Raw genomic sequence first — 1,077,854 nt, forward strand, 5'->3', positions numbered from 1 at the left:
TTGAAGCTTATCAGCCCTTAAAGCCTCTCACTACGCAGATGTTGCCGAGCAGGGAGTGCGTCTGCTCGGAAGTGTGGTGTTTCAGAGCACGAAGCATGCTGGTCACTACCCCACAGGTTGAGTCAGCCGGTGATGTTATTAGTCTTGAGTACCGAAGTACAGAAAGGAATGAGGATAGCACTGCAATAAATGGCAAATCATTCTACAAAAGGCCGTGCTAGTGAAAACCTTATTTTTTTTTTGCTAGTTGCTTCACGTCGCACCGACACAGATAGGTTTTATGGCGACGATGGGACAGGGAAGGGGTAAGAGTTGGAAGGAAGCGGCCGTGGCCTTAATTTAGGTACAGCTCCAGCATTTGCCTGGTGTGAAAATGGGAAACCACGGAAAACCATTTTCAGGGTTGCCGACAGTGGGATTCGAACCTACTATCTCCCGAATACTGGATACTGGCCGCACTTAAGCGACTGCAGCTATCGAGCTCGGTGAAAACCGTTTAGAGGCCAGGCGTCTTTATGGAGAAATATTCCCATATCGTCAAATTCTAAGTCCTCCAACCTTTTCAACCTGTAATGATTACACGAGCAATACGAATGTCTTGCTTTTTTTCTTCTTAGTGAGTGTTCTTTACACATGAAATGAAATGGCGTATGGCTTTTAGTGCCGGGAGTGTCCGAGGATATGTTCGGCTCGCCAGGTGCAGTTCTTTCGATTTGACGGCCGTAGGCGACTTGCGCGTCGTGATGTGGTTGAAATGATGATGAAGACAACACATACACCCAGCTCCCGAGCAGGCGAAATTAACCAATGATGGTTAAAATTCCCGACCATGACGGGAATCGAACCCGGAACCCCTGTGACCAAAGGCCAGCACGCTAACCATTTAGCCATGGAGCAGGACTGTTTACACATGAGCTACATTTACTCGAAACAGAATACCAGATATTTACAAGTTCTGCAGTTGGAGGCTTACAATCCGCAAATCCATCTTAAACTAATCATTACATTCGCATTAATCTGACCTGAATATTTTGGCAGGTATAGATGATGAACCACATAGGCTCATGGAAATTGGTTACGGTAAATGAAATGGCGTATGGCTTTTAGTGCCGCGAGTGACACAGGACAAGTTCGGCTCGCCAGATGCTGGTCTTTAGATTTGACTCCCGTAGGTGACCTGCGCGTCGTGATGAGGATGAAATGATGATGAAGACGACACACACACCCAGCCCACGTGCCAGCGAAATTAACCAATTATGGTTAAAATTCACGACACTGCCAGAAATCGAACCCAGGACCCAGGGGGAACAAAGGCGAGCACGCTAACCATTTAGCCATTTAGCTGGACTTGATTACAGTGATTTTGTCCTGCAAAAATCTTACCTGTTTTGGGAAACTTGCGGTTAGGCGACGTTTGTGAATGATTTAGGGGAGTGTCGTACAGTATCGGCCACCTTCACTATTTCCGTTATCTATATCATTATATAAAATAACTTGTCCTGACTGACTGACTGACTGACTGACTGACTGACTGACTGATTCATCATCGCCGAGTCAAAACTACTGGACATAAAGAAATGACATTTTGGGGATATATTCATATCAAGATGTAGGTGCTCGCTAAGAGAGGATTTTTGATATTTCGTCGCTAAGGGGGTGAAAAGGGGGGTTAAATTTTAAAATGAGTGTATCTATATCTCAAAATTTTAAAAGTTTACAGATGTAAAATTTGGTATTTAGAATCTTCTTTAAAAATAAGGAAATACGTATTTTTTGTTTTCAGAAAATCCCAATAGGAGGGATGAAAAGGGGTGAAAAAGGTGTTGAATGCCTTTAATCAGGATTCCGGTACTTCTATCTCAGAAACTGAAGATATTACAGACCTGAAAATTGGTACTTTTGATCTCTTTTAAAAATAAAGAAACACGTATTTTTTTGTTTTTGGAAAATCCAGTTAATGAGAGGGTGAAAAGGGGGGAGAATTTTTAAAATGAGTGCATCTATATCTCAAATCGTTTAAAGTTTAGAGATGTAAAAATTGGTATTTAGAATCTTCATTAAAAATAAAGAAACACGTATTTTTTGTTTTCGGAAAATTCCAATAGGACTATCTCAGAAAGTGAAGATATTACAGAACTGAAAATTTGTATATGGGATCTCCTTTCATAATAAAGAAACACGCATTTTTTGTTTTTGGAAAATCGAATTAATGGCGGTTAAACAGGAGTGACAAATTACGGTGAATTTTTTGAAAGAATATATCTACAGAATTTCTGAGAAACATAAAATGTTACAGACGTAAAAAGTGGGTATTTGGAATCTCCTGTAAATGTAAAGAAACATAGGTGATTTGTTTTTGGAAACTCCACTTGAGGGGAACTAAATAGGGGTGAAATTTTTAAATGAGAATTTCTACACTATATCTCAAAAAACTTAACATATTACAATAGTGAAGAATTGTATTTTTTTCACTATTAAAAATAAAGAAAGGTGTATTTGAAGTTTTCGGAAATACCACGTGGGTGGTGGTCGGAGGGGGGGTGGTAAATGTGACTGAAAATGGTGTTGAATTCTTTTAATTAGGCTACTGATATCTCAAAAATGAAGATGTTACAGACGTGAAATTTGATATTTGGAATGTGCTTTAAAAGTAAAGAAACACGTATTCTCGGAAAATCCAGTGAAATGGGGGGGGGGGTGAAAGAATTGAAAAATTAATTGACTTAATTGCATGAGAATACATACATGTAATAAAAACTAAAGTTGTTACAGACGTGAAAATTGGTATTTGGATCTCCTTAAAAAACAAAGAAAACGCGTTTTGGGGGGAACAATCTTGGGGGGCGGGAGTGAAAAGGCATTGAATTCCTTTCATAAGAACACATAAATCAAAAACTGAAGAAGTTAGAGACGTGATAATTGGTATTTAAAGATCCTTTACTATTAAAGAAACAAGTATTCTTTGCCGGAAAATTCATTTAGGGTGGGGGGGGAGTGTGAAAAGAAGTGAAAAAAGTTGAATTATTTTTATGGGGATACTTATATCTAAAAACTGAAGGTAATAGACGTGAACATCGGTGTTTGGAATCTCCTTTAAACGTAAAGACACACACCTTCTTTTAAATATTTTTTTGGGGAGGGGGGTTAAATAAAATTAACGGTGGTGGGGTGTAAAAGGAGGTGAGACCAATTGATTTTACTGTTCATAATGTACTTATAAGGAGCCTCCGTTGCTCAGGGTGCAGCGCGCCGGCTTCTCACCGCTGGGTTAAGTGGTTCAAATCCCGGTCACTCCATGTGACACTCGTGCTGGACAAAACGGAGGCGGGACAGGTTGTTCTCCGGATACTTCGGTTTTCCCTGTCATCATTCATTCCAGCAACACTGTCCAATATTTCATTTCATTTTTATTCATCGATCATTGCCCAAGAGGAGTGCTTCGGCAGCCGGCACTATTCCTATTGTCGCCGCTAGATGGGGCTTTATTCATTCCATTCCTGACCCTGTCGAATGACTGGAAACAGGCTGTAGATTTTCGATGTACTTATTCTGATCATAAACCGATCATTTTTAATCTTTCCTGGGTTCGTTTCCAACAGCCATCTTTTCCTTCGGAGAACGTTCTTAGATTACTGTACAGTAGACTCTCCTGGCATATAAATAAAAATGTAAACACATTTGAAATAAACGATAGGAATGAGATTGACCGTGCAATTGTTCACCTCTATAATAAGGTCAATAATGCACGGAAGTATCGCCAGAAACCCTGCGCACTTGTCTACGCGCGACAATGGTGCTGGTCACATTGTCAACAATAACAATGGCAGCAAATGTAATTTACCGCCAAGTAGCGGTTTTTCATCTTGCTGTGGGGTCCAGAACATCTAATAATAATAATAATAATAATAATAATAATAATAATAATAATAATAATAATAATAATAATAATAATAATAATAATAATAATAATAATAATAATAATAATAATAATAATAATAATGATAATAATAATAATAATAATAATAATAACAATAATAATAAATAATGTTCTGGACCGTCGTCAAATTTTGCGGACCGCTCTGGAAACGGGTCCTGGCCGGGTTCAGTACCGCCAAGGCACCCAAGACGACACCACGCCGGATCTCCTTCGGGATTTGATCCATACTAAAAATGCTTATAGGGAAAGATGGCAAAGATTTAGGGACCCAACTGACCGGGTGGAATACCTGGACCTAGCCCGGGAAGTACGAAATCGATTGCTGGAAAGAAAGATTGAAAAATGTGAGGAACTTTGCCGTAATCTCTCAGAAAACGAGTCAGATCGCGAATTTTGGAGGATTATATAAAAAACGTTAAGCATTCAATTATAAATTTCAGTATAATACCGTAGCGAAGCACGGGTATCTTGCTAGTAAGTAATAAAATGCTTTATGATATGAAATTTTAATACATTAATCTCGTACTTCCTTAAATGCTTTTGCAATGGCAGGGTGTGATTTTCATAAAATCTTATCACAAGTTTCTAATATTTAAAAATACAACAAAGCTTAATTTCCAAGGACTACAAAAACTTCTTCCAGTACCGGCCAGCTACTATTTTCTAAGCTATATATGTCTAACAAATTACTAACATCAAACAACTACACAATGAACTCGAAAGCACACACCGGTAATTAATGAAACTGTCATCCACTAACTTCTAGTTTAGTTTACTTTTTGCAATAATCACAAATAAAATACAAAATATTTTCTTGGTCTACACATCCAACATGCGCCCATTATTCGCATTTCGTACACTGCACCCATTCTTCATCAAATGGCTCACAACAAATAATGCATACTGTTTTGCCTTCAATTTCCTTAGAATTTACATAATAATCATTGCTGAATTGGTGAGGCACTTATTAATGCGCTGCCAGAGTGAATACTAATTTTAAAAAGTCCTACTCACGTGCATATAAGAAACCAACTAATTTTCCGTACCATTCTCGTATGTATTTTAAAAATCTTCTCAGTTTAGGAGTTAGATCCATAGCCGCACCAATTCTAAATGCTCCAGACGATCTCCTAACGTACTTCTTGGCACACAAAAAGCCTCAGCAGCCTGCCTGACAGCCTTCGTTTAGTGCCATCTTCATCCCGTCCTCGGTCCACTTTCCTTTTATTTTACCTTTTTTCTCGGTCATTTCACTCTGGAAAGTGAAAAGAAGTGGATATAATTTTATTTCTTTAAAAGTCCTATTGGCCGGTACTGGAAAACATATGGGTGGCCGATACCTACTGTACGAAACTCACGTGAAGGATCTTCCCCGACTGAATATTGTTTAATAGATTATGTCGTGAAACTTTTACCAGCTATAGCATCCTTAAAGATATATAACATAGGTGTTAAAATAAAATCAACAGCTTATCTGAAAATGGAGTACCTGGAGCTTGAAAGTAACTTTTCGCGTGCGATCGTAAGCCAGCCACCGTACAACACTCATATCTCACACAAGACTGAACGCTAAACGAAATGCACTAAGTATGGCACGTGGGAATGTAGCATCCTCCATATGCCACCTATAAGCTACTGCCATTTAGCATCATAAACGAGGACCAGCAGTAGCCGGTACTGTAGGACTCTCCCCTACTATGATACTTCTCGCAATTTCAGCCAAATTGTGCTGGGAATCTTAATTGAACTATTCAGTGATACGCAATTTTGGGCCAAAATTGTGGATCCTGCATTCACTCGAACTAAACTGTAAGGATTTCTATCTGTTGGGACACCTGTAATTGATGGTTTACTCCAGCTTTGTAGAAAAGAGGAATTTTGGCAGTGCGTTACGAGTGCTTGTGAGACTATTCACCATACGTTGGAATTTTCAACTGGGTCAGGCATTAGTGCTGACACGTATTGCGGTCTGTATTGCAGTAGACGGTGGACATTTTGAACACTTGCTCTAGATCAGGAGCTTCCAACTGGTGGTCTGCGGGCTACATTGAGGCCTGCGAGACCACACTTTGCAGCCCTCAAAAGCTATTTGAAAAACATATTTGAAGAAATATGAAGAAAATGTTTGAAAAATATGTCATAGCTCTTTAAGAAATGTATTAATTTTCATACCCATTTCAGACCCGAATGAGAACTAATTCATTTTTAAGTATTCACTTGATCTAAACAGAGTGCATTTGATTGATTGTTTTTAATTTAAACACAAAATCTAGTGGAAAATAAGCCCTCACAAATGTCAGTGTTAAGTCTTAATTATTATGAAAATGGCTATGGGATTCATTCCAAATCTTGACCTGCATGTCAGTCTCAACCACTGAAATGTTATGCAAATAAGCATACAATAAATAGCAAAAACTACTTTCATTTGCATTGGTGTAGGAGGTGGTTTCTGTTCTTCACTTTTCTCTTGTTAGTAGTACTGGCTTGGACACAGTGCTGCACTTTCGAATAAATTTTCATGGAGGTACTCTTGGAAATACAAATGTATATTGCTGGGGTCTTAGCATCTTGCGACTGAATGTCTGTGCTCTCTCCACAAGGAAAATCTTTCGATTTGGACCAGACAAGGAATGAGATCACCTTTTTAAAGTGATGTTTATCGAAAAATACCCCAATTTAGACAATTTAGACCAGAAATAATTTCAAGATTTAGGAGCAGGTACATATGTAAAAACGGTCATCTCCGTACAGGCCATGAAGGCTTTGGAGGAGCGGAAGGTGAAGGCTTCCACTATCCGTAAGCTCGGCACTTGATGGTGGTGGTTAGCGCTACGCCCGGCCGCATTTGCCCCCAGGAATTAACCTGATACTCATTTTTGGTGTAGGTTGAGTGAACCTCAGGAAATGGAAATCTCGTTTTTTAAATTTTACGATTTCCCGCCGGGGATTCGAACCCATGTCCTTCCGGACGAACCGAGCACGCCTTTACCGCCTCGGCCAGGCAGCCCCTAGCTACATATGTGAAAGTTTTTTCTTTCTATGAAATTCGTTAAAAATCAGTACCGGTTCAGAAATTGACTTGCAGACTTTCCCTTACTCCACCTTATGAGATTAGCAACAAGAGAGCGGGAGGTGATACATTCCTTCATTGGTGGATGCAGCTGATCGACCAGAGTATTCCCACAAAATTCTCCTTTTTCAAGTTTTGTTTTGACTACATTATTAATTTCAGTTTGTCTTCAGGTTTTCGCGTTTTCCCATTTGTCAAAATAATATTAATTCAGATAAACTGGCATTGTTGAGTGCTCTTTTTCAAAAATTCAATTATTCTGGGTAGAATGATTTTTGTTTATTTTTAAATTCACTCATCTATGCAATTGTAAAATAGTGTTTTAAGCAATTATAATGAGTAAACCTTCACTTGAATTTAAATATGCATATTTTTTCATACTGGTGATTCCGTTCCATTTGCAGAATTTTACGAAAATTGGCCTAAAATTCAAGTGAGGCCCGCGGTTATACCTCAAGTTTCAAGTTTGGCCCTCGAGCCCTTATAATTTGGAACCCCTGCTCTAGAAGATGTCCTCTTCCTAGTTAGGTTGTTACTGGCAGTTGCAGTGCACCACGGGCATTACACCACTATCGAAATAACTTTCGCGGTGATAAGGGTCTGCACACGTTTGTGAATTACCTAACACAATATTTTTAAAACCTGGGCAGCTTGGAAAGTGATATTTACTTTTCATAAACTGGCTGAAAACTATCTATGATGATGAAGGTTTGTTTACTTAAATAGATTTATTTATGTTTGTCGTGCCAATGTGGTTTCGCCTTGTTTTTGGTCTGACGGTTCATGGAGGCCAGGTCAGTAATGCATTTTATTTTAATGAAATAAGTTATTAACGTCCGTACTAATGAGGAACAACTCAGTGAAATGTACTTCTCTTAACGATTTGCCCCATTGTCTGCACAATCATGCCAGTGAGATTCCATTTTATGAACTCCTTGCTAATTGTTATGTACTACGTGCCGTAACGATGTGTATCCTCTTTTGACGAAACCAAACGTCCATGCCAGACGACGAATTCCAATGTCAGTCCTCTCATATTTCTGTAGCAGTGGACAACTCGCTACAATCTGACCTGGGTAAGCTGGCCATGCACATTATCATTCTGTCACCTACGATGGTTAAATATCGCTTGGATCCTTTTCACGCCTTATTACGAAACGACAGCTTGACTGTGTCAGTTGACTGGGGCGTTCGGATACTGAGGTAGAGTGTCTTTTTAGAATTGAACACATCGAGATACAGATATATATTTTTCGGAGCTCACTTAGCTGCTAGGCTGAGGAACGTATCCACCGGAAACGCAGCACCTGCCAGTCTGACTGAAGCGTAGTTATATCTATTTTCCTGAAAATATTGTATCTTAATATCTACAGCTCGTAAAACGCTAATTCGAGAACGGGGCCTAGGTCAATGATGTTTTCACTTAAAGCACAGTTATCACTGATCAACGCATGAATGGTGCCAACTCCAAAGGTCGACCGACACCAGGTAGCTGAGGTCATAGATTATTATTATTATTATTATTATTATTATTATTGTTGTTGTTGTTGTTGTTGTTGTCAAGGAAATATCGTGGATCACAGAGGTGTAAGAAGCGTGAGGGGTGAATGGGTGGACAAGGAATTAAATAGACCATAAGTTAACACAATAAACTTTGAAATGTTCTTTCTTTCTTTTTTAAATTTAAAATATGATGATTAGAAGATCCGAGTAAACAATAACAATCTTATACTGAGCTCATCAGCTCCAACAACAACGACTTAAAGTACAAAAGTCAGGTACAAGACTTGAGAGAATTACAAGCGCCAATTTACACAGAAAAGTACTGGGTTGCTTTTGTCAGGTACAAATTTTTTATAAGAGCTAGAAAACTCCAGAAAAATACCCTTTGTAGGAGTCTGCGCTCCAACTATATCATAGTCCAAAAGTCGCTGAGGCATTACTTTCTAACAGCACACTTACAACCTATTCGGTTGACCTCAATTAAATAATGTACACAATGTAGCCCCGAGATGGGCTTATCTATTGCTTGAACAGTTTATAACATTCTGTTCCTCAAGGGAACTTCACACCAGAAACCTTTACCAAATAAACAGGGGCATAAGAGCCCATACTAACTGGCCTTATTATAAAAAGGAAAAGGTTGGTTGAAACCGGCCATAGAAAAAATGCAAAAGGGGCGAAACACCTGCACTCCTTCTAGAAGTCCTTAAAACCCTAAATGGACTTATGGCCCAGAGACACAGAGGCATAGTCTATTCTACAGCAGTTACGAGTTTTCGAGGTTTTAGAAACTTAAGTCACCCCATGCCAAGTTGAATGGGAATCAACAGAGGGTAATCATTCTTTGTGCCCGCACATCACATACTTTCCAGTAGGGAATAGAACAGAGTCCTCAGACTGGCCGGAACTTCTACATTTAAACCACAAATTTAGAAATTTACATGAAATAAAAGCCGTTGAAACATTCCCCTCAAGTTATCTGCAGGAGCTATCACATTCTTATAAAAATTATACCATTACCCTACTTTCTGGGCCTTCCGAACGCCACCTGCGGCCCCTGCCCCCTTTGTATACGCCGCACTCGAATAACTGGAGCAAGATGAAGAAAATACGGCCCTAAAGAGCCCAGCTTTTATAGTAATTTTGAGGGAAAGATTCCAGATCTATTTACTGATAGGCTGAATTTTTGTACACAACCCCAATTTTAATTGGCTAGAGGAAATATTTACACAATTACGATAGGTTGATTGATATTGGAGAGGGGACCAGCAGAAGTTTTGATACATGAATAAAACAATCTTCGGAAGCTTAGGTTAGCCAACTGGTAAAATACACATTTTCCTTAAGACTTAATTACCGATGATCCAGCCAGTGAGGGGGCGGGGGGCGGCACTTAGACCGATAGTAGAGACATCTAACAGTTGAAAACCAAGCTATATTGTACTACATTAGTTCAAGGTAGATTACCTACATGGCCTTATAGAAAGTGCGCAGATTAACTGGCCAGAGGAAGTGTACTCCTGGTACAGACCTCCACCCCGTAAGGTTTTACAACGATATGAACAGCTTTGAAATCTTAAATCTTACGATACATCAATTTTGAGAAAAACATATAAGTTGGAGTATATTTTGATAGAAAGTCTATTCTTCTTTGTTTGTTGAAGTAACGTAGTCTTGATGGTGTTTCCGAAGTAGTCCAAGTCCGGGCTGTCACGCCCAGGTTTGACGCAAGAGCGGCCTCCGCTGCCGGTATCAAAATGGGGTTGCCCGGACACCCAAGGTACCCTGAGATACCATCCTCCCTGTAGATTGAGAGCCTGCATCCACAGTTTATGGCAGCCAACTCCCAATAATGACAGTCCCGAAGGAGGTAGTTTATCTAGAGTCTAGGTCGGAACGAGGCGGGCCCATACCCCGCGCTGGCATCTCTTCCAGGTTGACATGACGTGGCCTCGGATGAAAATAGGACACTGTAACATTTAATTTTGGGGCAACAGTAACTGTTTCTTAGACGGTGCTACATTATGGTGTAGGTAAGTTTGGTGACTACGGAGCAGGAGCACACGAAGTTTCTGACTCAGGTTTGGAGACAGGGGCCTAAATGGCAGAATGGTATAGAAATTATAGAAGGGAAGGTTTCTATAACAAAATAAAGCAAGTTTAACTTAGGATGTAACCTAAACATGTAAATAGTTTACATACATAACGTTTGATAACCAAAAGGAGCAGAAGGCCTCTTTCACGCTACTTCAATAAGACTTAAACTAATAAATATCATAAAGAAAGAAATGTAATTAATGCAGCAACTTAATCACTTGGTGGCATATAGTGAAAAATCTAAAGACCTTCAGCAGGCTTAACTTGAGACAGGTGAACACGAAGAATCCGTTTGGTCTCCAGATTACTCACCAAAAGGGTGTCAAGAGTAAGAAAATCTTAGATTATAAAAGGTTCATGGAATCTGGGGACAAGAGTAGTAGGGCTAGGCCGGTTCAGAACCACCTTGTCAGCATTTCTTCTGCTGAGTCAGAACACGAGGTCATTGATCGCGGTCAAGGTAATTGACCCATGATGTCACGACCACGTGACCGTGACGTCACATTGTTTGTAAACAAAAGCACGTGCTTTTGACAGCTGTCAAGATGACTGAACGGACCCTAACCTCAATTTTTTGGACAAGAGAACGTCGCTAACCACACTGCTGCCATCTTAACGACGTAGAGGGCGCGGAATTTATAAACAGCTGTCAAGATGACAGCTGCCATTTTGACAGGTCCTAACCACGTGCACTTTTTGAACAAGTGAACGTGGCTAACATCACTGCTACCATCTCAACTACGTAGAGGGCGCGGAATTTTAAAAGTGGGCAAGGCTAACCTCACAGACGGGACTTAACCGCGAGCTGAGGCGCGCAACAGTGCAAGGCTAACCTGAGTGAATGTTTTGTGCTTTGTTGAATTCAGGGGAGAGGGTAGAGAGCTAGCCCTCTTTTCCCAGCTCCCCTTACCAAAAATAGGGGGTGGGTGAGTGAGAGACGTGCTCTCTCTCCCCCTACTGGTCCACCGCCGTAGCGATGAGTCCTCTACAAAAAATATTGCCCCGGCTAAGATGCCAGGGCATGGCCGCCTCTTATGAGGCGAGCGATTTAGAACCGCAACTTGCAGCTGTATTTATACCAACGTTGAACGGGTGGGGGATGCCCAGATTAGCATGCAGTGCGCGTGCGTTATGAGGCAATTGTTGTGAACTCTGCTAAAAGAAAATATAATCTCATCTCAAAATTTCCGATTGTCGATGAATGCACATCGGCTGGCGATATTTGCGCACTCTGGTAAAAGAAAATATAACCTAATCTCGATTTTCTTCGATTGTCGATGTGTGCACATCGACTAGTGATAGTTGCGCACTCTGGTAAAAGAAAATATAAGCTTATTTTGAAATTTTTCGATCGTCGATTCGCACGCATCGATTAACAATAGTTGCGCACTCTGGTAAAAGAGAATGTAAGCTCATCTCGTAAGTTCTTCGAATGTCGTTGCGTGCACATCTCAACGGGACTTAGCCAAACATCATATGCTTTTAGCAGGTATGTGGCACGGAATTTTGAAAAAGAGAACGAAACTATCCTTACTGCTGTCATCTTGACGGGACTTAACCATGTGTTTTTATGTGGCGCGGAATTTTGAACCAACACTAACCTCACTGCTGTCATCTTGGCAAGTCCTATCCTCACTGCTGCCATCTCAACTACGTAGAGGACGCGGAATTCGAACAGCTGTGAAGATGACAGCTGCCATCTTGACAGGTCCTAACCACGTGCACTTGTTGAACAAGTGAACATGGTTAACCTCACTGCTACCATCTTAACTACGTAGGGGCGCGGAATTAGAAATTAGAAATTTATTATCTTGACGGGACTTAGCCACGTGTTTTTGAGAAGCGGAATTTTGAACGACCCTAACCTTACAGCTGTTATTTTAACGGGACTTAACCATGTGCGACACCATCTTAGAGGGGTCTAACCTCAGACGATCCTAGTTTTAAGGCTAGCTGACCTCTCGACATCCCCCTTCCCCTATACCATCTTAGAGGCGGCCTAAGGTCAGATGATTATAGTTTTAAGGCTAGCTGCCCTTCTCTACATGCCCCTTCCCGACACCATCTTAGAGGGGCCTAACCTCATTGGGCCATAGTTTTAAGGCAAGATGCCCTTCTCGACACTATCTTAGAGTAGGGGCCTAAGGACTCTAGTTTAAGGCTAGCTGCCCTTGTCGACAGTGTTACGTTACGGAGGTTATCGAATAGCATTGTGAGGTAAGCATGAGGCTACGCGTCCCCATCCGACAAACAAATAACTATGAACTTCGTCCTCACGCTGCGGAGAGGTTCAATCCTGTTTTTTTGGCCGTGGGAGGGGAGAAGGACCGGAAGTGTATTCATATATTGTCTGTTGTTAACTTACCTTGTATATAAAATGATTTTACCCTTTTAGTCACTACTTACGTATACGTTAGGCAGGATGATACCACAAAACATATCTCTAATCTAGCTATAAATAGGACATAGTCACAAAAAAATTAATCTGTGACGCTCAATGGCTTGGACGGCTACTCAGGCGGCAACCTTTTAGTCGTCTCTCTAAACAGGTTTTTGATCATTGGAACACTGAATTTTTGATTGAAATATTCGAGGTTATAGATCTGAACACTAGAAATTTTTTTAATTGACTACTGTAATGTTGACATTACCTAGTCTTAAATAGGAAACCACGTAAATCTATACCGAGCTCTATAGCTGCAGTCGCTTAAGTGCGGCCAGTATCCAGTAATCGGGAGATAGTGGGTTCGAGCCCCACTGTCGGCAGCGCTGAAGATGGTTTTCCGTTTTTTCCCAATTTCACACCAGGCAAATGCCGAGGCTGTACCTTAATTAAGGCCACGGCCGCTTCCTTCCAATTCCTAGGCCTTTCCTGTCCCATCGTCCCCATAAGACCTGAGTCGGTGCGACGTAAAGCAAAATAGCAAAAAAAAAAAAAAAAAAAAAAAACGTAAATCTATTATTATGGATAACGACATACGTGATTGTAAGGTACAACCCTAGTATTTTGCATGATAGTCTTAATTCGTATTACCTCTTCTGCGATGCCTACACAATTAAACATAATTTAAATGTAATTTAACTATATCGTAAAAAAAGCAACCGGATGATATCTTAAAATGGATTACGAAATACAGAATTAATCGACACATTAAGGAAAAATTGAACATGCATACAGGGATACAGTACTTTCCTTTTTGAAATGAAGCGAATGCTAAGAGTTGAGAAAACTTAACCCGACTATAAGCGGTAAATGAACGATAAGCAGGGGATACAGTACACTACCGCTATTAATGTTAATAGAGGATGGATGTACATTGAAGAACCTTAAACTCTCTTTGAAGAAAAACAACGGGAAACTAACTTACTGATTATTTGCATGCCTCTTCTGTGTTGTCTACACAATAAAAGGCATTTTATTTACACAGCTTACAGCCGCCAGCTCTTTACAACAACCACTGTCGTGTGCAATAAAAGAATGGGTTAACATGCTGGCCTTTAGGTATAGAAGTCCCGGCTTCGATTCCCGACAGAATTTTAACGAAGGCACACAGCATAAAAAATTACTACGATCACATTTTAATCGTAGATTATATTGAAGAAAATATGCATACACTTACCTTTGAATACACATCCCTAACCGCGTGGACAATTCGCTCTGTATATGTGTTTTGTCGACACGTGTCTGCCTTACCGATTCCATACAGTGTCACGTCAGTAATAATAATAATAATAATAATAATAATAATAATAATAATAATAATAATAATAATAATAATAATAATAATAATAATATGTACCCTCTGAGCAGCGGTCGCTTCACTGCTAGCGACAGTGGGAATCGAACCCACTATCTCCTGGATGAGCAGGTTTTATAATGCTGACCACACATTACCTCGTAATCTGCAGGCCTTCGGGGCTAAGCAGCAGTCGCTTGGTAGGCAAAGTCCTCCGTGGTTTCACATTTTCAATCTACGAAAATAGAAGCTACGAATGATCTATGCGCAAAACCCACAATGGCTTTCTGCGGTTTCACATTCTTAAAAACAATAATCACCACCACCACCACTACTACTATTCCAAATATCCTGGTCACTAAACGAACGTGTTATTCTACGTTGTGCAAATAAACTGTATGTCAAATGATTTGGTTGGAGGGCTGTGTGGCTAGGAATCGAACCCGGCCTCCGCGAACTAGCCAATAGTAGCGGTCGCTTCAGGGCTAGCGACAGAGGGATTCGAACCTACTATCTCCTGGATGAGGAGGATGTATCATGCTGACCACACATTACCTCGTAATCTGCAGGCCTTCGGGGCTGAGCAACAGTCGCTTGGTAGGCAAAGTCCTCCGTGGTTTCACATTTTCACTCTACGCAAATAGAAGCTATGAATGATCTATCCGCAGCACACACAGTGGCTTTCTGCGGTTTCACATTCTTAAAAACAATAGTCACTGCTACTACTACTACTATTCATAATATCCTGATCACTATTTAAACGAACGTGTTATTCGACGTTGTAGAAATAAACTGTATGTCAAATGATTTGGAATCGACCCCGGCCTCCCGCGAACTAGCCCGTAGCTCTCTTACTTCATCGTCAGAAAAAAGTGCACTAATACATGGAATCGAACCCTGTTCTAACTGATTAATGACAGGATAATAATACATCACTCCTTATTTCGTAAGTCGCTTGGTAGGCAAAGTCCTCCGTGGTTTCACATTTTCACTCTACTCAAATAGAAGCTACGAAAGATCTATCCGCAGCACACACAGTGGCTTTTGCGGTTTTACATTCTTAAAAACAATAATCGCCATTACTACTACTACTACTACTACTACTAGACTACTACTGTTCAAAATGTCCTGATCACTATTTAAACAAACCTGTTATTCAACGTTGTGGAAATAAACTGTATGTCAAATGACTTGGCTGGTTGGCTGTGTGGCTAGGAATCTACCCCAGCCCCCGCAAACTAGCCCATAGTAAAAATACCAAGCAAATGCTAGGACTGTATGACACATCACCTCAGCAATATTGTTCCCCGCACGGACAACTCGCCCGGTACTACGAACCCAGCTTCGCTAATAGGGCAGCGCCCCTAAACCTACTTCGTACGAAAGGTGTCAAGCTCGAATGGGGGCCATCGCAGCAAGTTGCGTTTGAAGATCTTAGTTCCCTGTACCACCAAATTATTAGCTATGCCAGATTTCTCTAAGAGATTCATAGTTCAAACCGATGCCTCTTTATCTGCTGTTGCTGCTGTCCTTCTTCAAGAAACCGAACTAGGAAGGCGGCCTATTGCCTATGCATCTAGCACCTGGTCGACTCAAGAAGCCAAGTACACCATGTATGAATTGGAAGGACTTGCAATCCTGTTTGCCTTGGAGACGTTCCACCTGTATCTGGAGCATGTTAAATTTGAGTTAGAAACTGATAATCAGGCTTTAAGTTGGGTTATAGCTAGGCCCCGTCGTACTGGTAGTATCTCCCGTTGGGATATCCATATTTCGGCTTTTCAGTGCGACACATTAGCGGATCTGAGAATGTGGTCGCAGATGGGTTAAGCCGCACGCATGTTTTCCGGTGACGTTGAATCCATTGAACAGGAGGAAAGTTCTTCACCTTCCATTTCCATACCTCCTTGTGTTGGTGCTATTTAGACGGATGCCCCTATGTTATTACAAGATATCGAAAAATATCAACGAGAAGATCCAGTGCTGGCTCCTATCATGGAAACCCTTACTTCTGGGGAACATGTTGTCCCTTATGTGCTAAGGAATGGGGTTCTGTGTTGCCCTTCGCGGCATGATGAGAAGATGAAAATAGTTGTTCCAGCTGTTTTTGTGCCCATGATATTAAAGTATTATCATGAGACCTCATTAGGGGGACATTTAGGCATCTTCAAAACCAGAGAGAAAATCAGAGAAATGTTCGTCTGGAAGAGTATGGACGGTGAAATCAGGGAAATGGTTAAAGTTTGTAGATCTTGCTTACTTAGTAAGCCCAACTTGTCCACTAAGCTAGGGCTATTGTCATCTCATCAAGCATCTCGCCCTATGAAGCGTTTGTATATATATTACGTCAGACCCTACCCTCAATCTATGGGAAAACGGGAACAAATTCATACTCGTGTGCGTGGATGGTTTCACCAGATTTTCATGGTTATTTCCGAATAAGCTGGTTACCGCTCAGTCTACCATTTCTCACCTTAATACTATTTTTGCTTCTTTTGGACCTTGTCAATAAACAGTCTCCAATAATGCTAAGGCATTCATATCTAATTTGTACCGAATTTTTTTCTTGACTTATCCATATCCTATGCCACTACTGCTTATTATCCGCAACCATCTCTGGCTGAGCGGGTTAATCGTAATCTTCTATCTGCTTTGATAGCCTTTCATCATGAAGACCATTCTAGGTAGGATATTTCTCTGCATTGGTTATATTTTGCGCTAAATTCGGCTGTTCACTAGTCCCATAAGTTTACACGTGCTTCTCTCGTGTTTAAGTTTGTACCTAATACGCCGCTGTCTAATCTATGGTCCATCAATGAGATATTGCTCTGGACCGGTCTCCCCGATGACGGCAAACCTGAGCACCATCATTAATGGCAAGGGCTGAGTTGCGGTTCTACTAACGCCCACTTCATCATTGGGCAGAACTTCTATATTTGGTCCGTGACGACCATCACCACGGCTCAAGGTAGCGGGAGAAATGAATCGGAGGGTACTTGGGGGGTCCGGGGGACCCCACCCTGGCATCGGCAGTGGCGTCCGCTCTTGCCGTCAAATTTGGACTGTACTTTCCGGACTTCTACGACTTCATAAACTCTTCAAGACTTACTTTCTGCAAAATAACTTGTAAATTAACTCTCCATAAAGACATTTTCTGACTTCAATATCCAAATTCAAAATTTTTCAAAAAGTAAAATTTCAAAACTATGTTAACGGGGGAAGGATTTTAGGGGGATGAGGTCTCTACCGGATTCACACCCGCCCTGTGAATTTAAAGTAAGGGCCCTATGGAAGGCAATCTACACTCAAACTCCGAAACTGCTAGTGGAAGAAGTTCGAACTTTTTTCGACAGATGTCTCTACTGTCAAACTTGGTACTCACTCTTCTGAGACGATGGAAATTCAAGATAAATATAGTACTCATTAGTTGGTAAAACTGAATTGTTTGAATATTATTTTTGGTGTTCAAATGTTATCAATACTTCTATTTCTTCCTGCCAACTTAATATTTTAGCCAATGAGAAATTTTGTACATTTAATTTAAGTAACCAATCAGAAAATGTTTATATTTATTAAATTAACCAATAGGAATTGTACGGGCCTCAGCCAAGATAAATCTGGAAACTTCCTCTCCGCTATGAAAGCTGGGACCGTTCGGCCCATGTTGGCTTTGCGATCTCTTCAGTCAAGAAGTTTAGAGTGTATTCGTAGCGGTTGCAAGGGGAAGAGCTGCCTCGTCCATTTTTTGGAGGTCCACCAGCTCAAGGTAATGGCAGACTCTATTTAATCATGGCATAGTCTTTGAAAGCTAGCTCAGAGGGAATATTCCAATTTCTATCGCAATGTAACTTTTATTTCTCAATGTAAATTCTCAAACAAGTCTAAAGAACTTAACCGAACTAAGGAAATAAAGAGTGAGGAACCCTCTTGTATTCACTCACAAATTGATATTGAGGTGACTATGATTCTGAAATCTTTAAAATCTATCTCTTAATTTTGTAAACTTTCTCTCCATCTAGTCACCTCCGTAGTATAGACTTAGACCCTGTAAATAGGGCCTCAAGCCCACATAGGGTTTTAATGATGTTCTGGTGAATTCTAAAGGAGTGAAAGAGTTCGCCTCCTGATATTTTGCTTTTCTCGGCCAGTAACTTTAAACTTTTGTTTTAAATAAGGCCACGTAGAGTGGGTACTTGTTACCCCTGTTAAAGTCAATTTTGACCTTTTTCATTTCGTGTTTAGGTAAATCAGACTGTTGAGTGATTAAAACAGTATCTACTGTTTGGCTTTGTTAAATGTAGGCAGGTGCCTTAATAGCCCTAGAACTTGTAATTTTGGAGGATAACTTCCTGGGAAGTAATTGTGTAGAATAGAGACGCTCTTTCTACTGATGTAGCAATCGAGAGCTCCGTCTCCTTGAGTGTGGGTTGTTAATGTTGTAACTAGGGAGTTTCAAGCTGTAGTTGTTAAATGGTTGTTATCTGATTATTCCAGATTTTTCTAATATTGTTACTCAAGCTCACGAGCTACACCTTGTGCCAGATTTTGTTATTTGCTTAGCAAAAGGTAAAGTTTGAAAAGAAAAGAAAAAGAGGAGAAAGGAAATGAATTCCGAAATTTTAAAGTTTAAATTGCTACTCAATCTTTTCTCCATCCACCCATTCATGCCCGCACCTTTTTTCACCTATGCGGTCCACACAATCCCAGGAACATAAATAATTACATAATAAATATTTCATTAAATTTAAAATGTTCTACTTATTGCATTCCATTTCCCTCCTCACACCTATCACATGTTTTTCTTTTGTTTTTTTTTGCAAGGGGCTTTACGTCGCACCGACACAGATAGGTCTTATGGCGACGATGGGATAGGAAAGGCCTAGGAGTTGGAAGGAAGCGGCCGTGGCCTTAATTAAGGTACAGCCCCAGCATTTGCCTGGTGTGAAAATGGGAAACCACGGAAAACCATCTTCAGGGCTGCCGATAGTGGGATTCGAACCTACTATCTCCCGGATGCAAGCTCACAGCCACGCGCCTCTACGCGCACGGCCAACTCGCCCGGTACATGTTTTTCTAGTCGTCACAATTTCATTTTTGTGACAATCTAGGTTGAAGAACTTCCAGTTCTGAGAATTTACAGAAAGCTGAAGTATGCAGTCAGCATTATGTAAATATGATGGAATCTGCAATGTTTGCCACGGAAGGGCAGCGTCTCAACCGTCTGAGCCATTCACCCTTGCAGGGTAAGGTAGGTGGTGGTATAGAATTTCTAAGTACTAGATTGTGTGCCCAAAAAGCCTTGATTAAATTCCAATTCTCTCCGCAGTGCTCATATGGAGTGAGGGCATATAACGCTGTTGATAGTTATTTGTCCGTCGGATGGAGACGTAAAGCCTTGAGCAGACCTCTCGATGCTATTCGACAGGAGAAGGCTGTGTGCCACTACCGGGTTGTACCCTCTCCCTTCCTACTATCATATATCATGTCATTCATTTCATCTTATTATCTTCTCTGATCAGGTTGACGTCAGGAACTGCATTCAGTTATAAATAAATCCATCTTAAAAGATTCATCTCATCACAGACCCGACACCGTTGAGAAACGAGACAAGGAATGGACACACGTTAGGTTATAACGTCATGTACCCTTAGCCAGGAGTCCGCATTTCAAATCACCCACGCTGTGACGTCACATTTCTATCAAGAGAGGGACTGCGCGTTCAGTTATGTAAAGATAAGCACACATGTTTAAATCGCCCGCGCGTATTTCGTCACAGCTCCGTCACTACACCAAGAGGGGAACGGGCAAAGAGCCTGTGAGTGCGTGAGTCAGGGGCGTAGCCAGGGGGGGGCTACTGGGGGTTAGAACCCCCCCCATGGAACTTTCACAAAAAGAAAATAAATATAAACTGACAGTTAACAATAAACTAAATAAACATTGCTTAAAATAGATAGATAATAGAAAATAGATAATAGAAAATAGATAATGTCTATTAACTGTTGGAATATGCAAAGTCAGTATGGAGGTGTCTGCATGACTGCCGCGCCGGCTCTTTGGTCGTATTGTGTGTGTGTGTTTCGAAACACCGCCGGCTCAATCAGCTGTCTCGATGCCTCGACACCACAACGTTTCATGTACCGTGTGTTGCGTGAACAGAAGCTCAGTCCTTCCGTACATGTCAGCTAGATCGATGCTTTGAAACAGAAAAGATTTTTGAAACGGTGACGGTGGTTTATCTTCTCGCCTCAATAGAAACACTCCGATTGACATTGTCCTGAAGTTGAACTGACACTCGTTAATAGACGCTTCATATTCCGCACCGCAAGTCAAGTTACTAAAAGAACAATGTACTCCGCATTGTAAGGTATTTGTTGTACATAGAAAAAGGACATTATTGTTCTCAAAGCAGGGTCATACTATGCTCCCATTTGTCAAGTGCAAACGTTTCGAAAATTATGTTTTTAAACTTTAAATTGAACTAGATTTTAAAGCTGGATTAGGCCAAATCTGTTACTGTACGACCAACCAGATGAAGTAGTCAGAGAAAAGAAGTATATCTACCTGCCTACAGAGCCATATAACAACAATAAATACGAGTTTGACGACGTAGAAGTGAGGGGTCTCATGATCGGTGCAAGAGGGACAATCCCTAAGAAGACGAGTTTCAACATCAGTACCAAGGACCTCAAAGCGCTCAGGGATTCTCTTCTGACACTCATTCAGACACCACTTATATTCGCCAGACAAAGATCATGGATTTATCATTTACAAAAAAAATCCTTATATTTAACGAAGTTGTTATAGTGTATTCTTTGTCTTTACGCAGCCACTTAGTGGATTTTAAAAATAAAATAAAAATAATACCGATATTCGACTCTTCTTAGATGAATTATTCATTTTATAATCATTCAAATTAGTTCACTTAGTTGTTAACTATATTACCATGCTTTCGTAACTACATGGTTACATGTACGTAAAACCGAGCGAGTTGGCCGTACAGTTAGCTGTGATCTTGCATTCGGGAGATAGTGGGTTTGAACCCCACTGTCGGCAGCTCTGAAAATGGTTTTCCGTGGTTTCCCATTTTCACACCAGGCAAATACTAAGGCTGTACCTTAATTAAGGCCATGGTTGCTTCCCTGTCCCATCTACGTATCTACCTATCTATGTCGGTGCGACGAAAAGTAAATTGTAAGAAGAACATGAAAAAGGAAATTGAAGACAACAGAAAGAAGATTATTCCTATTATCGAAACTATCATTTTGTGTGGCCGCCAAGGTTTACCCCTTAGAGGACATATAGACGATGGACCCATTATATTGAATGATGAAGAGCCTATTGAAAATGATGGAAATTTTAGTACTTTCTTACATTTTCGTGCAAGAAATGGGGATGAGGATTTAAAAACTCATTTGCTTACAAGCAGCCTCAATGCTATGTACATTAGCCCACAAACTCAAAACGAGATCATTCACGTATGCAATTACTTTATTGTTGAAAACATCGTGCGCAGAGTGAACAGATCACAGTGTTTCACTATAATGGCCGATGAGACAAGTGACATTTCTGGAATGGAACAAATGTCACGTTGTGTTCGGTATGTCAGCCCTGACTCTCAGACACTCAGGGAGGACTTCCTCCAGATTGTACCGATCACTGACGCCTCTGGAAGAGGTTTGGCTGCCAAAATAATTGATGTGCTTAAGAAGATAGGAGTCAACTTAAAATATTTAAGAGGACAAGGATATGATGGAACTAACGCTATGAGTAGGCAGTTTAATGGCGTCCAAGCGATAATAAGGGAGACCTACCCATTGGCTTTGTACGTGCACTGCAGTTCACATGTTCTTAATCTTGCTATAACCCATGCATGCTCAATCCAAGGAATCAGAAACTCTTTGGATACTGTGAGGAATATTTGTTCATTTCTTAGTTTTCCTAAAAGGTTAAATGCATTTAAAGAATCGATAGATGCCACTGTTCCTGAAAGTGACAAAACGAGGCTTAAAGCATTGTGTCTAACAAGATGGGTGGAGCGCCATGACTCAATTGCAGTATTTTTAGAACTGTTTGATGCCGTCGTTGCAGTTCTTGAAAATATAGTACAATGGAATAATAAAGAAGCCTGCATTAATGCTCTACATATACTAAATCAAGTATTTAATGTAAGTGCTCTTCTTAGCAGATTTTTTCAAAGTGAAGAGTTGGACATTGCAAAAGCATTTTCATATGCTAATGTTGTGGAGGACAGAATTATCAAGATCAGAGGAAACGCAGAAGAGGAGTTCATAAACATATTTATGCAAGCAAGCAAGAAAGCTTCTCAATTGGACACACAAATTATCACCATTCCTCGTATAGCAAAGCGCCAAAGGTAATGAAGGTATCGGCCAAAGGAACACAAGGGCCACGAAGGGCGTGAAAATGAAAGACTCCCTAGCCCTCGCAAACCTAATAGCGTTAGGGTCGGAAAAGAACAAGAGTTGACCAAGAGAGGTCGGATAGGATAGATGAAAGTGAGAAGCCTGGCACAAGTAAGTGGGAGCAATGCCAGGACTCAGCTAAGGGCCCCGTGGTCGCCAACCCACGCTCCAAAGTTCAGAGCCCTTGGGGCGTATCCTTATGACAGTCATACATGCGCGTACCAAACACGCACAAGAAGTTTCATTATGTTATATCTTAATTTTGTAACTGTAACCCCCCCCCCCATTGGGCGATCCTGGCTACGCTACTGGCGTGAGTAATCCGTTTTACAGTAACTTGCAAACTCGCCGTCAGAGTGTAACTCAAGTTGATGTACATGCACACATGCGCAATAGCTATTCCCTCCGTTTACGTTTCTAGCGGGATCTAATAGTCATTTGTCTACAGTAACTCACTAAGTCGCGGCAAGGCTGCACTGTTATGTCTCTAGCGTTATCTGATAGCCTTTTGATTACAGTAACTCACGAAGTCGCTGCGAGAGTGCACTGATTTGTCTGCAGCGGGATCTGATAGTCGTTTGTCCTGTGACGTCACAGCTCTGCCAGGAGAAGGCCTGCGCATTCGGTTATGTAAAGATAAGCATGCATGTTTAAATCGCCCACGCTTATTACGTCACAGCTCCGTCACTACTCCAAGGGAAAGTCGACAAACAGCGTGTGTGTGGTTAGGTTACCGTTCGTGGCCAAGGTTAGGTTAAAATACGTGTTAACCACACCTAAACGTCACCTCACTAGTTTGGCGTTCCTCGTAGCGAGGTTAGGTTAACACGTCATAACCTCAACTACCAGTCACCTAACTGATTGAACTCCTCCAAGGGGAGCCTGTGTGTGAGGTTAGGTTAGCGCTCGTGCGCAAGTTTAGGTTAACACGTCTTAACCTCGTATGCAGGTCACCTAACCGATTTGTAGCCCCTCTATGGGCGCCCGATCGATACGTCTCCTCCAAAGGGGTCCATGACTTTCCCAAATTGGCTCCTCTAAGGGGGCCCATCCGATTCGGCTCCGCCAAAGTGGACCGTGAGGTTAGCATTGCCCTCCTACGTAAGGGTATGACGCCATAAACTCATCTAGCGGTCAAGAACACTCAAGGTTGGCCAGTGAGGTTAGCATTGCCCTCGTATGTATGCGTATGACGTCATAACCTCACCTAGGGGTCAAGAAGCACCCTCAGGTCATTCCCTGACCAATTAGGCCTCGCCAATGGAGTCTGTGAGGTTAGACTTGCACTCGTACGCAAGGTTATGACGTTATTCCACGTTCAATGGTCTGACATCTACTTAGCCTTTCTACTCAACTAGGTATCAATTACCTTGTTCTAGAATTTACATAGCCTTACTACTCAATCACTATCACCACCACTTACTTCTACTTTGCTTTTCTTTTTTCAAATGGGCCCACTTTGATCTACGCTTGTTCAACTTCCGGGCTTTGATCTTTTCCCAGTATTCTCGCATATTCTGCCGGCGTAACTCCTCTTTTTAATCTGTCCAGGGGTACCTTTCTTCCGGTTTGTCCATCGACACCTCTCAGGGTACGTTTTACACACCGTCTGTCTTGAAGATCTGAAATTCCCAGTTCTTCAATGTCCGTCTCAGTTTCTCTCAGCCAAGTTGTACGAATTTTCTTGTTCTGCCAGAAGATGAACAGGCGATTGGTCAGTATTCTCGGAGGCAGTCAATCAATTACTATTGATCTGCATTTAGGGCAGTCGTCCAGGTGCCAGATACCCTATCTGTTGTTGGAAATTTATCGAACATCTCCCTTGGTAAGTTATTCCAATCCCTAACTCCCCTTCCAATAAACGAATATTTGCCCCAATTTGTCCTCTTGAATTCCAACTTTATCTTCATATTGTGATCTTTCCTACTTTTAACGACACCATTCAAACTTACTCGTCTACTGATTTCATTCCACGCCATTTCTCTACTGACAGCTCGGAACATACCACTTAGTAGATCAGCTCGTCTCCTTTCTACCAAGTCTTCCCAGACCAAACTTTGCGACATTTTTGTAACGCTACTCTTTTGTCGGAAATCACCCAGAACAAATCGAACTGCTTTTCATTGGACCTTTTCCAATTCTTGTATCAAGTAATCCTGGTGAGGGTCCCATTCACTGGAACCACACTCTACTTGGGGTCTTACCAGAGACTTATATACCCTCTCCTTTATATCCTTACTACAACCCCTAAATACCCTCATAACCATGCAGAGATCTGTACACTTCATATACAATCATATTTATGTGATTACCCCAATGAAGATCTTTCCTTATATTAACACCTAGGTACTTACAATGACCCCCAAAAGGAACTGTAACCCCATCAACGCAGTAATTAAAACTGAGAGGACTTTTCCTATTTGTAAAACTTATAACCGGTCTTTAGCCCCGTTTATCATCATACCATTGCCTACTTGATCCCACAACATTATCGAGGTCATTTTGCAGTTACTCACAATCTTTTAACTTATTTATTACTCTGTACAGAATAATATCATCTGCAGAAAGCCTTATCTCTGATTCCACTTCTTAACACATGTCATTGATATATATATATATATATATATATATAAGAAAACATAAATGTCCAATAATACTGCCTTGAAGAATTCCCCTCTTAATTATTACAGGGATAGATAAAGCTTCGCCTACTCCAATTCTCTGAGTTCTGTTTTCTAGAAATACAGCCACCCATTCTGTCACTCTTATGTCTAGTCCAATTGCACTCATTTTAGCCAGTAGTTTCCCATGATCTACCCTAGCAAATGCCTTAGATAGGTCAATCGCGATACAGTCCATTTGAGGTCTTGAATCCAAGATATCTGCTATATTTTGCTGGAATCCTACAAGTTGAGCTTCAGTGGAATAACCTTTCCTAAACCCAAACAGCCTTCTATCAAACCAGTTATTAATTTCGCAATCATGTCTAATATAATCAGGAAGGATGCCGGAAAGTGCGAACACGGAAATTTGCGAACACATCATTAAAGCGGAAATTTGCGCACACTAGGAATTATTACTACCTGACTAGGGTTTCCCAGGTCTTGGTAAATATTTCGTTGCCGGAAATCTGCGAACACGATCCTGAGAATCCCATCTGGATCAGCTTTCCGATTTTAACATTGTGTTTGCAACCTCCCACACCATGTCACAGACATCTACAAGGTAGTTTTGTAATTATGCGAACAATATTGTTGATTTCCGCTGCGGCTGGTTCCACCGCCGGTTTGGGGCGCATACCCATACTTCTGTCCACTTTACTTTTAACCTCCATAGCGTTAACAATATTGAGTATAGAAATTGTTACCACGATCAGGGGTAGGCCCTCCGCTCATTAAAATGGTTACGCGTACCGTAAGTATAGAGAAACAAAAGCAGGTGTTGTTACGTGGCTATGTTTACGCCAAGTCATGTCACTGTAAGGGATCGATGCGGTCGAAGAATGAACAAGTACTTTTTGTATCCGAACATTTGTGTGGACCACCTGATGACGCCGCTCAAGAAGTGAAGAAGCATGTGTGTAACGCCAAGAAGAGGGCTCGAGAAGAAACTACACAGTTATGCGAGATATACACCGATGAAACAGGAAATCTACATAACATAATAAAGGTTAGTAAAGAAACGTCCTTATTTACATTATAATAACTTTCCTGTTATATTAATATAAAGTACACGTGCCATATGGTAAAATAAACCAAGAATGAGTTTTGTATTATAAATCATATTATAGGTCAATAAATAACAATGTGTAATGTGTATTTACGAAAATTCATATATATTTACTACTAATAGAGTGTACTATTATTTGGCATAGCCTGTACATCCGGAAACAATAAATTGTTGGAGCTCTTCTACTCTCTTGACATAAATTGTTTTTTTGTTGTTGTTGTGATTTTTAGCTTTAGATGCTACTTAAAAGAAAATTTTGACCGAACAAAAATTATAGAGCGTAATAATTTCTACAAAATTGGTTATTATGATTTTTTGAAAAATGCATTGTAAGGTTAGAAATAAGAATGAGACAATATATTTACATGTTTTAATATATACTCTAATAATATAATTAAGATTTTATAATTGATCAATATGGTCGTTTCAGGTTATGACTTTGTGACAAAAATGCTCCACGCAGAATCGTTGAAGAGGACCTTGCGAAATCAGCAAAGTAACGAGCGTGGAAATCAACAAGAGCCTAAAGAACGTGGTGACATTATTCTCAACTAGCTGATGTACCCCTGCTTCGCTACGGGATTCTCAGAAAGACTGACTTTGTGGTTTTCCTAACTGAAATAAACATAAGTCATTACAAAAACTAAGTATGAATCTAGCGATTAAAAGCAATGCTATCATATAAAATACTCGATCAAATGGAAAGCCGCACGTTTTATCACTTTTAACGAACAGTGCTGCGGTTAGATTGCGGTGCCAATCTAATAGTCCAAAGTTCCAGAGCTGGGATGACCAGGCCGCAGATTGCCATGAACACTCATCTGCCATTATTTCGCTAAATATGCACACTGTTCATTCCAATCAGTGCCTCAGAGTAGGGATTGAATAGCCCGAATGCTATGATGATCCAGTGTGTTACGTACCAGTAGTATCAGAAAATTTATAAACCAGGGGAATGGCATGCTAAAGAAGAAAGTTACCTAACTCCCCAGCTACTTTCCATCAACATTCAGGCAGGCTGTTACACTCTGTACGACTGGGCGAGTTGACCGTGTGGTTAGCTGTGCGCAGCTGTGAGCTTGCATCCGAGAGATAGTGGATTCGAACCCCATTGTCGGGAGCGCTGCAGATGGTATTCCGTGGTTTCCCACTTTCACACCAGTCAAATGCTGGGTCTGTACCTTAATTAAGGCCTAAGTCTCTCTAGACCTTTCGTATCCCATCGTCGCCATAAAACCTATCTATGTCGATGCGACGTAAATCAAATAAAAATACTCTGTACGCAGCAGTAATCCTATCTACCGGAGATGAGGGGCAACAGAAGACACAAAGCACATCACGACAAACAATGGTCAGTGTAATGTTACTGTTGATCAATGTTATGAGCTTTCTATATTGTAGGCCTACACATTTAGTTTTCTTTCGACTCTGTGATTTGTAAAATATTTTATACCGTAAACTGTAGTTTCTTATTCTCCGACTTTACATACCGATTTTCATTAAATACTGTTTACCCATTTTCTCGTTACTCGGCTCTGATATGGACTTAGTAACAAAAATCCAAATTCATGAATATCTTTGTGATCATAGCCAGTACGGTAACAAGGTATAAGACATGAATAATAGGAAATTTAATACTATATAACCTTAGTTATGTAGCATTCATCGATTACACCTCTAATAAGAAATATTTGAGAATTACATTTTAGGCCTTCCCCTAAAATACCATTTCATTCAGCGTGAATAAAATAATTTACAGCCTAGACTATAGCGACTTATTTCCTGACTTCGCATGCCGAGTTTCATCAAGATAGAACAACTAATAACAACAATATTTGAGAATTAAATTTTAGGCCTTCCCCTAAACTACCATTTCACTCAGCGTGAGTAAAATGATTTATAGCCTAGATTGTAGAGGCTCATTCCCCGACTCCACATACCGATTTTCATTAGACCACTAATAACATAAATAGTCGAGAATTCAATTTTAGGCCTTCCCCTAAACTACCATTTCACTCAGCGTGAGTAAAATGATTTATAGCCTAGATTGTAGAGGCTCATCCCCCGACTTCACATACCGATTTTCATTAAATTCTCTTCAACCATTTTCTCGTGATGCGTGTACATACATACATACATACATACATACAGACAGACAGACAGACAGACAGACAGGCAGACATTACGGAAAAGTGCATTTTCTTGTTACGATGGACATGACCGATACAGAAATACCATTATTTTCAAATTTTGTGCAATGTACAGACAAAACTCTTATTTTATATATATAGATGAAGAAATCTTAAAAATGACCGATGGTAGCAGTTTTCTTCTTGTAGATGACGGACTAGAAGAAAGAATCCTAGTTTTCAGTGGAGACAAAGGAGAGGAAAGTTTAAAAACATCTACACGTTTTTTTATGGATGGTACATTTAGGTGCTGCACCAAACAGTTCGCACAAGTCTACACTGTGAACGCAAACCTAGGAGGCCGGCCGGACGAAACAAATGTGCTCCCTGTGGTATTTGCCCTGCTCCCTATCAAGAAGGAAGAAACCCACATTCGCCTGTTCCTTCTTATTAAAGTAGTAGTTCCACAGTGGTGTCCCAGTAAAATCAATGTCGATTTTGAGGCAGCTGCAATATCGGCTCTACATCAAGTTTTTCCCTCAACTCAAGTGAGTGGGTGTCACTTGCATATGAAGAAATGTAATAATAACAATATTTGTTTTACGTCTCACTAACTACCTTTTACGGTTTTCGGAGACGCCGAGGTGCCAGAATTTAGTCCCGCAGGAGTTCTTTTACATGCCAGAAAATCTACCGACACAAGGCTGACGTATTTGAGCACCTTCAAATACCACCGGACTGAGCCAGGATCGAACCTGCCAAGTTGGGGTCAGAAGGCCAGCGCCTTAACCGTCCGAGCCACTCAGCCCGGCATGAAGAAATGCTTATGGAGAAAAATTCAAAGTCTGGGTCTACAAGAGGAATACCGTCAGAATGAAGAATTAAGGCTTCATGTCACCATGTGTGCGGCACTGGCATTTTTGAAACCGGAGGACGGATGGCTCCAGATTCGTGCGGAAGCTCCCAACAACCAGAAACTCTTCGAGTTTTTCGACAACTTTGCGGATACATGGCTACAAAATGAAGAATGCCCCATCGAAATGCGGAGTTGCTGCGGTAAGAGACATAGAACCACGAATGCTGTAGAAGGATGGCACAACAAATTAAATACTATCGTTGGAAGCCCCCACCCCAGAGTCAACATGCTGGTGGAATGTTTGAAGAAGGAAGCGGAACACACAAATTGCATGCATATCAGGTTAGAAATATATCTTGAAGGGAAGAAGAGAAAGAGAAAATACTTGAAACTGGACGACAGGATTGAGAAAACCATAAAAGTATATGAAGAGACAAGAGAGATTAGGTCCTGCTTAAAAGCCATTTCTCATATTCAGAAATTGGAATAAATTACGGTAACCCACATGTAAATATATAGTGTAAATATATACGTGTGTAAAAATGACGAAGCCTATAAAAGCTGATTTTAAACGACGAATTTATGAAAAAATGACGAAGCCCATGAAGGCTGTTTTTAAACACATCAAAATGGTAAGATGATAATTATCATTTTGACAGTCCAGAGCCTGTGTAAAGTGTGATGGAAATCAGTTTCAATAAGTTGTATGGATTAAAGATTTCTTTTTTTTTTTTTTTTGCAATTTGCTTTACGTCGCACCAACACAGATAGGTCTTATGGCGACGATAGGACAGGAACGGCCTGGGAATGGGAAGGAAGCGGCCGTGGCCTTAATTAAGGTACAACCCCAGCATTTGCCTGGTGTGAAAATGGGAAACCACAGAAAACCATCTTCAGTGCTGCCGACAGTGGAATTCGAATCCACTATCTCCCGGATGCGAGCTCACAGTTGCGCGCCCCTAACCACACTGCCAACTCGCCCGGTAAAGATTGTTTTCTATTACAGGGATCGCTTACATTACATGTCTTGTTTCCTTTTTTGAAGATAGTGTTCGCAAATTTCCGACAACGAAATATGTACCAAGACTTGGAAAATCCTGGTCACGTAGTAATAATCCCTAGTGTGCGCAAATTTCCACTTTAATGATGTGTTCGCAAATTTCCGTGTTCGCACTTTTCCGGACACCATCAGGAAGAATGCATTCCCAACGCTTATATGCAATGCGTGTCAAACTGACTGCCCTGTAATTTTCAGTTTTATATCTAGCACCCTTTCCTTTATACACAGGGGCTACTATAGCAACTCTCCGTTTTTGGTATAGCTCCCTCATGCAAACTATAATCAAAGAATTACTTCAGATATGGTACTATATCCCAAGCCATTGTTTATAGTATATCCCCCGAAAACTTATCAATTCCAGCTGCTTTTTTACTTTTCAATTTTTGTATCTTACTGTAAATGTCATTGTTGTCATGGGTAAATTTTAATACTTCTTTAGTATTAGTCACCTTCTCTATCTGGACATTACCCTTGTAACCAACAATCTTTACATACTGCTGACTGAATATTCTGACTTTTGAAGATCCTCGCATACGCACTCCCGTTGTTCATTAATGATTCCTGGAATGTCCTTCTTGGAACCTGTTTCTGCCTTAAAGAACCTATACATACGCTTCCATTTTTCACTAAAATTTGTATGACCACCAATTATGCTTGCCATGGTATTAGCCTTAGCTGACTTCTTTGCTAGATTCAATTTCCTGGTGAGTTCCTTCGATATCTCCTTACTTCCACAACCATTTATATCTCTATTTCTTTCCAACCTGCACCTCCTTTTTAGTCGCTTTACTTCTCTGTTATAATATAGTGGATGTTTACCACTCCTTACCACCTTTAAAGGTACAAACCTATTTTCACATTCCTCAACAATTGCTTTAATCCCATCCCAGAGCCTGTTTATATTTTTATTTACCATTTTCCTGCGATCATAGTTACTTTTTAAAAACTCCCTCATGCCTGCTTTATCAGCCATATGGTACTGCCTTATAGCCCTACTTTTAAAACCTTCCTTTCTTTTACATTTATTTTTAACTACGACAAAAACAGCCTCGTGATCACTAATACCATCTGTTACTTCGGTTTCTCTATAGAGCTCATCTGGTTTTCGAACACCACATCCAGAGTATTCTTCCCTCTAGTTGGTTCCATCACCTTCTGAATCAGATGCCCTTTTCTTATTAAATTATTTGCCATTTGTTAGTCATGTTCCTGCCGTTCGCATTACCTTCCCAATTGACATTTGGTAAATTGAGATCACCCGCTACAATCACGTTCCTTTCCATATCGTTCCCGACATAGCTGATTATCTTATCAAATAATTCTGAATCAGCGTCGGCGCTAACCTTTCCCGGTCTGTACACTTCAAAGACATCAACTCTTACTATATGGCCATAAAAAGCTACTGTCCTTTACATAGCACAATCAGAGAGCCTCTGTATATGTTCATAGAGTTCCTCTACCAGACCTAATATCTTCCTGAGAATTCTCCTCTCTCTGACTTCTAGTTTGTTGATCAGACCTCTTCGGTTCAATGAAAGACACTCCATGGCAAACAGAACTCTTGGTCGTTTGACTGACGTGTAGTGCTTCATTTTCAAGTTGCGTGACAGGCATTTTTTGTTAAGCTGCGTTTACACTAACCGCAATTTCCTTGCGAAATAAATTGCGGAGTGAGGGCCCTCGCTGCGAGCCGCAGGTCAGTCGGTTTTTGTCCGCGCATCAAAGGGTTTCGCTCATCGAATTTCTCTTAGTGTAAACGTGGTCCGCGTAGTTGCGCCAGGGATGAATCAAGAGCAGTGCTTGCAGCTCATCGAGCTCTACAAAAATAGAAAGAAAAACTATTTCAATCGCAATAAAAGAGAAGATGCGTGGAAGGAAATTAGTTCTCAACTAAACTTTCCTATCTCTACAGTGAAAGCGAAGATGAAAGCGCTACTGGGATCATATCGAAATGAAAGATCGAAAGAAAATAAGAACAGAGTTACAGGTTCAGGTAAGCAATTACTATCGGTTTATAATACAAAATTGTGCCATTTCATTACTTTTTTGAACCTACCGGTACCTATTTTGAACCATTCTTGGGTCATTGTGAAGAACTTCCACTAGTGGGCAGACAACACCACATTCAGAAGGCACAAGCCCTCAACATTTGAATTCGTCATATTTAGATGGGCTATTGCGCTTGTGACTAATTTTACTTAGTTTGTGATTTATTTTTCTTCCATTTTTGATCTTTATTTTACATTTTTACCCATTTTTTGTATTGATCCACAACAATTAACAAATATATCAAACGCTGGTTTTCAAATGGGTGCGGTTTGGATACGAAATGTATTTCTGAATTGAATGAATATTGTGTGATCTTTAATTATTAGCATTCCTGTTTGTTCATTTGACTTTTTTTAAATACATATATAATACCGAGTCGATTTACTGTTTTAAATGCGATCAATTATTATCCTTACCTTCACATAATTCTGAAGTGTTTTAATCAACGCATCACAAACTTCTGGGACGATTTTTGATATTGTGGACTTCGATATTTTAAACAAATATTGCAAAGTTGTGTACGAGTCACCAGTTGCTAGGAAACGCAGTGTGATAGCCAACCTTTTTCTCACTGTTACTGCTTCTCTGAATGTTGTGTCTTGTTTTTCAACTTTTTGACTGATCAGTGAAACGAGTTGTTCAAAATCTTGGGTACTCATGCGGACGAAGTTCCTAACTGTGTCATCAATGGGTTCCTGCACCATTTCTCTCATAAGGCTGTTTCCATATTGGCTTCTTCCAAGGAATAATTGTTTGCTCCACCATCGTCGAGGACGCCGATTTTTCTTCTTCCCTTTTTTGATCAAAAATGACATTGATATGATGGAAAACGCCGCTGCAGCGGCTGGAGGGACAAAACAAGTTTCCATGTTGGCTGCAAAACAAGAACAGAAGCGTTCAGGCTTTTCGAAGGCGGCTCACCCCACTCGCGCTATTTTTCGCTCTGAATTGCGCTCTGTTTTGGGTAGTGCGAAATTTCATTCGAAGCGAGTAAGTTTCACCCGAGCGACTTTCGCGAGGGAGTTTCGCTAGTGTAAACGCAGCTTTATAGGTGTTCTTTGTCAGTCGATAGGCCCGTTCCAGCTTGTTGACTCTCATGGATAACGATGCTCTTTCGGATAAGTTGGGTTCAATCCATTCGCCGAGAGATTTTAATTTCTCAGTCCTCTTTGATTTTTCCCCGTACTAGTAGTATCTGTCTGCTAGCTTCTTTGATGTTGGTAAAGAACTCTGTTTTCTCCAACGACACTTGAAGACCCACTTTGACTGCCTGTCTTTTGAGGCAATTGATCTGTATTGTTGCTGTATCTAACGAATCGGCAATCAGTGCCATGTCATCAACAAATCCCAGGCAATCTACAACCATCCCTTCCTTCTTATGACCTAGGCATATCCTACTCTGGACACCCAAGTTGGTCAGTTCTTTGCGCCACTCTCTCACAACTTTTTCAAGGACACCAGTTGAAGAGAAGTGGGGAAAGTACATTCCCTTGTCTTATTCGTGTTTTTATCTCGAAGCTTTCCGAGACCTCGTCTCTAAATGTAACCTTTGAATGGGTGTGTCTCTATCAACGGAGTCGTAGGCCTTCCACTTTGAGATTTCTCATTTTGGAGTTTGCAAGTACAGTTTTAAGGTTGAGTATCTGTTCAGCACAGGATCGGCTCTTCCTGAAGCCTCCCTGATATCCTCCGAGTAGAGTTGACTGTCCAGTTGACATTCTGCCCGTGTTAGTAACGCCTTGGAAAAATCTTGTATGCTACCTGGACGAGAGAAATCACACTGTAGTTGTTTAGGTCAGTTAAGTCTCCTTTCTTATATCACTGTTATTTTTAGCCAGTGGAATCTAAGGAGAAAAACTTGCACGAAATCATCATAATCATCATTTTCATCATCACGGCTATTGCTGCAACCATTCTTTACTACCAGTCATCCTCTTTAGTTCTTCGTAACTCTCGAAGCCCATCTCGTACTTCTTTCTTGGACTTCCTCTTCCCTCCTTCCTCATGATCTTTCCTTCAATTATCTCTTCGAAAAACTGCCTGTTTCTTAATACTGTGTGACCTAACAACTGAATTTTCCTCTTTTTCCATTTTTCCAAGATTCGTCTCTTTCCTATCCTTCATTTAGGGCTTGTACACTAATTTTCTCCTGTGTCTCCATATCCACGTTTCTGCAGCTTCCAGTTGTACTGTTTCCTGCATGCCTCTTGTCCAGCTCTGACTCCCATATGATAAAGTACTCCAAACAAGTGTGTTAGCAAGTGATTTTCTAATTTCGATACCTAAATGTCTAATTGTTAATATGTTGTTCTTGTGTTGAAGGCTTTCTTTGCAAATATTATCCTCCTGACTTCATCTGTACTTATGTTGCCTTCCGTGATTAAGCTTCTAAGGTAAAGAAAATTCTTCACCTTAACTATATTTGATGTTCTTGTCATTACTATTAGCTTACCTGTTTTTCTTGCGAACAAGAAAGAGTTTTGGTTTTCCTAACGTTTATTTTCAATTTGGATTTATTTAGGGCCTTTGACTATATCTCTAACTTTCTATTCATTATTCGGAAAAGAAAATAGTAATTACTTTAATAGGGCTGCAGGAATCTGTATAAAACTCAATTTTAAAGGAAAAAGAGTATAACTTAAACTTCAATCAGTCGTTATCACGTGCATTGTTTGTCGTTAACTGGAGAATCGAACTTGGCCTAATGATTTATTTTCATCCCAGTGAAGGTTGCTGTTTTTTATACTCCTCACAATGAGGTTCAGGAAGTTCCTCTACTACATAGATATTGCCATACGTAAATTGTACCCTACACCACTATCGATATAGCAATTGAAATGATTTGTCGAAAAATCAGGAGTGGGAAATTTATAGGATACACTTACATTCATTCCAACGGCCGTAGCCGTGTTGAAACACCGGGTCCCGTAAGATCTCCGAAGTTAAGTGACATTGGACGTGGTCAACATTTGGATTGGTTGCCACGCGCTGTTGGTGGGGGGTAAGGGAATGGAGGAGCGGAAAAGAACTGGCCACCCTACCGTACGTAAACTCCCGCTCAGGCACACCTCTGCGGAGGTTCGGACCTGCCTTCGGGCAGAATACATCCTTACCTTACTTTACATTCATGAAGGCCTTCCTACCTGTTTCTCGTGTGCACTAGTAGTGAAAACTATAGAAGACTCATTATAGAATGTTAAGACTTTCAGAATTCAGTCTGCAAGTCTCTGTAAGGTAAGTATGCGCCTCCAAAATCCTCTATTTGCAACTAGCTCTATGGCCTCATTTAGTTCTGTACCTCTTTTAATTAAATCATTTAAAACCGAGTCTAACCATCGTCGCCTTGATCTCCCTTCACTTCTCTTACCCTCAATGACCGAGTCCATTATTCACATTGTTAACCTGTACTCATCCATCGAGTTTATTTCTAACTTCGCGCCTGGCAGAGTGGCTCAGACTGTTGAGGCCTGGCCTTCTGACACCAACTTGGCAGGTTCGACCCTGGCTCAGTCCGGTGGCATTTCAAGGTGCTCAAGTACGTCAACTTCGTGTCGGTAGATTTACTGGCACGTAAAAGAGCTACTGCGGGACTACATTCCGGCACCTCGGTGTCTCCGAAAACCGTAAAATGTATTTAGTGAGACGTAAACCCAATAACATTATTATTCTTTCTAATTTCGCCTTTAAATCATCATTCCGCCTACTCTCTTGTCATTGTTCCCACCTGTCTGTGCTAGCAATTATTCCCATTATTTTCGTGTGTGTCACTTCCAACTTATGAATAGTTTTCACCCTTGTACAATAAAGTTGGTCTGAAAACAGACCGATATCATGATACAGTAGTTTCGCCTCAGAGTTGACTTTTTCATGCAAAAAGCCGTTGACCGCAACTGCTAGCACAATACATAAGCTTTGCTGCAACTTGATTCAGTTTCTTGTAATATGCTACTATCCCCGGAGCTCGACAGCTGCAGTCGCTTAAGTGTGGCCAGTATCCAGTAATCGGGAGATAGTGGGTTCGAGCCCCACTGTCGGCACCCCTTTAGATGGTTTTCCGTGGTTTCCCATTTTCACACCAGGCAAATGCTGGGGCTGAATTCACATCCTAAATACTTGAAATCATCCAGCTATTCCAGTTTTGTATTCCCGACCTGACATTCAGTCTTTTTATGGAGGAATCTAAATATTCCATTCTTGTTTATCAAAGTCATTTATTTCTATAGGGTCCGACTCGTTGGCTGAACGGTCAGCGTACTGGCCTTCCGTTCAGAGGGTCCCGGATTCGATTCCCGGCCGGGTCGGGGATTTTGACCTTAATTGGTTAATTCCAAAGGCACGGGGGCTGGGTGTATGTGTTGTCTTCATCATCATTTCATCCTCATCATGACGCGCAGGTCGCCTACGGGAGTCAAATAGAAAGACCTGCACCTGGCGAGCCGAACCCGTCTTGGGATATCCCGGCAATAAAAGCCATACGACATTTCATTTCTATAGGATAAACTTTCATCTTTCCCCATTGCACGCATCGGGAAACTGCTTCAGGGACAAAATAGAAGAGTAGTCGCCTTTACGACCTTAGGTGTACTAGGAACGCTGAAGAGTCTTATTGTTAATTAAAGTCAGTTAAAAGTTATTGTAGATGTAAAGTACAAGATAGTCGTAGTTCTAGAACACACTTAAGATTAAGTCGATAATAAACACAATAGTAGGCCTACTCATTCTTCAAAGGTAATGTAGTCACTTAAGTTCTTAATCTTGTGCCATCTTGTGAACGGAAAATTGGTTTATATGTTCACTAGATACAAATTTTAAACGTTATGTTTTTCAATAGAATTTGCTGAAGAGTATTTCATCTCTGTCAAAATACTAGCTAAACTTGTCCAAAAATAATTAAAATGGAATTTTGATTTGGAATTATACATTTGAAGTTGTTTTGAATATAGGCATGAACTTCAAGTGTTTATATAAGGCCAGTCGTGTTACTGCACATGCTATTTTAATACGTAATTTTTCCAAACCTGAAAAATAATACGGTGTGTTCTGGTCATTGGACCGTATTCTTCCATTATCTGCAAGAGCTCGCTAGTAAAATGTATGTTCCTAGTTGATCTTTCTGGCTTCTTATCGAGATGTTTACTGACATAGCTATACAGATTGTGTTATTTTGCATGTTATTAATCACAATTAATCATATTTTGCATGCTACTACAGACCATGGTCTGTCTCACTGAAGTACGAATATGAATCTTTCTGGGACTATGGACACCAAACTGAAGGAAAAGGATGGGGCTCAAACAAAAGGAAAATAAAATTTAACAAGTTGTTTTGCTCATTTTAATTTATATGCAAAATGATTTTAGACTGAAGACATTGTAAAAAATACTTTTACCCATTTACCAATTTTCTTACAAAAAGATATCACCATTCCTCTGGTATTAGAATTTGCCTATTGAAATAAGACAAAATATAGTTTTTTTTCTTTTGATAAACACAACCAGCACGAACAAATGCTCAATACGTACACATGTCACGTCCACAAAACATACAATGACATCACATTAATTATTTAATTAATATCAACAATTAGATAATTGTATCACAATTGGTGTAGAGTGTTGTTCTTTCTTGACACTTTTCAAATCAAATGGTAGTTTCTTTTTGTTTCGTTTCCGTTAAATTGTATGTCCTAAAAGAAAGAAAGCTCCTTCCTACTCCAACACACAAGAAATTTTTTGTTTAGCACTTGCCTTAACGTAAATAAAAGTATGCATTACACTTTAAACCCATCACCAAAGTCACTCAGCTAGAGATCGCAATGAATTTATCATATATCGTTATGTCACAGACGCACATTGTGAATCCACCTGTATTATACTGCCTTTGCTGGTGTATTGCTGTCCACCGAGGTCATAATTGAAATGCAGGTTAGAAGTGAATGAGCAGTAACCCAGTAAACAATACCTAGGTTATAAAGAATGTATTCTGCTCATTCTGAGATACAGAGCCTCTGTGTCCCCAGCTATACACGAACAGCAAAAGGCGATGTAATATTAACATGTTCACTCGTTCAAGTTGGCCAGTTTTCCTTCGTTACTGATCTTTACATCTGCCCAAATAAAATTACAAAGTGATATAATTATGTGCACTACAAGAATAGCAAGTAATTCTAACTTCAAATTGTACTCCATGTAATAAAACCACCATTTCTAACATTACATCTCAAAAAATAAAGCGGAACTACAGCACCGTAAAAGAGCAGTAAGTTGTGATGGAAACAGTAGCCAACAGTCCTGTATAATATAAACACCAACATACTCTATTTCATGATGCAAAGCACGTGACGGTATCGTCATGAGAAGTTTATATCTGTTTCCTAGAACTAAAACATGAACACCCTATATTGATCAAATCACCATGAGCCTAGCTATAAAAATCAGTTCCATGTAATAGTAGACAGGGAGATTCATTCAATGTATGGAATTGGAAGAGTGATAAAGGAAACAATAGTTGAGAACTTAAATCTAACAAAGAGCTATCACCAGCCAGTAATCTTAACGAGGACCTCATCACCTTGTTCCCACAAAAAAAAAAAAAAAAAAAAAAAAAAAAAAAAAAAAAAATTCTTGTAACATTTTCATTTTAAATAACAAATTGTAGAACTTATTCATCATTTCATGTACGTGTTAAGTGGTGGGAACATTTCGTGAAAGGCAGCTGCTGATAGTCTATGATTATATTTGTAATTAAATAAGTAAGTTACATGATCAATTGAATTTCTGCTAAAACTAAAATAATATCACAATGGTTGGCAATGCATGCCTTCTTTCATCATTGCGGCACAGGAGCTCCGTAAAATGTCTTGGGATAGTTACAACGCAATATTCTTGTTCGTAGTAATATAGAAATAGATCAATCGCATGCCTGATAAAATAAATGATATTTTCCAGATCCGTTGAATTTCTGCTTTGTTTACCAGATAGTTCCCAAGGAATGATGACGTCACATAAACTATGATGAAAATTTAGTTGGCATATCATTGCAAATGAATCCTTTGATTTGTTTCTTTATGTGTAAGTAATACATTTAATGTACAATTATGAGAGTGGACGGAATTATTCGCGGACTAGGTTAGGCAGTGACACAGTGTTAGTCCATATACCTGAACTGTCCTCGTAATGGCCCCTTACCTTCAGCAGTCTGTTGGTATGGACCAGTTCGGTTATCACAGTACTACTCTAATCTTCTAGTGCTGAATGAGCTCTATGTTTAAATCAGTTTCGATAGCCTCAGTGCTTTAAGAAATTCCTGTACGGATTATTAAAGTATCTGAATCAGAATTCGTCTGGATTGTACATCCATTGAACGCTCATGTTTAGCATATCCTTGAACTTATTTATTTCTGCACGATCTAATTTCCAAACATCTACTTAGTGTAATTATGTTCATCGGTGGTGAGTTTGACAGAGGATGAGCCGTAAACGTGTTCATCGTTTTCTCTTTTATACATTTAACCATTGACTAATTTACGTGTCAGAATTGTAGTTATTTCTCTACATAACCCTGAATCCTGTTACTCTTCCAATCCTTGACAAAGGTTTGAGGATAAGCGTACTGTGGATTCATATTTTAGTCTTTTAAGCTACCAGGATATTTCCATTTCTAATGCAGTATATCTCTGTGTGATGTTATCCGTAGTCACTGTCAGGGAATTAGTTGTCATACTCTGGACATTGTATAATAGATGGTATTACAGGAAACACATTGAAACTATTTTTGAAAACAATTTTCCAATGGAAGAACTGTGTGGGCATGTAACAAAATGTTTTAATTGATTTCCCTGTAATTCACTTTCTCCGTAAATTTGCCCTCAAAATATAGCTTCGAGTTTACATCAAATTGCTGAAGGATTAAGGTACAGTTGAACATTCCAAAAATTAATAAAGTGCAGCTCAAAGTGCAACAGTTCATATTACGGCTACCGTGCGTTTGGGAGTAGCCTGCTTATTATGGAATATCTTTACCATACCACCTAGATGCACGTGCAAAACCAGTAACGAAGGTATATTTATTTATACCTTTAAAAACTTGAATTTTTGGAAGAAGTTGAGAAAACTGCTTAGCTTCTCTAATGTGGAGAATAATCTGTACATATAATACTAAATATCGTGTCCATGACGATAACGATTCGATCTTCTTGCACATTTGTATTCTGTGCTGGTTGCTTTCCGTAACTTGGAAGTTTCCATAGGTTAATGAAGACGCGCAAATGGATGAACACCAACTCACAAGCTCAACTCTTTGCACGGATTGGAAAATATATGGCGGATGTAAACTAAGTGTATTCCTGTTCTGCATTACATAAGTACACATAATTGTGTTCTCAGCAAATTTGTCTGCATGAGGGAAATAAAAAGATCATGCTATTTTTGTATTTAATCTAGTTAAACTATCAGACGGCAATGTCCCGGGAAGTTCTCGAGAGTCTACTGATATGATTTAAAACGTCTAAAATGTTTCTTCACACAAACCTGTAAGTCACTAGTTTCTCAGAAGTAAAATTAACTTTCATTTTATCGATTCATCTTAGCTAACAAATTAGAAAAAATCCTTCAAGCCATTCCTTAAACTTTTAAGAGGAACTATGAAGTTTCTGAGTAACAAATACAACGTAAAATTACCGTGTAGATGCCACCTAAGAAGGCGGACCACGCTTATTTATAGCCGTTCAGAAATTAAAATAAATCACCGAAATACTCCATCTCGCATGCTGATGTTTGGAAAATTATGAATGTAAGATTGTGAAGGATGAGGTGAGTAATGGCCGTGCTGAGCCAATGACTCAAAGAACTTCATTGAAGGAAAGCAAGAATAATGCACCACACTGATTCACGCACATTGACATACGTATAGGCTATCTGATGAGATGTTCAAATTAACAGATGGCTTCCAAAATTGAAATCCATTTAGAATCTTGCGAGTGAATTTATAATCTCAGTGTATCAGAATACAAATTTCCTAACAATCTTGTAAAATGGTGCATGTTCAATCATTTGTCACTACTCCATTTATTTGTCTCATGCTTTCCCTTCTTTTATGGATCTACAATTATAGTTTAACTTCTTAGTGATACATTGATCGCTAAGGATTATGTTCAAGGGAGGAATACAGGCACTGAAATCATGATAAAACTAGGGCTGCACGTATCCACCGGGAGTAAGCCTAGACTAAATGGGATATATGAATGGCGTTTCATTATTGGTCATAGCATGAAGATCATTTATATGGCTGTTCCTCTGAAAAGTATGATCAAGACAAAAGTGGTTCGTATTATTGTTCAGGATTTTGCATTTTGAAGAGGTTTTTTAAACTACTGCGTCCACTGTGGTAAGGAAAATTATCACTTAGTGGTGAATATGTCGTGTGCAGTGCACTCGAGGTCAGTCTTATTACAGGCCATAGAGTCCCCTTCCACCCGCGACTTAGAGATGGCAAATTAGAAAATCCACGCTTTTCCTGAATATCTTTAGAGGGCTCAAACAAAACATAGTTTGACATATACGTGCCTTCACTGCTGAGAAAAATACTAAGCATACATGTATGTAATGTTGTAAGGTAATTTCTTTTCGAGTTTATGGAATTATGAACATCTGTTTTCCTGCCATTACGTCATAATGCATAATGTACCAAAGCAGTGTTCGTAAAACTCGTTTGGAGGTATGTTAATCACACCGGAATATGTTCGTTAAGTTTGTGTTTGTAACTTCTTTAAAGGGGATACTTTTATACTTCAACCTTTAGCAGACCAGTATTATTTATAACGGAGCAGAGAACTGAACTCAATATCTGACACGCCACCACTCATACAATTATATCTGGATTTGGCTGTGACACCCAATTTAGAAATGTACCTGGTCCCCAATCTATGGCGTAAAACTACAAAAGGAACTATAAAATATGTAAAATAGTCTTTTATAGACACTACGGGTATGAATTATGAAAGAATACCTTGTTGAATTGAATTCATAAAAATTCTACCATATGTCATGTTAAAATATCACTGATGACATGTGGAAAGACCGTTTGATGTTTAAAACTCAATATTCTAATTTAGTGTGTGGAATTGGATAGTTCAAAATGTCTGACACAATTCTTACAGTCTTTGACGAATGATCCGAACAGAACCAGAACACGAATGGTGTTTCGATTTTCCCTCATAAGTGTCGTAAGTTCATAAGTGGGTTTTTGCTTATAAAAGAGGCGATTTTTGAAGACTGACTAATCTCTTCTTGAAATGCACAGGCAAGAAGCCTTTGAATTCACAGAATACACAGCCCGTCAATTTTTTTTTTTCCTTTCTGGTCGAACAATTCCTGGTGGGAGATGTTCATTTCAGACTACAATAGTGTTCTACAGATGAACAGTAATAGTTTTAAATAATTTCATTGAAATAATGTTATCAAATATGTGTATAATATTTTTCAAATCGAACTGCACAGGTTGCACAATTTCAGATATGTCGCAAGTTGATGCTAATAATATGAAATTGGTTCACCAACAAAAACGGAATCAGAACTGAGGTTTTTTAAATTTCGGTCATTTTTTTTTTTCAATAATTGTGTGAGATTTGGCCATAGTCTACTGCAGATCACACGAAATCACCTGATAGGCACTCAGGACCTACCCTTGTCTACATTCGGCCAGTTCACGTTGGATTCGGTCGGATCCAGCGATTTTTTCCATTAAGAGTCTTTCCTGATACAGGAGTTTGAATCGTAGAAAATCATTCTTAACTCGAACAGATATTTTTAAGTGGTGAAGAGTTCCTAAATAATCACTACAAGACGCCAAACTTGCCGAAAGCTGTCCCAAGAACACATCAGTCCGAAGTTGTTCCTTTGGGACATATTTTTCTTGTAGTATGTCCATTTGATTTAAAGTCAAACATATAAGACCATCTCATTCAGTAGCTTCCGAAATCGATACGAAGCGATCAACACAGAAAGAATAGTGAGATGGTGGTTAAACCCAGCATAGTTGTTTCAAATTGAACTGAGGGCCAAATGGGGCCAAAACCAGCCCAAGGAACTCTTCATTAAAATTTTCCTCAGACAAATTTCACGAATTATTAGTTGTGTTCTGTTGCAATTGATGAGTTAAGAACAACCACAGCGGTCAACTACCATTCCTGGGAGAAGACCGTAGATGATATTGAACTCGTTGTCGAAGTACAGCATAGAGATTGCGGACATTTTGCGTGGCGCACAGCAAGGTCCAACGGTGCCAGTCGGATGCGCCAGGTGTACAATGTGTGTGTGCGGGTATTTCTGCAGGAAAACGTAGGGGCACTCTCCAGAACAGTAGTTAGCCTCGTACTTCTTGGGTGCTATTATCCAATCCCAACCGAACTCCTCGAAGTCCACTGTCAATGGATAGCGGCAACACCGTGTCTCGTCCGATGTTTCGTCGCAGTTAAGACCAATGGTGCGTTTAGTGCGATGCTTTCGCCCATCTGTTGTGTACACCTCCACATAAGGAACCTGGAACAGAAATATTGTAAGGTATGAATTGTGTAGTTGCAGACAATATGTTGCTAATTTCTGTCATCCACTTCCCTCTTTCTCCACCTGATTATTTCATTTAATAGCCGTTATGTAGGCTACATTTGCGTGCAGAAAATCAGCTCCATACCTGTAGATCGCAATAATGATTTTTCTTGCGTAAGGTTTCCACATTTCCCTAACCCCTGACTCCACTCATCCCTTAATGTTTCTCTTTGTGACAGGCTTGAAATACTGTAAATTCAGGGAAACAAATAGAAACCAAAGAATGATGTTACATTCTGTATAAAATGAATAATGGTCAGAAATAGTCTCTTTCTTTCTTTCTTTCTTTCTTTCTTTCTTTCTTTCTTTCTTTCTTTCTTTCTTAGTTCGCTTACTCTCCAGGGTTGGCTTTTCCCTCGGACTCAGCGAGGGATTCCACCTCTACCGCCTCAAGGGCAGTGTCTTGGAGCTTGAGACTTTGGGTCGGGGATACAGCTGGGGAGGAGGACCAGTAACTCACCCAGGCGGCCTCACCTGCTATGTTGAACAGGGGCCTTCTGAGGGGATGAGAAGACTGGAAGGGATAGACAAGGAAGAGGGAAGGAAGCGGCCGTGGCGTTACGTTAGGTACCATCCCGGCATTTGCCTGGAGGAGAAGTGGGAAACCACGGAAAACCACTTCGAAGATGGCTCAGTTGACCTCCCGAGAATGAGTGGACATCGTTCCAGCCCTCGTACCACTTTTCAAATTTCGTGGCAGAGCCGGGAATCGAACCCGGGCCTCCGGGGGTGGCAGCTAGTCACACTAACCACTACACCACAGAGGCGACAGAAATAGTCTCTCTTAATAAAATTCCCCATCGTTGCAGGAAATATGATTAGAGAATAATCTGGTAGAGGGAGGGGGTCTTTTAGGGGAAGGTAAGTAACTTGTCAATCACGTTGTTAGAAGCATACAAGAGGGCACTGGAGAAGGCGGGGCTACATCGCCTGTTACGTAGGGGCCAGATTTTTGCACGTAAGTGTACTTAAAGAAGGATGCTACCCAGCTGAGGCCAGACCGATTGAAATGAAACCTGGTAAACTTAATGATAAAAGTCACTATGCTATAAAACAATATTTGCGTACTTGAAAAATAGTAATGTTTGTTGGCGTTTAAAATGGAAAATAGTGTATCAAAGACATGTCTTGCAATAAAACCTGGTAGGATGATCAATTAAGACATCAAAGAATCGCTGCACGCCTGCCATTGTTACATAGCGTGACAAAATGAATGATTCTGATCGGGAATCCAGCAGTTCCCTCGTTTGGGCTACTAAAAATATTATTAATAGAATGCACCTTTGAATATATCCTATAGTATATGGAATACTACAATTTTTAAGTAATATTATCACCTTGTCTGAAGTAGCAGATTTTAAACTGGTCGAAGGGGCACATGTCTCAACTCATAAGTTTCAATAAAGCAGGTAGCAGGTATAGCAGGAATTTGGCTCATTTATAGCTCTACTGGTCCCATAACAAAACGGGACCTTTCTCCGAATTTCTACAGATGTTCTGGTGTCAGTATGTCCGAATCACACACTTCGTAGAAGTCGTGTACCAGCGCAACGAAACATGCCGAACTGTAGCTCGAGGCAGATATTTTCGAACGTGATATTACACTAATTTGCAGCATTATATTATCTGCTATGGAAAAAGCACGTTCTGCCTAGACAGTAACCTATTTCTGTGTGTACAAAAGAACAAAGAATAACAGAGACCTTCAGTAAACAAATCCCGCGGTCCATTTCACCTATCAAATCATAAGCAATGTAGCAACTCATTGTATAAATGTCAGCGATTCTAGCATGTAATATGATTTCGAGTTTAGATTACTATTATAACCTTGACCGACTACTTAGCTGAATGGTTAGCAGTGAGGCTTTCGGTTCGGAGGGTCGTGGGTTCGATTCCCGGCAGAGCAGGTGGATTTTAATCGCGTTTGATTCATTCTTCTGCCTCGGGGACTGGGCATTTATGTTTTTCCGAACATTCTCCCCTTCATATTCACACAACATGCCACACTACCAACCACCACAGGAACACGCAATAATGATTACATCTTTCCACATAAGGTTGGCGTCAGGAAGGGCATCCGGTCGTAAAACAGGGGAAATTCAATGCACAACACATTTTGCACCTGCGAAGCCACAGGTGTGGGAAAGGCGGAAATAAAGGAAGAAGAATTTTTATTTTAAACCTTTTTTTTTTGCTAGTTGCTTTACGCCGCACGGACACAGATAGGTCTTATGGCGACGATGGGACAGGAAAGGGCTAGGAGTGGGAAGGAAGCGGCCGTGGCCTTAATTAAGGTACAGCCCCAGCATTTGCTTGGTGTGAAAATGGGAAACTACGGAAAACCATTTTCAGGGCTGCCGACAGTGGGGTTCGAACCTACTATCTCCCGAATACTGGATACTGGCCGCACTTAAGCGACTGCAGCTATCGAGCTCGGTTTTTAAACCTTCAAGTCAGTTTTTATTCTGAAGTGACAGAAGCCAGTGCGTTTCGTAATCTACCACTTCTAGATATCAAGAGTGAAGTGTGGAACCATTTCCAATTGGACCCTGTCAGATGCCATTTGCCATCTTTGTAAAAAAAACACTCGCGAGGAGAAAAATCTCACAACAATGGCAAGCTGAAGAAGCATGCCACCTCAGTTCATAAAAATGCTTTTACTGAACATGAACATCTTAATAACAAAATTCGAAATAGTGAAATTGTAACAAGCGAAGAAGTCGCAGTGGAAGTGCATGTGCTTGTTCATTCCATTTCGGAGTCATTGTCCTCGTTATCATCGTTATCAACATCCTCACAGTACCCAAGTAATAAGCAGGAAACACGCATATCTTTTCTGGACAGCAAATTCAAATCTAAACCTGGAGATAATCGATTGAAGGTAATTACTAGGAAAGCAGCTTGTTCTGAAAGAGGAAATTCTCAGTTCAAAGAATATTGAAAATATCATTACGTTATGTAGAAAATTAGGTCGAAGTTTCAAGTATTCCTCAAAGATTCTCAAAGCTGCCCAGAAGCAACTTCCTCCACGTGATTCAATATGAATGTACACGATGGAATTCAACTCTTCACATACTAAAATGGCTTCAAGAATATAAGAGAGATCATCGCCGTAAGACCTGTGTGCGTCGGTGCGACGTAAAGCAAATTCTATTTTTTACAAAATAATAATAGAAGAGAACCGTTGTATTGGCATCTGCCGATCTCACCCTTCCAGTACATTTTACAGTATTGCAATGGGAACATATTGATTTATTGGACAAAACATTAAACATTTTTGAACAAGCAACACTCGTCGTAAGTTCTACAGTGACGTGTCCCCAGAATCCCCATTGTGAGCAGTGGGATAACTGTCACACAGTGGATCAGGAATTGTAACACCGAGCTCGATAGCTGTAGTCGCTTAAGTGCAGCCAGTATCCAGTATTCGGGAGATAGTAGGTTCGAACCCTACTGTCGGCAGCCCTGAAAATGGTTTTCCGTGGTTTCCCATTTTCACACCAGGCAAATGCTGGGGCTGTACCTTAATTAAGGCCACGGCCGCTTCCTTTCCACTCCTAGCCCTTCCCTGTCCCATATCAGGGACCTATCTGTGTCGGTGCGACGTAAAGCAACAAAAAAAAAGGAATTGTAACAGTAAGACAGTCATTGCCGGATGCAATTAATATGCTGTACGATGACAGTGAAGAGAAGGAAATATGTTCCATCGCAACGCTGTTGGATCTCCTCTTAAAAGAACGATTTTTTTGGTTTTGTTTGCAGTTCCAGTGTTCACATTGCTGCTACAGACGAATTACTGCAACTTGCAAATCAAGAGGAGAGACCTGAATCTACAACTGAAGAGGTAAGCTTGTAACTCCATTTTAGTAGGTATGTTTTGTATTCAAATCTGTGGTGAAAGTATAGGTTGCATTCAAATACTCGCTAAAAAATATTATAGTCATTTTTTTTTAAAGTTTAGTTCGGAGCCAGCAAAATTGCCTGGTATGTGCCGCTCGTACGGCAGAATTATGCAAGAAAATGACACAACAAATTAATTGTCAGTTAACACTTCTGAAGCTGAAGTCATTAGATAGGCCCTGCCCCCCTTTCAAGTGTTTACGATTATTAGAAATCAAATGCAGTTCCCAAACCTGTGAAAACTACGTGTGGTTTTTTAATGTATAGCACCAGCAACAATATTTTCTGAGACACTCTCTAGCACAGCCGAACCCGTATGAGACAGAGAAAGAAGTAGGCTCGACCCTGACAGAGTGAGAATGCTTGTATTTTATAACAAAAACGTACAACATTATGAAGTACCGCCATACCTAAATGGTTAGCGTGCTGAAGTTTGGTTCAAGTGTTCCCGAGTTCGATTCCCGGCTGGGTCGGGGATTTTAACTTTAAGTGGTTAATTTTTCTGGCTCAAGGTCTGGATATGTGTGCTGTCCAGAACATTAGAAATCATCATGGGAAGGGCCCCGTCCTCACAGACGTGCAGGTCGCCTATCGGCGTCAATTCGAGAAACCTATTCCAGGCCTCTCCGGAGCACATACACCATCGTTATTAATACTATTAAATTACTGTTTTATCATCCATTAGATTTTGATATTTTAATGGTGTCGAATACTTTTTTAACATTTGCTTGCGGAAAGATGCGTACCGGTAACTACTAGTTAGAACTACATACCACAATATATATTCAATCATTAATTTACAATTATACAGACGTTGAATTGGTAACATAAAAATGTGTATTTAAGATAGTATTGTACCCTGGTATATAGAAATTTGTACCTCACTGTTGTACTGAAAGATCGGAGTATCGATATGCGACCCACCTTTAATTATTATTATTATTATTATTATTATTATTATTATTATTATTATTATTATTATTATTAGTAGTAGTAGTAGTAGTAGTAGTAGTACATTTCCCTAAACATTGTATATAAAATAATAGATTGTAACATTTTTCTCGTTATGGTATTCATTCATCACATTCCTTGAATAAAAACATTTGGAACAGAGCAAAGTTTCACATTCGGACATAGCCTATGCGTTCGCCTGCTATGGCTTGTCTCTTCTCGCTGAACCTGCTGTTGTTGGGTCATTTGCCCTGAACTTCCATGCTTGCACTTTATGCCGTCTGGTGCTTTTTTGAGCTTGCCATTACTGCAACATTATGTAAGTATAGCAGAGAGCAGGAACTTACTGTAGCTGGAACACTTCTTTCTTACCAAGGCGATGCGTAACTTACTGCCATAGTAGCTAATTTCTTCACGGAGCAGGCTATTAAGCTGATCACTTGGTAGGCGTATGCTGTGGTGTGGACAGAAAGTCCTGAGAAATTTTCCAATTTTCTGGACCTCCTAATTCAGCGAAATCCGTCTATGGAATTCACCATGGAGATAATTGATCATTGAGTGTGAACATACGCTGGCTCAGAAATGTATACCTTCACTATTCGGGAGATAGTGGGTTCGAACCCCACTGCCGGCAGCCCTGAAGATGGTTTTCCGTGGTTATCCATTTTCACACCAGGCAAATGCTAGGGTCGTACCTTAATTAAGGCCACAGCGGCTTCCTTCCCACTCATAGTCCTTTCCTATCCCATCGTCGCCATACGACCTGTCTGTGACAGTGCGACATAAAACAACTCGTAAAGAAAAGAACCGAGCTCGATAGCTGCAGTCACTTAAGTGCGGCCATTATCCAGTATTCGGGAGATAGTGGGTTCGAACCCCACGGCCGGCAGCCCTGAAGATGGTTTTCCGTGGTTATCTATTTTCACACCAGGCAAATGCTAGGGTAGTACCTTAATTAAGGCCACAGCGGCTTCCTTCCCACTCATAGTCCTTTCCTATCCCATCGTCGCCATACGACCTGTCTGTGACGTGCGACGTAAAACAACTCGTAAAGAAAAGAACCGAGCTCGATAGCTGCAGTCACTTAAGTGCGGCCATTATCCAGTATTCGGGAGATAGTGGGTTCGAACCCCACTGTCGGCAGCCCTTAAAATGGTTTTTCATGGTTTCCTATTTTCACACCAGGCAAATGCTGGGACTGTACCGTAATTAAGGCCACGGCCGCTTCCTTCCCACTCCTAGCCCTTCCCTGTCCCATCGTCGCCATAAGACCTGTCTGTGTCGGTGTGACGCAAAAAAAAAGGAAATGTATACCAAGGGAGAATTTACATCATAGACTAAACTTATCAACTCCGTAAGGACTATGAAAGTATGGAAAGTAAAATATTCATAACCTCAGCTTCAAAGGACAGTAGAATAATTCACTCCATGCCCAACCACCTATGCCTCGTAACTTACCGAATTTTCCCATAGGTTGACAAAAACCCTCCAGATATGGAAGTCGGGTCTCCATATTTTTCTTAATTTCTAGTGTGGAATCTCACTAAAAGTTTACAATAAGATGGCATTTGGCCATGCCAGGAACTACTCCTTATTTATGATCGGTGCTCTCTCCTCAGGGTCAGTAACGCGCTAAATCTTTGACTGTTCAGTTGGTAAGTCAGTCATTTCCAACGTTACTTTTTTAGTCTGGATAAAAATGTCGCTAGCCCTTAACGATCAGCACACATTCCACTCTCAATTCACCCTGTTGCGGCGTCTCACACAAGTGCAATTGTATTTTGAATGAGTAACACCCAGAGGGTCCGCCTCTGTGGTGTAGTGGTTAGCGTGATTAGCTGCCGCCCCCGGAGGCCCGGGTTCGATTCCCGGCTCTGTCACGAAATTTGAAAAGTGGTACGAGGGCTGGAACGGGGTCCACTCAGCCTCGGGAGGTCACCTGAGTAGAGGTGGGTTCGATTCCCACCTCAGCCATCCTGGAAGTGGTTTTCCGTGGTTTCGCACTTCTCCTCCAGGCGAATGCCGGGATGGTACCTAACTTAAGGCCACGGCCGCTTCCTTCCCTCTTCCTTGCCTATCCCTTCCAATATTCCCATCCCTCCGCAAGGCCCCTGTTCAGCATAGCAGGTGAGGCCGCCTAGGCGAAGTACTGGTCATACTCCCCAGTTGTATCCCCCGACCAAGAGTCTGAAGCTCCAGGACACTGCCCTTGAGGCGGTAGAGGTGGGATCCCTCGCTAAGTCCGAGGGAACAACCGAACCTGGAGGGTAACCAGATGATGATGATGATGATGATGATGAACACCCAGAGGAAGCGAGCACGCCTTGACAGTCATGCCTAGGCAGCTCCGAGATACCCATATTACCCACATTTTAAAACCGAAAAATTCGTGCAGAACAAAAAGTTTAATCGTATCTAATGAGTGGCTATAATAATAATAATAATAATAATAGTAATAATAATAATAATAATAATAATAATAATAATAATAATAATAATAATAATAATAATAATAATAATAATAATAATAATAATAATAATTGCTATTTTAAAGCCACCTGGACGTGAAAAGTCATTAAAAGAATATTCACAGTTTGGTTTTTCACTTCTTTGAATAGAGTAAGCTTTTTTGAGTCCAAACATGCGTAATATATGTGTTCCAACAACAAAATTGTATTTTAAATGGCTTTAAATAACTGCCACTTCCTCTAGCTGTCAACGAATAAAACATTCCCAAAAGTGACATTTTTTTTAGGTATACTTTTCTTTCTTTCTTTCTTTCTTTCTTTCTTTCTTTCTTTCATTCCTTCTTTCTTTTTTTCGTTGGTCTTTGGTTGGTTTTTTCTTCGAACTCACGAGGGATCCCTCCCACTTCTATCGGTTCAAGGGCAGTGTCCTAGAGCGTGAGTATTTTGGATCTGGGGAATGAAACTGGAGTGGAGGACCAGTACCTGTCCCAGGCGGACTCACCTGCTATGCTGAACAGGGGCCTTGTTGGAGGGGGGGAATCGAAAGGGATAGGCAAGGAAGAGGGAAGGAAGCGGTCGTGGCCTTATGTTAGGTACCATCCCGGCATTTGCCTGGAGAAGTGGGAAAGCATGGAAAACCACTTCGAGGATAGTTGAGGGGGGAAACGAAATCCCTCCCTTATACTCAGTTGTCCTACAGTTGACCCGAGGCTGAGTGGGCCCCGTTCTAATCCTCGTACCATTTTTCAAATTTCGTGGCAGAGCCGGGAATCGAACCTGAGCCTCCAAGGACGACATCTAATTGTGCTAACCATTATGCTACGGAGGCGTATATACTTGGAAGTACATTGCTGAGATTTTAGGCTCCTGCAAATGAATATCAATGTTTTCTCCACACGGAAGATCTTTGGATTTGAACCAGAGAGGGAAAGAGATCACATTTTCTTAAATTGCTATCGAGCGAAAAATGTCCAACTTAAGACAATCTACCCCTGTTCTATTTGCAGAATTTTAAAAAAATGGCATATTATTAAATTGCGGCCCACGATCATTGCTTCGTAAGGTTTCAGGGTGTCCACCAAGCCCTTACAAGTTGGAAAGGGCTGGGTTAGATACTAGCCTCCTGTGATCAAAGTTGTGGCTCAGATTTTTTGAATTTAAAACTGATGAAATGTCAGATATCTATGATAGTGTTGTTACGGGCATGTTAAGGAGCCTGTTTTCATGGTAAAATTCCGGCATTATAGCAATTAAAGGGTTGTCTGTTTTTTCTGTCGATAGTTTATCACACTAACACTTCCAGCGCTTTTTGGCAACGCTGTTATAGGGAAGGACCGGGACTGAAACGCGTGTGTTTTTGGACAAAGTATCGTTCTTAGGTACGAAAAGTATAAGTGGGAACTCCGACGAGTGGATTATCTGCGTAATATCAACACCAGCTTTTCAATGTACCCAACGCCGAATAACAGAAAAAGAGGAAGACCACTTAACGTTTCAATGTTATTCTGTAACATAGGGGTTTTTAATCTGTGGTACGCGAAAAATTAGAAAATTCATATGAAAAGAAAAAAAAAAGTGGACTTATTTCAAAAGGTTACCGAATCTGCAACATACTTACGCTGAAAATGTTAATGACAATGTTTCCGTATAAATAAGCTGATATGAACTAATGGGAGTCAATTTTTTTTATTTAGTGACACATTACTGAGTCACATGTGGAGATAACATACCTTCATCGCCTTTCTTCCCCACTCTTGAGCTCTTCTCCTGAACACTGCACATTAGTTTTCATTGCTAAATCAAATTTTACGTCGCTGGAATGATATTAATTTCTTTGTAGTAAAACAAGGAACATTCGTTTAACAATTAAATAGACTACGTAGACTACCCGTATTCGTAAGCTGTGGATAATCTGTTTCCGTATGACCCATTGTTAGGTTATTTTACTAATAGCCTATGTTTAAAACGTATGAGCTTACCTTCTTTCTATTCTTTCCTTCTTACTCCGTTTACCCTTCAGAGTTGTTTCTTCCCTCGGTCTCAGCGAGGGATCCCACCTCTACCGTCTCAAGGACAGTGTCCTGGAGCGTGAGACATCGGGTCGGGGTTATACTGCTGGGAACGAGGACCAGTACATCGCTCAGGTGTCCTCACCTGCTGTGCTGAACAGGAGCCTTGTTGGGGGATGGAAAGATTGGAAGGGTTAGACAAGGAAGAGGGAAGGAAGCGGCTGTGGTCTTACGTTGGGTACCATCCTGGCATTTACCTGGAGGAGAAGTGGAAAACCACCGGAAACCACTTCGAGGATGGCTGAGGAGGGAATCGAACCCTCTCTACTCATTTGACCTCCTGAGGCTGAGTGGACCCCGTTCCAGCCTTCGTACCACTTTTCAAATTTCGTGGCAGAACCGGGAATCGAACCCGGGCCTCCGCGGGTGGTATCTATTCACACTAACCACTACACCACAGAGGCGTTCTTTTTAAAATATTTTGTAACATGTAAAGTTTTGATGTATTTCTTATAAATCAGTATGCCAGAAATAAAGGTAAAGCAATTCAGATACTTAATTTCCTTTCACTTTGGTCCAAATTAATAATTTTTCACCTAACATGTATTACTTATGACCTCAGTTCATGTGCTAAGTTGTACTCAAGGAAGAAAATTTGAAAAAGGGTGTTCTAATATAAGTTCTATTCTAAAATATTGTTAACTACCTGGAGACACTGGAAGATATCAAATAGACTTCATTATGATTAGGCAGAGATTCAGAAACCAGGTGTTGGATTGCAAAACTTTCCCAGGAGCAGACGTGGACTCTGACCACAACTTGTTGGTCATGAAATGCCATCTGAAGTTGAAGAAATTGATGAAGGGAAAGAATGCAAAAAGATGGGATCTAGACAAGTTGAAAGAAAAGAGTGTGAGGGATTGTTTCAAGGAACATGTGGCACAAGGGCTAAATGAAAAGGCTGAAGGAAACACAATAGAGGAAGAGTGGATAGTCATGAAAAATGAAGTCAGTAGGGCTGCTGAAAAGATGTTAGGAAGGAAGAAAAGATCAACTAACAATCAGTGGATAACTCAGAAGATACTAGACCTGATTGATGGACGACGAAAATACAAGAATGCTAGAAATGAAGAGGGCAGAAAAGAATACAGGCGATTAAAGAATCAAGTGGATAGAAAGTGCAAGGTAGCTAAGGAAGAATGGCTGAAGGAGAAGTGCAAGGATGTCGAAGGATGTATGGTCCTGGGAAAGGTAGATGCTGCATACAGGAAAATCAAGGAAACCTTTGGAGAAAGGAAATCTAGGTGTATGAATATTAAGAGCTCAGATGGAAAGTCACTTCTAGGGAAAGAAGACAAAGCAGAAAGATGGCAAGAACATATCCAACAGTTGTATCAAGGTAAAGATGTAGATAATTTGGTTCTGGAACAAGAAGAGGCTGTTGATGCTGATGAAATGGGAGATCCAATTTTGAGGTCAGAGTTTAACAGAGCTATGAGTGACCTCAATAGGAACAAGGCACCTGGAATTGATGACATTCCCTCTGAATTACTGGCTGCCTTAGGAGAAACCGGCATGGCAAGGTTATTTCATTTAGTGTGCAAGATGTATGAGACAGGAGAAGTCCCATCCGATTTTGGGAAGAATGTCGTTATTATACCTATTCCCAAGAAAGCCGGTGCTGACAGGTGTGAAAACTACCGCACCATTAGTTTAGTATCTCATGCCTGCAAAATTTTAACACGTATTATTTACAGAAGAATGGAAAAACTAGTTGAAGCTGAGTTGGGAGAAGATCAATTTGGCTTCAGAAGAAATGTAGGAACACGTGAAGCAATCCTGACTTTACGTCTGATCTTAGAGGATCGAATCAAGAAGGACAAGCCCACGAACATGGCTTTCGTAGATCTAGAAAAGGCATTCGATAATGTTGATTGGACCAAGCTATTTACGATTCTGAAGGTGATTGGGATCAGATACCGAGAACGAAGAATTATCTACAATCTGTATAAAAATCAGTCTGCAGTGATAAGAATCGAGGGCTTTGAAAAAGAAGCAGCAATCCAGAAAGGAGTGAGGCAAGGCATCAGTTTGTCACCCTCCTATTCAATGTTTACATAGAACAGGCAGTAAAGGAAATCAAAGAGGAATTTGGAAAGGGAATCACAATCCAAGGAGAGGAAATCAAAGCCTTGAGATTTGCTGATGATATTGTTTTTTAATCTGAGACTGCAGAAGATCTCGAGAAGCTGCTGAATGGTATGGACGAAGTCTTGGGTAAGGAGTACAAGATGAGAATAAATAAGTCCAAAACAAAAGTAATGGAGTGCAGTCGAACGAAGGCAGGTAATGCAGGAAATATTAGATTAGGAAGTGAAGTCTTAAACTAAGTAGATGAATATTGTTACTTGGGTAGTAAAATAACAAACGATGGCAGAAGTAAGGAGGACATAAAATGCAGACCAGCACAAGCAAGGAAGAGCTTTCTTAAGGAAAGAAATTTGCTCACTTCAAACATTGGTATAGGAATTAGAAAGATGTTTTTGAAGACTTTCGTGTGGAGCGTGGCATTGTATGGAAGTGAAACATGGACGATAACTAGCTCAGAAAGAAAGAGAATAGAAGCTTTCGAAATGTGGTGTTACAGAAGAATGATGGTGAGATGGATAGATCGAATCACGAATGAAGAGATACTGAATCGAATTGGTGAGAGGAGATCGATTTGGCTAAATTTGACAAGAAGAAGAGATAGAATGATAGGACACGTATTAAGACACCCAGGACTTGTGCAGTTGGTTTTTGAAGGAAGTGTAGGTGGTAAGAACAGTAGGGGTAGACCAAAGTTTGAATAAGCCTATGACAAGCAGATTAGAGCAGATGTAGGATGCAGTATTTACGTAGAAATGAAAAGGTTAGCACAGGATAGGGTGGCATGCATCAAACCAGTCCATGGACTGATGACTCAAACAACAACACAACAGTACTCGTATTCTCGTATCCATGGGAGTGACCTTTGATTCTAATAAGACCGCGCGTGAAGCGAAGTACGGTAGCTTAGGGCATTCGGAAAGGTGTTCAAGAAGTACTCACCAGTAAACCATCCTCCTCGTTGGGGTCTGTCACCACTAGTTGCTTGTTCTGGTCATCCGTGGCATGTACCGTGAGACCCATGCTCTCCGGCCGGGTCCTGAACCACTCGACCAACAGCTTGGTCACCTCCAGGGTGATCCAACCTCCGCGGCCTCGTGGGCGGGACCTCTTTTCCGTGAGGATGGGTGTGACGAGTGGAGACTCTGCGCCCTCAGGTGGCTTAATTACACGGAAAACTGTCACGTTCATGGGGTGAATAGGACTAGTGCCATCCTCTGCGCCCAGGGGTGTGGTTGTTCCGTCCGCCCCGGAAGGCCAGTCAGTGCCGCGAACATACACCCATAGCTGAGCATTCTCCACCTTGTTCCGGATGATCTTCTCCGAAAATTTGAAGTACTGGATGTCGGATCGACGGCTATGTCGAATCTTAGGATCTGGAACAACAAACATAACCAGATCTGTTTATACTGAATAACGATAACCGATACATGGATTATGATACATTTAGTGCAAGGCGCCCAAAGGAAACACATTCGTGGGCACCTAGCATCAAAAGCCGCCAAATCAATTTTTTTTTGACAAAATGGAGTTATGCATAGCTACTGAGAGTTTTTAACCCGAGGAATTCAATGCAACCAAGGTTTTAGATCAAAACCCAACATCTCCCATCAAAATAAGTAGTCAAATAAGAGGCTGAGTTTCAGTATCTGCCAAATCCAACACCTATAGTGACATTTGTAGTGTCGAAGTACGCCAAACGCATGTCAGCCAATCAGCTCTTCCCAAGACATCTCAGCAAACGCTGCGTATGTGTTTAATGATACTTAGAATGTCACACTGTTGAAGCCTTTTCTTCTGTGTGAATGAAGTTGATTTTGTTTGGTAAAGATTAAATTATAAAACTAGTGTTCATTACTTTATTTTAGATCCGAAATGGAGTGTGTTGTGGGCACAACTTTAAACACGTCTCCTGCAAACGAAGCAAGAAAGACGACTCTTAACAAAACGATGGAAACGTGAGGAACAATATGTTGAACTGTAAATTGCCTATTAGTCCGCTCTGTAGTGTAGTGGTTAGTGTGATTAGCTGCCACCCTCGGAGGCCCGGGTTCGATTCTCGGCTCGGCTATGAAATTTGAAAAGGGGTACGAAGGCTGGAACGGGGACCAGCCAGCCTCGGGAGGTCTACTGAATATAGGATGAGGTTCGATTCCCACCTCAGCTATCCTCGAAGTGGTTTTCCGTGGTTTCCCACTTTTCCTCCAGGCAAATGCCTGGATGGTACCTACCGTAAGGCCACGGCCGCTTTCTTCCCTCTTCCTTCTTTCTCCCTTCCAAACCTCCCATCCCCCAACAACGCCCCTGTTGAGCATAGCAGGTGAGGCCACCTGGGTGAGGTACAGGTCCTCCTTCCCAGTAGTATCTCCCCGACCTAAAGTCTCGCGCTCCAGGACATTGCCTTGAGACGGTAGAGATGGAATCCCTCGCTGAGTCCAAGGGAAAACCAACCCCGAAGGATAAACGGATTAAGAAAGAAAGAGAATGAATAGTTTATGAGGAAGAAATATTTTTTTGTTTGCTATTTGCTTTACGTCGCACCGACACAGATGGGTCTTATGGTGACGATAGGACAGGAAAGGCCTAGTTATGGGGACGAAGCGTCCGTGGCCTTAATTAAGGTACATCCCCAGCATTTGCCTGGTGTGAAAATGAGAAACCACGGAAAACCATCTTCAGGGCTGCCGACAGTGGGATTCGAACCCACTATCTCCCGGATGCGAGCTCACAGCTGCGCGCCCCTAACCGCCCGGCCAACTCGCCCGGTGAGGAAGAAATAGGCACAGGTGTAAATTGCAAAAAAGTGTTAAAGAAACTAAATGTCATTTGATAATGCTTCTAGAACTGTGTTGTAATCAGGTGACACCTTCCTTTATAAGGTGGTAATAAAACTCGGTTTTCGGATAGCTGAATTAATTTAAACTAGTAACGATCAATTATTAAAGGTGATTATTGTATTTCACAGGTAATAGCATCCCTTTCAGTTTTACGCGTATTTTCAAATCAATCATTCCCTTGTTTCAGAACACGCTGAATCCCAATTTAAGTATCAAACCCCTTCACATCCAAATTTCTTCAACTTTGTTTTATAATATTTAAAAAGAAATCATATTCCGTAAGACTGTTACATTTTAAAATTTTTCGCTAAATTGTTCATTTAAAATGTTAATGTTAAAGCTATGTTACTCAGGATAGTGGTTTATTCTGGGTAGTTTCTTGCAATTTCCCGAAAATTCAGGTAATTGGATTTGGCGACTTCTGGTTGTCAGAAGTAATCTCACATACGTTACATTATCCACTAAGAAACAGGCACAATGCGAATTACTGTGAGGTGGGTTGTTATTATTATTATTATTATTATTATTATTATTATTATTATTATTATTATTATTATTCGGGAGATGGTTGATTCGAATTCCACTGTCGGGAGACCTGAAGATATTTTTCAATCATTTCACATTTTCACTGCAGGAAAATTTTTGGGGAATGTACCTTAACTAAGGCCGTGGCCGCTACCTTAACAACCGAAACCTTTCCCACCCTTGCGTGGCCCAAAAGAAAGAAGAGCCACCTCTGTGCAGGCCACGAAAGCCCTTGGAGGAGTGGAAGATAACCTCGGCGTTAAATGATTTTTTTAATTTGCTTTACGCCACACCGGCTTAGATAGGACGTATGGCAACGTTGGAAAAGGAAGGAGCTGGGAGTGGGAAGGAATTGGCCGTGGCCTTAATTAAGGTACAACCCCAATATTTTTCTTGTGTGTGAAATAGGATACTTCGGGAAAAGATCTTGAGGGCTGCCGACAGTGAGGTTCGAATCCACTATCTCCCTAATGCAAGCTCACAGCTGCGTGACCCTAACCGCACGGGTATAATGTCTTTCCGCCTTTGGCCCCAAGAATAAACCTGATGCTCATTTTTGCTGTAGACTAAGTAAACCTCAAGGCCATGGGCTGCTCCAGAAGCGAAGGTCTCATTTTTAAATGTTTCGTCTTTCTAACGGGAAATTAAACGCATGCCATTCCGGGTGTAAGTGATTAGAAAATGCCTATATATATTTTAAAATGATATAATACGAAAGCATAAAGTCACTTATTAGACTGATAGCCTCGTTGTTGTGTCATCTAAAGCAAGAAACTATTCCTAAAAGAACGATCTCTACATATATTTACAGAGATGCAACATGAAACTAGGAGGACACAGAAGATTCATTGCACAGGGATTTTTGAGGAATTCTCTCACCGAGCGAGTTGTAGGGGCGCGCAGCTGTGAGGTTGCATTCGGGAGATAGGAGGGTTCGAGCCCCACGGTCGACAGCCCTGAAGATGGTTTTCCGTGATTTCCCATTTTCACACCAGGTAAATACTAGGGCTGTACCTTAATTAACGCCACGGACGCTTCCTTCCCACTTCTAGCTCTTTCCTCTCTCATCGTCGCCACAAGACCTATCTGTGTCGGTGCGACGTAAAGCAACTTGTAAAAAAAAAAATAATAATAATAATTTATTTGTAATCATATTTAAGCAGGAAAGGATAACATAGTCCAGTGTTTTCAAAATTGCACTGGCCTCATAGAAGTAGTTGTGTTGCTGCAACAAATGCGGGGTATAAGCTAACCCATTCATGCAGGAATATTCTCCCAACGTCATTTGCACGCAATGTTGTGTGCTGCCTTTCTCATTAACTAATCTATAACGAGTGCGTTCCTTTCATGAAATGTGCTTTGTTCTGCTGCCCATTCACATGGTACACCTCTCTTTCACACGCGATCCACTTTTATGGCTCACCCAGTTACTAACCCACGAAACACTCATTCATACCTTGGTCTCGTTCATTCAAGGAAATAAGGCTTAGTTCGACCACGAAAAAGACAGCACAACATGATATGAGATAACATAGAACCCACAGAAACGTGGCCAGTAACAACTATGTGGACGAAAATAACATATCGTCACCTCGTATGTGCAATTTTCCCGAAATATTGTTCTAGATCGTTCTGCGGATACCACGTAACAAAATATCGAGTAGAATGGCTCCAAATGAACCAACACCGTCATGTTATGTCTCGTTCGTCTGTTATGAAACTTGTCTATAGTTATCTCGTAAGTGAAAACTGAACATTTTAAAAGAAAATATATTTTTTAGCAATCAATATGGTTATTATCAAATTTAATTCACAATTCGTAATTGGCACATTTTTCCATATTCGACCTATGAACAGGTTTTGTTTTATTTTTCTCGGTACAATCAGATTTCTGTTGCATACAAGGTCTCCATTCTTAAGCGACGATATAGTTATGGCCGGCTCCAGGTTTCTGTTGCATACAAGGTCTCCATTCTTAAGCGACGATATAGCTATGGCAGGCTCCAGGTTTCTGTTTCATACAAGGTCTCCATTCTTAAGCGACGATATAGTTATGGCCGGCTCCAGGTTTCTATTGCATACAAGGTCTCCATTCTTGTATGTATATTTAGTCATCAGCCCGAAGGCTGGTTGGAAGCGATGATATAGTTATGGCAGGCTCCAGGTTTCTGTTGCATACAAGGTCTCCATTCTTAAGCGACGATATAGTTATGGCCGGCTCCAATGCCAACAGAAGCATACAAGCGTGAAAGTTCACATAACAACAAAAGGGTCAGCGATTAGAGACAAAGCATGGCAGTGTAGCAGGTATGATTTATACCAGTGGTTTTCAAAATGTGGTGCGCGTACCATTAGGGGTACGCGGAGTCGTCTCAAGGGGTACGCAGATTTATCGTAGCTTCTAACAGTTTTCAGTGAGTAGTGAGCCTGCTCATTTTCAATATAATCTTGTTTTGATTTAGTGTTTTATCTACTATTACACAGAGTCCCATTACCTAACTATTCATTCTAAAACATGTGTCAGTTTCTTCCTCACGTTGACTAGGTGTGTAAAATGCTTGTTTGTTACAAAATCCACTCATTCGCTTCAATTTCTTCGGTAGCAGTGAAAATAGTAATTTTTGCATTAATTATTATATTCGTATATACAGTAGGCTACATTTCGTATAAGATTAAAGCAGGGGACCCTGCGCCAGAGGGAAAACGCCAGGAAGAAGATACAGCATATCGTTACTAGGCAATGAAAACCACGTGATTCCACTCGCGAGGAAACCACGTTTCTCCAATGGTGGAATAATTGGGCTATCATTAAGCAGTGAAAATGCCAGGAACAGTTGTCCGGCCATTGCTGACCGTTCAGTTCTCGGCTTCTTCTGTAGACTTTACTCCGAAGGATTTACGAGGTTTCCTTTGCTCAGCGACGGCATATAGATATTAATATTAATGGGGGACGGGGTGGTGTAGCGTGTTAGCTGCTGGTCTGTCATCCCGGCGACTGTGGTTTGATTCTAGGTGTTGCTGGGTTGGTATTTTTAGTTGAAAATCCCGTAGTATCAGGAAGGGCACGCGACTCTTTCAAGCCTCAGTGCATGCAGCGACCCTGAGCAAGCGGGATAAGCTGCAGAACATGAATACCTCATAAATAAAATCCTAGGAGGTTCGTTGTCTGCAATGCCATTCATTTCGGATTTTTAAAATATATTTATCAGTTTTAGGTCAATTCAAGATCGTGCCAGTAGTTTATAGCTTTCGTGTCTGTTTGTCTCTTTGCTTGTCTACTTGTTGGTTGGTTTGTTTGTTTGTTTGTTCTACCATCACGGGTAAACAGCTGAATAGATCTCGACCAAACTTCATATTTAGTGTCCACTCATACAGGAGCAGGTTTCCATATGTATACCATTTAAATATCACTGAATAGACTGAGGCTTTATAGGAACACTATTTTTTTTAATTTTCTCTTAAATTATTGATTATATCTCGTCCAAATTGTATGTTTAGAGTCTACTCGTCCAGGAGCGAGTTCGATATATATATAATTTAAAAATCACTGTAGGAGGACTAGAGGAGATTGTTTTCAATGTTCTCTTACACTATTGATTATATCACGACCAAACTTCATATTTAGAGTCTACTCATCCAGGAGCAGGTTTCAATATGCATATTATTTAAAAATCACTTAACAGACTTAGGGTTTATAGGAGGTTCTTTATTTCAGTTTTCTCCTACACTATTGATTATATTTCGACCTAACTTACATTTAATGTCTCCTCATCTAGGAAAGAGTTTCGATATGCATATCATTTAAAAATCACTTAATAGACGAGAAGTTTTTTTTCAATTTTATCTTACACTATTGATCATATCTCAACCAAACTTCATATTTGAAGTCTACTAATCCAGGAGCAGGTTTCAATATGCATATGATTAAAAATCACTGAAAAGACTGGGGATTTATAGGAAGACTAATTTTTTCAATTATTCTTTTACACTATTGATTATATCTCTACCGAACTTCAGTTGTTCTTGGCTTTCAAGACGGTACACCCAGCTGGAGAGTAAACATGTCCAATACAACTGAATCACCTGAAACATTTGATAATTGCGCTTCAATTTCCCCTTATAACCCTGTAATTTATGTCTCTTCTACGATGTAGCTTAATTAAAGTGAAAAATATGTGGTGTACGCTAGAGAAATGTGTCTGTGGGAGATGCTACTTGGAGAATTAGACTTGGAAAACCGATACAGGAACTGTAATTGACCCATTAACCTCCAAATTACTTTTTGTTTATAATTAAGTTTCGTAGAAAAAACAAGCAATTTTTACGATAATAATAAAATATATTGACTTTACGTCCCACTTTTACTGTTTTCGGATGCACCAAGGTGCCAGAATTTACGGTTGTTGTATTGTGAGAAAAGGGCATTGAATAGGTTGGTAAGAAATGGCGTATGACTTTTAGTGTCGAGAGATCCCAGAACGGGTTTGGCTCGCCAGATGCAGGTCTTTTGATTTGACTCCGTAGGCGACCTGCGCGTCGTGAATAGGTAGGTGAAATACCTTTATATGATCGTACCAATAACGTGTTTAAACGTGCCGCTACATTCACTCAGTACAGCCGGTTGATGACGTCACAACTACTCCGCTCCGTATCGCTCCTTCCCCTCCATTAGACAACAGTATGAAGCTATACAGCGTGCCTTAGACCTTTTGGGTCAAACTGAAATATGTGATAGTGGGTCCACAACCGATAGGGTACCAATGGTCGCAAATGCATATTTACTGTGTTATGGACATACACAACAACAACAACAACAACAACAACAACAACAACAACGTAGCTTATAGTAATTGTTCGAAGTGACGACACTTAACCTACCTTTGTAGATAGTAACAAAACAATTATAACGTGTCATTTTCCTTTGAATGAATGCATATAAGAAAATAAAACTGACTGTTTATATCGAGCACAGTATAAATCAATCCGAAATATCTTGAAAAGGCCAGGTTATTTTTGTTGCGATTATGGCGCTTTGTTTTAAATACTGTACCCCAATCAGTATTTCGCGAAGTAGGGGAGGAGAGCTTTGTAATCACAAGTGAACGTCAGTGCCCCTCCTTTCCCTGTAAAGGGTGTTCGCCCTCTCGCTTCACTGTGACGTACGTTCGTTACGTAAGCTGCCCGCATTTACGTCACGCCAGCCCGGCCGCACTAGGCTAGCCTCAACGAGCGTCCAGCTTAGCACCTCTGGTGTAAAGCTTCTAAAAGTGAGACCATATTGCCGGTGTAGGCGTGCGGCCAGGCATGGCAAGGCCGCTCGAGACGATGCATATGACGTCATTGTCATGGTTGCTATGCTAGCAGTCAAATTCAGAAGAGACCACTCTCACTCTGGCCTCACAGGCCATGTGATGTACGTGTAGCGAGGGCTGCTCCTTCAAAGCGTAAGTGCGATACACAATGGCTTTATTATGTGTATGTTCATGTAATTTTAATGTCCCTAGCCTCCTCATCACATGATCCCATAAGCTGCCACTGGTAACCATTCAATATTTTCATGATTTTGAGACTTAAGTATAAAATATCTCAGCAGTTTTGTGGAGTCTGTAAAAGAACTATCGGAGAATCGTCCAGCGCGCTGAAGTGTACTTGCACTCCAGGCAAAGAGGTTGTGGCTTAAGTAAGGTTGACTACTTACTTCCCAGTCCAAGCACTTCTCTGTACCTTCGTCGCTGAAAATCAATGTGAATTAGCGCAAGGTTAAACCGCTAGGAATAACGAAGGGAAAATATATACAGTCACTCCATAAATATTTGGCTACTGATAAAATCCGCGAAAAAATGATGACAATATCGCAACCATGATCAGAATGTGAAACTAAACGTGTATAAGTAATGGAACTACATCTGTTTGCTTATGTCGAAGTGGAATCACGAAGCATTGATGTACAGTATGCTGCAAAAGGAAGGACATTGCGCACATGGGTGAAATGACACGCCTCAAATATATTCGGTCACCCGGAAAGCCCGGGATTGCCGTTGTGTTCATTGACAGAGACAGTTCAGATAGCGTTGCAAAACGTTCAGTTCAGTAGTGCGGTGCCGCAAAAAACGTCGTGTCGAAGTCATTTGCAGCAATGTTTCGGACTGATATCAAATTGGGTGCAAAATACAACACAATACCACGTTTGAAGAACGCCAGATCGTGATATTACATCATACTCGAGGTAAATCGCATAGAAATATCGCAGATGTTTAACATAAGCAGAATAATAGTTGGAGAGGGGCCGATGACCTAGATGTTAGACCTTTAAATAACAAGCATCATCATCATCAACAGTTGGAGATATAATAAGAATATTCAGAAATGAAGACAGAATTGATTCATTTCCCCATACAGACAGACCAAGAAGGCTGAGAGAACGAGACGAGCGGTTTGTGCTTTGGAATGTGAAACGAAATCCGAAAATTAGTGTGCCGAAACTGGCATCAGCTATTTTAGAGGAGTGTATAAAGAAAATGGGTACTGAAACCGTGCGAAGAGCACTGTGAAGGAATGAGTTCCTTGGGAGAAGAGCTAGGAGGAAACTATACATTAGTGCGGTAAATAAATAGAAGCGGCTAGAGTTCGCAAAAACCTACGAAAGCAAACCCAGTGCTTGGTGGGAGGATGTATTATTTGTTGATGAGTCAAAGTTCAACGTCTTCGGGTCCGATGGTAAGCAATTGATGTGAAGGAAACGTTACGAAGAACTGAAAACAAGTAATTTACAGGGAACGGTAAAATGTGGTGGAGGAAGTGCAATGGTTTGGGGATGTGTTGCATCGAACGGAGTTGGTACACTTTAGTTTCACTGAACATACTTTGACAGAAGAGGGCTATTTGGCTATCCTCAGAAAATAATTTGCGACAATTTGCGTAACAACTTTGTATACATCATTCTTTCAAGTTCTACCAAGCGCAACGACCCCAAGCACAAGTCGTAACTTATCAGAGAGTGGCTGCTGTAGAACTGTCCGAAGATTTTGGAGACTCCACCACAATCACCCGACATAAATCCCATCGAGAATGTGTGGGTCCGCCTCTGTGGTGTAGTGGTTAGCGTAATTAGCTGCCACCCCCGGAGGCCCGGGTTCGATTCCTGGCTCTGCCACGAAATTTGAAAAGTGGTACGAGGGCTGGAACGGGGTCCACTCAGCCTCGGGAGGTCAACTGAGTAGAGGTGGGTTCGATTCCCACCTCAGCCATCCTGGAAGTGGCTTTCCGTGGTTTCCCACTTCTCCTCCAGGCGAATACCGGGATGGTACCTAACTTAAGGCCACGGCCGCTTCCTTCCCCCTTCCTTGCCTATCCCTTCCAATCTTCCCATCCCTCCACAAGGCCCCTGTTCAGCATAGCAGGTGAGGCCGCCTGGGCGAGGTACTGGTCCTTCTCCCCAGTTGTATCCCCCGACCAAGAGTCTGAAGCTCCAGGACACTGCCCTTGAGGCGGTAGAGGTGGGATCCCTCGCAGAGTCCGAGGGAAAAGCCGAACCTGGAGGGTAAACAGATGATGATGATGATGATGATGAGAATGTGTGGAGTCAAATTTAGGCAGCTCTGCAAATTGCGGCCGCCAAGTTCCCTCACAGACTTGAAGAGGAGACTGCTTCAAGAATGGGTGGCATTAAGCCCTGATTATATCAAAAAGTTATCGCCAGTATGCCGAATCGCCTGGAAGTGGTCATCAAGGTGGACCTACAAAGTACTGGATATGTAACAGGGTTGTGAATTATGCGAGTTTATTTTGCGTTTCGTACAGTGGCCGAATACCTTTGAGGTGGCACTGGAATTATTGCTTTTATTTAATATACGACAGATGGCGTACTAATGACTACCAGAAGAATTTGACTTACATCACAATGTTTGTAGAAGGTGTTATTATGTTTTCCTACATGTTTCGTTGTATTACATATTATCATTAAAGTGTAAGAATAATTATCCAATAAAAGTGTGTCAAAAATCAGAGTGACCGAATATTTATGGGAGTAACTGTATGAAAACTTTATTTTACGACTTGAAATCAAAAGTGTAATTGCAAATGAGTCCGCTATTCAGCTTACTAATATTTCAGGCGTTCGACTAAGACACTTGTTCAGAGTGCAAAATGAGTAGATCGCGGGAACTAAAATTAGACAACATTTCACCAAAGTTACGCAGTTCAAAGAACGGTCATGCTCACAGCTGCAATGCTTGTTCTTGTCAATTTGTGGTCTGTGAGTGAGTTTAGTTTGATCAAAATACAGTTTCACCGAGCTCGATAGCTGCAGTCGGTTAAGTGCGGCCAGTATCCAGTATTCAGGAGATAGTAGGTTCGAACCCCACTGTCGGCAGCCCTGAAAATGGTTTTCCGTGGTATCCCATTTTCACGCCAGGCAAATGCTGGGGCTGTACCTTTATTAAGGCCACGGCCGCTTCCTTCCCACTCCTAGCCATTTCCTGTCCCATCGTCGCCATAAGACCTATCTGGGCCGGTGCGACGTAAAGCAACTAGCAAAAAAAAAAAAAAAAAAAAAAGTACAGTTTTATATGTTGCAAGGTTGTGCCGAATGGGCGTGGCCTGAAGGGCTTCCCCATCCTGCGAACTGGGCTTAGTTTCTCTACTCGACAGGCTAGTTGTGGTGAGGGACCACTCCATTACTCTCCTCGCCTCCCTGAGCGCGTCTGTCTACTCTGCTGCTGAATGTTATGCTCCGGCATGGCTTAACGGTGTCCGGCTCCAGCTAAATGGTTAGCGTGCTGGCCTTTGGTCACAGGGGTCCCGGGTTCGATTCCCGGGACTGTCCTGGTGGATACGCTTTGTGTGCATTACTGACGAGAGCAATATTTTGTTTTACAAATTCAGTTTTCAAGTCAGTAAAAGCTTAATTAAAATCGCATATCTTTACAATAATACATTATATCGCAGTCTAGCCTGTTAGAGGTCTTACTTCATAACCATCCTATCGTCGCCATAAGACCTATCTGTGTCGGTGCGACGTAAAGCAACTTGCAAAAAAAAAAAAAAAAAAAAAAAAAAAACATCTTAGAAAGCTGGAACTATTTTATTAGAAATATTATCCACATATTAAAAATCTGTGATTATATTTGAGGCATATACCTACTCAAGTGCCGTGTAATTGTGAAATGAAGTTTCTTAAAATATGTTAAATAGAAAGTAAGGAAAGGGAGGTGTCTAGGAGTTTCTGTATCCTGAAGGAATTCTTGATACTCACGGTTACATCGAAACGATCTCAAGCTTACCGTAGATTATGCGTAGGCATTTACTGTTCATAAACCACAAGTGGTTTATGACCTTCGCGCAAACTACAATAGAAGGCACTGCGGGAAGTCGGTGTTCATTTGTCTGTCACTCTTTCGTATTGTAAACTTAAATCACAGTCAGTGGCGGGCAGCAAAAATGTGATACACATCTGTGTCACGGTAAAATTGGTGTACATGTATTCAAACATTTTTCAGTTGATAAAAAGCACATTCAATGAAAATGAATGGCAGTTGAAATGACGGCTGTCTGATCCTACTTATGTGCGTGATGAACTGTTTTCACAAATTGACTATGAAAAAATCCACAGGCTGTTTCCAGTCATTCGAATGGAATGAATTAAACCGCCACCTTGCGACAATGCTGCCGAAGCCTGCCGCACTCCTCTGGGGCAATGATTAGTGACCGACAGATGAAACGAAATGATATCGGAGAGTGTCGCTGGAGTGAATTGTGAAAGGAAATACCTGTACCGCCTCCGCTTTGCTCAGCACAAATCTCGCATGGAGTGACCGGGATTTGAACTACGGAACCCTGCGGTGAGAAGCCGGAGCCCTGCTGCCTGAGCCACGGAGGCTTCACAAATGAACTCTGCCAAGTCAAAATACAAGTCCTGTTTGACTGACGAACATCTGTTTGCGTAGTTAAAAATAGCTTTAAGTGAAATACAGCTATATTTTAGTGAAATAATACCAAATTAAAAGTAAAATATTGTAACTTATTAATTGTTTTCAGTCCGCCTCTGTGGTGTAGTGGTTAGCGTGATTAGCTGCCACCCCCGGAGGCCCGGGTTCGATTCTCGGCTCTGCCACGAAAGTTGAAAAGTGGTATGAGGGCTGGAACGGGGTCCACTCAGCCTCGGGAGGTCAACTGAGTAGAGGTGGGTTCGATTCCCACCTCAACCAGCCTGGAAGTGGTTTTCCGTGGTTTCCCACTTCTCCTCCAGGCGAATGCCGGGATGGTACCTAACATAAGGCCACGGCCGCTTCCTTCCCTCTTCCTTGCCTATCCCTTCCAATCTTCCCATCCCTCCACAAGGCCCCTGTTCAGCATAGCAGGTGAGGCCGCCTGGGCGATGTTCTGGTCATTCTCCCCAGTTGTATCCCCGACCAAGAGTCTGAAGCTCCAGGACACTGCCCTTGAGGCGGTAGAGGTGTCCGAGGGAAAAGCCGACCCTGGAGGATAAACAGATGATGATGATGATGATTAATTGTTTTCTGTAGTCTTAAACGCGTATAAACCGTACTCAGTGTTTATCAGGAATTACTAAGCACTCATTGTTCTTTTGGGCCTTATTTACAGGATCATTCCAAACTACGTGGTGTTCGCTGGTTTTCTGGGCTGCTAATAATCAAGTGGCCCGGGGGTTGCCCATACACGCTGTACTGTACATACACAGTCCGGCTCCATGGCTAAATGGTTAGCGTGCTGGCCTTTGGTCACAGGAGTCCCTGGTTCGATTCCCGGTGGGGTCGGGAATTTTAACCATACTTCGTTAATTTCGCTGACACGGGGGCTAGGTATACGTGTCGTCCTCATCATCATTTCATCCTCATCACGACGCGCAGGTCGCCTACGGGAGTCAAATTGAAAGACCTGCACCTGGCGAGTCGAACTTGTCTTCGGACACTCTCGGCACTAAAGGCCATACGCCATTTTTTTGTACATATACAGCAGAATTACGACATCCTGGGATTAACATTACTTGAAGAAGAATTTTGTAAACTAATGTTTAGAGCCATATGTTACGAATTTTGATGACAATTTTCCAACCACCTTTCGAATGATCGTTTCGCTACATGCTTGTTAGGCCCTGAGTCCTGGGACTGTTAGTAGGACTTCAGCGCTACGGTAAGTTCCAGATTTGCTGAAAACTTGGTTGTTTGCCTTTGTTGATTTCTCATGAAGAATACATTTTTATTTGACTTTAGTTCGTACGGACTACAGACTCGTCAGGGAATTACAGAATCCTACCGACCCGAACACAAGAAGGGTCAAAACTCAAAACATGTCAGAGATACCCATTTCTATTCCACAGTATCTGATGTCCTGGATTTTTTGATCACGTATCAGCCCATAGTTCACAAATCGGGATGTGACGATAGGCTCCACACTATGAACAATAGGAGTGGTATGTCAAACGCACTAGGATTCAATACGGTGCACGTAGTCAATTGGCTACAAGGTTTGGGGCACGTAGCAGTGAGCTTGCATCCGGAAGATGGTGGATTCGAACGTCACTGTTGGCCGATTGTCGCCCTAAGACCAGTTTGTGTAGGTGCGACGTAAAACCAACGGCAAAAAGATAAACGCGGCAGCGTCAGTATCGTTGGGTGCTATCAATCCTGTCGATGTAATCAATACAGTCACATACTTGCTACTCCAGGCCTAGAAATAGGTACTCTCTAGGCCTAACAAAAGGTTTTCGGCTACCGAAGATGAAGAGGACAACTGATGAATCATGGATGCAGAGGATAGCGGTTCTGATCTCGAAACCCGACGTAAACAGAATAAAATATGTCAAATTGACGTCAGCTCCTAGGAGACGAGCTTTCGGTCAGTCGCCTATTTCTCTCTCTCAACAGTGTGCTGTAGTACCATTTAATGTCTTCACTGTAGGTATACAGCAGCCAGTCCTTGCCAAGAAATGTGTAATATTCGAACAATTTACAGTCACTGGAATTATTACGTCAAGTTTCTTCTATTTTCCGTTTCTCAATTTTGATGATTCATCGCTTGGACGCTTACACGGGATCCATTAAAATAAACGTGGTGTTCATAGCACAGCCTACACATCGCGCGAATCGCTTCTAGTGATACGATCGCTAGCTCATACTTCCTCTTAGAGCAGTAAGTGCTGAGATGAATAACACAGATTCACGACTAATGCGCAAAGTGCCAGCGAGTGTTATTCAAACGCATAAATAAAGGCAAACAAACAAGTTCTACATTATTGTAATCGTGTGGTCTATAGGAGTGTTTTAATCTTCTTCTGACGATTTAAAGTCTGTTGTAACCCTTTTCTACGATTTCCCACCAGCTATCCCATTATTCCCTAATCTTCCTTAATTCCATCCATTTGCCTGGTTTTGGAGTATATCGTCGTGAACTTACACTTAAATATTTAATTTGGAGTATTTCTATGTTACTCACCTATACTAATCTATGTCAGACTTGCAGATTTCAATGCTCTTCTAATTGCTAGATACTTGTTAACGGAACCCCACTACTGGCACACCTGAGGATAGTTTTCTGTGGTTTCCCAGTTTCGCACCAGGTATATTCTGAACTAGCAGTTCTAGCTCTTTCGCTATTCCGTCCTCGCCGAAAGCCTACCTGAGTTAGCGCGACGTTATTCTGAGAAATCATCTCTTAGCCTACTATCGCCGAACTTCGTTTCAGTGACGCAGTCGGTTAACCGTTGTCATCTGGTTTCAAAAATAGCAGGTACCCCAAGATCGCCGGTTCAAACTCGGCAGACGAAGTCGGTTTTGCGAAAGGCGGAAAAAGACTCCCCAATTTGTAGAATGTCGTTATGTAAAAGACTTCTAGTGATACAGTTGGTGTTTACCCGACAAAATTGTCTGAAACTCAGCAGTTAGTTGCCCTACAGAGTTCCAATTTCTCTGTCATTTGGTAAATTAAAAGTAACATCGAATTTGACACGCAAGCAGCCCAATTGACGGCAAGTCGAAATGCCTGCAATTGGTAGCTGGGGTCATACGCTAGCTGTTGCTATTATTATTATTGTTATTATTACTACTACTATAATTATTCACTATATTTCTTGCCGAATGTGTCTACTGAAGTAAAGATGGAAACAAAACAAAACCCTGTACCACATATACAGTAGCTCACTAAGAGGCTCCGCCTGCAAAGGCAAATGCTGCCTATTCAGGTGGCTGCTACCTATCCACGTCGTTAGAGTGACGATTTTCTTGACTGAGTTTGCTGCTTTCATATCCGACAGGTTTTATACGTGTGTGAATCTCATTTCAGCCCTTATTCCAGGTTGAAGATCCTTGAACGAGCCGGGAATGGATGGTGGTACCTCCGAGTAACAGGTAGACACTCTACATTGATTCCATGGGTCTGGCCTTCAGAAGCACAGCACATGAAATAGCGTATGGCTTTTAGTGCCGGGAGTGTCCGAGGACATGTTCGGCTCGCCAGGTGCAGGTCTTTTGATTTGACTCCCGTAGGCAACCTGCGCGTCGTGATGAGGATGAAATGATGATGAAGACGACACATACACCCAGCCCCTGTGCCAGCGAAATTAATCAATGATGGTTAAAATTCCTGAGCCTGCCGGGAATCAAACCAGGGCCCCTGTGACCGAAGGCCAGCACGCTAATCATTTAGCCATGGAGCCGGACAGCACAGCACAGTATATAACATAATTTGACCATGCTGGAGAGGAAAGACAATAATTGCTTACATCCCTTTCTGCTAACTGCTCACCACCTTTAAGAAATAATACATGAACGAAATGAGCGAGTTTAAAGGAACAGCGCACTCTCTTCCTCTTTCAGTCGTTGAAATGTTATTCCGTAACTTCTGGTCCTAGTGCTTTTACAGGTCAATAAAGGTTGAATTGTTGGTAAAAAATGAAATGGCGTATGGCTTTTAGTGCCGGGAGATCCCAGGACGGGTTCGGCTCGCCAGGTGCAGGTCTTTTGATTTGACGTCCGTAGGCAACCTGCGCGTCGTGACGAGGATGAAATGACGATGAAGACAACACATACATCCATCCCCCGTGCCAGGGAAATTAACCAATGATGGTTAAAATTCCCGACCCTGCCGGGAATCGAACCCGGGACCCCTCTGACCAAAGGCCAGCACGATAACCATTTAGCCATTGAGCCAGACTGAATTGTTGGTACATGAGAGGCACACCTGCCTCCAGAACAAATCGCATAAGCAGTACCCATACAACTTACACCAATCCAAGTCTTATGGCGATACTGACAATCAAAATATCAAATCACTACTGAACTGCGTTTAGGGCAGTCGCCCAGGTGGCAGATTCCCTATCTGTTGTTTTCCTAGCCTTTTCTTAAATGATCGCAAAGAAATTGGAAAACTATTGAACATCTCCCTTGGTAAGTTATTCCAATCCATAGCTCCCCTCCTATAAACGAATATTTGCCTCAATTTGTCCTCTTGAATTCCAACTTTATCTTCATATTGTGATCTTTCCTACTTTTAAAGACACCACTCAAACTTATTCGTCTACTGATGTCCTTCCACGCCATCTCTCAACTGACAGCTCGGAACATACCGCTTAATCGAGTAGCTCGTCTCCTTTCTCCCAAGTCTTCCCAGCCCAAACTTTGCAACATTTTTGTAACGCTACTCTTTAGTCGGAAATCACCCAGAACAAATCGATCTGCTTTTGTTTGGATTTTTTCCAGTTCTTGAATCAAGTAATCCTGGTGAGGGTCCCATACACTGGAACCTTACTCTAGATGCGGTCTTACCAGAGACTTATACGCCCTCTCCTTTACATCCTTACTACAATCCCTAAATACCCTCATAACCATGTGCAGAGATCTCTACCCTTTATTAACAATCATATTTATGTGATTACCCCAATGAAGGGTTTTTCTTATATTAAGATCCAAGTACTTACAATGATCCCCAAAAGGAACTTTCACCCCATCAACGCAGTAATTAAAACTGAGAGGACTTTTCTTATTTGTGAAATTCACAACCTGACTTTTAACCCCGTTCATCATCATACCATTGCCCACCGTCCATCTCACAACACTATTGAGGTCACCCTGCAGCAGCTCACAATCTTGTAACCTATTTATTACTCTGTACAAAATAACATCATCTGCAAACAGCCTTATCTCTGATTCCACTTCTTTACACATATCATTGATATATATCAGAAAACATAAAGGACCAATAATACTGCCTTGATGAATTCCCCTCTTAAATATTACAGGGTCAGATAAAGCTTCGCATACTCCAATTCTCTGAGTTCTGTTTTCTGTTTTCTGTTTTCTAGTCACTCTTTTTTCTAGTCCAATAGCACTCATTTTTGCCAGTAGTCTTCCATGATCTACCCTATGAAATGCCTTAGATAGGCCAATCGCAATGCAGTCCATTTGGCCTCCTGGATCCAGGATATCTGCTATATCTTGCTGAAATCCTACAAGCTGAGCTTCAGTAGAATAACCTTTCCTAAACCCAAACTGCCTTCTGTCAAACGAGTTATCAATTTCGCAAACATGTCTAATATAATCAGAAAGAATGCTTTCCCAAAGCTTACATGCAATGCATGTCAAACTGACTGGCCTGTAATTTTCAGCTTTATGTCTATCACCCTTTACTTTATACACAGGGGCTACTATAGCAACTCTCCATTCACTTTGTATAGGTCATTCAACCAAACAAGAATCAAATAAGTATTCCAGATATGGTACTATATCCCAACCCATTGCCTTTAGTATATCCCCAGAAATCTTATCAATTCCAGCTGCTTTTCTAGTTTTCAACTTGTGTATCTTACTGTAAATGTCATTGTTATCATAGGTAAATTGTAATACTTCATTAGTATTACACACCTCCCCTATCTGGACATTATCCTTGTAACCAAAAGTCTTTACATACTGTTGACTGAATACTTCTGCCTTTTGAAGATCCTCACATACACACTTCCCTTGTTTATTAATGATTCCTGGAATGTCCTTCTTTGAACCTATTTCTGCCTTAAAATACCTATACATACCCTTCCATTTTTCACTAAAATTTGTATGACCACCAATTATGCTTGCCATTATGTTATCCTTAGCTGACTTCTTTGCTAGATTCAATTTCCTAGTAAGTTCCTTCAATTTCTCCTTACTTCCACAGCCATTTCTAACTCTATTTCGTTCCAACCTGCACCTCCTTCTTAGTCTCTTTACTTCTCTGTTATAGTATAGTGGAGCTTTACCATTCCTTACCACCTTTAAAGGTACAAACCTATTTTTACATTCCTCAACAAGTGCCTTAATCCCATCCCAGAGTCTGTTTACATTTTTATTTACCATTTTCCTGCGATCATAGTTACTTTTTAAAAACTCCCTCATGCCTGTTTTATCATCCATATGGTACTGCCTAACTGCATCCTACTTTTAAAACCTTCCTTTCTTTCACATTTATTTTTAACTACGACAAAAAAGCCTCGTGATCACTGATACCATCTATTACTTCGGTTTCTCTATAGAGCTCATCTGGTTTTATCAGCACCACACCCAAAATATTCTTCCCTCTAGTTGGTTCCATCACCTTCTGAATCAGCTGCCCTTCCCATATTAACTTATTTTCCATTTGTTGTTCATGCTTCCTGTCGTTCGCATTACCTTCCCAATTGCCATTTGGTAAATTGAGATCAGCTGCTACTATCACAGTCCTTTCCATATCATTTCCAACATATCTGATTATCTTATCAAATAATTCTTAAATAGCGTCAGCGCTACCCTTTCACGGTGTGTACACTCCAAATACATCAAGTTGCCTATTATCTTTAGAGATGAGCCTTACACCCAGAATTTCATGTTTTTCATCCTTAACTTTTTCGTAGCTTACAAATTCTTCTTTCACCAGAATGAATACTCCCCCTCCTACCATTCCTATCCTATTTCTACGATACACACTCCAGTTCCGTGAGAATATTTCTGCATCCATTATATCATTTTTCAGCCATGATTCAACTCCTCTGGTAAGTATATATCTATTAAATTACTTAATTCGATTCCTTTGTTTACAATGCTTCTACAGTTGAGCACTAACATTTTTATGTCATTCCTACTTGATTTCCAGTTCCCTGTACGCTTTACACCGCTCCCAAGGCCACCCCGTTTCCCTGAATGTACCTGTCTATAACCCTTCTAAACAAGTTTCCTAACTTACATGTACCACTGCGGTTTAAGTGAAGGCCATCTGAGCGCAGATCCCTGTCTAATGGACCTAATGGGCCTACTGAGCGATCGCTGCTTAGCCTGAAGATCTGGAGATCACGATGTGATGCGAGGTAAGCGCGACGAATCATATCGGCCCTTATGATTGGCTATCTAGACCGCGGCCGCTATCTCACCATCGATAGCACCTCAGTTATTCTCACATAGACTGAGTAGATCTCGACCCAGCCTTCAGATCGAGATAAAAATCCCTGACCTGGCCAGAAGTAGAACCTGTAGTCTCCTGGTAAGAGGCATGCACGCTACTCCTAGTCTGCGGGACCGTCTATTTAGCTTTTGGACTGTAAAATTCATCGAAACCTACACAAAATATTAAAGGACAAATGTGTAATTTATTCTACATCGCTTAAGACGAATTGTGTGTGTCTTGCTTTTAATGACAAACTAATCTCAAAAATCTAAATCACCGGGCGAGTTGGCCGTGCGCGTAGAGGCGCGCGGCTGTGAGCTTGCATCCGGGAGACAGTAGGTTCGAATCCCACTATCGGCAGCCCTGAAGATGGTTTTCCGTGGTTTCCCATTTTCACACCAGGCAAATGCTGGGGCTGTACCTTAATTAAGGCCACGGCCGCTTCCTTCCAACTCCTAGGCCTTTCCTATCCCATCGTCGCCATAAGACCTATCTGTGTCGGTGCGACGTAAAGCCCCTAGCAAAAAAAAAAAAGTCTAAATCTCTAAATCTCGTGCGGCACTGTGATTGTAGCAACAACATAAGACATCTCAAAGCACCTGTTTAAACTTCGAATCCACGCAATGGGAAGGACAAGTCGAACTCTTGGTTTGTTTACGTCGATCCACCACCACCGGTGATCGCTGTACATTCGAGAAGAAATATCCGACAACTAGCGCGCTCGTTACCGCTACACTGAGTTTTTGAATTTCTCTTATAACCTAACCTACGGTAATTTATTATATGGATCCATTTACCCTCCAGGCCTTTCAAGGCAGTGACAATTTTATTATTATTATTATTATTATTATTATTATTATTATTATTATTATTATTATTATTATTATTATATTCCTGTCCTCTTCTCCCCCAGTTTATTGGGCTTGACACTTGATGTGCATTTGCCCTATTTTATGCCCGGATGCCCCTCCTGACGCATTGTCCTATGCGGAAGGATGTATTCTCTATTGCGCGTATCTGTGCTGGTTGGCAGCGTGTTGGTGTTATATGCAGACGGAGAGCAGTGTTTTAAGATAAATAGAAACACCCATTCCCCCAGCCAGGGGTATTAACAATACGCAATTAATGTAGGAAACCCGACCCAGCTTGAAATCAAATCCAGGGCTCTCGGAACCGAATGGCAGTACGCTGACTGTTCAGCAAAGGATAATAATAATAATAATAATAATAATAATAATAATAATAATAATAATAATAATAATAATAATAATAATAATTGGCCCTATAATGTTTTAGTCATTTTACCGTCCAGGTTTGGTTTCTCCCACGAACGCAGAGAGGATACCACCTCTACCACTCAAGGAGCGTGAGACATTTGGTCTGGGAGGAAGACCAGTACCTTTCCCAGGCGGCCTCGCCAGCAATGCTGAACAGGGGCTTGTTGGGGGATGGGAAGATCGGAAGGAGTAGGCAAGGAAGAGGGAAGGGAGTTCCATCTGCTTTTCTAGTTTTCAACTTTTGTAATTTTTTGTAAATGTCTTTGCTATCGTAGGCAAATTTAATTACTTTGTTAGTATTAGTCACCCTGTCTATATGCACATTATCCTTGTAACTAACAATCTTTACATACTGCTGACTGAATACATACTGTACAGTATCACATACACACTCCCCTTGTCCATTAATTATTCCTGGAATGTCCTTCTTGGAATCTGTTTCTGCATTAAAGTACCTATATATAGCCTTCCATTTTTTCACTAAAATTTCTATGACTGCCAATTATACTTGCCATCATGTTACCTTAGGTGAATTTTCTAGTAAGTTCCTTCAATTTCTCCTTACTTCCACAACCATTTCTATCTCTATTTCTTTCCAGTCTGTACCTCATTCTCAGTCTCTATACTTCTCTCGTATAATAAAGTGGGTCTTTACCACTCCTTACCACCTTTAAAGGTACAAACCTGTTTTCACATTCCTCAACAATTGCTTTAAACCCACCCCACAGTCTGTTCATATCTTTTACCATTTTCCACCGATCATATTTACATCTTTTAAACTCCCTCATTTATGTCTTATCAGCTACACTGACTGACAGAGCAAATGCAACACCAAGAAGGAGTGGTCAGAACTTTATGCCAATTGCAGGGTAGACTGACGTCACTGAGGTATGCTCATGATGTGAAATGCGCCGCTGTGCTGCGCACGTAGCGAACGATAAATGGGACACGGCGTTGGCGAATGGCCCACTTTGTACCGTGATTTCTCAGCCGACAGTCATTGTAGAACGTGTTGTCGTGTGCCACAGGACACGTGTATAGCTAAGAATGCCAGGCCGCCGTCAACGGAGGCATTTCCAGCAGACAGACGACTTTACGAGGGGTATGGTGATCGGGCTGAGAAGGGCAGGTTGGTCGCTTCGTCAAATCGCAGCCGATACCCATAGGGATGTGTCCACGGTGCAGCGCCTGTGGCGAAGATGGTTGGCACAGGGACATGTGGCACGTGCGAGGGGTCCAGGCGCAGCCCGAGTGACGTCAGCACGCGAGGATCGGCGCATCCGCCACCAAGCGGTGGCAGCCCCGCACGCCACGTCAACCGCCATTCTTCAGCATGTGCAAGACACCCTGGCTGTTCCAATATCGACCAGAACAATTTCCCGTCGATTGGTTGAAGGAGGCCTGCACTCCCGGCGTCCGCTCAGAAGACTACCATTGACTCCACAGCATAGACGTGCACGCCTGGCATGGTGCCGGGCTAGAGCGACTTGGATGAGGGAATGGCGGAACGTCGTGTTCTCCGATGAGTCACGCTTCTGTTTTGTCAGTGATAGTCACCGCAGACGAGTGTGGCGTCGGCGTGGAGAAAGGTCAAATCCGGCAGTAACTGTGGAGCGCCCTACCGCTAGACAACGCGGCATCATGGTTTGGGGCGCTATTGCGTATGATTCCACGTCACCTCTAGTGCGTATTCAAGGCACGTTAAATGCCCACCGCTACGTGCAGCATGTGCTGCGGCCGGTGGCACTCCCGTACCTTCAGGGGCTGCCCAGTGCTCTGTTTCAGCAGGATAATGCCCGCCCACACACTGCTCGCATCTCCCAACAGGCTCTACGAGGTGTACAGATGCTTCCGTGGCCAGCGTACTCTCCGGATCTCTCACCAATCGAACACGTGTGGGATCTCATTGGACGCCGTTTGAAAACTCTGCCCCAGCCTCGTACGGACGACCAACTGTGGCAAATGGTTGACAGAGAATGGAGAACCATCCCTCAGGACACCATCCGCACTCTTATTGACTCTGTACCTCGACGTGTTTCTGCGTGCATCGCCGCTCGCGGTTGTCCTACATCCTACTGAGTCGATGCCGTGCGCATTGTGTAACCTGCATATCGGTTTGAAATAAACATCAATTATTCGTCCGTGCCGTCTCTGTTTTTTCCCCAACTTTCATCCCTTTCGAACCACTCCTTCTTGGTGTTGCATTTGCTCTGTCAGTCAGTGTATATAATACTGCCTAATTTTCCTAATTTTACGACCTACCTTTCTATCACATTTATTTTTAATTACGACAAAACAGTTTCGTGATCACTAATACCATCTATTACAGTACTTCAGTTTCTCTTCAGAGCTCGTCTGGTTTCACCAGCACCACGTCCAGAATATTCTTCCCTCTAGTTAGTTCCATCACTTTCTGGTTCAGCTGTCCTTGCCAAATTAAATCACTAGCCTTTTTTCTGGTCATGTTTCGTGTCGTTCGCATTACTTTCCAATTAACCTAACCTAACCCCATGGCACTGCAGCCCTTGAAGGGCCTTGGCATACCAAGCGACCGCTGCTCAGCCCGAAGGCCTGCAAATTACGAGGTGTCGTGTGGTCAGCACGACGAATTCTCTCGGCTTTCTTGGCTTTCCAGACCAGGGCCGCTATCTCACCGTGAGATAGCTCCTCAATTTTAATGACGTATGCTGAGTGGACCTCGAACCAGCCCTCAGATGCAGGTAAAAATCCCTGACCTGACCGGAAATCGAACACGGGGCCTCCGGGTAAGAGACAGGCACGCTACCCCTACACCACGGGGCCGGCTACCTTCCAACTGACATTTGGTAAACTGAGATCACCTGCAACAATCACGTTCCTTTCCGTGTCGTTTCCCGCATAGCTGATTATCTTATCTAATAATTCTGTATCAGCTTCTACATCACCTTTTCCAGGTCAGTACACTTTAAAAACATCAAGTTGCCTATTGTCTATAGACATGAGCCTTACACCTAGAATTTCATGTTTGTCATCTTTACCTTTTTCGTATCTTACATATTCTTCTTTCATCAGAATGAGTACTCCCCCTCCTACTATTCCTATCCTGTCTCAACGATAAACACTCCAGTCCCGTGAGAACATTTCTTCATCCATTGTATCATTTCTCAGCCATGATTCAACTCTATTATAATATCTGGTAAGCATACATCTGTTAAATTACTTAATTCTACAGTTCAACACTAACATTTTTATGACATTCCTACTTGACTTCCGGATTCCTGTACCCTTATCACCGCTCCCTTGTCCACCTCGTTTCCCCCAATGTACCTCCCTATAACCCTTCTAAACAAACCTCCTAACTTACACGTACCTCGAACCTGCGTTTCAGGTGAAGGCCATCAGAGCGAATATACCTATCTCCTACTCAACTATTAGGATCTACAAATCTCACTCCCAATTTCCCACACACTCATTCCATAATTTCATTTAAATCCCCAATTACCCACCAATCAAGATCCCTCCTGCACAGTATCCTACTGGTAACAACCTCTGTTTCTTTAAAACTCTTCCGCGCTGCTGTAACCAGATCCCACATATCCCCAACTATGTTAGTACCGGTACCTGTTCCTGCTCGCCTTAGGTTATTGGTACCAACGTGGAAAATTACCACCTTCTCCGTACCCTCCTCCCTCCCTTCTATTTCCCTCAACATCTGCCTTAACCTTGTTCCTGGATAATACTCTACCCTGGTTTCCTATCCTCCACACACTTGACAAATGAGTCACCATGAATAGTGCTACAGCACTACCCTCCTCTCCTGATGTCCTTTAACTTCCCTGACGCCTGCAGAACCTACTCCCTCCAACTTTTTCTCCCTCTCACTACCCTGTTCAACTTTCCTCTTCCTATCCTATCCTATACTCTACATTTCCCTTTGTTAATGATCCCTGTTTCGTTAAGGGACTAATTCACTGAACTAGTATTAACCACAAAGATAGAACATACTATTTATTGCACACGACGCAAAACATGATACATACACATGGCTACCGCCTTTATACCTCCCGCTTTTGTCTTCAATGTCCCATCAGGCCTCACACACCACCGAGTCCAAGTAAACATTGATATCCTGCCAGTGTCCACCATTTTTGAGGCCAAGAACAAATAAACATAACCAAATTTTCGTAACATCCTCCCACCTTTTAATCACATGATTAAAACCACTAAATTCACAACCAAAACAAAACAAAGCAAAGAAAAATCTACAAACTGAGACGAGATGGGATTCGTATCTTCCTCCCACATCTTGTAGTAACTACTCGTGGAACAGTTCTGCTAGAGACAGGCACAGCAGGGCTCTTCTCCTGGACCTCTTCTTCATTCTGCCACTCAGTAATGGGAGTTGCTTCCAGTGGATAGATGTTCTGCACAGGCCGGTCCAACTCACCACCAGCAGTCTTCACCTTGACCACCCTGATGACATTGTCCTTCCCAGGATATACAGCAACCACTCTTCCTAAAGGCCAGTCCATTCTACGTGCTCCATCACTTCCAAGGATCACTACTTCCCCAACCTTTAACTCTCGACGGGGGTTCGTCTGACCTTTCCCCGGTTTAAGTTGTCCTAAGTACTCTATCCTGAATCTTTTACGTAATTCTGTCCTCAGATGCTGCATATATCTGAATCTCTTTCCGTGGCTTATCTGATCAATGTGATCAATATCGGGCACTCCCACCCTAGGAATATCCTGAAGAAACATTGCTGGAGTCAATGCTAGTAAATCATCACTGTCTTCAGATAAGTAAGTCAACGGTCGGGAATTAATGACTGCTTCAGTGTCCATTAATACTGTCAACAGTCCCTCGTAATCCAAAGAGGAACGACCTAAGATTCGTCGCAACAACTTCTTTAGCATCTGAACAATACGCTCCCAAAACCCTCCCCACCATGCAGCTGTGGGAGGATTGAATTTCCAAGCGATTCTCAGACAACTAGCTTCTACACTCACTTTCGTCCAGTCAAGATCACGGAACGCATTTTCAGCTCCCACAAAATTCCTTCCATTATCACTGTAAATAACATTTGGTCTCCCTCTCCGAGCAATAAATCTTCGTAACGCTTGAAGGAACCCTGGAGTAGACAGAGTCCTGATGAGCTCAAAGTGTACAGCTCTGTAAACAGCACATGTGAATATCACTATCCATGCCTTTTCACCCCCGCGGAGATGTAATGGGCCAGCCAAATCCACCCCTACAATCTCAAAAACAGAAGCATCTCGAATTCGATCCTCAGGCAAAGGTGCGACCTCTGTGGTAATTCCTTTCACTTGGTATCTTCTACACTTGACACAGCCAGAAATCACCTTTCTTATGGTTCTCCTACCATTGACGATCCAAAACCGCTCTCGCAAAGTAGAGAGCAGAACTTGTACTCCAGCATGAGACAATTCCAAATGTTTCTCCATAATCATCATGTGAACTAGCTTATGGTTTGCAGGTATCAGAATGGGAGTAAGGAATAATTCTTCATCCTTTCTTCTTATTAACCTCGTCTTGACCCGAAGTAACCCACTTTCATCTTCAAACACATTGAGGGATTTGAGGGACGACCGCTCCTTTTCTCCAAGCATCTCTTGCGTCACAATCTTCCATAGCCTCCTTTCAGCCATTTGCAACTCTTCCACTTCAAGTTCCTTTGAAGTGTGTCGTCCTCTCCTTCCGGCTGTGTTGTGGATGAATCGCAAAATCCAAGCTGTCATCCTGACAACTTTCGTGTACTTTGAAAAATAATGAAGATACCATTTTTCTTCTGGTTTCGCAGAAACTAAAACAGTAGAAAGTCCTTTCCTTTTCTCTTCGTTGACCTTTTCTTCATCAGGCATGACATCGTCATTAGGCCACTCAGAACTGGGGCATCTCAGCCACTGAGGACCCTCCCACCATTTCGACATCAGGAGTTTGGTAGCGGAGCATCCCCTGGAGGGTAGGTCAGCCGGATTATTCACTCCACGCACATGATTCCAACTATCAGGGCTCGACAATTGTTTAATTTCCTTCACCCGGTTGGCCACGAAAGTTCCCCAGACTTCTTTCCTCTTGATCCAGCAGAGCGCTGTTGTCGAATCCGTCCAATAATAAGTTGAAAGGTCTCCAATTCCTAAACTTGCCTTTACGGAGGAAGCAAGACGAGCTGCAATTGAACAAGCTAAGAGTTCCAACCGAGAAATAGTAGTTTTCTTCAGAGGTGCTACACGAGATTTCGCCTGTAAGAGTGTTATATTTGAATTTTGACCATCTTGTGATCGAAGGAATACAACTGCGGCATATGCTACGCCGCTCGCATCGCAAAATGTGTGAAGGCTCCAAGATTCCTGTGTTTCACAAGGTGCCATTTGTCTAGGAATTTTAATATCAGGCAATACGTTCAGTTCTTGAAGCCAATTTTCAAACCTTTTCCTCATTTCGTCCTCCATTTCTTCATCCCAGCTCATTTTCTTCCGCCAACTTTCCTGTAACAGCAACTTGGGTACTATAGAGACAGGGCAAGTAAAACCGATGGGGTCAAAGATGCTCTGGGCAGCAGCCAATACATTCCTTCTAGTGATCTTCTCACCAATCCTCAATACGTCAATTTGTTCACAAGAAAGAACATCTCTTGCTTTATTCCATCGAAGACCTAACACTGAAGTTACCTCAGAAGCGGATGAATCTCTTTCAGAAGAATTTAGCCATGTGTGCTCCCAGTTACGAAGATCGAACCGTGCTCTGCTCAGCAATGCAGTAGATTCTTCCATAAACATACATAATTCCTCCTCATTGTCCACAGAAGTGATGCAATTATCGACATAAAAGGAGTTTCTCAACTTTTCAGCTGTCCCTCGGTAGTCTGTACTATGTTTCAAGTGTAGATCTAACACTGCTTCCAGCAGAAATGGGCTGCAATTCAGTCCAAATACTACTCGGCAGTGACGAAAGGCCTTTAATTCTCTTCTCTCTATATCCTTCCACCATAAGAAGCGTAACCAATCACGGTCCGTTTCTTGGACAGATATCTGAAGAAAAGCCTTTCTAATATCCGAAATCACCCCTATCCTATTCTTCCGAAACATCAAAAGAAGTGTGGGGATTTGTAGTAGCAAATTAGGTCCTTTCTCGAGGCACTCATTCAATGAAGGCGTATCCTTTGACTTGCAGGAACCATCAAAAACTGGTCTCACCTTAGTGGTAGAGTTGTCTTTAAATATTCCTCGATGTGGTAAGTAGTAACATCGATCTTTGTTTTCTTCCTCTGGAACCTCTTCAATGATGTCCTCATTTACCCACTCCTGAAACACCTTTCCGTATTCCTCAAACTTTCCTTCCTTGATCAGCCTGTTCGAAACAGAGATCAATCTCTTTTCCGCTATCTCCTTGTTGTTCCGTATATACTGACGGCTCTCCAGCCAAGGTAACGCAACTTCATATCGGCCATCGCCATTAATTCTTACTGTATTTTGAAAGTAGTTACGTGCGGCTTCTTCCATTTCTTCTCTCGATTTGTTTTCCACTGGATCAGATATGCCTATGGTATCCAAGTTCCATAAGTCAGCTATCGAGGCAGATTGAATGAACAGTGAGGTTGTATATGGAGCTAGAGTGTCCTTCTCCCCTTCCTTCAGTCTGCCTGTCACTGTCCAGCCAAGCGCAGTCCTAACGGCTACCAATCCTGATTCAAGCTTATGCATTTCATCCATCAAAATATTTCTAGCAACATCAGCTCCTAGAAGAACCTCCACGTCAGTTGGATCACTTCCCACATCTGAGAGCCATATCTTTTTCTCTCTCATCTCCTTCATCCAGGGCCCAAACTTCAACTTTGGAATTTTACCACAAATTACCTTCTGATCGATTAACTGCAACGTTGTACTATATGAACCATCGCAGCTGCTCACCTTTACGTTGTACACATGGTGGTCTTCTTCACAGGTCTCAGCGCCTCCAAACAACTTATGAATCATCGTCTCTGTTTTCAAAGGTTTGTATCCCATTTCCTCAGCCGTCTTCTTCAAGATGTAGGATCTCTGGGATCCACTGTCTATCAATGCCCGGACCTTCTTCTGTTTCCCCTTATGTGTCAGCTTGATACACAATGTTTGAAGAAACACCTCCTTTGTGGCACTCTGAATGTTCATGGAGATATTGCTCTGGTTTTCCCCACCTTCCCGAGTTCTAGGTTCAAGTTTCTCTTCAGCCCCTTTCACATTTAGTTTATGGCACATAATAACAACATGAGGGTTAGTGCACAAGGGGCATCGAATGTGTGCCTTGCAATTCTTGGCTCTGTGCCCTAACTTCAGACATGCAAAACAACAGTTTTCTTTGGCTAGCTTGTTACGTTTTTCTTCCAAGCTCATTTGTTGAGCAAGATGACATTCCTTACTCTCATGTGGTTTACTGCAAAACACACACTTTCGCTTCTTGCCATCGAATTTCGCAGAGAACAATGAACTTGCAGTTGGTAGCGATGTATCTTCAGAAATTTTCCCTCTTCCCTTCTCTTGTTTTTTCCTATCGGCTAAACCGAAACCTGCCTGCGCAAAGGTAATCCTTTCTTCTCCCTCCACTTCACGTTTAAGGAAATTAAGAAGAGTCTCCAGTTTATCTTTATGTGGACTGATAAAATCTTCATTCCCTGACGATTGATTTCTGAGCCATACCCTTAAAACATCTTCAGGTAAGCACGATTCTACCAGGGGGAACAACATTGACCCATATTTATCTCTGGTTACACCTATGGATTCTAATGCTCTTAACTTGCTCTCTAGTGTATCATACAAAGCAGCTATCCCTGATTTATCTTTCTTATGGGACACATTCTGGATAACTAACCCAATAAGCTCCCTAACGTAATACTCAGTCAAAAGATCTTCACGTCCAAAGCGTTCCTTCATACACTCTATAACCTTTGGATAGTTTTCGGCAGTGGCAGGGAAGCTATTTACCAGCTCTCTGGCTCGACTGTCAGGTTTGGTGCACTGAATAAGATACTGAAATTTATCTTCAGATTCTATATCACAATCATCATGGATTCTTTTAAACATGCTCCAGAATCCGAGCCAATCCTTTATTTCCCCCCCAAACTTGGCTAGTTCCAACTTAGGTAGTTTTAAATTCTTTTTAGCTGTAGATGAAATATCCGATCTGTGATCTTTAACTATGCCTACATTTTCAGTACATAAATTCGTCATCTTTAACTTAACTTCGTCCATATTGTCTCTATATGTTTCAATTGCCTCGTACTCACGGTTATAAACATCGTCCTCTTGTTCCAATGTTAGTTCTAATATTTTTTCATCTAGTGGGGAAAGGTCAGCACTTAACCTCTCCAGTTTCATCAGCATCTTCTGTGCCGATTCCAGCTCAACTACTTCACTAGTTAAACTTCGCATTAGTTCGTTATACACCTTTGTAAACGACGCCCGAATTGGTTTACGTTGTTTCACTAATCTTTCCATGGTCGTGTGCCGGTATTTTTCACTGATAAAAGAAATCTTACGTACCGTATTCTATCGCAACTTTTCTTACTGTACGCGTTATGATCACGTCGGGGTCACCATATTGTTTCGTTAAGGGACTAATTCACTGAACTAGTATTAACCACAAAGATAGAACATACTATTTATTGCACACGACGCAAAACATGATACATACACATGGCTACCGCCTTTATACCTCCCGCTTTTGTCTTCAATGTCCCATCAGGCCTCACACACCACCGAGTCCAAGTAAACATTGATATCCTGCCAGTGTCCACCATTTTTGAGGCCAAGAACAAATAAACATAACCAAATTTTCGTAACAATCCCTTTCCCTGTAACATCACTTGAATTACTTGTGACCCAATTGACTGTCAGAAAGACAGTATATCGTCAATCTATTTTAAAGTACTTCGTCTTTAAACTCACGACATCCAAATTCAGCTGTACTTCTTACACACACTGTAATTTTTTTTTGCCTGTGGCTTTACATCGCACCGACACAGATGGGTCTTATGGTGACGAGACACGCACTGTAACCTAAAAAGGTGAGGAGTTGTTTCGTTTGAACGGGCCACCAACATGGCTTGGGGATTAGTATGGCATTTTCCCGATGGCTCTTCCACGAATGTGGTACGGGTTCAAGAGTATGGAATACAGGAAACTTAGCCTATTTCCTGGGAGAAGTGTGTTGAAATATACCGAGCAAGTGGCTGAACGACGTGAAGCAAAGTGCTCGTGGTCGTGGAAAGTAAACAAAAATTTACATTTTGGATTTTCATTTCTTTGAATAGAGTATGCCCTGAATGTGTATGTTCTTGCACAGCTGTTACTTAACCTCACATTTCAGAAAGTGACATTTTTAAAATCTTAAGGTACATTTTCCTCAGGAACCATAAGGGCAGTCAAACTCACTACACTTCTTTGATTGCCTAAAAGATAAAAGAAGACATGTAAAAAGTATACTTTTCCAAAAATTTAAGAAGTGTCGCACTAACCACCTCCAAATGTTATTATTATTATTATTATTATTATTATTATTATTATTATTATATCAGTTTACCGTCCAGGGTTGGTTTTCCCCTCACACTCAGCGACGAATCCCACCTCCACCGCCTCAAGGACAGTGTCCTGGAGCGTGAGACATTGGGTCGGAGATACAACTGAGTACCCAGGCTGGTTCACTTGCTATGCTGAAGAAGGGCCTTGAAGGGGGTGGGAAAATTTAGAAGGGATAGGCAAGGAAGAGAGAAGGAAGCGGCCGTGGCCTTAGGTTAGGTACCATACCGGCATTTGCCTTGAGAAGTGTTGGGGAAACCACGAAAAAAAAAAAAAAAAAAAAAAAAAAAAACACTTCGAAGATGGCTGAGGCGGGAATCGAAACCCCTCCACTCAGTTGACCTCTGGAGGCTGAGTGATCTCTGTTCCAGTCCTCGTACCACTTTTCAAATTTCGTAGCAGAGCCGGGAATCGAACTAGTGCCTCCGGGGGTGGCAGCTAATCGCACTAACTAGTAACTACTACATCACAGAGGCGGACATTTCAAAAATGTAGAGAAAAATATTTTGTTTTTGGAATTTCATTTTAATAGGGGAAAATCCTTTTTGGATACATTTTGAAGTCTCTATTGCAGATTCTGGTGTTATTAATTTGCACAAAAATAATAATAGCTCATAAAGTAATGAAAATTATACCTACAATATTGTGACACCGGGCGAGTTGGCCGTGCGCGTAGAGGCACGCGGCTGTGAGCTTGCATCCGGGAGATAGTAGGTTCGAATCCCACTATAGGCAGCCCTGAAAATGGTTTTCCGTGGTTTCCCATTTTCACACCAGGCAAATGCTGGGGCTGTACCTTAATTAAGGCCACAGCCGCTTCCTTCCAACTCCCAGGCCTTTCCTATCCCATCGTCGTCATAAGACCTATCTGTGTCGGCGCGACGTAAAGCCCCTAGCAAAAAAAATATTGTGACAAAAATTTGAATTTTTAAATGTGATTTGTTGCTATTTGCATCCCTGTTGATGAACTAAGGAGATAGGCAATTGATATTATGCATGTATTTTGCCCTAGTTGACTTTGAAAGGTGAGCAAAGTTTGGTATGGTATGGTAATCTTGAAACAAATAGTTTATTAGACCTAAACTTACTAAATGGGTTTAAAACATGCAGGTTTCACGTTCAAGTACCCTGCTCTGGAATCTGCTTATTTATCTGTGTTCATTTGGAGACCTCATTGGACTAGGAAGTAGCTGCCCTATCGCTCCTCCCCTCGACAATTCCGAGTGGTGTAATAAAATGTCTCTCTCCTAATGGACTGTCAGATTTAAATCGCCTGATAAGTGACAGCGGACGGAGTGCGCGTAAGATAACTTGAGCACATTGTGGGTTGGCTGAGGGCAGGTCAACACGACATTGCAGTCTATCTAATAGTCTCTTACAAGCGACTTTCAGATGAGGAATAACAGCCATATTTTGCTGTTATCGGCCAAGAAAGGGAGGGTATGCGTGTGTACATGTCCTTGCTGGCAACCGGCCTTGACACGAGATAACACCAGTGGACAAAGCACTGCAACGGTTGCGTGCTGGAGGCGACTCCGGATAGAATACCTACCACTCTCTTACAAACTATGTATAATATCTTAAAGTAAGAAACTCACTATTTGAACAGATGTCTGTGACAATGTGGCCGTTTTACGAATTAACATGAAGAGAACGTTATATCAGAAGAATAGACACTCCAAAGAAGAGGGGTTCCATACAGATTCCATTAGCAACTCTCAATATATTTTTCAATCCAGTGAAATAGTGGGTTGGGGTAAGTTTTGGCGACAACTTTCCACTCCTAGATATTTCTAATATGCCAATTATTTACTGTACGGTAATATTCTTCTTCCTAGAATTTTTCCCAATTTCATGGGGTCAGCATTTCTTATAAATAATAATAATAATAATAATAATAATAATAATAATAATAATAATAATAATAATAATAATAATAATAATAATAATAATAATAATAATAATCATAATAATAATAATAATAATAATAATAATAATAATGAAATAGCGTATAGCTTTTAGTGCCGGGAGTGTCCGAGGACATGTTCGGCTCGCCATGTGCAGGTCTTGTGATTCGACTCCCGTAAGCGACCTGCGCGTCAGGATGGGTATGAAATGATGATGAAATGAAATGAAATGGCGTATGGCTTTTAGTGCCGGGAGTGTCCGAGGACATGTTCGGCTCGCCAGGTGCAGGTCTTTCGATTTGACACCCGTAGGTGACCTGCGCGTCGTGATGAGGATGAAATGATGATGAAGACGACACATACACCCAGCCCCAGTGCCAGTGAAATTAACCAATGCTGGTTAAAATTCCCGACCCTGCCGGGAATCGAACCCGGGACCTCAGTGACCAAAGGCCAGCACGCTAACCATTTAGCCATGGAGCCGATAATAATAATAATAATAATAATAATAATAATAATAATAATAATAATAATAATAATAATAATAATAATAATAATAATAATAATAATAATAATAATAATAATAATAATATAGGTTCACGTCGGTTGTGTGACCTCGGTTGGCACTCGAATATCGGATGTTTTTGCCGTCCTCAACTCCCTGGAACACATACACCACACACAACACTATCAACCACCACACCAACACCTGCCGCCCTCCCTCCTCGGAGAGTCTTCCGTACTCGCAGACAAATTTTGCAACTTGTACAGAAAACAACATCAATTTTCCAATGTTTGTTTCCCTTAAACACATGCCAGATTTTTTCCAATCATTCTTCTGCATAAGAAATATAGCGACTACCCTAGCCGGGCTGAGTAGCTCGGTTGGTAGAGCGCTGGCCTTCTGATTCCGAGTTGGCAGGTTCGATCCTGGTTCAGTCCGGTGGTATTCGATGGTGCTAAAATACGCCAGACTAGTATCGGCATATTTGCCGGCACGTAAAAGAAATCCTACGGGACAAAAGTCCGGCACCTTGGCGTCTCCGAAAAACGTAAAAGTAGTTAGTGAAACGTAAAATTATTATTATTATTATTATTATTATTATTATTATTATTATTATTATTATTATTAACACTGAAATAAGGCTTGTCACACGACATTTATATATGTGCCTCACACATTTGTACCTTCCGAGTTATGATAATCGACATATTCACGAAATGAGATTTGTATTGTCAAGTCCGTCCACGCCGAACATCGCAGATATGAAAATTTTGTTCAGTCGTCAAGGTAATGCACTAACAGGCTATGCTGGTCATTGTTGTTGTTTCGTCGAGGTAATGCACTAACAGGCTATGCTGGTCATTGTTGTTGTTTCGTCAGGGTAATGCACTAACAGGTTATGCTGGTCACTGTTGTTGTGTCGCCAAGGTAATGCACTAACAAGCTATGCTGTTCATTGTTGTTGTGTCGTCGAGGTAATGCACTAACAGGCTATGCTGGTCATTGTTGTTGTGTCGCCAAGGTAATGCACTAACAAGCTATGCTGTTCATTGTTGTTGTGTCGTCGAGGTAATGCACTAACAGGTTATGCTGGTCACTGTTGTTGTGTCGCCAAGGTAATGCACTAACAGGCTATGCTGGTCATTGTTGTTGTGTCGTCGAGGTAATGCACTAACAGGCTATGCTGGTCATTGTTGCTGTGTCGTCGAGGTAATGCACTAACAAGCTGTGCTGTTCACTGTTGTTGTGTCGTCGAGGTAATGCACTAACAAGCTATGCTGTTCATTGTTGTTGTGTCGTCAAGGTAATGCACTTAACAGGCTATGCTGGTCATTGGTGTTGTGTCGTCAAGGTAATGCACTAACAGGCTATCCTGGTCATTGTTGTTGTGTTGTCAACGTAATGCAATAACAGGCATTGTTGTTGTGTCGTCAAGGTAATGCACTAACAGGCTATGCTGGTCATTGTTGTTGTTTCGTCAAGGTAATGCACCAACAGGCTATGGTGGTCATTTTTGTTGCGTCGTCAAGGTAATGCACTAACAGGCTATGCTGGTCATTGTTGTTACGTCGTCAGGGTAATGCACTAACAAGCTATGCTGTTCATTGTTGTTGTGTCGTCGAGGTAATGCACTAACAGGCTATGCTGGTCATTGTTGTTGTGTCGTCAAGGTAATGCACTAACAGGTTATGCTGGTCATTGTTGTTGCGTCGTCAGAGTAATGCACTAACAAGCTATGCTGTTCATTGTTGTTGTGTCGCCGAGGTAATGCACTAACAGGCCATGCTGTTCATTGTTGTTGTGTCGTCAAGGTAATGCACTAACAGGCTATGCTGGTCATTGTTGTTGCGTCGTCAAAGTAATGCACTAACAGGCATTGTTGTTGCGTCGTCCAGGTAATGCACTAACAGGCTATGCTGATCATTGTTGTTGTGTCGTCAAGGTAATGCACTAACAGGCATTGTTGTTGTGTCGTCAAGGTAATGCACTTACAGGCTATGGTGGTCATTGTTGTTGTGTCTTCAAGGTAATGCACTAACAGGCTATCCTGGTCATTGTTGTTGTGTCGTCAAGGTAATGAACTAACAGGTTATGCTGTTCATTGTTGTTGTGTCGTCAAGGTAACGAGCTAACAGGCTATGGTGGTCATTGTTGCTGCATCGTCAAGGTAATGCACTAACAGGCTATGTTGGTCATTGTTGTTGTGTCGTCAGGGTAATGCACTAACAGGCTATGTTGGTCATTGTTGTTGTGTCGTAAAGGTAATGCACTAACAGGCTATGCTGTTCATTGTTGTTGTGTCGTCAAGGTAATGAGCTAACAGGCTATGTTGGTCATTGTTGTTGTGTCGTCAAGGTAATGCACAAACAGGCTATGTTGGTCATTGTTGTTGTGTCGTCAAGGTAATGAGGTAACAGGCTATGGTAGTCATTGTTGTTAAGTCTTCAAGGTAATGCACTAACAGGCTATGTTGGTCATTTTTGTGTCGTCAGGGTAATGCACTTAAAAGGCTATGCTGGTTATTGTTGTTGTGTCGTCAAGGTAATGCACTAACAGGCTATCCTGGTCATTGTTGTTGTGTCGTCAGGGTAATGCACTAACAGGCTATGGTGTTCATTTTTGTTGTGTCGTCAAGGTAATGAGCTAACAGGCTATGGTGTTCATTTTTGTTGTGTCGTCAAGGTAATGCTCTTAAAAGGCTATGCTGGTCACTGTTGTTGTGTCGTCAAGGTAATGCACTAACAGGCATTGTTGTTGTGTCGTCAAGGTAATGCACTCAAAAGGCTATGCTGGTCATTGTTGTTGTGTCGTCAAGGTAATGAGCTAACAGGCTATGTTGGTCATTGTTGTTGTGTCGTAAAGGTAATGAACTAACAGGCTATGCTGGTCATTGTTGTTGTGTCGTCAAGGTAATTCACTAACAGGCTATGCTGGTCATTGTTGTTGTGTCGTAAAGGTAATGCACTAACAGGCTATGTTGGTCATTGTTGTTGTGTCGTAAAGGTAATGAACTAACAGGCTATGCTGGTCATTGTTGTTGTGTCGTCAAGGTAATGCACTAACAGGCTATGCTGGTCATTGTTGTTGTGTCGTAAAGGTAATGCACTAACAGGCTATGCTGTTCGTTGTTGTTGTGTCGTCAAGGTAATGAGCTAACAGGCTATGGTGTTCATTTTTGTTGTGTCGTCGAGGTAATACACTTAAAAGGCTATGCTGGTCACTGTTGCTGTGTCGTCAAGATAATGCACTAACAGGCATTGTTGTTGTGTCGTCAAGGTAATGCACTAACAGGCTATGGTGTTCATTTTTGTTGTGTCGTCAAGGTAATGCACTTAAAAGGCTATGCTTGTCATTGTTGTTGTGTCGTCAAGGTAATGAGCTAACAGGCTATGGTGTTCATTTTTGTTGTGTCGTCGAGGTAATACACTTAAAAGGCTATGCTGGTCACTGTTGCTGTGTCGTCAAGATAATGCACTAACAGGCATTGTTGTTGTGTCGTCAAGGTAATGCACTAACAGGCTATGGTGTTCATTTTTGTTGTGTCGTCAAGGTAATGCACTTAAAAGGCTATGCTTGTCATTGTTGTTGTGTCGTCAAGGTAATGAGCTAACAGGCTATGTTGGTCATTGTTGTTGTGTCGTAAAGGTAATGAACTAACAGGCTATGCTGTTCATTGTTGTTGTGTCGTCAAGGTAATGAGCTAACAGGCTATGGTGTTCATTTTTGTTGTGTCGTCGAGGTAATACACTTAAAAGGCTATGCTGGTCATTGTTGTTGTGTCGTCAAGGTAATGCACTCACAGGCATTGTTGTTGTGTCGTCAAGGTAATGCACTTACAGGCTATGGTGGTCATTGTTGTTGTGTCGTCAAGGTAATGAGCTAACAGGCTGTGGTGGTCATTGCTGTTGCATCGTCAAGGTAATGCACTAACAGGCTATGTTGGTCATTGTTGTTCTGTCGTCAGGGTAAGGCACTAACAGGCATTGTTGTTGCGTCGTCCAGGGAATGCACTAACAGGCTATGCTGATCATTGTTGTTGTGTCGTCAAGGTAATGCACTTAACAGGCTATGCTGGTCATTGGTGTTGTGTCGTCAAGGTAATGCACTTAACAGGCTATGCTGGTCATTGGTGTTGTGTCGTCAAGGTAATGCACTTAACAGGCTATGGTGGTCATTGGTGTTGTGTCGTCAAGGTAATGCATAACAGGCTATGGTGATCATTGTTGTTGTGTCGTCAAGGTAATGAGCTAACAGGCTACGGTGGGCATTGCTGTTGCATCGTCAAGGTAATGCACTAACAGGCTATTCTGTTCATTTTTGTTGTGTCGTCAAGGTAATGCTCTTAAAAGGCTATGCTGGTCACTGTTGTTGTGTCGTCAAGGTAATGCACTAACAGGCATTGTTGTTGTGTCGTCAAGGTAATGCACTAACAGGCTATGCTGCTCATTGTTGTTGTGTCGTCAAGGTAATGCACTAACAGGCATTGTTGTTGTGTCGTCAAGGTAATGCACTAACAGGCTATGCTGCTCATTGTTGTTGTGTCGTCAAGGTAATGCACTTAACAGGCTATGCTGGTCATTGGTGTTGTGTCATCAAGGTAATGCACTAATAGGCTATGGTGGTCATTGTTGTTTGATAATATATTTAACGTGTTGGAAGAAAAACGAATATGTCCAAGAAACTACAAGTTTTACCTCTTTTTCGTTCAACTCTATGGCTACATGGTTAGCGTACTGGCCTTTGGTCGAGAGAACCTGGGTTCGATTCCCGACTGGCTGGGGGATTATAATCTTCATTGGTTAATTCCGATGGCTCGGGGGCTGGGCGTTTGTGCCATGCCGCATTCATCATTAGAATGCAACGTAGGTAGGGCTCCATCGTCATCGACGCGCAGGTCCCCTACACGGCGACAACTCGAAAGACCTGCACCAGGCTTCTTCGGAGGCGACACGCAATTATTACCTCTTTTCCAACATTCGAACTAAGTCTCACGAAACATTTCTCCTACCGTGACACCAAATATTATGTCTCGTTCATAGAACTCCGTTCTCTGGGAGTATAGCCACCTCCGCACGGTCGATTTCACGGATTGTTTGTCTGTTTGTGGTGACATCACGGGAGAACGGCGAAAGAGAATTGCTAAAAACTCCGTATTTAAGTTCAGGAAGATTCGGGATGTGCACTAGGCTATGTATTATTTCATCACAGTCCAGTGGCTTCGCAATATTATGGGATTAAAACATGTAATGTCAAATTCCTCGGTTAATGTTACTTGTATCGAGGAATTGTACATAATACAGTACTTTGTGCAAAATATTATCCGAACTTTCATAATTCATGCTTACCGTACGAAGAACAGTGACAGTTATATTTGCGAATATTACATTTCTTTTACAAATTGCGGTTAGGGGCGCGCGGCTTTGAGCTTGCATCCGGAAGATAGTGCGTTCGAACCCCACTGCCTGCTGTCCTGAAGATGGCTTTCCGTGGTTTTCCATTTTTACACCAGGCAAATGCTGGTGCTGTACCTTAATTAAGGTCACGGCCGCACACATTTGTACCTTTCGGGCTATGATAACAAAGATATTCACGAAATGAGATTTGTATTGCCAAGTCCGTCAACGCCGAACATCGCAGATATGAAAATATTGTTCTGTTGTCAAGGTAATGCACTAACTGGCTATGCTGGTCATTGTTGTTGTGTCGTCAAGGTAATGCACTAACTGGCTATGCTGGTCATTATTTTTTGTCGTCAAGGTAATGCACTAACTGGCTATGCTGGTCATTGTTGTTCTGTCGTCAAGGTAATGCACTAACCGGCTATGCTGGTCATTGTTGTTGTGTCGTCAAGGTAATGAACTAACTGGCTATGCTGGTCATTGTTTTTTGTCGTCAAGGTAATGCACTAACTGGCTATGCTGGTCATTGTTGTTGTGTCGTCAAGGTAATACACCTTTAACAGGCTATGCTGGTCTTTGTTGTTGTGATTGCATTTATACGGTGCAAGACTGTGATCACCAGCCCATATTGATCAGGAAGATAATGAAAATGACCATCGAAATGTAAAGGAAAACGTGGAGGTGAAGATAATGGAGAAGAAGAGTGTCATGAAAGGAGGAGGAAACGAAAGACCCCCTTCACCTCGAATGCCTTAATATCGCAGAGCCGGAAGAAAACTAAATGTGACGCGCTACAATGCCCTAACCCAGAAAATTATCGACAATAAACTTACACTGACTGGCCTGCTCTGTCTGCTCCGCTGCTGTTCATCTCTGCTATACAGGCTGAACCGAAATTCGCGCATTCGGGCGTCGAAGCGTGACTCCTCACGTGCCAGCAATAAAAAAAGTCTCTTACAAAAGTTCGTCCTGCGAGTATATCCGGCAGAAAAAGGACGTTGAGGAGTGGCAATCTGGCAACACTGTAACCACATGTAGGGTAACTACCTCTGTCAGCACGTTGTTAATCGTGCTGTACAGTTGGTGCAGTGGGTAGAGTTTTGGGTTAGCATGCAGGAGGTCGAGGGGTCGATCCTGGGTTGAGGCGTATGTTTCTTATTTCGTAAATGTAGTCCAGGTGGTATGGTATCTGGCATCTTAATCGCCAACAGCGAATAAATTCACGCCCACGACGTGGAAAGTGCATCTTTCAAAACTGACCACTGAAAACGATTGTTCGTCCATTTCTAGGATCGTAGTAGGTAAGTGCAAATGGACCCGCTGCAATCGCTGTTGTCGATTAAGGTGCCAGATACCATTTCACCTGGACTACACTTCCTTCTTTCTGTTTACCCTCCAGGGTTGGTTTTTTCCCTCGGACTCAGCGTGGGATCCTACCTCTACCGCCTCAAGGGCAGTGTCCTGGAGCGTGAGACATTGGGTCGGGGGATACAACTGGGAGGATGACCAGTACCTCTCCCAGGTGGCCTCACCTGCTATGCTGAACAGGGGCCTTGTCGGGGGATGGGAAGATTGGAAGCGATAGACAAGGAAGAGGTAAGGAAGCGGCCGTGGCCTTAAGTTAGGTACCATCCCTGCATTTTCCTGGAGAAGAAGTGGGAAACCACGGAAGACCACTTCCAGGATGGCTGAGGTGGGATTCGAACCCACCTCTACTCAGTTGACCTCCCGAGGCTGAGTGGACCCTGTTCCAGCCCTCGTACCACTTTTCAAATTTCATGGCAGAGCCGGGAATCGAACCCGGGCCTCCGGGAGTGGCAGCTAATCACACTAACCACTACACCACAGAGGCGGACTGGACTACATTTACGAAATAAAAAACATACGCCTAACCCAGGATCGACCCCTCGATCTCTTGCATGCTAACCCAAAACTCTACCCACTGCGCCAACTGTACAGCACGTCTAATATGTGCTGACAGAGGTAGTTACCTTACATGTGGTTGCAGTGTTGCCAACTTGCCACTCTTCAACGTCGTTTTTCTGCCGGATATACTCACAGGACGAACTTTTGTGAGAGACATTTTTTTATTGCTGCCATGTGAGGAGTCGCGTGATGATGCCTGAGTGCGCGAATTTCGGTTCATCCTGTATACTATTACTGCTGCAGTTACAAAAAATAACCCCTCAAGGATAGGTATACAACAACTGGTCATTTATATGAATTATTTTCCTCTTCTATATACATTTTCGAAAACTTTAGCACACATATTTACATTTATTACTGACATTCACCACTAGATTCCTTTCATCTGAATACAACTCATCCGCGTGAATGTCCTGGAAATTCTATCTACCTAACTAGTGCTAGGTTAAGTCAAGTCCCAGAGACTGCAGATGCTCCTAAACAAAGGTCACGGATCAGCTGTATGAGTCAACTTGGCGGCAGACATTCTTTGAAGAGAAATCAGGTCATACAGAATTTGAAACGAGCTCCGTCGTTCTTCATTGTTCATAACGTATGTAAGTTAAATCACTGGGCCTTTTACGTGCTCTTGCATAATGCACACTGAGAATGTGTCAGTAGTAATGGAAATACAGTGGTGAGAATTAACCCTCCTTGAGGTAAATGTTCACTTCATGCAATGTGAGTGCCTCAATACATTTAATAACTAAGCAGGCATCCTCAAGTATTTAGTTGGTTATCCAGCTCTACAATGCTGTAACCCGTCAACTTCGTAGATTTCACAAATTCTACATTGAAAACCATGCCGATAAGTAAGCGTCCCATGTTGGTCTTCGTCAGTTGTTTAAGATTTTCTTTCATTCTTAGTCTGTTTACCTCCAGGGTTGGTTTTTCTCTCGGACTCAGCGAGGGATCCCACCTGCCGCCTCAAGGGCAGTGTCCTGTTAGCGTGAGACTTTGATTTGCCCAGATAATTTTTTTTTTCTAGGGGCTTTTACGTCGCACCGACACAAATAGGTCTTATGGCGACGATGGGATAGGAAAGGCCTAGGAGTTGGAAGGAAGCGGCCGTGGCCTTAATTAAGGTACAGCCCCAGCATTTGCCTGGTGTGAAAATGGGAAACCACGGAAAACCATTTTCAGGGCTGCCGATAGTGGGATTCGAACCTACTATCTCCCGGATGCAAGCTCACAGCCGCGCGCCTCTACACGCACGGCCAACTCGCCCGGTGATTTGCCCGGATAAAACTGGGGGAAAGGACCAGTACCTCGCCCAGGTGGCCTCCCCTGCTATGCTAAACAGGGGCGTTATGGGGAATGGGAAGATTGGAAGGGATAGACAAGGAGGGGAGAAGGAAGTGTCCGTGACTTTATGTTAGGTACCATCCCGGCATTTGCCTGGAGGAGAAGTGGGAAACCACGGAAAACCACTTCCAGGATGGCTGAGGTGGGAATCGAACCCCCCTATACTCAGTTGACCTCCCAAGGCTGAGTGGATCCCGTTCCAGCCCTCGTACCACTTTTCAAATTTCGTGACAGAGCCGGGAATCGAACTCGATACTCCGGGGGTGGCAGCTCATCATGCTAACCACTACACCACAGAGGCGGATTTTTAATATTTTGAGGGAGAAGTATATAGGCATGTAAGTTAAGTCCCAACAGGGATGTTCCATGTTCTCTTTTAACTAGGGCCTACTCTGAATTCAATCTTCATACGTAGCATGTTGCGTCATAGCAGTCTAACAGCATATCATTCTCAATAGTACATGTATAGTTACAAAACAATGAGTACCAGGTTAATTCCCGTGGTCAAAGGTGGCTGGGCGTAGAGGTATAACCACTGTACCTCACCCAGTGCCCAGGTTACGGATAGCGGAAGCCTTTACCTTCCGCACCTCCAAGAACATTCATAGGTTGTACGAAGATTACTTCGCGTTGCTTTCTTCTATGTATACTGTAGTTAACGGAAAAGAAGAATGAACGCATGGTACTGTTTGCTCGTGACATGTAATATCTTATCAGACTTAATTTTAATTATTATCAAAATATAATTCATCTCCCATGTAGATACAAACCCTGTGGATACCCCACAACAAACCTTGTAACCATGGGATCAATTGTTTCTGAGGAACGTGTACCCGTGAGGAACTTACACAGTACCATGCGCCCATTCTTCCTCTGAGTGACTGTACATATTATTAATATTAATTATTAATAGCTGTAATTAAAATTAATATATAATAGATAGTATAATATAGCAAACGCCGCTTTCACTGACGACTTGACGCCATTTATGCCAGGGGATGAATGAATAATTTCCTTCACGGATTATATGTTGAGGGGCTTCCTGGCCCAGGCGGTAAAGGCGTGCTTGGTTCACTTGGAAGGACGTGAGTTCGATTCCCCGTTAGGAAGTCGAAAAATTTAAGAAATGAGATCTCCACTTCCTGAGGAGCATACGGTCCTGAGGTTCACTCAGCCTACTCAAAACATGAGTACCAGTTTGATTTCTGGGGCAAAGGCGGCCGGTCGTAAAGCGGAACACTACCACACCAAGTTTCGGGGTTACGGATAATGGATGTCTTTACCTTCCATTCCTCCAAGGGCCTTCAAGACCTGTACGGAGATGACTTTTCTTTGCTATTTTTAAAAATCATATTTTGACAATTTACATCGCTAATGATGCTGATTTTCCAATATACACCGTTCTAAAAAATTAGGGGAACATGATTTGTAACGTCTGGTATGTGAACGTTAATTTGGTACATGGAGTTCCAATGGTCGTACAGCATACCTTGAGACCTTAGCTGCTCAGGGTATGTCAAATCGAACTTATACTCCATCTGTAGGCGTAGCCATGCATTAAAATGTCAGATGACCCCTCAAAACAAAGTGAATAGCGGTACACAGACTACTGCGCTCATTTGAGCACGTTGTACGTCAACCAGCACATCCCATGAGACATCTTAATGAGGTTCAAGTCGCAAGGGCCATCACTTTGATCTAGGAAGGATGGACTTTTCGTCGTGTTGCTGTGGATCCCAGTGTCTGTCCGTCAGTTATTCACCGCTTGTAGAATCGCTACAATGAGACACACCAGTTCACAAGGAGGGTTGGACAAGGTCGTGGACGCATGACAACCCCACAAGATGACTCATATCTGATAATCTGTGCGTTGCGGCGTCGTTCAGCAACTGCCAGAGAACTGCATCATGACGTCAGGAGGGTCACTGAAGTCACGGTGTCTGACCAGACAGTAAGGAACAGGTTAAGAGAAGTGTTCTTACCACCCAGACGTCCTGTTCGAGTGCCCGTTTAACGCAGCAACATCGCGCAGCTCGCCTTCTGTTTGCCCGTACCCACGTCAACTGGCAACTTCGCCAATGGAGACCTGTGTTGTTCAAGGACGAGTCCAGATTTCTCCTGACACAGTATGATGGACCAGAACGTGTGTGGAGACACCGTGATGAGCAGTACATGCCAAATGATGTTCAGGAAGGCGACCGATTCGGACAAGGATCTGTGATGGTGTGGGGTGGCATCAGTATTGATGACCGTACGGATCTTGTCGTAGTCCGTGGTAATCTTACCGCTGCGGGGTACATCGAGAAGATACTGTTACAGCATGTGTTAGTTGCTGCATACGGTGTTGGCCCTGAATTCGTACTCATGCACGACAATGTAGCGCGCATCACCAGAGCTGTCTTGTGAGAACTGGACATTCAAGAGGTGGAATGGCCAGCAGTGAGTCCCGACCTCAATCCCATCGAGCATGTGTGGGATAGGCTTGACAGAAGTGTTCGTGCGCGTCTTGTTCCACCAGACTCTCCAAGACCTCGAACAGGCTCTCATTGAAGAATGGAACCTGATACCGCAACGTGACCTCCGTCGACTTATACGGAGCATGCCACGTAAGTGCCAAGCTATGATAAATGCTCGTAGAGGACATACACCATACTGAAGCTCTCCAACTGTGATAAAAATCCACCCTGGAGGACTGTTATCACTTTGTTTTCGCCCCTATTTGGACATTTCCGTTTGTGTTCTGAAAATGAACGCGAATCCATCGATGTTATTTTGTATACTTCAACGGTAAAGAATAAAGGTTTAGTTGGTAATATACCTGGGTGTGAGGTAGCATGGCATACGTTCAAAGCCATGTTCCCCTAATTTTTTTGAACTGTGTATATGAAGTGGCTGAATTTATTTAGGCAGTGAGAAGAATCACAAGTGAACATAAAAAATTTTAAAAAACGAAAACAAAAACAAAACAGCAAATAACTGAACGGCCTTACCACCATCATCCGAAGACATTTATCCTGATTCAGATTCTACAAGATATCCAATCTGAAAAACTGGAGATGTTACAGACATGAAAATAGGTATTTGGAATCTCAATTTAAAATAAAGGAGCATGTATTGTTTGTTCCATGAAAATCCACCTAAGTGGGGGGACGGGGGAGAGGTTTGAAATGAAATGAAAAAGGATTCGAATACTTTTTATGAGGATACTTATATCGCTAAAACTGAAGACGACCGAGCTCGATAGCTGCAGTCGCTTAAGTGCGGCCAGTATCCAGTAATCGGGAGATAGTGGTTTCGAGCCCCACTGTCGGCAGCCCTGAAGATGGTTTTCCGTGTTTTCCCATTTTCGCACCAGGCAAATGCCGGAGTTGTACCTTAATTAAGGCCATGGCCACTTCCTTCCATTTCCTAGGCCTTTCCTATCCCATCGTTGCCATAATACATATCTGTGTCGGTGCAACGTAAAACAAGTAGCAAAAAAAAAAAAAAAAAAAAAACTGAAGACGTTACAGACAGGAAGAGTTCAAAAATTCCACCCCTAAGGGGATGAAACGGGGGTAAAATCATAAAAATCAAAATATTAATTCTTCCGAAACCGTTGAGCAGACAAAGTTGAAATTGCACTCAACGATTGTTTTTTTATGTACTAGATATTAAGTAAGACCAGTTTAGAAAAAAACAGCCCTTAAGGGAAAAATGAGGGGTCAATACCCAAAATCATATATATTCCTTTCTCTGAAACTTGACATACGAGGTTGAAATTTAACATGATGGTTCCTCCTGCATGTCTTAGATATGGAATAAGAAGTGGTCTTAAATAATACACCCCTAAGGGGTCCTGACTGTGAGAGTTTGGCCTAAAACACAAATATTAATATCTCTCTCTTTTCTTTTTCTACAATTTGCTTTACGTCGCACCGACACAGATACGTCTTATGGCGACGATGGGATAGGAAAGGGCTTGGTGTGGGAAGGAAGCGGCCTTGGCCTTAATTAAGGTACAGCACCAGCATTTGCCTGATGTGAAAATGGAAAATCCAAGAAAAACCATCTTCAAGGCTGCCGGAAGAGGGGTTCGAACCCACTATCTCCCGGATCCAAGCTCACAGCTGCGCGCCCCTAACCGCACGGCCAACCCGCCCAGTATTCAGATCTCCGAAATCGACTGACATGTGAGGTTGAAATTTCCCATAATGTTTGCTCCTATCTTATAAATACAATTCTAGGGGTTTCGTTGCCTGTAAAGTCATTTGTTTCGTCAAATTTTGATATATTTATCCGTTTCAGGTCAATTCAAGATCGCATCAGTAGTTTTTAGCTTTCTTGTCTGTTTGTTTCACCATCACGGGTGAACGGCTGAATAGATCTCGAACGAACGTCATATTTAGTCTACTCATCCAGGAGCAGGTTTCAATATGCATATCATTTAACAGTCATTGAATAGACTGGGGGTTTATAGGAAGACTAAAAGAGTTATTTTCAATTTTCTGTTAAACTATAGATTATATCTCGACCAAACTTCATATTTAGAGTCTACTCATCCAGGCGCAGGCTTCGATATGCATATCGTTTAAAAATCGCTGAATAGACTGGGGGTTTATAGGAAGACCATAGGAAATTTTTTAAATTTTATCTTACATTATTGATTATATATCGACTAAACTTGATATTTACAGTCTACTCATCCAGAAGCAGGTTTCAGTATGCATATCATTTAAAAATCACTGAATAGGCTGGGAGTGCATAGGAAACCAGAAGAGATTTTTTTTCAATTTTCTCTTACACTATTCATTATATGCAAAATCTGTAGACAATATGTGAAACGCCCCTTCATTTTAAATATTTTTCTTATTATATAATTTTGCTTACTCTTCAAATGACGGTGCAAATCACTATTTTCTAAGGGCTTCATGCTCTGCAGCCAGTGACGGACACCCTCGCAGACATAGAGTTCTTTGAAGGTGTAACGGTTCAAATCCCGATACAAACATTTATCTGCATTATTATTATTATTATTATTATTATTATTATTATTATTATTATTATTATTATTATTATTATTATTATATTTGTATTATTAGTATTATTATTGTATCTGTACTATTATAACTACTATTATTGTAACTATTATTATTGTTTGATTCAATTCTATAATCTGATTTCGCTATATATTAATTAATTATCGCTTATTTCATTTTAGTTAATTTATTGTGCATATATGTGTGTGTATATTAGCATCAAAATTATGTAAAGTGAGACTTAGTGCCTAGTATCAGATGTGGATATATTATTTGTGATACTACCTTTTAAAACATTGCAACATATGGTGTAATACTGTTAGAGTAACTGTCGAGTCATCGCTCTGTCATTGTATGCTTTTAGCGATGAGATAATATTTAAGGAGTTCCAAATTTGCCTGAGGCTATTTCAACACAATATGTAACATTGTAGCCGAGTGGGAGTGAAGTAATACACTCTTTGAGAGATGACGTAGGTGTGACAACTTGTGTCCATATAAAGGCTGTATCCGTAAGCGTCAGTTCAGTTGGACAGTTCAGTCAGTTGGATAGTTCAGTTGATTGGAAGGCGCAGGATGGAGAGACTTGCCATGAAGTCAATTGGAGTCAATTGGAAGGAGACGTATGGCGAACAGTGATATGGATACGTAATCGTCAGTGACCAAGTGGATTATATGTTTGGAGTGTGTTTCGTGTATCTGTTCGGCCGAGTTCTTTTGTCAGTTCAGTGACAACCGAATATTGAGCCATCGTATTACAGACTAACAGTTATCGGTGAATTACTCGTAAAGTTGATTGTGAAGTGTGAATATAATTTCAAGTCAAGCTATATCTCGAATGTGAAACTAAAAGGATGCATCGCCGAATTATGTTTGAGATACCTACAGCTGATACCAACTCAAAGGAATACGTCGTAATAACACTCAAAGTGTTGAAGGTACTGTTACGTGAACCAGTGAGGGATAAATTTCTTGTACAACTTTTAAATGTCCGTTCAAGAGAATTTGAAATTTAATACCTAGAGTTTCTTTCCGTTGTTACTTCAGAGTTTTATATTATCATTGATATTATCGCAGCAGGCCTCACCCGTTAAAGTCAATATTTAAAGAATATATTTTGTTTAGTGTCAAATACAATTAATTGTTTCATTTCAATAGTAGATCAGATAACCTCACTTTTTTTTGCTAGTTGCTTTACGTCACACCGACGGAGATAGGTCTTATGGCGACGATGGGATAGGAAAGGCCTAGGAGTTGAAAGAAAGCGGCCGTGGCCTTAATTAAGGTACAGCCCCAGCATTTGCCTGGTGTGAAAATGGGGAAACACGGAAAACCATATTCAGGTGAATATGGGGAAATCAAATTTCATTGTCCTTTTCGCAGAACCTATATGTTATGCTGTCAAAGTAAGCTTATAACCTCACACCCTAGAGATATTCAAGACTCTAATTCTATTATCGTTACATTGATTTGTAGCTGGTGCCCATCAACAATTGTATGTGTAAGTAATCAGGTAAGTAAGAGAAAATTAGAGGATGCATCATATTTCTCTCGGATTTAAAATTACCCCCACCTAATGTATCTGAACACCGAGGTACCATATTTCCCTTTGGTGTCAGTGTGTGTCTGTCTGTGTGGTTATCTATCTGTGTGTATATTCCTAAAAATGGAAAACTGCTGGACTTATTTCAACCAAACTACGTATTTGGATTCTACTCACTCAGGATTGGGTAATCAGGTGTATATGATGTAGTAATCACACGAAGTTGGAAGTTGTCATTTATGGCAAGATTATTTTCAAATATTTTCGTTAACATTAGGTCTATCAGAAGACAGTATATAAGAAACGTTTAAGAATATGTTATTTCCGTTCCTTTATGTCATGTACGTATTTTTCCTGCGACGGATAATAACGCAGATGATTACGAAAATTTTGATTTTTAGTTCAAGTCCCGTGGGACATGTTGTGCATATCACTTCAAGTTGGGAAACGGGAAAGTCTAAATAGCCATTTTACTCTTTTCGTTAGGACAGATATTAAGGAAGGTATCATCGATGTCAGATCGCCACGCCAGTGGTCACAGATACAATGTGCAACCTTTGAACCATGGAGAATTTCGTACAATTACGGACCAGGAAAGATAATTTGTTCATTTTTCATCATATTTCACGTTACTGCCACGCGCTTTCGTACGAAAATAGAATTTTAACATGTCGCATTAAACGTATGAATTGAGCCATGTTACTTCGCATAAATTCGTGAAGGTAACATGTAATCCACTGCAAATTCCTCTTAGAAGAACGGGTACAAATGCTAGTTATGTAATAGAATATGTATTACTAAGTGGTCTGAAATCAATACGCCCCTGAGGGTGTTTGGCTAGGAGTGGGACGTAGCAGACCACATAAATATTAATTTCTCTGAAACCCTTTGACATACGAGCTTGAAATTTCACATAACCTTTGTTCTTATACACATAGATTATAAATGAGAAGTGGTCTTGAAACAATATATTCCTAAGGGGTTTTGACTGGAGTTTGTGGCCTTATGGCAAAAATGTTCATTTCTCTGACATACGAGGTTGGAACTTCACATGTTGATTGCTTCTATGTGCATTACATTTAAACTAATAAATGTTTTTAAAGCAACACACCCCTAAGGGGTTTTGACCGGGGCTGAGTTCTGATGACATAATATTCATTTCTCTGAAATCGTTTGACACACGAGGTTTACATTTCACATGTTGGTTGTAAAGATTGTTGGTTACAAGGATAATGTCCAGATAAAGGAGGTGACTAACACTAAAGAAGTATTAAAATTTACCTATGATAACAATAACATTTACAGTAAGATACAAAAATTGAAAACTAGAAAAGCAGCTGGAATTGATAAGGTTTCGGCGGATATACTAAAGAACATGGGTTGGGATATAGTACCATATCTGAAGTACTTGATTATCGTTTGAATGAAGGAGCTATACCAAATGAATGGAGAGTTCATATAGTAGCCCCTCTGTATAAAGGAAAGTGTGTTAGACATAAAGCTGAAAATTACAGGCCAGTCAGATTGACATGCATTGCATGTAGCTTTGGGAAAACATTCTTTCTGATTATATTAACCATGTTTGCGAAATTAATAACTGGTTCAATAGAAGGCAGCTCTGGTTTAGGAAAGGTTATTTCACTGAAGCTCAACATGTAGGATTCCAGCAAGGTATAGCAGATACCTTGGAATCAGCAGGTCAGATGGACTGTATCGCGATTGACCTATCTAAGGCATTTGATAGGGTAGATCATGGGAGACTACTGACAAAACTGAGTGCAACTGGACTAGACAAAAGAGTGACTGAATGGGTGGCTATTTTTCTAGAAAATAGAACTCAGAGGATTAGAAAAGACGAATCTTTATCTGACCCTGCAATAAATAAGAGGGGAATTCCTCAAGGCAGTATTATAGGACCTTTATGTTTTCTTATATATATCAATAATAATAATAATAATAATAATAATAATAATAATAATAATAATAATAATAATAATAATAATAATAATAATAATAATTTGTGCCTTTGCTGGCAAGATGTAGTGTTTACAGTGCAGTATGTCATCTGGTATGGCCTAGAGCAATTTTGTTACTTTCATTGATCTGTCTCAGCTTTATCCTTGGCTTTGACAAAATGAAAGTGACTGAGGTATGAGTGATGCTAGTAATGCCATTCCTTCTGCAGCCAGTCCCTGCTATGAATGGTGTGAAAATATTGCTCATTGGGTCGGTTGGTGCATGCATTTCAGTGGGCTTGGCAGACTGATATGTAATAGCAACTTCTGGCTCGGTGAGGAAAGCAACGGGAAACTACCTCACTCCTCATTTCCCTAGTACGCCTCTTCAGTGATGCCCAGGCCATCTATGACAGCTGATGGCGGAGCTGTTGAGGATCCAACCAGCCTTCGGGCCGAGGACTATACATACACATACAATAATAATTTCGTGTGGCTATTTCTAGCCGAGTGCAGCCCTTGTGTAAGGCAGACCCTCCGATGAGGGTGGGCGGCATCTGCCATTTGTAGGTAACTGCGTGTTATTGTGGTGGAGGATAGTGTTATGTGTGGTGTGTGACTTGCAGGGATGTTGGGGACATCACAAACACCCAGCCCCCGGGCCATTGGACCAATTAACCAATTAAGGTTAAAATCCCCGACCCGGCCGGGAATCGAACCCGGGACCCTCTGAACCGAAGGCCAGTACGCTGACCATTCAGCCAACGAGTAGGACATATATATTAATGGTATGAGTAAAGAAGTGGAATTAGATATGAGGCTTTTTGCATATGATGTTATTCTGTACAGAGTAATAAATAAGTTACAAGATTGTGAGCGGCTGCAGGGTGACCTCGATAGTGTTGTGAGATGGACGGTGGGCAATGGTATGATGATGAACGGGGTTAAAAGTCAGGTTGTGAATTTCACAAATAAGAAAAGTCCTCTCAGTTTTAATTACTGCGTTGATGGGGTGAAAGTTCCTTTTGGGGATCATTGTAAGTACTTGGATCTCATTATAAGAAAAGACCTTCATTGGGGTAATCACATAAATATGATTGTTAATAAAGGGTACAGATCTCTGCACATGGTTATGAGGGTATTTAGGGATTGTAGCAAGGATGTAAAGGAGAGGGCGTATAAGTCTCTGGTAAGAACCCATCTAGAGTATGGTTCCAGTGTATGGGGCCCTCACCAGGATTACTTGATTCAAGAACTGGAAAAAATCCTAAGAAAAGCAGCTCGATTTGTTCTGGGTGATTTCCGACAAAAGAGTAGCGTTACAAAAATGTTGCAAAGTTTGGGCTGGGAAGACTTGGGAGAAAGGAGACGAGCTGCTCGATTAAGTGGTATGTTCCGAGCTTTCAGTGGAGAGATGGCGTGGGAGGACATCAGTAGACGAATAAGTTTGAGTGGTTTCTTTAAAAGTAGGAAATATCACAATATGAAGGTAAAACTGGAATTCAAGAGGATAATTTGGGGCAAATATTCGTTTGTAGGAAGGGGGAGTTCGAGAATTGAATAACATACCAAGGGAGATGTTCAATGAATTTCCAGTTTCTTTACAATTATTTAAGAAAAGCCTATGGAAACAACAGATAGGGAATCTGCCACCTGAGCGACTACAATCAGTAGTGATTGAATGTTCCTATATATTTTAGGTTTTAAATAAAATACCTTAAAGCAATACACCTCTAAGAGGTTTTGTCTCGTAGGTGGGGGGGGGGGGGGGTGACGACTTAAGACAAAGTTATTCATTCCTCCAAACCGTTTGACGTATGTATTTGAAATTTTACAAGAACTTTGGATGTTGTAGGTGTCAAATCTGGTATAATTCAAAATAAATCTAGTATAAGGATTAGGATTATGCAGAAGTTGTGAACTATGTCTCCACAACAGCCAGGGTACTCGAGCGAATTTCTGACTCCTTTTCTTTATTGCCAAGAAACGTTATTTGTAAAACTCGGGGGTCTAACTGGAATAATCTTGAACTTGATACACAACTGGAGGAACATATTTGAGACTCTATACCATTAATGGTACCAACGAATTCTTGCGAACCTTGAACGTATAATTTTTAAACCTATCAAATTACTAATCACTTTCCACAAGCCCAATACATTTAATAGGCCTAAATAATAAAGAAGATCTCATCTCGATTTTTATCAGAAATCGGTGCTGCCCTCTATACACACTAAATTGCCTGTTTTAGATTTTAAATCAGAAGTGGTCTTTAAACAATACACCCCTAAGGAGTTTTGACTGGGGGATGAGAAATAAAACCAAAATATTTACTTCTATGAAACCGTTTAAATCAGACGTCATCACGTAGTTGCTCTAGGGAGCCGCTGTTACTTGCTCCGCTCGGGACGGGTGTTTGTCACGTGACAAGAGAGCAGCGGACAGGCGGGTTGCATACCGTGGCCGTACTGTACTTGCGCCACTGGCCTTCAGTACATACTACGCTATGCACTTCCCCTACTTGCTCGCTAAGCTGCTCTCGTTCCTCGAGAGCGGGGAGCAAACTGGCTCCGAAGGGATTTCGCTCTCGATTGACGAGGCCTGGTTTAAATTACGAAGTTAAAATGTCAAATCGTATCCTAGGTGTTAAATAACAGAAAGTTTGAAACAAATTTAACCCCTCAGAGAGTTCAATGGGGGTTAACAGATGTATTCATTACTTCCTCCTAAACCGTTTAACGTACGAAGGCAACATTCCGAATTGTGGTATATATATTTTTAATCATAGGTGTGAAATAGGAAATAATTTTAAACACCCCACCCCTGGTCAAGATTTGGATGGGTTGCCACGCGCTGTTGGTGCGGGGTAAGGGAATGGAGGAGCGGAAAGGAGCTGGCCACCCTACCGAAAGTAAACTCCGGCTCAGGCACATCTCTGCGGAGGTTCGGACCTGCCTTCCGGCAGAATACACGCTTACCCCTACCCCTGGTGTTAAATTGGGTTATCTCCGCAAACGAAATTATTCATCCGTCTAAAACCGTTAGACGTAAAAATGTGTAATTTTACGAGAAGGTTCTTCATTCATGCCCTATGAAATGAAATGAAATGTCGTATGGCTTTTAGTGCCGGGATATCCCAGGACGGGTTCGGCTCGCCAGGTGCAGATCTTTCTATTTGATTCCTGTAGGCGACCTGCGCGTCGTGATGAGGATGAAATGATGATGAAGACAACACATACACCCAGCCCCTGGGCCATTGGAATCAACCAATTAAGGTTACAATCCCCGACCCGGCCGGGAATCGAACCCGGGACCCTCTGAACCGAAGGCCAGTACGCTGACCGTTCAGCCAACGAGTCGGACGTTTATGCCCTATGTAAAATATATACTTCAACATATTTCTCCCCTACGTGGTTTAGATTGTGGTTGACTCTCAAGAAAACACAATATTCGATCTTCAGAAACAGTTTCAGGCACAAATTAAAATTTAAATGAAGGGTTGTCTTCTATGTCGTAGATGTTAAGAAATAATTTTAAAGCATTCACCACCTAAAAGACATTCATTACTCTTCGACGCACGACATCTACATTTCACAATTTGATCAATTTGCAAATTAGATGTTAAATAAGATACGGTTTAAAAACATTCCAATTCTTCCGTACGGGGTTAGATAAGAGAATTAATAATCATTCCCCCTAAATAGTTTGACGTACGAACTGAGGGTGTATTTTACAGGCTCTGTCGACAGTAGACTTTCCAAAATCTGAAATTTTGAAAAAATAACTTTCAGTTTAAAACGTAGCGAAGCACGGGTACCTTGCTAGTTTATATGTGTGTGTGTGGTAAAGGAGCTTAAGAAAACAGAGAAAAGGTATTATGAATAAGAACATGTTTTACACAGAAACAAATGCTCTTCAAGAACAAAAGAATTTCAAGGCTCCAGTTTGTGAAGATTACTGCAGTATAGCACCTTCCAATAAAAGCCAAATGTAGCCGTATCATATCAAAAATAAAATACTCGTGGGTTGTACTTATATATTAATATAATACTGAAAGATGGACATTTTAAATAAACCACTAACGGAGACAAATCTTTTCGCTGTTAATGGCAATCCTAAGAATGTAAATGGGAAGGAGAATGTTTGCAGAATTAAAAAAAAACTTAAAAGCAAAATGATTGGTATATTTCATCATCATCATCATCTGTTTACCCTCCAGGTTCGGTTTTTCCCTCGGACTTAGCGAGGGATCCCACCTCTACCGCCTCAAGGGCAGTGTCCTAGAGCTTCAGATTCTTGGTCGGGGGATACAACTGGGGAGTATGACCAGTACCTCGCCCAGACGGCCTCACCTGCGATGCTGAACAGGGGCCTTGGTGAGGGTTGGGAAGAATGGAAGGGATAGACAAGGAAGAGGGAAGGAAGCGGCCGTGGCCTTAAGTTAGGTACCATCCCGGCATTCGCCTGGAGGAGAAGTGGGAAACCACGGAAAACCACTTCCAGGATGGCTGAGGTGGGAATCGAACCCACCTCTACTCAGTTGACCTCCCGAGGCTGAGTGGACCCCGTCCCAGCCCTCGTACCACTTTTCAAATTTCGTGGCAGAGCCGGGAATCGAACCCGGGCCTCCGGGGGTGGCAGCTAATCACACTAACCACTACACCACAGAGGCGGACTGGTATATTTCAACAGTGCAAATATCTTCATTAGCTAACTGCTTTGAGACACTCCACTGTTTTTCAGTAATTATTTATACCACTACCGTTGATTTTAGAGCAAAATAATATAAATTCGTGGCTTCGTTCCGACTTGTGGAGCAGCCCCTTTTCAGGCACATCTTCCAATGGAAATGAGCTGTCTGTACCACTTTAACTACATACCAGCTCTCCTGCATATCTTAAATTTGCATATCTTAAATTTCTGGTTGTAGGGGGAATCGACCCAGGACTCAGAGGACGGTAGTCATTAATGTTAACCATTAAACTATGAAGGAGGACAAATTGGTTATTGCCATTAAATTTAAAGTATCTTAGTTAATCATACTCCCAAGTTCCCATTGAAATCTCCCGGGGAAACACAGTCAGTTCCCTCGTAAGTACAGAGGTAATCTCTTCCACTCCTACGAGAACCCTCAAGGTCTGCTTTGCTTCAGCGTAGCTTCTGGCAGTAAAACGTTCTTATGTCTCTGCCATCTGATAGACAAGCAGGCAGCCTAAATGCCAGCACACGGTAGTTGTGGCCACCTCACTGAAGGAGCTGATTAGGCTGCCACATGCTCTGGTCATGGAGAGGCCTTACAGCGACTTGAAACCTTTGTAAAGAACGCCATCGATGTTTGAAAACTGTGGTGTTCCTCACATTTTACTGGAAGAGAAACGAGAAGTCAGTTCGAAATTACGATTCAAGCCAAGGTGCAGAATACGTTTTAAATACCTTCCTGCGACTGGAACCACAAATTTCCGATAGCCGTGTAGTGACGCGTCTCCAGGAACACGAATAGCACCATTTCCTACCACCTGACCCACACGATTCTGTGGGCTACTCTTTAAAAATGTAGTACGCTAACCAAGTAGTTTTCCCGCGTTAACTCGGACTGCAATGATAATGCGAATGTCGTAGGGTGTTTTTCTAATGTTTATCTGGTGTTTTGAGCCAGGAGCTGCTAGGGTCAGTATTTGTCTACGCTAAAGTAGAAACAAAACTCGCTGTATGATGTCCGTGCCTCTCCAAGGAAAAGAAGGGTAAGGGTGTATTCTGCCCGAGGACAGGTCCGAACCTCTGCAGAGGTGTGCCTGAGCCGAAGTTTACGTACAGATAGAGAGGCCAGTTCCTTTCCGCTCCTTCATTCCCAGCAACAGCGCGTGGCAACCCATCCAGATCTTGACTACTCCTAATATTGCTTAACTTCGGAGTTTTCACGGGATACGGTGTTTAAACACGGCTACGACCGTTGGCTCTCCAGGGAGAACGATTGTTTTAAAATGTTGCACTCATCTTTCTAATGCTGAGAAATAACCTTAAACGGAATGTCTGACTGAATCCTTATCATATTAATTACTCTAATGATGTAAAAACTATCAATAGTATAATACGTCGTCATTCTTGACAATCTCCTCAATCCTCCCAAGACGAAAAAATGTGTTACTAGCCATACAAGATACCTTTTAATCATTCGTCTGTATCAAACAATTGGCAAATATGTTCAATATACGTATAACGAACATGAATGTTCTCGTACCTTTCCAGAACACGTACGGCAGAGAGAATTTCATTAGTATATTTTTCACTTTTCCAGGCCTTAGTTTTTCTTTCTTTCTTTCTTTCTTTCTTTCTTTCTTTCTTAATCTGTTTACCCTCCAGGGTTGGTTTTTCCCTCGGAGTCAGCGAGGGATCCCAACTCTACCGCCTCAAGGGCAGTGTTCTGGAGCGTGAGACATCGGGTCGGGGATATAACTGGAGAGGATGACCAGTACCTCGCCCAGGCGGCCTCACCTGCTATGCTGAACAGGAGCCTTGGTGGGGGATGGGAAGATTAGAAGGGATAGACAGGGAAGAGGGAAGGAAGCTATTTGTTTTACGTCGCACCGACACAGATAGGTCTTATGGCGACGATGGGACGGGAGAGGGCTGGAAGTGGAAAGGAAGCGGCCGTGGCCTTAATTAAAGTACAGCCCCAGCATTTTCCTGGTGTGAAAATGGGAAACCACGGAAAACCATCTTCAGGGCTGCCGGCAGTGGGGTTCGAACCCACTATCTCCCGAATACTGGATACTGGCCGCACTTAAGAGACTGCAGCTATCGAGCTCGGTGGGAAGGAAGCAGCCGTGGCCTTAAGGTAGGTACCATCATAGCTTTTGCCTGGAGAAGAATTGAGACTCTACGGAAAAACACTTCCAAGATGGCTGAGGTGGGAATCGAACCCACCTCTTCTCAGTTGACCTCCCGAGGCTAAGTGGACCCGTTCCAGCCCTCGTACCACTTTTCAAATTTCGTGGAAGAGCCGGGAATCGAACCCGGGCCTCCGGGGGTGGCAGCTAATCACACTAACCACTACAACATAGAGGCGAACTTCCAGACCTTATTACCATCCCAAAAATACACCTTTAAGTATGAAATAAACAAAAGTGTTTTCAGACGAGAAAGTCTTATATTTATGGTTTATAATTTTAAGTATACGAGGAAAGACTTACAGGGATTGATGATTATTACCGTGGTTTTAATCAGCCCAGTGTTGCAGCAGTGGTGGGTCTGGTTCTTACAAGGAGGCCGTGGGTTCGATCTTTGCCTCGTCTAATGATTACAATCCTGGACTGTGGCCTGGAACGGTGTTTGCTTGCCCTCTTGAGTTTAACTGAGAAAGATTAGCCCTTCACAAATGAATACCGTTCAACTTAGAAACTCATCCGATTGGATCTCACAGACCAGCCCCTGCACGACATTGTAGGATTATAGGGCACTAGCGCAAGTGTGAGGAGAAAGAACGATATTAAACGGCAGGAAAATTAAGGACACTACATCTTAGATGTAACACAGTGAGGGTCACAAGAGAGCAAGGATTCACCAAGGGAGGTCGGACGGATACGAGGCCAGCAAATATACGAGGAAGCAATACTAGACCGAGCCTTATCGTCCTGTTGGCGAAGCAGGCGTCGACAATTTTACATCTATTTTACTTTTGATAACATAAGCGTTCTACTGTCCGGAGAAAATACTCGGATAAATAGTGTGAGCTTATGAGAAGTCTTACTTCGTGAATATTCTAATCATATTGCCGTAGTACAAGGAAGGTCCAACTCGTTGGCTGAATGGTCAGCGTTAAGGCCTTCGGTTCAGAGTGTCCCGGGTTCGATTCCCGGCCGGGTCGGGGATTTTAATCGCCTCTGATTAATTCTTCTGACCCTGGGACTGGGTGTTTGTGTTTGTCCCAACACTTTCCCTTTCAAATTCAGACAATACCCTACACTACCAACCACCACAGAAACACGCAATAGTGATTACATCCCTCCATGTAGGGTTGGCGTTAGGAAGGGCATTCAGCCGTAAAACAGGGCCAAATCCACATGTGCGGCGCAGTTCGCACCCGCGACCCCACAGGTGTGGGAAAAAGCGGTAGAAGAAGACGAAAGATGAAGATCGCCGTAGTACAAGGAAGAAGAGATGTATACAGTATTCATCCTGATACAATGTAGACCGGGCGAGTTGGCCGTGCGGTTAGAGGCGCGCGGCTGTGAACTTACAGCCGGGAGATAGTGGGTTCGGATCCCACTGTCGGCAGCCCTGAAGATGGTTTTCCGTGGTTTCCCATTTTCACACCAGGCAAATGCTGGGGCTGTACCTTAATTAAGGCCACGGCCGATTTCTTCCAACTCCTAGGCCTTTCCTATCCCATCGTTGCCATAAAACCTATCTGTGTCGGTGCGACGTAAAACCACTAGCAAAAAAAGATACAATGTAGTAGTCTATTCTCTTTCTTTCCTCCTTTTGTTAGGGTATGGTGGTATTTGTTAAATATCTCTTCATTGTCAAAATGGTCAAGAGACTCAGAGTGTCTGAAGCCAATGACACGAAGTTTGTCGCATTTTAACCTGCACTAATGCCTTCAACATGCCGTCTTGGACAACGACGATTCGAATTTGCCACTGTTGTTAGCTTTCTTCTTTTCTCTCTTTAAATGTGTATGCACAGACGTTGACTTTATTCTCGTACCGCACGCGAGATTCCAGTACCTCACCGCCATTAACAGTGTTTCTTTTGCGTCTGTAATTCTTGCAAGCGTAATATCACCGCTTTATTTTCTTGGAATGAGTGTCGTTGGGTCATGTGTAATCGCTCGCCAAACTGAAGTCTTTGATTAAGAGAAATGTGAATATTAAAATATGCCGCTTTCGTTCGGCTTCTCTGTTTCTTTATATCATGGTGATATTTTCCAGGAATGGAAAGTGTACCGGGTGGTACACCTCCGCTCCGCCTATTCAAACATTGCGCCAGTTGAAACTCCTCTACTGGAGGAAGCCTGAACTTTAACTACAGTGTTAATTCTCAAGTTTCTCAGAAGATGTCCCTACTTGTAAATTTTGAAGTATTCTGAACTGTGTCGTTTTCGATGTATTTTTGTTTTCCCTGTAGTAAGAAGTGTGAACATTCTCTTCTAGATGGCACTACTGAAGGACTACAATTGTGCACCCTAGTGCGAAGTGAAAGAACTGTCTTTTTTGGAGAAATTTTGTGTTCATAAGTTTGTTCTTTGTTAAATTTCTTTCAGTCATTTGTTTGGGTTGGCAGTATAACCCTTCTCTTTCCCCTTGTTTTGAATTTAACCAATCCCGAATTTCTCTAATTAATTTTCCACCAATAATGTGTTTCTTCCTCATCTGGTGTAGTGGTTTTCGTTGTTAGCCAATAAAAGCTTGTGGTCGGGTGTTCTTATTCTTGAAAGGTCTCGAATGTTCCACGAGGGTATATAAACTGCTGATTTTCGGGTCTCTGCGCCACTTCAGTAACATCTATCATTGTGTAAATTATGTAGCAGGGGGCGGGAAGCGCCTCTTTCGTCGGGCAGCAGTTCTTCAATAAGGTAATGGCCTTTTAATAACTTCTTTTCTTGCTAGCTCAGCAGTTTAACTCGCGGGGCAGGTTCCATACCTCTTACCATGTAACTTTCCTCTAAAATGTAAAAGTCTCTTGGTATAAATTCTATCTCTTTAAACTACAAATTGGGATAGAGAGTGCCTAACCCTCTCGAGCTCCCATTCATATTGTTTTTGAGGTGATTACGTTTTCTCAACCATTTTTCTTCGTTTCGTAATGTAATAAGTTTTCCTATCGTGTCACCTCTTTAGTATGGGATTAGCCCTTGCATATGCGGCCTAGTGCCAAATAGGTTTTAAATAAAATGTATTAGGAGTGTAGTTTCGCCTCCTCTCAAGTTGGTATTTTGGAGGCCATGTAATTGACCTGTTTCTTTACTTAATAGGCCTCAGTAGGTTGGGTATTTTTACCCCTGTTTTAATGTACTTGGAGGTCAACTTGAAAGTAGAGTTTGGTGTGGCCTTTGATAGGCTTGAACTTTGAGAGCGGGTTGCTCTTTCTTAAATTTGGTTTCTGTGTGCCTCGAGCAGGCTTTACTGTGTAATTGGGAGCAAGAGCTCCTGGGCATGATTGGGGTTTTCTGCCCCTTTGGTGAATCTTGTATATGGGTTAAGTTGGGCTTATAGCTCAAGAATTGTGTGTCTGGCTCTCGGAGCCCAAATCCTGTAACCACTGTAATTGTACATTCTCGATTTGTTGCTAGGCTACTAAGTACCTGTTATTTTTGTTATTTCTTGATCTTGAAAAGAAAATATAACCTTGTCAAATTTTAAATTAACTTTAATTTCGTAAGTTGAGACCTGTTCATCCCAGCACCTTCTTTCGCCTCTAACTACCACGGAGAACTCCGTAACAGAAAGGTTAACAATGGATGAGAAATGTAAATACGGTATATGAAAGCCTATTTTTACGTATCCAGATATTATAACTGCAATAATCCAGGATATTAGTTATAATGTAAATTGTCAGACGGCAAGAAACGCCACGTACTTTAAAAGGACCAGGAGGAATATTTTAACTTATTCGTGTCGTGATTGGCTGTTTAGAGGATTTAGTTAGCCACGAATGCTCTAGGTACTGTATTTAATTTATTGTTATTATTATTATTATTATTATTATTATTATTATTATTATTATTATTATTATTATTAATCAACTGAAATTTCTGTAGGTTTTCAGGACACAAAAGCAATGAACAGATAACCATTGATCTGGAAATAACTCCCATTTCAGAGTACCGGCCTGCACACAACTCTACAGAGAGAACTGGCTCTAACAAGTCCGTGGAATGGAAAATTCCAGAGTACCATGACAAATACTTCAATATGTACCACAAGACAAAATATCGATTGGGAGACCCAGGAAGAGATGGAGGAGATAGCCACAGGTCACTAAGCGTAATACTGGGGAGGATGATGATTTTTATGTATTTATTAATTATTATGTCCGCCTCTGCGGTATAGTGGTTAGTGTGATTAGCTGACATCCCTGGAGTCCCGGGTTCGATTCCAGGCTCTGCCACGAAATTTGAAAATTCGTACGAAGACTGGAGCAAGGTTCACTCAGTCTCGGGTGGTCAACTGAGTAGAGGGCGTTCGATTCTCTCGAAGTGATTTTCCGTGTTTCCCCACTTCTTCTCCAGGCAAATGGCGGGATGGAACGTAAATTAAGGCCACGGCCGCGTCCTTCCCTCTTCCTTGCCTCTCCCTTCCAATCTTCCCATCCCCCCGCCACAAGGACCCTGCTCAACATAGCAGGTGATTCGCATGGCCGATGTACTGGTCCTTCTCCTCAGTTTTATCACCGACCAAATGTCTCACGCTCCAGGACATTGCCCTTGGGGTGGTAGAGGTGGTATTCCTCTCAGAATGCAGGGGGAAACGAGCCTTGGAGGGTAAATGGATGAAATAAGGAAAATAATAATAATAATAATAATAAGAAGAAGAAGAAGAATGAAATTCCACAGCCTATTTCCAGCCATTCGACCGAGTCAGGAATGGAATGAATGAAGCCCCCATCTAGCGACGAGGATAGGAAACGTGCCGGCTGCCGAAGCCTGTCGCACTCCTCTGGGCAGTGATTAGCGACTGGCAGATAAAGTGAAATAATATCCATCGGAGAGTGTTGCTGGAATGAAAGATGAGAAGAAAAAATGGAATACCCGGAGAAAAAACCTGTCCCGGCTCCGCTCTGTCCAGGACAAATCTCACATGGTGTGACCGGGATTTGAACCACGCAACCCAACTATGAGATGCCAGCGCGCTGCCGCCTGAGGCACGGAGGCTATAATAATAGTAATAATAATAATAATAATAATAATAATAATAATAATAATAATAATAATAATAATAATAATAATAATAATAATTGCAATATGTTATTTGACCCTATCTCCTATAAAGTCCATTTACACATTGCTAAGCATACATTTGGAAGAAAACTAAAGCAGTGAAGAAGTTGAACAAATGAGGCTTATAGATGTGACCTGACCTCTACTGGCGTGAGAGGACTACGTATGCTGCACCGCATGCACCAGTGATGTAATTGGTGGCTGCACCGAGGTTATGAGGTGCGCTTCGAATATCCACTCAACATCGCCAATTTACTTAGCCGTGCGTGATACACCATTACGGCTGTGATCTTCAGCAGCCTTCGTGTGCAATTTTAACATTGCTGGTTGTGGTAGCGCCTCATTTTGTCATCTTAATGTTGTAAAAATTATGTTCCGTATAAGAGTGCGGGAACATGCTGGTATACAGCTCCGCACGACCTGTGCCGCTTGTGATGTCGCGTCTTCCATCTTCCTGACCTTTTTCCAATTACTTGGGGTTGGCACTTCATTGTGGATTAAGCCCAGTTTTACGACCGGATGCCCTTCCTTACGCTAACCCTATGTGAAAGGTTGCATTCACTGTTGTGTTTCTATGGTGATTGGTAGTGTATTGTGTTGTATGTAGGTAAAAATGTGCATAACATCCAGTAATTACCGGGTAGCCCATTCTTTTGCTGCATATATTGAAAATCAACCCATAGGTTGATAGTAGCGATTTGTTCTATCCGTTGTTCAGAACTTTTTCAAGCTTGTATATGAAGTGACTCTTGAACTGTTTAAAACTTATTAGTTGTGTAGTGTTATTTGTGGGAAGAACACGGATTTATTTTAAGGTTTCTTCATCTCTGTGTTCTTAGAAAGCTGTAGCCTAAGCCATATTACACTGAGAGATACCTGGCTAGTTGAGTATCGCCCTGATGGCAATGGGGCGTGCAGGGACTCTACAAGATACCGGAAGCCTGGGAAATTTTACTGTTCTATGACCACTGCACAGCCTCCCGAAATGCACGGAGATTGTTCTGAGCAATGTCGACGTGCTCAATACGATTGAGGTCGTGTGACCTTAGGGAGCGGGCAAGCATTCTGATGTCCAGGGAATGTTCATTAAATCAATCATCCACAACTAGGGACCGATTGGATGGTAGTGTTGGCTACTGAGTGTATGATTCGAAGCAGTGTATCAATTCATTCAAGTGTCCGAGTGAATCGATTCCCAGGAACGGCAAGCTCACGGCACACGATTCAGCTGACTCGCAGCAGACAATGCTGAGTGACGCACTCACGGACCAGTGAGACACAACGCACACACGGTTCATTATCTATACACTGGACATTGGCGGGGACCAAACTTCGCTGTAGCGACACATGCAGAGCCATAGCACACTGGAAGAATCGTACCCTACAACGGACTATCGCTCTCAGCTCATTTGAAGATAATACCCACTTGCATTCACTGTCCTGTTCTTAGAGGGAGGTTTAAATGATAGATGGATTTATTTGCAGTGTTAAAAAGGTAGTCAAAACATAATTCGAAAGTCCCTAGCTAGTAAATAAGTAGGCCTAGGCTATTAGATTATTATGTTCATTAGTTTAACACTGCATTAGTCGCGTGTTATCAGAGAGATAAACGGTGGTGGTTATTTGCTGTAACTAGAGCTTGCTTGAGGGTAGAAGTCCATTTCCCCTCCTAGCTTCCTGTGTCGGAAGTGGTGACATCCAGTTGTTTTGTGACCTTCATGCAATACAAAATGTCACGGACTGTTGCCAGCCTTATCTCACAGATACGACGTAAGTAAATTTGTAGGTTTACATGTTTATCTCTAAAATGCGTTTGATTTCCTGTGAATTGACACGCTATTGTTTGGGTTAGTGCTTACAGCTGAAGACTTTTTGAAATTGAAAATGAAGATGATTTGTAAATCTTTGTTGTGTTCCAGTGAGTTGTTTCACTAATCAGTAACATTACGATCTCAGGATCGTGAAGACTGAGAAAAAGAACAATCAGATAATTAGTTTAATTTTTTTTAATATGCCAGTGTCCTTTCTCAATATTTCAATGGATGTTTTGTAATTAAACCTTAAAGTGCATTTTATGTTGATTTCTATCTTCCCCAAATAATATAGGGATTGTGTAGATGGACTGAATTTATGTATCTCTCAAGATAGGACGCGAGCACTAATGCTACTTTTAGGACGCCCCTAATGCAGTGTTAATGAATCAATAATATAACTTAGTAGACATTCGACAATTAATTTTCTTTTTTTGCAAGCTGCTTTACGTCGCACCGACACAGATATGTCTTATGGCGACGATGGGATAGGACAGGGTTAGGAGTGGGAAGGAAGCGGCCGTGGCCTTAAATAAGATACAGCATCAGCATTTGCGTGGTGTGAAAATGGGAAACCACGGAAAAACCGTTTTAACCGCTGCCGACGGTAGGATTCGAACCCACTATCCTCCGAAAGCAAACTCATAGCTTCGCGACCCTAACCGCATGGCCACTTGCTCCGTCATCTTTGAAAATGTCTTCCTATCAGCAGAGTATTTTTTAAATCGTCATATTTTGTATAATCGACACAACTCAAATTTTCTACTCAGACTTGTGATTTTTCACAGTTCTCAGAAAGTAACAATTCCACTAAATATAAAGAATTAGATGCGAAAATATTTGTCTTCACAACAAGTAGCCTACATATTAAATATAAATCAAATAAGTAGCTTTACGTCGCACGACACAGATAGGTCTTATGGCGACGATGGGATAGGACAGGGTTAGGAGTGGGAAGGAAGCGGCCGTGGCCTTAAATAAGGTACAGCCACGACATTTGCCTGGTGTGAAAATGGGAAACCAAGGAAAACCATTTCAGGGCTGCCGACAGTGGGGTTCGAACCCACTATCTCCCGAATACTGGATACTGGCCGCACTTAGACAATTAATTCAACTCAGCTCTTTAGCCTACGCTATGGATATGAGTCATCCTCATGATCATTCGAAATTGTCTTGTTTTATATTGGAAAGAACAGCTCAATATTCTGTCAGTTCGTATCTCACATCATTGCACAAGACTTCAGTAATCGAATCACGAGATCACCGGTGTACATGGACATTAAGTGAGCCAACTGACGCAAAAGCTTAAATAAAAAGATGTTGAATCAGAAAACCAGAGGACTACTATACATCTCGGGTCATATTTTCAAAGATGACGGAGCAAGTGGCCATGCGGTTAGGGTCGCGAAGCTGTGAGTTTGCATTCGGGGGATAGTGAGTTCGAATCCTACCGTCGGCAGCGGTTAAGACGGTTTTCCGTGGTTTCCCATTTTCACACCAGGCAAAAGCTGATGCTGTATCTTATTTAAGGCTACGGCCGCTTCCTTCCCACTCCTAACCCTGTCCTATCCCATCGTCGCCATAAGACATATCTGTGTCGTGCGACGTAAAGCTACTTATTTGATTTATATTTAATATGTAGGCTACTTGTTGTGAAGACAAATATTTTCGCATCTAATTCTTTATATTTAGTGGAATTGTTACTTTCTGAGAACTGTGAAAAATCACAAGTCTGAGTAGAAAATCTGAGTTGTGTCGATTATTATTTACGTAATTTTTGTATTGTGTTTTAATATAAGGAGATATTGATAGACCAGGTAGGTATTGTTCCATGTATTTTTTAACTTATTTCTCTTATTTTAATATATAGGCTAGTTACTGAGAATACAGACATTTATACTTCTAAATCCGTGTATTCAACAAACCTAACCTAACCCCATAGTACTAGAGCCCTGAAGGGCCTTGGGCTACCAAGCTACCGCTGCTCAGCCCGAAGGCCTGCAGTTTACGAGGTGTCGTGTGGTCAGCACGACGAATCCTCTCGGCCGTTATTCTTGGCTTTCAGGACCGGGGCCGCTATCTTACCATTACATAGCTCTTCAAATTTAATCAGGTAAGCTGAGTGGACCTCGAACCAGCCCTCAGATCCAGGTAAAGATCCCTGACCTGGCTGGGAATCGAACCCGGAGCCTCCGGGTAAGAGACAGGCACGCTACCCTTACACCATGGGCCAGCCGGTATATTTTTTTCTTTGGCTAGTGGCTTTACGTTGCACCGACACAGATAGGTTTTATGGCGACGATGGGATAGGAAAGGATAGGAGTTGGAAGGAAGCGGCCGTGGCCTTAATTAAGGTACAGCCTCAGCATTTGCATTGTGTGAAAATGGGGAAAACATGGAAAACCATCTTCAGGGCTGCCGACAGTGGGGTTCGAACCCACTATCTCCCGGATGCAAGCTCACAGCCGCGTGCGCCTAACCGCACGGCCAACTCGCCCGGTGCCTGTATATTCAATGGAGTTGTTATTTCCTGGGAACCGTGGAAAACCACAAGCGAATATACGAGGATTGGGGCAAAAGTCATGGCAACTTCTTTTTTTTTCTTGTAGATATGTGAACGGATCACAAACGTATATGTGTCGTGTGGAAGTTCTGCAGGCATAGTGTGTATGCAGAACAACAGATGGCTCTGTGATAGCTGGTAGTAGCGCAGCGAGGGCTGTAAAATCAGTCAGTTGGTGAGTGTCGTGCGAGATGGAAGTAACCCGTGTTGAGCAGCGCGCTTACATCAAAATAGCCGTTCTCCGAGGGAGAAATGTGATGAAATGTCACAGTGAATTAGTGGAAGCCCTTGGGAATAATACCCTACCATACCGTACAGTAGCACGGTGGGTAGGAAAGTTTCAGCAAGGACGTGTGTCAACCAGTGATGAGCAACGTTCGGGACGACATGTCACTGTGTGGACTGATGTGGCACGTGCCGTCATCGAGCAGCTCCTGGATGAAGACAGACGATGGACGCTACTGGAGTTAGACAGGGCAAGTGGCATCGAGAAACGCACCGTCCACAGGATATTAAGTAATGAGCTGCAACTGCGCAAAATCGCATCGCGGTGGTTACCACATGCACTGACGGAAGTTCAAAGGTGGGTGCGCTATGCAATATGCTCCAACCACCTTGCACGCTGGCAACAGGACGGCGATCAATTCTTGTCACGAATAATCGCCATCGATGAATTTTGGGCCAGGGCATACGAACCAGTACTGAAACGTCAGTCCGCAGAGTGGCGACATGATGGATCACCAAGGAGGCAGAAGGTTTGTCAGAATCCTTCCCCAGTCAAATTGATGGTGATCGTTGCGTATGACGTCAAGGGTGTCATTGTTTGCCACTTTGTTCCACATGGCAGAACAGTGACCGCACAGTACTACAGGGACTTCCTGGTGCGATAGGTAAGAAACGTCCGGATCTAGTGGACAGTGCAATAATCCTGCACGACAATGCAAAATCACATATAACAGAGTGTGTAGGGCAGCTACTGCGACGTTAGGGATAGGAAGAATTGGAGCACCCACCGTACTCTCCCGACATTTCACCCTGTGACTTTGATCTCATTCGAAAGATTAAGGAACCACTACGTGGTGGGCGGTTTGCAACATGAGAGGACATTGCTAATGCTGTGCGCCAACAGGTGACCCGATTCACACATGGTGCGGCAAATGCTGCGGCAGATGGTATTCAGCGCCTCCCACATCGTTGGCAGCGTGTGGTGTCAGTAGCAGGGGACTACTTTGAGGGTCTTTAGGCCCAGGTTTGTCATGTCAACTTTATGTGTACTGTGTTGTCATTCTTTTGCACCGGGAAGGCCATGTTGTCCTGTATACTACCGTAATAAATTAGTGTGTTACGGTATTTCAGTGCTATTCATTGTCCACAAATGTAGTTACCACCTTGTCCTTTCGTCTGTATATGTCACATTTTCCAACCGGACTGGTATCTTCAAGAAAAGAAGTAGTTGCCATGACTTTTGCCCCAACACTCGTACAAAAATTTGAAGTTCTGTTAGATTATTATTATTATTATTATTATTATTATTATTATTATTATTATTATTATTATTATTAACTACGTAAGTTCTGTACAGTAATACATAAAGCATGTTCTGCACAAGTCCCTATCTCTTCCTGCATTTAATTTCTTAACTCTTTTGTTTTGTATTATGTTGGCTTACGTACCGTGAATAGACCCTAAAATGATATTTCCATGTTCTTTGAAGTCATTTACGAAAAAACAAACAATTGATTGGGAATTTCCCACCAGGACGACAGCTCAAAATGCAGATCATTGATTATTGTGTGTACAGGTATGTTTTCATCTACGTCTATATACTTATTTAATGGCGATGTAACTGTGAGGGAAAGGCTTGGTAACATCAAAACTTGATGCGAAGAGTTGGCTGCAGGAGGAGCCTGAATCTGAAAGCTAGTTGACGCGTAGGAAAGCAGTTCATAGAATGAAGACCAGATGGCAGCAGCAAGTATTGAATGATGATGTTACTATCTTATCAATACACGCTACATAGATGCAATAGGAAAGGTGACTCTAATGTGCCGTGAATCGGACCACTGTGTCGATTCAGTAACGTGAACGGAAACAAATTAATTGATTCAGTAAAAAGAATCGAATATCTCATCACTACTGGACGGTTCATTGTCTTACTGTACGTACAGGTCTCCTGTAGTGTGCTGTAGGAATAATAATAATAATAATAATAATAATAATAATAATAATAATAATAATAATAATAATAATAATAATAATATCTGATTTAGGTCCCACTAACTACTTTTATGGTTTTCGGAGACGCCGAGGTGCCGGAATTTAGTGCCGCAGGAGTACTTTTCCGTGCCAGCAAATCTACCGACACGAGGCTGACGTATTTTAGCAACTTCAAATACCACCTGCCACGTTGGGGTCAGAAGGCCAGCGCCTCAACCATCTGAGCCATTCAGCCCGGCAAGGATTAATTTATTTAGGTTTGGATAGTCCGTAATTGTGGAAGCAGTGATTATTATAGTTAACGTATTTTATATCGGTGTATAAATGTTACATGGTCCGCCTCTGTGGTGTAGTGGTTAGTGTGATTAGCTGCCACCCCTTGAAGCCCGGGTTCGATTCCCGGATTGCCACGAAATTTGAAAAGTGGTACGAGGACTAGAACGGGGTCCCACTCAGCCTCCGGAGGTCAATTGAGTAGAAGGGAGGTTTGATTCACACCTCAGCCATCCTTGAAGTGGTTTTCCGTGGTTTCCCCCTTTTCCTCCACGCATATGCTGGGATGGTACCTAACCTAAGGCCACGGTCTCTTATTTCCCAATTCCTTGTCTATCCCTTCCAATCTTTCCATCCCCGCCCCCCTCCACAAAGCCCTGTTCAGCATAGCAGGTGAGGCCGCCTGGGCGAGGTATTGGTCGTCCTTCTCAGTCGTCGCACGCTCCAGGACACTACCCTTGAGGCGGTAGAGGTGGGAATCCTCACTGAGTTCGTGGAAATACCAACCCTGAAATTTAAACGGATAACGAATTGAACAAATATTAAGGTTACACTACCGGTAAACCGAGCTCGATAGCTGCAGTCGCTTAAGTGCGGCCAGTATCCAGTATTCGGGAGATAGTAGGTTCGAACCCCACTATCGGCAGCCCTGAAGATGGTTTTCCGTGGTTTCCCATTTTCACACCAGGCGAATGCTGGGGCTGTACCTTAATTAAAGCCACGGCCGCTTCCTTCCCACTCCTAGCTCTTTCCTGTCCCATCGTCGCCATAAGACCTATCTGTGTTGGTGCGACGTAAAGCAACTAGCAAAAAAAGAAACACTACCGGTAAAGACTGTGGGTTAATATAGTCGTAAACAAATACTTTATCGGTGATGTAGTTAATACATTCGAATATAGCCTACGTACAATACAGAAAGGGAGATTCCAGAGCACAAGTTCGCGAGCATAGGTCAAACTAGTGAGCCTAGCCGTACCAAGCTGTGTCAAAACAACTAAGAACAAAACAAAACAAAGCACAACATCCTGAATGTTATATAAAGAAAGTACATGCTTAATTATAAGTGGAAAGGCCAAGTGCCTCCGTTTCATTTGTTTGCGCGTGGCTTCACAATCACATCGGGACGGCACGGCGTATGTTCTGGAGTGCAGTGATAACCAAACACTTTAATATTACTTATTGATTACTTATAACCGGACAAGAACGCTATATCTTCTTTTATATCACTGCGTAAGTTGCAACGATGAGGATACGCTGAAGAATGTTGTCTTAAGTGTTTGCGAGATGTATGGTATTTCGGTGAAATAGGTGCATTCAGTAACCACGGACAACTGATCAAACATGATTAAACTTGTGAAGTTGCTGGGACAAGTGACCATGAAAGTGAATATGAGGATGAGAATGATGCCTTACATGTTACTTGGGATCAAAGTGAAAAAACCGGAACTATTATTTCAGAGTGAAATGATGAAAATCAGGAAAGAACATCAAAGGGAATTTCACAGTTAGAACGTAGGCCTATACCATTACCCAATGCCTTGCTAATAATATGCTCGTGAATTCCGTGAGAACTAATGCCGCTCCTAGCATAAGCGTCCAAGAGGACGCGACTGATGTGCACCCATGTTCATCAAAAACAGAACACCTTGAAAGACTAGAGATAGGAAGTTCACACGACATGTTCATTAGTATGTTCTTCAGAAACGTTGAGCATTTCAGTCACCTAGGTTCAGCAAGTGCCCTATTGCCTAGTAGAAACTGGGTCCTCCATGGGCACTGATAACTTGTTCCATGCGTGATGCCATCGACGCGTATAAGGCGTGAATGTCGTCCTGGGGTATAGCCCTCCATGTAGCATTCACCTGGTTCCACAGTTCATCTTTGGTGGTTGGCAATGGGTCACATCGCCGCACCCGTCGTTTAACCACATCGCACACACCTTCGATTGGCTACAAGTCCGGTGATCGGGCGGGCCAGGGCAACAGTCTGACATCGTGTGACAACAATAAGGCACATGTTCGTGCAGCAATATGTAGTCGCGCATTGTCCTGCTGAAATATGACGTCTGGGGTGTCGTGCAGTAAGGGTATGGCTACGGGTCACAGGATATCATTCAAGTAGATCAAATTGGTCACAGTGTCCTGGACACGCACCAACTGTGATTTGTGGTTGTACTCAATAGCACCCCACACCATAAGACCTTGAGTTGGCGTTGAATGTCTTGTGTGAATGCAATCAATGTGATGTCTCTCCCCTGTCTGCCGCGAACCAAAATTCGGCCATCATTTTCAAACAAACAGAAACTGGATTCGTCCGAAAACACTATCTGCTGCCATTCCCGTCCACAGTGACGTCGTTCCGCACACCGCTGCAGTCTAGCATGTTTATGCACATTAGTCAAAGGTAGGTGGAGAAGTGGACGACGCGCCGGTAACCCAGACCATTAAACGGCGACGGACTGTCACTCCTGATAGTGTAAGATGTGTTACACTGTTCCACTGTTGCGCCAGAGCCGAGGAGGTAGCAGATCTGTCCTGTAATGCCGTTCGGATGAGGTGTCGATCTTCTCGGGGGTGGTCTGGGTGGTGCGACCAGTCACATCTCGTCGTGTTCTACGGCCTTCTGTGAACCATTCTGTACACACCCGTTGCACTGCCGACACACTTCTTCCCACACGAGCAGCAATTTCCCGGATGGATGCATCACGTTCTCTGATACCAATAGTGCGCCCTGTTTCAAACTCACTCATTTGACGATACGGTTCTCGCATACGCCTGCGAAGCATCCTGCACGTCTACCCAAGTCACACTGATCTTGTACCTTAGGTTTATAGCGACAACGAGAGCCGCAGGCATATTTTCCCCGTTGGTGGTGGTGCGCCTGAGGGCCGACATGATTCAAATGCTAATCATTTCTTCAGAACATACTAGTGAACATGTCCCGTGAATATGAACTTCCTCTCTCCAGTCTTTCAAGGTGTTCTGGTTTTTATGAACATGAATGTATTGATGATGATGATGCTTGCTGTTTAGAGGGGCCTAACATCGAAGGTCATCGGCCCCATGAATGTATTACAGAAGCCTCAGTCATCTAGCAGTGCAAATCTTCAAGACATTAGGAACGCGGTACTTTTTTATGCAAAGAATGCAAGTATGGCTGGTGCCATTTAAGTCTGGACTTTCAGAAAGTTTTCGACCGAGTACAGCACGGATACTTGCTGGGAGTGATGCGACATATGGGTTACCCCGACTCTCTCTGTAACATCATCTGTAATGTTTATTAATCTGCCCACTCTAGAATTCTACTTAATGGTTTCTTTCCTCGTCCGATTAGAATTCAAACGTGAGTACGAGAAGGATGCCATTGTCTATGACCTTATATTCCATAAGAATAGAACCATTCATACGTGCTGTTCACCACGTCCTTAATTCAATACCAAATCCAAATAATCTGTTTACCATTAGATCTTATGCGGCTGATGTAATTATCCATTTTCGGACCCCTGAAGTCGCTCAACAGCTAACGGGAATAATATACAGTATACGTACGAAATGGCCTCCAACGCACTAGTAAATTATAAGAAATCGTAACTTCGTCCTCTTGGTAGAAGGCCGAATACAACAATGATAGCCGATGTACCAACCAAACAGCGTGTTACCGGGCTAGTTGGCCGTGCGGTTAGGGGCGTGCAGCTGTGAGCTCGCATCCGGGAGATAGTGGTTTCGAACCCCACTGTCGGCAGCCCTGAGGATGGTTTTCCGTGGTTTCCCATTATCACAGCAGGAAAATGCTGGGGCTGTACCTTAATTAAGGCCCCGGCCGCTTCCTTCCCATTCCTAGGCCTATCCTGTCCCATCGTCGCCAAAAGACCTATCTGTGTCGGTGCGACGTAAAGCAAATAGCAAAAAATTATAGCGTGTTAAAATCTTAGGAATCATCTTTACCCCAAAATTTGGAGAAATAATCGATGTAAATTGGAATATGTGCACTCAACCCTATCGACGCACCTCAGCAGGAACCTAAACATAAGACAAAAGGTATGCCATAAATGTGTTTGCACTGTCAAAATTATGGTACACTGCACTAATGTTGCCGATGCCAGGAAGAATTGCCCAACGGATAAAACTTTGCATCGGTTACTACTTATGGAGAGGATATACTTTTCGTATAGCCAGGCCACAACTGAGGAAACCAATTGACAAAGGGGGATTACGCCTCATAGCGGTCTCCGAAGAATGTAAAACGCTTCTGATCAGAAAAATGGTGCAGTATTCGTCTTCTGATCAGGATATATCACTCCAGTTTTCTCCCCTTCTGTCAAATAATCAATATTGCTTTAAATCTGCTCTGCAGGCCTTGTACAGCTTGCCGCTTTATGATCACAATATACTCACTGTTAAAACGAATTTGTAATAAATTACTAGGGAAGCATGATCATCTGCAGCACATAATGGTGAAATACCCCAATTACAACTGGACCAATATTTGGACAACTTTCCAAATTTCTTGTTTCCCCTTGGATTGGAATGTAGCCTAGCTCTAAGGTTATAAATGAGTTACTTCCGACAGAAGAAAATGAATTCGACACAGAATGACAACATCGCTGCTATGCAAGAAATGCTCGGTAATTGATACTCAGTTTCATAAACTGACTAGTTGTGAAGCCGTCAAGGACATTTGGAAGTGGCTCAGAGCAACGTAGAACAGATTAACGGGATCCGGAAACCCGAATGACATGTATCGTGCAGTATTGACCTTGGCTATCAGCAGATTTTATCATAGACTTGCTCTCACTTGTCTTAGTATGGGGTATCTGTTTTATATTCAAACCAGCGACAACTTATCCTTGACATACTTCAGAAGCTGTCTAAAATAATGTAAACGGAAAATAGCAAGCGGTGGAACTCCCGACGTCACTCCGAAGTATACTGTGATATTTGCGGTGTTGCGGCCTGAGCCGTGTCAAGGCTTTGCAACGACGTCTCTTTCCTAACCCCATACCACAAACGTGTTTGAAAGCGGTGCGTGTGTCAAGCGACATGCCGTGTTACAGTGAAGATCGAGGCTGATGCAAAGCAACATTGTAGACTGTGTTCTTCAGTGTATCGCATGGATTATGATGAGAAATGTATTTTTATGTAAATGCGTGGACACTGAGATGCAAGAATAGTGCTAAAGATTGATAGTTAACGACATCACGTTTCTTGTTCAATGTACAATGCCCCATCTTAAGTGCTTATGCATATATTGTAAATTAACGTGTAAGGACACTGAAGTGCGAGAATATTGCCTATCAACCTGCCATTGTATATACGATATTAGAATTATAAAAATGGTCTGCCTTGAATAGTGACCGGATTTACTGTATGCACTGACTTGTCAACACATCTGTTTACTCTCCTTTGCTTTGAGTTCATTGTGAATATTCGATGATCTTTTAAAGCTTCTCTCTTCCACTTGAATTGTCGTGAACTCTTCTCTATATGTATTGCTCAAACGTGCCTCCAAATTGCTCCAATGATTGACCTAGAAATAAATTAGTCCGTATAAGTTCTTTTTTTTGCTAGGGGCTTTACGTCGCACCGACACAGATAGGTCTTATGACGACGATGGGATAGGAAAGGCCTAGGAGTTGGAAGGAAACGGCCGTGGCCTTAATTAAGGTACAGCCCCAGCATTTGCCTGGTGTGAAAATGGGAAACCACGGAAAACCATCTTCAGGGCTGCCGATAGTGGGATTCGAACCTACTATCTCCCGGATGCAAGCTCACAGCCACGCGCCTCTAAGTCTGTATAAGTCTCACATTAATTTTGTTATATTCTCAGCAGTTATCCATTGTACATATAACAGTGCATAGATTATCACAAAGCATAGCACAGTAAGTCTGCTATGTGGAGGAATTATTATTATTATTATTATTATTATTATTATTATTATTATTATTATTATGCCAACGTCTGTAGCCTCGTTGAAACACCGGATCCCGTGAGTTCTTCGAAGTTAAGCAACATTGGGCGTGGTCAAGATTTGGATGGGTTGTTACGCGCTGTTGGTGGGAGGATAAGGGAATGGAGGATCGGGAAGGAACTGGCTACCCTACCGTACGTAAACTCCGGTCAGGCACACCTCTGCGGAGGTTCGGATCTGCCTTCGGACAGAATACCTTATTATTATTATTATTATTATTATTATTATTATTATTATTATTATTATTATTATGAGTGGTAGTAGTAGTAATGTAGAACCTTCATAACATGCAAGCAGGTGCTAGCAGTTGTTTATTATGCATCTGGATATGATTGATGTTCGCCGATATTCGAAGTACCGGTATACTGGATTTGTTTCCTACCTGTTTTAACATTCTCACCGTACAACAGGTGTTATGACTGCAGCCCGACTTAAAGGTTGCTGCATGCTCCGACGTAGTGATGGGTCGTTCATGAGCGAACTGACTCTTTTGAATGACTCATTTGAGAGAGCTGGTCGTTCAAATACGAGTCGACTCTTGTCTGAGCTAGCTCCCACCTAGCTCCTTGAGAGCTAGTCGTTCAATTACGTATCGACTCTTTTATGAACGAACAGCCTCCACCATCAACTGCGGATTCAAGAAAGAGCTAGCTCGTAACATCGGCTCTCGTTCACTTCTAGCCAATACCATCCTTCAGATAATCACGTGTAAGCAATCATAATCTATGAAGGATGTAGGCCTACTGTAGATCCAGTAGGTTAAGAGCAAATAAACAATACCAAGTTTGGGTTAACTATCCTAAACTAAGCACGAATAACATTCACTATCCAGAATACTGAATATACCACTCGGCAAGTAGAAACAGCGTAGTTTTATTCTCTCTGAAATAATTAAGAATTACTCCGACAAATTCTCACCTATTTCTTAAATGCGGTAATAATTATGAATCAACGTATTGCCAACATCGGTTTTACGGTACAGTGGCTTTGAAATATAGGTTAAATAACTCATGACAAAATGTATACCGCAGTATATTTTCAAAGAATTATTTATAAATGTGTAGTCGTATAAGGAGTCCGAATCCTTAGGTTCATGGTCAGCCTTCGGTGCTGGGGGGGGGGGTTCCGGATTCGATTCCCGGCCGGTCGGAGATTTTAATCTCTTTTGATTAACTCTTCTGGCTCGGGAACTGGATATTTGTGTTTGTCCCAACACTCTCCTCTTCATGATCAGACAACACACGACACTACCAATCACCACAGAAGCACGCAATAGTGATTACATGCCTCCACATAGGGTTAGTGTCAGGAAGAGCATCCATCCGCAAAACAGGGCTAAATCGACATGTGCGAAACAGTTCGTACCCGCGATGCCATAAGTGTGCGAAAAGCGGTAGAAGAAGAAGTGTAGTCGTGTAAGGAGTGCCTATATATCGAACGTACGTATCGTAGGGTGCATTCAGTCTTCAAAGATAACATGTAAATAGAGAAGAGAATGGGACTTAGACGAAATAGTGTTAGATGCCATGCACTGAAAATCCACAGCCTGCTTCCAGTCATTCGACCGGGTCAGGAATGGAATGAATGAAGCCCCATCTAGCGGCGATGATAGAAACTGTGCCGGCTGCCGAAGCCTGTCGCACTCATCTGAGGCAATGATTAACGAATAGATGTCATACATTACTACTGTATATTTTTGCATATATTTTCTCTACGTCGCACCGACACAGATAGGTCTTATAGCGACGATGCGATAGGAAAGGGCTAAGAGTGGGAGGAAAGCGACCGTGGCTTTAATTAAGATACGGCAAGCAGTTGCCTAGTGTGAAAATGAGAAACCACGGAAAACCATCTTCAGGGCTGCCAACAGTTGGGTTCGAGCCCACTATCTTCCGAATGCGCGCTGACAGCTACCTCATCCAAACCAAGCGACTACTCACTCAGTGTATGTAAAACTATACCACAGTGTCCACCAACTGGCTGACGTGTGACGTTGGATAGCCCGTGTGACGTAAGAGCGCAGAGTGGTCAGGCACAGCATGTGCCTTCTACAAAGCGAGGCAGACCCTTCCTCCCACTCTGTGACTGAAGCGCCTGACCACCACCACCACCACCACTACTACTACTACTAAAATGTTTTCATTACTCCCCTAAAGGGGGAGGCGGGCCTCTTAAACGGTGACGCCGTCTCTCAGGCTGGGAGATTTGTTACCGTGAAGGAGATGCTTGGAGAAGGTGAGGGGGTTGGCAGCCGTGGCCTATAGTAGGAACTGTCCCGGCATTCGTCTTAGTGCAGGAGAATGGAGAATCACGGAAAACCATTCTCAGCATAGCCGACGGTTGGGGTCAGTCGTGAGATCAGCCCTGTCCCGTCCCCCGAATGCAGAGGTGGTGAGTCACTGCTCGGTTGGCCGGTCAGAATGCAGAGCTGTTGGACCATGGAGAAGCTGTGGCCGCTTATGGGCCGAGACCCACTCTACGCTCGTACGTCACACGGGCTCTCCGACGTCAGACGTCAGCCAGTTGGTGGACACTGCTATATCACTTAATTCGTTGCCAAAGTTGCCAACAGTGCATGAATTGGTCGTTCATTCATCTGGACATTCTGTTTCGTTAAAGATCGCATATACTCAGTTATGTTCCTTACGCTGCATTATTGAATGAAGGAATCTGTTGTTCGAACGCGGAGAGTCGAACGAGAAACTCTCCTAGCCCTAGTCAAAACAGGATATTCTGATGACATCTGATGAGTGAAATGTAAAGTATGTGAACAGGAGTGGAGACTCGTTTCATGCTTATCTGAAAAAAACTAATACAAGAGTGGATTGCGGCGACCGAACTGGAAACTCTGTTACGATCTGTTATGAGAAACGTGAACTATCACGCGCTATCTCTTTCTTTCAAATAAGAACGGGAGTCATGAGTGGTCGAAAGATTTAAAATGACACTATTTTGGGATTTAATGAATATATTACTCATGTCATGGTATTGAACCCATAATTTTACGATGAAGAAAAAAATAAATATTAATTCCAAATATTTATTTCAGCTACAAACAACTTTTTGAGAGTAGCCATATTTTTATTTCAAGAGCCTCTCTGTCTCGTGGGAACTATTTCTCCGTGACGAGCGTGCAGCGAGCTCGTTAAATGCCGGAATACTGCGGTGGACCTCGAGTATTGGATAATTTGTCAAATTCAAGAAATCCTTCATAACGGGAGATTTTGACGACATGGTAAATCGAGGAATAAAGGATCTAAATTATTCATAAACCGTGTGTGAAGATAGAATCCCAAGGGTAAATATAAATGCAGTTAAGCCTGGAGGAGAGTGCGTCCTGCTCGTGGATTCTGCGGCACGTGGCAAGATCGATTTCCTGGAGAAGATGCCGCGAAACTCCATGGCAGAAATAATTCATTTCACCCGTTGCAATTATGGGAAAGATATAAAATTAACACCGTAATGAATCGTAAGTCTGTCCGGAGTTATGGAATAAATTTCAAGAAAATTGGTCCAGGGGATGTGGAATTAGCAGATTACATAACCAAGCCTCGTGGAGAGGGTGGCGTCCCTCCCAGAGGGTATAAAAGAAACCTCCCTCCGCATATTTTACACACTCTATCTGATTGAACGGCGAAGCCCACTTCATTCGTCTGCAAGAAAGTGTGGGGTTTTGTTCTCAAAGTAACTTGTTACATATTCGTGCCAATGGTTCAAGTAGAATATTAAAGTAGAAGGTGATTGAAATTTTCCTGAACTGCCGCCGATAAAACTTTGAAGGTTTAGGTAGTTGGTTAAAATACGTAGCTGAGTTTCTCTCTGTATTACAATCATGTGCGTTTAATATTTGTCAAACGTGAAGTCTGGAGGCTGGCAGCGAGGTCTGATTTTCTTATCTGTTTGGAACACCTGGCTAGCAGTAGGGTAAACGACAGCAGGGTCCTGGGATAACAGTGGCAGTCGCCATTTGAGAGGCGTGCTCGTCACATGTTAAACGCCAAGAAAGTGCGGTATTTGCGGTGTTAATCGACACCAAGTGTAAAAGCTATAGCTTAAGTTGTGTGTATATATATATATATATATATATATATGAGAAGATGATGTAAAATGTAGCCATGGAAGGCTAAGTACGAGGTCATCTGGCTAAATGCAGCCAGAATCCAGGATGATGACTACGATTGCAGGTCTGTAAATATCTCTGTATCAATGCTGTAGTTAGAATTTGTTTGTCCCAATAAATGTTCAGTACATGTGTCGAATTGATATTTAATAATGATCAGGCGAATGTGCTATATTTCTGGTCGTCGTGTGAAACTCTTCAGGGCTGTAAAATTCACGTCGAGAAAGTATAAAATGCGAAGTTTAAATAATGTGTTAATATTCTTTGAGATATTGTTCAAATTGAGTAAAATTAGGAAGATGACAACGATCATGTAGTCGTGGCGAATGTATTAATTTCGAATATCGTATGAGTTCATAATATTTTTGTCAAAATAATAATAATAATAATAATAATAATAATAATAATAATAATAATAATAATAATAATAATATTTACCGCGGGATAAAATTTTCTATGTTAAAAGTGTATTTAACAGTTATGTTCAATAAGGTTTGCGTGTGTCTCGAAATCCAGTGAAGTCTGATAAAGTTATGTTTTATTCATGGGAAGTTAAATTTTGTGACATCGTGTATGTCGGTGATATAGGAAATCACGGTGTGTTGTTGTATTCCTGAGGTCCGAAAGTTGTAGTAAAAATAAATGAAAAATAATTTTTATAAAAGTTGTTTGTCACGAGAGGATTGAAGTTTGAAAAGTCTTGGAACAGAAAAAAGGGATTGTGTCGGAATGATATGTTGAGATAAGAGTTGTATAGATGTTGAAGGCAGAGGAAGCCTGTATTTCATGTGTAATACCGCCGTGAGAGGCGATGAGAATGAATTTTCGAGACAGGCTATATTTGCTGATGGCGAAGAATTTTTGAGACAGGCTGTATATTAAATGTGATATTTCTGAGGCAGGCTGTAGTATATTCCGCCTACAATCCAGGACAGCTGACCGAGTGAAGGTTGGTTTGAGATGAGCATTGTATGAAGCACAGTAAGATTTCAAGTTAAAATCCCCAGTGAAAAACAATTTCTGTTGAAGATTGTAGTTCTTGACAGTTAAATCCAAGTGACTAGTTTACGTAAAATCAGCATAATGAATATTATAGTATAAGACTCAAGGGGAGAAGAGCATTCTGAATACACGGTTGGTGTTATTTGACTGTAATGACAACATTTTCACTCAGAAAATTTCGTAAATTACGAGGCGATAATTTATTATTATTATTATTAAAGCGTCTTTATTGTGGCTAAGTTAGGGCTCCCGGCCCTTTCTTACACTTAACCACTTCATGTATATACAATGTATATTTTACATAAAATTTAAACATATGAAATCTTTACAACCTAAAGTATAACTAAAGCAACTAAAGTATCACTAACTAAACTAAGGTGAGTAAAGTATAACTAAATTATATACAGGAACACATTGCAATAAACAACCATATTCACTCTCATTCATGCATCCCATTCACACTCAAGAAAGACTGGAAGTGCTTAAAAGATGACGCTGGCAAAGGATTTTAAATTTTGTCTTAGATTTAGCTTCCCTGATGTCATTGGGGAGTTCATTCCACCAGCTCGTGGCGGTGATAGTGAACGATCTGTTGTAGGTTGCGGTTCGATGCACAGGAATTTCTAGCGTACAGCCTGACCGGGTATTGAACAGGTGCAGGGAACTAAGGTAGCGAAATCTGGTGGATAGGTAAGGAGGAGTGTTTTCAGAAAGCACTTGATACACCAAAGTAGTTGCGTGGAGTCTACGTCTGTCATTCAGTCGTAACCAAGATAATTGTGTATAGAATGGGGATACATGGGCGTATGGTTGTATGTCGAATGCATACCTGATGCATGCATTTTGGGCACGTTGCAGTCTCATGCTTTGCTCGTTATGATGATGCAAATGTTTCCATATTAGTGCTGAATTTCGTCTGTTTGTTATCTCTTGAATATATTTATACTTGCTGTTACGAATTAATTTCTTAACTTGATTTCGGAGAATACGGTAATTTTCGAAATCACTAGTGCTTTCAGTTCGCCTAAATCGCCTATACCAAGCATCACGATTTGCCATGACCGACTTAATTTCATTTGTTAGCCAAGGAGACGAAGGGTGAGAAACTCGAATTTGCTTCTTCGGAGCGTGTTTGTCATACAGTCCTAATATTAAAGAGTTCAGTCTGTCAACCTTATCATCAATGTCATTAGTCAGTAGAATGTCATTCCACGGCAATTGATATGCTTCATTTCGTATTATCTCAGTATTAAAATGCTTGAAGTCTCTTCGCATTATGTACCTGGTTTTGTACTTTGGTGCCTTGAGAGAGTAACATAAGTATATGAGATCGTGGGTCGAAATACCTGGTACAGCAAGCTGTCCATGTTTTACCACTTTCTGCGGATTGTTTGTTATAATAAGGTCAATCAGTGTGTGAGACGTGTAGTTTATTCTGTGAACATGGTTAGTCGCGTCTAGTGTCAGTATATTGTAATCCATGCCATGGAATAGGTTTTGTAAGTATGTTGATTCGTTACTTGTAACTAGGAGATTAGTATTGAAGTCACCAAGAATGATTATGTTTTCGTACAGCGGAGTTAACTTCGATAATGCCACTTCTAGGTCAGATATATGTTGTATGTCCGGCGCCTTGTATACCACTCCGATCAGTAGTTTTTGATTATTAACCAAGAGTTCAACAAACATGAATTCAGGTCGAAATGGAGTCTTAGGATCTGAGGTCATAATTATTTTACTTTTTAAGTCGCTACGGCCATATATAGCGCAACCGCCCCCTACACGATTTAAACGATCTAGGCGATGTAACGTCATGTTATTCAGCTTTACGAGATCAGATTTGAGTGACTGCTGTAACCATGTCTCTGTTACACAAATACAATGCAAGTTACTGTTACTAAATAGAGCCTGTATTTCGTCAAAGTGACAAAGAAGCGATTGTGCATTGATATGACAACACTGAAAATATTGTTGGTGGGGAGCTAACATTTCCTTAAGAATGTCTCCTGCCACAGCTGGTGAAGGCGGACGACAATGAAGAGGGATAGGGTCAATGACATCACGGACATGCTGTTCGGTATAAATAATTGACTCATTTACGTTAGCCATTGTCAACAGAAAAATTCAAACTACTCACCCTAGTTGTTTCATAAGCACCTCCAGAAATATTTACACAATCACTCTCACACACACTATCACATTCACATACACAAACATTATACGCTATTATATCACTCATTGTCTTTCCTAGTCAATCTCGTCGCTCACATAAGGCTTATTAATTGTGCCATGCTGCTAACAAACATTTTCTGTCCATTGTCTTTCAAAACAACAATGCGGCCGTCCTGTGTCCACACCCGTCGGAGTCCGAAGTTATCACGTGCCCTGCTTAGAATAGTTTTTCTGATACCTGTCAGGGATTCAGTCAGTAGAAGGCCAGTTCCTTTTAACAGCCGCTTGGCCCTCCAAACTCTGTCCCGGTCATGGTAACGCACGAACTTTATAATTATAGGGCGCTTACCCGTAGCAACAACATTTCATTAAATCGAAAACATTGTGGGATGAGATATTGGACGTTCTTAAAGCGATAGTTTGGCTGTGTAGATTCATTGAATTTCGCTTCACTGGATAGTTTATGGATATGGATGTTTGGAATAGTGAGATGGTAGGCGATTTGAGGGCCTCACCCTAGAATTACAGTGTGGACTTTTGCGGTGGTGATGATTACTGTTTTTGGCAATATTCACGTAATGTTAGACGTGTGTTAAAAATCATTATTACTTTTCCAAACTTCATTGTTCATGTCGAGATCGTGTTTGAGTTGTGGATTGCTTGCCACGCGTTATTTATTTTCAATTTCACGTGTTATTAACAAGATAGGGACTTAGTTGCATTTCCCGACTTGCGTTCATTCTGTGGCAAGATTTGTTTCAATGTGTGCTATTAGTTTCGACAAGGGTTACAGCTAAAATATCTAAGAGTGTGTTTGAAGTTACGATTTCGCCTGACATTCTACAGGAAGTGTAGACAACCGAATTTCCGCTCAACAATAGATTTAGGACGTCAAATGTTATCCTAGGAGTATACTGATGACGAGACGTCCTAGTTCACGCTCAACGATAGGTTTAGGAAAGTGTGTGTACATAGAGGTTAGTGTTCGGGTGTGTAGACATTAGGTAGGCCCGACGATAGGTTTTTTTTTTTTTTTTGCTATTTGCTTTACGTCGCACCGACACAGATAGGTCTTATGGCGACGATGGGACAGGGAAGGGCTAGGAATGGGAAAGAAGCGGCCGTGGCCTTAATTAAGGTACAGCCCCAGCATTTGCCTGGTGTGAAAATGGGAAACCACGGAAAACCATTTTCAGGGCTGCCGACAGTGGGGTTCGAACCTACTATCTCCCGAATACTGGATACTGACCGCACTTAAGCGACTGCAGCTATCGATCTCGGTGACGATAGGTTTAGGATGTCGGCTGTATATACTCAAGTCTTAGATTAGGTGTTTTTTGCGAAGTGACTTGAGCGATGGTAGTGTCTGCAGTAGTGTATGCAATGCGAAGAGTGCTAGCTAAGTAATATTGAGGCCATGTTCTGCGCACAGCCCTTACCAGCTGGAAGGTGTTTACCTAAGATTATGGAACCACTAGTGGCATGAACGTGATGGTTGTCCAATATTGGGTACTGAGCTAACGGTGATTTGAATATTACTGCAGTTCGCCACGCGTGTTTGAGTTTATTTAACTTCAGTATTTTATTTTATTTACGGACTTAATTGTTTTGTCGTTCTGATGTCCGTTTGCTTTGCTAGTGTGCGTGTTGACACTCAGCTTATTTGTGTGAGACTTGAGTTACGAATGCGGGTTCAATTCGTCAGCCAGGAATATATTTTATTTTCAATTTATTCCGTTCTTTCATTTATATACGTAGTTGATTGTGGTCGATCAATAACTTTGTAGCTAGTTTGTTGGGACAAACAACAAGTAGATGGATCTGTAATGGTAGTCGTTGTTGTAAAGGAAAGAACTCCTAAATGTTTATTTTATTTTACCATGTGGACTTGTAACCGTTGAAAACCTGAAAGTTGGTTTTATAATAATATTTTTCAAGTGAGTTACCACTTTTTATTTAACTTCAGTGTTTGGCATTTCTTCTAAATGCGTGATGAATAAGTGTTTCCTGCATTTCGCAGTTTTGTTCCTTCAGAACGACGTAACGCAAGATCCTCTCGGATCGTGTACTTGTTGGTTCCTTCTGAACAGCTGTTTGGGTGATGCACGTTTCAGCATCGGGATTATTTCATAACTTAAGGGTGCCACGAGATGACAATGCATGGTGGAATTTTATTTGCAATTGTGAATGCTGCTGTTAACTTGTAGTGAACACCATGCTTTCCAGTAATATTTCGCAACCTATCCAAAGCAACTGATAGTCAATTTGGTTCGATTTAGGGTCCATTCGGCGGGTATTCCCATATCCGATAGGGTATTTGACTGGAGGATAACCTTATTTAAGAGTATATCTGGCATTCTACTTGTTGAAGGTCAGATTTTCCACGCATCGTGTGGATTAATTCTCAGTTATCGTTTGGATCAATAGGTGCCCGATTTTCAGGTTACTTTTCATTTTTCTAGTTTTCGCTGTCCACTAATCTGTGATATTTCTAGTTTTTCCGAAGAAAATTCTTCGATATTGTAATCAATAAAACTAACGCCATGCAATGTGACTGCGTTTGAAACATTAAGTAATTAATTTTTTCTTGATCAAGGATTTTATATAAATGATTTTTTGTGCAGTTAATTGATTCAATAAAACTTAGTAAGCACATATTTGCTTCTCATTTCAAGTAGTTAGGCTCTCTTCTGAACCCCATCGTTTGGTTAAGATCGTGACCGAATTATTCCCGCTACGACCCCAAGATTTAAGAGTTCGATATTGCTCTACTGCAGCAGCTGTGGCCGACCAACGATGGAATTGTAAGTCAAGGGTTCAGTATATGCCGCAGTAACTTACATCGCATTACATGTAAACATTATTTATCAACGTGTAAGTAGTGCCAATATCTCGAACATGCGTCTCGTACGGTGCCTTCAGTCTTGAAAGACATAATTTTAAGAGAGAATGGAACTTAGACAATGTAATATTAGATATCATATACAGTATTAATGTTGTATAAGTCTATTTGTCACATGTTTCTTCGTTACCGGTACTGTATATAAAGCTGTATCATTTGATTAGTTTCATAGCCGACTACAGTTAGAGCCCTGCGCGGATATACAAAATAATATCCGCATCCGCCCCACATCCGCACGTCCTTCATCCGCACCCGCATCCGTTAATGGTTATCCGCGGATATTGTAAATATTTAACTACAGTATATTACACCCAAGGTACTGAAACGGATAGATCTGTTAACATAATACAATAGGTCTGACACCTGGCACCAAAACCCCTACAGTCACAGGTTCATGAGGGCCTTTCTCTTGCGACAAGTACCGACGTATTGACCTCTATTCCTTGCTTCTATTAATTGAGGACAGGACCAGCTAGGCTTAGGTCAGATTTTTGTTTTATGGTCTCAAGCCTCTTTTATATCACCATTCTCCCGTACTAGTGTCAAGGGTCACCTAACCACAAGCAAAAACAAGAGCATACCTGAGTGTAAATCAATAAACGTCATTATTTAGAAATTATCGGCAAAATTATCCGCACTGCCATTCAGTTTGTATCCGCCAAGACGCTAACTTCGCGGCGTGCAGGGCTCTAACTACAGTTACAAGCGGGAGTCATGTAAGTTTGGCAACGTGCAGCGGAGGCCAAGGTGAAAGCGCGGGAGCTGTCCGTGTATTTTGATGTGTAGTGAACTTCGTCTTGTGTTTCGTTTCATGTTTCACGGCTATATGAATATATATAACAAGGTAAGTGATTGAATAAGCATACGTAGAACCTATTATCGAAATATGTTAAGGCGCATCAGGGCTGAGTAACTTGGCAGATTAAATCCTGGCTCAGTCCGGTGGTATTTGAAGGTGCTCAAATACGTCAGCCTCGTGTCGGTAGATTTACTCGCACGTTAAAGAACTCCCACGGGACAAAATTCTGGCACCTCGGTGTGTCCCATAAATCGTAGACGTAGTTAGTGGGACGTTAAATCAATGACATTATTATTTGTGAAAGCGGAGACTGAATTTGTATCGTAGCAACTATAGCATAAAAATGTTTTGTTAGGTTTCCTTCAGACGAAGAATTATAACGAAAATGGATTTGTCACTTTAAACGGGATAATTGGGGAACTGGGAAGAATTCAGTCGTGTGCATAAACATTTCACAGACGAAAGTTTGTCAACAGGGGATAGAACTTGTTACAGTAAAGGCATCGTAACTATATTACCACCTAAACCTAACGAGCTTCTTCCTGATGCATGTCTAATTATTTTTTCCAAATTTGCAAGAATATTTGTCATCGAAAAGTGTTAAAAGGAAAGATCCCGACCGAGCGGGTTGGCCGTGCGGTTTGGTGCGCGCAGCTGTGAGCTTGCATCCGGGAGATAGTGGGTTCGAACACTGTCAGCAGCTCTGAAGATGGTTTTCCGTGGTTTCCCATTTTCACACCAGGCAAACCCGGGGCTGAACCTTAATTAAGGCCACGATTCCTCCCCACATCTAGTCCTTTCCTGTCCTGTTGTTGCCATAAGACCTATCTGTGTCAGTGGGACGTAAAGCAAATTGTAATAAAAAATATATATATCCTGAAGGTAGGAGACTGGAAATGAAGAGTATGGAAAACAAGAAGATGGATGATTTGTCAAATGTAAGCCATTTACTCAACATCCACCAAGATGTGAATGTCTCTGATATGTTAATAGTTATCAGGTGTCGGCGAAAGAAATGACATGTTTAGCTTATAGTAAAATATCCAAGTGGTCTCAACTAAATAAATATTTATTAAATTATACAGGAGCCAATGCTAATAGTGTTAGTGTTGAATGTGTACGAAGAAATGTATTAAAAATGCTTGACACAAGCTCATAGAGTTTCGTGAGGTAAGCAGTGAAAGCACAGATTCTTTGTCCTACCATATTTTTTAAGAGAACAGTTCGAACTTTACACTAAAAAGAAAAAAGAGTTACTCAAACATTTTCGTTTGAAACTGTGAAAGCAAGTTATTTACTGTTAGGGAAGTTTCAAAATGATAACTTAGAAGGAAAGTTTGGTCAGTACCGATAGCTTAGTGGTTGTATCTACAATGTTACTACACTTTTAAATCCTGGAAAGTGAGATGAAAATTAGGCTTGCAGTGGTGGTAGTATGGAAAAGTGCGGGTTTGGCTGTAGCCAATTTGAAATGTCTGATTCCATCAAGACAATTTATATTAGGCCCGATATGGAAGTAATGAAATAAAAAATGGCGTATGGCTTTTAGTGCCGGGAGTGTCCGAGGACAAGTTCGGCTCGCCAGATGCAGCTGTTTTGGTTTGACGGCCGTAGGCGACCTGCGCGTCGTGATGAAGATGAAATGACGATGAAGACAGCACATACACCCCGCCCCCGTGCCAGTGAAATTAACCAATGATGGTTAAAATTCCTGACCCTGCCGAGAATTGAACCCGGGACCCCTGTGACCAAAGGCCAAGACGCTAACCATTTAGCCATAGAGCCGGACTATAGAAGTAATGAACAAGTTAGACTCACTTTTATCACGTAAATTTTTTGGTGGGCATTTTGAGATGTCAGGGGTAATATACATTTCTGGGTATGCAGTAGGAACATTATCCAGAAGTATACACTGTGACACATGTTTAGGTCTCCTGCAGAGTTATGGAACAGATGACCCCTATTTTGAAGAACTTCAGAGAGGTGGGTTAGTGGTGCCATCAGACTGTGCTGTGTGTGTCTGCATAACAGTGCCGGGAATATTTATCTTGTTGGTATCTGAAGACTACAAGGAAAACTACCTGGATTGTGAAAATCATAAATCATCTCTCTTCTCTCCACCCGCAGCTGCTTTAAAAGGGATGTAAATCAACAGTTCTTGTTTGAACGTGTGACAATAATGGTCTGATAGACTGTTTATTGTCTACAATGTCGTGTAAATAATTGTAGGAAGCAAATGAAGAACTAGAGTTACATATGTCAGCAGCGAGGGTAAAAACGTTAAGCGGAAGAGGGTGTCAGGTCTCTGCAATAATTGAGCTTGTGAGTACTTTTCTTAAAGTGCTTCATTTTATTCATGTAAAATGTGTATTTCTAACTTCAGTGAAAGCATTTACTAATGTGTTTCTTAGTATCATGTTACGAAGAGTGTGCATTTATCATCATCACCGTGTTGGTCTAAACGTAGTGAATATGTGTAGAAGTCATTCAAAGTCGGGCACGCCCCATTTTCCCTCGGCTCCGCTTGACAGATAGGTACAGCGTTGCCAAGCGTACCTTCCGGCTTTAACTGTGGATGGCTCTGTTAGTTGCCAATGTTGCCAGTTGTTTCATTTCAAGAGTAGCGTGCCAAACTGGACATTATGCTGCCATCTGTTGTGGGAAACGTAAACTATCTTGCAGTATCTCATTCGTTCCTAGAAGTCATAAAGAGCGACCGGAAGTCAAGAAGAGCCGTCTGCCCTAAACCGGATGAACGAACCTGGAGGCGGAGGGCGGCCTGACTTCCTCGGCTCGCTCCAACATTCCCACTCCCAAGAGTCGACTCTTTCGAACGACTCTGAGTTAGGAGCGGGAGCGAATGAGCTAGCTCCCACAAAAGAGCTAATTCGACCCATCACTACAGTCCCACGACGCGACAGGTCAGCCAGCGCTAATAATAAGGGCGTATGGTCTCCCAAGAGGCCTGGTGCAGGTCTTTCGAGTTAACGCCGTATAGGCGACCTGCGCGTCTATGAAGATGGGGCCCTACCTATGATTAATTCTAATGCTAAAGGCAGCACATACACCCATCCACCGAGCGACTGGAAGTAATACATGAAGATTAAAATCCCCGACCTAGCCAGGAATCGAACCCGGGACCTCCTGGCCAGAGGCCAGCACGCTAACCATTTAGCGATGGAGCCAGACAGTCAGCGCTTACCTCAATGAAATAATAAGCAGTCGATCAGAAGGGCCACTTCTTTACAATATGAAGCCGGGCTGAGTGGCTCAGACGGTTGGGGCGCTGGCCTTCTGACCTCAAACTTGGAAGATTTGATCCTGGCTCAGTCCGGTGGTATTTGAAGGTGGTCAAATACGTCAGCCTCATGTCGGTAGATTTGCTGGCAAGTAAAGGAACTCTTGCGGGACTAAATTCCGGCTCACCGAGTTAGTGGGATGTGAAAAGCAATAACATTATTATTATTATTATTATTATTATTATTATCTTTACCATTTAAACGTAATAATTAGGTCTATCAGAACTACTTAAATATCTTAATTTCAGGTTTTACTCTTTTAATTTTGGATGTTTTTATGCACGTCCTATTACGATACAATACCGGTATTAACAGTGTACGGTTTCCTATAGCGGTACCGGCGCCTACCGAAATAATGCCGGTATTTGATATTTTCTCTAGCAATACAGTTTCTGGCTGGAGGTGAGCAGATAGGTAGATATGATCTGACAGCAGGTTCCTGTATCATTCGTTGGTGCGGGACGTTGTCAGATGTAGCAGGGGTCCCATTTTATCCCACGCGAACAGTCCCCATACGATAATACAGCCACCTCCGACCTGAACTGTGACCTGCTGACAAGAGAATCTATTACCAAGGGTACTTGGTGGCGCACTTGTACCCTGCCATTGGCGTTTACAAACTGGTAAAGGACTCCTTTGTCCAGGCGGTCCTTTTATACGCTTTGAGAGTTCCATGGTGGCCTTCTGACGTACGATGAGCAGTGGTACCCAGGTGGGACGGTGGCTTCTGTATCTCATTGCGAGGAGGTGGTGCTGGATTATATGGCCACTCACACTTCGTTGTTAACCAGCATTGAGTTCGTGAGTAATCTGTTGCAATGTGACCCACTTGTCTACTCTCACCGATGGTGACCCCTGTCAATAACACGTTGTACTCCACGTCGGCTGACCCTAGCGATGGTGATTTTGCGCTAGTCTACGCACTCATGGTACACTCTGGAAATGGTGCCTCATGGAAGGCCCATTGCCTGCAGAACTTCGGAGATGGGATAGCCCATACGTATGGCACCAACACTCTGGCCGCGATCAAACGCGCTGAATTCTCGTGTCTTACCTATCCTGTGCTCACCTGTTACTTAATGGCCAGTACGAGATCTGACAACATCGCACTCATGTACCACGTCGAACAAATGTCCCTGAGTTACATCCTGTGGAACATCTTATAGCATTTTTATACACACTTGCTGACACGGAAACTGAGCGCGCTGAAAAATCCTGTCAAACTATACAGCGACGACCACTGTCACATGCAACTATGATATTGTGGTTCCTAGTTCGATACTCAGGGACAATAAAACATTCCTCATATACAGTAGAAGTTGCCATCGTAACTGGGATCCACGAGTGTGGGAAGCCAATTAGATAGCAACCGTTTCTCGTGAACGGTCTTAATACGAGCGAGGTGGAAGTTAGCAGGCAGACTAAAAAGGGTGTTATGGGTACCTGTTCGTGAAGCGCCGGACTCAGATTCGCAGTAGGAAGGTGGCTGGTTCGAATCCGCTTATAAGCTTATAAGCTTTTGTTACACTCCGCCAGCAGGAAGAGCGAACAAACCGATCAGATTACAGGGCCCCCACCACACTTACTACTCACAGATATGTACAACGCTCTTTTAGTCTGGCTTGAGCAACCGTGGAGTGAAGTCGCGTGGTGCAGTGCGTGCCGAGAACATGGTCGGTACTGAGCAGTACCGGGCCGCGACTGGGAAATGGCAGGTGAAGCTGAAGAAGGAGACCAAGAATGGACGGGTGTTAAGTAAAGAAGGAGTAAAAATGGGTGAAGCGGTGCTGGTAGTGACAACGCTCTTTGGGATATTGTCAGTGCAGCCTGGGACGAGGTGGCAGGTGGCAACAATATGTATGCTTCCGCCTTCGATTCCATAGCCACGCGCCTGGAAGAGGTCGTGCACAAAGGTGGCCTGTGGTCCGTGGTCCCTTTTCTGGGCCGGAAATAAGCGCACTCACTTCCAATAAGGGCATGATAAAACAAAGGAAGTTACACGACTCGACATAAGTCAGTGCTGGAATGAAAATTAACAATGGGATGTACCTTAATTTCAGGACGTCAGAGGTAAACTATCGTCAGAGACATTTCACTAACTTTGCAGGAGAGCAGAAAGAAGCTGCTAAAGCGCCTATTCTGCTACCTTTCAGATGGGTTGAATCGACAGTTCTTACGATGGTAAACTATCGTCACACCCAATACGATACGGAAGTCGGCGAACGACATAAAGTTGAGCTACCGAGCAAGTGGCTGCGCGGTTAGGGTTCGAACCCCACTGTCGGTAGCCTTGATGATGATTTTCCGTGGTTTCCCATTTTCACACCAGGCAAATGCTGGGGCTGTACCTTAATGCCACGGCCGCTTCCATCCCATTCCTAGCCCTTTCGTATCCCATTGTCACCATAAGACTTATTTGAGTTGGTGCGACGTAAAGCAACTTGTAGAAAAACACAAAAACGCGTGTACTTTATTATACTGTATATGTTCCAATCTCAGAGAGTTGACAAGCTATGCCCTGTGTCCGTATAAGGACAACGAAATAGAACGTTACACGGCAAAGCAATGTTGCACGAAGTTATAACAACTAACTCAACCTAAACAGCGACAAAGAACAAACGGTTGTGTATACAATTGTCAACATCATGTTGGACCCATTCAGTCAAGTAATAGGTAGGCCTACATACTCCACTTACTAGAAGCGGTTACTAGTGTCACGGCTTAAGAGGGGCATGATTTAATGGACTGTGGTCGATGACAGAAGGCAAACCTGTCCACATATTTTATTTTATTTTATTTTCGCTGCCGGGCTGAGAGGCTCACACAGTGAGGCGCTGGCCTTCTGACCCCAACTTGGTAGGTTCGATCCTGGCTCAGTCCGGTGGTATTTGAAGGTGCTCAGATACGTCAGCCTCGTGTCGGTAGATTTACTGGCACGTAAGAGAACTCTTGCGGGACTAAATTCCGGCACCTCGGCGTCTCTGAAAACCGTAAAGTAGTTATTGGGGATGTAAAACAAATAACACTATTATTTATACTTATTTTCGCTAGTGGTTTAACGTCGCACTTACATATGGAAGGTTTTCGACGATGCAGGGGTGGGAAAGGACTACGGTAGTCATTGTTCTTGTGAAGGCAACCACTATTTGTAAGGTGAGGAGTGCATGAATATGGTACTTCCCTACGGAGAAGCAAGACGTAATGCATGATAAGCACAATACCTATACCAAGAACGGGTTCCTGGACAAAGATACGTTTCGTACTGTTTTAATATGGCTAAGTGAAACCTGTCCAGGATGCACCAGTTACGTCTGATGATAGCGAGGAAGTTGTGCGTAATTCAATTGAGAATTACCCGCAGACCAGCTCATGAGCCAGGCGTCTATACTGCGCACATTGCATCGCAATGAATTGTGCACGTCGAATGTGAAATGCGAATATACTTTTCTTTTAATAGCGTGTGGCCTGCGAAGAGATCCGGTGCAGGTCTCTCAAGTTAACGCCTTATTGCGACCTGGGTGTCTGTGAGAATGGGGCCATACTTATGGTGAATTCTGATGATGGGGCCGATGACCTAGATGATAGATCCCTTTAAACAACAAGCAGCATCAATTCTAAAGATGAATACTGCACACACACACACACACACACACAGAGCCCCGAGCCGCTGTAATTAATCAATGAAGGTTAAAATCCCCGTCACGGTCGGAAACCGAACCCAGGACCCCCTGAACCAAAGGCCAGCACGCTAATCGTTCAGCCATGGAGCCGGACGTGATCATAACTACTACTGGCCGTTATTATTGCGGTTAATGTAGGACCGAAATAAAAGCATAAACATATCCTACATTCACCATGTTTGAACTTCCGAACACACACAGTTCGTCCTGGGACGCGCTACGAGACGGTTCTCTCCCGATAGCCTCTCGAGTTTAATAAACGTAGCATTCTAGTCAAGTGGTGCCGTTCGTCGATGTTTTTTGACTGTGCCCTAGTGTTTTTCATTAAAGTGCGACAACTCACGTAAAACAATCTGTGAATTGTGGCGACAAAAATTATACGGCAAAACACTTTGAAATGTCTTTTTGAGAGCGAAAACAGGTAGACAGCATGGGAAGTTAACAACTGGATACTGACTTTCTTGAAGATAACGCGAGATCAGATGGAGATGATCCAACTAGACAACCTGGAAACATAAAGGTAATACCATCTGTACTTTGTGTGAGACTGATTGACAAATACCAGTGTTCTCACAGGATTACGTTAACTGACGGTAGGGTGGGAAAGGTAGACATTAGTGCAGCAGATACGATACTGAAAACAGTGCGAGTGCCAACTTATTCAATCAAGACGGTCTTAAATAAATATGGGAAGGTTATTGATCTTAGGCAAGAAGACTGGTCTGCTCACTGCCCCTTTAAGAGTTAAAAATGTCATTCGCGCACTTCGTATGAAAATCAGGGAGGTGATACATTCCTTTATTTTTCTTGAAGGCTTCCGTGCGCAGATACGTTATGACGGACAAATTACGAATTTCTTAGCATGTAATTCCTCGAACCATTTGCGTACGGACTGTCCATTGCGCCAGCAGCGTATATTAGAGGGCGCACTATATCTGGCCCTGTTAGTAACAACATGGGCGTTTCCTATACCAGAGAAACGGAGAGCAACTCGACTAGCAAACAAACAGCACTAAGGTCTGCTGTTGTTACTCAGTCCGAGTATGGCAGGGCAGCAGGCAGTAACACAGATAGCAGCTGTAAACAAGCCCCTCAGCCTGACACACTAGTAGAACCGGTCGGTGCACCAGCCGAAGCGAGTAAGGCCGAAGAACACATGGACGTAGTAAACATATCAGTGTTAACCGCCAGTTCACAGAATATAGCTAATGCACCTGCAGTGGACCAACTTGAATTAGATTCAAATGACAGTTCAGACTCTGTTACCATCTCAGTAGATGAAACATTAATTACTAGGGTCATACACGTATACGATCGAGAAAACGTAGAAGAAAATAAAGTGATCACGAACACACTGAGACAGGAAGATCAACAAATTGATACCATGGACATCACTTTTCAACCGTTGACAAGGTCAGAAGCTGCGAGCCAGCGCCCTAAGGAAAGTATTTTATCTTCGCCTAATATGGATAGGTCTGTGAATAGTGACCAGAATCCTCCCACTCCCGAATCGAGGAACAGTCAGATGGACCTAGAGAAGGAAGAATTGCGGAGGGAGGCTCCAAAAGCAGAAATATCGCATAAAATAAAAAAATGTAACCCCGGTCAGCAAAAAGTAGGCAAGCTAGCTAGTAAACAACGAAACCATCCGTATAAGACATGGACGAGTAAGCAAGGATTACCTCCCCGTCTACGAATAAATAGTTTGACAGAATATCGATATGTGGACTGCATTCTATTTTTCTCTCTTTTGTAGTGTCATGGCCCTCTGGATAACAGTGGGAACAGTCAACTTCAACAATAATTCATCACCAACTAAAATGCATGCTCTATTGAAATTTCTACAGTGTCATGATATGGGTATTGTAATGCTACACGAGGTCTCCGTCAATATCTCCAAGTGATAACCTACGTACTGCTATTCCTACTAAGTCAGGTATTGAACAGCAGCCAATAAAGAATCTTCCCTCTGGTCGTGGACTGAGTGGCAGATTCCAAAATTACCTGTTTTACAACGCTTATACGCCATCTGGGAGTAATACACGCCAGGAAAGGAACGAATTCTTTCAGTCAGACTTAACATATTTACTTCGCTCCTTGCCTACGCATTATGTGATGGGGGTGACTATAACTGTGTACTGCGTACAGTAGACCGCACAGGTCCCTTTATGCCGAGCATTTTACTCTGTCTGCTGGTCGGCAATCGGAGAATATCTCACCTGCGTCCTGAGCACTGTTCTACAGAAGAAAAACTTTGTGAATCACATCATCGAGGGATTGTTATATCGACTACTGTCGATGACTATCGTCCAATCACCCTTCTAACTTACGATTACAAAATATTAGCCAGAATTCTCGTCAACGGATTACGACCATTATTATCCTCCCCCATACACTCTGCACAATACTGAGGGAGTGCCTGGTGGAACATTCTTTTATGTTGTCTGTTCGCTGCGTGATTACATAGCGTCAACCGAACGCAATCATTCCCAGAACTTACTAGTGTCCTTAGACTATCAGCGTGCATCTGACAGTGTCAATCATCAGTATCTGCTAAAATGTTTAAAATGGCATGGTCTTAGTCCCACATTTATCTCCCACATTCAGTGCCTATACACAAACGTATCTGCGATTTTGCAAATTAATGGCATTCACACTAAAACCATTCCCATTAAGAGGTCAGTAAAACAAGGATGTCCGGCTTCGATGGTGCTGTTTACCTTGACCTCAAATCCACTCACATCCAAGCTGCATAAGGAAATAGTAGGAATAACACAAGGCAATGAAAAGCTCGCGGTAGCTGCTTACGCGGATGACGTAAGTGTAACTTCGGATAACGATGTACTCCACATCCGAAATGCTCTCGCACAGTTCAGTGCAGTATTTGGGCTGTCTATCAACTATCATAAATCCAAAGTGATTTCCTAAGGAGACTGGGCAACATTACCTCAATTCCCGCCCCTACAAACTGTGGAAACACACAAGATACTTGGAATATATTATTACGTTCAAAAGACCACTGAAATGAATTTAAAAAATTGGGGACCTGTTGTCAACAAAATAAAAGTCTATACAAAAGAACTTTACTCCCGAGACCCCTCTCTCTGATCCAAAAGATTTGGACTGTTCACACATACTTTATATTTTTTTATTTACTGTTTGCTTTACGTCGCACCGACACAAATAGGTCTTATGGCGACAATGGGATAGGAAAGGTCTAGGAGTGGGGAGGAAGCATCCGTGGCTTTAATTAAGGTACAACATTTGCCTTGTGTGAAAATGGGAAACCACGGGAAACCATCTTCAGGGCTGCCGACAGTGGGGTTCGAACCCACTATCTTCCGCATGCAAGCTCACAGCTGCGCGGCCCTAACCACACGGCCAACTCGCCCAGTCATACCTTCTGTCACAATGCTGATATTTCGCACAAGTACTACTATTGCCGGCAACGTTTCCTATAAAGATAATATGTACTATTTCATGGTACATTTGGCATGGAAATATCTTCCGAGTACCGATAACCACCCTGTATCTTCAGTCAACAGCTGGTGGAATTGGGTTGGTAAACGTCACCATTAAATGTCAAGCCCTATTCTTGAGTGGTGGAAGAAGAATAGAAATGAGCCAAAGGAGCTTCTCATCTGCTTGGCTGACAAATTGGTCTACTGTGACGGACTTGCGCAATCCACCTGATCTTCGGATTGTCCCGCCAGCCCTGAAGTACTTCCGCATTTAGTTGCAAGAACGGTGCTACTTGACGGAAGCTAAGTTAGTACCAGAAGTACAATTAACACGTCGGATTTATGCTGATGTCTTTCGTCAAACACCTTCACCACTCATGCGCTTATTTCAACAAATCCCTTCAAACAGTGACTTTTAACAACTTTGGAAAAACAAGAGCAGTGCTCCACAGTTTATTTGCCATGTATAAGAGTGTTACACAAGAGCCGTGCTCCACAGTTGATTTGCCATGTATAGGAGTGTTACACAAGAGCCGTGCTCCACAGTTTATTTGCCATGTATAGGAGTGTTACACAAGAGCCGTGCTCCACAGTTTATTTGCCATGTATAAGAGTGTTACACAAGAGCCGTGCTCCACAGTTTATTTGCCATGTATAGGAGTGTTACACAAGAGCCGTGCTCCACAGTTTATTTGCCATGTATAAGAGTGTTACACAAGAGCCGTGCTCCACAGTTTATTTGCCATGTATAAGAGTGTTACACAAGAGCCGTGCTCCACAGTTTATTTGCCATGTATAAGAGTGTTACACAAGAGCCGTGCCCCACAGTTTATTTGCCATGTATAAGAGTGTTACACAAGAGCCGTGCTCCACAGTTTATTTGCCATGTATAAGAGTGTTACACAAGAGCCGTGCTCCACAGTTTATTTGCCATGTATAAGAGTGTTACACAAGAGCCGTGCTCCACAGTTTATTTGCCATGTATAAGAGTGTTACACAAGAGCCGTGCTCCACAGTTTATTTGCCATGTATAAGAGTGTTACACAAGAGCCGTGCTCCACAGTTTATTTGCCATGTATAAGAGTGTTACACAAGAGCCGTGCCCCACAGTTTATTTGCCATGTATAAGAGTGTTACACAAGAGCCGTGCTCCACAGTTTATTTGCCATGTATAAGAGTGTTACACAAGAGCCGTGCTCCACAGTTTATTTGCCATGTATAAGAGTGTTACACAAGAGCCGTGCTCCACAGTTTATTTGCCATGTATAAGAGTGTTACACAAGAGCCGTGCTCCACAGTTGATTTGCCATGTATAAGAGTGTTACACAAGAGCCGTGCTCCACAGTTTATTTGCCATGTATAAGAGTGTTACACAAGAACAGTGCTCCACAGTTTATTTGCCATGTATAAGAGTGTTACACAAGAGCCGTGCTCCACAGTTTATTTGCCATGTATAAGAGTGTTACACAAGAACAGTGCTCCACAGTTTATTTGCCATGTATAAGAGTGTTACACAAGAGCCGTGCTCCAATGCAGTATTCTATTTACAATCGAAGGGACACCCACTATAAAGTGATAGAAATCCGGAACCAACAGAGGAATCTCAATAAACTGTTAACTAAGTCTAACGTGAGAATGTTCGGCCATTGAGTGCGTGGAAAGTGTGGCGTCAGTACTGTACAGCGAGGCAGTGCATTTTGTGTGTCAGCTGACAGCCAGGATATCGATTGTTGCAGTTGCATGCATCGTGCCCCCGAGGGGGCTCTGATAAGGTGCTCTCATTATTCAGTACTAGCGTTACTTTCAGGCTTCTTGCCTTACCTCTTGGCTCTTTACATTAAATAATGTCCATGATGAATATGGTGTCATTTTGACATGGTATATCTAAATTCAAAATACATCCGAAGATTACCTGTGTATACCGTAATACTGATGTCCTTATTTATCGGTTATAGCATTTTACCTTCAGTTTCACATACAGACGTATAGGATGTATTCATCAAAGGAGGTCAAATAATAATAATGTTATATGCTTTACGTCCCCCTAACTACTTTTACAGTTTTCGGAGAAGCCGAGGTGCCGGAATTTAGTCCCGCGTGAAATCTTTTACGTTCCAGTAAATCTACCGACAGGAGGCTGACGTAGCCTATTTGAGCATCTTCAAATACCACCGGAGTGAGCCATGATCGAACCTGCCAAGTTGGGGTAAAAAGGCCAGCGCCTCAACCGTCTGAGCTACTCAGTCCAGCAAAGGAGGTCAATGCACAGTTAGTTCTCTCGTAAGATCGTGAGTTCGACACTGGCAGTAAATTTAAAAATTTAGAAACTGATAGAATGATACTATATTTAATGTCCTTTTAACTGATAATCATTTTAAGTGACTTGAAGATGGGTTCATGAAAGGCGCAGTAAATCTATCCGCACGCGTCCTTTGAATTTCAGTACCCTAAAATACCATTCCACTGCACTGGCATTGAATCCCTCAATTACGTGCATAGGGAACAAGTGCCTAACGAACTTCAGTACACAATCGGTTCATTTCTGGACTGGCATATGGCCTATGGACTATGTGGTATGTTTCGAGCTGTCAGTGGAGAGATGGCTTGGCATGACTTTTTTTTTTTTGCTTCATGTCGCACCGACATAGATACGTCTTATGGCGACGGTGGGAAAGGAAAGGCCTAGGAAGTGGAAGGAAGCGGCCGTGGCCGTAATTAAGGTACAGCCCCGGCATTTGCCTGGTGTGAAAATATGGAAACCACGGAAAACCATCTTCAGGACTGCCGACAGTGGGGCTCGAACCCACTATCTCCCGATTACTGGATACTGCCCGCACTTAAGCGACTGCAGCTATCGAGCTCGGTGGAATGACACATTAGTAGACGAATAAGTTTGAACGGGGCTTTCAAAGGTCGGAAAGATCGTAATATGAAGATAAATTTGGAAATGAAGATGACAAATTGGGACAAATATTCATTTATAGGACGAGCAGTAGGAAGTTGAAATATATTATCAAGGAAAATATTCGATAAATTTCCAAGTTCTTTGAAAACGTCTAAGAGAAAGCTAGGTAAACAACTGATAGGGAATCTGCCGCCTGAGCGATAGCCCTAAATGCAGATTACTGATGATTGATTTATTGACTAATGTACGAGTTCATTATCAAATATGAACGAACTGAGACAGAGAACCGCGTTTTATCTTTCCAGAATAGCAAATGATTTACATGGGCAGGGTTTATATTTTAAAAACAAGAATCTGTGACTAAAAGCGTGTGTATATGCAAAATATCCCCCGAATGTATTCTCCTTCTTTTTCTTCTTCTTCTTCTTATTATTATTATGATTTATTCTGATCAATGAATGGGGTTCTCCTAAAAAACTCTCGTTCGAATTTCACTTAATATTGGAGGTTCTGTAGCTATTAATATGAATTAACATTTACGTAACAGTGTCCGCCTCTGTGGTGTAGTGGTTAGCGTGATTAGCTGCCACACCCGGAGGCCTGGGTTCGATTCCCGGCTCTGCCACGAAATTTGAAAAGTGGCACGAGGGCTGGAACGGGGTCCACTCAGCCTCGGGAGGTCACTGAGTAGAGGTGGGTTCGATTCACACCTCAGCCATCCTGGAAGTGGTTTTCCGTGGTTCCCACTTCTCCTCCAGGCGAATGCCGGGATGGTACCTAACTTAAGGCCACGGCCGCTTCCTTCCCTCTTCCTTGCCTATCCCTTCCATTCTTCCCATCCCTCCACAAGGCCCTGTTCAGCATAGCAGGTGAGGCCGCCTGGGCGAGGTACTGGTCATACTCCCCAGTTGTATCCCCCGACCAAGAGTCTGAAGCTCCAGGACACTGCCCTTGAGGCGGTAGAGGTGGGATCCCTCGCTAAGTCCGAGGGAAAAACCGAACCTGGAGGGTAAACATGCTGATGATGATTTACGTAACAGTACACACACTTTTACTTTTAATAATAAAAATAATGGGGCCAAAGTACACCCAAAATTGTTCTGATTATTATTATTATTATTATTATTATTATTATTATTATTGTGTCGCCTCTGTGGTGTAGTGGTTAGCGTGATTAGCTGCCACCCCCGGAGGTCCGGGTTCGATTCCCGGCTTTGCCACGAAATTTGAAAAGTGGTACGAGGGCTGGAACGGGGTCCACTCAGCCTCGGGAGGTCAACTGAGTAGAGGTGGGTTCGATTCCCACCTCATCCATCCTGGAAGTGGTTTTCCGTGGTTTCCCACTTCTCCTCCAGGCAAATGCCGGGATGGTACCTAACTTAAGGCCACGGCCGCTTCCTTCCCTCTTCCTTGCCTGTCCCATCCAATCTCCCCATCCCTCTACAAGGCCCCTGTTCAGCACAGCAGGTGAGGCCACCTGGGCGAGGTAGTGGTCATTCTCCCCAGTTGTATCCCCCGACCTAAAGTCTGAAGCTCCAGGACACTGCCCTTGAGGCGGTAGAGGTGGGATCCCTCGCTGAGTCCGAGGGAAAAGCCAACCCTGGAGGGTAAACAGATAAGTTAAGATAAGATAAGTTAAGATAGGATAAGATAAGATAAGATAAGATAAGATAAGATAAGATAAGATAAGATAAGATAAGATAAGATAAGATAAGATAAGATAAGATAATTATTATTATTATATACCCTATTGTTGTTAAGGCATCCAAGGAACTTGCTCCATAGTTCGATTCAGAATTGCAAATCATAACAATTACACTTCGTACCACAAGTGAGATTTGTAACAATATTGATTCGTTACAGAATTACAATTCTTCACAGTTATAGAGGCTTTACTGGAATTTTATCAGAGTTTGTCGAAATGTTGCCACATACCATTGAGTATTAGCTTATTTAACTTTCGTACTGTACGCTTTCATTTTTAAAATCAAATGTTTCACCAGGTATTCGTAATTTTTCAATCCTAATTCTTTTCCCTATCTTTTCCACAGTTATCTCGCAGTGTTTTCATAATTATTAGTAATGAAATTAGGTACTCACAAAATGAAAGAGGACGTCGTAACCTTATACATAATGGTGGTATATCTACCAAGCATAGAACCGTCAAAAGTGCGATGTTGTGATTTACGAGGTGAATGCAACTCATTGCTAACAGTGATGTACCGCTAACGAATGATGGGGGCAAAATCTTAGACGACCCTTCAGATCCCATCATATTGCTGGTACTCTCGAAGTAATTAAGTATGCTCAGACTGACGCACGTATTTCTCTCATCGTTGAAAATTACTAACATTATCAGGAAGAAGAAAACATTCTGGACTATCTCCGGGCATTGGGCAGGAATCTTACAGTAAAATAAGAGAAATGTACTATGTTATTAGCTAAATTATCATTATTAATAAGTTATATTTCCGCGTTGGACCGTGTTGTTTGTTGATGTACCGTATGTACAGGTAGCTGGCGTTTCGAATACTTTATAGTAATAATAATACTATTGTCTTTACGTCCCAATAACTACTTTTGACGGTGTTAGGGGACGCCAAGGTGACGGCAATTTGTCCCGCAGGAGTTTATTTACGTGCCAGTAAATGTACCGGCACAAGTCTGACTTAATTGAACACCTTGAAATACCACCGGACTGAGCCAGGATCGAACCTGCCAAGTTGGGCTCATCAACATCTGAGCCACGGTAGTACCCTTACTCGGTCCGAGGCAATCAGTCCCACGGAGCTAAAATTTAAAAAAATGTTAGGTAAATCTGTTAGGAATTTAGAGTGACCAGTTAAAATGGTGACCAAAAAATCACCCATGGCAAATATACACCTGTGGTGAATATAATTATGTCAGGCAATAAATGTGATCAATTGTAATGATGGCGAAGATATTGTGAAGAATTCCCTAAAACCTAAGGTATAAAATGATCGAAGTCTGGTTGTCTTGGAGAAAATAGTTCCATAGACATGAACTTGCAATATGTCATGCAAGTTTCACGCTCGCATGCCTTTAAAATACTGATTCTCAAAACTTCTATTTTGAGAATTCGCCCCATAATTCCGGAACGTCTCCTTTTTATGGTATGAGAACGTACTTTGGCGAGGTCCGTCATACACCTTCATGCCGATGATCAATGGTTATGGAGTGTTAGTAGAATGAAATTGACTGGAAATATCCGAAGATCCCAGAGAAAATGTCAAATTTCTGCTTCATCCACGGCACACTTCACATTATCTGACGAGGTTTGAACCGGAATGCAAGAAGAAACACTGAAATCTGAGCTGGCGAAGGGCATAAAAAGGAAACTTAATGTATATAGCCTATATCGTTTTCTAGCACTATGTACATTGGAGGGGAAAGAAGAAGCAAGCAAACCTGTAACGTTTTATATCATGATGTTAGGCACGGGATCTCCAGTGGAATCCGAATCACAGGCACGAGATATGTCATTTTAAAAATCTCACATACACCGATTAAGATTCGAACCATGACCGTTTCAGTGGGCACCCCGAGCTTTTCGAGTTACGATTGGTCAGTTATGACCATTTTTCCATATCTGAGTTGCACATAAACATCTCCAAGGGGCGAGTATGAATTGTGCGTACGCGAAGATACACTGCCTGAAAAAAAAGTTATGCACACAGGAGTGATCCAATATTACCCCATTTCGGTATACATGCATACCATTGATATGTGAGTAAATGGTTAGATTTACAAGGATCTGTAATGTGTAGAACGCCCACCAGAGTGCATCCGTGATGGCACCATCCTGTTGTTGGTAAGTTGTTACCAGTCAACTGCTGTGAGTCAGACACATAAGAGAGGACTACGTACAGTACGAAGCACACGCGATGCCTCGCAGAACGCGTTAGACAACCTATCCACCAACTGACAGCATTTGACAGAGACCGCATTGTGGGACTGCATGAGGCTGGTTGGTCGTATCGTGCAATTGCCAGGCATGTGGGCCATGCAGATGTCACAGTGGCCCGATGTTGGACTCAGTGGGTACATGAGGGCACCCTGTCACGTCGTGGAGTTTCGGGTCGACCAAGAAACACCACCGCGAGGGAGCACCGTCGTATAGTGCGCCAAACATTGCGGGATCCCATAACTTCGGCACCCGCCATCCGCGAACATGTACTGGAGACTCTACAACATCCTGTGTGTTCCCACACAGTGCCTCGATTCCTCGCATCCACCGGATTGGGGCACTACTGCCCCATGCGTCGGTTGTCATTGACACTAGAACACCAACGCCTGCGTTTGGAGTGGCGCCTTGCCCGTGAGGCATGGACAGAGGACGACTGGCATCGCATCATGTTCAGTGATGAGTCCCGCTTCTCCATGACCTCCGATGACCATCGTGTGCGGGTTTCTCGGAGTCTAGGGAAGAGGGCAGATCCTCCCCATATTGTGGAAAGACACACAGGCATAATCCCTGGCATCATGGTGTGGAGAGCCATAGGATATGCCTTCATGTCACCTCTAATAGTGCTTCGGCAGACTTTGACGGCACAGCGATACGTCACAGACATTCTGCGTCCGCACGTCCTACCCCTCATGGCACAGCACCCTGGGTCAGTGTTCCAACAAGATAATGCTCGTCCACATACAGCACGTGTGTCTATGGACTGCCTAGAGCAAGATCCCCGGACCTCTCCATCATTGAACACGTGTGGGATGACATTGGAAGGGGGCTTCGTCCCAGTGACAACTTGCGGGATCTGGAGGGACAGCTGCAACAACTGCGTACGAACTTGCCTCAGGAGAGGATCCAAAGGCTGTTTGACGCCATTCCGAACTGTGGCCAGTTGGGGTGCGATACCCTACTGACCTAGCGCCAAAATTCCACCTGTAACTGCCAACGGCCTTGTCTCTTTCATCCCATATTGTAATCAGTTCAATAAAGGCACATGGTCTTTCAGCATATGTCGATTCATTCACTTTCAACGGCTCCTTCTGAGCGCTTAACTTCTTTTGTCAGCCAGTGTAGCCTATTACAACCAAAAGTGTAGAGTCGTTGAGATTTACTTTTGGAATGATTTAACTAGAGTAGAGATTTTTTGTGGATGATTTTATGTCAAATCAACCATGGGAAATATCACAGTGTTCAGCACTAGCGCACTTTTCCTAAAAATGATTGATGAGGGTTGGCTATGTATTCGGGAGAGCACGCCTGAAAATCAGAATCTACAGGTCGGTGAAATGAAATGAAATGGCGTATGGCTTTTAGTGCCGGGAGTGTCCGAGGACATCTACAGGTGCTTTACCACTATGTCGTCGATGTGGCTGGGGACTTGAATCCAAATGGATTTTGTTTGAGCAAAGGTAGTCTTATAAAAAGGAGGTCAAGATATTGCAGAAGAAGTATAAAGCTGTAAAATATTTTTGTGTTGTAAAAGTAATTCGTGTGCGGGCAGTAACTACCATCAGTCGAGTGCGATCAACGGAGACACGTGTGAAGCCTATTTCTTTTTTATGTGTTTTATTTCCAGGAAAAAAAATTATGATGTACAGCCAGAAATATAAAATGGCTAGATAAAGTGACAGAAGGTCACTGGTGATCCTAAGGATGGAATCCGGCGTCGATTTAAGGTAGGTGCCTTGCCATCTTACCACTTACTATATCTTGTTTTGTGATGTCAAAGTTATGTGCATTTGAAATGGGTTTTTATGACGGAGTTGGTCACCCCTATGTTTTTTGGCGAATGTCAAAATATGACGGAAGGTCATTTGTTTTATTTTCTGCTTGGATAAATTTAAAATATTGTGAGTGCCGTGTGACATGTACAAGTTATTAATGAGGGCTTCGAAGTGATATCACGTCCAGAGTAGATCGTCAATTTCCGTGAATTTATTGCCTATACTTTGTGATGTTAATTGAGATAATTTTTATCTGACGTAAAATTTTTCTTTTTGAATTTTGACGTAAATAATGTAAGAAATCCATGGTTACCCATTTTCAATCGAGTGGAAGCGCGCTGTCGGGTTGAGAATATAGGGTGGTGAATTCTGTCACGGAGTGAAACGTTATTCTATGTCCATTTAAACTGTGTCTGGCTGACAATAAAAAATAGTAGAATTTTTACAGTCATTTTGTGAAATCCGGTTTTGGAAAATACGAGGTCATTATGCGAAGTGTTCATTATTAATGTATTTGTACGTATTAGGCGCCGTGGTTTCCAAGTATTTTTATTTCAGTCTTGTTTGTCAGTGAGAGCCGTCCAGTGGAGACGAGAGTTCAGAGTTGTCGTATGAGTTGAGATGGGATTTGTGAATCAGGTGATTGGAAGCCTATAAATGTTCCGGGATATGTATAAGCCCGAGGAAGAGTTTGTGTAATGTTTGACGGAAAGTAGAACTAGAGAATCCATGCCGGTATTAATTTGAGACGTGTACAATTAGTGTAGGGCATTTTGAAGTATAATCTATGTGCATTTTGTTGGTTAGAAATATCGTATTGTTTAATTATGTCGGCAAAGTTTAAAGGTTTCATTCTGAGAGGCCAGTCAGGCAAGACGAACAGATGTCTCATATCACTGCAGAGTGAGGGTCGGGGCTAAATGCCGTCAGCTGATAGGAGTTCGCCGCTCGAATAACGGAAAGTGCAGAGAGTGTTACGTATTGACACGAGATTGCATTTCTTGGCAGGGGATAACGTTAAATGTTGGATCTAGTTGAAATTTTCATCCGGAAATAACGTGTGTATGTTATTAGATACTGTAAATTTGTTTAGTTGAGATTGTAATGTACATTTGAGACCACGAACTTAGAGTACAATGAGTAAGGTTAGCCAATTTCAGGGTTGTCCAAAGTATAGAGTGATGGTAATGATGATTGTTTTGTTTGTGAGGGGCGCACAAAGCTTCACGGAAATTTTCCGACAAGATTTGACATCCGAATCGGTTTACCTTGTACGGCGAGTTACTTATGGGTTTGTACTTAATTATCAGGGTTATCCAAGTAGTAATAATGGTTAGTATTAGATTAAATTAAAGTGTGATATCACGAAACAAGATAAATACTGGAAATTAGTGTTGTAAATTTTTTTCCAGTTACCGACGATATCCATCCAGCATGATTAAAAATGAATTACGCCAAGGCTTGTGTAGAGACATGTGAAAGAAACCATTCGTCCGCGGAGATATAATTTGTTGTTCATTAAGATTTCATTAAATCATTTACATTTATTTAATTATTAAATTAAGTGGAAACGTATTTTGAAATAACTTTAAATCAAGCGAATGACTTGAAGATGAATTCTGGAAATCTTAGTTTGTTTTCTGGGGAATATGTAAATGTTAACGTAAAGATTAAGGGGACATATCCGAAGGCAATGGATTTTACTGCCACAAGGTATTGTGAGCATTGTTGTTGTTGCATTATTTAACTTTGATTGATTGAGCAGTAAATGTGCTGGGGTTAGTAAAGTGGAAACTTTGGTCATCAACCTCAGTGACTTAGAGTAGGGCCATATGCCACCGTACCATCATTTTCCTTGCGGTCATCATCCACAATGACTTTAAAGTAACTTAGAAGTTTAGATGTCGGTCCATGACATAAGTCGCAGGTCACATCGATTCAATTAAGGGTCCATGCCGTATGACCGCTGTGTGGCACACACCGATTGGACTGCCTTAATTATACCCAGAGTCCAGAGTTCGTGTTACGAGGACTGGACCATAAAGAATCACTATGATGGTACATGTAGTCTCACATGGAAGCCGAATCTAAGGATTTCCAGACTTTCTTTTCTTTAATCAATAATTGAGACAATGGTTTCTCGTAAGGATGCCCATCAGGCAGTTATGTCAAAGGCTCACACCAGTGTTCTGACCTTCTGTGCAAAATGATTGTGGTGTCCAGTGGACACGATTGGGTCCCAACCTTACCGATGATAAATGATTAACTCTTCAGAGATTACTTGAATAAATAGGAATATTTTTAAACAGACCTTTCATTTGAGTAGATAGATTAGAATTACTGAACCCTACCTTTACGTCAGCAAGTGACGAAGAACCTGATACGACCCAAGAGACAGATCTCATGAACTTTTGCTGATAGGTAAGGAAGGTAGGTATCCTTCAGTGCGGACCAAAGGGTTCAATGTAGTATAAAGTTTAGCTCTAGCTTTGAAAGAATTCTAAAAAATACACTGGTCACGAAGTCCGATCATTTCACAGAATTCTGGCTAATTTCCATCGTCTTAGAAGAAACACGAATCATGTAGTTGTCGACAGAAAACTTGTATTACAACTCCTTCAGCTGCAACGCAAGACAGTATAACTCAACGGGGATCACTGTCAACTTCAGTTGCCATCCTGTTATCAACCTGACTCCACAATTATGCTCTGTAATTTGCAAAATTTATGAGACTGTATTATTAATTTATAAGATATGACTATTTTTTCAACCACGAAATGTATGTACCATATATGTATGCTACCTCCGTAAATGCTGGCCGCATGGTCTTCCAAGGCCTAACGCCATTAGTAGTATTTTAAAAAAAACCTCAACGGGGGAGTCCTAATCGCGATGGCTGGACTAAAATGTTGCTTTCACTTGTTCCCATATTTATGAAGTCGAGAGCTGTTGAACTTCTTACTCCTGTTGTACAATAATACAGTAAGAGAAAGTGAAGTGAATGAATTTAATAATAATAATAATAATAATAATAATAATAATAATAATAATAATAATATGGTGTATCTATAGCTAGCCTGGTGCAGCTCTGGTAGGGCAGATCATCCAGTCAGGGCGTGTGTCATCTGCCATGTACAGAAAACTGAGTATAAATGAGGTGGAAGGTAGAGTTGTGTGTGAGGTATGAGTTGCAGGAATATTTAAAACAGCACAAATAGGTACCCAGGCCGAGGGAATGAACCATTTACAATTAGAATCGCTCTTCCTGGCCGGGTATCGAACCCGGTACCCAAGACGCTGACCATTCAGCCATGGAACCGGACGTCATATTGATGGGCTATTACAATTGGTATATTTCATTTATTATCTTTTATCGCAATCGCACATGAGGTACCAAGATCCTAGTGAAAAGAGAACGCAAATAGGACAGTACGAATACCTTTATATGCGAGTGGAATTGGATCCGTAGCACCAACCTTCGTAACAGAGCGCCATTTCATTCAAATAATACTGGGCATACTCCCAGGTACAGGCATTATAAGGGATGGTAGGTAGACCGCAGGATAGCCTGCCCGCTGCAGCGAGTGAGGTTCTAGAAACAGCCCGTTTTGTTCCCCGTTCAGTGGCTTGTTATTTCGAAATTAGCATGGCTCCATGTGTAAGGCACTTATGTCTCTACAACAAATTGCATAGGCAATACCATGGCAAAACAACAATATATTTAGTATTTTACTTATTTTCTCCACCGGGCTAGTTGGCCGTGCTGTTAGGGACGGGAGATAGTGGGTTCGAATCCCACTGTCAGCAGCCCTGAAGATGGTTTTCCGTGGTTACCCATTTTCACACCAGGCAAATGGTGGGGCTGTACCTTAATTAAGGCCACGGCCACTTCCTTCCAAATCTAGGCCTTTCCTACCCCATTGTCGCCATAAGACCTATCTGTGTCATTGCGACGTAAAGCAACTAGCAAAAAAAAAAACTTATTTTCTTAATCCGTTTACACTCCAGGTTTCGTTTCTCCCTCAGACTCAGCAAGGGGTCCCACCTCTACCAACACAAGGGCAGTATCCTGGACCGTGAGACTTTGGGTCGGGGGTATACAACTTGGAAGGAGGACCATTACCGCACACAGGCAGCCTCATCTGCTATGCTGAACAGGAGCCTTGTGGGGGGATGGAAAGTTGGGAAGGGATAGACCGGGGAAGGAAGCCTTGGCCTTAAGTTAGGTACAATCCCGGAATTTGCCTGGAGGAGAAGTGGCAAACCACGGAAAACCACTTCAATGATGGCTGAGGTGGTAATCGAACCCTCCTCTACTCAGTTGACTTCCCGAGGCTGAGTGGACCCCGTTCCAGCCCTTCTACCACTGTTCAAATCGAACCCAGGCCTCTGGGGGTGGCAGCTAATCACACTAACCACTACACCACAGCTGCGAAAATAAAATGCATATATATCTGAGTTTTGATATTCCTTAGTTTTTTTTTTTTTTTTTTGCTATTTGCTTTACGTCGCACCGACACAGATATGTCTTCTGGCGACGATGGGATAGGAAAGGCCTAGGAGCGGGAAGGAAGCGGCCGTGGCCTTAATTAAGGTACAGCCCCAGCATTTGCCTGGTGTGAAAATGGGAAACCACGGAAAACCATCTTCAGGGCTGCCGACAGTGGGGTTCGAACGTACTATCTCCCGAATATTGGATACTGGCCGCACTTAAGCGACTGCAGCTATCGAGCTCGGTGATATTCTTTAGTTAAGATAGTGAAAATGTTATGTAGGCCTAGTTAATTTCTTCATTTGAATAAATGAAGGTCTTAAAATGTTTAACTTTCAGACAACTTACGCATTTAAAAATCTCTAAACGTATAAAATATTAAAGGACATACATTTGTAATTTACTCCGCATTGCTCAAAACGAATTGTACATGTCGTGCCTTTAATGATAAACTTTTATTTAAACCGAAATCGCTTAATAACCTGTCCGTAACTCCGCTTGAAGCATCAACACGAGACTTCAAAGGTACGTTTGTGAAGAAGCCGAGCTCTTGCTTTACTTACAACGGCCTACCATGCCCGTCCGTCAGTAATACACTGCACGGTAGGAATGGCAAGATACGTCGTCATGAGATACAAGATTCGGATCTCGGCGCTTGTAACGACTATTATGAGTGTGGTTTTCACCCGGTTCATTCGCTTTGTTCGCAATCACTCTAGAGTCTAGACCGCGGCCTCTCAGGGTGCATGCACCACTGCATTGCGCTGTGCACGATGCAAAACACGACTTCGCTTGGTTGACCAGAGTGCAGACCCCCACTCCTCGATTTGGAGCAATAGCGCTTACTCTCTCTTTCCCCACGCCTGTCTCGCTCGCTCCTCTTCCTCACTTGCTCTGTAGAGCTCCAAATCCGAGCCGAGTTGAGCCGAGCTTAGCCGTGTCCCGCCGAGACGACATGCTGATCGGAGCCAAGCTGAGTGGGACCGATGCACTGTGTACAGGACCTCTGCGCCTCAGTTTGCACGCGTGAGATTTTGGGCATTTGAGAGGCCCTGGTCTAGACAATTCTGGAAAGTCCCGGGACACCTTTCTCAATCCTAGTCTCAACCTACTACAATCACTACAACAGTAGTTCGGATCCATGGCTCAATGTGCTGGCCATTGATCCAAGGGGCCCAAGGTTCGATTCCCGGCCAGGTCGGCGATTTTAACGTTAATTGGTTAATGCGGATTGCTCGTTTGTGTGTGTCTGTGCATCTTTTAGCATTTGAATTCACCACAGCTAGGGCCCCATACTCACGGACGCGTAGGCCGCTTATATGCGTTATTGTTATTATTATTATTATTATTATTATTATTATTATTATTATTATTATTATTATTATTATTATTATTATTATTATTATTATAGCAAGCAGCCTATCAGACAGCCTCTACATTCACTGTTGTATGAGGATGATGGTCAAACCTCTCCCAGCAATAACCTGTAAAAGTATTTAAAAAACGTAACCAGTGTAGCCTATGAGCAATCCCCGAACCACTTGATAAGCAACTCATGAAAGCAGCAAACACTGCGTAGCTCGGAACGAACATGTGGATGGAGGCACAAACGAAGAATGGGTACAGAGGCAATTGCTAATTCTGAATAACGTTTATATGTATTTTAGACTACAGTAGCCAACGGCCGTAGCCGTGTTGATACAACGGATCCCGTGAGATCTCCGAAGTTAAGTAACATTGGGCGTGGTCTAGATTTGGGTGGGTTACCAAGCGCTGTTGGTGTGTGTGTGTGTGGGGGGGAAGGGTAAGGGAATGGAGGAGCGGTAAGGATCTGGCCACTCTACCGTACGTAAACTCCGGCTCAGGCACACGTCTGAGGATGTTCGGACCTGCCTTCGGGCAGATTACATCCTTACCTTAACTTTAGACTACAGTAAATAAATCAAAACTATTATAAGATTTTACGGTTAATTACATTTCTTTTATATTTACAGTTATTTCACTAACATCTGGATTTATTTAAGTTAAAGCCAGTGGCGCGCGGTAAACACATTCGTTACCCCAGCTGCAATTTTTTTAAAAAGCAATCGCAGCCCCACCTCTCCCTCTAAAGCCAACATTACTATTCTATAAACTCACTCGATAACTAAGTGGAAATATAACAAGCAAATACATCAGAGTCCGCCTCTGTGGTGTAGTGGTTAGTGTGATTAGCTGCCACCCCCGGAGGCCCGGGTTCGATTCCCGGCTCTGCCACGAAATTTGAAAAGTGGTACGAGGGCTGGAACGGGGTCCACTCAGTCTCGGAAGGTCAACTAAGTAGAGGTGGGTTCGATTCCCACCTCAGCCATCCTGGAAGTGGTTTTCCGTGGTTTCCCTCTTCTCCTCCAGGCAAATGCCGGGATGGTACCTAACTTAAGGCCACGGCCGCTTCCTTCCCTCTTCCATGTCTATCCCTTCCAATCTTCCCATCTCCCCGCAAGGCCCCTGTTCAGCATAGCAGGTGAGGCCACCTGGGTGAGGTACTGGTCATCCTCCCCAGTTGTATCTCCCGACCCAATGTCTCACGCTCCAGGACACTGCCCTTGAGGCGGTAGAGGTGGGATCCCTCGCTGAGTCCGAGGGAAAAGCCAACCCTGGAGAGTAAACATATTAAGAAGAAGAAGAAGAAGAAGAAGAAGAAGAAGAAGAAGAAGAAGAAGAAGAAGAAGAAGAACGAATTCATTATAACTCAGTTGAATAAGAGCATTTTCAACCATATACTCGCGCATATTCACGGCAGTGACGCTACCATCATAATTTAAGCTACAGCAGATTTTTTTAAAATACTTAAAATTTTCACCCACTGACGCTTCGTAATAGTACAGTTACGTTTTTCACAGAAATATACGGGGTCTAACTTCTTGTTTTTTAACTTACACACCCTAACCTAAAGTAAATGTGCAACATTTAGCAGGTATTTCACCGTCGTCGAAGTTTTACAGTTTCACTCGCTTACTGAGCGTAGGTACAGCAACGATAAACGAGGGTAAACAGCCCTCACGATGTATACCACTGTTATATTCACGAAGAATGACACAGAACTCGCGAATACTTCACCTGTTATCCAAGAGGTAAAAATTCACAATATACCACTATTACAGGTAAACCTACTCGTGCGGAGCAACCAAATACATAATTATTTTACTTCGCGCTTGGCTCCGTGTTCATACTGGGCAACCTAAATATTTTTCCGCTACCAAAAACTTCATACATGCCGAAATCCAAACATGAAATAAATACTTCGATTACAATTGATTTCATAAAATGGCTATTTCTATCAGCAAGCCAACGTGTAAGTGGCTATAATGTTTTTTCTTGTAGCCGCTGGTGTGTGGCGCTAAGCACTTCAAGTGTTAACTATAACAACTAATATGTAACCCCAGCTAGCTGCTCTGCCGCCGTAAGGTGCTGTTAATCTCGAGCGAGGCCAACAGCTACCACCGCGCCATCCCACGAGAAGGAGGCTTGAAGCTCAAGCGTCAACCAAGCTACTTGAATTTCGCTGGGGTAGCTCTTTTTCGCGCCGGTAAGTCAACCCAGCACGCTGGAGAGACCTGAACTGCGGTAAAGCGAACGGGTTATCGAGACATATGTACTTGCCTTGGTGTCCGGACATTTCGTACCACGGACATTCTGTACCACATGATTTTTGAGTACATTTCGTACCATTACGTCGTTATCTACCAGCGAACGATTTTCCCTTAATCCCCAAATATTTACTCCAGGACAATCCGTACCACTTGATGTCAAATTGGAATTCCATTTCCACGCTAGTGGGCGTAATGAGCATGACAGACACACTTTAGAAATCAGAAACAAAAATAATTGACATTTGCTGAAGAAAACTTCTATATTATTTTAATAATTTCCCTTTACACTATACTTATCGCTCATGTTTACGTAAATATTATCATAGGAAAGTAAATTTTTAAAGTATAAATCCTGAAGTCCGCCTCTGTGGAATGGTTAGTGTGATTAGCTACCACACCCGGAGGCCCGGGTTCGATTCCCGGCTCTGCAACAAAAATTTGAAAAGTGGTACGACGTCAACTGAGTGGGGGTTCGATTCCCTCCTCAGCCATCCTCGACCACGGCCGCTTCCTTCCCTCTTCCTTGTCTATCCCTCCCAATCTTCCCATTCCCCACCAAGGCCCCTGTTCAGCATAGCAGGTGAGGCCGCCTGAGCGATGTATTGGTCCTCCTCCCCAGTTGTATCCCTCAACCCAAAGTCTCACGCTCCAGGACACTACCCTTGAGGCGGTAGAGGTGGGATCCCTCAATGAGTCCGAGGGAAAAACCAACCCCGGAGGGTAAACAGATTAAGAAAGAAGAAAGAAAGAACAAATCCTGAAACTAAACAATAAAATAGAAACACACATCGTGTTCGGACGCAATGTGCCTGACGAGTATGATGGTTTATATCGTTATCATTGTGAATATTTATGTCCGACTCCTTGACTGAATGGTCAGCGTTGAGGCCTTCGGTTCAGAGGGTCCTGGGCTCGATTCCCGCTCGGGTTGGGGATTTTAATCGCGTGTGATTAATTCTTCTTTCTCGGAGACTGGATGTTTTTGTTTGTTCCAACACTCCCCTCTTCATATTCAAACAACACACCACAATATCAACCACCCCAGACCCTCATCGACATAGGGTTTGCGTCAGGTAGGGCATTCGGCCGTAAAACAGAGTCAAATCCACATGTGCGACCCAGTTCGCACCTGCACCCGCGACCCCACAAAGTGAGGGAAAAGCGGTACAAAAAGAAACAGAAGATTGTGAATATTTATAAACTACTGCATTATTTCATTGTCAAGTTGGTAAGTAAAATAAAAGATTCGGATGAACTGGCCGATATCGGCTTGAAGGTCACTGAAAGGTGGAAGTAGATAGGTCCCCGCGAATTACGAATACGAAATACCAATGTTAACACATGAGCCAATCAGATCAGTTGCGCCCGACGGAAGGTTAACATCTTTAGTGGTCACACTGTGTGGAGGCTTCTGGGCCAGTAATGAACAATGGATATACAAATGAATTAATTCATTAGGATATCGTTTTTACTTCGCAATACTTCCCACTCTTTCAATGGTACGGAATGTCCTCTCCTAAATATTTTATAGTCATTAGTTCACACTTCGCAGGCAGTCAGCCGGTCAAGTGGTACGAAATGTCCTAGAACCTTTGCCTTGACTGGCCTGTCTGCAGCTTTTCAACATACAAAATGATTTACCCCAGCAGCGCTTTGGTAGCTGGGGTTCAGTGCACGCCACTTGGTTAAAGTTATTTTCATCTGCACCAACTGATGTCCGACAGTCAATCGGGATTTGCATTTTGACTTGGCGTAGTTCATTTGTGGTAAACAGTTGCTAGCACGAGTAAAAGGAAATATAGTCAAAATTTTGGCTTCAAATAATTTTAATTTCATGTACTTGGCAACTGAAAAATGTTTGAATACATCCACTACAATTTTATCATGACACAGATGCTTATAAAACGTATTATTCTGCACTGATATTAATTCGAGGTGCAAATCCAGTTTTACCTTTGCAGGTTGGCCGTGCATAGGATTTACGAAAAAGCGACGGACTAATAAGCAGTGACCTCCACAGTGCCATCTCTTGTAGTTTGCTTGAAGTTCAAGAGCCATTTGGGGTTCGAGAATCAGCAAAAGCCCATGGATGGCTTAAGCACTAGCCTTCAGCTACGCCCACTGCGTAGATCGGTGGTATTCAACCGGTGGTACGAGAGTCTGCAGAAATATGGCGGTACTACCATCTAAAAATATAGTCTATATCAAATTTCATTTGGAACATTGAATCCGAGCAATTTGCAGCTTGGCACGACCCACGTAGTTATAAGCTTGTATTTTGGAGATGATGACCATCGAACCCTACTATCGGCCGTACATTAATTAAAGCCATAGCCATAGTCCTGGCCCTTTCCTATCCCGTTCGTCACCGAAAACCTACTTGAGTTAATGTGACGTTAAAACACTAGTTGAAACAAAAACAAAACAAAAAAATAGGGGCGTCAATACCTTTTCTCCCTCTTCGTCGCTTCTTCCTCATGTGCAGATCTAGACATCTGGATGGCTAGTTTTATTCTATTGCAGATGTGCATGTAACGAGACTGAACGCAATTGGTCAGGGGAAAGAGTTTCCCAAAATCTGCCTTTCACTTCTTCCATTCACGATGTATAGATGAAAAATAAAATATTGTGGGATCTCTGGAGACACTTCGGCTGGATACGTTTTGCAACACGGCCCATAGCTCTCTCTTTACTCTCCTTCCTTGACATGCACTTGCGTACATCACTATGATTGTATAAGCACAGAGCACGCTCCTACGGAGAGCAGTGGGTCAGCTGTAGGCTACAAAATTCGTGCCTACCATAACAGTTTAGGTTTGAATCTCAACGTGAACAATTTTCTTTGTTCCCGAATGAATACACCGTGATGACGTCAAGCAACGTCCGGCTCCATGGATAAATGGTTAGCGTGCTGGCCTTTGGTGAGAGATATCCCAGGTTCAATTCCCGGCAGGGTCTGGAATTTTAACCACCATCGGTTAATTTCTCTGGCACGGGGACTGGGTGTATGTGTCGTCATCATCATTTCATCCTCATCATGACGCGCTGGTCGCCTACGGGAGTCAAATCGAAAGAACTGCACCTGGCGAGCCGAACATGTCCTCGGACACTCCCGGCACTAAAAGCCATACGCAATTTCATTTTACGTCAAGCAACGATCACACCAAGTTTGGCCGACCTAACTTCGATGCTAAATGCTTCACTCCGTCCTGATATGGCACATTATTCATACACATCAAGAGAGCTCTCGCCCAGCACGGCAGCTTTAGCCTTCATGAAGCAGCGAATCGGTGTGACGTTTCCACCTAGGACTGCTCAGACCTGGACACAGGAGTGGCGGGTGTCAGGATACGTTAGCCGTCTACCGGGCACTGGTTTAAAGCGGGTTTTTACTAGGGAAGAATACAAAAATTTAGTTGAATTTTCACAGGAGAATCCGTTCTTATACTCGGCGGAGCTCATGCACGTGACCTATCTCCCTGGATGTCCACACACGGTCCGTGAACGATTACGAGAAGCTGGAGTCTATTGCAGAAAAACTGCTGCCAAAGAGTCTCTCTGCGATGAGCAGATGATCGATCAGTGCACCTTTGCCGCGATGTAGTTAATTCGTAATTGGGATCATGTGCTCTTCTCTGACGAGCCTTCTTTCAGTTCGGAGGAGGTCGGGCCTGTTCATGTTTATTGGCCACGGGGAGCCCGATACGATAAAAGGTATATAGCCGAGTGTTCACGCAATGGCCGCATATCTGTATCTTGCTGAGGGTGGTTATCGTCTGATTGGTCTGGAGTGCTTCATCGGATAGGTGACCGTCCCACATTGGACCAATATTTGGACATTCTACAGAATATCATGGTTGTGAGTGTAAGAGAGCGCTATCCAGATGAGATAACTCATGTAAGATAACTTCCCAATCCATACGAGTAACCGTTGGAGCAGGTCTTCACTGAACTATTCAGTTGGGTACCTCGAGCTCTGGACTTGAAGCCCATGGGACATGTGAAGGCAAGGTAGAAACGCAGGGCCTCTCAGAGTGCATGCACTGTGCACGGTGCAAAAGACGACTTCGTTTGGTTGACCAGAGTGCAGACCCCCACTTCTCGATTTGGAGCAATAGCGCTGTCTCTCTCTCTTTCTCCACAACTGTCTCGCTCGTTTCGCCTGTCTCCCTCTTCCTCACTTGCTCCGTAGCGCTCCAAATCCAAGCCGAGTTGAGCCGAGCTTAGCCGAGTAGCGGAGAGACGAAGCGATGGTCCGAGCCGAGCTGAATGGGACCGATGCACTGTGCACAGGAACTCTGCACCTCAATTTGCACGCGTGAGATATTGGGCGTTTGAGAGGCCCTGCGATATATTAAATAATAGTGGTCTCACACTCTCACACTTTTCCATAATGCTTTGTGCGGCGTTATGTTGGACGCATGAGACGAGATCGCCCTCGACAAGGAATACTTTAGGAAGCTTGTTGAGTCAGTGCCGCGTCTGCTCCAACAAGTTGTTCAAGCCGATTGATACTGGACGAGGTATTAAATCGTGCCTTAAACAATCCTTTTCACGACTAACATATTAAAAGCTCAATGTCAGATTTCACAATATAGAAACACACACGTATTTGTTTAGCGCAATACTCTAAAATTTTTAAAAAGAGGTAATGTGTAGAGTAGGACTCGAACCCTGGTTTTTGCTTTGAGAGGTGTGACTGGCACTCGCGTGAGCGTATTGTAAGGCTATTCCCCACTGTGCTTGACACGTAGCATATTTACACCTCCACAAAATTCCTCCGAGAGGCCAATGCAATCATTCGGCGTGGAAATGCAAAGACTGTTAGAATGGCGCAGTTATACACTGGAATAACGGAGCCCAGTAAACAATCATGGCCGATACTAGTAGTCGAACCTCGAATCTTTCTCTTACACTAAGACGGACTCGTCGATCGATCTTCACTTGCGAGGCGTGTCCCTCACCTCACCAATTTATTTAACCATTATGGCAGTTTCTCGTCCATTTTATCGTATGCTATTATGTTATTGTGGTATGTGGAGATGATAGGGGATGGCCCTTCGGGGCTGTAGCGCCATGGGGTTTGGTTTGGTTTGGTTTGGTTTGGTTTGGTTTGGTTTGGTTTGGTTTGGTTTGGTTTTTGGTATGAGGAGAGTTGCATTGTGTACTGACAGTTGCATTTCATCAGGAACGTGTCGTTTACCCATAAGCGAGTTACATCACTTTTTATTGTTGCTATACGCCTCACGAGGACGAGGACAATTTTTGATTGTTCAATGTACATCAGTATATTATTGGGCCCATATAAAAGATGGCCCATCTAAGATTTTCCCTCCAAATGTCTTCTGACTAGTTGAACATACAGATAGATGATTTTCACCTAGGTGAATAATAATGAGGGGCACGTGAACGAACGTGTAGTGTGTATCTTCCTGATTTCGTAAGCACCGAAGCTGAGGTAACAAGTCGCACTTTCTTTTAATGAAGCCATGCACATTTCTGTCGCATACATAGTTGCTCGTAGGCAAAAATAAGTATTGAAGTGCGCACGTTTTCAAATTTGTTGCGTAAGGAGTTAGTAGACCAAAGGTGAGGACGATATGCGCTACGAATTACTCATATGTTAATGTTACCGAGGTCAGTGACATACAAACAATATCTGACGCAGCATCCCTACCATGACCGCGCCACATGTGAACGCGCGCACACTTCAATACTCCTTTTCGCCAGTATCACATGTCTGGCTGTGGAGATAATTACATCCCTGCGCCGCCTTTGTGGTGTAGTGGTTAGTGTGATTAGCTGCCACCCCCGGAGGCCCGTGTTCAATTCCCGGCACTGCCACGAAATTTGAAAAAGTGGTACGAGGGCTGGAACGTGGTCCACTCTGCCTCGGGAGGTCAACTGAGTAGAGGTGGGTTCGATTCCCACCGCAGCTATCCTGGAAGTGGTTGTCCGTGGTTTCCCACCTCTCCTCCAGGCAAATGCCGGGATGGTACCTAACTTAAGGCCACGGCTACTTCCTTCCCTCTTCCTTGTCTATCCTTTCCAATCTTTCCATCCTTTCGCAAGGCCCCTGTTCAGCATAGCAGGTGAGGCCACCTGGGCGAGGTATTGGTCATCCTCCACAGTTGTATCTCCGACCCAATGCCTCACGCTCCACGACACTGCCCTTGAGGCGGTAGAGGTGGGATCCCTCGCTGAGTCCGCGGGAAAAACCGACCCTTGAGGGTAAACTGAGAAAGAAGAAGAAGAAGAACGTGGCTGCCTACGAAATAGTATGTACATAACAAAATGAATATAATTCAATTTTAAAGCACCGGGCACACTATGCACGTTCTTATTGTTACTCACCTAAGAGAAAGTCACATATCACTATCTTCAACTAGTCAGAAGATATATAAGGTGATAAACTAGGTGGGCCAACTGAATGTCTAGGCCTACATTATTATTATTATTATTATTATTATTATTATTATTATTATTATTATTATTATTATTATTAGTTTTATGTCACACCGACTGGTTTTTTAAAGAATATAATTTACTCCAATTTATATGTACCGGGCGAGTTGGCCATGCAGTTAGGGGTGCGCAGCTGTGATCTTGCATCTGAAAGATACTGGGTTCGAGCTGCATTGTCGGCAGCCCTGAAGATAGTTTTCCTTGGTTTCCCATTTTTACACCTGGCATATGTTGGGACTGTACCTTAATTAACGCCACAGTCACTTCCTTCCCCCACTCCTAGGTCTTTCCTATCCCGTCGTCGCCATGAGACCTATCTGTGTCGGTGCGACGTAAATCCAATTCTAAGAAAAGTGCGCCAACGACTTCGAAGTTCGGACATGCTATCTGTACGACATTATCACTGACTTGTTACCAAGATGACCATGGTTTGATTTCCAATTAATATAAATGGAATGTTTCGAATGAAAATTTATGCCCTGTCATCTGCATTGCAAGAAATGCTGGCGGTCTTATGCCTGCGATCAAGTTAATAGCTACAAAAATACTTGACAGGGAAGGATACATCTGACAGTTCGTGAGTTGAAGATGAACATCACTGTTTGTAATTATTGTATGATATCGGCTTAGCATTGAGCATGCTTATCTATAACATGTAATACAATGGTAAATACATGTGTAAGCTATGCGTTAATCAGCAAGGAAGCTGAAGAGTGCTCAAACACTCCTCACTCCTTCCAACTTGAAAGAATCGCCTGTTGGTCGATTCTGAGCCTTCCTAGCGTCGTCTGATGAGTTCAAGAAAATATTATTGTTTGTCTACGGGTGGTTGAACAACGAAAGTAGTCACATGCTCGTAAAGAGGGTAATCAGAAGTGTAATGATTTTGAAAATGAATTAATGAAGTATGAGTAAAGAAGTGTATGGTAGCGGGCTAGCAACAGGCTGTAACCGGAAGAGGCATGAAGGTGATGCTAAGCTATGCGCTCATTATCTGGTTATGCTGCCTTCATCATGAGCGATGATGTGTAGCCCATCCTCATGAGATTGACGGCGACATTTATTGTCCTTCCTCCTTTTGTACTTCATGAATGGCAAGGAAATGTCGGGTGAATGGCCCTTGTGAAGGCCGCAAGCAGACCGAAGTGAACCGAACTCGGGCCTGTCGCGTGAGGCGGCCGCTTGGCTGACACGCTACGCCCCGCCATGGCGCACGCAACACACACGCGCCACCCTTATCACCTCATCAATCACTCTTCTCTTCTTAGTCCGCCATTTTAATTGCTGCATAAGAAACAACCTTGAACCAGCACACACACACACCCCTCTATGAGCCCTTTGTGAGGTTAGGTTTCATCTCTTACACAAGTCTGAATTTCTTCATTTCTTAAGTCTCAACTCTGAGACGTATACGAGTATACGAGAACCGGTATGGGATACCTTCCAGAACCTTTACAAAATGAAATCATATTAATGAACCTTGTCGTTAACACACTGAAGGAGTCGTTCAGCAAGAGGAAACTGTCCATAAAATATAAATTTCGGCAAAATAACAAATTGTATAAACTTCAAATACATTATGCAAGAAATAAGTATTTCTCTGCAAATGATAATGCAAAAAGCGGTATATTATATAACTAAGCTCAAGGAATATGCAAAATTTGGGATTTGTTGAAACTGTTTAGATATATTCTTGTTTGTAGGCAGCTTTAATGGAAATGATCGGCTGTATTTTGCTACATTTCTAACTCGGGACATACTTCTTTCAATTTCGGACGGAATGGCTCATACGATAGAGCCAGTGGCGCCGCTGGGCGGGAGGGGGTGACGGGATGGGAGGCGCCTCGGGTGACCCCATCCAGAGGGTGATACCAACTGACAAACAATATTTAGCACAAAAATAAAGTAATGCAAAATATATCAAACTGGATTCATAATTCAACTCACAGAAAACGTAAGAATAAAAAGTATCATCACTTTCAATAACATGATTGTTTTTGAATTCTTATTAGATATACAAGGTGCAAAAACCCTCTTTACAAATCGGACAAAACTGATGCCGGGAGTACATTATTTTTCTTAAGAAAAACTTACAAAGCACTATTATATGTATAGGATTATACTCAAAGGAAACGCACATTCATTTCCCTAAAAATTAATTTTTAATACGTTTTCTTTACTACTCATTTTTGTAATGATCCGTGATATCTTCAAAATGTTATTATGTATTGTAATTTTTAAACGTCTATAGTATAGTTGATACAATCGAAAAAATACCATTTTAAAATACACAATTCGATAATAGAGTCCTTGGTATTTAAAATGAGTACTGTGCGGACTCAATTCAACATCTATAAACATATTTTGTCATTCATACCAAGTAGTAAAGATGAAACTTGAAACTTCTTTTCCAGCACATCGCTCATTCGGATCATCTCTATATGCAAAACTAGCAAGATACCCGTGCTTCGCTATGGTTTTAAAATGGAAGTTATTATTTAACGTTTTACATTTAAGAGAGTCCACTGTCAGCTGAGCCTGTAAAATACGCCCACAGTTCGTACGTCATACGGTTTTGGGGGAATGGTTGTTAATTATCTCATTTGTACTCCATACGGAAGAATTTGAACGTTTCAAGAACCCTATCTTATTTAACATCTAGGATGTAAAAGCGACCAACGTGTGAAATTTTGATTTTGTACCTCGAACAGTAATGGAGGATTGAATACACTTTTATGGAGGGAATGTTTTAAAATATTTATTAACACCTAGGATATAGAGGACCACCCTTCATAAAAAAATTAAGTTCATGCCTGAAACGGTTTCGAAAGAGTGGTTATTGTGTTTTTGATAGTCAACCACAATCTAAACACCTTAGGGAAGAAATATTTTGATGTATACGATATTTTACAACTAAGACATAAAAAAAGACCCTTCTAGTCATTTTACGACCTTATACGTCAGACGGTTTTGGATGGATGAATAATTTCCTTTACGGAGTTAACCTCATTTTACACGTTAGGGGTGGAACGTAAAAAAATATTTCCTATCTCACACCTAGGATTTAAAATATAACCGCTGTTTGGAATATTTTCATCGTACGTTAAACCGTTTCGGAGGAAGGAATGAATATATATATTTTCGGATCTTAACCCCCATTTAACACTTTGAGCGGTTACATTTGTTTCAAACCTTATCTTATTTAACGCCTAGGATATCATTTGAAATTTTAACTTCATAATTCAAACGGTTTCACATAAATGCATATTTTTGTCATCATTCCTCACCGTCCAGTCAAAACTCCCTTAAGGGTGTATTGTTTAAAGCCCACTTCTTATTTGTATACTCATTAAAACAATTCAACTCCTTTTACATCCCCAAGTTGATTACAGCCCCCACCCCGCCCCCGCCACAAAATACGCGTGTCTTTATTTTTAAAGGTGATACCAAATATCAATTTTCTCGAGTGTAACATCCTTCGTTTTCGAGATATAAGTATCCTCAAACGAAGAAATCAACTCTTTTTCAATACATTTATTCTTCACCCCCCACCACCACCCTTCAATTGGATTTTCCGAAAACAACAGAATACGTGTTTCTTGTTTTTAAATGAGATTCAAAAATCAAATTTTCATGTCTGTAACATCTTCAGTTTTTGAGATATAAGTATCCTCATAAAAATAATTCAACCCCTTTTTCAGTCCTTTTTACAACACCCAGTCCTTAAGTGTTTTTCCGAAACAAAAAATACGTGTAACTTTACTTTTATAAGACACTAAAAATACCAATGTTAACGTCTGTAATATGTTAAGTTTTTGAGATATACTGTAGATATGCTCATTTTAAAATTCACCCACTTTAACACTTTCCCTTAAGTGGATTTTCAGAAAACAAATGATGGTGTTCCTTTACTTTTACACGAGATTCCAAATACTAGTTTTCACGTCTATAACATTTTTAGTATTTGATTTATAAGTATCCTCATAAACAGAATTCAACACTTTCTTCACTTCTTTTCACCCACTCCACAGCAATACGTGGGTTTTCCGAAAACAAAAAGTACATGTTTCTTTACTTTTAAAGAAGATTCCAGTTGCACATTTTCATATCAGTAACATCTTCAGTTTTTTAGATATATGTATATTCATAAAAAGAATTTAACCCCCATTTCAGTCCTTTTTACAACCCCCATAACTGAAATTTCCGAAAAAAATACGTGTTTCTTTAATTTTAAAGGAGATTGCAAATACGAATTTTCACATCTGTAGTACTTTCAGTTTTGGAGATACCAGTATTCTCTTAAAAATAATTCAACCCCCTTTTTCGGTCATTTTACCCCCATCTAAAGTGTTTTTATCGAAAACAAAAATTATCCCTATCTTTCTTAACTTCTGGAATGCAATTTTGATTTTGTACGTCGAACAGTAATGAAGGAATGAATGCTGTTTTAAGGGGCGAATGTTTTAAAATATTTATTAACATCCAGGTTATAGAAGATCACCCTTCATGTAAAATTTTAAGGTCGTGCCTTAAACGGTTTCGGAAGAATGGATATTGTGTCTTTCAGAGTCAACCACTATTCAAACCCCTTAGGGGAGAACTATTTGGAAGTATACGACATTTTACACCTAGGATATAAAAGAAGACCCTTCTCGTAAAATTATAACAACTCTGTACGTCAAACGGTTTTGGAGGAATGAATAATTTCGTTTACGAAGCTAACCTCATTTTACACGTTAGGGTTGGAACGTTAAAACATATTTCCCATTTCACACCTAGCTTTTAAATATATACCGTTATTTCGAATTTTGTCTTCGTACGTCAAACCGTTTCGGAGGAAGGAATATATTTGTTTTCGGATCTTAAGCCTCAGTTAATTCTCTGAGCGACTGAATTTGTTTCAAATCTTCTGTTATTTAACATCTAGGATAACATTTGAATGTTTAACTTCATAATTCAAACGTTTTCCTTGAAATGCACATTTTTGTCATCATTCCTCACCCCCCCCCCCCAGTTAAAATCCCCCTTAAGGGTGGATTGTTATTAGTCCACTTCTTATTTGTATCCTCATAAAGAGAATTCAACTCCTTTTACACCCCCCTTAAGTTGATTCCAACCCCCCCCCCCATTCCTCGCCACAAAATACCTTTATTTTTAAAGGAGATTCCAAATACCAATTTTCTCGTCCGTAACAATCTTCGTTTCCGAGGCATAAGCATCCTCAAACAAAGAATTAAACCCATTTTTCAATTCATTCATCCCCCTTCCCTTAATTGGATTTTCCGAAAACAAAAGAATACGTGTTTATTTTTAAAGAAGATTCCAAATCCAAATTTTCATGTTTGTAACATCTTCAGTTTATGAGATATAAGTAACCTCATAAAAAGAATTCCACCCATTTTTCAGTTCTTTCTACAACCCCCACCCATCATAAAATGTATTCAACCCATTTTTAACTTTTTTCACACCTCGCGCCCCTTAAGAGAATTTTCGGGTAGCAAAAAATACGTGTTTCCTTAATTTTAAAGGAGATTCCAAATACCAATGTTCACCTCTTTAAACTGTGAAGTTTTTGAGATATAGATACACCCGTTTTAAAAATTCATCCCCCTGTTCAGCCCCTTAACCTCCCTTAGTGACCACCTACATTGTAATATAAATGTATCCTCAAAATGTCGTTTCTTTATGTCCAGTAGGTTTGGCTCGGCGATGATGAATCAGTCAGTCAGTCAGTCAGTCAGTCAGTCAGTCAGTCAGTCAGTCAGTCAGTCAGTCAGTCAGTCAGTCAAGACATTTCATTTTATATATATAGGTAAGCATCTCGTCTGTACAATGCTCAGAATTAAAAAGAGTGATATTTCCATATCGATCGAGTCGCAGTTTGAAGGAAATGCAGTTTTTAATTTTCTGTCATCTCTGTCTGTGTATTTATGTATGTATGCGCATCACGAGGAAATGTCTTAACATAATTGAATGGAAATCAGTACCGGTATGTAAAGTCTGGAAATTAGGTGCTACACTTTAGGCTGCATGTAATTATATTCACGCTGATTAAATGGTAGTTTAGGGGAAGGCCTGAAATTGAATTCTCAAATATCTGTTATTAGTGGTCCTATCGATAAATACTACTTGACAAAAGTTATGTAGAGTACAATTTTCGATCGTTTATATCCGATATAGTTTTATTGTCTCGGATATGATAACAGAGATATTCATGAATTTAGACTTTTGTTGCTTAGTCCATATCAACGCCGAGCCACAAGAAAATGGGCGAACAGAATTTAAATAAAATCGTCATATAAATTCGGGGTATAAGGCATTACAGTCTAGGTTATAAATCATTTTACTCATGCTGGGTGAAATGGTGGTTTAGGTGAAGGCCTAAAATGTAATTCTCAAATATCTGAGTTATTAGTGGTGATATCGATAAATACTACATAAAAATGTTATAGACAGTACAATAACCGATCATTCATGACTTATACAGTTTTACAGTTCCGACATTGGTGGTTTCTGTCGTGATTGCCCTAAGGTAAAAAACCGCATGGTCATCAGCCCATATCGACAAGGAAAACTGTGAAAATGGCTATCAAAATGAGAAAAAATTATAAAGAAACCATCGCTTGAAGGACAAGACAAGAGGGAGTCGCGAAAGGAAGAAGAAGGACTCACTTTACATTAGATGTCCTAATATCACGGAGTTGGGGAAAGACTAATTGTAAAGGCCTACAATATCCAACGCCTGTAAAAATGATCAACAATAGCATTACACTGACTACTTTTTGCTGTGAAATGCTTTGTCGCGTCTGCTGCCACTCATCTCCGCTAGATGAAATTATTGCTGCGTCGCGAGTAAAAATATCTGCCTGAATATTACTGGGAAATAGATGGTAAGTTAGAGAACTTTCTTAGCATGCCATTCCTCTGGTTCATACATTTTCTGATAACTACGGTACGTCTTCAACCAGATTACATTTCTTTACAGCGAACATTATTATCTTACTAGTAAGTTATTTATTTTATGATCCAAGGATATCGTGCTTCATTCAGTGGATAAATCAGAAAGGCCAAGTGAATGCCAGAAAAGGAAAGTAAAGAAAGCACAAACTACATCACTCAAACGACTTGCTGGATCCATGCTTCAATTTTCCAAAGACAAGGGTGATGTCCAGGGATCATGAATAGATGTACATAAATCTACATTTTATGTTGAGAATGCAAGTATCACACACTCTCCAGAAGAACGAAAAGTGCTTATGCTAAAATACGGTGCAACCAATGAAGAAATGGAAGTGGAAAAACTGGAAGCAGAACAGCAAGAAGATGGCGTGCAAAATTTGGAGAAGGGAAAACCGAAGTAATCCTAACTATGAAACTGTAGCTGAGATAAATGACGTTACAGAGAAAAAAGGAGAAATTTAAATGATGTTTAATTCTGGAACTTACAAGCTCGAAATACTTTCGTGTTGAAATTATCAAAAAAGGAAGTGCTTCCTTCCAGAACAAAGATTGGTATTGGATTAAGACAAAATGCGAATAGAAATGTGCGCCAGCTTTCAGAAGACCAGTTTTGTAAAGTGGTGGCGAAAAAATTCTACGGTCATGGATGGTTTAGTCACCCGTCAGTGAGGATTTATATTGTTTCAACTGTCGATTGTTTGCCATGAGTGTAAAAAAGTACAGCACCGAAGTTTCTGACTGTGTTGGTAACGTGTTAGAAACTGAACCCGGAAGTGCAGGATCATGAAGTGTCCGAAGAACACCTACATTGCCTAGAAAAGTGGAAAACTGTGGCAGCAGGACTGAGGTTGCACAATACCATAGATACAGAATTGATTACTTTGATGGAACGGTGAAGAAAACTTGGAGGGACATCTTTTACAGGCTGCCAGACATCACTTTGTTTCTTGCGAAACAGAACCATAAGGAAGATGAATCTTCATTGAATAAGGGAAACATTCTTGAGAAGGTTGAGATGCTGTCGAAATATGATCCAGTGTTGAAAGGGAACATAATAAAAATAAAACAAAGTAAATATTAACTTGAATCACCGAATGAGTTTATTAGTACTTTGGCAAATCATGTGAAAGAGAATCTTGTCACGAACACAACATTTGCAAAAGTACTTTGGAATCATGTTTGGTAGCACATCTGATGTATTTCGTGTTTACCAGATGTCCAAAGTGATTAGATATATAAAAATCAACAATGATAATGTTCAAGTGAAGGATGATTTTTTAGGATTCTTCCCTTTAAATGGAAAATCAGCTGCTGTTCTTGGTTCCAACATACTTTAAAAGTTAGAAAGTGACCGATTGGATATCACGATGTGCCGCGCTCAAGGTTACGATAATGCTGCAACTAAAGCTGGAATTCATAGAGATGTACAAGTTAATATTACAAAAAACAAGAAAGCCGTTTAATGGATGTGTGGATCATAAACTTGTGCGGTCGCAATTCATTTGCCGAAAATGCACCATGAGTGACTTTGTTTGGAACCACTGACAGAATTATTTCCTTTCTTTGCTGCTTCTACCAATCGGTGGGATGTGTTAGTCAAATATACTGGGGTGTCAGTCAAAAGGTGAGCAACAAACCGCTGGAGTGTTCATCATGCCGCTGTTACACCATTTAAGAAGAAGTTTGATGAATTTGTGACAGAGATTGAAACTCCTTGCATACCAAATGAGAATTTTGATACAAGAGAAGCAGAAGAAAATCTTTTACCAGCCACTTGCATTCTACTTTTCTTTGCTACCTGTATCTCTGGTGTGACATGCTTCAAGGAATGAATTCTGAACAGCAACACCTGCAAACGAAAGGCTTAACTCTGGACAAAGTTCTGACAAAATTAGAGGCACTGAAGCTTTTTGTGCACGAGCAGCGAAATCATGTAGTGAAAAATGCCACCGCACAAGCTATTTTAAAGTCATAAGAATTTGGCATTCCAATTCATAGAAGAGGTAGGTTCAAGAAGAAAAGGGTTGGGAGAAAGCACTGGACGTTGGAGTGACTCTGCCTAGAAGAAAATAAGACAGCAATGTATGAATGTGTTGATCGTTTTTATTTTGAACTTCAAAATAGATTAAAAGGAATGAAATATATATTAGTAATGTTTGAGGCAATTCTCTTATAAGTCTCATATCTGCTACTGAAGAAGAGTTGAAAGTATGTGTTCCACAACTGACCACCTTTTATGACGAAGTATGAGCAAATGAACTTCTGATAGAAATACCGCGGCTGCTGCAAGCGGCAAATATTGACATTAAGGAAGCCAAGGACAGGACAGCATTAGGTGTATTGAATTTTACAGCTGAACGAGCTGTAATACCTGTCATTGACGGGATAATTATATAGCATATGGAACCCAGTTACTTAAGGTAACGTCTCAAAACTCACGAGTTTCAGAATTCACGGGCTAAAATTAGTTACAAAGAGTATCAAAACTCACGGCTACAAACTGGTGCCTAAAGTCAACATTCCAATGAGTCTCAAAATTCACGACTCCGGACCGCAGGTGCTTGCGATGACCGCAGGAGGGATGAGGTGCGTGGTGACTCATGCTTCCCGTACGACAGGCAGGAGATACAGTGGATGTTATTCTGCCACCCTAACCCACAGGGGAAAAATAATGGCTGGTGAATGAAAGAGACAGGTGTATTATTATTATTTTTATTATTATTATTATTATTATTATTATTATTATTATTATTATTATTATTATTATTATTATTATTATTATTGTACCGGTTGGTACACCTATACGCCGCACATTTGAATTTTCCGCCTTAAATTACTCCTCTACAGCTGAAACTCTGAACTTTAAAACTGAATTAATTCAACCGTTTATCTGAAGATGTCACTGTGTTGATTTCGAATTGTTTTTGTTTACTAATTATCAAGAAGTGTGGATATTCTCTCACAGATGTCTCTACCAAAAACTATGATCATGCACCCTGGTGCGAAGTGAAGGAACTTTTCTTGAAGAAATTTTGTATTCAGAAGTTTTGGTCTTTACTAAATTTTGTTCTTTCATCTATGGGTTGGCAATATTAATCTTTTTTCCGCCGGTTTTGAACTTAGCCAATCCCGAATTTCTTTTATTAATTTTGGACCAATAGTGTCCTTCTTCTCCAATTTTAATGTGTAAATTTTGGGCAACCAATAAACGCCTGTGGGTGTGTCTTAATTATTCATGAAAGGTCTCGAATCTTCCATGAGGGTTTAAAAACTGCTGATTTTCATGGCTCGTCGCCACTTCAACAACATCTAGCGTAGTGTATGGAAGTATAGCAGGGGCGGGTTGCGCCTCTTCCTTCGAGCAGCAGCTCTTCAGCAAAGGTAATGGCCTTTTAACATCTGTATTTCTTTTTGCTCAGCAGTTTAACCCCCGGGGAAGGTTCGAAACCTTTTCAAAGTATCCTACCTGTTTAAAAATGTAACTTAGTGCCGGCTTATGTAAATATTTTCTTATTACATTAACTGTAAATAGGGGATAGAGAGTGATTTACCCTCTCGAGCTCCCCTTCATTTTGATTTGAGGTGACTACGTTTTCATAACCGATTTCCTTCTCTCCTCTAATGTGTTAAAATTTTTCTTATACGAGTCACCTCTATAGTATGGGAATAGCCCCTGTGTATCGGCTTAACGCCACTTAGGTTTTAACAAGTTTTCATGTAGGAGTGCTAGTACACGCCTCCCTTCATCTTGATTTTTTGTGGGGCCATTTAATTAATCTGTTTCTTTCCACGAAGGCCCAGTAGATTGGGTACTAGATACCCCTGTTTCTTGATAGGTGTGCCTTGAGGGCAGTTGATAGTAATGTTGGTTGTTGCCTTTGATAGGCTTGAAAGATTGAGAGCGGTCAGCTCTTTCTGGTATTTGGAAAGGTGCCTCTAGGAGGCTTGATATTACTAGGCGGGAGCAAGTGCTCCATGTAATTAGGGGTTTTCTGCCCTTTGGTATTTTGTGGTTGTGAGCTGAGAGCTCAGAGATTGTAAAAGGTGGGGCTTGAAGCCCAGATCATTAATTTGTCTCTAAATCCTTGCTTTTCTGGTCTTGTACCTGATTATTGGATAACTGTTGACTTGTTAAGTTTTCAAATTCTATGTAAAATTTGTTAAATTTTACTGTCTATTGAAAATATAACCTTTGTTTAAATTTTAAATTCATCTTTCGGACTTATAGTTAGACCCATTCCAGCCCGCACCTTCTTTCACCTCTGCTGATCCACCAAAACACGGTAACAATTATTATTATTATTATTATTATTATTATTATTATTATTATTATTATTATTATTATTATTATTATTATTATTATTATTATTGTTATTATTATTATTACTATTAAACACCGAGCTCGATAGCTGCAGTCGCTTAAGTGAGGCCAGTATCCAGTATTCGGGAGATAGTGCGGTTCGAACCCCACTGCCGGCAGTCCCGAAGATGTTTTTCCGTGGTTTCCGATTTTCACACCAGGCCAATGCTGGGGCTGTACCTTAATTAGGGCCACGGACGCTTCCTTCCCACTCCTAACCCTTTCCTATCCCATGGTCGCCATGTCGGTGCGACATAAAGCAGCTTGCAAAGAAAAATCGTAAGAATTCATCTACTCGATTATTTCAATGGATTGTCTACCCGACACACTTAAACCGAAAAAAATTACTCATGACGCATCCGATTATTCTGTGCGACATAACTGAATGGACCGGGCGAGTTGGCCGTGCGGTTAACGGCGCGCGGCTGTGAGCTTGCATCCGGGAGATAGTGGGTTCGAATCCCACTGTCGGCAGCCCTGAAAAGGGTTTTCAATGGTTTCCCATTTTCACACCAGGCAAATGCTGGGGCTGTACCTTGATTAAGGCCATGGCCGCTTCCTTCCAACTCCTAGGCCATTCCGATCCCCTCGTCGCCATAAGACTGTGTCGGTGCGACGTAAAGCCACTAGGAAAAAAATTAATGATATTTGAAACTTAATCGATTATTAAAAGTATTACATTATCCGATCGTTAATAGGGTGGACGTTTATCCATTCAAAGAAGAATTTGGCCCTGCTCGTGAGTTTTGAGACTGACCCAGGTAGAGAAACCTGTTCTTACTAATCCTCTTCCTGGAATTCGTGAGTTTTGGGACTCGTGAGTTTTGAGACGACACGCTACTTACAGCCAATATTCAGGCATGCTGCTTTACTTGAGACGCAGCAGAAATCCCGTCTATCGGAGATGAGTGGCAGCAGAAAAAACAAATCACATTACAACAGACAATTATCAATATAATATTATTGTTGATCAGTTTTATGAGCTATCAATATTAGTTTTCTTCCTACACTGTGATATTAGGGCATCTTGTAAAGGGAGACTTCCTTCTTCCTTCAATCCCTCTTTTCTTATTCTTTAAGTGCTCGTTCCTGTACGGCTTTTCTTTTCTTTTTTTTTTTTTTTTTTTTTTGCTAGTTGCTTTACGTCGCTCCGACACAGATTGGTTTTATGGTGACGATGGGATAGGAAAGGCCTAGGAGCTGGAAGGAAGCGGTCGTGGCCTTAATTAAGGTGTGAAAATGGGAAACCACGGAAAACCATATTCAGGGTTGCCGACAGTGGGGTTCGAACCCACTATCTCCCGAATGCAAGCTCACAGCCCCGTGCCTCTAACCGCACGACCAACTCGCACGGTACGGTTTCTTTTTCTCATGTTTACAATCATCTTCACAACTGTGCCTGTCGGTACGGTTTCTTTTTCTCATGTTTACAATCATCTTCACAACTGTGCCTGTCGGTACCATCGCCAGTCAACACTTTCGAACACTACTGTATGTCAGCATTTATATGGACTAAGAAACAAAGGCTAAATTCATGAATTCTGTACCGGGAGGTACACCTCTACGCCTCACATTTAAATCTTGCGCCTAAAAGAACTCCTCTACTGGAGGAACAGTGAACTTGAAACTGGACCAACTTATAAATTTACCCTGAAGATGGCACCACTAAAACTTGATGTAATTTTGTTATTGTGAAGTTTCCAGTACTGTGTGAATTTCTACTTGTTTTGTTTGCCCTTTATCAAGAAGTTTGGACTTTCTTCAACAGATGTCACTGCTCATAAACTATGATCATGCATCCTGGTGCGAAGTTGAAGAACCTCGATTTGAAGAAATTTTGTATTCATAAGTTTTTTCTTTACTAAATTCCGTTCATTCATTTTTTGGTTGGCAATATGTATATTTTCTTTCCTCCAGTTTTGAATGTAGCCAATCACGAATTTCTGTAATTTATTTTCCGCCTATCACAGGCTTCTTCCTCGATTTTGAGTGTAACTATTAAATTCTCCAATAAAGTGAGAGGGTGTTGCTGGTTTATTCATGAAAGGTCTCGAACTTTCTCCGAGGGTTTATAAACTGCGGATTTTCACGGCTCTTGGCCATTTGATCGTCATCTAACTTATTGTGTGTGTCAAGCAGGAAGCGGGAGGCGCCTCTTTCATCAGGCAGCAGTTCTTCAGCAAGGTAATGGCCAATTAACATCTTTATTTCTTGCTAGCTGTACAGTTTAATCCGAGGGAGAGGTTCGAAATCTCAACTATGTAACCTACTTTTCTGTAAATGTAACTTCTGCCGGCTTTTGTAATAACTTCATAAAACTTTAACTGCAATTCGGGGATAGAGAGTGATGTACGCTCTCGGGCTCCCCTTCATGTTGGTTTGAGGTGACTACGTTTTGTAACTAGTTTTCTTCCTCTCCGTAATGTCTTAAATTTTCTTTCGTATACGAGTCACCTCCCTAGTTTGGGAATAGCCCCTGTTTCATCGGCCTAGTGCCCTTTAGGTTTTAAGGATGCATACTTAGGAGTGCAAGTACTCGCCTCCATTCAATTTGTGTTTCGGGCCATTTACTTTACCCGTTTCTTTCCGCAACGGCCCAATAAGTTGGGTGCCAAATACCCCTGTATAATCATTTTTCCTATTGTAAGTTGTGCCTTCAGAGGTCAGAATTTGTAATTTAATGCTGCCTTGAATAGGCTTGGAAAACTGAGAGCCTGTTAGCTCTTTTTCAAAGATGAATGAATGCCTCTGGGAGGCTTGATATTGTGAGTTGGGAGCAAGCGCTCCATGTATTGAGGAATTTCTGCCCTTGTGTAAATTTGTACATTTGTAAATTCGAATTAAGAGTTCACAGAAATTGAAAAACTAGGGGCTGGTAGCCCAAGTGTGTTAATGTTTCGAAATCTTGGATTTTTCCTAAGTTTTGTACCTGAACTGTCATTGTCATCTCACTAAGTGAAAGGTTGTTAAAGTTTTATTGTGTTTTTTAAATATAACCTTCAGTTTGAATTTTAAATTTTGTTCTGGACATTGTAGTTAGACCCATTCACCCCGGCACCTTCTTTCACCTCTGCTGGTCCACGTGTAACTCCGTAACAAATTATATTATCACAGTCGGTACGGTAAAACTGTATAGGACATAAATGATCTGAAATTGTATTCTCTATGAATTTTGTTACGTAGTACTGTTCGATAGGTTCAATAACATACGTATTTAAAAATTAAATTTTAGGCGCCTTTCACTAAACTACCATTTTATCCAGTGTGAATAAAATAATGTATAGAATAGACCGTGGTACCTTACTTCCTGACTTAACAAACCGATTTTCATTCAATTTAATACTCTTCGCCCATTTTCGGCGTTGAATGGACTTAGGAAAAAACGGTAAACGTTCATAAGACATAAATGATTCGAAATTTAATTTTATGACTTTAATTATGTAGTATATATCGATAGGACAACTAGTAACATAGGTATTTGAGAATTAAATTCTGGGCCTTCCATTAAACTACCATTTCGCTCAGGGTGAATAAAATTATTTACAACCTAGGGTGTAGTACCTCATTCCTCGATTTTACATACCGATTTTCATTACATTTTCCTCAGCCATTTTCTCGTGATGCGCGTACATACATACATACATAATACATACAAACATACATACATAATACATACATACATACATACATACATACTGAATCCATGACCTTTGTGCCCTAAGAAAGTTAAGTATGAACAGTTACTACATGAGGCCCCATGTCAATTGTGATGAGGAGCTTGAACATTTCTTGATATCACGGGAGTGACACGTGGCAAGGAGGTGACTACTTTCATTCACACGCGATGATACTTGACGTCATCCGCACGTGTCGACAGTGGAAGGAATCAGCAGAAAGTTTATGTCGAATAAATATAATTAAATGAAAGAATTAGTGGTGAATGCAATATAATGAGGGTCCTGTATTTAAGACAATTGGTCTTCAGTAAGACGGATATGAGACTGCTAAGCCATTTCTGGGGATTATTTCAGATGGACGCGCGTGTCTAGCTTACCCACGCTAAGTCGACAAAAAGTAGTGCCTATAAAATGAGGTCATTTAACTGGTTAATTTAATGAGAATAAATTCTAAATATCCAGGAACACTACCGCTAGTAATGTAGGAAGTAGGTGGTTACATGAAAAACTCTTTTAAATACAGTTCATTTAAATCGATAAAGTTACGCAAATTTTCTTGGCGGCAAAAGGAAAATGCCTGGAGAGAGGAGGTACTGTCTATAAATATAGAAGGGACGCCATGTTGAAACCCCTGCATTTGCATCGCTGAGGCTGAAGACAGAGGGTTGAACTGTTCTGTAAATCGATCGAAAAAGTAGACTAAGTCCAACCAACAGATTTTAGCCGATGTGGCTGAGGTTTTGACTCTGTGTGGAGATAGTTTTTTGAGCAGAAGTAATTGTATAAAAAGGACAGTCAAGATACCGAAGAAGTATTTATACATTTTTGTGTGGTAAAGAAAGTAGTTCGTGTGCGGGTAATAAATACTATCAGTCGAGTGCGATCAACAAGAACGACTAGTGAAGGGCATTTCTTTTTTTAATACTTTATTTCCAGGAAACAAGAATAATAAAAATGCTATGTAAAGCCAAAAATGTAAAAATGGCTAAATAAATGAAAAGGGGTCGCAGGTGAGCCCAAAGATGAACGCTGACGTGACATAAGGTAGGTGACATCCCATGTTATGTGTTATGATATCAAACTTGTATGTATTTGAAATGGTTATTTATGGCGCAGTTGGTCACCCATATGTTTTTTTCGTAAATGTCAGAAATGTGACGAAAGATCATTGGTTTTATTTTCTGCTTGGATAAATTTTTATAAAGTATTGCGAGTGCCATGTAATGTTGTAAAAAGTTATTAATGAGGGTTTCGGAGTGATATCACGTCCAAAGTAGATCGTCATTTCCGTGTATTTGGTGCCTATATTTCGTGATGTCAAATTAAGATGTTTATTCGACGTAAAATTTTCAGTTGGAATTTTGATGGAATTGGTGCAAAAGGGATCCGTGGTTACCCATTTTCAATCGGATGGAAGCGCTGTACGTAGTGTTGAGTAATGCAGATCGGTGAATTTGTCACGAAGTGTACCGTATTCTACGTCCGTTTAAACCGTGTCTGAGTGACAATAATAACAGTAAATTTATCAGTCATTTTCGTGAAAATCCAGTTTTAAAATACGAGATCATTTTATGCGAAGTTGTTCATTATTAAAGTACTGTGCGTTATTAGGCGTCGTGGATTTTAGTAAGGATTTTTATTCTAGTTCTTTTGTCAGTGAGAGTCGTCGAGTTTGAGAGGTTAGATTTGCGGTGTGAGTTGAGATAGGATTTGCGAATCAGGTGACTGGAAACCTGTAGATGATGCCGGGACTTTGGTGTGAGCCCAAGGAAGATTTTATATGTTTGGGATGGAAATGAGTGAGAGAATTCACAATTTGTGGGACTTTTAAAAGTAAATCTACGTGCATATTTGTTTGGTCAGAATACCGTATTTTGTTCTATTTTGCGAAGTCAAAGGGGTTCATTCTTTGAAGCCAGTCATGTATGACGAAGACATGTGTTTCATGTCTAAACTGACAGACAGAGGAGGGTCGTGTGTGTGTCAAGCCGCCAGCTGATCGGTAGGGGACAGTTAGTATAACGGAAGACGTGTAGTGTGTTACGCATTGAAACGAGATTGCATTATTGGCAGCGGATATCATTAACTGCCGGATCTAGTTGAAATTTTCATCCGGGAATAACGTGTAGGTTATTAGATACTGTGAATGTGTTTAATTGAGATTGTAATGTATATTTGAAACCACGAAGTTAGAGTATAATGAGCAAGGTTAGCCAATTTCAGGGTTGTCCAAAATATAGAGTGGTGGTAGTGATGATTGTTTGTTGGTGAGGGTGCACAAACTTTATGAAATGTTATGACCAGATATGATATCGTAATCGGTTTACATTATACGGCGAGTTACGTTTGGTTTTTACGTAATTATTACGGTTATCCAAGTATTAATAATGGCTAGGGTTGGATTAGATTTAAATTTTGATGTCATGAAACAAGATATAATACTGGGAATAAATGATATAAAATTTTCCAGCGGCAAAATAATGATAGATGATAAACATTAAACATGAACTGAATATAACTGCGTCAAACATTGAGTAGGGACTTGTGAAAGAAACCATTCGTCCGTGGAGATAGAATTTGTTGTTCATTAAGATTTCATTAAATTATTTTAATTTATTTAATTATTAAATTCAGTGGAACCGTATTTGTGAAATAACTTTAAAGCAAGCGAATAACTTGGAGATGCATTCTGGAAACCTTAGTTTATTTTTTCTGGGAGTATTTAAATGTTAACGTAACGATTAAGGTAACATATCCGAAGGTAATGGATTTTACTGCCACAAAGTATTGTGAGCGTTGTTGTTGTAGGATTATTTAACTTTGATTGGTTGAACAGTAAATGTGCTGGGGTTAGTAAAGTGGAAACTATGGTCATCAACCGATGTAACTTAATTGTGTTTAGCCTTCAGCTTAGAAACTTGGATGGTCATGGGGCCATCAACCTCAGGGACTTGGATTAGGGCCATATGCCACTGTAGCACCATTTTCCTTGCGGACATCATCCACAATGACTTTAAAGTAACTTAAAATTTTAGAGGTCGGTCCATGACAAAGTCGCAGGTCACATCGATTCAATTAAGGGTCCATGACGTATAACCACTGTGTGGCACACTCCGATTGGACGGCCTTAATTGTACCCAGAGTCCAGATTTCGTGTTACGAGGGCTGGACCATCCAGAATCATTATGATAGTGCATGTAGTCTCACATAGCAGCCGAATTTAAGGATTTCCAGACTTTCCCTTTCTTTATTTAATAATTGAGACTATGGTTTCTAGTAAGGATGCCCATCAGGCAGTTAAGTCAAAGGCTCAAACCAGCGTTCGGCCCCTCTGTGTAAAAATGATTGTGGTGGAGTGGACAAAATAGAGTCCAAATTATACCTGGATTACAAATTATTAATTTCTTCAGAAAATTTTTCCAAAATAAAATACAAATATTTTATGAATAGGCCTTTCATTTGAGTAGATAGATTAGGATTACTGAACTCTACCTTTAACTCAGCAAGTGACGAAGGACCCGAAACGACCCAACAGACAGATCTCATGAAATTTTGCTGATAGGTAAGGAAGGTAGGTATCCTTCTTCAGAGTGGAGCAAAGGGTACAATACATACATACATGCATACATACATACATACATACATACATACATACATACATACATACATACATACATACTGTGACCGTTCATCATCATGCCATGGAGATGTTAGGAGGTCTGGCTAATTATATATGCCGTTTTCCGCAACATCCTGTGACATATAACGCAGTAGTTAGCATTCTGTATATCAAGCCGGGGTATGATCCGCGACGCGCCAGTCCGTAGGGAGCATGTTTCCTACGCTGTAATAAGAAGAGGGCAACGCAGTATTGCTAATCTTGAAACCGCGCTCTCTTTCCGAGCGAGCGAGAAGAGAAGATAACGCTACGCATGGAGATGGAGGTTTTTGGAGACCGGGCCGAATTAAGGTGTGTTAACTTTTGAAAAATAAATGCCCACTATAAATTCAACACCGCATTCATTAGTACCACCTCACCATAATTTACGAGAAAGAGGAAGAAGAAGAATACTTCTATATGAAATAATTTTTCTAAATTTATAAATCAGGTCCCATTCGAACCAATGTATTTTATGCTGACTGTCAATGTATATAAATACAATACTTTATTAATGGATCAATAATGACGCCTATCATACAGTAGTACGCAGATCAAAGGCGACTACTGAAATCTAACAACATGTGGAAAAAGGTGGGAGATATTGCATGATGAAACATGACGCGTAATCTTCCAAAAGGACGCTTTTAAAATTATGAATAACCTACTGATCGCTTTGGTTTCATATATGTTCAGTAGAAAGTAGAGGTTATAAGCTTTAATTCGATTGTTATCACGTCGTTCAAAGACTCCGAGTACCGGACTGTCATTTCCAACAGGGAAATAATTCACCTCCCCCCTGACCATTTTGCCCGTAGGCTATAAATATATCCAAGACCCAGACACTGTATCTCGTTCTCATCCGTGTACCGGCAGTGGTAACACGTTACCTCATTATCATCTGTGTAGTGGCAACCCAACATATTAGAAGTGGAAATTGGATATCAGTGATTTGGATATCAGTGTACAAAGTGTTGTGCTATTGAAGAAACACATCAATGTGATGTAAATATATTTACGGAATAAGTCGTGTGGTACGAGTTAATGTAAATAATTGCCGAATAGAAGCCTTAATTTGGCATTTTAACATCACAATCGTCGAAGATAGTTAATTATGACTTATGGTGCAATCACCAACGGAGGGCAAACGCTTCAGGTTATTTAGCGTGGTGAGACAGTTAATTAATATATGCAGGGGCTAATTATCACCGCTCCTGAGCATTTAAGAACGAGTGACATTTAGCAAAAATTAAATAGCTGTTCTTGACAAAATTAATATTCGCATCCTCCAGGGACATTCGTTGTGATAGTCTGTGTAACGGTCAGGGAATGTACAGTGATTTTACAACTTATCACTACTTGCGTTAATCTGTTTGAACTTAAGAGTGGATCTTGTTACAAGTAGGCCCCCCTTTGAAAGTGCATAAAACAGTATTTGATAACTCATTCTCCATTTTTCTGTATGTTCGTGAGTGGTCGTCGAACCCAAGACTCGGAGCCTACAAGAGTCGCGCCTGAGTGCCTGCAATCAGCTTTACAAGGATCGTCCTGAAATTCAACTGAGAAAACAGCAGTTCGAGTCATGGATCGTCGTATGAAGAAGGACCAAGGACTACTAGGAACAAGAATATTCATCATGTTCGTGTAAAGATCTAAGATGTACCCTAGATGACAGCAAGCCTTACTCACCAAGTTTTAAGTACATACTTTTATATACCCTAAACACGAGAGATGCATGCCAGTAATAATAATATTTGTAAATATTATAATGTCATAATTAAATATTAAGTATGTAGGGAACATTATGCGCGTATGACTGGGAAAGATTTATTACTATTAGTTAGGATCATCAAGTGATTTTTAAGATAATCATTGATATTTAACAAAAATTCATTTGCATGAATTATTATATAGACTTCAAAGTTCTTAGCTTATATGAACTATCTTTGGGAAGAACGGCAAGTTAGCTAGATTTATATTTCTTCGTCTGGTAAAGATCTTCAGAGTAGTTTGGATATAAATGATACGTTTGAGATTCGGGTATTTGTAATCCCGGATAATATTAGATAATCATTGGAGTTGATCCAAACCGAGGTGTAATTAATTTACAATTATATATGAAATTGTGAGAATAAAATAACCTGAAATAATGGGGTTTTCTCTGTGAATTAAATGAACGGATTGAGATACGATGCCAAGACATGAGAGGGCGAGGCTGTAACATGTTTTGTTGTTGGAGTGATAAGGAAGAATAAATAATTATAGCTGTTGTGAGATATTAAATTGGGCTGAATATATAGCCAGATAACGAGTAATAAGAAATAATGGCTTTCAAGTGAGTGCATACTTGACAATAAGCCGAGATGATATGTAAGGAAAATGAAAGGAAGGGGTGACGGACGATTTATGGTATCCACAACCCAGGACTAGTCACAGCTGTTATTGTGATTGACAGGTATATGCTGGTCGACCGTAGGCCGAGCAAACTTAGCAGTCTCCAGCAAAACGATGTTAGTGGGCCAAGCTCTTTTCATTCACCAAAGTAGTCTCAATCCTATTCTAATTATACGTTGCGAGTAACACGGATAATTTCCGGATTTTTGTGAAGGATAGATCCCTTCTCATGCTAAGCATTAATTTAGCCTCTGATTGGAGTCCAAAAATTTTTACCTTGGAAGCCGAAGCCTGTTGGTTCGAATGATGTTGGAGCGAAGATTTAACCAGATATTATGGCTTGGTTAAGCCATATCTTCAAGATGTGTTGTGTAAATATATTTGATATTTTTATATGTATGTTTCTGTGTGTTTTATTATTTCCCAAAGTATACTATGGTGATGGGTTTGATTCCAGCTTTGACTGATTTTCTTTAAATATATAATATGTTAGGTAAACCCAGGATACGCACATATATGTTCAGCGTGTATGTTCATCGTAAGTGTTCAATGTAAATATACATTTGTCGTGGTCAAATGGATCACATGTTCGATACTCGGCAATGCAATCTCGTGTGTATAACAGATGTGCTTATATTGTGTTAAATTTTTTCCTCTCTATCCAAATCATGACTAACAAATAAAGGATACCTGGTTCTTACCCAGGAGGCTCGAGTTCGATCCCCGGTACCGGAAACATATTTAATATCCATTTGTGACGAGAGTTTAATAAATAAAGGATATCATTCAATATCCATTTTTTATAAAATAAATAAACTCATTTATCAGTGTATGCTGATCGAGTTGATTGATGTACGCCAAGAATTAATATGCCAAGACAATTTCAAGAAATGAAGGCATACAATGTATATAATTGTGCCAGTTTAATTGTTTCTTTGCTCATATGTTGAGATAGAACATTATTTGTGTGGTTCACATCAGTATAAATAAAAATGTTTAGAATATATTGTACCATTACGTTACATTAGCGGCCGTCAATGGAATGAATACAGTGGACAAAGATGGCGGACAATAACTTCAGGTGCAAGTACACAGAGTAGTGATCGAATAAATCGATATCGCCCGGCCGCAAGGGAAAAGAATTTCAAGAGTTAAATAATGACGGACGAAAAAAATTTTTTGAAAGAGAACGATTCTTGACTACTTTGTGACTGATGAAAGATACAAGTTTAAGGGAAGCTGCACGGCTTATAATAAGATTATTAAAAGATCAACTCAACGTCACATACGGAAATATTGATATATTAACGGAATAGAAGACTCTATCTGCAAGAATACAACACGGAAAAGGAGTATATTTGAAAGAAATATTCGTCACTGTGAGATCTGAAGTCAGAATCGGGGAAAGAAAGCTTCAGCTGAATTACACGTTGCCGAAAGTAGTACCATAACGGCAAAATTTATTGTTTCCAGGAGGGAGGCAATAGCTGTTTAAGCAAAAGAAAGAACAAGGAATAGGCCAAATTAGAGAACATTATAAATTTAACGAAAAGAATATTTTCGTCTAACACGAGTTTCCAACAACAAGTATTGGGAATTGAATTGCCTATTTTTCACCAGTATACTATGTACTCTACCATATTTTTGTTCTTTTATGATTGCATGATGACTGGTGACATGGACTCAGCTTAAACAGAGGAAATGTTTTACTCAAGACTGATTAGCTCAAGCCAAGACCCAAGATGAAGCCGCAGATGACGTAGTCTTCGGATCGCAGCGATTGCCTGTTCCATGATGCCGTAGTCCAGCTGAGAGCCAGCAGAAATCCAGTTACGAGATAAGTATTACGAGTTGCATCGTAATGAATTTCAAATCAATTAGTGAAAAATATTTATAGGTGTACAGGAGTGATAGATATAAGAGATCAAGTGCCAATGAGAAGATATATGAATACAAATGCGATTCATTAGCCGATGAAAAGTGCTATTTTGTGCTATATAACTGCAGTGCTAATGTGATAATGTTAAGGTTAATGGAAACTAGATCTGACTGTGTATTTATGCATGTTTTGTGCCAATTAATACGTATAGACCGTGAAGCGTTTAACCAGTTGTGGATGTATAAATATAAGCGAGATATAAGACGTAACCTAGAAATTCGGGACAATATGTATACCAACCATGGCCAGTATGATAATAATATGGTAAAGAAGTGTTTGATATTACGAAGTTGCAGTGTATAAAGTATAGTCAGGTTATTGAATACTGCGTCCGTAACACAGGGGTTATTTTAGTGGAATTGAGTGATGATATATTTTAAATATGAAGATATATATATTTACAGAGGAAATGAAATGTTAATGTGGCATGTTATATGTAGAATGAGGAAACATGCTTCTGTTCGTTATTGAAGAATGGGATAGATAATTAGAATGCGGATTCCTGTGTTACGTAATATATTTAGATTTGGGTTAGCACTGCAAGTAATGAATATAGGCCATGTTGAGTTGAATGCATGTTTCGATCCATGCTGTTTTTGTTTCGTTGTAACTTTCGGAAGAGGATATGGTGAGGTTACGTGTTTGTTACGTATTACGATATATATATCTTTAGGAGTAGAATGAAATCTCGCACATTTACGTATTTGAAGGTCAGTATGTTAGCGCTTACACGAAGTACGGTCTGCTTTATCGAAACTATGGCACAGCGAAGAAATATTTGGGAGTATGTAAATATTTTAGCACATGACTTGCACTGTATGGCACGATTTTCGCAGATTAGAATGACGTACCGTCAAATCTATGGCACTCCGTACTAGATTTAGTTGGTTTATGTTGTACAGATGGTGATGTACTGAATTAATCTATTCATTTGGGTTATGATAGGAATTTTTGGTAACTATATGGGTGTTTTGAACCCATAATTAAAAATGCTAATGCTTATCTCGTAACGTGGAAAGTCACTAACAAGAAGCCAAACGTATATTTAAATTGTTGGTCAAATAGACCGAAAACCAAAATAAAACTTAACTTATGCCCCAAAGAAAATTCCAAACACCATTAAATGAAAGATATTCCACTCCTCCTTGATTTAATAAAGGTCTGATCCCTATTTGTCCCCTCATACGAATTTAATCATGGAAGATATGGTATAATTTGGTTATTATCAATTATGTAAGCAAATGTATTGAAGATTTGAACGTTTTTTCAAATATGTTTATTCCGGAACCCAAGCACTTTGGGGATGATACTTAAAATATTACGATTTTCCTTTCCTTATTGCCAATGAATATATATGATTCATTGTAATTATACATTAGCATGCTAATAAATTGTATATAGATTTGATTTTGCATTTATAATCCTTAAGTAGGTAGTAGTAGGATAGCATACGGAATTATTGAGCTAGCTTACGCTTAATATTAGGTGAGGATCTGATAACTTCTTTTAATATAAGGATATATTATAAATATTTCAACGGATGGCGACTCTTCAACGGAATCCGCGATTTATTTAATGCATTTAGGAACAACGAAGTGAGTTTTACCCTGAGAAATGATTATATGCCATATGTTAGAACTTATGCTCGAGAATACAATTCCAGTTTGGAATCTTTGTGTGACTTGCGACCCGATACTTAGAATTAAGAGACCGGAGTAATATTTACATATGTGTATGCACAGGTAATATTTCAAAAAAGGTAAGACAGATATGCTGGTAAAGGTCGCAACTCAAAATTAAGGCATAATATACTTGAACGGAGATTCTTCTCATTTAACAAATATTAGCATACTCCTCTCATATTATAGAATCCTCCTTTCATTATTTTAGATAGTGCCTATTTTATTTCTTTATCGAACATTTCATTACCCATATTGCTCCACGAATTCAGCCGGTGATCTTATGAAAGTAGGGAGGATGAGACTTCAAGCCTGGTAAGTGACTTCTGGCGGTTCTCATACAAATGTTCCATCTGTACATCTGTTTGTGAAACCAAGTTAAATAATATTGCCCTAATTATACCCAGAGTAAGCCTCATTTGTTGCCTAACTAACGGGGCCAGTTTCATTTTGTCGGCTGTTGTGTTCTGAGCTGGTTCATACTTAATTTGATGCGACGATAAAAGCCCTAACGGTTGCAATACATACATACATACATACATACATACATACATACATACATACATACATACATAGGCTACAGATAGACAGAAATGACGGAAATTTAAACAGTCCATTTCCTTGTTACTGTACACACGACCGGTACAGAAATAACCGTTCTTTCCTTAATTCTGAGCAATGCACAGACAAAACTCTTATTTTCTAGCTGATGTACCCGTGCTTCGCTACGGAATTCTACATTGCATACAGAATTCTGGGTTAGGTAATGTAAAGTGTACTCGTTGTGAGTAAGATTGTATTAAATTGCATAGCTCTTAACGATACCCTAGAAACACGACGGGGAAGTCACAAAAAATAGTTTTTATGTGAAAACTTGGTTAGGAGAATTTTCATTATAATGGCAGACTCACTCTCCACCTGTTTTTTCACATCCTCAGAAAGACTGCCTTAGTGGTTCTCACAACTGAAATCAACATAGGTCATTACAGTGACGCCAGTAGGAATGTTGCGATTAAAAGCAATACTATCATATGAAATACTCGATCAAATGAAAAACCATACATTTTCTCATTTAAACGAACGGTAGTACGCTGCCGATCTAACAGTCCAAATTTCCAGACCTGGAATGACCAGGTCGCAGACGGCTGTAGACACTCCTCTGCCATTATTCCGTAAAATGTGCACATTGCTCATTCCTATCAGTGTCTCAGATCGGAGCTTGAATGGCCGGAATGTCATGACGAACCAATGTGTTACGTACCAGCAGGATCAGAAAATGTATGAACCAGAGGGATCGTATGCTAGAGAAGAAAGTTATCTAACTCCCCTGCTATTTCCTACCAATATTCAGGCAGGCTGTTATACTCGGTACGCAGCAGTAATCCCATCTATTGGAGATGAGTAGCAGCATACGAGACAAAAAACATCACAACAAACAATGGTCTACGTAATGTTACTGTTGATCAGTTTTTGAGCTTTCGATATTGTAGGCTTTCACATTTGGTTTTCTTCCGACTCTGAAATACCACTCTTATCATAACCGCTACGGTAGAACTGAATAAAACATTAATGATCAGAAATTGTATTCTCTATAAATCCTGTTATGTAGCACTTTTCGATAAGACCAATAACATTGGTACTGTATTTAAAAATTAAATTTTATGCACCTTCCCCTAAACTACCATTTCATCCAGGGTGAATAGAATTGTTTATATCTTAGAGTGTAGTTTCTTATTTCCCGACTCCTTATACCGATTTTCATTAAATTATGTTTACCCATTTTGTCGTGGCTCAGCGTTGATATGGGCTTAGCAACAAAAATACAAATTCATGAATATCTCTGTTACCATATCTGGTACGGTAAAAATATATAAGACAGAAATGATCAAAAATGTAATTTTATGTAGGACCACTAATAACAAATATTTGAGAATTAAATTTTAGGCCTTCCCCTAAACTTATCATTTCGCTCAGCGTGTATAAAATGATTTATAGCCTAGATTGTAGTGGTCCATTCATCGACTTTACATACTGTTTTTCATTAAATTTTCTTCAGCCGTTTTCTCGTTATGTGTGTACATACAGACAGGCAGGTAGACAGACAGACATTACGGAAAAGTAAAAAGTGCATTTCCTCGTTACAGTGGACACGGCCGATGCGGAAATACCATTCTTTTTATCGGTGAATAGTCCTGTACTATCAATATAGGTGAACAATGCACGACAGTGACCTTACTGTCCTTCGAAATAGTCCCCACCCATAACTATGCACTGCTGAGATCGGCGATACATGTTCTGGAAACTTTGCAAGAAGGCTTCCTTTGGGATGGTGTTCAAAAGCCTCGTCACGTTTCGTTGGATGTCAGGAATATCGTCAAATCTCTTCCCTTTCAAAGCGAGTTTGAGTCGTGGGAATAGGAAGAAGTCTGGAGGATTGAGATCTGGCGAGTTTGGGGATGTTCAAGTTGCACCATCCCTTTTTTTGCCATGAACTGTTTGACGATATTGGCTGTGTGTGGGCGAGCGTTTTCATGGGCAAAAAGCCATGAACCTTGTTGTGCGTACTGGGGTCGTACCCTGCGTAGATGTTTCATGAAACGGGTCAAAATTTCAATGTACCGTGCAGCATTCAACGTCGTTCTCTCAGGTAGAAATTCCTTGTGGATAACGCCTTGACTATCGAAAAAGGTGATGAGCATCGTTTTGATGCGTGACTTTTCGGGTCTGAAATTTTTCCGACGAGAGGATCCCGGAGAACGCCCTTCCATGGTTTGCCATTTCGTTTCAGGGTCGTACCTGAGACACCAGGTTTCATCCTCAGTGACAATACAGTTCAAGAAATTTGCTGTCGCATCCGCCGTTTCGACAAATCCTGTGAAGTCTCTAAACGTGCCTGCTTCTGATAGTTAATCAAGTGATGTGGCACAAGACGAGAACGCGTTTTCCTCTTCCCTAACTTCCGGATAAGTTTTTGTCGCACGGATTCACGGTTAATCTGCAGTTCAACCGCTATCATGCGTACAGTTAATCGCCGATTGTTCGTGATTAATGTCCTCACCTTCTCAATGTCTTCGTCACTGACGGCGGTCGCTGGTCTTCCGCTATGGGGGTTGTTAGAAATTCTTTCCCGACCTCCTGAAAAACTGGCGAACCACTCGTACACACACTTCAAGGACAGTGCTTTATCTTCATAAACACGTACCAGCATCGCATGCGTTTCTTTCGGTGTCTTGCCTAGCTCAACACAAAACTGTACATTGAACTCTTGGTCGCTCATGTTCCTGTCGCAGTTCAGAACCAACGCACTAAACACGCACTGTGTCAGACAGGTCTTACACTGCACACACACGATGCTCAACTGAACAACGTTGGGAGCAGGTGGTCAAAACCTGCTGGTACGCAAGTGTAGCGTTTTGTGTCGCCTGAGTTGCCGGATCGACCGTTCTGACTTCATTCACCGAACTTTATTGTCACAGGCTGTATATTAGCTGATGTACTCGTGCTTCGCTACGGACTCTCAGAAAGGCTGTCTTTGTGGTTTTCCAAACTGAAGTCAACATACTGTAGGTCATTACAAAAACGTCAGTCGGAATGTAGCGATTAAAATCAATGTTATCATATAAAATACTCGATCAAATTTAAAACCGCACGTTTTCTCACTTTTAACGAATAGTACTACGGTGCCGATCTAACAGTCCAAAGTTCCAGAGCTGGAGTGAGAAGGCCGCAGACAGCCGTGAACAGTCCTCTGCCATTTTTCCGTTAAATACGCACACTGCTCATTCCAATCAGTGCCTCAGGGTAGGGATTGATTACCTCGAATGCTATGATGAACTATTGTGTTACGTACCAGAATTATCAGAAAATTTAGGAACCAGGTAGGCAGTTATACTCGGCACGACCGGGCGATTTGGCTGTGTGGTTAGGGGCGCGCAGCTGTGAGCTTGCATCCGGGTGATTGTGGATTCGAACCCTACTGTTGGCTGCCCTAAAGATTGTATTCCATGGTTTCCCATTTTCACACCAGGAGAATGCTGGGGCGTACCTTATTAAGGCCACGGCCGCTTCTTTCCCACTCCCAGCCCTTTCCTATCGCATCGTCGCGTTAAGACCTATCTATGTCGACGCGACGTAAAACAAATTTTAAAAAAATACTCTTTACGCAGCAGTAATCCTATTTATCGGAGATGAGTGGCAACAGAAGAAACAAAGCACATCACAACGAACAATGGTCAATGTAGTGTTATTGTCGATCAATTTTATGAGCTTTCTATATTGTAGGCCTTCACATTTAGTTTTCTTTCGACTCTGTGATATTAGAGCGTCGTATAAAATTACTTATAGCGTAGACTGTAGTTCCTTATTCTCCGACTTTACATACCAGTTTTCATTAAACTCTATTTACAAATGTTCTCGTGACTCGGTGCTGATATGGAATTAATAAAAAAAAATTCAAATTCATGAATATCTCTGTGATCATAGCCGGTACGGTAAAATGAATAATATATAAATGGTCGGAAATTCAAAACTAATATAACTTTAGTTATGTAGTATTTATCGATTTGACCGCTAATAACATAAATATTTAGAATTAAATTTTAGGCCTTCCCCTAAACTACCATTTCACTCAGCGTGAATAAAATTACATATGGCCTAGATTGTAGCGACTTATTCTCCGACTTTTGATACCGATTTTCATTAAGATAGGAAAACAACATAAATATTGGAGATTTAAATTTTAGGCCTTCCGCTAAACTACCATTTCTCTCAGCGTGAATAAAATGAATTTATGGCCTAGATTGTAGCGGCTTATTACCCGACGTTGCATACGGATTTTCATTAAATTATTTTCATCCGTTATCTCGTAATGCGTGTACATACATACGGACAGATAGACAGAAATTACGGAAAATTAAAAAGTGCATTTCCTTGTTACTGTGGACACGACCGATACAGAAATACCATCCTTTTTAAAATTCTGAGCAATGTACAGACAAAACTCTTGTTTTATATATAGTATATATAATATATAGGTGGGATTTCATAGATTCCCATCCCTTTTACATAGCTTGAAATTATTTCTGAGTGTGTCTGTGGCTTCGTGTGAGGGAAGCTTTTCAAAGCTGAAACGTATTAAAAAAACTATTTACGTTCAACGACGGGACAGTGAAGACTTTCTGAACTTGCACTATTATCAACTGAACGTGTTGTAGCGGCAAACATCGATTTTGATGACGTAAATGATAATTTTGTAACTTTAAAATGCACGAAAGTTTGTAATGCAATGAAATTTTTCATGTGTATCTGTTCATGTGTTTCTGAATGAATTTAGAAATAAGAAATCCTGTAAAGTTTTGATGATTTTCATTGCAATGAAATTGCAATTATTCCGTGAATACATTAAACATTCAACAAAAATTGCGACAGGAAGTAGCGAAAACAATTTTTATTTGGGTGGGTGTGGGGGGTGGCACTATAAGGTATCGCTACGGGTGACACCAGCCCCAGCGACGCCACTGGGTAGGGCGCTGGTTCTCTCAGTGTAAGTGAACGAGGTCCACCCCGGCTTAGTCTATTTGGGTTTTGAATTCTAAAATACGCCAGCATCGTGTCGATTGGGTGAGTAAAAGAATTCTTCCGGGACAAACATTCCGCCAACTCTCCGTCTCCAAAAACATAAAAAGAGTAATTGGAACGGAAAGGGCATTATTATTATTATTATTATTATTATTATTATTATTATTATTATTATTATTATTACTACTACTGAACAATGACACTTCGGAGACGATATTTTTGCGGCTCATTGGCCACATTCCACATTATATTGTCGCAAGGGACTCACGCGAACGACCGTTACCTTGTATTTGAGAGGGCAGTTTTGCCCCGGCTTGAGATTCCTTTCCGTTAATATAGCCTAAAATGATAGTGGTTTTATCGTTCATCAGATGTTAAAAAAATGTAAAAATATCTCTTGCATCGCAGGTAGCAACTACAGATAACCTCAGTGTATTTCAGTTACATAACATTTAAAATCAAACAGTTTTGAGAATTAGAAACAGGGCAGTTTGAACATTATTTTACCGGGCGAGTTGGACGTGCGGTTAGGAGCGCGCAGCTGTGAGCTCTCATCCGGGAGATAGTGGGTTCGAACCTCATTGTTGGCATCCCTGAAAATGGTTTTCCGTGGTTTCCCATTTTCACACCGGGCAAATGCTGGGGCTCTACCTTAATTAAGGCCACGGCCGCTTCCTTCCCATTATCAGGCCTTTCCTGTCCCATCGTCGCCACAAGACCTATCTGTGTCGCTGCGACGTAAAGCAACTTGCGAAAAAGTGTACATTATTAATCTGCCAATGGAATATACCCTATCCTTTTGGTGCGTATTTTGGATTTATTTTTGAAAAGTATTTACAAGAGTTACAGCAAATTGGATTTTCACCATTGCAGCCAATCACATCAATTTCAGTAGTAAATATTTAAAGGCGAGATAGTGAACCCTAGGTACTTTAATAGCGAGAAACAGCATGGAAATGGTATATCTTGGTACTATTTGACGCCACCGATCCATGATCTGAGAGCTCACTACTATCAAGCACGAGGGGGAGCAAGCGCAGAGGTAGCTTGCGAGGGAGAGAAGTGGAAAGAGGGAACCACGCCAGCTAGGAGATAGACTTAGTATATTAACGAGCGCGGGGCACAGAAATGATCACGTGAGTGAAATAAAATTTTGCAACCCAGATCCCATCTGCCAATAACAAGCTTGCCAACCCGAGATTTTAAGATTCAAATTACCTGTGTTTATGTACTAGAGAGCCAACGGCCGTACCAGTGTTGAAACACCGGATCCCGTAGGATCTTCAAAGTTAAGCAACATTGGGCGTGGTCAAGATTTGGATGGGTCGCCACGCGCTGTTGGTGGGGGTAAGGGAATGGAGGAGCGGAAAGGAACTGGCCACCCTACCGCACGTAAACTCCGGCTCAGGCACACCTCTGTGGAGGTTCGGACCTGCCTTCGGGCAGAATACACCCTCTACTTACTAGAGACATTACCTAGTGTCTAAATGTCAGAGACGGCACTGGGCGAATTAATGATAAATATTCTTAGCAAAATTGCAGGTAACTGAGAACGAATAAGGGTAATGAGGTCTTAAGTGAGATATAAATTTCTACTCGAGCACTTCAAACTCCAAATGTGAGGGTGGCTACGCCCAGTATAACTTCTACTTCCTTCCTCCAGCGTTATGACGCCGAATATTTTGTAATTAATTGTATAGAAATCCACGATCGAATTGGAATCGCAGATATATCAATGTACCAGGAGAAGAAGAGGTATGAAATGTAACATGTAAGGTTTATCTAGGATGTTTCTAACCGGAGCTCGATTCCCCTACCCTCGCCTTTACCACGTTTCACCCTGGTAGGCTATAAGTTACCCCAAGGTTTTGGCAGAGAACACAGTTCAGATAGAGACTTCGACGGCGGAGCTATGCTTGTCCCTATGCCCATTTGCAGTTACCCCTACCTTTGTTTGAAACAGTATAATGCATCGTGTGAACTAATTACAGTTAAAATATAAACGCTGACATAAATTTTGATCGGACCGTTATAATGATGACCTTGTTCGTGAAGGTGAATTGATAAACCGTACGTGAATGACCACCATTCGTGTGCTCCAGTAACTGACTGCCATCAGGCAGTGTAAAATTACGGAGGAATAAATATTAGGTTAATTTCGTGTCCGGATTGGACCACTTTTCGGTGAAGATATACAGTCTTGAGATCACAGCATCGCGACGCGCTCGGGTTATGAACTAGAGACGCTGCGATCTACCGAGAGTGAAAGATACGGCCACATGTACCGTTTCCGCATAAACATTGCGTAAGACGCGCTAATATTCACTAGCGCGATCCACGGAGGTGACAGAGTATATTTTCGAGCCCAAAATTGTATTAACAGAAAGTGAGGCAGAAACAGTAAGGTGTATTATGTTTTTCAGCAGTTATTATCAACGTCGGAAGAAAAAAGCAAAAGGCAACCGCCAGTGGTACAATCATGACGATGGAAATCAACTCAACAGTGAACTTCGGGAGCAGCATGCTGGGCTAGGTTGAAGATGGTTTTTCGTGGTTTTCCGTTTTCACACCTGACAAGTGCTGGGGCTGTACATTCATTTAGACCACGGACGCTACCTTTCTCAATCTTAGCCCATTTCCATCCCTCCATCGCCAAAAACCTTCGATGTGTTAGAGCGACGTTAAACAATAGCAAACAAATACAAAATGATGGGTCATAACCATGAGTGCCGGACCAAAAAGAAGAAAAGGGGAAGGATAAGTTCAGTTTTTATTTATACGCATGCATCAGTAATTATGTCCGACTCGGCTGAGTGGTCAGTGTACTGGCCTTCGGTTCAGAGCGTCTCGGGTTCGATTCGCGGCTGGGTCGGGGAGTTTAACCTTCATTGGTTATTTCCAATGGTCCGGGAGACTAGGTGTTTCCGCTGTCCCCAACATCCCTACAACTCACACACTACACATAACACTATCCTCCACCACAATAACACGCAATTACCTACACATGGCAAATGCCGTCCACCCTCATCGGAGGGTCTGCCTTAAAAGAGCTGCACTCGGCTAGATAGCCACACGAAAGTATTAATTATTGTCAGTAATTATGATAAAATTCGTTAGATAGTGTATAAATAATGCAAATAACTTCAGTGTCTGGGGTTTCCCAGAAATTTATATTTGATAGTAAACGAAAGGCGACTGGGGAATATTATAGATAAGCCCTGTAACGATATAGAAAATATTATCCGCATCCGCACTTCCTTCATCCGCATCCGCACCCGCATCCCCAAATGGTTATCCGCGGATATTGTAAATATTTAACTACAATATATTACACCCAAGGTAGTGAAGCGGATAGATCTGTTAACACAATGCAATAGGCCTGTACCTGGCATCACAATCACAGGTTTATGGGGGATTTTTCTCTTGCGACATCTGCTGGCATATTGACCTTTGTCCCTTCCTTCCAATAAGTGCGGGCAGAAGCCAGTTAAGCTTAGGTCAATTTACGGCTTTATGGTCTCAAGGCTCTTTATATATCACCTTTCTCCCGTGTCAATGTGAAGGATCGCCTAACCACAAGCAAAAATAAGAGTATAGCTAAAAATTAATAAACTTCATTATTTAGAAATTATCAGCAAAATTATCCGCACTGCCATACAGTTTGCATCCGCCGAGACACTAACTTCGCGGATTTCCGCGGAAAAATTCACGATCATCCGCATCCCTGCAGGGCTCTAATATTATACATTGCGTGTTTTCTCTGTTTGTTTATAGGAATGCCCAAGGGGAGTACCCGACAGAGGGAACATGTTGGATAAGGAACTTTCTCATGTATAAAGATTATGAAGATTTTGTAATGATAGGGAGATTCATTTCATTTTATAGGCACGTAGATTCCGAGAGGAGTCGAACGTAGAACTAAGAAATGCAGAGGTACTCATTTACAGTAACGATAAGAGTAGGAATCTTTGCATGAATTTTCAGCTACATGTTATTTTTGAAGATCCAACCTACCTTGGAGTCGGCAATTGTGAGCCCGAGACTTCGTGGCGAAGTGATCTCTGGAGACCATTACGTCACTATTTAGTAGGAAATGATAGATGAGAGATTATCAGTTGATTAAAAATTCCGGAGTGGGAACTCCCAAGGGTAATGTGCGTTAGAACGAAGAGTGCAGAGAGAAATCGAACGGGGGCTATGGTAATTAAAAGTGATGTTGAAGATAAAATGTGAAATTGCGCCAAAAATTGATAGCTATATCGAGCCAGAATTATAACTTGTGTGATTGTTGAGAGTACCTGTTGACACGCCGAGGAGATTATTTGATTTGTGAAATCGTTGGAGAGCACCATATGTTTTCCAAGCAGGCAGAGGGGTTGTCACGCCTGTCTTGTGTGTGCTTTTTGTCCCTACCGGCTACCCGCTGTGCCCGTCGTGGTTGTGTTGAGGCTCGTTTTAAAATGAAGAATGATTGAAATCCTCCGTCCCTGTATCTCAGGCCTAAATGCATCCTATTTGACGTTTGAAGTCATCTGAGAGATTAATTTAAATAAGGAGGAGCTAGTAAAGGTAACTATAACAGTATCATAATTATAATCCCTCTCCAGTCACAGTAGACGGTTTGCAGCAATACGACATCGACCCAGAGGATCACTTATTCGATGTTCATTAGCTTCATTTGAAGGCGACAGTCTATTGTCATTTATTGTCATTTTCTTTCAGGTGGCTTGTACCGAATATCTGTGTGTGTTCCCTACCGGCCATTTATTTGTTCTTTTATCGTTGACGTGTCTTAATTGTGGGGTATCTCGAGTTCTGGTCTCAAGTCTCTATTTGAAGCGGCAGTAAACCCTAGTGTAAATTCAGTGTAGTACTTAAGATTTTGGGGGTGTGCTTTGATTTTGTTCTGTTTGGTGATTTATATTTAGAGCTGGTTAGGAGTCTCACTTCGCCAGTATAATGGTTCTATTTGTGTTAGGGAACCATCAGAGTAACTCATGTTATGCAAATTGCAGTAATAATAATAATAATAATAATAATAATAATAATAATAATAATAATAATAATAATAATAATAACTTTATTCTGGAAAAGTTAGGGATGTACTCCCTTTCTTACACCGAACCAGTCTTAACCTAGGACACTGTTAATAATAATACTGACGACAGTAATATGAAAACAATATTAACAATAATAACAGTAGTGCCTAATAGTGTTCATAAAAGTAATGACACGTAAAAAAAACAAATCATATCATCTATATAACACACATCGTACGTAGAGTAGGCCTCCATTAATGATATATGAATAATGAGTAATAAACTACTACTTAAGAGAAAGTTTAGAAAATATATACATTTCTAGAATATACCCAGATATCGCCTTAAATTGAGAGGTGAAGAGAGGGATTAGTAAAAAGAAGGAAAAGAAGAAGAAGATATGTGAAAGGAAGAGGGAAATAATGATGAAAAAGCGATAGGAGGAGGTGTTTTCGGGTTAAAACTTGATATTCATGCGTGTTTACTTAGTATTTCCACACATGCATGTTTAAAAGCTGAGCTGCTGGGCATGCCTCTGACATCCATTGTCGGGCTGAGGTAACGGTGAATGACTTCGTGTAGATTGCTGTTCTGTGTACAGGAAGGGATAAACACATGGTGCTGCAGGATCGGGTATTTTTGTTATGGTTTGTGGAGAGGAGCTTGATGCGATCACGGAGATACAGAATTATGCGATAGTAATATTGACTCATCCGAACATTATTCAATTAGGTGCAAGTCATACAAATGCATAAAGCCCAATCTAACGTAATGATGTTATTAATTGCGTGAACGAAAGGCTTACGAATGTAATTAATCAGTGTTTCGACCCCAGTTCTTCAAGTTCCAACCTTATATACAGCGAATATTAATAGATACAACATGTCTTATTGAATAAATTTAGGTATTTAAATTGTAGTTTACTTTCCTTATTCCATAAGCTAAGGACGACACCTCTTCCACGATTCCTCTTAGTTATATTACTCCATTTGTAAAGGACTGAGCACACCCGAAAGATCTTTTCATAGCCAAGACATAGTAAGGATGGAATCCCAGCAGGATGGGTGCAATAGATATGTGTAATTATGAAAAGATTTAAGGATTCAATAATTCATCATTAACGCGATGTAAAAAGTGTTGCAGTTCATGAAATATACACATCTTAGTATGAAGAAATTTGAGTTGGAAATGTCTTCCTTACAGTAATTCAAAACAGTAAGCCTATGTGGAGCTTATTTTAACAATCTGAACAAAATTAAGTGACTTACATAACGTATAATCTTGTGTATTGACCACAACAGTAATTTCAGTTTAAAAAACTGTATTTTTGATGCGTGAGCCAGTTTTCCCCGTTCGTATTCTGAAAATATTTCTTGTGGTGGAAGTTGTAACTGTCTTTTAAGTTGTCTCCCTAGTGCATGCCAGTTGATCCCCATTAGGACATAGCCGTGACCGAAATTGGGTATAAACATGCAGTCATTTTCGATCTTCAGTGTTCCACATAACCCTCATGTTCATTAACAAACGTATATTTGTTTAATGCCCCTTTGATAACTACGGATTGGAAGAGATCCTAAGAAGCCGGAATTTTAACGCACTAGAGGCCAATTAGACGAAGCTGTAACATTTTAAACACCTTAAAATGTCTCGTTTCTCAGCGTAGATCTTGGGAACAGAAAAATAACACCACTGAGGGGAGCAGTATTCTCCATTTTTGTTGTAAGCAGATCGAAATTTTGGGCCATGGACTTCTTCAAATGCAGAAATTTTGTTTCTAATACTTTTGGACTTCTTGACGGGGAATCGAACCAGCATTCTTCCGAGTAAACGTCCTCTTACTCAGAGAAGAATATTTTTGAAATGTATGTACCAAACACATTTTAGAATAAGCATGAAATAGTCGACCATTTAGCTTCACTAAGACACAATTAGTCATTTTTATCTACGTTCAAAACCTACGAGTGGTGAAGCTGAAGAATATACACAGTTCAAAAAAATCAGGACTGTTATCACTTTGTTTTCGCCCCTATTTTGACATTTCCGTTTGTGTTCTGAAAATGAACGTGAATCCATCCGTGTTCTTTTGTATACTTCAACGGTAAAGAATAAAAGTTTAGTTGGTAATATGCCTGGGTGTGAGGTATTGTTTTGCGGAGCATGGTATATGTTCAAAGACATGATCTCCTAAAAGTTTAGAACCGAGTATTAACTTGTTAAGAAGGAATCCGTACTCTCCAGTGTCGACTCAGTCAATATAACTTTAAAGATTTTTAGTCTGTCGAAAACACCAATTAAAACACATGAAGCTCTGTAATATACCTCTAGAATAACACACTCTACTAAACCAAGAATGACACGTTTGGTTCTATACGAACATCCTCAGATTGTATCAGATCACTTTAAATCATGCGTATAAATATACAATATGTTTACGTTGCGTAAACTTCGCAATGAGCTGTGAATTAGTGACGTTATGAACATGTGAGACAAATTATGATTTGAGTAGTCCTTCACTGTCACCTTAGTAACTTTGAGACCGTTTTCTGTGCTTAACCTAAACTGCTGATCATCTGTTACCTCCTGCGACTACGTTTTGACTGAAGCCAGTTCTCTTGTTCCGGTCGTACTTGCTATGTACGGGGTAAGGGGGATGCTGTAGGCAATAACTCTCTTCATTGGCGGGTCCGGGCCGATGACCTTCGATGTTAGGCCCCTTAAAACAACAAGCATCATCATCTTCATTGGCTAGGGGAGGGGAAGTAGGAGGGTGAGGGGAATGCAGTAGCAATGATTTCTGTTCAGTGCAGAGGGGAAGAGGGGTTCTGCTCCATCATCTTATGGTGTATTTTTTGTACTGGGGATTAAATGCAAGATAATAATGAAACAACTGACGAGCTATCTGACGGTGAGATGGCGGCCCCGGTGTAGAGAGCCAAGAATACCGGCTGAAAGGTTTCGTCGTGCTGACCACACGACACCTCGTAATCTACAGGCCTTCGGGCTGAGCAGCGGTCGGTTGGTAGTCCCTGCCCCTTCGGGGATGCTGTGCCATGGGGGTTGGTTTTTGTACAAAAGGAAGGGAGAAAGATCTAATAGAAATAATTATAAGCGTATTACTTTGCCGGATACACTCAGCAAGATCTATATCGGGATATTGGAAAAAAGAATCATACTCTTAATGTACCGGTCGGAGAGGAATAAGAACCACAGATAATATATTTATAATTAAAGCTATAATCGATGGATACGTAAAGAGAAAGGGTGGTAGACTGTATATTACAGATATAGACCTACACAGAGCTTTAGATTCGGTCAGCAAATGGGCTGTCGCTGCGAAGATGGCTAGAATAGGGCTGTCAAATAGGCCTAGAAGAACTGTATGCTCTGCACGATTAAAGTAAAACAAGACTTAACGCGTAGGAGAGATACATTCAAATATTGGACTGAAAATGGAGTGGCGTATGGCTTTTAGTGCCGGGAGTGTCCGAGGACAAATTCGGCTCGCCAGGTGCAGGTCTTTTTAATTGACGCTCGTAGGCGTGCCAGCCCCCGTGCCAGCGAAATTAATAAATTATGGTTTAAATTCCCGACCCTGCCGGGAATCGAACCCGGGACCCCTGTGACCAAAGGTCAGCACGCTAATTATTTAGCCATGGAGGAGGGATATAAACTATTTCCAATATTGTTCATACTCTTTACTAACGATGTATTGGTTGATGAAGGGAGAGAGGATAGGACAATAGAGAAATTCCTGGCCTGGTCTTGGCCTGCTCTGTCTAACATCACGCGGTATACAAAGCAGTATCAAGAAAACTGCAGAATGTTGCAGAAAATGGAACTTGATACTTAATATTAAGAAACCAAAGTAATGGTATGTAAGAAAGGAAATAGTCCGCCTCTATGGTGTAGTGGTTAGTGTGATTAACTGCCACCGCCGGAGGCCCGGGTTCGATTGCCGGCTTTGCCACAAAATTTGAAAAGTGGTACGAGGGCTGGAACAGGGTCAACTCAGCCTCGGGAGGTCAACTAAGTAGAGGTGGGTTCGATTCCCACCTCAGCCATCCTCGAAGTGGTTTTCCGTACTTTCCCACTTCTCCTCCAGGCAAATGCCGGGATGGTACCTAACTTAAGGCTACGGCCACTTCCTTCCCTCTTCCTTGTTCATCCTCTACAAATTTCCCATCCTCCCCGCAAGGCCTCTGTTCAGCATAACAGGTGAGGCCGCCTGGGCGAGGTACTGGTCATCATCCCCAGTTGTATCCCCCGACCCAGACTCTGAAGCTCCAGGACACTGCCCTTGAGGCGGTAGAGGTGGGATTCCTTGCTGAGTCCGAGGGAAAAACCGACCCTGGAGGGTAAACCGATAAAGAAGAAGATATCAGGGATATCTAAAAAAATGGCAAAACATGTCTCGAGATCTCTGCAGTAATATCTTTATCTGACATTTCTGTTCAGGGTTATCAATACTTTGAATGCATTTGCCCGCAAGTTTGACTTTTATGACGTATTTTTCACATTTTTTTACAACCTGTTTTACGTCGCACGGACTCAGATAGGTCTTATGGTGACGATGGGATAGGAAAGGGCTAGGAGAGCGAAGGAAGTGGCCGTGGCCCTCATTATGGTACAACCCCAGCATTTACCTGGTGTGAAAATGGGAAACCACGGAAAAGCATCTTCAGGGATGCCGACAGTGGGGTTCGAACCCACTATCTCCCGAATGCAAGCTCGCAGTTGCGTGCCCCTAACCGCACGGCCAACTCGCCCGGTTCGTATTTTTCAGGAGAATGCACCATGAAACACCAATCCATTTTTGAAAGGTGGATGCAAGCCACCGATGCTAGTCGAAAGAAGGCGGAAATTCTGAAGGCTATGTTTAGTGCATATAAACTTGAAAACTGCACAGAAGAAGTGTATTATAGTTTACGTAAATTTATTGAATTACTCCAGGTGCCTTTGAGCAAAAATTGGCGGATGTCTCACACGGTTCCGTCGGTGTTTCTAGCTAAACATGCAGGGTGGCTCGATCGCTAGTGTACGATTGAGGACCAGAGTAAACTGAAGACCGATGGAGCTTGCTCTTGTCGCGGTAGATCCTGTACACAGTTCGAGGGACTGTTTGCTAAAAACAAAGGAAAGGCGTGTATAACCTACCTCAAAGTGGTGTATTACTTTTCAGAAAGATCGAGATCTAGCAAAGGAAAGAACGACTGCAGAGTTAGCCGCTAAAAGAGGTTCCGTAGAATTGGTTTCGGAAGAGACTTTAGATGTCCTCCCCACAAAGTCTTCCGCCACACTAGGTTAAGGCATACACGGAAATCTGCTCGTAGACTGTGATGGTGATGATTGATAGGAGGAAAATCCAGACATGTTGAAGTCATGCATGTGTATGTATGTTCAGTCTTCAGCCGTAAGCCTGGTTGGATCCTCAACAGCTCTGCCATCAGCTGTCATAGATGGCCTAGGCATCACTGAAGAGGCGTACTAGGAAAATGAGGTGTGAGGTAGTTTCCCGTTTCTTTCCTCACCGAGCCAGAAGTTGCTATTACATATCAGTCTGCCAAGCCTACTGAAATGCATGCATCAACCGACCCTATGAGCAACATTTTCACACCATTCATAGCAGGGACTGGCTGCAGAAGGAATGGCATTACTAGCATCGCTCATACCTCAGTCACTTTCATATTGTCAAAGCCAAGGATAAGACAGAGACAGATCAATGAAAGTACCAAAACTGCTCTAGCCTATACCAGAAGAAATAGTGCACTGTAAACACTAGGTCCTGCCAGCAAAGTCATATAATTAATTAATTAATTTTCACTATATTTTCAGTGTTATTACTTATGTTTACAAGTGCCTTGTAAAGTTTGATACGCGACGAGATATTATTTTCAATATATTTAGAGTTGTAAAGTTTAACGACGGCAAACATATTTGTTTAGGTCTAATTGGCCAGTGAACGCCTTCAAAGTCAATAAACGCGTAAAGAAAACTCATCTTTGTTTTTTGTCCACTACTCCCATGTGAGAAGCCTCCGTGGCTCAGACGGCAGCGCGTCAGCCTCTCACCGCTGGATACCGTAGTTCAAATCCCGGTGACTCCACATGAGATTTTTGCTGGACAAAGCGGAGGCGGTACACGGTTTTTTTTTTTTTTGCTAGGGGCTTTACGTCGCACCGACACAGATAGGTCTTATGGCGACGATGGGATAGGAAAGGCCTAGGAGTTGGAAGGAAGCGGCCGTGGCCTTAATTAAGGTACAGCCCCAGCATTTGCCTGGTGTGAAAATGGGAAACCACGGAAAACCATCTTCAGGGCTGCCGATAGTGGGATTCGAACCTACTATCTCCCGGATGCAAGCTCACAGCCTCTACGCGCACGGCCAACTCGCCCGGTGGACAGGTTTTTCTCCGGGCACTCCGGTTTTCTCTGTCATCTTTCATTCCAGCAACACTCTCCATTATCATTTCATAGCATCTATCAGTCATTAATAAATCACCTTGGGAGTGGCCTATATATGTTTCAGACTGCCTGCTGTCATTTCTTGATGGATACAGTACTTTTGCATCCATCTCTTGGCACAGGCCAGAGTAAAGTGTAGCTTCCACCGAAGTCCCAGTCAACATCTATGGCTGTGACAATATGGAAGTTGCTGGGGTATGGGTGGTGCTGAGTAATGACATTCAGAGCATGAATAGTGCATCTGAGTGTTATGAAAGGTGCTACTCATAGGGTCAGTCGTGCTGCAATAGTACTTTCTGACCCAGTGAGGAAAGCAATGGCAAACTACCTCACTCCTCATCTTACCTAGTACGCCTCATTTTGGTGCTGCCATTGGTTTTTGGGGTTTCCTTATAACCGCATAACCTTTGGTGGTGCTATTTGAGGATCCAACCAGCCTCTGGGCTGATGACCTAACAGACAGATATGTTTCAGTCATTACATCCCTGACCCGGTCAATGACTGGAAAACAGGTTGTAGGTTTTCATTTTCACTCCCATATGAACGCCGAACTGTGTGTCGGCAGAGATGAAGATGGTTTTCCGTGGTTTCCCAATTACACACCAGGCAAATGCTGGGCTGTACCTTAATTAAGGCCACGGCCACTTCCTTCCCACTCCTAGCCCTTTCCTATCCCATCGTCGCCATAAGATCTATCTGTGTCGGTGCGACGTAAAGCAACTAGCAAAAAAAAAAGTATAATAGTTAATGTAGTAATAGGTGTAACAAGAATAATCTGATGCATGCATCAAATATATAGATTGCAATAAATGGATGTTCTTTTTACTTGTATATTAATTCTTTTACGGGGTAGATTCTTCTTGAATATCTTTTCCGCCAAGGATAGTAAAGGACAGAAATTGGAAGTAAGTCGGGCACGGTTCATCAAAGGTACCGTCCCGGCATTCGCCTGGAATTGAGAATGGGAAACCGTGGACTCTTCTGAGTTCCTTGACAGATTTGCACGCATTACCGGATGCTCGGACGTAGATGTGAACGACGTAAATGACTGGTTGATAAATGGCTGTAATTCAGGCTACGGCATAATGACAGATGTATAAAGTATTGCCTCTTGTTGCTCGGCAGGTAATGACGAGAGTCATGGTGAATTCGAAAATGAAACCGGTACTCCATCATAAGAAACAATGACACATGGAGATGCAACAATGCAGCTGGACAAATTGATGACCTATTTGGGATCCCAGACTGAAACCACACAGGCAGAACTGTTGTTACTAAAACGCTATACAAATGTAAAACAGGAAAAGCTCACACATTATTTTAGTGAAGAAAACGGAGTCGTAAATGTAAAAAAAAAAAGTGTTCTTATATTTTATTGTAATACAATTGAAAAAAGGTATTACTGTGCAACTTTTGTTAAAATATTATGTAACATGTACTGTATTTGCTTTTTAGTTTTTCCGGATTATCCGGATTTTGGATAATCCGAATCAGTTCCAGTCCCACTTAATCCGGATAAACGAGGTTCTTGTGAATTCTACTCCTATATACGCATGATTTAAAGTGATTTGATAGACTCTGAGGATGTTCTTGTAGAACTAAACATATCATTCGTTGTAGACAGTGTGTGTTATTTTACGGATATGTTATACTTTTTTATGTTTAACAATTAGTGTTTTCGATATACTGAAAATCATTGAAGTTAGACATTAACTAGCATGTGCTAACAAATATCCTCTTTGCGAGGTAGCCGATTCCGCAGGTACATAAGATCCTCAAAGTTGGTTAACGATTCAGACAAATCTATGGTCTTCAAAAAGTAATCATTCGAAATCGAAGTTTAATCTCGAGGTGAACTGTACTATCATTGAAGGCAGTCCTTATGTAACTTACCAGATTGATTGTACAATACTGATCAAAACAATATGAACAAGTTCTATGAAATGACACCTTACAAAGCAAGGAAGCTTGCAGTTTTACATGACTGTTGATGATAGCCATGGGACCTCAAGTTTTATGCGGAATTCGAACCGCAGGTACGTGATTTTTCATTTCAGAAATCTCACATACATTGGGTGGTATATGAAGCGTGGTTGTTTCCGCTCATAATGAATTGGCCATTCATTCTTTTAATAGAATTTGCGATTTTTTTCAGTCAATGTAGTTGATTCTTCTTCTTCTTCTTCTTTTTCTTCTTCTTCTTCTCTTCCTGGCCTTTCTCCTAATTTATTGAGGTCGGCACATAATGTGGGGTAGGCCCTGTTTTATGACCGGATGCCCTCCCTGACTAAAATCCTATGTGGAGGGATGTGTTCATTATTGCGTCTTTCTGTGGTGGTTGGTAGTGTAGTGTGTCGTATGTACTAGATGTAGAGAAGACGAACAGAAACCCTCAGACCCCGGTCCAAAACAATTGAACATTCGCAGTTAAAATCGTTGGCCTGGCCGTGAATCGAACCCAAGGCTCTGTGAACTAAAGGCCAGTACTCTGACTACTCAGCCAAAGAGCCGGACATATAATGACCACTATTTTCTAAAAATGAAGTAGAGTAATGCCAGTAAAGGCTTTCACGGTGGCAGCTGAAAGAATAACAGTAAAAAAATGAAATGAAATGGCGTATGGCTTTTAGTGTCGGGAGTGTCTGAGGACAAGTTCGGCTCGCCAGTTGCAGGTCTTTTGATTTGACTCCCGTACGCGACCTGCGCGTCGTGATGAGGATGAAATGATGATGAAGACGACACATATACCCAGCCTCCGTGCCAGCGAAATTAACCAATTATGGTTAAAATTACCGACCCTGCCGGGAATCGAACCCTGGACCCTTTGACCAAAGGTCAGCATGCTAACCATTTAGCCATGGAGCCGGAAAGAATAACAGTAACAGAGTGGGCTATTGGGAAGCGCGCGCGCATGTGTGTGTGTGTGTGAGAGAGAGAGAGAGACTGACGGGCAGGCACGCCTTTTCAAGACGCTACATAGCAGTTGTAGATTGCTTTTTATTGCCCTTCATTCTGTACCCGGATGGGTACAGTGGGCCTCTTAGAGGGTAACGCCCTCTCTCAGGCCAGGAGATGTGTTGCGATGATTTGTGGTGCGGGAAGGGGAGAGGGGAGTGGCCGTGGCCAATAAGAGGAACTGTCCCGGCATTTGCCTTAGTGAGGAGAATAAGAAACCAAAAAAGGACATTTTCAGCTCAGTGAACTCTCTTACTTCAACTGAAATGTTTTCTTTCCATACCCTGAAGGGGTACGGCAGACCTCTTAGAGGGCGACGCCCTCTCGGAAGCCAACGAGCTGTGAAGCTGAGAAGTTGAGGGAGCGACCCAGAATTTGCCCTTGTGCAGGCAAATAGAAGGAACTAGGAAAATCATTCTCAGGGCAGCCCCTCCGTCTTCGGAATGCAGAGCTGCCAGACTAGTAATACTAGCCACTGTAGAGCCGAAGCCTATTTGTAATCCTTATTTGCTAACTGGGTAAGACTATTAAGACGATCTGCTCACACACAAACGGCCTAATGACCCAGGCTCTTGCTGTTATATTTTAAAACTAGAATTAATTGTGGGTGAATTTGGAATATTCAAAAACGCAGCATTATACAGTATTACGTCTCTCGTAAATGACTTCGTAAGGCGCCTCTATAAAGTGTTTACAGTAATAAAGTTTAGGTTTTTCGTTGTTGGTATGCAAATTAACTATTGTTGTGAAAACATCTGGCGACCTTTGCAGAAATTTGAGCTCGTTGGGCAGACTAAGATGAGGTTGACAAGCTCTATGGAACACTGAAAAGGGAATTGTTTGGACCAGAGAAATTTCAATGACATTTGTGCGATTGATCAATTATCACAGCCTAAATGTTATAATGATAATCGTGTTGTCGTAAAATCAATGGTAGTGAATTGCTGAAATATATCTGGGTAACTGGGAGCAATTGGATTATGATGACATAGAAAGACGAGTGACCTTGCGTATGAACTGAAGAAATGAACCGATAGTTCTATTTATACCGAAAATGATATTCTGATTACAGGAACAGAATTTCACGCTGTACAAAGCCTACTTCACTAACACGTACAGTATATCAATACTGTATATGAAAATATTAGGGTTTTGTTACTTCTGTATAGTATATAATGGAGGATGAAATGTTACACACCTTGATCATCTTTTTGACTCTTTATAAACGTATGTGGTATTAATATAATATTTTGTCAATTCCAACGGGGAATCTGCCTCATTTCATTTCTCATTTCATCCTTCTATAGACAGGTTACGTAACAACAGCAAGCGTGTAGCGATGTTCTGATGTCTTAATTCATCTTTCAACCGAGTTTCATTGGAATCGATGTCTTCGCTACACCATGTCTCTTTCGAAACTGCACACAAAACATTGCTATTTTTAGTAAGTAAATATTATTTTCAACATAATGACTATCACTATTAAGTTTATGATGTCTTAATTATTGATCACCCTACCAAGTTTCATAGCAATCGGTCTGGTCTATCTCAAGCAGTGAGCGATGAAATAGTGAGGGTCAAATCAATGTCAAGCGGTAGATGGTTGATGCTATTGTCCAAAATGGAGACAGGCCAGAGCAGTGGTAGTAATGTGTACATGTGACGGCTAGGAATGAGAACCGTTTGATAGACTTCTGCATTAGTTGATGGTTAGTATTTGTAAATTCATTCCTCAATCCCCAGATCATTAATCACGACACTGGTGGGGGGCGGGGACCAGATTATATATAGAAGTTTCCCCAGTACCTGCATGTTTCATTCAAATTTCATGAATTCAAAGTCAGTGACGTTGTAGCGTCTGATGCGACCCTCATTAAAAGGCGACAGTGGTAGATAGTGTGGTCCTGACACAGACATTCTCTTGAGGTCGACTAAGCCTCACGATACTCTGAATACAGGTAAGGCTTGTTTTAGGTCTCCCAGAAGAGTGAAACATGAATCACTCCCATGGCTGCATACGTTCACTCAACATTCTCAAGGTGAAATGGAACAGAACGTTCCTTCATTAAGTTGCAATGATTGGAATCGGGTTGTAGGACAGTCAGGAATAGAAAGTAGTTCAGGGTTGGTTTAGCAGTTACTTCACCACCATTATCGCGGGACACGAGCATAGGCATATATCACACAAATCTACCAAAGAATACGGTATTTCATTAGACCTATAAATAATCTACGACATATCTCATTATTGTAGTACAGTAATATGCCAACAACCTCCCGTTAGATCTAGCGATACTACTATATATTCGTTGCTGATTCAATCGGCATTGGGTTCATTCGATAATGAAGGATTAATAATTCAAGATGCCTTTCCGAACCATGGTGTCCTTCCTTGCCTATCACTTCCTATCTTCCTATACGGACCCTGTTCAACATAGCAGGTGGGCCGCCTGGGCGAGGCACTGATCCTCCTGCCTAGGAGTAGCCCCGACCCAAAGTCTTACGCTCCAGGATAGTGCTGTTGAGGCGGTAGAGGTGGGGTCCCTCGCTGAGTCCGAGGGAGAAACCAACCCTGGACATAAACTGATTAAGAAAGAAAGAAATGAGAGTACGATGAAGAGCACAGGTAGATTTTGTCCTCTCCTGAATTGTAAGTTACGACTCTTGAGGTACAGAAATTTACAGTATTAGTACGATTAACAAAACCAATATTAAAGGTACATTATTTTCACAATTACAATTCACGCCTTACTCAAAATGTCCTTATAAATCTAATCCACAGTATTTTCGATTCCGTTAACTAGTTGTTGAGTTTCTTTTCTTCACGTGGAAAGACAAATTTTAATTTTTTTCCCTAAATAAGTCTGAAAACTTGTTAGTATAAATATTTTTTCGTGAATCACTAATATAAATTTTATGACGTTCGAGGGACCAATTTAAGAGAAAATGCAGTGTTTTAATGTTCATAGAATGTATTAGAATATTTTGGCGAACGCCGAATTTATTAACCATTTTTAATTCTGGTTTACTCAAGGCTAACATAGTTAATTTCTTAGGAAAGTCATAACAAGACAGGCTTACATGTTTAGAGTAATAGTACGCATTTTCAAGACAATGTAAAGATGACTCGTGTAGGTTAATTCATCTCAAATAGGAAAAGTTGTTGCCTCTCACTTGTTCATGGTGTGTTAGTCTCTAAACATGTATGTTGTGGCTTAGACAAGAAGGAAAGGGAGGTGGACTGGGAGTTTTGTACTCTCGAGTACAGATAATATTTCAATGAGAGTTTATTTCTTCCTTAAAAAATGTGTATTGCCAGATAACATAGAACATATTCCCAGAAACGGTTAAAACATATATTTTATACTGACGATTATACAGTATCTTATCTTTATTACTTGATTTACGAACACGTGATAGCGATAATTGCGTATATAAATGTATTGCTCATATGAAATTTTATTCAAAAATCGAAAACAAATATCGTCTAGTTTTGATCAGCGAATGATTGGTGGTCACTTTCGAAATAATTGTTCCTACTGTAATGAAGTTTTACCAAAGAAAAGAAAGTTTCTATGTATATGGCAGGAAGTTTATGTAACTTTTACAGACGGGAAAGCAAAAATACGGCCTAATGGTGTGTTCCTGACCCCGGTCGTACGCTTGCTGAGGCAGTGTGGGAGGAGAGAGGGGAAAGATGGAAAATCCATGTTAAAAGGCCAAAAATCTCTACATTGCGGAGATGTGAGCAGGTTTTTCTCTTTCCGCGATTGTTCTAGGGAAGACTGGCAGAACAATCGTCAATGAGGCTATTTTTTAGGTTTCTCCTCAGAATAATGATGGGAAGGTCCCTTATCTCATGAACAACACAGTTACCCTACAGTCACACAATAATCAAGCAAACAACTTAGCTTGTACTTTTACGAGTCTGTTGATATTGTGATTATAGCCCAGAAGTACAGTTTTACGTGGAATACGAAACACAGGGACGAACCACATGCATAGACCGGGAGTCCGTGAGGTTATTACGCTCCCGTTATTATCAGCCATGTCTTCTCTCTCCCTTTCACACTTCACACACGTGTATGTTACTCCTCAAATGAGCAACAACGCCTACTGAATAATAAATCATACTTTTTCTTCCAAGGGCATCTTCAGTATCATAAAAAGAAGCCCTGATGGCCCTTAGCCTACTAGACGACAACTATTCAGACTAGAGGCCTGCATATTACGAGGTGATGCATGGTCAGAGTGACGAACCTACTTGTCAGTTATTGTTGGATTTCTAGACCGGGGCCGCTATCTCTCCGTCAGATATGCCCTCAATTGTTCTCAGGTACGCTGAGTGAACCTTGAATCAGCCCTCAGATCCCGGTAAAAGTCCGTGACCTGCCCGGGAAACGAACAGGTGGGCTCTCGGCTTTTAGACTGTAACATGTATTAAATGGTTGCCGGAAGAGGAATAGTGTTTTCTTTCGTTAAGGTGCAGGTTAATTGTTAATTTCGTGTGGCTATTTCTAGGCGGATGCAGACCTTGTAAGGCAGACCCTCCGATGAGGGTGGGCGGCATCTGCCATGTGTAGGTAACTGCGTGTTATTGTGGTGTAGGATAGTGTTATGTGTGGTGTGTGAGTTGCAGGGATGTTGGGGAGAGCACAAACACCCAGCCCCGAGGTAATGGAATTAACCAATGAAGGTTAAAATCCATGACCCGGCCGGGAATCGAACCCGGGACCCACTAAACAGAAGGCCAGTACGCTGACCAGCCAACGAGTCGGACAAAGTAAACTCGTGTCCTCATCCCGAGGTGATGCGGCTCTTTTCATGCACACCCCCATTGGAGGTGAGCTGCATGTACAATTTTAATCCACCAGCCCTCCTGCCATTCTTAAATTTCTGGCAGTACCGGGAATCGAACCCGAGACCCCGAGGACGGCAGCTAATAACACTACGGAGGCGGACAAGGTGCAGGTGCAGCTTGGACGATGAATAAAGTCCGTGTGTTCATAACCGGAGGCTAGGGTAGAGCAGCTGGAGGAAGCGAGTGAGACAAAGCTGTGGACACCTTGGATATCAATAGTGATGGCTGACTACGTAATGGGGATTCAGTACTCCCGGAAGGATGTCGGCTCCATTTCCTATAGCAAGTCGAGACATTTGGAAACAGGACTTTCACTTCAGAGGTTCATTCAACCTACATCAAAAAATGAGTACTACATTAATTCCTTGGGAGTAAAGTTAACTATCTATTCCACGTATAACGAGCTCGATAGCTGCAGTCGCTGAAGTGCGACCAGTATTCGAGGTTCGAATCCCACTGTCGGCAGCCCTGAAGATGATTTTCCGTGGTTTCCCATTTACACTCCAGGCAAATGCTTGAGCTGTACCTTATTAAGGCCACTGCCGCTTCCTTCCCACTCCTAGCCCTTTCCTTGTTCTATCGTTGTATTAAGACCTATCTGTGCCGGTGCTATGTAAAACTACTTGTAAAAAAAAAAAAAAAACGCTTACAAGGGGAGCCACAGCAGATTTCGTCAAACAGGTACGTGCCTGATGATTTGTATCCCCGGCCCTTACTTTACAAGAAAATGGCCCTGCACACCTGCTGGCAATATAATTTGCGAGCATCTGTAGCACCGCTGGGCGTCTCAGGCTCGAGGCTATCTAAAGGTTCATTCATCTATATTTTATCTCTTTTCTTTCTTTGGCTATGACCACTAGGAAGAGTACTGGTTAATGTCGTAAACTCGTTTGCTATCGTTGCCAGTCGTCGCAGTTATGATAGATATATGTTGGATGTTTATACGTAGGTCAGCGACTCGCAGATTGCGGTGTGAAAGAACAGACGGGTGGAGTGCAGAATGCGTGAATTAAATGACGTTTTTATTTCTTCACTGTTGCCCAAAAAGCGTCTGGAAATGTTGGGGGAAAATGAAAATTTAACCTACAACGTAGGAAAATATTAAACATGTTTTCGCGATACATCGTACATCTAATCAGCACATTTCATAGTCTGCATGAACAAATAAAGAAAAAGGAAGACGAAAGATCAGAGAAAAATGGGTAGAAATGATAAACAAAAATAAGGCGCTTGCGCGCCTCGAATCCGGGTCACCCAAGTGGAAATCATCGACACTGACCGCTAAAACAGCGGTGCTGCATAAGTTCGTACATAAATTACCAACACATACGCTGGCTGTTAAATTTAAAGGGCCATTGTCCCCTTGAACAAGGGCCAACGGCACAAATCCTCGGACACGTATCTATTTACTTTTGACGTAGATTAACCTCCAAGTTTGAACGAAATTGGTGACCCCACGCCCGTGGCCTCCCCGTATTAGTGCCGAGGTTACGGATGCTGAAGATAATTACTTTTCACTCCTCCTGGGACCTTTATGACAAAGATAGCTTTGAGTCTAACAAATAATTTGGAAAGTGATTTTGAAAGGATTTATTTTTCTGCACCTTAAATCACGTGATGTACGGGACAGAATCCAGAGGTTTACAGAGAGGTTAAGACCGTTGTTACAACAACTAACAACAAGTGGAAGAGGCTGACCGCCGCGACATCCCTAGCCTTGCATCAAGAGGAAGCAGAATCAGCCGCAGCAACAAAAAGCTAATATATTCTTTCTTTCTTTCTTTCTTTCTTAATCTGTTTACCCTCCAGGGTTGGTTTATCTCTCGGACTCAGCGAGGGATCCCACCTCTACCGCCTCAAGGGCAGTATCCTGGAGCGTGAGACTTTGGGTCGGGGATACAACTGGGGAGAATGACCAGTACCTCGCCCAGGCGGCCTCACCTCCTATGCTGAACAGGAACCTTGTGGGGGGATGAGAAGATTAGAAGGGGTAGATAAGGAAGAGGGAAGGAAGCGGCCGTGGCCTTAAGTTAGGTACCATCGCGGAATTTTCCTGGAGGAGAAGTGGAAAACCTCGGAAAACCACTTCCAGGATGGCTGAGGTGGGAATCGAACCCACCTCTACTCAGTTGACCTCCCGAGGCTGAGTGGACCCCGTTCCAGCCCTCGTACCACGTTTCAAATTTCGTGGCAGAGCCGGGAATCGAACCCGGGCCTCCGGAGGTGGCAGCTATTCACACTAACCACTACACCACAGAGGCGGACTTAATTTCTTCTTCCTCCTTATTTTCCTTTGTCTCATTGACTTAAATTCGTAAGGTCATTTTGAGAGAGAACAATATGAAGGATTGAAACATCAATTTAAACAGTGACATCCTTTAATTTCCCCACTCTACATTACTTACATATAATAATAATAATAATAATAATAATAATAATAATAATAATAATAATAATAATAATAATAATAATAATAATAATAATAATAATAATAATAATAATAATAATAATAATGTGTTTCTTTCTACGTTTACATGGGAACAGAAATTGACTTGAGTACACTTGCCGTACTGAATACGATTCCCGTTTACATGTTGTATTCAGTATCGTATTGAATCCACCAACAAAATCGACGTAAATAAACGATACAGAATCGCGGTAATATCGATATTGACTACGGGGCGAGTCCACTGCGCCTGACGTTTCTGCATTTAGACATCCCAACGAACGTCAGTGGGGTGATGGTCGATTTTCATTTGCCGTATACAGCCGCCTGTAAAGCACGTATTGCGTCATCACTAAACGAATTTTGCAAAAACATGTATGCGACAGGTATTTGCACAATACATCAAACTGTCATACGGTTACGTAAAATGTACGTGCCAATTATAAGCTTTAGATTGGTTATGAAATTATCGCTAAAAGCGATGGCATGCTGATAGAAAACGTGTTTTTTTTCGTGAAGGGGGCGTAGTTTTACATGACGTACGCTTTCTGATGAACTGGAGGCAACAGTTACCGTGGTGTAGTGGGGTAACCACAGACGTGTTGAAGTATGTAGCGTTGGTGGGTGGGTTCGAATACCATGAGCGATAAAACATTTTATTTACATTTTAAACTGTGAGCATCAAATAAGAGGCCATTCGATCCACATTCGACCAATAGCATGCCTGTTGAATGTGTAGGGCCCTGACACTAGGCGTGGCCTAGCAGTCCTAGTCATTTCTTCGCTATGTATTCAACAGATGAGTATGTTGACATGCTCCTCATCTAGGGTGAAGCAAGACAGAACGCACAGAAAGCACAGCGCCTGTACCAGGAAAGATTTCCACACAGAAAACAACCAAACACAAATACGTTTAGGAGGGTGGAGCGACGTTTGCGTACAACTTCGTCACGTTCCTGAACAGGTCCTATAAGAGAAGCACCAGTTACGATCGGTGAAACTGCTGAGATGGTTTGGGACACTTTCCGGGAGAATCCTCACACGAGTACGCGGGCAGTAGGACAACAGACCAACATCAGCCAGTCGTCTGTTGTAAAGATATTGCATTCCAGTTTTTTCCGTCCGTATCACCTGCAACTAACATCAAGAAATCCACGGACGAGATTTCGAAACTTGTGTTGATTTCTGTGCGTGATACTGACGCATGTGGCAAATGATCCAGCGTTTATATCTCACATTTTATTTTCGGACGAGGCACGATTTCATAATAATGGCTCTGTGAAACGTCATAATATGCACTACTGAAGTGTTGAAATACCCACTGGTTAGGGCAGGCGGCATTTCAGGCACGATGGGGAGTAAATGTCTGGTGTGGTATACTGGGTGATCACCTAATTGGACCATATTTCTTTGAGAATCATTTGACAGGAGCCCGGTACCTACAGTTTCTTCAAGACGAACTACCATTGCTGCTAGAGGATGTGCCCCTGGGTGAGTGTGTAACCATGTGGTATCAACACGACGGACTTCCCCCTCACATGTCAGCAGATGTTCGACACTACCTGAATGTTACACATCCCGGTCGATAGATACGAAGGGGAGGACCTGTCACCTGGCCTGCTAGATCGCCCGATTTGACGCCACCGGACTTCTTCCTATGGGGCTATTTGAAAGATGTAGTGTACGCTCAGCAGCCGGAAAATCCTGAAAGCCTTCGAAACCTTATTACGGAAGTCTGTGAATCCGTAACATCTACAATGCTATAAAGAGCCCGAATGGCATTTCAACGCCGTGCTGAAACGTGCAATACTGCAGAAGGCCATCTATTCGAACACTTACAGCGCTAACAGGCTGTTGTTCAGTCAAACGGATTCAAACCCCCAGCCATTCTATCCTCGTCCAGCCCTCCTTGTAAAACATTCATATAAGCAGCCCTAATGGCCTAGAACAGTGCCACAAAAAAAGAATAAATAGTCCGCCTCTGTTGTGTAGATGTTAGTGTGATTAGCCGCCACCCTCGGAGACCCGGGTTCGATTCCCAGCTCAGCCACAAAATTCGACAAGTGGTACGAGGGCTGAAACGGGGTCCACTCAGCCTCGGGAGGTCAACTGAGTAGAGGTGGGTTCGATTCCCACCTCAGCCATTCTCGAAGTGGTTTTCTGTGGTTTTCCACTTTTCCTCCAGGCAAATGCCAGTATGGTACCTAACTTAAAGCCACGGCCGTTTCCTTCCCTCTTCCTTGTCTGTCCCTTCCAATCTTCCTGAGGTGAGAATCGAGCCCACCTCTACTCATTTGACCTCCCGAGGCTGAGTGGACCCCGTTCCAGCCCTCGTGCCACTTTTCAAATTTCGTGGCAGAGCCGGGAATCGAACCCGGGCCTCCGGGGATGACACCTAATCACGCTAACCACTACACCACAGAGGCGGACATGAAATTCTCGATCAAATAAAAAACCACACATCTTCTCACTTTTAACGAACGGTAGTACGCTGCCGATATAACTGTCCAAAGTTCCAAAGCTGGAATGACCAGGCCGCAGACAGCTGTGAACACTCCTCTGCCATTATTCCGTAAAATGTACACAGTGCTCATTCCTATCAGTGTCTCAGAGCAGGGATTGAATAGCTGGAATGTCATGACGAACCAGTGTGTTACGTACCAATAGTATCAGAAAATGTATGAATCAGAGGAATCGTTTGCTAGAGAAGAAAATTAACTAACTCTCCTGCTATTTCCCGCCAATATTCAGGCAGGCTATTATACCAAATACAGTAGAGACAATACACGACACTGAGCGAGATATCGAGGGACAGCTACTGGAGCTCACTCTAGCGGATAGACCTGAACGGTACTGATTCTGTCATAAGAGCACGTGTATTTTTGTGTGAAGTTTTTGGTGTTATTTATGCGTTTTCAGTGAGTTGACATAATTAAATAGTAGCGTGTGTCATTCCTTGATATCTCCTCTCAACATGAGGGGAAAGGTATGTGCTGTGTTTGGCTGCAGTAATTACGAAGTAGAGAAAAATGCGCGCTCGTTCTTCAGGTTCCCTCGTGACAAGAACATGTAAGTAATATTGTGTTTGCATATATATTCTTCCAGTGACAGAGATTTTTATAGTACTTCATAATCTTCTGACCTGCTCGACCCATATTTTAACGGGCTTAAAAATATAATATGCACATTTTATTGTATAGTGCAGCAGTTAACCTTCAATACCGATGTGTTGTTGTAGGTGTGATCTGTGGGTTTTGAAATGGCACAGAAGCGATTTGGATAAAGTGTACAAGAAAGAAGGGACGTTACGCTTGTATAAGAATTATAAGATCTGTTCAGATCATTTCCAGGCCAGCGACTTTAAAAATCCTCGACTATACAGCCAAGGGTATGTTACATTTTTACTCTAATTGTACGTAAATATTCCTCAAAGCATCACTATCGACAACATTTTCAAACTTTTCTTTCTTTTATCCCTCTTCTCAGATTAAAGCCGGGATTTTATAGATTTTCTTTCTGTTAGTAGGCTTCATGTTAAGAGGAAAATTGTCCAGCTATTAAATGTTAATTCATTGCATCATATGTGTAAGGAATGTGCCGATATTTTTATTGACAAATGTCTTAATGTGATGATACATTGTTTTTAAATGAGGAAAAAAGACAAATCCAACCGTAAGATTTCAGGCAGGTATGCTAAAGCTAAAAAAGTAATGCATAAATGAAAGATCAAGCCATTTCACACCTTGTTTATATGTCTAATTTCAGTCTTTGAATAATAACCTTTTAAATAATTCTTCATTCATTTATCCAGAATTGCTTTAGCAACTTCGAAGTTAATATCTCAATACCACTGTCTTTCTAGACGTAATTTATTTATCCATTTCCGTATATACATTTCCATTGATATTTGAATTTAGCGCGATTTGTTCAGGTCAAGTCACTAGGAGCGCCACCGTCGAATTGTCTCCCATTTTAGCAAGGCGAAATCCGTAAGTGTCGTGTATTGTCTCTACTGTATTTGATTATACTCGGTACGCAGCAGTAATCCCATCTCTTGGAGATGTGTGGGAGGATAAGAAAAAAGAAACAGCACAACAAACAATGATCAACGTAATGTTATTGTTGATCAATTTTATGAACTTTCGATATTGTAGGCCTTCACATTTAGTTTTCTTCCGACTCTGAAATACCGCTCTTATCATAGCCGGTACTGTAAAACTGAATAAAACATAAATTATTGGAAAATGTATATATATATATATATTTTTTTTGCTAGTTGCTTTACGTCGCACCGACACAGATAGGTCTTATGGCGACGATGGGACTGGAATGGGCTAGGAGCGGGAAGGGAGCGGCCGTGGCCTTAATTAAGGTACAGCCCCAACATTTGCCTGGTGTGAAAATGGGAAACCACGGAAAACCATTTTCAGGGCTGCCGACAGTGGGGTTCGAACCTACTATCTCCCGAATACTGGATACTGACCGCACTTAAGCGACTGCAGCTATCGAGCTCGGTGGAAAATGTATTCCCTATTATTCTGTTATGTAGTACTTTTCGATAGGACCAATAACATAGGACCGAGCTCGATAGCTGCAGTCGCTTAAGTGCGGCCATTATCCAGTACTCGGGAGATAGTAGGTTCGAACCCCACTGTCGGCAGCCCTGAAAATGGTTTTCCGTGGTTTCCCATTTTCACACCAGGCAAATGCTGGGGCTGTACCTTAATTAAGGCCACGGCCGCTTCCTTCCCACTCCTAGCCCTTTCCTGTCCCATCGTCGCCATAAGACCTATCTGTGTTGGTGCGACGTAAAGCAACTAGCAAAAAAAATATAGGTACTGTATTTAAAAATTAAATTTTATGTGCCTTCCCCTAAACTACCATTTCATCCCGGGTGAATAGAATTGTTTATATCTTACAGTGCATTTTCTTATTCCCCTACTCTATACACCGATTTTCATTAAATTCTGGTTACCCATTTTTTCTTGGCTCAGCGTTGATATGGACTTAGCAACAAAAATACAATTTCATATCTGGTACGGTAAAAATATATAAGACATAAATTATGGACATTTAATTCAATATAACTTTAGTTATGCAGTATTTATCGATAGGACCACTAATAACTTAAACATTTGAGAATTAAATTTTAGGCCTTCTCTTAAACTATCATTTCGCTCAGAGTGAATGAAATGATTTATAGCCTAGATTGTAGTAGCTCATTCCTGGATGTTACATACCGATTTTCATTAAATTCTCTTCAGCCGTTTTCTCGTGATGCGTGGACATACATACATACATACATACATACATACATACATACATACATACAGAGAGACAGAAATTACGGAAAAGTAAAAAGTGCATTTACTCGTTACTGTGGACTCGAGCGATACAGAAATACCATTGTTTTTAAATTCTGAGCAATGTACAGACAAAACTCTTATTATACTGTATATTATATAGATTTAAACGATACCGAATTATTAAAACTCTAACATTCTGACATATTTATATATTGCACGTGTACGTACAATAGGTTTCTAGAGCGTAAAATTCTGTTCTTGTTATCAAAATCTCATTTTCCATTAAATGAAATGTCGTATGGCATTTAGTGCCGGGATATCCCAGAACGGGTTCGGCTCGCCAGGTGCAGGTCTTTCTATTTGACTCCCGTAGGCGACCTGCGCGTCATGATGAGGATGAAATGATGATGAAGACAACACATACACCCAGCCCCCGCGCCATTGGAATTAACCAATTAAGGTTAAAATTCCCGACCCGGCCGGGAATCGAATCCGGGACCCTCTGAACCGAAGGCCATTACACTGACCGTTCAGCCAACGAGTCGGACACATTTTCCATCTAACGAGATTTATATAACTTTGAAATAAAACTTCCGGTATTTCTTTTTGCCATGTATACGCAGGTCATTCCACGTCATCATAAGCTAATTACTACGAGACCCCCAAGCTATTTTTCGGCAATAGTTTATAATACTACTGTTGAATTTACGGCAAACTGACTGTTACCATTAAATTTAGAATATGTTATTTGATCATTCACCCAAGATTTATTGAAATCTGTCTGATCCAACGTAAACAGTTCCCTTGACAAAATATCTAAGTGAAAGGAGATAGTTTTACTGATTTTTCGCACCGTTAACTGATTTTACGGTTTCGAGATACCAGAATTTCGTCCCATAAGGTCCTTTAACTCTCAGTAAATCTATCGACGGAGAGCTGACGTAATTGAGTACCTTCGAATAGCACTGGGCTGAATCGGGATCGAACCCACCAACTTCAGTTCAAAAGGCCGGCGTTCTACTGTTTCCCGATACTGAAAGGAACATCATTTACTGTGCACCTTTGGAGTCTATTTGACGAATTCTCGTCGAAAACGGGCGGAAGGAGCTTCCATCTAGTTTACATAAGCTAACAGGAAGTGTGCAGAATGTAAATCTAGCCTTGGGATTGTTAAATAAAACATCGCACCTGAAGTCAACTCGTCATAAACGCGTTTCCTTTCTAGGAATTATGGCCGAGTTCTCAAAGGACTCAGGGGCAGGAAGGAAACGGTCTGTTACGTTTCCGATCGCAGATCAGGATAAGAACAGTTCAAGTCTGAAATGCAGCTGGGAGTTATTGTGCGGGGTCGGTGTCAGGAGCAGGAGGTAAACGGTCTGTAACGTTTCCGATCACAGATCTGGATATGAACACTGCAAGTCGGAAATGCAGCTGGTAGTTCTTGTGCGGGGTCATCGGACAACTCCTTAATCCTACTGCCGGATTGTTTATTATGGGCACTCGAGTTTAGGCGTTAATTACAAATGATTCGATAGGCCTATTTTAAAATGAGATTATCAACGTGTTCGTTGGTATAGAGCGTATACGACAAATTATTTTTTAAGTTCATTAATTATTTTTTATGTGTGGTTATGCTAATAATGTCCTCTTTTTACAATTTGTTTTATGTCGCACCGACACAGATAGATCTTATGGCGACGATAGGACAGGAAAGGCCTAGCACTGGGAAGGAAGCGGCTGTGGCCTTAATTAAGGTACAGTTCAGAAAGCCAGCGTTATACTGTTTCCCGATGCTGAAAGGTATGGAAATGGGAGACCACGGAAAACCATCTTCAGGGCTGCCGACAGTGGGATTCGAACCCACTATCTACTGGATGTAAGCTCACAGCTGCGCGCCCCTAACCGCACGGTCACTCGCCCGGTAAATACTTTTCGGGTTTATGCCTTCTTCTATAGGAACCGCTCACTTAAAATTATATACATGGAAAACTACTTGTCTGATGGTAATGAAATATCTATATGTTATAGCCACGTGTATCAGTAGTGCAATGCTCAAGTTACGATTATTTTCAACAACCCCAAACAATGCTCATCATTTTTCTAAAACAACAGGATAAACGTACAACGGGAAACTTAGGTTTGTTTTGAAGTACTCAGTCGTGGTTGCCAGAAACTACAACCACTGTAACCGTACAGTGTGCTACTGAATTTATGAAGAGTAATATTGATGGGAAGTTGTGTGTGCGCTGGACCGCGCGATTAACAGAAGGCGGGGTGGTGAAACAGGGTGCAAGGTTGCCGCGTACACTCGCCTGGGCAGGAGTGAAATCGAGCGCTGGTGACTGCGATTTGTCCGCCATGTCATTTTCAGTCTGCTTGAGTTCTGCATGCTAGCCACATCACTTCAAGACGCCTCCGAAACCACCGTTGTCAGAGAGCGAACTTGCATTTTTTTCTTTTTGCAATTTGCTTTACTTCGCACCGACACAGATAGGGCTTATGGCGACGATGGTATAGGAAAGGGCTGGGAGTGAAATAACGTGGGAGTACAGTCCCAGCATTTTCCTGGTGTGAAAATGGGGAAACCACGGAAAACCATCTTCAGAGCTGACGACAGTGGAGTTCCAACCCACTATCTCCCGAATGCAAGCTCACAGCTGCACGACCATAAGCGCACGGTCATTTGCTCGGTTTGCAATGGTTTAGGGTGCTATTTATTTCCTGCAAAGTGAGGGGAAAATGCAACCGGGGGTGGGGCGTTCGAAAATCTGAGTCCGTGATTTTACTTTGGCCACAATACGAAGAAATATACACGATTTTTATATGAATAAGGCATTCTCCATAAATAAAAGCCTCTGCCTGAAACTATTGGAGGGGGATTTTGCTGATATGTCAGTTTCTACGCTTTTGAAACACTGGAAACAATGTAAAGAAAACACGCTAAGATAATGGAAAATAGAAGACTACCACTGGGAGAAAGATGGACTATCTGAAAATATCCCTCATTTTCAGCCAATCATAATCAACATGAATGACAGCAGTGATTTTTCAGACGAATAATATTGACACCTTGTAAATATTGTGCATTGTGGCATTTCTTTACTAGGAAGCCAACCGACTGTAAACCTGCAATTGAATACCCAAAGTCCTTATGAGAAATGGTGATCGGAAGTGGATTTTTTGAGTCTCGCTCCTCGAGGGAGCCTCGCCGGAGGAGAGGACCGCGCGGGGCCGTCCGACTCCTCCTTCTCGAAATGTTTTTTGATAAAACAATTTCGGTAATGATCCTTCCGCAGGTTCACCTGCGGAAACCTTGTTACGACTTTTACTTCCTCTAAATAATCAAGTTTGGTCATCTTTCCAGACACATCGGAAACTGCGCGAAGCAGATCCCGCGCACCGGTCCGAAGAACTCACTAAATCATTCAATCGGTAGTAGCGACGGGCGGTGTGTACAAAGGGCAGGGACGTAATCAACGCGAGCTTATGACTCGCGCTTACTGGGAATTCCTCGTTCATTGGGAACAATTGCAAGCCCCAATCCCTAGCACGAAGGAGGTTCAACGGGTTGCCCGGTCCTTTTCGGACTAGGAGGACACGCTGATTCCTTCAGTGTAGCGCGCGTGCGGCCCAGAACATCTAAGGGCATCACAGATCTGTTATTGCTCAATCTCGTGCGACTAGAAGCCGCCTGTCCCTCTAAGAAGATCTGTTGTCGCCGGTAGCACGAACGGATACCGGATGCGACTATTTAGCAGCCTAGAGTCTCGTTCGTTATCGGAATTAACCAGACAAATCGCTCCACCAACTAAGAACGGCCATGCACCACCACCCACCGAATCAAGAAAGAGCGAGGAAATAGAATCAATCTTTGAAAGTAAACCAAACACTGTGCTAATCGCGCGGTCCAGCCCGCACACAACTTCCCATCAATATTACTCTTCATAAATTCAGAATCACACTACAACGTTACAATGGTTGTAGTTTCTGATAATCACTGCTGAATGCTTCCAAACAAACCCAAGTTTCCCGTTGTACGTTTATCCTGGTCTGAGAAAAAGTTGCTGTAGAAAAATGATAAGAACTTCCTTTGCGGTAGTTGAAAAAAATTGTAACTAGTGTATTACACTACGAATACATGTGGCTATAACATACACTCAAGTTCATAAAAACCAGAACACCTTTGAAAGACTAGAGATTGGAATTTCATATTCACAGGACATGTGCATTAGTATGTTCTGAAGAAATGATTAGCATTTGGACCATGTCGGCCCTCAGGTTCAAGGTCCACATCGATATCTCGGCGTACCACCACCGACAGGTAAAATGTGCCTGCGGCTCTTGTTGCCGCTATAAACCGAAGGTAATGGATGAGTGTGACTTGAGCAGACGTGCAGGATGCCTCGCAGACGTATGCGAGAACCATACCGTCAAATGAGCGTGTTTAAAAGAGGGCGCATTATTGGCATGAGAGAACGTGATGCATCCATCTGGGAAAATGTTGCTCGGGTGGAACGAAGTGTGTCGGCATTGCAACGGGTGTGTACTGAATAGTTCACAGAAGGCCGTAGAACGCGACGAGATGGGTCTGTTCGCACCACCCAGACCACCCCCGAGAAGATCGACACCTCATCCGAATAGCATTGCAGGACAGATCTGCGTCCTCCTCAGCTCTGCACAACAGTGGAACATTATCAGGAGTGACAGTCCGTCGCCGTTTATTACGGTCTGGGTTATCGGCGCGTCGTCCACTTCTCCGCCTACCTTTGAATAATATGCATAAACATGCTAGACTGCAATGGTGTATGGAACGACGTCACTGGGGACAGGAACGGCAGCATGTAATGTTTTCGGTCGAATCCATATTCTGTTTGCTTGAAAATGATGGCAGCATTTTGGTTCACCGCAGACAGGGCGAGACATACAGCGCCAACTCAAGGCCTTATGGTGTGGGGTGCTATTGGGTACAACCACAAATCACAGTTATTGCGTGTCCAGGGCACTGTGACCAGTTTGACCTACGTGAATGGCATCCTGCGATCCGTAGCCATACCCTTTCTATACGACACACCAGACGCCATATTTCAGTAGGACAATGCGCGACTGCATGCTGCTGTACGAACACGTGCCTTCTTGTTGTTACAGGATGTCAGACTGTTGCCCTGGCCTGCCCGATCACCGAACTTGTCGCCAATCGAAAATGTGTGGGATATGGTGAAACGACGGCTGCGGCGCTGTGACCCAATGCCAGCCACCAAAGATGAACTGTAGAACCATGCGAATGCAGCATGGATGGCTATACCCCAGGACGCCATTCATACCTTATACGCGTCGATGCCATCACGCATGGAACAAGTTATCAGTGCCTATGAAGGACCCAGTGTGTACTAGGCAACAGGATACATGCTGAACCTAGGGGACTGAAATGCTAATTGTTTCTACAGAACATACTAATGAACATGTCCTGTGAATATGAACTTCTTATTGTACCCTTGCGATGGCTGTTCGCCTTATGGGTGCACTATCTCTCTAGTCTTTCAAGATGTTCTGTTTCTTATGAACATGAATGTAAACAAATTTCACAAGTAGTTTTCCATGTATATATTTTTGCGTGGTTCCTAGAGAAGAAGCCAGAAACCCGTACATTATTTACTACAAACACAAATAAAAAATAATTAATGAACTTCAAAAACAATTTATCTTATACGCCCTAATGCAGAATTAAACAAAGATTATGTTGGTATAACTCATTTTGCAAAAGGCCTGTCGGTTCGTTAGTAATGAAAGCCTAAAATCGAGGGTCTATAATAAAACATCCGACAGTAGATCATCTGGTCTGGTTGGAGCCTAATAGTTCTGGGGATCAAGTAAATGAGACGTTCTTATGTGAGGTCACCGGGCAAGTCCTACCGAACAGGTCTGCTTAGTGGTTTGCTGCACGGCCAGTTATGGTTGCTAGCTCTGTACTCGGGAGACAGCCGGGTTTGAATCCCTCTTCGGCCATCCTCGAAATAGTTTTCTGTGGTTTCTCATTTTAACTCTAGGCAAATGCTAGAATGGTATCTTTCTGAAGTCCACAGCCGCTTCATTACCATTATTAACCCGTAAAATTATACCAACACTCACACACAACCCCCTCACTCAGTGGTACATGCCTTCGACTCTCATGGAGTGGACCGCAAAAGCCGCTACGGAACTGGTGAGCCGAACTTGTCCTCGGACACTGGTCCGGTCCAAGAGCCCTGAGGAATTCGTTGCTGAACCCCGTAACCCTGATTAGGACTTTTTGTGGTTTCCTTCATCATTGATGTCGACGTCCTCTTTTACCCTACGACAAGCTGGTTGATATCGGGCAAGGTGTCCCTCACCCTGCCCAGGGCAAGCTCAGGGCAATTTCCTTCTCCCTGTACGTTTGCCTCTACGGATACGTGAATGGCTTTCTTACACCAGTTGCAGCTCCTCCCTCTCCACCGACCAAACGCAAAGTCACCAAAATTTCAACCAAAACTTTTCAAGAGAAAGTTTCCGCGTTTACACAATCCGACTGCAAAAAACCTTCAGTATGTTCAGTAACTGTGTGAACTGCTGTCTTCTAGAATTGAATTCTAATAAAGCAAGATCCATTCTTCCATGTCAGGCGTTCGCCTCAAAAACTGTCTACGAATAATCAATGCGCGGAACCTAATCCGAAACATCTCATTAAAAGAGTACCAGACGTCCCGAAGCCACCCCGTAAAAAGTGTCAAATATGTCAGTATTTAAACTGCGTGTCGTTTTACGTATTATTTATTCATTTGAGCTGTAACTGATCAATCAGACTTATTCACATACATGTTCATAATTTTTCATAATGCTCGATGTATTGTTGAAATGATCGGTATGTTAATTATTATATTTGCTATTCAGATGGGTTTCTCGCTGAGTTTGGCTTCAATAAATTATCATTTATTGCTTTACAATTCAGTATTCTAATTCACAAACATAACTTCTCTGCTTCTTTATATTATGTTACAGCTCTTACTGCAAACGTACGTTCTGGAAACATTTCCACGGCATGCACACAATAGCTCGCGCCTTCTCATTGTTTTGCCCCGTGGACATAGCATGCATGGGCTGGCCCGTATGGCAAGCATGGCCTACTGCTGCCCGTAGCGGTTGCCCTACGACAGCTCAGTTGTGTGGGTCTCCAACACTACACGCGTACAAAATTTGAAACAACATAGAACTTGCAATTGAACATTAGCCTGTATTTGATGATCATTTATTTATTTATTTATTTATTTATTTATTTATTTATTTATTTATTTATTTATTGCATCCCAGCTCTACCGCCTCAAGTGCAATGTCCTGGAGCTTCAGACTCAGGGTCGGGGGATACAACTGAGGAGGATGACCAGTACCTCGCCCAGGCGGCCTCACCTGCTATGCTGAACAGGGGCCTTGGCGGGTGATGGGAAGATTGGAAGGGATAGACAAGGAAGAGGGAAGAAAGCGGCCGTGGCCTTAAGTTAGGTACCATCCCGGCATTTGCCTGGAGGAGAAGTGGGGAACCACGGAAAACCAATTCGAGGATGGTTGAGGAGGGAATCGAACCCGCCTCTACTCAGTTTACCTCCAGAGGCTGAGTGGACCCCGTTCCAGCCCTCGTACCACTTAAAATTTCGTGACAGAGCCGGGAATAGAACCCGGGCCTCCGGGGGTGGCACCTAATCACACTAACCACTACACTACAGAGGCGGACATATATTGCCTCTAAATTTGTATATCACTCGGTACCAGGAGTTCATTTTCATTCCCCAGATGAGGAGTAGAAGAGTACAGAATAGCATGGATAAGAAACTTTGTGCAATATGTTGAGTTTTTTTTTTTTGCTAGGGGCTTTACGTCGCACCGACACAGATAGGTCTTATGGCGACGATGGGATAGGAAAGGCTTAGGAGTTGGAAGGAAGCAGCCGTAGCCTTAATTAAGGTACAGCCCCAGCATTTGCCTGGTGTGAAAATGGGAAACCACGGAAAACCATTTTCAGGGCTGCCGATAGTGGGATTCGAACCTACTATCTCCCGGATGCAAGCTCACAGCCGCGCGCCTCTACGCGCACGGCCAACTCGCCCGGTATGTTGAGGTTTGAAACATATAGCTTGGAATCATATTGTTTGATTCTTTTAGATATTACATGGAATGTTTGCTTGTGAAGTATTTACTGTCTCGCAGTCTAGGTGTAGCGAGCCTGTTTCTCACTCGGAGGTTTCAGGTTCATTTCCCGTCTAGATGAACGATTGTTTAACACTATCGATTGTTCGATGTCCATTCAATCTATGTGAGAACAGTGAGGTAGTGCCACATAGTCTAGTTCTTTGGCTGAATGGTCAACGTAGTCACCTTCGGTTCAGAGGAGCCCGATTTCAATTCTCGGCTGGGTCGGAGATTTAACCTTAAATGTTTATTTCCCCTGGCTCGGGGACAGGGTATTTGTACTGTTCCGAACATTCCTGCAACTCACATACGACACTTATCCTCCACGACAAAAAACACGTAGTTAACATACACATCAGATGTCACCCACCCTCGTTGGAGGGTCTGCCTTACAAAGGCTGCACCAGGCTAGGAATAGCCACACGAAATTATTATTATTATTATTATTATTATTATTATTATTATTATTATTATTATTATTTATTGTTGTCATTGTTCTTGTTTCTTTTTAAGACTCTGAGGACATGTTTGATCATCAATCATCATCCTCGGATATTTCACTAAGTGTGGAGACTCTGTGTGAGTTCCTGAATACAAGCACGACCGAAAGAAAGGAACACATCGCTTTCCTTATAAACAGGTTTTAATGGGATAAGCCAGATTTGTATCAGTAGGTTTACCGGCATGTAAGCGAAATAAGGCTGGAAAAATTCTGGTACATCGGTGTCTCTGAGAACCGTAAAAGTAGCTGTGAGACGTAAATTCAACAGCATTGATATTATTATGATTATCTTTCGAATTGACACCTATAGGCGACCTGCGTGTCTATAGGATGGGGCCCTACCTATGAGTAATTCTAAATATTAATGATGGCACACACACCCAGCCCCACAGGCAGAGGAATTAACCAATTAAGGTTGAAACCTCAATCCCGGCCGGGAATTGAACCCGGGACCCTTTGCACCAAAAGCCTGCACGCTAACCATTTAGCTACAGAGCCGGACATAATCGTGCTGAAATGTTGTATCCTTCGCATATCTGAAGTTCAATTGACGGCACCGACAGTGGACACCTTATGAGAGCAAAATGCATACATTTTCTCTAGTACTGAAAAAGACTTACCCGAAACATAAGCTCAAAAATATATTGTTGTATCCTCTGCCACAGATCCTGGAATAGGGTAACGTCCGTCTATGCAAGCAAGTTCCAAATATAAATCCGTCTCAACGTGCAAATACGAGTCAAAATAAAAGAAATCGTTTGTAATCATAGCAGAGCCATGAAACGAGCCCGAGAACTGCCCATCGGGCGTCTATTACCGCTATTATCAGACTGGCGTTATCAACCTGGAGATCGCAAGCACCATCGTGCATTTTAAATGACACTGGGTGCTCTCGTCATTAGTCATGCGAGTTACAAGTGTGTTCGCGAGCACGAACGTATGTTATTATTATTATTATTATTATTATTATTATTATTATTATTATTATTATTATTATTATTATTATTATTATTATTATTACCTTCTTATCCCATCGTCGCCATTACACCCATCTGTGTCGGTGCGACGTAAAGCAACTTGTAAGAAGAAATCTTCTTATTCTGTTTAACCTCCAGGGTTGGTTTTTCTCGGACTCAGCGAGGGATCTCACCTCTACCGCCTCAGGGGTAGTGTCCTGGAGCTTCAGACTTTGGGTGCGGATAAAACTGGGGAGGAGGACGAGTACCTCGCCCAGGCTGCCTTGTGGGGGGATGGTAATGTTGGAAGGAATAGACAAGGAAGAGGGAAGGAAGCGGCCGTGGCCTTAAGTTAGGTACCATCCCGGCATTCGCCTGGAGGAGAAGTGGGAAACCACGGAAAACCACTTCCAGGATGGCTGAGGTGGGAATCGAACCCACCTCTACTCAGTTGACCTCCCGAGGCTGAGTGGACCCCGTCCCAGCCCTCGTACCACTTTTCAAATTTCGTGGCAAAGCCGGGAATCAAACCCGGGCCTTCGTGGATGGCAGCTAATCACACTAACCACTACACCACAGAGGTCGACGCTATTATTATGATGATGATGATGATGATTATTATTATTATTATTATTATTATTATTATTATTATTATTATTATTATCATTATTATTATTATTTCAATTTGCTCCGACTTCAACTTTACAAGTGCCACGTGTTCTTCTCTGTAGTGCCAACACTATCATTGTTGTCATTGGTAATGGACATTTAATGCATAGGTTAAAGAAGGATATAATGCATTAAATGTTTGGAAATTAATGAATTCTGTCATTGGAAATGTTTCTAATATATGTAACTATAGAAAGACCTTGGAGTAATTATTAAGAAGAAAATAATATCGGAATGACTGGTGCATTTTTGATCATTTATTCACTGTCCTAGGTTATGTTTAGCTACTTGGTAGCCATCTACGTTTCAAGGATTACCGGTATTATCCGTCTCGAAGGTGAACAACACATAGCCGAGCGCTGAAGTATAACGAATAGAGAACTCAGAGAGGTTAGAAGAAAACAAGTACTTCTCTAGGCTTTATCTTCGGAACGTTGTTCGATAAAATGACATACAGGCCCATGTCACTGATTTCACTAAAAATCATAAAAATGCCGTATAATTAAACTATTAAACGCAGCAATCGGGAATGTGAAAAATATCAACCCTTGGCAGGACCACGCCATCGGCTCAGTGAAGAACACGCAACCTGAACGTCCACGCCAAGTGCTGTTTGCAAATTGTTGAAACATAGGGAATAGTTATGATCATACTTTCTACTCATCTCTCTCTGAACTTTGTTTCTACTTCCTGCACATCAGACACTGGGGACGAAGTAAAGCTGAATACAGCTCTGTTCCTTCTACCTCCTCACACTCACCACTTTCAATGGTGAGCACTTATTCCCGTCCCTTCCATGAACTCCACTAAGCTTCTCATATGACCTTGCCCTAAGGTTATGACGTCACTGTGGTGGGGATAGAGCATTTACCACGCATACTGTCACCCTATATACCTGACTCCTAAACGATTGCCTTCACAATTTTTTTCTCGCTTTATATTTTAAATTTACATAGAGGCCCGCAGAGGCCTGAGCATTAGTTCCTCTTTAACATCCCACTATCTCCACCGTGTCCTCTCATGATCCAGCACAAGACAGTCTAGACGCCAAAATTATACAGATAGTCGCAAAAGTATCCGTCCACCTGCTGGTGTGATAAACACTTCGGTAAAAGGGCATAAAATGCCTTCACGAAGCCCCGAAGATAGTCTCTAGCAAAGTAACATTAAGGCAGAATATCATTGTATCATAATATATATATATATATATATAAAACTAGCAGGATACCCGTGCTTCGCTACGGTATTATACTGAAATTTATAATTGAATGCTTATTGTTTTAAATATATAATCCACCGAAATTCGCGATCTGACTCGTTTTCTGCGAGAATCCGCCAAAAATTGCGATCTGACTGGTTTTCTAACAGATTACGGCAAGTTTCCTCCCATTTTTCAATCTTTCTTTCCAGCAATCGATTTCGTACTTCCCGGGCTATGTCCCGTATTCCACCCGGTCAGCTGGGTCCCTAAATCTTTGCCATCTTTTTCTATAAGCATTTTTAATATGGATCAAATCCTTCAAGAGATCCGGCGTGGTGCCTTCTTGGGTGCCTTGGCGGTACGGACGCCGCGGCCGGACTGCGTTCTTAGTCATTACCCGTCCAGGACCCGTTTCCAGCGCGGTCCGCACATTTTACGACGGTCCAGAACATTATTATTATTATTATTATTATTATTATTATTATTATTATTAGATGTTCTGAACCCCACAGCAAGATGCAAGACCGTTCTTTGGCGGTAAATTAAATCTGCTGCCATTGTCATTGTTAACAATGTGACCAGCACCATTGTCGCGCGTAGGCAAGTGTGCGGGATTTCTGGCGATACGAATGACATACTTCCGTGCATTATTGACCTTATTATAGAGGTGAACAATTTGACTGTCAATCAAATTCCTATCGTATATTTCAAATGTGTTTAAATTTTTATTTGTATGCCAGGAGAATATACTGTAATCTAAGAACGTTCTCCGAAGGAAAAGATGGCTGTTGAAAACGAACCCAGGAAAGATTAAAAATGATCGGTTCATGATCAGAATAAGTACATCGAAAATCTACAGCCTGTTTCCAGTCATACGACAGGGTCGGGAATCGAATGAATAAAGCCCCATCTAGCGGCGACAATAGGAACTGTGCCGGCTGCCGAAGCACTCCTCTGGGGCAATGATAGATGAATGACAAATGAAATTAAAAATGGACAGTGTTGCTAGAATGAATGATGACAGGGGAAACCGGAGTATCCGGAGAAAAACCTGTCCCGCCAGTTTTGTCCAGCACGAATATCACATGGAGTGACCGGGATTTGAACCATTCAACCCAGTTGTGAGAGGCCGGCGCGCTGCCGCCTGAGCAACGGAGGTTCCTTATAAGTACATTATGAACAGTAAAATCAATTCGTCCCACCTCCTTTTACACCCAACCGCCGTTATGTTTATTTACCCCTTCCCCCCAAAAAAATTAAAAGAAGGAGTGTTTCTTTATGTTTAAAGGAGATTCCAAACACCAATGTTCATGTCTATTACCTTCAGTTTTGAGATATAAGTATCCCCATAAAAATAATTAATTTTTTCACTTCCTTTCACCCCCCCCCCCCCAACTAAGTGAATTATTCGGCAAAAAAAACTTGTTTCTGGATCTTCTAAATACCGATTATGACGATTCTAACTTTTTCAGTTTTTGATTTATGTGTCCTCATGAAAGGAATTCAACTCCTATTCACTCCCGCCCCCCAAAATGGTCCCCCCAAAACGCGTTTTTCTTTGTTTTTAAAGGAGATCCAAATACCAATTTTCGCGTCTGTAACAACTTTAGTTTTTATTAGATGTATGTACTGTATTCTCATACAATTAAGTCAATATATTTTCAATTCTTTCACCCCCCCCCCTTTCATTGGATTTTTCGAGAATACGTGTTTCTTTACTTTTAAAGCAGATTCCAAATATCAAATTTCACGTCTGTAACATCTTCATTTTTGAGATATCAGTAGCCTAATTAAAATAAATCAACACCATTTTCAGTCACTTTTTTTTTGCTAGGGGCTTTACGTCGCACCGTCACAGATACGTCTTATGGCAACGATGGGATAGGAAAGGCCTAGGAGTTGGAAGGAAGCGGCCGTGGCCTTAATTAAGGTACAGCCCCAGCATTTGCCCGGTGTGAAAATGGGAAACCACGGAAAACCATTTTCAGGGCTGCCGATAGTGGAATTCGAACCTACTATCTCCCGGATGCAAGCTCACAGCCGCGCGCCTCTACGCGCACGGCCAACTCGCCCGGTCAGTCACTTTTAACACCCCCCCTCCACCCAAGTGGTATTTCCGAAAACTAAAAAAATACACGTTTCTCTATTTTTAATAGAGATAAAAAAATACCATTTTCACCTCTGTAATATGTTAAGTTTTTTGAGATATACTGTAGAAATTCTCATTTTAAAATATCACCCCTTTTTAGTTCCCCTTAAGTGGAGTTTCCGGAAACAAATCACCCATGTTTCTTTACATTTATAGGATATTCCAAATACCCACTTTTTACGTATGTAACATTTTACGTTTCTCAGATATTCTGTAGATATAGTCTTTCAAAAAATTCACCCCAGTTTGTCACTCCTGTTTGACCGCCATTAATTGGATTTTCCAAAAACAAAAAATACGTGTTTATTTATTTTTAAAGGAGATTCTAAAAACCAATTTTGACATCTATAAACTTTAAAAGTTTTGAGATATACTTTATATATACAGATAACTTGTCCTGACTGACTGACTGACTGACTGGTTCATCATCGCCGACCCAAAACTGCTGGACAAAAAGAAATAATTTTTGGCATACATTCATATTAAAATGTAGGTGCACACTAAGGGAGGATTTTTGTAAATTCCGTCGCTAAGGGACGAAAAGGGGGGTGGTTTTAAAATGAGTGTATCTATATCTCGAAAGCTGAACAGTTTAAAGGTATGAAAATTGGTATTTGGAATCTCCTTTAAAAATAAAGAAACACAATTTTTTATTTTCGAAAAAAACTGTTATGGCGCGGGCAGGGGGGGGGGGTGAAAAAGGGTTAATACCTTTTATGTGGATACTTAAATCTCAAAAAGTGAAGATGTTACAGTCATGAAAATTGGTGTTTGAAATCTCCTTTAAAAATAAAGGAATACGTACCTTTTTGGTTTTAGAAAATCTACTTATGTGATGGTGAACAGGTGTGAAAAAAGGGGTGAATTCTAAGAATGAGTATATCTAAAAAAGTAACATGTTACAGACGTGAAAATTTGTATTTTAAATCTGTTTTAAATGTAAAGTAACATACACTCTTTTGTTTTCGGAAAAATCACTTGAGGGGGGTGAGTAAAAAGGTCTGAAAGAGAGGTTGAATTATTTTTATTAGGAGTGTGGTATCTCAAAATCTGAAGATATTACAGAGGTGAGAATTGGTATTTGGGATCTCCTTTAAAAATAAAGAAGTACATATGCTTTGTTTTCGTGAAAATCCACTTAAAGGGGGTTTAAAAAGGACTGAAAAGGGGTTGAATTATTTTTATGAGGATACTTATATCTCCAAAACTGAAGATGTTACAGGCATGAAAATTTGTATTGGAATCTTCTTTAAAAATAAAGAAACACGCATTCTTTTGTTTTCAGAAAATCCAATGAAGGTTGTGTAAATGAATTTAAAAATGCGTTTAATTCTTTATATGGAGATACTTATATCACAAAAACGAAGGATGATACGGACGTGAAAATTGGTATTTGGAATCTCCTTTTAAAATAAAGAAACACGCATTTTTTGAAAGTGGGGGGGGGGGGTGGAATCAACACACGGGGGTGTAAAATGAGATGAATTCTTTTCATGAGGATACAAATAAGAAGTGGACTCGAAACAATATATCCCTAAGGGGTTTGGACTGGGGGATGAGGAATGATGTTAAAAATATACGTTTTTATGATAGCGTTTGAATTACGAAGCTATAATGTCAAATGATATCTTAGGTCTTAAATAACAGAAGATTTGGAACAAATTTAACCCCTCAGAGAATTAAATAGGGGTAGAGATCCGAAAATAAATACATTAATTCCTTACTCCGAAACGGTTTATCTTACGTAGACAAGATTCCAAATAGCGGTATATATTTTATATCCTATGTGTGAAAAAGGAAATATTGTTAAACGTTCCACCTCTTAAGTGTCAAATGAGGTTAGCTCCGTAAGCTAAATTATTCATCCCTCCAAACCCGTTTGGCGTACAAAGTTCTAATTTTACGAGAAGGGTCATCTTTGACGTCCTGGGTGTAAAATACCGTATACTTCAAAACATTCATCCCCTAAGAGGTTTAGATGGTATTAGACTCTCAAAAACACCATGTCCATTATCCCGAAACCGTTTCAGGCACGAACATAACTTTTTTTCATGAAGGGTGGTCTTCCTATCTAAGATGTTAATAAATATTTCAAAACATTCACCCCTTAAAAAAGTATTCATTTCTCCATTACTATTCGACGTACAAAATCAAAATTTCGCAGGTTGGTCGCTTTTACGTCCTAGATGTTAAATCAGATATGGTTTAAAACATTCAAATTCTTCTGTACGGGGTTCAAATGAATGGTAGATTATAAAATAAATAATCATTCCCCCAAAACCATTTGACGTACGAAATGACGACGTATTTTACAGGCTCAGTTGACAGTGGACTCTCCAAAATGTAAAACCTTGAATAATAAGTTTCATTTTAAAACCGTAGCGAAGCACGGGTTTCTTTTTAGTCTTCATATATACAAAATAACATGTTCTGACTGACTGACTGACTGACTGACTGATTCATCATCGCCGAGCCAAAACTACTGGACATAAAGAAATGAAATTTCGGGGATACATTTATACTACAAAGCAGGTGTTCACTAAGAGAGAATTTTCGGATATTCCGTCGCTAAGGGTGTGAAAAAGGGGGAGGGTGAATTTCCAAAATCAGTGCGTTTATATCTCAAAAACTTAACAGTTTAATGACGTGAAAATTGGTACTTGAAATTCCCTTTAAAAATAACGAAACACTTATTTTTTGGGAGGGGATCAACATAGGGGTATGTGTAAAAGGAGTTTAATTCTTTTTTGAGGATGTAAGTAAGAAGTGGACTTAGAACAATACAAGTGGTTTTGACTGGGGGCGGGGAGGGGAAAGTTGGCAAAAATATGCATTTATATGAAACCGTTTGAATTACGAAGTTAACATTTCAAATTATATCCTAGGTGTTAAGTAACATAAGGTTTTACAAAAATTTGACCCCTCAGATAGTTGAATGGGGGTTAAGATCCGAAAACAGATACAGTGTCCGCCTCTGTGGTGTAGTGGTTAGTGTGATTAGCTGCCACCCCCGGAGGCCACGGCCGCCTCTTTCCCTCTTCCTTGTCTATCCTTTCCAATCTTCCCATCCCCCCACAACTCGTTGGCTGAACGGTCAGCGTACTGGCCTTCGGTTCAGAGGGTCCCGGGTTCCATTCCCGGCCGGGTCGGGGATTTTAACCTTCATCGGTTAATTCCAATGGCCCGGGGGCTGGGTGTTTGTGCTGTCCCCAACATCCCTGCAACTCACACACCACACATAACACTATCCTCCACCACAATAACACGCAGTTACCTACATATGGCAGATGCCGCCCACCCTCAATGGAGGGTCTGCCTTACAAGGGCTGCACTCGGCTAGTAATAGCCACACGAAATTATTATTTATCCCCCCGCAAGGCCCTTGTTCAGCATAGCAGGTGAGGCCGCCCGGGCGAGGTACTGGCCATTCTCCCCAGTTGTATCCCCCGACCCATTCTCTCACGCTCCAGGACACTGCCCTTGAGGTGGTAGAGGGGGGATCCCTTGCTGAGTCCGAGAGAGAAACCAACCCTGGAGGGTAAACAGATTAAGAAAGGAAGAAAGAAACAGATACATTAATTCCTTCCTTCGAAACGGTCTAACGTACGAAGACAAAATTCCAAATAGCGTTATATATTTTAAATCCTAGGTATGAAATAGGTCCACCTCTGTGGTGTAGTGGTTAGCCTGATTAGCTGTCACCCCCGAAAGCCCGGGTTCGATTCTAGGCTCTGTCAAAAAATATTTGAAAAATGGTATGAGAGCTGGAATGGGGTCCACTCAGCCTCGGGAGGTCAACTGAGTATAAGTGGGTTCGATTCACACCTCAACCATCTTCGAAGTGGTTTCTCGTGGTTTCGGTGGATACAACTGGGAAGTATGACCGGTACCTCGCCCAGGCGGCCTCACCTGCTATGCTGAACAGGGGCCTTGTGGAGGGATGGGAAGATTGGAAGGGATAGGCAAGGAAGAGGGAAGGAAGCGGCCGTGGCCTTAAGTTAGGTACCATCCCGGCATTCGCCTGGAGGAGAAGTGGGAAACCACGGAAAACCACTTCCAGGATGGCTGAGGTGGGAATCGAACCCACCTCTACTCAGTTGACCTCCCGAGGCTGAGTGGACCCCGTTCCAGCCCTCGTACCACTTTTCAAATTTCGTGGCAGAGCCGGGAATCGAACCTGGGCCTCCGGGGGTGGCAGCTAATCACGCTAACCACTACACCACAGAGGCGGACTGTTTAATACGTACCGCATGCAATAAAGTTCAATACCCGCTATCATGCAAATTGAGTGTGAATGAATGTGTTTGTGGCCCTAAGAAGGGCCGGTTAGTTAGCAGGCCTGACACATACGGACCGGAAATAATAGAAACACAACTGCCCTGACAATGTTTTATCGCAGCAAATGCTCGATGTGATGACCGGTTTGGTTTATGCACATTCGGGCCCTTGTGTCCAATAGATCGTCTTGCGCCCTGAAGCATTCCAGGTGTAATTGCTCTGCAGGCGTCCGTGATAAGTTGCTGGAGCTGATCGGGTTTTCCGGCGCTTGAGTGTAGAAGACGTTCTTCAAATGTCTCAACAAGAAGAAGTCTAACGGCGTTAAATCCGGTGATCTGGCGGGGCAAGAAACAGGGCTTCATCGTCCTAGCTATTTCCCTGGGTGTTCCTCGTTCAGATGGTTACGAACGGGCAAAGTCGAATGTGACGGAGCTCCACCCTGTTGCAACCACGTCGTCAAACGATCGTGCAAGGGCAAATCTTCCAGCAGTAGTGAGAGTTCCTGACGCAGAAAGTGCAGGTAGCGTGGGCCCGTCCAATGCCCTCAAAGAAATAGGGTACAATCAGTTGATCAGCCAAGATTCCACGCCAAACATTCGCTCCGCATCGTACTTGATGGGCCGCCTGTCGCACCCAGTGAGGTTTGTCCGGACTCCAATAGTGCATGCTGTGGCGATTGATGATCCCAATACTGTGGAAGCGCGATTCATCCGAGAACAAGATATGTGATACGAATGCTGCATCATTGTCCAGCCTGCCTAATAGCCACCGACAGAACTCAATTCGAGTTTCGAAATACCGTCCATGGAACTCTTGGTGTAGCTCAAGATGGTATGGATGAAATTTAAGTTCATGCAGTATTCGCCAGTCGGACGGCTGGCTGGTGTTCACCTGTCGTGCAGTCACTTTTGTGCTGATGTGAGGATTATTACGATATGCCTCCAGAACGACCTCTTCTGTTTCACCCGATGTAAGGGGCCTATCGCGGACTGGTGTCTTGCTGGAAATCGCGCCTGTTTTCCTTAGGCGTCCTTCAATACGGCGGAATGTCGTATCAGCCGGGTGTCGCCTTTCGGGATACAGTTCCTGGTACAGACGTAGTGCCTCGCAAACGTTTTGTCATGCTTCCTCATAAATGAGCAGGATGTTTAGGTATTCTTCAGTGGAATACATGCCGAATGATAGCAGAGATTACAATACATTCAGGCCCTAACCAGCGGAGTATGCGCAGGGCACAATATGAATAACAGCGTCATTCAACTGTTTGAATGTGGCAAACGTGGGCCTGTGTTTACGTATTCAAACATCATACCGATGCAAAAATATTTGAAGGATGCAAGATTCGAACCTCCGGTGGCACAGTCCGTCGATTGCCAGGCGAACGTCTAACCACATCCGGTACGCTTCACTGTTGGAAGCATGTTGGTAGTACGACGAGAGCAGAGTACGTACGCCATCCGGTTCGGTGTTTTAGGCATTAATTACTGCAATGTTGTCCGACTCCTTTGGCCACAGGGTTCCCGAGTTCGATACTCGGCAGGGTCGGGAATTTTAACCATAATTGGTTAATTCCACTGGCACGGGGACTGGGTGTATGTGTCGTCTTCATCATCATTTCTTCCTCATCACGACACGCAGGTCGCTACGGGAGTCAAATCAAAAGTCCTGCACCTGACAAGCCGAAGTCCTCGGACCGGACACATCCCGCCAATAAGAGCCATACGCCATTTCATTTTCATTACTGCAATGTTACCTAGTTTTATGCATTGATTCCCCTCTTCGTTACACCCGGTCACGAGGCATGACACGTTAACATAGTTACATGGTAAAAGGACGTTGCTACATGATTTCAAGGCGTCGTGTTTTGTGAACGGATGATGTAACATTTCGCTAGGGTTCAGAATAGTGTGCAAAATATGCTCACTGAACATTAGTACCATACAGTACGCCTGCAGGGGAATAGCACCCCTGTAACCATGTGTACGTTAGTTTTTTTTTTTTTTTTTTTTTTTTTTGCTAGGGGCTTTACGTCGCACCGACACAGATAGGTCTTATGGCGATGTACGTTAGTTCGGTTGCAAAAAATGATATTGGAAGGTGTTGCTGAATCACACTGTCTATACCTCCGTTTCTGTTAATAATCCATTAATATACGAACATAGCGTAATTAACGGCAACGCAAAAGTATTCGTCCTCTATGTTCTCTGTGATGAGACATCATAACATGGGGAAATACATGTGTCAGGATTTTGGCGAGCCGTACGTGCTGACGGAGCAATAGGCCTACGTAAACATCACCTTGAGAGCTAGAATGGTTAAGACAAGGGGAACACACTTTGAACGGGAGCGAATTGAGAAGGACATTCCCAACGACAAATTGCTGAGAAGACAAGAATACCACGACCAAGAGCAGAAGGCACTGTTCACTCATTCAAAACCATTTCAAATGTGATAAATAAACCTAGAACAGGACGTCCTAGGAAGCTCACACAAGGTGAAGAGAGACGCAGCCTACGCACCGTGCCTCAAAATCCGCATGTTTCTAGTCCTGTACTGCGAGAAGACTTAGAATCATGAAGTGGGACGGACAACTGCACCGATACTGTAAGACAAGTGTTACATATAGTTGGTATGAAGGTATAAGCAAAAAGATGCCCTTCACAGGTAAGGTAAACGGATAGAAGAGGTTGGAGTTTGCAAAACAATACAGTATGCCTGCAAGCCGCTTACATTCTGGAGAGGAGTATTTTTATCTAGGAATGTAAATTCAAAGTCCGCCTCTGTGGTGTAGTGGTTAGCGTGATTAGCTGCCACCCCCGGAGGCCCGGGTTCGATTCCCGGCTCTGCCATCCTTGAAGTGGTTTTCCGTGGTTTCCCACTTCTCCTCCAGACGAATGCCGGGATGGTACCTAACATAAGGCCACGGCCGGTTCCTTCCCTCTTCCTTGCCTATCCCTTTCAATCTTCCCATCCCTCCACAAGGCCCCTGTTCAGCATAGCAGGTGAGGCCGCCTGGGCGAGGTACTGGTCATTCTCCCCAGTTGTATCCCCGACCAAGAGTCTGAAGCTCCAGGACACGGCCCTTGAGGTGGTAGAAGTGGGATCCCTCGCTCTGTCCGAGGGAAAAGCCGACCCTGGAGGGTAAACAGATGATGATGATGATGTAAATTCATCTTGTTTGATACGTCCGCAAAAACCCGTGTGTGGGGAAGAAAGGACTAAGAAATACACAGGAGGTGTATGCCGGAGGCTGGTGTATTTGGACATTTTAAAGCAGCAACTGAATCCCACCGTCGAAAAATTATGGTCTGTCATTGACTGCTAATTCAACAAGATATTAACCATAAATATACTGCCTGTGTTGTTAAACACTGGTTGCTTTACAATACACCTTTTGCGCTGCAAACACCTCTCCAGTCGCCAGATTAAAACCCCATATAGCATTTATTGGCGAAACTAAAACAGAGACTGTAGAAAAAGGGGAAAAAGTAAGAAAAGGTGGAAGCCACAATTTCTTGAAGAGTGGCAGAAGGTAGGCCCGTAAATCACAGAAAATCTAGTCCAGACCATGCCGAAGAATCTTCAAGCTGTCATTGCTGCCAAAAGAAATTCAACTGGATACTGAAGAGTTATTAGTTCTATGAGCCAAGTGCGTGTGAAATACAAGTGGACGAATAGTTTTCCTGCACTACTTGTCGGAACAGACAGCTTCAAAAGCCATTGTTTTTAAACATGTTGTGTTATTATTTGATTGTTTAATATTATCACGTTCTAAGTCTCAAATAAAAGGTAACTAATTATTGTAATATGGATTTCCTTACTACCTTTTGTTACGATCTCTCCACTGCATATTCTATATTATTCCTACCTTTGGCTGCCACATTTTCTTCTACCGCTCCTCTACGGTCTTTCACTCTCTACTGCTGTGCTCGCCCGCTGTCATCTACTCTGCTGAACATGTGACTATGACGTCATCTCCCTCAAGACGCTGCGATCTTCGCCTCCTATGCCGCGCGTGTCTGTGCTACATCTATGGACACGTGATTGTGACGTCATGTTTCTGGAACATGCTGGCTTTCCATTTCCGTATACATCTACCATTGTGCTTTATATTCTCGGGCTCCACCTTTCACAAATGAGTCTGTCTTCGTATCGGAGTGGTAGAGTACCAAACTTCTGTGCTAATACCTGCCGACTGTTTGGTGAGCAAGAACTATGAACTTGTTATTTGGACTTCAAAATTTTATTTAGGCTATAACGCCTCTACCCACTTTCGCTCTTGCCAGTTTATACCGGCGTTTAATGTTATGCTTGCAGACTCCATTCTTCTTCTTTTTATACGAACTTTCCTTTGGACAACGAGAACTGTCATCTTAATAACTTACATGGCGTGTTTGCGACGTGTATTACAAGTTCCGCACTTGTGAGTCTTCTTTGTAATACTACCCGGTGAAGTGAATCTTTCCTATAGTTTCGATCCTTATTTCCTTTCCCTTTCCTGTTTTGTATTTTTCTTCTTCCTTACCCTGCATTCTTTCATTGGAGTGCTTTCGTGATTAACAATACTCTACTCCTATTGCATCTGGTTTTCACCGTTCGCAATTCTTTTCTTGATGTTCATTAAACTGTTTCATATTGTAAATGTGGCATATTTCGCTCGCTTTCCGTGCTTTCATTTTTTTGTATTGTTAGGCAAAATTCTTATCTGGTGTTTCCTATCTTATGACTGATGTTTATTTATTCTACTTGTTGATTGTTAAATATATTTATTTATCTTGTTTGTATTTGCTTTTCTCTTGTCCCTTTTCACTTCCTCTGGGTGCTCTTTACCTTCTCGCTGCGCGTTTGGTTACTACTTATTTCACTTGTACGCTGCTTTTCTACTTTATCACCGTTAATATTCACTTATCCTAATATTGCTTATTGCTAGTCTCCTAGCAAAGCGTCTACTACTGCCCATAGTTCATTACAAGTTTGGTAGCAGAGCGTGGTCTTCCAGCAAGTAGTTCTGAATTTTTCACAGCCATAAAGGTACTCACTACCTGGAAAGGATAAGTGACAGCGGACGGAAGAAAATTCATTGAGGCTGATACATAGGTACGGATATCTCTATCATCTACAAGATAGCGATTAATGGCAAATGTGAGTGTTGTTGAAATAGCTAAGGATGTTATGTCACCCAGTATCCTTGGGATTATTCCACTGAAGAATCCAAGAATACCATTCTTGATAAATTATACGAATAAAGCCAAAGATACCAATATCTTTTGTTTCACCTTCAACAAATTGAGCCATCATACGTACAGCTATCACAGTAAAAGGCTGGCTGGTTATAATGGCTGCAGTCCGAGCAATTATATTTCGAGTTAACCTCTGGTCATATCTCCACCTCCTTTCCTCTTCTGTAATATCATCTTCATCAGGCTTATCCTCTTCATTAAATTTTAAATGATCTGATACTTTATTGAACTCTATGCCGCTAACTGCATTGGCACAAAGTTTCGGGGTCAAACCACGGTAGCATCCAGTCAATCTATCAACGCTCTAAATATAAGACACGCACTGAAACACATTTGGCAAGGCAAGAGCCGGTTTCCCAAACAGGGTTTTGGTAGGATATGGAGGGATGGGTTCATGACCAATTTGTATCAAAACTTTAGCATATTTGATAGGATGAGAAGTAGTGTTTACTAGAATCCTGAAAGCTATTAGCGACCATGTGCTAACCTCCTTAGAATTTGACATTTCTGTTCAGCGTATTATTTACTAATTTAAAAATATTACAAATTTCCATTCATCAATAATCACCGGCCATACCTTATGCGCCCATTAAAGATACACGCCTTCCATAGATTTAGGAATAATACTTCTCAGCAGCTCGTCTTAAATACTTTACTTGCTCAATTTTCGGATGTTGTTAAGGAACATTTTGGTACTGCTCGTAATTATGAAGCTCATATTGATCTTGTGGATAATTCCCCCGTCAGTTCGCCACCTTACCATCTAAGTCCACTTCGTATGAAACTTTTAGAGCAACATATTTCTAAAATGCTTTCTGACGGTACAATTATCCCTTCTACATCTAATTATGCCTCACCGGCTTTTCTTGTTAATAAGCCTGATCACTCTACGCGTTTTGTTGTAGACTACCGTCGTCACAATGACAAGATAAAATATGATGCCTATCCTCTTCCCAAGATGCAAAATGCTTTTCAATGTTTTGCCAATGCTAAACATTTTTTCATATTTGATTGTAACTCCGCTTTTCATCAAATTCCTTTAGATTCTGCTAGCTCTAAGCTCACTGCTTATATTACGCCTAATGGTCTTTATCAATTTACCAAACTTTCTTTTGTCTTAAATGTAGGATCCCAGGTTATGCAACGTCTTGTCGATTCAATCTTTTCCGACATTAAATACAAATATCTCTATACATACGTGGATGATCTATTGATTTTTCTCCCGATTTTGATTCCCATGTTACTTGTCTTACGGAAGTCCTTTCTCGTCTTTGTACTGCTGGTCTTACCATCAACCCTTCTAACATTTCTCTCGCTCAAACTTCTGTTAAATTTTTAGGGCATATTATTTCTTCACAGGGTGATTCTCTTGATCCTGACCGTACTGCTGCTATTACTCAACTTTCTCCCCCTAAAAATATTAAGCAATTGAGCACATTTTTAGGAATGGTTTCTTTTTATAACCGTTTAATTCCCAACTTTTCGCATATTGCTGAACCCCTGCACTACCTTAAACGTAATAATGTTAAATTTCTTTGGACACATACTCAAAAACATGCTTTTTCTATCCTCAAATATCTTCTTATTAAAGTTCCTATCCTGCAGTTTCCAGACTTTTCTTTACCTTTCGAAGTACACATCGACGCTTCTAATCATGCGATTTCTGGTATTCTTAATCAAGTAGTTGATGGCACCTCTTTGCCCATTGCCTATTACAGTAGACTTCTTTCTCTTACTGAACGCAATTATTCTATCTATGTATGTGCAAACCTTAACCTTGGTGACTATCCTCGAATATTTTTTTGATTACCTTAATCACAAAGAATTATTAAAACTGATAATCAGGCCCTTTCATGGCTTCTCCAAAATCCTCCCAAAATCGGCAAAATTGGCCGCTGGTTATTGCGTCTTTCAAGGTTTAAATTTTCTCTTAAATTCGTTTCCAATACACAGAATTCTATTGCTGATGCCTTATCCCGTTTATTTGATACCCCTTCTTCTGACATTTCTCCTTCCCCTTCTGATTCGCAGTTGTTTACCACCTTTGACTCACCCCCGTTGGATAACTTAATTTATTCATTAATTGAATTCCCTTTATCTTTTCAGTCTTGCCACTCTCATCAACTTCATGATAATTTTTGCATTCAAACGAAAACCTGCTTTCTGATCCCTCATAACGAGGTCCTTCTTCGTCATCTCAAGGTCTTTTTCTGTTTAAGCCCTACCCTAAATCTTCTGCTAGAGTCGCTGTCCCCTCTCTTTTTCAACCTATGATACTTTCTTATTATCACTCTTCTCCCATGGGAGGTCATTTTGGTTTTGCCAGGACTTACGCTCGTATTTCTTCTCTATTTTTGGCCACAAATGCGCAAAAGCATTCGTCAATATGTTTCCGCTTGCGAATCTTGTCAGTTGGCTAAGCCTTTCAATACTAAATCTGCTGGCATACATTCTGCTTTTCTTCCATATTATCCACCTAAAAAAATTATTGATCTTTCTTTTTTTGCTAGTGGATTTACGTCGCAACGACACAGATAGGTCTTATGGCGACGATGGGATAGGAAAGGCCTAGGAGTTGGAAGGAAGCGGTCGTGGCCTTAATTAAGGTACAGCCTGGTGTGAAAATGGGAAACCACGGAAAACCAACTTCAGGACTGCCGACAGTCGAATTCTAACCCACTATCTCCCGGATGCAAGCTCACAACTGCGCGCCCCTAACCGCGCGGCTAATTCGCCCGGTTTTTATTGATCTAGTTGGACCTTTTGTTCGCTCATCGCGTGGTAAAACCTATATTTTCACCTTATTAGATTTTTTCTAAATATTTGGCTCTTCATCCTTTACGCGCAATTACTTCCTACATTATTATTAATCTTCTCTCTAACACTATATTTCCTCTTATTGGCCTACCCTCAAATTTAGTGTCTGATAATGCCTCCATTTTCACTTCTAAAGTTTTTTCACATATGTTTCCAATTAGGTATTAAGAGAATTAATACCTCTCCATATTATCCCCAGGCTAACAATGTCGAACGTTATCATCGTACTCTTAAAATTGCTCTTTCAATCTTCCACAACTCCTACCATAAGGATGGGGATGTAAATCTCTCAGCCCTAGCCATTGCTTTTAATTCTAGTACATATAAATTCTGCCACCCGCCAAACACCCGCTAAACGTTTTTAGGCCGAGATCTTGACACTCCCTTGTCTGTTAATTGGGATCTTCACAACCTTTTAGAATCCGATGATTCTAAATCTACGGAATCTCTCTGAACCGAAGCCCTTTCTAGTCTTCGTACTGCTCAACTAATCTCTAAAAAAACACATGACTCTCGTCACATATCTTCTGCCTTTAAACTTGGTGATATGGTTCTCCGTAAGCACCCCCAAAGCTCTTCCAGTGATCAGTTTTCTGCTAAGTTAGGCCCTCGGTGGATAGGCCCATTTCGTATTGGCTAGGAATGGGAAGGAAATGGCCGTGGACTTAATTAAGGTGAAGCCCCTGCATTTGCCTGGTGTGTAAATGGAAAACCATGGAAAACCATATTCAGGACTGCCTTCAGTGGAGTTCGAATCCACTATCTTCCGATTGAAAGCTCACAGCTGAACGCCCTTAACCGCACGGCCAACCCTCACGGTGATTTGTTCAGAGCCTTTAACTTTATGCACAAATTAGTCTCTTTAACACATCGTACTCATTCACACAATCTGTAAGAAAATATTCCTCATAGGAGTTGGAAACAATCGGGTTCATAATTTGGAATGCAATGTTTCCAATACTTATTACCAAATCTCTTCGAACCGTTAGCCCTCCTTGGTTAATATCATATATCTACAAATCACGCATATTCTCTCCAACCACTAGTTGTTCACAGTCCTCACATGCCAACTTAGTAAAACATTTGAAAGACGCGTAGCCGGAAATATAAGAGAAGGGTTGAATTGTCATTTTCTTTCTCATCCACTGGTAATCAACTATTAAGAATATCTTCAAAATGTTCGCCCATATCGCTGAATGTACAATGTACAGTAGACTTTCATCACTAGAATTGTCAGAATTGAAATACAGGGATTCAAGGTGTAATGCTATCATTCCGTATCTAGCAGATTTTATTCAAAGAATTTGCTTGCCCTAATTTTCTTTTCTGCATCAATTAACTGGGTGAAAGTAATGTTGTAATTTACACCACCAAATTATGTGTACATGGTAAATCGTTTTTCTAACATCAGTCTGACCCAAGCAGTATATATTTTACATTCTCAATTTCTAGACAAAATTTGATTGCTTCTGTTAGCTCTTTTGTACTCTTGATTAGGGCTCTTCCTGTGTCAGTGGTTAAAGAGCCACATTTCAAAGACTCGAGTTCTAATTTCATCCAATTTTGTAACCAGGTTTCAAAATCTTCAAGGAACTGGAACCTGAAGTAAGAAATGGAACACAATGCATCACAAAATTTGTTCATTCTCCGAATTCCGTTTCAGCTACATTTTATATTAACAACAGGCCACAATTTACGTATGATGTCAATGAACTGTGCAGTAGCCTTATATCCTATAAAATCAAAGATATCTCAGTACTTCCGTCGAAAACTTTTAAGACTAGTGACACTTCTTCCCTCTCTATGTTGCTAGGATATAGAGTTTTATATTTTAATTTTTACCGTTTTTCAGAATGTTGTTGTTCTCCCTACATATTTCTCTGAGGCAGCTGAACTTAGATTTCATTAATGATTCCCCACCGTCGACCGAGATTTCAGATTCAAATTCAGGAAACATTAAGTTTTAATGGCCCTTTGGTTTATCCAATTGTTTCTTACATTTTTTAGGATGTGAACACTGTCATACATCCAACATATAAGATGGTCAATATTAGGCATAAAACATTTCCTTAGTCGTCTGACCATTCAACAAATTAAACATATTTTAATTTACTTTGTAATTCTCAAAAATGACATCCGAAACCTTGAAATTGCACTCTTCTGGAAGTTTAAAAACTTTCTTGATATTTTTTTACAATTTGTTTTACGTCGCACCAACGCGGATAGGTCTTATGGCGTCGATGGGACAGGAAAGGCCTAGGAGTGGGAAGGAAGAAGCCGTGGCCTTAATTGACTACTAATACTACCCACCATTTGATTGGTGTGAAAATGGGAAACCACGAAAAACTATCTTAAGTGCTGTCGACAGTGTGGCTCGAATCCACTTTCTCCCGGATGCAAGCTCACAGCTGCGCGCCCGTAACCGCATGGCCAACTCCCCCTGTTTTCTTGATTATTTGTAACATTTCTGGCCCTAAGACTGTCTTTATGGGATACAAAACAACTGCACGTTTAACTGAAGAAAATGCTGAGAATATTAAAGAGGCAGGAACAGTTCTTGGTCTCTGCAAGTAGATCGGGACTTCCAATGAAACCTCTAATGTTTACACGTCTGTAGTGTACTCCTTCGTTCACATATATTTCATCCAATTGCAAGATAACCCATCTTTCTATGCCAGTTAATTTTTCACCGACAACTTCAGAAAAATGGAGGCAGGCTGAATGGCGCAAATGGTTGAGGCGCTGGCCTTCTGACCCCAACTTGGCAGGTTCAATCCTGGCTCAGTCCGGTGGTATTTGAAGGTTCTCGCCTCGCGTCGGTAGATTTACTGGCACGTATTCCGGCACCTCGGCGTCTCCGAAAACTTTAAATTTAGTTAACGGGACATACAGCAAAATACATGCAACATAATTATTAGAAAAATGGACATTCTCTTGTCTTCGTGAAATACACTGAAGAAAATGGAAATTGCAACACCCAGAAGGAGTGATGCTACATTACTGCAATTGAACATTCAGAACGAGTGTTCAGTTGTGATTCGATGATTATACTTTCAGTTCCCCCTGACCGCAATTTTGGACAGCAATCAATATAGGATGTGCCCACCACGAGCTGCAATACATTGATGAATTCGTCGAGGCATGGAGTCAATAAGGCCCTGGATCGCTTCCTGAGGAATTCTGGCCCATGCTTGCTGCACTGCACGGGTCAGTTGTTCCAGAGTTGTGGGTGGCTGAGAACGGTTGGCCAGTTGTCGACCTATCATGTCCCACACATGCTCAATAGGACTGAGGTCCGGGGATCTGGCGGGCCATTCTAAGGTTGTGCTGTCGTGGAGAGCTTCTCTGGAGATGCGTGCAGTGTGAACCCGGGCATTATCCTGCTGAAACATCCCATTAGCAATGTTCGCCATCATAGGGACAACCACTAGATTGAGTACCCTATCAACGTACTGTCGAGCAGTCATAGTGCCCTCAACAAGCACTAATTGTGATTTCACATTAAAGCCAATAGCTCCCCACACCATAATGCTTGGTGTTGGCTCTGTGTGCCTCTCGACAATAAGATCTGGGCGGCCCCTCTCCCCGGTACGTCGGCGTACACGATTCCGGCGATCACTGCGGGCAAGACAGAAGCGCGATTCATCACTAAAGACGACCCTATGCCATTCGTCAACCCACGTCGATCTTTCTCGACACCAGGCCAGCTTTACACGTCGCTGTTGTGGGGTCAATGGGACACCTTTATGTAGGGACACGGGCTCGTAAGCCAGCTGCACGCAGGCAACTGTTTGTTGTGTAACGTGGGGTGCCACAGCTGCTCGAATTTGCGCTGCTGTTGCATGGGGTTTCATCCGGGCCATCCGAATGATGCGGCGATCCTCTCTCACAGTTGTCTGACGCGCTGGGCCTGTGCCAGGTCTACGAGTGTCGGTACCTTCATTTGACCACTGCTGCCATACACGTTGTACAGTAGATGCCTGTCGGTCAACACGTGCAGAGACAGTCCTTAGCGATAATCCAGCCTCACACAGCCCAATTATCCGAGCCCTCTCAAACGAGGACAGTTATTGGTAGCATGCTCTTCTCCGTCGTCGAGGCATGTTTTACGGGGAACACTTCACTGCACAGACTGCAAGTCAACTACGCTACACCAGAGTCCGTATACTGGAGTTGGTTCCTCCGAGACCAATCACGTGGGGAGACCTGTAGCAACAATCCAATGGGTTTGAAACTTTGATCGTTTACATATCTATATGGCGTCGTTCCATATCTTGAAAATCAACACAAACGACCAATGCCTTCATGGTGTTGCAATTTCCATTTTTTTTTGCGAGTTGTTTTACGTCGCACCGACACAGATAGGTCTTACGGCGACGATGGGACAGGAATGGGCTAGGAGTGGGAAGGAAGCGGCCGTGGCCTTAATTAAGGTACAGCCCCAGCATTTGCCTGGTGTGAAAATGGGAAACCACGGAAAACCATTTTCAGGGCTGCCGACAGTGGGGTTCTTTCATTTTCTTATGTGTATGTAAAGGACTAGTGAGATTTTGAATATATTTCTGATGTAACTTTTATTGGCCCTAATTGCCTCATAACATTTTCTAGACTGTAGGTAAATAAGTAATGCTCTCAAAACCATTCTTGGAATTACTTCTTTTGGAACTGAAAATTAAGGAAAAATTGTTCTCAGTAGAATTCAACTGTTCAGTAGGATTTCATTGTCATTATTTACAAAACCTTCTTTTAAGTTCGGAAGGTTAGCTTTCACAGTTTTCACTAATGTATTTACAGGTGGAGGATTTTGGTCTTCATCCCTTAAGTGAATTATTAAGTGTCGCGGACAGCTCCACTTCTGTAACATTAGCTGTGGTCCTAGAATTTCACTCACCTCTTGATAACTAACCTCATTTTCATTTAAATGTGCAAAAACTTTCATATTCCTATTTATATTTATATAAGATGTATATAAGTTTTATATAAGATTTAGCTGAATTGTAAGCGTATTCGCCTTCGGTTAGGAGGGGGCCGAGTCGGAGATGTTATCATTAAATGGTTACTTTTTTTTTTTTTTTTTTTTTTTTGCTAGTTGCTTTACGTCGCACCGACACAGATAGGTCTTACGGCGACGATGGGACAGGGAAGGGCTAGGAGTTGGAAGGAAGCGGCCGTGGCCTTAATTAAGGTACAGCCCCAGCATTTGCCTGGTGTGAGAATGGGAAACCACGGAAAACCATTTTCAGGGCTGCCGACAGTGGGGTTCGAACCTACTATCTCCCGAATACTGGATACTGGCCGCAATTAAGCGACTGCAGCTATCGAGCTCGGTAAATGGTTACTTCCCCTTGCTCGGGGACTGAATATTTTTGCTGTCCCAAACATTCCTGCTAGTTACACACCACACACAACACTGTCCTTCACTATTATAACACAAGTTCCTATACACTCATTGGAGTATCTGCCTTACATGGGCTGCATCAGGCTAGGAATAGCCACACGAAATTGTTATTTACAGTATTTATATAAGACTGAACATCCATACATCCAAACTTAACTGTGTATAATGCTACTTTATATTCGGATATTTTCAAATTAAGCACCTTATTTTTAGTTTGAATATCCGCCACATTACCAGGAATTTCCTGCACACATTGTCCCAAATTTCCGGCACTGTCGTTTACAGCAAACCTTTTTGAACTCCTCTACCTCAAAAATTTTTGAACCTTCTACAATTTCCAGTACTCTGTCATCTGGACTTCTTTTTCTTTGAGAAAAAGAAAGTCAATCCATAGAAAGTTGGAATAGAACCAGCTTTCGGTTTCGGTCTGTCACAAAAACCTTTTACTCACCTGTGACATTCCTATATCGAAGTTCAGGTTGTAAGCAGTCTGGCTCAAAATGTTTCATGCACACGACAGTCGACTCTGAATGCCTTTTCTCGGAATATTTTTCACCCAATTGATTATGTAACACTTTTTCTTTCGGATATTTCTTATTTTGCTCGAGTTTCAACGACGCAGTAACACATTGAAGGTTTTCGGTGACGCCACGATGGGAAAGGGGGAGGAAGCGGCCGCGGCCTTAATTAAGATGTGAAAATGGGAAAGAACAGAAATCAGTTTTCAAGGCTGCCGACGATGGGGTTCGAATCCACCATTTCCCGAATGGAAGCTCACAGCTACGCGAACATCACCACACAGCGAACTCACTTGGTTATAGGATAAGAAAGAAAAAGGAAACACTGTATATTTTTAACTTTTGACACCTTTTACGGGATAATTGTACTTGCAAACCGGTTGCACAACATTTTCGCGGCATTTTCACAAACATAATTATAAAACTGCATAAAAAGCATTCAACAGCACGTGGCCTCAGTTCACAGCGTAACTTAGTGCGAGGCGAATGAGAGATCAAAACGCATGACCTCGAGGCCTCGTGACGTTACGCTCCCCTCCACCAGCAGAGTACACCGTGCCAGATCCCACACATCGCCAACGATGTTGGTACCTTTTCCTGCTTATCTTACGTTGTTGGTACCAACGTGTAAAACCACCACTTTCTCCTTACCCTCCCCCTTGCCTTCCAATTTCTTCAACATCTATCTTAACCTACGTAATTACCGGATAACATTCTACCCTGCTTCCCTTTCCTCCGCACATTTTTCCCCTTGTGCCTAATAATAAAGTCCCCCATGACCAGACCCTCAACTCTACCCTCATCATTATACCCCGTACCCTCCTGGTCTCCCTGTTATTCATTGCGGGGTGCAGAACCTACTTCCTCCTCCCTTTTCTCCCTCACATGACCCTGTTCCACTTCCTTCTTCCTATCCTCTACGTTTCCCTTTCCTAACTTTCCCATTTCTCTTACACCCCCTTCTGTAACACGTGATACATCCAGTAAACAAGGACTAGAATACGCTGGGTGAATTTCAACACCTCTATGATCAGTTGCAAAGTGATCTAAAGAAATATTATGTATAATTTTTAGTGACTACGCCAACGTTTTACTACCTACATATTAAATAAAATACAACTAATAATACTCAAGAAGTGGACAAATATTTAATCCAAACCTCATCCTTATTTAAAAATAAACAATGAAACTACAAATACCGTAGTTTCAAATTAGCAATCTTTAAAATTTAAGCACCTCCACTGAAGCATGGCCTGCTTGTACATGTAGGCAATTAAAATGCCCGGCGGTAGAGGCTTAATAATAATAATAATAATAATAATAATAATAATAATAATAATAATAATAATAATAATAATAATAATAATGTACGTGTATGTTCCGTCCATTAGCTGACATAGGTGGCCTAGACATTATTGAAGAGGTGTACTTAGGTAAATATGTTGGTACCTTTTCCTGCGTGTCTTACGTTGTTGGTACCAACGTGTAAAACTACCACTTTCTCCTTCATCATCTGTCTTAACCTAATTCCTGGGTAACTTCTACCCTGCTTCCCTTTCCTCCACACATTTTCCTCATGTGCCTAACAATTGAGTCCCCCACGACCAGTCTCTCAACTCTACTCGCATCATTATAAGCCGTCCCCTCCTGGTCTCCCTGATATTCACTGCGGGGAAGGAGTGAGGTAGTTTTCCGTTGCTTTCCTCGCGGAACCAGAAGTTGCTATTAAAATCAGTCCACCAAGTCCACTGATGCACGCACCAGCCAACTCTCTGAGCGACATTTGGACACCATTCACAGCAGGAACTGGCTGAATAAGGAATTGAATTACTAGCATCGCCCATACCTCAGTCACTTTCATATTGTCCAAGCCAAGGATAAGACTGTGACAGATCAACGAAAGTAACAAAATTGTTCTAGCCCACACCAGAAGACACAGTGCACTGTAAACATTACGTCTCGCCAGCAAAGGAATAATAATAATAATAATAATAATAATAATAATAATAATAATAATAATAATAATAATAATAATAATAATAATAATAATTGCCGGAGTTGTTGCTGTTTAGCGTATTAAGCCATTTCACAGAATTGTTCGCGATGCGTGCAGTGACTTTCCTCATTCCACTTTTCTAAATATGTACATTCATTATGAAGATACTATATTTTCTCATTTCTGCTCCAGCTTGCCCCAAAGCTTATCTAAAAGAAAGAGACTGCGGTGTTGTGTATTCCCTGGCCCCACAGAGCATTACGAATGAAAACATCACTAATTGAGTGATCGAGATTCATGTTTTAGTCCGCCTTTGTGGTATAGTGGTTAGTGTGATTAGCTGCCATCCCCGGAGGCCCGGGTTCGATTCCCGGCTCTGCCACGAAATTTGAAGAGTGGTACGAGGGCTGGAACGGGGTCCACTCAGCCTCGGGAGGTCAACTGAGTAGAGGTGGATTCGATTCCCACTTCAGCCATCCTCGGAGTGGTTTTTCGCGGTTTCCCACTTCTCCTCCAGGCAAATGCCGGAATGGTACCTAACTTAAGGCCACGGCCGCTTCCTTCCCTCTTCCTTGTCTATCCCTTCTAATATTCCCATCCCCCCCGCAAGGCCCCTGTTCAGCATAGCAGATGAGGCCGCTTGGGCGAGGTACTGGTCATCCTCCCCCGTTGTACCCCCCAACCCAGGGTCTGAGGCTCCAGGACACTGCCTTTGAGGCGGTAGAGGTGGGATCCCTCGCTGAGTCCGAGGGAAAAACCGACCCTGTGGGGTAAACAGATAAAGAATAATAATAAGATATTCATATTTTATAGTAAGATATAAGAGAAGTGAAATCAAATTAATTTGATTGCTATGCTTTGCTCTCTTCTTCTGGTGCAAGTGACTCAGCTCTTAACTGCATTATGCGAGTTTCGACTTGCAAGCATGACTTTGATTTCGCTGCTTTTTTAGCAGCTTTGCTCTCCGCTCCATTATGTATTCAGCGTTACAACTGGCGTGGCGAGAGGACTAACCTTCGAGCTCGGGGCACCGAAGAGCTTTTGGCACAGGCTTGTGGCAAAACGGGTGAAAGCCACCAAAGCTTCCAAACCTACGAGTGGTCGGTCATAGATACAGGTCGCTTGTAAACGTTTAGAGTGCAACTGTTTAATCCTCCACTCTTTCTGTGATAGCTTTACGTTTGGTAACTACATCCGTACATAAAAACAAAGCCTAAACGCAACGGCCCATTAGGGCCTTAGCCTGCCAAGACAACTGCTGTCCAACCTGATTGTCTATGGATATTGATGTGCCACGTGGTAAAAGTGACAACACCCCCAGCCATATTTCTTGACTGTCTTACCTGGGTCTGCTGGCTTTCGTATCAGACAGCTCTTCAGTTAGTGAATCACTTTCTAGCACGCAGTCCACAATTAAAACGACAGGTCTAGCTGGAAATCGAACCTGGAGTCTCCGAGAAAGGGACAGGCACGTTACCGCTACATCACGGGGCTGGCATATCGTGATCTTACTGTTACTTGATGTGATTTCTGATAGATGAAGATGTTCATTGATTGGACGAAATACAATGTTTTTGAATCACCGATTACGTTGGCTGCGTGGTTGGGGTCGATTAGCTGTGAGCTTTCGCTTCGGTAGGTTAGAATCCCTCTGTCGACAGTCCTGAAGGTAGTTTCCCATGTATAGATCAGACAAGTGTACCTTAATTAAGAGCACGGCAGCCACCTTCCAATCCTGGGGCCTTCCCATCCTTATGTCGCCAAAAGCCTCCGATGTGTTAGTGCGACATTAAACCATTAGCAAAGAAAACAGTTCCTGTCTCAGCTCTTAGGCCTTCTAGTCGAGTTTGACCTACTGAACGCAGTTTGGAGGATTTTCCATCATAAAACAGGTTGCTATTTTCAAGTACCTTCAAGCATCTATATGTCTGACTCTCTGATTAGATCTCTTCTATAGGAACTTCCGGGCTCGAATTCCAACACAGCGAGAGATCGATGTCTCTTGACTTACCGGTACATTAGAGTACCCTTCAGCGTCTCTTATGATCAAAGAATGACAGCGTCCCCTTTCCTTCTTTTTCTGACACGTTTCCCATACTCTTGCGATCTGTGGCGCACATGTGGATTTAGCTTTACAGCCTGATGCCCTTCCTGACGTCAACACTAGGTGGAGATGTGTTTCTGTGGTGGCTGGTAGTGTAAAAACAGCATGTGCGTTACAAGACAACATTGTCAACAACATAAATAATACACCCATTGTAATTGACTAAGATTCTACCCTTTTGAGGCTCGACGCCCACATTTCGGGAGAAGTGCGTACAATGATATCACTATCTGGAGTTCCATTACTGTCATTATGTCCATCTATAGCAGGGCCTCTCAGGCTGCATGCACTGTGCACGGTGCAAAAGACGACTTCGCTTGGTTGACCAGAGTGCAGACCCCCACTCCACGATTTGGAGCAATAGCGCTGTCTCTCTCTTTCCCCACGCCTGTCTCGCTCGTTCCCCCTGTCTCCCTCTTCCTCACTTGCTCGGTAGCGCTCCAAATCCAAGCCGAGTTGAGCTGAGTTGAGCCGAGCTTAGCCGAGTAGCCCAGAGACGAAGCGTTGGTCCGAGCCGAGCCGAGCGGGACCGATACACTGGGCACGGAGCTCTTGCGCCTCGATTTGCACGCTTGAGATTTTGGGCGTTTGAGAAGCCCTGATCTATGTAATTAAATTGCACTTTTTCCATCCATAGTTCGCACATATGTGATCCTTATATCTGTGTGACTTCTGGCCTGCCCTCTATATGTACAAAATAATAATCATATTCGGAATGATTTCAGAAGTAGTCCAAAATACGAACACATCGACAGGTCCTGGGTCAAACCTCGTATCTTTAGGAAGAAGTCCTGAAAATCAGCCGTTCAGCGATCTTAAAGCAAGTCAAATATCTAGTGCAAATTTTCTTAACACGAAGGACCAAGGAACCCTTACAAAATCTATATAGCTATATGATATATAGCAGCCGTGACGTTTACATGCAGGATATAGGATATTGTAGCACCTAGTAGGAACATTGTTACTCTTAACAGTTAACTGGCCACAAAGGGATTACAGAATGTTAACAGTAAGTGAGGTTATGACAATAAGCTCTGAGAACACATAGTCAATAAAATTGTTGGGAAATTTGAATTACACTGATATTCAGAGATTAAAATGTATATATGTCTTCGTCCCGGCCCCGTGGTGTAGGGGTAGCGTGCCTGCCTCTCACCCGGAGGCCCCGGGTTCGATTCCCGGCCAGGTCAGGGATTTTTACCTGGACCTGAGGGCTGGTTCGAGGTCCACTCAGCCTACGTGATTAGAATTGAGGAGCTATCTGACGGTGAGATAGCGGCCCCGGTCTAGAAAGCCAAGAATAACGGCCGAGAGGATTCGTCGTGCTGACCCCACGACACCTCGTAATCTGCAGGCCTTCGGGCTGAGCAGCGGTCGCTTGGTAGGCCAAGGCCTTTCAAGGGCTGTAGTGCCATGGGGGTTTATATGTCTTCGTATGTGTCCATTGTTTCTGAAGACAATACTGTTTGTTCTAGTTATTCTCAAATGTTTTCAACTTTGTCCTTGTTTCTTGATCATTTTGGAGACTTGAGGTGTTTTGACTCGCTTTCCTGATTATTTACAACTTTGCCTTTGTTGCTACATCATCGTGTGAGCTCGAGGCGTGACTTTCCGGAGTATTTCGTTTTCTATTTTTGGATGATTATTATTTTGTAAGTGTCTTAAACAAGGACTCGAAAGGAAGCTACGATTGGAGATGTTCGCTACATTTTTCGTATCACCTGACCTTTCTAATATTCTTCCGACAATACTGCATGTTACATGAAGATTGTGGCTCTGTTAAGTCCTGCAACCTTGCTTCATATTGAAGCTCATGTGGGTGCAGCTGGTAGTACGCTCAAACGAATATCTCAGTGCCATTGCAAGGATTGGATACGGTTGTTATCCACAAACAGAGTGTTTGCGATAAGAATATGTGAGACGGAGTCAGTGAAGGGCTCAATGGTTGGAGGACAATGGTCCGAAACCCTGACGCATGTAATGTGTGAAATTACTGGGTGAATGTTATCTGCTGTACTGTCTTACTCTTGTATCGCTACAGAAAGAATGGATTAAGTGCAGCGAAATGGTGACCAGGAAGGTACTTCTGGTTTGAGTCATTTACTTCCTCATTTTCAGTATGATGGAAGAGAAGAAATGAAGAACGGGCGAGTTGACAGTGCGCTTAGGGGCGCGCAGCTGTGAGCTTGCATTCGGGAGTAGTGATGGGACATTCGATTCATTTTACTGAATCGATTCATTTGATTCCGTTCACGTTACTGAATCGATACAGTGATCCGATTCACGGCACATTAGTCACCGCTCCTACTGCATCTGTGTAGTATGTGCTGGTAAGACAGCAGCAACAGCATACAGTGCTCGCAGCTACCATCTGGTATTCATACCATGAACTCCTTTCTTAGAAAAAAATGCTAGTCACTCTAATACATCGAAGGTTTCCGACGACGCAGGGTGGGAAAGGTTAGGATTAGGAAGGTAGCAGCCATGGCCTGAATTAAGGTACAGTCCCAGCATTTCCTGGTGTGAAAATGGGGAAACTACGGAAAACCATCTTAATGGCTGCCGACGGTGGGATTCGAACCCACCATCCCCCGAACGCAAGCGCATAACTACGCGATACTAACCGCACGACAACTCGCTCAGTCATTTTTGAAAATAGGTATTTTTCTATCAGCTGAGAATTTTTTAAATCGTCATATTTTGTATAGGCTACCCGAGATGTACAGTAGCCCGCTGGTTTTCTGATTCGGCATACTGTTGGTTAAGTTATTGCGTCTGTCCACATATGATTGAAGTCTTGTGCAACGATGTGACATATGAACTGAGAGAATACTGAGCCGTTCTTCCCAATATAAAACAGGTACTTTTGAGTGGTCATGAGCATGACTCATAGTCATAGGGCAGGCTAGAGTAGAGTTTGTCAAATGTCAACTAAGTTATAATACTAAGATTCATTAAACTAATAAATAGTATAACCTAATAGCCTACCTACTTACTAGCTACTTCAGAATTATTTTTTGACTACCTTTTTAACACTGAAAATAAAACCATCTATTATTTAAACCACCCTGTAAGAAGAGGACAGTGAATGCAAATGGGTATTATTTTCAAATGAGCTGAGCTCGAGAATCCATTATAGCATACGATTCTTTCAGTGTACTGTACCATGGCTCACTGTATGTCTCGCTACAGCGGAAGCTCGGCTCTCCGCCAGTGTCCAACTGTCCAGTGTGCCGATAAGGAGCCGTGTATCTTGTGTCTCACTGAACCGTGCTCGTTCACGATTCTTTCGGTGTGCCATGGCTCACTGTATGTCTCGCTGCAGCGGAAGCTCGGCTCTCCGCGTGTCCAGTGAGCCGATAAGGAGCCGTGTGTATCTTGTGTCTCACTGAGCCGCGCTCGTTCACGATTCTTTCGATGTGCCATGATTGACTGTCTCGCTGCAGTGGAAGCTCGGCTCCCCGTCAACGTCCAGTGAGTGCGCCACTCAGCACTGTCCGCTGGGAGTTAGCTGAATCATGTGCCGTGAGCTCGCCGTTCCTGTGAATCGATTCACTCGGACACTCGAATGAATCGGTACACTGCTTCGAGTCAAGCATTCAGTAGCCAACACTATTCGGGAGATAGGTGGTTCGAATCCCACTGTCGGCAGCCCATTTTCTGTACTTTAATTAAGGCCACAACCGCTTTCTTCCCACTCCTAGGCCTTTCCTGTCCCATCGTCGTGATAAGACCTATCTGTGTCGATGTGACGTAAAGCAACTTAAAAAAGAAAAAAGAAGAAGAAAGGAAGTTATTTGAAGAGTTAGGTGTTGAAGCTTTCAACAACTTTGACAATTTGAATTATACTTTTAATGATTGCCAAATTAGAAAGATTAAATAATAATATTCATTTGGGTGGAGCTGTAGTAAAACAGTTTGGCCCATGACAACGACGTGGTCTGAGATGCGCCCTGCAATCTTAGAGCCTGAAAAGAGGTGCGGCGAGTATGACATGAAAATTAGCATTTCCGAAACTAAAGTGATGCCAGTAGGGAAGAAAGGGTGTTGAATGTCAGATGGGGAATACAAAGCTGGAACAGATGGATCAATTCAAGCACTTAGAAAGTGCAATTCCCCAGGATGGTAGTCTAAGTGAAATTGAATCACGGTGTAATAAAGATGATACAGTGAGCTCACCGTTCTGATCAATGGTTTTCTGTAAGAAAGAAGTGAGTTCTCATACGAACAACCTTAACATCAGTCTGTTTTCTAACTGACTTTGCTTTACGGGAATGAAAGCTGAATAGTCTCAGTATAACTAATTTGTTAGAAGTAACAGATATGAAGGTAGAGAGAAATATTGCGGTTACAAACACGTAGGAACAATGGAAAGAGGGTGCTCGGAAGGAGGAGACAAAAGCTACTACTACTATTATCACTACTGATCTGCATTTAGGGCAGTCGCCCAGGTGGCAGATTCCCTATCTGTTGTTTTCCTAGCCTTTTCTTAAATGACCGTAAAGAAATTGGAAAATTATTGAACATTTCCGTTGGTAAGTTATTCCAATCCCTAACTTCCCTTCCTACAAACGAATATTTGCCCCAATTTGTCCGCTTGAATTCCAACTTTATCTTCATATTATGATCTTTCCTACTTTTAAAGACACCACTCAAACTTATTTGTCTACTGATGTCCTCCCAGGCCATCTCTCGACTGACAGCTCGGAACATACCACTTAATTCAGCAGCTCGTCTCCTTTCTCCCAAGTCTTCCCAGCCCAAACTTTGCAACATCTTTGTAACGCTACTCTTTTGTCGGAAATCACCCAGAACAAATCGAGCTGCTTTTCTTTGGATTTTTTCCAGTTCTTGAATCAAGTAACCCTGGTGAGGGTCCCATACACTTTAACTATATTCTAGTTGGGGTCTTACCAGAGACTTATATGCCCTCTCCTTTAGATCCTTACTACAACCCCTAAATACCCTCATAACCATGTGCAGAGATCTGTACCCTTTATTAACAATCATATTTATGTGATTACCCCAATGAAGGTCTTTTCTTATATTAACACGTAGGTACTTACAATGATCCCCAAAAGGAACTTTCACCCCATCAACGCAGTAATTAAAACTCAGAGGACTTTTCCTATTTGTGAAACTCACAACGTGACTTTTAACCCCGTTCATTATCATACCATTGCCCACCGTCCATCCCACAACACTATCAAGGTCACCCTGCTGCCGCTCACAATCTTGTAACTTATTTATTAGGAGTGAACTCGATGGATGAAGTTATACGCAAAAGTTGGCTTCGGTGGTGAGGTCATGTCAGGCGAATGGAGGAGGATACCGTAATGGGCTCGGCTATGGATGGTAATTAAAGTAGAAGAAGACGAAGGTGACGATTGTTAGACTCAGCTTTTAATTATTTAATGATAAGAGGTGTGGAACTAAACGAGACCGCAAATACAGGATTGTGGATCAATCAATCTATCAGTCATCAGTGATGTGCATCTAGAGCTGTCACCCAGGTGGCAGATTCCCTATCAATTGTGAGGATTTTCTTAAACATTTTCAAACAACTTAGACATTTATCAAAATTTTCCTTGATAATATATTTCAGTCCCTTACTACTCGTCCTATAAAAGAATATTTTCTCCAATTCGTCCTCTTGAATTTCAAAGTTATATTCATATTGCGATATTTCCTACCTTTAAAAGCTCGGCCCAAGCTTATTCGTCTGCCAGTAACATTCCACGCGATCTGTCTACTGATAGCTCGTAACATGCCACATAGTCGAGCATCTCGTCTCCTTGCTCCCAAGTCTTCCCAGCCCATAGTCTGCAACATTTTCGCAACACTACTCTTTTGTAGCGAATCACCCGGAACAAATTGTGCTGCTTTCCTTTCAATGTTGTCAAGCTCTTGTATCAAGCAGCCCATTCACTGGAACCATACTCTAATTGGGGTCTTACCAGAGACTTATATGCCCTCTCCTTCACATCTTTATTATAACCCCTAAATACCCCTCAAGCCGGTCCCGTGGTGTTGGGGTAGCGTGCCTGCCTCTTACCCGGAGGCCCCGGGTTCGATTCCCGTCCAGGTCAGGGATTTTTACTTGGACCTGAGGGCTGGTTCGAGGTCCACTCAGCCTACGTGATTAGAATTGAGGTGCTATCTGACGGTGAGATAGCGGCCCCGGTCTAGAAATCCAAGAATAACGGCCGAGAGGATTCGTTGTGTTGACCACACAACACGTCGTAATCTGCAGGCCTTTGGCCTGAGCAGCGGTCGCTTTGTAGGCCAAGGCTCTTCAAGGGCTGTAGTGCCAAGGGGTTTGGTTTGGTTAAATACCCCTCATAACCATTGTGAAGAATCTGTAATCTCTCCTAACAACCTCGTTAATGTGATTGCCGCGATGAAGATTGTTCCTTATATTAACACACGGGTACTTACAGTGATCCCCATGAGGTACTTTCACCCCCCCATCAACACTGTAATTAAAACTGAGAGGACTCTTCCTCTTTGTCAAGCTTACAACTTGACTTTTCATCCAATTTACCATCATACCATTGTCTGTTGTACATGTCGCAACATAGTCTATGTCATTTTGTAGTCACTCACAATCCTTTAACTTATTTACTACTCTATAGTCCGGCTCCATGGCTAAATGGTTAATGCGCTGGTCTTTGGTCACAGGGGTCCCGGGTTAAATTCCCGGCAGGGTCCGGAATTTTAATCATAACTGGTTAATTTCGCTGGCAGGGGGCTGGGAGTATGTGTCGCCTTCATCATCATTTCATCCTCATCACGACGCGCAGGTCGCCTACGGGAGTCAAATCAAAAGACCTGCATCTGGCGAGCCCAACTTGGCACTAAAAGCCATACGCCATTCCTTTCCACTACTCTATACAATATGTCTTGCGCATGCGCTTAGTTATTTAACAGAGGCTTGCAGACTGTTCGCTGAAATGGGTAACAGTCTGTAATGAAGATGTATAAATAATGATATTACCTACACGTATGATGAGGTAATCAGATGCGAGTAATTCTTTCTGACACCTCTGAGGATGTTAAACGTTAGGCACTCACCAATGCAACCGAGATTCAAATCTCGAAGAATAACTGTGATATTTATTGTGGATGAAGAAGAGGCTTGACAAGCTTCTTTCAGGACAATTTCGCGAGTGTCAGACATGAACGCAGCCCGTCTTCAGCAGGAAGCTTGGTACCGTTGATGTTAATTTGAGTCGATAGTCGGTAGTTACATAGGTGGACTCTTCATCTAGCATTTCTTACTATATCTCCTAATATTAAGAAAATTATCAATCAATACTGATCTGCATTTAGGGCAGTCGCCCAGGTGGCAGATTCCCTATCTGTTGCTTTCCTAGCCTTTTCCGAAATGATTTCAAAGAAATTGGAAATTTATTGAACATCTCCCTTGGTAAGTTATTCCAATCCCTAATTCCCCTTCCTATAAAGGAATATTTGCCCCAGTTTGTCCTCTTGAATTCCAACTTTATCTTCATATTGTGATCTTTCCTACTTTTATAGACGCCATTCAAACCTATTCGTCTACTAATGTCATTCCACGCCATCTCTCCGCTGACAGCTCGGAACATACCACTTAGTCAAGCAGCTCTTCTTCTTTCTCTCAATTCTTCCCAACCCAAACATTGCAACATTTTTGTAACGCTACTCTTTTGTCGGAAATCACCCAGAACAAATCGAGCTGCTTTTCTTTGGATTTTTTCCAGTTCTTGAATCAGGTAATCCTGGTGAGGGTCCCATACACTGGAACCATACTCTAGTTGGGGTCTTACCAGAGACTCATATGCACTCTCCTTTACATCCTTACTACAACCCCTAAACACCCTCATAACCATGTGCAGAGATCGGTACCCTTTATTTACAATCCCATTTATGTGATTACCCCAGTGAAGATCTTTCCTTATATTAACACCTAGATACTTACAATGATCCCCAAAAGGAACTTTCACCCCATCAACGCAGTAATTAAAACTGAGAGGACTTTTCCTATTTGTAAAACTCACAACCTGACTTTTAGCCCCGTTTATCAACATACCATTGCCTGCTGTCCATCTCACAATATTTTCGAGGTCACGTTGCAGTTGCTCACAATCTTGTAACTTATTTATCACTCTATAGAGAATAACATCATCCGCAAAAAGCCTTACCTCCGATTCCACTCCTTTACTCATATCATTTATATATATAAGAAAACATAAAGGTCCGATAACACTGCCCTGAGGAACTCCCCTCTCAACTATTACAGGGTCAGACAAAGCTTCACCTACTCTAACTCTCTGAGATCTATTTTCTAGAAATATAGCAACCCATTCCGTCACTCTTTTGTCTAGTCCAATTGCACTCATTTTTGCCAGTAGTCTCCCATGATCCAACCTATCAAATGCTTTAGACATGTCAATCGCGATACAGTACATTTGACCTCCAGAATCCAAGATATCTGCTATATCTTGCTGGAATCCTACAAGTTGAGCTTCAGTGGAATAACCTTTCCTAAAACCGAATTGCCTTCTATCGAACCAGTTATTAATTTCACAAACGTGTCTAATATAATCAGAAAGAATGCCTTCCCAAAGCTTACATACAATGCATGTCAAACTTACTGGCCTGTAATTTTCAGCTTTATGTCTATCACCCTTTCCTTTATACACAGGGGCTACTATAGCACGTTACTCTAGTCTCAAAATTTCATTATTTAGAATTTTGAACGTCAAGGTACGACACCCCGAGTGCCGAAAACTGATTTTCTCCCCTGCACCGGCTGCCCGACGGAGACCAGATATCAGTGGTTCAGAGTCGATTAATTTCTTTAGCGAGGATATTTTTATTATAACTACCCAGAAAGAACCCACAAGTATGTGTTCCAAACAGCAGTTGTGAACGTAAAATATAAAGATTGACTGATGAAAGTCATATTTCTTCACCTGGAGAAATTGTAATTCTTATAATGATTTGAATTCCTGAGTTACACAGTATTACTGAGCAGACTGTAAATTCACTTTTAAGATAATAACTGCACTTCGCATAAACTAGTTGCTTTTGTAGATTTATTTTGGTGTTAAGTATGTCGTGGTCATCACGTCGGGCTCATATTACTGTGTTGTCTGTAGCAGTGGGTGCAACTGTAGTATTTGGAAATATACTCAGAGACGTGAAATAAGATCCTGTAAAAGCGTTCGATTTTGAAAGCACTTGGCGAGGGAAGGAAAGCCACTGTCTTTGCAGGTGTATCAACCGAAGATATTGAAACGGTGTAGCAATTTGGACTCAATCTGCCCTCTTCAGTTCAGTTCAGTTCATAAGAACGAATATGGGTTGATATATAAATTCCTGATTTCTCAGGTGGTATATGTCGAAATTTGAGTCTTAAAACGACAAGTACGTACAGTGGGGATAAAGATAATGCCGCACTGTGCGCACGTATATTAGTCAAAATATATACATGTTCCCCTCTCAGTCCTGATCCACTAATATTCAGAAATAACTGAGAGAATTCTTTATATCATATGTAGATGCGAGAAATTGTTCAATGGAGAAAATTATTGACTGGAGATTGCAGGATTATCATTTAAAATATTACATTAAGGGACTGTACGACAAGGCGAGACCATATGATCGTTTCCCACCAATTTGTAAGGTCCCTCGTGGCAAGCCCAGGTTGACGGTATTATCTTGCCGAAATGTCCAATTATTGTCAGTCATGGGAACGGTAAAATGTGCAAATATGTATGCAGAATATACTTTCTGGATATAGCAGATGGCTGATATATATGTGAGATATAATATAATATTCATGACAGGGTATCACAAGTTCCATTGTCAAGGAAAGTGCATTAGACATTGGCACCCTTCTTCCCGTTTGTAGAAATACACAGAGCAGTGGTGTTAGGCGCAACCAAAATTAGATGACGAATGAGCCAGTGGATATTACAAAGAAGAGAAAGGATATAGTACTAAAAAAAGGGATGTTTAAGAAGGAAACGAACCAGTAATAGCTCTAAATAAAACGAAATACCAGATATGTGTTATGAATTAGAATCTAGTAGTGGATCATGGACGAACACATGAGCTTTGTCTTTTAAGACCATCATTGCATAGAGTTTTATCATGTAGACATAAAAAAAATCTTCGGTTTCCATTCTTTATTTTTCCTTCCGACTTCCTCCTACTACAGCTGATGTTAACATGAGTCTGTGCATTCGTTTCGAAAATTCACATATTCCGGGATAAGGAATGTTAATACTAATAATGTTATTTGATTTACGTCCCACTAACTACTTTTACGGTCTTTGGAGACGCCAAGGTGCCGGAATTTAGTCCCACAGGAGTTCTTTTACGTGCCAGTAAATCTACAGACACGAGGCTGTCGTATTTGAGCACCTTCAAATACAACCGGACTGAGCCAGGATCGAACCTGCCAAGGGATAAGGAATGAGTTTGAACCCTAGCCCCGTGCACCGATACCTTACTTTCTGTAGTCATTTGTGTGTGCGATTGTAATTAACTAGGCCTAACATTGGAAAAGATGACCCACGTTTTAAAAAGGAACGAATGAAGAAGGAGGAAAAAGTTTTGAAAAATCCCACTTCGGTACGGATAGTCACCGAAAACTGCTGAGTTAAGAAATCAAATTGTTCAGCTTTTCCGTGTTCTAGGGCCGTTTCACTGCGTCTTAAACAAACTTATGTCTGTTAAAGCTCGCACGGTCTTCAAGCAAACCTCACTACATTCTCTACGATTTTGAGCCCAGCTGTGGTGAGAATGGCAACGTGGTTTTGACTTATAAAGAGACTGGAAGAAAAACTTCAAACTCTATCTCCAGAAATGACCATCTTTAAAATATGTACTGTTTGCTGCCAGTTAATAATAATAATAATAATAATAATAATAATAATAATAATAATCATCATCATCATCAAAGTATGAAGGCTTTCACGGTCGGTGACCATATAATAAAAATCTTCCAGGCTATTATGCCGTGGTCCACTCCTTTCATTCCCACCAGACTTTCGACTACTGCTGCGGCAGTCTCGCCTGGATACAGGAGGTGCAGTCGCCAGCGGAATACAGGAGAGAGTACCTAGACGATGCCACAGAAGAGACTACCGCAGCAGTAGTCGAAAGTCTGGAGGGAATGAAAGGAGTGGACCATGGCATAATACCCCGGAAGATGTTAATAATAATAATAATAATAATAATAATAATAATAATAATAATAATAATAATAATAATAATAATAACGAACTGAGCTGTTAGACATTCATTATGAGTACTGCAAGGTGATATGGAATCAGATCAAATTCCACTGTTGGTAGGCATTTCAGAGTGTGAGACACCAATGTGAGTACATTCCTCTATGTTAAGTTAGCATTGACCAATCTCCGTCCGCATACGAACTGGCTGGCAGGATGTTAAATTAGCATAGATCAGCCTCTGTCCTCATAGGAAGTGGCTGGCAGGATGTTAAGTTAATATTTTCAAGTTTTTCCTTTTTTTTCTCTCTACTGGTTTGACGTCTCACTGACTCGTACAGGTTTTCAACGACCCGGGGATGGAAAAGGAAGCGACGATGGCCATAATTAAAGTAGACACCGGCATTTTCCTGAAGTAGAAATGGGAAACCATGCAAAGCGACATTCAGGTTTGCTGATGGTGGGGTTTGATCCCCCATCTCTTGAATGCAAGCTTACAGGTACAAGACGCATGCCGCGTAGTTGAATCGCTCTGTAATTTTGACCAGTCTATACCCACATAAGCCAACCACGGATGCTCCGGGCTCGATTTACGGCAAGTCCACGGATTTTGAATCTTGGACTGAGTCAATAAAGCCAAGCAATGTGGCTGAGGATGGTGTTACGCTGACCACGGGTTCCTCCAATTTCTTCTGGCCATTTGACAGGACAGCAGGTCAAGTCATCCATCAACCTCCATACACGAAACACTGTATGGTTGAATATTTATCTGTGCGAAATTTAACAAAGAATATACCATTTTTAGTGTGGTATTTCTGTTGTCAAAGAGAGGCACTCTGTTTTGTATGTAACGATGTATTACCTTTCGAATTCGCTGTGAGGTTTCCGAGTAAATGGCGCAGTCAGTTAGTCCTTATCCTTCTTTTACCAAGATAGCGGGTTCGATCTGGGGTGAGGCCGGTATCAGTTCACGGTGCCATTAGCTAGTGATGTATTAAGAGGCTCCCAAACAAAACAACACAAATCAAAACCCCATGGTCCTTGGCCTACAAAGTGACCACTGTTTGGCCCGTATGACTTCATACTACGATGTGCTGCACGGTCTGGGCGACGAATCCTCTCGGCTTTCTAGACCGGGGACGCTATCTCACCATCAGACAGCTTCTCAATTGTAATCAAGAACCAACCCTCAGACCTGGCCGCAAATCGAACCTGGAACCTCTGGCACGCTACTGTAAACCACAGGGCCGGCATTAAGAGATTCCAGCGAGACAAAATTACGATATTCTAGTGTTGGACCTTTAACAGTTAGATCTATTGTTAAAACAATTATTATTATTATTATTATTATTATTATTATTATTATTATTATTATTATTATTAGCATGCCAAATCAAGCTTATGACAAACGACTAGCCTAATAGGCCTCTTTGAATACTACTATCAGTGCCAAAATTCTACCTTCTGTTCTACGAACACTACAAGAAATACAGCACTGAATCTTTAGGAGAATGAATTAATTCGCTTTATAAACGTTTGATGAGATAATGATTGTTGCGATGTGATATTTATGCAGGTTTTATTTAAATCCCAAATGCTTTAATACATAAAGGCAGCGCCCAGTTCATTCCTCTGGCTCGAAGACTGAGAATTTGTGTTCGTCTTAATACAAACCACGTCATACACGCAACTCATCACAGTATCAGCTACCACAGAGACACACAATAGTGCACACTCGTACACCTTCCACATAGGATTGGCGTCAGGAACGGCATCTGAGTGCAAAACGTGGTCAAATACCTGTAGTACCAGTGCCAAATAATTGGGAAAAGGCCAGAAACAAGAAGAAGGAATTGATGGCATTGTTCACTAGCACATGCTCTAGAATTGCTCATAACTGTAAACATTTAAAGAGGTGAAATTCAGCTGACTCCTTGAAGCTCACAGTATAATTCAGTGCTTTTGAGTATTAAACGTATGTTCTCTACAACTGGATGTGGGAGACGAATCGCACTATAAGACCGTTTCAGTAGGATTTGTCTAGCTTACGGGCACTAAAACGACACGGGTTTCTCACTATAGTAAGTAAAAACATTTGATAATAATTTTCACGGAACAAAGAAACAGCAATGCCTGCTTGCAGTTCAGAGGATGCTGATCCATGTAAAAGTGATTTATTAATCCCACCGTCAGTATCCAAGAATATAGTGTTCTGTGGTTTTCCATTTTCACACCAGCTATGTGCTGGCGCTATACCTTAATTAAAGGCACCTGGACGTGAAACGTGCGTGTTTTAAAGCCTTTTTTTAAGTTTATATCTGAGAAACCATTAGGCAATACTTCCAAGGCTGCCATTCACCCTTTGAAACCAACTACAGAAAACTACTTGCAGGATCTAGTTATATATTTTCCCTCGTTCATCAACAGGGCTGCAAATAGCAACAAATCATATTGGAAGATTCAAATTTCTGCTACAACATAAGGTACGATTTTCACTGAATAGATTACTTCATGAGTCACAACTCTTTCCGTGCAAGTTAATAACAAGTTAATGCCTATACATACAAGTCAATCCAACAAGTATTTTACCCTATTAAGATGGGATTTCAAAAATTATATTATTTCCTGATAAACTGGCGTAGTTAGTGTTCGAGAGAAAAATACTGTATAAATATTGACGTATTCTTTGTAATTTTTAGAACATTAGAGTAGTATACTGAGTTTGATTGGCTCCTAAGAAAAAAGTACGTACAAATTTTTAAAAGTCCCTTTCGGAAATGTAATGTTAGCTGTCAGCTGAGGGCCGTGGAAGTGGTGCCGCCATATTTAAGGGCTATTTAAGATACACGCTTGTTGTTATATTACATACTTTTGGTTTCAGGAAAGCTCATTTTCTTCAAAGAAGTAATAAACCAAAATGTAAGGTAAATATTTCATAACATTTCGTGTCCAGGCAAGGGGAAGAATTAAAGTTAAACACTACGTGAATCAAGATGTGGAGGCCACTGTTGTGCTATAGAGAAGCCTTACCACTCTTCTGTAAGAAACGCTGTAGATTTGCACATTATTGACCAGTGGGTAAGACTACTAATGACCTGTGACCTTCTAAAACCGAGGGGCATGCACGAGAACGCACTCATGCAACTCATACTTAATGCAGATGCATGAGAACTTACGCTGACCGTCGAACATTTCTTTCATGGTGTAGAATATTCTTTGGTTAATTGCTGCTATCGAAGACACTCAGAACGTCTGAAGATTGAGTATAGAGGAAGAAATTATGAGATGCGTGTGGTATTTTCGTTATGGGAAGGAAATAGAGCCCATCTAAGATGTCAGGTGCTACGAAATAGCAAATTATCGTTACTTGTAAACTAATATTTCAAACACAGCAAATGCGAAATATTGTTTCCTATTCCTCACAGCTTGTTAAAAGCTCTTGTAACCAATGGCATGACGAATTTTCCATACGTGGTCCCTTATAATTTATTCATAATCTTCTGAAAATTATTTATGATATGAGACCGGAAATATTTAAGTACTTGAACAGGTTTGGGCTAGTCGCTTAAGTGCGGCCAGTATCCAGTATTCGGGAGATAGTAGGTTCGAACCCCACTGTCGGCAGCCCTGAAAATGGTTTTCCGTGGTTTCCCATTTTCACACCAGGCAAATGCTGGGGCTGTACCTTAATTAAGGCCACGGCCGCTTCCTTCCCACTCCTAGCCCTTCCCTGTCCCATCGTCGCCGTAAGACCTATCTGTGTCGGTGCGACGTAAAACAACTAGCAAAAAAAAAAGAAGAATTCAAAGCTTTGACCATAGGGGACGTCAGTCACAATGTCACGCCTTGTTTGTTATATTATGTCCTGAAATGGCAACGGACTATAAGAACATTGGGCACTGGATACATTGAGAAGACAAAAATGTTCTAACCTACGCGAAGCAAGAAAAATCGAAAATGTTGCAAATTTTGGGCTGGAAAGCCTTGAGAGTAAGGATACGAGCTGATCAACTACGTGGTATATTCCGAGCTGTCAGAGGTGAGATAGCGTGGAATGACATTACCAGAAAATAAGCTTGAAGGAAGATTCTACAAGTAGGGTAGATCATAATAATATGAAGATAAAGTTGGAAATCAAGAGAGCAAATTACGTTAAATATTCGTTTACGAAGAGGAATTAGGTATCGGAATAATTTACAAAAGGAGATGTTCGATTAATTTCAAAGTTCCTTGAAATCAGTTTTAATAGACTAGGTGACCAATTGATGGGCAATCTGCTACCTGGGCGACAGATCAGTGGTGATTCCTTGCTCGCTTGCTTGCTTGCTTGCTTGCTTGATTGATTGATTGATTGATTGATTGATTGATTGATTGATTGATTAACAATAAATTATCATGTTTGAAGTTTAAACTATGAATTTAACTCGTACAAGGTAGATAATAAACGTGTTTCCTTTGAGCTAGTCAACATTTTGCGTAAGCATGATTTTCCGTATTGAATAAATATATATACAATGTGTTTAAATTCTCGTATTTGATGTTAAAAATCGTGCATTGTAATTGTTGAATAAATATAAGTTAATATGCTTAATTTTCCACAAAATCTTCTATGAACTTGATAAATATGCCACCAACGTACATTTAATTAGTGTTTCATCATAGGAAGCCTGATAAATACTCCTATGCGACGTAGAAAATAATATGTCGACCTTCGTTAGATCTGTCGTCGGGTCGATTACTTTTTGCTCTGAACAGCAATGTTTGGTCTAAGAAAGTGTAGAATTTCTTGCTACTTGATCAATTATAACTTAACAGTCTGCAATATACAGCATTTCTTAAACCGCGAGCCAGTTATTACTTCAATAATATGTTATTTGGTATACACCTCCGGGAAATGGTGGTTTCAAAACCCCAGCCCTGAAGATGTTTTCCAATTTAACATCACGCAAATGCTGGGATTGTACGTTAATTTAGGCCACGGTCGCTTCCTTCCCAGTTCTAGTCCTGTCCTATTCAATCGGCGCCATACGACTTGTCTGAATCAATGCGACGTTAAATCAACAGCGAACGAAAAATCTCTATACTCCTCCAAATGGTGGTGGATCATCATTTTTTAATCCTGTCTCTGTTTATCTCCAAGGAGAGATCTCAGGTTTAACCCCTTCATAGCAATGTGGTTTATTTTACCAATACTTTCCTTTTACCAATATTTCGGAAAAGAGTTAACGACTTTTAAAATGCCGTGTACATTTTCATAGACTTCTCTCCTTTTGCTTTTGGTAACACAATGCTTATGACAAGACATGATGGTTCGAAAGGAATAAACCAACAGCAGGTTGCAATCTGGCTGTTCATAGAGCAAGTAAAATAATTCTAATGTTTTCTATTTTATGCTTTAATAAGTAATATTTTCTGTTATAGAACACAGGTATGTGTATGTTTAGTCCTCAGCCCGAAGGCTGGTTGGATCCTCATCAGCTCCGCCATCAACTGTCATAGATGGCCTGGGCATTACTGAAGAGGCGTACTAGGGAAATGAGGAGTGAGGTAGTTTCCCGTTGCTTTACTCACCGAGCCAGAAGTTGCTATTACATATCAGTCTGCCAAGCCCACTGAAATGCCAGCACCAACCGACCCTATGAGCAACATTTTCACACCATTCATAGCAGGGACTGGCTGCATAAGGAATGGCATTACTAGCAGCACTCATACCTCAGTCACTTTCATTTTGTACATATTCATCTAAAATATAATTTAGGCCTATATCTTGTAAAGTACATCGTCATAAATGGTTAAAAATATACATTTCAGCTGAAGTTATGCATGAATAGAGAGAGACAGACTATGTGACGACATGCAGAAGGCAGAAGTATTCAGTCAGCAGTATGTAAAGGTAGTTAGACATATGGAAAATGTCAAGATAGAGGAAACTAATACTGGCGAATTACTGAAATTTAACTATGATAATAAAGATATTTACAAAAAGATACAAAAGTTGAAAGCTAGAATGGCAGCTGGGATTGATAAGATGTCTGGGGATATATTACAGGCTACGGGTTGATATATAGTGACATACTTGTTTGATTACTGTGTGCATCAAGGAGCGGTACCAAATGAATGGAAAGTTGCAATAGTAGCCCCATATTACAAGGAAAAGTGTGACAAACATAAAGCGGATAGTTACAGGCCAGTCAGCTTGACTTGTGTCGTTTGTAAGCTCTGGGAAACCTTTATTTCTGATTATATTAGACGCGTTTGCTAAATTACTAACTGGTTTGATAGAAGGCAGTTCGGGTTTAGGAAAGGTTATTCCAGTCAAGCTCAACTTGTAGGATTCCATCAAGGCATAGCAGGTATTTGCAAACATTTTAGATTCAGGATGTCAAATGGACTGTATTTTCAAATGAGTTGCAGGTTCGTGGGGGAGAAAAAGTCAATGTTGTGAGATGGAAAGCGGATGAAAAGTCAGATTGTAAGTTTCACCAAGAGGGAAAGTCCTCTCAGTTATAATTACTGTGTTGAAATGAAATGGCGTATGGCTTTCAGTGCCGGGAGTGTCCGAAGACAAGTTCGGCTCGCCAGATGCAGGTCTTTTGATTTAACTCCCGTAGGCGACCTGCACGTCATGATGAGGATGAAATGATGATGAAGACGACACATACACCCAGCCCCAGTGCCAGCGAAATTAACCGATTATGGTTAAAATTCCCGACCCTTACGGGAATCGAACCCGGGCCCCTGTGACCAAAGGACAGCAGTTAACCATTTAGCCATGGAGCCGTACATTACTCTGTTGATGGGAACACTGTGAATGCCTAAGTACCTAGGAATGAGTATAAGGAATGATCTTCATTGGACCGAGGAGTTGGCAGTGCGGTTAGGGTTGCACAGCAGTGAGCTTGCATTCGGGAAATGGTGGGTTCCAACTCCGCTGTCGGCAGCCCTGAAGATGGTTTCCGTGGTTTCCCATTTTTACACCTTAATTAATGGCACGGCCGCTTCCCTCCAACTCCTAGCCCTTTCCTATCCCATCGTTGCCATCAAATCTAACTGTGTCGGTGCGACGTAAAGACGATTGTACAAACAACTTATTTTGGGTGATCGTATTAACAATGTTTTTAAGGAAAATTTCAAATCTCTTCACGTGGTTATGAGAGTATTTAGGGGTTGCTATAAGGATGTAAAGGAGAGGGCGTATACTTCTCTGGTAAACCCCAATTAGAGTATGGTTTCACTGCATGGGACCCATACGAGAAGTGGTAAATGTCGAAAGAAATGCATCACGACTTGTTCTGGGTTATTTCCGACGAGTAGCATTAACCAATGTGTTGAAAACGTTGTGCTGGGAAGACTTGGGAGTAAGGAGACGAGATGCTCGACTATGTGGTATGTTTCCAGCTGTCAATGGAGATTTGGTGTGGAAATGGCATTTGTAGACGAATAAACTTGTGCGGAGATTTTAAAAGTAGGAAAGATCATAATATGAAAATAAAGTTGGATTTCAAGAGGACAGATTTGGGTAAATATTTATTTATAAGACGATGAGTAAGAGAAATGTGAAATGTTCAGTGAATTTCCAAGTTCTTTGAAAAGGTTTAAAAATGCTAGGTATACAATTGATAGGGAACCTGCCACCTGGGCGACAACCTTAAATGGAGATCATTGATGATTTATTGACTGATTGATTGATGCCAATAGAAATACAAAACTATTTCCTTAATGGATGGAGCTCATTTTGTATCCTCTCAGGAAACTATACTTCATGAAAATTATATATTTAGTCATGGAAACGAATCCAGACCTAAAAAGGTTATACATCTGGACATTTACATTGTTGGTCGTGGTTATTGCTACATTCCTTAGGACATCGAAAACAAGAAACCTGCTTTTTTAATATGTGTGAAATCTGTAGCCGACCTTTTGTCTAGACTTGTATGAGAATTTATAATTACTTGGACCTAATTTGGGGAAGAAGTGATATAGCTTAGAGACCCTCAAATCTGTCTTAAATTCATGATACAGCCTGAAATTGAACCCAGACCAATTGCTCGGGAAGCTACAATGCCACCCCAAGACTACGGCAGCAGTTTTCCATTCTTTATAACTCCATAAAGAAGGAAAAATGGAAAACAGTTCTTGTCTTATATTATTTCAAATCCTTTGCTACAAATAAGCTACGGATGATGCTGTATGCATTTAATTTCTTTTATCACTTAAACATTCACTGTTGTAGGTTTTCATGTTGTTATATTATAGCATGCTTGCAGTTATGTTACGGTTGCTGTCCGAGAGGCCCAAAAAACTAGAAAATAACCTTTCATAGTTCCCTTGCATGCCTCTCCACTCTCCCTTCATGTTTTACACCGAGTTCTTACTCTTTATATTCCCCATTTACCACTAAGATACACTATAAGGCCACGAACATGATTAACGAACTAGGCGAATGGTACTCAATACGCCTGAAACTTGTAATTCACAGGATGTTCCCAAACTTATGAGAAGTAATCGGGGGTGGACAGTACACCGAAAACAACACAAAATTTCCCTATGAACATATGCCCTACGGTGGATTATTTTCGAGCTACGCCTGCTTTACTATTTAGCTGGAAGGTGGGGGCGTATTCAGAATTAAGTTTAGAGTCAGGTTGTCATCGAATACGTGCTATAACTGGAGTGTTCGAACGTGTCCGACAATAAATGAGGTGGCATGTTCAAGAGCATGGTGGACATTTTAAACACTTCATGTATTAGAATGCAGTGTGACCAGCGTGGTGACAGCTACTTGACATGGGATGCGCCAGGTATTTCTCGCACAAACTTGGAAAGTCTGTAATTCGTAAAGGATGGACCGTGAAGCATATGTTCATAGGGACTTTGTGTGTTGTTTTGGGGTGTACTATACACACCCTGATTACTTCCGACTGTTTGGGAACACTCTGTACGTTCCTAAGTTATACAAGCTGAAGAAACAGGAATTTCAGGTGCAAAAGCACTAGTGATTCAAAAGTATATTGAATGCTTACGTCAAATTTGTTTTTGTTTTCTTGCTACTGGTAACGTCACGTCAACACGTCGAAGGTTTTCGGCGACGCAAGAATGGGAAAGGTTTAGGATTGGGAAGGAAGAGGCCGTGGCCTTAATTAAAGTTGCTTGGAGTGAACATGGGAAATCACGAAAACCATTTTAGGGGTGCCGGCAGAGTTGTTCAAATCACCTTCCGAATGCAAGTTCACAGCTATGTGACCCAAACCGCACAGCTAACTCAGTCGGTGTCATTTTGTAAGATGAGAATACTCTCCCCACTATAAGGACATCGCGAGAAGAAATAGAGCTCATTACCGTGAGCACTTTCAGAGGTTATGCACCATAACTAAATTTTACGTAACAATTTGAGCTATTAGCAGCTGTCCTTGGAGGCGCGGGTTCGATTATCGCTACTGGCGGGAGTTTAAGATTGGCAGGAGGGCTGGCATAATGTAAAATATGTGCACGCAGCTCACCTCCATTGGAACTGCATCACTTCGAGGAGTACGAGAACAGGAATTTACATCTTACAAACCCGTAGAAAAAAAAAGAAAGAAATTATATAAATGACTTACAAACTAAGTCACTAATTGCTTCATAGAAATGTCATGCAAAACGATTGTATGATTCCAGAGATGTTAAATGTTTTGTCCAACAATGTTAAAATGTTATGTTGTTATGGTGGCTAGCGACCCCCTTACATATTACTACAGAGTGACGTTTACATTGGAACTAAATTAATTAAAGACTGTTATGTCTTTCAGCGTTCAGTCTGCAAGTCTCTGCGAATTAAATTCCTCTGCCTGAAACTAGTGTTGTGGCCTCGTTGAGTTCCATACGCCTTATCATTAAATCCCGGCTCCATGGCCAAATGGTTAGCGTGCTGACCTTTGATCACAGGGGTCCCGGGTTCGATTCCCGGCAGGATCTGAAATTTTAACCATCCTTAGTTAATTTCGCTGGCGCGGGGGATGGGTGTATCTGTCGTCTTCATCATCATTTCATCCTCATCACGACGCGCAGGTCGCCTACGGGAGTCAAATCAAAAGACCTGCACCTGGCGAGCCGAACCCGTCCTGGAAGCTCCCGGCACTAAAAGCCATTATATCAATAAATCATTAAATCAATAAAAAATATTTCTAACCATGGTCTCTTTGGGCTCCCTCCACTTCCCATGCTCTAGACGGCTAAATCCATTATTCTCCTAGGTAACCTATGCTACTCTATTCACTTGACATGACCCCACCACCGACGTCTTACAGAATACTGTTGATTGCAACTGCGAGCTCACTGCATTAGCTTTGCTGCATATTGATGAAATTTTACATATTATATGCCTACTACCATCGCAGAAGCATGGACATCCTAAACACTCGAAATGATCCGCCTGTTCCAGTTACGTATTCCCAACATTTGAACAAAAAGGGAGTTATTGAGGATAATTTTTGTTTACTTATTTCGAATGTTCTCATTCCAAATTTTATGCCATTATGTCTAGTAGTTGTGGAGCCTAACTCAAAATTATTATGAATGCTCGTCTATCTTTTTTCAAACGTACGAAAGGAAGTAATATTTTCCTCCAAAGTAACATAAATTTAACTGAAAGTCGACGGAAACGGCCAGAACTTCACAAAATAAGAATGAAACAATCGCTCTAATATAGTCTACAGCACGTTTTTAATATTGTAAGCCCAACTGATTTTTCATTCTTAAGACTACTTTTCTATTTGTATTAACTCTTAAATGCGTCGCTTACAGTTGTTTCTTTGAAATATTAATTTATTCATTCTAATGGTATGCATGATCATCGGGAGAGTATTTTCAAAATTATTTTTCAACTTAATCATACAAATTGTGTTAGTTCTGAATATTTTGCTTATAAGAAAAGCTACACAGTTAAGTACAGAGGCTACTACTACAGGGAATATCCAAGCTCGGAGATGAACAACATTTTAGTGTTGATTTTATTTTCATTGTTTAAGTATATAAATATTCGGTTATGTCAAAGCAGAATTGTAAATATAAAAGATGACACTTACGACTTAGAAAAAGAGACAAATACTTGAAAATGTACAATTTTACAGCACTCCAGATAACTTCATAATCGTCGAGATTCAATTCTAATATCGCCTTAACAACGAAGATATTTCAGAGATACGCCACGCAAAAAAAAAAAAAAAAATGTCCATGATCACACCACTGGCGGCACCTAGCGAGTTCAACTACTGTGTAGAGATGAGAAGAATGCAAGAATGAGGAATGTGGCCTGCAAGCACGAACTTCCTGTTCTGCCCAGACAGATCGGCTCTTATCTGCTTTTATATGCTACACGAAAACATTGACTCACACTTTACAGTTCGCTGGATTACAACTGATAAGAGCGAAGAGCTGCCAGTAGAAGATAATATAAAGTCGCCAGGGTAGTAGCGGAGTTGCTATGGTAACCATTGCATCACTGGCTCTGCTGGTGAAAACCCCTTCGCCCCGTGCCTCACCGGGCATGTGCATTCTTCTGATCTCCCTACAGTACAAGGAGATGTAAAAACACAATTTTGCAAACTTACGAAGCAGAAATAATAATGCTTGACTATTTCTCAAAGTATATAACAAGCAAGTAAATTCTCCTCTGCACATATACAATGCTGCACATAGAGTTAAGCCATTTACCGTGTTGTCGGCTTCCAATATTTTAAAGAACTCCTGCAGTGATAATGGAGACTAAACAAAGAAATACTCCGCTCAAACAAGAAAGACAAATGTCCCTAACTATGTTGTACGGATGCATAGTGGGATGAGGATTGGAGTATGAAGGCAATAACCTGCCTTGTTTACATAACATACGGCTCCACTGTCATCCGGATGTTTGGGAGGTGTAAGTGTCAGTTGAAACATTTGAGTGCCTCAATTCAGAAAGTTTGTCTGTCTTGAGTGTAGTGTTTAAAAGTCATTGTTGATCGTGCGGACAAGGTGGGCAACGGGTAAGCAGTTCTCGTCGAATGAAGCCATTCGTTCACTTGCAATACTTCAAGAAGACTACTGTTGCCACCAGGCTAGAGGTTGCTCGGAATACAATTTTGCATCTGTTCAAATGTTTCCAGGAGACTGGAAGTGTTGTCAGGTTCCCTCATATGGGCAGCTAAAGAAGACAGCCCCAGGTAGGATCGTTTTGTTTATCTACGAGCTCTCCAAAACCACCAAGTTACAGCACGGGCACTACAGATGGGCCTAGAGTAGGCTTCCGGAGTACGAGTTGGTGACCAAACAGTCAGAAACAGGCTTCGAGAGGCCAATATAGGTCCCGACGACCCGCTCGAGTACCTGCACTGGACAGACGACATCGTGACAGGACACTGCACTTTGGTAGAGACCATCTGCATTGGGAGCTAAGACAATGGCGTCCTGTGCTGTTCTCGGATGAATCCCGCTTCGTATTGTATCGTTCAGATGGTCGTCTGCAAGTCCGGAGAAAACGTGGGTAGCGATTTCATATGACAGCTAACGATCTACAGTCGATTATGGCGGTGGATCTGCTATGGTGTGGGCAGGTCTTGACACCTAAACCTACCTCCTGTTCATTCGTAATGGGTCCTTCAATGCTCATCGGTACATTGACGATATCGCAGTGCAACTTCGAGAAAACGCAGTATTCATACATGATAATGCTAGAGCAGCGGTGCCCAAACGCTGCACAGTTCACAGTGTGTACAGTTACCGCACACTGACTTCGCACACGTGAAGAGCTTGGTAGGCGTGTCCGCTCTCGGGGAAGGAGAGACGTAATGTGGTGGGGAGCAATGACCGCACAGTTGGCCAGGTGTATTGTATGGGTTTGACGGCTAGGGAACATAGCATACACGGTTCAGGACGGCGCTTCGTTGAAAGTGCTGTTGCAAACGCATTGTATTATGGAAAGCACATCAAAAAAGAGAAGAAGTGGCGAAAATGTGCAATTCTTTAAAATGGACTGGGAATTGCAGTTCTTTTTTCACGCCCTACGGAAACAATTCTAAATACTTATTATGTCATTAGACTATCGGCGGACATCGGAAATTTACTGTCGAACGTCACTGTAACGCTGTCCACAAAGAATAATATGACACGTTAATAGGCTAAGAACGCGAAGCAAGGCTTAGCGATCTGAAAACACGTGATCGCAGTCAGCAGGCAGATTCGACGTAAGTTAAACATTTGAAAACATAATTTAAGATCCAATCTTCTGTGGCTCACAACCGCAGTATGTTCAATAGTGCCCTTCTCTCCTACTTCCGGGGAGATGATCTCGACACTCCGGCATTAAGAGCTTATGTGACCCACAGAAGCCAGCAGGTTTGAAAATGTCCGTCCTTCCTACCAAAAAGTGACACGTTGCGTCTGTGCCATGGCTAGCGATATACGTCGACAATTAATTAATGCGGTGAAGGATTTCGTCACCTTTTCAATCGCCTTGGGTGAGTCCACAGATATTTTTTCCGAGGAGTGTACAATAACATCCGCGTTACATTGAACCCGTGTCCATTAACACCACTACCACCACCTCCACCACCTCCACAGGTATAGACATTCTTAGAACCGTAGAAGACGTCATCGATGCAGACGGCTTGGACTGGAATAAATTGGTGTCGGCTACGACGGATGGTGCACCGGCAATGCGAGGCAACAAAAAGGGATTCACTGCCTTGTTACGAAATGATCTTCGGCGCAGTGAGACCACGTTGCCAGGCGTTGATTGCATTTTGCACCAACAAGCGCTTTGACGAAGTAAGCCAAGTTAGGAGATTTCATGGAAGTTGTTGCACGCACTGTAAACTACCTAAGGCCCAACAACGCCTTGACGCACTGGCAGTTTAGGAAATTTCTGAGAGAAGGAGACGAAGAGTATGATGACATTATGTACCACCATGACGTTCGTTGGCTTAGCGCGGTAAGGTTTTAAGCAGGTTTTTTGAGTTGAGATTCGCGATAGTTAACTTCTTAAATGAGAAAAATAAACATGAGTCAAAATTAGAAGATCCTCACCTTGCGTTCCTCACTGATGTTATTAATCATATGAATGCCCTCGACGTTGCTGTGCAAGGTGAAAACAATGTAATAGTTATCCGATATGGTCGAGAAAGTCGAAGCGTTCCGTAAAGAAACTTGCAGTTAGGAAAGCCAGCTCGAGTGCGGGCGCGCAGCGCATTTTCCAACGTTGGACTCTGTTCGTGAATGTGCTGCATTTGAGGAGTACGTTTCAGTAATCGTAGATATCAAGAAACAATTTGCAGAATGATTCCCAGAATATTATATCTCCTCTTCTACAAACATTTGCGAGACCATTCACTGTTTCGGTCGATGATGCTCCTGTTCACTTGCAGATGGAACTTATCGATCTCCAGTCTACCGCACACCTTCGAGATTAGTTCTCCCTCGTCAAAAGTACGAAAGAATTTTACGAACATTTCCCGCAAGTTGCTTTACGTCACACCGACACGGATAGGTCTTATGGGGACGATGGGAGAGGAAAGGGCTAGAAGTGGGACGGAAGCGACCGTGGCCTTATTTAAGGTACAGCCTGGTATTAAAATGGGAAACCGCGGAACACCATATTCTGGGCTGCGACAGTGGGGCTCAAACCCACTATCTTCCGAATACTGGATACTGGCCGTACTTAAGCGACTGCAGCTATCGAGCTCGGTGAACATTTCCCGCGAAGAGACTTTCCACGCCTCCATTATGAGGCTGCTAATGCTCTCTCAATATTTGGTTCAACATACGTTTATGAGAGGTTTTTCTCTGTAATGAAACTTCACAAGCTACGGTTTCGTGCGAGACTATCTGATGAAAACTGCGAAACAGCTTGTGCTTGTCTGTGTGCCCATACATTTGTGCCGGACATACGTTTCATCATTAATTAGACAAAGCGTTGATAAGATGCAATAGCATTTCGTAAGATATCTTGTTAAATATAATGTATTGTCAGAGGTTTACTCAAGCAAGGACATATCATATGGATTTGTATTTGTTTATTGTACATGGCGTATAAACCATTACATAATAATATTATAATAATAAAATAATGTGCGGTGAGAAATTTTAGGACTCAGAAAGGGTGACTGCTACGACTAGATGACTGGGGTGTCGTACTGTTCTTAATCGGTGGAGAAGGAGAGCAGTATTCCCCTCCCGAATGGCTAGTCGAGTCGGTCACGTTGGGAGGAGCAGTTTCGGAGGGGTGGTAAGTAGTGGTGGGCAAAACTCTCGTTCGAGATGCTCGAGACTGACGTCACCACTCTCGATGCATCTTCGAGGTCTACGTAGGGATGGGCATAACTCTCGTTTGAGATACTCGAGCCTGACGTAATTATCTCGATGCATCCCGAGGCACGCACCATTGGACCTCAGCCAGGACGAATATGGTAGAAACAGAAATGATTAGCAAACATTGAACGCGAGCTGTTAGCATGGCTCAGTTGTCTAAATAGCATCGTTGGGTATTATCCTCCGCTACGTTTTGTGGTGGTTCGAATCTTCTCTTCAAATATTTTTGTTTGTTTTTGTTTTGCATTCGGAGTTTCGGCTACTAAACACACGCCTGTTCGTGCAGAAACAACCAAATCGCTAATAGAAGTAATTGTAACTTTACTGAACATACAAAATAACCAATATATAACAAAATCTCTTCCACTTGAACACATGCAATATACACCAATCATAATGTAAACAAACTTGATTACCTCGTGGCTTTGTCATCAGATCAGTTAGCTTTGTATCTGTATTGCACTGAAAATAGTACTCATAATAATGTTATTTGTTTTACGTCCGTCCTAAATGCTAGATCTTGATAGACGCCGGGGTGTGGGAATTATGTCCCGCAGGAGTTTTTTAACGTGCTGGAAGCCAACGACATGGAATTGTCACCTTTAAAACAGTACACTGACAGAAAATATTGAATACACTGTGATAAAAGTGTACGTGTTTCTACAGAGGATTATCGCATTACTGCGTTTCGTGTTGTACGTTTTGGTTATTACATATTACAGGCTTTGCTACTCTGGGTTTTGTGTTGTATGTTTTGGTTATTGAATATTGCAGGCTTTTTCTCTGTTGTGAAGATATTTCCACAGAAATAAGGTTGTTTGCGGTAATAAAACCGAATAAATCATAATTTAATCACCGGTTCTACTCTATAACGAGCCACCGGAGACCACGGGTACCTTCTACCAATATACACGGAAGGTTTCCCTCAACAATTTCCGAAAGTTTGTCGACGGAGTTCGGCTTCATCCTGAGTATGTTCCTTCAGGTCGGATAATATAGTGGCTGGTCTTGAATGAGCCTTTTCATGGAAACGATCAATTTGTTGCCATACTTATATAAAAGTATCGATATTCCATTAGGAGACTTAACCCGAGAACGAGTCCCTTTTCATATACATGCACACATACACTAGTATTTTTATGCCGTTACCGGTATATTTTCTTTTCTGTTCAAATTATTACACAACTCGATGCGTCGTAAAAGAAATGGTTTCAATAAAATGTTAACAATATGTCACACTCTTCATTACTATTTATTTCGCATACCCAGTCCCCGAACCATAGGAACTAACCAATGAAGAATAAAATGTCTTACCTAGCCGACAATTGAACCCGGAAGCCCTTGGACCAAACGCCAGCAGGCTAACCATTTCACCGTGGAAGCGGACAGCGCATAAGTAAAATGCAGGAGGTACAGGTAGTAAGATGACTGCGAGTAGATTAAAAAGGAGTGGGCGTATCGTCATTAGTTGTTATAATTATGTTATTTGCTTTACATCCCACTAAGTACTTATTAAGATTTTCGGAGACGTCATTAGTTGATCAGCAGGCGTAGTATAGTCGAGGGATAACATGCGCATGATGTCCCGATTCAAACTTCGAGATAGGATTACCGGTACGGGTCATGGACTGCATCACTTGCTCGAAATGCATCGAGAGCTCTCGATACGTTTCCCAGCACTGCCTCGCCTGACGTCACTATACGGCATCGAGATAGCATCATGAGGCACGTACTGCATCGCTTGCTCAGAATGCATCGGGAGCTTTGCATCACGCGACCCATCACTAGTGGTAACCTTAATATGCAAGCATGAGGCCAGCTCATCGCACAGCATACCAGTGTGCTTCACAGGTGCGACACTCCTGGCCACCGCTGTGCTAGAGCGTATGATGCCAACATCATTCAGAGATTCCTGCAAGAGCATCACCTGCAATGAATGGCCTGGCCGTCCAGAAGTCCCGACTTGAATCTGATCGAACAAGTCTGGATCAAACAGGAGCAACACATCCTAGCGATACATTCACCACCTCAAACACTACAAGCCCTTGAAGACGCCCTTAGAGAGGAGTGCGGACGTCTGCCAGAACTGAACGTGCGGCGCCTTGTCAGAAGCATGACATGGCGTTGTGAAGCTGATATCCATGTGAGGTGTGGCAATACTCCTTAATAAGACCGTTAATTACCATGTAGCTATTTTGGTGTATGACCAGGGACCACTTTGTTTATGACACGTTTTGCCACGACGTCCTCTTTTGAGTGTCCAAAGAACGCTTTACATTTCAGTTCCTAATCGTTGCAAAGAAGGAGGTTTGTTTTCATGACTGCTTTGATTCCGTACGAATGCCATCTCGAAGGTATGATCATATAAAAAAGTGACCAGATTTCCTTTTTGAGCTGTTATTACTGTTATGGGGTGCATTTCTTAAGCTTGTGGTCACTATCGTTATTTAATACGAAAACACCACAGTAACTCAAATCAAGTGAGCTCATTGCGTAGACGGGACGTGTAAGTTTGAATTCGGCAGATAGCGGATTCGAGCCTCACTGTCAGTCCTGAAGGTAGTTTCCCGTGGCTTCCTATTTTCATACCAGACAAATCCCAGGGCTGTACATTGATTAAGGTCGCGGCTACTACCATTCACATCCGAGGGTCGCTGAAAACGTGTATGTGTTAGCGTGACGGCAAACTACTAGCAGAAAAGAGTACCAGCTCCGTGTCTAACTGGTTAGTATGCTCGTCTTTGGTCCAAAGGGTAAAGGGTTGAATTCCCGACTAGGTTGGTGCCTTTGACCTTCATTGATTAATACTTCTAGCTCAGCGACTGTGCATGCGCGCGGTATTCAACATTAGATTTCATCCTATGCATGGCCCCATCCTCAAAGACGCGCACACAGCCCATGTACGTCAACCGGAAAGAACTGAAACAGGTCTCTCCGGAGGCCGTACACCACCATTACGCAGAAAGGCAAATCGCACGTAGACAGGGAAGCCTATAAATGGAACAACTACTAAAACTTGCGATCTATGTGCTAGGCTGAGTAGCTCAGACGGTATGCCTATAGCGCTGGACTGGCGAGTTGATCTCGGCTCAGTCCGGTGACAGTTGAAGGTGCTCAAATACGGCAGCTTTGTGTCGGTAGGAACTCCCGCGGGACAAAATGTCCGCTATTCGGTGCCTCTGAAAACCGTCAAAGTAATAATTGGGACATAAAACCATTAACATGATTACTATAATACTGGCATTTGTACCCGTCCTTCGCACGGGAATTTGCAGTCCTGACGTATGATATATTTAATGTGAAGCCCTTTTCGTGAATTCTTATATAGACTGACTTTACAGTCTCTATCTTCAAAGAATGTCTTACCAGACTGATCAGACAGTTGAAGAAATACATATCAGTTGTACATCTTTCATGGCTTCTAGTCACCTTCAGATACTTCACATGCACGCAGCCGGTGATATGGAATGTACAATTGTAGGACCTCACAGACTGAAGGAAATATTCCAAGTTGTTATGTATAATTTTTGGTAGAGAAATTCGGGATTCTGATGAATCAATCATGGGATAAAATTAATTTTGCCATAGAAATAAAAAAATCCTTTTGATTCGTGCTTCCAGTAGAGATCTAATTTGAGGTACGGAAAGTCATCTATAAGAGGGTTATATACTAATGCACTTGGCTGCATTTCACATCATGGACAGTAAGATATCTAACTTCAGTTGGTAAGTTAGGTAAGGGTTATTCTGCCCGAAGGCAGGTCCGAACCTCCGCAGAGGTGTTCCTGAGCCGGAGTTTGCGTGCGGTAGGGTGGCCAGGTCCTTTCCGCTCCTCCATTCCCTTATCCCCCACCAACAGCGCGTGGCAACCCATCCAACTCCTGACCACGCCCAATGTTGCTTAACTTATGACATCTCACGGGATCCGGTGTTTCAACACGGCTACGGCCGTTGGCACTTCAGTTCAAGTTGAGTTTAATTTTCTAACAGTTGCAAGTCTTGCTCTATCTCATTTTAAGAGTTTGTGATCTTCAACAATGATCTCTGATCTGTGTTAATGAGCTGGCCTTTTTTCCTATTTCTGCTGCACAATCTGTATTTCGTTTTCCGACGCATAAATAATTCGTCGTTCTTTTAACGCCAAAAAAGATTCCTCAGTGAACACTTATGTTCTTCCTATAAACCTCCAGTCTATTAAGTTATTTTTAAACGATACGCATATCGAAACCTTCTCCTGTATGAATAGAGTCTAAAAATGAAGTTTGGTCGAGATATAATCAATAGTGTAAGAGAAAATTGAAGAAACTCTTCTGGTCTTCCTATAAAACCCCTTCTATTTAGTGATTTTTAAATGATATGCATATCGAAACGTGCTCCTGGATAAGTAGACTCTAAATATGAAGCCTGGTAGAGATCTATTCAGCCGTTTACCCGTGATGGTGGAACAAACAAGCAAACAAACAGATAAATAAACAAAGAAAGAAAAACAGACAAGTACGAATAAAGAAACTGATATGAATGCTAAAAACTACTTATAAAACCTTGAATTGATCTAAAACGAATAAGTATATCAAAATATGGCGAAATAAATGGCAGTACAGACAGCTGACCCCCTACAATAAGAGTTAGTATGGCAGCTTGCCGCATGGACTGACTCCGTTTGAGGATGGAGTACTAGTGCTCTCGGCCTCATGGAATATAGCTGAAAGCCACAATGGTTCAAAATGGGAGATGGGTTTTCGATATTTTCGATACCTCGATACCCTCTATACTCAAGAAGTATCGATATCGAATGATACTATTACAGATGATCTCGATACTCTTTTGATACTGTGTTAGCAGAATACTTACATTTTTAATAATATTATCAACTTACCAAAAGTAGCAGATTTTAAAGTGGTCGCATGTCTCAACTCGTAAGATTCAAAATAGCAAGTAGACCTAGCAGGTACAGCAAGAAATATTGGACTCATTTGTACATCTGCTGATCTCATAAAAACGGGGACCTTCCTCCGAATTTCTGAAGATGTTCTGGGCTAGTATATCTGAAGTAGAAATGCACTTAAAAATCATGTACAAGGGCAATGAAACGTGCCAAAACTGCAGCTTGAGAATTATATTTTCTGACGTGATCTTTTATCTTTCTTTCTTAACCTGTTTACCCTCCAGGGTTGTTCTTTTCCCTCGGACTCAGGGATACCTCCTCTACCGCCTCAAGGGCAGTGTCCTGGAGCGTGAGACTTTCAGTCGTAGATACATCTGGGGAGGGGGACAGATACCTCGCCCAGGTGCCTCAACTGCTATGCTGAAGAGGAGAACCACAGAACACAACGAATTCGTTGTCAGTTAACACTTCTGAAGGCAAAATATGTCAACCACCCTTTCAAATGTTTACAGTTATTGGAAAACAAATACAAAGTTTCCAAAGATGCAAAAACTAGCTGTGAAATATTGCTGTAAGACTGTTTAACACAGTAGGACTCATATGAGGCGTGTCTGTTCAAAAGGTGCTATTTCCACTTCAATAACTTTTTTATTATTTCGTCCACATGCATTGAAGTAATTGATGATGATTATTGTTGTTTTAAGGGGTCTAACATTGAAGGTCATCGGCCCCTTGAAGTAATTGAATACATTCGAATAGCATAAGCATTTAAGACCAGAAATATGGAATTACTTAAACAAACCCCTTGGCAGTACAGCCCTTGAAGGGCCTTGGCCTACCAAGCGACCGCTGCTCAGCCCGAAGGCCTGCAGATTACGATGTGTCTTGTGGTCAGCACGACGAATCCTCTCTGCCGTTATTCTTGGCTTTCTAGACCGGGGCCGCTATCTCACCGTCAGATAGAATAAATGCTTACAACACTATACGTTACTGTTTTATCATTCACTTGATTATGATTTTTGTATAGCGCTGAATGCTCTTCCAGCATCTAGTTTGTGGAAAGATACGTAACTCACTAGAACTACATACCACAAAATATTTTAAATTAATTTACAGTTACAGAGATATTGAAGTCTTAATATAAAAATGCCTATTAAAAATATTGTATTTAGAAGTTCGTATTTTACTATTTTTGTAAGAATGCAATAATATAATAACAATGGTTTTTGCGTCCTACAGACTACTTTTGTTTTCTTTGGAGACACCGAGGTGCCAGAATTTTGTCCTGCGGAGTTATTTTGCGTGCCGGTAAATCTATTGGCATGGGGCTGACATATTTGAGCACATTCAAATGTCAACTTGGGCTCAGAAAGCCACCGCCTTAACCGTCTGAGCCACTCAGATCGCCTCAAGAATAATAATAATGTTATTGGCTTTACGTCCCACTAACTACTTTTACGATTTTCGGAGTCAAGAATGAAAGTATAGTACTATCGAGTATCGAGTATCGAAACTCCGATCGCCTTCGTGGGACTGCCACCTTACGACCAAGGCACTGGCTCTTACACAGATGTTGGTGTATATAATATGAAGACAATTAGAAGTTATTTTCTTCAGGCCTGTGCCGACGTAATATACTTTTACGTATTTCACCAGCAACAGTACAGTGCCATTCTGTTGCATAACGCTGCTGTATAAACACCACACACCAGGCAGTTTTCCAGACAGTGGCCGCTTCCTTCCAACCCCTAGCCCCACTTAGTACTGACACCTCAGTCGCACTTCACACCACACTAAGTACATGAGATTGTTATCCACGATGTCCAACCAGCCACTGTACAGTAACGGTTTGCTATCATCCACGGAAATAGGGGTGTGATTTCCGATCGTGTAAGAGCGTTAATAACCAAAGGCTTAAAATACGTACGTACAACACACCTATATGAGAGGCATACGTGAAAATAACAGCAGCAACACTGAAAAATGCTCCGGAATGTATACACTTACTTACCTACCAAGATATTCAATATCTCTCACACAAATCAACAACAATAATAATTTCAACATGTATTTAGGACGTAAATATCTCATTAAATGTGCTGTGTTCTAAAACGACTTCATTGTTTAAATCGTATTTATTTATTTATTTATTTATTTATTTATTTATTTATTTATTTATTTATTTATTTATTTATTTATTTACTTCACTGAGTAATCTTCTTGCCATATTATAAGGCAACAAGGATATCTAATCTGTAATACTCTGATACAGTATATCGTATAAAAACGTCTTGAATCTGTACTTTTATAAATATTAGTTTGGTACTTTGATTCTCTGCTGGGCAGGACAAATAATGGTCTTTTCGGTTCCAGTTGCAGTTATTGTATGTCTGTCTGTTTGTTTGTCCGTCCGTCTGTCCGTCTGTCCGTCTGTTTCAGAAAAACCGGAAAATGGATAGGTAGATTTTCAAGATGCTCAAAAGAATTCAGCTGGAAAGTCTTCAGAGGGAAACTAATAAAAAACGATATCAATCAATCAATCAATCAATCAATCAATCAATCAATCAATCAATCAATCAATCAATCAATCAATCAATCAATCAATCAATCAATCAATCAATCAATCAATCAATCAATCAATCAATCAACATTGATCTGTATTTAGGGCAGTCGCCCAGGTGGCAGACTCCCTGTCTGTTGTTTTCCGAGACTTTTCTTAAATGATTGCAAAGAATTTCGACATTTATTGAACATCTCCGTTGATAAATTATTCCAATCCCTAACTCCCCTACCTATAAACGAATATTTGCCCCAATTTGTTCTCTTAAATCCCAATTTTATCTTCATATTGTGATATTTCCTACTTTTAAAAACACCACTTAAAATTATTCGTCTACTAATGTCATTCCACGCTATCTCTCCACTGACAGCTCAGAACATACCACTTAGTCGAGCAGCTCGTCTCCTTTCTTCCAAGTCTTCCAAGCTCAAACTTTGCAACATTTTCGTAAAGCTACTCTTTTGTCGGAAATCACCCAGAACAGATCGAGCTGCATTCCTTTGGATTTTTCCAGTTCTTGAATCAAGTAATCCTGGTGAGGGCCCCGTACACCTGAACCACACTCTAGTTGGGGTCTTACCAGAGACTTTTATGCCCTCTCGTTTACATCCTTACTACAACCCTAAATACCCTCGTAATCATGTGCAGATATCTGTACCCTTTATTTATAATCTCATTTATGTGATTACCCCAATCCAGGTCTTTCGTTATATTAACACCTAGGCAACTACAGTGATCCCCATAAGGAAATTTCACCCCATCGAAACAGTAAATAAACTGAGAGGACTTTTCCTATTTGTGAAACTCACAACCTGACTTTTAACTCCGTTTTTCATCATACCATTGCCTGCTGTCCATCTCATAACATTATTGAGGTCATTTTGCAGTTGCTCACAATCTTGTAACTTATTTATTGCTCTATACAGAATAACATCATCCGCAAGAAGCATTATCTCTGAGTACAGTTCTTTACTCATATCCTTTATATATATAAGAAAATATAAATGTCCAATAATACTCCCTTGAGGAATTCCCCTCTTAATATTTACAGGATCAGATAAATCTTCACCTCCTCTAATTCTCTGGGTTCTATTTTCTCTCTTACGGTTGATTTCACAGAAAAATTGCTTATGAGAAAATGCATGTATAATGTTTTTACAAACGATTTGTTTCTGTTTTTTTCGAAATAGTAATAAACAAGGTAAATATCAGTGGCTAGCGTGTGAATGTTTAAATGTAAGAGCCTATTTTTTTTGCCGGGCTGAGTGGCTCAGACGGTTAAGGCGCTGGCCTTCTAACCCCAACTTGGCAGGTTCGATCCTGGCTCAGTCCGGTGGTATTTGAAGGTGCTCAAATACGACAGCCTGGTGTCGGTAGGTTTACTGGCACGTAAAAGAACTCCTGCGGGACTAAATTCCGGCACCTCGGCTTCCCCGAAGACCGTAAAAGTAGTTAGTGGGACGTAAAGCAAATAACATTATATTATTATTATAGCCTTTTTTTTGCTAGTTGTTTTACGTCGCACCGACACAGATAGTTCTTACGGCGACAATGGGAGAGGAAAGGGCTAGGAGTGGGAAGGAAGCGGCCGTGGCCTTAATTAAGGTACAGTCCCAGCATTTGCCTGGTGTGAAAATGGGGAACCACGGAAAACCATCTTCAGGGCTGCCGATAGTGGGGTTCGAACCTACTATCTCCCGAATACTGGATACTGGCCGCACTTAAGCGACTGCAGCTATCGAGCTCGGTGTAAGAGCCTATAAAGCCTGTAAATAACTCAATGGAAAGTTGTTATTTAGATCATTCCGGCAATGTTTCAAAGGATTTGTACATCTGTCAGTACATTATGACTATTAATCTGATAGGCCTACTTGTTTTTACAGCGGAATTTTGAAGTCCGTGTGAATGAGAAAGAGGCCCGAACACTAAGAGAACTGAATGCACTAATAACACTACATTATATTTGGTGCCGAGTCTTTCAAAAATTGGGCAAATATGCATTTCTGAAAAAAATCGTCTATCACTTGTAAGGGATAGAGTGAAAGTTCTTGGGCGCGATATACTTCCGGCGGCATGTATTTTGAGGTCTTCCCCACTGTTACGTGCGCCGCAGCAATCACAGTTCGGCAACTGGCCTATCTACCCGGTAAGGAGGCCTGCCTAATTTTGCTCCTGCGCTAATCCAACTACAGTAGACGCATTTAGTGAGGTTGCAGCCGTGCCACGTATCGTCGCAGCTTTAACATATTTTAGTCTGGTATTATGCAGAATATTCTGGAAAAAGGCTCCAATATTTAGATAGGAAGTAGAAGCATCAAAGGCAAAAGGAACAGGGATTCTAAAATGAATATCTTCTTATAAATGAGCAAATGTTAACCATCATTGTAAGAGTAGCATATTCAGCACTGTGAAATCTTCGGGAATAAATAAATAAATCAATAAGAAAAAAGGAATACTGCCATTTGTCACTACTTATAATGCAACATACATTTGTTTGTGTTTGCATCGAGAGGCACTTAAACAGACGAAAATGCGTAGAGTTCGTAATACATAAACTTAATGCGTGTTGTAGAATCACTGTATCTGTCGTGCAAGTTCTATTCGTATCTGTAGAACCAGAATATATTTTATTGTATCAGTGATATTGTAAGTTACTGTCGTTCAGTTATGGTTAATGATTTAAGGATTTGTTTATGTTTTGCCCTTACAACATTCGAACACACATTGAAGTCCCATTATTATTTCGCTCAAGAAATAACAGATATGATTTTCTGCTAGGAGGAAGCATATGGAAGTAACCATCAGGCACGCAACATGTATGTTGAAAAATATCCTGCGCGCAGGGTACCATGTGTGAAGACTTTCATAGTTCCAGTGCCTTTTGGAAAAGGGATCTCTAACACCACGAAGTGCTCGTTTGTCAGTAGATGTTAATTCTAGGATCCATGTTTCTAGGATTTTTATCTCATGTTTTGATGAATAGAATATCCTCCTTAAATACTGGAACCGTTTCCGGGTCACCCTGCCGATTTCTCTACGTAGGTACATCATGGACTGTGGGAAAGATCACACATTTCTGAAAATAGAATATTGTTGGCCAAGCACAAGTCAGTGCTGAATCATACAGCCTGTCTGCCCGTGCCCAACACACTGAATTATCCATGAATATAAGGCAACTTTTGTTTGAGCATCTTGAAAGCTGTCAGTTGATTATACTGCAAAATATAAAATAGTGTCCAGCAAAAAAAAAAAAAAAAAAAAAAAAAAAAAAAAAAAAAAAAAAAAAAAAAACTGAGAGTCAAATAAGCTGAAATAATATTATATTATTATTAGATATCATGCCATATCCAACTCCTTGGCTGAATGGCCAGAGTCCTACCGTTACACTAGGCCAAGTCCACATGTGCGCCATATCGCACGCGCGACCACGTCAGGGTATGGAAAAAGTGGTGGAGGAAGAAGAATAAGAGGATTCCAAATAATATGTCACGTGAAGTGCTATGGTGTATCAATAAGGACCAGCGGTACTTTTCTGAATTATATTCTTAATTATATTCAGGAAATACACACTAAAGTTGTTCTAATTCACTAGATTTCTGCATTAATTATTTGTGAATTTTTTGATGACAAGATTTTACTTTTAATTACATTTATTGTAATATTTACAATTATTGCACTAGAATATAGATTTATTTTAATTAAAGCTCTATTCAGCTGCGCCACTAGATGCTTATGAGTCGAACGGAACTTGTATTTTGACTTGCCATAGTTCAGTTGTGTAAAGAATTACACAAATAAATAGAAACAAACATAGCCAAAACTTAAGCTGTAAATAATCTTAATTTCTCATGCTTATCAAATGAGTGTTCGAACACATCTACACCAACTTTCTAACTTGAACTGCGCCAGTGGCGACCACTGATAGTTGTTCAGGTTTACGACACGAAAGATTGAGGGACGAATGAACACTGACCTTCTGCAGTGGAGTTTGCGAGAAGGTCAAGGACCACTAATGGCTCATAAACAGTCAAATGCTTACGTATGTTGTAAACACTGTTTTATGTTGCTTGCACTAGACTAGGAAGCACATTTGATGATGAGGTTCGGGACTTGATATTTGGTATCAGTGTAGAATTTTCCGAGAGAAATTGTCGAGAAATCGAATTCAAGGTAGCCGCTTTTAGCGTCGATACAGTGACCTTTTCAGACTGATACTCATACCATTTAATTTCTTTATAACCTGCCGCTGTTATGTTGGTCAGTTTGAAGAATAAAATTGGATGATAATGCATATATCAGTGGTAGAAGACCTTGTAGTTGTTGAGGTAGAAAGGTCTCCATTTTTTTTGTCTGGGATTTCAGGTGTATAAACAATACCTAGCTATAACTTAAGTTGTCATAAACACCTTACATTGTCAAACTGCGCGTGAGAGCTATAATTATCTTCACTTTTCACAGCACTTCGCACCATTCTCTATTAAATTCAGTTTTACACTTTACCGAGCTCGATAGCTGCAGTCGCTTAAGTGCGGCGGGAGATAGTGGGTTCGAGCCCCACTGTCGGCAGCCCTGAAGATGGTTTTCCGTGGTTTCCCATTTCCACACCAGGCAAATGCCGGGGCTGTACATTAATTAAGGCCACGGCCGCTTCCTTCCAATTCCTAGACCTTTCCTATCCCATCGTCGCCGTAAGACATATCTGTGTCGGTGCGACGTAAAGCAAATAGCAAAAAGTTTTACATTTTCCTCCTTTTGCATCACCGGTGGTTTACTTTCTAGCGACGGACCTATTTCCAAAAATACGTAACGAAACTCTAACATAAAATGCACGAAAACAGTCAGTGGTGGAATGTACCAAGTTACAAACATTACTACATTTAGGCGCTGCGAGTACTTTCAATCTTCACACCGCTAATGACTGTCAACTGCGATAACACCGACTGCCGAAACAGATAAACGCTACAGTACGGAACAGGGAGGTAGCGTTTTTCGAGTAGCATTTTTGAAAATTGGAAGTAGATGTGGGATAGTATTTACTTCCATTGGAATCGGGAATGTTACCAATCCTGACTGGCTTCAGTAGATAGTCACCTTTCGCTTGGAAAATCGGGATATTTGTCATCACTTATTGCCGCTGGGAAGGTGTAAGAAACGCCTGACCAACATCATAAATGTCACATGTGAGGACTTGAGTGGGAAAGACAAAATTCCACTTGTGGCAGTTCAAGAGGAGAGTTCTTGGATAGCACAATCTTTAATGATCACCACACTCTTTATCCTTACTCCTGGAAAACTCGCGTGCTGCCCGTGAGCCTCTTTGGGTATTTGGACCAAAAATTCGTGTTGCACATTAGGTTTGACTGTAATCTTGCAAACGACCCTCGAATCACTTTTGCTCTGCTAGTCACTTCAGTCGGATAATTTGTATAAACAATGGGGATTTCAGAAGGCTGCGCTCCTGCCGCAAATGCGATCCTTCTTGCAGAAGCGCAATGCAGGCCAAAGAAACGTCCAAGCAAACTACCAATGTCTTACTCATACTTATCTTTAATATAGCGTAAGTTGTATTTAAATCTTGCATATAAGTCCTACAGAGATAGCTCTCAGATCTCCTTATTTGCATCCGAGAGTAACATAAAATCACAAGTCCTTTACTATTTGTGCTCCGTTAATGTTGGAATAACAGCTGAACAACCGCTAAGAAGAGAAAAGTGATAATTTTCGTGAGGACGGAAAGGTATTTTACATCGACAAAATTATTTGACGTAGATGTATGATCTGGAAACTCTAAGACTATTTCTCCGACGAGTTATTTTTCGCTATTGATTTCGTGTCGCACTAACACATGGTAGGTTTACCGCAACACGAGCATTGGGAAGGAAACGTCTGTGGCCTTAATTAGACAATTTTCCTGGTGTAAAAGTGGGACCCACTGTCGGCAGACCTGAAGATGGTTTTCCGTGGTTTCCCATTTTTACACCAGGCAAATGCCGGGGCGGTACCTTAATTAAGGCCACGGCCGCTTCCTTCCAATTCCTAGGCCTTTCCTATCCCATCGTCGTCATAAGACATATCTGTGTCGGTGCGACGTAAAGCAAATAGCAGCAGCAGCAGTAAAAGTGGGAAAGCACGGAAAGAAGGTATTCAGGGCTGCCGACAAGTTAACCCCAGATGTAAACCACTAACTTACAGTATAAAATGTACACTTCCTGGCACAAAATCTGAGCTGACTATAGTAGGGAGGAATCAGCGTCAACCTTTGTACACGTCCTTATTCTTTCATAATAAAATATTTCTTGCCTTTATCATTATAGTGTAGTCCTACGATATCAGAAAAGTAACGAACAGCTTTGTGGGCTAATGGTAGTGAATGCTGTAATTTATATTCCTTCCAAAAGCAAAGTGTAGATACACCTACGCGCATTAACTCTCCTAGAAATCTTTCTTACAATGTGCCCCTTCCTGTTGAAAGTGAATGTAGTCGGGGACTTGAAACTTTCAGGCTATCGCTTTTTGTGTGGGGCTATTCAGGACAAGATTGAGCCTAAACTAAATTAACCCTGGAGAAGTCGTATAGCGGGTAAAAGACTGCCAATGTGTTAATTTTGGTACCACTCAAAATAAAGGCGGCATGTGAGGATCACCCTCCGTCATATTGTGGATACAGATGTGAACAAGTTTTCCGTACTAAAAAAATTCGTGTGGCTATTTCCAGCCGAGTGCAGCCAAGGCCGCACTAGATAGACAGGCCACAAGGCTCATCACGAGAGTGGCTGGCGTTCAGCATGGCAGTGTAGGGCCCGCTCTCACTTTCACCATCATGTTGTTCATTTATTCAACCTTAACGATATAATTGAACACTCCTTCAATTGTGGCTTTACTTAGGCTCGTATACTACACGAGTTTTATACTGGGAGAAAACTGGCTGGGCAGTATATGTACATTTCTTTACGTAAAATTATGCTGACATCTGTCACTTGTAACTGAACACGGTATCATGTAAAAGATTAGAACTCATAATACGTATACAAATAGTTGTAATGTTACTAGGAAAATACATGATGGCAATTCACAACAAGAGTCTGAAACCTTTCTTAGAAATTAAACTGCAACTTAAAACTTACATAACAATTCCTAAGGTTTCATTTTATATATTTTTATTTTCCTGAGGATTTCTTCTTCTTAGCCATGAGTTTGTCTACGGTAACTTTTCTATGTTATTCAATAATATATTACAAAAGATGTACATACATTTGTCAACGAAATGTTTAAAACTATTTATTTAATCACTGCATATTTTAAACATGACGTTTTCGTTTTCCAGAACACTGTTGACAAGCGAAATCAGAATTTTTCTCTGAGAATCCTCATGTAAAAAACTTAGTATACAGGTTTACATTTTGTAGCTCTAAAAGAGTCTGGTACAGCACCTTTTGGTCCAGGGCAGGAGCAAGCCAAGGCCGCATTAGATACTCAGATAGATATTCTTTTTTCTGCCTCAGGGTTGTCAAAGACAGGATACGTTGTCAGCTTGATTAAGCCAGTTATTTATTAAGATTTTAAATAAATGACCAGTATCAAACAATTATTTATTTTTTGTTTTTCGTCAAATGGGTTTTGAAAAGTGGTTTGTAAATTGCTTTTCCACAACCTTTCAAACATGTTCCTACTAACACTGTCATTATTAGAAATTATGCATGCTACCTTATAAGCTATAGGCCTATCTGTTAATACTTTAAAGACTTGCAAAGTTAGTTCTTCTGAGAAATGTCACGTTAGGTTCTTTTTTTTTTTTTGCTAGGGGCTTTACGTCGCACCGACACAGATAGGTCTTATGGCGACGATGGGATAGGAAAGGCCTAGGAGTTGGAAGGAAGCGGCCGTGGCCTTAATTAAGGTACAGCCCCAGCATTTGCCTGGTGTGAAAATGGGAAACCACGGAAAACCATCTTCAGGGCTGCCGATAGTGGGATTCGAACCTACTATCTCCCGGATGCAAGCTCACAGCCGCGCGCCTCTACGCGCACGGCCAACTCGCCCGGTCGTTAGGTTCTTACATGGAAACAAATTAACAACGTCTTCATTTTTTAAAGACTGGATGACAACATAAAAGTTTGTGCAGTTGTAGCTAATGTAGTGTTATTTTTTCCGCTTTTACTACTAAAAGCAACTCCCTCTACCTTTCCTCCTACCGGGCGATTTGGCCGTGTGGTTAGGGGCGTGCGGCTGTGAACTTGCATCGGGAGATAGTGGGTTCGAATCCCACTGTCGGCAGCCCTGAAGATGGTTTTCCGTAGTTTCCCATTTTCACACCAGGCAAATGCTGGGGCTGTACCTTAATTAAGGCCACGGCCGCTTCCTTCCAGATGTTAGGCCTTTCCTATCCCATCGTCGCCGTAAGACCTATCTGTGTCGGTGCGACGTAAAGCCACTAGCAAACACAAAAATAAAACCTTTCCTCCTTTATAGTTCAGCTCACGTTTTACGTAGACTCCATCCAACAAGTTACAAAATCTTTCATGCTCCTTTAACAATTTCAGTTTCTTTTTCAAGTAATTCCAATGTGAATCATCAATACCCGAATTTCCCGTGCCTACTTTTGCAGTAAAAGACTGTGAATAACCGGGTGAGGCATTGTAAGAAACGTTGACTGTCTTATCTTCTTTTACACCCCAGGAAATGTGAAAAATATTGAAGTGAACCATGTTATTAGTATATAGGAGTAAGATACTTTCTTTGCAAAGGCTATGTTTAACTGTTCCTTACAAATTATAATTTATCAGTAATGATACCCTTATCAACTTCACTTTCTATTTCATCGATTATTTTGTGCACAGATTCTATTTTGTCGTGGACAGTCACTTTTGAGTTACGAGCAGGTCTAAACAGGAAGTTACAAATACTTTTCTAATTTGACCATTTTAATATTTTGCACCCGTCACCTAATGCACGTATATCAGGGTTATCACTCATGAAAATATCATCAAAATCAAGAGCCTCGTTTAATGTTAAGGAAGTACCAATTTTAGGAATATTTTCCTCAGTCATATACAATTTGAAAATACAGAGACTTTGGCTGTTAAAATTGACAAAAACTTTGTCCAAATCTAATTTGCGTTTAATACTGAAATTACCCTGAACGTCATCGAAGTCCTTGATCCTGTCATATTCTTCCTCAGCTTTCTTTCTTTCCTTCCTCTTCCCGTATTATTTCTTCTTGTCTTTGAATAAGATTTTTGTTCGGTGTTGGAAGATTTTTAGACAGATAGGCAGGCACATTTTCAAACTTAGGAATAGCGTCGTTTGAGAGTTTTAAATGGTTAGGTTTTACAGATAAAATAGACTCATCAGGTCTTTTAACAGAATCGTCCTTAATTACGAAACTTCGTCGAAGTGTTTTATGCACACAACTGAGCTTGCTGAAGGGACGAATTCGGTTCGATGGATGGCTATGATCCACTTTTGTTTCCGAAACAAGTCAGTAGGAAATTTAAACACTGAAATATTAGGCTGTTTTGAATTGTAGTTGATTCTACAACCAGGTATATAACACGACGTGGCCATAATTCACAATGTTCACACACGTTTAAATCATTCAACACCATCGATAGCCTCACTGCTGCGAGGTTCAGATCAGCCTACAAGTCACTGGCGAGAAGTGAAGCGGCTGGCGACTTGTGTGACGTAGCGCCCGAAGTGGAGGGGGAGCCTTATGGACTGTCTATCTAGTTCGCCTTGGTGCAACCCTTGTAAGGCATACCCTCCAATAAGGGTGGGCGGCATCTGCCATGTGTAGCTAACTGCGTGTTATTGTGGTGGAGGATAGTGTTATGTGTGGTGTGTGAGTTGCAGGGATGTTGGGGACAACACTAACACCCAGCCCCCGGGCCACTGCAATTAACCAATGAAGATTAAAATCCCCGACCCGGCCGGGAATCGAACCCTGAACCCTCTGACTCGACGGCCAGTACACTGACAATTCAGCCAACGAGTCGGACGTTGTACGCACTGGTGAAAAGTTGGCAGTGTCACCGTGTGAGATAACTGTAAGTGTTTAGTAAGCACGGTGCTTTCGAACGAGTGCGATTTTAAAAGTGGCGGTTTTGTTGATAGAAATGGATGAAACAGAAAAATACGGAATTCACTGAACAGTGCCTACGACAAACAGAGGTGAACGGACGTCTTGAATTGGCAAGTTGGTTTACGTCGCACAGACAGATAGGTCTTATGGATACGATGGGACAGGAAAGGAAAGGCCTAGAAGTGGAAAGGAAGCGGCCGTGGCCTTAATTAAGGTGCAGCCCTAGCATTTGCCTGGTGTGAAAATGGGAAACTACGGAAAACCATCTCAGGGCTGCCGACAGTGGGGTCCGAACCCACTATCTCCCGAATACTGGATACTAGCCGCACTTAAGCGACTGCAGCTATCGAGCTCGGTCGTCTTGAATTTAACAAGATTTGGTTAGAAGACAGCAACTTTTACCTGAAGAGAACTCGTGGAAGATTAAAATTTACCTGACGGATACGCAGATCATGAGACTGACAGTATAATGCCAGTTGTTCTGAAGAGTCCATGAAGTCAGAAGACTTTTATTTATTTATTTATTTATTTATTTATTTAGTCCGACTCGTTGGCTGAACGGTCAGCGTACTGGCCATCGGTTCAGAGGGGACCCTGAACCCGGGTTCAGTTCCCGGCCGCGTCGGGGATTTTAACCTTAATTGGTTAATTCTAATGGCACGGGGGCTGGGTGTATGTGTTGTCTTCATCATCATTTCATCCTCATCACAACGCGCAGGTCGCCTACGGCTGTCAAATAGAAAGACCTGCACCTGGCGAGCCGAACCCGTCCTGGGATATCGCGGCAGTAAAAGCCGTACGACATTTCATTTTATTTATTTATTTATTTATTTATTTATTTATTTAGCGTGTAGCTTTTAGTGCTGGGAGTGTCCTAGGACATGCAACCTGCGCGTCTTGATGAGGGTGAAATGATGATGAAGACGACACATACACCCAGCCCCAGTGTCAGCGGAATAACCAATTATGGTTAAAATTCCCGACCCTGCCGGGAATCGAACCCAGGATCCCTGGGACCAAAGGCTAGCACGCTAACCATTTAGCCATGGAGCCGGGCATATTATAAGGATTTGACAGCCATAACGATGATGGCCACGAGGCGGGCTGGTCTGAGGATAATGCTGTACTAACTTCATTGTTTTTACTACCCACTAGCTGTTTTTGTACGCTTTACAGAGACGCCCAGTTGCCGAAATCTTCATCCCACTCTAGTTTGCTTACGTGACAGTAAATTATACACACGAAACTGACGTATTTGAGCACATTCACAAAACACTAGACTGATCCGGAATCGAACTCACCGTCTTCAGCCAGAACGAGCAACTAGCCCTAAGTTATTCAGTCAGCAATAAGACAAAAATGATGACAATCAGTACCAGAAAGAGCACAATCATGTGTTACCGAGAAATCGGAGATCTACAGTATGTTAGTGCGGCTTTTCGACTGCGTATGACTTCTGGATTACCAAAAGTAAGGCGGTTTATTGCCTGCTTGGTATAAAACATCTGCTCTGTAGAGTAGTGATCATGAGTGCAACATTTAACTCAGGATTTGTTCCAGAGTTTGAGATAGTAAAAGTACGTCTTGGGAACAGTCCACAGAAGATAAGGTTTCTTGATTGGCTCAGATGGTAGAAACGTTGGTCTTCTGAGACCCAGCTGGCAGGTTCAATCCCGGCTCAGTCCGGTTGTATATGAAGGTGCTCAAATACGCTTATATCATGCTTTTACATTTACGAGCGTGTAAAATAACTCATGCCGTACAACATCCCGGTGCTTCGGCGTCTCCGCAAACCGTAAAAGTAGTTAGTGGAATGAAACATTATTATTTATATTATTTATATTATTTGTATTATTATTATTATTATTAAAAGAAGTTTAGGTCAAAGAACATCTTCACTTGTCAGTAAGTGGAGCGATTGAATGCAAACGTTTAAAGAAACATAGACCCGAGAGATCTGCGTTGGGCGGGTTACTATTATATTCCAGTACCCGTCCAGGGTAAAAATTTGAAATTCAAGGAAAGTCAAACACCATACGTTGCTGCAGGTAGCACCAAACCCAAGCGTTTCGTGAGTATAGTGGCATGGTCTTGAAATAATATTGATGAATTATCTCATCCCTGAGATTTTCCCTCTTTTTCTTCTTCTATTCCTACCGCTTTTCCCACACCTCTGGGGTCGCGGGTGCGAACTGCGTCGCATATGTGGAGTTGGCACTGTTTTGCGGCCGGATGCCCGTCCTGACGCCAACTCTATATGGAGGGATGTAATCACTATTGCGTGCTTCTGTGGTGGTTGGTAGTGTAGTGCGTTGTGAGAATATGAAGAGGACAGTGTTGGGACAGACCCCGTCCCCGAGCCAGAAGAATTAATCAGAAGCGATTAAAATCCCCGACCCGGCCGGGAATCGAACCCGGGATCCTCTGAACCGAAGGCCAGTACGCTGACCATTCAGCCAACGAGTTGGACATCCCTGAGACTTTACCTCATTAGAGTAAAATCCTGATAGTAGATCTGTGTTACGAAAGATGATTTGTAGCACAAATAATGTTTCTAAAATATGAGTGTTTATCAGCTGATTCTTACCGGTTCCACCGTTCTGTATCCTCCAAGTTTAGTCACGCTAGATCAAGTGTCTGACAAAGAGGAACACGCTCGGATAGAATTATTCACTAAGGAGGTCAAGAACGAGCTCATAAAAGCAGATCACGGGTACTTATAGAGTACCACGAAAGTTAGTTCCCACTTTTGTATCGCAGAGCTTGTTCCAAGAAGATGGAAATACTACATCCTACACAAAGCTTGCCATACACGTGATACTCTTGATCCAACGTACGGTTTCAAAGGGCAGATCGAAGGAACGATTTTTTTAAAAACTTGTATGGAGCCAGTTCTTTACTAATCATGATTCTTACAGCTACTGACTCGAAGGACTTGACATCCACATATAAGCACTCGCGAAAGTAATCCTTTCGTACTGTAAGTCGTCAGAACGAAATATGTTCCCTTTATTTTCGACCACTTTCTTTATCCAGATGTTTCCATTCGCCTCATTGATCACATCATTCCAACTTAACTCGCAAAGAACTGAAAAAATATAGAATTCTCTGCTGTAGTAAAATAAAATCCCTTACTCCCAGTACAGACTTGTGTTAACTTTCTCATTAGTAATTAACTCGGAAGTTTCCTCTAAATACCCAAACTCCACTCTAAAAAAGGATGAATACACTCAAGTACACCTGATCATTCTTTCAGAAATGTATAGATTTGCCCACATCGATATGTCTTTTGCTTCCCTCACTCCAACTAACACATGCTGTCACAAACTGATTTGGCCTATCACTTTGTCAGGCCTCAACTTTTAGACCAATGGTCCGCAAAGTGTAATGCAAGGGGCACGTCTATGATCTGACGCTTAATGCATATTTAAATGTTTTTAAATATGTTATTTTTTGTTTTAGGAACATTATTAACGCTCATAACTCATAATCTTTCAAATGTTAAAAACATTCCAGTTGAAATAGCCAGCATAGATGTGGCTAGCGAGAAACTACTTAGTGACAAAGTTCCTGAAGTGAAGTGAACCAATTTGTTCATCCTCAGATTACTGTGCATGCAGTTTAAAATGTCCCAGTTAGTTATAATATTAAATCTTCGATGCCTTTGGGCAATACAAATACAGCATAATTTAGCGTATAACTGCTGAAATTTGGTGATATTTAAGGATAACTTTCATTTTTATTGTATGTGAAAGTTCTGTATTTGCTCCTTTATTTGACGAATGCATAACTTTGTTTCATAATCATGCATGAATATAAACTCTTGCCACAGGTACTCGAAGACCAGCCGTCCGGATGGGAAGCTCGCAATAAAGCGACTGCGTTACCATGCCTACCATTATTATTATTATTATTATTATTATTATTATTATTATTGTCCGACTCATTGGCTGACTGGTCAGCGTTCAGGCCTTCGGTTCAGAGGGTCCTGGGTTCGATTCTCGGCCGGATCGGGGATTTTAATAGTGTTTGATTAATACTTCTGGCTCGGGAACTGGGTGTTTGTGTTTGTTCCAAAACTTTCCCCCTTCATATTCAGACAACACACTTCACTACCAACCACGACAGAAACACGCAATACTGATTACATCTTTTCATATAAGGTTGGCGTCAGGAAAGGCATCCGGTCATGAAACAGGGCCAAGTCCACATGTGCGACACAGTTCGCACCCGCGATCCCACAGGTGTGGGTTAAGCGGTAGAAGATTATTATTATTATTATTATTATTATTATTATTATTATTATTATTATTATTATTATTATTATTATTATTATTATTATTATTATTATTATTATTACAACATAGCCTGTCGGGTGGCTATAATCGTTAAGGCGTCAAGTCTACACGGTCTGGAACCGTGGTTTGCTGGTTTGAGCCCAGTTGGTCGAAACAAATTTTACCTTCAGATTATTCGCCGACAGGGTGGGAGAGGTGGTTGTATACAATTTCTAATCTCTGTGTTGCGTGCCAAAAGTCTGGGTTCGATTCCAAACCTCTCCGCAGTGTTCATATGGAATGAGCGCATATGACGCTCTTGATGGCGATTAGTCCCTCCGATAGGGACGGTAAACCTTGAGCCGACCCCTTGGTGTTATTCGAAACATATCACAGCCAGAAGTGCAGGTCACCCATGGGAATGAAATAGGAGGGCCTGCTGCCAGGCGAGCCGAACATGTCTTCAGATATTAATAAATAAATTAATTAATTAATTAATTAATTAATTAATGGGCCTAAATAAATAAATAAATAATACCCCAAAAATATATCATGAGCCGGTCTTCTGTGCAAAGTACGAACAGTGCAGAACAAGGAAGATTAAAGTCGGGCTCAAGCAAATTTATATTCCAAAAGGGCGGGGAGGGGGGGGGGGGGGTGAGCGACATAATTTGCGGACCACTGCTTTATACCACTAACAAAACATTTGTCATCAGACTTAATCACTCCTCACCTCTTTCCTCCACCCTTCCTATACATGGCAAACCACGCCTATAATATTGCTCAGATCATGAAACTACCAAGAATCCTAATTTATATACGAGAATCAATTCCAGTTTACAAACAGTCTATGATGTAGATGTTATAAACCAAGAATGTCGTGGTGTTTTCGAAAGCATAGCAGAATTTTTTTCAAATATCTCAGTTGAATCTCTTGATTCGTACCGTCAGAATACGGGAAGTGATAAGGGAGGTGTTCTGGTCTGTTATCAGGCATATTTCAATAGATCTTGATAGGATGATCAATTAAAACTTCATAATGCCACTGCAGGTCTTCCGTTATTCAATAAATAAATAAATAAATAAATAAATAAATAAATAAATAAATAAATAAATAAATAAATAAATAAATAATACCCAAACAGAATATATCATGACAAAATGCGTGATTCTGGACATGAATCCGGCATATTCTCAGTTTGTTCTATAAACGCTATACACGTTCATACCTCTATATTCGGTGAATAGTCCTGTACTATCAACATAGATGAACAATGCACGACAGTGACCTTACTGTCCTAAATAATCCCCTCCCATAACTATGCACTGCTGAGATCGGCGATACATGTCCTGGAAACTTTGCAAGAAGGCTTCCTTTAGCATGGTGTTCAAAAGCCTCGTCACGTTTCGTTGTATGTCAGGAATATCGTCAAATCTCTTTCCTTTCAAAGAGAGTTTGATGCGTGACTTTTCGGCTCTGACCTTTTTCCGACGAGGGCATCCCGAAGAACGCCATTCCATGCTTTGCCGTTTCGTTCCCAGGTCGTACCTGAGACACCAGGTTTCATCCTCAGTGACAATGCAGTTCAAGAAATTTGGTGTCGCATCCGCCGTTTCGACAAAATCCTGAGGAGCCTCTAAATGTGCCTGCTTCTGATCGTCAGTCAAGTGATGTGGCACAAGACGAAAACACGTTCTCCTCTTCCCTAACTTCTGGATAACGATTTGTCGCACGGATTCACGGTTAATCTGCAGTTCATCCGCTATCATGCGCACAGTTAATCGCCGATCGTTCGTGATTAATGTCCTCACCTTCTCAGTGATTTCGTCTCTGACGGCGGTCGCCGGTCTTCCGCTACGGGGGTTGTCAGAAACACTTTCCTGGCCTCCTCGAAAACGGGCGAACCACTCGTACACACACTTCAAGGACAGTGCTTGATCTTCATAAACACGTACCAGCATGGCACGCGTTTCTTTGGGTGTCTTGCCAATCTTAAAACAAAACCGTACATTGATCCTTAGGTCGTTCATGTTTCTGTTCGCAGTTCAGAACCAACGCACTAAACACGCACTGTGTCAAACAGGTCTTACACGGCACACACACGATGCTCAACTGAACAGCGTTAGGAGCAGGTGGTCAAAACCTGCTGCTACGCAGATGCAGCGTTGGGTGTCGCCAGTGCTGCCGTATCGACTGTTCTGACTTCCTTCACCGAACTTTACTGTCACAGGTTGTTTAACCAGATTTCATACTACATAATCTTTGTACTTCCACTATAAACTATGCAGACGTATTAAAACCCTAATAGTTGATATAGTGATAAGCTATACGTCTTAGAAAAATAGTTATTTAGAGAGTGAAATATTGTTCGTGTTGTCAAAAACTAATTTTCGATATACAGTGTTGTATATAACTTCAAAATAGAACCATCGGCATATTTCTACAGTGGATACGCAAGGACATTCTACATCATCATCATTAGCTTACTGCTCTAAGACGCGCATCTATTTTACAACAATTAATTATAGCACTACCGTTAGTGCTAAGGCAACATGATTATCACCAATAAATTTAGAATATGTTAATTAATCATTCACTTAAGTTTCATTGAAATATGTCTGATCCAACCCAGACAGTTCCCTTGTCAATACACTGAAGAAAATGGAAATTGCAACACCCAGAAGGGGTGGTGCTACATTGCTGCAATTGAACATACAGGACGAGTGCTCGGTTGTGATTCGATGATTACACTTTCTGGTCCCTCTGACTGCAAGTTTGGACAACAATCAATACAGGATGTGCCCACCACGAGCTGCAATACATTGATGAATTCGTCGAGGCATGGAGTCAATAAGGCCCTGGATCGCTTCCTGAGGAATTGTGGCCCATGCTTGCTGCACTGCAAGGGTCAGTTGTTCCAGAGTTGTGGGTGGCTGAGGACGGTTGGCCAGTTGTCGACCCATCACGTCCCACACATGCTCAATAGGACTGAAGTCCGGGGATCTGGTGGGCCATTCTAAGGTTGTGATGTAGTGGAGAGCTTCTCTGGAGATGCGTGCAGTGTGAACCCGGGCATTGTCCTGCTGAAACATCCCAATAGCAATGTTCGCCATCATAGGGACAACCACTAGATTGAGTACCCTATCAACGTACTGTCGAGCAGTCATAGTGCCCTCAACAAGCACTAATTGTGATTTCACATTAAAGCCAATAGCTCCCCAGACCATAATGCTTGGTGTTGGCCTTGTGTGCCTCTCTCCAATAAGATCTAGGCGGCCCCTCTCCCCGGTACGTCGGCGCACACGATTCCGGCGATCACTGCGGGCAAGACAGAAGCGCGATTCATCACTAAAGGCGACCCTATGCCATTCGTCGACCTACGTCGATCTTTCTCGACACCAGGCCAGCCTTACACGTCACTGTTGTAGGGTCAATGGAACACCTTCAACAGGGATACGGGCCCGTAATCCAGCTGCACGCAGGCACCTGTTTGTTGTGTAACGTGGGCTGCTCGAATTTGCGCTGCTGTTGCATGGGGTTCCATCCGGGCCATCCGAATGATGCGGTGATCCTCTCTCACAGTTGTCAGTCGCGCTGGGCCTGTGCCAGGTCTACGAGTGTGGGTACCTTAATTTGACCACTGCTGCCATACACGTTGTACCGTAGATGCCTGTCGGCCAACACGTGCAGCGACAGTCCTTAGCGTTAATCTAGCCTCACACAGCCCAATTATCCGAGCCCTCTCAAATGGCGACAGTTGTTGATAGCGTGCTCTTCTCTGTCGTGAGGCATGTTTGACGGGGAACACTTCACTGCTCAGACTGCAAGTCAACTACGCTACACCAGAGTCCGTACACTGGAGTTAATTCCTCCGAGACCAATCACGTGGGGATACCTGTAGCAACAATCCAATGGGTCTGAAACTTTGATCGTTTACATATCTACATGGTATCGTTCCATACCTTGAAAATCAACACAAACGACCAATGCCTTCATGGTGTTGCAATTTCCATTTTCTTAAGTGTATTATGGACATTTCATTTCATAACTGTAAAACTTGAACAATAATTAATTAATGCTATTGGGTTTTACGTCTCACTAACTACTTTTACGGCTTTCAGAGACGCCAAAGTGCTGGAATTTAATCCCACAGGATTTCTTTTAAAATCCTAAGCATTCGTAGAGTGTCTCCACGTGGTGTACCAACGTGTCACACAAACGTCGTATATGTTGACATATATTGTTCGCAAATTGTACTTTAGATGTACTAAATACTGAAATAAGTTGTCAAGTAACGGGTGCAATCTTAATGTCATGCTCACTATGAAAGGTTTTAAATATCAAGATACTAATATTAGTGTTGCCATTAGGACCAGGAATTCCCTATTCATACTCGTCCCTTCAAAGTACGTGAAAGCCTTTTTATTTTTTTTATTTTTTTTCGCATTTAAGGTATCATAAACTACGACTGTCATTTTCACACATATCTGTATATTTTGGTGTGTTCCAGGTTTCCTTTCACGTCATAGACAAGGAACGCTTGCATATTTCGACATATTTCAGGTTTTAATACATGTACTAGACATTGTAAGGTTGTATATTTTTACATATTTCAGGTAAAATAAAATCAAAGATTAATTTTTGACGTATTTCAAGGTCATATACAGTCACACATGAATAATTAGCGCATGGTATTTAATGCTCCTTGCATTTAATATTTATCAGACTTAATTTTAATTATTATCAAAATATAATTTACATACCATGTAGATGCAAACCCTGTGGATACACAGAACAGACATTATATCTGTAAATTCCAATTGTTCCTGAGAAAAGTTTACCTCGGAAGATCTGCGCTTGGACTTGACGATGTGGTGTGTGATGGTTATTGGTTGCTCTCACCGACTAAGGGATAAGGAAGAAAAATGTAGTATTTTATTTGCATATTTTAAGCATTTCTAGTCTTTAGCTTTATACGCGTAATGTTTGAACAAAACAGAAAAGCGAACGACAAGCTGAAGGAAATAGTGCCCCAACCTGTTATTCTCAGAGCTCTGTTGTCTGTTTTGTCGTCTGAATTTACATTTATGTAAGTTACATTTTACTTCTTGTATAGCAAATGCGTTTCAAGAGACCCTGACTTTCCATAATAATAATAATAATAATAATAATAATAATAATAATAATAATAATAATAATAATAATAATAATAATAATAATAATAATAATATAGCCGGAAAAGTATGGAAGAAGAACATGGAAAATTATTGTCAAGATTGTGTGTTAAACCGAGAGAGACATCCTCAAAGCCTACACATTCCTACAGCAGACGCATGGAGACCAGCTGTAGTCACAAACTGTGATTCTGAAATTTCCTAAAGTTTGCTTGTGGATAGCGACCGAAGATGTAAGGAACTTTCTTATTTGCTTTCCTGACTGAAGAACACATTGAAATGAATGCGTTATGAAGAAATTTCAAGGATTCAATAGGCAGCGAGCAATTATCAAACGAACATGCAAGAAGCTTTTCTCAACCACTCCCGAATTCCCAATAGACTATAACAGCGGTAGAAGCTTCTGCCTTGGATGGGATGGAGACCGTAAGTCGGAAATTTCAATAATTTTAACAATGGCACTTCCGGAACGTTCCTAGGGAACACATGGCACTTCAACACTTGTATTGGTGCTGTACGAAGATCGTCCAGGGAAATAAGAAATGAATATACCGAGCGGGTGGGTACGCAGTTTGGATCACTTCGATGCCAGCTTTCATTCGGTAGAATGTGGTGTCGGACCCCAACTGTCGGCAGCCCTAAAGAGAATTTTCCGTGGTTTCCTACTTTCAGACCAGACAAATTCTAGGGTTGTATCTTAATTAAGGCCACGGTAGCTTCCTTCCCAGTCGCTCTTTCCGGATGTTTGTAGTATCATGTTAGCAATAATAATTCGAGACAAGTTTTTCCACACAACAATGCAATATTGAACAGTACTGTATTTCCACTGGAGGTTTTCCGAACTGCCATCAACCAGTATCATACAATATTGCATAGCGCTTCCACTGGAGGTTTCCCCACCCATCTGGCTAACAGTATACAAAGTAAATGATCCCAAATTGTTTTAAAGGCCCACGAGCTGCCAATGAGAGGGCAAGGAACATGCCATGCCTGGCAAGAGGAATGCACTGCGGTGCGTGAGATGAGAGCAATTGTACACGTAATTGTGTGTATAATAGCGGTGCAAGAGTGCAACCGTGCACGCACGAGTGGCCTTTCCCATTACAAGAATCCCATCTGGCATCAACATTTCTCTATTAATTCTTTGTATTTGTTCTCATTGTGGCATAAAGCTTGCATGAGATTACATTAACTGCAGACTTCCGTATCTACCCACTCAAAATGTACACTGCCATTAATTACTTCTTGGAAATGAAATGTGGTGAGGCGTCACTGTTAAACCTGCACTTCTTGTCTGGAAACGAATTACACTTCCAAGTACATTCCTGTGTCAGCAAAGGGACGATTGTTCCAATGAATGGGTTTCAATGTCACATTTACAATGACCAAATATTCCCTTCAGTCAATGCTGGACGGTTAGTTGTCATTCACATAGACCTGGATAGGTCTAATTCAATTTCTTTTCATTGCAGTGAGTGACTGATGAGTTCCCAGTGCCTCGTTGTTCTAAAATCAGGGCTGGACTAAGTACTTGATGATGGTACTAGCTGCTTAAACCACACTTAGAGCAGAAAGCTCAGTGACTACTTCCATTGAACCATTCACCTACTTCTAGATTATTAATATTAATCCCAGGAGAGAGCCAGCTTGTGTCTGGTACCAACTGCCAGGATATTCATAACATAGCAACTAGTGAACGGCCCAAGCTCTGGGAATGGTCTAATAAGTTTGGAAATTCTTCGTTTCACTTATTTACGTGGACTTACATAATACACTCCCATGCATTTCTGAACAATATTATGAACCTCTGGTTCAGATCCCGGGCAATACACGTGAGATTTTTCAAACAAAGCGTCACTTCCCTATGGTTGGCATTCCACGTAAAACGATATCAGCCGGGCTGAGTGGCTCAGACGGTTAAGGCGCTGGCCTTCTGACCCTAACTTGGCAGGTTCGATCGTTGCTCAGTCCGGTGGTATTTGAAGGTGCTCATATACGTCAGCCTCGTGTCGGTAGATTTACTGGCAATAAAAGAACTCCTGCGGGACTAAATTCCGGCACCTCAGCGTCTCCGAAAACCGTAAAGAGTAGTTAGTGGGACGTAAAACAAATAACATTATTATTAAAACGATATGAGCTTCGTAAAACCACGAGCATGCTGGTTCACGTTGAGAGCTTCCTCTACATTCCAGGCTCCTAGGCCTAGGAAAAGTTTTCGTTTCCATCCCGGAAGGGCAGGGGCGGGCCAACTAGAAGGTGACGCCTTCTTTCTGGCCAGGATTCCAAGCTCGTAGCTTAAGCATCGTCAACCCAGAGCGAAATGCCTTCGGAGCTCAGTGCTTGGGAGGGATGGGAGCAGCTGAGTGGGGAACGAACAGGAAGTTCGTAGTCATGCGTACAGAAGCTAGACCTGTTTGAGTGACAGTACGATAATTAAATAAGTATAAACACACCTATTTTTATACTGGTATTCCACAAAAGATAATCTCTAGATTACACCAACATAATGTAAATACGTTAAGCATGATCGGATCCACATATTTGTGCAAACAGTCATGGGCGCCCGCAAGGGGGGGCAAGGGGGGGCACTTGCCCCCCCTGGAATTCTAAAGATGTTGATGTTCAATTGTTTAATATCATACCAGATTATTTCATAAACTGAAATTACTGACAGTCATCTAGCATATGTTATAACTGGAAGTTTATGTAAACAATTTAATGTTGCTGACGTTATATTGGTTTTCATATTCAAGAAAATTGTTAATGTGCGCCCCCCTGGAAAAGATCCTGCGGGCGCCCATGCGAAACAGTTAATACTGAAGATTTGTAACTCTAGACACACAAGTAGGTTCACCGATCTAAAGTGAAATTATGCACTGCGACTTGCACACACACAACAGTACCAGCGATTCATGTAATACAATCTAAACGAGCCTGAAGGTCCTATGGAGCAGATGTACACCAAAGATGAATTTTAATTTATTTGTTTGGTTCGTTTGCTTCCTTTCATAGTCACCAATACAACAAATATTTTGAAATGTGTGTTCCTTTAAGAAGGATATGTAAACAAATGATATAAATTGTATTTTCTTGGTATAAGAGCCCTAATACTTCGGTTTGTAGACATAATGACAATACATTTAATCCGGAAAAATATAATGCTATATTTTTTCCTAAGTCTACGATTAATTTTGCACACTACATTTTCCTTTGAAGACGCAGAGTTAAGTTCTTCGCGAAATGTAAAGAATTTCACCTTGTTTTCTTACACTAGAAAAGCCCAAAAGCTTATGACGATGTCTATAATAATTTCTCGTCCAGTCATAATTGTATGTTCCGTAATATCTATCCTGTCCGTTCCACATGAATAATAATAATAATAATAATAATAATAATAATAATAATAATAATAATCATCATAATAATGCCGGGCTGAGTGGCTTAGACGGTTGAGGTGCTGGCCTTCTGACCCCAATTTGGCAGGTTCGATCCTAGCTCAGTCCGGTGGTATTTGAAGGTGCTCAAATACGTCAGCCTCGTGTCGGTAGATTTACTGGCAAGTAAAAGAACTCTTGCGGGACTAAATTCCGGCACCTCGGCGTCTCCGAAAACCGCCAAAGAAGTCAGTGGAACGTAAAACAAATAACATTAATAATAATAATAATGTCCGCCTCTGTGGTGTAGTGGTTAGCGTGATTAGCTGCCACCCCCGGAGGCCCGGGTTCGATTCCCGGCTCTGCCACGAAATTTGAAAAGTGGTACGAGGGCTGGAACGGGGTCCACTCAGCCTCGGGAGGTCAACTGAGTAGAGGTGGGTTCGATTCCCACCTCAGCCATCCTGGAAGTGGTTTTCCGTGGTTTCCCACTTCTCCTCCAGGCGAATGCCGGGATGGTACCTAACTTAAGGCCACGGCCGCTTCCTTCCCTCTTCCTTACCTATCCCTTCCAATCTTCCCATCCCTCCACAAGGCCCCTGTTCAGCATAGCAGGTGAGGCCGCCTGGGCGAGGTACTGGTCATACTCCCCAGTTGTATCCCCCGACCGAGAGCCTGAAGCTCCAGGACACTGCCCTTGAGGCGGTAGAGGTGGGATCCCTCGCTAAGTCCGAGGGAAAAACCGAACCTGGAGGGTAAACAGATGATGATGATGATGATGATAATAATAATAATAATAATAATAATAATAATAATAATAATAATAATACTGGGCCGAGTGGCTCAGACGGTTGAGGGTTTGGCCTTCTGACCCCACCTTGGAGGTTCAATCCTGTCACAGTCCGGTGGTATTTGAAGGTGCTCAAATACGTACCCCTGTGTCGGTAGATTTACCGGCACGTAAATTAACTTCTGCGGGACTACATTTCGGCACCTCGGCGTCTCCGAAAACCGCAAAAGTAGTTACTGGGACGTATAGCAAATAACGTTCTTATTAATAATAATGTTACAATAATAAAATAATATTAATAATAATAATTATTAATAATGATAGTGTCCGACTCGTTGGCTGAATGGTCAGCGTACTGGCCTCCGGTTCAGAGGGTCCCGGATTCGATTCCGGGCCAGGTCGGGGATTTTAACCTTCATTGGTTAATTCCAGTGGCTCGGGGGCTGGGTGTTTGTGCTGTCTCCAACATCCCTGCAACTCACACACCACACACAACACTGTCCTCCACCACAATAACACGCAGTTACCGACACATGGCAGATGCCGCTCACCCTCATCGGAGGGTCTGCCTTACAAGGGGCTGCACTCGGCTAGAAATAGCCACACGAAATTATAATAATAATAATAATAATAATAATAATAATAATAATAATAATAATAGTGCACAAACGGTTATTTATAGCAGCATTATCTCCGTGTACCACCACTGTACGCATGAAGCCTGTCTGGTGCTCCATTTTTCCTCAATAGCCATCCGTCACGAGCGGAGCAGTTAGTGCCTGCTACAGCAACGAGCCTAGCTTCTGACTTTCCACTCTATTCCCTGTGGATATCACGTTGGAATTTTCATCGGAAAAATCAGGAGCGGGCATCCAGCCTTGACCACGTGTGAAATGCAGAATGAGTGAGGTGGCTGCACCGACTACAAAAATAACTGGCATAAGCTGAAGAAAGTGAGAAGATATTACAAAAATAATTGACTGTACCATGCTCTATCCTCTAGAAAAATACTGCTGGAGTGTGGAATGTGACACATCACATTTTTACCTTAATCCTTGTATTGTTTGACGACTTAGACGGCGCAGTTTGTTCCCAAGATTCATTTCTGGTTGGGGACGGCGGCATTCGAGACTCATTGAATGTGACACCTCCGTGGCACTAAATTCCGACGCGTCAAAGAACTGCCGCATGACAAATTTCCGACATCATTGAGCTTCCTCATTATTTGTAGAAAATGATAGGAGGTTCAACAGTAGTTATTATTATTATTTTACAATTTTTTAAGCCGCCTCGACACTGGTAGATCTTATGGCGGCAACGGGATAGGAAAGGGCTAGGAGTGGGAAGATGATGGTGGTGATTATTGTTTTAAGAAGAAGTAAAGGAGTGGGAAGGAAGCGACCGTGGCCTTATTTAAGGTACAGCCTGGTGTGAAAATGGGAAACCACGGAAAACCATCTTCAGGGCTGCCGACAGTGGGGTTCGAACCCACTATCTCCCGGATGCAAGCTCACAGCTGCGCGTCCCTAACCGCATGGCCATCTCGCCCGGTATTATTATTATTATTATTATTATTATTATTATTATTATTATTATTACCCACTTGTGGATGGGTAGCGTGGCTGCCTCGTACCCGGAGGTCCGGGAGTTGATTCCCGAACAATTCAAGGATTATAATTCCGGACTGGGGGTTAGAATGGCGGCGTCCACTTAGGTTATGGAGACCAACCGATGAGCTGCTGAAATGAGAGGCAGCGGACTTTGTCACAAAAACCAAGCAATCCTGCTGAGGATATCATCGCGCTGACCACGTGACACTCCAGCATCTGCAGACCAAATGGCGCAGGACAGCAGCCGTCTTGACAGACCAAGGCCCTCAATGTGTTGTCACGCCACGGAAATTATTATTATTATTATTATTATTATTATTATTATTATTATTATTATTATTATTATTATTATTGCCGGGCTGAGTGGCTCAGACGGTTAAGGCGCTGGCCTTCTAACCCCAACTTGGCAGGTTCGATCCTGGCTCAGCCCGGTGGTATTTGAAGGTGCTCAAATACGACAGCCCCGTGTCGGTAGATTTACTAGAACGTAAAAGAACTTCTGCGGGACTAAATTCCGGCACCTCGGCGTCTCCGAAAACCTTAAAAAAGTAGTTAGTGGGACGTAAAGCAAATAACATTATTATTATTATTATTATTATTATTATTATTATTATTATTATTAAATTCCAGGCCAATTTAGGACTCCGGAAGTCAGTTTCTCTCGTCACCCCCAAGGAGTGCAAACCACAGGCCCGTTCACCTCAGCTATATGTTCGTCCTCTTCACCTTCTTAATAGGCTATATGCAAGTTGCAGCTTTCCGAGGTCAAGAGATCTATCGAATCCAATTTAAGCTGGTGCTCGTACAACGACCGTCTAGCTAGCCACACGATTCCTCGCACCGACATGCTATCTGTCATCACAGTCGGACACAGCTAATGTCATCGTACGAGGTACAGATTACATTACATCGCTATGATCGATATTGTCCAAACAATGGTATCAATTACAAGTAATCTGTAATCGGAATTTTACCCGGCATGATTTGATCAAACTTACTAAAGCTGCTTCCAGAAGGGAATCAAAGTTACAAATACAATATTTAACATGAATCATTTATTTCAGAAACAAGAAGTCAATTTTTGGCCATTTTGAGTTAACAGTAAAGTTACCTTCTTTTTTCTTCTTCCACTTTTTCTACACTATGGTGGGGTCGCAGGGGCGAACTGTGTTGCACACGTGGATTTGGCCCTGTTTTACAACCGGATGCCCTTCCTCACAGCAACCCTACATAGAGGGCTGTATTCACTATTGTGTGTTTCTGTGGTGATCGGGAGTGTGGTATGTTGTGTGCATATGAAGATATATTACTAAGACGAATACAAACATCCAGTTCCGGGAAGAATGAACTACATGAGGCTGAAACTCCCGGATTGACCGAGAATCGAACCGAGGACTCACTGAACCCATGACCACTACGCTGACTATTCATCCAATGAGTTAGACAATACCATACTCTATTTATATTATATTTATACTTCTGTTAACACAAAGACACAAAATAATTCATGTAATGTTTTATGAGCGCTCCGTGAAAAACCGAGGGAGTTGATAGCACGGTTCAGGTCGCGTACTTGTTAGATGGTGAGCTCGAACGCCACAGTCGGCAGCCAATAAGATGTTTTTTCATGGTCATTACAAATGATTGTCCTCCACGCCGGGGCTGTATCTTGATGAAAGCCACAGACGCTTCTTTCCCAGTCCTATCCTTTCATGTCCGTAAGACCTGTCTGAATCGGTGCGACGTAAAACAAATAGCGAAACTAACGTGTAAGTTGGAAAATTCCATATATAGCCTACGTTTGTATAATTAGCAATGCACCTGTTGGTTTCAGTCGGACATGTTAAATTAAAAGGTAGCTTTAAATAATTCAGAAGTTATAGCTTATCTTCAGAAGCGATGAGTGAACGAACTAAAAGGTGTGTCGTGAAGGATCGTGGAGCTGTCCGATACCATTGCGTGTATTCACTTTAATTGTTCTTCGTACAGTATAAGATCCATCTACAAACACATAAACTGAAAGCCAAAAGAATCAAGACAACTTTCCTAGTTCTGTGTTTATCCTCATACGCTGAAAGAAATACGATAGTTCCAATCACGTATCTACGGAAATATTGGGAGTTACTTTGGTGGCCATGATGCGTGCGTTCAGTTCAATCAGTCTTTAAAGTTGTGGACTCTGACAGTAATCCATCGTAGACCACCACCCTGTATGGACTAGAAAATGTTCTAAATTACGAACTACTTAGTTGTGCTTTACAAAATTCAACAATTAAGTAATTTCAGAGCTAAGGCAAGTATGTTGTAGAATCGTTTTGGCAAGCTAAAATGCCACCAGTACACATACAATGCACGCGCGAAGGTTGAAAGCAGATAGGACAGCGAACGTAGGTGCAGCGAGTAGAGACTTGTGAGCATAGCCAAGTAGCAGATACGGTTTTACAGTTTATGATGTCGATCACATGGTTATGTCCAAATGAAAAATGTTATTCACTTCCAAGTGGAATCATAGGATAACGAGATAAAGGATAAAAGCTAGAATTTGATATACAGTATTTAAGAAAACCTCTACATACTATACATAATTTTCAGCAATACAGAGATGAAACGTTATTTTCAAGTCAATAATTAGGTTTGTTGGAAGCTACAGCAGGCTTTACTTGTTTTTCAAACCTTCCGAATTTGTTATCCGAAATAATATTTAGTACCAAGACAACATATTTATTTATATCAAATAACGTTTGCAGTACTTGGACATTCTAAAATACAACATATTTTAAGTGATAACTAAATTCTAATTAACCAGCGTGAAACAACAGCGTAACACTTGAATCATATCCGAAATTCAATTTTCCTAATATATATTACAGCACGTAACAACTATCTTAAGATGTCCTAACACTGAACTGAGGTGTGTGTGTGTGTTCACAGTCTAGTCATGTGTGTAATAGTAGAGAATTGTTCCTGGACGTGAATTAAAGTGGCACTAAATAAATAAAATAAAATAGATAAATAAATAGCCTTGTGAATCCCCTAAGGACTATGGCCTCCTGCACAATTTTTATAATATATATCTTAATCGACCTAGCTTATCACAGGGCTTGAACCAAATGTGTATCCCGTAAGTTTAGTGGTCTCTGCACACAATTTTTCCTAGGTCTTTCCACTCTTGCCTTATCTTTGCTGTTGTTGTCCATTGCTTTCCTCCCCATCTCGCAAACCAGACTGCCCATCTAGTTCTTTGTCTTCCCACGTTCCGTCTTCCTTCTCTGGGATCCCACATTGCCATTTTGTGAGTCCATCAATTTTGGTCCAGTCTCGCTACGTGTCCTCCCCATTTCCATTTTAGCTGATCGGCTGTCGTCAGAGCGGCTTTCATGCCGGTTCTTCTTCGTATATCTTCGTTCCGTATTCTGTCTCTCAATGAGACCTGGAGAATTGTTCTGTCCATTTTACGCTGGCATATCTGGATCATTTGCCTTTGTTTTAGTGTTAGTGCCCAGGTTTGGCACCCATCCGGTAGGACCGGTATCACACATTTTTCTAGGACTTCAGCTTTAAGGGTGAGTTTCTGAGTCTTGTCTTTCAGTATGATCTTTAGAGACCAGAACCTCTTCCATGCTTGTCCTATTCGCCGTTTGACCTCTTTCTCTGAACAGTTTGAGCATATGTTCTGGCCAAGGTACATATATTCCTCTACGTATTCCAGTGTTTCTCCATTTTCGCTAATTGGGGTTTCCAGTGCATTGGTCATCAACTTTGTTTTTCTTGGGTTCATTGTCAGGCCCGCTTCTTTGCTAGTGTTGTCTAATTCTATGATCATTTGTTCTAGCTCCGTTGCCGACTCTTCCACCAGTACGATGTCGTCTGCAAACCGTGAGTTTGTCTTGCTCCATCTATTTTGATTCCGTATTTGTTTTCCCAATCTAGTTTTCTGAACTGAATCTCCAGTAAGTACGTGAATAATTTTGATGAGAGAGGGTCACCTTGCTCAACTCCTCTTTCTATCTTGATGTTCTTTCCTTCTCTTTCTCTTTTTATTTTTACCTCGCTGCCGTCGTAAAGTGTATCCAGGAGTCTGATGTATTTGTTCTGGATACCTTGTTTGCTCAGTGCTTTTAAAACGTATTCCTGTTCCACGGAGTCGAATGCTTCATTGTAATCCACAAATGCTATATAGACAACCAGATTGAATATTTGTGCTTTTTCGATCAGTTGATTCACTGCTTGTAGGTGGTCTGATGTACCGCAATTTGTTCTAAGTCCTGCTTGTGTCACTGGTTGTTGTTCGTCTATCGTTTTGTCATTCTCTTGGTACGGATCTTCATGAAAAGTTGGTAAAGATTTACAATTAGGTTAATTTATGCCACGGCCTCTTCCTTCCAATTCCTAGGCCTTTCCTATCCCGTCGTCGCCATAAGACATATCTCTGTCGGTGCGACGTAAAGCAAATAGCAAAAAAAAAAAAAAAAAAAAAACCACAATTAGGTTGTTTGGTCTGTAGTTATTTATATCGTCCTTGGCTCCTTTTTTGTGCAGAACTATGGTGATGCTTTGTTTCCACTCCCTTGTTATGTCTTCTGATTCGAGTATCTTGTTAAATAACGTAGTGATGAATGGGGTTATGTCTTCTTCACCCCATTTTAGGACTTCATTGTAGATTCCATCTTCCCCTGTGAATTTTGCATTCCTTGCTTCCCTTATGGCTGCTCTTACTTCACTGGGTAGAATGGGTGGTATTTCTTCCTCAACGTCCTTTTTTGGCGTCTTGTGACACTGTGTGTGATTTTGGGAGTTACTTTATAATTTCCTGGAGAATTCTGTCACTTGTCTGTTCTCTCATGGCTTATCTTTTACCATTGCTGTCTTTGACTCCCAGTTTCCAATGTTTGACCGGAGTTAATTCCTTCCGAATCTTTTTTTATTTATTTCGTGTTTCCAAGACTTCTTTGACCACTTCCGTGTTGTGGTCTCTGATGTCTTTTCGGATTTCCCGTTTCGTTTGTTTATTGATTTTTGTATCTTCCAGCTTTTTGCGTTCCTTTTCTTTGGCTCATGGTTTTAAACGTTATCTTTCTTCGATCAGTCTTTTGGTGCTATCCTTTAGTTTTATTCTATTTCTTCTACTTTTTCCCGGTGTCGAGAATTGCTTGACTGAGACGGATATGCAGTTTACGTGCTCTGTTTTGTTGTGCCTTCTGATCTGTTTGTTGGTTGAGCTCATGGAGGTTGTGTTGTAGTGCTTTTCACGGATGTGGTGTTTTGGTCTAAGTGTGTGGTCTGCAATTGGTCTCCCTTCGTTGTCTTACTTTTGACTTGACTGCACATCTACCGCAGAAAAGTGTTTTCACTGACTTTTGAAAGACCATTTTAATTCATTTTGAAATTATCTGACGTCTTTGCAGTTTTTCTCGGACACCGTGCCCGTACTAACCGTATTGTAACTGCCGGCGACGAACAACAGCCCACATTCGCAGAATAGTCACTGAAACATCTATCACTTACGGAATATTGAACAATAATTACCACTGTAAATTTTACCTGGAGTGGAAGGCTGGGTAGCACATGTTGGAATTAGACATCGCAATCAGTTTACCTTGAACTCACACCAGGGTGTGTCAGTACATTTAGTACTATTTAAATACCTTTCAGTTCTAAGAGTGTTGGATTTTAAGCGCGTTGGGCGTCGTTACCCTTGAACGTTGAAAAGCGTGCAAATAAAACAACGGCCCTTCACACAAAGACATAACCACTACCGATTCGTTTTTCTTTTGCGCTAACGTTGTACACTAACTCATTCACAATTCAGTCTGCTCCTGCTCCACGATTATGCCCATAACATCACAACCACCGACTTAATTTTAATGAAAATATATACAAGCAGAAAACTGAGCTCTGTTACAAGATTCAGTAGTTGCAATACTTAAAGAAAACATGTGTCAGTGTTAACAACCTTACGTATGTATGTATGTATGTATGTATGTATGTATGTATGTATGTATGTATGTATGTATGTATGTTGGGTATTCAGCCCGAAGGCTGGTTTGATCCTCTGCAGCTCCGCCAACAGCTGTCATAAATAGACTAGGCGTCACTGAAGAGGCGTACTAGGGAAACGAGGAGTGAGGTAGTTTCCCGTTGCTTTCCTCACCGAGCCAGCCGTTGCTATTACATATCAGTCTTCCAAGCCCACTGAAATGCATGCACTAACCGACCCCATGAGCGATATTTTCACACCATTCATAACAGGGACTGGCTGCATAAGGAATGGTATTACTAGCATCGCTCATACCGCAGTCACTTTCATATTGTCAAAGCCAAGGATGAGACTGAGACAGGTCAATGAAAGCAACAAATTTGATATACCCCATACCAGAAGACATAGTGCACTGTAAACACTACATCTCACAAGCAAAGGCATAACAACCTTATATATTAACTTAAGCCTTGAACTTTAACAAGATGTATAGTCGGTCAAAGAAAAGAATGAGCGCTTGGTGATATATGTTCCTTTTATTTAATACTTTATGACTTAATGTTAATTATTATCAAAATATACTTCATTTCCCATGTACATAAAACCCTCTGGATATCCACAACAATAGACTCAGTTACTTCTGAGAAAAGTGAACCTGCGAGGAACTTATACTATACCACGCATTCATTATTTTTTGAGTGACTGTACATTCCTGACCTAAGTACTATATTAGTAGATTTCAAATTAGGCACGTGCAGGGAAGAATGCACACATTAAAAACCTTCTGAGCCTAGTTTCTCAAGGGTCCTTTCAATTTTTTCAAAAATGTCATAATTCAGAAAAATTCTTCCATTCTATGAACAGTTAAACTATTATTGTTCATCAGATTAATGAACAACAACCCATAAACATAATTCCAATTTGATTGATACTGTACATTTGGAAATGATGTACATTATTCCTATGAAAATGAAAGTTGTGGGAAATGGTCATCGAAATAAATTTTAACAACAATGTGGATATCTTCACTGATTTTTCGGAAAAAAAATGTTATTAAAAGATTAAAGTCTGCCTTCGTGTTAAAACAGTGAATTATTATATTTTTCACTCAAACTTAAGTCAGCTTCACCGACAGCTTTTCTGGACTGAGCATGCCAAGGAAATCACACTGTGGATTGTCAGCACCGAGATTCAAACTTGGGACTTCCAAGCGATGCAGATTCTCACTCTTGTTGTTTGAGTCATCAGTCCATAGACTGGTTTGATGCAATCTGCTTGTCATATTCATACCTTGGCCTACCGCTACCGTTCTTACCCTCCACACTTCCCTCAAAAAACATCGGCACAAGTCCTGGGTGTCTTAAGATGAGTCCTATCATTCTGTCTCTTCTTTTCGTCAAACTCAGCCACAACGACATCCTCTCACCAGTCCGGTTCAGTATCTCTTCATTCGTAATTCCATCTATCCATCTCACCTTCAGCATTCTTCTGTAACACCACATTTCAAAAGCTTCTATTCTCTTCCTTTCTGAGCGAGTTATCGTCCATGTTTCACTTCCATACAATGCCACGCTCCAAACGAAAGTCGTCAAAAACATGTTTCTAGTTCCTATCTCAATGTTCGAAGTGAGCAAATTTCTTTTCTTAAGAAAGGCCTTCCTTGCTTGTGCTAGTCTGCATTTTGTGTCCTCATTATTTCTGCCATCGTTAGTTATTTTACTACCCAAGTAAATATATTCATCCACTTCTTTTAAGATTTCATTTCCTATTCTAATGTTTCCTGCATCACGTGACTTCGTACGACTGTACTGCATTACTATTGTTTTGGACTTATTTATTTTCATCTTGTACTTCTTACCCAAGACTCTGTCCATACCATTCAGCAACTTCTCGAGATCTTCTGCAGTCTCAGATAAAATAACCATATCATCGGCAAATCTCAGAGTTTTGATTTCCTCTCGTCGGATTGTGATTTCCTTTCCAAATTCTTCTTTGATTTCCTTTACTGCCTGTTCTATATAACCATTGAAAAGGAGGGGGACTAACTGCAGCCTTGCCTCACCCCTTTCTGGATTGCTGCTTCTTTTTCATAGCCCTCGATACTTATCACTGCAAACTTATTTTTATACAGATTGTAGATAATTCTTCTTTCTCGGTATCTGATCCGATCACCTTCAGAATCTCAAATAGCTTGGTCCAATCAACATTATCAAATTCCTTTTCTTGAAATACGAACGCCATGCATGTAGGCTTGCCATTCTTAATTCGATCCTTTAAGATCAAACGTAAAGTCAGGATTACTTCAAGTGTTTCTACATTTCTTCTGAAGCCAAATTGATCTTCTCTCAACTCAGTCTCAAATTGTTTTTCCATTCTTCTTTGAATAATACGTGTTAGAATTTTGCAGGCGTGAGATACTAAACTAATGGTGCAGTAGTTTTCACACTTGTCAGTACCGGCTTTCTTGGGAATAGGTATAACAACATTCTGCCGAAAATCGGATGGCAGTTCTCCTGTCTCATACATCTTGCACAATGAATGCTATAACCTCGCCATGCTGGTTTCTCCTAAGGCAGTCAGTAGTTCAGAGGGAATACCATCAATTCCAGGTGCCTTGTTCCTATTTAGGTCACTCACAGCTCTGTCAAACTCTGACCTCAAAATTGGGTCTCCCATTTCATCAGCATCAACAGCCTCTTCATGTTCCAGAACCAAATTATCTACATCGTTACCTTGATACAACTGTTGGATATGCTCCTGCCATCTTTCTGCTTTGTCTTCTTTCCCTAGAAGTGGCTTTCCATTTGAGCTCTTAATATTCATGCACCTAGATTTCCATTCTCCAAAGGTTTCCTCGATTTTCCTGTATGCAGCATCTACCTTTCACAAGACCATACAGTCTTCGACATCCTTGCACTTCTCCTTCAGCCATTCTTCCTTAGCTACCTTGCACTTTCTATCCACTTGATTCTTTAATCGCCTGTATTCTTTTCTGCCCTCTTCATTTCTAGCATTCTTGTATTTTCGTCGTTCATCAATCAGGTCTAGTATCTTCTGAGTTATCCACTGATTCTTAGTTGATTTTTCCTTCCTTCCTAACATTTCTTCAGCAGCCCTACTGACTTCATATTTCATGACTCTCCACTCTTCCTCTATAGTGTTTCCTTCAGCCTTTTCATTTAGTCCTTGTGCAACATGTTCCTTGAAACAATCCTTCACAGTCCTTTCTTTCAACTTGTCTAGATCCCATCTCATTGGATTCCTTCCCTTCTTCATTTTCTTCAAATTCAGGTGGCATTTCATGACGAACAAGTTGTGATCAGAGTCCACGTCTTCTCTTGGGAAAGATTTGCAATCCAACACCTGGTTTCTGAATCTCTGCCTAATCATAATGAAGTCCATTTGATACCTTCCAGTGTCTCCAGGTCTCGTCCATGTGTACAGCCGTCGTTTCTGGTGTTTGAACCAAGTATTAGCAAGGACTAAGTTGTGATTGGTGCAAAATTCAACCAGCCGACTTCCTCTTTCGTTCCTTTGCCCAATCCGAATTCTCCTGGTGCATTACCTTATCTTCCTTGGCCTATCACTGCATTCCAGTCTCCCAGCACAATTAGATTCTCATCACCTTTTACACATTGTATTACATCTTCAGTTTCTTCATATAGGCCTATTCTTTCGATTTCCTCATCATCCGCTGAACTAGTAGGCGTATAGACCTTCACTTTTGTAGTGGGCATTGGTTTGGTGCCTATCTGGACAACAATAATCCTTTCACTACGCTGGTCGTAGTAGCTAACCCGCTGCGCTGTTTTCTTATTCGTTATTAAAGCAGCTCTTGCATTTCCCCTGTTTGATTTTGTGTTGATAATTCTGTAGTTGCCTGACCAAAAATCCTGTTCTTCCTGCCAACATACTTCACTTAGGCTATACCAACTATATCTAACGTTAGTTTATCCATCTCCTTTGTCAGATTCTCTAACCTACCACAAGGATTCAAACTTCTAACATTCCACGCTTCGACTCGCAAAATGTTAGTATCTATCTTCCTGATGATCGCCCCCTCTCCTGTAGTCCCCTTCCGGAGATCCGAAAGGGGACTATTTTACATCCGGCATATTTTACTCGGGAGGAAGCCATTATCAGTACATCATTCATGCAGAGAGAACTGCATGTCCCCGGGAATTAGTTCCGGCTGTTCTTTCCCGTTGCTTTCAGCCGTGTAGCAGTATCAACACAGCTAAGCCATGTTGAGTATCATTACAAGGCCATATCAGTCAATCATTTAGACTTCCGCCCTTGTAAATTCCGAAAGGTTGCTACCCCTCTTTCGATGAACCATTCGTTAGTCTGGTGTCTCGACAAATACCCATCCGATATTGTTGCACCTGCGGCTCGGCTATCTGCTTCATTGGGACGCGCAAGCCTCCTCACCGCGGCAAGGTCACGTGGTTCGCAGGGGAGGATTCTCACTCCTATTTTTGCGATAACTAACCTCTCAGCAACAGAGGTGGTCCTGTTCTGCGTGAAGTAGAGAGATAAGGAGGAGTGTTTTTACGGCTGGCGCGTCATGAAACAAAACAGAACAACCTTAGCTGGCGTCCACATTGTAACCAGTGCACCGCACTCTCCACCAGATACAGTACTTCAACAGGCTTTGCGTGAGCACTTCATTTGTTATATGCTAACCTCAGTGGCGTAGTGATTGCCCTCCATTCCCAGCATAGAGGATTCGAATCCCGATGAGGTCGAAAGAGTTAGTACTTAAGAGTGTCAACTTCCAACACGCTAAAGAACTCCCGTGGGAAATAATTTCGACATTCGCTTGTGTCTTAAAATCTATACCAATTGAAGAAACGTTTAACAAAAATATTATTTATTTGTTATTAAGGTTAGTTTTGTGGCTCAGACGGTAGAGCGCGCGCTGTCTGAGCCCAGGTTCAAGCCTGGCTCATTGTGGTGGAATAGGAAGGTGCTCAAATACAGCAGACTCGTGTCGATATATTTACTGGCACTTTAAAGAACATCTGCGGGACAAATTCTGGCACCTCGGCGTCTCCAGAAAACCGTAAGAGTGGTTGGTGAGATGTAATACATATAACATTCTTTCTTTCTTTCTTTCTTTCTTTCTTTCTTTCTTTCTTTCTTTCTCTGTACTTTGCTTCTTGATTGATCCTTCACCCTCAAACTTTGCAGAGGACCACTCTTAAAGAGGCGATGTATTGGAGCTTGTGAGTGTTTAATGCTGAATGCAACATTTTGCCTATCGCCCTGAGGAATCGAATTAGTTTTTGCGATAGAAAGAGAGAACGAGAGAGATAGATGAGGATGGGCTAGGCATTAATTTCGCGGAGGAAGGAAGCGGCTATGGTTTCTCGGAGAGGAACTGTCTTGGAAACTGCTTTGAGTTTAAAATGGGAAAACACGAAAACTATTTGAATGACAATGGAGCCCAGAGTGACCTCATAGCTAAGGTAAGGCAGTGTAAATGACACCGACAGAGTATTGAACTACTACCTTCGCAGCATAATGTTCGATTAGAAGTGAAGCTAAGGAACCAGTGGGGCCATTTATACTGGACTGGAGGAAAGATCAGCGAGGGTTAGGAACGCCACGTTCGGTTAGTTTTTGTATTATCTGGCTATGAACTCAAAGCAGAAATGCTATTAATAACTACACATGGATGAAAAGACAAGCAAATCTGACTGTTGATATCGTGATCGCAGCCATGGGATCTTCACTCACGCGTGGGATCGTTGGTGAGTAGCTAGTAACGGTGTTACTCAGCTGTCTCGTTCCTTCAAATAATCGTTATTTTAGTCAGTTCAGTATAATAATTATAATTGTTAATTTAGGTAATGCAAATCCATAATAGTGTGATGTATAACATCTTTTCAATTTGTTGAAGAAATTCACAAAATATAATACAATAGAACCTCGATGATCCATCTCTTGATTAACCGATCATGGGATTATCCGACGATCTTCCCAGTTTTCAAAAATAATCAATAATATTAGCTTTAATTCTATGTGCGGTCTCTGCTAGAACATATCCTATTTATGCTGAGGAATGTGAGTAGCCACGCGTGTTAACGCGCTACGGCTATGCAGCCGAGCTCTGCATTCGGGAGACGAGTTGGTTCGTAACCCACCATCGGCTGTCCTCGGAGTGGTTTTCACTCGTATCACATTTTCACTTGCAGGCAAACGTCGGGAGAGTTCCTATTCGTAGGCCACAGCCGATTTCTGCCTTCTACCTCCTTACCCAGTTTCATTTACCATCATCATTCATTAGCTCGTCAACTGAAGTTTATGTCAGGAAATATGCCATATAATTTTACTTCACCTCATCACCGATCCCGTATCAGGAAGGGGACTAAGCGGTAGACATACATAATACACTCTGGAATGTACAGTAAAACACATCCAATTTTTGTTCTAAAATCCAATATGTACACTGGCAAACATAATACGCACCTATTATAGAAGTACACTGTGCGTTTGAAAGAGGCATCGTAGAATTTTCTTTGCCTCTTTATGTCCATTTTGTCTCTAATAAACATGAATCGGCGCAAAAGAACACACTTGTGAACCTCTTACTAACACTGGTCTACAGTGACTAATACCACTCTACCGAGCTCGATAGCTGCCAGTATCCAGTGTTCGGGAGATAGTAGTTTCGAGCCCCAGCCCTGAATATGGTTTTCCGTGGTTTCCCATTTTAAATAATAATAATATTATTTGTTTTACGTCCCACTAACTACTCTTTTACGGGCTTAGGAGACACCGGGGTGCCGCAATTTAGTCCCGCACGAGTTCTTTTACGTGCCAGTAAATCTACTGTCACGAGGCTGACGTATTTGAGCACCTTCAAATACCACCGGACTGAGCCAGGATTGAACCTGCCAAGTTGGGGTCAGATGGCCAGCGCCTCAACCGTCTGAGCCACTCAGCCTGGCAAAGTTTCCCATTTTCACATCAGGCAAATGCTGGGGCTGTACCTTAACTAAGGCCACGGCCGCTTCCTTCCCAGTCCTAGCCTTTCCTGTCCCATCATTGCCATAAGACTCATCTGTGTCGGTGCGACGTAAAGCCAATAGCAAAAAAATCCCACTCTTTTTAACACTGGTCCCAGAAACCTCTGAGAAATTGCTCTTGAATTAACAAAAATCCTCATTCAGTTCGTAGAGCAAAAAGATGACCCTTTGTTCTCGGACTTATTTTACTCCGGAAGATTAGAACGGACATCAGAAGAAATGCTGGTAGTAAAATTTAGAAGTTCAGAAGAAAGTTACAGACTTTTATAAAAGAACTTACAAATATGATAAGAAAATTCGAATGGATTATCCGTCCCCGACCCTCTTCCTTACGAGGGATAATCGCGGTTCTAGTGTACGATGTTAGGACTCGTACCGAGCACTAAAGCACACTATTCTCACAAAGAACTTACTAAAGCGAAAATAATGTTTTATAATTATCTGGCTTTTCAGGTATATTAACACAATTATATCAGTGATGCTGTCGTACTGAAACACTGGATCCCTCGAGATGTCAGAAGTAAAGCAACTTTGGATAAGATCAGTACTTGGGCGGGTGACCGCAAATAATTGTTTTAGTCAAGGAGCGGAAGGTAATGGCCACCCTGCTGCATATAAACTCCAGCTCAGAATGCCTGTTCACTTAAATCGTTACACAACAACTGGATTAGACACTAACGTACTGCTATTAAGTGACCCTTCTGAGACCAAGTTCATGAAGTAAGACTAGAAAACACTTCTCGTCATACAACGACTGGTGATCGACCTTTATTATGACCTACTACCTTCGTAGGTTTCTTTTGGTGTGATTGAACGAAGCTACAAACAAGGACAAGACTGAATAACTCGGACTTGAAAAGAAATTTAATTACGGATTAATTGTAATCTTACTGGAGCATGGATTTCGAATGAAATGACCTGCTAATTCACTTCACTTCACTTCAGAAACAACATAAATCACTTTTTCGTCATGTTTAGTTAACAGTGAGGTTGCATTCTATATACAGAGTAAATACACTATATTATTGAGTAGACGGTATTTCGTTGGCAAGGTTAATAACGGTTTTAGCATTGTTGATAATCATTGTTGTTCTTAGTATTCAAATATAGGCTATCACTGTTGGCATGCGGTCGAGTAAAAAGTTATCTTGCAATTACTACATTCCCATACTATTTTTTATAGTTCAAGTCTCTGGCGTAGTTTACAGAGAAGTTATTGAGAAAATATTATCCAGATATCTTCCTTTATACTATCGATCATTCAGCATGTAAGAGCAGTTTTAATTTATTTCAGGCGTAGTAGGAAAACAAATATAATAATCCGCCTTAGCTTTTAAGTACCGGTAGGTATTTAGTTGTAATAATATTTCCAATGTTTCAATTCACCTGTCACAATTTGGATACGCTTAATTGCAGGTTGGAACTTTTATGAAGGTGTTTCATTAGATCATACTTCGCTTGCTTTATTGCTGTGTAATGCTTGTATTATCCTTTCAATATTTCAGCATTTAACGGCGGTTTTCATTTCAGTCAGCGTGTAGTAGAATCAAATAATAATAATAATAATAATAATAATAATAATAATAATAATAATAATAATAATAATAATAATAATAATAATAATCATAATAATAATAATAATAATAATACGCCTAAGTAGTATTATAATTTTGGTGATGAATATAAATTAAAAGTAGAATGTGACAGAAGGAGATGAAAAAAGATTAGCACCACTAGTAGATTTAATTAATATTAAATGTAATAATATAGAAATTGTTGTATGAAATAAGCTAAGGAAGGGGAAGATACATGTTGTCCTAGACTGTATAATATTGTTAACGTCTAGGACAAAATAAATTATATTTAGTATAGTAATAGCCAAATAATTGTGCGAGGGAAATGTAAGTCATATATCGAATTTAATGAATTGCAATAAACGAATGCTCTCTCCCCAGTTTCAGGTGATCCGGAACTGGGAGACGGGAGTATTCTGTTCCATTCTATTCTAAGTAGTATTATAGTGTAGTCATTTTATTAGTTAGTATGTTGCTTGCTTTATTGCCGCACAATCCCTGTGTAGTTCTAGGTAGCCTAAGGTAAGGGTTATTCTGCCCGAAGGCAGGTCCGAACCTCCGCAGAGGTGTTCCTGAGTCGGAGTTTACGTGCGGTAGGGTGGCCAGTTCCTTTCCGCTCCTCCATTCCCTTACCCCCACCAACAGCGCGTGGCAACCCATCCAACTCCTGACCACGCCCAATGTTGCTTAACTTCGGAGATCTCACGAGATCCGGTGTTTCAACACGGCTACGGCCGTTGGCTGTGTAGTTGTAGTATACAGTATTTCTTTCCTTCGGATTTTTACTTATTCACGGAATACATTTTTAAATTTTTGTTGATGTTCCACAATATGTTATATTCCTGTGAATATTAGAGAATGGCTAAAGAATGAGGGTGTAGGGACTGTGGGTTAGAGCACGCTCTAAGTAGTGTCAGGGAAGATTAAGAGTGTTTGGGGGATATAATTAGCATCCTAACGGAGGACAGGAATGTAGGTCTCCCTCAAAGAATGGACAGCATACAGTAGGTATACAAGAGGGAGGGGAAGGAAGCAGAGAAGTTGTGAAAGACAAGTAGGGGAAGGAAATTGAGGGCAAAGGGATCTATTCGGAGCAGAGTTCAGGAGAGGTATCGGTGAGGAAGCGGTATGAGTCACTCCAGGTAGAACAGTAGAGGAAGGCTGAGGAAAAATATTTTTCTGAGAAGGGGAGGTAAGAGGAAAGGGAAAGTTTGGAATAGGAAATGTGAATTAGGGGATAGGAAGAGGGAGGCGGAACATGGTCAAGAAAGTGAGTAAAAGGAGGAAATAGATCTGCATCCATCAATTAGGGGTTGTAGTAAGGATGTAAAGGAGAGGGCATATATGTCTCTGGTAAGACCCCAACTACAGTATGGTTCCAGTGTATGGGACCCTCACCAGGATTACAGTACTTGATTCAAGGACTGGAAAAAAATCCAAAGAAAAGCAGCTTAATTTGTTCTGGGTGATTTCCGTCAAAAGAGTAGCGTTACAAAAATGTTGCAAAATTTTGGGCTGGGAAGACTTTTGAGAAAGGAGACGAGATGTTCGATTAAGCAGTATATTCCGAGCTGTCAGTGGAGAGATATCGTGGAATGACATTAGTAGACGAATAAATTTGAGTGGTGTCTTTAAAAGTAAGGACGATCACAATGAAGATAAAGTTGGAATTCAAGAAGACAAAATGAGGGAAATATTCATTTATAGGAAAGGGAGTTAGGGATTGTAATAACTTTACCAAGGGAGATGTTCAATAAATTTCCAATTTCTTTGAAATCATTTAAGAAAAGGCTAGGAAAACAACAGATAGGGAATCTGCCACCTAGGCGACTGCCCTAAATGCAGATCAGTAGTGATTGATTGATTGATTGATTGATTGATTGATTGATTGATTGATTGATTGATTGATTGATTGATTGATTGATTGATTGATTGATTGATTGATTGATTGATAAGTGAGACAAGGAAGGGAGAGGATCTAATGAGGTGGATGGGGTTGAGGATTTGGTCATGGGGAGCTCCACTGTGGGGAGGAATGGGAACCAGGGTAGAGTGTTATCCAGGAATTAGTTTGAGGGCTATGGTGAGGAAAGTAGAAGGGAAGAAGGATGGTAAGTAGAAGGTGATAATTTTTCAGGTAGGTACCAAGTACATGATGAGCAGTAATAGGTACCAACATAGTTGGGGATGTGTTGGAAATGGTTAATGCAGCACTGGTTGAAGTTTAAGGGAGCGGAGATGGTTATCATTGGGATATTAAGTAGGAGGGATATTGATCGAAGGGTGACTGGAGATTCACTGTAAATGAGACTATGGAGTGGGTATGTGGAAAACTGGCACTGAGATTTGTACATCCTAATGGGTGGGTAGATGATAGGGATCTGCGCTCAGATGACCTTCATTTGACAGGCAGTGGTACATATAAGTTATAAAGTTTGTTTAGAAGGGTTCCAGGGAGGTATATTCAGGAAAACGGGGTGGGCTAGGAAGCGGTGATAAGGGTACAGGGAGATGGAAGTCAAGTAAAGATCATATATGGTTGTTAGTGGAAATAGTTAATAGAACTGTAGAAGTGCTGTAAGAAATGGAGCAGAATTCATTTAATATATATATATACCAGATACTGTAATAGAAAGTGAATCATAGCTAAGAAGTGATATAATGGATTCGGACATTATTTTTATCTAAACTGGAGTGTTAATCGCTGAGGCAGGATATACAAGTTAGGAGGGCGAGTATTTATACTGATGAAAGACGAATTGGTTAGCTATGAAAACGAAGGAAGTGAAATATGAAATTCTAAGACGTAAGGCTCATCTCGAAGGATAATAGACAGCTTGAAGTTTTGGGATGTACAAACCAAAAGGAGGTTGTACACTGATGCAGCATTTGTGATAGGATAATCAGCTATGGGGAAAACGATTCAGAATGGAACATGATTATACCGGGTAATCTCAATCTACCAAATGATTACTGGTAAGGTAATGGGAATGACGAAAAGCATGACCAACAAGTGGTAAGGACAGCTGAATCAGAATGTGATGGAACCGACTAGAGGGAAGAATATTCTAGATATTGTACTGATAAAACCAGATGAGCTATTTATAGAGAAACTGAAGTGATAGATGGTATAATCACGAAGCTGTTTTTGTCTTAGTTAAAAATAAATGCGGTAGAAAGGACGGTTGTAAAAGTATGAATATTTGGCAGTACCGTATATTTGATAAGACAGACAAGAGGGAGTTTAAAAAGAGTAATTATGATCGATGGGAAATGGTAAATAACAATGTAAACAGTCTACGGGATGGGTTTAGAGTAGGCCTAATTGCTGAGAAATATAAAAACAGATAAGTACCTTTAAATATTATAATAATAATAATAATAATAATAATAATAATCATAACAACAATAATAATAAATTCGTGTGGCTACCTCTAGCCAAGTGCAGCCCTTGTAAGGCAGACCCTCCGATGAGGGTGGGCGGCATCAGCCATGTGTAGGTAACTGCATGTTATTGTGGTGGAAGATAGTGTTATGTGTGGTGTGTGACTTGCAGGGATATTGGGGACACCACTAACACCCAGCCCCCGGGCCACTGGAATTAACCAATGAAAGTTAAAATCTCCGACCCGGCCAGGAATTGAACCTGGGACCCTCTGAACCGAAGGCCAGTACGCTGACCATTCAACCAATGAGTCGGACTACCTTAAAGGTGTTAAGTAAGAACATTGCGGGAATCATCAATGAACAAGGAGAGTGACTATGTCAGGATTTTTTTTTACAACTTGCCTAACGTCGCACGGACACACATAGGTTTTATGGAGAGGATGGCATAGGAAAGGTCTAGGAGTGGGAAGGAAGTGACTGTGACTTACACTAGGGTACAGCCCAAGCATCTGCCTGGTGTGAAAGTAGGAAACCACGGAAAACTATCTTCAGGGCTGCCGACGCCTGTTATGTCCCGAATGCGAGTTGACAGCTACATGACCCAAAACACAGTACATCAGCGTCCGTTGCTAATTTCTTGATGGATACAGTACTTTTGCATTTGACTTTCGGCACAGGCCAGAGCAAAATACAGCTTCCACCAAAGTCTCAGTCTCATTTCGTCGTTGCACCTGCGGAAACCGCTATGTGAAATATTTCAGCTTAGAACTTTGCCGTGTAAGGTTCTGTCGTTTAAGGTTCAATACTGAGTAATATAACAGAATTCTCGCTCACCGGGCGAGTTGGCCGTGCGGTTAGGGTCGCGCAGCTGTCAGCTTGCCTACGGGAGATAGTGAGTTCGAATCCCACTGTCGGCAGCTCTGAATATGGTTTACCGTGGTTTCCCATTTTCACACCAGGCAAATGCTGGGGCTGTACCTTAATTAAGGCCACGGCCGCTTCCTTCCCACACCTAGGCCTATCCTATTCCATCGTCACCATAAGACCTCTCTGTGTCGGTGCGACGTAAAGCAAATGGCAAAAAAAGAATCTCTCTCTTCATGATATATGTGCTGCGGGTCAGTATTTCTCCCACACAGGTGCACTTCGATTTACGTCTGTGGAAGTATATAAGGTACGGGTTGGAGTACGATTAGTGCGTCTGGATATTATGAAAGGTGCTACTCATAAGGCTAAACGTGCTGCGATAGATGAGAGACCAGTGTCAGTAGATTTATCGGCATGTTTAAGAAATTCTTTAAAAATCTTGGCACTCCACTGTCTCTTGAAACTTGAAACAACTGAAGGTACGTTACATAATTTGTTATAATAATAATAATAATAATAATGTCCGCCTCTGTGGTGTAGTGGTTAGCGTGATTAGCTGCCACCCCCGGAGGTCCGGGTTCGATTCCCGGCTCTGCCACGAAATTTGAAAAGTGGTACGAGGGCTGGAACGGGGTCCACTCAGCCTCGGGAGGTCAACTGAGTAGAGGTGGGTTCGATTCCCACCTCAGCCATCCTGGAAGTGGTTTTCCGTGGTTTCCCACTTCTCCTCCAGGCGAATGCCGGGATGGTACCTAACTTAAGGCCACGGCCGCTTCCTTCCCTCTTCCTTGTCTATCCCTTCCAATCTTCCCATCCCTCCACAAGGCCCCTGTTCAGCATAGCAGGTGAGGCCGCCTGGGCGAGGTACTGGTCATACTCCCCAGTTGTATCCCCCGACCAAGAGTCTGAAGCTCCAGGACACTGCCCTAGAGGCGGTAGAGGTGGGATCCCTCGCTAAGTCCGAGGGAAAAACCGAACCTGGAGGGTAAACAGATGATGATGATGAATAATAATAATAATAATAATAATAATAATAATTATTATTATTATTATTATTATTATTTGATGTACGAAGTTTCAGAGATAGCGAGCAGCGCTCAATCCCGCATCCCCTGGTTTAACTTCATGCGTAAGTCGATAATTTCTGTTCCGCCTACCAGCAGCATATCGTGCGAATGAGAACGAGTCCTAGAAACTCGCTAATGCCGCGGTCGCTTCATTCACATTACTAGCCCTTTCCTAACCTATCGTCACCATAGGACCTACCTCTGTCGGTGCCACTAAGGCAGATTGTAAAACAAAAATTTTTAAAAATACTCTGTTTTCTTTACACAGTTTATACGGGGGCAATTTATTTTTGTAAATCGCCGCAAGTAGGTGTTTGGTGTGATTTTATTTAACTTCTCGTAATCGTGTAATATCATCTTTGACACGTTTAAATAAATTCGGCCTTTGGTGTACGAGATAGAGGAATATATTTCACTGAATATGTTGGAAATTATCATCAAAGTAATTCAATACGAATAATGATATAACCAAACACTGAGTAACGAACCAAAGACCTCACTGCAGGCAGCCATACTTGTCGTGAGAAGAATGAAATTAACAGCAACTTTCTACATAGGTTCCCATTGGAAATGCATTCAATACAAGCATGTCAGAATTGGTGTACATTTCATCATCATCATCATCATCATCATCTGTTTACCCTCCAGGTTCGGTTTGTCCCTCGGACTTAGCGAGGGATCCCACCTCTACCGCCTCAAGGGCAGTGTCCTGGAGCTTCAGACTCTTGGTCGGGGGATACAACTGGGGAGTATGACCAGTACCTCGCCCAGGCGGCCTCACCTGCTATGCTGAACAGGGGCCTTGTGGAGGGATGGGAAGATTGGAAGGGATAGGCAAGGAAGAGGGAAGGAAGCGGCCGTGGCCTTAAGTTAGGTACCATCCCGGCATTTGCCTGGAGGAGAAGTGGGAAACCACGGAAAACCACTTCCAGGATGGCTGAGGAGGGAATCGAACCCACCTCTACTGAGTTGACCTCCCGAGGCTGAGTGGACCCCGTTCCAGCCCTCGTACCACTTTTCAAATTTCGTGGCAGAGCCGGGAATCGAACCCGGACCTCCGGGGATGGCAGCTAATCACGCTAACCACTACACCACAGAGGCGGACGTACATTTCATTACGCGTGTATAACTTAGAGAATATTTAAAAAAACGTGTTTGTTAACGAAAGATAAAGAGTTCATCAAGGAATTCTAAATTATATTATGAGATGAAAATTGAGAAATTCAAAATGTTCTCTTTTTTTCAAATTCAGTCTTTTAATCATTGGAAAATTATCCCAGCAAGTTGGCGGAATCAGAGCAGATCTCAACCGCCAGAGTTTATTGCCTAGCGCACTGAGCCATGCTAATCTTCTGACGAGGGGTCGAAGAGGGAATAACTACGAACCATTGTGACGGTGTTCAACCACCAGGAATTGAAGTTACTATGCAACAGCAGACTTCCCCTACCGATAGCAGTAGCAGTGAATAAGAAAGTCACTTAACAGGTGCTCACATCAGAACTTACTCCAATAATGATAGAATAAGGTTACTTGAGAAACAGGGGCGTGATACTGTGAGTTACAGGAGGACACGCGAAGGTCGGCCACGGGTTCAATCCTCGTGCGCTCAATGTTCACAGCACAGTGTGTCCCTCTCCTCTCTGGATCACTTAACGCTCTCAGTGCGACTTGGGGATTAAGCCCAGTTTTACGGGCATATACCTTTCCTGACACCAAATATATGTGGGGAGATGTATTCACTACTGTGTAAATCTGTGATGGTTGTTTATTATTGCTAGTGGCTTTACATCGCACCGACATAGATAGGTCTTATGGCGACGATGGGATAGGAAAGGCCTAGGAGTTGGAAGGAAGCGGCCGTGGCCTTAATTAAGTTACAGCCCCAACATTCGCCTGGCGTGAAAATGGAAAACCACGAAAAATCATCTTCAGAGCTGCCGACAGTGGGATTCGAACCTATTATTTCCCGGATGCAAATGTGATGGTTGTTGGTGTGACATGTTGTATGTACTGAGACGAACACAAATACCCAGACCCCGAGTTAGAGGAATTAAGCAGACGTGGCTAAAATCCCCGGCCCAGCCGCAAATCGATCCGGGGAACCACATAACCATGGAGCCGGACAACTTCCCTTGTTGTCCCAAATACCTGCGACAAATCTCGGTAACCAACACGTGCCTCTACATCACCGCTAGTCGGGCATTATTCCGCGATGGGAAACTTGGCAGGAGTCAGGATCAGTAAATTATAAGGCGTGATCAAAAATTTCCGTTTGAGGACGTTACTGCGGCGGACATGCAACGTACCCGACTCCGGTGCGGGTATAAAGCACGGACATTGAGACAAATGGATTAGTGTGGCGGTCGTGTCGTACCGAGGTGCGTGCGTTAAATGCGTCCAAACAGGACCAACGTGCTGTTATTCTGTTCTTGGCTGCCGAAGGACAAACATCGGTGGATATCCATCGGAAACTGAAAACGTGCATGAATGGGTATGTGGAATAGTGCACCAAGTTCCGTGCGGGCCGCGTTTCGACACAAGACGCCGGTCGTTCTGGGAAGCCAGCCTCATCCATTACGGACAACAACAAACGGACGGTGGATGAGGCCTATAGTCCTGATCTCTCCCCATACGATCATCACGCCTTCGTTCCCCTCAAAAGAGGCCTTGAAGGGTCGATACTTCCTGTCGTACGAGGATGTGCAGCAGGCGGTTACAAAATTCTTCACGCAACGGGAAACAGTGTTTTACCACACGGGGATCTTCAACTTGGTGCGTCGGTGGGATGAGAGTCTCAATGCTCACGGCGATTTTGCCTGATTGGCGTCCCGATTCAGAACAGTACGGCCGTCGAACGGAAACATTTTGATCGCCCCTTATATTTTGAAGGAAATGAACAACTTTCCTTTAAAATATAAGGGGCGACTAGCCATCGGGTAAGCATTATTCTACTTCACTCTTTGCAGTTGAATCGCTAAAAAACACTAACTAATGTTATAAGTGACCTGCCGGTCACCGACATGCACCCAAGGCTTGTCTTGAGAATGACTCAGTCTATTAAATCTCTTTCAAAATGTAGACAGCAATACCTACACCCACAAGTAATAAATACACATCTCCCTTCGAAGGTGACAATACTGAAATACAGGCGGATACATGAACAGTAGACAAGAAGTATATCGTCCACCCTGAAAATGGAAATTCGGGTGGGGAGGGGGGAGGGGGTAAATCGCCCGTTGCTTTGTTCTCAAAATAATGTATGCAAGTTTTGGTTTGATGGCACAATACTTATTGCAGTTGTCAGATCATAATTCTACTTACTTTCATTACGGGTTCCTAGTTTTTTTAATGAATTTTTATTAAATATTGGACGTTCTATTTAAAGTTTTATAGAGCGGGCAATTTTATATGGAAATCTCTCTCATTAAGCACTCGAAAAATTATTTGTGTGTGTTACATGCCTGTAAGTGATCAATACTATGAAGTTTAGATTTCGAAAGCTCGGTATATTTACATAGAAATTATTGAACAATGTTGGTCCTCCTGGACAAAATTTGAATCAAAATTATTTTCTGATTGTTGGTTTGAAATGTAACAGTTTTATTATTCTACTTGGAAGTTCACCCAATGCCTCATCCAAACCTGGACCTCTGTGACCTAGTCATTGACCTTAGCTAGGCCAAGGGCCACTGAGTCGGGAGTTCCTTCGGTTCCGTTGCATTCTTCCTCTAGACAACAGTACATGATTACCCATACAAGTACTGCTCACACCCAATTTTGCTTAACTTCGGAGATCTCATGGGATTCGATGTTTGAATAGGTCTACGCCGTTCGCCAGTTTTAAGTTAGTTTGTAAAAATGGCCCTTGTATACCGCACGAATATAACAGAGGATCATATAATAATGCAGGTGATATCTATATATATAAAATAACTTGTCCTGACTGACTGACTGACTGACTGACTGACTGACTGACTGACTGACTGACTGACTGACTGACTGACTGACTGACTGATTCATCACCGCCGAGCCAAAACTACTGGACATAAGGAATTGAAATTTTGGGGATATATTCATATTAAGATGTAGGTGCTCGCTAAGAGAGGATTTTTGGATATTCCGTCGCTAAGGGGGTGAAAAGGGGGGTGAAATTTTAAAAAGAGTGTATCTATATCTCAAAACTTTAAAAGTTCACAGATGTAAGAATTGGTATTTAGAATCTTCTTTTAAAATAAGGATACACGTATTTTTTTGTTTTCTAAAAACCCCAATAGGAGGGGTGAAAAAGGGTGAAAATGGGGGAAAATGGGTTGAATGCCTTCAATCAGGATACCGGTACTTATATCTCAGAAACTGAAGATATTACAGACCTGAAAATTGGTACTTTTGATCTCTTTTAAAAATAAACACGTATTTTTTTGTTTTTGGAAAATCCAATTAATGGGAGGGTGAAAAGTGAGTGAATTTTTAAAATGAGTGAATCTGTATCTCCAAACTTTTAAAGTTTGCAGATGTAAAAACTGGTATTTAGAATCTTCATTAAAAATAAAGAAACACGTATTTTTTATTTTCGGAAAATCGCAATAGGAGGAGTGAAAAGGGGTGGAAAAATGGTTGAATGCCTTTAATGAGGCTACTTATATCTCAGAAACTGAAGATATTACAGACATGAAAATCGGTGTTTGGGACCTCCTTTAAAAATAAAGAAACACGTATTCTTTTTTTTTTCTGGAAAATCCAATTAAGGGAGGGGGTGAAAAGGGGGTAATATTTTAAAATGAGTGTATCTATATCTCAAAACTTTTAAAGGTTATAGATGTGAAAATTGGTATTTAGAATCTCCTTTAAAATAAAGAAACACGTATATTTTGTTTTCGGAAAATCCTAATAGGAAGGGTGGAAAAGGTTGAAGAAGGTTCGAATGCCTTTCATGAGTCTACTTATATTTCAGAACCTGAAGATATTACAGACCTGAAAATTGGTGTTTGGGATCTCCTTTAAAACAGAAACACGTATTTTTTGTTTTTGGAAAATCCAATTAATGGGGGGGTGAAAAGGGGGTGATTTTTTAAAATTTGTTTATCTATATCTCAAAACTTTTAAAGTTTATAGATGTGAAAATTGGTATTTAGAATCTCCTTTAAAAATAAAGAAACACGTATTTTTTCGTTTTTGGAAAATCCAATTAATGGCGGTTAAACAGGAGTGACAAATTGGGGTGAATTTTTTGAAAGACTATATCTACAGAATATCTTGGAAACGTAAAATGTTACAGACGTAAAAAGTGGGTGTTTGGAATCTCCTGTAAATGTAAAGAAACATAGGTGATTTGTTTTTGGAAACTCCACTTCAGGGGAACTCAAAAGGGGTGAAATTTGAAAATGAGAATTTTTACAGTATATCTAAAAAACTTAACATGTTACAGAAGTGAAAAATGGTATTTTTTTATCTCTATTAAACATAAAGAAACGTGTATTTTTAGTTTTCGGAAATATCACTTGGGTGGAGGGGGGGGGGGTAAAAGTAACTGAAAATGGAGCTGAATTCTTTTAATTAGGCTACTGATATATCAAAAAAGAAGATGTTACAGACGTGAAATTTGATATTTGGAATCTGCTTTAAAAGTAAAGAAACACGTATTCTCTTAAAATCCAATGAAGCGGGGGGGGGGGGAGTGAAAGAATTGATAAATTAACTGGCTTAATTGTATGAGAATACATACATCTAATAAAAACTAAAGTTGTTACAGACGTGAAAATTCGTATTTGGATCTCCTTTAAAAACAAAGAAAAACGCGTTTTGGGCGGGAAACCATCTTGGAGGGCGGGAGTGTAAAGGAGTTGAATTCCTTTCATGAGGACACATAAATCAAAAATTGAAGAAGTTAGAGTCGTGATAATTGGTATTTAGAAGATCCTTTACTATTAAAGAAACAAGTATTTTTTGAGGGAAAGTTCACTTAGGGAAGGGGGGGAGTAGTTTGAAATGAAGTGAAAAAGGTAAATTACTTTTATGGGGATACTTATATCTCAAAACTGAAGGTAATAGACGTGAACATTGGTGTTTGGAATCTCCCTTAAACATAAAGAAACAAGCCTTCTTTTAATTTTTCTTTGGGGGGGGGGGAAGGTGGCGGTAAATAAACTTAACGGCGGTGGGGTGTAGAAGGAGGTGAGACCAATTGATTTTACTGTTCTTAATGTACTTATAAGGATCCTGCGTTGCTCAGGCGGCAGCGCGCCGGCCTCTCACAGCTGGGTTCCGTGGTTCAAATCCCGGTCACTCCATGTGACATTCGTGCTGGACAAAACGGAGGTGGGACAGGTTTTTCTCCGGATACTCCGGTTTTCCCTGCCATCAGCCATTCCAGCGACACATAATAATAATAATAATAATAATAATAATAATAATAATAATAATAATAATGTTCCGGACCGTCGTCAAATGTGCGGACCGCGCTGGTAACGGCTCCTGGACGAGTAATGACTAATAAGAATGCAGTCCGGCCGCGGGTTCAGTGCCGCCAAGGCACCCAATATGACACCACGCCGGATCTCCTGAAGGATTTTATCCATGTTAAAAAATGATTAACTTCGTCGCCATAAGACCTATCTGTGTCGGTGCGACGTAAAGCCCATAGCAATAATAAAAAAATGATTAAAGGAAAAGATGGCAAAGATTTACGGACCCAACTGACCTGGAGGAATACCTGAGCCTAGCCCGGGAAGTACGAAATCGATTGCTGGAAAGGAAGATTGAAAAATGGGAGGATACGTGCTATAAAATAATAGAAAACGAGTCAGATCGGGAATTTTGGTGGATTCTCGCAGAAAACGAGTCAGATCGCGAATTTCGGCGGATTATATATCTAAAACAATAAGCATTCAATTATAAATTTCAGTATAATACCGTAGCGAAGCACGGGTATCTTGCTAGTAGATTATAAAAGTGATGTGCTTATTCCTCACGAGAGTGACACTGAACTTTGAAAAACAACTCGCATTCGAGAAATTCTTCTCCATGTGAGTGACATTCACGTAATTCCATCAAAAATGTCATAGCAAGAAGTAAAAAAAGTAGGTCTTACCATTGTTCAAAGACGAGTTTGAAGCAAAGGAAAACGTAACGAATTTTTCACAGTTCGGAATTCTAATTTTCACACCCACCAGTGATTGTGTTCTTGTAAATTAGGTCTATTTATCAGAAAGCGACCGTGGCCTTAATTAAGGTATAGCCCCAGCATTTCCCTAGTGTGAAAATGGGAAACCAAGGAAAACCGTCTTCAAGGCTGCGTTCGAACCCACTATCTCCCGAATGCAAGCTCACATTTGCGCTACCCTAACCGCACGGCCAACTCACTCGATCCTTCTCTTTGGTTAAATTATATAGTAAAAGTCTAATATCACGTTGGTTGCATTCCAAATGCACTCACATTTTTAAAACAATCCAACACTTCTTACGCGTGCAGGTTTTGCAAATTTTGCCTTTCCTTACACATCCACGTTACGAATCGTACCTTAGCAATCTTAAGTTTAAGACACCAATGCAGGGTAAGGTTTAAGCTATAGATTAATAGACACTAACTACCTGTAATGCAACACAGGTCTAAAGATCATTTTTCCTAGCAGTTTAACATCACACTAACGCACAGGTTTTCGGCGACGTTGAGAGGAGAAAAAGCGAAGACTGGGAAGGTACCGGCCTTGGCCTTTGTAAAGTTACACTCCGACAATTTCCAGATGTGAAAATGCGAACCATGGAAAATCATCTTCAGGGCTACCGACGGCGAGGTTCGAACCACTATCCACAGCAACGCGGCGCGTACCGAACAGCCAACTCGTTCGGTCTGTCATGTTTATCTATTTCATCTTGTCTGTAGACCACCGTCATTTAATTTACAGACTGCTACGGTGGGTAGTAAGTTCGCATTTTATTACTTTTACGTCCGCTAATTATTTCCAGACTTTTTAAACAGTTGTGCATAATTATTCTAATTTCATTGACCGTAGTTCCCTCTTGGTGTTTAGTTGTGTCTGGCTGCTAGATTGATTGTCACGGACAGTTACTGTTCTACTGGAACGAGCACGAGACTCAGCTAGGCTCAACGCTACAGATGTCAGTCTCTGTTTGTCACGTCAGGTGGACGCTAAGTCAACAGCTAGGCTCAAAGGATATCATTCCCCAGCCATCAAAAGAGTGTTTGGTATTCAGCTGACCGGGCGAGTTGATCGTGCGGTTAGGGCCGCGCAGCTGTGAGCTTGCATCCGGGAGATAGTGGGTTCGAACCCCACTGTCCCAAGCCCTGCAGATGGTTTTCCGTGGTTTCCCATTTTCACACCAGGGAACTGCTGGGGATGTATCTTAATTAAGGCCACAGCCGCTTCCTTCCCACTCCTAGGCCTTTCCTGCCCCCACCGTCGCCATAAGACCTATCTGTGTCGGAGCGACGTAAAGCAAATAGGTATTCAGCTGAACCTGCTAAACCAAGGACGGCCCCAAATGATCAGGTGAAACATCCCTATGCATGCCGGCCAGCGGACGTAGATTTTATACTTGTGCTCGACTACAGGTTGAAATCTAGACGAGGTTATAGAATGTTTTTTTTTTTTTTTTTTGCTAGTTGCTTTACGTCGCACCGACTCAGATAGGTCTTATGGCGACGGTGGGACAGGGAAGGGCTAGGAGTGGGAAGGAAGTGGCCGTGGCCTTAATTAAGGTACAGCCCCAGCATTTGCCTGGTGTGAAAATGGGAAACCGCGGAAAACCATTTTCAGGGCTGCCGACAGTGGGGTTCGAACCTACTGTCTCCCGAATACTGGATACTGGCCGCACTTAAGCGACTGCAGCTATCGAGCTCGGTGTTATAGAATGTAGGCCAAAACTCATGCTCGTTAACTTTTTAGCAAAGAGATGGTCCTTGTGTAGGTCTGAGAACCAGAAGAGGTATCTGGTTTAGCGGTGAGATCGGAAACATCACACAAGATAGAGATACGTTCTTGTTTAATGGTGAGCTGTAATTTAGTATAGTACGCGCACTTTTTAGTGATAGATTTTTGTACTCGGTTGAGGAGTAAGAAGGGACCGGTAGTACTGCCAACTGAATGAAAATGAAATCTGAATTGAATCGATGATATGATCGATCGACATGAATTTTCTAAACCTTTATTATCTTACGCCAACAACTGTGTCACACACACACAATATATAATACTATATAACATTTCCCGATGCGAATCTTGTTCCCAGCATGAATTCTATAGTTTGGCTTTGCTGTGTAAATAACAACAGTACGAGTACTTAAAGTATACGCCAGATGTCGCACAGCGATGATAAGCGATTCTTAGTTTGTGTTTCAAATGTTGCCAATACGAATCTCGAAGATAACCGAAGTCGACCGATTCAGCACCAGGGTGTAAATCTATCGCTAAAAAGTGCGCAGATAATATGTATGTATGTTACAGGTAAACATTGGAATTCTCAATGAATTGTAGATGGGCGATGACCTCTTCAGAACTGATAACAACGTGTCAAAGGGCGCGAGAAAGACCTCGGCGTATATATTGGAGATTTGAATGTGGACACATTGGAGGCGCCTACATCTATTAACGGAGATAAGGATATGTACTAAAAATAACACTTCCTGGAACGAGCAGTGAAGGACGTGTAGGCGTGTTTCTCTTCTTTTCTTTCACAGGTTTTGCTGTTGTTCTTTCTGTAGCTAGGTTTTAGGGATTAGGGATATTGTGACAGTAGTACAGGTGTGTGCACTTAGAACTGGGGTGGACGGCTCGGGAGTTCACGTAGAGTTCTCCTTTCCCACTGAACTGGAACGAGAGTGATAAGTATTTGGTGGTGAAAGCTAACCTAACCTAAGTTAACTGCTGTCAGTACCGACATACAAATCTGAAATTTCTGACCAGTGCCGTTCTGTCACTGAGCTACACCTCCTACTCTCTCTGATAAAGGAAACGACTTCATACTACTGTATCTGATAGCGCGTACATATCTTTTTATTTGCTATTTGCTTTACGTCGCACCGACACAGATAGGTCTTATGGCGACGATGGGACGGGAAAGGCCTAGGAATGGGAAGGAAGCCACCATGGCTATAATTAAGGTACAGCCCCAGCATTTGCCTGGTGTGAAAATGGGAAACCACGGAAAACCATCTTCAGGGCTGCCGACAGTGGGGTTCGAATCCACTATCTCCCGGATGCGAGCTCACAGCTGCGCGCCCCTAACCGCACGGCCAACTCGCCCGGTGCGTACAGATCTGACTTAATGCTAGTGGACACAAGTCCGTCACTTACACAACCTTACTGTGCATACACGCACGTGCATAACAAATGACAAGTGTTGAAATCTCAAGTACCCTCCTCGCTACTCATCTCCCAATTATGATTCTAAATATACTGCACTTTGTATAACATGCATTCTGATACATTTAGTACAGCTTTTCCATTACCCTTCATGAAGAGAGCTTACTCCAAAAGTAAGCATGCAAGTGACCCCCTTCTTTGTGTCATTGCGTACACGAAATTGGTGTGCAGAGCTGTGAGATGCAGACGGGGATCGAACAGGTCCACGAAATTGGTGTACAGAGCTGTGAGATGCAGACGGGGATCGAACAGGGATTTTCATTTTTAGTACATGGTTACGTAACAGCTTGATGATTCGGTGGAGAGGGCACTACGAAAGAGATTCGTTGAGATACGTGAAGCTGGAATTTGATTCGCAAGATATGCATGTTATTTAATTTTACCATCTTAATAAAATTAAAAATAAGAAATATATGAAAATAAGGATCAAATTGGAAGTTGTACTAAAATAATATTTTGAGCATTAAATATGGCATGGCACGAAGTTTTCTCACCATCTAATAAGCTGTCCGAAAGCCCGCAAAGTCAATGACCTGCTACTTCCAGCGAAGTAGGGCCTACTCTATGAAGTGGGCTTTGAGCTGTGATGCCTGGAACGTGGGCTGGCCAGCTTTTCTCATCACCTGTATTGTCTCTGGCTTCACATTCTGAATAGTCAAGATCAAAGATGGAAGCAGACAGTTCTGTAAGGGCAATATCGCTCGTTCGACAAACCACCCCTGTACCATCGCACTCATGTATAAAAAGAACGGCTTCGCTTGAAAGGATTACTCTTCCAAGAATCCTGTCGCACTGAACGAGATCGAAATATCTATCATAATATGAATATACTGGGCCACATCTAGTCAGCCACGGGTCTTGTGAAGTATTTCAAGTCCACGGGAGGACGTTCGGCCCCAAATAAAATACTCTCTGATATACTTGGTACCTGGTGGTTAGTGTTGCAAACAAGAGATGATTTCCACTAAATCAGTGCTCTAAATTTACCAGAATCCTACTAAAGAGCAAGTCAGACGTAGGTACAATCTGTAAGTAATTACCGAGGCATGACGTGATTGACCGTTTTCCTGAAGGAAAGAAGATTGTAGGTCATAGTTGCAGCAACACTGAGTTTTCCTATAGACTCGTGCGAATAGATAAAATAGTATTGATCAATTTGAAGCCCTTTCACCTACATCTCTTCATTTGACTATGAAATCATCCTATGCGCTGCGATACAGTAAATTCTGCTAATTATTTGAAATGGCATCACAATGATTCAGGATATCACAATGAATATTTGGTTTCACTTCTATGCTTCCACTTCATAAGCGTCAGAAATTACAAACTTCAAAAGGAATATTATACCTCAGAGGTTTATGGAGAGTGAAAGAAGCGAAACTTTCTAGGCACTTAGTGTCATCATAAAGTCATTGTTGTAGTTGTTCCTTCACGACCTGTCCACCTGTCTACCCTAAAGGTTTTTAAACGCATGTGAGAGAATCATACATTCTATGTCCGACTCGTTGGCTGAACGGTCAGCGTACTGGCCTTCGGTTCAGAGGGTCCCGGGTTCGATTCCCGGCCGGGTCGGGGATTTTAACCTTAATTGGTTAATTCCAATGGCACGGGGACTGGGTGTATGTGTCGTCTTCATCATCATTTCATCCCCATCACGACGCGCAGGTCACCTACGGGTGTCAAATAGAAAGACCTGCACCTGGCGAGCCGAACCCGTCCTGGGATATCCCGGCACTAAAAGCCATACGACATTTCATACATTCTATGAAGCGAATGATTTGCATTTCCAAATCTAGCATTTGATAATACTGTATAATGCTTAGTAATTCGACTTATGCCACTTAGTTTGAATTAGTTACCAGATAAAAACCACTAGAATTACCATTAGCCACTGAACTGAAGAAACACTTACCAGAAGGACAGTTAATAAATTGGCAACACTGCTGGCGGTCTATCAACACTTATCGGACCATCATTCTCTGAGGAAGACAGCTACTGGTCAGGAGATACAACATTTCTCGTGTCACAATCAATATTATCTCCTACAAATTCTAGTCGATAGAGATCTCTTCCTTCGCGACCACACTCTTGATTCGTATCTTTGCCTCTAGAAGGCGACGTTGAACCTTAAGCATGGAACCAGGAAAACAAAATTGTATCTTAACTGCACTGCGTTTAGGAATTCTCCGTAAATCGTTCTCCAGTTCGTTATCAAACGTGCCATAGTCTAGTTCCTAAATATCTTAGAGGGTGTCCACCGAGTTATCAAACAGTGCTCTCGGCTTGTGACTACACAAATCGCCTAATCCCCGTCGTTAACAAGAGAGAAACGCGCTCATGAGAAGTCCAACAATGATGAAACAAGGCGCAAGGATTCAGGGACTCTGGACTCAGACAAAAGTAGCGCAGGAGTCAAGAGTTAACGTACAACAGTCAATGCAGTAAGAGGCGTTACTCTTTACGTTTTATACGTTCTAGGACTAGGCCTATACATCACATATTTTGATGCACAAACCTCAAAAGTGACAACGTATTTTCGAAATAATACTGGGATTCGTCGGAGGAGAAACGAGGTTAGGATTGCCAGATGTGCGGCTTTACTCGGAACAATACGGGTTTTGCTCATGTTGGTGCGCCCTTTAAACTTTACGTTGAATGCACAGTTTAAGAAGAGAGCCAAATTCTTTTTTAAAATATCGCTCTTTAGACCATAACACCATTGTTAAAATGTGCGCGATTTTGAACAAAAGGTACAAAATAGCATCTACTCTTTGGTTCTGACCAATAATCACTCATCACTACCAGTTCTTATCAACTGCGATCAACCCAATTACAAGGAATTATAATAAATATCGCAAAAATACTGTTTAACATGGAATTATGAAATGTTACGTTCTTGTAAAATGCAAGTTTATATTCATTAACTCATTTTTAGCTTTCAATAAATACTTTACACTGCTGTATTCTTATTTTTGAGTTGATGTATCCGTGTATAAAATGTTCTGAGCTCGGTAAATTCGTGAAGAAGGATGCTACCCTACTTACACATAGTCCAAGTGAGGAGCTCTCCTCTAACGGGTTAGGGACCACCGGTAGATTTTATAGTCCTAGCCGCGTGAGCACAAGGAGGGCCATGACTCAGAATATGACCGAGATGCCCACTCCCATTCCGTAGCAACTGGTATCCCGGCACTCAGGACCACTTACTAGGCCACTCAACCGTTGCCCATGGTTAACGAACTAGGACGTGACTACAGTAACCCACACCATGAACCAGGATATCTTATTCATAAGTTAGAAGTAACAGACATGAAAGTAACGGGAATGATTGCTGGTACAAACAGGTGGGAACTTGGAGGGTTCTCGAAATGAGGAGATTAAGGCTAAGTTAGGAATGAACTGGATGGATGAAGCTGTACGCATAATCCGGCTTCGGTGGTGGGGTCATGTGGTGCGAATGGAGAAATATAGGTTACCTAGGAGAATAATGGACTGTGTTATGGAGGGTAAGAGAAGTAGAGGGAGACCAAGACAACGATGGTTGGACTTAGTTTCTAACGATTTAAGGATAAGAGGTACAGAACTAAATGAGGCCACCCACAGCACTAGTTGCAAATAGAGGATTATGGCGACGTTTAGTAAATTCACAGAGACTTGCAGACCGAACACTGAAAAGCATAACGGTCTATAATGATGATGTATGTATGAATGTATGTGTTTTTTTAAAACCGTTTATTCACAGCATGCCCCACTACATGACAGTAATACTACATGCTTGAGTAATCATATTACAAATGCAACTTAATTATCTAATTACATGTAAGATACATTCTTAATACGATGGCTTTTGTGGTGTACATAAGTAAACAAAATGATCATGTAAACAAAACTATATCCCTTTTTTACAGTTTTTCAGTTTGTAAAACGTAAGAACTGTTTAAAATATTTTTTGACTAAACTACGTTTGCTCACTGGCCATGACTCTGTACCTAAAATATCTTTAATTTAAATACTTTTTTCTCTCTCGAGTAATTCACAATAGAATAACAAATGGTCAAAAGTTTGATCACTGGCATTACATGGACATATGGGACTATCTAAAATTTCGTCCGGCTCCATGGCTAAATGGTTAGCGTGCTGGCCTTTGGTCACAGAGGTCCCGGGTTCGATTCCCGGCAGGGTCGGGAATTTTAACCATCATTGGTTAATTTCACTGGCACTGGGGCTGGGTGTATGTGTCGTCTTCATCGTCATTTCATCCTCATCACGACGCGCAGGTCACCTACGGGTGTCAAATCGAAAGACCTGCACCTGGCGAGCCGAACATGTCCTCGGACACTCCCGGCACTAAAAGCCATACGCCATTTCATTTATCTAAAATTTCGAGGCGATGAAAATGTGCTCTTAATTTTCCATGACCCGTTACCATTGCTGTGAAATTTGGCGTTAAATAAATATGTTGGGAAAGTCTGTCTATTATACTGGGGGAAAATGATTTTGTTATTGAATGTATGTATGTACGTATGTATGAATGTATGTATATATGTATCCGTGATCTCTTCTTTCATTCATTAAATGGCTGCAGTGTTTCGTCTTCTTATTTTAAGATAACGAAAATCTGGTAATCCTAAATAAGGTGTAAAGTAAAATTTTGTAGAATCGAGCTTTCAATCATACAGGTAACCCCGAGCGATAAACGTTTACGCCATTAGACCCTTGCCTCAACAGCATATAGCTTCCTTCTACATCAAATTATAACACCGAAATAATGAAGTGCCTCATGTCTGTTGAACGTTCAAGAGACCTCCTTGTGTTGTGGACAGGAGGCAGAGATTCTGGAGTGTTCCAGCAATGAATTTATGTGACAGTTGCACAGCAGGCCATTTATTGTGCTCATAAGAATACTATACAAGCCTGGCCTCAGCACACTTTTCATCGCCGGTTATCGGTGTGTACACTTATTTTATGCAATATTCTTGCCCTAATCAACTGTTTTAATCGCTACTCCCTTTCATGCCTACAGCAGGCAACGTCAAAATCTCCCCCAGAAAATCTCATGCATCGTCCTCATCTCAATACCCAACTTCTCTAATTTTGGACAGTTCAAGGCACAGTACGCAGGTCCGATTTTAGGATGCTTGACATCTGGGCACAGCACATTTTGGTGCCCCCTCCTGCTGTATTGTATGCCTAAAGGGGCCCATAGACGTGCAATATTATTGCGCAAAATAGATTGTACAATATATTGTTAGCTGCATATAGACGTACAATATTATTGCACAAAAATAGTGTGCAATAAATAGAATCGTGTGGAGATAATATTGATAGTTGTGCAATATATTGTGCAAAGCGGTCATAGACGTACAATATGCGTTGTAATATATAGTCAGTCCATGCCGGTATTTTATTTGGTGATTATGTTGACACTGATCTTTGCTGCGTTTTGATCGCCGTGGGCGTAAGTGCCAAAAAGAAGCAGAAACGGAAAAGAAGCACAAGGGCCAAACAGTGGTTTCTAGACAGAGAAAAGTACACTCATGAAAATTTACTCAATGAACTGAGAAAATGGGAACCAAATGATTTTCAAAAGTTTCTGCGCATGAATGGTGAATTGTATGATGAACTCCTCGCTTTGCTCTTAACGTCCCACAGAGTCGGAAGGCCATGGTACACTTCGATAAACTCCAAAATAAACTTTTTCTCCTCCTTTTTGCCTGCCATCACGATACCTTCCCCAACGCTTGTTGATACCAACTGGGGGGAGGACGGGATATTGCACAATATTGCCAACACACAGCACAGTATTTTGCGATTTGCGCAATATATTTCAAACTTTCTTGATTTCGTACAATATATTGCACAACCGTTCAATATTAAATACACACTATCAATTTTATTGCACAAACCCCGATATTGCGCAATAATATTGCACGTCTATGGGCCCCTTAAGTGAAGCCTAACCTAGGTTTCGATCTTCCTCTGTTATCGAGTCCGTTATCTCCTTAAGTGTGTCCACAAACGTAGCATTGAAAGAATAATTTGGTGTGGGCAATGAATTGCAAACAAAAATAAAAAATCGTATATGGGAGAAAATGCTGATAAGCGTTGTGGTTAAGAAACTTCTACATAGTCTAGCGAGGTCCACTTTCCGTCATTCAGATTGTATTCACCGAGCTCGATAGCTGCAGTAGCTTAAGTGCGGCAAGTATCCAGTATTCGAGAGATAGTGGGTTCGAACCACACAGTCGGCAGCCCTGAAGATGATTTTCCGTCGTTTTCCATTTTTACACCAGGCAAATGCTGGGGCTGTACTTTAATTAAGGCCACGGACGGTTCCTTCCCATTCCTAGTCCTTTCCTATCCCATCGTCCCCATAGGACCAATCTGTGTCAGTGCGACGTAAAGCAAATTGTATAAAATAAAATCTCAAGAACACCTGGACATAAAGAATAATTAAAAATCACATATTTTGTTTTCACGTTTTTAAAAATACCTTTCCTGAATCAAATATTCATTATGTGTATGTTTCTGCAACAAATGTGTATTATCACTCGGGGTTACTTGTCGTATGATTGAAAGCTCATTTAATATGATGATGCAACAGCCAATCCTCCTCAACTGTGACATTGTTTAATCTTTAGGTACAGTTTTCTCAGCAACCATAAAAGCCACAGCAATCCAAACTCAAAGCTACAAGATAACCTGCAAAAAGTATATTGTTGCCTAAAATATTTATGGTACCTGAAGCCACTCCCGTTCACTTTCAACTCAGTTAATTTAATAATTGTTAGGTTCTTCAGTCTTCCAAAACCAACATCGAATAAGTAAATTTATAACACAAGGACACAGAATTATTTAAATAATTTGTTTCTTTTTCAGGTATAATTCTGTGACTATATGTTTTCTATTTCAGGTAGTTTATAAACGTATTTATTCAAAATTAGGTTCGGCAGACTGAAGATCCTAACAGTTATAAAATATAAGTATTGTGTTACTGTCCGGCTCCATGGCTCCATGGCTAAATGTGTCGTCTTCATCATCATTTCATCTTCATCACGACGCGCAATTCGCCTACGGGTGTCAAATCAAAAGACCTGAACCTGGCGAGTCGAACATGTCCTTGGATACTTCCGGCACTAAGAGCCATACGCCATTTCATTTTCATTGTGGCACTAAGCACCAGCAAATATTTGAGGGGAAAATATTTTCTTTTTGAGGGCCCATTTTAGTGTGGTAAAATACTTTCTCGATACACTTGAAAGTCTTTAGTGTAGGCACCAGTATTATTAACTTGCACAAAATTAATTATGCCTCATGAAGTGATATCTTATGTGAAAATTGTACCTAAAATTGTGGTAGAAATATGAATTTGTATATGTGATTTGTTGCTATGTGCATCCCTGTTGATGAACTAAGGGAGGTAGATAGTTTGTATTAAGCGCATATTTTGTCCTAGTTGATATTCAAAGGTGAACTAATTTCGGTACTGTTGGAGTATTGGATTGAATATGTTCTTTCGTATGAACGTACAAATTGGGTCTCAAAACAAGCAGGTCAAGGTGCCCTTAAAAGATTATGTCACTTTGAACTCTGAACGTTTGAATCAAGAATAAAGTAATCTTGGGGGCGTTGGTTAGGGAGCTACCTGGCCGAGGTATAGAGGTTTGATAGGTTCACCTCGAATGGATTTGATTCCCTGTCAGGAAGTTAAGAAACCCAGAAACGAGCCTTGCACTTTATGCTGGAGCTTACATATATGATTACCAGGTTAATTCCTCCCACTCTACCACACTATCTATGTCGAGGTTGCCCTCCACTCCCATTAAGACCTTCAAAACCTGTTCGAAAATGACTAGAGTTTGGTCCCCTACCGCTAACGGACATTCATTTAATCACAATTAATAACTATACACACAATACCACCTTCCATTGGAATACTTTAAAAAATAGCGATTCAGGTGGCTTCTCGCACGTGATATTCAAATGTTCAAATGAATTACGAATGGAAACTGGACATGCCTCTTCTAGAATTAATGTAAAGAAGACACATTTTTCAATGGTGTAAAGGTAATAGACTAGGGTCGCTAGATATGTTCCCGAGTAAGAACGCTAGGCAGTCTATTGGTAGTTGCTGGAATGTTAAAATCCTGTCAAAACAATCTGAATGAGTGATGACTCTTCTAACTCCCTCTCTAACGAAAGACTTTGCTACGCCATGTGTTTGTTTCTCTATCAAGGCCGTATTTCAGTTGCTAGGTTGCCCTGAACGTGTGAGAAGCCATGTTCTGTGAGGACTATTTATCAGTGAATTCTGAACTTTGATGTCAACAAGGATATGAGAAGCAGGCGCCAGGCGCTCTGCACTTGGTTGCTTGTTTTGTCGTTTTCTCAATGTGACCACAAGCTGTACCGATAACATCACGGTTCTCAAGTACTCTGGACGGGATGAAAGTGGAAGATGGTGTTTTCTGACATATAATCAGATGGCTTTCTTATGAATTCGACCTTATAGTGGTGATACTGTATTTTCACTTTCGTTGAGGAATAATAATTTACACCTTCTTGCAAACTCTTTGGAAAACACGTCTGGTGGTTTATTTTTTGTATGCAGAATGGAATCATGATTAAGAAATTATGCTGGGACAGTGTCGACGAAATGAAAATTTTAATTTCATAGGAATGAATCAGCTTCTGCAAAATATTGCTACTGAAGTTGCACTAGAGACTTGTCAATAAGCCGCGAATAAAGTCCCAAAATCCACGGTAAGATATCTTTTGTTTGGATTATTACTTTCGTTGATCTATCTCAGTCTCATCTTCGATGACATGGAAGTAGCGTAATTGCTCGTATGAGTGACGCTAGCAATCCAGCCTGTGTGATGACTGGTGTGAAAGTGTCGCATGTAGAATCTATTGATGTGTAAATTGGCAGACTGATATGTAAGAGCACCTCCCATGACTCTTAATGCACGTGAACACATGATTTATAAAACATTTTGACTTGGTCAACCTGGTTAATAATGAATTAATGTGTACTGTTACTGCCTGTATAATTCTGTAAGTAGAAATAACTACTGTATTTCGAGAATTTTGAAATTATCAATTTATTATTACTTTGGACTCCATGGACTCCTTGTAAACTCTCCTTCCAAAGGTCAATGTAAGCTTTTCACCCACCCATTCCAAATTCATTTTATTAAAATATTGTGACATGCCCTGGTCCAGAAGTTTGGTTACATGCGCAGTACGAGACATCACAATACCGTAAGTTTTCCGACAAATCTCTACACGCACCAGTGCACAAAACTTAACGTAAGAAATGTTCCTAGCCGTTAAAAAACGGCAAAACCTATCATACATGTCACGTATTCCTGTATTCTTCATTTTACTTGATAACGCTTGGTCCTCGGTCATGGGAAATGTATACATCTTCGACAAGCATGGACCAAGAGCTGGAGGAAGGTGGTCAGTTGATCAGTCAACCCGCCTTGCTGGAACTGTATTCGGGCAGGGAGAAATAAATGTGAGTGGATTAGGTTCTAACAGAGACGGAAATGGGATTTACAATGAAAATGTTTGGGTTGGACCAGACCGATTGAAATGAAATATGGTAGCATGATCATCATAGAATACTTCCTTGCAACTGGTGACCAAGGAATATCAAATGCACTGCTCACAGCCTTGATACCTCTCGGAGACAGACATGGATTGAAACCATTGGGAACGTCAACTCGAGCAGGAAAGCTTGGTCCCTCCTTATGATAGTAAGTGGAAACAAAACAAGACGTGCTATCACCGCCATAAGTTCAACTGCTATAGCTTCGCACACCAAAAGCTCCGAAATATCGAACTCACATCGTCCAAGTTAAACGAGAGCTAAAAAACTTCAAGTAAGAGTGCCAAGATGATAGTGAATTTTCTTATTCATTCACACCAGAGGACATCTCGTGGTCAATACAAGATGTTAAACCGAGCAAAGCTCCAGGATTTGATAGTATTCAACCAGGATTCCTTCTCCACTGCGGCAAAGTTGCGAAAGTATGGCTAGCATGCTTCTTTTCCAATATCCTGCAAAGCGGGAATTTATCTAAGACGCCTAGGATAACAAATATCACTGCTATCTTGAAACCAGGCAAACCTAGTGACAGACCCTCAAAGTTATCGCCCAATTGCACTACTGAAAACGGTGTATAAATTATTATAAAAACTACTGTATAACAGAATTAGCCCTAAAACGTTTGAACATGTGCCCCTGGAATAAGTCCGATTGAGACCATACCGGAGCTGTGTAGATCAAGTATTTTCACTGACCACACGTATAAAAGATGGCTTCCAGTGGCGTCTTAAGACATCAGGTGCTGTCATTGATCTAACTGCTGAAAGTGGTACTGCCTGGAGATATGGTATGATCTAGAAACTGTGCGGCTCCATGGTTAAATGGTTAGCGCGCTGGCCTTTGGTTACCGGGGTCCCGGGTTCGATTCCCGGCAGGGTCGGGAATTTTAACCATCATTGGTTAATTTCCCTGGCACGGGGGCTGGGTGTATGTGTTGTCTTCATCATCATTTCATCCTCATCACGACGCGCAGGTCGCCTACGCACGTCAAATAAAAAGACCTGCACCTGGCGAGCCGAACCCGTCCTGGGATCTCCCGGCACTAAAAGCCATACGACATTTCCTTTCATTTCCATCTAGAAACTGCTCCGCATTATACCGTGCAGAAGAATAATTAGGATTGTGGGTAACATGCTAATGACGCGGACATTCCAAGTAACTTTGGGTAATGCCATCAGCTGTTATAAGAAAGTCGATAATATTCTGCCTCAGGGCTCTGTTTTATGCCCATCCCTTATTCAGTCTTTATATATCTGACATGTGTGTAACCTGTTCCAAAACGTTTGACAATTCAGACGACTGGGCAATTGCTACCCAGCACAGGCTGATTTAAAATAAATAAAAGACCTTAATTAATGACCTAGAATCTCTTAATGAATGATTCTGTAAATGTAGGTTGAAGCCAATCCCAAGCAAGATATATAGTAACATTTTTCCACCTATGCAATAAGCTAGTTAACCTAAACTGCTGTAGAAGTGTATTTGAGTAACAACCGCCCGAACCACAAAAAATACCTAAATATCTGGGAATCACTTTAAATTGAATTCTGTCCTTCAAGGAAGACTCCAGGAATGTTCAGTTCTAGAAATAACATCCTTCGGAAGCTGTTCGGCACTATATGGGGTTCTTTGGCTGACACTCTACGTACCATAGCCCTCAGCCTGGTTTTCTATACAGCTGAGTAATGGTCTCCAGTGTGGCTCAACAGCAGTTACACAAAACATGTCGATGTTTGGATTGATCAGGCAATGAGGATTATAACCGGTACAGTCAAATTAACACCTACATTTTGTCTACCAGCATAGAGTCACATCACACAAGCTGTACTCAGAAGTAAATATGCCTTGGTTCGAAAGTATAAGACAATAACTGCATATTATCAGCCACCAATTCATCAGGACATCACCGCTGTCGAGAGCACTAGACGGCGATTACGAAATCCACCAGTCAAAACAGCAAGACATCTGATAGACAGTGACTTCAATCTACTGCAGACCTGAAAACAAGATCTGGTCGAAGAACCTCCATCCCAATTTCCAATATATCGGAAACGTCATTATAAAACCAAGTGGTTTAGACTGGGCTCGGAGGGCGTGGTCAACACTAAACAGGATTAGGACAAGTCATCGCAGATATGCTGATCTACTGTACAAGTGGAGACTAGCTCGTTCCCCAGCTCCCAAGCAGGCATCCGCTCATAAATAGGCGAATTCAGTGATTTTATGTAAGCAGACCCAGCTTCAATAGACTTTTAAAAGTTAAAATTCAAGCTGTAGAGGAGTTTTAGGAGCATTCATTAGTATAGAGCGTATTATACTGAAATGTATATATACAGTATATCTGCATCTTCATTAATTGAATTTAATTCACAGCCATGAAAATAACTTCAGGAAATGTATTTACTGTAATTGCCTGTAAAAATTGGTAACATAAAAGGGCTGAGTAAATACGTCTCCGTGCTGCCACATAACCGTACATCAGATCCATGGTTAAATGGTTAGCGTGCTGGCCTTTGGTCGCAGGGGTCCCGGGTTCGATTCCCGGCAGGGTCGGGAATTTTAACCATAATTAGTTAATTTCGCCGACACGGGGGCTGGGTGTATGTGTCGTCTTCGTCATCATTTCATCCTCGTCACGACGCGCAGGTCGCCTATAGGCGTCAAATAGAAAGACCTGCACCTGGCGAGCCGAACATATCCTCGGACACTCCCGGCACTAAAAGCCATACGCCATTTCATTTTCATTACCGTACTTCAAAAACTTTAGGAACAGCAACTATTGTGATGCTTGGTAATATGTTCGTATTTTAACTCTACAAGATTGGCGACCTTTGTATAAAACTCAAAGTATTATTCTGGAAACAATTCCAGTTATTCAAGTCAATTAACGGTTATGAGTAAGTTTTTCACTCACGCGGGGCGAATGTTTACACCTGAGAAATACATTTTTTTCGTTTGTTATTGGTTTAACGACGCACTAACACATTGAATGTTTCCGGCGACGAAAGGATGGGAAAGGGCTAGGATTGGGAAGGTGTCCGTGGCCTTAATTAAGGTAGACTACAGCCCCAGGATTTTCCTGGTGTAAAAGTGGAAAACCACGGAAATTCATCTTCAGGGCTGAGAAATAGAACGCGCACTGTTGTCTTATGGAAATAGGGACAGTAGGAACAGCGGGGTTGCTTACACTGGGAAATGAAAACATGGCGACCGCCATCTATAAAAATCTTCAATCCGAGTTGAAAGAGAAAGACTTCGAAAACCATTTGAAATATAGCCTAAGTCAATCCAATCCAGTCCAGTCCAGAACAACCCCTGCATTACCTTTCCGGGATTAACCAACCCCTGTTGTGTTCATGTTTTATTCTCAAGATATGAGTTAATTTGAATAAACTACTGATATGAAGGTTACTGGTTGTGAAAATGGGAAACCACGGATAACCATTCTTAGGGCTACCGACAGTGGGGTTCGAACCGTTGAGCCTTGGTGAGAAGCCAACGACGGTGCCATTCAGCTATCACTCCCTCTGTCTATAATACAAATGTATGTATGTATGTATGTATGTATGTATGTATGTATGTATGTATGTATGTATGTATGTATGTATGTATGTGTAGGCCCTATGCGATTTTACATTATACAGGCATTTTCATCATAACTCAGGCCGTTTTAGAGTTAGCTTTACCAAACATTGTACACACATAAATAGGTGTCAGAGGAATGTTTTTCACAAATAAGAAAACATAATATTTCATTTTTTCAAATTTTGAAATTTCTGTCATGATGTAAGGAATATTCATTTAAAAACTCGAACTTGAATTTTTATATATAGACTCTAAGAAAACCGTTGAAAAACTTAAAAACTCTCTTTGCTATGAACTTGAATTTTTATATATAGACTGTAAGAAAACTGTTGAAAATCTCTGTAGAACAGAATTTGTCTAAATATTTTTTAAGAAATGATATTTTCAATTGTAGAAACAAATTGACCTTTTCATAGGTAGGCCTATATATATATATAAATGCATAATTGGTTTCGAAATTTATTTAGGAAAATACTGCCGGAGGTTATTGTAGACTTAGTAATTTAAAATAATTGTGTCAAATTTCAGTAGAATAGCCCTACTAGTTTAGGTGAAAATGTTCCTTATATGTTGAAATATGTAATTTACAGGAAATGAAGAAATAAACTTTGAAATGTGATTTGCCAGAAACAAACAACTAATACTGGCCATAACCATATTCCTCTTCTTCTTGTAACTCTTCTAAACTTCTTCTTTTCACCTGTTTCATTTGCCCGGACACTTTGATGAGCATTTCTGCTGGTAGTTCTGAAGCATCAATTCGTCGGTCGTCTTTCTCAGGATTGTTAGCGTGTAAGCAACAGCATCAAAACCAAGCCTTTCAAGGACCATGATTCTCCTGTTATTCCCATCATTGAACACCAGATATGCATCAAATGCAGCTATTTTAACATCAGAAACAGCAAATGTTGTTTTGGGGCACCTTTTTCATATTAACTGATTGTAACTCTCATTCGCGTTTTGAGTTTTGCCAAGAGTGGCAATTTTTCCAGGTCGGGGTGTGCTAGAATCCGGAATGTGGGCTTGATAACATTCATTGCAGCTTAAGGAAGACTGTGTTGAAGTGTTAAGATATTCCTTCTGCCTGTGCTTGTTTATATTTGCATCAGTTTGTGCTCCAAAGAGTATGCATTGCATGTTCATCAGTAGAGAGCTTGTTGAAAATTATTGCCCACGCTGTTTCTTGCATGGCTTTGACGTCTCCAATATTATCTTATTTCTATATCTGTGAGCCTGTGTAAGTCACCAAGTGGTTTACCATTTTCTAGATTTCTGCCTTTCCGTTCACGCTTTAATTACCGCCGTCTACCGCCCATCCTTTTCTTAATATGCCCTACACATTCAAGTTTATTGACTGGAACATCGGAACCATAAGGTTTATTTTCAAAGACAGATTTGAAGGAGTATCTCCATCTCCTAAATACATTGTGTATCTTACGTTGTGAAGTGTCTGGCTCAAATGAAAAATTAGGTTCATCCCAGCTGGTTCCATTCCACCGCTCGTACCTAAGTGGTTTCGGGCACAAAAGATTTTATGTTTCTCCAACCACCTTTCTTCTTCCACCTCATCTTCATATGGTTTCCTCAAGGCGCATACATTGCAGTATTTGCTTATTACCTGCAGATCAAGAATTTTTCCAGTATCAGTGCTTATTAAAGAGGTGACACAATGAAAGGAGATGTGGCCACATTTCATCCAATTGGCATCACATGAAAGGCCACATCAGTAGCAGGACAATCATTATCTAAAAGTTCCCTGTTCAAACTAACTACCTCCCTAGCAGCATCGGCCGAACTCTCTTTACTTTCTATTTCTAGGGTACCAATAATGTGATAGTTGAGTGTAGTGAACCATCTTGATGGTGGTGGCATGTTTATCAAACCACAAAACAAATTTGTGCCTTCCCTCCCCACCACAATGCATCTCATTGCATAGCATAACCTCAAATTTGCTTCAAAAACTTTATAGTGTAAAGCAGATGTAAAAAATGGTATATCAGTCTGACATTTCTCACAAGACAGATGTAAGTTGCACACTACACCGATATTATCTTCGCCGTCAAAGAGTTTCAGGGATGTTTTTCCAGAAACAACACGTGCACAAGAAGAAGGTATAACACTGCTCAGAATTCCTAACTCTATAAATCTGCAACCACTAGTTGCCTTACGTCCCGTGCTGTCTTCTGAGGATATACGAGATCCAAGTTTCTTCTTTGATGCACTACCATTGTTCCCAGGCGAACTTTCAGAGCCATGAGTTGGTTCCTGGCACACGGCGTTCGTATTTTTCTTCAGAATTCGTAAAATGCGGTCCTTCTTCACTTTTCTAAAAACTTGTGGACTAAATCTGGGTATTATAAAAGGGAACAAACCCACAAAAGTAATCAAACCCACTTACTCAGTTCACTTCAGAAATGTGTTTATAATAACCTAGCATCAACAATAATTTGCACCTCTGTTTACAGCGGAAGTGGGCTGTGCGCACGCGGCCATGCAGCGGAAGTTGTCACAGCTTTCTTGATCGTGCAGCAAGACTTGTTTCAACTTTGCTCGTCCAAATGGACAAAATAGTTCAGGTTATGTCGTGATAAGTGCCACGAAGGGGGCGTGGCCTTATGCACGTCGAAAAAAAATATTTTTGACACACTTGTAGACTGAATACCATCACAAAACTTTGGGAATATATTGTCAACGTATCTAAATAATAACTAAATCACATTTTCGACCCAACATCGCATACGTCTGATGAGTCTGATGAGTGATCAATGGCAGCGAGGGATTTACATTACTCGCTATAAACAGATTTATGCTTTCTGTTACCATAGCACCTTACACATCTATGTTCTTCATGTGTGAATTGCTGTCATTACTATGATGTACGAAAATAAATTCCTACTTGCGTCGTAACGCTTGGAACAGGAACAGGAACAGGAACAGGAACAGGAACAGGAAGGGATTGTGATAAATATTGACTTGGAAACCAGTGAACCGCTTTTTGATTCTACCTGGCAATGTTACGCATGCCTTCTCACTTCTGCTCACAAATTTTGCAGCCCTGTTCCCAGCTTTGAAGACTTTCCTTCTATTATCCGTTAAGAAAATTAAGACATTAAAATTCTTGATGGTATTTCAACAGACACGACTGATGATTGAATCGATACAGCAAATGAAGGTTTTGACACCGGATGTTCTGCTTCAGGTCCAGCACGTTACAGGATTACTTCTGTGTATGAAGTTGTATATTTAAATATATTACGATAATAGTATCAGCAGAATGCAGGGGCGGATCAACAGGGGATGGGGGGGGCTTGCTTGCTTCAATGTTTTCATTCCCCACCCTGAAGGGGTGGGGCGGGCCACCTAGAGGGTGTCGCCCTCTCTCTGGCCAGGAGAGATGACGGGGTTGAGAAGGAGTGAAAAAAAGAGGGAGATGGGGGAAAAGGTGGTTTGAATAAGTAAAGGAGATGGGATAAAGGAAGTGTAGGTTCTCTAGCGCTTTATTGGCAGATTTGCATTTGCTGTGCTTTATTGACAAAGATACAATATATTAGATACAGAGCTTTACATGACGGTGTGACGGAAAAGATGGAGGGCTAGAAGATTGTAAAAAGAGGAGAAGTTAAGAAGGGAAGTGAGGAGAAGGTTGAAAAGGTCCGGGTTGGGTAAAGGAGGCGTAAAGTAGTTGAGAGGTGGTGGAGTGGTGAGATGAGGACGAGGAGATTGGGGTGATGGAACGGGCCGGGGACGGCCGCGTGGCGTGGGCATACGGTGCGATGGGAGTGGAGAAGAATGGGAGGGTTCAACCCGATGATAGCGGCCAAAGATGTGGATTCCTTGATCGATGAGGCGCTGAACGTCGGCGTGCGTCGGCAGCTGGAGTCTCACCAGAAATGTGGGACCGTCGGAGTTATAAATACGGGATGCTTGCTTGACAGGTACTCCTGCCTGGCGAAGTGCACGTGTGATGGCAGCAGGCGGTACGTTAGGGTCCATACCGCGCAGAACACAGCTGTAAGTTGAGGTACGATCAGATGGCGGTAATGGCGAAGATGGATGTGCCGCATTTTCAGAAGGATCGGTAGAAGTTCCCTCGGTAGATGGTGGTTGAGATGTTTCCTGGTGACTTGTCTGCTCAGAGTTGGGAGGGAGAGGAAGAGAGGTCAGGAGAGGAGATGGATGGGACGAGGTAGTAGTAGTAATAGAAATGATGGGATAAAGTTGCGTAGAAGTAACAGTGATAGTGGGAGTTGTCGTGGTAGGGACCGGTACGGTAGGCGAAATGTTGGGAGAAATGGTAGTGAGGCAACCAGAAGGCGATGGAAGTGGGGGTGGATTATATGGAGGAGGCAAGCGAGTGGCAGGCGGAGCAGGTGTTTGAGCGCTGATGTTTGCTGGGGTAGGCGATACTCGATGACGTCTGCGCTGGATAACCACGCCGATAGTTTGGACAGAGTTGCATGTACTGGCAGAGTGGAAGTGAAGAAGTATCTCCGGTGCGGGAACAGAGCCGTAATAAAGACGAGTGACACTGAAGACACCGAGCGGGCGAAGTTCATTAGCAATGTCTTCAACCGATAGAGTTGGGTCAACATCACTGACTAGGAGAGTATACATGGCTGGGGATGGCCGTCAACCCAACTTGGGGACAGCCGATATGCTAATTGGCTCGGCGAAGGACGAAGTATAGATGTGGCGTCCCCTCGGCCGATCAAAAATAAAGGATGAGACGAAGAAGCGATGCGTGCTGTAGTGTATCTCCTCGCCTCTCCCTGGGGGGGGGGGGGGGGGGACAAGGGGAAATCCTTCAGATGAAAAACGAAAAGTTCTAAATATATATACCGTATATAATTTGAACATGCAACACAATATTGTGAGTAAACCGCAGTAGTAAGGCCTATGTGTTTACTGTTCATCAAAAGAAAGGTCTCATTCTCAGGATTACTAGAAAAATATTATTCATTTCATTAAGTCCTTTACTTGCCTGAAATAGTCATTTATTCGAATAATACAATGCTTAGTTCGTTGCAGTTAACTGTTCATGTCGGTAGATGGCTCTATAAACGTTGTCTCCTCTGATCTGTCTATCTTAGCCCGATAGATGACTCTGCGAAATCATGTTATCACCAGAATGTAAGTTGTTGCCCCATGCTGGTTCTATAAAGTGAGAAACAGAAAGGAATCCATCTCAGAATATTATGTATTTCAAAACGTCCTTGATTCAAATAGTCATTTCTTCTCAAAATATGACGCTGTGGGTGCTTCATTTAATTGCATTTGCCGGTAGATGGCTGTGTGTGTGAGTCTGTGAATATGTGTCCGCGTAATCAAGTACCATTACATCGACAGCCACAGAAGTGTGCTGTCCATTCACAATGTTGGTCATTTCATCACACGCGCACACAGCGCCACTGTACCAGTAAATGGGTATTGTCTCAGACGGTGGCTTTGTTTGTGGTTCCTTCGGTCTCAGTGCATACAACTAACTTCGCTTGCTTATCTTGTAGTCCGCATCTTACAGAAACATAGAAAGTCGGTAGATGGAGAGTTGGTTTCGGCCCTTGGGTTTCGTCCCTTAAGAGGCCACGGCTTGCCCGTGGTCCAACAGCTCTGTACTCTGACCGGCCAACCGAGCAGAAGAAAGTTGGCCACGGCTCTACCGTGGCTCTAAGCCTCTGCATTCGGGAGACGAGCCTGGGGCACAGTGCCGGACTTCACGCCTGGCCCCACCCGTCGGCTGTCCTGAGAATGGTTTTCCGTGGTTTTCCATTCTCCTGCACTAAGGCGAATGCCGGGACAGTTCGTAGTATAGGCCACGGCCGCCCACCCCCTCGCCTTCTCCGCACATCTCCTTAACCGTAACAAATCTCCCGGCCTGATAGACGGCGTCACCTTCTAAGAGGCCCGCCTCCCCCTTCGGGGGAGGAATGAAAACGTTTAGTAGTAGTAACATAGAAACATAATTAGTGATTCTGTTCGTCCTTTATAGTGCTCAGGATCACCCTTGGGTTGCATATTTTCTTCTTCGTACCAAATGAACTGCCGTTACTGACTAAACGAGACTGCAGAGCACGCCGAGTGTTAGCTCTTTTATTCCACAGCGCCATTATGACACATTTGATTATTTCTTCGTAGCAAAAGCGCCATTGCGTTAAATTTGAATGCAGTGACGGAAGGACGTATTATCGAAAACTGGGTATAGCGTGTTTCTGTCCTATATGATCTCCGTTTTCTTTTCATGGTTACTTATTGAAAGTCCACAGCCTGTTTCCAGTCATTTGACCGGGTCAGGAATGGAATGAATGAAGCTCCAGGATAGGAATTGTGTCGGCTGCCAAAGCCTGTCACACTCCTCTGGGGCAACGATTAATGATGAATGACAGATGAAGTGAAATGATATTGGGGAGTGTTGCTGGAGTGAAAGGTGACAGGGAAAAATCGGAGTACCCGGAGAAAAACCTGTCCCACTTCCGCTTTGTCCAGCACAAATCTCACATGGAGTGACCGGGATTTGAACCACAGAACCCAGCGGTGAGAGGCATGCGCGCTGCCGCCTGAGCCACGGAGGCTCTATGGTTTCTTATTCCTTGACTGATTATCTTGCTACATAGCGGAAAGCCAATTATTATTATGTTCGTCATTTTTAGCGCTGAAGAGTACACACACACACACACACACACACACACACACACACACACACACACAGAGAGATTTCTATTTTATTTTTGTGAAATGAGTTCTGTTCGTAGGAGAGGATGCCCAAGAAGGTGTGCTATTTTAACTGCAGATTTCAGAGCTTGAACTAGGGATCGAGTTCATTTCCGCAATAGTGAAAGAAGTCCGTTGGCTCGGAACACCATTTACGATTAAACTTCAATTGAATTATTTAGGGTAGGGTTATTAAAATAATTAACCTGGCCAGAGAGAAGGCGTTCCCTTCTAGGTGCCCGCCCCACCCCTTCAGGATGGGGAATGAAAACTTTAGTAGATAGATAGATAGAAATAATTAAATGTGTTTGCAGCGCCAAGCACGACATTTCGCTGCGGAAATGGAAAATGGACGTTTTAATTCGTGTTGCCAGAATTATTTGGTTTATTTTTCATGACCTCAAGTAAACGAGGTACTTAAACGTATGATGCTACATGGTAATTATTTCTTGAACCATATAAGGCAGTATAATAGTACAATGACCTTTCCATCCCTCTCTGCTAACCATTCCAGGATTAGGTCCTTACTGTTAGATTCAGGGAATGATTGAGAGGTACATTTCAGATTTACTGTCCTCTGAAAATTGCCGAGCATTATACGGCCAGCTTTACTGTATGTGATGGATTCAAATCTTGCGAACAGAATTCGTTGTGAACATTTTATAAATTCCCCTCTTAATCCAGAGACAGTTGAAAGACTCTCCTACAGTTTGCTAAATAACCCATACACTACATCATATCATAATGCTGGGAATGGAATGAGACAAGAAATAAGTTCGCCGCTATTGCTGCGACAGGCCTAGTTTATATAGGCCTATATTTCATTCAAAAATTAGTGATTGGCTGCGTGGCTTGGATCACATAGCTATCAGCTTGCATTCGGAAGATAGTGGGTTCGAACCCCACCAGTGCCAGCCCTGAAAATGATTTACTGTGGTTTCCCATTTTAACACCAGGCAAATCCTAGGTTTGTACCTTAATTAAGACCACGGGCGCTTCCTTCCCGTGTCCAGTTCTTCCCTATCCCATCGTTGCCATAAGACCCATCTGTGTCGGTGCGACGTACAGCAAATTGTTAACCGAGTGAGTTGATCGTGCGGTTAGGGGCGTGCAACTGTAAACTTGCATTCGGAGATAGTGGGTGCGAACCCCTCTGTTGGCTGCCCTGAAGCTAGTTTTCCGTGGTTTCCCATTTTCACACCAGTAAATGCTGGGGCTGTATCTTTATTAAGTCCATAGCTGCTTTCTTACCACTCATAGCTCTTTCGTATCCCATCGTCGCCGTAAGACCTTGTAAAAATAAAGCAAATTTTAAAAAGAGAAACAGAGTGAGAGAGCATCAGTGTCTAGGATGATATGATAATATACAAGTAACTGTAATGAATGTACAGTTTACATAGCAACAGGACACACTGTGGCGTTACAAAAGGAGATGGCAATAGGTAGGCCTGTCGCCGGTTAAGTAAAAAAATGGCAACAGTTATCCTCTTCTGCTAATAGCACAGACAACGTGACCTAGAGGAGAAAGAGGAGGAGGATGAGAGAGAGAAATTAAATGTTCAAAGCCCCACCTCTTAGTGAGAAAGCGTGGTGAATGACGGGGGAAAATACCACCCCATTCTAAGAGACGTAACGAGCCAGCATCATAAAATACAGCTACCCCGTGATTCTAGTTCTGAAGTTTGGGAGAAAATGCATATAAAGTGAAGTGTGCATGTCTGTTTTTTGAGATTTGTGATGCCAATAGCTGTTAGTAATATTGGCACATTGAAGCTAAAGAAAAGGTAAGTTTAAAGCGCAAATTGCCCATATTAATACGGCAATGGCATTAAGAGTAATTTTTATATAATATCTGGCCTTTATTCAATAGTATCACTAACAAACGGATTTGAAACAATTAAATATTTTAATATTGTACTGTACGTGTATATTATATATTTTTCGGGACGACAAAGAACAATTGTCCTGTAAATACACTGACTGACAGAGCAAATGCAACACCAAGAAGGAGTGGTCAGAACTTTATGCCAATTGCAGGGTAGACTGACGTCACTGAGGTATGCTCATGATGTGAAATGCGCCGCTGTGCTGCGCACGTAGCGAACGATAAATGGGACACGGCGTTGGCGAATGGCCCACTTCGTACCGTGATTTCTCAGCCGACAGTCATTGTAGAACGTGTTGTCGTGTGCCACAGGACACGTGTATAGCTAAGAATGCCAGGCCGCCGTCAACGGAGGCATTTCCAGCAGACAGACGACTTTACGAGGGGTATGGTGATCGGGCTGAGAAGGGCAGGTTGGTCGCTTCGTCAAATCGCAGCCGATACCCATAGGGATGTGTCCACGGTGCAGCGCCTGTGGCGAAGATGGTTGGCGCAGGGACATGTGGCACGTGCGAGGGGTCCAGGCGCAGCCCGAGTGACGTCAGCACGCGAGGATCGGCGCATCCGCCGCCAAGCGGTGGCAGCCCCGCACGCCACGTCAACCGCCATTCTTCAGCATGTGCAAGACACCCTGGCTGTTCCAATATCGACCAGAACCACTTCCCGTCGATTGGTTGAAGGAGGCCTGCACTCCCGGCGTCCGCTCAGAAGACTACCATTGACTCCACAGCATAGACGTGCACGCCTGGCATGGTGCCGGGCTAGAGCGACTTGGATGAGGGAATGGCGGAACGTCGTGTTCTCCGATGAGTCACGCTTCTGTTCTGTCAGTGATAGTCACCGCAGACGAGTGTGGCGTCGGCGTGGAGAAAGGTCAAATCCGGCAGTAACTGTGGAGCGCCCTACCGCTAGACAACGCGGCATCATGGTTTGGGGCGCTATTGCGTATGATTCCACGTCACCTCTAGTGCGTATTCAAGGCACGTTAAATGCCCACCGCTACGTGCAGCATGTGCTGCGGCCGGTGGCACTCCCGTACCTTCAGGGGCTGCCCAATGCTCTGTTTCAGCAGGACAATGCCCGCCCACACACTGCTCGCATCTCCCAACAGGCTCTACGAGGTGTACAGATGCTTCCGTGGCCAGCGTACTCTCCGGATCTCTCACCAATTGAACACGTGTGGGATCTCATTGGACGCCGTTTGCAAACTCTGCCCCAGCCTCGTACGGAAGACCAACTGTGGCAAATGATTGACAGAGAATGGAGAACCATCCCTCAGGACACCATCCGCACTCTTATTGACTCTGTACCTCGACGTGTTTCTGCGTGCATCGCCGCTCGCGGTGGTCCTACATCCTACTGAGTCGATGCCGTGCGCATTGTGTAACCTGCATATCGGTTTGAAATAAACATCAATTATTCGTCCGTGCCGTCTCTGTTTTTTCCCCAACTTTCATCCCTTTCGAACCACTCCTCCTTGGTGTTGCATTTGCTCTGTCAGTCAGTGTATTTTGGGAGTTTGGCTTTGTTAGGATTTCTACAAACTGTATTAGATTGGCGTGGGTGTTTGGGTGTTCGGTATATAAGAAACTGTGTGATGCGCCGTGAGTGCAGTGAACCACCTTACGTGTATGTTTCAGTGTCGCGGTGTATGCGTGTGTGTTTGTGTGTGTGGTTTTTCTTTGCACAAAGCAATCTTAGTGTGTGGTGCCAGAAAAAATTAAATATTATATATATATAAAATATATGCGAAAATTTAGAAGAGAGTGATTACGTAATGAAAACTAAAGGATTGGATTTTGGATGTGCCCGGTGGTCCTGGTATTGTGCCATTGACACGCTTACTTCTTTATGGGTAAAGTACGAGTCATTTAAAAGCATCAGATTCCTTTTTATCCCCAAGTCATTCGAAATTGCCATTTCAACCATTCAAACACACGTACGAATGCACAGCTGCTGAGGCTGATCGTACACTGTTTACGATTGATCAATATGGTATGTCGATCATCTTTTCAAATTAGCTAGAAATGTTTCAAATATACTCATCATAGATTTATTTTACGACTACATCACACGAAGTGTAGTGATTTGATTTGGAATATTCTTTCCCAACATTTTAAATCAGAACTACAAAGCCACATTGATAGTGGTCACTTTGGTCATCTTTTAGACGAATTGACAGATATTTCTGTTAAAAAATCTATTGGTTGTGTGTATTGTATATTTTTCGGGACGACAAAGAACAATTGTTTTCACTTTACTTGGAACTGTTGACGTGGATCAAGGAAATGCTGAATGTATTGTCAGTGTAATCGAGTCATTGCTCTCAGACTATAGGTTAGATGATAAGCAAATGAGAGAATTGGGGACCGGCATTACGTCAGTAATCGTGGATATTAGCAATGAGGTCTATTAGAAACTCGAACAGGAAGTCAGTAATCTTGTTTTGATTTCTTGTGTTTGCTGCTCGGTTCAGTTAGCTGTACCACCTGCTGCCTAAATTTTGCCACGAAATGTTGAATATTTAATATTCGAAATATTATTGGTTTTCAAATTAATTTTCTCGACAAGTCGCATATAGGAATTCATTCGAAACAATAAATAATGGAGCATAGCCCATTAAAATTGTATAACAATCAAAAAAAGCAAAAAAACAAAAAAATTCCAGTGAAGTACATCAGACCCTTAAACTTTTTTGTAGGTCTTAACAGACGGATTGTTGTGCCCGATTATACAGGGAATCTGCTAATCGTGGACGTTAGGAAGTACAAGTCCCCCAATATCTATCTTGGCCAAGAAATAGAAGTTTTATTTACCTATTTAAAAATTACAATAAATTCAATCCTTATAATGAAAATGTGTTTCGTAATAGAAGCGAAAATTGTCTGGTTTGCTTAGCCAACGAGCTCCAATATCGATTGCCAAAGAATCTCCAGGTTTTGTAAAAAGTGTCTTCAATTGCACCAGAATAGTGTTTGAAGGTGGTTAAAGAAAATAGAATCCCCTGTAGCCAAAGAAATGGGCTTAACCAAATCTGTAATAACGAAAGTTGATTTTTAGTGGTCCAAGTTAACCAGTTTAATGGAAAAATAATATCAATCCAATTCAATTTTGGTACGAGGTCCCATCATTTAAAGCTGCAAGTTGTCAAAATCCACTTCATGAACTCTGAGACTTTACCGTGATGATTTTCGTTTTACTTTGGTCGAATGCGAACGTCGAGAGAACACTATTAATGTGAAGACCTCCCTCAGAAATAGACTTTAAACCAACATGATGAATTTAATCCTTACTGTACGTGCCTGCCACAAACGTGTGAAAAAATGCTGTCATGATTATACACTTCCAGAAAATGTTCTTAAGCGAATTGGTACGACAGCAGCGAACTGCAGAGTAGACCAACCCAGCTCCTCAAATCCTCAACTAGAGACAAATGACGATGATTTGAATGAATTATTATTTTAATTGACATCGGTAAGTAAATATGTTTACATTTCCCTTTTTATCTTCATATAATAGAAATACTGGATAGGGGATAAGCACTATTCTTAAAATTTTGACGGTTTTGACGGATTGTCGAGTGTCAGTATGCCAGGGAAACAAACTACTAGTTGACAACACTGGTAAAGTCTGGTCAGACAAATGATATATATACAGGTTGTTAGGGGTATACGTGCAGATATTAAGCTAGTCGGCAAAGAAAAATACATCTCACAATATATGCTATGTACTTTTTACCTTGTCCTATTAGTTTGCCCATAACTGAGCCAAACATTTCAGGACTTAATGTATTTTGAACGGCCGTAGCAGGATACGCCAGTTATGTCATTCTGTCCGCGCGTAGTGCAAGTACAGTAGCAGAGTATAGGGCTTGTTGAACCTGTTTCTTATCGCAGGCCAACACATGTTGTTGTGCACTTCCCCTAAAGTCTTGGCAAATAGGAGAGGTTGACTCACGTGCCAGGCCACTTGCTGTACTCGAAAACCGGTCTAGGGTACTCTGTGTGAACAGAACACAGAATCCTTACAGTGACGTCGAAGATCCGTACCAGCACATATATGCGAACCAAGTGTTGTGTAGTTGTGTGTGATTTATAAGACGTCAATAGCATTACTCAGTGATCCAAGCTGACAATATGAAAGGAAATGTTTAATAAGTAAAAGAAAAAAGGACCCAACATTTCTGTGCTGTTAATGCGACAGTCTACGATGAATTTCGGACAATAGACAGAGTTGTCTATGCTTATTCATAAATTCTTCAGGTCAATGAAAGGACGTTGGACACTGAAAGGAAAGGCTATAAGTATTCAGTGAAATTGTTATTAATGAGACAAATTTCAAAAACCGTAGTTGCATCCATGCGTGAACATTGCTCGAAGGAAAAAGAGCTACTGTGGAATTGCCGCCGGGCATTTCTACAGAAGGCTTATTCTTCTTTTTGATAATCTGTTTACCCTCCTTGCTTGGCTTTCCCTCTGACTCAGCGAGGGATCCCACCTCTACTGCCTAAAGGGCAGTGTCCTGGAGCGTGAGACATTGGGTCGTGGGATACAACTGGGGAGAATGACCAGTACTTCGCCTAGGCGGCCTCACCTGCTATGCTGAACAGGGGCGTTGCGGGTGAATGGGGAGATTGGAAGGAATAGACAAGGAAGAGGGAAGGAAGCGGCCGTGGCCTTAAGTTAGGTACCATCCCGGCATTTGCCTGGAGAAGTGGGAAACTACGGGAAACCACTTTCAGGATGCCTGAGGTGGGAATCGAACCACCTCTACTCATTTCACCTCCCGAGGCTTAGTGGACCCCGCTCCAGCCCTCGTACCACTCTTCAAATTTCGTGGCAGAGCTGGGAATCGAACCCTGGCCTCCGGGGGTTGGCAGCTAATCACACTAACCACTATACCACAGAGGTGGACAGAAGGCTTATTACTGGACAGTAAGTGCCGATAGGTAAAATGATGACTGTAATGGACCCGTTTAATTAAAACTTCCGTAATAATAATGTTACTACTAATAATAATAATGTTATTTGTTTTACGTCCCACTAACTACTTTTTAAGGTCTTCGGAGACGCCGAGGTGCCGGAATTTAGTCCCGCAGGAGTTCTTTTACGTGCCAGTAAATCTACCGACACGGAGCTGTCGTATTTGAGCACCTTCAAATACCACCGGACTGAGCCAGGATCGAACCTGCCAAGTTGGGGTTAGAAGGCCAGCGCCTTAACCGTCTGAGCCACTCAGCCCGGCAATGTTACTACTACTAGGCCTACTACTACTACTACTACTACTACTACTACTACTACTAATAATAATAATAATAATAATAATGAAATGGCGTATGGCTTTTAGTGTCGGGAGTGTCCGAGGACAAGTTCGGCTCGCCAGATGCAGGCCTTTTGAGTTGACCCCCGTAGGCGACCTGCGCGTCGTGTTGAGTATGAAGTGATGATGAAAACGACACATACACCCAGCCCCGTGCCGGCGAAATTAACCAATTATGGTCAAAATTCCCGACCCTGCCGGGAATCGAACCCGGGACCCCTGTGACCAAAGGCCAGCACGCTAACCATTTAGCCTTGGAGCCGCACATAATAATAATAATAATAATAATAATAATAATAATAATAATGTCTTTACGTTCCACTAACTAATTTTCACGGTTTTCGGAGACGCTGAAGTGCCAGAATTTTGTACCGCAGTATTTTTTTAAATGCAAGTAAATCTACAGACACGAGACTGGCGTATTTGAGCACCTTCAAATACCACCGAACTGAGCCGCCATCGAACCTGCCAAGGTGGGATCAGAAGACCAGCGCTCTATCGTCTGAGCTACTCAGACCGGCATTAGACCTTAGTGTAAGTTGGCCGTGCGGTTATGGGCGCGCAGCTGTGAGCTTGCATTCTGGCGATAGTGGGTTCAAACTCCACTGTCGGCAGCCGGGAAGATGGTTTTCCGTAGTTTTCCATTTTCACATCAATACCTTTATTAAGGCTTCGAACGCTTACTTCCCACTTGTATCCCTTTTCTCTCCCATCGTCGCCGTAAGACCTATTTGTGTCGGTGCGACGTAAAACAATTTGTATGTACATGTTTCGGTAATTTTCGAGACATGTCTGCAATATAATATTAATAATAATTCGGACTAGTTAAAAGTTCACTATTTTCTTTAGCGTTTTCTGACAGATTACAAGCTACGAAGTTTGAGTGGGGCGATTAACTTTTATTTTCATAATAGTTAGTAATAATAGACTAACACAGTTATTATAATATTGCTAGTAGCTTTTCAACGGATGCAAGCTGAGAGCCGCGCGCTCCTAATCGCACGGCCAGCTCGCCTAATAATAATAATAATAATAATAATAATAATAATAATAATAATAATAATAATAATAATAATAATAAAAATAATAATAGTAAACTTTACGTGCCAATGGAGATGTGCGGTGTCGAAATTTTGCCCATAGGTATTCTTTAACGTGCCTGTAAATCTACCGATCAGAAGCGGACGTATTTGAGCACCTCCAAATACCAGCGGACTGAGCCAGGAACGACCCTGCTAAGTTCATGAAACCAGTGCTTCAACCGCCTGAGCAACTCAGCCTGGCAACGTTTACTTTGATATGTTTAATAGGCACTGCAAAAGCAGCAATGAGCTAGAATGCTTTAATTTACCATTAAACATGTTCTTTTCGTTTGGGAGCACGAAAGGAAGGTACGTTTAATTCACGTATCTTTATAACATGTTCCTTATTGGTATGAAGCAAACGTTCGATGTGCTTTGAAAATTCAATTCCGATACTACTCACTTGGAAATCCTATCCCATGCATTCTTTCGTTGACGTAAGAAACTTTATTTACGTACACGTCAACACGGGGTGTTTCTGCATACGGCGAGTTGGGCTCCCAAAAATCCATGATATTGAAATCACACTGTGGGAGAATATTCCAACTAAGCAGTTCGACAAAAGCAGCAGACCTGTCACGTACCACTTCGGTTGTCTGCTGTTCCTAGCGACGGGGATGTGGTTGGACGGGTTCCCCGCCCGTACATAAAACCGGACTTGAGGTATGAGCTGTCTGTCTGACCTTGACCTGAATAACAGCTGTCAGAGATGCGAATTATCGTCCGTACTAGTACGCGAGTTACTTTGTAGTAGTAGTAGTAGTAGTAGTAGTAGTAGTAGTAGTAGTAGTAGTAGTAGTAGTAGTAGTATTTGAATAATGCCAGTGCATGAATACCACGAATACCATGATATGCTGCTAGTGTATCGTGTGGCAGAACAGAACACGGGTCGCCCTCCATGAATCTATCGGGAAAGACTTCCCAACAGACGGGTGCCGAATCCAGCAACGATACTTGCTGTACTGCAGCGTATTCGCGATACATGTTGTATTACATCACGCATTGAAAAGCGAGGGCTGAACGGCCACGTGTAATCCTAGACGCGGAAGAAGACATCCTGACAATAGTAAACGATGATCCCGGGCGCCGTACGCGTAGTATAACACATGCCGTTGATGTACCAACTTGGACCATACGTAGGGCACTGCATGAAGGGCGAGTGCAACCTGACCACATTCGACGGGTGCAGTGTCTTTCACAGCTGATTACCATTTTTTACGAGTTGATGTACGTCGCCACGGCACAGATAGATCTTACGGCGACGACGAGACAGGAAAGGGCTAGGATCGTGAAGAAGCAACCGTGGCCTTAATTAAGGAACAGCCCCAGCATTTACCTGGTGTGAACATTGCAAACCACGGAAAACCATCTTTAGGGCTACCGACAGAGGGGTTCGAACCCACTATATCCCACTCATGGGCTTTGGAACATCCCCATTCCAGCACCGGTTCTGAATTAATACCTGGATGGGTGTAGCAGGAGGTCGCTTACGTGGACTAATCATCTTTTATTAATGTTATTTTGCTCCTGTAGATACAGTACGTTACTGGAGCTTTCAGAGGACGTGTCGCTTCGACTACGCAGAACCACGTGGATTTTACACATTAAAAAAGCAAAGCAAAGTCATCTCCGTACAGGCCATGAAGGCACTTGGAGGGGTGGAAGGTAAATGCTTCCATCATTCGTAACCTCGGCACGTGTTGGGGTAGAGTGGTTAGCTCTACGCCTGGCCGCCTTTGCCCCCAGGAATTAACCTGGTATCCATTTTTGGTGTAGGCTGAGTGAACCTCAGGGCCATATGCACCTCCGGAAGAGGAAATCTCGGTTCTTAAATTTTACAACTTTCTGACGGGGATTCGAACCCACGTCCTTCCTGGCGAACCGACCACACCCTTACCGCCTCGGCCAGGCAGCCTCTGGATTTTACACGATGGTGCAGACATTCCCTCAACGGTGGACAGGACGATGTGGAACTATCAATTGGCCAGGTACATGAAACATGGGGGAACATGAAACACAGAGTATATCGAACTGAAGTAACCACTTCGGATGACTTCCGTGAACGTATTGTTTAAGCAGCAGAGGATATTCTGAACAACCCTGGTGTCTTGGCACGAATGCATCGCAACTGGATTCGGAGAAGCGAAGCCTGCAGAGAAGCCCAGGGTGATCACTTTGAACAATTGCTACGAGTTTTACTGTGGTATGTCAGATGTTACGCCATTTCTGCAACGTAATGGCTTGGGAGTACAGTACAGAATCGGTATAGTATTTTGAGTCTCGATAGTTCGATATTCTCATAAATCCGAGCAGAGAAATTGATGTACCGGTAACAAAAATTATAAATCGAAGAGTTTCAGTGCGCGAGTGCCTTGTACGTGGCGAGAGCTGAACACAACGCACGGAAGACGTGCTTGCTAAAACGCTAGACATTGACCTTGAACGCAGTTCGGCAGTCCCTCAATCCTACCCTGCTCGTGCTTTGGGTTCTTTACGTGTGTTCGAGCAGTTTATATTTTGTTTCTTATTCACTACGAGATAAAACAGAAGACACTTTGCGTTTTTAAGGGCCGATGACCTTAAAACAGCAATCATCATCATCATGATTATCACGTACACAATATTCAAACAAATGATTGTTTTATATTCATCACTACTGAAACAGGAACTATAAGTTAACATTTAACTTAAGGAGGTTGCCTAGAGTGTTTTGTTAATTTACAAAAGAAAGTTTAACATTTATTTTAGTGTAAGGTAATCTGTATGTTTTTTTCTAAACTGTTGTACTGTAATGTTTAACATAGGTACATCTTTTTGTACACTGGCGTTTTCGTGTACGTTCGTAAATCCGTGCTTTTCTATTCGAGATATTCTTGTTACCGTTCACCTGGAATTACGGAGCCCCTACTCTATGTTAGTTCATTCTTTTCCACAACAGAGTTATACTATGCGACTGTAGTTCCTACGACCACGCCACTCTTATGTCTGTGTCACTAATGTGCGCCTTGTTCGGCTTTGTTTTGCTTGACTATGTGGCTCTCGTACCTTCTTCTTCCTCTTCTTCTAATGCAGCCTTATGACTTAACAGGTATACTGTATTCTACCGACATCATCTTAACACGCAGTAGCGAAATCTGCTGCGATTTGTTATTAGCACCATCATAGTAAAATATAGGATGTAGTTGTGGCGGAATCTTCTGAGATTCGTTCGAATTTCTGTGAATTGTGTATAATTTGAAAACTCATCTGTACTCATGAAAGCGACCGTCGGCCTGGTGTTCAGGTTAATAGCTACGTGTCTCTAGTGTGTAACCTTGTTTATGTTTCTTAGATTTCTTGATGTGTATGTTTGATGTTTATACACAATACGAGATTACAGCTGACTCATCCCCACGAGCTTGACCTGGTTCTTGTCTTACGCATAGTAATCTGTAGTGAACTACTGCGACCGATGTTGCCTCACGTGACGTATATGTCATCTTGTTTCCTCTTAAACCACGCATATTTTACTATTTTCTTCCATGTATTTCAGCTTTTAATGACCTGATAATAATAATAATAATAATAATAATAATAATAATAATAATAATAATAAATAATAACGTTAAGTGCTTTACGTCCCACTAACTACTTCTACGGTTTTTGAGACGCCGAGGTGCCCGAATTTAGTCGCGCAGAAGTTCTTTTTATGTACCGGCAAATCTACCGACACGAGGCTGACGTACAGTATTTGAGCACCTTCAAATACCACCGGACTAGGCCAGGTTCGAACCTGTGAAGTTGTAGTCAAAAGGTCGGCACCTCAACCGTCTGAGCCACTCAGCCCGGAAGGAGGCACGAAATGTAGGTACGTTTAATTTATTTAGTTGTATAACATGTCCATTATTCCTTTGAAACTAAACGTTCGATGTGTTTCGACAATTAAATTCCAATGCTACTCATTTGGACATCCTATCCCATGACTGCTTTCGTTGGCGTAAGGAACTGCCATCTTTCTTCTTCCTTTACGCAATCCACAACGGGGATCGTACCGTATTTCACGTCCCGGCACGCCTATCTCAACCAATAATTATATCACACGCTCGTACAGGTCCCGCACCGATACAGGTTTTCAGGTCATTTCCATACTCACTAGACCATGGGGCTCATGACCACAGATATCCCAATCCCCTAAAGGACGTAACAACAAATGAACCAGTATTAACGCTGAGAATTCGATATATCTCCAGGGTCCGAAGCCGATGACCAGGGTTGTCTGAAGTCCCTAAGACGGAAACTAAATAATAACAACAACAAAACCAGTCTGGCAAGAATGTAACGTAACATGCCATACACTGTTGTAGTAGCCGCCTTCAGCTGGTATCGTAGTTCAGTTGCTCTTGAACATAAAATCAGTTTGACAAGTATGTTACATCACATGTCGTGCATTGCATAGGTAGCGTTCAGCTGTTACGGTAGTACATTTGCTCGTAAACATAAACAGAAACCAGTTTGGCACGGATGGCGCCTGACTTGCCTGATATCAAAGGGAAGCTATGCATTCACAAGAACAAGGCATACTACCTATTCTAAAAACATCGTATATCTTCGCGCTCGAAAATAGCTTCCGAGGATTACTAAAAGTTTGATATATAGTGGTTCGTCACATCGTTCTCTATTGCTAGAAGAAATATCTGCAGGTATACCCCTAACATTCTGTATAATGTTTTTTTAATGTTATTTGTTTTTAACGTCCCACTAACTACTCTTACGATTTTTGGAGACGCCGAGGTGCCGGAATTTGGTCTCGCGGGAATTCTTTTACGTGCTGGTAAATCTACGAGGGTCAAGTCATATGTCATGGCAACAATTTTTTCTTCCTCGCGAACAGGAGACAACACGGAAAATCTAAGATATGCATTTGGAAATATAGGGCATGTACTTATGCATAGTGCCTGAAGACAAATTCTGACTTTAGGAGATTCTCGTAGGAAAGTGACAGAACACATGCCATTAGTAAACATTGTTTTGTTATGGTATAGACAGCAAATACACAAGACTACGTACAAAGGACAGGTCTCCACTGGTTACAGACCTTCGAAATAATCACCCAAGTTTCCACTGTGCGTTGCCAGCGGTGGGACAGGCGCTGAATGCCATTCGCTGCATGTGCATGGCTAACGTGTGATACCTCTCTCCGAAATGCTGTTACGATGTCCTCTTTGTTAGCAAACCGTTGTCCACGTAATGGCTTCTTGACTTCGGGGATTAGATCATACTCACATGAGCTCAGATCAGGCGAATAAGGCGTGTGTGGAATATCCTCCCATCCCCACCTTTGTAAGCGACGCTGAACGATGGCTGCTGTGTGAGTTGTCGCGTTATCGTGTAGGCATGGCATCCATGTACACCTAATGTTTCCCGCAGCTCTGCATGGCATTGGCGTGCATTTCTGCCGCGGTGAACTGCTATTTTAATATACGATCGTTGCTCCTGCTTGTTGACTTCTATTTTATGACGCTCTCACTCACACACTGAATTTGGGGGCATGCTTAGACCCACACTGTTGTTTACATACACCATCTAGTGGCATCATACGCAAGTACATACCATACGTTTCCAAATGAATTTCTTAGATTTTCCGTGTTGTCTCCTGTTCGCGAGAAAAAAAAAATAGTTGCCATGACTTATAACTTGACCTACGTACTGAAACGGGGCTAACGTATTTGAGTACCTTCAAATATGTGTACATGTATAACTTAGTATTCGGAGAGATCATATCAATACTGAAGTGGGAGTTGCATTACCTTGTTATAAAGGTAGGTCTGAATTGTAACTCCTGCGGGATAATATCAAGTATTTTTGTTGTTACAATCAATTTAACGCCGCACTAACACATAGAAGGTGTCCGCCTTTGTAGCGTAAGGGTTTGTGTTAGTAACTAGGGTACCGTCCTCGGGGCCTCGGGGCCCCGGGTTCGATTCCCGGTGTTGCAGAAATTTAGGAATGGCAGGAGGGCAGATATATTGTTGAAATTATAAATGCAGCTCATCTCACCTGAAAAGAGCTGCACCACCTCGGAATGAGGACACGAGTTTACTTACAGAAGGTTATCGGCGACGGAAGGGTGGGAAAAGACTGGGATTGGGAAGGTAGCGGCCGTGGCCTTAATTAAGGTACAGTCCCTGCATTTGCCTGTTGTGAAAATGGGGAACCACGTAAAACCATGTTCAGGGCTGCCGACAGTGGGGTTCGAACCTCCAAATTGCAAGCTCACAACTGCGCGACGCTAACCACACGGCCAATTCGTTCGGTACATAAGTAGCCTTCCTATTCACATTAAAAAGCCGTAAAGAAAATACATTGTAATAATTCCACAATTCTAGATACCGGTACATCCTTCAGTAATTTTCGTCTATGACTGTCGCCTCAGAGAAACTATATTGCTTCTGTCCTTTATTCTGAAACGAGCGCTGATGAACCGATTCATCAGGAATCTCTATCCACCTCACTTCATAGCTTTTACAATTTTTTTTTGCTTTACGTCGCACTGACACAGATAGGTCTTATTGCGACGATGGGAGAGGAAAGGGGTAGGGGTGGGAAGGAACGGCCGTCGCCTTAATTAAGGTACAGCCCCAGCATTTGCCTGGTGTGAAAATGGGAAACCACGGAAAACCATCTTCAGGGCTGCCGACAGTGGGGTTCGAACCTACTATCTCCCGAATACTGGATACTGGCCGCACTTAAGCGACTGCAGCTATCGAGCTCGGTTTACAAAATTCTATTCGCCTATCAAAGTTACCGCCGTTAAGAGCATTCAGTGGTTTGGAACAATATATTTGCATTTTGAGGGGTCTTTACATGAGTCTTTCACTTGAGGTAATTGTTATCAAAAAGAGAAATCTCCTGTTACCTGTCCATATTCATTTATTGCAAAGCGAATTAGGAATTAGAATAATTATCAAAGGAAATGTTCAATAAATTTCAATTTTTTCGAAATCATTTAAGAAAAATCTAGGTAAAACCTGATAGGGAATATGCCTACTGGGCGACAGCCCTAAATTCAGATAAATGATGACTGAATGATTGATAACCAAAAGATTCAGTAGAGGAAGATTTGTATTTACTCTGTATTAAATATAATAGCCTATATTGATTATTGTTGATTCGAAACGTTCAGCCAATACTTCTCTTTCAGAACTGCGCGAAGTATTCGCTGGTAATATTAGTGATATCCATGTTAGCTGAGATTTTCTAATGAAAGTTTGTGAATATTGCGCCATTTGATACCGAAATAAACGCGATTGTCCTTTCCGCTGCTAAAATATGAATGCAGTATGCAGAGAATTCACCTCAGTAGAAATGAAGTCATTCTCAGAATTTTACCTTGAATGCTCAATTTTTATTATTTTTATTTTTTTCAATTGGCATGACGTCACACCGACACAGATGCTGTAGGTCTTACGGCGATGTTGGGACAGGAAAGGGCTAGGAGTATGAAGGAAGCTCGGTGAATGCTTAATAAGAATTGCGATGACTACTGTATATTCATTTTGAAGACATACATAAATATACCTTACAAATTCAAGATAAACTGTGTCTTCTGAATTTGTCCAGAATTAATGTTTCATCAATTAAGGAAATTCGAATAGGTAAGGGTTATACTGCCCGAAGGCAGGTCCGAACCTCCGCAGAGGTGTTCCTGAGCCGGAGTTTACGTGCGGTAGGGTGGCCAGTTCCTTTCAGCTCCTCCATTCCCTTACCCCCCACCAACAGCGCGTGGCAACCCATCCAACTCCTGACCACGCCCAATGTTGCTTAACTTCGGAGATCTCGCGGGATCCGGTGTTTCAACACGGCTACGGCCGTTGGCGAAATTCGAATAAAGGTAATTTATTCAATGAAGTCTAAGAGAACATTAGAACAGAGAAATTTCTCATCCTCATAAGGTGAACAAAATAGGGTATAGTTTAACAAAATAATTCAAGTGATTACCGGATACAAACAGGGCAAATTCAAAGCATTTTGTGGAAGCGGTCACATGACATCTTCCGAGACTGTTCTACTGGATTCCAGCAGAGTGTGGAGATTGTTCTCTTTGAATCCAACTGCAGTTTTAGAACCTTCAAAACAGTGAGATTTGGCCAATGTTAGGAATCCAACCATCCCTCGGTCTGAATACCCAACATACATACATACATACATACATATAGGAATCAATAAACATTACAGCTAGGAAGGTTTTTAGGGGAATTCGTCGTCACCGTTGTTATTGGCCACACTTAATTAGTATCAAAATTACATTCACTACTATCGATTTATCCCTCACAATTTAAGTTTGTCACAGGTGATTTATTGGTCACAATATTCGGTTCTGGAGGCAGATGTTCTGTCATGGTGAAGAGCAATGTTCTCCTCTTTTCTTTCTTAATCCGTTGTTTTGTTTTGTTTTTTGACTTAGCGAGGATCCCACCTCTACCGCCTCAAGGGCAGTGTCCTGGAGTGTGAGGCTTTGGGTAGGGGACAAAACTGGGGAGGAGGACCAGTACCTCGTCCAGGCGGCCTCGCATGCAATGCTAAACAGGTGCCTTGTGGGGGATGAGAAGATTGGAAGGGGTGGGCAAGGACCGGGGAAGCAAGCGGCCATGGCCTTAAGTCAGGGACCATCCCAGCATTTGCATGGAGGAGAAGTGGAAAACCACTTCGAGGATGGCTAAGGTGGGAATCGAACCCCCACCCCCACCCTCTACTAAGTTGACCTACTGAGGCCTAGTGGACTCCATTCCAGCCCTCGAACCACTTTTCAAATTTTGTGGCAGAGCCGGGAATCGAGCCAGGGCCTCCGGAGGATGGCAGCTAATCACAGTAACACCACAGAGGAAGACGCAGTGTCCTTTTAATGATTGATTTTCTTTAGCAGTTTGACATTGCCTTCACTTGACGCTCTCTGCAATTTATTTTAAAGAACGGAGGAAAGTGGTTGTCTCAAATATTTGTTCTTACTACACACTCTTTTGATTCGAGTCTTCTCCAATCGGCAGTATGGGTGGAATAATTTGAAGGTCTCTTCAAGATTCTGCTCCCATCATGCGTTACTGTTAGCAATGAGTTACACTCACCACGTAGGCGTAAATCGCAATGCCGAACTCTTGACGGATCTGTGCAGAGACCATAATACAAGGTTATTCAGCCGAGTTGAGTAGCTCGGACGGTGGAGCGCTTGTCTTCTGAGCCCAATTTGGCAGGTTCGATCATGGCTCAGTTCGGTGGTATTTAAGCATGCCCACTACGCCAGCCTCGTGTAGGTAGATTTACTAGCACGGCAAAGAACACTTGCGGGACAAATTTCCGACACCCCGACGTCTCCAAAAACCATAAAAGTAGTTAGTGGGACGTCGAATCAATATTATTATTATTATTATTATTATTATTATTATTATTATTATTATTATTATTATTATTATTATTATTATTATTATTTCTTTCTTAATGTGTTACCCTCCAGAGTTGGTTTTCCCTCGGACTCAGCGAGGGATCCCACATCTACCGCCTCAAAGGCAGTGTCCTGGTGTGTGAGACATTGGATCTGGGATACAAGTGGGGAGAAGGACCAGTACATCGCCCAGGCGGCCTCACCCGCTATACTGAACAGGGACCTTGTAGAGGGATGGAAAGATTGGCAGGAGCAGGAAAGGAAGAGGGAAGGAAGCGGCCGTGGCCTTAATTAGGTACAATCCCGGCAATAGCCTGGAGGAGCAGTGGGAAACCACGGAAAACCACTTCGAGGACGGCTGGGGTGGGAATCGAACCCACCTCTACTCAGTTGACCTCCCGAGGCTGAGTGGACCCCGTTCCGGCCCTCGTACCACTTTTCAAATTTCGTAGTAGAGCCGGGAATCGAACCCGGGCCTTTGGGCGTGGCAGCTAATCATGCTAACTACTGTACCACAGAGGCGGACATTATTATTATTTCAGGGTTATTCAGCTAAGTTCTCCATCTCAAATAACTGGTGAACAGTTAAAGACACTGACCTTTTTTTTCACTTTCAATAATGGTACTAACTTAGATCTTTGTTTTTAATTGAACTACACAGTTTTCTATACCTAGCCATAAACCTACAAACATTTCAAATTCAATACCGTGATTATTTTGGAGTCCACCTCTGTGGTGTAGAGGTTAGTGTGATTAGCTCCCACCCCCGGAGGCCCACGTTCGTTCCCGCCTGCACCACGAAATTTGAAAAGTGGTACGAGGACTGCAACGAGCTCCACTCATCCTCGGGTGGTCAACTGAGTAGAGGGCGTTCGATTCCCACCTCAGCCATTCTTGAAGTGGTTTTGGGTGGTTTACCACTTTTCCTCCAGGTAAATGCCGGCCGGGATGGTACCTACCTTAAGGCCACGACCGCTTCCTTCCCTCTATCTCTTCCAGGCGTCCTATCCCTCCCACAAGGCCCCTCCTCAGCATAGAAGGTGAGACCGCCTGGACGAGGTACTGGTCCTCTCACCAGTTGTATCCCGATCCGAAGTCTCACACTCCAGAACACTGCTCTTGAGACAGTAGAGGTCCGCTGAGTGCGAGGGAAAAGCAACCCTAGACGGTAAGCGGATTAAGAAAGAAAGAAGGAAAGAAAGAAAGAAAGAAAGAAAGAAAGAAAGAAAGAAAGAAAGAAAGAAAGAAAGAAAGGTTATTTGGGAAATTCTCGAGAGAATGTAATGTATTCAAATATGCTTCCTTTGCCAGCTGGAGACTGCCCCGTTCGATTCACGCTACGTATGAAACATGAGCTAGCTGTTCACATACAGAATTCCTTCAACCTTCTTCTGACAGCTAAGTATTTGTTATACTGAACCCATAAATACACTATGATAAAATGTATTATTTAACACCTTTAATATCGCTGCAGGTAACGGGTAAAAAGAAGGTAACTTATATGCGACGTGTTTTATGGGACAATGTTATTATCCTGTCGTGACATTAACTCACACAAGATCTAAGGAGCTAGCTGCACGGTACGACCCCGCGTAGCTGTTAGCTTGCGTATGGGACACAATAGGTTCGTACACCACCATCGGCTGCCCTGAAGTTTGTTTTCCGTAGTTTCCCCATTTTCATCTCACTTTCACTTTATTAAGGCCATGGCCGCTGCATTTCCTATGGTCCCCGAAAGTCCATCTGAGTTAGAGCGAACACTGTGAAAAAAAGGAAACCATACATGATAGACGTCAGGAAGGATATTTGCCCATAAAACTTGGCCAAATCTACATGTGAGGCACGGATCGCAACACATCCCCACCAGGTTGTGGGAAAAGTGGCAGAGAAAGGAGAAACATTAATAAACAAAAGGGCCTAGTGTGAATGATAGTAGTTAATGTTATACTGAATGTTAGAAAATAATGTTGGTAGTGGAAATGAGTATTATTATTTGAAGAAGGAGTACAACTAGTACGACCGGGCGAGTTGGCCGTGCGGTCAGGGGCACGCGGCTGTGAGCTTGCATCCGGGAGATAGTGGGTTCGAATCCCACTGTCGGCAGCCCTGAAGATGGTTTTCCGTGGTTTTCCATTTTCACACCAGGGAAATGCCACGGCCACGGCCGCTTCCTTCCAACTCGTAGGCCTTTCCTATCCCATCGTCGCCTTAAGACCTATCTGTGTCGGTGCGACGTAAAGCAACTTTTTTTTTCTTTTTGCTATTTGCTTTACGTCGCACCGACACAGATAGGTGTTATGGCGACGATGGGACAGGGAAGGGCTAAGAGTGGGAAGGAAGCGGCCGTGGCCTTAATTAAGGTACAGCCCCAGCATTTGCCTGGTATGAAAATGGGAAACCACGGAAAACCATTTTCAGGGCTGCCGACAGTGGGGTTCGAACCTACTATCTCCCGAATACTGGATACTGGCCGCACTTAAGCGACTGCAGCTATCGAGCTCAGTTGTAAAGCAACTAGCATAATAATAATAACATCTAGTACAACTGGGCAATCACCCCTTCATAATATCAATCAGAAGGGAACAGATCAGTGGTTCGATTTTTCGAGAAATGAACAACAGAAAGAACGGTCACGAAGGTCGTGAAAATTAAAGACCCTAGGCTTTGCAAACCTAATACCCATCATATATCGCACCCCGCCTGTCGATTTGTTTTTTAATGACACAGCCGAAACAAGCAGAACGGTCTCCTTGTTCAGATAAAACGGCATATCTCATCCTGACAAGTGGCAGTAGTGTGACTTCTGTGCAGCGCGAAATAGCTGTGCCCTTCGACAACTCAACCGTCCCATCTTTGAATACACCAGTAGGGCGCGAGAAGTCGCAAAGGGTTGGGGCGTAGTAATGTGTTATCTTGAGTTGTGTAAAATTTTGCTTACTATTTCGGAGTCATTTTAGTGATGTGTAGCTCGTGAAATGAACGCTTCACTTCTAACAAGTGTGAACTAACCACTCAATGTCAATGAACTGGTAGTTCAAACGCTTCACACTTCATAACATTCACAACTCATTCGATTCGTCTGTTGCTCGCTCTATGCCCCTGTCTGCGTCATTCATTACCCCTTCACTCCCAGTCTCATCGTATCTGTCAACTATGTTCTTACACGAAGACGCTGACCCTGATAGTCTGACAGAGTGAGCGTAGCCGACATGCAAGTAAGATGCTTACCTTGTGACTCTGGAAGTGAAGCATTCGCAAAATCCACAGCATAAAGAGTATTTTCCTTGTAGGAAGGTTCTCACATACACGACACTTATATTTAACAAAATAGCACTATGGGGATTAGACTAATTAAATAAAAAATACAAATTAAGGGACTTCTGTATCACTTCTGAAGCAAATATTTAGAGATTTCCGTTTAAAAATAAACATGATATGTTCCACTCGTTTTCCAGTCAGGCGATTCCTTCTATCTGCTATAAGATTCTTTCGCATGGCGTGGAGGTTGCAACAATACACAGCCGCATTCTAGGAAGTTCAAAGAGTGCTGAGTAAGGTGACTGCCGTTCAGACCACCGGCGAAGTGGATTTCCTTGCCTCCGTAGTAGCGGGACTGCAAATATGTATCCACTTCCACTGTGGCAGAAGCTACGATACTCTGCAGCCTGGAAACAACCTCACCAAATTCAACCCAGAGACAAGAAGTAGATTTGGCGAATGGAACTGGGATTTCTGCAGTGGTAGTGGATGCGTCCGACACGTGTCTCTCACAGTGTCTGATCAGGTTTTGTTTTGCCTTTTCACTAGAAATTTTGTCAGAAAATCCATGTAATTTGAACCGGAGATCCAATAAAGTTGCTTCTGCAAAAATTGTATTTTCTTCTATACTGCGAAATCGCCGGTCTAGCTCTTCCACCAACTTCTCGGCCATTTGTTGCACATCACCACGAATTTCAGTGTTAATGGCAAATTCGTAACACTACCTTTTCAGCGACCGACTGAGGAGTATAACTTTTGATGCAGTGACCAGCCTTTCACTGCTCATTACCTCAGTACAGTCTTTGGAAGATCCAGATAATTTATAGTTATATAACCGACATCAGGGAATTCTTGACATCAACTATTCTTTGTAGCATATCAAAGGCTTAATTCCACCTTATGATTTTAGCGCTATGACTGGCTCTTTTAAGTGTTCCTCCATCTGTTTGAGTTTCATGCTGACTTGCGAACTTCTTTCAAAAAAAGTCAACAATTTATTTTCCTTTTGTTCAAAATGAGTTGAACCTGCTTAAGCCCATTCTGAACAATTAAATTCAGGATGTATGAAAAACAGGAGATGTGTTTTCAGACTGTGAGTCGTATTGCTGCCTAAATATTAGCAACATTGTCGCTAACTACACACATGACTTTTTCTTCAATGCCCCATTCCAAAGCAACACGTCGCAGTTCTTCGGCGAGGTTTCCTGAAGTGTGCATTTTGTCGTACTTAAAGTACTCTAGGGGGGGGGGGGGGGGACAATTCCAGCTCCATATAGTGTGCTGTCACTGACAAATAGTTCTCATTTGTAGTTGTCCATACAATCACTTTCTGCAGACTGATTGTTGGTTTCCACCACTTCCTTTGTCATGGCATAGTATTGCTGGAGAAGTGTGCTGGAAGTGATCTTTCGCGATGGCATTCTGTAAGCCCCCAGTTTACCCAGGAAATTTTGAAAAGATTTGCTCTCAGCTATGTTTAAGGGCAAATAACTTTTCACCGCAGTCTTTATGAGTGCGAAATCAATCTCCTGATTTCGTTTGTTAGACAGAGGCTTTGCAGTGTTCATTGATGCTGGGGTCGGCTTACTGTTGTTGAAGTGGAACTGCTATCCCGTGGCAATGACTGCAGTTCGGTGTTGATATCGTGGTTGTGGATCACCCGGGTTATCTTCTGGAGAAATATCGGCAGGTGCGGTAACAAGAGGCGCTAAACGCCTGGCAGATAAATGACACTCTTGGGTGCATCATGCGAACATGACGAGCAAGGTTATATATATTTACTCCTTTATATGAAATAGGCTTTGAACAAAAGTTACACTTAGCTTTCCCATCGCCTAAATCGACGAAGAAACCACAAATTGCACTACTTTTCCGTGATGGCGAGTTGCTAGCCGTTGTATAACGGCGAAGTGATACAAAAACTGCTTTCGGAATACAAGAAAGAGGCATTTTACCTCAAATGGTACCAATGGCCCAACATTATTTTTGAATTGTTGCTGTTATCCCCGACAAAAATAAAATCGAAAAGAAAATTAACGAAAGATTCATTAAGGTAGGTAAATAGACATTTATGGCAGTGGTAATCATATTGATTCTATATTGGATTGAATTTTAAGAGAAACATAACTACTACTCAAATGTTTTAATTCCTCCCCTGAAGGGGGAGACGGGCCATTTGGTCCGTATCGCCGTTTCGCAGGCTGGGAGATTTGTTACGGTCAAGGAGATGCGCGGAGAAGGTGAGGGGGTTCGCAGCCGTGGTCTATACTAGAAACTGTCCCTGCATTCGCCTTCGTGCAGGAGAATAGAAAACCACGGAAAACCATTCTCAGGACAGCCGACAGTGGGGACCAGCCGTGAGGTCCAGCCCTTTCCCGTCTCCCGGTCAGAGTGCAGAGGTGTTGGATCACGGACCAGCCATGGTCACTTATGGACCGAGGCCCACTCTGCAGCTACCGACAGGAACATAATGTTATGATGCATGTCATTGGTAATCTGGTGTTTTCTGCCAGAGTGCAGCTAAAAAGGTATCGCGTGGTAGAAAAAGACACTGCTGAGTGATCATGCTAATAAGACGAGCCTAGATTAGACGTATACCGAGCTCGATAGCTGCAGTCGCTTAAGTGCGACCAGTATCCAGTATTCGGGAGATAGTAGGTTCGAACCCCACTGTCGGCAGCCCTGAAAATGGTTTTCCGTGGTTTCCCATTTTCACACCAGGCAAATGCTGGGGCTGTACCTTCGTTAAGGCCACGGCCGCTTCCTTCCCACTCCTAGCCCTTTCCTATCCCATCGTCGCCATAAAACCTATCTATGTCGGTGCGACGTAAAGCAACTAGCAAAAAAAAACATTAAACGTATTTCCTTCGTTATATGAGTCAGGCTTCTCTATTTATCTTCTTTTTCCCTGTATCAACCATCATCTAGATCCTGTAAGCCAGTAAGCCAATTGGCTGTCCATAATTACACAGCTCTGCCATCTGTTGGTATTGTTATGAAGTATTATGAAGGTGAGTGAGTGAGTGAGTGAGTGAGTGAGTGAGTGAGTGAGACATTGTTAACGAAGTCGCTGCTGAATGACATACTGAGCAGCTTCGTCAGGCTTCATTACTTCATGAACAAACTTCTTCATTTTTAACGATTCACAGTAAAGAGTGAATGACTGAAGTACCTCATAGGAATGAACTGGTTCGACCCATCGCTAGTCATTTTGCAAATGGTTTCAAACAGATTGTTAGCGAAAGGTGTCATATTTGTTAATAACAGCTATACAATAAATTCAATTCGATTTGATGAATATGGTTTTAGAGTGAATGAAATTGTAGGAATGGTGTCCATTTCGAGCTGCGACAGTTCTGAAGCCGTAAACGAAACCCTTAATCATTTTGTATTCAATTTGTGTCAGTTTGCACACGGAACTGTCAGGAGAGTGTATTCAATGAAATTTTTTTTTAAATGTAAGTGTTTAGTTGCTTTGGTGAGTGCTGAGCAAGACCATTCTGATTGCGTTAGTAGGCTACCTACATCACCTCATTTCCTCTCGTATTTACTAGTTTTTGTTTTGTTTTTAATAGCTTGGGTTTTCGCCTGACTTGAAATATTGTATGTCGGCATTCAAATAAAACTATCGATTCTTCCGTAAACGCCTCTGTTTACTTATAACACCTAACCATTATTCCATCTTACCGATTTCCACTTACATTGCGGCTGGTCGTACTATATCAGGAGTGAAGTTGTCAGAACGGAGGTAGGGATAAACGTCCCTTCTCCACTGGACTATCGTCATTTCGGCCCATTAGTTCATTTCAGGATTAGAGATACTTCTAAGTTGATAATCAAAGAGTTGTTAGTGTCACAACTCAAAATTTTGATCAAGAAGTGCCTCCTCTTTCCCTCCTTAAGATTGATGAACCTGAACCAGTCGTTTTGCAATGAACAATATTAGACTCACGCTACGGATGTTGAAAGAAAAGTGTACTTGAGTTCATTACTTCACCAGAGACATTTCGATTTCAAGCGATTTTATTTTACCTTCTACCGAACATTGGTGAATTTTGAGTGTGTCAGTTCTGAAGCGGGGTTGCGATATCTGCTTTTCCTTTGTCCGTAACCTACGGCGATATTAAAGGTGTTAAATCCTACATTTATCATAGTATTTTTATGAAATCAATATGGCGAATACCTAGCTGTCAGAACAAGGTGACGGAATTCTGCTCTGTATGTCAACAGCTAGCTCATGTTTCGTACAATACGTAGCGCAGTCTCAGGTTGTTAAATGAAGCACGATATAATACATTACATTTTCTCGAGAAACACTCATCCAATTTTCAAAAGAAGCGCGGGAATGAATTCATAATATTTGTAAATTTAAGTCCAGGTATAGAAAACAGTGTAGTTCTATTTGAAAAAAAAACGAAGTTAGAACCATTATCTCAACAGATATTGACACCCTGGAAAAGTACTGCAAGTTCAATTACGATCCCCTTGGTAATATTACTGAAAGTGAAAACAGACTGTCGGTATCTTGAAGGGTTCACGAGTTATTTAAGGCGAACATCTTAGCTGAATAACCCTGTATGCAAGCAAGGCTGGGATTTCTGTGTAAATACATACAAGATTTTTCATTAAAATATAGTTAAAATATTGCCATATGATTACTAATTAGGATATTTGGGGATGATTAAAGCACACATTATTTTTCCGCATTTCCAGCTTTAGTGCATGATTTTACATTTTGAGGAAAACTCTCATAATTACATTTACATAAATTAACATTTTGTTTTGAACATGTTCGATATTTTATGGTTTCAAAGTTATTGCCAGAAAAACATTTACAATTATTTTTACCAGCATTCCATTCTGTGTGCATTGTTTTCTTTCTTGGCTTTAGCCCTGTCACGCAAACGGCTGTGACCCACATCAAAAAGATGAAATACTTGTTCTGTAGTTTTCATTTTAATTCTTATTTTGTGGCTTTCATGTTTAAGGAATAAATATTTAACTGTACTCTTTTCTATAAGTAAGAACATTTTATGAAATACAGGTACTGTTTCCTCCATTTTTATTTAAAATGTCTGTATTTTATAACTTTTAGCCTGTATGTATGCGCATATTTATCCAGATTTATGCCTATTCACCCATCTTCTTCTTTCTTAATCTGTTTACCCTCCAGGGTTGGTTTTCGTCTCGGACTCAGCGAAGAATCCCACCTCCACTGCCTCAAGGGCAGTGTCCTGGAGCGCGAGACTTTGGGTCGGGGATAAAACTGGGGAGGAGGACCAGTACCTCGCCCGGGCGGCCTCACCTGCTATGCTGAACAGGGTCCCTGTGGCGGGATGGGAAGATTGGAAGGGATAGGCAAGGAAGAGGGAAGGAAGCGGCCGTGGCCTTAATTTAGGTACCATCCCGGCATTTGCCTGGAGGAGAAGTGGGAAACCACGGAAAATCACTTCGAGGATGGCTGAGGTAGGAATCGAACCCACCTCTAGTCAGTTGACCTCCCGAGGCTGAGTGGACCCCGTTTCAGCCCTCGTACCACTCTTCAAATGTCGTGGCAGAGCCGGGAATTGAACCCGGGCCTCCGGGGGTGGCAGCTAATCACACTAACCACTACACCACAGAGGCGGACCTATATCACCCATAATAGTGAAAAAATTGCGAACTCATAAAGGTATCACACACAACGAATATGTTGACCGACTCGCTAGAGCAGCAACGCATTTGGGCGAATGACTAGATTCACCAGTGTCTATTCGAGACTATGTGCCACGGAATTTAGTCCCGCAGGAGTTCTTTTACGTACCAGCAAATCTACTGACACGAGGCTGGCGTATTTGAGCACCTTCAAATACCACCGGACTGAGCCAGGATCGAACCTGCCAAGTTGGGGGCAGAAGGCCAGCGCCTTAACCGTCTGAGCCACTCAGCCCGGCCTATGGGAGTTTAAAACTAGAAAGTCCCTTCCCTGCGATTTTGGATTACACGTAAAACTACAGTATCTGTGGCAATGATTACGATATAACTACAAAGTAGTTTTGTTTTACTTAATGGACTTTCAACTACTCTTCTCTGTTTTGCTAAATTATAGTGGCGTGGGAATTCCCTAGGTGCTGCCGGTTCGAAATGGATACAGACCAGGAAGCGATGAAGTTATTTAGAGCGTTCTACTAATGTTTTTTGGGGGAAAATGTTTTTCTTTTCAAATACAATATCGAGTGCACAGAATTATACGAAGAATAGTACAGTTGTAAGAATAGTATTAATAAATGTGTGTATTTGTTATTTTGGAAGATGCGACGAAAATATACGCACAGCCTCAGTGATTCTGTATACCAAAATACAGTACATTAAAATGTCTTTCGAAACCTCCATGTGATTTAGTCGTCATGCCTTTTAATTCAGGAGTTGGCCTGCCATTCAAAACATTACTTTTCTCACTAAAAGTAAATGATCCTAAGGAACAGATTTGAAGGTTCTCTGTAACACAGTCATAATACTCATAAATATAGGACAATAGTTCATCAGTCAATTTTGAAGCCTATCTTGGGGAGTGTACAGGAAGGAAGAAGAACACCACTTGCCTTTGTGTTTAACCGACAGATAATGCGTGATTAAGTCTCATCTTGGCCCTGAATGCTACTGACACACAGCCTGGACGTGTGTTTGCCGTTAAAACACTGCTGGCAATATGTAGTGCAAATAAGAAGCATTGAAGACGTTTTGTGTATGTATAATCGCGATCACAAGAATTCCGGGTGGCAAAGGAAACAGGTAACGTTTGGGCGAAGATTTTGGCCAACCCTGAGGATAAAGGAGAAGTAACCAATGCTACGACACATGTGTTCGTCTTCCAGGAGGTGTGGCTTGCCACGTTGCGCACTCAGGGGTCATTCCCAACTCCATTTTTTCTGGAACTGATTACGATGTTTCTACGGTTAAACATTCTGCCTATACTAGCTTTTCCTAATCAAGGAAAACAATTAATTAACTGTAATTGAATTGCGATGAAGTGTGCACGATGTAATCCCATCCCAACATATGGCATTTAATTGTTTGATCAGGGCTGACAATAACTTCATAGGAGCGGTTTTCCAAACGCCCTTGCGTCTCTGATAATCATTATTATTTAATACCAGGTTATTTTTACTTTTGGTTTTTGAGGATAAAAATTACTATTATTATCAGTAGTAGTAGTATTTAACAGGGCCTATATTGATGAAAATAAGGGTCATTCTTTCTTACAGTGGTTGAGCGGGATGCCATGTGATAATGAAGTCATAGTCAAGACCGCTAACATTTCAGCCAGACTTCGCACACAAGAATTACAAAAAAAAAAAAAAAACTGGAAAATTTGACCCTCAATGAGCTGACATACACGTTACGTCTGTTGCCTTGAAGGAGCCGTGTGGTTCCTCCCTTCATTCCCCTCTCCCTTCATTGTCGAGCCAGTGAGACGTGTGGGCAGGCGGGGAAGAAAGTGCCTTCCCCTCCGAGTGTGTTTCGTTCATGCTAGATATCATCGTACTTCGTTTTCTCCACCTCCCCTCACTCTTCAGATGTGTGCATGTGTTAACGCGTCTGATGGATGTGATCAATGAGAGAGAGTGTGTAAGCAGGTACTGGGTAGTTCTGAGGGCTGTAGTGATTTCTTGCCTGAAATGAATATTTCTAGAAACGAGATACTAAAGATTTCGAGTGCACTATGTATTAGTTCAATCCCTTTGCGCTAGATGGCAATCATATAATTTCTGAGATGTGTTACGGGAATCTAGTGGATTTAGATTGTTGATAGAAAATACAAGTTATATAATAAGGAATATCTGATTTATATTTTCCTGTGTGTTGCCGGCGGCAACACCGGCAACGTAGACGCCACGCCCCTGCTAAATTATGATAATACGTCGAGAAGCATCCATTATATTAACTAGAAAAAACAAAGCCACCCCCGTATTGGTCATGGAGGCCCCTGCAGGAGCACCGACTGGAGTAGGCTTCGGCAAAACGGCGGCTAGCTTTGGCTAGCCTTGTTCCTCACTCGGGAGGCCTCCCACCGTCAGTTGTCCTGAGAAAGGTTTGCCATGGTTTCCCATTCCCCTGTACTAAAGCGAATGTCAAGGACAGGTCGTTTTAAAGGCCACGGCCGCTCTACCCTCTCCCCTTCTCCACACATCAAATCACCGTATCACTCCTCCCGGCCTGAGAGAGGGCCCGCCGTACCTGCCGTAACCACCAACTGTAAGAGTGGGAGGTGAAGGCTTCTGCTGCTTCTAATCTCAGGACAAGAACAAATACAATTGTTAGCTCCATGCTTGGCCACCGACTACTCTTTTGTAGTGTCGGCTGGGTGAATCTCAAGACCAGGTGATTTTCCGTAAGTTTCCGAATGTTTTCACTTCCCAATCGAATACAACACACGTCCATTCGAGTGAACTAGGCACGTTTTTACCGTATCGTCTCGGCAGTTGCCTAATATCTTAATTTATAATTCACTGCATTCACAAGGCAAATAGGCCGCGTGGTTCGAGTCATGTAACTGTTAGCTTGCATTCGGGAAATGGTTGATTCGAACCCCAATGTCGGAAGCCCTGAAGATGGTTTGCTGTGCTTTCCCATTTTCATTTTCACACCAGGCAAATAGCGGGGTTATACCTTAATTACGGACACGGTTACTTCCTTCCCAGACCTAGCCCTGTCCTATTCCTTCACCGCCATAAGACCTGTCTGGAGTCGGTGCGAAGTAAGGTGAATATACAGACATGGACAAAAGTATTCATACCCCTACCCATCCAATACAAAATGCTTTATTGCTGGACCAATATAGAGTACAGGTCAAAATTACAGGACCAAATGTATACCTCGTACATCAGTGGTCATTACAAAGCACAAAATAAACTGGAAGTAAATAACAGTACATAACAAAGCAACAAATGCGTACTCCATGACACTGATTCTCTGGACATAAGTATTCATACCTCACGTGTTAAAATGGGGTTTGAATGAGTAAACAGAAACTATGTTGTTCCGTGGCATTAGTTGTGTAGTAGATGTAGACAGAGACGGACTGATCAGCTGGTCACAGACGGTACTAGTCCAATAGATAGGAAAACTAGGGAAACGTCTGTTAAAGAGAGACGACTTATTCTACGCCTTCATCACCAAGGAAAATCGTATTCCGAGATTGGAAACATTATTGGAAGAAGTAAAGCAACTGTGCAAAGCATCATACAGAGGTTAATAACATACGATGTTCTTATAAGCAAGAAAAGAAGTGGACGTCCGAAGAAACTGACCCCAGGAGAAGAAAGGTTCATAGTAACCACAATTAAAAAACAACCACACACTACATCTTCGGCAATAACATCGAAGCTGGCAGAATACTTCCGTCATGCAGTGTCTCACAAAACAGTAAGGAGGATCCTTCATCGTGCTGGGTATCCCAAGAAAGAAACCGCACATAACGAAAGTGAATCAATGGAAGAGACTACAATTTGCAAAAGAATATGTGGCGAAAGATAATGGGTTTTGGTCAACAGTGATGTTTACAGATGAGAGCTCGATGAGCAGAACATCGTTACCACTGTGAAGCTCAGCGGGGGTGGGGTTTTGGCGTGGGGCTCAATGACCGCTTCAGGTGTCGGGGAGTTCATATTTATCGAGATTACCATGGACAGATTTCAATATTCGAACATCCTGAAAGAAAACGTTCTCAAAAGCGCCGAAAAGCTTGGGATTGCTAATTGGTTTTACTTCCAACAAGACAATGACCCCAAACATACAGCAGAAATTGTTCGTTTGTGGGTATTCTACAACACGCCGCACACATTAAAAACACCTCCTCTATCGCCGGATACCAACCCCATCGAATATCTATGGAGTGAATTGGAGTCCAGACTAAGAAAACACCACATAACAAGTAAAGCACACTTGAAACAGTTACTACAACAAGAATGGGGAACATTTCATCTGAACTAACATGGAAACTATATTGTTCTCAATGCCCAGCAGGTTGAAAGAAATAATATACAGGAAACGCGCTACTGATCTAGTAGGTAATATCTTTCTCTTCATTGAGTTGTGAACTCTTCTGGGGTACGGTATGAATACTTATGTCCAGACAGGTAGTGTCATGGAGTACGAATTTGTTGCTTAGTTATGTACTGTTATTTACTTCTAGTTTACGTCATGCTTCTTAATGTACATTGCTGTACAAGGTATACGTTTGGGTTTGAAATTTTTACCTGTACTGCGTATTGGTCCAGCAATAAAGCATATTGTATTGGATGGGTAGGTGTATGAATACTTTTGTCCATGTCTGTATGCCCTGCCCAGCGGTGTAGGGGGCAACGCATCCACCTGTCACCCGACGGCCCCGGGCTCTATTCCCGGCCGGGTCAGAGGCTTTTAATTGTAAATGATTAATATCCCTGGCCTGGGGACTGGGTGTTTGTGTCGTCCTTAACGTTCCTTTCCTCACATTCAACACTTCCGCAATTACAAGCAGGTTCATAACATATGGTGCAAGTAGTGGCAAAAGATCTTTAGTGGTCGACGCCACGAGCAAATAGCATTTTTGATTTCTTTTTTAAAAGTGAATACATTATTTCGCCACGTTCCGAATCTAGAATAACTGTGCGCATTAATGTTTTACTCCAGCTTAATTTGAAATCGAAATTTAATACTCTTTAGCTCTATACAAACGTCCGGATTAGCAAATTACGGAAATAGCTGTTACGGACTGTGTGGGTGGTAGAACCCGCTAACCACTACCCTGTTTGAGGTGGCTGCAGGCTGCTTCCCCAGCTGTGACTCATTCCCCTTTACCTCAAATATCTCTGGCGTGCAGAACGAATGCTGAGTTAAGAACGGACTTCTCACTACGACCTTAATTAACGACCACGAACAGACTGCGACTGGCTGGACTCTATGTACACTGACTGACAGAGCAAATGCAACACCAAGAAGGAGTGGTTCGAAAGGGATGAAAGTTGGGGACAAAACAGAGACGGCACGGACGAATAATTGATGTTTATTTCAAACCGATATGCAGGTTACACAATGCGCACGGCATCGACTCAGTAGAATGTAGGACCACCGCGAGCGGCGATGCACGCAGAAACACGTCGAGGTACAGAGTCAATAAGAGTGCGGATGGTGTCCTGAGGGATGGTTCTCCATTCTCTGTTAACCATTTGCCACCGTTGGTCGTCCGTACGAGGCTGGGGCAGAGTTTGCAAACGGCGTCCAATGAGATCCCACACGTGTTCGATTGGTGAGAGATCCGGAGAGTACGCTGGCCACGGAAGCATCTGTACACCTCGTAGAGTGTGTTGGGAGATGCGAGCAGTGTGTGGGCGGGCATTATCCTGCTGAAACAGAGCATTGGGCAGCCCCTGAAGGTACGGGAGTGCCACCGGCCGCAGCACATGCTGCACGTAGCGGTGGGCATTTAACGTGCCTTGAATACGCACTAGAGGTGACGTGGAATCATACGCAATAGCGCCCCAAACCATGATGCCGCGTTGTCTAGCGGTAGGGCGCTCCACAGTTACTGCCGGATTTGACCTTTCTCCACGCCGACGCCACACTCGTCTGCGGTGACTATCACTGACAAAACAGAAGCGTGACTCATCGGAGAACACGACGTTCCGCCATTCCCTCATCCAAGTCGCTCTAGCCCGGCACCATGCCAGGCGTGCACGTCTATGCTGTGGAGTCAATGGTAGTCTTCTGAGCGGACGCCGGGAGTGCAGGCCTCCTTCAACCAATCGACGGGAAATTGTTCTGGTCGATATTGGAACAGCCAGGGTGTCTTGCACATGCTGAAGAATGGCGGTTGACGTGGCGTGCGGGGCTGCCACCGCTTGGCGGCGGATGTGCCCATCCTCGCGTGCTGACGTCAGTCGGGCTGCGCCTGGACCCCTCGCACGTGCCACATGTCCCTGCGCCAACCATCTTCGCCACAGGCGCTGCACCGTGGACACATCCCTGTGGGTATCGGCTGCGATTTGACCAAGCGACCAACCTGCCCTTCTCAGCCCGATCACTATACCCCTCGTAAGGTCGTCTGTCTGCTGGAAATGCCTCCGTTGACGGCGGCCTGGCATTCTTAGCTATACACGTGTCCTGTGGCACACGACAACACGTTCTACAATGACTGTCGGCTGAGAAATCACGGTACGAAGTGGGCCATTCGCCAACGCCGTGTCCCATTTATCGTTCGCTACGTGCGCAGCACAGCGGCGCATTTCACATCATGAGCATAACTCAGTGACGTCAGTCTACCCTGCAATTGGCATAAAGTTCTGACCACTCCTTCTTGGTGTTGCATTTGCTCTGTCAGTCAGTGTACTTCAAAGAACTGCAAAGTGTGAGGTGTAATATTCCTTTGCTTGTCCGCAGGAAGTACTCGGGAAAAAAGTTTAATTTCTGGATCCGTATCACGTTTCTTCATAAGGCCGGTCACTGAACTTCCCGACGTCCAAGGTCACGTTTGCTATAGTCTCCCGTCATTATAACTGTAGTGCATGCAGCCTGTCATTAGCGGTCCGGTTCTACCCTCTTACCCTTGCCATTACCACTTACTGGACATTAATTTCATCTCCATTTTCGATGAGTACCCTTCTTTCTCATTACGGTATTTACCTCGTAGACCATAATCATCGTCACGCTGAACATGTTAACATCACCTTTGATTCCGACCCACCTAACCTCCTGGGACCACTGTCGTAAGAATTGCAGTCTTTACGTCACAGTCTCGGCGTGTTTTACTCTCTGACAACATAAACTTAACAGAATGGAAATGGAGGGCAGTGGCAAATGCTTTTAGTTTGTTAAGTGGGTGTTCAGTTTGCTATTAATTATGCCCTAACATCGCCAGATCAATGAATCAAGTAATTCGTCGTCGTCATTTGTTTACCCTCCAGGGTCAATTTTTCCCTCGGATTCAGCGAGGAATCCCACCTCTACCGCCTCAAGGGCAATGTCCTGGAGCTTCAGACTCTGGGTCGGGGATACAACTGGGGAGGATGACCAGTACCTCGCCCAGGCTGCTTCACCTGCTATGCTGAACAGGGGCCTCGTGGGGGGATGGGAAGTTTTGAAGGGATTGACAAGGAAGAGGGAATGAAGCGACCGTGGTCTTAAGTTAGGTACCATCCCGACATTTGCCTGGAGGAGAAGTGGGAAACCACGGAAAACCACTTCCAGGATGGCTGTGGAGGGAATCGAACTCCCCTCTGCTCAGTTGACCTCCCGTGGCAGAGCCGGGAATCGAACCCGGGCCTCCGGGGGTGGCAGCTAATCACACTAATCACTAGGCCTACACCACAGAGGCGGACCAAGTAATTCACTCAATCAATAAATCATATCTGTCATCTCCATCGTAATCTGCAGCAAAGTCCATGATCAGGAATCTGATATTATTATTATTATTATTATTATTATTATTATTATTATTATTATTATTATTATTATTATTATTATTAGCAGTAGTAGTAGTAGTAGTATTGCACATGGGTTCCCATACTGGAGTGCATACCTCCCAAGGGCGTGCCTCGCATTTTGCATGACCCTGTGGCATCAATGCAGGCGAGTGCATACTCGGTTGAATTCGGACCAGCTCGGACGTGCTCGGCTAGACAATTCAAGGTTTTTCTTAGTTTTTGGTTAACTGACCAAGTAAGGTTGACGTCAGAGCCGTGACGTGTCTAGCCATTATTAGGCGCAGTCCACGTGGTTCAACTGACCTTCGTGCCTCATCTGGAGCGTTCTGCCGCCCCGTCTGTCTGTCAATTAACCTGTCTCCATGGGCCACATCGCACTCGGCTTGAGAACCAGGTGGGGGTAACAAACCACGAGTTTAATTAGACAACACATATTAATGCTATGAACTACTGTCAATCTTCAGAGAAGCTGAAGTGCAAGAATTTTGCTCTGACCAAACAAAGTGTCACAAATTATTTTACTGTCTTGTCTTAACGTCATGGTACGCTATAAATACCTCAGACTTAGCATCAGCAGACTACAATATTCACTTCGCGCCACCATTGTGACAGATGATGCTCGACCACAACATTCACACAGCATATTTTGGTATTATTGAAACAATATTGTGCAATGTATACAGCCATCAAGAAGGAAGAGGTGACAAAGTGTATTTGAAGGTCACAACCAAAAAAGCATTAATACTTTCAGGCCTAAATATTTTTCGGCCGTTAGAAAAATATATTTTCTTGTGAAATATGGCCTCTCGACCATACAAAAAATGAGGACCATATCTGACATGTTTGGAAAAGTATTTGTTTGACATGTTCATCTTCGTATACAAGTTACACTGAATGGTGGCTTTGCTCATTCCTTCTGAGCCCAGCTTGGCAGGTTCGATCCTGGCTCAGTCCGGTGGTACTTGGAGGTGCTCAAATACGTCAGCCTCGTGTCGGTAGATTTACTAGCACGTAAAGGAACTTCTGCGGAACGAAATTCCGGCACCTCGGTGTCTCCGAAAACCGCAAAAGAAGTAAGTGGGACGTAAAGCCATTATAATTATTACACCTGTTTCATAATGTAAAATAACATTTCTTTCTTTCTTTCTTTCTTTCCTTCTTTCTTTCTTTCTTTCTTTTTTCGTAATCTTCTTACCCTCCAGGGTTGGTTTTTCCCTCGGACTCAGCGAGGGATCCCACCTCTACCGCCTCAAGGGCAGTGTCCTGGAGCTTCTGACTTTGAGTCGGGGGATAAAAGTGGGGAGGATGACCAGTACCTCGCTCAGACGACCTCACTTGCTATGATGAACAGGGGCCTTGCGGAAGACGGGAAGATTGGAAGGGGTAGACAAGGAAGAGGGAATGAAGCGGCCGTGGCCTTGAGTTAGGTACCATCCCGGCATTCGCCTGGAGGAGAAGTGGGAAACCGCGGAAAACCACTTCTAGGATGGCTGAGGTGGGCATTAACCCAACTCCACTCAGCTGACCTCCCGAGGCTGAGTGGACCCCGTTCCAGCCCTCGTACCACTTTTCAAATTTCGTGGAAGAGCCGGGAATCGAACCCGGGCCTCTGGGGGTGGTAGCTAATCACACTAACCACTTCACCACAAAGGCGGTCTAACATTTATTTACTTATCAAATATGAAATATTGTGATTGATTATCTGGCACATGTTCAGTCATGTTTATAAGCTGTTTCTTTATTTATTCCTCTGATTCCAATAAGTTTTAATGGAAGTAAATATGTTTCCGAAAGTGGGTCCAAAGAAACCCACGAATACAGACAAGACTGTTCAGAAATTGTTAACACACGCAAAACGATAGTAAGAAATATGATATAACACCGTGAGGCCTGGCGTCCTTTTACAGTAAATGGACAATGATTTGAAAACGTTCAATCCCCCACAAAATGCAATCATTGAGTATAACCTATGTTCTTGTTTCAATTGTTGGAAAATTTGGCATGATTGTTACTTCACCGTATCCCGCAAAAATATAGTTAGGAAAGTACAAAAGAGGTGGAGCCACAAGAGTTTACACTGTTCAGTGTCATGCACTCAGGTAAGTTTGTCTGCCACGAATCAAATGATATTTCTAATCGTTAAGTGATAGAAATAAACACCAGTAATGTGAGTTAAAAGAAACATAATATTGTGTATGTAATATCAATTCAGGGGAAACCGTGGCTCACGCGGCAGCGCGCCAGTCTCTCACCGCTGGGTTCCGTGATTCAAATCCCGGTCACTTCACGTGAGATTTGTGCTGGCCAATGCGGAGGTGGGACATGTTTTTCTCCGGGTACTTCAGTTTTCCCTGTCATCTTTCATTCCAGCAACACTCTCCACTATCATTTCATTTCATCTGCCAGTCATTAATCATTGCCGCAGAGGAGTGCGACAGGCTTCGATAGCCGGCACAATACCTATCCTCGCCGTTAGATGGGGGCTTCATTAATTACATTCCTGCCCGCTCAAATGACCGGAAACAGGCTGTGGATTTTTTTCAATACCAATTCAGGAAACATTTGTACACGGTGATAAATGAGCCTGTACTTTAAAAAGAACACCAGTTCACTGCGTGGGGTGGGCTAAAATACGAGTAAACAAATGCCTTTCTATTGCTTTTCGTTAAAAATGATGCATTATTTTTTCGAAAAATTACCCTTATAGGATTTGTCTCGAAGAAAAGTTTCCGGATCTCAGGAAGACTTTTCATATGTTACTTCTTCTTCTTCTTCTACCGCTTTTCCCACACTTGTGGTGTCGCGAGTACGAACTATGTCGCACATATGTATTTGGCCCTGTTTTACGGCCGGATGCCCTTCCTGACGCCAACCCTATATGGAGGGATGTAATCACTATTGCGTGTTGCCGGGCTGAGTGGCTCAGACAGTTGAGGCGCTGCGCTGGCCTTCTGACCCCAACTTGGCAGTTTCGATCCTGGATTAGTCCGGTGGTATTTGAAGGTGCTCAAATACTTCAGCCTCGTGTCGGTAGATTTACTGGCACGTAAAAGAACTCCTGCGGGACTAAATTCCGGCACATCGGCGTCTTCGAAAACCGTAAAAGTACTTAGTGGGACGTTAAGCCAGTAACATTATTATTACTATTGCGTGTTTCTGTAGTGGTTCAGGCCTTCTGTGTGATGCGTTGTTATGAACCTTTGCTTGTGAAGTCTACTGTATAATATTAAATAACATGTATTTTCTTATAAAATCTAAAAGCTTGTGATTTAATTACTCTATACAGGTTCAGTCATGTTTGCAAGCAGTTGTTCATTGTACGGCCCTATTTAACATTGTGGAACAGGTGCATGCAAAGTCTTGATAGTGTAAGGATTGGCGTCAGGAAGGAAATCCGACCATAAAACAGGACCAAGTCTACGTGTGCGACATAGTTCGCAATCGTGACCCCATCAGGGTGTGGGAAAAGCGGAAGAAAAAGAAGAAGAAGCAGAAGAAGAAGAATTTTTAAAATTATTACCGGTATCAAAATATAATTCACCTCCCATGTAGATAATTACAAACCCTTTGGATATCCACAATACAGACCGACTGGCTGCTCGGGTTGGGTCACGTAGCTATCACCTTACATTCGGAGACAGTGAGTTCGAACTCCACCGTCGGCAGCCCTGGATACAGTTTTCCGTGGTTTCTCATTTTCACACCAGGTAAATGCATCGTGCATAACTGGATCTAATTTAGATGGGGAAATGCATGTGTTTTTTAAGTTGTAAATCACAACCATCATCACCGAGCTCGATAGCTGTAGTCGCTTAAGTGCGGCCAGTATCCAGTAATCGGGAGATAGTAGGTTCGAGCCCCACTGTCGGCAGCCCTGAAGATGGTTTTCCATGGTTTCCCATTTTCACACCAGGCAAATGCCGGGGCTGTACCTTAATTAAGGCCACGGCCGCTTCCTTCCAATTCCTAGGCCTTTCCTATCCCATCGTCACCATAAGATATATCTGTGTCGGTGCGACGTAAAGCAAATAGCAAAAAAAAAAAAAAAAAATCATCATCAACGGCGAGTGGAAAATCATATTACGAGTAGACAAACCATTGCGAACATCAATCAACAGGCAAAGGAGTCGCCAAACCAGCCATCTCCAGCTAGTGTACATGATCAATTGAGTACAGTGGCGAATGAAAGAACAATCGTTCTGATGCCACAAAGAAAGGCGTTACTCAGGTCAGTAAACAGACAGCAAAATAGGACTAGAAGAACTTTACCGAGAACACTACTACTTTCTTACAACCTAACTTTGATGGGTCAACAGTACCTAAGACACGAATCTGGTCGTGAAGATCCACACATACTAATATTTGTAACAGATGACGGTTTGCGACGACTTTCTCAGAGTCCACTCATCTTTGGAGATGGCACTCTTGAAAGTGTACCAACGACTTTTTACCAACATTATACCATTCACGGAGTAGTTATGAATACCGACGTATACCTTTTAGTATATTGTCTCTGTAAGGACAAAAGAGAGGAATCATATACAACAATATTTAATAATTTAAAAAACCTGTGCCAAATCCTTAGATATAGTTTCCAGCCACTAGTGACTAACAGACTTTGAAATCGTAACAATGAATGCTATGAGAACAGTTTTTCCCAATTCGGGCATCGAAGGTACTTACAAAGAAGAAAGAATAGACATCGTAGGTATTGCTGAGCACATAAATGGAGGTAAACGATGCGATCATATGAGGTTACCTAGGAAATCAGTGGTTTTGACCGAAGCAGACGATAGGTTAGACGATGATGGTTAAAATCTGAATATTATCATTTCAAGATAAGAGACATGGGAGTAAAAGTGGCAACACTACTACAGTAGTTGCGTACGTAGGGTTAGAGAACCACGTACGGTGGCACTAATTGACCAACGAACCGGATTCTTTTAAATGCTATTTTTTCGGGGCGTCGACCCATGTAGAACTTTTGCCCCTACTAGCACCATATTGCATGAACCTGCATTGGAATGGCGATAGTGTGGAATGTAATGTGTGAGGAAAGGAAGATTAAGGACGTCATAAACACCCAGTCCCCAGGCCAGAGATATTGATCATTACAATTAAGAAACCCTGACCCGGGCGGGAATCGAACCCGGGGCCGCTGGTGACAGGCGGACGCGTTGCCCCCTACACCGCGGAGCCGGGCAACGAACCGGATTTCTCCTTATCAAATACTGTATTCCTACCATTAAAACCACTGATTCAGTGGTAATGCAAATTTATACACATAGATAATTGAGCTCACTTTACAAGATATAGTGATTAAAAACCGGAAGGAAAATTTATCTCACTATTACCAGCTGTTACCGGCTCCTTGGCTGAATGGTCAGCGTAGTGGTCTTCGGATCGGAGGGCCTGGGTTCGAATACCGCGGCCGATTGAGGGATTTTAAACTTAAATAGTTAAATGCCTTTGCTAGGGTACTGCATCATTTTGTTGTCCTCAACATCCCTGCAAACTCGTACCACGCCAACCTAGCCTCCACCACAATAACAGGCAGATGCCTCTCACGTTCATCGGAAAATGCCTTACAAGGGAGGCACCAGGCTTAAATAGCCAAGAGAAATTATGTTATTACCAGCATTACACGTAAATGAACGAATTCATAAGACTTACACTTTCATCAAAGGGTAGAATGTAAGCCGACTCGTTGGCTGAACGGTCAGCGTACTGGCCTTCGGTTCAGAGGGTCCCGGGTTCGATTCCCGGCCGGGTCGGGGATTTTAACCTTAATTGGTTAATTCCAATGGCACGGGGCTGGGTGTATGTGTTGTCCTCATCTTAATTTCATCCTCATCACGACGCGCAAGTCGCCTACGGCAGTCAAATACAAAGACCTGCATCTGACGAGCCGAACCCGTCGTGGGATATCCCGGCACTAAAAGCCATACGACATTTCATTAATGTAAGAAACTTCAAATTCGGCCCAGGCAGAGAAAATAGAATGAAAAGAATGAGGAGAAGAACCAAATGTAACATTGTTGGTCTACAGTTTGAAGTTTCCCTTCAATTTGTTTTCCAAAGAATATTATCAAGAAAAATCCATTTTTTTACGCAAGTTCTGTGAACTATTATTGTTCATGGGGTTATTGCACAACAACCTATAACATTATTGTAATAATTCCAATTTGAATGATGCAGCATGTTTTGAGATGATGTACTGTAGTCCACCTTATTCCTATGAAAGTGACAGTTGTAGGAAATGGCCATCGAAGAAAGTCTGAAAAAAACATCAATGTTGGTATGTTTAATAGTTTTCCTGAAAAATTGTATTATTCAAATCAGTCCTAGTATGAATCCGTGGCATATGCTGAATTGTGACATTTTTTACACACAGTAAAGTTAGTTCCACGTAATTTAATTAGAAAGGTTGCAAACAAAACATTCGAAAATATAATAACGACAAGAAAGCTTGTACATTCATGTGACTGTTGTCTTCGTGACCATAATCACAATCAATCAATCAATCAATACTGATCTGCATTTAGGGCAGTCGCCCAGGTGGCAGATTCCCTATCTGTTGCTTTCCTAGCCTTTTCCGAAATGATTTCAAAGAAATTGGAAATTTATTGAACATCTCCCTCGGTAAGTTATTCCAATCCCTAACTCCCCTTCCTATAAATGAATATTTGCCCCAGTTTGTCCTCTTGAATTCCAACTTTATCTTCATATTGTGATCTTTCCCACTTTTATAGACGCCATTCAAACCTATTCGTCTACTAATGTCATTCCACGCCATCTCTCCGCTGACAGCTCGGAACATACCACTTAGTCGAGCAGCTCTTCTTCTTTCTCTCAATTCTTCCCAACCCAAACATTGCAACATTTTTGTAACGCTACTCTTTTGTCGGAAATCACCCAGAACAAATCGAGCTGCTTTTCTTTGGATTTTTTCCAGTTCTTGAATCAGGTAATCCTGGTGAGGGTCCCATACACTGGAACCATACTCTAGTTGGGGTCTTACCAGAGACTTATATGCACTCTCCTTTACATCCTTACTACAACCCCTAAACACCCTCATAACCATGTGCAGAGATCGGTACCCTTTATTTACAATCCCATTTATGTGATTACCCCAGTGAAGATCTTTCCTTATATTAACACCTAGATACTTACAATGATCCCCAAAAGGAACTTTCACCCCATCAACGCAGTAATTAAAACTGAGAGGACTTTTCCTATTTGTGAAACTCACAACCTGACTTTTAGCCCCGTTTATCAACATACCATTGCCTGCTGTCCATCTCACAATATTTTCGAGGTCACGTTGCAGTTGCTCACAATCTTGTAACTTATTTATCACTCTATAGAGAATAACATCATCCGCAAAAAGCCTTACCTCCGATTCCACTCCTTTACTCATATCATTTATATATATAAGAAAACATAAAGGTCCGATAACACTGCCTTGAGGAACTCCCCTCTCAACTATTACAGGGTCAGACAAAGCTTCACCTACTCTAACTCTCTGAGATCTATTTCTAATATAGCAACCCATTCCGTCACTCTTTTGTCTAGTCCAATTGCACTAATTTTTGCCAGTAGTCTCCCATGATCCACCCTATCAAATGCTTTAGACATGTCAATCGCGATACAGTCCATTTGACCTCCAGAGTCCAAGATATCTGCTATATCTTGCTGGAATCCTACAAGTTGAGCTTCAGTGGAATAACCTTTCCTAAAACCGAATTGCCTTCTATCGAACCAGTTATTAATTTCACAAACATGTCTAATATAATCAGAAAGAATGCCTTCCCAAAGCTTACATACAATGCATGTCAAACTGACTGGCCTGTAATTTTCAGCTGTATGTCTATCACCCTTTCCTTTATACACAGGGGCTACTATAGCAACTCTCCATTCATCTGGTATAGCTCCTTCGGCCAAACAATAATCAAATAAGTACTTCAGATATGGTACTATATCCCAACCCATTGTCTTTAGTATATCCCCAGAAATCTGATCAATTCCAGCCGCTTTTCTAGTTTTCAACTTTTGTATCTTATTGTAAATGTCATTGTTATCATACGTAAATTTTATTACTTCTTTGGCCTTAGTCTCTTCCTCTATCTCGACATTATCCTTGTAACCAACAATCTTTACATACTGCTGACTGAATACTTCTGCCTTTTGAAGATCCTCACATACACACTCCCCTTGTTCATTAACTATTCCTGGAATGTCCTTTTTGGAACCTGTTTCTGCCTTAAAATACCTGTACATACCCTTCCATTTTTCACTAAAATTTGTATGACTGCCAATTATGCTTGCCATCATGTTATCCTTAGCTGCCTTCTTTGCTAGATTCAATTTTCTAGTAAGTTCCTTCAATTTCTCCTTACTTCCACAGCCATTTCTAACTCTATTTCTTTCCAGTCTGCACCTCCTTCTTAGTCTCTTTATTTCTCTATTATAATAAGGTGGGTCTTTACTATTCCTTACCACCCTTAAAGGTACAAACCTGTTTTCGCGTTCCTCAACAATTTCTTTAAACCCATCCCAGAGTCTGTTTACATCTTTATTTACCGTTTTCCACCGATCATAGTTACTTTTTAGAAACTGCCTCATACCTGCTTTATCAGCCATATGGTACTGCCTAACAGTCCTACTTTTAAGACCTTCCTTTCTATCACATTTATTTTTAACTACCACAAAAACAGCTTCATGATCAATTTAACATCGAAACCGAACCAAAGAATTTGAATTGAATTTTAATAATCCTCCATATGTTGGTCGGGATTCGAACTGCGTTCACCTTGGAGAGAAGCCAATGGCAATGTCACTCGGCTATCACGCCCGTACAACGTACAATGAACATGCATATTCCCACAGCTGTGGCGTCGCGGGTGAGAAATATGTAGCACATGTGGATTTAGTCCTGTTGCACGGCCGGATGCTCTTCCTGACGCCAACTATATATGGGCGGATGAAATCACTATTGCGTATTTCTGTGGTGGTTCATAGTGTGGTGTGTTATCGGAATATGAAGAGGGAAGTGTTGGGCAAACACGAACACCCAGTCGCCGAGACAGAAGAATGAATCACATGAGATTAACATCAGCGACCCGGCCGTAAATAGAACCCGGGACCCTCTGAATCGAAAGCCTCATGGGGAAGCATTAATGATACCCCTAGAGGTTCGCACCTTGCATTAGCTTCCCAATATCATAATTTAATTATTCTTAACTACGGCTCCCCTACGAGAATATCTTTCCCCGGATCGCCTCCCAGTGCTGTTGACCTAACTTTATGCCGTTACACCATGGCACCTATTATTACGTGGCATACTTTATTGGACACATACGCTAGTGACCACTACCCTATCATGATTACACACGGTGTTGAAAAGCCACTGTACTCTCCCCGTACTCCTGTACAATCGAGTAACGTTCGATCTTTTCGAAATTTTGATAATCAGACACATAGCTCATACCTTCATCATCATCTACGACGCTTACCAGGTCCCAATTTAACGTATCATTCACTTTTAACACTTTTGAATAATTATATTGGTATTTTCCATCCATGTAAACACTTTGTCTCTTCTCCCCCTCGTCTCTTTCAGTATACATACATACATTTATTGAACATAACAGGCGACTTCGCCCCTATACATGCTCACATGCAAAGTAAAATAAATAATTAATAATATTAATAATAATAATAATAATAATAATAAGGATAATAATAATAAGAATAATATCTATCAGTCATTAGCTGTAGCAGTCACTCAATGTTCAAACATATTCATCCAGTGTCCTTATTGTGCTCTGTACTTGCGTCACATTATTGTTCCTGACCTACACCTAATCAATAAATCAAACAACAACACTCAGCATTTCAGCACTTGCATTCCAGCTAACTTTAAAACAAACAGACCATGCAATCCTGTATCATTACCCAACTCCACATAACTAAGTACTCTATCCCTATATTCCCTAATCCATTAGAATTTTATCATACTATCCCCTTCCCTTATATACATAACTATTCCACCCCCCTATTCCCCTGCCTACCCTCTAACTCACTCTCCTTCATTTTACTCTCGCATGCCTTTTTTGTCGCACATAAATACCTGTTCAATTCACCCCCTTTTTCCCATTGTTTAATAATCCATCTCAGGATTGCGTTCTCATCCCCTCTCCCCAATATTTCCAGATGCTCGGCACTCAATAATCCATGTCTTAACCCCCTCGTTACCTCACAGTCTCTTAGCAAGTGAAAATCATCATTCACATCTCCGCAAAGTACACATCTTGTCTTATCCCTCCCCTGTATCCACCCTGTATTCCTTTGCAAACTTAAAAGCCACCACATCATCCCATACCGTTTTGACCTATCGACGTATTTAATATTCAACCCTGCTATCTCCTCTATTTTCGTCAAAACCATCAGCGAATTTCTTAGTCTGCTTTCCGCCAATAATTTCTGCCTATGGATATCTCTAATTCTCCTTTCCAGTACATTCATCCCTCTCACTTCTGTCTTCGACCAAACCTCCCCGCACAGGTGTCCTAATCCTATCCTCTCCAAATATCCCTTTATTTTTTCTAACCATCCACCCTTATACATGCTCTTAAATTGCTGTGCATACGCTGCCTGTAATACTCTCCCACCTTCCTGTCTTTTTAAATTCATCCAGTATCTAACTATTTTTTTCACACCCTCTGATTCCAAATCTTCCCCACACATTAATTCCGCCCCTACATTTGCTGTACACCTCGGTAAGCCCATTACTAAGCAAAACTACTAACAATCCTTCTTAGTTCCTCTCTTTTCTCATCCAGCCCCCAAACTTCTGAGCCGTATAATACCCTCCCAACGATTACCGACCTGAACACAAGTCTCAGTGTTTTATAACTGATCCCCGGGTACTTGACTAGCAAATTTCTGACTGAGGCTAAGGCTGCCAATCCTCTATATTTCACCCTTTTGATCTGGTCACTCCAAGTTCCTTTATCATTAAAAATAACTCCTAGATATTCCAACTTCCTTACCTGTTCCAATCTTTCTCCCTGAATTACCCAATTACCTTCTATCTTTCTTCTTTTGTCCACCTGTACTACTAATATTTTAGACTTATTTCCATTAATTCTCAATCCCCATTTCCTCGCAAATAGCGTCACTGACTTTAAGGCCCTATTCATCGCCCCTGAAGTTAGCGTCATCAATAACACATCATCCGCAAATATCAGTCCTGGTACTTCAAAACCATTAATTACTGGTACAGCCCAATTTTCTGCCCCAAATCCCTCTAAAATATCGTTGATAAATAAAATAAACAGTATTGGCGATAACTTGCATCTTTGTTTTAAACCCACCTTGGACTCTAATGGTCCACTCAGTCTCCCTTCTCCCAATTTTACACAAAACCTGACAACCCTATATATTCCTTCCACTGCCCTCAACATCTTCTCCGAAATCCCTAGCCTGCCTAATTTCTCTAATAGGGCCTCTCTATTCACCTTGTCAAAAGCTTTCCCAAAATCTATTGCTGCTACATAAACCGTACTTCTAGCCATATTCTTATACTTTTCTAAAATAGTCTTTACTATCATTATATTATCCACTGTTCTTTTCTTTTTCCTAAATCCCCCTTGTCTCTTTCAGTATATACACTGGTGGGACAGCGAGTGCCACCAACTTATACAGATGCGCAAAATATTATTCCAAACGTACCGTAAATCTTTAACTCGAACAAATTATTTACGGTTAAAACACCACATTGCTCGTACCAAAAACATTTTCAATAATAAACGACGAGTTGCCTGGAGATCGTTTATATCCTCCCTCACTACTCATATCCCCACCATTCAGTTATGGAAAGCAATACGAATGCTGACACGCACATCACAACATATATAGCACAACAGGCTATACCACGTGGCATACTATCTTCATTTCTCAATTCCATTACCCCGGATTGTACTGTGCCGTTTTCTGATTTCTCCCACTACTCATCCCACTCGCAATACTCCACTTTGATGCAACCCATTCAGTTACGTGAATTACAATCAGCCCTCCTTTCTCCATCCAGTTCTTCTCCCGGCCCAGAATATGCTTCGATTACTTCCTTCTCGAGCACAACTAGTCCTTCTTCAGCTCTACAATAATATCTTACTACTCACATGCCAGTTCAGTGGAACGACTTTTTCTTAATACCCATCTTAAACCACAAAGAATACCAACTGACCCTGAGAATGATCGCGGGATAGTCCTGGATCCGTGTATACGCAAAACTTTTTTTTAAATCCTCATGCAACGTCTCCTTTGGGCACTGGAGTACTATAATCTCCTACCTAAATATCAATACGCGTTTCTCAAAGGACGAAGTACACACGATCCAATAAATATTCTGACTATAGATATGCTCCTGGCAAGATATCGTAAACACAGCACTATTGCCATATTCCTAGACATAAAGAGCGAGTATGACTCTGTACCTCCACATCTCCTGCGGGAAGAGCTTGCTGCAAGAGGCTTCCCTCCTAAGTTCTTATCTATCTATCTATCTATCGCTCGTTAACAGTTGAATCTGACCATCACCAACTTCCTAGTCTTCAAACATCGAGCGGTTTACCTCAGGGCGATATATTACGCGGCATACTTTTTGCACTTTCTATTAGTGATTTAGAACAACTTATCACGCAATCAGCCAGGGTTTTAGCTTATGCAGGTGACCTTGTCATATACGCCTCTCATGATTATATAGATGAGAACAGAACACTTCTGGCAGATGCAATGAGTAAAGTACTCACACGGTTTAATTTAAATGGCCTACATCTTTCTATTACTAAATGTGCTGCACCTACGACCATTCTCCTATTACTTTTAATGGTTTCAATATTCCTTTTACTACTCATCATAAATATCTCGGGATACTCTTCAATCAAAAGCTCACTTCGAAGCGATATATATCACTGCTTTATGCCATAAAGCTGATGGATATATCAAAATCCTTAAAGCCGTCACAAGGCTCCAATGGGGAACGGATCCTACAACAATCTTTATATCGTGCAACTCTACGTTCCTATATGGACTATGGTGTTTATATTATAGTTACTGCACCCTTAACACCTCTCACGCATCTTAATACATTACAGTATCAAGCTTTACGCATTTGTACTGGAGCCCTTAAGACCACCCCCACCAACGCCTTTGCGGTAGAAACAGGTGAATATCCACTTTCGATTCGAGGACAAATGCTCGCCAAGAAATATATCCTTAAACGACTCGCCCTTTCGAATTCACCCCTAATACCGAAGTTACAACTTCTACAGGAATGTTATAATGTGCACGCCCCCACGCTACGGACGAGCCCCTGCAATATACTCTGCTTATACAACCCCGAGCTTCGTTTTTAAAGACCCCTATACTTCCCGTGTATTCTTTTTCTTTGCAAGTTTACATTATATTCCTCATATTATAATATCCTCAAAATCCCATTTTTCAGCACCCACTCTAGTTCAGTTCTTCCCACATCCACGTAAAAAAAATCGAATACCCCTTTCTGCCCGTGGTGTAGATATCTACACTGACGGCTCGAAAACTTCCCAGGGCGTTGGAACCGATTTCTTCCTTTTCAAACACTCTTACAATTAAACGCTGTCATCTACCAACTAATTTTTCAATATATTCTGCTGAATTCTTCGCAATCCTTCAAGCCTTAATTTATACTAAACAACACTCCTTTAAAAAGTCACCATTTACACCGATGCTCAAAACGTTTTACAATCCTTATCTTCATGCGCACCCTCCTCAAACTGGTACTTATATAATGTCAAATATCTTATGTATCAACTCGAACAAGCCGGAGTATATCTAATGTTGGTATGGATTCCCGGACACTCAGACATAATAGGAAACGAACAAGCAGATTTTGCTGCCAAACAGGCAAGCCATCTACAGGTCACCCCAACCGAGCTCGATAGCTGCAGTCGCTTAAGTGCGGCCAGTATCCTGTAATCGGGAGATAGTGGGTTCGAACCCCACTCTCGGCAGCCCTGAAGATGGTTTTCGGTGGTTTCCCATTTTCACACCAGACAAATGCTGGGGCTGTACCTTAATTAAGGCCACGGCCGCTTCCTTCCCATTCCTAGGCATTTCCTATCCCATCGTCGCCATAAGACATATCTGTGTCGGTGCGACGTAAAGCAAAATAGCAAAAAAAAACAGGTCAACCCTTTCACAGCAGCTATACCGTCTCTCGATTTCTATCCTCTTACCAAAGAGACAGCTTACCGTACTTGGCAAGACGAGTGGTGTCAATCTGCACGGATCAAAGGAAACTTCTGTTATCAACTACAACCACATATCCCACTTAAACCATGGTACCTGAAGGGTTCATATTCGCGACGCACATCACTAACATCATGAGATTAAGATTCAATCATGCCTTTACACCTTAATATAAATATCGTTTCCGAATCGCTCGTCTACCTTACTGCATATGTGGCGATCCAGATGGTGATATTAAACATTTATTTTTCCAATGTCCTGCATATTCCCTCCCAAGACGCATATTCTTAACTCGTCTAACGCGTTTGAAAATCCCCTTCCCAATCAACGCCCGCAACCCTCAACAAGAAGAAGAACCGAAGGCCTCAACGCTGACCATTCGGCCAAGGGGTTGGACATTTATCTCGATATACATACACCTAGAAATAAGAAAAGCTTGAAAAATTGTGGAATTAGGCACATAATGGGCATGTGTAGTCCTGTCCTGTCACAGAGCACTGTATACACACAAGCAATTCAATTCATTGTTTTCAATGCAGCAGACGGTCTGTGTTGAGCCTGGGGTGAGCTACGCCAATTCAGTAAAAACCGATAGTAGTATATACAGCGCAGTACGAGCCTCAGCTAGTGTGCACGTTTCATGTGCTATGTGTATTTTCCACTTTGACCGAGTCAGAATTGTGGCCTTGATTCAGGGTGGACTTCACAAGCAGCAGTATCACACATCGTTGGGTTACCCAAAGTGCAGTATCGAAATGTGGAAAAAGCACCGTGAGACCAATATGACTGACAGACCGATGGTAAGAACGCCATGTCAAGATCGGTATATCCGCGTAACAGCGCAGAGGAGACCAACTTCGACTACTCAACGGTTACGAGATGACTTCTTGAGGACAACTAGGATCCGTTTATCTGCACAAACTGTAGCAATCGGCTGCATAGAGCCCGATGAAGATCATTTCGACCGATCTGACGTGTTCTGCTAAAATTGAGAGAAGAAGATTGGCCATTTGAACACGAATCTCCGAACTGACAGGACAGTGCCATAGCTAGTATGCTACGGTGACAGCGGCTGAACCCACGATGTGTATGATACCGATTTCTCGGCATCGATAACTGCTAGGCGATCGGACGTTTACGGAAATGTTTGTTAAGCTGCCATGTGGTATGCGTACAGTACTCTTGAACTCCAGTCAGTATCGACATCGCCGTCCAGCGTCGGCGCCGATTCTTCGATTGGTGCTGTGAAGCAGGTCTTTAAACTACGTGCAGATTTAGCAATACCGCTCGCAAAGTTAATTTGAATTCGCCCGCAATGCAATCTGATTGGCTAACTTCAGAAGCTGATATAATGACAGGCGCGAGGTATCGGCTCATTCTTTTCAAATTATTTGTTAGTATCACCATTCCCTTTATTGCCCATATACCAGGTTCACATTGCTTCCGACCACCCTGTATCAGTAGCGGCCGCCCCCGACAGTGTCCTCTCTAGAGAATGAAAGATTTGTTCTATTTTCTCTCGACATTTGAAGTCAAATATTGGACTCGAATAATGCTAAGAAAAATATATTTCATTGTACAGCTGAAATTTCTCATCAATAAGGAAGACTGTTCGGCAAGTTATCAAACTTGGGTGACTGACTTTCAGCGCGCAGTTCGCTGGTAACTGTTTTCAGGTTGAAGATAAGTCACGGACTCTCGAGCTTCCGTCCGAGGATATAGTGTGGGTGAGGGGGTTGAGATATAAGGAGGAAACGCGCTGATGGACGGTTTCAGGGAGAGGAACGGTGGGGGATGTGGCTTTCACTTGGGCAGAGTCCGTAGCAGCGTAGCAGTAAAGATGTCCTCACAGACCCCTATACCAGCATGCGCCAGCCATATCTCCAGGGCTGCGTGCAATGAAATTAAATAATAATTTATGACCTTGTTTGCACTATTATTTATATTTTAAGAAGAAATATAATTAAAAAGCATATTGAAATGTAACATATTTTGAGACCAGGAATTTTGATTCACTTCGGCCTCTGGCTTGCACCCCGCGTTTTGCGAGGGTTGGCAGCAGTGATTAGTTTGTTTTCGCGCAAAAGACTTGAATGAATGCGGTGGTACTGGTCAGTAATAAAGAAAGATTTGTGAGGAAAAGTACTGTGGCCGCCTCGCCGCCACTGCCCTGTATTATACAGGGTTATTCAGCTAAGTTGTCCACCTTAACTCGTGAACGGTTAAAGATGATTATATATATATTGCTATTTGCTTTACGTCGCACCGACACAGATATGTCTTATGGCGACGATGGGATAGGATAGGCCTAGGAAGTAGAAGGAAGCGGCCGTGGCCTTAATTAAGGTACAGCCCCGGCATTTGCCTAGTGTGAAAATGGGAAACCACGGAAAACCATCTTCAGGGCTGCCAACAGTGGGGCTCGAACCCACTATCTCCCGATTCCTGGATACTGGCCACACTTAAGCGACTAAAGATGTTAATATCCAATTTTCACTTTCAGTAACGGTACTAAGGGGCTCATAATCGGACTTCATGGCGTCGATACCTTCTGTGATAATGGTACTAACTTCATTTCTTTAAATGGAATTACACTGTTTTCTACACATACTGTATACTTAAATCTATAAACATTACAAATTCAGTACCATGATTATATTGAAAATCGGACAAGTACTTCTCCATAAAGTATATATATATGATTTCGTGTGGCTATTTCTAGCCGAGTGCAGTCCTTGTAAGGCAGACCCTCCGATGAGGGTGGGCGGCATCTGCCATGTGTAGGTAACTGCGTGTTATTGTGGTGGAAGATAGTGCTGTGTGTGGTGTGAGTTTCAGGGATGTTGGGGACAGCACAAACACCCAGCACCCGGGCCATTGGAATTAACCAATGAAGGTTAAAATCCCCGACCCGACCGGGAATCGAACCCGGGACCCTCTGGACCGAAGGCCAGTACGCTGACCATTCAGCCAACGAGTCGGACTCTCCATAAAATGTAATGTATTCAAATGTGCTTTATTTGCCATCTGAGGAGTGCCCTGTTCGATTCGCGCTACGTTTGAAGCATGAGCTAGCTGTTGACATACAGTAGAGAGTTGCGTCACCTTCTTCTGACAGTTAGGTCAGGAAGGACATCTGTCCACAAAACTGGGCCAAATGGACATGCGTGACACGGATCGCAACACATCCCAACGAATTTGTGGGAAAAGTGGCAGAGAAACAAGGGGAAACATTAATGAACAAAAAAGAAAGAAAGCTCTAGTTTGAATGATTTAATATAATGGAGGTAGTGGGAGTGAGTATTATCTGAAGAAGAATTACAACTAGTACAACCTGGCAATCACCCCCTTTTTAACACTAATCAGAAGAAAAAGAAAAACGAATGGTTCGTTTCTTCGAAGATTGAACAAAAGAAGAGAATGGGCACGGAGGCCATGAAAGTGAAAGACGCTCTACGCTTTACAAACCTTAATACCGCCGGGATTAACTAAGGGAGGTCTGATAGGAAAGGAAACCCGTCGCATAAGGTATATGAAAAAAAGCAAAGTCATCTCCGTACAGGCCATGAAGGCCGTTGAAGGGGTGGAAGATAAAGGCTTTCACTATCCGTAACCTCGTCACTTGGTTGGGTAGAGTGGTTAGCTCTACGCCCGGCCACCTTTGCCCCCAGGAATTAACCTGGTACTCATTTTTGGTGTAGGCTGAGTGAACCTCAGGGCCATGTGCACCTTCGGAAGTGGAAATCTCGTTTCTTAAAGTTTACAACTTCCTGACGGGAAACCGAGCACGACTTAACCGCCTCGGCCAGGAAGCCCGTTCGCATACTGTACACCGGTGAGTAATCCAGTTGTAACGGTAGAGCGCGCAACCGATCCCCTCCGCTTGCAACTGTAAGTACTCGTGGAGGACCTGGGCACAGCGTAGTGCATGACGCGTGCTTGATAAGTATTTATCTGTGCTTATCGGTCCGATTCGTTGGCTGAATGGTTAGCGTACTGGCCTTCGGTTCAGAGGGTCCCGGGTTCGATTCCCGGCCGGGTCGGGGATTGTAACCTTAGTTGGTTAATTCCAGTGGCTCGGGAGCTGGGTGTGTGTGGCGTATTCGGCATTAGAAATCATCCTAGGTAGGGTCCTCATCTTCACAGACATCCAGGTCAACTAATAGGCCGTCTACGAGAAAAAGACCCGCACCAGGCCTCCCCGGAGGCCATACTTTGTGCTTATCAAATTGGCGTTCTCGGGTTGAGTGGTTCAGACTGTTAAGGCGCTGCCTTTCTGAGCATAAGTTCGCAAATTCGATCCTGGCTCACGCAGGTAGTACCTGAAGGTGCTTAAATACGTCAGCCCCGTGTCGGTAGATTCACTGGCACGCAAAATAACTTCCGTGGGACAAAATTCTGGCACCTCAGTTTCTCCGAAAACTGTAAAATTACTTAGTGCGACGTAAAACTAATAACGTTACTATTATCAAATAGGTGTATTTATATTTTAAGTGTATTTAAGAATAATTCGTTTAAAGAACTTTCTACAGAACTTTGTACCAAGGAAAAAAACAACCACGAAAGTCGTCTGATGCATGGCAATACTTCGAAAGTGATGATGCCAAAAATATCGGCGAAATTCAATTTTTGGAGGCGCATTTACGCGGCGGTTCAGAGGTCCCGAGTTCGATTCTCGGCCGGGTCGGGGACTTTAATCACGTCAGATTAATTCGTCTGGCTCGGGGACTGGGTGTCTGTGTTTGTACCAACACATCCCTCTTCATATTTACACAACACATTAACATCACATTACACTACCAACCACCACAAAAACACGCAATAGTGTTAAATTCCGAGCTGTTTTTCACCCATGTACTATGTTAGGTCATCAGCCCAGAGGCTGGTTGGATCCTCAGATACCACCACCAAAGGCTATGCAGTTATAGGGAAACCGCAAAAACCAATGGCAGAGCCCAAATGAGGCGTACCAGGCAAGATGAGGAGTGAGGTAGTTTGCCATTGCTTTCCTCACTGGACTAGAAGGTGCTACTGCAGCACGACTGATCCTATGAGCAACACCTTTCATAATACTGAGACACTGGTTGTGTTCCAAATGTCATTACTCAGCACTACCCATAGCCCAAGCAGCTTCCATATTGTCACAGCCATGGACGAGACTGGGACTTCGGTGGAAGCTACACTTTGCTCTGGCCTGTGCCAAGAGACGGATACAAAAATACTGCATCCATCAAGAAATGGTAACAGGCGGCATGCACTATAGTCTGTTTCATTATTAGAATGAATTAACTATGCGAGTTCCTGACAGTTACGCCACTTACTACCTCCTACTTCTAGCATTTACGTATGTAACAGTTCTAATGAATATATATGCCGTCATTTACGGTTGTTGTATTGTGAGAAAAGGGCATTGAATAGGTAGGTGAAATACCTTTATATGATCGTACCGTTCTTTTTTTTGCTATTTGCTTTACGTCGCACCGACACAGATAGGTCTTATCAGCAACAATGGGATAGGAAAGGCCTAATAATCGGAAGGAAGCGGCCGTGGCCTTAATTAAGGTACAGCCCCAGCATTTTCCTGGTGTGAAAATGGGAAACAACGGAAAACCATCTTCAGGGCTGCCGACAGTGGGGTTCGAACTCACTATCTCCCGATTACTGGATAGTGGCCGCACTTAAGCGACTGCAGCTATCGAGCTCGGTATGATCGTACCAATAACTTGTTTAAACGTGCCGCTACATTCACTCGGTACAGCCGGTTGATGACGTCACAACTACTCCGCCCCGTATCGCTCCTTCCCCTCCATCAGTGTGCCTTAAACATTTTAGGTCAAACTGAAACGTGTGATAGTGGGTCCACAACCGATTATATTGAGATAGGGAACCAATGGTCGTAAATGCATGTTTATTGTGTTATGGACATACACAACAACAACGTAGCTTATAGTAATTGTTCAAAGTGAAGTCCGCCAGTCTCAATGCATGCATGGCAACGGCGCATGAAGTTCTGCCGCACTCTCTCAAAGATTCCTGGTGTCTGTTTACCTCGGATTGAGTAGGGGGATTTCAGTCGCCTGAAATGTATTCGAAACGTCGGCAAACTGTACGTAATGTACAGAAAACAACAACACGGTTCAACCCAGAAGATAAACTACTGTAAATAAAGGCAAGCGAAGTTTGATGATCTTGGAACAATAATGGTTTCCTAGATATGAACCTACAGAATGGGCCTTAAAACACGCAAGTTCACGTCAAGGTGCCCTAATTTCTGCTGGGATTATCGAGAAGATTTTTGACAAATACAGCATTTCCTTAGAAATGAAATGACGTATGGCTTTTAGTGCCGGGATATCCCAGGACAGGTTCTGCTCGCCAGGTGCAGGTCTTTCTATTTGACTCCCGTAGGCGACCTGCGCGTCGTGATGAGGATGAAGACAACACATACACACAGCCCCCGTGCCATTGGAATTAACCAATTAAGGTTAAAATCCCCGACCCGGCCGGGAATCGAACCCGGGACCCTCTGAACCGAAGGCCAGTACGCTGACCGTTCAGCCAACGAGTCGGACATTTCCTTAGAGAAAGTAGTGCTCATCAACTGGCGGAACTCAAACTGCGAATGAACCAGATGCGAACAGCTGTAGTTTATCTGGCTCATTACTGTTCGATACCCCGCTCTGTGAGTGGTATTCTGAACACCATTTCATTATCACACTCTCTCCAAAGACGACGATAAGTTATTTTATGTGCTATGACACACCTGAGCGATCTACGTTACTAGCTGAAACGGTAAACGGCGTAGTTGGTTCACCCAGAAGGACGTAGGTTCGTTTCCCAACCAGGAGAGCATATGGCCCTGGTGTTCACTCAGCCTACAGTAAAAATGAGCACCTGGTTAATTACTGAGTGCAAAGGTGGCCGGTCGTAGAGCTAATTAATCCCACAAAGTGCCGAGGTTATGGATAGTGGAAGCTTTCCAAGGACTTCAAGGTCCGTACGAATGTAGTTTTCCTCTATGAATTGCCTGTAAGATAATTAATCTGGGTGAGAAGATATTTTATTTTCGTGGTAAGTAGGCCACCTTTGTACCATTTGGATACTTATGGCATTCTTGTACTTATCTTATATGAAATGTGTCTGATAATCCGTGTGTTGTCGTGTGTGTATTGCTGTGTGCAAGGAGTGTAAAATAAGTGAAGTCGATGGTAGGCAGAGTATACATAATATTATTCCACGTGTTTCACTGATTTCCCAAGCAACGACACTTAACTTATTTAAAGTCAGGAACTATACAGTTTTTATAACAATCATAAGAAGTATTGTTTAAATCAAATCCACTGTAATTCCAGTGACCTCCATCTTCAGTTAATTACCAGGCACATGCCTTTATTTTTGTTTTCCTGGTGGTTTAGTGTCGCTAGTACATGAAGGACTTTTAACGACGCAAGGATGACAAACGCCTAGGATTGAGAAGGAAGTGTGCATAGCCTTAATTAAGGTAAAGTCACTGTGTTTGCCTGGTATGAAAACGGGAAAAAACATTATCCCAACTTCAGGGATGCCGATGGTAGGGCTTGCACCCACCATCTCCTGAGTACAAGCTCACAGCTGTGTACTCCGAGCCACGTAAACAACTCGCGTGGTGACACGTAGTTTCTACCATTTATTTACCAACATACCTAATGGTCTGGTTGTCGGCTTCTCGCGGAGTTCCACTCAGCAGACTTGAACTCGGGGACTGTGAGAAGTTTTCCAACGTGAGACGCCTGTGACGCGACTGGCGACAAATGAATTTGAAGCGGGCCCACTCATCTGTCAGGGCTCGGGGTCAGGAGGGCTAGACAGCGGGGTTCTCAAACAGCGAGGCACGCCGCAGGGACTGACGAACACCTCCCCTTTACCGTTCGCCAGATTTCTCCAGTCATATTTCTTCCTATTTACAGCTAAGGACATGCTGGCATCTTAGGTTACGGCGATTTAGACGTTTTCCACCTTGGTGACAACTCGACGTTGTTGAACACTGGAAGAAAATAATTACAAAATCCTGGCGTCTAATATAAGAATAGAAGGGTGGCGTAGTCACTGGGTTCACAGTAACTCACCCGCGGCTCGAATCCCGGCCAAAGCATGTGAGATTTTGGACATGAAAAGTAACAAACCCTGAGATTCAGATTCCACTTACAACTGGCTATGATTACGATATCAACAGTCACATAAAACTGGAGAGCAGCGGCTATGATCACGATACAACAGTCTCATAAAACTGGAGATCCCGCAACTGTGATTACGATACAACAGTCACGTAAAACTAGAGATCCCGCATCTATGATTACGATATCAACAGTCACATAAAACTGGAAATCCCGCAACTGTGATTACGATATCCACAGTCACATACAACTGGGGTTCCCGCGGCTATGATAACGATGTCAACAGTCACGTAAAACTGGAGATGCCGTGGCTATGATCACGATATCCACAGTCACATAAAACTGGAGATCCCATGGCTATGATCACGATATCAAGAGTCATTTAAAAGTGGAGATCCCATGGCTATGATCACGATATCAAGAGTCATTTAAAAGTGGAGATCCCATGGCTATGATCACGATATCAAGAGTCATTTAAAAGTGGAGATCCCATGGCTGTGACCACGATATCAAGAGTCATTTAAAAGTGGAGATCCCGTGGCTATGATCACGATATCAACAGTCACATAAAACTGGAGATCCCATGAAAATGATCACGATATCAACAGTCACATAAAACTGGAGTTCCCATGAAAATGATCACGATATCAACAGTCACATAAAACTGGAGATTCGGCGTCTGGGATTGCGATATCAGTAGTCACGTAAAACGGGAGATCCCGCGACTGTCATTACGATATCGACTGTCACATAACACTGGAGATCCCATCACTGTGATCACGATATCAACTGTTACGTATAACTGTTAATTCCGTGGCTATGATCACGATATCAACTGTCACATAAATCTCGGTGGAATTTATCTTGGCAATTTTTAAGAAGGAATGAAACAATACTTTTATTTCCATTTAATAGTATTTATTTGTCCATCACCTTGGCTGAAAGGCTAGCGTAGAATCCCGAGATCAGCGAAACCAGGATTTGATTCCTCACCTGTTCGGGAATTTTAACTGCGTCAGGTTGATTCCACCGCCTCAGAAGCTGGGTGTTTGTGTTTACTCCAATGCTCTCGTCTTCATATACACTGACTGAGCAAATGTCATGGGATAGCGGAGCACTGATGCGCAGGTGTGTTGTCTGCGCACCACACGCCCCCCTGTGCCAGCGGCAGTTGTATAGGAGACCTTGTGAGCAGTGGCTGTGCATGTAACAGGTGTAACATGGAACGTCGTCGTGAGCTGGCACCGTTCGAACGGGGTATGGTGGTCGGTGCCCGACGGATGGGAAGTGCGATTTCAGAAGTGGTGCGGAAATTCGGCTTCACACGATCAACCGTGTCCAGGGTGTATCGTGAATGGTTGAATGCGGGTGTCACCGTCCACAACAGACGAACGACCGGCCGTCCAGCCACCCTCGATGACCGTGACCGACGACATCGGGGACGGATTGCCAATAGTGACAGACGGGCAACCGTGCAACGAATCACGGCTCAATTCAACACAGGCCGTGCTAGACACGTCTCCCAGTGGACAATCCGTAGGAACATGGGTGTTATGGGGTATGGAAGCCGGCGCCGCACACGGGTGCCACTGTTAACCCAACGTCATCGGGCACAACGACGCGCATTTGTCGCCAGCTACCAGGGATGGACACTGGAACAATTGCGTAACTTGATATGGTCGGACGAATCACGATTTCAACTGCACCATGCCGATGGGAGGCACCCTGTATGGCGCAGACCACGTCTCTGTTATGGTCTGGGGTGCATTTTCCTGGTATGGAATGGGCCCCCTAGTTGTTCTGGAAGAGACCTTGAATGGTACGCGGTATGTTGAGCTGCTCGGAGACCATCTCCACCCATTTTTGGCCTTCCAGCGTCCAGACGGTTCTGCGGTGTTTCAAGATGATAACGCGTCGCCACATCGCTCCCACGTCGCGCGGGAATGGTTCCAGGAACATGCAGCGGAGGTCCAACGACTGCCATGGCCACCCAGGAGCCCCGATATGAACCCTATCGAACATATCTGGGATGTCCTGGAACGCAGGCTCCGTGCCATAGATCCTGCACCCACGAACAGACCAGCATTAGCTGCTGCTCTGCAAACGATTTGGTGTCAGCTGCGTCCAGGGGACTACCAGGGACTTGTCGACTCACTTCCACGGCGTCTCACTGCAGTTCACAGGGCCAGAGGCGGCCCCACAAGCTATTAGGTGACTATCCCATGACATTTGCTAAGTCAGTGTACACACAACACACCACACTATCAACCACCACTGAAAAGAGGAATAGGGAATACATTCCTCTACACAGGCTTGGCACCAGGAAGTGTTATCCTGGATTAAAGGAGGGTCAAATCAACATGTGAGACTTAGTTTGCACTTACAACCCCACCAGGTTAGGGGAAAGCGGTGCAAGAAGAAGATATCGACGATAATGATGAGTACTATCTACATGTTCATCTCACTGCCGAAGAATCATCAGACTTGCTTGCCAATATGGCCATGTTAACTTCTTTTCCGTACATAATAGATCCCAGTGAGCCATCTGGTTAATGATAATAGTACCTTTGCATCAACGGAGCCAAGGTGACATTTGTAATTCAAACTTATCGGCATTTTATTAAATCGGTTAAAATTTTCTCCTCAGGAAACAGAGACCATTGCTCATAGGCCTACTAATTATAGTCTGAGAGCTTTTGCGTACAGGACGGCGGGGATGTAAGGGCAAGGACTTTTCCAGTATATTACTTCAGGGTAGAGAAAGAATTTTTCCGATTCAATAATATTCAAACTAACCAGATTCTGAAGTTTAAGATGTCTAGTTTTCCGCATTTAATAGCGACTTGTCATCGTTCGTACTACAAGGTAAAGCTAGGCTTACCCACAAAGTAAGTTCTGACGGACTGTTTTAAAAATCGCAGTAGACTAGTATTTTCAAATCTAGTGAATTCTTTTCATTTCAGACTACTCTAGACTATCCCCAATTCATAAAAGAGAATCACGCCTTTACTGCTTTTTCGAATGTCATATTTTCCTCAAATATCTCCAGACACATGCACAGACAATAATTACTTCATACTATTAATGGGCTATTAAGGAAATTATATGTTTATTACCCAAGCATAGTGTTAATAGGATGTTGTTTTTCACTGCATTGTTAACTAGCATTTCACGTGAAATGTTGAAAGAAACGGTATACATATTCCAGTGAATCTTCACGAAAGTTGGTATATTTCACGGGCAACTAAATTGCTGTGATACATAGGTTTAATGTACATATACTGACTAGGTTTCGAACTGCAACCACATTGGTGATATTGCAGAGCTATCACACTTGACTGAACGTTCGTTGTGTCTGCAGTTTGCACACACTTTATGAAAGATCCACAAAATCGTATGTCTGTCTATAGTGAGAAATATTTTCCAAACCACACACAGCAGAAGAACGATGGAGGGAAAAGTTGGAATAGACGATGTGAACATAAGCAAATACCTTTCCTACCAAAGCCAAGCTACTGATACCGACTAAGATCAGGAGAGCTCAGTGATTTATAGCGCTGGTCATGATGAACACTATTCATGGGCTCGGAAGACTGTTTCTGATCTCACCATCGGCCATTCTCGAAACGGATTTCCATGGTGGTTGTATCTCACCATAATACACAATAGTAAGACGATGCTCCTATACTGAAACAACACTCTTCTCATGGTAGACTGGAAGCTACCTTAAGGTACCTCAGATGATCACCTCTCTGCTGCAGACACTACACGATATTCATGCCCTCGTGTTTGAGGAGACGGACCGTGGCAACATACCCTTGTCCCACTCAGTGAGCCTTGTTTCTCGTGTCGTATTGAGGCCACTTAGTACTAGAATGTTACTCAGTGCATCACTAATGCGCTGTCCAGACTACAAGAGTCGAGGCCTCAATTCCACCGTCCGCGAGAGTCTGGTATTCTGACCTACCTACCTCAACGACTCATACGAGCATTCTGGGCCATACCTAAGTACTGTACCATGACCATCCAATCGACATTAGTAAATATAGCCTAGTACATGCTTACAATACACGAACCGCGCGAGTTGGCCGTGGGGTTAGGGACGCACTGCTGTGAGCTTGCATCCGGGAGATAGTGGGTTCGAACCCCACTCTCAGCAGCCCTGAAGATGGTTTTCCGTGGTGTCCCATTTTCACACCAGGCAAATGCTGGGGCTGTACCTTAATTAAGGCCACGGCCGATTCCTTCCAACTCCTAGGCCTTTCCTATCCCATCGTTGCCATAAGACCTATCTGTGTCGGTGCGACGTAAAGCCACTAGAAAAAAAAATTGACATTTTCAAAATAAGTCTTTTTAATTTACTAGCTGTTGTGCACGCATAGCTGACGGATTAAATGTTGTAATTGCAGCAGTAATGTCATCTATCGGAAATGAGTGGCAGCAAAAGAGACAACTAACAACAATAGTCAGTCAGCGTAATGTTATTGTTGATAAGTTTTAGGAGTTTAGGACATTGTCGGCCATCACATTTTGTCTCCTTCCCGCTCGGTGAAATTAGGGTTTTCAAACATTTTCAAACCCTCTTCCTCACTTTATGATTCCTTTTACCCTAATACTTCGAGTAAATGTTCCTTCCTATTTTTCTTCCCATTTCTACAGTCATCTTCATTAGCTTCCTGATCAACAGTGGCATGGTTCCATGTTAGTAGTAACAGCTCACAACGTGGTCTGTCTGAGACACGTGACTAAGCAAGGGGAAACTTTGAAGAAAATTCTCGTTGAATGGTTACATCCGAAATAATGCAACGTGGCACGATTCGATTCTTGAGCAAAGTGCTTTGAACAGGAAAACTATAACGAAGTGTGCTTGTAACGCACGTCAACATGCTGCCAATGCAATAATCAAAAGTCGGCACTTTTTTCACGGGAGCATTATGGATACCCACCTTACAGCCAAGAACTCTCCCCTTACGACAGTCACGTCTGTACAACCAGCAATCAGCACCTTCCATTGTGGAACAACTTGTTCAGCGTTGGGACAGGTGCCTAAACGGTAGGGGTGATGAGGCTCTCTCAAACTATCATCAGTATACAAGAGAAACTAAACTGCAGGGATAATTATCGGTAGGCTCTCTCATACAGTGTACGTTTCTAGACACCAATCTATGCTTCAACTGAACAGCCTCTACATGCATGTGTTTATGTATTTTCCAAATTCCCCACACCTTGATGTGGTCGCGCGTGCTAACTGTGTTACATATGTGTACATGGCCCTGCTTTACGGTCGGATGCCCTTCCCGACGCCAGCACTATGTGGAGGGATGTATTCAGTATTACATGTTTTTGTGGTAGCTGGTAGTGCGATGTGCTGAGTGTATACGAAGAGGAGAGTTTTGGAACAAATACAAACACCTAGTGCCTGAATAAGAGGAATTATCCAAACGCTACTAAATCCCCGACCCGGTCAGCTCAGACGACACGCTACGTAACCATGGTGCCTGCACATGGTATGGATACAGCAGCTTCTCATGTTAACACTCGTCAGACAGTCATGTGGTCAACATTACTTGCTGCAGCTAATTGTCTTACGCTACACTAGGCTCGTCGTCAACTACATGAAGAATTGCCTCCTCCAGTTGCGGTGTCCTCGTCCTTCTAGGCTTACCGCGGTCGCGAGCAGCAAGCGAAGCAGACGATCAGCTGCTTCAAACGGCTTCCTGTCGGAGCACCTTCGTTCTGGGTATCTCTCCGGATACAAACGTTGAGCGGCACGGCAATTACCGTATATCTGTGTACACTTCCATTGCACTGTACCGGAAACTAATTCCGTGATGAACACTAGTAAACAGCTACGTATAGTAAGGTAATGATGTGAGTCGCATGTCAACATTACCTTTGGTGAAATGGAACACAACACACTGGCTGTGAAAATAAAAAGTTATAACAACCAGAAGTGACCAAGAGACCACAGCATTACTCCAGGGAACATCCGGGATTCAATGTGACGGCGGGTTCCTGCATGTATCAATTCTAATGGAGGGCATTTTGAACGTTTCATGTAGCAAGGAGTTCCATGGGGTATGCTACTACGTTCTGTTCCTGTGTGTTTCCCATGATTAATGTACTATGTAGATTTGTTATAACATGGAAAGAATGCGTTTCCGGACCCATGTTTTCTTCTACGTGTGAGCACTGTACCCTGGAATTTTAACTCTTCATTATTGTCATCATCATCATCATCTGTTTACCCTCCAGGTTCGGCTTTTCCCTCGGACTCAGCGAGGGATCCCACCTCTACCGCCTCAAGGGCAGTGTCCTGGAGCTTCAGGCTCTTGGTCGGGGGATACAACTGGGGAGTATGACCAGTACCTCGCCCAGGCGGCCTCACCTGCTATGCTGAACAGGGGCCTTGGAGGGGGATGGGAAGATTGGAAGGGATAGGCAAGGATGAATAGGCAAGGATGAGGGAAGGAAGCGGCCGTGGCCGTAAGTTAGGTACCATCCCGGCATTCGCCTGGAGGTGAAGTGGGAAACCACGGAAAACCGCTTCGAGGATGGCTGAGGTGGGAATCGAACCCATCTCTACTCAGTTGACCTCCCGAGGCTGAGTGGACCCCGTTCCAGCCCTCGTACCACTTTTCAAATTTCGTGGCAGAGCGGGAATCGAACCCGGACCTCGGGGAGTGGCAGCTAATCACGCTAACCACTACACCACAGAGGCGACACTTCGTTATTGTCACACGCTGTAAATGTATATTTCTATCTTTGCATACAAATTCAAACAAGGTGATGTTAAATACTTTTCCAATTTGAAAGACGTGCTAGAAAATCTCGGCTAAACACAGTCCTATTTCCGTTAACACGGGATTGACATTTACTTGAACTTCGAGAGTTTAATCTAATGGACGTTTGTGTACAGTATTAAAAAAGAAGACTAATTTTCTCCCGTACTTAACATCATAGTCCGCCTCTGTGGTGTAGTGGTTAGCGTGATTAGCTGCCACCCCCGGAGGCCCGGGTTCGATTCCCGGCTCTGCCACGAAATTTGAAAAGTGGTACGAGGGCTGGAACGGGGTCCACTCAGCCTCGGGAGGTCAACTGAGTAGAGGTGGGTTCGATTCCCACCTCAGCCATCCTGGAAGTGGTTTTCCGTGGTTTCCCACTTCTCCTCCAGGCGAATGCCGGGATGGTACCTAACTTAAGGCCACGGCCGCTTCCTTCCTTCTTCCTTGCCTATCCCTTCCAATCTTCCCATCCCTCCACAAGGCCGCCTGGGCGAGGTACTGGTCATACTCCCCAGTTGTATCCCCCGACCAAGAGTCTGAAGCTCCAGGACACTGCCCTTGAGGCGGTAGAGGTGGGATCCCTCGCTCAGTCCGAGGGAAAAACCGAACCTGGAGGGTAAACAGATGATGATGATGATGATGACTTAACATCATAATCTTTCCTGGAGCTTATAGTCTTTAATCAAACTGTAAAAGAAAAATCATGTTTGTTCAGGTCATGAAGGCGCCTCTAGGTGTGGAAGGTAAAGACTTCTACAATCTGTAACCTCGTCCTAAGTGGGCCGGAGCGGCTAGTTCTGTGCTCGGCCACCTCAACGTACATTTTATGATTTAGACTGAGTGAGCCCCAGGGATATGAGCATCTTCAGAAAAGGTAGTCAATTTTCTAAATTCTTCGGCTCTCTGACAGGAATTCGAATTCACATCTATCCAGGTGAACCCGAGTTCGGCGAGGCAGCTCAATATTTCACCACTATTTCTTGTTCTGTTATCGTCCGACTCACTGGCTGAATGGTCAGCGTTGAGACCTTCGGTTCAGGGGGTCCCGAGTTCGATTCCCGGTCGGGTCGGGGATTTTAATCGTCTCTTATTAATTCTTCTGGCCCGGGACTCGGTTTTTGTGTTTGTCCCAACACTTTCCTCTTCATATTCACACAACACACTACACTACCAACCACCACAGAAACACGCAGTAGTGATTACATCCCTCCATATAGGGTTGGCATCAGGAAGGGCATCCGGCCGCAAAACAAGCCCAAATCCACATGTGCGACAGAGTTCGCAGCCACGACACCGCAGGTGTGGGGAAAAAACGATGGAAAAAGAAGGAAGAATTTCTTGTTTTGTTATCCGAAGTATTTAGATTGTTCTGATTTTCTCCGTATTTTACAGTTTTGTTAGTTGCATGGCTCAGGAAGCTGGTCTATCACTAATAGGATGGCTCGCACGATTTCCAATCTTTTGTACAATTGGCTTTACGTAGCACCGATACAGATAGGTCTTATGGAGACGATGGGAGAAGAAAGGGCTAGGAGTGGGAAGGAAGCGGCCGTGGCCTGAATTAAGGTACAGCACCAGCATTTGCCTGGTGTGAAAATGGGAAACCACGGAAAATCATCTTCAGGGCTGCCGACAGGCCCGAATGCATGCTCAGAGCTGCGCGTCCCTAACAGCACGGCCAACTCGCTCCGTTCCAAACGTTTAGCCAAGGTTCATTTATTGGAAATTTCAGGGGGATAGCCGCAGCCGTGACCAGACTGTTCTACCGTGGTTAGTTTGATGGGCAGCCCGCGGGAATCAAATATTCGAAGAATTGTGGGGTCAAAGCAATCGAAATAAAACAGTACATTTGCAGCACATTTAAAGGAAAAGTTGTTTTCGTGTTTTTGTTATTTGTTCGGTTTTATAAGATATATTATTATATTTTGTTTTTTTTGCTAGGGGCTTTACGTCGCACCGACACAGATAGGTCTTATGGCGACGAGATATATTAATTAATCTATACCAACGTTTTCTATTGCTTGACTCTGAATAGAAGAGAAATTCCGTTTATTTTTGATTGCTGTAGGTCATTCAATTATCATTAATGTATTATAAGTACACACATCTCGAAAATCAAATATTTCCTTGTGAATGTACGTCAATTGAAATCTTTATGTTACGGATGTAGCATGAATAAATCTTCAGTTATTAATAATTCACAAGTTTCTGCATGTCTCTTTTTCCGCAAGAATATCAACATTAACTATTAGCCTACTTAAATGCATTCGTAATTACTTTGAGAAGGAAATCATTTATGCCGTAAAGATGTTTATTACCACAGTTTCTCCATAATCCTATTATGTGAAATCTGTTTAAATTGTTAACGAACATATTGCTCTTATTATTTTACAAGTAATTGAACATCAGAGTCCGCCTCTGTGGTGTAGTGGTTAGCGTGATTAGCTGCCACCCCCGGAGGCCCGGGTTCGATTCCCGGCTCTGCCACGAAATTTGAAAAGTGGTACGAGGGCTGGAACGGGGTCCACTCAGCCTCGGGAGGTCAACTGAGTAGAGGTGGGTTCGATTCCCACCTCAGCCATCCTGGAAGTGGTTTTCCGTGGTTTCCCACTTCTCCTCCAGGCGAATGCCGGGATGGTACCTAACTTAAGGCCAGGGCCGCTTCCTTCCTTCTTCCTTGCCTATCCCTTCCAATCTTCCCATCCCTCCACAAGGCCGCCTGGGCGAGGTACTGGTCATACTCCCCAGTTGTATCCCCCGACCAAGAGTCTGAAGCTCCAGGACACTGCCCTTGAGGCGGTAGAGGTGGGATCCCTCGCTAAGTCCGAGGGAAAAACCGAACCTGGAGGGTAAACAGATGATGATGATGATGATGATGATGATGATGATGATGATTGAACATAAGAACGTTCATTTATAAGTACCCCATGATGAGAATTTATTGTTTATACTGTAGAGATATGTGATCATTGAACACATGTAACTCGCATGGCATGTGAGAGGTGACTTACAAGGTTATTCTATTATTTCCTAAAGTTCAAAGAACGCTTTGAATAATTAATAGTATGCCATCCGTCTATTTGTAAAGAAATACAGAAGCTAGTGAGAAGGATATCTTGAAGTGACTTGAAAGGATTGTAGTAATTGAGGTCCCACGGCTATGACCACGATATTAACTCACATGAAACTAGAAGTCTCGTGACTATTATCACTATGTTAAGAAGCACATAAAACTAGACGTCCCGTAACTATGACCACGATATCAACAGTCACATAAAACTAGAAGCCTCGTGAATGTGATTACGATAGCAACAGTCACCCAAAGCTGGAGGTCCCGTAACTATGATCGTGAGTTCAAGTATCACATAAAACTGGAAGTCCCGCAGCTATGATCACGATATAAACAGTCATGTAAACCTGGAGTTGTGACTATGATCGCGACATCAACAGTCACATAAATCTGGAGGTCCCATAGCTATGGTCACCATATCAACAGTCACATAAAAATGGAGATCTCATGGCTTTGAACACGATATCAACATTCACATAAAGCGGGAGTTGTGACTATGATCGCGACATCAACAGTCACATAAATCTGGTGGTCCTATGGCTATGGTCACCATATCAACAGTCACATAAACGTGGAGATCTCATGGCTATGATCACGATATCAACAATCATGTAAAGGTGGAGTTGTGACTATGATCGCGACATCAACAGTCACATAAATCTGGAGGTCCTATGGCTATGGTCACCATATCATCAGTCACGTAAAAATGGAGATCTCATGGCTATGTTCACGATATCAACAGTCATGTAAAGCTGGAGTTGTGACTATGATCGCGATATCAACAGTTACATAAATCTGGAGGTCCCATGGCTATGGTCACCATATCAACAGTCACATAAACATGAAGATCTCATGGCTATGATCACGATATCAACAATCACGTAAAGCTGGAGTTGTGACTATGATCGCGACATCAACAGTCACATGAATCTAAAGGTCCCATGGCTATGATCATCGTATCATCAGTCACATAAAAATGGAGATCTCATGGCTATGACCACGATATCAACAGTCACGTAAAGCTGGAGTTGTGACCATGATCGCGATATCAACAGTTACATAAATCTGGAGGTCCCATGGCTATGGTCACCATATCAACAGTCACATAAACATTGAGATCTCATGGCTATGATCACGATATCAACAATCACGTAAAGCTGGAGTTGTGACTATGATCGCGATATCAACAGTTACATAAATCTGGAGGTCCCATGGCTATGGTCACCATATCAACAGTCACATAAACATGGAGATCTCATGGCTATGAACACGATATCAACATTCACGACAAACTAGACGTCCCATGACTACGATCACGATAGCAACAGTTACGTAAACTGCAAGATCGCTTGCTTAGTCCTCTTCTCTCCGATCCTTTGTCCTCTTCTATGACTGGAGTTAGTCGTGTTGAGTGACTCAGATGGTACCGTGTTGGTTTTCTGCGATCAAATTGACGGGTTCGATTGCGGATCAACCCGGTGATATTTAAAGGCGCTCAAGTACGCCATCCTCGTATTAGTAGATTAACAGCACATCGAAGAATCCTGTGGGATGAAATTCTCGCACCTTGACTTTTCTAAAAACAATAAAAAGTAGTTAGTGGGACGTAAAACCAGTAACATTAGAGTTACGAATCGTTAAATGAATCGATTCATCGTCAAGGATATGGTGCACTAATTCAGAAACCTGACTATTCTATGATAAGGCAACAATAAAATTACGTGTTCGTCTTGGTTTACTCTCGCATTGCTCTGAACGTGAACATTCATCAAAAATTCCCATTTTGGTTTTTAACTTCTTTGAATATAGAGTAAGCTTCCCTGAATTCAAACATATGTGTATGCTCCTGCAACAAAAGTGTATTTTAAATGGCTATGGTGGTACCATTACCACTCCTGCTCAGCTGTCAGCTAACAATACCTTTTCGAAGATGACATTTTTAAAATCTTTGGGTCCAATTTTCTCAGAAACCATAACAGCAAGAGAAGTTAAACTCAGTAGACTTCTTTAATTGCGCAAAATCTACAAGGAGAACTTTTAAAACGTATTTTTTCCTTAAATATAAGTTGTGTGGCACTGACTACCACCAGATATTTTAGGGAAAAAATGTTTTCTTCGAGAGCGTAATTTGATAGGTTAAAATACATTTTGGATACCTTTGTAAGTCTTTATTATAGGTACTTGTGTCATTAACTTGCACAAACGGAATTATGATTAACAAATTAATAATTTCTGTAAAAAGTTTACCTAAATTTGTGGCGGAAATTTTAATATTTAAATATGATATTTTAGTATTTGCATTGCCGTTGACATCATTCAAATTTTCTACACTAGTGTACGTTGCAAGGTGAGCAAAGTTTGGTAATTTCTAATATATATGAACCTTCAAAGTGGGCCTTGAAACGTGCAGGTTTCACGTCCAGATGCACTTAAAGTGGCAGGTATCCCTGCCAGGGGCTGTGTATAGGTAGTATATGGTGCGCTGCTTTAGTCCCACGAGAAACGAACTAACGGTTTATGTCATGTGACCAACCGGACCACTTCATCTCCATCATCAAGTCCTCACACTACGTGGCGTATCTAACGATATTACCACAATTATTAACCCTCCAAGTCACGTAATTTTGTAACGTTTTTGTTTGAAATCCAAGAAACTGCCATAGCCTAGTAGACTTTCAGTCAGTCAGTCTTGCAGGAATTAATCAGGAGATTCCAGATAAGAGGAGTATCCTGATCACGAACAAGTAAACTCGCTTGCCACTATGGCCTGTGTCTTGCAAAAGATATATATCACAGATACAGGCTACTTAAAAATTTCACCACATTTGTTTAGGGAAGTGAATGTTTAAAGTCCTGATGGTTTAATAAGATCCATATCGTAACCTGCTTGACGGTTCTCGTGGCACTTATGACTCATGAGCCACCTATTAACAATTCCTGATAAATGCAGTACTTTGAATCTGTCACCAGGCAGAAGCCAGAGCGAAGTGTAGCTTCCACTGGAGTCTCAATCTCATCCATGGCTGTGACTACAAGGAAGCTGCTGACGTATGAATGGTGTCGAGTAATGAAATTCGGAGCACTAGTACGTCTGAGTGCTATAAAAAGTGTAATAGCACTTTCTGGGCCAGTGAGGAAAACAATGGCAAACTACCTTACTCCTCAGTTTGCCTAGTACGCTTCTTTTTGGCGCCACCATCGTTTATTTTTTTCGGTTTCTCTGTAATCGCATAACTTATGATGGTGCTATTTGAGGACCTAGCCAGCCTCCGAGGCAGATGACTCGTAAGTAGAACCCAGATTTCTATGCACATTAAAATAGTAAACTATGCATGCAAATATGCACGAAAGTTGTAAAACGAAATATGCGCCATAATATGCAAAAGAAATGAACAAGATTCAAATTGTCTTACGGGAAATATTAAGCTCATTTGTGGGTGTTACTGTATACTACACAGGAATAGTTGTGCTGAGAAATCCTTGTGTGAAGCTCCTACGTCTGTCAGTGAAGGATATTTTGTACAATGGAAATGTTCTTTCTACATTCCATGATATCACAGGTGTATGTGGAAAACACAATTCTTCGTCGGTGAATTCCTTATCTATTTCAGGTTTTTTTCACCGGACAGGGTCCTGCTAATTTGAAAGATTGTTTCGTAACCAGGATTTTTATATAGTACCTGACTAAGCTTATCGAATGAAATTTTATCAATACTATGACTTTCTGAAGACAGTAGATCTGCGTAATATTATTTCACAACACACAACAAGCATGGGTATTCCTCAATAATACAGACGCAAATTATTTTATACCAATTAATTTCCGAGATTTTATTTATTAATTACTTGTAATTAGCATATGACAGAAAGAGGACAAGTAATAGTTTAATACGGCAATTACGAGCTGAATATGCATTATCAGGTGTGACATAAAGTACAATATACCATTCCCACATAGTTTTAAATACTATACGAAAGAAAATGCATTTCGCTTACAGATTAGGACTCTACGTGTGAATGTGTTTCCAGGGATAGTTATTTGTATGTTAGATATTATAAATAAAGTAATACGTAAGCCTGTCTTCGGCAGTCGAAATTACCATCTATAAAGTAAATGAAAATTCTAAATAGACTATTAATATATCTCATGAATAAAAGTTACATTTTTCTTTGCTTCTACCTGAAGCTGACTCCGCCTGAATTTCTGCATGAACGATATTTTGTCTATTTTCCGTAGATTTCATCTCGTTCCATCGCACAAACCACCTGTAATAACTTAATTAACACTATGCGAATGTACGTTATGGCATTCGAATGGAATCAAAACAGCCATTGTAGCATTTTCTAACAAGCCATATTGAGTGCAGTTGTAACTCCGAGTTGTACTCTGACGTCTATGGATCTGCCATACTCTTGAGAAAGTTACATACAACTGTCTAAAACACTGGAGCGGTGAGAATTAGCCCAGCCTCAAAATTCATCCCGGTGACTTATTCATTGTGACAGAGAAGAATAAATTTAGAGGAAATTCACTCCATTTAAGAACTAATGGTATACTCGCATTCACAGGGGCTAAGTCTATTCTTGGAATAAAACACTTTATTCCTGAAGCGGAGTCCGTCTTAATTTCTGCATGAACGATATTTTTGTCTAGTTTAGACAGATTCGATCTCGTTCCATTGCACAGACCACCTTTATTAACTTCATGTACGTTATTTAGTCACCTGTCAAACTCTTCAGAACCTATTGTTTGATGATGTTACAGAAAGTGTTTGATTCTTGGGCAGAAAAATTGCTACTTTGGAAATCATTGTACTCTGACTTGGGTGGAAAGAACCAGGTGAATCTCGTATAATATTTTGGACATACTGTATTACTAAATCTCAATAGTGCCATTTGGCCTAGCTCTCCGTTTTCGAGTTTTGGAAGCCATTCAGTGAAATTAAATCTCAATTTGTGGCCATAAAGTATAATATTTAAAACGTGACTGGATAACACCTGTTTTGAAACTGAGGAATTACTGCCAGGCGCTGTCTGAAGTCTGCACCAAGATCACTTTTCTTGCGAATGGTGATTTGTTGCTCATTATAAGTAATTGACCAACTGCTGAAAGAGCGTAAAGGGGAGCCATGGTTGCCTCATCATTCACTCCACGTCTTCTGACTTTCTTGTGTTAGACGTAAAGGTCTGCGAATTTAGAGTCACTACTCTCCCTTTCCTGTCACTTAACTTTACTCAATTCTTCTTTCTCCAAACGGACCGTTTTAGCATCAGTTGTGTGTCTCTGTTACTGCATTTTATCACTACCACTTTTGCATTCGTTCACCGTTTTCGTCTGCCTCGTGGAGTTTTACTACGTTGGATGGTCGGATCATTTAAAATTTGTTGATTTAACACGATATTCATACAGCTTTTGACGATCGAAAATTCTTTCAGGTGGGACCTCATGCCTTCACGGACGTCATGTTCTCCCGACGGATTTCTGATGAAGTGGCGGATGCAGCAAAAGCGATGGCGGCAAATGATCTTCATGGTGATAAACATTGGGACAGGGGTTAGGAACAGCCTAAATATAAAATTCTTCTGTCGTGGCAACAAAGTATTGGTGTTTAAACTTATCGCAAATAGTAATGTTGAAGCCATCATTATAAACCCATTTACAATGCGTGGCATAATCAATGTTTTGATATTTCCTCTGTATGTGTGAACGTATAGCCTGTTAAACTAAATCCAAAGTTCCAAGCTCAAATGAAAATAATAAAAATATGTTGTGACGTAAAATATGTTTCTCTGGAGATAATATAGAGAAGTCTGCCTCTGTGGTGTAGTGGTTAGCGTGATTAGCTGCCACCCCCGGAGGCTCGGGTTCGATTACCGGCTCTGCCACGAAATTTGAAAAGTGGTACGAGGGCTGGAACGGGGTCCACTCAGCCTAGGGAGCTCAACTGAGTAGAGGTGGGTTCGATTCCCACCTCGGTCATCTTCGAAGTGGTTTTCCGTAGTTTCCTACCTCTCCACCAGGCAAATGCCGGGATGGTACCTAACTTAAGGCCACGGCCGCTTCTTTCCCTCTTCCTTGTCTATACCCTCCAATATTCCCATCCACCCCAAGGCCCCTGTTCAGTATAGCAGGTGAGACAGCCTGGGCGAGGTACTGGTCCCCCCCCAGTTGTATCCTCTGACCCAAAGTCTCACGCTCCAGGACACTGCCCTTGAGGCGGTAGAGGAGGGATCCTCGCTGAGTACGAGGAAAAACCAACCTTGGAGGATAAACAGGTTAAGAAAGAAAGAAAGACAATATAGTGAAACTAATATTTTAACATAATCTCCTCATAAATAATCACCAGATTAAATCTGTCATTATAGTGCGAGCAAATGGAGACGACGTCTACAACCCAGACACTTAAATCCACAGAACACAAATACGTGTATATTGAGTACCGAATTGTTGTCATTTGCTAATACAGCTCTCTGCGATGCGAACACATGAAAACAGGCAGCAGGACTAGGTTTAGTGTAATGCCATTAGATGACATTAATGTTCCTACTTGCACTGGATGAGAAGCATCAGCGATTGTTGTCTGCTATCCATTCAATACGTTAAAACTTCGAAGCAGAGAGTAGAACTTGGTTCAGTCCTATGCCAATAGATATCCTTGACGTCATTATGTACAACAAAATGTCAGTCTCACCTCGTTGAGTGAGAAACACTTTGTCGAGAAAGAACCAAGCATACGAAATTCCAACTCAGCCGAATCTTATCTTTACAATAGAACACCTACAACGAATCATCCAAGATCACCATTTGTTAAGATGGCATTCTTCAAACACAGCGGCATGCTTTCTATGTCGTGCTTGCATACCCCAAGGGGCTGCCTGGCCGAGGCGGTAAAGGCGTGCTCGGTTCGCCCGGAAGGACGTGGGTCCGAATCCCCGTCAGGAAGTCGGAAAATTTAAGAATCGAGATTTCCACTTCCGGAGGTGCACATGGCCCTGAGGTTCACTCAGCCTACACCAAAATGAGTACCAAGTTAATTCCTGGGGGCAAAGGCGGCCGGGCGCAGAGCTAACCACTCTACCTCACCAAGTGCCGAGGTTACGGTTAGTGGAAGCCTTTACCTTCCACCCCTCCAAGGGCCTTCATGGCCTGTACGGAGATGAGAGTTGTATGCCCAACCCTTTTACCGTCTCTCTACGGGGTCGGGTATGAAGTCAGATGATTCCTCATAGAGAGATTTTACGACTGGATGCCCTTCCTGACGAAGCCCGGTGCGTCACTTAACCTACTCCTGTTGACATCCACCAGACGAATCACCATCAACAGCGACATATGCCCTCACACCATATGAGCACTGCTGAGAGATCTGGAATTTAATCCAGGCTTTTCGCACTCATTTTAGTGATTATAAATCGTATACCACCACCTCCCTTATCCTGACGGCCAAATTTCTGATGGTAAGAATATTTTCAACAAGCGGAACTCGAACTGGCTAACCACAGCGTCAGATCATATATACTTCAGGCCTTAACGACCACAGCCACCAGGCGGGCTGTTGCATTTCAATCTTATCGATACAAATAATGTATTTTCATACTCCAGAGTGGGAAAAAATTCATTCATTTCGCTAAAAGGTAGTATTTTTCGCTGAACAGTTCAAGTATGATGGTCATCATTGCATTGTTCTTGTAACCCATATCTGGTATAAGTTTAAGTCTCTCGAAAACAGAAGTCAGGATGTACGTAGTTCGAACTCATGTCAGTACTATGTACCTACGTCACCATGGTGAATACAGTGTACGACAATAACGTCACTGATAGAAACATATATTTCTTTAAGAAGGTCCAAAAATCTTTTTTTTTGCTATTTGCTTTACGTCGCACCGACACAGATATGTCTTACGGCGACGATGGGATAGGAAAGGCCTAGGAATTGGAAGGAAACGGCCGTGGCCTTAATTAAGGTACAGCCCCGGCATTTGCCTGGTGTGAAAACGGGAAACCACGGAAAACCATCTTCAGGGCTGCCGACAGTGGGGCTCGAACCCACTATCTCCCGATTACTGGATACTGGCCGCACTTAAGCGACTGCAGCTATCGAGCTCGGTGGTCCAAAAATCGTGTTCGTGAAAGGTCCATTAAAATTTTCTTGTAAATAAGGCGTAACAAATTATAACTGGTACCAATTTCAACTGTTGAAACTTCCTCGCTTTTCTTAATATACCTGTGAATTACAGACAGAATAGAGATTATATATATATATACAGTAGAACGAAGACAATTGAAGAAACCCTGAAGAAGTAGACGTCTTCTGGGACCAGAAAGAAAGCGAAATACAAAAAAAAAAACCTTCTGGCAATGTTAAAATTTGAATGGGTGATTTCAGCGCGCAAATTGGGAAGGAACGACGCTTTAGGAATATCGTTGGCAACTACCCTGCCCACAATAGAACAAATAGAATTGACAGTAGACTTATTGACGTTTGTGATGCTTTCGGTCTTAAACTTATGTCAACTTATTTCAAAAGACATCCCAGGAAAAAGAAAACTTGGCTCTCTAAATAAAAACAAAGCTACGTTTCAAGAACTATTACAGCAAAGAAAAACAGAGACTTGGCATGATATCTGCGAAAATATGGCACATACTGCAAAAGAATTTGCACCCTTGCGAAGGAGGCGTAAGCATTCATGGGGGACTGAAGAGTTTGATAAGGCAGTCGACCCAAGAGCAATGGACTTTAAAATATGGTACGCAGACAAAATAGAAGATAAGCTCTCAGAGCACAAAGAAGTGCGGAAGCAGACTGAAAAACCCTTCCTTAACGCCAAAAGAGTCAAAATCGCAAAAGAAATCGAGAACATTGAGTCAGAATTCAAAAGAAACAACAACGGAAATGTTTACAGGATCTTCAAGCACCATGTAAATGGCTATCAACCACCAAGTTCAAACTTCAAGAGAGACGATGGGAAACTGGCAGTTAACAACAAAGCAAACTGTGAGATCCTAGCCAAGAACATCAAGACATTGCTTAACTGCGAAAAACCCAGAGAAAAATGGTCGAGAATAATTCCACAGCAAAGAAACAATGATTCTGCTCCTCCTACTCCCGATGTACTTCGGAGGATAGTTGAGGAACTGAATAATAACAAAGCCGCCGAAGAAGACTCAATAACAGCAGAAATGTTGAAAAGTGGAGGAGAAATTACCATTAAAGCCCTAAGTTAAGAGATGAAAAAGAGCTGGGAAACTGGAATTATACCTAGTGAATGGACAACAGCACTGATTCATCCTCTATACAAAAGGGGTGACAGAACTGATGTCAACAATTATCGTGGCATTTCTAACGTACCTCATACTTACAAGGTACTCTCCAAAGCACTGCAGGCTAGGCTAGTAGAGCAATTAGATCATCAACTTGGCGAATATCAAGGTGGATTCAGGAAAGGGAGGACCTGCGTTGAGCAGATTTGGTGCTTGAAAAGGGTGTTGGAAAATTACGTCTCTTAAGACCTGTTAGTGGTCTTCGTTGACTTTAAGAAAGCCTATGACTCGATCGACGGGAAGTATTGTTTGACATCGTGATAGAATTTGGAGTGGACTGTAAAACAGTGGAAATTATCAAGCAAACTCTATTACAGGCACATTCAAAAGTAAAATATATGGGAGAACTATCCAAAGAGTTTTTAATTAAAACTGACGTCAGACAAGGTCATGAAGTCCCCCAGTTCTCTTCAACTGCGTGTTAGAAAAGGTTATCCGAGAATGAGAAAAGGAATTCGCCGGAAAAGGTTTAATGAACAAAGTTCACGTTGGAGGCTCAAAAAATGGCGTGAGAGTCAACTGCCTTGCCTTCGTCGATGACCTGGCAATCCTGTCAAGAAACACAGAGACAGCTGTGGAACAAATAAACATGCTGAAAGAGCAGGAGAGAAAGCTGGCCTCCAAATTTCTTTCGAGAAAGCAAAATACATAACCAATATCCAAACAGCACCTCAACACCTAACAACAGAGTACGGTAAAATAGAAAAAGTAGACAGTTTCAGATATCTTGGTGAGATGGTGCAGATGAAAACTAGTGAGAAAGAAGCTAACAACAACAGATGGCCGCAGCTTTTCGTAGGACGCATGTCCTGTACAAGAAAAAGGCAATCTCAAAGAAAGCTAAACTCAGGGACTATAACACAGTGATCAAACTCAAGTGTCTGTACGCAAGTGAATGCCTCAGAATGACAGGAAAGGCTGGAATGAGAGAAGTATGAGCGCAAGATCGTTCGCAAAATAATAGGTCCTGAGATAACAGATGGACACTATAGACTCCAAGGAAGGGAAGGAATAATGAACGGCTAATGGAATCAATATGGAAACGACGACTGAAGTTCTACGGACATCTGTTCAGGAAGGATGCAACCCGACTAACGAAGCGGATGTTTAACGTCTCGGATAAATGGTTCAAGGAAGCAATGAAAAGACCTCAAGAGCATGGGACTGAATCAGGAGGGCATCTCTAAGCGATCAAAATACAGATCAGGGATGAACAACTTTAAGGGCTTCCACGATGAGCAAAAGCAGAACAGCGGCTGGACAGAAGAGAGAAGACAGGCGGCCAGAGAAAGAATGCAGTGTTTCTTGGGCTGCAAAAAAGAAAGGCTTCCAGAAATATTACTTGACGAGGTCCCTGATGGCCTTAAACGAGAACAATAATAATACGGTAGAAGATTAGAAAACCTTTAGGTCCACTCTGTTTTCGTGGTTCCCCTGCACCAACTATTAATAATAATAATAATAATAATAATAATAATAATAATAATAATAATAATAATAATAAATGATAATGATAATGATAATTTCCTTTCAGTGTGTATAAATGAGTCATCTCCGTGTCATTGGCTTCCAGTAAGTTTAAGGACTCATATGGAACCAATTTCCCGTACTCTAACGTCTCTTAGAATTGACTGCAATAGAAGGGCCGTTAAACATTATTATTACCGAGCTCGATAGCTGCAGTCGCTTAACTGCGGCCAGTATCCAGTAATCGGGAGATGGTGGGTTCGAGGCCCACTGTCGGCAGCCCTGAAGATGGTTTTCCGTGGTTTCCCATTTTCACACCAGGCAAGTGCCGGGGCTGTACCTTAATTAAGCCCACGACCGCTTCCTTCCACTTGCTAGGCTTTTCCTATCCCATCGCCGCCATAAAACATATCTGTTTCGGTGCGACGTAAAGCAAATAAAACATTATTATTATTATTATTATTATTATTATTATTATTATTATTATTATTATTATTGATGCTCAGCTGAATTTTTTCCGATTCTAGAGAGGTTCACTCAGCCTACATTAAAAATGAGTACCAGGTTAATTCTTGGAAGCAAATGTGGTCGGCCATAGTACTAACCACTCTAACACACGTAACACCCAAGTTAGGATTAGTGGAAGCCTTTACCCTCCACTCCTCCATAGGCCTCCGTATCCTGTAAGAGATGCTTTAAATTCCTCTTATTTTTCTTCATTCTTCGTTATGCCCATTTAAGGTGCGCGTTTGAATTTGTTCGTTGGCCTGATGGTTTCCTCCTTCTTATCCTCCCAAAATTTCTTCATGAATTCACTGTGTTGCATCTTATGTTTAGCGGATCACTTCTTACCGGCTTTCATTTTAGGTTTCTCCACGAATTTATGATTGGCTACTATTGTACTAAAGGCTCCACGATCTTCCATGATGTCGTCCGAGATATTCATTTCTTGGAGGTCCGTCTTAGTTTCTTCTAGCCAGTTTCTATTTTTCACCTTCATTGAGCTGATTACTTTAAATAACTTTTTAAAGTACAGTCAAAGGTTCCACCTTTACAATACTAATTTTTTCTTTAATTAGCAATTAACATCACGCCAACATAAGAAGAGCTCCATCATCGAATTTTAATGGAACTATTACGTGTGTTAAATAATTTTATCTTCATTTCAACAGAACTAAAAAGCTATTGAGCTCCAACATTTTAAGAACATTCTTCGAATTTTATCATGCATTTTAACTTGACGTATTCCGTAACCCGAATCGTATTTTAATGTGTATTTGTGACCTTGTCTATTTTACTCATCTTTCAAGTATTTTCGACTGATGATGTCCAAAAATGAAGGACGAAACATGTCCCGATGAATGTTTTTAGTGTTGTAAAGTTGGAACATTTGACTGTACATTAAAAAGTATACTATCGACAATACGGGCTTTGCAATGAAGTTTCTTTTATGCAATACTTTGAATAATCTTTTGGTGAGTCTGTCGCTGTCTATTCTAGAGATACGGCCATAGAATTCCAGTCGTCTCTTACATACGGCATCAGTGAACCTGTCAGTTAATGAGTAGAAGTCCGCTGCTCTCCTCTGTATCCACATTCCATTTTTTCTCGTGGGACTATAAATTTTCCGGAGAATTTTCCTTTCTTGCTTTTCAATTTCTTTAATTTTAGAGTGACCTCCAATGTGCAGTTTTCCATCTCTAGTGGAGTTCTTTTTGTTGCTATGTTGATGTACATTTTACTTGAACTGCCTTTTTTACGTACAATATCTGGAGGCATGCCTTTGATACTATATTGAGTAACCTCTGTTCAGCGTATCTGGTCTCATCTCTGGTCTTAGTTATGTCTGCTAGATCCTTAGCAAATGCTAAACATTTCACCTTGGTTTTGCTTCCCATGTTCCCGATGCTCACACCTTTGACGTCCCTTTTCCATTCTCTAATAAATTTGTCTAGAAGTGAGTTAAACAGAATTGGGGAGATGCCGTCACCTTGACGAACGCCCGTACATATTTCAAAAGGCTCAGAAAGTTACCCAAGGAATTTCACTCTAGAAGTCGTATTCGTAAGAGTTTGCCGGATTAGTTCTCTGTTCTTCCTGTCCACTCTGAGTTCTTCTAGAGCAGGGAAAGGGCATCTGGCCATAAAAATGGGCCAAGTTCCGATGTGCAACACAGATTGTACCCGCGACCCCATTAGGGTACGGGGAAATAGGAGGATTAAGATTATTATTATTATTATTATTATTATTATTATTATTATTATTATTATTATTATTATTATTATTATTATTATTCACCTCAATGAACAATTTATCGAATTCTTCTATTCAAGATATGTTTTAATGTACCATTATGCAGTTTTCGATACGTGAAAATATCCTTAAATTCAAAATTGCCGGGCTGAGTGGCTCAGACGGTTGAGACGCTGGCGTTCTGACCCCAACTTGGCAGGTTCGATCCTGGCTCAGTCCGGTGGTATTTGAAGGTGCCCTAATACGTCAGTCTCGTGTAGGTAGATTTACTGGCACGAAAAAGAACTCCTGCGGGACTAAATTCCGGCACCACGCCGTCTACGAAAACCGTAAGGTAAAATAGTTAGTGCCGGGCTGAGTGGCTCAGACGGTTAAGGCGCTGGCCTTCTGACCTCAACTTGGCAGGTTCGATCCTGGCTCAGTCCGGTGGTATTTGAAGGTGCTCAAATACGTCAGCCTCGTGTCGGTAGATTTACTGGGACGTAAAAGAACTCCTGCGAGACTAAATTCCGGCACCTCGGCGTCTCCGAAAACCGTAAAAGAGTAGTTAGTGGGACGTAAAACAAATAACATTATTTTTAAAAAAATAGTTGGTGGGACGTAAAGTAAATAACATTATTATTATTATTTAATTAAAATTCCTTATAATGAGTTTACCATGTATGTTTTCATAGCCCTTTTACTGATATATTTATATAATTGAAGGACAACTCATAAATTGCCATGAAGCAGCTTGATGTATTTAGATATCTTAGAAAACATCCTTTCATTCTACATCTCTCCAGATTTGCAGTAATTTCATGAAAATAATTGAACGTTCTTTCCTTAAAAGGCATTGGAGACCGATCGAAAAATAAGGTTATTAAATATGTAAGTATACCTAAAGACACGAACCTTTCGATTTAGGTACTGCTAAAAGCCGTCGGTAATGGGGTACGATGACGCAACAACGAGCGCAGGAGATGTGCGCTGAACCAACTGCGCTACTCATATGTCAGTCGTCCAAAAGCCGAATAGAGGACCTTGTGTATTATGAATCTCTTTTTACATATGATGTAAGTACATTTAACAAGAAGTTCGAGGGAAATAAATACGATTTGTGAATTACTCAAAATATACCATTTTAAAAATGACAGTCTTTTCACCGTAAGTAGATACTGTATAGTATGATCAATCCTAATAGGGAATGTACTACGCTTCCTTCCCCATATAGAATATGCGCGCTTCTTGAGCTTCATAGTGACAGTGACCGTAAGTCCTACAGTGGTTTACAGAATTGAGCGTACACCTGGAAGTAAACAGTGCTATCAAAGATAACGACCAAGATTGGCAAGTGGCATATTACTGACGTACCAGGAAATCGAGTAGTAAGCTCTGCCGTACTATTTGTCTCAACAGAAGTCCCATTCCTCTGCCCAAGACCCATCTTGCATATAAATATCGCTGCCCCATACACCACAAAATTGAACGTACACGACAGATTGCTTTCCCAGTATATCCAGCTATGCAGAAGCAAGGAACGTATGGGACGCTACAGATACTCCTCAGTGTTCGTTTAGTCAACATCAGGTGATAATGGGTCGGAGAAAGGAAACGGCTGTACAAGAACGGTGCCTAATAGTGAAATGGACGAAGGAGAGTAGATCTTCTGCCGAAATCGCACATGCAATAGGAAGACCGCGATCAACAATCCAAGGTATTGTCGACAGATATAAACGCCAAGGAAGGGTACACAATAAAGTAGGAAGAGGACGGAAACCAGTGTTACAGGACAGAAATAAACGTATCATCCGACAACTCCACAAAGATCCACATGCACGTATTCCCAAACTGACGTCTGAGGTAGTGTCCACGATTAATCGATCGATGTCATGTGAAACCGTTAGAAGGACACTAAGATCGGCAATCTTCCATAGACGAGTGTCAAGGTAGAAGCCATGAATTAGTGAGATGAACCGGCGGAAAAGACTAAGGTTCGCTAAAGAATACAGAAATTGTTCAAGGCCACGGCCGCTTCCTTCCACTTCCTAGGCCTCTCCTATCCCATCGTCGCCATAAGACCCATCCGTGTCAGTGCGACGTAAAGCATATAGCAAAAAAAAGAAATTGTTCAGATGGCTTCTGGAACTCTGTGCTTTTAGCAATAAGAGTATATTTGACATCTTTGGATCAGATGGTCGTTGGTACGTGTGGCGGCAACCTAATACAGCCTATGAAGAAGACAAGGTACGTCCAACGGTGAAACGTGGAGATGGTTCGCTAATGTTATGGGGCTGTATGTCTACCTCTGGAGTGGGTAATCTGCACTTTATTGACATGAAAATGGACCAGTTTCTGTACATTTTCATACTGAACAAAAACGTCAAAGTGCAGCCAAACTGGGACGTGGTGCCCCCTATTACTTCCAGCAGGATAACGACCCCAAGTACACCACTCAGAATGTGCGGTTATGGTTGTTATATAATACCAAAAAGGCTGGAAACACCCCCGCAATCACCGGACCTCAATCCAATTGAGAATTTATGGAGGCACTTCGAGAAAAAAATTGCAAGCACATAAAGTGACCAACAAGTAACAACACAAGAGGGTCCTAGAGGAAGAATGGAGCGAGATTTCATCCTCGTTTACGAAGAAACTCGTGGATTCTATGCCACACAGACTGGAAGCAGTGCTGCGATCTATAGTACGTGTAATCAAGTACTTTTTTTCTATTTCCTTTACGTCGCACCGACACAGATAGGTCTTATGGCGACGATGGGATAGGAAAGGGCTAGGAAGTGGAAGGAAGCGGCCGTGGCCTTAATTAAGGTACAGCCCCGGCATTTGCCTGGTGTGAAAATGGGAAACCACGGAAAACCATTTTCAGGGCTGCCGACAGTGAGGTTCGAACCCACTATCTCCCGGATGCGAGCTCACAGCTGCACGCCCCTAACCGCACGGCCAACTCTCCCGGTACAGTTATTATGTGGTCGTGCAATGTAAGTATTTATTTTTCAAAATACATATTGTGAAAGAAGTATATATTTTGCGTTAATATATCGCTATCCGACTGGTATACGTTCAATTATGTGAGCCACTGTATTTTCAGTTTTGATGAAGACTGTCTACGTACTGAACACACAACACCTCCTTCCAGTGTGGTAACTTCACTCCCTGATGAAGTGAAACTGATTACATATTTGTAAACGCAAGATATGTAGTTACGCATGTGTATACCAACTCGTCTTGTTGCCGTGCAACATTCTCGTCTGCCGCCCCACAAATGTATGTACCAAGTCGTCTTGTACCGTGTTAGACCACACTTGAGCTAATCCTTCACAGGACACGTTGTTACCCTGTTTCTGTAAACAGTTTTGTACTAACTCGTCTTTAACTGTGCAAGACAAAAATGGAGTTCATTTTCCATAAAACACGTTGTTTCCCTGGCTCTGTAAACACGCATGTGTGTATCAACTCGCCTTGTACTGTGCCACACAATAATCCAGGTAATATCCTACAGAACACGTTGTTGCCCTGGCTCTGTAAACACGCATGTGTGTATCAACTCGCCTTGTACTGTGCCACACAATACTCCAGGTAATATCCTACAGACCACGTTGTTGCCCTGGCTCTGTAAACACGCATGTGTGTATCAACTCGCCTTGTACTGTGCCACACAATAATCCAGGTATTATCCTACAGAACACGTTGTTTCCCTGGCTCTGTAAACACTCATGTGTGTATCAACTCGCCTTGTACTGTGCCACACAATAATCCAGGTATTATCCTACAGAACACGTTGTTTCCCTGGCTCTGTAAACACCCATGTGTGTATCAACTCGCCTTGTACTGTGCCACACAATACTCCAGGTAATATCCTACAGACCACGTTGTTGCCCTGGCTCTGTAAACACGCATGTGTGTATCAACTCGCCTTGTACTGTGCCACACAATAATCCAGGTAATATCCTACAGACCACGTTGTTGCCCTGGCTCTGTAAACACGCATGTGTGTATCAACTCGCCTTGTACTGTGCCACACAATAATCCAGGTATTATCCTACAGAACACGTTGTTTCCCTGGCTCTGTAAACACGCATGTGTGTATCAACTCGCCTTGTACTGTGCCACACAATACTCCAGGTATTATCCTACAGAACACGTTGTTTCCCTGGCTCTGTAAACACACATGTGTGTATCAACTCGCCTTGTACTGTGTCAGACAATAATCCAGGTAATATCCTACAGACCACGTTGTTGCCCTGGCTCTGTAAACACGCATGTGTGTATCAACTCGCCTTGTACTGTGCCACACAATAATCCAGGTAATATCCTACAGAACACGTTGTTTCCCTGGCTCTGTAAACACACATGTGTGTATCAACTCGCCTTGTACTGTGCCACACAATAATCCAGGTATTATCCTACAGAACACGTTGTTTCCCTGGCTCTGTAAACACTCATGTGTGTATCAACTCGCCTTGTACTGTGCCACACAATACTCCAGGTATTATCCTACAGAACACGTTGTTTCCCTGGCTCTGTAAACACTCATGTGTGTATCAACTCGCCTTGTACTGTGCCACACAATAATCCAGTTAATATCCTACAGAACACGTTCTTGCCTTGGCTCTGTAAACACGCATGTGTGTATCAACTCGCCTTATACTGTGCCACACAATAATCCAGGTAATATCCTACAGAACACGTTGTTTCCCTGGCTCTGTAAACACGCATGTGTGTATCAACTCGCCTTATACTGTGCCACACAATAATCCAGGTAATATCCTACAGAACACGTTCTTGCCTTGGCTCTGTACCTCAACTTGCCTTATACTGTGCCACACAATAATCCAGGTAATATCCTACAGAACACGTTGTTTCCCTGGCTCTGTAAACACGCATGTGTGTATCAACTCGCCTTGTACTGTGCCACACAATACTCCAGGTATTGTAATATCCTACAGACCACGTTGTTGCCCTGGCTCTGTAAACACACATGTGTGTATCAACTCGCCTTGTACTGTGCCACACAATACTCCAGGTAATATCCTACAGACCACGTTGTTGCCCTGGCTCTGTAAACACACATGTGTGTATCAACTCGCCTTGTACTGTGCCACACAATACTCCAAGTTAAATCCTACAAAACACGTTGTTGCCCTGGCTCTGTAAACACGCATGTGTGTATCAACTCGCCTTGTACTGTGCCACACAATAATCCAGGTAATATCCTACAGAACACGTTGTTTCCCTGGCTCTGTAAACGCGCATGTGTGTATCAACTCGCCTTGTACTGTGCCACACAATAATCCAGGTAATATCCTACAGAACACGTTGTTTCCCTGGCTCTGTAAACACTCATGTGTGTATCAACTCGCTTTGTACTGTGTCAGACAATAATCCAGGTAATATCCTACAGAACACGTTGTTTCCCTGGCTCTGTAAACACTCATGTGTGTATCAACTCGCTTTGTACTGTGTCAGACAATAATCCAGGTAATATCCTACAGAACACGTTGTAGCCCTGGCTCTGTAAACACACATATGTGTATCAACTCGCCTTGTACTGTGCCACACAATAATCCAGGTAATATCCTACAGACCACGTTGTTGCCCTGGCTCTGTAAACACTCATGTGTGTATCAACTCGCCTTGTACTGTGCCACACAATAATCCAGGTATTATCCTACAGAACACGTTGTAGCCCTGGCTCTGTAAACACACATATGTGTATCAACTCGCCTTGTACTGTGCCACACAATAATCCAGGTAATATCCTACAGACCACGTTGTTGCCCTGGCTCTGTAAACACTCATGTGTGTATCAACTCGCTTTGTACTGTGTCAGACAATACTCCAGGTAATATCCTACAGAACACATTGTTGCCTTGGCTCTGTTATCATGATATTGTGTATTAGTCCAATGCTTGTATGGGGGATGATACATCTAACGTACCGGAGCGTTTCGGCACCAACCTCAGGCATGTTAACAAACCAGCGATTGGTATTGGAGGAGATATCATTGCCATTTCCATAGCTTGTAGTGATTACATATTAGCGTATTGGATGTCATTCTGATCATGTGGCAGGGGAGCGGATTGTCAGCAAAGCTCGGGCAAAGGAAATAAGGTCAGTCGTTTGTTTCCTTAAGTCCATTACATTCTGCATTCTGATGTACACATTGTGAGCCGTTGCCTTGAGGCTACTCCTCGCTCCTTTATAATAGGGCCCCTCCTCCTTCTCTAGTCCTCTCATAAAAATTGAGTAGGGTTGCCACAGTCAGGTTTTTTGTAATACATAATAATGGAATAGATTATGAAAGTACGACATCGTAATTGGTCATTACTACATTAAGACACATACCATGTAAGAAATCTCACTGAATTAATACTTTTAAGTTTTCATAGACCAAACTGGATTGTTCACTTTCTCAGGCACTGGCCTTGATAGCCACTGTCCACAGATCTTTATTTATTAATCCCATGTCATCGATGACAATATCCGCAGTAATGCCCACGTTAGTACAGTAGGGCTCTGATTTCTGAGACGTCATATTTTAATCATGACCTCTTTTTACAAACGTTAAATTGTTGATGCTTGCTTCTTGTTTAAAGGGGCCTAACATCGAAGGTCATCGGCCCTTCGTTAAATTAAACACATGTCTAGTTTTTGTGAACACAATGACACCCATTTTGTTGACCACATAAGTGCACATTTTACTTCGTCTTATCATTAAGTTATATTTGACCCAAAAATAATATGAAAATGATTGATCACTTTCTCAGGCACTGGCTTTGCCAGCCACTATCTACAGATTCTGAGGCAACTGGGCTCTAATCCAACTTCATGAAATAGTGAAACATGTTTATTTATGTGTCTTATTTTGGTCATATCATAATAGTTTCAGCCGTTCTCCAATAATATTAAAAAACCGAGCTCGATACCTGCAGTCGCTTAAGTGCTGCCAGTATCCAGTAATCGGGAGATAGTGGGTTCGAACCCCACTGTCGGCAGCCCTGCAGATGGTTTTCCGTGGTTTCCCATTTTCACACCAGGCAAATCTGTATCTTAATTAAGGCCACGGCCGCTTCCTTCCCATTCCTAAGCCTTTCCCCCCATCGTCGCCATAAGACCTATCTGTGTCGGTGCGACGAAAAGCAAATAGCAAAAAATAGCCAGTAATATTAACATGTTTGTGCCGATAATGCCAAGTAATTTTCTTTGTGTCTGGTTATTTTGTATTTCCTTTTCTCAGAAATATGTTGTGGTTAAATGAAGTTTGCAAGTAACAGGTATCGCGAACAGTAAGTTGTCAAAATAGAAAGGGAAAATGGATACTAAGGAAGTGGTCAGTTTGCTGTCGGTCTACAATACTATCTGATTAAAAGGATTCTAAGCATTTTTGAATAATATTTAATATTTTGTGCCATATTTCCAAGTTTTAAAGTTATGTTTCGGTCTTTTGGGATAATAGTGCACGAATATTCCCAGAGCTTTAGGTGATAGTAATCCGGGCCCTACGTAAGAGTAGTTAGTGGTTTATTTCACACAGACATTATATGAATTATGTAGTGTAAGTGTCTTACGACCCGGCCCCGTGGTGTAGGGGTAGCGTGCTTGCCTCTTACCCAGAGACCCCGGGTTCGATTCCCGGTCAGTTCAGGGAATTTTACCAGGACCTGAGGGCTGGTTCGAAGTCCACTCAGCCTACGTGATTAGAATTGAGGATTTATCTGACGATGAGATAGCGGCCCCGCTCTAGAAAGCCAAGAATAACGGCCGAGAGGACTCGTCGTGCTGACCACACGACACCTCGTAATCTGCAGGCCTTCGGGCTGTGCAGCGGTTGCTTGGTAGGCCAAGGCCGTTCAAGGGCTGTAGTGTCAAGGGGCTTATTTTGTTTGTTTTTATATGTGTCTTACGAATGAATATACAGGTGTAGTAGGACGTTTAAGATACTTGATAACTGGGTTCTGGAGATCTCTATTTTATACATCATGATTCTTTCTTTCTTTCTTTCTTTCTTTCTTTCTTTCTTTCTTTCTTTCTTTCCTTCTTTCTTTCTTTCTTTCTTTCATTCATTCTCCCTTTCCTTTGTCCTTAATCTATTTACCGACCAGGATTGGTTTTATCCTCGGACTCAACGAGGGATCCCTCCTCTATCGCCTCAAGGGCAGTGTCCTGGAGAGTGAGACTTTGGATCGAGCGGTGGTGTACAACTGGAGAGGAGGACCAGCATCTCACCTATGCTGAACAGGGGCCTTGTAGGTGGATGGGAAGATTGGAAGAGATAGACAAGGAAGAGGGAAGGAAGCGGCCGTGGACTTATGTTAGGTAGCATTCCGACATTTATCTGGAGGAGAAGTGGGAAAACACGGAGAACCACTTCTAGGATGGCTGAGGTGGGAATGGAACCCCCCCCCCTCCACATAGCTGACCTTCCGAGGCTGAGTGGATCCCCTTCCAGCCGTCGTATCACTTTTCAAATTTCTTGGCAGAGCCGGGAATCGAACCAGGTCCATTGGAGGTGGCAGCTAATGGCACTAACCACAGAGGCGGACATCATGTGTCCTTACAGGAGTATTTTGGCATTTTTATGTATTGTACGTTAGAACTCACTAAAGATCTAGCTGTCGACCTAGTGAAACGCTCTAAAACGTTCAGAACTTTCTAGTTCTTCCATTGGGAAGGACACTCTCTTTATCGCAACACTCCAGGAAATGATCCATCACCGGGTAGTTCAGTCGGTTTGATGACGTGTGTGTCTGGAGTTCCAGACAGGCACCTGTCTTCAGCATTAGCGTTCAGCCCAGCTAGAGCTAGTAGTGGTAGAAGTTTCGCCATAGCGATATTATGCAAAATGCTTAGAGGCTTGTACTTTTGTATTTACATCTTTCACGGCCTGTAAACCAATTTTAATGCTTTTTGAAAATGGAATACAATCCAAAATGTACTCAAATTGCGAAATTTGTACTACAATGCAATATACGGAGCCTCCGTGGCTCAGATGGCAGCGCGTCGGCCTCTCACCGCTGAATACCGTGGTTCAAATCCCGGTCACTCCATGTGAGATTTGTGCTGGACAAAGCGGAGGCGGGGACAGGTTTTTCTCCAGGTACTCCGGTTTTCCCTGTCATCTTTCATTCCAGCAACGCTCTCCATTATCATTTCATACCATTTATCACTCATTAATAAATCACCTTGGGAGTGGCGACCCCATTGTAATAACAGCCTATATACGTTTCATTCATTACATCCCTGACCCGGGCAATGACTGGACAACAGGTTGTAGGTTTTCATTTTCATTTTCAATGCAATATAAATTCGAAATCGACATTTTTTCAAATACAATTTTGTTTGTACTTTCTTTATTTTTCTTCTGGAAACTTAAACCGTGGAGTTTGTGCATCCTTGAACTGCCTGCAAATTCTGATGGCTGTTAAACTCAGACACCCGGAGTTTGTCCAAGGAGCTCAGAAGTGTAATGCTTTACGGGTCCTACTAAGAATGTAGATGGTGAAATATGTTTCAATAAATATAGTTTCATTATAAGTGATCGGAGAACAGGAATGACAAAACAAAATATTTAGGTATGTTCTACGATTGTCTTCAACACTGCCACTGATTCGCGAACATGACTTAAGTTAGTTTTGTATATTTTCTTTGTATATTGATTTCGCATTAGTACAAATTTGTTCCTGTTTTTCTATGTTATGCTTTAGTCTATATCATTTTCAAATAAATGTACAATTTTATCATACTTTATGCAGGCTATTTTTATTTTACTATTACCCCTTTGCAAATGTTACTCTTGGGAGTAGGGGCGGTAAAATCCCCCGTCTGTTGTAAAAGGCTACTGAAAGGGGACCCAGGGGCTTTCATATTGGGAGCGTAGGATGGCGACCACAGGTCCCCTGGCTAAGTCGGGTATTGCTTCCACTTACTTGTGTGAGGCTCCTCACTTTCATCTTTTCTATCCGACCTCCCTTGGTCAACTCTTGTTCTTTTCTGGCCCCGACGATTTTAGGTCCTCCACGCCTAAAGTGCCTTTCATTTTCACGCCCTTCGTGACCCTTCCGTTTTTTGCCGATATCTTCATTTTGGAAGAGTCGGACCTCTTCCTTTCCTTCCGACTAGTATACATTATCTATTTATCAGAATTAACTCCTTCAAAAAACTGTAGAAAAACATAATTACTAACGTATAAACGCTACAAAATGCTAAGTTCCTGATTAAAGAACGTTAAGTATCAGCAGCACTACGTAGTTTTTTATGCTATTTGTTCGGGGCGTGGACCTATAGAGATTTTTGCCCCTACGTGCACCATGTGATATGAACCTGCGTGTAAGTGGAATGGAGAAAGTGTAGAGTGTTGAATGTGAGGAAAGGAACGTTAAGGACGAAACAAACACCTGCCGTTTCCCTGCCTCTTCCTTACCTATACCTTCCAAGATTCCCATTCCCGAAGAGGCCCCTCTTCAGCATAAGAGTTGAAGCCGCCTGGGCAAGATACGGGTCTTCCTCACCAGTTGTATCCCTGACGAAACGTCTCAAGCTCCAGGACACTGCCCTTGAGGCGGTATAGGTGGGATCCCTCGCTGAGTCGGGGGTAAAAGGCCTACCCTGGAAGTTAAACGAATAATGAATGTACATATTTTTGTATTCAGCTCTATGCTATCTTTGAAGCTCTGCGGTACGCGCTGCCCAATGAACGCCGGCAGTTTCTGCTGTGTACCGACTCCTTGAGCTCGCTACAATCTATTGATGCATGTTTTCCTCGGCACTCCCTAATGCAACGGATCCACGACCTGCTGGCCAGGTGTTGGGATGCTAGCACCAGAATCACGTTCATGTGGCTCCCAAGTCACATGGTTGTACAGGGAAACGAGTGCTGTCACATTGCCCCCGTTGCCTTATAAGGCTCCAGCTCGTGATATTCGTTCTCAGCTGAGACATTTTGTTACGTCTCATTGGGAGATGGAGTGGCAATCCACCCCTCTCCCAAATACGCTGAGAGCAATAAAAGGAACTACGAAGGTATGGGAGACTCCATTTCGGGCTTCTCGGAGGGAAGCAGTGTTATTATGTAGTCTTCGACTCGGCCACAGTATAGCAACACACTCCTGCTTGTTGAAGGGAGAAGTCCCCCCCAACCCGGTGGTTACTTACGGCGGTCATCTTACCATGGTTCACATCCTTCCGGAGTGCGTAGACCAGGCCAATCTGCGCCGTAGCCTAAAACTTCCGAGTACCGTCTCCCTTCTGTATAAAGTGTGTTTCTTTCTTTCTTTCTTTCTTTCTTTCTTTCTTTCTTTCTTTCTTTCTTTCTTATTCAGTTTACCCTCCAGGGTTGGCTTTTCCCTCGGACCCAGCGAGGGATCCCACCTCTACCGCCTCAAGGGCAGTGTCCTGGAGCGTGAGACATTAGGTCGGGGGATACAACTGGGGAGGATGACCAGTACCTCGCCCAGGCGGCCTCACCTGCTATGCTGAACAGGGACCTTTCGGGGGATGGGAAGATTGGAAGGGATAGACAAGGAAGAGGGAAGGAAGCGGCCATGGCCTTAAGTTAGGTACCATCCCGGCATTTGCCTGGAGGAGAAGTGGGAAACCACGGAAAACCACTTCCAGGATGGCTGAGGAGGGAATCGAACCCACCTCTACTCAGTTGACGTCCCGAGGCTGAGTGGACCCCGTTCCAGCCCTCGTACCACTTCAAATTTCGTGGCAGAGCCGGGAATCGAACCCGGGCCTCCAGGGGTGGCAGCCAATCACACTAACCATTACAGCACAGAGGCGGAAAAGTGCATTTCCATTAGTCTTTATTTTATCGTTTAACTACGTTGAATCAGTTTTAGTGTGTATTTGTTTATTTTAATGTTCTATTTCGAACTTCTAATTTGAATAACATATATGACTGCCCCTCAAGACAATGCTTTATTCTGCCGTCATCTATATTTTATATAATTGTGTAACCAAATAAATCAATGCGAGTTAGATCCACTGATTATTTTAAATACACAATCATTTTTCATCATCGTTTTAAATTCTAGTCGCCGGGCTGAGTGGCTCAGACGGTTGAGGCACTGGCCTTCTGGCCCCAACTTGGCAGGTTGGATCCTGGCTCAGTCTGATGGTATTGGAAGGTGCTCAAATACGTCAGCCTCGTGTCGGTAGATTTACTGGCACGTAAAAAAGTAAGGCGGGGCTAAATTGCGGCACTTCGCTGTCTCCGAAAACCGTAAAAGTAGTTAGTGGGACGTAAAGCCAATAACATTATTAATAACATTTTAGTCAGTGGATATATTTTAATTTTTTTTTTCATTTCATTTCGTTCCACCTCGTACCATTAGGGGCCGATGACCTAGATATTAGGCCCCTTTAAACAACAACAACAATAATAATAATAATAATAATAATAATAATAATAATAATAATAATAATAATAATAATCTATAATGAAAAGAATATTTGTGCTGCGACCAATTTTAATTCTTACATTAAGAGTACATAAAAGTCGCAAAAATAAGAATTTCAATGAAAATTAGTCACCGAACACAAGTTTAACCTGTTTGATAAGGGTCAGATTTGGTTGATCGACAAGGCCCAAGCCAACAACAAAACAGCATTCATAAATAAGAACTTTCTTTCCATATTTCATAGAAATACTGTACCAGAAACCCGTCTTTGAATTATTAATGCTAGTAAAATAAATTTTAAATTATTCTATGGCAGGAGTAACTTTGAAACCATACCTTATATTAAAAAAAACTTTTTCTAGTTGTTTTTATTTTTTATTTCTTACTATTTGCTTTACGTCGCACCGACACAGATAGGTCTTGTGACGAGGATGGGAGAGGAAAGACCTAGAAGTGGGAAGGAAGCGGTTGTGGTCTTAATTAAGGTACAGATCCAGTGTTTGCCTGGTGTGGAAATGGTAAACCACGGAAAACCACTTTCAGGGCTGCCGACAGTCGGGTTCGAACCCACTACCTCCCGGATGCATGCTCACAGCTGCGCGCCCCTAACCGCATGGTCAACTTGCCCGGTTCTAGTGGCTTAAAGTCACTCTAACACACTGGAGGTTTTCCGCGACGCAAGGATGGGAAAGGGCTAGTATTAAAATAAAACGTTAAATAATGTAAATATATGTACACATCTTCCTCAACTATGTAAAAACATGTAATAAAACTGGAAATATGGACAAGTATGGAAAATAAAATATGTTTTAAATCACTCCAAATATCCCAATTCGTAAAGATAGGACAAAATTTTAACTGTAGCTAATGTATTTACAAAGAAATCCCAGCCCTGGTAATGACAAACTCATACAACTGGGGAGGAGAACGAGTGCCTCACCTGCTATGCTGAACAGCGGCCTTGTGGGGGATGGGAAGATTGGAAGGGATAGGCAAGGGAGAGGGAAGGAAGCGGCCGTGGCCTTAAGTTAGGTACCATCCGGCATTTGCCTGGAGGAGAAGTGGGAAACTACGGAAAACAACTTCCAGGATGGCTGAGGTGGGCATTTTGAACATTCGCTTCATTAATTGAATGGCCATACACAAGCCCATCGCACCTCTGCCGGTAACAGCTTACTTTACTACAAATACTGTATCTCTTTTCAGAACTACTTTTAAAAGAAACCGTTGCAGAGTAGGCCTACCTGCAATATGATAACTAATCTTGATTTAGACTTGTCTTTATCTACGCAACTCACACGAGCATTAACCCCGAAACAAAACATTCGTCCTCTGTCGGACTCCAACTTCCGACTAAGAAGCATCTGCTTCCTCCTCCAGTTTTAAGCACGCTCGGATAGGACGAGTTGTCACGTAGTTCTTTTATATCATTACTACTTCTAGTCATTTAGCCTGTCATTCGATCCCTGTACACGACGTTTTTGTTTATGTGACGTAGAATTTCCACGATTCTATACCATCATTCAATATTTTATCACGACGACGTTTATGTTTACATGATATAGAATTTTCACGATTCTATACCATCATTCGATATTTTATCACGACGACGTTTATGTTTACATGATATAGAATTTTCACGATTCTATACCATCATTCGATATTTGATCACGACGACGTTTATGTTTACATGATATAGAATTTTCACGATTCTATACCATCATTCGATATTTGATCACGACGACGTTTATGTTTACATGATATAGAATTTTCACGATTCTATACCATCATTCGATATTTGATCACGACGACGTTTATGTTTACATGATATAGAATTTTCACGATTCTATACCATCATTCGATATTTTATCACGACGACGCTTATGTTTACATGATATAGAATTTTCACGGTTCTATACCATCATTCGATATTTTATCACGACGACGCTTATGTTTACATGATATAGAATTTTCACGGTTCTATACCATCATTCGATATTTTATCATCAATGCTGATTTGGTTGACACGAATAAACGAATTATAGAAAGCGTATTGAGACCAGACATTATTATGAGTAGGGCTCGGATGTTTAGGAAAAGTCATATTTTTTCTTTGTCTCTATTTTCTGACCTGATTGGATTTTGGTGCAAATCAGGTGATTATCGTCACAATTAAGTGACTTTTATTTGTCATATAAATGCATATCTTGGCATTTTTTGTCATAAGGTCATATTTTGAGCTATCTTCGTAGAAACGTCATATTTCGGTCATATTTCGGCGGTTTGGCGAGAGCTGTAGCTGTGCAAAACCATTGTGAACTTTTCGAATGAGAACTAGTATTCACAAAACTGCTTTTCCATATCACATCTGTAGTTAATACAAGTGGAATACTCTGCCTCTTCTATCAAGATTGCGCAGGAATTGTTTTCCTGCAGTTTGTCAGAAAGTCTGGTATATATTAAGTAGAACTTTGGAATTATATCGAGTGCAATTACTCGTTTAGAAGCTGCTGGCTTAGAAATTCATGCAAGTATTGAAATTGTAAGAGGTGTTTAAATTTCAGCATAACAATCACATGGAATAGTTGGCGTCAGTGTATAATGGAAACTTTAAAATGTGCTTAATCGAAGTGACGCTTTTCGCTGTGTGTGCAAGATAAATAATGTTCTCAGAGAAGGCACCAGTACATTTCAAGATGAATGCATACTCGACAGCCGTGATTTAATAGTATTTAAATAGCACCAATAACGTCTTGTGACGTAGAAAGGAGCTTCTCTTCTTACAAGAATGTGTTGAGTGATAATCGGAGGTCTTTCGTTCCTGATGCTTTGAAGATGAATCTTGTCATACACTTCGATACCACCCGCGGAGAAGATTGAACAAGTATGTGAGTTTGCACTATTTGCCCTGCCACCATACCATAATGTGTCGAAAGACATCTACTTAATCCATTTCGTGGTGCTCAATTTAAACTTTAACGCATTTGAGTAATCTGGGCTTAAACGTTCCAAAATATACTTTTAAAAATAGATTGATTTCTAGCGTATTTCAAACCATCAATGAAGGGTGGAAACATGTTTTGACATTTAAAATATTGTGTGATCTGATAATCTTAGCGAACTTGAGACCATAGGTATGTATTCAAAAATGTTTGATAAGTACTTCGAGGACAATAGACTGTGAATAACCGCTAAACATGTATATTCAGAAAATTAATATGAAAGTAAGAATAAAGAATTTAGTTAAACATTTAGGAATTGCCGTTTCGATTTATAACTTATTTTAAAATGGCCATATTTAGATTATTCATTTTCGGATCATATTTTGTAATTTTTACGTCATATTTCGTCGCTTTTGAGGTCATATTTCGTCACTTTTGAGGTCATATTTGCTTGCTTATTTGGGCTATTTTTAGGTCTTAAACATCCGAGCCCTAATTATGAGTAGCTAAGATCAATACTTTTATGTTAGGCTATAATCTGCGGGTTGCATAAAACTGAGTAAATAGACGCAGCTGTATCAGACGGTATATTGCATGTTTCTGTGGTGGTTTCTAGTGTGTTGTGTTATAGATAAAGATCTATATTAACATGATCATAAGCGAGAGGAATAGACTATAGGCAGTTAAAATCCTCGGCCTGGTCAGGAATCAAACCCTGGCCCTCTGAACCGAATATCAGAACGCTACCATTCAGCAAAGGAGACGAACGGAATGATAATGTATATCTCCTCCTTCCGCCGATTTTCCCATACATGTAGGGTCGCGGGTGCGAACTGAGGCGCACATGGCCCTGTTGTATGACCGGTTGCCCTTCCTGACGCCAATCCTATATGGAGGAACGTAATTACTATTGCGTGTTTCTATGGTGGTTGGTAGTGTTGTGTGCTGTCTGAATTTGAAGAGGAGAGTGTTGGGACAAATAAATATACCCAGTCCCCGAGCCAGAAGAATTAATCATACGCGTTTAAAATCCCCAACCCGGCCGGGAATCGCACCCTGGACTCTCTGAACCGAAGGCCTCTGCACTAACTATTCAGCCAAGGAGTCGGACAGGATGATAATGTATATACCGTATATATGTTCTAATTCACGAAGGTTGTCTCTACACATTGGTGATAAAATTGTAAAAATGAAACTTTTACGATTTTTTGATGTCGAGGTCTTTGTTGCGGGACAAAATACCGACATCCTGTTTAAACGGTTAGCAGTTAGAATGGATGTTAAGTACATAACTAACATAGGCACTGTAGATCTTAATGCAACATCGACAACTGTTTGGGTTTGATCAGACAGATTTCAATGGAACATTGCTGAATGATCAGTTAACATATCCTGAGTTTAATGGTAACAATTATTTGCCTTAAAATCAGCGGTAGTGTTGTAATATTGATTCCTGAAAAATAGCGGGGCGGCCCAGAGCAGTTGCGTATGAACTGTAGAAATATACATACAACTCTATTTTAAAGTTACATAAAACACGTTACGACGAAAATGAATTTCTGACACAACGAACACACTTTCGCGCTCTACAAACCTATATTTCTAAATCGTACAGTATTTAAATATATCTATTTCTATATTGTTTACAATGGGAGCTAAAATATTAGTTTGTCTGAAAACTTCGTGATCTATACAGAACATTCATTACATATTTTCTTAGTACAAACGAGGAAATTGTCGGAGTCCTGCTCAGAATCACTCATTTTGTCACGTTATGGACAGCCTATGTAACAATGGTAGGATGTCTTAATTTATCTTCCAACCAAGTTTCATTGTTGGGGGTGCCTTCGATACACCACGTTCCATTTAAAAGTGCAGCAACGAATCATTGCTTTCAAGTACGTAAATATGATTTTGCTACAGAATGACTCGGCTCGGCTCACTACATGACATTTGCATTACTATTACAAAATACAAGATACCGTGTGCCCATGGTCAAAAGTCCCTGAAAAAGGCAGACCGCCTTTCCTGTAGGCTACTTCATGAATCAAATTATTTTGATGCCTTTTGTGAACGGAATAGACGAAAATAAGAAAAGGAATAGGTGATGGTTATTTCCAGAATGAACATATGAACAAAAGCACGCATTTCCAGTCAATATGTTATAGTAGGCCGAGAGGATTCGTCGTGCTGACCACACGACACCTCGTAATCTTCAGGCCTTCGGACTGAGCAGCGGTCGCTTGGTAGGCCAAGGCCCTTCAAGGGCTGTAGTGCCATGGGGTTTGGTTTCGTTTTATGTTATAGTATTACACTGGCTGGAGTCACACGTTCGTCTTCTATATACTGTACAAAGCGGGGGGATGGGAGGGGAATATGTATCCCGACTCAGTAGCTTGGATTTAATGAGTGCTTAAATTTGAGAGAGACTCTTGTCGGCAGATTTACTGGTAAGATAAAGAATTTCTTACCAGAGCAAAATACGGACACTCAGGTGCCTATTAATATCTGTAATAACTGAAGGAACGTTTAACACATGTTAACGTCTCCACAAAGACGCACATGAGATGCTGCCAGTTGGTACAATTATTTTATTCACATCTGTTTACAAATTAAACACACACATAACCTTAATCACTGCTGTCACAAACAAAACACTCCCATCACAAAGCCGCCATTTTAAAACAACTGCATATCGCTTCAACATGGAGACTGCAACCACCACATGTCACGAGGTCGCAAGTATAATCGTGCTTCACCATAACTATACTAAACAATAACTCGCCGTAACCAATAACTCGTCAACCCTGTCACCGTCAAGATCGGCTCCTGATATATACCCTGGCTAGGCTGCCAGAAAGATACATTACAAAAAGCTACCTTCGTGAAAATTGTAGAATGCCTAATACACAAATTATAATGTACAGAACATTCTCCATCGTTCTCGTCACCTATTACCATTCTGGGAGTTACAGTGTGTTTCACAATTATAGATTATAAATTATATATACAGGTAAGAATAAATTATATAATATTAATTTGCAGGTATTTACATTAACTGAACTCATATGAATATTTATGTACAGTACATGTTTCATGACATAACCTCACAAATAGCGCTATCATATCGTATGTTCGTATGATGTAATAATAATGAAACTAATACTAAATGGATGTAACACTTCATAGCTATACATACAAGTAATAATAATAATAATAATAATAATAATAATAATAATAATAATAATAATAATCATAATAATAATAATAATAATAATAATTCGACCTCGATACTTGTATTATTTACCCATGGGTGACAGAATATTTTTTCAAGTTATATCTGTTCATCGCACTTGCGTCAATGTATGTGCTAATTTACGAATGTATGTATGTATTTATGCCGGCCCCGTGGTGTAGGGGTAGCGTGCCTGCCTCTTACCCGGAGGACCCGGGTTCGATTCCCGGCCAGGTCAGGGATTATTACCTGGACCTGAGGGCTGGTACGAGGTCCACTCAGCCTACGTGGTTAGAATTGAGGAGCTATCTGACGGTGGGATAGCGGCCCCGGTCTAGAAAGCCAAGAATAACGGCCGAGGGGATTCATCGTGCTGACCACATGACACCTCGTAATCTGCAGCCTTCGGGCTGAGCAGCGGTCGCTTGGTAGGCCAAGGCCCTTCAAGGGCTGTAGTGCCATGGGGTTTGGTTTGGTTTGGTTTTTTATGTAAGTATTTATGTGTATCTACCCTTTAGTCCAGTTTTCTGATCCGGGGTCGGTGATGAAGCGAGATAAAATTATATTGCATATTTTATACGGATGGATGCCCTTCCTGACGGTAGCCTCAGTTGAGGAGCTAATGAAGATGAAATGGATGAAAATGGACAAGGAGATAGAAGGGATCGGCTGTCTCCTAAGAATAAGAACTGTCCCGGGATTCGCCTGGAAGTGAAAATGGAAAAACCATAGAAGACTACTCTCAGGACAGCAGGCGGTGGAATTCCAGTCCAGAGCTTGGATGCAAAGCCGTAGCGCATTAACACGCGCTTCCACCCGGACGCTTAACATATAATATTAGTCTACTAACTGGTGCACTCTGCTTTGCAATCGAGTGAGCTGAGGCACGTTTCATTGCAGAGCTAGCAAGCTGCATTAGGTGAATGCTGAAGTAGTAAGTACATATTCAAATGATCCTAAAGTTATTCTTTCACATTTATTTCACTTGTTAATCAAACCTTTCAGCAGGCCAACAGGAAGGATTTTATGTTTGTGTTTGTGATTTAGTTGGCCGTGCATAAGTACACTCAGGATCATTAGAATTTCGGTGAGAAGGGAATCAGGTGCTCTAAAATTGTCTATAGTGCCCTGTTACACAAGGATTACAAAGAAACAGGAGACTTGGACCTCAATGGGTTGACATATTTATCTTCGCTCTTCTGACCAATAGTCTATGAGAGAGTGTAAGCCGGTACTGGGCGATTCTCAGATCTGTACAGATTTCCTTGCACGAAATGAATATTTCTCACCACCAGTTACTAATGATCGTGAATGTACCAATGCCAATAGCTACGGAGAGGATCAGTAGTTTATTTAGATAAATGATGGAATGCGTCGTTGAAACGAATGTAGATTCAAGTGGCTGTCATATCACTTCCACTTTTTCTAAGCTCTTAATCTTCAGGCAAACGTACTAAACGTTGTAGCAGCCTAAATGAGCTTTAGATTTTTAACTTCCTACTTCTTTGTTCCCTACTCCAGTCGTGGTCTTAGCTGCCCTCGTTACAATCACCATTACAATTCAGCCCCGAGGGCGTGTGTCCATACATGGCCGTAGTGGAGAAAATGAAACACCAAAGCCTAAACACAGTATTTTAATTAGATATATTGCTATAAGGAGAAGGATCAAAGAAATCTGAAGGCAAAACAGAATGCCTCTTCTCTTTACTCATTGTGGACCCACGAGTGTCTTGGCAACCTTTGCTAGTGGTTTAACGTCGCACTAACACATCAAACGTTTTCGGCGACATAGGGATGGGAAATTGTTAGGATTCTGAAGGGAGTGGCCATGGCCTTAATTACAGTACAGCCCAAACATTTGCCTGGTGTGAAAATGGGAAACCACAGAAAGCCACCTTCAGGTCTGCCAGCGATATAATTCGGACCCACCATCTCCCGAATGCAAGCTCACAGCTACATCACCAAAAAAGTATGGCCAAGTCTCTCGGTACTGACATTATCCCTGTCCTATTTCCGAAGAACGGCTTATTTCATTTAGACGACCGTACACAACAGGGAGGAGAATAGAAACATTTTAAAAATGCAAGTGAGTTTTCCCCTATATGTAAAGAATGACTTTGAGGTAAAGTTTAATATAGATTTCCAATGCAGTGAAAGTGCTTCGCGTCCATATTCCTCCGAACCACGCTTATCTTGTTTCTGTGTCGCGTGTTGTCCAACATTTTCTAATCTTCAACTTAAGCTTTCTTACTTCTAATTACAGAATTCTAAAAATAACTTGACGTGAACGAAATAGTCGCAAAGAAGCTAACAAATGTACCGTAAGAAGTCGACCTTGAGGCAGTGAGACATGCAATGTTCCTTGCCTGCCCGACAGAGTGGTGTCGGAACTGGGGCATGGTCATTGTCGCTAATTATTGGCCTGACTAGGGCACTGCACTTACAATTTCAAGTGCCATACAGGGTGTTTCTAAATTCCCATTACAGACTTCGAGGCCTTGCAGTGGGGACCAAGAGGGTTAAGTTTAGCATAGGAATTTGTGTCCGGAAACGTACCGTTTTCCCGATACCCGTAAAAAACCACCACAGCACACGTTCAAATCTCCCGCATTTTCGGCGCCACTGACTAGAGTACATACGTCATTGAACGACCACGTGATGCCTCATACCCCTACAGGTTTGTTGACATTCCATACCATTCAGTTGATTGTGTGGTCCGCACGGCGATGTGTTGTACTTGTGATTTTCGTTCATACTACTGCACTACGTACACAGCAGTAAGCTGTACGTATAGTAATTCATCTGCACCAAAGATGTGGGCAATAGTGGATAGGTCGTACTGGTCCGATTGCTTGGCCTGCACGTTCACCCGACTTGACACCGCTAGACTATTACATGTGGGGTCGTATGAAAACTTGATTTACGAGACCCCTGTGGAATCTGAGGAAGATCTACTGGCGCGGGTTATGGCTGCGGCGGATATTGGAGGACCAGGTATTGATGATCGCGTGAACGAGAACATGGTACGTACCTGTGTTGGCGTCCGTGGTCGTCACATCGAGCCCCGCCTGTAATTGGACCCAGACTACAAGCACAGCAGAAGTCTGACAGAGCGCCGAAAATGCGGGAGCTGTGAAAGTATGCTGTGGTGGTTTCTTGCGGGTAGCGGAAAGACGGTACGTTTCCGGACACAAGTTCCTATGATAAACTTAATCGTCTTGGTCCCCACTGCAAGCCCTCAAAATCTGTAATGGGAATTTGAAGACGTCCTGTATATTAATGATCTTCGTTTCTAAACTTTACCATGAAGGGAGGTCCCACACAGGAGCGTAACGTTACGATCCGCAGGACGGGCCCCCCAGAAGTCCCTCTGTGCGGAAATGGTCAGGGTGATTTCATAAAATCAGTCGAAATCATTCGTTTTTACAATTTGCACGTAGAGAAATTGCCACTTGGTTGCATCTACAGCAGTAATTATAACTGTGTTGAGTGTAACACAGCACACCTTGCCGTCTCTCCCAACACTGCCACACGAATGACCTGCACCAAATTATTTTAAAATAATTATAGCAATGAAAATTGATATCAAACTACCACATTTTAGTTCGAAAATGATACTTTCTTGATGTGCAGTATACCAGAGATCGTATTATGCAGAAATTTTGTTGAACATTTAACTTTAGTCACATATTTATTCGACAACAATATATATAATGCCAGTAATGTAGTAACAGTCAACTCATCTGCACGACGTTAATAATAGACTATGCTTATCATCTGTGCGGTTTGATATTTTCAAACTTTATTTGAACAGTTGTGACTTAATTTTTTCGTTTGGTGTTGTAATGGAATAAATGATTATAAATGAGACTTCCGCATCGGCTACAAAGTATAGTAACCTGCTGTAATTAAATATATATTCGTTGTTTCTAGGTATTGCACTTTACTTGAGGGGGCCCGAATTTTTATTTTGGCAGGCGGGACCGTATGATATACGTTACGCCCCTGGCCTCATTTTAGGAAGACATGTTGAGCTAAATTTTCACTTACTTTCAAACGCCATTTCTGTACCGACCATGAAGGAAGATAAAGGTGTCCACTATCCATAACCTCCGCAACCTGAGGAAATAACCCAGTTCCCATGCCTGGTGCAGACAAAGTAAAACACATAGGTATTTGCCTTTCCAGAAGTTGAAATCCCGTTTGTAAATTTCGCTACCTCCCGACGAGGAATCAAAACTCGTCCACCCAGGAGAACTGAACAGGGCTAGTTAGATCACTTTCAGAAGCAACGTTACTATGAGGTTTGCAGTAAACATCTTCTTCATTCAGCAAATGGTCCCTATTTGGTATAAATGAAAGGCTGATGATATATCACACCGCGCTACCAACCACCACACAGACCATATGGTTAATAAGACAGGGATGAGGGGGGTTTAAAATAGTAATTATGATCGATGAAAAATGGTCAATAAAAATGTAATCAGTTTATAGCATGAGTTTACAGCAACTGTTGACGAGTGTCGAAGCAGACGTGAACCTCTAAAGGTGATAAAGAATGGTAAACTTGCATGTTGGAAAGATATAGAGTTAGAAATTGTTGAGGAAGTAGGGAGAAATTCAAGGATCTTACCAGTAAATTGAATTAAGCGAAGTAGTCAGCTAAGAATAACATGATGGCAACCATAATTGGCAGTCATAGGAATTTTAGCGAGGAATGGAATGGTGTGTATAGGTACTTTAAGGCAGAAACAGGTTCCAAGAATCATTAATAAACATGGGGAGTGTATACGTGAGGATTTTCAGAAGGCAAAAGTATTTAGTCAGCAGTATGTAAGCGTTGTGGAACGTAAGGATAATGTCCAGGTAGAGAAAGTGACTAACACTAGCGAAGTGCTAAAATTTACTTATGATAACAATGATGTTTACAAAAATGATACAAAAAGTTGAAAATTAGAAAAGCAGCTGGAGTTGATAAGATTTCTGTGGATATATAGAAGGTAATGACTCGGGATAATGTACCATACCTGAAATACTTATTTGATTATCGTTTGTATGAATATGAATGGAGAATTGTTATAGTAGACACTGTGTACAAACTAAAGGGTGATAAACACAATGCGGATAAATACAGGTCAGTCAGCTTGATATGCATTGCATGTAATATCTGGAAAAGCATTCTTTCAGAATATATTAGACACGTTTGCGAAATTACTAACTGGTTTGACAGAAGGCAGTTCAAGTTTGGGAAAGCAGATATTTTAGATTTAGCAAGTGAAATGGACTTCGTCGCTATTGACCTATCCAAGGCTTTTGATACGATAGATCATGGATACTGACGAAAATGAGTTATTTTGTACAAGGCTCAATAGACTGAATGAGTGTCAAAATTTCTAAAAATAGATCTCAGAGAATTAGAGCAGGTGTCGAGCTTTAACTTATCCTGTAATGATAATAATTACAGTTCCGCTAGGCAGTATTGTTGGACCTTCATGGGTAAAAAACGATATAAGTAAAGAACTGGAATCACAGATGAGCTCTTTTGCGGATGATATTATGCAGTTTAGAGTAATTAAGATACAAATTTGTGTGCGACTGCAAATAGACCTTGACAACGTTTGTGCGATGGACAGCAGACAATGGTATGATAGTAAAGGAAGTGAAAAGTCAGGTAATAAGTTTCACAAAGAGTAAGCGTCCTCTTTGTTTAGGTACAGTGTTAATGGAGTCGAAGGACCCCATGGGGAATCACTGTAAGTAACTAGGTGTTAATATCATCACATTAACGGGATTGTAAATAAAGGTTAGATACCTCTTCATATGATTATGAGGGCATTTAGGGCTTGTAGAAAGAATGTGAAGGAGAGGGTGGTATAAGTCCATGGAAATATTCCAATTAGAGTATGGTTACAATGTATGGGACCCTCATCAGAGTTCCATGGTTCGAGAAATGGAAAAGATCCAAAGAAAAGCAGCAAGATATGTTCTGTGTGATTTACGGCAACAGATTAGTGCTTCGAAAATATTGCAACTTTGAGCTGGGAAGACTTGGGACTAAGGAGACGAGCTACTTGTCTAAGCGGTATGTTCCAAGCTGTCAGTGGAGAGATGGCATGGGATGACATTAGTAGACGAATAAGCTTGGATGGAGTTTTTAAAAGTGGAAAAGATCATGTTATGGAGGTAAATTTAGAATTGAAGAGGACAAATTGGGAGCAAATACTCGTTTACAGGAAGAGCAATTAGGGATTTGAATAATTTACCAAGGAATATGTTCAATAAACTTCCTTGAAATCATTTAAGGAAAGACTAGGTAATCTGAGAGTTAACTGGTGCCACCTGGGTGGCAGCCCCAAAAGCAGATCAGTGGTGATTGATTGATTGATTGATTGATTGATTGATTGATTGATTGATTGATTGATTGATTGATTGATTGATTGATTGATTGATTGATTGATTGATTGATTGATTGATGTTTGCCCCAAGTTGTTCTCTTGAATTCCAGCTTTGTCTCCATATTATGATCTTTCCTATTTCTAAAAAGTGCACTCAAGTTCTTTCGTCTACCGATGTCATTCCACGCCATCTCTCCACTGACAGTTCGAAACATACAACTTAGTCAAATATCTCGTCTCCTTACTCCCAAGTCTTCCCAGCCCAAAGTTCACAATATTTTTATAAGACTGCTCCTTTGTCGGAAACCACCCAGAACAAATCCTGCTGCTTCCTTTGGATCTTTTCCAGTTCTCCTATCAAGTAGTCCTGGGGTGGGTCGCATACACTGGAATCGTACTCGAATTGAGGTCTTACCAGAGACCTACACGCCCTGTACTTTACATCCTTACTACAACCCTTACTCTCATATTCATATGAAGAGATCTGTAACTTTTTTTAACAACCTCGTTAATATGATTACTCCAATGAAGACCATCCCTTACATTGACACCTAAGTACTTACAGTGATCCCCATGAGAAACTTTCACCCCATCAACACAGTAATTAAAACTGAGAGGACTCTTCCTCTTGGTGAAACAACTTGACTTTTCATCCCATTTACCATCATACCATTGTCCGCTCCCCCTGCAGTCGTTCACAATGCTGCAACTCATTTACTACTCTATACAGTATAACATCACCCGCAGTTATACAATCTGTGATTCCGGCTCTTTACTCATATCATTGTATGTATAAGAAAACATAAAGGTCCTGCGGGACCTCCTACTTAATCATTACAGGATCAGATAACACTTCATCTACTCTAATTCTCTGAGTTCTATTTTCTAGAAATTTAGCCACCGATTCAACCACTCTTTTATCTAGTCCACTAGCCCTCATTTTCGTCAGTTATCCCCCATGATCTACTCTATCAATAGCCTTGGAATGGTCAATAGCGATACAGTCCATTTGACCTCCTGAATCCAAAATATCCGCTATATCTTGCTGAAATCCTATAAGTTGAGCTTCATTGGGGCAACATTTCCTAAACCCGACCTGTCTTCTATCAAACCAGTTAGTAATTTCCAAACATGTCTAATATGTTCACAAAGAATGCTTTCGCAGAGTTTACAAACAACACATGTCAAGCTGACTGGCCTGTAATTATTCCCTTTATGTTTTTCCCCCTTTCTCCAGTAGACTGGGGCTACTATTGGAATTCTCTCTTCATTTGGTATCACTCCTTCATGCAAACAGTAATCAAATACGTATTTCAGATACGGCATTACATCTCAATCCATAGCCTTTAATATATCCCCAGAAATCTTATCACTCCCAGCTGCCTTTTTAACTTTCAACTTTGGAATCCTTTTGTAAATGTCTTTATTATCATAGGTAAAATTTCAGTAAGTCTCCAGTATTAGTCACCTCCGCTATCTGGACATTATCTTTGTATCCAACTCCCTTTACATACTGCTGACTGAATAGTCTACTTCTGCCTTCTTTATGTCCTCACATATACACACCCCTTGTTCATTAATGATCCCTGGAATGTCCTTCCCGGAACCTGTTTCTGCCTTAAAGTATCTATAAATATCCTGTCCAGAACACGTATGGAAGGCAGATTATTTCTCTAGTACTTTTATCCTTTCCAGAACTTATACTCATACCAAAATGTATTTTTAAAGAAAAAATTAAAATGTTTTCAGATGGAAAAGGGTTAAGAAAGTTCAAGCAGATGACCAGTTCCTCTTAACTCTTATAGGAAGAGAAAGGGAATGAGATCCGACATTTCGGAGAATGAAGAAAAGAAAAGGGAGGGCCCACGGTGGATGAGAATATGAAAGACGCCCATGTTCCTTTTTCTATTTGTTTTTCGTCGCACCGACACTGGCAGGTCCTGATGGGATAGGAAAGGGATAGGATTGGGCAGGAAGCGATCGTGGCCTTAATAAAGGAACTGCGCCAGCATTTGTCTGGTGTGAAAATAAAAACTACGGAAAAACACCTACAGGGCTGTCGGAAGCGGGGTTCGAACCTACCATCTCCCGAATACAAGCTCGCAACTTCCAGGGTTTCACAAACCTAATAATATCGGAATCAGAAGGGAACAAATTTTGACGAAGGATGGACACATAAAATGGATGTAAGGGAGGCTCCCGGCACAATGTCAGGCTCAACTATACTCGCGCTTTAGCCAAACAGCGCTCCCACGTTGAGAGCCTCTGGGGGCGTGATGTCTGGGGGTACCACAACATCAGACACGTAGGCTATGGGTAACAATGAGTCTACTTAGATGTGACCGACTCCCTCTGTTTCCTTCCCTACCCGATCTCCCTTTGCTAACTCTTGCTCTCTTTCGACCGTGACCCCAGTAAGTTTGTCTTCCATCACACGTATGCCCAGGTTCATGGCTGGCTGGTCAGCATCTTAGCCTTCGGTCTTCCGGCCCAGAGGTTCAATTCCCGACACGATCGAGGGATTTAATCTGTAATTTCCTTGTTAATTTCCTTATCTCTGAGACTGGGTGACTGTACTGTTTCCAACATTCCTGCATTTCATATCCCGCACACAACACCATCCTCCGTACTTCAGCGGGTCCCGGGTTCGATTCCCGGCCGGGTCGGGGATTTTAACCTTAATTGGTTAATTCCAGTGGCACGGGGGCTGGGTGTATGTGTTGTCTTCATCATCATTTCATCCCCATCACGACACGCAGGTCGCCTACGGGAGTCAAATAGAAAGACCTACACCTGGCGAGCCGAACCCGTCCTGGGATATCCCGGTACTGAAAGCCATACGACATTTCATTTCATTTCATCATCATCATCATCATCATCAACATCATCACCCTTCCCTTTCATTATCCGTAAATCTCATACCTAAAAAAAGAATCCTTTGTCAGTTAAGAGGCTGTTTTCTCTTTAACTGAATCATCATCATCATCATCGTTGTCCGGCTCCATGGCTAAATGGTTAGCGTGCTGACCTTTGTTCACAGGGGTCCCGGGTTCGATTCCCGGCAGTGTCGGGAGTTGTAACCATAATTGGTTAATTCCCCTGGCACGGGGACTTGGTGTATGTGTCGTCTTCATCATCATTCCACCCTCATCACGACGATAGCGCAGGTCGCCTACGGGAGTCAAATCACCTGGCGAGCCGAAGTCCTCGGACACATCCCGGTACTAAAAGCCATACGCCAATTCATTTCATCATCAGCGTTGTCGTCATCAACCACAACAACAATAGCAATAAAGATATTTCTGTACAGACCATGAAGGCCCTTGTGGCAGTCGAAAGTAAAGGTTTTACTATAATTATGTAACCTCAGCACAAAGTGGGGTAGAGTGGTTTACACTATGCCCGGCTTTCTTTGCCCCCAGGAATTAATCTGGTACTCATTTCTTGTGCAGGCTGAGTGAATCTCAGAGCTATATGCCAGAAGTGGGAATCACGTTTCTACATTTTGCGGTTTCACGGTAGGGAATCGAACCCAGATGAACGAATCTGTGATGAACAGAGGTTGCCTTTACCGCCTCGGCTAGACATCCTCTACAACAACAATTCAATAACAACAACTTGTTTATTTGTATAGATCTACCGTATGACTAGTGAATACAGTATACAGTATTACACATTTCAACAAAATGTATATTCATTTCCATGTCTCGAAATCAAATAGAAAGTTAATGGTGTTTAACACACGGTTACGATTGGAGTTTCTGAACACCGTCTGTACGTGAAATAATTACAGCTACACACACACACACACACACTTCTGTGATAACCAGGATTATACTGGCTATTAGATGGCTTCCATACATAAGTAGGAGAATACATTCCTAACAATCAACAATCGGAAGTCCTTACCACAGTCATAGTGTTGCAGTATGAAACGTGCTAAAACGTCTTGAAAGATTCGAACAAAAAGAGGAGCAAGTTGGGCACTATAGCTGTGCTCCCCGCGCTACTGCCTTCCTCCCCTCATGCGAACGAAGCCAGACTACTTCTCTCGGTGTAGTGGTGACTGTAGGGTGTCTCGTTAGCCCAAGGATGAGATAAATATCCAAGCTGTGAATCAGCATCGCAGGGCGAACTCTTTCGACTTGGGGGTGGATTTTAGCAATATTCTTGTTTTATTTCTTAGTTGAAAGGTATTTATTTCAAGTACCTTGGAGTCAATGTACCGCGTTGTGAAGGGCATATATATTGCTATTTGCTTTACGTCGCACCGACACAGATAGGTCTTATGGCGACGATTGGATAGGAAAGGCCTAGGAATTGGAAGGAAGCGGCCGTGGCCTTAATTAAGGTACAGCCCCGGCATTTGCCTAGTGTGAAAATGGGAAACCACGGAAAACCATCTTCAGGGCTGCCGGCAGTGGGGCTCGAACCCACTATATCCCGATTACTGGATACTGGCCGCACTTAAGCGACTGCGGCTATCGAGCTCGGTGGCATATATATTTCTTCTTATTATTATTCCAACCTTTTCTCACACCCTGGTGGTTCTGTGTATCACACTTAGACTTGACTAAGTTTTCCCGTCGGGTGTCCTTCCTGACGCCAACCCTACATGGAGGGAAGTATTCACTTTTGCGATTTTCTGTGGTGGTTGATTGTGTGATATGTTGAGTGTGAAAGCACAGGAGTATATTAAGACGAACACACACACACTCATACCAACCGAGCAAAATGGGCGTGCGGTTTAGGGACACGTAGCTGTGAGCTTGCATTCGAGAGATTTTGGGTTCGAACCCCACTTTCGGCAGCACTGAAGATGTTTTTCCGTTGTTTCCTATTTTCACACCAGGCAAATATTGGGGCTGTAACTTAATTAAGGCCACGGCCGCCTCCTTCCCACTCCTAGCCCTTTCTTATCCCATCGTCGCCATAAAACTTATCTGTGTCGGTGCGACGTAAAGCAACTTGTAAAAATAAAACACTCATACCGAGTGACTTGGCTGCGTGGTTTGGGTCACATAACTGTCGGACAGTGCGTGCTCTGTCCGGTTCCATGGCTAAATGGTTAGCATGCTGGCATTTGGCCACAGGGGTCCGGGGTTCGATTCCCGGCAGGGTCGGGAATTTTAACCATAATTGGTTAATTTCGCAGACATGGGGGCTGGGTGCATGTGTCGTCTTCATCATCATTTCATCCTCATCACGACGCGCAGGTCACCTTCGGGCGCCAAATCAAAACACCTGCATCTGGCGAGCCGAACTTGTCCTCGGATACTCCCGGCACTAAAAGCCATACGCCATTTCATTTATTTACTGCGTGCTCTCAACGTCGTTCATTTCTTAACCCGCACTTAGTGGGCTGCTGCTCCCGCCTCCTTAATGCGGACTGTTTTTGACTATGGCAGTTTGATGTATAGCAACGCTCCAAAGTTAGTTTTGGAGAATTAAATGTCCTGCAATTTCGTGCTCTCAGGGCATGTTTGGTGCAATGTCGTCAACGCTCTTCAAGTCGAAGCTCATGAACTACCCCTGCACATGAGGGGGAAACTACTGGCAACAAGATTTCTCCTTCGAGAATGGACTATAGTCCTCTCCGTGTAAGGACGTACCCTACGGGTGCAACCTTACCCTTTCTCCCCTGTAATATTAAGGTATTGATTTATAGTTACTTTTCTTGCTGTTGGGTATTTTGCAGGTCTTTTACAGTGTCGGTAACCATACAGTTTAGGGACCCTACTTGCCGATACGACGTCTTACATTTACCGTTAATCTGGCACGTTGGCAACGTTCAATCACTGTTCTAGCGTGAATTGCGTGTTGCCACCGCATTGCCGTTAAAGTCACTAGTGGTACATTTGCGAGAATATTTAAAACATATTTTCTTTTTCTGTGGGATTGTAAATCTATTTGGCTAATACCAGGTAAGTAGAATTGTGGCATGTTCGGATAATGCATTTAATAACATAGTTTGTGTGAAATGATGAAAGTGCTCAAATACGCCAGTCACATGTCTAGATCTACCGGTACATGAAATAACTCTTGCGGGACGAAATTTTGGCAGTAGAACTTATAACATTACTATTTTCAAATCCGCAGTGAACTTGAAAGCTGACCTAATTTCCGTTCACGGAGCTTGGCACATTAGTATTCCTATATGTTTCCTGATAAGCTTGAAGATATAACCAGCCTGCAGTCTGAAAATATCCCCAATAATCTCTCTCCTTACTGGTTACCGGTATTGAAGAGAGAAGGAAATGTTCACGCAAAAGAAAGGGAAGTCATTGGATGTCTGGAACTTTCGAAAATCACACTGCAGAAACTTATTAAATAAATTGCATCGTTTAACACGCCCCTCTTTTCAAGAATATGGTTATAGTACGCCTACTGTATATCAAAATAAAGACAGATATATCTAACATTAATTTGAGTGAGAAAGTGTGTTTATTTCCTTAATTCCTCATTGAGCGTGGAAATCGACTTGATTATGAATATCTTGATTTTTTTCATCTTAACATTTATCATTTACTAGGGTAGGGAAACATTCATTATCGGTGTTTATATTGAGGTTAGTTTGTTATGGTTATGTCTGGTGATTTTAATATGTAACCAGGCAGGTTGGCAGCAGTGATCAGCCATTACAAAAAAGAGAAAAGAAGAGCATCGGGCGGCGATATTTACCTTCTGGGGTATTGCCTTACGTGGCGATTACTATACACAGAGCGGACTTACACTTTTCTTTCGAAATCATCAGTAACTATATTTACCAAAAATAAACTGGTTGTTCAATCTCCAATTCAACTTGGACCATGCTCCCTTCCTCTGAGGTCTACTTATACAGAACTTCAGTTCTCTAAAAGCTGGTCTGAGTGGCTCAAACGGTTGAGGCGCTGCCCTTCTGATTCCAACTTGGCAGGTCGGTTCTGGCTCAGTTCGGTGGTATTTGAAGCTACTCAAGTACATCAGCCTTGTGTCGGTAGATTTACTGGGACGTAAAAGAACTTCTGCGGGGCAAACGTCCGGCACCTCAGTGTCTCCGAAAACCGTCAAACGTAGGTAGTTAGTGGGACGTAAAATAATAATAATAATAATAATAATAATAATAATAATAATAATAATAATAATAATAATAATAATAATAATAATAATAATACTGTAATAACAATAATAGTAATAGGCCTAATAACAATAATATTTCTCTAAAATGTTCAAATAGTAGCGGTGGAAGTCGTTTTCCATGATATTCTCCATATTGCCTATGCAGAAGGTGTAGGGCTCTTGATTAATGGGAGCTCATACACAGTAGATATACTAATTGGCGGTTGGATGAATGGCGAAATATCATGTTTGCAGATGAAACACAGATATCACTAAGGACAGATACATGACGAAAAAAGGTGGAATGTATAAGCATGTTCTAGAGGTGCATGCATTTGGAGGTGGTGGTGTAATGTTTCGGGCTGATACCCAGTCTCATACTCGATGAGTCTGCTGTTTGCGTCATCTGCCCTGAACTTTCACACTTGGACTGTGTGCGATTTGGTAAACGTAGTTTACAGAGAAAATCAGGGATGGTGTAAGCATTCTGTTGCACCTTCTAAGTTTTCAAACGTTTGTGGGATGGCTGACTCTCTCACTGAATTAAACCCCATGGCACTACAGCCCTTGAAGAGCCTTATCCTACAAAGCCACCGCTGCTCAGCCCGAAGGCCTGCGGATTACGATGTGTCGTATGGTCAGCACCGCGAATCCTATCAGCCGTTATTCTTGGCTTTCTAGACCGGGGCCACTATCTCACCGTCAGATAGCTCCTCAATTCTAATCTCGTAGGCTGATTGGATCTCGAACCAGCCCTCAGTTCCATGTAAAAATCCCTGTCCTGGCCGGTAATCGAACCCGGGGCCTCCGGGTAAAACGCAGGTACGCTACCCCTGCATCGCGGGGCCGGCACTCTCACTGAATCGCTCAATCTTTTGTTTTACTTCGTTCTGGACCATGGTCCATTCCGGAGGGGAGTGTGTATCAGTGAGATTGGACGTGAAGCGTTTTTGATAAAGGTGATGCAGTCTTTCAGATTCCAAGCATGCCGGCCTCACTTGCTGACAACACGTTTGTAAATATTAAGAGTTGGAAAAATTTGACAATACAGAGCCCAGCTCTATGGAATATTAATACATTTAGGGGGACATAAAACTACCAGGGTTAAACAAACAAATTACTATATTAAACTGAAACGAATTTTCACCATTATATCCGCGAAAAGAAATGTCAGATGTCTAGAAGATAGGCAGAGTTATAAATGAAAGTATAATCACATGTAATCAGAATTCGTGGACATTTAACCAGAACTCCAGCCTTCCACGCCTGGATTTTTCAAATTGTTTCTCAAAACGATATTTTTAAAAGTCATTTATAGGGCATCATCTACAGTTTTCAAGATAATCGCATGAAATTTTGCATGGCTGTCCATCCTAGTGGTATACATAACCTAAAAATGAAATCCTTAGACACCATTAACAGAAATGTTGTTATAAAATATTTTCAGAGTTGAAAAAGAAATTACCTTCTCTTTCTTTCTTTCTTTCTTTCTTTCTTTCCTTCTTTCTTAATCTGTTTACCCTCCAGGGTTGGTTTCTCCCTCGGACTCAGCGAGGGATCCCACCTTTACCGCCTCAAGAGCAGTGTCTTGGAACTTCAGACTCTGGGCCGGGATACAACTGGGGAGGATGACCAGTACCTCGCCCAGGCGGCCTTACCTGTTATGGTGAACAGGGGCCTAGGTGGGGGATGGGAAGATTGGAAGGTATAGACAAGGAAGAGGGAAGGAAGCGGCCGTGGCCTTAAGTTAGGTACCATCCCGGCATTTGCCTGGAGGAGAAATGGGAACCCACGGTAAACCACTTCCAGGATGGCTGAGGAGGGAATCGAACCCCTCTACTCAGTTGACCTCCCGAGGCTGAGTGGACCCCGTTCCAGCCCTCGTACCACTTTTCAAATTTCGTGGCAGAGCCGGGAATCGAACCCGGGCCTCCGGGGTTGCCAGCTAATCACACTAACCACTACACCACAGAGGCGGACAATTACCTTCTCTTGAAGTGCAAATATTTTATCCATTGAGGTTCATAATTATTGTTAAACTGATTATTTAGTTTAAAATATTTTTAAAAAATCACTTCAAGATGTTAAAAATATTTTAAGTAATTTTGAAAATGATGGTTTAGGACAGATTTTACAATGAGAAATTTGAAAATCTAGCAATTAAAATATTACATTCTTTGGTAGATCCACCTCTGTGGTGTAGTGGTTAGCGTGATTAGCTGCCGCGCCACGAGGTCCGGGTTCGATTTCCGGCTCTGCCACGAAATTCGAAAAGTGGTACGAGGGCTGGAACAGGGTCCACTCAGCCTCGGGAGGTCAACTGAGTAGAGATGGGTTCGATTCCCACCTTAACCATCCTCGAAGTGGTTTTCCATGGTTTCCCACTTCTCCTCCAGGCAAATGTCGGGATGGTACCTAACTTAAGGCCTCGGCCGCTTCCGTCCCTCTTCCTTGCCTGTCCCATCCAATATTCCCATCCCTCCACAAGGTCCCTGTTCAGCATAGCAGGTGAGGCCGCCTGGGCGAGGTACTGGTCATTCTCCCCAGTTGTATCCTTCGACCCAATGTCTGAAGCTCCAGGACACTGCCCTTGAGGCGGTAGAGGTGGGATCCCTCGCTGAGTCCGAGGGAAAAACCGACCCGGGAGGGTAAACAGATTAATAATAATAATAAGAAGAAGACGACATTCTTCGGTAGACTGAAGAGCAAGTTTCAAACATAAGGTGCAGGAATCTCATTATTACACGGCTTAAAAGACTGGAGGAAGAACATTTATAAGGGGGTCTAATTTTCAATAGTGGAAGACTTATGTGCCCCCGTACGTTTTAAATTATGCTGTAGATTAACAGCATATTGTTATAGTTCATAATACAGGCTTTGAACTAATTTTGTTATCATCCCTGTGTTGTGATTAATTATTCAATTTAGGGCCCGTCGTAGTGAATGAAACTATAATTATTTTCGTCTGGAATGATAATAGGTGTCCCAGGACAAGAGCTGATGATGACACTTGGGTGATTGAGTACCCGAGTATCCGGGTACCCGTTACGGTGGTTACCCGAAGCGAAAACCCAGCGTACTCTTTTCATCGGGTACGGATATCCATAAACCCGGTACCTGCTTACGTTACTGTTATTATAAGTCGTACCCGATGCTTCTTTGGCACGATGCCCACGCCCCATCCACCTTCCCCTGACGTAGGATGAATGCGCCTGTTTAACTTCACTGCAATCGCCCTGCTAGACAGCCCACTGAGGTGGCATAGCTCTGTACCTCGTCAACTGGTTCTCGTACGTCCTGAAGCGTACATACAGTATGTCGGTCACTCAAGCCAACCGACGAACTAAACTACCAATCATCATGTGTACTCAATTCTTGTTTTGGCAGATAGTGTGCATCACACAGTATGGCTGAGGTGTGTTCCAAACTGGTCTCTACATGTCACGCGATCAGAAGAATATTACAACCAGACGCCAATAAAAATTCCAATGCACAAGTGCAATCTGACACTCCGTGAATAGCTTCTCAGGAGTGAGGGAGGGAAGACAAATTTAACGCAACGTTAACTCATGGACCAGATCTACAGCTTTCTCTTCTCGTGGCTCGATACATGAGAACTACGACAAAAATAACCGTCATGTTATTACAGTAGCATTTCTCGTGTTTCCTCTAGATCAGTTCACGGCAGCCTCGCCCCACGCTCATGGCCTGCTGGCACGAATTACTATGATGATGACGACCAGAACAATCATACATTATTGCATTACATAACGATCTGACCACTCCAGGCTAGTTATTGGACGGTATGACTACTGTTCGATGCCGTAAAGGTACAATTGGGCTGTACAGGACAGAAATCAAGCGACCGAGTTGCAAGACCGAGACAGGTCGCCAAGTACATTTGAGAGCGCAAGACAGAGGCAGGCGACAGACACGGGCCGCCGAGACAAATCGTAGGAGACAGCAAATACAGTAGAGACAATACACGACACTTACGGATTTCGCCTTGCTAAAATGGGAGACAATTCGACGGTGGCGCTCCTAGTGATTTGACCTGAACAAATCGCGCTAAATTCAAATATCAATGGAAATGTATATACGGAAATGGATAAATAAATTACGTCTAGAAAGACAGTGGTATTGAGATATTAACTTCGAAGTTGCTAAAGCAATTCTGGATAAATGAATGAAGAATTATTTAAAAGGTTATTATTCAAAGACTGAAATTAGACATATAAACAAGGTGTGAAATGGACTGCTGTGAAATGGCTTGATCTTTCATTTATGCATTACTTTTTTAGCTTTAGCATACCTGCCTGAAATCTTACGGTTGGATTTGTCTTTTTTCCTCACTTAAAAACAATGTATCATCACATTAAGACATTTGTCAATAAAAATATCGGCACATTCCTTACCCATATGTTGCAATGAATTAACATTTAATAGCTGGACAATTTTCCTCTTAACATGAAGCCTACTAACAGAAAGAAAATCTATAAAATCCCGGATTTAATCTGAGAAGAGGGATAAAAGAAAGAAAAGTTTGAAAATGTTGTCGATAGTGATGCTTTGAGGAATATTTACGTACAATTAGAGTAAAAATGTAACATACCCTTGGCTGTATAGTCGAGGATTTTTAAAGTCGCTGGCCTGGAAATGATCTGAACAGATCTTATAATTCTTATACAAGCGTAACGTCCCTTCTTTCTTGTACACTTTATCCAAATCGCTTCTGTGACATTTCAAATCCCACAGATCACACCTACAACAACACATCGGTATTGAAGGTTAACTGCTGCACTATACAATAAAATATGCGTATTATATTTTAAGCCCGTTAAAACATGGGTCGAGCAGGTTAGAGGATTATGAAGTACTATAAAAATCTCTGTCACTGGAAGAATATATATGCAAACACAATATTACTTACATGTTCTTGTCACGAGGGAACCTGAAGAACGAGCGCGCATTTTTCTCTACTTCGTAATTACTGCAGCCAAACACAGATCATACCTTTCCCCTCATGTTGAGAGGAGATATCAAGGAATGACACATGCTACTATTTAATTATGTCAACTCACTGAAAACGCATAAATAACACCAAAAATTTCACACAAAAATACACGTGCTCTTATGACAGAATCAGTACCGTTCAGGTCTATCCGCTAGAGTGAGCTCCAATAGCTGTCCCTCGATATCTCGCTCAGTGTCGTGTATTGTCTCTACTGTATTTGGAGACAGCTCTCAGACCAGTAGTGTCCCGCGACAAGCTGACGCAGCACATGATTTCTGAAGTGATGTAATTTCAGAAATTAAATTTACTGGTGAAGAAGACGAGCTGTTAGTAGAATTTGTTGGAGTTCGATTCTGAAGTTGAGTCACGCGAAGGGGATGAGGTTGCGGTCACTGCGGGAACAGTTCAGCATAGCGTCGGTGTGCCACTCTTAAATAGCATTCAGTGAATCCATACACGAGGTACATATCGGCCAAAACTTCATCAGTGCCTATCCATACTGCTGTGTATCATTAAAGTGCAACTAACACTGTCGTTAAAACTAAACCCGAGACAGAGCCAAGCAGAACTGAATGCAAGCTTGAGGGCGAAAATTTACTGTTGTCAACAACAAGCACCATAAGAGAATGGAATATTGTTTACAAACAAGAGACACAGCGCACACCGTCAAGGTGGTGGTGATTATTGTTTTAAGAGGAAATACAACTGGGCAACTATCCCCTGTTAAAACTAATCACAGGGAAAAAAAGGAAGGGGTCCGAAACTTCGAAAAATGAAGGCATCAGCCAAAGAAAGGCAACAGCCACGAAGGACCTGAAAATTAAAATACTCCCTAAGCCTCGCAAAGCTAATACAGATGGGATCGGAAAAGAACGAGAGTTGACCAGCCGAAGTCGGATATGAGCTTGAATTAAGTAAGTGGAAGCAATGCGAGAACTCAACTAAGGCCCCGTGGTCGCCAACCCACGATCCCAAGTTGAGAACCCCAGGGCCCCGTTTAGTCGCCTCTTACGACAGGCAGGGGATACCGTGGATGTTAGAGGGGGATGGATACAGTCGACATTTGCACTGTTTATTCTCAGTGAAGCCCGGCCTGAGTGGCTCAGTTTGCGAGTTCAAGTCCGGCTCAGTTCGGTGGCCTTGTAAGTGCGTGTTAAAGGTAACAACTCTGTGCCGTTGGCTTTTGGCACGTTAAGGAACTCCTGCGAGACAAAATTTCGACACCCCGGTGTCTGTCCAAAACTAGCATGTAGGACGGACGTAAACAAATTATTATTATTATTATTATTATTATTATTATTATTATTATTATTATTATTGTTCATTCATTCATTAATTCATTAATTAATTCATTCATTCATTCATTCATTTTTACCCTTATGGACAGTGTTTGAATTCGAATATCTCATGATGACACAATTTTCACTTCTTTCCCTTCTCTTCCCAAAATGTCTTCATCCTTTGGCTGTGCTCCTGTTTCCTTTGTTCTGTCCACAATGTTCCTGTCTTCTTCTTCTCATTTACTATCAATTTTGTATTCTTAATTTTGTTTCTGAATTCTTTTCTGTCTCCTATCATTTGCCTGTTGATCTCTTGATCTCCACCTGCCTTAAGTCTTCTTCTATTTCATGATACCAATTTGTTTCCTTGCTTGAACTGTTTACTAAATAAAAGATTTTCTTTGTAAGTCTGTTGTTGTCCATTCTCTGTATGTGCCCATAGATAGAGCCCTGCACGCAAAGTTAGTGTCTTGGCGGATACAAACTGTATGGCAGTGCTGATAATTTTGCTGATAGTTTCTAAATTGCGATGATTTATTAATTTTCACTCAAGTATACTCTTGTTTTTGCTTGTGGTTAGGCGCTCCTCGACATTGGCATGGGAGAATGGTGATATATAAAGAGCCTTGAGACCATAAAACCACAAATCTGACCTAAGCGTAACTGGTTCCTGCCCGCAATTATTGGAAGGAAGGAAGGAACAGAGGTCAATACGTCGGTAGTTGTCGCAATAGAAAATCTCTCATGAACCTATGACTGTAGGGGTTCTGGTGCCAGCTGCCAGGCCGTTTGTATTGTGTTACCAGATCTATCCGGTTCAATACCTTGGATGTAATATACTGTAGTTAAATATGTAAATTATCTGCAGATAACCATTTTGCAATGCGGATTACCATTCGCGGATGCGGGTGCGGGTGCGGATGCGGATCGGATGCGGATATTATTTTGTATATCCGCGCAGGGCTCTACCCATAGAAAGTTAGTCTGCGTTTCCTAATCATGTCTGTGAGTCCAGTGTGGTGGTACAGTTCTTCGGTAGACCGGGCGAGTTGGTCGTGCGGTTAGAGGCACGCGGCTGTGAGCTTGCATCCGGGAGATAGTGGGTTCAAATCCCACTGTCGGCAGCCCTGAAGGTGGTTTTCCGTGGTTTCCCATTTTCACACCACGCAAATGCTGGCGCTGTATCTTAATTGAGGCCACGTCCGCTTCCTTCCCACTCCTAGGCCTTTCCTATCCCATCGTCGCCATAAGACCTATCTGTGTCGGAGCCACTAGCTCTTCGGTAGATCGTTTCATCCATATGCCATCTCTGCGTATTGGACTAAATATTTTTCTGAGAATGTTATGTTCTATTTTTTCTGTCTCTATGATGCCTGATGCTCCAATTGTGGTCGTTTCTGACGCATACAATGCTTCTGGTAACTATTATTGTTAGTATAATAATAATAATAATAATAATAATAATAATAATAATAATAATAATAATAATAATAATAATAATAATTTCGTGTTGTTATTTCTAGCCGGGTGCAGCCATTGTAAGGCAGACCCTCCGATGAGGGTGGGCGGCATCTACCATGTTTAGGTAACTGCGTGCTATTATGGTGGAAAGCAGTGTTATGTGTGGTATGTGAGTTGCAGGGATGGTGGGGACAGCACAAACACCCAGTCCCCGAGCCAAGGGAATTAAACATTTAAGGTTACAATCGCCGACCCGGTCGGGAATCGAACCCGTGACCCTCTGGACCAAAGGCCAGCACGCTAACCATATATCCATGGAGACATACATTATTATCAGTGCAATACAGATGCAAAGCTAATTGGGGCAATAAACCAAACGAAATGTAATTACTCCGTAAGGAGGCACTGGAGACCACGGTTCCCTTATACCAATACACTTACAAGGAATTCCTGAACAACCTCTGAAGATTTGTCGGAGACCAAATGCCTCCCCTCCATCTAAAATGTGGTCAAGTTTTGTATTAGTTCCAGGAAGGCAATTAGGACCCGAAAAATAAGTTTTTGAATTAATTTTCTGTCCCATTACAGATTTCTCCTTCTTTACCGTAAGCATCAACGTCGGCTGAAATAATTTGGTAATTAACATCTACGATGGCTAGAAGAACAATACAAATTAATTCTTTATAATTAAAAAAAAGTGCCGCTGCTTGGAGGAACTCCTATTCGAATATACATCGATGAAGAAAAAAAAAAACGAAATGGCGTATGGCTTTTAGTGCCGGGAGATCCCAGGACGGGTTCGGCTCGCCAGGTGCAGGTCTTTTGATTTGACTCCCGTAGGCGACCTGCGAGTCGTGATGAGGATGATATGATGCTGAAGACAACACATACACCCAGACCCCGTGCCAGGGAAAGTAACCAATGATGGTTAAAATTCCCGACCCTGCCGGGAATCGAACCCGGGACCTCTGTGACCAAAGGCCAGCACGCTAACCATTTAGCCATGGAGCCAGACCTATACATCGATGTGCATCCAATGATGTTCGGGAAATTCCATCATAACCAAAATTCTTTAGAAATGCGTTGAAACTCTTCTTGTGTACTGTAGGTTCTGGAATGACTTGAGGTAGGCCATACCAACTTGTTTCTTAAATATCTGAGAACCTCTTTCACGATTGTTGATATATGGCACGCTGATATGCGGTATGCGAACGATAGTGATGCGAAACTTTCACCAATTGCCATAAATCTGCCAATAATTTTTAAAAAATTGTCAACCGTTCAATAAATGCTATCTTTTACAAACCACACACACACAAAATATACACTCTCACACACTCATGTAACACTAATTTTTTATCTTACTTCAGATGGAGAGCGTAAAAAAATCTATTCACGATATACTGTACATACAATCGATTTAAACGCAAAAGGAAAATGGTATCAGGATCAGTTGCACCACCAAACAATTATAAGAGGGAATTTTCTTAGAGACTGCAATTCTTAGAGCTGTATTCAACCGAGATATGTACTGCCTCTAATCTAGATCCAGATTCACCAGTCCCATCGCCTCCAGCATCATCGAATAGCACACAGTTCAAGACTCAGACAGAAAACATCGAAGAATGTACGAAAGAAGCGTCGCAGTCTCCTAAACCACCGCTTCTACGACGGAAAGGACGCTATAACAATGATGTTACTATTCTTGATTATCTTATGACGTGAGATTAAAGCCGGCAAATCACAATGCATCAGTTAAGCGCCATCACTACAGAAAGTAAGGACGATGTTACTTCATTTTGGAACCACGTGAAGGCTGTATTACGGAAACTACATCCGGGAAGCCGCATATTAACTATAACATCACATTGACTCACTGTTAGCTGATGTGTTTCGCAAATTTACTGCCTCAGATATACAAACACTAACCCGTCAATGACGAGTACGACAGCTAGTCTATATAGACGTATATATATAATTTGAACTTGTAACACAATATTGTGAAAAAAACCGTAATAATAACGAATATGTGTTATACATCAAAAGAAGGTTCCCATCTCAGGATTACTAGAAAAATATTACTTATTATCGTAAAATAGTCATTTATTCGAACAATACGATGTTTAAGTCGTTGCAGTTAACTCTGTTCGCCGGTCGATGGCTCTATGAAAGTTGTCTCCGTTGATCTTTCTATGCAGGCCGGATAGAGGGCTCTGTGAAAGTTGTCTATGCAGATCTTTGTATGTTAATCCGAAAGACGGCTCTGTGAAATCAAGTTATCACCAGAATGTTAGTTGTTGCTCCATGTTGGTTCTAATAGGCCAGAAACAGAAAGAAATCCATCTCAGGATGGTAAATGGTAAATGGACATTTTAATTCGTGTTGCCACTGTAATGTAGTACAATGTCCTTTGCATCCCTCTCTGCTAACCACAGCCACATTCCAGGATTAGGTCCTTACTGTTTTAACATTCAGGGGATGAGTGAGAGGTACATTTCAGATTTACTGTCTCGTGAAAATGGCCGAGCATTATACGGCCAGCTTTATGCGATAGATTTAAGTTTTGCCAAGTGAATTTGTTGTGAAAATTCTATAAATTGCAAAGGTTCAAAAATTCCATACGTATAGTCACAATGGAAGTGTAAGTTTAAAGGCAAATACATGGTCTTCCGGAGTTCAGTATATTTTCCGTTACTTTTCTCACGCTTCCTGTATCATCAGTTTCATTTTTAGTCTTTGCCTCGCAGCACTTGCTGCGACAGGTCACTAGGATAAAGTTACATATAATTCAAAGGTTATCGGTTTTGGACTCGAAAATTTACACTCCTGACGTTATTTATACTGAGAGCATGACTCACAGTAGAAAGCAATCGGTCAGCCAAAGAAGGGCTTATGTAGGTTATCGTATTTGCCACGTTAACCGAGCAAGTTGGATACGTGATACAGGACGAAGCTCTGAGTTTGCATTCGGGAGATGGTGGACTCGGACACCGCTGTCGACAGCCCTGAAAGTGGCTTTCCGTGGTTTACTATTTTCGCGCCAGGGGCTCTACGTTAATAAAGGCCACGGTCTCTTCTTGCTTCGTCTTATCCCATCGTTCCTATAAGACCTGTCTGAATTGGTGGATGCGAAACAAATGTTACGCACTTAGGCCTACCAGCTGTTGAAGCCGTCCTTGACAGGGCAATCGACGTAGCTCGTGCATGATTACATTTTTGTTGAACCTTCAAGTTGTTATTCAGATTATCTAAGGCACGTACGTGGATATGCGACTGTCAGCGGCTTGTCGTGACGTACTTCTTTCCTGGCTCTCTGTGGCCGTTCGCACTTTCATATTGTTTGTATTATTGTTGCTCTAGATTTCATCTCTTCCTTCCAGGATAAGGGATAAGTAGCAGGTTAATATTTTAAAAAGTAGAGTAGAGACTGATGTGCAAAGCCTTTAAACGTTGCCAGGATGATTTCCGTAGCAGCTCACCATAGAAATAGATATCAGCTCTTGGACTTAAATTTTCACTCGACCAGCACTGATATTTCCCTTATGTTTCACTTTATCGATTAAAAATACAGAGCAAGAAAGGTTGATACAATAGTCTAGATCAGGGGTTTCCAAATGGCGGCCCGCGGGCCGCATGTGTCCCGCGAGAGCATTTTAATAAATAATGTGAAGGAGAGTCACAAAATAATATTTTTATAAGTCATTCAAAAATGTATTAATTTTTATATTCTTTATAGACTCAAGTCCGCACTAGTTCATTCTTTAATATTATTTCCTCTTGTTAAAAATTCAGTTGATCTGAATGGATTATTTTTCATTTAAAAAATTTTTTAAATCCAAATTTCACATAATAATTATTGATTTTTACGTCCCACTAACTACTTTTGATATTTTTCGGAGACGCCGAGGTGCCGGAATTTTGTCGCGCAGGAGTTATTTTACGTGCCTGTAAATCAATCGACACGAGGCTGACGTATTTGAGCACCTTCCGAATGATCTAACATCGAACCTACCAACTTCAGAAAGCCAGCGCCTCAACCATCTGAGTCACTCAGCCCGGCTCCAATTTCACTCTTTTATGCATTTGTAAAATAATGTTTTACCTAAGTAATTAAAATTATCAAACCTTTATTTCAATTGTATTATGCATATTATTTTTTCATAATGGTACTTCTGTAGACCTACTATATGCAGAACTTTACGAAAATTGGCCTATTATTCAAGTGCGGCCCGCGAACATGCCTAAGGTTTCCAATATGGCCCTCGAGCCCTTACAAATTGGAAACCCCTGGTCTAGATACATATGTGGCATGAGCGACTTTCCTGTAAAACCAACCGTAAAAAAGACACATCGAGTTTTATGTTTAAAGCCCCTGTGAAACCCCCTCCTGCTGATATTTTTAACAAATTAGAACTAATACAACTCGGTCTTATCCTAAACTTAATACCATGTTTAATTAAAATCCACCCCCAGACAAAAATTGAAATTGACCCGGCATGGGCTATTATTTGTCCTGACCGGCATAAAGCCCAAGTATCAGGTTAATATTCAAAAAGTACAGACAGAAGGATTATTTTATATATATATTGATATAAAGTAGCTCCTCAACTGAGGTTGATGTCAGGAATGTCATCCAGCCGTAAAAACATGCCATAAAGTATCACCTCACGTCAACCCCGACCCCGTATCTGGTAACGGGACAACGGAGTATACATACATACATACATACATATGAAGTTTTTCATTTCCCAAAATATTTGTCATTATTTCTATGACTTTAATGCTTATTTTTGGCAAATTTAAACATTCTATACAAGAAGAACTGAGTTAACTTGGAAGCGAATAAGTCGTTCTTGGCTGTCTAGCCTCGGGCTGCTACCTCACCGTCAGATAGAATTCGAATTGCTCTGGCGTAGGCTGAGTGCACCTCGAACCAGCCCTAAGACCGAGGTAAAAATCTCTGGCCTGACCTGGAATCAAACACTGGTCCTCCAGGTTGGCTCCTCGGCATCTCCGGAAAAATAAGTAGTAGTTATATGGTGGTAAAACCATTAATAATAATAATAATAATAATAATAATAATAATAATAATAATAATAATAATAATAATAATAATAATAATAATAATAATAATAATTAAATGCAGCATACACAATCGCATACTAGCTTTCGTCCTTTATCTCGTTATCCTATGATTGAAGTACCGTCATTGATAATTATCCTAAACAGGAATAAGTTGTGACAGAGCGCTCTAAAGAAGTCCCTGCAAATACTAATTAAATATTCTAATTTTTTGGCATGCCACACATCTTCTTCGACAGCTGTCAGAGATTTGTCTTCTTCAAGCAGACAGAACAAAAATTACACAAACTGTGGATCTCTGGTTTGATCTTACAGAAAATCCTGATATGGAACTCTATAAGAATGAAATAAAAAACGAAAGGAACTATACCCCTTCCATTATGTTGCTAATATGTTACATCCGAGATTCGGATGGGGCAGGAGTAACTGCAGAGCAAGAGGAACATGCAGAAAATTAGCTCAGAGATTCATCCAGAGTAGGTTACGAGCGTTAATCCTGTTGGGATTACTGATTCTGATTATTTTCCTGCTACTTTGTTTTCTGGTGCAATAGTAAAGCAGTTCCGTCCAAACAGATGGTGGAAAATAATGGAAGTGAAAACAACAAAATAAGGGAAATTCCCAACAGGATATATCCATTTTGTGAAGGGTTTTATTTCTAACCCTGCCAGCCATCCATTGAGAGAATCTTCTCAATTTATGGGAGTGTCTGGTCAAAATAATTCATGATACGAAAAAATGGAGAAATTAGCGAAATCTTCAAATTTCTGGATTTGAAAAATGACCAAATTGTGATGTAGTTAATGTTATTACCATTCTGCAATAAAACGCAGTGATCATAAAAGTAATTTCTTATAATACATAACTATATTAATCCAAGAACTTCTGGTGACATTAAATATTTTTACTTAGTTAATATGATGCATATTTTTATAAACCTGACTATGTACTATTTAGTATGTTGATTACATTGTGAGTTATAAATAAGTGATTTTCATTGTTTTCAGGGGGTTATTAAATGGGTGTTTTTAAAAATCCCACGAGGTCCTCTTGGGTCGGGCTGAATTACAAAAACCCTAGTTGAAACACCTAGGACCTAGGAAAGTTTTCATTCCCCTCCCCGAAGGGGAAAGGGGGGGCAACTAAAAGGTGACGCCTTCTCTCTGGCCAGGAGATTCGGCGGGTTTGGTGGATTTGCTGGAGTTGGAAGAGGGGGTATGGGGGTTTGTTTTGGTGAAGTAGCTGGGAGAGGGTCCCGACCTCTTGGCTAAGTGCTTTATTGGATTTTCAATTTGTATTGAAACACTACTCTACACCTTTGAGTGGCAACGGTCCGGAAGTCTCTACCTATAGTGCGAGTTCATCCTGCGTATGTGAGAGCTTCATGCTTCACTGAAAAATACGTCAGAATGGTTATGCAGCACTGCTAGGGCGGTACTTTCGAACTCGGATACCAAGAGATCGGGAATGGCTCTTCCTATAAGGCAGCGTTGCACTATCGTCAATGGACATAAAACGTTAGGAACCGCGTTCCAAAAGTGAGCTGTGTCAGGAGAATCCTACAAGATCATGAAAATGGCACTAGAAGGCAAAATAAAATGAAAATATGTACATTTTGCGAAACGTCTCGTATAACTTAGTTCAAGTTCGGCTTAGCCAGCGTTTTCGCAAATTTTGGATCCTCTAATAAATAAGCGCGTTGTCTATTATATGTACAAAAGTAGTTACACTTCGTCTCTCAGAATACAGACAAAGAAATTTAGCCATGAAAAGCGCATTAAATTGAACATTATGCGTATTTCTTAATATGTAGGCCTATGTAATTTCATCTCCTCATTTTAGCAACAGCTTACCTAAAATATCATTGTTTCTTCTGTTCACACATTCACAAGTTCGTTTTAGTTGTTTGTGCACACAGTTAAGAAGAATAATACGCACGTTATCTTTCATGGACTTTTATGCAATTGTAAAAGAAAAATACCTTTTATGTGTCTGTTGATATTGTGATCATAGCCCACTGACCTCCAATTTTATGTCGCATCAAAACCTCAGGAATGTGCATTCGTATTTCAAAAAATCCACATGCGTTGACCGGGATTCGAATTGCGGCTGCCCTGGGCCATATAAAAAATATCATATAGCATTACTTATTGTTAAATCCGCACGAAGCAACTGGCCATTACAAGTTGAAAGAGTATCATGAAGGGTGCCAAGGTAAGAAATGTACATTGTTTCACCGATCGAGTTGGCCGTGCGGTTAGGGGCGCGCAACTGCGAACTTGCATTCGGGGATAGTGGGTTCGAACACCACTGTTGGCAGCCCTGAAGATGGTTTTCCGTGGTTTCCCATTTTCACACCAGGCAAATCCTGAAGCTTTGCCTTAATTTAGGCCACGGCCGCTTCCTTTCCACTCCTAGTCTTTTCCTATCCCATCATCGCTATAAGAACTATCTGTGTTGGTGCGACCTAAAGCAAATTGTTTAAGGAAAACAAGAAAAGAAATGTACCTTGTTTCGAATTTACTTCTTTCTCCGGCCATTTTCTGTATATATTGGGGTCGGCATTTGGTATTATATATGAAGAGGAATATATTGAGAAAAACACAAAACCCACTCCCTGAGCCAGAGAAATTAACCAGATGCGGCTAAGATGCCCGACTCAACCGCGAATCGAAACCGGGACTCCCTGAACCGAAGATCACTGCACTGCCCTTTCAGCCAAGGAGCGAGACAGATACAGGTATGATCAAGTAGCAAAAATAAACCAACAGAAACTGGCTCAGCAGTACAAAACCATTTATTACTCAAGTACGCACCACACCGTCCTTGAAAATGAATACTGTAGGCTGGGACATACAGTAAGTATCATCACCATCAAGACAATACCACGCAATAGACCAGATATCGTGTTACTTGACAAGATCAAGTGCATGCTCTAGTTCCCACAACCTGCAGGCAATATACACGGAAAACGTATATAAGTACACTGACTTGTCAGTACCAATGTGAAGAGTCAAGTAAGGTAATACCGTGCAATGGTCTTGCTCCAAAGCTATTACATGACAGTCTGAAAACTCTCAAATCGCACCCCTAAACTAAATACAACTACAAAAAGCAGTCATCTTAGCCACCTGCTACATCGTCCGGAAGTTCTTGGAGAAATAGTACATCCACCGAAGAACTTCAACGTGTGAATCAACAATCGAAGTTCTTTGTATATAGTTTATCTATATACTCAACACCAATTGTATTATTATGAAACATTCTGTAAATAATAATAATAATAATAATTTTACGTGCCACTAACAACTTTCAAGGTTTTCGGAGATGCCGAGGTGCCGGAATTTTCGCAGGAGATCTTTAACATGCCAATAGATCTACTGACCCGAGGTTGTCGTATTTGAGCACCTTCCAATACTACCGGACTGAGTCAGGATCGAACCTGCCAATATAGGCCAACCCCAAGTTGGCGGGTTCGCCCCAGCACGGTCCGATGGTATTTGCAGTTGCTCAAATACATCATTATCGTGTCGGTAGATTTACTGACACGTAAAACAACCCCTGCGGGACAAATTACTGGTACTTCAGTGTCTCCGGAAAGTGGTTAGTAAAACGTAAAACAAATACTATTCTTCTTCTCTTCCGATCATTATTATTATTATTATTATTATTATTATTATTATTATTATTATTATTATTATTATTATTATTATGTCCGACTGGGTGGCTGAACAGTCAGCGTACTGGCCTTCGGTTCAGAGGGTCCCGGGTTCGATTCCCGGCCGGGTCGGGAATTTTAACCTTAATTGGTTAATTCCAATGGCACGGGGGCTGGGTGCATGTGTTGTCTTCATCATCATTTCATCCTCATCATGACGCACAGGTCGCCTACGGGGTCAACTAGAAAGACCTGCACCTGGCGAGCCGAACCCGTCCTGGGATATCCCGGCACTAAAAGCCATACGACATTTCATTTCATTATTATTATTATTATTATTATTATTATTATTATTATTATTATTATTATTATTATTATTATAATTATAAAATGTAAAAATACCGGGCGAGTTGGCTGTGCGGTTAGGAGCGCGCAGCTGTGACCTCGAATCCGGGGACAGTGGGTTCGAACCCCACTGTCGGCAGCCCTGAAAATGGTTTTCCGTGGTTTCCCATTTTCACACCAGGCAAATGCTGGGCCTGTACCTTAATTAAGGCAACGCCGCTTCCTTCCCATTCCTAGGCCTTCCCTGTTCCATCGTTGCCATAAGGCCTATCTGTGCCGGTGCGACGTAAAGCAACTAGCAAAAAAAGAATGTAAAAATGTATGAAAATGTAAGAATACTTTCTCCCATTAACGACTCTTTTAATGTGTTCCACACATGTGTATAATATTGAGAAATGACCAGCTAGTAACTGGTTAAATGGAACAGGTGACAATCTTTTCCATATACAATACACCAGTTATGTTGCAAATTGTCTTCTTCTTCTTAATCTGTTTACCACCTAGGGTCGGTTTTTCCCTCGGACTCAGCGAGGGATTCCACTTCTACCGCCTGAAGAGCAGTGTCCTGGAGCTTCAGACTCTGGGTCGGGGGATAAAACTGGGCAGGATGACCAGTACCTCGCCCAGGCTGCCTCACCTGCTGTGCTGAACAGGGGCCTTGTGGAGGGATGGGAAGATTGGATGGGACAGTCAAGGAAGAGGGAAGGAAGTGACCGTGGCCTTAAGTTAGGTACCATCCCGGCATTTGCCTCGAGGAGAAGTGGGAAACCACGGAAAACCACTTCCAGGATGGCTGAGGTGGGAATCGAACCCACTTCTACTCAGTTGACCTCCCGAGGCTGAGTGAACCCCGTTCCAGCCCACGTACCACTTTTCAAATTTCGTGGCAGAGCAGGGAATCGAACGCGGACCTCCGAGGGTGGCAGCTAATCACACTAACCACTACACCACAGCGGCGGACTGCAAATTGTCAACAGTATAATTTTTTGTCATTATTTGGTATTCCCTCCCCAAGGAATTAGTTACGACCTATTTAAAATATGTTATTTGTCACTTTTTGTGTCACTCCGACTTATTGGCTGAATGGTCAGCATTGATGCCTTCGGTTCAGAGGGTCCCGGGTTCAATTCCCGGCCTGGTCGGGGATTTTAATCGCGTGTGATTAATTCTCCTGGCTCGGGGTATGGTTGTTTGTGTTTGTCCCAACACTTTCATCTGCATATTCAGACAACGCACTACACTACCAATCACCACAGAAACACGCAATAGTGATTATATCCCTCCATATAGGGTTGACATCAGGAAGGGCATCCGGACGTAAAACAGGGCCAAATCCACATGTGCTATACAGTTCGCACCCGCGACCACACGGATGTGGGAAAAGCGGTAGAAGAAGTAGAATTATATGCCAAAATATGGGAAAATTTGCTTTAAAAACACATTTTGGGCATGGATACAAGGTCTGGAAATGAGAAGGAGTAGTAAAGAACATTGTCTTGCCATAACTTGTTCTGAAAAGGAACCGGCGCAATCATGCTTCTTAAGGGAAGGTGGTACCACACCCCATCTCGATCAAAATATCACCTTTTAAAATGTAAGTATATTGTATTATGTATTAGTATTTGCATTGGCCAGGATCATTCATAAAGCCTTCAGAAACTATTTAAATGACGAGTTGACACGAGGATACGCCCCCCCCCCCTGTTATAGTAATGGGTTCACATACATTCATACCAAGCAGGTGGCTGCGTGGCGTGCGTCACGTAGCTATCAGCTTGCATTCGGAAGATAGTGGGTTCGAATCCTGCTGTCGACAGCCCTGAAGATGGTTTTCCGTGGCTTCTCATTTTCACACCAGGCAAATGTTCTGGCCTGTTTTCAGGAGACTTGCTGATCCAGAACTACTCCGTAAATGCTTGCAGGGTGGAACTCAGAACTCTAATGAAACATTCAACAGTGTCGTATGGAGTATGGCTCCTAAAACATTGCTTGTAGAATTTTGCATTGGTGTTTATGATGTAACACTTTCAGTGAGGGGCGTGCTGGTAGGTCGAAAGTAATGCAACAATTAGGGCTCGAGCCAGGAGCGAACACCATATGTATATTACAAGAAATTGATGATATGAGGAGGAAAATATCTGACCTGGATGCTTCTGTTATCTCCGAAGCATCAAGGACTGTGCAGTGAAACCAGGAAAGGTCTAGGGAAGATGCTAATGACCTCGATGATCCAGATTATGGTGCTGGTGTGCAGTAAGGACATTTTTATTTTTATCAATCGTGTTTTTTACGAAAAGGTACCAGTATTTCAGGAACTACTATGCTTATGAGTATGAAATTTCAACCACTTATACTATGGGTAGTTTTACACATTTCATTGTTCTTTTAACCTCATTAACACCGGGCGAGTTGGCCGTGCGGTTAGGGGCGCGCAGCTGTGAGCTTGCATCCAGGAGATTGGGTTCGAATCCCTCTGTCGGCAGCCCTCAAGATGGTTTTCCGTGGTTTCCCATTTTCACACCAGACAAATGCTGGGGCTGTACATTAATTAAGGCCACGGCCGCTTTCTTCCTATTGCTAGTCTTCTCCTGTCCCATCGTCGCCATAAGACCTATCTGTGTCGGAGCGACGTAAAGCAAATAGCAAAAAATTAATCTCATTAATTAAAAACTGTTGAATTTATTTGGCTACAAAATCTTAAACAAGGTCAAAACTGACGGTATTTTCCAAATCCAACTACAGGAAGTCAATTTTCGTATTCCATACCCAACTTAGTACATGCACATACATAAAATTCGTTGTTAAAATTAACACATTTTCAATACAATATTTTCCAAATTTTGAGAGGTAGAAAGTATAAGATAACACTATCATCATCCTAATGTTATTAATAATTACCATTTATTCTTATTCGTAATATAATATTACATATTGATGGAAAATATGGGCAATTCAACATTTTGTTATGCAAACTAAATGCGAACGATAGGTTATTAAACTGGTTTCTTTTCAAATAATAATAATAATAATAATAATAATAATAATAATAATAATAATAATAATAATAATAATAATAATAATAATGATAATAATAATAATAATAAATTTTGTGTGGCTATTTCTAGCCGAGTGTAGCCCTTGTAAGGCAGACCCTCCGATGAGGATGGGAGGCATCTGCCATGTGTAGGTAACTGCGTGTTATTGTGGTGGAGGATAGTGTTGTGTGTGGTGTGTGAGTTGTAGGGATGTTGGGGACAGCACGAACACCCAGCCCCCGGGCCATTGGAATTAACCAATGAAGGTTAAAATCCCCGACCCAGCCGGGAATCGAACCCGGTACCGTCTGAACCGAAGGCCAGTACGCTGACCAGTCAGCCAACGAGTCGGACAATAATAATAATAATAATAATAATAATAATAATAATAATAATAATAATAATAATAATAATAATAATAATAATTAGGACTTGGGAAAAAGAAGTTAAAGGATTAACCCTTGGCAGATTACGTGAAAACAATATTAATTTACAGTGTTTGGCCTTCGCTGATGACTTAGTAGTGTTGTCCAATAACAGACAGAAAGCGATTGCATCCATTGAAAACATCCATGAAATTGCATCCAGAACAGGACTCCAGATGTCACATCAGAAATCTCACTACATGGAAGGATTTCTTCGGTACCTAGATGGAAAACCAATGAAAACTCAATATGCAAAATATCACAAGTGTCTAAATTCAAATACCTTGGGAGAAGCCATTCAACCTTCAGGACTCAATCGTGAAGAAAAACAAAGAAAGGGTCTCTAAACGCCAAAGAGCATACAGACACACTTGGAGCAGATATAATAAAAAAATCTATATCCCAAAATGTAACATTAAGACATTTTAATACTGTAATCAAGCCTGAAGCACTATATGCATCTGAAACACTGATCATTGGGAGCAGATCATTGATTAGGTAGGTAAGGGTTATTCTGCCCGAAGGCAGGTCCGAACCTCCGCAGAGGTGTTCCTGAGCCGGAGTTTACGTGCGGTAGGGTGGCCAGTTCCTTTCCGCTCCTCCATTCCCTTACCCCCCACCAATAGCGCGTGGCAACCAATCCAACTCCTGACCACGCCCAATGTTGCTTAACTTCGGAGATCTCACGGGATCCGGTGTTTCAACACGGCTACGGCCGTTGGCATCATTGATTAGAGATGTAGAAAATCAAGAACGAAAAATCTTAAGGAAAATGTATGGACCAGTGTGTACAGGGGGAATTTGGATGATAAGGAAATCTCATGACCTGTACCAACGCTCAGAAAAAGTCTTAGACATATTTAGAAAAAGACGTTAGAAATTTTCTGGACATATTCTCAGAATGAGTAATCAGAGATTGACCAAAAGAATTCTGAACCTTGTCCTATCAATGAAAGTTAAAAAAAAGCAATTGGCTGCTCAAAGTTGGAAAAGATTTTCAGGAAATAGGCATCACATATTGCATTGTGTTACGTGGATAGAGATCTAAGTTCAGGAAATTAGTCGACTATCATCAAAGCACTACCACCAACAAAACTTGGTCAGAAGATCGCAAGAAAAGCCACAGCAAGAAGATGAAGAGATTTTGGGAGAAGAAAAAGGCAACGACATCAGCCATATTAGTTCAATCGCGCTCATTAGTTGGGCAGAACGTGGAGATAATGTCGGTGCGACGTAAAGCAACTTGTAAGAAAATAAAACATTATAATAATTATGGTTTTATATCGAACTAGCACATCGACGATATTTGACGACGCAAGGGTGGCAAAAAGCTAGGCTTGGGAGGGTAGTGGCCGTGGCTTTAATGATGGCACAGCAGCAGGATTTGCTTGGTGTGAAAATAGGAAACCACGGAAAACATCTTCAGGGCTGCTGACGGTGGGATCATAACTCTTTACCTCCCGAATGTAAACTCACAGCTATGTGACCCGAACCGCGCATCCAACTCGCTCGATGAATAATAATAATAATAATAATAATAATAATAATAATAAAGAAAATCATCAAACTCTTTGAATACAATTTCCTAGAACCAGGGCCTAGAGAGCTTATGTATGACATACTGTCGACTAAGTGTTAATTAATAGCAATTACGATTGACGGAGAAGTCCACTAGTATGCTTTGTTCTGTCTTAAAATAAATGTGCATACTTTGTCATATGCATTGCCGTTCTTTTGAATAGCACGCGATGTCAATTGTATTATTATTATTATTATTATTATTATTATTATTATTATTATTATTATTATAAATAACGGGCATTTTACCAATATTGGGCTCAGCACTGTACATAGATTTGGTCCAGTTTAACAGCCGGGTGCCTTTCCTGGCGTGAACCCTCCTTGGAAGAAAAATGCTTGTTTCTATGGTGGTTTAAAAAAAATGCGATTTGTTCGGGGCGTCGACCTATAGAGATCTTTTGCCCCTACTTGCACCATGTGATATGAACCTGCGTGTATTTGGAATGGATGAAGTGTAGAGTGTTGAATGTGAGAAAAGGAACATTAAGGACGACACAAACACCCAGTCCCCAGGCCAGGGATATTAATCATTTACAATTAAAAATCCCTGGCCCAGCCGGGAATCGAATCCGGGACCGCCGGGTGACAGGCGGACGCGTTGCGCCCTACACCGAGAATGTAACGAGGCGCGCTAAAATCTCCGTCCAGGTCGGAAATCGTACCTGGAGCTCTCTGAACCGAAGGTCTCTACGCTGACCACTCTACGGAAGCCCAGTTCGCCGACCATTTAGCCAAGAAGCCGACAAACCACATTAAAAAGTAAATAAGAAGAAGAAGACTGCCGTGTTTGATATGAATATGACTGTTAGTTTTTTGTTTCTTTCGGAACCAAACAAAAACAGGAGCTCTGCCTTGTTCCATTTATATCTGTCTGGATGCTTCGTTTGTGTCATTTCTTTCAATTTTTGAACCCAGTGCGTGATTGGACTATATTTTATCGTCCTTACTCTATATCGGAACTATCTTAATTATGGTCGGCAAATGATAATTCTGGCTGATTAGATCATAGTACCATAAGGTGCAAACGTACAAGTCTGGTTGAAGATCTGAGGGCCAAGCTAGACCAAGCACCACATGGGGCGGCAGCAAGCATTTTTATTGGATGTCATCTAGATATCTGTTTTCCTAAGCCACGTGGCAGGGTTTCAGATATAGTAGTTGCAGTAGAAGGGCTGGGACTAGCGGCTTAAGGTAAGAATTCAATGTTCTTTGTTCTTGTAGAAGCTTGGTTTATTCTGTTTTTCATTAAACTCGTGACGTCACCCAGGTTTTCAGATATTGTGCCAGTGGTGTACTTAACATTAAATGCAATTCATCGTAGAGAGAAATTGATGTATGACAAATATTCAAAGAAGCGCAAGTGGTAGTCGAAGTGAAGTATGAAAATCAAATCTGTTGTTGTTCTTGTTGAAAAACAAGAAGGAAGTCAGAAAGCATTTAAAATGTCGAAAAAAATCCTGTAGCTAATAATAATAATAATAATAATAATAATACCGGGCGAGTTGGCCGTGCGCGTAGAGGCGCGCGGCTGTGAGCTCGCATCCGGGAGATAGTAGGTTCGAATCCCACTATCGGCAGCCCTGAAGATGGTTTTCCGTGGTTTCCCATTTTCACACCAGGCAAATGCTGGGGCTGTACCTTAATTAAGGCCACGGCCGCTTCCTTCCAACTCCTAGGCCTTTCCTATCCCATCGTCGCCATAAGACCTATCTGTGTCGGTGCGACGTAAAGCCCCTAGCAAAAAAATAATAATAATAATAATAATAAACATAATAATAATAATATGGCATCAGCTACCGTGTGCAAGCATTTCTATTTAATGCCATCTACACTGCCTGCGTTTCAATGAATCGCTCAGATGGCAGAGAATTCTCTTTGGGGAATCTTAAGTTGAGTTTTAATTTTAAAAATTCAGGTAAACATCAAATGCGACACAAATATCGTACGACGTGGTGTGCCGAATGGATGTCCCTCCACCCCCAAAATCCCACGCCTATTCTGCTGGGTTTGTACCCGCGATCTTGCCGGAGACCGGCACTCTACTACTGATCTACAGAGGAAGATTATAAAGTAACGTACTTGACGTTGCACGCCCTCCTAACATTTTCGATATAAAGGTGAATTACAAAAAAGTGACGTCATCCTGCCTGTTAATAATAACCAACTCCCAGATATAAGTTACAATGTTCTCCAAATAATGAACAATAAAATAATTCGAGAAACATTCTGCTGGGGATGTGATAGCCACTAGCTTCCCACCATCGTGGTTCGAATCCTGGCCAATTTATATGAGATTTTTGAAATGAAGTCACGTCTCTGTGGTTCAGATTCCATTTAAATTGGAGGACGCGTGGCAATGATGTCAACTTCAAGCTTGCTCGATTGCTTGAATGTTCAGTATTTATCTAAAGCAAAGTACAGATAAGTTGTCTAAAATACAGTACGTGTCATTTAAGAGAGGAGGGATATGTAAATTCCAGCGAAGTGTAGAATATTTCATTTGTCTTATTCTACGTCAGACATGGACTACCGTCATATAAACATATTAGGTAGGCTATATATAAATAAGACAACAACATTTGTCAGTTGTGAAACTACGTGTACCATCAATCAACCCATTAGGAATCACGGACCATGTTAACACCACTTACCGCTGTAAAAGTCCGGACATCTAAAGAGCTTAAAGATCTTTGATCCAATACCCCAGTGATGGTTCTTTAAATTACAGATACCCAAGCTCTTAATTTCATCGAGAACTCTTTGGCTACCAGAGAGATCGATGTCAAAGTTAGCAGGTTTGCAGGTTTAGCACACGGCAGAGTTCTCGGATGTTTGTTTCCTACAACCTCAATCAGTGGCAATGAATGATAATATAATTTTACTTGTTTCTTTCTTATTACTGAAAGAGCCTTCGTGGCTCAGGTGACAGTACTCCGACCTCTCACCGCTGGGTTCCGTGGTTCAAATCCCGGTCACTCCGTGTGAGATTTGTGCTGGACAAAGCGGAGGCGGGACAGGTTTTTCTCTGAGTACTCCGGTTTTCCCTGTCATCATTCATTTCAGCAACACTATCGAATATAATTTCATTACTGCCCCAGAGGAGTCCGATAGGCTTCGGCAACCGGCACATTTCTTATCCTCGCCGCTAGACGGGGGCTTCATTCATTCCATTCCTGACCCGGTCGAATGATTAGAAACAGGCTCTTGGATTTCTCTTTTACTTTCTTGTAACTAAAAAAGTCTTGCGTAGTTGTGTAAATGCGAAAGGTGACTCATAACGTTGTTTTTTATTTTTTATTTATTTAATTGACCTTAGTTGGAACAACATTTGGTCATCCGCCATGTACATAACGTTGTTGATATGTGTGTACAATCGGTGTTGCCGGGTTGAAGCACCAGACCCAAACACATCTTCGAAGTTAACAAGATTTTCATACAGTAGCCTATATTACAATATTCAAAAAGTCGATTCCTTAAACTATTGTTTTATTTATAGCCCAACCAACTATCCTCATCACATCCGATGCCTACGTTTGTGAACAAATGAAACCTCTTTCTGTATAGCCAGTTCTGTCAATTAGACTATATATGGTGGTCGGTTGTTTTTATGCAACCACAATTCATAGTTATCATTTGCCCACTACTGAGAAAATTAGGTATGTGTTGTTTCTGGAATTATGTCCATGTACGTAGCCTAAGTAAAAAATTCATGATTAGTATTTAATATAATAAATACTAATTGTTCATTTTCTACGCCAACCGTCACTGCATTGTGCTACAGAAGAGTATTGCAGTGTACTAGCCAGCTTCTTGGAAAGATGTGGTAATCCAATGACGAACCCAATGCCACACTGGGGCAGAACGCTAGATTTTTGAAGACCGAGAAGCCTCTACACTACCATTTTGATAAATCCAGGAACAATGACCAGCTTGAACCTATAGGTCTATATTTTTGGTAATAGGGGAACAAGCCAATTTCATCTCATAATAGGCAACTGTCGGTGCTCTTCGCTTTCAGATCCAGCCTCCGTCGTATTGCCAAGAAATATGACGGGCCAATTTTTGGTTTTGCGGTACGCCCTGTTGTGGGCAAGTAGGTGGTTCAGAAGGTCAACGTTACTAAAGGTTACCAGAGTAATTCTTTGTAACCATAAGCTGATCTATTCTTGCTTTATTTTGCAGTATCGCTGTTTTTCGCGATCAGGATTTACTATAGCCTCTTTTCAGCCCAGTTAAAAGACAGAGAATGCTGATGGTCAGTGAGATCGTCAAGACAAGCTTCGGCATCACACTCCAAATTGAATTGTTGAGACATATTAATGATACTGTTAGAGTGAGAAAAAGAAGCAGTTTTCCTCGTATGTGGACATTGCGTCTGAAGAGGTCATAGCAGTACATTCTGGTGGAAGAATTTTGTGAGTTTCTGCATTAGTTTTGACGATATGAATTAAAAAGTAAGAGTCTGCATTTCAACAATTAGTGAACATTTGGTGTGTTAGTGCATGTATGAGAAAATTTTAGAAAACTACATTTTTCAATTCTCTTTCCCTCATAACTTCTGAACTATGTGGCATATCTTAAAGATACTTCTTCCATGTATTCTCTGATATAAAGTATACAAAAGTGACCAGAACCACGTGTATAGGGTTGATAGCTCCATGGAATAAAATTATTTGCTTACGAAAACCGACCAAAGTAGGATATATCAAAGTAACACATAATTTAAATGATTTATTTTAGAAATATATTTCTTAATGTGGTCACTTTTGTAGCTGTAACTTTAAACAGTTATGAAAAAAGTAAACAATTAATATTTTTCATTTCGAAGGTTTCATTGCTGGAAATGTAGTAGGGACTGAGAAAAAGATATTTGTAATGACCGAATTTAAAAGTTCTAACATATGCCAACTTCCTTTAACGACAATGGACGTGGTCAGCAATTAGATTGGTAGACTGGAGAAGAACTCGGGCACACTTCACTGACTAGATCGTCAACATCTAGGACACCGGGGCTCTTACTTTGCAGTGCCTGTTGTAGAATTATAATTGAAGTGGTTTGTTATGATATAATAAAGTCAAATGCAGAACAAAACTCAGAATGACCTCTATCGTCGTCTGTATTCAAAATTTGAACTTTCTGAATTGTGCAGATTCTTATAAAGTGCACTTTCAGAATAGTATAGAGGGAAGAGCAAACTACTATGAACGTAAGTACAAGGATTTTATGACCAAAGATGCCACACTTTTCTAAAATTAATCATAAAATGAGCTATAGGCCTATGAATGCACCGAGAAGTATGCAAATTGGTCAGAATCTCATACTACGTTTTATTTTGTTTGATTTATCAGTTTATAGACTGATTTGGGGCAGCTTTCCATGATATTATACCCTTTCATTTCATGCTTCCTTCTCATTTCTACGTAATGCATGCTACTCTGTCCCGTTCATGATTTAATCTACGACTGCCGTTCTTACTCCCTACTCTTACATAAGAAAACGAAGTCTTGGCTGTCTCAAGATGTGTCCTATCACTCTACCTCATTTTCTGGCAAAATTTCGCCAAATTGTTCTCCTCTCACCAGTTCGACTCAGTATATCTTCGTTTGTGCCTCGGGAGGTCAACTGAGTAGAGGGGGGTTCGATTCCCACCTCAGCCATCCTCGAGGTGGTTTTCCGTGGTTTCCCACTTCTCCTCCAGGCGAATGCCGGGATGGTACCTAACTTAAGGCCACGGCCGCTTCCTTCCCTCTTCCTTGTCTATCCCTTCCAATCTTCCCATCCCTCCACAAGGCCCCTGTTCAGCATAGCAGGTGAGGCCGCCTGGGCGAGGTACTGGTCATTCTCCCCAGTTGTATCCCCGACCAAGAGTCTGAAGCTCCAGGACACTGCCCTTGAGGCGGTAGAGGTGGGATCCCTCGCCGAGTCCGAGGGAAAAACCGAACCTGGAGGGTAAACAGATGATGATGATGATGATATCTTCGTTTGTGATCCGATCCATCTCATCTTCAGCACTTTTCTATAACACCACATTTCCAAACCCTCTATTGTCATGCTTTCTGCGCTAGTTATTATCTATGTTATATTTCCATACAATGCCACGGTCCACGTAAAAGATTTCAATACCATCTTTCTTCACATCTATGTTTGAAGTAATTAAAGTATATTGAAAAGCAAGTTAAAACTACGTAACGTAAGAAGGAGTCCGCCTCTGTGATGTAGTGGTTAGTGTGATTAGCTGCCACCCCCGGAGGCCCGCGTTCGATTCCCGGCTCTGCTACGAAATTTGAAAAGTGGTACGAGGTCTGGAACGGGGTTCTCTAGCCTCGGGAGGTCAACTGAGTAGAGGTGGTTTCGATTCCCACCTCAGCTATCCTGGAAGTGGTTTTCATTGGCTTCCCCACTTCTTCTCCAGGCAAATGCCGGGATGGTACCTATCTTAAGGCCACGGCCGCTCCCTTCCCTCTTCCTTGTCTATCCCTTCCAATCTTCCCATCCCCCAATAAGGCCCGTGTTCAGAATAGCAGGTGAGGCCGCCTGGGCGAAGTACTGATCACCCTCCCCAGTTGTATCCCCGACCCAGAGTCTGAAGCTCCAGGACACTGCCCTTGAGGCGGTAGAGGTGGGATCCCTCGCTGAGTGCGAGGAAAAAGCCAACCCTGGTGGGTAAACAGATTAAGAAGAAGAACTTCAGAAGGGAAGCAATGAATATTCAAATTAACAGATTGTCCGACGACGAATTATACTGGGATTACTTCCGGCAAGTCACCTCGTCGGCTAGAGATAATAGTCCTTTAGGGTCTTAGCCTCCCAAGACAATCGCTACCCAGATGGACACCTGACCGAATTCACTACCTTTCATACCACAGAGCTTCTCAGTTAATCTCACGGGGCTGAGTGAACCAGTCTCAAGCTCTCAGTCCGGAATAAAAATACATGAGCTTGCTCAGGAATCGAACTCGGAGCCTCCGAGTTACAATCAGGCATGCTACTCCACGACGGGACTGGCTCATTGGATAGACAGTCAGTCCAATTTTTGTGTGATCGTGGAACGTCACTCATATAACAAGAGTAAAGTAAGGAAGACACCATCCTGTATTTTAGTAAGATAGGAAACCTTGGTAGCACTTTTGGTGACAAATAGTCCAGCTTCTAGATAGCAGTGAAAACGGAAGGTAGAAAGATTGTCGAGGGTGCTTGACTTCAGAAGATCATACGATAATAATAATATTATTATAATATTATTAATATATTATTATTTTTATTATTCTGCCGCTTTTCCCACATCTGTGGGGTCGCTTGTGCGAACTGTGTCGCACATCTGGATTTGGCCCTATTTTACGGGCGGATGCCAACCCTGTATGGAGGGGTGTAATCACAATTGCTTGTTTCTGTGGTAGTTAGTAGTGCAGTATGTTGCCTGAATATGAAGAGGAAAGTGTTGGGACGAACACAAACACCCAGTTCCCGGGCCAGAAGATTTAATCAGACACGATTAAAATCACCGACCAGGCCGGGAATCGACCCGGAACCCTCTGAACCGAAGGCCTCAACGTTGACCATTCAGCCAATGAGTCGGACTATAATAATAATTATTATTTCCTATTCTTATTATTTTATTTGCTTTACGTCCCACTAACTACTTTTTACGGTATTCGGAGACGAAGTGTTGGGATTTAGTCTCGCAGGAGTTCTTTTACGTGCCAGTAAATCAACCGACACGAGGCTGTCGTATTTGAGCGCCTTCAAATACTACCGGACTGATCCAGGATCGAACCTGAGAAGTTTGGGTCAGAAGGCCAGCACCTCAAACGTCTGTGCCACTCAGCCCAGCAAGATTATTATTGTTATTATTATTATTATTATTATTATTATTATTATTATTATTATTATTATTATTATTATTATTATTATTATTATTATTAGGCTATTATTAGTAGTAGTATTATTATTAATCCGTTTACCCTCCAGGGTTGGTTTTTCCCTCGGACTCCAGGAGGGATCCCACCTCTACTGCCTCAAGAGCAGTGTTCTGGAGCGTGAGACATTGGGTCAAGGATAAAACTGGGAAGGAGGACCAGTACCTCACCCAGGCGGTCTCACCTGCTATGCTCAACAGGGGCCCCTTAAGGGGGATGGGAAGATTGGACGGGATAGGCAGGGAAGAGGGAAGGAAGCGGCCGTGCCCTTAAGTTAGGCACCATCCTATGTGCCCGGAAGAGAAGTGGGAAACCACGAAAAACCATTTCGAGGATTGCTGAGATGGGAATCGAACACCCTCTACTCAGTTGACCTCCTGAGTTTGAGTGGACCTCGTTCCAGTCCTCGTACCACGTTTCAAATTTCGTGGCATAGCCGGAAGTCGAACCTGGGCTTCTAGGGGTGGCAGCTTATCACACTAACCACTAAACCACGGAGGAGAACATTATTATTATTATTATTATTATTATTATTATTATTATTATTATTATTATTATTATTATTAATAATAATACGAGTATTATCATTAACATCGTTGTTGGTTTTACACCCATTAACTACTTTTACGGCTTAGAGGCATACCGAGGTGCCGAATTATTTATTAGTTAATATATATTCGAACTCTTCATTCATTCATTCATTCATTCATTCATTCATTCATTCATTCATTCATTAAATGGCTGCGGTGTTTGGTTTCCACGCTATATGGTAAAGAAAAGAAAGTGTTCCTTATCGCCACCTGGCAATCCTAACCCTGTAGGCTTACAAGAATTTCCGATCACCGCAGTATTTAGCATGACCGAGCTCGATAGCTGCAGTCGCTTAAGTGCGGCCAGTATCCAGTATTCGGGAGATAGTAGGTTCGAACCCCACTGTCGGCAGCCCTGAAGATGATTTTCCGTGGTTTCCCATTTTCACACCAGGAAAATGCTGGGGCTGTACCTTAATTCAGGCCACGGCCGCTTCCTTCCTACTCCTAGGTCTTTCCTATCCCATCGTCGCCATAAGACCTATCTGCATCGGTGCGACGTAAAACAAATAGCAAAAAAATAATAATATTTAGCATGAAGCTGAACTTAAAGACCAAAGCAATATACTCATTATCGAGCCAGTTGACCATATGGTTAGAGTCACGTAGCTTTGATCTTGCACTCGGGATAAATTGGGTTCGAATCCCACCGTCAGCAGCTCTAAAGATTATCTTCCGTAGTTTCCCATTTTTACACCAGGCAAATCCTGTGGCTATGCCTTAATTAAGGCCACGGCCGCTACCTTCCCAGTCCTAGCTCTGTTCCATTCTTAGTTCGCCAAGGCCACGGCCGCTACCTTCCCAGTCCTAGCTCTGTTGCATTCTTAGTTCGCCAAACACCTTCGATTGGGACGTTCTACCACTAGCCAAAAAAACAAAAAACGTTAGTGTAATAGACGATGATAGCGTTTGATAAAGATTCTAGAAACAGTAACACAATCTGATTTCCGTTTTTTTTAATCTCGCATCATAACTCAATAGGATTGCATGGCTTTATCCTCCCTCTGTTATTATTATTATTATTATTATTATTATTATTATTATTATTATTATTATTAGACTATTATTATTATTATTATTATTATTATTATTATTATTATTATTATTATAAAGATCATCACTGGCCTCCGGCTCCTCAGATGTTTTGTATGTGGCATTGTTGAGTAAAAATAAATAAATATTCATAAGCTTCACCAATTTGTGGGACTCCGGCTGGAATGTGGTTGTCCTACCCCCTGCTAGGCCTAGACGGCGCGCATGTTGTACGAGAGACAGGATTAAATTGCATGGTAAACTGTATAAATGTCACTAGCAGCAGGGTGGACAGAAGACATGGTAATATGATGCAACACACGAATGAGAAGCTAGTTTCAAAACTCTCTCTCACAAAATAGTTTCACATTTGAAGACGTAGTCACATACATGTCTTATACAGTAGGTCGTACTGTAGGTTATTTAACATTCCGTCCTAGAATCACTGCTGAAGAAGTGGACGTTCTCCGTCACTAAAATAACATTCGTTATTACAATGTTTGAATGATTTTGGGCGCATACGGTGCTAAGCTTCATTCTCATGCAGCAGTTGTGTTGAAATTTTTGTACGTTTCAACCATGTACAGGTATATTATTATTATTATTATTATTATTATTATTATTATTATTATTATTATTATTATTAAATCCGTTTACCATCTAGGGATGGCTTTTCCCTCGACTCAGCGAGGGCCCCTACTTCTACCGCTTCAAGGGCAGTGTCCTGGAGCGTGAGACATTTGGACGGGGATAGAACTGGGGAGGAGGACCAGTACCTCGTCAAGACGGCTTTGCCTGCTATGCTGAACAGGGCCCTTGTGAGGAATAGAAAGATTGGATGGGATAGACAAGGAAAAGGGAAGGAAGCGGCCGTGGCCTTAAGTTAGGTACCATCCCGTCATTTGCCTGGAGAAGTGGGAAATCTTGGAAAACCATTTCGAGGATGGCTGAGGCTGGAATCGAACCCCGTCTACTCAGTTGACCTTCCGAGGCTGAGTGGACCCCGTTCAAGCCCTCGTACCACTTTTCAAATTTCTTGGCAGAGCTGCGAATCGAACCCGGGCCTCCGGCGGTGGCAGCTAATCACAGTAACCACTACACCACAGAGGCAGACTATAGATCTACTATAATTAGGATAAATAGGGACGAGAATTAAATATACATTCTCTGTCTGCGTTTGACTATGTCATTGTTTCAAGTATATAAGGAACAATTTGCCGACATTGCAGTATTATTTATGAATGTGATAATCAATCTAAACATAGACTATGATGTTAGCCTTCTGCACAAGTTTATGTTGTGGAGTTTCAACCTGACTCATGGACACGACAAAGTGTAATTTTCTATGACTGTTGCGTATCAAGAAATATAGTATTTCAGATCTGTCTCGCATGATTAATTAATTGTGTGTCCTGCAGTTTTCTTTAAGGTGCCAGAACGCTATCACCTATTTGGTTAACGGTCGATTATGACCGCTATGTCAATACAGCTAACCCACAATTTACTAGACGAGACGGTAAAGGCGCGTTCGTTTCACTCGGAAGAACGTGGGTTCGATTCCTCGTCAGGAGGTCGAAAAATTTAAGAAACGAAATTTCCATTTCCGGAGGTGCACATGGCCCTGAGGTTCACTCAGTCTACACCATAAATGAGTACCAGGTTAATTCCTGGGGACGAAGGCGGCCGAGCACAGAGCTGACTACTCCACCCCACCAAGTACCGAGAATCCGTCCTAGAATCTGCCGTAGAGTAAATTTTTCCGTGTTGGAAACATATTCGTTATTACAGTGTTTGAATGATTTTCTGCACATAATCTACCGTGTTACGCTTCCTTTCCATGCAGCAGTTTTATTTACATGTACATTCCTGGTCAGCGTATGAATGTGTCATATTCATACCATTCAAGAAGACATTGCAACTCTCTTGTTATTTCGTCTTAGGAAACCGATATTTTTTATTGTTGAGCTTTCCAGATCATAGGCTTTGTTGGTAAAGAAACAGAAAAACGTGAATTAAACCGAACGGATATCCAAAAGACATGGCTATTTACCACTGTCCTATTAACAGGACTGCACTTTTTTGGTGTGGGGAGGGGGGCTAGTGGTTTAACGTGGCCCTAGCACATCGGAGGATTTTCGGCGACTCAAGAATGGAAAAGGGCTAGGATTGGGAAGGTAGCGGTCATGGCCTTAATTAAGGTACATCCCCAGCATTTGCCCGGTGTGAAAATGGGAAAACCATGTAACACCTCTTCAGGCTGCTGACGGTGGGATTCGAAACCACCATCTACCGAATGCAAGCTCACAGCTACGCGACTCTAACCGCACCGCCAACTAGGTCGGTAGGACGGCACTTCATTGTACTCAATTGTAAAAATTGTGTTAGTATTCTTAACAGTGATTCATTTTGAGTTATTCCGCCGATTTTCACCACTCTCGTAAAAAAACAAAATGTTTGTAGGAATTGGGGCCGCCCCCGTGGTGTAGGGGTAGTGTGCCTGGCTCTTACCCGGAAGCCTCGGGTTCGATTCCCGGCCGAGAGGATTCGTCGTGCTGACTACACGACACCTCGTAATCTGTAGACCTTCAGGATGAGCAGCGGTCGCTTTGTAGGCCAAGGTCCTTCAAGGGCTGTAGCGCCATGGTTTTTCTTTTCTTTTTTTCGTTGTAAAAAATTGGACTAAGGAGGCGCTAACCATTATACAACGTTTGGCATTCTGAATTGTTGGCATTCCTGATCTGTAACCTTTCTTCTTAATTTGTGTTGTACTGTGTACAAGACAAGAAATTCTACTCGAGTTGTCGCACCAGAGAAGTCATTGGACACTCTCATAAGTCAAGATAAAACACCGATAGGCCTATGTAAGCTGAGACAGAGAGACCCTCGTTGTAATGGGTTTTAGCTGCCATTTAAGGCTATTCATTTCAGTTCGAGCGAAATCAATGTATTCACCTTGAAACTGAACAGTCCAATGTAATGGAAATATGTCCGCAACATGAACAAAACGTAGGGCTGCATACAGCTTCGGTATGATCCAAATCGGAAGGATAATAATGTTATTGATTTTATGTCCCACTAACTCCTTTTGATGATTTTCGGAGACGTCGAGGTGCTGTAATTTTGTCCTGCAGGAATTCTTTCAGTGCCAGTAAATCTACCAACACGAGGCTGATGTATTTGAGCACCTTCAAATACCACCGGACTGATCCAGGTTCGAACCCGCAAACTTGAGCTCAGAAGGCCAGCACTCTACTGTCTGAGCTACTCAGCCCGACAACTCGGACGGATAATAGACCGTGGAAGCTTCAACATTAGTCCTCTAGGTTTTTCTCGGGTATTATTATGAATTTTAGGAAGTATTGTGAGGTAGAGGTGTACCAATGATGATGTGTCCAACTATAAGTTGAGCTGACGCGTATATTTTTGTCAGATATCAAGCGTCATGGACAGAAATATTAGACCTATAACTTTCACGAGGAGGTGGAACAGCCTAAGTAACTGAGTTTGATATTAAGGCCATTAGCAAAGAAGACTTATCCCCAGCATCTGTGTTAAGTATGTGCAATGAGTTACCCGACCTGTAACAACCGAAAACAAAGCTGAGTTGATGTGACTTGGGGGGGGGGGGGAGGGGGATTAGGAGCGGCACAACCTGAAGTGACTACAGCGCCACTAGTCCTGACCTGGCACCATTGAAGAAACACCTAGGCGAATGTGAGTTAGAGAATGACGATGAAGTTTAGGTGCTTGACCCTGACTTATTCTACGTTGAGACGAGATAAATGCGTTGGCACGTTGTTAAAACGACAGCTTAGATAAGTATGTATATTGCCTGCTGCCATTTCTTGATGGATACAGTACTTTTGTATCCATCTCTTGGCACAGGCCAGAGTAAAGTGTGGCTTCCACCGAAGTTCCAGTCTCATCCATGGCTGTGACAATATGGAAGCTGCTGGGGTATGGGTGGTGCTGAGTAATGACGTTCAGAGCACGACTAGTACATATGAGTGTTTTGAAAGGTATTGCTCATAGGGTCAGTCATGCTGCAATAGCACTTTCTGACCCAGTGAGGAAAGCAATGGCAAACTACCTCACTCCTCGTCTTGCCTAGTATGCCTCATTTTGGTGCTGCCATTGGTTTTGGGGGTTTCCTTATAACCGCATAACCTTTGGTGGTGCTATTTGAGGATCCTACCAGCCTCTGGGCTGATGACCTAACAGACAGACACTCTCTGAGGAAATAATTCATAGGCTCTACTGCCTGCCAAACGGCCGCTGCTCACCCCGAAGGCCTGCAGATAACGGTGTCGACGAATCCTCTCAGGCGTTATTCTTGGCTTTCTAGACCGTGGCCACCTTCTCACTGTTAGATGGGCTCCTCAATCGTTCCTTTTTTAGGCTGAGTGGACCACGAACCAGTCCTCAGATCCAGGTAAAAATCCATGAACTGGCCTGGAATCGAACCCGGGTTCTCCGAGTAACAGATAGGCATGCTACTCCTACACCGCATAGCCATCCAGTTCAGCTCGCCCTTCATGAAATTTAAAACATTCAAAACAATAATTACATTTGTTTAATCCCCTTTCTAACTACCAACTGTCCTAGCAGGCACTAGGGTGTCGACATTATACCCTGCCAGAAGCCAATGGTGTCGACATTATACCCTGCCAGAAGCCAATGGTGTCGAAATTATAACCTGCCAGAAGCCAATGGTGTCGACATTATAACCTGCCAGAAGCCAATGGTGTCGACATTATATCCTGCCAGAAGCCAATGGTGTCGACATTATACCCTGCCAGAAGCCAATGGTGTCGACATTATAACCTGCCAGAAGCCAATGGTGTCGACATTATACCCTGCCAGAAGCCAATGGTGTCGACATTATAACCTGCCAGAAGCCAATGGTGTCGACATTATAACCTGCCAGAAGCCAATGGTGTCGACATTATACCCTGCCAGAAGCCAATGACCCAGAATGCCGCGTTTAAACGCCCTGAAATGCCATGGAGCTCAGCCACAATCAAATTCGTTGTCTTAGCAACGGAAGATCGCTATCAAGATAAGTCATTCAGAAGTTTTCTCTGAAGCCTGGCTCTGATCACCCTTGGAGGGCAAGGATTCATGGATCCGATAAAATTGAATACATGTAAGTAAACATGATCTAGTCCTCGAAATTGATAATGATCTGTGCTGCGATCTCGATGTTGAGAATGGTACTAGCCATTCATGACTGGTTTAACAAGGAAAGTATTTGTGGCTAATTGCATCCACCTAGATTTACTGCGAGTCTGCAAGAGGTAGATATCCGGAGCGCATAAATGGTCCAACCCACGGAAGAAGTAACCAAAATAGATGTAGTCAACTTTTATATTAAATAGACACACATTAATATCTCATTTTTTAACTCGGGTGATAATTATTGATTCGTATCCCCGTCAGGAAGTCGTAAAATTTAAGAAACGAGATTTCCACTCCTGGAGGTGCATATGGCCTTGAGGTTCACTCAGCCTACACCAAAAATGAGTAGCAGGTTAATTCCTGCGGGCAAAGGCGGCTGGCGTGCCGAGGTTAACAATAGTGGAAGCCTTTACCTTCCACTCCTCCAAGGGCCTTCATGGCCTGTACGGAGGTGACTTTTTTTGATAATTATTGAAACTTCTTTGAAATGCAATAAGGAAGCTGTTAAGATGCATTTTTATTAGAATACATAGGAATAGGCAATGCCAGGTGTTCGACTAATTAATTAACATACATACATACATACATACTGTGATAGTACATATATCACACCCCCGAATTATATGTAGAAGGTAGAGATATTATTGTCAGTATTCGATTTATTATCATTATTATTATCGGTATTTCATGTGTATGTTTTGTCATTTATATTTATAAGCTGGAAGATATCCACATATGTAGGTATGAGTAATTTGTTTTGCACGAGTGGGAAAACATTGCTTTAATAACTCTGGTAATTTGAATGAGTCATATGGATATCCCAGTGTCTTATGAGATGTATTTGTTGTGATGTACTTGTGTCGGGAAATTCATGAGTCATGTATATATCCCAGCCTGATGAGGTGAGCTTGTTGTTGTATTAGGAAAGTTTGGTGATTCATGGAATATACCCCAGAGTTTGTTATTGTCTTGGGAGGAAGAAGATCACTCATGATTGGCTGGCAAGCACCAATCCAGACGTATCATCTGAGAGGAGGGGGATGTTGATGTCTATAAAGGTTGATCATACGGCGGCAACCAAGAACATTGTAAGGAACATTGTAAGGGTGATTGTAGAGGTGATTGTAAAGGAACGAGAAGGAAGATAACTACAACTACAACTACAACTGACGCACTGTACGGGAAGGAAGTGGTGCTGATACACGGTACTGGAGTGACACGGCTGCAATGGACTGGACTTCAAACGTTCGTGGAGCGTAGTCTTGTTATGTTTGTGGAAAGTGGCTGATTGTGGAGAGTGCTTGCGCATTAAGTATTGTAGCACTTGTGGCGGCCTAGCATTATATGTTGGTGAAAGCTATCTCAGACTTTCCATAAATTTATATGTTGAGGATCGACAGACGTGTGTGTATATATCTTTACAACAAGTGTTAAAATATGTGAACACAGTAGTACAAGGTACAGTATCTGTGTGATGTGATAACTGCCGATTATGAGAATCGGTAAATCGAATTGATATAGAGACAGTGAAGGGTGTTTATCTTCATACGTGTACATTGTTCATCGGACCATCTACAAATGGTAGCTTAGTTCTCGCTTTCGTTTTCCTACTGTTTTCATTATTATTATTGTTGTTGTTGTAAATATGGAGTCTTCCAGCAATATTTTATGTGTGTATTATATGTATAATGTTGTATGTTGATGAGGTGCTCATGCACGGAATTTGTTAAGAATATAGGTAGCTATTTTAGAATCAGTGTTATTGATGAACCTAGGTGCAGTTCCTACCTAATTAGTCGTTTTCAGGAGGTTAGGTAAGGCCTGCAGCAGATGTACCAGTACGCAGCATTATGTACACGCCCTGGGATATACAGTTTATCATGCTCTTATCTAAATTCGAGGGATCCATTCTGGTGAACTCTGGCGCCCATACTACGGACATTTCGGTTAATTATGCTTATTAATTTTATTAAGTTTTTGACTAATTTTATTTATTTATTTTATTCACGATTTTATTTATTATTATCATCAAAAAAGTTACAATTGGCGCCCAACGTGGGGCTGAATGATTGGTACATCTGTTAGGCTTATAAGCGTAGGTGCACTTGTCAGGTGTGGATGGAATTCTACAAACTATGTCAGTGAAGTGTTTTATATGTACGTGATATGTATGTTGGAGTATGAAGAAATGTTGTAGCGAGTCGAGTATTATAAAATTGAGAAGTAGAGAGATTGTTAAAGTTGCTGGTACTAAGAATCAGGAAAAGAGAAGTCAAAAGAATTCCACCACATTGAGTCTATCGAATTTAATTGAGAGTAGCGAAATGGCTGATAGTAAGAAAGATCAATCGGCAACGATATGTGAGGAATCTAGTAATCCGTCTCAAACTCAGAATGTAGGGGTTGTTAAGGAAACGGTTCAAGGGGAGGCTTTCACTTTTAGTATGATTAAATCGCTATTTAATGAAATGTCCAGTAAAATCGATAATAATAATGTTGAGCTGTCCAGTAAAATCGATAATAATAATGTTGAACTGTCCAGTAAAATCGATAATAATAATGTTGAATTGTCCAATAAGATTGATAGTCAGAGTAAAGAGTTGAAGAGTGAATTGAGTTTTTTAAGTAATGAAATATACAGTATTAATAGTGAATTAAATTCAGTTAGTACGGAATTGTCCAGTAAGATTGAGAATCAAAGTAAGGAGTTAAATCTAGTGAGTGTTGAATTGTCTAGTAAAATTGATAGTTTAAGTAGTGCTGTGAATGGTAGAATAGATGAATTGAACCAGAAGTTTGACCATCAAAGCAGGGAAATTCAGGAAGTCAATAATAAGGTAGAAGCTCAATGCTTGGAATTGACTGAGAAAATTGAATGCCGATTTAATGTAGTTAGGAAAGAATTTGTTGAAAACAGCAAGGAATGTGATAAGAGAATAAAAATAGTGGAAGATAAAGTCGAAGAAATAGATAGAATTAAATCCAATCAGAACGTTTTAGCGAAGCGTATAGATGAGAAGGATGAGAAATTGGAGAAAGACCTTAAGTCGGTAAAAGATGACCTCAAGTCAGTAGAAGGAAATGCCAGAATGGTAGTTGAAGAAGGAATTAAAGCATGTCATGTAAAGTTAAGGCAGGAGATCAGTCAAATCCAAGTAGGTAGCAGCATATGTAATAGGTACGTATCTTGTACGAAAGACTCTGAATTACCCAAGTTTAATGGTCGGCAGTTTAATCCGATGGAATTCTTGAAAACGGTGGAGAAACGGTTTTCCAAGAATCTTGACGATGGTTTGATCGAATGGAGTATGGTTGATGAGATGTTGGATATTGCATTTGTTGGAGAAGCGAGATCCTTGTTTCAAGTTTATAGACAGGGTATTTCGAGTTTGGAGGAATTTAGGGAGAAATTTAGTTCTAAATTTTGGAGTGAAGCTATTCAGGGAAGGGAAAGAGATCGCGTGCTATTTGGCAAATATAGACCTCAGGAAGGTGTGTCTGTGACGGAATATTTCTTGGCGCATGTTCTGATCAGCCAGAATATTGAAGGTCTAGCATCGGAGAGAGATACAGTCCGCCAGATGTTGAGGCATTTTCCTGAGAAGGTCGGATTAGCTGCATGTATGCAGAAGATTGTTACGATTAAGGAATTAGAGCAGCTGTTAGAGAGGTTTGATGCTTTGGAAGGGCAGGGGAGGACTAGGCAAAGTGAAGGTAGAAATTACGGGGATAATGGGAGACAAGGTAATCAGGTAGCGGGAGATAGGAATAATCAGAATTTCAGTCATTCTAGGCACGGGAATCAGGGTGGTAATTCCGGAAGGGGAAACAGACACTCTAATCAAGGAGGTAATCACCAGGAATATTATGGCAGAAGACCTAATCAAGGGGAATCAGAAAGTAGGGGGCGTACGGATCAAAGACCGCCAGATCAAGTGCCGAGTCATGATAATAGTGAACAGTCCACGTCAAGTAATTTAAACCGGAATCGGACTTCTTAGTTGGGTCAGATAGGCAGTCCGATACCGAAATTCCTATTCACGCGATGAAACAGGTAAGTTACGAGGTAGACGTGAAAGAGGAATTATTGTATGACCCTGTGTTTTGTGTTCAGGGAGATTTTGAGAATAGCGGGCGTGATGAAGGTAAGAAAGATGTGTCGGATGTCTTACTTTGTGCTAGTGGTGATGGTAATAGCGGTGTTGCGATTGATAATCTTATGGAAGTTTCTGAAATTGAAAGTGAAGTTTTTTGTGAAGTTGATGAAGGTTGTTTAGTGAGTGAAGAGTGTTCACGGAGTATGCATCATGAGGATGTTTTTGTTGATTTAAGTGTACGTGAGGAGAGTAAAGTTAGGTCTATTATGTGTGAAAATGGTGACTTTGAGATTAATGAAACTTCTGGTAAGAGAGTCGAGAGTAGCAGTGCTGTTGGCATGAAAGTGGTGCAAGTAGGAGCTGATATGGAAGGTGGTGATGGATTAATTGTTGGGTCATTAAGTAGTAATGACAGCAATTTCGAGGTGTATTATGGTAAGAATTTCTGTAATCGAGTGAGCGTGGGTGAGTATGAAGTGCGTATGTTTGATAAGCGTATGTGTAATGTTTTATTTAAGACTGAGAGTTGTGTGAATGATTTGAATGACGTGCTGAGTGATAGCGATGTGGAATGTGTGAAAAAGTATGTGATTTGTTTGCTTGCATTAATTGTGGTTTTGTGGAAGAGTAAACATTGTGAGATTCCCGCGCATTTCAGAAATAGGGATTTCCTTTTTATGAATGTTCCGAATGAAAGTTTGTATGATTCTTGTGTGACTGGATGGGATGAATGTTTGTGTGTTAGATAGAGTGGATTCTAGGTGTATTCGGATTTTATTGCGGTACGCATTCCTCGCTTATCGATGCCAATGTTATGTATAGTTTTTTCATTTATATTAGGGTCCGTATACTGTGGACAGTAGAATAGGCAAGTGTGCTTATAGGCTCCTAACCGCTGAAAATAAGGTTCTTGGGACATTTAATATCTATAGCCTTCGCAGATATAAGAGATAGGATCTGCACCTTGGATGTATATATTATCAATTATGAGTTATGTGTACAGTAGCAAGAAGGGATTGTGTTCAATGGTATATGAAACAATCGGAGTTGTGTGTATATAGCCATATTATTATTATTATTATTGTTTGGACAAATTGTATTTCGTGTGTGCGAATACAATGCAGTAGACGCAATGTATATATCATTATTACAGTAAATTATGTGTTCAGTTATGCCATTATAAGGTTATGTATGAAGTTCTGTTTTATGGTGAATCATAATATGTGATATCATCGATTCACCAAGGGGGCGTTATGTGATAGTACATATATCACACCCCCGAATTATATGTAGAAGGTAGAGATATTATTGTCAGTATTCGATTTATTATCATTATTATTATCGGTATTTCATGTGTATGTTTTGTCATTTATATTTATAAGCTGGAAGATATCCACATATGTAGGTATGAGTAATTTGTTTTGCACGAGTGGGAAAACATTGCTTTAATAACTCTGGTAATTTGAATGAGTCATATGGATATCCCAGTGTCTTATGAGATGTATTTGTTGTGATGTACTTGTGTCGGGAAATTCATGAGTCATGTATATATCCCAGCCTGATGAGGTGAGCTTGTTGTTGTATTAGGAAAGTTTGGTGATTCATGGAATATACCCCAGAGTTTATTATTGTCTTGGGAGGAAGAAGATCACTCATGATTGGCTGGCAAGCACCAATCCAGACGTATCATCTGAGAGGAGGGGGATGTTGATGTCTATAAAGGTTGATCATACGGCGGCAACCAAGAACATTGTAAGGAACATTGTAAGGGTGATTGTAGAGGTGATTGTAAAGGAACGAGAAGGAAGATAACTACAACTACAACTACAACTGACGCACTGTACGGGAAGGAAGTGGTGCTGATACACGGTACTGGAGTGACACGGCTGCAATGGACTGGACTTCAAACGTTCGTGGAGCGTAGTCTTGTTATGTTTGTGGAAAGTGACTGATTGTGGAGAGTGCTTGCGCATTAAGTATTGTAGCACTTGTGGCGGCCTAGCATTAGATGTTAGTGAAAGCTATCTCAGACTTTCCATAAATTTATATGTTGAGGATCGACAGACGTGTGTGTATATATCTTTACAACAAGTGTTAAAATATGTGAACACAGTAGTACAAGGTACAGTATCTGTGTGATGTGATAACTGCCGATTATGAGAATCGGTAAATCGAATTGATATAGAGACAGTGAAGGGTGTTTATCTTCATACATGTACATTGTTCATCGGACCATCTACAAATGGTAGCTTAGTTCTCGCTTTCGTTTTCCTACTGTTTTCATTATTATTATTGTTGTTGTTGTAAATATGGAGTCTTCCAGCAATATTTTATGTGTGTATTATATGTATAATGTTGTATGTTGATGAGGTGCTCATGCACGGAATTTGTTAAGAATATAGGTAGCTATTTTAGAATCAGTGTTATTGATGAACCTAGGTGCAGTTCCTACCTAATTAGTCGTTTTCAGGAGGTTAGGTAAGGCCTGCAGCAGATGTACCAGTACGCAGCATTATGTACACGCCCTGGGATATACAGTTTATCATGCTCTTATCTAAATTCGAGGGATCCATTCCGGTGAACTCTGGCGCCCATACTACGGACATTTCGGTTAATTATGCTTATTAATTTTATTAAGTTTTTGACTAATTTTATTTAGATATTTTTATTCATGATTTTATTTATTATCATCATCAAAAAAGTTACAATACATACATTTTCATTATGCCTTTCAGCGTTCAGTTTGTACGCCTCTGTAAGTTCAGTAAGCGTCTCCGAAATCCTATATTTTCAAATATTTCTGTGGTCTCATTTAGTACCATAAATATTGTAATTAAATCATAAGAAACAGAATCAAACCATCGTCACCTCTCACCTTCCATGGTAACCTATCCACCTCCATTCGCCTCAAATAATCTAACCACCGATTCCAGTTTATACGTACAGCTTCATCTATCGAGTTAAGGCTAACTTAACCTTAATCTCTTCGTATCGAGTGCGCTCCTACCATTGCTTCCACTTGCAGCCATTCTCGCTACTTTAATGTCTGCTTCTTCTTAATTATTAATAATGTATTCTGAGTCCACCTAGCTTTCACTCCCGTACAGTAAAACTGGTTTGAAAACAGATCGATGTAAAGATAGATTCGTTCGAGAACTCACTTCTTTCTTACAGAATGTCGTTGATCACAACTGCGAACTCATTGCATTAGCTTTGATGCACCTTGATTCAGTTTCACTTATCCTGGGATAGTACACATCGTAAGTACTTCAAATAAACCACCTGTTCCAATTTTGTATTCCCTACCTGGAATTCAGTTCTCTTAGGTTTCTTTCCTGCCAACATCATTTTAGTCCTGGAAATGCTGATTTTCACATCGTAGTCACGGAACCATATTTTGGGCTCTAACATATTAGACTGCAGGCTTTCAGCATAGCTTGCCATTTAGACCAAGTCAGCGAAATAGGACAAACTTCTTTCTACATTTCCGTCCAACTAAATCTCTCCCTGCCACTTTATACCTTTCAGTGACTGATCCATGTATATACTGTGAACAACAAAGGTGAAAGATTACAGCCTGTCTAAATCCTACATTACTTTGAATCAAGAAAACTCGTTCTACCATCAGTTTTCACTGTGGCTTGATTGTCAACATGAATGCCTTCGATTGCATGTAATTAATATAATGTTGCTAGTATTCTCACAGTAAATCTCTTCAGTTCTAAATATGTTATTGTGTTAAAAGAAGAAGCTGGTGATCATGGAGTAGGTTTAAATTAATTAACAAATCATAAACTGACCAAATTCTCCATTTAATTCTTAATTAAAATCTCCTTCAATTATTCCAACAATTTGAAAAGTGTATTTATGGAAATAGATGGTGATTAGACACTACCAGTGTTCTTTTTCTGAGAGATTTATTTTCTCCGTTTGAGGGATGTGGGGGTTAGACTGATTTTGTGAACATGTTTTCAATTTAAAACCGCTTGAACTAAACACATTTGAACTAAGAACTACGCCTGAGCAGCCCTTTGTCCACAAAGATTAACGTGGTACTCAGTTCGGTAGTAATGACTCCTCTCCGGATGGAAAGGTCTTGTTTCTGAATTTCTCGATTTGCTGACGGCGAATCGAACACACATCCTTCTGCGTGAATATAACAGGTCTCACGTACGCGTAAGCTAATGCCAAATGTCAACCAGACATATTCTCCTGTGGTAATGTCCTAGTTGTGCCTGGACTGATTTTAGTCCCGTTTTTCGATATGCTACTTTTGCTAGTTGCTTTACGTCGCACCGACACAGATGGGTCTCATGGTGACGATGGGGCAGGGAAGGAAGCGGGCATGGCCTTAATTAAGGTACAGCCCCAGAATTTGCCTGGTGTGGAAATGGGAAACCACGGAAAACCATCTTCAGGGATGCCGACAGTGGGGTTCGAACCCACTATCTCCCGAATGCGAGCTCACAGCTGCGCGCTCCTAACCGCACGGCCAACTCGCCCAGCTTTTTCGATATGGGATCGGGAGTGAGGTGAGATGAATTTCCATGGCATGTTTTACGGATGGATGCCTTTCCTGACGTCAACCTCAGTTGAGGAGCTAATGAAGGTGAAATGAATGATGGTGAATGATACTGGGTTATGACGTGCATGTTAGCTCCACAGCCGTAGCGGGCACTCCGGTCGGCGTGTCTCTACTGATGTGATTGGTGCTACAATCATTTGAGACATCCCCCTGAAACTGAAGTGGAAAACCGCAGTAAACCGCTTCTAGAAAGAGGCTGTTGCACCACGGGGTTTGGTTTTGATTAATTCCGATGGCTCTGGGGCTGGGTGTGTGTACCGTCTTCAGCATTAGAATCCATCACAGGCAGGGCCCAATGCTCACAGACCTGTAGGTCCTACGCCAAATCGAAAACGTTCATCGGGGATCTCCCAAGGCCACACATTATGATGACGATTATTATTATTATTATTATTATTATTAGGGAGAAAAATATCAAAGTCATCGATCGTCATACTGTCCCTGGAAGAGTTACTATCTGTAACCTCGCCACTTAGTGGAATCGAGTGGTTAGCTCTAAGTATGGCGCTCATTTCTGGTGTAAGCTGAGTGAACTCCAGAACCAAATGTCTCACCAGAAGTGCAAGTCTTGTTTCTAATCGTTTTGATTTTCTGACAGGAAATAAAACCCACGTCCTCCAAGGTGGGTCGAGCACGCCTTAACCATCTCGGTTAGGCAGCCCCCAATTTCGTATTTAAACAATCTGAGGTCTCTTCCATAACCTTGAACATGATTTAATCTATTCCTGCTGCTTTATGACAATGGAGTTTATTTACCATCCTATCCACTTCCCCAAGCATAATTTTACCAACATCATTGTCCTCTTCCCCATGAGCTCGTTTGTTCGCGACGTCACCAGAGAGATTTTCTGCTACGTTGAGAGGTTTATCAAAATATTCCTTCCGCTTTTCCAGTGATTCCATGCAATCTGTTATGAGTTCACCTGATTAACCCCAAAACACAATTTATTTCCTTTTATCTTTCCGTTTCTAAGATTCTTTATTACTGCCCAGAAATAGTTCCCTTCCGCTTGACCTAGCCTTTCCAGGTTATTACCGAAATCTTCCCATGGGTTCTTCTTAGATTTAATAGTTACATGCTTCGCTGTGTTTCTTTCATTTACGTTCAATTCCCAGTCAGCATTAGTCCTTGTTTGGAGTCATTTCTGGTACGCTTTCCTTTTATGTTTACAAACTGCCTTCACTTCATCATTCCACCAAGATGTACGCTTTTATCTATCTTTATACACAGTTGTTCCTAGGCATTCCCTTGCTGTTTCTACTACAGCATCCCTGTATGCCACCCCTTATCTTTCTATATCCTGAACCTGCTGACTCTCTATTGTTTGGAACTTTTGACTAATCATAGCAATGTACTTCTGTGTGATTTCCTACTCCTGGAGATTTTGTACCGTTATGCGTTTACAGACACACATCACTTCCTTTTTCCTAAGCCTAGAGATACTTAGTTCACTACAGATTCAGATAGTTGCCAGTATCATTAAACAATTCTCCGGAATAACCGCACATTCCTAATAGATGTGCGGAATTAAAAGTCGGTTATGATATAGGCCTAATCCATTATGGATCTGGTGCCCCTACCCTCCCATGTGTAGAGGTGAATAGGCTTATGCATGAAGAATGAATTACCAAGCTCGATAGCTGCAGTCGCTTAAGTGCGGCCAGTATCCAGTATTCGGGAGATAGTAGGTTCGAACCCCACTGTCGGCAGCCCTGAAGAGGGTTTTCCGTGGTTTCCAATTTTCACACCAGGCAAATGCTGGGGCTGTACCTTAATTAAGGCCACGGCCGCTTTCTTCCCAGTCCTAGCACTTTCCTGTCGCATCGTCGCCATAAGACATATCCGTGTCGGTGCGACGTAAAGCGATAGAAAAAAAAGAAGCGAAAAATGTATTCGTAACTGCTAATCTCATACCAGCATAGAAATCGATTAAACGCTTCCAGTTCCTATTAGCTTCCATATATTCCCCACATATACTGTATCCTTCAGTCCTATATCCAACTCTCGCATTGAAATCGACCATTAGCATTATCCAATCCTTGCTGTTGACCCTGGCTACAATGTCACTCTGTGGTTCATAAAACTTGTCAACTTCATCGTCATCTGCACCATCACATGGTGAATTTCTCCAGAAGCTAAATCTATCCACATCACTCGCTCATTTACGTACCTAACAGAAACTATGTTGCGTGCAATAGTATTCCTTTCGAACTGTCCTACCCCACGCTCTGCCCTTCCTTTTATACTCTTCCTCGTTATCTCCCTTTACCCGAATATCATTAACTGCTAACACATCCAGACGCATCCCCTTTGTTGTCACAGTTCCGCTAATGATGATAGTTCTCTATCGAATTCCATTTCGTTCGCCAAGTTGTTTCTAAGGAATCCCTCGCCTGTCAAATGGAAAATGGAAATGGGTCTCCGTTACTCCCATAGTTCCAAGGCTTGGTTAAAATATACACAGCTCAGTAAATTCTGTGACCATTTACTAGGCCACTCAGCCGTTGCCCATGGTTCACGAACTTGGACGTGTCTACATTAACCTACACCACCAACCATGCCATTATTATTATTATTATTATTATTATTATTATTATTATTATTATTATTATTATTATTATTACTATTATTCACATATCTCCCCTGAATGTACCTTCAACGACACTCTTTCAATCTTCTCCTAATATTCCAGCTAGTAGCACAACGCCGTAATTTACCTGCCTACTGGCTGAATTTTTTCCATCATCAATGGGAGATATTGTAGAGCAAACTACGATGAATTTCAGATAGGATACGTTTTCTTTCTCTAGGGAAAGGATTGCGTAGGTTAGTGTGTGCTGTAGTGTGATTCATCACGCAGTAGCACCTGAAAGACTCGTCCTGTTGTCACGGTGGTGAATCAATAAAATGAACGTTCTCATATATATAGAGAGGCCACTTTGATATGTTCCACCGCACCCTCCGTGATAAATCGAAGGAGTTTCTTTAGAGCTTGAGGCATGGCAGACTCGGGCGTGTGCTGCAGCAGGGCAATGTCTTTTCGAGAGGGGGTAGCACCCACGTAATAGCAATTTTAATCGGAGAGGTTTAATCTGGCAAGCCTAATTTGATTCTGTAGTCTCGCTAAGCGAGTTAGTTGTGAAGTGAACACGTGGCTTGGGATGACTCATTCCCTCTGCCCTACGGACTATCACTCCTTCTCGGCTCTTACCTAGTTAATGTTGCTGCCGTTGGGGCTGAGCTTGGTGAGTTTTAAAGATCGAAAAATCTCTTACTTGCCATGGCGTGCCTTGCCGTATATGTCGGGATAATAATACAAACAGATTTCCACCCAGCAAAACCCATCTGGTTTATAAATTATCTACCTACAGATCCCGGTTTCGTTACTACAGTGATGCTGCTTGGTGACTTCCTGGTCAGTCCAAATGACAGAGTAGTACAGTTTTTAGGTGAGGAAAGCAACGGGAATCTACCCCACTCCTCATTTCCCGAGTATGTCTGTTTAGTGACGCATAGGTAATCTATGACAGCTGATGGTGGAGCTTTTGAGGATCAAACCGGCCTTCGGGCTTAATACCCAACTTATATAACGGAGGAATGTAAAACTGAATAATTACGTATAAAATAAATAAATAAAAATAAAAAATAAATTATTTAATGTTACGTAAACTCTTTCCATAATACTTCCTGAGTACCTTGATAGTATCGGATATACTTTATAACTCTTTATAACAATTAATGTAGTGATCATGAAGATTCGTGTAGCTCTTTAAATATAGGGCGCTGGGGTAAACAGCTCAGACTGTTGGAGCACTGGCCTTCTGAGCCCAAGTTGGATGTTTTAATCCTGGCTCAGTCCGGTGATATTTGAAGGTGCTCAAATACGCCAGTCTCGTGTCGGTAGACTAACTGGCAGTTAAAATAATCCCTGCGGGACAAAACTCTGTCACCTCGGATCCACAAAATACCTCAAAGTTGCTAGTGGGATTTAAAACCTATATTATTATTATTATTATTATTATTATTATTATTATTATTATTATTATTATTATTATTATTATTATTATTATTATTATTATTATTTTCCTGGGTGAACTAATCATTCAACCCATTACATCATATCGCGAATTTAAAATCAAAACATATTTAGTCAAGAATACTGCTTTTCAGAATAATTTTAAAGGCTGTCACAGGCTTTCATTGCCAATATCCGCTCATAGAAAAAGGATATTTTCTTTACAATCATTCAGGGGTTTGTCAGAGTATCTAGAATAGCGCTGTGTAGCCGAAATTGTATTAATATACATATATTTTTTGAATCTGTTTTACGTCGCACCGACACAGATAGGTCTTATAGCGACGATGGGATAGGAAAGGCCTAGAAGAAAGAAGGAAGGAAGGAAGGAAGGAAGGAAGGAAGGAAGGAAGCGGCCGTGGCCTTAATTTAGGTACAGCCCCAGCATTTGCCTGGTGTGAAAGTGGGAAACCACGGAAAACCATCTTCAGGGCTGCTGACCGTGGGGTTCGAACCCACAATCTCCCGGTTGCAAGCTCACAGCTGCGCGCCCCTAACCGCACGACCAACTCGCCCGGTTTAATATATTTTACCTGAATGAAATTCATCCCTGATATTTAGCAGAAAAAAGAACATTAGAAAATTAAGGACATAAAATGACCTGACACCACTTAATGGACGTCACCAGGAAATAGAACGGAAGGAATCACTTAGGGTGGTGTGAAAATATCAAGAAATCAAAAGGCTGATCTAATGTATTCTGCGTCAGACGTGAGAAGCCTGCTAAGATACGTTACCGATATGTTTTGAAATAATGACTATCGGTTTTTCTGGTGTGGGGTCTGTCTAGCCGTGTTTGGTTCACCTGGGAGGACATGGATATGATTCACCGTCAAAAAACCTTCATCTTCTACTTCCCCAAGGGTGTTAAGGGCTTGGACAGGGAAGATTTTCCTTTGTTTTATGGAACAACGGTTTGTCTTGGCTCAGGTATCCTCTCACACAACAAACATATCCAGATAGTTCCTCCTTTAAAAGTGGCACTTCTTGAGCTGAAAATATTTAAGTCCCACTTCACCGACTTCCTCAACCTTTTTTATTTCTCTCTCTAGTTTTTTCTTCCAAGATACACAACCTAAAATTGCCTACCAGCCTCGCGGTGCGGGGATAGCGTGTGATCCTCTCACCTCGGAGCCCCGGTTTCTATTACCGGATTGTCCAACAGTTTCAAACCTGGACCGAGGACTGGGACGTAAATCACTTACAAGGGTAGGCCACAACTATGGGGTGAGCGATTTAATTCACACTTTGGAAGGTTGATTTACATTAGGAAATAAAACAAAACATGTATCCGAGAGTTTGTGTCATTGGAACTTAATTAACGAGAAAATGACCATTACATTTTCCAGCCTTCATAACTTCAGGCAATTTGCGTGTAAATGCTTGTAGCACATTTATGCTAGTGGCCAGCGTCTCTGAATTGCACACCAGCGTCTTGGGTTCGAGGTACGCGTACATTCGCCTTTTACTTTCCTCTTCTGCGTTTTGATGTGCCAAGACCTCCCTCCACAAGCCTGCATGTACGGAAACTTGGCGTTTCGAAAAAGGGTTTAAGGTTTTTGTATTTTCTTTACTTATTTAATGTATTTTATGAGTGGTACATTCGATATTCCGAAGTGACCACTAGACTCAGTCTCAGATTGCCGACAGGTATTGAGAGTGTTAAATTTAAAGGGCCACTTTTTCGATACAAACCGAAGGAAACGAATCTTTTAATTTTTGGCGTAGATGAACCTCCCAAAGTTGAACGAAATAGATAACTCCATAGTTGTGGCTTCCTCTTGTTAGCGCAATTCGTTGTGTCGCAGTAAGTGAACGCGTGGGTTCCAGTCTCGTTCTGATCGCAGACAGAAGTGACATTACAGCCACTTTGCGAATAGGTTACTGTGAACTTCGAAAATGTGGATCAACATTTTTGAAAAATCGGCTATTTGACTCTCTAAATATCAATTCTAGGCCCTTATTTGGGATATCATGACAAAACTCTCTCTGAATATGGCTGCCCTATGAATCTTAGGAACAAAGTCATGTGGGGTCGAAAATGTGAGAATTTCTCAGTATGTTTCGTATCGACATCCGACCTGTGATGTGTGTACCAGTGAATAGAGAATCTTACGATCGACATAACGGTACCACTGCGGTAAACTTCGGACAACTATGGCAGAATTTACATGGTGTAAGAAATTGTGAAAAGTAACAAATTTATCGAACTACACTGACATGCCAAAAATCATGGAATAAGGGTCCGGCATCGTGTAGGTCCTCCTCTATCTCCGCCAGAGCAGTAGTTGAAACTCTCCAGAACACTCCTCGAGCCAATTTTGGAGAATCCTGCTGGAATATCTCATCGTTGTAGAGGTCCATGAAGGGCTACAAGTGGTCACCAAGCAGTTCAACGTAGTAGTCACTGGTCAACGACCTGTTCAGGTGGATCAGCTGATCCAGCCTAAGCATGTCACGTGGACACATCCCACGCCATCATGGAGCTATCACTAGTCTGTATGGTGTCTTGTTGACAACTGGGGTGCATAGCATCATGGGGCGTGCACCATATCCGTAACCTACCATCAGCTCGAAACAACTGGAACAGTGACTCATGTCGCCAGTCCTCCAGGTTCCAATTACCAACGTCACGTACTCATCTGAGACGCTGTGCCGGTGTCGTGGAATTTTGCTCCCATATCCCACCGACGTTAAAGAACGCTGCACTGACCTTCTGGCAATGCGTCTGGTACCTCCTGCACTGAATGTGGATATGTTATGAGCCAGTGTGGCTTGTCTGTTACCGCGGACAATTCTAGTCAGACGCCGGTAATGGCGATCATTAAGCATCCGTGGTTGGCCACTGTGGGTGGTAATACCTTCCATGAGGTATTCCCGATACACACGTGATACCGCCGACTGAGGGATGTTAAATGCTCTCACAGTGGAATGTTCCATCCATTTGGCCTCCACTATCATGTCCCGTTCGAAAGACGGTAATTCATGTCGCCTTGCCACGACCAGCACAGACGGTATTTGCACTCTCTCTCGATACGTCAGATCACAGGTCTGGTCATTTCCAAGACGTCAGGGTACGGTGGCGCCACAGACTATTAGCTTTGAATTCTGCTATTCCATGACGTTTGGGATGTCAGTGAATGCGCTCGGGCTGCGTAATGAACAGCGAGTGAGATGACTACGCGGTTCGGGTTACGTAACTGTGGACTTGAATCCGGGAGATGGTGGATGCAGCCCTGAAGATGGTTTTCCGTGGGTTTCTTATTTTCACAGCAGGCAAATGCAGGGCTATGCTTAAATCAAGGTCACGGTTGCTTACTTCCCAGTCCCATACCTGCCCTAGACCATTGTCGCCATTAGATCTGTCAGAGCAGGTGCAATGTAAAACCAACTCTGTGTGTGTGTGATTATCCCATTTATTTCTAAGCTATGTGTTAAAGGGATTATGCACAGGGGTTACATATATAGCAATGCTAATGTGTAACATTGTATATATGTAACAAACGCAGATTTCAAGATATATTTATATTCATCCACGGGAATGGGGATACTTCTGTGTTTGTGAGGCGTGTACTTTCTCCATCTGCCGTCCAAAAGTAGTAGCAACAATTTTTGGAAAGTAAATAAATAAATAAATAAATAAATAAATAAATAAATAAATAAATAAATAAATAAATAAATAAATAAATAAATAAGGGTATAAATTAACTATCCATGTCACTAGACAACCAGCCAGATAAGTTAGTTGGAAATAAATCGATATCAGTAACATAACAGCCGTAAAGATAAAATCAATTAACTGGATTTCATATATTTCATGACGATTGCCCACTACGATGACATTCGCCATTCACTGTAGTTATCATCGGTCCACTCGAATTAAAAAATACATTTTGTCTATTTTTCATTGTCTACGCGGATTAGGAAATGCCCAGATTAAATACAAGCCGTATCATTATAGACAAATTTTCTATCATCCTAGGTTGTAGACTTACTTATCACGTTCCTCCCGTTTTCCATACCCCTTTTTGAGCAATGATGAACAATTAAAAAAAAAATTCATTACATTCGGGCATTCTGCACTCCACTCGTCTGTTCCCTCTCCCTACAGTTTGCGAGTTGCAGTCAACACAGATCTCTGTAGCAATGGTTATAAACAGAACAAGTGGTGACTTATCAAATCAGTAATGGCAAGACGGGATGATAGTAGTAAATGAGTTCATAATACAGCTTATACTTAATATGCGCTCTTCTTAGTCAGCATGGGCAAAGAAAAAACAGATGAAAGAAGAAGGCACTGGCGTGCCTCGAACCCGAGACACCTACATGGAAGTGAAGGATGCTGAACGCTATACCAGCGGAACTACATATACTCCCACGCAAATTGTCGACTGGTACGCAGGCTGTTCAATTTAAAGGGTCATTTTTTCGTTAAAAGGCACAAACCCTCGGACATGTGTCTATTTTTGACGTAGATCGACCTCCCAAAGTTTGAACGAAGTCGGTGACCTCCGTTCTTTAGCCCCATAAGCTCAACTGAATGATATGAGAAGCCGGCTGGGAAGCGGACGTCTTGGCAGACCAAGACTCCTAATTAGTTACACGGCCACAGGGTTTGGATGTGGTTTAAAATAGCCTCCTAACAGTCAACATTTCACAGTGTTATTTCACAGATTGTACTATAATGATGCCATTTCTCTCATTAGTTAATATAATGGAAAATCACTGCCTGAAGAAACTGTAAAGACGTACTTCTGAATTTGTGCTGTCGACACTGCGGTTGTCATGGCGACAATGACGTACTAATGGCAAATTTTAATAATAATAATAATAATAATAATAATAATAATAATAATAATAATAATAATAATAATAATAATAATAATAATGTTATTTGCTTTACATCCCATTAACTACTTTTACGGTTTCCTGAGACGCCGAGGTGCCAAAATTTAGTCCCTCAGGAGTTCTTTTACGTGCCATTAAATACAGCGTGATTCAGCCGCCCCTTCCAATGTACTGTAGTTTTATGCAACCCACAATATTCATTCCGTCCTGAAAACATCTGCCCTGCCGGTATGCTCAAACAACACAACCAGATATCTTGGTATTTACCGCCTCACCATGATAGGACGCTGTAATATTATACTCGTATTAAACACAGGAAGATATGTCTGTGCCTTCTAGATCATATGAACCTGACACGCCGGCGAAACACTAAATTGATACTAGGACCGCAGTAAACCTAATACTTGCTATAAGCTGCACAGTGTGCCGTGCGGAACCGTAGTGTAGTTCGTAAAGACGTGGCGGAGCGGCCTTGCGTGTCAGGTGAGAGGTTCGAGCCCAGGGCGAAAATTACACATTTTAAAAATATTTGTTTAATACGTACCGCACGCAATGTAAGTTCAATACCCCTTTTCATGCAAATTGTGTGTGAATGAATTTGTTTGTGGCCCTAAGAAGGGCCGGTTAGTTAGCAGACCGGACACATACGACCGGAAATTATAGGAACACAACTGCCCTGACAATGTTTTATCGGAGCAAATGCACGATGTGATGACCGTTTTGGTTTAAGCACATTCGGGCCCGGTGTCCAATAGATCATCTTGCGCGCTGAAGCATTCCAGGTGTAATTGCTTGGCAGGCGTCCGTGATGAGTTGCCGGAGCTGGTCGGGGTTTTCCGGCGCTTGAGTGTAAACGACGTTCTTCAAATGCCCCCACAAGAAGAAGTCTAACGGCGTCAAATCCGGTGATTTGGCGGGCCAAGAGACAGGGCCTCCCCGACCTATCCATTTCCCTGGCAGTTCCTCGTTCAGATGGTTACGAAAGGGCAAAGTCGAATGTGATGGAGCTCCATCCTGTTGCAACCACATCGTCAAACGATCGTGCAAGGGCAAATCCTCCAGCAGCAGTGGAAGTTCCTGACGCAGAAAGTGCAGGTAGCGTGGGCCCGTCCAATGGCACTCAAAGAAATAAGGTCCAATCAGGCGATCCCCCAAGATTCCACACCAAACATTCACTCCCCATAGTACTTGATTGGCCGCCTGTCGCACCCAGTGAAGATTGTCCGGACTCCAAGAGTTCATGTACCGAGCTCGATAGCTGCAGTCGCTTAAGTGCGGCCAGTATCCAGTATCTGGGAGATAGTGGGTTCGAATCCCATTGTCGGCAGCCCTGGAGATGGTTTTCCGTGCTTTCCCATTTTCACACCAGGCAGTACCTTACTTAAGACCACTGCCGCTTCCTTCGCACTCCTTGCCCTTTCCTGTCCCATCGTCGCCGTGAGACCTATCTGTGTCGGTGCGACGTAAAGCAAATTGTAAAAAAATAGTGCATGTTGTGGCGATTGACGTTTCCAATATTGTGGAAGCGCGATTCGTCCGAGAACAAGATATGCGATACGAATGCTGCATCACTGTCCAGCCTGCCTAATAGCCACCGACAGAACTCCATTCGAGCTTCGAAATCCCGCCCATGGAGCTCTTGGTGTAGCTCTCAAGAAGGTATGGGTGAAATTTATGTTCATGCAGTATTCGCCAGACGGACGGCTGGCTGGTGTTCACCTGTCCTGCAATCGCCCTTGTACTGATGTGTGGATTACTAGGAGCTGCGTCCAGAACGGCCTCTTCTGTTTCACCCGATTTAAGGGGCCTATCGCTGACTTGTGGCTTGTTGGATATCACGCCTGGTGTCCTTAGCGTCTTTCAACACGGCGGAATGTCGTAGAATCCGGGTGTCGCCTATCGTTCCTGGTACAGACGTAGTGTCTCGCACGCGTTTTGTCTTGCTTCCCCATAAATTAAGAGGATGTCAACGTGTTCCTCTGTGGAAAACATGCCGAATGACAGCAGAGATTACAGTACATTTAGGCCCTAACCAGCGAAGTGTGCGCAGGGCACACGATGAACAACAGCGTCGTTCTACTGTTTGAATGTGGCAAACCTGGGCCTGTGTTTATGTAATCAAACATCATACCGATGCAAAAAAAAAAAAAAAAAAAAGTTGGAGGATTCGAACCGCTGCTGGCAGATTCTCTCGATTGCTAAGCGAACGCCTAACCACATCCAGTACGCTACACTGCTGGAAGCATGCTTACAGTAGGAGCAGAATAGAATACATATGCCATCCGGTTCGGTGTTATATACATTAATGTGCTGACTGACCGTTAGTACCATACAGTACGCCTGCAGGGGAATAGCACCCCTATAACCATGTGCACGTTAGTTGGGCTGCAGCAAACGATATTGGAAGGGGCTGCTGAATCACACTGTATACCGACACGAGGCTGACGTATTTCAGTACCTTCAAATACCACCGGGCTGAGCCAGGATCGAACCTGCCAAGTTGGGGTCAGATAGCCAGTGCCTCAACCGTCTAAGCAACTCAGCCTGGTGGAAAATTTTAAATAGGGAAGCTTGCCAAGCAAAGAGAATTGCCCTCGTCATTGAGAAAAGATGTAAATAATGAGTTAGCTGAAAAGTGTGAATATTATCTCCGCACTATGCATTTTTATTTTGCTAGTTGCTTTACGTCTCACCGACTATGCATTTCATTTCCAATTACAGTATGTTGTATTTCCTGTGCTTTGAGAGTTCGCTATTACAGAGACTCACTTCTGAAAAGTAGAAAAAGGGAATTCCGCCTCTGTGGTGTCGTGGTTCGTGTGATTAGCTGCCACCCCGAGAGGCCCGCGTTCGATTCCCGGCTCTGCCACGAAATTTGAAAAGTGGTACCAGGGCTGGAACGGGATCCACTCAGCCTCGGGAGGTCAAATGAGTAGAGGTGGGTTCGATTCCCTCCTCAGCCATCCTGGAAGTGGTTTCCCGTGGTTTCCCACTTCTCCTCGAGGCAAATGCCGGGATGGAACCTAACTTAAGGCCACGGCCGCTTCCTTCCCTCTTCCTTGTCTATCCCTTCCAAACTTCCCATCCCCCACACAAGGCCCCTGTTCAGCATAGCAGGTGAGGCCGCCTGGGCGAGGTACTGGTCATCCTCCCCAGTTGTATCCCCCGACCCAGAGTCTGAAGCTCCAGGACACTGCCCTTGAGGCGGTAGAGGTGGGATCCCTCGCTGAGTCCAAGGGAAAAACCGACCCTGGAGGGTAAACAGATTACGAACGAACGAACGAACGAACGAACGAAAAGAGGGAGATAAGGAAAATGTGACAATTTGTGGACATCTTACGCTTGAACTATGAAAAGGAAAGAAAGATAAGACAGACAAACCCTACAGGCAAATTTTCCTTCCAAATGAATTTGGTTTGAACGTTTTGCATAGATTTAGTTTAAGTTATTAAATTATTTCATAGGCTTTGCAAGTTTCTGTAAATAACAACACTCGTGTTGAAGTACGTCCGACTCCTTGGCTTAATGATGAGAGTCGGGGTCTTCGGAACATTGGGTCCCGGGTTCGATTCCTGGCAGAGTCGGGGATTTTAACTGCACCAGGTTTATTCCTTCGACTCGGGGACTGGGTTATTGCCTGTGTCCCAATACATACCTCTTCGTATACATTCAACACACCACACTAAAAATCACCTCAGAAATAGGCCTACACTATAGTTGTTACTCACGTGTTATGTTTTCTTTTTTTAAATATGAAAGTGTTCATTTGTTAATTAGTCTGTTGACAGTACAAGTGAAATACGTTCAGTGTAGCTGTATCTTTTATTTTGTGAATAAATAAATAAATAAATAAATAAATAAATAAATAAATAAATAAATAAATAAATAAATAAATAAATAAATAAGCAATACATCCCTCCATATAGAGTTAACGTCAGGAAGGGCATCCGGCCATAAAGCAGTTCGCACTCACAACTCCACCAGGGTTTGTTAAAGCGGTGAAAGGTGAAGAAGAGAAAGAAGACTCGTATTCAGATGGGCAATGCATATAATTTCTAAGTTTGTCTATTAATTTAAAACCTTAAACTGTTTAAATCGGAGTTGTCATATAATATACTTAGAATACTGACCTAGTTGAGGCCTTGATAGCACTCTGCCTGTGTTGCCGACTCCTCACCTGACAATGGGATCGAGGTTCATATCCTAATGAAGAGAGATGGACATTTTCACAAGGAATGTGCGGGATGTCAAAACCCAAATAAGAGGGCGTGATAGCTGAGAGACATTTATGCTAAGACAACTTTGGTTCGATTCCCAGTCTATGCAAGTGAAATTTTCGAAATGGGAAGGCACGTCGTGTAGCTCGCATTCTGCCTATATAGCTGTAGGCCCCGAGGATTATGATTTAAGATTGTGACACGTAAAACTTGCATGATTGTCTTAACATTCAAATGAGGTAGCGTGAACGCAGCGACTTTAGACATATCTGAAGTGTTCTCATTTTCTTTAATGAAGGGGGAAGGGGGAAGCTGAGTGGCATTAATAGTGGCTTCTCACCAAGACAGCCACGGTTTTAATCCCGCCCATTGCATGAAATATCACATCCTTGTCGTTCAGATGTATTTAAATCTGGAAATACCATGCCTGTGATGATGCTATAAATACTCACGTAGAACTGGAAGTGCCATGGCTGTGCAATCACGTAGAAATGGAGGGGTCATAGCTGTGATCACGATGTAAACAATCACGTAGAAATGGAGGGCTCATAGCTGTGATCATGATATAAACAGTCACGTAGAAATGGAGGGGTCATAGCTGTGATCATGATATAATCAATCACGTAGAAATGGAGGGGTCATAGCTGTGATCATGATATAAACAGTCACGTAGAAATGGAGGGGTCATAGCTGTGATCATGATATTAACAGTCACGTAGAACGGGAGGGGTCATAACTGTGATCATGATATAAACAGTCTCGTTGAGTTCTACATGATCGCGAAATATTACAAAAAATTATTCAAAGTATAATTTCCCTTATTTTATGTGGCATGTAATTTTCCCATACGAGGAATTATAACGAAGATATTCACTATTATTCCATTTTACACAAACTTCCAGATGAACAAAAACCTACGACCTGTTTTCCAATCAGTGACCGGATCAGGGATGTCCCGCCTCCGCTTTGTCCAGCACAAATCTCACATGGAGTGACCGGGATTTGAACCACGGCATCCAGCGGTGAGAGGCCGACGTGCTGCCATCTGAGCCACGGAGGCTGAACTTCCAGATATTTCCGGAAATGTTAGTTCTAAATTACAATAAGGATAAAGAATTCAATTTCCAGTCGTTCATACGCGATATATTTTTACCGCACGAAAAATAATAATGCAGATAGTCACGAATTTGGATGTTTGTACGAAGTCCATCAGCAATGACCGTGGGCCGATGACCTTCGATGTTAGGCCCCTTAAAACAACAAGCAAGCAAGCAATGACCGTCATTGACTTATCAACAATAAATAACGTTACATTGACTGAATGCTGCTGCTGATGCTCTTCGCTCATCTCCGCTAGGTAGCATTACGGCTGGAATTGTACAGAAACCAACCCATCAACAACAGGTTCATAAGCTAGTAGAAAATAAAATGTCCTGCATTGAATATGCCATCTTTTGTCCTTACACTTAGGAGGATGCAATGTTTTCATAATTCTTGTTAGTGAGTGCTCCTTGATTAGGAATGGAACCAGAATATGTATGCATGTGTGTGTGTGTGTGTGTGTGTGTGTGTGTGTGTGTGTGTGTGTGTGTGTCAGAAATAACTAGATTGGAATTTATGTTATATCAATATCCTTATAGCATGATAATACTTAATGAATCGTAGACCTTCCGAAATACAAAAGAAGACAAAAGAAGATTACTCCCAATCTAACAAAACGAACGATTAACCCTTTCCGGCCCTTAGCGCCCGAAAGCGACCGACTGTTCATTTAGCCTTCCGGTCCTTAGCGCCCGAAAGCGCCCGGCTGCATTATCTGCATTCGTCTGCGATTTGTGCGATAGTTTTTTTTATTTTTCTCATCAGTGAAGTGTTTATAAGGCATTTATGAACACGCAGTGGAATCTACAAGTCTTAGGAAATAAAGGAAGAGAGATAATCTGTCTTGACGTTGCCTAGGCAACGGTCTTGAACTTCCGCGAGCGCGGGTCAGCTGTTTCGTTCGTAAACATGGCGGGATTGATTATCGCGTATATTGAAACTGATCTGAATATGGGCGAAAAAATTGACACAGAATCCTTGAGTAGGGGTGCAGGTGAATTTTTAATGAGTGAATAATATATCAACGAAGATAGTTTTAGTGATAACAGTGATATGAATGAAAACGAATATCGATAAATCGGACCTGATGGCGATGCCACGGCAATTCAGATAACACAAATATTACGTTTCGTTACTCCGAATGATTAAATGGATGATGTTGAACCTGCACATAATTCGGAAAGAGTATTAGGGGAAAGAGATTGCTTTTTACGTATGTTAGGAGGAGAAAAGTTATTCAGTGACGTAGCCTATTGCGCATATAACGATGCAGCATTCAAACAGTCGCATTCTGGTAAGATAAAAACAAAATGGGAAGACGCTTGCCCAGATGAAATAAAATCTTACAGACATGGGCATCATTCCACTTCCAAAATCACGTGATTATTGGTTTTGAGGGATTCAGACAACATGGGATTGTGACAAATGCAGACTGTCTCTGTGTCGAGTATCAGGAGCAGGGAGGGGGGGGGGGGGGGGTGAAAAACATATTATGACTCAATAAACAGAAATGGATGTGATGGTATATTTTCTAATGTTATTGAAAATTTCAATTCATTGTGATCAATAGTTTTTACTGTATTTAACTTTTTCTGAAACAATACGTTCTGTTTCAGTTTTTGCTAAATAATAGGTTGAAACCTGGGGATAAGCGGAGTGAAAATACGGGCGGGAAAGAGTTAAGGCTGATGTGTGCAATCAGTTGTACTTCTTTAAAACAATGTATATTTTCACGGCCACTAAGTTCGTCTTAGAAGTCTTGGGATGCAAGAACTCGTAGCTTTGGGCGTTCATCTAATTCATGACTTGAGTGGATATTTCACCACTTATTTCTCTTCGCAACACCAGAATTGAGTAATTTAGTACTTGGATATATCCTCCGAGGCTCTGCTTCTAAACGATTGGCTAATGAAAGCTAATGAATATCACGTACTTGGGTTATTTCTAAGAGATTGACTAGTGAAAGCTAAAATTTTTGCGGCCAAGAAAGGGAACCAGCCTTAAAACCCTGGGGAAAAGTCCATAATGAGCCAGGATTTCCTCTGAAATTACTGAAATAAACTGATGAAAGGGCGTTCTTCTTCTGCTTCTACTTCTACTACTACTACTACTAATACTTCTACTACTACCGAGTGAGTTGGGATTGTATCTGTTAGAGCTTGCATTCGAGAGGTGGTGGTTTCGAACTCACTGTCGCTTGCCTTGAATATGGATTTCCGTGGTTTCCAATTTTCACACCGGGCGAGTTGTGAAGCTGTACCGTATTTTACGGCCATTTCCTTCCTATACTTTGCCCTGTTTTGTCCCATCGTCGCAGTAAGTTCTGCGCGAGTCGGAGTACGTAAAACCAATATCAATATGAAAATCTTCCTCTGCTTGGCTTTTCAAACCCCCCCCCCTTTTTTTTAGGTTGGATTTTTATCTGCATTTGGCCTAGATTTATGGTCATATGTTCTTCCTTACACAGCTCTGTGTAGAGGAATTTATTCACTATTGCGTTTACCTGTGGTTGTTGCTTGTAAATTAAGACAATCACAAATACACAGTCCCCGAACTATTTGCAGATAAAATCCCCGACTCGGCCCGCCCCGCTACACTGATAATTTAGTCGAAAAGCCAGGATATTCTTTATTTATAAACGTTTCTATGATTGCTTCGTTGTAGTCTCTAACTAGTTGGGTTGTTTCCATTGCTTTTCTGCATATGATACAGAGGTCTTCTCCTTTCTTAGCTTTATTCGTATACCTTCATCATTCCTTCCGTTTCAATTCTCATTAAGCTTTGTGGATTTATTTTCAATTTGCCTCTTACTTAGTTCGCAGAGTTTTACTGAGCTTCCCTTGTTAGTAAACTGTATCACAAGTACGAATGCTCATTGTACAGACTGTCTATCACTGTCTCAAAAATAAAAGCGATTATGTTAATTCAGCGAGCGCCAGATTTGCCACTAAAATACCGTATATAGAACTTTTACATAAATCAACAGAAATTATTTCACAGCATGGCATATTATAGACGTAGAATAGTTTTAAGATAAATGGTAAAATGATGGTTTAATGCTGTCGTTCGACAATTTTAATGGTTTTGTTTCGTTCTTCTTGAGTAAAATTTTAAAAATTCGGTATTCAAAGCAGATGAGATCAAGGAGAGGAAGTTGTTCACATGAAGCTTCCAGCCAAACCGCGATGGTGAGAGCTGCTCCCGATGCACGGCACACCAAGCAACAGATACTGGTGCATGAGATATCAAATGAATATGACGATATGAATATCGTCCAAGTGCACGCAGGCGTTGACTCGGAGTGTCCGAGCGTGTTTGACTGTCAATAACACGTAATTTAAAAAAAGGGGAATTTCAGCGGCTATTGCTATGTTCAATAATGATTGCATTTAAAGGTTAAAATGTATTATTCTAACTGCTGGTCCGTTTCGAGCACCTATATACTCACAGTCAGTTACCAAACTTAAGGTAGTGCCTAATAGAGCCGTCATCCTCAAGACTCGGATGGGTAGTGGATTGCCTACCTGGCAGGCGGTACATGACGCTTCTCGACGACGCCTAGCGTCTAGCGCTTCCCCTAGTGGACGTGATTCTGATGCGTCTCGCGGTTTGGTTTCCGGAATACTAAACCAAGTACAAAGTAATACAGACTCTAAAATAGATATTACACTATACTCTATAACAAATATCAGTTTTACAACGTATTTTACCCAGAAAGTGACTGCGCGGTTTGGGTCACGTAGCTGTCAGCTTGCATTCAAGTGATAGCGGGTTCGAACCCCATTGTCGACAGCCCTGAAGACGGTTTCCATGGTTTACCATCTTCACACTAGGCAACTGTACCTTCATTAAGGCCACGCTCGCTTGCTACGTATAACACCTTCAGCTGACGGTGCGACGTAAAGCAAAATTGTTGTACAAGGCATTTTACCGCAGAGACGTCTCTCTTCTTCAGTATGCCGCGTTCACCGTTATAGGTATATATATATAGAGTTCATTTTTCAAATTATATGAACTTACTTTTTGATGAAGAATATGAATGGGACATTAAAAAGAACTCTTCGGTGAATTTCTAATAGTCTAGGAATGCCAGAAGCCTTACATGCCTAGAATACAATCGGCCAGCCCCGACTATTCGGTGTGGCAGCAATTCTGTAATTTGGATTAACACTAACAAACTACTATCGTTTGATACTTACCACCTTGTTTCAAAACAGATAAAGATGAACTACAAGAATTATTCTCATGATATCTGAATATTACCCAAGTCGGGAAGATCCTCCTGTCTGTAACACAATGGCGCTAGAGATGTGATGGACCTTGGTCTACAAAGCGATCGCTGTTCAGCTCAAGAGCCTGCAGATTACGAGGTGAAACGTAGTCAATGTGACAAAAAAAAATGAAATGGCGTATGGCTTTTAGTGCCGGGAGTGTCCGAGGACAAGTTCGGCTCGCCAGGTGCATGTCTTTTGATTTGACGCCCGAAGGCGACATGCGCGTCGTGATGAGGATGAAATGATGATGAAGACGACATATACACCCAGCCGCAGTGCCAGCGAAATTAACCAATTATGGTTAAATTTCCCGACCCTGCCGGGAATAGAACCCGGGACCCCTGTGGCCAAAGGCCAGCACGCTAACCATTTAGCTATGGAGCCGGACGTCGGTGTGATAAAACGTGTCAACAAGTAGACGCATTTGAAGATAAACATGAACTGCGTTATCCATCAGAGAATTAAAAGAGTCCGCCTCTGTGGTGTAGCAGTTAGTGTGATTAGCTGCCACCCACGGAGGCCCGGGTTCGATTCCCGGCTCTGCCACGAAATTTGAAAAGTGGTACGAGGGCTGGAACGGGGTCCACTCAGCCTCGGGAGGTCAACTGAGTAGAGGTGGGTTCGATTCCCATCTCAGCCATCCTGGAAGTGGTTTCCCGTGGTTTCCCACTTCTCTTCCAGGCAAATGCCGGGATGGTACCTAACTTAAGGCCACGGCCGCTTCCTTCCCTCTTCCTTGTCTATCCCTTCCAATCTTCCCATCCCCCCGCAAGGCCCCTGTTCAGCATAGCAGATGAGGCCGCATGGGCGAGGTACTGGTCATCTTTCCAAGTTGTATCCCCCGACCCAGAGTCTGAAGCTCCAGGACACTGCCCTTGAGGCGGTAGAGGTGGGATCCCTCGCTGAGTCAGAGGGAAAAACCAACCCTGGAGGGTAAGCAGATTAAGGAAAAAAGAAAGAATAATTAAAAGAACTTTTCTTTAATCCACTCCAGCCACGATGACGTAATGAAACCGAATAATACAATAACTGAAGTGTTGACTCCTATGACAAATTTCACAACAATCTTGTCATATGATAAAAAAAATAAAGCAGGCTATTTGGTTAAAGAAGCATTTTAGTTGTAATCTTTTTAAACATAAAGTCCTCATACGGGTACACAGTAGAGTTGGCTGGTGTGTGTATGCTTCGAAACCCTGAGCCGGCGCATTCAGCTGTCTTGATGCCTCGACACAACAACGCTTCACTGTTTCGAAGCAGTGAAATTGCTTCGTGTGTCGTGTCGCATGAGCAGAAACTCCATTCGTTCCGTACATGTCGGCTGCATCTATGCTCCAAAAGAGCAGAGCTTTGAAACGGCTTTGTTAATCCCCTCGCCTCAACAGATACCCTCCACGTGATTGCCCTGAAGATGAGCCGACAATCGTTAATAGACTCTTCAAATTACGAACCGCGATTCAAGTTACCAAAACAACAATGTACTCAACAATATAAGGTCTTTGTTTTGCACAGAGAAAGGACTTTATTGTTCTCAAAGCAAGGTCGTAGTATAACAGGAAGATGCTCCCATTTGTCAAGTGTAAAAGTTTCGGAAGTTGTGCTTTTTAAACTTCAATTTGAAGTAGATTTTTAAAACAGGATTAGGTCAAGTCTGTCACTGTACATGTAAAACCGACCATGGACTCTTCGTGGATTTAATTGCTCATTTTATAATCATTCAAATTAGATCATTTAGTTTATTAACTATCTTACTATGCTTTCGTAACTAGTTTAGGTTGTTTGTAAATGTATGTAAAATTCCAATTTCGGATTCTTCTTAGATTTTATCACTCATTTATAGTTACTTAGTCTAGTATTTTATTATGATTTTGTAACTGGATTAGATTAAGTTTGTTATTATACACAGAATACCTATTTACCGAGTTCGAAAGCTGCAGTCGCGTAAGTGTGGCCAGTACCCAGTATTCGGGAGATAGTGGGTTCGAACCCCTCTGTCGGCAGCCCTGAAGATGGCTTTCCGTGATTTCTCATATCCACACTAGGCAAATGCTGGGGGCGTACCTTGATTAAGGCCACGGTCGCTTCCTTCCCACTCCTAGCCTTTTCTTGTCCCTTCGTCGCCGTAAGACCTATCTGTGTCGTTGCGACGCAAAGCAACTTGTAAAAAAAATACCTATTTTGAACTCTTCTTAAATTTCATTAATCATCTTACATTTCATTAATCATCGGTTTTAGTGTGGTTTTAACCGTAAAACTGATCCCTTTTACTACCATTCTAAGCGCTTAGTAAAGAAGCAAACGCATTTTATTGCTATATGCTGGTGAAATTAAATGACGTATGGCTTAGTGCCGGGAGTGTCGGAGGACAAGTTCGGCTTGCCATGTGAAGGTCTTTTGAATTGACGCGCGTAGGCGACCTGCGCGTCCTGATGATGATGATGATGATGATGTGAAATGATAATGAAGATGGCAACGTACACCCAGCCCCCGTGCCAGCAGAATTAACCAATTATGTTTAAAATTCTCAACCCTTCCGGGAATCGAACCCGGGACCCCAGTGACCAAAGGCCAGCACGCTAACCATTTACCCAAGGCACCGAACGCTATATGCTGGTACTATTATACTGTGCATCATCTATTTATCACACTGTATTTTGTACATTTGCTCATAAAATATTTCATGAACCCCATATTTTATCGTTATCAGTACGTCAAATAATGTATACAGTGAATTGAACTTAGCTATGAAGCGTGGTTCATGTTCCACCACGCCATCGCGAAACACTGCTTCTGTTGCAGTCCGAGACGTTGTTCAAATTCCCAGAGAGTATCTTTTGAAAGACTCAGACATTATGGGAAGTAATAATGGGAAGTAATAATGCGCCGCGCGGCTGTCCTCTGTCGGGCCTTCCTTTTACTCTTTACTCTATACTGCTCAGTAAATGCTTTGCTCCCAGTGTCCTTGTTTTAAGAAGATGGCGTGAATTACTCAATGACATCATAACACATAATGCAACAATGTTCCCGTTTCATATAATACTACTACTACTACTACTACTACTACTAATAATAATAATAATAATAATAATAATAATAATAATAATAATAATAATAATAATAATAATAATAATGAGGAGGAGGAGGAGGAACGGAGATGCTAAGACAGTAGAACGCTGGCCTTTTGCTCAAGCTGGCGGTTTCGATTCCGGCTCCTTCCGGTGGTATTTGAAGATGCTTCGTGTCGGTAGATTTACTGTCATTCCAAATAACTCCTGTGGGACAAACCATTAGCATCCTGGTGCCTCCAAAACCGTAAAATTAGTTAGTGGAACGTAAAAGTTATTATTATTATTATTATTATTATTATTATTATTGTTATTATTGTTATTATTGCTAGTTGCTTTACGTCGCGCCGACACAGATAGGTCTTATGGCGACGATGGGACAGGGAAGAGCTGGGAGTGGGAAGGAAGCGGCCGTGGCCTTAATTAAGGTACAGCCTGGTGCCTGGTGTGAAAATGGGAAACCAAGGAAAACCATTTTCAGGGCTGTCGACAGTGGGGTTCAAAGCTACTATCTCCCGAATACTGGATACTGGCCGCACTTAAGCGACTGCAGCTATCGAGCTCGGTATTATTATTATTATTATTATTATTATTATTATTATTATTATTATTATTATTATTATTATTATGAAGAACAGAGATATTTCAGCTGTAAAATTTAATGTCAATGTTGTGGTGTTTTGATCTTAAATTTGAATTCCTTTATAATGAATAAATAAGGTTATCAATCTTATACGCAGGAAACTCAGAGAACGAAAATTAATTTGACAATTAAGTTTATAATACCAATATAATGTTTTGTCTCTGAACCTAATTGGATACCTTTTATGTTATTGTGTGTTTTCAAAGCTTCGCTTCGAAATACCTGACTTTGTCAAACTGTGTTTGGTTTGAAAGACGTTTCATTAATTACATGTTTACTCACATAAATATTCGAGGGACGTGACGCATATAATAACGGTTTCGCAGTGCATCTAACGACATCCAACGAGGAATAAGCTCTGACACATACGCACACATATGAAAAACCTAAATTGTGACTGAATGAAAGTATGGAACTTACTAAGATGATCAAGGAAACATTATAATGAGGATTTCTTACACATTACTCTGTTCTAAAACCAAACCAAATCACATGCTGCAACATCCCCAAAGAGCCATGGCCTACCAAGCGATCGCTGTCCAGCCCGAAGGCCTGCAGATTACGAGGTGTCGCATGGTCAGCACGACGAATCCTCTCGGCCGTTATTCTTGGTATTCTAGATCGGGGTCACTATCTCACCACCAGATAGCTCCTCACTTCTAATCACGTAGGTTGTGCGGACCTCGAACCAACGCTCAGATCCAGGTAAAAATCCCTGTCAAGGCCGGGAATCGAACCCGGGGCCTCCGGGTAAGGAACAAGCTCGCTACCCCAACATCACGGGGCAGCTTACTCCATTCCACCTTAGTCTATTATTGTGTTGAATGTAGCTGTTAACAACAAACTCCGGACTTAATGAATTCAACACACACAGACGCACACGCATACAAACACACACGCACACACACACACATGATACACAGCTACATACTTTTGTCACTAAACATGTGGAATAACAACGCAATATTCGAACGAAGGCTCTTTTTCATTAGTTCGTTCAACACATCTTTCGAATTTGGAATATAATTCCTATGTACAGTTTATTGAGAAAAAGCGATCCATTGAAACCTTGTATTTTCGGAGGAATTACACATATATATTAAAAAAGAGCGTTTGTTTGTACATTGTGTCACAGGTAAAATGGCTAAAATTTCTAGTAATATAATGTATATTTCGAAAAATGTTGGGGTTACAGATAGTTAACGCATCTATATCAGTAGAGGTTCAGTATATTATTGCTACTATTACTATATGCTATTATGCACTGTTTATATTTCAATCAAAAAAGTGTTGTTCAATTCAAGGGGAGGGGTAACAAGATGGGGACTTTCCTTATTGCCTTCTATAGACTCTTCTGCTTCGCTTCGCTAGTTTGCAGACAAAAGAGGAGTCTCCTTGTTCACACTCCGAACATCCACTCACGTGTTCCTGAATTAGGGAGTCTTTTTGTTGGCCGTTTTTCCACTTTGTTGGGGTTGGTACTTCGTATAGATTTGGCGCAGATTTACGACCAATGCCCTTCCTGACACCAACCTGTGTGTAGCGATGTAGGCCTCTTCACTATCGCGTGTTTCTCTGGCGGTTGATAATGTGGTGTGTGGCTGTACCTGAATTAAGGCCACGGCCGCTTCCTTCCAACTCCTAGGCCTTTCCCATCCCATCGTCGCCATAAGACCTATCTGTGTCAGTGCGACGTAAAGCCCCTAGCAAAAAAAAAATGTGGTGTGTTGTGTGTAGCCTAGATTAAGAGATGAGTATTAAGATAACGCTAACACCCAGTCTTCAGGCTAGATAAATTTACCATCCTCGCCCCGGCCGGTAATTAAACTCGGGTTCCTCTAAACCGAAAGACACTGATAATTTAGCCAAGGAGCTAGGCTCCCGAATTTGAGAGCGAAAGGTAATATTTTGTAGCTGAAAAGTTAGACATTCAAATATTCATTCTTCAAAAAATGTTGTTGTTATTGCTCCATTAAACGTAAACGAGTTAAATAATAATAATAATAATAATAATAATAATAATAATAATAATAATAATAATAATAATAATAATAATAATAATATAACCTCCCTTCATTTGCAACAGATTTTCAGAGACGCTACGGTATCAAAATTGTATCCGGTAGGACATAAGAGGACGTCGCTCACTTTCTGTATAAAGCTCCAATATCCGCAGGCCACGTGGATGAGCAGCAGTCTTCTTGGCAGGCCAAAACTCTCAATAGGCTGTACGTGCCACGGGTTTGTTTTATATTCTGTTATTATGGAACTCGCGAAAAGTTGAGGTGGAAAACCACTAAAGAAGCTCTTCTTAAGATGGCCTGCTGTGTTGTTTCAACCCATCTGTTTTACCTGAGGCTAGATGCAGCCCATTCCAGAGTCTGAAACCAGCCATAAGTTTCTCGCAGTGTATGGAGTAGAACCCGGTTGAATCCAGTGGATTACGGTGGGGCTGTTTAATGTCTCGTACCCAATCATTTTACAAACGTAAACAAGCAGCCTCTCACGTCACCGTTTGCAGTTTGTTTTGTTAAATCATAACCCCATTTCGTCATCAATTGCCATTCATGCATTTACCTTACTTTTTTTTGCGTTGAGAAATAAACACCTTCCTCCTTTAATTTTCTTACATGGTTATTTTAATGGTTATTATATCCCTTTATTGTTTTACCTGTTTAAGAAGGGAAGTGACAACCTACGAGAATAGCTCTCTGGTAATTACAGACCACTGCAGCCAGCATGGCCTATTACCAACCTGGTACAAACGTAGAAGATTTTAAAGAAGCTGTTCATAAGAAGTATGGCCCGATGCAAACTAAATGGCTGTATATTGTAACTTATTTGATGAAAGCTTGGTGGAGATAAAATTAAAATCTTGGTTTGTCAAACGAGTACTAAGATAGGAATGACATTAGGACATGGGTGAGGTGGTGTTTTGGCTTTCTAAATTTGGATGCAGCTGAGGCCAGTGATAGTTTCTTTTTATATATACTACCAATCCCACCGAATGAAGGAAGACTGATGAAATTTTAAGATTATTTGACGAGAAGCTATTGTTCTACATTCTCTTCCTTTCCTACCGATCGTATGGGCTTATTCTTCCGTGGCACGAACCAAAATCACAAATGAATGTGAGTCCCTTCATTCGCACCTTGCCATTGCCTTCTTCTCGCCATCCACAAATAGCCACTTTCATAAAAACCTTCATTGATCTTTAGCCTGGTTCCCCTTTTAGAAAGACAACTCGAAAAGTACAAATAAGAAAAGTATTCATGATTATGCCGCCTCTGTGGTGTAGTGGTTAGTGTGATTAGCTGCCACCCCCGGAGGCCCGGGTTCGATTCCCGGCTCTGCCACGGAATTTGAAAAGTGGTACGAGGGCTGGAACGGGGTCCACTCAGCCTCGGAAGGTCAACTGAGTAGAGGTGGGTTCGATTCCTACCTCAGCCATCCTGGAAGTGGTTTTCCGTGGGTTTCCCACTTCTCCTCCAGGCGAATGCCGGGATGGTACCTAACTTAAGGCCACAGCCGCTTCCTTCCCTCTTCCTTGCCTATTCCTTCCAATCTTCCCATCCCTCCACAAGGCCCCTGTTCAGCATAGCAGGTGAGGCCGCCTGGGCGAGGTACTGGTCATTCTCGCCAGTTTTATACCCGACCAAGAGTCTGAAGCTCCAGGACACTGCCCTTGAGGTGGTAGAGGTGGGATCCCTCGCTGAGTCCGAGGGAAAAGCCGAACCTGGAGGGTAAACAGATGATGATGATGATGATGATGATTCACGATTATAATTTTTGGAAATAATGTCACATTCCTATGGCTGAATTGTAATATTAGTGTACTTTAAATCATTTTGTGTAATTATTTGACTGCATTTATAAGATTATGTACCGAACTGTGATATCAGTTTGCTTTTAATATGTTTGTACTATTGCCTGCATCTTAGTATGTAATTGACTAATGTGTTATACAGGGTGAAGCGAAATTCGCGCAGTCGGGCGTCGCAGCGCGACTCCTCACATGCCAGCAATCTAAAAATGTCTCTCACAAAAGTTCGTCCTGCGAGTATATTCGGCAGAAAAAGGACGTTGAAGAAATCAATCGTGCAACAATGTAACCACATGTAGAGTAACTACCTCTGTCAGCACCTACCAGTCGTTCTGTACAGGTGAAGCAGTGCGTAGAGTTTTGGGTTAGCAAGCAGGAGGTCCAGGGGTCGATTCTGGGTAGAGGTGTATATTTTTTATTTCGTAAATGTAGTCCAGGTGGTATGGTATCTGGCATTTTAATCGTCAACAGCCCATGACGTGGAAAGGGCGTCTTTCAAAGCTGACCAATGAAAACGATTGTTCGTCCATTTCTAGGATCGTAGTATCTAAGTGCAAATGGGTTCTATAGGATCCGCTGCAATCGCTCTTGACGATTAAGATGCCAGATACCATACCACCTCGACTAACCTACGTCTCAACCCAGGAATGACCCCTCGACCTCCTGCTTGCTAACCCAAAACTCTATCCACTGCACCACCTGTACAGAACGACTGATACGTGCTGACAGAGGTAGTTACTGTACATGTGGTTACACTTTTGCCAGATTGCCACTCTTCAACGTCCTTTTTCTGTCGGATATACTCGCAGGACGAACTTTTGTGAGAGACATTTTTTTATTGCTGGCATGTGAGGAGTCGTGCTGCGACGCCCGAGTGCGCGATTTTCACTTCATCCTGCATAACTCACGAACTTATCAAGACAAAATTTTGACCATGCCACATGCCAAACGGCTACACAGTCCCAAATATGTATGAAGAGGGAGCGAATATTTAGTCTTGAGGGTAAATGTTAATGTTATAAATAGAACGAGTTGGACCATCGGTTACATCTAACATTACACACCTGGGACTAGTTGGACTCTCGGTTACGTTACATGTAACATTACATACCGGGACGAGTTAGACTCTCGGTTACGTTACATCTAACATTACATACCGGGACGAGTTAGACTCTCGGTTACGTTACATCTAACATTACATACCAGGGAGGAGTTGAACTCTCGGTTACGTTACATCTAACATTACCTACCAGGGACGAGTTGGACTCTCGGTTACGTTACATCTAACATTACATACCGGGACGAGTTAGACTCTCGGTTACGTTACATCTAACATTACATACCGGGACGAGTTAGACTCTCGGTTACGTTACATCTAACATTACATACCGGGACGAGTTAGTCTCTCGGTTACGTTACATCTAACATTACATACCGGGACGAGTTGGACTCTCGGTTACGTTACATCTAACATTACATACCGGGACGAGTTAGTCTCTCGGTTACGTTACATCTAACATTACCTACCAGGGAGGAGTTGAACTCTCGGTTACGTTACATCTAACATTACCTACCAGGGACGAGTTGGACTCTCGGTTACGTTACATCTAACATTACATACCGGGACTAGTTAGACTCTCGGTTACGTTACATCTAACATTACATACCGGGACGAGTTGGACTCTCGGTTACGTTACATCTAACATTACATACGAGGGACAAGTTGGAACATCGGATACACCTAACATTACATACCCGGGACGAGTTTGACTCTCGGTTACGTTACATCTAACATTACATACCGGGACGAGTTGGACTCTCGGTTACGTTACATCTAACATTACCTACCAGGGACGAGTTGAACTCTCTGGTTACGTTACATCTAACATTACCTACCAGGGACGAGTTGGACTCTCGGTTACGTTACATCTGACATTACATACGAGGGACAAGTTGGACCATCGGATTAACGCCCCAAAAGGAAGATCGGTGCGAACCGGTCAATTTCGGGACGAAACAGGCTATGCACTACAGTAGCAAACCGCAAACAATAATCCATCTCAGTGCTCTCAAAGAAAATGTAGATTTTCCTTTGATATACGTGGTTTATTTACTTTGTTTAAAATTCATGCCATTAGTACCACCTGCAAGCATTTTACTTTAAACATTTGGTCGCTTGACTTTGTCATTATTTGACTGGTTCTTCTTTCCTTTGTCTGGCTGTTTCATAACTCACTTTAAGACAAAACACTGTGCCACGTTTGTAATATTATAGAATTCTCGTAAGATGCGGACATTTCGTGATGACCGCGTTCCCCTATGTTGAACGAAAGGAAATGCTCCTTTCACACTATCTCATCATTAGACCTCTGACCTTTGGGCAAATCCCTATTTAGTTCCTTTAAGTGGGTAACTGAAATTATTAACATAAGTACACGATTCATGTCAAGTGAGGAATACTGAAATCCTAAAATTATCTAAAATGGTTGTTACAACCTATTTTTGACATTTTGCCTGTAATTGTCTAAATACATAGGCCCTATGCTCTAAAAAGTGATCATTTGTTTTCAATGCTCTTCTTAAGACTGAAACGCCGTTTCCTTCAATATTTAGGACAAAGCTATAATGTTGAAAGATACATGAATGCCGAAAATGTTCTTCAGCTAAATTGTTCAGGCGCCAAATTTGCTGTGTTCCTAATTTGTTCAAACTGCGAATTTACTGTGTCACCAATTGGTTCAGGAAGAAAGTTTTTCGTCACGAATTTTACACATCCTTACAGAAAATTTGTTGATCCAAGGCAAAAGGAAATTTACTGAAGTACAAATTTATCCTAGTGCAAATACGTTCATGGGGCAATCATTCTTCGTATGTGTTTTCATAATTTGGACATGCCACAGAAAAATCTCCTATGATGTTAAATTGAGCATACGCAAAATTTACTAATGTCTTTATGCGATGAATTTACGGTGCTGCCATGTTGTCATAATGTAAACATATTTTTGAGACATTCTTATAGCCTATTCAATTATTGTGTGCATAATTTAGTATTTCTTAGCCTACTTTAGTCGTCTAAAACCTGATTTTGTTCAAACCTGAAATGCCGAGTTCTAGTCGTCGTTAAATGTTCGCTGTACTTGCTCTATGGTCAGTTACAGTACAGAATTACTCGGGAAAATGCCCACTGAGACCTTTGAGACTGGAAATAAGCTTAATGTTATTCTGAAATGTCCGCCTCTGTGGTGTAGTGGTTAGTGTGATTAGCTGCCACCCCCGGAGGCCCGGGTTCGATTCCCGGCTCTGCCACGAAATTTGAAAAGTGGTACGAGGGCTGAAACGGGGTCCACTCAGCCTCGGGAGGTCAAATGAGTAGAGGTGGGTTCGATTCCCACTTCAACCATCCTGGAAGTGTTTTTCCGTGGCTTCCCACTTCTCCACCAGGCAAATGCCGGGATGGTACCAAACTTAAGGCCACGGCCGCTTCGTTGCCTCTTCCTTGTTTATCCCTTCCAATTTTCCCATCCCCCCCACAAGCCACCCTATTCAGCAGAGCAGGTCAGGCCGCCTGGGCGAGGTACTGGTCATTCTCCCCAGTTGTATCCCCGACCCAATGTCTCATGCTCCAGGACACTGCCCTTGAGGCGGTAGAGGTGGAATCCCTCGCTGAGTCCGAAGAAAAAGAAACAATTATGGAAGGTAAACAGATTAAGAAAGAAAGAAAGTTATTTTGAAATAAATAACTAAACGTCACGTGAGTCACGGGACTCAAAAATGAAAGAAAAGCAGACTAATTCACTTCTCTGATTTCCTCCGATCGTCGCGGGCTTGATTCCTGGATATATAATCAAATTCAGGGTATCTGGGCAAGAAGTATACAAAACTACATGCTTGGACTTTAGGACCCGCAATGTGTATTAAATTTATTGGTCCAGCATTATACAGAGTAAGTCATAAAATATTCTTCTGGATACAGGTACTTCAATGTGAGCACCATTTTTAGCTCTACAGATATCAAAACGATATTTAAGTTCCTGCCACGTGTTTATAAACATTTGAAGCGTTGTAAGCTCAACTGCTTCAATGATACGGTGTTTTAAACCAGCTACATTTTGTACACAACCCTCTTAGTAAAGTCCCAAGTAAGAAAGTCTAAAGGTGTCAAATCCGTGATCGAGGGGCCCAGGATGTAGAAACCCCTATTTCTATTCGACATGCATGAAAAGACACGTTCAGAAATGTGGTAACATATCTGTGGTAGTGAGGTGAAATGTGAAACTGGCAGTCTCTGAGGGAAACCGAAGATTTCCAAAGTGTCGAGGTAGGAGTATTCTGTAGTCTTCATGGTAATCAAATATCGGAAAGAATGTCTATCTATTGAGCATTTACCTACAAATGTATGCGGAATATTTATCACCCTATAGGCTGTTATTTTTGTACACCTCTAGCCCGGGCACAGTGTATTTATTTTTATGAACATTTGATGCAGGGTTGACAAGATTTCGTTAGGACGTTTGTGGCGCTTATTGGTGAAATAGTGGTTGAAAACTACTGGAGCGTAAGTCAGTTTTTCCACATAAATGAATTACGCTTCTTGTGTTATAAAGGAACCTCGTCTTTATCATGTGCAATACTGGCATTTTGTCATATTTCTAACAGAAACCGCTAGGTGGTAGCTGTATGCAGAGCACGCACTGGCGAGCGTCAGCAGTAGCAATTGTATGTCAACAGAAGGATAAGTTGGCTCTTTCGAAGTTCAGACCACCCATTCGCCACGAATAGCTCATTTCACCGGAGAAGACTTCGGTCCACTTCAACCATACTCTGGTGAGGACAATGCGTAAGATCGATTTTTGGGCACTTGGTCCACTACGTAAGTAGTTCTAATAACTTTTTCATTTGTTGCATTTCCAACTGAAGATAACTGGGCTTGGAAATAATACTACAGTAACGTTGTTTGCAGTGGCATAGTTCTTTCGTTTTTATTTTCACTTATTTTCGCTTATATTTTATTTAAAATGTTGTAATATGTATAAGTATACTACAATTAGTTTTCCAAGTTTAACGATGCCTTCCCAAATCACTGTTTTAACAATAATAATTTTCATATTATTATTATTATTATTATTATTATTATTATTATTATTATTATTATTATTATTATTATTGTCACTATTAAAATACTATGGTGATTATCGCTTAGTAGTCCAAAAAAAAGTAAAATCTTAAACTATTTCAAAGTCGGGCTGCATGGCTAAATGGTTATCGTGCTGGCCTTTGGTCACAGGGGTCCCAGGTTCGATTCCCGGCAGAGACGGGAATTTTAACCATAATTGGTTAATTTCGCTGGCACGGGGGGTGGGTGTATGTGTCGTCTTTATCATTATCGGGTTCGATTCCCGGCAGGGTCGGGAATTTTAACTATAATTGGTTAATTTCGCTGGCACGGGGGCTGGGTGTACGTATCGTCTTCATCATCATTTCATCCTCATCACGACGCGCAGGTCGCCTACGGACGTCAAATCAAAGACCTGCATCTGGCGACCCGAACTTGTCCTCGGACACTCCCGGCACAAAAAGCCATACGCCATTTCATTTCATTTCATTTCATTTCATTTCATTTCATTTCATTTCATTTCAACTTGTTTGGATTCATGTATTACATCATTCAATATTGGGGTGGAATACACCATTGACGCATTTGGTCCGGCTCCTTGGCTGAATGGGCAGCTTAGTGGCCTTCGATTCAGTGGGCCCCGGGTTCAATTCACGAACAGAAACGTGTTTTTTTTCCACATTTAATCAGTTCCTTTATCTGAGAGGCTGGGTGTTTGTGATCATATTAAAAACATGTCTTAATTTACATACAACATGCCATACTGCCAACCACCACGTAACAAACAATAGTGATTGCATCCCTTCACATATGGTTGGCGTCAGGAAGGGCATCCGGCCGTAAAGATGGGTTTAATACACATTAGTGCCGACTCCATACAACTGGGAAAAAGGCCGGGTAAGAAGGTAAGGTAAGGGTTATTCTGCCCGAAGGCAGGTCCGAACCTCCGCAGAGGTGTTCCTGAGCCGGAGTTTACGTGCGGTAGGGTGGCCAGTTCCTTTCCGCTCCTCCATTCCCTTACCCCCACTAACAGGGCGTAGCAACCCATCCAACTCCTGACCACGCCCAATGTTGCTTAACTTCGGAGATCTCACGGGATCCGGTGTTTCAACACGGCTACGGCCGTTGGCTGAGTAAGAAGATGACATTGAAATCTTTGAATTTATACAATTCGGTTATTACCACACCTTTCCTTACCCAACAGCAGGGCTGAGTGACTCAGACGATTGAGGAGCTGCCCTTCTGACCCCAACTTGGCAATTTCGATCCTAGATCAGTCAACACCTTCTAATACTAAAGACCTCACAACCGACTTGAGTTGGGAAACATGACATTACAAGATTAGGCCGAGCATTGGTGAGTTCGCGACTTCAAGTTTTGCTGCGACCAGTACTACTGAGAAGCCATCTAGGTGCCGAAAATTGGAACTACTTAATTTGTTGTAGTCTATGCAGGAAACCAACGCTTGCGGTCTACGACCCAATTTGTGGAATTCATTCCGTCTCCGTCGTGTGAAAAACAGTAGATTGTGGGGAAAAGTAATGTCTGGTATAGCATAATATTTAACTAAATATGGGTAATGCATTGATATGTATTGAAATGATATGCTAATTATCTCTGTACGAGGCATGAAAGGAAGTTTTTATGTTGGTGTTACTGAACCAGTGAGTGTAATTATTAATGGCTACCACGTTGTGTGTCAGCGAGGTAATGTTTTGTGGCCGTTAGGAGACGATTTTGTAAAATAACTGATCAGAATTTAACATTTAATGTAATTAGAAGTGTGCGATATGGTGTTTGAATGTTCCGTACCAAGATGTAGAGGAAATTATGATAAAGGACCCCGAGTAGCAGTTTTTTAATTTCCGAAAGACGATGGACTTCGCCAGAAATTGATTTTTTTAATTTCGTGTGGCTATTTCTAGCCGATTGCAGCCCTTGTAAGGCAGACCCTCCGATGAGGGTGGGCGGCTTCTGCCATGGGTAGGTAACTCCGTGTTATTGTGGCGGAAGATAGTATTATGTGTAGTGTGTGAGTTGCAGGGATGTTGGGGACAGCACAAACACCCAGCCCCCGGGCCATCGGAATTAACCAATTAAGGTTAAAATCCCTGACCCGGCCGGGAATCGCACCCAGGACCCTCTGAACCGGAGGCCAGTACGCTGACCATTCAGCCAACGAGTCGGACGCCAGAAATGGATTACAGCAATACATCGGGACAACATTCAAGACACCCAGAATTCAAAGGTAAGCTTGGTACTTTTATAATTTAACAAGTGTTTTAAAGAGCCGCATTTTGCAACTAATAAACTATTAGTCACATACTCTCTCTTGGGATAGGATGATCACTTGCTCTGTGAGATCGTGTTGTAAGGGCATCACATATGTTTACGTTTATCTCCACTGATGTTGCCTGCTTTTACATTCAAGTTTGGCTGTACACTGGTTGCACAATGCTTGTTTCAATGCCAGTGAGAGTATATTGTTAGTGCTTCTTTCTTAGGTTGTAGTATACCAGTAACTAATCAGATATTTTAATATTCGTTTTAAGGTATGTGGACTACACTTCATTGACGGATCTATTCTTAGTCACAGTGAATGTTATGGCAGTGCGACTGGTATGAAGTATTCTGTGCCACTTCAACAACCTCGCTTGAAACCAGGAGCTGTACCCTACCATCAATTTTGCCTAACTGTCCAAGTTACCTGTCTTCAGCTTCTTCAAGGGAGAGTGCTGAGGAAAGACGAGAGCATTTACAAAATAGAGATTTGGGAGCAGCAATAGCAGAAAGTTTGCAGATGCAAACTCAATACAATGAGGAAAGAAGTTTTGTGAATTTTGAGGGATTTCTCCTGTGTTTAGAAGGAGTAGAGTTGCGAAGTGATTGGAGTAGGCCTATAGTGAAGTCAAAATCTGTTGCAACATTTATACTGTTAGATACTAAAGATGTGCTAAAACTCTTGTGCTCTGTAGTACTGAGTAGTGACTTCATTATGTCTCTGTATGTAGGAAAAAATCAACTTAGAAAACTGGGAAAAAGAAAGTTTCCTTTAGTAATTAATAATGTTACCAGTAATGATTTAACTGATACTGTTGATTGTTTAGAAAACTGAACAATGAGGATCATCTGTTGTTCATATCTAGTTATTTAATGAGTATATCAAAACTTGGTGATGGAACCAAAGTTAGTAAGATTAATTTTCTATGTGAGCAATTAATTTTATTAGATGTACACAAGAACCATTAAGCCTGCACATATTCCTCAGACTTTTCGATTTTCTGTGTTATTTTCTATTCATTATCACCATACTTTGCTTATAATTTTATGAGAAGCTCTGGGTATATAGTACTGCCTCATCCTGACACACTTCATCAGATTTGTGCAAGCAGAGCAAATGGATGACAATTTTCTACTCTATGCAAAACAAAAGTTCAAATTTCTTGATGAATCTGATCATGTTGATGAATTTGACCTGGAACATTTTTTAGATTACACAGGTGGTAACATTTTAGCTACTGCCTATAACTCCAAAAATGCATCAGCTGGTGCTCAAGTGTTCATGGTGCAAAGTTTACTGTCCTCCCATAAAGATGTTGCCCACATTCTTCCTGTGAGAAATATAAACGGTAAGGACTGTTCAGATTTACGAAACATATAGTTTCTGGTTTGCAGCCAATAGGTTTCCAAGTAATATGTGTTGTAACTGATAACAATTCACTCAATAGAAGGGCAATGTCGTTCAATGCTACCCCACCCCAATTATCTGTCTATCTATATATAAAAGAACGTGTCCTGACTGACTGACTGACTGACTGACTGACTGACTGACTCATCATCGCCGAGCCTAAACTACTGGACATAAAGAAATTAAATTTTGGGGATACATTCAAATTAACATGTAGGTGCTCACTAAGGGAGGATTTTTGGATATTACTTCGCTCAGGGGGGTGAAAAGGGGGGTAAATTTTAAAAATGAGGATATCTCTATCTCAAAAACTTAAAAGTTTACAGACGTAAAAATTGGTATTTGAAATCTCCTGTAAAAATAAACACGTACTTTTTGGTTTTCGGAAAATCCCATTAGCGGGGAGTGGGGGGGAACAGGGGTTAAAAACCTTTTATGAGGAGACATATCTCAAAAACTGAAGATGTTACAGACATGAATTTTGGTATTTGCAATTTCCTTTGAAAATAAAGAAACACGTATTTTGTATTTTTGGATAATCCGATGAATAGGGGGTGAACAGGAGTGACAAACGGGGTGATTTAAAAAAAGGCTATATCTGCAAACTATCTCAGATACGTAACATATTACAGATTTGAAAACTGATATTTGAAATTTCCTGTAAAGACACATAAATATTTTTTTCCGAAAATCTACAGCATATCTACAGTATATCTCAAAAACTTAACATGTTGCAGACGTGAAAATTGGTATTTGGAATCTTCTTTAAAAATAAGGAAACACGTATTCTTTGGTTTTCGAAAAAATCCTTGACGGGGAAGGGGCGGGGGTGGAAGAATTGAAAAATTAGTTGAATTATTTGTATGAGTATATATATAAAAAATCTAAAGATGTTACAAACGTGAAAACTGGTATTTGGAATTCATTTTAAAAATGAACACGCATTTGGAGGCGAGAATCAACTTGTTATTGGGGGGATGAAAACGGATATGAATTCCTTTTACGAGGATACATGTATCTCAAACACTGAAGAAGTTATAGTCGTGATAATTGGTATTTGGAAGCTCTTTTTAAAAAACGGGTACTGTTTGTTTTTGGAAAATTCACTTAAGTGGGGAGTATGACAGGAAGTGAAAAAAATTGAATTCTTTTTCTGGAGAAACTTATATCTCAAAACTGAAGGTTACAGACGTGGAAATCGGTATTTCAAATCTCCTTTAAAAATAAAGAAACACGCATTTCTTGGGTGGGGGGAAACCAACTTAACGGGTGGGGGTGCAGTGGAAAAGGAATTGATTCTTTTCATGAGGATACTTATATCTCAAAAACTGAAGATGTTACAGACATGAAAATTTGTATTTGCAATTATCTTTCAGATTAGAGAAACACGTAAACGTTTGACGTTGGAAAATCCAGGGGGTGAATTAATTGAAAAATTAGTTGAATTCTTTATATGAGAATACTTATATCTCAAAAACTAAAGATGTTAAAGACGTGAAAATTGGTATTAGGAATCTCCTTTAAAAATAAACACGCACTTTTGGAGAGGGGGGAACAAACTTAACGGGTAAGAAGGAGCGGTGAAAAAGGAGTTGAATTACTTTTATGAGGTTACTTATATCTCAAAACTGAAGATGTTACAGACGTGAAAATTAGTATTTGGAATCTCCTTTAAAAATAACGAAACACGCATTTTTTTTTTCGGAAAATCGACATAAGGGTTGTGGAGTTGAAAATAAGTAAATAAGGAGTTGAAATACGTTTATGAGGATACTTTATCTTAAAAACTGAAGCTGTTACAGACGTGAACGTTGGTATTTTTAATTTCCTTTCAAAATAAAGAAACACATATATTTTGTTCTCGGAAAGTCCACTTAAGGCGGTGAGGGGTGGAAAGAAGTGAAGAAGAAGTTGAATTATTATGAGTATGCATTTAACTAAAAAAACTGAAGGTGTTACAGACCTTACAGACATGAAAACTGGTATTTAGAATCTCCTTAAAAATAATGAAACAAGTATTTTTTGTTTTCCGAAAATCCAGTTAAGGGGCGGAAAAGAATTGGAAAAGCGAGTAAATTTTTAAAGTGAATACCGGCATATGTACATTATATGTCGAAAACTTAACATGTTAGAGACAAGAAACATGGTATTTGGAAAGTCCTTTAAAACTACAGGAACATGTACCTTTTTGTTTTCGGAGAAGGCGCTTAACGAGGGATGGTAAGGTAAGGGTGTATTCTGCCCGAAGTCAGGTCCGAACCTCCACAGAGGCGTGCCTGAGCCGGAGTTTACGTACGGTAGGGTGGCCAGTTCCTTTCCGCTCCCCCATTCCCTTACCCCCACCAACAGCGCGTGGCAACCCATCCAAATCTTGACGACGCCCAATGTTGCTTAACTTCGGAGATCTCACCGGATCCGGTGTTTCAACACGGCTACGGCCGTTGGCACGAGGGGTGGAGTGAAGTGAAAAATAGCTGAATTATTTTTAGGAGGATACTTATATCTTAAGAACTGAAGATGTTACAGACGTGGAAATTGGTATTTGGAATCTCCTTTAAAAATAAATAAACATTTACTTTTGTTTTCGGAAAATACACTTAGATGGGGGTTGGGGAAGGACTGAAGATGTTACAGATGTGGGAATAGGTATTTGGAATCTCCTTTAAAAATAAATATGCATTTATTTTTTCGACTTGAGGGAAGACTGTTTCTCACATGTACAGTTCTATGTCGCATGGTCGTCTTCGTCCCAAAAGGTAATACCACAAACATGGTTTACAAAGAATTTCTAGGGTTAATGAAACTCAATTTTTGGGTGAGTTCTTATACTTTAGGAATTTTCAGATAATGTCATAGTACAATGCCGAGTAACGATTACTTTGATCAAATTACGAAATCCACGCGAGCGAAGCCGCGAGTAATTGCTAGTTATTTATAAGCATCCTTGTGATGAAACTCGACCCCTTTTTTATGTGTTGAATTCTGTTCACATCCTGGAGTGCATTCAACACAATTGGCTAAATTAGAAAGATCCTGATCAAACAATTATGTATCCCTCATTTGAAACTTTTCCTGAAGACACACAATTGACTATGACTAAATCCTCAGCTATAAAATAGCTGCATGACATTGAGAGTACTCAGATATATATATATATGTATATTTACAATTTGCTCTACGTCGCACCGAAACAGTTAGGTCTTATGGCGACGATGGGATAGGAGAGGGCTAGGCGTGGCATGGAAGCAGCCGTGGCCTTAATTAAGGTTCCGCCCCAGCACTTTCCTGGTGAGAAAATGGGAAACCACGGAAAACCATCTTCAGGGCTGCCGACAGTGGGGTTCGAACCCACTATCTCCCGAATAGTGGATGCTGGCCGCACTTAAGCGACTGCAGCTATCGAGCTCGGTCCCAGATAATTAAATAAGCCAGTAAACTTAATTTAAAGTCTCTATTCTCAACAAACCTTGTACGTCAAAATTTGAAACTTGTGCTTAATGTGTTCAATGAGATGACTGTCCAAGGTTTATTTGCCTTGGGGTCAGATCATTTTCCGGTATTGAAAGTTTTCAGTCTACTGCTGATTTCATTAGATTAATTTATACATGGTGGAAAATTGTAAACGTAAGCTCACCTTGCAGAGATATTCGCTTCAAGGACATGTTTCAGGAACCACTCTCAAATCCAGATGATGAAAATTTCAAATTTTTAGAACATTTTCTGTCTTGGCGAGATTTTTGGAAAGACTTACCAAATTGAGCCGGTGCATTTTCCAGAGAAATATATCTTGCTATATCACACACAACTCGTGCACTGTTGGAATTAACTAAGTATTGCTCACAGGAATTGAATTTTAAATGCTTTTTGCTTAGAAGAATTTCAAACGGATGCCATTGAAGCACGATTTGGTAAGTACAGAACAATGGCAGGATCTCAGTATTTGATATCTTTGCGACAGGTATTTGAAATTGAATCAAAGATAAGAGTTCAATCTCAGCTGACCTTGTAAATTTCATCTAGTGCTTTTGGTGAAGTAGGTACAGGTTTGGATTCATTAGAAAATGATTGTGAAGGAAATATCGCCCTACCAACACCACAAAATCTTGAGTATTGTATGAATTTTGGCGAGGAGAAGCTTTTATCAGTTGAGGAACACCTGCCTGTTTTCACATATTTGTGAGGATACTGTGCTAGAGCAGTTCTTAGAAAACTGAAGTGTGAAACCTTTAAAACATACTTAGTTCTAGATAAAACATTATCGGTAACAGAAGATGATGCAAATTATGATCTTGTAATGAGACTTGATAGGAGAGGCTTGTACTGTCCAAATTCTGTGGTCATTAATGCAGTTATTTTTACTTATTTATTTGTTAAAACCTTGGCATCAGAAAAGTATGAACATTCCTTTATGAGAGATCAGTGCTAGAGGAAAAAGTTGTTGAACTAACAATGGCTTCTATTAGGAAAGAAGACTTCTTTCTTAAGGAGTTTGCCTGTTGTCAGGTTGACCACACTGATGAGAAAATTCTTAATTACACAGTGAGAAATTCTAAATAATTACCGTATGTTAAGAAGCTGAACGATGTGCAGATGGGTTCTAATGTTAAGAGGAGAAAAATGTTAACAGTAACGTAGACCTTAGATTTAGAGTGAATTATTCACTGTTGTAAAATTGTAAAATTACCTTGTACATAAAATTATTAGGCCTATTTTTTATGATTGTTATGTTTTTTTCATTATTCTGTCATGTTGGGTAGTTGTTTTCTGAAATACTTGTACAAGGAAGCCCACATTGTTAAAAGTGTTATTTTTTCCATTTGGATGAATTTTGGGATTTATGGACCGTAATTCCTGATTTGTTTTAAAAGTAGGCTTAGAATGAATGGATCATCCAGTGCCTGAATTTGTTATGAGAATGTATACAGAACAATCATACATTGTTGTAAAGATAATTATTATTTATTGAGAATATGATTTTGCTGATGTTTGTATTACTCTCTGCATTCTGCATATGAAGGTACTCTTATATGAAATATTAGCACACGTGTGCTGAAAAACGGGTTAATTTTCTCATGTGAAATTCATTTTGGCCTTTTGTATCCCTATTTTCCTCATAAAAGTAGGCTTGGAGTGAATGAATCATCCTCTGCATAATTTTTGAGAGAGATTGTACAGCAAGAGGAATCATACAGTTTTATTATTATTATTATTATCATCATTGAGATTATGATTGTCTTAATGTTTTCATTGTTCTCCACATTCCGTTCATATACATACGCATTACGACGTGAAATAATTGTGGAGATGTACTATTACAAATGTAAATTTCACCTCAAAACAATGAGGTTTCTTGTAAAATTTCAGGCAGTTTATTTTCAACACCGTAGATATGAAACCGTCCCACGGCAAATGTGTTTCTATACCGTTCATAAGTGATCGTAGGGATGGTGAGATTCGTTTGAAAATAATTAAGTTTACATGAAATCATGAACAAAATTCCTGTCATATCATTGCCTAGTTAGCCATAAAATGCAGGCTGTCTAATCTACCGTACTTGCAGCCTAACTGCTTTGACGTCATAGTCGTGCCGTGAGGCGTGTAGTATTAGAAGGTGTTGGCTCTGTCCGGCTCCTTGGCTGAATGGTCAGCGTAGTGGCCTTCGGTTCGGGGGCATCCGGGTTCGATTCCCGCCCTTGTCAGGGATTTTAACTTCGTCTGGTTAATTTCTCTGGTTCGGGGACTGGGTGTTTGTGTGCGTCTTAAATGTATAAGTTCAATTCATCAAGTCAATTCATAATAAATTAATAATAAGATTATCACTATCAGCTGGCCAAATGTTGTATAATCAAAGGCCAAAAGTAAAAAAAAAAGGTATTGGCTCAGTCCGGTGGTATTTGAAGGTGATCAAATACGTCAGCCTTGTGTCGCTAGATTTACTGGCACGTAAAGAGCTCCTGCAGGTCTAAAGTCCGGCTGCTGGGCGTCTCCGAAAACCGCAAGAAAGTAGTTAGAGGAACGTAAAGCCAATGGTATTATGATTATTATTATTATTATTATTATTATTATTATTATTATTATTATTATTATTATTATTATTATTATTATTATTTGCCTAATATCATTGCAACTTACAGTATGTTTCACCATTTCACTAGATTTTTCAGCACTAATAAACTCAAAATCTTAAATCTCTTAGATGTTATATACATATTATGGTTTATAAAACACAGTCTGTATCAGCACACAATAAATTTAATTTATCAAAACGTTTTTCGAATTTATATTCCATCATCAGTGAAATCCTTAAAATTTAATGTAATCTCAAACATAGATGACCGTATCCACAGTAAGTGTGTCGTTTAAAACTGTTGGCCAAGTCGATCTGTACTCGTTGTGGAGGGACTGGTACCACCAGTAGAACAGCTAAGCAACATGCCCAGCCAGTCCCTGCACAACAAGTACTTGATGTGGATACTCTCATGTATAGTTTGGATAATTTTAAATGCAATTTTAAGAATTGCACTGATGATTGAAGATAATTCCGGAAACCAGTTTTGATAAATTAAATTTACTTTGCGCTGATACAGACTGTGTTTTATAAACCGTAATTATGTTTATAGGGTATCAGGTATCATCAGTACTGTTGATGACTATAATTCGACTTAGATATTATCATTGATATCTTGCGTAGTGTTGCAATCAACTCCTGGCATAAAATCGGGACTGGGTCATGAACACCGACGTTAGTGACGGTGCTATGCATTAAATTAACATTTAATACACTCTGCTGGTCAGTGGACCCTGCAGTGAAATAATAATAATAATAATAATAATAATAATAATAATAATAATAATAATAATAATAATAATAATAATAATAATAATAATAATTCCACATGGCCATTCCTAGCCCGGTGCAGCCCTCCGACGGGGATGGGTGGAGTCTGCTTTGTATAGGAAACTGTGTGTTATTGTGGTGGAGGAGAGTTTTGTGTGATGTATGAGTTGCAGGACTATTGAGGGCAGCACAAACACTCAGTTCCCAAACCAAGCGATTAACTAATTTAAAGATTGAAATCCCTCAACCCTGCTGGAAATTGAACACGGCGCCCTGAGAACCGAAGCCCAAGAAACTGACCATTCAGCCACGGGGTAGGACGGTGAAACAAGTTACACTTTTCGGTCAGCCTTCTTGGCTCTTACTGTCTCAAATTCAGCAAATTTTCGTCAAGTGCCCAAAATTAAAAAAATAAAATACCGAGCTCGATAGCTGCAGTCGCTTAAGTGCGGCCAGTATCCAGTAACCGGGAGATAGTGGGTTCGAGCCCCACTGTCGGCAGCCCTGAAGATGGTTTTCCGTGGTTTCCCATTTTCACACCAGGCAAATGCCGGGGCTGTACCTTAATTAAGGCCACGGCCGCTTCCTTCTCATTCCTAGGCCTTTCCTATCCCATCGTCGCCATAAGACCTATCTGTGTCGGTGTGACGTAAAACAAACAGCAAAAAGAAAAGATGTATTAGTAAGGGAATTTACTTGCGTTAAGGCACTGATTTCGTATGCTTTGAATGTGCCATGATGACTTTCCAACTAGAACCACTTGTGGTTCGTCAAACAGTAAATGCTCATGCATGCCGTAAGGTAATTTTGTCGGCCGTATTTCGAAACGGAGACCTGTGGTTTCCTATTTCCAACGTTTTGCAAACACCGGCTGCACTCTCTTCTAACGCAGATGGGTCTGAGCAGGTGACAGTTTCCAAGTCAGTTCCAAGACGATGCTTGAAGAATGTGTTTGACAAACTGAATTTCAATGGAAAAGACAATAGAAATCAAGGATAGTGCTCCTTAGGTGAAAAAATGCCATTCTCGTGAATCGAACCGGCATACCTCGTGCATTAATCAGTTCCTTCAGTTTGGCCCACGTACGAAGATATCACAGAACGTACGTTGGTTTTTCTCAACAGTAGGGAGCTCTGCAGACGGCATGAATGTGGTTGGGCTGTGATTTCCTCATACTGTACCGTCCCAGCGAACTGGTTAACCTCTCTAGCCGTTTCCCAACAAACAAACGGATAGACAAATAAACAAAAATTGAAACAAGCCTACGTTGGACTTCGTACGCCTAATTAGACGTAATGTCCAACTCCATGGCTAAACGGTTAGCATGCTGGCCTTTGGTCCAAGGGTTCTGGGTTTGATTCCGGCTTGGACAGGGATTTTAACATTAATTGTTTAATTCTTGTGGCTCGGAGGCCGCATGTTTGTGCCGCCTTCAACATTAGAATTCACCTTATGTAGGGCACAATCCTCACAGACGCACATGTCGCTAACAGGTCATCGACTCAGGAAGATATGCACCATACCACAACGGAGGCCGTACGTTATTATTATTATTATTATTATTATTATTATTATTATTATTATTATTATTATTATTATATTAGCGACATTGAAAGTAGGTATGAGGCAAGAATTTGAAGAATACAGACAAAATTCTTCTTTCTTTTCTTCTTTCCTTAACCCGTTTACCCTCCAGAGTTGGTTCTTCTCTCGGACACAGAGAGGGATCTCACCTCTACCACCTCAAGGGCAGTGTTGTGGAGCATGAGACTTTGGGGGATAACGACCAGTACCTCGCCCAGGCGGCCTGGCATGCTATGCTGAACAAGGACCCCTGGAAGTTACAGGCAAGGAAGAGGGAAGGAATCGGCCGTGGCCTTAAGTTATGTACCATCCCGCCATTTGCTTGGAGGAGAAATGGGAAACCACGAAAAACCACTTCGAGGATGACTGATGTGGAATGGAACACCCTCTACTCAGTTGACCTCCCGAGGCTGAGTGAACCCCGTTCCAGCCCTCGTACCACTTTTCAATTTGCGTAGCAGAGCCTGGAATCGAACCCGGGCCTCCGGGGGTGGCAGTTAATCACACTAACCACTACACCACAGTGGCGGACCAGACAAAATTATAATTTTATTTATATAAATTGTCCGTTTTCGCGAATTTCTATAATGTCTCTTCGATAACTAAAGAGTCCTATGGCATGTGTTACTGTGGGATCCCACGAGATATGTGTATTTATGATTAACAGGAGATATTTATTTATTTATTTATTTATTTATTTATTTATTTATTTATTTATTTATTTATTTATTTATTAGAAAGGTAGCCTTGCGATAGGGTAGTCATTTAACATATTTACACATGGAGAGATATATCAAATAACACAAGGCATTGGGCTCAAAGAGTAGAACACGAGGTACTTAATTAAGTAGAATTGCAACATGAAATTTCTTGACACCAGGATACTTATTCTTTACAATATTTTAAAGTGCAGATACAGTACATTTTAACCAAGATTATGGCTCTGTATGTTCGGCTTCCTGGCTGAATGGTCAGCGTAATCGTCATCTGTCGAGACGGCCCCGGATTCGATCCACGGCCGGGTTGGGGATTTTAACTTTGTTTGGTTAATCCGTCTAGCTCGGGGACTGGGTGTTTTTCGTTTAAATAAACATCATCGTTTTTTATAACAGCGAACCAGTGTTACGCAATACTTCGGGGAACATCAACGCATCCGAGGTTCACTGCGATGGTGGGTTGATGCATGTATCAAATTAACGGAGGGAATTTGGAACATTTCATGTAGAAAGAGTTGCATGTGCTTTGCTCCTATGTGTTTCCCATGAGTAATGCACTCTATAGAAAAAGAGTTCCAACATGGAAATGTACCATATGTTCTTCTTCAACGTGTGAGGAATGTGTGCTGGAAGTTTGGCCTATCTTATTGTTACACTCTGTATAAACATCCCTTCGGGAGACAGTGGGTTCGAAGTTCTCCGCCAGCAGTCCTCAAGGAGGTTTTTCAGGACTTCCCATTTACACATCAGACCAATGTCATGGTCATTACATTCCCAGTCCTAGACTTTTGTCTCCTAGAGTCACTAAGATGATACATGTGTCGTGAAACACACAGCCTCATTAGATACTTTCAGCATTCAGTTTGTAGATGAACCAAGCGTCTACAGAATCCACTCTTTCCAATTGCATCTAGGACCTCGTATAGTTCTCCACTTCTTTCATTTAAAACAATAAATGAGTCTAACCATCGTTGCCTTGTACTTCCTTTGCTTTGCCTACTCTCTATGGCCAAGTCCATTATTCTCCGAGGTAACCTGCACTCCTCCATTTGCCTCACATAAAATTCACCATTGAAGAGGATTATAATTATAATATTATCTGCTTTACGTCCTACTAACTACTTTTCCGGTTTACGGAGACCACCGAACTGAGCCAGGAACGAACCTGCCAAGTTGGTAACAGAAGGACAGCGCCTCAACCGTCTGAGCCACTCAGCCCGACCCGAAATGGATTAATATGCAGTGTCATATATCGAGTTCATTCACAACTTAGTCTTTACACCCTCTTTATATTATTATTATTATTATTATTATTATTATTATTATTATTATTATTATTATTATTATTATTATTATTATTATTATTATCATAGCTCACTCTGTGGATCAGTTGTAGTGTCGGCCTCCGGATTTCCAGGTCGTTAGTTCAAACCAAGTTGAGGTGGCCAGATATTTGAAGTGCGGAGAAAGTTCATTCGAGACCCTATGTCACCGAGCAAGTAGCCGCGCGGTTTGGGTCACGTAGCTGTCAGCTTGCATTCGGGAGATAGTGTGTTCGAACCCCACTGTTTGCAGCCCTGAAGATGATTTTCCGTGGTTTCCCATTTTCACATCAGTCAAATGCTGGGACTGTACCTTAATTAAGGCCACGGACGCTTCCTTCCCACTCCTAGCCCTTTCCTGTCCCAACGTCACCATAAGACCTGTGTCGGTGCGACGTAAAGCAACTCGCAATAATAATAATAATAATAATAATAATAATAATAATAATAATAATAATAATAATAATAATCTAATGGTACTGGTTTTGTGTTTCACTAACTACTTTTACGGTTTTCAGAGACGCCGAGGTGGCGGAATGTGGTCCTTCAGGAGTGATTTTACATGCCAGTAAATCTGCCGGCACGAGGCTGGCGTATTTGGGCACCGTCAAATACCACCGGACTGTTCATGACTGTTGTTTGAAGGGGCCTAACATCTAAGGGACTTTGTTCAGGTTCGAAGCCACTAACTTGAACTCAGAATGTGCTCTACCGTTTGAGCTACTTAGCCCGACTATTATTATTATTATTATTATTATTATTATTATTATTATTAATCAATGTATTTATATATTATTCTGCTTACCCTCCAGGGTTGGTTTTTCTCTCGGACTCAGCGAGGGATCCCACCTCTACCGCCTCAAGGGCAGTGTCCTGGAGCGTGAGACATTGGGTCGGGGGATACAACTGGGGAGGATGACCAGTAACTCGCCCAGGCGGCCTCACCTGCTATGCTGAACAGGGGCCTTGGTGGGGGATGGGAAGTTTGGAAGGGATGGACAAGGAAGAAGGAAGGAAGCGGCCGTGGCCTTAAGTTAGGTACCATCCCGGCATTTGCCTGGAGGAGAAGTGGGAAACCACGGAAAACCACTTTCAGGATGGCTGAGGTGGGATTCGAACCCACCTCTACTCAGTTGACCTCCGGAGGCTGAGTGGACCCCGATACAGCCCTCGTACCACTTTTCAAATTTCGTGGCAGTGCCTGGAATCGAACCCGGGCCTCCGGGGGTGGCAGCTAATCACACTAACCACTACGCAACAGAGGCGGATTTATTTATTTATTTATTTATTTATTTATTTATTTATTTATTTATTTATTTATTTATTTATTTATTTATTTATTTATAGCATTTAAAGCCTTTCCTAATACGACCATTAGTGAGCTTTCTGCAGCTTAACTGTGTCTGGAAATGGCATGCAAGGCCCGTGCATGTGGCGTCATCACGTCCAACAAGTACTTCGTGTTACTGGTCTACGTAATCAGCTATCGTCTGACGTTCACCTTTCGATGAGAGACGGATTGTTATCAAAGGATGAGGGGCAGCCAGAGTTGCTGCACTCTGCCCAAATTTCAGCATGAAACGTCTAGCCTATGACAATGACTGCGATGATGGATGGTCTTCAATATCTACACTTTCCTATTAAACGTCCTGCCTGTATTGGTTCTATGCAAGGTAAACTGGCTAAGAGGACAATAGGCCTAGATCTCTCGTGAGATATACTCTTATCAGTATCATATGCCTTTTTGCATGGGCTAGAGCAAGAATGTTAATTACACTGAACTGTATTGAACCAAGCGAGTTGGCTGTGCGGTTAGGATCACGCAGCTGTGAGCTTGCATTCGGGAGATGGTGGGTTTTAACCCCACCACCGGCATCCATGAAGATGTTTTCCGTGATTTCTCACGTTCAACTCAGGTAAATGCTGGGCATGCACATTAATTGAGACCACTTCCATCTCAGCCCAATCTCTTTCCCATTCTTAGGTCACTGAAAACTTTCGATGTGTTAGTGCGACGTTAAACCACTAAGAACCGAGCTCGATAGCTGCAATCGCTTAAGTGCGGCCAGTATCCAGTATTCGGGAGATAGTAGGTTCGAACCCCACTGTCGACAGCCCTGAAAATGGTTTTCCGTGCTTTCCCATTTTCACATCAGGCAAATGCTGGGGCTGTACCTTAATTAAGGCCACGGTCGCTTCCTTCCCACTCCTAGCCCTTCCCTATCCCATCGTCGCCATAAGACCTATCTGAGTCGGTGCGACGTAAAGCAACTAGCAAAAAAAAACACTAAGAAAAGATCAAAGTAATAATAAATAACTAGGTTGACATTGACAATTGTGAGGTTTGAGCAACAAAAATAACGCATCTGATTAGACGACTAGGATGTGTCGCAGTCATCAGTCTCATATACTTATGTGTATTTGGATACCTGTCTTTTATGTGCCTGTGGGAGTGTGTTTCAAACCGAATCAAACTCCATGGCACTACATTCCTCGCGCGCTCTTAGCTTACCAACCGACAGTGATAAGGTGTCGCTCCCAAGAGTCCGTTGGAGTAGGCATTACGGTGGACTCACTTAGTTCATATATGGTAGCACCCCGCGACTTGATGAGGAAAGCAACGGAAAGCTGCTTCACTTCCCATTTTCCTAGTACGCCTCGTTAGGAGCACCTTACCTATCTGTGAAAACTGATGGTGAAATCACTGGACATCCGACCAGTCATCAATTTGAGGACTCAACCAACCAACCATGAGTACTACTAACGGCTGAGGAATCAATTAAGGACGCATTTAATGAACCCCACATCCCCTCTATGAACAATCGTGCACGCGAAATGGACAAGGGTTCCCGTCGAGATCGAAATGATCGGCCTTGGAATCGACCCATGATCTCTCTCGAATGCTAGTAATTAATTTGTGACAAGTATTGAAAGATCTAGGGGCTGCCTGGCCGAGGCAGTAGAGGCGTGTTCGGTTTGCCCGGAAGGACGTGGGTTCGAATCCCCGTCAGGAAGTCGGAAAATTTAAGAATGGAGATATCCACTTCCGGAGGTGCACATGACCCTGAGGTTCACTCAGCCTACACAAAAAATGAGTACCGGGCGTAGAGGTAACAACTCTACCCTACCAAGTACTGAGGTTACGGATAGTGGAAGCCTTTACCTTCCACCCCTCCAAGGGCCTTCATGGCCTGTACGGAGATGACTTTGCTTTGCTTTTGCTGAAAGATCTACTGACAGCATACCAAACCGTACCATTTTTTAACCGTAAAGGAAGCTGTTATAATCTTCTTTGAGTAGCTAGCTTTAAATGATCGCTGTGATACGTCGTTCTTGTGATTAAACAGCAATTACTAAGATATGTAGTTCTTTTATAGGGTTGTAATGATGGTCAGAAAAATTTCGTCATACTCTCCGTCTTCCTTAACAACAGCCGTGCGGCTCGACCTGTAACCTCTAGAAAGCAGATTTTTTTAAAATACAGTTCATCAGTATGACCTCTCAGGCTCGATGGTAGCCATACTGATCAACTGTCTGCTTTGTCATCATCGTGGAGCATTCTGTCGCCACCAACAATCTACTGTGGCTGTGATGATAGGCAGCCAGCAGTCGAGCATACTTAAATTGTCTTCCAAGATACTGAATATCGACTGCAGGCACTTACGGTTAAGAAATACATTCGTTATTAACTGATTTTTCTTGTCTCCAGTTTACTTATTAATGAATTATATTCGACTATTTAAAACGTTAGATACACAAATATTACAAAAGTCAGATATCAATAGAAAATTAATTTAAGCCTATGCTATGGCGTTGCTGAATATCAGTGAAAGAAGACTCAGTCCGTTACAAAATACAGAACATAGCGACGAGGATAGCTCTCCGCACTTTGGTGTAAACACCCTCACCTTTATATAATTTGAGAATGAACATCCATTTTTGTTTCTGTACCCAATGGCGGTGAAACAGGCTAAACACTAAGATGTCGTTTCCAAAAGCTTCAATTCTCTTTGGTGTTAAAATTTCACATACAATATGTTCGTAACTGTGTTCATTGAAACCCATAGTATTGAACCTTGAAATAATGTCTTGTGAAAATTGAATAAAACTGAAGTAGAAATTACTGGTTTACAGATTATAAAAAGTTCCAACACCTGATATTCATCCTTCCCACTGTGTATGACTAGTTGTAAATCAGAACTTTGTTTTATATTGCTGGAAACGAAATCTCTATAGAAACAGAACTTACGAAGCTATTCCCACACTGTTCAGACCACTGCATTTGCTGGCCAGTAAAATGTATTTTATCAAACCAATCAGACTATTTCTAGAATGCCAGTCAATATATTTAGCTCTCTAGAATCTAGAATGTTGAGTATATTTCCTTCTAGAAGATATTTTTGAAATTAGTCGTCTGGCCGCACCATTTTCTAAAATACGACATAAAAACTTGCAAACGTGAGAAATTACAGAAAAGCTATTAAGAACTGAAAAGAAAATTAACTTAAGCCCGAAATATTGCTGAATGTCAGTGAAAGAAAACTGAACACAAACAAAGAGTTCAGTATGTTACCAAATACAGAATATTGCGATGAAGACAGCTCTCCGCTCCTTGGTTTGCAAACCCACATCTCAGAACTTGTACAATTGAGAATGAATTTTCTTCTTTTCTTCTATATCTTATAATAAAGAAGCGGACTAAACGATAGGAGACTGTTTCGAAAATCTCATCTTCTCTAAAGTCTTAAAATTTCACATATGTTTGTAACTGTATTCATAGAAACTTTTAATATTGGGGTATGAAGGAATTTCTTGTGAACACTGAATAAAAATGAAACGGAAATGATTGGTTTACAGCTGACAAACAGTGTCGTCTTATCAACTGGAGTTGAGAAATTAAGAGATAGACTTGTAATATAAACTGGACTCAATGGCTCATATACAAAAGAAATCTAGAGGCAGTCGGTAGAACATACTAGTGTGTTAATCTCCCTGGGAGTCTCCTTTTCTGCCTTACAACAATGTTTGATTGTTGAGATTGCTCCTGTTCCTGTTCTAACTTAGATATTCCAGTCACGAGGTGGCTGTGCGTGTATCGACAACCCCAACAACAATCGATTGAAACCGTGTGCCTTGGCTCCGCACTAACACGGCTAGTGTATGATGTTCATGTATTGAAGGTGAGTGGCTAATAGGATCCTTTATATCAGCCGGTAACGGTGATTTCATCATTACGGAACTACTTGCATTCAAAATTGCTTTTCGGAAACAATAAGAAATCTACAGCCAATAACACAAATTCAACCACTGTAATTCGAAATCCATCCATTGTCTAACATATGGTATTCACTTTGCCCCCGTATATGATTAGTTGTAATAAGACTTAGTCATAAACTGTTGGAAACGTAATCTCCATAGAAACATAACTTATAAAAGTATTCTCACAGCTATCAAAACAATGAATTTGCTGGCCTAGAAAACATATTTTATCAAACCAATCAAAATATCTCTAGAATGCCAAAATATTTAGCTCTCTAGAGTCCACAATGTCAAAAATATTTTCATTTAGAAGACAGTTTTAAAATTATTTTTCTGGTCACACCATTTTCTAAAATACGACATAAAAACCCAGCTTAACCATTAACATTCTTCAGTTTGGAGGTTAAGCTGAGGTTTTCTTAGCTCGTACCAATGTGGCTCAAGTAAGTTCTCTAGGCAGGTTTGCAGGCCTCAACTGCAATATACGAACAATCAAGACAGCAATACTTAGAGAAAGATGTACAGTACTTACGGGGTTGGGCAAAGGCGATCACTCTCTCCGTCCGCGCATGGAAGTCGTCCTCTTCATCCAGGATGACGGGACCCGGTTTGAAGGCTCCAGAAGAGGTTGACGGCGCCGGTTCGTCTCCCTGCATGCCATGGATAGAAGTGGGAAGAGGGTTTCCTCCCCCTAACCGATACGCTTCCAGCATCTGATGGATCCGAGGGATCCTCGGAAATTGACGTCCTGTCATATTTGGCGCCTGTGCCAATCCTAATTTACTTAGGATCTGCTCCTTGATCGCTTCCAGGCTGAGGTTCCGCAGCCCCTCGCGCATCATGCACGAAGAGCAGCCGGTCTGGGGCGGCATCGTGGTTGTAACATCTTGCTGCCTGCCGTCTCCTAAGATATCTTTTTCCGTCACTACCTCGCCGCCGTCGCTGGCGTCGTGCATGGAGGCCGATCTCAGTTTGCCGTGCTTGCCCGGGACTATCCGACTCAAGTGGTTGGCCGCGGGCTCAGCCAGTACGCACACGAGCGCCGTAGAGAGCGCCAGGGCGACCCCGAGCCGTAGCGCTCCAGGTGGCCGCTCCATGGCGCGCCTCACTCAGATCTTGCCCGCTGACCGACTGGGGTCGGGGTGGCAGGCGCGATGGCGTCAACTCTCGACCAGGAGGAGAGGGGAGGGGGAGGCAACGGCGGAGGGGGAGGGGGAAGGCAACAAGAAGATGAAGAAGGCAAAGGGTGCTGATGTCGTTTAAAAACCGTAGAGAAAGAATTAGAAATGCCAGTTTTCAGGAACAAAGATTAGAACGAAAGAGTAAAAAGAGAGGGTATGTGGAAGGGGAAAGATAGCGTCCTAGTTTTTTTCTTTTAGAATATCCCTACCATCAACCCTTCATCAAATAATTATAATAGGCTTGGCGGCTCTCTAAACAGGTATATAACTTACCTTGCGCAGGTAGAAAAAAATATCAAACATCTTTAATCTCAACTTCCACGTCACTATAAAATACAGAAGTTATTTATACCAAGCGTTTTTTACTCTTTCTTTGGATCAAGTTAAGTTGGAGCCCGCCTCACGTGATGAAGGCTGGAGAACATTTAGCACCCGATGGAAAGAAGTTTGCAGGAGGGTGTAAGATTATTAGCCTTGCTTTCGTTGGAGTGACAACAGTAATTTTGAAGCGTCAATGAGTTTGGAATAGTAGCTGGACCGGGTTCAGTACTCGGTATAGGACTATTTGGATTTTGAACGAAAAGAAAAGGGAGCTTGATGAGGATACGGCTAACCCTCCCCCCGCACCAGACCGTCCGGCATCGGTCTATCGACAACGTTTACCAGCCCAGTCTTTATATAAGCGTGCGCAAATTTTTTTCTCTTTTTCGTTTTTCTTCAGGCTTGATTTGCTCCTAACGCGCAACGCAGTGGCAGATGTGGGCGTGGTCTAGCAGCACACCACGTGGTCGTCTCCCTTGGCGCTCCTAGCAACTAACTACATGGGCTCTTTCCTAGGGCAGCTTCCTTCTTAATAGACAAATGGGTTCAGCCAGCATACTTCATAGAGCTCGTCATTGCGGTACTGATGCTAGTGCTTCAACTAGGGAGAAAAGAAACCCGCTTATGATATGCACTTATTTTTCAGTAATCATCTACAAATACAGGTGATTGTCAAATTATTAGGGACATTGACAATGGAACTGTTTGGGGTAGCCTAGACCGACTGCAATGAAACGTGGTGAGATGATCAATTAAGACCTCAGAATATTGCTGCACGTTTGCCGTTTGTTACAATAGACCGTCCACTGAATGAGAAAATTAACGATTCTGAAGAAGAATCGGCCTGTTTCCTTGTTTGTGCTAATAAAATATTATATTAATAGGATACACCTTTATACATAGATGACGAAGATTTCATATATAATATTTTAGCTTCCATTATAACCGATACAGAAATATCAAAACCCTGATACTTCGATATATTCATATACTGCGTGTGTTAGTAAATGGGATTTATGGAGCATGCAACTTTGTTCGTGCTATCAAAATTCCATTTTCGGCAAGACGTATTTTATGTAACGTTCAAACAGAATTATAGGTATGTTATTTCTGCAGTGCATATGCAAGGTCATCCTTCAGCATGATCAGTTAACTGCTCCGAGCCGCCCCGCTATAATTCAGTAATTATTGATTACAATTTATTTAACGGTAAAATGTTTATTACTCTTAAATTTGAGATATGCTAATTGATCGTTCACCCAAGTTTCACTGAAATCTGTCCGGTCCAAACCAGACAGTTCTCTTTTAGTATCTCCTTCTGTCAATATTTGCAATTCACTTTCTTTCTTTCTAAATCCGTTTATCCTCCAGGGTTGGTTTATCCTTCGGACTCAGCGAGGGATCCCACCTCTACCGCCTCAAGGGCAGTGTCCCGAAGCATGAGACTTTGGGTCGAGGGATACAACTCGGGAGAACGACCAGTACCTCACCGAGGTGGCCTCACCTGCTCTGCTGAACACGGGGTCTTGTGCGGGAATGGGAACATAGGAAGGAATAAACAAGAAAGAGGGAAGGAAGCGGCTGTGGCCTCAATTTAGGTACCATCCCAGCATTTGCCTGGAGGAGGAGTGGGAAACCAAGCAAACCTATTTCGAGGATGGCTAAGGTAGGAATCGGAACCCCCTCTACTCAGTTGACCTCCCGAGGCTGAGTGGACCCCGTTTCAGCCCTCGTACCACTTTTCAAGTTTCGTGGCAGAGCCGGGAATCAAACCCGGGCCTCCGGAGGTGGGAGCTAATCACACTAACCACTACACCACAGAGGCGGTCGTCTGTAATTCCCAAGTGAAAATATATTCTGCTCAGTTCTTGGAATGTAGTGAGTAACTTGTTTTAACTGTCGAAACGTCCGGTTCCATGGCTAACTGGTTAGCGTGCTGGTCTTTGGTCACAGGTGTCCCGGGCTCGATTCCCGACAGGGTCAGGAATTTTAACCATAATAGATTAATTACCCTGGCACGAGGACTGGGTAAATATGCCGTCTTCACCATCATTTCATCCTCATTACGACGCGCAGGTCGCCTACGGACGTGAAATCAAAAAAAGGAGGCCACACGCCATTATTATTATTTCTGTTGAAATATCAATACCACATTCATACATAAGCAGCAGCTTATTGAAGAACTAAAATAATATGGCGGGAGCAATTGCAGTATAAAGAACTAGCAAGGAATAGCACAGAAACCATGTCAAATAAAATTGTTTAGTAGCTGTCAATAAAACCAAAGGTTCATTGAAAATATGGACCTATTAAGAGATTAACAGTAAGAATTAAAAGATCTTTTCCAAAAATTTCGTCAATATGGATGTGTTTTGTAGTGTATTTCTCAATTATGACTGAATACATGTACAGTAAAATAGCTGACTCTGCGTTACCAAAGTTTTAAACAGTTTACTTCATTTCTGTTCACAGAACATCAAAATGCCAAGTGTCTCGATTAATTTGACAACCCACTCTATAAAGAATTTTTTTCTCTTTCTTTGCAAGTGGCTTTACGTCGCACCGACACTGATAGGTCTTATGGCGACGATGGGACAGGAAAGGGCTAGAAGTGGGAAGGAAGCGGCCGTGGCCTTATTTAAGGTACAGCCCCAGCATTTGCCTGGTGTGAAAATGGGAAGCCACAGAAAACCATCTTCAGGGCTGTCGACAGTGGGGCTCGAACCTACTATCTTCCGAATACTGGATACTGGCCGAACATAAGCGGCTGCAGCTATCGAGCTCGGTATATAATGAATTGTTCAACGATGGTTTATTTTATCAAATGGTGGTAACTGTAAGATATCGGCTACTCTTGTTATGAAATCGTTTGAAATCTTCGAGAGCAGCAGTGGCCTACTGAAACGGATCTCATTTTAATGATAATAATTAAGGGACCACGTGTCAATTTAGCTACTACCTTCGAGAAGTCTAGCTGGACTAAAAACTGCTCACAAACTATCCTACGGGACAGGATTCCCGATTCAAAATAGGGATTTCTTACAAAATGAAAAACTGACTGTTCTAAATATAACCGAGCAAGTTGGACATGAGGTTAGAGTCACGTAGCTGTGAGCTTGCATTCGGGAGGTGGCGGGTTCGAATCCCACCGTGGGCAGCCCTGATGATGGTTTTCCATATTTCCCGTTTTCACTTCAGGCAATTGCTGGGATTGTACCCTAATTAAGGTCATGGTCGCTTCTTTCCCAATCGTAGCCCTTTCCCATCCTTCCGTCGCCGAAAACCTCCGATGCGTTAGTGCGACGTTAAACCACTAGCAAGAAACAAACAAAACATTCAAAATGTTAAAAGTAAGTGACGACAGATGAACGAATTATCCTCATGCATCTTCCACGGTTCCGCTAGTTCCCTCTGTGGTTCAGTGGTAAAGTGTCGGCTTCGGGGTCTGAAGACTGCGGATTCAAACCCGCAAGAGGTACTCAAATTTTTGAAGCACGTTCGACACTCCATATCCTTTGATTTTGGCGTGGAAAAGATCTCTGACGGCACATTTGGTAATAATAATATTATGGTTTTCGGGGACGCCGATGTGCCGGAGTTTTTCCCCAGAGGAGATCTTTTACGTGGCAGTAAATCTACTGACACGAGGCTGACGAACATTATTTGAGCACCTTCAAATACCACCGGACTGAGCGAGGATCGAACCTACCAGGCTGAGCTCAGAAGGCCAGCGCTCTACCGCCTGAACCACTCAGCCTGGCGATATTTTTGGTGATTACCAAAACTCAGAACTCAGCCATAAATTGCCCAAGGGAGATCCTATTAACTCTAATCACTGCTAGAGTAGAACGGAACATCGAACTACACGCGTAGGCTGTCTAGAGATGGCGTCAATCCAAAATGCCTGCTCACGGTAGCTGATGCCGTACGATAATAATAATAATAATAATAATAATAATAATAATAATAATAATAATAATAATACAAATAAATAAATAAAATAATAAATAAAATCTATATATAAAATAAGAGTTTTATCTGTACATTGCTCAGAATTTGAAAAGAATAGTATTTCTGTAACGGTCATGTCCACAGTAACAAGGAAATGCATTTTTTACTTTTCCGTAATGTCTGTCTGTATGTCTGTATGTCTGTCTGTCTGTCTGTCTGTCTGTCTGTATGTATGTATGTATGTATGTATGTATGTATGTACACGCATCACGAGAAAACGGCTGAAGAGAATTTAATGAAAATCGGTATGTAAAGTCGAGGGATGAGCCTATACAATCTAGGCTATAAATAATTTTATTCGCGCTGATTGAAATGGTAGTTTAGGGGAAGGCCTGAAATTTAATTCTCAAATATTTATGTTATTACTGGTCGTATCTTCACAAAAATTGGTATGCAAAGTCGGGGAATAAATCGCTATAATCTAGGCAATCAATAATTTTATTCACACTGAGTGAAATGGTAGCTTAGGGGAAGGCTTGAAATGCAACATCATCTATATATATAAAATAAGAGTTTTGTCTATACATTGCTCATTATTTGAAAAGAATGGTATTTCTGTATCGGGCATGTCCACAGTAACAAGGTAATGCACTTTTTACTTTTCCGTAATTTATGTCTGTCTGTCTGTCTGTCTATCTGTCTGTCTGTCTGTCTGTATGTATGTACTGTATGTACACGTATCACGAGAAAACGGCTGAAGAGAATTTAATGAAAATCTGTATGTAAAGTCGAAGGATGAGCCTCTACATTCTAGGCTATAAATAATTTTATTCACGCTGATTGAAATTGTAGTTTAGGGGAAGGCCTAAAATTCAATTCTCAAATATTTATGTTATTAGTGGTCCTATCGATAAATAATACATAACTAAAGTTACATAGAATTAAATTTCCGATCATTTATGTATTGTACGTTTTTACCGTACCGGCTATGATAACACAGATAATCATGAATTCCGATTTTTGTTGCCAAGTGCACATCAACGCCGAGCCACGAGAATATGGGTGAACAGAATTTAATGAAAATCGGTATATAGAGTCGAGGAAGAAGAAACTATAGTCTAAGATATAAACAATTTTACTGATCCTGGATGAAATAGTAGTTTAGGAGTAGGCGCCTAAAATTTAATTTTTAAATACCTATGTTATTGGTCCTATAGAAATGTACTCTACTGCATAACAAAAGTTATAGAGAATACAATTTCCGATCATTTATGTTTTATTCAGTTTTACCGTACCCACTATGATAAGAGTAGCATTTCAGAGTAGGAAGAAAACTAAATGTTAAGGCCTACAATACCGAAAGCGCGTAACATTGATCAACAATAACATTACATTGACCATTGTTTGTTGTGATGTTATTTGCCTCTTATGGTGCCCTCAACTCCGATAGATGGGATTACTGTTGCGTACCGAGTATAACAGCCTGACTGAATATTGGCGGCAAATGGCTGGGGATTTAGAAAACTTTTTTCTTTAGCATGCCATTCCTCTGGTTCATACATTGCCTGATACTGCTGGTACGTAACACACTGGTTCTTATAGTATTCCAGCTATTCGATTCCTACTCTGACGTGCTGTTTTGAATGAGCAGTGTGCACATTTGGCAGAGGCTCACTTAGCAATAGTAGCATGACCAGGTCTAGAATTATAATTTAGGCCTATTCCAAATTATAGCACCACAATTTACTAAATAATCCAAAATCCAACCCTGAAAAGAGCCGCTTCTTAAGAAAAGCGTCTTCCTCTTCACTTTTATTAAATTCTACATTAATTTTATTCCAAATTAGCAGTGAAGAGGGGTTTCTCCTCTGGCTTGGAGGAAAAATTTGCCTCCATGTCAGATAGATTTTTTCGTCGCCAGTGTAGTGAAATGAGATTTTGTGACTCATCGGGTACTCCTAGGAAACAGATTAGTAGAAGGGCATAGATTTGCCCTGGGACTCTCCACTATTCGACAACCCCCCCCCCCCCGCCGAAGAAAGACGAAGAGTGTTCAAGGATCACGGCTGTCTGCGGCTTGGTCATTCCAGCTTTGGAACTTTGGACTGTTAGATCGGCAGTGTAGTCCTCTTCCTTAAAATTGAGAAAATGGGTGGATTTTTATTCGATCGAGTATTTCATATTGACTTTAATCGCGCCATTCCTACTGACGTCATTGCAATGACCTATGTTCATTTCACTTGGGATAACCACAAATACAGTCTTTCTGAGGATGTAAAAAGCAGGTGGAGAGTGTCTGCCATTATAATGAAAACTCCCCACCCTGATTATGACTGATGGTAGGCAAGCGGGCCTACCATTACAAGGAAAATTCCCTAACCCAGTCTTCACATGAGAAAAGACGTTTGGTGACTTCCCCGTCGCGTTTCTAGGGTAATGTTAAAAGCTATGCAATATAATACAATCTTGCTCACAACGTGTACACTGCCTAACCTGGAATTCTGTATACAATGTACGATTCCGTAGCGAACTACGGGTACATCAGCCAGTAAAAAATAAGGTAAGAAACCTTCTTAATCTTATCTTAATCTGTTTACACTCCAGGGTTGGTTTTTCCCTCGGACTCAGCGAGGGATCCCACCTCTACCGCCTGAAAGGCAGTGTCCTGGAGCTTCAGAGATTGGGTCGTGGGATACAACTGGGAGGATGACCAGTACCTCGCCCAAGCGGTCTCACCTGCTATGCTGAACAGGGGCCTTGCGGGGGGACGGGAAGATGGGAAGGGATAGATAAGGAAGAGGGAAGGAAGCGACCGTGGCCTTAAGTTAGGTACCATCCCGGCATTTGCCTGGAGGAGAAATGGGAAACCACGGAAAACCACTTCCAGGACGTCTGAGGTGGGAATCGAACCCACCTCTACTCAGTTAACCTCCCGAGGCTGAGTGGACCCCGTTCCAACCCTCGTACCACTGTTCAAATTTCGTGGCAGAGCCGGGAATCGAACCCAGGCCCCCGGGGTGGCAGCTAATCAGACTAACCACTACACCACAGAGGCGGACAAAATAAAAATAAATTATTATTATTATTATTATTATTATTATTATTATTATTATTATTATTATTTCAGTTTCAGCCACACAGGTTTATCCTTCTTAACCCTTTCAAAGCTGTTGTGATTGTAATGTATAGAGGATTCTGTACAACTCTCTAATGCTTTATCCTTTAGAAATGTTTATACGTATTCAAGGACATCTCCGTCCTGATTTTGGCAATTTAACAGCTAATTAAATACCTTTGTTATAGTGCAAGAATAATTGAACAACAGACTGCAAAAGTTGGTCAGCATGTACTCAGTACCGAATTACCCTTTGGGCAGAGTAGATGGGCTCCAAGTGTTTAATGAGCCCCATGACAATGGAACAAAATAACAGTGACTTAATCTTCAAAAGGGGCTGCCTGGCCAAGGCGGGTAAAGGCGCGCTCGGTTCACTCAGGGGTTTGATTTCCCGTCAGAATGTCGAAACCTTTAAGAAACGAGAATTCCCACTTCCGGAGGTACATATGGTTCTGAGGTTCACTCACCCTATACCAAAAATGTGTGCCAGTTTAAATCCTGGGTACAAAGGCGGTCGCGCGTTGAGCTAAAAACTCTACCCCATCAAGTGCCGAGGTTACGGATAATGGAAGCCTTTACCTTTCACCCCTCCAAGGGTCTTCATGGCCTATACGGTGATGTCTTTTGCTTGTTGATCTTCAAAAAAATATTACAATCAAGCTTTCTGAAAATGGTTCCGAAATATGAGAAAAATGAATCAGCTTAAAGAAACGAAAAGTTCTTCATACATTCTACAGAAAAACAACTGGCTAAATGGTTATTGTGCTGGTCTTTTGCCCAAGGGATCTTGGGTTTGATTCCCGGTGTATCGGGGTTTTTAACATTCATTGGTTAATTCCTCTGGCTCGGGGCCTCATCCGTATAGACAAGCAGATCGCCTATGGGCCTCAATTCGAAAAACAAGCAGCAGATCTCTCCGGAGGCCACACGAAAAGCAAAACAGACAAACCTCTTAACAATTTAAAGAACATCAACAATAGACATCGCCCCTTGTCTCTAAGAAGCTCATCTTATATCAGCTGCCAATTTGTAAGAAAATTCGGTGTAACTTAACCCTTTAATAAATTAGAGTTCCCTGTCAATAAAGTCAAAAATACATTTTAAAAATAGGCCACGCAATATAAAGGTAAGCGGCCTCATTGCCCGCACAGTTCATGTTCTTGGACACTCCTAACGTATCAGCATTTTACGTTTGAAATGGTCGTTAAAGGTTCTGCTTCAAATATATTTTGAAAAAATAAGAATAGACAAAGTGTATGCTTAAAATTGTGTTAATTTACTGGGATTCATATTTATAAATTTAAAAAAATATTATTTGATAGGAATAATATTACATATATTTTGTTACATAACGTGCTAATTTGTTTACTAACATTCTCCCGCTTCATCTTCATGGCCTTATTCCAATTACTTGGGGTCGGTATTATGCGTAAAATAAGCCGTTTTAAGGCCGGAAAAATTTCCGGACAATCCTATCGTATAAGCAATTAACATTTGAAATGAGTCCTGAATATTCTACTTCAATTGTATTCCGAAAGATTTCACCACAAAAAATAAGAAGGTGGTCTTTTTTTGTTTCTTCCTTTCTTAATCAGTATACCCTCCAGGGTTGGTTTTTCCCTCGGACAAAGCGAGGGCTCCCACCTCTACCGCCTAAAGGACAGTGTCATGGAGCGTTGGACTTTGGGTCGGGGATACAATTGGGGAGGAGGACCAGTATCTCGTCCAGGTGGCCTTACCTCCTGTGCTGAACAGGGATCGTGTGGGGGACGGGAAGATTGGAAGGGATGGACAAGGAAGAGGCAAGTAGGAGAAACCACGGAAAACCACTTCGAGGGTGGTTGAGGTGGGAATCGAACCCCTCTCTACTCAGTTGGCCTTCCGAGACTGAGTAGGCCATGCTCCAGCCCTCGTATCACTTTCCGAATTTCATGCCAGAGCCGCGAATCGAACCAGGGCCTCCGCCAGTGGTAGCTAATCACACTAACCACTACACTACAGAGGCGGACATCTTATTAATTCTGTCCTTTAATATTGTTTAGTAGGCCTAATGTTCTATGTAGTGATTGATAGTGTGACGTGTGTAAAGGAATTCGCGTGTTATGATGAACACAATGATCCAGTCCCCGAGCTAGAGGAATTAACCAGACGTGGTAAAAACCTCCGGTCCTGCCAGAAATCGAAACCGGGTCCCTCTTAACCGAAGGTCACTGCGCTGATAGTTCAGCCAAATAGTCTTGCTTGATAACTTTTTTTTTTTTTTTGCTACTTGCTTTACGTCGCACCGACACAGATATGTCCTATGGCGACGATGGGATAGGTAAGGCCTAGGAATGGGAAGGAAGCGGCCCTGGCCTTAATTAAGGTACAGGCCCAGCATTTGTCTGGTGTGAAAATGGGAAACCACGGAAAACCATCTTCAGGGCTGCCGACAATGGGGTTCGAACCCACTATCTTCCGATTACTGGATACTGGCCGCACTTAAGCGACTGCAGCTATCGAGCTCGGCGGCTTGATATCTAATCAGTTTAATGGTGTTTGTTATAAAATTGATTTGCTACAATTTGAACTTGGTAAAGTTTAAAACGTACTGAGAGATAATTTGTGAGGGAGGTCCAAGGTTTCGATTGCCTGAGGTTCCCAACTGGTTTAATGAGGCACTGTACATACTAGGTGAGGCAATCGAAATTTTCTCGATTTTCTAAGTAAATAAATGCCACCCAATGCTATAAAATATATGCATATCATTTTTCACCCGGCTGCATGGTTGATTCGTCAGCATCTTGTACTTCTGTCCTTGGAGCCCAGGTTCGGTTTCCGACGTGTCGGTTAATTCCTTTTTCTCGAGGAACTGGGCGTTTTTACTGTCCCTAACATTCCTACAATTCATACAGCACACAACACTATCGTACACCACACGAACATGCAATTTTATGTACACTGCAGGCTACGCCTTATAAACTAGCAGTACCCCATGACGCAACAGCCCCGAAAGTCCATGGCCTACCAAGCGACCGCTGCTCAGCCCGAAACAAGCTAGCAATAGCCACACGAAATTATTTATTTCGTTTATCTCATTTCTGGCATATAGTCATAAATTGTATAACAATAATAATAATAATAATAATAATAATAATAATAATAATAATAATAATAATAATAATAATAATAATAAATACATACATACATTACATACATTATCATTATAGACTGTTATGCCTTTCAGCGTTCAGTCTGCAAGCCTCTGAGAATTTACTAAACGTCGCCACAATCCTCGATTTGCAACTAGTGTTGTGGCCTCATTTAGTTCTATACCTCTTATCTTTAAATCGTTAGAAACAGAGTCTAACCATCGTCGTCTTGGTCTCCCTCTACTTCTCTTACCCTCCATAACAGAGTCCATTATTCTCCTAGGTAACCTATCCTCCTCCATTCGTCTCACATGACCCCACCACCGAAGCCGGTTTATGCGTACAGCTTCATCCATCGAGTTCATTCCTAAATTAGCCTTTATCTCCTCATTCCGAGTTCCCTCCTGCCATTGTTCCCACCTGCTTGTACCAGCAATCATTCTTGCTACTTTCATGTCTGTTACTTCTAACTTATGAATAAGATATCCTGAGTCCACCCAGATTTCGCTCCCATAAAGCAAAGTTGGTCTGAAAACAGACCGATGTAAAGATAGTTTTGTCTGGGAGCTGACTTCCTTCTTACAGAATACTGCTGATCGCAACTGCGAGCTCACTGCATTAGCTTTACTACACCTTGATTCAATCTCACTTACTATATTACCATCCTGGGAAAACACACAACCTAAATACTTGAAATTATCGACCTGTTCTAGCTTTGTATCACCAATCTGACATTCAATTCTGTTGGATTTCTTACCTACTGACATCAATTTAGTCTTCGAGAGGCTAATTTTCATACCATACTCATTGCACCTATTTTCAAGTTCTAAGATGTTAGACTGCAGGCTTTCGGCACAGTCTGCCATTAAGACCAAGTCGTCAGCATAGGCCAGGCTGCTTACTACATTTCCACCTAACTGAATCCCTCCCTGCCATTTTATACCTTTCAGCATATGATCCATGTAAACTACAAACAGCAAAGGTGAAAGATTACAGCCTTGTCTAACTCCTGTAAGTACCCTGAACAAAGAACTCATTCTACCATCAATTCTCACTGAAGCCCAATTGTCAACATAAATGCCTTTGATTGATTTTAATAATCTACCTTTAATTCCATAGTCCCCCAGTACAGCGAACATCTTTTCCCTCGGTACCCTGTCATATGCTTTCTCTAGATCTACGAAACATAAACACAACTGCCTATTCCTCTCGTAGCATTTTTCAATTACCTGGCGCATACTGAAAATCTGATCCTGACAGCCTCTCTGTGGTCTGAAACCACACTGGTTTTCATCCAACTTCCTCTCAACGACTGATCGCACCCTCCCTTCCAAGATGCCTGTGAATACTTTGCCTGGTATACTAATCAATGAGATACCTCGATAGCTGTTGCAATCCTTCCTGTTCCCTTGCTTATAGATCGGTGCAATTACTGCTTTTGTCCAATCTGAAGGTACCTTACCAACACTCCACGCTAATTTTACTACTCTATGGAGCCATTTCATCCCTGCCTTCCCACTATACTTCACCATTTCAGGTCTAATTTCATCTATTCCTGCTGCCTTATGACAATGGAGTTTATTTACTATCCTTTCCACTTCCTCAAGCATAATTTCACCAACATCATTTTCCTCCTCCCCACGAGCTTGACTGTTTGCAACACCACCATGATGATTTCCTTTTACATTGAGAAGATGTTCAAAATATTCCCTCCACCTCTCCAGTGATTCCCTGGGATCTGTTATGAGTTCACCTGAATTGCTCAAAACACTGTTCATTTCCTTTTTCCCTCCCTTCCTAAGATTCTTTATTACTGTCCAGAAAGGTTTCCCTGCCGCTTGGCCTAGCCTTTCCAGGTTATTACCAAAATCTTCCCATGACTTCTTTTTGGATTCAACAACTATTTGTTTCGCTCTGTTTCTTTCATCTACGTACAAATCCCTGTCTGCCTCGGCCCTTGTTTGGAGCCATTTCTGATAAGCCTTCTTTTTACGTTTACAGGCTGCTCTCACTTCATCATTCCACCAAGATGTTCGCCTTTTCCCATCTTTACACACAGTTGTTCCTAGGCATTCCCTTGCTGTTTCTACTACAGCATCCCTGTATGCCACCCATTCACTTTCTATATCCTGAACCTGCTTACTGTCTACTGTTCGAAACTTCTCACTAATCATATCCATGTACTTCTGTCTAATTTCCTCATCCTGGAGATTTTCTACCCTTATTCGTTTGCAGACAGATTTCACTTTCTCTACCCTAGGCCTAGAGATACTTAGTTCACTACAGATCAGATAATGGTCTGTATCATCGAAAAATCCCCGAAAAACTCGTACATTCCTAAAAGATTTCCTGAATTCAAAGTCTGTTAAGATATAGTCTATTATGGATCTGGTACCCCTAGCCTCCCATGTGTAGCGGTGAATAGCCTTATGCTTGAAGAATGTATTTGTAACAGCTAAACCCATACTAGCACAGAAGTCCAGCAAACGCTTCCCATTCCCATTAGCTTTCATATCTTCCCCACATTTACCAATCACCCTTTCATATCCTTCAGTTCTATTTCCAACTCTCGCATTGAAATCGCCCATTAGTACTATTCTATCCTTGCTGTTGACCCTGACCACGATGTCACTCAATGCTTCATAAAACTTGTCAACTTCATCCTCATCTGCACCCTCACATGGTGAATACACGGACACAATTCTTGTCCTAATTCCTCCCACTGACAAATCTATCCACATCATTCGCTCACTTACGTGCCTAACAGAAACTATGTTGCGTGCAATGGTATTCCTGATAAAGAGCCCTACCCCAGACTCTGCCCTTCCCTTTCTAACACCCGTCAAGTACACTTTATAATCTCCTATCTCTTCCTCCTTATCTCCCCTTACTCGAATATCACTTACTCCTAGCACATCCAGATGCATCCTCTTTGCTGACTCAGCAAGTTCTACCTTCTTTCTTCCATAAGCCCCATTAATATTGATAGCTCCCCATCGAATTCCATTTCGTTCGCCAAGTTGTTTCCAAGGAGTCCCTCGCCTGTCAAATGGGAGTGTGACTCCATTACTCCCATAGGTCCGAGGCTTGCTTAAAGTGTTCTGAGCTCGGTAAATTCATGAAGCAGGATGCTGCCCTACTTGCTCATAGTCCAAGTGAGGATCTCTCCTCTAACGGGTTATGGACCACCAGTGAATTGTGTAGTCCTGGCCGCCTGAGCACGAGGAGGGCCACGACTCAGAATATGTCCGAGATGCCCACTCCCATTCCATAGCAACTGGTATCCCGACTCTCAGGACCACTTACTAGGCCACTCAGCCGTTGCCCATGGTTCACGAACTAGGACGCAACTGGTATCCCGACTCTCAGGACCACTTACTAGGCCACTCAGCCGTTGCCCATGGTTCACGAACTAGGACGTGACTACAGTAACCCACAAACATGAACCACAATAATAATAATAATAATAATAATAATAATAATAATAATAATAATAATAATAATAATAATAATAATAATAATAATAATAATAATAATAATAATAATAATAATAATAATAATTGTACCGGGCGGTACACCTCCACGCCGCTAATTTAAAATGTGCGCCAATTGAAACTCCTCTGCTGGAGGAAGTCTGAACTTTATCTACGGTATTAATTTTCTACTTTCTCAGAAGATGTCACTACCTGGAAATTTTGGAGTTTTTGAACTGTGTCATTTTCGACGTATTTTTGTTTTGCTTGTAGTAAGAAGTGTGAACTTTCTCTTCTAGAGGACACTACTGAAGATCAACAATAGTGCACCCTAGTGCGGAGTGAAAGAACTGTTTTTTTGGAGAAATTTTGAATTCATAAGTTTGTTCTTTGTTAAATTTCTTTCTGTCATTGTTTAAGTTGGCTGTATACCCCTCTCTTTCCCCTTGTTTTGTATTTAGCCAATCCCGAATTTCTTTTATTAATTTCTGACCAATCTGGTGCATCTTCCCCCAACTTGAATATGTTGCTGTATCCTACCCAATAAAGTGATTGTGGGCGGGTGTTTTCTTCCATAAAACGCCTCGAACTTTCCGCGAGAGTATATAAACTGCTGATTTTTGGGTCTCTGCGCCACTTCTGTTCCATCTTTCAGTGTGTAAAGTACATAGCAGGGGGCGGGAAGCGCCTCTTTCGTCGGCAGCGGTCAACAACCAGGTAATGGCCGATTAATAACTTCTTTCTTTGCTAGCTCAGCAGTTTAACTCTCGGGGCGGGTCCGAAGTTTTTCCATTATGTAACCTTCCTTAAAATGTAAAGAAACTTGTATCTATTCTATCTTTTAAACTACATATTGGGATAGAGAGTGCTTAACCCTCTCGAGCTCCCACTCATATTGTTTTGAGGTGAACTTATTTTTTTTCTCTACCTATTCTTCTTCAACGTAATGTAAATTGTTTCCTTCTTAAGTCACCTCTGTAGTATGGGATTAGCCCTTGTATTAGTGGCCTAGAGCCAAATTAGGTTTTGAAACAAATACATTAGGAGTGCAGATCGCCTCCTCTCAAATTGTTATTTTAGAGGTCATGTAATTACCCTTTTTCATTTAATAGACCTCAGTAGGTTGGGTATGTTACCCCTGTGTCTATGTCCTAAGAGGACAACTTGAAGGTGGAGTTTGGTGTGGCCTTTGAGAGGCTTAAAGTTTGAGAGCGTGTGGCTCTTTCTTGAAAATTAAGTGTTGTATGCCTCGAGGAGGCTTTTCTGTGTAATTTGGAGCAAGTGCTCTTGAACATGAATGGGGTTTTCTGCCCCTCTGGTAAAACTTATTTTGGAGTAAAGTTGAGCTAATTGCCCTAGAAGTGTGAATTCGGGGCTCGAAGCCCAAATACTGTAAATACTGTAATGGCACCTTTTGTTGCCTTGCTACTCTGTACCTGCCGTACTTGTTATTTCTTAATTTTGAAAAGAAAATATAACCTTGTTAAATTTTAAATTAATTTTACTTTCGTAGCTTGAGACCTGTTCACCACCCCGCACCTTCTTTCACGCATAACTACCGCAAAAACACGGTAACAATAATAATAATAATAATAATAATAATAATAATAATAATAATAATAATAATAATAATAATAATAATAATAATAATAATAATCATAATAATAATAATAATAATAATAATAATAATAATAATAATAATAATAATAATAATAATAATAATAATATTTTTTACTGTTGTATTTGCTTTATGTCGCACCTAGGTCCTACGGCGATGATGGGACACCGAGCTCGATAGCTACAGTCGCTTAAGTGCGGCCAGTATCCAGTATTCGGGAGATAGTAGGTTCGAACCCCACTGTCGGCAGCCCTGAAAATGGTTTTGCGTGGTTTCCCATTTTCACACCAGGAAAATGCTGGGGCTGTACCTTAATTAAGGCCACGGCCGCCTCCTTCCCACTTCTAGCCCTTCTCTCCCCCATCGTCGCCATAAGACCTATCTGTGTCGGTGCGACGTAAAGCAACTAGATGATGGGACAGGAAAGGTTTAGGATTGGGAAGGAAGCGGTCGTGGCCTTAAATAAGGTGCATTTGCATGGTGTGAAAATGGGAAACCACGGAAAACCATCTTCAGGGCTGCTGACAGTGGGGTTTGAACCCACTGTCTCCCGAAAGCAACCTCACAGCTGCGCGACCCTAACCGCACGGCCAACTTGCTCGGTACTAGTACTACTACTACTACTACTACTACTACTACTAATAATAATAATAATAATAATAATAATGATGATGATGATGATGATAATAATATCGTGTTGCTGTTGCTAGCCGATGCCGGTCCAACGTTGTACGGGTAGCGTGACAGTCTGTTACCTGGAGGCTCCGGGTTCGATTCACGGCCAGGTCAGGGAATTTTACCCGGATCTGAGAGTTAGTTCGAGGTCCACTCAGCCTACCTAATTACAATTGAGGAGCTATCTGACAGTAAGATAGCGGTCCCGGTCTGGAAAGACAAGACTTTTTTTTTTTTTTTGCTATTTGCCTTACGTCGCAACGACACAGATAGGTCTTATGGCGATGATGGGACAAGAAGCGGCCTTAATTGAGGTACAGCCCCAGCATTTGCCTGGTGTAAAAATGGGAAAACCACGGAAAACCATCTTCAGGGCTGCCGACAGTGGGCTCGAACCCACTATCTTCCGGATGCAAGCTCACAGCTGCGCGCCCCTAACCGCACGTCTAACTCGCCCGGTAAAGCCAAGAATAACGGCCGAGGGGACTCGTTGTCCTGCCCACACGACACCTCGTAATCTGCAGGCCTTCGGGCTGAGCAGCGGTCACCTGGCCATGGCTCTTCGGAGCTGTTGCACCATGGGATTTTGGTTTGATTTTATGGCTAGCCTGCGGCAGCTTTTGTAAGGCAGACCTGACAATGGTGGGCGGCATCTGCTATATATAGAAAACTGTGTTTTGTTGTGATGGAGGATAGTGTTGAGTGGGGTGAGTCCCCAGGCCAAGCGAATTAACTATTTAAGTTACAACTCCCCGACCCTAAGCATCGAATTCATGGCCCACTGAACCAAAAGCCACTACGTTGACAATTTAGCCAAGGAGCCAGATGCATACATGATTAAAAATCGACCATGATTTATTTCTTGTTACAACTCGTAGGCCTACTTAAACATGGATGCGCCAGAAATTTACAAACTACTAATAAATCACTTTTTAGGAGTCAGTTCTCCTCTTAAAATGCAATGAAAATCCACAGCCTGTTTCCAGTCATTCGACCGGGTCAGGAAAGGAACGAATGAAGCCCCCATCTAGCGGCGAGGATACTAAATGTGCCGGCTGCCGAAGCCTGTCGCACTCCTCTGGGGCAATGGTTAATGAATGATTAATGGAATGAAATGATATTGGAGAGTGTTGCTGGAATGAAAGATGACAGGAAAAACCGGAGTTCCCGGAGAAAAAAATGTCCTGCGTCGGTTTTGTCCAACACAAATCTCAAATGGAGTAACCGGGATCTGAACCACGGTATCCAGCGGCGAGAGGCCGGTGCGCTGCCGCCTCAGCCACGGACGCTCTTAGAATGCAATATTTGATTTAAAACATACAGTTTTTCTACCCCTGGAAGGAAAATGAGACCTGAAACAATTAAGTTTTCTCCCAGATGGTACTTTCAGATTCCTAAGAATCGTATTAAACTGACATGATGAAGTTACCAACTAACTGTTTAAAGAAATCTTCTTTCAGTTACGGATCTCCATACCATTTTTCTTTTTTTACAATTTGTTTTACGTCGCACCGACACAGATAGGTCTTATTTCGACGGTGGGATAAGAAAGCCCTAGGAGTGGGAGGAAAGTGGCCGTGGACTTAATTAAGGTACAACAATGGTGAACCACGGAAAGCCATCTTTAGGGCTGTCGACAGTGGGGCTCGAACCCACTATCCATCGGATGCAAGCTCACAGCTGCGCGCCCCTAACAGCACGGCCAATTCGCCCTCCCCATAACTTCGAGGCTATAGATGTGTAGAGTCACAGGATGTTCAATGAGGATCTACATGCAATATATATTTAGGCACGCTCAGACTCCACAGGCTGCGAGAAATATACCACATGTGCAGTAGATATTAAAAAAATGTACATTCGTTCCGTCCGCCTCTGTGGTGTAGTGGTTAGCGTGATTAGCTGCCACCCCCGGAGGTCCGGGTTCGATTCCCGGCTCTGCCACGAAATTTGAAAAGTGGTACGAGGGCTGGAACGGGGTCCACTCAGCCTCGGGAGGTCAACTGAGTAGAGGTGGGTTCGATTCCAACCTCAGCCATCCTGGAAGTGGTTTTCCGCGGTTTCCCACTTCTCCTCCAGGCAAATGCCGGGATGGTACCTAACTTAAGGCCACGGCCGCTTCCTTCCCTCTTCCTTGGCTATCCCTTCCAATCTTCCCCATCCCCCGCAAGGCCCCTGTTCAGCATAGCAGGTGAGGCCGCCTGGGCGAGGTACTGGTCATTCTCCCCAGTTGTATCCCCCGACCAAGAGTCTGAAGCTCCAGGACACTGCCCTTGCGGCGGTAGAGGTGGTATCCCTCGCTGAGTCCGAGGGAAAAACCGAACCTGGAGGGTAAACGGATGATGATGATGATGATGATGATGATATTCGTTCCAATTACCAGAAAATGAAGTTTGTACTTCCTACGCATATAGTCGTTAGCAACAGCGCCTAGCGATAGAAAGGGTGATCATATTAGCGACTTACCAACAAGGTATAATAATAATAATAATAATAATAATAATAATAATAATAATAATAATAATAATAATAATACCGGGCTCGATAGCTGCAGTCACTTAAATGCGGCCAGTATCCTGTATTCGGGAGATAGTGGGTTCGAGCCCCACACTGTCGGCAGCCCCGAAGATGGTTTTCCGTGGTTTCCCATTTTCACACCAGGCAAATGCTGGGGCGGTACCTTAATTAAGGCCACGGTCGCTTCCTTCCCAGTCCTAGCTCTTTCCTGTACCATCGTCGCCATAAGACCTATCTGTGTCGATGCGACGTAAAGCCAATAGCAAAAAAAGTAATAATAATACGACATGTGCAGTAGATATTAAAAAAATGTATATTCGTTCCGTCCGCCCTTGTGGTGTAGTGGTTAGCGTGATTAGCTGCCACCCCCGGAGGTCCGTTATAGCGGGTTTCTGCTTAGAGATTCAGCAATTGAATTTATTTCTAATCTAGCCTTTATCTTTCCATTTCGAGTACCCTCCTGTCATTGTTCACACCTGATTATACCAGTAATCATTCTCGTTTTCATACTCGTTACTTCCAACTAATTAATAAGATATCCTGAATCTGTCCAGCCTCCACTCCCGTACAGCAAGGTCGGTCTGAAAACTTATTTTCTTTTTAGAATTTGTTTTAGATCACGCAGACACAAATAGGTCTTATGGCGACGATGGGATAGGAAAGGCCTTGGAGTGGGAAAGAAGCGGCTGTGGCCTTAATTAAGGTACAGAACCAGTATTCGCCTGGTGTGAAAATGGGAAACCACGGAAATTCATCTTCAGGGCTGCCGACAGTGGGGTTCGAACCCACTATCTCCCGGATGTAAGCTCACTGCTGCGCGGCCTTAACCAAACGGCCAACTCGCCCGGTGGTCTGAAAACAGACCAATGTAAGGAGTGTTTCGTCCGAGAACTCACTTCTTGCTTACTGAAAATTGTTGAAAAGAACGGTGAGTTTATTGCATTAGCTTTGCTGCACGTTGACTAAATTTCACTTAGTATGCTACCATCCTGGAAAAATACCCATCTCAAGTACTTGAAATGATCAACCTGTTCCATTTTTAAATTCCCTACCTGACATTCAGATCTTCTTACGTTTGATATTACTTCAGTCTTTGAATTGCAATTTTTCATATTACACTCGCTGCACCTATTTTCAAGCTCCAGGATATTAAACTATAAGATTTCAGCAGTCTGTAGTTAAAACTATGTCATCGTCATAGGCTAAACTGCTTACAACATTTCCACCGAACGGAATCCATACTCGTCCTCGCCATTTTATGCCTTTCGGCAAATGATACTTAAAAATGAGTGCAATTGGACTAGACAAAAGAGTGACTGAATGGGTTGCTATATTTCTAGAAAATAGATCTCCGAGAATTAGAGTAGGTGAAGCTTTATCTGACCCTGTATTAATTAAGAGGGGAATTCCTCAAGGCAGTATTATTGGACCTTTATGTTTTCTTACATATATATAAATGATATGAGTAAAGGAGTGGAATCGGAGGTAAGGCTTTTTGCGGATGATGTTATTCTCTATAGAGTGATAAATAAGTTACAAGATTGTGAGCAACTGCAACGTGACCTCGAAAATGTTGTGAGATGGACAGCAGGCAATGGTATGTTGATAAACGGGGTTAAAAGTCAGGTTGTGAGTTTCACAAATAGGAAAAGTTCTCGCAGTTTTAATTACTGCGTTGATGGGGTGAAAGTTCCCTCTGGGGATCATTGTAAGTATCTAGGTGTTAATATAAGGAAAGACCTTCATTGGGGTATTCACATAAATGTGATTGTAAATAAAGAGTACAGATCTCTGCACATGGTTATGAGGGTGTTTAGGGGTTGTAGTAAGGATGTAAAGGAGAGTGCATATAAGTCTCTGGTAAGACCCCAACGAGAGTATGGTTCCAGTGTATGGGACCCTCACCAGGATTACCTGATTCAAGAACTGGAAAATCCAAAGAAAAGCAGCTCGATTTGTTCTGGGTGATTTCCGACAAAAGAGTAGCGTTACAAAAATTTTGCAATGTTTGGGTTAGGAAGAATTGGGAGAAAGAAGAAGAGCTGCTCGACTAAGTGGTATGTTCCGAGCTGTCAGTGGAGAGATGGCGTGGAATGACATCAGTAGACGAATAAGTTTGAATGGCGTTCATAAAAGTAGGAAAGATCACAATCTGAAGATAAAGTTGGAATTCAAGAGGACAAATTGGGGCAAATATTCACTTATAGGAAGGAGAGTTACGGATTGGAATAACATACCAAGGGAGATGTTCAATAAATTTCCAGTTTCTTTGAAATCATTTAGGAAAAGGCTAGGAAAGCAACAGATAGGGAATCTGCCACCTGGGCGACTGCCCTAAATGCAGATCAGTATTGATTGATTGATTGATAAACAACAAACAACAAGAATAAAAATCTATCAACAACAAAGGTGAAAAATTACAGCCTTCTTTAACCCATATAACTACTTCGAGCCAAGAACTCATTCTGCCATCAATTCTCACTGCAGCTTAATTGTCAGCATAAATACACTCATGTTCTTAAAAGATAGAACACCTTGAAAGACTAGAGATAGGAAGTTCGTATTCACATGACATGTTTATTAGTAAGTTCTGCAGAAGCGATTAGCATTTCAATCACCTAGGTTCAGCATGTGTCCTGTTGCCTAGTAGGCACTGGGACCTCCACGAGCACTGATAACTTGTTCTATGCGTGATGGCATCGACGCGTACAAGGCGCGAATGGCGCCCTGGGGTATAGTCATCCATGCTGCATTCACCTGGTTCCACAGTTCATCTTTGGTGGTTGGCATTGGGTCACAGCGCAGCACCCGTCGTTTAACCATACCCTACACATTATCGATTGGCGACAAGTCCGGTGATCGTGCAGGCCGGGGCAACAGTCTGACAACCTACAACAAGAAGGCATGTGTACGTGCAGCAAAATGTGGTCGCGCATTGTCCTGCTGAAATATGGCGTCTAGGATGTCGTGCAGAAAGGGTATGGCTACGGGTCGCAGGATGTCAATCACGTAGGTCAAACTGGTCACAGTGCCCTGGACACGCACCAACTGTCATTTGTAGTTGTGCCCAATAGCGTCCCACACCATAAGGCCTTGAGTTGGTGCTGTATGTCTTGTGCGAATGCAGTCAATGCCTCTCCGTCTGTCTGCGGCGAACCAGAATGCGGCCATCATTTTCAAACAAACCGAACCTGGATTCGTCCGAAAACACAATCTGCTGCCATTCCTGTCGCCAGTGGTGTCGTTCCATACACCATTGCAGTCTAGCATGTTTATGAGATTAGTCAAAGGTAGGCGGAGAAGTGGACGACGCGCCGGAAACCCAGACCGTAATAAACGGCGACGGACTGTCACTCCTGATAGTGTAAGATGTATTACACTGTTCCACTGTTGCGCCAGAGCCGATAAGGACTCACATCTGTCCTGCATTGCCACTCGGATGAGGTGTTGATCTTCCCGGGAGTGGTCTGGGTGGTGCGACCAAACCCATGTCGTCGTGTTCTACGGTCTTCTGTGAACCATTCTGTATCCACCCGTTGTACTGCCGACACACTTCGTCCCACACGAGCGGTATTTTCCCGGATAGATGCATCACGCTCTCTCATGCCAATAATGCGCCCTCTTTTCAAACTCTCTCATTTGACGGTACGGTTCTCACATACGTCTGCGAGGCATCCTGCGCGTCTGCTCAAGTCACACTGATCTATTAAATCCATTACCTTCGGTTTATAGCGACAACGAGAGCCGCAGGCCCTTTTTAACAGTCGGTGGTGGTGCGCCGAGATATCGATGTGGACCTTGAACCTGAGGGTCGACATGGTTCAAATGCTAATCATTTCTTCAGGACAAACTAATGGACACGTCCTGTGAATATGAACTTCCTATCTCTAGTCTTTCAAGGTGTTTTGGTTTTTATGAACATGCGTGTACCTTTGATTGCATTTAATAAACTAACCTTAATCCCTAGTACAGCGAACTGTGGTATATGCCTTTTCTAGATCTACGAAACATAAATATACCTCTGTATTCCTCTTATAGCATAAATTTTTCAGTTACTTGACGCAAATTGGAGATCTGGTCCCGACAGCCCCACTGTGGTCTGAAACCACACTGGTTTTCATCTAACTTACTTTCCACCACTCGCCAGCACTCTCCTTTCGAAAATGCGTGTGAGCAACTTGTCTGGTATACTTAGCAACGAAATATCTCAACAGTTGGTGAAATCCTTTGTGTTCTCTTGCTTATAGATACAATACAATACAATACAATACAATACAATACAATCTAATACAATACAATACAATACAATACAGTCACTACTGATCTGCATTTAGGGCAGTCGCCCAGGTGGCAGATTCCCTATCTGTTGTTTTCCTAGCCTTTCCTTAAATGATTAAAAAGAAATTGGAAATTTATTGAACATCTCCCTTGGTAAGTTATTCTAATCCCTAACTCCCCTTCCTATAAATGAATATTTGCCCCAATTTGTCTTCTTGAATTCCAACTTTATCTTCATATTGTGATCTTCCCTACTTTTAAAGACACCACTCAAACTTATTTGTCTACTGATGTCCTCCCACGCCATCTCTCCACTGACAGCTCGGAACATACCGCTTAGTCGAGCAGCCCGTCTCCTTTCTCCCAAGTCTTCCCAGCCCAAACTTTACAACATTTTTGTAACGCTACTCTTTTGTCGGAAATCACCCAGAACAAATCGAGCTGCTTGTCTTTGGTGCACATAGTGCTTTCATCCATTCAGAAAGTACCCTACTCACATCCCATGCTAATTTCATTCCTCTACAGAGCCCTTTCATTCCTGCCTTCGCACTATATTCCACCATTTCAGGCCTTGTTTCATCTATTCCTGCTCTTTATGACAACGTAGTTTATTTAAAATCCTTCCCATTTCCTCGAGCACAATTTCACTACCTCCGTTGTTCTCCTCCCAATTAACTCCACTGTTTGGAAATTCAAGAGAAATATCTCCTTTTAGGTCGAGAAAATGCATAAAATATTCCTTCCATCTATCCAGTAATTCCCTAGCATGTACTATGTGTTCTCCAGATTTATCCAATACACTGTTCATTTCCCTTTTCCATTCCTTTCTAAGATTATTTATTACAGTTCATAAAGTTTATAATCCTGCTTGACAAAACCTTCCAAAGTTGTTTCCAAAAGTTTCCCAAGATTCCTTTTTGGATTCTGCGTTGATTTGTTTTGCTCTGTTTCTTTCCTCTATGCACAATTTCCTAATCTACATTCATTCTTGTTTAGAGCAATTTTTGATACGCCTTCCTTTTACGTTTACAAGCTGCCCTGATGTTCGCTTTTCCCTTTATTCCTAGACATTCCCTTGCCTTTTCTAATACAGAATTCCTGTATGCCATCCATTCTCTTTCCACATCTTGAACCTGTTAACTGTCTATTATTTGGAACTTTTCACTAACCATATGCATGTACTGCCATCTAATTTCCTTGTCCTGGAGATTTTCTAAACTTCTGTCTCCAGACAGACTTCAGTTTCTCTGTCTTAGGCCTAGTGATATTTAGTTCACTGTAGATCAGATAGTGGTCTATATCGTCGAACAATCCCTACAATAACCGCACTTCCCTAAGAGACTTTCTGAATTTATAGTCATTTATGATATAGTCAAATATACTTCGGCGCCGCTATCCTCCAATGTAAAATGATGAATAGCCTTATGATTGAAGAATGAATTCACAACTGCTAATCCCATAGTATCAGACAAGTCCAGTAAGAGTTTCCCATTCGTATTTGTTTCCGTATCTTCCCGTCATTGAACCATCATCTTCTCATAACCTTCAGTTCTATTTCCGATTCTTAGCATTGGAATCGCCCATTAGTACTATCCTGTCCTTGCTGTTGACCATGTTTACGATGTCACACTGTGCTTCATAAAATTTGTATATTTGATACCCATCTGATCCCTCACAGAGAGAATGCACTGATAAAATGTTCATCCTAATTCCTCTCACAGCAAAATCTATCCACCTCGTTCGTCCGTTTCATGTTGTTCCACGTGAACAGTCCTACACCACACTCTGCCTTTCCCTCCTTAACGTCTGGTAAGAACACCTCATAATCTCCTCCCTCTTCCTCGTTATCCCCCTTCTCCGAACAGGATTAAATCCTAACACACCCAGAGGCATCCTCTTTGCTGACTCAGCCAGTTCTATTTTCTTTTCAATAAGCCCAATTATAGCCTCTCATTGAATTCCATTTCGTTCACCAAGTGTTTTCGAAGCAGTACCTTGTCTATCAAATGCAAATGGGACTCCATTACTGCGATTGGTCCGAAACTTGCTGAAAATATTCTTAGCTCGGAAATTTCTGTCAAGTAGGATGCTACCTTCCTCAAACATATTCCCAATGAGAACCTCTCCTCTAACGCTTTAGCGACGCCCGCTGCACAATACGGTGCTGCGAGGGAGCAATGCATTAAGATATTGGAGATCGGTTCTTCCGAACTCTCTGCGCACGTAATCGCTCTCGCTCGGTTGTGGCCTTCTCGCGCTCGGCATTGCCCTGCCGATCGGTCACCGGTGTAAGGGAGCGCGCGCTTTCAAACTCTGATACATGATAGCTGTACCACAAATAGTATCTTCTGAAATAGTGGTGTGACGTGTATGTGCGTACAGTACAAGCCAGTAGCTGAGCGTAAAATATGTAATATTTATTTATTTATTTATTTATTTATTTATTTATTTATTTATTTATTTATTTATTTATTTATTTATTTATTTATTTATTTATTTATTCTTTGCGTTTAGCCCATATGTGTTTTTGTCGTCGTCTGCCCCTTTTGGTGTACTGGATTGTGTTCTTAGCGGCCTCTTGAGCCTTCCTGTTGGCCCAGAATTACTTCATTTTCTCTCTTTTCTGCGCTCCTCTGACCAATTTTCGGCACCTTTGTGGCTAGCTGATGTAAGGGATGTTAGGAAAGGCTTAGTTTCGACCATTAAACGTTATGCATTCCTGTCAGTTATGGCGGCTTGATTAATATTAAGCTCTGCAAGATTTTTGTCCACTTGCTTGGTCCAGGGGAATCCAGTAGCTTTGCCTTTGTTAGCAACCTTGAAGATCTTATGGGATAATCTATTAGGATCCATTCTCTGTAGGTGTCCATAGAAAGTCAGACGTTTTCTTCTGATGGCACCTATGAAGTTTTCTTGATGCTGGTAGAGCTCATTGTTGGGTTTGTACCATCGCCTTCCATCTGGTAGGATCCTTGGCCCGATTATTCTTCTCAGGAATTTCCGTTTTTGCACTTCCAGGGCTCTCACTGGGGTCTTTTTAGTTAGGGATATGCATTCTGCTGCGTAGAGGATTGATGGTCTGACTACTACATTATACTTCTCAGTTTTACATTCTTTGATACATGCTTTGAGGCATACAGTTTTCTGCAGGCATGGTAGGCCTTGTCTAATTTGATTTTCCTTTGTTCAAGAGTCATCGTTTCACTTTAGGTCCTCCGATATCCACTCTCCAAGGTACTTCGCATTTTTAGCTCTATTGATATGCTTTGTATTACTGACTCCCATTGTTGTAGGGGCATCTTTGATGTTGGTGATGAACTCGGTCTTTCCAATGTTGATCAGGAGACTCGCTTTAGCTGCTGTAGAGGACAGTGTTTGAAACTGCATTGTGGCCTCATGCATGTCGTATTTATTTATTTATTTATTTATTTATTCATTTATTAAATTTATTTATTTATTTATTTATTTACTTATTTATTTATTTATTTATTTATTTATTTATTTATTTATTTATTTATTTATTTATTTATTTATTTATTTATTTATTTATTTAGTTATTCTTCACATTCAATTGGCGCTATTATCCCTCTCTATATAAATGGATGGATTTACATGTATGTTCCAACATAGCTCTGGAACGCATGGAGGAATTTCATTGAAACTTGGCACACATGTGACTTACTATCTGAAAAAATGGGGGAGAAAGACATCCAAAATAGGGGTGATGGTGACATGTAAAAATAATCGGAAACAACCAATATTAGTGCCGAATCCATAGTTTTCGGGGTCGCTGATATGAGTAGTAACATACCGGATGCCATTTAAGTCCATGTTCAGCCCCTTACGGCATGGGGTTTGAGAAGGGATGCAAGATATCCCGAATGACCGATATTATTGTTGAATCCACAGTTTTAGGGTCGCTAGGCTGATTGGTGACAGTCCCAACGACGGTTGGAATCGTGCACGTCATATCTTTACTGCGACACGTAAATGCATACAGTTATTACTTATTTTCGTTATTTATTTGAACGGATCATCTACTTCCTAGACAATCTGGGCTGTCACAAGGACAAAGTTTAACACGAAACAAAAAGTCTAAAACTAAAACTGATAATTAAACATGCAACAGTAACATTTAAAACTACAACATAGTTCGTAAAGTATCAGTCAATGTCACAAGAAAGAAATCTACAAAAATCCGCTTCACACATAATTAACCGGTTGTGCAAATCCTAGAAGTAAACATTAAAAAAATACCCGGACAGCAGTGGACAGTACAGCTAGTGGGTTATAAAATCAATATGGAAGAGCTTCGAAATGCTTTTTCTTTCGTTTTCCTGTTACTATAAACCAGGGCCTCTCAGGGTGCATGCGCCCGTGCAGTGCACGGCGCATGGTGCAGGAGACGACTTCACTAGGTTGACCAGAGTGCAAACCCCCACTCCACTTCCTCATCACCTGTCTCACCCGTTCGACCTGTCTTCGCCTTCTCCACCTTCCGCGCTGATCCTCCCCTCACTGCGAAAAGTTTATGTGCGGTGAGCGGTGACACTGTTGTATGGGACAATGTTACCGGTGTTAAAACACTCTTCTTTCAATTTGGTTCGAGCAGACAATTTATCTTCTCTAGCTCTTCTTTTCCGTTATCTTCGCAATGATACCAGTTATGCCTGGAACAAGGGACCGGCTGACAGCAATTCTGAGAGCCTTCTTTAAATTACAATCAGAAATAGGCCTACTCGCACGCCATCTAGTTTTCGTACAAGTCAAAACAGGAAAAAATACCTTTCACACATGCATGTGGAACCAAACAGAAATAATCTTAGCTGCTTCTCGATGCAGATTAGGAAAATCTTCCTTCGATAAATTCTCGTAGAATTTGAGCAAAGCCATTGTATTGGATAATATATCTTTTTGATTAACTTATCACATAATTATTGTTCCACGGATTAAGCATTTGGCTTTATCGTCAGGACTGACAACAAAATACGAAAGTTCCCAGTTCGATTGAAATGGACTATCGGAAGTCTGTGCTTCCTTCGAAATAGGTTGCCCCATTATTATGCTGTTGTCTTGTGCTTATCTATTTCACTGACAAAAAAGCCGTCTATTACCGAACGCTTCGTCGCTCTCAGCACACTACACCATCCGAGTCAAGCCGAGTTGAGCCGAGTCGGACCGATGGACAGTGCACGGATTCTCTGGGCCTCGATTTGCACGCGTGAGATTTTGGGCGTTTGAGAGGCCCTGCTATAAACTTTTATGATTTAATCTTATTTTCAGCACACAATTCTGACATTGTGTCTTGCATTCTCTTAACATCAGTAAAAACAGTGTCCGAGCTTCTACTTGCGGCTGACAGTATTGTACCATCATCAACATTTCATTAGTATAGGCACCGCGCAAGCTACCCCAGCGCTCCGCCCTGGAAGTAACTGCGGGCGAGGTATCCGCGAGACAGTATTGTACCATCATCAACATTTCATTAGTATAGGCACCGCGCAAGCTACCCCAGCGCTCCGCCCTGGAAGTAACTGCGGGCGAGGTATCCGCGAGACAGTATTGTACCATCATCAACATTTCATTAGTATAGGCACCGCGCAAGCTACCCCAGCGCTCCGCCCTGGAAGTAACTGCGGGCGAGGTATCCGCGAGACAGTATTGTACCATCATCAACATTTCATTAGTATAGGCACCGCGCAAGCTACCCCAGCGCTCCGCCCTGGAAGTAACTGCGGGCGAGGTATCCGCGAGACAGTATTGTACCATCATCAACATTTCATTAGTATAGGCACCGCGCAAGCTACCCCAGCGCTCCGCCCTGGAAGTAACTGCGGGCGAGGTATCCGCGAGACAGTATTGTACCATCATCAACATTTCATTAGTATAGGCACCGCGCAAGCTACCCCAGCGCTCCGCCCTGGAAGTAACTGCGGGCGAGGTATCCGCGAGACAGTATTGTACCATCATCAACATTTCATTAGTATAGGCACCGCGCAAGCTACCCCAGCGCTCCGCCCTGGAAGTAACTGCGGGTGAGGTATCCGCGAGACAGTATTGTACCATCATCAACATTTCATTAGTATAGGCACCGCGCAAGCTACCCCAGCGCTCCGCCCTGGAACTAACTGCGGGCGAGGTATCCGCGAGACAGTATTGTATCATCATCAACATTTCATTAGTATAGGCACCGCGCAAGCTACCCCAGCGCTCCGCCCTGGAAGTAACTGCGGGTGAGGTATCCGCGAGACAGTATTGTACCATCATCAACATTTCATTAGTATATGCACCGCGCAAGCTACCCCAGCGCTCCGCCCTGGAAGTAACTGCGGGCGAGGTATCCGCGAGACAGTATTGCTGTTACCGTGGTGTAGAATGGCTGGTAAATAAAGACGGAAAAGGAATAATAATTGATCTGTTGTGGGCTGTTCTAACACGTATAAAAATACAGATGCTATATTTTACATATTCCCAAAACGAAGCACAGAAAGAGAATGAAGGAAATCATGGATTCAAGCCATAAACCGCAAGAAGTAAGTGCGCATGTCATGTGGTATTGTGTAAATATATCAGTTAATTTCTCAGATGTTTCAATTCTTAAAACTGGTTATTCGATTTGATTAATTGTATGTATGTTGGGCATTCAGCCCGAAGGCTCGTTCGATCCTCGACAGCTCCGCCAAAATCTGTCATAAATAGCTTAGGCATCACTGAAGAGGCGTACTAGGTAAATGAGGAGTGAGTTAGTTTCTCGTTGCTTTCCTCACCGAGCCAGAAGTTGCTATTGCACATCGGTCTGCCAAACCCATTGAAATGCATGCACCAGCCGACCCTATGAGAGATATTTTCACAGCATTCATAACAGGGATTGGCTGCATAAGGAATGCTATTACTAGCATCGCTCATTCCTCGGTCACTTTCATATTGTCAAAGCCAAGGATGAGACTGAGACAGGTCAGTGAAAGTAACAAATTTATTCTATCCCATACCAGAAGACATAGTGCACTGTAAACACTACCTCTCGCCAGCAAAGACATTTTGATTAATTGTATTATTTTAATTGTTTCTAGTCTTGAAGGATCACTATGGGAACCTGCTACAAACTTCAGAATATGCAGCGCTCACTTCGTTGGAAACAGAAGGTCTAGTCATCCTCTGAGCCCCACCTCTTTGCCTGCTATTTTCCCAGAGAGTTATAGAAAAGGAAGTTTTTCCATCCCAATAGTCATCAGACCGATTCCAGAGACCTGTCAAAAGAATTAAATATAAGAATTCGGCGGACGAATTTCGCTCAGATGATGGCAAAGTGCATACAAGCACAGAAACAGACGCTGTCCATATTTATGAAAGTGAACTAATTTTTAGCTGTGTCATGAACGGGAGTGTACGTGAACACAAGCGAACATACCTGTGAATGCTGCGTTAGTTAAATGTGATAAGACTTGTGGAACTGAGTATGAGGTAAATGAAGTGATGGAATTTCACGGATATTCCTTTATTAAAGATCATACAGAGTTACATTATATGACGTCTGTAACACGTGAGGTGTTTAATTTACTGCTTAATCTCCTACTGGGATCAGCAGCTTAAAGAATATCTAAAGAAAACCGATTAGTGCTTTTTCTGAAGAAAATGAAAACATACCTCTCCTATTCTGCATTAAGAGTTACATTCGGCGTGCATAGGACTACTGTCTCCCGAATATATACGAAAACACTAATAACACTGGTGACAAGAACAAAAAAAAAGTCATACCGAGCTCGATAGCTGCAGTCGCTTAAGTGAGGTCAGTATTCAGTATTCGGGTGATAGTGGTTTCGAACCCCACTGTCGGCAGCCCTGAAGATGGTTTTCCGTGGTTTCCCATTTTATTACCAGGCAAATGCTGGGGCTGTACCTTAATTAAGGCCACGGCCGCTTACTTCCCAGTCCTAGCCCTTTTCTGTCCCTCCGTCGCCATAAGACCTATCTGTGTCAGTGCAACGTAAAGCCAATAGCAAAAAAAAAGTCATATTCTGGCCAAGTAAAGAAAGTGTGAAAGAAACGATGCGAGCAGTGTTCAAGAATAGGTACCCGAACTGCACAACAATAACTGACGGCACTGAAGTTAAAGTAGAGCAGCTACCGAACATAAGTCTGATCGGTGTTACTGTACTCGCACTACAAAAGTGCTTACACGGTGAAGTTCCTAATCGCTGTCACTCCGAGTGGAATGATCAGCTTTAAGTGTTATGGGGAAAGGTCAAGTGACTCATTCATAACAAATGACAGTAGACTGCTGAACTTGCTGGAGCCCGGAGATGAAGTGATGACAGACAAAGGTTTTCCGGGAATAAAGACAAGTTAGTCTGTCTGCTCGTGGCGTCGTTGTTATGACACCACCTTTCCTGCGCGAGTGAAAGCTAACAATTAACGAAATTAAAACAGCATATAAAATAGCAAGCGTAAAGATCCACGTGGAAAGATCTGTTCGGAGAGTAAAAATATACAACATTTTACAGAAATTACAGATCGAACTTCTTCGGTATGTCGATAACATAATTCACTTGTGCTGTGTTTTAGCCAATATCTAGCCTCCTATAATACAATGACATGCCAAGTATTAAATAATAACCTCAAAACATTGTCACAACATATATATGTATGTTGTTTTTACTTACAATAAATTACGGCTCGCACAGTTTGGGTAAGTAATACGAAAAGTAGAAAACTTGAACTTTAGAGAGACAAGTCTGAACAAACGTTATAGGCCTATCTTTTTCAACTACAATGCACAGCTGTAGAGCCTGACTGATATATACAAATGACATAGATTCAGACCTGTTAAATATCTACATAAGCATTTGGCGTTGTATATAGTAGCTATGAGTCGTTTTTAATACTGAATACCCCCTTTCATCCATATTTATGAAAGTGAACTAATTTTTAGTTCTGTCATGAATAGGAGTGTACGTGTACACAAGCGAACATGCCTGTGAATGCTGGATTAGTTAAATGTGATAAGACTTGTGGAACTGAGTATAAGTCAAATGAAAGGATGGAATTTCACGGATATTCCTCCTTACTTCTATTAAAGATTTAGTTTTAACTAAATTTCTTTTGCTTCAGGTACCCTATTGTAATTCTAATTAAAATACGTCTAAACGCAGTTCATAATTATTCTGGTATAGTTATTTTATTAGAAATTAGCATGCATATTTTTGCGTGTGTTTGAGTCATCAGTCCATAGACTGGTTTGGTGCAGCTATCCATGCCACCCTATCCTGTGCTAACATTTTCACTTCTACGTAACTGCTGCATACTACATCTGCTCTAATCTGCTTGTCATATGCTTTCATTGGTCTATCCCTACCGTTCTTACCACCTACACTTCCCTCAAAACCCAACAGCACAAGTCCTGGTTGTCTTAAGATACGTTCAATCATTCTATCTCTTCTTCTGGTCAAATCTAGCCAAATCGATCAACTCTCACCAGTTCGCTTCAGAATCTCTTCATTCGGGATTCGATCTATCCATCCCACCTTCAGCATTCTTCTCTAACACCACATTTCAAAAGCTTCTATTCTCTTTCTTTCTGAGCGAGTAATCGTCAATGTTTCACTTCCATATAATGCCACGTTCGAGACGAAAGTCTTCAAAAACTTCTTTCTAATTCCTATATCAATGTTCGAAGTGAGCAAATTTCTTTTCTTAAGAAAGGCCTTCTTTGCTTGTGCTAGTCTGCATTTTATGTCCTCTTTACATCTTCCATTATTAGTTGTTTTACTACCCAAGTAACAATATTCATCCACTTCCTTTAAGACTTCATTTCCTATTCTAATATTTCCTGCATCATCTTACTTCGTACGACTGCACTCCATTACTTTTGTTTTGGACTTGTACTTCTTACCCAAGACTTTGTCCATACCATTCAGCAATTTATCCAGATCTTCTGAAGTGTCAGATAATATAACAATATCATCAGCAAATCTGAGGGTTTTGATTTCCTCTCCTTGTATCGTGATGCCCTTCCCAAATTCCGCTTTGATTTCCTTTACTGCCTGTTCTATTTAAACATTGAAAAGTAGGGGGGAACAAACTGCTACCTTGCCTCTCCATTCTGGATTGCTCCTTCTTTTTCAAAGCCCTCGATTCTTATCACTGCAAACTGATTTTAAACAGATTGTAGATGATTCTTCGTTCTCGATATCTGATCTCGATCACCTTTAGAATCTCAAACAGTTTCGTCCAATCAACATTATCAAATGCCTCTTCAAGATCTATGAACGCCGTGTATGTGGGTTTGTCCTTCTTAATTCGATCCTGTAAGATGAGACGTAAAGTCAGGATTGCTTCACGTGTTCTTACATTTCTCCTGAATTATTGAAAATAATTGTGCAGTATGATAAAAATTTCTGTAGAAATGTAGCTATTACTAGAATCCTTAATTGCAGCTTAGAATTGTAGCGTAAATATTCTTATTAGACAGTATCTTGCTTGCTTTTTCTGTTTAAATAATAATAATAATAATAATAATAATAATAATAATAATAATAATAATCAACGGAAAATGGTAAATCAAAATGTCAACAGCCTAAGGGAGTATTTAAACAGGTATGTACTTATAAACTGGTAAGGAATGGTCTATACTGCATTATAACACGGAAATAAAGAGATTAAGAAGGAGGTGCAGAGTAGAACGAAATGGAGTTAGGATTGTTTGCGGGAATAGGGAGAAAATGAAGGTATTTACTAATAAATTGAATTTAGCAAAAAAGTCAGCTAAGAAAGGATGATGGTAAACATTTTAGGAAGCAATGGAAAGATGTGTATAGATTCTTTAAGTCAGAAACATGTTCCAGGAAGGACATTCCAGGGATCATTAATGAAGAAGGAGAGTGTATATTTGAGTACTTACAGGAGGCAGGTACAGTAGTTGGATATAAGAAAAATGTCCAGATACAGGAGGAGACTAATACTATCGAATTATTGAAATTTACCTATTATAATAAAGACATTTACAAAATGATTCATACGTTGAAAGCCAGGAAAGCGGCTGAGACTGATACAATCTCTCGGGATATATTAAAAACAATGGGTTGGGATATAGTGCCATGTTTGAAGTACTTATTTCATTACTGTTTGCATGGAGGAGTGATACCGAATGAATGGAGAGTAGCATAAGTAGCTCTAATGTACATGGGAAAATGTGATAAACATAAAGCGGATAATTACAGGCCAGTCATCTTGACATGTGTTGTTTGCAGGCTCTGGGAAAGCATTCTTTGTGATTATATTAGGCACGTTTGCGAAATTACTTACTGGTTTGGTATCGCAATTGACCTATCAAAGGCCTTTGATAGGTTAGATCATGGGAGATTACTGACAAAAATGGGGGCTATTTGACTAGACAAAAGCTTGGTTTAATGGGTGGCTATATTTGTAGAAAATAGAACTCAGAGAAATAGAGTAGGTGAAGTATTATCTGATCCTGTAATTATTAATAGGAGGATTCCACAGGCAGTATTATTGGAATTTGTTTTCATATATATAGGCCTACATGATATGAGTAAAGAGAGGATGATGTTACATTGTATAGATTAGTAAATAAGTTGCAGAGTTGTGAGGGACTACAAAAGACCTAGAGATGTTGTGAGATGGACAGAGGACAATGATATGATGGTGAAGGGGGTGGAAAGCCAGCTTGTATGTTTCACAAAGTTCACTTCTCACTTTTAATTATTGTGTTAATTATTTTCGTGTGGCTATTTCTAGCCGAGTGCAGCCCTTGTAAGGCAGACCCTCCAATGAGGGTGGGCGGCATCTGCCATGTGTAGGTAACTGCGTGTTATTGTCGAGGAGGATAGTGTTATGTGTGGTGTGTGACTTGCAGGGATGTTGGGGACAGCACAAAAACCCAGCACCCAGGCCAATGGAATTAACTAACGAAAGTTAAAATCCCCGACCCGGCCTGGAATCGAACCCGGGACCCTCTCAAGCGTAGGCCAGTACGCTGTCCATCAGCCAACGAGTCGGATAATTATTGTGTTGATGGGATGATACTACCTCATGGGGATTACTGTAAATACCTAGGTGTTAATATAAGGAACAATCTTCATTGGGAATTTCACACTGACGAGGTAGTAAAGAAAGGTACAGATGTCTTTACATGCTTATGAGTGTATATAGGGGTTGTAATAAGGATGTAAAGGAGAGGGCGTGTATGTTTCTGGTAAGGCCACGATTATATTATGGTTCTAGTGTATGGGACCCACACTAGGACTACTTGATACGAGAAATAGAAAGGATCCAATGAAAGTAGCATGTCTTTTTCTGGGTGATGTGTTACGAAAAAGTTGCAAACTTTGGACTGGGAAGACTTGGGAGTAAGAAGACGAGATGCTCCACTAAGTGGTATGTTCTGAGCTGTCAGTGGAGAGATGGAATGATATTGGTAGACGAATACGCTTGAGCGGAGCGTTTAAAGGTTGGAAAGATCATAATATGGAAATTAAGTTGGAATTCATTTTTTTTACAAGTTGCTTTACATCGCACCGGCACAGGTAGGTCTTATGGCGACGATGGGAAAGGACAGGGCTAGGAGTTGGAATGAATCGGTCGTGGCGTTAATTAAAGTACAGCCCCAGCATTTGCCTGGTGTGAACATGGGAAACCACGGAAAACCATCTTCAAGGCTGCCGACAATGGAGTTCAAACCCACTATCTCCCGGATGCAAGCTCACAACTGCGCGCTCCTCGCGCGTCCAACTCTCCCGGTAAGTTGGAATTCAAAAGGACAAATTGGGGCAAATATTCATTTATAAGAAGAGGAATAAGTGACTGGAATAATTTATCGTGGAAAATGCTCGACAAATTTCCAAGTTCTTCGGAAGTATTTAAGAAATGCTAGGTAAACAACTGATAGGGAATCTGCGACCTGAGCGACAGACCTAAAAGAAGATCTTTGATGGTTGACTGATTTTGATTGTTCATAGGTTTACACTGAAGGACACGTTACTTCTAACACAGCTACAGGGATTTACTCGTTAGTCACGGTTCTATCGGGACTTCCGCACAGCTAGGATTTCGTCTTATGAAGAATTAGCCCATACCGTTTACATTTCAATGCAAATGACTGCTGGTAAGCTCTGATGGCAGTTGCTTCCGTCTTTAACCTGCAAAGCAGTTTCTTTCAGTGAAGTTGCTTCCATAAAGGTTTCAAATTCACGTCTACTGGTTTTAATTCTGTGAACATTGCCGCTTGCCGATATTCTCAGGTGTCTTTCACAAAACCACTCAGGGCTCTCTGCCTATCGTAATGTATTCACTGCATTTTCTACCATTCCTTTATCACTGACAACAATTTTGTCATAAAAAGTAAATATTCTTTTTCATTCTGAGGAAATATGCTCAGTTCTCTTACATCATCATTATGGGAAACCTGGTGTTCGAGTTTGCTCTTAAGACTAAATTGGTATTCTTCATTTGTGACTGCATTTTCCACATTAAGTAACAGACCATTTACGACCTATCGATAGTCGCGATCAATCTCTGTTTTGTATTCTGCTAACAGTATTGCACTGAGGCTAAAAGGAATGTTTGTAATAGAATCGTATTTCAGTTCAAAGGGAGGGAGGGCTTCGTGTAACTCCTTTCTTGAAAGAAGTTCTTCAGTTGGCATGTCCTTTGAATATTCTCATTTACGGCTTTTCGACGTACCAGGCTTACCATAGGTTTGTGTTTGTGAAACAACGCATTCATTGTTGATGAAGTGAATGACGGCTGCAACGAACTCCTCCAAACCCTGCAGGACAGTGACATTCACTACTGACCACATTAAACTTGTACAGACCGAGCTCGATAGCTGCAGTCGCTTAATTGCGGCCAGTATCCAGTATTCGGGAGATAGTAGGTTCGAACCCCACTATCGGCAGCCCTGAAAATGGTTTTCCGTGGTTTCCCATTTTCACACCAGGCAAATGCTGGGGCTGTACCTTAATTAAGGCCACGGCCGATTCCTTCCCACTCCTAGCCCTATCCTGTCCCATCGTCGCCATAAGACCTATCTGAGTCGGTGCGACGTAAAGCAACTAGCAAACAAAAACAAAACTTGTACAGTAAGTATGATACTACAGAATTCATTAATTAATAAGACCACCGCCATTATAATAACAGTAGGCCACTATTAAATAATTGTATCCTTACCGGGAGAGTTGGCCGTGCGGTTAGGGGCGCGCAGCTGTGAGCTTGCATCCGGGAGATAGTGGGTTCGAACCCCACTGTCGGCAGTTCTGAAGATGGTTTTCCGTAGTTTCCCATTTCCACACTAGGCAAATACTGGGGCTGTACCTTAATTAAGGCCACGGTCGCTTCCTTCCAACTCCTAGGCCTTTCCTATCACATCGTCGCCATGAGACCTATCTGTGTCGGTGTGACGTTATGCAACTAACAAAAATAATGTATCCTTTCCGCCAACTACAGTATAATTTGTATAATTTTCCTTACCTCCATGAATACTTTGTATTTTGGGAGAGTAACATACGTGTGGCTAATAACGTCTGCTGAACTCGAACTAGTGTTAACTCCTATTACGTAGTTGACATGCCCGCTAACAGAATTTCCGTCTTATCGCACGAACATTTTGATAAATTACCGATAATTATCGGCTGAAAGCCACTCTCAATGGCAATATCGTACATTTAGTAGCCAACTCATATCTGAAACTTTTCCCGTAGGTCTCCCGGGAATAGTTTTAAAAAAAAGCTGCCACAGCGAAGTGCCACGGTGCCTATAAGCCCACTGGTTAGAGCTACACAGAGGTACCAACTTAGGCGTGCTACGGTGCTTGAGCACCCGCTAAACCTTTGTGGGGTATTCATCACCCCTACAAACAGGGAGAAGAACGTAATTTTTTTTTTTTTGCCACATGCTTTACGTCGCACCGACACAGATATGTCTTATGGCGACGATGGAACAGGAAAGGTCTAGGACTGGGAAGGAAGCGGCCGTGGCCTTAATTAAGGTACAGCCCCAGCATTTGCCTGGTGTGAAAATGGGAAACCACGGAAAACCATCTTCAGGGCTGCCGACAGTGGGGTTCGAACCTACTATCTCCCGAATACTGGATACTGGCCGCACTTAAGCGACTGCAGCTATCGAGCTCGGTAGAAAGTAAAAAAGCTGGCCCCGTAGTGTAGGGGTAGCGTGCCTGTCACTTACGCGGAGGCCCGGGTTTGATTCCCTGCCAGGTCAGGGACTTTACCTGGAATTGAAGGCTGGTTAGAGGTCCACTCAGCCTACGTGATGAGGAGCTATCTGACGGTGAGATTGCGGCCCCGGTCTAGAAATCCAAGAATAACGACCTAGAGGATTCGCCGTGCTAACCACACGACAGCTCGTAATCTGCATCCCTTCGGGCTGAGCAACGGTCACTTGGTAGGCCATGGCCCTTCAGGGCTGTAGTACCATGCGGTTAGGTTAGGTTAGGTTAGTTTAGGAAAGTTAAAACAGAGATAATAACTGAAGAAAAGACAAAAAGAAAGAAAGAAGCAAACAAACAGTGAAAAAAGGGGGAGTCTTTAATTCTTCGTTCTCAACCCTAGCAATAGGAATGTATTTTTGTCCCGTGCATTACCAATGACGGTGCTGAGGAGCCCACTAAGAAATTTTTGTTTACTTTATTGTCAGTCGCCGGCCACGCGGTGTAGGGGTAGCGTGCCTGTCTCTTACCCGGTTCGATTCCCGGCCAAATCAGGGCCTTTTACCTGGATCGGAGGGCTGGTTCGATGTCCACTCAGCCTGCGTAGCTACAATTGAGGAGCTATCTGACGGTGAAATGGCGGCCCCAGTGTAGAAAGCCAAGAATAACGACCCAGACACCTCATAATCTGCAGGCCTTCGGAGTGAGCAGCGGTCGCTTTGTAGGCCATGACACTTCGAGGCTGTTGCGCCATAGGGTTTGGTTTGTTTTTATTCTCAATCACAAGTGAGATAGCCTACTACAGTATATGCATATTTTATTTTGTTAATCAGATCTGATTGATCTAGAACGTCATCAAAGTTAATACAGACGTAGCTAAGTTGCTGAATATCGCTTCACCTACCCCCTCTTTTACATGTACATCAGAACGTTCTTTTTCCTCCCTGAGAGGATTCAAAAAGTTATCTGCGCAGTGCCATAACTTTCTTAACCTGTTTACCCTCTGACTCAGCGAGGTATCCCACCTCTACCGCCTCAAGTGCTCCATGGCTTAATGGTTAGCGTGCTGGCCTTCGGTCACTGGGCTCCCGGGTTCGATTCACGGCCTAGTCGGAGATTTTAACTTCATCTAGTTAATTTCTCCGACTCGGGGGCTGGGTGTTTGTGTCCGTCTTAAATGTATAAGTTCACTTCATCAAATCAATTCATAATTAATAAGACACATACAAAATTGTAGCTGGCCAAATTTAAAAAAGTGCAGCGTCCTGGAGCGGGAGACTTTGGCTCGGGGGTACAACTGGAAAGGAGAATCAGTACCTCGCCCAGGCGGCCTCACCTACTATGCCGAACAGCGGCTTTTGTGAGAGGGGGGGGGGTGTGTGTGAGAAGATTGGAAGGGATAGACAAGGAAGAGGGAAGGTAGGAAGTGGCCGTGACCTTAAATTAGATGCCATTCCGGCAATTGACTGGAGGATAAGTAGGAAACCACGGAAAAGCACTTCGAGGATGGCTGAGGTGGGAATCGAACTCGCCTCTACTCAATTGACCTCCCGAGGCTGAGTGGACCACTTTTAAAATTTGGTGGCAGAGCCGGGAATTGAACCCGGGCTGCAGGGGTGGTAGCTAATCAAGCTAACCACTACACCACAGAAACGTACCGCAGTACCATAACGCAAGGAAAATAGAATGATTTATGAGTGAGGATTACGAATTCCTCAAAAATTTTAAATTTTGTACTAAAGGCTTCAGTTTTTTATTTTCTATTTTATGTATTAATGTCATCATCATCATCTGTTTACCCTCCAGGTTCGGTTTTTCCCTCGGACTCAGCGAGGGATACCACCTCTACCGCCTCAAGGGCAGTGTCCAGGAGCTTCCGACTCTTGGTCGGGGATACAACTGGGGAGAATGACCAGTACCTCGCCCAGGCGGCCTCACCTGCTATGCTGAACAGGGGCCTTGCGGGGGATGGGGAAGATTGGAAGGGATAGACAAGGAAGAGGGAAGGAAGCGTCCGTGGCCTTAAGTTAGGTACCATCCCGGCATTTGCCTGGAGGAGAAGTGGGAAACCACGGAAAACCACTTCCAGGATTGCTGAGGTGGGAATCGAACCCACCTCTACTCAGTTGACCTCCCGAGGCTGAGTGGACCCCGTTCCAGCCCTCGTACCACTTTTCAAATTTCGTGGCAGAGCCGGGAATCGAACCCGGACCTCCGGGGGTGGCAGCTAATCACGCTAACCACTACACCACAGAGGCGGACATGTATTAATGTACTAATGCCAAATTTGAGGTAGGAATAATTTAATTTTTCAACTCGGTTTGGTGTCATTCAAAGATAAAACTGGAATCTTATGTTCTTTTACTTTACGATTTTAGACACACAATGTATGCATTCATGTAGAATTTTCTTTGTACTCATTAATATTTGTTGAAAAATTGCCTATTAAAACAATATTTAATGTTTTCCGACAAATATTGCTCATACAAAAACACCTAAAACTGCATTTTCATGAGGGGCCCTTCCATCCCCTTATTTTTTAGACTGTGAATAAGATCACTCCAACTAATTTTCAAAACCCGGTGCCCTTGTGCTAGTTTACCTACTACTACGAAAGGAGCATTCAACCAACTCCGATCGCTCCTCTATAACTCGAGCGCTCGTTATGTACGTCCCTTGGTTATTCATCGGAAACATTCGGTAGCTCTCGCGAAAATCGAGGTCCGCCTTCTCAGTGCATTCGTCGAGGGCAACGATGGTGGAGGGAGTATAATATGATGCGCTCGCTCTGTTTGGCGCACAAGGAGGGCCACAACTCTTAATATGCCGAGATACCCGTAGCAACTGGTATCACGACACTCAGGTCCACTTACTAGGTCACTCAGCCTTCGCCCATGGTTCGCGAACTAGGACGTTACCACAGTAACCCACACCAAGGTGAATAATAATAATAATAATAATAATAATAATAATAATAATAATAATAATAATAATAATAATAATAACACAGTAGAACCTCATTATGCCGGGCTGAGTGGCTCAGACGGTTAAGGTGCTGGCCTTCTAACCCCAACTTGGCAGGTTCGATCCTGGTTCAGTCCGGTGATATTTGAAGGTGCTAAAATACGACAGCCTCGTGTCGGTAGATTTACTGGCACGTAAAAGAACTCCTGCGGGACTAAATTCCGGCACCTCGGCGTCTCCGAAGACCGTAAAAGTAGTTAGTGGGACGTAAAGCAAATATTATTATTATTATTATTATTATTATTATTATTATTATTATTATTATTATTATTATTATTAGAACCTCATTAATCCGAACTAATTGAGACTCTAGATTGTCCGAATTAATGAAAGTCCGCATTAAAGAAAATAACTTACAGTATGTGGCTCTATTATTCGTACAGGCTTCAGTTTCTTATAAAGTCTCGTATATTCACATTAACGGTTGAAAAACTGAAATAAAACGTACATTACGGGTGAAAACATGGTTTGTCAATGATAATTCGTTAGTCAAAACCATACTTATTTACATGCAGGCAGGAAGATTTGATATGAATGTGTCGGCATCGACAAACGGGTGTACCAGTTGTATTCGTACATACAGTCACTCGCATAAGTATTCGTCCATCTGTCCTGTTCATATATTCAACATCAAAAAAGCATTATAAGGCTTCGGGTACGTTCAGAAACAAATACGCAGTGCATATGCAATATATACGTATAATAATGCCGACAGAATATACATCTTGCACGTCAATACTATTTAGTAAATGATAATGGGTGTGGTTGGGCTAGGAAATGGCAACGTAAAAGTATTCGTCCACCTTGTGCACTGGCTTGTAGAACGAACCCAGCATTGAGGAAATGAGACGCATCACCAAGCTCAGTCCATCAGTGATACGGACAGTGTCGGTGAGTTAACATCTAGTGCATGCCTTGAGTATAATGGGTAAGATAAGGAAACGAACTGTTGTTGAACGCCAACGAATTATCCAACTCCACCAACTTGGTAATTCGCAACTAGTAATTGCTGAAAAAACCGGAATACCGCGAACTACAGTCGCAAGTATCATTCAGCGATATAAGACCAGTGCAACTGTACTCAACAGAGCAAGACCTGGGCGGCCAAGGAAGCTGACAGCACGCGAAGAGCGAAGCATTATACGCACCGTCCAGACAAATCTCTACGTGTCTGCACCTGTGCTTCGAACAGAAGTACAAACCTCCACTGGGAAGAACATCAGTACCGACACCGTACGACGTGTGTTACACAGGGCTGGTTTGCAGGGGCGTACAAGTCGGAAGAAGCCCTGGATAAGTGAGGTGAACCGTAAGAAGAGGCTGGCGTTTGCCAAACAGTACGTTATGAAGCCACCAGCATTTTGGAAACGCGTGTTGTTTACGGACGAGAGCAAATTCTGTTTATTTAATTGCTCTGGAAAGCGACGTGTATGGAGAAAGAAGAACGCCGAGTTCCAAAGTCAAAATCTGCAACCAACCGCAAAATATGGAGGAGGTTCCATAATGGTATGGGGGTGTATGTCGGCGGCTGGGGTAGGCAACTGCCATATAATACCTCAATGGATGGATAAGATGGTGTATTTGAATATATTAAAGCAACACTTACCACCCAGCGTAGCAAAATTAGGTCTTAGTAGTGGATACTTCTTCCAGCAAGATAATGACCCTAAGCACACTGCTCGGGTTGTTCGGGAATGGCCACTCTACAATACACCTCATGTGCTGCAGACACCACCCCAGTCCCCAGATTAAACCCCATAGAGCATTTATGGGCGAAATTAAAGTGTGAATTGAGCAAGCAGCGTATTCCCAATAAAGAAGCTCTGAAGCAATCCTTCATGGAAGAATGGCACAAAATAGGCCCGGAAGTGACAGAAAAACTGGTGACATCCATGGTGAAACGCCTTCAAGCCGTGATTGATTCCAAAGGACATTCGACGCGCTTCTGATACTTAGGCAATGACGGAACATTCCTTGAGTTCTTATTGTGGATGAATACTTTTGCAACCTGACTTTCCTGCAAGCAGTGCGATTGTTTTTTATTTATTCCAAATGCCAGCGCTTAGGGTGCTATAAATTATGTCCTCAGCTGTTCAGATGGCAAATAAAACATACTATTACTTGTTTACAATGAACTTCTTTATTGTATTGGTGCTGTGGGCTATTGTCCTAACATGACGAACGCAGACGAATACTTATGCGAGTGACTGTATGGGCAGGATGATGCGCACCGTGTGTTTGCGATGCACGGAAAAGTCTCAGTGACGACATACGACTGGTCAAGTGCATTAGTCTCCTTCCTGGTGTATCTCTACTGGGCATGGGTAGGAGTGCAGAGTTAAGTACAAAGCTTAAGAACACTATACTTAAACTGGCACTTAAAGGATTTTCATTAGGAAAGATTGGGCAGCAGGTCAATAGAACATATTCTACGGTGCAATATGTGGTTGATAAATGTAAATACAAAGGAACTATTAAGAACACTCCAAGGAAACCCAGGAGAAGGTGTTGAACTAAAAGGGAAGAACTGTTTGTTGTTCGGCTGATAATGTCAGATTTCAAATTAAATTCACCAGTATTCAGGCAACTCACGGAGGAACGAACTGGAAATAAGATCAGCAACTCCACCATCCGTCGGATCCTGTATCGACATGGGTACTATGGAAGAATCCCTCGGAAAAGGCCATATGTAAGTAGAAAAAACAGACGGCTTAAACTGAATTCGCTAAGGAGCATCTAAATAAGGAGAACGAATTCTGGCTGGTCTGATAAGACAAAAATAAACCTTTCCTGGTCAGATGGCATCCACAGAATATGGAGAAAAATTGGTACGGGCAGTGATGTGGCAAATACACTCCCAACTGTAAAATACGGCGGTAGATCTGGAATGCTTTTGGGCTGTATGTCAGCCAGAGGTGCGGGTAACATACATTTCATTACAGGTCATTATCCTCATGTTTAATCCGTATTGAATGATGTTGATCACAGCAATTATAATAAGAAGTATTTCTTATCTACCTGTTCAATACAAATCACCTTTATTGGTGTTTACATTTTTAAACAATTAATTCTTCTAAGGGACATGTTTCGCTCTTATAAAGAGCATCTTCAGACATTAATTTTAATCTTTGGCGGAATAATGAACAAAGAGGGCTATAATGCAATCCTGAGGGCAGACGTGAAGCAAAGTGCTGAAAAAAAGGAAATGCCACCTGTTTATATGATCCAGCATGATGATGACCCAAAACACACTGCTGACATCGATAAGGCATGGTTGATCTGGAATATTCCTAAGCAGCTTAGAACACCTCCCCAGTCTTCGGATTTAAATCCCATCGAAAATTTTTGGGTTACGTTGAAGAGGAATATCCGCAGGCAGCGTGTGCGTACGAAGGAGGAACTTAAAAGTGTGATTCTTCAGGAATGGCAGAAAATCAGCCCCGACATTTACAAGAAATTAGTGTATTCTATGCGGTGACGATGTCAGGCAGTTATAAAGGCTAGAGGACATTCCACGAGATACTAAAATATTGCAGGAACCATTTATTTTATGTTTACTACAAGTGTTCAATTTGCTTGTACGAATAAGAAAGATACAAGGTTATGGGTGCGCTTTTCTCTATTAGAAGATGTACGTTTCGTAAACACGATTAAAAAGAGATGTAGTAGATATACGTTTTCTGAAAGCTTTGTTGAATATATCTTCACTGAATAAAATCCTTTTCGGTTTATTATTTCGTGTTAGTGCGTTGAGGTACTAACGCAAACAGCCCGTACGAATAGAATAGGTACATACTGTATGAAATGAGCCATGGTACGTATTTAAACACTCCCTTCAGTAAAAAGAACGAGTACAGTAGAGTACTTTAAATTTAAGTCATACACAGGTTACCTAGTATACAGGATATAATGTATAATGCATGATTAGGCCGTACAAAACACAGAATAATTAGTGCAGCACAGTATTACAAGGCACACCTTCATTGACTACATTTGACACGCTTAGACCTACTGGTTTGAAGAAACTGCTGATCTTTTGTTGTCTTCCTTTGACATAAACTTCTTTAATAAATAACTCACGCAGTTGCCTCAAATGTTCGTAATATCCATATATGATTTCATCGTTGTTATATTCAACGTATTTAAAGTCAATGTTTGGATGGTCTTTGGCTTAGGGTTAATATTGTTACGGGGTTTCCTGTGGAACGCAGAGGTGAAAGAAGGTGCCGGGGTGAATGGGTCTAACTACAATGTCAAGAATAGAATTTAAAACTTAAACTGAAGGTTATATTTTCAGAACTTTAAATTTAACAATTTTTTCATGCCAATATTACAGGTACAAGTAGCAATCATTAAACCAGAATGGGAAAAATCCAAGATTCAGAACCTTAACACTTTGGGATTTAAGCCCCTAGCTATACATTTCCTGAGCTACAAGCTCAAATTCACAAAGAGCACAAATTTATTCAAGGGCAGAAATCCCCTAATTCATGGAGCACTTGCTTCCAAAATACAATATCTAGCCTTCCAGAGGCACTCGTTACAATCACAAAATTTGAAAAAGAGCTAACAGGCTCTCAGTTTCTTACTGCCTACTCAAGGCAACATTACATCACTCTCTGGTCTCTCAAACCACCATTTACAAAATTGAACTTACTTTTACAGGGGTATTAAATACCCAAACTACTGGGCCTTCGTGGAATAAGAAAAACAGGTTAAATTAATGGCCCGAACACAAAATGAATGGAGGCGTATACTTGCACTTCTAGATATGAACACAAAAGAACTAAGGGGCTCTAGGCCGATGAAACAGGGGCTATTCCCAAACTACAGAGGTGACTCGTATAGAAATTTCCTTAACACATTACAGTAGGAAAAACAGTTAGAGAAAAACGTAGTCACCTCAAACCAAGATGACGGGGAGCTCGAGAGGGTAATTCACTCTCTATCCCCGATTTACAGTTAAAGATTTTATGAATTTTTTACATTAGCCGGCAGAAAGTTACATTTTTAGAAAAGTAGGTTACATAGTTAACGATTTGGACCTTCCCCTCGGGTTAAACTGCGGAGTTAGCCAAAAAGAAAGATGTTATGTGGCCATTACCTTGTAGATGTACTGCTGACCGATGAAAGAGGCCGCCCGCCTTCTGCTTTGACACACACTCTTAGATAGGTGACGATCAATTGGCCAAGAAACGTGAAAATCCGCAGTTTATAAACCCGTAGGGAAGGTTCGAGACCATTCGAGATTAAAATAGCCACACACTCTCAAGTTTATTGGTTAATTTCAAAGTTACACTCAGAATCGAAGAAGAGGCAGGTGATAGGTGGAAAATTGATTACAGAAATTAGGGATTGACTAGATTCAAAACTGGCGGAAATAAAAGGGAAATAATGCCAACCCAAAAACAAATGAACATCAATCAGTTAAAAAAACTTATGTAAAGTCGGGGGATGAGCCACTACAATCTAGGCTATAATTCACGCTCAGTAAAATGGTAGTTAGGGGAAGGCCTAAATGTAATTCTCAAGTACTTATATTATTAGTGGTCGTATTGATAAATACTACAACTAAAGTTATATAGAATTGCATTTCCGATCATTTATGTCTTATGTTACAGTTTTACGGTACCGGCTATGATAACACAGATATTCATGAATTTGTATTTTTGTTGCTAAGTCCATATCAACACCGAGCCACGAGAAAATGAGTTACCAGAATTTAACGAAAATCGCTATATAGAGTCGGGGAATAAGAAACTACAGTCTAAACTATAAACAATGTTGTTCACCCTGGATAAAATTGTAGTTTAGGGGAAGGTGATGCCTTTGCTAGCAGGATGTAGTGTTTACAGTGCACTATGTCTTCTGGTATGGGCTAGAATATATTTGTTACTTTCATTGATCCGTCTCAGTCTCACCTTTGGCTTTGACAATATGAAAGTGACTGAGGTATGAGCGATTCTAGTAACACCGTTCCTTATGCAGCCAGTCCCTGTTATGAATAGTGTAAAAATATCGCTCATAGGGTCGGTTGGTGCATACATTTCAGTGGGCTTGGCAGACTGATATGTAATAACAAAGTTTGACTCAGAGAGGAAAGCAACGGGAAACTACCTCACTCATCATTTCCCTAGTATTCCTCTTCAGTGACACCTAGGCTATCTATGACAGCTGTTGGTGGAGCTATGGAGGATCAAACCAGCCTTCGGGCTGAATATCCAACATATAGGGGAAGGCGCCTAAAATTTAATTTTAGAATAATTAAGATGTTGGTCCTATCGAAAAGTACTACATAACAAAAGTTATACAGGATACAATTTCCGATCAGTTTTACCGTATCGACTATGGTAAGAGTGGTATTTCAGAGTCGGAAGAAAACTAAATATGAAGGTTATTCCACTGAAGCTCAGCTTGTTGGATTTCAGCATGATATAGCAGATATCCTGGATTCAGGAGGCCAAATGGACTGTATTGCGATTGACCTATCTAAGGCATTTGATAGGGTAGATCATGGAAGACTACTGGCAAAAATGAGTGCTATTGGACTAGAAAAAAGAGTGACTGAATGGGTGGCTATATTTCTAGAAAATAGAACTCAGAGAATTAGAGAAGGCGAAGCTTTACCTCACCCTGTAATAATTAAGAGGGGAATTCCTCAAGGCAGTATTATTGGACCTTTATGTTTCCTTATATACCGGTATATATATCAATGAAATGTGTAAAGAAGTGGAATCAGAGATAAGGCTGTTTGCAGATGATGTTATTCTGTACAGAGTAATAAATAAGTTACAAGATTGTGAGCGGCTGCAGGGTGACCTCGATAGTGTTGTGAGATGGACAGTGGGCAATGGTATGATGATAAACGGGGTTAAAAGTCAGGTTGTGAGTTTCACAAATAGGAAAAGTCCTCTCAGTTTTAATTACGGTGTTGATGGGGTGAAAGTTCCTTTTGGGGATCATTGTTAGTACCTAGGTGTAAATATAAGAAAAGACCTTCATTGGGGTAATCACATAAGTATGATTATCAATAAAGGGTACAGATCTCTGCACATGGTTATGACGGTATTTAGGGGTTGTAGTAAGGATGTAAAGGAGTGGGCATAAAGTTGTGATAGTACATATATCACACCCCCGAATTATATGGAGAAGTTAGAGATATTGTCAGTATTCGATTTATTATTATTATTATTATTAGTATTCATTTGTATATTTTGTCATTTATATTGGTAAGCTGGAAGATATCCACATATGTAGGTATGAGTAATTTGTTTTGCACGAGTGGGAAAACATTGCTGTAATAACTCTGGTAATTTGAATGAGTCATCTGGCTACCCCAGTGTGTGTTTGTTGATGTACTTGTGTCAGGAAATTCCATTACTCGTGTATATATCCCAGCCTGATTAGATAAGCTTGTTGTTGTACCAGGAAAGTTTGGTGATTCATGAAAACTCCCCAGAGTTTGTTATTGTCTTGGGAGGAAGAAGTAGTTCAGGGCTTGGTCTTGATTTGAGATCACTCATGATTGGTGGGCAAGCACCAATCCAGACGTCTCATCTGAGAGGAGGGGGATGTTGATGTCTATAAAGGTTGATCATACGGCGGCAACCGACACATTGTATGGGAGATTGTATGAGAAACATTGTAAGGGTGATTGTGAAGGTGATTGTATAGGAACGAGAAGGAAGATAACTACAACGACAACTGACGGACTGTACGGGAAGGAAGTGGTGCTGAGACACGGTACTGGATTGACATGGCTGCAATGGACTGGACTTCAAACGTTCGTGGAGCGTAGTCGTGTTATGTTTGTGGAAAGTGGTTGATTGTGGAGAGTGCTTGCGCATTAAGTATTGTAGCACTTGTGGCGGCCTAGCATTTGCTGTTGGTGAAAGCTATCTCAGACTTTCCATAAATTTATATGTTGAGGATCGACAGACGTGTGTATATATCTTTACAACAAGTGTTAAAATATGTGAACACAGTAGTACAAGGTACAGTATCTGTGTGATGTGATAACTGCCGATTATGAGAATCGGTAAATCGAATTGATATAGAGACAGTGAAGGGTATTTATCGTCATACATGTACAGTGTTCATCGGACTATCTACAAATGGTAGCTTAGTTCTCGCTTTCGTTTTTCCACGATTTTCATTATTATTGTTGTTGTTGTTGTTGTTGTAAATATGGAGTCTTCCAGCAATATTTTATGTGTGTATTATATGTATAATGTTGTATGTTGATGAGGTGCTCATGCACGGAATTTGTTCAGAATATAGTTAGCTAATTTAGAATCAGTGTTATTGATAAACCTAGGTGCAGTTCCTACCGTATTAGTCGTTTTCAGGAGGTTAGGTAAGGCCTGCAGCAGATGTACCAGTACGCAGCATTATGTACACGCCCTGGGATATAAAGTTTATCATGCTCTTATCTAAATTCGAGGGATCCATTCTGGTGAACTCTGGCGCCCATACTACGGACATTTCGGTTAATTATGCTTATTAATTTTATTAAGTTTTTGAGTAATTTTATTTATATATTTTTATTCATGATTTTATTTATTAGTAGTCATCACCAAATGTTACAATTGGCTTCCCAACGTGTGGCTGAATGATTGGTACATCTGTTAGGCTTATAAGCGTAGGTGCACTTGTCAGGTGTGGATGGAATTCTACAAACTATGTCAGTGAAGTGTTTTATATATGATTTCATGTGTATTTTGGAGTATGAAGAAATGTTGTAGCGAGTCCAGTATTATAAAATTGAGAAGTAGAGAGGTTTTTAAAGTTGCTGGTACTAAGAATCAGGAGAAGAGAAGGCAAAAGAATTCCACCACATTGAGTTTATCTAATTTAAGTAAGAGTAGCAAAATGGCTGATAGTGGGAAGGATCTATTGGCAACGAAGGGTGAGGAACAGAGTAACCCGTCTCAAACTCAGAATGTAGGGGTTGTTAAGGAAACGGTTCAAGGGGAGGCTTTAACTTTTAGTATGATTAAATCGCTATTTAATGAAATGTCCAGTAAGATTGATAGTAAGAATGAAGAGTTGAAGGTTGAATTGTCTAGTAAAATTGATAGTCAAAGTAAGGAATTAAATTCAGTTAGTGTTGAATTAAATGTTGTTAACAGTAAAAGTGATGCATTGTCCAGTAAAATCGATAATAATAATGTTGAATTGTCCAATAAGATTGATAGTCAGAGTAAAGAGTTGAAGAGTGAATTGAGTTTTTTAAGCAATGAAATATACAGTATTAATAGTGAATTAAATTCAGTTAGTACGGAATTGTCCAGTAAGATTGAGAATCAAAGTAAGGAGTTAAATTTAGTGAGTGTTGAATTGTCTAGTAAAATTGATAGTTTAAGTAGTGCTGTGAATGGTAGAATAGATGAATTGAACCAGAAGTTCGACCATCAAAGCAGGGAAATTCAGGAAGTCAGTAATAAGGTAGAAGCTCAAAGCTTGGAATTGACTGAGAAAATTGAATGCCGATTTAATGTAGTTAGGAAAGAATTTGTTGAAAACAGCAAGGAATGTGATAAGAGAATAAAAATAGTGGAAGATAAAGTAGAAGAAATAGATAGAATTAAATCCAATCAGAACGTTTTAGCGAAGCGTATAGATGAAAAGAATGAGAAATTGGAGAAAGACCTTAAGTCGGTAAAAGATGACCTCAAGTCAGTAGAAGGAAATGCCAGAATGATAGTGGAAGAAGGAATTAAATCATGTCATGTGAAATTAAGGCAGGAGATCAGTCAAATCCAAGTAGGTAGCAATATATGTAATAGGTACGTATCTTGTACGAAGGACTCTGAATTACCCAAGTTTAATGGTCGGCAGTTTAATCCGATGGAATTCTTGAAAACGGTGGAGAAACGGTTTTCCAAGAATCTTGACGATGGTTTAATCGAGTGGAGTATGGTTGATGAGATGTTGGATATTGCATTTGTTGGAGAAGCGAGATCCTGGTTTAAAGTTTATAGACAGGGCATTTCGAGTTTGGAGGAATTTAGGGAGAAATTTAGTTCTAAATTTTGGAGTGATGCTATTCAGGGAAGGGAAAGAGATCGCGTGCTATTTGGCAAGTATAAACCTCAGGAAGGTGTATCTATGACGGAGTATTTCTTAGCGCATGTTCTGATCAGCCAGAATATTGAAGGTCTAGCATCGGAGAGAGATACAGTCCGCCAGATGTTGAGGCATTTTCCTGAGAAGGTCGGATTAGCTGCATGTATGCAGAATATTGTTACGATCAAGGAATTAGAGCAGCTGTTAGAGAGGTTTGATGCTTTGGAAGGGCAGGGGAGGACTAGGCAAAGTGAAGGTAGAAATTACGGGGATAATGGGAGACAAGGTAATCAGCTAGCGGGAGATAGGAATAATCAGAATTTCAGTCATTCTAGGCAAGGGAATCAGGGTGGTAATTCCGGAAGGGAAAACAGACACTCTAACCAAGGAGGTAATCACCAGGAATATTATGGCAGAAGACCTAATCAAGGGGAATCAGAAAGTAGGGGGCGTACGGATCAAAGACCTCCAGATCAAGTGCAGAGACATGATAATAGTGAACAGTCCACGTCAAGTAATTTAAACCGGAATCGGACTTCTTAGTTGGGTCAGATAGGCAGTCCGATACCGAAATTCCTATTCACGTGATGAAACAGGTAAGTTATGATTTAGACGTGAAAGAGGAATTATTGTATGACCATGTGTTTTGTGTTCAGGGAGATTTTGAGAATAGGGGGCGTGATGAAGGTAAGAAAGATGTGTCGGATGACTTACTTTGTGCTAGTGGTGATGGTAATAGCGGTGTTGCGATCGATAATCTTGTAGAAGTTTCTGAAATTGAAAGTGAAGTTTTTTGTGAAGTTGATGAAGGTTGTTTAGTAAGTGAAGTGTGTTCACAGAGTATACATCATGAGGATGTTTTTGTTGATTTAAGTGTACGTGAGAAGAGTAAAGTTAGGTCCATTATGTGTGAAAATGGTGACTTTGAGATTAATGAAACTTCTGATAAGAGAGTCGAAAGTAGCAGTGTTGTTGGCATGAAAGTGGTGCAAGTAGGAGCTGATATTGAAGGTGGTGAAGATGGATTAATTGTTGGGTCATTAAGTAGTAATGACAGCAATTTCAAAGTGTATTATGGTAAGAATTTCTGTGATAGAGTGAGCGTGTGTGAGAATGGAAGTTGCGTGAGATGAAAGAAAGTCTATTCAAGCGTGTGTGTAATGTTTTATTTAATTCTGAGAGATGTGTGAATGATTTGAATGACGTGCTGAGTGATATCGATGTGGAATGTGTGAAAAAGTATGTGATCTGTTTGCTTGCATTAATTATGAGTTTGTGGAAGAGTAAACGTAGTGAGATTCCCGCGCATTTCAGAAATAGGGATTTCTGTGTTATGAATGTTCTGAATGAAAGCTTGTATGATTCTTGTGTGACCGAATGGGATGAATGTTTGTGTGTGAGATAGTGGATTCCAGACGTAGTTAGTTTTATTACGGTACGCATTCCTCGCTTATCGATGCCAATGTTAAGTTTATGTATAGTTTTTCATTATATCAGGGTCCGTATTCTGTGGACAGTAGAATAGGCAAGTGTGCTTATAGGCTCCTAACCGCTGAAAATAAGGTCCTTGGGACATTTAATATCTATAGCCTTCGCAGATATAAGAGATAGGATCTGCACCTTGGATGTATATATTATCAATTTTGAGTTTAGTGTACTGTAATAAGAAGGGATTGTATTCAATGGTATATGCAACAACCAGAGTTGTGTGTATATAGCCATATTATTATTATTATTGTTTGGACAAATTGTATTTCGTGTGTGCGAATACAATGCAGTAGACGCAATGTATATATCATTATTACAGTAAATTATGTGTTCAGTTATGCCATTATAAGGTTATGTATGAAGTTCTGTTTTATGGTGAATCATAATATATGATATCATCGATTCACCAAGGGGGCGTTATGTGATAGTACATATATCACACCCCCGAATTATATGGAGAAGTTAGAGATATTGTCAGTATTCGATTTATTATTATTATTATTATTAGTATTCATTTGTATATTTTGTCATTTATATTGGTAAGCTGGAAGATATCCACATATGTAGGTATGAGTAATTTGTTTTGCACGAGTGGGAAAACATTGCTGTAATAACTCTGGTAATTTGAATGAGTCATCTGGCTACCCCAGTGTGTGTTTGTTGATGTACTTGTGTCAGGAAATTCCATTACTCGTGTATATATCCCAGCCTGATTAGATAAGCTTGTTGTTGTACCAGGAAAGTTTGGTGATTCATGAAAACTCCCCAGAGTTTGTTATTGTCTTGGGAGGAAGAAGTAGTTCAGGGCTTGGTCTTGATTTGAGATCACTCATGATTGGTGGGCAAGCACCAATCCAGACGTCTCATCTGAGAGGAGGGGGATGTTGATGTCTATAAAGGTTGATCATACGGCGGCAACCGACACATTGTATGGGAGATTGTATGAGAAACATTGTAAGGGTGATTGTGAAGGTGATTGTATAGGAACGAGAAGGAAGATAACTACAACGACAACTGACGGACTGTACGGGAAGGAAGTGGTGCTGAGACACGGTACTGGATTGACATGGCTGCAATGGACTGGACTTCAAACGTTCGTGGAGCGTAGTCGTGTTATGTTTGTGGAAAGTGGTTGATTGTGGAGAGTGCTTGCGCATTAAGTATTGTAGCACTTGTGGCGGCCTAGCATTTGCTGTTGGTGAAAGCTATCTCAGACTTTCCATAAATTTATATGTTGAGGATCGACAGACGTGTGTATATATCTTTACAACAAGTGTTAAAATATGTGAACACAGTAGTACAAGGTACAGTATCTGTGTGATGTGATAACTGCCGATTATGAGAATCGGTAAATCGAATTGATATAGAGACAGTGAAGGGTATTTATCGTCATACATGTACAGTGTTCATCGGACTATCTACAAATGGTAGCTTAGTTCTCGCTTTCGTTTTCCCACGATTTTCATTATTATTGTTGTTGTTGTTGTTGTTGTAAATATGGAGTCTTCCAGCAATATTTTATGTGTGTATTATATGTATAATGTTGTATGTTGATGAGGTGCTCATGCACGGAATTTGTTCAGAATATAGTTAGCTAATTTAGAATCAGTGTTATTGATAAACCTAGGTGCAGTTCCTACCGTATTAGTCGTTTTCAGGAGGTTAGGTAAGGCCTGCAGCAGATGTACCAGTACGCAGCATTATGTACACGCCCTGGGATATAAAGTTTATCATGCTCTTATCTAAATTCGAGGGATCCATTCTGGTGAACTCTGGCGCCCATACTACGGACATTTCGGTTAATTATGCTTATTAATTTTATTAAGTTTTTGAGTAATTTTATTTATATATTTTTATTCATGATTTTATTTATTAGTAGTCATCACCAAATGTTACAAAGTCTCTGGTAAGACCCCAACTAGAGCATGGTTCCAGTGTATGGGACCCTCACCAGGACTACTTGATTCAAAAACTGGAAAAAATCCAAAAAAAAAGCAGCTCGATTTGTTCTGGATGATTTCCGATAAAAGAGTAGCGTTACAAAAACGTTGCAAAGTTTGGGCTGGGAAGACTTAGGAGAAAGGAGACGAGCTGCTCGATTAAGTGGTATGTTCCAAGCTGTCAGTGGAGAGATGGCGTGGGAGGACATCAGTAGACGAATAAGTTTGAGTGGTGTCTTTAAAAGTAGGAAAGATCACAATATGAAGATAAAGTTGGAATTCAAGAGGACAAATTGGGGCAAATAGGCCTATTCGTTTATAGGAAGGGGAGTTAGGGATTGGAATAACTTACCAAGGGAAATGTTCGATAATTATGCAATTTCTTTGCGATCATTTAAGAAAAGGCTAGGAAAACAACAGATAGGGAATCTGCCACCTGGGCGACTGCCCTAAGTGCAGATCAGTAGTGATTGATTGATTGATTGATTGATTGATTGATTGATTGATTGATTGATTGATTGATTGATTGATTGATTGATTGATTGATTGATTGATTGATTGATTGATTGATTGATTGATTGATTGATTGATTGATTGATTGATTGATTGATTGATTGATTGATTGATTGATTGATTGATTGATTGATTGATTGATTGATTGATTGATTGATTGATTGATTGATTGATTGATTGATTGATATCGAAAACGCATAACATTGATCAACAATAACATTACATTGACCATTGTTTTTTGTGATGTTCTTATCCAGCCACTCGTCTCAGATAGATGGGATTACCGCTGCGTACCGAGTATAACAGACTGACTGAATATTGGCGGGAAATAGCTGGGGAGTTGGAGAACTTTTTTCTTTAGCGTGCCATTCCTCTGGTTCATACATTTTCTGATACTGCTGGTATGTAACACACTGGTTCATCACAGTATTCCAGCTATTCGATCCCTACTCTGACGCGCTCTTTTGAATGAGCAGTGTACACACTTAAGGCAGAGGCTCATTTAGTAGTAGTAATAGTAGTAGTAGTCGTTTAGAATAGGCCTATTCCACATTATAGCCACGCAATTCACTAAATAACTCAAAATTCAACCCTGAAAAGAGCCGTTTCTTAAGAAAAGTTTCTTCCTCTTCACTTTTATTAAATTCCACATTCATTTTATTCTAAATTAGCAGTGAAGAGAGGATTTCTCCTCTGGCTTAGAAGGAAAATTTGCCTCCAGGTCAGATTTTTCCGCCGCCAGTGTAGTGAATAGAGATTTTGCGACTCATCGGGTACTCCTAGGAAACAGATTAGTAAAAAGGCATACTTTTTGCCCTGAGACTCTCCACTATTCGGACCTCCCCCGCCTCCCCCCCACCGCGCCGAAAAAAAAAGAAGAATGTTCATGGATCACGGCTGTCTGCGGCTTGATCATTCCAGCTCTGGAACTTTGGTCTGTTAGATCGACAGCGTAGTACTGTTCGTTAAAAGTGAGAAAATGTATGGATATTCATTTGATCGAGTATTTCATATCAAAGCATTGCTTTTAATCGCGCCATTCCTACTGACGTCATTGTAATGACCTATGTTCATTTCAGTGGTGAAAACCACTAAGACAGTCTTTCTGAGGATGCAAAGGTGCAGGTGGTGAGTGAGTGCCTTCCATTATAATGAAAACTCCCCAACCTGATTGTGACTGATGGTAGGAAAGCGGGTCTGCCATTACAATTAAAATTCCCTAACCCACTCTTCATATGGGAAAATACGTTTGGTGACTTCCCCGTCGCGTTTCTAGGGTAACGTTAAGAGCTATGCAATTTAATACAATCTTGCTGACAAAGTGTTCACTACCTAACCTAGAATTCTGTATACAATGTAGAATTCGGTAGCGAAGCACGGGTACATCGGCTAGATTAAAGTAAAAAAGTGATTACTCCATCCTTGATCTAGGTAAGATGTTTCATATTCAGGCGTCTGTGAGTTGCGCATTAGACAAGGTCAACAGACTAAACAAAAACGATGGGAGAGGAGGAATGTAATAGAAAAACTCTTTTTTTTGATACGGTAAAATCCCAAAAGGTTGTCATGTCTTGGAAAGTAGTAGTCTGCTTAAAGGGTTGTAGCACTGTATTCAGAACTACACTTAAGAAAATGGAAATTGCAACACCATGAAGGCATTGGTCGTTTGTGTTTATTTTCAAGATATGGAACGATGCCATGTAGGTATGTAAACGATCAAAGTTTCAGACCCATTGGATTGTTGCTACAGGTCTCCCCACGTGATTGGTCTCGGAGGAATCAACTCCAGTATACGGACTCTGGCGTAGCGTAGTTGACTTGCAGTCTGTGCAGTGAAGTGTTCCCCGTCAAACATGCCTCGACGACAGAGAAGAGCACGCTATCAACAACTGTCGCCGTTTGAAAGGGCTCGGATAATTGGGCTGTGTGAGGCTGGATTATCGCTAAGGACTGTCGCTGCACGTGTTGGCCGACAGGCATCTACGGTACAACGTGTATGGCAGCAGTGGTCAAATGAAGGTACCCACACTCGTAGACCTGGCACAGACCCAGCGCGACAGACAACTGTGAGAGAGGATCGCCGCATCATTCGGATGGCCCGGATGGAACCCCATGCAACAGCAGCGCAAATTCGAGCAGCTATGGCACCCCACGTTACAGAACAAACAGTTGGTAATCGCCTGCGTGCAGCTGGCTTACCAGCCCGTGTCTCTGCAGAAGGTGTTCCATTGACCCTACAACAGCGACGTGTAAGGCTGGCCTGGTGTCGAGAAAGATCGACGTGGGTCGACGAATGGCATAGGGTCGTCTTTAGTGATGAATCGCGCTTCTGTCTTGCCCGCAGTGATCGCCGGAATCGTGTGCGCCGACGTACCGGGGAGATTGGCCGCCCAGATCTTATTGTCGAGAGGCACACAGGGCCAACACCAAGCATTAAGGTGTGGGGAGCTATTGGCTTTAATGTGAAATCACAATTAGTGCTCGTTGAGGGCACTATGACTGCTCAACAGTACGTTGATAGGGTACTCAATCCAGTGGTTGTTCCGATGATGGCCAACATTGCTAATGGGATGTTTCAGCAGGACAATGCCCGGGTTCACACTGAACGCATCTCCAGAGAAGATCTCCACGACATCAAAACCTTAGAATGGCCCGCCAGATCTCCGGACCTCAGTCCTATTGAGCATGTGAGGGAAATGGTGGTTCGACAACTGGCCAACCGTCCTCAGCCACCCACAACTCTGGAACAACTGACCCTTGCAATGCAGCAAGCATGGGCCACAATTCCTCAGGAAGCGATCCAAGGCCTTACTGACTCCATGCCTCGACGAATGCTAGCTCACAGCCGCGCGCCTCTACGCGCACGGCCAACTCGCCCGGTATGTGATAGTTTGAGGAAGCTGATTTGAGAGTAAGGTTTCAAAATTCTTTCTTAATATATAGTTCTTCATCTTATTTTAAATGTAAATTCTCAAACAAGTCTAAGGACTTTATATTCAAGATGTAACTTGAGGAATAGAGAGTGTTCACCCTCTTCTAATCCCATTCAAGTTCTTATTGGGGTGACTATGATTTTGTGCAAGTGTTTCGCCTCCTAGCATTTTGTTTATGGCCGTTTCCTTAAACCTTTTCTTTTGAGCACAGAGCCATTTAGAATGGGCACTTATTGCCTGTGTTTAATTTCTTTCTTCATCATCATCATCATCATCTGTTTACCCTCCAGGTTCGGTTTTTCCCTCGGACTTAGCGAGGGATCCCACCTCTACCGCCTCAAGGGCAGTGTCCTGGAGCTTCAGACTCTTGGTCGGGGGATACAACTGGGGAGTATGACCAGTACCTCGCCCAGGCGGCCTCACCTGCTATGCTGCACAGGGGCCTTGTGGAGGGATGGGAAGATTGGAAGGGATAGGCAAGGAAGAGGGAAGGAAGCGGCCGTGGCCTTAAGTTAGGTACCATCCCGGCATTCGCCTGGAGGAGAAGTGGGAAACCACGGAAAACCACTTCCAGGATGGCTGAGGGGGAATCGAACCCACCTCTACTCAGTTGACCTCCCGAGGCTGAGTGGACCCCGTTCCAGCCCCCGTACCACTTTTCAAATTTCGTGGCAGAGCCGGGAATCGAACCCGGGCGTCCGGGGGTGGCAGCTAATCACGCTAACCACTACACCACAGAGGCGGACTAATTTCTTTCTTTTTTACTCATAGTCTGCAGTGGACCAGACTGTCGAGCAGAAACGACAGTGAGCTCTGTTTTCTAGATTTATCTAGTATTTGGATAAGAGAATTGTGCATTGGAGATTCTGGAATATTATACATTTTGGAGCTCAGTTTCCTAGAGGTCCGCCTCTGTGGTGTAGTGGTTAGTGTGATTAGCTGCCACCCCTGGAGGCCCGAGTTCGATTCCCGGCTCTGCCACGAAATTTGAAAAGTGTTACGAGGGCTGGAACGGGGTCCGCTCAGCCTCGGGAGGTCAACTGAGTAGCGGTGGGCTAGATTCCCACCTCAGCCATCCTGGAAGTGGTTTTCCATGGTTTCCCACTTCTCCTCCAGGCAAATGCCGGGATGGTACCTAACTTAAGGCCACGGTCGCTTCCTTCCCTTTTCCTTGCCTATCCCTTCCAATCTTCCCATCCCCCCAGGCCCCTGTTCACCATAGCAGGTGAGGCCGCCTGGGCGAGGTACTGGTCATTCTTCCCAGTTGTATCCCCCAACCCAATGCCTCACGCTCCAAGACACTGCCCTTGAGGCGGTAGAGGTGGGATCCCTCTCTGAGTCCGAGGGAAAAATCAACCCTGGAGGGTAAACAGATTAAGTAAGTAAGTAAGTTTCCTAGAGGGTATTTGTGTGGAGCAAAGGTGCTCTTTGGAATAGCGTAACTCTTGAGCTACAAAACTCATTACTTCGAAATCATGATATCAACAATTTTCTCTATAACTACCATATTGTTTTAGGATTTCAAATCATTATTGTTACAAGAGCTGACGACCTCACATTTTTTCTATCAAACGGTTATTTGGTGTTGTTCACCAAAGATAAAATTTAAAAAAAGGGAAAATATAAAATTTCAAATTTTAGAGTTTTTAATTTTACTTTGACCTTTTCTCTGTCCACCCATACACCCCGGCACCTTCTTACACCTCTGCGTTCCACAAAATCCCCGCAACACAAGAATGATTATTACTAAATAACAATCGAAAAAAAATACATCGCTTCCTTAACGTAACTTCCATTAACGTCTAAAATTTATATGGTATAAGAACATCATGAAAATGTGAAAATAAAACCTGAAAGTTGTAAACTCGGCTTCCAAGTATAACTGTGGGTTAATTCCCTTGATGCGTAGAAAATCAAGTACCGGGCGAGTTGGCCGTGCGGTTAGGGGCGCGCAGCAGTGAGCTTACATCCCGGAGATGGTGGGTTCAAACCGCACTGTCGGCATCCCTGAAGATGGTTTTCCGTGGTTGCTCTTTTTCACACCAGGCAAATGCTGGGGCTGTGCCTTAATTAAGGCGACGGGCGCTTCCTTCCCAGTCCTAGGCCTTTCCTATCTCATCGTCGTCATAAGACCTATCTGTGTCCGTGCAACGTAAAGCGTAATTATGTGTGTGAAAATTAGGTTTTCATAATCGAGTTCCGATCTTTCATTTCATTAATGTTTTCTACCGATTAGGTACAGGCGCAGGGTATCAAACAAGCACCGAATGGACCCTTAAACGAATCGAAATAACCTGCAGTTATCTTGGACCGGTTATAAATTATTTTCTGCAAAGCATGGTGGTCTAGAAGTTAAACTGGAATTATCAAATAAATAAAATAAGATTGCACCTTCTTATGTCACAAGAGAACATCATGAACTTGTCCGGCTCCACTGCTCAATGGTTAGCGTGCTTGCCTTTGAATCCAAGGGGTCTCAGGTTCGATTCCCGGCCGGTTCGGGGATTTTAACCTTCATTGGGTGTGTGTGCCGTCTTCAGCAGATGTGCAGGTCGCCTATCAGGTGTCAACTCGAAAGACCTGTACTTAGGCTCTCCGGAGGCCACACACCATTAAAACCATCACGAATTTGATTAACTTACAAATGCTCAAGTACACATAGAAACTGAAACTCTTAAGTGAATAAAGTAAACTTCAGGATACGTTGATATTAATTAACACCAACAATCATCATCATCATCATCATCATCGTCATCTGTTTACCCCCCAGGGTCGGCTTTTCCCTCGGACCCAGCGAGGGATCCCACCTCTACCGCCTCAAGGGCAGTGTCCTGGAGCGTCAGACTCTTGGTCGTGGGATACAACTGGGGAGAATGACCAGTACATCGCCCAGGCGTCCTCACCTGCTATGCTGAACAGGGGCCTTGTGGAGGGATGGGAAGAGCGGATGGGATAGGCAAGGAAGAGGGAAGGAAGCGGCCGTGGCCTTAAGTTAGGTACCATCCCGGCATTCGCCTGGAGGAGAAGTGGGAAACCACGGAAAACCACTTCGAGGATGGCTGAGGTGGGAATCGAACCCACCTCTACTCAGTTGACCTCCCGAGGCTGAGTGGACCCCGTTCCAGCCCTCGTACCACTTTTCAAATTTCGTGGCAGAGCCGGGAATCGAACCCGGACCTCCGGGGGTGGCAGCTAATCACGCTAACCACTACACCACAGAGGCAGCACCAACAATAATTATTTAAATAAGCAATCGTTATAATTTAACAAGACGAAGAACGGCTAACTGGTTATCTCTTTAACTAATGAAGTTGTAAATTACATGGTCTGCACACAACAATATCTTTGTCTTCTAAGTGTTTCACCAAACAAAGTAAAATAAAGTTAACACGACATGAAATTAACACTCACGTGTGAACCTAATAAAACATTAAGCCACTGTTGACGAATCTATGCTGCATTCAAGTAACACATGATACGTGATACCACAAATAATATTTTCTTTTTGCAAGTTGCTTTGGGTCGTACCGACACAGATAGGTCTTATGGCGACGATGGGACAGGAAAGGGCTAGGAGTGGGAAGGAAGCGGCCGTGACCTTGTTTAAGTTACAGCCCCAGCATTTGCCTGGTGTGAAAATAGAAAACCACGGAAAACCATATTCAGGGCTGCCGACAGTATGGTTCGAACCCACTATCTCTCGAATACTGGATACAGGCCGCATTTAAGCCACAGCAGCTGTCGAGCTCGGTCCACGCAGATTTACAGTATTAAACCATCTGACATCTAATACTAACCAAGCATAATAACCTACGACAAGAAACAATACAACTAATTCAAAAATCAATACCTTAGTGGTTGAAACTAATCACCGTTAGGCATGTTTTACATGTGGGATGACACCTACATCACACTTGATTATGAAACTCTAATTCGGAGTACACATCACAGCTGATTCAGTAAGTCACGCCTGCATAACCTGTCGTAAATGTCCCTAAGATACTATCATAGTGTATACGGACATTAACCACAAAACCACCTCAATGATTGAATTTCAAATTAATTCACTACTACTTACAACTCCTATAGGAAGAAGAGTTGGAGATTGGAGTGATTTACCAAGGGAGATGTTCAATAAATTTCCATATTCTTTGTAGTTATTTAAGAAAAGACCGGGTAAACAACAGATAGGGTATGTGCCACCTGGGCGACTGCCCTAAATGCAGATCAGTAGTGACTGATTGAAGCCAGCGCTAAGTACACGGGCACTAATCAGACAACAATCTCAATGAAAGAATCTCAAATTAGCTCATTACTATTTGCAACATTCCGCCTCTGTGGTGTAGGTTAGTGTGACTAGCTGCTACCCCCGGAGGCCTGGGTTCGATACCCGGCTTTGCCACGAAATTTGAAAAGTGATACGAGGGCTGGAGCGGGGTCCACTCAGCCTCGGGAGGTCAACTGAGTAGAGAGGGGTTCGATTCCCTCCTCAGCCATCCTCGAAGTGATTTTCTGTGGTTTCCCAATTCTCCTCCAGGCAAATAACGGGATGGTACCTAGCTTAAGGCCAAGGCCGCCTCCTTCCCTCTTCCTTGCCTATCCCTTCCAATCCTCCCATCCTCCGCAAGGCCCCTGTTCAGCATAGCAGGTGAGGCCACCTAGACTAGATACTGGTCCTCCTCCTCAGTTTTATACTCCGACCCAAAATCTCACGCTCAAGGACACTGCCCTTGATGCGGTAGAGGTGGGATCCTCCGCAGAGTCCGAAGGAAAAAAGCAACCCTGGAGGGTAAACAGATTAAGAAAAAAGAAAGACTATTTGCAACAAAGAAAATACCTGCTCAGCCCTATCGTGAGTCTTTTTCCAAGAATAAAGATGAAATCATTCAAAACTGAGCAGTTAACTCATGGTCTCCCAACATAAACCCATGATAAACTCTTATCACCCGTTAAGATTCGCACTATCTTAACTGCCAATAGCTATTGACGAGGATCCAAACTATCTCCAATCTTCACCAAGTGAAGATTCAAACTATACAGCGAAACTCTACTATATACAATAAAAAACGTGTATGACCCTACCATAAAATTCGTCTACTCATCTCCTTCAAACACTCGGACTGTTACGCAATTTTCACGAGCGAATGCTTAAATCAACAAGTTGTGATACACACTATCGATATAAACCTGTCCAGGCGATAGCAGCGTCACCTGACGAGGAATGGCTGCTAGTCAGACACACGCACGGTGCATGTAGTATCAGTGAGCGTGCTGTCTGTGAGTAGAATGGGGAAGACGCGCGATCTATCAGAGTTCGACAGAGGGCAGATTGTGATGGTCCGGAGACTCGGCACGAGCATTTCGGAAACTGAACGACTTGTCGAGTGTTCGAGGAGTGCTGTGGTGAGTGTCTTCAACAAGTGGCAAAACCAAGGTGAAACCACGTCCAAACGTCGAGGGGTTGGGCGACCACCCCTTGTTACAGATGTTGGACGTCGTAGGCTGGGCAGACTGGTAAAACAGGGCAGGCGGTGAACTGCAGCGGAACTAACATCAGAATTCATTGCTGGGCAGAGTACAAGTGTGTCCGAACACACGGTGCACCGAACACTCCTAAGGATGAACCTCCGTAGCCGACGGCCCATGCATGTGGCCAATGTTAACACCACGACATTGGCGACTGAAATGAGCACGTGACCATCGTCACTGGACGTTAGCGCAGTGGCAGAGCGTTGAATGGTCTGATGAATCCCGATATCTTCTTCATCATACGATGGGAGGGTGCGAATCCGTCTTCGTCCAGGGGAACAGCTCCTTGATACCTGAACTGCGGGACGGAGACAAGCTGGCGGCGGCTCAATTATGCTCGGGGGAACATTCACGTGAGCATCCATGGGTCCAGTGGAGATCGTGCAAGTCTCCATGACGGCCGAGAAGTATTGTACACTAGTTGCAGACCACGTACACCCCTTCATGACGATCATGTTTCCAAACGGCATTTTTCAACAAGATAACGCGCCATGTCACAAGGCCAGGAGCTTGATAAAGTAGTTCGAGGGGCACATTGGCGAGTTGAAATTGATGGGATGGATAGGTCTTATGGCGACGATGGGAGAGGAAAGGCCTAGGAGTTGAAAGGAAGTGGCCGTGGCCTTAATTAAGGTACAGTCCCAGCATTAGCCTGGTGTGAAAATGGGAAACCACGGAAAACCATCTTCAGGGCTGCCGACAGTTGGATTCGAACCCACTATCTCCCGGATGCAAGCTTACAGCCGCGCGCCTCTATCTCCACGGCCAACTCGCCCGGTACTCGTCAGATCTTAACCCTATCGAACACATCTGGGTTATGATTGAACGTGGCGTCAGAGCTCATCGCCCCTTCCCAGGAATTTACGGGAATTAGGTGCCTTGTGTGCGCATATGTGGTGTCGACTCCCTCCAGCTACCTACCAAGGTTTAGTGCCATTTCGTCCAGGTGCCATTTCGTCCAGCAACAAACTTCCTTGAAAAACGCGCCATTTCATCCAATTTGGTTTTACAAATTATTGTACAAGTTAATGAGTGCCATCTCGTCCAGACGAAATGTTGACAAGGGTTCAGGCAGTCGGAGGTCAATGACCCCTGTGCTTACGTGCACAACCACAGGTTGTGAGATAACCACAACTGGCTGTGGGATTTCCCACCCACCCCTGCTGTGAAATTCCATTCTTCCCCTCCCCACCTTTGTTTATGAACGGAGACTTAATTCGTTCGAATGATCTCTATGAATTAACATCTTTGTTAATTATGTAGTTTTCAACCACCACAAGGGCCAACCTAGTTTATTACTTAACGGGTATCGGTATAGGTTAAGAATGAGAAGAAGTACGATGAAGTTGTGTGGCGTTGTGTTAACCGTTCTTGTAGTGGAAAAGTGTTTACTATAACCGTGAAATTATTAAAGAAGAGATCCATAATACGTGTGTTCCTGATGTGGCTGCACAAGAAGTTCACAAGGCTATGACACAGGGAAAGAAGAGAGCCCGCGAAGAAGCTGATAAATCCATTTCAGAGGTAGGTTTATATTTTTATTAGTGACAATATTTACGCCCCAGAACTGTAGGTCTCCACCCCACTGGCTTTTAAATGGACATACATTAATTTAAATTGAGTTTGAATTCCTTGCAAATCCTGAGGCTGAAAGCCGAAGTGAGTTTACATTCTACGAGCGGCGTCTTGCTCGACAGACAGACAGACAGACAGACAGACAGACAGACAGACAGACAGACAGACAGACAGACAGACAGACAGACAGACAGACAGACAGACAGACAGACAGAAATTGAGATAAAGTTCGATTCGGCTTCTACGATGTATAATACATGAAATTATGCCAAGATTTCACTATTCCAAGTAATGTACAGAAATAACTCTTATTTTATTTATATAGATAATATAGTTAGTTCCTTTTGGTTTCAGATTTTTGACGACGAATTCAAACCTCTTCTACACTCCGGATTTGAACTAGTTACCACAATTCCTCAATTATATAACCGCAATTCTACTCTGCATAGACAGCGAAAGGATGCTCAGTGAATTCAGGCTGAACCCAATCATCGAGATGAAGTTGAGTTGGATTCAAAAAGTTTGAAGATGGCAGATGGAAATAATTTCTTACTAGCTCACGACTGTGATGGTGAGCGGATACTTATATTCGCCATTTCCACAGGAAAAACTATATTAAAAGAAAATAAGAATGTTTTCATAGATGGCACCTTTCTCAGTTGTACACCATCCATGTAGATTTAGGAAGCACTGTGGAAGAAACAAACGTAACCCCCGTAGTTTTCGCATTACTTCCTCACAAGAGAAAGTCAACTTACATTCGCCTGTTTAACGCCATTCTTCGGGTGATTCCAGACTGGTCCCCTGAGATAGTAAACGCAAATTTCGAAGCTGGAGTGATCGAGGCAATCAACACTGTATTTCCTGCTGCAGAATTTCATGGGTGCTTTTTTAATTTTTCACAAAGTCTATGGAGGAATGTATAAAACCTTGGGCTTGCCAAAAATCACAACACACGCCAGGAAATACGCGACTCCGTGAGAATGTGCGCTGCTCTGGCCTTTTTAAACAAGACAAATGTGGAGGAAGGCTGGCTACACATCCACAGTGTTGCTGTAGCACATGAGAAACTCAATGAGTTTTTTGACTATTTCATTGACCAGTGGTTAGAAAACCCTCATTTCTCAATTGGTCATGGAATTGTACCGGCAGGCGACATCGTACCAACAACGCTGTGGAAGGATTGAACCATCGCTTGAATGCAATCGTAGGCAAACCACACCCTCGAATAAAACACCTAATTTTGACACTAAAGAAAGAAGCAGAATCTTCTGACACGAAAATCATTAGGATTGACCTAAATTTACAAGTCTAAAGAGGAAAAACAAGTACATTGTAATGGACAACTGAATAGAAAGAGCCATTGAAAGACTGGAGAAGTCACGAGACATTGAAAAGTTTTTGAGGAACGCCTCATACATAATTAAAATGGATTGAGAGGAACAAAAAAGTTACTGATTTGCATCATCGTACAATGCATTAGCTGCTGCATACATTGTACACACTGTGTATATTTGTAAACAGACACAAAATTTGACAAGGCTGAAAAGGCCGCTTTTTGCATTGCCGGATTTGGTTTGTGTTTTTAATCAAACCTTTGTAGTAATGTGAAAACTGGCTGAGCGCGACTTCATAGCAGTCTCGAGGAACGTAGTTAATAGTGAGCATATTATCTTATGTTTAATTCCGTTAGGAACCTTTTGTCCAGTGAACTACTTTTTTTTATTATAAGTCCAATTTTAATGATTGAGGTGTCAAATTAAAGAGAACTTTTCCCTAGATGTTTCGAAAGGACAAAGTCCCCATGTAATTTTAATGAATAAACAAATATTCCTGCTTGATATATGATAAGATATTTATTTAAACAGATGTTTTAGTAATGCAACTTTGGATATATTTTAGTTATCACCTGATTTGTGAAAATATTTGTTTTTATTCTCACCTTATAAGCATTTCATTGTAAAATATAGTTGACTGGTGGCAAACGAGCGGAGCGAGTAACGTCCATTATTACAAACATCAAAAATATTACTTACTGTATTTCTAACAAGGAACGCAATGAAATGAAACAGTTACTGTAGACCTGTCAAATTGTCAATCGTAGGTGTTTGGACGAAACAGCACTGGTGGGCCGGTAGAGAGTTAACCACCTGCCTCTGTTCGTGGAATTTGGACGAAATGGCACATGGTAGAAATGGCACGACACGCTACCAAGGCCTCATTGCTTCCATGCCAAGACGCGTCGCCGCTGTTATCCGAGCCAAAGGTGGACATACCGGCTATTAGGTAGGTGGTCATAATGTTCTGGTCGATCAGTGTATACGAAATACTTACGTTATAACATAACCGAAATACGTCTTCCTATCCGCCCACCAAGGATTTAAATCTTTGAGGCTTAGAATTATTGGATGGACACAAAAAATAGAAAAATAAAATAAAATGAACCACTTCAACATATAGTTTAACATAGAATCTGGAATTATGGGAAAAAGTCACTCTTTACAGCATTTCAGGCATCTGTTAAAAGTTACAGGGGCGTTCGGCGCATCTCCTGAACCAGGTTCCATATTGCACAACACTTCAGCACACAGGTGCTTCCTCTAACTACAGCCTGTATCAAAACTTCGTGCACCATCATCTCATCTCACTTCATAACTTTACAGGGCATTCAGCCTCCTGCTACAAACTCATCGGAACACATTTAACTCTGCCTGAACAAACGATCCCATAATACAGCAAAACTTCAGTCCAGTCCTTAAACTTCCTACATTTCGGCCTCAAATGATGATCTTAAATACTTCCAATTTAACACATATTACTTCCAAATTCTCCAACTATTTACATCTATTTAATTTCATCGGGATACTCGCGTTTTATTTTATGGGCAAATTGCATAGTTGTTATTAACGAATTGTTATTAATATTCTACTGACACGAAATATGGGCACAGAATTGCACAACGACCTAAGTTTTGGACAGCTACCTTTGACTGATAGCCGCACTGAAATACGCGTCATTTATTTTTTCACATTCGAATTTGGTTTACAAGGGCATTTAATCCTTCAAACATGTCGACTTTTGGCGAAATTTGCCATCATAGAAACGCTAAATAGATAAGTCATGCACATTCATATATTGTTACAGACCAGTCTGTAGAGCGTCCCCAACCACATTTGAACAGCGCCGGCATCCTTCAAGGTTTATACTCCATTGTAATAAATACCATAGAATCCATAGAACACATTTCTATCTCTCATTCTTCACGATTTCACACGTTTTACGAACTACACACAAAATGATGTATTCACAACACTTCACTAGGCTGTGTCATCATACCGTCTTTATATAATTCTTCTTGAGAGACGACTCGTATTTCACGCGATTCCGTGATCCGAATGACAAAGATCGTCTCCCTTCTCAGTCGAACAATATGTCAACAAACCTGTTATCAGGGACTATCTACATCCACGCTAATGCGACCAAATGGTTGTAACAGAAGTCAGACATAAAATAACAATCTCCCCTCGCTTGCTATTGACTCGAATGGTAGTGACGAAATGCAATGTAAATTTTTTTATCAAGCCTTTTCTCCTGACTAGACAAAGTTAACATTCGCTGCGGCCGATAAGAGGTTAACCGACAGTACTAACGTAATATGAATTTCACTGAGTTCAGTAAGGTATTACTTGAAAATTATTCCAAGTAGTATAGGCTCCTTCCGCATAGCAATGTGCTGCTGCGGGTGGAAATTACGAGAACTACTTAGAGGCACCTTCATCAACAGCTGAGCATAAGAAGCTGGAATATGTGTGATGTTTACATCCATACATTCAATCATTATACAGTGGCCCTCCATCGCTTAAACCCTTTCTGTGTTTTTGTCTGAAGCCATTCTTAGAATATAAGACCACACTTCCCTATGTGTTGATCCAGTCATGTTTGTGATGGAGATAGCCGTCGTGATGGATCACATTGGTGTGAAGAGTAGAACCTTGTGTCCCTGTACAGTGCGCGCAACTTTTAGAGATACCCGGGATCCGTAGTGCTGAATCGGTAGACCTCGGCTATCTTCGAGATTCGTATTGGCAACCTTTGAAACACAAACTATGAATCGATTATGCATCTCCGTGAGACATCTGGCGTACACTTTATGTACTAGTACTGTTCTTGTTTACACAGCAAAGCCAAAATATAGAATTCAGGCTAGGAACAAGATTCGCATCGAGATATCTTATATAATGTTATATAATGTGTGTATGGCACAGTTGTTGGCTTAAGATAATAAAGGTTTAGAAAATTATCGATCGATCACACAATCGATTCAATTTAGATTTCATTTCCATTCAGTTGGCAGTATTACCGGAAGCGGGAGAGCTCCCTCCTTACTCCTAAACCCGGTAAAACCAGGTATCACTAAAAGTTACGCGTACTGTATATTCTCTATCCTAAGGCTTCTTTGACACAGTATATGATACCTACGTATGCTTTTATCAGTTAATTTATTATCCCCTCCCTTTACAATTAATATATCATCCTTCATAGTTTAACCGAGCTCGATAGCTGCAGTCGCTTATGTGCGGCCAGTATCCAGTATTCGGGAGATAGTAGGTTAGAACCACACTGTCGGCAGCCCTGAAAATGGTATTCCGCGGTTTCTCATTTTCACACCAGGAAAATGCTGGGGCTGTACCTTAATTAAGGCCACGGCCGCTTCCTTCCCACTCCTAGTCCTTCCCTGTCCCATCGTCGCCATAAGACCTATCTGTGTCGGTGCGACCTAAAGCAACTAGCAAAAAAAAAAAAAAAAAAAAAAAACCTTCATAGTTTTGGCTTTACTCGATAAAACGACTAGTGGCTGGGTATAACGCGAAAGCGGGACCCAATAAATAAATTAAGAAGATGATGAAGAAGAAGAATCGTTTTACAATGCTGTCTTCAGATGATTATTTTTTAATGTCATAACATTCGGGCAGAACTATACTGTATGCTTGTTGCCGGCTGCATTAATAGATACTGTGATACAGAGGTTTCCTTCACGACCACACGAAATGCATTTGAAGAGACGGTGGCTTTTAGCAGTAAATCGCAAGAAGTAATTCGAGATTTGTTACATTTCAATTAATACAAAATAACTCTTCACAAAATGAGTTTTAACCATTTTACTATCAGGTTAACAATTACAAACAAATTATTATAGCAATGTTATATTTGCAAAGTATTATTATAGCCAGTATAATAATAGCAACAACAACAACAACAATAATAATAATAATAATAATAATAATAATAATAATAATAATAATAATATTAATAATAATAATAATAATTGTACCGGAGGTACGCCCGCCCAGCGCATTTAAATTAAGCACCTTGGAGAATGCCATCTGAAATATAAAGCTTATAACAACTAGTACAAGAAGTTTGAACATTTCTCAACAGATGACGCTGCTATAAACTTATGTTGTGCCCTCTGGTGCGAAGATGAACTATTAAAATTCAAGAGTAATTTTGTATGTTAAGGTTTCCTAAACTGAATTGTTTATACTTTGTTTTTGGTGTGTTTAAGTTTACGATACTTCTGTCTCTTCCCGCCAACTTAAGACGTTGGCCAATGAAAAATATTGTACATTTATTTTTCTGCGGATCAAAACCTTTTGATATTTATTTGATTATCCACTGAGAATTGGGGGTGTGTCTGGCCCTTGGCCCAGAGTTTTCTGGAAATTTCCCCTCTACTATGAACGCTGGCACGTTTCGGACCAGGTTGTCTTTGTGATCGCTCCAGGCTACAGTCTAGTGCAGGGATGGCGAACCTTTTCCTACTAGTGTGCCATTTTTACTCTTGTTTATTATTATCATATGTTGACTGTGCCACTTGTTGTTTTTTATTTCCATTACGGGATGTCTACAGCCTACAACCGCCCCCCCCCCACCCTCGAGACTTCCTCTCTAAATTCCCGATTATGTTTCATAATATGTTATTTATTTATTCATTTACTTATTCATTCATGTATTTATTTATTATACATATATCTTGTAAATACATTTGATTGCATGTTCCGTGGGGCTGTATCTCAATTATGGCCACGGTATTTTCCCCACTCCTAAGCCTCTCCTATCCCATCGACGCCACAAGACCTATCAGTGTCGGTGCACTTAAAACAAATTTAAAAAAATATTAGGTATAAAAATCAACATACATACATTATCATTATAGACTGTTATGCCTTTCAGCGTTCAGTCTGCCAGCCTCTGAGAATTTACTAAACGTCGCCACAATCCTCGATTTGCAACTAGTGTTGTGGCCTCATTTAGTTCTATACCTCTTATCTTTAAATCGTTAGAAACAGAGTCTAACCATCGTCGTCTTGGTCTCCCTCTACTTCTCTTACCCTCCATAACAGAGTCCATTATTCTCCTAGGTAACCTATCCTCCTCCATTCGCCTCACATGACCCCACCACCGAAGCCGGTTTATGCGTACAGCTTCATCCATCGAGTTCAATCCTAAATTGGCCTTTATCTCCTCATTCCGAGTTCCCTCCTGCCGTTGTTCCCACCTGTTTGTACCAGCAATCATTCTTGCTACTTTCATGTCTGTTACTTCTAACTTATGAATAAGATATCCTGAGTCCACCCAGCTTTCGCTCCCGTAAAGCAAAGTTGGTCTGAAAACAGACCGATGTAAAGATAGTTTCGTCTGGGAGCTCACTTCCTTCTTACAGAATACTGCTGATCGCAACTGCGAGCTCACTGCATTAGCTTTACTACACCTTGATTCAATCTCACGTACTATATTACCATCCTGGGAAAACACACAACCTAAATACTTGAAATTATCGACCTGTTCTAGCTTTGTATCACCAATTTGACATTCAATTCTGTTGAATTTCTTACCTACTGACATCAATATAGTCTTCGAGAGGCTAATTTCCATACCATACTCATTGCACCTATTTTCAAGTTCCAAGATGTTAGACTGCAGGCTTTCGGCACAGTCTGCCATTAAGACCAAGTCGTCAGCATAGGCCAAACTGCTTACTACATTTCCAACTAACTGAATCCCTCCCTGCCATTTTATACCTTTATACCTTTCAGCATATGATCCGTGTAAACTACAAACAGCACAGCCTTGTCTAACTCCTGTAAGTACCCTGAACCAAGAACTCATTCTACCATCAATTCTCACTGAAGCCCAATTGTCAACATAAATGCCTTTGATTGATTTTAATAATCTACCTTTAATTCCATAGTCCCCCAGTATAGCGAACATCTTTTCCCTCGGTACCCTGTCATATGCTTTCACTAGATCTATGAAACATAAACACAACTGCCTATTCCTCTCGTAGCATTTTTCAATTACCTGGCAAATACTGAAAATCTGATCCTGAAAGCCTCTCTGTGGTCTGAAACCACACTGGTTTTCATCCAACTTCCTCTCAACGACTGATCGCACCCTCCCTTCCAAGATGCCAGTGAATACTTTGCCTGGTATACTAATCAATGAGATACCTCGATAGTTATTGCAATCCTTCCTGTTCCCTTGCTTATAGATAGGTGCAATTACTGCTTTTGTCCAATCTGAAGGTACCTTACCAACACTCCACGCTAATTTTACTACTCTATGAAGCTATTTCATCCCTGCCTTCCCACTATACTTCACCATTTCAGCTCTAATTTCATCTATTCCTGCTGCCTTATGACAATGGAGTTTATTTACTATCCTTTCCACTTCCTCAAGCATATTTTCACCAACATCATTTTCCTCCTCCCCATGAGCTTGGCTGTTTGCAACACCACCATGATGATTTCCTTTTACATTGAGAAGATGTTCAAAATATTCCCTCCACCTCTCCAGTGATTCCCTGGGATCTATTATGAGTTCACCTGAATTACTCAAAACACTGTTCATTTCCTTTTTCCCTCCCTTCCTAAGATTCTTTATTACTGTCCAGAAAGGTTTCCCTGCTGCTCGACCTAGCCTTTCCAGGTTATTACCAAAATCTTCCCATGACTTCTTTTTGGATTCAACAATTATTTGTTTCGCTCTGTTTCTTTCATCTACGTACCAATCCCTGGTTGCCTCGGCCCTTGTTTGGAGCCATTTCTGATAAGCCTTCTTTTTACGTTTACATGCTGCTCTCACTTCATCATTCTACCAAGATGTTCGTCTTTTCCCATCTTCTCATTCCCATTAGCTTCCATATCTTCCCCACATTTACCAATCACCCTTTCGTATCCTTCAGTTCTATTCCCAACTCAAGCATTGAAATCCCCCATTAGCACTATTCTATCCTTGCTGTTGACCCTGACCACGATGTCACTCAATGCTTCATAAAACTTGTCAACTTCATCCTCATCTGCACCCTCACATGGTGAATACACGGACACAATTTTTGTCCTAATTCCTCCCACTGACAAATCTACCCACATCATTCGCTCATTTACGTGCCTAACCGAAACTATGTTGCGTGCAATGGTATTCCTGATAAAGAGCCCTACCCCAGACTCTGCCCTTCCCTTTCTAACACCCGTCAAGTACACTTTATAATCTCCTATCTCTTCCTCATTATCTCCCTTTACCCGATTATCACTTACTCCTAGCACATCCAGATGCATCCTCTTTGCTGACTCAGCCAGTTCTACCTTCTTTCTTCCATAAGCCCCATTAATATTGATAGCTCCCCATCGAATTCCATTTCGTTCGCCAAGTTGTTTCCAAGGAGTCCCTCGCCTGTCAAATGGAAGTGGGACTCCATTACTCCCATAGGTCCGAGGCTTGCTTAAAGTGTTCTGAGCTCGGTAAATTCATGAAGCAGGATGCTGCCCTACTTGCACATAGTCCAAGTGAGGATCTCTCCTCTAACGGGTTATGGCGTGACCACCGATAGAGAAGGCCTCAGCATTGCCTGGCGAGCTATGTGTGACGTCATCATAAGTGGTGACACTATCACCACCGTGCGCGAGGAATCTTGGGTTTTCTGTATGTACGGAATGTAATGGTGGTGAGAAAGTCGTGTTGAGTTACATTGCATTTACATGAGTGATATTTGCGTTTTTGTCAATTCTGTAAACGAGTTGCGTAATATAAATCAACTCAAGCATGCCACACTGCTGCTCGGTGTCCAGATGTGATGGAAATTACAGCAATGTGCAGAAAGTAACGGTCTACAACTTCCCAAAGGAACCAGAGTTACTACAGAAGTGGATAGGTGCAATTAAACGAGATTTTCCGCCAGCTTCATACAGCCAGGTAAGTTTAAAGAAACATTGTACAAATTGGACCAACTTGTTGAGTAATATTTCTATGCTTTAGAAATGTACGATGGAAATCATCACTTTCTCTGCCCTCTAACCTTAAAACAACTACCGGTAAAGAACATCTTAGTTTAACATTCTGAGTTCTTACCTAAATCTTTATTCGCCAGATTCCTGAAAAAAATGTTTACGTACAGTACCGGTACTTCTAAAGCTATTATAAAATCATATTATTTTGTTGGCCTATCCCTCATATCTGTAGATTTACTGTAATCGTAACCAGGCCTGTTATTACTTTGGCACTTCTGTTGTTAGAAAAGTGATCATTATAAAATAAATTTAATTTACCCAAATGTGTTAGCCTTGTTTCTGGTTACATAAGATATGCATACCATTATGAAACAAACCTAATAAACTTACGGTAGGCCTATTGCTATTGCCTAGTGTGATTATCATTGACCCTTCGAAGGATGTAATACCGGTAGTTCATGTAGTTAATTAGGCCACTATGGGATGTACAAAATTTGGTGATTTCATAACAAAATAATATCTACCTGTACCACTACAAGCATTTCATTTACTGTGCTTTATTGAACTTCAAGTGACAATATGGATTTTTTTTCTGATGTCACATGAGCTTATTTTGTTGGAAGAGTACTCAATTTTCTCTTATTTCTTGTTCTGAAAGACCTTTCACTGTCCCTATTTTGCAGTAATTGTTCATCAGGATATTAACTTAATACAAATCCATATAATTTTTCCAATATCCCCTTATATATAGGCCTATGATGTGTACAAAATTGATACCGGTACATAACAAACTCATCAATGGACCTTCGTTTAAAGAAAAACTTGGCCTTCATATGGCTTTATATATATTGGAAACTCAACTAAGCCTTTCTTGACCAATGTTGAATATGGTTAAATGTAATGTTAATACACTCTTAAGTAATTTACAGAAAGAAAAGAATATATGGTAACAAAAACAGCAGTGGAGTCATGAGTCCTGTTGGGCAGTCAATGCTCTTCATAACCCAGTATTGACTAAAACTTAGAAGCGCATGTTGAGATGTGATTTACATTAGTTATTCAAATAAAGAAACAAATATTAATTGTGGTGACTATAAATTAACTATAAAATAATGAATTACCAAATATTTATAACTGAAAAATACAAGAAGTTGAAATACCTGTTGAAATATGTGCCCTGTCGTGCTAAATTTTGTCTACTTCATGTCACAGGGCATATTTACAGCAAAAAAGTTTAAAATGTTGAAATACCTGTTAAAATATGTGCCCTGACATGCTAACTTTTGTCTACTTCATGTCACAGGGCATATTTATACCTGAGAAGTATAAAAAGTTGAAATACATGTCAAAATATGTGCCCTGTCATGCTAACTTTTGTCTACTTCATGTCACAGGGCATATTTATAGCTGAGAAGTATAAAAAGTTGAAATACCTGTTAAAATATGTGCCCTGTCATGCTAACTTTTGTCTACTTCAGGTTACAGGGCATATTTATAGCTGAGAAGTATAAAAAGTTGAAATACCTGTCAAAATATGTGCCCTGACATGCTAAGTTTTGTCTACTTCATGTCGCAGGGCATATTTATAGCTGAGAAGTATAAAAAGTTGAAACACCTGTTAAAATATGTGCCCTGTCATGCTAACTTTTGTCTACTTCATGTCACAGGGCATATTTACAGCACAAAAGTTAAAAAAGTTGAAATACCTGTTAAAATATGTGCCCTGACATGCTAACTTTTGTCTACTTCATGTCACAGGGTATATTTATAGCTGAGAAGTATAAAAAGTTGAAATACCTGTTAAAATATGTGCCCTGACATGCTAACTTTTGTCTACTTCATGTCACAGGGCATATTTATAGCCGAGAAGTATAAAAAGTTGAAATACCTGTCAAAATATGTGCCCTGACATGCTAACTTTTGTCTACTTCAGGTCACAGGGCATATTTATAGCTGAGAAGTATAAAAAGTTGAAATACCTGTCAAAATATGTGCCCTGACATGCTAACTTTTGTCTCCTTCATGTCACAGGGCATATTTATACCTGAGAAGTATAAAAAGTTGAAATACATGTCAAAATATGTGCCGTGTCATGCTAACTTAAGTCTATTTCATGGGACCGGGTAAAGCAGTTTTTCTTGTCCTTACAGCATTTGTTTCAAAATCATTGCACAGTCAATCATCATGTTCATAGCCATCACCATTATCAGGTTTAGCACCTAAACTTAAACAAATATTCTGTTTATAATAGCCTTCAAACTATTCTAGTAGCTGCAATATTTTATGATGATTAGGACTAGTCATCACCATTATCAGGATTAATACCTAAAAATTAAACATATTCTGTTTATAATAGCCTTCAAACAATTCTAGTAGCTGCAATATTTTGTGATGATTAGGCCTAGTCATCGCCATTATCAGGATGAATACCTAAAAATGTAACAAATACGGTATTCTGTTTATAATAGCCTTCGAACTATTCCAGTAGCTGTAATATTTTATGATGATTAGCCCAACAACAAAACTGAAGAGTAGGCCTACTCAGGAATAGGACCATTCAGATACCACTGTTTATTTGCCTATTAACCTAAATAATAGGGAAAATAAATAAATAAACAGACAAATACTAGTAGCTGTTCTCTAACATATTATGAGACTAACACAAAATTAATGAAAACTATACCTGAGCAAAAGTCTGTTCCAGTATTATTGTATATTTGTATTACAGCAAAAATATTAGGCTATTGATGGAGAAACAAAAAATACTTGCAGTCAGCAGCTTACAATTCTGTATCAAATACTCTGGTAAAATTATCAGCTGTTTCTTCATCGTCACGGTCTTCTAAATCCATTACGTTACCTGCACCTACTCAGATAGCTTCAGTTAATTCTCTTGTCTTGGGCCTAAACATTTTCAATATTGCACACGAATTGCAACTAGCACAACGTGCATAATTATTACTGCCCTTCAATAACACTAATACATGGAATTTGACACTAGTGTCACTAGCTGCCCACCAGGACTTGTCCCACTTATAATTCATAATATCATAAATATTCACCATTTCTAAGACCTGTCCAGTAATAGAAATATATTCCAAAATATGCTTGTTTCCAAAATATAATTTCATATGATTCTTTATACTCCCACGGAAGCTAATAAAAAATTTAGAATTGGTTACACTTTATCCATAGTCAGCTATATACCACAGCTTAGTTAAGTCCTGATAGTCAAGAAAGAGTTACATACATGTTATATTTGTATCTATTCGTATTGGAAAAGAAGTATGTAGATTATCTCCATTTTATTTTATTTTTTACCACTTTCAGGTATCTGAGCTTCATTTTACATCCCATGACATTATCAGGAAACAGGTGTGTATGACGAAGAAACAGGCGCTTGGAAGTCTTAGATTGAATTCTTTATGGTCATTATGTAAAATTTATTTTGAGAAAATAACAATTTGGTTGACATAATTGTATAATTTCCCTGTAATAAAATGACAGTATTTATTATAAACTGTTATTCAGTGTACTTACTTATGACCATCTACAAGACCCATCTTCCCAAATTCAGCAATCCTTGAAGAAGCGAGTCTTGCAGGAATTTGTTGAAGTACCCTGTTTACAATGCTGTACTTAGGATAATCGGTTTATACGAGTATTAAATACACAACATATTCTATAGCTATCATAATGGTACAGAATGTCTCTCTTTGTTGACATTTTTCTGCAATAAAACTATGTACAGTATGTAAATTCCTCGCAGGGTGAATATTCCCATAGGTACAGTACTGTATGTATCCACATTTTTGGGACGTACAATGGACCTTCTACTTAAGTGATCTGTAGTGGTAAGTAAACCATAAATTACTCGTATGTGAACTGAATACTGTTTGATTAATCAACAAACTCTCATATTCAATACTTTCTTCAGTTATGGCAGATTAAGAATATCTAACAACTATTATGAATGTATTAGAGAGTCAAGAGAACATGTTTTATTTTCAGTTATCATTTATTTATTAATTTATTTATTTATTGTGGACATACTGCTTACGTTTAGCCTACATTATTTTGCGTAAGAAATCTTGATTTGAATATGTACTTGAAATCATGTTTTATTTATGTTCTTTGCAGACGATATTTCAAAAATACTTTGTTAGGTTTATTTAGCTGTTACATTCTAAATTAATACATAACATAATTAAGAACGTGTGCAAGTGCAACGCTTGTTATTAATAGCTATATAGCAACTTCATGTTGCCTAACGGGAGAATGGTCTCCCGTCTCCGTGTAACCACCCGTGATGACGTCACGCTCGTATGCGGAGGCCTTCTCTATCGGTGGTCACGGTTATGGACCACCGGTGAATTGTATAGTCCTAGCCGCCTGAGCACAAGGAGGGCCACGACTCAGAATATGTCCGAGATGCCCACTCCCATTCCATAGCAACTGGTATCCCGACTCTCAGGATCACTTACTAGGCCACTCAGCCGTTGCCCATGGTTCACGAACTAGGACGTGACTACAGTAACCCACAAACATGAAAATCAAAAGTACCAATATTGCGAATGGACTTCACTTCCTCCATTAGCTTCATTATCTTTCCATGTTGTAGTTTGTACGCTCAACAATTAAACTAATTTCTCCTTCATCACATTTCCATTAGGAAATCTATAAATAAATAAAAAACAGCCATCCTTGTTTGTAAGGTCACATTCATGATTTCATCAAAACATACTGCTTATATGTGGGAGTTATCCAAATTAGCTTTCAACTGCTCCGCAACTTCTTCACTCATTTTCATTATTCTATTCTTGACAGCAGTTCAGCTAGGTGGCATTCCTTTAATTCTGTTAATTATTAGTTGTTTGTTAGAGAAATTTTTAAATAATGTGTCGAACGTCAATAAGAAACTTTCTGTCAACAACTCTGTTTCCCATGCATGCCGTACTATGCAGTGAGACAGATGTAAACAGCCGCACTGCTATTATTCCTTGGCCGGAAAGGTGATACAAAAGAACTAGTTTGTTTTGTGCAATGTTGGATATTTTATGAAACAAACTCTCTTCTTTCTTCATTTGAAATGGAACCAACATTTGAATGACCAGTCTCGAAATTGCGCTTTACATTAAATGTGGGGGATACAATTGTTTTCGAACACAGGCAACACATGTTTTTGTCAGTCCGAATTCCCTTAGCCAGAGTTCTTGAAAAAATACGGTCACCACCTTTGTTAAGTTTCTATTCTTTTCGGCACCGAAAACATGTTTACGATGTCCGTATATAAAACCACAAGAAAACGAGACTATCTCACTTGACTTCCGGACCTATCAGTGTAGCAGTTGCCATATTGCACGTCCGAATGGAACTGGTATTGAGATTTTCGATATTTATTTCTTACACGTGAAACACTATAAGATATGCATTGTCTGTAGTACAAGACACATATATATAAAATATTATGTTCATGTGGCGTGCCACCGAAATCGTGTTCGCGTGTCATCTAGTGACACGCGTGGCATAGGTTCGCCATCCCTGGTCTAGTGTGTGTTCGTAACGGAGGCGGAGGCACCTCGTCCATCTTAGGGAGGTCCACCAGCCCAAGGTAATGGTAGATCCAGTTTAACATCTGACAGTCTTTCAAAGCTAGCTCGAAGGGAAGGCTTCAGATCATTAGAAATGTAACTTCATTTTACTGAAATGTAAATTTCAAACAAGCCGAAAGAACTTAACCGAAATCAGGGAATAGAGAGTGAGTTACCCTCTCGTATTCCCTCTCAACTTGATTTTGCGGTGACTATGATTTTGTAACCTTTTCCGTCTTGTAATTTCTGTAACTTAAATATTTTTATCCATCTAGTCACCTCAATAGTATAGACTTAGCCTCTGTAACGTCGGGCCACAAGCCCAAGTAAGGTTTTATGCGTTTAATTAAAATTTTAAGGAATGCAAGAGTTCGCCTCCTTACCATTTTGGTTTTTGGGCCAGTAATTTAACCTTTTACTTTTACCAAAGGCCATGTAGAACGAGTACATGTTACCCCTGTTTAACTTCATTCATTTCATGTTAAAGGTATCAGACTGTTGAGCAGTTAGGATAGTGAATACTGTTTAATTTAGTTAAATATAGGTTGTGCCTTTGATAGGCCTGGAAGGTATGAATTTTCGAAAATAGGTTCCTAAGTGTAAATTGATAGAGCAAATGACGCTGTTATAAACTTATGTTGTGCCCTCTGGTGCGAAGATGAACTATTTACATTCAAGAGTAATTTTGTATGTTAAGGTTTCCTAAATTGAATTGTTTATACTTTGTTTTTGGTGTGTTAAAGTTTACAATACTTCTGTCTCTTCCCGCCAACAGGCACTGTTGATGTAAAAGAAATTAGGAGATCCGTCTCCTTGACTATTGATTTAAAGGAGCAGTTGTGCTCAGGTAAGAATTGTCATTGGGAGCTTCAAGCTCAGCTTGTTAAATTGCTATCTGATTATTCCAGATTGTATTTCTAGCTCAAGAGCTAATATTGGCCCTGATTTTGTCATTGTATTGGCAAAGTAGAAAATTTGAAAAGAAAAAAGGGGAAAGGTTAAGAAAAATAAAACTGCCAATTTTAAAGTTTCAATTCAGTCTTTCGATTTTCGTATATCCACGCATTCATGATCACACCTTCTTTCACCTCTGCTCTCCATAATATCTTCGTAACAGTAATAATAATTAAAATAATAATATTTCGTACTGAACTACAGACCAAAGTGTGAAATTTTATAGCATTCAGTCCCAACCTAACGAAATGGATTTGGAAAGGCAGTAGACAAATACAATTACAGAAATAGGCCTCCATTACGCAATAACAGTAGCTAATAGAAATACCGTATTTTACATCCGTAGAGTCATGTCCTCGTCCCGAGTTGGCCCTCGTGCACTAATGGAAATGAGCTGCATGCACCGTTTTAACCACATAAACACCGTCATGCTAATCCTAAGTGCGGTGCGGTTGTGGAAGGACAAATAGAGGGGTTGAATTCTTTTTATGGGGATACTTATATCTCAAAATCTGAAAATGTTACAGACGTGGAAGTAGGTATTAGGAATCTCTTTTAAGAAGAAGGAAACTAGTTTTTTTTTTTTCGACTTGAGAAAAGACTGTTTCTCACATGTACGGTTCTATGTCGCATGGTCAACTTAGCCCCAAGAGGCAATACCACAAACGAGACTTACAAACTCATTTTTCGGTGAGTTTTTATAACTTTATTGATTTTCAGATAATGTCTTAGTACAGTACTGAGGAACGATTACTTTTATCAAATTACGAAATCCACGCGAGCGAAGCCACGGGTAACTGTCAGTATATATATATAATGTCCTGACTGACTGACTGACTCATCAACTCATCATCGCTGAGCCAAAACTACTGGACATGCGGTGAAAAGTAGGGGGACGGGTGGGCATGAATTGTTCTAATGAGCATAACTATATGCCAGAAACTTAAAAGTTGACAGACGTAAACATTGGTATTTAGAATCTGCCTTAGAAATAAAGAAACACATTTTTGTTTTCGGAAAATCCCCCTAACGGGGATGAAAAACTGAAAAAGGTTTTGAATACCTTTTATGAGGATACTTATATCTCAAAAACTGAAGATGTTAAAGACATGACAATTGGTATTTGGAATCTCCTTTAAAAATAAAGAAACACGTATTTTTTGTTTTGTTTTTGGAAACATCAATTAATGGGGGTGAACAGGAGTGACAAAGTGGGTGAATTTTTAAAAAGGCTATTTCTACTGTATATCTCAGAAACGTAAATGGTTACAGACGTGAAAATTGTTATTGGGAATTTCCTGTAAAAGTAATATAGATAATTTAGTTTCTAAAAATCCACTTAAGGGGAACTGAAAAAAGGGTGAATTTTTAAAATGAGAATATCTACAGAACATCTCATAAACTTAACTTGTTACATACGTGCAAACTGGTATTTTTAACCTCGTTTAACAATAAAGAAACATGTATTTTTTGTTTTCGGAAAAACAACTTAAGGGGGATATAAAGGACTGAAAAGGTGGTTGAATTATTTTTATTATGATAGCGATGTGTCAAAAATTGAGGATGTTTCAGAGGTGAAAGATGGTATTTGAGTTTCCTTGTTTTCGAAAAATCCACTTGGGGGGGGGGGGGAAGAATTGGAAAATTAGTTTAATTCTTTGTATGAGGATACTTATATCCCAAAAACTAAAGATGCTTCAGACGTGAAAGTTAGTATTTACAATCTCCTTCAAAAATAAAGAAACATGTATTCTTTTCTTCGGAAAATCCACTTGGGGTGAAAAATTGAAAAATTAGTTGAATTATTTGTATGAGGATACTTATACCTAAACAAACTAAGGATGTTACAGACGTGAAAATTGGTATTTGGAATCTTTTAAAAATAAAGAAACCCGCATGTTTTGGGGGAAAATCAACTTGGGAGGGGGGTGGTGAAGAAGGAGTTGAATTATTTTTGTGAGGATACATATATCGCAAAAAAACTGAAGATGTTACAGTCATGATAATTGATATTTGGACGCTCCCTTATAAATAAACACATATTTTTTTGTTTTTGGTTAGTTCACTTTAGAAGGGCGAAAGGAAATGGAAAAATTGAATTCTGTTTTTTTTTGCTAGTTGTTTTACGTCGCACCGACACAGATAGGTCTTACGGCGACGATGGGACAGGAAAGGGCTAGGAGTGGGAAGGAAGCGGCCGTGGCCTTAATTAAGGTACAGCCCCAGCATTTGCCTGGTGTGAAAATGGGAAACCACGGAAAACCATTTTCAGGGCTGCCGACAGTGGGGTTCGATCCTACTATCTCCCGAATACTGGATACTGGCCGCACTTAAGCGACTGCAGCTTTCGAGCTCGGTTTGAGTTCTTTTTATGGGATACTTATATTTCAACAAGTGAAGGTTATAAACCTGAAAATTGGTATTTCGAATCTCCTTTGAAAATAAAGAAACACACATATTTTTCTGGAGGAGGTTGAAATCAATTTAACGGGGCTGGGGGGTGAAAAAGGAGCTTAATTCTTTTAAAGAGGAGACTTATATATCAAATACTGAAGATGTTACGGACATGAAAATTTGTATTTGGAATATTCTTTCAAAGTAAAGAAATATGTATTCTTTTGTTTTTGGAAAATCCACTTGGGAGGGGGGGGTGAATGAATTGGAAAATTAGTTGAATTCTTTGTATGAGGGTACTTATATCTCAAAAACTAAATATGTTATAGATGTGAAAATTGGCATTTTGAATCTCTTTTAAATATAAAGAAACACGTATTATTTTCCGAAAATTACTTTGTGCGGGGGGGATGAAAAATTGAATATTAGTTGAATTATCTGTATGAGGATACTTATATGTTGTGATAGTACATATATCACACCCCCGAATTATATGTAGAAGTTAGAGATATTATTGTCAGTATTCGATTTATTATTATTATTATTATTATTATTATTATTATTATTATTATTATTATTATTATTATTATTATTATTATTATTATTATTATTATTATTATTATGATTTGTATTTCATTTGTATATTTTGCCATTTATATTGGTAAGCTGGAAGATATCCACATATGTAGGTATGAGTAATTTGTTTTGCACGAGTGGGAAAGCATTGCTTTAATAACTCTGGTAATTTGAATGAGTCATATGGCTACCCCAGTGTTTGTTGTGATGTACTTGTGTCGGGAAATTCATGAGTCATGTATATATCCTAGCCTGATGAGATGAGCTTGTTGTTGTATTAGGAAAATTTGGTGACTCATGGAATATACCCCAGAGTTTGTTATTGTCTTGGGAGGAAGAAGTAGTTCAGGGCTTGGGCTTGAGAAGAGGATCACTCATGATTGGCTGGCAAGCACCAATCCAGACGTATCATCTGAGAGGAGGGGGATGTTTATGTCTATAAAGGTTGATCATACGGCGGCAACCAAAAACATTGTAAGGGCGATTGTAGAGGTGATTGTAAAGGAACGAGAAGGAAGATAACTACAACTACAACTACAACTGACGCACTGTACGGGGAGGAAGTGGTGCTGATACACGGTACTGGAGTGACACGGCTGCAATGGACTGGACTTCAAACGTTCGTGGAGCGTAGTCTTGTTATGTTCGTGGAAAGTGGCTGATTGTGGAGAGTGCTTGCGCATTAAGTATTGTACCACTTGTGGCGGCCTAGCATTATATGTTGGTGAAAGCTATCTCAGACTTTCCATAAATTTATGTTGAGGATCGACAGACGTGTGTATATATCTTTACAACAAGTGTTAAAGTATGTGAACACAGTAGTACAAGGTACAGTATCTGTGTGATGTGATAACTGCCGATTATGAGAATCGGTAAGTCGAATTGATATAGAGACAGTGAAGGGTATTTATCTTCATACATGTACATTGTTCATCGGACCATCTACAAATGGTAGCTTAGTTCTCGCTTTCGTTTTCCCACGATTTTCATTATTTTTGTTGTTGTTGTAAATATGGAGTCTTCCAGCAATATTTTATGTGTGTATTATATGTATAATGTTGTATGTTGATGAGGTGCTCATGCACGGAATTTGTTAAGAATATAGTTAGCTATTTTAGAATCAGTGTTATTGATGAACCTAGGTGCAGTTCCTACCTAATTAGTCGTTTTCAGGAGATTAGGTAAGGCCTGCAGCAGATGTACCAGTACGCAGCATTATGTACACGCCCTGGGATATACAGTTTATCATGCTCTTATCAAAATTCGAGAGATCCATTCTGGTGAACTCTGGCGCCCATACTACGGACATTTCGGTTAATTATGCTTATTAATTTTATTAAGTTTTTGAGTAATTTTATTTATATATTTTTGTTTATTGATTATATTTATTATTATCATCAAAAAGTTACAATGTAAAAAGCTAAAGCTGTTTCAGACGTGAAAATTGGTATTTGGAACCTCTTTTAAAAATGTTGGTTTTTTTTCGACTTGAAAGAAGACTGTTTATCACATGTACAGTTCTATGTCGCATGGTCATCTTAGCCCCATTGGCAGTACCAAAAACGTGGTTTTCAAAGTGTTCCAGGGGTAAATGAAACTCAATTTTTCGGTGAGTTTTTATACTTACATATCTTACTGCAGTACAGAGGAGCGATTACTTTTAAGAGATAAGGAGACCCTGTTAGAAATGTAGTTCATTACAGGGCCTCCAGAGTCAAGGAGGAAGTGGTTGACGAGTTAACTATATAGAGTCTACTTAGTATATAGCCGTCACCTTTGTTACAATTATTCGGGTGTTCAGCAATTTCTGTCGTCTTACGAATGATACTTGGTATAAAATGTTTCTCTTTATAAATGACAGAAGTTGCATCAAATGATTTGATGGTCGTTATGTATGGCATGTTCTGTCACAGCAGACTTCTCTGGCTGGCAAAGACGTAAGTGCTTGCGCTGTTCCGTAACGCTCCTTGCTACATGTTTGGCCAACATAAACCGATCCACAGGGGCAAGGAATCGTATATATTCCAGCACAGTTAAACCAATTGGATCTTTAACATATAGCAAGTTGTTGCCTATGATGATAATAGGCTTAAGAATGGTCTTGGTATTGTGCCTTTTGAGAATATTGCCAATCCTATCCGTGACAGATTGCACGTATGGCAAGAAGGCCAGGCTCAAAGGACGAGAATCACGTGACAATCTGTCTTTTGGCTTAGGATGTAGCACTTCGTCAATCTGTTTCTTTGAGTAGCCATTGCTCAGGAATGTTCTGGTTAGGAACTCGAGTTCACCTTTTAATTTATCCTCCTCACAACCCCCCTCCCCTCCACTTGCTCGGCTGACAAGGGTGTTAAGCACAGCACGCTTTTGGCAAGGATGGTGGCGAGAGGACCCGCAAAGGTATTTATTAGTATGGATGGGTTTACGGTAAACCGAGTAACCTAGAGTTTCATCTAATTTTCTAGGAACCAAAACATCCAAGAACGGCAAACATCTTCCACGTCCAGTCTTCTTGATAAATTTAATGTTGGGATGTATGCTAGAGATCCAAAAATATGGATAATTCGTGTTCACCATGGGGCCAGATAGCCAAGTCTACGAACCAAGTAATACTGTCAAATTCTGGTTGATTTAATTCTTCAGGCAGGAGCTTCGGAGCGCTACTGACAGAATGGCTTATCACCTTGGTTGAAGTTGACACCCGCATCTTGTTGAAGTGAGATCTTGAAATTGAATTTCTGTTAGTGTATCCTCTATATGTGATAAATCGACTTCAAATATTCAGCCCATGTGCCTCTCAAGGTCACTGTTTCTAAAGCCGACATTACACCTACCGAATACTCGGCTAATGTGATAAGTACAGTCAGTACTCGGCCTAGTAGCGAGCGAGTGATTTGGGCGAGACAGTGAATAGAAACATGGCCCAACTGCTCGGCCGAATGAGTACCCACACCACCTGCCCACTCACCTCGGCGCTTCACTCGCTCTTCACTCGGTCAATGTGATCAGTCAAGTCAATTGTGAAGGAGTGTTCTTGTGTTGTCTGGGCTTTGTGATTCGATTTCTTCAATGATAATGGCTAAATGGAGGAGTGAAACAACGCTAAAATTCATTCAAGAGTACAAAACACACGAATGTTTTTGGGACTTCAAATCTCCTGTGTACAAAGACTCAAACATGCGTGATGCTGCTAATCACAAGTTGGTAGAAGCTATAAATTTATCTGACTTTGGTGTACCAGATGTAAAAAATTAAATTAAAAACTGTTGTTGCTAATGTGATCTTCGACTTCCTCTATTATGGCAGGTATGATCACGCTGCAATAGCGTTTAAAAACTCTCATCATTTTCCTACTTCACATAATCATGTTCCCGCGCCCTTTAAACGTTTCAGTGCACTGACTCGTCCACTGTCTCTTCCTCGTGTAATCACATCTACTCCTCAATAAGTTACTCGGCCCAGTACTCGGTAGGTGTAATTGCGGCTACTAATATCAGATCACCGCCAGCCATAACACATAGCCTGAACAGGAGACTGTCAATTTACATATTAGCACTACAATGTGTACCGTTGGAAGGAGGCCATTGATCTTAGTACAACCACGGCCGACTTGATGCAGAGTACCTTACGTACCTTAAACTAGTGACTTCCATTTCAGCACACTCTATGTATACTAATCTGCAGCCCGTGAACCTCTCAAGGTCACTGTTGCTAGATTAAACATTTTCCGACGTAACTTCCTTTACACATTTTGTCGTGTCATTTCACGAAAATTTTCGGATGGTCCCCAGCCATAAGACATAATCACGTCAAAAACTTTCCTCAGTCCGAAGAGCCCCTTTTGAAAACGGTTAGTAATTTAGCAAACGTGTCTTTTATAGTCAGGAAGAATGCTTTCCGAGAGCCTACATGCAACATATATCCAGCTGAGTGACCTTTAATTATGTTCCTTATGTTTATCACCCTTTCCTTTGTACACTGGAGCTACTATAGCAACTCTCCATTTATTTGGGATACTCTAGGTACTGTAGGTATACCTTCAGGAATGTTAGCAATTCCAACTGCTTCCCTAGCTGTTACGAAAGTCCTGAAATGGGGGTGAATTTTTTTATTAGTATAGTGATATATCAAAAACTGAAGATATTACAGACGTGAAAATTGGTAGGTATTTGGAGTCTTCTTTCAAAATAAAGAAATAAGTACTTCTTTTTCTCGAAAAATCCACATTCAGGGTGTGAAGGAATTGAAAAATGAGTTGAATTATTTGTATGAGGATGCTTATATTTCAAAAACTAAAGATGTTGCAGAAGTGAAAATTGGTATTTGGAATCTGCTTTAAAAATAAACACGTGTTTTTGTTTTCACAAAATCCCATTAAGGGGGGTGAAAAGTGGGGGAAAAATTGGTTGAATACCTTTTATGAGGATACTCATATCTCAAAAACTGAAGATGTTACAGGCATGAAAATTCGTATTTGGAATCTCCTTTAAAATAAAGAAGCACGTATTTTTTTGTTTTTGAAAATCCAATGAATAGGGGGTGAACGGGAGTGACAAACCGGGTCAGATTTTGAAAAAATATATCTAGGCCTACAATATATCTCAGACACTTAACATGTTACAGAGTTGGAAACTGGTACTTGGAATCTCCTGTAAAAGTAAAGAAACGTAGATAATTATTTTCGGGAAATCCAATTAAGGGAAACTGAAAAAGGGGGTGAATTTTTAAAATGGGCATAACTACAGAACATCTCAAAATCTTAACATGTTAAAGATGTGAAAATTGGTATTTTTAATCTTTTAAAAATAAAGAAACATGTATTTTTTCGGAAGAAACCACAAAAGGGGCGGGGTAAAAGGGACTGAAAAGGGGTGAAATTTTTATTAGGATAGTGATATCGCAAAAACTGAAGATGTTACAGACGTAAAAATTTGTAGGTATTTGAAGACTTCTTTAAAAATAAAGAAATACGTATTTCTTTTTCTCGGAAAATCCATTTAAAGGGGGCGAAGGAATTGAAAAATGAGTTGAATTCTTTGTATGAGGATGCGTACATTTCAAAAACTAAAGATGTTGCTGAAGTGAGAATTGGTATTTGTAATCTCCTTTAAAAATAAAGGAACACGGATTCTTTTTTTTTTCGGAAAATCCACTTAAGGGGGTGAAAGAATTAAAAAATCAATTGAATTATTTGTATGAGGGTACTTGTCTAAAGAATCTAAAGATATTACTGACGTTAAAATAGGTAAGTGGAATATCTTTTAAAAACAAAGAAATATGCATTTTTGAGGGAAAATCAACTTAGAAGGGCGGGGGAGTTGAATACTTTTCATGAGGATGAATATATATCTCAAAACTGAAGATGTTGGGGTCGTAATAAATGGTATTTGGAAGATACTTTATAAATAAAGAAACATGTATATTTTGTTTTCGGAAAATTCACTTAACGGAGGAATGAGGAAGGAAGTGAAAAACGTTGAATTCTTTTTATGGAGAAACTAATATCTCAAAAACTGAACGTTACAGACGTGAAAATTGATATTTGGAATCTCCTTAAAAAGGAAACACGTATATTTTGGGGGGGGGGGGGGCGGGGGTGTAGGGAAAGTGAATTGTATTATTTTTATGAGGATACTTATATCTCAAAAACTAAATATGTTACAGACGTGAAAATTCCTATTTGAAATCTCTTAAAAATAAGGAAAAACGCATTTTGAGTGAGGAGAGGGGAGGTGATCAAATTAACGGGCGAGGGTGGAGGCTTCTGGAAAAGGAGTTGAATTCATTTTATGAGGATACATACATCTCAAAAACGGAAGATGTTACAGACATAAAATTTGTATTTGGAATCTTATCTCAAAGTAAAGAAACACCTAGTCTTCGAAAAAACCACTTACGGCGGAGGGCGTGAATGAATTGAAACATTAGTTGATTTCTTCGTATGAGAATACTTATTTCTCAAAACTAACGATGCTACAGACGTGAAAATTGGTATTTGGAATCTCCTTTAAGAAAGAAACACGTTTTGTTTTTTGTTTTTGGAAAATCGACTTAAGGGGGTTTGAAAATAAGTAAAGGAGTTGAATTCCGTGCATGAGGATACGTATATCTTATAAACTGAAGGTGTCACAGACGTGATAGTTGGTAATTGTAGAATTTGAATTCTTTTTATGAGAATACTTATATCTCAAAAACTGAAGGTGTTACAGACGTACAGGCGTGAAAACTGGTATTTGGAATCTCCTTTAAAAAAATGAAACACGTATGTTTTGCTTTCGGAATATCGATTTAAGGGACTGAAATGAATTGAAAAAGCGGGTGAATTTTTAAAATTATACCGGTTTATCTACAGTGTATGTTAAGAACTTCCAACATGTTAGAGACAAGAAACTTGGTAGTTGGAAAGTCTATTAAAAATACAGGAACAGGTACTTTTTGTTTTAGGAAAAGGCTCTTAACGGGGGGTGAAAGGGAGTTGAAAAGTGAGTTGAGTTATTTTATGAGGATACTTATATCTAAAAAAATGAAAATGTTACAGACATGGAAATTGGTATTTTAATCTCCTTCAAAACTAAAGAAACGTGTATTTTTTTCGACTTGAGACAAGACTTTTCTCACATGTGCATTATTTTCTGTGTCGCATGGTCGTCTTAGCCCCAAACGGCAATACCTCAAACGTGATTTACAAAGAGTTTCTGGGGTAAATGAAACTCTATTTTTTTGGTGAGTTATTATATTTTAGGGATTTTCAGATAATGTCTTAGTACAGTGCTGAGGAACGATTACTTTTATCAAATTACGAAATCGACGCGAGTGAAACCAGGGGAGAAGGGGGTAACTGCTAGTCTATACATATAAAATAACATGACCTGACTGACAGACTCATCATCGCCGAGCCAAAACTACTGGATATAAAGAAACGAAATTTTGGGGATACATTTATATTAAGGTGTAGGTGCTCACTAAAGGAGGATTTTTGGATATTCCGGCGCTAAGAGGTTGAAAAGGGGGGTGAATTTTTAAAATGACGATATCTATATCTCAAAAACTTAAAAGTTGACAGACGTAAAATTTGGTACTTGGAATCTCCTTTAAAAACAAAAGAAACACGTAGTTTTGGTTTTCGGAAAATCCCATTAAGGGGGATGAAAAATGGGGGGAAAGAGGGTTGACTACCTTTTATGAGGAGACTTATATCTCAAAAACTGAAGATGTTACAGACATGAAAATTGGTATTTGGAATCTCCTTTGAAAAAAAAAAAGAAACATGTATTTTTGTGTGTTTGGATAATCCGACGAATAGGGGGTAAATAGGAATAAAAAACGGGGTGGATTTTTAAAAAGACTGTATCTGCAAATTATCTCAGACAGGTAACATATTACAGATTTGAAAACTGGTATTTCGAATTTCCTGTAAAAGTAAAGAAATTTTTTTTTCGGAAAATCCGCTTATGGGGAACTGAAAAAGGGGGTGAATGTTTATAATTAGAATATCTACAGTATATCTCAAAAACTTAACATGTTGCATTCGTGAAAATTGTTATTTGGAATCTCCTTTAAAAATAAGGAAATACGAATTGTTTTGTTTTCGGAAAAGGGGGGGGGGGGGGTTGGAAAACATTGAAAGATTAGTTGAATTATTTGTATGAATATATATACCAAAAATCTAAAGATGTTACAAACGTGAAAAACTGGTATTTGGAATCTCCTTTAAAAATAAAGGAAAGCGCATTTTAGGAGGGAAGGGAATCAACTTGGTAGGGAGGGATGGAAACGGAGATGAATTCCTTTTACGAGAATATATATATATATATATATATATATATATATATATATATATATATATATCTTCAAAACTGAAGATGTTGCAGTCGTGATAATTCGTATTTGGAAGCTCCTTTAAAGAAACGGGTACTGTTTATTTTTGTATAGTTCACATACGTGGGGAGTGTGAATGGAAGTGAAAAAATTGAATTATTTTTATGGAGAAACTTATATCTCAAAACTGAAGGTTACAGACGTGGAAATTGGTGTTTGGAATCGCCTTGAAAAATAAAGAAACACTCATATTTTGGGTGGGGTGAAACCAACTTAACGGCCGGGAATGGAGTGAAAAATGAGTTGAATTATTTTCATGAGGATACTTATATCTCAAAAACTGAATATATTACTGAGATGAAAATTTGTATTTGGAATTTTCTTTCAAAGTAAAGGAACACGTAATCTTTTGTCTTTGAAAAATCCACTTAGGGGGTTAAATTAATTGAAAAATCTGTTGAAATCTTTGTCTGAGGATACTTATATCTCAGATACTAAACATGTTAAACACGTTAAATTTGTATTTGGAATCTCCTTTAAAAATGAGGAAACATGCACTTTTTGGAGAGGGAGGGATCAACTTTACGGGCTGGAGTGAAAGAGGATTTGAATTTTTTTATGAGGATACTATATCTCAAAACTGAAGATGTTAGAGGCATGAACATTTGAATTTGGAATCTTCTTTCAAATTAAAGAGACCGTGTTCTTTTGTCTTTGGAAAGTCCACTTAAGGGAGTTGAATGAATTGAAAAATGATTTGAATTCTTTGTATGAGGATACTTATATCTCAAAAACTAAAGATGTTAAAGACGTGAAAATTGGTATTTGGAATCTCTTTTTAAAATAAAGTGACTTGCACTTTTGGGGAGGGGGAATCAACTTGACGGGTAGGATGGGGGGTTAAAATGGAGTTGAATTACGTTTATGAGGATACTTATATTTCAAAAATGAAGATGTTACAGACGTGAAAATTAGTATTGGAATCTCCTTTAAAAACACATTTGTTTTTTCGGAAATTCGACGTAAGGGGTGTGGGGTTGAAGATAAGTAAATAAGGAGTTGAAATATGTTTATGAGGATACTTTATCTAAAAAACTGAAGGTGTTTCAGACGTGAAAGTTGGTATTTTTAATTTCCTTTCAAAACAAAGAAACACGTATTTTTTTTGTTTTTGGAACGGCCACTTAAGGCGGGAGAGTGGTGGAAAGAAGTGAAGAAAAGAAGCTGAATTATTTTTATGAGTATACATTTATCTCAAAAATTGAAGGGGTTACAGACGTACAGACATGAAAACTGGTATTTGGAATCTCTTTTAAGGTAATGAAACACGTATTTTTTGTTTTCGGAAAATCCAGTTAAGGGGCTGAAAGAATTGGAAAAGCGGGTGAATGTTTAAAATGGGTACCGGTATATCTACATTATATGTCAAAAAGTTAACATGTTAGAGACAATAATCTTGGTATTTGGAAAGTCCTTTAAAAATACCGGAACATGTACCTTTCTGTTATCGGAGAACGCACTTAACGGGGGGGGGGGGGTGAAAAGAAGTGAAATATAGTTGAATTATTTTCTATGAGGATACTTATATCTTAAAAACTGAAGATGTTACAGACATGAACATTGGTATTTGGAATCTCCTTTACAAATAAAGAAACATTTTTTTTGTTTTCGGAAAATACAGTTAAAGGGGGGTAGGGGTGGGGGAAGGACTGATCAAGGGGTTGAATTCTTTTTATGGGGATACTTGTATCTCAAAAACTGTAAATGTTACAGATGTGGAAGTAGGTATTTGGAATCTCTTTCAAAAATAAGGAATCTATTCTTTTTTCGACTTGAGAAAAGACTGTTTCTCGCATGTACAGTTCTATGTCGCATGGTCAACTTAGCCCCAAAAGGCAATACCACAAACATGGTTCACAAAGACTTTCTGGGTTAAATGAAACTCAATTATTGGGTGAGTTTTTATACTTTAGGAATTTTCAGATAATGTCTTTGTACAATGCCGTGGAACGATTACCTTGATCCAATTATGAAATCCACGAGAGCGAAACCGCGGGTAATTGCTAGTGAGAGAGAGAGAGAAAGAAAGAGATTGATTGTTTGTACGATCCAAATAAAGAATAAATGAATAAGTAAATAATGCCAAAAATCACAACGAAGTTATATGTAGGATTGTTATATACAGTATTGTTTGGTTTCAATGTCGAAAGTGAAATAAATAATAAAAATTTGGTTGCAATGAAAGGATTGTTAGTTTCTACACCAGTATTTATTTCTTGTGTGCTGTGTTGATCTTGTTACTGCATTACTGATGCACACACACGGTGGGACGACATCTGATGCAGAGTGGGGGGTCGTGACTATTGAAAGGGGAATTGTGAGGGCACGTGTGATAATTCCCAAGGGTGTCGATTGTTATATTATTGCTATTGGGGGATGGGAGCTGTTGTGGGTGAGGAGGTGGGGCTGGACAGTGGGAGGTGGTGTAATCACAGAGCTCACGGAGGCATCAACTTAGGGTGGGCGAAGGGATTGGTATAGGTGGATGGTGTTTGGATGAAATGTGGGGAGGGGGAGGTTGGCCTCTGAGGAGATGGTTTAGGGAGGGGTGGTACCGGTCGAGGGCTCGTCGGTAGGCACGCAGGAATTGGGTGAGAACGTAGGAGTCTAGTTTTGGAAAGGTAAAGATGTCGTAGAGGTCCTAGATGGGATAGCGGAATGGGAGCAGGAAGGCGTGGCGTACGGTGCGTCGTTCTATGGAAAGGAAGGGGCGACAGAGGTTAGGGTTGGAGTTAGCTATGACTGTTCAGGTGGTGAGTTCGTAGGTGATGGGAGGTCGGACAAAGGACTTGTTGGAGGAGGAGGGAGCTTTTGTGACACCACCGTGTGCCGGCCAGTCGGCTCACAAGTCGGGCACGGTTGGCCGTCTTGGATCTGAGTTGTTGGAAGTGGGGACGGAAGGTTAGGTGCTGGTCAAAAAGGATGCCGAGGTGTTTTAGGGCGGGTTGGGTACGAATGCGGGTGTCCGGACTTTGAGGTTAAGGTGTTCGGGATTGCGAGTGTTGCTGGATTTGCCGTAGATGCGGCGGAAGATTATGGCTTGGGTTTTATAGGGGTTTCGTTTCAGGTGCAACCGGTCACACCAGAAGATGAAGGTGTCGAGGTAAGTTTGAAGTGAGTATGGGGGGCCAGTATAGCCTATCATCTGCAAACTGTAGTAGTTGGATAGGGGGGGGGGAGGGTTGAGGGATAACTGCTACGAAGAAGATAAAGAGTAGCGGGGAGAGGGATAAACCCTGGGAGACTCCGTGTCTGAGGGGGGACGGGGGTTGAGAGTTAGTTGTTTAATGATATCTGGGTAGAGCGTTTGGTGAGTTATGAGGATATGAGGCGGATGTAGGAGATGGGGAAGGCGAAGAATCTGAGTTGAAAGAGGAGCACGGGATGCCAGAGCCGAATGCTAGTTGGAAGTCAAAGGTGATTAGGAGCGTCGGACGTACGCGTAGGTAGTTACTGGATGTGGTTTGGATGAGACGAAGGAGTTGGTCTTCGGTGGATAGGTTGAGTCGGAAGCCAAATTGGGAGGGGTGCAGGACATGGTTAGATTGCAGTTGGGGGTAGATACGGTGGACCAGGATTTTATCCAGTATTTTAGCTAGGACTGTGATCAGGGTTATGGGACGATAGGAGTCGAGTTCGGAAAGGGGTTTACCAGATTTAGGGAACAGGAGCATTGTTGTGTGTTTCGAGGAGGTGGGATAGAATCCTTCGCGAAGGGTGAAGGTCTAGATGTCGGCCAGTAGGATAAGAAGGAATGGCGGGGCATGTCGGATGTGGAGGTGGCGTTTTTTTATCGGGACCGGGGGCTGTGTTACGGGATTTGGACAGGACATATGGGATTGCGATTGGTGAGATGGGGATATCTAGGGGATGGTGAGAGAGGGTGTGGGTGTTTGAGGGAGTGAATGGTGGGGAGGAGGCTACGGAAAGATCGGTCATGCCGAAGTCGGAGTCAATGTGTGTGTTAAAGCGGTGGGAGAAATGGTGGGCGAAAATTTTCCGTTTCTCCTCGGTGTCGGCTGGAGCTACGTCGCGAATGATTATGGTATATTGGGGGATGGATTTGGTCCCGAGGGGGCTATTGATCTTTCGCCAGAATTTAGTGGGACGGGCGTGGAGGAAGTTCGGATTAGTGCAGGTTTGGGCCCAGGTTCGGCGGGAGTAGACTGCAAGGTAGTTTCTAATGGTTCTAAGAGTTTTCCGGTGTAGGTGAAGGAAGTAAGAGTCTCGGATAATCATGAATTCTCTACTACTACTACTACTACTACTACTACTACTACAACAAAAATGTTTTCATTCCTCCCCTGAAGGGGGAGGCCGGCCTCTTAGACGCTGACGCTGTCCCTCAGGCTGGGAGATTTGTTATGGTGAAGGAGATTCTCGGAGAAGTTGAGGGGGATGGCGGCAGTAGCCTATACTAGGTACTGTCCCGGCATTCGCCTTAGTGCAGGAGAATGGAAAAGCACGGAAAACGGGAAAACCATTCTCAGGACAACCGACGGTTAGGGCCAGCCGTAAGGACCAGCCCTGTCCCGTCTCCCGAATGCAGAGGCGTAGAGCCACAGTAGTGCAATGACCACCCCTCCTCTGCTCAGTTGGCCGGTCATAGTGCAGAGCTGTTGGACCACGGACCAGCCGTAGCCACCTGAGGGCCCAGGCCCACTCTGCATCTACCGACGCATGAACACTTTTCTTCGTTCTTCTTCAAAACTTTTCATTCCCCACCCTGAAGGGGTAGGGCGGGCCACTTAGAGGGTTACGCCCTCTCTCTGGCCAACAGATGCGGGCGGGTTGGGGAGATGTGATGGAAGAGGGAGGTGGTAAAGGATGTGAATGGGAGAGGAATTTTGCCTATGTCTAAATATTTTACAATTTATTTATTTATTTCATCTTTTGTTTTTAACATAACGTACATACAATCTACAGTTTGAACAAATAATATACTAGGAATTTTCTTGACATCGCCCGCCTGGAAGTGCATGTATGAAAATAGAAAACTGAATTTAAATACAAAACCTGAGTGGTTACATTTATGAGTGAATAAATGTATGAATGATGGAGCTTATTGGCTGGAGTTAGAGAATGCGGACTGCTTTTAGACGAGAGTTTCAAGAGGTGTGAAGCTTAAGTGGATGTTTAAACCCGAGTAGGGGGTTGAAAAATGGAGGTTGAATGTTTGGTTCGCCGCGGCTTGTAGATCAGTGAGGACTAACGATCTGTGGTAGGGATAAATATTCAGTGGGAAAATTATTAAAAGCGGAGAAGATCTGCAAATGTAGGTGGTGGGAAGATGGAGCGGTTGGGTTGTGTGGGCATGTAGATGGTTCGTATAGGAGCTATGAGCTCAGGTCGGTTTTGAGGAGGTGCAGGGCGGGTTCTGCAACGGCGTAAATATGCTGGATGATTGCCTTCACTAGTGTGACACAGGGTAGGGTGATCGGTGTTCGGGCAACTTGATGTAGAGTGCTGTTGGCTGCAATGACCGCATACAGGATGTTGTGCTTTGCACTGAGTGATAGGGTGGTTATTGTATGAGAGGCATCGCTCACACCGGATGGATTGTAGTGGCGGGGCTCGGGATGGCTCCACTTTGTGATGGTGTCTGTAGATTGAAACTCCGCTGGCCAGTACTCGGTACACGTATTCAGGTGTCGGCAGTAGGATTCGAACCATGTAGGTGGGTCCTGTTGAGTTCGTTATCCTGAATGCTTTTTTTTGTTAGGATGCCTTCGAATTTAAGTTCGGCGAGGATGTTATCTTCAGTAATAGAGGGGTCTAAACCTCGCATTACGTAGCTAAGGAGTCGATAGCGTGTAGGAGTAGGCGGAGCTTTAATGGGTGGGGTGGGAGGCGTTGAAGGAGGGTGCTTAAACCGAGATGATGAGATCCTACTGTAGTGAGCAGGTTGGCAGTGGCATCCCCGTTGGACTGGATGTTGACTCCGGCAGTAGTTTTCCGGATGTCTGCGATATCGTCCCGGCGAATGTTGAAGCGAATTCGAGTGGCAAATATGGCGTGAAGTGATTGGAAATCAGGGTAGGGATGGGTAAATAAAAAGGAATGAGTACCTGACGGAGTTGGTTGAAGAAACCGGGAGTGATTAATAGATCGTCTGGTGCCGGATACAGCAATGAAGGAGAGCTGGGGAGGAGTAGGTGTGGTAGTGATGGTTGTAGTTGCAGGTGGAAGGTCTCTCTGCTTGTTGACTTGCATGGCGAGCGGCGGGTCACGCGACGTGGCTGGTTGAGTGATCCGTTCCGAGGTCACTTCCAGGTGCCGTGTGGCTGGTACTTGTTCTGGAGTTGATCTTTGAGCCAAACTCGTAAAGTGACATTGCGGTCTTGAAGTATCTAAAGGTGGTGCTGGTGTGGCAGGAATATATCTGGCTTCATAATTAGGAGCAGCGTAGCTGGACATCGCAGCCGAATGAGAGGCAATTTCGGCAGTTTAGTTGAAGTCGGTAATGGTGCTGGTGGTGGTGGTGACGTTGGTCATCGAAGAAGTGATGACCGGGTGATAAAACGGGTATGGAAACATGGCAACTAATGTTCTGGAGTTCACTCAAAATACGATGAATCAGAAATGCGGAAGTTGTCGCTGATGGGCTCGTCCCGAGGTGAAACCTCCCGGATTTTCTTCAGTCCACTTGATCAGCACACTTTTTTTATTAAGGAGAGCCCTGTGTGACTGATGTATCAGTGTAGGAAACCGTTGCACGGCAAATGATGCATGCATTCTCTACTACTACTACTAAAATGTTTTTGTCCTCCCCTGAAGGGGGAGGCGGGCCTCTAAGAAGGTGACGCCGTCTCTCAGGCCGGGAGATTTGTTACTGTGAAGGAGATGCTCGGAGAAAGTGAGGGGGTTGGTGGCCGTGGCCTATACTAAGAACTAGTGATGGGAGTACTCGAGACCAAAATCTCGTAGAATTCAATTCTTACAATTCTCGAGACATCACGAATCCAGATAAAAGTATTCGAATACTTTCACTCGAGGCGAGGTATTCACTAATAGAGAGAAACAAATGTGGAATGTGTTCTCGGTTTCGGTTTGTCACAAGTAGTGAAGCAGTGGTGCTCCCAAACCACAGGGTGTTCCACAAGTAGGTATACTAATTTTTTGCTGCGCCAGCACCCGAGGTCATTGACCCCTAGTAGTGTACCTAGGCCAGTTCAAACTCAATGGTCATTGACCCGAGGTCATTAACCCCTAGTATAGTAGAAGGGCTAGGCCGATTTGAGGATTTTCATAAGAGAGTGAGCCTAACCTCACATTCGCAATCGTGTGGGCGTAACCTCACGTTAACGGCTAGTTTCCCTTTCCGACGCATAAGGGAACGAGCCTAGCTTCACATCCGCCATCTTGAAGGGAGCTATCCTTAGTTTCACGGCAAGATGCCTTTCCCGACGCCAATTGTACAAGTTGGCTGCTATACATCGGCTCTTATGAAACGGCCCAGGGATGCTTGTGCAAGATGGCGGCTATCCAATTGCACAAGATGGTGACTATACACAGCTTCTTATGAGACGGCTCAGGGACGCTTGCGCAAGATGGCTGCTATACATAGGCTGTTATGAGACTGCGTAGGGACACTAGCGCAGGATGTCGGCTACCTAATTACAAAAGATGGCTACTATACACAGCTTCTTATGAGACGGCTTAGGGGCGCTTGCTCAAGATGACGGCTATACACTGCTTCTTATGGAGAAAATGCCGGCAATGGGCGATTGAGCAAGATGGCGGCTACACATGCGCTCTTATAGAGAAAGATGCCAGCTATGGGCGCTTGCGCAAGATGGCGGCTATACATGGGCTCTTATAGAGAATGAAGACGGTTATGGCCAATTGCACAAGATGGCGGCTATACATGAGCTCTTATGGAGAAAGATGCCGGCCATGGGTGATTGCACAAGATGGCGGCTATACATGAGCTCTTATGGAGAAAGATGCCGGCCATGGGCGATTGCACAAGATGGCGGTTATATATGGGGTCTTAAAGAGAAAGATGCCGTTCATGGGCGCTTGCGCATGATGGCAGCTATACACAGGCTCTTATAGATAAAGGTGACGGCCATGGGCGGTTGCGCAAGATGGCGGCTATACATAGGCTCTTATGGAGAAAGTTGCCGGCCATGGGCGATTGCACAAGATGGCGGCTATACACAAGCTCTTATGGAGAAAGATGCCGGCTATGGCCAATTGCATAAGGTGGCGGCCATACACAGGCTTATATGGAGAAAACTAGCTTAGAGGCTAGTACGCAAGATGGCTGCTATACACAGGCTCTTATGAGATGGCTTAAGGGCTCTTGGGCAAGATGGCGGCTGCTCTTATGAAGAAAGATGCCGGCCATGGGCGATTGCACAAGATGGCAGCTATACATGGGCTCTTAGAGAGAAAGATGACGGCCATGGACGCTTGCGCAAGATGGCGGCTATACACAGGCTTATATGGAGAAAGCTAGCTTAGAGGCTACTGCGCAAGATGGCGGCTATACATAAGCTGTTAGGAGACGGCTTAAGGGCGCTTGCGGGAGATAGCTACTATACACCAGCTTTTGTGGAGAAAGCTAGCCCAGGGGCTACTGCACAAGATGGCGGCTATACATAGGCTCTTATGGCCTCTCCCGCTTCCGAAGGGACACAGCCGCCCTCCTCCTCCTCATCATCATTATCTGTATAACAAAAGGGCAAAAGTGCACCTCTTCCTAGCAAAAGCGCAAATGGGCAAAAAGGACACCTCCTCCTCATCTGTAGGGCAAAAATGGCAAAAGGGCTCCTCTTCCTGGCAAAAGGGCAAAAGGTCTCCTCCTTATCCGTTTGGCAAAAGTTCTTCTCTTCCGGGCAAGAGGGCAAAAGGGCTCTTCTCTATCTGTATGGCAAAAGAGCTCCTCCTCCTGACAAAAGGCAAAAGGACTTAAGGGCAAAACGGCTCCTCTTTCTCGCAAAAGGGTTCCTCCTCCTGGAAAAAAGGGCTCTTCATGGCAACAGGGCAGGACTCCTTCTTACAGTTACTGAGGTTAGCTCACTCCCTCCTCTTACAGACGGATGCTTTCCTGAATTGAACGTTACATTACAAACAAATATACTTACATTATGTAGCGTTGTCCTCGTCGCATAAGTTTTTCGATTGAGGAGGAAGCGATAGGAGGAGGAGGCAGTAAGGAGAAGGTAATACTTTTTCAGCATGCGAAAATATTGCAGGATAAGCAAATGCTGTATCCGACAAGACAAAACAGGTTCAATCTAGTTACAGAATGCAATTACGAAAATATAGAATTGACATGCTGTATGTCTATGTCCGACAAGACAAAACATGTTGACTATTAAACAGAAAACTTTTGTCGCTACTGTGCTATATGTTTCTATTCGTCAAGACAAGTTACAAGTAGCACACTCTAGACTTGATTGTAGAAAAAGACAAAGCATGTTGGCTATTAGTGTTCAGAACAGAAAAAAATATAACGCAAAACATTATAAGCTTAATCTCTCTGTTGATTCAATCGCACTCTTATGCAATCAACGCGCACACACATAGAATTGCAAATGTTGTATATCTCTATCCGACATACGTCTTCTTAATCACTGCAGATAAAATGATTACTATATATCAGAGGATACCTTTGTTCTAAGGAGATGGATTTTGCGGGATTCGAACCCATGCAACAGAAAAATATGTTTAGTTACCGTAAAAGAATAAAGAATCATACTACTGTGCAGATAAAATGATTTTACTACTTAGCAGGGGATACATTGTCCTACATCATTTATGTTAAGGAGAAAAATTGTGTTACAATAAAAATCATAGGATTGAAACTTTGTTTACAAGGGAGAGGAATAGAAGTGTACTTTCCTCTTAATTCAATAATCACTATTGTTATGCATATAAAATGAGCTGTAAGAGGGATCGGAAATTCATATTGTTAATTTACTTTGATTTTATGGACGACTACTTACGCGACACCCTTTTTAAGTCGACAGGTATTTGAATTGATGTACTTCTACGAATCGAACCTTAGCCTCATAAACTACGACATAGTAGGACGGAATGCTGACACTTACAACACGTGCTTTTGTGTCTAGAACACTAATAGTCTGACTGAAACCTTTTATGAATATAGATTTAAACACTAGAGTTATTTTATGGTCTACTCCCATGTTTACAAGACTACAAACGGGCGAAAGGATGAAAGGACTCTTCCTCCTCCTTACCGCGTCTTCCTCCTAGGGATAAACGTGTAATGGGCTAGGGTGCCTCTCCTCTTTTTATCCGGGCTTGAGACCGGCTCTACATCTAGAGGCGGAGTTAACACCCTAAGGAAGGGGGAATGTTGGAAATTAATCTATACTAATATAGCTACTCGATTGACTATATACTACAGAAAGATGACTTAGGTGAGGGTAAGCGCTGGGAATGTAGGAAGATGTTTAGGCTGTTGTACTGTCGAGAGAGAGCAATTACTCAATAATACCTACACGACGTAATTCTTGTTCTATTCAAATATTTCAAAAATATCCGCTTTATACTCTGTGTAACCAGCATCTTGATAGGCTCTTAGCAGTTGCAAATGTTTTACGAGTACGTTGGGATCTTTACAGTATCGTATGTCTACATAGGGTATCAGAGGCTTGTTGTGAACTTTCAGCCTATACGCAGACATTTGATGTGTAGGGACTTGTTTTGATGTAATGCATGCTTCAGCAGTAGCATTTCCAGGTACAAACTTAACTTGTTAACAATATTTTCGCATGCAGAAGAAAGTATTACCTTCTCCTTACTGCCTCCTCCTCCTATCGCTTCTTCCTCAATCGAAAAACTTATGCGACGAGGACAACGCTACATAATGTAAGTATATTTGTTTGTAATGTAACGTTCAATTCAGGAAAGCACCTATCTGTAAGAGGAGAGATTGAGCTAACCTCAGAAACTGTAAGAAGGAGTCCTTTTGCCCTTTTGCCATGAAGAGCCCTTTTTCCAGGAGGAGGAGCCCTTTTGCGAGGAAGAGGAGCCGTTTTGCCCTTTTGTCCTTTCTCCTTTTGCCAGGAGGAAGAGCTCTTTTGCCATACAGATAAAGAAGAGCCCTTTTGCCCGGAAGAGATGCCTTTTTGCCAAACGGACAAGGAGGAGCCCTTTTGCCCTTTTTGCTCTACAGATGAGGAGAAGGTGTTCTTTTTGGCCATTTGCCCTTTTGCTAGGAAGAGGTGCTCTTTTTCCCTTTTTCTATACAGATGATGATGATGAGGAGAAGGAGGGCGGCGGTGTCCCTTCGGAAGAGAAGAGGCCATAAGAGCCTATGTATAGCCGCCATCATGTGCAGTAGTCCTTGGGCTACCTTTCTCCATAAGAGCTGGTGTATCTCCCGCACGCGCCCTTAAGCCGTCCCCTAACAGCTTATGTATAGCCGCCATCTTGCACAGTAACCTCTGACCCAGGTTCCAGGAGTTAGTCTCATAAGAACCTGTGTATAGCCGCCATCTTGCGCAGTAGCCTCTAAGCTAGCTTTCTCCATATAAGCCTGTGTATAGCCGCCATCTTGCGCAAGCGTCTATGGCCATCATCTTTCTCTATAAGAGCCGATGTATAGGCGCCATTTTCTGCAATCGCCCATGGCAGGCATCTTTCTCCATAAGAGCAGCCGCCATCTTGCCCAAACGCCCTTAAGACATCTCATAAGGGCCTATGTATAGCCGCCATCTTGCACAGTAACCTCTGACCCAGGTTCTAGGAGTTAGTCTCATAAGAACCTGTGTATAGCCGCCATCTTGCGCAGTAGCCTCTAAGCTAGCATTCTCCATATAAGCATGTGTATAGGCGCCATCTTGCGCAAGCGTCTATGGCCATCATCTTTCTCCATAACAGTCTATGTATAGTCGCCATCTGGTGCAATTGCCCATGGCCGGCATCTTTCTCCACAAGAGCCTATGTATAGCCGCCATCTTGCGCAATCGCCCATAGCCGTCATCTTTCTCCATAAGAGCCCATGTATAACGGCCATCTTGCGCAATCGCCCATGGCCGTCATCTTTATCTATAAGAGCCTATGTATAGCCGCCATCTTGCGCAAGCGCTCCTGGCCGGCATCTTTCTCTATAAGACCCCATGTATAACCGCCATCTTGCGCAATCGCCCATGGCCGTCATCTTTATCTATAAGAGCCTATGTATAGCTGCCATCTTGCGCAATCGCCCATAGCCGTCATCTTTCTCCATAAGAGCCCATGTATAACCGCCATCTTGCGCAAGCGCTCCTGGCCGGCATTTTTCTCTATAAGACCCCATGTATAACTGCCATCTTGCGCAATCGCCCATACCCGGCCCTTAGCCGGCATCTTTCTCCAAAAGAGCCTATGTATAGCCGCCATCCTGCACAATCGGCCATAGCCGTCAACTTTCTCTATAAGAGCCCATGTATAGCCGCCATCTTGCGCAATCGCCCATGGCCGTCATCTTTATCTATAAGAGCCTATGTATAACCGCCATCTTGCGCAATCGCCCATGGCCGTCATCTCTCCCTATAAGAGCCCATGTATAACCGCCATCTTGCGCAATCGCCCATACCCGGCCCTTAGCCGGCATCTTTCTCCATAAGAGCCTATGTATAGCCGCCATCCTGCACAATCGGCCATAGCCGTCAACTTTCTCTATAAGAGCCCATGTATAACCGCCATCTTGCGCAATCGCCCATGGCCGTCATCTTTATCTATAAGAGCCTATGTATAGCCGCCATCTTGCGCAATCGCCCATGGCCGTCATCTTTATCTATAAGAGCCCATGTATAACCGCCATCTTGCGCAATCGCCCATGGCCGTCATCTTTATCTATAAGAGCCTATGTATAGCCGCCATCTTGTGCAATCGGCCATAGCCGTCAACTTTCTCTATAAGAGCCCATGTATAGCCGCCATCTTGTGCAATCGCCCATGGCCGGCATCTTTCTCCATAAGAGCCTATGTATAGCCGCCATCCTGCACAATCGGCCATAGCCGTCAACTTTCTCTATAAGAGCCCATGTATAGCCACCATCTTGTGCAATCGCCCATGGCCGGCATCTTTCTCCATAAGAGCCTATGTATAGCCGCCATCCTGCACAATCGGCCATAGGCGTCAACTTTCTCTATAAGTGCCCATGTATAGCCGCCATCTTGTGCAATCGCCCATGGCCGGCATCTTTCTCCATAAGAGCCTATGTATAGCCGCCATCCTGCACAATCGGCCATAGCCGTCAACTTTCTCTATAAGAGCCCATGTATAGCCGCCATCTTGTGCAATCGCCCATGGCCGGCATCTTTCTCCATAAGAGCCTATGTATAGCCGCCATCCTGCACAATCGGCCATACTCGTCAACTTTCTCTATAAGAGCCCATGTATAGCCGCCATCTTGTGCAATCGCCCATGGCCGGCATCTTTCTCCATAAGAGCCTATGTATAGCCGCCATCCTGCACAATCGGCCATAGGCGTCAACTTTCTTTATAAGAGCCCATGTATAGCTGCCATCTTGCGCAATCGCCCATGGCCGGCATCTTTCTCCATAAGAAGCCGTATATAGCCGCCATCTTGCGCAAGCGCACCTAGGCCGTCTCACAAGAAGTTGTGTATAGTCGCCATCTTGTGTAATTAGATAGCCACCATCTTGCACAAGCGTCCCTAGGCCATCTCACAAGAGCCTATATATATCAGCCATCTTGCGCAAGCGCCCCTAAGCCGTCTCACAAGAAGCTATGTATAGTCGCCATCTTGTGTAATTAGATAACCACCATCTTGTGCAAGCGTCCCTAGGCCATCTCATAAGAGCCTATATATAGCAGCCATCTTGCGCAAGCGCCCCTAAGCCGTCTCACAAGAAGCTGTGTATAGTCACCATCTTGTGTAATTAGATAGCCACCATCTTGCGCAAGCGCCCCTAAGCCGTCTCACAAGAAGTTGTGTATAGTCGCCATCTTGTGTAATTAGATAGCCACCATCTTGCGCAAGCGTCCCTAGGCCGTCTCATAAGAGCTTATGTATAGTAGCCATCTTGTGCAAGCGCCCCTAGGTCGTCTCATAAGGAGATGTGTATAGCTGCTATCTTGTGCAATTGGCGTCGGGAAGGGCATCTTGCCGAAAAACTAAGAATAGACCCCTTCAAGATGGCGGATGTGAGGTTAGTCTCCCTCTCTTAGGCGTCGGGAAGGGCAAATAGCCGTTAAAGTGATGTTCCGCCCTCAAGATAGCGAATGTGAGGTTAGGTTCGCTCTCTTATGCAAAATCCACAAATCGGCCTAGCGCTGCTACTGTATTAGCTGTCAATGACTTCGGGTCAATGACCGCTGAGTTCGAACCGGCCTAGGTACTCTTCTAGGGGGCAATGACCTCGGGTGCTGACGCAGCAAAAAAATAGTATACCTACTTGTGGAACACCCCGTGGTTTGGGAGCACCACTGCTCCACTACTGTCACAACATTCGAGAACAGTGATCACTGTAGACTGCAGCGCCATCTCTGGACGTAACCCAGAACTACCTCTGTATTCACGATGTCGAGACTTCTCGAATCCTGATAAAAGTATTCGAATACTTTCACTCGAGGTATTCACTAAATAGGGAGAGACCAATGTGGTCTCGGTTTCGGATTATCACAACATTCGAGAACAGTGAGGAAAGTAGCTCCATCTCTGGACGTAAGTTAGAACTACCCCTGTGTATACAGAATTGAGATGTCAAATTGGAAAATTACATGTATTATTTCCTGTCTACTGCTCCTGGCGGTTTAATCACTGAATCAGTCTCTTTCTGAAGTTTGAACAAAGAGTGTCATTCATTTGTTTTGGTAATGATTTGTATCGTATTAACATTAGTTTCTTATTGAAATTTATTTAGTGTTACATTTCTTTCAAACATTTTTTTTTTGCTAGGGGCTTTACGTCGCACCGACACAGATAGGTCTTATGGCGACGATGGGATAGGAAAGGCCTAGGAGTTGGAAGGAAGCGGCGGTGGCCTTAATTAAGGTACAACCCCAGCATTCGCCTGGCGTGAAAATGGGAAACCACGGAAAACCATCTTCAGGGCTGCCGATAGTGGGATTCGAACCTACTATCTCCCGGATGCAAGCTCACAGCCGCGCGCCTCTACACGCACGGCCAACTCGCCCGGTTTTCAAACATTTAGTGCATAATTAAGCTAGATTCGAAAAGATCTGAAGTTTGGAACTATTTCAAAATATCACAAGAGCAAAAAATATGTGACGTGTTTGGTATGTAAAAAAGTTTTTAGATATTTCGGATATACCTCAAACTTACAATTGCAATTGAATAGACTTCACCCATCTTTGGTTTTACAACCGTGTAGTAGGCCTACAGAATCTGATTATTTCGATTATGTGGATCGTACGCTATCACAGCCATCTACTAGTAGGGCATTAGAATTTAACACGCAACCATCTAGCAGTCACAGTAGTTTATCTGAGGTAAACCAACAGACATATCCTAGCACCCGCTCTTCGTCCCAATTCCCTGCAACTCACACACCACACATAACACTATCCTCCACCACAATAACACGCAGTTACCTACACATGGCAGATGCCGCCCACCCTCATCGGAGGGTCTGACTTACAAGGGCTGCACTCGGCTAGAAATAGCCATACGAAATTAAAATTAAACTTATGAAGCGCGAGGAACATACACTACCATGCGATACTTCTTTTCAGCGACTAAAGTGTTCCAGTAAATGAAAATTTAAGGACCATAAACTTCCAAATTTATATTAAACATTGAAATTAATGATCTAAGAACACTGTACAAAGTTTTCCTCACTTTATGTATGAAGAATAGGAACTTGAATCACTGGGTTTAATAGCGGGAAGTACAACAGCAGATACAAGAAATATGGTAGATAACTTCCTGTTTGATTGAATGTGGGTGAATGAGCATTTAGTTCTAATCTTTGAATGATGAGAAATAAAACCAAGTTATAAGAACTCTTCTTTTGTAATCCTATATCTTAAAATTAGTTTACAACAGTTTGGAAGTATATGAGTGACAGTGCTACGAACCACAAACTTAATATAACAGATCGTTCATGGTCGCCACCATGAGCTGGCAGAATGAACTGCCAATATTGCATTAGGGACACAATGAAGCGATATTCAAAGCCAACGTCATATTACAAGCACTTCTAGTCTAAATTGAGTGTGAATGCGATGCACGAGTGAGAGTGTCATATACACTGTATCAGCGAACGCAGTCATAGCAATTTACGTTCTAAAATGTTTGCATATATTTAGGATAGAGACTTAAAGAAAGTTTTACATTTATAATATATTGTGTTAATGTATTTCACTTTTTACTATTCTAGCACTGAGATTTTCTTCTTAATTTAGACATTTTATTTTAAGCATTAATCTTACAACATAATGCAGTGAGCTCGCAGTTGCGATCAGCAGTATTCTGTAAGAAGGAAGTCAGCTCCCAGACGAAACTATCTTTACATCGGTCTGTTTTCAGACCAACTTTGCTTTACGGGAGCGAAAGCTGGCTGGACTCAGGATATCTTATTCATAAGTTAGAAGTAACAGACATGAAGGTAGCAAGAATGATTGTTGGTACAAACAGTTGGGAACAATGGCAGGAGGGTACTCGGAATGAGGAGATAAAGGCTAATTTAGGATTGAACTCGATGGATGAAGCTGTAAGCATAAACCGGCTTCGGTGGTGGGGTCATGTGAGGCGAATGGAGGAGGATAGGAGACCAAGACGACGATGGTTAGACTCGGTTTCTAATGATTTAAAGATAAGAGGTATAGAACTAAATGAGGCCACAACACTAGTTGCAAATCGAGGATTGTGGCGACGTTTAGTAAATTCACAGAGGCTTGCAGACTGAACGCTGAAAGGCATAACAGTCTATAATGATAATGTATGTATGTATGTATCTTACAACATTCAATATTGTCTAACATTCTATTTTATATTGCTTGTACAGTATGTGGCAAAAAAAAAAAACAGAAGTGAAGTTGTTTTTTTTTTTTGCCAGTTGTTTTACGTCGCACCGACACAGATAGGTCTTATGGCGACGATGGGACAGGGAAGGGCTAGGAGTGGGAAGGAAGCGGCCGTGGCCTTAATGAAGGTACAGCCCCAGCGAAGTGAAGTTACAAACATGGTGTGAACATCAAGACACGTCATTATAACATGCAAAGTGACGGTGACAACACGTATCTAACTGCGTTGGTACAGCATGTTTTCAAAATATGCACCCACACGTGTCACGCATTGTTCATAACGGTCCTGTAGAATATCGAACATGTTGAACACAGAATTCCGCAACGACTCATCTTCTGACGTACTTCGGGGCATGCTGAAAGAATCAGTTTTCTGGTCAGGTGACCCAGCCAATCCCCGAATTACGAGAGAAGATACAATTATGTTGTGTCTTTGTGGCAACGTGTGTTCATCTACAGGACCGGTTAGTGCAGTGCTTGAGACGTGACGGTGCACGTTTTGAACACATGCTGTAGCAACACAACATAGCACAAAAAAAAAAAACCAGTAAGCCGGGATGAGTGGCGCTGGCCTTCTGATCCCAACTTGGCAAGTTCGATCCTGGCTCAGTCCAGTGGTATTTGAAGGTGCTCAAATACGTCAGCCTCGTGTCGGACGATTTGTTGGCACGTAAAAGAACTCCTGCGGGACTAAATTCCGGCACCTCGGCATCTCAGAAAACAGTAAAAGTAGTTAGTGGGACGTAAAGCAAATAACATTATTATTAAGAGTTTTGGTACATGAAGAGCGGACGCGTTGTCGATCAGTGCGTTGCGGCACGACCAGTTATGGCTGCTAGCTCTGTACTAAGGACACAGGTCGTTTCGAATAACCCCGTCAGCCATCCTCGAAATGGTTTTCTGTAGTTTACTTCCAGTCAAATGCTAGGATAATACTTTCCTCAAGGCGACGGCCGCTTCCTTTCCATTACTCGCCCGTGCAAGTACACCTACACTCACAGACAACACCCTCATACAGTGGTACCCCACATCGGGTGTACCGAGAATTGACGCGCCAAACATGACATCGGACACTCCCGGCACCGAAGAAAAAGAAAAGAGGAATGAACGTGTTGCTGTCGTCACCTTGCATGTTGTAATAGCGTATCTTGATGATCAGAGCATGTTTGTTATTTCAACACTCTTTGTTTTGCCACATACTGTATGATCAATAGTACAAATCTCAGTTACATGTATGTTTTAGATAGTTACTGTTTATTGTTTGTTGTTGCTATAAAGCTATGTAGAGTTTTTACCTTATGACGTTTAGTGCAAGAGAGGGTCAGGAGCAATAGGTTCACCGTGAACAAACAAACAAACGAACAAACAATCTAACTAACTCACTCTGTTACTGAATAGAAGCTTGGTAACGCTTATTCAAAATGTAAATCTGTTCATTCACTAGTAACACATTGGTGATGTATGACTTGGAACTATCTCATACAAAAGAGAGTATACTGAATTAGCGTAACCTCATTTCGGCAGGGCCAATGCAGGTCACAGGTTTGGAGCAATCTTCATTTGAGATCAAGGATCCAGTCTTCTTCCAATGGCCATAACCTGCTCACTCTAACTCCATTGAAAACAGATTCTGATATATGAAGAGCTGTCGAGGAAAAGTTATGCATACCACATAATGTAGTATTAATTTTTTCAAGGAAAGGGATATGAATGTTCATGTCTATGCAGTAGTATTGGATATGGATATCATTTTCGCGTAAAACTTAGCACAAGCAATACGTACAGCATATTGAACAAGTCTGTACGAGTGTGGTGCATTACAGTGAAGCGGGGAAAGCTGATTTCATTAAAGGCTTCTGCGCTGTATGACAAACGTATGACATACACGCTTAGTTAAATAAAGAAATTACGACAAGATAATAGTGGAATGGAAAAATGCAATCATCATCACTGTTGGAGTGACGAACTGAATGCTGTAGCACACATGTTGTAATACTAAACCGTGATGATTATTTTGGTAGTGGACTGTAGTTTGGTTATGCACGTGATTAGGCCGAGTCATTCACCAATATTACACGTAATCAAACTTTTATTTTCATTATTCATGTTTAACAATATGCGCAAAAACTATTTACACCTTAAAGAATAAAATGAAATGCCTGGATAGCTATAGATTGATTAAGTTTGAGGCCATGTGGCCGTGAATGCGTGTCTAGACGACATCTTGTCGCTGATGAAGTCTGTGGTCTGTCCTGTAGTTGCCGGAAACCAGATGCATTCTGGTCACTCAAACGAGACACGGACAAGAGCGCTCTGTATAAATTTTCTAAGAGGACGAAACAATCACATTCTCAGAAAGAGACATTCCAAGACCAGTCACCTACGAAATCCACGAGAGAATTCGTGAAAATTTGAAATAAGGTGAAGCGGACATTGAGACGTTGCAGCACAACGGAATTTTCCGATAAGTTTGCATCAATTGTAGGAGGCAGGAGACAGTTGACCATCTACTCAAGAAGTACGCAAGTGAGCAATATTTCGTTCATAGCAGTGGCTACCGTATTAAAATAACATTTGATTTGGCTGACGTAAGGAGAGGTTTCAACCTCCTCACTGAAACTTACCATGGACAAATGTGAGAGGTTTTGCGAAAATATGGGACTACACTTTCAGTAAGCGATGAAATACGGAGTTCTAATATTCTATATATGTGTTTAAAAACTTTGTTGACGTTTGGCTACATTACCATTTATTCATCTTAGACATCGATATAAAACAACGTACACAGAGCAAAACAGAAAACTTTACAACACATATTACCAGACAATCAAGGTTTTACTTACATATTATTCCAACTTGAAATTCTTTGTCCATATTCATTCGAGGAAGCACACATCATATTTTAATAACACTTTTATATGTTAATACCACACGAATAAAATAAATATTCATCGGTGTTGCTAGAAATTCTAAATTTTGTACATCCAGAAACAAGGAAAATTTCTTTAGAAAGGGAACTCCCAAACGTATCAATGTTTTCGTGAATTGAATTCTTGGCCCAGAATAATACGCACATTGCAGTAGAATGTGATTCAAGTCACTAGTTCCTGGGGATTGACACTTGAGGAACTGACGAATCCTATGCGGAAATGGTGTGCCGGAAATGTTCCATGGTGAATCCGCATACGAATTATAAATACTTTCAACTCACGGCTGTAACAAAGATCCGTAAAACATGGTTGTTGAGGGATGTTGGGATGAATGAGAGCATAGTCACGTCCTGACCGTCTTGTTGATATTTCCCAATCCGGTCGCCAGTGTTGATATGTTTGCTGTCAAACGAGGGGATAAAAGTCCATAGCCTATACGACAGTGGAGGCATGTTGCCAAGTCCATCATGAGCACCAGTTTTTAATAATTCGTCAGCTTTCTCGTTGCCAAAGATGCCAGAATGTTTTTTGGTCCAGAGAATGTTAATTGTAGATGTAAAATATGGTATAAATAGACATGTGCCTGAGTATTCTATTGAAGATTCTGAAATCTTTGGAGAACACTTTTCAAATCGGTTATTATGAGTTCAGACCATGGGTTCCTGCGCCAACAAAATCTTTTTTTTTTTTTTGCTAGGGGCTTTACGTCGCACCAACACAGATAGGTCTTATGGCGACGATGGGATAGGAAAGGCCTAGGAGTTGGAAGGAAGTGGCCGTGGCCTTAATTAAGGTACAGCCCCAGCATTTGCCTGGTGTGAAAATGGGAAACCACGGAAAACCATTTTCAGGGCTGCCGATAGGGGGATTCGAACCTACTATCTCCCGGATGCAAGCTCACAGCCACGCGCCTCTACGCGCACGGCCAACTCGCCCGGTCAACAAAATCTAAGAGCTTCTCTGATCGCTAAACTCTCACCACTGAAGGCGTATGCCGCACTTGGTAAAGAGTACATGGCTTTTTCTTCAGTTTGTAGACAGTAGTATGCAAATCCCACGACGTCCTGGTATTTAGCGGCATCAGTAAAGATGCAAAGATTATCGTAATCACAAAGACGCACACACGGGATGCTGTCAATTGTGTACATTGTTTTATTTACAAATTATGTACACATTATACACACACACACAATAATGAACCGCCATCTTGAATGAACACTTGACTGCTACATTAGCATGTCAACCGATTACCAACACAACAAAATCACAACATGAGTTCACACACTCGACTAACGACTTTCACTAACTACTCTCACTAACTCAACTCAACTAACCAAGACTGTCTCTTTATATATATATTTCCTGGCCGGGCTTCTAGAAGAATATGACACAATATGGATTCTCGTATCTTCTCGAGTCTCCAATAACCTATTTGCAAATGGATAGAATATTCTGTAAAGCTCAAGTGACAAGGATGAGTTCTTCTAGACCACGGATGCGAACTTATGACACGCGTGACACGTGAACACGACTTCTGTGGCACGTCACACAACACACTAACATATTTTAACATTTCAACATGTAATGAATAGGTCGAAAATCTAGCAACATAGCATATCTTAACACTTTAACAAAGAAGTATGTCTCAATTATATGGCCATGTTTTTTTACAAATTTTATTAAGTTAAAGCAAAAATATGCCTTATTCTTAAAGTTTACCTCGTTTTAAATGTAATTTTCATTGATGTTTGCAAAAACAAAATTTAAAAAAACAACTCATGAAACATTCAGTCGAATGGATTTATATGTAATTCAATCTAATACCTAAATGAAGTCAAATTGGGGGGGGGTTCATGATAATTTTAAAGGAAATTAACCGATGTCGCACTAAACAGTAAAAAAGTAATAAACAAGGCCTTAATTGACACGTTAGTCGGTAAAGGTTTGCCATCTCTGTTCTAGACTATTACCCTGTGCTGCACGACATTACATCGCATATATACATCATATTTACAGGTAATAATAAATTATGTACTATTAACACGTGTTCTTACATTAAATAAAGTCATATTAATATACATACAGCAGACATACCGTGACATAACCTCACATGTTTTGTCACACAAGACAGATCATACAACACACAAATAATAAATGATAAAACTACGACTCATACCAAATAAAGTCCGCACTGACAACCTGTCGTACATAGCTACATAGATAATAATAATAATAATAATAATAATAATAATAATAATAATAATAATAATAATAGAAGTAAACGACTCCATAGCCACACATCACAAGTAATAATAATAATAATAATAATAATAATAATAATAATAATAATAATAATAATAATAATAATAATAATAATAATAATACCTGCTAAACGAGATCGATATTTTCACAATTTACCAATGGATTTAGAGAATTGTTTCCAAGTTATGCTAGTCCATTACACACTTGCTTCAATATAACAAGGCCACACGGAAGTAATGAATTCCAGAGTATATCTGTGAGAAGAACCTCGGTATACGTTAAACAATGGCATACGTGCTGTGCGTATCATGCTTAGGAAACCATTCCTTCTTAGCAGACATACCAGGAAATAAGTTATGTTCACTAACCACTGATTCGCGTCAATTGCATTAATACACAAAGCGACGGCTACCCTTCCAAACACCTGCTACACCCGACAAACCAACCTGGACAGCCTTGACTTCAGCCTTCGGGAAGTTACCAACACAACGAATACCTCACACATAAAGACAGCCTACTCTAGATTTTCAAAAAGTGGAGACACGATCAGCTGATAAACCAGAATCACACAATAGTAAGATATAATCACAATAGAGGAAGAGAGACAAGTAGACACGCCGGCAAACAACAACCCTGATGAGTAGCGCTAGGATTCTGATGATTCTGCGTTATTGTTTTTTGTAAGACTGACACGTTGCTCAAATACAGTGACTCGCAATATTATTCGGACAGACATGATCTATTTCATTTTCCTTTGTATTAGTGATTTCAGTAATAATAAATCACTGATATAAATACAAGTTTCTGTAAGGAATATAAAAACTAAACATCCATCGTTCTTCTAATGAACACTGTCAATGAAAATATAATAATTATAAAACAAAATAAAACCAAAACCAATATTGCACAAAATTATTCGGACAATTTCTTTTTTACTTATGATCCTAAAGGTTCAGCGTCTGGTTGTCTTTCCTTTCATTTTAATTACTTCCCTGAGTCGACTTGGCATGCTCTCCACTAATTTCCTGATATAATCGGGAGATATCTTCTGTCACTCTTCTTGAAGTGGGTTTTTCAGCTGCTCTCTAGATGTGGTTATTGTTTTTTCTTATTTCTTTATCAAGTTTGTCCCAAAGGTTCGCAGTCACATTCAAGTCTGGTGATTAAGGGGGAGGATGAAGCACCATTGGGCAATTAAACAATACGCACATCCTTACATTCCAGACCCTATGCTTTGGGTCGTTATCTTGATAAAAATTAAAATGTTCACCAATCCACATATTTTCGGCACTCTTTTTCATGTTGTACCTCAGTATTCTAAGGTATTGAAAAGGGTCAATTTTACCCTCAATAAAAACCAATTCACCAACTCCGTTCGTCGTCGATATGCACCTCCACACTATTACATGTCCACCGCTATCCTTCACAGTTACTTTCAGATTTTTCTCTTGAAGCTCAGTATTAGGACGCCGCCAAACAGTTATCCTCTCATCAGACTGAAATATGTTAAATTTACTCTCGTCAGCAAATATAACGTCATTCCATCACTCATTGTCCTCTCTAACCTGCTCTTTGGCAAACAGCATTTTCTTCCTTCGATTTATTTGATTTATGAAGGGCTTCCTTCTTGCAATACGGCCATGCAAGTTACCTCTTCTGAGCACTCTCCGTATCGTTTTGGGATGCACTTTCTTTCCGGTGTCTGCGGCAGTCGCCATAATGAGTTTTGGAGCACTTAAGTTGGGTTCTGTTTTTTGTCTTTCTGGTGATATAACTCTCTTCTCTCAGAGAATAAGTTCTTGTGCGTCTCGTATTGCCGTAGATGTTCAATCCTATCTTCCTCCCGGAATCTTGTGATAATATCAGAGACTGTATTTTCTTCATTTGTAACATTTCAGCAATTTGACGACAACTTTTACCTTTGGCATGGTGGAAAAATTACTAGCTGCCGCTGTTCGATTGTACTCTCTCTTCCTCAGCGGGCGATTTTCTCTTAAGTTGTACACAGTACTCTAACTCACCGAATGTTTTCGTCCATACTGTCCGTGGCTCTTCTACACACGACCTCTGCATGGCAACTGACTTGTGTCCGAATAATTTTGCTGAAGCAGGTTAACTGAGTTCTGAGGTTCCAGGGACACAGGTTGTCTCCTATTAACTAAAAGTACACATTTCAATGCCGTGTTGAAACTGTCAAATTGGGTTCTGTCAGAAACTAGTTTACGTGTATAATATTTTCTCTGAACCATAGGGACATAGTGTGTAGCAAAGGCTACAATTAAGGTGTCCGAATAATTATGTGAGTCACTGTATATACAGGGTTATTCACCTAACATGTTACACGGAAATAACTTCTAAACCATTAAAGAGACCGAGCTCGATAGCTGCAATCGCTTAAGTGCGGCCAGTATCCAGTATTCGGGAGATAGTAGGTTCGAACCCCACTGTCGGCAGCCCTGAAAATGGTTTTCCGGGGTTTCCCATTTTCACACCAGGCAAATGCTGGGGCTGTACCTTAATCAAGGCCACGGCCGCTTCCTTCCCACTCCTAGCCCTTCCTTGTCCCATCGTCGCCATAAGACCTATATGTGTCGGTGCGACGTAAAGCAACTAGCAAAAAAAAAAACATTAAATATATCCGCATTCTGTTTTCATATTCGTAAATTGTACGCAGGGTGTTGTAAAATAACGTGCTATTTAGTCTCATGGGGTGATTAACAACCGAGATATTGATACTAACTCCATATTTTTAAATGGAACGGCACAAATTCATACAGCTGATTTAAAAGTTCATCTACGTACAAGTTCAAATATGTAAGTATTTTCAAAATCGGACAATTACTTTTTGAGATATAAATAAGAACAGCATGTGCGGTTTTACATGCCGCATCAGACGGTGTGAAGTGGGGCAAGGACATATTGAGGCGCAAGTTGCTTCCTGGCCTTCATTCCAGCCACAGAACGGATACCAGGCATGTAGTGTAAACATAATGGGATGTACCGTAACATACCCTGAGTGTGCAACGTTATTGTATGACTGGCAAACACACAACGGGGAAGGTAGATTAAAGTTGTATTGTTTTGTTTTGACATGTAATAGGCTGCGCTCAGTTTAGCGTTTCTTTTTTCCCACGGATGGGAATGGGAAGGATTTGGAAAGGAAGTCTGCTGTGGCCTATCACAAAGGTACCTATCCGGTATTTGCCTGGTGTTGAACATGGGACACCATGAAAATCACTTTCATGTTGGACGTGGCAGGACTCGAACCTACGCTCTCCCGAATGCACGCTACTACAGTCGCGCTGGAGCTCTGCGGAGATTAATGCGTGTAAAATAAAACAAAAATAATAGCGTGGTGTTATGATTATTTCTCAACCCATAGAGTAGTATGAACTGTACACTAAAACCAGTGACAACTATAGCTTTCGTTATGTTCCTTTCAAGACAACCGGGCGAGTTGGCCGTGCGCGTAGAGGCGTGCGGCTGTGAGCTTGCATCCGGGAGATAGTAGGTTCGAATCCCACTATCGGCAGCCCTGAAGATGGTTTTCCGTGGTTTCCCATTTTCACACCAGGCAAATGCTGGGCCTGTACTTTAATTAAGGCCACGGCCGATTCCTTCCAACTCCTAGGCCTTTCCTATCCCATCGTCGCCATAAGACCTATCTGTGTCGGTGCGACGTAAAGCCCCTAGCAAAAAAAAAGCTTTCAAGACAAAGTACTTATTTTATTCCTTTTAAACACATCAACCCTTTCTGTCCTGTCATGTGTTCGCCTGTCATACACAGTTTGCAAATCCATCACATATGTACGAAGTGCTTACATGCCTGGTATCCATTCCGTGGCTGAACTCACTCCCAGGAAACTGATTGCGCGTCAGTATGTCCTCGCCGTCTAATGCCGCATGCAAAACAGCGCATGCTGTTCTTACTTATATCTCAAAAAGTAATTGTCCGATTTTGAAAAAAAAAAACTTACATATTTGAACTTGTACTCAGATGAACTTTCAAATCAGCTGTATGAATTTGTGCCTTTCCATTTAAAAATATGGAGTTAGTTCCAATATCTCGGTTGTTAATCACCCCATGAGACTAACTCGTAAGTAGCACGTTATTTTACAAGACCTTGCGTACCATTTACGAATATGAAAACAGAATGCTGATATCTTTAATGGTTGAGAAGTTATTTCCGTGTAACATGTTAGGTGAATAACCCTGTATAAGTTTTATGAAAGAATGAGTTCAATGAAGTCTATTTGTTAGGTCATTTTTTGCCATTTTGGGGGGATAGGGAATTTTTGGAGGGAAATTGAAGGTCAGTTTGGTCATTTTTCTGCTATTTTTAAAAAAGAAGGTTAATTTTTAAATGTTTAGCTATTTTAATTCTGTATTTTACTAAGTTTCCGTGTTGAATATTTTGTATGATTTCATACAAGCATAACATACATTTTCCGGGAAATGGATACCCTCTTCCCCTATTCCCAAAAGTTTGCGTAGAATGGACCTGCCCATACAAGGAAGTACAAATGCCTCTCGCGTAGGTAGAAGGCTGCAGCTAGCAATGAGTAATTGAGTTCGTGGTATTTCTTGGAGTCGGAAGTGCTGTTATATTAGATGCGAAGTTACGATATGCCTAAAGTGAAGCAAAGGGTGTCTGTTAAATTAAAAACAATTTGTTTTGCAATATGGAGAAAGGACCTTCACCGCTGATGGGACAATATTTTACTGCAAACTTTGTGACGTGATTGTGGCGGCTGTAAAAAGGTTTACGTGAGAAACACAAACGTGATATGCGACGACTTCAGGATGAAGGAACATTACTACAACAGAAGCTTCTTGGAGAAGCCCATTCATCCTTTTCACCATTCTTTGAAGAACTTTGTAGAGTGTTTCTTTGTGCCGATATCCAATTGAGTAAGTTAAACCACGCTAAACTGCACAAATTTTTAGAGAAGCACATTGGCAAATCCATACCGGGAATAAAAAAAGGTATGGGTATTGATGGGCGAGACAACAGACTCTTGAGGACGATATGCAGCTAACGTGGTGGTATAAATGGCGTATGGCTTTTAGTGCCGGGAGTATCCGAGGATATGTTCGGCTCGCTAGGTGCAGATCTTTCGATTTGATGCTTGTAGGCGAACTGCGCCTCGTGATGAGGATGAAATGATGATGAAGACGACACATACACCCAGCCCCCGTGCCAGAGAAATTAACCAATGGTGGTAAAAATTCCCGACCCTGCCAATAACCGAACCCGAGACCCCTGTGACCAAAGGCCACCACGCTAACCATTTAGCCATGGAGCCGGACAATGTGGTGGTAGGAACACTGGACGAGGATGTTCCTGGGGAACACTTTCTACTCTACTGCGAGTATTTACAAAAAGTGAACTACTCAATTATCAGCAAAGTTCTTGATAAATCGTTCACATTGTTGTGGCCTGATGGCATTCGGAATGACAATGTGTTGCTTTTAGTAACGGGTTCAGCCCCCTACATAGTCAAGGCTGCAAATTCGCTTCACGCTCTCTGCTCTAAAATGATGCATTTAAATTGTTTGACCCACGCATTCCACCGGCGGAGGAGCTTCGCGGTCATTTTCCAGAAGTTGACCAATTGATAGGATGTGTAAAAAAGGTATTCTTGATGGCACCCTCTCGAGTTTCAACTTTCAAGTCAGAAGCTCCAGACATTCCACTTCCACCTTCTCCCGTTTTGACAAGATGGGGAAACTGGATTGAAGCCTGCACGTCATATAGCGAGAACTTGTAAGTGGTGAAACAAATCGTGGATTAATTCGACAGCATTGAAGCCGCATCAATCAATGCAGCGAAAGACTTATGGCAGATAGTGAAATAGCTGGGAAACTTCCTTACATGAAAGCAAATTTTGGATGTCTTCCTACTGCCATAACTGCTCTGGAAAAGTCGGAAGTGCCGCCAGTGCAGCAGTTACAACTTGTGCTGAAAGTGGTGAATGATTTGGATCGCGCTTGTGGCAAAGTGGGACAAGCTGTGTCTGAGAAGATGTAGAAGTATAAAGGGTATCAGACAATTGTTCAACTGCTAAAATTTTGGGGGTGAAACACTTTCTCTTTGTGATGTTGACGACAATGAATTAAATTGAAGTGACATTGTTTCCTTTAAGTATGCTTCTGTTGTGTCGGTGGAGGTAGAAAGGAGCTTTTCTATGTATAAAGCTTTGTAGGCTGATAATAGACAATCATTTTCATTTGAATTTTTTTTTTTTGCCAGGGGCTTTACGTCACACCGACACAGATAGGTCTTATGGCGACGATGGGATAGGAACGGCCTAGGAGTTGGAAGGAAGCTGCCGTGGCCTTAATTAAGGTACAGCCACAGCATTTGCCTGGTGTGAAAATGGGAAACCACGGAAAACCATCTTCAGGGCTGCCGATAGTGGGATTCGAACCTACTATCTCCCGGATGCAAGCTCACAGCCGCGCGCCTCTACGCGCACGGCCAACTCGCCCGGTCATTTGAAAATCTACACCATGTATTCGTTGTTCATTGCAACTCACACATTTTGGAATGAACAACTGGGACCTTCATGACTGAGAAATGTCTGTTATGTAAACACGTAAGTATTATTTCCAAAATTCATAACTGGAAATTGTTTTACAAATGTCTATGTTGCCAATATTAATAGCCTGAATTCATTTTGTTACCACACAAGAATATCAGAAAATCGAAGGTCATTCTTTTAAATTTTGGCTCATTTTCTGCATACTTTTAAGTCATAAATGCATTTATATTTTGCATTTTTGCTGTTTTTAGGTCATCATAATCCTACTGATGAGACAACAGAACCTGTTTACCCTACACATTTACCAGTGGAACAGTCACCAATACCATCGCCTTCTCAAAGTAATACCCAGTTAAATTTTAATGAAAAAATTAAAATTAAAACATACACCCTGTTTTTCAGTCTTTGACCGGGTCAGGGATGTAATGAATGAACCACATATAGGCTGTTATTACAATGGGGTCGCCACTCCCAAAGTGATTTTATGAATGAGTGATAAATGCTATGAGATAATAATGGAGAGTGTTGCTGGAATGAAAGATGACAGGGAAAACCGGAGTACCCGGAGAAAAACCTGTCCCATCTCCGCTTTGCCCAGCACAAATCTCACATGGAGTGACCGGGATATGAACTTGGGTATCCAGCGATGAGAGGCCGACGCGCTGCCGTCTGAGCCACGGAGGCTCTTAAATTTTAATATACATCTTTTTTGCTACTTGTTTAACACCTTCCCCGCGCCGGAAGGATGGGAAAGTGCTAGGTATGGGAAGGTAGTGGCCGTGGCCTTAATAACGTACGGCCCCAGCATTTGCCTGGTGTGAAAATGGGAAACCACAGAAGACAATCTTCAGGATTCCAGCCCACTATCTTGATGCAATCACAGCTGCGCGCCCCTAACTGCACGACCAACTCGCTCGGTAGTTAAAAGATATAGTAAGTTACTATCAAAGACACCCTCACAGAAAGAAAGGAAACTTTGTGAACCGGTCAGCGAAAAGTTACCGACACCTAACAATGACATGACTGGCTTAAAATAATGCCGGCTTTTGGTACGTTCGAGAAGAGAAAGAGACGTGAAAAGGAATGCTACCTCAAGATGTGCCAGATACACGTATACTAAGGACTGTTAAGAGAAAGAAGCCTTTTGGAGTTACTCCAATTGAAAAATAATACTTCACTGAGTTTGGTGCTTTAGCAGGTCATACACGAAATTATAAATTTGCTGTCTTTCAAGGACGAAAATAAAAAATAATAAATCTGAACATAAATTAAGTTTTCGTGATATTGCCTGGAAGGAGGCTAGTTTATTTACGATAGGGCTATCTTATTCTAGACTCAGTGAGTTTGATCAACTTTCACTTACGTTTCTTGGCTACAGAATTGGTGAAGAAGGACATTGCGGCCATGTTCGAGTACTTGGGAATTAAATATCACAATTTCTATAGAAGCCTTTTTTGTGAATATGAAGAAATGAAAAGTAATTGTTTGAGTTTTTGTTACATTAAGTATTTTAAACACATGATTGTACACAGAAGCACGACATTGAAATATTGTTTAGAATGGACTGTGAACGATTTTTCTAGCTTTTCTCCAAATCCTGGTTCTAATACATATACTCCGCTCTTGATTATGAGTTCTCATTAAAATGATATGTTGATGATGACAGACGTGAGCATTGACGGGAGAGTAGCTCAAATGGTCGTTGCCGTAAGCTAACATCATGTATAGATTACCCCCATTCTACCTCCTTATAGTGATTATTCTGCATTCTGATGTGTTGTGGCCAAGAGATGACAATGATAATATGGCCGTCAGATTACTGTTGCTTCTTTAGAGACACGTGCTGGGCAATGAGTAGGTTACGTTGCATTACAGAACGTGTTCCTGGTTTCGAATAACCTAGACAGTCTGGTCCAAACATAATCGTATACGAACTAACCACGGGGTAACTGGGCACTTCCTGTTCAAATGGAATGTGCGAATGTCATGCTGATTGACAAGCGATTCGGCATATAATCCAGAAGTGCGTCCTACATTGCACATTATAGTTATTTTATGTTGTACTCAGTGTGCCGAAAAGTCGTACGGAAAGATTCAAAATAATAATAATAATAATAATAATAATAATAATAATAATAATAATAATAACATACATATATTATCATTACAGACTGTTATGCCTTTCAGCGTTCAGTCTGCAAGCCTCTGTGAATTTACTAAACGTCGCCACAATCCTCGATTTGCAACTAGTGTTCTGGCCTCATTTAGTTCTATACCTCTTAAATCGTTAGACACCGAGTCTAACCATCGTCGCATTCCCTTGCTGTTTCCACTACAGCATCCCTGTATGCCACCCATTCACTTTCAATATCCTGAACCTGCTTACTGTCTACTGTTCGAAACTTCTCACTAATCATATCCATGTACTGTACTTCTGTCTAATTTCCTCGTCCTGGAGCCTGGAGATTTTCTACCCTTATTCGTTTGCAGACAGATTTCACTTTCTCTACCCTAGGCCTAGAGATACTTAGTTCACTACAGATCAGATAGTGGTCTGTATCATCGAAAAATCCCCGGAAAACTCGTACATTCCTAACAGTTTTCCTGAATTCGAAGTCTGTTAAGATATAGTCTATTATGGATCTGGTACCCCTACCTCTACTTCTCTTACCCTACATAGCAGAGTCCATTATTCTCCTAGGTAACCTATTCTCCACCATTCGCCAACACCGAAGCCGGTTTATGCGTACAGCTTCATCCATCGAGTTCATTCCTAAATTAGCCTTTATCTCCTCATTCCGAGTACCCTCCTGCCATTGTTTCCACCTGTTTGTACAAGCCATCATTCTTGCTACTTTCATATCTGTTACTTCTAATTCATGAATACGATATCCTGAGTCCACCCAGCTTTCGCTCCCGTAAAGCAGAGTTGGTCTGAAAACAGACCGATGTAAAGATAGTTTCGTCTGGGAGCTGACTTCCTTCTTACAGAATACTGTTGATCGCAACTGCGAGCTCACTGCATTAGCTTTACGATACCTTGATTTAATCTCGCTTACTATATTACCCTTGGCACAGGCCAGAGTAAAGTGTAGCTTCCACCGAAGTCCCAGTCAACATCCATGGCTGTGACAATATGGAAGCTGCTGGGGTATGGGTAGTGGAGTGACATTCAAAGCACGACTAGTGCATCTGAGTGTTATGAAAGGTGCTGCTCACAGGGTCAGTCGTGCTGCAATAGTATTTTCTGACCCAGTGAGGAAAGCAATGGCAAACTACCTCACTCCTCATCTTACCTAGTACGCCTCATTTTGGTGTTGCCATTGGTTTTTGGGGTTTCCTTACAACCCCATAACCTTTCGTGGTGCTATTTGAGGATCCAACCAGCCTCTGGGCTATTGACCTAACAGACACTATATTACCATCCTGGGAGAACGCACAACTTAAATACTTGAAATTATCGACCAGTTCTAGCTTTGTATCACCAATCTGACATTCAATTCTGTTGAATTTCTTACCTACTGATATCAATTTAGTCTTCGAGAGGCTAATTTTCATACCATACTCATTGCACCTATTTTCAAGTTCCAAGATATTAGACTGCAGGCTTTCGGCACAATCTGCCATTAAGACCGAGTCGTCAGCATAGGCCAGACTGCTTACTACATTTCCACCTAATTGAATCCCTCCCTGCCATTTTATACCTTTCAGCAGATGATCCATGTAAACTACGAACAGCAAAGGTGAAAGATTACAGCCTTGTCTAACCCCTGTAAGTACCCTGAACCAAGAACTCATTCTACCATCAATTCTCACTGAATCCCAATTGTCAACATAAATGCCTTTGATTGCTTTTAATAATCTACCTTTAATTCCATAGTCGCCCAGTATGGCGAACATCTTTTCCCTCGGTACCCTGTCATATGCTTTCTCTAGATCTACAAAACATAAACACAACTGCCTATTCCTCTCGTAGCATTTTTCAATTACCTGGCGCATACTGAAAATCTGATCCTGACAGCCTCTCTGTGGTCTGAAACCACACTGGTTTTCATCCAGCTTCCTCTCGACGACTGATCGCACCCTCCCTTCCAAGATGCCAGTGAATATTTTGCCTGGTATACTAATCAATGAGATACCTCGATAGTTATGGCAATCCTTCCTGTTCCCTTGCTTATAGATAGGTGCAATTACTGCTTTTGCCCAATCTGAAGGTACCTTACCAACACTCCATGCTAATTTTACTACTCTATGAAGCCATTTCATCCCTGCCTTGCCACTATACTTCACCATTTCAGGTCTAATTTCATCTATTCCTTCTGCTTTATGACAATGGAGTTTATTTACCATCCTTTCCACTTCTTCAAGCATAATTTCACCAACATCATTTTCCTCCTCCCCATGAGCTTGGCTATTTGCAACACCACCAGGATGATTTCCTTTTACATTGAGAAGATGTTCAAAATATTCCCTCCACCTCTCCGGTGATTCCCTGGGATATATTATGAGTTCACCTGAATTACTCAAAACACTGTTCATTTCCTTTTTCCCTCCCTTCCTAAGATTCTTTATTACTGTCCAGAAAGGTTTTCCTGCTGCTTGACCTAGCCTTTCCAGGTTGTTACCAAAATATTCCCACGACTTCTTTTTGGATTCAAGAACTATTTGTTTCACTCTGTTTCTTTCATCTACGTACAAATCCCTGTCTGCCTCGGCCCTTGTTTGGAGCCATTTCTGATAAGCCTTCTTTTTACGTTTACAAGCTGCTCTTACTTCATCATTCCACCAAGATGTTCGCCTTTTCCCATCTTTACACACAGTTGTTCCTAGGCATTCCCTTGCTGTTTCTACTACAGCATCCCTGTATGCCACCCATTCACTTTCAATATCCTGAACCTGCTTACTGTCTACTGTTCGAAACTTCTCACTAATCATATCCATGTACTGTACTTCTGTCTAATTTCCTCGTCCTGGAGCCTGGAGATGTTCTACCCTTATTCGTTTGCAGACAGATTTCACTTTCTCTACCCTAGGCCTAGAGATACTTAGTTCACTACAGATCAGATAGTGGTCTGTATCATCGAAAAATCCCCGGAAAACTCGTACATTCCTAACAGATTTCCTGAATTCGAAGTCTGTTAAGATATAGTCTATGGATCTGGTACCCCTAGCCTCCCATGTGTAGCGGTGAATAGCCTTGTGCTTGAAGAATGTATTCGTAACAGCTAAACCCATACTAGCACAGAAGTCCAGCAAACGCTTCCCATTCCCATTAGCTTCCATATCTTCCCCACATTTACCAATCACCCTTTAGTATCCTTCAGTTCTATTCCCAACTCTCGCATTGAAATCGCCCAGTGTTGACCCTGACCACGATGTCACTCAATGCTTCATAAAACTTGTCAACTTCATCCTCATCTGCACCCTCACATGGTGAATACACGGACACAATTCTAGTCCTAATTCCTCCCACTGACAAATCTACCCACATCATTCGCTCATTTACGTGCCTAACAGAAACTATGTTCCGTGCAGTGGTATTCCTGATAAAGAGCCCTTCCCCAGACTCTACCCTTCCCTTTCTAACACCCGTCAAGTACACTTTATAATCTCCTATCTCTTCCTCGTTATCTCCCTTTACCCGAATATCACTTACTCCTAGCACATCCAGATGCATCCTCTTTGCTGACTCAGCCAGTTCTACTTTCTTTCTGCCATAAGCCCCATTAATATTGATAGCTCCCCATCGAATTCCATTTCGTTCGCCAAGTTGTTTCCAAGGAGTCCCTCGCCTGTCAAATGGGAGTGGGACTCCATTACTCCCATAGGTCCCAGGCTTGCTTAAAGTGTTCTGAGCTCGGTAAATTCATGAAGCAAATGCTACCCAACTTGCACATAGTCCAAGTGGGGATCTCTCCTCTAACGGGTTATGGACCACCGATGAATTGTATAGTCCTAGCCGCCTGAGCACAAGGAGGGCCATGACTCAGAATATGTCCGAGATGCCCACTCCCATTCCATAGCAACTGGTATCCCGGCTCTCAGGACCACTTACTAGGCCACTCAGCCGTTGCCCATGGCTCACGAACTAGGACGTGACTACAGCAACCCACAAACATGAACCATTAATAATAATAATAATAATAATAATAATAATAATAATAATAATAATAATAATAATAATAATAATAATAATATTAATGTTATTTGTTTTGCGTCTCACAAACAAATTTTGCGATTTTCGGAGACGCCAAAGTGCAGGAATTTAGTCCCGCAGGGGTTCCTTTACTTGCCAGTAAATCTACCGACACGAGGCTGATGTATTTGAGCACCTTCATATACCACCAAACTGAGCCAGGGTCGAACCTGCCAAGTTGGGGTCAGAAGGCCAGAGCCTTAATCGTCTGAGCCACTCACCCCAGTTAATCCGAGAGATGCTTTTCAAAACATGTGAAAGGTTAGAAGAAGAAGGAAACAGGACGAATTCAATGCCAGATTAGAATAATAATTCAATAACTTACACTATAGGCCTATTGGATTCGGAAGAAAGAAGACGTTAACCTACAACAAGAATTCAACATTCCTACAATAGTGATTACAGTCAACAAAAATCAAACGATCAGCGTGATAATAAACCTGCAGCTCGTGGGGGGGGGGGAAGAGGGGGAAGTGTTTAACTTTCAAGAACATGGCGTTAAGCACCAGGCTGAAATGATTAAAGCTAGTTACATCAACACTTTTACTGAATTTTAGTTATGCGAGAAAACTCATTTAACACCAAGACCTCGCAAACAAATTCAACATTTAGAACTGAAAATGTCAAGATCATTCATGACTGCATTTTAATCACATTCACATTCAACGGCCATGGGGCCGGTTAACTGAGAACCTCTATTCGTTCTTCTTCTTCTTCTTAATCCGTTTACCCTCCAGGGTTGGCTTTTCTCTTAAATTGACCTGCACTTCCGCAAATTGTTTATCAATTTCCTTCCTAATCTCCACTTGGCTATCATCAAAACGCTGGTTGAGTTTACCTATCTCACCCCTAACTTCCTCTTTAAGTTCGGTGCAAATAGTGTGTGTCTCATGAACCACGTCCTTTAATCCAACCTTCAACTCATCACTAGACTCTTTACACCTAGCCTGGGTATCCTCAATACTACTCTTTAAATCGTCACTTCGAATTTTCATATCCTCCATTTGACTATTTAAGTTCTCATTTGTCTTACTATTTAAACTCTCATTCTGGACTTTCGTGTCCTCCATCTTACTATCCAAACTATCTATCTTATTATCCAAGTTCTCATTTGTCTTACTATTTAATCTCTATCTTACTATCCAAATTCTCATTCTGGACTTTAATGTCTTTAATGTCCTCTCTCAATTTACTACTCATTTCTTCCATCCTCTGCATTAGCAGATCCATCATCGCCTGACCTTCCATCTCACAATATCACAAAGAATACAATAATGAGTACGCTGGCTGTTAATGCAACCAGAATACTCCAGACTACTGAGGAAAGAATTCACTATCTACTGCGTTTTCACGTACAAACGCTATTATAATTTAATACCAAAACTGACAACATTCCAATAGTTGTCTTATAAAATTTTATTTATATGGCTGGTATCACAAATTGTTTAATAAAAAGGAAATTCTGAAGTTAATAAGTTACTCTGGATAAATATCCCAAATAGTTTCGCTTCCGTAAATTAATTAATTAAAGAACATGTTAACGCATAAACTTTGAATGTAATTCAGCGTTACCACTTCCAAAATTTATACTTGCAACATGACATAAGCTTCAATAAAGCTTTAAGTACTGGTTTCCTAAAATGCATTGTGACTGTTATTATTATCATTATCTACCAAGTAGTTACGCTCCTCGTTAAACGTGATAATATCTAGCACTCTCATTGGGCATAATTCGTTTAACTGTGGCTCAGCCATAGTTCTCACCCGCTTGTATTATTTATAATGCAGCTTAGGCCTCAACATTATTTCATATTTTCCTAACATTTATTTTCAATATATAATTCTATTATCGTTATCGTGGCATCGTATCGTTGTCGTGACTTGAGGCTCCTCATCGTTATCGTGACATTAAAGCTCCACGATTGGGCCGCCACTCTTACTGAGGCCCAAACGTGTAATATATCCTACAATTGGTCATCATTTTACTGATGTCAACCAACATGACTCGTAGTTCTTCCTTTGATGCACTTAGGCCCTCTCTTAAGTGACTTAAGCCACCACGTTGGTGCGACAATCTTACTGTCCTCCAACGTGTAATATTATCCTCCTCCTTATCGTGACTTAGGCCCAACGTTGGTGCGACATCTTTCTGATTCGGTCACGATCTGCAGGCGAACGCTGGGCGTTCCGAAGAGAGCCTAACTACTTGAAATGAGGAGCAAATATGTGCTTACTAACTTTTATTAAAATCGAAATGACACGACAACATTGTTATTTTAATATAAATCCTTGAGAGAAAAAAATTATAAATTATTTATTATTGAATGTTTCAAACGCAGTCACATTGCATAGCGTTGATTTATTTCTCACAATATCGAAGAGTTGCTTCGGTGAAATTAGTACATTAGTGGACAGCGAAACTGAAAAACTGAAAAAGGAAAGACATGAAAACCGGGCACCTATTACTCCAAACGAGAACTGAGAATTAATCCACACGATCCGTGGAAAATCTGACTTTCAACAAGTAGAACGCCTGATTTCCTCTCAATTAAGGTTATCCACCAGTCGAATACCCTTTACGGATACGGAACACCCGCCGAATGGACCCTTAATCGAACCAAATTGACTATCAGTTGCTTTGGATAGGTTGCGAAATATTATGGGAAAGCATGGTGTTCACTACAAGTTAACAGCATCATTCACAATTGAAATAAAATTCCACCATGTATTTGTCATTCATGACACCCTTAAGTGATAAGGTAATCCCGATGCTAAATGTGCATCACCCAAACAGCTGTTCGGAAGGAACCAACAACAACATGATCCGCGAGGATCTTACGTTACGTCGTTCTAAAGGAACAAAACTGCGAAATGCAGGAAACACTTATTCATCACGCATTTAGTAGAAATGCCAAACACTGAAGTTAATTAAAAAGTGGTAAATCACTTGAAAAGTATTATTACCAAACCGATTTTCAGGTTAGAAATGGTTATGTTACGCTTAATGAAATTACCAGTCCACATTGAAAAAATATTACCACTTTAAGGAATTCTTTCCTTAAAAAAAAACAATGACTACCTTTACAGATCCGTCTACTTATTGTCTGTCCCAACACACTACCTATAAAATGATTACTTAATCGAATTCAACTACGAATAAAATGAAAGTACGACAAAGATTGAAAATAAAATAATATTACTGGCTGACGAATCGAAACCGCATTCGCAACTCAAGTCTCACGCTAATACACTGAGTGTCAATATGCACACTATCAAAACGAAACGGACGTCAGAACGACAAAACAATTAAGTCCGTAAAATAAAATAACATATCGAAGTCATTAAAACTCAACACGCATGGAGAATTACAGTAAAAATATTTAATCTCCATCAGGTCGATATCCAATATTTGGGCAACCCTCATTCACCGATAGCGGCCCCGTTATCTCAAGGAACACCCTTCAACTGTTGGAGCTACGCACTAGTTGGCCTCATTATTGTCGATCTAACCCTCTTCATATTTCATATTTTACTGTAGAGGCTACCTTCGCCCAAGTCACTTCGCAAAACAAAAGAAACATCTAATCTGAGACTTGAGTATGTACAGCTGACATCCCAGACCTATCGTCGGGCTCACTTAAAATCTGTACATCCTAACACTAATCTCTATGTACACGATACCTTCCAAATTCTATCGTCGGGCGTGAACTAGGACATCTCATCATCAGTAACTCCAAGGATAACATGTGACGTCCTAAATCTATGGTCGAGCGTCAAAATGGATCGTACTACGTATCCCCTAACATATCAGGCGAACTAACAATTTCAAACCAACTCTGACATTTCAATACACATGGGACCACGTCTCTTACTATTAAACGAATGCAAGTCGAAAAATGCAGTAAGTCTCCATCTCGTTACAATACGTGAACTCGAAAATAAATATACGTGACGAACAATTCTCCAACTCAAACACAATCTCAGCCTGTGCAATGAAGTTTTTAGGGAAGCAATGATAACTCCCAACACGTGTCTACCATTTAGTGGATGTATTCAAAATAATAATCATCACTACCGCATTTAGAAACTCTCAAATCGCCTACCGTCAATTCCAAATATTTATATCAATGACATATCCAGTGAAACGAAATCCAATACAACACCAACCATGTATTCGAAATGCTTTTTTATCCTTGAGGTCGCATTATCTTAATATTCATACGGGCTTTACGTAACTAGTCACTTGACTTTTACTACCAAGATTTTTAACCTTTTACTAGAGTCGTTTTCACTTGGGATCTTACTAGAAATCCACGATGCTTCACACAGTAGTCGTCTCAAATTTCGGATTGGTAGCGGAATACTCTACAGCCTGTCACAATACAGTCTGTTTCACAAATACTTCCTCGGCAAACATAGCCTGTCTCAAACTCATTCTCCTCGCCTTATCCCAGCGGTATCACTTAAAATCCAGGCTTCATTTCATCTTCAATATTCCTATCCCTCTCATCTCCACATATATAAATTCTTCGCTGTCAACCCATTTTTCTTATATTTCCTAGACCCCTTTCATTTTTCAATCCTCTAGTGAAAACAACAACCATTATGAAATACACCTCTTTATTTTACTATTACTACGACTTTCGGACCTCGAGAATCCAAGAACACACCGCGACTTTCCGTATCACTGATATACACGATGTCCCAAAATGTTTATACTTCCCATGAATAAATATAACTCTATCGAATTTCACTGAAATATTCTAAGTGCCTGTGATCCTTGTAAAATATACAGGTTAAATGCCCTTTTAACATAGACAAATTTCTTTATCCCGCGGTAGACATTATTATTATTATTATTATTATTATTATTATTATTATTATTATTATTATTATTATTATTATTATTATTATTATTATTATCGACAAACATTTCTGAATTCAACTGATATTTGAAATTAAGATATTCGCTACGACTATTTTACAATTATAGCTTTCCTAAATTTACTCGCTTTGGACAATATCTCATAGAACATTAACACCAGATTTAAACGTCGCATTTTTACGGTTTCTTGACGTGAAATTTTCAAACAAAAATTTTCACACGCTGACCAAAATTATAACACTTTTCGCCTGATAATTACAAATATCAACCCGACAATCATCTTGAAAAGTATGTTGGGACAGAACAAAAAAAAATCTAACTACAACATAATACAAATATAGACAGACCTGCAAAATGGCGCCATCCTCAGTATTCTGGCTACATCGTCGCCAGATGACCTCGTGCCTTTAGCCGTACATTTGCACAAATAACATAATCATTTCCAATATATCACTCTTACAAACACTCCCTTTTTCACACGATATAAAATTACAACACAAATCACGTACTTTCCTCGTTATAATGTGTACCACGAACCTCTGCTCGTTCTGCAGTCAACTGCTACTGTCTGCTTTCGTCCCAGAGTTGTCTCTCTCTGTCACCCACAAACACACCAGGTGTTCAACAGGTAACGAAATCAAAACTACTCTGGCTAGCTTCCCAATTCTCTTACCACTTTCAAGCGCACATAAGGTGATACAGTAACATTTGCTGTGTACTTTAACAGACGCCTATACTTTCACAATTTGTCGGCAATAGTTCAGAAATTTTCTGTCACCTTCCCTTTCTAACCGACTGGGTGGACCTCAGCCACGAACATGTACTCAATCGTTTGTAGATCAATCTGGTACAATTTTCTGCTGACGACGGGCGTAAGCTACCGCCGCTTCAAAAACCAGATCGACACTGAAAAATATGCAATGGGGGGTTCCTCTTATAGTCTTAGGAGGGACGCTACACACACTACTAAGCTTGATTGCGTAATCTGCTAATTTAGCGTCCAATAGACCGATTTTTATGAGACTTGTCCCAGACTTCCGGACAGACATGTAATCATTTTAGATGTTAATCTCATCATTTTACCCCACTCACAACAGGTGAAATAAATTATTTCTTCCCGAACGTTTCGCGCGTTTTCTCCATCCATTGACCTTGGCACGTGGAGCTAGTTCACTGATCTGACGCTGACTTGTACTTAGGCTTAACTGCATTTATAATTTACCCTGGGGGATCTGTCTTCACGTAGGGTTTAAGAATAATATAGATTATTTATTTCTTTATTTACTGTATTGCCAAAATCCCTCGTTACGCAGAATTCCGTGAATTTAAAGAATAATCGGGCACTCGAAGTCCACCGAAGTGTCACGGTATTTCACGAGCCTGCCGCGGGTGAGATCCTTCCCACGCGACATCGAGGCTCTTAGGAGCGCAACATGGCTGCCCTCAAAAATAAAAGTAGCTTGTTGATTTGAAATAAATATTGAGAAAATAAAAAAATATTTTTATCTTCGTGGAATTATGGGTTCAGTACCACTTTTCAAATTTCTTGGCAGAGCTGCAAATCGAACCCGGGCCTCCGGGGTTGGCAGCTAATCACACTAACTACTGCACCACAGAGGCGGACACCTCTATTCATTGACAATCAAATATGCTTTTATATATATATATAAATGCTATTTGTTCGTGGCGTCGACCTATGGAGATCTTTTGGCCCTACTTGGACCATATGATATGAACCTGCGTGTAATTAGAATTGCGGAAGTATAGAGTGTTGAATGTGAGGAAAGGAACGTTAAGGACGGCACAAACACCCAGTCCTCAGTCCAGGGATATTAATAATTTACAATCAGAAACCTCTGACTCGGCCGGAAATCGAACCCGGGGCCGCCGGGTGACAGGCGGACGCGTTGCCCCCTACATCGCAGGGCCGGACTATCAAACATGCTTAGTAAACACAAAGAGAAAAAGGGAGCAAGTTAAGAATTTTCACGACTTAGTTCGGACTTCTTAGAAATTCATTACTATTGACTATGGTGAACAATTTGAGAAGAAAATCAGAGTTCATACAGCAGTTTCCAGAACAGTCCAAAGAATCCACACTCAGCTTGACTTTCCTAAAGAAGGAAGGTAAACGCTCGACATCATTGATAAGTCGGGAGGAACGTCAAAGTTCACACATTTATCTCCAAGAAAAATGTCAACATTGCACTGGTGTCCCAAAGGATCACAATTCTTTGTTCGAGTTGGATCCCACGAAATTTTGGAAATTACGGACTAGCCGTACACAGTGACCTACCATCTCACAAAGTTTCGTTGATCTGAAGACTCGTTCGTAACTCGGGTGAAGCTTTCCCTGTCCAATAGCTTCAGTTTCCAAGTGATAATGTCAAACTCAGAGTATCTGAATGCTCTCCATCATGCCATGGCCTTAGCAGCTCGTGGGAAAGCAGACAGACGGATGGGGGTCCTATGAAGCGAGTTCAAGAGAGTGTGCAATTTTTTGATTAGAGAATCTCTCGTTTTACAGTGATGCGGAGAGCGTGACGTAATTATGTTGACCAATCACTGCATACTGATGGTTCCAGAAGGAAGTTGATAGCACGATAGCTATGACCTCAAAGTCACCTGATGAGAGTCCTTCCGTACGAGGTGACCAGTTAAGCAGGAAGCTCGGTCGGAGTATAGTAAGTGCTGTTGTGTTGTGCGGTTTCGAGCGTAAATACGCCGGTGGTGTCACAGTGGGCGAGGCGAAGATACAACAGAACAGCAAGGTGAGCGGTTGTTACAGTATACGAAATAGCATTCATACCCACAGTCATCTCCTTCGAAGAAGAATTTCACGAGCAGAACACTAAAAACAGAAGTCTCTCCACTTTGCTAGTGAACGGGAGTATGTGTTTGACAGTAACTTGTAGGTTACGAGGAGCAACCTGCCAAAATAAAATTTCGGGCCCCTTCAAATAAAATATAACACTTAAGAATAACTTAATAAGAAATAACTGCAGCGGGTAGATAAAATGCAATATATTGTCAAGTTATATGATCAAAGGGATTATTCGTTTTTGTAAGATTATTCAAAAATGAGTTTTATTTGACTGGACGAGTTGGCCGTGCGGTTAGGGGCGCACAGCTGCGAGCTTGCATCGGGGAGATATTGGGTTCGACCCCCACTATCGGCAGCCCTGAAGATGGTTTTCGGTGGTTTCCCATTTTCACACCAGGCAAATGCTGGGGCTGTACCTTAATTAAGGCCACGGCCGCTTCCTTCCCATTCCTAGGCCTTTCCTATCCCATCGTCGCCATAAGACCTATCTGTGTCGGTGCGACGTGCAGCAAATAGCAAAACAAAGTTTTATTTGATTGCGTCCGTGTTTTAGTAGCTAAGATGTTGAACTGCCAACCATAAACCATTTAGACGTTCGTACTAAACTTTAATTGGTTACATTGTTCAATAACTACAGAGCTGTAATCTGTAACCCATACTGAAATCTCGGTTGTACGGTTATAATTTATTCGATTACAATACAGGCAAATTTACTGACAAAATTAAATAAAAAACAGTTCAAATTAAGTTTGATAAATATCAAACCGTACAACGCACAAGTTTTTATTTTCGCGCAAAGAGAGCTCTTTCGAAACTGAGTTGACTGGTTGTTACTTACTGGCGTTATACATTGTTGTCGAATAAATATGTGACAAAAGTTAAATGTTCTGCAAAATTTATACAAAATACGATCTCTGGTGCTCTACATATCAAGGAAAGATCAGTTCCTAACTAAAATGTGGTATTTTGGTATCAAATGTTATTGCTGTAATTCTTTTCAAATAATTTGGAACAGGCCTTAGGAGTATGTCGCGGCGCTGCCAGAGACTGCAGCTGTGCTGTGTTATACCAATACCGGAGAGCTCTATCTCAACAGCATTGAGTGGAGTGCGAACTACGACGGTGGTGACATCTAGCATGTAGGTGTGACAAGGCCAGAAAATGCATACTTTCTCTATGCTACAGTTCAAAGAAATGCGCCTCCACTCATTGGAAATATTTGTTAACATAATTGAAGAATCATAATAATTAAGAACGAAATTTTAAAATATTGAATACCTTCTTCATAAATCTCCAAACGAGCATTATACTAGCCGTGCCTTCCGCTAGGTCTTAAAAATTAAAAGCCGAATTCTTTTGAGGATCCACCCAGCCTCCCTGGCCTTTTCCCAGCTACTTGGGACCAGCACTTTGAATGAACTTAGCTTAGTTTTACGGCCGGATGCCTTTCCTGTCGTCAAACCTATGTGGAAGTATGTTCACACTATTGCGTGTTTCTATGGTGGTTTGTCGTGGGATGTGTGTATTAAAACGAACACAAATACGCAGCCCCCGAGCTACATGGATTAAGAGAGGCGATTAAAATCCCCGCTCACCCGGCTCTCTGAAATAAATACTACTACTACTACTACTACTACTACTACTTACACAGATACACTGACACAGATAGGTCTTATGGCGACGATGTGATACGAAAGGCCTAGGAGTGGGAAAGAATTGGCCGTGGCCTTAATTAAGGTACAGCCCCAGCATTTGCCTGGTGTGAAAATGGGAAACCACGGAAAAACATCTTCAGGGCTGCCGACAGTGGGGTTCTAACCCACTATCTTCCGGATGCAAGCTCACAGCTGCGTGGCCCTAACCGCACGGTCAACTCGCCAGGTAATACCTGCTGCTAGATCGAACAAGTGGCAATTCCTGTGTGTACAAATTGTAAAAATCAAACGATTTCTACTAATCCCACAAAACCGCCCACATCATTTTCGTGCAGAGTGACATTAAGCTAGATAGGTATGTATATTACTTTTTTTTTGCGAGGAGTCTGCGGGGCCCCACAAAGGTCCGGGCCTGCCTTCATTGCAGGCCCTACAGACACTAACGTTATGCCCCTGTATGTTACCCATACTGCATTACGCAGCGCACATTCGCGTCTTCCCCAGATATTACCATATTACGCATTAGGGTAAACCTACCTTATTTCGTAACATACTTTATTTCGTGATACGCGACATATTATTGATTCTCAAGTAAGGTAGGCGTTTTACACTGAGTTCCAACAGTCCTCAATACATAGCAGGAGTGCTTTTACACGGGGAAAATATTTTGAGCGGGAATTGCAGCTGGGTGAAGGACAGGCAGTTGATTGTATGTTGTGTGGATGGAAACACACTACTTGTTGGTCTGTCCCTGTAGTAAAAGGTTATTAAGGTATGTTGGTCAAGTAATTATTCAGACAAGTATATGCACTTATATTCTCTAAGGAACACACTTATAATATCAGTAGCTAGAGTTGGATTTAAGTGCGTTATTAATGAAATAATTGCTTAGGAAAATGACTACGACTCTTACGTTTTGTGTCCATTTCAGACATAATGGCTCCAGCGTTAAGCAAATGTGTAAAGAAGGAAAACAGCAACAAGCGCAAAATACGGGTCTTGTGACCAAAGAAGACCTTCGGGGAGAGCTTCAGAAAGTTTTGGAGGAAAAGTGGTCTATATACAAGGCTGCTAAACATTTCACCGTTCCGTGGAGTACTCTAAAAGAAAATATGACTATTGGAAAAATGGGTAGACCGTAGACGAGTGAACTGGAGATTAAGTTCGTTAATTTCATAGTAAAAATGCAGGAAATGGGGATCGGTCTGAACGTTAACCGAATAAGACATGTTGCGTATGCTATGGCCAAAAAACAGTATGCAAACAATGACAAAGTTCACATTCAGTGAAGTGAAAAATTGTGCAAGCTGGAAATGCTGCAGGTGAATTCGGTCCACTTCTAATCATTTTTAAAGGAGTGAGAATGTCGGATTCATTGACGAATGGTGCCTTCCTAACGCCTCAGTAACCCTCAGTAACCCTGTCACAGAGTGAATGAATTAACAGTGAACTTTTTTAAAGTGGTTCAAGGAATTTGTTCGAGGCCTTGGTGCAGAAATACCTGTGATACTGATAATGAATTCCCATGTCCGTCACTTGACACCAGAGGTACTGGAAATTGCATCCAAGAATGAAATCATCGTTGTGACTATTCCACCGCATACCAGCCACACGTTCCTGATCAGGCCAGAGCTGCCAACACACATCCAACTACACCTGTTTCTGATGAAGCCGGAAAATCCACTACACATATCACTACAGTGAAACCGGTATCTACAGAAAAACATAAGTCAAACCAGAAAAATGATGACATCTGCGCCACCTGTAACGACAGCTACAGTAATGGGAAGAATAAAAGTCCTTGGATTCAGTGTTGCTTCTGTTTGCGATGGTTCCATGAAAGTTGGTAGTCCATTCATTCATATGATGCTATTGTATTTATGTGTAGTATTTATGAATATAAGCCGCCTCTGTGGTGTAGTGGTTAGCGTGATTAGCTGCCACCCCCGGGGGTCCGGGTTCGATTCCCGGCTCTGCCACGAAATTTGAAAAGTGGTACGAGGGCTGGAACGGGGTCCACTCAGCCTCGGGAGGTCAACTGAGTAGAGGTGGGTTCGATTCCCACCTCAGCCATCCTGGAAGTGGTTTTCCGTGGTTTCCCACTTCTCCTCCAGGCGAATGCCGGGATGGTACCTAACTTAAGGCCACGGCCGCTTCCTTCCCTCTTCCTTGCCTATCCCTTCCAATCTTCCCATCCCTCCACAAGGCCCCTGTTCCGCATAGCAGGTGAGGCCGCCTGGGCGAGGTACTGGTCATACTCCCCAGTTGTATCCCCCGACCAAGAGTCTGAAGCTCCAGGACACTGTCCTTGAGGCGGTAGAGGTGGGATCCCTCGCTAAGTCCGAGGGAAAAACCGAACCTGGAGGGTAAACAGATGATGATGATGATGATGATTTATGAATATATCAGTGACAACAATACCGATATTGAAAATGAGTGAAAAGTGCGTGAAGTGAACTGTAACAATGCTCAGAAAACTTATCATGGAGTTAAGTACATTATCACGAAGTTAGGTATACTGTGTCACGGAATTAGATATGCTATCACGAAATTAGGTAGCATGCCCACTTCGCTTATTACATGTTATAACTCCAAATGTACCGGGCGAGTTGGCCGTGCGCGTAGAGGCGCGTGGCTGTGAGCTTGCATCCGGGAGATAGTAGGTTCGAATCCCACTATCGGCAGCCCTGAAGATGGTTTTCCGTGGTTTCCCATTTTCACACCAGACAAATGCTGGGGCTGTACCTTAATTAAGGCCACGGCCGCTTCCTTCCAACTCCTAGGCCTTTCCTATCCCATCGTCGCCATAAGACCTATCTGTGTCGGTGCGACGTAAAGCCCCTAGCAAAAAAAAAAACTCCAAATGTTTTGCATTCTTTGAACGTTCTTTATCATGTGTTTGTAGAATAATCTATAGGTACTCAGCATGTAAAATATAAAATTCCTAGATCGAGTATTTGTCCTGATATATTACTTACAATTCTTAATATCACGAAGTTAGGTAGGTTTACCCTATAGCGCGCAATACGAACGGGTGCCCAGCTGTGTTGAATATTATGACAACATAGGACGCAGTATAGAAACTTCGGAAGGAAAACCCTACAGTTTTATTTATTTGCTATTTTGCTTTACGTCGTACCGACATAGATATGTCTTATGGCGACGATGGGATAGGAAAGCCCTAGGAAGTGGAAGGAAGCTGCCGTGGCCTTAAAACCCTAGAGTTAAGGAGGTGAGGAAGTAGAAAGAGTTTTTAATTTTCCTCACGCTGAGTACGATATCTGATAGCCTTTGGTAATGTAATGTCTAAAGAAGACTGAAAAGGACCAGACCAGTTTAAATGAAACGTACAGTAGGTGAACAGCGGTGTCCGGTCCAAATGGGGCTGGGAGGGCTGCACACGTGTATTTATATTACTGAGAACATGCACGGACCTTCTCTTACTAGCATGCCATTACAAAACTTCAGTCATATTCTCTGTTGGCCAAGTGTGCAGCCACCCCCCCCCCCCCCCCCGTCTTATGGCAAGCAGATGCCACTGTAGGTAAGTTCCATGGTAATAATAATTGTACCGGGAGGTACATCTCTACGCCGCACATTTAAATCTTACGCCGAAAAGAACCCCTCTACAGGATAAACAGTGAACTTGAAAGCTAGACCTAGGCCTACTTAAACTTTTTCTCAGAAGATGTCACTACTGTAATTCAACGTAATTTTGTTATTGTGAAGTTTCCAGTTCTGTGTGAATTTCAACTTGTTTTGTTTTCCGTTCATCAAGAAGTTTGGACATTCTCTCATAAGTTAGATGCCACTGCTAGAAAACTATGATCACGCACCCTGGTGCGAAGTGAAAGAACTTTTTTGAAGAAGTTTTGTATTCATAAGGTTTTTTTACTAATTGATGTTCATTTATTTTTGGGTTGGCAATATTTATATTTTCTTTCCACCAGTTTTGAATCCAGCCAATACCTAATTTCTGTAATTAATTTCCAACCAATCCTGTATTTCTTCTTTGGTTCTGAGGGCTACCTTTAAATTTGACCAATAAAATTCTGTGGGTGTGTCTTGATTATTCACGAAAGGTCTCGAACTTTCCCCAAGGGTTTATAAACTGCGGATTTTCACACCTCTTGGCCAATTGATCAACATCTAACTTAGTGTGTGTGTGTCAAGCAGGGGGCGGGAGGTGCCTCTTTCATCAGGCAGCAGTACTCCGACAAGGTATGGCCACTTAACATCTTCACTTTTTTCTAGCTCCGCAGTTTAACCCGAGGGAAAGGTTCGAAACTTTAACTATGTAACTAATTTCTTTAAAATGTAAATCTCCTTTCGGCTCATGTAAAACTTTCATAAATCTTTAACTGTAAATCGGGGATAGAGAGTGATGCACCCTCTCGAGCTCCCCTTCATGTTGGTTTGAGGTGACTGCGTTTTGTAACTGGTTTTCTTCCTTCCGTAAAGTCTTAATTTTCTTTTTCTTATACGAGTCACCTCCATAGTTTGGGAATATCCCCTGTTTCATCGGCCTAGTGCCCCTTAGGTTTTAAGAATTCATATCTAGGAGTGCAGGTATTCGCCTCCTTTCATTTTGTGTTCGGGCCATTTATTTAACTGTTATTTCTTTTTACACGGAGGTCCAGTAGGTTGGGTACAAGATGCCCCTGTTTCATTTTTTGTAAGTTGTGCCTTGGTGGCAAGTAATTGTAAGTTTTCTGACATTGCCTTGAATAGGCTTGAAAAACTGAGAGCGTGTCAGCTCTTTTCAAGTGTTGTAAAAGTGCCTCTGGGAGGCTTGATATTTGAAGTTGGGAGCAAGTGCTCCAGGTATTAGGGGCTTTCTGCCCTTTGAACAATTTGGGCTCGTCTGTAAAATTTGAGCTGGGAACTCAAAATTGTAATACTAGGGGCTGTTAGGCCAAGCATGTTAAAGTTCTGGAATCTTGAATCTTTCTAAGTCTTGTTTCTAAATTGCTATGTCATTGTTATATCACTAAGTGAAAAGTTGTTAAAGTTTTGTTGTTTTCCGAAAATATAACCTTTGTTAAAATTTTAAATTAACTTTGACTTTGTAGTTAGATCCATTCATCCCAGCACCTTCTTTCACCTCTGCTGGTCTACGGGTAGCCCCGTAACAATAATAATAAAAATAATAGTAATAATAATAATAATCATAATCATAATCATAATCATAATAATAATAATAGTAATAATAATGGCGTGTGGACTCCGGAGAGGCCTAGTGCAGGTCTTTTGATTTGACACCCGTAGGCGACCTGCGCGTCGTGATCAGGATGAAATGATGATGAAAACGGCACATATACCCAGTTCCCTTGCCAGGTGAATTAACCAATTATGGTTAGAATTCCCGACCCTAACGGGGAACCGAACCCGGTACCCCTGTAACCAAAGGCCAGCTAACCATTTAGCCATGGAGCCGCACTCCACGGTAATAATCATTATGCCGGTAAGTCAACAGTAGTTTTGTAATTGCTGAAAAATAGCGGGGCGGCTTGGGGCAGTCAGCCCATGACGACGAAGAATTACCTTGCGTATGGAGTGTTAAAATGTAGCGGTAGTTCTGTTTCAATGTTACATAAAATACTTTATACAGAAAATGAGATTTTGAAAGCATGAATAGAATATCATGCTCTACAAGCCTATTTTACTAGCACGTACAGTAAATGAATATACCAAAACATTTCTGCGTCGTTTATACATTATGCCGTATGGAATCTTGGTTATGTATATATTGTATAGACTTGCATTAAATTAATACGGTCATTTTTTATTAGCATAAACGAGGAAAATACTGAATTCCTCATTTTTCATGCCGTGAACAGCCTATCTAATAATGGCAAGCGTGCGGCGATGTTCTGATGTCTTAATTGGGTTAAACTACGGATCGTGCACACCAACCTTAGTGGCATTATTAGGAAGTAGAATATATGTAAATCTTACTTGGACTTCCTTTCAGAGGAGAGATGAGTTCATTGCGATGTCTAGGAACCCACCATCTCGCCCCCAGAAGTACAGTACATTTAGTTTTATAACCTAACTAGCGAATGTACCTGTGCTTCGCTACGGTATTCTACATTGTATTCGAATATCGAAGTAAATAGTGTACATGCAGTAAATAAGATTATTTTAAAATTGCATGTCTCTTAGCGTTATCCGAGAAAGAGCATGGGGATGTCCCCGTACGTTGTTTCCAATGTAAAGTGTTTGTTACGGATTTGTGATATAACGGCAGGCTCACTTGCCTACTGGCAATCATAATCGAGTTGGGAAGTTTACATTAGAATCACAGGCCCCATTGCCTACTACGCGGACAGAATCGATTTGGGGAGTTATCGTTAACATGGCAGCCCCCCTTTCCTACTTCCAGACAGATTACAGTTGAGGAGTTTCTATCATAATGGCAGGCAATTACTCTACTATCACTCGAAATTGTGTTGTGCAGTTATCATTATAATGCCAGGCCCATTATCCTACTGCCAGCCACCTTACTGCCAGTCACACCAAGCTGGTGAGTTTCCATCAAAATAGCAGGCCACTATGCCTAATGCCAGTCACATTTTAGATGAGGACATTTCTTTATAATGGCGGACACCCTTGCCTACTGCCAAACACAATCGGGTAGGGGAGTTTTAAACAAAACTGCATGCTCACTTGCCTTCTGCAAGTCAAATCGAGAAGGGAACTATTCATTACAATTGTAGGCCTTCCTTACTAATGACAGGTACACAGGAGTTGGAGAAGGAACCCTTTCCTACTGCCAGTCAAAGTCGGTGTGGGGAGTACTGATTACAATAGCAGACCCACCCTTTCTCGATCGCTAAAAATCGACATCAGTAAATATATATAGATCGACATATGAAAGTATATGAGTGTTTACAATATTGAAGACCTTCATTTACAGATTAACTGCTACTAAACGTACGTCACATCGACAAAGGATTATACCATAAGACACGCCGGATTTAGTGGCCTAAATGGTTGGTCCTATGATATGTCATCTATTCATGGGTCAGATTGAGTTAGAAACGTGGAACAGGGTAAAGGTTTTGTAAGATTATCTCACATTACATTACTTTCCGGATAATTATGTGACAGCTACATACATAGCATTTGGCTCACATATGGCTACTGGGTGGGCCAATTTTCGTGAAGAGTTTGATGATTCTGTAATTCATATAAGTAACTGAAAGTATGAATTATGCATGTGAAAATTCCAAATTGACTTAATATCGATTAATAGAGAAAAATCAAACGTAAAAGGGATACAGATACGGCAAAAAGTCATAAGACCAAGGTTGAAGTTCATTCCAAACTGAACGGAGATTGTGCAATCCGTTATGTGATAGGAATTTCCGAAGGTCTGCACCATCATTAAAATTGCCTGCATATTTCGATATTCTTCGGGGATAAAAAGTGAAAAATTTAATGATCTAGGATGTTTTCCGTTCGTTACAGGCTAAAACGTATAATTTTGTCAAATTTCAGTTATCTTCTTTTTCTTCTGGAAGATTATGCCGCAATCTGGATTTTGGGCGAGGCGGGTAAAAATTAGGACTTTCAGGAAACTAAACCAAAAATTATGGAGATGGTGTAACCGTACAACAGGGTTACAGATTCCATTCAGTATTTATTATTATTATTATTATTATTATTATTATTATTATTATTATTATTAACCTGATTCATTAGATTTTATATATTCTGTTTCTCATCATTTAGACTGTAATAATTAGGTATCGCGTATATTATTGTATTTAATCATAGGTTAAGTGAATATGTTTGTAATTATTCTGTATTGTAGTAAGTGAGATTTGTTGGTTTCATATTGTCATGCTGTGGCTTGTAACTTTGGCTAGATGAGCTGGCATAGTATTTTGCAATCGAGGCTATGTTTAACTGGGAATGTTGTGTACAAGGAGATTTCCCGGTGACGCATTCGGTATAGTCATTCTTGATCCGCTTGGGTAAGCTTAGACAACGCTTGACTGATGACATCAGTGCGTGGACACGTGATTGCGACCAAGTGTCAGTATTCGCCAGCTACTGTATGTGGAAGTGGAAGGGATGAACAGTGAGTGGGGAGATGAGTCGTCATCGCGAGGTTATATAAAGTCAAGGCGACGGTGGGGAGAGGTATTCTGTTCTTACTCAGTTCATCATATCTATTCAGTTGTTAAGACTCAGTTCATAAGCAGTTCATATCGTGCAGATCATATGTAACAGTCAGATGTATCAAATGGAAGAAGTGGTCTTAGTGTGATGGTCAGAGCTAAGAGTTGTGTTTGAAGAAGTAATAATCGAGGAGGTCTACAAGTGGTGCTTGTATCCGAGCAGAGACGGGTACTATGCTGATAAAGAAACATCATCTTCTTGTGAGGATGGAATTCACAAGATGTTTCAATAATATTTTCCAATTATTTAAAATATATTGAGTGGACGTAATTACATTGGAGCTCCCTACACGCGTACATGGTATATAGGCCAACTCCTTGTTATATAAGAAGATAACAACAGACGGCTCCCGACTTCAGCCCACAGGTTTTCCCAAGAATTTCAAGTTCAACAGCGGTGTATGCAGACAACAGGTAATTAAAGCATCAGACATGTTATGCATTCATAACATGAAGAAGAGTGTAATCAGCGGCGATATCACATCTCACTTCAAGTTCATGCCAATAGCTTTTTTTGTTTAGATTAAATTTTCCTTTTCTTTGTACCGCAAATCTCACGATATATTTCTTTTGTTAAATTAAAAGACGTAAATGATTGTTCATTGTGACGTAAATTTAGTCATAAACTCAGTTTTATTTTTAATTATAATAAGTGATTCCAGTTCCATGTACAATCCTCAATTGTGGAAATGCAACAGTAATTTAATATTGTCCTGATCCATATCCCTGTATATTGCCAAATATGTGAGTTTATCACCTCACGCCTTGAGATAATTGATATAAGAGGTATGCTCTACCGAATTTTGTTGTTTTTCTTAAAAAAGCAACTGGCGCTCAAACAAATGTTATTTATATTGTTTGGGAGATATGAAAGTATAAGAGTAGTGGTCGGAGTAGCCACAACGTGTCGCCAGCAACGTGGGACTCGAAAGGTTCAGAAAAAGTGTTTCTGAATGGCAATATACATGGATCAGTTCTTTTAATGAGTACGCACATGTTAAATTCACCGAGTAATGTTAGGAAGGTCATTTTGTTGAAGTTTGTATTTAAGGGGTAATGTCAGAGGAATTGCAAGGGGAAATAGCTTTGAGATCGCGAAAAATTAGTAGGAAACCGAAGATGGACAAGGATAGCAATATGCAGTCAGGTGATGAGGCTGAGGTTATTGTGTCCAAGGAAATCCAAGGTGGTAACATAAATAGGAAGTTGGTGACTAAGGTGGGACCTGCTGAAAGTCAGAAAATAGTAGAAACTGAGGAAAACGCTGTCACGCAAGATCAAAGTAAAGGGGTGATTGACCTGGGTTTATTTAATTTGCTGATGTCCAAAATGACTGAGCAGAATAATGCTATGAGTGAGAAAATTGAAACGGTTATTAGTGAGAAAATTGAATCTCAGAATAATATTATGAGTGAGAAAATTGAAACGGTCATTAGTGAGAAAATTGAATCTCAGAATAATATTATGAGTGAGAAAATTGAAGCGGTCATTAGTGAAAAAATTGAAGCTCAGAGTAATGCCATAAATAGTATTAATAAGAAGATTGATGATGTTAGTAATAAGATAGATCATAAGGTGTTAGAAATAAGTAAGCAAATTAATAATTTAGAAAGTAAGGTAAATAGGGAGTGTAGTGATATCAGAGCTGAGATGGAATTGGGTCGGAGCAATCTCCATGCGGAAATAGAACAAATTAGTGAGACATGCATCAAACAGATTGATGAATTAGGCGCCAAGATCGAGTCTAATAAAGGAGAAATCAATGAGTTAGTAGAAGAAAGGTTTGAAAAGATAACCAATACAGTGGGGCAAGAAACTAGGAAATATATTAGTAGGGTAGAACTTGTGGAAAGAAAACTTGGAGAAGTAGGTGATCTAGGGAGTGAGCAGAAATCATTATCACAGAAGGTGAGAGAATCGGAAAAAAAGTTGGAGGAATTAAGAAAAATTCAAGAAAAGACTGAGGAAACAGTGGAAGAAAAATTTCTGAGTTGCCAGAGAGTACTCCAGCAAGAAGTGCGTGATAGTAAGAATGTACGTGAGATAATTGTAAATAATGGTTTAATCACTAGAGATCATGATTTACCTAAGTTTTCTGGGAAAGAATTTAACCCGATGGAATTTATGAGAGTAGTAGAGAAGAAATTTGCTGTTCAATTAAGAGACAATATTATTAGCTGGGAAACTGTATTGGAGATCTTATCTAATGCTTTCGTAGGAGAGACTAAGTCTTGGTTTCAAGTATATAAAAGCTCGATGTCTAGTCTAACTGAATTTAAGGAGAAATTCGTGGCTAAATTTTGGAGTGAAGGTGTTCAGAGTAGAGAGAGAGAGAGAGTAATGTTTGGCAGGTATAATTCTAACGAGGGTGTTAGAATGACTGAATACTTTTTGGCTCATGTTTTGGTGTGGAGAAATTTAGAATGTATTGGACCTGAGGCTGATATAGTTAGACTTATGACTAAGCACTATCCCGATAGAATAAGAGAAGCTGTTTGTATGCAAAGAGTGGAGACTATTAAGGAAATGGAGATTTTGTTGGAAAGTTTTGATGCTTTAGGTAGTAGCTTGAATAATAGTAGGACACTAAATAGGAATGTAGAAGGAAGGAGTAACCAATCTAATAATCAGGACAGGACTATGAATAGTCGTAACTACAGAAGAGAATATCAGGAGAGACCTAATAATAATTTCCACAGGGAGAGAAATTATCAAAATAGTTCGGAAAATTTCAGGACTGGGAGGCGTGATTATGGTAATCAACCAGAAGCTGGGAGGCGGGAGAATACAGGCCATAATAATAATAATAATGACGCTAGAGGAAATAGGCAACAGGGGAGGCCGACTGAGGTGTGTAACCAACAAGTCGTAACCGAACCAAGTACTTTAAACGCGCAACGGACTGTATAAACAGGTCACTGAGACAGTCCGTAAATGGTGAGTTCACGTATAAGGTAGATAAGTATGACAATGTCGACCAGCCTATAGTTGTAAGTGAACATGATTGTGACCTAAGTAGCAATAATTCAAATGTTTTAAGTGACGACTTGATCGTAGACAATAAATTTTATAAGTGTAATTTAAATTTAGATATAAGGCAAGATTTGTTAAGTGATCTTATATTATGTAATGAGGAGAATTTAAGTAGTGTTACTGTTACACCGACGATTGAACTGCTGATATGGGGCAGAAAAGTTAAGATTTTGTTGGACTCTGGTAGTGAGAAGTCATGTGTAAATTCCAAGCTGTATGAGGAAGTTTTGAGAGAGAAGTATGAGGTAGCGGAAATTCCAGTGAGGAATACGTTTATCGTAACAGCTGTTGGAAACAAGTCTCAAAGAGTGAATAAACAAATAGCTGTCCCCATTAACATAAGTGGAGAATGTATTTTCCAACCATGCTTAGTTGTGCCTAATTTAGTTTATGCCGTTATTTTAGGTAACGACTGGTTAACGTGTCACAAGGCTAAATTAAATTTTGATCTGTGTAATGTCAATCTTATTTGGGGAAAGAGTAGCAGGGAAGTCAGTTTACCATATGATGTTTTGTCAGAAATTAGTGCGAATAAAGTGTGTTCTAGTACGGAAGGATCTTGTGAAATTCCTAATATGAGGAAAAATATTGATGTCTGCCATGTGTCTATACAGAGAGATTCTAGTGATGAATTGTATGAGACAGTGGAGAAATGTAATTTAGCGGAAAGTCAGAAGGACGAATTGTGTGAATTATTGATATCACATAGTGATGTTTTTAGCGATCGGCCTGGTAGAACACATCTTTACGAACACAAATTTAATGTTATTGATAACTCAACTTTTGTAGGACCGAAATATCCCATTCCGTTAAAATACGCTAGCGCTGTTGAAGAGCAGATTGACATTATGCTAGATTATAATATAATTGAACCATCATGTAGTCCTAATTTAAATCCACTTGTTATTATACCTAAGAAGGATAACACGGTAAGATTGTGCATGATAATTTTTGTAAGACTATTTTGGATGAATTTGAACTTGGTGACAAGGTTTTACTCAGAGTGCCACTCCCGTCATCAGCAGAAGCTGGTCAATTTTCTAAGTTTTTCTTGTTATATCAGGGATACTTCACCGTAGTGAAACGGATTGGGAAATGTGCTTATTCATTAGAAGACAAGGAAGGAAATATCGTAGGCACATACAATATAAGAAATCTTAAGAAACATATCATGTGAGTTTGTTGATTAATTCCCATTATTATGTTAATTCACCATATTTTATGAAGCTGGCATTGCGAACAGGACTTCAGTGAAATTAGCGTGTGTTGTGATAATAAGTGAGGCACGGCAGTGCAATAAACTCCAGTGCTTGGAGACAGTGTATATAATGAAATGTCTTCGAGAATTACTTTTGAACACTCAATGAACGTTTGAAACGACAGAAGTGAGAAAGAAATGTAATCTGTATGTAAATAATACTGTATAATCAAAGTGAAAATGATAATTGATAAATGTTTTATATGTGTAACAACGAATATCCAGATGGATGATACTATGTACCAAATTTGTAAAGGGCATTTTTATACATGTATCTATGGTGTACCCGATTTCAGGTGATTATGTATATATTTCATGAATCAATCGATTCATTTAATCGATTATTTCATGAGGGAGGCGTTCTGTAACCGTACAACAGGGTTACAGATTCCATTCAGTATTTATTATTATTATTATTATTATTATTATTATTATTATTATTATTAACCTGATTCATTAGATTTTATATATTCTGTTTCTCATCATTTAGACTGTAATAATTAGGTATCGCGTATATTATTGTATTTAATCATAGGTTAAGTGAATATGTTTGTAATTATTCTGTATTGTAGTAAGTGAGATTTGTTGGTTTCATATTGTCATGCTGTGGCTTGTAACTTTGGCTAGATGAGCTGGCATAGTATTTTGCAATCGAGGCTATGTTTAACTGGGAATGTTGTGTACAAGGAGATTTCCCGGTGACGCATTCGGTATAGTCATTCTTGATCCGCTTGGGTAAGCTTAGACAACGCTTGACTGATGACATCAGTGCGTGGACACGTGATTGCGACCAAGTGTCAGTATTCGCCAGCTACTGTATGTGGAAGTGGAAGGGATGAACAGTGAGTGGGGAGATGAGTCGTCATCGCGAGGTTATATAAAGTCAAGGCGACGGTGGGGAGAGGTATTCTGTTCTTACTCAGTTCATCATATCTATTCAGTTGTTAAGACTCAGTTCATAAGCAGTTCATATCGTGCAGATCATATGTAACAGTCAGATGTATCAAATGGAAGAAGTGGTCTTAGTGTGATGGTCAGAGCTAAGAGTTGTGTTTGAAGAAGTAATAATCGAGGAGGTCTACAAGTGGTGCTTGTATCCGAGCAGAGACGGGTACTATGCTGATAAAGAAACATCATCTTCTTGTGAGGATGGAATTCACAAGATGTTTCAATAATATTTTCCAATTATTTAAAATATATTGAGTGGACGTAATTACATTGGAGCTCCCTACACGCGTACATGGTATATAGGCCAACTCCTTGTTATATAAGAAGATAACAACAGACGGCTCCCGACTTCAGCCCACAGGTTTTCCCAAGAATTTCAAGTTCAACAGCGGTGTATGCAGACAACAGGTAATTAAAGCATCAGACATGTTATGCATTCATAACATGAAGAAGAGTGTAATCAGCGGCGATATCACATCTCACTTCAAGTTCATGCCAATAGCTTTTTTTGTTTAGATTAAATTTTCCTTTTCTTTGTACCGCAAATCTCACGATATATTTCTTTTGTTAAATTAAAAGACGTAAATGATTGTTCATTGTGACGTAAATTTAGTCATAAACTCAGTTTTATTTTTAATTATAATAAGTGATTCCAGTTCCATGTACAATCCTCAATTGTGGAAATGCAACAGTAATTTAATATTGTCCTGATCCATATCCCTGTATATTGCCAAATATGTGAGTTTATCACCTCACGCCTTGAGATAATTGATATAAGAGGTATGCTCTACCGAATTTTGTTGTTTTTCTTAAAAAAGCAACTGGCGCTCAAACAAATGTTATTTATATTGTGTGGGAGATATGAAAGTATAAGAGTAGTGGTCGGAGTAGCCACAATGGTCATTATTACCCCTTAAACGGAAAGCTGTACGAAAATTTCGCCAAAATAATCAGTGTAGAGGCACACAGTCGTTACGATTTGATTTATATAGATAAGGAATCTGCTCCATGTAAAACACCTTTTGGGCTATGTCCGCTGGACTTAACCTGCAAAAGTGACCATTCATGATATCTCCCTTATTAATCCTCCTGACGAAAAAATGCACATGAAAAAAAAGGTTTAGAGGTGGAATTCCATCACGTTTGGTCGATTTCCAGTCAGGTTGGTCTTGTTCTGCATATATTGTGGAAGAGTAAAATCACCATTTCGGTTCCCTATAAACCGCCAGTCCATTCCGGAACATGAAATGTTATTTACGTTTAAAACCTACCTTTGAACAGGTGGATGCTAAATATAAATTTTGGTTCGAATGTCTTCAGTAGTTTTCAAGTTGTAAGGAATAAGCTTTACACGCACCCGCTCGTGAATTAAGTCCGATGGGACTTGTACAGAAAAACGGTCCGTTAATGATATCTCCCTTATTAATCCTCGTATCGAAATGATGCACAGGAGAAAAAAGGTATAGAAATTAATTTCTACCAAGGTAGGTAGATTTCCATTAAGTTTGGTTGTGTATATTTTGTGGAAGTGCAAAATCACTGTTTCGGTTTCGTATAAACCCCCAGTCAGTTCAGGGATTTAGAAATAATATTTGCCCTAAAACCTATCAAGAACAGGTGTATTCTAAATATGAGTCTTGGTGGAAATACATCCAGTAGGTTGTAGCACTCGTGTACATACGGCGTAATCAAGGGAGAAAATAATACAGTTAAGAAAGTTGAAAGTAATAGAAAATGGATTATAACTGAGGACAGCCGGATAACGACAAATATGTAAATGCCAAGTGAATGTATTGGAAAATCAAATGCCCCTCAATAAATTATGCTAGTGTGAGTTATGGATATAATAAAGCGGTAACAGAGGAGAAATTTAGGTCCAGTGATTCTTAGGTAAACAAATAATAAGAAGATGACTAATGGTGTTATTACTTATTCTATTCGAGGGCGGTTATAACATCCAACGATATTCTGCCAATATCCCGCAGATAGGCCGATTGACGCCTCTCTTGCCTTCTACCCAACGAACAACCACGAATTTAAAAGCATGATGAGGAAAATGGCAATACGTTACTTAACTGCTGGCATGCAGTCAGAGACGTTGCCATGCTAACCTGTAGGTTCGTTGTCGGTCTGTCGGTTACTCAATGCAGAGCATGAGACCAGCGGAAAATTGTAAATTTCTCCGTTATGTGAAGAGTAAGGTAAATTATGAACATAACGAAAGTTGTTTATAATGAAGAGACGTTTTACGTACGGTAAACTAAGTTTACAGAAAATCAATAGTATAAGAGAAAATGGAGGAAAACCATTCTGGTTTTCCTATAAACCCCCGTCTATTCAAAGATTTTAAAATAAAATGCATATCGAATCCTTCCCCGGGATGAGTATACTCTAAATATGAAGTTTGGTTGAGATCTATCCAGCCGTTTCGAAGTGATGGTGGAAAAACCATTCAGGTTTTCCTATAAACCCCCCATGTATTCAAAGATATTAAAATGATATGCATATCGAAACCTTCCCCGGGACGAGTATACTCTAAATATGAAGTTTGGTTGTGATCTATCCAGCCGTTTCGACGTGATGGTGGAAAAACCATTCTGGTTTTCCTATAAACCCCCGTGTATTCAAAGATTTTAAAATGATATGCATATCGAAACCTTCCCCGGGATGAGTATACTCTAAATATGAAGTTTGGTTGAGATCTATCCAGCCGTTTCGACGTGATGGTGGAAAAACCATTTTGTTTTTCCTATAAACCCCCCGTCTATTCAAAGATTTTAAAATGATATGCATATCGAAACCTTCCCCGGGATGAGTATACTCTAAATATGAAGTTTGGTTGAGATATATCTAGCCGTTTCGACGTGATTGTGGAAAAACCATTTTGGTTTTCCTATAAACCCCCCATGTATTCAAAGATATTAAAATGATATGCATATCGAAACCTTCCCCGGGACGAGTATACTCTAAATATGAAGTTTGGTTGTGATCTATCCAGCCGTTTCGACGTGATGGTGGAAAAACCATTCTGGTTTTCCTATAAACCCCGTGTATTCAAAGATTTTAAAATGATATGCATATCGAAACCTTCCCCGGGATGAGTATACTCTAAATATGAAGTTTGGTTGAGATCTATCCAGCCGTTTCGACGTGATGGTGGAAAAACCATTCTGTTTTTCCTATAAACTCCCCGTCTATTCAAAGATTTTAAAATGATATGCATATCGAAACCTTCCCCGGGATGAGTATACTCTAAGTATGAAGTTTGGTTGAGATATATCCAGCCGTTTCGACGTGATTGTGGAAAAACCATTTTGGTTTTCCTATAAACCCTCCGTGTATTCAAAGATTTTAAAATGATATGCATATCGAAACCTTCCCCGGGATGAGTATACCCTAAATATGAAGTTTGGTTGAGATCTATCCAGCCGTTTCGGCGTGATGGTGGAACAGACAAACAGACAGACAGACATGAAACGTAAAAACCACCGATTCGGACAGACAAACAGACAGACAAACAAACAGACACGAAACGTAAAAACCACCGATTCGGTCTTGAGTTGACCTAAAACGGATAAATATCTGAAAACTTGGCAAAACAAAGGAAATTACAGACAGCGGACTCCCTACAATTTTATTTATATAGATGAAGAGTAGTACTCGCCATTGTCAATCGCTGAAGTAGCCTTACAGGATGAAGCGAAATTCGCGCACTCGGGCGTCGCAGCACGACTCCTCACATGACAGCAATAAAAAAAATGTCCCTCACAAAAGTTCGTCCTGCGAGTATATCCGCCAGAAAAAGGACGTTGAAGAGTGGCAATCTGGCAACACTGTAACCAGATGTAGGGTAACTACATCTGTCAGCACGTATACGCCGTGCTGTGAAGTTGGGGCAGTGGATAGAGCTTTGAGTTAGCATGCAGAAGGTCGAGGGGATCGATCCTGGTTGGAGGCGTATGTTTTTTATTTCGTAAATGTAGTCGAGGTGGTATGGTATCTGGCATCTTAATCGTCAACAGCGATTGCAGCGGGTCCGCTAGAAACCATTTGCGCTTACATACTACGATCCTAGAAATGCACGAACATTCGTTTTCATTGGTCAGCTTTGAAAGACGCCCTTTCCACGTCGTGGGCGTGAATTTGTTCGCACCTCTTCATCTACTAGATGCGTTACAACGTGTTCATCGTTACTAAATTTTGTAAATGTAGGATACATGTGACCTAAGAAACGGTGTCTCACTGTATTACAGTATGTAATATCCGATGGAAATTAGCAAATAAAAAAGTGCGCCTCAAACCAGGATCCAACCCTCGACCTCCTGCATGCTAACCCAATACTCTTTCCACTGCAACAACTGTACAGCACGACTAGTAAGTGCTGGCATAGGTAGTTACCCTACATGTGGTTACAGTGTTGCCAGATTGCCACCCTTCAACGTTCTTTTTCTGCCGGATATACTCGCAGGACGAACTTTTGTGAGAGACATTTTTTTATTGCTGGCATGCGAGGAGTCACGCTGCGACGCCCGAGTGCGGAATTTCGCTTCACCCTGTATATTTGCATTCCTATTGGCCAACTTAGTCGGATGTAACGTCATTCCTGTTAATCATAATAATTAGATTATATTACCAATCCGAGCAGTACAAAAGCACAAACAAATAGAACTGATATAGGCGGGGACGTGTCGAATCCAACATAAAATGCTCTGCTATAGCCCTAGGCCAAACAGAAGGCGCTGTTATCGCCCTGGGACAATTTGTGTTTTGAAAAAGTACAAGTCCGCCTCTGTGGTGTAGTGGTTAGTGTAATTAGCTGCCACCCCTGGAGGCCCGGGTTCGATTCCCGGCTCTACCACGAAATTTGAAAAGTGGTACGAGAGCTGGAACGGGGTCCACTCAGCCTCGGGAGGTCAACTGAGTAGAGGGGGGTTCGATTCCCTCCTCAGCCATCCTCGAAGTGGTTTTCCGTGGTTTCCCACTTCTCCTCCAGGCAAATGCCGGCATGGTACCTAAATTAAGGCCACGGCCGCTTCCTTCCCTCTTCCTTGTCTATCCGTTCCAATCTTCCCATCCCCCACCAAGGCCCCTGTTCAGCATAGCAGGCGAGGCCGCCTAGGCGAGATAGTGGTCATCCACCCCAGTTGTATCCCGCCAGGACACTGACACACTGACCCTTGAGGCGGTAGAGGTGGGATTCCTCGCTGACTCCGAGGGAAAAGCCAACCCTGGAGGGTAAACAGATTAAGTAAGTAAGTAAGTAAGTAAGTAAGTAAGTAAGTAAGTAAGTAAGTAAGAAAAAGTATAAACGTAAACTTTCCACCACTAGCCCACATAGAATGCGCTGCTATTGCCCTTACCCTACCCCAACCAGTCCAGACCAATACTATTTGCACAGGGAAACCTAGAGGCCTAAGGCCGCTTCGCAGCTCTAACCTGGGGTCTTGTCCCCAAGTCACTAGTCATGTCCAGGCTCTACCCTAACCTGTCTTGTCCAGGCCCTACCCTAACTTAGGCCTATCCAAACCAATGGTCTTGTCCACCCCTACCCTAACCAATTCAGACCAATGGTCTTGTCCAGGCTCTACCCTAACCAGTCCAGAAGAATGGTTTTTACTCAGGAAACTAGAGGCCTAAGGCCGTTTCGCGGTTCTAACCTGGGGTCTTACGCCCCCAGACCCCGTTTGCTTGTCCCTAAATCACTGGCCTTGTCCAGGCCCTACCCTAACCTATCCAGACCAATGGTCTTGTCCACCACTACCCTAACCAATCAAGATCACTGGCCTTGTCCAGGCCCTACCCTAACCTATCCAGACCAATGGTCTTGTCCACGACTACCCTAACCAATCAAGATCACTGGCCTTGTCCAGGCCCTACCCTAACCTATCCAGACCAATGGTCTTGTCCACCACTACCCTAACCTATCCAGACCAATGGTCTTGTCCACCACTACCCTAACCTATCCAGACTAATGGTCTTGTCCACCACTACCCTAACCAATCAAGACCACTGGCCTTGTCCAGGCCCTACCCTACCCTATCCAGACCAATGGTCTTGTCCACCACTACCCTACCCTATCCAGACCAATGGTCTTGTCCACCACTACCCTAACCTATCCAGACCAATGGTCTTGTCCACCACTACCCTAACCTATCCAGACCAATGGTCTTGTCCACCACTACCCTAACCTATCCAGACCAATGGTCTTGTCCACCACTACCCTAACCAATCAAGACCAATGGTCTTGTCCACCACTACCCTAACCAATCAAGACCAATGGTCTTGTCTAGGCCCTGCCCTAACCAGTCCAGGTCAATGATGTTTACACAGGAAACGTTCTTGTATTTCTTCATCTTCCATTCTTTACTTCCATTCTTTCCTCTCCTCCTGGGGGCTTACGTCTCCTCATCTGAGAGAGGTTGACAGCCTTGTCGCCCGGCCCGGACTACGTCCTCCGCGAGAGGGCCGCGAGGAAAAAAGCAAAGACAGTCACTCCGCACTAATATTAGTGAGAAGGTCTGCAGTATTGATCTTAATTGATGATCCTACCAAGTTTTATTGCAGTCCTTGCCTTCGATGCACTATGTTCCTTTTAAAACTGCAGCAACAAATTACTAATATTTTAAAGTACCTAAACATTATTTTACTGCAGAATGACCATTACCACTACGATGAGATGTCTTAAAGGGTCAGTCTGGAGTTAGGAATGGATATTTCAGCCATTTTGCTGAAAACGCATGTTTGAAACTTTTAGGTATGGATGCAGAAGAGAGAAAAATACATGTAAGTTCGCTTCACTTTTTTCGAAATTCTACAGTAATTTTACACGTCCATTTTCATTTTTCTTCTATTAAAATCCATTTAACTTTACAAAACATATCTGATTTTTCTCCTGTAAAATTTTATTAACCTTTGTAAAACAATTATGGTATATGTATCATAGTCATATTAGAAAACCTGTATGTGGAATTTTTCATCACTGGATTTTTCAGGTAGTAGCGTTCGTTATATCCTAAATGGCAGGGTAAAAAGTCATTCCTTTTAAATTCAGTAGGCCTATATCCTTGAATATAAATTATACACAGAAATATCATTATACAGTGTTTTTAAACATGTAATACAGTATATGCTAAGTTCAACATTTTAAATCAAACTGAAATGGAACTTTACGAAAATGCATGCGATATTTGAACCATACCTGCACTTTCACAAAAGCGATGATAACCACGTATTCAGATTGCAGGGTGTAATGATTACTTTTATATTTTTGTATGTATGTATGTTTAGTCCTCAGCCCGCAGGCTGGTTGGATCCTCAACAGCTCCGCCATCAGCTGTCATAGATGGCCTAGGCATCACTGAAGAGGCGTACTAGGGAAATGAGCAGTGAGGTAGTTTCCCGTTGCTTTCCTCACCGAGCCAGAATTTGCTATACATATCAGTCTGCCAAGCCCACTGAAATGCATGCACCAACCGACCCTATGAGCAATATTTTCACACCATTCATAGTAGGGACTGGCTGCAGAAGGAATGGCGTTACTAGCATCACTCATACCTCAGTCACTTTCATATTGTCAAAGCCAAGGATAAAGCTGGGACAGATCAATGAAAGTAACAAAATTGCTCTAGCTCATACCAGAAGACATAGTGCACTGTAAACACTAGGTCCCGCCAGCAGAGGCAATTTATATTTTTATGTTAATAAAACTGTTAAGGTGTATAAACAACGTATTTTCGTAGGAATTACGAGATTAATCTTAAAATGCGGCTTCTGATTTTGAGGTTGTTTTTACTACAAACTTAAAACATTAAACTCTGATTGGGGCTACATTTCATAGACAGGTGCATACCGCCCCAGTCTTTCTTGTGGACCTTTATATGCTTAACAATTCTTGCCCATACAATTGGGTCTACCGTTGATGGTTTACATCCTTCGCCGTCCAACGGTTTTCTACACTGATACATCAGTCACGTAGGACATTCTCTATTAAGAAAGTGTGTTGATCAAGTGGACTGAAGAAAATCCGGGAGGTTTCACTTCGGGACGAGCCTATCATCGACGACTTCCGTATTTCTGATTCACCGTATTTTAAGTGAACTTCAGGACATTAGTTGCCATGTTTCCATACCCGTTTTATAGCCCGGTCACCGCCTCTTCGACGACCAACGCCGCCACCACCACCACCACCAACACCATTACCGACTTCAACCAAACAGCCGAAATTGCCTACCGTTCGGCTGTGATGTCCAGGTACGCTGTTCCTAATTATCAAGCCAGATATATTCCTGCCACACCAGCTCCACCTTTAGATACTTCAAGACCGCAATGTCACTTTACGAGTCTGGCTCCAAGATCAACTCCAGAACAAGTACCAGCCACACGGCACCTGGAAGTGGCCTCGGAACAGATCCCCCAACCAGCCACGTCACGTGACCTACCGCTTGCCATGGAAGTCAACACGCAGAGAGACCTTCCACCTGCAACCACAACCACCACGCCTACTCCTCCCCAGCTCTCCTTCATTGCTGAATCCGGCACCAGACGCCCTATTAATCACTCCCGTTTACTTCACAAACTCCGTCAGGTACTCATTCCTTTTTACTTTCCCATCCCTCCCCTGCTCTCCAATCATCTCACGCCATATTTGCCACTCTGCTTCGCTTCAACATGCGCCGGGAGGATATCGCAGATATCCCGAAAACTACTGCCGGAGTCATTATCCAGGTCAACGGGGATGATGCTGCTAACCTGCTCACTACAATAGGATCTCACCATCTCGGTTTAAGCACCCCCTTCAACGCCTCCCACCCCCACCCATTAAAGCTCCGCTTACTTCTACACGCTATCGACTCCTCAGCTACGTAATACGAGGTGTAGACCCCTCTATTACTGAAGATAACATCCTCGCCGAACTTAAATTCGAAGGCATCCCAGCGAAAAAGTTATTCAGGATAACGAACTCAACAGGAACCCCTACATGGTTCGAATTCTACTGCCGACACCTGAAGACGTGGACCGACTGCTGGCCAGTGGAGATTCAAACTACAGACACCATCACAAAGTGGAGCCATCCCCAGCCCCGCTACTACAATCCATCGGGTGTGAGCGATGCCTCTCATACAATAACCACCCTATCACTCAGTGCACAGCACAACATCCTGTATGCGGTCATTGCAGCCAACAGCACTCTACATTAAGGTGCCCCAACACCGATCACCCTACACTGTGTCACACTTGTGGAGGCAATCATCCAGCATATTCACGCCGTTGCAGAAGCCGCCCTGCACCTCCTCCAAACCGACCTGAGCTCATAGCTCCTATACGAACCATCGACATGCCCATACCATCCAACCGTTCCCTCTTCCTACCCACATTTGCAGATAATCTCCGCTTTTAACCATTTTCGTACTGCATATTTATCCCTACCACAGATCGTTAGTCCTCACTCATCTACAAGCCGCGGCGAACCAAACATTCAATCTTCATTTTTCAACCACTTACTCGGGCTTAAACTCCCACTTCAGTTTCACACCTCTTGAAACTCTCGTCTAAAAGCAGTCCGCATTCTCTAACTCCAGCCAATAAGCTCCATCTTTCATTCATCTATTCACTCATAAATGTAACCACTCAAAATTATGATACAAACTTGTTGGTGTGTCAGTGTGCTAGGAAAAAAAAATATTTTTGTATTTAAATTCAGTTTTCTATTTTCATACATGTCCTTCCAGGCATAGCATGGCAAGAAAAGCCCTAGTATACAATTTGTTCAAACTGTGTATTGTATGTACGTTCTATATTGAAGAAAAGAAAGGGAAAAAAAGAAAAGAAAAGGTGAAATAAGGAAATAAATTGGGTAATACTTAGGCTTAGGCAAAATTCCTCTCCCATCTCCGCCTTCTTCACATCCTTTACCCATCTCCTTTTTCCATCACATCTCCCCAACCCGCCCGCATCTGTTGGCCAGAGAGAGGGCGTAACCCTCTAGGTGGCCCGCCCCACCCGTTCAGGTTGGGGAATGAAAACATTTATAGAATAGTAGATTGTTTAGGCACACATAGCATCAGGACTCAATAAGGCACATCTTCTACAAGTGGACTGCAATCCTCTACACCATCCCAACTTATTTTGGGTTTGGCCGGGTGACGCCGCAACTTTAACTTCGCACCCAGCCGCCACAATAAAGCATATCGGCCTGGCGCCAAGTAGGAAGTCGGCCTGCCCAACATGTTCACCTGTGTTGTCCTGGACGTCCACCCATCAATCTCCGAAGAGACCATCCTCTCCGACCTCCGCAAGACTGGAGTCTGTTGTGCAACTCGGCTCTACGAAAACTCCGTACCAGGAACAGACGTACTTCTCTATCTCAACTCTTCAACCTCCCGTGACAACCTTCTATCTTCTGGAGCACATATCCGCCGACGCCTCCATCGAGTGGAAACCACTCCGAGCGATCTTCTGGTACAACTAACTGACTATTCGACTGATTTCCCTGCACCCGCTGATTTAACTACCGCCACCACGCCACCTCCGTACATCCCCCCGCCACCCCCTTTGTCCTTCCTTCACTAATTCTACCACCACCACCACCACCACCACCACCACCACCACCACCACCACCACCACCACAACCTCCTCTGTTCACAACTCCCTCACAACTTCCATTACTACTACGCTTATATCCCATCCTTCCCTTATGATGACAACATCTTCCTCCACCCCTCCTACCCCTACCCCATCAAGTCAACAACAAGCACCAGCAGCTGACACTACCACCGACACAGCACGCCAATCATCTCCACCACCACCGCCCGATTGCACCTGCGTCGTCCGCGGCGTGGACCCGCTCTTATCAACAGACGACATCGCTCAGGACCTCCGCCTGGCAGGAACAAAAATTCGCAGAGCAACCCGGATTTTTAACGCTTCAGGACCTACATACCTCGTGAGACTCCACCTACCGACTCCGGACGACGCCCAACATCTCATCGCCAAAGTAATCCATCTTCAATGCCGCCATCATCAGACTGACCCATCTCGCTCTCTTCCCCAACCTTCTAACCGCCCCATAACACCCCGTTGCCTTCCCCGGCCAGCTCCTCCTTACCATCCACCGAGTCCACAAATCCGTTCTTACCCTCCACCCGGTTTCTCTCCCACAATACCATTACCATCAAACCTCCTTCATCTCTTATTCACTTCCTTGTATATCTTCTCTTGTCTATTTCACATCCTCGCCACCGAGCTCGATAGCTGCAGTCGCTTAAGTGTGGCCAGTATCCAGTAATCGGGAGATAGTGGGTTCGAGCCCCACTGTCGGCAGCCCTGAAGATGGTTTTCCGTGGTTTCCCATTTTCACACCAGGCAAATGCCGGGGCTGTACCGTAATTAAGGCCACGGCCGCTTCCTTTTACTTCCTAGGCCTTTCCTCTCCCATCGTCGCTATAAGACATATCTGTGTCGGTGCGACGTAAAACAAAATAGCACATCCTCGCCCATTACCTTATCCCTCGCACAAACCTCTCCTTTGTCCCACAGCCTTTGCATCTTCCCCCCTACCCAATCATGCTTTCCTACATGCTTGTAACCCAGTGAATTATCTTTTGTAACATGCCACAATCAGTCTTGTATTTTTGTAACTGCATAAATGAAATAAATAAAGCAATTATACAATACCTAGGCATAAGCACACTTCCTCTCCCATCTCCTACCTCTTCACATCCTTTACCCACCTCCTTATTCCATCACATCTCCCCAACCCGACCGCATCTCTTGGCCAGAGAGAGGGCATTACCCTCTAGGTAGCCCGCCCCACCCCTTCAGCGTGGGGAATGAAAACATTTATAGATAGATGATGGTTTAGGCGGAGTAAGCCAGCAAATTCCTGAGATGGACGATTTTTCATTGACAATTTTAACTAAAATCGCCCCTCTCCGACTTCCTTGTGGCATAGGTTAATACCTTGTACAATAATAATCCTGTGTAACGTTATTAAACTTAGCCGAGTACCCTTGCATAATTTCAGTGCGTTTAGGTTCCTCAGGGCCATTGCCGGCACTCATCTTTCAATTTAAAGACTTGGGCTGTGTTTTTGTCGGAATATAATCAATCAAATCGAATGTTGCGGTTAAAAGCAATGCATCGTTCGAAATATTCTATCAATTGAAATTGGAACGGATTCCCAATTTCCACGAACAATACAACGCCTTCGATCTACCAATGCCAAGTTCCAGTGCTGAAATAACCTGACCGTGGGCAACGGCGAGGACTGATTTACAGTAGGCGTTACTGTGTTCTGTTCAGTGTGTAAACTTTATCATTCCTGTCAGCGCCTCCATATCGGAATGAATGAATGTACAATTGAATGAATACTGGTATGCATTTAGGGCCTCTCTCTTTTAGTCCACACTATGGCACCGTTACATTGGGATTGTAACGGTTATGACAGGCATCTTGCTGAGCTGCACCAGCTCATTAGTGCGTTCGCGGCGAGTATAGTTTGTATTCAGGAAACCAATCTCAGACAAGGTCATCATACAGCCTTCAGGAATTTCAGACTATACTCGACGGAACGATGTTATGCTTACCGGGTGACCGATGGCGTTAGTATTTTTGTTCATTCTGATACCTATAGCGAAGAGGTTCCAGTAAGAAACCCACTGGAAGGAGTTGCGGTGCGGGTACCGCTGGCAGTGTGTAATGTTTATTTTCCACCAGGCCAGCTTCTTAAAATGAATGTTGTAACTGATCTTATAGTTCAGCTTCCACCTCCACTCCTTTTATCGGACGATTTTAACGCCCACCACCCTATAAGGGGCTTTGAAACGCCTTGCCCCAGGGGAAAGGAAGTTGGAAATATTAATAAGAGAGCTGGGTTTATGTATTTTGAATACAGGTTAACCAGCTAATTTCAGCGTACGTTACGGCATATACTCTCGCATAGACCTTAGTGAATGCAGCTGCGCACTGGTTTCTCTGCTTCGGTGGAATGTATACGCTGATCTCTGTGATAGTGACCATTTCCCTATTATTCTTACTTCGTTGAAACAAAAATTGATCGAGACTCCTCCTCGATGGATTCTTAAACGTGCTGATTGGCCAAAGTTCACAGCACTAGCTACCTTTACTGACACAACTGGCCGGAGCGTAGACGGCGATATAACTTTCATAACATACGTTATTCTTGCTGCTGATGATGAGGAGGAGTCCATTCCATCCTTTTCAGGGACACCTCGCCGAAAACTCTTTCCTTGGTGGAACGAAGAAATTGCAGCAGCTATAAAAGAACGCCATCGCGCTCATAAACGCTATCGTAGGGAGCCTACTGTGGTGAACTTGGTAACATTAAAAAAACACCGCGCTAAGGCGCGAGTTTTTTTCGACAGGGTAAGAAAGCTTCGTGGGAGAGATATGTGTCGTCAATGACGTCACATACACAGTGATCTCAAGTGTGGTTTAAACTTCGACATATTTCGGGTATACAAGGACCACCTTTACTACCGGGAATTTCAATTGCGGGCAATATTGTCACAGATTCACCTTCTATTGCTAATCATCTAGCCAGTCATTTCACGGATGGGTCTGGTTCTGAGAACTACCATTGTTATTTTTTATCTTTGAAGCGGGAGGCAGAACGTCATAAACTCAGTTTTGCCATTCAAGCTTCAGAGGACCACAACGTACCCTTTACGGAGTGGGAACTCCGCAGCGCCTTGGCGCTTTGCAAGGAGACGGCTCCCGGACCAGATAATGTCCAGAACCAGATGTTGAAACACTTTATAGTGGATAGTCTTTGATATATCTCTCGTGTGTTCAACCGAATCTGGGTAGAGGGTGAGTTTCCATCACAGTGGTGAGAGGGCATGGCAATTTCTGTCCTTAAACCTGACAGAAATACTAAATAAGCAGGAAATTACAGACCTATTTGTCTTACAAACTGCTTGTGTAAGCTTTTTGAGCGGATGGGGAATCGCCGACTTGTATGGTGCCTGGAGAAAAGAGGTCTTTTGTCCGATTACCAATATGATTTTCGAGCCGCTTGCTCGATGACTGACAACTTGGTACGCCTAGAAAGTTATATCCAGGACGCTTTCCTCCAAAAACAGCATTTGGTGGCTGTTTTCTTTGACTTAGGAAAGGCCTATGGCACCACATGGTGATACGGCATCCCTTCAGTTCTGCATCAATGGAATTTCATAGGTAACTTGCCGGTATTTATTGCGAATTTTTTGTCCCTCCGCCTATTCCGTGTCCGAGTAGGAAGGGCATATTCGCAATACCATGTTCAGCAAAATGGAGTACCACAGGGTTCGATTCTTAGTGTCACTCTGTTCGCGATTGCCATAAATGGTGTTGTCGCTTCTGCTAGTTCAGCAGTAATACCGTCCTTATATGTAGACGATTTTGCTCTGCGTTATAGCTCACATAATACCATCGTTGAGCGACAATTACAGCAAGCAATTAGGAGAGTGGAACAGTGGACCTTAGAACATGGCTTTCGATTTTCAAACTACAAAAACCTCTGTTGTAATCTTCTGCCGGAAGTGCACTCTTCACTCCCACCCTGAACTTGATTTAGGGAATGTCGCTCTTCCGGTAGTTGACACTTACCGTTCTCTTGGGCTCCTTTTCGAGAGAAAAATATCGTGAGAGCCACACGTGCGGCAGTTAAGAGCGAAATGCGCTAAGAAACTTAATATCTTGAAGCTTCTTAGCGGCACTAATTTTTTTTTTGCTATTTGCTTTACGTCGCACCGACACAGATAGGTCTTATGGCGACGATGGGATGGGAAAGGCCTAGGAAGTGGAAGGAAGCGGCCGTGGCCTTAATTAAGGTACAGCCCCGGCAGTTGCCTGGTGTGAAAATGGGAAACCACGGAAAACCATCTTCAGGGCTGCCGACAGTGGGGCTCGAACCCACGATCTCCCGATTACTGGATACTGGCCGCACTTAAGCGACTGCAGCTATCGAGCTCGGTAGCGGCACTACTTGGGGGCAGACTGCACGGTGCTCCTACGATTTTATAGGGCACATATTTTATCAACGTTACAATACGGCAGTGCAGTATTGAACCCATAATTCCACGATGAGAAAATTATTTTTTATTTTTCTCAATATTTATTTCAAATAACAAGCTACTTTTATTTGTTTGAGGGCGGCCATTTCGTGAGTCTGGCTGTCTCGTGGGAGCGAGCGCCCCGTGTCAGGCCGAGCCGCAAGCTCGTGAAATACCGTGACACTTCGGTGGACTGCGAATATTCAACAATATTTTATATTCACGGAATTCTTCGTAACGAGAGACTTTGGCAACACAGTAAATACAGAAATAAATAATGTAAATTATTCTTAAACCCTACGTGAAGACAGGACCCCCAGGGTAAATATAAATGCAGTTAAGCCTAGGTACAAATCAGCGTCAGATCAGTGGACTAGCTCCACGTGTCAAGGTCAATGGATGAAGAAAACCCGCGAAACGCCCGGGCAGAAATAATTTATTTCACCTGTTGCGAAACTGAAAAGAAACTGGAAGAGCTACTCAAAGTACGACAAGCAACTCACGAAGAAACTTAGAGAAAACATCAGGAGATGATCAAAGAAATTTGCAGAGTGTACCTACGCAAGTTAGTACAGAAATAACTAATATCATAGAGAAAAGGCTGGCCGAATTCAAAGAAGAACTATTTCGAAACACGTCCAGCATACAAAATTAAATCAATCAAGAAATGAGAGTCGCCGAAGAAGGGATAAGCTCATTGAAAGATAACCATAAGACTAATTGGCAACAATGTCAAAAATCGGAAAGATAACATAAGATGTGTATGAGAATCATCAAGTGCTTCAAAGACACTTATTTTTAATTCGAAATCAGATGACTGACAAACTTGAGATTTTCACGCAAGGAATAGGAAACCACAAAGAAAGCGTAGCGAAGAAATTTGACGTAATATCGGAAGATATTTCATTTATCCGAATGGAATGCATGACCACGCGTGGATAATAATACATTCAAGGTCCTTTAAATGACCGGCGAAAGCCAACAGAAAGCCATGTTACAGGGAGAATTTCTACCCAACCATATTCTGGAAAGAAGCCACCGAGGGAATAGAAAATGCGACTATGCTAAATACCAATGGCACTCAAGTCATTAACATATATAAAATCGCATGAGGACCGAACTCAAAAGTTCGGGAACGGCCTTGATACCACTCCCAAGAAATGTATCCATGATATGGAGCATTACTTCAAAGAAACCGAAATTTCCAGTGATCGCAATTTAAAGGTAATGGAGACATATTTAGACGGAGAGGCACTCATACCATATCTGGCATTTTTAGTGCTTATCGAATTTTAACGAGTTTAATACTGCATTCTTGAATAAGTTCTGGAGCGTAGAAATTCAGCAAAGCCTCAGACTTGAACTTTATTCCAAAAAATACCCACTCGCTATGCCGAATACTTCACTTTTCAATCACACAGAGTGAAACAGCTTGACTCACCCTACTGAATTAGAACTGGTTTGAGCGATTGAAAAGCTGTTTCCATTAGATATACAAAGATTGCTGACTACTGAAAATGTTCAAACTGCATTACAAGCAGAGGCAATCATACGACAACTCGACAATATATACACAGCTGAGACCAATGGGGACACAAACTCCCACAATAAACACTATGTCACATCAATGTATAAGCAATGAGTGAGCAGAAGAGAGGAGATATAAAAATCCGATTGGCGACTATTATCCAAAAAGAAAAGATTGTTCGAAAAAAGGAAAGAGGATTATGAATATCGTCGTGGAGGGAGTAAATATGAGTTTCATGGAACAAGGCAAAACAGTAGATGAAAGCCACATAACAGGGACATCCGACAGTACGCAATACATACTATTACCCAGAAAAAAAACAGATCCCAGAAACCAAATCATCAAAGAAAGAATCATTAGCGCACGTCCGTGACCTTAAGGAAAGTTATAAAAGGATCATTGGGAAGAAGCAATAGGAAGGCAGGATCTAGAGACTGATTGTATGGTAGCAGAATCGTTGGAATTACAACGGGGTGGACGTCGAGAACGAGAAAGCGGTCAGTTGAACGGAAATGCCACGCCATACAGCGAAGCAATGACTAACATCGGAAATTAAAAAAACCCGTTGGGACAAAAGCAACTATAAACATTGAATCACAACATGACGACATGAAATCCACAAAAGATTGGCTAGTTACTCAAACAGAAGCTTGATAAATTAACCCAGATGAATTACTTGAAGACCAAAATAGCCCTGAAATAAACATAAAAGGAGGATTGCCTATCATTTTGTTTCGAATTGAAGGTATTCAAATATATTCTCTTGTGGACACTGGATCGACCATTAGTGTGATCTCTGATAGATTATTACATGAAATTCAAGAACAAGTCAAAGTTCCAACCACACCTGTGTCTAACACGAAGATAAAGGGAATTATTCCGGAAAAGCCTGTTACGTGTAAATTCCAATGTTACGCTGAAATCCATATTGGCGAGGTATAATTCTGACATTCCATCGTCGTAATGAATAAGATTAGATACAATGTCATTATTGGAATAGACATTATCCGTGACAATGAAATGATTATTGATTTAGAACTTGCCGAAATTATATTTCCTAAGTTTGGAGGTGTTAATAAACTGGAATTTAATTCAATGAACAGCCATAGGCAAGATCTGCAACGCATGTTATCCACAGATGTTAAATTGGAAAGTAATCGTAAATTCTTTCGGGGGGTATCTGCGCCCTCACAACATTTTGGATTGCCATTAGATTAAATTGGCGGTGGAGAAATTATACTAATTAGTGAGATTATTAAGATTAAGAGTATTAAGATTATTAAGATTATTCGTCTACTGATTTCATTCCACGCCATCTCGCCACTGACAACTCGAAACATAGCACTTGGTTGAGCAGCTCGTCGACTTACTCCCAAGTCTTTCCAGCCAAATGTTTGCAACATTTTCCTAACACTACTTTTTGTCGAATATCACACAGAACAAACCGTGCTTCTTTCCTTTGGGTCCTTTCCAGTGATCAAATAAAGAAATCCTGGTTGATGGTCCCATACACAGGAGCCATACTCTAAATGGGTTCTTACTGCATACATACACGCCATCTACTTCACATCATTGCTACAACCCTAAATAATCTCATAACCATATGACGACATATAGAACCTTAATTTACAATCCCGTTTATGTGATCACCCCAGTGAAGAACTTCCGTTATGATAACACTTAGGTACTTACAGTGATCGCCATAAGGTACTTTTAATTAATTGACACAGCAATTAAAACTGAGAGGACTTCTCCTCTTGGTGATCTGAGAAAGAAAGAAAGAAAGAAAGAAGGAAAGAAACCAACCAACCAACCAACCAACCAACCAACCAACCAACCAACCAACCAACCAACCGAAGACCGTGGGTTCTAATGCTTTGGCATGAAGACGTCAGTCAACAACCAGCTCCTTAAACTAAATGTTAAATATGTGGTTATTAGAGTTAAAGGCTAGTTATAATTTGAATTAAACAGTATTATTACAAACTAATAAAAATTTGTTTTCTAGCGGTTTAACGTCGCGCTAACACTTCGAAGTTTTTATGCGACATGAGGATTGGAAAGGGATAGAAATCGGAAGTTACCTTCCGTCCGTGGCCTTAATTAAGGCACAGCCTTGTGTGAAAATGAGAAACCACGGAAGAACATCTTCAGGACTGTCGATGGTAGGATTCAAATCCACTATCTGCTGAGTCCAAGCTAACAGCTAGGTGACCTTAACCACACAGCCAACTCGCTCGGTTATACAGGATGTAAGGGATGTATAGGAAGAGTATTTGCTACGTAATGAAACAGCTTTCAGCATCCTGTCAACGTCAATATTTTCCGTTTTGCATCACGACGCATGCGTGGTGAATGTTAGTAAACAAATTTATATTCACTGCACATGGGTGACCGTCGGACAAACTGTCGTGGTGCTGGTGTCTGTGTCTATGACAATTATAAAATGTTTGTAAACATCGAATTTCATACTGTGGGCCTTAACCTTCGTACATATGACATGGCGCACAATGTGGAAATTGTGGGGACACTCCCGAATGGACACTGACGACGCCAAAACTACTAGAGTATGTGATCGATGTGTCCGCCGCAGATATGCTTCACAGTGAGGAATCTGTGATGTCCAAATACAGTACGAGCTAACACTTGCAGTTCCGACAATATGGATTCCCCTGCAGCTCATCTTCCACTTCGATTTGACTTTCAGACACTTGGTATGGCCCCAGGTGGTTTTGATCACATAGTCAAAGTGTTCACCTAATTGATCCATTATTTGTACTCTTCGTATCTTCTATCTATCGGTTTTATGAAATACTAATCATGATATGTGTTGTTCGGTACTGAATTGTAATTTAATTTTCCTTACGATAAATATGTGTTAAATTGATGTTATCCTTGCCTGACGGTTATGCTCCATTTGTATTATCTTCAAACATTCTTAAAGATGACCCTTCATGTGTGTTTAATATTACGCAGAGTTCAGTCATTACTTGTTTCATGAATTTGAAAATTAATTTGGAGCTTAATACCTTAAAATGATTATGATATCTCTGAAAGTTGCGTAGAAAATATTTGACAACTGTAACATGTAGGTCTCCCTCTTTAGTATTACTTAATCATGTTAAGTAAAGTAATGCATTCTATACAGCTAATGTGTTTGTCACGACAGGCTGCTTGACCTTGCGTCTGGAGTAACTCCCAGCTTAAAGGAGCAAGTCCTTGTATTGCTGAGCGTGTTCTTACCTATTGTGTTACCTTACATAAAAGCATCGTGCGGTTTTTAATTTAAGCTAGATTCCTACAGATTCAGTAATACTATTTTTCCACTTATTTTTAATTAAGATGCACGTAAGTAGAATAATAGTGTAGCTATTTTATTACTTAGTACAGTGTCTTTCTTGATTTACGGTCGTGCAATCCTTATGTAGTACAATGCATTCTTTTCCCGCGATGTCTTTTATTCCCAGAATACGTTCTCTTATTTTTGTTGATATTTTCATAATATTTCATGTTGCTGTGAAGAATATTAAAGCATGGGTAAGGAATGCAAGTGTAGGGACTGCGTGTACGAGCGGGCATCAGGTATGAGGGAAGATACAGAGTTTAAGGGAGAGAACGAGGCTTCGAACCGGGGACAGGAATGAAGGTAAGTAATGTAAAGGATACGCTAGCTAGACAAGAGGGAGGAAAAGGAAGGGGAGAAGTTGTGGAAGACAGGTGGGCTAATGTTTAAAGCGGAGGGAAATTATGGCTAAGGGACCTAGTCCTGGAGAGACTTCGGGAGAGGTATCCTTGAGAAATCAGTATGAGTCACTGCTGGTAGAAGGAAGACGAAAAGCAGAGAGTAGGTTGGGAACAGGGAAGTACTAAAAAGGAGGGGGAAGGTAAAAGAGAAAGAAAAGGTTGGAAAGGGAAACACAGTGTAAAGAATAGAAACAGGACGGTGGAATAGGGTCAAAAGCGGGGGAAGAAGGTTCTGCAACCGTCAGGGAAAATAAAGGACACTGGAATGGGAGGTTTTCTAATGAGATGGATGAGATTGTGGCTCTGGTCATGGGGAACTCTATTGTTAACATGAATGGACTTTTTAGAAGATATAGTTGGAATTCCATAGGACACATTGCCCAGGACGAGGAATTATGTATTATCTGCGCACTTTTTATCGATAGATTTGTGTACGGGTTTGAGGAGTAAGGAGGGAGCAAATCCGGTTCCAGTAGTACTGCCAACTGAATGGAAATGAAATCAGAATTGAATCGATAATATGATCGATCGATATGAATTTTGCTAAACTTTTGTTATCTTAAGCCAACAACTGTGTCACACACACATTATATAACATTATATAACATTTCTCGATGCGAATCTTATTCCTAGAGTGAATTCTATAGTTTGGCTTTGCTGCGTAAATAACAACAGTACTAGTACGTAAAGGGTACGCCAGATGTCGCACAGCGATGCATAAGCGATTCATAGTTTGTGTTTCAAAGGTTGCCAGTACGAATCTCGAAGATTGCCGAGGTCGACCAATTCAGCACTAGGGTGTAAATCTATCCAGAAAAGGTGCGCAGATAATATTGGAATCATGATCTAAAGGAGATATTCGATGGATTTCAAACTTCTTTTAAACCAATTGATAAAAGACTGGGTAAACCGTTGATAAGAAATGTGCCACCTGGGTGACAGACTTAAATGCAAACCAATGGTGACTGACGATTGATAGTTTAAAAACCACATTTATGTAATCATTTACTCATGTTTCCGTGTTTTTCGTATTGTCCATTGTTTTCTGGGTTTGCGTCACTATTTGATGCTTATCATTGTTTTGTTCTACTTCTTATCTCTTACATCATCCGGTACTTGTCTCTTCTGGTTGGGTGATGAGATCGGTTGGGTCTGACGAAGCTCAGCGAACGCCTTTGTATTTTTGTAAGTGATGTTGTATAGGTACGTCATTTAGTTTATTTATTGCAATTTTATTTTAAGCAGCCTCTGTGGCTTAGGCGGCAGACTCTCACCGCTGGAACACCGAGGTTCAAATCCCGGTCACTCCATGTGAGATTTGTGCTGGACAAAGCGGAGGCGGGACAGGTTTTTCTCCGGTTTTTCCTATCATATTTCATCACAGCAACACCCTCCACTATCATTTCGTTTCATCTGTCCGTCATTAATCATTGCCCCAGAGGAATGCGACAGGCCTCGGCAGCCGGCACAATTCCTATCTTCGCCGCATGTTGGGGCTTCATTCATCCCATCCCTGACCCGGTAATTAACTGGAAAACAGGTTGTAAGTGTTCATTGTTCAATTATATTTTAATATTTCATTTCATTATTTTTAACTTTATTTCCACGTATTCATGAAAATTATTGACAGAGAACCAAAATGTGTCATTTTATTTTGAAGTCAGTTAACTGTATTGTTATTAGGGTGTTGTACTTTCTGACTTATTTGAATTCTGGTTTTGATTTTATGCCATTATTTTGTATTAACTTATGATACATTTTGATAAATAAATAATTTACTTGTTGCATTCATTAGGACATCGACATCAACTGAAAGTTTCACGGCCTTCTCATCCTGTCATCATTTTAACAGTTTCCTTTTTGGTTATGGGTTTGAGATGGTTCCATTTACAAGATCTTGGGAACAGTGGAGATGTATGGACAAATGTCTATTCAATACTCGATGACCTGCAAATATGAGGATTTTAGATACTTAAAATAAGAATGGGCTGAATTCATCAGTGCGCCTGAAGAACTGAAAAAAGTACAAGCACAAAAATCTGGAGAGGCGAGAGGATTGATCTTCAGGTTTCTCCCTTTCAACATTCCTTTTACTTCTTGGTTCCTAAATTAATGAACAAACATAATGAATAAGTATTGCAGTGTAGTACGGTCTAGAAAGCCAAGAATAAGGTCCGCGAGAAGATTCGTCGTGCTGACTATACGACACTTCATAATCTGAGCAGCGGTCGCTTGGTAGGCTGTAGCGCCATGGGATTTTATTACAATATAGTTAAAATAATGCAGTATTGTACACGCCATATTGTTTTCTCCAAAGGTACCTTTATGATCCTGGGGACAGTGGAAATATACGGCTAAAAGCTTATCCTCTAATCGATGGTCTGCTAGATATGAGGCTCTTAGATTCTTAAAATAAGAATGGGCTGCAATCAACACTACCCTTTAGGAACTGGAAAAAGTCCAAGAGCAAAGTTTTGCCGTTGGAAGAGAAAGCACATTTTGTTGCGTTACCTGTTACAAAGTTTCAAAGTTGAGTACTGCGGAAGCTACCGCCATGCTCATCGTACAGCGTATGTACCGCAGAGAAGTATATATTCCGATTTTAACTTGCCCATGCTTGCCCGAAGAGTAGGCAGGCACGCTAGTCGCACGTAATCTAATGTAGAGGCTGGCTGCTGCATTGCTTTCCAAGCCAAGCTCAGCCCCACTTGGGCAGGCTACATGATACACTTGCTTTCTTGATTCCTCCTTCCTACTACGCTAATCAACGTAGCAGTTTATTTTACTTTTGATTTTTTCTTGCTCGTTGTGTTGATATGTGACTCGCGCGAATGCATACAGAAACGGGGTTACTTGCGTGAATTTGTATCGGATTAGTCAACACATTGTTTTATTTAAATAACGGTTATTTAGTATTAACTTACTAATTAAAAAGTTTTATTTAAATTTACTTCTAATACAGACGTCTAATGTAACTAATTAACGAAAAATATTTCACTCCGTCAAATATATTCACCTTAATAAATACCAGGATCTCTGAATACAATATTTAAATATTTAAATAAATATAATTAAAATTGAGGTAAATATGACTATACAGTAAATGTAATATATTATCGAATTATCGTCCGACTCGTTGGCTGAACGGTCAGCGTACTGGCCTTCGGTTCAGAGGGTCCCGGGTTCGATTCCTGGCCGGGTCGTGGATTTTAACCTTAATTGGTTAATTCCTACGCACGGGGGCTGGGTGTATATGTTGTTTTCATCATCATTTCATTCTCATCACGACGCGCAGGTCGCCTACGGGTGTCAAATAGAAAGACCTGCAACTGGCGAGCCGAACCCGTCCTGGGATATCCCGGCACTAAAAGCCATACGACATTTCATTTCCTCGAATTATCGAAGAATATTAGAATGAAACAGGTACATAGTGTAGATATAAATGTTAAATATATCAAAAAGATTGATTGTGTAGCGAAATTCTTCAAATAGATTCAATCAATTTGGGAATCCCCTCCCCACAAAAACAAACACAAACATTTGTAAACCTGAGCACATATTTTAGGAGTGTAATGTTCCCACTTGTTTCCTTAGTTTGTGATTTCCTCGTACATACTGCATCCCAGTACTTAATGCAAGGACAAATGATCTTCTGTGCGTATTACTACGAGGTCATTTAGGTTGCGTGCACACCGAGCGCGCTTCGCATAGTGTGTCGCGTGTAGCATCTATGCATAGAGCAAGGCGTGCTTCCTGTTCATACCGAAATCTCTACGCCGTGCACTCAGATTAGTTTGGCGCAAGGTTATTTAGGGTGGTCACAAACTAATGCCGTTATCCAAGTTCACTAGAAACAGTTTATTGATGGATAACAGTTACTTAAAATTGAAAATTAGAAAGAAGAAACGAAGTGGGTTCATGAATTTAATGAAGAATGAATTACTTTCGGAGATTTCTGTCGTTTGTACAGAGATACAAGACTTTATCGCGATAAATTTTATGATTACTTAAGAACGAAAAAAATACCTTTGACCTTCCAAGCCCTGCAACTGAAATGTGGCGACAAGTAGCAGAGAAGTATTGGGAGAAATTGAATGTTCTCAATTGTCTAGGAGCACCGGGCAGCAAACACGTGGAAATTACATTTCCGGCTAAATGACGCTCTTTATATAAGAATTATAAATAGTATTTTTCTATATTATTACAATTAGCATACAAAATTTATCATCGTAACAGAAGTGGAGTAAATGTGTGACAAATATAATAATTCATAAATAGAAATATTGACTTCCAAGCCCACTACTAGCCTGCAGAGTGATATTATTCTTCATGCTACCACCCTCCATGGGCAAAATTATAAACCGATATGACAGAGTGTGGGAGATTCCATGCACTTTGTCACAAAGTGACCGGCTCCATGGCTAAATGGTTACCGTACTGACCTTTGGTCACAGGAGTCCCGGGTTCGACTCACGGCAGAGTCGGGAATTGTAACCAAAATTAGTAAATTCCACTGGCACGGGTGCTGGGTGTATGTGTGTATTCATAATAATTTCACCCTCATCAAGACGCAGGACCCCTACGGGAGTCTATTCAAAAAACCTGCACGTGGCAAGTCGAACTTCTCCTCGGAAACTTCCGATACTAAACTCCATACGCAATTTCATCCTGTCACAATGTTAAACCCAGTAAAGTGTGACAATAGAAGTAATATTACTCCATATTGTACCAGGAACTGTTTTAGCCAGGTACATTATTTTAAAGTTGCCAGAATATTTGGAAAAGGACGGCAGTAATATGTGTTCATGTGCCCGACATCTTATTTGAGCTCGATACGAAGTTCCTCGTGGCAAGCAGGACACGTCACGAGCGATGTACCTGCGGGTGACATCAGTGCCACACGTCGTATGCCTTTCTCTCGAATAAAAATTTGCTAACTTTTTAACCGATGGAGATACAGAAATGTGATGTACCTCGTCGTGTAGCTAGTGTTCTGAAGGCAAACATATGTCAATCTCAACAAATTCCATCAAGGCGTTCAAGAGATAACAGGCGAGAAAGAAACCACATTTCTTCTCGTGGCGTGGCGAGTAACCTTGGCCTTACGGAATAAAAGCCGCGGTCCAGGCCGAAGCGAACCAGTTCCAATTCTTCGCTCACAGCTCTGGCTCGTCAAGTCATGCTGCTCGCGACAAACGAAGTCGAACTCAGTGTTCATTCTACGGGAACGTCATGAAACTTGTATTATTTTCGACACCAAGGTGACACTTAGTTTATGTGAACAACAGTGAGTAACCAGTGGATTTTCTTGAGAAATTGTTGGACTTACAATTAGTCAGGGACATTTGAACTTAGGAAATTAATGTGTTTATAATATTGAAGTTACAAAACTTGTAATATCTCGCCAATATTGGATAACCTGTGCTACGAACAAGAGCTATTTTTGACAATACGAACGGTGTGCAGTGAGTGTAAAGATAAACTATGCATAGAAATGTGTTTTTCATTTTCCAACTATTGCAACTTACGAAAAGAAACAGTGCTTCGACACATTTCTCATCTAGTGGATGGTGATTATTTCTGAAGCAGTTATAATCAGTTCTAACACACAAATCAAATTGTGCTCGTTTCAACATAGGACACTCTATCAGTGACCTAGTCAGATGGACTTTCTCGTGTTAAAGCCACGCTTTTATTAATATGAGAAATCCTGACTCAAGACGACGGAGATCGACGGAGAACGACGGAGATTGATGCACATCAACGCGGAACGTGGGCTTGGTACTATGAGGGACGGTTCCTGGGGCATGGTACAATGGAACATCGTGGTGCTTGCTGTTAGCTGAATTCCAGATTGCTGCTTGCAGAGAAGTATTCAACAATTCGAGCTTAACAAGAAGACATAATTCAGGTGATATAAGTGTCTTTTCATTCAGAAACATAATTCTGCTTTTAAAGGAACTCTTATAGACAATGTCATTGCTGACAAGGAACTTTAACTCAGTTCAAAAGCTCACTTAACTAATATTTTGACTATAAACTTATAGACTTTAAAAATTAACGTTTTATAATACTTAAAAATACAGACAGACTTTCGGAAGATAGTGTGCTCTCGTAATATCGTATGCTCTCACTTGTTGAAACTTTAGGACTTCAATTCAGTGCTTTATTTATAGTGAAGGCGTACAATAAACTCTTAATTAGCAATATTCATATAAAGTGTATAATAAGTTACGTAAAATAGGAGAATACTTAGAACTTTCTACCAGAAGATCGAATTTAATTTCAAGTGTTTTATATTTGAATATAAATAGTTTGAGAAGTTTACGAGAAGGAATTACAAAATTTACTTTGTTTAATTTATGTAGAAAACATACTCTGAAATTACAAGTGATAATGGAAAGGATTTTAGGATTTCGTTGAAGTGGAATATTAACTTGCTTTCAACATGCTTTATTATTTTGCATCAAGAAAATCATGATGGAGATAGCTAGTTGAAAAGAACATTATTCATTTGGATTTTTACACGAATATAATTTTTTCGATATTTTGTTGTTGGAATGTATTTTCCAATAAATATCTTTGATCATTACAATTCCGCGATATAATAGGGTAACTTTTCATAAATTGAATAAATGGGAGAATGTTATGATATATATTATTTCGCCTTGCGATCCTCCCTCTCTGTACCCTCTCCTAAGGACTAGGCACCCCTCAGAACGACCTCATGCTCTTTGAAATCAAGTTTTCCTGGTACAATATGTTTACTGTAGGAATGCGATAAAACTGTTGTAGATACTTAAGTCCACTTATTTTGAAAAACAGTTACATTTTTATCGTTTTTGTGATTTGGGTTCCAAATTTCTTCTCTTTGAACCACTGCATGAATAATTTCTTCTTCCATAGCTTCAGAACCAGAAATAACGCTAAGCAATTAACCAACACTGCGCGTTGTCTGGCGCTTCGCTTAGCTTAAGGGTACGTTTATGCTGCAGCTTCGCTGCTGGCATATCGCCAAGCCTCGCTGCTCGATGTTAAGCGATGATGAACCAAACCAATGGAAATCAACTGGTGCTTTTACCCTAGAGCCCGGCTTATAGCTGCGCTGCTGGCTGCTATCCTCGCCGCATCCATGGTCTCAAACACGTTTAATTTTCGAGCCTGGCACATCGCCGGCTATTCTGTAACTTGGACTGTGATTGGTTCTTTCAAGGTCACCCGCTCTCTCACTCTTCCTCTCTTCGCACTCCATACACACGTTCAGTGATCACTTCCTCACTTGCTATCTGAACCTGTCTTCGAAGGCAATGCAATTTGGAACCAGCGGCATGCGGATCATCATAAGAGATGAAAGGAGTGACGAGCAGCCAGTAGACCTCGTTCTCCGTTTCATGAGGGAAAGTGGCTTGTTTTATCGTGTTTAAAATTTAAGTTTCTATTTGTTTTTCTTTTATTGTTAACTACTATTTTAAACTATTGACTATATGTTTATCTGCCTTTGTGCATTTTTAATTTGAATTAAATATATTATTTTACTTCTAAGTTAGTGCCTTATTCAGTTTTATTACATTTTACTCTTTTTAATTTTAGAGGAAAATAAGGCATTGCGAATTATTAGATCCACTGATTATTTTAAATCCATAATAATTTTCCTCATCATTATCATTTTTCTAATCCTAGTCAGTGGGTTAATTATAACTTTCAATTAATTTCGTCTCATCTCGTACCATCAGGGGCCGATGATCTAGATGTTAGCCCGCTTTAAACAACAAGCGTCATCGTCATCGTCATCATCATCATCATCATCATAATCAAACTACGGAATGAAGTGGCAAAAGAATGTGGAACGATTATATCAACTTTGTTCTTTTATTCTTGCTATTTAGGAGACCTCTATCATTAGAAGCAGGTGATTTCTATGAAGTACCTCATTTTTTATGGAACGTTCGACAGTTATTTTTTCAAACTGTAAATACATTTTGTTTAGGAGACCGAACTAATCTCAAAATGAGATACTTCATAACCCCTTATTTTACAGTATTCAAAAGTACACTATTAAATTATGAAATGAAGCATTTTTAACTTCATTCTTCAATCAAATCCCGCAGTAGAAATTCACTGAAAAATCCAGGAGAGGCATTTTACATTTTTATTACTCATTCAGTACACCAAATTATTGTAAGATACATTCGTCAACAGAACTGCGACTCACTCGTTTAAAAAATTCTGAATTGATTCCGCACTTCAAAAGCTTCAACTGGAGCTGCGTTGTTTCTCCTCGACGGGGTAGCTCTGGGAAGTACGTCTTCGTAGTCTAAGTGTTCAGCCCCTCTATATCTATGATCAAATTCTGCAAAATACAAACAGCCCTAACTATCAGTTCCACTGTTTTGAATTTTCGACTACACCTGAGAGCTGCCAGCAGCATGCGCGCGGGACTGCTGCAGGGTAAAAGCTCCATGGCGAGCGGCCAGGCTATAGTCAGCAGCGAGGTGCTAGGGCGAGCATCCATGTGCCAGCAGCGAATCTGCAGCATAAACGTACCCTTAAGGTAGGTAGGCGTAGTGCGTAGCAGAGCGCGGATGGTGTGAACACCTGGCTTAGGTACAAAGCACTGGTTATGCTTAGCGTTACACAACACGCGACACGCTATGCGAAGCGCGCTCGGTGTGCACGCGGCCTAAGTCTTTGTGCATCAAGACGTGAACGTTTTTCGCTGATTACATTTCCCGAGCAAATGAAAACCCTCTCGCTGGAGGCACAGGTGACGGGTATGTTCAACACTATTTTCGCTACATATAAAAGCCGGGGAATCATTTGGGATTTTTTTTATTATCACAATAGGCTATACCTTCGTCGCCAATAAACCCTTCTTGTCAGTACCTACTGACCTCATCATGTAGCTACAGTGACATACAGCGACACACACGTCACAACAATAACGAACTCCACATACACTCTTGTCTATTAGGCAGTCGAAACGGGTGTCACGAAGCACGTCATGCTTAAGGAAAGCCAGCCAGGTCTTGGTCCGCTATGGCCAGCGTGTTCAATACGTGTGCACTCTTGCTTTGCTGACGCGCAAGCTAAGCTGTTTTGCTTGTTGCCGTGTTGCTTGGGGCAAGCAAGCCTGAAGTAGAATTGGTGTACCGTCGCTTCTTCCTCGCCGGCCCATCGTCAAATATATTCCACGAGGGGCACTCATCAACAATCTGGCTAATCTAGTTGTTAATCTAGTTGTTGAACAAAAACGGTAATGAACTGGACTATACTTCTTGGCATAGTTACCTTCCCAATACCTCCTAGCTTTTTGCCATAGAGAGAGACTGGCTGTACCGCGTACCCATTAGCCTACGCTAGCAGCCAGATAAGAGAATCAAGAAAACTACGAATGTGTGTGAATCGTTTTACTCGCATTTCGGTACAAGCTTAATACCTGTCACCCATATTCATATGTTTCCGCGGAAGAGCTGATGTCTTATCAGAACACAATCTAAATTTCCCCCCTTTATTGGCAAATCGTTTTTGTTCTACCTATTCAGTACACTACGATTTCAGCTCTAATTAAAATAGTACAAGTTCCGGTCTAATATAGACCTTCATCAGTTACAAAACACATACAGTATGTATGTCATTGTGCATCAACAATCTTGGAAAACCTCACGAAATCTGAAAATCTACATCAAATACTCTTACTTTTCTACTGAAACTTGTCATAATTAAACACCTTTTCTACCTAACAGTTCAAAATAATGAATTAAAAACTACATCAGTAACACAAATCCAATCAATCATTCAATCAATCAATTATCTATCTATCTATCTATCTATCTATCTATCTATCTATCTATCTATCTATCTATCTATCTATCTATCTATCTTTCTTTCTTATCACCACTGATCTGCATTTAGGGCAGTCACACAGGTGGCAGATTCCCCATCAGTTGTTTACCTAGACTTCTCTTAAAAAATTTCAAAGAATTTGGAAATTTATTGAACATTTCCCTTGCCAAATTATTCCAATAAACGAATATTTGTCCAAATTTTTCCTCTTGAATTTCAACTTTATCTTCGTATTATGATCGTTCCCACTCAAACTTAGTCGTCTACTAATATCATTCCAGGCCATCTCTTCACTGACAGCTCGGAAGGTATCACTTAGTCGAGCAGCTCGTCTCCTTTCTCCCAAGTTTTTCCATCCCAAACTTTGCAATATTTTCGAAACTCTACACTTCGATCATAAATCACCCAGAACGAATCGAGCTGCTTTTCTTTGGATTTTTCTAGTTCTTGAATCAAGTAATACTGGTGACGGTCCTATATAGTTTGCCTACCATCTAGGTCATCGGCCTAGGTCTCATACACAGGAACCATATTCTAACTGGTGTCTTACTTCAGACTTATATGCCCTCCCCTTTACATACTTATTACAACCACTAAATACCCTCACGCCCATGTGCAGAGATCTGTACACTTTATTTACAGTTCCGTTTATGTGACAAACCCAATGAAGATCTTTCCTTATATTAACACCTAGGTAGTTACATTGATCACCATAAAGAACGTTCAGCCCATCAACGCAGTAATTAAAACAGAGAGGACTTTTCCCATTTGTGAAACTCGCAACCTGAATTTGAACCTCGTTTATCATCATATCATTGCCTGCTATGCATCTCACAATATTGTCGAGGTCTTTTTGCAGTCGCTTGCAAATTTTTTACTGATTTATTACTCTATACAGTATAACATAATCCGAAAAAAGCTTCATCTATGATTCCAGTTCATTACTCATATCATTTATATATATATAAGAAAATATAAAGGCCCAATAATACCGCCTTGAGGAATTCCCCTCTTATTAATAATTACAGGATAAGATAATAGCTCTTTTGTGTACCCCAATTGCACTAATGTTTGCCAGTAGCCCTCCTATGATCTACTCTACCAAATGCCTTACATAGGTCAATTGTGTTACAGTCCATTTGACTTCGCAAATCTGAGATATTTGGAGTCCTACAAGTTGAACTTCAGTGGAATAACATTTCCTAAACCCCAATTGCCTTCTATCGAACCAGTTATTCATTTCGCAAACATGCCGAATATAATCAGAAATATTGCTTTGCCAAAGCTCTCATGAAAATCATGTCAAACTGACTGGCCTGTAATTGTCGGCTTTATGTTTATCACACTATCCTTTATACACAGGGGCCACTACAGACACTTTCCATTCATTTGGTATAGCTAATTCGTGCAAACAGTAATCATATAAGTACTTCAGATATGGTACTATATCCCAACCCAATGTCTTTAGTATATCCTCAGAAATCTTGTCAATTCCAGCTGCTCTTTTAGGTTTCAATTTTTGTGTCTTATTGTGCATGTCGTTATTATCATAGGTCAATTTTAATACTTCTTTAGTATTAGTCACCTCCTCTCCATGGCTAAATGGTTAGCGTGCTGGCCTTTGGTCACATGGGTCCCGGGTTCGATTCCCGGCAGGGTCGGGAATTTTAACCTTAATTTGTTAATTTCGCTGGCACGGGGCTGGGTGTATGTGTCGTCTTCAACCCCATTTCAACGTCATCAAGACGCGCAGGTCGCCTACGGGAGTCAAATCAAAAGACCTGCATCTGGCGAGCCAAACTTGTCCTCGTACACTCCTGGCACTAAAAGCTATACTCCATTTCATTTCACCTCCTCTATTTGAACATTATCCTTGTAAGCAACAATCTTTACATACTGCTGACTGAATACTTCTGCCTTCTGTAGATTCTCGCATACTCACTCCCCCTTGTTTATTAACGCATCCTGAAATATCATTCTTGGAACATATTTCTGCTTTAAAGTGCCTATACACTTCCATTTTTCACTAAAATGTGTATGAATGCCAAATATGCTCGCCATCATGTAGCCCTAGCTGACTTCTTTGCTAGTTTCAAATTCGTAGTAAGTTCCTTCAATTTCTTGTTACTTCCACAACCATTTCTAAACCTATTTATTTCTAACCTGCACTTCGTTATTAGTCTTTTTACTTCTCTGTTATAATATAGCGGGTGTTTACCATTCCTTACCACACTTAAAGGTTCATACCTGTTTTTACATCCTGCAACAATTGCGTTAAACCCATCCTACAGTCAGTGTACATTTTCATCTACCATTTCCACCGATCGTAATTACTTTTTCTAAATTCCTTTCTTTCTGTCTTATCAGCCGTATCATACTGCCGAATTGTCTTACTTTTAAGACTTTCCTTTCTATCACATTTATTTTTAGGTACGGCAAAAACAGGTTCGTGATCACTAATTCCATCTATTACTTCAGTTTCTGTATAGAACTCATCTAGTTTTACCAGCACCACGTCCAGAACATTCTTCCATCTAGTTTGTTCCATCACTTTCTGATTCAGCTCTCATTCCCAGATTAACTTATTTTCCATTTGTTGGTCATGCTTCCTGTCGTTCGCATTACCTTCCCAACTGACATTTGTTGAACTGCTACAATCACAATCCTTCACGTATCGTTTCCCACATAGCTGAATATCTTATCAAATAATTCCGAATCAGCGTCTGCGTCACCATTTCCAGTTGTGTGCACTCCAAAAACGTCAAGTTGCCTATTACTTTTAGAGATGAACCTTACATATTGAATTTCATGTTTGTAAGCAAATGCAAGCATGTTCCTTCAAGTTACTGTTACTTCTCTCACTGATGAAGTACTGTACCCTTTAAAGACCTTTCTGTAACTTGGATTCTTTTTATCTTCGTGTTATGCCTCGGCGCTACTCAAAATACTAACGTGACTCTTGTCCCAGGGTGCGAAAAGCCCTCCACTTCGTATTCTTCAGGCTACATCCGGATCACTTCGCTATGACTTAGCTACGAAATAAACATACTGATTGTCATACTTAGAACGGAATTTTTTAACTAGAAATGAAGCTCAGATAAGCTGAATTTAAACTGGAATAAAATTAAAAAGTGAACAAATACGAAAAGTTAACAAATGATTACGTTAATTAAAATTATTTGACTTAGAATTACATTAACAGAACTGACTTAAATTGATTAAAGTATTAATTTGAAATATAATAAAATGTCTTCAATTACAAGTCCGAATTGATTATCGGAAGTATTTATTTATATTTTAATTTGAGCTGAAGTCTTAATGTATTGATCAGGTAGAAGAAAAGCTGTTTTCCAATAAAAATATGTGAATTCTAATCGGTCAATACGGAACAAACATGTAGTTTAAAAGTAGGCCTAAATCTATGTCAAAATATACGCCACCGAAAATCCGCACACAAAAAATAATTCTTAACTATAAATAAGAAATAACGTTCAGAACCAAATCATTTCCCATGAGTAGGGGCAAATGTATCACTTCATATTTGCTGAAGGCATTTGCTCTTATTTTTCGAAGTAGAGTTAAAAATTAGTGAGAAAGGAGAAAGAAGTAATGTTTTTGGTTTGCACGTCCCACTAACTAACTTTTTACGGATTTTTACAGACGCATAGGTGCCGGACTTTTGGTCTGCAGGAGTTATTTTACGTACCAGTAAATCCACCGACACGTGGCCGACGTATTTGAGCACCTTCAAATAACACCGGACTGTGCCAGGATCGAATCTGCCAAGTAGGGATCAGAAGGCCAGCGCCTCAACCGCCTAAGCCACTCATCCCGGCAATAAATAAAAATAAGGTAAGGTAAGGTAAGGGTTATTCTGCCCGAAGGCAGGTCCGAACCTCCGCAGAGGTGTTCCTGAGCCGAAGTTTACGTGCGGTAGGGTGTCCAGTTCCTTTCCGCTCCTCCTTTCCCTTACCCCCACCAACAGCGCGTGGCAACCCATCCAACTCCTGACCACGCCCAATGTTGCTTAACTTCGGAGATCTCACGGGATCCGGTGTTTCAACACGGCTTCGGCCGTTGGCTAAATAAAAATAAATACACATATAAATAAATACATAAATAAATACATAAATAAATAAATAAATAAATGACCCGAATATGAATTTTATTGAACAATTTGTACTGAGTAAGTACGGACGAGTCCGCCTCTGTGGTGTAGTGGTTAGCGTGATTAGCTGCCACCCCCGGAGGTCCGGGTTCGATTCCCGGCTCTGCCACGAAATTTGAAAAGTGGTACGTGGGCTGGAACGGGGTCCACTCAGCCTCGGGAGGTCAACTGAGTAGCGGTGGATTCGATTCCCTCCTCAGCCATCCTGGAAGTGGTTTTCCGTGGTTTCCCACTTCTCCTCCAGGCAAATGCCGGGATGGTACCTAACTTAAGGCCACGGCCGCTTCCTTCCCTTTTCCTTGCCTATCCCATCCAATCTTCCCATCCCTGCACAAGGCCCCTGTTCAGCATAGCAGGTGAGGCCGCCTGGGCGAGGTACTGACCATTCTCCCCAGTTGTATCCCCGACCCAAAGTCTGAAGCTCCAGGACACTGCCCTTGAGGCGGTAGAGGTGGGATCCCTCGCTGAGTCCGAGGGAACAACCGAACCTGGAGGATAAACAGATTAAGAAGAAGAAGAAGTACGGACGATTTGAAATATTTCTATGTGAAATGAAATAGATGTTGTTTCCTCAGTGTAATTTACATTTCGTATTCTCCACTTTCCAGTGTAGTTTGCATGGTAATCATTTTCTGCTTACTTCTTTCTAATGCAGTTTCCCATTTTTCAGAGCAATTTACTACTGGCCACTTGGACATGTCATAAATGTGAACAGAAAGAATATTTTCCTGTGTAAAATGGTCCTCAAGGTGAGCTTTTCAGAAATCCAAATGTTGTGAAGATTGTTGGTTTACATGTACTGTAGTAGATAAGTTCAGCTCTGAGTGCGTTAAGCGAAGATATCTGATTATTGACCTATTACAGTTTTGAGCCTACATTTATCAATTGTTTCCTATCACCTTTAACCGCTCACAGGCATTCTCTATACCAATCCACCAGTCGCAATCCAATCAGCGAGGTGTACGGACGTGAAGTGCTGATTGCGAGTTAATAGTGGGTATATGAGGAATACAATTGAACAATACATGTGTACTATCGGGGGTGACATTGCAGGATAACAATCAAATACATCCAATATGTCGACAGTCCCCTTAATATAGCGCAAGTGGTGTTGACGTCGTTGATGGTTATGGCTCTGATAGTGATTGGTGGTGTTGAAATAAACCCCGGCCCTCGACTATCCTTGGAAGGACACTGAAAATGTAAAGAAAGCAATGAAATGTGCGTGTCAAGTGGACAAGACCAGGGAAATATTATTAGACCAGAGCAAGGTGCTTAAGGACATGAAGAGCTACCTACAAGAAGAATTCAGCGGCATAAAGGTGAGCCTGAATAAAAATAAATCCGACCTAGAAGAAATTAAGAATCGAGTAATGGACTTAGAAGAAAGGGTCATGAGACTCGAAATGAAGGAGCTATCATGAAATTGGGAAGATAGGAAGATAAATATAGTTATGTATGACCTGGAAGATTCCAATACGGAGATATTTAATGAGATGATAAGCAAAGTGACATTGCTGATCAAGGAAAGGGTTAAAGGTAAACTGTAGTGAGAGCGATATTGGCAAGCTTTTAGAATAGGAAAACACGCCAAGGAGACCTGTAAAAGTGTGTATGGTATCGAGTCTAAAAGCGCTCAGGGTTTTGGAAAACTTGAAAGGGACTAAAATATGGATCAGAAAAGAACTGGGTTCGGATGAGATGGAAGACGTGAGAACGCTACACCGTCACTTACCCAGAGCACGCAATTCAGATCTCAAAGCCATCATTCGTGGTAATAGACGTGGTAAGAAGAGATTCGTGGAGCAAATCTTGGTCAGTCAAACAGAGGATATGAAAGGACGTTCTGATGTGTCTGCTGCAAGTATCGAAGTCAACACCAGGTCGAGGAAAACATCAATTGTCAATCTGACAAACAGGTCAGCAACCAGGAAGTGGCGGCGTTCACATGCGTGGAGAGCCTCGTCAGCAGTGCAGAACTGTGGAAACAAGAGCAAGCAGACGTAAGATACCCTTAAACTTGAAAGATTTGTAGGGTAAGAAGCAGACAAGGAGTGCAGGTAGGGACAGGGATAGAGAGGACAACATAATTAGCTCCCAAAAAGGAAGAATCATACAGCTAGAAAGAACACGAGTCACACGTAGCAAGGCCGTGAATATGGCGGATATGCAGACAAGTTGTTAATTAGTATGGAACATGGGCTGTGTAAATATAGAGGATGTATTGAATAAACTGGGAAATGATGAGGCGAGGGAATGAATGTTGAGAATGAGATTGTGGGGAATACAGAGACATGGCTCCCAACGGGATGTAAACTACACATACCGGGTTATTACATCTGGAGTAGAACAGAAAAGGGCATGTAAGTGTCGTTACCCTGGGGGCATATCCGTGTGTGTAAAGGATTCAGTAGCGAAACGGGTAGAATTACTGGAATCGGCCCTTGATGAAGTAATCTCGGTTAGGATAATTAAGAGGGAAGAGGGAATTAAATATAGGATTGTCTTACAACCATTCAGAGAGATCGTCCTTTGCAAAGAAAAATTTCTTTGATGACCTCATAGGGGAAATACAAATGAACCAGATAAAAGGCTAGAAAATGAAGAACCAGTGATAATTATAATGGGAGATGTTAATGCAAGGGAGCGTGAGAAAAATCCGGTGTACGGTAGAGAAACAGACGAGATAATAATAGAAAGAAGGAAGAAACAGGACAAAGGATGTAATAAGAATTGACGGAAGCTATTAGAAATGTGTGCAATAGAGGAACTATACATACTAAATAGTTGTTGTTGTTTGAGCCATCAGTACATAGACTGGTTTGATGCAGCCCTCCATGCCACCCTAGCCTGTGCTTTTTTAATTTCTACATAAGTGGTGCATCCTACATCTGCTCTAATCTGCTTGTCATATTCATACCTTGGTCAACCCCTACCATTCTTACCCCACTACACTTCCCTCAGAAACCAACTGAACAGGTCCTGGGTGTCTTAAGATATGTCCTATCATTCTATCTCTTCTTCTCGTCAAATTTGGCCACAACGACCTCCTCTCACCAATCTGATTCAATATCTCTTCATACGTGATTCGATCTATCCATCTCACCTTCAGCATTCTTCTGTAACACCACATTTCAAAATCTTCTATTCTCTTTCTTTCTGAGCGAGTTATCGTCCATGTTTCACTTCTGTACAGTGCCAAGCTCCAAACGAAAGTCTTCAAAGACATTTTTCTAGTTCCTGTATCAATGTCCGAAGTGAGCAAATTTCTTTTCTTAAGAAAGGACTTCCTTGCTTGTGCTAGTCTGTATTTTATGTCCTCTTTACTTCTGCCATCGTTAGTTATTTTACTACAAAAGTAAAAATATTCATCCACCTCCTTTAAGACTTCATTTTCTAATCTAATATTTCCTGCATCACCTGACTTCGTACGACTGCACTATATTACTCTTGTTTTGGACTTATTTAGGTATTTTCATTCTGTACTCCTCACCCAAGAATCCGTCCATGCCGTTCAGCAACGTCTCCAGATCTTCTTCAGTCTCAGGTAAAATAACAAAATCATCGGCAAATTTCAGGGTTTTGATTTCCTGTCCTTGGATTGCGATCCCTTTCCAAATTCTTCTTTGATTTCCTTTACTGCATGTCCTATATAAACATTGAAAGGAGGGGAGAAAAACTGCAGCCTTGCCTCACCCCTTTCAGGATTGCTGCTTCTTTTTCATAGCCCTCGATACTTATCACTGCACGCTGATTTTTATATAGATTGTAGATAATTCTTCTTTCCCGGTACCTGATCCCGATCACCTTCAGAATCTCAAATAACTTGGTCCAATCAACATTATCAAATGCCTTTTCTAGACCTACGAACGCCATATATGTGGGCTTGCTCTTCTTAATTCGATCCTCTAAGATCAGACGTAAGGATTGCTTCACGTGTTACAACATTTCTTCTAAAGTCAAACTGATCTTCTCAAATTCATTTTCAACTTGTCTTTCCATTCTTCTGTAAATAATACGTGTTAGTATTTTGCACGCGTGAGATACTAAACTAATGGTGCAGTAGTTTTCACACTTCTCAGCACCGGCTTTCTTGGGAATAGGCATAACAACATTCTACCGAAAATCGGATGCCACTTCTCCTGTCTCATACATCTTGCACACTAAATGGAATAACCTCGCCATGCTGGTCAGAGTGAATGTCATTAATTCCAGGTGCTTTGTTCCTATTTAGGTCTCTCAAAACTCTGTCGAATTCTGACCTCAAGATTGGGTCACCCATTTCATCAGCATCAGCAGCCTCTTCTTGTTCCAGGATCATATTATCTACGTCATTACCTTTATACAACTGTTGGATATGTTCCTGCCATCTTTCTGCCTTGTCTTCTTTCCCTAGAAGTGGTTTTCCATCTGAGCTCTTAATATTTATACACCTAGTTTTCCTTTCTCCAAAGGTTTGCTTGATTTTCCTGTATGTAGCATCTACCTTTCCTAGGACCATACAACTTTCAACATCCTTGCACTTCTCCTTCAGCCATTCTTCCTTAGCTGTCCTGCACTTCCTATCCACTTCATTATTTAATCGCATGTATTCTTTTCTGCCCTCTTCATTTTTTGCATTCTTGTATCATCGTAGTTCATCGATCAGGTCTAATATCACTTGAGTTATCCATTGATTCTTTGTTGATCTTTCATTTCTTCCCAACATTTCTTCAGCAGCCCTACTGTCCTCATTCTTCATGACTGTCCATTCTTCTTCTATTGTGTTTCCTTCAGCCTTTCCATTTAGTCCATGTTCCTTGAAACAATCCTTCACACCCATTTCTTTCAACTTGTCTAGATCCCATCTCGCTGGATTCCTTCCCTTCTTCAATTTCTTCAACTTCAGATGGCATTTCATGACCAACCAGTTGTGATCAGAGTCCACGTCTGCTCCTGGGAAAGTTTTGCAATCCAACACCTGGTTTCTGAATCTCTGCCTAATCATAATGAAGTCTATTTGATACCTTCCAGTGTCTCCAGGTCTCGTCGATGTGTACAGCCGTCGTTTGTGGTATTCGAACAAAGTATTAGCAAGGACTAAATTCTGATTGGTGCAGAATTCAACCAACCGACGCACAGTGCGTAATTTCAGGAATCTAGCCGGCCAAAAATCGTATCTCGGAAACTAATAGGCCGATTTACATAAAACTTAGTATGTAACTGCTATTATTGGAGATAATTAAGTGTGTTGTCAATCAAGTACAAAGAACAAATTAGTACGCCAGGAATAGAATTAGTAACCTTTCTTTCTTTCTTTCTTTCTTTCTTTCTTAATCTGTTTAGCCTCCAGGGTTGGTTTTCCCTCGAAATCAGCGAGGCATCTCACCTCTACCGCATCAAGAGCAGTGTCCTGGAGCTTCAGACTCTGGGTCTGGGGATACAACTGGGGAGGACGCCCAGTACCTCTCCCAGGCGTCCTCGCCCCTGCTTTGCTGAACAGGGGCCTTGCGGGGGGATGGGAAAATTGAAAGTGATAGACAAGGAAGAGGGAAGGAAGTATTAGTAATCTTTATAATTTCAATCATTTTTCGTTATAGCCTTAAGAAATTAAATAGATGTTAATAGTGGGGCATGCTGTTTAGAATGTTTAAAAAGAGATACAGGAATACATGTATTTGCCAAACAATTTATTCATTAGATGCAGTTACATCAGAATCGCTATCGTCACTGTCATTATTTCCTTCTGCAGATCCAGATACAAAAGGCTCAGACAGTAAGTGGAGCACTTCTCGTGAAAGCGGAATCGACTTCCTCCTCCTTGATTTCCCTAAGCTGGTAATATAAGGGTCCGATGATATAAGCAGCGTATGGAAAAGCTCGGTATATGTGTCTTTCTGAAAGGTTTCCTATTATCTTTATTCCTGGTCTTCTGGGCTTCCTCGTAGAGTTGTCCAATAGGTATAATACAGTGCCTAATGACCTCCTCTCCATGAACCAGGAATTTCTGCAAAGTTACAGGCATGTAGTACAATTTGTATTTTTGTAAGTACAATTGTATATTTTCCTTTTTACATGCCAAATGTCACTTTATCAATGGCATACCTACATGAAAGAGTTTCTACGATGGCACGTAGATGGTTTATTGAATTTATATCTACTCCAGTAATATCTTCAGAAGTGGAAGCCTCTCTGAAGAATCTTCTAGCCGTTTCCATCATTGGTATTGCTAGCACTTTGCTTCGGATACCAACCAATAGAAGCGTTTCCTTCCTGAATTTCTGTAGTGAAGTCATCTACAGTATTTATTTATTGCGTGTGCATTTTAGGCTTTAAATCAGTGCGTAAATGTATTGTGTTGAGTGAGAGTTGTGCGATAAGCCTACGTGTGTGATTTATTTCTTTGACATATATACTGTGATCTTTTTTAGTCATCTGCAGTATTTACTTATTGCGTCTGTTTTCTAGCTTTTATTGTCTGGATAAATTTATTAAATGCAATTAAATACACCCCCGCCCCTCGAGCCCATAAAATTATTTGTCTATTTTCTCTCGCAATTTGCCTTATATTTCATTCAGTGCTGAGGTTTCTTATGTGCCGTAGTTTACCTCTGAATCTGTAGAAACCAAAAATGACCCCTGTAAACCCCACGTCCCCTTTAGTTCATAAAAGTAATTTGTAGCTTAGTTTCTTCAGCCTTTTGTCTTGAACTTACATACTGAATTTCACAAATTTATGTGCCGCCGTTTTCTCGTGATGGCGTTGAGCGGAGCCGTTCGATATGGCAACCCTGTTGTCATAAGAACAATACTGTTTTCTTAACATGGAATGAGCTATAGTACTGGCAGGCTCATCCTGACATTGTTGTGGTGCACGTCCTTCTGCAAGGCTCATTCTCTGCTCGAACCAACTTTTATTGTACTTCAGCAATTTGTCCCTTCTTCTACTATATTTTGTCCAGCGTGATAGAATTTTAGCACACAAACTACTGACAGATTTCCTTATTGACTTGTATATATCCTCAGAACAATCCTCAAATCCTAAATGTTCAATTATAACATTCGTAATATCATCGTTCCGCTTATATTCCCTGCTGTTCCTCAACAGCTCGAAAACCGACCTCCGGGTTACAGAGTACATGGCTTCTGAAAACAATGAATTACTCTCATGGTCGCGCCTGGTCGCAGCAAAAAGTCACAGTTTTCTATTCATTGAAGTATAGATAACTCATCTAAAAGACTTTCATTGCGGAAATCAAAGGCAATCCATTTTGAAAATCAGCTCAAGTTTGTATAATTAGATAGCGCTTGGACACCGTGTACCTGAATTTTAAGTGCATATTTCGGACAACAATATAGTAATTTTCAAAAAATGCTACATAATATATAAAACACATACCTTCATTTAATATAATCACATTGCAAGCTAAAGAAATATTTAGTTCTGACGTCTTTACTGAGCCCTCATATAATAATAACTGCGCGCTGGCCTCGCCAGAATATGATGCCCTACCGGAGGAGAGCCGCTTTAGGCCTTCGGTGAGATTAGGTAATTAGACAGCGCGACTTTTCAATACTTAATTACTGTACCCAAGAGTCTTATAAACACGACTCACAGAAAATACGAACCAAAGACAAGGGTTGAAAATATTATTTTTGGCCGGCTGGATGCTAGAAATTACCCACTGTGCGACGTCCTCTTTAGTTCCTTTGTCCCAATCTGAATTCTCCTACTGTATTACCTTCTCATCCTTGGCCTACCACTGCATTCCAGTCTCCCATCACAATTAGATTCTCGTCAACTTTTCATATTGTATTGAATCTTCTATCACTTGATATATTCTTTCTATTTCCTCATCATCCGCTGAACTAGACCTGCACTATTGTAGTGTGCATTGGTTTGCTGTCTATCTTTACAACAATAATCCTTTCACTATGCTGGTGACCGGATCCCGTGAGATCTCCGAAGTTAAGCAACATTGGGCGTGGTCAGGAGTTGGATGGGTTGACACGCGCTGTTGGTGGGGGGTAAGGGAATGGCGGAGCGAAAAGGAACTCCGGCCCAGGAACACCTCTGCGGAGGTTCGGACCTGCCTTCGGGCAGAATAACCCTTACCTTTCCTACTATGCTGGTCATAGTAGCTTACCCCTGCCCTATTTCCTTATTCATTATTAAACCAACTCCTGCATTTTCCCTGTTTGATTTTGTGTTGATAATTCTGTAGTCGCAAGAGCCTCCGTGGTTCAGGCGGCAGCGCGCCGGTCTCTCACCGCTGGGTTCCGTGGTTCAAATCCCGGTCACTCCATGTGAGATTTGTGCTGGACAAAGTGGAGGTGGGACAGGTTTTTCTCCGGGTACTCCGGTTTTCCCTGTCATATATCATTCCAGCATCACTCGATAACTGCAGTCGCTTAAGTGCGGCCAGTATCCATTATTCGGGAGATAGTGGGTTCGAATAACACTGTCGGCAGCCCTGAAGATGGTTTTCCGTGGTTTCCCATTTTCACACCAGGCAAATGCTGGGGCTGTACCTTAATTAAGGCCACGGCCACTTCCTTCCCACTCCTAGCCCTTTCCTGTCCCATCGTCGCCATATGACCTATCTGTGTCGGTGCGACGTAAGGCAACTTGTAAAAAACATTTCATCTGTCATTCATTAATCATTGCCCCAGAGGAGTGCGACAGGCTTCGGCAGTCGGCACAATTCCTATCCTCGCCGCTAGATGGGGGCTTCATTCATTCCATTCCTGACTCGGTCGAATGACTGGAAACAGGCTGTGGATTTTCAATTCGGTAGTCACCTGACGAAAAGTTCTCTTCTTCCTGCCAACGTACTTCACTTATACCAACTACATCTAACTTTAATCTATCCACCTCCCTTTTCATATTCTCTAATCTACCACAACGATTCAAACTTCTAGCATTCCACGCTCCGACTCGCAAAATGTTAGTATCTATCTTCCTGATGATCGCCCCCTCTCGTTTAGTCCCTACACGGAGATCCGAATGGGGGACTATTCGTTAGTCTGGCCTCTCGACAGATACCCATTCGATATGGTTGCACCTGCGGCTCGGCTATATGCTTCATTGGGACGCGCAAGCCTCCCCACCGCGGCAAGGTCACGTGGTTCGCAGGGAGGACTAAATGGTTATATATAAGGAATAAATTTTCAATATATCAAGTAAATAATATTACACCAGTCTTGGGGCTAGTTTCAGCTACTTAGTGGCCATCTTCAGCCAAATAAAATTATACAGAGTATATAATAACTAAAACATAATTATGTATACCAGACAAAGACAATGTTGCAGGAATAACAGGAATATTAATTATAACAATAAAGTACATATAATAACAAAAATTATGGTTATGATCTTTTTGTCATAAGTTGTCTTTAAGTTGACTTAGGACCTCAGGCAAAGAAGGAAATCTGTAAATCTTAGCCAGAATTTGGAATGAATAAACATACAGAAAAGAAATTAAAAAAGAGAAAAATTATTTATGAGACTCACCTCTAATGTCTGCTGTAGAACAAGCACTGACTTGCTGGAGGAAGCAGGCAAGCCATGTAAACAAACGAATGGATAGGGAACAAGCACTGACTTGTTGTAGGAAGCAGGCAATATAAACAAAGGAGTAGATAGGGTGAAGGGGGAGGGGGTTAAAGAAGGGCGGGGAAGGGAAGGGGGAGGGGCGGGAGGGCCAAGAGGGGATAAGGAAAGAAGGGGTGTCTAAGGTGGGGCTGAAGGATGCGGAAAGAAAGACTGCTGCTGAGAGGGGAATTTAAAGAGATTATAAAAGAAAGAATTATTTTTATCTGAGACATGATTACTAAAGATAGGAATTAAAAAGTCAAATAAAATGTTCAATTTCACTGAAATTTCATTTAGATTGAAGTTAGGATGGAAAAACTCAGATGGATAAAACAATTTTCCGTAATATTGAGCATGAGGCCTTTTTGTATAACTTTGAGAATTTTCATGTCTTGGTTGATGTTAGTGAACTTATGGTTAGTATCACCCATGTGCTGTCACATGGCCGAAAATCGGTTATATTTCAGAGCGTTAACATGCTCTAAGTATCTTGTATACTATTATTTACTTGATGTATTGTATTTATTTCTTATAATTGCACTTCATACTTAACAAAAATGAAATTTATAGCTTATAATTACTAAATGGTTGGCGGCCGGGAAATGAAACAGGAAATTTCACTTATATTGTAGATGCAGCAGGCAGTACGATGGATTTAGCTGTAGCTTCTAGAGAAGCACTGAAGTATATTAAAGACATTAATGTAAGTGACTGGGCAGCATCTCATCATTTCCCAGTTGCTGACAAGTTGCAGAGAATTGAAAACAAAAACAAAGGAGAAGCAACATGTTACAAATGTACAGAAACAGTCGGTAAGTTATAGGTGGAGAGATGAATGTAGAGACGAATTTAAGGATTATTTCAGAGGCGAAACTTTCGAAATCTTGAGGATAGGTATTGAAAACATGCTAAAATATAATAACACTGGTGAATCAATAGAAACTGTGGAAAGAGCCATAGTTATAGCTGGTAGCAAAATGGTTGTAAAAAAGAGAAGGGAAAAGAATCAAAACTCTTGGTTAACGACGAATGTAGAAGAAAGAAATCTGAAGTGATAAGGGATCTAAAAATTACAGAAATGAGGGATCACAGGAATCAAGGGTAAAATTCTGTATGGAACGGAGGGAGTACAAAAATTTTATTAAGTAGAAATAGGAAAAATTGGCAGGCCAAATATTGAATAGATTGAATAGACATACATACAAGAAAAAAAATGAAACAAACATGGAACAGAACCAACCAAATTTGTTAAGATAATAAGAATAATAACCAAATAAAATAATAATGCATGGATAGAGTATTTCAAGGGATTATTAGGAGGTCACAGAACCAACCAAATTTGTTAAGATAATAAGAATAATAACCAAGTAAAATAATAATGCATGGATAGAGTATTTCAAGAGATTATTAGGAGGTCACTATGAATGGAAACCGAGAGAAAATGATATTGTTATACTTAGAACTATGGGGAACACAATACCCTTATTAAATTATCCAATAACGAAGGAAGTACTGGAGGCAATAAAAAGGGGAAGCGGAGAAAATCAGGTGCTATTAGTGGAATAACTTACAAATTTTTGAAAGACCTAACAAGGGACCTGTCCATACTGTCATATAGAAATCGACAATGAAATTTGGTAGAGAGGATGACGGGTCCGTAAGAAAGCAATGTACAAAAATTCAGCTGCCATTTCGATCTGTAAGGTCCTGAAGTCGATACGGAAATGTCTAATAGAATTGCAGGCGTTTGGGTACAGCTCGACGTGGACAGCCCTCGTGACCAGCTGAAGCGACCGGATTACCTTGAGCTTTCTGCGTTAGTCGGTTGACATATGTTCCTTTGAAATAACAGTCATGAATCCGGCTAATGTTCTAGAGTACGCTTTATGTTATTTCCGTGTAAAAGGTTTCCCCTCTTCCTATGAAATAACTTCGGAATAAACGGAGATGGGTCGACATGGGATCGGACTAATTGAAAATCATCCCACGAGTGCCAGCATCGTCTCGGAGTCGTTGACAGTGGAAGCAGCGACACCTCATCTGCATTATCTGAAAGAAGGCAACACACCATTGCCAGGAACAAGATGTGATATGGATCCGATTTTGAGCCCCGAGTCTGATTTCCGTCAACCAGTGAAGAGACATCGCAGTCACCTAGCAAATCTACTAGTTCAAGTTATGCATTCAGTCCACAGAAGAAATTGAAACAAACAGCAGATCTTGCGTACAAGAGAAAAGCTGTAAATTTATGGTTAAATAAGGGGCGGGGGGGGGGGGTAGGAAGCGGCTTTCATTAACCACTGTTCGCAAAAGTTGTAAGGTGACGTCACTACGACAACTGCACAGGTAGAAGAACCAATTAGAATCTACATCAGTAAGCGCATTGAACACAGGAAATTGATGCATACAAAATTATTTTCTCGCTTTACAGAAGCAAGAAGACTGAAGCCGAATCTATGTGATGAAGACCTGCGACTGTGGGCCCAGAAAATTTCAAGAGAGATTTCAATGGGGCGAAATAATTTCAGTGCATGTGCTGGTTGGTTGAGTCCTTTTAAGAAAAACTTAAGGATAAAAAAATAGAAAAATTACGAAATTTGTATCCCGTACGTATCTGCAAGAAGAAAACGAAAAGGATAAGGTCGCAAATAAATTTGTGGAAGCAGCAGCTACAGAGCGATTTTTAGACTACACCCCTTCTTCAATATACAATACTGATCCGAGTGGTTTCGTGCGCGAAATGAAAGCGAAAAGGACTCTATCGTTTGTTGGTGAGAAACTTACAGAGACAGTTGCTCAATCAGTTAGTGCTCTCACCCGTTCGTACACAATTATGCCTACAATTAATATGGCCGGTACGCTTTTCTCGAAATTATTCATTGCACTACAGGAGGCAATTGTAAATTTCGATCCGAGAGTTTCCAAAGAAATGTTTCATGCCAGAATTATTGAGAAATGCGTTTATTTCTGCTTCCCCCATTTGGAGGCTGCCAAAAAGACAAAGCTTACATAAAAATCTGATTAATAATTACAAGGGCCGTTTAAAATGTGTCCAGAAATGATAGGTAAGTTATAGTAAAGCCTAAATAATACAAAAAATTGTATCAATCAATAATTTTGAAATCCGTGAGAAATTCCCCATAAGACAAAGATATAACTAAGAGTATAAATGACTTTTACTATTGCTAACGACCCTTTCATGGCTGCTAACCCAACGTCCTTAATGAAACAGGGAAAATGGGGGAAAAGGAATTAAAGTATTGGTCTAAAGAATCCTTGTTCCCATTTGCGGAAGAGAAGTGTTTGCTACTGCTAGATTCCTGGACTACTTATGGTGGTAAGAGCTGTCTTGAAGACGTTCCTCCAGGCCAAGAAATTCTCCAGGTTCCTCCCGGCACTACAGGGAAAATACAGCCCTTGGACAAGTTTTTCTTCCGGTAGTGGAAGGCTTCGTATCGCCGCTTAACATACATTGTGCCGACTTGTGAAGACTTTCAGGTTGATGTTTATCAGAGAAACAGCACACTGAAAATGCATTCCTTCATTAATTTTCAATTTTCTTCCCCACGGTTCAAGGACATGATTAAATATTCGCGGTTCGCAACCAGTTATACAACGGAGTGACCTCCCGAGTTCGAAGTGCCTGCGAAATATTGCCTTCAAACAAGTAAAGAAAACTGTGCAGAACAATGTGGCCTCACCGTGCATATTCGTTGTGCGTTGTGCATGGCGCCAAAATATTTGTGTTTCTATCATGCGATTAACGCACCTCAATTATGATTCACATGCGTTCCGTAACAATAAAATGACCTTGGCGCGTGGCAGCCTGCCAGTCCGTTCTCCCTCTCTCTCTCTCTCTCTCTCTCTCTCCAGCAAAATTGCAACTCCACTCCGCCGTGCGTCGCACGAGCCAGCAAGAAGCAAGGGTTGTCCAATAAGCTGCGTTGTCACGCGGAGTTTGTATCAAGATTTTGAAACCTTCTAGTTCCAAATGGCAGCTAAATTTTTGTACATCGCTATTTTATATGTCATTGTCGGTTTCGATATGACAGTATGGACAGTTCCCTTGTAAGTAACAACAGTTATATTCTGGGAACTGTAACAAAATAATTAACATGAATTTTATGGAAGGAAAATCTCGAGTTTCTGGCAAGGAGTAACATGTCCCATATTCAAAAGTAATGGAGAGAGAGCCAATACAAATAACTATAGAGACGTTACTATATTGGACACACTCAACGAGATTTATACTGGGATACTGGTAAAAAGTGAGCGGAGGATTGCTCTGTACTCTCCGTGTATCAGTCTGGGTTCAGGTAAGAAATGAGAACTTCAGACAATATATTACTATCAGAATAATAATAGATAAATACTTAAAAAGAAAGGGGATAAATTGTATATTACAGCAGTAGATTTAGAGAAAGCTTTTGACGCTGTAAGCAGAGGGGCAGTCATTGCGAAGCTGGCTAAAATAGAAGTGTAAATAAAAATGATTAATGCCATAGATGAATTATATTCACAGGGTAAATGCACAATTAAAGTGAAAGAATACTTAGCAGTGGGAGAATTATGTTCAAAAATTGGTCAATCAGGGGTGAAAATTATTACTGGTATTTTTCATACTTTTTACAAATTATATTTTGGAAAATGAAGAAAATTAGTATGACAAGCCCATGTCTTAACAATAAGGATATTTCTGGCCTAGTCTTCGCAGACGACATATTTCTGTTATCAATAACATCAGTTGGCATGCAAAGAAGCATCACAAAAACTGCAGAATATTATAAAAAATGTAATTTAAAAATTAACATTAAGAAAACGAAAATGATGCTATGTAAAAGGAATTAAATAGAAAAGAAAGGTGGTGGTTAGAAGGTGTAGAAGAGGTAGTCAATGAAATATAATATTTAGGAATAATATTAACATCTAATGGTAAGTGTAAAGAACAAATAAGGCGAGCTAAACTGCAAGGAGTGGCAGACTTATTTAGCACGAAATGTTTGCAGAGGAAGGTGCCAAATATTGAATATAAACTACAAAAAAATCTAAATTCACGTGCAAAAGCCAAAGCTGTGTACAGAGCAGAAATATAAGGCACTGAAGAAGGTAGTAAGGAACAAGAGGTTGGTAGATAGTAAGTTCTGCATAATAATATTAATAATGATGGAGCTACCAGAATGTACGGCTAACAGTGGAGTTAGAATTCTTTGTGTAGCTTTAAGTATGTTACGGATTGACCTGTGGAAGGCAGAGGTGAAAGAAGGTGCGGGCTGGATTGGGTCTAACTACAAGGCCGAAAGATGAATTAAAATTTCCATAAAGGTTATATTTTCAAAATAGAAAAACTTAACAAATTTCACATAGAATTTCAACAAATAACAACAAGCCAACAAATCTGGTACAAGACCAGGAAAAGCCAAGATTTAAGACGATTTAACAATCTGGGCTTCGAGCCCCAAGTTCTATAATTTCTGAGCTCTCAGCTCACAACCACAAATTACCAAAGGGCAGAAAACCCCTAATTACATGGAGCACTTGCTCCCACCTAGTAATGTCAAGCCTCCTAGAGGCAACTTTCAAAACACCAGAAAGAGCTGTCCCGCTCTCAGTCCTTTAAGCCTATTCAAGGCAATACCATACTTTACAATCACTTGCCATCAAGGCACAACTTACAAGAATTAAACAGGGGTATCTCGTACCCAGCCTACAGGGCCGTAAAAGAAAACAATAGGTTAATTTAAATGGCCCTAAATGCAAAAAAAGGAAAGGAGGCGTGAATTAGCACTCCTAAACACACATTTTAAAACCTAAGAGGCACTAGGCCGATGACACAGGGGCTATTCCCAAGCTAGGGAGGTGACTCGTATAAGAATAAATTTAACACATTAGGGGAGATTAGAAGAACGGTTCCGAAAACGTAGTCACCTCAAGCTCAAAATGAAGGGGAGCTCGAGAGGGAAAAGCACTCTCTATCCCCGATTTACACTTAATGTTATGTGAAGTTTTACAAAATTGTACATGTTTAAGAGATAGGTTACATAATAAAAAGGTTTCGGACCTTCCCCGATGGTTAAACTGCTGAGCTAGCAAGAAATAAAGATGTTAAACGGCCATTACCTTGTTGAAGAGCTGCTGCCGGATAAAAGAGGCGCTTCCCGCCTCCTGCTACACTTCCATACACTAGGCTAGATGTTGTTCGAGTGGCCGAGAGACAAGAAAATCAGCAGTTTTTATACTCTCGGGGAAGATTCGAGACCTTTCATGAATAAAACAGCCACACCCACAGGCTTTTATTGGCTAGCTAAAAGTTACACATCAAAATTGAAGAAGAAAGACACGATTGGTCAAAAGTTAATTACAGAAAAATTTGATTGGCTAACTTCAAAACTGGCGGAAAGAAAGGATAAATATTGCCAACCCACGCATGAAGAACGAAATGTAGTAAAACCAAAACTTATGAGTCCAAAATTTCTTCGGGAAGGTTCCCTCACTTCGCACTAGGGTGCATGATCATAGTTTTTAGGCGGTGACATCTATGAGAGAATGCCCACACTTCTTGATTAATGGAAAACAAAACAAGTTGAAATCCACACAGTATTTACAACTTGGTAATCACAAAATTTTACTGTAGTGACACCTTCTGAGAAACTTATAAATCGGTCCAGTTTTTAAGGTTCAGATTTTCTCCAGTAGAGGAGGATTTATTGGAGCAAGATTTAAAATTGCGGCGTAGGGGTGTACCGCCCGGTACAAAGTATACAAGCAGATATAGATAAAAAAAGTAACCAAATATTGGTTAAGATTAACGGGTGAAACGGGAGGGAAATACTAAATGTAGTATACCAACATCAGTTGAAACATTTGCACGATGAGTATAGAATAGGAATGAAGACGCTTGGCGTAAAGACATCCAGTACGAAAAGAAATAGAGTAAGAAAGTAACTACTCTTAGAGTGAAAGACATTGAGAGACAGATGATTATGCCAGAATGTAGAACCAAAAGAACATTACGGGAATACCGTGAAATCAGCAAAAATCTGTCTATAAAGAAAGAAAGACTTACGAATAGAGAAATAGGGGGTGTAATATGGTGGCTAATGGTATCTATAAGAATAAGGGCCTAAAATGGAAACATGAAGAATTAATGGAATAGGCACACTTGCTGAGAATACGTAGGGAAACAGAATCACTTAAGATCACATACCTGAGTAGCGACTGTAAAGCAAAAACAGAAATAGAAATAATTTTCTTCGATTATACAATTGTTAAACAAAGAATGGATCGCACCGGGTAGGACAGCAAATTTTTCGTGATACTAAAAAACAATGTGCCAAAACAGAATTAAATAAACCAAGCACAAAGTTAACTTTAAATGTTATGGTTGTACTGTTGTTGTCATTGTCGTTTTCATTAAGGTAACTATGTGTTAATTGCATGTGCAATTCGGTTACAATAGATGAAATGCTCCTTCCTCAGTTGCTGGAGTTCCGTAGCTGTAGGCTGAGAGCATCCACCCACCCACCCACCCACCCACCCACCCAACCACCCACCCGCCCATCCATCCATCCATCCATCCATCCATCCATCCATCCATCCATCCATCCATCCATCCATCCATCCATCCAAGCTCTCTCCCCAATTGGTGGTTATCCATTACTGGGAGAATGCATGCATTCAGATCCTTCATGCATTGTCCCTTTTGGATTATTTTCGCCTTAATTGCTGGAGTTCTGTAGATGTAGGCTGAGAGGATTCAACTCACTAAATTCATTCAATCACTCATTCATTAACGAATCCTCTCTCCCCAGTTGGTGGCCATCCTTGTTTGGGAGAGAGGAGTGTTCATCAACTCGTGAAATACAATCAGGAAATTCATTCACTCAGTAATAAATAAATAAATAAATAAATAAATAAATAAATAAATAAATAAATAAATAAATAAATTCATACATTCATTCAATTAATTCATAATGTCTAATTTAAGCTATTCATAACACTGTTCAGACTCGTAGCGCAAATACTTGCACTAACACGAGTTATTATGGGTAAGGTTCATGTTGTTTTAGTCTATATAACAATGTTAACGTCTAGGACAAAAAGAAAAAACTTAGAAACCACAATTTAGAAGTCGGGTGTAAATAATGAGCAGGCTTAATTACAATATTTAATGTAGTAATAGATAAATTATTTGTAACATAACCATCCGTGTATCAAAATAATTTGGATTGCAATAAATGATTATTCTCTCCCCAGTTCTTATTACTACATTAAACATAAATATTGTAATTAAGCCTACTCATTATTTACACCCGATTTCTAAACTGTAGTTTCTAAGATTTTTCTGTTTGTCCTAGACGTTAGCATTGTTATATAGTCTAAAACAACATGTATCTTACCCATATTAACTAGGGGGTGGGAGTATTCTATTGTATTCTATACCAATCCAAGGTTCTCTAGGTGCATTAGTTCCAAAGGTATTTAACTATTTTACTAAGCACGGTAATAGCTCATTAGAGGAGCTGCCTAGCTGAAGTGGTATCGTAAAGGTGAGGTCGATTCACTCGGAAGGATGTGGGTGCGATTCCTTGCCACGAAGTCGAAATAATTTAAAAACGAGGTTTCCAACTTTTTGAGAGGCATATAGCTCTGAGGGTCACTCAGCCTGCAGCAAAAATGCGTACCAGGTTTATTTCTGGGCGCAAAAGTGGCTGGACATACAGGAACCATGCCGTGGTTATAGAAAGTGAAAGTCTTTACCTTCCACTCTTCCACGGACCTTCATGTCCTATATGGATATGGCTTTCCTTGCTTTCCTTCCTAGTAGTTCTGTAGTAGTAGTAGTAGTAGTAGTAGTAGTAGTAGTAGTAGTAGTAGTAGTAGTACTTTGTGTTGGGTCTTGCAATATATCAGGCTGATATATTACACTCTTTATGTAGCAAGATCTGCGGCATCTTCATTTCTCAGGATTTCCTCGGCTGCTCTGTAAAAAGTATACTTACCGCAGACGACTCTCTTCTCGGGGGCGTACTACGATGCCAATTCACGCGTTAATCTATTTACAATATAAGGCATACTTAATTGCTAAATTGACTAATCTACAACGTCAGTTGAATTTCAGTTCCGAATGATTCATTACCATTAAAATTCTGAGTCTTACCATGACTTTGGTAATCATTTCATGGTCATTCCCTGATATACAGTAAAATCAATGACATCTCACGTGCTACCTCCACAAGAAAATTTATATCCAAACCCACACAACAGAAAAGAAAAATATCCAAGTTAAATTAAATTAACTTCTAATTGGACCATCAAATATTCAACATCAAACCATGCGCATCTAACCGTCATTTGCACACTTAAAGAAATGGCTCCGGTATATTATCGTGACATAATTCCAATTGGTTTCTCTGGCCTGACACTGGCGCTACTCCTATGAAGATATACTAATTCCTCATTATCAAACACATTAACGAAATTGCTACTCATTCGGACTATCAAAATGTGATCACTTGACTTTCCACGAAATTACTATTATTGTTGTTGTTATTCACACAAAATTTTTGTTATTAACATCATACTGACTGCTACTAATGAACAATTACGTCATAAACATCATTAGTACTTGATTATCACTTTGGATCCACTATTGACTTCATTAAGCTGCTGCCTCCCTCAAGAATTGTTATTACCGGTATTGTTATTATTATCATGAATATTATTGCGCGTGAATTGCAGAACTATATACAAGCTTATGACTGTGCCCCTATTCCAACATAACTAACATTGACTACATTATAAAGCACTAAATTCTCCTCTCGACAACTCACGTTGTAATAAACTGCCGTCTGGGACGGTAATCAGATCACTCACTAATTCTGTTGAAAGTCAGACTCCATCCTTGCCCGGTCAGCCATCCTGGGTGGTTTTTCCTTGATAACGGATTCAAGGGACATTTTAATATATGCGAAATATTCAAACATGGTGATTTTCATGTTGTTGTTTGAGTCACCAGTCCATAGACTGGTTTGATGCAGCTCTCCATGCCACCCTACTCTGTGCTAACCTTTTCATTTCTACGCAACTATTGCATCCTACCTCTGCTCTAATATGCTTGTCATATTCATACCTTGGTATATCCCTACCGTTCTTACCACCTACACTTCCTTCAAAAAACAACTGAACAAGTCCTGGGTGTCTTAAGATGTGTCCTTTCATTCTATCCCTTCTTCTCGTCAAATTTAGCCAAATCGATCTCCTCTCGCCAATTCGATTCAGTATCTCTTCATTCGTGATTCGATCCACCCATCTCACCTTCAGCATTCTTTTGTAACACCACATTTCAAAAGCTTCTATTCTCTTTCTTTCTGAGCTGATTGATCTGATTGATTACAAACGATACACATACTCGATGTGCTTATAATATAATTAAAATTACATTACACACGTTAAAATGCACTTAAATACTTAATGAATTGGATATTAACACTCGGATATAATTCCGTCCTCGTATGACAAAACACGTCTTTCCCTAGTCAGCTGGTTTCTTAAGTAACTCACTTCCCCAAAGTATGCTAAAGCGTCGAGGTCCGGCCTAATTACTGCTGTCTGTGACAAGGTCGACTTGCAATGTGATTTTCTGGCGACTGTTCACCCTGGAACTGAGTAAGACTGCATTCCTTTCTGACTTGCTATTACCCTGGCTCCTACAGGAAAAACATGACGGAAGTGTTTATGGTGTTAGGACTCAAGGTAAAAAAAGGGGCAACCTCCTATGGATGCATAATAAATATAGAAACCAACTGGAGAATTATGGAGTGAATACGACCCCACCGCAGGATAAAGACATGAAGCAGATTGTAATAGAAAATAAAAGATGTTATGAAATAATGGAAGGAAAATTTGGATAAAATGGGTGAAGTGCTAATGAAAAACATGTCACTTATTCTTGGATCACAACTACAACAAACCGAATATCTGACAAACAACAAGAAGGAAATATCCTACGCGAATATCAGCTCTACAGAAACTACCACTAACATACTAGACGCAGAGAGCCAAAAGCGCGTGCGGGCAGATCGTCGGTTATTCAAGGAGTAACAAATAAAGAATTTGAGAGAGTACAACGTACACAAGAGAGCGCCCAAAACAGAGAGCACAAATCCGTGTCCTATGAGAGAAGAAACGAGGCAGACACAGAGCGTCGACAATCGAAGTAAGAAGACACGGCAAGGAGCGAAAAAAGAAGCTGGAAGATTATGTGCGGCAGAACGCCTCGCATGGTTTTGTATTGGAAGACTGAACACTCCTGCAAGGAAAGAAGACCTAACAGCCTACTTAGAGGAAAACGGAATAACAGACATCAAGGAATGTACACTCCTAAATTCTGGATCCATATCGACAAAAGCTTTCAGAATAGGCACTCCATATTCAGACATGGAAATGTTGACAAAGAAGACTTCTGGCCAGAAGATGTGACATTTCCGTAAAAGCGACAATAATTCTGAACGAAATACACCGTTGTAAATTAAGCGGATCCCTTCAATACATAGAAGGGACAATGAACATGGCGAAATCCTAATAAAGGACTTCGCAATCAAAAAGGCATACGACTTAAGGACTTATATTAAATGCTTAATATGGAATATAGAAGAGTTAGCAAATGTACTTGGTACATTAACTTATGATAAATTCTCCGAATATGTTGTAGTGTTTCTTACGGAAACATTTGCAATGAAAGAATCACACATAAATAAGAAATACGCAATCCATGTGTTAGCAACTCGAGGTGAATCTGGGAGACCAAAGAAAGGGCTGGCATGTTCCTTATCAGCCAGAATGTCCCTTTTCAGTTCAGTGTATAAGACAAATAGTATGCTAATGATTAAAACAACATTCATAACCGTGATGTGCGTTTATTTTCAATCTGAATGGAAAGACTATGACATTATAAACGAATCTCTAAAGTAGAAAAGGCAGATCATCTTATGATTGCTGTTGATCTAAGCTGTCGGATAGATGTTGCAAACAAGAAAGCGGAAATGGTGTAAACTACCTAGAGAGGGAAGGATTCTCATTGCTTAACGAGGAAAGTGAGAAGAAATATATAGGCCCAAACGGATGCAGCACTATTGATCTTATATTCAGTAGTACGATAGGTCCAAAAGAACTGAAACTATCGGTACTAAAAGAAGCAATAAGGAAACATCTACCAGTATAAATTATTCTAACAGGAAACTTAGATCTGTCAACCAAAACCAACCTCAAGGAACCACTATCACGAGAAATGGTCAAGGATATATTGGAGGCCTATTCTGTAACAGTGTCAATAATTTTGAACGAAATCAATCGTGGTAACTTAAACGGATACCTTCAGTACATAGATGATATAATCAAGCAAACGCCAGTACCACGAAGTATCAAGGAAAGAAAGTCTAAGCCATGGTTCAAACATATTTGTTACAAAAGAAGAAAAGAAACAGTAGATGCCCTTCATAAAGCCAAAGAATGCCAAACACACGAAACACTTGCAGAATACTCCAAAAGAAGGAAACATTATAAAGCAATAACTAAGGAAACAAAGAAAATATTCCAGAAAAATCTCAGAAGAAAATATAATAAAGAAAGCAGAAGAGGAACCTTTCTCAATCCTGAAGCAGAGACACCCAAAATATACCAGGCGGATTCCACTAAAAACCTGGGAATATCATTTCACTAAACTTTTAAACAAGCGAAAGAAACCCGAGACTTGACTGAAGATGGCGACTGGGATACAATACCAACTGAATCCTTCACAACAGACGAATTGGAAGAAGTCGTCCGTAAGAGTAGTGCCAGAAGAGAAGGAAGGCCAGATAACGTATTTTACGCACATATCAAAGACAGCTGGGCAACACTGACGGAACTTATCACAGAATTCATGAACCAATGCCTCATGCATGGAAAAATACCAAACAAATGGCGGGAATAAACTTTAAATGTTATGTACAAGGGCAAAGGAGATGTGAGTGACACGAAAGCCTGCCGTGGAATTGCTTTAGAGTGCCCATTATTGAAGCATTTAACAAAAACGTTAACCACCGGACTGAGAGGTACAGCAGATGACAAAATACCAGAAGAAAAATTCGGATTCAGGAGAGGTAGATCAACAACCCAGTCAATTAATTGTTTAAAATAAGATATACAAGAAGCAATTGAGCCACAAGAAGGAAAGTTATATGCAGTGTTTGTCAACATTCACAAAGCCTTTGACTCCACAAGCGGGAGCCCGATCTTTCAGAAACTGGAAGAGATAACAGAGAAAAACTCCTTTACAAAAATGATAAAAAAATACACTGACTGAGCAAATGTCATGGGATAGCGGAGCACTGATGCGCAGGTGTGTTGTCTGCGCACCACACGCCCCCTGTGCCAGCGGCAGTTATATAGGAGACATTGTGAGCAGTGGCTGCGCATGTGACAGATGTAACATGAAACGTTGTCGTGAGCTGACATCGTTCGAACGGGGTATGGTGGTCGGTGCCCGACGGATGGGAAGTGCGACTTCGGAAGTGGTGCGGGAATTCGGCTTCACACAATCAACCGTGTCCAGGGTGTATCGTGAATGGTTGAATGCGGGTGTAACCGTGCACAACAGACGAACGACCGTCCGTCCAGCCACCCTCGATGACCGTGACCGGCGACATCTGAGACGGATCGTCAACAGTGACAGACGGGCAACCATGCAACAAATCACGGCTCAATTCAACACAGGCCGTGCTAGACACCTCTCCCAGTGGACAATCCGTAGGAACATGGGTTCTATGGGGTATGGGAGCCGGCGCCGCACACGGGTACCACTGTTAACCCAACGTCATCGGGCACAACGACGCGCATTTGTCGCCAGCCACCAGGGATGAACACTGGAACAATGGCGTAACGTGATATGTTCCGACGAATCACGATTTCTGTACCATGCCGATGGGAGGCACCGCGTGTATGGCGCAGACCACATGAAGGGATGGATCCCGCCTGCCTCGAATGTGTGGTCCAGGGCGCTGGTGTCTCTGTTATGGTCTGGGGTGCATTTTCCTGGTATGGAATGAGCCCCCTAGTTGTTCTAGAAGAGACTTTGAATGGTATGTTGTATGTTGAGCTGCTCGGAGACCATCTCCACCTATTTTTAGCCTTCCAGCGCCCAGACGGTTCTGCGGTGTTTCAAGATGATAACGCGCAGATGCAGAGGCGTGTCTCCAAGTACGCAGTATGCCAGCTTAGCATTGGCCAGCAGGTATTCATCGCTGATCGCGCGGAATTTGAAATGTTGCAACTTTTAGGCCCCGTTGTTAACGCTCTAATGAATGTTGGCACCCAAAATTGATGCCGACATCATTTTTACGTGTACCTCAATGTGTTTTCCAAGTTTCATCGCGATCGGCGACTAACCCATTGCCGATGTTTCCTTGTAAGTATACGAACATTAATGACACAATAATCTCATTGAATGAATATAAAACTAATTACCTAATATTTACAACAAAGAAAGCATTTGCTCAGTCCTATCTTGAGTCTCACTAACACTCAATCATCGACCCTAAAACCCGTCCTGGGATATCCCGGCACTAAAAGCCATACGACATTTTCATTTCATCGACCCTAAGCCAGGACTAAGTATACGAACATTAATCACACAACAATCTCAATGACTGAATCTCACATTTAAACACTACTATTTACAACCAAGAAAGTACCTGCTCGGCCCCATTGTGAGCCTATGTCCAACAATAACAATTAAATTCAAAACTGAGTAGTTAACCCATGGTCTCCCAACACTGTCCATGATGAACTATAGTCACACGTGAATATTTACACAATCTCAACTGCCAATGACTACTGATGAGGATCCAAACTACCTCCAATGTAGTTATTTACTAAGTGTGAAGATTCAAACTATGCAGTGAAATTCCAGTATATACAAGATCAAACGTGTATCTCCCTACCATACAAACTGCCTACTCATCTCCTTCAAACACTCGGATTAGTACGCAATGTTCACAGACGAAAGCTTAAAATCAACGTGAAGTTGTGATATGAACGAAATCCTTACATCATACATCTTCCCTTCTACTCTCCAAATAGTTACATCTTTGAGACCTAATGGCGATCTACAGTCCATATACTAGAGTTATTAAACGGACACAAGAATATGGAACCACCTGGACCAATGGTTCAACGTAGAATCTGGAATTATGGGACGATATCACTCTTTACAGCACTTCAGGCGTCAATCAAAAGTTACAGGGGCTTTCGGTGCTTCTCCTGAACCAGGTTCCATATTGCATAACACTTCAACACACAGATGTTTTCTCTACCTACAGACTGTATCCAAACTTCGTGCATCATCATCTTCTCATCTCACTTTCATAACTTCACAGGGCATTCAACCTCTTGCTAACTCATCGGAACACATTTAACTCTGCTTGAATAAGTGATCTCATAATACATCAAACCTGAAGTCCAATCCTAAAATGATGACAACAATACTCGCAATTTAACACATATTACTTCCAAATTCGCCATATATGTAAATCTATTTAATTTCCTCAGGATATTAACGTTTTATTTTACGAGAAAACTACATTTATATTATTATTATTATTATTATTATTATTATTATTATTATTATTATTATTATTATTATTATTATTATTATTATTATTATTATTATTATTATGATTATTATTATTATTATTATTATTATTATTGCTGAAAATAATATGGACACAGATTAAGTTTTGAACATAGCTACCTTTGACTAGTATCCGCACTTAAATACACACCATTTACATTGCCTAGTGTCAATTTGATTTACAAAGACATTTAATCACTTAAAAGACGTACATTTTTGGCTATATTTATGCTAAAAACACAAGACATGCACATGTATTTACTCAATAACAACAACATTGTTACAAACCTGTCTGTAGGACATCCTCAACCACACTTCAACAGCGACAGCAGCCTCTAGGGCTTCTACTTCATCTGTATATATAAAATAACTTGTCCTGACTGACTGATTCATCATCGCCGAGCCAAACTACTGGATATAAAGAAATGAAATTTTGAGGATATATTCATTCTTAGATGTAGGTGCTTGCTAAGAGAGGATTTCTGGATATTCCTTCGCTAAGGGGGTGAAAAGAGGGGTGAAATTTTAAAATGAGTGTATCTATATCTCAAAACTTTTACAGATGTAAAAATTGGTATTTAGAATCTTCTTTAAAAATAAGGAAACACGTATTTTTTGTTTTCAGAAAATCCCAATAGGAGGTGTGAAAATGGGTGAAAAGGGGGTTGAATGCCTTCAATCAGCATACCGTTACTGATATCTCAGAAAATGATGATATTACAGACCTGAAAATTGGTACATTTGATCGCCATTAAAAATAAAGAAACACGTATTTTTTGTTTTTGGAAAATCCAATTAATGGGAGGGTGAAAAGGGGGTGAAGTTTTAAAATGAGTGCATCTATATCTCAAAACTTTTACAGATGTAAAAATTGGTACTTAGAATCTTCATTAAAAATAAAGAAACACGCATTTTTATTGTTTTCGGAAAATCCCAATAGGAGAGGTGAAAAGGGGTGAAAAATGGGTTGAATGTCTTTAATGAGGATACTTATATCTCAAAAACTGAAGATATTAAAGACCTGAAAATTGGTGTTTGGGATCTCCTTTAAAATTAAAGAAACACGTACTTTTTTGTTTCTGGAAAATCCAATTAATAGGGGGTGAAAAAGGAGGGAATTTTTAAAATGACTGTATCTCTATTTCAAAACTTTTAAAGTTTATAGATGTAAAAATTGGTATTTAGAATCTCCTTTAAAAATAAAGAGACATATTTTTGGTTTTCGGAAAATCCCTATAGGAGGGGTGAAAAGGGGTGAAAAAGGGATTGAATGCCTTTAAAGAGAATACGTATATCTCAGAAACTGAAGATATTACACACCTGAAAATTGGTGTTTAGGATCCCCTTAAAAAATAAAGAAACATGTATTCTTTTGTTTTTGGTTTTTCAAATTAATGGGGGGTGAAAAACGGGGGAATTTTAAAAATGAGTGTATCTATATCTCAAAACTTTTAAAGTTTATTGATGTAAAAATTGGTATTTAGAATCTCCTTTAAAATAAAGAAACACGATTTTTTTGTTTTTGGAAAATCCCAATAGGAAGGGTCAAAAGGGTTAAAAAATTGGTTGAATGCATGTAATGAGGCTACTTATATTTCAGAACCTGATATTACAGACCTAAAAATTGGTGTTTGGGGTCTCCTTAGAAATAAAGAAACACGTATTTATTTTTGGAAAATCCAATTAATGAGGGATGAAAAGGGGGCGAATTTTGAAAATGGGTGTATCTATATCTCAAAACGTTTAAAGTTTATAGATGTAAAAATTGGTATTTAGGATCTTCTTTAAAAATAAAGAAACACATATTTTTTTGTTTTTGGAAAATCCCAATAGGAAGGGTGGAAAAGGGTGAAAAATATGTTGAATGCCTTCAATGAGGCTATTTATATTTCAGAACCTGAAGATATTACAGACCTGAAAATTGGTGTTTGGGATCTCCTTTAAAAATAAAGAAACATTTATTTTTTCGTTTTTGGAAAATCCAAATAATGGGGGGTGACAAGGGGGGTTAATTTTTAAAATGAGTGTGTCTACATCTTAAAACTTTAAAAGTTTACAGATGTAAAAATTGGTATTTAGAATCTCCTTTAAAAATAAATAAACATGTATTTCTTTTTTCGGAAAATCCTAATAGGAGGGGTGAAAAGGGGTTGAATGCCTTTAATGAGGATACTTATATCTCAGAAACTGAAGTCATTACAGACCTGAAAAAAGGTATTTGGGATCTCCTTTAAAAATAAAGAAACATGTACTTTTTCTTTTTGGAAAATCCAAATAGTGGAGGGTTGAAAGGGGGATGAATTTTTAAAATGAGTGTATCTATATCTCAAAACTTTCAAAGTTTACAGATGTAAAAATTGGTACTTAGAATCTACTTTCAACATAAAGAAACAGGTATTTTTTTTGTTTTCGGAAAATCCCTATAGGAGGGGTGAAAAGGGGTGAAAAATAGTTTAATGCCTTTTATAAGCATCCTTATTTCTCAGAAATCTCCTCAAGGAGATTGTTCACCTCTGTAATAAGGTCAATAATGCACGGAAGTATGTCATTCGTATCGCCAGAAGTCCTGCGCACTTGCCTAAGGGCGACAATGGTGCTGGTCATACTGTCATCAATGACAACGGCAGCAGATGTAATTTACCGCCAGGGAGAGGTTCAGTACCGCCAAGGCACCCAAGACGACACCACGCCGGATCTCCTCAAGGATTTGATCCACATTAAAAATGCTTATAGGAAAAGATGGCAAAGATTTAGGGACCCAACTGACCGCGTGGAATACCTGGACCTATCCCGGGAAGTACGAAATCGATTGCTGGAGGAAAGATTGAAAAATGGGAGGAACGTTGCCGTAATCTTTCCGAAAACGAGTCAGATCGCGAATATCGGTGGGTTGTATATAAAACGATAAGCATTCAATTATAAATTTCAGTATAATACCGTAGCGAAGCACGGGTATCTTGCTAGTCTTTATATAATTCCTCTTAGTCCTCTTGCGGGACGACTCGTATTTCATGGAAATCCGCGACCTGACAAAGACTCTAATTTTTCATACGGACAGTAGGTCGACAAACTTGATATCGGGGACTGTCCACTCCCAAGCTAATGCAACAGTATGGTTATCCCAGAAGTCAGACATAACAATAACTATGTTCCCTCGCTTGCTATTAATATTTAATGAAGTCTTTCCTCCACACAGACTCTTGAGTCCTGAAGGACAATTTTTATGGATTCTTGAAACACATTGGAGGTTATAGGCCAGTATGAGGCAGTAGAAAAGGGAAAGTGTCTTTTAAAAATGTGATGTTACATTTTGTGCTACAGTAGGTATCAAATTTGACATCTCAGGACTTGAGTAAGTAAATATGGTAATAACTAGCAAATAACATATTTCATAATTATAGCACATCACAGGATATCTTTAACACCAAATATTGACCAGACGTTCAAAATGAGGTAGCACAATGAAATTATTTAGAAAATAAAAGTAAAATATATGTTTTTAAAATTAAGAATTAAATTTGAACATTACTTATTGCACAAATGATGAAATAAATATCTGTAACCCTCTAATTTTCAAAGAAGATTAGATTTTCTATAGTAAAACACACTGGAGAAATTACACTAAATTACAGCAGACAGTAACATGAGGTGACACACTACAACTAATTAGTAAACAAAAGTAAAATATTTAAAATGATTGTAAATTAGGCTCAAAATGGATAATACTTTTTACCAGAATTGCGAATATACTGTAACTCTACACTTTACCCTTCACATTTTGAACACAGCTTAGAAAATAATAATTTACAACCTAAATTGTGAAACTTGTCTGTTACAATTTTCTCTACACTTGTTATTTCTTGTGAAAGTCCATGAAGCAGTTATGAGCAGAACTAAGACACAAGAACACTTTACATTTGGTGCAACATACAAACGTCAGACTTTTACATTATGGATTTCTACATTTGAACCTGTTTTTCTGCTCTTTATCCTTCATTTGGGACAAATGCTGGGCACTATATAATTTCATCTTTGGGGATGGCAAGATTGTTGGTGCTCTTGGTCTCTTCCTTTCAGAAGTTCCTTCATCTTCTTCATTTTCAGGATCAATTTCTTCATACTCATTCAATTCAATTCATTCAATTCCGCAGCTATATCCAGCTTGAAAAGATAGTATGTAAGACTATCCTTCGTACGCCGTCCATTTTCTATTGCAACCTGACGGTACTCTAACCAAGATGCAGCAATAGCAAAATCAAAAAAGGTTGAATTACCCTCACAGTCCACTTTTTGTCCTAGACTTCATGCCATACTTTCTTGTTACCCTGTTCAGTAAGTCCACCCGGACCCGACCCATTTTAAGGTTATACATTTTCACCAAATAAGGTCTTGACCAACGTCGACATTGCTCAACTGGTTCTGCACCTAATTCTGTCGATGACATAAAGACAGGCTTGTTATCAAACCATTTAACTACCGCGACTTCTTTCTTACAACCTGATCGTAATAACCCCTGGACTCTTTCTTCATGTCCAAATTTCGCTTGAATTCAATAGAACGTGGCAGACGACTGACCATTATTGTACCACAAGCTTAAATGCTTCTGTGATCTAACAAGCTATCTAATAGTGTGACTGAGGTGAAATATCTATCTATGTAGATCAAGCAGTTGGATGGTAGTGTATCTGACAGCTTTAGGACTACTTTACCACCAATGTCAATTTTATCTGGTAAGGGGACTCTTTCTGAAATAATTTCCTTTCCCTTTCCCTCATACAACAGGAAATCTAGGGGTAAACCCTCTGAAGTAGCTGCAATAAAGTTTTTTGGTCCTATTTGGTGGGGTTTTCCTTTAACATACTGTCTCATTCGAACCTTGCCAGTGAGTGGAATCATCTGCTCATCAATGCAAACATTTCTGGGTCTTGGATTTTCCAGGCAAGCATTCCTTATTTCATTTAACATAGGTTTACCATTCCAAAAGCTATCCCGTTCTGTTCCTCTGAAACTGAATTATCGTCTATTACCTTCAGGTTATTTCTCAGTAAATAAAACCTGTCACGAGATATAGCATCAGCAATTAGTGGATACCTTGCTTTCTTTCCCAGAACATTCTTAATCTGGGAAAGCCTAAGAGTGAAGCAACTAGACTTGGCTCCTCAAAATTTCCTGATCTCATCTGCTGTACAATCTAATAATTTGCCTGTATTTAAAACATGTCTGATATTCATGTTTGAGCTCATGTCTTCAAAGAATGACGGTTGGATATCGCGACTGAAGTATTCAAAAGGTTTCTTCACAATGGGAAGACCATCTGAGGAAGGATTTTCAGTCACAGAATCAGTCAGCAGGGAAAATTAAACTGGAAGAATAATAAGAAAAATTTAAGTTACTCATAGCTTCTGAGATTGTCTTTTACCAGCAAGAAGTACCACAGCTGAAGATAATCATTGTCACTATAATAAATATTATAAGAACTATTTTGAAATGGGTAACTTACTCATTTTTATGCCACCAGCCTTCATTTCTCTTACGACCCATCGCTGGGGACACATGTTCTTCTTCACAATCATGTCCATCAGATTCATCTACATGCTGAGGCTGTCGTGAAACAATAACATTCTCATCATCATCATCACCATTGTCATCTTGAAAATCAATGTCGGCGTCAGAATCATTAGGATCAATTCTCACCATCAATTCTTGTATCTGATCATCAGTCAGTCCTGAAAAGGATGTGACACCTAAAAATGCTTAGAATTAATAATCCTACTGGTACAGACTTACCAGGAAAAATTACACGAGAATACTACGTTAAAGAACTAATATATAAAAGAGCCTAGTAACAAGAAGAAATAAATTCCACTCCAACACGTGTTTACACAAAGAAAATAATAATCAATTCCGTTGGTATCATATGTGACACCACGGAGAAAATCCTTCTCTTTCACAAGCGATTGACTTTCAAAACCACTACGTAATTCCAGAAATTCAGGTAATTTATTTACCATGAATTAACACTAATTTAGTAAGAATATTATAGTATTTACCTTTGTTTATTCTTGCCATGCTGTTGACCAGGCCTCCCGCTGTTTACACTCGCACGTGAGCACTGCAGCAAGCGAACACAAGTGAATAACGCGTGCCGCGTACCTTGCAGGAAATGATACCACAGGCCGCGCGATGTTTGAATGCAGTGGAACGCAGTAAATAATTAAAAACCGAAGGTATCATATATGATACCTCCGGACTTAAGAGGCTAGACAAAGTTAACACTCGTTGCGTCCGAAGAGATGTCACCAACAGCCTAACGTGATGTTCATTTCACTGACATCCGCAAGGTATTACTCGGCCGTGCAAGTGGCTGTACGGTTTGGGTTACGTAGCTATCAGCTTGTATTCGGGAGATGAAATGAAATGCCGTATAGCTTTTAGTGCCAGGATATCCCAGGACGGGTTCGGCTGGCCAGGTGCAGGTCTTTCTAATTGACGACTGTAGACGACCTGCGCGTCATGATGAGGATGAAATGATGATTAAGACAACACATACACCCAGCCCCCGTGCCGTAGGAATTAACCAATTAAGGTTAAAATCCCCGACCCGGCCGAGAATCGAACCCGGGACCCTCTGAACCGAAGGCCAGTACGCTGACCGTTCAGCCAACGAGTCGGAAATTCGGGAGATAATGGGTTCGAAACCCACTGTCGGGAGCCCTGAATATCCTTTTCCGTGGTTTCCCATTTTCACAACAGACAAATGCTGGGCTTGTATTTTAATTAAGGCCAGGTTCGCTTCCTCCCCACTCCTAGCCCTATTCTTATGCCATCGTCACCATGAGACCTATCTGTGTCGCTGCCACGTAAAGCAGATTGTAAAAATAGGTTTAGTGCCATTTCGTCCAGGTGTCATTTCGTCCAGCAACAAATTTCCTTGAAAAACGTGCCATTTCGTCCAGCTCGGTTTTACAAATTATTACACAAGTTAATGAGTGCCATCTCGTCCAGACGAAATGTTGACAAGGGTTGAGGCAGTGCAGGTTAACGCTTATTACGTGCACAAACACAGGTTGCGGGATTTCCCACCCACCCCTGCTGTGAAATTCCACGTTCCTCCTCGCCCCACCTTTGTTTATGAACAGAGACTTCATTCGTTCGAATGATCTCTGTGAATTATGATCTCTGTGAATTATCATCTTTGTTAATTATGGAGTTTTCAGCCACCACAAGCGGCCAACCTAGTTTATTACTTAACGGGTATCGGTATACGGTTAACAATGAGAAGAAGTGCGGTGAAGTTGTGTGGCGTTGTGCTAGCCGTTCTTGTAGTGGAAAAGTGTTTACTGTAAACCGTGAAATTATTAAAGAAATCCATAACACGTGTGTTCCTGATGTGGCTGCACAAGAAGTCCACAAGGCTATGGCACGGGGAAAGAAGAGAGCCCGCAAAGAAGCTGATAAATCCATTTCAGAGGTAGGTTTATATTTTTATTAGTGACAATATTTACGCCCCAGAACTGTAGGTCTCCACCCCACTGGCTTTTAAATGGGCATACATTAATTTAAATTGAGTTTGAACTCCTTGCAAATCCTGAGGCTGAAAGCCGAAGTGAGTTTACATTCTACGAGCGGCGTCTTGCTCGACAGACAGACAGACAGACAGACAGACAGACATTGAGATAAAGTTCGATTCGGCTTCTACGATGTATAATACATGAAATTATGCCAAAATGGCACTATTCCAGGTAATGTACAGACAGAACTCTTATTGTATTCATGTAGATAGTATAGTTAGTTCCTTTTGGTTTCGGTTTTTTTACGACGAATTCAAACCTCTTCTACAATCCGGATTTGAACTAGTTACCAGAATTGCTCAATTATATAACTGCAAGTCTACTCTGCATAGACAGCGAAGGGATGCTCAGGGATTTCAGGTTGAAGCCAATCATCGAGATGAAGTTGAGTTGTATTCAGAAAGTTTGAAGATGAGAGATGGAAATAATTTTTTTACTGGCTGACGACTGTGGTGGTGAGCGGATACTTATATTTGCCAGTTCCACAGGAAGCACTGCATTAAAAGAAAATAAGAATTTTTGTCATGGATGTCACCTTTAAGAGTATTAGCAAACAATTTTGTCAGTTGTACACCATCCATGTAGATTTAGGAAGTAGTGTGGAAGAAACAAACGTAACCCTCGTAGTTTTCGCATTACTTCCTGACAAGAGAAAGTCAACTTACATTCGCCTGTTTAACGCCATTCTTCGGGTGATTCTGGACTGGTCCTCTGAGATAGTAAACGCAGATTTCGAAGCTGGAGTGATCGAGGTAATCAACACTGTATTTCCTGTTGCAGAATTTCATGGGTGTTTTTTTTCATTTTTCACAACGTCTGTAGAGGAATGTACAAAATCTTAGGCTTGTCAAATTACAACACGCCAGGAAATACGAGACTCCGTGAGAATGTGCGCTGTTCTAGCCTTTTTAAAGACGACAGATGTGGAGGAAGGCTAGCTACACATCCTCAGTGTTGCTGTAGCACATGAGAAAGTGAGTTTTTTGACAATTTAATTGACCAGTGGTTAAAAAACCCTCATTTCCCAATTGATGCATGGAATAGGGATGTAGGCAGAGAAAGTTCGCGCCAGATAGCGCTCGTGTACTACTGGGTAAGCGCAATGCGATCGTCTTATGTTTCTCCCAGTCAGCTGCGAGTAATGTATAGAATGTGATCGAGTTTTCTGAACTAAAACCGATTGTATCTTCTCTAATTTTACTCCAAGACTATATTAATTAATTGTATAGGTATGTCCCCTAGTATGTTACGGACGATTTTCAGCGTTTAAGCATTAAACAGCTGGCAAATGAGCTACGGACCAGAGACGCTAAAACTAGCGGGAGGAAGCAAGAATTAGTACAGCGGTAATTAGAAAATTCTAACACGCTTTTTTTATCCAAATAATGAATAGGAATCTTTTCCTAAAATTGCAATTACCGGTACTTGAGTATTGTAAATTGATTAATATACCTCCGCAAGACTTAAATCATGTTTATAGAGGTTTAAATACGCACTTGCTCCCCTTGCTTATAGACTTCGATTCATGTAGGCCTACTTTTTTAAGCTTGATGGCTTACATGAAACTGCAGATACAGCCTTGTCCACCACCAAAGGTATGTGAATTACTTGAGTTTCCCAGTGCCGGTTCCTTTGAAGATTTAACCATCAGCCAAAAGGTGAAGATCACTATCACAAATTTGCATTTGATGGATTATTTCGTATTTAGAAAATCGGAAATAGATGGAGCACCTGTTTCCAACTACAAATCATTGTGTTATGCTGGATACCGACTCTTCAGTGAAAAGTTTGCTTTGTTTATAAAAGGTTAATTTCAATCGGATGAAATTCTTTTCTTTTTTTTTTTTTTTGCTTTACGTCTCACCGACACAGATATGTCTTATGGCGACGATGGGATAGAAACGGCCTAGGAATTGGAAGGAAGCGGCCGTGGCCTTAATTAAGGTACAGCCCCGGCATTTGCCTGGTGTGAAAATGGGAAACCACGGAAAACCATCTTCAGGGCTGCCGACAGTAGGGCTCGAACCCACTATCTCCCGATTACTGGATACTGGCCGCACTTAAGCGACTGCAGCTATCGAGCTCGGTGGATGAAATTCTAAAACGCAGTGTTGTGAAATCCGAGTACACAAAATATAACACCTATAATGTGAAGCTTGTTTTAGGAGTACCTGGTGACATTATAGGAGGGGAATGTGAATGTTTTGCTGGAGCAGGCCCCAAGGCATGTTGTAAGCATATTGCTATTCATTAGAGCACTTCCCCAAGACTGGTATTATTCAGTGTCCAGAAACACGCAGCCAAAATTTATAAACTTTTCAGCATCCCCCTACCAAACAGTTGAGGCCAGTTAGCCCTCTGAAAGTGGAATGTTTGTCCTTGGAACAAGTTTTGCTATTATAATCTCAGTTGCACCAGTTATAACTATAGTCGAAGGGCATTTCTGTCTAAAAGCAAGGGGGCTGTTTTCAAGGACATTTTCTCTATCAGGCCAAATGTTCAACTCTTTAAATTGGCAGTACATGAAATTAATCCAAACGTTAAATATTCTCCCAACATTAGTTTTATGGATTCCGAAGTTAAGGCCTAGTTCCTTGTCAGATTTTTCGGTCCGTAGCTTCATAACTGTCAAGAAGAAACACAGTCTGGGTTCAAGAGGGAATATCTGTAAATTGTATCTTTTTCTCCCAGAACAGCAAACACCAAATTACAATGTTGGACGTCTAAAAACCCTGCATAAAGCAATATGGAATCTGGATTACGCAGTTTGCTCAACAACCAAATTACCTGTAGTATTTGTTCGGGTATATTCATGACTTTTTCCCGTACTTCAAAGGAGGTGATTTCTGCATATTCCGATATTGTAGGCTTATCGTGGTAATCCGGCAATTATCTAGTGTATGACATCTTCCTTGTTTTTTTTCTGTTCGTGGTCCACGGAAAAACGATGGAACGTCGCCCGGTTTTAATTTTGCTCTCTCACCTTTAAATACAAACGTATAAATTCGGTGGTTGTTATCGAAATGCCTAATCAGTTTATAGGTAGAAAATAGGAATTATTTCCCTTCGTAAATCGCACTTACCCAACAAAGTTTTCGTGAAGTCATCGGGTTGAAAATGATGGGAACACACTTTAATATTTTCGGTCAGATTCTTCTCACCGAAATTTTTCCTTCAAATAGCATGTAACCATTTCTTCCTCTTTCCTTTATTTTGTGGAAACTGGTGAAACGAAAATGGGTTCCCCAATTTTTGCAAAGAGGAACGCTGCAATGGCTCGGCATAGTCATGAAAATAACCATTTAAATAACTTAAATTCGTGGATATTTAGCGGCACGAGTACACAGGAGACATATGACAAGCGCATTCCGCTTACCCAGTACAACAGCAGTGCGCTCTATCGGTGCTAGTTCTATACATCCCTATTGTACCGGCAGACGACATCGTACCAACAACAATGCAATCGTAGGAAAACCACACCCTTGAATAAAACACCTAATTTAGGCACTAAAGAAAGAAGCATATTATTCTGACACGAAAATCATCAGGATTGACCTAAATTTAGAAGGTCTAATAATAATAACAATGCTATTTGCTTTACGTCCCACTAACTACTTTTTCGGTCTTCGGAGACGCCGATGTGCGGGAATTTAGTCCCGCAAGAGTTCTTTTACGTGCCAGTAAATCTACCGACACGAGGCTGACGTATTTGAGCACCTTCAAATACCACCGGACTGAGCCAGGATCGAACCTGCCAAGTTGGGATCAGAAGGCCAGCGCCTCAACCGTCTGAGCCACTCAGCCCGGCGATTTAGAAGGTCTAAAGAGGAGAAACAAGTACATTGTAATGGACAACAGAATAGAAAGAGCAATTGAAAAATTGGAGAAGTCACGAGACACTGAAAAGTTTTTGAGGAATGTCTCCTACATAATTAAAATAGATTAAGAGGAACAAAAAACTTGCTGATTTGCATCATCGGACAACGCATTAGCTGCTGCATACATGGTACACACTGTATGTATTTCTAAATAGACATAAAACTTGACAAGGCTGAAAGGTCGCTTCTTCCATTGCCAGAATTGGTTTGTATTTTAAATCAAACCTTTGTAGTGATGATGATGATGCTTGTTGTTTTAAGGGGCCTAACAGCGAAGGTCATCGGCCCCTAATGGAACGAGATGGACGACATGATCTATGATAGTTAAAATTTTATAACGTATCCACTGAAATGAAATGTCGTATGGCTTTTAGTGCCGGGATATCCCAGGACGGGTTCGGCTCGCCAGGTGCAGGTCTTTCTATTTGACGCGTATACGCGACCTGGGCGTCGTAATGAGGATGAAATTATGATGAAGACAACACATACACCCAGCCCCCGTGCCATTGGAATTAACCAATTAAGGTTAAAATCCCCGACCCCGCCTGGAATCGAACCCGGGACCCTCTGAACCGAAGGCCAGTACGCTGACCGTTCATTCAGCGAGTCGGACAATGTATCCACTGTCTAGACTTAAAAGAATGGTGATGACAAAAATGAGTATGAGATTAAAACAATCAGTGGATCTAATTCGCAACGCCTTATTTTCTAATAAGAGAAAATACAGGAAAAAACGGAATAAAGCATTGCCTGAACCTTTGTAGTAATGTGAAAATTGGCCGAACGTGACTTCATAGCAGTCTCGAGGAACGCAGTTATTAGTGAGTATATTATATTTAATTCTGTTAGAATTTTTTTTTCAGTGAACTACTTTTTTATTATAAGTCCGATTTTGATGTTTTAGGTGTCAAAATAAAGGGAACTTTCCCTAGATGCTTCGAAAGGACATGATTTCCCTAAATTACCTTAGGGCTCCCTCCTAAAAGCCCTTCAAGTCCCTATGTAATTTTAATGAAATAAACATATTCCTGCTTGATATAAGATAAGATATTTATTTAAACAGATGTTTTAGTAATGCAACCTTGGATATATTTTAATTATCACCTGATTTGTGAAAATATTTGTTTTTATTCTCACTATGTTGTTTACATTATAAGCATTTCATTGTAAAATATAGTTGACTGGTGGCAAACGAGCGGAGCGAGTAACGTCCATTATTACAAACATCAAAAAATTACCTATTTCTAACAAGGAACGCAATGAAATGAAACAGTTATTGTAGACCTATCAAACTGTCAGTCATAGGTGTTTGGACGAAATAGCACTAGTGGTCCGGTAGAGAGTTAACTGCCTGCCTCTGTTCGTGGAATTTGGACGAAATGGCACGAGTCCAAGAATAACTTTTCTATTTTAAGTTAAAATTGAACTCCCTTTACCTGACAATTATTCTGAGTATCGATTTCACTTCTTGACAGTCCGTCTTTCTGATCACAGTGCAACATAGGTGAAAAAGCGACAGAGACACTCCAGTACAACGCTCTCGAAAAAAATAACTCAAGGCTGCACATGCCACGACCAGCCTGTATTGATGTCTTGTCGGCCCAGCAGTAATAGTAATCTAAATTCCGCCAAAATGTCGCACAATAATTGCATAATGACGGCCGATTTTCTCCTCTGCTGGATTTCACAACTAACATTTATGTTCACGTTGTTCTTAACCCTGGAGTGGTCGCATGGATTTTGTCAGTACTAATGGTCGCACCGGGTCTCTCAGACCCATTTTTTCTCAGTGTTTTACTATTAGATTTTTATACCTTATTTCCCATTACAGTATTATAGGACACTATTTAGTTTATTTTAATGTAGTTTACATGACTAAAATATTTAACTATCCTGTTTCTTAACCAAAAGTATATTTTTTATAATTACACTGAAAAACTTATTGTTTTCTGTTAACTAGTGAAAGGTAAAACATGGTAAGAGTAAAATGCAATGTTAATTTTTTTCACTTTCTCCTGCATTTATATGCACAAAGCAACACTTTCATCTAGATTCCACACAGTGTTAATAAAGCATATTTTTGAGAATTTCACACTTGAACTATTGGAAAAAGATATGGATTTTTTAAGTATGTGTGAATTATATGTCATAATTCATAAAATAAAAATCAAATTAATTTTAGAAACACATCCCAGTACAGGGAAACATCACTTTAATAAATTTCTATGCACATTCTGCAGCCTAGTTGTCCATGTTCTCCGCAAATGAAATTTTGGCACTCGGGGCAGATGAAGGATGTCTTCCTGCCTTTGTTTGTTGTGCTGAAATGACATCTCTTTCTTTTCCTGGGAATTTCTGTGGCAGGTGCTTGCACAGGGTAGTTACACCCAGAATTAGCTTCATCCATTGTTACACAGAAGAAAAAGTGTACTAAACTAACAATGCGAAGTTTGACAACAAAGACTAACGTTGACAGTCGCACTGGGTCTGCGAGACCCTGAACAGCCTGTACGCTCCAAGTTTCCAAGGCAACTGAGAGCGGGCTACTGTGTTCGGTTGAAGGTCGGGAGCCAAGAAGCTACCAGGGAGGCGGAAGCATTCGGTGCATTCCAACAAAAGGAACACCAATACGTATGTCCGTCCGGGTCTCGTAGACCCATCGCGACCACTCCAGGGTTAAAATTCCTGCCATCTCAGAATTCATAAGCACATAACTTTCCTGGCACTTTGAAAGGTCATGACGATCAGTAGCGCCGGTTGGGAATTAAAAGTGAGGGAGCAAAAAATGTGTACAGAAAACGAAAAGTACCCGCGTTAGTGGAATATAGAGGGCGGTGGGGGTGGGGCGGCCTACATGCATGAAAACTGAATAAAACAGCTACAAAGTGGTAGTTTTTTTGATGCTCTCTGAGCGAATTTCCACATAGAGGTTAAGGTTTTACCAACTTAAGTGCGGTAATAATAGTTTCTGAGATTTTGATTCAATACTAGACTATAGAAAACAACTTTCACCAAAGGAATAATATGCACATGTATTACAATTAAATAGAAGTACTGTGTGATTATGAAATTAAAAATCATTTAGTATTTGACTACTCACTAAGAAACTAACAGACACTAAAGAGACTGCCAGACAGACAAATGTGCGCGGCAAGTCGGTGAATCATACCTCAATGTCCATGATCTTGGCAAAAATATATACCCCTGCTACCCTTCCTCACAGCACACGCAAAGTCTCCACTATTTACCGTGGCGCTGTACAAATCGATTAGTCGCGACGAACGGTATTTTATGCTTATTTCCCCTAATAATTAACTAAAGAAAATAAAGTAAAGAATTTGCTGATAAGACAACAGGGCTTTTACAAATTGCTTTTCTTTTAATAATTCCTAGTTTCAGCCAGCTAAAATGGAACAAAAAATTAATGCTTTCTCTATAAAGTGGGGGGGGCTAAGTCCCCTTTAATCGCCGCTACTGTTGACGATTAAAGCGTTACCTGCACTATATTTTCCTCCTCCCCGGGATCTACGTCACAAAAGGTTAACAAACTGGACAGTCGTACCTTCCCGCCTAAACCTTTCTCATACTTGAGATTTAAACCAGCGTCCCTGCTGGGAAATCACCTTATAATATTAGCATCCCTCCTTGCTAATCATGAATTTAACATATGCCAAAATATCCTGATTTTCATAATTAAAATTTCCCGATCCATGACGACTCACGAAAATTTACGAACAGACTTAGAGAATGGCAATCTAAAGTAATTCAGCTGTCTAAAGAGGCCACAGAAGCACGCGACTAGTAGCGAAGAAATCAAACGTACGTGAAATATAAAAATATCGATCGCCTGCCCGCTCTGGACATGGCGTTCAGAAGCTGTGACACGCGCAAATGATATAATTATGGTACGCTGTCTTTGGCTATTAAGGACAATGTGTTCATTATTTATTCTTAAAATTCTTGAGAAAATTCCCGATCGGCGCGTTAGGGATGATGCTCTGGCTAACAGATCAAAATCTCAGAACCAAGCAGGAAAGTCAACAGAAACTGCGCTTTTCCAAGTAGTACTGAGAGTACAGAGACTGGAGAAAATTCTGGAATTCACGGAGGTGATTTTGCAAGCATTCTTGGATAGAGAGGATGGTTTTGACAACACATCCTTTCATTCTTTGACGATTACGTTCAGGGAACGTTGACTGGATGAAACCTCATGTAGGTGGATTGAGTCAATGCTCCAAAGCTGTGTGGTACACGTATCTCTAATGGAAAGCAGCGTAGCAGCTTGAGTTACTGGTGGCTGTCCGCAGGAAGGGCTGTTCTTTCCTTCGTTATGGAGTCTGGTGATAGACAGGCTGCTGATGAATATTGCCAACAGTTTACACTACAACATCTTTGGCTATGCCAACGATACCGTTATCCTTGCGTAAGGAAAACTCTCAAACACGGTTAAGGGACGAATAAAAAAGAACATAACATTGTTTCAATATGGGCATAAGACTATAAATTGTTCCCTTCAACAGGAAAATGAACTTAGTGGAATTGGGACTTCTTTTTCTGAATGGTGACGAAATTAAAATTCGGGTGAGGCTATGTACTTGGGAGTAATTATTCATTCCAAGCTTATCTGTAGCCAACATTTAAAAAAAATCTATAGAAAATTCACAACCACTTTTGTGGCAATGTTAATTAATAGATGGAGTCTTAGACCTAACATGATAGGCTACACTGGTAGTATACTACGGTAATAAGACCATTCATATTATGTGGTGCTGTAGTTTGGTGGACTAAAACACACTCTAGTTCAGCTGAGAAAGATTCAAAGAGTGCCTTTCCTGACTACTACTAGAGATTTCGGAAAAACCCGAACTCCGGCGATGAAGGTTCTGCTAAACCGGACTCCACCAGATACTTTAATCATGGACGAGGCCAAGGTAGCACTCTATACAATGCAATAGGGCTTAGAATTAGACCTAAACATTCCAGATTCTGCGTCGCGAATGTTTTATCTAAGGGAAGTTGTTGGTGATCCCATATAAGAAATATGCCATCAGACTACACAACCGTAAAATATGATTTTAATGAGAAATTTAAGGTCATCATTGACTCAAACTCCTGGAAGAAAGAGCTTGTTTTTCCTGAGGGATCCTGGATCATAAGGAGACTTGGAAACAGACTAGGGGTGTATGGAATTAGCCCAATAAGAAGTCTAAACTTCTCCTTGGCAAAGTATGCCACAGTACTCCAGACTGAGATATGTGGAATATTACAATGCGCATACGAAAACATGTGAAGAGTATTTACAAGCTAAACGATTCTTATGTTTTCGGACAGCCAAGCAGCACATGGGGATTTATTTAGCCACAAGTTGACTTCTAAACTTACAGTCTTAATGCACTGTCGAACTTAAGAGAATGTAACGATGTCAATCTGTAGAGGGTACCAGGTCAAGGAGGCATTGAGGGAAATGAAAAAAACGGACGAACTTGCTAGACAAGGATCATCATCATGCTTAACAGGACCTTGGAATGCCTAAGTATTCGCTTAGAAAATTCATCAGGAACTTGTCCAAAAATGAATACCTTAAAATGAGGAAAACAACCACAGGCATCAAACAAGGGAAACTTCTTAATCAAGAACCATAAAAACTGAAACACTACTGAAGTTCAGTAGAATTATGTTAAGATTCTCAGGGCATGCACCTGTGAAGAACCACTTAAATCAAATGGGAATTTGAGGAAACAGTCTAGAATGCAGTTTATGCAGGAAGGAGTTAGAAACAAGCTATCCTACAATCTATACATGCAAGAGCTACAACGTATTCGCGAATACTATCATCGAACCACGGGAATTAAATACAAATTCATTACTGGGAATGTATACTCTGACTAAGAACACAGGATTTGTGGACTGGTGCTAATTCCAAGGAGGGTTCTACAATATGCATATAGACCGCAGTGCTTCGGAAGGAATGCTGACGGGCTCTTGTTAAACAGAAAGAAAAGAAAGTAGCTTGCGTGAGCCATCTGAAATATAAGATAGCATGTAAATGCTCTATCAATCACTACTACAGAACTAATCTTATTCAAGGAGAAAGCTGTTTAATTTAGTGCCCTTGGGACTCGAAACTAAATCCCTCGCACTGGATATTGGCTATTAAGTGAATAGCTAATAGGTGCGTCCATAAACGGCGAACTTAAACCTTTCAGATTTGATATATTTTCTCCATCCATAAATGTTTTTTGTTTAATCATACGGGTATATGGGTGACAACATTTCTGACCACATAATACGTAGTAAAATTCGTGCTGTATAGGTCAATGTCTTTCCAAACCAAGAACCAAATTGAAATATTCTGCGTTTGGTCCTTCTACAGGAAGTCTTAACAAACGTTTGCATAACCAGGAAATTTACTGAGAAATTCAAAGTGAAAGTAATATGTGTTGTCCCTTTAAGTGGTTATTAAGAACTTACAAGGTGAATGAGTGACCAAATAATTACCTTTAATGATAGGTGAAGAAATGGAAAATTGTTTATTAATAAATTGAAAATACACAGTTAAATTAGAAATGCCGTTAAGATGGTCTAATTTCGCTTTATATCCTCGTAACAGCATATCGAATGAGACGAGCGAACAAAAATCTTCCCATGACAGAAAAGAACTTGCTACCTTGAGTCGTGTTTAATGAATCGGTTATCCATCGGTATTTATTTTGATGGCTATATTCGGCGTATTAATTTTTTCCTTCTATATTAGTGTTTTTGTTCATATAACTTTAGGTCCTCCATATGAACAAGCACAATGTGCGCATTCCATTTTGTAGTTTTCGTAATGCTCCCCGATCTTTCTATCGACAAGATATGATGGCACAGATTTCGTCCTGGCTCATCGGGAATACAACATGTTGACTTGTAAAGACTAGATTTGCCCCTGTACCTCATCGAACAATAAAACGATTATTCCAACCCGGTAACACAGGAAGAGACTTCATTGGATGGAAACTAAGGTACTATGGTACTATTGTACGTAACTGTTACCATAGGTCTGATACTGGTACGTCAACGACAACACGATATCCTATCAATCTGTGTTCTTTAGAATATTACATAACGATGGTTATCACTTTTTTTTATATAAGGTTTGTTACAAGAACCAACAGTTCCATTAACATTACAAGATCATTCTAAGATTGTACGTATGTACTGAGGACTGAGTGGCTCAGACGGCCTGAACCGTAGTTGGTGGTTTCAATCGTGGTTCAGTCCGGTGATATTTGAAGGTGCTCAAATACCTCAGCCCCGTGTCGGTAGATTTACTGGAGTGTTCAGGAACGGCGGGAAATCTATCCAGCGCCTTGTCATCTCCAAAAAAACCGTTAAAGTCGTTAGCAGGACGAAAAACCGATATCATAACCTTATTATTATTATTATTATTATTATTATTATTATTATTATTATTATTATTATTATTATTATTATTATTGTTTAGAAAGTCGTCTGTGGTCTAAGGGTGAAAGAGATCTAGATCATAATACACATACGTACTCCTTCCACATCTTGAGACATCCCCTAGCGACTGACCAGTGAGTCTATGCCTGCCTAACAGAAATCTCACGTTCCAGAAGTAAGAAAATCTCAGAAAATGACTACAGAACTAATCTTATTCAAGGAGAAAACTGCTTAACTTAGTGCTCTTTGGGACTCGAAACTAAATCCCTCGCACTGGATATCGGCTATTAAGTGAATGGCTAATAGGTGTGTCCATGAACAGCGAGCTTAAACCTTTCAGGTTTGATATACTTTCTCCACCCATAAATGTTTTTTATTTACATTGTCTACTGGCAGGATGTAAAATTAGTACTATCCTTCGCACGTTGTTATTAATTTGTCCCTCTACCTTCCTTAAGACCAGATAGATGACACATTTTTGCTACGAGGGCGAATCAAGAAGTAAGTTACACTTAAAAGTTATGATCATTTATGAAACCACCTACACGTAGGTAACACGGCTCTGACAACATCCAATATAAGTTCACTTTTCCACATAGTGCCCAAGAGACTATAAACATTTCTCAGAACGGTCAACCAACTTTTAGATTCCGGATGCGTAGAAACCGCCTCCAGCACTATGTAACCACCTGGAAACAGCTGCTTTCACCTCCTCATCGTTTCGGAATCGTCGTCCACCGTCATCCCATTTCAGCTTGCCGAACACATGATAACCGCATGGCGCTAAGTCCGGACTTTATCGAGGATGTTGCCCACATTAATTATATTGGCAGAACTGACCACAAGTATAAAATTAGAAGGAATTTTAGCAGAAGCGATTGGGGTAAATTTTCTTTCATTGGGAAGGGCGTGAAGGCGTGGAACAGTTTACCAGGGGTAGTGTTTGATCCTCTTCCAAAATCTGTACAGATATCCAAGAAGAGAATAAACAGCAACAGAGAAAATAAATGAAATGTTAGAGGGCATTCGACCAGTGCAGGTTATTGTAAATAAAAAATGTGTGTGAATAAATTAATTCCATCCCCTGGTCTATGGAGTTTGGACAGCCGAAGTAGGGGACTGCCTGTAGGGGTGAAGTACAGTGGGGACTTTGAGGGCCCTGGGACCGCTACGGTAGCTGTGAAGGCCCTTCAGGAACTCTGAAAAGTGGTGGCAAGAGAGGCTCTGGTTAAGACGCAGCAGGTTGTTATGCTACTTAGGTTCCAAAATGGGTAAAAAATAAATAAATAAATAAATAAATGCAATATACATTTTAATCTTATACCAGTTGTATAGAATTATTTGAAGTAATTCCACATACTGTATATGAGTTGACTATGTTTGTAAGTACAGGAGATATTATAAGTAGAATTTAGTAAACAATATACATTTATTAAGGATGAGCTGTGTGCTTAATAGAAAAAATTGTTAGCATAAATTGTATAATATTGTATTCTAGGAAAATTTCCTTCTCTTGTTAATTTAAAATTTAGTGCTTGACAATAATGTATTTTAGTCTACCATTTGCCACCAAGGTTATTGTAATTTGTTATTTGTAATCTGTGATTTGATTTGATTTGATTTGATCTGATTTGATTTGATTTGATTTGATTTGATTTGATTTGATTTGATTTGATTTGATTTGATTTGATTTGATTTGATTTGATTTGATCCTTCCCACATCTTGTCCTTTCTCCTCCTATCTTCGCCATAAGATCTATCTGTGTCGGTGCAACGTAAAGCAAATTGAAAAAAAAATGCGTGACTCAAACCGCGTAGCCAACTTGCCCGATGTTAAAAGATTTTACACCGGGCGAGTTGGCCGTGAGCGTAGAGGCGCGCGGCTGTGAGCTTGCATCCGGGAGATAGTAGGTTCGAATCCCACTATCGGCAGCCCTGAAGATGGTTTTCCGTGGTTTCCCATTTTCACACCAGGCAAATGCTGGGGCTGTACCTTAATTAAGGCCACGGCCGCTTCCTTCCAACTCCTAGGCCTTTCCTATCCCATCGTCGCCATAAGACCTATCTGTGTCGGTGCGACGTTAGGCCCCTAGCAAAAAAAAAAAAAAAAAAAAAGAAGATTTTACAACAGGTTGGAATTTATAGAGTAAAGGGAATTACTGTGGGATCCCAGGGCATCCCATGTACTGCAACAATCCACGCCGCCGGGCTTAGTGGCTCAGGCGGTTGAGGCGCTGGCCTTCTGGCCCCAACTTGGCAGGTTCGATACTGGCTCAGTTCGGTGGTATTTGAAGGTACTCAAATACGTCAGCCTCGTGTCGGTAGATTTACTGGCACGTAAAAGAACTCCTGCGGGACAAATTTCCGGCACCTCGGCGTCTCCGAAAACCGTAAAAGAGTAGTTAGTGGGACGCAAAGCCAATTACATTATTAAAACCCACGCCTGGGAAGAACTGGCTTCTGTATTGGGAACAGTACCGGGCGAGTTGGCCGTGCGGTTAGGGGCACGCGGCTGTCAGCTTCAATCCGGGAGATAGTGGGTTCGAACCCCACTGTCGGCAACCCTGAAGATGGTCTTCCGTGGTTTCCCATATTCACATCACGCAAATGCTGGGGCTGTACCTTAATTTATTAAGTCTACGACCGCTTCCTTCCCAATCCTAGGCCTTTCCTATCCCTTCGTCGCAATAAGATCTATCTGTTTAGGTGCGACGTAAAGCCAATTGCAAAAAAAAAAAGAACTAGGAGCAGCGGAGGAAGAATACCTCAAGAAAATATCGTTTCTACTTTGTTACTTCAAGGCCTCTGTAATACACTGACATACCTTTGGAATAATGGTACTGATTGCTTGCTTGGAGGTTTTGAAGATATGCTGTATACTGGCGTACGAATCGCCGATCGCCAAAAATCTTTATGCTACTGCTAGTTCATTTTTGGACTGACACAGCTGTTGGCAGCGAACTCGAAACTACAAGTAACTAAATGGATCAAGAGGCGCAATGGTGATTCGTAACTCGCTGCTCGCAGGGTAGCAGCATATTCCATCACTCCTTTCTCTTTCAAGGCGAAGAGATCGACAGAAAGACGATTCTGATGGACGCAGCAGAGAAGTATAGACCTATTGTGGCTCATGTTTATTAAGGGACCTAACATTTGAAGAAATTATTGGACAATGTACAAAATTTATTCGAATGGTATCTGCAGATTTTGAATCATCCATAAAATGAATCGGTCCTAAAACTTCCAAGGTGAATAGCAAGAGAGCAGCTATCTCAGTTCAAGAAAGACTGGAACTAACATTGAGAATTTTCGTGATCGATGATTCGGATACCCGTCTCCATTACCTCTTCTTTCAGTAAGCAATCAGTACATTTTCCGGAAGTATGTGAGTGTACGTATGACAGACGTCATGAAAGAAAATATCCTCTTTTTTTTTGGCTTTAAGTCGCACCGATAGAGATAGGTCTTATGGCGACTATGGGATAGGAACAGGCTAGGAGCGGGAAGGAAGCGGCCGTGGCCTTCATTAAGGTACTGCCCCAGCATTTGCCTGGTGTGAAAATGGGAAACCACGGAAAACCATCTTCTGGGCTGCCGACTCAGTGGGATTCGAACCCACTATCTCCCGGATGCAAGATCACAGCTACGCGACCCTAACCGCACGGCCAAATCGCCCGGCAGAAAACAACCAGGTAAGACATTATTTATTTATTTTGATCATTGAAATTGCATGTAGTGTTAAAATAATGTTATTTATTTATTTATTTATTTATTTATTTATTTATTTATTTATTTATTTATTTATTTATTTATTTATTTATTTATTTATTTATTTATTTAATGTGTACCCTCTTTAGTGGTGAAATTAGGCCTCTGTCTTACAAGCTTAATGATATAATGATAGCGTTTATTAAGAAATGTTTCTAAAATCCTAGAGAAAATTTCAAAATTCGTACCTTACGAAAGTATGGATTGGAGTGGGGTTTGTAGAAAGATGAAAACAATTATTTTGCATTATGAACAACAGAATTTATTTTAGCTTGAAGTTTACACGACAAATTTGAATGAGAATTGAACCTAAAATCTTTATTTGTATGCGTTTAACAAAGTAAATAATAAGGACAATTTTTAAGTGCAACTCGGGCTGGACAGTCAGACTTAGAATTATTCCTGTGGGCGCTGCTGCAGCTGAATTCCAGAAAGAAAAATGATCTGACTACCAGCCCAGTACGGTATATCATCCGAGTCAGGGCTGACGTTGCAGTAGGGATGCAGGTATGTGCAGCCTTGGCTCGCCAGAACATCCCACGAGAACGCTAGAGATCACCTTCGGACTGGTTATGAAAACCCGTACGGTCACGGAAGGTTTCCCTTTCAACCTGGCTTATTATTTATATTTAAAAATAAATCAAATCGCCTGGCGCTATCGGCCCCTACGGGCCTGTGGCCTTCCAAGCGACCACTGCTCAGCCCGAGGGCTTGCAGATTATGAGGTAAATGCGTGGTCAGCGGAACGAATCTCTCGGCTGTTATTTCTGGATTTCTAGGTCGGTGTCGCCATCTCACCGTCAGATAGCCCCTCAAATGTAATCACGTAGGCTGAGTAGACTTCGAACCAGCTTTCAGGTCGAGGTCAAAATCCCTTACCTGGCCGGGAATCGAACCCGGAGCCTCCGGATATGAGGCACGCACGCTACCCCTTCATCGCGGGGCATTGTTAATATTTAGAACTTTATTATCCTGAATGTAAACGAAGGGATGTAAACTAAACTTACCCATACTTTAAATAATTCTTACATATGGAAATTCAGGTTTCATATTTTTATAATCATATTCACGAATCATCTAGCGATGTGCCAGTAGTACGTAATGGAATCATATTATAATTAGTGCGTATTCCTTTCTGAACTATAATTAATAGGCTAATGTGATAGGCATAAGTAATCATGAATACTATACATAAATATGTGAATATAATACCTACCTCTTGGTTGATCATTTCATCTTTTAGTCGGTTTATTTGTGGTAGTCGATCATGATCTTTATATTAATCGTAATTATTATTATTATTATAATAATAATAATTATTATTATTATTATTATTCCTCTTCTTCTTCTTCTTCTTCTGTTTACCCTCCAGGGTCGGTTTTTCCCTCGGACTCAGCAAGGGATCCCACCTCTACCGCCTCAAGGGCAGAGTCCTGGAGCTTCAGACTCTGGGTCGGGGATACAACTGGGGAGAATGACCAGTACCTCGCTCAGGCGACCTCACCTGCTATGCTGAACAGGGGCCTTGTGGGGAGATGAGAAGATTGGAAGGGACAGACAAGGAAGTGGGAAGGAAGCGGCCGTGGCCTTAAGTTAGGTACCATCCCAGCATTTGCCTGGAGGAGAAGTGGGAAACCACGGAAAACCACTTCCAGGATGGCTGAGGTGGAAATCGAACCCACCTTTACTCAGTTGACCTCCCGAGGCTGAGTGGACCCCGTTGCAGCTCTCGCACCACTTTTCAAATTTCGTGTCAGAGCCGGGAATTGAACCCGGGCCTCCGGGGGTGGCAGCTAATCACACTAACCACTACACCACAGAGGCGGACAATCGTAATCCTTACTACGATAAATGCTATAGTGTCGTTTTAGTTTGAATCTTTTCAATCGGTTAGAGGTTTTATGACGAACTAAGCGTTTGGCCAACCTTTGAGCTTCTACAAAAAAGTAAAATACTTCCCATTCCCTTCGAAACGATAACGAAGTCGGGAGCCTTCGCTTCGAACCTTCCGCAGGAAGCTCCATTATGTTAACTGAGAATAACTACTAATGCAACCTACAGTCACACAGCTGGGCTGAGTGGCTCATACGGTTGAAGCGGTAGCCTTCTGACCCGACTCAGCAGGTTCGATCCTGGCTCAGTCCGGTGGTATTTGAAAGTGCTCAAGTACGTCAACCTCATGTCGGTAGATTTACTGGCACGTAAAAGAACTCCTGTGGGACTAAATTCCGGCACCTCGGTGTCTCTGAAACCGGTAAAAGTATTCAGTGGGACGTAAAGCCGATAACATTATTATTATTATTATTATTATTATTATTATTATTATTATTATTATTATTATTATTATTATTATTATTATTATTATTATTATTATTACACTGATACAGTGCGCTGGAGCACAGTGGACTAGGGCTGTCTAAAGACATAGACCCTTCCAATGGACTGTGACGTCACACTCCTATGCCAATGCAATGTGCTCGCTGCCACTTTCCCAAGCTTCTGCACACCACTGTAGTAAGGGAATGAGTGCGGAGAGTAGAGGCAGGAGAAACGGCTGGAATAGTGGAGGATGTTGGTGTTGGTGCGTGAATCAGGAAATGGAGAAAAATAAGGCGTTGAAGCAGAATAAGGTGTAGGAAATGGAGCGGTAGTGGAGTAGGGAGTACTAGCATTAACCAGTGTAGTAAGCGGTTGTGGATAAGGGGTAGAGTAAAGATTTAAAGGGTATGTCTTATGAAGAGAAGGAGAGAAAGTACAGGTACATGGAAGAGACTGAGAACAATAATTAGCTTCAAAATGTCCCCGGTCTGCACTAAATAACTGGGTGCTGATACCCTGTTGCACTGCATTTCTAGTGACCGAGGAATAGTATTTTAATTTATTGGAAAAAACCCTTCGGCATTCACAATCTCTGGTTGACAAAGAGGCTTAAACATTATTTAATAATTGGAACGGTTCGTCCACCACTTTTCATTTTTGGACAGAGAGGTGGTGGACGAGAAAATTCACTCTCGCCTTCTTGCATACCTTCCGCTGCAGTTTCACAATATTTTCTAGCCGATTTGTCACCTCTAATCCAAAATTCACCCACGTATCATTAAAATATATTAACGCTTATTATTGTTACCACTAATTATATCATTAACAGTCAGAGTTGCATATTGAAATGCCATTTATGTTTCCGTTGCCATCAACGCCTGAAGGATGGTTAGCTGTATGTGAAAAATACTTCCCACATTTGTTTGACGGCAAACATGCTGTCTTGCAGACGTCATTTAAAAAGAATACCCCATGGCGCGGCAGCACCGAAGGGCCATACCCTACCAAGCGAAAACTGCTCAGACCTGTAGTTGGCACGATTTTTGAAAACTGAAAATCCACAGCCTATTTCCAGTCATTTGACCGGGTCGAGAATGGAATGAATGAAACCCCATCTAGCGGTGAGGATAGGAACCGTACCGGCTGCCGCCAATCAATCAATCAATCAATAAGTGAATGAATGAATGAATGAATGAATGAATGAATCAATCAATCAATCAATCAATCAATCAATTACTACTGATTTGCATTTAGGGCAGACACCCAGGTGGCAGATTCCCAATCTATTGTTTTCCTAGCCTTTACTTAAATGATTTCAAAGAAATTGGAAATTCATTGTACATCTCCCTTGGTAAGTTATTCCAATCCCTAACTCCCCTTCCTATAAACAAATATTTACCTCAATTTGTCCTCTTGAATTCCAACTTTATCTTCATATTGTGCTTTTTCCTGCTCTTAAAGACACCACTCAAACTTATTCATATACTAACGTCAATCCATGCCATCTCTCCACTGACAATTCGGAACATACCACTTAGTCGAGAAGCTCGTCTCCTTTCTCCCAAGCTTCCGCAGCCCAAACTTTGCAACATTTTTGTAAAGCTACTATTTAGTCGGAAAACACCCATAACAAATCGAACTGTTTTTCTTTGGATTTTTTTCAGTTCCTGAATCAAGTAAACCTTGTGAGGGTCCCATACACTGGAACCATACTCTAGTTGGCGTCTTACTAGAGACTTATATACCCTCTCCTTTAAATCCTTTCTACAACCCCTAAATACCCTCATAATAATGTGCAGATATATGTACTCTTTATTTACAATCCCTTTTATGTGATTACCCCAATAAAAATATTTCCTTTTATTAACACCTAGGTACTTACAATGATTCCTATAAGGAACTTTCACTCCATCAACACAATAATTAAATCTGATAGGAGTTTTCGTATTTGTGAAACTCACAACCTGACTTTTAACCCCGTTTATCATCATACCATTGCGTACTGTCCATCTCACAGCATTATCGAGATCGTTTTACAGTTGCTCACAATCTGGTACCGTACCGTATTTATTACTCTGTACAGAATAACATCATCCGCAAAAAGCCTTTTCTCTGATTCCACTTCTTTACTAATATAATTTATATATAAGAAAATATAAATATCCAGTAATACTTCCTTGAGGAATTCCCTTCTTAATTATTACAGGGTCAGATAAAGATACACCTACTCCAATTCTCTGAGTTCTATTTTCCAGAAATATAGCCACCTATTCAGTCACCTTTTGTCTAGTCCAATTGCACTCATATTTGCCAGTAGTCTGCCATGACCTACCCTATCAAATGCCTTATATAGATCAATCGTGATACAGTCCATTTGAAATCCTGAATCCAAGATATCTGCTATACCTTGCTTGAATCCTACAAGTTGAGCTTCAGTGGAATAACCTTTCCTAAACTCGAAATGCCTTCTATCGAACCAGTTATTAATTTCGCAAACATGTCTCATATAATCAGAAGGAAGGCTTTCCCAAAGCTTATATGTGACACATGTCAAGCTGACTGTCCTGTAATTTTCAGCTTTATGTCTATCACCCTTTCCTTTATACACAGAGGCTACTATAGCAACTCTTCATTCATTTGGTATAGCTCCTTCATGCAAACAATAATCGAATAAGTACTTAACATATGGTACCACATCCCAACCCATTGTCTTTAGTATATCCCCAGATATATCTTATTGTACATGTCGTTGATTTCATAAGTAAATTTTAATACTTCTTTAGTATTAGTCACCTCCTCTATCTGGACATGAACTCCTCTGGGGCAATGGTCAATGTCTGTTAGATGAAATTAAATGCAGCTATGACAGTCAATGGGATAATTAGTGGTAACGATAATAAACATTAACATCTTTTAATGTTATGTTGGTGAATTTCGGATTAGAGAATCGGCTAGAGAAGATTGTGAATCTTCAGCAAAAGCTATCGAAGAAGGTGAGAGTGAATTACTGGAATGAAAATATGACAAGCAAAACCGGAGTACCTGGAGAAAGAATATAAACAACAAATCAAAACGTACGCAACTATATTAATAATAATTTAAACATATTTTAAATGAAAGGTAATTCCATATAATATATCAAAATTAAATGAGAAGAAAGAGAAATTAGCTTCGGAGAAAATTAAAAATTAGAAAAATAAATATACAAACAGATGTAAATTGACGAAAACTACTTTGGCATTACATACGTCATATTTCAGTGCTGAATTCTTCCAGTACCATGCGTTCTTCACTTTGATGTAAATACAGTTCAGCATTTTTTGAAATTAAAGGGAATGATAAATTAAAATGTATGTCTGATTTGCGTAGATTTTTTTTATATACTTCACACATTTCAGCGATTAAAACGATTTGCTTCACAACATGGATAAAACGTTTATTCACTGAGGGAAAATATCGTTCTTCAAAGCACAAAACCGCTGAAGGACAAGAACGTACTCCACATCTTCGTACACTGCTGTTTTCACAAAGATGGGCTCTCCTTCATCAGTCCCAATCTTTCTACAAGTTATCTTGGCTCAGTCCTATCCATTTCTGCTTTCGATCTATTTTAGTTCCACTCCACTGTACAGATTCTCTGTATTTGGACTAGGTAATGCCTTATCCCTTATTGTGCCTTTTGAGAATATCCGTTTCTTGCACATTGTACCTTAGCCCATGGTATTAATGATAAGCTCAGAACTTGATTTAGTACTGCTCGGTGACTCATGCTTACATTCGACCTTACTGTGTTGTTTACCGCTGGTAGCTTATGAGCCTTCACGGTATTAAGCCTAGGTCTTATTAACCTTGTTTCGAACTCACCAACTACAGTGTGTATCACACACATCAAGCCCTATAGTGGAAACGATCATCTTAACTGATCCCTGGGACATGAACACTCTAGATGTCTTGTGTTCGTAACCAATACTACAGTCAGAAAGGCATTTCTGTGTGATGTGGTCGTATAGGTGAATGGGATCTGAACTCTGTCTGTCCATTGATAATGTTGATGATACGAGACATAGTGAGCGTATATTTCATATGGTTCGAGATTGCCTTAAAACTAACGTGGAGAATGTTCATATTTCTGCTGATATCTATGTTCTGTGCATCATGTTTTAAAATTTTACTCAGTTTCATCAATACAGGATTTGGGATATTCACTGTATTTTAGTCTGTGAACATCAGACTAGTCAAATGTCTGTTAAGCTGGATGTTGCTTTAACAATGAATTTCGTTATGGGTTCTGTTCTTCATTTGCAAAGCTTGTATCTTAAGTTTCCGAATATTTGGGCTATATTTTGTGTGTGTAAATTGAAATACGTAAGTATAACACATGATTCTTTGTTTTACATTTTAGCAGCAGTATGTTTTTCTTCCTTGAATATATGTAGGAGATTACTAAAGAGAATGGTTGTAAATATTAGCAACTAACAGGTGCCTTACAGCATGACGTTCTTCACTGAAATCATGCCAGTGGCGGGAGGTGTAGTCTGAAAACTGTAAAATTAAGTGGAATCCTGAGTGCTTGTGTTGTGTCGCATTAGGTAGGAAGTGTTGTGAATCAGTAAATGTAACAAACAAACAAGTGTGAATCAAAGATAGAGTGCTATATTTTAACCCAGTGGGTCGCTTTGTTCCTTCCAATTTCATCCTTTGTCGTTGTATTTTACAGGTTCTATAAATCATTTATTGAGTTTTTATCCTACACTCCTACATGAAAACTTTGAGGTTGCTAAATAAAAAACAAGCTCACTGGAAGGTGAGAGGAAATCGATTTTCGAGTGGCTACTCAAAGACGGTTTGCGGCTGAACAACACATTTCGCGATAGAAACATACATATGGTCTACAGCGACTTCAAGATAAAGCTAACGGTAGCCTACAGCAAATGCTTCTGGGGTAAACTCGTTCAAAATTGTATGTGAGAAATTATGCACTACATTTATATGTGAAGATATTCCACTGAACAAGTTGAATAATTCCAAGCTACACAGGTTCTTGTTAAGAGGAGACCGGAAAGAATTTCCAGATCCCAGTACAATGAGACGCACCTACGTTGGCCGGTGCTACTATGGCACTTGTAAGAAATAACGATAAGAGTCAGATAAAAATTGGTATCCACAGATGGGAGAATAGATTCTTTATGAATATTCATAGTGAACGGTAGTTTTGGAATTCTGGAAGCAGAGAGTCCTGGAGAAAAATTCCTACTACATTGTGACTATTTGGTCAAGGATAACCACTCGCCGATTTTTGCTTATATGTGCTCTTGGAAGTGTACGTTATTAGACAACTATGATTTCGATTGACACACTAGCCCTTAAAGTTATTTAAGGACTGGTCTGCACAACCCACTAGGTCTCATTTTGGCTATTGTCAACTTCTTCGAATTACTTCTACTGCACGTATTGCACCCTTGCTTACCGAGAGCCAACGTCTGCCTCTGGCTCTTTCAAATGTAGATTCCTCCAATCTCCGGGGGTTCCGAGCTCTTCAGACACTTGTTGACGTAATCGGCGGGTAGCATAAGGAAATCTAATTACTACTTGAAATTTTTTTAAAGTGGGCTAAAATGGATTTATTATAAAAATAAATTATTTACGTCCCATAGATGAGAAGCATTGAATAATAAAAGGAAGTTTGTTGTATTAACAAAACAGCTGATATAACATTGACATAAATTTTAAAAATATGAAGACTTCAGGAATTATTTTATTGATATTTAGTTAAGTTAAACAGAATTCAATAATAAAAACTATGAAAAAAGAAAACCTGAAAATCACTATCGGATTTCAAGTAATACCGTTGGTCGATTCACTTGATCCGTGAAGATTCAGTTTCCGTAACCGGACTCCGAATTTTTCTTTAGTTAAAGTTATCCACCGATCACAAAATACCACGTAGGATATCATCAGCCACCGAATGGTCCCTCATTCGAACCGAAACAACCTCGGGTTATATTTGAACAGATTAATTATACACAAAAGACATTTAATTCACAAATTAATTTGCTTCTCGGCAAGGCATGGTGCTCCAAAATTCACTATTATCAAATCCCTAATAGCTCTATAAAAATACATGATCGCACTATCTTTTTCTTAACGAGACACCCAGAAATAAGGCTACCTTATTAATTAATTATTTAAAATTACATAGAATAATGTTCCACTGGACTGCAATATCTATAAAAAATGCCTAAGGACTTGAGTTTACATATAAGTTAACACACAAATAACTTTCAGGTTATGTCAGTTTATAATAAATTAATTTAAGTTGAATAAACCAATATGCACGGATTTCTGAAAATTAATCTTATCGATTCACTGAATAATAACTGAAATAATTTAATCCGACCGTCTATGAACGGTACCAATAAGCTGAACTGAAACGACTAACGTCAATGATCGGTGTTGTAATAATCACCATCCTATCTGTTCCGTTCTGTCTGTGGAACGCAGAGAGGTGAAAGAAGGTGCTGGGTTTGAATGGGTCTAACTACGATATCAAAATTTGAATTAAAACTTTAAATAAAAGTGAAATTTCTTTCAAACAAACAAACTTAACATATTTTCACTAGGTGAAATAATAATGAAATCTCAGGTACAATGCTAATTCAGTTACAAGTGTGAAACACCCCAGAATAGAGAATTTAACAATTTTGGGCTCCGAGCCCTCAGTTACACATTTACAATTTCAGAAGAGGAATAGAAATCTCCCAAATTCAAGAGTACTTGCTCCAAAAGTTACAATATTTAGCCTTCCAGAGGCACCCCTCAATTTCTAACAGCCTACTCAAGGCAACATTACACACAATTTTAAGATCTCTGACCTCTCTGGGCGCAAGTTACAGTTGATAAAAGTTAGTATACAGGGGTATATAGAACCCAACCTACTGGGCCTTCCTGGAAAAAGAATAACAGGATAAATTAATGGCTCGAACACAAAATGAATGGAGGCGTATACTTGCACTACCAAATGAAGAATAAAATCCTAATGGGGCTCTTGGCCCAGAGATACAGGGACTAATCCCAAGCTACTGAGGTGACACGAATAAAGGTTAATTTAATACTTCAATGCTGACACCTTCTGATTAATGTCCCAACATCTTGTAGTAGCAATTTCACCTTTTGGTCGATAGAGGAGTTCATTAAGGTGCTTCTTTTGAACGAGCGGGGTTGGGGTGTACCTCCCGGTAGAGACCTCCCCCACCCCACAAAGGGCGACACAGAAGAAATTTGAAGGAATAAATTTTCCATTTAAATATTTTTGATGTCTTTTCCGAAAGTTGATTTGTAGGAAATTTGGAAATCCAGATTTAAAGTCCCCTAGTGATCGTAGAAGTTAATTACACGCTGATAAAGTTTGACGGAAGACCTGCCGCCGCTGCCGGTACCCAGGTGAGGTCGCCCGGAACCCCCCCATACCCTCAGATACACCGCTCCCGCTACTATGAGAGGGGTGGTCGTGGTGATGGTCGCCGCAGATCAGATGTAGATGTGCAGTCCCCAATTGGCTTGGCGGTATAGATACCGCACTTCAGCCCTTGCCGGAAAGATGGACTGCGGCGCTCCGTCCAGAAGGAGACGTCACTAGAGCGAAGTGGGCCCATTCTCCACTCTGGTATCTCTCGCCAAATGTGGCAGCACGGCGGCTGACGGCTGAGGGGGTACTGAAACGGTAAGATCTAGGCAACAGAGAAGTGTTGTTGGAGCCTTGAGTGTACCATCTTTATTTGTGAGGCAGAGGGGCGGGCGACGTAGAAGGTGAGTGTGTGTCGAAAGTGGGGAGATGCAGGAGACGGAGGCTTGGTAATTGCCACCAGGTAATTGACCACAGGAATAATCAGAGGGGAAGATTGTACATATCAGGTAATATACAAAATTCTATCAAAGCGGGGCAGAAGGCCTCGAATCAATCATTAACAAAATTCAAAGAAACGTAACCTTCGACTCATGCCAAGTTTTTATGGCTAACGTAAGCAACAGCGAAATTACAGAGGTTTCACCTGAGAGAGTTGAACCATAAGGATCCTCTCTGTGGGTGGATTACTGACCAATAATGTAACTGGTGTGAGAAAGTCTAAAAGGAAGCATGGCCCATGGAATCTGGGGGCAAGCTTGCCCGCAGGAACAAAATTTCTTACCATGACTTGATCTCCGACTTTTAAATTGGTGGGCCTCCGTCCACGATCATATCTGTCTCTAACCTTTTCATGTGAAACCTGTAGGTTGCTTTTAGCCTTCTTCCATAGATCTCTAATATTATCGGGATCTATTGTCTCTGGTAAGATATCATTAAGTGACCAAAGGTTAGAGAGCGGAGTGTTAGGAACAAATTTAAACATGAGAGAAGCTGGAGTGAACTTATGGGACTCATGAACCGCCGAATATAAAACAAAGGCCAACCAATGCAGGGACCTATCCCACCTCGAATGATCTTCATGATAAAACGCAATTAGAGCAGATATAAGATTACGATTGACCCGCTAAGCCAGAGATGGTTGAGGGTAATAAGCTGAAGTAGTTACATGTGATATAGACAGATCAAAACAGAATTTACGGAATAAGTTGGATGTGAATGCCTTAACATTATCAGAAACTATATATTGACATGGGCCAAAAGAAGCAAATATGGTATTCAAACAAGAAATAGTAGACTGAGCGGTTGCCATGTTAGTCGGAAATAACCAGGAAAATCTAGTGAAACCATCTACACACACCAGAATAAACGTAATGGCGTTCCCCTTTGATTGTGGGAAAGGTCCGACGTAGTCTATATATAGACGTTCCATGGGGCCAGACGCTTGATGTGATGACAATAGACCTAGCTTAGTGGACAAGGTGGGCTTACTAAGCAAGCAAGATTTACAAGCTTATACCATTTCTCGAATTTCGCCGTCCATACCCTTCCAAATGAACATCTCTCGGATCTCTTCCCGAGTTTTGAAGATGTCTAAATGCCCCCCTAATGGGGTCTCATGATAGTACTTGAAGACCATAGGCACAAGCACAGATGGAACTACTACTTGCATCTTCTGATCATGCCTCGACGGGCAACACAAAACCCCGTTTCTCAACACATAAGGGACTACATGTTCCCCAGAAGAAAGGGTTTCCATTATAGGAGCGAGCATAAGATCTTCACGTTGGTATTTTTCAATATCCCGAAACAACAATGGGGCATCAGTTAGAATGGCCTTAACGCCCTTAGGTATGGACGTGGGAATAGAAGAACTATCTTCCTGTTCGGTGGTCTCCACGTCATGAGAAAACATGCGGCTTAGTCCATCCGCAACAACATTTTCAGATCTTCGAATATGCCTCACATCAAATTGGAAGGCAGAAATCCTGATGGCCCAGCGGGCTATACGACCAGTACGACGTGGCCTAGCTAATACCCAACTTAAGGCTTGGTTATCTGTTTCTAAGTCGAATTTGACATGTTCCAGGTAGAGGTGGAACTTCTCTAGAGCAAACAAAACTGCCAAACCCTTGAGTTCATAGATGGAATATTTGGCCTCTTGAGCTGATAATGATCTGAAAGCATAGGCAATGGGTCGCCTTCCGAGTTCCATTTCCTGAAGGAGGACAGCAGCAACCGCCGATGACGAGGCGTCGGTTTTGACAATGAATTTCTTCAAGAAAGCAGGCATTGCAAGAACAGGGGCGTTACAAAGGGCTAATTTCAGATCTTCGAAGACGGCTTGCTGAGACGGCCCACATTCAAATTTGATACCTTTACTACGGAGTAATTTCAAGGGCACCGCTCTGTTGGCGAAGTTAGGAATAAATTTCCTGAAGAAATTCACCATTCCTATAAACCTGGCAATACATCTGATGTCCTTAGGAGGTTTAAAATCACGGATGGCCTGTGTTCTCGAATGATCAATGGAAACATCATCGGGCGACACAATATGCCATAATAATGACATGGAAGGTTTAGAAAAAGCTACCTTAGATAATTTGACAGTCAACCCAGCCTTACGAAGGCGATTGAGCACTTCCTTTAGATGATCTAGGTGTTCTTCAAAGGTCTCAGAAAATACGACGACATCATCAAGGTAGTGGTACAGGTATTCAAATTTGATGTCCGAGAAGACCCTATCTAGCAGTCTAGTGAGAACAGCTGCCCCCGTGGGGAGCCCGAAAGGCACGCGGTTGTACTCATACAAGTTCCAATCCGTGGCAAAAGCTGTTAGATGTTTCGATTCATCAGCTAGAGGGATTTGGTTGTACGTCTGATTAAGATCAATGATGGTAAAGAACTTGGCTTTCCGAAACCACGAAAAACAAGAGTGATGATCAGGAAGGGGCACAGATTGTAACACCACCTTACGGTTCAAAGCCCTGTAATCAATCACAGGCCTGAAGCCACCTTGGGGTTTCGGCACAAGAAAAATGGGCGAAGAATACGCCGACTTCGAAGGTCGAATTATACCATCCTTTAGCATCTGATCGATGATTTCCTTAAGGGCCTTAATTTTAGGTGGGGATAGCCTATAAGGCGGAAACCTAACTGGAATCGAATCCGTAACCTCAATCTTGTATTCGATAATGTCAGTAACACCAAGAGTCTCAGAAAATACATCCGGAAAAGACTGACACAATTTGCGAATACTTTCAGCCTGCTCCTCAGGTAGATGTCTAAGGTCTAGCAACATCTCATCCTGGGTAGGCGAAACAGATGAACATGACACAGAATTACACTTTAACAAGGGAATTTTACAATATTAGCAAATTTGAAGGTGCACGACTTGCTTTGAATGTCGAGCACCAGACCGGTATAAGACATGAAATCAGCCCCCAATATTACAGGGCAAGACAATTGTTTAGCCATAAATAATTTTATTTTCCAGATGAATTTAGAAATACGAATTTTAGCAAAGATGACACCTAAAATTTCTAATGGAGAAGTGTTAGCCGAAACGTATTGGACAGGAGACGAAAAATAGTCAGGGACATTACAAATAGTTTTTAATTTAGAATACCATTCAGCCGAAATTATAGAACACACGCTCCCTGAGTCTAATAGAGCAGTAACGGGTTCAGAATTTATTTCATTATTAAGGAATGGCACAAACGCGGGGGTCTCTGCCGCAATTCTGAGGCATTCCTTGGGGCCTTCAAACGATAAATTACAAGAACATTTACCCTTACTAGAGCTTTCACTGGGTTCAACAGGGACTGAGCCTTGGAAATATGAACGTGTCGACTCAGCCGATGGCACTAATCACTTTCTATTATCGGTGTTCACGGAGGTTGCACCAGAAGTTGCGCAGGAGGGGGTGCTATTGACATTAGTGCAGTTCTTGGCGAGGTGAGGAAACGAGCCACATTTGAAACAGCCTTGAGATGACCCTGCTCCATTCTATCTCCCACTTGATTTTATCAATGGGCACTTATTGCGCAAATGTTCCGTTCACCCACAAACATAGCATTTGCGGGTGGTGAAAGTTCGGCGAGATGGAGGCCGAAAACTATTAGAAGATAGAGGGGGCTCTTCTACAACTTGTAAGGTGTCGGCATACCTTACTCCTTCTGCTGACACCGCCATAGCCTCTAACTCGGCAAAAGTTTGGGAACGAGACGCGAAACATAAGTAAGACATATAAGGCGGAGAGATACCTTAAACAATAGTTTGCACTATTTTGTTTTCAAAAAAATGAAGGGCGAACACCCTGGTGTAGAATTTAATGTCTTGGATAAAATCCGCCAGATTCTCATCCAATCGCTGTACTCTAAAATAAAATTGTTGTATCAGAGATGACATCGCTCTAACCGGAATGAAATTTGCCAAAATGTGGGCGTGGAAGTCTTCTATGGATGATCTATCAGCTATGGCCTTAACTATTTTGTCTGAGAGGACGCTTACGGAATATGGATACATGATCTGTAGTATTTGAGAATGAGAGCGAGAAAATGCTAAAGCGTGATCTTGAAATTCAACAAGGAACCTGAGAAATGAAATGACCTCGTTAGTGGAGTTTACTGAAATTAAAAATTCCCTTCAGCAACATAGCTAATGGATGCGGCAAACTACTGAACCCAGGTGACATAAGACACAATTTGCGAATACTTTCAGCCTGCTCCTCAGGTAGATGTCTAAGGTCTAACAACATCTCATCCTGGGTAGGCGAAACGACATAGACGGTTGAGAGGTGTCTAACACCGCATTGTTCTAAAAGAAAGGTGGGACCTGTTTCGGATGACCAGACTCAGTTTACAATGGGGCTGATGTTTGTTGAGTTGCCACAGATTTTCTACTTTCTACCACTTTGGATGTATCCTCCTCAATTGCTATGTTTATCATAGCGACTTGGTCGGTTTTAGGAACAGCTGCCCAAGTCAACAACTGACTAACCGTATTTGACATTTCTGAAAGATGTTCAACAATATTACTAGCCTCCTTAGCATGATATTCTTTTAATTTTAGAGACAATAGGTCCCTAGCCCTGTTATAAAAATGAAATAGTCTAGCCTGTTCTATCTTAAGTTGGTTAGCAGGAGGATCGCTTACTTTAAAAAACTCACTATAGATGCTAGTTCAGTGGTGTTGTCAGTGATAGTGGATAGAGCCTCATCAATTTCCCTTTCCCCCAAAATTGGGATACAAATTGGCAATTCTAAGGATTCTTTGAGCTTGGCAGTATCTGCCACAACCGTGCCTCCAGATTGGACCTTTCTAATGAGTAACTCGTAAATCAATTCCTCCTTGCGCAAGTACGCGGGAGCGAGGATTTCGCGAGGGCCAGGCATATTGACAGAAAAGTTAATGATTTGGAAAATTTCCAGCGACCGAGAAAATTCTTAGTGTTCGAAACAAATCCTACTTTTAGCCATCAGAAGGGCTTAAACTAGACCCATTCAACTACGCTCTGGTACCACTTATTCCGTTCTATCTGTGGAACGCAGAGGGGTGAAAGAAGGTACTGGGTTTGAATGGGTCTAACTACGATATCAAAATTTGAATTAAAACTTTAAATAAAGGTTATATTTCTTTCAAACAAACTTAACAAATTTTCACTAGGTGAAATAACAATGAAATCTCAGGTACAATGCCAATTCAGTTACAAGTGTGAAACACCCCAGAATAGAGAATTTAACAATTTTGGGCTCCGAGCCCTCAGTTTACACATTTACAATTTCAGAAGAGGAATAGAAATCTCCCAAATTCAAGAGTACTTGCTCCAAAAGTTACAATATTTAGCCTTCCAGAGGCACCCCTCAATTTCTAACAGCCTACTCAAGGCAACATACACACAATTTTAAGATCTCTGACCTCTCTGGGCGCAAGTTACAGTTGATAAAAGTTAGTATACAGGGGTATATAGAACCCAACCTACTGGGCCTTCCTGGAAAAAGAATAACAGGATAAATTAATGGCTCGAACACAAAATGAATGGAGGCGTATACTTGCACTACCAAATGAAGAATGAAATCCTAACGGGGCTCTTGGCCCAGAGATACAGGGACTAATCCCAAGCTACTGAGGTGACACGAATAAAGATTAATTTAATGCATTACGGAAAAGAAGAAAAACAGTTACAAAGTAATAGTCACCTCAAACCAAGTTGAAGGGGAAATCGTGAGGGTAACGCAGTCTCTATCCCCGAATTACAGTTAAAGATTTTATAAAATTTTTACATTAGCCGAACGAAATTTTACATTTTAGAAAAGGTTGGTTACATAGTTAGAAATTCGGATCTTCCCTCGGATAAATTTGCGGAGACAGCAAGAAAGATAGAATTTTGGTGACCATTACCTGGCTGTTGTTGTGCCCGCCGAAGAATGAGGCTCCTCGCCTCCTGTCTTAACACACACATTCAGAAAGACGACGATCAGTAGACAAGGTAGTCAGAAAGGCCTCAGCATATATACCCGAAGGGAAGATTCGAGAGGATTCTGGATTAATCCGGACACACCCTCTCAAATTTATTGGTAAATTCAATGTTTTACACCGAGAAACCAAGAAGAAGCCTGTGATAGGCTGAAAAATAAGTACAGAAAATTAGAGACTGGTCACATTCAAAAAATGCGAAATGAGAGAGAAGTGTTGCAAACCTAGAAATATATATTTTAAAAAATGAAATTTGATTTACTTGAGAAAACCTATAAACACAAAATGTCTTTCAATAACAAATAGTTCTTTCTTGCACCAGAGTGCGTGACCTTATTTTTGTACCGCAATCTCTGGAGAAAAGTTCATACTTCTTGAGGTAAACAAACACAAGGCGAATACATTCTGTCAGTTTAGGAAACTTCACAATAACACAATTACTCAATACTTCAATGCTGACATCTTCTGATTAATGTACCAACTTCTTGTAGTAGCAGTTTCACCTTTTGGTCGACAGAGGAGATCATTAAGGCTCTTTTTTGAATGAGTAGGGTTGAGGTGTACCTCCCAGTACACTATCAACAGCAACTAACACGAACTTATTAAACAAATGGTCTTCATTAGAATGTAGAAAGCATACTCATTACAATAAACATGACCACTACTGTGGTAAGGAACACGGATAAACGTTCACTCATATAAAGAACGATTTGTTATTTATTTCAGTAATCACAACCATCATCTTGACCATTGAAGAAATGTGCTACTCACAAGCTATGACCAGTGCTATCATAAACCAAAATGAATTTTTATCACAAACACTTAGCTTTTAATGTGATCCCCAATAAAAAAAATTAACGATTTGTTGTTTATTTCAGTAATCACAACCATCATCCTGACCATTGAAGAAATGTCCTACTTACACTCTATGACCAGTACTATCATGAACCAAAATGAATTTTTATCACAAACACTTAACTTTAGTATAATCAACACCAATAAATTTAGCTGACGCACTATCATCGCAGACTGAACTGATTACATATTGATTATCCACAAATATTAATTCACACTAGAATAAACTAATCACAATTCCTCTCACACTGAACTAACCATCTAATTGATTTCATGAATGTTAAAAATAACTATCATCAACAAACACTGACTTTAAAACTTGTGACCTCTCTCCCTTAGTGGATGCATTTCTTTGCTGTTGCAAAATATGTAATATAAGGACATCACATAATCATTCTGCATCGTTACGTTCTTTCAACCCTAAAATTATTTACATTACTCACAACTTCGTGTGGCCCACTAACCAACTAATGAATATACAAATGAGTCTAGCCGCAATCATTATGTCTTTAACAGACAACTGCTGTACAACTCCAAATAACCATGGATCCTCAGAAAACCTGAACTGAGGCCATCTAATAACTAAGTCACAAATCCCAACTTGAGTGCGTGACAGATGAGTATCGACATTTACCCGTGCCATTCGATAAAATCGCCACAACACGCATTAATGATCTACTGCCACAACAACTAACTGTGTCAAAATTTCGCCGTAACAAACTCTACCACCTCCCAAAAACCATTAATCCAGTGTACAAAATATCATCTCTATCATTTATGAGGTTTACATAATATTATTACTTCTTTCGACCCTCTTAATCTTCCAGATAGTCATCTCATAACGGGCTCACAGTATTCTAAAAATATCTCATCCTTCCGCTAGCAGTTTGTCAGTCCTATCCCGTACCACCTGTCGTTTTCCTACCCTTGGTGAATCTACATGAAAACAAGCCATATTAGAATATACTCATTACAGATGAATCTCATAACAGCTAGCCTTCTGAGATCACATGATTCCTAAAATCAATTGGTTCTCGAACGCTCGACATTGAACTGCCTCCCACGGCATTCTAACATACTGTATTATTTCCCCGGGGCGTTTCCTCGTCACGGCATTGTAACACATTATTTCCTCGGGGTATTACATCTTCCCGGCATCAACATATCCTGAGTTCGATTCTCCCTCGGGGCATTTCCACCCCGGAATCCAACTAAACTCATTTATTTTAACTTTGTCCCATGCTGGTTCGTCTTTTCTCATCCTGGCTATTGGATGTCTATACGATCTCAGATAAATTTCTTGTACAATGTTATATGGCCTACCTTGATCTCTTTTCATTTTATATTTCATTTTAAATTCGTGCTCATTTCATGGATTCGTCATCGTACTGAAATTACGTAACTATTGAAACAAACTTCTAGCAAATATCAAACTTTAAATGATAGGAAAATCACGCCGATCTTGACTTACTTTACACATTAAGATACTGTATCTCTATCTCATACCCACAAAACCAAAATTTTCAAACGTTGAACTATATCTTAAATTATACTTTGACACGGAATCTTGACGCACAAATTCTATAACGACGGACTGTCATAAAATTTATCTTTACCCGATACCTTTTTTAGTCCGATTTAACACAGTCGTCTGAAATTTTAGGATTTCAACATAAAATGTGCGTACATTTCTCAAGACATCTCTGTGCCACACATCACTTAATATTTAAACCAAAGCAAAGGAAAACATCAAACTATCGGCCTGAAGCTTCCGCCCGTGTTTACATAGAATATGACGATGCAAAATACACTTTAAAGAAAAAAATCATGTCACCACCTGGATTTCTGCTGAACAATGGCATGTTCTCAGACATTGCCATTCGCCGAACAACTAATTAAGGCTTAATACACCATGTTGATACATACTATACAAACTTCACACATTTCTTCTCGGAGATTCTTAATTAACAACATTATTTTTTTCTTACATTCTACACACGTAACAAATATATGTGAATCTTCAAGTTTATCTCACAGGTTTCTTCTTGAATACTCTTACCTCTATGTAATATTTATATGAAACACTGTACATTTACCACACATAAATTAGTATCAATTCATGTCTTAACCATATTTCAATATTTACATCATCCGACAAATTTAACAGGTAAAGGACTGTATTAATATTACCGTGCCGAGATATGCCGTTAATTTATAGTTTCATCACCAAACGCGGGCAAAATTAATATTCACACGAATATGAGTATTTATTTTATTTCACACTCCACCAGTTCTTACCATAGGCTGGTATTTACTCTTACCGCAGCAAATCCTGAATGTTCAATTTACCACGCGCACAGTGCGATATAGTCCTGGACTCACGCACCACCAAGGGAGGAATGCTTCTTGCCTCCCTCGTCAGTCTTAGTATATCTGAGTTTTGGCGCGCGAAAAGTGGTAATTGCATCACATTACACAATGTTATTATCCTACGGGTCTGATCTCTGGTGTTGGTATCCCTAATGTTCAGAAAAATTCGAGGAATATGAATCTCATGATTTTATAATTGTAATTTGCCTCTAAGTAGCCTAAAACACTGAGGCGTGGTTTGAATATGTACTTTTCCTCCTCCATGATGACATACACGTATAGCTTCGAATCTTCCCACGGTCTAGCATAATCTTTCCATTTTTGGCCAGGAGAGATTTGATTACATGAAAATTCCCTTCAATTTACTGGACGTTCCACTGTACCAATCCAAGTTTTAGTTTACATCTGGATAATTATCGTATTTTAGAAATTAGTCACGAGTATGCTCGAATCCATCCGAAATTCTCCCCTAGGATCTTATAAATTTGGATTCCTTTCCTGCCCAAAGATAATTGCAATTCAACTTCAGCGCTCGTGTCTCGTGGGTACGAAATATGAAGAAGGCACAGGGGCTCATCAAGTAATGATGCAAAAATGGATGCTCCTTTCACAACAACGTATCTCACGGCTAGGTTGGCTAGTAAATTTAGGTATCCCTTTTGACGACTGTGAATGATGGGTTCAATATATCTTGGTGTAATGAAATATTTAGTAATCAGGGTGGCACTCTCGTTCCCAAATTTGACGTGACAGTGTGCTTTCCGGAGTTATTTACATACGGTCGTAAGTTCATGTGTTCGAAATGCCTTGAAATAATAGAGTATTCAAAACATGCCGTGGAGAGCCTGGAAGAAACCTTAAAACAAATGTACATAGTGTAAATAGTGTGATTAGTGTAAATAATACTTCCTTGACATTATAGTCTTCTAGAGATATTAGGTCGTATTACAAATGTTGGAGGCTGACGCATTTCGATCTTGCTACTTAGATCGTCTTCAGAGCAATAAGAATGAAGAATGAAAAGCGTTAATGGCAATTGTTACTCCATAGTAACTAGACTCAAGAAAGGGAGGCCCTGTTAGAAATGTAGTTCTTTCCAGGACCTCTAGATTCAAGGCTAAAGATGTTGAAGACTTAATTATTGAGGGTAACCATGATCTACTCAGTATATAGCCGCCCCCTTTATTAAAACTATTCGGGTGTTCAACAATTGCTATCGCCTCACGAATGATTCTAAGTGTAAAAGGTTTCTCCTTACAAATGACAAATGTGGCATAGTTTGGTCATTAAGTATAGCATGCTCTGCCACAGAAGTCTCCCCTGGCTATCGAAAGCCTGCGATGTTATTTAAGCCTCGTTGATACCTTCCTACATGTTTGGTAAATATAAACAGATACATAGGAACAGGGAATCATATTATGCCGTTGTCCGTCTTTTTAATATGCGGTTCTGGGAGGAACAAGTTAGTCTAGCTCCAACGGTGGGTAGAATTACCAAGTTTCGACCCCGCTCTCTCGCCACCCCCAAGCAACCAGTCAGAGACGAGTCAAGTGCTCATTGGCCACCTTGACTCCTACCACTACTTTCGTCATTTCTTGGCTTACGGCGGTATGGGAAACAACCAGAGAGATGTATGCAGATTATTCGATTTCCACAGAAATCCAGGGATATCTCCTCGTTCGAAATATCTGGAAGGGCTATTTATGGCAGGCCGGACGAGCTTCAGCGGTTCAGTTTTGTGTCCAAATCTGCCAGCGATTGAAACAGTTAATTTCTGTGAGTGACAGGGTTGTGAAGCACCTGAAGTGCTGTTGTGTGTGGACTGACGATGAATGAAGAACACTGCAACTAAGCGACGAGGAACGACAGTGCAGCTCAGCACCAATGTGGACTGCCGCGTGAGTGTGAATGGAAGACTGTGATTGCGCGTACCCAAACTGTGAACCGTGTGGCCGCTAACAATTATACAGTGAATTTAATCGTGATCTGCCATGGTGGAAGTGGCAGCTGTATAAATGTGCGTACTGTAATTGTTTTAGCTCGTAACTATTAGAATGAATAACTAGTGTGACTGAACTGTGAGAACAAGAGAGTGTGCGCGTGAACTACCTGAAGTGTTTGTCTGTGTTAGTGTGCAAGCACAGGTAGTTAGTCAATAAATCTTAGAGTAAACGCTACCAGTCATGTTTTGATACACCTACCACCCCTGTCACGTTACAATATATGTTCCATCACAGCGTACTTCAATAGGAACTTTAACAGATCGCAAGCAAATGCCTATGATGACATTAGATTTAAATATGTTCCCGATATTGTGCCTTCTCAGAATTTTGCCAGTCCTACCCGTGACAGATTGTACGTATGGCAAGAAAGACAGGCTCAAAGGAGGAGAATCATGTGACAGTCCGTCTTTTGGCTCAGGAATGAACACTTCGTCAATCTGTTCAAGGAGCAGCCATTGCTCAGGAATGTCCTGGTTAGGAATTCAAGTTCACTGTTTAACTCATCCTCCCCACAAACCTACCTTGCTCGGTTGATAAGAGTGCTAAGCACAGCGCGCTTTTGGCAATGATGGTGGTGAGAGGACCCGCACAGATATCTATTAGTATGGGTGGGCTTTACGGTAAACCGAATGATCTTAGAGTTCCATCAGATTCCCTAGAAACTAAAACATCCAAGAACGGCAAACAACGTCCAGTTCAGTCTCCATGGTCAATTTAATGTTCGGATACAATATAAACTGTAAAAATGATCCAAAATATTTATTCGTGTTCACCATGAGAGAGACAACAAATGTGTCATCGACACATCTCAGCCAGATGGAAGTCTTGAGTACCGTATGCAGGATTAAAGGCAGCGCTCTTTAAAATCCTGCAACCAGAAATTAGCGATGACTGATGCCCATGGCGATAAAAAGGCAACACCATCCATTTGTTTATCCCATCAAAACTGAAATACCTGGTCGTGAGGACAAGAAAAAACAGATTAACATTGTCACCTGGACGGATCTTATCCAACAGAGAAAAGGTGTTCATGATTGGAACTCTAGTGAACAGACACAACAACAAAATTGACATGCTATCATTAGTAGAGACATGAAGATGAGATAAAATGCCAGTAAACTGCGAGTGGTGAAGTTGTTTCGGTGTTAGGTCCTCTCCAACCTTCTCCTCCCTCATCGAGAAGTAATTTTATAAGCGGTGTAAATGGCAGAGGTGTGCGCACCTGAAGCCTGGAATCGTGAGTGCCGACTTCGAACATGGGGGTCGTTTCGCATGAAGCCTTGCGACTCCAAACTAGCCTGACACACGTTGCTGGGCCCTGAAAGGCGAAGTGCAGAAATATAACATGAATAATGCAATGCATATTTCGCGAGAATAGTGGTACAACTCAAAAAATGTAATGTTTTAGGTATGACATGCAACATATGCAAACATACCTTCTAAACTCTCATAATAAATGTAACTCCTTACAAATCCTTGGTAAGACCGATCTTCGAATATGGATCTGCGTGTTGGGATCCGTACAGGGTGGGTTTAATAAATTACCTAGAAAAGGTTCAAAGAAGAGCGATGCGTTTCGTATGCGGGAATAGGAGGAATACCATTAATTGGAAAAGTATTGAATCTAGAAGAACTAGAGCTCACCTGTGTGGTCTTTATAAGAGCTATACGGGAAGGGCTGCATGGAGTAGTATTAGGAAGAGGTTGTAATCTCCCTCATACTTATCGAGAAATGATCATAGGCCTAAAACTAGGGCCAGAAACCAGCATACGGACGTGGGCAAGTTTTCCTTCGTTAACAGGACCATAAGGGATTGGAATAAATTACCTGCAGCTGTCTTTGATAGATTCCCTTCTTGTGTCAAGTAATTTAAGAAGATTATTAGTGCTAGTACAAAGTGAAAAGTAAAAGTTGTAAATTATGGACACTGAATTTGTGATTTTCTGCTTAGTTTAGATTGTGAAACTAGGAGTTTTTCTTGTAGTATTATCTTGTTGTACTCATGTTCTTGTTGTTGTAGTTGTTGGGTAATTACCAATATTTTAAACTTTACTTTATTATCACTTGTAATGTTAAACTAGTAGTAAGTTCAACCTATAGTATTGTAAGCTGTACTGTTAAGCACCGAGAAGTACTTAAGTTTTGTGTGAATTTGTATATGATAATGATAGATTTAGAATGTTAAACTAGTAGTATCTCTTGTAAAAAAATTCCAGGGATTTGCTTGTTGTACTGTTGTTGATATTGTAGGGTAATTATGTTTTTAACATTACTGTATTAACATGGAAATGTTAAGCTAGTCATAAGCTCAACCTATAGTACTGTAAGCCGTAGTGTTAAGCACTGTAAATACTTAAGTTGTGTGTGAATTTGTATATGACGATGCTGGATTTAGAACATTAAACTAGTAGTATTTCTTGTAACATTTTAACTCTTGTTGTTGTAGTTGTTGTTGGGTAATTGGGTAATTATGTTTTAATCTTAATTTATTATAACTTGTAACGTTAAGCTGATATTAAGCTCAACCTATAGCATTTCAAGTATTGTATGTGTATGAAAATTTACATGATATTTAGAATGTTAAACTAGTAGTATTTCTTGTAATATTTTTATCAAGGAATTGCTTCTTGTACTCGAGTTATTGTAGTTGTTGTTGTGGAGTATGTTTTAAACCTGACTTTACTATCGCTTGTAGTGTTAAGCTAGTAGTGAGTTCAATCTATAGGACTTTTATTCGCAGTGTTAAGTACTGGAAATACTTAAATTATGTGCGAATTTGTATACAATGAAGCTGTTAAACTAGTAGTATTTTTGCTTGTGGTACTCTGTTGTGGTTTTTGTTATTTTGTTGTTGTAGGATAATTGCGGTTTAAATTCACTTTATTATCACTTATAAAGTTCAGCTAGTAGTAAGGTCAGCCTATAGTATTGTAAGCCATAGTGTTAAGCACTGGAAATACTAAGTTTTGTGTGAATTTGTTTATGATGGTCCTGGATTTAGAATGTTAAAGTAGTAGTAATTCTTGTAATATATTCTTTCCGTATACTTGCTTGTTGTACACTTGTTGCTTGTTTGTTTGTTTGTTTGTTTGTTTGTTTGTTTGTTTGTTTGTTTGTTGGTTGGTTGGTTGGTTGGTTGGTTGGTTGGTTGGTTGGTTGGTTGGTTGGTTGGTTGGTTGGTTGGTTGGTTGGTTGGTTGGTTGGTTGGTTGGTTGGTTGGTTGGTTGGTTGGTTGGTTGGTTGGTTGGATAATTATGTTAATTTTATTATTACATTACTGTAAGTGACCATTGCTACTGGGATATTTCACATTTGCAATGTACCGAGCTCGATAGCTGCAGTCGCTTAAGTGCGGCCAGTATCCAGTATTCGGGAGATAGTGGGCTCGAACCCCACTGTCGGCAGCCCTGAAGATGGTTTTCCTTGGTTTCCCATTTTCACACCAGGCAAATGCTGGGGCTGTACCTTAATTAAGGCCACAGATGCTTCCTTCCCACTCCTAGCCCTTTCCTATCCCATCGTCGCCATAAGACCTATCTGTGTCGGTGCGACGTAAAGCAGCTTGCATTTGCAATGCATTTGTTAATAATAATTATTTCTTGCCAAAAATCGCAAATGCCTTTAAACCACTTCATCAGTCAAGAATATTGACACTTCTTAGTTGTGATTTATTTCATTGAAACTCTGCGAAAATATGATGTTATATATGCTAAATGATATCGTGATGATATCATGTAGAAATAGTTTGATAACATATTATTCTTGATTTGATATGGTTTTCTGAAAACGTTCATTTCTGAGTTGTGTCACTATTCATGTGAGGGTGCGAAATACGCTCGTTTTCCTTGTGTTATTCTAAGAATATTGTAGAATGAACTACCGTTAAAGACGTGGACGAACGTAGTGTTTTAACACAACGAGTAAAGTGCCGGCATAAGAGAAAACGGGCATTTAATGTCACATTCTTATTTGTCGAGATCTGGAAAATGGTACAAGAAATGTCGATCATTATGAATTTAAAATGGTTAAAACCACGAGATATGAAAGCAAATCTAAAGCCATGAAAAATAAATAAAATTTCAACATAGATAAAACCATTAAAATAAACACAGCGAATGAAGCCTTAACAAAACCTACCAGTGTTGGCAACTATACATGTTTTCTTTTCAATTGCCTTTACGTCACACCGACACAGATAGGCCTTATAGCGACGATGGGATAGGAAAGGGCTAGGAATAGGAAGGAAGCGGCCGTGGTCTTAATTAAGGTACAGCATTGTGTGAAAATCGGGAAACCACGGAAAATAACTTTTAGGGCTGCCGACAGTGGGATTCGAACTCACTATCTCTTAAATGCAAGCTCAAAGCTGCGCGCCCCTAACCGCACGGTCAATTCGCTCGGTCGCGTACATGTTAGTGGTTATACAGTGTTCAATAGCAATTTTAAACCACTAGCGAAAAAATAAGTGTCCAATAAATTAAATGGCGACAATGAACACCATCAATTTCGTACCATAAATAAAGTTACACGAATTAGCCATAGGAATGACGCCCAAATTACCATTTGTACATGTTCCACATGAGACAGTAAATCAATTCCAGGCTATTAATGAGACCAACTTCTTCTTGCTCTTTTCCTTCTTCTCTTCCTTCTGCCTATTATTATTATTATTAATTATTATTTCTTTCTTTCTTAATCTGTTTACCCTCCAGGGTTGGCTTTTCCCTCGGACTCAACGAGGGATCCCACCTCTACCGCCTCAAGGGCAGTGTCCTGGAGCGTGAGATTTTGGGTCGAGGTATACAACAGGGGAGGAAGACCAGTACCTCGCCCAGGCAGTCTCACCTGCTATGCTGAACAGGGGCCTTGTGAGGGATGGGAAGATTGGAAGGGAGAGACAAGGAAGAGGGAAGGAGGCGGCCGTGGCCGTAAGTTAGGTACCATCCCGGCATTTGCCTGGAGGAGAAGTGGGAAACCACTAAAAACCAATTCCAGGATGGTTGAGTTGGGAATCGAACCCACTTCTACTCAGTTGAGCTCCCGAGGCTGAGTGGACCTCGTTCCAGGCTCGTACCACTTTTCAAATTTCGTGGCAGAGCCGAGAATCGAACCCGGGCCTCCGGGGGTGGCAGGTAATCACACTAACCACTACACCACAGAGGCGTAAATTATTATTATTATTATTATTATTATTATTATTATTATTATTATTATTATTATTATTACTGAACCATGAGTTAGGCCTCTCCGGCTATTCAAATATTCCGCGAGCTCTACGGTGATGTACTCTGTGTGTCGAAGTATCAGACTGAAGAAGTTTCATCGATGGGGACCAGAGGTCTCTAGTATCTACTTACGAGCGTAGCCTTGTGTTAAAAGACTTTTACTACTTGAGAAACTTATTGCTTTCAAGTTGGTCATGTAATCTGCCTTCATTTGCTTTACGGTTACCATCATTGTTTTAAAATTGATCCTCCAATAATCTTGTTTGTCTCCTAGGTCCTATCATCCAATCACTATAGCTCTTTATACTTACAAGAGGTATGTGAACTATCTTCGTGTGTACTTTGGGAAGATTTCTACGACACTCTTTAGAATGTAACTCTCAGTTTCCGGCTTCTTTCAAATTTTGAATGTAGGGTTTTCTCTTGTCAACTTAAATAAATGTAGGCTTCCGTACCCCGTCTTCGGACTTACACATTTATTCCCCTAATGCGAACTTCTAAAATATAATGAGATACGAGCGGGTGGCTTCGTTAAACCGTTAAACTTCCTCTCAACTTCGTGGTTTTTTTTTTACTAGTTTTCTCTAAACATTTTAAAGAGATTTCATTTGTTCGACCTTTTGATACTTCCTTAACTAAGTCACCTCGTAGTATGTCTTAGCCACTGTTTCTGCGAGCCTTTTGCCCAGTTAGTTAGTATGTAAATTTCTCTTTGGAGTGCTTGTGTTGTGCCTCCATTTCATTTTGGTTTTCGGCCTTTGTTAATGTAACCTTTCTTAGCTCTTTCTTCACATTTGTGACCGTTTTGCGTTGCACTTCTGTCCCTGTGTACTATGGACTTGTAGATCTATTTTTTTAAGTTCACTCCCCTATCGTTGTCAATAACGAAGGTTCGAACTGCTTTTCAAGCAAAGTGTTGTTGCTTTTCCTGTGTCAATATAAAATACTGGCCCATTTTAGGGCGTCTTGTAAACTTTTGCAACTGAAATCCAGCGTTCGAGATCTAATATCTAGAAAGTTCCAGAAGCTACGGCTTTTCTCTTGTGTGGTATTAAGCCTATCTATGAAAAACTGTACAGGCTAGCCTAGCCCCAAATGTAACGACTTTGTAAGGGTCAGAAAACATTAACTGTGAAATCGAAAGGTTCTGAGATTGGGTATTCATTTGTTATAAATGTATTCTGGGCTTTCGTGCGCATCTGTTCTCATAAGGTATTCTGTGCTTCTCTGTTCTATGTTCCTAAATTACCTTTAACTTTAGAGACCCTTTTGATATAAATGTATTCTGAGCTGGTGAGCTCCCGTTTTTGGGTTTGTAGTGTAAAATTTACCGAGCATTAGGCTAATGCTCAACTTGTTGTTGCCTGAGCTTCATGCTGACCTTAAATCTACTTTCTAACCCTGTTATTATGGAAATGAAATGGCGTATGGCTTTTAGTGCCGGGAGTGTCCGAGGACAAGTTCGGCTCGCCAGATGCAGGTCTTTTGATTTGACTCCCGTAGGTGACCTGCGCGTCGTGATGAGGATGAAATGATGATGAAGACGGCACATACACCCAGCCCCCGTGCCAGCGAAATTAACCGATTAAGGTTAAAATTCCTGACCCTGCCAGGAATCAAACCCGGGACCCCTGTGACCAAAGGCCAGCACGGTAACAATTTAGCAATGGAGCCGGACGTTATTGTGGAATTAAATATTTATGCTGTTGAAAAGAAAGAAATTACAAATTTCTCAAATTTTATTAGGTTCTCTCAAACTTTTATTTTTTCTTTGTCCAGCCATTCACCCCTCACGCTTCCTTCCCTCTACGAATCACGCATAGATCCGTAACAACTATTATGAAGAATAACAGGTGAAAATTGTTGTAATATTATACTTCATGTACGCGCCAGTTTGGTTTTTATAGTTTTTTGGGTAACTGAACTTACTATCGGTGATTGTTTAAGATTATTCTGTAGCACTATATTATTATTATTATTATTATTATTATTATTATTATTATTATTATTATTACTTACCTTAATTAGGGCCACGACCGCTTCCTTCCACTCCTATCCCTTTCCTATCTAATCGTCGCCATAAGACCTATCTGTGTCGGTGCGACGTAAAGCCTAGGGTAAACACATTATTATTATTATTATTATTATTATTATTATTATTATTATTATTATTATTATTATTTACCTTAATTAGGGCCACGACCGCTTCCTTCCACTCCTATCCCTTTCCTATCTAATCGTCGCCATAAGACCTATCTGTGTCGGTGCGACGTAAAGCCTAGGGTAAACACATTATTATTATTATTATTATTATTATTATTATTATTATTATTATTATTATTATTATTATTATTATTATTATTATTATTATTATTATTATTATTATTATTATTATTATTATTATTATTATTATTGTGGTTCATGTTAGTGGGTTACTGTAGTCACGTCCTAGTTCGTGAACCATGGGCAACGGCTGAGTGGCCTAGTAAGTGATCCTGAGAGTTGGAATACCAGTTACTATGGAATGGGAGTGGGCATCTCGGACATATTCTGAGTCGTGGCTCTCCTTGTGCTCAGGCGGCTAGGACTATACAATCCACCGGTGCTCCATAACCCGTTAGAGGAGAGATCCTCACTTGGACTATGTGCAAGTAGGGCAGCATCCTGCTTCATGAATCGACCGAGCTCAGAACATTTTAAGCAAGCCTCGGACCTATGGGAGTAACGGAGTCCCACTCCCATTTGACAGGCGAGGGACTCCTTGGAAACAACTTGGCGAACGAAATGGAATTCGATGGGGAGCTATCAATATTAATGGGGCTTATGGAAGAAAGAAAGTAGAACTGGCTGAGTCAGCAAAGAGGATGAATCTGGATGTGCTAGGAGTAAGTGATATTCGGGTAAGGGGAGATAACGAGGAAGAGATAGGAGATTATAAAGTGTACTTGACGGGTGTTAGAAAGGGAAGGGCAGAGTCTGGGGTAGGGCTCTTTATCAGGAATACCATTGCACGGAACATAGTTTCTGTTAGGCACGTAAATGAGCGAATGATGTGGGTAGATTTGTCAGTTGGAGGAATTAGGACTAGAATTGTGTCCGTGTATTCACCATGTGAGGGTGCAGATGAGGATGAAGTTGACAAGTTTTATGAAGCATTGAGTGACATCGTAGTCAGGGTCAACAGCAAGGATAGGATAGTGCTAATGGGCGATTTCAATGCGAGAGTTGGGAATAGAACTGAAGGATACGAAAGGGTGATTGGTAAATGTGGGGAAGATATGGAAGCTAATGGGAATAGGAAGCGTTTGCTGGACTTCTGTGCTAGTATGGGTTTAGCTGTTACGAATACATTCTTCAAGCATAAGGCTATTCACCGCTACACATAGGAGGGTAGGGGTACCAGATCCATAATAGACTATATCTCAACAGACTTCGAATTCAGGAAATCTGTTAGGAATGTACGAGTTTCCCGGCGATTTTCGATGATACAGACCACTATCTGATCTGTAGTGAACTAAGTATCTCTAGGCCTAAGGTAGAGAAAGTGAAATCTGTCTGCAAACGAATAAGGGTAGAAAGTCTCCAGGACGAGGAAATTAGACGGAAGTACATGGATATGATTAGTGAGAAGTTTCGAACAGTAGACAGTAAGCAGGTTCAGGATATAGAAAGTGAATGGGTGGCATACAGGGATGCTGTAGTAGAAACAGCCAGGGAATGCCTTGGAATAACTGTGTGTAAAGATGGGAAAAGGCGAACATCTTGGTGGAATGATGAAGCGAGAGCAGCTTGTAAACGTGAAAAGAAGGCTTATAAGAAATGGCTCCAAACAAGGGCCGAGCAGATAGGGAGTTGTATGTAGATGAAAGAAACAGAGCGAAACAAATAATTGTTGAATCCAAAAAGTAGTCATGGGAAAATTTTGGTAACAACCTGGAAAGGCTAGGTCAAGCATCAGGGAAACCTTTCTGGACAGTAATAAAGAATCTTAGGAAGGGAGGGAAAAAGGAAATGAACAGTGTTTTGAGTAATTCAGGTGAACTCATAATAGATCCCAGGGAATCACTGGAGAGGTGGAGGGAATATTTTGAACATCTTCTCAATGTAAAAGGAAATCATCCTGGTGGTGTTGTGAACAGCGAAGCTCAAGGGGAGGAGGAAAATGATGTTGGTGAAATTATGCTTGAGGAAGTGGAAAGGATGGTAAATAAACTCCATTGTCATAAGGCAGCAGGAATAGATGAAATTAGACCTGAAATGGTGAAGTATAGTGGGAAGGCAGGGATGAAATGGCTTCATAGAGTAGTAAAATTAGCGTGGAGTGTTGGTAAGGTACCTTCAGATTGGGCAAAAGCAGTAATTGCCCCTATCTATAAGCAAGGGAACAGGAAGGATTGCAACAACTATCGAGGTATCTCACTGATTAGTATACCAGGCAAAGTATTCACTGGCATCTTGGAAGGGAGGGTGCGATCAGTCGTTGAAAGGAAGTTGGATGAAAACCAGTGTGGTTTCAGACCACAGAGAGGCTGTCAGGATCAGATTTTCAGTATGCGCCAGGTAATTGGAAAATGCTACGAGAGGAATAGGCAGTTGTGTTCATGTTTCGTAGATCTAGAGAAAGCATATGACAGGGTACCGAGGGAAAAGATGTTCGCCATACTGGGGGACTATGGAATTAAAGGCAGATTATTAAAAGCAATCAAAGGCATTTATGTTGACAATTGGGCTTCAGTGAGAATTGATGGCAGAATGAGTTCTTGGTTCAGGGTACTTACAGGGGTTAGACAAGGCTGTAATCTTTCACCTTTGCTGTTTGTAGTTTACATGGATCATCTGCTGAAAGGTATAAAATGGCAGGGAGTGATTCAATTAGGTGGAAATGTAGTAAGCAGTCTGGCCTATGCTGACGACTTGGTCTTAATGGCAGATTGTGCCGAAAGCCTACAGTCTAATATCGTAGAAATTGAAAATAGGTGCAATGAGTATGGTATGAAAATTAGCCTCTCGAAGACTAAATTGATGTCAGTAGATAAGAAATTCAACAGAATTGAATGTCAGATTGGTGATACAAAGCTAGAACAGGTCGATAATTTCTAGTATTTAGGTTGTGTGTTCTCCCAGGATGGTAATATAGTAAGTGAGATTGAATCAAGATGCCGTAAAGCTAATGCAGTGAGCTCGCAGCTGCGATCGACTGTATTCTGTAAGAAGGAAGTCAGCTCCCAGACGAAACTGTCTTTACATAGGTCTGTTTTCAGACCAACTTTGCTTTACGGGAGCGAGAGCTGGGTGGACTCAGGATATCTTATTCATAAGTTAGAAGTAACAGACATGAAAGTAGCAAGAATGATTGCTGGTACAAACAGGTGGGAACAATGGCAGGAGGGTACTCGGATTGAGGAGATAAAGGCTAATTTAGGAATGAACTCGATGGATGAAGCTGTACGCATAAACCGGCTTCGGTGGTGGGGTCATATGAGGCGAATGGAGGAGGATAGGTTACCTAGGAGAATAATGGACTCTGCTATGGAGGGTAAGAGAAGTAGAGGTAGACCAAGACGACGATGGTTAGACTCGGTTTCTAACGATTTAAAGATAAGAGGTATAGAACTAAATGAGGCCACAACACTAGTTGCAAATCGAGGATTGTGGCGACGTTTAGTAAATTCATGAGGCTTGCAGACTGAACGCTGAAAGGCATAACAGTCTATAATGATAATGTATATGTATGTATGTTATTATTATTATTATTATTATTATTATTATTATTATTATTATTATTACGAATAAATCTCGATCTGTTTCATTACTCTAATTTATTTCAGGATAACCTAATAAATGTACACACACATAATTATACAAAAACAATTCTAACCAGTTATGAATGGCCACACTAATTACTAGTCTATTTACAAATCTCTCTACCTTATGGCGCAACAAGTGTCCAGCCCGTTCATTTACCTGGGACACTAATCCTTTACTTTCACTTTCCCCCAAGTCCAGTCACCTCCTGTGCGTAGACAGCTGGATTTGAACACAGTGCCCCTGGCTATACAACACACTACGACTATTCGTCGGTTCGGCTCCAATGATAGTCGAGTACTTCGCACAGTCCCATGCAGTGAACAACTAAACAGCTTAACAGTATTCAACAGTAGGACGATACAATGGCGAACATTAACACAGGTCCATTATTTTATCCTCGCACTCACGATAGCGCGTTTTCCCGCTCGCTCACGGCGATCCTCAGTCCACAGAACTATAAGAACACACAGACAATCCTTCGTTCTTCACTTACACACTGGTCTCTCCGACACCACAACAACAGCAACTCGTTCAGACCTCGGCGGGACACTGGCGATAGCCAACACCTCTGTTGCCCTCAGCCCAGCCACTCACTGAGTGTCATACTGACTCCCACACGGAATCCAACTCTGACTGTTCGCGGTTTGCCTCCATTTTTATAGCTCGCGTGATTTGATCCAGAAATTTCACGATGTCCCTACAGGCAGAACATTCCCGTTGAATCTCAAAGAAACTCACAGGCACGGTAGGTACTCTTCTATACTGAGAGTCAACTCAAGACCTTAGCGGTCCCTTTGATGTTAGCCAGACTTCTGGTCGGTGAAAAGGCTTCCGCAGCCCCAAATAGTTCCCTAGGTTTGTTATTTGTTCCTGAAGTCAGGACCTTCCTTCAGTTTGGTTAGATATTCTGGTGAACTGACTTCACGAATTGAAATTTTTTGCCCTGTATAAATATGGAAAAATATATCACAGGTTGTATGTTATTCGGGTTCGTTACCAACTCTTATATTTCATACGTAGATGGCTATGATTGTTCTCAGTGGTGTATGTAGCAAAATAATAATTATTTAATATGATATTGATATCTTATTGCACTATGTACTTAGTAAGCTTTGTTCGAGTTCACTCCATTGCTGATAAGTTCGCATAATATGTGCGACGTTGAAGATGGATCCACCGAGCTCGATAGCTGCAGTCGCTTAAGTGCGGCCAGTATCCAGTATTCGGGAGATCGTGGGTTCGAACCCCACTGTCGGCAGCCCTGAAGATGGTTTTCCGTGGTTTCCCATTTTCACACCAGGCAAATGCTGGGGCTGTACCTTAGTTAAGGCCACGGCCGCTTCCTTCCCACTCCTAGCCCCTTCCTTTCCCATCGTCGCCATAAGACCTATATTTGTCGGTGCGGCGTAAAGCAAATAACAAAAAAAAAAAAGAAGATGGATCCAAGAAAACTGTTGGCAATACTGGCTGCAACAGCATGTTCTTGTTCAGTTTCATAACGGCTGCCAGCTGTGAGAAAGACGTGTGTGATGCTGTGACGCTTGAGTCCCCTGTGAAATACTTTAAAGCTAACAAAAGTGGAGAAAAATTAAGTAGGAAATCTAAACCAACTTGTTTTAAACGTTTACAGTAGCCTACGAGATGAGAATCCGCTGTGGGCTGTGGAAGACGTGGTGAAAAACACCGCGCAGCTGACCGGCGTTTCTGTGTACAGTGTTTACGCCACTCGCGTGGAATTTAAACTCCACGAAAAACCCAAGTCTCCAGCGAAAGGTCGATGTGTCAGCTCAGCATTCGCCGTAAATAAAACAGGAAGGGCCTTACCACGGTATGGGAATAGGATCCTTGGCGTGTTCGATGATCATAATAATAGTTTGCACTTTGCTTTATATTCGTAACCGCCCTCTATCTGCAGAAATGTTGTCATGAGGGGATCATGAGTTCCTTTTTACCTTCCGAATGACGAGACTACAATATTTACAACATTCCTGGAAACATTGTATTTTGCAATCCCACTCAAGGTTTTTTTTTTTTTTCTTCAGCTTTTTGAAATGTGAGAAGCTGCCACTGACAGTTGTTGTACGAGAGCGGAATCGTATAATTATGTTGTATGTCCCCATATGCCTCACACAAATTGCATTATGAAATAAAAATAAACCTTGCTTCTCTTGCCTCGGTATTCGTCAGTAATCTGTAGGTTTTACATGGTCGGTAAAGGAATAAATAGGTATGGTACATAATCAGAGTAGAGCTATGTGAAAGGATGTGATTTCGTTTGATGCTTCACTATTTCAGAATGAAGTACTTGTCAGATAGACGCACGGCGTTAATGATAAGCTGGTCCTGGCGGAGAAGGAGAACGCAGACGGGAAGGGGGAACAGGGGACGTGCTCACGTGCGGAAGGATACTTTTCCTAAGCTCTTGAGTTGAAATTTAGTATAGCTACCGTGCTCACAGGTAAGCCGGCCGCCGAAAACAATAAACGGGAAGGCCGCCCCCCCCCCCCCCCCCACAAGCCGGCTGGGAGATTCCAGGTCGTCTGAGTCAACAGCCCCTCCATGGACGTACGGAAAGGAGCTACCACCGGGCTGACACGTAACATTATTTGCACAAAAAGTCTTGGCGCGATATCTCTGACGGGCTTCGGCCTACCAAGCGACTACTGCTCAGCTCGAAGGCCCTGCAGATTAACGAGGTGACGCATGTTCAGCACGACGTATCATCTCCACCGTTATTCTTGGCTTTCTAGTGTGGGGCCGTTATCTCTACCATCAGAGCCGGGCTGAGTGGCTCATACGGTTGAAGCGCTGGCCTTCTGATCCCAACTTGGCAGATTCAATCCTAGCTCACTCTGGTGGTATTTGAAGGTGCTCAGATACGTCAGCCTCGTGCCGGTAGATTTGCTAACACATAAAAGAACTCCTGAGGGACTAAATTCCGGCACCTAGGCATCTTCGAAAACCGTAAAAGTAGTAATTGGGACGTAATGACAATAACACTATTATTTTACCATCAGATTGTTCCTCAATTGTAATCACGTAGGTTGAGTGGACCTCAGACCAGCCCTCAGATCCAGGTAAAAATCCCTGACCCGACCGAAATCGAATCCGGGTCCTCTGGGTAAGAGGTAGGCACGCTACCCCTAGAACGCGGGGTTGACTGTCATGATGCACAATAATTGGTAAAATATGTGTTGTAAATCGTAAGCCAGTTTTTTCTGTTTTCTGTAACTGATGTTCAAATTATACTATCAGATTATTATTATTATTATTATTATTATTATTATTATTATTATTATTATTATTATTGTTGTTGTTGTTCCGGGGTTTCCGTGGAGAAGAAAGAGGTGCTTCAGAATCTAAAAACTTAACAAATTTTTCACTTAGTGAAATAATAAGGTTACAGGTACAATGAAATTTCAAGAAATGGAAAACTCAAGACTCGGAACTTTAACAATTTCTGGGCTTCAAGCCCCTAGTTTACACATTTACAATCTCGCAAATGAGGTATTATTTAGACAAGAACAGAAATCCCCCAATTCAAGAGCACTTTGCTCCAAAGGTTACAAATCTATAGCCTTTCCGAGACACACCCCCCCCCCCCCCATTACAGGGAATTCACAATCTCAGAAAAGAGCTTACGTGCTCTACAACATTAACGAATTTCTTACAGCCCGCTTAAGGCGACATTACAAAAACCTTACAATCTCTGGCCATTCTAGGCACAATTTACAATTTAAATTTTCTTTTACACAGGGGTATATATTACCCAACCTACTGGGCCATGGTGGAAAAAGAACGTGTTAAATTAATGGCCCGAACACAAACTGAATGGAGGCGTACCCTTGCGCTCCTAGATAATGAAGTATACAATCCTAACGGGGCTCTCGGCCCGATGATACAGGGGCTAATCCCAACCTACTGAGGTGACTCGAATGAAGGTTAATTTAATGCATTACCGGAATGAAAAACAGTTACAAAGTCGTAGTCACCTCAAACCAAGTTGAAGGGGAACTCGAGAGGGCAACGCACTCTCTATCCCCGATTTACAGTTTTAAGAGTTTATGCAATTTCACATTAGCCGAAAGAAGGTTTTACATTTTAGAAAACAGGAGGTTACATAATTAGAAATTTGAACCTTCCCCTCGTGTAAGTCTGCGGAGGTAGCTACAGAAAGTAAGACTGATGGTCATTACCGTGACCTTCCGTCTTATCACACACCCTCTCAGAAATACGGTGATCCAAAGGCAAGGTAGCCAGAAAAGCCGCAGCTTATATACGCAAGGGGACGGTTCTAGAGGGTTCTGGACTAATCCGGACACACCCTCTCAATTTTATTGGCAGAACCATAACGTTACACCCAAAAACCAACAAGAAGCCTGTGATAGGCTGAAAAATGATTACAGGAAAATAGTGATTGGTCAAATTCAAAACTGGAGGAATAAGAGAAAAGTGTCGCAAACCTAGAAATATATAAAAAAACAAATGAACAATAATTTAATTGGGAAACATAAAAACAGAAATCTTCTTTAAATCACTAATTCTTCCGTCTTGCACCAGAGTGCATGATCACAGTTTTTTGTAGAGACATCTATGGAGAAAAGTTCAAACAACTTGATGTACACCAAAACAAAACAAAATAAATCCAATCAGTTTAGAAAACTTAGAAATGACAAACTTCTCAATTATTCAATAGTGACATCTTCTGGTTAACGTCCCAACTTAATGCAGTAGCAATTTCTCGTTTTTTCGATAGATAGCGTTCTTTATGGCGCTTCTTTTGAATGTTCGGAGTTGAGGTGTACCTCCTGGTATAGACCTCCCTCCCCTCCGAAGGTCTTTCCTAAGGGTGACACAGAAGAAATTTGACAGGAGAAAAGATTTTTCATTGAAATAAATAAGGTGAGAAGTATTTTTCTGAAAGTCTATCTTTAGAAAATTTGGTTGGAAATGCATCTTTGAAGTCTTTTGGCCATCGTAGAATCCTTCGATATGCCGATTGAGTTTGACGGAAAAACCAGCCGCCGCTGCCGATACCACAGGTGAGTCCGCCCGGACCCCCCAAGTACCCTCAGATACACCTCTCCCGCTACTATGAGAGGGGTAGTCGTGGTGATGGTCGCAGCAGATTAGATGTACATGTGCAGTCCCCCGATGGGTTGGCGGTAGGGTTACCGCACCTCAGGCCTTGCCGGAAGGATGGAGCTCCAGCGCGCCGTCCACAAGGAGTCTTCACTAGATTGGAGTGGGCCCATACCCCACTCCAGTATCGCTCGCTATATGTTGCGCTACGGCCGCCGACGGCTGAGGGGGTTACTGAAACAATAATATCTAAGCGACAGAGATGTTTGTTGGAGCGTGATAGTACAATTTTATTTGTTGTAGGCAGAGGGGCGGGCGGCGTTGATGGATGGAGTGTGTTAGCAATGCGAGGATTGAGGAGACGGGGCTTGGTAATGACCACCAGGTACTGGCTAACCGGGAATTTCTCGGAGGGGAAGGTTTTACAACAATGTGATTCCTACTTATTATAATAGGGGCAGAAGGCCACACCATTAACTTCACCTAATTTTTAAGTAGTACGCTACTTCTTAAAAAGAAAGATAACCCTCGACTCATGCTAATGTTTAGAAGCGAATATAAAAAAACCCAGAATTTACACAGGTTTCACCTGAGATAGGCGAACTCGAAATATCCTTTCCGTGGCTGGGTTACTGACCAATAATGTTTTTTTTTTTTTGCTAGGGGCTTTACGTCGCGCCGACACAGATAGGTCTTATGGCGACGATGGGATAGGAAAGGCCTAGGAGTTGGAAGGAATCGGCCGTGGCCTTAATTAAGGTACAGCCCCAGCATTTGCCTGGTGTGAAAATGGGAAACCACGGAAAACCATTTTCAGGGCTGCCGATAGTGGGATTCGAACCTACTATCTCCCGGATGCAAGCTCACAGCCGCGCGCCTCTACGCGCACGGCCAACTCGCCCGGTAAACCAATAATGTAACCGGTGTTATAAAATATAAAATAAAGCACGGCCCATGGAATCTGGGGGCAAGCTTGCCCGCAGGAACAAAATTCTTTACCATGACCCGATCTCTGACTTTTAGATTGGTGGGCCTCCGTCCACGATCATATCTTTCACCATCCATTTCATGGGAAGCCTTTAGGTTGCTTTTAGCCCTCTTCCATAGATCTCTAATATTATCGGGATCTATTGTCTCTGGTACTATATCGTTAAGTGACCAAAGATTAGAGAGCGGCGTGTTAGGAACAAATTTAAACATGAGAGAAGCTGGAGTGAACTTATGGGACTCATGAACCGCCGAATTTAAGGCAAAAGCCAACCAATGCAGGGAAGTATCCCACGTGGAATGATCTTCATGATGAAATGCAATTAAAGCAGATCAAAGATTACGATTGATCCGCTCAGCCAGAGATGGTTGAGGGTAATAAGCAGAAGTAGTTACGTGTGAGATAGACAGGTCAAAACAAAATTTACGGAATAAGTTAGTTGCAAATGCCTTAGCATTATCAGAAACTATATATTGACATGGGCCAAAAGAAGCAAATATGGTATTCAAACAAGAAATAGTAGACTGAGCGGTTGCCATGTTAGTCGGAAATAACCAGGAAAATCTAGTGAAACCATCTACACACACCAGAATAAACGTAATGGCGTTCCCCTTTGATTGTGGGAAAGGTCCGACGTAGTCTATATATAGACGTTCCATGGGGCCAGACGCTTGATGTGATGACAATAGACCTAGCTTAGTGGACAAGGTGGGCTTACTAAGCAAACAAGATTTACAAGCTTTTACCATTTCCCTAATTTCACCGTCCATACCTTTCCAAATGGACAATTCTCGGATCTCTTCCCGAGTTTTGAATATGCCTAAATGCCCCCCTAATGGGGTCTCATGATAGTACTTGAAGATCATAGGCACAAGCACAGCTGGGACTACAACTTTCATCCTTGGATCATGCCACGACGGGCAACACAAAACCCCGTTTCTCAACACTGGGACGACATGTTCCCCAGAAGAAAGGGTTTCCGTTACAGGAGCCAGCACAGGATCTTCACGTTGATAGTTTTCAATATCCCAAAATAACATAGGGGCATCAGTTAGGATGGCATTAGTGCACAAAGGTATGGGCGTGGGAAGAGATGAAACATCTTCCTGTTCAATGGTCTCCATTTCCTGAGAAAACATCCGGCTTAGTCCATCCGCAACAACATTTTCAGATCCTCTGATAGGCCTCACATCAAATTGGAAAGCAGAAATCCTGATGGCCCAGCGGGCTATACGACCAGAACGACGAGGCCTAGCTAATACCCAACTTAAGGCTTGGTTATCTGTTTCTAGTTAGAATTTGTCATGTTCCAGATGGAGGCGGAACTTCTCTAGTGCAAAAAGAACTGCCAAACCCTCAAGTTCATAGATGTAATATTTGGCCTCTTGAGCCGATAAAGTCCTAGAAGCATAGGCGATGGGTCACCTTCCGAATTCCGTTTCCTGTAGAAGGACAGCAGCAACCGCCGATGACGAGGCGTCGGTTTGGACAATAAATTTCTTCGAAAAATCTGGCATTTCAAATACAAGGGCGTTACAAAGAGCTAATTTCAGATTATCAAAAGCGGCTTGTTGAGACAGCCCCCATTCAAATTTGACACCTTTCCTACGGAGTATGTTCAAGGGCGCCGCTCTGTTAGCGAAGTTAGGAATCAATTTCCTGAAGAAATTCTCCATACCTATGAACATGGCAATGCCTTTGATGTCCTCAGGAGGTTTGAAATCATGGATGGCCTGTGTTCTCGAATGATCAATGGAAATACCATCGGGCGACACAATATGCCCTAAGAATGACATGGAAGGTTTAGAAAAAGCTACCTTAGATAATTTGACAGTCAACCCAGCCTTATGAAGGCGATTGAGCACTTCCTTTAGATGATCTAGGTGTTCTTGGAAGGCCCCGAAAATACAACGACATCATCAAGGTAGTGATACAGGTATTCAAATTTGATGTCCGAGAAAACACTATCTAGCAGTCCAGTAAGAACGGCTGCCCCCGTGGGGATCCCGAATGGCACGCGGTTGTACTCATACAAGTTCCAGTCCGTGGCAAAAGCAGATAGATGTTTCGATTCTTCAGCCAGGGGGATCTGGTTGTACGCCTGATTAAGGTCAAGAATGGTAAAGAACCTGGCTTTCGGAAACCACGAAAAACAAGAGTGAATATCAGGAAGGGGCACAGATTGTAACACCACCTTACGACCTAAAGCTCTATAATCAATCACAGGCCTGAAGCCACCTTGGTGTTTTGGTACAAGAAAAATGGGCGATGAATACGCCGACTTAGAAGGTCGAATAATACCATTCTTCAACATTTGATCGATGATTTCCTTAAGAGCCTTCATTTTAGGTGGAGACAGCCTATAAGGCGGAAACCTAACTGGAATTGAATCCGTAACCTCAATCTTGTATTCAATAAGGTCAGTAACACCAAGAGTATCAGAAAATACATCAGGAAAGGACTGACACAGCTTACGAATACATTCAGCCTGCTCCTCAGGTAGATGTCTAAGATCTAACAACATCTCATCCTGGGTAGGCGAAACGGATGAACATGACACAGAATTACATTTTACCGGGCGAGTTGGCCGTGCGCGTGGAGGCGCGCGGCTGTGGACTTGCATCCGGGAGATAGTAGGTTCGAATCTCACTATCGGCAGCGCTGAAGATGGTTTTCCGTGGTTTCCCATTTTCACACCAGGCAAATGCTGGGGCTGTACCTTAATTAAGGCCACGGCCGCTTCCTTCCAACTCCTAGGCCTTTCCTATCCCATCTTCGCCATAAGACCTATCTGTGTCGGTGCGACGTAAAGCCCCCAGCAAAAAACATTACATTTTAAGAGAGGAATGTTAATGTTACGAGCAAATTTGAAGGCGCACGACTTGCTCTGAATGTCGAGCACCAGCCCGGTATAAGACATGAAATCAGCCCCGAATAATACAGGGTAAAACAAGTGTGTAGCAACAAACAATTTTATTCTCCAGGTAAATTTAGAAATTCGGATTTTAGCAAAGGTGAAACTTAAAATTTCTAATGGAGAAGAGTTAGCCAAAACGCATTTTACAGAAGACGAACAACAGTCAGGAAACTTACAAACAGTTTTTCATTTAGAATACCATTCAGCCGAAATTATAGAACACACGCTCCCTGAATCTAATAGAGCGGTGACTGGTTCATTATTCACTTCAATTTTTAGGAATGGCACAAATGCGGGGGTCTCTGCCGCAATTTTGAGGCATTCTTTGGGGCCTTCAAACGATAGATTAGAAGAATCTTTACCCTTACCAGAGCTTTTGCTAGGTTCAACAGGGGCTGAGCCTCGGGAAGTTGAACATGCCGACTCAGCCGATGACACTAGTCACTTTCTATTATCGGAGTTCGCGGAGGTTGCACCAGGAGTTGAGTAGGAGGGGGTTCTATTGACATTAGTGCAATTCTTGGCGAGGTGAGTAAACGACTCACATTTGAAACAACCTTGAGATGACCCTACTCCATTCTTTGTCCCACTCGATTTTATAAATGGGCATTTACTGCGCAGATGTTCCGTCGAACCAAAAGCATAACATTTGCGGGTGGTGAATGTTCCGCGAGGTGGTGACCGAGAGCTATTAGAAGACGGAGGGGGCTCCTTAGAGACTCGTAAGGTGTCGGCATACCTTACTCCTTCGGATGAAACGTCCATAGCCTCTAACTCTGAAAACGTTTGAGGACGAGATGCAAAACATAGATAAGACCTATAGGGCGGAGAGATACCTTCGACAATCGTTTGCACTACTGGGTCTTCCGAAAAATGGAGTGCGAACACCCTGGTGTAGAATTTAATGTCTTGGATGAAATCAGCGAGATTCTCATCCAATCGCTGTACTCTGAAATAGAACCTTTGGATCAATGATGACATTGCTCTAGCTGGAATGAAATTTGCGAGGGGGTGGGCATGGAAGTGTTCTATGGATGAGCGACCAGCTATGGCCTTAACTATTTTGTCCGTGAGGACGCCTACCGAATATGGATACATGATTTGAAGTATCTGAGAATGCGATAGGGAGAACACTAACGGATGGTCTTGAAATTCTACCAAAAACCTTAGTGGAGTTGACTGAGAATTTCAGAATGCCCTTCAGCAACATACCCAATGGATGAGGCAGACTACTGAAACCAGGTGACATAATAGGTGGCGGCATAGAAGATTGAGAGTTGTCTAACACAGCATTATTTAAAAAAGGTGGAATTTGTCTAGGATGAACAGACTCGTTTCCTATGGGGCAGAAGTTTGTTGAGTTGCCACAGATATCCTACTTTCTACAGTTTTACACGAATCCTCCTCAGTAGCCATATTTATCAGAAGGACTTGGTAGGTTTTGGAAGCGCCTGCCCCAGTCAACAATTGACTAAATCTATTTGACATTTCCGACAGATGTTCGACCAAATTGCTAGCCCACTTAGTATGGTCCTCTTTCAACTTTAGAGACAATAGGTCCCTAGCCCTGTTGTAAAAATGAAACGGTCAAACCTGAACTCTCTTAAGCTGGTTAGCTGATGTATCGCTGGATCGCTCACTTAAAAAAAACTCACTACAGATGCTAGCTCGGTAGTATTGTCAGTGATAGTGGAGAGCCTCATCAATTCCTTTTTCCCCCCCAAAATTGGGATACAAATAGGCAATTCTAAGGATTCTTTAAGTTTAGCAATATCTGCCACAACAGTGCCTCCAGATTGGACCTTCCTAATGAGCAACTCATAGATCAATTCCTCCTTGCGCAAGTTAATAATTCGGAAAAATTACCAGGGACCGAGAAAATTCTTAGAGTTCCAAACAGATTCCACTTTTAGCCATCAAAAGGGCTTCATATAGACCCATTCAACCACGCTCTGCTACCACTTGTTCAGGGGATGCCGTGGAGAAGGAAGAGGTGAAAGAAGGTGCTGGTGTTGAACGGGTCTAACTACGACATCGAAAATTAATTTGGAACTTTAAATAAAGGTTATATTTCTTTAGAATCTCAAACTTAACAAATTTTTCACTTAGTGAAATAATAAGGTTACAGGTACAATGAAAATTCAAGAATTGGAAAACTCAAGACTCGGAACTTTAACAATTTCTGGGCTTCAAGCCCCTAGTTTACACATTTACAATTTCGCAAATGAGGTATTATTTAGACAAGAACAGAAATCCCCCAATTCAAGAGCACTTTGCTCCAAAGGTTACAAATCTATAGCCTTTCCGAGACACCCCCCCCCCCCTATTACAGGGAATTCACAATCTCAGAAAAGAGCTTACGTGCTCTACAACATTAACGAATTTCTTACAGCCCGCTTAAGGCGACATTACAAAAACCTCACAATCTCTGGCCATTCTAGGCACAATTTACAATTTAAATTTTCTTTTACACAGGGGTATATATTACCCAACCTACTGGGCCTTCGTGGAAAAAAGAACGTGTTAAATTAATGGCCCGAACACAAACTGAATGGAGGCGTACACTTGCGCTCCTAGATAATGAAGTATACAATCCTAACGGGGCTCTCGGCCCGATGATACAGGGGCTAATCCCAACCTACTGAGGTGACTCGAATGAAGGTTAATTTAATGCATTACCGGAATGAAAAACAGTTACAAAGTCGTAGTCACCTCAAACCAAGTTGAAGGGGAACTCGAGAGGGTAACGCACTCTCTATCCCCGATTTACAGTTTTAAGAGTTTATGCAATTTCACATTAGCCGAAAGAAGGTTTTACATTTTAGAAAACAGGAGGTTACATAATTAGAAATTTGAACCTTCCCCTCGTGTAAGTCTGCGGAGGTAGCTACAGAAAAATAAGACTGATGGTCATTACCGTGACTGATGCGAAGAATGAGGCGCCCCGCCTCCCGTCTTAACACACATCCTCTCAGAAATACGGTGATCCAAAGACAAGGTAGCCAGAAAAGCCGCAGCTTATATACGCAAGGGGACGGTTCTAGAGGGTTCTGGACTAATCCGGACACACCTTCTCAATTTTATTGGCTGAATCAAAAACTTACACCCGAAAACCAACAAGAAGCCTGTGATAGGCTGAAAAATGATTACAGGAAAATAGTGATTGGTCAACCTGAAGAACTGGCGGAATAAGAGAGAAGTGTTGCAAACCTAGAAATATATAAAAAAACCAATGAACAATAATTTAATTGGGAAACATAAGAACACAAATCTTCTTTAAATCACTAATTCTTCCGTCTTGCACCAGAGTGCATGATCACAGTGTTTTGTAGAGACATCTGTGGAGAAAAGTTCAAACATCTTGATGTACACCAAAACAAAACAAAATAAATCCAATCAGTTTAGAAAACATAGAAATGACAAACTTCCCAATTATTCAATAGTGACACCTTCTGATTAATGTCCCAACTTAATGCAGTAGCAATTTCACGTTTTTTCGATAGATAGCGTTCTTTATGGCGCTTCTCTTGAATGTTCGGAGTTAAGGTGTACCTCCTGGCATTATTATTATTATTATTATTATTATTATTATTATTATTATTATTATTATTATTATTATTATTATACCGGGCGGTACACCTCCACGCCGCGAATTCAAATATTGCGCCAGTTGAAACCTCTCTACAGGAGAAAGCCTGAACTTTAACAAACTGTATTAACTGAACGGTTTCTCGGAAGATGTCACTACTGTAAATTTGGTAATCTGTTCTGAACTGTGTCTATTTTGATTTGTGTTTGTTTGCTCCGTATCAAGAAGTTTGAACATTCTCTAAGAGATGTCGCCACCCAAAACTATGGTAACACACTCTGGTGCAATGGAATGAACTTTCTTGAAGAAAGATTGTATTCCTAAGTTTTATTTTTACTAAATTTTGTTCTGTTTCCGCCAGTTTTGAAATTAGCCAATCATAAATTTCTGTAATTAATTTCCCACCAATAAGGTGTTTCTTCATCGTCTTGTGTATTAGTTTTTGCTGGTAGCCAATAAAAGTTTGTGGGCGGGTTTTTATCATTCATGAAAGGTCTCGAATGTTCCACGAGGGTATATAAACTGCTGGTTTTCTTGTCTCGGTGCCACTTCAGTGACATCTTTCTCAGTGTGTGAATATATAGCAGGGGGCGGGAAGCGCCTCTTTCTTCAAGCAGCAGCTCATCTACAAGGTAATGGCCTGTTAACATCTTCAATTCTTGCTAGCTCAGCAGTCTACTCTCGGGGAGGGTTCGAAACCTTTAATATGTAACTAATTCCTTTAAAATGTAAATTAATTTTTCTGTGTAAAAACTTCATATCTCTTTTACTGTAAAGCGGGGATAGAGAGTGCTTCACCCTCTCGAACTCCCCTTCATTTTGAAATTGAGGTGACTACGTTTTTATAACCGTTTCTTCTCTTCCTTATGCATTAAAGTTTTCTCATACGTGTCACCTCCCTAGCTTGGGATTAGCCCCTGTATTATCGGCCTAGCGCCACATAGGTTTTTTAACACAAACGTTGTGTTGGAGTGCAAGTCATCGCCTCCATTCTATTTTGCACTATGGGCCAGTAACTTAACTTGATGTTTGTTTTCCTCATGTAAAGGCCCTGTAGGTTGGTTATCTAATACCCCTGTTTCTTGGTGTGCCTTGAGGGCAGTCTGAAGTGAAGGTTTGTTGTAGCCTTCGATAGGCTTGTAAAATTGAGAGCGTGTTTGCTCTTTTTCTTAACATTGTAATTAGGAGCAAGTGCTCCTCGTACTTAGGGGTTTTCTGCCCTTTAGCAATTGTGGTGGTGAGGTGAGAGCTCAGAAATTAATCTTGGGGCTCGAAGCCCAAATCTTGTAACAATTGTAATTTCTTAACTTGTTTTCCTGCTACTTGGTACCTGTTACTCTGTTGTTGTTATCTGTTGATTTTGACAAGAAAATATAACCTTTGTTAAAGTTTTAAATTAACTTTAATTTTGTAGTTGAGACCTATTCCAGCCCGCACCTTCTTTCACGTCTGCTGTTCCACAGATACCTCGGAACAATTATTATTATTATTATTATTATTATTATTATTATTATTATTATTATTATTATTATTATTATTATTATTACTATTATTATTATTATTATTATTATTATTATTATTATTATTATTATTATTATTATTATTATTATTATACCGGTTCCATGGCTGGCTTTTGGTCCAAGGGTCGCCGGTACGATTCTCGGCCAGTTCGGGGATTTTAAACTTCATTCGTTTATTTCAATGGTTCGGGGGAAGGATGTGTGTGCCGTATCCACTATTAGAATTCATCATAGGTAGTGCCCTATCCTCACAGACGCGCAGCTCACCTATAATAATAATAATAATAATAATAATAATAATAATAATAATAATAATAATAATAATAATAATAATAATAATAATAATACCGGGCAAGTTGACCGTGCGGTTATGGGCGCGCAGCTGATAGCTCGCGTCCGGGAGATAGTGGGTTCGAATCCCACTGTCGACAGCCATGAAGATGGCTTTCCGTGGTTTCCCATTTTCACACCAGGCAAATATTGGGGCTGTACCTTAGTTAAGGCCAGGCCCGCTTCCTTCCCATTCCTAGGCCTTTCCTGTCCCATCGTCATCATAAGACCTATGTGTGTCGGTGCGACGTAAAACAAATAGAAATAATAATAATAATAAGAAGAAGAAGAATGTGGCCTCCGAATCTGGTCTTTCGATGTGACGCTGTACACGCACGGCAGTCTGGGTTGTTTTTGATTATTAAAATAATGCGTAACACTGCATTATGTAGAAAATATCGAAGCGAACAAGTTATTAGTATGCCAGAATTAATTTCTAATATTGTGATGCACATGTCTGTGTTATAATAATTAAGTTAGACATTTCGGATTTTTTTTAAAATTTGTATATTAGTGGTATGAATCAGACAGCCTTTTCTGAGATACTTCAACTCAGCCTACTTGTGTACAAAGAGGGGTTGTAATTTTGGGTAAAACTACGGTCACGAATATCCAGGTAAAAACAGTCACTTGCATGTGAAGAATAGAGAACGTAAAATCTGTCAGCCTGTGTTTATCCAAGCACCTGAATAGGAAACGGTAGAGTGAGGGAACGGAATAGAATTTCTATTTGAGTGAAGTAGAAAAGGTAAAAGTCCGCCTCTGTGGTGTAGTGGTTAGTGCGATTAGCTGCCACCCTCGGAGGCCCGGCTTCCATTCCCGGCTCTGCCACGAAATTTGAAAAATGATACGAGGGCTGGAACTGGGTCCACTCAACCTCGAGAGGTCAGCTGAGTAGAGGGGTGTTCGATTCACACCTCAGCCATCCTCAAGTTGGTTTTTCGTGATTTTCCGTGGTTTTCCACTTCTCCTCCAGGCAAATACCGGGATAGTATCTAACATAAGGCCACGGCCGCTACCTTTTCTCTTCCCTGTCCATCCCTTCCAAACTTTCCATCTCCACAAGGCCCCTGTTCAACATAGCAGGTGACGCAGTCTGGGCAAGGTATAGGTCCTCCTTCCAAGTTGTATCCCCCAACCCAAAGTCTCACGCTCCAGGTCACTGTCCTTGAGGCGATAGGGGTAGGATACTTCGCTGAATCCGAGGGAAAAACAACCCTGGCCGGTAATCGGATTAAGAAAGAAAGAAAGGTATATAAGGAGGACATAAATACGTACCAAGTGTTAGTCTGGAGGGGATTGTTTATTCTGATCCAGAGTACTCATCGCGCTACTCGTTTTGTTCTGTGGATACTTATTCTGATTGTGACTCTCATTCTGTACTCATTGATTGTGGACCATGACTGTTGTTACTGTATCGTGCTGCTAGTCCTACAGTTGTGAAGTCTGAGTGAGTATATTTATTGTGCCAGTGTTGTAAGTGAGGGACAGACTCTCTCAGTTCGGTCGCACACGAACTATCATAGTCTATTGGGCTATGTGAAGGGGCTGGGTTCGAACCCCCGTCAGGAAGTCGTAAAATTTAAGAAACGAGATTTCCACTTCCGGAGGTGCATATGGTCCTGAGGTTCACTCAGCCTACAGCCTACACCAAAAGTGAGTACCAGGATAATTCCTGGGGGCAAAGGCGGCCGGGCGTAGAGCTAACCACTCTACCCCATCACGTGCCGAGGCTAAAAAAGGTGGAAGCCTTTACCTTCCACTCCTCCAAGGGCCTTCATGGCCTGTACGGAGGTGACTTTGCTTTTATTTGCTATGTGAGAGTAACTCGATATATACAGTATTATCAAGTACATGAGGTTGGATGGCACTTTGTGTAAGCGGTGTCCGGCACGATGGAGGATGGAAATATGTGCACTGACATAGTACAGTTCGAGTTTGAAGACATATCATCGCAGGGAGATCGAACCGAGAACTGCTCTGGAGTTCATATGAGGCTTCATATCCAGTCACAGAAGCATTATTCTGTCGGAGTGAGTGGCCATCCATTCTAAAAATGGGAATTAAATGCATAATAATATGTTGGAGTCGGGTTGTTATGATTCTTACAGAAAATTGTAAATTCTAATTGCTAAAATTGTATATGATCTTGTTTCTTTATATATATGAGAATCAGTGAATATGTATGCAAATACCAGAGTCAAACAGTAAATTAAATATATTTATGGTAGCCTTGTGACAATGCTCCAACTAATTTTCTAACGTTTGCAGGGGGTAGTAAGTAAGACCCAGTCAACAGAGTACCAGTCTTACAGCTTTTATAAACACGACCTGAGAAAAACTTTTATGCCCTGCCATTTCTTCTTCTTCTCATTCTTCTTCTTGTTTCGTTATGCCCATTCATAGAGCGCGTTGGAACTTGTTCATTGGCTTGATGACTTTCGCCTTCCTGTTCTTCCAAAATCTCTTCATGAACTCATTGTGTTGCCTCTTCCGTTTTTCTGACCACTTTTTACCAGCCCTGTTGCTAATTTTGACAGCAAATATGTGTTTATTTACTAAGGTTCTGAAGACTGCGATTTTTCACGATATCTTACGCGATGTTCAATTCATTGTTTCCTCCAGCCAATGTATTCCCCTGTTCTGGGAATTTATGACAATGAATAACCTTTTTGTGAGTTTATTACTATCCATCCTAAAAATGTGTCCAAAAAAATGCGTCTCCTCTGTACAGCATTGATGAAACTGTCTGTGTAACTATAGAGGTCTACAGTTAGCCCTACCGGGCTCGATAGCTGAAGTCGATTAAGTGCGGCCAGTATCCAGTATTCGGGAGATAGTTGGTTCAAACCCCACTGTCGGCAGCCCTGAAAATGGTTTTCCGTGGTTTCCCATTTTCACACCAGGCAAATGCTGGGGCTGTACCTTAATTAAGGCCACGGCCGCTTCCTTCCCACTCCTAGCCCTTCCCTGTCCCATCGTCGCCATAAGACCTATCTGTGTCGGTGCGACGTAAAGCAACTAGCAAAAAAAAAAAAACAGTTAGCCCTTTGATTTTCTTGCATGGGGCCGAAAATTTTTCTAAGAATTTTACCTTCTTGTTTTTCAATTTCTGAAATTTTAGAATTACCTCCTAAAGAGCTCGATAGCTGCAGTCGCTTATGTGCGGCCAGTATCCAGTAATCGGGAGATCGTGGGTTCGAGCCCCACTGTCGGCAGCCCTGAAGATGGTTTTCCGTGGTTTCCCATTTTCACACCAGGCAAATGCCGGGGCTGTACCTTAATTAAGGCCACGGTCGCTTCCTTCCACTTCCTAGGCCTTTTCCATCCCATCGTCGCCATAAGACATATCTGTGTCGGTGCGAAGTAAAGCAAAAAAAAACCTCCTAAAGTTAAGGTTTCCGGTAGAATAACTGTTTTGTCACGTTTCAATTTAGCATTACGGGACATTACTCGTTTATTGCACTGATCTCATGTCAGTCTAAATGCCCTCTGAAGTTTTGAGGCCCTTTCTGTATTGGCCAAACTGTCTAATCCCGAAGGAAGAATTATTTCTCCAAGGTATTTAAAAAAAGATACCTGTGAAATTGTCCCATATGCCGTTTCAATTTGATCTTTCTTGTACTTTTGCTGGAAATTCTGCATAAACTTGGTTTTCTCGAATGATACCTGGAGGCTTGCCTTTGATGCTATTCTGTGTAATTTGTAAGGTTTTGAGAAGCTCCGTCTCTTCTCATCATGACGCTCCCGATCCCCCAGAATCCGACGGTCGGGAGAACCCGAACAATGTGCGTCCGGGGCCTGGGGTAACTGCTTTGATCGACTACGATCCATCATGCCAGGTTCACAAACTGAAAATGGGTAGTTGGAGTTATCACTTTAGATGATCACATGATTACAACTCGATTGTTTAGATCGAGAGGTGCCTCTGCGGCTGTTTGGTCCGCGAGAGCTATTTTATTTCGCTCAAGTTCGCCGGTAAGCCGGTGAGGACCCCCCTCCCCCACTATCTGCCACCTGGGACAGGCCACGTGGGAGTATCACCTCTCCCCCTGCTACGGCACCTTAGTAGGTTCGTGGTTATGTCCTACCATTTATTATTATTATTATTATTATTATTATTATTATTATTATTATTATTATTATTATTATTATTATTATTGTTATTTATATTCTAAATTGAGGGATCTTATGGTGATCCCTGGCACCCATTTGGGTGCATTTTAGGGATGTTATTATTATTATTATTATTATTATTATTATTATTATTATTATTATTATTATTATTATTATTATTATTATTACCTTATTTTAAATTTAATTTCATTAGAAATCGCCAAGTGATAGTTACATTCAGTTATGGTACGAGAATTACCTATATTATTATGAATATATATTTTTACGTGTTATATTTGATGCTTACCGGGCGAGATGGCCGTGCGCGTAGAGGCGCGCGGCTGTGAGCTTGCATCCGGGAGATAGTAGGTTCGAATCCCACTATCGGCAGCCCTGAAAATGGTTTTCCGTGGTTTCCCATTTTCACACCAGGCAAATGCTGGGGCTGTACCTTAATTAAGGCCACGGCCGCTTCCTTCCAACTCCTAGGCCTATCCTATCCCATCGTCGCCATAAGACCTATCTGTGTCGGCGCGACGTAAAGCCCCTAGCAAAAAAAAAAAAAAAAAATTGATGCTTAATAGTGGAGCAAGTACCGGTACATATTTTTGTTAAGTTACAATTAACGCCCAAGCGTGAGGCTAGTATTTTATTACATAACAACGCCTTATTGGCGACCTGCGCGTCTATGAAGATAGTCCCTGCCTAAGATGAACTCTAATGCTGAAGACACTACACACAACCAGGCCCCGACCTGGCTGGAAATGGAACCCGGGACCTCTTGGACCAAATGTCAGCTCGCTAACGATTTAGCCTTTATTATCATATTCGTCATCATTATCATAATCGCCGATTAACAACAATGATAACCCGAAACAATATTTCATGTTTCCTGGCTAATAGTATTCTCGTTGTATTTATCGCAGCACAAGTTATCAGGGGGTTATCAGGATAGGGGCGTGGCGTGGAACTATAAATCCAAGCAGTTCCGAAAACAGTCGATAGATGGCGATAGTGCATGAGCGGAGTTGACACTGAAGTAGAGATGGGCACTATCGACTGAAAACCGCTATCGACTAGTCGGCCGATAGTTCCTTCGAACTATCGACTAAATAGTCGAATGTTTTCAGTCGAACAAAAGTATTCATTACTTCCTGTCGAGAAGACTGAACAGTCGAATGAAAGTAATCATATAACGCAAGTAGTCAGTCCATGAAAAACATTCGAATGTTTCCAGTCGAAAATCTCCATATCAAAAGTGTCGAGCCGTACTTTTACGCATTCGACTCATTTTAACGTAATTTACCAATAATTAGAAATCACTTGTATAGACACCCATTAAAATCCGATTTACGCACTCGTTCGTACACGGGGCTAATAGATAGAGAGATGCCCTTAATACGAACCAACATCATACGAATGGCCTTTCTTGGTGCTAAATGGACAGTGAAACGTAGAGAGACGACAATGAGGCTCTATTCCCGAACAATGCTAACAATAATAATATGTACAACGCGTTGCTGTGGTACACAATCAAGATATACTGTATATGAGAACAGCCAAACACAATACTACCGTATTTTCTAGATTATTATTATAGTTATTCAAATTATTATTATTATTATTATTATTATTATTATTATTATTATTATTATTATTATTATTATTATTATTATTATTATTATTATGCCGTATGTATGAATAGTGCTTAACGTGATTAACATAAACAAATATGCAACGAAATAAAGAGCATATAAACGACAAGAGAAAATCGCCATATATAGTAGGTACGTACATATGAAGTTAACATAATTATATATTACATATCCGAAGTGATCATAAACCGATAGTCCCATTCGCTTCCATGTTGCTGTGACTTGAATGCGACTGAATTCAGTCGACTTGTTTTGTGCTGACTGGACAGTGAAACGTGGAGAGATCCGTGGCGGGAATGCGACTGAATTCAGTCGACTTGTTTTGTGCTGACTGGACAGTGAAACGTGGAAAGATACGTGGCGGGAATGCGACTGAATTCAGTCGACTTGTTTTTTAAAGCAGTCGACTATTACGATAGTTTAAACTATCGACTAGTTCGATAGTTATCAGTCGATAGTGCCCATCTCTACACTGAAGTCGAGTGTGTCGGTTCTAAAGCCAGCAGTCTCTACCAAATACTTTGATATTAAAGTATTTATTAAAGTATTTGGCCTCTACTCATCGCGACTCCGTTCGCAACCCATACCTAATAAATAGTGTAGTGCCTCCAGAAGAAAGTTGAATGGAAAACGGGTATATTGGGATGTTGTCATAGAGGAGGACTTGTTATCGCCTGCCATCTGTTCATTAGCTGTTTTTAAAGTTCGCCTTGCACTTTCAAGAATACACTGCCAGCAGCTATTAAAAATATTTCCGTTCACAATGGTTAACATAGATACCGGTAGATATTTAGATACTGAAGTCATTTCCGTCTGTGTTTACTATTATATTAAAAATGTAATATACGGTAATGCTGAATTCAAATTCATCATATACCGTACAACTTCCTCTTATTCTTCGTCTTCTGCTTCTTCTTGTTCGTTTGCTTCTGTCCCTCTTGGTGCCAAGGTCTACTATCTCCATTTGAATTGGTTGTGAGTCATGTCAGGGAGTAGATGAACGTGCTTCGTGTCTTTATGAAGCATATCGTTGCTTAGGCAGTCCCTTGGATATTTCTCAAACGACTCTCTCCAGCTGTGCCGGGCAGAGTGGATCAGACAGTAGGTCGCTGGTCCTCCGAACCTAAGTTGGCGGGTTCGATCCCGATTCAGTCTGGTGGTATCTGAACGTGTGCAAATTCGCCAGCCTCGTGTTGGCAGATTTACAGACACGTACAAGAACTCCCATGGAAAGAAGAATCGGTACCTCGGCGTCTCTGAAAACAATAAAAACGGTTAATCGGGCATAAAACCAATAATTTCTTTCTTGGTATTTGTTTTACGTCACACCGACACAAAGAGGTCTTATGGCGACGATGAGATAGGTCAGGGTTAGGAATGGGAAGGAGGTGACCATGGCTTTAATTAGGGTACTGCCCCAGCATTTGTGAGGTGTGAGAATGGGAAGCCACGGAAAACCATATTCAAGGCTACCGAGAGTGCGGTTGGAATCCACTGTCTCTCAAATGCAAGCTGACAGCTACGTAACCCAGCTGTGAAGCCAACTCACTCAGTCATAACATTCTTCTTTTCGTTTCAGCCATCTATGGGCTGCGATTACAAAACTTCCATTGCTTTTCTCAAGTTCTTTCTCCTTCCTCTTTCGCCAGTATTCCTTCATCCGTTGACTTGCTCGTGCTCGTTCTTCTGCCGAGAATACTCTATTCTTACTCGTTTTCTCATCACCTCCGCAACTCTCTGCCTGAAGATTTTTCTGTTTGTTATATCTTCTGCCGTGATCCCACATTTTTCTAAATCTCGGTGGACTTCTTTTACCCATGGGACTTGTGTCTTCCTGTTCTCCTGGAAGGTGAGGATCCTGTTGGCGAGTCTCTCCGATCCCATCCTTTTAATATGTCCGTAGAACGTCAACCTCCTCCTTTTCATTGTGGTAATGATGTTTTCAAATTGTTGGTATAGTTCTCGGTTTGATCTCATGCGAAACGTAAACTTGTCTGATGATTTTATGGGTCCAAGAATCTTTCTAAGGAACCTCCTTTCTTTCTTTTCCAAATCTGAGAGTCCCTTCGTGGCTATTGTCTCAGCTGCGTATACACATTCAGATTTGACTATCGTGCTGTAGTGCTTGAATTTGGCCTGGTAGGAGAGTGATTTAGATTTGTAGGTGTTCTGACAAAATCTAAACGCAGTTTCCATCTTTCTTGCACGTTCATGAATTGCTGCTTTCTCATTCATGTTTGGAGTCAAAATCTCTCCTAGGTACTTGAATTTTGTAGCTCTTTTGATGTCACCGTACTTCGTCCTCATTGTCCAGGTTGGGTCAGTGGTATTTATGTTCATGTACTCCGTCTTCTCAAAAGATATTTGCAGTCCTGCTTTGTCTGCTGTTTCTTTGAGGACTTCAATCTGCTTAATTGCAATTTACAAATTCTCTGCAAAAAAGACTATATCATCTGCAAATGCGAGGCACTGAAATTTAAGCCCAGTTCTCTTGTGACCTAATCTAATTCCATTTGGAAAGTTGAATTTGCTCATTTCTTTTCGCCATTCCCTGATAACTTTCTCTAAAACACAGTTGAACAAAATTGGAGAGAGGCCATCTGCTTGTCTCAAACCTGTTTTGATTTCAAAGGGCTCTGACAGTTCTCCTAAAAAATTTACCTGTGATCGTGTGTTTTTAGTGTTTGACGAATCAAGGTTGTTGTCTTATTGTCTATTCCAAATTCCTTAAACACTTCCATTAGTGTATCCCGGTCTATGGAGTCGTATGCTTTTTTGTAATCCACGAATGTCATGATCACTTTCTTATCTGCTGCTAATGTCTTAGTTTTGATTAAGTTCTTAATGGTAGAAATCTGTTCTGCACATGACCGCCCTTTTCGAAAGCCAACTTGATATTCTCCTAATTGTTTATCTATATGTCCTTCTATTCTACGCTTGAGAGCTATATAAAGTATCTTGTAGGCTACTGGCAAAAGTGATATCCCTCTATAGTTATTGACATTCGTTCTGTCTCCTTTCTTGTGCAGGGGGTGGATGATAGCCTCCCTCCATTCTTCTGGGATCTCTCCTGTGGACCAGATCTGTTGAAAGAGTGTTTCAAGTTGTTCCAAGAAGTTATCCCCTGCATATTTCAGAAGTTCAGCAACAATTGAGTCCTTGCCAGATGCTTTGTTATTTTACAAACTTTTGATGATCTCCTTTATTTCGTTCTTATCTGGCGGGGTTGATTCATGCAGTGTGCTTTCTGGTTTCTGGAACGTCAGTTTTTCTTGAGGTGTATCACAGTTGAGCAGTTCTTTGAAATATTTAGCCAAGTGTTCACAGTTCTGTTTGTTGCTCATAATCAGCTTACCTTGATCATTTTTGAAACAAATGTTGAGTGACGAGTAACCCCGAAGTTTTGCCTTAAACGTCTGATAGAAATTCCTGGTGTTGTTTTTCTTGAAATTCTCTTCTATCTCTTCTATCTCTCTCAGCTGGTCTCTTTCGAATCTTCTTTTGGCACTCTTGAACACCTTTGCTGTCATTTTTCTTTGGATATTTAATTCATCGAAGTTCTATTTGTTGTAGTTCCACTTGTTTCAAGCTTCTGATCGTCTTCGTAGAGCATCTTCACACTCATCATTCCACCATGGATGTTTCTTCTTCTTAGGAAGAAAAATTGTTTGTTTCGCTGCTTCCTGAATCTTTCGAGCCATTTTGTCCCACTCATAGGACTCGAACGTGTTGAGTTCTTTCTGATATTTCACTACTATTTCTTCGCTGACTTTGAGTTCTTCAATTCTGTACTTCTGTATTCTGAGGGGTTTCTTTCTACGGTTACAAGGTGTGGGCTTCACTTTTATCCTTGTTAGATAGTGGCCGGAATCAAAATTAGCACCTTTTTGCACTCTGACATTCATTATTTCCTTCGGGCTGGTGGTCGCTACATGGTCAATTTGGAATTCTCCTAACATGGAGTTAGGTGATCGCCATGTCATAATCCGCTTGGGAGCTCTGTTGAACTGAGTGGACATTATTTTCATGCCAAATGATTCACAAACATCTATCAGTCTTTCACCATTTCTGTTTGTCCTTTTGTGAGCCGTGTATGTTCCAACGATGTTTCGAAAATTTTTCTCTTTTCCAAGCTGAGAATTAAAATCTCCCATCAAGATCTTGACACGTTTTTCTGGGGTTCTGAACAGTTCTTCTTCAAGTTGTGACCGAAATGCTTCTACTTTCTCTGGATTCTTTCCGTTACATTCATTAATTGGAGCATGAACATTGAAGATGGAGTACAATTTGTTTCCACTTTTGAGAGTTAGTACAGACAGTCTGGGAGATGGAGATCTGAAGTCTACTATAGATTCTGTTAAAGAGCTGTGAATAAAGAAGGCTGTCCCGAGTATTAACACTGGATTCTTGGTTTTCTCTGACTTCTTAACTTTGATAGCCGACCGTCCTTTCAGTATTCTGTAGTTTCCAATAGCCGACACTTCATCTGAAATAAATCTTGTTTCTTGGACCGCTAGAACTTTGATCTTATATTCATCGAGTACTTTGATCAGTTACTTTTGTTTACCAACTTTCAAAAGGGTGTTCACATTGAGTGTGCCAAAGAAATGTGTTTCTTTCGTTCTGAGTTTGCGGGGTGATGGATCTTCCGACTGATCCAAACATGATGGTGTAGGGCCCCCAGAATCCTTTGCCCTACTTGAACCGGAACTCTGGCCCCGGATTTTACCGGCTGGGGTACTAGAGTCCGTACGTTTTGTCATCATGTTAGATGCGTGGTTTTTGGCTTGAGGGATAGGGTAGAATCCCATCCAAAACGTAAAACCAAGTTGGTGAGACCTGGAGTTTTAGAACAGCCGTCCTAACATGGAATCCGACGCTGACCAGGAGGCCGCCCGATTCAGGAACAGTCGCGCCTGGGTTCTAAGTCGCTTTTCTTTTCGAGGTGTGCTCCCTTAGGTTCTTCCGCTCTCTGTGCCGTTGGGAAATAGATTCCTCTTCCGACGCTGAGACCGTTGACCAGTTTCGCCTAGTAACCCTAGGTAGGGGCCCTATAACAGTGTGCTACCATCCGGAGCCAGATGGTCCCTGGTTTTTTTACGAGGTTGACACTCCTCCCGCTCCTCCTTCCCCATCACTTGCAAAATGAGACCCCGGGCTTGCGACCGGCACTGGCGGAGTTAGTAATAACATTATTATATTATATTATATTATATTATATTATTATTATTATTATTATTATTATTATTATTATTATTATTCCTAATTACATACGACATTAATGTAAGATTATTTTTCTGTTCCCATTTCCACCCGCAAATTGAGGGTTCTTATGTTCAAGAATACGATCATCTAATTGCAACAATTTAGGCCTAAACTTCTTACGATCATCTTTTAGCTTTTCTTCAAAGGTCTCTCTCTCTCTCTCTCTCTCTCTCTCTGACTTACAGTATAAGAAGTCTAAGATTTCAACAGTTGCATCCTGTTTCTCATATAATTGGTTTCTTCTCATACGTCTTGTGCCTTTAATAATTCCCTTTTTTGAAAATACTTTACTTTCCCTACAGGCTCCGAGCGCTGACGGGAGAAATGCACCGCTGCGCTGCGAGTGGCGAACATTGTAAGTAATGCGTTTCACTGTGGTTTCACCGCGCACATATCCGCTGTCGTCTCAGCGCGTGCTGCCATGACCAACTAAATAATAACTGGTGGATTTCAGAGTGTTTTATGTAACAACAATTGGTCGCATTGTTGCAAACTTGCAGAAAGTGGTAATGTAATATATTTACAAGAAAAATAGTTCGCAGGAAATAGCAACAGAGCAATAAGTTAACTGCAAATGTGATCACAAAGAAACTTTTGTTCCCTAGATATTCTACTATTTCACGATAGAGGCAACGTAGTAATGTATGTATTAGTAGTGGTGATAACGAGATTAGTGTCCATATACACATTCAACAACGCTGTCTTCAGAAAATATCCTTGGTCTATTTCTAATACGATATCATGTTAGCGTAGGTTAATGCTGCTATAGAGGCGATTAATTTTAATTTAATTAATTTTAAATATGACCATGTTTTCTAAGGAAGGCCTTGGTAACAATCATTATTTCAAGAAGGCGAATAATTGTTTCCACGAAATGTAACCATATTTCAGCTGTTTATGCATTTTGCTCAGAATATGTCACCTCGCGTACTGATCGACCGTGTGAATGGTCTCGACCTCGCATCGCAAACGTAGGGAAAGAGAACTACAACAGGGGGAAGAGAGTAGGGGAACTTTTTCTGATAAAAAGGCTCAGGCTTGATGTTGGACCAATTGAAATGCCTTATACTGAAACCGCATCTACACTATCAAAAATTATGCATGGGAAGAAAAGTTCCGAATCACTTGAAGTTGTCAATAAGTGATTCTTTATTTATATTGTGTGTCTGTATTTATAATATGATCAAGTCTACCTCTGTAATATAACGGCTGGCACTATTAGCTGCCTTCCTCGGGGGCCCGGGCTTGAATCCTGACACTGCCAGAAACTGGTACGGTATGTGGTTAAAACGGTGCATACAGCTCATTTCCATTAGGGGTGTGCTTGTCTACTGCCTTTCCAAATCCATTTCGTTAGGTTGTAACGGAATACTACAAAATTTCACACTTTGGTCTGTAGTACAGTACGGTATATTATTATTATTATTATTATTATTATTATTATTATTATTATTATTATTATTACTATATCTGCTATACTTAATACTATGGCAATACAATACAATTATGATGTGTGTGCTCTAAAAAGATGGCCTACTGCAGCTTGCATTGCAAATATAACATTGCTATAATTCTTCGTTTCTAATTGTCAACGTCTTTGTAAAATGGTTAAAATACGTGTTGAAAAGAGTTATTTTGTATTAACAAAAATGTATAAATCCCCAATTACTTCTTGCGATTTAGTGTTATGATCCGCCGTCTTTTCAAACGCATTTCATGAGGTCGTGGAGAAAACCTTTGTACCGGTATCACAGTATCTATCAATGCAGCATATAGTTCTGCCCGAATGTTATGACATTAAAAAATAATCATCCGAAGACAGCATTGTAAAATGATTCTTCTTCTACTTCTTATTCTCCTTCTTAATTTAATTATTGGGTTCCTCTTTCACGTTATAACCAGCTGCTAGTCGTTTTATAGGGTAAAGCCAAAACTATGAAGGAAAATATATTAATTGTAAAGGGGTGGAAGATCAGAAATTAGCTGAAAAAACATACGTAGGTATCATATACTGTGTGAAAACACAACAAAACTTGTCAAGGAGAATGTACAGGGACACAAGGTTCTACTCTTCACACCAGTGTGATTCATCACGGCGGCTATCTACATCACAAACATGACCGGATCAACACATAGGGAATGTGGTCTAAGATTCTAATAATGGCTTTAGACAAAAACATAGAAAGGGATTCAGCGATAGAGGGCCACTGTAAAATGATTGAATTTATGTACTGTATGTATACATCACACATATTCCAGCGTCTTATGGTCAGCTGTTGATGAAGGTGCCCCTAAGTAGTTCTCGTAATTTCCACTCGCAGCAGTACATTGCTATACGCACGGAGCCAATAGAATATCTGTGAACGATAAGGTGTTGTGGCTTCCCTCCAACGGTTACCGGTTTTAACCCTCAACTGGTATCATACGTCTGTGAGACGGCTGCTGAACTTCCCCACGGCCACCCTTCTCCTTCCAACATCCTACTCAATTTATAGTTATTTGCGTGGAAAAAAAAGTAGGCCTAGTGTACCCGGTGATAAAGATAATTGTACATTCTAACCAACATACGGTAGATTCTGGATATCAAAATTAAAATTATGTTTTTATTGTTCTAATAATTTTGTTCCTGTAAGCGTCTCTGGGTTCTTTATTAGTAGTCGGACATAGCAGATAAAATATGTTTTTCCTAGATACCGTATTTGAGAAAATAAGAAAATCCACTTTTTTGATGCTTCAATTTAGTATTTTATACTATCTTGTGGATTAGCATTTTTTTTTTTTGCTGTGGCGTGATTAAAAACATATTTTGTATGAATTAAATTCAATAAGCAAACAAGAAAGAAACATAGTTTAATTTAATAGTAAATACCTGGGCTCTGGCAGATACCATGATATCAGTTACGTTACAAAAATGTATCATACAAGCTAAGGCTTATATACTGAAATTTTGCCCTGAAATGCGTTACGGAAATCTACTAATACGTTCATCACTCTGAAATGCCAACCGAATGCCCCCGTGTTCAACCCGGCAACCTTGAAATTGGAGGGAGAGGGACGTCTAACCAACTTAGCTACGTAGTAGCTAGATAGGAATGACTATGTTTTTAGATTCAGAATCAAGTTGGATGGGAAAGCTGATGTTGCTCAATATAATCCTGATAGCTCAACTCGGCTTTCTGAGGTCTGTGCATCCTGTTTTTTTTTTTTTTTTTTTTTTTTTGCTGGTTATATCTGCCTGGTATCAAAGCGGTGGGTGTGCTCAGTTAAATTTTCATTCCACGGTCACACGAACTCTTATGCTTCACCCAAAGCAAGTAATATTCCTGCAACACTATGAGCGAACAGCTCATTGGATGAAAGCTCTGCAGTAGAAAAGAGAATGAAACTTACAGTTCCCGACATCTGTTGACAGCGTTATGAACTACGTTGAATGACGACTTCAGACGTGTGACAGTAGTCAATGGCTTAGTGTGAAAAGAACCTAACTATAAAAATTGAGGTCTTTAGGTTTCTACACCAATTGATTGATAATTCGTTTTTCTAGTTAGTGGCAAAATATCGTAATCCAGTTCCGAACAGTTTTGTACGAGTATGTTGTAACATAATTCGTAACAACAAAACACGATGGTAGGTATATTTTGTGTGAAATAGACATAAATTCCTCTTTTTTTAAAAGGTTTGTTAATAAACGTATGTATCCAATACCGTCATTTCTATATCTCAATTAAAAATGGAATCAAACAGATGTGTAGTGACGGCAATGAAAAAGACAGTTAAGGAAATATTGTATTTCCATCTAATGGCAAACCAAACTTAATGCAACTTCATATTTTCTCCTTGGCTTATTTAGTGACATAATGATATATCTCAATAAATATTGACATAATTATATACTTTGCATAAGTTTAAAGTTCTAAATATATTGTATAAAGGGAACATTACCTTCATATGTGGTATATTCATATGTGGAAAATATCAACTTTCTATTTTTTTTCATGTTGTTTTGTCTCTCCTGGAAAGTTTAAGATTTAAAGATATGGGAGCTAGATTATAATTATTATGTTATTGATTTTAAGTCCACTCGCTCGTTTTGGGAGCTAATACGGTACCTCGGTAAGATATCAGTTTCTTAATTCATAACTGGGATAGGTATTAATTATTATCAACAATGTACGGCTCCATGGCTAAATGGTTAGCGTGCTGGCCTTTGGTCACAGAAGTCCCGGGTTCGATTCCCGGCAGGGTCGGGAAATTTAACCATAATTGGTTAATTCCACTGGCTCGGGGGCTGGGTGTATGTGTCGTCTTCATCATTTCATCCTCATCACGACGCGCAGGTTGCCTCGGATTTCAAATCAAAAGACCTGCATCTGGCGAGCCGAACTTGTCCTCGGACACTCCCGGCACTAAAAGCCATACGCCATTTCATTTCATTATCAACAATTAAGATTATCCATTATGAAAATAAAAGATGTGAAACAAAGCAGCCCTCTGTCACCAGGCATTGCCACTCGAGGAATTCCAAGTACACGATAGTAGCTTCGTGTGCTTTCACATACGGTATTATTTCTACTGTGTAAGTAGTTAATTTCGGAATGATGTCAGAAAAAGGAATATTCTGAGGCCGTAAACTAATATTCGCATGCTTCATACTGAGCGAGTTGGCCGTGCGGTTAAGTTCGCGCAGCTGTGAGCTTGCATTCGGGAGATAGTGGGTTCGAACACCACTGTCGGTAGCCCGAAGATGCTTTCCCATTTTCAGACCAGACAAAACCTATTTGTGTCGGTGCGACGTAAAACAAATTGTAAAAAACGAAGAAGGTATTCTTCATTATTCTAAACCAGCTACCGGTATAGCCTTTCTACGACAGGGAAGAAACTCTCCCATCCTACGACCACCAGCTATAGCAGGTGCCCGCATAATAACTTCCTGGCCAATTGACCTGATTTTAAGACTTAAATATTGTGTGATCACTTAGGTGTGCACTCACCAAGGAGCCTCATGGTATGAGACGGGCAAATATCCTACTCTCAGCCATCCTAGTAGTTGTCACCACTTTAATAATAATAATAATAATAATAATAATAATAATAATAATAATAATAATAATAATAATAATAATTTTGTTTACTTTATGGTACTCGTTAAGTTGCGCACAGAGAACATTCAAACACAATTAAACGTAGGGCCTACGTCGCACCGACACAGATAGGTCTTATGGCGACAGTGGGATAGGAAAGGCCTAGGAATGGGAAGGAATCAGCCGTGGCCTTCGCTAAGGTACAGCTCCAGCATTTGCCTGGTGTGGAAATGGGAAACCACGGAAAACCACCAGGGCTGCCGACAGTGGGGTTCGAACCCACTATCTCCCGGATGCAAGCTCACAGCCGCGTGCCCCTAACCGCACGGCCAACTTCCCCGGTTGGAAGTTGATCAAAACCAGGCTTCCAGCCTTCATGTTAGAAGACAGGCTCAACAAAAGTGATATTTTAAAACAACTAAGTTATGAAGATATTATAAATAGCTACATTTGTATGAAGTGTAGCAGCAAACAAATGAACCACTAGCCATTTGCAACTTAAGTTATATGTAGTAACTACAGTTTAGTAGTAAATTGTACACACAGTATTTTCATACATATTAATACCATAGTATGTCCGGCCTTACGGTGTAGGGGGCAACGCGTCCGCCTGTCACCCGCCGGCCCCGGGTTTGATTCCCGGCCGTGTCAGGGGTTTTTAATTGTAAATGATTATATCCCTGGCCTGGAGACTGGGTGTTTGTGTCGTCCTTAACGTGCCTTTCCTCACATTCAACACTTTACACTTCCGCAATTACAATTACACGCAAGTTCATAACATATGGTGCCAGTAAAGGCAAAAGATCTTTGGAGGTCGACGCCCTGAACTAATAGCATTCTAAAAAAGTGCCATAGTATTGTATAGTACTGTAATATTACTCCACTCACTACTATAGTAATGTAACTTACTGTAGTATAGTATCGTCTTCTAACACACTGCTAATAAATTCATTTCACACCCAAACTTTGTGTTCTTTTTTAATATAGTCGGTCATAGCAACATTAATAAATTGTCTTAGATACCTTAATGATTTTTACTATTTTAACTTTTATGTCATCAATTCAGTTACTTCTAAATGCTATATAATAACATTTTCTACAATGCAGTATCAAATTTTAATTCTACTTTTTAGATTTTTATTTGTCCGCCTCTGCGGTGTAGTGGTTAGTGTGATTAGCTGCCACCCGCGGAGACCCGGGTTCGATTCCCGGCTCTGCCACGAAATTTGAAAAGTGGTACAAGGGCCGGAACGGGGTCTACTCAGCCTCGAGAGGTCAACTGCGTAAAGGTGGGTACGATTCCCACCTCAGTCATCCTGGAAGTGGTTCTCCGTGGTTTTCCACTTCTCCTCCAGGCAAATGCCGGGATGGTAGCTAACATAAGGCCACGGCCGCTTCCTTCCCCCTTCCTTATTTATCCCTTCTAATCTTCCCATCCCCCACAAGGCCTCTGTTCAGCATAGCAGGTGAGGCCGCCTGGGCGAGGTACTGGTCATCCTCCCCAGTGGTATCCCCGACCCAGAGTCTGAAGCTCCAGGACACTGCCCTTGAGGCGGTAGAGGTGTGATCTCTCGTTGAGTCCGAGGGAAAAACCGACCCTGGAGGGTAAACAGACAAAGAAGAAGAAGATTTTTATTTAGAAAATTGTTCTAAAATGCAATCGCTGGTAGGGCCCACAGCACAGGTTCAGCCTAGGGTTTTAGAGATCCTTAATGCGGCCCTGATGTAAGTTAGTAATTTACAAGGACTGTGTACACCTAAGTACTAGGCAATGAGAAAAGAAAACAAGTTAAGGTGTATACTACTCTATAGCGGTCAGCTGATTTAAAATGGCTGCTTGTGACCAGATAGTTAAATAGGTTATGGACCAACTTCTAAAATCTTTCCTTCACAATTAAAGTCATTTAAAACTGATACCTACTGGACAGGTTAGCTTCCAACACTGCATACATTTACTATCCATTTTCTTGTAATACAAGCAGTGATAAGTATGATAAATTGCTACAAGCTCTCTTTAATCCATTGACGCCATTGTGCAACTGCGAACATCTGAACAACAGTGCGTTCTGATTGGTCATTTCTTACGTTCCGCATGATCTTCCGAGCACAAGCCTTGTAAGCTTCTATGTTAACATTTCATTGAACGTTTCTTTTTATGTTTTTTATACTTATGTTTAAGTGATCCACTGTGAACTGTTCCATGGTATTACGGTACATAACATTTAGTTTTTCGTTTAATTTTCATTATGTGCTTTTGCAGACGTAAATGAGACAGAGAAGTGAACGCTACGTACGTTTTATTCTGTCAAAAGGACATGAAAATACTACATCCATCAAATAATACCAACAGACATGAGATGTGATATACAGGAAATAAATGACACTTAGTAGTAACGACGATTCATGCAATTATCACCATCGAAATTTACTGAACAGATAATAGTATTGTTTTTTACGTCCCACTAACTAATTATGATGGTTTTCGAAGACACCGAGCTGCCGTAATTTTGTCCCATAGGAGTTCTTTAACGTGCCAATAGATCTACGAACACGAGACAGACGTATTTGAGCATCTTCAAATACCACCGGACTGAGGCAGAATCGAACCTGTCAAGTTTGGGTCAGAAGGCCAGCGCCTCAACCTTCTGAGCCACTCATCCTGGCTTACTGATCAGAGACGGTTCAGAGCAACTGAAATTTATTCTGGACGCAGGCAAGCATATGTTTCCTACTTCACAAAAATAACTCGGTACCTTACTCTACTGTATAATAATAATAATAATAATAATAATAATAATAATAATAATAATAATAATAATAATAATAATAATAATAATAATAATAATAATAATAATAATTCTTTTTCTACCGCTTTTTCCCACACCTGTGGGGTCGCGGGTGCGAACTGCGTCGCACATGTGGATTTGGCCCTGTTTTACGGCCGGATGCCCTTCCTGACGCCAACCCTGTATGGAGGGATGTAATCGCTATTGCGTGTTTCTGTGGTGGTTGGTAGTGTAGTATGTTGTCTGAATATGATGGGGAGAGTGTTGGGACGGACACATACACCCAGTCCCCGAGCCAGAAGAATTAATCACAAGCGATTAAAATCGCCGACCCGGCCGGGAATCGAACCCGGGACCCTCTGAACCGAAGGCCAGTACGCTGACCGTTCAGCCAATGAGGCGGACAATAATAATGATAATAATAATAATAATAATAATAATAATAATAATAATAATAATAAAAACATACAGGTACATCTTCATTATAGACTGTTATGTATTTCAGTGGTTCCGCTTTTTGTCGTAGGTAACGTATTTTATTGTTCGGCCCCGCTTTGTAGGGGGCAACGCGTCCGCCTGTCACCCGGCGGCCCCGGGTTCGATTCCCGGCCGGGTCAGGGGGTTTTAATTATAAGAGATTAATATCCCTGGCCTGGGGACTGCGTGTTTGGGTCGTCCTTAACGTTCCTTTCTTCACATTCAACACTCTACACTTCCGCAATTAACCTTACACGCAGGTTCCTATCATATGGTGAAAGTAGTGCAAAAGATCTGCAGAGGTCGACGCCGCAAACAAATATCATTACATACAGCATTATCCTTCCTAACTTTTCCTTTGTCTCCTCATTTCGAGTAGCCTCGTGCCATTGTTCTCACCTGTGCGTGTGCCAAAAATCATTCTCACTACTTTCATATCTGTTAGTTCTAGCTTATGAGTGAGATATTCTGAGTCCACTCAGTTTTCAACTCCAGTGCACAGGGTCGGTATGCAAACGGACAGAAGTAAAGATAGCTTCGTTCGAGGATGCATTTCTTTCTTACAGAATACGGTTGCAACTTGTATTATAATTTGAGTCCACCTTACTCAATACATAAAAATTGTTGCTTAGATGTAAATTACCACATATATTTCAATCAGAACTAGTTTCGACGCCCCTCCGCGTCATCATCAGCTGATATAAGTTTGTGGAAAATCGAGGTGAGTCACGTAAAAACGATTACGTTATAAGACGTAATTTTATATCTTGCCTTTTCAGTGAAGTGATAGTTTATTACATTCTATTATTATAGGTCCGCATTGAACTGGGAACGTTGTCCTTAATAACATCTCAAATGACTTATAGCTCGGTTCCACCTCACTAGGATTGCTCAATTAAAGGGACACTAGTTTTTATTGAATCATTTCTACTACGATATTATGTCCAGTTTTAAGTAGCGCGATAAATTAAGCACAAAGTACTTCAAGACTTACTTTTAAGTTGTTGTTCTTTTAAATCCGTGTTATTTCATAAGTGAGCAAACCGGTTTGCATATGTTTTTATTGCTTTATGGCTTAAGACTCGCATGTCTCGGACTTGTAGAAAATATAGTATAATTTTAACACAGTTTCAGGTTGTTAATATGGTTTTAAATTGTGATCAATTTGAAGTAGATAAACATATGATTGTCGATTTTTCCACAAACTTATATCAGCTTATGATGACGCGGAGGGGCGTCGAAACTAGTTCTGACTGAAATATATGTTGTAATTTACACCTAAGCAACAATTTTTATGTATTGAATAAGGTGGACTCAAATTATAATAAAAGTTGCAATCTTGGTTCAATAAGGACAAATAATGAAGTTTATTAATTTAACAGAATACGGTTGATCACATCTGCGAGATTACTGCCTTAGCTTTGCCGCAGTTGATTCAGTTTCACAAAGAATATACATCCTAAGTACAGGAGAACGTCGTTTATCCGGACGTCAAACAAACAGAACGTCAATTATGCGGACGAGCAAATAAAAATAAAAAGACGGTAAGCGCGCGCGCTTACTGTTGTTATGCGGAAGTCGCGCTGCCTATGGTAGTGAGTTGGTTCTCGTTTTCAATTGTTGACTTTGTTGTCTCCTACTGATTGTTTACTCTATAATGTTTCAACTTGTTATGTGAGTGAATGTACGGTATTACGTTGTGAAAATGGCGTCTACGAGTGGCAACAATGGAAAACGAAATCGCAATGTTTCATCGACTGAGAAGAAGTTGGAGATCATTAATAAAGTTGTTCCGGGGTTACCCGTGGAGCAGAAAGAGGTTAAAGAAGGTGCCGGGGTGAATGGGTCTAGCTACAATGTCAAGAACAGAATTTAAAACTTAAACTGAAGGTTATATTTTCAAAAACTTCAAACTTAACAATTTTTACAGGTACAAGTAGGAATCATTAAACAAGATGGGGAGAAATTCAAGATACAGAATCTTAACACTTTGGGTTTTAAGCCCCTAGCTTTACATTTGCTGAGCTACTAGCTCAAATTTACCAAAGAGCGCAAATTTATACCAGGGCAGAAATCCCCTAATTCAAAGAGCACTTGCTCCCAACATTACAACATCTAGCCTTTAAGAGTCCTTCATTAATCTTACTTTGAAAAAGAGCTAACAAGCTCTCAGTCTTCCAAGCCTATTCAAGGCGACATCAACTTACAATTTTTAGATTATACAGGGGTATTTAATACCCAACCTACAGGGCCTTCATGGAACAAGAATAACGGCTAAATATATGGCCCAAACACAAAATGAATGGAGGCGAATACTTGCACTCCTAGATGTGTGTATGTTGGGTATTCAGCCGAAGGCTGGTTTGATCCTCTGCAGCTCCGCCAACAGTTGTCATAAATAGCCTAGGCGTCACTGAAGAGGCGTACTAGGGAAATGAGGAGTGAGGTAGTTTCCCGTTGCTTTCCTCAGCGAGCCAGCCGTTGCTATTACATATCAGTCCGCCAAGCCCACTGAAATGCATGCACCACCGACCCTATGAGCGATATTTTCACACCATTCATAACAGGGACTGGCTGCATAAGGAATGGTATTACTAGCATCGCTCATACCTCAGTCACTTTCATATTGTCAAAGCCTAAAACCAAAAGGACACTAGGCCGATGAAACAGGGGCTATTCCCAAACTATGGAGCTGACTCGTGTAAGAATAGATTAGAACATTACGGAAAGGAAGAAAACCAGTTACAAAACGTAGTCACCTCAAACCAATATGAAGGGAAACTCGAGAGGGTACATCACTCCCTATCCCCGATTTACAGTTAAAGATTTTATGAAGTTTTTACGTTAGCCGGCAGAAAGTTACATTTTAGGAAAACTAGGTTACATAGTTAATGATTCGGACCTTTCCCTCAGGTTAAACTGCGGAGCTAGCAAGAAATAAAGATGGTAATGTGGCCATTACCTTGTCGATGTACTGCTGCCTGATGAAAGAGGCCGCCCGCCTCCTGCTTTGACACACACACTTAGTAAGATGACGATGAATTGGCCAAGAAACGAGAAAATCCGCAGTTTATAAACCCTCGGGGACGGTTCGAGATCGTTCTGGAATAAACCAACCACACCCTCTCAATTTAATTGGTCAAATTCAAAGTTACACTTCAGGATCGAAGAAGAAGACTGTGATTGGTAGAAAATTAATTACAGAAATTAGGGATTGGCTAGATTCAAAACTGGCGGAAATAAAAAGGAAATATTGCCAACCCAAAAATAAATGAACATCAATCAGTAAAATAAAACTTATGAATACAAAACTTCTTTGAATAATAGATTCTTATACCTCGCACCAGGTTGCATGGTCAGAGTTTTAGTAGTGACATCTGTGGAAGAATGTCCAAACGTCTCGATGGATAGCAAACATAACTAGTAGAAATAAAGTCAGTTCAGGAAACTTCACAATAACAAAATTACATCATATTTTAGTGGTGACATCTCCTGAGTAAATTTCTAAGTAGGTGTAGTCTCAATTTCACTCTTTCACCAATAGACGAGTTCATTTAGGCGCTAGATTTTAATGCGCGGCGTTGGGGTGTACCTCACGGTACAGACCTCCCCCCCCCCCACCAAAAGTCCTTCCTTGGGGTGACACCACTGATCTCTATACATGGATGGCTGGTAGCTTGGGCAGTAGTAAGCCGAATAGAAGATGACTGGCGTAGTAAGATGGCAACGAGCGCACGGTGCAGTAGACCACTTGCTTTGCTTGCTTGCTTTGTTTATGTTTAGTTCAGTGACGTCAGGTCTCCTGATTGTAGTTCCACGGGTGTTCTGTGCTGTTCTATTGCAATACCCCCACACATTTACAAAGGAATTAAGATGAAATACATCAATGAAAAATCACAAGTTTAGATATTTCACTCGCTGAATTGAAACCACATGTTACTTCTGCATGTTAGTAAAATATAAACAAACAAGGAAGCCATGTTTGTACTACTACGATTAACACAAATACGAGTTCCTAAATGTAAATAATACAAATAAATAATATATTTAAACTATCAAAGTATTCATGTGTGACAGATATAAATTGAGTACTATTTGGAAGAGGTACAACATTCTCTCCGTCAGTTCAAATTACATTTCCTAACATAACGTAATTGTATTGATTACGTAGTAAACAAGTGACTGTCAGCATGCCGAAGTGTACTTCTATGGCAAATATGCCGCGAAATACTTGAATATCCAGCGAAAAACACACAGTAAACTATCATTATGACGTTACAGGAGAAGTGGGTGTGGTTCTGGGCTTTTAAATGTCTTGCGGGCTCATATTAAATGGCTTCTACAAGCTTTAAACAAGCCGGAATGACTAAAATATTTAAAAAAATTCCTAAAAGAGGAAGAATAGGGCTATTTTTGTATGAATAAAAAGAAAACCCGAGTTTTGATTCAAAATACGAAAAAATCAGTCATACCTCCCCTTAAGAATGCATAATTTCGTGGTATACATGTATAAAATTTATAGCGATGTTTCCAGAAACCTAAGTTAATATTTGTCGGCCGTTATTATACACTCATTTTTATTGCTATCCCGAAGATTTACTGACCTCGGAATGACGTGTCGGTGTTCCCAATGTCCTTATGCTTTGAGTGAACATATCCATATATTTTTAATTATTCCAATGCGCCATTAATTGCGATTTAAAATTGATTATATTATCACTGCTTCCCCATAAGGAGAGCTCTAGGATGGGTACACCAACGTGGCGGACCGCGCTCTCAACTTGGCGTACTTTCTTCTGCAGCGGAGAGCTGCCATCAGCGATCCATGTATAGAGATCAGTGGGTGACACAGGAGAATTTTGAAAAGAGAAAAAAACATTTCCAGTTGAAGAAAATTTCTAAGTTTTTTTAAGTTGATAGGTAGAAACTTGTTTAACTCCCGCTTTAGAGTGTCCTTATAGTCAAAGGAAGTTAAATACATGTGAATATTTTTGACGGCAAGTCCTGCCGCCGCTGCCGATATCCAGTTGAGGTCGCCCGGACCCCTCAAGTACACTCAGATACACCTCTCCCGCTACTACGAGATAGGTTTTAGAGTGTCCTTGTAGTCAAAGGAAGTTAAATACATGTGAATATTTTTGACGGCAAGTCCTGCCGCCGCTGCCGATATCCAGTTGAGGTCGCCCGGACCCCTCAAGTACACTCAGATAGACCTCTCCCGCTACTATGAGATAGGTTTTAGAGTGTCCTTGTTGTCAAAGGAAGTTAAATACATGTGAATATTTTTGACGGCAAGTCCTGCCGCCGCTGCCGATATCCAGTTGAGGTCGCCCGGACCCCTCAAGTACACTCAGATACACCTTTCCCGCTACTATGAGATAGGTAGTCGTGGTGATGGACGCCGCAGGTTAGAAGTATATATACAGTCCCCAGATGAGTTGGCGGGAGGGGCACCGCTCTTCAGCCTTTGCCGGGAGATGGACTCCGGCGAACCGTTCACAAGGAGTCTTCACGGAAGTGGAGTGGGCCCGTACCCCACTTCAGTTGCAGTACGGTGGCGAACGGCTGAGGGGGCACTGAAACAGTAAGATCTCGGCGACAGAAAGGTGTTGTTGGAGACTTGAAATTAGAGGGTACGATCTTTATTGGTGCTTCGGACGCGCGGGCGGCGTGGAAAGTTTTTGTATGCCAATTGTGTGGATATGCAGGAGACGGGGGTTTGGTAATGGCCACTTAGGAATTGACAGCAGGAAAACCAGAGGGGAAGATCGTACATACAGATCATATACAAAATATAATAGCATAATCGGGGCAGAAGGCCTCGAGAGATTATTTTTAAACAAATATAACCTTCAAATCCCTGCTAAATTTCAGCGGCTGTGAATATCAAAAAACTAATTATACAGGTTTAACCTGAGAGATGTGGACTCTAAAGATCCTCTCTGTGGCTGGATTGCTCACTAATAAAGTAACGGGAGTCAGAAAATCCAAAATAATGCACGGCCCATTAAATCTGGGGGCAAGTTTGCCCTCGGTAACAAAATTCCTAAGCATGACTTGATCTCCGACTTTTAAACTGGTGGGCCTCCGTCCACGATCATATCTTTCCCTAACCTCTTCATGAGAAACTTTTAGGTTGTGCTTAGCTTTCTTCCATAGATCCCTAATACTATCGGGATCTATTGTCTCTTGGTAAGATAACATTAAGTGACCAAAGGTTAGAGAGCGGCGTGTTAGGCACAGATTTAAACATCAGAGAAGCTGGAGTGAACTTATGGAACTCAAGAACTGCCGAATTCAAAGCAAAGGCCAACCAATGCAGGGATGTATCCCACCTGAAATGATCATGATGAAATGCGATGAGAGCTGATCTAAGATTACGATTGACCCGCTCAGCCAGAGATGGTTGAGGATAATACGCTGAAGTTGCTTCATGTGAAATGGACAGATCGAAACAGAATTTAGAGAAGAGGTTGGAGGTAAAATCTTTAGCATTATCAGAAACTATATATTGACAAGGACCAAAAGAAGCAAATATGGTATTTAAACAAGAAATGGTGGACTGAGCGGTAGCCAGCTTAGCCGGAAATAACCAGGAAAACCTAGTGAAACCATATACACACACTAGAATGAATTTGTTGGCGTTCCCCTTTGATTGGGGGAAGGGTCCGACGTAGTCTATATACAGGCGCTCCATGGGGCGGGACGCTTGATGAGAAGATAATAGACCTAGCTTAGTGGACAAGGTGGGCCTACTAAGCAAGCAAGATTTACAAGCTTTTACCATTTCTCTAATGTCACCATCCATACCTTTCCAGATAAACATCTCTCGGATCTTTTCTCAAGTTTTTAAGATGCCTAAATGCCCCCCTAATGGGGTCTCATGATAGTACTTGAAGATCATTGGTACAAGAACAGCTGGAACCACAACTTGCATCTTTTGGTCATGCCTTGACGGGCAACACAAAACCCCGTTCCTCAACACATAAGGGACGATATGTTACCCAGAAGAAAGGGTTTCCATAATAGGGGCCAGCACAGGATCTTTACGTTGATATTTTTCAATATCCCTAAACAACATGGGGGCATCAGTTAGAATGGCATTAACACCCGAAGGTATGGGCGCGGGAAGAAAGGAACTATCTTCCTGTTCGGAGGTCTCCATATCATGAGCAAACATGCGGCTTAGTCCATCCACAACAACATTTTCGGATCCTCTGATATGCCTAACATCAAACTGGAAGGCAGAAATCCTGATGGCCCAACGGGCTATACGACCAGTACGACGCGGCCTAGCTAAGACCCAACCTAAGGCTTGGTTATCTGTTTCCAGGTCGAACTTGACATGTTCCAGATAGAGGCGGAACTTCTCTAATGCAAATAAGACTGCCAAACCCTCAAGTTCATAGATAGAATATTTGGCCTCTTGAGCCGATAATGTCCTAGATGCATAGGCGATGGGTCGCCTTCCGAGTTCATTTTCTTGAAGAAGCATCGCAGCCACCACCGACGACAAGGCGTCGGTTTGAACGATGAATTTCTTCGAGAAATCAGGCAGAGCAAGGACAGGGGCGTTGCAAAGAGCTAATTTCAGGTCTTCCAAAGCCGCTTTCTGAGACGGCCCCCACTCAAATTTGACGCCTTTCCTACGGAGTAAGTTCAAGGGTGCCGCTCTGTTAGCGAAGTTAGGAATACATTTCCTGAAGAAATTCACCATGCCGATGAACCTGTCAATACCTTTGATGTCCTTAGGAGGTTTGAAATCACGGATGGCCTGTGTTCTAGAATGATCAATAGATACACCATCGGGCGACACAATATGCCCTAGGAATGACATGGAAGGTTTAGCAAAAGCTACCTTAGATAACTTAACAGTCAAACCTGCCTTACGAAGGCGATTAAGGGCCTCTTTTAGATGATCAAGGTGTTCTTCAAAGGTCTCAGAAAATACGACGACATCGTCAAGATAATGGTACAAGTATTCAAATTTGATGTTGGAGAAAACCCTATCTAGCAGTCTTGTGAGCACGGCTGCCCCAGTGGGGAGCATGAAAGGCACGCGGTTGGACTCATACAAGTTCCAGTCCGTGTCAAAAGCTGTTAGATGTTATGATTCTTCTGCTAGAGGGGTCTGATTGTACGCCTGATGGTGAAGAACTTAGCTTTCCGAAACCATGAAAAACAAGAGTTAAGGTCGGGAAGAGGCACAGATTGTAACAGCACCTTCCGATTTAAAGCCCTATAGTCAATGACAGGCCTGAAGCCGCCTTGAGGTTTCGGTACCAGAAAAATGGGCGATGAATACGCCGACTTGGAAGGTCGAATAATCCCATCTTTTAACATTTGGTCGATGACCTATTTTAGAGACTTCGTTTTAGGTGGAGACAGCCTATACGGTGGAAATCTTTTTTTTTTGCTGTGGGCTTTACGTCGCACCGACACAGATAGGTCTTATGGCAACGATGGGATAGGAAAGGCCTAGGAGTTGGAAGGAAGCGGCCGTGGCCTTAATTAAGGTCCAGCCCCAGCATTTGCCTGGTGTGAAAATGGGAAACCACGGAAAACCACTTTCAGGGCTGCCGATAGTGGGATTCGAACCTACTATCTCCCGGATGCCGGTGGAAATCTAACCGGGATCGAATCAGTAACCTCAATCTTGTATTCAATGAGGTCAGTAACACCAAGAGTATCAGAAAACACATCAGGAAACGACTGACACAACTTACGAAAACAATCAGCCTGCTCCTCATGTAGATGTCTAAGGTCTAACAACATCTCATCCTGGGTAGGCGAAACAGATGAACATGACACAGAATTACACTTAAACAAAGGAAAATGAAAATGGCGTATGGTTTTTAGTGCCGGGAGTGTCCAAGGACATGTTCGGCTCACCAGGTGCAGGTCTTTTTATTTGACTCCCGTAGGGGACCTGCGCTTCGTGATGAGGATGAAATGATGATGAAGACGACACATACACCCAGCCCCTGTGCCAGCGAAATTAACCAATCATGGTTAAAATTTCCGATCCTGCCGGGAATCGAACCCGGGACCCCTGTGGCCAAAGGCCAGCACGCTAACCATTTAGCCATGGAGCCGGACTAAGCAAAGGTATTGTACAGTTACTAGCAAATTTGAAAGTGCACGACTTGCTCTGAATGCCGAGCACTAGACCGGTATGAGACATGAAGTCTGCTCTTAATATTATGGGACAAGACAAGTGCTTCCCTACAAACAGTTTTATTTTCCAGGTGAATTTAGAAATCCGAATTTTGGCAAAGATGAATCCTAAAATTTCTAATGGAGAGAAATTAGCCGAAACGCATTGAACTGAAGATGAACAATAATCAGAAAACTTACAGACAGACTTTAATTTGGAATACCACTCAGCCGAAATTATAGAACAAACACTCCCAGAGTGTAATAGAGCCATGACCGGTTCATTGTTCAACTCAATTTTGAGAAAAGGTACAAGTGTGGGGGGCTCCGCACCAATCCTGAGGGATTCTTTAGGACCATCAAATGATACATTAAAAGAACTCTTATCCTTACCCGAGCTCTCGCTAGGTTTAATGGGGGCTGAGCCTTGGAAAAATGACCCTGCTGACTCAGCCGATGACACTAGTCACTTTCGATTATTGGAGTTCGTGGGGGTTGCAACAGAATTTGAGCAGGACGGGGTGCTATTGGCATTAGGGCAATTCTTGGGGAGGTGATTAAAGGAGCCACACTTGAAACATCCTTGTGATGACCCTGCCCCATTCTTGTCCCACTCGATTTTATTACTGGGCACTTGTTACGCAGATGATCCGTAGACCAACAAGCATAGCATTTGGGGGTAGTGAAAGTTCGGCGAGGTTAAGGCCGAAAGTTACTTGAAGACGGAGGGGGCTCCTTAGCGACTCGTAAGGTGTCGGCATACCGCTCTCCTTCGGCTGAGACAGTCATAGCCTCTAATTCCGCAAAAGTTTGAGGACAGGACGCGAAACATAAATACGACCTGTAGGGCGGGGAAATCCCTTCAACAATCGTCTGTACAATTTGATCTTCTGGGAAATGAAGAGCAAATACCCTTGTGTAAAACTTAATATCTTGGATGAAGTCTGTCAGGTTTTCATCCAGTCGCTGTACTCTGAAATAGGACTTTTGAATTAATGATGACACTGCTCGAGCCGGAATGAATTTATCCAGCAGATGGGCGTGGAAATCTTCTATAGAAGATTGATTGGCTATTGCTGTGACTATTTTGTCCGAGATGACACCTATGGAGTAAGGGTAAATAATCTGAAGAATTTCGGAATGAGAGAGAGAAAACACAAGTGCGTTATCTTGAAATTCAACTAGAAACCCTAAAAATGAAATGACCTCGTTAGCAGAATTTATAGAAAACTTAGAAATTCCCCTAACCAACATAGCCAAAGGATGGGGCAAACTACTGAGCCCGGGTGACATAGTAGGTAACGGCCTAGAAGGTTGAGACCGAGCTCGATAGCTGCAGTCGCTTAAGTGCGGCCAGTATCCAGTAATCGGGAGATAGTGGGTTCGAGCCCCTCTGTCGGCAGCCCTGAAGATGGTTTTCCGTGGTTTCCCATTTTCACACCAGGCAAATGCCGGGGCTGTACCTGAATTAAGGCCACAGCCGCTTCCTTCCACTTCCTGGGCCTTTCCTATCCCATCGTCGCCATAAGACCTACCTTTGTCGGTGCGACGTAAAGCAAATAGCAAAAAAAAAAAGAAAGGAGGTTGAGAAGTCTCAGACACAGCATTATTTAAAAAGAAGGGTGGAATTGATGCGCGACGATCAGACTCGGTTTCCAATGGGGCAGATGTTTGCTGCGCTGCTACACATTTTCTGCTTTCTTCGCCCTTGGAAGAATCCTCCTCACTTACGATGTTTACCACAGTGGGTTGGTCAGTTTTGGGGAGCAAGCTGCCCCAGTTAACAATTGACTAACTTTATTGGACATTTTAGAAAGGCGTTCAACAAGGTTACTTGCCTCCTTACCCTGATCTTCCTTTAATTTCAGAGACAATAGATCGCTCACCCTGTTATAAGAATGGAACAATATTGCCTGCACTCTCTTGGGGGGTCATACAGTAGATTATACTAAAAAATGCCATTTTTTAAAATAAATCTCAGACGAAAGATTCAGGCTTTCTAAACACAGATACGAAGTTTTATGTAAAAATTCCTCATAGTTTTAGAGATATTTGCATTTTAGTGACAGCTTGCACATTGTGATGGGCGTGGCTACGTAGCAATGGATGCAAATGCACAGCGCCAGATAGTTGAGTGGTTTCTCTTTTCGTCAATTTCTTATATCACTGGCTGCATGGGTAGTATATACGTAGGCCATGCCTGTTTCCTTGGTTTAGTGAGTTTTCTTTGAGAGTGAAGAGTTTTGAACTTCTGTTTCCATGGTTTCTGTTGTGTACTTCTTGGCGGTGCTAGCAGTTTGTTTTGAAACTTTCCACGTGCTTTTATTACATTGTGTTGTGAATTGTGATCATAATGCCTAAGAAAGTGAACGTTGCAAGACAGAAAAAGAGGAGATTTGCTGGAAATCGCTTTTCTAATGAAGAGAGAGGTGATAATGGCAATGTTATTATTGACGTAACCAGTAGCCCTAGTGCATCAGCCAGGAATCTTGGGCCAGAGGTTAGGTTACCTGTCAGTGATGTTAAGGATACTGACAGCGTGTCATATAGGATTGTAGATTTTTCTTCTTTAGTGGATAACATAAGTGATCATTTGTGTTGCAAATTGTGTCATGGAAATGTGAAATTAACCGAAAGAAATATATATTTCGGTTGGCAAAACAGAGTTACTGAGAAGATGTCTAAAACGGAGAAACCAAAATGGAAATGATTTATTCAACTGTAAAGTTTGGTCCATTTGTCCCAAACATCATGCAATGGTAATAAAATTGTTCAAATAGCAATCTACAGTGCAGTGGCTAGTTTAATGATGGAGCTAGCAGTAGTCTACAAGTACTGAAGGGATTGGGAATCAAAGTTGGGAAGAATGCTGTGGAAGCTCCGAGCAAGTTTGACAAGGTACGTATAGATTCAGTTGAAAAAAAGTAAAATAAAACTCAACTTTGGAGCTAGAAGGACTAGGCGAAGACTCAGACTGGAATAAAAATCCAAGAACACCCAGCAAGAGGGTATAACATATGGCAGTGGAGCCTTCTAAGGTGAACGGTGAGTAGAACTGTGTGTGACATCCTTACATGCGATTTCCTGAAAACTTATTTTTTTTTCAAACAAGAAACGTAATATCATAAGAACCATTTGTCTGATCTAAATGAAACTTTGCACAGTTGTTCAAATAGTAATTCTATAGAGGATGAATCAAAATAATGGAACCGAGACAAAATTTAGGCTTAAAATAATTATATAAACAGGTCAAAAAATGTAAAAATTATATGTATATTTTTTTAAAAATCTGCCAAATTTATTTGCGCACTAAGAGATTTCATCTTAGACCATCATCTATAATATTCTGTCAGTTTCAATTTAAAAGAAAGAAAACAACCTTTGAGCTCATATTTAAGGAGTTATCATGGTTTTGTCATATCACGTGGTTAATAATTTTTTCAAAATTAATTAATTAATTAATAATGTGGCTACTTTACATTAAATTTTGATTTGTACTATACCAAACAATAGGTTAGGATGTTATATAACATCATATTGGTTTTCAATGTCCTACTTGAAATAATGTAGGAAATAGTCATATTTTTGTCAAGTGGTAACTAAACATGGCATGACTACTGTATGACCCCCTTAAGTTGATTGGGAGATGGATCACTTACTTCAAAAAAGCTAACTACAGATGCTAACTCAGTGGTGTTGTCAGTGATAGTGGAGAGAGCCTCGTCAATTTCCTTTTCTCCCAAAGTTGGGATACTACAAGTAGCAATCATTAAACAAGATGGGGAGAAATTCAAGATACAGAATCTTAACACTTTGGGTTTTAAGCCCCTAGCTTTACATTTGCTGAGCTACTAGCTCAAATTTACCAAAGAGCACAAATTTATACCAGGGCAGAAATCCCCTAATTCAAAGAGCACTTACTCCCAACATTACAACATCTAGCCTTTAAGAGGCCTTCATTATTTTTTTTTTGCTAGGGGCTTTACGTCGCACCGACACAGATAGGTCTTATGGCGACGATGGGATAGGAAAGGCCTAGGAGTTGGAAGGAAGCGGCCGTGTCCTTAATTAAGGTACAGCCCCAGCATTTGCCTGGTGTGAAAATGGGAAACCACAGAAAACCATCTTCAGGGCTGCCGATAGTGGGATTCGAACCTACTATCTCCCGGATGCAAGCTCACAGCCGCGCGCCTCTACGCGCACGGCCAACTCGCCCGGTGCCTTCATTAATCTTACTTTGAAAAAGAGCTAACAGGCTCTCAGTCTTCCAAGCCTGTTCAAGGCGACATCAACTTACAATTTCTGGATTAAACAGGGGTATTTAATACCCAACCTACTGGGCCTTCATGCAACAAGAATAACGGCTAAATATATGGCCCAAACACAAAATGAATGGAGGCGAATACTTGCACTCCTAGATATGAACACCTAAAACCAAAAGGGCACTAGGCCGATGAAACAGGGGCTATTCCCAAACTATGGAGCTGACTCGTATAAGAATAGATTAGGACATTACGGAAAGGAAGAAAACCAGTTACAAAACGTAGTCACCTCAAACCAATATGAAGGGGAGCTCGAGAGGGTACATCACTCCCTATCCCCGATTTACAGTTAAAGATTTTATGAAGTTTTTACATTAGCCGGCAGAAAGTTACATTTTTAGGAAAACTAGGTTACATAGTTAATGATTCGGACCTTTCCCTCAGGTTAAACTGCGGAGCTAGCAAGAAATAAAGATGTTATGTGGCCATTACCTTGTCGATGTACTGCTGTCTGATGAAAGAGGTCGCCCGCCCCCTGCTTTAACATACGCACTTAGTAAGATGACGATCAATTGGCCAAGAAACGAGAAAATCCGCAGTTTATAAACCCTCGGGGACCAGCCACACCCTCTCAATTAAATTGGTCAAATTTAAAGTTACACTTCAGGATCGATGAAGAAGACTGTGATTGGTAGAAAATTAATTACAGAAATTAGGGATTGGCTAGATTCAAAACTGGCGGAAATAAAAAGGAAATATTGCCAACCCAAAAATAAATGAACATCAATCAGTAAAAAAACGTATGAATACAAAACTTCTTTGAATAATAGGTTTTTATACCTCGCACCAGGGTGCATGATCATAGTTTTTAGTAGTGACATCTGTGGAAGAATGTCCAAAATTCTTGATGGATAGCAAACAAATCTAGTAGAAACAAAATCAGTTCAGGAAACTTTACAATCACAAAATTACATCATATTTTAGTGGTGACATATTCTGAATAAATTTCTAAGTGGGTGTAGTTTCAATTTCACTATTTCACCAATAGAGGATTTCATTTAGGCGCTAGATTTAAATGCGCGGCGTTGGGGTGTACCTCCCGGTACAAAAGTGAATAAAGGTGAGAGTGTGCAGTGTCTAATTAAAACTTACGTTGTTTTAAAGAACCGAAACGGTGAAATTCTGAATTATGCATCGAGGTTATAGTAAAGAAGTGTCTAAAAGGAGAAAAACCATGAGATCAGCTACGGATGAAAAATTGGAAGAAGCGGCATTTATTCGGGCAAGAAGTAAGGGAGGTCCTATTTCTGGACCTTTGTTATGTGCGAAAGCGATGCAGCTAAATTAGAAGCTTGGTACTTTTCACGATACTAAGGCTACCACAGGTTGGTTGAAGAATTTCAAATCTCGCTATGGAATTCATGAATTGGAGACTCAAGGAGAACGTTTATCTAGTGATACAACTGCTGCTGAGGAATTCAAAAATAATTTCTTAGAACTTTTGATTAAAGAAGACTATTCTTTAGATGATGTGTATAATGCCGATGAAAGGGGTTTGAATTGGAGGTCACTACCGCGCAAGTCGCTCGCGCCAAAGAGTAAAATGACATCTCCTGGCTTCAAAGACGGTGCAGAACGAGTAATAATTACTGTGTGCGCAAGTGCGAGTAGTACTCGTCGTCTACCTCACCTCACGATAGCAAATCAGAAAAGCCACCTTGCTATAACAGTGTAAAATGCCTTCCTTTATGCTATAAGACCCAAAGAAGTGCTTGGATGAATGCATAGTTATATTATGACTGGTACAAAAATGAATTAATCCCGGATGTGAAGAGATGCATAGAAGAGAAAAAAGCATGGAAAAGTGCTCGTTTTACTTCATAATACGCCATCTCATCCAGATGATGATCAGTTGAATGCGATAGATGAGGTTATTGAAGTGAGATATTTGGCCCCAACGTTACGGCTCTTATACAACCAATGGATCACGGGGTGATAAAAAAAGCTTATGCGAGTGTACAAGAAGGACATTTTACATCGTTTACTGTTGGCAGAAGATAAGGAGAATGTAATAGCTTTTTCAAAAAAGCTTTGTCTTAAGGAGTGCTGTTATAAGGTAGCTGACGGGTGGAACACTTTAACAGCACAGGATCTTCGAAATGCATGGCATAAATACATTGGTAGGATAAGAAGAAGAGACCGTTAAGACCACAGACACTGTTGATGAAGATTTGGATGAAGTGACAAATGAGTTTTTCCCCCAAATTGCAGGATTTTCCGACTGTGATGAAGAAGACGTACAAGCGTGGTTGGAAAGTGACAGCGACCCAGGTTTTCATATCTTAGATGATGATGAAATTGTTTCTCTGGTGCAAGAAGTAAGTGGGGATGACGAAAAGGATGAAAGCCTAGACGAGGAAGATGAAGAAGGACCAGGTCATGGGGAAGCTTTTATTGCATTAGAAACTGCACTATTGTCGTATTGAAAGCAAGAAGAAAGTATCTCAACTCAACTTCTCTTATTGAAGAGAATGCGTGATTTAGCTGCTAAAAAAGACGAAGGAATCTTGTACAAAAAAAAAAAGAATTCAGATTATTTTTCCAGTACTGTAGAGTAGACCTTTCATGTATGTACAGTACCGTAAAGGTTTTTTATTATAGTTATTCATTCGATAAATAAGAATTTAAAATATATACTACAGTACAGTATATGTACCATCATAATATACAGTACTGTACATATTTTTTCCTATGAAATAAACGCATGGTCTATTATCCGGAAACATCGTTATCCGGAACAATTTCGATCACAATCAGTCCGATTAAACGACGTTCTACTGTAATCGAAATGATCCACTTGTTCCAGTTTGGTATGCTTGTCTGGTATTCAATCACGTTAGATTTCTTCCCTACTGAAATCACTTTAGTCATGGAAATGTTAATTTTCTTATCATACGGTGAGTGCACCTCTTTTTGAGGTCCAAGATAATAGACTGCAGGCTTTCAGCACAGTAAATGTAAGTATGTATGTATGTATGCATGTACAGTAGGCTACGTCATTAAGACCAAGTCATCGACACAGGCCAAACTACTTACTACATTTCCACCCAATCGAATCTCTCCCAACCATTGTATACCCTTCAGCAAATGATCCATGTGGGCTATACTGTGAACAACAGAGGTGATCGATTACAGCCTTGTCCAACCTCTGTAACTACTTTGAACCAAGAACTCATTCTACCACTGCGGCCCGACTTTTTAAATAATAATTTTATTATTATTATTATTATTATTATCTTTCTTTCTTTCTTTCTTTCTTTCTTTCTTTCTTTCTTTCTTTCTTTCTTTCTTTCTTAATCCATTTTCCGTCCAGGGTTGGTTTTTTCCTCGGACTCAGGGAGGGATCCCACCTCTGGCATCTCAACGACAGTGTCCTGGAGCGTGAAACTTTGGGTCTGGAGATACAACTCGACAGAGGACCAGTACCTCATCCAGGTGGACTTACCTGCTGTGTTGAACAGGGGCCTTGTGGGGGGACGGGAAAATCAGAATGGATAGATAAGAAAGAGGGAAGGCAGTGACCGTGGTCTTAGGTTAGGTACCATCCCGGCATTTGCCTGGAGGAGAAGTGGGGCACCACGGAAAACTACTTCAAGGATATCTGAGGTGGAAATCGAAACTCCCTCTACTCAGATTACCTCCCGAGGCTGAGTGTACCTCGTTCCAGCCCTCATACTAATTTTTAAATGTCGTGGCAAAGCCGGGAATCGATCCCGGGCCTCCGGGCGCGTGGCATCTAATCACACTAACCACTACACCACAGAAGCGGACATTATTATTATTATTATTATTATTATTATTATTATTATTATTATTATTATTATTATTTCCCAAATGTGACGCCTACCGAGCTCGATAGCTGCAGTCGCTTAAGTGCAACCAGTATCCAGTATTCGGGAGATAGTGGGTTCAAACCCCACTGTCGGCATTCCTGAAAATGTTTTTCCGTGGTTTCCCATTTTCACACCAGGCAAATGCTAGGGTTGTGCCTTAATTAAGGCCACGGCCACTTCCTTCCCACTCCTAGGTCCTTCCTGTCTCATCGTCGCCATAAGACCTAACTGTGTCGGTGCGACGTAAAGCAACTAGCAAAATAAAATGTTACGCCAAGATTCTGAACGTTGAAGACATGGTGAGGGTGATGTGTCAGGGACTGTTTGTATTTTCACTCTCCCCGGTGACATCAAAACGAGGTGTGAGTCATGCATAGCCCTTGCTTTCTTGACCTATGGGTAAAAATTCCTGATGGTACCGCATTTGGCAGTGTGCTCACTTCGATACTCATTTTCGCCAGTTGTAGGCCTATATATCTGTCTCTAGAAATAATGATATCCCTGAATGTGACTGACTACAACCAAGTATATATGCAACAGAAATAGGTAGTTTCATAAAAAAGTAACTTGGTATAGCTGCCCCGGTGCTTATTAAAGCGTGTACCTTATTTAATGTATCCCTTATTGTTATTCACCAAGGTGAAAACTGCCTACCCCTATCTTCAGGGAAACACGGTTTTTGAGGTGAGAAACTTGGGTGGGCCTCCCCATATGTCGGTAGTCATAAGATAACTGCACCCCCATGTATTATTGAAATTGGTTTCCTGTAAAACATTATGACACGAGTCTGTTCGGTACCTGTCCCATCGTCACCATCAGACCTATCTGTGTCGGTGCGACGTAAAGCCGCTAGAAAGAAAAGTACAGTATATTCTTGGACAAACCCCTTTATTACTTACACTCGTGCTTATTTTATGTTCTTTTATTTTTATTTGCAACATACTTTTTCTAATACAAAGTCATTTTGTTGTACAGGGTGATTAATTTAAAAGTTCAGAGCGGAGTACCGAGGATCAAATAGGAGAGAACGCTTTTCCTTTGTAAGTCATCTTTATCCTTGAAAAGATCATAAATAAACATTGGCAAATATTACAAAATCAAATCATTCGCTAAGGTAACCATCGTCACATTTCTGAATGTATATCCATCCATTATTCATGGAAGAGATTTAGACCCAGAATCGAAATGCAGCTCCTTGCACCTGGCATATGTCATGCAGTTGAGAATGGTAATATAGTCCTATTAGAATTGTAAAGGCACGGTGAGGTATAAGTTTCCTTACATCAGATTGCAGATGCACCTGAGAGTTGGTCTAAGAATCCCGAATGATCGTACACCTCAATATTTGTTACATATGGATTTTGTCAATACCTATGCTGAACCTACTTCATCATTTTCAGAGAATGTTAACATGTGGCCGCTTCTGTCTGCGTACCTACATCAGTAACCTTCGAACAACCGTTCAATATTCTATTACTGTTTCAATAATCCAATACGATTTCTGGATATGTGAACCCAATAAGTTTCAAAACTAGCACAATTCTCAGTAACTCATTTTTTTACAAGTTGCTTTACGTCGCACCGACACAGCTAGGTCTTATGACGACGGTGGGGCAGGAAGGGGCTAGGAGTGGGAAGAAAACGGCCGTGGCTTTAATTAAGGTATATGTCCAGCATTTGCCTGGTGTAAAAATGGGAAACCACGGAAAACCATCTTCAGCCCTGCCGACAGTGGGGTTCGAACCCACTATCTCCCGAATACTGGATACTGGCCGCACTTAAGCGACTGCAGCTATCGAGCTCGGTCTCAGTAACTCAGACAGATTTCGAAATATTAAACCTCGATTCGATATTTCCTTCACTACTCCTTGAAAGTATTAAAAGCCAATGCTTAGTTAATATCCTCTGTGGCTCAGGCGGCACCGCGCCGACCTCTCACAGTTCGGTTCCGTGGTTCAAATCCCGGTCACTCCACGTGAGATTTGTGCTGGACAAAGCGTAGATGGGACAGGTTTTTCTCCGGGTACTCCGGTTTTACCTGTCGTCTTTCATTTCAGCGACACTCTCCAATATCATTTCTTTCCATGTCAGTCATTAATCATTGCCCCAGGGGAGTGCGACAGGCCTCGGCAGCCGGCACAGTTAATATCCTCGCCGCTAGATGGGGCTTCATTGATTCCATTCCCGACCCGGTCTAATGGCTGGAAACAGGCTGAGGATTTTCAGTGCTCTGTTAACTGTTCCTCGTTTTGTAAGTATCGCTGGAGAAGGAAACATCAGGTATTTGAACTCCCGATCTTCTTGGTGTTGCGTTGGATGCTCCATTCGCTGGAGCTACTTTATCTCCACGTCTACAGAGCGAGCTGGCTGTTAGCTTGCATTCGGAAGATGATGGTTTCGAAGCCCTTTGTCGGCAGCCCCGAATATGGTTTTCCGTGGTTTCCCATTTTCACACCGGGCAAATGCTGGGGCTGTACCTTAATTAAGGCCACGGTCGCTTCCTTCCCACTCCTAGGCTTTTCCTATCCCATCGAAGCCATAAGACCTATCTGTGCCGGCGCGACGTAAAGCAAATAGCAAAAAAAATCCTGTCCCATCGTCGCCATAAGACCTATCTGTGCCGGCGCGACGTAAAGCAAATAGCAAAAAAAATCCTGTCCCATCGTCGCCATCAGACCTATCTGTGTCGGTGCGACGTAAAGCCGCTAGAAAAAAAAGTACAGTATATTCTTTGACAAACCCCTTTATTACTTACACTCGTGCTTATTTTATGTTCTTTTATTTTTATTTGCAACATACTTTTTCTAATACAAAGTCATTTTGTTGTACAGGGTGATTAATTTAAAAGTTCAGAGCGGAGTACCGAGGATTAGGCGCGCTGGGAAGCTGAGACAGCGAGCGCAGTGCCCGCCATGACAAGCAGGCAGAGTCGGCTCAACGAAGCAGCATGCTTACGCCTATAGAAACTAAACGAAACTGAACTCGCCGTCTACATAGATGCTCTGGACAAATAAGTAAATGAATAAACAAATAAATAAATCAACTAGGAAATTAAATTGAACTCGCCAGTAATAAATAAATAAATACATCAACTAGGAAATTAAACCGAACTCACCAGTATTTACAGACGATGCTTAAAGTGATCTTCAGCTGCAATGCAAGCTTCACATCTTGTAATGAGATTTCGAAACACACTTTGTAGTTCATGTGAGCTTGCATCCGGGAGATAGTGGGTTCGAGCCCCACTGTCGAAAATAGGAAACCACGGAAAACCATCTTCAGGGCTGCCGATAGTGGGGCTCAAACCCACTATCTCCCGGATGCAAGCTCACAGCTGCGCACGCCTAACCGCACGGCCAACTCGCCCGGTAATATACTGTACAGAACGTACAATGTTCCTAATTTCAATTTTTAATTACCGGGCGAGTTGGCCGTGCGCGTAGAGGCGCGCGGCTGTGAGCTTGCATCCGGGAGATAGTAGGTTCGAATCCCACTATCGGCAGCCCTGAAAATGGTTTTCCGTGGTTTCCCATTTTCACACCAGGCAAATGCTGGGGCTGTACCTTAATTAAGGCCACGGCCGCTTCCTTCCAACTCCTAGGCCTTCCCTATCCCATCGTCGCCATAAGACCTATCTGTGTCGGTGCGACGTAAAGCCCCTAGCAAAAAAAAAAAAAATTAATTCTTCTGCAGTTCGAGGATTATTCCTGTGAACTTTTCCTTTAAGATTTCCCCATAGATAAAAATCACATGTGCTTAAATGAGGCAAACGAGGGGGCCATAAGCCTTTACTGATGATCTGATCATCATCGAACACTTCCTGTAACCGTCGCATAGAGCTACGCGCCGTATGGGCCGTTGCATTATCCTGGAAATAGCCGTACCTTTTCTCTTCTTCAGTCAGTTCCGCAAAAAGTGGTTCCAGAATGTTGTGAATATAACGATCAGAAGTAATCGTGTACTGAAAAACTATCGGACCGATAATTCGTCGGGCACTCATAGCGCACCACACACCCACCTTCACATCGTGCAGAGGTCTCGGCTGTAAAATTTGTGGGTTGTCTGTATCCCAGATTCTATTGTTCTGTGAATTGACATATCCACTCAAATGAAACCAGGCTTCGTCGCTCATAAAAAGAAAGTTCGGATCCACAATACCGTCGTGGACACTATTCATTAGCCAATTGCAAAATCGTATTCTTGCATTGAAATCTGTACGCAGTATGTTATGGACTGAATGAGTCCGATAAGATCGTAAATGTAACAATTTTGTTGCATTACGTGCTGAAGAAGGTGAAATACCACCTTCCTGAGCTACTATCCGAAGCGACTTATGTGGACTGACCTGGATTCTTGCCTGTATATCTTCTAACCTCTCCCGTGTGAGAGCTGTTCTCCTTCGCTTCTTTTTCTTATTGCTTACGGAACCAGTACTACGCCACTTGTAAACGAGCTGATGCACGTAACGGTTTGATGGTACTGTTGCACCGGGAAATTGTCTACGGAATTTTCGAAGGCGACTTGAGAAGTTCCTAACTCGCTGACTACCTTTTGAAACATATCAAACTGCATTTAAATTAAAACATATGAAATGTCTGCATTATTAATATTCATGAAATAAAATACACAATCGTCGGACCTTGTACTCACACTTACTTCTTACCTCCTTACTTACACATACGTTATTTGATGGGCGCCAGCTACCACTCAGTACAGCAATAATAGAATGAGAATCTTGACTATCTCTAGGGTGTGGGGTAATAAGCTTACTTTTGACAATATACCATATAAGTTCTGGGAAAAGGAGATTGGCGTTCGGTTTGCCCATTTAATTTGAGGTTAGCTAATTCTGTCATTGAAATAATACTATGAATTCATTTGATAGAACAAAATATATTCTTTAAATTGTATATAAAAAATAGTAAGTTTTGCTGCGATAAAACAGATGTGAATATGAAATCATGACATTGCAACTGAAAGAAACTAGGCATGAATTTGAATTATTCTTGACTGGACATTTAACAATTTATACGAAATATATCCCTCACTGGTTCACATGACTGTACCTTCAACACTTTGAGTATAATTACGACGTATTCCTTAGATCTGGTGTTTACTGTAGATGTGTCACGCCTAATTTGGTGATGTATCCATGTGACTGCTTCTTCTCCATATCATATGACTTCTTTGTAAGTCTGTATGGTATGATTCCATTGCAAGTGTATCCTTCTATGACTCCATCACTGTTCACCGTCCACTTCTTCTTTCTTCACCTTCCGTTTAACTAATGAATCCCGTTGACTGACTGAGGCCACTCAATTTCGTTCACTTAATGGCCAACTGTGCCTCTCCTTCCAGTAGAATAATGACTGACGCTACAAGATGCAGCCATCTTTTATAGACGTTAGGTTGATGCACCTACGTAACCTCTAGAAATAACAATAATCTACTCCCAACTCGCGACAGATATTACATGCAATGGTGAAATAGCCCGGGGCTCCCAATAGGTCTCTCCCAGCAGTGAGCGCACCGCTAAATGCTCACGATGACGTAGCCATGACTTGGCAGTAACGCCAGCAGTATTGCACAATGTAACATCCACACCTGATATACAGCAACTCTTTACTGTACATGTCCTTAGTATTAATCTACACACACGTATATATGCATACATTTAACTACAACCACGCAAGCGACAAGCATTGCAGAATTGAATTGAATAAGAATGATAATACAATAATAGTAATCTCACAGATAAAATAATAATAACACCATATTAATTCTAAGGTTTCTCAGAAGATGTCTCTACAGAAAATTTTGAAGTGTTCTGAACTATGCCTGTTTCGATTTGTTTTGTTTTCCCTGTAGTAAGAAGTGTGAACATTCTCTTCTAGATGGCACTACTTAAGAACTACAATTGTGCACCCTAGTGCGAAGTGAAGGAACCTATTTGGAAGAAATTTTGTAGTTATAAGTTTGTTCTTTGTTAAATTTCTTGCAGTTATTTTTGGGTTGGCAGTATAACCCTTCTCTTTCCGCTTGTTTTGAATTTAGCCAATCCCGAATTTCTATAATTAATTTTTGACCAATAACGTATGTCTTCTCCGATATGGAGATGTTGCTTTATGCTACCCAATAAAATTGAGGGGGTGTGGGTTCTCATTCTTGAAAGGTCTCGAATGTTCCACGAGGGTATTTAATCTGCTGATTTTCTGGTCTCCGGCCACTTCAGTAACATCTATCCTAGTGTGATTATGTAGCAGGGGGCGGGAAGCGCCTCTTTCTTCGGGCAGCAGTTCATCCAGCAGGTAATGGCCTTTTAATAACTTCTTTGCTCGCTAGCTCAGCAGTTTAACCCTCGGGGCAGGTTCGAAACTTTTATCATGTAACTTTCCTTTAAAATGTAAAAGACACTTGGTATAAATTCTGTCTCTTTAACTACAAATTGGGATAGAGGGTTCCTAACCCTCTCGAGCTCCCACTGATATTGTTTTGAGGTGACTAAGTTTTCATAACAGTTTCCCTTCTCTTCGTAATGTAATAAAGTTTTCCTATCGTGTCACCTCCGTAGTATGGGATTAGCCCTTGCATAAGAGGCCTAGTGCCAAATAGGTTTTAAGAAGGTGTATTAGGAGTGCAAGTTACGCCTCCACTCAAGTTGGTATTTTGGGGCCACGTAATGGTCCTGTTTCTTTACTGAATAGGCCTCAGTAGGTTGGGTATTTTTACCCCTGTTCTTGTGTGCCTGGAGGGCAGCTTGAAGGTTGAGTTTGGTGTGGCCTTTGAATAGGCTTGAACTTTGTGAGCAGGTTGCTCTTTCTTAAATTTGGTTTCTGTGTGCCTCGAACAGGCTTAACTGGGTAATTGGGAGCTAGTGCTCCTTGGCATGATTGGGGTTTTCTGCCCCTTTTTTGAACCTTGTTCATATGTAAAGTTGGGCTCATTGCTCAAGGATTGCGTGTCTGGGGGCTCGAAGCCCAAATCCATTAACAAATTGCAATTGTACATTCTTAATTTGTTGATATGCTACTGAGTACCTGTCATTCTTGTTATTTCTTGATCTTGAAAAGAAAATATAACCTTTGTTAAATTTTAAATTAACTTTAATTTCGTAAGTTAAGACCTATTCATCCCGGCACCTTCTTTCACCTCTGCTGTTCCACAGATACCTCGGAACAAGTGGTAGCAGAGCGTGGTTGAATGGGTCTCAATTTAGCCCCTTTTGACGGCTAGACATTGTTTTTAATTCGAACTCTAGCAATTTTCTCAGTTGCTGGAGTGTTTTTGATTTTTTCTAAAAGTTTTCTGTCATCATGTCCGGCCCTCGCGAGGTTCTCCATCCTTTCTATTTGCGTAAAGAAGAATTAATTTATGAACTATCTCTCCGAAATGTTCAATCTGGAGGCACGGTTGCGATAGACACTAAAAAGGTAAAAGATTCCCTTGATTTGCCTATTACCATCCCGACTTTGGGAGAAAAAGAGATTGACGACGCTCTCTCCACGATCAATGATAATACTACTGAGCTAGCATCTGTTGTTAGTTTTTTTGAAGTAAGTGATCCATCTCCTAATCAACTCAAAAGAGTACAGGCCAGGTTGTACCACTTTCATAATAGGGTGTGTGACCTATTGTCTCTGAAGTTAAATGACGTTCAGGGTAAGGAAGCTAGCGTCCTTGCCGAAAACTTGTCTAAAATGTCTAGTAAAGTTAGCCATTTGTTATCTGGATCTGCTATTCCTAAAGTCGACCAGCCTATGGTAGTAAATATTGTAAGTGGGGAGGATTCCTCTAAAGAGGAAGGAAGTAGTACTGCGGCGGCTACCCAACGAACATCTGCCCCATTAGAAACGGAGTCCGGTCGTCGCACGTCCATTCCACCCTTTGTGTTAAATAATGCGCCCTCTGAAACCGCTTCTACACCCCATAGGCCGTTACCTACTATGTCACCCGGGTTCAGTAGTTTGCCGCATCCATTAGCAATGTTGCTCAGGGGTATTTCTAAGTTTTCCGTTAATTCCACAAGTGACGTTATTTCATTCCTAAGATTTTTAGTTGAGTTCCAAGATCATGCCCTTGTTTTTTCTCTTTCTCCGTGTCAAATCCTTCAGATTATTTACCCGTATTCTATTGGTGTTCTATCGGACAAAATAGTTAGGGCAATTGCCGAACAGTCATCCATAGAAGACTTCCATGCCCATCTGTTGGCAAATTTTATCCCCGCTCGAGCTAGGTCATCGCTCATTCAAAAGTACTACTACCGAGTGCGACGGTTGGATGAGAATTTGGCAGACTTCATCCAAGACATAAAGTTTTACACTAGGGTGTTTTCCCTACATTTCCCTGAAGATCAAATTGTTCAGGCTATTGTAGAAGGTATTTCACCACCTTACATATCATACTTGTGTTTTGCGTCGCGTCCGCAAACTTTCGCTGAGTTAGAGGCTATGGCTGTCTCAGCCGAAGGAGTCAGATACGCCGATACCTTGCGTGTCGCGAAAGAACCCCCTCCATCCTCTAGTAGTTTTCGGCCTCCTCCTCGCCGACCCATCACACCCCGTAAATGTTACGCTTGCGGGTCGCCTGACCATCTTCGCAATAAATGTCCATTGATCAAATCTAGTAGGACAAATAATGGAGCAAGTTCATCCCAAGGTTGCTTTAAATGCGGCGCGTTTTCACATATTGCCAAGAACTGCCCTAATGCTAACAGCACTCCCTCCTGCTCAACTTTTGGTGCAACTACCACCAAGGCCAATAATAATAAGTGACTAGGGGCTTCGGCTGAGTCGGCGAACATTTCTTCTCGAGGCTCAGCCCCAAGTAATCATGTCGAAATTTCAGGGAAAAATCTGTCTTCAAATTTATCTTTTGAGGGTCCCAAAGAATGTCTTAGGATTGCGGCGGATACCCCCGCACCTGTTCCTTTTCTCAAAATTGAATTAAATACTGAACCTGTAACAACTTTATTAGATTCAGGCAGTGTGTGTTCTATTATTTCGGCTGAATGGTACTCCAAATTGAAAACTGTTTGTAAACTTCCTGACTATTGCTCATCTTCAGTTCAATATGTTTCGGCTAATTCTTCTTCATTATAAATTTTAGGTTTTTTATATGCCAAAATTCGGATTTCTAAATTTACTTGGAAAGTTAAATTGTTTGTGGCGAAGCACTTGTCCTGCCCCATTATATTGGGAGCAAATTTCATGTCCCACACTGGTCTGGTACTCGACCTTCAGAGTAGGTCGTGCACATTCAAATTCGCTTCTAATGGTAAAATCCCTTTGTTAAAGTGTAGTTCTGTATCATGTTCATCTATTTCGCCTACCCAGGATGAGATGTTGTTAGATCTTAGACATCAACCTGAGGAGCAGGCTGATAGTATTCGTAAGCTGTGTCAGTCGTTTCCAGAGGTGTTCTCGGATACTCTTGGTGTTACTGACCTTATTGAATACAAAATTGAGGTCACGGATTCGATTCCTGTCCGTTTTCCACCTTATAGGCTATCTCCACCTAAAATGAAGGCATTGAAAGAAATCATCGATCAAATGTTAAAGGATGGTATTATTCGGCCCTCTAAGTCGGCGTATTCTTCGCCTATTTTTCTAGTCCCGAAACCCCAAGGTGGCTTCAGGCCTGTGATTGATTATAGGGCTCTCAATCGGAAGGTGGTGTTACAATCTGTGCCCCTTCCCGACCTTCATTCTTGTTTTTCATGGTTTCGTAAAGCTAAGTTCTTCACCATCTTGAACCTCAATCAGGCCTATAATCAAATTCCTCTGTCCGAAGAATCTAAACATCTTACAGCGTTTGCCACGGATTGGAATTTGTACGAATACAACCGCGTACCTTTCGGGCTCCCCACGGGAGCAGCTGTACTTACGAGACTGCTAGATAGGGTCTTCTCCGAGATCAAATTTGAGTACATGTACCACTATCTCGATGATGTCGTCGTATTTTCGGAGACCTTCGAAGAACATCTAGATCATCTGAAAGAAGTTCTCAATCGCCTTCGTAAGGCTGGGTTAACTGTGAAGTTGTCCAAGGTCGCCTTCGCTAAGCCTTCCATGTCATTCCTAGGGCATACTGTGTCGCCCGATGGTGTTGCAGTCGATCACTCTAGAACACAGGCCATCCGTGATTTCAAGCCTCCCAAGGACATCAAAGGTATTGCCAGATTCATTGGTATGGTGAATTTCTTCAGGAAATTTATTCCAAATTTCGCCAATAGAGCGGCGCCCTTGAACTTACTACGTAGGAAAGGCGTCAAATTTGAGTGGGGACCTTCTCAACAAGCCGCTTTTGAAGATTTTAAATTAGCTCTGTGTAATGCCCCTGTTCTGGCTATGCCCGATTTCTCCAAGAAATTCATCGTCCAAACCGACGCGTCGTCGTCGGCAGTAGCTGCAGTCCTTCTTCAAGAGACTGAACTAGGGAGGCGCCCCATCGCCTATGCCTCTAGGACTCTATCGGCTCAAGAAGCCAAGTACTCCATCAATGAGCTCGAAGGTTTGGCAGTTTTATTTGCGCTAGACAAGTTCCGCCTTTATCTGGAACATGTCATGTTCGACTTGGAGACTGATAACCAAGCCTTAAACTGGGTCTTAGGTAGGCCGCGTCGTACTGGTCGTATAGCCCGCTGGGCCATCCCAATTTCTGCCTTCCAATTTGATGTTAGGCATATAAGAGGTACTGAAAATGTTGTGGCAGACGGACTAAGCCGTATGTTTTCGAATGATGTAGAGCCCCTTGAACAGGTTCATAGTTCTTCACTTCCCGAATCCATACTACCTGAGGTTAATGCCATTCTGACTGATGCTCCCATGTTATTTAGGGATATTGAAAAATATCAACGTGAAGATCCAGTCCTGGCTCCCATTATGGAAACCCTTTCTTCTGGGGAACATGTTGTCCCTTACGTATTGAGGAATGGTGTTCTATGTTGCCCGTCGGGGCATGATAAGAGGATGAAGGTAGTGGTTCCAGCTGTTCTTGTACCTATGATCTTCAAGTACTATCATGAAACCCCATTGGGGGGCATTTAGGCATCTTCAAAACTCGTGAAAAGATCCGTGAAAAGTTCATCTGGAAAGGTATGGACGGTGAAATTCGTGAACTAGTAAAGGCTCGTAAATCTTGCTTGCTTAGTGAACCCACCATGTCCACCAAGGTAGGTTTTTTGTCTTCTCATCAAGCATCGCGCCCAATGGAACGTCTGTATATCGACTACGTAGGACCCTTCCCCCAGTCAAAGGGGAATGCCAACAAGTTCATCCTTGTATGTGTAGATGGTTTTACAAGATTTTCTTGGTTATTCCTGACTAAACTGGCTACCGCCCAGTCCACCATTACTTGTTTAAATTCCATTTTTGCTTCTTTCGGTCCGTGTCAATATATTGTGTCTGATAATGCTAAAGCTTTCACATCCAATCTCTTTCGTAAATTCTGTTTTGACCTGTCCATATCGCATGTAACAACATCTGCTTACTATCCTCAACCATCTCTAGCGGAACGGGTCAACCGTAATCTGAGATTGGCCCTTATTGCCTATCATCACGACGATCATTCTAGGTGGGACACATCCCTGCATTGGTTAGCTTTTGCTTTGAATTCGGCGGTTCATGAATCCCATAAATTTACTCCAGCTTCTTTGATGTTCAAGTTTGTTCCAAACACGCCGCTCTCTACCTGAGGCAATAGATCCTGATAATATTAAAGATCTTTGGAAGAAGGCTAAAGCCAATCTTAAAGTGTCTCATGAAAAGGTTATGGAAAGATATGATCTTGGACGGAGACCCACCCATTTGAAGTTAGGCGACCAGGTTTTGGTCAAGAATTTTGTTCCCGCGGGCAAGCTTGCCCCCAGATTTCATGGGCCATGTATTATTCTTGATTTCCTTACACCCGTTACTTTATTATTAAGCAATCCAGCCACCGAGAGGATATTTAGGGTTCACCTGTCGCAGGTGAAACCTGTGTAACTTCCGCGCTAACTTAGCTGGGTTTTATTTTTTTGTTACATTTTGAAAGAACTCGGAAGGTTATATTTTTTGGTTTCATTTTTAGGCCTTCTGCCCCTTGAATTAGGTCTCTTGTATTAAAATATTCTTTGTACAACCTCCCCCGACCAGTTAAACTGCTATCCTGTCCTCGCCATGGCCATTACCATGCTCCCGCCTCCTGCTCAAACACACTTGTGGCTAATTGAAATGAAATAAAACCTCCACGCCGCTGGCCCCTCAGCCTCACCACAAAGACTGTACCCTAAAATCATTATGGTCCAACAAAATGCTGCCGCCGAGATCTTAATGTTTCAGTGCCCCCGCAGCCGTGCGGCGCCGTTCCGCTCCTGTAGTAGAGAACGGGCCCGATCTACTCCAGTGAGGACAACCAGTGTACGGCGAGCCGGAGCCCTCCTCCCGGCCAAGGCTGATGTGCGGCGCTCTTCCGGCAACTGCCCGCGGACTGTAAACAATCGTCGCGGGTGCAGCGTACTTCACCACCACTACCCCTCTCATAGTGCGGGAGAGCGGTATCTCAGGGTACTTGAGGGGTCCGAGCGGCCTCATCAGGACACAAGCTGCTGCGGCTGATCTTGCCATCAAGTAATAGGCAACTAATGTGCTTATCCAGCTACATGGACATTACATATCTACAATTACTACATTTTTGGATTCAACTGCAACATCTGGTGGACTTAGAATTTTTTTTTTCCTTTCAAGATTTAAAAGTCTTTTCTGAATTCAACTACTACAGCATAAAGACATTTAATCTAAAGTTACTACAAAGAATTTTGAAACTGGATCAAACCACCTTAAGAAAACCTTTTGTGAATCCTTCTGCAATTAAGTTCTATATCAACATCATAACTTGGACCTTGTTTTAAAACAAAATTTGGTGTTCTTCTGTGTCACCCCTTGGAAGGACTTTTTTTGGGGGGGGGGGAGGTCTGTACCGGGCGGTACACCTCCACGCCGCTAATTCAAACATTGCGCCAGTTGAAACTCATCTACTGGAGAAAGCTTGAACTTTAACACCATATTAATTCTAAGGTTTCTCAGAAGATGTCTCTACAGTAAATTTTGAAGTGTTCTGAACTATGCCTGTTTCGATTTGTTTTGTTTTCCTGTAGTAAGAAGTGTGAACATTGTCTGCTGGATGGCACTACTTAAGAACTACAATTGTGCACCCTAGTGCGAAGTGAAGGAACCTTTTTTGAAGAAATTTTGTAGTTATAAGTTTGTTCTTTGTTAAATTTCTTGCAGTTATTTTTGGGTTGGCAGTATAACCCTTCTCTTTCCGCTTGTTTTGAATTTAGCCAATCCCGAATTTCTATAATTAATTTTTGACCAATAACGTATGTCTTCTCCGATATGGAGATGTTGCTTTATGCTACCCAATCAAATTGAGGGGGGTGTGGGTTCTCATTCTTGAAAGGTCTCGAATGTTCCACGAGGCTATTTAAACTGCTGATTTTCTGGTCTCCGGGCCACTTCAGTAACATCTACCCTAGTGTGATTATGTAGCAGGGGGCGGGAAGCGCCTCTTTCTTCGGGCAGCAGTTCATCCAGCAGGTAATGGCCTTTTAATAACTTCTTTGCTCGCTAGCTCAGCAGTTTAACCCTCGGGGCAGGTTCGAAACTTTTATCATGTAACTTTCCTTTAAAATGTAAAAGACACTTGGTATAAATTCTGTCTCTTTAACTACAAATTGGGATAGAGAGTGCCTAACCCTCTCGAGCTCCCACTGATATTGTTTTGAGGTGACTACGTTTTCATAACAGTTTCCCTTCTCTTCGTAATGTAATAAAGTTTTCCTATCGTGTCACCTCCGTAGTATGGGATTAGCCCTTGCATAAGCGGCCTAGTGCCAAATAGGTTTTAAAAAGGTGTATTAGGAGTGCAAGTTACGCCTCCACTCAAGTTGGTATTTTGGGGCCACGTAATTGTCCTGTTTCTTTACTGAATAGGCCTCAGTAGGTTGGGTATTTTTACCCCTGTTCTTGTGCGCCTGGAGGGCTGCTTGAAGGTTGAGTTTGGTGTGGCCTTTGAATAGGCTTGAACTTTGTGAGCAGGTTGCTCTTTCTTAAATTTGGTTTCTGTGTGCCTCGAGCAGGCTTAACTGGGTAACTGGGAGCTAGTGCTCCTTGGCATGATTGGGGTTTTCTGCCCCTTTTTTGAACCTTGTTCATATGTAAAGTTGGGCTCATTGCTCAAGGATTGAGTGTCTGGGGGCTCGAAGCCCAAATCCATTAACAAATTGCAATTGCACATTCTTAATTTGTTGATATGCTACTGAGTACCTGTCATTCTTGTTATTTCTTGATCTTGAAAAGAAAATATAACCTTTGTTAAATTTTAAATTAACTTTAATTTGTAAGTTAAGACCTATTCATCCCAGCACCTTCTTTCACCTCTGCTGTTCCACAGATACCTCGGAACAATAATAATAATAAGAATACAGATATAATCTTGTAACGGGATTTGAACAGTTACAACCTTTTAACTGGTTTCTTCTTCTTGTGCAAATAACACTCGACCAAAAATATTCTTTGCTCTATAGTGTATTTAACCATCGTGATAATAACCTCACAACACGCCTTAAAAGTCCAATAGTTTCTAGCGAACTGAGGGACAGAGTGCTAAACAGCTGCGCGCTGGCAGTGAACACTTCTTATCTCGCCAGTGTTGACACAAGCCATATGGCGCTCGCTCGGAACTTCCCACGCCATACGAGCAGAAGTCTGAACTCGTAAGTTATTCTCCCTGTATTTTCCGGCGAGATTCACTCCCTGTTTAATACTTAAACAATTATCGGGAATTATCTCTCTCTCTCCCTCTCTCTCTCACTCTCTCCCCATTTTCCCTGAGATTCTCTATTAATATATTTGATTTTAACTTATATTGTCTCCCTACAGACCCTTAACAGATGTGCTTCTTCCATTGTTTCTCTACATAACAAACAACGATTCTCGTCAACTTTTTCTTCATTGATCTGTTTTTCTCTTGCATAACCAGCAGTGGCGGCTCCTGACAAAATTTTTAGGAGGTTCACAACATTTCTGTTCATGCCTCAAATCAGCAAAAGAGTAACATAGGTACATAAATCATTTCACTAACAGTTCCTTGTACGGTTCCTTCTTCACAAATACTTTGGTAGAACCCCTGTAACCGAGGATAAATTTTATACGAGACTAATTTGTTAGTGTAGAACAAAAGTAAAATTCACAATAACTTTACTACACTGAGATTATTGAAGGATGCGAGCACTATTCTTGGTTTTTAAACAGCACGAATTTCACCTGGGTGTTAGTGTAGAACCAAACCAAACCTCATGGCCTACCAAGCAACTGCTGCTCAGCCCGGTGGTCTGCAGATTACGAGGTGTCGTGTGGTTAGCACGACAAATACTCTCGGCCGTTATTCTTGGCTTTTTTGACCGCCATCTCACCGTCAGATAGCTCCTCAATTATAATCACGTAGACTGAGTGGACCTCGAACCAGCCCTCAGATCCAGATTAAAATCCCTGACCTGGCCGGGAATCGAACCCGGGGCCTCCGGGTAAGAGGCAGGCATATTACCCCTACACCGCGGGTCGGCTGTCTTAGTGTAGAACAATAGTAAAATTCATAATAGCTTTAATGCACTGCGAACACTGAAGGATGCGAGCACTATTCCTGGTTTTTAAACAGCACGAAGTTCACCTGGGTATGACGAGAAGCATAGAAGGAATGTGTACCGCATTTACCGGTAATTTTTTTTAAATAATTATTTCCGAATTGACCCCAATAGTCTCCACGTTATCTCGGTTAGTTAGGGTTCTACTGTATCACATGGTAATTATTCTCGTTTTGCAAATTATAGCCACTACTCTAAACAATTTAGCATGCAGTACAACCAACAATACTAGATCATGCTTATTTAAATGATAGGATTTAGATTAGCAACTCACGTTAATGCTGATTATTTGTACAGGAAAGCAGTCCTTCTGTCTTTCAATCGCGCAAATTTCTCAATCACTTTACGATTGAAGTCACTGATGTTGTTGACAACTCTCTTCTCAATAGCAAGCATAGCCAGCGCTGACAGTCGTTCTCCAGTCATGGTGTTCCTCAGAAACGTTTTAATTCTTATTCAAAGTAGAAAAACACCTCTCAGGCTCCGCTGTCGTAATTGGGGTTGTGACAACAATTCGGAGTAATTCGCATACTTGTGGAAATGTGTCCCTATCTAGTTCATTGTCAAGCAGAAACTGAAACATGGAAATGGCCCCATCATCTTTCTGAAAGCCATTTCTCATATACAATACTTCTAGTTCAGTCTTCAGCTGTGTCTTATTTAGGCAGGGATACATATGCGCCATTGTATTCAGTTCTCTTTCTGGAAAAGAGTCTGAACAGACACCAAAATGCCTATTCAGAATTAGGGTACTAGCGAAATCTGCCGGTAATGTAATGCAATAGTAGCTCCTGGGAGGCTGTGGCTAACCATAATAGGGGAGGTGGCGGACCCTTGTGGTCAACTGTAATACTGCCACTGGGTTGAGGGTGGCTCTAGACGACAAGGCACGTACCTTACCGTGCTCCTCGCTAATGGGAATATCAGTGCAGAAAACCATGACGTCATCTGCTTTGCGCATGCGTATAGTCTTCAGCACAATAGCGCATTATCCAGTGTGCTCGCTGCACTGTCAGTCAAAACGAACAACTGTCGGTGTAACGGAGCTTCGATATAAGTCGATTGTCGAATGCTTTCGATCGATTGTCGAAATCAGGTCGAAAGAAAAGAATGAATGCGTAAATATGTAATAAAACTGGGTGTTCACGTGCTCCTGTGCTCCTGAGAGCCCACCGCCACTGATAACCAGTAATTACCACACAATTACTGTTCTATTTGTCTTTATTTATTTATTTATTTATTTATTTATTTATTTATTTATTTATTTATTTATTTATTTTTATTTATTTATTTATTTATTTATTTATTGCTATCCTTCTGGTAATATCGCATGACTCTTTAATATTGTTTTGTTCTTACACTCTGGCACTGTTCCTCAACATCTCCCACTCTTGCTGTTATCTTCTTATTCAGAATCTCTTCTTCATTCTGAATACCATTATCGAGTAATCTACGATTCTTATTCTGTCTAAAATCCATTTTATCTTGTTTACCCGGTACTATTTTTTTTCTATTGGTTTTACGTCCACCGACACAGATAGGTCTTATGGCGACGATGGGATAGGAAAGGGCTAGGAGTGGGAAGGAAGCGGCCGTGGCCTTGATTAAGGTACAGCCCCAGCATTTGCCTGGTGTGAAAATAGGAAACCACGGAAAACCATCTTCAGAGCTGCCGACAGTGGGGTTCGAACCCACTATCTCCCGGATTCAAGCTCACAGCTGCGCGCCCCGAACCGCACGGCCAACTCGCCCGGTACCCAGTAATCATCGTGTAGATGTTTCGTCTGATGTTGATACGATAAATTCAAAATTTCCCTCCAGTTTTCTCTCTTTAATCGTAACCAGTATTTTATTATATTTTTAGCTATATCTATTCGTATACATATATCTTCACATAAAATTGTAACTCTACTGTTAGCTGTGCTTTCTGGTAGCCCATTATTATTCTGCAGAACTTGTTAACTGTTACAACTAGCTCTTTTCTGGCCACTTCCTTCTTCAGTGCCCCATATTTCTGTTACATACAATGCTCTGGGTTTTACTAGAAAATTGAGAATATTTTTACTGCATTTTGAAATCAATATTTGGCGTCTTCCTCTCCAAATATCTCGTGCTACGTAGAGCATCCGACCCTTCACATTTTATACCCCACATACCGTTAGATGTTAACATAATTCCTAGATATTCTGTTTTATCGACAACTTCTTATTCTGCACTTTTTATCCATAACCACTGTTTTTCCTTCAGTTTATTTCCTTCTTGAAGACCGTTACTTTTGTTTCCTTAATGATAATTTCCAGTAGATTTGTGGTGCTGCTTTTCATTCCAACTGTTGTTAAAGCGAACAGAAGGATGTCTTCTGCGAAAACCAGACCAAGAATTTATTTTTGTAAGAATTATCTTATCCCAGTTCCCTTCATTTCCCAATATATCGTTAAATATAAAATGTTTGAACAATACAGGTGATAGATTGCACTCCTTCTTAAGTCCAATACTGGGAAGTATCTCTCCTACCGTTTCGCCTTCTTTGAATTTAATCGCACATACAACCTTTGAGGAAAAATAATCATTCCTGTGCTGTATATTTTACCTTAATCATGTCGGATTCACTTTCTCCCTGACATTCATCATTATACCAAAGGTTTGGATTACTTTCCCTTCTCTTCCTTGTTGCCATTTTTCTGCCAGCCATTACTACGGTACTGACGTTTCTACCATTCGTACTGCTTTATCGATTTTGTTAGTGTGTTACTGTTGTTACTGTGAAATGATGCGATGCTGGACAGTTATTTACCTTTAGGTCTTTAATACAGTTCAATGTCTCTCTAAATGGGATAGCTAGATTGATAGTACTCCCTCCTGAGACGACCGCATAAGTTAAGTTTGTCACTTCATCTCCCGACCACTTCCAATCAGTACGTATAATAACTACGGCATACATTTCAAATATTTTCTCCCCTTTGTGTTGCATTCTTTTGTGTTGATTTCTCCTTCACTCTATTCATATTTCGTATATGTTGACCTCATTAGAGAAATAAACCAGGTGAAACTATAGATTGAAGATGCGGGGATAATCCTAATGGATCATTTTAATGCTAGGGTGGATGAAAATATCCGGTAATCCTTGTGGAGGATTGTAAAAGAAGCCCATGATCAATTCTCCCTCTCCTTTCCTTCAAATTATGTTTAACCATACAACGTCATCTGCTGCATCGAAGTCGTATTCCACTCGTTCTAACTTTTTACATAGTGCTTCGTTTACAAATACAGATATCCCTTTCGAATAACGATATTAACGCACTCCCCTCTGTTTCATTTTACTCCTAATGTTATAGTCCGGTACTTAGATACTTAACACTTTGTTGCCTGAATAGTGAAAAATAATAAGTATACTTAATTTTTTCACCTTATTGTAATGGAATATGTTCAAATAGTAAATGCTAATACTTTCAAATCATAATTTTAATTTTTGGTACGTTTTGGGGGGCCTGGTACTTTTAAGTACCGTCAGGCATATAGGAGGCTTCATATTCGGGTAGATACGAATGTTCACATTTTGGAATTATATCACATATATTGTCTCAAAATATTAGTAGAACGTGTTTTTCATACCTAAAACTATTACAAAAATGTAAAAGTAAAATTTAAAGCAAATATGTGTAATAGGAGTGAAGTTTCATAATATTATTGTTCATTTGTAGAACATCTTGCAAACATCCTATACAACTGACACATTATAATACTCTGCAAAGCAGTTCTTTTTTGATTGCTGCAAAGAAAAACACTACATGTAGTACACTTTGAATACGGTCTTGACTGCATCTTCTTTCTCGAACACACCTCACATCGAGCACGATCTTTTACAAAAACAACAAAATGATTTCCACGATTACTTAGTCTGACATCACTGGGCACAGAATATTCTGTTTTCCTCCTTTTTGGTAGACAAGTTTGTTCTGGTGACTTTGGTGACCTCATATCACGTGAAAGTTTTCCTGGAAGAGGGATTTCTTTCTGGTTCATCAGTCCTAGGGCCACATTATGCCGGAATGCCATTAGAGGGACATTTTCATGCAGATTACAGTATATGATGTAGGCATTGACAAATGCTATATCAATCATTCCCCAAAATAATCTATGCCACCATTTTATGGATCGACGGTCTAAACCATATACGCCTCGAAGTCTGTCAGCATGGTCCACTCCACCTATGTGTGCATTCTAGTCTTGCACAACAACCAGGCAATCAACAGTAACATTACTTCCATCTTTCTGTTTCCTAGAGACAGTTGTGGCTTCTGTTCCATGGAAATTAGATGCTATGCACACACCCTTACTGTCTTTCCATAGAAAAACATTGATGTCCATCGGAGAAATTCTATCGTCAGAACACCCCCTTTTCATTTCTTTTTCAGGCATAAAATTCTGTGGGATTGCCTTTCTAGTCATTCTAATGGTTCCACATGCTAGAGTATTTTCCTCTTTCAACCTTTCAAGAAGTGGGAGAGAAGTAAAATAGTTATCAAAGTACAATTTTCTGTGTTGTCCCCAGAATGGCTTTGATAGGCTCAGCACAATTCTTTCCCCTAGCCCATAATTCTGGAATTCTTGTTTTAGGGCCTGATTCTTCCCTTTATAGATGTCAAATTTCAGAATGTACCCCCCTTTGATCCGCAATGCACCACAGTTTATAACAGTTTATTGTACTGCTTGATACTACTCCTTCCATTGAAAAAAATCATTGACTCATCGATGATATCATCAGTCAACCTGCCTGCTTCGTCATACATATTGCAAACCTGTAATGTAATAGATACTAGTAGTTTTATTTGAGATGCGATATGTCTTAACATTTGGAGAAATATTCTTAAATTATTGAAGAAAACTTCATAAATGCCGAATATTTTACACCAGTAAAGCATTACTTTCGGTTTTGGATATGTCTAACATGAGACCCTCCATATGGCCTGACGGTACTTCTAAGTACCTTGCCATTTACTAGCTATACATCCACACCAATTGCAAATTTCATCATTTTGAGTATTTTATTGCATTACAGAAGCATACTTACATCCACTAAGATCACTTTCAGGTCGAATGTAACAATAGGAGCTAAGAAATAATCAATAAAAATGTCATTTGTTTACAGTGGAAACACTATGTCTACACTCCTAAGAATAAAACGATCTCTAGTATTTTTCATCAATATCAACCTCAAAAATGAAATATCTCTGTTTCAAGAATTAGGTACTTGAAAGTACCATGAGGAAAATACAACGGTAGGATTTACTGAATAATTCCAAAGCCATGAAATATGAGATGGTACTTTAAAGTACCGTCAGGCAACAAAGGGTTAACCTATTTGTAGCCATGTTTCAATCATCCCAGTAATATCATGTTCACACATTACTTCCTCCACTTCAACATTTCCCAGTTTTCTGAGTATGCCAACTAAATGTGTAGAGCCGATATGCCAGACTAGTTATTTACTCGTTGGTATATCTGCAACACTTACAGCTCGAATATGAGTGACCCGTGATCTTTCTACCTGTGCTTCCCCTTGTGGAGCTAATTATCTCCTTCTTCATACCGCAGTCCGGTCTAGGAAGCCAAGAATAACGGCTGAGAGGATTCGTCGTGCTGACCACACGACACCTCGTAATCTGCAGGCCTTCGGGCTGAGCATCGGTTGGTTGGTAGGCGAAGGGCTGTAGTGCTATGAGGTTTGATTTGATTTTCATACCCCAGGCTTCACCTGTAATCGTCATCACATTGTTAGTCCAAATGTCTTTCGACCTTAAGTTTTTCCCTTCTCTCCTTCCTGGAAACAGCCTCCTGTTCTCGTGCACCTGGCTGGAGAGTAGATATCCCGAAGTTCTCGTTGTTGGATTTCTACCTCGACTTCCACTTATCACGAGAAGTTGCCACAAAGTCAGCACTCACTGACCTGCCCACCGTGGCACTAACGTTTCCTTGCACTGCTGACATATCCGGATCTTCTTCCGTTCCCTGCAGCTGCTTGGCTGACCAAGTCTTACTCTAAGAATCACCAGCCACCATAACTCTCTTCCCGCAGATTAATGCTTTCAGCCCTGAGTCCCACGCTTTATCTAAGTGAAAAGGTACCGTCCTCATGTTTTTCATTTCTTTTGGATTCAGCTCTTTCCTGATATACGGTACATTGTAGGGTTTTTTTTTTTTTTGTTTTTGCTAGTTGCTTTACGTCGCACCGACACAGATAGGTCTTATGGCGACGATGGGACAGGAAAAGGCCTAGGAATGGGAAGGAAGCGGCCGTGGCTTTAATTAAGATACAGCCCCAGCATTTGCCTGGTGTGAAAATGGGAAACCACGGAAAACCATCTTCAGAGCTGCCGACAGTGGGTTCGAACCCACTATCTCCCGGATGCGAGCTCACAGCTACGCGCTCCTAACCGCACGGCCAACTCGCCAGGTACATTGTAGTTCCTTACAGGTGCCTCGCATTTTCAAAGATTTTCCGGGGCTTTCGGCTTGACAACATACAGACTTTTGTTGGCCTTCATCACCTCTTCCTCCCTGTTCTAAAGCTTTATCAACGTCAATACAATCAATCAAGTTTCACTTTCTCTCTGATCAAAAAATGTACCTTGTCCGGAGGAGGAGGTAGTTTTTCACGTTGGTACCAAGTATGGAAAACGTGCAGGAATAGGTACCACAACAGCAGGGGAAGCGTGGGATTATGTTATGACACTGCAGGAGAAGCTTAAAGGGGCGCAGATTGTTAACGGTGGGATAATGTGTAGGAGGGGAACTGACTGGAAGGTGATTGGGGATTAAATTGTTATGGGGTGGGTATGTGGCAAGCAGGTGTGAGATTTGTATATCTTAATGTGTTGGTACTAGATAGAGATCAGCGCTCAGGTGGCCTTCACTTGAACTGCAGTCGTACGTATAAATTAGGAGGTTTGTTTAGAAGAGATATAAGGGGGTACATTCGGGGAAACTGGGTGAACTGGGGAGTGGTGCCAGGAGTATATGGAGCTTGAAATTAAACAGAGATAGCATAAAGTAGTTGGTGTTAAACTGTACAAGCATTGTTAGGAAATTAGTAGAATTAAGTAATGAAATGGCGTATGGCTTTTAGTGCCGGGAGATCCCAAGACGGGTTTTGCTCGCTAGGTGACTCCCGTAAGCGACCTGCGAGTCGTGATGAGGATGAAATGATGATGAAGAAAACACACACGCCCAGCCCCCGTGCCAGCGAAATTAACCAATGATGGTTAAAATTCTCGACCCTGCCGGGAATCGAACCCGGGACCCCTGTGACCAAAGGCCAGCACACTAACCATTTAGCCGTGGAGCCGGACATTTTTTTGCTAGGGGCTTTACGTCGCACCGACACAGATAGGTCTTATGGCGACGATGGGATAGGAAAGGCCTAGGAGTTGGAAGGAATCGGCCGTGGCCTTAATTAAGGTACAGCCCCAATGATGGTTAAAATTCCCGACCCTGCCGGGAATCGAACCCGGGACCCCTGTGACCAAAGGCCAGCACACTAACCATTTAGCCGTGGAGCCGGACATTTTTTTGCTAGGGGCTTTACGTCGCACCGACACAGATAGGTCTTATGGCGACGATGGGATAGGAAAGGCCTAGGAGTTGGAAGGAATCGGCCGTGGCCTTAATTAAGGTACAGCCCCAATGATGGTTAAAATTCCCGACCCTGCCGGGTCCTGGTGTGAAAATTGGAAACCACGGAAAACCATCTTCAGGGCTGCCGATAGTGGGATTCGAACCTACTATCTCCCGGATGCAAGCTCACAGCCGCGCGCCTCTACGCGCACAGCCAACTCGCCCGGTAGCCGGACAATTGATTTAATAGATAAATATATAGAAGCCTCTGTAGCTCAGGCGGCAGTGTGCCGGCCTCTCACCGCTGGGTTCCGTGGTTCAAATCCCGGTCACTCCATGTGAGATTTGTGCTGGACAAAGCGGAGGCAGGACAGGTTTTTCTCCGGGTACTCCGGTTTTCCCTGTCATCTTTCATTCCAGCAACACTCTCCATTAACAATTCATTTCATCTGTCAATCATTTATCATTGCCCTAGAGGAGTGCGACAGGCTTCGGCAGCCGGCACAATTCCTATCCTCGTCGCTAGACGGGGGCTTCATTCATTCCATTCCTACCGGGCGAGTTGGCCGTGCTCGTAGAGGCGCGCGGCTGTGAGCTTGCATCCGGGAGATAGTAGGTTCGAATCCCACTATCGGCAGCCCTGAAGATGGTTTTCCGTGGTTTCCCATTTTCACACCAGGCAAATGCTGGGGCTGTATCTTAATTAAGGCCACGGCCGCTTACTTCCAACTCCTAGGCCTTTCCTATCCCATCGTCGCCATAAGACCTATCTTTGTCGGTGCGACGTAAAGCCCCTAGCAAAAAAAAAAAAATCATTCCATTCCTGATCCGGTCAGATGACTGGAAACAGGCTGTGGATTTTCAATATATATATATATATATATATATAGGCCTACTCCATATTTTAAGAGGATTTGATTTTTTCTTTTGCTAGTGGTTTAAGGTCGCACTAACACATCGGAGGTTTTCGGTGATGCAAGGATGGAAAGGGATAGGAGTGGGAAGGTAGCGGCCGTGGCTTTAATTAAGGTTCAGCCTGGTGTGAAAATGGGAACCAACGGGAACACCATATTCAGGGCTGCCGACGGTAGGATTCGAACCCACTGTCTCCCGAATGCAACTCACAGGTCCCAGATCCTAACCGCACGGTCAACTCGTTCGGTTATATATTATTATTATTATTATTATTATTATTATTATTATTATTATTATTATTATTATTATTATTATTATTATTGTAATGGTGGCACACAGATGGGTGGGGAGAGAAGTGGCAGAGACATACGTTTGGACATATAAATGACCAAATAAAGGGAAAACACGGATATATTTTCTATCTCTCGCTTTCTTTTTCCTTTCTCATTATTGTTTATTTTAATTTTAACAGGAAACCATAACAAGCAGTTAACAATTGTGATTAATCACACTTGACAACATTTAATAATCATTAAGTAACGTAATAATAAGGCAATAGCTCTCAGAGATTCATTATTAACAAGGGAGAATTGAGCTCCCAATTTTCAAGGCCTACGAGCTTTTGTATATCAGAATGTTTCTCAGGGAAGCCAACTAAAATACACACATGAACGGGAAGGAAACCGCAGCTAATGAGGAGTAAAGCTACTGCTACAAAATGAAGGCAAAGAACAAGTTGAATTTCAAAAAGTTTAAAAAATGAATATTTGGAAGAAAAAAAAGGCCAACGCACAAAACAATCGAGCGATGAAATGAAATGTCGTATGGCTTTTAGTGCCGGGATATCCCAGGACGGGTTCGGCTCGCCAGGTGCAGGTCTTTCTATCTGACTCCCGTAGGCGACCTGCGCGTCGTGATGAGGATGAAATTATGATGAAGACAACACATACACCCAACCCCCGTGCCAATGGAATTAACCAATTAAGGTTAAAATCCCTTACCCGGCCGGGAATCGAACCCTGGACCCTCTGAACCGAAGGCCAGTACGCTGACCGTTCAGCCAACGAGTCGGACAATCGAGCGATCACGTAGATTAACATAAGAATAAAACGTAACGGGGCACAAGACCCACTGATACAGACGATAACCTCATACTACTTTGGACTGGGGTAAAAGAAAATTAACGGCCAAAAAGTGAAAGATCTGAATGAATTTTGAAAAGCCTAGTCACTTCTTCTTCTTCTTCTTCTTCTTCTTTCTTTATATGTTTATCCTCCAGGGTCGGTTTTTCCCTCGGACTCAGCGAGGGATCCCACCTCTACTGCCTCAAGGGCAGTGTCCTGGAACTTCGGACCATGGGTCGGGGGATACAACTGGGGAGGATGACCTGTACCTCGCCCAGGCGGCCTCACCTGCTATGTTGAACAGGGGCCTTGCGGGGGATAGAAAAATTGGAAGGGATAGACAAGGAAGAGGGAATGAAGCGGCCGTGGCCTTAAGTTAGGTACCATGCCGGCATTTGCCTGGAGGATAATTGGGAAACGACGGAAAACAACTTCCTGGTCCAACAGCTCTGCACTCTGACCGGCCAACCGAGCAGAGGAGAGGTGGCCACTGCTCTACCGTGATTCTACGCCTCTGCATTCGGGAGGCGGGACAGGGCTGGACCTCACGACTGGCCTCAACCGTCGGCTGTCCTAAGAATGGTTTTCCGTGGTTTCCCATTCTCCTGCACTAAGGCGAATGCCGGGACAGTTCCTAGTATAGGCCACGGCCGCCAACCCCCTCACCTTCTCCGAGCATCTCCTTCACCGTAACAAATCTCCCGGCCTGAGGTACGGCGTCACAGTCTAAGAGGCCCACCTCCCACTTCAGGGGAGGAATGAAACATTTTAGCGGTAGTAGTAGTAGTAGTGATTCCCAATACTCTTTCAGATGATTGCTCTGTCAACTCCGTCAGCAGGAATAAGTGGGACTGAAACATATCATCACTTGGCGACAGAAAAAGTTTACGGACTGCTATGTTTAAATTTTGAACACAGCTGATATGTGAGTCGAGTTCACAGAGAATTTGCTTCATTACGATGTTCAAGGTTTTGCTAGTTGCTTTACGTCACGCCGACACAGATAGGTCTTATGGCGACGATGGGACAGGAAAGGCCTAGGAGTTGAAAGGAATCGGCCGTGGCCTTAATTAAGGTATATCCCCAGCATTTTCCTGGTGGGAAATGGGAAACCACGGAAAACCTTTAAAAGGGGTGCCGACAGTGGGATTCGAACCTACCATCTACCGGATGCAAGCTCACAGCCTCGTGGCCTAGACCGCACGGCCAACTCGCCCGGTATGTTCAAGTTTATTATATCAGGTGATATTATAGGCGGCTGGAGCAACTAGGCGAAACTAAGTGGCTTCGGGATATTTAGAAAATACACTGACTGACAGAGCAAATGCAACACCAAGAAGGAGTGGTCAGAACTTTATGCCAATTGCAGGGTAGACTGACGTCACTGAGGTATGCTCATGATGTGAAATGCGCCGCTGTGCTGCGCACGTAGCGAACGATAAATGGGACACGGCGTTGGCGAATGGCCCACTTCGTACCGTGATTTCTCAGCCGACAGTCATTGTAGAACGTGTTGTCGTGTGCCACAGGACACGTGTATAGCTAAGAATGCCAGGCCGCCGTCAACGGAGGCATTTCCAGCAGACAGACGACTTTACGAGGGGTATGGTGATCGGACTGAGAAGGGCAGGTTGGTCGCTTCGTCAAATCGCAGCCGATACCCATAGGGATGTGTCCACGGTGCAGCGCCTGTGGCGAAGATGGTTGGCGCAGGGAAATGTGGCACGTGCGAGGGGTCCAGGCGCAGTCCGAGTGACGTCAGCACGCGAGGATCGGCGCATCCGCCGCCAAGCGGTGGCAGCCCCGCACGCCACGTCAACCGCCATTCTTCAGCATGTGCAAGACACCCTGGCTGTTCCAATATCGACCAGAACAATTTCCCGTCGATTGGTTGAAGGAGGCCTGCACTCCCGGAGTCCGCTCAGAAGACTACCATTGACTCCACAGCATAGACGTGCACGCCTGGCATGGTGCCGGGCTAGAGCGACTTGGATGAGGGAATGGCGGAACGTCGTGTTCTCCGATGAGTCACGCTTCTGTTCTGTCAGTGATAGTCACCGCAGACGAGTGTGGCGTCGGCGTGGAGAAAGGTCAAATCCGGCAGTAACTGTGGAGCGCCCTACCGCTAGACAACGCGGCATCATGGTTTGGGGCGCTATTGCGTATGATTCCACGTCACCTCTAGTGCGTATTCAAGGCACGTTAAATGCCCACCGCTACGTGCAGCATGTGCTGCGGCCGGTGGCACTCCCGTACCTTCAGGGGCTGCCCAATGCTCTGTTTCAGCTGGATAATGCCCGCCCACACACTGCTCGCATCTCCCAACAGGCTCTACGAGGTGTACAGATGCTTCCGTGGCCAGCGTACTCTCCGGATCTCTCACCAATCGAACACGTGTGGGATCTCATTGGACGCCGTTTGCAAACTCTGCCCCAGCCTCGTACGGACGACCAACTGCGGCAAATGGTTGACAGAGAATGGAGAACCATCCCTCAGGACACCATCCGCACTCTTATTGACTCTGTACCTCGACGTGTTTCTGCGTGCATCGCCGCTCGCGGTGGTCCTACATCCTACTGAGTCGATGCCGTGCGCATTGTGTAACCTGCATATCGGTTTGAAATAAACATCAATTATTCGTCCGTGCCGTCTGTTTTTTCCCCAACTTTCATCCCTTTCGAACCACATATTAATGTTATATTGAAACTGGGAGGAGATGCAAAATATTACATATTTACATTAAGATTATATAATATTCTGAAAAAATTAGAAAACCGGGCGAGTTGGCCGTGCGGTTAGGGCCGCGCAGCTGTGAGCTTGCAACCGGGAGATAGTGGGTTCGAACCCCACTGTCGGCAGCCCTGAAGATGGTTTTCCGTGGTTTTCCATTTTCACACCAGGCAAATGCTAGGGCTGTACCTTAATCAAGGCCACGGCCGCTTCCTTCCCACTCCTAGCCCTTTCCTTTCCCATCGTCGCCATATGACCTATCTGTGTCGGTGCGACGTAAAGCAAATTGTAAAAAAAAAAAATATATGAGAAACTATTTAATATAGTAGTTATCAAACATTGAACATTAGTAGTTATTAGGAAGAGAAAAGGCTCAGTACGCCTCTAGCAAGGTAACGTATTAACAGAGGGGACTAATAAATTAGATAAATTAGACATAGACAATTGGCGAAACATACTCGCATCTCATTTTGTCAGAACAATTTTACCAATACTTAATCTATATACCGAAAATAACCCACGGAAAGAAAATGATTTCACCCTACACGTCATCAAGCCAAATTCCTCAGTAGGTATCCAAACAAACAGCAAATAAGGAAAGTTCGTTAAGCGTCTTATCTTGAGACAGTCCTGAAAATTTTCTGAGTTTTCAGGTTACTTACAAGCTAAGTAACTGGTGAGGAAAACTGAAGTATGGTGCACGAACCGCGGAATCTAGTGGCAAGCTTTGAAAAGAACTGAGCTGCACTACTGCTTGCAGGAGAATTTTTGACAAATAACTTGTCGACTGCAGGTAGTCGAGTTAGTCTTCATCTACGGTCGTACCTTCCTTTCACTCTCCTATGATAGACTCTAAGGTTATATCTAGTTTTTCCGTAGGTTCCGAATGTTTCCGAATCTATCGTCTCCGGTAACAACTCATTGATTAACCATACGTTAGACAATGGGGAGTAAGGGACAAAAGAGAACGTCAAAGATATCGGAGTGAGTTTATGCGACTCATGAACAGCGGTGTTGAATGCGCATGATAACCAATGTAGGAATGTATTCCAACGGGAATGATCATCCTGATGAAAGGCAATGAGAGCTGAACGAAGATTACGGTTCACTCTCTTAGCATACGACGGCTGGGGATAATAAGCCGTGGTGGTGACGTGCGAAATAGAAAGGTCCAAGCAGAACTTGCGGAACAAATTATATGCAAAGGCTTTAGCGTTATCAGACACAAGAAACTGGCACGGACCTAAAAATGCAAAGATGTAATTCAAACAGGTGATTGGGCAGCAGCCAGTCCGGTCGAAATTATCCTTGTAAAACAAATAAACCCGTCAGCGCACACCAGCGCATTTTCATTTCCTATTCATCGGGGAAAAGGCCTAACATATTCCATATACTATCGTTTCATGGGTCGAGTATCCTAATGAGAAGAGAGTAAACAGAAGTTGGTGTTAAAGGGAGGCTTACTAACATGGCAGTTTTTAATGGGTAGGAACGCTTTTGAACGCTCTTTCCAGTGGTTTTTTTAAATATATCTGTAAATATATATATATAAATATATCTGTTACGGAGTTATCCGTGGAAGGCAGAGGTGAAAGAAGGTGCGGGCTGGAATGGGTCTAACTACAAGTCTTAAAGATGAATTTAAAATTTAAATAAAGGTTATATTTTCAACAGATAATAACATTTAACAATTTTCACTAGGTGAAATAACAAAGAAAATCAGGTACAATGCAACTTTACAAAAGAAAGCACAAGTTAAGGGGTCTTTACAAATTCTGGGCTACGAGCCCAAATTCGTCAATCCTTGAGCTCTCAGCTCACAACCACAAAATACCAAAGGGCAGAACGCTCCTAATTACATGGAGCACTAGCTCCCAGCAATCAAAATGTCACGCCTCCCCGAGGCACCTTTCAAAATACCAGAAAGAGCTGACCCGCTCTCAATCTTTCAAGCCTATTAAGAGGCCATAAACGGATTTTACTACAAACTGCCCTCAAGGCACACTTATAAATAAACAGGGGTAACTTGTACCCACTCAACTGGGCCTAAAATGAAAAATAATAGGTTACTTTAAATGGCCCTCAACGCAAAAGGAATGGAGGCGTAGGTTAACTCTCCTAAATACACTTTTTAAAACCTAAGAGGCACTAGGCCGATTACACAGGGGCTAATCCCAATCTATGGAAGTGACTAGTATACAAAATAAATTTAACACATTAAAAAGGAAGAGAAAAACTGTTACGAGAACATAGTCACCTCAAATTCAAAAATGAAGGGGAGCTCGAGAGGGTAAAGCACTCTCTATCCCCGATTTACAGTTGAAGAAATTTGTAGTTTTTACATAGACAGAAAAGGGATTTACATTTTAAAGAGATGGGTTACATATTAAAGGTTTCGAACCTTCCCCGCGAGTTGAAGTGCTGAGCTAGCAAGAAAAGATGTTAAATGGCCATTACCTTGTAGAAGATCTGTTGCCCGAAGAAAGAGGCGCTTCCCGCCCCCTGCTACATATCCACACGCTAAGCTCGATGTTATTGAAGTGGCGCGGAGACAAGAAAATCAGCAGTTTTTATACCCTCGCGGAAAATTCGAGACCTTTCATGAATGATTAAGACCCGCCCACAAACGTTTATTGGCTAACAGCAAAAGTTACACACAAATCGATGAAGAAACACCTTATTGGTGGGAATTTAATTACAGAAATTTAGGATTGGTTAAATTCAAAACAGGCGGAAAGAAAGCTTAATATTGCCAACCCCCAAATGAAAGAACAAAATTTAGTAAAGACAAAACTTATGAATACAAAATTTCTCCAAGAAAGTTCATTCCTTCGCACCAGAGTGCATTGTCATAGTTTTTTAGTAGAGACATCTGTTAGAGAATGTCCACACTTCTTGATCAACAAAAGCAAATCAAAAACACCCAGTGACATCTTCTGATAAACAGTAGAGTTGATTCAGTTGTTACAGATCAGGGTTTCTCCTGTAGAGAGGTACTTTAAGGTGGAAAATTCAAATTTGCAGCGTAGAGGTGTACCAACCCTTACAGTTTCCTAGACACAACGGAAAATATATATAGGTGTCAGCTGATCTGAAGCATCGTTACGCCTGCGTATTAGCACCGCCTCTGTTTGAAGTAGTTCACTCCTTTTGAAAATTTGGGTCTTGACCAGCAAGCTGTGGTAAAAGATACTGCAGGCAAGTATAAGCACAGAAATAATCTTGTCCCTGGCATTATGGAGTCAATCAAACCAGTTTTCAAGAATTATGTGAAAAAAGAACTGTTGATGTGTTGGTGGTAACACAAAATAATAACGAGCCATTCAGTCTGGAAGATATTCACGAAAATAGTGCTGGCTGGTAGAAAAACTGTTCGAATTAGTGTTAATGCTGCTACCATGGCTTTTAATGACGGAATGAGGGCCAGAATTAAAGCGTTGCAGCAGTTAGGGCTTGTGGTTGGAACATATTGCTCCCAGTTTCTTCAAGTTAATAATAATGGCGTGTGGCCTGCGGAGAGGCCTGGTGCAGGTCTTTCGGGTTGATGCCGTATAGGCAACCTGCACGTCTGTGAGGATGGGGCCCTACCTAGGATTAATTCTAATGCTGAAGACGGCACACATCCAGCCCCCGAGCAACTGGAATTAACCAATGAAGATTAAACTCCTCGACCCGGCCGGGAATCGAACCCGGGACCGAGGACCAAAGGCCAGCACGCTAACTTTTTAGCCATGGAGCCGGACTTCTTCAAGATGAAGGTGAGAAACGCATACTTTCGCCAAATAAAAGGGTTCCGGAGACTAGAAAGGAAGCGAGAATAAGGAAAAATAGACTGAGGTTGGAAGAGGAGGCCAAAGTGACCAGAAAGAGGGTCCTGTGTGTGCAGCAGGGGAGTTTTAATGCACATCCATCTCTTTGGTATGCTTAACATCCTTTCTCGAGTTTCATTTTTTACACAGTATTTCTCTCAGTTTTTAATCTGCTCCATTACAATTGTGTATAACTGTGAACTTTAATCATATGGAAAACATACGCTAGGATCTTTTATATAACATGTGCCATTTTAATAATCTTTTTCGAAAAATCGAATTTTAATTCATTTTATTTAAATATCGAAAATGAACTTTGTTTAGAGTGCCATCTCTGAGATTCTAGTGTATGTTGTGCACTTGAGTCTTATAAGCAACAAAAAACAAGAAAAATATAAATAATTACCATTATTGGGGTAATTGTTGTGTAAACACTGCCTAACTGCACAAATTACACCAGAATGTTTTACAGTGTACTGATGACCAATGGATCTCTAAAAATATGTGAAAATGTTTTCAGAATATGTTGGTAGTAAACATTAAACCTGCAAATGTTCATTTTTTAAATCAAAGGGCTGCTGAAATTTAAAAACATTGAATTTCGTTCAATTTGCACTAGCAAATGGTGTACCTCCCCTGTTAAAAGCTTTCACAAGTTCACTAATTTCACCTTCCACATATTTTCATATTGAATATTCCCTGATCATTTCCTAGTCTTGAATACTCCAAGATGACCACCGACCGGAGTTTCATGACAATATTTGAAAATCATTGGAACTAAGAGAGAAGAGATCAGTGATAATGCTTGAATATCATTGGAACTAAGACAGATGGTATCACAATCTTAAGTTCTCGTTCTGTCGAAAAGTAAAATGTAAGGATGGACTGCCTTGCCTGAAGAAATATTAACAATTGATCCAAGCTTACAGGTATTCTTTCTGATTTTTATAAATATCATGATACAAAAGAGGAGCGTCAGATAAAATGCATTTTACAAGGGAAGCAACAGAAAACGAAGTACGTATCAGGCAGAACAGGACACAAGGCCGTCAGTATTAGGAAGACGTACTAGAAAACATCCTACTTAAACTGTCGGTCACCACATTGTCTGAACCCCTAATGTGGTGCATATAAAACTGAAAGGCCTAAATCCTGATGACCCAAAGTTCCAAACAAACGACCAGTACGATGTCGGTCTCGAGCTCGAACTTTACATGTTCCAAATACATTCTGAACTTTTCTAGTGCAGAGAGAATCGCAAGACCTTCAAGTTCACAGACAGAATATTTAGATTGTTGAGCTGTGATCATTCTTGAAGTATATGCAAACGGCCGCCTTCCCAACGCAGAAACGTGTAGCAACTCTTCTTCTTCTTCTTCTTCTTCTTCTTCTTCGAAATGTCGGTCATGGTCATAATCGAGAAAATACCTAGGGCAACTTTCAGATCATCAAATGCCACCTGTTGAGAAGAGCCTGACGAAAATTTCACTCCCTTACGGCGTAGAAGGTTAAGAGGAGAAGCACGATGGGCGAAGTTGGGAAAAAGTTTCCTGAAGAAATTGATCATGCCAATGAATCGGGCTACCCCTTTAACTTCAGTGGGAGGTTTAAAATACTGTATAGCCTGCATCGTATATTGATCAATAGGCACACCATTAAGCGAAACAATATGTCCTAGGAAAGATATGCTAAGTATAGCGAAGGATACCTCTGACAGTTAAACTGTAAGACCAGCCTTTCTAAGAAGTTGTAAAACTTCCTCAATATGAGCACGGCGCTCCTCAAAAGACTTATTATAGACAACAACATCGTCTATATAATGACACACGTAGTGAAAATTGGCATCGGATAAAATTTGGTCCAGCGATATAGTGAGAACGGCCGCGCCGGTAGAGAATACGAAAAGAACTCGGTTAAATGTGTATAAGTTTCAGTCGGTAGCGAAGGCTGTCAGAGACTTTGACTACTTCCCTAGCGGGATCTGAAATTAAGCTTGTTTGAGATCCAAGGTAGTGAAATATATAACCTTGCGAAAAAATGAAAAATACGAAGTTGGGAAGACGTACAGATTGCAAGATGACCTTTTTATTTAGTTCTCAGTAGTCCTGAAAGGGGCGAAAACCACCTTGTGATTTAGCACAAGAAAAATAGGTGACGAATTAGCAGAAGTAGAACGTCATTTTCTTAATAATTTCCCTCTAAGTATTCATCTTAGGAGGGGAGAAACCTTTCAGAGATGGACACCGTCACATACATTTTATATTTGATGACATCATCTACCCCTAACTTTTCCGCGAATACGTCAGAATAAGCAGTGATTTAGTTGTAACGAAATATTTACAGGAACTCAGCTTAGCAATTTACAAATGAACTCGTATTGGGTGTCAAAATCAGCGGCCTCATGTTTCCGACTAGTTGTTTCATCAGCTAAACGTCTCCCCTTTCGTAGCCATGACTTGACATATGGATCTGGGTTAAATATATGCACAGGATGTCCAACGCTGCTTATGAAAATAAGACCGCTTGATCTTTCATCCAGCAGCCTATTTCTCTTTTCGGTGAGGATCTCATTCATGGTACTGAAAGCTCCTTCAGCTTCTGTTGAAGAGATGGGAATGGTCTGTACAGTCTTGATTAAAGGCATCAGCTCCACTGGGATTTCCTTGGTCTTGACATACTTTCTAAAAGCATTAATGTACCTCGTCTTGTCTGACACGTGGAAAAAGTCACAAAGGTTGCCAACACTCTCATCACCATAGTATATATCCAAAGTAGAAGCGGAGGGCCAGTTATTTTTGTATAGTACCTTTGAATCACTGATACCTTTTGTCATCCTCTCATGTCTCTGCTGAGTAGAGCTGGAACCAAGATGAGATGATTTGGACACATTTTCCATAAGACTGTTGTTTAAATTGTTCACAAGACTTCTGAAAAACTGCCTTCTGACAACTTTTTTTTAGAATCATGTAATCCTATGTTTCTAAACATTTTGTTTTCTGCTGCTTTAAGAACTGTTCTGTAGTATTCTCCAGGATCTGAGTTACACATAGATTCAAACACTTTTATAGTGTGCTTGATTGCATTTTGAGCCTCTGTCAGATTTGTCTCTCTTTTCTGCAACTCTAATGACAAATCAGCTAACTCAACAAGAGCATCATACATAATTGCTCAATTTTCTAGGAATTCTACACATGTTAACATATTTTCTAGTCCTTGGAATTTTGCCCTTTCTTTGGAGTCTCTCTGGTGGTCATTTTTGGGCTCACTAAAATGTTTTACTACTGCACTATAGTTTTCCCAGACAGCTTTTACAGTTCTCTGGCTCGATGCTACCCATCTTACTGTAAATATTTTGGATTCACTTGGATTCACACAAACATAACAAGTGGAAGAAGGTTGTTGTGCTCACTTCCCGCTCACCGAATCCAGTAGCAGTGTAGCCAACATTAGAGAACCAGAAAACCACCCAGGAGTATGAAATCGACCGTATCTTATGAACATAAAACCGTAAGTTTCTGTATTAGTCCGCTAGAGTACACCCATGACGTTTCAGTGCTATGTATAGATTATAAGATTTTCTTACTGAATGTAAAAATCTTACGTCATTGTAAAGCGGGAAAATATTTTCCGGAACGGCGTTCCGGCTCGTTCCGGTCCAACTAAACCATTGAGAATAAGTTTCATACAGGCTGAGAATACTATCTGCCTCATCATCAGGTAAGTTGCTAAGGCCTAACGAGACTTTATCCTCAGCAGTTTACACAAATATAAACAGAATTACAATTAAATAAAGCGAAATTTTAAGTTACTGAAACATTTGAACCAAAACGTACGGTTTTGTAGGTCAAAAATTAGACTAATATGACACATGGAATCAGCACCCCGAATAACATCACATGATAATTTTTTAATAAATGAAAAAGAAATTTCCAGGTGAACTTAGATATGCTGACATTACACAGGATAGAACCCAATACTGCCAATGTAGACGAGTTAGCAGAAATACAACTTTGAAATGAGGGAGAGTAATAAGTAATGTACAAGTGGATTTCATACGCGAATATCAGTCTTCGCTAATAAAAGGTAATACACTCCCCGAATCAAGAAGTGCAGATACAGAATCGTTATTAACTTCGTTAGGAATGAATGATGCAGGCTGAAATTTTAAGGCATTTCACCTGATACCGGGAAGGAGCAAATGTGTTGCCTTTTGGAACAGACGATAAATCGATACATTCATCTCTGGTTGGGTCGTGAGCAACTGACAGGCCTTACGGCCTAGTCAAATGTGGTCAGGATTAGAATGCCTGCTACAACTAGAAGACTTAGAGCTGTTAAAATACCTACTAGTGTGTTTTAGAGATCCAAATTTAGTAGCATTCAGTTGATGCGGAAGTTCTCCCTTGCCGGGGCTTAGGGCTAGACTACACCATGGGGCAATTATTTCTAAAGTTATCAGTTGACCAACAAGCAAAGTACTGACGAGGGACATCATTCTTTCGCGAGGGAGGGCGAGACACAAAATTTGAAGGTGGAGAATCACACACAACTTTTAATGTGTCTGCATATTTCAAACCCTCAGCAGAGACTGGCCTGACTTCCAATTCATCAATGGTTTGTGGTCTAGATAAAAACACAAGTACAATCGATAGGCACGGGAAATGCCCTCAAGAGTAGTAGCAACCATTTGAGCTGCGGACTCGTTTAAAGTGAAAACCGTGGCATAAAATAAACGAGAGTTTCATCCAAACGCTGCACTCCAAAACAGAATTTCTGCACAAGTGAAGAAGGTGCCGCGGAAGAAATGAAATCCGCCAGGAGATGCGGGTATAACTGCTCAAGAGAACGTTTGTCAAAAATAGTCTTAACAATACTGTCGGACAAAACACTCACACTGCAAGCGTAAATCATTTCTAAAGTTTGCGCAAGAGAAAGTGCAAACAGCAATTCATGGTCCTGAAACTCGTCTAAAAGTCGGCTGCAGTAAACGGACATTCCCGAAGTCCCCTTTAGTAGTAAGGCGACGAGATGAAGCAAGTTACTAAAGCCCTGAAGAAAAACAGCGTTGACATCCATAGCAGACGATGGTAGAAACTAGCATGGGCCTGGAACATTCTAGTCCGACGGAAATTGATTTTCCAAATGATCACTATGATCCTTCTCAACATTATCAACAGCAGGTTGAGTATCATTGAACTTGTTAGCAGTAGTGCCGGTCAGTAAAGAGTTTACTTTTGAGTATCGGGAATTATTTTTTCTAACAGAGCATTAGCAGATTTATTGCGCTCAGACGTTTATTTGAAAGAGGATAGATCCCGGTACGACAAATAAAATGCAAAATCCGGGCTAGAGTGTGCTTAAGCTGAGTGACGAAGGATCCCCACTTTCAAAAAAAACAACAACAGAGTTAAGCTCGGTAAAATTTGATTCCACTTTGGACATTAACCATGCCACCGGATGGCACTTTTCTAATAAGGAGTTTGTAGATTTATTCCTCATTGCGAAGATACGAAGGGGAAGAGAGCAAGAAACATCCTGAGCTTTAGAGATGGCGATAAGGTGTTCGTGCTAAAATGTACAGAGTACACGCTGAATATTAGGTCAAAAGAGATCAAATAGGTTTCGTCCTGGTCAATTCAACCACGCTTTGCTACCACTAGCAATGGTGGTCCGCAGCGGGTTGCGAAAGAAGTGACAGGCCCATAGGTCTGGACAAATAAATGACCACATACAAGGAAACCCCTAATATACTGTATTTTCTAATTATCGCTTTTTTCTTTTCTCTTCAACAGGAACCATAACAAGTAGTTAACTACTGTAATCGATCACACATAACGAAAATTAACGCCCATTAAGTAACGCTATAACAAAGCGACAGCTCTCAGAGGTTTATTAATACCAAGGGAGAATTGAGATCCCAATTTTCAAGGCCTATGGGCCCTGTTATTCCCGAATAAACTCTCTTAAACACTCGTTGCCCTTTTGTTTCTCAGGGAAGCCAACGAAAATATGCATGTGAACGGGAAAGAATCCGCAGCAAATCATGCTAGAAAATATAGGCAAATAACAAGTTAAATTACAAATGGTTTGAAAACGAATATTTGGAAAATAGGCTAACACACAAAAAGGAAAGAGGATGCTGGAAACAACCGAGCGATCATGTAGAATAGCTTAAGAACAAAACCTAACGGCACTCATACAGAGGATAACCCCATACTACCTTGCGACTGGGAAGAAAAATTAACAGCCAGAAAGTGAAAGAATTGATTATAATTTGAAAAGTCAAGTCACAAGAAACAAAATTGAGAAAAGGGAAACAGAGGTCAACACTGGTGCTTCCTTTCAAGACCTTAGGGAAGTTACATTCGAGGCTTGAAAGCCTTATAATAACCTACGTGTTAGAAGAATAAATTAAGTTAAAGAAACCCCTCAATTAAAACTGAAGTAGGTAGGCACAACACAAAATTTCATATTCCAGGGGAATGCTGTTATCTTCCCTGAATCCACTAGAATCGTCTAGAGTCGTATAGTTTAGGATGAGATACCTTACCTTCTTCGTCGCCCCAGCACGCCAGACGCCTTTAGCGAAATGAGAACCTCGTCCGATGATCCCACAGTTGAGATAATCCTTAGTATGCAACTGGCCCTTCCTTTCATAATGACAGACTGTGCAATGATTGGTTGAATAAATTTCAGTACGAGCAAGCCTCAGAAGTGACCAAAGAGAAAGTGATGCCATTCCCTAACCATTACAGTTCTTGCATACATACACACATTATCATTATAGACTGTTATGCCTTTCAGCGTTTAGTCTGCAAGCCTCTGTGAATTTACTAAACGTCGCCACAATCCTCGATTTGCAACTAGTTCTGTGGCCTCATTTAGTTCTATAGGCTACTTCTTATCCTTAAATCATTAGAAAATGAGTCTAACCATCGTAGTCCTGTTCTCACTCTATTTATCTTACCCTCCAGAACAGAGACAGTTATACGCCTAGGTAACCTATCCTCCTCCATTCGCCTCACATGACCCCACCACCGAGGCAGGTTTATGCGTACAGCTTCATCCATCGAGTTCATTCCTAAATTAGCCTTTATCTCCTCATTCCGAGTACCCTCCTGGCATTGTTCCCACCTGTTTGTACCAGCAATCATTCTCGCTACTTTCATGTCTGTTACTTCTAACTTATGAATAAGATATCCTGAGTCCATCCATCTTTCGCTCCCGTAAAGCAAAGTTGGTCTGATAACACACCGATGTAAAGATAGTTTCGTCCGGGAGCTGACTTCCTTCTTACAGAACACTGATGATCGGAATTGCGAGCTCACTGCGTTAGCTTTACTTCACATTGGTTCAATCTCACTTACTATATTACCATCCTGGGAGAACACACAACCTAAATACTTGAAATTATCTACCAGTTCCAGCTTTGTATCACCAATCTGACATTCAATTCTGTTGAATTTCTTACGTACAGACATCAATTTAGTCTTCGAGAGGCTAATTGTCATACCATATATATCGCACCTATTTTCAAGTTCCAAGATATTAGATTGCAGGCTTTCGGCACAATCTGCCATTAAGACCAAGTCGTCAGCATAGGCAAGACTGCTTACTATATTTCCACCTAATTGAATCCCTCCTTGCCACTTTATATCTTTCAGCAGATGATCCATGTAAACTACGAACAGCAAACGTGAAAGATTACAACATTGTACAACCTTTGTAGGTACCCTGAACCAAGAACTCATTCTACCATCAATTCTCACTGAAGCTCAATTTTCAACATAAGTGCCTTTGACTGATTTTAATAATCTACCTTTAATTCCATAGTCCCCCAGTATGGCGAACATCTTTTCTCACGGTACCCTGTCATATGCTTTTTCTAGATCTACGAAACATAAGCACAGCTGTCTATTCCTCTCGTAGCATTTTTCAATTACCTGGCGCATACTGAAAATCTGATCCTTACAGCCCCTCTGTGGTCTGAAACCACACTGGTTTTCATCCAACTTCTTCTTAACCACTGATCGCACACGTAATTCCACGATGCCAGTGAACACTTTGCCTGGTATACTAATCAATGAGATTCCTCGATTGTTGTTGCAATCCTTCCTGTTCCCTTGCTTATAGATAGGGGCAATTACTGCTTTTGTCCAATCTGAAGGTACCATACCAACACTCCGTGTTAATATTACTACTCTATGAAGCCATTTCATCCCTGCCTTCCCACTATACTTCACCATTTCAGGTCTAATTTCATCTATACCTGCTGCTTTATGACAATGGAGTTTATTTACCATCCTTTCCACTTCCTCAAGCGTAATTTCATCAACATCATTTTCCTCCACCCCATGAGCTTGGCTGTTCGCAACACCTCCAGGAAGATTTCCTTTTGCGTTGATAAGATGTTCAGAATATTCTCTCCATCTCTCTAGTGATTCCCTGGGATCTATTAGAAGTTCACCTGAATTACCCAAAACACTATTCATTTCCTTTTCCCCTCCCTTCCTAAGATTCTTTATTACTATCCAGAAAGGTTTCCCTGCTGCCTGACATAGCCTTTCCAGGTTATTACCAAAATCTTCCCACGACTTCTTTTTGTATTCAACAACTGTTTGTATCGCTCTGTTTTTTTCATCTACGTACAATTCCCTGTCTACATCGGCCTTGTTTGGAGCCATCTATGATAAGCCTTCCGTTTACGTTTACAAGCTGCTCTCACTTCATCATTCCACCAAGATGATCGCTTTTTCCCATCTTTACACACAGTTGTTCCTAGACATTCCCTTGCTGTTACTACTACAGCATTCCTTTATGCCACCCATTCTCTTTCTATATCCTGAATCTGCTTACTATCCAATGTTCGGAACTTCTCACTAATCATATCAGTGTACTCCTGTCTAATTTCGTCGTCCTGGAGATTTTCTACTCTTATTCGTTTGCAGACAGATTACACTTTTTCTATCCTAGACCAAGAGATACTTAGTTCACTACAGATCAGATAGTGGTCAAATCATCGAAAAATCCCAGGAAAACTCGCACGTTCCTAAGAGACTTCCTGAATTAGAAGTCGGTTAAGATATAGTCCATTATGGATTTGGTACCCCTAGCCTCGCATGTGTAGCGGTGAATAGCCTTATGCTTGAAGAATGTATTCGTAACTGCCAAACCCACCCTATCACAGAAGTCCAGCAAACGCTTCCCATTCCCATTAGCTTCCATATCTTCCCCACATTTACCAATCACCCTTTCGTATCCTTCAGTTCTATTTCCAACTCTCGCATTGAAATCGCCCATTAGCACTATCCTATCCTTGCTGTTGACCCTGACTACGATGTCACTCAATGCTTCATAAAACTTTTCAACTCCATCCTCATCTGCACCCTCACATGGTGAATGCACTAGGACAATTCTCGTCCTGATTCCTCCAACTGCCAAATCTACCCACAACATTCGCAATGGTATTCCTAATAAACAGCCCTACCCCATACTCTGCCCATCCCTTTCTAACACCTGTCAAGTACACTTCATAACCTCCTATCTCTTCTTCGTTATCTCCCCTTACCCGAATATCACTTACTCCTAGCACATCCAGATGCATTCTCTTTTCTGACTCAGCCAGTTCTACTTTCTTTCTTCCATAAGCCCCATTAATAGTGATAGCTACCCCATCGAAATCCATTTCGTTAGCCAAGTTGTTTCCAAGAAGTCCCTCGCCTGTCAAATGGGAGTGGGACTCCGTTACTCCCATAGGTTCGAGGCTTGCTTATTTCTTACCAAATGAAATGAAATTGAAGTTCCAAGATAGCATCCTAGGTGGTAAGCCAAATAGGAAAGTGCTATCTATAGGCAGGCTTCATAAATTCGTATTAATATAGAGCTCAGCGTATCTCCACAATATATCACTATAGGTAGATGTTTAAAGTGCTACCTAACTCTAGTGAGAGACCCTCTAAATGTTACAATTATTATTGCAGTTTGCAGTGTAAATCTCCTTGTGTAATGATATCATTTCGTAAGAAATTGCAAGAAGTTATTGGAGTGGACTAAAGACACATAACTTATTGCAGTGCTAAAATGTATATTACGGTTAATGCTACATCGACAGGTAACACACGTATATAGTTTGGTGGAAAGAAGAGGAAAAGAAAGGAATATTCTGTATTTTAAAATGCAGGAAAAATCCAAACCAAACTTCAGGGCGCAATAGCCCCGAAGGCCTTAGGCTACCAAGCGACTGCTGCTCAGCTCGAATGCCTGCAGATTACGAGGCAGGAATAATCAGTGAGTCATTTAATTGGTACTGGTTTTTCTTCACCAGCTATATACCAGGTGGCTCCCGAACGCCTTACTTTCTACTTATAAATGTCCCGCATGCACAAATGAAGAACGGGATGTCTACCAACTGATTTTCACAGGGGCACTACCGCCAGCAGGCAGGTTACGTCAGAATATGAAGAGATAAAAACCGCACTGTCGTTCGCAGCATGTTACTCAGCGCTACAGGTCTAATGCACCCCTTGCATTAGTAAACCTCGTTTTCCACCGCATAGTTCTAGGCTGGTGCATGGTACAGCCGTACTATATTTGCTGTCTGTATATCGGCAGTGGCTAGTGTGTTTAGCAGCGACGAATACACAGACATTATTTTAATCTGGACAACCTGGTCGGAATGCAACCGAAGCTCCAAACAGATGTATGCTTTCTACGCGTATTTCGTCGAACAGTATTAGCTTTTTTTCATACAAGCAACTATTTTATCGAGTGGAATGTCTACACGTGTATAAATTAATAAGTTATTAAATTTCCTTTTCTGCATCTTTGGCGTGTTTACAAACAGTAGCGGCGATTAGGGGGTGGGGCGAGGAGGGTCAGTCGCCCTCCCCCCTACTTTCTGGAGTAAACATTACATTTTTATTCCACTTTAACCAGCTGGAACTAGGAATTGATTTTTTTAAAAGCTATTTTTACAAGCCTTGTTGTCTTATCTGCTAATTCTTTCCTATATTTTCTTTAATTATTAACATAATTATTGGCGAAAATACGCACAAAATGCCGTTCGTCGCGGCTAACCTATTTGTATAGCGCTACGGCAAGTGGTGTGAAAATGGGAAACCACGGAAAACCATCTTCAGGGATGCCGACAGTGGGATTCGAAACCACTATCTCCCGGATGCAAGCTCACAGATGCGCACCCCTAACCCCACGGCCAGCTAGCCCAGTACTGTCAAATAAAAGTACGGCATGATTATGCAATGAAGAATAATTTAGTATTTGAATACACACTAAGAAACTAACGGACCTTATAAAGACTGCCAGACTGACGAATGCGCGCGGCAAGCGGGTGAATTATAACTCAGTGTCCACGACCTTGCGCAAAATATGTGTACCCTTACTACCCTTCCTCACAGCACATGCAAAGTCTCCACTACTTGCCGTAGCGCTATACAAATAGGTTAGCCGCAATGAACGGCATTTTGTGCGTATTTCCGCCAATAATTATGTTAATAATTAAAGAAAATATAGGAAAGAATTAGCAGATAAGACAACAAAGCTTGTACAAATAGCTTTCTTTTTAAAAAAATCCTAGTTCCAGCTGGTTAATGTGGAATAAAAATGTAATGTTTACTCCAGAAAGTGGGGGGAGGGCGACTGTCGCTCCTCGCCCCACCCCTAATCGCCGCTACTGTTTGTAAACACGCCAAAGATGCAGAAAAGGAAATGTAATAACTTATTAATGTATACACGAGTAGACATTCCACTCGATAAAATAGTTGCTTGTAAGAAACAAAAGCTAATACTGTTCGGCGAAATACGTATGTAGAAGGCATACGTCTGTTTGGAGCTTCGGTTGCATTCCGACCAGGTTGTCCAGATTAACGTAACGCCTGTGTATTAGTCACTGCTAAACACACTAGCCATTGCCGATATACAGACAGCAAATATAGTACGGCTGTACCATACACCAGCCTAGAACTATGCGGTGGAAAACGAGATTAACTATTGCAAGGGGTGCATTAGACCGGTAGCGCTGAGTAACATGCTGCGAGCGACAGTGCTGTTTTTATCTCTTCATATTCTGACATAACCTGCCCGCTGGCAGTAGTGTAGTGCCCCTGTGAAAATCAGTTGGTAGACATCCCATTCATCATTTGTGCATGCGGGACATTTATAAGTAGAAAGTACGGCCTTCGGGAGCCACCTGGTATAATGCTGTGGATCAATAAATAATAAGATTTACCTTAATTTCCACATTTAATATGCGCCTTTAAAAGAGCATTTTTGTTTCTTTCATCTCTTACACTGCCTGACAAAAATGTGAAGCGCCCAGAAGGGGACGAGGAACTGAAACTCCACGTGCTGAAAAGGTATGTAATGTTATTTCAGTGATTTCAAAATCGAGTCAAATTTACAAAGAAATTCGCTGTACGAGCCCACTTATCAGTATGACGCTGCTCCCCGTCTGGCCTGGATGCATGCACTGATTCAGTTGGGAAGGGTGTCGAAAAGCCATTGTATCCTCCCCTGAGGCAAGCTGGCCCACAACTGTTGTGACTGGTCCTTGATACCCTGGAAACTGGCACTGGGATAGAGTTGACGTCCGAGCTGGTCCCACACATGTTCTATCGGGGAAAGATCTGGAGATATTGCTGACCACGGCAGTGCCTCAACATCACGTAAATAGTTCATAGAAACACGTGTCGTGTGTGGACGAGCATTGTCTTATTGAAGACTGGTAACACGATACTGTCGCATGAAAGGTAACACCTGAGGATGCAGGATGTCCGTAACGTACCGTTGTGCCGTCAGAGTTCCCTCAATCACTACCAGCTGTTACTTGAAGTCAGATTCGATGGATCCCCACACCATGACGCCACCGCTGTGCTTCTCCAAAACATTGAAAAAAATGGGCCCTCTGGCAAGGTTACCACCATACTCGCAGACGTTTGTATTCCGTGGTAGTACAAAACCGCGATTCATCTCTGAACGCAATGCGACGCCATTCATCAGCAGTTCATGCTTTCCGGTCACGGCACCACTCCAAACGCAGCCGTTTGTGTTGTGGTGTTAACGACAGCCTACGCATGGGACGGTAATTCCTTAGTCCGGTTACCGCTAGTCTCCGACCAATGGTGCGGGATGACACAGAATGTTGCAGAGAGTCTATTACTTGTTCTCGAATGGCAGGCACAGATATGAATGGATTACGATGTTCTTGGTTCACAGTACGGAGATTCTCTCTTGTGGTGCTCAAGCGTGCTCCACCGGAACCTTGATGTTGAATATGCCTGCTCTCACTTTCCCTTACAGTCCAACATCGGGCCACTGTCACATTCGAATGCCCCACAAATCTGGATATTGCATGATTCGTCCAGGCAGACAAATGGAGACCTACAATGAGGTCCCTTTGAAACTCTGTCAGGTACTGATAACTCTGACTCACACGAGTACGCGGCTTCTCAGTGATCACTCGACATCTGACGCAGTTCACGCCTCTTATATACCCTAACACGCCTGGTAACAACAATAAACACGAACAACACTAATGCAGATAGAATTAGATCAATTTAGTAACCATCAACCGGCTATTCCTAATTACTCTTGTGGCCATTCTCCCTGTCACAGAAAATTGCAACTCTAATCATTTGCATACCCGCCGATGATGTGTACGAGTACTAAGTTACATTGACATCCTACAATTTCTTCAGCGTGCCTCAGTTATTTTGTCAGGCGGTGTATAATTTTTCACTACAAAATTAATGCATTATCATAAGAAAAAAGTTATTTAAAAATATTTTGAAAATATTACCCAATTATTCAACGTCAAAGCATGATTAGCTTGGAATGTTTTACATACAAACAAAGTTGAACAATTAGCTACAATGGCCACTACAATACTAAATTCTGAGGAAATGTCCGTGCTAATGATGCTCGGAGATAAACATTTTAGTGCTGATTTTATCTTCACTGTTTAGAATGTTTAAAAGCCAAAAAGAACAGTTACTACTCAACAGATAAACAAATTTGTGATATTATATAATATTGCATATCTCCTGATAACTTCACAATCCACCAGATTCAATTTTAATCTTGTCTTGGTAACGAAGATAATAAATCGAGAGTTACTTGGAAAATAATGTTCATTTTTGACTACGCTAGCGGCACCGAACCAGTTCATCAGCAAGGCAGAAATAACTGCACGCTTTTGCAAACTTGTAAAGCAGAAATAATTATACTCAACTCTCAAGGGAAATTTCTAGCAAGAAAGTATATTATCCTTTTCGCATTTAAGGGTTAATTCATTTTGTGAACTTAACCTTCTAGGGCATAAGACAGTTTTGGGTAACAGCAAAGCAAAATGACTCACCCTTTTGTCAGCATTCCAGACAGTTTACCTTTATTAATGTTATAATGTACACTACACATTTTCCATTTACGAATGTCCTCTCTATCTCAACGATGTCTTCCACAATTGAATTATCTTTCAGTTAAAGGGCTTGTATTATGACTGTCAGATAAACATCTAAATACTTAGGCTTCAGTTTAGTAATCTTCAAGATAAATATTATTTGCGAACCACCAACGGATTTTTCTATGGTATTGTTATGCGGAATAAGTAGTAAGATTCTAAATGCATTGGTAATAGTGCTGCTGAATATTTAGTGAAATTTAGCGTGGTAGTATACCTGATCCCGGGTGTTCCGTTTGTTTAGAGCTATTATTTTGAAATTATATCACTGGAGTCCAATATTAGACTATTATTATGCTATAATGTGGAAGTTCAAGGCAAGAAGATAATTAGGACAGAAATATACACATATGAAGACACTTTAAATGAAATTAAATATGTAACAAAGTACAGACATTGTCGTAGAAAATACAAGGACTGAAAATGTTACATGGATGCAGAAGGTAAGATTCAAGTTATGTATCTTATCAAATAATTCCTACCACACGATATAATATTGTTGCTTCTCTCATACCAATTAAGAGGATGCGCGTGACGGCGGAAGTAAATTTTATCTCCGTAATCAATGCCATAATTTTTTTATTTAATCTGTTTACATTCCAGGGTTGGTTCTCCCCCGGACTCAGCGAGAGACTCACCTCTACCGCCTCAAGGGCAGTGTAATGGAATGTGAGACATTTGGTCGGGGATAGAAATGGAGAGGAGGACCAGAACCTAGCCCAGATGGCTTCACCTACTATGCTGAACAGCGGCCTTGTGGGGAATGGGATAGGCAAGGGAGACCATTCCGGCATGTGCCTGGAAAAGAAGTGGGAACCACGAAAAATCATTTCAAGGATGGCTGAGGCGGGAAGCGAACCCTTCTACTCAGTTAACCACCCGAAAATGAGTAGACCGCGTTCCAGTCCTGTTACCAATTTTCAAATTTCGTGGCAAAGTGGGGAAACGAATCCGGGCCTCTGGGAATGGGAGCTAATCATACTAACCACTACACCACAGAGGTGGACAACAGTTTTGTTTAGATGTAAAATAAATTAGGGAACCTGGATATCCTAGTAGGCATCATCAATCAATCAATCAATCAATCAATCAATCAATCAATCAATCAATCAATCAATCAATCAATCAATCACTACTGATCTGCATTTAGGGCAGTCGCCCAGGTGGCAGATTCCCTATCTGTTGTCTTCGTAGCATTTTCTTAAATGATTTCAAAGAAATTGGAAATTTATTGAACATCTCCCTTGGTAAACTATTCCAATCCCTAACTCCCCTTCCTATAAACGAATGTTTGCCCCAATTTTTCCTCTAGAATTCCATCCTTACCTTCATATTGTGATCTTTCCTACTTTTAAAGACACCACCCAAACTTATTCGTCAACTAATGTCATTCCACGCCATCTCTCCACTGACAGCTCGGAACATACCACTTAGTCGAGCAGCTCGTCTCCTTTTCCCCAAGTTTTCCCAGACCAAACTTTTCAACATTTTTGCAACGCTACTCTTTTGTCGGAAATCACCCAGAACAAATCGAGCTGCTTTCCTTTGGTTTTCTTCCAGTTCTTGAATCAAGTAATCCTGGTGAGGGTCCCATACACTGGAACCACATTCTAGTTGGGGTATTACCATTGACATATATGCCCTCTCCTTTACATCCTTAACACCCTCATAACGATGTGCAGAGATCTGTACCCTTTATTTACAATCCCGTTTATGTGATTACCCCAATGGAGATCTTTCCTTATAGGCCTATTAACACTTGGGTACTTACAGTGATCTTCATAAGGAACTATCACCCCATCAACGCAGTAATTAAAAGTGAGAGGACTTTTCCTATTTGTGAAACTCACAACCTGACTTTTAACCCCGTTTATCATCATACCATTGCCTACTCTCCATCTCACAACATTATCGAGGTCACTTTGCATTTGCTCACAATCCTGTAACTTATTTATTACCCTATACAGAATAACATCATCCGCAAAAATCTTAATCTCTGATTCCACTTTACTCATATCATATATATACATATACTCTATATAAGAAAACATAAAGGTCCAATAATACTGCCTTGAGGAATTCCCCTCTTAATTATTACAGGGTCAAAAAAAGCTTCGCCTACTCTAATTCTCTGAGATCTATTTTCTAGAATTATAGCAACCCATTCAGCCACTCTTTTGTCTAGTCCAATTGCACTCATTTTGCCAGTAGTCTACCATGATCCACCCTATCAAATGCCTTAGATAGGTCAATCGTGATACAGTCCATTTGACCTCCTGAATCCAAGATATCTGCTATATGTTGCTGGAATCCTACAAGTTGAGCTTCAGTGGAATAAACTTTCCTAAACACGAACAGCCTTCTATCGAACCAGTTTTTAATTTCGCAAACATGTCTAATATAATCAGAAAGAATGCTTTCCCAAAGCTTACATGTAACGCATGTCAAACTGACTGGTCTGTAATTTTCAGCTTTATGTATATCACCCTTTCCTTTATACACAGGGGCTACTATAGCAACTCTCTATTCATTTTCATGCAAACAGGCATGTGACATGCAATGGTAGATTGGTAATTTTATTGTTAATTTTTCAGTTTATTGTTGCAAATTTAATAAGTTTATATATTTTTTCCTAAACAATGTTAGAGCAGTAATTCTCAAGTTATGAAGTCAAATAAGTATTACTTCCTTAACGTCCCCATTGAAGGGACATATCAACATAAACACCGTATTATACCCTCACTCCATATGAGAGTCACGAGGAGGTTTAGAATAGAAGCCAGGCTATTGGCAAGCACTATAATGATTAGGAATTGTATACCACCACTTCAAGTACCCTGACGACTAACACTTACAAGGTAAGGAAAATATTGAACTAATGTGACACGAACCATTAAATAACGGTGTGGCAGAATGAAGAGGTGGCACCGTAACGACCAACGAAGATTGTTGCGTCATTACTTGCGCGCAAGTCATATAGTTAGTGACAAGAACTAGCTAGATGGGGAAGTATTTAAAAACTCTGTGATATCTAGAGACAAGGTGTATATCTTTTATAAATATACACATACAGTATATTACATAATTATTTTTCGTATAGCATCATGCACATGCTGTTTCATCACGACGTGCAGCCATCTTAATTCCTACAGCAGACTCCAAGATATGAGTAACGATCTAGAAAGAAGACTACTTTTCCAGTTCGTTGGATAGGATCATAGTCCCAGACAAGAGCTTTCACTGTCGCTCCTTCTTCAGCATACTAAACTGGAAAATATTCGTCCAGACTGCATATAAGCGAATGCCTTAGCACGCATTTTTAACGCAGCTTCCGGATCAATCTGCAATATACCGTATAAATTTAAACCGCACATTTATCTGGCAAGGTTAGCCTAGGAAGGTCTGGACACAATACCATAATCCTTTATGGTGACGACCATATTGAGTCTTAAGCATCGTTGTGATTGGGCGAACCCGATGTGTCGGATTGCCAGAATTCTGGACCCAAACATGCGGATATTTTTATTTTTCCCAATTCAGACAATTTTTTTAGGAAACTCATAAAAATGGATCATTACCGTCTAACTAACGTTGTAACAGCACTATACATGAAAAGACAACCAGTGAATTTTAAAATAATTTAACAACAATAATTTATTTTAAATTGGTAGCTGAATCTTCTTAACTGAATTTACCACACCTTCTTCTTCTTCTTAATCTGTTACCCTCCAGGGTCGGTTTTTCCCTCGGACTCAGCGTGGGATCCCACCTCTACCGCCTCAAGGGCAGTGTCCTGGAGCTTCAGAATTTGGGTCGGGGGATACAACTAGGGAGAATAACCAGTACCTCGCCCAGGAAGCCTCACCTGCTATGCTGAATAGGGGCCTTGTGGAGGGATGGGAAGATTGGAAGGGATAGACTACAAAGAGGGAAGGAAGCGGCCGTGGCCTTAAGTTAGGTACCATCCCGGCATTTGCCTGGAGGAGAAGTGGGAAACCACGGAAAACCACTTCGAGGATGGCTGAGGTGGGAATCGAACCCACCTCTACTCATTTGACTTCCCGAGGCTTAGTGGACCCCGTTCCAGCCCTCGTACCACTTTTCAAATTTCGTGGCAGAGCCGGGAATCGAACCCGGACCTCCAGAGGTAGCAGCTAATCACGCTAACCCCTACACCACAGAGGCGGACAATTTACCACATACGGTATCAATTAAGGTTCAAGTTTTACATCATCAACGTGAATGTACCTGCTTTACACCGGAGAGTATTTTTAAGAAATAGAAAAATGCACACGAGTATTCACTTTAACCTGTAGCGAGAACTTTACCTTATTCACCTGGAGCCTATTTCTCTCAGATGTGCAACTACTTTGCTTCAATGAAAACACTTTCTCTAGAGGACGAGAAGTACCTGGAAGACAGTAAACAAACTCTAAACTTCTCTCAAAATTTATTGCTCGTAGCACTTGCTTTCAGGTTTCTGAAAGTTCCACCCACAGACTTACACCCTTCAAATCAGTGTCCTCGGCATTTTCTCTCACTTTTAAGCACGAGATTCACAATCACCACTGCACCAAAGAATTGACCAATGTTTATGGCATGTATTTCACTGGAAAGAATAGAATTTATAAAGTCAGTCGTTTTCTCAACATTGTTCCATGTTAATTCAAATGATGAACCTATTTTTATCCAAAAAATGCTCAGCGTAATCTAAACTACCTTCCCACAGTTCAAGATATAAATGTAAACTCGTGTCCTCATCCTGAGATGGTCCAGCTATTTTTAGCTGCATGTATCATTTGGACCACATACCAACCCTCCTGCCATTTTAAAATTTCTGGCAGGACCGGGACTCTAACCCGGGCCCCCGTACTAACCGTTACGCTACAGAGGCAGACTATAAAAATTTCGTGTGGCTATTTCTAAGCTGGCGCAACCCTTGTAAGGCAGACCCCCCGACATCTTCCGTGCATAGGAAACTGCGTGTTATTGTAGTGGAGGATACTGTTGTGTGGGATGTGTGAGTTGCGGGAATGTTGCGGACAGTACAGATACCCAGTCCCCGAGCCAGGGGAATCAACCATTTACGTCAAAATCTCCGACCCGTCCGGGAATCAAACCCGGGGGCCCCCGAACTGAAGAGCACTGCGCTGACCATTCAGCCAAGGAGCCGGACAGTTCAAGATATGAAATGCACTGATCATAAGTGTTCACAACGTTTTCTTCAAAACCTTCTTGCTTCATGTTACCTTCCTGAACCAGCAATGCCACCTTTTGTTTAGCTGCCTGAGGGATGAATTGAATAATAATAATAATAATAATAATAATAATAATAATAATAATAATAATAATAATAATAATAATAATAATAATAATAATAATAATAATTGTACCGGGCGGTACACCTCTACGACGCAAGTTCAAATCTTGCGCCAATTGAAACTCCTCTACAGGAGAAGCTCTGAACTTTACAACTGAACTAATTCGACGGTTTATCAGAAGATGTCACTGAGTGTTTTTGATTTGCTTTTGTTTTTCATGGATCAAGAAGTGTAGACATTCTCTAACAGATGTCTCTACCAAAAACTATGATAACGCACTCTGGTGTAAAGGAATGTACCTTCTTGAAGAAATTTTGTATTCATAAGTTTTGTCTTTGCTAAATTTTATTCTGTGGTTTGTGGGTTGGCAACATTAATCCTTTCTATCCGCCTGTTTTGAATTTAGCCAATCACGAATTTCTGTAATTAATTTTCCTCCAATCATTGCTTTCTTCTTCGAATTTCCATGTGTAATTATTTGTCTACCAATAAAATTGAGGGGGGGGGGTGTCTACTCATTCTTGAAAGGTCTCGAATTTTCCACGAGGGTATAAAAACTGCTGATTTTCTGGTTTCCGGGCCACTTCAGTAACATCTAGCTTAGTGTGTAGTGTGTGGATATGTAGCAGGGGTCGGGAAGCGCCTCTTTCTTCAAGCAGCAGCTCTTCAAGAAGGTAATGGCCTTTTAACATCTTTATTTCTTGCTAGCTCAGCAGTTTAACTCTCAGGGAGGGTTCGAAACTTTTAATATGTAACCTACCACTTTAAAATGTAAATTCCTCTTCTGTTTATGTGAAAACTACAAATCTCTTTCACTGTAAAGCGGGGATAGAGAGTGCTTTACCCTCTCGAACTCCCCTTCATTTTGAAATTGAGGTGACTACGTTTTTGTAACCGTTTCTTCTCTTCATTAATGTATTAAAGTTTCTCATACGAGTCACCTCCCTAGCTTGGGATTAGCCCCTGTATTATCGGCCTAGCGCTACATAGGTTTTAAGAAACTTAAGTGTAGTAGTGCATGTATTCGCCTCCATTCAATTTTGTATTTTGGGCCATTTAATTAACCTGATATTTTGTTTTCTTCATGTGAAGGCCCTGTAGGTTTGGTATTAAATGCCCCTGCTTCTTTGTGTGCCTTGAGGGCAGTTAGAAGTGAAGTTTGTTGTGGCCTTGGATAGGCTTGTAAAATTGAGAGCAGGTCCGCTCTTTCTGGTATTTTGGAAAGTGCCTCTAGGAGGCTTAACATTGTAATTAGGAGCAAGTGCTCCTTGGCATGATGGGGTTTTCTGCCCCTTTGTTCAATTTTGTACCTTGGTAAAGTTGTGCTAATAGCTCAAGGATTGTGACTGTGGGGCTCGAAGCCCAAAACCTTGTAAAAAAAACCCTGAACAGGTAAAATTATTTTGCACCTGCCTTTCGTTGTTATTTCACCTAGTGGAAATTGTTGAATGTTGTTATCCGTTATTTGTTGATTTTGAAAAGAAAATATAACCTTTGTTCATCATCATCATCATCATCTGTTTACCCTCCAGGTTCGGTTTTTCCCTCGGACTCAGCGAGGGATCCCACCTCTACCGCCTCAAGGGCAGTGTCCTGGAGCTTCAGACTCTCGGTCGGGGTATACAACTGGGGAGTATGACCAGTACCTCGCCCAGGCGGCCTCACCTGCTATGGTGAACAGGGGCCTTGTAGGGGGATGGGAAGATTGGAAGGGATTGGCAAGGATGAGGGAAGGAAGCGGCCGTGGCCTTAAGTTAGGTACCATCCCGGCATTAGCCTGGAGGTGAAGTGGGAAACCACGGAAAACCACTTCGAGGATGGCTGAGGTGGGAATCGAACCCACCTCTACTCAGTTGACCTCCCGAGGCTGAGTGGACCCCGTTCCAGCCCTCGTACCACTTTTTTTTCAAATTTTGTGGCAGGGCCGGGAATCGAACCCGGACCTCCGGGGGTGGCAGCTAATAACGCTAACCACTACACCACAGAGGCGGCTATAACCTTTGTTAAAGTTTTAAATTAACTTTAATTTTGTAGTTGAGACCTATTCCAGCCCGCACCTTCTTTCACCTCTGCTGTTCCACAGATACCTCGGAATAATAATAATAATAATAATAATAATAATAATAATAATAATAATAGCTTTACGTCCCGGGGTGCCGGAATTTAATCCCGCAGGAGTTCTTTTGCGTGCCGGTAAATCTACTGACACGAGGCTGGCGTATTTGAGCACCTTCAAATACCACTGGACTGAGCCAGGATCGAACTTGCCAAGTTGGGGCCAGAAAGCCAGCGCCTCAACCGTCTGAGCTACTCAGCCCGGCAGGGATGAATTTATGCTCCCTCGTGGAAAAGAGCTTCTCCTCAAATTTTGGATATTTCCAAACCATCATAAATGAACAAGATTGTGTAGACTGCTGGCAAGACCCTGAGAGACCTGGTACTGCTATGAAGGAGAAAGTCCTTCAACTGAGCTACCGTATCCTCACAGTGTAGATGTAAAAGAATGTCTAGATTTTCACAACAAAACCTTCAATATCGATGGGTAACTGATCTGCAGTATTCTGGACATAATTGTGAGCAATGTGCGTACCACAACCTACTGAATATATTTGTTTTTCCTTGTCTTTTCACACCTCCAAAATTTTTGTTTGTGTTGTCTGCACAATATGAAACTATTTTGTCCTTGAGATTATTGTTATGCGTAGTTTCGATAACATGCTGTGATCATATTTCTGATGTTTCACCACTAACATCATAAAATTCTAACAAGCTGATTTTAACCCAAAACTGTTAGGATGAAGTAATTGGCTAGTACAGGAACTAACTTCAAGTCTAACTTGTTGGAAGCATCTGTGGTTATAATAACAAAATTAGCAGCTTCAAGCTCAGTTTCAACATTCGTGTTTACAAATGGTGCTAATCGCATTAACTGCTAATGCCCTCACAATTTGTTTTTCAATAAGGAATCATTTTATCGTTCAATTTATTTAGCAATTTCGTTTCACAATCACTCGAACTAAAGCTCAAACAATGTTGCACAGAATGATAAAAGTTTCCTCTCGAGCAGCACTCTGTATATCTTTAGGTTTTGCAACTTTATTCTTAAAGATATATATATATCCACTGTCTTGTTAACACTGGAAGTTTTAACAGGTTTGCAATGCTTCTGAGTTCTCATGTATTTATTTATGTTTCTGCGGCCACCACATACAAGAGAAAATTGTGAATTACAAACAATGCACATAACCTCGTCTTCATTCCCACTTTGATTATTTCTATTTAGATATTATTATTATAAATAATAAATAATTATAATTGTACCGGGAGGTACACCCGTCCCGTTCGTTTAAATCAAGCGCCTGGAAGAACGCTATCTGCCATCTTAAAGTTACAACTACTAATACAAGAAGTTTGGACTTTTCTCTACAGATATCTCTACTAAAAAACTTATGTTATGCCCTCTGGTGAGAAGAGGGACTATTAAGATTCCAAAGTAATTTGTTATTTTAACGTTTACTAAACTGAATTGTTTATTTCTTGTTTTTGGTATGTTAAAGTTTACAACAGTTCTATCTCTGACCGCCAACTTCAAATATTGACCAATAGGAAATTTTGTATATTTATTTTTCCACCAATAACATATATCGTGTATCTATTTAATTACCCAATGGGAATTGGGGGTGTGTCGGGCCTTAACCCAGAGTTTTCTGGATCTTTCCTCTCGGGTATAAAAGCTGGCACATTTTTCGACCAGGTTTTCTTATTCATCGCTTCAATTTAGTGTGTGGGCCGATGACCTTCGATGTTAGGCCCCTTAAAACAACAAGCATCATCATCATCAACAATTTAGTGTGTGTGGTTATAAAGGAGGCGGCAAGCCTCGTCCATCATCGAGTAGACCAGCAGCGCAAGGTAATGGCAGTCCTGTGGAAATGATAGTCTTTGAAAGCCAGCTCGAAGGGAAGGTTTCCAAACTTTACTAATGTAACTTTAATTTTCTAAAATGTAACTTTCAAACTAGTCAAAAGAACTTAGCCGAAATTCGTGAATAGAGAGTGTGATACCCTCTCGAGTCACCTATCAACTTGACTTTGAGGTGACTATAACTTTGTAACCGTTTCTGTCTGTAACATTTGTAACTTAAATTTTCTCTGTCTAGTTACCTCAGTAGTATAGGCTAGCCTCTGTTACTTCGGGCCAGAAGCCCAAATAGGGTTTTAATATTTAAATTGCAAATTTCAAGGAGTGCAAGTATCCGCCTCCATATCATGTTGATTTTGGGCCAGTAGCTTTAACCTGGTGTTTTCCACAAAGCCCCGGTAGAATGGGTTTTTAATACCCCTGTAAAATTCAACTTCATTTTTTATGTTAAGAGGTTAGACTGTTGAATGTCTAAGACAGTGCATACTGTTGGAGTTTGTCAAATGTAGGTTGAGCCTTTGATAGACCTGGACATTTCTGGAAATAGATTCTTCAGTTAAAAATATAGAGCATAGTTGCCCTTTCTATTCATGTAAAGGTGTCGGTGTAAATATTGAACGGTGCCTTTGGAAGGCCGTAACGTTGTAATGTTTGGGGAGCAGTCTCCTAGATAATTTTGTGGAGCAAAAGGTGCTCTTGAAACATTGGATATTTTGAATAATCTGGCTTCTTTTGAAGTAAGAGAAATTGAGAAGTTCGTCTCCTTGACTGGTAAAGCAGCCGCAGCGCTCATGGAGAGTGTATAATTAAGGAACTTCAAGCTCAAGTTTGTTAATCAATTGTTTAATTAATCGTTATTCGATATTCGAAAATTGTTACCCCATCTTATGAACTTCTGTACCTGAACTGTAACGTTATTTTTGAAAAGAAACTAAAAGATAAAAATTGTAACTCTAATTTTAAAGTTTTTAATTAATCTTTTGATTGTCTTAGATAGACCCATTCATGCCCGCACCTTCTTTCACCTCTGTCCACCACGGTATCCCCGTAACAATAATTATTATAAATACGCTTTGGTTTGCGAAGTGAAGACAAGGAACACATTGCAATGTTACTAGAATATTTTACATAATATCTACATATTTTCCAAATTAGAAAGAAATAAATTTTGATGTAAAAAACAATATCGTTACCGGTTTTATAATGAAAAATAGTAATGCCATGTGGCAATTGGAATTGAAACTATCTTTTGATTTCTTCCCTATATCCAGATGTATCTAAACAAGAAAATACGGATATTTTGTCTTTTTAAAATAATGTACGATACGGACACGGACATTGCCCTTAAAATACAAACCGTCCGTACAAAGTACGGAGGTCGGGCAACCCTACAATGTGATAATGAGATATATATTTGCATTTTTAATAAAATGGAATTCTGCACTACTCCAAATTATCAGAAAAAGTCGACTGGAGAGATTAGTCTATTTCGCTTTCCAGTGATAAGCAATGGTGAGTTCAGTGGATTCGGGTTTTATACTTTGGTGCTGAGTGTGCCTCGTTATGTTCAATCATGCTTCAGGACCTAATGGAGGTCGTATAAAAAATATTAAAGTAAGGACCCTGGCACAAGTAAGTTGAATAAATGTCAGGACTCAGGTAAGGGCCCTGTGGTCGCTAAACCGCGCTTCCATGCAAAACAACTCGCAGCGAGGATCGCTACTGGTTGCTTACAGCACGTCGCCGGCCCACGGCTACCGCCACCTTCTTCTGCCAGGATCTTCAAAGGGCCACCGGAGTGAATGTGTCACATCAGACAGTGCGAATTCGGCTGCACGACGGGGGACTGATATCAAGGAGGCCTGTGTCAAATGCTCCTCCTCAACCACAGCATGGCATCGGGCACACTGAATGCATGCGTTCGTCTCTTTGCTGATGACGTCACCATAAGCTTATACCATACAACAGAAGTACTGTAATATAGTCTGGAGATGATGGCTATACACGGTATTGATGTTACACGCAATGGACGAAAATTGTGTGAACAAAATCGCATATTACCAACTTTGTGCTGGTGTTGCATTTGCGTTTCTTTTCCATAAATGTTGCTTTCTTGTATATACCCTTTGTAATCTGTAAGGTGTCTGGCTCCATGGCTAAATGGTCAGCGTGCTGGCCTTTGGACACTGGGGTCCCGAGTTCGATTCCCGGCAGGGTCAGGAATTTTAACCATCATTGGTTAATTTCGCTGGCACGGGGGCTCGGTGTATGTGTCGTCTCCATCATCACTCCATCCCCATCACGACGCGCAGGTCGCCTACGAGAGTCAAATCAAAAGACCTGCACCTGGCGAGCCGAACATGTCCTCGGACACTCCCGGCACTAAAAGCCATACACCATTTCATTTCATTTCATTTCATTTCATTTCATTTCATTTCAATGTGTAAGGTACATACACAGACACAGCAAAATATAAAGTTCACAAAACCAGAATATGCAAAACTTTTTATGAGCCCTATATAAACTTGCATAATCTTTTATTAGCACAAACGAAAAAAATGCCAGATTCCTGTTCAGAATCACCCATGTTGTCATGCTGTGGGCAGCCTATGTAACAACAGCAGGCGTACAGCAATGTTCTGATGTCCTAATTGAAATGAAAATCCACAGCCTGTTTCCAGTCATTCGACCGGGTCAGGAATGGAATGAATAAAGCCCGTATCTACCGGCGAGGATAGGAATTGTGCCGGCTGCTGAAGCCTTTCGCACTCCTCTGGGACAATGATCGATGAATGACAGATTAAATGAAATGATATTGGAGAGTGTTGCTGGATTGATATATGACGGGAAAACCGGAGTGACCGGAGAAAAACCTATCCTGCCTCCGCGTTGTCCAGCACAAATCTCACATGGAGTGACCGGGATTTGAACCATGGAACCCAGCAGTGAGAGGCCTGCGCGCTGCCACCTGAGCCACGGAGGCTCGTCCTAATTTATCATTCTACCAAATTTCGTTTCAATCGATTCGTTCGATGCATACGTTCCATTTTAAGCTGCTGCGACAAATTATTATTTTTAAGCGTGTAAATATTATATAGGTCCGCCTCTATGGTGTAGTGGTTAGTGTGATTAGCTGCCACCCCCGGAGGCCCGGGTTCGATTCCCGGCTCTGCCACGAAATTTGAAAAGTGGTACGAGGGCTGGAACGGAGTCCACTCAGCCACGGAGGTAAATTGAGTAGAGGTGGGTTTGATTTCCACCTCAGCCATCCTGGAAGTGATTTTCTGTGGTTTCGCACTTCTCCTCCGGGCAAATGCCAGGATGGTACCTAACTTAAGGCCACGGCCGCTTCCTTCCCTCTTCCTTGTCTATCCCTTCCAATCTTCCCATCCCCACTAAGGCCCCTATTCAGCATAGCAGGTGAGGCAGCCTGGGCGATGTACTTGTCATCCTCCCCAGTTGTATCCCCGACCTAATGTCTCACGCTCCAGGACACTGCCCTAGACTCGGTAGAGGTGGGATCCCTTGCTGATTCCGAGGGAAAAACCAACCCTGGAGGGTAAGCAGATTAAGAAAGGAAGAAAGAAATATTATATAACGACACAATGATTATTACCATTAAGATTGTGATGTCTTAATTGTGTAATCTAAAAAAAAATCATTGCAAACGGTATGGTCCAAATCATACATTAGAAAGAAAAATGGTGGATTATTGTACTCTTCGGTTAAATTATCATAAAGTATTCCTCTTACAATTTTTGCCCTCGGCACTCTATACTATACACGTTCAAATATTCGTTCAAATATTTGGAAACAGAACTAAATCCACTCTCTTCTATTATTATAGAAATTGATGAATCTGGTAATAAAGTTAGTGAAGAGCATGTTGCTAGGCTGCTGTCTCCAAGCGGAAGTTCTCTCCTTCAAGTCCCATCCCACGTCTCGCACAGTCCATACTTGACTCCACACATTTGATATTTAAATTGACATCCGGTACGAATTGTACAACCTTCTTTTTCTACCTCGCCTTTGTCTCTCCTATTAATTCTTATGCTCCTGGATGCAATTCAGTTCTTTTGTACTCTTTATCCAACCTCGAGGGAATACTCGCTCCCCTTAAACTCCAGATAAATAATGCACATCAATCTGCGAACACATTTTTAACGCAAGACAAGAAATATTTTAACTCTATGATTTATGAATGTGTGGATATAATGTAAGCAGCTTAATTTATGCAGATGACCTGGTTATGATGATGTTTCTTTATCGAAAGCATGTTATGAACTTACTGAAACTTCGTAAAGACTGTAGCAAGCATTGCAGGCACGTACTCAGAATTCTGTTTCGGGAAGGTTCCGGCATAATATGTCGCTTAGTTGATATTTCACCTAAATTTTGCAGATTCGGGTCACACCTATATCTTTAAATCATTGTTGTGCTATCCCAGGTTTACCGGCATGTGATAGAACGCATACATCACCACGGAATGACCACTGTAAGTAAACAAGTAAGCAGGCAGTTGACAGTAGAAATCGTGTTCATAACCATGGGACCTCCAGTTTTATGTGGAATTCGAATGGCAGGAACATTATTATTATTATTATTATTATTATTATTATTATTATTATTATTATTATTATTATTATTATTATTATTATTATTATTATGCCAACGGCCGTAGCCGTGTTGAAACACCGGATGCCGCGAGATCTCCGACGTTAAGCAACGTTGGGCGTGGTCAAGATTTGGATGGGTTGCCACGCGCTGTTGCGGGGGGGGGGGGGTTAAGGGAATGGAGGAGCGGTAAAGAACCGGCCACCCTACCGTACGTAAACTCCGACTCAGGCACACCTCTGCGGAGGTTCGGACCTACCCTCGGGCAGAATACACCCTTACATTATTATTATTATTATTATTATTATTATTATTATTATTATTATTATTATTATGCCATACTTGATTAAAAGTATGATCATCATATAATCTAACTTATTAACTATACATAAAATCTGCCGCTAATGTTCTTAGTATGGTGTGTTCTCTGTCCGTAACCAGCTCCTCCTTACTGACCTGCAATCCTGTCCACCTTAATAATAAGCTATCCAGTTCGTGACTATGATATCGCAGGTTTCAAACTACCGTAAATTTCGAAATTGCTTGGTAAATTCGCTCTTGTATATTATACATCATTAAATGATTATGCTAACAGCACCAACTCAGCTAATGACTTCAGGTCGTGGCGTAAAGTTTTACCATTGTTTCAACGTCGCACCGACTCAGTTAGGTCTTCTGGTAACGATGGTATAAGGAAGAACTATAACCGGGAAGGAATCGACTGTGGACTTAGTGAAGATGAGAAACCATGAACAAATATATTTTGGGCTGCGACAGTGGGTTTCGAACCCACCAGCCCCCGAATGCAATCTAACAGCTACGTGACCCTCACCGTACAGCGAACTCGCCCGGTGTGACGTGAAGTATTCGTAAATAAATTGCACATTCTTAAAAAAAAAAAAAGCAGGGAAAATTTTGGAGGGGATCTGGAGCCATTGGACTCCCTCCAGTCACGCCCTTCCAGGCATGACATGACAATTATCTTCTATCTATCTATCTATCTCTCTTAATCTGTTTACCCTCGAGGGTTGGCTTTTCCCTCGGACTCAGCGAGGGATCCCACCTCTACCGCCTCAAGGGCAGTGTCCTGGAGCTTCAGACTTTGGGTCTGGGGATACAACTGGGGAGAATGGCCAGTACCTCTCCCAGGCGGCCTCACCTGCTATGCTGAACAGGGGCCTTGTGGGGGGATGGGATGATTGGAAGGGATAGGCAAGGAAGAGGGAAGGGAGCGGCCGTGGCCTTAAGTGAGGTACCATCCCGGCATTTGCCTGAAGGGGAAGTGGGAAACCACGGAAAACCACTTCCAGGATGGCAGAGGTGGAAATCGAACCCACCCCTACTCAGTTGACCTCCCGAGGCTGAGTGGACCCTGTTCCAGCCCTCGTACCACTTTTCAAATTTCGTGGCAGAGCCGGCAATCGAACCCGGACCTCCGGGGGTGGCAGCTAATCACACTAACCACTACACCACGGAGGCGGACCATGAAAATTATAATACACGAAAATTATAATTTCATACAAAAATTGATGACGGTACGGCAGGTAATAGGCATAGACATTTTATTCCTTTCTGTCGAATAGGCAGCTCTTTCACCTCCAAGGTGGCTATCCACAGCCAAATTTTACACATGGTAGGGGAAAAATCCTCTTTGTCCTTCCTTCTCCTTTCTCGGCTAACAACAGGAGCAATTAGTTTGAGGTTTTTGTTCTCGTACAGGGCTTGGGACACGTGATCAATATCCCAGTGTACTTAATGCTTTTCAAGTCTGCCTGGTAAAAACCAACATTAACATGTAACCAGAGAGGGAAGAAAGTAGCTGGGGTCTATTTCTTCGGTGCAATCCCAGCATTGACTTTGAGCTGACGTGGGAGGGGGTGGTGAACGATTTGAGAATGGTATTTAAGTCTATTTCTCTGCTCATTTGGATTTCCAACGCTGAATCCAGCACTCTACATATTCTCCAACTAGTCCTAAGTAGGTCACGGAGCTGAGAATCGAAACCTGGACAACTAGATAGAGTATCATTACTCTGACGGTCACACAACCAGCCACGTGAAAAATGTCTCGATTTCGGAGAGCAAAGAGAATCTGCTGTTTCGTCAGGACTATGCTGCTGTACTGCTCGCCAGTAAACTCCTAATTGGAGTAGGCGAGCTGTTTCATGGACTTGGATTATATATTTCCCTGAATGGCTACAAAGAGCACGAACGATCAATTAGAATAACTTTCCTGGTGGAAGGAAAGTTTGTGTTCCATTCCTGCTTAACGTTAAGTACTTTACTTTATAATGCTGTGTGTTACTTCATACATCTCTTTATATGTAAATAGGTTAAACGACTGTTGCTACCTCGAGCCTCTGGTTCATTGGGCTCTTTCTAACACACACGCATTCATCTTCATTACAGAATGTGATGCCTTTCAGCGTTCAGTCTGCAGGCTTCTGTGCATTAAATATGCGTCTCCACAATCCTCTACTTCCAACTAGCTCTGAAGCCTCGTTTAATATTACACCTCGTATCATTAAATCATTAAACCTGACCTTTGTAGTAATAAATAAATGTGAACCGAAGCTCAAAAGGGTTCATGTAATTAATTTCAAGTGGCGATCTACTGCACATTTTCATGATAGAAAGTTTGTTCCTACATCGTTTAATAAGCAAGCTTGTACACTAGTGTCCAAAAGTTAAGCGTAATCACTAAACGAGGCTATACTACCGGCGGATTGCTGAACAAACGGAAGCTGATTCACACACCATATGTCACACAACTTGTCCAAAAACAGTGTCAGAAAGGTTCTGATAGCTAAGGTACACCTTTGACAACAACTAACAAAACTTGACAATGTCTTCCACAACACAATATGCTGTTAATAGGGTGTATGGTTACCCCTATCGGCCATACATGCTGCGCAGCGACGTGGCATGTTATCTATCAGATGGTCTAAGAGCTCTTGTGGCAGTCGATCCCATTCCTCCGAAAAGGCAATGCGAAGGTCTTGGAGGGTCCTTGGTGGAGGCTGACGGGATGCAATTCGCCTCCCCAATGCATCCCGGGATTCAGATCTGCAGACCTCGCTGACCAGTCCATGCGATGAATGTCTTACCCAGCCAGAAATTCATCCACCAGAGCAGCGCGGTGCGGTCGGGCATTATCGTCCATTAACAGGAAGCCTGGACCAACCGCACCTCTGAAGATTCGAACATGTGGTCTCAGTACCTCATCCCTGCATCTCCGAGCGTTAATAGTGTTCCTCGGACCACCCATGAAGATGTGCTGGTCCGTACGGCCATTCAACATGATGGCGCTCCACACCATGACGCCACCGCCACCATCTGGTACCGTTCCACGATGTTCCTGTGATTGTATCGGCTACCCGGTTCTCTCCAGATTAATGTGCGACGGGAATCGTTCTGCAAACTGAAGCGGGATTCATCTGTGAAGAGCACATGCCTCCATTCCTTCATGGTCCAGTTTCGATGTTTACGGCTCCACAGTAAACGGGCCCGTCTCTGTGCTGGAGTGAGCAAGACGCACACCTCTGGACGTCGGGAAAACAGGTCTGCTGTTTTGAGCCACCGGTACACAGTTTGCAGGGAAACGGCAACCCCTGAGACGGCTGCAAGCTCCGCCGACAATTGTCTTGCAAGTGCACTCCGATTTCGTCAGACGGTTAAGGCCAGATATCGGTCCTGCTGTGGGGTGGTTACCCTTAGTCGACCTGGTACTGGCCTACGACTAACATCTCCTGTATCTCGAAATCGTCTCCAAAGCCTGGAAATGACACTTTGTGGCACATTCAAGGATACAGCGACTTCGGTTTTTGTCTGGCCTGCTTCCAGGCGGCCGAGTAATCTACCCTGCAAAACGGGGTCCAAATGGCGTCGTTGTGCCGTTATGTTGTCACGTTCACCACGAGGCTACACTCCGCACACTATAACAGGGCAAACACGGTTGAGCGAATATGGGCTGCAGGCACTGGCTGTGTTTACCTTGCGGTTACGCCGCTAGTCAAAGCAGGGAACATTCCTTTCCTATACAGAGCGAACACGTAAGGTTGGTAGGTGCATTTTGCGATTTGCAGTCTATTTCCTGTTGCCCTGCTTACTCGTAACTTATGCTTAACTTTTGGACACTAGTGTAGTTTCACATGAGTGTTTATATCGGGAGCATAGCCACTAGACCTATAGTTTTACTTGGAACCCGAGCCACAGAGACTTGACTTTTCATTTCAAACATCCCGCATGCATTGCACATCGTTTAGCAGTCACATCGACATTTCAGAACAGGAGCAAACGCTGAGAAGATTCGGCGAGCAAGATGTCTAGCGACACCGTCGCTAGCTTACGCGGTAGGCTTTACAGGGTGCGGACAAGCTTTGTTTCGTAAATTACAGGAGTGTCATAGGATACGAACATAAGTATTTTGGACAGGGGAACCATAGACCTGCAGTGACTAGTTTCGGCGCTATACGTGCTTAAAAGTTTAAAATCTGCTGCAAAATTCTCAGATGCTCAAGCGTAAACGTGCCACACCGTTTGCTTTTTTATTACATTTTAGCTATATCGTAAGTTAAGAACTGTAGGCAATGAAAAGGGAGAAACGTACAGTACCGCAGAGAAGTAGTTCGAAATGTCTGCCACCACCTTGGCGGCAGAATGAATATCGACGCAACGTTGATTCGCGTATTCTTTAGAAAATCATCAGCACTTCTCGGACACGATGTGCTGCTTCAACGAAGCGCGCGAGTAGGTTATCCTCGCATTCAACTGGAGTTTCACACGCGAGCTTTGTAATGTGGTCTCACAGAGGGTTTGGTAGGTAGGCAGCCGAAAAACTAAGCACCGTACCCCTACCAGGTGTATGCATAAGTATTTGACGGGTTTTGTCGTAAAGAAAATAAGTAATTTTCAAGGGAAATTCATTTTTTTGTTTATTCAAAATATTGGCCATCGGCTTCTACACACTTCGCCCATCTTTCAGGTAAGTTATGAATACCATACCAGAAAAACTGCTTGTTTTTTGGGGCAAACCATTCGTGGAGCCATTTTCCAACTTCCTCGACATTGCTGAAGTGCTGCTCTGCGAGCGCGTGCCCCCAGTGATGCGAAGAGGTGATAGACGGCGTCAGGTCGGGGAGTACGGCGGATGCGGAACGATGTCCCGTCCAAGCGATTTCAAGGTGTCTTTCACTGGTTATTCTGTCCGGCTCCAAGCTAAATGGTTAGCGTGCTGGCCTTTGGTCACAGGGGTCCCGGGATCGATTCCCGGCAGGGTCGGTAATTTAAACCTTAATTAGTTAATTTCGCTGGCACGGGGGCTGGGTGTATGTGTCGTCTTCATCATTATTTCATCCTCATCACGACTAGCAGGTCGCCTACGGGAGTCAAATTAAAAGACCTGCATCTGGCGAGCCGAACTTGTCCTCGGACAATCCCGGCACTAAAAGCCATACGCCATTCCATTTTTTTTTTACTGGTTTTGCTGTGTGAGTTGGAGCATTGGCGTGTAACAAACTCACTGTGCCATGTCTTCTAGCCCATTCCGGTCGTCTTTCGATAAATGCGTGTTTTAAATTAATCATTTGTTAGCGATAGCGTTGTGCATTAACGGTCCGACTCGTTGGCTGAATGATCAGCGTACTGCCCTTCTGTTCAGAGGGTCCCGGGTTCGATTCCCGGCCGGTCGGGGATTTCAATCGCTACTGATTAATTCTTCTGGCTCGGGGACTGGGTGTGTGTGTGTCCGTCCCAACACTCTCCTCATCATATTCAGACAACATGCCACACTACCAACCACCACAGAAACACGCAATAGTGATTACATCCCTCCATGTAGGGTTGGCGTCAGAAAGGGCATCCGACCGGAAAACCGGGCCAAATCTACATGTGCGACACATTTCACACCCGCGACCCCACAGGTGTGGGAATAAGCGGTAGCTAAAGAAGTTGAAGAGCACTGTGCATTAACGGTTTCGCCGGGCTTCAAGAGATCATAATACACTTTCGCACTTTTGTGGTCACCATGTTTAAATTGTCGAAACCATGTCTCGCATGTTCTAATCGATGGAGCGTGCTCATCATGTGTTTCTACCAGCAAACGATGATTTTTCCAGAACCTTTTCCTTTTGATTAAATAAGAAAAGCAATGCGTGCCGCAAATGTCTTTTTCAGGAACAAACGGCGACATGGTCATTGAACGTTACAACACAGACGCTAGTGTTTGGCGGACTCAACTTGTGTGTGTTGGTAAGTTAATGTCAGAAGAACAAACGGACGTATTTGACAAATTCATATGCTACGTACTGTTCACTTGAGCCATCTCATTGAATTTACATAACAAAGTCTGCGCAGTTTTAATCCAGGTCAATGGCAGTTAGATACAAAACGTCACGTCCATGTAGTTCGGATCCCATGTTAAACCGCTTGTACGAACAGAAGAGGACAACTAATCACCACTAAATTGTATTTAGGGCAGACACACAGGTCGCAGGTTACCTGTCAGTTATTTACCTAGACTTTTAAATAATTTCCAGAAAATTGGAAATTTACCGAACATCTCCCTTCGTAAATTATTTCAATCCCATACTCCTCTACCTATAAATGAATATTGCCCCAATTTGTCCTCTTGAATTACAACTTAAAATTCATGTGTTATCTTTCCTACTTTTGAAAACGACCACTCAGCCTTATTCCTTTACTAATGTCGTTCTAAGCCATGCCTCCACTGAGAGCTCCGAATACGATGCTTAGCATGTCTCCTTACTCCCAAACCTTCCCATTTCAAAGCTTGCAATATTTTCGTAACAGTACTTACTCTTTTGTCGGAAATCCGCCAGAACAAATGGCGCTACATTCCTTTGGATTATTTCCAGTTCTCGAATCAACTTATCCCCTTGAGGGTCCCATATACTGGAACCATAATTTAATTGTAGTCTTACCAGTGACTTATATGCCCTCCCCCTCACATCCTTACTACAACCCCTAAATACCCTCACAACCATATAAACAGTATCTGTAACCTTAATTTACATTCCCGTTCATGCTATTACCGCAATGAAGGCCTTTCCTTATATTAACACCTAGGTACCAACAGTGATCTGCATGATGTAATTCTGCCCAATCAACGCAGTATTTAAAATTAAGAGTACTTTTCCTCTTGGTAAAACTCACAACCTGACTTTCCAAACCGTTCACCACCACATGCCCTGACTGACTGATTCATAATCGCCAAATTCTCAAATCACCAACAACTTAGCAAGAAGAAGGAAAGACGCAAGAATCAAGTTTAACAATGTAAAAACAAATTGTAAAAACAAAAAATTTGTAAATTGTAACTATTCTATATAAACTGAAAAAAAAACAATAAATACTTAGCCAAGAGGTCGAAACCCCCTCCCAATTCCTTCACCGAAACAAAGCCCATCCCCCCGGCCCTCAAACCCCATCAATCCTCTAAGCCCGCCAAATCTCCTGGCCAGAGAGAAGGCGTTGCCTTCTAGGTGGCCCGCCCCTCTCCTTCGGGGAGGAGAATGACAACTATCCCCTAGCCCTAGTCGCCATTATCGGTCTAAGGGAGTTGCACGAGAGTAACAAGTACCCTACCGAGAGACAGTTCTAAATGTCACCGTTAGATTGCGCCACTCTGCGGAGATTATTTCATTCCTACTTTCTCTTCTCTTGCAAAGATAATTTCATTTCCATTTTTAAAATTTACAATTTTTGCCTAAATCGCACCGACGCAGATAGGTCTTACGGCGACGATGAGATAGGAAAGGGCTAGGAGTTGGAAGGAAGCGACCGTGCCTTGAATTAAGGCAGAGCCACAGCATTTGCCTGGTGTGAAAATGGGAAACCGCGGAAAACCATCTTCAGGACTTTCGGCAGTGGTGTTCGAATCTACTATCCCCCGAATGAAAGCTCTCAGCTACGCGACCCTAACCGCGTGGCCAACTTGCTGGGTAATTTATTTTCCACGCCATACCAGACCACCCACAATATTACCAACTTTTTGCTTCAATGAAAAACATGAGGGCAAATTTTCAATTCAAGTGAGGCAAGAGTAACTGTGCCAAGCTGAGTGACTAGAACGGGTTCAGGCACTGGCCTTCTGACTCTAACGTGGCAGGTTCGATCCTGACTCAGTCCGGTGGTATTTGAAGGTGCTCAAATACGTCAGCCTCGTGTCAGTAGATTTGCTGGCATGTAAATGAATTCCTGCGGGACTGAATTCCGGCACCACGGCATCTCCGAAAACCGTAAAAAAGTAGTTAGTGGGACGTAAGCCAATAACATTATTATTAAGAGTAACTGTACCAGGTGAGTTGGCCGTGCGGTTAGGAGCGTGCGGCTGTGAGCTTGCATCCGGGAGATAGTGGGTTCGAATCCCACTGTCGGCAGCTATGAAGATGGTTTTCCATGGTTTCCGACTTTCAAACCAGGCAAATGCTGAGGCTGTACCTTAATTAAGGCCACGGCCACTTCCTTCCAGCGCCTAGGCCTTTCCTATCCCATCGTCGCCATAAGACCTATCTGTGTCGGTGCGACGTAAAGCGACTAGCAAAAAAAAGAGTAACTGTAGTTATAGTGCATAATTAGCTTCTTATTTCCTGGGTTGTAATTGCCAGATAATTCAGTTTTAATAAGAAGTAGTTCGTTACTTAACGATAATAGAGTTTCTTGTTATTTCTGTAAGCTATAAAAATGTGACACTGAAAATTTTGGTGCAACACCCACCTTCAGATACAACCAGCCGCCACTGATATATATAAGAAAATACATAGGTCCAATAATATTGCCGTTAGGAATTCCCTCTCTTAGTGAGTACAGGATCAGATAATGCTTCACCTGCCGGGCTGAGTGGCTCAGACGGTTGAGACACTGGCCTTCTGATCCCAAATTGGCAGGTTCTATCCTGGCTCAGTCCGGTGGTATTTAAAGGTGCTCAAGTACGTCAGCCTCGTGTCGGTAGGTCTACTGGCACGTAAGAGAACTCCCACGGGACTAAACTCCGGCACCTCGGCGTCTCCGAAAACCGTAAAAATAGTTAGTGGACCGTAAAGCCGAATACATTCTTCTTCTTTTTCTTCTTCTTCTTCTCCTTCTTCTTCTTCTTCTTCTTCTTCTTATTATTATTATTATTATTATTGCTTCAGCTACTCTACTTCTCTGAATGCTGTTTTATAGAAAAGTAGACATCCATTCAGTCACTCCTTTCTCTTAATTCCAATATAAATGGTCCGTTATTGAAAATTATAAATTTTGCAGCTAATTCGTTCTTGCTTGCCAGTGTTTCGCCCTAGTGTGCCAATTCCTGCTCATCAGTTGGCAACTAGCACACATATCAGGACGCATGGCTAGTGCATATAGTGGAGGCACACATGGATGCATCAAAAGTTTTCGTGCCCTTCCCTGAAGGGGTGGGACGGGTCACCTAGAGAGTTATGTCCTCTCTCTGGCCAAGAGACGCACGCGGATTGGGGAGATATGAGGGGTGTAAGAGGTGGGATGAAAGGATATGACGAACGAGGAGATGGGAGGGGTTGTGGCCTCTTGGCTAAGGGCTTTACATCTTCATTTTATTTTTATTTCTTACGTACAAGAAGGAAAGTAATTTGCTTGTTTTTTATAATATATACCAACAACTTACTTTTTTGTAGCTAGACCTTACCTTGGATATACAATAATTCTACAGCTTTAACAAAAACTTAATATGAATTTTCCATTGTATCCTACGCCTGGAATTCCAGGTATGGAAATAGACAGACTAAATGTATGCTACTAGGTTACATAATTGTTGCCGGGCTGAGTGGCGCAGACGGTTAAGGCGCTGACCTTCTGACCCCAACTTGGCAGGTTCGATCTTGGCTCAGTCCGGTGGTATTTGAAGGTGCTCAAATACGTCAGCCTCGTGTCGGTAGATTTACAGGCACGTAAAAGAACTCCTGCGGGACTAAATTCCGGCACCTCGGCGTCTCCGAAAACCGTAAAAGAGTAGTTAGTGGGACGTAAAACAAATAATAACAACAACAAAATACATAATTGTTCTCTCGATACACTTACAAACCTGCTATGTACATGCTATGGATGGCAACATTGATGGTTGTACAAAGTCGTAGAGGGCGGAACTTATTTACAAAAACGAGAGAGCTGCAGGGATTTAAAAAAAGAGTTTCCAGAGTTGTAAAGTTGAAATGAGAATTTAAGCTTGAATGGGCGGTTGAGGAATGTACCTTGAATGTTTGATTTGCAGCGGCTTGTAGGTGATTGGGAACTAAGGATCGGTTATAGGGGTGAATATTGAGCAATGAAATAGTTAGGAAACGGATGAGATCTTCAACCGTGGGTGGTGAGAAAAGCGAACGTTTCAGTGATGTGGGCGGGTTGAGTGGCTACGAGTTCTGGTTTATTTTGGGGAGGTGGAGAGCGGCTTCTGCAACGGCGTGAGTATACTGGATGAGTACGTCCACTGGTCTGACACTGGGGTGGTTGGTGTGTATTGGGACATCTGGACGCAGCGTGCTGCTGATTGCAGTATCACTGCCTTCGTAATGCAACAGGCCATACTGTAGGAAGCGCGCGAAGGCAATCAGCTGATCGATTAGGGCGAATGTTACGAGTTGCATCTCCGAGTGTAATACGAAGTGTTTGAAAGCTTTCTGTGAATAATAGGGGTTATTGAAAGTCAATTATTGATTTTTAAGTATGTTAAATGCCTTTTCTTCTAAATTATCGTAATTCATCAAAGCGAGATCCACATAAGTAGCTGTAATTGAAATAGTGAGACAAGGTTGTTTAGGTTAGGTATGCTATCTCCTCGTGGGGAGCTGAGTTAATTCAGAGGATTTATTGCTCCTTGTTAAATAAATTGAATATTTTTTGTTCTGTGTTAATACAATGTGTTGTGAGTTGAAGTGTGTGTGAAAAGCGATTGCCATTATGCCAAAAAGTTGTTGTGTGCCAGGATGCAAATCCAACTACTCAGGTGAATATACACCAGTATTTTCATTTCCTTCGGATGAGGAAAGAATTCATTTATGGAAGAGAAAAATACCGAGGGAAAATTTAACAATTACAAAGAATACGGGAGTATGCATAATTCATTTTCCTGAAGACCAGATTGTGAGAGAAATCAGAGCAACCCGTGCTGATGGTGAGTCCTGCTTTTGTCTTTCTTCTTGTGGTACAGATTTATAGTAGTGAATTTTGCAGAATAAGCCTACAAGTAATTAAATGGGCAATAACTGAGCCTGAATTTGTGATGTTTCTTGGGTAGGGAATATTCAGAATTAGCTGCCTTTTTTCCTCTCATGCTAAGTAAGATTAAAACACAGCTTAAAATGTAGAAATGAATGCAGTTTATAAATCCTAATCTTTGTTAACTGATTTTAGCATTATTATAACACTGAAAAATTAAACTATTGCTAGTATGAATGATGTTTATCTTGTAGACAACAACAAATGGGCCATTTTTTTTTGCTTAGGTACTGAATTGGTGGTACCACGCAAGAAATTGGAACTGACAAGTGATGCCGTACCATCAATATTTCCAAATTTACCAAAGTATCTTACTTCAGACAATCGCGTTTATCGTAAAGATCCAGAGGAAAGAAGAAAAACTTATATCGAGAATGAAAACAGGAAATATACTCGGTGGTTGTCAGAAGATGAAATTTCAAATTTAGATCAGGTTTTAAATAATGAATCAAAGTATAATCATTTAGATTGGATAGTCAAAGGTAAAAATGAGAAATTGTATTTTATGAATGTAGATTTCAGTGATTGTGCATCCCTTAAAAGAACTGTGACCATTGATAAAGAGTTAAAAGTAAACATTTTTGTTGATAGTATAAATATTGAGGTAGGGCAGTTTTCATATATTTTAGGCCCAGAGCTATTATGCAACTCTTATTCTAAACTGGTTAATTTGTTAACGGCAGTAAACAACCTTGAAAGTAAAGATGTTACAATTAAGGATAAAATTAGACATATCCAGGTTGTTCTTAAAGAGTGTAATGATGTTTGTGAGGAAAGCAGAATAAAAGCTGCTCTGGATTTCATTAGTGAACAGCTTGCACTTTTATTTTCCAGCCAGATGAGGTATTCTGTTGATACTTTAGTTTTTGCCTGTAGCTTTTTTTATTCATTTCCTGCTGCTTACAGATTTCTTAGGAATTTGGAAATTCTTGTGTTGCCACATCCCTCTTATCTCAAAACATTCACTTTATCTAGCATTAGTTCTGATGTTAATGATTCACTTAAGAAGTATCTGAAAGTAAAATGTGATGCCCTGGAAGCGCATGAAAAACTGGTATGTCTGTTGCTAGATGAGATATATGTTAAACCGAAAATTACATACAAAGGCAACAAAATTGTTGGCATGGCAAGGAATTCATTGGATCTTACATCAGCAACTACTGTTCAGACTTTTATGATTAAATCTATTTTGTCAAAACAGAAAGATGTAGTAGCTTTACTGCCAGTAAAAAGTATGGATGCTGATTTTCTCTATCAGTCAGTAATGAATGTCTTACGCACACTTCATGAAGCAGGCTATGAGGTTGTTGCTGTTATTGCAGACAATGCTAAGGTTAATGTTAAATGTTACAAACTGTTAAGTAATGATAGTGTGATCCACCCGTTTATCTTTAACCCCTGTGACAGTCAGAAGAAGTGCTTTTTACTATTTGATACAGTTCATCTGTTGAAGAATTTAAGAAACAATTGGTTAAACGAGAGGGACAGTACTTTCATCTACCCATCAATGAACGATGTTAACACCATTCAGTTGTGTAAATTTCAGGATGTCAGAAGAATTTATCAGGACCAGAAACTTCATCTTGTAAAGCATGCCCCAGGTCTTTCCTATCGAGTGTGTTATCCAAACAGTTTTGAACGACAAAATGTTAATTATGCCGTAGCGCTTTTTGATGATAAAACAATTGCCGCAATGTCTACTATCCAGGATACAGAGGGTACAAAAGAATGGTTGCAAATTATCAGGAAGTGGTGGATGATTGTTAATGTGAAGCATCCCGAGAAGGGGATTCGTTTGAGAGAGAAGTATGCTGAGCCTATTAGAAACATGGGTCAGGAAAGTGTTCAGTATTTGTATTCCTTTTGCTCCTGGCTCAAAAGCTGGAATGATATTGTTATCATTGACTCTCCCAAAAGTTGTGGAAAACTCAGTAAGGAGACATTTTCAGCTTTGTTACATTCCACTGAGACCTTGCTCGAACTATGTAAATACCTTCTGAATGATCTGAAGTTGCATTATGTAATGTTAGGCACTTTTCAAACTGACTTGGAGCAAAGATTTGGAAAGTATAGGCAGATGAGTGGGTGCAACTACAATGTTTCAGTTCAGCAGATAATAGAATCTGAGAGAAAAATAAAAGTTACAAATTTACTGAAGTTAAAGTCTAGGCAAGCAATTTTCAATGTTTCTGAGATGATCAAAGATATTAATGCAGCTTTAGACCAGGACATATCCAATGAATTCCTTTTGCCTGCTGAATATGACCATGTCATAAATGAAAGTGAGGAAATTGAGATGGAATCCTCTACTTTAGAAATAATAATATTTCTTGCTGGCTATGTTAGCTTTAAAGTCTCTCTCAGATGTGAATGCTTGTTGTGTAAGACAACTCTAATTACAGCTTCAGACTTAATTTGTGATTTACCCCCTGAAGTGAGTTATTTAAACCATTTAAATCGTGGAGGGTTAAAGTATCCATCTAGTTTCTCACTTGAAATTGGAATTCAGGTGTATAAAATTTTTGAAGTTCTTGTTTCTGATAGTTACAAAATGTTATTTTTGTATTCTGAGGACCCAAAATCTGTGCTTAATCATCTGGTACTAGAAGCAATGCAACTTAGTTCCTCTACAATTGTATGTGAATGTGGGAAAACATTAGTATATCTTGCTGGCCGGTGTGTTACCATTTGGGCGAATGTATTGCTAAATAACTACAGTAAAATTCAAACAAATGTTCGTGTGGAAGAAAGTGCCTCCAAACGATCTTGGAAGGATAGTGCCGGAAGTTCCAAGAAGAAAACCAGGAAAGCTGCCGTATTTATGGATATCTAAAGTTATGGAGGTAATGCCTTTTATTATTACACATTTTATTTTTGTACGTTCGTTGTCTCCATGCTTTTATCAATGAAAAATATGATTTGTTGAGTGCGTTGACAAGTAAGACAATCGTTATGCTTTGAATGTTTTTATCACGTTCTAAACCAAATTTTCCTAAAATTATGTCCGCCTTATTTACTATATTTCGAAAGATCACAGTGTTATTGTTTTCATCTGTTATATTAATGCAACCAATCGTTAATATTTCGTAACTAAAAGACAAATTATATCGCATTACAACGATATGTGCATGCATTGCGTGGGTCGGACGGACCTAGCCACCAGCTTCTTTGCGTGACGTCACAAAAGTTACACTACGGCCTGATCATTACGAAGGCAGTGGCAGTATCTACATACCGGGCTTTTAGCTGTGCAGTGAGCTGTGGGATGATTGCTGTTGGCGAGGGATCGCTAACACCTGATCGAATGGGTAAGTGGTGCAAATCTATGTATTTAAATTTTATGAAGAAAATTAAATAACTGCGAACAATAAGAAAGGTATTATTTAACTCGTGCGGGTGCTGGGTGGGCAATTGTAGTTGGTGACTTGGCAACCCTGTTAGTCTAGACAGCCACTGCCCTGTCTGTCATTGGCTCGTGACGGTTCGTGTGCGTATTGTTGTTTACATCTGCTCACCATCAACCTTATAACCTCACCTAGCCCACTCATTATCTCGTTTAATTCTCACATGTTTTTCAGTATTTAACCATGAGTAAGAATTTAAGTGGTGCTCAATACAAGAAAGCGCGCTGCCAAAACGCAGTGACGAACTTCAGCTACTTAAGAAAGTGTCTAAAATGGGAAAGTTCAACTCCAAACTCGGAATCGGAATGCTAAGATGATTGAACAAAATCTTCGACTTCGTCATCGGCCCCATTTAACTGTATACAGGAAGATTTACAAGGCCTAGGTATACAGACTGATCAGCCCTGTGTTAGTATTAAATTGAACAATGAGTCTGAAGTTGTCCAGCAGCCGTTTGGAACTATTTCACAATCACAACCTGAGGTAACCTTTTACCAAATTCGTTTTCTATAGATGATCCTGCTACTTGGAATATGAAGTTAAATTCAGTAGTTTAGAATGTTATTAAACACTGTCCAAAACAAAACGTAATGGTAGACTTTTCGAAATCTCTGCGAACTTACAATGGTAGTAAAAAACATTGTCTCAAAACATGTTTAAGAGTACTCTTTCTAACGTAGACGTTGTTTTAAGAGATTCACAGTCAAGTGGGAAAGTATTCTGTATTCAGCGCTGTTTATTTAAACCACGCAATGCAAAAACACATTTCTCTACCGGTTTTAATAATTGGAAGCACAGCTACGAACTACTGAAACATCATGAACATTCTCATGACCACAGGCGTAATGTTCTTACGTACTTCACCAGACAAACACAGTTAATGCAGGTTGATAAAATTCTGTTTACACAGTATGGAGAAGAGGTAAACTACTGGCGAAGTATAATCTCAAGAATAGTTTCTGTTGTACGATTTTTGGCAGTTAGGGATTTATCTTTCCACGGAGACAATGAGCATTTTGAATCAACTTCAAATGGTTTATATCTTGCATGTCTCGAGTTAATCAGTGAATATGACCCTTTCCTTGCCCAGCACATCGGGAAATATGGTAACAAAGGTCAAGGACACACCTCATACCTTTCTCCTCAAATACGTAATGAAGTTATTGAAGTTATGGGGAATTTTGCGCTTGAAACTGTAGTTGATGAAGTAAAAGAAGCTAGATACTACTCTCTCATTGCAGATTCGACACCTGATTGCTCTCACATTGACAGTTGGCTATTCTTTTACGATATGTACCTCAAACTGAGCCAAAGCCTGTAGAACGACCCATTAAACTTCTACCTGGAATATCACGTACATCTGCTAGACTAGAAAAAGCTGCAGTTGACTGTCTTGAGAGTTTCTAAATCAACACCAAGAATTGTAGGGGGCCAAAGTTATGATAATGCTTCCAATATGTCAGGAGCTTACTCAGGTCCCCTTGCTGAATGGATAGATAGATATTTATTGAACATAACAGGCGAATTTGCCCCGATACATGTTCACATGGACAGCTCACACCAAAAAGAAAAGAAAAGAAATACCGGATTCCCTGGGCATGCCATGGGGGTACATTGGATACTCCGGAAGTGTGACACTCCAAAAGTAGAATCACCACGGCAGCCATCCTCAGTCCCCCATGCCACGCCTATCGTCTCCACTTAATATGAAGACACAAAGTAAAATTAACAATAAAGGATAATAAAATAAAGCAAGAAATAATATTGGCGACAGCTACTACCGTCCGGCCGTGTCATCAGCCCTGGTGAAAAGAAGGCCGCCCTCCCGATGATGACACGACCGGCCCTATCTGTGGGGCCCTAAGGAAGACCCCAACAATCCTACCAGATGACAATGCGTTTCTCTCACCATTCCATTGCGGCCTGCCACATGAAATTGGAGCCGCTCTCCTCCCATATCCCGCCTCTCACATTTCTCTTTTCTTTTACTTATTTGGAGCGGACCCGTCCAACTCCGTCTTCTTACGGTTATGTCCTGCTCTCCCTTGTCCATCATTCCTTACCAGCTCCTAACATGTGTGAATAGTGAGGAAAACGCATATGTCCTAATGTATACAACCAAGTACCCATAATAATAATAATAATAATAATAATAATAATAATAATAATAGTAATCATAATTGTACCGGGAGGTACACCCCAACGCCACGCATTTAAATGTTGCGCCTAACAGAACTCCTCTACGGGAAAAACAGTGAACTTCAAACAATACCTTCTTAAACTTTTACTCAGAAGATGTCACTACAGTAATTGGACGTAAATTTGTTATTTGAAGTTTCCAGTACTGTGTGAATTTCTAATTGTTTTGTTAGCCCTTTATCAAGAAGTTTGAACTTTCTTCAACAGATGTTACAGCTCATAAACTATGATCATGCACCCTGGTGCGAAGTGGAAGAACCTTGATTTGAAGAAGTTCTGTATTCATAAGTTTTTTCTTTACTAAATTTCGTTCATTAATTTTTGGGTTGGCAATATTGATCTTTTCTTTCCGCCAGTTTTGAATCCAGCCAATCCCTGATTTTTGTAATTAATTTCCAACCAATCCCGTATTTCTCCTTCGATTCTGAGTGTCACTTTTAAATTTGACCAATAAAACCCTGTGGGTGTGTCTTGATTATTCATGAAAGGTCTCGAACTTTCCCCGAGGGTTTATAAACTGCGGATTTTCACGTCTCTTGCCCAATTGATCGTCATCTAACTTAGTGTATGTGTCAAGCAGGAGGCGGGAGGCGCCTCTTTCATCAGGCAGCAGTTCTTCAACAAGGCAATGGCCATCTAACATCTTACTTTTTTGCTAGCTCCGCAGTTTAACCTGAGGGAAAGGTCCGAAAACTTAACTATGTAACCAACTTCTCTAAAATGTAAGTTCTGCCGGCTAATGTAAAAATTTCATAAAAATCTCCAACTGTAATTCGGGGATAGAGTGACGTACCCTCTCTAGCTCCCCTTCATATTGGTTTGAGGTAACTACGTTTTGTAACTGGTTTTCTACCTTTCCATAATGTCTTAAGTTATTCTTATACGAGTCATCTGCATAGTTTGGGAATAGCCCCTGTTTCATCGGCCTAGTGCCCCTTAGGTTTTCAGACTTCATATCTTGGAGTACAGATACACGCCTCCATTGTATTTGTGTTTTGGGCCATTTATTTAACCTGTTCTTTTCTACTACGGCCCAATAGGTTGGGTACTAGATTCCCCTGTTTCAAATTTTGTAAGTTGTGCCTTGATGGCAAGTAATTGTAATTTTCTGATATTGGCTTGAGTAGGCTTGAGAACTGAGAGCACGTTAGCTCTTTTTCTAGTGTCGTAAAAGTGCCTCTGGGAGGCCGGATATTGTAATTGCTGGAGCAAGGGCTCCACGTATTAGGGGATTTCTGCCCTTAAGTAAAGTTGTGATCTTCGTAAAGTTCAGCGTGTAGCTCAGGAATTGTGAAGTGAGGGCTTGAAGCCCAAGGTCTGTTTATACCACCAATCTTGTCTTTCGTAAGACTTGTTTATTGCTACCTGTACCTGTACCTGCTATTGGTACCTGTTACATTGTTATTTGTTGTTGTTTTTTAAAAAGGAAAAAATATAACCTTTGTTACAGTTTTAAATTCACTTTGATTTTGTAGTTAGACCCATTCACCGCGGCACCTTCTTTCACCTCTGCTGGTCCACGGATATCCCTGTAACAAGTGGTAGCAGAGCGTGGTTGAATGGGTCTCAATTCAGCCCCTTTTGACGGCTAAACATAAGATTCGATTTGTACTCTAACAATTTTCTCAGTCGCTGGAATTTGGTCTTCCTATATAAAGTCGGCAGTCGGACCCGAGCCAGTTGAGGACAATTTTGGCAGTCACAGGGAGCTGACGTACATGCTTCCCGCTGAGTCACTCTGCTCGCCTTCGGACGCTGATATCGTACAATCGACGGAAGAAATACGACAAGGAGACTATTGCTATAATCGAATTCCTTACAGTGCTAAAGGAGCACCTTGGGGGAGAGACGATCACCGACCTCATTCACGAGGTCCTCGGCTGGACAATCATCATCCGCCCTAAAGACCCGAGCCGAATCCACTACTACGAGAGGAAGGCGTCCCCGTATTTCCAGGGCGTGCGGCTACCAGGTGCCTGAGAAAAGCCGGACGTCACAGGCAACCAGGGGTAGCCACCCAGACGTCTCAGGAGACGTCTACCTCCGAGACGCAGACTGCCAAAAGGCAGAATCTCAAGCAGGTGGGTTCAGACACACGCTTCTTGGCTCCCCAGGGCCCGAAGACCAAGGAGGACGGCGATGCTCCCGAGCGTCGCGACAGTGTGACCCAGGTCAAACTGCGGTACTTCTCGAAGTGCACGCAGACGAACAAGGCAGCCAATCAGGGACGTGCACAGCCTGCGTAGGCCACCCAGGGAAGTCCAATCACTCGCGCGCAGACCAGGAAGGCGCCCCGGATTGAGGAAGGCGGTACGGTGACGGATGCCTCCGGGCGTTCATAGGCTGCTACACAGGCCCAGCCTGCTAGCGCCTCCCTCACGATGCAGACATCGCTGTGCATCCCACAGGACTGGGAATGAACTAAGATGCCACCAACGACCGATGCCGCCGCCACCAGCCAGGAGGAAGGAGAAGCCGGCACTGCAGCCGGGCAACTCCCCCCCACCCGCCCCACGGTCACAAGGCTGGGAGGAGAGCCACCAGAACCTGGACTCTTCCACTGCCGAAAAGGGACCGCCAGGAAGAAGATGCCGCCCCCGGTCCAGGAGAAGGAAGACGACGCTGACCCACGAGGAGATGGCCGGCCAGCCTCAGCCCAGGACTGCTCCAAGGAAGGAAGTCAGCCGAGGAGCCAGTATCCTGCGGGTAGCGGCAGTCAGGTGAGATTGAAGCGTCCCACTCAGCAGCTCTTGCAGTTTCCGCTGTATGAGGTGGGGCCACCATCAGAATAGGTGTGGGCTCCAAGTGAGGTGGAACCGATGTGGTGGTGATCACCGTTACACTGCCTGTGCAGCACTTAAGGTGGCACCGGTGTGCGGATAGCGTCGCATTTGTCCGGTTCATAGGGCCACGACCCGGGCAGAGGGGAAGGAGGCTTAGTGTCATATCCCATCTCTATCCAGCAGGTCCCCGCCACGGTGAGCTTGGCTTCATTCTCCGGGACTGGAGACTAGGTACGACGGACCCCAGAGGGGTAGGATGGTGTGGCAGGCCCTAGGTCTTATTGTCACATGGCTCGGCAACCGGCAAGGCCCACGCTAGTCATGGCAGTGCCCAAAAGGACTGATCCCCTGAATAACTCGACTGGCGAGAAATAGGCAATGACTTGTACATGAGACCTGTTCCAAACTAACACTGCCTCCTGGACCTTTCCAGAACCACATCCTTGCATGTGCTATTTACGATAAGTCAGATTTTACATGTAGGCATCTTTCTCTTTCCGCCTATGTGGTTTTGTTCTGAAACTTAACACCACACCTTAATACCACCTTACCAACACAAAGTCTGCCTGGTAGCATGTCTGACATGGAAACAAACTGATACTCCTTGTAGTACCACTTCCCATTATCTCTTTCCTCTGAGAACTAATAGAATGTCGGAGGCGATGTAGATTATAGTCGATCCTTACGCAGGGGTGCGGGCTCTCGGGGCTCCTCCAAAAAAAATGGGGGGGAGCCAGTTCAGTTTGAGCTCAGTCTGAGAGCGATATGTTCCAGTCCTGTGAGTGACAGCGCTGGGCAGCACTGAGTGCTGTTGGAGTGATACTGACGGCCGATGCGAGTAGTGCAGCTTAGTGGCAAGGGAGATCGCAGCAAAGGAGTGACGTGGGACCTTGAAGGACGAACACTATCCTGTGTGCGAATGTAAAGGCGCGTACACACTTGCGAGCCGAGCGCCTCATGAGCCGCTCACACTACCATGCTCGCAAGTGTGTACGGGGTACTGAGCGTAAAGCGAGCATGTTGTGAGCCGCTCACTGCGAGCCGACTGGAGGCGAGCACAAAGGGATGCTCGCGCTCAGTGTGGACGGCCAAGGAACGTGCTCGCAAGTGTGTACGGCAAAGTGAGCATCCCGCGAGCATGGCGGCCTGGTCGGATGAAGATGTGCTTACGCTAACAGACACTTGTCGGACACATTCTGTTTTATGGGACCCGAAAAATGGCGATCACTTGACAAAAAATGTGAAAGAGGATGCATGGCGGGATATTGGTACAACAATTGGACGACCAGCGGATGAATGTAAGAAGAAAATTATTTCTTTGTTGGGATCACACCGGAGGGAAAAGAGCAAAGAGAAAAGCAGTCGCACTACTGGAAAAGGTAAGTTCTCGTGTTTAAATAAAATGAAGCTTCAACTTCCTTTTTGTACATGATGTATTCATTTATTATCTTTTTAAAGCAACAATAATTGTTGTAAACAAGTAATGATATAATAACCAATAAATATCAACATGTTGCAATTCAATAGGTAGTACTTATACAATACCGTATTCAATCATACATATTTTGCACGATTTTTTTAAGGAGCTACGGAAATTTACAAAAGCCCATGGTTTGCGTATGAAGCTTTGGTTCCTCAATGAAAGATAAGAACCAAGACAGATGCAAAACACAGGGAGTATTTTTCCTTTTTTATATCTTTGTCAAGCGTGCGTATTTTGCCATGGCAGAGCTCCATCTTTCGTGCAATAGTTAGCTATTTCATCTCTAATTTTGTTTACGTAAGCAGAAGATCTCCTAGGAACATTTCGTAGCTGTCTCATGGAAGTCATCTCTTCACTGCATCTCCATGCTCCGTCAATAATCTTTCCGTTCGCTTCATGGACTAGTGAACCGGGTGTTGTGTATAAGTTAGAGGAATGAATCCTCGGGTAATTATGAAAAACTACTACAGACATAAAGATGATTTCGGCTTTAGGGGGCTCCAAAAGCATTCGTTTTCTTAAAACTCGAAACACTGAACTTGATATACCAAAGCTATTTTCCACTACTCGTCGAGCTCTGCTCAATCGATAGTTGAAGATTCTCTTGTAAGTTCCAGAGGCATGATCTCCCGGGTATGGCTTCATAACATTTTCGCTGAGTGCAAATGCACTGTCACCTACGAAAACGTATGGCAACTTCATTTGACGACCCGGAAGTTCTTCTGGTAATGGCAGACATCTTTGCATGGAATTCACAGACTGATGCTGCGAGGGAATGGCGAGCAAATGGCTCAAGAAGTGCTCGCGAGCCGCTCGGACATTTAATGTTTTCCATGAGCGGCTCACGAGCCGCTCGGCTCGCAAGATGCTCGCAAGTGTGTACGCGCCTTAAGCTTGTGTTTATGCGCTTGCGAACTTTGTAGTGTGCGGCCGGTTTTGGAATACAGTGTACAGCGAACTGCCCTTGGGTACAAGTGATTAAGGATAAGTGCATGTGTACGTGAACTGTGTGCCGTACTGTTTAGTCTGTAAATAGTGCTAGTCCGAGTGAGCACAGAGAATAAGAGAGGGCGCTAACGAGTGTACGTGTACTTGTGAAAGCGGTTATTATTATAACTATTCAATCGCAGTGAAGAAGCCACCGGTCGAACATTTATTTATCTACTTCCCCGCCAACTTGTTGAAACTGATTTAGGATGCTATTAACAGCAACTTCGATCGATATCCACCTTGTATTTGAATGTCGCCCAATTTTAAAAGGCTCGGTTCCATTATTTAGTGTTTGAAACAAATCCCTATATGCGACTTGTCGAGGAAATCACGTTGGAAACCTAATAAAAATGTTATTTGCTTTACGTCCCACTAATTACTTTTACGGTTTTCGGAGACGTCGAGGTGCCTGAATTTAGTCCCGCAGGATTTTTACGTGTCAGTAAATTTACCGACACGAGGCTGACGTATTTGAGCACATTCAAATATCACCGGACTGAGCCAGGTTCGAACCTGGCAAGTTGAGGTCAGAAGGCCAGCGCAGTGCCTCAACCGTCTGAGCTACTCAGCCCGGCACTTTGGAAACCAAGAGATAGTTTCGGATATTAAAAATTCAATATATCTTGGCAAAATTTCGGCAGTAAGGAATCAACACACAATTACTGACTTATTGTTTGCGTTTCTGATAGACCTCATAGTTAACGTCCATCATTACTAACGCATTACCGGCCCCTACCTCGCATTTGTTTAATATGTAACCCATAGTATGAGAGTGTTTATTACACTGACAATACAATCAGCAAAGCCTTGCTCCAGTTCAACAATTCCAAGAGAAGTAGAAACTATTGTGCTTTGTCTCCGAAAAATATACAATGAACACAGTTAACAGTTTGGTAACAGAAATATTTGTGTCATCTCGTCTATAAGAAGACTAAAGTTGCCATCATCAATATAACTTTATAGTTCTGATTTAAAATGATGGAAAAATATTCCTGATCAAACCACTACACTTTTTAAGGTGTAGTCGTAAAATAAATGGAAAAATTTTGGTAAGATCGGAAATATAACCAACAGGTCTTACTAAGCAGTGGTTACAAGCAGTGAAGACGCAGCTTCAGCAGCCGCGCATTCGTACGTGTTTGACTGGTTGAAATTGCAATTTTGATGGGTGCGAAGTTGAAAAGCGTTCTGATGCTGTTAATTTTTTTTTTTACGGTTGACATGAAGAAGTAAATTTGACAATCGTACATTCCCATTGCACCGCTCAACACAAGGATCATTGGGCACCTCTAATGACCGATCCTTCAGCTTTTCATTACTTAATCACCGTTTTCTAAATCTTCGCACACATTTTATCCTTGTTTTCTGACTTGATAAGTATGTCGATAAAACACTCGCACGCACAAACTGCTTTATCCAAATACACACACTAAAATGCTCCCTGATAGTGAAACACAGACGTACGGAGTGCACTGTTATACAATACCCACGATGCATCACTCAGCTTCTTATTTGCCGAGACGTAGATGCTTAAAACCCACACCAATCAAATATAGTTTCAAGGAATCCTCACCAAGCCAAGCCCCCAAAATAAATCCAGGAAATATTTTCTCCTCGTAGGCTATAAACGGCAAGGGATAGTCCCTTACACATTTCCTGCCCTCGTATCGCAAGACACTAACCTTTTTTTTACAATTTGTTTTACATCGCACCCACACAGATAGGTCTTGTGGCGACGATGGGATAGGGAAGGCCTAGGAATGGGAAGGAAGCAGCCCCAGCATTTGCCTAGTGTGAAAAATGGGAAACCACGGAAAATCATCTTCAGGGCTGCCGACAGTGGGGTTCAAACCCACTATCTCCCGGATACAAGCTCACAGCTAGGCGCCCCTAACCGCACGGCCAACTTGTCCGGTAGACACTAGACTAGACTAAGCTAAATGCGCATCACTGTCAATACCATTACATAAAATAATACAATATTTAAATGTTAATTATAAGTTCTACCTGTTACACTATCGAATAAAAGCTCGATATTTATATAAACAATACACGTTAATGACATATTATACATTTGTCATTTTCTTTGCTGTTGGCTTTACGTCGGACCGATTCAGACAGATCGTATGGCGATGTTATAGGGCAGGATTAAGACCGGGCTTCAACGCTGCCAACAGTGATGTTCGAACCCACCATCTCTCGAATGTGACTTAACCACTAACAGTGTCATTACAACACTATGTGAATAACTGACACAGAGGATTCTGCACCCCCACAACTCACAGCTGCCTAATCGGGAGATAATACAGCCGCGGTCGTTGGTTCAGAACAGACAGAAATATTGTCTTGATCCAGGCTCTTAGGAACTATACAAAGCACCGATACATTATTCTACTACATAGACAAGAAAAGATAGGAGGGGGGACATAAATTGATTAAAGGAAAGGAAAATAATGGATTCACATCAAATTAAAGGAAGTAAAGATTGCCCAGTAATTCATAATTAACATGCTTGAGGGATAGAGAAATGGCAAATAGCTCGCAAATACATATCTATTACACACACAGGGGCAGGAGTATGGATACCGTGACATAAATATAAAAAGGTACATAGGATAATGAAGGCAAACTTAGAGAATCTTCCATTTAGTAGAGTTTTTCGTTGATCAGGAGGAATTCCGGGTTATCAAGCTCTCCATCTTAAATTCCCCCTTGTGATAAATAATGCATTAAGCGATCCTTCTCCATGTTTATACTTTTAACACACTGTCTACTCCCATGGTTGTCATGACATTCCTATGGTGTAAAGCGTAGGTGGGACGGGACAGACACAGCACCACATGACAACAAAGTAGGAAAAGGGCAATGAATGGAACAAAGAATTCTTACGTCTATCTGGGGTGCTTGACGTCACGATTTCAAAACATCCTCACACAACACGAGAAATGAAAATAATGTTACAAGTACACAAGAGCAGGAGTTAATAAACTAGTAAACGAAAATACCAAATAAAGCGAGATATCACACAATCGACCCAAACTTACTCGCTCAAGACACGGAACGCCAGTGGAACAAACATATTTAGACCATGTATACAGTGAGACAAGAAATATTTTATTGTCGCTTATTAATTTGCATGTTCTCTATTGTCCCCGATACTTGTGACGTGTGTATGAAAAATTCAATATGCGCGCGTATGTTATTTGTCGCCCGGAGTGCTTTGAGCGCTCGCCAGCCAGAGTCAAGATTCTCGAACACCTGTTTATTATTTGCGCACTTTTTAGCGATAGATTTAGACCCTAGTGCTGAATCGGTCGACTTCGGTTATCTCCGAGATTCGTACTGGCAACCTTTGAAACACAAACTAAGAATCGCTTATCATCGCTGTGCGACATCTGGCGTATACTTTACATATTCGTACTGTTGTTTACACAGCAAAGCCAAACTATAGAATTCATGCTAGGAACACGTTTCGCATCGGGAAATGTTATATAGTATTATATATTGTGTGTGTGACACAGTTGTTGGCGTAAGATAATAAAGGTTTAGAAAATTCATATCGATCGATCATATTATCGATTCAATTCAGATTTCATTTCCATTCAGTTGGCAGTATTTACCGGAACCGGCAGTGCTCCCTTCTTACTCCTCAACCGAGTACAAAAATCTATCACTTAAAAGTGCGCGTACTATACTCAGTTTTCATCCGCCGCCGAAATCAAATGCAAAGGAGATATCAACAGCTGAGCGACGCAGGTATCTCACCATATTGTGTGTGTATATAAGACCTTATTTAGGAACTTTTAATATGTGAACAATTACTTCTCTGGAATATTCGATGTGACCTTTTCATCCGGCTCCATGGCTAAATGGTTAGCGTGCTGGCGTTTGGTCACAGGGGTCCCGGATTCGATTCCCGGCAGGGTCGGGAATTTTAACCTTAATTGGTTAATTTCGCTGGCCCGGGGGTTGGGTGTATGTGTCGTCTTCATCATCATTTCATCCTCATCATGACGCGCAGGTCGCCTACGGGAGTCAAATCAAAAGACCTGCATCTGGCGAGCCGAAATTGTCCTCGGACACTCCCGGCACTAAAAGCCATACGCCATTTCATTTCATTTCATTTCGTCAACTAATCAAATTTCACTTCCCTTGTTACATCACAACTGACAGTCAAGTCGGTTGAATGCATAATGATTTCTCTCTCATTCGCAATATTCACTTCGCCGGAACAAAGTCAAGTTTCAAATCCATAAAATACGCTGATCCTGTGGAGGAGTTGAGGCCACTAGTTGAATTCAAGACATCTACAATGAGTAGAAAGCCATATTTTTTGTAGATTTGCTGTAAACTGATCTCGCAACTTTTTTCCTTATTAGAAGTAGTTTACTTGTGTGTTTAACTCAATTGTAAACATTAGCTCGTTATTTCAATTTTATTCTTTATCGTTGTGGTATATTTGGCGAGTTATGTTCATGTCTTCTATTTGACGACATGATTTACGAGAATTGTGATACTCTTAAATTCAGTTAAATAAATCATACTGAGTGAGACCAGAAGCTTATATGTCTACCACGAGGCATCGATCTTCACTAAATTATCCTTATTAGCAAACATGGTAACTTAAAATGTGAATAATAATCATAACAATACAATGATGTCGGGAATTTAACAGAGTTAGTGATGGAATAATAATCATAATGTGATTTTGTGTACGTAACCATTTATGCGCTCATTTTGTGGAATTTTTAATGGGGACGCACCGTTGGAATATTACGGTAAGGTCGTGTGAACCTATTGTATGTGCGTGGATATTTTGGAAAGTGAGTCCGAGTAATATAATGGTTACATGTTACAATAACGAGTGGATTTTGTATCCATTACACTGTGTGAGATTGACGATGCCATGAATTTTCTTTTTAAGTTAGGATACCTTGCGCGTTTGCTGATCTGATGTGTCTCAGAGTAGGACATATTTGTATAGTTAAAAGGATTTCTGTTGATTGACACCTTGAATACCGTATCTGTCACAATTATTGAAGATAGTGTGGGATTAATTGACTACGATAGGGTCATCGATTCCCACGCAACCCGTCAGGGAACCTTTTAATAGTCATGACCTAATAATAAAAATGATGGACTTCATAAATGATAGAAATACAGTAATTGTCGGGACCCTGGAGTGACTGGAACTTGTAGTTTAGTATTGTTTCATTTCTATGCATGCTATTTTAGGTCATCGTTGAGTGATTAATAATTCATTCATGTGTGTCATTTTCTGTGATGACGTACTGTTAAAATGTTTCGCTGTTGAGGTTGGCCATCGTTGGGAAGTGCATTTCTGGAAATGAAGACAACGTTATTTTAATTCGATGATAACTTTCTTGTAGGCGAGAGAAGTGATAGATTTTAGGTTGCAAAGACAACAACCCATTAAATTAATCAATTAATAGATCAACTAATGCGTGAAGCAATTAGTAAGCTAATTAATAAATTATTAAATTTGTAAATGACTCAATAAATTAAGGCACAAATTCATTTAACAACCTAGTGAATGAATGAATAAATAAATTAATTAAATAATCAATAATAAATCTATTTTTGATTCATGAATTAAAACAATAGGTGAAATAATCCGACTAATGATTCGAGTAAATAGCTGATCTAATCAGGAATTATTGTATCAGTGGAGTCGTACGAGGGCGAATCAAAAATTAAGTTACACTGGCTTGTCGCGAGAACACGCTGTTTGTAGTGACCGTAGCCAATGCGGAGCAAGCTGCAGTAAATGCTGACACGTCCGATAGGAAGGTTGGTGTGTTATCCCGTCGTGTTGTGTTGTGTGTGCAGAGCGGGCTATGCCACTGGCGCTTCAACTGGATGTTTCCAAATTGGAGGTGCGTGCAACGATCAGACAGCTCAATTGCACGGACATTCATTGTGAAATCATTGCTGTATATGGTGAGCATGCAATTTCTCGCCCAGGTATTGTAAAGTGGTGTAAGCAATTTGACGCCGGACGCACGGATCTCACGGACGAATATCGCGAAGGCAGGCCCGCAACGTCCAGTACCGCTGCAAATGTTGACCATGTGGATGGGATCATTAGAGAGAATCGGCGCATAACACTGCAGGAAATTGCCAGCATGCTGAACATTTCGTATGGCAGTGTGTTCTCCAATGTTCACCAGCACCTTGGATTTCGTAAGCTGTGTCGAAGATGGGCCCTACGTCTGCTCACCGATTTTCACAAAGGACAACGTTTCCGATCGAGACTAGCATTTTTGCAACGGTATTCTGTGGAGGGCAAAGTGTTTCTGCGGCGAATCTTCAGAGGGGATGAAACGTGGGTCCAACAAAGAGAACATCGATGGAATGGGTGCACACCACATCACCACAACGAAAGTAGGCCAAGGTCCAACCTTCAGCAGGAAAGTTAATAGCGACAGTGTTCTTTGACATGGAGGGTGTGGTGCACGTGAAATTTATGTCAAAAGGTACGACAATCAACTCGGCTTCGTATTTTCAAACGTTAAACCGGTTGAACCGGTTGCGTAAGGCAATTTAAGAAAAGCGGCGAGCAAAATTGAGCTTCAGTGCGATTTTGTTGCACGATAACGCAACACCTGATACGGCCCGCTAAACGTCCGAACTGCTGCAGCGATTCATGTGGGAGGTATGGCACAACATCCTCCATACAGTCCAGACTTAGCGCCATGCGATTATCGGTAAGCTGAGAAAGGATATCGGTGGACGACGATTTCGAAACGATGAGGAGGTGAAAGCAGCTCTCCAGGTGGCTGCATAGCGCTGGAGGTGATTTCCGAGAAATATTTACGGTTTCTTGGGGACTATGTGGAAAAGCGAACTTACATTGTATGATGTCATAGCCGTGTTGCCTATGTTTAGGTGGTTTCATAAATGGTCATAACTTTGTCATCACTTGGAAGTGTAACTTAGTTTATGCTTCGCCCTCGTAGTAAGGCTTATCAGCCGGTTCAAGTGTAAGCATATAAAAGATAAATCCAGCCATATTTAAGTAGAAATTCAGAGACTTGTAGGAACTTAAATATCAATTTAATAAGTCATGATGATGTAACAGATAACTAGTTAGAATAGTTATCTCTCGGCGAGGATAGGAATTGTGCCGGCTGCCCAAACCCGTCGCACTCATCTGGGGCAATGATTAATGACTGACAGATTAAATGAAATGATAGTGGAGAGTGTTGTTGGAATGAAAGATGACAGGGAAAACCGGAGTACTCGGAGAAAAACCTGTCTCGCCTCCACTTTGTCCAGCACAAATCTTACATGGAGTGACCGGGATTTCAACCAAGGAACCCAGCGGTGAGAGGCCGACGAGCTACCGCCTGAGCCACGGAGGCTACAAAGGTGTTCCATTATTCAACATAATTGGAGTTTGTCGACTTCTCAAAGTTAAAATGATAATTTGTGGAATTGGGTAACTTAAACACCACTGACATGGATTAACTGATGAGGAATGAAAAGTAGTAAAATCAAGAAATCATAACTAAGACTTAATGTTTAATCGGAGCTAGTGGAGGAAACCATGATTGTATTCTCAGTTTTTCACCACTTGGTGGGTTTAAATCATGCTCAGTATTGTGATACATATTTATTTTATTTTATTTTATTTTATCTTATTTTATTTTATTTTATTTTATGTTTAATGTTAAAGTTGTGCTGAGCGTGTATTTTCTTTCCCAAGGATAATAATAATGTTATTTGTTTTACGTCCCACTAACTACTCTTTTACGGTTTTAGGAGACGCCGAGGTGCCGGAATTTAGTCCCGCAGGAGTTCTTTTTACGTGCCAGTAAATCTACCGACACGAGGCTGACGTATTTGAGCACCTTCAAATACCACCGGACTGAGCCAGGATCGAACCTGCCAAGTTGGGGTCAGAAGGCCAGCGCCTTAACCGTCTGAGCCACTCAGCCCGGCGTTTCCCAAGGATAGATGTTCCTTGTGAAATAATTTCCTTTCCTGTTCTCGTACGCTCGGTCGATACATGGATACACCACCTCTTGTCACATACGATCGCCTGACTAGTACGGGCACACTATGAATTGGTTACCTTCACAGTTTTTAACACTATCTGTTATACGTCACTCACTGACGTAAGACCTCAACATGGTGGCCCCACCAGATGGCAGTAATATCGCTCTTGTGATACAAGGTCTATTTACACAGGTCAGGACACGAATGTTACTTACGGAGCCGCCATTTTGGGACCAAATATGCGCCTTCCCTACAGTATTTTCATGTTGCATATAGGCGAGTTTTGGATTTAAAACATGGATTTAAGAACACAAAAGCTTTAAAATTAGTTTTATTTACCTCGTATTACATATAATTAATGTTTCCTATAACCAGCGAATTGTGATAGAATGATATCTATTTTGTCATCCATAAATCTCGGGTGTCGTATATTGTGAACAGTTGCAATGGAAATTAACTACGACAAAATGATCATAATAACTTTTCAGCTAGTAGGCCTAATTTAGGGTACCTAAGCACGAACAAAGTAATATAACGTTCGAAAAAAGTGTGGACGGTTGAAATTAAATAATAATTGCACAATAGTTCAAGGTCTAAAACAACATTGTTACATTTACAGCCAGCAATTTAGGCTACATTCCTAGTAACAGGAAAACTTGCAAATATTAGAGAACTGCGGAACGGAAAGTGTCTGCCTCCGTAGCGTAACGGTTAGTGTTATTAGCTGCCGTACTCAGGCCCCGGGTTCGATTCGCTGTGCTGCCAGAAATTTAAAAGTAGCAGAATGTTAGGGTTTTTAAATACTGTATCTTTCATAGTGGAAGATAAGATATTACGTAGTATGAAATTTTGATCATCTAGGTATAAATATGTAGTTATTAATATAAGGTTTTACTTGCACAGACGGGGAAACTGCGAATCCTGTTAAAAATCACTTTTTGTCATGCTGTGTAGAGCTTATGTAACAACGTCAGGCGTACAACGATGTCCTGATGTCTTAATTGACCTTTCCTCCAAGTTTCCTCGATCAGGTCCAACACAGACTGTTCCCTTGTGAGTTGTTCAGTAAACAGAAGTCTGACATAGTTCCTGATGGTTTGAATCAGCAACATGTTCATCAAATTTGAAGTCTGCCGAAGTCAAGTGATTCCCCAGTACTTACTGACCGACTACACGGTATAGACTGATTCTCTCCATCAACGCAGAAGGCTTTCGACTCGCCACCACCGGCAGGACGTCCCACGAACCATGCCAGTTAGATCCCCGTTACCTGTTACAACCATGGTAGGCGCAGAACCTACCATCGACAGTTGATAAGGCAGACATTTGAAAGATGCGTCGCCGGTACGAGGACCGTGCGATCAGCCCAAAGTTATTCGGAGTCACCAAGGCAACGGAATGGACGAGCCGACCGATTGAGTTTGATCTAATAAAAGCGTCCCTTCCACTTCTGGTCGGGACTCTGTTTGAATGTATTAGCTCTAGAATTACCACAGTTATCCAAGTAAAGTGGTGCGATCTAAGGAACCATAACTGATTTAATGAACCATTCGCGGTTTCACTTTAATTTGGATTGCACTGAGACATGCATGGCTTAATCTTTGAGACAAGCATATGACTACTGGGAGTGCAGCCCTAAGTGGGTAGTAAAGTCCACCTAAGACTAAATATGACCACGAGACCGATAGCGAACTAGTACCGTGAGGGAAAGTTGAAAAGAACTTTGAAGAGAGAGTTCAAGAGTACGTGAAAACGTTCGGGGGTAAACGTGAGAAACCCGAAAATACCTCAACCGGGGAGATTCAAGCCTTATCCGCGCCTCTTCCCCTGCTTTGGCCAGATGGATCCGTCCCCCTGCACGGAGCAATCCGGCGTCAGGGCGGTAACGGGTTTCTACTCGACCGGGTAGTAGTGGGGTGGTTGGTAGGCCGCACTTCTCCCCTCGTTGGACGTCACGACCCGTTGGGTGTCGGTCTAAGGCCTGGGTGTGTAGCCTGTTCGACCGCGTCGCAAGGCGTGTTCGCCGGACAGACCCCCGGTGTTCCGACCGACGGCTCGATGGTATGTGTGCGCGGAGTTGATTCGCCGCCTTTCGGGGCAGGCGTCCGGCCCCTGACAAGCGAGGGCGCGTGGCATGGACGACGGACCTCCGGCCCGGCTCCGGCTCCGCTCAGCTGTTGGTTTGGAGATGCCTCGAACAGAAGAATCTTGTAGACACCCGTCAGTGGCGCAAAAACTTCGGGTAATTTCACGACCCGTCTTGAAACACGGACCAAGGAGTCTAACATGTGCGTGAGTCATTGGGTTGACACTAAACCTAAAGGCGCAATGAAATGATATGGAAAGAAATGTGATAGTAGCAGGTGATCTCAATTTACCAAATGTCAATTGAGAAGGTTATGAGAATGACAGGAAGCATGAACAACAAATTGCAAATAAGTTAATATGGGAAGTGCAGCTGATTCAGGAGGTGATGGAACCAACTAGAGGGAAGAATATTTTGGATGCGGTGCTGATAAAACCAGATGAGCTCTATAGGTAAACCGAAGTAATAGATGGTATTAGTGATCACGAAGCTGTTCTTGTCGTAGTTAAAAATAAATGTGAAAGAAAGGAAGGTATTAAAATTAGGACTATTAGGCAGTACCATATGGCTGGTAAAACAGGCATGAGGGAGTTTTTAAAAAGTAACTATGATCGCTGGAAAATTGTAAATAAAAATGTAAACAGACTCTGGGATGGGTTTAAAGAAATTGTTGAGGAATGTGAAAATAGGTTTGTACCTTTAAAGGTGATAAGGAATGGTAAAGATCCACTATATTATAATAGAGAAGTAAAGAAACTAAGAAGGAGGTGCAGGTTGGAACGAAACAGAGTTAGAAATGGTTATGGAAATAAGGAGAAATTTAAGGAACTTACTAGGAAATTGAATCTAGCAAAGAAATCTGCTAAGGATAACATGATGGCAAGCATAATTGGTGGTCATACAAATTTTAGTGAAAAATGGAAGGGAATAGGTACTTTAAGGTAGAAACACGTTCAAAGAAGGACATTCCAGGAATCATTAATGAACAAGGGGGGTGTGTATTTGAGGATCTTCAAAAGGCAGAAGTATTCAGTCAGCAGTATGTAAAGATTGTTGGTTACAAGGGTAATGTCCAGATAGGGGAGGTGAGTAATACTAATGAAGTATTAAAATTTACCCATGATAACAATAACATTTACAGTAAGATACAAAAGTTGAAAATTAGAAAAGCAGGTGGAATTGATAAGATTTCTGGGGATATACTACAGGCAATGGGTTTGGATATAGTACCATATCTGAAACCCGTGGTGTAGGGGTAGCGTGCCTGCTTCTTACCCGGACGCCCCGGGTTCGATTCCCGGCCAGGTCAGGGATTTTTACCTGGACCTGAGGGCTGGTTCGAGGTCAACTCAGCCTACGTGATTAGAATTGAGGAGCTATCTGACGGTGAGATAGCGGCCCCGGTCTAGAAAGCCAAGAATAACGGCCGAGAGGAATCGTCGTGCTGACCACACGGCACCTCGTAATCTGCAGGCCTTCGGGCTGAGCAGCGGTCGCTTGGTAGGCCAAGGCCTTTCAAGGGCTGTAGTGCCATGGGGTTTGGTTTGGTTTGGTTTTTTACCATATCTGAAATACTTATTTGATTATTGTTTGGTTGAAGGAGCTACACCAAATGAATGGAGAGTTGCTACAGTAGCCCGTGTGTATAAGGGAAAGGGTGATAGACATAAAGCTGAAAATTACAGGCCAGTCAGTTTGACATGCATTGCATGTAAGCTTTGGGAAAGCATTCTTTCTGATTATATTAGACATGTTTGCGAAATTAATAACTGGTTTGACAGAAGGCAGTTTGGGTTTAGGAAAGGTAATTCCAATGAAGCTCAGCTTGTAGGATTTCAGCAAGATATAGCAGATATCCTGGATTCAGGAAGCCAAATGTACTGTATTGCGATTGACCTATCTAAGGCATTTGATAGGGTAGACTATGGAAGACTACTGGCAAAAATGAATGCTATTGGACTAGACAAAGAGTGACTGAATGGGTGGCTATAATTCTAGAAAATAGAACTCAGAGAATTAGAGTAGGCGAAGCTTTATCTGACCCTGTATTAATTAAGAAGGGAATTCCTCAAGGCAGTATTATTGGACCTTTATGTTTTCTTATATATATCAATGATATGTGTAAAGAAGTGGAATCAGAGATAAGACTGTTTGCAAATGATGTTATTCTGTACAGAGTAATGAATAAGTTACAAGATGGTGAGCTGCTGCAGGGTGACCTCGATAGTGTTGTGAAATGGACGGTGAGCAATGGTATGATGATAAACGGGGCTAAAAGTTAGGTTGTGAGTTTCACAAATAGGAAAAGTCCCCTCGGTTTTAATTACTGCGTTGATGGGGTGAAAGTTCGTTTGGTGGATCATTGTAAGTACCTAGGTGTTAATATAAGAAAAGACCTTCATTGGGGTAATCACATAAATATGATTGTTAATAAACGGTACAGATCTTCGCACATGGTTATGAGGGTATTTAGGGGTTGTAGTAAGGATGTAAAGGAGAGGGCATATAAGTCTCTGGTAAGAACCCAACTAGAATATGGTTCCAGTGTATGGGACCCTCACCAGGATTACTTGATTCAAGAACTGGAAACAGTCCAAAGAAAAGCAGCTCGATTTGTTCTGGGTGATTTCCGACGAAAGACTAGCGTTACAAAAATGTTGCAAAGTTTGGACTGGGAAGACTTGAGAGAAAGGAGACGAGCTGCTCGATTAAGCGGTATGTTCCGAGCTGTCATTGGAGAGATGGCGTGGGAGGACATCAGTAGACGAATAAGTTTGAGTGGTGTCTTTAAAAGTAGGAAAGATCACAATATAAAGATAAAATTGGAATTCAAGAGGACAAATTGGGGCAAATATTCGTTTATAGGAAGGGGAGTTAGGGATTGGAATAACTTACCAAGGGAAGTGTTCAATAATTTGCCAATTTCTTTGCGATCATTTAAGAAAAGGTTAGGAAAACAACAAATAGGGAATCTGCCACCTGGGTCTGCCTTAAATGCATATCAGTAGTGATTGATTGAAGTTGTAGCCTGCTTGTTGTCCTAACAAAATCTGGACACAGTTTGTTGTAACTTAAACGTGTTTAAACGTGAGGGATTCGAATCGGTCTAACGTAGAAATAAAGCGTTTCCGGACCTGTGTCCATATAACATATGTTCTTCTTCTACGTGTGAGGAATGTGTGCTGGAAGTTTGATAATGATGATGATGATGATGATGATGATGATGCTTGTTGTTTAAAGGGGCCTAACATCGAAGATCATCGGCCCTGCTGGAAGTTTGGACGTACCTAATTCTTACACTCTGTATAGTTAATATCGTTATTACCGCGATTCTGTGTCGTATATTTACGTCGATTTTGTTGGCAAATTCAATACGATACTCAATACAACATGTAAACGGGGATCGTATTTAGTACGGCAAGTGTACTCAGGTCGATTTTAGTTCCCATATAAACGTATTAAGAAACATATTATTATTATTATTATTATTATTATTATTATTATTATTATTATTATTATTATTATTATTATTATTATTATTATTATTATTATTATATAAGTAATGTAGAGTGAGGAAGTTAAAGGATGTCACGGTTTAAACTGATGTTTCAATCCTTCATATTGTTCTCTCTTAAAATGACGTTAGGAATTTAAGCCAATGAGACAAAGGAAAATAAGGAGGATGAAGAAATTAGTTTTGTTGTTGCGGCTGCTTCTGCTTCTTCTTGATGCAAGACTTTGGCTAGGGTTTTTCAAATTTTCCCAGTACTTCATGAAATGTGCTGGACACACTGCGACTCCTGTAAATGAATCTCAATAGTTACCGATTTCAGAGCTGGAACACTATCTCCTGTGCTGAATGAAGCTCTCATGGTCGTAGTTTCCCTCAAACAAACACCGACTCACTTCAGGAAATGCTAGGATAGCATCGTAACCCATTCCTAGGTCACATCTTAGGATCGGACGTAATACTCAAATGAAAAAAAAAGAAATGGCGTATGGCTTTTAGTGCTGGGAGTGTCCGAGGACAAGTTCGGCTCGCCAGGTGCAGGTCTTTTGAATTGACTCCCGTAGGCGACCTGCGCGTCGTGATAAGCATGAAATGATGATGAAGACGACACATACACCCAACCCCCGTCCCAGCGGAATTAACCAATCATGGTTAAAATTTCCTGCCCTGCTGGGAATCGAACCCGGGACCCCTGTGACCAAAGGCCAGCAAGCTAACCATTTAGCCATAGAGCCGGACATACTCAAATGACAGTCGCTAATCTACTGTCAAGGCGGCGTCGGTTCTCTCTGCAGTCTGCGAGTTGCTGACTTAGGCTACGGCCACACTTGCATGATTTCACGCTGCGCTACTACACGTTTTTCACGTAGCTGGACGACAGGGCTCGTGGCTACATTTGTGTGTTTGCACGGCGTAATTTTATTCGTGTGTTGTATATTGTTAAGCAGCGAAGAATCGCCATTGCTCTGTGGAAGAAATTCCTCTATTAACTTATGTGCTGCGTTGGTTGTTCGTCGTCGCCAAAGAAAGTATTGGACCCATCTTATAATAAGTGACAAGTCATCAAGTGGACAATTTGTGATCCTACACAATAAATTAAAAGGCAACCAAGAGATTTTTTGAGTATTACAGAATGTCCGTGACCTCATTTGAAATGCTTTCCTGTTTTTGAAAAATGCTATCAGCAAAAGAAACGCAACGTGTCCTCCAACACAGCGCCCGTTACTGATAACCACGCATCTCTCTTCATGTCTCTGTTTTTGAACTCTTGGTCCTTTGTATCGTAAAGACACCGGTACTTTTGTACCCCTAAAATTATTAATTCACTGTCTAATTCCCTTCTGCAAAGTGAAAGTACCAAACGAACGCAGATGGACCACGCGCAATATTCTAACAAGAGCAAAATACCACAGCATCCTCTTCCCGCAAGTTTGGCCAGGCACTAAACGGGAAAATATGCAAATAAAATGGACCTCGGCCCATTCTGGATTGGGCGACCTTGGAGACGCCCATTGTCTCATGTCCCGTGGCGGGAAATTACGCTGTGTGTGGCCAGTCCCATCCAAGTTAGTGCTGTGCATTTTTGACGCGAGATTTCATGCAGTAACGCAGCGTGAAATCACGGAAGTGTGCCCGGAGCCTTACGTGTGAACATCCAACACATATCTATCATAACTGCCACGACTGGCAACGCGGGACGATAATAAACGAGTAGCTGCCCACTAGCCCAGCGGTGCTACAAATGCTCGCACTCAAATTGTCGACGGGTGAGCAGGGACATTTTCTTGCAAAGTATAAACCATCGGACATATACCTGTTTGAACGAAATCTGCTGCGGCTCCCCTTGTAGGTGGAATAGAGTAGTTAACTTTAATCACAAGGAATTAATGTGGTACTCATTTTTTGATGTAGGTTGAATGAACTCCAGAAGTGAAAGTCCTGTTTCCAAATGTCTCGACTTGCTATAGGAAATGGAGCCGACATCCTTCCGGGAGTACTGAATCCCCATTACGTAGTCAGCCATCACTATTGATATCCAAGGTGTCCACAGCTTCAACAGGAACTTTGTCTCGCATGCTTCCTTCAGCTGCTCTACCCTAGCCTCCGGTTATGAACACACGGACTTCATTCATCGGCCAAGCTGCACCAAGCTGCTATCACCTGCACCTTAACGGAAGAAAACACTATTCCTCTTCCGGCAACTATTTAATACATATTTTCAACAGTTATGTTATAGTCTAGAAATAGCGAGCCCGCCTCTTATCCAAAGGCCACGTAATCGATTCCCGGGCAGGTAACGGATTTTTACCGGGATCTGAGGGCGGGTTCAAGGTTCACTCAGCGTACCTGAGAACAATTGAGGGGCTCTGACGGTGAGATAGCGATCCCGGTCTAGAAATCGAAGAATAACTGACAAGAAGTTTCGTCGCTCTGTCCATGCATCACCTCGTAATCTGCAGACCTCTAGGATGAACAGTTGTCGCCTGGTAGGCTAATAACGGGGGCGTAATAACCTCACGACTTCTCACCTAGGCAGGCACGGTTCGATGCCCAAAACCCGGTCTATGCATGTGGGATTTTCGAAATGAAGAGTCACGTCCCTGTGGTTCGTATTCCACGTAAAACTGTGCTCCTGGGCTATAATCACAATATCAACAGACTCGTAAAAGTACAAGCTAAGTTGTTTGCTTGATTATTGTGTGACTGTAGGGTAACTGTGTTGTTCATGAGATAAGGGACCTTCCCATTATTATTCTGAGGAGACACCTGAAAAGAAGAGCCTCATTGACGATTGTTCTGCCAGTCTTCCCTAGATCAATCGCGGAAAGAGAAAAACCTACTCACATCTCCGCAATGTAGAGATTTCTGGTCGTTTAACATGGACCTTCCATCTTTCCCCTCTCTCCTCCCACTGCCACAGCAAGCGTACGTCCGGGGTCAGGAACACATCATTAGATCGTATTTTTGCTCTCCCGTCTGTAAAAGTTACATAAACTTCCTGTCATATACATAGAAACTTTTTTCTTTGGAAAACATCATTACAGTAGGAACAATTATTTCGAAAGTGATCACCATCATTCGCTGATCAAAACTAGACTAGATTTGATTTCTAGTTTTGAGTAAAATTTCATATGAGCAATACATTTATATCCGCAATTATCGCTATCACGTATGCATTCATCAAGCAATAAAAATAAGATATAATCGTCAGTAAAAAATATATGTTTTAACCGTTTGCTGGGAATATGTTCTATGTTATCTGGCAACACACAATTTTTCAGGAACAAATAAACTCTCGTACCTGTGTAGGTTGTGCCACTCACCGCTGGGTTCCGTGGTTCAAATCCCGGTCACTCCATGTGAGATTTGTGCTGGACAAAACGGAAGCGGGACAGGTTTTCTCCGGGTACTCCAGTTTTCCCTGTCATCTTTCATTCCAGAAACACTCTCCAGTATCATTTCATTTCATTTGTCAGTCATTATAGGAGTGTGAGCCGGCCCCGTGATGTAGGGGTAGCGTCCCTGCCTCTTACCCGGAGGCCCCAGGTTCGATTCCCGGCCAGGTCAGGGATTTCTACCTGGACCTGAGGGCTGGTTCAAGGTCCACTCAGCCTATGTGATTAGAATTGAGGAGCTATCTGACGGTGAGATAGCGGCCCCGGTCTAGAAAGCCAAGTATAACGGCCGAGAGGATTCGTCGTGCTGACCACACGACACCTCGTATTCTGCAGGCCTTCGGGCTGAGCAGCGGTCGCTTAGTAGGGCAAGGCCCTTTTTATAGGAGTGTGACAGGCCTCGGCAGCCGACACAGTTCCTATCCTCGCCGCAAGATGAGGGCTTCATTAATTCCATCCCTGACCCGTTCAATGACTAGAAAACAGGTTGTAGGTTTTCAATTCATTTTCACCTGTGTAGGTTGTGTCTGCAGGAGTCACACACGATGAGGAAAACTGAAATATTATATTTGTCCTCGAGAGTACAAAACTCCCAGTCCATCGACCTTTCCGTCTCGTCTAAGCGACAACATAAATGTTTAGAAACTAACACACCATGATCAAGTGAGAGGCAAAAACTTTTCCTATTTGAGATGCTTTAACCTACACGAATCAGCTTTACATTGTCTTAAAAAAGCGTACTCATACTCTAAACATTAGGCCTAATATCTTGTTGTGGCCTTCCTAAGAAATTAACTATGTTAGCCATGAGTAAACCAGAATTTAAAATGAGCAATACAATCGGTGTTCTTCTAAATATTCGAAAACACTCTATCAATATTAAAATATTGCATTTTCTCTTAAACTGCTGCCTCGAATGACGTGAAATCTATACGTATCAGTGATTCACGAAAAAAAATTATACTAAACAAGTTTTTAGACTTATTGAGGAAAAATAAAGAATAAAAATCTGTCTTTCCACGTGAAGTAAAGAAACTCGGCAACTAGTTAATCTAAAATACTGTGGATTAGATTTATAAGGACATTTTGAGTAAGGCGTGAATTGTAATTTTGAAAATAATGTACCCTTTAATATTTCCATTGTTAATCGTATTAATACTGTAAATTCCTGTACGTCAGATTTCAAGAGTTCTAACTCTCAATTCAGGAGAGGACAAAATCTATCTGCACTCTTCATCGTTCTCTATTACAGCTACATTTTTCTTTCTTTTCTTTATACAGTTCTCTTTATATATTTTGCTATTTAATCGTTTATTATTAATCTAGTTATGAATGTACCCATTTTTTTTTACTTTGCTATCCTGTACCACTATTGTAAGCAATATGGGAGATACAGCTTCCTTTTTACAGCATATAATAGATGTGAATAAAGCTGGGAGGTTAGTGTATACCTCCAAATAGATGTCTTTCTAGGGGCCGATGACCTAGTTCCTTTCTCTTTCCGCCAGTTTTGAATCTAGCCAATCCCTAATTTCTGTATTTAATTTTCAACCTATCACAGGCTTCTTGTTCGATTCTAAGTGTAACTTTGAAATTCATCCAATAAAATTGAGAGGGTGTGGCTAGTTTAGTCTTGAATGATCTCGAACTTTCCCTGAGGGTTTATAAACTGCGGCTTTTCACGTTTCTTGGCCAATTGATCGTCATCTTACTGAGTGTGTGTGTGTCAAAGCAGGAGGCGGGCGGCCTCTTTCGTCGGTCAACAGAATATCTACAAGGTAATGGTCACATAACTTTATCCTTTCTTGCTACCTCCGCAGTTTAATCCGAGGGAAAGGTCCGAATCGTCAACTATTTAATCTACTTTTCTAAAAATGTAACCTTCTGCCGGCTAATGTAAAAACTTCATAAAATATTTAACTGTAAATCGGTGATAGAGAGTGATGTACCCTCTCGAGCTCCCCTTCATCTTGGTTTGAGGTGACTACGTTTCGTAACTGCTTTTCCTTCTGTAATGTGTTAAAGTAATTTCTATACGAGTCACCCCAGTAGCTTGGGGTTAGCCCCTGTTTTCATCGGTCTAGAGCCCTTTAGGTTTTTTAGTGTTCATTATAATGGAGCGCAGTCTGCCTCCATTCACCTTGTGGTTGGGCCAGTTATCTAACCTGTTCTTTTTCCCTGAAGGCCCAGTAGGTTGGGTATTAAATACCCCTGTATAAATTATTTTCAAATGGTAAGTTGTACCCTGAGGGGCCGGTAATTGTAAATTGATGTTGCCTTGAGTAGGCTTGAGAAACTGGGAGCCTGTTAGCTCTTTGTCAAGTTTTGTACTTGTAACGAGCGCCTCTGGAAGGCTTGATATTGTATTTTGGAGAGCAAGTGCTCTTGAATTAGGGGATTTCTGCCCTTGAGTAAATTCGTGCTCTTTTGTAAATTTGAGCTGGGAGCTCAAGAATTGTAATGTGAGAGGCTTGAAGCCCAGGACCTGGAGAATTCTCTAATATTGTATTTTCCTTGACTGGTTTCAAAATTGCTAATTGTACATGTTATGTTGTTATTTGTTGATTAAATTCTGAAGAAATATAACCTTTGTTAAAGTTTAAATTGATTTTGAGACTGTAGATAGACCCATTCACCCCGGCACCTTCTTTAACCTATTTCTGCTCCACGGGTATCCCCGTAACAACAACAACAACAATAATAATAATAATTTATATGTCCAATTACTGTGCCGTTTCTTTACCGGATCGGGCATGAAATGATGTGCATCTTCGTAGCGAGTTCTTACGACTAAATGCCCTTCTTGATGTCAACCTAATCAGATGAGTTAATGATATGAAATGAATATGATGATAGTAATATTATAATGTCCCCTTTTCTCCTACAATATTCCTGCCCCCAACATATTTTATTAATCTGATGATCTTGCTGCCTATTTCACAACTCATAGACGTTTTGGACATGTAGAATAGGGAAAACAAAATTACACTGCGGTAAGATGACGTCGCATTTCGTATTCAGAAGGCACAGTGAGCCATCTGGTGGCGAACGACAGTACCATTTACAATAGAGCAACGGTCCTGTATTTTCAAGTTCAAACTAAGGATGGGCTTAGCAGTTATTTTTGATTAACGGTTATAACTGGAGCGGTTACCCAAAATACTCGTTAACGTTAACGGTTAAAAATAACCTCTAGTGCCGAAATGAGTGGCTCAGACTGTTGAGGCGCTGGCCTTCTGACCCCAACTTAGCAGGTCTGGTTCAGTCCGGTGGTATTTGAACACGCCAGCCTCGCAACGGTAGATTTACTAAGCACATAAATGAACTCCTGTGGGAATAAATTTCGGCACCTCCTCTCCTCCGAAAACCGTAAAAGTAATTAGTAGAACGTAAAGCCAATAAATTGATATTATTATTATTATTATTATTATTATTATTATTATTATTATTATTATTATTATTATTATTATTATTATTATTATTATTATTATTATTATTATTATAACCTCTAGTACAAGAGGGGTACCTAATATTCGCTGCACAAACGAAATGTGGTGCCAGCCCCGTAGTCTCGGGGTGGCGTGCCGGCCCGGCCACCGATTTTCAACTGCATCTGAGGGCTGCTTCGTGAGGTCCACGTGTTTATACACTTGAGAAGTTACCTGACGGTGATGACGGCTCCGGTCAAGAAAGCCGAGAATAACGACTGGGAGGATTCGTCACGCTGACCACGCGTCACCTCATAATCTGCGAGCATTCGGGGTGAGAAGCTGTCGCTTAGTAGGCCAAATGCTCATCGAAGCAGAAAGTACTAGGGAAGTATAGTATGTGTACCAACTGCAAGGTTGACGTAAGGAGCGTAAGTTAAGAGCCATAATTTCCTTTTATGTAAATACCACTCTACCGCAGATAGGCCTACTTCACCCATGGAAAAATACATGAAGTGGATCAGTTTAAAAATGACGAATAATTACCTCCAAATGACAGAAGGATACTGAAAATGAATGTAAAATACATGCTTAAATAACTTTATAGAACAGCCACGGCAAGTGGCAAGGAGCATGAACAAGGAATACAACACAAACTTAATCCATCACCATTTAAGAACAATGTTAATGACAAGCTGAAATAACTTGCATAAATTCTGATCACTGTGATGGTAACTGGTAGCGAGTACGGCCGCGCGGTTTTGCTCTCTTCATAAACGCGTTTACGAGTCAGTACTGATTACTTGAGGCAGTTACTGGTAGCGTGCAGGACCAAGACCATCTACAATGTAATCAGACCTTAATACAAAATCAACATGGCCGACGCATCGGTTGACTGTAAACAAACCTGTGATACATAAACATAACCTCCTAATTATCGTATTGAATGGCTAAGTTGTCAATATTAACGAAAAGAATACTTTACTTTGGGCAATATACAAATATCATCTAGAAATAGCCTATATTTAGATAACCATACGTGAAAAATTCAAAATATGTCTTTCCTATGAACTATGTATGGTCCAGGAAATAGGTAATATAGGCTTTCATTCCAAAATATCAGTCTTGGGGGAATATCTGATGCATTTCAAAGTGTGGCAGTTTCAATTCAATAAATCAATCAATCAATCAATCAATCAATCAATCAATCAATCAATCAATCAATCATGCAATCAATCAATCAATCAATCACCAATGACCTGAATTTAGGGTTGTCGTCCAAGTGGCAGATTACGTATCCAATGTTTACCCAGTATTTTCTTAAATGATTTCATGGAAGTTGGAAATTTATCGAACTGATGTAGATATAGTAGGGGGCACCATTGGTAAATCATTCCAGACCGTAATTCTTCTTCCTATAAATCAATAAATGTTTTTAAAATACATTTATTTGTATGACCTTTATATTACCACACGCTTTTAAATACAATAGCCTACCTCGTTCAAGAAATTTATTTGAAATATAACCTTATCACGAATTTCAATTATCTCATAACAATGATTCTTATAATGACTCACCACACCGCTACACTACATCTCCTTCACTTCAGATAATGAATCTGTCTGTTAGGTCATCAGCCCAGAGGCTGGTTGGATCCTCAAATAGCACCACCAAAGGTTATGCGGTTATAAGGAAACCCCAAAAACCAATGGCAGCACCAAAATGAGGCATACTAGGCAAGATGAGGAGTGAGGTAGTGTGCCATTGCTTTCCTCACTGGGTCAGAAAGTACTATTGCAGCACGACTGACCCTATGAGCCGCACCTTTTATAACACTCAGATGCACTAGTCAGGCTCTGAATGTCATTACTCAGCACTTCCCATACCCCAGCAACTTCCATATTGTCAAAGCCATGGATGTTGACTGAGACTTCGGTGGAAGCTACACTTTACTCTGGCCTGTGCCAAGAGACGGCATATGCATTTCCGTATAAAGCACTTTAACACCCAAATCGTTGGCAAAGTAAATACGTACTGTAAGTGACAGTATATCAGTTGATAACTTGTCCTCTAATTTAACAAAGAGCATATGTTCACAGATAAAATAAATAGCTTTAGCGTGCCTACCTCTCACCCGGAGGTCATGGGTTCGATTCCCGCTCAGGTCAAGAATTTTCGCCTGGGCCTGAGGGTTGGTTCGAGGTTCACTCAATCTAAGTGACCCTAAGTGATAGCAATTGAGGAGATATCTGAGGGTGTGAGAGAAAGTGCGAAAATATTTTTCTTTTCCTAAAAATAAACGTTATCGACAACTATAAATCAACAATAAAACGTCTTTGACTCTTTATATCTCTCCAAACCAGTTTCTTGTTCTACGTAATCGATATGTAGAAAATTTCATGCTGGTATTTGCTATACACCGGCAGATATCCGCGAATTTTAAAATACATGTATTTCCACAGAAAACGGTCTGGCACTTTACAGCAGTAGAGTGAAGGCGAAGCTCTGGCCTCTTCCAGCTGATGGGGAGCGCCTGACCAGATCGGCTCTTGGATACAAGAGGGTTAACCAACAATCTAGAGCGTACGTTCACTGAGTGCTTGAAGCTGTTGAAGTTAATTCTTAAAATTCTTATGATGTCTGTCGAAGCAAAAACATATTTTTTTCTACTTTGAAGAAAATAAAAGCTATCTTAAGGAACTCTATGACCCAGGAAAGAGTGTCGGCCTTGGCAATGCTTTCTATTGAAAGAGATCTGGTGATGGAGAACGCAGACTTGAAGCAACGGGAGACTGATAAGTTTGCATCAATGTAAAACAGGACGGCAAATTTTCTCTTCTATTTTAATTGCTGGATATATCTCAGTTTTAATAGGAACGATAATAGTGTTTCTTATTTTTTTCTTAAGATTCTCACATAAAAAAGCGACATTGAAATTTTGGTGCAACACCCAGCTTCAGATACCACCAGCCGCCACTGTTGTATAGCATTATTTGAAGTGATTCTACATACTGCATACAGGGTATCTCAAACATTTTGCGTCAAATTGGAACAAGTGATAGTGTGTCCACAACCGATTATATTGAGTTAGGGAATCAATGGTCGGAAATGCATATTTATTGTGTTATGGACACACACAGCGTACAACGCATAACAGCAACTTAGCTCATAGTAATTGTTCAAAGTGACGACCGTCAGCCTCAATGCATGCATTGCAACGGCGCAAGCAGTTCTGCCGCACTCTCACAAAGATCCCGGGTGTCTGTTGTACACTGAAACAGGCAGCGGGTGATAAACAGCGTACACCCCTGACCACCAACAGACGTACTATACACAACTAAGCTCAGATAATGTGTGTCATGTGACGACCTATGCCGCACGCACACCATTATCCCTGGTGTCAGTTGTCTATTGCATTAGACAGCTAGTAATGTGTCCACAGTGAGTTGTGTTACTGTGGACAGTGCATGACGCGTATTCAAAGATAGAACGTTACTCGTCACGAAAGTTGGCGGACATGCATTTAATATACGGTGCGGCATGATGTGGTTCCCATAAAGCAACACGAATGTACAGAGAACGCTTCCCCAAGATGCGTCATCCTAATTGGAAGAAGTTTTCTCCGTGGATACTAACTTCCGAGAGACGGGGTCATTTACCCCATAGAGAGCCGGCCAAAGTTTCCACCAATTGCATGTCCGAACACCAGACTTTGAGGAAATTGTGTTGGAACGTGTGGCCGACTACCCAGCAATAAGTACCCGTCAACTTGTCCGTGGAAAGTACACTCCGAAGGATACAGTGTGGAGAGTACTGGCAGAACAGGTATTACACCCCTGTCATAAGGAATGCGTGCAAGCACTGGAATCAACGGGTTTTGAGCGCCCGCGTTGACATCTGTCATTGGATTATCCACCACAGTGCTATAGTGCCGAACAATGTACAGTTTGTATTGTTCACGGGATGAGGTCTCATTCACCCGTGGTGGTGTTTTCACCAGCCACAACAGCCATGTCTTGAGTGAGGACAATCCACACGCCACCCACATCGGTGGCAACCAGCAACTATTCACTGTCAACGTATGGGCGCCTTAACCAGAGCCCCCTTTGTCGCCGCTTTTCAGAGTTCCTGACGGGTCTTCACAGCTACCGTAGCGGTCCCAGGGCCCTCGGAATCCCCACTGTACTTCACCCCTACAATCAGGGAATGACCTTATGCTGAATCGTCGTTTGACTAGTCCAGGTCACCTGGTGTTCCTGCGAGATGTCCTGCCACAGTTCCTGGAGACTGTACCCCTTGTTGTCTGCGAAAGGATGTGGTGTCAACACGACGGTGCACCAGCCCATTTCGTCCGACTCGTTGGCTGAATGGTCAGCGTGCTGGCATTCGGTTCAGAGGGTCCCAAATTCGATTCCCGGCCGTTTCGGGGACTTTAACTTTCATTGGTTAATTCCAATGGCCCAAGGGCTGGGTATTGGTGCTGTCCCCAACTTCCCTGCACCTCACATACCACACATAACACTATACTCCACCATAATAACACGCAGTTACCTACACAAGGCAGATGCCGCCCACCCTCATCGTAGGGTCTGCCTTACAAGGACTGCACTCGGCTAGAAATAGCCACACGAAATTAAACCAAGCCCATTTCGATCTGAATGTCCGCGAACACTTGAACAACATGCATCCTCATCGTTGGAGTGGAAGGGGAGAAACATTCCCATGGCTAGCGCGATCGCCGGATCACACACCTCGGGAATTTTTCTTCTGGGGTTACGACAAGTCGTTGGTGTACGAAACCCCCGTAGAAATGGATGAAGACCTGCTTGCTAGTGTCCAAGCTGCCTGTCCCCTGGTACAACAGACACTAGTTAGACAACTCCATGTTTTCAGTTTTCATATTTGTTTGACCTATGTGACTTTTTATGCTGAATTCGGTTCCAGAACTGTTCAGATTCAAATAAGGACAGACCATAGGTAGAATAACATGTATTTGCTCAGTTTAGAATCACAATATGGATAATTCCACCATAGTTTCGTTTCTAAAATTGACAACACCTTCGGTAGGCAATGAGAAGCTTGCATTCATGCAATCTGCTCGTGCATTTCATAATGATTCTTATTAATAATTAACTTTATATTGTTCAATAAGAGTAAAAAATGGAAGTCCAGGTTAAAGAAGTTCCTCTGAAAGAAGCAAGGAAGCGAGCAATTGACAAGTCAAATTGGAAACCACAAAAGTAAAGATTGCCAGGTGAGTAATTCCAGTATGGTTTCAGAGCAGTAACATTCAATAGTTTCAATATTGTATTATGCAATTTTATGTTTAAATACGGGAAGATTTGTGTGGATTTAGGCCTATAAGTGACAGCTGGCATTTTCATAAAATAGACGTACTTTTATTTTCACAACTAAGCCTACAGTAAAGCTAGGCCTAAGAAACATTGGACCATCTCTTAATAGGTTATATTAAAGATCAATGGTTTTAATTTTAAGATTTTCTGCAAATGTTATCATAATGTTGGGGCCTCTTTCTGTTTCAGATACTCCCCCAAAGCATTGCCAATATATTGAACATCTGGCCTCAGAAGCAGCCGAAAAGCTTGTAGACTGCCAACAACGCATGATGTTAATAAATATCATGCTTCCTACTACTTATCAAAGGAAAAGGAGAAGAAATACAGTTCCCTTTTGAAATTTTGTAAGGAAATTCAACAGACAAGGAGACGTGAAAATATGGAGCTTCAGGATCGGTAATGTATCAGTACTATATTATTAATGAGGTAAACAACAAAGTACAGGTGTGTCGAAATGCCTTTCTAGGAATTCTCAACCTAAAGAAACAAAGATTTTTAGGAGTGCTCCAAAGTTTTAAACGAAATGGTTTACTTGTACCTCATGAAACTCGCGGTGGAGATCGCAAACCTGAAGCATCCAAAGGCAAAAGGGAATCAGTGATTTCTTTCGTTAAAGGCTTCAAGGGTGTGGAATCACATTATGACAGAGTGAAAAGTAGGAAATTGTATCCTTCTTCGGATCTAAACATTAGAATTTTTAAATGTATGACATAACCATAAAAAAGGTGGAAGGTTAAGGACTCATATTTCTGGAACATTTTCAACAGCCGCTTCAATATTAGCTTCGCCGCGCCTCTTTTGGATGTTTGTTCTCTCTAGCTTCAACTACAAGAGGGACTGAAGCAACCTGAACTACAAAAGGATGAAAAGTCGAAAGTAGAATTGGAGACAAAAAGGATGATTCAAATCTTACAAGCTAGTTCATTCTTCAACCATCTGGGAGAAGAAAGAGGACTGGAAGCCAGTTCTTTCGACATGCAAAAGAATCTGCCACTTCCTAAAGTGCCAGACCAAATGCCATACTACAGCCGTCAGCTCTATTGCTGTAACTTAGCCGTCGTTACTGGATCTTCTACAGCCCCACTGAATACAAGAACAGTTTGTAGTTACACTTGGTGTGAGAATGAAATGCAGGAATCTTCCAATCAATTCGCCTCTGCTGTTTTTCGTGAGTTGTGTGAGCAATCTATAAAGAAGATCTTGCTGAAGTTAAAGTAATCGGACTAGTTGCAGATGGATGTGCAGGCAAGAACAAAAATGTAAATATGCTTACCATGTGCTCGTTTCTGTTATTCAAGCATGCTCCAGAGAATATAGAGTCATTGGAAACTATATTCCCTGTAACTGGACACTCTTTTCTGCCAGTTGACAGTGTTTTTGGGTTACTTGGAAAAGACTTAAGAAAGAAAATCACTATAATTTATCTGGCAGAATACCATGAAGTCTTTTCAAAGCATGGACGGGTGGAAATTGTGGGAAGAGACTGGATAGCGCATGACTGGAGAAAAGAAGCAAAGGTGGTGGTAAAGCCAACCCATAGTCTACACTTTCCGCTTTTCAGATGCAAGCGCTTCATACTTAGACGCTCCAAAACCCACAAAAATGTACTAGTATATGGTGAGATATCATACAACACCAATATCGGTAAGTTTATGTCCATAATATAAAATGTCAAGTCACTTCTAGAACTCAGTCCTGCAACAATTCCTATCGGCTGTAGCGTCAACCCCAAGATAATTGCAGATGTTAAGATTGTCTTTTCCAAGCACTTTGGAGAAAATTGGCAAGAAATAGACCGTTTACAGTTAAGCCGCAATCTCACAGTACAGAGTGAGGCTGGTAATATTCTCAACAATGGACAATGTGAGTGTGATGAGTTAGAGACGGCAGATTTTGAAGAACTAGATCTTTCTAAGCTGTAAGAACAACTTAAATATATCAGTTTTGTAAAAAGGAATCTTAAAAATATTTGTCCATGTTATTTTGAACTATACGGCCGACTTTACATGATTTTATTTTAATACATTGGACATAATTACATTATTTTAAAACACCATCAGGAATTAGAAGTGTAGATGAAGAAAATAAAATTAATTCTTTCGTATAGAGTTTATAATTATTTGGTTTCAGCTTAAAATGGCTCTCTTTGCCTTCAAAAACAGACAACTCCATGACTTGGTTTCATACATGGCCGACTCTACTATTTAAAATATAATTTACGGCTTTGATATTAATTTAATTTATTAATGAGTATGAAAAAAATGTTTATGTTGCCTATAGGAATTAATTTTTTTAAATCACCGTGATATTGACAACCAATATTTTGGACTTACATTTTTGCCTCTCCTGTAAAAAAGCAAAAGTAGAGTTGTCTGACTTTTATACCATGCTCTTCATGGTCTTCATATATACAAGCAGATATTTTGCTAGTAAAAAAAAAAATACATCTCAGAATATGTGCCATGTACTTTTTACCTTGTCATTTTAGTTTTCCCACAACTGAGTCATATATGCCAGGACCTAATGTGTTTTGAACGGCCGTAGTAAGAAATGCCGGTTATGTCATTCTATCTTCGTGTGGTGGAGGTACAGTAGCAGAGCATAGGGGTTGTTGAACCTGTTTCTTATCGCAGGCCAACTCATCTTGTTGTTTTCCCCTAAACGCTTGGCAAGTAGGGGAGGCTGACTCACTTGCCAGACCACTTGCCTTACTTGAAAACCGGTCTAAGGAACTCTGTGTGAAAAGTGCACATAATCCTTACGGAAATATCCACAATTATACCTTCTCATGTTGTCGCCGAGTGTTATTTTGTACTCGTTACGTACATTATGTAAAGTCGAATATCCGTACCAGCGCATACATGCGAATCAAGAGTTGTGCAGTTGTGTGTGTGTGTGTGTGTGTGTGTGTGTGTGTGTGTGTGTGTGTGTGTGTGTGTGTGTGTGTGATTTATAAGACGTCAATGACATTACTCAGTGATCCAAGCTGACAAAAATGAAGGGAAATTGTTAAAGAGTTAATGAAAAGTTGATCGGGCGAGTTGGCCATGTAGTTAGAGCGCGCAGCTGTGAGCTAGCATCCGGGAGGTAGTAAGTTCGAACCATACTGTCACCAGCCCCAAAGACGGTCTACCTTGGTTTCCCATTTTCAAACCACGAAAATGCTGGTGGGGCTGTACCGTAGTTAAGGTCATGGCAGATTTCTTCACATTCCTAGCCCTTTCCTATCCCATCGTCACCATAAGGCTATCTGTGTCGGTGTGGCGTAAAACAGCATGTTCGCGATGCTGGTTGTGTTACATCACACTATGAAAAGCGAGGACCTGAACGGCCAAGTGCAATCCTAGACGTGAAAGGAGACATCCTGACAATGGTAGACGATGGTCCAGGGTGCGCTACGCGTAGCATCACACGTGACATTGGTGTTCCAATTTGGACCGTGCGTAGGACACAGCATGAAGAGCGAGCGCAACCTTATCATATTCAACGGGTGCAGTGTTTCTCACCAGTTGATTACCTTCGTTTACGCCACACTGACACAGATAGGTCCTGTGGCGACGATGGCGCAGGAAAGTGCTATGATCGGGAAGGAAGCGAACGTGCCTTAATTAAGGTACAGCCCCAGCATTTGCCTGGTGTGAAAATGGGAAACCACGGAAATGTATCTTCAGTGCTGGCAACAGTGGGGTTTCGTACCCACTATTTCCCGAATACTGGATACTGGCCGGTGTAGCTATCGAGCTCGGTGATGATTACGAATCAAGAGTGGATTTCTGCCGTTGGTTAATTTATCTAGCACGCAATCCAGACATTCTGTCCGGTGTATTCATGACAGATGCGGCAACATTCACACGACATCGAATGTATAATATGCACATCACTCATTCATTGGATGTGGAACATCCCGGCGCAGTGTTGTGCCGTTTTCACATGACGTTGATATGAAATAATCACAGTAAAACAGCACAAGTACTGGTGCATGGAACCAAGATCTGCTGGACTCACAAAAATGGCGCCGGAAAAGGCTTGACATGAAAATATGTATACACGTTACGATTAGAAAACGTTAAACGCGAGAAATGGACTTCATTAATACTTTAAAATGTATGTCTGTCTGTTAGGTCATCAGCCCAGAGGCTGGTTGGATCCTCAAATAGCACCACTAAAGGCTATGCAGTTATGGGGAAACCGCAAAAACCAATGGTAGCGCCAAAATGAGGCGTACTAGGGATCCTCACTGGATAAGAAGGTGCCACTGCAGCACGACTGATCCTATAAGCAACACCGTCCATAACACTCGGACACTAGTTGTGATCCAAATGTCATTACTCAGCACCACCCATACCCCAATAGATTCCATATTGTCACAGCCATGGATGAGACTGGGACTTCGGTGGAAGCTACACTTTGCTCTGGCCTGTTCCAAGAGACGGATACAAAAATACTGCCTCCATCAAGAAATGGCAACAGGCGGAATATTGTATAATATTAGTTATTTAGTAGTAATCTTAGGTGTTATATGTACCGTAATTTGTTTATTTCGTAAGATGAAACTAAAGAAATGTATGTAAATAGACGTCACACACATGGTTAGTTATCGATGTCACGAAAACACAATGGTGGCGATATCTATGGCGTAACTAGCGAGTAGTATTCCTTGAACTAGCAGTAGGTGTTATTCAGTTAAAGATTCCGTTGCATGTCACTGTAATTGTAATGTAGATGATTATTGAGAGGTTATTAAGATAGAAAAAAGCTTTAGAGTTGGCAATGCAAAGATTTATGACAAGCAGAATTAGAATTATCCAGTAAAATATACTGTTGTATATAAACCTAATAATCTCAATCAAGATTGTTACAGGCTCATTCTACTCAAGAAGAACGCTGGAATACCTGTCAGCAAAAAAGTTGTAACCCTCAAAATGCAAATTTTTCCATTGATACAATGTTTCTGCACCCGCATGACACGTGGCGAAATTTTAACAAATGAAAAACGGCGCTTAACGTTCAAGTTTGCCAACATAACTTCCTAAATGCCTCACTCTGACCGCATACATCGTTTATGCACGGAAACCAGCATTCTAGAAAAGTGAGGGTTACAACGTTTTTTCCGGCAGTTATTCGCATGTCTGTTTGGAAAATAAGCAAGAGTAAAGAGATGGAGGGCTAATATATAAGAGTAAGCCCTGAATGTAGTAGATCATGTGGATACGAAGAGGAAATACCAGACCATGCGCAACCCTAACCTTGGTCCACAAGTCAGTTAAATTTTGTATATTACTGTGAAATAATGCCCTTTCTCGTAGTTTTTATTTCTATTTCATAGATGTAGTATGTAATTTCATGTATATTTAGATGTCCTGAAGTAGTTCGATCCGATACGGAGCAAACACATAATAAGCAATGGCGAATAATATTATAATTCGACATATTGCGACATGTATATATATGTATTCGAGTGTGGAATTTGTAAATTTATATTTTAACAAGCGTGTGCGGAATTATTTATTGAGATGTTCCAACCTCGATGTTCTTAATAACGGCTAGTATTATTATTACTTGGTGAATAGTGCAACGTAAATACGTGTTATGAACAGTGATTTGACGATCATTTATATCGATATTCTTTAAGAAGTGCTAGCAATATAGGAAGAAAAGATGATGTGCCTTATGATATGAGTCGTTATATGTGAGTGCTAAGAACTGGATTATTGAATTAATGCCTTAATATTACTCGAGGCATGGATTGTAATGATATAATTATGTCAAGTGTCACATATATACTACGCAGGTAAGTCGTGTACTTGGAGTTAATTTGTGGTTAATGTTAAACATGTGCATTCATATTAGTTGGTCTACGTCGAAGTAATATGTGAGTGATAATTGAGTATCAGTGGACGGTGTGTAAATACAAGTGATAAGGATTGTCAGGTTGATACTGAATTATTTTATGAAATGCACTAGAAGCGTGTCCTGTGTTTCAATGTGACGAATATATGTTAATTATGAGATACGATGTGCAAGTGAAGTCGTATCAGAATTGCTGAGATTTAATAACGTAGGCTGTCATAAACGCATACATTTCGTTCATACTGTGCGAGTTCGAGGAGATAAGCGTGTTTACTACATATTCTTATGCATGTTTATAAGAACATCGATTTCTTAAAGGCCGTGATTCCTACTCATGAACTATCGTTAGTTATAATGTAGGGTTATTTACTAGCGAAGTTTTGATTTTCATATGAATAATCCGCATCGTTTTATTTTGCATATAGTGATTGATATTTAGACGGGATACGTGCGGCGTGATCATTAATGATTAATTATAGCACACATAGCTACGAGGGTAGCCAACATGGTATTTAAATATAATTTAGTAGTTGCAGTTTATGGATTGAATAATAGGTTGATATGTAGATTAGATATTATGTAATTTATTGATTTTATTTCTTAAATATGATCTTGTTACATTATTATTGTGTCATACCATCCCATCCTTCATGTCATACATTATTTTATCGATAGGGTAGATCCTCGGTGGTATGTGTGGAGATTATTATGTCTCTAATCTTATGTCTATGCGAGCATCTTCAGGACAGTTTATTTTAGAATAGGTTGATTCAGATTTTATATCATTTTTTGAGTTTCATCGCGAAAGAATATTATTGATAGGACAATGTATGTATGTATGTATGTATGTATGTATGTATGTATGTATGTATGTATGTATGTATGTATGTATGTATGTATGTATTGTGCCCTTTTCAAGGCAAAAACTGCGGTGAACTCTTCCTTCTTCTGTGCGCCGGCTGCTCCTGTAACAAATGACATGTAAATCATACTCACCGCTGCATGTAGACTCTTCTTCCTCAGTCGTGACCGTCCGCTATCCCCGAAGAGAGGCCACCCGTCGAACAAGGAGTGAGGAAATGAAAAGATGGGGTAAACTAACTAAAAATGACGGTACCCAAAGACTGAATTAAATTTAAATAAAGGACTAATTTATTGAATAAAATGCAAAATGCCAAAAGGAATGTAAGTGAACTAGACTGGTGAAAAAATGTAAACAAATGAAATAAATGAGACTAAGAAAAATTAAAGATTGAAGATCTGCCTTACAAAACACCATAATCTGCCTAATAAACTGACTGAAGGTCAAACACATTGATTAAAATAATTCCAGACTATGTTGACACTGTCTTCATGTTGATAACGTGAATCAATTAAAACTCTGGTCAGAAAGACCACCTTCTTGAACTACAGAATGGTATTACGTAGAAAATATCTCTCCAAACTAAATTAAAATAGTTGAATCATAATAAAGTAATTAGTTACGTCATCAATCCACTGACTCATAGGAGTTATCAAATATTTATCACATGTGGCTCATTTGGTAAAATACCCAACTTTAAAATAATCATGGCCTGCACTAACCAAGTGTATCACATCAGGGATAATTCGAAGAAAACAGCCATGAACATCACCCTTCATTTCCTACATAACCATTGTCTTATTCAAACACCTCATGATTAAACAAATAAATTATTGAAACATCAATCTGAGTGTTACAACCACTCATCTAATTTTTAAACTTCACTTGCATAGCTGTGATAGACTGGACTGCTTAAAAATAATCCAAAAGATTAGGCCAAGTGCCTGATGTTAACATTTTAAATGACAGCGATCCTTGTACATTAAAACTTCTATTAAATTTGCCGCTAACTGCATTTCATTATCAACTCATTATTTGTGGTACCACCACTAGATGGAGGCAGATGCCATCTTGTTTACCTCATTCATTGCGGCAGTTTTATACAATTGGTTTATTAAAGATCGCTTCATTTTCTAAATAAAATGTAGTGGATTTTAAAAGTTTGGTAATTACTTAAATGCCTGGTATGAGCATACCACTACTATCGTTTCGACTGTGACTTAATCGACGATCCATTAACCTAACATCTGAAATCTCATTTACATCATTAAATCTGTTAAATGGAGAAACACTGCTCCGACAAAGAAAATACAAAAATCAAAACTAGCCTATCTACACCTATCTATTTACATCAAATCAAATATAAATAATTCACATACGCTTACGTCCTACAAATAAGCGGTAATAAAGTACACTCAGAAAGAAATAAGATAAGCAAAACTAGATCCCACCATCGCGGCCTACTGGAAATCAAAGGATGGAATGCGCAAAATAATCTCGGAGTCTCCAAAAAAAATATACCCCGCTGCGAGTAGCAAAAATATAAATATTGTGAATTTGACGGCAATCTCTAACCTCAGACGAATAATGTCTGGCCATGATACTATTTAACCTTTGTGGGCAATAATTATTGTTATTTCATGTCATCCATGACTCTACATGATTATTAAAAAAACACATTGACTCGTCGCTCTGCTCACATTGTACAATGGCTAGCATATTTGTCGAGCATCTACTTTCCCTGGAATTATTTAAACAAATACAGGCTTCTGCCTACAATCATAACCCATGTCGTAACACATTTAACACTCTTGGCTAAATTATTCATTTCACAATTCTCTTTACTCATTAATTCTCGACGTCTTATTATTCATTATTCTCACAACACGGCCTCGCTCGTATCCGGCGGGCAAAATATCTGTCGTGCACATTACGACTTCTTACGACAGTTCATGACATGGTCCAAATATCATATTTCCATTATCAACGTAGATCATCAGGGATATTAATCATCTAGCTCGATCTCTTGATCATTCTCTGCTTCGCATCTCACAAAAAAAAATTAGAGCTGACTCATCAATGGTTTCCTGGCACTCACTGTTTCTATATAAAAAAAGTGGCGAGATTGCCTCTCAAAACACAGATGTTGAAAGATGTGTAACCGCAACTACACAGAAATAAATACTCGCGTCTACCAAAAATCGTCGCAAAAGACACGGGATAAGTACTATCAGACGCGGTCATCTGAAGGATGATCCAACAACATAAAACAAGCTGAATGCGCATAAAAGCAAAAATAAACAGTAAAAACATCTAGGTAGCGTTTACAAGATCAAAACTCCAACAAAATATGACTCTAAACCATCGATATAATAACATGATGAAATATAAAAATTACTTATAAATCGGCATTACACTCATAGACCAAACATCATAGCTGCCTAAACTGTCAAAGTGACATACTACAGAAACAATCCATAACAACACGCAAACAACATCTACCTAAACGAAGTGCACACATAACTCGATTATTATTATTATTATTATGATTATTATTATTATTATTATTATTATTATGATTATTATAGTTACAATTATGATTATTTAAAAGATGTGAACTATTTACAATCCTACCTAATACTCTAAGCTACATTGATAATCGATTAGTCACGGTCCTACATATTTATTTACATTATTTATTGATGCTCATACCTGTGTGATGGAGGCATGTTGACTCACCCTCCGGCCTCGGTCATGGTGAATTTAGAATTCCATCTTCAAGCTGATGTGGTATTCCAAATTTTTACACACGCAAATTTGACACATATTTGCCATGGCGTAACACACGCTTACGTTGACAGAAAACACTCGTATTTCTCGCACTCCACTGCAGACTCCTGTCGTGAAGTTAGACGGTCGTCTTGCTACCTGCCTGGAAATCACCTGTTGGTCTGCCACCGTTCTCTCAGCTTTTGTTTACACACACAGCTTATCGAACATTAACCCCAACGGGACATAACTGTTTGTTCAAGGTCTGCCACTGCGGCCTTCATTAAAGAAAAGTCATTCTCCTCCCTGTCTGCCTTTACAAGTTTCTCCCCGTAAACATCTCGCTTTCCAAACAGTCTATTAAATGGTAAAAACAAGCTAAATACAGTTCCAATGTTGTGGAGAAATTTATGCTGATAACAAAATGTGAAAACCCGTGGGTTAGAGAGGTTTTATGAAATTGTGCTGCAAACATGGACTTGTTCCTCTCGACTCGTAATGTGAGCTCATTTAAGCAAGTGTTGAAGGTGTAGCTCCTGCCCGTTATCTCTGCATAAATAGTAAGAGTTTGTTAAAGTGTTCATTTCTGCAGTGTTACTCTCCCAAGTAAAATAATACAAGGCTTTCTCAAAATGCCTACAGGTCTCTCTAATCACTTTCTTACCAGCCAAAAGTAAAGTTGACTAACTAAATTAGCTGCCGCACTCTGTCTCACTGTCGCTCTGATTCACACTGTCAAACTGAAGTTTCACTGAGAATTCTGGAAAACACTGACAAGTCAACCCCCTGGTCGCTGGGTTTTGTAAAGAGTTCTCCCCCCACCTAGAAAATAGTTCCGTGGAAGGGATGTGGCGTAATGATCTAGCCCTCAGGAGCGCTTTATCGTACATCCGTAGGTTAAGATTTTCAAAATTTATATACAAATCTCCCTAATTTTTGTCTGACTTACATGTAATATTGCGCCGTGGGAAATGATCACAGGATAATCCACACGACGGCGCGCGTCACTGGTGTTATTTTCTTCCGGTGAATGGCTCCATCCCGCCATGACACTTCATTCTGCTGGGCCCACTTACTCCTCCGTGTGAAGTTAAATTTTATTAATTAGGCACTAATTAACCACAGATTCGCACTGATAATTTTCCAAATATTATAAAGAAGTCAGGACACTGTTTTTCACCACCACACCGGGCTTCAGATCGTGAAATACTGACTGTAGATTTCCCGCTATGGCAGTTCATTCAAATTTAGAATTTTGTGATTGGCTGAGACTTTCGCGCTCTTCGTAACGTGGATACTTCCATTTCCTCCCAAGGATTGGCGGTTATTGTCGTTGTCCCCTTTGTCCTAGCTAAGTAGGTCAGGCCTCAACGCGTGATTTTCTCGTGAGAACCAGAAGAAAGTCGCCACTCCTAGGCGGTGTCATAAAATTTATTGGATGGAATCGTTAGGGTGGTTTACAAGTTGGTCGTGCTCTAAGGAGAGTTTTGTGGATTCTACTCGCCGCCTGACTGGCGCCAGAAAGTTCCTTTGTGACTGCTGGATTGCCAGCCTACTGTAGTATCCCATATGCGAAATATTCAACTTTTAATTTGTAAATTAATTACGTAAATTCGCTTATGGGTGCAATGCTCCCCTACGACGTTAGAAATCTTACGCGATAGTGGAAGATTTCTCAATTCAACCAGTGATATTACACACACTTGCAGCCATAAGCGAATGTATACTCCTGACTATGAAGTATACCTCTGCTTATGTCTGAGTTTTTTTCTGATTTCTCTCTCTAAACTTTTGTTCTCTTCCTCGAGGTCATCTGCAATCTGTTTCATGACTGCCAGTATCTCGGCTGAGTTCTGTTCGCATTCCGGACAATTTTCTTCTGTTTGTTGACCTGTCTCAATCTCGAAATGACTGTCGTCTCCTGGGTTCGTTGATAGGGTCTCCTGGTCATCTTCTTCTTCTGCTTCAGTACACGGGTCATCATCATCATCTTCTTCTTCCGTGCCGGAATTTGTGTCTTCTCCTGCGTTTGAGCTCCTTGGTTTTTCCACGAGATTCACTTGAGCTGCGCCTGGTGCTACTCTATATATTTTAAGATTAGATGCATTCATAACCATTTCATTTTCTCCATCTAAACTTCTAATTTTATATGCATTGTTTTGCATATCTTGAACAATGCGGTAAGGACCGATGTACAATGGTGCGAATTTTGCGTAATACTTCCTTTCAGGATCGGAGATGGCTGGTCTACGGATCAATACCATTTCACCTACTCTTAATGGCTTGTGAAATTTTTTTCTTCGAACCCTTCTCAGCCTGCGGTCAGCTTGCTCTCTTAAACGCTCCTGTACCTGTTGTGTACACCCTTCCGGAGATAATAGGGGTTCTGGCGGACAATTGACGACTGGATTCCACGGCCTGGCCGGTTGTAAGCCATTATGCACTGTGGCCGGGATTTTCGCTGTTGCTTCATGGACAGTATTATTTATGCAGTCAGTAATCAATGGGAGAATATCGACCCATCGCCAATGCTGTTCTGGGATATAAATTCTGCTGAATTTTGCGATGACTTTCATTACTCTTTCTGCCGGGTTCGACTCTGGGTGACGTGTTGAACTCAGAACATGCTGTATTCCTAGTTGCCGTAAACCTGTTTTGAACTCTGCGGAGGTGAACTGTGTTCCGTGATCTGTTAATAATTTCTCCGGTTTTCCCATAGCCGGAATTATTTCCCTATTAATGCATCTTAAAACTGACCTAGTATTGGCCTTTTGCATTGGAGAAAGGTTTGTAAATTTCGAAAATACATCCATGGTGACTAATATAAACTGATTGCCTCTCCGTGATTTCGGGATTTTTCCAATGTGGCTACGCTGTTCGATGGAGTCCTTAATTCCAATTCGGAGGATATTCTTTCTTCCTAGCACCTGTTTCCTTATGTACGGGTGCTTCTGGGTTTAGTGGCCTGCTATTCTGGGTTTCTCTCCTGGCTGGCTGAAACTCGTGGCTTTCGGCTCCCGTGATATCCGGATTCATGTCCTGGGATTCGATTGCCTGTTTCCACGGATCGCGCTGCTGTTTACTATTCAGGTCATTTATATATCGGCGCCCTTCTTGGTACCTTGGGTCCGAGTTCCTATCTCGCTGGTAATTTCTTCTCTCGTTCCATCTTCTTTCAGGGTCACGATAAGGCCTATCTCTTCCTCTATCTTCCCATCGCCTCCTATCTCGTGAGAGGTACCTCCTTTGGTATGGCTGCCTGTCCTGGTATCTCGGTCGCCTGTCTGGATAGTTAGGTTTTCTATACCACGGACGTTGGGTTTCTTCCTCCTGGCGTCTCGTGTCCATATCTCGCCGCGGTACAGCACCTGAATTCGGGCCGTTTACCTGCGCGTTGCCTCGTGCATTCTCACTTGTGACATTAGCTAGGTAAGCCCTATGTTCCTGCATCTGCCTAGTTACTCTCTGCGGTACATTACTGGTTGATGTGGCGTCTAGCTCCCTTAAAATTGCCTCAAACTTGAGCTGGATCATCTACTCTCGCCGTAATTAGCATTCGCTGCACATCCGGCGGAAATTGCTTGATTATTGTCTGCACGATTTCTGCGTCAGACACAGGGGAGTCTAATTGTCTAAGTTTCACCAATTGTGTTAAGAAAAAGTCTAGATAACGTGTGGGCTGTGTTGACATGTACTTGCGAGTGTACAAGTCCATTCTGAGTGCTTGCTGTGTTTACAAGGACTAGTACCTTTCGAGGAAAGCTTTTTCGAAATCTTCGAATGTCTTAAAGGTATCCACGAAACCGTAGTACCATGTCTTAGCCTGTCCCTCTAGGTATTTTTCTACAATACGTAGTTTCTTGTCTTCTGGGTCTTTTATATCTTGGAAATATTGTTTCAATTCCCTAAGATATACTTTTGGGGTAATTTGTGACGTTCCACTAAATTTCTTTGGTTGATCGTCACTTGTACGCACAATGTTTATTATCTGGGTGGAAGCTTCAGTTCTTTGTGTACTTTCCGGCATTGTCCTTTCCACGTTAAATACTTGTGTTATCGGCTCGCTCTCTGTCTGCTCACACTGCGGCTGTATTCTAATTTCTTTTACTACCTGCGACTCTGCCGCCTGCTTGTCTACCAGCAGCTTGACTAAGGTCGACAGGTTTTCGCCCTGGGTCTTAATTGCCTGGATTTTTCCCTCAATGACCTCGTTAAATTCCTGTCTTATTGACTGCTCACTGAGTGTAATCTCACCCTCAGTCTCTGCTATCTTCTCCGACAGTTCTGTTAACTTCTTTGTAATATCCTGGGTTTCCGACTTTAGGGTCATGATTTCGTGACTCGTTTTCTCCTGAGTCTCTCCAACCTGCATGCATACTTTACTCATTTCTTTCCTGGTCTCGTCCTCAATTTTATCTATTCGTTCTTCCAAGAGTATGATACCTTGAGCTAAATCCTTGCCCTGATCTTGTATCATCACCCGGGTTTCCCTCATACTTTCCTCAACAGTCGCGCTATGGCTGTCTAACTGTTCTTGTATTTGTGCTTGTGCATCTGCTAACTTCTTTATTTCTTCCATCGTCTCCTGCCTGTTCGCATTACACGCCTGCATGAGTTTGTCCTGGTTTTCCCGTAACTCTTTCTTCAATTCAACCTGGCTCTTTATAAATTTTTGCTCGAGTTTTAGCTCGCACTGTTTGAATTCTTCTAAAACCTGTCCTTGGACTGCCTCTACTTTATTTGCAAGTTCGGCTTGGCTACTCTCAATCTTCTTTGCAAGTTCAGCCTGACTAGGTTTCAATTCGCTTTGTGTGGTTTTTAACTCGTTGGCTAACTATACCTGGCTGGATTTTAATTCGCCTTGTGTGGTTTTTAACTCGTTGGCTAATTCAGCCTGGCTACTTTCTACCTTGTTTGCAAGTTCAGCCTGACTGGATTTTAACTCATCTTGATTTAGTTTAAGTTCAATAGCTAATTCTGCCTGGCTACTTTCTACCTTGTTTACAAGTTCGGCCTGACTGGATTTTAATTCGTCGGCTAATTCTGCCTGGCTACTTTCTATCTTATTCGATAGTTCGGCCTGACTGGATTTCAACTCACTAGTTGTTACGCTTAGATCGTTGATTGTTTTTATTAACATGTCCCACTGCTCCTGACTAATCGACATTTTGAATACTGAGAGAAACGACTGAGACCTTCAGGCTCCCCAACAATACTTCCAACACATGCAAGACACAGTAATCACCAATACAAACAATTTTATCCTAAATTTGGATAAAATTATACAAAACATGTCATTTATAGTTAATACCACTACTTGTCAAACAGTACTATCACAGCATTCATATTTCAACACTCAGTAAATCTATGTTCATGGCCGTCAGTCTGGGTACAAAATAAATTAAATGTAAAGTGCAAAGTCCCGGGGATAAGCAAATCTGGCCCCAAAGGTGGGCGACACGCTTTTCACTCCTCACTCCGGCCCCTGTGCCCTTTTCAAGGCAAAAACTGCGGTGAACTCTTCCTTCTTCTGTGCGCCGGCTGCTCCTGTAACAAATGACATGTAAATCATACTCACCGCTGCATGTAGACTCTTCTTCCTCAGTCGTGACCGTCCGCTATCCCCGAAGAGAGGCCACCCGTCGAACAAGGAGTGAGGAAATGAAAAGATGGGGTAAACTAACTAAAAATGACGGTACCCAAAGACTGAATTAAATTTAAATAAAGGACTAATTTATTGAATAAAATGCAAAATGCCAAAAGGAATGTAAGTGAACTAGACTGGTGAAAAAATGTAAACAAATGAAATAAATGAGACTAAGAAAAATTAAAGATTGAAGATCTGCCTTACAAAACACCATAATCTGCCTAATAAACTGACTGAAGGTCAAACACATTGATTAAAATAATTCCAGACTATGTTGACACTGTCTTCATGTTGATAACGTGAATCAATTAAAACTCTGGTCAGAAAGACCACCTTCTTGAACTACAGAATGGTATTACGTAGAAAATATCTCTCCAAACTAAATTAAAATAGTTGAATCATAATAAAGTAATTAGTTACGTCATCAATCCACTGACTCATAGGAGTTATCAAATATTTATCACATGTGGCTCATTTGGTAAAATACCCAACTTTAAAATAATCATGGCCTGCACTAACCAAGTGTATCACATCAGGGATAATTCGAAGAAAACAGCCATGAACATCACCCTTCATTTCCTACATAACCATTGTCTTATTCAAACACCTCATGATTAAACAAATAAATTATTGAAACATCAATCTGAGTGTTACAACCACTCATCTAATTTTTAAACTTCACTTGCATAGCTGTGATAGACTGGACTGCTTAAAAATAATCCAAAAGATTAGGCCAAGTGCCTGATGTTAACATTTTAAATGACAGCGATCCTTGTACATTAAAACTTCTATTAAATTTGCCGCTAACTGCATTTCATTATCAACTCATTATTTGTGGTACCACCACTAGATGGAGGCAGATGCCATCTTGTTTACCTCATTCATTGCGGCAGTTTTATACAATTGGTTTATTAAAGATCGCTTCATTTTCTAAATAAAATGTAGTGGATTTTAAAAGTTTGGTAATTACTTAAATGCCTGGTATGAGCATACCACTACTATCGTTTCGACTGTGACTTAATCGACGATCCATTAACCTAACATCTGAAATCTCATTTACATCATTAAATCTGTTAAATGGAGAAACACTGCTCCGACAAAGAAAATACAAAAATCAAAACTAGCCTATCTACACCTATCTATTTACATCAAATCAAATATAAATAATTCACATACGCTTACGTCCTACAAATAAGCGGTAATAAAGTACACTCAGAAAGAAATAAGATAAGCAAAACTAGATCCCACCATCGCGGCCTACTGGAAATCAAAGGATGGAATGCGCAAAATAATCTCGGAGTCTCCAAAAAAAATATACCCCGCTGCGAGTAGCAAAAATATAAATATTGTGAATTTGACGGCAATCTCTAACCTCAGACGAATAATGTCTGGCCATGATACTATTTAACCTTTGTGGGCAATAATTATTGTTATTTCATGTCATCCATGACTCTACATGATTATTAAAAAAACACATTGACTCGTCGCTCTGCTCACATTGTACAATGGCTAGCATATTTGTCGAGCATCTACTTTCCCTGGAATTATTTAAACAAATACAGGCTTCTGCCTACAATCATAACCCATGTCGTAACACATTTAACACTCTTGGCTAAATTATTCATTTCACAATTCTCTTTACTCATTAATTCTCGACGTCTTATTATTCATTATTCTCACAACACGGCCTCGCTCGTATCCGGCGGGCAAAATATCTGTCGTGCACATTACGACTTCTTACGACAGTTCATGACATGGTCCAAATATCATATTTCCATTATCAACGTAGATCATCAGGGATATTAATCATCTAGCTCGATCTCTTGATCATTCTCTGCTTCGCATCTCACAAAAAAAAATTAGAGCTGACTCATCAATGGTTTCCTGGCACTCACTGTTTCTATATAAAAAAAGTGGCGAGATTGCCTCTCAAAACACAGATGTTGAAAGATGTGTAACCGCAACTACACAGAAATAAATACTCGCGTCTACCAAAAATCGTCGCAAAAGACACGGGATAAGTACTATCAGACGCGGTCATCTGAAGGATGATCCAACAACATAAAACAAGCTGAATGCGCATAAAAGCAAAAATAAACAGTAAAAACATCTAGGTAGCGTTTACAAGATCAAAACTCCAACAAAATATGACTCTAAACCATCGATATAATAACATGATGAAATATAAAAATTACTTATAAATCGGCATTACACTCATAGACCAAACATCATAGCTGCCTAAACTGTCAAAGTGACATACTACAGAAACAATCCATAACAACACGCAAACAACATCTACCTAAACGAAGTGCACACATAACTCGATTATTATTATTATTATTATGATTATTATTATTATTATTATTATTATGATTATTATAGTTACAATTATGATTATTTAAAAGATGTGAACTATTTACAATCCTACCTAATACTCTAAGCTACATTGATAATCGATTAGTCACGGTCCTACATATTTATTTACATTATTTATTGATGCTCATACCTGTGTGATGGAGGCATGTTGACTCACCCTCCGGCCTCGGTCATGGTGAATTTAGAATTCCATCTTCAAGCTGATGTGGTATTCCAAATTTTTACACACGCAAATTTGACACATATTTGCCATGGCGTAACACACGCTTACGTTGACAGAAAACACTCGTATTTCTCGCACTCCACTGCAGACTCCTGTCGTGAAGTTAGACGGTCGTCTTGCTACCTGCCTGGAAATCACCTGTTGGTCTGCCACCGTTCTCTCAGCTTTTGTTTACACACACAGCTTATCGAACATTAACCCCAACGGGACATAACTGTTTGTTCAAGGTCTGCCACTGCGGCCTTCATTAAAGAAAAGTCATTCTCCTCCCTGTCTGCCTTTACAAGTTTCTCCCCGTAAACATCTCGCTTTCCAAACAGTCTATTAAATGGTAAAAACAAGCTAAATACAGTTCCAATGTTGTGGAGAAATTTATGCTGATAACAAAATGTGAAAACCCGTGGGTTAGAGAGGTTTTATGAAATTGTGCTGCAAACATGGACTTGTTCCTCTCGACTCGTAATGTGAGCTCATTTAAGCAAGTGTTGAAGGTGTAGCTCCTGCCCGTTATCTCTGCATAAATAGTAAGAGTTTGTTAAAGTGTTCATTTCTGCAGTGTTACTCTCCCAAGTAAAATAATACAAGGCTTTCTCAAAATGCCTACAGGTCTCTCTAATCACTTTCTTACCAGCCAAAAGTAAAGTTGACTAACTAAATTAGCTGCCGCACTCTGTCTCACTGTCGCTCTGATTCACACTGTCAAACTGAAGTTTCACTGAGAATTCTGGAAAACACTGACAAGTCAACCCCCTGGTCGCTGGGTTTTGTAAAGAGTTCTCCCCCACCTAGAAAATAGTTCCGTGGAAGGGATGTGGCGTAATGATCTAGCCCTCAGGAGCGCTTTATCGTACATCCGTAGGTTAAGATTTTCAAAATTTATATACAAATCTCCCTAATTTTTGTCTGACTTACATGTAATATTGCGCCGTGGGAAATGATCACAGGATAATCCACACGACGGCGCGCGTCACTGGTGTTATTTTCTTCCGGTGAATGGCTCCATCCCGCCATGACACTTCATTCTGCTGGGCCCACTTACTCCTCCGTGTGAAGTTAAATTTTATTAATTAGGCACAAATTAACCACAGATTCGCACTGATAATTTTCCAAATATTATAAAGAAGTCAGGACACTGTTTTTCACCACCACACCGGGCTTCAGATCGTGAAATACTGACTGTAGATTTCCCGCTATGACAGTTCATTCAAATTTAGAATTTTGTGATTGGCTGAGACTTTCGCGCTCTTCGTAACGTGGATACTTCCATTTCCTCCCAAGGATTGGCGGTTATTGTCGTTGTCCCCTTTGTCCTAGCTAAGTAGGTCAGGCCTCAACGCGTGATTTTCTCGTGAGAACCAGAAGAAAGTCGCCACTCCTAGGCGGTGTCATAAAATTTATTGGATGGAATCGTTAGGGTGGTTTACAAGTTGGTCGTGCTCTAAGGAGAGTTTTGTGGATTCTACTCGCCGCCTGACTGGCGCCAGAAAGTTCCTTTGTGACTGCTGGATTGCCAGCCTACTGTAGTATCCCATATGCGAAATATTCAACTTTTAATTTGTAAATTAATTACGTAAATTCGCTTATGGGTGCAGTATGTATGTATGTATGTATTTATGTATGTTCAGTCCGTCAACCGAAAGCAAATGTCAACTACCAGAAATTTTATATATATAAATTAATAATCTCGATATAAGCAACGGAATGATATTGAATTTGGGTAATCGTTATTAAGAACCAGGTTATCATATTTAGGTTGATTAATATCTGACGAAATAATACATCGCATCAATGGTTATCGAAGAGAATAGTATTAATGGTTATTGTGAACCAGTGTTCGTATAAATGCACATGATTATTGAAATTCAGTAGACGACGTATAACATTGTTCACTGCATTACATTGAGATAGGTTTGAATTGAATATCGATTGCAATCTTAACGTTTTAATTCTTACATATTTAGATTTCATGTCGATCCTTGGTTTCGTCTAAACTTATTTAGGGACTTTAACTTGAATAAATGTATTCCTATCCAGAATATCTCAGCTGTTATCAATGTAATGTAGACATTCTCAACCATCTCTGATAATACATTTTGATACTGTGTTCATTATTATTTATAAGGCAACAACAATATTATGGGCCTAAACAATCTTAAAACGAATACCAAATTATATGCGAGTATGTGGGATATTAATAGAAAAACAGTGAACTTGAAATTAGATACTATACCAAACCAATTTGATCGGTTTCATAAAGAAAATTCTCAATTTCATATTTCGATCGCCCAATATGATTCTCAACGTAATCCGTTGCCATCGTTATTTTCGTCGCCAATCAGTTCGGAAATTTAAATAAACATGATTAATCACCATTCGGGCACCATAGCTAGCTGAGGCGTTTAAATTCCCTAATGCCACCTCATAGTAAGAAGAACAGTTAAGGCCCTGAGTGTAGAGTGCTCGTGACTCCGACGTGGTAAAAGGGTGCATTTCAGCGCCCAACGTGAAGGCTTGATTACTATGAGATAAAGGGTGCATTGTGACGCCCATCGTGGAGGATAAGTTGTGGCGATCAATGTAAAGGCTTGATTACTATCATATGAAAAAAATGGGATATATATGATACTGTGACGACCGAAATATAAGTTTGATTGCTATGAGATGATATGATGAAGATGTATAGGATGGTGAACATGAATGAATGTCTACAACGAGGCGAAACAAATAGGATATCAAATAGGATTTCACAAATTCTTGTAAAATATTAGCGCACCATGACAATATAAATAAAAGAAGAGATTTAGACTGCATTTCAGTTTCGTTGATTAAAGTTATAACAATAAGATTTGTAAATAATATACATTCGCGGATAAACCTGAGATTATTCTGGAAAGGCATAGCATAGGGAAACAATGTAAGACAGTGATAGTGTAAATGGTTAATGATAATTTATTTAATTATAATCTGAATGAACAAGGTATTTAGGTTCACATGTGCTTTCGTCAGGCACGGTTTTCCTATAAATAACCGTAGGATTGCCGCGTGAGGGACTTACTTATTAATTTCATTGTTGGAGTATAACATTAAAAATTTATATATAAATTATAGGATATAGATATAAGGTTGAAACTAGCAAATATGAGTACGCTTAAGAAGGTTAAAGCATTGCTTGAAGTACTAAGGGAAGAGCCAAGTAAAGATATAAGGTCCATTAGAGAGGAAATTAGTGAAAGTAGAGAAGCGGTTCAATCGGACATGAAATCCACCAGGCAAGCGCAAGAGACCACACATAAGGAAAATATGGAAGCCCAAGTGACCATGCGCAAAGAGATTAAAGAAAACAAGAAGGAGATGATGGAAGCACAAGAGACCACACGTAAATAAATCATGGAAGCGCAAGGGATCACACGTAAAGAAAACGTGGAAGCGCAGGAGACCATGCGCAAAGAGATTGTAGAAGAACAAGAGACAATGGATAAAGATATTATAGAAGCACAGGAGACCATGCGTAAATAAACTATAGAAGCACAGGAATCTATGCGTAAAGAAACCATAGAAGCACTAGGAGCTATGCATAAACAAACTATAGAAGCACATGAAATTGCACGGAGGGAATTAATAAGTGTACAAGAGGAGTCTGGAGATTAATTAAAGTAAGTTCCCCAAACGATCAAACAAAGAATAAGATCAATAAGAGCAGGAATAAACGTAATCGGATTAAATTTATCTCAGGCCCAGGAAGACATGAAGACCTTGAGATTGGAAATAAATGATTCGCTTGCGATAAATCAGCAGGATACACAAAGTAAACTCCAGAGAGTTCAAACCGAAATACTGCAAAACATTGCAGAACTGCAGGGTCGAGTCAACGTCAACGTAGATGGAATCAAAAACGAACTTGCGCCGTTGAAAGAAAGATTAAATCGTGATCAGGAAGAAAGACAAAACCAGTTGCAAAGTCTAACCGATGAATTAAAGTCGATGGATTTGGTCACGAAACTGGAATTGACTAATACTTAGGAACAACTAGGCAACAAGTTGATAATATTAACTCATGAACAACAGGAATATAAAGACCTTGTGAACAAAAGAGTTGGAGATTTGAATGAAAATATCAGACATCTGGATGACGAAATTAAATATTTAAAACTGGCAGAAGCAATTATAGCAAATAGGATTAAAGATCTAGAATTTCCTACATCTAGGTATCACACCAATTTATTAGGTTAATTTCCTGAAAATACGGAGTTCATATCTGATTACACCTAGTAATCAACCTATTGTGCACATTGTAAGGACACATGAGGATAGACATAAAAAGTTTAATTTGGGGAATGGCTTAACGCCCAAATCATTCCTACGAGACATAGAGGACTATTTTAAAGATATGAAAATTATACCCGAGCGTCAACTTAGAATAGTAGAAAAATATCTTGAAAGTCACCCTCTTATATGGTTCAAGGCGCTTAGGTATACTTTTACCGACTATGTAGAAATCCGTAGAGCTTTCCTATCGAAATTTTGGAGTTGGAGACTCAACAAAACATGCGCTTAGAAATGTATTCAAAGTGGTACGCAGATAGAGGTCCGAGTAGGTACGCAGAGTATTTTACATACGGTACCAATTCCACAAACTACGAGAATTGGATACTCCACCTCCAGAATCAGTGCTGATACGCGCTATAGAGAAGCAGCTTCGGCCTGAGGTACAACGCTTACTCATTGCAGCGAAAGTTCAGACTGCTGAGCGTGCGGAAAAGATATTGACGCAACTGGATAGCACAACAGTCCACGGTACCACTTGCAATCCAAGAGCAGTGGCGATAACTGTAAATACATTTACTCCGATTCAAAATTCAGGAGAAGAGATAAATGACTACCATGCACGAGAAAGGTGGCAACAGAGATTTGAACCTTGGAAGGATAGGAGAATGGACGATTATCGTAGGGGAAGGAGAGTGCAATTCCAGAAACGCCAGGTTAACACTAATAACCAGAGGAACTTGTCAAGAGAAAGAAGTGAGCCATATTACCGTCGGGAACCCGGGCGATACCAACGTTCAAGAGAACAATTCTCATATCAAGATAAGAGAAACATACCCTGCAGAGAGACAGATCGGTGAAGGTATGTGGAGGAGTTAAAGCGAAGTACAGAAGAAATAAATAAATGGGAACGTGCTTTCCAAGACCAAGAAACAGATCCCAACTGTACAGGAGCTCAGAGTCTAGCATATCAAACATATTGTTCTTGAAGAAGAAGAAGAAGAAGAAGAATAAAAAAGAAGAAGAAGACTACATCCAAAGGCCTCAAGTTATGAACCTAATGAGAGGAACGAGAGGCAGAAAAATCTTCGACTCAACAATAATAGAAAAGGGTGATAAACGGTATGATGATGTAAAGTCTGATTGGGTTATCATTAACATCGAATCTTGGGATACATATCCAGAAGAATAGCTGGAAGAAGCCGCCAAGTCAATAGTTAATGTCACGCACAAGCCACCGATAATTTTAGCGAGAATTGTCAATATATGGATTCGTTGTCTGTTGTATACTGGAGCTACTATATCAGTAGTATTCAAGGATCTGCTTCAAGAGATACAGAAAAAATCGATGTACCGGTCATTCCCGTATCGAATGTAAAGGTATTATTGCGCATAGGAGCATGATATGTAAAATTCGAACATATTTGGACATAATGATAAAAGACATTTCGTACTCACATGTATTCTTAGTCATGAATAATATACAACATAATATAATCTAGGGAGCAGATTTCATAAGAACATATGGAGGTACCTTTGACTTGGATAAAGAAGTCAAAATTCGCCGTGGGAAGGAGAATGTGGAGATAAAAGCAAAGTTGTTGGATGCGCCGTTGAATGATAAGAAATATATAGATATATGTAGTTATAATAATGAATTAAATGAATCGTTGAGATATTTATTATGGGAATTGGATGAAGAACCCCCGGAGTATAAAGAGATTCTACGTTGCATAGAAGAAGAAACGGGAGTTAAAAACATGGACGAAAATACGTCCAATGATATAAAGAAGAAAATAGAGAATACGATATGTTTTCAGGAGGAAAAGAAACAATTGTGGGAATTATTATATCATCAGAACATATTCGATACAAGACCGGGACGGATACCAAATTATGAATATAAATTAAAAGTGACCGACTGGTGTCCATTCAAGAGAAAGACGTATCCAATACCGAATAAATATTTCAGCGAAGTAGCTAAAATTATCGAGGAAATGTAAGATAACGAGATTGTGTCCAAACAACCTACTCCATTGTAGTGGTGAGAAAATCTAATGGCTTGTTAAGAATTTGTCTGGATTTAAGGGCGTTCAATAAAAGAATAGTACCCTAGAATGATCTAGTCCCAAGCATTAAAGAGATTACTCGATTGTTTCATGGGAATAAATATGTCACTAGTATGGATTTTACATCATCGTATCATCACATTGTTCTTGTATCAAAATCAAGACTACTCACTGGCTTCATGTTCAACAATCGTACTTATGTTTTCAATTGGCTACCGTTTGTGATCAAGACTGCTGGTTCTGCGTTGATTAGAGCACTTGATCAAAATTTGACATCAGAAGTGAAGAAATTCTGCATTAGATATATTAACGATCTCATTTTGGCTACAGATACATTTGAAGAGCACATAGCCAAGTTAAGAAAGTTGTAAGATAATCTGTCCAGATCTGGCTTTAATATTAACATTAACAAGTCAAAGTTCTGTCAATCTGAAGTACCTTTCGTTGGTCATGTATTTGATGGAGAGGGGGTGAGGTGAAACCCGATCAAAATCCAGGAAATTTGCAAATTTCCTAGGCCAACTAAAATAAAACATGCGCGTCAATTCACCGGGGCATGTCAGTTCTTTCCCGACCACTGTCCGGGATATGTTAAAATTATGGCACCGCCATATGACCTGTTAAAGAAAAACAACAAATGGAAATGGGACGACGAGTCTGAAGCAGCCTTCACAAACGCAAAGTAATTGTTAAACAATTCGATTAAATTGTGGTATCATAATTTTGATCTAGATTTTATAATTCAAAGGGATGCATACTTAATGGGGATAGGTGCTGTACTCTATCAAGAGAAAAATGCTGGAAACGTTAAGAAAAATACTTATCTTTTTCAGTAGGGAACTACGATATGAGCTGAATTACACTATCACTGAATTAGAATTGCTATCCGCTGGTACAAGCACTACAACAGTGGCGGAAAACAATATATGGATATCAAATTATAATCAGGAAAGATCATAAAGCCCTAACATTCATGCTAGAGTCTACTTTGTCTAGCGAAAGAATATCGAGATGGATTCTCTTTGTACAATAATTTAATGTTAATATTTAGCACTGTAGTGGAAAATCAAATATCGTTGCCGATTTATTGAGTGGTAATCAATCCATGTGAGGAAGAAGTTAAGATCTACAACGTCGGAATCGATCCTCAAGATGTCAATATAACAGAAAAACTTAAGGAAATAAGTATGGCACAAAGGAAAGATCCATGTTTGGGAAAGATCGTGAGTTATCTTGAGCAAAACTGAGAAGAAAAGCATCATCAAGATCTTAAATTGGACAAGATAATCTACAGATATAGAATACAAAAGAGATACTTGTGTCGATATATTGATCATGAATGTACAAAATTAAGGATAGTTTTACCTTAGGACTACTATAAGGATACGGTATGGCTAACACATCGCTATACCGGACATGCAGGACTTGATAAGGTAAATGCAACCTTGCAAGAAACTTTTACCTGGAATAATATGAGGGATAACATTATAAACATACTAAGAACTGTGATGCTTGTCAACGAGCTAAGTACAATTGAGGGGCCGACAACAAAAAGCAGGTAAGTGACATTTTATGAAAAAATGAGTTAAGTGAAGGTTGTGGTAGCCCAATAGCATATCTCTTAGGATAAAAAGCAGGTAAGTGAACACACTGTTCAGTGCTGCCATCTAGGCACCATTCACTTGTACTCTTTGTAAAATGTATTTCCTGTTTAGAGCAAAACCAGGCTAGTGTTCTCATGGGCAGTGGTTGTTTTGTTACATCGTAAGGTTGTAATTCTACAAGAAAATGGATAATAGAGAAAAGGAAGGTTGTTATCCTAGTTTAATGGTATGTAAATATATAATTAGTATATATGTTTTGTGTTTTATGTGGATGAATTTCTTGTTTGTTTTGAAGCATTAATGTTACCCTAGTTTGAAGAGAAACATAATGCCTTAATGTAGGTTCTGTTTACATAATTTGAACTTAACAGCTACAAATTAATAGACATAGCAATGATAGTCATGCTCCTATATGAATTGTAACTGAATAATTTTAGCACTTCGTAAAGGAAAGAATGCTTTCGAATGGATTAACCAAGCTATCTGAAATGCTCATTTTTGACCGATTGTAAATGGAATATATTTTAACTTTCATTTCAACATAACTTTCAGAGTGCTCCTCCGAATCAGAAACTGATGTGGATGACTGGGATACATATTATGATCCAGGAAATAATTCATCAAGCACAGAAAGTGAAGACACCGAACTGAAAAGACGTAAAGCGGGTCTAAAGAGAACAGAAAAATTAGAACTCTTACGGAGCACTGTGGACGGCTGTGCATCATCTGACCTTCATTCTAAGGGTTCTGGCAAAATATCAGCAAATGGAATGAAAAGCAAAGGTATGTACCCGTAGTGATAAAATTTGCTGTGTACATGAACATAAAAATATTCTTCTTACAAAGCTTAGAAAGTTGACCAAGTGAACTGTATAAAATGTACAATAATAATAATAACAATAATAATAATATCATTATCATGTAGTCAATTGCTTCAGTTGGTATGCCAGAACCAAATAAAGGGAATGGAGACGACCATCCTCGAGAGCCTTCATCACCATTGGAAGGCAATGACACATGAACTACAGACTTTTCTATTGTCCTGCCTAGGGGGCGTAAACGACAGAGAGAACCAAGGAAGTCAATGGAGAAAAAACTTTTACGGAATTCTGGGAAGGAGTATGTCGGTCATAGAGGTATTATGAAGAAGGCCAAAGTCTTGCAGGATGTTGGCATACATAGGTCATGTCGCTTTAAATGCACAGAAAATACTAATAAGGAAAGTACAGAAAGCATTTTCGCAGAGTTTTGGGGACTTTCATGCTGGAATCTTCAATCGGCTTTCATATGCTCCTGTGTAACTTTAAAGGTACCGAAAAGAAGAATTAAGACTGCAACCAAGCACAAAAATTGCAGTAAAATTATAAATCTTAAAGGGCACAGAGTGAGCAAAATTTTTTTATAAGAAACTTGGGAATCTCCCATAACAGATTTGACCTGGCTACAGATAGAATGAGTGGAAATGATGTTTCACCAAGGGACATGCGTGGAACGGGTGCAGCCAAGAATAAAATAAGTGACACTTTAGTGAACCAAGTAAAAGAACACATTAACGCCTTTCCCAAGTATTCGAGGCATTACAGCAGACGTTATAACCCTGACAAAAATACTCGCCACAGGATCTAAGTTTGGCCACTATGTACAAGTTGTATCGCGAATGGTGTAATGAAAAGGGCATGACTCAGTAAAAGAATGGTGTTGTAAAATATTGAACACCCACTTCTACTTTAGTTTTCATCGGCCACATAGTGACACTTGTAATAAGGGTGATATATTTTCCATGAAAGTCGCTCATGAGAAAGATGAGCAGCAGCTGGCTCAGTTCAAAAAGGAACAAGAAATGCACCTGAGGAAAGCCCAAAAAAACTGAGCAGAATAGGATAGACAAAGAAAAAGCAAAACTGGAGAATACCATAGCTGTCTTTACTTTCGACCTTCAGAAAACGTTGCCTACACCTTCACTTACCAGCAACAAAGTTTACTACCTGAGAGTTCTCTGGACTTATAATTTTTGTGTCCATAACCTTAAAACAGGAAAATCCACCATGTTTATGTGGGGGGAAAACACTGCCTCTAGAGGGTCGCAAGAAATTGGTTCCTCTCTCAAGAAGTATTGCGAAGGTTTACAGGAAGTGACTGTTGCGGTGGTCAAAACCGAAGTAAAAACCTGCTCAAATTTTGGATGTTCATCGTGAAGACATGTGCAATACAAGTCATTGATCACAAGTTCCTGGAGCCAGGCCATACTTACATGGAATGTGATCAAGACTTTGGCCTGATTGAAAAACGTAGGCGTGTGGTTAGTAATGACTTTGTTCCTGAGGATTGGATAAGTACTGTGAAAGCAACATCAAAAAACTTTTCAGTTATTCCAATGAAAAATGAAGATTTCTTTACAGTTCAGCCCATGGCCAAATTCACAAAGAATACCATAACCAAAGACGAAGAAGGTAATACTCTGTCATGGCAAAAAATAAGATTGATACGTGTAGAAAAGAGGATCCTTTTATTATGCTCTTCAAAGAAACACTGAATGAGGATATCCCCTTCAGAAGAGTGAACATAGTAAAACGTGGGGTCGGCAGACCATCAGAAGTAATGCTCTCAAAGCTCTATCTAGGAGATGTACCCATAAAGACTGCAAAATACAAGAACCTTCAGGAACTTAAACCGCTGATACCTCCGGTTCACCATACTTTCTTTGACAGTCTGCCTCATCATAATGTTCCAGAAACTCGACAAATGGGACGTCCCCTCGTCGAAATTCAGGATGTGGTCCATGAAGAAGTTTCAAACAATGAAGAAAACAGTGAACTTTCCAGTGACTCTGATTAGCAGATGAAAGTACTAATGCTATTGTTACAATTCTAAAATAACTTACCTTGTTTTTGCATTAAATAAAAATTTAATGAATAACAGTTAAGTATTTTTGGATAATTATTACCAAGTCTGTAATGAATGCTGGAACATAATTTCACCTCACTATTAATGTTTATGATATAATTAATTGATTAAAAAAGTAAAGGAACCCAACCAAACTATTGTGTAATATTCTATTCCATGTACAACTTTAACTGCAATTTCCTCAAAACTAGGTTTCCATCACTTACCTGGTTTTTGTTCTCAGACCCTCAATTCTGTCTTGATGGAACAAGCTCTAATTCCATTATTGTCAAGCAGACCATTAGAATTAATAGGGATGGATCTGTATGGACCTCAACCAAAATCCACGGGAGGAAGTCGATCTATATTAGTAGACATAGATGTGTTTTCTAAATTGATTAATATGTGTCTTATTAGAAAGGCTAATTATAAACAAATCATTCGATGTTCAGAACGACATGTCATTACGAACATGGGAAAGCCACAGTTTTTATTAGCTGAGCACGGTCCACAATTTACAGCATTGGAATTTCAGAAAGCATTAGATAAAATTGGTATACATCATATTTATAACTCCATAAGACATCCTCAAGCGAACCCATCTGAAGGGTTGATGCGGGAAATCGCAAGGTTCTGTCACATTTACTGTTCACAACACCATTGGAAATGGATAATATTAAATTAGCGTCAACAACACCATACATGAATCCAGGGATAATATCCCAAAAGTTGTACACTTTAACAAACGCCTGAGTCGACCATGCGACTATATATTACATTATCCACATGGCAATCTCTTGACACCAACAGAATGCATCCGCCAAGCCAATAAAAACTTTTAAAAAACAGGCTAAAGAAGAATGTGAATAATACACCGTAATCATTTTCATTCACCTATAAAAGAAGGGGACTTAGTATTAGTGAGAAAGCCAGCAAGTTCAGATATAGCTGCTAGATTTTATTCAAAATTCGCACCTTTTTTTGTTGGTCCATAAGTCATCGTTAAATCGTACGATAATAACTCTTACAAAATACGAAGTATGGATAGTGTTGACGAGGCCATATACAATTCCAGTAATTTGAAACCATTCAGTTGGACAGAAATAGACAACCACATCGTTGAATTAATCGAAGTAATACCAGAGACAGAACTTGATGAATATTCGTCGTGGGACAGCGAAAAGGAGCATGGATTTAACGTCAATGGTCAGAATATATGAGTAGAAAGTTGAAAGTACATATGGAAAGGTTAGGTATGCTAAAGATAGCAACATCCAAATGGAAGTGTTCAACCAGATAAAAATTAATATGAAAACGACACATTATGAGGATTTGAATTAGAATAAAAAATTCTTGGAGTTACTTGGAGCTTAAAAAGTGTTTGCCATCTATAGCTCCAATGCAATTTGGCATATCCCACTGTATGTAGAACTCTTGTGCAATCCTCCGGAATTCTTCTTCAGTAGACAACGGTAGATACACCTCATGAAGTGCGTCCCAGATAGCACGAATAGTTTCATTTATCACCTGGCATGCCATTGATTTTCCAATCCTATAGTTCCATGCTAGACTCGGAATAGAATCGCCAATTGCTAGGAAACTGAAACAGAACAAAGTTTTGATACAATATGTCTTAATACTATGACCAATATTCAGTAATTATAAGAATAAGTTGACAAGTTCTCAATACAATATATCAAGTAAATGATATTGCATAAGTATTGGGGCTAGTTTCAGCCACCTAGTGGCCATCTTCAGCCAAATAAAAATTAAACAAATTATGTGATAACTAAAATATATGTATACCAGACAAAGACAATGTTGTAGGGAAAATTATAACATTAAAATATATATAATAACAAAAATGAATGTTATGATCTTCTTGCCACAATCTGATGACTTTAAGTTGACATAGGACCTCAGGTGAAGCAGTAAATCTAAAATGTCTGACGTAGAAAAAGCACTAACTTGCTGGAGGAAGCAGGCAGGCCATGTAAACAGATGTGTGGATAGGGAACAAGCACTCTTTGGCTGAAGATGGTCTCTAGGTGGCTGAAACTAGTCCCAATACTTATGTAATATAATTTACTTGATATAGTGTATTGAGTCTATTGCCAATTTATTCTTAAAATTGCACTTCAATATGGAACAAAAATGAAATTTATAGCTTATAATTCAGTAATTATGGTGTTAGGGTGTTGTAGGATAAATATATAGTACGACTAAGTAGTATTGTACGGTAGTAGTACATTAATTACTCTATTGTCGTGTGATCTGTGTGTACTATTTTAGACAATATTTCTTTCCTTTCATTTTTTGGCACAGAATCAGTTATTTTTCTTTTCTTTCATTATTAAGTAAAGAATTGCTACGGAATAATGAAAATAACAGAAAAAAGAAAATAAATTATTCTGTGCCAAAAAGGAAGGATAGAAGTATTGTTTAAGAAAGTACACAAATATCACACGACAGTAAGGTACTTAATGTACTTCTCAGGCCCGGAACTAGGACGGGGCAGGGGGAGCACGTCCCCCGGGCGGCAGATTTCGGGGGAGGCAAAATTTGAAAAGCTTATCAAAAATAATAATAATAATAATAATAATAATAATAATAATAATACATACATACATACATACATACATACATACATACATACATACATACATACATACATACATTACATACATCATAATTATAGACTGTTATGCCTTTCAGCGTTCAGTCTGCAAGCCTCTGTGAATTTACTAAACGTCGCCAAAATCCTCGATTTGCAACTAGTGCTGTGGCCTCATTTAGTTCTATACCTCTTATCTTTAAATCGTTAGAAACAGAGTCTAACCATCGTCGCCTTGGTCTCCCTCTACTTCTCTTACCCTACACAGCAGAGTCCATTATATTCCGAGGTAACTCATCCTCCTCCGTTCGCCTCAGATGACCCCACCACCGAAGCCGGTTTATGCGTACAGCTTCATCCATCCAGTTCATTCATAAATTAGTGTTTATCTCCTCATTCCGAGTACCCTCCTGCCATTGTTCCCACCTGTTTGTACCAGCAATCATTCTTGCTACTTCTATGTATGTTACTTCTAAATTATGAATAAGATATCTTGAATCCACCCAGCTTTCGCTCCCGTAAAGCAAAGTTGGTCTGAAAACAGACCGATTGAACCATTCTGTTCATTGGAGCAATTGTATTAATTTGAGTATTGGATATTGGAATCATACTAGGCCACCCACGAAGCCGATGTCTTACAGTATATGTCATCAAGGGGTCCAGAAGAAGCGTTCTTATGTGAAGTGAGCGCGAGCGTCATTATGAGAAATCTCCAGAACTCATTAAAAGAAGTTATGTCCCAAGCCAAGCCTCTTGATGAAGTTTGGGGACGCTTTCCAGTTCCCGGCTAAACTTATTCTAGGAGGGAAGAATGAAATAAATTAATATCTTTGGTTACAGAAGAGTTGCATTGGATTTGAGACAAGAATTGCAACCTGTATTATTTCTGCTTTATTTTGATAGGCATTAGGGCTGCATTAATTAATGCATTCGCTAATTTGAGCTCATGATATAATTAATGCGGGAAATTTTCCCGGGCACGCTAAGATTGCACGCAGCCAAGCGGCTTGATGACGCTACCCGGAATTATAAATTAAGGCCGCCAGGGCATATCAGGGTCATTCTTGGACCGAGAGGCTGCGGGAACGAATCGTCATACTGCGTGTTGGTGCTGAGAACAACGCTTTGTCTTCAAGCTACACCGACTACCTGTACTGCTATTTCTGCAAAGATGTAAGTAATCAACTTGAATATTCAGAGGAATTGAAGATTTTACCTGTGAGATTATGCTATGGGGAGATGAGGTACTGCTTATAAGAGACTAATGAACTAGTAGCTCCATATTTCTGTGAGGTCAAGGGATTGCGGACGAAATGCTAGAATTATTATTGGCTCAGGTTAGGAATTCTAAAACTATATGTTGTCCATGTGATAGGGTGATAGAACAGTGACTGAGAGTAGTGAAGAAACTATTGTGTACCAGGTTAAAACTCTGAACGAGACTTGGTCAGTGTGACGTGTGAGACACGCTAACAGTGAAGACAGGCATCGAGTTTGGACAATCTGTAATATATGAATTTATTTTCAGTTACCCCAGCATCAAGTCAGAACGAGTGTTTGACAGCATCATTGCAAAGAAGCCACAACCAAGAGCTGAAGCCAACACCACAACGGGCATCGATCCAGGAACGTTGGGAGCACCTGACCAGCACAACATCGAAGAGGACACCTTCCGACTACAGAGGGAGCTGTACGAAGACGCCACACCAGCAAGAATGTCTCCAAGTGGTCAACAGTCTCTGATGACAGCTCTGCAGTCTATCAGAATGTGGTAGATCCAGTGGTCCACAGGGATGGCCGCTCCGCTATGTTCTCTAAATTAAGGTCAGAGCTTTCCAATTCTGTTTCAAGCATGTCATTTAAATTTAGATAGGAATATGGGGGCCGTCAGTCAACTGATTTGTGGTAATAGGAGAAGTTCCCTTGTAATATAGAGCTAGGCCTCAAACTCGAACCCCGTACTTTAAGGTAGATGTTATTTGTAAAGTCCTTGTTAGCGAAGTTATGGTTCATTGTAATTGCGTTATTTTAAGGTACGTGTTTTTGTAAGGGTCTGATTGAACTCATTTGGGCATAGGAGGTTAGTCTACAGATAGGTACTTTTATTAGATCACATTCAGGCATTTGTTTCTGCAGACGTAGAAGTGTATAGTTATGACCAAATCGTGACCAAGTCGTGACCAGGAATTCACCCAGATTCACTGATAGAGTGAGCGAGTCCAAATATTTAAGAGATTTGAGCCCATAAGAGGCAGAAGTAAAATTTGCAGTTGGTATGAGATAGCCCAACCATTGAGAGTTTATTGAATATATTTTGGAAATGCCTAGTATGGCAATGTGACGATCGCTTAATGATTAGTGTTTTGTAGCACCAGGATTTAGCCCATGAGAGGCATTAGTAAGATGAGCGAGATTGCGGAAGGTATTGAGACGAGGGCAGATAGCCCAGGTATATTTAAATGAGGGCTTTAGCAGCTGACTACGTGAAGTGTTCTTTTGAAAGGCACGACTTTAGCCTGCCCCCCGTTGGAGCTCATAAATTAGGGGGCTGCCGCAAGTGGAGGGGTGAGAATGGAGGTCATTGAGCTTGACGTCACAGGCTGGTGTGTTGGTCGTCTGCAGTATTTCAAGTATGCTAGGAGGGGAAGAAACGACCTTCTTGTTTTGAAAGCAGAGTAAGAGAGATTTGTTTTATGTCCTATTTGTTTTACGTAATAGTTTAACACTGGCCCGTTTTATACTGACACCCTTGTATGTGTTGATTGGATTCTTTCATATTGTTTGCATAGGTATCTTGGACACCTTACCTGTCATAGGACTAGGGTTCGTGACCAAGTCAGGTCATTGTAAATTTTTGTGGTGATTTTGTTGGCACCGGGGTTCGACGGCGCGAGGCATTGTAAATTTTTATGGGAATCATTGTTTTTGTGTAATTAAGCAGATATCCATCTTCCAAAACTTCGTTACTTACACCATTGTTACATGCTTGTTGCAGCTCACGGGTTTTCGTGAAGGCAGTGTACTGATAGTCATCGGCTCAGCGTCATTTTTCCATCTCATATTGAAATGATCTTTTATTTGTAAATAATTCAATTTTATGTAATAAATCCCTATTTGTTAAACTTTGAATGCAGCGGTGTTTTCTGTTAGATATTTTATTTTAATTTTTTAATTTAGTCGAATTCTTACCTGAGTAGGCACATGTCCTAGTGTTTTATCTTTATGTTGCCCCGTTATACCCATGTTATCCCTGAGAAGAGCGCTCTCCCGGCTGATTGAAGAGGACAGTGTTCAGGTAAGACTATGTGCACCAGCTCACGTCTGTGAGAGTTCGTTCACTACTGTACTCTGGGTTCGAGACCGGCCTTCGCCTGGACGGAACTTTATAGTGCAGTAGGGCACATAGTTTAATTGGCGCCGAGCAACGTGGTGGCCGAAATTCCGTAAAGGGGGCCATAGCGCCATAGTATAAATGGCCAAGCAACGATGGGGCTCGATAACTTTAAAAAAAGGGCTAACCATAGCGCCATGGTATTAATGACGACGAGTAACGAATGGCCCGATATTTCAGTAAAAGGGACCATAGCGCCTTTGTCTACATTGTGAACTTGGTGTGGCTAACTGAGGACCCGATATTGCAGTAAGGAGGGTCATACAGCTTATTTTATTATGCCGTCAGGTGATGCTTGATATTTGTGTAAACGAGCTCACATAACCAAGTGGTATTTTGCTGATTTTCCCCATAAAATAGGGCTATAGGTCATAATGTGTGTCTATAAAGGCAGGACCTGATATTTCGGGAAATAAAGGTCGTGCAAGGCTTGATTTCAGGCATATGTTATGACAGCTGCATTCGATTAGGTGTTATGCAGGTATACCAAGTTTGGTCTGTGATCTGTACTGTTAGCTCGGTGATATATTTGGAGTATGTTGTTAAACTTGTGAGGTTGAATGACTGCCAGTTCAGAGAGGTATTTTGTGAGGTTCTGTCTTTGATCTTACCATTAGTTTATGGATATTGCTGTTGATGGTGTTTAGCGAGGATGTGCTGATTTTGTGGTTTCCTTGAAGTGATGGATGATATTCGTGCGGGGATTTGACCTGCAAGGTGTTGTGTTTTACAGGTGTATAATCGGATAGCTTGGATTTGTGCATGTGGTAGTTTTTGCTGGTTTATGACATTTTATGGGAGAATTTTATGTTTGTGTTGTATATATATTTTGTATCATAGTGTTGTACTGACGGTTACCCTATGTTTGAATGACATGATATTAGATTGAGGTAGCCAATTTAGGCTTTGAAAGTTCGAGAGTTTAGCAGTAGGAACATTTTGATAAATTAGAAAGTGTAGGAAATTTAGAGTATTTGAAATTTAATCGAGGACATACGGAGCGGTTTTTCCCGCCGGACTTTATAACAAGTGAGTTGAATGTCGGTAGACATAGGGGAGGTGCTGAGGCACCTGAGCGAACAGTTTGTGGCGCTTAGAGAGGATGTAGGAGCTATTAAAGGACAACAGACCAGGGATAGCGAGCAGATGAATGAACAGTTTGTGGCGCTTAAAGAGGAGGTAGGAGCTATTAAAGGACAAACGGATAGGAATAGTGAGCTGTTCACGGAACAATGTGCCAAGAGCGAGGTACAGTTTGTGGTGCTTGGTGAGCGTTTGAACGACCAGGTCAGTGCACAATTTAAAGAACAGGAAATTAGGAATTCGGAACAAATAAAGGAACTTAAGGTACACTTGACCGAACAATTAGTGCTCACTGAAACACGAGTAGCGACCCAAATCACTGAGCTAAAGGAACACACTAGCATTCGTTTGGAGCAATTGGCCTCTGAAAATGAAGCGACTAGGGAGACCATAGCAGAATTAGATACCAAAATAGAAAATGTACGGCGGTGCTGTGTTACCACGACCGAGAAGTTGAGTCAACAGATGGAAGAATCGTACAGAACGGTAGAGAAGCAAATCCTGGAAGTAAAGAATAGTATCGAGGGAATAGAACAGCGTATGGAAGAAAAAGATAAGGAGACTCAGGCCGAACTGAAAACCGTTAAAGAAGAACTGGTAGCAGCAATAGATCGCATAGATTATACCCAAGAGAGGCTAGAAAAAGTAGAGCAGAAAGTCGAAGACAGTATGGAGGCGAGGACTCGAGAAGGAGTTGGGAGGAAAGAGCAAACCACGGAAGAGAATAAGGAAGGTAAAGTCAGCGATAAGGTGTCCGAGGAGGAAATTATCAAAGAAGTTCAGCAGTCTGATTCACCGGTTGAACCGCCCGAAAATGAAGTGATGCGAATGGAGCAATCTGATACAAACAGTCCAATGGTTCAGGAGACAGAAGCAGAAAGGGAAGATACACCAGGAAACGAGAATATTACAGTAGCCTCAGAAGAAGGATTGAATGACACGGAAAGTACGGAGGTGGAGACAGACCGAAGCAAGGAAGCTGGGGAAATGGCAACTTTGGTTTGGCTACAGGAAGGAGAAGAAGAGCAGTTCAAGAATCACATTGTGCAGAAATCTGGCAACATAGCCATAGTCCTGTCAGAAGGGGCCGAGATCAAGTGCTACGCGACGACGTCTGAGGGTAAAGACCTCATAAATACTGCGGTAGAAGAAGAGAGTCAGGAATGTGTAACAGTATCCAAGGTCGAGGCAGATGAGATAAGAAGGAAAATAGCAAACAACGTTAATGGGATTTCTGGACGACGAGAAATGGGAGACCCGACCGGGGACGCACAAAATAATCAAAGGGAAACGATTGGAAAGTATCTTCAAGAAATAGCAGCCGGAAATGAAGGAGACGATCAATGGTATAACCAGCATTCGAAGCAAAATGAAGGAAAGAGAACTAGGTCATACAAGAAACGCAAGAAGAACCAAAAGTACCGATACCAGTTTGGTTGGTTCGCAAGACAAGTAAGAATACGCCGGAGGTGGAAGATTGGAACCATCAGGAGAAAGAAGAAGCGGAGAAGGGAAGATATGAAAGAGGGACGAAAGCTTAAACCAAGAAGCTACGTGGAACAGTTGAGGAGAAAACGTGCTGTTGCGAAGAGGTGGCTTTCCGCATGTCGTGAAATAAGGCGGAAGAAAATTGACTGGAAAACCGAGAGAAAGGAATATCTCTTAATTCACAAAATAAAGAGCGGAACAGAGAGAGGGAACCTCTCTAACTACAGAAGTAAACAAACACGTAGTGCCATGAACTTCTGCAAGCTAGAAGGCAGCATGAATGAGACAGGGTGTGAAGAAAGTTGCGGAACGAACGTGATACCGGGAACTTCTGTAAACTGGACAAATAGAAGAGCCATTTAGATAAACACCACTGTATATAAGTAGTACTGTAACTAGAAAGCTTAGGATATCCAGTAGATATAAATGTATTTTGTGGATTATATTAATTGAACATCATGACAAATGAAGAGAATTTAAGATGAATTTAGCAAGGATCCTCAACTAGCTCGAGTTAGTGTTAGTTAAGACACCCACTGTCTCTAACCCTACAGAGAGATACTACCATAAGTTCGCTGAGCTATACACTGGACCGTATAGAATAATTCATAGTTATGAAAATAACTCATACAAGGTACAAAGCTTGGACGCTACAGTGACTAAGGTCTTTAACTCATCAAACCTTAAGCCCTTTTTCCAACCCGGCCAATATCAATTAGATAATCTGGAAGAAGAAGAAGAAGAAGGAGGCGAAGAAGAGGAAGAAGAACCTGAGGACGAAGAGACCGAAAATATTGCCAGAGAGGAGGTTATCATTCCGGAAGAAGATGAAAATGACAGCGAAGAAGAACAACCAGAGGTACCCAATGGAGAAGAAGAAGAAGAAGAAGTGAATATGATTTCTCCAGGCGACCAGAAACAGCTATCTGAGCAGCGCAAAGAAACGGAGTGTCAAGACTGCGAGAGTAACCACCGGAGATTTCTAGCTCTGCTGGATGCCTATTACCAAGTTAGGAAGGATAGGGAGGCTATCATGTCTGTAGTTGAAGATAGTCCCATGCCCTGAAGTTTTGAATATTGACAGCAGATATGATTGCAATGAGAAAATGATCTTGGAATTTAGGAAAATAAAATTCTTGACAAAATTTTATTTTGTCGTTCACGGGGGGCTATGAACCATTCTGTTCATTGGAGCAATTGTATTAATTTGAGTATTGGATATTGGAATCATACTAGGCCACCCACGAAGCCGATGTCTTACAGTATATGTCATCAAGGGGTCCAGAAGAAGCGTTCTTATGTGAAGTGAGCGCGAGCGTCATTATGAGAAATCTCCAGAACTCATTAAAAGAAGTTATGTCCCAAGCCAAGCCTCTTGATGAAGTTTGGGGACGCTTTCCAGTTCCCGGCTAAACTTATTCTAGGAGGGAAGAATGAAATAAATTAATATCTTTGGTTACAGAAGAGTTGCATTGGATTTGAGACAAGAATTGCAACCTGTATTATTTCTGCTTTATTTTGATAGGCATTAGGGCTGCATTAATTAATGCATTCGCTAATTTGAGCTCATGATATAATTAATGCGGGAAATTTTCCCGGGCACGCTAAGATTGCACGCAGCCAAGCGGCTTGATGACGCTACCCGGAATTATAAATTAAGGCCGCCAGGGCATATCAGGGTCATTCTTGGACCGAGAGGCTGCGGGAACGAATCGTCATACTGCGTGTTGGTGCTGAGAACAACGCTTTGTCTTCAAGCTACACCGACTACCTGTACTGCTATTTCTGCAAAGATGTAAGTAATCAACTTGAATATTCAGAGGAATTGAAGATTTTACCTGTGAGATTATGCTATGGGGAGATGAGGTACTGCTTATAAGAGACTAATGAACTAGTAGCTCCATATTTCTGTGAGGTCAAGGGATTGCGGACGAAATGCTAGAATTATTATTGGCTCAGGTTAGGAATTCTAAAACTATATGTTGTCCATGTGATAGGGTGATAGAACAGTGACTGAGAGTAGTGAAGAAACTATTGTGTACCAGGTTAAAACTCTGAACGAGACTTGGTCAGTGTGACGTGTGAGACACGCTAACAGTGAAGACAGGCATCGAGTTTGGACAATCTGTAATATATGAATTTATTTTCAGTTACCCCAGCATCAAGTCAGAACGAGTGTTTGACAGCATCATTGCAAAGAAGCCACAACCAAGAGCTGAAGCCAACACCACAACGGGCATCGATCCAGGAACGTTGGGAGCACCTGACCAGCACAACATCGAAGAGGACACCTTCCGACTACAGAGGGAGCTGTACGAAGACGCCACACCAGCAAGAATGTCTCCAAGTGGTCAACAGTCTCTGATGACAGCTCTGCAGTCTATCAGAATGTGGTAGATCCAGTGGTCCACAGGGATGGCCGCTCCGCTATGTTCTCTAAATTAAGGTCAGAGCTTTCCAATTCTGTTTCAAGCATGTCATTTAAATTTAGATAGGAATATGGGGGCCGTCAGTCAACTGATTTGTGGTAATAGGAGAAGTTCCCTTGTAATATAGAGCTAGGCCTCAAACTCGAACCCCGTACTTTAAGGTAGATGTTATTTGTAAAGTCCTTGTTAGCGAAGTTATGGTTCATTGTAATTGCGTTATTTTAAGGTACGTGTTTTTGTAAGGGTCTGATTGAACTCATTTGGGCATAGGAGGTTAGTCTACAGATAGGTACTTTTATTAGATCACATTCAGGCATTTGTTTCTGCAGACGTAGAAGTGTATAGTTATGACCAAATCGTGACCAAGTCGTGACCAGGAATTCACCCAGATTCACTGATAGAGTGAGCGAGTCCAAATATTTAAGAGATTTGAGCCCATAAGAGGCAGAAGTAAAATTTGCAGTTGGTATGAGAGAGCCCAACCATTGAGAGTTTATTGAATATATTTTGGAAATGCCTAGTATGGCAATGTGACGATCGCTTAATGATTAGTGTTTTGTAGCACCAGGATTTAGCCCATGAGAGGCATTAGTAAGATGAGCGAGATTGCGGAAGGTATTGAGACGAGGGCAGATAGCCCAGGTATATTTAAATGAGGGCTTTAGCAGCTGACTACGTGAAGTGTTCTTTTGAAAGGCACGACTTTAGCCTGTCCCCCCGTTGGAGCTCATAAATTAGGGGGCTGCCGCAAGTGGAGGGGTGAGAATGGAGGTCATTGAGCTTGACGTCACAGGCTGGTGTGTTGGTCGTCTGCAGTATTTCAAGTATGCTAGGAGGGGAAGAAACGACCTTCTTGTTTTGAAAGCAGAGTGAGAGAGATTTGTTTTATGTCCTATTTGTTTTACGTAATAGTTTAACACTGGCCCGTTTTATACTGACACCCTTGTATGTGTTGATTGGATTCTTTCATATTGTTTGCATAGGTATCTTGGACACCTTACCTGTCATAGGACTAGGGTTCGTGACCAAGTCAGGTCATTGTAAATTTTTGTGGTGATTTTGTTGGCACCGGGGTTCGACGGCGCGAGGCATTGTAAATTTTTATGGGAATCATTGTTTTTGTGTAATTAAGCAGATATCCATCTTCCAAAACTTCGTTACTTACACCATTGTTACATGCTTGTTGCAGCTCACGGGTTTTCGTGAAGGCAGTGTACTGATAGTCATCGGCTCAGCGTCATTTTTCCATCTCATATTGAAATGATCTTTTATTTGTAAATAATTCAATTTTATGTAATAAATCCCTATTTGTTAAACTTTGAATGCAGCGGTGTTTTCTGTTAGATATTTTATTTTAATTTTTTAATTTAGTCGAATTCTTACCTGAGTAGGCACATGTCCTAGTGTTTTATCTTTATGTTGCCCCGTTATACCCATGTTATCCCTGAGAAGAGCGCTCTCCCGGCTGATTGAAGAGGACAGTGTTCAGGTAAGACTATGTGCACCAGCTCACGTCTGTGAGAGTTCGTTCACTACTGTACTCTGGGTTCGAGACCGGCCAAAGATAGTTTCGTCTGGGAGCTGACTTCCTTCTTACAGAATACTGTTGATCGCAACTGCGAGCTCACTGCATTAGCTTTACTACACCTTGATTCAATCTCACTTAGTATATTACCATCCTGGGAGAGCACACAACCTAAATACTTGAAATTATCGACCAGTTCTAGCTTTGTATCACCAATCTGACATTCAGTTCTGTTGAATTTCTTACCTACTGACATCAATTTAGTCTTCGAGAGGCTAATTTTCATACCATACTCATTGCAACTATTTTCAAGTTTCAAGATATTAGACTGCAGGCTTTCGGCACAATCTGCCATTAAGACCAAGTCGTCAGCATACACCAAACTGCTTACTACATTTCCACCTAACTGAAACCCTCCCTGCCACTTTATACCTTTCAGCAGATGATCCATGTAAACTACGAACAGCAAAGGTGAAAGATTACAGCCTTGTCTAACCCCTGTAAGTACCCTGAACCAAGAACTCTTTCTACCATCAATTCTCACAGAAGACCAATAGTCAACATAAATGCCTTTGATTGATTTTAATAATTTACCTTTAATTCCATAGTCCCCCAGTATAGTAAACATCTTTTCCCTCGGTACCCTGTCATATGCTTTCTCTAGATCTACGAAACATAAACACAACTGCCTATTCCTCTCGTAGAATTTTTCAATTACCTGGCGGATACTGAAAATCTGATCCTAACAGCCTCTCTGTGGTCTGAAACCATACTGGTTTTCATCCAACTTCCTCACAACGACTGATCGCACCCTCCCTTCCAAGATGCCTGTGAATACTTTGCCTGGTATACTAATCAATGAGATACCTCGATAGTTGTTGCAATCCTTCCTGTTCCCTTGCCTATAGATAGGTGCAATTACTGCTTTTATCCAATCTGAAGGTACCTTACCAACACTCCACGCTAATTTTACTACTCTATGAAGCCATTTCATCCCTGCCTTCCCACTATACTTCACCATTTCAGGTCTAATTTCATCTATCCCTGCTTCCTTGTGACAATGGAGTTTATTTACCATCCTTTCCACTTCCTCAAGCATAATTTCACCAACATCATTTTCCTCCTCCCCATGAGCTTGGCTGTTTGCAACACCACCAGGATGATTTCCTTTTACATTGAGAAGATGTTCAAAATATTCCCTCCACCTCTCCAGTGATTCCCTGGGATATATTATGAGTCCACCTGAAATACTCAAAACACTGTTCATTTCCTTTTTCCCTCCCTTCCGAAGATTCTTTATTACTGTCCAGAAAGGTTTCCCTGCTGCTTGACCTAGCCTTTCCAGGTTATTACCAAAATCTTCCCATGACTTCTTTTTGGATTCAACAACTATTTGTTTCGCTCTGTTTCTTTCATCTACGTACAAATCCCTGTCTGCCTCAGCGCTTGTTTGGAGCCATATCTGATAAGCCTTTTTACATTTACAGGCTGCTCTCACTTCATCATTCGCCAAGATGATCGCCTTTTCCCATCTTTACACACAGTTGTTCCTAGGCATTCCCTTGCTGTTTCTACTACAGCATCCCTGTATGCCACCCATTCACTTTCAATATCCTGAACCTGCTTACTGTCCACTGTTCGAAACTTCTCACTAATCCCATCCATGTACTTCTGTCTAATTTCCTCGTCCTGGAAATTTTCTACCCTTATTCGTTTGCAGATAGATTTCACTTTCTCTACCTTAGGCCCAGAGATATTTAGTTCACTACAGATCAGATAGTGGTCTGTATCATCGAAAAATACGCGAAGAACTCTTACATTGCTAACAAATTTCCTGAATTCAAAGTCGGTTAGGATATAGTCTATTATGGATCTGGTAACTCTAGCCTCCCATGTGTAGCGGTGAATAGCCTTATGCTTGAAGAACGTATTCGTAATAGCTAAAACCATACTACCACAGAAGTCCAGCAAACGCTTCCCATTCCCATTAGCTTCCATATCTTCCCCACATTTACCAATCGCCCTTTCGTATCCTTCAGTTCTATTCCCAACTCTCACATTGAAATCACCCATTAGCACTATTCTATCCTTGCTGTTGACCCTGACCACGATGTCACTCAATGCTTCATAAAACTTGTTAACATCCTCATCTGCACCCTCACATGGTGAATATACGGACACAATTCTTATCCTAATTCCTGCAACTGACAAATCTACCCACATCATTCGCTCATTTACGTGCCTAACAGAAACTATGTTGCGTGCAATGGTATTCCTGATAAAGAGCCGTACCCCAGACTCTGCCCTTCGCTTTCTAACACCCGTCAAGTACATTTTATAATATCCTATCTCTTCCTCGTTCTCTCCTTCCCCGAATATCACTTACTCCTAGCACATCCAGCTCTTTGCTGACTCAGCCAGTTCTACCCTCTTTCTTCCATAAGCCCCATTAATATTGATAGCTCCCCATCGAATTCCATTTCGTTCGCCAAGTTGTTTCCAAGGAGTCCCTCGCCTATGAAATGGGAGTGGGACTCCATTACTCCCATAGGTCCGAGGCTTGCTTAAAATTTTCTGAGCTCAATAAATTCATGAAGCAGGATGCTACCCTACTTGCACATAGTCCAAGTGAGGATCTCTCCTCTAACGGGTTATGGACCACCGATGAATTTTATAGTCCTAGCCACTGAGCACAAGGTGGGCCATGACTCAGAATATGTCCGAGATGCTCACTCCCATTCCATAGCAACTGGTATCCCGACACTCAGGACCACTTACTAGGCCACTCAGTCGTTGCCCATGGTTCATGAACTAGGACGTGACTACAGTAACCCACGAACATGAACCATAAAAAGTTATTTAAATTTTTCAAAATAATAATACCACAATTAATATTGTTTAAGTTTGTTTACTTTTGTTGCCCAATTAATCAACTTTATTACACTAAGACACTGTATACCAAGTTATTTTCTTCATGATAAGACACGACACAAGAATTAACGTAATTCATAGGTCTGGAGTGAGTCTTTATGTTATGCCTACTACTGATATAAATAATTAGTAGCCTGAGCGCTCAGCAGCGGGGTCGGACTCGAAAACAGTCTGACATTGACGCGATGCGCGAGCATCTCATCTACCTCACTCTCTTTCGCCCCATGCTCTAGTCTTCTTCCCATAAACAGTAAAGTAAAGAGACGCCTGCAGTCATCGTTGACGTTATGGACGGCTTGCGTACACGGTTGTCTGCGTGTGTTGATACGAATCGACAGTAGTCTTATTTTATTTGCATTTAGTATTTAGTTATGTTATTAGTGTTCGGAGTGTTGGTTAGTTATTCATTTTACCGTTTATCAGCGTTAAAAACTGAATTGTTCAGTACATTTTTAGCTGCGTTTTTATCAGTTTCCATATTATGGATGGCAGAAAACGACTCAGGGGAGCCGAGTATAGATAACTTGCCATTGAAAAAAGGAAGAAAGAAAGCGATGTGCTGTACAAACACCAAAATTAGAGGCATTTTTTAAAAACCTAATTTTAATGAAGATGGAGGTTCAATAGAAAAATCAGGAAAGTAATTATTAATTCTTATTTCAATAATTAAATTATAGCACATTAGGGGAAAATGATTTAATTGTGCCTTATCGGATTTTACAACATCTTTTTTAATACTTCATTTCGTAATATACGAGGGTTGGGGGCAAATGTCATGGCAACTATTTTTTTCTAGAAGATAGCAGTCCGGTTGGAAAACGTGACGTGTACAGACGAAAGGACAAGGTGTTAACTACATGTGTGTACAGTGAATAGCACTGAAATATCGTAACACACTAATGTATTACGGTAGCATACAGGGCAATATAGCCTTCCCGGTGCAAAAGAATGACAACACAGTACACATAAAGTTGACATGACAAACCTGGGCCGAAAGACCCTCAAAGTTGTCCCCTGCTACTGACACCACACGCTGCTAACCATGTGGGAGGCGCTGAATACCAACTACCTCAGCATTTGCCGCACCATGTGTGAATCGGGTCACCTGTTGGCGCACAGCATTAACAATGTCCTCTCGTGTTGCAAACCGGCTATCACGTAGTGGTTCCTTAATCTTTCGAATGAGATCAAAGTCACAGGGCTCAATGTCGGGAGAGCACGGTGGGTGCGCCAATTCTTCCCATCCCCAACGTCACAGTAGCTGCCCTACACACTCCGCTTTATGTGGTTTTGCATTGTCGTGCAGGATTATTGCACTGTCCACAAGATCCGGACGATTCTCCCGAACGTCACGTCGTACCTGTCGCACCAGGAAGTCCCTGTAGTACTGTGCGGTCACTGTTCTGCCATGTGGAACAAAGTTGCAAACAATGACACCCCTGACGTCATACGCGACGATCACCATCAATTTGACTGGGGAAGGATTCTGACGGACCTTCTGCCTCCTTGGTGATACAGCATGTCGCCACTCCGCGGAATGACGTTTCACTTCTAGTTCGTATGCCCTGGTCCAAAAATCATCGATGGCGATTATCGTGACAAGAATTGATCGCCGTTCTGTTGCCAGCTTGCAAGGTGGTCGGAGCACATTGCATAGCGCACCCACCTTTGAACTTCCGTCAGTGCATGCGGTACCCATCGCGATGCGATTTTGCGCAGTTGCAGCTCATTACGCAATATCCTTTGGATGGTACGTTTCTCGATGCCACTTGCCCTCTCTAACTCCAGTAGCGTCCATCGTCTGTCTTCATCAAGGAGCTGCTCGATGACGGCACGTGTCTCGTCGGTCCGCATACTGACAGGTCGTCCCGAACGTTGCTCATCACTGGTTGACACACGTCGATGCTGAAACGTTCCTACCCACCGTGCTACTGTACGGTATGGCAGGGCATTATTCCCAAGGGCTTCTACTAATTCACTGTGACATTCCATCGCATTTCTCGGTCGGAGAACGGCTATTTTGATGTAAGCGCGCTGCTCAACACGGGTGACTTCCATCTCGCACGACACTCACAAACTGACTGAATTCACAGCCCTCGCTGCGCTACTACCAGTTATCACAGAGCCATCTGTTGTTCTGTATACACACTATGCCTGCAGAACTTCCCCACGGCACATATACGTTTGTGATCCGTTCACATATCTACAAGAAAAAATTGTTGCCATGACTTTTGCCCCAAACCTCGTATCATATTACTGATTGAATTTTAATCCCGGCTTTTAATATTTTAGATGACGTTGAAGCTTGAGAGGAAGGCACGCAACATGTCGAACTTTGCAAGAAACTCAGTCCTACTGGTGAAGCGAATGAAGGTGAATTATTATCTCGTCCAGACCCTAAAACTGGTCATCAAGAAGTGTCCGAGTTTTCCTTTGATTTTAGGGATCCTGATTCATTGCCACAGAATTTTTCAGATTCTGAAAAGTGTTACAAACAAAATGACCTTTGAAAATCTGATTGAGCCAAATTTAAGTAATAGCAGCAGAGAAGGACGTAACGTAACCAAAGTTTGGTTTTATAAAGTTCCCAAACAGGAGAAAAAGTAAGGAGATCATGGTTAGGCTATAGTGAAAGTAAGAAAGTTCTATATTGTGTTCCCTGCAGGCTGTTTTCACACTTAGCATTGTCCCCTTCAAAAGTGGTCATAATTTATTAAAAAGAAAATGATTTATTTCATCAGCGTGTTGGAACATTATTTTAATCGGCAAGAGGGTGAGACTCTGTATTTCGTGCTAGTGCGAGCCAGTCACTTCGCGAACCGGTTTTTCCCGACCTACAGAGAGAACGAGGAAGCAGGGTGGAATTCCTGTTATGTGGCCTTCAGACACATGTGTGCGTACCACGTGACACGGCGAGCAGCCTGATCTCAATCGATCAATAAATGGAAAGTCAAGTGACGTAAAACTGGAGCAGCCAATAAAAATGACAATCTTCACAGGAATTCAACAAATCCACCAATTAAATGTAATTAAGAGACACGCCTATGTCTTGATATAGGAAATTAATGGTAATTCCAGAGGAAATTTTGTAGAGGGTTTTATACTTCTGAACGCTGAATTTGAGCATTATTCTGACTGCAGCAACGGAAGAGACTGGACGTCGTTTGCTTCATCGGAAGACTTTACCTTAGAGAAGGCATCGAGGACTGTATAAGCAGCAATTCAGACACTCGAAAATTTAGCTACGATTTATTTAGGGTTGTCCTAAGATAAGTGTCTTCATCCAAATTATAAAGCATCGTGAGTGAATCCTGGGCTATTTCTAAGACTTTTGTTAGTTTCAGCTTTCTACAAGAACTTGGAAGAAGAAAGGTCCTTAGTTCGAGTTACTGCAAGATGGTTATCCAGTTCCGCGAAGAATACTGCAAGTTCCTGTGTATCTTCAGCTCCTCCATGAATCACTAAACATGTAAGGCATCGGACATGGGCGAGACTTCGTTCGATGGAAGGTGATGTGACCACGTGCTAGATCTTCAGCCAGAATCCAGTTCACACCAGCCACATGAGTATTCTTTAAGAATTCAATTTCTTTCTATCTTTGTAAAACGTTTGTAAGCGTAGCCTTATTTTATTCACTTAGATTTCTATTAGTTTTGCAGTAGTTTGACTTTTCATTCTTCTTTCTTTGGTGAGAGGTAGTTTGTGCTCTGGAATGAGTGTGTATTTGTTCTATTAGTTAGAAATGAGTGTGTGTCATCGAGAGAGACCTCAACTGTCCTAAGAATTAAGAAGGCAGGAGAGATAAAAATAATTGAACCCCGCGTTAAATTTGACCAGTTTGAAATAATTTGGAAAATTAATTGAGACAAATTAGGACAGTGTTCTTGTGTTTTTCTTAGTGTAGAATTTCATTCTACGATTGTACGACATGTTGGTGGGTTCGAGTTTGTTTAGAGTCATCCGAATAACTTCATACGACAGCTTTGCGAATGAGATTATGCACGGTCAGGAATATAATAATAATAATAATGAGTAAAAGTAATTAAAGCTAATTACGGGCTAAAATTGTTTAATAAGGTCATGGGTTTAATGTTAGTTATTCTTGGAAAGTGTTATCGTGTGCTCACTTTATGTAAAGTAAGCCTGGGACATGGCAATTCTCCGGACGGAGTAATGACGAGTTATATGTATGTTTTCTGCGCTATTAATTTGAGTATGACTTGCAGATGGGCATTGTATTTGAGTAATTTATGCATCCATTAGAGTCAAATTTGGGAAGAGATATGTCACTGGACATGATTTCTTCGAGCTTCAGTGCGGAATAATTGAGGGCCACGACATTATGATGAATAAAAATAAATACCGCAACTCATGTACCGTAAGCGCGTATTCTAATATTTTGACCTGTGTTATAGTTATTCTACTCGCTTAATTGGGATGATTTCTATTTAAAATATTCCTTGAACATCGTTGTATAGTTAATTTCTTCGTATAAGTGATAACCTTAATTCTATCACATTCTGAATTGATACCTGGGATGTGCGTGATAGTGTCATCTAGAAAATGGTTTACCTAATTTGTAGTAAATCCTAAATTTAATAATAATGGGTTAGTGCTCGTGTAAATAATATTATAATAATACCGTGTACCCATGTGTGAATGTGTGATGTGAGATTTGATCCTATTCTGTGTTTTTGAATGTTTCTCGTACGATTTTGTGATGATATTCTTCATTATGTGCGTCAGATTTTTGACCGACTTGTATTATTTCGCGTGTCCGTAATTGGATCAATTTTGAATCTTTAGAAGATTTTATTGTAATTTAAGATAGATTAGGGCCTAATTCACTAAGTTAAAGTGAATAAGAGAAGGCAACGTCCGTGGACTGATGTCACGAAATTTAATTATTAGTTATTGTACAGTCACTTTCTGCATAAAATTGAGCAAAAGCTAGGTTGATATAAGTTCAAGTAAAAATTTATTACAAGAAGTTTAATCAATTAATAATGATAAAAATGAAGTAATTATTAAAGGGAAAGTCTAAGGAAGACGTGCTAACCATAAATTGATGAATTAAATAATTTTTAATAATTTAAATAAGGAAGAAGAAATAATTATTTTCTGAGAAAATAAGAATAATCCAGATGGATCATTTTAATTTAAACAATTTGATTACCATTATAGGAGAATGATATCAGATATTATTTTGTTTTTCTATCAATTTTACAGTAAATTAATGATTCCTATATTTATTATTACAGAAAGAAACAGTCGTTGAATTTAATTTTGAGCGAGATCCCTCATGAATGATAGCACGAGGAGAAGATGTTTTCAAGAATCAAACCCAGATTTTGTGAATTTAATTGTTTTCTTTAAAGGAGTGTCAGTTTTAATAAATGTGTAAACCTACTTTAGTCTTCTTTCATTTGTCGCTAGTCCTTCATCTATCCCTGCCTTTAAAATTTTCTGCACAGCCGATAGCGAACGGTCCACCACTGAGACCCTCGCTCTCCGGCGAGCTGAGCCCGGCATAAAGGGGGCAGGTATAGATTTGGCGGCCAACGTGGTTAGGCCCGATTTATTGGCTGTACCAATAAAAGGACTCGATCTTGTAGTCCAGAATATGGACAAAAACAAGATGCGGCGACAAATAAAATTTTCCAGGTAATTTTTGAAACATTTATTAGCCCAAAATTTTGTGGCGAACTGCACTCAGGTTAAGTTTAGGAAGGGCCTTGTTGTCTAATTATAAACAAAATCTGGACGATAGTTGTCAAAATTTTTATAGCGGCTATTTTCCGCATAATTTGGACTTAGGCTGTAGGATTGTATTTTGCGACGTTAATCTTCTCTGAAGGCTGTGACATCAATCCACTTGTGACTGATGAATTGGATTCTGGTATGTGGCCATCGAACTTAGTCCTCCCATGTCTGAATTGCCGTTTATTTCAAAGGAAAATGAGTACTGTAACAATAGAGGATTTACGTAGACTCCTAGACGGAGTAGTGACTGACTTACAAAATAATTTAAAACGGGAAATGAATGAGAATCAAACTAAATTAGAGCAAAAACTCAGTGAAAATAATGAATTATTAGAACAAAAACTTAGCGAAAATAGTATGTCATTAGAACAAAAACTTAGTGAAAATCTAGAGCAAAAACTTAGTGAAAATAGTGAAAATCTAGAGAAAAAACTTAGTGAAAATAGTGAGTTAATAAAACGGGAACTCAAAGACACTATTGAGGAAATTCAAAGCAAGACAGAGGAAAATATCGAAAAGCTACACATGGACGTTAAATTATTTAACGGGAAGTTAGCTTCAGTTCAAAGTGAATTGGTATCTGTGAAGCAAAATTTTTCAAATTTAAAGGGAGAAATCCAGGTCGGAATAGACAATGCCATGTCAGCTATGTCTAATGAATTTAGTGAAAGGCTAGCTAAAGTACAAACTGGGATATTGCAAGGATTAGGCAAGTATAAGGACGAGGTGCAAGATAAATTTCAAGCGATTGAGGAGAAAATCGATGAGGATGCACAGGACTTAACAGCAACCAAAACAGCATGGTCTAGGAAATTCACGCAAATTTTCGAAACTGTGAAACAGGTAGAAAAGGGCGTTGTTGCTGAAATAAAAGTAGCCCAAACCACCAACTCAGAGCGACTTGAATATTTTTACGAAACGATTGAGGAGACACAACAGAGTTTGCAACTATGAAAAACTCAATAGATAAAGAAATAGGAGAGGTCAAAGCTAGTTCGGAATCTTATAAACAAGAACTGCAGAATGGAATTCAGGAACTCATTAAAAAATTACAATTGCTTAAATTGCAAGGCGAAAGTCATAATATTGTAACTAACACATTGTTAGAGAGGCAAAGTAATTTAGAGAAGAAGGTAACCGGAGAAATCTTATCTTCAACTCCGAAGCAGAACGACCAAATGAATGTCCATGACAATGTAAATGTCACCAATCCAGCTCCAGGATATAATAGCGGAGGAGTAAGTCAGCTTAATACGTCAGGTCAAACGCAGATAGTAAATATAATTCGAATGCAGGAAGACCACCCAAAAAAAATTAATAACGTAAAAGGGGTAACTCCCAGGAGTTTTATTAATGAACTACAGGAATATTTTCGGGACAACAAGATACCAGAAGAGCGCCAACTGCGAGTAACGGAAAGGTATTTGGAGAATTCTGTATTGACATGGTTCACAGCGTTCCGATAATCATTCGACAATTTCGAAGGATTTAAGAGGGCTTTCCTAGAAAAATATTGGAACACAGACATTCAACATAATCTCAAGACAGAATTGTATGCTAAGAGGTATGCCCTATCCACGCCAACACGATTTTCTGAATTTTTCTCCAGTCAGCTACGTAAGCTACGAGAGCTAGACACACCTCCATGGGAAGCCGAATTAATAAAGGTTATTACCAGGCAACTTCCAGCAGAGACGCAACGAATTATGATCGCTTCAAATGTACAAACCGCAATTCAAGCTGAAGCCATATTACGACAACTCGACATGACATCTAGAGAACCACAGAGGCGAAATCCCGGCCAAGAACAACAAGTTTTCCAAGCCAATGTTGCCAGACCTGAAGAAAGGAACATTGTTAACCAAGGGAGAAATTGGGGTAGAAACGTCGAAGGAAGACAACCTAGAGACCGATCTCTGAGACCAGGACGCCGAGACGATGAAGAATGGAATTATTCCAAACGTAATGTCCGAAGAAGACCATATGAGAACAACAGGGACAGATGGAGAAGAGAACCAGAGAATAGAAGACCCGAGAGACGGAAGAGAAACTGGAGAGAGGAAGAGAGAGAGAAGTATTTGCGTGAACTCCAGCAGTCCAGTCAAGAACGTAAGAAATGGCATCGGGCTATACATGAGCAGGACGTCAACCCTGATATTGTTGGAGCGGAGAGTTTGGAGTATCAAAGAGCAAAACAAAGGGAAGATAAGAAACATTCGGAAGACGATGGGTACAATCAAGGTGCCATCAAAAAAACAACCCCTGAATTAGTAGGAGATAGTCTCGACACTAACCCTTGTAGTAATAGTGAAACGCAAGAATGGATTATTGTTCAAATTGATTCCTGGATGACAAGATCAGATGACCTACTCGAAGAAAATCTGGAGTCGAACACAAACTACCTAAAACACTACCTATAATTTCGGCTAGAATATGTGGTGTAAGAGTAAAATGCTTAGTGGATACTGGATCTACAATTAGTGTCATTTCAACTTCTTTCCTAAATGATTTAAAGGACAGACATGATATCCCGATTATACCAGTATCTCACATTAAAATAAAAGGAATTATCCCGGATAAGACTGTGGCATGCAAACTACAGACACTGTTGGATGTTGAGATAGGAAATACAAAATTTCAGAACGTATTCTTGGCTATGTCAAATATAAAATTTAACATCATTCTAGGAGTTGACTTTTTGACATCTTACCATGCCAATATTGATTTAAATTCCAACCAGATTCTTTTTCGATTGGATGAGACATTTGAAACGGCTATAGTTAATCCAGCCGATATAAATGATCAGAGTGTGTTTTTCATTAATAACGCCTCGACATCGTGGGAATCCGAAGACCAGGAGGCCACAGAAGAGGTAAATCAGGCTCTGGATAATATTATAGAAGAGGGCGACGATGCAACACACCCGTATGACCTCATAAACTCTAAGGTTAACCAAGCTATAGGAACGGAAGAAGAGAGAGGCCAACTCCGGGAGTTATTGTTAAAATATAAATCAGTGTTTGATGATAAACCAGGCCAGATCCCTGACTTTAAATATTCTTTAGTAGTCACAGATTGGACTCCGTTTAAAAAGAAGCCTTATCCGATCCCCGAGAAATTTCATTCTCGCGTAGGGAAAATTATTGCAGAAATGGAGAGAGACGGGATTATCATGAAGTCCAGTACACCATTCATAAGTGCTCTAGTGGTGGTACATAAACCAGATGGATCTCTGAGAATATGTTTAGACGCGCGAAATATTAACTCCAAACTGATACCAGAAAGAGACCAGGCGCCAGCAATTAAAGATGTCCTTAGAAAATTCTGTGGCATGAACTTGTTCACATCAGTGGATTTTACCTCCTCGTATTACCACATTCTTTTGGAAGAAAAGTCAAGATTATTGACTGGATTTATGTTTGACCAGCAAACATACGTTTTTAGAAAATTGCCCTTTGGCATTTCTAACGCCGCGGCCGCTCTTATCCGTGCCTTAGATAGATGCCTTACAGATGAAGTCAAGAGTTTTACTACTAAATATGTTGATGATCTGCTTATGGCGAGTGAAACATTCGAAGAACATCTGGTTAAACTAGAATAGCTATTGAGTAATCTTTCAAAATTTGGGTTCCACATAAACCTAAAGAAATCACGCTTCTGCCAGTCTGAAATATTATTTTTAGGCCATATTATTGATGGGAAAGGGATAAGACCGAATCCTATAAAAATTGAAGCTATTAGCAAATTTCCAAGGCCGATTCGTGTCAAACAAGTACGGCAGTTCCTAGGCATGGCCAACTTCTTTGCGAGCCATTGTCCCAACTATACCCAAACGGTAGCTCCACTTCAAGATCTATTGAAAAAAGGTAACAGGTGGAAATGGAACGAAGAGTGTGACCTGGCATTTACCAAGACCAAAGAGATGCTGTTGAATTACATTAAGCTAGGATATCCTGATTTTGGAAAACCCTTTATACTACAAACGGATGCATCTGGAATTGGAATTGGGGCTGTGTTATTCCAGGAGGACGGAGAGAAGCCGGAAAATAAAACTTACCTAGCCTTCGTTAGTCGAAAATTACGAAATCATGAAAAGCATTATTCCGTAACTGAGATAGAAATGTTATCCATAGTATTTGCATTGAAATATTGGCAGAAAATCATCTACGGATTTCCGATCATTATTAGAACAGATCATAAAGCTTTAACCTTCATGCTAAAGGCTACTATGGCATCAGAACGAGTATTTCGATGGACAATGTTTGTGCAACAATTCAACATTCAATTGGAGCATTGTTCTGGGAAGAGTAATTTACTGGTCGACTGTCTGAGCCGTAATCCTAATGAGGAAGTACTGGAAGTACACCAACTTGAACTAGTTCCCGAGGATCACGAATTTTAAGAAAACTCAGATATATACGGCAAGCTCAAAAAAGAGACAGTGACTTAAGACCTATCATTGATTTCCTAGAGGATAAAATTAAACCTAGAGATCCTGGATACCGTAGAATAAGAAGAAGAGCATCCCGATACCAGTATTTAGATAACACTCTATTTAAATTTGTGGACCCGGAAAAATCAAAATTGAGGATTGTTGTACCTTCGAAATTATTTGAACCTTTGATTTGGCATGCACATCGAATTACCGGACATGGCGGTATCGATAAAACACTGGCTACCATCCAAGAAAAATTTATATGGGACAAACAAAGATCAATAGTGAGGAACATAGTTCGAACCTGTGACACATGCCAGAGGGTAAAGCCAAGCTCTCATTTATTGCAACATAATCCTATTCCAATCATACCTTCCGAGCCTAAACAGCTGTATGCAATGGATTTGTTCGGTCCCGTTCCTACATCAAAGAGAGGTAACCGACATGTTGTCGTCACCATCGATGTATTCTCAAAATATGTGACTTTATATCCAATTCAAAAGGCAAACTCAAAATCTGTTATTAGGCGAATCACCCGAAATTTAATTCCGCATATGGGCAAGCCTAAAGCACTTCTCACTGACCACGGATCGCAGTTCACATCTGCAGAATTTCGTGAAGCCATGGAACAACTTGGGATTAAACACATATTAAACTCGATCCGACATCCATCTAGTAACCCGGCATGGAGAGTGATGCAAGAATTATCTAAATTCTGCAGAATATTTTGTGGAAATGCACACTGGCTTTGGATCGATGTTTTACCCATCATGATGGAATGTTTGAACAATACAGTACACGAGGCTACGTCGCAGATTCCTGTTACTCTTCACTTCGACCGACAACCGCATCGACCTTGGGACGATATTGTCCAATGCCCTGGTAATCTGAAGCCTACGTTGGAAGAGAACATTCGGAAAGCCGCCACTTCATTGCGCGAGCAAGCTGAGCGGAGACAACGCAGAGTGAAGGATAAAAAGTTTTGCCGACCTCTCAAACTCAATGAATATGTTCTTTTGAAAAAGCCAGCTACGTCAGAAACAACCAGCAAATATTACGCCAAATTTGCACCACTTTTTATAGGTCCTTATAAAATTATAAAAGTTTATGGGAATAACGCTTACAGAATCCAGAGTCTAGATAAAAATTATGAAGGTATTCATAACGCCCAGAATTTAAAGAGTTATTATTCTTCTAAACCTGTAGATGGTCGTCATATCAATCTCATAATAGAAGAAGAAATACCGCGAGATATAGATGAGGATCCAACCTACCACCATGTTTCAACTCAAGTAAATTTACAAGACGAGATCTGTGAGGAATGCCGTGAATTGCAAGAGAAGGTAATGGATCAACTACGACGGCTTGGTGCTGCACTCGAGGCAGACAACGCGAGGCTTCGTGCTGGAACGGAACCCTAAATTGAGGTGACACATGATTACCACCTAAATTTTCAGGGAACATGTTAATTGGAGATTTCCTGTAATAATGATTCCATTTTCAGATCAAATCATTATTTAACCAAGGGAGAAATATGTCCCCTTCAAAAGTGGTCATAATTTATTAAAAAGAAAATGATTTATTTCATCAGCGTGTTGGAACATTATTTTAATCGGCAAGAGGGTGAGACTCTGTATTTCGTGCTAGTGCGAGCCAGTCACTTCGCGAACCGGTTTTTCCCGACCTACAGAGAGAACGAGGAAGCAGGGTGGAATTCCTGTTATGTGGCCTTCAGACACATGTGTGCGTACCACGTGACACGGCGAGCAGCCTGATCTCAATCGATCAATAAATGGAAAGTCAAGTGACGTAAAACTGGAGCAGCCAATAAAAATGACAATCTTCACAGGAATTCAACAAATCCACCAATTAAATGTAATTAAGAGACACGCCTATGTCTTGATATAGGAAATTAATGGTAATTCCAGAGGAAATTTTGTAGAGGGTTTTATACTTCTGAACGCTGAATTTGAGCATTATTCTGACTGCAGCAACGGAAGAGACTGGACGTCGTTTGCTTCATCGGAAGACTTTACCTTAGAGAAGGCATCGAGGACTGTATAAGCAGCAATTCAGACACTCGAAAATTTAGCTACGATTTATTTAGGGTTGTCCTAAGATAAGTGTCTTCATCCAAATTATAAAGCATCGTGAGTGAATCCTGGGCTATTTCTAAGACTTTTGTTAGTTTCAGCTTTCTACAAGAACTTGGAAGAAGAAAGGTCCTTAGTTCGAGTTACTGCAAGATGGTTATCCAGTTCCGCGAAGAATACTGCAAGTTCCTGTGTATCTTCAGCTCCTCCATGAATCACTAAACATGTAAGGCATCGGACATGGGCGAGACTTCGTTCGATGGAAGGTGATGTGACCACGTGCTAGATCTTCAGCCAGAATCCAGTTCACACCAGCCACATGAGTATTCTTTAAGAATTCAATTTCTTTCTATCTTTGTAAAACGTTTGTAAGCGTAGCCTTATTTTATTCACTTAGATTTCTATTAGTTTTGCAGTAGTTTGACTTTTCATTCTTCTTTCTTTGGTGAGAGGTAGTTTGTGCTCTGGAATGAGTGTGTATTTGTTCTATTAGTTAGAAATGAGTGTGTGTCATCGAGAGAGACCTCAACTGTCCTAAGAATTAAGAAGGCAGGAGAGATAAAAATAATTGAACCCCGCGTTAAATTTGACCAGTTTGAAATAATTTGGAAAATTAATTGAGACAAATTAGGACAGTGTTCTTGTGTTTTTCTTAGTGTAGAATTTCATTCTACGATTGTACGACATGTTGGTGGGTTCGAGTTTGTTTAGAGTCATCCGAATAACTTCATACGACAGCTTTGCGAATGAGATTATGCACGGTCAGGAATATAATAATAATAATAATGAGTAAAAATAATTAAAGCTAATTACGGGCTAAAATTGTTTAATAAGGTCATGGGTTTAATGTTAGTTATTCTTGGAAAGTGTTATCGTGTGCTCACTTTATGTAAAGTAAGCCTGGGACATGGCAATTCTCCGGACGGAGTAATGACGAGTTATATGTATGTTTTCTGCGCTATTAATTTGAGTATGACTTGCAGATGGGCATTGTATTTGAGTAATTTATGCATCCATTAGAGTCAAATTTGGGAAGAGATATGTCACTGGACATGATTTCTTCGAGCTTCAGTGCGGAATAATTGAGGGCCACGACATTATGATGAATAAAAATAAATACCGCAACTCATGTACCGTAAGCGCGTATTCTAATATTTTGACCTGTGTTATAGTTATTCTACTCGCTTAATTGGGATGATTTCTATTTAAAATATTCCTTGAACATCGTTGTATAGTTAATTTCTTCGTATAAGTGATAACCTTAATTCTATCACATTCTGAATTGATACCTGGGATGTGCGTGATAGTGTCATCTAGAAAATGGTTTACCTAATTTGCAGTAAATCCTAAATTTAATAATAATGGGTTAGTGCTCGTGTAAATAATATTATAATAATACCGTGTACCCATGTGTGAATGTGTGATGTGAGATTTGATCCTATTCTGTGTTTTTGAATGTTTCTCGTACGATTTTGTGATGATATTCTTCATTATGTGCGTCAGATTTTTGACCGACTTGTATTATTTCGCGTGTCCGTAATTGGATCAATTTTGAATCTTTAGAAGATTTTATTGTAATTTAAGATAGATTAGGGCCTAATTCACTAAGTTAAAGTGAATAAGAGAAGGCAACGTCCGTGGACTGATGTCACGAGATTTAATTATTAGTTATTGTACAGTCACTTTCTGCATAAAATTGAGCAAAAGCTAGGTTGATATAAGTTCAAGTAAAAATTTATTACAAGAAGTTTAATCAATTAATAATGATAAAAATGAAGTAATTATTAAAGGGAAAGTCTAAGGAAGACGTGCTAACCATAAATTGATGAATTAAATAATTTTTAATAATTTAAATAAGGAAGAAGAAATAATTATTTTCTGAGAAAATAAGAATAATCCAGATGGATCATTTTAATTTAAACAATTTGATTACCATTATAGGAGAATGATATCAGATATTATTTTGTTTTTCTATCAATTTTACAGTAAATTAATGATTCCTATATTTATTATTACAGAAAGAAACAGTCGTTGAATTTAATTTTGAGCGAGATCCCTCATGAATGATAGCACGAGGAGAAGATGTTTTCAAGAATCAAACCCAGATTTTGTGAATTTAATTGTTTTCTTTAAAGGAGTGTCAGTTTTAATAAATGTGTAAACCTATTTTAGTCTTCTTTCATTTGTCGCTAGTCCTTCATCTATCCCTGCCTTTAAAATTTTCTGCACAGCCGATAGCGAACGGTCCACCACTGAGACCCTCGCTCTCCGGCGAGCTGAGCCCGGCATAAAGGGGGCAGCATCATATCAAGTTCCTTCCTTAGCTAAAGGAAAAGGACTTACTAATTGGAGAAAACCCACTGAAAAATTGCCTGAACATGAAAATTCATCCAACCACAAACTTTGCTTTTGTTCGTGGAAAGCTTTAGAATATTGTTTAGGAAATGGAGGTATTGATGCAGAACTCCAAAACCAGATCCATCAAGAATCTCACTGGAAGGTGGTATTGCGCTGCATTATCGATGCTATTCTATTCCTAGCAAAGCAAGTGAGTCCATTCCGAGGAACTAAAGAAGACTGTGATTTCAGCGACCCATCCATCGGAAAGTTCTTGAACACGTAGAACATATCGCATTACAATGTACCTCTTCTACAACATACCGAGCGGCATAAAAAAGTGCAAATCTCGCATTTCTCACGTAAAATACAAGATGAGTTCCTTGAAATTATTGCCAATAACACAAGGCAAAAGATTATACAAGACATTTTTGATGCGAAATATTATTCCTTAATATTTGACTGCACTCCGGATATCAGCCACAGTGAGCAAATGACACAAGTAGTTCGTATGTCAAAACAAATACGTGGGAGGCAAAAGAAAGTTTTATTGATTTTTCCCAGTTAGTGACAAAACAGGTGAAGGTCTCAGCCAAGAAATCCTAAAAAATAGACAAAGATGGACTGAACTTAGAGAACTGTAGAGGCCAAACATACGACAATGGGGCAAACATGGCCGGGAATTATAAAGGAGTTCATTCCAGACTACTTCAGGAGAACGAGCTAGCTTAGTTTGTTCCATGTGCTGCTCACTCCCTCAATTTAGTTGGTGCTAATGCGGCCAGTGCTACTATTGAGGCTCAGAATTTCTTCGGAACTTTGAACAGTATGTATTCTTTCGTGGCGGCTTCAACTTCACGCTCGGAAGTTCTCCGAAAATATGTGCCACTGACATTGAAACCTGAAAGCAATACAAGATGGTCTGCAAGATTAGATGCGGTCGAAGCTGTGTATAAACAATGCGGTAAAGTTGTACAGGATCTAGAGGATCTTAAAAACCATGATCTCTCAACACCTCAACGTAAGAGTGAGGCGAGATCCCTTTTGAAAAATATTGGGAAACTTGAATTCATAGTTTTCACATGTTTTGGCATGCTTTGTTCGAAAAGATCAATCATGTGAATGAGTCTTTGCAAAGAAAAATTTTACAGTAGATTTGGCTTCCCGGAACCTTCAAGGACTTTTAACGCACTTGAAGTCTTGCAAAGATTTTGTTCCATCTGAGGCCAATACTGAGGGTAAATTCTTAGCAAGCATGAGTGGTCTACCATCTAATTTGTCAAAAAAAGACAAAGAAAAAAGAAAAATGTCCGATGAGCTGTGTGGCGATGAAGCTCCGACAAGTACTGAGAATGTGTACCAAATAACTATTTTAGAGGTTATTGACCAGAAGATTACGGAAGTCAGTGACAGGTTTAAGTCTTTGGACAACATAAACAGCAAGTTTGGATTTTTGAATGGAGTTCGAATTAAAGATATGCAAACAAAAGATTTAAAATTGAAAGCAGAAGAATTGGCAAATATCTACACTGCTGATCTCAACATTGAAGAATATAAATTTGAAATAGAAAGTTTCAAGCACTACGCTTTATCAGTTGACGAAAATTTAAAGGAAGCCACATCAAGAGAAATGTTAAGTCCTATTAACAAAAATAAACTAGAGGAAGGCTACCCTAACATTACTACCACACTGAGAATGTTTCTCACGTTGCCAGTTACAGTATCATCTGGAGAACTAAGTTTTAGCAAACTCAAAATAATCAAAAACTACATGAGAAGTACAATGGGACAGGAGATACTCTTTAATCTAATTATAATATCAATTGAACACAAACGAACATCCCTTATCAACTTTGACGACATAATCAGTACATTTGCAGCTAAGAAGGCTCGAAGAATACCAATTTTGAGGTACCATACATAACAAATTTTTGCGTAGTTACAATTGAGTTACACTACAAACAAATTATTTCCTTTTTTGCTATTTGCTTTACGTCGCACCGACACAGATAAGTCTTCTGGCGACGGTGGGATAGGAAAGGCCTAGGAATGGGAAGGAAGCGGCCGCGGCCTTAATTAAGGTACAGCCCCAGCATTTGCCTGGTGTGAAAATGGGAAACCACGGAAAAACCATATTCAGGGCTGCCGACAGTGGAGTTCGAACCCACTTTCTCCCAATTACTGGATACTGGTCACACTTAAACGACTGCAGCTATTGAGCTCGGTACAAATTATTTGTATTAGTCATGTTTAAGTGTATTAATATAAGTGTTTTTCAATATAAGTGTAATGTATGTATTAATATGTATAAGTGTATTAATATAAGTGTTTTTCATAAATAAAAATTCTTAATAATATACATATGGTGTGTAATTTCAACGGCCGCATCTAAAAAGTAGCTAACGGAGGTATTATAATTTAGCGGTAGGGGGAGGTAGGGAGATCGAGGGGTGCAAACTGATCTTTTCCCCCCTGACAAATCTCCCAGTTCCGGCCCTGGTACTACTACACTACAATACTGAGAAGTGTGAAAGCAGAAGGATATGGAAATGTAGGGTACAGGATAGAAGAAAGACAGTGTAACAGGGTCGTGGGAGTGAGAAAAGGGTGGAGGAAGTAACTTCTGCAGCTGCCAGGAAAGATAGTGCTGACCAGGAAGGGAGGGGATCAAATGAGTTGGGTGGGGTTGAGTTTCTGGGCATAAGGGATTTCATTATTAGATATGTGGGGAAAGTGCATGGAGGAAAAGGAACTGGGGTAGAGTGTTATCCAGGAATTAAGTTAAAGTAGATGTTGAGGGAAGTAGAACAGGAAAAGGAGGGAAAGGAGAAGGCGGTAGTGTTTCACGTTGGTGCCAACAACGTCACGCAAGCAGGTATAAGTACCAGTATAGCTGGGGATGTGTGAGATCGGGTAAATGCAGCAAGGGTGAAGTTTAAGAAAGCGGAGATTCTTATCAGTGAAATGCTGTGTAGGAGGGATACTGACTGGAAGGTGATAGGGGATTTAAACGAGACTATGGAGTGGGTATGTAGGAAACAAGGAGTGATATTTCTATATCCTAATGGGTGGGTAGAAGAAAGGGATCTGCGCTCAGACGGCCTTCACTTAAACCGTAGTGGTACGTATAAGTTACGAAATATTTTTAAGAGGGTTATAGGGAGGTACATTCTGAAAAACAGGGTGGTTTAGGAAGCAGTGATAAGGGTACAGGGATCTGGACAGGGTGCGAAATCGGAAAAAATAGTGGGGGGAGAAGGATCGTAGTGCTTAAGTACTAGTGTTTATTTCAAACAGTATATAGGGGTATATACTACCCTTGTAAGTAAATTACCCCTTCCCCCTTAAAAATGTAAATTTAAAATGTTTTTGTTTAAATTCTGTTGTTATAAAAAGAATGATGTTCAATGGAAAATTATTCCCGGATTTCAGATGGACTTGCCACAATGAAATATGAAAAATAGGCTGCATGTGCGGAGTTGCCACCGCTGCATTGTTTTATTGCTCAAGGACTGGCAGTCATCCTATTATTTCTATCTTATCTGTATTATTGTTGATGTTTTTATGAAAATATACACAGTGAAATAAATTGATTTCAGTAATATATGTGTTACATTTTCCTCATTGTATAATGAAATAATCCACCCTGGGCAATTTTAGTGGGGGGGGCCTTTGAGATAAAATCATCGGTCGGGGAAACCCCTCCCTTCCCCCCCAATCGCGATTTCGCACCCTGGAACTGGAAGTCAACTAGGGGTGACATAAAAATGTTCGTTTTGATCTAGAAGTACTGTTAAGAAAGGAATAGAATGGAGAACTTAATAGATATTTACTTACCAGATATTGTAACAGGAGTTGAATCATGGCTGAGAATGGATATAATGGATGCTGAAATTTTCTAACGGAACGGGAGTGTATATCGAAGAGGCAGGATAGGATTGGTAGGAAAGAGAGTATTCATTCTGGTGAAAGAAGTATTTGTAAGCTACGAAACAGTTTAAGACGACGAACATGAAATTCTCGGTGTAAGGCTCATCTCTAATGATAATAGGCAACTTGATGTCTTTGGAGTGAACAGACCGGGAAAGGGTAGCGCTGACGCTGATTCAGAATTATTGATAAGATAATCAGCTATGTGGGAGATGACATGGAAAGGAGTGTGATTGTAGCGGGAGATCTGAATTTACCAAATGCCAATGGGGGCGGTAATGCGAACGACAGGAAGCATGACCAACAAATGGCAAATAAGTTAATATGGGAAGGACAGATGATTCACAAAGTGACGGAACCAACTAGAAGGAAGAATACTCTGGATGTGGTGCCGGTAAACCCAAATGAGCTCTATAGAGAAACCGAAGTAATAGATGGTATTAGTGATCACGCAGTTGTTTATGTAGTAGTTAAAATAAATGTGATAGAAAGGAAGGTCATAAAAGTAGGACTGTTAGGCAGTACAATATGGCTGATAAAGCAGCCATGAGGGACTTTTTAAAAAGTAACTAATATCGTTGGAAAACAGTAAATGAAAACATAAACACACTGTTGGGTGGGTTTAAAGCAATTGTTGAAGAATGTGAAACAGGTTTGTGCCTTTAAAGGTGCTAAGGAATGGTAAATACCCACTATACTATAACAGAGAAGTAAAGAGAAGGAGGTGCAGGTTGGAAAGAAATTGAGTTGGAAATGGCTGTGGAAGTAAGAGGAAATTGAAGGAACTTATTAGGAAATTCAATCAAGCAAAGAAATCAGGCAAGGATAACATCATGGAAAGTATAATTGGCAGTCATACAAATTTTAGTTATAAAAGGAGTGTATGCGTTAGTCCTTTAAGGGAGGAACAGTTTCAAAGAAAGTATTCCAGGAATTATTAATGAACAAGGGGAGAGTGTATGCGAGGATCTTCAGAAGGCAGAAGTATTCAGTCAGCAGTATGTAAAGATTGTTGGTTACAAGGATAATGTTCAAATAAAGGAGGTGATTAATACTAAAGAAATATTAAAATGTACCTATGATAACAAGGATATTTACAATAAGGCACAGAATTTGAAAACTAGAAAAGCAAATGGAATTAATGAGATTCCTGAGGATATACTAAAGACAATACCTGAAGACATATCTGAAGTACTTGTTTCTGCTTATATTGCACATGTTTGCAAATTTAATAACTGGCTCAACAGAAGGCATTTTGGATTTAAAGAAAGTTTGTTCCACAGAAGCTCAATTTGTAGGATTCCAGCAAGATCAAATGGACTGTATCGCGTTTGACCTATCCAAAGCATTTCATAGGGTGGATGTGGGAGACCACTGGCAAATACTAGTGCAATTGGAGTAGACAAAAGAGTGACTGAATGGGTGGATATATTTCTAGAAAATAGAACTCGGAGAATTAGTGTAGGCGAAGCTTTATCTGACCCTGTAATAATTAAGAAGGGAATTCCTCAAGACAGTATTATTGGACGTTTATGTTTCCTTATATATATAAATGATATGAGTAAAGAACTGGAATCAGAGACATGGCTTTTTGCAGATGATGGTATTCTGTACAGTGTAATACATGTTGCCAGATTGTGAGCAACTGCAAAATGACATCGATAATGTTGTGAGATGGACAGTAGCCAATGGTATGATTATAAACGGAGTTAAAAGTCAGGTTGTAAGTTTCACAAATAGGGAAAGTCCTCTCAGTTTCAATTACTGCGTAGATGGGGTAAAAGTTCCGTAAGGGGATCACTGAATGTACCTAGGTGTTAATATATGGAAAGATCTTGATTGAGGTAATCACATAAATATAATTGCAAATAAGGGGTACAGATATCTTCACATGGTTATGAGGGTATTTAGGGGTTGTAGTAAAGAAGTAAAGGAGAGGCCATATTGAGCCCTTATTTAAGTGCTCATTTAATTAATCAGTCATTTATTCAAATATACTGCACCCGTCCACCTCCCGAGTCCCAGACTAGCATTTATCTCAGGGGTGTCGGTTCATTATTTAAGTCATCAAATATAAATATAGCGGCATCAATGAACACGGGAATGAACGGAGCAATTTAAAATTAAAAATGGGGAAGGCTCGATTGTAAACTTGAATTTAAGGACTCCATGATAGGACTAGGAAGTGACTGTTAACTTTAAAAAGGGCATCATCTAACTACAATAAAAAGATTATGAGAATGGTTTCCTTTGAAATAATTGCCAGAAAGAGCAGTTTTTTACGCCATCCGACGTACGAAACTTTGATACATTTGGCAACGATATTTAAATTCCCACACATGTTACATAAATAAATCACTTGCTATACCGCAAGTGGTATCAATATGTTGCTGGGTTGCTTCTGAAAGAAATTACAAGTGGAGTATAACTTACGGATCGATTCCATTTGAATCGAACCGTTGTTCAAGGATATAGCTTCCTTTTATCGGGAGCCCGAGCATAACCCATGTTACGGTCGGCTTCCCGATTTAACTAAGATGATGTACTCCGGCTATATACATTTTTCCGAGAACGGTACTCGGACTGCGTAATGTTTCTCGTGAATTACGAAAAATGGATTACACGGACAGTTCCTATCTTACGATGTCCAGCTGATGCCATACCACAGAATTAGCATTTACATTTTATTTACAAATGATCTGAAATGTTACAAAGTAGCCTCA

The 1,077,854-nt window shown here is 41.3% G+C and overlaps 1 protein-coding gene and 1 pseudogene across 1 annotated transcript; both read right to left on the reverse strand.

The window, feature by feature from the left end:
* Positions 1 to 43,743: 43,743 nt before the first annotated feature.
* myo (myoglianin) lies at positions 43,744 to 588,844 on the reverse strand. Its single transcript, XM_067139987.2, has 3 exons — positions 588,280 to 588,844; positions 56,612 to 57,045; positions 43,744 to 44,127 (listed from the first exon to the last, which is right to left on the reverse strand). The coding sequence occupies exons 1-3, from the start codon at positions 588,842 to 588,844 to the stop codon at positions 43,744 to 43,746; spliced, it is 1,383 nt and encodes a 460-aa protein (XP_066996088.2).
* On the reverse strand, positions 257,473 to 258,268 carry LOC137498600 (mitochondrial carrier homolog 2-like; annotated as a pseudogene).
* Positions 588,845 to 1,077,854: the final 489,010 nt, after the last annotated feature.

This window comes from Anabrus simplex, chromosome 2 (genome assembly GCF_040414725.1).
Source record: "Anabrus simplex isolate iqAnaSimp1 chromosome 2, ASM4041472v1, whole genome shotgun sequence".
Taxonomy (NCBI): Eukaryota; Metazoa; Arthropoda; class Insecta; order Orthoptera; family Tettigoniidae; genus Anabrus; species Anabrus simplex.

Excerpts from the sequence above, each read along its gene's own strand:
- myo (XM_067139987.2), bottom strand. The coding sequence starts at position 588,844 with ATGGAGCGGCCACCTGGAGCGCTACGGCTCGGGGTCGCCCTGGCGCTC. Across the intron at positions 57,046-588,279 it reads GATCGCCTTTGCCCAACCCC|ATCCTAAGATTCGACATAGC; the intron begins GTAAGTACTGTA and ends TTGTTGTTCCAG. Across the intron at positions 44,128-56,611 it reads ACGAGGAGGATGGTTTACTG|GTTCCTTATGTGGAGGTGTA; the intron begins GTGAGTACTTCT and ends TTTCTGTTCCAG.